We start from the raw sequence: 1,087,420 nt of genomic DNA, 5'->3' as shown, positions 1-1,087,420 counted from the left end.
CCTGTAAGCAAAGGATAGCAAAGATCTTCAGGATCTCAGCAGAGAAAAGCAAAACAAGAACCAATGGCTGGCAGCTGAAGCTAGACTAACTAAAATAAGAAATAAAACACTCATTTTTAACAGTGGGGATGATTAACCCCTAGAACAAACTACGATGGGAACTGGTGGATTCTCCATCTCGTGATGACTTCTAAACACTACTGGACGTCTTTCTGGGTAGATATGCTTTAGTCAAACACAAGCTATTGGACTCAATACATGGGTAACAGGTAAAAATTTTATAGTATATGTTATACAAGAGGTCAAACTACATGATCTAATGCAGTGGTTTTCAAACTTTTTTTCTGGTGACCCAGTTGAAGAAACTTGTTGATGCCCGCGACCCAACAGAGCTGGGGATGAGGGATTTGGGTGTGGGAGGGGGCTCAGGGCTGGAGGTGCAGGCTCTGGGGTGGGGTCAAGGATGAGGAGTTTGGGGTGGAGGGAGCTCTGGGTTTGGAGTGCGGGGTTGGGGCATGGGCTTACTTCCGGCGGTTCCCGGTCAGTGGCGCAGCTGGGGTGCAGAGGCAGGTCCGGCTTCTAGGTGGAGGCGCGCAAGCAGCTCCACGTGGCTCTCACCCGCAGGCACCACCCCCCCAGCCAGTGCTCGGGGCAGGGGCAGCGCGCGGAGCCCCGTGGCCCTCCTGCCTAGGAGCCAGACCTGCTGCTGCCCGCTTCCAGGGTGCAGCACGGTGTCAGAACAGTTAGGGACTACTAGTTTTTACTGGTTGCTGAGCAAGGTGACCCAGTGCCTTGCATTCCGCGACCCAGTACTGGGTTGTGACCTGAAGCTTGAAAACCACTGATCTAATGGTCCCTTGCAGCATTGATTCATAGAGTATAAACAACTGACCAAGCGTTACAATACCCCTGACATTTTGTACTAGTCAGCTAAGCAAAGTGGTCAGTAAGTCAATGGATCTGTCTGCCCAAAGTCAATCTATCTGTCTAAGGATTTCCCCAGTGTGGCAGAATCCTAGAGTAGTGCAGTGGGTGCACCTCCTAGACCTTTGTGTAAAGAGCATAGCCAGGAGTAAGGCAATGTGCCTGAGGCATTTCTGGTCCCAGTGATTCACAGCTGCCAAATAGCCCCTTAGAGTTGTGGGTTGCTGGTACAACTTTGAGCAACCCAAAACAACCACCTTGGAAGAGGTGGCTTCAGCTTCAAGTAACATCTTCTACAGGATGCAAACTTACACATACACTTTTACCCATAGTTGTTTAAAATGGAGGCATTATCAAAGTGAAATGTTTTCTTGTCATTGTGAAGCCACAGGACTTGAAAAGAGTAAGAACTACACTTGTACTGTTCAATTTACTGGTTATCTGCAAAACTGGTTGACATGTCTGTAAAAGTAATAGCTCCATTTGCTGAGCCTTATGATATTAAGTTTCAAAATATTTTCCTTTTGAAAATGTTCAGTTGTAAAATAACAGCTGAAAATCTAGCAGCTTTAAAATAATTTAATTGAAGGCTTTCAAAAAAAGAGAAGTTCAGATTTACTGGCTTCAGAAAAAAATCTCAACTGGTGCATAAGAGATGGATAGGGATTAATGCTCCACTATCAGTTATGAAAACTTCCTGTCTCTTTGAAGATGAGAAACAAAGTCAGGAAAGAAACTTACTTGCGGAAGGGTATAAGTGCATAGCTCAGAGTCAAGGGCTGTGACCCATAAATATTACATCAGCTGTGAGTGCTATCTGGACTTGGGAAAAAGCTTCAACCAAAACATTGTTAGAGTTTAGGTAGAAGTTTTCTTTAGAGTTCCCTGTTCATTGATAATCTCAATAATTACAGGATAAGATGAAACTCCAGAATTATTCAATTATCAACCTTTCTTAAAATACACACTTAAAAAAATACAACCCACACACAACTTCTCCCCTCCCCACAAACAGCAAAACATATATATTTACACAGGGAGATACACCATTGGGATGTATCTCTGCAACAAGTCCTAAAGTTATTATGACACCAATGAGGAATACTGCAAAAAAACCACCCTGGAAGCCACATCATAATGATAATCACTAATGTCACAGAATTACAGAAAATACTATACAGTAGTGACTAAAGTTTCAGTAATTGGCAATGGAAAAATTCTAACAACTTAAATCCTTATAATTAATAACATGACGTTAACCAACATAAAGTCTTTGGTTTCAGTGTAAGATTCATCTAATGTAATCTCTTTGAGGAGGCTTGACTATATAACAAGGTACTATATAACTTTCACAGTATCTGCCTTACTCTGGGCTGTCTCGTAGGCTATTCAGGGGTCAACCTTACTTACCCTCCCTATTTCACTATACTCAAGAGTGATTAAAATGTGACAGTGGTCTGTTGGAAATCGTGGTGGTCCACAAACCAAATGGAGACAAGAATTAATGCTGTTAAACTGAAAAAAATCTGGACTAATGTGAATACTTTAATAATTATTTATTTCAGTTTAAACTGCTATTTAAAACATTCTTAGAATCCCAGACTACAAAACTTTTGAGGAAGTAGTATAATTTATATAAATTAATGTACAAAGCAGAAATTTAGCCTAGTACTCTCCATATGCAGCCACACTTTAACCTGGACCATGACAAAGGCAAGTTATTCACCTCTGTGCCGAATGACCACTGTTGCAGTTCTCATGGCACCTAGAGACAAGCAATATTTACAACAATCCAATAAGCAGATAAACTCAGTATTCATGTCAGATTAGGAACGGCAGCTGATTCCCATTATCCCAGGAGTTTTTGTCATACTGTTCCTATGACATTACATTCGCAATGTGTTGCATACAGCCATATTAGCAATGTTACTCAGTTGAGGAGAGGAATAAAAAGAGAAACACATTTTGTTCCACTGAACTTTGAAGAAGACTTCAAGTGTAGCAACATTTTCATCAACTTGGGAAATACAAGTTGTCCATATACTTTTTCAGAAGAGGGCACTATATCTACAGTCTAGGAAAAAGGGCTCAGATCACACACAAGCATACCAATATCCTCCAATATCTTGTATGCAGTATTATGCTACATAGGCTCATTTTTATGAGTAATGCCTATCAAAAATTATGCAGAGATTCTGTGAAGTGTTTAACTTCCAATGAAAGAGGTATAAAGAATTTTAGGTAAAGCCAATTAATTCAGTATTACGGCTTGTTATTTATTTAAATCAAAACACCATTCTGCTTTTTTTTATTATGTGTTCAGTTTTGACACCAATTTGTATTACTGCTTAGGATTTGCCAAAATAAATTGTAATATTCAAGATCCACTGATATCACCTAACCTAAGATACCAAGATATCACTTCTCGGAATAGACTGAAAGATCTGTTTCTTTGCAACCTGCATGCTGCAATGTAAGTAGTCTGTTAGATACTTTCTCTGCCAGCTCATGCACTCTCCCCATGCAAAGGAGGGCCAAAATGTAGAAAACTGTGTGGCCCCGAAGCTGCTGGTTTCCTCTGCATTCCGTGCCCTCCAGTGGGAATGATTTAGTAGCTCAGGGAAGTGACAGGTGGCATGGCTCTCCTTTCTCCTGATATCCAGGGGAAAGTTTCACAGAGAGCAATGGGGTTTATTAAGAGTTAATGCTGCCCTGACATCCCTGGCAGGACAGTGTCAGCATAAACAACTCCCTTGGGAATTTTCCTGTGGATTTTCAGGGGGATGATGCCACTGTCTTCACTCTAAACTCATGCAGAAGAGCATCTGGAGGTTACAGAAAGGGGGCAGGACACTGACTGGGATCAATTCCACTTCCTCTTGATAGATTTTTTGGGGTGTTTGATTTGATTCAGTTTTCTGTTCTTTCATTCCCTTCTATTGCTAAAATCAGGAAGTGTGATCCAACCTCCTCAAACCTTCCTTAATCATTAGAGGCCCCACCTAGCATCACTAAGGCCTGGTCTACACTGGGGGGGGGGAGGGGAATTGATCTAAGTTACGCAACTTCAGCTACGTGAATAACGTAGCTGAAGTCAAAATACTTAGACATACTTAAACACCACGGTGTCTTCACTGCGGTGAGTCCACTGTTGCCGCTCCCCCATCGACTCCGCCTGCACCTCTTGCGGCAGTGGAGTACAGGAGTCAACTGTGGTTACTAAAGAATGTTTTAATTAATGATTAATTTTTAGTTAGACAGAAGGACAGAAAAAATAATAGATGCTGCAAAAACAATCAATGCATTTCCACTATCTTATAGAGAATTAAGGGAAAGATAAAACATCCACTGAATTTTGTCCTTGCGTATGAGACGGTAAGCCCACTGCAATATGATACAGTTTAAAGCTTCATGTTTAAGAATAATCCAAGTTTATGCTTTTACAGTGTCAACATATAAAAAATAATTACTAAACTTAGAAAAAACTCCATCAGCAAAAATACGTTTTTTTCCATCTTGGGAATGAGAGTTTAAGGAGGATAAATACAATGAGATAACATGAGGCATAGAGGAAAGAAAAGGATCAATCAGAAACATGGCAAATAAGCAAATAACAAAAATTTATTTTTAAACCAAAGAATGTGAATGACTCCTTGATTAGAGCTATTGTATCAATGTGAATGCTAAAAACCTTTCCTTAGTTCTCGTATCCATTCCTAAAGCTTCTTGAGAACTTAATGGATCTGGTTGGAACAATAATTTTAAAAATAATAAAGCTATAAGTGTATGACAAAGCAGATTAAAAGGGTCATTAAGAATCATCTTACATTTTCTTTTCTCTCCTTCTACACGCTTGCTCATACCTCCGTGTATATAAATTCTTTGACTATGAGTATACTAAACATAGTGAGGATACATGCTTCCTTTTTTTGCCAATTTATCCTACAGTTTCAATACACAAACAGATTCATCATGAACGCTGGTCTATTCTCTCACGGTCCATTCTTAGATTAGATAACTAATCACAGAACGGCCTTTTACAAGATGGATAAGCATTACATTCACATGCTGCTTTCCTATGAGGACTCTGAATTAGATTTTGTCTTGTTTTGATCTGAAGGAGTAAGCAGCCTGTAGCAATGCTCTAAGTTACTTTGAAATATTCTATTGACATTTGGCTTTCAGAAATTGGATTAACTAGGTCTAATTGGATGTCTAGTTAAATTGACTCCTTTGATAGTATCATACAATATATTCACCATGGTGAACATATTGCTATTGATCATATGAAGGTTTAAATCCAGACTACTTGAGGGCAAAACTTACATTGACTCAACTTGCCACACTTGCATCTTAATTTACCACTTCATATTGTCCTTTCTTGCTATGGAGATGAGTACTAGGATGAGAAGGACTTCCTGGAAGAAACAAGCAGTAACTACCCGATAAGGATATATATTAAGTCCATTATTCTACACAGAAAAACTTGCTAGATTATTGAAAATTCCTGCATTTAGTGCAATGAATACCCCAATGGAACTTGGTATTTATTTTGGATGTCGTCCACTTCATTAAAAAACAAAACAAAACTATGAGGCTACATTACATTTATCATTACACATGGCCTACCCGAAATATACATTTCAGCAGGTTAGCACTACAATGCAACATGATGCTAAAGATAAAAACTCTACACATACAATAGTAGACATCAGACATTTCTGCAGTTCCTCAACTTGAAATGAAGCCAGGGATAAAGGTGGAGTCAGTAGGTAAACTGCTGGAGCTTCCATGAGTGAATGTGATGAATTCTACAGTTGATTAACTTCTCTTTTACTTTACATGGTCAGTAAAGAAACCTTCTATCCATCGTAGCATCAGCTAATTTGTTTTAGCACTTACAATGACTTCTCTTGAATACCTTTGAAAAGCAATTGACATCTGACACTAATAAAGGTGCTGGCAGGTTTTCAAAACATTTGATGAGAATAAGGAACAGCAGAGTGCTTACAGAAAGCGTTGTATTTATAGCTGCACCCACTCTCCTGAGCATGATGGAAGGTAAAATTTCACTCGGTTAATCTTGGTGATTTCAGTTTCATAAAAGAAACCAAGAAATGGGGGGAAATGATTGCACAATTTGTAGCAGACTCAGGAGGGCTGCAACTGAATTGTAGCAGACTTACTGTGAACTCAATGCTGTCTTAAAACACACCTTTCATGACAGGCTGGTGTACAAAGTGAGGCAATACAGAAATAGTGTGTATCTGAGCATGGTTTCACATGCCAGAAGGCTGTGGAAATTACTGCAAGGAAATCCCAAGTGCTGAATTCATTTACAAAAAGTGCACAAGACAGCAGAATTTTCAAGATAAACCAAAGGTACTCAGGAATATTGCTCATGTGGCACGCTGGCTCAGTGAGAAGGAATGTATTGGTATAAAGGCCTGAAATGCTGATTGTGTTTCCACAAAAAAAAAAAAAAAAATGAAGTCACCTGCAGACAGAAGAACATGCCTGTAAGAAAGACTGGCACTGGCAAATGAGAAAAACAACTAATGAAGGTAGAGCAAGAAAAAGGGATTTCCATTTCCTAACCTCAGAGCAAGAAGACTAGAGAGAGAAGACACCTACCCTCACAATGTAATGGCTTTCCCATAGATCGAGGGCCGGTGCAAGGAAGTTTCGCGCCCTAGGAGAAACTTCCACCTTGCGCCCCCCCCCCAGCCCTGCGGCAGCTCCCCAGCCCTGCGGCAGCTTCCCGCGCCCCCCCCCGCCTTGAGGCGCCCCCCCACGGCAGCTCCCCCCCCGGGGAGCCGTGCAGCAGCTCCCAATCCCAGCTCACCTCTGCTCCGCCTCCTCCCCGAGCACGCTACCCTCGCTCTAATTCTCCTCCCCTCCCAGGCTTGCGGCGCCAAACAGATGATTGGCGCCGCAAGCCTGGGAGGCAGGAGAAGTGGAGCAGCGACGGCGTGCTCGGGGAGGGGGCGTAGCAGAGGTGAGCTGGGGTGGGGAGCCCTGCGGCAGCTCCCCCCCTTCGCCGCCCTGAGGCACCCCCCCCCCGCGGCAGCTCCTCACCCCCCCGGCCCGGGGAGCCGTGCGGCAGCTCCCCACCCCAGCTCACCTCTGCTCTGCCTCCTCCCCGAGCACACCGCCCCTGCTCTAATTCTCCTCCCCTCCCAGGCTTGCGGGCGCCAAACAGCTGATTGGCGCCGCAAGCCTGGGAGGCGGGTGAAGTGGAGCGGCCGCTGCGCTGGGAGAGGGAGTCTGAGCCGCACGTGTCAACGCGCCGCCAGCAGCCTAGCCCAGGAATGCTGTAAAAAATAAATTGGGGGTACCGCTTTTTGGTGCCCCCAAATCTTGGCGCCCTAGGCAACCGCCTAGTTTGCCTTAATGGTAGCACCGGCCCTGCATAGATCCAGGGGAAGGTGAGCTCCACTTTAAAGGACTGCCAGTTTGGCTGGAAGCAGATATAGGAAATGCATTAATGGTTGTATCAGGATGCAGTACATTATAGTCTTTATAGAGCACATCAGGGTACACTCAGTCTTTTCCTGAATGTTGCAGAGTTGTTCTGTGGACATTCATAGGGTACCTAGAGACCATGCTGGGGATTCGGGTGGTGTAGATTTAACTCCATGGAAAAAAACAATATTCCCACTTTTTGTGCTGAAGAATGATTAGCCATCTCAACTGGGTCAGTGTCTTAAAAAGATTTAAAGTTTGCCAGCAATTGCCAGGAAAACCACAGTTGAAAAGATCTAATTGGTGTCTTAGGGTATGTCTACACTACGAGAGTAGTTCGATTTTACTTAAATCGAATATGTGGAATCGATATTGCAAAGTCGAACGTGTGTGTCCACACTACGGACAGTAATTCGACTTTGTGAGTCCACACTAACGGGGAAAGCGTCGACATTGGAAGCGGTGCACTGTGGGCAGCTATCCCACAGTTCCCGCAGTCCCCGCTGCCCATTGGAATTCTGGGTCGAGCCGCCAATGCCTTCTGGGTAAAAAAAATGTGTCGAGGGTGCTTTTGGGTAACTGTCGTCATCCGTCCGTCACTACCGCCCTCCCTCCCTGAAAGCGCCGGCGGGAAATCAGTTCGCGCACTTTTCTGGTCAGTGACAGCGCGGACGCCACAGCACTGCGAGCATGGATCCCGCTGCAACCATCGCTGCAGTTGTGGCCGTTGTCAACGCCTCGCAGCTTATCATCCACCTTTCCCAGAGGCAGATGCTGAGAAATCGGGCGAGGAGGCTACGGCAGCGCGGTGAGGACCTGAAGTCTGAGAGTAGCACAGACCTGTCAGAAAGCACGGGACCCAGCGCCGAGGACATCACGGTGGCAATGGGTCATGTGGATGTTGTGGAACGGCGATTCTGGGCCTGGGAAACAAGCACGGACTGGTGGGACCGCATAGTGCTGCAGGTCTGGGATGAATCACAGTGGCTGCGAAACTTTCGCATGCGGAAGGGGACTTTCATGGAACTTTGTGAGTTGCTGTCCCCTGCCCTGAAGCGCAAGGACACCCGGATGCGAGCAGCCCTGACTGTCCAGAAGCGAGTAGCCATAGCCCTCTGGAAGCTTGCAACGCCAGACAGCTACCGGTCAGTCGCGAACCACTTTGGCGTGGGCAAATCTACCGTGGGGGTTGTTGTGATGCAAGTAGCCAACGCAATCGTTGAGGTACTGCTCTCAAAGGTAGTGACCCTGGGAAACGCGCAGGTCATCATAGATGGCTTCGCCGCGATGGGATTCCCAAACTGCGGTGGGGCTATAGATGGAACTCACATCCCTATCCTGGGACCGGACCACCAGGCCAGCCAGTACATCAACCGAAAGGGCTACTTTTCAATGGTGCTGCAAGCACTGGTGGACCATAGGGGACGTTTTACAAACATCAACGTCGGATGGCCGGGCAAGGTTCATGACGCTCGTGTTTTCAGGAACTCAGGTCTGTTTAGACGGCTGCAGGAAGGTATTTACTTGCCGGACCACAAAATAACTCTTGGGGATGTGGAGATGCCTATAGTCATCCTCGGGGACCCAGCCTACCTGCTAATGCCCTGGCTCATGAAGCCCTATACTGGCGCCCTGGACACTGAAAAAGAACTGTTCAACTACCGGCTGAGCAAGTGCAGAATGGTGGTGGAGTGTGCTTTTGGCCGTCTCAAGGGGAGATGGAGAAGCTTACTGACTCGCTGTGATCTCAGCGAAACCAATATCCCCATTGTTATTGCAGCTTGCTGTGTGCTCCACAATCTCTGTGAGAGCAAGGGGGAGACCTTTATGGCGGGGTGGGAGGTTGACGCAAATAGCCTGGCTGCTGATTATGCCCAGCCAGACAGCCGTGCGATTAGAAAAGCCCAGCGGGACGTGCTGTGCATCCGGGAGGCTTTGAAAGTTAGGTTCCTGAGTGAGCAGGGTAACCTGTGACTTTTCAGTTTGTGTACAGAGAATCTGAACCTGCCCCCGTTTCTTTACCCACTAAATGTTCAGTATCTTCTCCAGTTACATACCCCGTTCCCCCCCTTCCAACACACGTTTAAAAATAAAATCACTTGAATTTTGTTAATGAACACCGTTTTCTTTATTACTGTTTTCGTGGGAAAGTGTTGAACCTGGGACGCAGACTGTGGTGGGGAGCGGGTGTAGTGTAGTGATGCAAATGACGCTTCTAAACTCCAGGAATTACAGGCTCCGCAGTGGTGGACTGGTGGTTTCAACGGAGCCTGCCACCCCTCCTGTTCAGGACTCTGTGTGTGGGGGGCTATGTGACTTTGTGGCAGGGGGAGGACGGTTACAGATCCCCTGCTGCGTGGCTCTGTGATCCAGGATAAGGACCGCTGCATAAGATCTGTAACTGCCCTCCCCCGCCACAAAGTCACAGAGCACCCCCCACAGAACACTAAAACCACCTCCCAGACTGACCAGGGTAACTAGTGACTGCAGTGCGTGTGTGCCCTGCTGCTGAACCTGCCCCCGCCTCTGTACCCTGGTAAAGGTGACTGTCCTGTCCAATTACCAACCCCCTTTCTCCCCCTTCAGACAGACTCTCCTCTAAAAGAACATGATGGAAACAGTAATTAACAGAAACGTATTTTTTTATTAGCAACTACACATGAAACTGGGGGGTGAAACTTGGACGGGGGCTTGGGTGAGGCGGGAAGGAAAGGACTTGTCAAATTTTGGGGAATGAGAGCCTTCTAGTACTAGAGCAGTCTTCAGGGGTGGAGTGAGAGTTTTCACGGACTCTGCCGCCCCTCCTTCTTTGGACTTTGGGTGAGGGGGGTATGGGACTTGGTGGTGGGGGAGAGCGGTTACAGATAGACTGCAGCAGGGCTCTGTCCTCCTGCCTCCGGTCCTGCAGAACATCCACAAGGCGCCGGAGCGTGTCCGTTTGCTCCCTCATTAGTCCAAGCAGCGTTTGAGTCGCCTGCTGGTCTTCCTGCCGCCACCTCTCCTCCCGTTCCATGTGTGATCGGTGCATTTGGGACAAGTTCTCCCTCCACTGTGTCTGCTGGGCTGCCTGGGCTCGGGAGCATCCCATAAGTTCCGAGAACATGTCCTCCCGTGTCCTCTTCTTCCTACGCCTAATCTGCGCTAGCCTCTGGGAGTGTGATGCCAGGCTAGGTTGGGAGACAGTCGCAGCTGTGGGAATGGGGAAAAGGGAGTGAATTCCTCAGAAAGATAAATTTCGTTGTGAACAAAGAACATAGTCTTTCTCTGTGAACAAGACCATGCACAGCACCTATCACATGCGCACTCAGGACAAGGTCGAATTTTCGGCCTTCGCATTCAGTGCCTGGGGTCTTGCAGTGCAGATCAGAGAAGCGGGGCAGGACACCGGAATTTGTGTAGCAGGCCGACATGGTAAGCCGTAGACTTGTGGCTGCTTAAAACTTTAATAGTTGCACTGGCCTCCTTTCACATTGAAAGCAATGCCAGTCCCTGCTGCCAGCAATCCGGCAAGCATGAACTCTGCTCCTGTCCCACCCCCTCGCGGCTGTCCCAGGGAAAGATCCCTGTATGCTGCCCCTCTCCCGCCTCCACCGCGTGGCTGTAAACCGCCGGTTACATTTCTGTAAAGGAACAGGCAAGCAGTCCCAATACTAACATTCCCCTACCTAATTCAAAGCAGGTCATCATGAGCGACATCACTCTGATGAGGATTTCAGAGACGGAAAAAGAAAGGATGCTTCGGGAAAGCCTGCAAAGACCAGGGCCGTATGCCGCCATGCTCTGCAGGGCAATGATCCCGGAGTACTTGCTTGTCTCCTGGTGCGGAAATGTTTCCTACTACGGAGGACCCAATAAGGCCGCTCTCCCCAGGAACTTGATGCAAAGGCTTTCCAATTACCTCCAGGAGAGCTTCGTGGAGATGTCCATGGAGGATTTCAGCTCTATCCCCGGACATATAGACCGGATTTTACTGTAGCTGCACTGGCAGGGACTAAACGGTAGAGCGGCTTGGGCAGAACAATCATGCTAAACCGGACATTGTTAGATTTTTTTCAGTAGTTGCACTGCCAGGGAGTGAACAGTTAAGCGCCTAGGGCAAAGTAATCATGAAAAACCCATTGTTAATATTCCTGTTCTGTTAAAAATAAATGTTTACATGTTTAAAACACTTACTGGCTGATCCTTCCCCTGATTCCGTGTCCGGGTTAACGCCTGGGGACAGTTGGTAGAGGATCTCTGTAAGGGTGATGAAGAGATCCTGGCTGTCGGGGAAATCAGCGTTGTAAGCGCTGTCGACTGCCTCGTCTTCCTCATCTCCTTCCTCATCTTCCCCGTCCGCTAACATGTCCGACGAACCGGCCGTCGACAATATCCCATCCTCAGAGTCCACGGTCAGTGGTGGGGTAGTGGTGGCGGCCGCACCTAGGATGGAATGCAGTGCCTCGTAGAAACGGGATGTCTGGGGCTGGGATCCGGAGCGTCCGTTTGCCTCTTTGGTCTTCTGGTAGCCTTGTCTCAGCTCCTTGATTTTCACGCGGCACTGCGTTGCATCCCGGCTGTATCCTCTCTCTGCCATGGCTTTAGAGATCTTCTCATAGATCTTTGCATTCCGTCTTTTGGAGCGCAGCTCGGAAAGCACGGACTCATCGCCCCACACAGCGATGAGATCCAAGACTTCCCGATCAGTCCATGCTGGGGCCCTCTTTCTATTCTGAGATTGCACGGCCATCTCTGCTGGAGAGCTCTGCATCGTTGCCAGTGCTGCTGAGCTCGCCACGATGTCCAAACAGGAAATGAGATTCAAACTGCCCAGACAGGAAAAGGAATTCAAATTTTCCCGGGGCTTTTCCTGTGTGGCTGGTCAGAGCATCCGAGCTCGGACTGCTGTCCAGAGCGTCAACAGAGTGGTGCACTGTGGGATAGCTCCCGGAGCTATTAGCGTCGATTTCCATCCACACCTAGCCTAATTCGACATTGCCATGTCGAATTTAGCGCTACTCCCCTCGTTGGGGAGGAGTACAGAAGTCGAATTTAAGAGACCTCTATGTCGAACTAAATAGCTTCGTGGTGTGGACGGGTGCAGAGTTAATTCGATGTAACGGCGCTAAATTCGACAAACTCCTAGTGTAGACCAGGCCTTACTGAAACATACTTCTGTTTTCGATGAAGAACTGCATAGCATGAAAAAAATCACTGTGAAGCCAATAATTACACAGTGTAGCCAACCAAAATCATGCAAGTGAAGCATAGCACGCAAAATCTTGATACAACCTAACAGAGGATTAGAGTGTTAGAATTCACAAAGAGATGTGAAGTTTTTCAGAGCTCTGCTGAGTATTTGGATCATGTGAATGTTCCCAATTGTCTTCACCTGGCATCAGCAAGCATCAAAGTGAATACCTCAGTTCCAAAAAACATGAGTCAGTTACATTATTTTCAAGGATTACTCATCAGGCTACAGAACTGAATGGTCTTTGTTACCTGACAGATGAAGTATAAATATTGGGCCTGGGCAAAGGCATGTCACAGAGTTTTTTAAAAAGGCTAAGAATTTTTTGATAGCTGTTCTCATGCTGATCTTGATTTGGTATTTCAGTGGGCATGTGATGTGTCCCATAGGAGGGAAAAGTCATATCTCACATTATACTGACAGAGGAGGAAAATCCAGTTGGCAAAAGGACACTAGACAAAGCAAAAATAAAAAATGAATAAATTGGATGGGAAGCAGTGGACATGAATATCTGAGCTCCTGACAAATCAGTCACCCACACCTACCTTTGATGGAAACTGGGTGAAATCCTAGTCTTACTGAAGTTGATTGGAACTTGGCTTTTGATTTTCCATTTTGCCAAAATTTCAACCTGTATCTGGTTTCCAGAAGAATGTAAAAGTGAGATTTTATATTTAACTGCCCTAAGATGGAGAGGTCACATTATGTGGCAACACAGAGACTCGTATAGATTCTTTTTGCCATTCAAGCATGGAAAGAATTTGCTAGCTAATATTTTTCTAGTTCAGTGAAGACTCGCCTGTGAAGGCTTCACACGTAAGAAAATAGGCAGACCAAATAGCTTTTCAATCTGGTGCTGAATGTGAAAACAGCAGGAAAATGAGATCTTATGTAGTATTATTCCAGATGACTATAGCCATCAATTCCATAGAGCTGGTTGAAAATAATCCCAAAACAAACAGCTCCCCACCCTGTACCCTTGCAGTATGTCAATGCATACTAGTAAATTTTCAGTGCACAGCAGCAAGGTCCACCTGACAGTCAGTGCACAGCACACTGGAGCACTTTAGATCTACACCCCAACTTGCCAGACTGTAGGTGTTTGTGTAGACACGGCCTGAATGCTTATTTGTCACACTCTGGCTTAGTGCATGTGATCATTATCCACCATAGAGACTGGCCCCAGCTACTATAACAGATTACTACTAGTTAGCAGCTGAAAGACCTCTGCTGATGATGGTGGTGTATATGTAACCCACACACCTCCTCGGTATGGTGTACTGTCCCATGTACTGGCACCGAGACCACTTAGAGAGAGCGATTAATGAGTGCTCTACAGCCTTAGCCAACAGCCATATGGCTTTTAGCTCATGCAGTAGAGGCTCATGCATTTATCTCCAGAGGTCCCAGGTTCAATCCTGCCCACTGACCACCAGCGTCTGTCAGCTTTACATATACGTGGCCATGGCTCAGCAAATATTATGGGGTCCTAGCTTTGTTACTCTTATAACTTTTAAGATAACAGATACTGATTTCATTTCACACTGGGCAGTGCCAAGTAAAAGAGTATGATATAATTATTTATAAAATAGCATGGTTTTGGAAGTCCACATCACTAATGCCAACACTGATTTTGGTTCCTCCACCGGCACCTGTTCCAGATGGAGACCCAATCCTGGATGCCTCTACCCAAGTCCGCCCGCAGTTCCCAGTGGCCGGGAAAAGTGAACTGCGGCCACTGGGAGCTGCGGAGGGCCATGCAAATGTAAACAAATGGTCTGGTGAATCGCCAGCGGATTAGCCTGATGGGCCGCAGGTTGCCCACCACTGGTCTAGATGAATTTACTATAAGGTGGGTGCACAACTGGTTGAGAAAGCATATTCAGAAAGTAGTTATCAATAGTTCACAATCAAGCTGGAAGGGCATATCGAATGGCGTACCACAGGGATCTGTCCTGGGTCTGTGCATACTACCAAGCTTAGAGGGATTGCAAGTACTTTGGAGGACAAGATTACAATTCAAAATGTTCTTGACAAACTGGAGAAACTGTCTGAAATAAAGAGGATAACATTCAATAAGGACAAATGCAAAGCACTACACTTAGGAAAGAATAATCAATTGCACAAATACAAAATGGGAAATGACTGCCTAGGAAGGCGTTCTGCAGAAAAGGATCTGGGGTTGTAGTGGGTCACAGATTAAATATAAATCAACAATGTAATACGGTTGCAAAAAAAGTGAACATCATTCAGGGATGTATTAGCAGGAATGTGGTAAGCAAGACATGAGAAGTAATTCTTCCACTCTTCTCAGCACTGATAAGGCTCCAACTGGAGTACTGTGTCCAGTTCTGGATGCCACACAGGGAAAGATTGAAAATATTGGATTTGTTTAATCTGCAGAAGAGGAGGCTGAGGGAAGGATATGATAACAGTCTTCAAGTACGTAAAAGGTTGTTATAAAGAGGAGGGTGATAAACTGTTCTACTGAACCACTGAGGACAGGAGAAGTAGGAATGGGCTTAAATTGCAGCAAGGGACATTTAGGTTATACGTTAGGAAAAACTTAATTAATGTAAGGGCAGTTAAGCAGGGGAACAAATTACATAAGGAGGTTGTTGCATCTCTGTTTTTGGAGGTTCTTAAGAACAGGTTAGACTAACTATCAGGAATGGTTCTAGATAATACTTAGTCCTGCCTTAGTGCAGGAGACCTGGTGAGGTCCCTTCCAGTGCTACACTTCTATGATTATATGTAAAGGAAAAATGCCAAAAGGTACTTTGTGGCCTGAGCTAGATTATATCATCAAAGAGAAAACAAAAGCTTGTCCTTGGCATCAGAGTGCAAGGAATATGCCAGAACATACTCCTATACCTGTGGTCACATCTTGGCAATCCACAGCAGCACATCCATGACAATGTTGTTTGTCCTTTAGGAGGACATATTTCTTGGTAGTCACTGATTCTTACTCACTGGCCAGAGATTTATGTGATTACTTCTATCTACTGTATGAAGTGGTAAATGGTTATGTTCTGCTGTAACAGCTAGTGATTCACAGGTGAATGGTCTATCTTAATAGTTCACCTTAAAAATTGTTGTATGAAAGTAGCCGTCAAATCTATAATTTCTGCAGAAAAACAATAAAGAAGGTATTGTTGCACATCTGCAGCTGTTGCGGTTTTGTCTACGTTTAAGTTCCAAACTGACCATCTGTAACATATCTGCTTTCCTACTTACAATTACCACGTCAGTGGAGAGGAAAAGTCAAGTAATACCATCACTCTATGTGACAGTATCTGATAACATATGACCATGTAGATCATTGTTGCTACCACTGTTATATAATTGCAACAAATCTTGTACAAAGTATGTCAAGTAAGGTTTCTATGGAAAGGTTATGATTTGCTGAATATGATTATGCTATTTGCATGCATGTATCATTTTTGTATTTGAAGTTATGAGCATTGGGTCTATACCTGTATTTCAAATATGTTTGCTCCTGGGGTAACGCCTCAAGGCATTTATCCTGCACATCTTGGAGGGACTATTCAAGTTAAGTGGCTCATCAAGGAACACTTAACTCATAGTGGACCACGGAAGACACCTATACACACTTAATGGACTTTCTTGCTATGACCAAGTGAAATCATGCATGGACATATGACTGCCCATGTGACCCATCTTGCTACCCGTAATTTTCCACAGTGAGAACAATGGGTTTCCCTTCACTTGAGAGAAGTTATAAAAGGTGCTGGAAACATCTCCATTTTGCTTCTTTCCTGCTCAAATCTCTGGACTATGAACTTGTACTAATGGGAGCATTCTAACCAAAGGACTGAGGACCTCCCAATGATTTGGAAGCAATCAGAGACTTAACAAGCCAACAGTTTATTCCATCACTGCTATAAGCGTAATCCAGGAAATTTGCAATTATTGTATGTATTTGATTCCTTTAACCAATTTTAACTCTCACCTTTCTTTCTTTTTATAAATAACCTTCAGATTTTAGATACTAAAGGACTGGCAACAGGGATTATTGGTTAAGATCTGAGTTACATATTGACCTGGGTAATGTGGCTGGTCCTTTGGGATCAGAAGAACCCTTTTGTTTGATTAAATTGGTTTTAAATAACCACTCATCTTTAAATTTAGTGTCTGGGTGTTGAATTCAGGACTGGGATGCCCAAGAAAACTGCTTTTCTGACTTCTTGTTAGCCAGTGTGGTGAAACAGAAGTTTATTTTTGTTGCTGGTTTGGTATACCTTATGGGAGAATAACCACCAGTTTTGGAGGGTGTCTGCCCTATTTCTCAGCAGTTTGTCTTGAATTTGGTATTCTCAGTTGTAATCCACAAAGGCACGGTGATACACTATAACAAATATCACCTTAAAAGTGCATAGTATAATTATTAACAGAGCAATAAACAGTTTATCTACTTGCAAACTTGTCACCTGTGCTCTTCCTATGTTAGTGATCCCTCAAATTACAAGTGACAACTCAATAGTAATGAGTAATGACACAAATTCTATTACTAAATGAAATGACTATAACTCTGTCAGACTAGTGATAACATTAATCTCAATTATACATTTTAATAGGTACCTCTCAAACAATTTTCACAAACACTTTTTTAAAAGCCCAGTTTTTAAATGTTTATAACTTATTAAGATATCAATATCCCACTTTGGATGCACAAATTAACAGTGCATAAAACAGACATTTTTGTTCTCAGGTGTGTAAGTGGATGCATGCCCAAAACACAGGATTTAAGTTCCCAGTTTGAATCCGAAGATTGAAAACTGGGTCCACACTGTATACTGCCCTCTAGTGAAGGCTTCTTGGTCAAAACTATCCTAATAAGATTTCTCTCTAAATACACATGTGGAAACTATGCCTTCTGATAAATGGCATGAAGAGGAAGTAAAAAAGTTTGTCTCAAAGGTAATGAAAGCAAAGTGACCCCAAACCAGGGTTATCCGTAAGATAATTAAGCAAACAGACTCTGCTGTGCACTGTACTTAGCTCAAAGGAAGAGGTTAGACAAGATTTCTTTACTACATAAACTATGAATTGAACCAAATGTTAGATAACAGACACATTTGTGATGATTGTGTGTTCTGAATGCCTTTACATTCTGCATTTTAAAAAGCTATTACAAAAGTATAGTAGAGCGTAACGTATCAAAAATAGTGTCTAGCTGAATCTCCTTGGGGAAGGAATAAAATTTTATTGCCTGCATTTTGACCTTTAGCATTTGGCAATAAACCTGTGAAACAACTGTGCTTCATTAATTCTGTTGCTGGTAAAGGAAGTAAGGAGACACAAACAACATTTCAAAACCTAATGATGTAACACTTCATTGAGGTTTCAACATCCATTATGAATTTTCTGGTGTCACTAAGACTACCTCAGGGGAAAAAGGCAGAGGAAGCAAGCAACAGAAAGAAGCAAAATCTAAGGTAATGATTAGCTCTGCTACCTGACATTTTCAGCATTAAAATGTTCAAAAATCATGAGTCAGGCCCCCAAAATCACAAGACCAGTTTAAAAATAATGAGCTTTTAAAAAAATATTTCATTTTTTTATTTCTTCTCTTTAATTTCTGTTCTGTGACCCTTTGGGGATTACACTTGAATTATATTTTCCAGCTTTTCTCTGAAGCTATGTGGGCTAGAAACTCTCATTAAAAAAAAAAAAAAAAGGGCAAGATTCTCATGAATCCAGGAATTGGGGCTTTAAGACAGACAAAAATATTACAACATTTGTGATAAAAGTAACAAGAGTTCACAACACTCCATTTTTAAATGAATGGAAGAGAAAGAAAGAAAGAAAGAAAGAAAGAAAGAAAGAAAGAAAGAAAGAAAGAAAGAAAGAAAGAAAGAAAGAAAGAAAGAAAGAAAGAAAAAGGAAAGCAAAGCAAAGCAAAATAATGCTAAAAATGTAAGGCGGACAGCCTCTTGCCCTGTCAAACAACATAATTTATAGAGCCAACAATGTGGAGGTGTTAGCAAAGAAATGAGAAAATGTGTGTGTGTATGTATGTGTGCACACATGCCACACATTACAAAGTGGGTGAAAAAAACCGATGTGTGCCGTATGGATGTGAGAATTTTGCCAGGTCTTTGCCTTGCCAGTTGAAGGATCCCCAGGACATTTTATGAAGATCAGTCAAACTAAGTGCCAACCACACACTAGAAGCTCAATTCAAACACTGTCAGCATGCAACTGCGAGTGGGCGAGACACCGAAAATGTGAGTAAACTGATGCACCACATGTGTAGCGCTAATCAACCAGATAAGGAAAAGGAGCGTTCCTTTATACAGGTCTGTCGCATCTTACACGCATTTAACATGCGTGATTTCAACTTTACGCGGTCGGCAAAAACAAAAACAAAAAAACAAAAAAACCAAAAAAAACAAAAAAAAGAGAAAAACAACAATTTTAATACTATACCTGTAGTGCAGGCGATTTCGCCCGCCATTGAACTCAATGGGATTTTGGCTATACGCGGTTTTCGCTTTACGCGCTAACCGCGGAACGGAACCCCTGCGTAAGATGAGACAGACCTGTATATTAAAAGAAAATGTAAGGAGAGTTCTATGTTCAATAACAGTCTTCACTCAACAGAGTCATCTTCATGAGGCAAAAATCCCCAAAATCTAATAAAAAAAATTAGGATATTGGCTTTTTGCACAAGGAGTAGGATTTCTCAGATGAAAAAAATGCAGTGATGTAGAATTAAGATTTTGGTGAGTTCAGTATATGCTGAAAGAGCATTTTTTTCATTTCTTGCTTCTAGATGTCATAAAAAAGAGAAAAAAAAAGGTCTGTTGAAAGAAACTAAAATTTATTACCCTGAGCTATTCAGAAGGACATTAATTTCTTTTTCAAGGAGCCTCATTTTATAACCCAACCCATTACAGAGATGTCAGACCTACTGTTGACTGATCCTCAAATTAGCACTGTCCAAGTGACTTGCATTGCAATGATTAGCTAAGCATTTATGCAGCATAAGCAACCAGCAAACAAGCAGCACTCTTTCAAGAGACCTCTTCGTTTAAGAACTGTATCACAAATAAAAAGAAGTCAAGAGCTCAATTTGCTGCATGTGCATTCTTTGGAAGTCAATTGGAAATATTCTGGGGGCAGAATAATTTAATTCAGTCACAAAAGCATACATCTGTTTTAAAAAGTCCGTATGTACAACTGTCAATTTTTTCCACATATATACAAAGTCTTGTTTTAAAAGTCCTCAGCAATACAATGGGATAGGTTTAAAAAGGGAGACATTGAAACAAAGGAAAAATCCATATTTAATGTAACTGTTCACTGAATTGCACCTTGCAGAAATGATTGCTTGATATATGCAGCAACCTATGTAATAAAACGAGCTTTTGAAGGGTAGAAACAATATCGGATTAATTTTCACAAATTAGGGATAATCATTTTATATGTGAGGGATGAGTGAAGCAAAGCACCAAACTAAACTAATGAAAGGTGTTTTTATTTGAGAACAGTCAAGGCTTAATGGGGTGTCTTTAAGGTGCCACCGGACTCCTTGTTGTTTTTGTGGATACAGACTAACAAGGCTACCCCTTGATACCTAATAATCCAGTTACCCTTTCCTTCACTGGAGGTTAGTCAAATGCTTAGCCTCACTTCCTCTTTCTTTGCAAGGGGGCTAATGATGTAGGCAGAGTAATGCTTACTCTTCACAAATTAGGTAAATGCTAACCAGTTGGGGACGAATGGTTCCAGATTTGCCAGTGGCTACTTTTTGAGATTATCATTTTCAGACATCAGTCATGGTACATGCGTTCAAGGATGGTGTACAGTACAGTAATGGGGCTATTTTTGAAATATGCACACTGTACTAAAAATAGACATCAAAAGACACACTTGTTAGAGGGCTTTCCCTTCACCCTCCCACTGCCAAAAACAATGAGGAGTCCTTGTGGCACCTTAGAGACTAACAAATTTATAAATTCATAAATTTGTTAGTCTCTAAGGTTAGGGTTACCATATTTCAGCAAGCAAAAAAGAGGATGGGAGGAGCCCCACCCTAGCCCCGCCCCTGTCCTGCCCTAGCCCCGCCCCTCCCACTTCCCGCCCCCCTCAGAACCCCCAACCCTCCCCCCGCTCCTTGTCCCCTGATTGACCCCTCCAGGGACCCCTGCCCCTAACTGCCCCCCAGGACTCCACCCCCTACCTAAGCCTCCCTGCCTCTTGTCCCCTGACTGCCCCCTCCTGAGACCCTCCCCCCATCCTAACTGTCTCCCTAGGACCCTACCCCCTACCTGTCCCTTGACTTCCCCAACCCTTATTCACACTCCCAGACAGACCCCTGGGACTCCCACGCCCCATCCAACCACTCCCCACCCCCTGACAGCCCCCTCCAGAACTCCCGACCCATCGAAACCCCTCTGCTCCCTGTCCCCTGACTGCTCCGATCCCTCTCCCCACCCCTGCCCCCTGACAGCCCCCCCCAGAACTCCCAACCCCCCCCCGCTCCTTGTCCCCTGACCACCCCTCCTGGGACCCCTGCTCTTAACTGCCCTCCAGAACCCCACCCCCTACCTAAGCCTCCCTGTTCCTTGTCCCCTAACTGCCCCCCTGGACCCTACCCCCTACCTGTACCCTGACTGCCCAAAACTTTATCCACACCCCCCCCAGAAAGCCCCCCCGAACTCCCGACCCCCCCCCCCACTCCCTGTCTCTTGACTGCCCACTCCAGAACCTCCCTGCCCCTTCTCCGACCCCCTGGCCCCCTTACCCTGCCACTCAGACCAGCATGCTGGGGAGGAGGAGCAGGGGGAGGAGCTCCAGACTGCCGGTGCGAACGGCCGGCTGGTGATCTGCGAATGCAGGGAGGGAGGGAGGGAGGGAGGGAGTGCTCTCAACTGCAGGGGAGAGGAGGGGGAAACGGAGGAGGGGCTCTCTCTGGCTGTCGGAGCCCCATGTAAGTGGCACCATCCGGCCGGCTGCCCTGTCAGCCGCGCGCGCTCTGCATGGGGGGGGGGGGGGGGGGAAGTCCGGACATTTACAAATTCCCCCCGGACGCTATTTTTAACTCTAAAAGCCGGACATGTCCGGGGGAATCCGGACGAATGGTAACCCTACTAAGGTGCCACAAGGACTCCTCATTGTTTTTGCTGATACAGACTAACACGGCTACCACTCTGAAACCTCCCACTTCCCTGGTTCTTGTCACGCAGACAGCAATCAGCAAAAGACCAGAAGTCTGAAGTGCAAACAATGCGATGTTTATTGGGGTTAGTTTCTAAGCAAGCATATTCTGAAGCCCTTCACACCAGTCGGGCTTAAATCTATACACCGACAGTGTCTGTTCCCCAGTGTCCACCTTCCCAGCTCTGACGCCGCAGTGCGTTTACAGACCCGTAAACCCAGCTCAGACGCCGCAGGGCATTTACCCCCCGTCCCTCTTCCCAGCTCTGACGCCACAGAGCCTTGCCTGTGTCCCTGTTCCCCATTCCCGTTCCCTCCCCCCATAGCAAGCATGATTCCAATTTCCCTTCTCCCCACTTCCTGTTTGACTCCAGTTTATATAGTAATATTCTCAGCTTAAGCAATCATTTTACTGAAATTTAACTAACCAATCCTAATATATTGTAACATAATTCTCTAACCAATTATATCCCACTACCCTAATTAATTTACACCTAGCAAAATTAATTATACAGCAGACAGAAACAATTAGAGAACCACACAGATTAACAATAGAAAACTGGGGGCCATAAAGATAAAACAACACAGAAATGAGGGTTTCACAACCACAACCATTAATAAGTGATTTCTTGCCAGACAGGATGCTATCACTTAAGATCTGTTTCTATATCTGATGGTGGTTGGCATTATCAGGACAGGATTGTCTTCCTAACAGCCCAATACCACCTTATTTCAATGTGACTGGTTTGGAATGTGAGGATGTGACCGTACACTTCCCAGCTAATGGCTGCCCCTGCTGCTTAGCCAAAGGCCTTAGCCTTAGAACTATCAGACTATCCTAGTGAGAGAAGGCCCATACACTGGTGGATTTGTGATTTTGATTCTTTGTTTTATATCTCTGTAACTAGCTAAGTGATAAAAATACACCTAAATTCTAAATTCTAACAACATTCATCATGACCAAAAACATTTCTGAACCACCATTTTGAACAACTCTGGCATCGGGACTGTCCTTATCAACTTTGTCTACACTAGGGACAAGCTTCAAAACTTTTCCACCTTTGCTAACATTGGTTCAGCTCCATTGCAGTTAGTAAAGTTGGGAGCCCTAGTGTAGATGGACCACCAGTTGTCACTGGCAGATTAAACTTAAATGTCAACTAAGGTTACTCACAAAATGGTATTGGCAGCTGGCTCCCATCTACACTGAACCAGTGTAGCTGGACCAGCATTAGCAACAGTGGGATATTTTTGAAAAAGTTTCCCTGGTACAGACAGAACCATTAAGCAATAGCTTTGAGTACTCTGCTAAAAAAGTTGTTTCTGATTGTTATTATTGACAGTGGTTACACTCTGAGCAGTTGTGGATAGCTTATGCCAGGGGTCTCAAACTCAATTTACCTTAGGGCCAGTGCCAGTCCTCAAATCCTCCCAGCGGACCAATAATGTCACTGAAGATGGTGTTCAGATAAGAAAACATTTATATTGTATTTTTTATTTTGAATTTCTTAGAAATAATAAAAAGGTCATACAACTTTATACAATTCTTCACCTGCCAGAGAGTTTTTAGTGTTTGCCAGACACCTGGCAAAGCTTCAGTTCTGTCAGTTTGTTGATGTTTGGCCTCAGTGACTGAGCAGTTGAAACCTTCAGGATTGCAGCAAGGTGTGCATCAAATAGTTGTGTTCGGTATTTTGACTTGTTTATATTCATTGTGGAAAAAAGTGATGCTGCCTCCATGGCTGACTCTGCCTGGCAACTAATGATGCTGCCTCCATGACTGACTCTGCCCGGCAACTAATACTGCTGCCTCCATGACTGATTCTGCCTGGCAACTAATGATGGTATCTCTGGCCCTCTCCCCCAGCCAACGGGAGCGGCGCCAGCAGCAAGTCTGCCTGTATCTCTCCTCCGCGGGCCGCAGCAAGGACATTCTCGAGCCGCACATGGCCCGCGGGCCGGGACTTTGAGACCCCTGGCTTATGCCCTCTATATCTTAGTCTCCTAATTTCTAGAGTGGCTCCTAATTTGGCAGTGAATAATCCAAAATATGCAGCTCCACTTCTTAGAAATAGTAAAAAGCACTAGATCTTGATCAGATCTTTGGGGGCAAAAGTTAAAGTTCCTAGGTCAAATAATTCCATTCAGATCTGCTTCATCAAAAAGAAAAGTATTTTCCACACACATTTTACACCTGATTTTTCTACTGTCTAGGTCTCAGAAATAGCTTATCAAATTCTCCTCAGATATGGTCAAAACCTTTTCATCTGGGCTCGGAACATACATGATCAATTTGAAAGTAGAAAGAACTTTTTTTAAAAGTATATTAAGAGTGAGAGTTGGTATGCGTTGATAAAATTAAGACCGCAATTAAAGACTTGTTATAGCCTTAACTATGGACAAACTGCACATATTCACAGTATATTATACAGCAGCGGTTCTGAACTTTTTTCATTTGCGGACCCCTAAATAATTTTGAATGGAGGTGCGGACCCCTTTAGAAATCTTTGACATAGTCTGTTCTATTGTAACAACAACCTTTCATGGACCCCTTAGACATAAGGGGTGCACAGACCACAGGTTGAGAAACACTGCTATACAGTACACACATGCCTCACCTGCATTTCTGTAATTCAACAAAAACAGCATTGTTCCTGGGTTTCTTTTGATTGTACACTGCTACTTTTAAAGAAGAGTTGGGCAAATAACAGATAGAGTTGAAGAGTTGGAAAAAAATTAGATCGAGTCAAACAAAGTTTTGAAAAATCAGAATGTTTTGTTTTGATTTTGGTCATTTTTAAATGTTTTTAAATTTAAAGAAATTTTGAAAGAAAAAGTCATTTCAAACCAAAAAATCAAAATGTTTTGTTATAAAAAAAAAATTCCTAAGCAAACAATTTGACAAAATCAACATGAATTCACGAAACATTATGGTTTTCCCAAATTTACATTTTTCACTGAAAAAAAGTTTTGTTAAAAAAAGTTTACCCAGTTCTATTTTAAAGGCCACCGTAGCTCTCATTTTGGAGCAATGAAATAGGGATTTAAAAAAACCTATATATATCCATCCACACAGTGAAGACCAAACCATGCATTAACTAGTTCATGTCACCAGCATGATATCCTGACCCAGTACATTTTGCTGTCTAGATGGGCCTAACAACTCAAAGGCTATTTCCTTTTCCATGCCCATTTAAACCTGGGACTCTCTGCTAGGACTCCCAGTATGGGTGCTATTTGCAGCTGTATCTTATCTGAAGTATGCCTCTGAACTGAAGGAGTGAGATAAACAATTAGTGTTATGTGAGCCCTTGTCTACACTGTGGGGGGAGATCGAGCTAAGTTACACAACTTCAGCTACGTGAATAACATAGCTGAAGTTGACACACTTATATCTACTTACCGCAGGGTCCACACTACAGTATGGACGGGAGATGCTCTCCCATCGACTCCCCTTGCATTATCGTTCAGGTGGGGTATGGGTGTTGACTAAAGAGAGATCGTCGGTCGATTTAGTGGGTCTTCACTAGACTCGCTAAATCGACCGCTGATGCATCGATCGCAGCGCGTCGATCCCCCGGTAAGTGCAGACAAGCCCTAAGTCACCCAAACAACTATAAAATTATGGCTACTGTAGGTACTGCTGATCTTAGGGCTTAGGCAGAATCAAACCAGTCAACAGAGGTGAAAGACTTCATATTCTATTACCAGTCTCATGAGCTAATCAGACACTTTTAAATAAGTATTCTTGGAAAGGTTAGCAAATAGACTTTTTTCATGTAAGTTTCAACAACAGAACATTATTTCCTCTTCAAGCTTCTACTAGTGCCTTTGGCACACATTTTAAGGGCTTCAGCTTTTGGACTGTACAAAGAGATGAAAATCTGTTTGAAGGCAGTGAGGGAAAAAGAGCTTCATCATAAGCTTTTTGGCAGAAAAGATATTTAAATTGCCTTAGCACAGCACTACTAACATCAAGGAGCTTCAGAATTTCATTTTTATCACACAACCTATATATTTGGAAATTCTAATTTACAGCCTGATTCCTCAGGGAATTTTTAGAGGTTGTGTGACAGGCACCTAGAGGAGAAGAAATTATATACAGAGAATGAATTAAAACCGTAAGATGAAAGAAAAAGGTATAAATCATCACTTTCAACACTTACTGAACCAAGAACAAGTCACAGTAGTCTGTAATAGCAACCAGTTATAACGCCTATCCCCATTGTTAGTGATGGAAAATGAGCATCAGTGGGATTGCATAACCATGGACGAAGAAAGAATATAGCTAGCTCAGTATAAATGTTACTCTGAAACAGAGGAAGTTGTTAGTAACTGCACCTGTATTCCCCCTCCATGGTCCACTAAGGACACTCACTTAAGGTCCCTGGCTCCCAGCTGTCACCTCTTTTGGGTAGAGATCCATGTCTCTGTCCTGCCAGACCAGGAGTTTTCAGGCTGCACAGCTCCCTGATTTATCCTGTGATATTCCCAGCAAGCCAGACTGCTTAAATGGGCCAGCATCTGCACTTGGATTCCTCTCTAGAGGCTATGAACACAATAATTGCCTGCAGTTGCAAGTTACCTCACAGCTCCTTCCAACCAAGCACATTTATTTTTATGATGAAAACATTACAGAGAAAATGTATTAAAAACGAGAAAAGAACCTACACATACGCTAAAAAGCTTACCAGAGGTTATCTCAACTACAACCTCAGGCTCTGGTAGGTGTCAGTCCTTCCAACCCTTCCACAAGGATTCTCTCTCTCTTCCCCCCCAGCCCCCGCCCCCTCGACAAAAGGTCCTGTCCATTTGTTGGTTCAGAAAAAAGGCCCCGAGTCAGTTTAAACTCAGACTATTTGTCCAGAAGTCCTTCCTTTGTCTACTGGTCTCTGGAGAATCCAGTCTGAACTAGTATATGTAAGCCTCCCCAGGAGGCTCTCTGTGGGGATGGGGGGGAGGAGTTACAGCCTGGCTGAGTTGCCTTAATGACCACACACTGTTTTTAGTTCCTGAAGGAGCTTTGGTAGCCTTCCCCCATCAAGCAGAACACAATCATACACAAAACATTCATTTAAAACAATGGACCCCAAAGACACCGCAATGGGTTAAAATATCTGTCACATTTTACCCCTCAAGAAGTTGCATACAATCCTGGCCCACAATAATACATAAACTTAATACAATAAGGTCTTTCAAGGAAATTGCAGGACATTGCCATATCTGCTAGCTGAGTATAAATGTCACCAATAACTGGTTAGTTTATCCCTTAGGGAAACAATACACAATTTGTGATCCCACATGCATCTCTTGTGGAATTTCACACAATTGATCAGGGTTCATCTCACTCTGCCTGATGTCAAGCAGAGCATCAATAAGAGAAGCATAGCCCTGATTGCCCTAATACATCAGACAGCAGAGTGTTAGTATCCACACTGAGCAAACGGACCAGTGTTATCAGGATCCTTTCTTCACAGCATATAGTAAGTATGGCAGAGGGCAGGTCTACACTACCCGCCTGAATCGGCGGGTAGAAATCGATCTCTCGGGGATCGAATTATCGCGTCTCGTTGGGACACGACAATTGATCCCCGAATCGACGCTTGTACTCCACCAGCGGAGGTAGGAGTAAGCGCCGTCGACGGGGGAGCCGCGGAGGTCGATTTGCCGCCGTCCTCACAGCAGGGTAAGTCGGCTCCGATACGTCGAATTCAATAGCGTAGCTGAATTTGCGTATCTTAAATCGACCCCCTCCCCCCCGTAGTGGGGACGTAGCCAGAGAGACTGTACTGAACAGTGTTACAAGGAGAAACAAAAACTTGTTTGTAGTATTTTTGCACATTTCCCATTTTTATGCTGACTTTATTATTATTTCGATGTCTATGAAAGTAAAATGCCACTTTTGATTTAAAAATAAATATCAGCAGTGCAATAAATTTTTGACCAGGACAGGAAAAATAGCCTTTTTAAAGGGTGTGTGGATTTGTTGGAGGAGTTGAAGGACAGCTATAAGTGAAGTTTACTTCAGTGTTTGCCTTACTGAATGGTGGCAATCCTACTGCCACATATGCACCACACTGACCGTATGTCTGAGGCCATGGGCCTAGGAAGAGGGAAAACCTAGTCAATCACCCACTTAATCATCTTCCTTGTTTGTCAAGTGACCTTTGAAAACTGCAAGTGAACAGTGTGGAGCCAATGTGACTTAAGCTAATCAGAAAAAGGTACTCTTATTTCTGAATAGGAGCGTCCACACAGGGGATTATACCAAAATAACTATTCTGGAAAGCTTGTCTCTCTCACCAACAGAAGCTGGTTCAATAAAAGATATTACCTCACCTCCCTTGTCTCTCTATTCTGGTAAACTTCCAAGTGTAGATAAATCCTAAATTACCTTCCTTTAGTGTTTTAACTGGATAAATTTAAAAATTTCACATTTTAAGTTACATTGCTTTTCTTAAGCAATTAGCTTTATTATGAATGGATCATCTTTCATTTTTGTTGTCTCCCATTATTACATTTATTAAGAAAATGCATCCCCTACAGAAACAGCCCACTAATAATATGCTGGATTTACCATTTGACAAAATCTGCTAAAAGCTGATTCTGGCTATGCAATTTTCACTAATGTATATGCTATTATTATTGCTTGAAGAAAAAAAATATAAAGCATTAAATCAAACCCTTGTTTCTTTTTTTGCTTTTTAATAATTATTGGGTAAAGTCCGAATGAGTCAGTATGGAAAATATTTATAGGAGATCACTAAAGAAGACTATGTCTATGAAAGTACGATAGAGCATGTTTCACACAGTATCTTACCTGAACTCTTTTGTGTAACAAGTGCTAGGCCTTATTTTGTCTACAATGACCTTCACTAAATCCAACTTTTATAAAGAAGTATGATAGGATATTTGAAATGTACAGCACCTTATAGTGTTTGACAAAGTAATTGCATGCCACACTACCATTCCGGACCCCAACCCTGCAATCATGTCCACACAGGTAGACCCTTGGTGCCAGATGGAACCCCACTGACTTTAATGAGTCTCCATGCAGGTGCAGGGGTCTGCCGATGAGGATCTAACTTCAAATTAGGGCCTAAACAAAACTAATATTCATACTGCATGAATGTACTGAAGTCTTCAAAGCTGTGACATCTCCCAAATCCTGAACTTTTCTGCCCTAATTTCTCTAACCCATCAAGCTTCAGGAACTTCTGATTCCATTGATTTACTGGTAAACTACAGAAAGCATCTTAGAACTAATTTGCTGAAGCAGATCATTTCCTATAGACTGTAAACATGCTTGGCCTGCATCCAGTGCACTCTGAGTGATGTATAATTCCTAAAGTAGTTGCATTTAATATTGTTTTCATTCTGACCTTACAGCTTTTCCCATTCCTGCTTTAGATCTGAATTGCTGTGACAGACTATTCTAACTTCTCCACCACTCAGTCTGTAACAAGGAAAAATTTCACAATGAGAGTGTGATTATCTATTTTTTTTTCTTAAAGGAACAATTGACCAAAATCAAAATTTTTAATGATTTTGAGTGGTATTAGCCCACTAACTGTAAATGCAGAATTTAAAGGCTGAAAGTTAAGTAGTTGAAATCTTAAGAAGCAGCTCATCATAACTGCAATGTTTCATCATTAAGGCCACTTCTATTTTTACTAAATTTTAAAACCATGACACTCCAACATGAGGTTTTCTACATCACCTCTATGCAATTCATACAATAGCCACTCTAAAGCTATTGAACCCTTTGCTTTTTGCGTAATTATGCTTCCTTACCTTGTCAGATTTCATCAAAATACCATCTTTTCTTCTTAGTCTTGGGAATTTAACTATCACTACTTTCCTCAGCTTTCTAGTAAAGCTAACGCAGCAGTAGAGGCTAGTACAAATACAGGTGTCTTCAGAACTGTATTCTATCAAATATACCTCTCCTCCTTACACTAGCCAGTTTGCAACACTGACCGCACCGCACCTAAAGTGGGGTGGGGACGTTGTCCAGGCTTGCTGGAGGAAGGCAGTAGTGCTTTAAGACGGGAGGGGGGGAACAAGGTCAGAAACTGCTGCAAAAAGGTGGTGTTGGTCAGCTTTTCAGCACTGACTCACCCCCTGTGAATGTAAGGGCGGAAAGCTTTAAAAGTGCAAGCTCTGGCATTGGACACCCCTTTCTCCACACAGCAGGCAAGGCAGCACCCACTCTCCGTCTCCCTGAGGTGTGATTATCAGGTTGGGTTTGAACCTGCGGTGGGCATTGCACTAGTCACTCCTTTTTAGGGGGGAGGGGAAGGTATTTTTACCTCACCACCATATTGGCTTCGGTGGAGTGGGGGTTTTTCACCTTCCCCACAGCAGGTGTCAGGGAAGACCTATTATGGTAAGCACAAAAGGTGTGGTAGGCTATATGTCGCAATTTATTTGGCAAGTGTGGGGCAGATGTCCAGTGCACAGGGAAGGCATCCAGTGACCAGATAAATGGCCTGGTAAAGGACTTAAAAAGGAGGTGCTGGTTAAAGGAACGGAACGGGGTGAGCTGGTTCAGGGCTCCTATAAGAAAGGGCTCCCTACAAGGGAGGGTGGATGGTAAGGTCCCGGCAATAGATGTGCTGGAGGGACCTGGATGGAAAAAGAGGGGGAGCTGGTGGAAGCCCCCAAGGTAATTATGGGATAAACATGGGGTTACCTGCACTGTACACTTTTATCTGACAGGTAGTCCCAGACATCTAATAATAAAGTTGCGGCCTAATTAAATCCATATCAAGTGTCTCCTGTCCTCCTTTTGGTATAGCCAGACAATGGTTATAAAACAGCTAAACAAAGACATGGAGCAAGGAGGTCTCGAAAGAGCTCTTTTGTCACCTATTCTATGTACTATATATGAATAGAGAAACGCACATAATAATGGTTCATTTTTCCTACAGCTGAACTATATTGAACAAAATCTGATGTTCCTGAAGAATTAGAATTGATTTATTTCTAGCCAACCGAAGCAGTTATTTTTTACTGTCTTTTTTATTTAAATGAGTTCTTAAACTTCAACTCCCCTTCCATCCCTCCCCCGCAGCCCACTATTATTCAGATGGCTACACCCAAAGAATTAATCTTGTGAGATGGCAATAAAGATTTTGCATATGATCTGGGTTATGCACAAATCTTAAAATGGCCTGAGTCAAATGCCTTTGCAGATCTTCTCAAACTAAAGACTGCCCTCTAAGAAGGGTTACCAGGTGTCCAGTTTTCGACCAGAACACCCAGTTGAAAAGGGACCCCGGCGGCTCCGGTCAGCACCACTGACCGGGCCATTAAAAGTTGGTGGCACAGCAAGGCTGGCAGGCTCCCTGCCCAGCTCCGCACAGCTCCTGGGAAGCGTCCCACATGTCCCTCCAGCTCAGGGAACCACAGCCAATGGGAACTAGACATGCCAGCCACTTCCCGGGAGCCGCCTGATGTAAGCACCACCTGGAGCCCACACCCCGAACCCCATCCTGTGTCCCAACCCCCATCCCAACCCTGAGTCCCCCCCCCGCACACCAACCTCCCCCAGCCCGCTCCTACACCCCAAACCCCTCATCTCTGGCCCCACCCTAGAGCCCACACCCAGAGCTCTCACCCACCCAGCCCTGCCCCAGCCCTGAGTGCCCTCCCACACCCAAACTCCCTCCTAGAGCCCACACCCCCTATCCCCTCCTGCACCCCAATCCCCTGCCCCAGCCCTGAGCCCCCTCCCGCACCCAAACTCCCTCCCAGAGCAGCGTCTTTGCTACTCCCCCTCCCTCTCAGAAAGTCCTAAGTGCGAAGCGCTGGGAGGGAGGGGTATGAGCGGGGAAGCACCACGTCTCCACTCCTCCCCCTCCCTCCCAGAAAATCCTAAGCGACGCTAAACAGCTGTTTGGCGGCGCTTAGGACTTTCTGGGAGGGAGGGGCAAGAGCGGGGAAGCGCCGTGTCTCCGCTCCTCCCCCTCCCTCCCCAAAAGTCCTAAGCGCCACCAAATAGCTTTTTGGCAGTGCTTAGGACTTTCGGGGGGTGGAGGGGAGAGAGAAGCGGGGATGCAGTGTGCTCTGGAGAGGAGGTGGAGTGGGGGTGGGAACAGGTGGGCCTGGAGTGGAGCGGGGACAGGAAGAGGCGGGCCTGGAGCATTCCCGTCAAAGTCAGCGCCTGTTCTTCTCCGGAGACGCTGCCGCTGCGAAGGTGCTTCCTAGCGTCCTTGCCTGCAGCGGACTGTGCCTGTGTGGGGTAAGCCAGGGCACTTCCCAACCACAGTACAGTACAGTATATAATGCCTTTTGTCTGCCCAAAAAAATTTCCTTGCAACCTAACCCCCCGCATTTACATTAAATCTTATGGGAAATTTGGATTCGTTTAACGTGGTTTCACTTAAAGTTGCATTTTTCAGGAACATAACTACAACGTTAAGTGAGGAGTTACTGTAGTTGTGATGTGTTTTTAATTTCTCTTAAATTTCATTTTTCTTTTCATTTGTGACTGTTCGATCTTGAATAATGTTCACGTTTCAACACCAATCTAACATTGATAAAAAAGGTAATATTAACAACTCTTTTAGTACATCATTTCATTGTGTTCTGCATTTTTATCAACTAAAATAATTCAGTTAGTAATTTGTTTTTGTAATTAAGCATAAGTATCTAAGACTAACCCTATTTGAGAGTATAAGTATTACTTGTTTTTGTTTTAGTAAATTAATGCTTTAAAATATCTGACCATTTTGACATTGTTTGACCAATATTTGACTAGTTAATTGACAGATTATTTTTGGACCAGTGAAATGCTGAACCTGACTCATGCTAACAGTCCATTAACTTCAATGGAACTACTCACAGGAGTAATGATTTGTAGGATTTGGCCAGCCACCAAAAGAGATACTAATATTAATAATATAATTCCTTTAGTGCTTTATTTTAAAATAATTTTTGATGCAGAGGCATTTAAATGCAAAAAACAGTCAAAATACATAGCTATATGCTGCTTCATGTTAATTCTTCTGTATCCAGGTATATTAGCATTAGGAGTAATAAGAGACAGAAAATCAAATCCTATCAAAATATAGAAAGATATCACAGCATTATGGTCCTCAAATAATTTTTAATACTATATATGTACTGTTCAGTGTTCTTTTTCAGTACTAGAACATTCACTTAACAGTGTACAGGTATTAGCATTCACCTATGCAGCACTGTCCTGGGGTAGACAAGCTGCAGCCTGTGGACCAAATGTGGCTAACAGCATTCTATTATACATCCATAGACTGACCTCATATGTAATAGGAATGTGTGGCCCACAGATGGCATAGATCTCAAAACACTTTACACTTGGACAGGGCCGGCGCTTCCACTAGGTGACCCTAGGCAGCCGCCTAGGGTGGCAGGATTTGGGGGGCGGCATTTTGCCGCCCTCAGCAGAAATTCGGCGGCGGGGGGTCCTTGTGCTCCGGGTCTTTGGCGGAAATTCGGCGGCGGGTCCTTCACTCGCTCCAGGACCCGCCGCCGAAGTGCCCCGAAGCGGAAGGACCCCCGCCGCCAAATGCTCAGAGGAGGAGCGCTGCCGCCTAGGGCGGCAAAAACCCTGACTCCGCTCCTGCACTTGGACCTATAACAGATGAAGTCCACTTCATTTTATGTCAAGTATCTGTAGCCCTGTTTCTTGGCAAATTCACATTGTGGTCCCCATTTAGGCAAAATTTGGATGTATGTTTGCTGTACAGTTGAGAAATAGCATGGAAATACTATATAACTCTAGCTACTAGAAGAAAATCCAAAGTACTTATACTTAGGCTTGGCAGAATTTGATTTTTTTAAATATATAATTTTGACAGATATCAATGTTTATTTTGAAACATTTTTGCAATTTTTATCAATTTATTTTTTCAAAATTGCAGGAAATTATGAGAGTCAGACAATTATTTAATGACAGTAGATATTGAGATTCAAAAGTTAAAGCTTTATAAATGGTTAAAACACAAAACATATCAAAATACACAAAGTAAATAGCCTTAAAGCAACAAATCATACTTGTTTTTACTATTCACTCACTACTCCATTTATCACAAGCCTAATTCATAAGTCAGAATCACCAGATTTTGACTCAAGCTCTCAAGCAGCATTTTCCTTACTTTGCCTCTGTAAATTTTGATAGTTATTGATGGAAATATATTTTCCTCAGTTGGTGTTTGTATGGTGAAATCAATGTTTACCAGCATTTACCGATTATACTTGACATACTGAAATATTTTCTTGAATCTCATATTCATATTGAAAGGCAGATGTACTAAATCAGACCATAAAGACATCTATTTAATTTAATTAGCTATTATTTACTGAATCAGGGCCGGCTCCAGGCACCAGCTTAACAAGCTAGGAGCGAAGGACCTGCCGCTGAACTGCCGCCGCCGATCGCGGCTTTTTTTTTTTTTTTCTCTTTTGCTTGGGGCAGCAGAAATGCTGGAGCCGGCCCTGTACTGAATCATGCATCTCCAAACGAAAAACTTCTATAACAAAGGCACTTTCAAATCCAGTGAATTAAATATATAAGGAACAATTACACAACAAACTGAAACTGATATGCCAGATGTTGAACTTGTTACATGGAATTGTCTGAAGGGCACCTGTTGTGTGACTGGTGTTTTATCACAATAAAGCAACATTAATTACACAAGGACTGAAGAGTAACATCTGTTTCTGAATTTAGTCACCTATTGGGCATGCAGTAAGCATCTGATTCTCTCATTTATCTTTCTACAAGACAAAGCTTTATTAGGGACAGAAAGAAGCTCTGGGGCTTCCCTGTCACTAAAAAAATAAAACAGAAGTAAATACTATCAATGTGTATACACTGGCATGTTGTACCTTTTGTCATAGATTTTGATATTGCCTCATTTTACTAGACTTTTTTCACTGAGATGCTGTGGAATAATTCACTGAGTCAGGTGATGCATTTGCCTTTTGTAACTATACTTATGATCCAAGAGGCAGCAACTTTAATTAATAAGAAGTTTTGATATCAGAAATTCATATTTTTTTTTAGTCAGTGCATTGATCCCTGAGAGTGGATCTTTTTTCCCCACACAGATCCCCGCTGACTTCAGTGGGAGTCAACCTGCATGGATCCAATTAGGCAAACTGTTTCCATGGGACCAACAATTCATTAGCTTTTCGTATGAACAACATCACCTCCTCAATGTATTATTTATCTGCACTGATCCCAACATCAAATCTGCACTATATTAATTTATGCTAAACTATATGATATTAAACCAACAGATATGCTTCAGTCATAATATATTGATTATACTGAAACTGATATGTACACTATGAGTCAATATTAAGCACAGTACTACTGGTTTATACAAATCACATCATCAGAAGACTCCTGCATCACTTCCCAAAGTCCTTACTTAGGCCAGACTATAAATCATTATTAGACAATAAGGGCCCAATCCTGCAACTTGTTCTGTGCAGGCAGAGTGTTTAGCCCAGGTGGAGCCGAACTGACAGTTAAGGCACAGCATTCCCTCCAGTTACACCAAATTGCAGGGTCAGGGTTTAAACCTGCTATGTGAGTTTAGCTTGGTTACTTAATTTGTTGCATGTGGGCAGACTGATGCGCCTGTGTGGGGCCTCATCAAAGTCAAAACTGAAATTATTCTGCTGTTCCTTCATGTTGGGGGTGAGGAAAGAGAGTGGCTGAAGTGAAATTGCTCCTGGAATCCCTACATGACATTTAGTGGACCATAGGCAGCTGCTCTCAAGGTTGCAGCTGGGCAGAGAGCTGGAGTATTAACAGGCTAACAGTCTCCCGTTCTATTGTACTCTTGTACTCAGTGGAATTTAGATGCAGCAGAGACTTTACCCCTCATATGCTATCTAGTGGCTGGAAGTTGAAGCTAGACAAATTCATACTTGAAATAAGGTACAAATTTTTACAGTGAAAGCAATTAACCACTAGAACAACTTACCTGAGAATGTGTGGTAAATTCTCCATCACTTGCTGTCTAAGTAAAGACTGTATTTTTTAAAAACAAGGATATATTATAGCTTGAAGATAAGCTATAGGTGTGATGCAGAAATTATTGGGTCAGATTCATTGGCCTGCTTTATGCATGTCAGACCAAAGGATCATAACAGTCCCTTCTGGGCTTAAAATTTATGAATCTATAAACAAGCTCTAAAGCTCTGTTTTATAATATTCTTTTGCCCTTGGAAGTCTGAAGCAATTTCAAACCATCGAAAGGGAAAACTGAGTAGGTCCTTAAATTCACCTCGAATTTGGTGGACTACAGCTAGGCTAAAATATCTGGTTTGCAACACCAAACTGATAGAAAATAGTCAGGTAGGAAACAAGTTATTTTACAGTCTTTGGAAGGCAGTCCTGTCTGAAACTCTTGCAATACACAAATTTGCCAGTTCTGTGGTACTTTAAGGGATACTATTTGGGAGCTGCTCCCACTCATTTTAGTAGTCATCTCTTCCAGAAACTTAAAATTCTTAGAAAATGAGGCACTTTTTGAGAAAGAGGGTTTGTTTTCTATGGGATTCTATTTAAAATCTCTGCACTGCAGTCAGGATTATTAATGGTGGCTATAGGTCACAATGCCTTTAAACTAGTTGGGACAGTAATTTTCAAATTAGGATTGTTCCACAAAAACAGTTTGTCAGCTATTTACTATTTTTCATAAACACTTAAGTGAAAAAGAAAGCAAATAATAAAACCTATTCATACAGAAAATACTAAAAGGAAAAACAATTTACTTGAAAATCTTTGGAAGGCTACACTTTATTAGTTTTTTAGCAAGTCATGTCAATTTGAATCATTTATTGCATTCAAAATGCAAAACAATGGATTTGTGTTTGTTTGTTCTTATGTATGTATAGCTCCAGAGAATTGCCTTAAAATTTTTGAACACATTTATTGATCGTTTTTAATAGAAAAAAAGATCTGCCTGAAAACAGCCCTCAAATAATCTGTATGGCTATCCAGTGGAAGCTGAAGAAGATATTTCCTCTAAGATGTTTGTCAGGAAGCCTAGATTTATCTTCTCATCTAGACCAACAATTTTTCTCTACTAGTCTATAAAGTGTCCATGACAACTGTAGTTTTTAATACTGTCAATCACCAATTATGCTGAGCTCAGCTAAAACCTACTGCAAATGATAACATTAATAGAGAAACAGTAGAGTTAAGTAAAGAAATGTTACAAAGCTGTCTCATCTGTCTAATTCATGCCACCATATTGATTATATTTATTCATGTAGATTTATTCACAGGGACATATAATTTAAACACTCCAGACTGTTAGTAATTTTGTGTAAAACTACCAGTTTAAATGAGTAAAACAAGGAAACGGAGAATAAAGGAGGAAATGCTGATTTAAATACACCGTTATTCCTGCATATTCGAGCTGATATGGGGATAGATTCCCCCAGCCACTCAAGGAGTGCAATGAGAGCAGGCACCACCTATATTTCCCTAGTTGGCATAGAATACTGGAAATATGTCCTTGAATTTATGAACTTTATTCAAACATCCTTAGTTTTTGATAGGGGAAAGAGCAAGTTATTACAAAAGTTATTTTTTTTTTTTAATTCTCTCATGGAGATGTCAGCTGTGAGCATCCTTCTCTGATAGACAAGGATGAAATTCACTCATATGAAGGGGCCCACAAAAGGTCTATGTAATACTTCAGTTCCACTAAAGCCCTCAAAGTACAGTTTAAGTGGGACTTAAATAGTACACAGGCTTTTGTTTTTTCTCTTGGCACAGAGGCAAATTTCACCCAAACTGCATAAACAGCTTTTCAAGAGCATAGTTTTATTTCTTTAAGGCCTTGATCCACCTTTCTGTTGAAGTCAATGGAAGTCTTTCCATTTGAAGGGATGCTGTCCAAGCTATATGTAAATCTAGTACTTATGAAAAGTTCTTGATTGACAACCTTTGAGAACAGGAGGACCCACTTCTATTTATCCTCAGAACAAAAGTGGCAACACAGTAGCAAACTTCCCCACATTGCTCCAGCTAATATGTTTGAACTTTGACCTCTAATTGTCAATGGGTAGGAAGCAGTTCAGTCTTCATGTCCATTCAATCCTTTGCCTTCCTAGTGAGACTCGTAGACCCCATAGGTGCCAGCTATGTTTCTATGTGATGCGATCACTTGTCTGGTTTGCGCTGGATTGAGATCACCATACTCATTTCACATACACCACTGAAGAGCAGTCAGATAGTCTACCAGCCTGGGCTTTCTTCAAACTAGCGACTGAAAGATTTGTTTATTAGTAGAGGAAAACAGTCCATTAAACAGATCGCTGCACCTCCTTTTCCACACAGTACAATATATGCTCATAGTGCACACAGAGACCAATATCTGCAACATTTTGTTGATTTACACATTTTCTCATATTTTAATGCCGATCAAAACATAGCAACTCCTGAACTTACCATGCTTATGTAAATTTAGTTTTTGACTGTATCAGTACAATCTGTGTGCAGTGGGACTGTGAAGTGGACAACCTAAAAGAAGTATGATACAGATATGATACAGATATGAAAATAATTAACAAAGAATTACAATTTAGAAAAATGCCAACTTGATACCAGTAAGCTCTGTGTTCTTGGGGAACCAGGGCGCAGTATCCAGCCTGTCTGACTCATGAAAGATACCCCCCCACAAGCCTCTGCTTAAACCAAAACCCATCAAAGAAAAGACTTGCAGAGAGCAAAATGAAGGGCAGATGGGAGACCCACCTAGACCTCTCTCCTGACAAGGGTGACAAGATTAAGACATCTCCATTTGCATACAGAATGGAGAGCAGAGACAACCCTACGAGCCCCTGAATGTTAGTTCCTCCAGGCAATGAAATCCTTATTGAAAAACGATCTCTGACAATACTTAAATCAGCTACTTGAAATAGATCATGAATGTGATTGTGAATTTGACATAAAAAAAGGAGATCCGCTGTAGAAATGTATCTCAATTGATAGCATAGGCAGGCACACCTAATACTATAACCACTGAAGGATCCCTGCCTTAACCTCCATGAATAGGTACTAGCTCAAGTAATCAGGGTTTTTGATTTCAAGAGTGAATACATTCAGGCATTTCTGAGATGGTCAATGGTAATAATGTACTTCGTACCACCTGCCGTAAATTTTTTTTTAACATAAATTGTAGTCTTTAATGTAAACCTTTTGTGTTTGTATAACCATTACACGCTCTTGGCACAGTCATAGCAAGGCAAAGAAAAGTACATCTAAATTGTTTACAGCTCTTTTCTCTTTTTTTGTTTAGCTTGATGGAAGATTCATTACAGTTTACTGTATATTACATACTGACAGCTTATGGTTATAAATGTCAGTGTCCTTTAATAGCATTCAAACACAGAGTAAAATAGATGGGGTGTATCTGCATGGCATTTTTCTAAACTGTAATTCTTTCTTGTTAGTTATTTTCTTATCTGCATCATACTTCCTTTAGATTGTCCACTTCACAGTCCCACTGCATGCAGATTTTACTGATATAGTCAAAAACTAAATTTATGTAAGCATGGTAAGTTCAGGAGTTGCTATGTTTTGATCAGCATTAAAATATGAGAAAATGTGTAAATCAACAAAATGTTGCAGATATATGGAAAAGGAGCAGCAGCGATCTGTTTAATGGATTTGTTTTCCTCTACTAATCCATAGATCTTTCAGTCACTAGTTTGAAGGAAGCCCAGGCTGGTAGACTGTTACCAGGTTTGCCCGTTACTTTGGGATATGCTCATTTATTTGGGTTACTCTTTGGTGGGGGGTGGTGGTTCTGTAATTCTATCAATGTACTGCTTGTGTCATGTGTGTTTTCATATGGAGCTCTACTCCTCCCTTATGCAAGTCCCCTCCCAATGGAGCTATCCTGCCGGACCTAGGTTCCCTAGGGCTGGGTTCCTCCAGCCCCAGATGCACGCGCGCACACACACACACACGCACACACACACGCACACACACGCACACACACGCACACACACGCACACACACGCACACACACACACTGGGCTCAATGGACTGGGTCAAGCAGCACTTTCACGCTGTCACCCTTATGCATCCCAGATTCACCACGTCCCTATCCTCACTTTCACACCACAGTTGTCCTGGTAGTATCCTACTTGATGAGCAAACCCAACAGCATTTTGGGCGCTGCAGGGATCTTTACCTTAGGTAAAAGAAGTGTTGCTATAGAGTAAATGGGGGAAGCTAAAAACACAAAAGAGTAAACCAACATAGCATACATTATTAAAGGTTAATACCTAAGGTAGAAAGGAAAACAGAGAGAGAGAAAGAAGGGGATCTCACCCACTCCATGAGGCTTGAACTGGTCGGGGTTCCCAGGTGATGGTGGTAGCTCAGGGTCCTGAGTGCTGGAGATTAATCCAGCACGATTAATCAGGAGAAGATGGAGTCCCAGTGGAACTGATGCATAGTTTGGATCTAAGCATCAGAACACTTACTGGAGGGTGAGTAGGGATTTTTGTAGAGAAAATACAATGGTTCAAGGGAGAGCACTAGATTTTTTTTATGGGTGAACTGATGACTCAAGGGTTTTCTTTAGGCTAGACAATAGGAGCTGATCACTCTTGGCTATGGGTGGTGTTTTCTTCCAGGGAGCTCACAATGCAACTAGGTTGCTTCAAGAACAGGAGTACTTGTGGCACCTTAGAGACTAACACAGATGCATCCGAAGAAGTGGGCTGTAGCCCACGAAAGCTTATGCTCTAATAAATTTGTTAGTCTCTAAGGTGCCACAAGTACTCCTGTTCTTTTTGCGGATACAGACTAACACGGCTGCTACTCTGAAACCTGTCATAGGTTGCTTCAGTATTTTGGATATCCATCAAGGATTCATTACTAGAATTGGTCTGATAAATGCTGAGCTGGGTGTGGGCAGGCGTACGTTCATTAACATCTGGAGTAGAGATTCCCATGATGCAGTACTTCCCTGCTTTTTCTGTTCCCAGAGTTTTGTGCGGTTCTCTGTTCTCCATTCTGTATGCAAATTGAGATGTCTCCCTGTCCCATCTTTCATGCAGATGAGACTAGTGAAAGTTACAGATGCAGGCATTATATACTGACACATGGAGAGAAGGGAGTTACTTCGCAAGTGGAGAACCAGTGTTGACAGGGCCAATTCAATCAGGGTGGATGTAGTCCACTCCCAATAATAGATGAGGAGGTGTCAATTCCAGGAAAGGAAAAGCTGTTTCTGTAATGAGCCAGCCACTCCCAGTCCCTATTCAAGCCCAGATTAATGGTGTTAAATTTGCAAATAGAAAGAGCAGAACTAAAATTCACTCTATGCATCTGAAGAAGTGAGGTTTTTACCCATGAAAGCTTATGCCCAAATAAATCTGTAAGGTGCCACCAGACTCCTTGTTGTTTTTATTGGTATAGCTACATCTCTCAGGGATATGAAAAATACACCTTCCTGAAAGACAGAGCTGTACTGACCTAGCTCCCAGCGTAGACAGCACTAGGTGGACAGAAGAATTGTTCTGTCCACCTAACTATCGCCTGTTGGGGAGGTGGATTACCTATGGCAATGGGAGAAACCATCCCATCAGCATGGGTAGTGTCTACACTGAAGCACTACAGTGGTGCAGCTGCAACGGTGTATCTGTAGACACACCCAAACTTAGACATTTTTGGGGTGAGTGAAGGGGAAGGAGAGAGATAGGTAATAATCCTGTTAACTCAATCATGCCTGCCCACTTTCCTGATAACATTGTGCCCTTCCATGTAAGAAATCAGACTGAGCTCGTCTGAAGATGCTCAGATCAAAGAGTAAAATATACATTTGTAATAGTCTTCTGCCCCACCCTCAACACAAGATAGTACATCAAAAAGGCACGGAGCTATGAGTGCTTATATGTCTGATTAATGTACCTGTTCCTCCTATAACTGCTGACTTACCTACTCTGATTTCTTTATCCCCCCTCAACCTCCTCCTGGTCTTTAATCAGGCCCACATTTCAAGTCTCCTACCTTCCTGAGCACGTTCTGTAGATCCATTCTAAATTTTCTCTTCTGCACCTCTCATCAAGTTACCTAACCGTTCTTCAGTTTCATTCTCTCGGCTTCCAGCTTTGTAAAGCGTCTGTTTTCTGATGAACTATCCTTCCAGTTTTTCCTAGTGGTTGCCTCGGATACCGGAAGCTCCTCATTTCCTAATTTCCTGGTTTCATTCTCTTCTGACTAAATACTTCTGCTTTGACTTAGTAACTGTTGTTGCAATATTGTCAGGAAATAATAAAGCCACAAAAATACAGTTGGGCTGTAATCTTGCTAATATCCTTTCAGAGGTTGCTGTAAAACAGTGTTCTGCTTATAGTAGATCCAGACATTATACACATGTCCAGTCCGCTTTTCAAGTGCAAGTAATTATTATACACAGAAGCAATAGGTGCAAAAGCTACATGACAGTTAAATCTCTGCTTCAAGTATGGGACATATCTTATCATTTCTGCATGTGGCTGAATCTTATTCAGAAAAGTAGTGACATATCTATCTTGGAATCATAAGGATCCATGGGGCTAGAACCCAGGTCTGCCATGCAAAGCCACATCCAAGGAGCACTGTGGAGAATAGGTGCCGCAGAAAATACCGACCCAAGGGACCAGAATGACAGAACCTGTGGCCCTTTGATTGGCCCATGTGAACTATTTAACCCTGGAAGGCGCTCCAGAAAGTTATCTGGGCCACCACACAGACTTCTGGCCTGCTGCAACTCCAGATGGCACCTTGCTTTCTGATCTCCAGTCTCCAACCCCAGCCTAACTCTTGCACACCAATCCCAGCTCTCGTGATTATCCCGATCCCTGCTCACTGACTACTGCCTTGTGGTCATCCTTGAGTTGTGCACACCAGCCCAGCTGTGATTGCTAAATCAGACCAGCCACATCCCGGTCCTTTACAGTTTGCCACTGTCAACTCCCTACATGGAAGACCCTTGGAAGGGTTGGTCTACCACCACCCACTGGACCAGATGGGGTTTTGGATTCGCAGGAGCAGATCGCTCAACTCTGAAGTGAGAACTATCTGCTGCAGTCCCCAGTGGCACAGCTCCTAGCAGAAACTAAGACACTCTGCGACCAGCTTGCATGATCCCAGGAGGAGAAGTCTGTGCTCCAGTCTCAGGTTGGGCCACTGCCCTCTGAACAGGGTCCTGCCGTACCACTACCCACACGTCCTGTGGCTCCTGAACAAATGCCATCTCCTTTTCCTGCTCTGTCCTAGGATGTATCCCATTGAACAGAGCAGTGTGGGGCTAGCGATCAGTTTCCTAGCTGGAGAAGGACTGCAGTGAGCCTCCCACATGCTGGAGCAGGACAGCCTGGTGTTAAATGACCGGAACGACTTCCTGCGAGTGTTTTCCACAATTTTTGATAACCCTCATCATGCTCGCTCAGCGGAAGCCGTGTTATGAAGGCTCCAGCAAGGGCGAGGTCCAGCTGCTTCATGTGCAGCCCAGTTCCTGCAACTTGCAGACGATGTTGAGTGGAACGAGGCGGCCCAACTGAACCAATTTCGGTGTGGACTTAGTGAGGTAAAGGATGAGCTAGCATGCATCAAGACCTTGAACAGCATGGATGCTTTTATTGACCTCTCTCTCTTTCCATATCAACAACTAGCTATGTGAGCAAAAGGAGGAGAGAAGAACCAACATGCCGCCACTTCGCCTACCCCCATGCCGAAAAACCCAGGACCCAACCATGAACCAATGCAGGTTGACCTGGGCCACCAATGCTTAATCCTGGAAGAAGAGGAACAGCAACTGTGCAATAACGTATGCTTTTATTGCAGCACGCCAGAACATGCCCTCACCTTTGCCCCTCATGGACCTCAACAGCAAGGAATCAGGAAACAAGTGAGCCCAGACTTAATGGGTGGGGCACCCTGGGCACCACCAGGCCACTATGCTTTGGAACTAACCCCCAGAGCTTGAAGAAAACCTGATCCAGGACATGCGGATCCTCCCTTTGCTTCCAAGTACAGATACAGTTATGTACCATAGATGGGGCCCAAGCAGACGGCCCTCTCCCCCATTTAGCCTGGGCTCACAGTGGGCTGTGATTAATTCTGGGACTGCTGATAATTTCATAGATGCAGAAGCTGCTCAAGTACTACAAATCCTCCTCTGTTTAAAGCTACATCCGTTCTCGTAGAGACAATAGATGGGTCACTCCTGTCCTCGGGGCCAGTGCCACAGGAATCAGTACCCCACAAGCCATATTCCAGAGTCTTTGGTAATTGCTACAATTCAATGCGATCCATTCTCCACACTTCCCCCTAATTCTCCATATCATCTGCCTGGAGCAAAATGACCTTGCATCTCTTGAGGAGAGAAAAGGATCTGCTTCCCCTCTGAACACTGCTGAAAGGTCTGCCTGCATGCAGCCAGCCCCAATACTCCGGTCCCGAACTCCTGCAACCAATCCAATAGCCTGAGTCTCCCTGATAAGTTTTGGGAACATGCAGACATTTTTGAGGATAAAAATGCAGACATGCTACCTGTGCACCAGGACAATGACTGCCCTATAGATCTGCAACCCATGGCAAAGATCCCTCACAGACAAATCTAGGCAATGAAGTGGCAGCCCTTCTCATGTACATCCAGGAAAACTTGGCCATGGGCTTAATCCAGTGTTCCACCTCCCCAGCTAGGGCTCCAGTACCTTTTGTTAAGAAAAAGGATGCTATGTCTCTGCATAGACTATCAGGCCCTAAACCAGGTGACAGTCTGAAACTGGTATCCCCTGCCCCAGTCATGGAGTTGCTAGATTGTATCCAGTCCACCAGAATTTTCTCCAAACAGGACTTCCGCAGGGCTTACAATCTAGTGTGCATTAGGGCGGAAGACAAATGGAAGACGTGCTGTAGGAACTTAGTATTGTCATTTGGTCTGACCAAAGCTCCTGTGACCTTTCAACACTTCATGAATGACGTATTTAGAGACACCCTGGAATGTTCTGTATCAAATGATTTCTTTGCATCAAAGCCCAAAAATATGTATTAATTCCATCTAGCAGTACTCAAAACCTAGTTATAACAGCTGTAATATAGTAAAACTCCTCTTTCAGCAATTCAAAACTAACCATTTCTATCCCTCCATCTCATAATGGCTGGTACCTGTTGCCTATCCCTAACGCAAACAAATTAAACTATTCATGTAAAGTCTTGTTCTGATCCAAAAGGAGTTTCAGCAAATTATTCAGTGGCAGAAAAAACAATATAAGGTGAGGAGGGTATCTGAAAGCTTTTCAAACAACAAAAATTTCTGACTGAAGTTTAGGCCTGGCACAGGATGACTAGCCGTGGGGTAATAAGATAGGATCAGTTCACCTGTGCCTGATCAGTACACCCTTCAAGTTAGGCTGGAGAGCAAGGGCATTTGGCTTGAGTACTTTACGAGCAAAGGAGCTTAATTGTGATGATTAATCCCAGGTGTGGGGATAAAAGGATGATGAGAACTAGAAGCCCAGTAAGGGAAGGACAGACAAGCAAGGACACTCTTGTAGAAAGGGACCACAGAGAGCAGGCCACGCTCATGGGGGGAAGAGACCTCAGTACAAGCTAGAGAGAGACACATGAGGAGCAAGAGGCTAGGCTCCTGAAGGGGAAGCCCTGGAGTGAGGGTTAGGGAATTTTGTGGAGTTGTGTTGGAGGAAGTGGGCAGGCTGGTTAGTCTTATGAAAAATGGATCTGGAACAGCAGGCCGAGACAACTGGACTTATTATTCACTAGATTTAGGGGCTGAGATGGCTGGACTTTGTGTTTTTTATTTTAATGCCCAACAGATGATGCTTTATGATGCTGGGAAAGAACTGAATTTGTCCCCATAAAAAGAGAGAAAAGGAATAGTATTTTAATTTGTTATGCGTTAATAAAACTAGCCCCGAAAAAGGGAGTTTTCTTCATGATCCTAACCTCATGTGTATGTTTGGAAATGCTTCTGGGAGAACAGGCACCACAGGTTAGGTGACTCCAGAGTCAATACTGACCAACAGGGGGTACTCCTGCACAGTTCTCGCCCCTGAAAAGGCCCCAGTCCTGCCATTTACAACACAGTGGACGATCCTGACTTCAATGGGGGTCTGCTCACACACCGTAACTTGCAAGACTGGGGCCTTTGTATCTAATAAAACAGTCTTTATGCCTCAGGAAACACATGGATACTCTAATTCCTTAATGCTTTTTCCCTTCAAGGAATATGGATATTTTAGATGGATTCTCCTTTATCTCTAGTTTTCTTTAAAACAATATATTTTCTTTAGTAGAGCATTAGCCAAGTTCTTCATTTTTAAATCCATTTTGAGATTTAAAAATGTGGGTATTCTCCTTAAAAAAAACAAAACAAAACCCAAGAACACACACACCTCAGTGCATTCAATCTCAAGACTCTGGAAGCACAGCTGTCCATCTTGACCTGCAAACACATAATGGCTACAAAAATAGTTTTAAGAGAAATCTCTCCTGAGAGAATCTCCACACTTGAAAATCCTTCTTAAACAGATCAGATGCGAGGGATAAGAAATAGATGCTCCCTCTACATTACTACCTGAAGCAGGCTTCGGTTGAGTCCAGAAAAATACATACACTAATGGAGTTCACATCAGGATTTTCTTGGCATCTTCACAGTAAACAAAATCAAGAAATGTAAAAAAATGCCAGCAATACTTGCTGCCAATAAATAAATAAATTATAAAGGCACTTGAAATGCTTTAAGGCAGAATGGCACATATTCAGGTCCAACATCATCTGCTAGGGGAAATATTCCACATGATTATTTAGAGTGACTCCTTTTCAGGTCAGTTTCACCAGTGGTATGGGAGGAGAGTTTGTTTCCAGTTAAGAGCTACACCCTCTTCACCTTACCCGGGACTATTCCTTCACACTTCAATATGACTACTCACATGAAGAAAGCAAACAGCACCATATGCAATCCCAAATGTATTTTGTAAATTCAATGAAGAAAATAAAACAGAACTTCACAATGAGGAAGGAAGAATTAGATGATCTTGCTCATATTTACTGGCATTCCTTTTTTAAGGATGTTACTGACAAGCACTGTTTTTTAAAAAATATACTGTCAGTAAGTTTACTGAGGTTTGGCAACACAGCAAGAAACTAAAATTATCTCTATGTTCAAGAGAATACAGGGGAGTTGTATATTACAGTGTACCAACAATAAGTAACTTTCCAAGATCCAGCTTATGACTTTAGAAATCTGTGAACTAAGAGTAATATAGGATTACAACTTGAAGGTCGTGTTCTTTACACTCACTGAAGTCAATGGAAAGATTTGATTAAGTAAGGACTGTTGCCTACATTGATTTTTTCCAGGAGTCTCATGACAAAGTTACTGTCTCAAAACACAAATATCTTTTCTCTTTAAATCTACAACTTGGAAGGGTACCAAATGATGAGTCAAATATTTTCTGCTGTGTTGAACAGGTTTTCTAATGTTCCTTTCTACTCTGTTGTATAATGTAGCTGATGCTGGGGTAAAAAATAATTTTCTAGTTATTTCTTTGGTATCTGGAGTATTCTGTTTCTATAAATAAAATCTGCAAAAATTGCTATTAAATTTGCTCTCAATTTTCTGAGTTGCAAGTGTTTTCATGAGCAGTACCATAAAGTACCACTCTCCACACTTTCCTCTTCCATGTCAGGGGAGGAGAAAAACATGGTAGAATGTGGGTTAGCAGAAAAAGTAAATAAACAGAAGGGTGTAAAAGAGAATTGAACAACTTTTGACACCCTCCTGTTCATTTGTTTTTCCTGCTGCATGTAATTATATTCATTTCCACCAGCCCCTAGTTTACACCACCCATTTCTATTGCCTGCCATTTTGGCTCCTGGTTCTATCTCCTTTCTTAAATTAAAGCTACTGACAAAGAGAAAATACCCCGAATACTATTACTTTGTTTATTACTTGGAAACTTTTGCTCAATAAGGAGGTGAATACATCTAATCACAATTATGTACAACATAAACACAGTTCAATATGTCCATATCTCAAATTTTGCATGCCAAATATTTTTTAGTTTGGAGTTTACAATCGCTGCTCTATTAAAAGACTATTACAATCCCAAGATAAAACACTGGCACTAAATTAACATACTAAGGCCTGGATTTGCTGTCACATGTTTGTAAATTTCATAACAGAACATATTGCCCAGGCATTTCAGGACTTATACACATATGCAATCTGCAATTTTACAACTGTCAAGCCTCTTCAAGAGCTTATTGGTGAATAACTATTAATAAATTATTTTTAGAAAGGGTTGATGATAAACATTTTAAATTTAAATGGTTTTTTTATTTAACTCAAATACAGGTTTATTAAAAAAACAAACCTGTTTAAATTTACATTGAAAATTGACAATCTATGTTAAGGCCTAAATTTATTATAATCTATCAGAATCATTTAAATTAATACAAAAATAATATTAAGCAGTATATATTTGATGCCAAGTTCTAAAGAAAGTCAGACCACTGAACTGGTGAAAGCTAAACACCTGGAACCAGAGTTTGCTGAAGTGCTAAGCCAGCTTTTGACAGCAGTAGCTTCTTCTGCAGGTGTAGAACTTCATTTCAGTTTTTTTCAACTAATCGGGAGTTGAAAAAGTAGGTACATTTGTTTTTCTTCCACTCTATGAATGAACATTAGTTATGAGAGGATGCGATCTACTAGCTCTAACATCTTGAAGGACATAGTGACCAGAAATAATCAGTTCTATTCATTAACTACAGATAATACTTCCTTTGCTTAATAAATCAATTAGTTTTAAATGCAAAGTTTTTGATAAACTTATTTTTCCCTTATATATCCATTTAAGGTAGTTTTAGTTAATACAAAAAATTAAAATGCTGTTTTTGTCTATTTTAATTAAATTTGAATTTCCATACAAATAGAGCTTGACCCAAGTCACAAGTAAATAAAAAAGCTATATTTAGTTGCAAATCAATGTGTTTTAATGGTTACCAACTCACAAGAATTAACTGTTCTTTAAGAAAATAACTAAAGATGCAGGATTTAAATAATCTACCATGTTTTGAGTAGCTCCTGGATTCCTAGATTGGAGCCACCCAGTTTCAGATTCCCCTGCTGCTCTTAGGGTTGCCAGGTGTCTGGTTTTCAACCGGAACACCTGGTCAAAAAGGGACCCTGGCACCTCAGGTCGGCACTGTCGACCTGGCCGTTAAAAGTCCGGTCGGCGGCGCAGTGGGGGCCCGGGGCTAAGGCAGGCTCCCTGCCTGCCCTAGCTCTGTGTGGCTCCCGGAAGCGGCTGCCAGGTCCTTGCGGCCCCTAGGCACATAGGTTGCAAGGGAGGCTCCGCAGGCTGCCCCCACCCCTAGTACTGGTTCCACAGCTCCAATTGGCTGGGAACCGTGACCAATGGGAGCTGCAGGGGTGGCACCTGCAGGCGCAAGGGCAGCGCAGAGCCTCCCTGGCTGCCCATGCATCTAGGGGTTGCAGGGACCTGGTGGCCATTTCCTGGGAACTGTGGTAAGCGCCATCGGGACCCCGTACCCCAAACCCACTCCTGCACCCCAACCCTCTGCCCCAGCCTGGAGTCCCCTCCCACACTCAAACTCCCTCCTGGAGCCTGCACCCCCACAACACCCCAACCCCCTGCCCCAGCCCTGAGCCCCCTTCTGCAACCCAAACTCCTCATTCCCGTCCCCACCCCAGAGCCCACTCCCAGCCAGAGCCCGCACCCCCTCCCGCACTCCAAACCCCTCAGTCTCAGCCCAGAGCCCCCTCCTGCACCCAAACCCCTCATCCTGAGCCCCACCCCAGAGCCTACACCCCCAGCCGGAGTCCTCACCTCCCCCACCACCCCCGGCTCCCTGCCCCAGTCCAGAGCCCTCTCCCGTACCCTGAAGCTCTCATTTCTTCCCACTTGAAGCCTGCACCCCCACCCCAGAACCCATACCCCGTCCCGCACCCCAACTCCCTACCCCAGCCCAGTGAAAGTGAGTGAAGGTGGGGGAGAGTGAGCTACAGAGACAGGGGGGATGGAGCGAGCAGGAGCAGGGCCTCGGAGAAGGAGTGGGGCAGGGGGCAGGACATGGGTGTTCGGTTTTGTGCAATTAGAAAGTTGGCAACCCTAGCTGCTCTATATTCTTGAGGCAGAGCACAGACAAGTCAAGCACAATCATTTCTCCTACTACTATGCACAGTGCTTCTCTCTGCACAGAGGCTGCTCCACAACTAGTGCTATAAAAAAATGTGTAGAACCAGCCCTAGAAAGGATGGAGAAATCACAAGGCAGCAGCTGCAGAGGCCCTAGCAAGGAGAGGCAGTTCACTGTCAAGCTAAAGGGAGAGGACTAAATATGAGGCTTATGGGAGAGGCAAAGCAAGTTGCCGGCAGACAAGACCCGGGAAGATTGTGAGTTTAAGTAGATAAATACAGGCAATATATATAAATATTCCTATTTAAATTGAAGTTAAAGTTGCAGGCACATTGTTAGTGTTTGGAATGTATAGTGCCTTTAAAAACATTACAGAAAGATTAAAAACAAGTTGGAAACCAAAACAAAACAAAAAACAAAAAAACCAAACAGTGGTAAGGTTGCAATTCACCAATGCTTGCAAAATCAAGCACACATACTGCTGTGCATCTACATCTCTTCTACATAGTCTCAGGGCAACAAACTTGGCAGCATGTGTGTCTTCTGTGTGGCTATCTGCCATGACAAATAGCGTGCCAGACAAATTTTGTCTTCACATCTATGCAACCTCACTGACTTCAGAATTTGGCCTGTGTGATGCAAGCCAAGAAGTGTGTATTGTTTAGAAAGTATCCTTAGTCTTTCAGGGACAGTATTTATGAATTTTATATAAACAGAAAGCCAGAAAACTAAGGCTTATGTTTTATTTTTTTAAAACCTCTGATAATTTTGTCTGAGTTTCTCCTGAGCTTAGAAAAATATTTAATATATTCTCCTACTAAAAATGTTTCCCAGCCACCATCTGCCAAATCAAGTTATGCACCCAGCACCTCTCAGCCTTAACAGAAAAATTATATCTGAATTGTAACATCATAGAAAGTTCCTCTTTGTATTACTGACTAAAGCTTGAACAACCAACATGAGTTCTGTGTAACACCCAGTCCAATAGCATATTAGCATAGTATTTTAAACTAGCTCTTTACATTAATACCGATAATACTGATCCTGACTGATTCAAGGCACATCAGAAATAATGGTACGGTTGTGACAAAATTCACAGTTAATACTGAATTTCATAATGAACTATGAAGAGTAAAGGAAGGAAGCTGAACAGGAAGGAAAGCTGTGTGAGTTAAGGACTTTTGTTGGTTTGTGTGACCTTAAATATTCTCTGAACACACACATGGCTTAGTACTAAAGCATTCTATTTATTAATTATTATTATTATTTTGAAAAATCTCCTTCGTGGAACAGCTTGGCTCTCAGATAAACATGTTTTTAGGTCAATGATCCCTCCCTCTCCAAAATGGTATATGCCACCTACCCAAATAAAGGAACACTTCAAAATGGGAGGCTTTGGATCTCTTGGATAAAGATGTAATTATGACAGACAACCAAAAACGTATTTATGTTGCTCTGGTTGCTTCACTAAACATGTAGTTGATCAATTAGTTTCAAAAGTGAACCTAAGTTAATAAAAAAAATCCTGTAATCTAGGAATAGGCTTTCTGGTCAGCTGCGTACTTACATAATAGTTGACCACAAGCTAAATATGAGTCAACAGTGTGATGCTGTTGCAAAAAAAGCAAACGTGATTCCGGGATGTATTAACAGGTGTGTTGTGAGCAAGACACAAGAAGTCATTCTTCCGCTCTACTCTGCACTGGTTAGGCCTCAACTGGAGTATTGTGTCCAGTTCTGGGCACCGCATTTCAAGAAAGATGTGGAGAAATTGGAGAGGGTCCAGAGAAGAGCAACAAGAATGATTAAAGGTCTTGCGAACATGACCTATGAAGGCAGGCTGAAAGAATTGGGTTTGTTTAGTTTGGAAAAGAGAAGACTGAGAGGGGACATGATAGCAGTTTTCAGGTATCTAAAAGGGTGTCATAAGGAGGAGGGAGAAAACTTGTTCACCTTAGCCTCTAAAGATAGAACAAGAAGCAATGGGCTTAAACTGCAGCAAGGGAGGTTTAGGTTGGACATTAGGAAAAAGTTCCTAACTGTCAGGGTGGTTAAACTCTGGAATAAACTGCCTAGGGAGGTTGTGGAATCTCCATCTTTGGAGATATTTAAGAGTAGGTTAGATAAATGTCCATCAGGGATGGTCTAGACAGTATTTGGTCCCGCCATGAGGGCAGGGGACTGGACTCGATGACCTCTCAAGGTCCCTTCCAGTCCTAGAATCTATGAATCTATGAATCTATAATTACAATACTACAATATCCATAGTGAGCATCCTTATGAAAATGTAAGGAAAAAATAACTATAAACGGGTAGGACTCACTGCAGCATCAAATAAGATTTTCATGTCACTTGCGCTCATGAAATCTAATTCAGGAGTGAGAGAGGAAAGAGTTTTTGTGGCTTTGCGTACTGTGGAAGCCCAATGTATATATTATTTCACAAATCATTAAGTGCAGTAAATATTTTTCATAAAATATACAAGGTTTGATAAGATCGCTGCAGGGTAATGTTCACAGCTACTGCCTGCTGAGGAGGCTTTGTCTTGTGAATACATATAATGCTGAAAATTCAGCTATACAACTCCTTCCTACAGCATGCTGATTTCTCTGTCATCTATTGCTTTCAAATACAGTTTCTTTACTTTAATTGTAGTCCTCCAATTCTTGCGACATCCACAATGACCACTGAAAACAATCCCCCTCTGACCTCACTTCCTGTTAAGTTTCTCTGAGATATTTACTTCACATTGTAGTCGTCTTCTCTCTACATTGTTCAATTTCACTTCTAGACAAACATGTCAATAAATTGGCTTTTTTCTCCTGTTTTCCTTTTCAAAATATCTAAAGCAACCAACCCATAACAGACAAATCAACTATGGGGCCAAATGCTGAGTTCCATGCTATAAAGCCGTACCCATTCAAGTACACTTACTGATACAAGAAGTCTTACTGCAGTCAAGAGCCAACCCTCGTGGTTACAGCTCTGTGGGATTTGCCAATAGTTTACTCAGACCAAATTGAGAATGAGGCCCATAACTGGTTTGTGCTAACAAAGTGCACAAAATGTGCTGAAATGAGAAAACATCTACATTTAATTCCCATACAAGTGATTTCATATGTTGTAAAGCTTCAGCTTTATATAAAGTAAATACAAATAAACCTGATACTACTGCAATGTTAAGCTTGCATGGTTAAAATAACCAAAACAAGTGAAATAAAAATAAAAACCAGAAAGTGTTAATGTCAACATTCCCACAACATTACTGTAACTGAATTGCAAATCTTGCATGCTCCACAGTACATTATTTCATGATATAAAAGAGTAAGATATCAATTACATACTTATGGCAAAATCAGGGCCGCCTGGGGGGGGGGGGGCAAGTAGGGCAATTTGCCCCAGGCCCCGGGCCCCACACGAGAATATAGTATTCTATAGTATTGCCGCTTTTTTTTTATGGAAGGGGCCCCTGAAATTGCTTTGCCCCAGGCCCCCTGAATCCTCTGGGCAGCCCTGGGCAAAATTGAGACATTTAGACTTTGGTGACACTGGTGCAGAACCACACTAGCCAACAGGGAGTTCTAGGGAGGATTGTGTCAGAAGGCATAATCCCTTCTTAACCTGTGTTCACAGGGCAGTAAGCAAACTGCATCACTCCTGTGAATACTGCAGCTTGCTCCCATCCCTTTCAACCCAGCCAGCTTTGCAAGCTAGTCTTCAGTGGGTAATGGGATCATAGTCTTGCTTCCACCCCTTCCGACAATTTGCATACGTGTGGGTGCAAACAGGAAGCAGTCTCTCCCTGCACTTCCCAAGTGTAGAAATGATCTATCCCTTAAGAAGAAGCCAGGAACAGAAATTAACAGAAGTGTGCAATGTAGCCAAGTTTTGCTGTTGGAACAAACATTTCTGTACCCTTTTTGTGATTTTAAATGTACAACACAACTGTGGCATTGAATTTTGTAACTGGTTTCAAAAAACCAAAGATTTTATTTGTGGAATTTGTAAGATCCATGCTATACAGCAGAAGCAGAGTTTATGGCTTATGAATGGCATAAATTTTACCCAGTGTGGGTTTCCAACCAGTAAAGGTTCATTTAAAAACCTATGTACACATGCACAGTACCTCTATTTTTAAGTGTGCTCCTGAAGACTTAAGGGATTTTCTATTACATGTGTTCAGTATGCAATTTCAAAGTCTAATATCTCAGAACAATCAAATGCTACTTTTTTCAAAACAAACAAAGATATTAGACCACAATGAGGATTATTTAACCCATGCCAAGTTTCCAATATTAGCCATTTTTGCAATCGCCGTGTTTAAAATCTGTGGTTAAAATATGCTCTGGAGTTGAAATCAAGCCTGGAAATTTTAACCTCAAAAGATTTTTTCTTATTGAAAGTCGGAAAGCTATAAAACGGAGCATTGTACTAGAAACTGGTTTTGCAATCTTAACTGGAATAATAACTATAATGCAATTCCACTGTCAGATTTCTTTCTTTATGGCTTTCTCAACTTAATTCAACTAAATGCAATTTATAAACATTTAAAGAGGTACCTTTTTGACAATGCGGAAGCCCATTAGGGTATGTCTATGCAGCAATTAAATACCTGCAGGTGGCCTGTTTCAGCTGACTCCGGTTCACATGGTTCAGGCTACAAGGCTGTTTAACTGAGGTGTAGACATTTGGGTTCAAGCTTGAGCCTGGGCTCTAGGACCCTCCCCCATCATGGGGTCCTAATTGTTAATGAAAATATGGCCCTTTGTATTCCTAAATTTTTGGCTTATCTTTGCTATAGTATTTACTTGCTTGATTTAGGAATGATTCTTGTTTTCCACTGTATAATTAAAAGATCTGTCTGAATCACTGCTGTGGAAAGGAAACCTGCTTTCTAAACCTGGTGATGGCATTTGATATACAATTCCCTTTTCTTGTTTGGGGCAAGAAAAGTCCACTTAGCTGTTAAAGTTCCCAAACTGGTAGATAGGGATAACAAATCTGAAGTATACAGTTAATCAATTTGTGGGTATGAAATCTCTGGGTATGTATAAATGCAGAAAGCCTTAAACAATGCACCTGTTTTGGTCATCTGCAGGGAATGGACACAGGATCTCTAGATCTAAAGCATGAGTCTCTATAATCTGAGATAAAACACCATGTATGGAGATATTAACTTATTCATAAACCCCAGTAAGCAATCCAATCACTGGAGGGGGACAATGACCCATACTGTGTTAGCGTGCGTTACATAAGCACATAAATTGGGCCATTTTTCCTGAAAGGCAGTGGGCAGAGTGGATGAGACTTGGGTTCTATTCTAAACTTGAGCTGCAGTACCTTTGACCAACCTCTCCGTTATTTTACCTGTAAAATAGGTAATTGTTTCCCCTGAGGTGAGGTATGTGGCCTTGGTTGTGAGTGCACAGAAATATTAAGAACAGTCTCTCTGTCTCATAGGTAACAAATATGCGTAACCTTCCTGGGGCTTGGTTTAATCAGTAACGCTAAAATAACAACAACATAAGCTACAGCCTGAACTTCCTACCCAAGCTTGATGGTTGTTCTTTGATTCTTCGTTGGTGTGCTCATGGTGCTCATGAGCACAAAAATCAGAATATTTTAAGGATGTGTCTGCACCTTGTACGTCCTTCTGCCCTCCTTACCCAGTCATCTGAGCGGAAAATGGTCAGAGGCCATTCCCAGGCCACCTCTCAGTTCCTCCACTAATTCAGAATCCCAGCAGAGGTGGCCTCCGAAAGAACAGGCATAAAGGGCAGGTCATGGGATCTCCATGGACAAAATATCTCTAAGATTCACAGGTGCTGTAAGGTAACCAACTCTTCTTTCCTTGGGTTTCCCTCCAGGACTGTTAAAATTGCATCTGATCAAGAGAAACACTTCTCCCTCCTTGCTGTCATGACTGAAGCTAACAGGAGCTAACTGCTGATATGACACAGCAATAATTTTAATGTAAGGTTGTGGCACTGTGATGCTGTGTATAAGAAAGGTGACCATCTATATCACTGTTGTTACCACTGTTACACAATTTGCATAAACCTTATGCAAAGTGTATCATGTAAGGTGTTAATGGGAAAGTTATGATTTGCTATGTATGATTATCCTGTTTATATGCATGTATCTTTGTAACTGAAGTTATGAATATTGGCCATAGACTTGTATCTTACACATGTGTTGTATTCCTGGGTGATACCCCCCAGACAGAATTTATATCAAGGCTAGAAAGCTATGTGTTGATGTCCCATCAAGGACACACAGCTCTCACAATGGTCCATTGAAATAACTCATCCCGTCCAGATAGAGCTTCCTGAGGATGCCTCAGACAGAGAGGGGCCATTGGCCACCTCTTGTGGTTCAGCAAACTATGTAAGGACATTTGACATGATCACGTGACCCTGGACTCCATCTTAGGCCAGCTATATTCCACACACAAGTACTACGGGGTTTGTTTGGGACATTAAAATTTCAAGAACATGGTAGAGGATATAAAAGACCCCTGAGACATCTCAATTTTGTCTTCATTTCCTGCTTTGTTTCTCTGGACTGGATTTCTAACAAGGAATCTTTAAACAAGGACTGATGACCCCAATCTGCTTGGGTGATTCCAGAGAGACTTTTGCAACCAGCCGTTTATTCCATCACTGCTACAAACCTGATATAAGGTTTTTGTAATCACTTGTATTTATGTGATTCCTTAATCATGTATAACTCTCTTCTTATTAAATCTTTAGTTAGTTTACTAAGGTTGTCTGACAGCGTGATATTTGGGTAAGATCTGAGATTCATATTGACCTGGGGTTATGTGTCTGGTCCTTTGGGATTAGAAAGAACCTCACATATGGTGAAATGCGTTTTCAGTAACCTCTCACTATATTAGATTGGGTTGCCTGGATGGGAGCTGAAGGCTGGAATGCCTAAAGGGGGCTGTGTTTGGCTTCTGGTTAACCAGTGTTGTACTTCAGAAAGCTCTTTTTTTGCTCATTTGGTGAATCTAATTATTGAGTAAACCACCAGCTTTGGGGATGGTCTGCCCTATTTTTTGCAGTCTGCCCTGAGTGTGGCACTCAGTGTGACCCATCCCAGGCACCTGGTCACAAGCACCTAAGTCTATAACGTTTTGACAGAAGAATCCTGTATTGCTATACAGGGTATTAGTCTGCCAGCCTGTTACAGAGTTCCCAAAACAGAATTAAAGCCAGTATATGGCAGAAATTGTAACTTAAAATCAGAAATTCCCTGGCTCCCAACCTTGGGTTTACTTATATAGAAAATGTGTGTTCACCTCATTTTCCTCCTGCTTGAATGTAATTTAGTAAGTGAGCCCATGCTAGTTGAAAACTCCATAAAGTATAGATCTATGCCATGCACACTGTAGGAACTCTGTATTGCACAGCTGCTTTGATGAGGAACATCACACCAGAGCAGCTGTACCATAAAGGCTTCTAAAGGTGTGCTTGGTTCTTGTACAGTTCAAGAATCTCATATCCAGCTGGTGTTTTCCTGGTTTGAGTAATTATAACAAAGGTTTTTAAAGAAAGTACTATAGCAAGAAGTGCCGTATATCTTAATATTGCTCAGTGCAGCCATGTTCTGAGGCAGTGAGTTTCAATAGTTCATTTCTTTAAGGATTAAAATTGTAGTGACAGTACTGTGGATTTTTTCTGTATGTACAATGCAAACAGTTTTATAGCATATTGTGATAAAATAAAATGAAGATAAGCCATCAGTTCATTCTCAAGGATCTGATCTTTCTCCCTCTCACATACACACAAAGTAAAATGTTCAGAAGTGACTTAGAAACCTACGTGCTTGGCTACCTGGGGAAATTTACTGGCATAATTATACCACTCTAGTTATATCAATTTAACATCCTGTGTGGACACTCTTTAAAAGTGTCTTTTTTCCAGTATAACTTATGAGAGTGTCCACATGAGGAGTTAGGTCGATAGAATTATGCCAGAAAATTTCCATGTGTACACAAGCCCAAATCCCATTGACTTTCTATAGGACATAGGCAGGGCTTAAATTCAGCTGGAACTGTCCAGGGCAGAGCTCTGGAAAATATTTTTAAAGCCGCGGGGTTGGCGCCCTGAGCTCTGGAGCACCCCATGGAGCTGGAGCCCTGAGCCCCAGCATGCTCCTCCCCGGGGCTAAAGCCCAAAGACCCCCACCCCACCCCCACAGCTGAAGCCCGGAGCTCTGAATGCAGGGAGGGAGGACCTCTGGGAAATACTGTATGAGAATTTAAGCCCTGGACACACACATTAGAGGGTATGTGTACGCTGCAATTAAACATCCATGGCTGACCTGGGGCTCGGACTATGGGGCTGTTTAACCAGGAAACTTTATATTTGTCATTCTAGGAAGTTTAATAGATAGAACAAAAACAGTTAAGGATAGAGATAATGACCTACTACAACAAAAGGTAGAAATTTCTCATAAAAATGTATTTGTGATATGGTTCTGATTCTATGCAACATCTTCCCTTTAATCAGAGCTAGAGCTGAGACCAATAATGAATCTTCAGCCGAGTTCTCTAGGCGTTTGAGTGATTTAAACAGACAAGTCTGAGCAGAATTAAACATCATTTCAATTTTACTAAGATATTGCCTCAAAACAGATGGATTAACGTTTAAAATACAAAAACGGAAATATTCCCAAATGGAATTAAATGTGCCCAAAATAGAATGCTAGCAGCAGCTAATCTCAAGAGTACCAATCTTTTGAACTCTATTGAAGGTTGTTCACCTGACAAATTTCACTATGATCAATTAAAATTTTTGCATTTAAATTTTAAAATTACTTGTGTGTGTGAAGTTACAGATCTGCATGGGTGTTGCCTGGTTCCACTTTTCAACTGGAAAAGCCTACTATTTTAAGAAAATACAAGGAATTTGGGGGTTTTAAAATACATATTTGTCACGCAATATTTTGCAAAGATTTACACACTGATTAAAAAGGAATAAAAGTTATAGGTATGTAAAATTTGTTTAGAAGAATGTTGTAAGTCTAAGTGTACAATTTGGAAAAAATGTCTTAAAAAACTCCAAATCAATGTAAAAGACTTTGTCCAAGAGGAAATCTTATGCAACAACTAAAGTGAAGATGTAGCATTTAGCGGGAACAACAATCTTGCCAGATACAAAAGAAAATGGGGCAGAAAAAAATCCATCATCCAAAACAAGGTAAATACAAATGGGAGTTTAAGGTGAACAGTTTCTAGGCTTCATCTACACTTGAAGCTAGCAGTGTGATTCCCAATTGGTATAGACATACCTGCGCTAGCACAGGCTGCACAAACAGTGGCAGAGGATAGCCACCCCAAGTATGTACTCACGGGTTCCAGGTGGGTTTGTACTTGGGATGGCTAGCCCATGCCACTAGTCACTGCTGTCCATGCTACCATAGCTATGCTACTATTTTTAGCGGGCTAACTCAATGACATCTAGCACAAATATGTCTACACAAGCTGGGACTCACACCACTATCTCCAAGTATAGATGTATCACTAGAGTCCTGACTTCGGCAACACTCCCATTGATTGCCATGGGAGTGTTGCCCAAGCTAGGACTGTAGGATTTGGTCTAGGAACTGCACTGGTAAGGAATGGGAATGGATCAGCTATAGACTAGGAGATGCAGGATGCCACATTTGAGACCAGTAACTAGTCTGCCTACTGAAAGATGTGTTTAAATTTCAGAACAGAGATATGCAGCTAGTAATATAAACCCTTTAAGAAGAAACCCGAAGAACCCACTGGGCTTGATTATGAAGACTCTTTACTGGAGTTACTCGCAATTTACAGCACTGTAAGTAAAACAGAATCAACCCCCATGACTTTAAACTTTGTTTTATAATCCATCCTTGTCAGAAAATATGTTTTCAAGAGAGCAGTCAGAAATTGTTGAGCGCTGTGGACACCTGCCAGTGGGGAGCTGGGAGACCTCTGCACAGTGGAAGGTGAGTCAGAAAGCAGGTGCACAGGGGGAACTGGAGCTCGCATTTTTGTGCATGCACATTTTGTATGCATACACAGTTGCATTTTCAATCTGTAATTGTCTCTCACACAGAGAGTGGGGCTTGCCCAGGGGGATTTCAAAAACAAACAGACAAAACATAGGAACACTTCTTTAAAAAAAAAAAAAAAAAAAAAAACCCATGATTTTAGATCACTCATGATTCTTGGGTTCTGACTCATGATTTTTAAAATATTCTTGGAGCTGGCAATTCTGCTTCTTCCAGTGTGGAGTCCCATGCAAATTCAGGGGCCTCTGCCAAGGAATAAAGTTCTATACCTGTGGTGTCCTTTCTGAGATCAAGGCTTCATTTTGCAGTTGTGAAGAGTGCCATTTTAATTCTGGGTTTTATAGTTAAATAAATAAAATTGTGGTTTACAGTCTTTTTGCTTGAATCTCAAGCCAGAAGCTACATACTGTATAAAGTCCACTACACATTTAAAATGGTAATCGAGGACAACGTGCACCTTTGGCTGTAAGAAGCCTGAGCGTACTGAAATCCCGTTGTCACTTGGCTAAAGTAAAGCAGAGTTATCTGCAGTGAGAGCAAGTGGTTGACTGTGATTCAATATTACATAGCACTTAACCTAAAAGTCAAATACTTTGTGTGTTTTTCTAACCAGTTGAGCTAATACAATATAGAAACCATTTTCTGGTTGTCTTGGAGGGCTGTTTCATATTTAGTAGTGTCATGGTACTGCTGAGACCATTATGGGTGCCGAGGTCTCATTCTAAAATTCCCATAGCGATATAAGGGCCCATCTACACCAACTGCTGCAGTGGCGCAGCTTCACCAGTGCAACGGCACCACTGTAATATTTCAGGGAAGATGCTACCTATGCTTCTCCCATCAAAGTAGGTACTCCACCTCCCCGAGAGGTGATAGCTATGTTGACAGGAGAAGTCCACCCATCAACATAGTGCTGTCTACACCGGGGGTTAGGTCGGTATAACTACATCGCACAGGGGTGCGCATTTTCCACACCTCTGAGTAACACAGCATAGACCAAGCCTCCAAAATGTTTGAGTTGGTCTAAAAATGTTTGGTCTCGGGCTTGGTCTACACTACAAATTTATGTCAGTATAACTACATCACTCAGAAGCTCTCCCATCGGCATAGGTAGTGTCTTCAGTGTTACAGCAGCTCAGCTGCACCACAAGTATAGACGACCCCTCAGTATAATCAGCTGTAAGTGGCTGTTTTGTGAAAAGTTTTAACAAAAGTAGGATGAGACTTTGAGGTATGCAAGTGTGGAGGGGGAAATGTTTTTCTTCTTAAACAATTAAGAAGCTTTTTCTGCTTAACTATAATATGTTAGCTTTTTAAACTTCAAACGTGTAATGGATATAGACTTCAGTGAAAACAAGCACCTTTGACACATGAAAGAAGATCCTCAGACTCATTTCTTTAAAAAACGATGTTTCTATAGATCCAGATGCATACTCTAAAACTGTAACAAAACTGCAAAAACTCTGCCTGTCCAATATGTCATGTTCAATTACTCAAACCTTTATTTGTGAACCAAAAACATTTCATATATATATTGTAAGCATTTGTTGTTTTGAGGATTAAGTCCATAGCAACTCTGAAGTTTAACAATAAACAAAATTCTGATCATCTAAGCACTCCTTACCATCTTCCCAAAATAATTATCTTACTTAAAATACTTTCCAGATTTTTTAATTTAAAAAACCACAGTTTGGAGGATTAGATAGCTTGGTTTACTGACCTTTAGGTTGTGTCTCAAATTCTGCCTCAGCCAATAGTGACAAAAAAAAGTCATTACCATCTGGTAGTAATATGGTATTCGTAGACTTGTAGACTTCAAGGCCAGAAGGAACTATTGTGATCACCCAGTCTAAGCTTCTGAACACTGAAGGCCACAGAACCTCACCCATCCACTCCTGTACAGAAGATCCACCATTTACTCTAGTTCAGCGGTTCTCAAATGTTGGGTCGGGATCCCAAAGTGGGTCACGACCATGTTTTAATGGGGTCACCAGGGCTGTCTTGGACTTGCTGAGCCCGAAGCCTGAGCCCCACCACCCAGGGCCGAAGCGCAAACCCCACCACCTGGGGACAAAGCTGAAGCCTGAGGGCTTCAGCCCTCGGCGGCAGGGCTCAGGTTACAGGCCCCCTGCCTGGTGCTGAAGCCCTTGGGCTTTGGCCTCCCCACCAAGAGTGGTAGGGCTTGGGCTTTGGCCCCCCCACCTGGGGTGGCAGGGCTCAGGAAGGCTCAGGCTTCAGCCCCCCCTCCTGGGGTCGTGTAGTAATTTTTGTTGTCAGAAGGAGGTCGTGGTGCAATGAAATTTGAGAACACTTGCTCTACTTTAAACCTGCAAGTAATCCATGCCCCACACTGCAGAGGAAGGCGAAAAAACCCACAAGGTCTCTGTCAATCTGACCGGAGGAAAATTCCTTCCCGACCCCAAATATAGCAGTCAGTTGGACCCTGAGCATGTCGGCAAGACCCAACAGCCAGACACCTGGGAAAGAATTCTCCATAGTAATTCGGAGCCCTCCCCATCTAGCGTCTCATTTCCAGCTATTGGAGATATTCGCTAATAATTACAGATCGGCTACATACCATTGTAGGCAGTCCCATCATGCCATCCCCTCCATAAAATTATCAAGCTCAGTCTTGAAGCCAGTTAGGTTTTTTGCCCCCACTGCTCCCCTTGGAAGGCTGTTCCAGAACTTCACTCCTGTGATGGTTCAAACCCTTATAGAATCATAGGACTGGAAGGGACCTCGAGAGGTCATCTAGTCCAGTGCTTCTCAAAGCCGGTCTGCCACTTGTTCAGGGAAAGCCCCTGAAAGTCCGGGCCGGTTTGTTTACCTGCCGCGTCCGCAGGTTCGGCCGATCGTGGCTCCCACTGGCTGCAGTTCACTGCTCCAGGCCAATGGGGGCTGCGGGAAGGGCGGCCAGCACATCCCTCGGCCCGCGCCGCTTCCCACAGCCCCCATTGGCCTGGAGCGGCAAACCGCGGCCAGTGGGAGCCACGATCGGCCGCACCTGCAGACGCAGCAGGTAAACAAACTGGCCCGGACCGCCAGGGGCTTTCACTGAACAAGCGGTGGCCCGACTTTGAGAAGCACTGATTTAGTCCAGTCCCCTGCACTCATGACAGGACTCAGTATTATCTAGATCAAGCCTGACAGGTGTTTGTCTAACCTGCTCTTAAAAATCTCCAATGATGGAGATTCCACAGCCTCCCTAGGCAATTCATTCCAGTGCTTAACCACCCTCACAGTTAGGGTGACCAGACGTCCCGATTTTATTGGGACTGTCCCGATATTTACTTGTTTGTCCCACGTCCCGACCGAACATCGGGAATTGTCCCGATATTTTGCACTCCGGCGCACAGGCGGAGGGGGTTCATGCCCCTCCACCCCCAACTCAGCCCCGGCCCCACCCCGACTCCGCCCCCTCCCTGCCCCATTGGATCCCTCCCCAAATCCCTGCCTCTTCCCCAAGCACTCCGCATTCCTCCTCCTCCCCCCTCCCTCCCAGGCTTGCGCGAATCAGCTGTATGGCGGCGCAAGTGCTGGGAGGGAGAAGAAGCAGGACACAGCAGCCCGCTCAGGGGAGGCAGAGGTGAGCTGGTGCGGTGGGGGGCCGGGAGCTGCCGGTGGGTGCTCAGCCCCCACCAATTTTTCCTATGCTCCGGCTCTTTTTTGTTGTGCTCCGCTGCCGGCTCTCGTGTTTGTTTGTTTTTTGCTCCGCTGACAACCTCCCCCCCGTGTCCTGATATTTCATGTCTCTCATCTGGTCACCCTACTCACAGTTAGGATTGGTTCCTGAGTTAGAGTTACTATGGTGCGGTGTGTGGTTGCTGATGAGAATATGCTTAAGGTTGGCAGGTTGTCTGTGGGCGAGGACTGGCCTGCCTCCCAAGGCCTGTGAAAGCGAGAGATCATTGTTCAGGATGGGTTGTAGATCACTGATGATGCGTTGGAGAGGTTTTAGCTGAGGACTGTAGGTGATGGCCAGTGGAGTTCTGTTGGTTTCTTTCTTGGGCTTGTCTTGCAGCAGGAGGCTTCTGGGTACACTTCTGGCTCTGTTGATTTGTTTCCTTATTTCCTCGTGCGGGTATCGTAGTTTTGAGAATGCTTGGTGAAGATCTTGTAGGTGTTGGTCTCTGTCTGAGGGGTTGGAGCAAATGCGGTTCCTAAGTGGAATACTCTGCATTTGTCCTTATTGAATTTCATCCTATTTACTTCAGACCATTTCTCTAGTTTGTCCAGATAATTTCGAATTATAATCCTATCCTCCAAAGCACTTGCACCCCTCCCAGATTGGTATCGTCCACAAACTTTATAAGTGTACTCTCTATGCCATTATCTAAACGACTGATGAAGATATTGAACCAGACCCAGAACTGATCCCTGTGGGACCCCAATCATTACGCCCTTCCAGCATGACTGTGAGCATTCATCTAATTTCAAGCCTGAATTTGTTGATGCCAGTTTATATCCATTTATTCTTGTGTCAATATTGGAGCTTGACTTAAATAACTCTTCTCCATCCCAGGTATTTATTCCGCTAATGTATTTATAGAGAGCAATCATATCTCTCCTCATCCTTCTTTTGGTTAGACTAAACAAGACAAGCTCTTTGAGTCTCCTCTCATAAGGTAGGTTTTCCATTCCTCTGATCATCCTGGTGGCCCTTCTTTGCACCTGTATCAGTTTGAATTAATCTTTCTTAAACATGGGAGACCAGAATTGCACACAGCATTCCAGATGAGGTCTCACCAGTGCCTTGTCTAATGGTACTAACACTTCCCTATCGCTACTGGAAATACCTCACTTGATGCATCCTAAGATTGCATTAGCCTTTTTCACGGCTGCATCACATTGGCAGCTTATAGTCATCCTGTGATCAACCAATACAGCCAGGTATTTCTCCTCCTCTGTTGCTTCCAATTGATAAGGCCCAAACTTATAGCAAAAATTCTTCTTGTTAGTCCCTAAATGTATGATCTTACACTTTGTATTATTAAATTTCATCCCATTTCTATTACTCCAGTTTACAAGGTCAAGATCTTCTTATATGATATTCCAGTCCTCCTCTGTATTGGCAATACCTCCCAATTGTGTGTCATGTGCAAATTTCATTAGCACATTCCCACTTTTTGTGCCAAGGTCATTAATAAAAATGTTAAATAAGACTGGTCCCAAAACCGAACCCTGTGGAACTCCACTAATAACCTCCCTCCAGCCTGACAGTTCACCCTTCAGTATGACCCATTGTAATCACTCCTTTAACCAGTTCCTTATCCATCTTTCAAGCCCCATTTTCTCCAATTTAACTAATAATTTCCCACATGGAACTGTATCAATCGCCTCACTGAAATCCAAGTAGATTAGATCCACTGCATTTCCTTTGTCTAAAAAATCAGTTACCTTCTCAAAGAAAGAGATAAGGTTGTATTTTATCCCAGTTATCGTGTACCTCTATGTCCTAAACTACTTTCTCTTTCAAAATTTATTCCAAGACCTTGCATACAATTGAGGTCAAACCAACATTTCCTGATCATTCCCCCCCCCCTTAAAAATAGGTACTATATTAGCAATTTTCCAGTCATAGGGTATGATCCCCGAGTTTAAAGATTCATTAAAAATCCTTGCCATTGGGTTTGCAATTTCATGTGCCAGTTCCTTTAATATTCTTGAATGGAGATTATCTGAGCCCCCAATGGGGTCCTGTCTGAGTTTGACTTCCAGCTTGGATGTGGTAATTTCTACTTCCATATCCTCTTTTGCATTAGCCACCCTGCCACTACCCCTAAGTTCCTCATTACGGTTATTAATTATCATGCCTAGATTATATTTAAGCTCTACCCCATCCTCAGTGTTTAGCGGTCCAACTTCTTTTTTCCTTGTTTTCTTTTATTTGTAAAGCTACGGAACCTTTTACTATTGGTTTTAATTTCCTTTTCAAGGTACAACTGTGATTGGCTCTTGGCAGTTCTCACTTTTTCCCTATACTTTCTCACCTCCAAGAAGTGGTTTTCGTTGCTGATCCACCCCATCTTCCGTTCCTTATAGGCTTTTTGCCTTCTCTTAAGAACCTGTTTGAGACACTTGCTCATCCAGCTTTGTCTGCAACCCTTCCCTATGATTTTTCTCCCCTTGCTTGGGATGCAGGCTTCACATAGTTTCTGCAACTTTGACTAGTAATCACTGGTAGTAGTAATAATCACTATGCTCTTGAATGAACTCACACAGGCAAATGATAAAAGACTAAGGGCTGGTCCACACTAACCCCCCACTTCGAACTAAGATACGCAACTTCAGCTACATTATTCACGTAGCTGAAGTCGAACTATCTTAGTTCAAACTTACCGCGGGTCCACACGCAGCAGGCAGGCTCCCCCGTCGACTCCGCGTATTCCTCTCCCGGAGCAGGAGTACCGGCGTCGACGGCGAGCACTTCCGGGATCGATCCGGGATCGATTTATCGCATCTAGACAAGACGCGATAAATCGATCCCAGAAGATCGATTGCTTACCGCCGGACCCGGAGGTAAGTATAGACGTACCCTAAAACACCCTATCACCTGTGCGTGAACACTTTTCACAAAGAAATCACTCTATATCTGACCTATCAGTCCTCATCCTCAAAGAAAACCTGTTGCACCTTGCATTTTGCTGTTACACTGAGAGTTCCTTTCCAAGACCTGAAGAAGAGCTCTGTATAGCTTGAAAGCTTGTCTCCCTCACCAACAGAAGTTGGTCCAATAAAAGATATTACCTCACTCCACCTTGTCTCTCTAATATCTTGGGACCGACACAGCTACAACTACACTGCATAGTCTACATATAGCAACAGAGGGTCCTGTGGCACCTTTAAGACTAACAGAAGTATTGGAGCATAAGCTTTCATGGGTGAATGCCCACTTCATCAGACGCAAGTAATGGAAATTTCCAGAGGCAGGTATAAATCAGTACGGAGATAACGAGGTTAGTTCAATCAGGGAGGGTGAGGTGCTCTGCTAGCAGTTGAGGTGTGAACACCAAGGGAGGAGAAACTGCTTCTGTAGTTGGATAGCCATTCACAGTCTTTGTTTAATCCTGATCTGATGGTGTCAAATTTGCAAATGAACTGGAGCTCAGCAGTTTCTCTTTGGAGTCTGGTCCTGAAGTTTTTTTGCTGTAAGATGGCTACCTTTACATCTGCTATTGTGTGGCCAGGGAGGTTGAAGTGTACAGGTTTTTGTATATTGCCATTCCTGATATCTGACTTGTGTCCATTTATCCTCTTGCATAGTGACTGTCCAGTTTGGCCAATGTACATAGCAGAGGGGCATTGCTGGCACATGATGGCATACATAACATTGGTGGACGTGCAGGTGAATGAGCCGGTGATGTTGTAGCTGATCTGGTTAGGTCCTGTGATGGTGTTGCTGGTGTAGATATGTGGGCAGAGTTGGCATCGAGGTTTGTTGCATGGGTTGGTTCCTGAGTTAGAGTTGTTCTGGTGCGGTGCGTGGTTGCTGGTGAGAATATGCTTAAGGTTGGCGGGTTGTCTGTGGGCGAGGACTGGCCTGCCTCCCAAGGTCTGTGAAAGTGAGGGATCATTGTCCAGGATGGGTTGTAGATCACTGATGATGCGTTGGAGAGGTTTAAGCTGAGGACTGTAGGTGATGGCAACAGAACTCCACTGGCCATCACCTACAGTTGGCAACCTTTCAGAAGTGGTGTGCCGAGTCTTCATTTATTCACTCTAATTTAAGGTTTCGCATGCCAGTAATGCATTTTAACGTTTTTAGAAGGTCTCTTTCTATAAGTCTATAATATATAACTAAACTATTGTTGTATATAAAGAAAATAAGGGTTTTAAAATGTTTAAGAAGCTTAATTTAAAATTAAATTAAAATGCAGAGCCCCCCAGACTGGTGGCCAGGACCCGGGCAGTGTGAGTGCCACTGAAAATCAGCTCACGTGCCGCCTTTGGCACACATGCCATAGGTTGCCTACCCCTGCACTAGAAAGAGACCAAGATCCACACACTGTTAGCATGAGTTACACTGCCATTTAGATGTGTGTGTGTATGCTTTTATTTCAATATACAGATGTAGCTTTTCCTTAGGACTTTACACACACACAGATAACACTCCTGAATAGCTTTTGAGTTTCCCCCACCTTCCTTCAAATCGACATCCAAAGCGGTAGTAAATTAGCTAGGCTCTGGTGTCTACTGTGCAATTACAAATGTAGCTGGGTTTCCTGATTGTCATCCCAACCCAGCCTCTAGCTAGCTCATGAGTATCAGGGAACGGAGACTCCTTGGCAGTTTCCCTTATGTGACCTCCCTCTCTCTGCCAGAAAGCCCATAGCAGGGTGGGATAGGATCAAGGAAAAGGATGAGGTCACTCAATGTCCGTAAGTTTCTAGACTGGAGATCATCAAGACAGGTTACCGAGTAGAACCGGGTTGAGAAGCCGCTCTGCATCTGCACTATCATGAACAGCACCTTCTTCACCCTGCCTAACTGCTGAGCTCTCCAAACTAAAGCAGTTCAGGATGCTGTGCATGCGACTCCTGCCTAGGCTGCTGCAATAGCATGACTGAAGACAGTGAGTGTGAGCCAGCAAGGGTTAAGCAACCAGCAGGCTAAAATCAACCTTTAAGGACATATTAGAGAAGTATTGAAATGGTAAACAGGGCTATTTCTTGTAAATAGTTATCAAAGCCATGTTCAAGTAGACTAAATGCTTTGAAATGAAAACCTGTATTGCTGGAGAATTAGAAGAAGATACTAATTGTATTTGCCTGTGTTTACCTATATCTTATTAAATGTTAACAATGTAACCAGATTAACTTGTGGTGGATGATTAAATAAACTTGTGGATGATAAACTTCTGTTCCTGTCTCTTACTATATTCTGTTGATTCAGGGATCAAAAAGGGAATATTAACATTTAAATGAAGCGTGGTATAATATCATTGTTTATATTTCTCTTTGAAGTGTGTAGTAAACTACCTGCTTGAATGGTTAATTACCTTATGCTAATGAATGCAGCTAGTTACCGGTGTGTGCCTCTAGAGAGTTAGCTTCAAAGCAACCATATACACTGCCTATTCTTCATCTGGGAAGGACCCTGCTGTAATGTCTGCTGTCAAGAGGCTACTAGCCTGCTAGAGAACTATAAAGGCAGCTTTGGACCTGATCCTTACCAACTCAGATCTGCTTAAACTTTGCCAGGGGAAGTTCAAGTCGCAAGACTGAGGTCTCCAGGTGTGCCTTGGATTATCCTGCAAATTCTCATGGAAGAATTTCAGCAGACACTATACATGGACTGCCTATTGGACTATAACTTTTAAAATGATTCTAGAAGGACTTTCATAACACAGCAACCTCGTCATCTCTCCAATAAAACTGACCTAAAAACTTTATTCATATCTGTATGTATAATAATCTTTAACCACAGTACTCTCTTTTCTTTTTTTAATAAATCTTAGGTTAGTTTATAAGAATTGGCTGTAAGCATGTATTTGGGCAAGATCTGAACTATTAATTGACCTAGTGGGTAATGTGTCTGATCTCTTGGGATTGGTAGAACCTTATATATGGTGAATAAGATTTTAAATAATCTTCACCATATTTGACTTGGGTGTCTGATGGGAGCCCAGGGCTGGATTGCTTAAGGAAAACTGGTTTGTTATTGGCTTAAGTGAATCTAATTATTAGAATATACCACCAGTTTTGGGGACTGTCTGTCCCATCCTTTGCAGTTTGCCCTGATGGAACATTTTCAATGTGGCCCCACTCCAGGAACCACGGTCACAAAGACATAATTTATTTCATTTGTGATACATCTGGGTTTAACATCCTAATCTCAAACTTTTTATCACCTCCACCCTTTTAATAATGAACATGCCATCTCATTTGAGAAACAGTCTGCTTACTGGTTCTGTACCAGCCTTAAATACTGTTTATTTCCTGGACATTTCCAAATGGAGGCCCCAGGCACTAGTTAAGCAAACCCAGAGATCAGATACACCAAAGCGATGTCTCTAACTCCTGAAACATACTACTTGGAAATTAAGGGTCACTACACAATTTTTTCATGATCTATAGGGCAGTGTGCACTCTGGAGCACAAAGATGGCATCATTATTGAGCATTCAGTTTGTTTGTTTTCATAACGACTAAATAAAAAACTTTTCTGATGGGCAGTCAAGTCTGTTTTTACTGCACTGATGCTACTTCTGTTGGCTGGAAGAGTTCTTTGTGAGAGTACTGATGACAGTGTTATATCAATTATAAGAAGTTCAGAATTGTTCAGAAATGAGGTTTCAGTTAGTGGACCCAGCTGCATCAGAAAATCCAGGTTAGAAAACTTGTCGTTATTTTGTTCCAAGTGGTTTGAGTAGCAGCTGAAAATAGCAAACAAAGGGTCCTGGAAATACTTATTACTGAGCATAACGCCTACTATTACGATTAATCCCATTGTCTTCAACTGTACTGCTCATTATGGTAAGAATTACACTCAGCCGTGTTTTCAGAATAGGGCTCTACTAAACCACAATATATCAAAATCAAACGTACTAAAGTATGATTAATATACTGCAGCTTGTTTTGTAAATGTATGCCAGTACAACTCTACCCCGATATAACGCTGTCCTTGGGAGCCAAAAAATCTTACCGTGTTATAGGTGAAACCACGTTATATCGAACTTGCTTTGATCCGCCGGAGTGCACAGTCCTGCCCCCCCAGAGCACTGCTTTACCGCGTTATATCCGAATTCGTGTTATATTGGGTCGCGTTATATTGGGGTAGAGGCGTAATTCCAACTATTTACCTTGTACACCTACTAATAAAAAGATTCAACAGCCTAAATAGATTTACTTTCAACAGCTGTAGGAACTGTAAGCTCACAGGTCCTACAGGGATTCATAAATACAACCTCACACACCCTGAACTAATCACTACACAGGCCTGCTGTTTTGCTTAGAGTTTTGTTTTGTTTTTGCCTGCAGAAACACACAAAAGGGTTCATTTTATTAGATTATGCTGGTTGGAAAGATAAAACCATATATTCCCTGCAGACATCGAGAGAAAAGTAATATTTGATGGAATTTTTAGGATTTGAACAAAAAAGGATGAAGATTACACTCATTATTTTAAGTGAAAAGTTAACTTAGGAAATTAGCCTTACACACACCTTAAGAATGACATGAGGAGCAGTTCTAAGAACAATTGTCTCCGGATAAAATACAAATAAAACAGAATTTCAAGAAGATCCTCAGCTCACCAATCCTAAAAACTAAAGAATTGCCATTTATAAAGGCAACTTATTCACAAATACTTTAAATCTTTGGATTCATTTTTACTGTAAGACCCATTAAAATTCAATGTAACATTGAGATTTCAAAACCAGAATGGATTGTGTAAAATTACTAGATTACAGAGAATCGTAAGTAACTAAAACTGAACTATAACTCTCAGAATAAATGAACGGCACATTTAGGATGAGGTTTTCAAAAGTACTCAGCATCAGCCTAACTCTACTCCCATTAAAATAAATGGGAGTTTCTAGCATTGCGCCAAAGCGGAGTGCTTTTGAAAATCCCTCCCATAATGTATTATCCTTACTTGTTATGTTTCTTCACTTATACTATTTTCTAATGCACAAAATTCAGTATTTTGCAATATGGCTCCACATAATGAAAGCAAATTACAGTTATGATATTTTCTCTGGGCCTAATCAAAAGCACACTGAAATCAATGGACTCTGGATCAGATGGGAGTGACAGATCCTTTAGGGCTGCAAGGTGTGACCTTAATAATTTTTATTTACTCCATTGCAGTTTCCCTAATAAACATGAGGTGGCATCAGCCAAGACTTTTGGACAGAAGGGAACCAGGACAAGTGGGGACCCTGGGGAGTACTCTGCATAGGTCAGAGGAGTCGAAATTTTTGATTCACTATAAAAAGGGCAATCCCTTGGAAGTCCACAAACTCTAAGGACTTGTCGACACACAAAAGATGTACTGCTTTAAATGAAGCAGTGGAGTTAAAGCAGTATAAACTGCCTAGTGTGGACACAGTTATGCCGTACACTGGCATAGCTAATGCCTATATGGGAAAGTGAATATGCTAACCAGTGTAAGGCACATTTATACCAGTATAACTACATCCACACTAGGAGGGGCTATACCGCTTTAACTACACCAGTAAAACAGTAAAACTTCCTAGAGTAAACACGCTCAGGGGTGTTCTACATTATGGAGTTCAGTCAATTTAACGGCATCACTCAGGGCTGATGCAATTAAGCCAACCTAAGCCCTGATGTAGATGATGCTAGATCAATGGAAAAATTCTGCAGTCGACCTAGCTACCGTCCTTCGGAGAGGTGTATTTAGTACAGTGATGAAAGAAGGCTTTCCGTCACTGAAATAAGTGTTTACACTACAGCGGCAGAACCGCAGCTGTGCTACTGTAGCACTTCTAGTGTAGACATAGCAGAGAAAAGAGGTTCTCTTTGGTTTAAGCAGAGGAGCCTCCGCTGGGTTATGGTGGGGAACCTGGAATGGGCTCAGCCATGCTAATCTTGATTAAAGACAGTATTTTTAATTTCATGCCATGAGAGATATTTGGCTGAATTTCTAGGTCTTGAATTTGAATGACAACTAAAAATGAGCTCACAATTGTGCCATATTAAATTATTAATTAAATCGATAACAGAGGACATTAATATACCCAAAAACCTTTCTAACATATTGTTGAGCTGCCTATAGTGGTCTTAGATGAGTTTACTTTTCAAAAAAAAGCTATTTAATCACTTTTTTTAATAGTGTCAAAATTATGTATTAGAAGGAACCCTGCTTATCTGTATAATCAGAAAAAATATTCCCCACTTTCTGGGAAAAGAAATTGCCTATGGAATTAATCTGCTCAGGTGTCAACTCTTTCTGGGATAAAAATAAACAGAGGAAAACCATAGCAAAATTCAAGTTTTACTAACAGAAGGAAAGAGTCCGAGATCTGTTCTTTTACTGAAAACTCCACCTTAAGAAAGGCAGATATAGTGAAATGAAATACACTTCTGTTCTTCAGAAGAACCTAATTATAAGATTAAAATTAACATAACTTGTTTTTCTGAAGTGAAGTTTTCTTCACCTCCTTCGATTTGGTGAAAACTCCTGAAACTGTAGTTATACAATACAGTTCAAGTAGTACTTCATGTGATTCCTAAGATATTTTAAAAGGCTGAAAATCTCTGTTCAGCAAGTTCTCTTACGGAACATGGCTCTGATCACTAATTTCCACGCAGAAAGCAAATTTTCCTGTAATTAAATTCATAGTCTCCAAATCTGGAATTTAATAGTTAGTCGTGTTTACTTTAAATATATTAAGAGTGAACTGAAACTATACTTTTCAAACCAACTACTGAGGTAATAATGCCTAAGTGTAGGACTATGTCTGGCCCTGCATGGGACCATGGAGTAAGAGAAGACACAAGGAGGCCCTTGAGGAATTCCACCAAGATTTCAATGATTTCCACCCCACCATCAACCTCAGCCTGGACCAGTCCACACAAGAGGTCCACTTCCTAGACGCTACAGTGATAATAAGTGATGGTCACATAAACACCCTATACCGGAAACCTACTAACCGCTATACTTACCTACATGCCTCCAGCTTTCATTCAGACCACATTACACGATCCATTGTCTATAGCCAAGCTCTAAGATACAACCGCATTTGCTCCGATCCCTCAGACAGAGACAAACACCTACAAAATCTCTATCAAGCGTTCTTAAGACTGCAATACCCACCTGGTAAAGTGAAGAAACACACTGACAGAGCCAGAAGGATACTGAGAGGTCACCTATTACAAGACAGGTCCAACAAAAAAAGTAACAGAATGCCACTAGCTGTCACCTACAGCCCCCAACTAAAACCCCTCCAGCGCATCATCAAGGATCTACAACCTATCCTGAAGGATGATCCCTCACTCTCACAGACCTTGGAAGACAGGCCAGTCCTCACCTACAGACAGCCCCCCAACCTGAAACAAATACTCACCAGCAACTTCACACCACACAACAAAAACACCAAACCAGGAACCAAACCCTGCTACAAACCCCGGTGCCAACTCTGTCCACATATCTATTCAAGGGACACCATCATAGGACCTAACCACATCAGCCACACCATCCGGGGCTTGTTCACCTGCACATCTACCAATGTGATATATGCCATCATGTGCCAGCAATGCCCCTCTGCCATGTACATTGGCCAAACCGGACAGTCTCTACGCAAAAAAATAAATGGACACAAATCTGTCATCAGGAATCATAACATTCAAAAACCAGTAGGAGAACTGGTCATTCAATAACAGACCTCAACAAAAATACTTCAAAAACAGACTCCAACGTGAAGCTGCAGAACTGGAATTAATTTGCAAACTGGGTACCATCAGATTAGGCCTGAATAAAGATGGGGAGTGGTTGGGTCAGTACAAAAACCTAAACTTAATTTCCCCAATACTAATTTCTCCCTACTGTTACTCACACCTTCTTCTCAACTGTCTGTAATGGGCCACTCTCTTACCACTTCAAAAGTTATTTTTCCTCCCTTGGTATCCTGCTGTTAATTGATTTATCTCATTAGACTGACCTCACACTTGGTAAAGCAACCCTCATCCTTTCATGTATTTATATCTGCTCCTGTATTTTTCACTTCATGCATCTGATGAAGTGGGTTCTAGCCCATGAAAGCTTATGCCCAAATAAATTCATTAGTCTCTAAGGTGCCACAAGGAATCCTCATTGTTTTTTCTGCCCCCTTGAAGTCCTATGCTGGGGCTGCCACAACATGGCCAGGGAGCAGAGCTACAGTTCCATATTAACACTTGGAAGCAGAGCTAGCCTATTAAAGGGGACAGTGTGACAGCAAGACAACGTAACCTCTCTGCAGTGGCCAGCAGATCTAGTCAGACAGTGGGTCATACAGACTGCACCCTTGCATAGGAGTAGTTCTGACATTACAACAAGAACTTTCCAAAAGCTCCAAGTAGAATTATTCACAATCCTATTTTTGCAAGTGCATTTTCAAAAACTACCTAAAAGCAAAGCTCAGTGAAAGGGAAGTTGATCTTTATCTGCCAATGAAGCAGTCTGAAAGTAACACTTAGCCATGGTGTGGAAACGAAATCTCTTTGGTAATGATCATAGATCAATCTATAGACTATACTAGTGGACCAAGTCTATTTGGTCAGACTTCCCCAGAAAAGTGATCTGAATATAAGAACATTTGAACATGTTTTTGCAAAGAATTAAAAAACAGGATATTTTCTTCATAACTACTTGGGGTAGATGGATACTTAAATCCTCACACAGTATAGTTTATATACATTCACAGGTAAGTCATGAAGAAAATATCCTGATTAGCACTTTTTTGTAAAAGTATGTCACAAGTTAATTGGATTCAGATAGTTTCTGACCACGTTAGTTCTTTTGAGGACAAAGCTCACAGCCTTACAGTAATGCCCAGTGCTCAATACAGTGAAACCCCGCTATACCGCGATGTTTGGAGTCCAAAAAATTACATCGCGCTCAATGCAGGGTTGCGGTATAGCGGGGTTTCAAGCCCGTCAGTGGTCCCCAAGGCGGTGCATTGATGTGCGCCGCCTAGTGCACCTAGTGCCTAGTGCCCAGCAGGGGAGAGAAGCTGCGGCCCCGCACCTGCCGGGGACAGTGAGCACTGGCGCCCGCAGCCCTGTTGTTCTCTGTCCCCGGCAGGCGCGGGGCCACGGCTTCTCTCCGGCTTCAAGAGGAGCCGTGGCCCCGTGCCTGCCGGGGACAGAGAGCTCCAGGGCTGCAGGCGCCGGTGCTCTCTGTCCCCGGCAGGCGCGGGGCCGCAGCTTCTCTCCCCTGCCGGGCACTAGGCGGAGGCACATCAATGTCCCAGCAGGCGTCATGGCGTTGGGGACCACTGGTAGATACTGTATTACTGTATGTCTTAAACGGGGGCCAAATTGTGATCGCGTTAGATGCGATTTTGCATTATGGCGGGGCGCCTGATTGCGGGGTTTGACTGTACTCACTTCTCGAAATGAGCATTTACACTTACAAATTGATTATTTATTTGTATTACGGTAGCATATGCCGGCCCCAACTAAGATAAAGGCCCCATTGTGCTAGGCACTATGCAAACATATTGCAACAAACAACCCCCTAAAAAAAACCTAAATAGACAAGGCCGACAAAGGGTGGGAGAGAGGAATTATAATCCCCACTTTACAGATGGGGCGCTAAATGGACAATTAAAAAGAACATGTCTCCCTAAGTATGGCTTGTGTTCAGCAAGGCTTGATTTTTATTTTCTGTCAAGACATTTGAAAGGATTTAAAGATAAAGCAGTAATTAAAAACAAAAAGATAGTGTAAAGTTCATCATTAACATTACATGACTGTAGCTCATACCATCCCTCCCTTCATCTTCTTCACAAGGTTGTTTTTAATCTTTCAATCTATCAACACTGTTCACAGGCTCATGCCACTTCACTCTTCTGGTCCCCATGACAGCCACGTGCCACTCATTCTGCTTCCTGCCTTGCCTCATCCAGAGCTCACTCCCTCTTCCCCTTGGCCACTGATCCACTGCTCCTCTAATTTCACCTTCAAACCTCTTTATACACTTCCCTGTAGTTTATGACTGTCTTTTTGAGAGCATGTACCATTAATGGTGTTCCAGTACAGTACCTTTCTATGAGAGAATTAATCGTATAATCTTTACTTGTAATTCTCTCCCACAATGTAGTGTACTTCATCTTTCCAAGATGGAAGGATATATATATAGCAGCAATATATATATATTGGATATATATATAGCAGCAATCTTTCCCATTCATGAAACTGTCTGCATTTGGAGACATTTTATGATATGAGCACAGCATTGATTTTGCTTGTCCGACAGGTTCATTATAGAACGGTACTGCAGTCAGATGAGACCCCTTACTCTTCTAGCATAGGACAAGCGTTACTATCAGAACCACTATAGTGTCATAGCAGGAATAAGCAAACGTATGGGGAAAACTCAGTATAAAAGGGTGGGGGCAGTTTTAGGATTCCACCTTTTTTCTATCATGGGGAAGTGACAATCACCCTTGATTAACAGAAATTCCAGGTTGGACTAACTGGGGTAGCTCTATTCCACAGTAGTAGTTGAATAGTTTAATCACAGTTGTTCTCAGTTTGTGGGTTGCAACACCAAAGATGGCCATCAGCAGTTACTTGTTAATGGGGATGACAAGCCTAGCTCAAAATCCTCTCTCCGATTTTGCAGAAACAGAATAAGTCATGCACAGGTAACTGGACAGCCTGCAGCATCAAATGTACTATTCCTGCTTGTGCCAACTGTACCAATTGTGGTTGCATCTCCTATGAAGAGCACACAGGATTCTGGAGTGCATTTAAAGAGAGCTGTTGAGTGGTTGAACGTGAGCTCCTGCAGAGAAAACTTGAGAACTCCCTGCTTTATCTTACAGTTTCCATTAATATCCTTAAAATTTTTGATGAAAAAAAAAAAGGAGGAATTTAAAAAAAATGTGGGAACATGAACTGTTTCAGCCTGAGTTCAAATGAAGTTAGTCATCGACAGTAGTTTTGTCATCAAAATCCTAACCCAGAACTATCTCTCCTGTATACTGCTGAAGATGTACTTTCCTTATAAATAATCTTAGGATAGACAATTTCAAGCTCAACGTAAAAATCTGTTACACGTTCCTTATGGTAGAAAAGCTACATTTGAATCAATATCACATTACACAATAGTATATAATACAACTATTCCGGATTGTATGCTGCTCTGGGGAAATTCATATTATTATACACACATATATGCCAATTACAGCATTAGTGGTCTATTTAATAAAGATCTCAAATACTGGCTAGCTAAATATATCATAAAAATTAAAAACAAACAAATATAGCATTTCTATTCATTAGGCCTGTTATGGCATTTATCTGTGCAGACAATGCGTTTAGGATGCTTTTACAGTATATTTCTGGAAATACAGATGTATCTGACAGTCTATCTACTAATCGGATGCAAGTTTCAAGGGTTCATCAAATATCAAGTATCTTGATACTAAAAAAACCACATTGTGATATTTACTTTAATGAAACTATAAATGTATTGTCCAGATAGTTCACAGTAACAACTTTTAATGAAACAAGGAGAAAAAACTCTAGTATCCCTTCACATTTCAACTTTAATATTGTGCTATCAAATTCCAATTCAATGGCTAAATTAGCTTTCATAAATCAGATGTCTCACTGAAATGCTTCTTTTAATTTGGAACAGCAAAACTGTTGAAACCAGGTGAATTATAGCATAGCATTTTACAAAATAAATCCTTCAATGGATGAAAAATACAGAGTATCATAAAATAAAATGAAAGTATGTTTTACGTAAATCCATTAATATATACACATGCCAAACACTAATGTAAGCGTGGCACAAAAGCCAAATAAATAACAATAAAAGATGAAACAAGTGAGAGTCAGGAAAAATTGGTATAATACCAAATAATAGTTTAAAATACACACTATACTAATTATCTGAAATACTGAACAGCAAAATAGCCAGCGCATTATTAAATCATTGCTGTAGGATACATTCATTCCCCTAGTATAAACAGTACTTTAACTGATGGAATGTAACTGCAACTCTTTATCACTTGACTATTTTAAATCTTCATCTGTAGAGATACTCACATGGAAATGTAGGCTGATAAGTATTTAGATGATCAATTCATTCAAATCCATAACCACAGCATAAAAGCTTAAAACATCCAACAAGTCTATTGATGTGTGTTCAAAATATTATATACAGATGTATCTCCTTCACAGTTTTCATTCTCTGGCTGTTGGCTCTCATGCTTTCTCATGCCTTCCCTCCCTCTCTCAACAATAACCAACGTTTAGTAGATAAAATTCAGCAGCAGGCAATAAAGTGAAAGAATCTCTTAATCTTCGATTGAACTAACTTTAAAAAAAAAAAAAAGACCTATCATTAACTGTGATTAAACAAAGTAAAGAAGAAATGAGGTCAATAATAAATGCAGTGTAGAAATTAATGTAGTTAGTTATATCAATACAACCTTGTTGCTTGCAGACACAGTATGGAATCCCAGTTGTGTAATCAAAACCCTTCAGTATAATACAGGCTTGCAAAAAGAATCTTAGGGGAGCAGTACCGGAATTACTAGGAATTACTCTCAACCTCCTGAGATTCAAAAGCACAAATCAGTAAACTGAAGCAGCTTGAAGCAAGGTGATAAATGGATGACACAATATAAAAGTGGCACTATTCCTCTGAGTGCATAAACTTAGTTCCCACACCCCATACTTTTAAACAGTTATCTTTTTGCCAGGCTAGTTTCATTTTCAATTAACGTGAAGACTGCTTTAGAACATTCACATTTCTTTACATTATTTTAATCCAGCAGGAACATATAAAATAGAACTATTACTTTAAAGCACACTCGGGCTATTAAATGTGTTACTGTTTTCAGAAATATCGTGTAATTTCTTAACACCACAAAGTAAGGCATCAAATAATACATCTATGCAAAAGTAGGCATTGCTTCAGTTAGCACATCTCCTGTAATTACTTAAATGCATTTAAAACTTTTTTTAAATTTTATAGTGAATAGTTTGAAAAAAGAAAAAGTAAATCAGTTATCTAAGTAAATGACAAAAAAACACCACATTCACTTTTTTGAATATGAAGATGCATATAGAGTAAACTGAAAACCAGCAAACTAGCAAAACAGCTCAAAACAAAAAAATAATAGTGTGGCTAAATTTTCCAATATTTAAATAAACAAAATACAAATCCTACTTTCATATTTTAAATTAGGTACAGATTTTTTTAGTGGGTAGAGGAAGCATTATTATTTTTTCATTTACTAAGGAATACATCTTCCTCTAAAGAGCATAGCTAGAGAACAACAGCACAGTAGTTTCTCTTGTCATTATTAAAGATATTTTCTATCTACGGCCTTGATCCTGTAACCCTTCACACACACACATGAGAAGTAGCCCTTACTCACACAAGTACATCCATTAATTTCAATGGGACTACTCAAAGGATTCAGGATCTGTTATTCAGCTTCGCATCTAATAGCTCTGTGAATGTAGTTCACTCTATATTTGTCATTTATTTCTGGCATTTTTTTAAATTTATTTTTAACTGACCTACAGCAGTATTAGTTGCTTGTGAGTACCTTCCCAGAGGCTTTAGAAAAGTAGCAGCTCCAATTCATTTTTACTGATGAGGAATTCTGAAACAATAATCTAATAGTGCTATAATCACAGACTAATAATAATACTTGGCTGCAACAGAATTTGAGATCTCGGGTATTCCCAAAGGGTGCCATTATTTCCAATGGTTGCCATGGTGATGCTGCAGTATAGCTGCTGTGCCTGTTCTGCCGCTTCCCATTGCAGTCATATGAAAAACTTAAATCAACCCATTTGTTTCACATAGTACAGTTTCCTGAACAAATTGTATACACAACTATAATGTAAAACTTCATTAGTGAACCACACAATTCTGCTGCATCACTGAGCTTAACATTACAGTATACTAATACATTATGTCAAGGCCTGAAATTAGACATATTAAATGCCAGAGGCTATAATTCTAAACACAAGACAATTTAACCACCTCTCTGACCTTATGACCAACATTAATTAGAAATATATCTCCACTATTGCTATGTGGTATATTAAAAACTATAGCTACAGAGCTTTGCAAGGGCATCCCAGTTTGAACAGTGACACTAAATTAGATTCTTCCATCTTTCAATTTCAAATCAGCAAGGCAAGGCAGCAGCTTGCCCCAAACTGCTTTCTGACAAGGCTCATCTTTGAGGAACCATGTATCCTAGATATAACGCAACCAAATACACCAATATGTCCTATTTGAGTATGTCTTCTATTTATTTTAGCAGTCACTATTGTAGAGTTTGTGGAGGAGGAGGAGGGAGGAGAAAAACATTGGGTCTGTTGTGTTAAAATTAATTCAGTATTCTCCTTTTAAATGCTTTTAGCTTTGGGGCCCACACAGTTACTTACAGGCTGCAAGTAGCACACTCAAGCTTCTAAATTCAACTGAATTGAGTTACAAAGTCCTTTGCTAAAACATGCCCAACGCAGACATTCAAAGAACAGCCTTTTAAAAACTAACTTCTACATTTCTCTTCACTTCTAAAGGAATGAAAGATGGAAGAGAAATGAGTGGACATTAGTCTGATCTATTGACAAGTCTGTACACTTCTGATGGGAAAAGCAAACTGCATCTTATAAATCACAGATGCAGCAGCATTTTCAGATCTTCATCAAAATAACTTTCTTCAAGTTCCAGGAAGCAAATTCTTTCCTCAGACTGTGGGAAGACACTATTGTGCCTTTGCATTAACCCCTTCTCCAACACTCTCAAATCCTTTGGACATAAATCACCTCTGTGATCACAGGGGATGGTGACATATTTCAAGGGACTTATTGTTTAACGTAAGTAGTTAACACATCTGTTCCATCTTGTATTTAGCAGGGACTCTATCAGTTAGTTTCCCAGACCTGAAGAAGAGTTGTGTGTAAACTCGAAAGCTTGTCTCTCTCATCAAGGGAAGATAAACCGAAGGTCCAATAAAAGATATTACCTTTCTAATCCTTTAGTCATTCTCATGGCTCTTCTCTGAATCCTTATTTATCAACATCCTTCCTAAATTGGGCCCCAAATTTGGACATAACATTGCAGCAGTAGTCGCACCAGTGCCAAATACAGAGGTAAAATAATTTCTCTACTCTTATTTAAGAATCCTCTATTTATGCATCCCAGGATTTCATTAACTCTTTTGGCCACAGCAACACATTGGGAGCTCATGTTCATCTGATTATCCACCATGAACCCCGAATCTTTTTCAAAGTCACTGCTTCCCAGTAAACGGTACCGCATGGTGTAAGTATGGCCTACATTCTTTGTTCCAAGATGTATACATTTACATGCAGCTATATTAAAATGTATATTGTTTTCTTGTGCCCAGTTTACCAAGCGATATACAGATCACTCTGAACCAATGACCTGTCCTCTTCATAATCTACCACTCCCCCATTTTCTGTGTCATCTGCAAACTTTATCAGTGATGATTTTATATTTTCTTCCAGGTCACTGATAAAAATGTTCAATAGTGTAGGGCCTAGAACCGATCACTGTGGGACTTCACTGGAGAAACACCCGCTTCATGTTGACTCCCCATTTACAATTACATTTTGAGATCTATCAGTTAGCCAGTTTTGAATCCATTTAATGTGTTCCGTGTTAATTGTATATTGTTTTAGTTTTTTAATCATGTCATGCAGTACCAGGTCAAATGACTTACACTAGTTTACGTATATTAAGTCAACATTAAAATCAACAACTTTATCAACAAAAATTGTAATCTCATCAAAAAAGATATCAAGTTAGTTTGACAGGCGCTATTTTCCATAAACCCATGTTGATTTGCATTAGCTACATTACTCTCTTTTAGTTCTTTATTAATCAAGTCCCATATCAGCAATTCCATTATTTTGCCCCGGATCGATGTCAAGCTGACAGGCCTATAACGACCCAGGATATCCTGTTTATCCATTTGAAAGAAAACTAATGTTATAACAATATTTAAGTCTTCTCAAACTTCTCCAATGCTCGAAGTCTTATTGAAAATCAACATAATGGTCCAGTGAGTTTCTCAGCCAGTTCTTTTAAAACTCTTGGATTAGAGTTATCCAGACCTCCTGATTTCAAAGTATCTTACTTTAATAGCATCTGTTTAACATCCTCCAGAGATACTAGTGGAATGGAAAGAGTGTTATCACCATATGATGAGACTATATCATCTGTTTTCCCAAAAAATATAGAACAGAAATATTTATTGAACATTTTTGCCTCTCCTGCATTATTATTGATAATGTTACTATTTCCATCTAGTAATGGACCAATACCTTTGTCTGGATTCTTTCTGTTCCTAACATATTTTAAACACTCCTTCTTATTATCCCTAATTCTACTGGCCATAGATTTCTCCTTGTGTCTCTTTGCTTCCCTTATCTATTTTCAACAATTCATAACTTTTGGTTTGTATTCATTACTATCAACTTTACTTTTCTTCTATTTGTTATATATATTATATATATATATGATTCTAGGACTCTCTGCATAGTGGAGTCTCTGGGTGCTTTGGGCCATCAGCAGAAATCAGTCTGCTTGTATTGAGGTTTTCAATAAAAACCTCCACCCACCACAAACCAGGTGTCAATACAGTTCACACCCTCTAAGCCCTATCAACAACTTTGCAATTGCCTGGTTTCAGAAAAAGAGAAGCATTTTCACCTAGTACATTAGAAAAGAAATTTTTGTCTTTCGAACACTAGATGAGAATGAGGTAAAGATTGTCTAAATTCCCCAAGTATATTGAATCATTTGTCCACTCAGGACCAGATTAACCCATCACTGGGCTCAAGGGAAACGTACACTTCTGAGCTCCTACTGCTACCTTCTGATATGAATACCAACAAATAGCTGATAAATGGAAAGAAGAAGAAAAAAACCACACACTTCTATGATGTTCCCTCCCATACATGCCACTGCAGTAAATTCCCACCCCAGCTTGTTCGTTTACTGCTGTTGGAGAAGGAAGTGGGATTTTTTAAACCAATCCCCTCTCCTCTCTCTCTGGTTCTGTTGGAAATGGCAAAAGAGTCTCAGCTGTGTGAGAAGACTCTCTCTAGCCACTCATGCTCTGGTGCAGATTTGCAAACAAACTGTTCTTTCAGGTCATGAACAAATCCACACTGATTTAAAAAAAAAAAAAATCCACACACATACACAAAAAACGAATTTGGGCTATAGGCACGTGCCTAGTTTGTCTGTGCATTAATCCAGCCCTGTGTTCAGTCCCCTAGGGTGGTCTACATACGAGCTTTCAATCTTTCCAGTGTAGATATGGGGGAACTTCAATGTGACCTATTTCAATTCATATATTTTTTATTTCATACTACTTTGGGTACAGTATTATGGCTTAACTTTTATGAAGCTATCTAAAATAAGATTCTTCCAGGTTACATATCTGTTCTTTCAGGACAAGCTGGATTTGTCCTTAAAATGAAAAATGACAAAGAAAAATACATTGGCAATATAATAATCTCAAATATTACACCAGTATCATCTCCAAGATGAAGCCACAATTCACACATGGTAGCAGGTTTTCTGAAGCTTTTCCATGTTAAAAACCATATTCTGAATTAATTCACAATTGGATAGGAACTACAAGTCCAATCAGAAAAGTATTAGAATGAGGTTTGCCCTTTTAAGATAATTGAAATACACTTTAAAAAATGGTACCCTCCTGGTTACATGTCAATAAAATAAGTAATAAAAAGGCAAAATATTTGCAGACTTTTTAGCCATGCATTCAATACATATCGTATATTTACCACAAGACGTTTCCAAAAGGAAGCAGAAGATGTGCAGAAAGAGGATCTCAGTCAAACAAACCTGTAAAGAAGTCCCCTAAGGCTTTCTTCCCAGATGATGGGAGAACCTGACCATGCACAGTTACTTGCACTGGGTGGCTCCAGCAAAGTACCTTACTTCTTACCAGAGGCCTCTACACCTTTCAGGCCTTCTTAAGACTCTTCTTGGGAGTTCACTGCCCTCCTCATAGGATCAGGGTAAAGATCTCCTGGATGGGAGTTCCCCTTGTGACTCCAGGAGTCACTCTGGCAGTCCCCTGTTTAGGGCAGCCTTGCTCCTCCCCCTGCAGCTGACTGCACTTTCCTCCTATCATACATGATTGACAAGACCATAGGGGTGGGGCTATCCCTGCCCCCAAGGCCTCTCTAGCACCTCCGTCATGAGGGTAAGGCAGGGGTCGGCTTTCCGCAGCTCCCATTGGCCGGCAACGGCGAATCGTAGCCACTGGGAGCTGTGGGGGGCCGTGCCTGCGGATGGTCAATGTAAACAAAATGTCTCGCAGCCTACCAGCGGATTACCCTGATGGGCCGAGTGCCGAAGGTTGCCGACCCCTGGTGTAGGGTATATACACCCCAATCACATACTCTCAAAAATGACTGGGAGACCTAGGAGAGCACCACCCCAAGTGCCACGTCTGCATCTGTCTGAGATATAAATTCCTTTGAGAAATCTCGGTTGAAGAGCACTAGATCACAGCATAAAGCCTCCTTCGGAATTGTAAAGGCTGTATCACACTTGACTGAAAACTGCACTTTTCGAGGCTTCCCATCTCTCATCAGATCTATATGGGACTACGATAGTGGCAAAGATAGGCATAAAGCATCTGTTGTATCCAGCCAACCCCGGAAATTGTCTGACTTGTTTTTTGGCCGAGGGTATTGGGTAGTTGGTAAGGTCCTGTACCTTGTTCACAAGTGGGCATATATGCCTGCCTCCCACTGTATATCCCAGGTACATGGGTTTGCTATTTCCAAACCTACACTTAATTGGGATGGCAGTCAGACCAGCTTTGGCGATCAACTGTAGTACTGCGGTGACATGGCGGAGATGGCTGTCCCAGTCTGGATGACATAGGACTATGTCATCCAGTGAAGCCATGGTATAGTGCCCATGTGGAACAAGCACCGATACATTAACCTTTGAAAGGTTGCCGCAGCCCAAACGGCATTGTTAGGAAATGATATACTCCAAAACGTGTGGCAAACCGTCTTTTTCCTGGATTCTGGTGCCAAGGTGATCCACCAATAGCCTTTTGTAAGGTCTATTGTAGACACGTACCTGGCTTTCCCAAACTGTTCCAGTACCTTGTCCACCCAAGGCATAGGGTACATATCAAACTTGGAGATCACATTAACCTTGCTGAAGTCAAAGCAAAACATCATTGTGCCATTGTGCTTCAGGGCGAGAATTATGGAGCTTTGCAATTCACTGCAGGACTCCTCCACTACACACTGCCTGGAGTTTGGTCTTAACAGTGTCCCACATCTTCATGGGCAGGGGCCAAGGGTTCTCTCTCACCTTCTGCCCAGGGTCGGTCTCAATGTGATGGCATGTTAAATGCATACACCCAGGAAAGGTGGAGAATACTTGAGGGAACATTTATATTAGCTGCTCCATCTGGGCCTTCTTTCAACCCCTAGTATCTCCCTCCAAATTGGCAGTGTTATCCATCTGTGTCATCAGAATTTCAGGTCCTAGTTCAGGGTCAGTGGCAAGGGGAGTGATAAGGAAGGCTTCCCTGTCCCGCTAGGCCTTTACCAACTTGATGTAGCACAGGGGTTCTCAAACTGGGGGTCATGACCCCTCAGGAGGTCACAAGGTTATTACATGGGGGGGCGCGAGCTGTCAGCCTCTACCCCCAAATACTGCTTTGCCTCCAGGATTTATAACTGTTAAATACAAAAAAAGTGTTTTTAATTTATAAGGGGAAGTCACACTCATAGGTTTGCTGTATGAAAGGGGTCACCAATACAAAAATTTGAGAAACACTGATGAAGTAGATTTGGGAGTCCCTTCTCTTTTCCAGGTGTTGTACCTTGTAATCGACAAGACCTACGCATCACAGCACCTCAAACGGCCCTGCCATCAGGCCAATAACTTACAGTCTGTGCTCTGCAACAGTAGTGGAACTCAATCCCCCAGCTTGAATACTCATAACCATGCTCCTCGGTTATACGCTTTGCCTAGTGCTACTGGGCCCCCTACAGGTTCTTCCAGGCAAATGCCTACAACTTTTTAAGCCACTCAAGTAACTGAAGGACATATTGGATCAGGTTTTCTGCTCATGGTCCATGGCTTTCCCAAGACTCCCACAGAGCACAGACAACATTCTGTTGTTGCTCCTCTTGGCACGTGGCTAATTCCCTTTTCATCTGCTGCTGTTGTTGCTGCTGGGCAGCGAGCTGTTACAGCAGCTGCTGCAGGGTGGCTTGTTGCTGATGATTTTCAGTGACCCACTTTAACCACCATTCTAAATCAATCTCTTGTGAGGGTCCTTACAACCCCAGAACCTCTCGTGGTTTTTACCCTTCTCGGCTCCCTGTACAGTAACCCCTCCCCCACACCCGGAACCCCCCCACACCAGAGCCCCCCACACCTGGACCCCCACTCCACTGAGTTCCAACCAGCTGCACCCTGACCCCCCCACACACTAAACCCCACTCCCCCAGCCTGCCCCCCCAATGAGCCCTGGACTCCTTCACCTGGACTCCCCTGCAGAGTCCCATTCCCCACGCACCCAGAACCCTGCACCGAGACCCTGTACATCCAGATTTCCGCCTGCATCCAGACCCCCCACTGAGCTGCCTGCACCCAGATTGAGCCACACAGAACCCTGGTAATCTCGAGGAAATTCTGCACCAAATTTTTTTTTTTTAATTTAATTCTGCAAAGTTCTGCATATTTTAATTGTCAAAATAACAGAAACACAGCAACAATATAATTACACCATTTTCAATTATTTTGGTAATTTATTTCAAAATACTAGTCAGTAAATAATTGAAAATGGTGTGATTATATTGTGTTATTTTGACAAATAAAATATGCAGAATTTTAAAATATTGTGCGCATATTTAATTTTTTAGTGCAGAATTCCCTCATGAGTAAAAAGTGCCAAATTTATTATATTGGACATACATGTCACCATTCCTCCCATCTCTTTGCCTCTTCCCTGCTTGCAATCCTGCTGGCCATGAAAGTACTTGTAAATATCAATACTCTACTAAGGAATAGGAAAAAATAAGTGGGGACTGTTGTAGTGCACCTGTATGCAGTTATACCATACCCTGCTCCAGGGTTCTAGGTTTGTTGCTGGAGGGATACCCAGCAGAGGAGTTGGGAAATTTAAACAGTGTTGCAAATCTCATTTTCGAGAAATCAATAGATTTATTTTTAGCTTCATCAGGAGCTTTGACATGAATCCTTCATTATATGCAAGGGTTTTTTTTCCAATTATAAATATAAGCATGATTTCCTATTCCCTCAACCTGCATTCTTTGTTCCTAGATATATAACCTTGCATTTAGCTCAGGGGTAGGCAAACTTTTTGGCCTGAGGCCCACATCTGGGTATGGAAATTGTATGGCGGGCCATGAATGCTCACAAAATTGGGGCTGAGGTGTGGGAGTGGGTGCGGGCTCTAGGGTGGGGCCAGAAAAGAGGAGTTCCGGGTGCGGGAGGGGGATTGGGGCTGGGGCAGAGGGCTGGAGTGTGGGGAGGGGGAGATGAGGGCTCTACCTGGGGTGCAGGTTCTGAGGTGCAGCCGGGCATGAGGGGTTTGGGGTACAGGAGGGTGCTCCAGGCTGGGACCAAGGGATTCGGAGAGCAGGAGGGGGGATCAGGCCTGGGGCAGGGGATTGGGCCGTGGAGGGGGGAGTGAGTATTCTGGCTGGGGAGTCCAGACTCTGGGTTGGGGCTGGGGATGAGGGGTTTGGGTTGCAGGAGGGGGATCAGGGCCGGGGGGTTCATAGGGCAGGAGGGGGATCAGTGCCGGGAGGGGTTCAGGGGTGCAGGCTTTGGGTGGTGCTTACCTCAAGCAGCTCTCAGAAGCAGCAGCATAACCCCCTCTGGCTTCTACATGGAGGCACGGCAGGGCGGCTCTGTGTGCTGCCCCATCCACAGACACTGTACCAGCAGCTCCCATTGGCCATGGTTCCCGGCCAATGGGAGCAGCAGGGGTGGCGCTTGGGGTGGGGGCATCATGCAGAGCCCCCAGCTGTCCCTACGTATAGGAGCCAGAGGGAAGACATACCGCTGCTTCAGTGAGCCACATGGACCAGGGCAAGCCCCCAACCCTGTTCCCCAGCTGGAGCGCTGGGGCAGGGAAAGCCCCAGACCCCACTACCCGGTGGGAGCTTGAGGGCCGGATTAAAACGGCTGATGGGCTGGATGTGGCCCACAGGCTGTAATCTGCCCACCCCTGATTTATCTGTAGTCAAAGGCATCTTGTTCAAGTGAGCCCAGCTTAAAGAAATCCAGACCAGTGTATGCAACTGACCAATCCTTTAGATCAGAGGTTGGCAAACTATGTCCCTCGAGCTCCCGCCAGGAAGCGGGGTCTGGGGCTTGCCCCGCTCTGGCACTCTAGCTGGGGAGCAGGGTCGGGGTCTTGCCCCACTCCGCATGGCTCCCGGAAGCAGCAGCACGTCCCCACTTCGGCTCCTACCCATAGGGGCAGCCAGAGAACAGCAGCCAGTGGGAGCTGCAAGGGCGGTGCCTGCACACAGGGCTGTGTGCAGAGCTGCCTGGCCGCACCTCCACATAGGAGCTGGAGGGGGAACATGCCACTGTTTCTGGGAGCTGCTTGAAGTAAGCGCTGCCCGGATCCTGACTCCCTCCCATGCCCCAACCCCCTGCCCCAGCCTTGATCCCCCTCCCGCCCTCCAAACTCCTCGGTCCCAGCCCGAGCACTCTCCTGCACCCCCAACTCCTCATCTCCAGCCCCACCCCAGAGTCTGCACCCCAGCCGGAGCCCTTACACCCTCCTGCATCCCAACCCCCAATGTCGTGAGCATTCATGTCCCGGCATACAACTTCCATACCCAGATGTGGCCCTCGGGCCAAAAAGTTTGCTCACCCCTGCTTTAGATTTTACACAAATTGTTCCACATTTAGGGTGGGGACAAAAATCAAACTGAATTATAGCCTTGTATTCATCTTGGGGCCACACATTTTCAGGACAAATTTATTCTTTTCATTCATTAATAAAGGAAACTAGATTGAATGGATCTTTCTTTAAAACTCCCCATCAACATTTCCTTAAGGATATGACATATACGTGTCTTAAGTCTGGCAAGATCTATTTTAAATCTTACAAGATACAAAGCAACAGAAAGACCCCTACAACCTCCATGCTTCATTTGAAACTCCTCCCCCTTCATAATAATTACAAGTCATTCCACATTACCAGAACCATGCTGAGAATAAAATATTAGATTTTAAATCATTAGATTTTTAATGAAGCGCCTATCGTGTGCAGTTCCTTGCAGCAATATGTCAATGACATCAATTTGCCAGACAACAAACTGCACTACTTAAATGTAGCAGGCATACAAAGTGTAAGATGTAACACATAGCCTGAAAATTGTTGAAGAAAGCTACCCATTTCTGTCCAAAGTGCATTTTAAAAAACAGAGGTCAAATCAATTTAGCTCAGGGCGACTGCGGTTGTACATATAGGTTATCCTCTGAATCCAGTACTGACGGGAGTGAACAGAATACAAAACAAGCATGATCAGGTTGTTGCATGGAAATATTTCTACTCTTGCTGAGCTAACTAACTACTACTTAATGTAATTCAACCTTTAAAAGTGTGTATGACATCCAAAATTATTAAAATAGTATGTGTGACGGGTTGGATCACAGAAACCCCCTTGGAAGCTGCCATCTGACGTACCAAGACTACCCCTGCTTCTGTTTTCCCTGCCAGCTCAGGACTCCAGCACCCTGTCTTGCTGAATTAGACACTCTAGTCCGCTTCAACACAGACCCAGGGTCTGAATCACTTGTCCCAAAGCTGCAAGTTTACCTGAAAACAGCTCACAGTAGTGTGCTTGTCTTTAGCACTCAGATGCCCAACTCCCAATGGGGTCTAAACCCAAATAAATCCGTTTTACCCTGCATAAAGCTTATGCAGGGCAAACTCATAAATTGTTCGCCCTCTATAACACTGATAGAGAGATATGCACAGTTGTTTGCTCCCCCAGGCATTAATACATACTCTGAGTAAATTACTAAATAAAAAGTGATTTTATTAAATACAGACAGTAGGATTTAAGTGGTTCCAAGTAGAAACAGACAGAACAAAGTAAGTCACCAAGCAAAATAAAATAAAATGCGCAAATCTATGTCTAATCAAACTAAATACAGATGATTTCCTCACCAGTTCCAGAGCACTCTCTTTACAGGCTAATCTCCTTTTAGCCTGGATCCAGCAATCACTCACACCCCCTGTAGTTACTGTCCTTTGTTTCGGTCTCCTTCCAGTATCCTGGGGTGTGTGGAGAGGCTCCTTCTTTAGCCAGCTGAAGACAAAATGGAGGGGTCTCCCCCAGGTTTAAATAGACTCTCTCTTGTGGGTGGAGACCTCCCTCCTCCCTCCTATGCAAAGTCCAGCTCCAAGATGGAGTTCTGGAGTCACCTGGGCAAGTCACATGTCCCTGCATGACTCAGTCTTTACAGGCTGAAGCCATTGTCCACATGGTATCTTGCATGTCTCCAGGAAGACTTCTTATGTGGATTGGAGCATTCCAAGATGCATTGTTCCCCAAGTGTTTCCTGATCAGGTACTTAACCTGGCGAATTCCTTCCTAAAGAAGCTGACCAAATGCCTCCCAAAGCTTACTTAGAAACCAAGCCAGCATACAGCCCATATTCTTAACCTCAAGTAGAAAATGATATACATGTACAAACAGGATGAATAGATATAGCAGACCATAACATTTACGGAGATATATTACATGGCACAGGCAGCACAAAACATATTCCGGTTATGTCATACATACATTTATAAGCACCCCCCCCATAAAGCCTTATGGGGTACACTGTCACAGTATGCTCCACAAACAAGATAATATGGATGAACATTCATTACAGCATTATGTATGCTAGAGAGAGGAGTTTATTAGTAGCAAAAGAATAGGAACTTAAGTTCATTTTGAATCCCTGGTCTGATAGGTCTTAGGTAGTGTTTTAAGGGTTCGATGGTAATGAACACTCCAAAGCAACATATTACTTCTGCCTGATATACAGCAAGGAAATCTCCTTGCATAGACTGTGTACTTAAAACTGTCCAGGGAGCCTCCCAAAACCCATTAGGGAATGGCTACACTTTGCCTAGCTTCCTTCCCCTCATATATCTTCCTCTGTCCCATGTAACAAAAACTGAAGGCTCACCTCAGGGAAGTGAGGTCCATCCAACTGTCTCCCCCATTTGTCTCCATTTCCCAAACTGATATTTCTACTACATTTTAATATCTATTCCAGGGGTCAGCAACCTTTCAGAAGTGGTGTGCCGAGTCTTCATTTATTCACTCTAATTTAAGGTTTTGCGAGCCAGTCATACATTTTAACGTTTTTAGAAGGTGTCTTTCTATAAGTCTATAATATATAAGTAACTATTGTTGTATGTAAAGTAAATAAGGTTTTTAAAATGTTTAAGTTTCATTTAAAATTAAATTAAAATGCAGAGCCCCCCGGACCGATGGCCAGGACCTGGGCAGTGTGAGTGCCACTGAAAATCAGCTCACGTGCCGCCTTCGGCACGCGTGCCATAGGTTGCCTACCCCGGTCTAGTCCATACAAGAAGGAGAGTTATTTTATAGGACAAGAACTCAGGGGAAAGAGATCAGAATTCTACCTGAGATTTATATGCACTCACCATGAATAAAAGATAAAAGGGGATAGTTTACAAAGGAAGCAAGCTAGTCAACCTAGAAATCAATGTACAGACAATAGAATGGACTGTGCATACCAGTGGTGGGTTACTATATTCTATGTCATTGAATATAACCCCAAACACCTACAATCTCAGGTCTAGTTGGCAAGCCTAGATAATGAGTTATTCATTCCCAAATGCTGAATTTTGACATTTTTCAAGACCATTTTCAGAATTTCTAGTACGGTGCCTTGCAATTGACATATATTTGCTCTTAGTTTGAGACCAGGCCTTTTCAAAATCACAGCCTCACACTCCACAGGATCAGCAGAGATACAGATTCAATTGCTCACTGGGTGATGTAACAATTAAACAGTTGTCTGTGGCTTATTACAAACACAGCAGAGGCCCAACCTCTTCCTTAAGGTAGGCACTGGAACAGGTGAAGCAAGGAAAACAGGTGAGGGGGCATAGAGTCCAGAGGCTGGACTGGAGAAAGGTAAAGGAAGATAAGTGGCGTGGAGGTTCACGGAACTGTCATCCTTCCGGGACAAGCATCTCAAAACTGACCAGCTTAACAGCTGCACTATGCTCCTTGATAAGTTCCATCCTCCACTTTTTTTGGTTGTATTGCTGTTCTACTGTGTTCCTTCTGTAACGTGTCGTAGTTTCATGTTGGGATTTATAAATACACAACCCAGGCTTGCTCCTTTCTATAACTCCATTGAAGTGTTTGTATCAAAGCAACAGAAGCAAAAATACATAAAGCTGGGCAGCTTGTTTATGAGCTCCCAAGAGCATTATTTAACCCATGTTACTTAGTGACCCCTTTTGGAAATCCCTTATTTCTCAAGCTAACAAAACAAAAGCTACATGACAAATACTTGTTAGAAATTATGTAATTTCCCCCACCTTTTACAATGCATTCAGCTGAGATGACATTTTAATTTAGCATACTAATTCTACATCCATAGTAAATGACTCTCTCAATTAGCTAATAATACATTACAATATACATTCAGTGACTACATGCAATTTAAAAAAAAATTCCACTGGCACTAGAAATACACAAACAACTTTTTTTTTTTTCCAGGGGGCCAAAAGTGACCCAACAGGCAAGATGCTCATTGCTGGACTTGGGAGACAGACATTTTACTTTTGGCACTTCCGCGTTTAACTTACATTGAGTAAAAGGGAGCAAATCATCAGGAGGCCAGTGATGCAGCAACATGCTCAGAAGTGGGGGAGAAGAGAGAACTGCAAGCAAGTTTAAAATCACAGATTAGGAATTCCCACTCCTTGTTTTCCATCCTTCTCCTGATAGCAGAAATTCTTTAGATGGTAGCTGAAAACAGTAAGAGAGCCTACAGCATTGGAGCATGCTAAGGAAACAGCATACTCCAAAATCCCTAGATTTAAAGAAAAAGAGAGCAGTACTTTGAAAGTCAGAGTGGTGGGTTTACTCAAGAGAACTGTCTCCTTCCTGTTTATTAGAAACAGGTATCTGGCTCTTCCCTTGCTGCTTTGCCCCACAGATACTAGCCTCTTTCTCAGGACTCCACCCTTAGAGATGCTGCATAAGCTTCACTGACCTGCTGTACCTCTCTTTTCACAGACTGTGCTCCAGAACCCTGAATCTCCATGACCTCTATAAAGTAGTCGTCGTATGCGTTCTCAGCTCAGCTGGATTTCCTCTTTCCACTCCCAATGGCATTTTTAGCCTCTCTGCTTCATTTCCTGGCCTCACCCTTAGCTCCAACTGATCCTCACATCATAAATGCTAATTAGGGCCCAATTTTCAAGATGTTGAGCAACTCCAAGTCCAAGGTTAGGCCCTAAACTTTGAGAAAGGTTTGAAATTAAAGATTCTCCTCCCACACCGCTAAGTAGCAGGAGGAATTAACAGCTATATGAAGAGCGTAAATAAATCTTATTTTGCACCAGAGTTCCCAGTATATGGGATGACCGACATGCCTGACACATTATTCTGTTTCTAGTAGCTGAGTTTCTATTTTCCAACTCCACTTGCATTCTCAGCTCTAATGCTTGTTTTAGATTTTCTATGGAGTCCACACAGTTGAGAAGACCTATTTATTGCAGCTGCCTGATGTTTAAAGTAATCTTAGGGCATGAAATTCAGTCTATAATGAAAATTAAGATTAAAATATGGCCAAGGAAATATCTCAAGTGACTATTAAAGGGGGAGCTGATAGTAACTAACATTTTCCATTATTGTGACGTATTCCCTGATAAACTCTCACACCTCTATACAAGTGTGCCGCAGGCCTTTGACGTTTGGCAGGGAGAACACCTTCCAGTTACAGGAGTAATTCCATGAAATTACATTCAGCAAAAATCACTATACCATCTTCTCTAGCTTGCTCAGGAATATTTTGGCAATATGGCAAAATAACAACACACAAACTTTTAAAGTGCTGCTCTTTCAGCACTCAAGGTTCAAGGTACAGAAATGTACGAGGCTGGCTGTGTTTCTGTGAGCTAGACATTTCCCTGTGTAGCTAATCAGTACGACGGAACAGGGTGTTGATGAATGTAGAGATCTCACGGGAAACTTTCCCGCACCATTTGACAATTACTTGTGGCACACAGGCGAGCAGCATAGGGACCAGGGCAGAAGCCAAAAGCATGTAGTAGATGTAATCTCGCTTATCTGCTTACCTTCAGCAGTGAGATATCTGCTACAATGACCGCCGCCTGTGGAAAAGTGTGGGAGAATTTTAGATTCCCCCCCCCCAGTTGGCTGCACTGCAACCCTTGCAGAGTGCTCTCTTCCCCATGTAGAGCGCCTCTTCCCCCCCCCCCCCCCCCCCAGCCAACACTCATCATACTTTGGGTGTTCGCCGAGATGTGTGCTTGCCAAGGGTCAGTCAGAAAGTGATTGTTATGTTAGCAGAGGTGTATTTTACTGAAATGTTTCAATACCATGCGTGAATTTAACAATCATGCTTTTGTGCATTGTTCCTTGTGCTTCAGCAGATGTGGCCTTGAGGAACACCCCACACAATGGCCGAGCATCTCCGCCAGATAAGAAAGCAACTAAGATGTAGCAAAGAAGACATACTCTGGGAGATACTGCACTTCTCCAATGCAGAGAAAAGAGAATGCAAGGAATGGAGGGAAGCCAAAAGGCAGGACAGAAAAGAAAATCAGGAGTTTGTTAAGGACGCTACTGAGTGGATAATTAAAGTCATGAAGAAGCAAATAGAGATTCTGAAGTGGTTAATAATGCTGCAGATTGAGCAGATGCATTCCCACCCTCCCCTGCAGCACATTCAGAACTCTTTTCTGTGCTCCACCCCAACTCCACCTGCACAGTCCTTTCCACTTTCCGGGACTTCTCACTTTCCCCTGTACTCCAAACAACTTTCAAAATGATAGCTGGACCTACACAGAGCTCTGAAAGTCTGCCCTTCCCTGGTACCTCCTTTCCCACCAAGCATCTTTGTGGATTTTGTGTTTGTGGTGCAATAAAAGCAAAGTTTTTGAACAGTAACTCATCTTTATTTGTTTCCTACAAAATTGAGACAGCAGGCACTACCAATACATACACAGGCAGTTTAATCATTTGGTTACTGGAATGTAAGGCCCCAAATTTCACCACTGCTTCATGAAAACTACATGTAATGTAACACTGCAGCACCAATCACAGAGAATACATTACTGGGTCTCACTTTCAAAGTGTTGCCTCAAAGCCTCCCTGATTCAAATTGCCCTTCTCTGGGCCCCTCTAATAGCCTTGGTATCTGGCTGCTCAAAATCAGCAGCCAAGTGGTCTGCCTCAACACTCCACCCCTGAGCAAACCTTTCACCCTTAGCTTCATAAAGATTATGCAACGTACAACATGCAGCTGTGACCATGGAAATATCATCATCATTGAGGTCTAACCTGCCATAAAGGCATTGGCAACGTGCTTTTAATCTGCCAAAGGCACATTCCACTGCCATCCTGCACATACTCAGCCTGTTGTTTAGAATCATAAAATATCAGGGTTAGAAGGGACCTCAGGAGATCATCTAGTCCAACCCCCTGCTCAAAGCAGTACCAATCCCTAACTAAATCCCCAAATGGCCCCCTCAAGGATTGAACTCACAACCCTGGGTTTAGCAGGCCAATGCTCAAACCACTGAGCTATCCCTCCTTACTGCTGTCCAAGTTTCCCATGTAAGTTTCATGAGCCATGACTGTAAGGGGTATGCCAGGTCTCCCTGGATCACTATGGGCATTTCAACATCCCCCCACTGTAATCTTCTAGTCTGGAAAGAAAGTCCCTGCTTGTAGCTTTCTATACTGGCCGGTGTTCCTGAAGAGGCGCGCTTTCCTGACCACCCACGTTGATGTCAGTGAAATGCCCATGGTGATCCACAAGTACCTTCAACACCATGGAGAAGTACCCCTTCCTATTGATGTACTCCATTGCAAGGTGGTCTGGTGCCAAAATTGGAATGTGTACACCATCTATCGCATCTATACCACAGTTAGGGAAACCCATTTCTGCAAAGCTGTCTTTCACGCATATTTCCCAGAGTCACAGTCCTTTGTAGCAGGATGCAATTAATTGCCTTACACACTTGCATTAACGTGGCCGCAATGGTCAACTTACTGACTCTAAATTGATTCGCAACCGACCAGTAGTAGTCTGGAGTCGCCAGCTTCCACACAGTGATTGCCACGTGCTTCTCTACCGATAGTGCAGCTCTTATTCTGGTGTCCTTGCACCGTAGTATTGGGGCGAGCTCTGCACACAGTTCTAGGAAGCTGGCTTTCCACATCTGAAAATTCTGTAGCCACTGCTCATCATCCCAGACCTGCATGATGATACGATCCCACCATTCAGTGCTTGTTTCCCAAGCCCAAAAGCAATGGTCCACCATCTGCAGTTGTTCCGTGAATGCCAAAAGCAATCTAAAGTTGCTCCTATCCATATTACACAGCATGTCAGGCAACTGGGAGTCTTCTTCAGTTAGGAACTTCATGATTAACTGCACTGCCATCCGTGATATCTTAATGACAGTTATCAGAGCATAGGAGAGCAGTGCAGGATCCATCTGTGGCACTACACCCCATATTCTTCATAGAGATTGTTATGATATGAATATGGCATAACTAAGATATGTTTTATGCAAGATAGGTCATGTGAGATCATTGGAAAAGTTATGATTTACTGAATGTGATTATCTTATTTGTATGCATGTATCATTTCTGTATCTGAAGTTAGGAATATTGACTATGTATCAATTGCAAAAGTGTTTGCACCTGGGAAACGCCCACCAGACAAAATGCAATCAGTCAATAAATCATTAGGGAGAACAATAGATCTTTGAAGATGCTAATCTCCCACCTTCCTGAAAAGCTTCCTGGGATGCTGCTTTGACACTGCAGGGTCATGTGATCATGTCATCTGGTACTGGACACCATCTTGGACTACTAGTATTTTTCACTTGTATGGGGTGGGGATCAAACTAGGAAACAAAGGATTCCCGCCCTATGTAAATCCTATTTAGTGCTGAAGAGTGAGTTAATCAGGCTCGGATCTTCACTGAATCCCCACTCAAGATGCCTGCTAAAAACACCTAAGACTGAACTGGGGAAGAACTAGAGCCAGGCTAGAAGGTGTCTGGCTTCTGAAAGGAATATCTGGAATTCTAAGCTGCAAGCAAAAGAAGTTTGTCTTCAAGAATCTCTGCAACCTGCTTAAAACAACATTTTGGGTCAGAAATTACTACTTGTAGCCAGTTTCTTTAGTGTATTAAGCTTAGTTTGCGTATTTGCTTTATTTTATTTATTAATCTACTTTGATCTATTTGCTATCCCTTATAATCACTTAATATCTATCCTTTGTAGGTAATAAACTTGTTTTGTTTTCTAAAACCCAGTTTGTGCAATTCATAACTGGTGTAGGGGGCAAAAAGCTTTTCATATCTTCCTCCACATTGAGGGAGGGGGCAATTTTCATGAGCTTACGCTGTACAGATTTCTGTGCAGCGCAAGACAATACCATTTTGGGTGTGCACTTGAGTCCTGAGCAATCCCCTAGCTGAGTCTTCCCACACAGAGCTGATTTCAGTGCCTGTGTCCTTTTGTAGCTGGGTGTGGCCCTACCTGTGTGTGTGCTAGAGAAGGCTTGAGAGCCTGGCACAGCAGGACAGGGTGAGGGAGCCCAAGTTGATAGAACGTGCAGGCTTAGTGGGACCCCATTATATCAGGTGGCACCCCAGAAAGTGGGGGGCAACTCTTCAGACCATCCCTTCTCACAGAGATGCCAGAGTGCACAGCACACAAGGGCCACTGAAAAATGCCACGAAAGAAAGCTGGAAGCCCATGGAATGCTGGGACAGAACACATTTCATCGTGGGACATTGAGCCCGGTCCCAAGATGCGCCGTGATCCACTCCGCCTTCCCACAAGACCTAGCAGCAGAAGGTGTTGAGCTGGACTGTGGGATAGGTACCTACAGTGCATTGCTCACACTAACAAGAATAGTGCCCCAACAGTGGACACGCTCTGCTGACAAAGAGAGCGAGTGCGAAGATGCAATACCAATTTTATTATAGCGCTTTTTGCGTATCGACATGACTTTGGTCGACAAAACTCTGTCTGTAGAGACAAGGCCTAAGACAAGCTTATCATCCAGATATTCAGTTATATTACATTTTGTTCACTTGTCATTTCATATTATAGATCAAGGGTGAAATTCATTCAGGTGTAGACAGCAACTGAAAGGCTCCTGATTACCACTTGAGTCTCGCTGTCTGAGTATATGGGGGAGGCGAACATGGACAGACCTGCTGTGCGGGCGAAGAGGGGAGGTCCTCTGGGCCCAGTTAGTGCTAAGGGAAATGTGGAGAGATCACTGGATCCATGACCGCATGATTTCAGTGTCTGAGAATCCCACACACAATGTATGAAAGAGCTGAAGCTACTATTCCAATCCATAAATGCTGAGGATGTGTATTTCATGCCCGCCTGCAGGTTTGAGGGGTCAGGGGACCACACACTGGGGCAGCAAGTTTTATCTTCACCAGTTTTTAATGCAGCTTGCCATGCAAAATTGAATTTCTCTGGCTTTGTACAGCCTAACTAGCAATAAACTGGAAAAGGGAATATTCATAATTTTTTCATTAATAGAAAGATTTAGCATGTATCACTACAGATTTTCACATATCAGAATGATTACATCTTCCTTTCACTTAGTCTGACATAACAAATGAGTCAGTAAGTATGAAGATCTAATTAAACAGTAATTTTTTGAAGAAAAAATGTAAAAGCTTCAGTTGAGCAGAGCTCCCCTAAGGCTGTTCTTTAGAGGACCATAAGCACTTCCTTTTAGATTTTTTCAGGTTCAGCAAAGCACTCTGACTCACATGAAATGATATTTTTAACTCCATTGCATGGGAAACTAAACAGTGGTCAAGCTTGCTATATTTTCATAATCTTTTCTGATAAAACAGATTAGCAATAGCGTTATGGAGCATCTTCAATATGAAAGTAATGTAATTTACATATGCATGGATAGTAAAATTGTATGTAGAAAAAAGTTTTTTACATTTCATTTTATGTTTCAAGCAGCAGGTTAGAGCAATACTTTGAACAACACAGCAGCAGCAATTCTCTAATACTGAGAATAATAATTAAAGCAATAAATATTTAAAATACCTTTTCAGGTCTCTATTTTCTTGTAGCACAAAACAAAACTACCTATTTTCTGTGAAATCCTAGGCCTTGATCCTACAAAGACTGATGCATATGATAAATAATAAGAAGGGCTGGTCCCATTAACTTCAAAGGGACTAGTCGTGTGCTTAAAATTATACATGTGTGTTAACCTTTGGAGGATAGGGCCTTAGAGAACCACTCTCTTGGATTTAGATACTAGTTCCTCAAATTCTGAGATTTCTCAGCCTTCCCTTCTCAATAGAATAATTCAACATTTTTAAATGGCACATAATTTGTAGTTTTACAATGAGTCCCCATTTTATATCTTCTATTGAGATCACTTCAAGGCTGTAGAAATACCTGACAGCTTAGTAAATCATAGCAGTTTACTAAAAACATGGTTTGACGTAATTAAAAAAAAGGAGGAAATCAGTTACTTCTATTACATATTAGAGACAGAATTTTATAAGTGTGCGTGTGTGCGCGCGTGCTTACGTATGTGTATACATACGGCTAAGTTAAACAAACTAATGACTTCCTTTTCTCATTTATCTCTGCCATTCAGGGTAGCAGTGATTGAGAACCAATGCAGCAGCATAGGATCCATTTTTTTCTATCAGCTGAAAGTAGTTTTCTGTCAAACTTATTTCAGAATACATTAGCCCAGTGCTGCTGAGCAATTTTATAGAAGAAACTCAATGTCTTCCCACTCCCCACCACCCAGCTCATGGAATGGGTGCTGCTCCACCGTCTGTCTGATATTATTGAATACATCCTCCCAGTGGAGCAGGCAGGATTTTGCCCGAAAAGGAACTGCTGTGACCAAGTAGCTTAGCTTACCAGCCACATTGAGGTAGGATTCCAACGTAAATTGAAGACAGGAATTGCCCTTGTTGATCTGTCCTCGGCATACGACACTGTCTGGAGACAGGGCCTCCTCCTCAAGGTCTCCCATATCATTCACTGTCGGCAAACAATCTGCCTCCTGGTGGCAATGACTGGGGACCTCCGCTTTAAGGTACACCTTAATGGCCAGATCAGTAGACCAAGAACTCTTAACTCGGGCATCCCTCAGGGCTATGTCCTGGCCCCAGTACTTTTTAATATATACACCGTAGATATATCAGCAATGGAGTCAAGGAAATTCATGTATGCGGATGATATTGCCCTGGCTGTTCAGCATACAAACCTCCATCCCATAAGCTGCACCCTAACCCGAGATCTTAGCACAATGGCTGATTATTTTGAATGCTGGAAACGTAGGCCTAATCCAAAAAAACCCCATGGTAACTGCTTTCCATCTGAACAATAAAATGGCTAATACCAAACATGATGTGCAGTTCTGCGGTGAGAGCGTTAACCACGAAGCTAATCCAAAGTATCTTGGCGTAACACTGGACCGGAGTCTGACCTTTCGACAACATCTCGAGAACACCCGTGATAAGGTCAGGTCTCGTGTCGCGCTTATCAGAAAATTGGCCAGAACATCATGGGGCTCCAGTCCACGGACTTTACGAACCGCAACAATTGCCTTGCTATATTCTGCAGTTGAATATTGTGCACCAGTATGGTCTCATAGCAGTCACACTAAACTCCTTGACACTCAACTCAATAATGCTATGCGCATAGTGTCAGGGATGCTCAAATCTACTCCAGTTGACTGGCTCCCAGTCCTATCGCATCTAGCCTCCACAGATTAGAAGAGCTGCTCAGATGGGCCTTTGGAAAGACATTCCTATCCCAGAGATCTGAGACATTTCCTACAATTCACAAGCATGGAACTGAATTTCAAGGCTGATCCCCAATGTAAATATTACTTATAAAATTTAGGGTCATCTCCACTGAGATAAAAAACCCACGGCATGGAGTCTCAGAGCCCAGCCCAGAGCTGATTGTACCCACTCTGCTCGTAGGGTCTCAGAGCCTGGGCTCCAACCCAAGCCCAAATGTGTACACTGCAATTTTATAGCTAGGAAGCCCACACCCTGTGAACCCAAGTCAGCTGACCTGGGCAAGCCACGGCTGCCGCCCCCATTCTTTTATCACAGTGTAGATGTACCCTCAGTAAAATATATAGGGGAAGGGGAGAGTATGTTTTATACTTGAAAAGTTCCAGAAAATTTGTAACATTGTGCTAACAGAGTGTTTAAAGCTTCCTTTTCTCTTCTGCACCTTCAGGAAAAATAAACTAGGAGCTCACCTCCAAGTTAGGGAGGTTACGAGTCAATCTGGGGAAACAGATTTACTTTAAAGTGTCAGGATTGCTTTTGTAAACTGTTGCATATACTGAGAGAGTTAGAAGGCTTTCATACAGTGAGAAGACAAAATAAGCCAATCAGGTTTAAGAGAGCACAGAGGCAACTTAGTCATCTTCTGAATCATAAGCATTCCAGACTTTGAGGAGTTTCATATCTGGATTTGCATTTTGCATCTCAGGCTCATCAGTAATCCTGCTTCTTTGGAACTTTTTTGGAATATTTATCATATGGTTTGTCTAATGAAGGAGGACTTCCACTCTGTTTTAAGAGAGAGAGACACCACCCCATAACATCTCTGGGTGAAATTGAAGTCAGCACATTTAGGAGAGCAAGGAAACAGCTTAGCAAGCAGCCATTGAAGAGGTGAAATTCTGGCCCTATTGAAGCCAATGGCAAAACTCCCACTGACTTTGATGAGGCCATGAAGATTTGTTTGCATGATAGTATGTATATGCTGAAACAAAAACAAAAAACCAATAAATAAATAAATTTGTTGGTCTCTAAGGTGCCACAAGGACTCCTCGTTATTTTTGCTGATACAGACTAACACGGCTACCGCTCTGAAACCTGTCACCAATAAATTGTGCCTCTCCATTGTATATGTAGACCCAATTTTCAGAGGTGCCGAGAACCTGTAGTTCCAACAGACTTCAAGAACACGCAGCACATCAACATTCAGATAAAAAGCCAACAATGACTTCAGTGGGAGTTATGAGTGCTCAGCACCTCTGGGAAAAAACCAGACCCTGTGTGTTTATAATGGACAGATTTTTTTTTTTTTAAATTCTCTAAACCAGTTCAGTTTTCTTTATGAGTGAATTGCCTTTGTGGTTTCTGTCTGAAAGCATCTCTCTTTTTTTATCCTGTGTGTCAGACAATAGCTACCAGATCTGTCAAACTATGGTCTGTATATTTTGTATTTATGATTTTTATGCGGTTTAAGTCATTCATCCAATGTTTAGTGAGAGTTATCTATATACTTATATGGTCCTCATCACTATAGTTTCTGAGCAAATCAAGAGTTAAAGTAGTAACAAAAAGGAAAAAAAAACGTATTCCCCCCCCCATCCATGCCTTCTATTTGTACATTGTTTAGACACATGCCTAGTCCAGACACAACTGTGCTGATATTCTATCCATTATATTCATTTTACCACTGCTCACTAACTTTGCTATAGTTAACCTGTAGGCCAGTCTGTCTTTCATTGTATAGTGATTTCTCAGGCTTTTCACAGATATCACTAGTCGATCCTAGCTGAATTGAATAATTTCATACCAATATAAAAGTCATTTTTTCTCGAGGCACTGGAAGAAATTAAAATATTATCTAACATTATTATTTTAACAAATCCACAAAAGCAAGGCCAGTCAATCAAGAAACTAGAGTAATGGTCATGCATAGCCAGGTGCCACAACTATATGATTATAGCTTTGTGTCTTTGCCAGACTATTAATGTAGTTTACCTTTCAATGTGTTAATACAATATTATTTCAAGGTTTATAAATATACTGTATTCAAAAGCAATTTCCACATGGAACAGTGCAAGCAACTCTTTCAGTGAAAATTCAGGGAACTTCATAGCCCATATGCATTTGCACAAATCTATGTTTCTCAAATTCTTCCCAAACTCCATAAACAGAAATTTTGCATGACTCAATTCTCAGAACCCAACATGCATGGGCCTTGATTGCTCAGTAACAATTCATTGATAAATAAAAAAAAATACAAACAACTTTTTGTGTTTGAGGTCAAATATGACTTTACTTTTTTTATTTAGTGGGAGAATGCACAGATCTCCTTTAATGCTTACAAGTAACCCTGAAAATCTTTCCAATGTAGTATATACAAAATCATTCCAGTTTCATATTAGTACCAGCAATTACAGAATAAACATGTCAAAGAACTGGAGACATTCTCTCCATAGTGTTGCAATGCTGGCATTTGTGGCAGTTTATAGATTTCATTATTTTAAATATTTAACCATTCTTATTTTTAAATAAAACATTTTCTCTATTTTTGTTCATGTAAAAAATTTAATTTGTTTCATGTCAGAACAACAAAAGAGAGATAGGTTTTTAGCAGAAATCTTCTCTTTTTAGAGTTAAGTATTATCATCATGATCATCCTCAAGAACTACCATCAAGAACAACAATATTATGCTTGCTTATAATGCTAGAGTAAAAATAGTCTCTCTCTGTTAGTCAATGTACTGCTTCCTGTCAAGGAGGTACTTGAAGAAGCACACAACTGCAATTGTCTTTGTTATCAGGCTATCAAATTCTGTCAAACTCAGAGCCTAAGACTGCTATTGGTAATGAAATGCAGTGTGACAAAGTTGCCTAGCCCAAGATTCAGACACAGCGTGCAAGTGTGGTGGCAAAGGAGGGATTTAGGGATGGAGTATAAATTTATTTGGGAGGGTGACTATTTAATGCTATCCACTTCCCTGCACCCAAAGAAAGTTATCTGACAAAGTAAATAAGAAAAAAAACGGACTGCCAACTTGATTTCAGTCTACTTCTATTTCTTCAATTTTCTTTGCCCACTTTGATTTATTTCATTGTCTTTTCAATTTTTGCTCTTCTAGTTCCAGAGCTGTAGTATATAGAGGCTAACCTCAATCAAAATCAACAGGCCATTGCAGGCTATCAGATAGTACTATAACAACAAGTATGATCTAGATCAGTGGTTCCCAAACTTGGTTCGCGGCTTGTTCAGGTAAGCCCCTAGCAGGCCATGAGACGCTTTGTTTACCTGAGCGTCCGCAGGTACGGCCGCTTGCAGCAATCAGTGGCCGCGGTTCGCCGCTCCCGGCTAATGGGAGCTGCGGGAAGCGGTGGGCCAGCCCGCGCCGCTTCCTGCAGCTCCCATTTCCCTCCTCATCTCAAGGATAAGGATTGAAAAGGCAAACACTGGTGAGAATTCTTTTTGGGGTGAAAAAAGTGTGCAAAGAAGGGTGGATAGATTTAAATCAAAGCAATTTAAATCATCATTTTAAATAATGATTTATATCAGCTAGCAGAAAAAGTTAATTTAAATAATCATTTTAATTGGGTTTTGCATTTGTACTTTTCCTAAAAAAAAGTTATTTCCCTAAATAAAGGTTGATTCTCATTGATTGGTAAACATCAAAACATGATGATTTACAACTAAATATAGCCTTCACACAAAATATAGTGCTTCTTTTTGGCAATCAGGAGGATACACTACATCAATGCACATTTATTGAAGAAATTACATAGCTTAGCTTACATTTTTTTCAGATTTTTACATTTTTATTATATTAGAAAATGGTGAAGGATGCATTTTGTATTTAGATGGTTAATTTTTTTTTACTTGCAATTTGTGTCAAGCTCTTTTTGGATGGAAATTCAAATTCAATTCAATACACAAAAATAGCATTTTAAAGTTTATTTTATATTTATCTTTACATAAAACATTACCTTAAATGTGCTGGATACATAAGAAAAAAAGTTTATCAGAACATGTTCTGCATTTTTTAATTGATTTATTAAACAAAGGAAGTATTGACTGTAGTTAGTGAATTGAATGGATTGTTTCCGGTCACCATGTCCTTCAAGATGTTAGAACTAGTAGATCTAGTCCTCTCACACCTAGTTTTCATTCATAGATGGGCTTTCCTACTTTTTCAATTACCAATTAGTTTCTTAACTTTGAATGCACTGATCATTGAACAAAACTATTTGAATAAACTGAAATAAAGAAAATGTTCCCTCTGCACCTGCAGAACAGACTACTGCTGTCAAAAGCTGGTTTAGCACATTAGCAAACTCTGGTTCCAGGTACTTCCACCAGTTCAGTGGTATGACTTTCTTTAAAACTTGGCAGCGAACATGTACTGTTTAATATTATTGTTTGTATTTAATATAAATAATTATATGTTCAGGCCTTAACATAGGTTGTCAATTTCAAATTTAATTTTTAAAAAATAAACCTGTATTTAATTTAAATAAAAGAATCCAATTTAAATAAGAAAACACAGATTTTTTTTTAAAATCATAATTTTTTATCCAGCTTGGTGAAAAGCTACACTTCCACCCTGTCCCCTGATCCATGGAGAGAAGAGAACAAACTCCGGCTCGAAGGACTTGGCTTTCCTTCTCTTTGGGGGGGAGGGATAGCTCAGTGGTTTGAGCATTGGCCTGCTAAACCCAGGGTTATGAATTCAATCCTTGAGAGGGCCATTTAGGGATCTGGGGTAAAAATCTTTCTGGGGATTGGTCCTGCTTTGAGCAGGGGGTTGGACTAGATGACCTCCTGAGGTCCCTTCCAACCCTGATATTCTATGATTTGCAACATCCCCGCTTACAATTAGTAAAAAGTCAATTAGTAAGACAAGAGTAGGTTGGAGAAAAATGGTGCCCATCATGTTCAGACCATCTTTTGGAAACCCACACAAAATAATAAAATACAGATGTAGAAGTATGATGAGAAAGATTGCAGACTTCAATTTTATGGAAGTACTAGAACAGGGGTTCTGAGACTTTTGTACTGGTGACCCCTTTCACATAGCAAGCGTCTGAGTGCAACCCCCCCTTATACATTAAAAACACTTTTTTATATATTTAACACCATTATAAATGCTGAAGGCAAAGTGGGGTTTGGGTTGGAGGCTGACAGTTCATGACCCCCCCATGTAATAGCCTCGCAACCCCCTGAGGGTTCCCGACCCCCAGTTTGAGAACCCCTGTACTAGAACATGGCCAACAAGGGAACTGCACGCACGCGTTCTCTCTCTCTCTCTCTCTCACACACACACACACACACACACACACACACACACACACACACACACACACACACACACACACTTACTTTAATTTTGCACTTTCAAGTCTTTCAGAGAACAGGTCATGCATGAACTTGTCTCTCTCACCACAGAAGTTGATCCAATAAAAGATTACCACACCCAAGTCTCCTTTTCCCTAAGGGTACGTCTTCACTTACATCCGGGTCCGGATGTAAGCAATCGGTTTTCTGAGTTCGATTTATCGCGTCTGGTTAAGACGCGATAAATCGATCCCGGATCGATCCCGGAAGTGCCCCGGATCGATCCCGGAAGTGCTCGCCTTCGACGCTGGTACTCCAGCTCGGCGAGCGGAGTACGCAGCATCGACGGGGGAGCCTTCCTGCCGCGTCTGGACCGCGGTAACTTCGGACTAAGGTACTTCGAATTCAGCTATGTTATTAACGTAGCTGAATTTGCGTACCTTAGTCCGAAGTGGGGGGGTTAGTGTAGACCTGGCCTTAGAATAAGACCGTTTTTGCACAACACTTATCAACTGACCCCCCCCACCCCCCAACAGGAATGCAATTACAATGAAGGCAGCACTGTTTTGCTGATATCAAGATCTAGAATACTTCATTTTCAGTAGTTTTTCCAATAGCAGCTCAATTTTAAGAAGCAATTACCATTAATGCAATTATCTGAGTGTGCTCCCTAATGGTTTTCAAATGTGTGTCACTGAGATAACGCAATACCTTCTTTAAAGTGACTACAAGCTAATGAAAGTTGAACATGCTGAAGATATGTTCTGAAGAATGCATTTAGTGAGTATTCAATAGTAAAGCAATAGTGGGCTCCGATATATAACTTAACAAAGAGTGCAACCCACATAGCAAAGTATAAAATTAAATATAACATGGTGGCACTATAGCCTGGAGTCACTGATTTCATCCACAAGTTGAGTAATTTTTAATGCCAGCAGCATGTTACATGTGGTGTTCTCAGCCAGTTGTTGCAATATTAAATAAAGGAAAATAAAGTAGAGTACTCACCTGAAGAAAGAAGAAGCTATCGGCTGTAAGAAAAGGGAAAAAAAGAGAGAGGTTAAAAAGTTGTCACTTGTTCTCCATTTTCAAAACTTTATTATTTTAGAATGACAGTAATGTAGAGCTAGAAAGTTGTCCAACACAAGGCTCTATCTCTGATTTTAAAACTTTATGGCCCAAAACATCAGCTTATTTGTATTGTAGTAGTGCCAAGAAACAGCAATCAGAAATAGGACCCCATTGTGCAGAGCAATGAACAAACGTAGTAAAATACAGTCCCTGACCCACAGAGATTATAATGTAAATTAAAAGAAGACATAACAAGTGGGTGCAGCAAACAGAGGGAATTGTGGGATGGAGGATGAGGATATCTGACTAGCTGTGTGTAAAAGGAGCAGAATCAATTCTTTTTATATATATATATAAATTAGGAAAGAGAGGAAATGATATCAGTAATACAGCCTACTTCATGCAAAATGCCTATTCTTAAAACATCTTTAGTTGCTAAAGAGCCAGTATCTGTCCTATGCATCCCCAGAGAAAACAAGTGTGTGCTGTTTGGACATGGAGAGGAAGCTTCCAAATCTATGCCTGTGAATTATTTAGGTTTCTACATTACATATTTATACAGAGCAGGAACAAGATTTTGCCTGTAAATGTTTGTGATTTTCGCACACACAAATTTAGGATTAACTGGTTGCAGTCTGATTTCTCTGTATGCCAAGTAGTAGTACCAATGAAGATGTCAAAAATGTCCATCTAGTAAGAGGATTACATCTCCTCTGACTGGCCCTTTTCTTCTTGGGAAGGAATGCTGAAAGGAGCAATTCATACAGCACCTGGCTCCAAGGTGTCTCAAACATACCCAGGGATCTCCTTTTTCATGTAACAGCAATACACAATCTAAAAGTTTTTCCTGTCTTCAGTCAATTGAATACAGCTGGCACTGAACCCTCCTCTTCTCTATAGCCTCTTTTAGTGCCTGGTTAAGGAGCTCTATGAAATACTTCTTGAACAATAGAGAAATTTACCATAATCTAGTTCACATTCAACTAACTGAGGTTAGAAAATAGAGCACAAAAAGGGGGCAGAAGGCAGAACCACGAGGGAGATGAATCCGGAGCAACAGAAATGTTTGCCAGTTTATCAGAGCTACACTTTATTCCAAGAGATCCAGAAGCAATTTATCCATTCCTGGTGGGTGAATTAGGTGAGTAAGTAGTCTGAAGAATACTGCTTTATACAATCATTACTGCAGCTGATTTTATTGCACATCAAAAAGAAATGGAAGTAACTACCAGTAATTCTATAATAATTCTGCATTATAAAGATTAACAGGCCACAAATCCTTCAAATAGCCCACTGAATTCAATAAACCTAATTATTTTTCCTGTACATTCTGCACAATACCATTCTGCCCTTGCATTTGCCCTCCTTTCCTACTATGCTCTTAACTTCTGCCACCTCACTAAACCTTTCAGCCACTATCCTCCAATTTGTGAATGTGACCTACCAGCATAAATAAGTAGAGACAATTTTGCTCCCATAACTATTTGCACTCACAATTTAATCTAACTATATAGCTGGTCAAAATTTTTCAAATGAAATATTTGAATGAAATGTTGAAAATGGTCTTTATTCAAAAGCAAAAAACTTTTAATTAAAGTTATGACTTCACAAAAAAAATTATTTTTGCAAATAAACTACCTCCTTCCCCCGCCCCGCCACAAAAACCTACTGAAATTTAACCAATTAAATTAACTTTAAAAAAAAAACAGCTTCTTATTTTTTCCAATATTCCAAAATATTTCCATAACCATTTCAATTAAAAAATTAAACAAAATTCTTCAAGAAATCTAAAAAAGGTCCACTTTGAACTTAAGATGATTTCAAGTGTTTTTGCAAAAATTGTTTTTTATTTTTCAATCGACTCTACCTAAATTGTACATGCAAATAGTTACAGGTGCCAAACTACCCAGCTTACTGTTACCAAGTGTTTTGAGTATGGCTGTGCTGAAGAAGTGATGAATGCTCTTTGAAATCATTACAGTGTTATTGTAGCAGTGTTGGTCCCCGGATATTAGACAGACACAGAGCTCTACTGCAGGTCAAAAGCTTGTCTCTCTCACCAACAGAAGTTGGTCCAATAAAAGAGATTACTAACACCACTTCTAACTACCTCAACTGTAATAATAGACAAGGTGGGTGAGGCAAAGCTTGATTGGGACACACACTGTGTAACAGCTAAGTATTAATTAGTTTCATACAGGAAGTGGGTTAAGGCAAGTAAGTGTTTAAGAACTGCAGCATGTGTTTGCAGGCCTAAAATACATCATATTTAAACATTTATTAAAGAGAAGCAAACTGAGCTAAAATAGGCCATGTATAGCATACTGTTTAGAAAAGGGTTACTAAGTACATGAATATGAAAGTCATGGTCCCATATTCTTCCCTTCTCTAAGGCAGCGGGGGAGGGGGGAGAGAGAATACCAGTAGCAACTAATCGGGAGAGCACAGGAGGAGCAGCAGCGTGGTTTCCACGTCTCATCTCTTCCAAAGAAGCCCCTCTGCCTACATCCCTGAAGTCACAGATTCTCAGATGCACAGTACAGAACTTGAAGACCAGGGGCAACCTTGCCCCTGGTCTTCAAGTTCTGTACTGTGCATCTGGAGCAAAAAGGGTCCATAAGCCATCTTTGCACCTTCCCAGTCCTGGGCTGCTCCGGGGACTGGAGAGCCCCAGTGTAACTTACACAACCCTGGGGTCCTGTCTAAATTAGAGCAGCATCCTCAGGCTGCCATTTGGGCCACAGTGTTGCCGCTTTGTCTCATTCCCAAGACCCCTGCACTCAAGCCCTGTTCCCAGCACTCCTATGCCAAGGCTGGTGAGGAGGCGGTATCACATGGGCAGCGGGTCGCATAGGCTGGGGGAGGTTTTGCCTCCCCAAGCAGCCAGGTGTGACCCTGCCCCCTACCGTGACTGCTCCCTGCGGCAGCGTGCGGCTCCAGTTTCCAAGTGCTCCACTGGGGCTGGGACTGTGCGCCTTCCTGTGCTCAGGAAGTGGGAAGCCTGGGGCCACGCCGCCACCTACCTTCCCCAGCTGGCGGTTCACACGCTGCCAGGACCGGCTCCAGGGTTTTTGCCACCCCAAGCAGCGGAAAAAAAAAAAAAAATTTAAAAAAAAAAAACGCGATCGCAATTGCGGTCGGCGGCACTCCGGCTGCAGCTCCACCGCGACGCTTTCTTCTTCGGCGGTAATTCGGTGGCAGGTGCTTCCCTCCGAGAGGGACCCGCCTCCGAATTGCCGTCGAACAGCCCAACATGCCGCCCCTTCCCCTTGGCCGCCCCAAGCACCTGCTTGCTGGGCTGGTGCCTGGAGCCGGCCCTGCGCGCTGCCCATGCACATGGGACCATTATGACAATTCTGTTTGACTTCCTGCATAACACAGGTAATAGAACTTAACCCAGTTATTACTACATCACCAGTCCTCCTCTACTTCCAGAGATTTCCCCCACCAAAGGTAATACAGTACTAAACGTGTCCACATTATCTTCCATGGTTTCTTGCCTTCTATGGAAATTCAAAGATCAGCAGTGAGTTTTCTAGGTATGTAAGGACATCTGGGGGCTTAGAGACTCAGACTCCCCTCCACCCCTTCTTCCCAGCAGGGATTTCCCTACACCGCCCCCCGAATTTCCCCAACACCCCCTTCCCCCCATTACATACACTGTTGCCAATTTAGTCAGTTGGAAATTTGAATTGAAATTGAAACATTAATACACACTTTAGAAGCATATACAGTGTATGAGCAAATACTTGTACCTGAGAAAGCATAATGGGTTTGAAAAGTATGAACAAAGACTAGCTTCCTCATACAGTTATTATTTATGACAATGTTGGTGCATTGGTTTGACTAGATTGGCCTACCTAATAATTTCTAATTATTATTTGTAAGCAAGGTCTGAATGAGCTCTCCCCTGACAGCTAGTGATGAGCCAAGGGTGGGTGAAAAGGCTTCAGGACCAGACTGTATTTACATGAACACACCTACTCTGCCTAGGTATCCAGCAGACAGAGCTGTGCTACCCAAGTGATCAATTTTGGCTGGTGCTGGGTTACAAATCACTTGAGTATTAAATGTGGTGGTCATGAAATGTTGTTATCCTTATTGTATGAGTAAAGGGCAACAGAACTGTACTTAGCCTACCTGAATGAGGGTGTCTCCCTCACTGCTTAATTTGTGCTAGGGCTTGCCAAGGCTGAGCCCCGGCACCTCTAGGCTTGGCAGTTCATAGCCCTAGGACCTCTGGGCTTGCCACATCAGTTATGAAAATAACAAGCTTGCTTGAGCCCCGGCACCTCTTTCATTACAAATTAAGCACTGGGCACCCTCAACTGAACTGCACTCCCTAAGCAGGAGGTTTGGATGCCATATCCTAGTGAAACGAGAGAGGGTGGGGCACAGGTGTTTTGCGTGGTGGAGTGGGCTCTGCCTAAGAGTCACAGGCACTATTTGACCTGCCCCTCTCTTCTGTTTAGAGATAGAACTGATTAGGCTCCATAGAGAGTCTTTTGGTTTGTTAAGTGACCTCTAGCACTGAAATCACTGATAATCAGGTTTAAGTGCTTGGACCTGCTGTGGGACAGTGTTTCTGTGGAAGAGACAACCCAGACTGCATTAGCAGCGAGGTTCCCCCACTGAGAGTTGAAATAACTGAGAGCTGGGTGAAACCGAGAGACCGACTCACACAGGTCACAGTGGCAGCAGAAGGTGATGGTGCAGGGCCATTGTGGACAGAGCAGTGGAATGAACGGTGGCACAACGAACAACAGCAGCCAGAGCATTTGTTTGTTGGACTATGTTTTAGTGACTTCACTCCAGAATACTGGATTTTTGACTGGGAAACATAAATATACGTTTCCAAGTAGGCCAAGATTTTTAAAATGCATTATTTGCCAAGGTCGTTATCTCACATTATCGCTATCTCAAGAGGTCATTATCTTGGGGAGTTTCTGTACTAAACTTTTTTATTATTATAATTAATTTTTATGTAAGAATGGCCATATTGGGTCAGACCAATGGTCCATCTACCCCAGTATCCTGTCTTCCAACAGTGGCCAATGCCAGGTGCTTCAGAGGGAATGAACAGAACAGAGAATCATCCAGTGATCCATCCCATGTCGTTCACTCCCAGCTTCTGGAAAACAGAGGCTAGTACCACTCAGAGCATGGTGTTGCATCCCTACCCATCCTGGCTAATAGTCATTGATGGACCTACCCTCCATGAACTAACTTAGTTCTTTTTGAACCCTGTTATTATTTTGGCCTTCACAGCATCCCTGGAAAGATGTTCCACAGGTGACTGTGCATTGTGTGAAGAAATACTTCCTTTGGTTTGTTTTAAACTTGCTATCTATTAATTTCATTGGGGAACCCGTTTCTTGTGTTAAGTGAAGAGGTAAATAACACTTCCTTACTCATTTTCTCCACACCAGTCAGGATTTCCTAGGCCTCTATCATATCACCTCTTAATCGTCTCTTTTCCAAGCTGAAAAATCTCAGTCTTTTTAATTTCTCCTCATATGCAATCTGTACCATACCCCTAATCATTTTTGTTGCCCTTCTCTGTACCTTTTCCAATTCCAATATATCTTTTTTGAGATGGGGTGACCAGAACTGCACGCAGTATTCAAGATGTGAGCATATCATGGATTTATAGAATAAAAGTGGCAGAGCTTGGTTTGCCAGACTGATCAGCCAAGCCAATACTGGCAACCTACATGAAAAGGCTGCAAAACACCACGCCTCTGGACTGCATCAACATGCAGAAAGGCTTAAGCCAGTCGCTGTCAAAACCAATTTTAGAAGAACTTAATGAGGCTGTTAAGAATGCTGGAGACACAACTCAGTTTATGTGAACCAACATGGCTGTTGCATCACACTTTCTATTTAAGCAAGAGATACCACACACTACAGACTGGAGGCTAGTGTTAAGAGCATTGTCACTTCTTCAGAACCAGTGTCCAACTTCAGGATAAACAAGACTGGCAAGTGCTTGCTATCTTTCGGCAAAAAATCCAGATGACTGTCTCAAAGCATGCGGTGCAACAGTGAAAGACTCAGCAGTTGAAAAAGTGAAGAACTCTCTCACCACATTCAAAACATGTGCATACGTGGCTGATGAATGCACCAATGCAAATAGGCATCAAGTATTAAGTCATTGCGTATGTTATCTTGATGTCCATGGTAGGCCAGTAGATGCATTCTAAATGTGAGGTTATAGAAAACACATCAGCTGCATCTGTGACATCTTAGAAGAGTTAAATGCTTGAAAATTGAACCCCAAACAGATGGATGCTTGTGCATTTGATGGAGCTACAAACTTCTCTGGAAGACATAGTGGAGCACAAGCTTTGCTCACAGAAAAGTGTAACCCTAATCTCTCCTATACACACTACAGAGGCCATCTACTCCAGCTAGCGCTAGTACAAGCTACAGAATCTTCAAAAGACATTAAAAAGCCATACATTTAATTGCTTTGTTATACTCTTTTCAGTAAGAGTCCAAAAGGACTGAACATCTTGGAAACAAATAGAAGATACACTGGGACTGAAGTTCAAATTAGTCCACCCTGGGAAAACGTGCTGGCTTTCTCATGAGCAATTCTTGGCTGTTGTTTTAAAATTACTGCAACAGTTACTACTGGCTTTGGAAGTATCAGTTTTTACTATGGTGCCATACAGCCCACCTTCGCCCTCACAGTCTCAACACTCGTCGGCCCTCAGCCCTCCTGTACAGTCAAACTCTCCCTCTCTCCCCTCCCACCCTCCCATTTTCAATTCCTGGGTAAAACACTGCTTCCCAGTCTACAGAGATCAACCTTTCCCCCACTCAACAGAAAGATCTGAAGGAAACTATTAGAGTTTCCTGACTCCTACACAGGTGTTTCCTGCTTGGGGGATATGACATGACTTATGGTCAGTGAGATTACTATACTTTATAAGGGTGAAATTTATCCTAGTGCAAAGAACTAGAGGAGGCGCCATGCATCACTCCAACCCCAGTTAAGGATTTAAGTGAAATTTAAACCATACGCAAGTCTGTGTGGAGCCTCTACGGGGTGGAATTTCATTCTTAGCATTATTTAAGTTCCAATAAGAGATTTAGTATTCAAAGAGATAAATATTAACACCCTTAATGTTTTAATCTGCAAACACACAAACAAGACAGCTATTTTGTATTTTAAAGTCCAAAAATGTTTAACAGGTAATTTCTTGAGATTAATACAAAAACTCTACTAACACACATTTCATTTTCTTCCCTAAAACATCTTACAAGAAACATTTATTAATTTAGTGTATGATTAAAAATTATTGAAGACTTAGTCTTCTTTATATTCTTACCACAAGACATTTTTAATGAATTAACACGTTAATTAGCACATATTAAAAAAACTCCAAAAAAAAACCAGGTTTAGATATTCCTTAAGAGACAAACTGATCATCTTGGGTTATACTCACTAACTCTTGCCAAGTTCAAAACTGACCGCTCATTATACCAAAACACTCTCTGAGCTTCTGGTCTTACATATCATGGTTAGACTGGTTAGGCATGTTGCCAGTAGAATGCTTTTTAAACAAAAACTAAGAAAATAAGTATCAGAGGGGTAGCCGTGTTAGTCTGAATCTGTAAAAAGCAACAGAGGGTCCTGTGGCACCTTTAAGACTAACAGAAGTATTGAGAGCATAAGCTTTCGTGGGTAAGAACCTCACTTCTTCAGATGCAAGTAATGGAAATCTCCAGAGGCAGGTATAAATCAGTGTGGAGATAACGAGGTTAGTTCAATCAGGGAGGGTGAGGTGCTCTGCTAGCAGTAGAGGTGTGAACACCAAGGGAGGAGAAACTGCTTCTGTAGTTGGATAGCCATTCACAGTCTTTGTTTAATCCTGATCTGATGGTGTCAAATTTGCAAATGAACTGGAGCTCAGCAGTTTCTCTTTGGAGTCTGGTCCTGAAGTTTTTTTGCTGTAAGATGGCTACCTTAACATCTGCTATTGTGTGGCCAGGGAGGTTAAAGTGTTCTCCTACAGGTTTTTGTATATTGCCATTCCTGATATCTGACTTGTGTCCATTTATCCTCTTGCGTAGTGACTGTCCAGTTTGGCCAATGTACATAGCAGAGGGGCATTGCTGGCACATGATGGCATATATAACATTGGTGGACGTGCAGGTGAATGAGCCGGTGATGTTGTAGCTGATCTGGTTAGGTCCTGTGATAGTGCTGCTGGTGTAGATATGTGGGCAGAGTTGGCATCGAGGTTTGTTGCATGGGTTGGTTCCTGAGTTAGAGTTGTTATGGTGCGGTGCGTGGTTGCTGGTGAGAATATGCTTAAGGTTGGCGGGTTGTCTGTGGGCGAGGACTGGCACTATCACAGGACCTAACCAGATCAGCTACAACATCACCGGCTCATTCACCTGCACGTCCACCAATGTTATATATGCCATCATGTGCCAGCAATGCCCCTCTGCTATGTACATTGGCCAAACTGGACAGTCACTACGCAAGAGGATAAATGGACACAAGTCAGATATCAGGAATGGCAATATACAAAAACCTGTAGGAGAACACTTTAACCTCCCTGGCCACACAATAGCAGATGTTAAGGTAGCCATCTTACAGCAAAAAAACTTCAGGACCAGACTCCAAAGAGAAACTGCTGAGCTCCAGTTCATTTGCAAATTTGACACCATCAGATCAGGATTAAACAAAGACTGTGAATGGCTATCCAACTACAGAAGCAGTTTCTCCTCCCTTGGTGTTCACACCTCTACTGCTAGCAGAGCACCTCACCCTCCCTGATTGAACTAACCTCGTTATCTCCACACTGATTTATACCTGCCTCTGGAGATTTCCATTACTTGCATCTGAAGAAGTGAGGTTCTTACCCACGAAAGCTTATGCTCTCAATACTTCTGTTAGTCTTAAAGGTGCCACAGGACCCTAAGAAAATAAGAGTCAACCAGTTAAAAATATAATAATGAACATTTTGTGCCATGCCAGTGGTCATTCACATATTTCATTCTGACCACTCAAATATGCACTAATTTTTCAATTTCTGAAAAAGTGAAAATTATAAACTGTAATGATGATTGTGTGTAATGATTTATCACTAAATATGGCATTTAATCTAATGTTTATATTCAGGCATTATTTTCCAACATTTCTTGAAAAATAGGACATCCTTATTTTTTTCTAGCTGAAAATACGCCATTAATTATTTTGTCATGTTTTCTTCTGATACTATTCAATTACTGAAAATGACAAACATCTTTCTGGAAACAAATATATATACTGAGTTATGAGGCAAAAGAAAATGAAACAATTTTTAAAAAGTCTAGGCCATACATGAAGGTTTGAATCCTCTAAAGCTAAAATGAATGGCTAAGCAAAGCATATGAGGCATAACAGCTTTTTTGCTGTAGGAAAACCAACTTATATCCCAGCTCACTGAACAATTTCTAGTAGAGTAAGTTTGCCTCAAAATGTTATTACATTATATAAAATGTATACATGCACAAATTATTATGTCTCTTTAAAATTATGAAATAGCACATATGAACTGTTAGCTAAAATGTAATACAAGTTTCTATTATTTATGAAAGTATTCTATCCTTATAAGCTCAGACCGTAAGAGATTTTGAAGGATTTCATGAGAATAAAAACAAACAATTACAAAGTATCAAAGAGCTATAACTTTCAAACGTTGTACCATAACTATAGTAACAGTGCATATTCAGCAATACAGTCGGTATTAACTATGTAATAAGTTCTCCTCTCAGTGTCCCTATTGTTACACTCAGATGTTGATTCTCTTTGATAAATGATTCCAAGTATCACTACTTCGGTGTGGGGTTTGGGTTTTTTTAATTGCTTTTTTTTATTCTGAGTTAAATATATCAAATAGTATATACAAGTACAGTTTCCTGAAAAGTATTTTAGGTGAGCAGTAATACTGTATGGCTGAATTATCTTCAATGAGCAGAGAATGCCGAACATTTCCCATTGTTAGCTCAAAATACAATGAGGAATAGATCTCATGCAACATTGATTTCACTGTTTACTGTTATAACACTCTACCAGCGGCCAATTCCATTTTGATTCCGGGTGGTTACAGAAATGATGAAAAAGAAATGTAATCAAACCGTATTTCTGAATGATCTCTTGGGACTCAGATCCTCTCTGATATACGCTGACCATGCCAAGTCCCACAGTTTCACTGTTTACCTCCCAGGCACTGGCAAAGCTGTTATTTTCTGTTAAATCTAATAATCCATGACAGGATAAAAGTATGTCATGACCAATATGAAACAGGAAAAGAATCATCCCTACCAAGAGCCCAAATCCACATTCCTTGTACAATTCACATTCTCACCAGGCTCAGTGGGTGGTTTGCAAAGAACACAACTGGGACCAAAATAACATCCAAACCGTCCTCCACTTCCCTGGAAATCAGAAAAGAGAAATGCCCCAAGAGCCTCTGTCATGTTGGCAGGCCCCACTTGTTTCTTACCTTTTGACCATTTGCTACTGATTCACAATAGAACAGATGCAGACAACTTAGATCAGATGCAGGCACATACCTGGTAATCAACACTGTGCCTGGATTTAGTTTTATATGTTTGGGTACTGTTGACATTGCTTAACTCATTTACATATATCTTGATAGCTAATTTAAAGATTTTGGGATTGATTTTTTTAAAATGTAGCCTAGACACAATTGTGGCTCATCCAAGCTTACATTTGTCCCTTCAAGGATACTGTCAAGCACTTTTTCCCCACCAGAAAGTCTATGATTTAAATCTGCTGAGAAGGAATCAACACCCAGTGTAAAGATTACAAGAAGCTGTTTGAAACTCTAAATATGCTTCAGACAAGTAATTATAGAGAATGAATTAGTTATCCACACAGTCATTAAGAAACCTCCACATTTGCATGAAAGAAATGAAATCACTACCAGACAAAAAGGTCAGACTCCAAGGTCATAATAGAGGTAGTTGACTACCCTGTTAATTATCCTTAAACTATCCTCAGAAGTTGGTTGCAAGCATCAGGGAATAGCTAGAGCTCCGGAATTCCAACTTTCAGTCTCTTTTAGCTAGAAATTGAGACTTTCAAAATGAGTCATCCTGATGAGAATCATTAGTTTCACAATATAGCACTGAAACTACATTCTAATTTATTTAGACTAACATCAAAACAGAGTCACAAAGGGACTATTAAATTAGTAGAATTTACAGGGGGGGGGAACCTCCACAATTTCAGAGGAAAAAACCTGATCAACCACTTCACATCTAGTGATTTCCAGGTACATTTCCCCCCTTTCATGACTGTCACTTGTCTTCAAAGCATGATTGTAGCATCCTACCATCCAGAGGACAAAGTATTCTGCTCCTTGGACAAACGTAAAACAAGGCATCATCTCTGTATGTGATGCAGCCACCTTTCCACTTCCATTTTGCCACGACTTCAGGATTTGGCCATGTTACTACCATTTACTGGATTCAGGAGATTTCCTACCACACAGCAATGACCCAAAGCATAAATTTCCACTATACCGACGCACAATGCTGCCCTATCCCATGGCACTATAAATCATTCTGTGTCATGCACAAACGCAGAGAACGATAGTTGATGTTGGTCTAGCAAGCTGATTTAATTTGGGCTCTTTGGAATTGCTGCAAGAAGCAGCCACCTGAATCACAAAGACAACAATAATCTACACCGGCTTGTGAAAGAACTGGATTTGGTCATTTTTTTAACATCTGTGCCTGAATGACACATACCGGATGCAGTACAGATGGCTAGCAAAGTCATCTGCAATATATAGTTGTTGTGGTTCTCACTGCAGATCCATAAACTGGAACAGGAATTGTCATAACTAAAAAATTGCTCTCAGCATCCCTACCTTTAGTTTTCTGGAACATCCTGCATAAAACAAAATCTCAGTACAACATCTCATTCAGACTCTCAGAGTGTTCTCTGGGAATAGGTAAGTTTTTACTATAACCAATTTACAGAAGGATGGTACCCAGTATACATATAAGAGGCTTGCAACTGGCTGTTTGGCTCAATCAAATGTCAGATAGCAGTAGACTGTAAGGCAAGAGTATGTAAAACAATATATTAAAGGCTTTTTTTGCTTTTAGGAATTTAAAACCTTAGATAGCATGGGTGGAGCAACCAACCAGATCTGATATTTGTGACCTTGTTAACACAGAACACTCTTAGTACCTATTCAGGGAAGGCTTCAGCCAGGGTCCATGGAACCTCACACAAGGGCCCCAATTTATTTCTCCTAGGACCCAGAAAGTTTAGATCCATGAAGGATGCCCAACAATCAGAGGGCTGTGCTCATCGTAAGAGCTGGGAACCCCAAAAAACATAGCCAGGATAGGGATCCAGGAGAACCTGTGCACAGCTGCTTCTATGATATACCAATGCCTCAAAACATTTTTCTCCCAGCTGAATCTGGTGTCCTTTGCTTTTAGATGTCCAGCTACAGGAGCTTTCTGTGAGGCTGACTGCCAGCACAGAGAAGAGAAAATATTTGTACTCCACCCCATATGCCCATCTATTCAGCTCTATTGGTCAGTCATGCTAGAAGAGGAAGGCGAGTTTGCCTGTGGTGGTGGGATTGGTACTCCTGCACTGCCTGAGGACTTCTGATGGTGCCCAACATAGGGAGAAATATTAGGGTTTAATTCACCTTAACGGCACCCTGGAAGAGGAGGAGGAGAACGCTCTACTGCCTGACTCACAGGCCTCATGTTCCACTGAAGCTTGGGGAATATCAGGGTACCATGAGAGATGTCTAAACCATAAACTGGCCTGAGCAGATGTTAAGAAGGAAAACTAGGCAGAGAGAGTTTGGAATTGAAGTGGAGAGTCATTCGGTCCTCATTAGATAACTGAGCCATTCACTGACCCCCAACTCCTTCCAAGCTAGACAGACTGCCTTGGCTGATGTCTGCCCCAAAATGGCGAGCTGGACAAGAAGGTCCTGCCACAGATTACACCAGGCATGATTCATAGGAGCCACAGCACTTGGTGCACTCTCCTGGAAGTTGCTGCTGTAGCCCATGGTGAAGCTACACTCCACTCAAGAGCTCTCTGAGCCACCATATAGTAACTGCATGGTATATGGGAGACAGTATGGGCTGCAGGGGAAAAAAAGGGCAGCGCTGGGCATGAATTGTCTAGCAACAGGTAGGTGTGATGGGTTGGGTCACAGAAACCCCTTTGGGACTACCCCGAGCCTGTTTTCCCTGGCAGCTTGGGACTTCAGAGCCCTGCCTGGTTGTGCCAGACACTCTAGCCTGCTACAAACAGAGACCCAGGTCTGAATCAGGTCCCCCAAAAGCTGCAGGCTTAACTGAAAACAGCTTAAGAAGTGTTCCTGTCTCCAGCACTCAGATACCCAACTCCCAATGGGGTCCAAACCCCAAATAAATCCATTTTAACCTGTATAAAGCTTATACAGGGTAAACTCATAAATTGTTCGCCCTTTATAACACTGATAGAGAGATATGCACAACTATTTGTCCCTCCCCCCCCAGGTATTAATACATACTCTGGGTTAATTAATAAGTAGAAAGTGATTTTATTAAATACAAAAAGTAGGATTTAAGTGGTTCCAAGTAATAACAGACAGAACAAAGTGAATTACCAAGCAAAATAAAATAAAACATGCAAGTCTAAACCTAATGCAGTAAGAAAACTGAACACAGATGAAAATCTCACGCTCACAGATGTTTCAATAAATGTCTTTCACAGACTGGACGCCTTCCTAATCTGGGCACAATCCTTTCCCCTGGTACAGCCTTTGTTCCAGCTCAGGTAGTAGCTAGGGGATTTCTCATCACTGCAGCCTTTTTTGTTCTGTTCCATCCCCTTATATATCCTTTGCACAAGGCGGGAATCCTTTGTCCCTCCCACCCCTCCTTCTAAATGGAAAAGCACCAGGTTAAAGATGGATTCCAGTTCAGGTGACATGATCACATGTCACTGTAAAACTTCATTACCCACTTGCCATCACACAGGTATAGAGGAAGACTTACAAGTAAACAGCCATCTACAGTCAATTGTCCTGGTTAATGGGAGCCATCAAGATTCCAAACCACCATTAATGGCCCACACTTTGCATAATTACAATAGGCTCTCAGAGCTGTATAAGATACAAGAATGATACATACATACAAATATGATGACCACACTCAGTAGATTATAAGCTTTGTAATGATACCTTACAAGAAAACTTTTGCATGAAGCATATTCCAGTTACACTATATTCACACTCTTTAGCATATTTTCATAAAATCATATAGAGTGCAACGTCACAGTAGGGACAGAGCCTACCGGAGCAAAAGACAAAAGCAGCAGCAGACCAGTTTCAGGTTGAGGTATGATCCTCAGAGGAAGAGCTACGTACTTGGCGAAAGGCAAGGGAGTTGTGGGAATTGTACTGTAAGGAAGCTAGCGTAAGCCAGTGTTGGCGCAGGGAACGGAGGTCAGTCCGTGAATGGTAGGCCAGGTCACTGTAACTGGCTGTGTCAGTCCATAAAAAGTTATGTCTAAGCCTAGCCTATGGGATAACCATCTAAACCAACACTGTGAATAGCTTTTATTAGTTATTTTAGTATTAAGAAAGTGCCTAGGGGCCCCTACTAGGGATCAGGGCCCCATTAAGCTATGCAGTGCACAGACACATAAAAAGATAGATTACAGATTCTTCAGGGCAGGGACTAAGTATAAAACAAGAGACAACAGATGTACACAGACAGACAGGGAAAGGACTGGGATTATTATGAAGTGTGCTCGGTACATCAGCCATTGTCAGATTTTGAGGCATCGCGGCAGAGGGGAGTGTTAAGGAGGACCTAATGGGGTGGATCTGAACTGCTGCTGAGCTGTCAAGTCAGGCCCGTGGACACAGTTTGAGCACCAATTTAACTAAGTCAAAATAGGGCACTCGTCATCCAAAATAAGAGTGTGTCCAAATCAGAAGGTGCACCAATTTAATTAGACATGCAACCAATTTAGTTAAAATCAGTGCTCAAACTGCATGTAGACGTACCCGCAGTTTCAGAGCAAGAGGGGCTGGGGAAAGGAAAAGGGGCAGATGTTTTCTGTAAATCCAGGTTGGTCAGGATTTTTTCTTTGGCAAACTGAAAAACCAAAAAAGTTTCGCATTGGAATCCCACTGTAGTCTACCTCCCAAGTCTGCTGGGGTTCGGATATGTGTCCCCAGTGCTGTCATATTTACACTACAATCTCTATTCTTTCTTTAAAGCACCATTTTATATCTTGTACACTAGTACTGTAGGCAATTTAATACTAGAAATTCTCATTAAAATTCAGATAAAAGGATATTTTAATGTTATACATGAGAAAAAAATCTCAAATAATTTCAACTTTTTCCTCAAAGTCAACAAAATAATCCTATCTTCACTTGAACTGCTGAGCACAAGCACCTATTTTTCCCCAATTCACTGAGAAAGTTTTGTGAACTCATCATGAATACCTCCTCCACATAAATGAACACTGCTGTATTCATTTAGAAAACAAAAACAGTATTATAGGAAAATATGCTGCTCTCCATTCTGGTGCAATATCCTCCAACAAAAGTGTAATGTTAGAAATGGCATTCTGCTCAGCCTACCTAAAACAATCAGAAACTTCTTCCACTATAAAACAACAACTGTAATATATTAGTGTTTTGTTTTTTTCCTTTTACACTGCAACACTAAATTTTACAAAACATGATATGCTGTGCTATAAAATGAAGATGTCTGAATAACTATTTTGTCTTTCTGTATTTTATTGTTCATTCCTTCACTGCCACGTACTAAAAATTATATATATATATATATATATATACACACACATACATACATACATACACACACACACACACAATTGTATTTAAACAACAGAAAACACCTATCCCAAACAAGCTGTACTTTCATTACATCAGCCTGCATTATAGCTTCAAATGAAAGAACTATATAAAGATTTCAATTTAGGAGTGTCTGACCAGATGAACGTGAAAGGAAAGTTCATTTCAGGTCAACTTGATAGCTCAGCAGTTAGTGCTTTATACTACCACAAAGAAATCAAAACTCTGAGCATTGTAAAGATGACTTTTCAGTATCCAGGAAGAATCAGCATTCACTTTTCTTTTATCACCTTCTCCTGAATGTATAGTCAACAAAGCATTTACGTGTGTTTGAATTCATTTCTATTCTGCAAAATGCTTAAACAAATGTTTACAGTTCAGCATGTGCTGACCCGGGCCTAGATGTGGAACTGAGAAATTCATAAAACACCTTCTCCACTTTCTATAACCATAATTTTCAGTCCCTTCTTTGTGTTTGTATGAGACGGAGAAAAAATCAATCAGTGTTTGGGATCACCCACTGCAAAAACTGAAATAATGAAAATTCAGTTTACATTGATTTTAAAATGCTAAGCTGTTAGATGCTAGGCAAAATTATCACTGCTTGGTCTCCAACTAATCCTCAAAAATACACAGATGATTAACAGGATATCTGCTGTTATTGACAGCCTCAGATGTGATGATAATACAGGAGCAATGGCAGAAATGGGGCCCTGGGAGGATACCTATACGAAAGTAACATTCTTAGAGGCCAAAACCTTAAAAAGTTTAATTGGGTCATGTAAGGCAGTTGATGAATATAACACACCATTTATTAGTACAAGGCTTCACTATGAATTGTCTGCAAACCGGATTTTTATAAAAATAGGACTAACTTTAAAAACAGATCTTTTTACTCACTTATCTTAGTTCTTTCTTAGTTTAAGACTGTTTAGAGGGTGTTATTTTTACAAGCCTTAAAGGCTTCCTTTTAAAAGATTTCCATTCTTACTTGGTATCTCCTGCTCTGCTCCTCACACTCAACATACAGTGGGAAAAAACGGGGGGGAAATGCAGTAGAACCCTAATCTCTGAAGCACGTCTCAGGAAGCCTTAATCCAATATAAATGACAGGAAAAGTAAGTCTGGAGAAGAATAAAGGACCACAGAGACCTGGAGGCAGAAGTGTATACGATAACGGGGAAGGTGTCAAACTGTATCACCTAAAATTGCATAAATTAGACAAGGCTGGGCAAGATCAATACTTGACTGGGAGACTTCCAAGGAAGTCGCAATGCTGCTAGAAATGGAGGTGAAAATTGAGTACATACCACCACATATTCAGTATTGAATCAAATATCCCAGAATGGTGGCAAGTAGGCACTATGTTATCTTCCAGATGGGATGTAAAACTGAGCTATTTATGATATGCGGCTATTAAAAAATCCCATGGCACTGTTTGCCAGGTTAGGGGGCTCTAGGCCAACTGTCAGTTTGCATTATTTAAAATTTCTGCAACAAAATACAATATTTTTCACCTTCTGTCAAGCTGGCATAGTGTTGTAGTGTATTATTAAAACATTTCAGTCCAGAGGTGGCTGCAGATTCTGAATTTGAATATATGTACAACCTGAAAGTTCACACATGTAGCATTCCCTAGTCCTGATTTCCTTTCAAATATAAATTTTACTGTAATGCTGATTATTAATGTATGTCATTAAACGTATAAGATGCGCAATGTGGTAGAGCTTCAAGACCAATTTTAATGTTACTGGCCTTGATTTCTCAACCTTTGCATTAAATTATGGCCAGCTTCTCTCTCTCTCTCTCCCCCCCCCTTTTTTTTTTTAAATGAATGCTATCACCTGGCAGCATTTTGGGTTGTAAAATAGTTTCCATTTTAACACACAGTTTTCACATGCTCAGAACTTTTAAAAATAGTCACCCTTTGGCCTGAAATTTTCTCTGACTGGTTCCTGCCCAAAGATGAATTTTTAAGTTTAAGTTCTTTTGTTAAGTTCTTTCTGCTGTCAGCAAGAATACAAAAATACACTTCCATTTAAGATCTGATTTGCAAGCACCATCTGAATATTAATGAATATAGATTTGGTGCATGCCTAACTTTGAAAATCTGGACAAAAATCTATGTGATAAGAGATTACTTTCCACATACATATGTAAGTAAGGTTGTTTAAAAACACATTGTACGGGACTTGTAAAATACTATGGGATCACACTAGACTGTTCCAAAATATACACAAAAGCAGGCAAGAGTTGGGTTCATCCTTAACTTTCACATTTCCTGACTTAACTGTGAAACTTAAACATTGCATTAACATAGATATTTGCATTACTTATGTAATCAGACTGAGTTTGCAGAGTATCTTGGGAGTCTTCTGATGAAAGACTCTATATAAATGAAAGTCATTATAATTAAAAGTAAGTTAAAAGGCCTGCTAATCTGAGAAACAGTAGTAAATCTAGAGGGACATGTTCATTTTTAAATGTAGATCCTTGAAATTTCATCAGGAGTGGGGAGGGCTAGGAGGGATCTCCAATTATTATCTTTTTCCAGTGGAAGGTCAGAATCCTTGTATTGTCAGGCTTTTTATGAACATTCAGTTCAGACACTGATCTAGTTTCTAAAAAGGGCCAGTGCTCTTTTATCAGGAAATACTAAAGTTCAAATTAAACCCAGCAGGGTTTATGCTGGATACTCATTGATTTCTAGGAATAAAACATTGTGTGAAATTACATATATTCACTAAAGGAAAACACTATCAAAAATATGCTGGTCAGGAATATTTTTGTCTGAAAAAGCAATTTTCCTTTACATGTATTATTTATCTGTTTCATCTCTTGAATTCTCCCATATGGGGGAAGGAAGACTAAATTCTTAACCTTGAAAAAAAATCTTTAAAACTGAATAAAAGAGGGAGATGGGCAAAATGCCTGTAGAAACATTGCTTTGATTTTGACACATGGGAATAAAAGAAAAAAGGCAGCTAACTCTTTTTTAATCAAAACATCTTCCATCTCATGTGCAAATTGCAACAGCTGAGAAAGCATCCTACTCAATCTCCCAAAATTGGTGTCAGCATGCTTTATGTAAATATTGGTTTACAAGAGATGTGTGTATACAGTAATCATCTTGGGGCTCTACTGGATTTACCACTTGTGTCACATGTTGGAGAAACAGCAATTCTGACATACATACGGGGGGAGTATAAAACAGGAATAGGTGACCTAGTCACCTGAGATAGAAACCTTTCCTTCTTTCTTTTTTTTAAATAGACGTCAGAGTGATATAGTTGGCATTAACAACCCACATTGTTCTCTGGAAGGGACAATATCTATTAAACAAGTTGACAGTGGAAGGTTTAATAGATGGTTCAATAAACTCTACATAAATTCTCATAGAATAGACATCTGGAGAATAACCCTGATTGCTCAATGAATTTCTGAAATGTTTAGGGCAATATTCTACACTCATTCTGAAAGGATCACTGACTAACAATTTTTCCCAAAGCAATCAGATCAGTTTTTACATCTCAAACTAAAACAGCAAGATGTCTTTCAAAAATAAAGATGAGAAACCAAGAGAACATAATGCTGTACCAAAAACAAGGTTGTCAGTGGGCAGCTATCAAATAACGTAGCTAAAGAAGCATGGATTAAGCAGTGCCACCATTCCATAAGTTCTGTAAACATGGTCAGCTATGGTACCTTGATACAACATAGATGTGTCCTTTTCTGTGTGCTTAGAAAAACTACAAAAGCATAAATTTAGAACTCAAAACTGAGTTTCATGCTGAAATCCAATGCACTGTTGTTACTATTCAATTCCTTTGGTTTACCTATGTGTTCGTCTTTCTTTTCAAATCAGTTTCCATGTTATTTTTAAGAAAATATCTCCAATTCTGATCTGACAATCTGAACAAAACTGCATAAAGTTATGGTGAACTTATTATTTTCAAAATTTTAGTAAGAAGGAGCCACAGCCGAAGAAGACAGAAAAGGAAAACTTTATGCACTTAACAGTTTTTTTAACATAGGAGAAACTATGAAATGTATCACTCTGGGTGTTTATTATAGCTCTCTCTCTTTACAGGGACTTGATCAGAAAAATTGTTGAGGAAATAGTAACAGGGAATTTCCTTCTTCCTTCCTTGGGGAATGGTAAATAATGAAGAGGACAAGTCATCGGTACAGAGTGATCTGGATTGCTTAGTAAGCTCAGCACAAGCAAACAATATGCATTTTAAAACAGTTAAATGTAAATGTGTGAATCTATGAACGAAGAGAGTAGGCCATTCTTACACAGATCAGTATCTGGAAAACCAAAGAGACCCACCTTGGATGAGGCAGGGAGTCCCCCAATGCCATGCTCAGCCAGCTGCAGAGGGGGTGCACCACGGACTAGCTACACTCTTGTAATAGCATTGCTGTGTGAATGCATTGAACTGTTGTGAGTTCAATCCTGGAGGGGCCATTTAGGGAACTGGGTTAAAAATCTGTCTGGGGATTGGTCCTGCTTTGAGCAGGGGGTTGGACTAGATGACCTCCTGAGGTCCCTTCCAACCCTAATATTAAAAGGGGGAGGGATAGCTCAGTGGTTTGAGCATGGGCCTGCTAAACCCAGGGTTATGAGTTCAATCCTTGAGGGGGCCACTTAGGGATCTGGGCAAAATCAGTACTTGGTACTGCTAGTGAAGGCAGGGGGCTGGACTCGATGACCTTTCAGGGTCCCTTCCAGTTCTATGAGATAGGTATATCTCCATATATTCATGCAACTGATCACCTTGCAACAGTAATATGGTCCAGTATGGACATAACCAAATAAAGTCTCCACAATTAGGTAATGAAAAAAAATCTTAAATTACCTCCAAAATTAGGTAATCAAGGGAAATTTAAAATCAAGAGAAATGAGTAGTACAATTGCCTTAATGCTGGCCTCCCACACTGATATTGACACTTATGATGCCTGAAAGCCTGTTGTCTTGTTGGCTATAAAACAAGAATATATTCAGGATGCTCACAGTAAGCAAGCTCAATAACCCAAAGGAAATGGACGTACTACAGTAGAAAGCCTACTAATATCAGCAGCTAACAGTGTGGGGGCACACACTGTTTTGTAGAGAAATAAAACAAAATCTAACAGCAGAAATGTGAAGGAAGGTATGTTCCAGCATTATACTGACACACCATAAAAAGGACAAAAGAAAATAAGATGATGACTAGTATTTCTTTAAGATATCCATAATAAACATTTCAGTTGACAACACAAAAGGTGGAAAGAAGGCATGTCTGCCTGACACTGAAGGAAAGCATGTTTGTGCATAACCCAAAGGAGAGCCAATCAAGCACAACTCATCCATGCAAAATTATAACCTCTTAATGTTGCCAAGATCACTGAGATAGTAACCTGAGTTTGTATCCGAGGCAGCTTTAATTTTTGCACCCACAATTTAACAGGTCAAAGTAAAGAATTTCAATAAACTTGCTGATTTCAGTCAACACTTTTCCCTTGATACAGTTTCTCTGCCTTATTTTCACCATGTGCAATTCCACTTGCATAGTTATTACCATTGAAATGTGCCAATAGTTATCTCACAGTGGCAGCTATTTCTTGTTCATATGACAAAGAAAATCTGAAGGTAACCGTTGGCAAAATTTAAGCTTTTTAGTTACAGTTACTGTATCTACATAAAACAAGTTTCTCTGAGATACATCATATTCTCCAAGACAGAAAATGTAACATTATTCCTTTTGAGTGAGTGAGCAGAATAATTTGCGGATTTTGTTTTGCCCCCCCACCCCCAACACACACACACACACCCCTTGTTTTAAATTTATTTAATCACAGCCAGTTAAAATCTGGTACAAAAGGTACATTTTGAGCTTTGTTTGAAAAGTACTAAAATATCTAAGAGAAAAAATATTGTAACAAAAAAGAGCACCAAAAGCACAGACCATTACTCAAACAGCAGTTGGCTAGTGTCATCTTAAGCTCTGCTCTGTTTCCAATAAAACATAAATTTAGTACACATGACATGGTATATTTTGTCATAACAGCACGGTATTAAATAATGTCCCTTCATTCAGTCAGGATTTTTGAAGAACTCCAGGATACATGTACAAGATTTTAGAAAGAATTACAGAATTAAATCTGAACATCAAAAGAAGAGTTCTGGAGGATTTTTGTTTGCTTGTTTTAAAAACACCGGTAAATTAAGATCTTGGCACTGTACTGTGCATCACCGAGACCAATTAAAGTACATGTGGGGCAGGGGAATTTAAGAGGGGGATATTAGCAATTAAATAAAGGTAAATGCAGGTCTAACATTGTATTTGAGAGGCTTACTTTCCTTTGCATGTGCACATCTTATGTCTGATTATGTTGGTCCCAGGTCTAGCCCTGGTTAAACACACTTTTTCATATGTTGAAAACTAACAGTTGAGTTGTAATTTTAAAAAAGTCCCTTCAAATCTTGTGGATTCAAAACTAAATTTCTATTCAAAGAATGAACACACACTGCAAGTATTTACACATCACCATAGGGAACTAAAATCAATTTTAAAAAGCTTAAAAATAGTCAAAAAAGGTTAAGCTTTATGGGTTGCCATGGGAATTCTTAACTGAAGAACTTAACTGCAGGCGAGATAAAGGCTTTACAACAGTGTGGCTGTGTCACTGCAGCTACGCCCCTGTAAGGTATGCAGCGCACCTGCTCTGTGTCGCTGGGAGAGATCTCCTGGCAACCAAATACAACTACCCCCAATGAGGAGTGGTGGCTTCACCGACGGGGAGAGTGGCTCCCACGGACAAAGTGCTGACCACCCCGGCACTTTTCGCCATTAAAACTTTTGTCATTCAGGAGGGTGGTTTTTTCACACCCCTTAGAGCAAAAGTTTTAACGACAAAAGTGTTAATGATGAAAGTGCAGTGTAGACAAAGCCTAAATGATCACAATGGTCCCTTCTGGCCTTGGAATTTATCACACCCACTTTAAAAACAATGAAATGGCTAAGCAAGAAGGGGCTGTTATAGGAGTTAAAAGAAAGGGCACCCTCTACTGGCACATCATAATATGTAGCATTATTCATACGTTAGTAGATTCAGTAAAGTAGTAGAAGCAGTTGTAAGGCAACGCAAATGTCTTTCTGGTTGAAGACCACTTAATATGGGCAAGGCTTTTAAACTAGCAAACTAATCATATTTTCCTCCTTTAACTGTCTCCTACTTCTCCCTTCTGCACCAAGGATCACCCTGTGTGCAAGCAAACCCTTAATTCTGCAGTTGGTCCTCAGTCCAGCCAGTGATAGGAAACAGGAGGCCAACTGTTGGGTACAACTACCCATGCAAAGGAGCCAGCATCGCAGCTACAAGAGCGGGGAACGTTCTCCTGCTGCTGCTCCTCTTCCTCTCCTCCCAAGTTATGGGACACCTCTTGAAATCCCATCTCTAATGTATGGGGAGAAGAAGGAAAACTGAGATTTTAATGTGGAACTCCTCCTCCCCCTTATGCAGCACAAGAAGATAATAGACTCTACTACCTAATACCTTTGCATAACCATTAGTGAGAAAGCTATAGTAATGCATTTATTTAACCAACCCAAATAAGCTCATTAAACATTTCTCAGCAAGTACACCTCTACCCCAGTATAACGCGACCCGATATAACACAAATTCTGATATAACGCGGTAAAGCAGTGCTCCAGGGGGGCATGGCTGCGCACTCCGGCGGATCAAAGCAAGTTCAATATAACACGGTTTCACCTATAACGCAGTAAGATTTTTTGGCTCCCGAGGACAGCGTTATATCGGGGTAGAGGTGTATTTTGAAACATTCACTTCTAATTGTGCATGTGTCACAGTTCAGGTCAACTGCACCTCTATTCCCCCCTATGGTCCAGCAAGGGCACCCACTCTAGGCTTCCAGCTCCTTGGACATTGCCTCTCTTGGGTGGAGACATATCTCTTTACATTCTGACCAGGATATTTCCAGGCTGAACAGTTCCTTGCCTTCACTGTGTTATTCCCAGCAAAGGACAGTCTGCCTAAGACGACATGCTTCGCTTCTCTCCTCAGAGGCAGTTTACAATGTAATTGCCAAAGATTTAAGTTACCACACAGCTCTTTCTAAGCAAGCGCATTTTATTCTGAAGGTGGAAGCATTACAGAGAAAAAAACATACTAAAAACAATAAAAGAACCTACCCGAATGCTAATAAGCTTACCTGAAATCACCCCAACTGCAACCTGGGCTCTGGCAGGAGCAGGAGAAGTCCTTGAACCTCCATCCAAGGGTTTTCCTGTGGTTTCACGTTTATCACACCCTTTGCTCCGAACAAGAACCCTCATGAGTAAGAGTATCACTCATTTATCCAGTCTGGCTCTTTGAAGAGACTGTGAATAGCTAAATCAGCCAGAGAACAGGCCTCTGTGCAAAGTGCAGTTTCAAAAGGATGGATTCGACGTGAGTCATTTGTATTCCCCTCACCCAGAAGTATTTCCTAGAAAATCCACTTTGTGTGTCTGGTCCCAAATAAATCCTTCGACATTCCTAATATCTCCCAGAGATTGCATTAAATCCTACATTCCTTCCAACAAAGTTCTATACAATCCGACATTCGTACACACAAAAACATTTGCATTTTCAACACACTGGACCCCAAAGATATTAAACTTAATTCAGTACGGTTTAATTTCATTCCAGTTTGTCCAGGATATTGTCAGATCTGTTACAGCATGTATTACTTATTTTTTACTTTATTGCCTTGTTCTAGTAACTATCTTCCTCCATATTTTTAGAATGCCTCTAAAGTCAAATTCCCTGGCAACAAAGATACTTATATTCACACTACTAATTTCATTTAAAAAATTAGATATTATCATTACCTTGGATATAAGAACTGTATTTCTATGGCACTGTGTTTGATTCATCAGCATTGGCAGGGCCAAAACAATTAAATCATCTCATTTCCAAAAGTATAATACTACAAAGAACCTTGGGGGGGAAAAAACACTTCTAGATCATACCCTCCTCCCCCTTCAACTCATTTGTTTGTTAAAAACAGTCAATTTCCATGGAATCACAAATGAAGATAAAATAGGACTGCAAAACCAGGCAGCTAGAGGGGCTTGTACCACCACCTGCTTTTTGTACGATAGAAAGTATCTCCCCACACCTGGCCTGCTGTCGACAAAAATGGAGCAAATGGACGCTGAACGGTCATTTTTCTTAAGCTTTTTCTGCTTCTGACCGAGAGGCGAATTCTAGTTTCTATGCAAAGTTAAAGATTGTTGTCAACCTCCTGAACCAGACAGTATGAATGGCTTCAGTGTCAAAGGCTATATTAAGAGAAAGCTGCAGGGCATCAAACAATAGTTATTTGTCATTCTTGCTGTCAGAGCCTGAGCAGTTAGCAAGCATCTACAAATGTGGTTTTAGTACCTGTGGTTTAAAAATATTGTCAGAATACAAATTCTCTTTTTCTATAAAACTCAATCATCCAATTTTTGTTTTTAAAATATCTTATTAAGCCATCAGTTTACAATAACACAGCTATTCAACAGAACTTCACTGATTGGGAGAATCTCAGGGCATGATACAGAAAAAAAGTCAATTATTTTTAAAATCATTTCACTCCAGCTTTATTTTTCTCTTCATTTATGTCATCTCATCTGCAGAGCAGTTTATAGCAACAGTAACACAACTACAATTTTGCTGGCATGCAAAGCAAGTTTGCATACATTGGTTCAGTGTATTATGCATTTATTTTCCATTGCTAGAAAGGAACATTATGAAAATGCACAAGGACCTCCCTTCAGCTACAAAGATGTTACCATGGTGTTTCTAGCATGCTTTTTTTGGGTGGGAGGTGGGTGGGTGTGTTTTTAATTGCCAAATTACATCTCAAACCATCTTTCCTTATACAAGAATGTATATGTTAAGTTCCCTTTATTAATTTGGATTTAATTAGAGTACTGCATAAATAATAGCACCACTTCAGAAAAAAATAATCCTTTCCCTCCTAACATCCAATTCTCTACTGCTAGGTTCTCAAAATGTTTTAATCTCCAAACTACTAGGAAGGTTTTATGAACTACAAGTGGTCCCCAGACCACATTTTAAGTGCCCCTGTCTCATAGCAGGTTGTCCTCATTTTGAGCTGTCAAATTTTAAAAAAAAAGAAAAAAGAAAAGGTTCTCTCTTTAAGTTATCAGTTGAGGACAGAAGTTCCTCCATACTTATCCTTTTGATACAATGCGATAGCCAATGAGAGCTGGTTACCAGCTGATGCTTTTGAAATATTGTGTTTCTAAATTATAAAGCACCTGGGCCTACACTTCTGCCACCAAAATGCTCGTTTGACATCGTTCTATTTTTATTCTAGGTTATGCTGTCAACACTTAAATGCCCGCTTAACTTTCATCATGTGAACAGTCCCACTGAAGACAAGCCCATAAGTGCTCAAGCCAAGGTTCTCAGAGCTTCCAGGCTCCGTGCTGCAGAGCTCGGAGCTGAGCCACAATTAGAGCCGGGGATCCCAGGTCTTTCTGGCTCTCACCTTAACCTGAAACCCCTACAAGCTCTGGCATGGCGGGTTACCCCAGAGTATTGGACCTGAAAGCCCAAAGTCCACAACCTTGGGGCAGTTTACATGGTGGAGCTCTCCATCAAAGCCCTGATGCTGATAGGTCATCAAACCCAAGCTGTTACTGCAAAACATTTCAGGGTCTTTGAATAGGCATTTTCGCCCATAGCAGAGTTTCACTGAAAAATTTCCAACCAGCTCTAGTTTTGACTACTATGCACTTTTAGGGCCAAATTCTGCCTGGAACCATAAGCATGTAAGCAGTTATGCAGGTGTACTGTATTCTGGGGGAAGCATCTGGACTATTGTGCTGAAATAGGAAAACTCTTTACAATTACTTTTACCATAAAACCCCATTAAATCAGCCTGATTTACTTTTACAATTATTTTTATTGGAACACCTGGTAAATTATTACCACAGTTGGACACTCTGCTGATTTTCCACTGAAATATATTTATGGTAGGAGTGATTCCCTAAGGCTTTCTACAGGAAAGCATTCACTAACTTGTATTTGTTTTCAGGGTGGAAAATTTCTCTCCTGTAGTTATCTGCTGTATTCTGGGCCTCTACTGCAGCAGTGTATTAGCAGTTGAAACCTCTATATCATCATGGCTGGCTATATGCCTAATTCAGAAGCTGATCAACTGCATTCAGGAGTACCTGCAATCAGTGGTGGATTAGCCACTGGGCCAACTGGGCCTGTGCCCAAGGGCCCCTGCCAACTGGGGGCCCCTGGAAAAATAGGTGCACCCGACCAGCCTGGCACTCCTGCCAGGGAGCGGGGTCGGGGCACGGCAGCGTCCCCTGCTCTGCCCTCCTGGTGCTCCAGCCAGGGAGCTGGGACTTCCCCCACTCTGCCTGCCCAGTGCTCCAGCCAGGGAGTGGGGTCGGGGGCTTGCCCTGCCCGGCACTCCAGCTGGGGAGCAGGGGAAGCCCCTGCACCCTGACCCCACTCCCCAGCAGGAGTGCCGGGTGGGCGGGGGGAGAGGGGCAAGCCCGCTTCCAGCAGAAGCGCCGGGGGTATGACTGCAGGTTGAAGGGGTGGGGAGAGGTCCCCACTTGCTCTGGCCCAGGGCCCCACAAACTCCTAATCCACCTTTGTCTGCAATTGTATGTTCAAAGCCAGGGCCGGCTCTAGGTTTTTTGTCGCCCCAAGCAAAAAAAAATTTTGGCTGCCCCCCACCCCAGCCCTGGGCTCTCCCCCCCCCAGTATCCGCCCCCACCTGCACCCCCTGGGCTCTCTCTTCCCCCCCCAACCCGCACCCCCTGCCGCCCCAGCCCTGGGCTCCCGCCCCAAACGTGACCTCCTCGTTCACCACAGCAATCCCCGTTTACACTTGCTGTGGGGATCAAACCATTTCTCCTATTTTCATTTCACTTTAGTATAAATCTCGCGCGCCCCCCCATCCCCCGCAACCCCATCTTTAGTGCTCCAAATGCACATGGAAGGCATAGGGACTAACCCTTGTACCCGGAAACAGATGGGGATCTAGTAAAGAGGGTTCAGGCAGAGGAGCGGGTGTGGGGGTGCTTGGGGGCTCTACACTGGCAGAGAAGCGGGGTGTGATGTACTCGCGGAGGAGGGTGGAGGAGGAGAGGGGGTATCAGGAGGGTTGCGAGAGAAGAGGTGCAGGGGAAGGGGGAGGTGTGGGAGGAGAGGGCTGGGGAAGAGTACAAGGGAGAGGTGCGGGTGAAGGGAGAGTACAAGGGGAAGGGGTTCGGCGAAGGAGCAATGTGGGGGGTGGTACAAGTGAAGAGGCTGCGAGCGGGATGGGGGGTGCAAGGGCTGAGAGGGGCAGGCGCTGAGAGCTGCTTCCCCCGCCCCGTGCAGGCAGAGTCGAGAGGACGGACACTGATCCCCAGGTGCCCGAGCCGTAGGGGTCCCCCAGCGAGGCAGTATCCCCCGCTGTCCCGCTCGGAGCCGGGCTCTGCCTCTCCCCACCCCTAGCACTGTGGGGGCCCGGGGCAAGCAACGCGGGGCTGAGGCAGGGGAGGTGTGCAGCGGGCTGGGTCCGGGGGCAGAAGGGGGCAGCTCCCTGGCAGCTCAGGCTGCCCAGCCACTCACCCCATCAGCGTGCGAGCCAGGATCCGCGCCCCCTGCCCAGCCCGGCAGCGCCCTGCCCAGCCCACTCAGGTGGGGAAACGCTGCACCGTCCTGGGGAGACTCAGAGCAGCAGCGGTGGCGGCAGCAGGACAACTCCTTCCTCCCTGCATCCCAGGCCCCGCTTCCCTCCCTCCCTGGCTCCTCCCACACTCCGGGATCCCCTCTCGCGGCCGCAGCCCGGGCTCGGCTCCAGGGGACGATGCTCTGGCTCTCCAGCGGCAGGGCTCCAGCCAGGGCCGGCTCCTGGCTTTTTGCTGCCCCAAGCACATGCTTGGAGCGCTGGTGCCTAGAGCCGGCCCTGTTCAAAGCACTTTTCAAACTCTGCTTAAAAAAAAACCAAAAAAAAACCACTTGTCCACTTGCTGCTCACCACACCCATCCTTCTACTCCTTCCACCCTGGCCCTTGCTATCTCTGTATCACTCACACACCATCTCTTAAAAGATCACAGCCCTCAATAACCCCTTCATATCTTGCTCCCTCCAGCTCTTTGCTCTCAGAGAGACCAAACTAAAATCTCTGCCTGTCTCTCTGATATCTCCTTGTGCATATCTAGCAGTCAGCTCAAGCTCATGTCAAAAACAAAGCTCTAAGTCTTCTCCCAAGCCCTCCCCACTATCTCCTTTCTCGATCACTGTGGACAACACCACTATCCTGCACATGTCACTCAGGCTCATAACGTAGATCATAGAATATCAGGGCTGGAAGGGACCTCAAGAGGTCATCTAGTCCAACCCCCTGGCTCAAAGCAGGACCAATCCCCAGACAGATTTTTGCCCCAGATCCCTAAATGGCCCCCTCAAGGATTGAACTCACAACCCTGGGTTTAGCAGGCCAATGCTTAAACCACTGAGCTATCCTTCCCCCAGTAGATGTCATCTTCAGCTTGGACCACTCTCTAGGTCCTCCGGGCTATGTCTACATCTTGCACATTCTTTCTGCATCATAAGATACGACCTTTCCTATCCATCCACACAGCTAAAACTCACATCCAGGTCTCATCATTTTGATTACTGCAACATCTTTCTTGCTTGCCTTGACAAATACTAGCTTGCCCCATTTGCATCCATTCAGGATGCTGCTGCAAAGATTCTGGTCCTAGTCCATCGCTTTGACCATGTCATCCTCTGTTTGCATCCCACCACTGGCTCCCGCTTCTCTATCACATCAAACATAGCTGCTTGTCTTCACTTTCATCAATCTTCATGGCTCTCTTTCACTATCAAGTACTCCTGACTCTGACTGGCCCAAAATGCCAGCCTCTATTCACCCTCTTATAAGTTTTCATACAAGCATCTTTGTGCTTTCTTCCATGCTGCCCCTGACGCTTGGGAGAAGCTCCCTAAAACATCTACAAAGCTACCTCGTTACTGTCCTTATAACTCTCCTTTTCCATGATGCCTACAAAAACAATTGTGAACAGCTGGGCTGCTGGAGTACTGAGACCACTGGCTATCACGCTGACCAATACTGTCTCATTGTTTTCATATATTCCACTGCCTATCTGTCTGTATTCACCTGTTCCCTAGTCTTATACTTGGATTGTAAGCTCTTTCAGGCAGGGCAGCTTTTTATCCTGTGTTTTTACAGCTTCTAGCACAGTGGGGTCCTGCTCCAGGACCAGGGCTCCTAGGCACTTGGAAACACAAATAAATACTACTGGCTGACCCAGAATCCTCCAAACACAATGAAAGAACTTTTTTTTTTTTTTTTTTTTTTAAGTTTAATGTTGAGGATTTGAAACTGGTGGATACGCATGTGCAAGGATATCATATGGAACATTTCCCCCCATTTCTTATGAAAAAGATTATCAAGACCTCTGAAAGAGGGGTTGCAATAGTCTTAAAGTAAAATATTTACTCTGCAATACCTAAATATAACCTTCCTGAAACTCCCATTCTAGATTCAGAATACTATTCTGTTCCTTGAAGATATGTCTACACTGCAGTTAGACACCTGCAGCTAGCCCGTGCCAGCTGACTCGGGCTTCTGGGGCTTGTGCTGCAGGGCTGTTTAATAGCAGTGTAGACTTCCAGTCCACACTGCAATTAAAAAGCCCCGCAGCCCCAGCCTGAGTCAGCTGGCACGGGCCAGCCGTGGGTTTTTGATTGCAGTGTAGACACACCTCTAGAGTCCCAAGTAAGCTGACCGTAGATCACAGAATATTAGAAAAAAAAGTATGAGGTACACTGTACACATTTCATGTTCCCATCCGTTGTCAGAACTGGCACAATATTTTAAACACGTGAGAGTTGTGGTCTGATTTTCAGAGGTGCTGAACAACTGTGGGAGCTAAAGGTGCACAGCATGTTGGAAATTTAGGCCAATGGTATATGGCATCCAAAATCAACCTATGTGCTATACAGACACAAACAATAGGCTTCTGCTACAAAGAGTTTAATATATAAAGTAGTAGACAATCTATACACCAATGAGTGGGAAAGGATTCAACCAAGTATATTTTCTTACAATTTTAGAACAACCTTTCCTAATTTTGTTCATTATTTTTATTCACACATTTAACTTACAATGCCTCACTTCCTGCTTATTTAATTCTTGTCCATGTTCTAATTTTGGTTTTTAATTTAGCTCTGTTTTTCCCTTTCATATAAATAAATAGCCCTTGCTTGTTGCCCCATATTTTCCTCTCTCCTATCCTTTCTAATAATCGTTGTCAGCAATAGAAAGATGAACTGGTTGGAGAGAACCAGTTCAAGAATTAATGGTTCAATTTGTCCACATTAGCCATGGTGATTCAATTTGACAACAGCTGCAGTCTCACCTGCAACCACACCGGTGCGGTTTTAAATTGCTTCAGCTGCAGTGCCCTCACTCTGAGAACATATCCCATATTTCCCAGCACAGATCCAAGAAGCATACATTAATCTTTCTTGTCCGCTTATTTTAAATTACTATCACACTTATCTTCACCCTCCCTCTCCGTGCCCCAGGCTGAGTTCTGTGCACCATTGCTGTATCTTGTCACTATTTAGGGCAAGAACTGTTCTTATTTTATGTCTATAACGCCTGTATAATGAGGCCCCAATCCTGAATGGGGCCTTTGGACACAACTGCAATACAAATAATAGCAACCTGAGAAGCCCACTGGAGAGAGCACTGGACTAGAACTGCAAAGACCTGGGTTCTGTTCCCAGCTCTGCCGCTAGCCTAGACTTGCACAAGTCACTTTCCCTCTTTGCCTCAGTTTCCCCACCTGTCAAATAGAGATAATGATCCTTGCCTCCTTTGTAAAGGACTGAGATCTATAGATGAAAACCACTATGTAAGAGGTAGGTATTAATACTAGGGGCCCTGTAATAGGTCCCTGCTGGCCAAGCACATTGTATGTTTAACAAGTTTACTTTGAGATGCATACACTAAAAATAACACATTAAAAAACTATTTTGGCCCTTATTTCAGAATATTTGGTTATAAATCAGAATTGACACTTTAGACTGGAGGATAGTGGGAAAGGGAGGGGAGAGTAGAAGAATAAATGATTATTCCGGTGATTTTTTATAAGCGTTCCCTTAGTCATATAAAAGCTGTTTATAAAGTGGCCTTACTCCAAGATAACTTATTCCTATGAAGCTGGGAAACGCCAAGTCACTTAAATTACAGTAATATTAAGATAGCAATACATCCATGCTCCTTGGAACTGGCTTTAATCATGTGAGATTATTCATAGAGAATTTGTTTGAGAGAAACAAATACAAGCAAATAAGTGAAATTAATATAGAAGTATGTAATAAGCCATGAACCTGATGAAAGCTGATGAACCTGTAAACCCGAGTATAATATATACACTTACATAATATAGTCTGAAAATAACCCCATAATCAGTTTTCCATTCTGATTATGGTAACAACAAAAAAGCAGTTTGAATATGTATTTCATTTATATGTTAATTCAGCAGTGTTGTGCAAGAATACCTAATGAAATTGGGAGTAGAAAAAGTTCTGAACCTGCTCCCACTGAAGTCAGCAGCAAAACTCCCCTTGATTTCAATAGGAGCCAGATCTGCCCCCAATGAAGAAAAGTAATATACTGATATATTAAGAACACAATACACACATTTCTCAGAAGAGATTGGTCATTTCAACTGTTTTATTTCTCCCACACGTGCAAGAGTGATTTCTTTGTTGCCCCACAGCGAGAAGCAGAATGGTCCGACCACAGCGGTGGGAGCCAGGAATGTCTCAGTACCAACCCTGCTTCTAACACTTTCTCAGTTGATGGGGGACCTTTGGAACTGGCACTTTACCTCTTTGAGACTCAATTTCTCCATTTGTTTAAATGGGGATATTTACTTAACAACTTTAGTGAGGAATCACTAATCAGCAGCTGATCTATGCAGGACTTGCAGGATCAGGCTCCTAACGTTTGTAAAACCCTTTGAAAGCGTAAACAGCTATGCAGATATTATTGGCATCAAGGATATTGGAGTACTAGCATTCTTTCAATGCTGCCAGGATAACATGCACCTCAATTGCAGTTTTAGTGATACACATCCATTCAAATATCAGGTCACGGCCAGATATTCTGCAACTAGCAGCAGACATTTTTTGAACATACTCTAGTGCACCTGCTGTGTAGAGTAATTGAGACTTTATTTAAAGACATAAGCATGACTAAACAAAAACCCTTTGAACTATGTCAGGCTTCTAGTTATCATCCTGTAACTAGTGGTACAATGCTCCTTCTTCCATTTGTATCATTCGTGGGATCAGATCACCATCATTCACGGAGAACTATTCATATCTTTTATAATTAAACATGAAAGACTGCAAAATGAGGAACTGAGTCCCCAACTGATCAATATCAAGAAGAGTCCATACACCGTGGGAAATAGCCAATAGTATGTCTGAGTTACTGGCAGCTACAGAAAAACAGCTTAATAAAAGAATAAATAAGGCCTAATATGGATGGATCCAATCACTGACAAATGTATCGTTAGCAAGCGAAAGAAGCCAAGTCATGTAAGTGGCTCTGCTAAATAAAATACCTCAGAGAAGTTGTGAGACAGGTAGTCCCAAAACAGGCATATTAAGAATGTTAACCAAGGAGTTGAGCAAGCATGTAATATCAATGTTTATTACAAACAAATAAAAATGGGTGAATATCAGTGCAGAAAATTAACTTTGCAGCCTAGGTAAATATTGGGATTAATATTGAAGGGTGGGAGGACAGGGGGGGAAAAGCAACAAATTGAGAAAACTAAGAGTTTATGAAACCATTACCTCTAATCCCCATTACAAAAATAAAACTTTTCTTTTTTAAAACAACTTCCTGTTGGTGTCTGATACTTCATGTAAAGGGCTTCAGTGTAAACAAGAAATGGAGCATAACCTCATCCTAAAATCACAATCTCTCCTCTCACAGAGGTAGGATGCAGTGGCTGAAAGCCAGGAGAGAGAAAGGGAAAACAGGGCAGAGGGGAGAGGTAGAGCTACAGCAGGGGTCTCAAACTCAAATGACCACGAGGGCCACATGAGGACTAGTGCATTGGCCCGAGGGCCGCATCACTGACACCCCCCTCGCTGCCCTGGCCCCGCCCCCACTCCACCCCTCCATGAGGCCCTGCCCCTGCCCCGTCTCTTCTCCACCTCCTCCCCTGAGTGCGCGGCTCCCTGCTCCTCCCCCCTCCCTCCTGGAAAGTGCTAAGCGCCACCAATAGTAATGCACCTCACTCAAAGGTCAAAACACGCACTTAGATAGATTTACTTCTGTTAAAGCCCCCCCACTGCACTGGGCTGCACCACCACTCCACCCCTGCTCTGCCTCTTCCAGGGGTGGCAGGTTTGTAGAAATTTTGGTGGTGCCCAGAACCTGCCCCCCCAAAACTCCATCCCCACCTGCCTAAGGTTCTGGGAGGGAGTTTGGGTGGGGGAGGAGGTCTGGGGTGCAGGCTCTGGGATAGAGTTTGGATGCTGGGTGCAGGCTCCGGGCTGGGGCAGGGGGTGGGGGGTGCAGGCTCTGGGATGGAGTTTGGGGATAAGAGGGGGTGCAGGGGTGAGGGCTGTGGGGCTGGGGATGAGGGGTTTGGGGCATTGGAGAGGCTCAGAACTAGGGCAGAACGGAAGGGGAAGGGCAGCTTGCCCTGGCCATAGTGGAGGGGGGCACTAGGACCCTGTGGCAGCAGGTGATGCCGGAAGCCAGCAGAGCAGAGTGGAGTCAGCATGAGCTGCAGGCTCGGGGCAGTAAGTGAGCCCGGGGGACACTCGGGGGAGACGCATGGGGGTGGCAGGCAGGGCCAGGGGAAAGACCCGGCCCCAAACATTGGGGAGCAGCGAGCAGGGAGCTTAGCTGCCGCATAAAATAACTCGGGGGGGGGGCCCGGGGAGCTTGGCGGGCCGCAGGGAAGAGCTCCGCGGGCCGCATGTTTGAGACCCCTGAGCTAGAGGGTGGGAGATGTGCAGGGGAAGGATATGAACGAACAGGAAATAATCCTGCTATTGATACCCAACACTGCTCCATCAGATCCTAGACACGGAGACATAGATCTGCCAGCAGCAACGGCCAGTACCTCCTCCCTGCGTATCTCACCTCTGCTCCCCAGGAATGCAGGGGGATAAGAGCAAGCTGTTCCCAACTCAGGTGCAGAAGAGCCGGGGTCAGAAGGAGACTCTGTCCTACAGAGGAAGCAGAGGAGGCTCTGTGCCCTGGGGCTCCTCTCGAGGCAGTGGCACATCCCTGGGGCCACACTGAAGGGCCCAGCTACTCACCGGAGCTATCATGGAGGGCAGTATTCTTAGGGGGCAGGGGAGGGGCTGTCCAGTACTCACCACAACGTAACAGTTGAGGAAGCCTTCCACTCTCCGTGGGCCTGTTGCTGCAGCGGTCAGGCAGCTTTGGTTATTAGGACCCAGCTCCCTGCTTGTCTCGTTCCCCCACTGTGTAGCAGCAGTCCCAAACTAGAAGTTACCTTCTTGGCATAGATGTGCTGTGCCATCAACGAGGAGTTTGCAAGAGGGTACCCAGCTGCCATCTCACCTTTCAGACCCAGAAGCCAGGTCCAGGGAGCTCTGGAACTTCCACAATTTGTGTGGGTATCGGTAAACCCTGAAAAATGGCTTTTTTCAAACCTGGGGATTTTTCAGGGGGAAAAAATGAAAACGAAGGGCCTTAGTTATAGGGGGATCATCTATCATCTAAGAGATTAAAAGGCTGTCTGAAGCAATGTTATACAGTTATAAATTCATAAACAGAAACAACTATTGGTATTAGTAACAGTACAGTATACTCTTCATGGTAGAGGAAAGAATCTAAAAGCAGAAAGAAGTCTGGACAAGAACATACTCTCTAATAAGAGACTCTGCAGTAGATGGCACAGACGCCTGCAAACACAAGTAAAGAAATAAGTGAACACCAATAACAGATCTTCAAAAATGGCAAACAAACAGCTATGAATCCATGAATTTTCACCAATACAGACCAAAGTATTTTTTAATTTGTCATTCCTAAAGGAAAAGTGGAGCCATACCAAAGTCTAAAACAAGGAGAGCATTTGTCATGAGCTGTCTGTGAGTAAACACAAAAAGGTACTGCAGACAAAAGGGACTCCCATTACACCTGTCACTTCAAGCCCCACCTCTGCAAACCACTGACCTTCAAGGCAAGATGAATTTTCCTTTACATACTCCAAAGAAAGGGCTCGATTAGGAGTTTGAGTAAAATCATGGGGTGATAATGTGACATTTAGCCACTGTCCTGCTTGCAGGGTGATGGGAGAGCTCGCGGAGGGACTGAGGCCCAGAAGATACAATCATCCCTTGGGGTACTGCACCATGTTTCTCTTCCAGCAGGAGAAGAAGTGGGATTATTACTTCGTCTCCTCCCCTACCCTTTGGAGTGAGTTGTGCTCCCAAACACACACAGTGGCTCTTCATGCCTTGCCTTTATGCACAGGGCCAAGGACAATCTGACTCTTCATAAAGCAAAGTATGAGTGTTCTTCATTCAAAGAAGCTTTGAAGCCTTCTAGTACATAGTATGCAACATCAGCTCTTCCAGCAACTTCTCCCAACTTATTCAGCAATCAAATTACCTTTGTTCTATTAAGTATGACAACCCAATTTGTTCAAACTGAATTGGCTAATATAAACATTCTTCCTCTCATGATTGCATTTCAAATCAACATTCCATAGGCAACTTACCTCTAAGTGAAAGTCTAATCAAAATTAAATGAAAGCACTCAGAGTAAAATATAGTTTGATAGAGCACCTTTCATACTGCAGGCATCTGAAAGTGCTTTCCATATTGTATTTATTATTTAAGCATTAGTACTGCAATGTATGTAGACAGAAGATGTTAAGCACCCAGCGACAGCTAACAGACAACACCTCATAGACAGAAAGAGAATGCTGGCCAAGCCACCAGGGCTATTCACTCTTTCTGAACACACCATATGGTCTTAACTTACATCAAGACAGCCACCAAAAAGGAACAGAAGGGATCTTAGATTAACATTTTATCCAAAGGATGACATTTCTGGCAGTAAGAATCCCACCTACGTACTGCTCCACTGGAATGTAAATATTAGGTATGAACTCAAGTCCCAGTTTGGGATTTGAGTTCACAACTTTCTTGGCCCTGGGACTAGAAAGCTTCAATTCAAGTCATTTGAAACTTAAACCCTGTCAAATGTTTATTTCTACTAAAATACAAACCTCATTTAGATAGCGGAAGTGGTTTTCAAAAAAGCATTCAATACTTTAATTATGTACAAGGCATAATGTTCACATGTGATTCGATTCACATATTAGATCGGTAAACTATTGTATACAAGGATCCATTTGAAAGAGCTGTCAACAACCACCTCTCCCAACTGAAAACTGAAGAACCCAGTTCATTTTTTCTACATTACTTCATCATCTATAATTTGTAATACAAAGTTATTTTTCTGTAGCCTTTCTAGAACAAGTTTAACACCTTCAGTTAATATCAGTATCAGTGATGCATTTGCTCCTTTCATTTTTTATATTTTCCCCTATGATTCAATTCTGCCTGTAATGAGCCTATAAGTCTTTTTTTTTAATGGAATAAAGAGAACAATGTACTTTAGAGCCTCATGTATGGCCAAAAGAACAGAGTGTAATTAAGGAGAGGTGGTGTAAAACTCTCCCTTCCATTGCTCTGATCCTGATGTTGCTCTGTGTTTGCCCTCCTCCCTGCGCTGGGCTAGAACAGCCTGAGGTCAACTCTAATTTACACCAGCCTGTAACAGACACAAGGGCCAACAACATTGCTTTAACCAATCCTCCTCTCCACAATGCTAGCTGCAGAGAGGAAGTGTAGTAGTGCAAGAATAGTCAATGCTAACATCCTGTCCTAACATATTCTGAGGGCATGGTTATGCACCGTTACATTAGATAGGATTTAAAAAATGTAGAGGGGCATAAACCTTCATGCTTCAAGGCATAAACTGATGGGAGTTTTGCTTTCCCCAGGGACAGATTGTTCCATAAATGTCCACTTCAAGTTTTCTTGCGACTTCCTCTGACGGATCTGGTAATACAGGCTGGACTGGATGGACCACTGATCTGATCTGACCCAGTATGGCAATTTTTATGTCTTATCAGTGCAATGGGGCCAAAATACAACGTATACACACGCATTATCTAAGCATGACCCAACTGAGCCCTGAGTTTTCTTGCCCCAAACACTCAATGAAGTAAAAGTGAGGCAGACTGAGGGTTGAACAAAGGAGGCTTCTTACATATTACATCATTTGATGTCAAGGGAATCAGGATGAGAGGAGAGATAGGATGGAAGGAGCATGACAGTCTCCTTGAACATTAAAAACGTTCTAAAAATCAGTCACATCAGCATCGAGCTTTGATAAAAAGTTATATACTACTTCTTATAACTAAAAAATAAAAAACTCCATGTAATGCAATGAAAGTAGGTCCTCTCCTGGAAAGCTGATTCAAATGTTAACCTGTCATTTATGCTGTTTCATCTTTGCATAAATTCTGAATTTAATGCTGACGTTTAAAGTCACATCTACACTGTAATATGTACTGGGGTAAGAGATCCTGATTGCAACAAGTAAACGTCCTGACAGAGTTAAAACATGGTTTGGTCTTCCAATCTAGAACCAGCCTTGACTATATTCCTGAACCACGTTATAGCAATGGACTGTCACAATGCTGTAGCACAATTCAGGAACTTGGTTAAAATATGGTTCTGTAGGCGAGACTGTACATAACATAACCCAATCATGTTTAAACTGCTTTGAGGACTGTCTAGTTCACCCAATACTAGAGAAATTAGGGTAGCTACAGCACTTTAAATTAGTTACATACATGCTGCTTACAAATGTTGACAATGCATTTTTAAGCGTTTGTATTTTATTTTTGTGACACAGATAAATTAGGCTGTTTAAATAGGTTAATAGACACAGTCTCATTGCAGTAAAATGCACATGTGCCTTGATTACTACTACTTTTGCAGCTACAGTAGATTATGAATACTTTGCATCCTAATATTTTATGTTAGGAAGTTCCAGTATGAAAAAATGAAGGATTGGCCCCATAAAATTATTTAAAAACTACACCAAGAGGTACAAGCCATATTTCTCTGAAAAGCATGGCAGAAAGCATGCATAGGTGCTAGAAAGCCCAAAAACTGTGAGCAGGGATGAGGCAGAACCACCACCACCCCTTTCTACACCAGCCTGGACAGCAGGGCTGGAGCCTTTCAAAGTATGTTAAGCTCCCATGCTCTCTTCCAGAGAGATTTTAAGTTACCAAGAATCCACACCCCAATACATCCTATGGGGCTTCGGCCAGTAAGAGATAGATTAGTAGCTGTGGTCTTGAGATGTGCCCTAGTTCAGGTTTTAATTTAGCTTTTCAAGACTGATCAGCACATGTGTAATTTAAAAGTAATTTGAAACAGCAAGCTAGGTAGTTTGACTTAAAATTAATGAGATTTTGACAATTGCAAACAAAATGGTAATGAAATCCATTTAAACTGATCCGTGATATTTAACAGGAAAAGCAAACCTAATTTTAGCATGGTTATACACAGTCTTTTCTTCTGCAGTATGAAAGCTGTTTTACCATGACCATGCACTCGGTGACAATTCATAAACGGGCTCAATCGTACAAGATTAGCAAAATGAAAGAGCATCAGAGAAATTCAAGTTGCTCAGTAACAATTTAATATTTTAAATGACAATATGCACAGTCATCACAAGAGCTAGATTCATCCTTTTGCTTTGTGCAAACAGATGTTCAAAATGTAAATCTAGATATAAAGAAAAACATTTTAAATTTGTCCAGATGCTTGGAATTTTGGATGCAGATAGTGCTCATTGCTTGCTCAAATCAGTAGTATTCTAATAGCTGGAATGAAACTTGGCTTTGTAGCACAGGCAAATATATCAGATATATTATGGGCAGGGATTAGGACTAGAAAGGCAAAGAAAAACACAAAGATGAAGAGATAGATAATGGGGAATGAAATTCAAACACTAGTAAAGAAATGAAAGGAAGTGAAGAAGATGGGATTCATTAAAAGGGGAAATAGTTTGGGGGAAAAGTAGGATGAGGCAGGGAATGATGGAACAATCAATACAGATGAAGTCTGTGGTGGAAGATTTTAAGGTTAAGGATGTGTTAGGAAAGTTAGTGATATCCAAAACAGTGGATACTAGCAAAAAGAACAGGAGTACTTGTGGCACCTTAGAGACTAACAAATTTATTTGAGCATAAGCTTTCGTGGGCTACAGCCCACTTCTTCGGATGCTGTAGCCCACGAAAGCTTATTCTCAATAAATTTGTTAGTCTCTAAGGTGCCACAAGTACTCCTGTTCTTTTTGCGGATACAGACTAACACGGTTGCTACTCTGAAACCTGAAATGGATACTAGATAAATTCAAACCTTTACTCCAAAATTTTTATATTAGAACACTGGAAACTTGAAGATTTCAACTCAAGAAATTTAGGAATACAACAAAAACCTCAGCATTTAGCTATAGCCTACAAATCAATATGATTTAAAGATTTTTAAAATAAATAAATTACCTAGTCATTTACTGCGACGATGAAGGATTGTTGTTTGTACTAAGTTTCTTTCTAAAATGCAGCAATTTGTAACTACATCCCAGTATGAATGTCAAGGAAGGAAGAATTAAAATGTGCACTACCCTTCCAAGAAACGAATTAAAATGCACCTGGTGTAGTAAGAGAACTACACTGAAGCCAAGAAAATACAGTTCTCTACACAAAGGCAAAAAATGACAAGAAAATAATTGATTTAAAACAACTCGCTAGAAATAAGAAAGTCTTCAATTATGAACTCTCAAAATGGTCCAGACTAGTTTTATCCTGATTCAAATCTTGAGTGCCATTCTAGTCATCCTATAGAATCATGAATGAGGCAATATATTTTCAAAAGGAGACAAATGCCTTCTCCTATGGCAAACAAAACTAAGGGAGCAGAGATCTGTGAAAACATGAGCAATAAACATCAGGAGGAAAAGAAAGCATTGTATGATACCATCTAATAAGCACCCAATGCCTAGATGAGAAGCACATAGTGCAGATAAAATAACAAATATTGTTTGAGAGCATTTAGTAATAAACTTCTGGAGTGAAGTCACACCCACAGGACCATTTCTAGACAAGATACCAACAGGCTTACAAAAGCTGAGCCCTGTCCTCATGAAGATCCTTGGCTAGGACCACATGCTTATGAACAGATCATGAGTCTCAAGGTCATCACTCTCAGTACTTTGCTAGTTCAAAAGAACAGAAGAGGCAGGGAAAGGAGTGTGGAGAAGTGACATGACTTATGGTATGTGGGTCTGAGCTATAGCCCATTGAAGTCAGAGAGAACCTTTCCATTTTCCTAAGTGGGCTTTGGCTCAGACCCTATATGACCACCCATAAACACACAATAATCTTCACCTTAGATTAGTACTTTGATGCCCCAGTACTGCAGTTCTAACATGGATATAGCCCACATTTAGTGGGAGGAAGGAACTGTTGATATTTTTTTGATTTTTTTTTTAACCACGTTCATCACCACAATGTCGAAGTACCCAAGAGACACTTTAAAAAAAGCATTTGTTAGAAGGGGTTAGACTTTGGGCCTGTCAACTTTGACAGTATCCTGTTACAGCTGTGTGTGTGTGTGTGTGTGTGTGTGTGTGTGTATATATATATAAAAATATAAGTCAGTGAGAGAGGGAGAGAGAGAGAGAGAGAGAGAGAGAGATTACTTTTTTATTTTTTACAAGACTGTTGACTAGTTTAGGTAACAAGGTGAAGAGCCACACTCTTTGCACACAAGTTTATACAATCTCTTTCATGCACCAATCTGTATTCTGTTCCCACTGTCATCTAGACTCATTACCATTTCAGCACTCATTGAATAGGACACGTAATACACCTTACACACAATGTTAGCCACTTAGATTATTTTCACATTCCTTCAAATATATTTTATTATAATAGGTGTTTTATTGAATTACAATACATTTCTGGTTTTACCTCAGTTTTCTCTTCGGCCAGTGGCACCTTGTAAAAAGGACAAATACCACAGAAATACAAGCACATCCCAGTTCTAAAAAAACAGAAAACCTGTAGTTTTGAGTTTTTGCCTGGAGAAATGAAGACCCTGCATGGGTGTGCAGTTGCATATTTTATTCTGAAATATCCACTAGCATTTTCATACAATGACAGAAACTAAAGGTGGAAAAGACTTAGGGCTTGTCTATATGGAGCAACAAGGGCTCTAAAGGATGTGATTTGTAAAGCACTCTAACACTTTGCCCTCTAACTGTCCCATGAAGACCTTGCTGGTGTGCTCTTAAAGATACTTAGTTCACAGGACTATGTTAATGCAAACTATGTACCTTTTAGACCAGCAGGAGCTATATGGGGCAGTCAGAGGGCAACATAGAGAGCTCTACAAATCATGCCCCTCTAGAGTGCTTTGGCAGTGCTATGTAGACAACCCCCTATTAACTCACCAACTGTACTTTCCTGCCAAAGCAAGAGTCTCCTCAAATGTATATATTTCAGTGTTTTGTCTGACAGAGTTAAATGTCACAAACAATGAAGTTTCCACTACTTGAAGACAATGCTAACAGACCCTACTGTCAGGAAGTCTCCTGATATCTAGCTGATTTTCCCCATTATTAAATTTCAACCCTCTCCCAAAGCTTCTTCTAAACAGCATTCTTCCCAGGAATGCTTGAGGTCTTCTTTTTCTGATAGCGCTATCGTCTGTTTTAGGACTTGAAAGGAGATGAGGTTAATCCATGACATTTGACAGTGAAGGCTTTTTTCCTATGCCCTTTCTTTCTGCACACTGTCTTTAATAAAGAACAGTGCTACCGGTTAGTAACAGCCAAACCAGTACATCCTGATCAAGGTTTCTTAGTTTTAGGGCATCATGATTTTCCTATATAAAATAGTTATCTATTTCCAGACATGTTCAATATGCAAGCTGTTCTTATTTGTTTCTTTATTTAAGTTGTGCAAGAGATTTTCCGTTGGTACCTTTTTACTTGCTAGTATCTCTCAATCCTACTGCTAACTTCCAGAATTTATCAGAAATGCTTCCCAAGTTAAGTCTTTAGCACTAAAAGCATTAAAAGTGCTAGGTACTTTCCTTCTCCTAGGCAAGACAGATTAGCATTAGGAACTTTTATCATAAGAAGAATCTGATCAGGAAGTTACAGATGATGGTACCAGCATATTTCCAAGAATCAATCATTGCAAGATGTGTGAATTGGAGACTTAGAGCCTGATTCTGTGAGGTGCGAAAGTTCCTCAATTCATATTAAGACCAAACAATTGAGAACTCCGGCAGGACAGGGCCTCTCGTCAATCACTTGCTGAAGTTAATCACAGATTCTAAATCTGTTTCAAGGTGCTTCCAAAAATATGCGAATATTGGACAGATCATCAGCTTGTATAAACTGGCATAGCTCCACTGAAGTTAAGGATCAGGCCCGCTGCATTTTTAAAAGTATTTTAAAAGTTTAATTTTCCTTTTTTTTTTTTTTTTTTCTTCTTTCTTACATTCACTTTCATACAATTACGAAACTCCCCACAAAAATACTACTTACTGTTCTAAAGGGAGCTACACTAGGGGTCCAAAAGCCGTATTAAGTTTAGGGCCCTACCAAATTCATGGTCCATTTTGGTAAATTTCATGGTCATAGGATTTTTAAAATCTTAAATTTCACAGTATCAGATATTTAAATCTGAAATTTCATGGTGTTGTAACTGTGGGGGTCCTGACTCAAAAAGCAGTCGTAGGAGTCGCCGCTAGGCTATTGTGTGTGGGTGGGGGGGGGGAAGTGTCACGGTATTGCCACCCTTACTTTTGTGCTGCTGCTGGCAGTAGCGCTGCCTTCAGAGATGAGCAGCTGGAGCGTGGCGACTGCTGGCCGTGAAGCCCAGCTCACCATCAGCAGCAGTGCAGAAGTGAGAGTGATGTGGTATGGTATTGCCACCCTTATGTCTGTGCCACTGCCGCAGGTGGGTCAGACCCAGCCCCGGAAGAGGCCCATGCAGAGGAAGAGGAAGTCCCATCCCTCCATAGCCTGGCCAGGACTAGCAACTGGAGCCCGGTGAACACGAGCAGCCCCAGCCAAGGCGCTCCCAGCCCTGCTCCTCCCCAGTGCTCAGAGGTTAAAGGGGCCTTGGCTGGCTGTATGCTTGTGGCAGATGGGGTGACCACAGTGCCCCCCGACTCCAGTGCCCACTAATATGGCTAGCCCTGGCCCCCCAAAAAGTGATGTCTTCCCATACCATGCCACCCTCGCTTCTGCTGGTGGCAGTGCTGCCTTCAGAGCTAGGTGCTGCCACTGCTCTCTAGCTGTCCAGCTCTGAAAGCAGCGCTGCTGCCAGCAGCAGCACAGAAGTCAGGATGGCAATACCGCAACCCTCCTACAATAGCCAGCTTTTCCGGGGGAGATCAGATTTCACTGTCCGCAATGCATTTTTCACAGCCATGAATTTGGTAAGGCCCTATTTATGTTGGTCAGGTCTCCAGACTAAACTAACCAATCATGCTTTTTAAATCAACTAAAATGACACTAACCTGGTAACAACTTTAGTTGCTTTTGCTGTTTCCTATTTACTTTGTGTGGGGATGAACTGGGTCCAGTGTGAAATTACTACACTCTGAAGGTCTGGAACATTTTTGCATGGCCAGGCCCGCCAATGGGGGGGGGGGGGGCAAAGAGGACAATTGCCCAGGGCCCGGTGATTTAAAAAGGCCTGGGAGCCCCCGTCCGCCACCGCTGCTGCAGTAGCGGCAGCCAGGAGCCCCGGGCCATTTTAAATTGCCCGGGCAGGCCGCAGGGCTCCTAGACAGGCGCGGGGTGGTACCGGCAGCAGCGAAAGCAGCCAGGCGGGCATGTGGAAGCCGTGGCCGTGCCAGAAGAGTATCCATTGACTGTTCTGCACTGGGGCCCGGAATTGCTGTCGGTTGGCCTGTGCATGGCAGGATTCAGAAGACTTAGTAGTGGCAAGTAGAACTGGGCTGGAGACTGAGGCTAAGAATAAATTGGGGCTAGAACAAACAAAAAAGTGCATTAACCACACACAGAACCCAGTTCATCCCTGCACAGGTGCAAAGCCTGACTTGAGTGCTCCCATTTTTGGGGCTGCTGGAGGCTAGTTCAGCCATTGGTGCACATGGGCTGCCCTAGTTTGCACCCCAGAGCCTATAGAGCAGGGGTGGCCAACCTGAGCCTGAGAAGGAGCCAGAATTTACCAATGTACATTGCCAAAGAGCCACAGTAATACGTCAGCAGCCCCACCTCCCCCGCTCCCAGCGCCTCCCACCCACCAGCAGCCCCGCCGATCAGCACCTCCCCCTCTCTCCCCGCACCTCCCAGTCAGCTGTTTCGTAGCATGCAGGAGGTTCTGGGGGGAGGGAGAGGAGCGAGGGCATGGCAGGCTCAGGGGAGGGGCAGGGCCTGTGGCAGAGCCAGGGGTTGAGCAGTAAGCACCCCCCGGCACACTGGAAAGTTGGCACCTGTAGCTCCAGCCTCCGAATCAGTGCCTATACAAAGAGCCACATATTAACTTCTGAAGAGCCCATGTGGCTCCGGAGCCACAGGTTGGCCACCCCTGGTATAGAGCAAAAGGTCAAGGCATAAGAACATCCTGGCTATAACATGCTTTGGAATGCCCCCTACCCAAGGGACTCAGACAGTATGTCTATCCTGCAGCTGGGAGCAAGCCTGCCAGCCCAGGTAGACAGACACATCAGTTCAGCTCAAGCTAGCATGCTAAAAACAGCAATGTGGACGTTGTGGCTCCAGCAGAGAGCTGAGCTAGCCATCCAAGTTCAGAGCCATCCAAGTTCACCTCAGCTTGAGAACCCAAGCTGCGACCCTTGCCCCAACATCCACACAATGTTTATCACACTAGCTCAAGCCAAGCTAGTGCAAGTCTGTTACTCTCAGATGCAGTGTAGCCATACTCCATGTCAGCAGGGCTGGCTGTGCACTTGGTGGAGAGGTCTCCTGCACCAAAGATATTTCCCAGGGTGGGGGCTTACAAATATTTTGCAGCTTCTTAGCAATGGCTCATTCGTATGCAAAGGGATAGGTCACTGAAGAATTGGGCCCGCAGTTACTAGAGTTTTTAAAGTTCCACACACAACAATAATTCTTCCTGTGAGTCATGATAATTGCTGTTACAAGCAGCTGAAAAACATTATTAGGCCAAATTTATCTCAGATTTTGGCTTTTCTTAATCTGCAAACATCTCTGAACATAAATACCTCATTATGAGGTGGGGGACCAATAAATCTGTGGGACTAACCTGCTTTGTGTTTGGACAGTGCCAGCTCAGTGGTGCTCTGTTCTTGATTGAGACCTTTTGGGCTACAGCAATGTAAATAGAACAATTATTCTATGCCCCATTTACCCCCCCCATCCCAAATCAGAGACTGATTTTACACTTCTATACTAGGGTAACATAGTCTCACTCACAACTGTTAGTGGAGGGGGATAATCCATATGCAGATGAGCGCCAGAGAAGGCATGGAAAGGGGGAATGCTGGCTCCATGGCGTACTTTCCAATGTCCTGCAGAAGTTCCCCAATAAAGAATCCTCAAAGATCCAGATCCGCAGGCTGAGACCCTGGGCTCAGACAGGATACAATTAGTCTCTATGACATGCTTCCCTGCCCCAAAGCACAGCATGCTGATGAACACTGATTGTGTTGCCCCATCAAGTGGAGTTCCGGGAGCAGCACGGTGCCTGCAGGTGTCATGCTCTCAAAGGCCCCGGACATGAGCAAGGGTGACTGGTAGCAATAAAGCACATAGTATCCACAGAGGTCTTACACCTCTGACAGTTCCCTCGGAATTTTCCGTTAGGGCACTTTCCTATCCCTTCTGTAGAAGACAGAGAAGGTAAACTCAGAGACATAGACACCCTTGCTTTTTTGCTCACGCTTTTTCAGACCACCGGCCTTTAAATGGACTTATTCATTTATTAAAAGAAAAAACAAAAAAGGATAAGAAAACTGTACAATTGAAAGTCTGCAGCCAGTGTCAACCTCCTCTATTCTGCAAAAAAAAAAAAAAAAAAAAATCTCCAGAGATTCATTGTGCACTGAATACAAAATATTTCTGTAGGCCAGATGATATCAACAGTGAAATCATTACACCTTCAGAAAGTAAACTGAATTCAAAATAACACTGAATGTATGGCTTTAAAATACAGTCCAATACTGCAATAATAACCAAAAGGAAAAATAAATCCTGTTAAAGCATAACTATTTTACAGTGGGTGAGCACACAATACTTCAATAAATTGCCTCTGCCAGCACTCTCCTAGTCCTCAGCCTGCACAGTATCATATTTTCACTCCAGTTTATACAAATATTAACATTTGTTACATGTTCTCTAGAAGTATAGGTATAATTTTTTATCAAGCAATGCCAGAAATGAAAATAACCATATTTTTCAAACTATTGTTCCTTATTATACTATGGGGTACACAATATACCTTGTGAATCAGACTGCACAGGGAATCCACAGTAACACACATTTCAGTAGGATCAGCATGCAGAAGGGCAAAGGCAACAGGAGGGGAAAAAGTGTAAAACAAGATTACATTTTTACACAAAGTGTGCATGTAGCAAACAGGCCGCTACTGCCACATTTCAGTAAGCTTGAATTCTGCTGAGTCCAAGAGCACGAGTTAAAACAATATTTGAACTATTATGGAGGACGGCAAGTAATAGTTAGCAGTTTGTAAAATTAGCATTCTATAAGTCATACCTATAGCTACACTCTACACAAAACATGAGATACAGTACTTTGTAATAACATCCATTCAATTTATGATGCCTTGGATTACAGGGAACCAAACTGTATTTGATTTTGTTTTCATTAGTGATGTTTCAGGAAATCGATAATAAAATGATTATCAAGAAACAAAGATCTGCTCACCACAAGCCACTAAAGTGAAAGCCTACACATTTAGCTACAATTGCCAATCAATCAAAAGATCCTCTGTATTCCAAGGCCATAACATGCAAGGGGATGTAATAGCCATATTCCCTGCAGGTCATATTTTACAATTTGTAGGGAGCCAATGTAAGCAAGCTGCATTGTACCAATATGCATTATATGTGTGCAGTAAATTAAAAAGTCTTCCAGCTTACATATGTTATATATCATGCCTGAGGACAAAGGATATTGCTTGGCATTGTTTTTGCTATATTATTCATAAATTAATCTGAAAAATATAATTTGAAATTATGTGCAATACTGCTCAAATTTTAAAACCAAACACCACTTTAAAGAAATACCACCCATTAAAAAAGCAGCAGGATCTCTTTGAGCAATTTGTGGGATCTCCTAGTCCATCTTTAATAGGATACACACAGCATTCATGGTACTCCTGCAGATGTTCCTAGGATCTCCCCTCACATTTTAATGAATGCTACTATCTAATCATATTTTCTGTGCCTCTCTTATCTGTGTTCTTTCTTGCTAAAAGGATTTACATGAGAAACTAAGATGGAATTTTCAAATGTTCAGTTGCTCTTGCTGCTCACTCGTTCTTTGGAGTTGATCCTTGCCCTCTGATGAGAATTAACTAAGGTCTCTTCAGCCTGTCTATACTGATTTCCAGGTGGAAGTGCACACAGTCTGCCTACCTTGGGTGAAAAAAAGGTGAGGCTGGGGCGTGGAAGAGTTATCAGTGCCCTATGCTCAGACCTGTGCTCCCCTTCTACCATTAAAATAATTTCATATCCAAGGTCATGAGCAGCATTTCATTGCAACCACATTCATTTTGTACAGTCATTTCGCTGATAGCATCTGATTCATTTCTTTGTACAGCTTTTTTGGGATAGCATTTAAATAAAATTTAGGGTATCATCACTGTTTAAGTTTTAAAATAGTTGCTGCAAAACAGATTACATCCTCACAAAGGATAACAAAAGAAACAGAGGAGTACTTTCAAAATAAAGATTCTGTTTTCAGGCAAAAATGTAGTAGTAGTAACTATCTACAAACAAACAAAAGGATAAAATATAAAATATTTAGTGCATATGTGTAATCAAGCATCTCCCATAAAAGTTACTATTCTGTTTTGTCCCTTATATTTAAAAACAGCCATTCTCTCTGGGATTTCCTAAAGAATTGTCCATCCTAATGCCGTGGTAACAAGGTCCTAGGGTGACCAGTTTCCTAGGCACACATATTGGCTATCAATATAAAGGGGAAAATAGGCATCCAATAGCATCTTTGAAGTGAAGTAAAGCAAAATCAACTTTTTTTTTTTTTTAAATAGAAATCCCTTCCATAATAATAAACCCACAAATGGTAGCCAGTGTTCTACAGGCCATTTCTAAAAAAAAGAACTAAAGACCCAAATCTGGTGCTGAAAGGAAAAGTGGACTAATGCGTTACTTAGCTTACCACCTCTGAAAACTTGAGTTAAAGTTTCCCTTTGTTCACTTGTCCTCAGTGACACTTTATTATACAGCTACAGTTAGATACATACAATTATTTATTAGGTATAACGGCCTGTCTACATAGGAAAGTTATACCAGTATAAGGTAGGATGTGAATTTAAACCACTATAATTTTATCAGTGTAACTCTCCCGTATGGATACTCTTAGCCCAGTGCAAGAATGCCTCTTTTCAGTTTACCTTATGTCACTTTGGAAGTGGTTTAAACTAAGCCAAAAAAAAAAAAAAAGCCATTTTTATTCTGGAATAAGAGTCCCAAATGGGGGAATTATACCCATATTATCTTCAAGTGTTACAACAGTGTAATTATACCAGTATAACTGAAAATTTTTCTAGTGTAGACAAGCCCTAAGATGCACCTATTGACGATCTCTACTACTACTGACAACAAAATATGTAATTATAAAGAGTTAAGCTTATGAGTATTTCAATTAAGTCAAATTAAAATATTCAAATACAATATTACTTTCTTTACAAAAAATCTAATGCTAATTTTTTTTAAATGTGTAGAATACCTGGAAACTGAACAGTTCAGGGACCCAGCCTGTTCCTCACTATCACACAATCCATTGTTCACACTCAACAGCCTAAAATTTGCAATAAGAAACAAAATAGACAAAATAGACAAAAAGGTCAAAATAAATTACTAGATTATGAAGTGTGCCCCTTCAAGAGAAAAATGAGGTTTGGTAAGCTTTGAGTAATTTGTTTTTTTTTTTTTTTAAACAAATGCATCCGACGAAGTGGGTATTCACACACGAAAGCTCATGCTCCAATACGTCTGTTAGTCTATAAGGTGCCACAGGACTCTTTGCTACTTTTACAGATCCAGACTAACATGGCTACCCCTCTGATATTTGAGTAATTTGTTACTTCATGTCTGTGTATATTTTTGAAAATTTTAGAAGACAACATTAATTTGGGGGACAGTAGTGCAGCAGGGAACAGGATGGATTTCTTAATTGTTCATTTCCAGACATTCTAACATTTGTTTTTTCAAGAGGATGTAAAATTTTTGCAAGGTGTTAGCTAGACTCCACCGAAACACATTTTCAACTTCCACTTAACAATGAGTTTTGTTTGTAAATCCGAGGACAGGAGTCCCCTGTGATTGCATCCAGCCACTGAATTCCACGTGTCCCTAAACCCCTTTTGGTCTGGGTAGCGACTGATCAATATTCTGATCTCAGTCTCTCAAGCACATTCCCAGGTATAGACCTCATGTCTGACACCCCTCTTGGGCAGTGGAGCCTTGCAGTCCAACCACCTAAACCCCGGAATCAGTACCTCAGCCCTCCCAATGCTTCAACATGTCCCCCCCCGCAACAGTCCACCTGGCAGTGGTTTTCTAACTGCACCTTTTAGGGACCACATGACAGAGAAGTGAGGAAACATGTATAGCAAAAGAATCTTACACACACACACACCTTTAGAAGTACAAGAGAGTTAACATCAATGCAATCCCCTTTAGTCTGACCTCACCATCCTTGACCTCTGGGTTTGGTCCAACTCCTTAGGCCAGGTAGCCCTTCTAGCCTTATTGATTCTGGAGATGGAATGGCCCTTCTCCACACAGAGAGCATTCCTCTTTTAAAAACAGCTTCTGTCACCATTTCTCCCCATGGGCTTTTGCTGGGAAATTTTTCCAGGCTCCAACCCCAACCCACCCTTCAGCTACTGGGTAGAGAATTGCTCAGGTCAATGGCCCTGCTGGCAGAAAACCCACTGTTGCACTAGAGTAGAAATATTTAATACTGATGGCCCCTGATTGCTCTGTCACAGCTTCCCACACTCTCCCTCCGCGAGATGTCAAGTCCCTGCTACACAATGGATTCTCTTAAGCCAAGGGTTCCCAAACTTTTTTTTACCTGAGGCCCACCTGTGCAGCTGCAATAGACACTGCAGCCCACTGTTAACACTTCTTGAGGAAAGATAGTTAAAATTTTAAAATTAATAAAACACTGTTTTATTAGTTAAAATTTAATAGTTAAAATTAATTTTTTAAATTAATAAACACTAACTAAGCAATGTACCTTTCCTTTTCATTTTAATGTAAACAACTGTAAGGATAGAAATCCCTAGCAATATGCACTGAAAGAAATGCTTCAAGATCTTTGAAACTAAATGGTTAATGGAGAATGCAGTTGCGCTGCCAGACCACCCATCACTGTCGCCGCCCACCTTTGGGTCATGGCCCACAGTTTGGGAAGCCCTGCTCTAAGCCACAATGAAGGTTACATTAAAAATGGAAGTTGAAATACAACATGGAGTTCCCAAAACCAAAATGGAATTCATAATCTGACACAGACATATGCCTCAGTACGTCATAATGTGATCACATGCTATCTCCCCCCAGAGCCTCTGACTCATTCAGTGCACAAGATGGACTGGCCTCAGTGAATCAGGCAACTGTTAAATATTCCTTTTTATGTTCGTTGCTCAATGCGTCTCATCTGCCGCACACTATTCTACCTCTGTGCTGAATAAGAATTGTTTTCCCCCCACCCTTGGCCTGACCCTGGTTCTCATCACTGTAGCATGACCATCTCAAAAATCTGGATGAATTTATTCTCTCAAGACCCAGTCAGAGAGTACCACATCTGTACTACTGCTGATAGAACTAAGTAACAGAAAGACTGCCAAGTCAAAGATCACTGCCAAGTCAGGAAGTCTGTGGCAGAGACAAAAATAGAACTCAGATCTCCTAGGTACCAGACCTCTGCACTAATCACAGGACAATTCATCCTCCCCAGTAAATGCATAACTCATCCTCATCCACTGTTCACCATACACGTTGTGTTGCAAATGAGAAAAGCTTACTATTGACACTAGCATAATTTGACACTACATAACTAGTGCAGTGAATAAGGCAGATAAGTATGTGAACCCTAAACCAATTTGCTGAACAAACTTGGCTCATTCACTAATGAACAAGTGCATCTTATGTGGCCGAGGTCCTATAGACCACAGGCCAGAGTTTTATAGTTCAAACTGTTCCCAATATTCATCCTCCTATAGGAAAAAGAACAATAGCCACAAATCTCAGAATCCACACAAGCTGTTCCTCTGACACCTCTAGGCCTGATTTTGCAATCAAATCTGCTTGAGTACAAGGGTCCAGCTTAGGGGCATCTGACTCCAAGATTACAGTTTAGTCATCAATCTACTGCAACACAGAAATATGGACTCAATTCAGGCCACATTTAATATGGAAGAAACAGGGCTGGCTCTAGGTTTTTTGCCGCCCCAAGCAAAAAAAAATTTGGCTGCCCCCCGTCCCAACCCTGGGCTCCTCACCGCCCCCCCCTGCCGCCCCAGCCCTGGGCTCTCCCCCCCCCCCCCCCGCACCCCCCTGCCACCCCAGCCCTGGGCTCTCCCCCCACACACACACCCCCTGCCGCTCCAGCTCTGGGATCTCCCCTATCCCCCCACCATTGCCCCACACACACACCTCCTGCTGCCCCAGCACCGGGCTCCCCCCCCCCCACCTGCAACCTCCTTCCACCGCAGCCCTGGGTCACTGGTAACTCGCTCCCAGGGCAGGTCATTCAGCAGGAATTTTAGATGTGCACAGAACACAGACAGGATTGGTTCCCATATGGTTACAGAACTGCAGTAAAGTGGAACAATTTTCAGCTTGTGTGATTGGAGGATATCTGGATGCATATTATAAGACTGTCCTACATAAATGAGGAAAAGTTGAGGTGCCTTTATTATTCTTTTGTTCCACTCTTTCTTTCTATGGGGAATTTGCCAATGCAATATCACTGTCTTCCTTTTAAACAAACAAACAAAAAAAAGGCAATGGCTGTTGAAAATAGCAATTCCAGTCCTAATAACCACTGGGAAGCATTTCTGGCTCAATTTTATCCTACTTTTTCTACAGCAAGTTACAGTGGATCAGTATATTTGATTTGGGAGAAATGAAGTAACAGCTGCCCAAACTGAGCTTGAGCACTCCTGAATTTTGAGGTGTTAAAATCTGGAAGGCAGGTGCTGGGGGAGGGGGGCCCTGTGGCTCCGCGGGGAGCATGGCAGCATGTATGCAGCAGCGTGTCTGGCGCTGCGCGAAGCCAGACACGCTGGTCTGAGTGGCACGGTAAGGGGGCTGGGGGGTTGGAGAAGGAGTAGGGGGTTCCAGGGGGGCAGTCAAGGGACAGGTAGCCGGGGGGGTTTAGATGGGATGGAGGTTCGGGGGGTCCGTCAGGGGCTGGGAGAATGGGAGGTTAGATGGGTCGGGGGTTAGATGGATCAGGGGTTCGGGGGGGGCAGTTAGGGGACAGGCAGCAGTTGGATAGGCATGGGAGTCCCAGGGGTTTGTCAGGGGACAGGTAGGGGGTGGGGTCCTAGGGGGAAAGTTGGGGGGGTCTCAGGAGGGGGCAGTTGGGGACAAGGAGAAGGGAGACTTAGATAGGGGGTGGGATCCCAGGAGGGGGCAATCAGGGGACAAGGATCAGTGGGGCTTAGATGGAGGTGGGGTCCCGGGGACAGTTGGGGCAGGGGTCCCGGGAGGGGATGATCAGGGGACAGGGAGCAGGGGGGTTGGATGGGTTGGGGTTCTGTGGGGGGCAGTCGGAGGGAGTGGATGGTGGCAGGGTGGGGCTACCCTCCCTCCCCATGAAGTGTCCTATTTTTTGAATGTTAAAATATGGTATCCCTACTCACAGTGCAGCTCTCCATTCACAGCAGGCTGCAGCATGAGGTCTCAGCTTCCTCACTCCCTCCCCCTCTTTCCTGTTGGTAGTGGCCAAGGGAATGCTGGGAAATGTAGTTCTTTCCCTGCTCCAGGGCTGGCTCTATAGGCAGGGAGCTAACCAAGGAACTACAGCTCCCAGGGCCCCCTGTTGGTTCTTAGCTCCCATGCTGGATCCCTGCCGCCCCTGCAAATGGGCTGCCCCAAGCACCTGCTTGCTTTGCTGGTGCCTAGAGCCGCCCCTGGGAAGAAAGGGAAGCAATAAAGACTACCAAACCCCATGGATTCCCTGAACAGAGTTGAGGGTTGTTGTTTTTTTCCTACTTCCAACAGCTTCAGCACCACTGCTGCAACTCTGCACAAGAAGTTTCACATTGGCAGCATGTTCCATAAGCAGGAAGAGAAGAGGAGCAATAAAAAGGACACAGAGTAGGACAACTGCCAACTAAAATAGCAAGTAGGAAAACAAAGCTGAACAGGAGTTCAAGCAGTTTTAACTGAGATCACAGCTCAAGCCACATAGATGATGAAAGCCTTGACTTAAAAAAAAACAAAAAACCACACACTCACTGAAAATAAAAATAATCATCTTGCACCTGCACTTCACACATTCAAAATAAATTACTGTAGTTCACTCATCTTAAAATCATACTGAAGAAGTGTAGCTCAAAGTGTAGCTCTGTGTAGCTCAAAAGCTAGCCTCTCTCAACAACAGAAGTTGTCCACTAAAAGATATTACCTCACCCATCTTGTCTCTCTAATATCCTGGAACCAACACACATAAAACAACACTCCAAACAACTAATATTTTATGTTATATGAGAATCTCTGATTTTAAAAAAGGTGCCCAGGGCATAGAAAATGAGAGAGAGAAAAAGGACAATCTTTTTAATACATGAAGACCATTTAAAAGAGGATATGAAGTAGGTTCACATACATGGGAGAAGAACCCTTTTACAGTTATAGAATATAATGGGATACAGAGCTCAAAAGTCAATGGGGACCACACACAGGTGTGAAGTTAAGCACTTAAATAACTCTTTGGACTCTAACCAGATAACATGATGATAAAGACAAAAGGAGGTAAGAGGATGCAACAGAAATCTTACCCCCTATTGCATTCCCCTCCCTTTTAATTTTGAAATCCTTTTCTATTTAATTCCCGCTCACCCATCCTTGTTTGGAACTCTCACGTTTCCTTTCCCATTCTGAACCATCTTAGCTCTGGCATCTTTGCTACTCCCCCACCGTGCCACTTCTTGCCCTACCTCACCCGTCATTCTTCTCCTGGCCCAAATGCCATTATGCTACTGTAGCATTACTCAGCAAATAACAAAAACAACACTGGCTGCCCAGCAAGTCCTAAGAAAAATATCAACAGGAAAGAGGACTGTCCCACCCAGAATGGCCTTTCCCCTGTTCAGTCTTTCCCACCGTTGCTGGTCCAGCCCCTCCACTAGCAGAGGGAGGGAACAGGGGCTGCTGTACCTGGGAAGAAGTATATAAATGTCTTTCTTCCCCAACCTTAAAGTATCAGAACCTAGAAGCTTTGCTTTGTTATTCTTCCACCCAAACGTTAGAAAGACTTAATCAGTCAATTGTCAAAGGAGCTCCCATCTATGCATATAAAAATGTACTGTAAAATGGCATTTCAATCTTCCAGCTGAAAGCAATTAAACTAGCATCAGGAGTTAAGGTCAAGTTCCCCCATCTTAAATTTTGAGAAGCCACTAATTATAGTGAATATGGAAACTAAGATCTATTCAAATGATGTAGGTTTTTTTTATTACCCATTTGGTTCCCATTCTGTACTCCAGGTTTGCTCATAGCCTTCGAAATTATTTATTAAAAACAGACTTGTCTCCTACATCACTGCCATTTATTTAAGATCAGAACCTACATGAAATAAATGTCCAGACTGTGGATCAGACAAAACTGAGCGTCACAACCTAAGGTCAAACCTATGCATGATGAACCAGTAATCTATACAGTAAAGGAGCAATACCTATTGGCATCTAAGAAATACATACTTTTTAAAAAGACACTTATCCAGATACATGACAAACAAAAATTACCATCCCATACCAGATTAGCTGTCCTCTCTCGTCTAGTATCTTGTCTATTAAAGTCCACAGAACCAGATGAAGTGTAAGAAACCCCATACTGGAAATTATTAGACATGGTCAAAAATATTAGGTTCAGGGGGTGGAAATTTTGAACCAAAAAATGGGCTTCTCTTGGGAACAAAAAAAATTTTTGTTTTGAAATTTTCGTTCAACTTTTTCCAATTTTTCAACAAAAGAGAAAACTGAAAAACAAAAACTGAAAAATTAGTTTTGTTTTTTGTAAAACCTAAACACAAAAATCTAAAAAATTTCCACAAGAACATTAGGAAAAAACAACCTGAATTTGTTCATTTCTCTCAACATTTTTCATGGAACGTACTACCCATTTTCTGATCAGTACTAGAAATTACATATGCCTCCATACCTTTAAGCATTTTAAATTTCAACAGTTTTCATCAACTAAGCACAAACAGCTGATGAGTTCTGCAAAGGGATAAATCGCTAAAGAAAACCTCAATGCTGCAGGAGGTGGGTTTGACAGGAATTCCGTGGTGATCCAGTCAATAGTGAAGCACAATGTTCAGTATGGTGTCAGGAGACATTGTGGACTGCTGAAACTGGAATTTTGGAGATGAAGAGCACTGTGTCAGTGTAACAGGCTGGCAGCCTTTACCTGAAAACCCCATCCTGCTAGCAGAGGATGACCCTGCTGGAAAATGTTGTGTGTTTTGCTGACACTCTGTTGCAGGAAGCTTGGTTTACTCCAGCCATTTATAAGGAGTGGAAGTGGCTCTCTTGAGAAAAAAGGAGTTGGGGTGTAGGCTGAGAAGTTTTTAAAGAGGAACACTGGGAGCAGCAATGTCTGGGAAATGGCTTGAGTTGCATTTTGGGTAGTTTCATTTGGCATAAAATGAAAACTCAGGAAGGGGTTAAGTTTTGACCCACTACAAGTTGTGTGACCAAGGTATGGTGCAGGTTTGGGAAGCCACCTGCTTACAAGAAGTTATATTTTAAGCTTTGGAAGATTTCTTGAGCTCTGGATAAGCACAAGAAAAATCCAACTAACTCAAATAAACATGAAAACAAAGCAAGAATGGGAACATATGGAAGAGAAAGAGGAAATATGATTTTTTTAAAAACCATGCTACCCCATCCAAGAAAGAACAGAAATTCGTATGCAGCAATTTTTGCCACACACAGTGGGCTTAATCCACTGTTTAAAGACTGCATGTAACCCATGTGAGAAATCCTTTTCAGCAAAACCCTCATAAAAGCACAAAATAAATTAAAAATCCTCTTATCCTGTCTTTTCAAAGCAGAGACTTAGAAATGATCCCAAATAAAAGCCTCATACCTAGTCAACTCTAAACTTTGGGGAAAGTTGAAAACTGTATGTCAGTTTTGAAGCTCAGGCCTGTCACTACTGAAAAATACACATCAAAAGCTGTGGATTACCATAAACCTATCTAACAGGAGTGTTGTGAGGCTTAATCAATGAATGTTTATTAAATGTTCTGAGATCCTTGAATGAAAGATCCTATGTTGTTCATTCCCTGTGTACCTTAGCTTGGCTAACAGTCCCCAGAATTGTACATCTGGGGAAGGCTAGGCATAAGCAGACTAAGCAATTGCTTAGGGTCCCGAGCAGCTCAAGAAGGCCCCCTATTTGCTTTTTATTATGTATTTGTGGGGGGGGGGGAGAGAAATATTCCTACTTAGGGCTCCCACCTCTTAGCCTGAGCAGAGCATTCCCAGTAATGACTCCAGATACCACAATATCAGTTGCATTAGACTAGATGGACAGACTGTGAAATTTGCTGCCCCATTGGTCCTGTGATTGTTCATCTTCAGGACACGCTGCAAAGACCGTTGATTCAACCAGGCTTTGTCTGAGGGAGAGGCATCAAGGCTGGCCTTCGGGGCAGGCCCAGGGCGCCATGGTCAGGGGGCACCGTGCAGCAGCACAGAGGTGCACACTGCTGGCTGGCAGGTGAGCGCCACACACTTGTAGAGCTGATGCATGGGGAAGGGGGGAGCAGATTTCTCCCTGCTTCCTCCCAGCAGAAGAATGGGGGGGGAAATGGTGACACTTCTTCCTCCCCCCAGTGTTCCTCACCACCCCCATAGGGGGCTCTGATGGGGGAGCGAAGAGCAACACCAAGCGCTCCATGCATCCAAGTCACTTTCCAAACCTGGGCTGTGCTGTGAGGCGAGCATCAGGAACTGTTGCTCTGCTACCCTCCCCTTACGCAGCCCAAGGGTGCCAAAATACAAGGGTGGCATTTTCCCTAAAGTTGGCCCTGCGAGGCATTGTGGAAGTTCAGGAAGCTCTTGTTTTTCAACAGTCAGTACTTCAGTGGTATTTACTTCATTACAGATTTCAGTCACACACACACACACACACCACCAACACACAGACTAAAGAGCAGAAAGCATTCTACAGTGAATCATCTCTTCACCCATCACTCCTACACCTTGAGTGTCCCAATTGCAGTAGCAAGTGCATTATTGTTCACCTATGGAGACCAACACTGCAAAACAACCATTGTAAAAATAACAAACAATAAAATAATCTTATTTCATGAAGAGCTAAGGCAAGAAATATGGTCAGAATGTACCTTACTGAGCAGTAATTTTATGATAGATTTTAGTGTTGCTGAGAGCCAGATACATAAGCCTTAGGGCAGAAGTATCTGCATAAAAGATGCTCCTGATAAATGTAAATCAAATCTATATTTTTAAAACAGGGAGAGTTATTTACTCTCATTCAATTAAAACTGACAGTGTGGTTGGTAAGTGCTCATCAAACACCAATATTGAGTGCAGAAGGGAATATAACGTGGATTTTATAAGTGACAACACATTTGGTTCTTATTTAAATACCTGAAAGGCAGCCAAATCATGCTAACCCTCATATTAGGACACCCCCCCCCAAAGACTACACAGCACTCCCCACAAACACACATCTATTATGTATTATCTTCACAAAAGCCAGACTGCTGCAAGAACAGGTAGCAGTATTGCACCACAAAGCTGCCTTCCATACATCACACCTATACCATTAAGCTAATGCCTGTGAAGTGCTTTTAAAGCACAGCACCCCTGTAGGTGTTACCTAAAATATTCACTATTTTACCTCAGCACCGGCATCCATGCTCTAAAAACTTAAGGTGACGCCCTGGCTTAACTGAAATCCAGGGTAGTTTTGCCATGGATGTAAGCAGAGCCAGGATTTCCCCCAGAGGGTTTTAAACCTCCTTGGCTGGAGCAGGAACTTAAAAGGGAAAATGAAATTTAGTCTTCAAGTACAATTGTTCGTCAGATGATGGCCCTTTTTCAGCTCTGGCCTCAGAACTGCAGATGAGCAGTAATAACAATTTCCAATGGAAACAGCGGAGGCAGGGCGCTCACTGGAGCACTCTGGGCGCAGGAGAACACGGGGATTTCGGAGCCTGCCGAAGGCTGAAGCAGGGCAATAGTAACACCCCGGCCGATTCCCTTGCTTCGGACAGGTCAAGTTGGCATCAGAGTTTCTCAGGGTTACTGCCAGGTAAGTGTCTCACTTCAGCTCACTGCCAGCATGTGCCTCTCTCACCTGCACTAGTCTCATTGGCTCCTCCACGGCACTGTTTGCCAGGGAACATGCAGTCCCCCGCCGCACCCTGCGGGCAGCTGCACCGAATGAGCCGGCAGGGCAGCGCCTCACCCCGCTCTAGCCCAGAGACCGTCTGCACAGAGCTGGTGCTGCAGCCCCCGCCAGTGGCCTGGCCTGCCCTGGGCGGCGGGTTCGGTCCCTGTGCCCCGCCCCGGCTCCTGCGCATGTGGCTCCGGCTGGAGAAATGCACCACCAGGGCTGGCTCTGCCGAGGGTTGCAGCAGCCCCATGCCCAGCTGGACGGGTGCGCCTCGCCCGGCCCCACTGCCTGGTACCCAGCTCCTCTTACCTCAGGTGGACTCGCCCGGCTCGGCCCCGCCGCCGCCCGCGAGCAAAGGCAGCGGGCGCACGGCCGCCCCGGTCGGTGCAGCAGGCGGGGGACGCCCTGGCATTCACCCTGCCTGCCGGAGCAGCAAATCTTCGCCGCCTCCGCCGTGAGCTCCGAAGCGGCGGCGTCAGCCGGGGCGCCGCCTGCTGCTCACCCGAGGGATCGCAGCCCCGGCCGCCGGGTACCGCCCGCTGGGGAATCCAGCCCTCGCGCTCCGGGAGAGGCTGTGCTGGGGCCAGCACCCGCGGGGACTGGAGCGGGGAGGCGGAAGGGAATAGCAGGGTAGCCTTGCTAATAAGGAAGAAAGCCGCTGGGAGCAGGGATTGGCGTAGAGGACAGCGCCGCTGACAGGGGAGAGGGGGAATTAAGAGCTGGCAGGTGAGAGGGACTTGGGGATGGGGACAAGCAGCCGGAAAGAAGTGATTTACACAGTCAGAATGAAGGAAACAGGGCCGGATTTTAAAGCTGGCCTTCCTGCTTGTGGGCAGAGTTTTGAACGGTTTGCACTAATGGTAGCATTTAGACACCTGGCTGCGCCCACAGTCCAAATAGCTACACCATTAAGCAGTTAGAATCAGGTTAAAAAATTGTGTTCTAAGTCTTGCCTCCTAAACTACCCTTGATTTGCTGTACGGATATACCCTTAGACCTGTCTACATTGCCCAGCCAGGAAGGTTTAGGTCTGATCCTACAATAAGTTACAACAGGGTTGCCACTTCTGAGTTAAAAAAATAAAAACAGACATTCAGAACTGGGGTTAGCCCATACAACTGGACAACTGGCAGTGTGCAGGAGCCCCATTACACATTTCCCCAGGACAACTATCTCAAAAAAGTAACAATCCTGCAAAGACCTGGACAGGTGGCAACCCTTGCACGTATGTACTCTAGCTTAAAATCAAACCTTGAAACATGGGCAGGTTTAGTTTATGACAAGGTGACAAGGGGTTTGGAGGGAAAGTTCTTCACTTGAGGGGAGAACACCACACATTTCTCTGGCAAGTTGATATTTTTTCTGGCTTTGAAACTGTTCAAGTGTGTGGGTTCTTAAAATAAGTCCTGGGCAGAGAAGGCAGGTGAGCTGACCAAAGATTCATTTATTATAACCCATCTTCAAATGTAGGTGCCCAATTATGTTTCTAGCCACCTATAATTTTAGGCAGCTAGATAATTGAATCACTTAATTCACATAACACCAAAAGGGAAGTTATCTGCTCCCACTCTTGTGCTTGACTATATACCCTTTACAAGTACAGAATGTATCTTAGAACTACTGAGATATATATGCAATTAAACAAATCATGTGAGCAATACTTCTAACCCCAGTATTTTGCTCTTTGATACCCTCCAGATGTACAGTTGATCTGGGGGAAAACAGCAGTGAGGCAGCCCTGAGAGGCTGAACACTGATATCATGATGATTTAAAGTGGCTACAGGGAAAAGCTAGAAAAAGAGTGATGAGGGACAGTAAGCTACTGTCTGGTACAGCCAAGTTCTTCATCTGCTGAACTGGTACAGTTGTCCAAAAAAGATTAGGAAGCAGTGGTATAAAGAATATGATGGAAACTTCCTGACAGACTTTTGAACTCTTGCAAGAGAAGTTCTAAAGAGCTTATATACCATAGGGGAAGAGAAAAAAGAAGAAATCTAGAGTCAGCAATCAGAAAACCTAGAGAGGACTACTAAATTAATTACTAAAGAATAGTAACATTCACAGTTTCTAGTCTGACATCCTACCAATGAAAGAAATCTTAGATCTAGGGTATAGGACTGTGAAAGAAATTTAGTTCTCCAGATAGCACTAATTTTCTTAATCATAAAATAAAGGCTGAGGAGATAAAACTAAAAGACTGAATTACGGATGCCACATCTGACAATATAAACTGAGAAGACTCCTTTTTACACTATGTGAGAAGATGTTTATAAATGTATTGTACATGCATACATAAATGCATTCAAAACCAAATTAGCAAAAAGCTATCAATATATTGTCCAATAAACTCAGAAAACTGAAAGGATGAAATGCTGTAGTAAAAATAAGATAAGCACCAATAGATGATCATATGATTAACCCAGTTCAGCACCAACATGCAGCCGTTCTTTGTCCATCTCACAGTCCACTGGACATCTGTCTTTTCCTGTCTGTCCATCACAAATCAAATGGATTCTCAGAATGTTGCCAAAGTGCTGACCTATCTTCTTCCAATTTGCTTGAGGAACTACAAGACCACTGCCAGATTTCTGGCAGGAACGGATATCTACATTTCTTGTTTCTCACTGTGGAAATAATCTGAAAGGAGAAGTGGTGGAAACTTTCCTATGAATAATTGCAGCCTCTGCTTAATCTTTTTTATGAAAAATACTCTTGATTAGCTTTAAAATTATATAGAAACCTATAATAAGTAATAAAACGCGATGTTAAAGCACAGGTAACTTTTTTGAAACAATTCAGCATGATAATTTATCCTTTCACATCTTAACAGCTAAAGTAAGATAGAATCCTATTTTTTAACTGCTACGCTGCCTGTTAGAACAAAAGAAAGCAATGCGTGATTATAGCTTTGAGAAGAAAGGATTTTAAATAGGAGTGTCCATTGTCTCAATAGTGGACTTTAATGAGAATATTTATATAGCACCTTTCACTCAGAGAAAGCTCTCAAAGTACTTTACAAAGTTTACATACTTTTTCTGTTTTAGTTAGAAATTAATATGTGTGATTTATGAGGTGGCACAAGTGTATGGGGGCACTTTACAGACATATTAGAAAACAAGGTGTAAACCTCGTGACAAATTTACAAAATCAGACATAGCACAACAGACAACAAAAACCTCACATGATTTGTTTAATTGTACATGTATCTCAGTAGTTCCAAGATACCTTCTGTATTTTTAAAGAGTATATAGTCAAACACAAGAGTGGGAGCAGATAACACCAACATGGAAGTAATGTGAAATAAGTGATTCAACTATATAGCTGGATGACAAATGGGTGCCTAAAATTACAGGTGACTAGAAACATAATTAGGCACCTACATATGAAGATGTGTTGAGTGATGTAATAAATGAATCTTTGGTCAGCTCATCTGCCCTCTCTCTCCAGGGCTTATTCTAACACCCCAAAACCGCTGAACAGCTTCAAAGCCATAACAAAATTAACTTGCCAGAGAAATGTGTGTCCTTCTCCCCTCAAGTGAAGAACTCTCCCTCCCTACCTCTTATCACCTTGTCATAAATTAAACCGGACAATGTTTCAGGGCTAGCAAGATTCAATCCCTGGGCCAGTGCTAGCTTTCCTATACCTAAAAATACTGTCATTTTAATTTTTAAATGATATTTTGGGGTAGAGAAAAGATACCTTAGGGCATTTTTAGAGGTTTTTGTGGCTTTCTTTAAGATCTGTATAGTTGCATGCTGGTACCAAGGTTTTCAAAGCTAAGGGATATGAAAAAAGTCCCAATATATTTTAAAAGTCAAAGGCATTCCCAAAATAGTGTTTCTAGTTATCTTATGTGGCATATACAGAATGCATGATGGTGTGGTTGTGCTGTAAAGGTTTTAACAGCATTCTTATGGGATCACTTACATAAATCATTTGATACCATGCCAATAAAATCTTTGTAATCACACTAATGACATATATATACACTACACCATGTATTCTCTAAATCCAAAACCTATATAAACATACGCACATATATGTACACATGCTGTAAACAACCCAATTCTCTTCTTTCAGATCCCTCCTTAAACAGTCGCTTCACCTGCCTCTGAAACACAGCAATTTCAGAGCTATTCCTGCTAAACTTTGCAGGTATTACAGAATCTTTAGCAATGGCTGATGATTAGGATCTCTGCTTTAGGTCTCAATCTGCTTAGCTTGTGCCATGACTAGAACTAAGGCTATGATTTTGGCATGGAAATTTTTAGTAAATTTCATGGCAGAAGTGCAGGTAAAAACAATAAGTCATAGAAAGGTCACCAAATAATATAGTTTTTGCTACAGCAATATACACAAGAGTATAGTAAGGGTGCTGAAAGGTGAGGCAGGCAGGGAGAGGGGCCTGAAGAGCAAGCCCACCCTGCAGTCACCCTTAGCTGCAGGGTCACAGCAGTGTGCCAGGTCATAATGCTACTCGGTGTGGGCCTAATCAAATGTGTTTTTACAGCCATTTCCAAGATTTCTCAGAGTTTATTCAAATTCACAATTTCTGTGATCACCATAATCTCCATGACAAAATCATACTCCTTACTAGAACATATCTTGAGATCAAATATTGTTGCAATACAACTTGGGAGAATATCAGTTCCCATCACAGGCTCTTTGAAGGAGTTAACAGCAATATGTCTTCTGACTACCAGTGGGCCAGGTCATTCTGTTATTCTTTTTTAAACATCTACCCATTTCAAAGTCTCATTAATAATGAACATAATGTGATTCCCTTTTAGAAGTATGGTGATAAGTTGGACATTCAATTCCTTGTGACATACATATGATAGATGTGCTGCTTCTTGTCCCCATATTTTGAGTTCTCAGAACTGTTCAAAGGTAGAAAGCATGAGACATTTAGACCATGGAGCTAGTTTCATATCCTGTCTTATTCTGATAGATTTCACATGAGAACTAATAGCAGAAAATTTGGTTTCTCACCATGTAACTAATAAATCTTTTGAAGCGCTCATTAATTTCAGTGCTACCTCCTGTGTCACCTGGTTATTGGAGTAAACAAGCATCAATTTTCCTTTTTATCACAGTAGATAGCTTTCCCCCTTCCCTCCCTTGAATTGCCCAGTGTTCAAATAATGGGGCAAACTCATTCCTGATATAACTCCATTAGATTCAATGGACCAGAAATGAATTTAGCCCTAATAACTCCCTGCTCCAGAGGTGAATCATCTAGCTACTGCCAGTGACTTTATTGTGCTCACCACTTTTAAGTATATGTTTCAGTATATTCCAATAATTACAATGGCCGGTAATAGAAGAAATGTAATGTATTAAAATAATCCACAGGTGTCAGCTCTCATTTGTAAGACAGGCACTAAAAAGAGTGGATTTAAGAAGCATATACATTGGAGTTTATATTTTGCACTATATCAATTTCATCCTCAAGCATTCTCTTGTAGCTTCAAAAATTTGAAAGTTTTTTTTAAATGTACTCCTTCTAAAGAAATTATCCTCAGTCTGTGGCTCCCTGAGATGCTGCATATAGCTCTCATGGAGTTCACATCTCATGCACAGGTCTGGTCTCAGGCAGACCAAGTGAAGATCACAAGGATGCTCCCCATGTCTCACACATAGGAGACAATACAGGCAGCCTTGAGCAAACAGCCAAAGCTGCTTGGAGCCTTTCAAGTCCCCTCACACAGAAATAAGAAGAAAGCAAAAAAAAGAGATGAGAAACCTTGTTTTCCTCTCAGCAGTCAGGATGGGATTGGAAAATGGTATAAAATGGTGTTGTAGTGTAGTGTGTTGGCTTGAGGTTGCACTGTGATGATTGATTGGCATCAATATGATGAATTGCCTCGCCATGATGCAAGGTCACAAAGCAAATATTTTAATGGTAGGTCAGGATTAGGGTTGTCAACTTTCTAATCACACAAAACCGTACACCCCCGCCCCACCCCTTCTGCGAGGCCCTGCCCCCACTCGCTCGAATCCCCCCTCTCTCCGTTACTCTCTCTCCCCCACCCTCACTCACTTTCACCAGGCTAGGTCAAGGAGTTGGGTTGTGGGAGGGGGGTGAGGGCTCCAGCTGAGGGTGCGGGCTCTGGTGAGGGGCCGGGTACTCAGGGCTGGGGCAGGGTGTTAGGGGAGTGCGGGGTGCAGGCTCCAGGAGGGAGTTTGGGTGCGGGAGGGGACTCTGAACTGGGGCAAGGGTTGAGGTGCAGGAGGGGGTTTGGAGTGTGGGGTCCCGGCGGTGCTTACCCTGGCTCCCAGGAAGCAGCTGCCAGGTCCCTGCAGTGCAGCCCCTAGGTGCATGGGCGGCCACGGAGGCTCCACACGCTGCCCTCGCGCCCGCAGGCGCTGCCCCTGTAGCTCCCATTCATCGCAGTTCCTAGCCAGTGGGAGCAGTGGAGCCGGCGCTTGGGGCAGGGGCAGCCCACTCATGAGCCTAGGGGCCGCAAGGCCGCTGCACCGCTGACTGGAGTCACCAGGGTCCCTTTTCGACTGGGCATTCCGGTCAAAAACCAGATGCCTGGCAACCCTAGTCAGGATGTCACTTCACCACATTGTGGCTGTGTGTGACTCCAATCATTGACAAAGTGGCTCTACTGCCCTTTAAGGTCAAGGGTCAATATACTAGACCCCTTCAGAATCCTTAGAGAGGAGATCAGTGTTGGAAAGCTAACCGAAAGAGGTAGGTAATAATGAGAAAGAGGTCTCTTCGTACATGGGGAAAAGGATGCTGTTCAAAATTTAAAAAGTAAACAGGTAATAAAGGGAATTCAGAAGATTTCACAAGTGACTGTCAAATCTGGGGCAGTGAGGGTCAAATCTGAGGCAATATCTTCTCAATTCCTTGCCCCTAAGTATAGGAAGCTATTAAGACTCATCTGAAGTATTATATAGGTGTTCAGGTTGTACAGCTCTTTGCTTTTTATCTGGTAGTTTGCATTCTACAATGTAAGATTCTGGAAGTACAACTCCTAATATCTCTGGATAACATCTTAATAGGACATTATCATAGAATCATAGAAGATTAGGGTTGGAAGAGACCTCAGGAGGTCATCTAGTCCAATCCCTTACTCAAAGCAGGACTAACACTAACTAAATCATCCCAGCCAAAGCTTTGTCAAGCCAGGCCTTAAAAACCTGTAAGGATGGAGATTCCACTACATAAGAACAGCCATACTGGGTCAAACCAAAGGTCCATCCAGCGCAGTATCCTGTCTACCGACAGTGGCCAATGCCAGGTGCCCCAGAGGGAGTGAACCTAACAGGTAATGATCAAGTGATCTCTCCTGCCATCCATCTCCACCCTCTGACAAACAGAGGCTAGGGACACCATTCCTTACCCATCCTGGCTAATAGCCATTAATGGACTTAACCTCCATGAATTTGTCTAGTTCTCTTTTAAACTCTGTTATAGTCCTAGCCTTCACAACCTCCTCAGGCAAGGAGTTCCACAGGTTGACTCTGCGCTGTGTGAAGAAAAACTTCTTTTTATTTGTTTAAACCTGCTGCCCATTGATTTCATTTGGTGGCCCCTCGTTCTTATATTATGGGAACAAGTAAATACCTTCCTAGGTAACCCATTCCAGTGCTTCACCACCCTCCTAGTGAAACAGTGTTTCCTAATATCCAACCTAGACGTCCCTCACTGCAACTTGAGACCACTGCTTCTTGTTCTGTCATCTGCCACCACTGAGAACAGTCTAGCTCCATCCTCTTTGGAACCCCCCTTCAGGTAACTGAAGGCTGCTATCAAATCCCCCCTCACTCTTCTCTTCTGCAGACTAAATAACCCCAGTTCCCACAACCTCTCCTCGTAAGTCATGTGCCCCAGCCCTGTAATCATTTTCGTTGCCCTCCGCTGGACTCTCTCCAATTTGTCCACATCCGTTCTGTAGTGGAGGGACCAAAACTGGACGCAGTACTCCAGGGGTGGCCTCACCAATGCCGAATAGAGGGGAATAATCACTTCCCTTGATCTGCTGCCAATTCTGCTATTAATAAAGCCCAATATGCCATTGGCCTTCTTGGCAACAAGGGCACACTGCTGACTCATATCCAGCTTCTCGTCCACTGAAATCCCCAGGTCCTTTTCTGCACAACTGCTGCTTAGCCAGCCTGTAGCGGTGCATAGGATTCTTCCTTCCTAAATGCAGAACTCTTATGCACTCAACCTCTCGACCTGAAGACTCTCTTGTCATCCTCCTCTGTAATCTAGAATTTAGTAGTGTTATTAACACCTTAGGAGTCCCTAAAGGTCAAGCCATTTTATTTCAATCAATATGTACTAACACACACAGAACTCTTATAGAATTATAGCTTTATCGCAAGGTATATTTTGGATGAGGGCAGAGAATTCCTAATCATTTTCCAGTTTATTTTCCTCTGTCCGTGTCCCTACCAACTTACTTTTCTTTGCAAATCTAATAAGCTCATAAAGCCTGTGATGCTGAGTGAGCACATGCAGAAAACACAACAATTCACCTCTCAAGGGACAGCAGGGACATGAGAACCAATGTCCTGTAGCTGTTAAAACCAAAACACAGAGTCCTGAGTACCAGATCTCATTCTTCCACTGAAAATCTGCTACCACATTCAGAAAGTTGAAGCCAATTTGAAACTAGATCAGTCACTGAAATAGAGACACAGAAAGGAAGAAGTGATGCAGTTTGAACACCAAACAGAACTTTCAAATATTTGTTTTTTAAAAGCATCAGGAAAAATGAAAAAAGAGATAGGAGAAGGGAAGCATTGTGTGAAATACAAACCAGCATTTTGAGTGATTATTTTTTTGTGAGGAAGGGAAACCAATGTCTGAGCTAAACAATTGATAGAAATATGGAAACGCACACTGGGTTTTGACTGAAAAGATTCAAGGATGTTCTCTTGAAAGAAATTCATATAATATTTAAAATTATTTTTCCAATACCTGTTTGTTCTGTAAGAAAGATCAAAGCAATAGGAGGATAAAAATACCATAAATCCATTGCATATCAGCATAGGTATGAAGCTAATTGCATTATCACTGTCACCATATACAACCAGAGGAATTTCATTGTGCTCATTTCAAATCCCTCTCATAATGCCATTCTAAAAATAAAAACCCTCTGAATAAATTATTTCAGTAAATTTGAAGGTTTTACTGAACTTAAAATTCTAATGTAATCTCCCAAATTGCTACAGAATTTACCAGCTTTTATTTATCAGATTCCCCCACCCCCCGTTCTTAATATTTCTACCTTAGCCACGGACAGTCACTTCCTATAAGTGTATGTGGTATATTTTAGAATGAGTATGGTGCAATGTCAGTAATCCTGATCCTTCAAGATTACAATTACATCCAGCGAGGTGCTGAGCCAACTGAGCTCCTACGGAAGTCAATGGGAGTTCAGGGTTCTAGGCAATGTCACAGCCTGAATGATTAAATCATATGTATCCACCCAGAATAGACAAGACTTTCAGGAAGTCTTGCATTTGAAAATGAAAGAACACAGAGGCCTTGAACCTGATGTATAATACGTTAAGAATAGCGAATAAAGAAAACAGCAATATTCAGAATTCCATTACTTGCATCTGAAGAAGTGAGGTTCTTACCCACGAAAGCTTATGCTCCCAATACTTCTGTTAGTCTTAAAGGTGCCACAGGACCCTCTGTTGCTTTTTACAGATTCAGACTAACACGGCTACCCCTCTGATACTTAGCAATATTCAGCTAAACAACCTACCAACCAGAATGCTGAATCCTGTCAAACCAGTATCAATAGCGAAATGTTTTGAAATAGTTTTTAACTATAATTGGCATTTTTGAAACTGTTAGTGTCACAGTTAGTCAGCACTAAAAACCCCTCTTCTTCCGATTGTTAAAATAATATTACAACAGGCAGGAATTGTTTTACAGTCAGATGGCCTTGGGTTTATCCTCTCTTGGGTGTGCATGTTCATAAACACAGATGATGTCATTTGTCTGGAAGACAGCCTTTACCAGTGTCATGATGCTTTGTGTGATATGGAGTGGAGTGGTAAATAAGTCCTCTATCCTCTGGGTGCGACACACAGTGTTTTTTATAAGGAGGAGAGGAAAATAAAACAGTAAATAGAGCAACAATTATACACAAAATATTCTCAAACATAAAATGGCTTTTGGATAAGCTAAAGAAAGCAGTCTAGAGTGTTCCTAACCCTTTCAGCATTAGTCCCATCTATAAGATGAACTGTCCTTTGGTTTGGATAATTACCCAAAATAAAACAAACTCTGAGGGTGAAATCCTGATTCTATTGAAGTAAATTGTATTTTTGCTATTGACTTCATTGGGACCAGGATTTCAGCCCTAACGCAGACAGTAACCACAAACATTAGGTTTTAAACAAGAGAAAAGGAACAAGAAAAGAAAGAACAGCTTCAGGGTGGCTACTCTTGGAACCTATGCTGCACCACGTTAGTCTTGTTATTACTCAAAATTAAAAAGGAAAGTAGCAGGAGCATAGGGAAGAGTAAGGGTAGAACACCTTTATTCCTCGGAGTGCTTTGGGGCATGAGGTATTTCAGGTTTTCCTGTGACAACCAGTAATAGGCTCAGAAATTTTATTTGCAAGTAAAAATGTTGTTTTATATGTTGCCTATTTTACAGTAGATGTGGTTGTGCCCCAATTTGTGAATGAAAACTAATGTATTTAGTATCACATATTAGAAAACTAATGTATTTAAGACCTTCTCCCCCCCTCCCCACATCCATAGTGGAAAAGTCTTACAGGACTTAATGGAGGAAACAAATAGGGTTCTTTAGTTGAAATTCTATTGATATTAATTTTAAAATGTGTAGAATTTAATAGAGGTTTATATCTCTGCTGTAGAATTCTATAGATTGTCTTAAAATGTAATAAAAAGATTGTTGTTATTCTTTATTAAATTCTGTAGGACTTTTCCATAAGGGACCTTTTTAACTCCAGATCAGGATAGTTGGGTTGCTCTATAACCTACATAAAAATAAAATAGAGAAAAAAGGATCTCCTTGTTAATATTTACTGTTACAACTCTGGGTCTATCAGGGTGTCAGAAAGCCTTTTGGATATGGACATAGGAGAACTATATTTCAAGATTAGTTACCAGTCTTACCTGCTTTTCCTGTACCAGCTCAGAATGTTTTATGGGTTGAGTACGAAACTTCAAGAAAGCACTAATTTAAGATTTCTATGATCTCTTCATGAGCTAGTATTTTTTAAGCTCTAGAAGATATCTGAGGAAATCTGATTTGAAAGACTAACTCTTGATTTGGTCTCATTTCACTTGGCAAAGCACAGCCAATAAGAAATCATTTGATGAAGAGACATTGTAGTGGCAGATTCCTACTGTCCTTTGTTAGACTAGTATGGTTGTAACTATGGCAACATCTTTTCTCCAGACCAAAGTTCAATTATTTTACAACTTTATTACCACTGCTGTTAGTTCAAAGTTTACTGGCATAATTTTCTACCAGTACAAAACTAGGTCTACAGTCTCTAACAGCAGGGAACAGTCTCTTTCAGCTTGGAGCTCTCATTAACAAGACTAAGGAAACAAAAGTATAACCTGCACTACAAGAAAACACATCTCTCTGATAAAATGCCATCCAGAAAAAAAAAACAAATGTTTGCATCTGCCTGTTTTACTAGTATTTGGTCTTTTGTGATAGTCTGCCTTGTTCTTGCAAACAAAAACTGGGTCTCGAGTAATGTTAACTTTACTGAAGGAAATTCAAGTGCTATTATAACCGTCACATATGGGGTTTTTGAAGGTGTGTGTTCAAAGAAGGTGATTGGTGGACTTGAAACGCCAGCAAAAAATTTCCAAGGTAACTACTATAGTGAATATAAATGGATACTATTATGTTGTCTTACCTTGATACATTTCATTTTAGCAGAGCAGTTCATGTCTTTTATTTGTTTATACATATAATATTTTTATTGAAGACAAGAGTATTTACATACTAACATTATGGGATTTAAGAGAGTTGTAAAAATAAGAGAACAAAAATAGTACAGCATATAATAGCAGCAACACATTTGCAAACAGAAAGCCTTTCACATTATCCAGGATCTTGTTAGTTCATAGCTTTGTCTGTGGGAAGTATCAAGGTAAAAGGGAAACAGTTGTATTAAAAACAGCAAGTCTAAGTTTCAGTCAAAAGCTTTCAGTCAATAGCAGAAAAGTAGTTACTGCTCATTTTATTATCGTTTTTATTACAAATTATTTCAAACCTAAAAGATAATACAGTTGCTGCTGATTAGGAATGACATATTGTCTTTGTATTTATTGTGGTTTATATAATGATTACCTATCCTAGCCTCTAGGTTTTTTCTTTTTTTCCTCCAGATTATTAAGGTGAAATTCATGGTTTGCTATTTCAAAAAATTTATATAGAAAGTTTGTTACCTGCTCAACTCCCATTCACAAGATCACACCCTGTGTGATTACTGACAGGGAAAAATCTAGAGCACTGGATATATACATACTAAATAGGTCTTGATAAATGAATACAAAAACTAAAGAAAGAAAAATGCCTGGAATAGACAATTATGTTTTACATATTGTTTTTACATAAAACATGAAATACATACAGTGCTCTGACCAAAATGCTAGGTTTAAAATAGTAATTTTATTCTAAAACATGATTGTCACAAGTTTTATGTTAAATTGTTTAAATATTTTACAGCCTATCAATGCCAATACAAATATTTTGGCAAAATTTGTATAAAATGATTGTCATTTTAGTTAGGTATTGCGGGGGGAAATATTATTAATGGATAATATTCACTTGTAACCTTTTCTTTTAAGGCTCCTTCCTTTTAACATGTAAATAATGGAGTCAGTCAGTTCAACATATAAACTAGTATTTTTTAAATGTTTGCATGTTACTGTAGCTATCTAATACTAGCAATTCCTTTTTGACTAACATCACACTATGGAATGTACCTGGCAATGTGAGCTTGACATAGACCTTTTATAGTGATGTTTCTCCATGAGACTACCAAAGGGTGCCTTTAAAAATTCCACTTTGATAAACTATGACATGAGATTTCCAAAACAACTCAGGGAATTAGAATAAGTTGTGTTTTTCCACTCAGACCCATCTTAGACTTTACCACATCTAAAAATGTCCAATAGATGGGTCACAGCTGAACTCTACACTTATATACGAGTCTGATTTTTCTGTATCTTCAGTTCTTCATATTTATTCTCACTAGTAAATGTACCATAGGACAGAAGGAGGACAGGCAAAAAACAGAAGAGAAAGCAGAAAAAGTGAGAGGTACCAAAAAAATCTAAAAAGGAGAGAGAAAATACAGATAGGCTTGGCAGAATTCAATTTTTATATTGTTATAATTTTGTTGGATAATTTGGATGTTTATTTTTAAGAATATTTTCAATTTTTGTCCATTATGTTTTCACAGTTGTGGAAAATTATTGGGGGTGTCATACAATTATTTAATTACAGTAGATGTTAAAATTCAAAAAGTTAAAGCTTTATACTGTTTGAACACATATTGTCGACATCACATGTCCAAATATACAAAGTAAATACCCTTAAATCAACCTCTAGCAAGTTCCTAACCAGTATTTTTCTTACTTTGCCTATATATATATTTCAGTTATTATCGATGGAAATATTTTTTCATCGGTTTGTGTATGTTTGGTGAAATTGATGATTACTAAATTTACTGATAAAAATCTCATCCTTCCAAGCCTAGATATAGACAAGAAGAGGGGAAAATGAGAAAAGAGAGAGGGAAAAACAATGAAGGATGAAGTTTTACCTAGGGGAGCCTTGAAGAAAGATGCTATAAATATAAGACAAGCAAATATTAGAAAAAATATATTAGAAAAAGCAAAGTGTACATAGTAAAATGGTGCAGCATAAATAAGAGTAATAAATAAGATCTCAGTTAGGCACCAATTCTGCTTAGGCTTACACACTTAACTTTATGCACTGTGAGTAGTTCTATTGACATCAGTGGAAGCACTCTGCACAAAAGGTAGGCACGTACGTAAATGTTTGCAAGGATCAGGGCCTTACATTAGATTTTACACCAGTGTTACTCCATTGACTTCAAATGAGCTATTCTGATGTACTCCTTTGAATGAGAGAAGAGAAGCAGGCCACAAAACCTATTAACAAAGTCGGGGAAGAATAGTTTAAAATAATTAGCAGACAAGATATATATTTTATAGATTATTTTATATATCATACTTTTGACAAAGACCATGATGCCACAAACAAATCAACAGAACAAAACTGACCCCATCCTAGGTCTAGGAAATAATGATCAGGATAATTTATTTTTACACACCTAACATATTATTTTCTGAGTTTAGTAAGGAGACTCTACCCATACCCAATGACAACACATTACCAAGACCACGACAGTATGTAACATTGACAAGAGACTTTCTATATGGTGTAACTGCACTGAAGTCACCTTTGGCTGAGTATGATAACAGCATATTATCAAAATTATGAGGATGGCAAAGTTATTTCAATGCAAGTTATAAGGACCACATTACAATGAAAAAAAAAAACAGTTGAGAGTGTTAGTAGTAGAATATCTTAAATTTTTTTTAAATGAAAATAGTGACACAGTTTGGAATCAGTCGATTAAAACAATTTCAATTAGAACAAAGGTTTTGGAGACAGATCAGCCCTATATTTATCTAGTTAAAATATTATTTTAATTTCAAATTTTGTATATAAAAGAGTGGTTTACATTTGACTGTATCCCTCTCACACCGACTGACGTAGGTCCTCATCCTAGCTCCATGCAGACGGACCTTCATTGACTTCAGTGGGACTCCATGTGAGCACAGCAGTCTACCCATACAGAGCTCATTGCAGAATCAGGGCCTCAGATTGGAAGCAGTCTTTGTGTTTTTACAGCAGCTAGCACAATGGAGCCTCAGTTCTGATGATGGCCTCTGGGTGCTATTATAAAATGAAAATCGGTCACAGAATTCTTGTAATCGTAGGGCAAGCAGGATTTGACCCTTCACATTAGAGAGAGAGAGAGAGAGATTTGCGACCCTGTTTTGTTCTTCTCTAATTAAAGTAGAAGTGAGATTTAAAATATGACATTACTAAATGATTAGCTTACCACAATAGTTATTCATATTTATTGAAAAAATGGAATGCCTGAGATATTTAAAATTGAAAAAACCCAGAGTTTATTCTGGCCATGAAAGCTACTTTAAGCAACATTTTTATTATATAAATAAAGATATGTTTAAAGACTAGACTAGTCTAACTATAATTTTCTTTCAGTTAAAAAGTCCCTCAAATAAATTCCTCTAGGAATAAAGTCAGTGTAGAGCGCACTTGTTGTAAAGTAATTCTTAGGGTCTGTATTGTATATTATTATTTATTTGTTAAAGTTTATTGTATATGATTCTACAAATTTTCAAACACATACACTTCTGTGAAAGATTATTTTCTTCATTTTTTAACTTCATCTGTTAAAATGGTTAGCAAAAAAGTTAGGCCACAAAAGTCAGAACATTCCAATACAGTACAGTGTCCTCCATCCAAGGGTCTTGAGGAATAGTCATACCTTTAGGTTAATGGGATAGCGGATGATGAAGAGAGCTCTTTTGCCATTTTAGCAAAGACTGCATTCCATGCCCCCCTCCCCATCAGTGAAAAGGAAGAGGCTCTTAAAAGGCTACGTTTATGTGAGAAAATAGAATTGACAGTACAAGTAATGCACCTTTAATTGAAAAAAAAAAGTAACCTCAAGAGCAGGGATATCTTTTATTGAACCAACTTCTCTTGGTGGAAGGGATGAATTTTTGAGCATGACAAAGCTCTTCTTCAGGTCTGGGGAAGATAATCAGAGTGTCTGAGCTAAATACAAGTTGGGACAGATTGTTAAGCATAAGGGTCTCCACATGCTATAGGAGACCACTTAAAATGAAGTGAGCAATTAAGGCTTAGTAGGCAGTCAGGGGTGTTACAAATTGTAATAAACCATAAAACCATTGTCTGTATTAAGTCCATGGTTTTTAGCATCTAGCAGAGTTATGAATTTCAGTTCCCAGGCTCATTTCTTGAAGGTGTTGTGCAGGTTTCCTTTGAGAATGAGGACTGAGAGGTTACATATGGAGTGATCACTTTGTGTAAATTGTTCACGCATGGGTGATTTTTTTGGTCTTATTTTATTGTTAGTTCATTTGAGAGTATAACAATTGTCTGGTTTCACCCACACCACATTGTTGTCGGTGCATTTGGTGCGCTGGATGAGGTACACCATGTGTGATAGGCATGTGTAGAACCCATGGATTTTAAAAGGTGTGTTGCAGGGGGAGAGAGAAGAATACTGATGATTGTAGCAGTGGAGATATGTCTGCAAGTTTTGCATGTGTTGTTCTGGCAAGATCTGGTGCCACTTTGAGATCTATGGAGAGATTTCTTCTAATGATAAAGAGCTTGGTGAGATTGTGGTGGTGTTTGAAGGCAAGAAGAGATGGTTTGGGAAAGATTTTCTTTCAAGATGTGGTCCCCATCAAGTATGGATTGTAATTGCTTGATTATATCCCATATTGGTTCCAGTGTAGGGTGGCAGGTGAAGTTGTGGTGAAAAATCTATGAGGGAAGCTAGGTTGTCTGTCCAGAGGAAAAAAATATCATTAATGTATCTCAGTGTAACGGCGCCCTCCTGGCTCCTCCACAAAACTCAGTCGGAGACCACTCAAAGTGTATGCACCAGTGCTCTTTTATTCTTGTGCCAGTTCCCACCACCTGCTATATACACTTTATACACTGTCTTCAGGTCAACACCCTGGGAGACCGCTAGCTTCCCCAGCTAGCAGGGATCTACAGCCACACGCTCCTTCCCTTCCTGTGTCCCCCCTTGCCAGCTTTATATGGCCGGTTGGCTGATTAGGCCCACAGGTGCCGATGCTCAAGTAATCAGGGCGTAGTTTCCGCTGCCAGCCCCAACTAATCCCTTAATTGGAGAGGGGCTAACAGGGACCTGGCCAGGCTCTCCTGGCCAGCACCCTGTTACACAGTTGATTTCATAGTATATTTTTTCAGAAATTCTTCCTCAAGGTGATCCAGGAAGAGACATTGGCATATTGAGGAGCCATCCTACTATCCAGGGCTGTTCCCATGTTTTGGACAAAGTATTTATTGTTAAATGTGAAGTTGTTATGGGTGAAGATGAAATGGATGAGTTCGACAATGCGGTGGATTTCTGAATGTTGTAAATTAGCTTGTAGGTATTTGAGGTAGGTAGTGATTCCATCATGGTGAGGGATGTTGGTATATAAGAAGGTGACATCCATGGAGGCAAGGGTGGAGTTCTGGGGGAGGTTGTTAATGTTGCAGAGTTTCTGGAGGAAGTCAGTACTATCTCAAAGGAGGCTGGCTCTTTGGGTGGTGAGTGGTTTGAGGATGAAGGAAGGTAACCAATGTGCAAACTAGTGCACACTGGAAAATATAATCCCAATTATGTGTACAAAACAATGAGGTCTAAATTAGTTATTACTACCCAAGAAAGAGATCTTGGAGTCGTTGTGGATAGTTCTCTGAAAACATCTGCTCAATGTACAGCCATAGTCAAAAAAGCTAACAATGTTAGGAACCACTATGAAAGGGGTAGATAATAAGACAAAAAGATTATAAAGCCACTATGTAAATCCATCAGGAATACTGAATGCAGTGCTGGTCACTCCATCTGAAAAGAGATGCATTAGAAATGTACAAGTTACAGAGAAGTGTAACAAAAATGATTAAGGGTATAGAACAGCTTTCATATGAGGAGAGATTAAAAAGACAGACTATTCAGTGTGGAAAAGAGAAAACGAAGGGTGGGGGGGATATGATAGAAGTCTATGAAATCATGAATGGTGCGGAGACCGTGAATAAGGAAGTATTATTGACCCCTTCATATAACACAAGAACCAGGGGTCACCCAATGAAATCAACAGGCAGTAGGTTTAAACAAACAAAAGGAAGTACTTCTTCACACAATGAACAGTCAACCTGTGGAACTCGTTGCCAGGGGATGTTGTGAAGGCCAAAATTATAAATGGATCTAAAAAAGACTTAGTAAATTCATGGAGAATAGGTCTATCAATGGCTATTAGCCAAAATGGTCAGGGGTGCAACCCCATGCTCTAGTGTCCCTAGATCTCTGACTGCCAGTTGCTGGGACTGGACAACAAGAGATGGATCACTTGATGATTGCCCTATTCTGTTCATTCCCTTTGAACCATCTGGCATCAGCCACTGTTGGAAGAAAGGATACTGGGCTATATGGGCATTTGGTCTGACCCTGTATGGCAATTCTTATGTTCTCATGATTTCTAGGAGTCCTGATACTCCTTTGGTAAGAGTGGTGTAGCCAGATGTGATGGGTCTGCCTTGGTTCCCTTGTTTGTGAATCTTGGGAAGCATGAAGAAGTTCCCTGGGATGGGTTCAGGAGGATGAGGTTGTAGACTTTTTCTTGGAGTTGTTTGGGGAAGGATTTGATGGTATCTTTAAATTCCTGTGTGGGGATTTTCTTTGAATTCTTTATAGTAGGTGGTGTCAGAGTTGTCAGTTGGCCTCGTTGATGTAGTCACCATGATTAAGGACTGCAATGGCTCCCCCTTTGCCTGATGGTTTGAGCATTATCTGGTTGGTTGGATTTTGGGGACTGTAGAGAGATTCTGGTGGATGAAATATTTGTTGGTGGTTTCACTGTTTTTTTTCCCTGAAGCAATTGGGGTAATGAGTCATTGTGTGGTTTTGTCCACTGGGAGGTGTCCAGTCAGATGATTCTTTTTTCATATGACTGTAGTTGGAGATGTGGTTCGTGTCACCTCTGTTGTGAAAGAATTCCTTGAGGCAGAGTTGGCAGAAGAATTCTTCTAGTTCTCCACATGCTCAAATTCTGTGGTGGGGCAGAAGTTCAGTCCCTTGGAGAGCACAGATACTTCACTTCCGATAGGTTGATGATGTTGGGTGTCATGTAGTGTCCATATGCTGGTCCATATGATGGTCTGCTCGTTGAGGGTTTGTAGTTGGTTCCACTTTTTGTCTGTGTGTTGAATGACAATCATCAGGGGTTTTATTTGATAGTTTTGGGTTTCCTCCATGATCTCCAGGTAGGTTTACTGATTTTTTTCTTTCAGCGTGTGGGAGCATGTAATGATTACTTGTTTGAGATGGTCCCTTGTGGAGTATATAAGGTGCAGGAGATGGTTCCTCAGTTTTTCTAAGGTCCTTTTGCAGAGCAGGTCAGCATATTTGGGGAAATAGATGATGTTGTTCAGCTTGGCTTCCTGCTTCTTCATGTTGTGAAGTTTTTATTTTAAATGGCAGAATTTGATATCTTCCATAGTTGTTTGCATTGTTGTTGTAGCTGAATTTGCATGGTGGTTGTGTTGAATTTCCAGCAACCATTTAAAATCTTTCCAAGCAAAGATTCCAACAACTTAAAATGAATGACACGTTAATTATGTGCGTCTTTATATTATGAGACTAGCAATTTGTTTCACAGCAATTTAGAAACTGAAAGGATTTTAAAATGCACAAACTATTTGTCATCATTTAGCTACCAGGTAAAAGTGGAAATATGTCTAGCTTCAGAATCCTGAAAGATCGTATTTTTTCAGAGTATAAAAAGGATGGTAATTCAAACATATACACAAAATGTGAAGGGAGAGGTATGCTTTTTCTTCAATAAGTTTTATAGAACATCTATTAGGAAGAGGTATGAACATACTTTTAAATATACAGCACATGCTCTCACTAATAGCAAGCATCTCGTGCACTATGGATCTCTATGACACATTCTGCGCTGGTTTCTCTTGCGGAACTCCCATTGATCTCAATGCATGGTGTGTGTGAGAAATGGAACGGGAAACGTGCTATAAAGATCTGCAGAGTGAATTAGAAAGGAGAATTTTGCCCTTGTAAGACTGTTCTTGGGATCTAAGGAATTTGCTGGCAACAGCACTGTTATTGTTTTTAAAGGGTTAGTTAATTAGTAGCCTTACAAACAGACTAACAAAGACCTTTACAATGACAGACCTCCCAATTTATTTATTTACTCCACTGAAAGATGTAAAACAGAAAATCCAATATATTTTGGCAGTTAACAGTACAGAACACAAAAAACTTGACTAAGGTAACAGCAGCCTACTAACAAGCTGTTAATGATTTATATTGGGTAATTCAAGTACTTTATACTTTCATGAGCTGGGCAGAATGATCTGGCAAAAATTCAGAAGCTGTTAGTCACCTCAGAACATTTGTGTACCTACCAAAGTATAAGCAGAGTTTGTGTTTTGATTATTTACCTATGGCGGGGACATCAGGACAGTTCTATTCAGCTAATACCGGGTGGGAAGTATTTTGTCAGTGGCTTGGCTTGTTTTCAAACTGAAAGCAAACTTGGGCCATTTTTAGGGCCATTTTTTGTGTGGAGAAGTTGAAGGGTGGGGTGTGCATACATGCCAGTCTTGAACTAACTTTACTAAGAAACAGGAAGTGACATCATTAGAGGAAGTTTTATTATTTTTTCAGTACCTTACACAAACTCTTGACAAACACTTGAAAAGTACTGATGCTAGAATTGACTTAATAGATCATCAATTTTCATGCAGACAGATGTTCTGTGATGCCTCATGGGGATGTATCAAGTTGGGTTGGATTAAATTGTACTTTTAAAAAAATTATAGTATGCAATGTACATTTTTAAATGGATGTAGAACTTGTGAAAGGTGTCAAACTGGTAGCACTGGAGATTGAAGACACCAAAGGGCAGTAGCCTAAACTTGTTCCCACTGAAGTCAATGAGAGTTTGAGCATTTAATAGGGTCCTAGAGCCAATACATTGTCACAGTCCTAATATAGTCCAAAAGCTGACCTATCCTGTGGTAAAACCTATTTTAAAAGAAACACAGTGGAGGCCTGATTACTATTATGATTTCTCTAGTTATAGATAGTAAACTCAATACTCTACAATAATCTGTTGTATCCCAAGAAGGGGTGGAAATGAGTTTTTTCTATGGATGCTGACTGGCACAGTTCCTGTTCAAATGATTGTTCTAATGTGGCTGGGGTTTTGTTGTTATACTAATTATGTGTAAAGGCACCTAGAGCCTTGTATAGGTGTTTTTTTAATATTATTTAAATCAAAATAAGTAAATAAATAAAATATCCAGGTTAGGGTTAACCCTGCGTCCGGTTTTTCCCAGACATGTCCGGCTTTTTGGTAATCAAACCCCCGTCCAGGGGGAATTTCCAAAAAGCCGAACATGTCCAGGAAAAATACTCCCAGCTTTGCCGGCATCCCTGGCTTACCTTAGAGTGGGCTCCGGCGACTGCTGCTGCTCCCTGACTCCTCAGCTCTGTAAGAGCCGAGCTGCCCGAGCGCTACCGGCTTCACGGTTTGCCGGGCAGCCCCCAGACCTCCAGACTCGCTGCACTGGGGGCTGCCCGGCAAACCGTGAAGCCGGTAGCGCTCGGGCAGCTCGGCTCTTCATCTGCACAGAGCTGAGGTGTCTGGGGGGAGCTGCAGGCGGATTGCAGGTTTCCATTCACAAACAGATCTTTGGGACTTAGGTGGCTATAAGTATACACTCACAATCAGTTTTGTATTTTGAGCAAAACTTGACTTTTATTAATATCAAGTATTGGATCTGGTATTAACGCTGAGCTATCATATTTCAGTGACAGCGAAGCTGGGAAAGACAGCAATGAAAAGTTTGAATGTTGTGATTATCTTGCTCCTGGTTCTCAGTTTGCTTAGCTCCCTTATGAGTTCTGGATTTACATGCTGCAACACCGTAACCAATCCCTACCAGACATTTTTGGGACCCATTGGAGTCTATACATGGAATTCCCTAAGTGGTAAGTATGTAATGCATGCTATTCTATTTAGGTAGCTAGATAAAGAAATTATATAATATACTCCTCTACCCCGATATAACGCGACCCGATAGAACATGAATTCGGATACAACGCGGTAAAGCAGCGCTATAGGGGGGCAGGGCTGCGCGCTCTGGCGGATCAAAGCAAGTTCGATATAACACGGTTTCACCTATAACGCGGTAAGATTTTTTGGCTCCTGAGGACAGCGTTATATCGGGGTAGAGGTGTACTGCAAAGAGAGTGCCTGATTGTCACGTACATTAAGACCCCTTAACACCACTCTGGCAAAGCAAAGAGGGGTGTGTGTGTGAGTGAGAGAATGTGCATGCATGCATCCATTATAGGACTTGATTCTCATTTACACATGCATGCATACACACCAACCCATTTCTAAATGATATCTATCTATCTAATCTATATATATATAGGGTAGACTTCTAATCTCTAGTAAGGGCTATGGCACTTATCAGGAGTGACAGCAAGTCAGCATTATCTTCTCACTAGTAAGATTTAAGGACTGCATGTCTATGAATTTAATGGTTATGGGAGGACTATGAAAATATCACAAACCAGCAACATTTGAAAGAGAATTTTATTTTATTCAGGTTTTATGCCATACCTGTGACCATGGTATCTGAGCACCTTGTTCCTTCAGACAGCAATTAAATTGTAATGGTTATTTTAAATGAATCCATCATTCAGTAAGTTCCTGGGTGCATTGATTGCAATAATAAAAATGAAAAAACAGAGGTAGCCACTTACAACATAATTTAATGCAATTAAATGCATGCACATCACAGCAGAGATCTGAAGCTGACCCTTCTCAAACTACTGAAATCAAGGCAGACATGCAGGAAAATGCAGGTATTGGAAGTGACTAAGGAATAAATTTGCGAAGGTATTTAGGCACCTATGTGCTTTTGAAAATCCCACTAGGTACCTATCTACATCTTTATGCACCTAGATACCTTTTAAAAATCTGGACCCTTGTGTCCAGTTCAGTGTGGTGCTGAGCCTCGTTAATTTCACTCATGTCTGAAGAAAAGTCATAACCCAAACATAAGCAAAATAGCTAAATGTGACAGGAAGTATTCAGCCTTGCTGTGGGCCTTATGGTCCTACTACACCTTGTCTCAAGAAATGGGAAGCTGTGAGGAAAAGAGCAACAAAAATGGGTCCTCCAAACTTGCCTAGGGGGAATTCTTTGGAGCGGTCATTAAGAAACCACAGAGACCTGGTTCTTGAAGGGCTAGAGGGGGTAGCAACAGCTAGTCAGGGCCCTGCTGGTTCAGATACAAAGAAGCTGCCTGGCCTTAGCAGTTTAGTTCCTGTCTGGGACCAACGGAGTGAAGAAGGGTGCCCCTCTCTGGCCAAAAGAGCCTGACAATCAGACAGTGCTTATGGGTGGCTGAGCTGGTATACAGCTGGGATTGCAAAGAGAGAAGGACCTGAGGATGTTGGCCCTGAGATACGGCTGGAGATATAAGGGCCCAGTAGGAAGAGGCTCAGGGAAATAGCAGCAAAGGATTGAAGTAACCAGTACATGACTGCTGTGTATATGGTGCTTGGGTTAGGACTTGGTGTAGTGGGTGGGCTGGGTTCCCCTACCAGCCAGAAGTAAAGTGTTGTAACCCCAAGGAGGGGACAGGGCTTATTTACAAGTCTGAACACAGGGCTGAATTTAAAAGGTCTCAGAGCTGGGGCTGAAGACCCTAGTGAGGGCAGAGAGACTATTTATTGGAGTCTTTAATACCTTGGAATGGGTTCATTTGTACTTTGTGACTTGGCCAGAGTGCCAAGCCATTGAAGATCCAACAAGGTTGGCTGGCAGCCTGCAAGGGCACCCGGGGCAAGAAAAGGACCAGTTGGAGGCACTCCAGAGGTGACTGCCCCTGTACACTAAAATTTAAAATCAAAAGAATGAAATGGGGAACTTAAGATGGTGGAAATGTTGTGGTAAAACATGTTTCCTTCACTATGAGAAAAATGCTCTCACAAATCAAAATAAACTAAAACTATATAAAATATTTCCTAAGCTAAAAAATAAGCAGAGACTCCATGAGATGGTAGACATCTGAACTCATCAAAGAGTCCCTAGAGGCATAACCCTTCATTCATCTGTTACACTTGCCTCTGGCTTCTTTAAATGTACATTGGTACTCTTCTGATCTTGCAGCTGTAATACGGGTGAGTGTGTGGGTTAATAGGGTTCTACTTCCCCTAAAAGTAGATTCTGGACTTGGAGAATTCGTTGAAAAAATATCTGTTTACAGAGTATCTTACATTAGGTGGCTCATCCTTCAAATTAATTTCATGTGCAAAATAATTTCATGTCATTTTGGGTGCCTCTGTTCTTGCTTTACCTCCAGATAGCCTTTTGAAGCAGTGTAGGCTGGAATGGAATATTTCAAAAGCACTACAGATTTGGGGCCAAATCCTCAGCTGGTGTTAGACAACATAACTCCATTAAAGTCAATGGGGCACCACTAATTTACATTTGCTGAGGATCTGACATTTTAAATGTAGTCATATTCAGGATAGAACAGAATATGAAGGTTCCTTGAAGGTTCTTAATTTTCATACTAATTACCCCAAGTTCCAAAATCCCACTCTCGGGAAAAAACAAAAAAACCCAACCTATCTTAAGGGAGCTTCATCCCATTGTTTATGCACATGCGAGCGTGTAGGGCCAGCCAGAGCAAGTTTAGCAAGGTCAGAGGAGATAGAAATGCAGAAGTAGTAATTAGGAAAGTACTCATTCTCAAGGACGAAATGTTATATTTTATATTTATGTTATAAGGTCGTAGTGCAGTTTTTAAACTAAGGGCTGGAGGAAAGCTGACAGGTGCGGAGAAGCACATGGTTCGGACATCCCTTAGGGGAAGATCTATTAATAGAGAATCTCTATGTCCTAGTGAGGAGGAGAGGATGGAAAATGATAAAATACAGGCAGCATCTGATCAAAAACAGTCAAATAAAAAAGAGTCCCATTCAGTTACATCGTGTTATGGCAGACAGCTAAAAGGAGACAAGTTTTTAAAGTGCTTATATACCAATGCTAGAAGTCTAAATAATAAAATGGATGAACTAGAGTGCCTTGTATTAAATGAGGATAATAAGCATCACAGAAACTTGGTGGAATGAGGATAATCAATGGGATACAGTAATACCAGGATACAAAATATATCAGAAGGACAGAACAGGTCGTGCTGGTGGGGGACTGGCATTATATGTGAAAGAAAGCATAGAATCAAATGAAGTAAAAATCATAAATAAATCAAACTATACTATAGAATCTTTATGGATAAAAATTCCATGCTGTAATAATAAGAATATAGCAATAGGGATATATTACCGACCACCTGACCAGGATGGTGATAGTGACTGTGAAATGCTCAGGGAGATTAGAGAGGCTATTAAAATTAAAAACTCAATAATAATAATAATAATAATGGGGGATTTCAATTATCCCCATATTGACTCGGTACATGTCACCTCAGGACGGGATGCAGAGATAAAGTTTCTTGACACCTTAAATGACTGCTTCTCAGAGCAGCTGGTCCTGGAATTCACCAGAGGAGATCTAGTCTTAAGTGGAGCACAGGATCTGGTCCAAAAGGTGAATATAGCTGGACCGATTGGTAATAGTGACCATAATATAATTAAATTTAATATCCCTGTGGCAGGAAAACACCACAGTGGCCCAACACCGTAGCATTTAATTTCAGAAAGGGGAACTACACAAAAATGAGGAGGTTAGTTAAACAGAAATTAAAAGGTACCAAAAGTGCCAAAAGTGAAATCTCTGCAAGCTGCATGGAAAATTTTTAAAGACACCATAATAGAGGCTCAACTTAAATGTATACCCCAAATTAAAAATATATAGTAAGAGAACCAAAAAAGAGCCACTCTGGCTAAACAACAAAGTAAAAGAAGCAGTAAGAGGCAAAAAGGCATCCTTTAAAAAGTGGAAGTTAAATCCTAGTGAGGAAAATAGAAAGGAACATAAACATTGGCAAATGAAATGTAAAAATACAATTAGGAAGGCCAAAAAAGAATCTGAGGAACAGTTAGCCAAAGGCTCAAAAAGTAATAGCAAAAAATTTTTTAAGTACATCAGAAACAGGAAGCCTGCTAAACAACCAGTGGGGCCACTGGTTGATTGAGATGCTAAAGGAGCACTCAAGGACGATAAGGCCATTGCAGAGAAACTAAATGAATTCTTTGCATTGGTCTTCAGGGCTGAGGATGTGAGGGAGATTCCAAAGCTGAGCCATTCTTTTTAGGTGACAGATCTGAGGAACTGTCCCAAATTGAGGTATCATTAGAGGAGATTTTGGAACAAATTGATAAATTAAACAGCAATAAGTCACCAGGACCAGATGGTATTCACCCAAGAGTTCTGAAGGAACTCAAATGTGAAATTGCAGAACTACTAACTGTAGTCTGTAACCTATCATTTAAATCAGCTTCTGTACCAGATGACTGGAGAATAGCTAATATGACACCAATTTTTAAAAAGGGCCAGAGGTGATCCCGGCAATTACAGGCCTGTAAGCCTGACATCAGTACTGGGCAAACTGGTTGAAACTATAATAAAGAACAATATTGTCAGACATATAGATGAACATAATTTGTTGAGTAAGTGTCAACGTGGTTTTAGTAAAGGGAAATCATGCCTCACCAATCTACTAGAATTCTTCGAGGTCAGTTTTCAGAATGGAGAGAGATAAATATGGTGTCCCCCAGAGGTCTGTTCTGGGACCAGTCCTATTCAACATATTCATAAATGATCTGGAAAAAGGGGTAAACAGTGAGGTGGCAAAATTTGCAGATGATACAAAATTACTAAAGATAGTTAAGACCCAGGCAGACTGTGAAGAGCTACAAAAGGATCTCTCAAAACTGGGTGACTGGGCAACAAAATGGCAGATGAAATTTAATGTTGATAAATGCAAAGTAATGCACATTGGAAAGCATAATCCCAACTATACATACAACATGATGGGATCTAAATTAGCTGTTACCATTCAAGAAAGATCTTGGAGTCATTGTGGATAGTTCTCTGAAAACGTCCACTCAATGGCAGCGGCAGTCAAAAAAGCAAACAGAATGCTGGGAATAATTAAGAAAGGGATAGATAACAGGACAGAAAATATCATGTTGCTTCTATATAAATCCATGGTACGCCCACATCTTGAATACTGTGTGCAGATGTGGTCGCCCCATCTCAAAAAAGATATATTGGAATTGGAAAAGTTTCAGAAAAGGGTAACAAAAATGATTAGGGGTATGGAACGGGTTCCATATAAGGAGAGATTAATAAGACTGGGACTTTTCAGCTTGGAAAAGAGACGGCTAAGGGGAGATATGATTGAGGTCTATAAAATCATGACTGGTGTAGAGAAAGTAGATAATGAAGTGTTGTTTACTACTTCTCATAACACAAGAACTAAGGGTCACCAACTGAAATTAATAGGCAGCAGGTTTAAAACAAATAAAAGGAAATATTTCTTCACACAACGCACAGTCAACCTGTGGAACTCCTTGCCAGAGGATGTTGTGAAGGCCAAGACCATAACAGGGTTCAAAAAAGAACTAGATAAATTCATGGAGGATAGGTCCATCAATGGCTATTTGCCTCTGTTTGCCAGAAGCTGGGAATGAGCGACAGGGGATGGATCACTTGATGATTACCTGTTCTGTTCATTCCCTCTGGGGCACCTGGCACTGGCCACTGACGGAAGACAGGACACTGGGCTAGATGGACCTTTGGTCTGACCCAGTAGGGCCATTCTTATGTTCTTATATACCGCAATTGACAGTTCAGCTTTCTTATCTTTGGTAAGATCTCTATTATGTATAATATGCAAATGCCTATTGGTGTCAATAGGATTCCTGTATATGGGTCAAGTGGAGAATATACTATGCATACCTCTGCTGTGGATCCAACAGCACAACTTTCCCCTTAGATGGCTTTACTCCCACTGAAGTCAAGGGGAATCCTTCCATTGGCTTTAATAGGAGTTGAGTTGGACTCAGAGGTAGGTACACAAAACATTGCACATCAGTTATCAGCTAGCGTACAGTAAATTCTTTAAATAGCTTCCCAGAATATTTTATTTATAGGAAACTCCAGATTTTTCTTCCAATTGGTTGAAATGCCTAGAATGAAATAGATATTAGAACTGTAATATTTGCATAAGTGTACCCATATAATATCACTAATATCACAATGCTATTTGTAACATTATATTCCTATTTTCTAGGCATCTTCGTTCTTCTAACCATGATATTGTTTGCAGCGAACGTAGAGGCAAACAAACTGTCTGTAGAGTTGGCTTCAAACTGTGTGTTTTCTTCAAGTCAATATAAAGACTCCAGAAACAATTATGAATATTCATACTGGCTCATGCTTCTTATCTTTCTTTTGAATGTTGCAACCATCATCATCATCATCTTCTATCACCGTGCAAGGTATTCCAAGAGGAAGGAACAGGAGAGACCCATTGAAAATGCACCAAAAGATGGTATTTTATTTTAGTGATACCAGTTCTTTCATTTAAAGGTGATGTGGAAGAAAATGGCAAGTTAATGTGGACAATCATGACTGATAATTTAAACTCCAATTGTATATTGTTGTTCACTTCAGTTGTTCATTGTGCTGTATGCCTATCTTTAGTACTGATTGAACTCATCTTCATCATTTTAGATCTATATTGCCATATCACATTATTTATTGATAAGGGCATCTGTTAAATGAAGTTGTATAATGATCCCAACATGCACCATTTGTCTGAGGGCCCTTTAAGAATGAGCTTTGCATAGCTCACCTTCCTGACTCCTCCCCTGGTGGAGTCCCTATGTGAAGGTAAGATACAGAATTGAGTTTTGAGGGGACCCCCACTGCACTGCTACTGACTGAGTGGGCAGCAGCAAAGTGTAATTGGCACTAGGACACAGAGATTTGGAAAGCGAATGCAAGGAAACATTCCATCTTCCTGCTGCTGTTCCTTCAGTCCTACCCTATTCTGCATCCAAGCAAATCCTATTGCAGCCCTTCTCTCCCCATCCATGCATCATTCAGCATAGCCAGTTTCCACCTCTTGCAGTCTGGGTTTTCTTGGCTGCAGAATGGCCCCCTAGGGGCTGTTTAACTTGCAGTGAGGGCTGAACCAGCCCCAGGACCAGGGTGGCCTAAAGGTACAAAGACCCTTTTCTCTGCCCTTTGAAGTCTGAGCTCATTCAGATGCAAGGACAGGCCCATTGTTTTGATTATGCACATAATTCCTGATTGGAAAGAGGTAGACTAATCCAGAAAACATAAGAAATCTTGAAGATTATAGGACAAAGTCACCGGAGCCTCAGTGCTTCGCCTTCCACTGCAGTCAGTTGCCATTTCCCTTTTTTCTTTCGTCTTTCACTTACTCTTTGAGCCCAATAGTAAATGATCCCTTCCACACTGAGGGCTTAGCTACACTTGCAAGTTATAGCGCAATAAAGCCTCCCAGAGCGCTCTACCTTACTTCCCGTCCACACTGGCAAGGCACGGAGAACGCTCTGACTCCCTGGCTAGAGCGGTCTTAGTACTCCACCTCCCCGAGAGGATTAACAGCTGTTGCATATTGGGTGAGATGCTGCAGCTCCAGTGTAAATGAGGAGTAACGTTATTACGCACTGACTGACCTCCGGAAATGCCCCATAATCCTCTTAACTGAAGTGGTCTCTCTTGTCTTTGTTGTGAACCCGGATGCGGAAGTGCCCTTTCAAAGCTCCAGTTCCGAGAGCAGCTGCTTATCTGGTCTGAGAAAACAAACAGCTACTGTTTGCTTTTGAGTGAGTGAGATAGAGGCAGGGGGGGCTCTGTTTGGAGTGCGGGCTGCTCGAGAAAACAAACAGCTACTGTTTGCTTTGAGTGAGTGAGAGAGAGGTGGGGGGAGGGGGGTCTGAACTTACAAGATAGCATGCTGACACACTCTCAGCACCCCAAAAACCCACTCTCTCTCCCCCCACATACACACAACACACTCCCTGTCACACTCCACCCCCACCCCATTTGAAAAGCACATTGCAGCCTCTTGAATGCTGGGATAGCTACCACAATGCACCACTCCCAATGCAGCTGCAAGTGCTACAAATGTGGCCACACCGGTGCGCTTTCAGCTCTCAGTGTGGACAGACTGGAGCGCTTTCCCTAGTGTGCTCTCCAAAGGCTGGTTTAACTTAAAGCACTCTACAGCTGCAAGTGTAGCCATGGCCTTAGAATTCACTGCTGCTCTTTGCCTCACCAGTCCTCCTTGGTTACTTTATTCTGGAGTATGGTCTCACTTCTTCTAACGACTACACTCACAAAAGGCCATGCAGAGTAGCAAACAATATGAACACCGATGCAAAGTCAGTGCTATTGCTGGAGTCTTGTTCCTGTCTGGAGTGGCTAAACACAGACATTGTGGTTTACACGGTGACTGTGTGCCAGAGGGACATTATGCAATCATAAATGGGGAAGGAAATGGTCTGTTCAGTTAAGAGTGAGATGGTGGGTATCTACAAGTCAATTATTAACTGTTTGTTCACATTTGCAAACGTTTTTTTAGGACCCCTGTTTTAGACTATATATAGACTTTTTTGATTAACACAGCTAGTGAAATGATAAAGCTTCACCTTGTACAGGTGTGGTCCTCGTGTTTCCTGAAAATAAAATCATATTTGCACTGACACGAGTCCCAGATAGTGGATATTTACAGGACAATATAAATGCCATGGCCGAATTGCCATTACATGGAGCTGAATAATTTAAGTATAATGCTGCTAACTAACAGAACAAAAACAAAGTATTCGGTAGTCTTTAAAGAGAGTTTTATTCTCTAGCTTTCTAACTTCCTCTAGTATCTGCAGCTAGGTTGAGCTGACTCCTTCTCTTTAGGTGCTGCTAATTTTTACCTACTGTATTAACATCTTCCTCTGGGCAGGAAGGCAGACCCCATGGCATCCTGTAAGCTTATGCTTAATGCTCATGTTGCAGGGATGGGTGTTCACAGAGTGAAGTGATCAGCACCTTGCACTCTCTTGCCCCTCGCCCCCAGCAGCTGGGAGACCTTTCCCAATGTACTAACTGTATCACAGAGTCTCCCTTTACCATACCTTATCAAGCCTGATTTACAGATGCATTCATTACATGGGAGGTATATCATGAAATACCAGAGGGGCTACAAAAAGAACACTTGAATGGATACAGGAGTTTTGCCAAGAATGTAACTTCTCAGAAGGTTGACTCAAACAAAGAAAACCTCTTCTGGAGCTGTTGGTTATGTCAACATAATTTTCAAGATTAAAGTATAAAATCTCCAGTGTATTTTGCCAGATGAAGGGATAACCCCACTGCAGAAATCCTATATTAAAAGCAGTTTATGTGGAGCAGATCCGTACAAAGTTAGGGTGGTATTCTGAAAAAAAGCTTGGGTCTTTTATCTTTGAGAGACTGAATAGGTGCATCAAACAAGAGACCTTTCCGGTTTTCACTTTATGATAAAATCCTTGCATAGAACCACTTTTCATCACTGCAAAATATTTCAGCTGAAATGTCAGATACTTTGCACCCACAAGCTAAACAGGCACAAAGCCAAACATTTGCCAGTTTTGCTTCAGCTGCAAAATTTTTCACACAGCTTCAGTGAGCAACTGTTACAGCTTTGCTAAGCCAACATCCATCACACAACATGACTAAACCTGCATCTGTCATTAGGTACGATAGAAACAAAGTCATTGTAATAGAGCATTTATTAGAGGACCTGTGTCTCCTCCTTTGAAAGTAAGAGGGTCAGCATTGTTTCAGTATTTGTAGAGCAGCAGCAGATCATTATCAATAATGGACAAACTGCAGAAGATTCAGCAGTTTGCTTCTAATAAGCATCCTCAGTTCTGGGTCCTTATCTGAACCTCGTGGGTCTGTAAAATCAGGCTAAAATCTCACAAGATCTCATGCTTTTTTGGTGAGATTTACATGTTTTATTCCATTGATAATCTTTTGGATATACTGTGCAGACTGGCACCTACATTCACTACATTTACACTAGCAGTAACCTAAGGCTAGATCCTGCAACTGGCTTCACACGGGCAGACTCCTGCATGGAGCCTCACTACAGTCAATAGGGCTCTATGTAGGCTCAAGAGCCTGTCTACATGGAGTCTCAGGCAGGATTGGGGACTTAGAGACTATGGGCCAATGGCAGTTTTGCCACTGACTTCATGTGAATGAGTGAGTATTTGACCCTGGACCTGAACTTTAATCATGGTACTTATTTATTCACCTGGTTGAAATGTAGATCAAAATTATAATGTTGCAGAAATCCAAATTTTAGCAGCAGGCAGTTAGGATTTTCCATACAAAGGCAGACCATTTACTTTTTGTCTGAATGTTTTTAGATTATGGGACACAAGAAAACAAGCATGAAAGAAAAGTAAAGTTTCCCTTAGAGAGCACAGAGTTGGGGGGAAATGGAAAACTGTTTGCATAAATTGTTGTGCCCCATTTTTCACCGAAAACGTATTGATTGTAATTTTCCTGCCACTTCTAGTCGTAAGTTGCATAGCTACATACCACCGCAGACTAGGAAAATGCATCTGGTGGTAAAGAATTTACATGAAACAACATGTTAGTTACCAGGTAACTCTCATGGTTTCCAATGCCACTGCTGTGAGTTTATCACATTATTTCCATAGAACATAGTGCAGTGGTGTTTTGTGGTAATAGTGCAATTAACGTACATCACAATGCTGAACCAAACAAGCCAGGAAACTATCCAGCACAGGGACCATGCCTTTCTCTTTGATACTAAAGATGTGCTTAGTAAACCTTTGGGTGCTATAAAATAATACTGTCTGATGATGATGGATTACACATACATGCCCATAAAAGAGCTTAATAAAAGGAATTTATCTATTCTGCAATAACGTCTATTTCTACTACAGCAGTAAAGAGTCTGCCACAGGATGACCTTGCATTTAGCCTTTAGGATAGCAAAAAGAAATTGTTTTGGCTGTTGCCAACCAGCCAACCCTAAAAATGAATACAGCTGTATTCGGTACATTTATCCTCTTAATGAGAACAGATTCTGGCAGTTTTGCCTTAGGTGAAAAGGAAAAAGCTTGCACTGGCAGCCTGACATGCTATTGAAATAAAAGCAAGTGTCCATCTTATCTGAAGACCAGAGTGAGTAATTTTGTAAATAAAGGAGCTGCACATTTATCACTTGCCAACAGTTCAGCATAGCTTTCCACAATTAGTAATGTTTGGTCAGGTCAGAAGAGGGATCCAGTCTTGAGCTAGCCTAAAGATGAATTCCCTTGTAACTTTAAAGGTCATTTGGCTGATGTTTATCACAGTGAGATCAGGAAGCATGCAAAGCATTGTTTGCACTGTAGCTTATCTCTGGAGGAAGCCCTATGTATTATGCGGGAAGATGACCTAGATTCTTCCGCTCGTGGTTTCTTTTACAATCTGGCACTGAATTCTGAAGTACACTGGGAATGCTCAAACAGAGTCAGGTAAAGTCAGACCTTCTGCACCAGTTAAGCCTGTATCATAGCTGTGTTGGGCTAACACAGGTAGAATGGATCTCCTTTACAGGCTAGTCTGGAAAAATGTGATAGGTGCAGGCAAGGGGAGGGCTGATGGGATCCATATTTAAGTGTATCCACTGGCCATAACTTCCTGCACAACTGTGGTGGAACGGCTGCAGATTCCATCACATCCACCACCACAACCCCTTGGCACTCCACCCATGTAGAGCGTGAATACCATAGGCTTTATGTGGGTCAAGTGGATTTCACACACATCAGAGGAACGTTTTTGTTGAATTACACATAAAAATGAATAATAGTCAATTTTCCATGGGTTATTTACTCATATTAAACTGAATTTTTGTCTGCCAAACATTTTTAATTTGCAGCATACTGTGGAATCAACAATCCATAGAATCATAGGACTGGAAGGGACCTCGAGAGGTCTTCTGGTTACTCCTGAGGGCATTCTGCACCAGAAAATTAAAAGTTCTGCACTAGAAAATTAAACATTCTGCACACAATATTTTAAAATTCTGCAAAATTTGTCAAATAAACGTAGAGGCTCCAGCATGGCATTGGGAAGCACAGGCCACTGGCTGCACAGAGGTGGGAGATCACTGTGCAGCTCCCCACCCGGGACACGGACTCAGCGGTGAGGCTGCACCCAACCCTGACGCAGCGCAAGGACCGGGCCTGCCCCAGAAACACCCCAGGGCCCTGCCCCTCTGTGCCAGGTGCACCAGGGTGTGGGCAGGCAGGCTCAGCAAGGCAGGATCCAAGTGTGCAGGGGCTTAGTGTGGGGGGATCCAGGTGTGGGTTGAGTGTTCTGTGGGGCAGGTGGCTCAGTGGAGGATCCGAGTGCAGGGGTAATCTGGATTCACAGGGCCTTGTTGGGGTGTTCTGGGTGCAACGGTAATGGAACTCTGCAGGGGGGTCCAGGTGCAGCGGGTTGGGTCTCAGTGGGGGGAGGATCCAGGTGCAAGTGGCTCGTCAGGGTGGTCCAGGTGCAGGGGGAGTGAGGCTCGTCGAGGGGGTTCTGAGTGCGGGTGGAGGGTGAGGCTCAGCAGGAGGGTCTGGGTATGATTGGGTCTGGATGCACAGGGGTTGGGCAGATGGGGAAGCAGCTCCCTGTACAGGAATCCCTCCCCCTGCAGCCGAGGAGCAATAGATACAGGAAGTGTGTGTGTGTGAGGGGGGGGGGGTGGGATTTGCAGAGCTTCCTGCAGCTGGGGGGGAAATCTGGGTGTAGGTCCTCCCCAGCCCAGATAGGACTAGCAACTGAGCCTGGCGCAGGGTAAAAGCCACCAGCCGGGTCTTCCCCAGTCGTCCCTCCTTCCCCACAATAATTTACCTTTCTGCAGGCTGCCCTGAGCACCCGAAACATACTGCTGGGGAGGGTCACATGACCGCTCTTGTGACTTCCCTTTGCTTCCCTGTCAGAAAGTCATTTTTCTGCAGGGAAGCAAAGAAATCTGCGGGAGACAAATTCTGTGCATGCAGTCCCCTGCGCTCAAGGCAGGACCAAGTATTATCTAGGCCACCCCTGACAGGTTTGTGTGTAACCTGCTCTTAAAAACCACCAATGATGGAGATTCCACAACATCCCTAGGCAATTTTCTCCAGTGCTTAACCACCTCGACAGTTAGGAAGTTTTTCCCAATGTCCAACCTAAACTGTCCTTGCTGCAATTTAAGACCATTGCTCCTTGTCCTATCCTCAGAGGTTAAAGATAACAATTTTTCTCTCTCCGCCTTGTAACAACCTTTTATGTACTTGAAAACTGTTATGTCCCCTCTCTGTCTTCTTTTGCCAGACTGAAAAAATTGGGTTTGTTTAATCTTCCCTCATAGGTCATGTTTCACAGTATTGCATAATGGATGTTGTCAGGGCCAGCTTGAGAGGACAAGTTTGTGGGTTTGGCACCCAGGAAACTGTTGAGACTTTCTGCACTGGGAACTGATGCCTCTCTTCTTTCTCAGCTAAGTCAGAGTGACTTGAACTGTTGAGGGGTAGAGACCAGAACTCCTACTATTCTGCCCCACCAGCCCTTGCTAACAACCACCAACCACCCTCTTTCTCCTGCCTAATATCCAACCCCGTATCCAAAACAGACAGTTAAACAAGTCAGCAAGATGTTTCTACTAAAATGACCAGCATTGAAATAGTTAACAAAATACACATTTAAATTGACGTAATTGGGTTTCAGATTCATCGCTACACAGTAATAAATGGGGCAGCTCCAACCACTCAGCACTATTGCTTCATGTTTTGTGCAGACTCAAGAAGGCAGCGGGGCTTCACTGTTTGTCACACATTTTGAAAGTTTTATTCACAACCACGAGGATTTGTGACAGACTTTATAAACCCCACACTAAGGGGGAGGCAGAGGAAGGGCTGGTGCAGTACTGGGCCAAGGAAGCTTTGTCTCTCAGCCACCGCTGAGTGTGCTTCTGGGAGAAGACCAGAATCAATGGAGCTTCAGCAGCCCTGGGTGGGAGAGACGAAAGAGGCCATTTCCTGGAGGAGGACTGCTCTGCAGCAACAGGAGAGGAAGCTTGTCCTGAGGGGACTTGACTGAGTCTCCCCTCACCCCCAGATGCTCCCCAAGAGGGAGGGAGGGAGAACCATGGGCAAGGGCTTGAAGGCTGCAGGCATCAGCCTAGGCTGTGGAGGTCTGGAAGTAAAGACTAAGTCCACTGTGACCACACCCCAAACTGAGATGCAGTTGTGGTAGGAAGTGGTTCAGGGGAAGTGAGCAAGTGGGCCAGCCTAACTTAGGTCAGTACACACTTTCACTTTCAGGTCCTAAACTGGGACCTGGGGGAGGGGGAAGGGCCAGGGTCCCCCTTACCCACCCCAAAGCTATTACCCAGCCCCAAGGAGGGCAGGGCTAGGGCTTACGTCAAGGAGGCCAGTCCAACTAAAACTACATCCAGAGGGTGAACTAACAGAAAGGTTGGAGTTAAAGGCTCAGACCAATAGGCCTGTTGACTGCCAAAACCACCCCGCTACAGGGCTATGAATATTTTGTTAAATGAATTATTATAATCTTCCTACACAGTTCTGTGAGCCTGGGTGGATTGTGCAAAAAATGCTATGACTGCAGAATCCTTATCTATGGAAACAAAGATGATATCAGTAACTTAGGGTATGTCTACACTACGAAAGTAGTTTGATTTTACTTAAATCGAATATGTGGAATCGATATTACAAAGTCGAACGTGTGTATCCACACTAAGGACAGTAATTCGACTTTGTGAGTCCACACTAACGGGGCAAGCGTCGACATTGGAAGCGGTGCACTGTGGGCAGCTATCCCACAGTTCCCGCAGTCCCTGCTGCCCATTGGAATTCTGGGTTGAGCCCCCAATGCTTTCTGGGGAAAAAATGTGTCGAGGGTGGTTTTGGGTAACTGTCGTCATACAACCGTCACTCCCGCCCTCCCTCCCTGAAAGCGCCGGCGGGAAATCAGTTCGCGCACTTTTCTGGTCAGTAACAGCGCGGACGCCACAGCACTGCGAGCATGGAGCCCGCTGCGACCATCGCTGCAGTTATGGCCGTTGTCAACACCTCGCACCTTATCATCCACCTTTCCCAGAGGCAGATGCTGAGAAATCGGGCGAGGAGGCTACGGCAGCGCGGTGAGGACCTGAAGTCTGAGAGTGGCACAGACCTGTCACAATGCACGGGACCCCGCGCCGAGGACATCATGGTGGCAATGGGTCATGTGGATGTTGTGGAACGGCGATTCTGGGCCCGGGAAACAAGCACGGACTGGTGGGACCGCATAGTGCTGCAGGTCTGGGATGAATCACAGTGGCTGCGAAACTTTTGCATGCAGAAGGGGACTTTCATGGAACTTTGCGAGTTGCTGTCCCCTGCCCTGAAGCGAAAGGACACCCGGATGCGAGCAGTCCTGACTGTCCAGAAGCGAGTGGCCATAGCCCTCTGGAAGCTTGCATCGCCAGACAGCTACCGGTCAGTCGCGAACCACTTTGGCGTGGGCAAATCTACCGTGGGGGTTGTTGTGATGCAAGTAGCCAACGCAATCGTTGAGCTACTGCTCTCAAAGGTAGTGACCCTTGGAAACGTGCAGGTCATCATAGATGGCTTCGCCGCGATGGGATTCCCAAACTGCGGTGGGGCTATAGATGGAACTCACATCCCTATCCTGGGACCGGACCACCAGGCCAGCCAGTACATTAACCGAAAGGGCTACTTTTCAATGGTGCTGCAAGCACTGGTGGACCATAGGGGACGTTTTACAAACATCAACGTCGGATGGCCGGGCAAGGTTCATGACGCTCGTGTTTTCAGGAACTCTGGTCTGTTTAGACGGCTGCAGGAAGGTATTTACTTCCCGGACCACAAAATAACTGTTGGGGATGTGGAGATGCCTATAGTCATCCTCGGGGACCCAGCCTACCCGCTAATGCCCTGGCTCATGAAGCCCTATACAGGCGCCCTGGACAGTGAAAAAGAACTCTTCAACTACCGGCTGAGCAAATGCAGAATGGTGGTGGAGTGTGCTTTTGGACGTCTCAAGGGGAGATGGAGAAGCTTACTGACTTGCTCTGATCTCAGCGAAACCAATATCTCCATTGTTATTGCAGCTTGCTGTGTGCTCCACAATCTCTGTGAGAGCAAGGGGGAGACCTTTATGGCGGGGTGGGAGGTTGAGGCAAATAGCCTGGCTGCTGATTACGCCCAGCCAGACAGCCGTGCGATTAGAAGAACCCAGCGGGACGCGCTGTGCATCCGGGAGGCTTTGAAAGCTAGGTTCCTGAGTGAGCAGGGTAACCTGTGACTATTAAGTTTGTTTACAGAGAAGCTGAACCTGCCCCCGTTTCTTTACCCGGTTAATGTTCACTATCCTCTCCAGTTACATACCCCGTTCACCCCGTTTCCCCCCTTCCAACACATGTTTAAAAATAAAATCACTGGAAATTTGTTAATGAACACCGTTTTCTTTATTACTGTTTTCGCGGTAAAGTGTTGAACCTGGGACACAGACTGTGGTGGGGAGCGGGTGTAGTGTAGTGATGCAAAGGACGCTTCTAAACTCCAGGAATGACAGGCTCCGCACTGGTGGACTGGTTGTTTCAACGGAGCCTGCCACCCCTCCTGTTCGGGACTCTGTGTGTGGGGGCTATGTGACTTTGTGGCAGGGGGAGGACGGTTACAGATCGCCTGCTGCGTGGCTCTGTGATCCAGGATAAGGACCGCTGCATAAGATCTCTAACCGCCCTCCCCCGCCACAAAGTCACATAGCCCCCGCCCCCCCCCCCTCCGAACATGAAAACCACCTCCCAGACTGACCAGGGTGCCTAGTGACTGCAATGTGTGTGTGCCCTGCTGCTGAACCTGCCCCCGCGTCTGTACCCTGGTAAAGGTGACTGTCCTGTCCAATTACTAACCCCTTTCCCCCCCTTCAAACAGACTCTCCTGTAAAAGAACATGATGGAAACAGTAATTAACAGAAACGTATTTTTTATTAGCAACTACACATGAAACTGGGGGATGAAACTGGGACGGGGGCTTGGGTGAGGCGGGAAGGAAAGGACTTGTCAAATTTTGGGGAATGACAGCCTTCTGCTACTTGAGCAGTCTGCAGGGGTGGAGTGAGAGTTTTCACGGACTCTGCCGCCCCTCCTTCTTGGGACTTTGGGTGAGGGGGATATGGGACTTTGTGGCGGGGGAGGGCGGTTAGAGATAGACTGCAGCGGGGCTCTGTCCTCCTGCCTCCGGTCCTGCAGAACATCCACAAGGCGCCGGAGCGTGTCCGTTTGCTCCCTCATTAGTCCAAGCAACGTTTGAGTCGCCTGCTGGTCTTCCTGCCGCCACCTCTCCTCCCGTTCAATGTGTGATCGGTGGATTTGGGACAAGTTCTCCCTCCACTGGGTCTGCTGGGCTGCCTGGGCTCGGGAGCAGACCATAAGTTCCGAGAACATGTCCTCCCGTGTCCTCTTCTTCCTACGCCTAATCTGCGCTAGCCTCTGGGAGTGTGATGCCAGGGTAGGTCGGGAGACAGTCGCAGCTGTGGGATGGGAAAAAGGGAGTGAATTCCTCAGAAAGATAAATTTCGTTGTGAACAAAGAACATAGTCTTTCTCTGTGAAGAAGACCATGCACAGCACCTATCACATGCGCACTCAGGACAAGGTCGAATTTTCGGCCTTCGCATTCAGTGCCTGGAGTCTTGCAGTGCAGATCAGACAAGTGGAGCAGGACAGCGGAATTTGTGTAGCAGGCCGACATGGTAAGCCGTAGACTTGTGGCTGCTTAAAACTTTAATAGTTGCACTGGCCTCCTTTCACGTTCAAAGCAATGCCAGTCCCTGCTGCCAGCAATCCGGCAAGCATGAACTCTGCCCCTGTCCCACCCCCTCGCGGCTGTCCCAGGGAAAGATCCCTGTATGCTGCCCCTCTCCCGCCTCCACCGCATAGCTGTAATCCGCCGGTTACAGTTCTGTAAAGGAACAGGCAAGCAGTCCCAATACTAACATTCCCCTACCTAATTCAAAGCAGGTCACCATGAGCGACATCACTCTGATGAGGATTTCAGAGACGGAGAAAGAAAGGATGCTTCGGGAAAGCATGCAAAGACCAGGGCCGTATGCCGCCATGCTCTGCAAGGCAATGATCCCGAGTACTTGCTTGTCTCCTGGCGCGGAAACATTTCCTACCACGGAGGACCCAATAAGGCCGCTCTCCCCAGGAACCTGATGCAAAGGCTTTCCAATTACCTCCAGGAGAGCTTCGTGGAGATGTCCCAGGAGGATTTCTGCTCTATCCCCGGACATATAGACCGGATTTTACTGTAGCTGCACTGGCAGGGACTAAACAGTAGAGCGCCTAGGGCAAACCAATCATGCTAAAGCGGACATTGTTAGATTTTTTTTCAGTAGTTGTACTGCCAAGGACTGAAACGTTAAGCGCCTAGAGCAAAGTAATTATGCAAAACCCATTGTTAATATTGTTAATATTCCTGTTCTGTTAAAAATAAATGTTTACATGTTTAAAACCCTTACCGACTGATCCTTCCCCTGATTCTGTGTCCGGGTTAACGCCTGGGGACGGTTGGTAGGGGATCTCTGTAAGGGTGATGAAGAGATCCTGGCTGTCGGGGAAATCAGCGTTGTAAGCGCTGTCGACTGCCTCGGCCTCCTCATCTCCTTCCTCATCTTCCCCGTCCGCTAACATGTCCGAGGAACCGGCCGTCGACAATATCCCATCCTCAGAGTCCACGGTCAGTGGTGGGGTAGTGGTGGCGGCCGCACCTAGGATGGAATGCAGTGCCTCGTAGAAACGGGATGTCTGGGGCTGGGATCCGGAGCGTCCGTTTGCCTCTTTGGTCTTCTGGTAGCCTTGTCTCAGCTCCTTGATTTTCACGCGGCACTGCGTTGCATCCCGGCTGTATCCTCTCTCTGCCATGGCTTTTGAGATCTTCTCGTAGATCTTTGCATTCCGTTTTTTCGATCGCAGCTCGGAAAGCACGGACTCATCGCCCCACACAGCGATCAGATCCAAGACTTCCCGATCAGTCCATGCTGGGGCCCTCTTTCTATTCTGAGATTGCACGGCCATCTCTGCTGGAGAGCTCTGCATCATTGCCAGTGCTGCTGAGCTTGCCACGATGTCCAAACAGGAAATGAGATTCAAACTGCCCAGACAGGAAAAGAAATTCAAATTTTCCCGGGACTTTTCCTGTGTGGCTGGTCATAGCATCCGAGCTCGGACTGCTGTCCAGAGCGTCAACAGAGTGGTGCACTGTGGGATAGCTCCCGGAGCTATTAGCGTCGATTTCCATCCACACCTAGCCTAATTCGACATGGCCATGTCGAATTTAGCGCTACTCCCCTCGTTGGGGAGGAGTATAGAAGTTGAATTTAAGAGACCTCTACGTCGAACTAAATAGCCTCGTGGTGTGGACGGGTGCAGGGTTAATTCGATGTAATGCTGCTAAATTCGACATAAACTCCTAGTGTAGACCAGGCCTTAGATGCCTCATGAAACTTTCAGTTCTCTTAAGCATTAACAGCTATAAAATGTATAAATATAAAAACACTCCAATAGGTAACAACAACTTTTAATATAGGGACATCGACTTCACAGCATAACAAGATCTCATTAATCTTATAATTACAGGGAAAAGACTACCATAGCTTTGCTGTTTTCCAGAGAGAGTGAGAGACAGTAGTATTTAGTCAATAAAACCAATGCCTATTACCCAAGGACAACCACGCTAAAGAATGATCCAGCTCTCACTATCTAAAATTCTCTGCTGCTTGGAAAACTGCCAAGTATAATAATCAATTCTCAAAATAAACACAATTTCACTAACATGATGGCTGTTTATGAACCATTTTAAAAGTGAAATAAATTCTTATAAATAGTAATAGTGCTAGCATGCTGCAGATTTTGGAAGTTGTAGAGCTGGAAGAAAGAGATCCCATACAACATACTACAGCAGGGCTGTCTCCCTTGCAGCACTGTAAAGAAAGAAAAGTACACAATAGTTTTCTCAATGGTGAAGAAACAGCAGGGCAGCTTTGTGTGCAATGTGGAGACTTTAGGGAGATAGTTTAGTCATTTGCTAATGACAAGATCAGCTGGTGTACTGTTGATCAGAGCAAAGTGAGTAATTTTAACCCTTTCTCTAAATGTCCCTTTACAATGTGAAATCACTTTGATAGCCCCTTAAATATAGATCAGCCTAAATAACTATGCAAAGATCTACAACAATGCCTTCACCTACTACTGCAGCAAGCTGTTTGCTCTTTTAATAAATTATGGTGAACCATATTCGCTAGCTTATAGTCCTTTATTTAGCAATGTCACTTTTCACCAGTCTCCTCTTGTGACTCACTCCCTGATTTGTACAAGACAGACAATTAATCAGATCCATCAAAACGTGAATGTCCCTTAAATTGAGTAAGCTTGCAATCTTATTGCAGTTATCTTTGCCATTCATCATCCCACAGCTCATCTCCTCCCTAATGTTTATCACTCATGTTTAAAATTGTGTGTCATGTTTAAAGTTGAGCTTGTAAGTTCTGGTGAAAACATATGTTTGTGCACACAAAAAGACATAATATGCCAAGGGCTAAAGTTAACAGATCAATTTTAAATTACTTTGTGTAATTTTCACTGTGAACATCTTTTTAAAAAAAACCCAAGACTCTGATACAAGACTGTTACGATCTGATGCTGCAGGAATACTAGTATTCCTCAAGATGAGATACTCTACCAAGCTGACTGATATAATAGTGATGGATAACCCTGAAAGGGATCTCTCAGTTATGGTGCCTGCTATCCTGGGCAACACCAAGGACCTCCAGTGCTAGATTCATGAGTTGCTACAGCTTGAGCTAAAGAGCCAGGTTCTCAAGCTGAGAGCTGTCACTGGATAAGGCATGGAGGGGGATGTGTAATGTGCACTGACCTGTAGGTTACATACTTCCTCTGGATAGACAAATCTCATCTTAAGCAGCTGAGGCCCTAAAAGTCCAAATCCCAGATGAGGTCCCATCTATGTAACATACCATGATCTGGAAGTTATGCAAGCGAGTTTCTTCGGCGCAATAAGCTTCTGAAAGCGACCCCTTCAACCACTCTCCCCATGGCACCCTTGTTATGAGGAGGCTTCTCCATTGCTTCTGACGGCAGCAGTGCTCTGTGGTGACATCTTGACAATCTTATCCCTGCTGTCAAAGTTGCTGCATCTGCCCCATGCATTATGCAGGGGCGGCTCCAGGCACCAGCGCACCAAGCGCGTGCCTGGGGCGGCCTGCCGGTTGCCGCGAGGGCAGCAGTCAGGCTGCCTTCGGCGGCATGCCTGCGGGAGGTCCGCCGGTCCTGCGGCTTTGGTGGCAATTCGGCAGCGGGTACACCGAAGGCGCGTGACCGGCGGACCTCCCGCAGGCATGCCGCCAAATCCGCGTTACCAGCGGACCTCCCGCAGGCGTGCTGCCGAAGGCTGCCTGACTGCCGTGCTTGGGGCAGCAAAATACATAGAGCCGCCCCTGGCATTATGGCATTACTGGGGTGCGTTTTGGTGAAAACACTCCCAAGGAATGCTTTCCAAAGAGTCAGACCGACTGTTAAGTCTGCAGTCTTCAGCCTGGATGTCACAACATTTGAGGTGTTGCCCTCACATTGGAAGGGAATCAAGAGAGGACGATACTGGTACTTTGGAAGCTTTATTGCCATAACAAAAACTCTCACTTAACACTAATTTATCCTAGTCCATACAACTTCCCTGGGCAAGGTTCCTGTCTCTATACAGAACTCTTGCTAATTTTGATTTGCCCTCAACCCCATTGGATTGGCTTGCCCAGACTAATAGTTTTCCAAATAAAGGGGGAAAGCACCCAGTTCTCATTAGACCTCATGTTTTCCCCATTCTCTCTCAGACTTCCCAGAACAGTGCGGATGGGAGACACAGTGAACAGCTCCCTGCAGTGTTCCAGCTTGGAACTATATCTTGCATTTTAATGTTTTTTTTCTTCAAGAAAATACCGGAGGTGCCTTCTACCAACACTTGTGTCCTGCTCTGACACCAGTATCACCCTTCTGCTGAGCAGTAGCAAATAGCCAAAGCCTTGCAGGCTGGCTTTCCAGGGGAGGAGAAATCTGTGAAGGGGAGTTGTCATGGGGTTTGCTCACCACTAGTGGCACCTCCTCCTGGAAGTCCTGGGGGTCAGCTCTACCAGGTGTTGCGCCCTCCCCTGGCAGTCTCTTGTCATCTTCTCGCTGTGTGGCTCCCCCTTTTTCCAGGAACCACAGATTCCTTCTCATGATTCTGCCGTCCAGCCAGGTCACCATACATGTTCCCCCCTTCCAGGGTAGATATAACAAAGTCTTTCCAGGACCCCCAAGCAGTCTGCTGTCCTCTGCCACATCCCCAGTGGCTAGTAGAGGTGCCCAGGTCTGCCCTATAGTTTGGGTTCCAGCTTAGGGGCCCTCCAGTCAGCAGCCAAGATCTGCACTCCTATTCCTTTCTGCTATCCCTGAGCCTTCTCCTACCTTCCTGGCTTCCCCCCTCTCTGGATTTGCCAGCTTCCGAACTCCCTCCACCCAGGGAGTGACTGCAGCCTACTTCCCTGAAGCCCTCTTCTGTTGCCAGCTGTCTGGCTTTTTATAGGCCCCACCTGATCCTACTCCCAATTAGTTCCCTGCTCCCTGACTCCTACTTCAGGTGTACCCTCCGGAGTTAATTGGCTTGCCTGGCCATCTTAACCCCTTCCAATTCTGTGTGGGGTAGACACCCCATCACAGGAGTCAAGTGTATTCTAAGTGTAACTTGCTTTATTTACATATATGCTCCTGCCCTAGAACAGAGGTGCTCAAACAGCATGCAGGCAATCCCTTTTTCCAGGAATATCAGCCCAATGCCAATGCCCGATTACTGGGGAGAAACTCTGCCTCAAAAATTGACTCCAGAAACCAAAGCAGAAAGCAGACTCCCCACCCCCTTGCTCAGTTCCCTTTCCCAGGGCCACTGCCTTTACACATAACCTTGCATAATAAATACAGCCCTAAAAACAACACAGCAGGTATTCTCAAGACTAAACATTTTCTCAGATGCTTAAACACCCTTGGAAAAGTATGTGCAACAGCGCCACCTTGTGATTCCACAACAGTCAATTTGACATTGCTATTTGTCATTTAACACTGAAGTCAATGAAACTACTAATGTGCTTAAAGTTACATGCATGCTTAAGACTTTACTGTATCACAGCCCTAGAGACTAGACTTCATTGACACCTTTGAATGTACCATCTGTATGTTCTTGAACGTTTAGATACACCTAGGAATTTACTTTTATGAGCAGAAGGACTTAGCTCATAGTGACAAATATTCATGTAAATGTAATTTCACTTAATTGTCTTGGGAAAAGAATTTTGTCCACTAGTGAGCTCTCTCTCTACTAACTGGTTTAGACAGTGTGACTCCTGCCCCCATTCATTCTTTTAGGCCCTACTTTCTAACTCCCTTGTATACAGATGGCTAGTTGTTTAGCAACCATTCACTTGTATTTGTCAGGCACTACTGCTTGCCCTTTAATTCTATACATTTTAAAGAACAGCTATAACTACAAATTTTCCATTCTGACTGACTAAAGAATACAATGATCTCCAGCGTACCACAATAACTCTCATCACTGAGTAGATTCTAAAGCACGTAAGAGACAAATATTTTAGAAATTTTCCTGCAGGTGCATATGTACACTCAAACACATGTTAATAACAGGAGTTAAAAATGTCAGAGAGTTCAATACAACAAGACAAATTCAATTTTTACTGAAATACACATTGTGTTTATTCGCTTTCCTATCCACATTCCACTTAGTAGAGACATACATCTTATCTATAGTAGGTTGGAAGCTGGTGATGTTGATATCCTTTACTTGAACTTTTCACGATGTCACTTCATGTAGATCACAGTCACTGAACATTTCTCTGTGTATCCAAATTGGAGAGTGACCTACTGTCTTGAATACAACATAGTAGGTCAACAGGAGGTCTGTGATATTAAATAGCATGATGGAACCATCTGTGGTGCATTGCTATGACAATATCTTATACAGGACCATAAATATACACCACACTGAACAATTACGTCTTCCTCTCCTAAACATTTAACAGACACGAGTTGGTGCATTACAAAATATCAAAATTCAGAACAGATTTTTGTTCTGTTAATATTATTTATTAATCCTTTCAAGCCTCAGCAATATGTTCAAATCTCCAGATCTGCTGGAACCCAGCAAAATAAGACAAATAAATGTCCTAAGTCTCATACGTGAATCATATTGCATTTAAGGTATTTGCAAACATCAAAATGTATTTTTAAAGAGGAAAGGGGATTAAAATAAGAAAAATAAAATCCATTAAAACAGCTTATTTGAATGAATCTAAGGCATTTAGAATTATTTTTATTGTAAAATCATTATGGTCACAATTTAATATTATCTTTTATCAGACTTACATTCTCTAGAAAGATAAACTGAACTCTTGCTGTCTTCTTAAACAACTTCCTTGTAGTCGTTTGCATTGAAAACCATAAGAGGGCAGCATAATCCTTTTTGTCTTAACCATCTCTTTGAGAAAACTGCTTTGATCTGTATACATTACATGTAAGATATTACACAGGCTGTTGTACTGTCCATTCACCATTTACAGTAACTTACTTTGAATAAAGGAAAACAAATGAAAGAGCCTTTTGGCTTTATAACGCTATCTACTTGCATTAGATCATCATAGGCAGAGGCATTGCAGGAGCACCAGGATAGATTATTTATACACACCCTATGGAAATGGTTTTTGTCCAGTTTCTAATATAGAAAATACGATTACAAAACAACCAAGAAGCTGATGTACACAAAAATGAGGTGTGCGTGTGTGTGGGGGGGGGGAATAAAAAGAGTACAGAGCCACTTAATGGAAGTTCATGATGTGATTATGTAGGGCTATTAATTAAATTTATTGATAACTTTACATTTTAACAGTTCAGTTCCAAGCTATCTTATTTTCAGTCCCAATTTTCAGTGTATGGGAAGAATATAAGGTCAGTAGGATAGCAGGTTTTAATTGTATGCCACATAAGCTGCTTGATTAATGAAGTAACAGCAAGGATTCTACAAATAATAGTAGACGTTTTCTGTAGGAGACAAAATTTTCCAAATGTTGTTTCTTCTTACCTCCTGGGGCCATGCTATATGCAGAATGTGGGAAGGAGGGGAGACACATCCATACCCATGTCTTGGGATGTTGCACCAACACAGAGAATTTTAAAGTACATATGATTTTCATGTTGAAAGGCCATAGCCACACAAGTCTCGCTACTGGGTCACAGCCCAGTTTCAACCAAGCAGAGTATCTGTTGGTAAGGAAAGCCATATTCTCTACTACCTCTTACAATGGTTAAGAGGCTGTGTCCAAGAGTCCCTAAGTTTGTTGTGGATTTTTTTCCTGACCAGTTCAAGTGGTTACTAAACAAATATTGGCTTTTATTATTTTCATTAATTTAACAATGATTTAATCATTCTATTCTTATTTGAGTGGTTACAGCTCACCTTATGTAGAACCTTAGGCTATGTCTGCACTAAAGACCTTACAGCTGTGCCGCTGCACGGTTTCCCGTGTAGCCGCTCAATGCCAACAGAACAGAACTCTCCCATCGGCAGCCCCAACAAGCGGTGATAGCTATGTTAGCAGGAGAGCATCTCCCACTGACATAGCTCTGTGCACACTGGCGCTTCTGTTGGTGAAACTTATGTCCATCAGTGGTGTGGTTTTAGTCACACCCCTGACCAACAAAAGTTTTACTGGCAAAAGTGCTAGTGTAGACTTAACCTTACTCCTTGATTAGGAGTAATATCAATAAATCAATAGGTCTACTCTCAGAATAACACACTACTAATTTCAGTAAGACTATCAGAAACAGGCCCAGACTATTTAAGGAAGTGGTCAAACCGATGTTCAACTGACCAGAGCATTTTAACATGGCAGTTTCCCTTAAAAATAATAGGCTACTTCCTTACAAAAATCTTTGAAAGTCCTTGCTTTCCCATGTGTTCAAGGGGGAACTGAATTATCTCAGTCTGACTCTGCATCATCAGAATAGAGCTGCCGCTGGAAAATGTCTGTACAATGACAGCTTCCACTCAGAGACCATTCCCAGTGTGCTGGAGATAGTGACACACATCATGTCTAAAAAGTGTTCGTTTTAGTGGGATTACTTGAGGAGTAAGGCACTACTCAATGTGAGTATTGGTATCAGGATCTGACTCTAGGTATTTACTGAACTATGTAAGATATAATAATCAGTCACTCCAATATTCATTCAGTGTCCAAGTGATGGGAAAAGCTTAAGATCTGTGTAGAATGGGACAACACATCAGTGGAAAGCAGTAGTGTTTGGTTTGCGTATAGCCCCAAAGTAATTTCTTGTGCTAATGGAGACCACCAAAGGATGCTGACATGTTTAGATAATATCCTAATTATAGCAGGTTCAAAGAATATCTTCCAATGCATATAATATAAATGCAAGCATTAATTTATTAAGGGCTTCAGGGTTCATTTTAGACAAAGACAAATACAGTCAAATGTACAGTTCCTGGTCTCTACAGAGAATTCCAATATATTATAGTAGAGATTCTATGGCAAAAGGAAAGAGAGAAAGAAAACATTACATTAAATGTGCCAGGAAATCATGGTTTCAGGTTGAGACACCCAAAGAGCATTAGCAAATCTAGTGAGATCCCTAGATGCTCTGTTGCCAAATGCTTCAATGGAAACACTATATTAACAGAGGGTTTGTGAATGTATCCATTGGACACAAGAAAGTCTCAAAAAAGATTGGGTAAAAAGCTGTTGAGGAAAGCTTGGCAGGATCTAACATGAAGGTTAGCTTCAATAAGAATAACCCCAAACTATTTCATAATTCTACTAACTACTCCAAATGTGATGGAAGTAGATAATGATCTTATATTTATATAGGGCCTTTTAGAGCCAGCAGGAAAAGACTGGGAGACATCCCTGAATGATCAAGATGGTAGCTGACTTTGGCATCAGTCTCAGCACAAACAAGCTGGAACAGATGACAGCCTGGAAGGCATCAGTGGCAGCCTGTGAAAGGATCAAATATTCTTCCAGTGCTAACAGGCCACAAGATCGTTAGGGCTGGACAAAATTTCTCAGATGACGCTTTCCCCCCACACACCAAAAAACACAGCTTCGGGTCGACTGAAACACGTTCTGAATTGGTGTCAAATTTACCAAACTGTTTCAGTTGGGGGAGGGAGAGGGAAATACTAAAAGACATTCCAAAAAATCTAGAGGTTTCATTTTGACATTTTAAAATTGAAACAAAATTTACTTCAAATTTTATTTTTAATTAAAAAAAAACAAAAAAAACCTCCCCCTCAAAAATGAAATTTATTTTTCTCATTTTTCAGAATGGCCAGTGAACTGAAAAATCAGTAAAACACACAGCTCTAGAGACAGTAGTGTCATATGACAAATGCAAAAGGAGTCAGGTCAGAGCTGACGAATATACTCACTGGCAACAGGGTGTTGAAAGTGAATCATTACAAGAAATGGTATCTAAACATCAAATGCACTTTCGGAGCAGGGGCGCTGGAACAATTTTTATAGTGGGGGGTGCTGAGAGCCACTGAACCAAACTGTAAAGCCTGTATATAATGGAAACCACTTCAAATCAGGGGGTGCTGCAGCACTTCCTGCACTCCTAGGTCCAGCACCTGTGTTTCTGAGTGCAGCTTGCCATTCAGCCACTCTCTTCAGAATTTGGAACTTTCCCTTGACATAGATTTTCATCAGTTAAACACCAGGAGGAGCTAGATTAAGCCATTTAGCCACAGCCCTGAGTAAGGTGCCCTGTGGAGTCACACTGCCTCAGGAGGAGTTTGGACTGCAAGGTGACCTAGAAAAATGTTAGGCCCTGTTTGCATTCATGTACTTGTGTCACTGTTCAAAGTGGAGCTTATACTGCTAGAGACACACTGGAGTAAGCTGCACCTGTGTAAATCCTATTTTGCAAGTCTGCAGCACATCTACATTAGGGGTTTGCAAAAAATATAGATTAAAAAATGGTCCTTTTTGAACCCAGCAAAGTGAAAGCAACTCTGAAATTCAGAAAATTTTCAAGAAAATCATTTTCCTGCATGTCTACCAGCTCTGATAATACCATTGAAGATTCCTTAGATGAGGAGGTAGAAAGCATAAATCTTCTTGTTACAACAATTTGACCTAGAATCTCTCTCAAAAATAATTTATTCTAGTGCCAAAAAAATACTTGCTGTAATTGAATGTTTTAATTTAGAATAGTCTCCCCCTCCCCACCAAAAATGCACACAAAGAGTACATTAAATATTTGGATATGATTTCTCCATTATCAGCCAACTGATAAGCAGTAAAATTTGAATTAGCTTTTAATGTAAGATGCACTCTATCAATGCTCTATGCCCCTTTGAAACAACTTACAAATGTTTCAGTTGCAAATTCCATGCCACTTAATCATGCAAATCATTGTTCTCAGATCACCTCAGAGAGGATCTAGCTTTCATCTATTTTCCTGTACTGTTTGCTGTTAGAGATATTATAACTGAATTTTGTGAAAAGTTGTGAACTGAGAGACCAGGCACTGTGACCTAGAAAGGCCTAGCTACTAGCCAGGCTATGGGACCTATAAAGCGTGCAGTTGTGAGTCCCCTGATTTTCGGACCCAAAAAATTTCACTTAAATTTATAACAAAAATTTAAGGGCCTGATTCTTGGATAGGATAAGCTGTTCTCTGTGCAGGAACAAACAGGGTGAGGACACAACTGGCTTTAGGGCACCTTTGTTTTCTCCTGAACCTTGGGGCATATGGGGGGGGGTCAGTTTCATCTGTCATGGCACACTGGTCACACACCTCTTTTGCCTGGCTATGCCCTGTATGCTATGATGGGGTGGCATGGAACTGGTTTAAGACAAAAACCTCAGGAGACCAGTTAGCCAGCTCTACTGACTTTTTCAACTCCTGGAACAGTGGACGGGGCCATAACAGAGCAGAGAATCTGACTAAACTCTCCAGCCATTTTCATTGCAGAGATAACTTTTATTCAAATCAATGAAAACTAATTGCCACTTATTTTTCTTGGAATTCATGTGATCCCCAGGAAATACAAAGGGTCAGGCAGAAAAGCACAATTGCCACCACAGGGCTGTGTACAAATTACATTATCTAGCCTTTAACAACTTCTGCCTGCCTTTCTCCATGGGATTCATGGGCCAAAAGAGGATAACAACATCTATCTCACAGTCCTTACTAAACCTTGTAAATGTGAAGCTTTTGCGACAGAGAGACTAAGGAGGTCCTTGCAGGGCCGGTGCTACCATTAAGGCAAACTAGGCGGTTGCCTAGGGCGCCAAGATTTGGGGGCACCAAAAAGTGGTGCCCCCCAATTTTTTTTTTTTTTTACAGCATTCCTGGGCTAGGCTGCCGGCGGCGCGCTGACATGTGCAGCTCAGACTCCCTCTCCCAGCGCAGCGGCAGCTCCACTTCTCCCACCTCCCAGGCTTGCGGCGCCAATCATCTGTTTGGCGCCGCAAGTCTGGGAGGGGAGGAGAATCAGAGGGGGGAGCGGCGTGCTCGGGGAGGAGGCGGAGCAGAGGTGAGCTGGGATGGGGAGCTGCCGCATGGCTCCCTGGGCCGGGGGGGTGGGGAGCTGCCACGGGGGAGGGGATGCCTCAGGGCAGGGGGGGAGCTGCCGCAGGGCTCCCCACCCCAGCTCACCTCTGCTATGCCCCCTCCCCGAGCACGCTGTCGCTGCTCCACTTCTCCCGCCTCCCAGGCTTGCGGCGCCAATCAGCTGTTTGGCACTGCAAGCCTGGGAGGGGAGGAGAATGAGAGTGGGGGTAGCATGTTCGGGGAGGAGGCAGAGCAGAGGTGAGCTGGGGTGGGGAGCTGCCGCACGGCTCCCGGGGGGGGGGGGAAGCTGCCGCGAGGGGGTGCCTCAGGGCAGGGGGGGAGCTGCCGCGGGGGGGGGATGCCTCAGGGCGGAGGTGGGGGGCGGGGAGCTGCCGCAGGGCTGGGGGGGCGCAAGGTGGAAGTTTCGCCTAGGGCGCGAAACTTCCTTGCACCGGCCCAGGGTCCTTGGAGAAACTTTTAGCCATGGTGAGAGATGAAAATGTGGGAGGCCAAGAGAACAGACAGCATAGAAGGGGATAATGAAGAAAAAGAATACATGGGTGATAGTAAAGGATACAGCTGTGGCTGGCTCACTGCAGAGGGAGAGTCTACCCATGCTACAATCACTCCTTCATTTGCTCTGTAGACATACCTTTTATGTAAAGAACTGGGCTAGCTTTATTTTCTGAGCCTTTTGTTTTTGCACCAATTGCTTCACCCACAAGATCAGAATCATTGACATGTTCCACAATGTTTCTAGTGAGGCCCTGGGGGAAGAACTGAATTATCCTCTGACAGCACCCCAGGCAGATTGCTACAAAGTTCACAACGCTTTGCCTTTGGATGCAGGGAGAGCACTAAGCTGACCCCTTAATGAGATCAGAACAATTTTGAAGTCTTAAAAAAAAAAAAAAAAAAAAAGTAGAGCCTGATTCTCCACAGCCTTGAACTTTTGGCTAATAATTGATACCTGTGAGAACTGGGAGAAAAGTGCTTGCAAAGTTCTACTACACTAATTTGGTAGCATTTTACACTGACATTACCATCAAATAAATGGTTGCACAAGGTGCAAGGGTAACAGAAAATCAGAACCAAAGTATTCAGCTATGACGTACTGGAAGGAAATACAATAAGCAGAAGAATGCATCAGCATCATGGAGGACAATTTTAGAAGGATGAGCAACTTGCTTGCATTGGCTTCATAGTTCATCTCAGAATAACTGAGTGGATGGTGTGTTGTTGTAGCCATGCCAGACCCAGGATATTAAAGAGACAAGGTGGGTGAGGTAATATCTTGTATTGGACCAACGTCTGATGGGGAGAGAGACAAACTTTTGAGCTTACACAGAGCTCTTCTTCAGGTCTGGGAAACTTAATCAGAGTGTCACAGCTAAATACAAGGTGGAACAGATTAACACATATTTCAAGGGACCATTCAAGGTGAAGTGGCTCATTAACATCCCTCCAGTCACAGGGAGGAAAGAAAGGGGGGGGGGGCAGGAGATTGTTAGTGGGTTATAGATTGTTGTAATAAACCATAAATCTGGTGTCTCTATTCAGTCCATGATTTTTAGTATCTAGCAAAGTTATGAATTTAAGCTCCCAGGCTCATCTTTTGAAAGTGTTGTGCTGGTTTTCTTTGAGGCTGAGGATTGATAGGTCAGACATAAAGTGGTCTCTTTGTGAAAAGTGAGTGGATGGCTATATTCTAGAAGGTGAGGCGCTGGAATAATTCTACTTCCAGAAGAACAAGTCCAGGAAAGGCAAATAAATGTAAAAGATCACAATTTAAAGACTGAATAAAAAACAAGTTTAACTATAAAAATAAAGGGTCAGTTCCTCAGCTGGTATAAATCAGCATCACTCCTTTGACTTCAGTGAAACCATGCCCATTTACACCAAAGTAAATTAACTTGACTGAGGTATTCCCAGAACTCCCCTAAACCAATCCTTGCTTGCAGATCAAAGGACAGATCTGCTGCCCAGTGTCCAAATCAAATAGCTGATCTGGGTGCTGGGATAATTGGGGGGAGGAATTCTTTCCCACCTATCCCAGCCCATGGAGCAGCTGAATGGCTGCTCAGCAATGGCCACTGAAGCCCTATATAATGCAAAACCTTACTAAGGCAGTTCAGCAACTAGTGAATGCAGGGCTTTTCACAGAGAAATTCAGTATTGTATTACATAAGGCATAGATATATACAGAGTTTAAAAAAAAAATTTTTTTACTCTACTCAATTTTCCTTCTTTGTCCTTCATCATTTCCGTCTTCTGTCGGGGATGGAGTTGGGGAATGAAACTCTTGTTGCCTTCTCAGAGCATTGGAAAATGTAACCCATTGCAACTGATTTTTCTTTCAATATCGTCACCAAATGGCCTGTACAGTTGCCATTGAGGCAGGAAAAGTTGCTTCATGGATGGTATGACAAAACCCTGGATAGCCGTGAGCTATCCCTGCTTGCTTGCCTCCACAATATGGCTGGTTGGTTTTTTGTTGACAGGTTCTGACAGAACTCTGCTTTCCCATTCAAAGTAAACACTAGTGCACACAAAGAAAACCCAACACACAGATTTCCTAAATATGCTCTAAAGCTTGACCGGTTTTGAATAATAGAGAAAGGAGTTGATTAAAGAAATTGATTATTTTTAAATAGAGTAGATATTGGGCCAATTTCTGGCTTTGGCCTATGCACACTTTATGTGCCCCAAAAGCTATAGCCAGGGGAGGAACTGCAGGGCCCAATTGTTGTGGCCCTATCACTTATATGTGACAGTCCACGTAGTTGACCTTCTAGTCTTCCATGAGGCAAGGTCCAAGACCCCTGGTTTTAGCAGGAACTCAACCCTTTCCAATCCACCTGCAGTCTTTATGCACCCAACTAGAATTACAACTAGCAGGAGTCATCTGTTTGTGGTAACTGTGTAGGAACCCAGCGGACATCAGAATATACCTGAAAACAGCATTGTGGAAACAACATTAATTTGGATATATATATATATTGCTCCATATGACTATTTACAGGGGAAAAAATCAGGCATCTTAGTTGGGTTGATTGAAATACAGTTAATTTGGGAAGTGAATTTCAAATTTGAAATCACGTGCTCATATGAGAAACTGGATTCTATAAGTTATATCCATCCAATCAAGGAACAGAAACTTCCCAAATAGAAATAGATGTCTAATCCAAAAAGCTCAAATTTTGAATACTTGCAGTGGACTGCTACAGCATGAGCTATGGACCAAGAATTATTCAGTGAATAATTTTAAATAATGAATCCATTTGAGAAACTTTTGATCAGTTAGCTGACAGTTCAGGAATAGGAACATCAGTGGAATGCCTCAAGTAAATTAGTAGTTACAAGTTAGTCATCCAGCTGTAGTTAAATAAAGGGTGGGTTGTGAACTGGGACAACTCTATACATGAAGACTGTTTATAGCCCTGAATTTGCAAGTTCATTGCCATGGGCAGCTCAAACCCATCCGCGCACCCCAAAAGATCCAATCGCATTTATGAGCTTGCAGGATTGGTGCCTAAAATAAAATTAGAGGTAGGCCACGCTGGAAAATTTGGATCTGTGGATTCAGCCCATCTCAAGCAAGCATATCATGCATAACGATTAGCTCCCATCCTCACTATTTTAATTTTTTTTTTTAAAGTCCACCCATAACTTTGGAAAGTATTTTTCCCCCAATTGTTTCATGCTATTATGTATCAAGACACTAATTTCTAGAGCAAGAGAGTTTAGGCCCAGATTTTTAAAGGTATTTAGGCACTTCTGCATTCAGCATTGCAATACCAAGCTATTTGCATTTTCATAAGAGATTTAGGCACTTACGTGCCAAAATTCCATTGGCAGTCAGTGGGATTTAATTTCAAAGCACCTAAATCACTTTTTAAAATGAGGCAGGTTCCTAAATTAGTTAGGTGTGCAGTTGTTGAGAAAATAATCACTCGATGTAGTTTAAAGATGATATTCCATCACATGTACACCTTTAATTAGAGCCCCACAGACAATGTTGTGTACAGGGCCGGCTCCAGCATTTCTGCCGCCCCAAGCAAAAAAAAAAAAAAACACGATCGGCGGCGGCAGTTCAGCGGCAGGTCCTTCGCTCCTAGAGGGAGTGAGGGACCTGCCGCCCCGAATTGCCGCAGGTGCCGCCCCAAGCACCTGCTTGTTAAGATGGTGCCTGGAGCTGGCCCTGGTTGTGTATATTTTTATTCTGTTTCAACACATAACCCTGTTACAAAGTTAATGTACGAGCTGGTTAGAACAAGGAGGCTTTGCTGCTCTTGTACACACCACTGCTATGTCCATGAAACAGTCTACCGAAAAGTTAGCCATTTCTAAAGAAATGATCCTCCAGAGACCAGCGTAACAGCAGTTGCAGGAACAAATTTCCTTTTCTCTCAGTGCATGGATTAATTAAGTATCTAATTTAAAAAACAAACAACAGCAGCTTCTTTCCATCAGTTTCATAGTCCCAGGAACAGCACTGTTACCCTGGCACAAATGGAAGGAATGAGGAATTTAAAAAAAATAGGAGACAGTTTTTAAATGTTTCCCTGAAATTCATTGTCAATTCTTCTTCATAAGAGTTGCTTTAAAACTTCCAATATGAGAATGCTTCCAAATGAGAGAGACCTGATGCATCCACACAACAAACTGCATGAAATATATACAGCCTCTTTGAACATATAGAAAATGCTCTCACTGTATCTAATAATGACACCGGAGTAGCTGGATAGATGACAATATGTTGCCTCAGCATTAATTCATAGCATGTGCACAATGGAAATTACCACAAAGAGCAAATAAACATGAGGAGGCCAGATTTTCAAAATCAGACACACGTTATGAGTTCATGCTTAATTATACAGGGAAGTGACTGGTGTGCATGCATGAATGTAATTGTCCGATGTGGCTGAACATTGGGTATTTGCATGCATAGGTATGGTACACATCAATAATTACATGCTTGTATACAGGACCCTTTAAGCCACAATATAATGAGCAGCTATCTAGAAGCTCAGATTTCTACCCAGTTTATTATTGCAGCAACTGCTAGCCGCTTTTCTGAGTGTTTTTCTCAAGACTCAATGAATTTCTAAAATATTACCACCTGTCAGCATTTCTAACACAGAAGGTAAAAAGATAATTAATGAACATCCTATCTTTCTTCACAGATTAGCTTCAATACCTTCCTGAGTTGAGGAAAAGAATTGCCGACTGATCCAAAACCATTGAAGAAAAAGGGAAAACTCTCATAGACTTGCATGGGCTTTGGGGATCAGGCTCTTAATGAATTAACATGAGAATGATGGGAATCTCTTCTTGTTTACCCTGTAAGCAAAAACTGAAGGGGATCAAAATATCTCACTAATCTCCTCTTCCTTTCCCCACCTTCATTTAAACAGAAGATAACATGGATTAGAAGGACCTGAAAGGTATTTTTGTTTTGTCCGTGAAGTTCTCTAGGACATTTTGAAACTCTTTGGGCACAAGAAGGAGGGGGAGGAGAATAAACTACCAGTGCTTAACTAAACCTGGAACCTTTTAGTGTATACATCACAACATCATCATCTAGATTGTAACATTTGACAGTTAGTTTAAACCTGTGAAGTGAACAAATGAAATAGATATTTAAAACAGTGATAAATGAATTGCTTAATTCCCAGCTAATTATACCATACTGCCACATTGCTAGCAAACAATGTAACAAGAATGCCAAATTAATTAATGAAACATTTAATCAAAATCTATTCATATAGTTGCCTATCCATTTTTGAAGCTAAATAATTATTACATTTTAATTGCCTCAGTACTGGCTAAAAGAATTCTGGATTTGTTTATAGAGGTCATTAATCGGAGATGACAAAGGTACAAAGGGATTAGGTATGTATGTTTGGATCTAAGTCATCGTCAAAGTTACAACTCAATGACCAGCTCCTTAGCAGAACATTGATGGCTGTTGGGCTTCAAATATGAATTTGGCAGCTGAATCAAAAGTCTCCTGAGAACAACTGTTTCTGTAACATTTCTGCTACCTGCCCCTAGAGCCCCCAGAGATACTAGCCTTGCCCAATATCATAAATCTGAATAACCAAGATTTATCTATGCTTAACCTGAGGATCTGTAACCCTTGCCCCACCCCTTCCGGGTGGATGTGATAATTAACTTATCTGTCCAATCCATTGTTGTGATTGTAAGGTATTTCTATGAAGTACCTACCACACTTGTGGGCAATATAAATAAAAATCTTTGAGGGAGGCAAAAGGGGGTAGGGATTTCAATCCTCCACGTGCTCCTTTTTTGTGGATCTCCTGGGGGAGTTTCTGGCACTATCCTCCCCCAACCACCTTCTGAAGTCTGCTAGGTCAGACTATTGCTGCACAAATCCCATGCGGTTTCTGAAAAATAGTAATCTTCACACAATACCACTCAAATGGCAACAGGGAACCTTTACTGCCAGCTACAATACAAATCCCAAAAGCCCTTTGCAGTTTCCTACCACAGCTGGGACATGGTGAGGTGGGATCACTAACAGGGAGAGGAGAGCCTGTGCGGAGAATGGACGCAAGAGAGACCAGTGTGGTAAGGGAAGAATGCACATGGGACAGCTTCCGAATGTGGAAGATTGAATCTAACCCACAGGTTTGGATGTTGGATCCTGACTCATGAGATCAAGTCCTGAATATCCCCCAATTTCAGAATCTTGATTTGGGCCCATCTCTGAATGAGATACTTAAATACAGAAACATATATTCTAGACAAAGGATTCTCAGATTTTTGCACAATGTGGACCATATCTTAATGAAAAGGACACCCTCTTCCCCATTCTTGATTGTGTGGACCACCTCCCTCTCATCTGTGCCTTCTGGCAATCATCGCAATTGCTTCCATGGAAAAGTAGCATTAGGGAAATATTTAGTGTACTTTTAGCTTCTTTTAATATAATTTAGCAGCTGGAAACAATGAGGAGAGCCAGGATCATATGACCAAGCAACTCTCCATAGACCATTGCTGGATTCAACATCACTTGAAGTCTTTATATCAGATTGGGATATCTTTTGGATATAGATGCTCTAGCTCAACCAGAAGTTATGATCTCGATGCAGGAATTACTTGGTGAAATTCTATGACCTCTGTTAAAATCTATGAATTCAGAACAACAACAGTTTTGGAACTTCTGTGTTAGCCAATAGGCATGCATTCGATATCATTGAAAAGAGCAGGAGGTGGCAGCCAAATTTATTAAGGGCAGCCTCTCTTCCACATGCAGATACATGGTAGGGAAATGGTAGCCATCTTGCTGACTTCAGCCTATTTGACAGTATTAAGAGATGGTGGCCATTTTGAATAAGGGAAATTTATGAGTTAGCAACCTTTCAATATGTTTTCATGAGACAAGTAAGAAACACCCCACAATCACTGGAGTTATGATAAAATTGCAAGACTTGGCAATACAGGACTTGTCCCCTTATCCACGGATTGCAAAGTCATGGTCATCATTTTAGTTAACATAACTCCGTAACGTTATTTTCCAACTCACTTATTTCCTAGTATAGACAAGACTTTAGACTCCACCCTGATGCACTCAGAACAGTTATAACAGGCTTTAGAACAGTGGTGGGCCCATGGCCCACCAGCGAGACAGTGTTTACATTGAACGTCCGCAGGCATGGCTGTCCACCCAGCTCCCAGTGGCTGCGGGCTGGCCACCACTTCCCGCAGCTCCCATTGGCCTGGAACGGCGAACTGCGGCCACTGGGAGCTGCGGGTTGCTGTGCCTGTGGACAGTCAATGTAAACACTGTCTCACGGCCCACCAGCGGATTACCCTGACGGGCCGTGTGCGGCACGCGGGCCGCAGGTTGCCCACCTCTGCTTTAGCGGGAACACTATCTATTGCTCCCTCAGCTAAATGTAATATTGCTGCAACACAAGCTCAAGAGGAAGAAGTGAGTAAACAGGGATCTCAGTGAATCTCCCCCATCTAGATAATGTATTACCCCAATTTTCTTTATAATTCCAGTTTATTATCACAACACAGCTAGGGAGAGAATATAGTAGCAACATATTTCCCAGTGCATCCAGTTTTCTACGTCTCAGTTGTTTAGAGAGAATCTCTTTGGGATGGGAGTCTCTTCCTAGTCTGCCTATTGTACAGCATCAAGTACATAGTCAACACTAAGTAAATACTGAACAATGTCAGCGAGCTCTTGCTGTCTTTATGTTATTGCACATTATCTCAAATCCAATCATGTTAACTGTTTTCATCTAGTGCAATGTAACCAATACGTGGCTGAACTAAACATTTTATCATCCAGACACCAAATTGTCTTTTTTATGGTTGTAGTCACAGGAAAAATACCGTTTTTGAAGGATTTGGAGCACATTCACAACAGTTATAGGAAAGAGACGGAGGTGTTGCTCCTGGAGTAGCAAGAGACTGACAGACTGTTTCAAAATATATACAAATCAGGGCATGGTAAACAAAGCCAAAACTTGCCTAAATACTTTTCTTCACTGTGCTTTCCTAGACATGCAGTCACAGGCTTGCTGTTTCTAGATATGGAGTTACAGCACGATTGCAGTGCACAGGACGGCAGGTAGCAAATAAAGCAGAAAACATTTGCATAAATATGTGCAAGCCAAAGAAAATATCTTACTTTAGCAATTTCACTTAAACTCACAGCATTTGAGCTTTCCTGTGCCAGAACTGCCTTGAGCATTATTCAGAACATTGGTGTTACCATCTTTAAGGTTTTAAACCATAACATCAAGAAACTTAGTTTTTAGTATAATGATGTAGCTCCCCAAATACTAAACAAATGGCTGATATATACTGATTTCTTTGTATTTTAGGTTCCATATAGTACAGAATGAAATTCAGAAATTTTCTCCTCTAACCACCACCCTGTAAGGAGCATATGGAGTTCTCCACTTCGCCGGTAGATAAATATGTACTGATGAGATGCATTTTTAAAAACACATTATCTTCTCTCAGATGCAGTGCCAAATTCTGACATTGGCGACATGGGCCTAATTCCTCCAGACCCCCCCCCCCCCCACACCCCTATATGATAAATCCAAATGATTTTTGCCTGTGCTCCAAATGAATTAATTCATCAAAATCAAGTACAATAATTGTTGCCCTTGTTTATACATAACAATATCATTAAAGGAGGTCTTCTAGCATCATGTACTCACATCAAAAGTTGCTTTATACAGCACTATATCAGGTTACCCTATGATAAATTGCTGTACCAAAGCAAGTTGCTGGAACTTAAGACATACACTTTGCAGTCAGCCTCCTGTGGGGTCATTTTAATCTAGTAGTTACATGTCACTCTGTCGATCAGATGACATTTACGGTCTAATTTAGAGTCATAGAATCATAGAAGATTAGGGTTGGAAGATACCTCAGGAGGACATCTAGTACAACCCCATGCTCAAAGCAGGACCAACAACAATTAAATCATCCCAGCCAGGGCTTTGTCAAGCCGGGCCTTATAAACCTATAAGGATGGAGTTTCCACCACCTCCCTAGGTAACCCATTCCAGTGCTTCACCACCCTCCTAGTGAAATAGTGTTTCCTAATATCCAACCTAGACCTCCCCCACTGCAACTTGAGACCATTGCTCCTTGTTCTGTCCTCTGCCACCACGGAGAACAGCCGAGCTCCATCCTCTTTGGAACCCCTCTTCAGGTAGTTCAAGGCTGCTATCAAATCCCCCCCTTACTCTTCTCTTCTGCAGACTAAACAAGCCCAGTTCCCTCAGCTTCTCCTTGTAAATCATTTATCTCTGAGTCTCCTCATCAAGAATGTTTACTGACACTGAAGTTGTTTCAGAAAAGTAATGAGAGAATAAAAGCAGTCAGCATGTGGGATACAAATGAATTCAGTATAAATATATTTTCAATCAAGTTATGCTGCCTTACTTTTAGCAATGATATCAGAAGAGAGAGGAATCTAAATATTTATTAAACGAGTAATGGTTCTTAAAGTGCACCTACCGTAACAGTCTTTAAAGAGCCAAGGAAAGAAAGAGCTCTTTAAAGTATGAGTGAGCAATGTTTAATTAGTATGACTCTTAATCATGGCCTTAGTATATTAACTGTACATTCAAAGGTATTTTTTTCCTTTTCTGAAAATATTTTTCTTGTTTTGAAGAATTTTTTAGTCCAGTTTGCTTTTTTCTCTAAGGGATTTTCAAATGCCTATTTCCTTTTTTATGGGGGATCTCAACTTGTTACAGAGAATATTTAGAAGCATTGACTTTAGCCAGCTTCTCAAAGGACAATGTATATATGATACATACAGTTTGAACTTTGTAGGAAGCAGCTTTTGTTTCTTTTCTGTTCTATTCTATATAGGTTCTTTTACCACCTTTATTCCCATAGTACCTGTGCATCTTCCAGCAACACATTAAACAATGTGATTAACATTGTCACATGTGGTTTGTTCTTTCTCTCAGAGCATGTCTACACTACAGCCCTACGTCGACCTCACTGTTTAGTATAGACCTGGCCTCAGTCTCCCCAGGGGATGAATTGCATGTGTAGTATGGTGTTTTGTTTTGGTAGTTTTTGTGTGTGTGCTTTTTAGCCCCGACATTTTCTAGAGCCCACATACTAGGATATGCCATTTTTAAAAAAGGACATTTGATATTTTTATCCCTATGATCCTGTTGCTTCTGCCTCCTTATGTAGGCATAAAGTAGCAGAGGTAGATAGTATTGGACCAGGTAGGGCACACAGTGGGGAGCAGCTGCTATGTGGCATATCTTCTACTCTACATTGATTGGCAGAAGTCCCCTTAAAACAAATTAAGCCATTGTAGAGTAAAACAAAAGAAACATCAAGTGACCTTATTAGTTTGTAAGATTTCCACAATCTGTTCGTGGACATTCAGCAAACAGAAAAAGAAGCTAACTTCATTGGGTCACATTATGTGCTATTATTATTTTCTCTATTATGAGCACTGATATGTATGCCCTTTTGTTGTGAAATCTACAAATGGAGGGGCTGGGGGAATAAAAGAAATTACATTTAAAAACCATGCACGTTAATAAATCTGGTGCCTGCTGTTTTTAGATGCATTGATTGTGAGGATGTGCATAATATTAAATCAGCTAAGTGAGCAAACTTCTTAAATTACAAAATATTGTATACTTCATAGATCATTAGTTACTGATGTATTATGATTTATGTGACATGCCACATTAACAACCATATAGCCATACCTTAAATCAACTTGAGGACAAGAAACTTAACAACCCACCCTCATCCATCTTAATTTGCCTTTCACAAACGTTGGAGATGGAAACAATAATTAGGGCTGCCATTTCACCATTCTAATCATTAAGTGATTAAAATCTTCATAGTTATACCCTTTGTCTCTTTATCTGGTTTCCCTGATTCTGATAGCTGTACCATTTTGGTCCTTTGACATTAGACTTGAAATAAAGATGATGCTTGTATCTTGAAACAACTTTTAATAATACAGTCTGCTGGAGAAGAAATGTGGTCTTCCAAAAGTAATTATAGACCAAAGCAGTTACATCAGGAAAACTTCAAATGGAAGAGGGAGTGATGCAATGGAAAGAATACAACAGAGTGGACAGCATTACAAATTAATATTTACCAGCTACACTAGCTAAATTTGCTATGTTATTTGCAGTCCTTTCCATTGTAAATATACAGGTGCTCCTATAAACCCAAAATAATGTGGCACTGCAAATAATGATTTTTAATAGCACCTTTTGTACTTTTATGGGATAAATATAATAATAATGTCAAATATCCATAATTGCTTATTATGCAACCTGATTTATATCACTTAAGTTAAGGCCAAGTTTTCGAATAGGTCTCTAAAATTTTATTCTCTGAAAAATTGGCTGGTGCACCAGTCTGGACACTGAACCCACTACATTTGTACATGCAAATTGGATAATTATGCAGCTAATGAACCTTTTGTATGTGCAAATCTGTTTTGCATGTGTAGAAAGTTTCACAACAAGGTGTGTTATGAGGATTAATTTGTCTGTAGAATGCTTTGAGAATGTTAGATGAAGAATGCCATATAGACCAAATTTTTCTTATAGTGATAATATTTTGTAAATTGGTAGCTACTATTTAATATTAAATTAAGAAATAATCTCCCTTCCCTTGGTCTCATCTATGTTCAAGATGATGTGCAAGGGTGGCTTTATTTCCCCAGGATGATGGTGATCATTTTACCAAACTGTTGCCATGCAATGGATATAACAAACTTTGGGGATCCACTTCAGTCCAACAAGCAGGTTTTCTTCAGCCCCCGAGGCGGCCTTGCCAGGTCCAAATTGTCAGATGCTTTTCGGATCAATGATGGAGAATTTGCCTGAAGGGATCTTGCTTCCTCTAAATTCTTTTTGGAGGAAAGTATAGACTTTTATGCATTCCTTCATTGAAATGGCAGGCAAGTTCTACTTTGAAAATCCAACAAATACAACAACTCAATTTGTCAGTGTCAGGGCTGGGCAGTGGTCTGTTTTCATCTAGCAATAAGAACCGTTCCAGCGCTTAATGGAGACGAATATTAGAACTCTGCGTGCAGGAAATATTCTCTTTTGAATTAAAATAAGATCAGTCTTCTAGAAAGTGGTATTTTTAATAATAGGGTATCACAAAAATATTATACATAATGTGCTTTATGCAGTGTTGTTGTAGTTGTATTGGGCCCAGGATATTAGAGAGCCAAGGTGGCTGAGGTCATATCTTTTATTGGACCAACTTCTTCTGGTGAAAGAGTAAAGCTTTCAAGCTTACACAGAGCTCTTTTTCGGGTCACCTTGTCTTTGTAATGTGCTTTAGGCAGTTTAAATAGCAATTTATACAACAATTTTATGATCTAATATAGATCTCCCCTACAATTTATATTTTCCCTTAGGAAAATTTGTTCCCAACTCCAGGCAGTTAGAAATTGGCCTATGCCCTGAAGCATGTGGGTATATATGCCTTACAATTTATTTATCTTATCTAATGTAACTTATCAAATATCCACCCATTATCCATATATTCAGTTCCTCACTGAATCCGACTAAGCTGTTGGTTTCTATCTCTTGAGGCAAGGAGTTCAACAGGTTAATTATGGGTTTGTGTTTAAAAAGGGGGGGGCATGAGGGAGTGTTAAGTAAGCAAAGGCTAAGAGTTGGGTCCTAGAAACCTGACCTCGGCTCAAAATTTCACTGTTTTTCAGGCCACTTGGATTCCTGGCACGATCCTTGGGAGACCTGTAACTTTGGCCTTTACAATCCATTTAAAATGATGCTCTAGTAACAAAGCAACAACATCAGGACCGTACCCAAGAAGTATGTGACTAATAGAGTCCATATTCTTACGTGAAGTAAACCTGGAGAAGAAAATACCAAAGGAGGACCCAGTCTGAGAGGAACTGCTGGAGTCAATGGTACTTGCAATCTTGCTGAAGGAAGACTATAAACAGCAAGTTGCTGACCCTACTTGTAGTTTTGACCAAAATAGTGTTATTTTGAACTTCATCTTATAATTAAGTGGATACCAGTTCTTCCCCTCATTGAATAGCACAGAGGTGGGCAAACCACAGCCCGCAGGCCACACCCGGTCCGCGGGCCTGTCCTGCCCGGCCCCTGAGCTCCCCAGCCAAGGAAGCTAGCCCCCGGCCCCTCCCCCGCAGCGCGCCACGCCGCCAGCACTCTAGCCCGCCACTCCTGCCGGGCAGCACGGGCGATGTGGCTGGCTCTGGCCGGGTGGCGGGGCTGCGAGCTCCTGCTACTCTGAGCAGCATGGTAAGGGGACGGTGGGGGAGGGAGAGAGGGCTGGATAAGGGGCAGGAGGTCCTGGGGGGGCAGTCAGGGGACAGGGGATGGTTTGATGGGGCAGAGGGTTGGATAGGTGTGGGAATCCCGGTGGGTGGGGGCTGTCTGGGGGAAGGGGTGTGGATAGGGGTCAGGGCAGTCATGGGACAGGGAGCAGGGGGGATTGAATGGGGGTGGGGTCCCAGGAGGGGGCGGTCAAGGGACAAGGATCGGGGGGGGGTTGGATGGGTCGGGGGCTCTGAGGGGGGCAGTCAGGGGGTGGGAAGTGGGAGGGGGTGGATAGGGGGCAGGGGCCAGGCTGTTTGGGGAGACAGCCTTTCCTACCCGGCCCTCCATACAGTTTCTCAATGCCGATGCGGCCCTTGGGCCAAAAAGTTTGCCCACCCCTGGAATAGCATCTGACAGATACATCAGGAATAAAGTCCACATGAGTTATTGTATTTGAAAAATAGCTAAAGATAATTCAGTAAAATCGTGTTCATAATTCAAGTAAGATATTAACTGAGATGGGAGAGATCTGATAAGTCGGTTGTTAAGAAAAAGATTTTAAAAGATATTAAGTTGTCTAAAGATCAGATCAGTCTATGCTTTTCTCCAAATCCCCACCTCTGCTGGGATTTTCAAAACTCCTTGGGAGCTGGGATTTTCAAAAGTGGCTAGGCATTTAACTCCCTTGACCTAGGCACCTTTGAAAATCCCACCAGAGCATCTTTAGGTGCACACATGCCTTTAAAAATCTAGCCTCAAAGGATTAATTAGTTTATACATTATCTTTCAGTCTTGATCTATCCCATAATAATTATAATGCTAGGGTCCAGTGGACCTAGGTTTTGTCAGTTGATATTATTCTGTGGATCACTGGCCTAACGTTCCTGGTTCATTAAAGGCATTTTTATAATTTTCATGAGTAGAGTTTTTGTTATGCTAGGAGTCCCCTTTACAAAAAAGATGCACATATATGATTATGAGCCCTACACTCCACTGCTGAATCATGGAAGATACCAGTGGGCATAGTGTGCCCCAAGAAGCTTAAAACTGGAATGGTTAATTCAGGACAGAGAGTGAGGATGTTTTTACCTCAAAGGCTAAGTTGTAGCCAGTGGGCACATAGCGTTGATGTATCCAGTATAGAGGGTGAAAGAGAAATAGAAAAAAAAAATACTGAGGTCAGTGGGGTCTGGGGAAGAGGAGAAAGGGCAAAGGAAATTACAGAAGGGACCAGCAGCAAGGAAAAAAATGTCATAAGGTCAAGATTCAGGAGTCATTGCAAGACATTTTTAATGATAAAGTACCGTCTGCAAATTATGAATGAAGCATTTTAGCTATGTGTGCCAGCAGGCTGCAACAGGTATTCCAAGTTTTGTTAACATGCACACATTTTTTGCTTTGGTTTAACAAACTCTCCCTCCCCCCAAATTCTATCCGATGAGATGTATCCAAGAGGAAAAAGCAGCGAAATTTTAGTCTAGAGGAAACTGCAAAAGACTCACAGTTATGAAGATCTCATGTTTCCCACACCAATATTGGAAAAATTAAGCCTCTAAGTTTTCCATGGGCAGTTCTAGTTCTGGTTTGAGTCTTAGCTGAGATGCAAGGTGCATGTTGCACACACCATTAATTCAGCCAATGGAAGAGGGTCTCTGTTACATGACAAAGTCTACTTGAAAATTGCAGCCACTCGCTGGCAGTCACAAAGGCCAGAGAGCTCACAGGCAGAAAAACACTTTCATTCTCATTTCTTTTCAGATGAAACTTTCTGTAACAACTATAACTTTTCTACAACTTTGAAGCACCCTTCAAATTTCATTACTGTACATACAGTTAATGGAGAAGATCCTATTTTATCTAAATCAAATAATTTCTCTGACTGAGCCTCAGTCTCCTTTTCTGAGACCTTTTCATTCAAGCTTCTCAATAATTACTTGCTCATGCAGTAAGCACTGTCACGGGCCATGCTGTAGGATCCAAATATTAAATCAACTTCATTATATCATCAGACATCACTACAGAAACGTTCAGACTTTGCAGCGTAAGGTGACAGTGGCATTTCTTGATACCTTTCCTTTGTAAATGTTTTAACTGACTGAAGCAGCACACAGTTTTTGGTCTGACAAGTTGATGTTTAATATTGTTTTAACATTTGTTTGTAAAAATGGATCCAAACCCCAAATCTCTGAGCTCTGGGGATGAATCCATAGAAATTTTTTTGACATTTTAGTTCACTGAAAATGTAAAAAATAAAAAATAAATTGTTTTCAATTCATCCCATAACAATTCCTTCCAACGTTCCCTCCACTCCCAACTATTTCCAAGTTGCCAGTGAAATGAAAAATCCATTAGCCGCCCAGCTCTCATCCAGATGAATTTCTGAATGTCTTTTATCTGTATAAAGGGCTGAAACAAAACCTTGGATCTAAATGTCCTCAAATTTTGAGCTAGTTGAAATCTGTCTGGATATTATAACCTCAATCCATTTTTAGTTGTTTGTTACAGTCGTACTTAACAAGGATTTAAACCTTTGTTACTGATAATGTAACTTCTAAATCATTCATGGCTCCCCTTCTGTTTTTCTTCTAGAAAAATATTCACAAATTAAAAAAAAAAATAGATACCCAAGTACCATTTTGGTAAACGGTGAAGTAATTGGTGAACTGTTCATGAACAAATAAAATTCCTTTAATATTTAACAGTTTATATACATACCACATATTGGTTAGTGCTTTGAATAAGAAGCATGTAGATCAATCTCAAACTTTAATCTCCAAGGTTTCGTTTGTGCAGTCAAAATTCACCACATTTAGGTTTGGATTTTTTTTTTATTTAATGCTCCTGTTCATAATTTGAGTTAATTACTTGCAAAGCAAATTTGATTAATCAAAGCTATTTCCAGAACTATATGTTTCTTAAGGGATCTCAAGGGAGGTAGGTAGGTCTCCAGTACTTTTACCAACAAGCATATTACAGCGATCATGTTCTGATTATACTAACAGATTATTTGAAATCCGCTGTACAGAGACTGGGAATGGCTGAGCCATTACACACATTGAATCTATTTCTCCATGTTAAGTATCCTCAAACCTTCTTGTCAAACTGTCTGAAATGGGCCATCTTGATTATCACTACAAACGTTTTTTTTCTCCTGCTGATAATTGCTCATCTTAATTAATTAGCCCCTTAGAGTTGGTAGGGCAACTCCCACCTTTTCACGTTCTCTGTAAGTGTGTGTATATATCTCCTTACTATATGTTCTATTCTATGCATCCGATGAAGTGGGCTGTAGCCAACGAAAGCTTATGCTCAAATAAATTTGTTAGTCTCTAAGGTGCCACAAGTACTCCTGTTCTTTTTGATGTATGTTCTGTAGGTTCTCCACAACAAAAGCCAACAGGGTTGTGCCAGGGAGTTGGTCTGCATATATATATTCATACACCCAGGGCCGGCTTTAGGAAGTGCGGGGCCCAATTCGAACATTTTCAGTGGGGCCCCGGCAGGGATGTAAAAAAAAGCCTTTCATTTCTTAGCAACCGGTTCCCTATAAAAAGTTCTGATTTAAGGGATGTGCCACAGTATGTATTGTTTGTACCAATAGGGTTATCATACGTCCAAAAAAGAACCCAAAAGCCTGACATGTCTAGGAAAATACGGATGTATGTTAACCCTACCTAAAGTTCTTTTTTTAAAAGATGGGCCTGAACTAGAAATGAGCTCCGTTTCACATGTGTGGGTCCCCACCACTCCCTGTGGGGGGTGTGCTAAGGTGACCAGATGTCCCGATTTTATAGGGACAGTCCTGATTTTTGGGTCTTTTTCTTGTATAGGATCCTATTACCCCCCACCCCCTGTCTCAATTTTTCACACTTGCTGTCTGGTCACCCTAGGGTGTGCACATGTGTGGGTCCCAGCTGCTCCCTGCCCCCTTCATTGAAGCAGGTGTGCAGGGTTACTGCCCTGGGAACTGCAGGGCACCAGTGGACATGGGGCTGGCTGGAGGCAGGGCAGGGGCTGACTGGAGGTAGGGTCTGGCTGCAGGCAGGGCAAGAGGTGCGGGGCTGGCTGGAGACAGGGGTGTGTGGGGTGGCCTGGCTGGCTTCAGACAGGGCCGCAGGGGGGTGCGGCATGGGTTAGCAGGGCTGGAGACAGAGGAGTGCGGGACTGGCTGGTTTCAGGCAGGGGGGTGCGGCAGGAGGTGTGGGGCTGGCTACAGGCGAGGGTGCAGGGCTGGTGCGGGCAGGGCAGAGGGTGCAGGGCTGGCTGGCTTTGGGCAGGGCCGCAGGGGGGTGCGGCAGGGGCTGGCTGCGGGCAGGGGGTGCAGGGCTGGCTGCGGGCAGCGGCAGGACAGGGGGTGCGGCAGGGGCTGGCCGCAGGCAGGACAGGGGGTGCGGCAGGGGCTGGCCGCAGGCAGGGGGTGTGGGGCTGACTGGAGACAGGGGCTGGCTGCGGGCAGGGCAGGGGGTGCGGGGCTGGCTGGAGACGGGGCTGGAGGCAGGGCAGGGGGTGCGGGGCTGGCTGGAGACAGGGCAGGGCATGCGGGCAGGGCAGGGGGTGCTGGGCTGGTGCGGGCAGATGGGTAGGTACAGTCCACCCTGTACGGTAAGTGCCCCCTCCTCCTCCTTCCCCCACCGGGGTAGCCGCAGCAGCCCCCGGGGCTCAGGGGCTATTTAAAGGGCCCAGTGTAAATTACTGCTATTTGGCAACTAATCCACTTGGGCATCTGTCAAGACCTAAAAAAAGTGGCAAGATTCAGTGTGGTGGAATTTAATTAGTAACTCAATGTAAACAAACTCTGGATGCACATTTTGAATGGGTGAATCCATTTTTATAACAGTGGACAGACAATACAATTTAATTACCACTCTGATCAGCACAGTATCAACATATAAATAGCTTTGGGAATGACTCTGAAGTAATTTGTTTGTCAAGTGCATTAATTATGAAGACATGTTTTTATCATCTTTCCAACCTCTTTCATATTTAATCAGCCATTTTCCACCCATTTTAAAAGAAAAAAAATCACACATTTCTGGAGGAGATGAAAATCCAAATACACAAAAAGAAACCCAAAACAAAACATTAGCTAATAGCCACACCCAGTGCCTGAATGGCTCTCAGCTGTCCACTCATGGAAAGAGAGGTTTGATTTTTCCAGGACCACCGCTGTAAACAGGTCAGACACAGCTCACATTAGAAACTGTAAAAGAGCAAGACAGGACTGAAAGCATGCAAGATCTATTGCAGAAAAGAATAATGATGAAAGCTAATGGAATTCTAAATAGATCCGATTATCCCCTTGACCTGTAGTGACCCTACCTAAGTACTAATTTCTGGAGTGCAACACCCTTAACACCTATCATTGTTTGTTAATTACAGTTTGGTACAGGATTACATTCCAGGGCAGGATGATGGTACAAAAAGGAATACACTTTAGTTCTTTTGTTTAGTCCATCAGCCAAGCAAATTTGATTTCATAACCTCATATTATTAAACTCCCAAAAACCTTTCATTGCAGTTATTACAAAGTTATGGAGTAACAGCAGTGACATTGTAAAAAGCAACAGAGGGTCCTGTGGCACCTTTAAGACTAACAGAAGTATTGGAGCATAAGCTTTCGTGGGTGAATGCCCACTTCATCAGACGCAAGACGTGCCACAGGACCCTCTGTTGCTTTTTACAGATTCAGACTAACACGGCTACCCCTCTGATACTTGAGCAGTGACATCCTGTTTCTCCAGTTAAGGTTCCAAAACCCTTTCAATTCTAAGCCTTATTTTTAATATCTCTTTTCTGCAAGGACTCAAAAATTATATTGTTTTGGGCCGAGGATTGTCCAGAGTAGTCTCAGCCCAAATATAATTGATTTTTGAACAATTAATTACAAGACAACACCACATTTTGGTGTTGACAAAAGTGTACAGCAGTGCTTCTCAAAGTCAGGCCGACGCTTGTGCAGGGAAAGCCCCTGGCGGTCCAGGCCAGTTTGTTTACCGGCCGCGTCCACAGGTTCAGCCGATCGCGGCTCCCACTGGCCGTGGTTCGCCGCTCCAGGCCAATGGGGGCTGCGGGAAGTGGCGCGAGTGACACACACAGTTAACAAGCACCTGGATGTTGCATGTTTGAAAATATTTGGTTTAGAAAGATGCTCTTAATGTTCAAATTGTTATTAGTTACTCAGTGCTTAAAATGTACTCCACGTTATATAAAAGATTGAGGAAGATTTGGGGTGAACTCCTGGCCCCACTGAAGTCAATGGGAATTTTGCCATTGACTTCACTGAAGCCAGGATTTCACCCAGGGATTCTACTCCAGTCACCTACAATCTACACTGAAGTCAATGGAAAGAATCCCATTGATTTCCCTCAGATTTGGATTAAACTCGACGTAAGGCGGATTATACAAACCAGATGCAGTTATGTAAAATATGATCCTGTCTCAACATTTTGCAGGTTTAAAAACATTGTATCCTTCTTTGGATTATTGTTAAAAAAAAACCAACTTTGTAGCAAGAAGTGTGGATTTGAATGAAGAGAGTCTGGCTAGTTGGTGTAGTATTCTAAGTTTATGGGTTCAATATAGAAGACACTACAATGACAGTGAGAGAAGGGTACATTTGGAGAGGTGATAAAGGCAGTATGAAAGGAGAGGGAAGGATGGGTTGTAGAGATGCTGTACAGAAAGAACATACAGGACTCTGCCTGCCTAAATGTGAGTGAGAAGGAGAAATGGGTAGCGGAGGACAACACTGAGGTTACAGGGAGAACAGCGAAATAATCAATCATGACTGAGGAAAGAAAAAGAAGGGGGAAGATTCCATGACAAAAGAGTAGTAATTCTTTGTTTTTGCTCTATGGAGTTTCATCTTGAACATCCAGAATGAAAAATAAGACACATTCAGCCCCATTTCATACAACCACCTGATTATCTTTAAGTAAGTGAGTCCCATTATCAATCAATGGGACTATTCAGGAGTTAAAATTAAAGCATGGTTGAATCAAGGCCTCAGAAGATGAGAGCTGGAACAGATATTCTGGAAGGAGAAAGGTAGATTTTGGAGATGTCATTGGAGAGGTCCAGGTAGTGCATGTTATTTGTCAGAACCAAACATGCAACTGTTTAGTTTCTTCAGTAATGGCTTTCCCTTGCCTCAGAAATTTTTTCTCTATGAGGTGATCTTTCACTTCCTAGCTCTGCTAGTAGTCATTTCGCCTCTCTCCAACTGGATAAAACAAGCAATATTGCATGGGTGAGGTGGAGGCCCATTGTATTGAGGAATTAAGAATTTACAGATTGTTCAATAACTCTTAAATATCTCTTTTCTTCTCTATTAGTTTCATTGTGGCTGCATAGTGGTCTGCAGTTTCAAGACCTCCTTAAAAAGTTCCACATTACCTTCCCCACTCCACGTTAATACATATCGTAAGAAATCCCTGGCCAAGTAAGGGCATCATAATTGCTATTACTCTGCACATCTTGGCCATGCGATGTTAAGAGTGTAAGGAGGGAAAATTCAGATCCTGTTGCTCCAAAAGTACAGGGCCCTATCACTTGAGCTATACAAGAATCTCCATTAACTTTAAGCAACACAAGGCCTATGACACACACGACACAGTTGACACAATTTATACACTTCTGGTTGCAGAAAGCTGAATTTGAACCACTGCTCCATGTGGGTGAGCTTAACAGTTTAGGGGGGTACTACTGTTTACAACTTTGTGGCTTGGAATTGTTTCAAATCTGTGGATGCTTCCCTGTTTTCCAAGAAGGGGTTTTGTTCTGATGGTTATATAGGAGATACTGTCTTCCTTTGTTTCTGCAAGGCCTGCTCAGCTATTATTACAGGTGGTGAAGGAAGTGCAAAGCAGCCAGAAAGAGTAGAAGAAATCAGGAAAATCAAGGCGAGAAAGAGGAGCGGAAAAAAGGGCATGGGGGGGAGGGGGAGGGGACATGGTCAGCAGAGAGCATTTGCCTGAGTATGAGGCAAAATCTTGTTTTAAAAACAAAGTTTTGTAAAGCTACATGTTAAGGATTTATAGCCTACCTGAACCTAAGATTAGTTTCTCTATTTCTCTGTGTGTCTGAAAATTTTCTTATCCTCTGGTGCCAGGTATAAAATTGCGTTGTCTGTACAGAAACTGGTATTTCAAATCATGTGGGAAACATTTGGACAAATGCATTTCCTAACTGAAAAGAAAACATTTTAAGACCTGCAAGAATTTTGCCTCAGGAAATTTGCTCTTAATCTTCACAACGACACCTCTCTCTGATACTTTTGAGCACTTTAAGCTCTACAAGAGGCCAAAGTAACTATTCCCAAGGTATTTAGTTTCTGCTCACAGATTTTTCAAATGATTATGTGACTTTAGAATGAAAAAGCTGCTCCTGTTGTTGTTAGACCGACAGATAATTGAAAGAGTGTACAAGAGATTGAACAAAGACACCGCCTTCTGGACCAACCTCTTCCTGCTCCCAGTTCACCCTTCCCCAACACACACACATAAAAAGACTGACAAAAACCCAGTATCTGTAAACCTAGTCACACCATCATCCAAATCTTTTCTTAATTTATTTTTTAAATAAATTCAATGGTCTCCAGATTTATTCTGTATTGAGACATGCAGGGGAGTACATTTTCGAGCAGCATGTGACAGTAAGTGTATTAACAAAGCTGAGATGTACTTAGACAAATAAGCATTCTGGTCCATGACATGCAGCCTACAGCTACTCCCAAGTGCACTGAGCATCACAGCTGTTGTGATGGCATCTTCCTCTACCGCTACTCAACTCTTTAGCAGAGGTAGAGTACATGATTTCTCTATGTAGTTGGATACTGGAGATCAATATCAGAGAAGAGTAATTCAGTGTAATTCATTGTGAAATGTACTGGGGGCCAGACTGTGAACCACCTAATCCCATCAGTGAGCAGTAGTTATGCACCCAACTAGTCCCACTGAAATCAATGGGACTTTTCATATGATCAGCTCATCATGGAAGAAAGAGTTTCAGAATCTGTCCTGAGTAAATATTTTTTTCCAAAACACCTCAACTTTATTTCTAATAAAGTTCCTGTCACGTACTGGCTGCAGAGTGCAGATGCACTGGGACACAGGACAGTAATATAAATGCAAATAGAATAGGGAGATGTAATGGTCCAAAACAAACAAATACATTTGGTATACTGGCAGGCCAGGTGCCAGCTTGTGCCAAGGTCCCCATGTCTCAACTGAACACTGAAATGCATATCTGGAAGCAGTCTGGTTCACCTGGGTGCTATTTTTACCATACTAGGTATTATAAGAACGTGGTTACTATTTAGATCACGGGTCTCAAAGTCCCAGCCCGCGGGCCATCTGCAGCCCGAGAAGCTCCCCACTGCAGCCCACGGAGGAGAGACGCACATAGACACGCTGCTGGCAATGTCTGCTGCAGGCGCCTCCCCCACCCCCCAAGCTCCCATTGGCTGGGGGAAAGGGACAGAGATACCATCACTAGTTGCCAGGCAGAGTCAGTCATGGAGGCAGCATCATTATTTGCCGGGCAGAGTCAGCCATGGAGGCAGTGTCACTTTTTTCCCCACAATGAATATAAACAAGGCAAAATACTGAACACAACTGTCTGATGCACACCTTGCTGCAATCCTGAAGGTTTCAACTGCTCAGTCACTGAGGCCAAACATCGACAAACTGATGCGTTGCCAGGTGTCTGGCAAACACTAAAAACTCTCTGGCAGGCAAAGAATTGTATAAAGTTGTATGACCGTTTTCTTATTTCTAAGAAATTCAAAATAAAAAAAGACAATATAAATGTTTTCTTTTCTGAACACCATCTTCAGTGACATTATTGGCCCACTGCTGGGAGGATTTGAGGACTGGCACTGGCCCTAGGGTAAATTGAGTTTGAGACCCCTGTTCTATGGCATTTAGGTGTTCCTTGGGAGTCTCTCATCTAAGATCTTGTGACAGCTGATAGGAACACTGGGTAAGTTGAGCTAGGAGCAGGCATGTTACTATTTCCTTTCTTTCTTAATAAAAATCATTTAAAGCAGATACCTGCAGTGATATTCTGGCCCCACTGAAGTCAATGGCACTGGCCCTATTATTGACTTATACGGATGTGAAATCCTGCTCCCGTTAATTACTATTTATTATTTCTATTGCAGTAGCACCTAGCAGCCCCAGCCATAGACCAGGATCCCATTATACTAGGTGTTGTACACACACAGAACAAAAAGACTGACCCTGCCTCATTTTGATGCACGGGCATGTGTGTAATTTTAGGGACATAAAACGCACTTGGGCATCACGTGCAGTTCATGTCAATGTCAGTAAGTGGCCCTTGGAATAGTTACTTGGCAAGTCTACATGCAATGAGTGAAGGACATATACCATGGGTGAAATCCTGGCCCCACTGAAGCTAGTGACAAAAATCCCATTGACTTCAATAGGGCCAGGATTTCACCCTATAGATTCTGAATTATATTTCATTAGTTTAAAAGCATATATTTGATGACTTTTACCACTTAAGAAATTATTCCCATACAATATTTTAATGTCACACGAATGTTTTAAAACAATTAAAAAAAATAAGACAGAGTGCTTACTAGGTAAAAATACTTGCATACATGAACACAAGTCAGCTGGCGCTTCATGTGTGTGCCTGAGATCAGAATTTGGACAATGGGGTCATGGACAAATAAAAATTAAAAATAAATAAATGAAATACTGGTTTATTCATCCAGTAGGAGTTCAGTGAGTAAAATAGTTCAAATTAATTAGGAAAAATAGCAAAACCATCTTATTTTAATAAAATCTGATTTAAATCTACAATAATTTATTGTATTCTTCAGATTAAGCAAAATGCAGAACTTTAGTGAAACTAGACACCCGCTTAAAGTAAGTAGGGCTGAATCAGGGCCTATATTATTTATATAAACATGGAATGGCATTGGTGAAAAATGCTACAGTATGCAAAGGAAAGAAAAAGTGTGCTTTGAGGACTCTCCCTGATAGGTTTACAACATCCCTGGAAGCTGCCAGCAGAGGTCACAATCAGAGATTTCCCTATATCCCCCCTGAACTCCCCCATTCTCCCCCCCCCCCCCATGGTCAATTTAGTCATTTTCCAACATCCCTGCCCCCATAAATTCTAACACCCCCTGTGTCACAGTTCCCTTCCCAGTAGTCCTAACCTTTTTAGTGTTAGCAGTGAGAAAAATAGCACTGGTACTTGCCTGCTATAAATTTCTTGCTATATGAAGAGAGATTCCATAATGACGCAATAAAACTGGAGAGATATGGGAAAGGCTCAGGGTAACATAAACCTGCCAGTCATGATAACATTACACATAGTGAGGAAGAAAACAAAAATAAAAGTGCACATGTTTCAATGTATTGGTTTTCAGTAGAGGTCCCAGTGAGATCAATGGGAATTTTGCGATTGATCTCAACTACAGTAGGATTTGACTTTAAGCTCTTGATATATCCCTTGTATCCCAATACATTTTGTTTGTCTTTTTATATATTACTCAGTAAAAATGAGCCCAAGCAGAACATCAAATCCAACCACCCCTCACTTTGTGTAAATGTGAATCTGAACGTTACAGCTGAGGTCCATACCTGGCATCTAGAGATGGATTTGTCTCACACTATCTCAATAAAGCGCTCCAAAAATGAATATGCCATAAAACTTACTGTGTGTTTGTTTTAAGTTAAGCACAAGTTAAACAAACAAAGGATGGAGTGTATGGAGCTGTTGTATCCATAATTCCCTTGAATAAAGATCTCTCAGACTTCTTATTCTGAGTCTATATGGGTGGAGTGGGTCTACAATAAAAGTGTCAGAATTAAATAACTACATGCTGCTTAAACTTCTTGCCTCTTATCAATAGGAGAGTCTACTTCACATGAACTTGCTTGTTATAAAATAGGGAAATAAAAAAAGGGAAATAAAAACAACCCAGGAAACTACAGACCAGTTAGTTTAACTTCTGTGCCAGGGAAGATAATGGAGCAAGTAATTAAGGAAATCATCTGCAAACACTTGGAAGGTGGTAAGGTGATAGGGAACAGCCAGCATGGATTTGTAAAGAACAAATCAGGTCAAACCAATCTGATAGCTTTCTTTGATAGGATAACGAGTCTTGTGGATAAGGGAGAAGCTGTGGATGTGGTATACCTGGACTTTAGTAAGGCATTTGATACGGTCTCGCATGATATTCTTATCGAGAAACTAGGCAAATACAATTTAGATGGGGCTACTATAAGGTGGGTGCATAACTGGCTGGATAACCGTACTCAGAGAGTAGTTATTAATGGTTCCCAATCCTGCTGGAAAGGCATAACGAGTGGGGTACCGCAGGGGTCTGTTTTGGGACCGGCTCTGTTCAATATCTTCATTAACGACTTAGATATTGGCATAGAAAGTACGCTTATTAAGTTTGCGGATGATACCAAACTGGGAGGGATTGCAACTGCTTTGGAGGACAGGGTCATAATTCAAAATGATCTGGACAAATTGGAGAAATGGTCTGAGGTAAACAGGATGAAGTTTAACAAAGACAAATGCAAAGTGCTCCACTTAGGAAGAAAAAATCAGTTTCACACATACAGAATGGGAAGAGACTGTCTAGGAAGGAGTACGGCAGAAAGGGATCTAGGGGTTATAGTGGACCACAAGCTAAATACGAGTCAACAGTGTGATGCTGTTGCAAAAAAAGCAAACGTGATTCTGGGATGTATTAACAGGTGTGTTGTGAGCAAGACACGAGAAGTCATTCTTCCGCTCTACTCTGCTCTGGTTAGGCCTCAGCTGGAGTATTGTGTCCAGTTCTGGGCACCGCATTTCAAGAAAGATGTGGAGAAATTGGAAAGGGTCCAGAGAAGAGCAACAAGAATGATTAAAGGTCTTGAGAACATGACCTATGAAGGAAGGCTGAAAGAATTGGGTTTGTTTAGTTTGGAAAAGAGAAGACTGAGAGGGGACATGATAGCAGTTTTCAGGTATCTAAAAGGGTGTCATAAGGAGGAGGGAGAAAACTTGTTCACCTTAGCCTCTGAGGATAGAACAAGAAGCAATGGGCTTAAACTGCAGCAAGGGAGGTCTAGGTTGGACATTAGGAAAAAGTTCCTAACTGTCAGGGTGGTTAAACACTGGAATAAACTGCCTAGGGAGGTTGTGGAATCTCCATCTCTGGAGATATTTAAGAGTAGGTTAGATAAATGTCTATCAGGGATGGTCTAGACAGTATTTGGTCCTGCCATGCGGGCAGGGGACTGGACTCGATGACCTCTCGAGGTCCCTTCCAGTCCTAGAATCTATGAATCTATGAATCTATGAAAATAATTAAAAATGAATCTTTAAGGAACCTTCAATCTTCAGAGCTGGCTAGGTATACAACAGGGATCATGTTGAATCCTTTCAAAGGGAGGCAGAGTTGCCAATCTGGCACATGCTCCTCAGGAGCCACCAGAAAGAATTTTTTTCAGGCTCAGCCAGGTTTATTCTTGAGAGGTATAGCTGCAAAGCAGATATGAACCCCTTCAAGCATGCCAGGGGGCTCCCAGAAGAGAATCCTGACCTTAGTTTATAGGGCAAATGCAGGGCCACTGATCTTATTCAAACTCCTAAATTGTCTCCTTTATAAATTAAGTTCAGAAACTTTTAATAACTACTTAGGAGAAATGTAGGCTGCTCCCCACACCCAACAATTGAGTTCCTTTCTGCCATGCACTGGAGATTTTTTCCCCCCTCAGCAACAGCTGGCCAGCATAAAGGCCTTATTATATGATAATTAGCTGTAAGTTGGTTTTCATAACAGTGAGATGGAGCTTCCACAGATGGAATAAAACCAATGGTCTAGTTATGTAGTTGTTATGCAACATTCCAGTTAAAAAGTATTTCCTAAACTCTAAAGGCATTTGAAAAAATATTTAAAAATAAAGGCTATTTGATACTCTTAAACCAGGAGGCACTATGCATTTGCCATAATGCAGACATTGCTCTAGTCACAAGAATAAGACATGTGGTGCAAAACTGCTTCCCTTTCCCTAATTTCTCCAGTAGCACATGCTTGAATTCTTTAGAAGGACTAAAAAGTATAGGGTAAAAATAGCATAAATTTTGATTGCATACTTGCTTACCCATGGAATAGATCCATTACACATACTTGCTATGAGAATCAGAGGCAGTGCTAGCCCATTGAGAGCCCTAAACAGGGATAGTGTCCCTGCCCCTTGCATACTAAAATAGGCAAGTTCTTTACTCCTCAGGGAATTATGTGCCAAAAAATTAAAAATTATGCACACAATATTTTAAAATTCTGCAAATTTTATTTGTCAATAAATAAATGTGGCTCCAGCACGGCAGTGGGGAACACAGGCCACTGGCTGCACTGAGGTGGGAGATCACCCTGAAGCCCCCACCTCCACCAGTACAGGGACTCGGCAGTGAGGCTGCACTTGACCCTGACACAGTGCAAGGGCTGGGTCTGCCCCAGAAACACCCCAGGGCTCTGCCCCTCTGTGCCAGGCACACCAGGTGTGGGTAGGCAGGCTCAGCCCAGCAGGATCCAAGTGTGGAGGGTCTTAGTGCGGGGGGATCCAGGTGTAGGGTGAGAGGTTTCGGTGTGGGGCAATCTGGGTGTAGGCAGCTCAGTGGAGAGTCTAGGTGTGGGGGGATCTGGGTGCACAGGGGCTCATTGGGGGGGTCCGGGTGCAGGAGCAATGGGACTCTGCCAGGGATCCAGGTGATGGTGGTTGGGCTTAGCAAGGGGGAGGAGGGGTGTGGGGAGATGGGGCTTGGCAGGGGGTCTGGGTGCTGGGGCTTGATGGGGTGGGGGTCCAGGTGCAGCTGGTTGGGGCTCAGTGAGGTGGTGGTCTGGGTGTGGGGGGCTCGTCAGGGGGGTCCAGGTGAGGTGGGGCTTGTCAGGGTGAGGGTTTGATGGGCCTGCTTAACGGGGGAGACCCAGCTACTGCCGAGGGGATGCCGCATGATGGGATCCCGCTTCCCCTCGGTGATTCCCCTTTTTTCTCCATCCCCCTCTCCTCACTCCCACATTGCCCTCCCCCTGCCCTATTCCACCCCCTCCTTCCCTCACTTCCCCAGCCCCACCGCGGGAACTCACTGTCCCACAAAAACAGGCAGGCTCCCAGCACAGAAGGGGAGCACCACTGGCACTAGGACCCAGGAGGCTGCGTTCAGCTCCAGAGTCTGCGGAGCCCGAGAGGAGACGCAGCCTCCAAGCTGGGCAGCTCTGCGTTTGCAGAAATGGGGGGGGGGGGGGGGGAGTGGCACGTAACCCCGTGTGCCCTGCCCCCCCCATGCCTCGCCTCTGTTTGGGGGGCAACCCCCCTCCAAAAAACTGCACACATGGACGCCCCCCCGCGCGGCTTCCGTTTGCTGCAGGGAAAAGCAGGACATGTGCGGCGGGGGGGTTCTGCTGCGGGCAGGAGTAAGTCACTGCCACGCACGTATGTTCAGCCCCCCCTCCGGGTGATCACGGACGCCCAGGCCCCCTCCCCTGTCTCTGAGGCTGCTCCAGGCAAGTTGGGACAGACGTGCTGCCCGGGGGGGCCTATGAATTCTGCACCCCCACATGGGCGCAGAATCCCCCCAGGAGTCGTTTTTATAATAAAGAACAAATAGGGGGCCCCCTTGAGCTGCTAGGGGCCCTGAGGAATTGCTTAGTCTGCTTACATCTAGCATCCTCTCACCTGTAAATTCAGACTGAACCATCAGGGTTTCTCGGCTCTGGCTCAGTGTTTAAAAGTGTGCTTCACTGCAAGAAATAAAGTGTCTGCAATTCACTGCTGACAATATTGTACCAGCATGACACAGAGAAGTACAAGGTGTTCATTGTCAGACAGGGGCATAAAATTAATGCTGTGAGGTCTTTCACTATCCCTCAGTAGGAGCCTTCATAGTAAAGTACAATTTACCTCGCAGCTAGAGAATTCATGCTGCACTTACAACTTCAATAATGAGGTGCACAAAAGCCAGTCAATACCTTACTCTTCAGGATGCCATACCCAACTGACAACATATAGGTACGTTATGGAATTGACTTAAATGCAGTAAATCTTCATCTCAGTGCAGAGATTACACACATGACTTATGTTACATTAAAAAAATCCATACATGTCAAGATAGATGTATAGGCTTTAGCAACAAGTTTAATGTTAGTGGTACAAATTCATACTACATCCATAAATTCTACCATACTTCTCACTTAGGCCATAACAGTGATTTTCTCTGTCCCTCCCAGCTTCCAGGTAATTTTTTCTATCTGTTCTTGATTTAGATAACCTTTATCTATTTTTTAAAAAGTTATACTCTCTCTCTCCTGTAGCTTGAAACAGTTTTGCACATCTCAGACATAGTACTATACCTGGGACTGGCAGCTTGGTATATTGTTAATTGCTTTTTTAAGATAATTATTATAATCAGATGTGTGCAGGCTGAAAACCAGATACAGTTGTGCAGCTGTAGAATTGTACCACCAGCATAGGGAGGGCACATGTCATTCCATCAGTGTCTAATGAATCTTTTACAAGCAGCACACATCAGCTAAGTTTTGCTGGCCTGAAACAGTTCTGGGTCAATGCAGTAGTTTTAGTTTAGGGCTAAAGGGCAGTTTTACATTGTCCACGATTCCTAGTTTTACAATACTTTAACTGAGCAATGTTTGTGTTTTCTCATTTCTTTCATGTGCATAAGTAAATCCAGCTGAGGAAAAAAGAAGGTTCTTTCACCTCTAATGGGTTTGAAATCCGCAACGTGATGCCTGCTGGAAGCCATGTTTTTCAGACCAGGTAGTGTAGAATATGGGAGCTGGAAATTCCAGCAGACTAATACTCTCCAATTCATGCTGTGTCCATTATGAACAGCATTAGTCTGGGTGAAAAAGCAAGGCAAATTATAGCACTTTTGAGACATCAGCATTTAAATTAAATTATCTTGTTCATATAAAAGGCAGAATTTTGCAATACTGGGGAAATAGAGGGAAAAGTTTGGATGCAGACTTTTAAATAAAACTTAACTTCAACTCATACAGTCTCTTGTCATTTTATTTTAAATGTTACTCAGTACATGAATGAATGGTAGGACTGGGTCTCTAAATTTGCACAAAAAGGTCATATTGGCATATGGCAGTGTGTACTTTGCATATCAGTTCACATATGCAAATTAGCTACAGAAACAAAATTCTCAATTTTTAGTCTGGAAAATAACAGCAGTAATTGGACATTCTCTGGACAAATTGGCCCCCAAAATGATGTTTTTAAAAGTAATCCTAAAAAGGTTTCCACAATTAGTTAAAAAAATTCTAATGAAAATAGTGTTTAAACATTGTATTATATTTACAACCTGCTTTGATATTGACTTCCTGGAAAATTCAAACAAGCGAGATTATAGTTTGCAGGGTAAGGAAAGTCATTTATTTTAGAAACAAATAGATTCATCTATGTATGATACGCTTGTAATTTCTGTTATATGCATCTTGTTCAGTGCTAGATTAATTTACATATTATTGATCACTGGAATGTGGATAGTACATCATACAACATGCAGGCTGTGGCTTAGGTGCCATAGGTCTTATATATGAAAGAGTACATTGCATATTCTACATTATTTTATGGAATTCTTCTAAAAGTTTTAAATTTCTTCTGAGCAGTTACAAGGTAAACTCTCATATCCATCTCTCAGTGAGGAAAACCTGGGTTGATGACATGTTTCTTTACTAATTTGTGGGAGCACGGGACTGTCATAAACTATCAATAGAAGATTAAGGATCGCTGTGTGACGTCAATGGGCAGCATTTAATTTTTGGACTACTCTCTAATGGTTAAGCAAAGATAAGGGGAAAAAAATAAAGCATAAGGGAAACATTTCATCAGTAATTTTACCAAGTTTTTGGTAGAGCAAAGTGAGGCCCTACACTTAACTTGATGACTTTTCTCTGCTTGTCTGTTCACAATGGGATAACTTTTGACTACCACCTTTGATTAATTCCAAAGTTTTGGGGAATGTTCTAGCCATCAATGGGCAGAACCCTATTGATTTTGGGAAAAATTGGAAGGGAGAAGTAGGGGAGATAGAGCCCCTGGCATCTTGTTAGCACACCTATCAGCTTTAAATAGGTTGGTAATGGTCTATAAAATAAAAAAAATAAAAACAAAACAAAACAAAACACACAGTTGACGGCAGCCATTCACACCTTCCAGCATAACTCCTTCCCATCTCAGCTCTGTCCATCCTCCCAATAATGTTTAAAATGTTGATACCCTGAATGATTTATCTCCCATATAGAAAGGAAACAAATAAATAATTTAACAAATTGTGGGGTGAGCAAAGAGATGCAAGGAACCTTGGGTGTGTGCAAGGAGCTTGACCAACAGAAACAATGCAATGTGCGACTCTCTAGCCATGGGTAGACTAAGACAGGAGAAGTCACAAGAGAAATGGAGGATACATGGAACCCCTGTAATAGGGTGGAGAGAGGAATGGGGGGACAGCCTCTGGCACAGGGCGGAGGATAGGGGATGCTGGCAGGTAGAATAGAAGGGAATGGGGGACACGCAGAACTCCTACCATTGAATGGGAAGGGTGCACACAGAGAGCCCCTAGCACTGTGGAGAAGAATCTGGGAGGCACTCAGTGTATGACTACACTGCAGCTGAGAGGTGTGATCCCAGCGCAGGTAGACAGACTTACGCTAGCTCAGCTTGTGTACTGAACAGCAATGGACGTCCCTTGTTCCAGCACAGACATAAATGATAGTTGTGCTGGAAGTATTTCTTTAAACTCTTCTGTTTTAATTAAGTTTGAGTGTCCTGAGGTCCAGGACAGATCATGGCAGGATGTAAAGTGATTACACTTTACCGGAAGCTTTTCCAATTGTACTAGGGATGAGTGAACTGATTCAGAATAAATAAATAAATAGTTAAAGGAGAACTTTCTTCTATGTCTCCTTGTGAGCTTTGTGTCTGAACGGTGTTGATTGTAAGCCCCCCCGAGACCTTTTCTTTATATTTGGTTTCTGTAAGTGGCAGCTAGCACATCTGCTTCCCTTTTCTGTTTCTAGTGTTCTCGCAGTATGCCTGAGAGGTGTCATGTACACGGCCCACCATTGTAGCAGGTCAGACTTCTGTACCGATTTGGACTGGCTACAGAGCTTCCTTCCCAGAGAGGTACGTACACTAGCTGCATTCATGAGAAGATCCTTTTCCTGTGCTGCCAGGAATGGCTGTTGTGAGCACAAGTAATGTGTCACACACGACACCACCTAGTGGCTGAACTATATAATGCAGTTTAGCATTCCATTCCAGCCTGTTCCCCCTGAAAGTCAGGTTTAAGCGATTTGGAAGGAAGTCCCCATTCTGGAACAAGAGTCACTGGATCTCACTGTTCTAGCCCTTCCATTATTAAAAGCACTCGAATTTTGAAATCTCTTGATCTCACTTACCACTAAGGATCATGGAATCATCCACTGCACTCTGGATATAAACGGCATCGTGCTTTCTGTGGTGTATACAAAACTGTTAAAATTACAAGCCATTACTCTAACCTGTAAGGGATTTCCTAGTCCTACTTGCAGGCTAGGGGATTCTGAAGGAAGCCATGTGGACTGGATCCTCAGTTCGCAGTCTGTAAAAAGCCAGCCTGGAGCAAGGAGGGATGAGTTGTGTCTCTCTGCCTTATATAGCAGCCTGTTTTGTCTCTGTTTTTGGTTCTTGTGTGTTAGGATTCTGGATTCTAAGACATGGAGTCATGTTACATCGCCATCTTCCTGGAAGAGTACTTTGTAATTTTTTCTGCATGCATGCTGTGAACACAACACTTTCAAATATTGAAAGGAACAGAACAGTGAACCCTAGCTGAGGAATTTCTAGGTCCAGGGCCCACTGTTCCAGAACAGGAGAGCTGATCAGCCAGTCACCAGAGATGCTCACAACTCTGGGGAGGAGATATGGGTGGAGGAGCTGTCCTGCTAGCTGGCCCCTGAAAGTGAGAACATTGGTTAACTGACTGCCCTTTGAGGTGGGAGAAGGCCACTCAACTGTTCCCAGAAGCTAGACTGGGGACAATGAACCTACTGCCTAGATCTTTGAAAACACTGGAGGAGGAGGTAGGCAGTGGGCTGTCAAATTGCTCCCATGAAAATTAGTCGAGGCTCTAAGGGAGTCAGAAGGGGAAAGATGGGTCACAGACCTCAGGGCCTCCCATGAGGTAGGAAGGAGATGACTTCTGTTGGAAGAGGCAATTGCATAGCAACAGGGGAGAGTCACACAGCTTCAGGTGGACTGAAGGGTCTCAGAGCATTCAAATAAGCATTCAAGTACTACATACTTAGCCAAACTGAAACTCTGACCCTTTTGATACTGTTTATTATGATTTGTAAAAGCCATGATAGCGTGCTAAGTGCTCAGGCTTCATCAATACTTGGTATAAGAGGATACATTCAGGGTGAAAATTCAAAAGTACCTTAATCAGAACTATTCATCGTAAAGCAGAGATCTGTTTTTCTTCCTTAGAAAGTTCTGAGTATGGCAGAACACACATTTTTTTTCACCCGAGAGAACAGGCATATTAACTTTTTCACCATATTATAAAATCTGCAGAATTCTGATGCCTCGATCACAGTTAACAAAAGGTGACCTTGGGTTCCATCACATTATTTAGTCTGAATTATATTGACAGTAAATACAGTCTGGAGTTGTTTCAGCTGTTAGGTAGGCAGGGAAGACAGGTGTCTTGGTTTGATTCTTACTACTGTGAAATAATAGCAAAACAGATTTAATTGTCCAAATGTTTACAGTAAATTACCTGCTCTGGACAAATATCTTCAGAACGTATGCAAATGGTGGAATGTATGTTTACTTGGCAATAGCAAGAGCACAATATAGTAGAACAGTTACAATTTCTTGTACCAGCTGTGGCTGGTAGGGACTGTGAGGGCTGTGGTAATACATTGCTGCAACCACCTTTTTACTGGTACCAAAAGTATTACTTGGGAATAAACAAGAGTCAACTCACCGTTAGACCTGTGGCTCAACAGTTATTGTTGTTAAGATTATTCCTGCTCTTTGGACAAATATACACATGCAGGGAAGGGAAATGCTAGAAATGAAAGGAAAAAATTTGTCTCACTGATGCTTGCTTTATTCATGTGGCTATGGTACACAGACAGGTCTGTCACAAACAGGTGTTCTTTAACCTTTGGACCATCTCACTTCCCCAGCTGGAATGACATCTAGCTGGAATGCTCTGGTCTCTTCCCACCAGAGCAAGACTGCTTATGCTATCTTAGCTTGTCATGCAGGTTAAGGCAAGGACATCATGGAGTTCAGTTAATTCCAAAGCTGGTCAAGCTTGGAATCAATTAAACAGAAGCCAGAAATAAGGGACAAGAAAGACAATGTAAAATGAAGATGAACTGACACACAAGACACTGGCTATGAGATATAAAAGACTCCTATTACTGAGATGTTGCTTTAGGATTCAGCTTATCTGATGGCAATGGCCTGCTGTCCCCACTGGCCTGTTTGTATCAGAGAATTTCCCCAGACTCTTTTGGAGGAGACGTTGAGCTGCCATAACATGAGGACTTGAGAACATTGCAGGACCCAGAAAGATGCCCCCTGTGCCATGCTCAAAAATATTTAGAATGAGAGTAGTCAGCCATCATTTTCCCACCCATCTGACACTCAAATCCAGTTTCTGGGGTCCCAAACATTTATTTCCATTTAAAGGTATTCTAAGCCCATCATTAGGCCAACTTGTGTCGTCACAGAAGTCTGCATAGATCATCTCTGTCTCAGATATCAGCCTAAACAAATTCACTTCATGCAATTCCGTAGACAATTGTGTGTGACAAGTTTACAAGTCAGGACAACTCACTGCCACCTTTGACCCACTTCAAGAACCCGAACATCATAGGCTTCAACACAACAGTAGTCCTCTTGATACCAATGTGAGTGCTCCCATCAGTAAACACTACAGTAAGGAATAAGCATTTATTGAAATAGTCCTTTATCTTTCTCTTCATCTGAGTCCTTCACTGTGGAAACTCTTTGTAACTAAGGTTAAGATTTACAGAGGAAGGAATAAGAACATAAGAATGGCCATACTGGATTAGACCAATGGGTCCATCTAGCCCAGTGTCCTGTCTTCTGACAGTGGCTAATGCCAGATGCTTCAGAGGGAATGAACAGAACAGGGCAATTATTGAGTTGTCCAGTCCCAGCTCCTGGGAGTTGGAGGTTTAGGGACTCCAGGAGCATGAGGTTGTGCCCCTGACCATTTGGCTAATTGCCATTGATGGCCCTATCCTCCATGAACTTTTCAAATTATTTTTTAAACCCACTTATATATTTGGCATTCACAACATCCCCTGGCAACAATTTCCACAGGTTGACTATGCATAGTGTGAAGAAATACTTCATTTTGTTTCTTTTAAACTAGCTGCCTATTTATTTCATTGGGTGACCCCTGGGTTTTGTATTGTGTGAAAGGGTAAACAACACTTCCCTATCCACTTTCTCCACACCATTCATGATTTTATAGATCTCTATCTTATCCCCCCTTGTTCAACTCTTTTCTAAAATGAACAGTCCCAGTCTTTTTAATCTTTCCTCATATAAAAGCTGTTCCATGCTCCTAATCATACAAGACATTGTTTGAGATTTTTTTTTTAAAAATAGAACTTATTTTGTTACAAATGACATACAGAATATGTGATATTATGGTGTGGTATAAAGGTTATATCAGCATTTGTTTGGGATGACTCACTCAGGCCTTTACCATAATGCCAAATGAAGCCATCCCAAACTCAGACCATCATCATGTCTTCCTGGTGTGCATGTGCATGGATAATGTACAGTAATTTGTATTCAAGTCCTGATTGAGTAGTTTTCTTGACTTGTTCAATGCTCTACACAACTCACTTGCCAATGATTGAGACAATACGTATAGATGGGAACAGAGAGAATAACACTGACCACATAAAAAAAGGATCACGTGAATAGCTTTTAAAGCAGATGATTGGTATCAGTGGGTAGAAAGAAACACTAAATCAGAGAGGAATCAAATAACTGTGCTGTCTAGGAAACAACATAGTTCAACAAAGGCTATACATAGCTTAACTACATCAGCCTAAGAGGCATCTCCAAAGCCATCAATACAGTGTATTATCTGAGCTCCCAAGGAAATTAAACAACACTGTTGAGATAACCATAGCTAACATGGATTGGCATCTGGATCCTTGACAATCGCCTGAAGATAAGAAGAAGAAGAAGAAGAAGAAAAAAAAAAAAAAAAAGGGGGTGGTACAGCCACCTAGGTATACCTTTGTTACGCTGGTATAAGAAAGAAATACATATAGACAAATACATTTAATTTAGGATCTCCTTAAGTTTTTTCAAAAAAACAAAATTAAGTATTTTGAATGCAATGACACTACATGGCTAGCAAAAAAATTGTTACAAAATACCCAACTCATTTCAGGAACTGAATATTTCATGTTTTTGCATGGAGGAGAACCTTTAAAAAGTAAATACCTTGATTCAAATTTGCATAAAGCACAGTTTTCTGTACTGTAAATGATGCTTTATAAAAGTCAGTAGGAAAATTTTATAGTTGAACAGATGATATGGCACTCTACTGAATAATTAATTTTAATAATCAATGTCATAGCAAGCTCATACACCACCAGTAGCATATGGCTAGTTATTTACAAAGCAAAACAAAATGCCTGTACTCTAAGTGGGACCCTTAATGACATTTTCTATGCATGATTTGGGATTCAAGTCTTCATTCAATAATAATAATATGCAGTGCTTAGAAGGGCTTTTTAAAAATCCTTTTTTACAGCCAAGAATGACAAATGTTGATGTTTCTTCAAGTTGCTTTCAGTCAAATTTAAGTATGACATTTTATTTAGACAAAGGAAAAAAGATATTTATGTATATTATTATGACTATCAATGAGAGTCATGAAATAATGCTGGGGGATAATTTTAATCAAACATTTATCAGGAAAAACAGGTCTGGAGTTTTAAATCCTTTGATATAACCTGGAAATGAGGCAGCCTGTCAAAGCAGTGCCTGAACATTTCTGATAATATGATATTTTTTAAAAGAGCCTGGGCTTTGCTGGAGGCTGTATAGTAGATGGAGCACTGTATCTTGATGGGGTTTTCTTTTCCTTACAGTACGATATGTGGTGTTGTATCTCCTGAGGTATTAGATTCGCAGTGACATTAAGTTGGCATTTGTTCAGAATTTACTGTTTAAATATACTGACTTACAAGCACTTTCTTGCAGTGTCATGAAGTGACAAATATTAGTTTCTACTGATCCCGTCTCACTGTTGATGTACTAAATGCAGTTTTGTACTTTAGAAGGTCTGCTTAGATGTATTCTAGGAACCAGAGAAAAACATTAGGCTGGATCAGTGGTTCTCAACCTATTTACCATTGTGGGCTGCATATGCAGCTCTCTGTGTGTTATGTTGGCTGCATCCACACAATATATGTACAACTTCTATGGCCCCAAGGATGTCACATGGGCCGCAAGTAGCCCACGGACGGCGGGTTGAGAACCACTGGGCTAGATTCCCTTTTTGGTCAGGTCATATTACATCAATAGGGTGGGGCAAAGGGACCTAAACAAGTAGCTGGAATCTGCAGAGTTGGAGATTTCCCCCAGTGTTGGAGTATCCCATCTAGAGCAGAGTCAATATAGCTAGCCCCTGATCCACCCCACTGCAGCAGAGGGTTGGTAGGGAGAAGATGGGGTGTGGCTCTGTGCTCTGGGGTGACTCTGTGCTCTGGGGTACACCAGCTTGCATGTGGCATCTTGGAAGCTGTAGCCAGTAGGCATAGATTCAGAGATGGATTAGGGGTTTGAGAGACCCTGGGCCAGAGGAAGTGGGGGTCTCTCCCTACCCCTTCCGTCTGCAGTTTCCCCATGCTGGGGAAATGGGGTTGGGGTGCAAGGGCTTGTGCCACCGCGCCAGGCGCTCCTGCCAGGGATCAGGGTTGGGTGAGGGGGCTTCCCCTGCTCCCCACCAGGAGCACTGTGTGGGTGGAGCTGGGCAAGACCCCATGCTTCAACCTGCTCCCTGGCAGGAGCACCAGGAGGGCAGGCGGAGTGGGTTGAGGCGTGGGAGCATCCATTTTTCCAGCCCCTCCCCCCCCCATTGGCCCAGTGGCTAATCCACCACTGCATAGATTAGAGAAGCCTCATATTGGTGCTGGGCACGTAGCATAAAATCTGGAAGTCAGAAATGGCTCCTTTGTGGCTGAGACTTGAGGTAATGGAGAGGGAGTGTGGTCCAATGGACAGGGCACTGACTGGGACTGAGAAGAACTAGGTTCTGCTCCTGTCTCAGACACTGACAGAGTGAACTTGGGCAACTGTTTGTGCCTCTGTTTCCCCTTCTACTCCCTCACCAGCCCATCTTGTTTATTTAGCCTGTAAACTTTTTGGGGCAGAGGCTGTCTTACTATGCGGAATCGTGGCTTGGGGTCTCCATGCAACACTGATACAAATAATTATCCAAAAGTACATTTGTAATATATTTAAACTGCATTTTTAGATTGAGAGTTCCAAGTATCTAGAAAAAAATACAAACAGCTTGCATATTGTATTCCTCATGCAAACACTATACTTGCAAATTCCAAATGAGGCAACACATGCTAGACATTCAGCAAGCTACATGCTTGTGCTTCTGCAAGTGGTTATTTCAGATTTAAGCTCAGCAAAGATACATGAGGGTTTTTGAGATGTAAAAACTTACTACCCAGATATCAAATGCATTCAGGAAAGCAATTTACCAAACAAGCACTGAATTTCAGTGTGCTGAAATCATGTTTGCAAAACTACTGACTTCCTGTCACATGGATTGTATTTAAGAAGTCCATGAAGCACAGGAATCAATAGCTGTTTGCTGAAGTGTCACTTCCATGCTGAAGGGGATTGCCACCCTGTGAAAGCCAGAGAAGGATACAGGAATGCAATCTGGGAGGGTAGAAGATGAAACCATAAGGATCACAGTGGCTCAGTTTTACCTTTGCCTAAAAATCAGGAAGGCTCTTGATAAATATGGCAATGTATCCTCCCATATTTTTACTATTTCTCCCCCCCTGTTCATACATATGCCACTGACTAATTTCATATAAACATTTTTCTTTTTTCATTGGTCATGGTTGGGTTGGGCAAGTGTTTGTGAACAGAGTTTCTAATGTAAATTCCCTGTTTCAAACAGCAAGGATTTTATAATCTTACTGTTCCAGCAAAACTGACTGATTACTAGGCAGTGCTCTGTGAAGCTTTCCATGTGTGGATCACAATGGACATATATATTATATGGAAACTCAAAACAGATTAGAACTGAAATAATGAGATCTTTTATTCTGGTCCAGGTACACGTAGGCAACTAATTAGCCTCCATCTTTAAAAGCTTCTTCACAGGCACGCCCAAACTGCTGGAGCATGCTCAATACAGCCTTAGGGCTTCTAACATTATTGCCACCTGGTGGCCAAACAAAAATACCTACAGCATTACCACATACTGTGGGTGTGTGTATAAAGTTCAGGTGAGTTTTCTGGCCCTGAGTTTGTGTTCAAATCCCTTTCCAAATCCAAAGGTAAGGTTCAAGTTTCTGAAATGTTCACCACCTTACATGATGCAGGATTAGCAGCCATGTAGGATAGTATCAAGTTACTTAACCCCATATGACTTTTCACAGCAACAATGGGTAACTCAAAATGCACCAGTGAATAGTAGCTTCAGACTGTTGATGTATATCCTGATGCAGTGGAAGAAAAATCCATATCTAGCATTGGTTAAAAGTTCATGGATGAACTTCTAGTTTTTACGCATGTCAACCTCAAACCAAGGTTGATTTTGAGCATGACAAGGCTTCCATGTCAAGGTAGGCTGGCAGATGGAGGTATGTGGTAGGGAACCTTGCTGATGTTCCCAAGGAACTGTAGAACTAACCTCTGACATGGAAGCTGACACTTGCTGCGTAACTAGTATCCCAGGGTGAAAGCATCTTCTCAGACTGTGTTTGAGCAACTTGAATAAAATAAAGGCTTCTCTACAAACCAGTTAAATCCATACAATTTTTGTATTTGTGTAGTTAAAACAATACACCCCCCTACTATGGATGCAGTTACACTAGTCTAAAGGTGCTTGTACCAGTACAGCTTATTCCTGGGAATAAACTATATACAGATAAAAAGCAACAGAGGGTCCTGTGGCACCTTTAAGACTAACAGAAGTATTGGGAGCATAAGCTTTCGTGGGTAAGAACCTCACTTCTTCAGTCTTGCATCTGAAGAAGTGAGGTTCTTACCCACGAAAGCTTATGCTCCCAATACTTCTGTTAGTCTTAAAGGTGCCACAGGACCCTCTGTTGCTTTTTACAGATTCAGACTAACACGGCTACCCCTCTGATACTATATACAGATATAACATCTTTATACTAGTTTAAACTGTGGCCGTACTAGGGGTTATATCAGTAAAACACAACATACCCTTAAATCATAATTGTTAAAGCAGTACAAAAACTGTGTGTCAATCAGTCTAAGACACTGTTTGAGTGAATGGAGTCACAAGATCATGGGTAGAGCCAGTCAAATCTTAGAATTTTCAATTTCTGCAGGAAATTCTGACATTTTGAGATCTGTTATTGTTCCAAATTGGAACAAAAATAAAAAAAATTCAAAGTTTCCCATAAAATGAAAATTTTTGGGAAAAAATTATTTTGGGTCAATCAAAATGTTCAATTTCAATTAAATCAAATGAATCAATGAAATCAAATTTTTCACTACAGTTGATTTTTTAATTTCATGTTCTATTTATAATTTACAATATAAAATTTCAAAAATGAGAAGTTGAAACAAAAAAAAAATCATCTGATGTTCTAATAGTGGAAATGGAATGTTTCAACGTATCAAAATGCCCCCCCTTTTTTAAAAGAACAAAATTGTTAAAAAAAAAATATCAAAGATTTTCACATAGAAAGTTTTGTTTTTGCTGAAGTGGCATTTTCCAGTGGAAAAAATGTTCAGTCAGAAAAATTTCAACCACCTTTAGTCATGGTATTCAAGAATACGTGTGAGTACCCTATTTTCTATTTTTTCCTTTATTCTTAGAGATGCTGTACAGTATGAAGGATTGTGTTTAAACTCAAGGGAGTTCCAGCAACAGTTCATTTAAATGCTCCACACTCCACTATACAACTTCCTATCGGTGTTTGTGGGAAAGAGAAGATATAGGGAAGCTAATAGGCAATACCCATGTCCTAGCAGCATAAAGATAATAGAGTTTTCTAAGGACATTTGCTCACATTTGAAAATTGATTTCATTCAAACATGCTTAAGTCCCTTTTGTCTGTCTTCTGTGAAAATTTGAACAAATGAATTGTACTCAGACAATTGCTCACAGAAAGTGAATTGTAACTTTGCATGCTCAGAATATTTATACTAGAAACAGTATAAGATAGGGCATAATTATTGACACAGTATGGGGCTTCTAAAACCCTTTGCAGAGCCCTGGCAAATAGGCAATTAAACCAGCCCACAAGGATTTGACTTCCTCAGTCATAACTAGGACAGTGCAGGAGCATGCAGTTTTTTTATATGTGACAAGATTAAATTAATTTTAAACTCTGCATCTATCCAGTGAATCTTACAGGAGCCTATTTCCCCCCTCACCCCCCAGAGGAATAAGGCCTCCCTGATAGCATATGTGGCCAAGGATGGAGAAAGTTTCATATTTTCTAAAATGTTCTTATCCAGTATACACCTCTACCCCGATAGAAAGCTGTCCTCAGGAGCCAAAAAAATCTTACCGCGTTATAGGTGAAACCGCGTTATATTGAACTTGCTTTGATCCGCCGGAGAGTGCAGCCCCGCCCCCCCGGAGCGCTGCTTTACCGCATTATATCTGAATTCGTGTTATATTGGGTCGCGTTATATCGGGGTAGAGGTGTATTTGCTACTCTCTAAGATTTCAAATGTCCAGTGGCTCTTTGAAGCCCTCTTCCCTAATAAGGATTTATGCTTTTCCACTGAGGAGACAGAAACAATATCATATGATTTCTGTGACCAATCACAACTAACCAATACAGCTTAAATTCCAAATCTCTCTCACAATGACCCTTTTGTGATCAATCCTTAATTGAAACAAAACAAATCCCAGTCAAGAATTCACCACAATAAACACAATTTTGAATAAAAGACATTCATGGAAGCAGAAAGAGAAGCTAAATTCACTAAGCAAGTTCATTGGGAATTACTTGCACAACAACTCTAGAATGGTCACATTGGGCATCTTCAGCCCTCTCACAGTATCCACCCTCATTCTGTCTCTCTGTTCTTCTTTTAGATAAGTAGCTTCTCTCTCTTCACACGAAGGGCCCAATTCTGTATTTGCCCCACTGCATTTAGTGGGAGTTAAGGGAGCTTAGCACTTCATAGATTCTAAGGCCAGAAGGGAACATTGTGACCATAAAGCAGGGGTGGCTTGCGAGCCACATGCGGCTCTTTTACAGTTAAAGTGCGGCTCGCTGAGCCCCTCACGGCACCCCTAATTCTCCATCTACCAGACTAGAGGGGGGTCGGGGGAGCTCGGGACCTCTGCTTTGCAGCAGGGTGGCGGGCTAGGAGCTTCTGTCCAGCAGGGTAGGAGGGTCTCAGGGCTTCAACCCCATGGGGTGCACCTGCCGGGGTTCAGGGCTCCAGCAGGAGTGGGGCATGGCAGGTACCTCCCACTGGGCAGAAGCCCCCCAGCTCTCAAACTTCTGAAGATTGTCATATGCGGCTCAGAGGGTCAGTAAGTTTGACCACTCCTGCCAGAAAGTCTGACCTCCTGCATAGCACAGGCCATAGAACTTCCCCAAGAGAAACATCCACTCTGGATTTAAAAATTGCCAGTCATGGAGAATACACCACAACCTTGGTAAATTGTTCCATTGGTTAACTACTATCACCATTAAAAAGTTATGCCTTATTTCCAGTCTGAATTTGTCCAGTTTCAACTTCCAGCCATTGGATCTTGTTATAGCTTTCTCTGCTAGACTGAAGAGCCTATTAAATATTTGTGCCCAGAGTGGATACTTATAGACGGTAATCAAGTCATTCCTTAACCTTCCCTTTGTTAAACTAAACAGAGTGATAGATTCAAGGAGCTTGATATCCAGGCATGTTTTCCTAATCATTTAATCATTCTTGGGGCTCTTCTCAGAACCCTCTCCAATTTATCAACATCCTTTTTGAATTGTGGGCACCAGAATTGGACACACTATTCCAGCAGCAGTTGTACAAGTGCCAAATTCAGAGGTAAAATAAACTCTCTACTCCTATTCAATGCACCCAAGGATTGCATTAACACTTTTGGCTGCAGCATCACATTGGGAACTCATGTTCACTTGATTATCCACCACAACCCCTAAACCTTTTTTAGAGTGACTGTTTCCCAGGGTAGAGTCCCCTATCCTGTAAATATGGCCTAAATTCTTTGTTCCCGGATGTATACATTTAACCATATTAAAATGCATATTGCTTGCTTGCACCCAATTTGCCAAGACATCTGGATTACTCTGAATCAGTGACCTGCCCTCTTCATTATTTACCACTCCCCCAATTTGTGTGTCATCTGCAAACATTATCAGGGACAATTTTATGTTTTCTTCCAGGTCTATAAAGATGTTAAAAAGAGTATTGCCAAGAACTGATCCCCACAGGATCTCTCTGGAAATAGACCTGCTCGATGATGATTCCTATTTACAGTTACATTTTGAGATATATCAATTGGGCAGTTTTTAATCCATTTAATGTGTGCCATATTAATTTTATATCATTCTAGTTTTTTAATCAAAATATTGTGCGGTACCAAGTCAAACACCTTACAGAAGTCCAGGTATATTACATCAACACTATTATCTTTATCAGCCAAAATTGTAATTAATCAAAAAAGGATAGTTAGTTTGACAGGTTCTGTTTTCCATTAGTTACATTACCCTCCTTTAATTCCTTATTAATCAAGTCCTCTATCCACTCCATTATCTTGCCTGGTATCAATGTCAGGCTGACAGACCTATAATTAACCAGCTCATCACATTTAACTTTTTTTAAAAATTGGTGCAACATTAGCTTTCTGACAATCTTCTGGAAATTCCCCAGTGCTCTAAGACTTATTGAAAAAGAATAATTGTTCAGCAAGCTCCTCAGCCAGCTTTTTTAAAACTCTTGGATGCAAGTTATCTGAACTTCCTGATTTAAGAGTGTCTAACTTTAGGAACTGCTGTTTAACATCCTTCTGAGATACTAGTGGAATGGAAAGAGCGTTATCACCATATGATTAGACTATATCATCTGTTCCCCCCCCCCCCCAAATACAGAACATAAACATTTACTGAACACTTCTGCCTTTTCTGCATTATTATTGATAATTCTAGCATTCCCATCTAGAAATGGACCAATAACACTGCCAGAAGTCTTTATGTTCCTAATATATTTAGGAAACTCCTCACTTTCCTTAATTCCGTTGGCCATAGATTTCTCCTTGAGTCTCTTATAAAATCATAGAATATCAGGGTTGCAAGGGACCTCAGGAAGTCATCTAGTCCAACCCCCTGCTCAAAGCAGGACCAATCCTCAACTAAATCATCCCAGCCAGGGCTTTGTCAAGCCTGACCTTAAAAACCTCTAAAGAAGGAGATTCCACCACCTCCCTAGGTAGGCCATTCCACTGCTTCACCACCCTCCTAGTGAAATAGTGTTTCCTAATATCCAACCTAAACACCCGCCACTGCAACTTGAGACCATTACTCCTTGTTCTGTCATCTGCTACCACTGAGAACAGTATAGATCCATCCTCTTTGGAACCCCCTTTCAGGTAGTTAAAAGCAGCTATCAAATCCCCCCTCATTCTTCTCTTCTGCAGACTAAACAATCCCAGTTCCCTCAGCCTCTTCATATAAGTCATGTGCTCCAGCCCCCTAATCATTTTTGTTGCCCTCCACTGGACTCTTTCCAATTTTTCCACATCCTTCTTGTAGTGTGGGGCCCAAAACTGGACACAGGCCTCACCAATGTCGAATAGAGGGGAAATGATTACGTCCCTCAATCTGCTGGCAATGCCCCTACTTATACAGCCCTATATGCCGTTAGCCTTCTTGGCAACAAGGGCTCACTGTCGACTCATATACAGCTTCTCATCCACTGTAACCCCTAGGTCCTTTTCTGCAGAACTGCTGCCTAGCCATTTGGTCCCTAGTCTGTAGCAGTGCATGGGATTCTTCCATCCTAAGTGCAGGACTCTGCACTTGTCCTTGTTGGACCTCATCAGATTTCTTTTGGCCCAATTCTCTAATTTGTCTAGGTTCCTCTGTATCCTATATCTACCACTCCTCCCAGTTTACTGTCATCTGCAAACTTGCTGAGGGTGCAGTCCATGCCATCCTCCAGATCATTAATGAAGATATTGAACAAAACCGGCCCCAGGACCGACCCTTGGGGCACTCCGCTTGATACCGGCTGCCAACTAGACATGGAGCCATTGATCACTAACAGGTAGAAAATTTATAAGAGAAGCAAAGAAACAATTCCTAACTTCTGATTTTTATTCATTACTATCGACTTCTCTTTTATTTAATTAGTTTATGTATATATTTTACAGCTGCTTTCACTTCCACTCTAAACCAGGTTGTTTTTTTAACCAGCACAGCCTTCTTCTTCAGTTGTGGGATTGTGGATTTTGGGGCATGTAGTAAGGTGTTCTTAAATGATTCCCAATTATCTTTTAAATTTTTCTGATTAAGTTCTTCCTCCCAGCTGAATTGGTTCAATTATTTTCAGCTTTATGAAACTGACCATATTAAAACACCAAGAATAAAAACCAGGGAGGGAGAGGAATTATTTAAGCTCAGTACCAATGTGGACACAAGAACAAATGGATATAAACTGGCTATCAGGAAGTTTAGACTTGAAATTAGACGAAGGTTTCTAACCATTAGAAGAGTGAAGTTCTGGAACAACCTTCCAAGGGGAGTAGTGGGGCGAAAGACATATCTGGCTTCAAGACTAAGCTTGATAAGTTTATGGAGAGGATGGTATAATGGGATAGCCTAATTTTGGTAATTAATTCATCTTTGTCTACTAGCGGTAAATATGCCCAATGGCTTGTGATGGGATGTTAGATGGGGTGGGATCTGAGTTACTACAGAGAATTCTTTCCTGGGTGTCTGGCTGGTGAGTCTTGCCCACATGCTCAGGGTTTAGCTGATCGCCATATTTGGGGTCGGGAAGGAATTTTCCTCCGGGGCAGATTGGCAGAAGCCCTGGGGTTTTTTCGCCTTCCTCTGCAGCGTGGGGCACGGGTCACTTGCTGGAAGATTCTCTGCACCTTAAAGTCTTTAAACCATGATTTGAGGACTTCAATGGCTCAGACACAGGTTTGATACAGGAGTGGGTGGGTGAGATTCTGTGGCCTGCGTTGTGCAGGAGGTCAGACTAGATGATCATAATGGTCCCTCCTGACCTTAAAGTCTATGAGTCTAAGTATATATATTGCTGATTTGGACTTTATTCTGCTTGCACATTATAAATGTGATCACGTCATGATCACTTGTGCCTAAGCTACCATTAACTTTTAGGTCTGCAATCAGTTCCTCTTTATCTGTTAGGACAAGGTCTAATATAGAATTCCTCCAAGTTGGCTGCAACACTTTTTGAGTTAAGAAATTCCAAGGATGTTTTAGTAGTGGCAGCATGAGACCTCCAGCATATGTCACTCAAATTGAAGGTCTCCATGATCAGTTTTTTCCCCCTACACCTTACAGATAGGATGACTGCCTCCTTATGACCCGTTCCCTAGTGTGATTTGGTGGTCTGTAACAGACACCAACTAGTACCCCATCTTGTGCTTTATCTGTTAGGACATGTAAATTTGTGGATCAAAGATCATTTTCTTCCAAGTTATCAGTGATTTGAAACCGGTAATGCCATTTTTTGACATAGAGTGCTGCTCCTCTCTTTGAAACTATATCACTGTGCCTTGCCAAAAATGTATTTTTTTTAAATACAAAAACTAAAAAGTGTCTTTCACTTTTCTTTAAGCATCATACTGTCCATGGAAACTGCTCATTTCAGCTACAAAGCTGAAGGGAGACAGATTTTGGTGGCACCTACTTGCAATTTTCACCTACTTAGGACAAAAATCACCCATTTTCTCATCTTAGAGGGCATTGGAATACTCAGCAAAATATTGGGACCCAGTTTCTTTAGAGCCTGTAAAATTAAAGGCATGATACTTAGGTATCATGCCTTAGACTAGACTATCTTATATTTACCATGCAGTGCCTCTTTCCCTTTATATGACTGGCTCAATATGTACACCACTTTACAGGAGAGATGTTCTGAGTACTTCAAGATTATACAGTATCACAATATTTTTTATTAATGGTCACATCATAATCCCAAGGAGTGTCACTGAATTTCTACATTATGTCATATGATGCATAAAGCAGTAACTTGGGAAGAGTGTCTGAAGGGAATTGCTGGATGTCCCATTAAGTGTTGACAAAACACTGGAGAACACACAGCCTTACAATGGCAGGGGCTGATGGACACCATAACCCATTAGGCCTTTTCCATTTCTGACTTGTATTATTCTGTGATTTACTTTCAAAGGTGCAGTAAGACAACATCTGAATACACTCCATTTCACATCCACCTTTTACAATCCCACTTGAAGTAGTCATGAAGAACAATTGTTAATAAGGAAAATAAGCTGATATATGAAAATAAATTTGTCACCTGAAGACTTTTCCTGTGAAAGTCTGATTTATTAAAGACAAAAGTTGGAAACCAATAAGCAACTTTATTTGCATAATGAGATCTGGAGCCTTTCAAAAAGCACAGTAAACCTCGCCTTTGGCATCAAAGCCTGTGGGCATTATGTTACAACCGAAATGTATAGTAAATAGTGGGTTGCTTTGCTTGAGCTTAAAGAGGCAGCAACTAACTTGTCCTGACAATATGCAAATGGCACAATGAAGAATGCACCAGAAGCTTGTGTGCAGTACTTCATTTTATGTTTTGTTTGGTATAAATAGCTAATCCTTTACTTGCACAAGAACAGGAAATCAGAGATGGGGTCAAACCCAAACTCTAGATCTGAATACCCAACACATTTTGGAGAAGATCGAATTTGGAGCCAAACTTTGTTGCTCAACCCTATAGTTAAGTGGAAACCTCTTGCAACTCTCCACCCTCTGCACACCCTGAAAGCTTATTGAAGTGAAGCCATCAAAAGATGGCTTAATAATTATTTGCATGTATCAAGTGCTGATTTCCCTCATTTCATTCAAATTTCTAATAGGAGTAAATAAATAAAAAGACACTACTTGAAAGGAATATAATTTCTGGCTGCACTTTCATATAACAATACTGACTACTTATGCATTCAAAGTGCTAAGGAAATGAAGCTAAATAAACTCTACCATTATAGTTACAACAACTGAACAATGGTCTTTAAAAATATAATTTATTTGGAACCTTCTCAAAAATACACTTTAAAGTAAGAGAAAAGTAAAATATGGGCTCTATCCTTTGTCTTCAAAGCTGCTGTTTTAAAATATTATCAAGGTAATTTCACATACCACGCAACAGTATTAGAATTTGACCCTTCACAAAGAAATGAATACTACATAGATCAAACGTCATTTTTGTTGTTTACCAAAGCAGTGCAGATCAAGACATAAAGAACTCCTGGACAAGAGGCAATATACAACAACAATCCAATCCCATACATAAATCAGTATCAATACATCTGTTTTGACAGGAAGCTGAGACAGTGAGGTTCACAGGACTAGGAGAAGCAGGTTCTAATGCTGCTTCTGCAGTATTGCCAACCCCAAATGTTCAAAATCATAAGCTGTACTCCCTAGAGTCCTAAGATTGACGTAATCATGAGATTTTAAGAAGACAACTTTTGTATTGTTTTGTCATTGTGGCCTTTAGGGCTCACATTTTCAAACTTCTCTCCAGAAGCCTGAGGTTTATAATTTTTTTTGTTGTTAATGAAAACACAGAGTCTCATGTAATCACATAACTCCAGGAGCTGGGTTTTCAGGAAAAGTACCAAATATCATGAACTCTTGCAATAAAATCCCAAGAGTTTGTAATTCTACTTCTGATACTATTAAACATTCACAGTCCTTAAACTAAGACCTAACATAATTTAAAATCTTGTTTATCCTCTATTGGGAACGGTATCTTGCATTTTTAGGACAGACTCACTGATCCAATAGCTATTTCCCTCTCTAACTACCATAAATCCAGAAACACATAAAAGAAGAGATATTCAGTGAATAGGGTGAAACACACACTTAGCTTTGGCTTGATGGAAAGTTTCAGTGCAGGTAGTGGTGACTCAGTAGGGTGCTCTGACCTAAAACATATTAATCAGGTTGAAGTGATACTTCAGGCCTCCTTGTTCTTTGGCAGGTGAAAATCAATGACATTATATGGGTGACAGTGTTCTGTGTGGAGATTTGATTGTGAAGAAGGAAACACAGCTGACCTAATTTCTTCTCAGTCCCTCTTACTGATTGATTAATAATGCCAGACTTGAAGGAGAACATGTGTTTCCAGTGCTTTCCTTGCCTGTAACAAAAGCTGCTATGATTGTTGGTCAGAAGGGGTGAAGTTGAGCGGAGTGGGAAATTCAGGGCAAAATGTAGCTCTTCAGGCTAGGAGATAGATTTTTACCCACAAGTAGATCCTGGGGTTTCACACATTAGTTAAAAACAAAAACAAAAACAAACAAAAACCCCAAACCCTAAAAACAGGATTCTAGTTGATCATTCCACCAAAATAAATGTGAAACATACAAGTATACGCTCTACTGATGAATTATTGCTATTGTGACTTCAAAGGGACACTGTCAGCCTAAGTTTGGCCCAATATTTTATTTTTGTAAAATGAATCAAAGATAAACATTCCTCTTAAATGTTTTTGGCCAAAACATTGCCACATTCTGCCAGTGCTTGAGACCCAGAGAGTGAAAATGAATAGAAACTTACTGGAAACAAAAGAGAAATGGAGTAGTCCATCTTCATGGCCCAAGCTGACAGTAATGCACCAAACAAACAGAAAATTAGATTTTTAACATACTTTCATTTAAAATTACTTATTATTTGTAATGAAGAAATGTGTTGCTTTTTTTAAAAAAAAATTATTAACATGTCAGTGCCACTTTTAGTTTGCAATGTGTGCCACAGAGCTGTGGAAATGGTTTAAATAGTCATGACTGTGGAGTTAAAAAAAATTTTTTAAGGGTAAATTCTGCCACGGTGAATATTGTATAACAATTTGGCCAGGCACCTCCTCCAGAAGGATTAAGCATGGCTTTTGTTTCCATAAATACTTCATACAAATCTGCTTTAATTTGCTCAAGATTAGTCTTATTACTGATGTCTGCTAATTCTCTCTATTTTTATTTGCCTTTTTTAAAACCCAGTTATTTTTAATATGCTGCAGTTCTATGGCCTTTCCAGAAGCTATGTGAATGGATTTTGCTTTACTGTATTTCATGATGGATTCACTCATGTCCTTTAATACTTGCAAGCCGTCTACAGACTCCTTAACTATGAAGGGTGAAAAAACTGCATGACATGCACCAGTGCTCAGCAGGCATTGAGGCCCCTGTTAGAGAACTTTAAGGTGACATAAAGGCAAGGTTGATAATCACTGTTTGTGTCTCGTTGTCTAAATTACTGTTCGCAGGTGCTATTAATATAATCACATAGTGACACCTTGATTTAGAACCAATTAAGAGTATTTGAAGGGAAATGTTATGTGGCCTAATTATGTTTTTTAGACTGTAGCAACAATTTCAGTTTGTAAGGGTCAGACTTTTGCAGGAGTATTAATTATGCTTAAAAAGACTGCTTCGTTATTTAATGTAACTGTTTTAGGTTGTTTAATGGCAAGTGATTATGTGTTCAGTTAAGAAGAAAGCAGTAAATCAGTGTGACATCTTTAATAAAAAAAAGTGTGTATGTGAAATAAATTCTTTTGATTGATAGTTTCCTGTACTGTGTCTTTCCTCTTCCCTCCCAATCTAATTTATAGTTTACCATGTATCACTTTTCCACCCTGGTGCCCATTTGGAGTAAAACAGTCAATCTTCTCTTGCATGCTACCTAGTATTATCCACACATGAACCATTGTTGGTCCTATTTTCTTCATTCAGGAAATGACAGATACTTCTTCACCTGCTCAGGAAACTGTTCTTAATCTGACATGATGCTCTTTGAAAAATGAAAGCTCAATGCACTGATGCAAGACTTCAAATAAAATGCAGTCAAGCCGTGCTAAAATCTGAACTCCTCACAACTGACAACAGATGTAGGAAAAAGTCCTTTGTCCTTGAGGCATAGTTATTTATATTCTCAAGTTAAAATGAAGCGAAGGGCAGAAATAAGAGTTCATAATGGCAAGTGAAAAGAAACATGATACTTCCTCTATAAAAAAATTGTATTTGTACACTTTCCCTCACTGTTTATAGTATGCTTCTCCTGCACTTTGTCATTCTTTTCAGTAGCTCATGTTCATAACTTTGGAAATATCTTCTGCTCTCTTTTTCTTCCTTTCCTGCTAACCACCCTTTTTCATGCCACTCCCTATACTTGGGACAGCTTTCCCATTAGTGTATACTGAGACCTAGCTATCTCCTCTAAATCTCTTCCCAAATCCCCACCTCTTCTGCCAAGCCTATCATGATAACATCTACATGCTACGCTTTGGGCCTGATCCTCCTGACCCCCAGCTTGGAGATATGCCTGCAGGAAAAGTGGGAGATCAGATCCTTTGTCCCCATTTGTGCTTTTGGCCCAGTCTCACAAAACCAAGCTCACAGGTTTAGTCCTTACTTAGGGCTTGTCTTCACTGCAAAGTTAAAATCACGTTATAACTTGAGTCTTGCTCTTAATTCAAGTCCCATCCACACACAAAAATCTTTAACTTGAGTGTGCTGATGCTTTTAACTTGTGTTGGCTAGCCTGTCTGGGTAAAAGGCTAAACCTCACCTGAGCCAATTTGTTAGCTGCTCACATGACCACTCTGTATTGTGAATGCAGGCTGGCTTCACTTGAGGCCACTAATGGCCCAGTGCCTTCCCACAATTCACTCCATGATCCTGGAAGGGCTAGACCAGTTCTCCCATAATTCCCTGGGAAAGAACTCAGGGTTGCTCAGCTCAATGTGAGGTGAAGAACCAAGGGATGCACCTGCAGAATTCCTAGTGCCACAGATGATGCGTGCAGCTTCAGAGTGGACACAACAGCTCAAGTGTTATGTCAACTACATGGCCCCTCTCACTTGCGCTAGGCTAACTCAAGATAAGCAGGTTGCGTGTAGATGACTTGAGTCAACTCTAAAATGAACACAAACCCCTACACAGCTAGTCATGTTGACTTCAGCAGAGAAAGTCCCATTGAATATCCCTTGAGAAAAAATTTGCAGAATAAAGATAACAGGTTGTAAATTATTGACTGGGGCAAGTGTTTCTCTTCTTTGTTTTGTGCTTAGTGTACACACCCTGCTCTGAAGTACCTTGTCCAGTCACTGTGCTATATGGTGAACAATCAGTACAATCATGAAACAATAGTTTGACAATATTTTCTGCTCTTGAGTTCTACTTCTCCAGGGGTAATCAATTATTTTTTGTCAAGGTCCAAATTTCTTAGTCGAGGTATTGTCAAGGTCCAGACTGCAGAGAAAATAATACAAAAATAATAACAATAATGATAATAATAAGTAAATAAAATGATGTCACGGTCCGTTCAAAAGCATCTGGCAGTCCAGATTTGGCTCATGGTCCACCTATTGACTACCCCTGTGCTTCTCTTTCTGAATCTATTTCCACCAGCTTCTGAGCCTTTAGTTCTCAAGGAACTGTCCAGAATTCTAGACCAGGAGTCCAGTTCAGCCCCGACATGAGCTGGGGTGACCCTGTTTACTTCATTAGTGTTGCACTCATATCAAATCTTAAAATGCCTTTAAAAAAAACAGTTGATATACTCTGGCTCAGTAGATGACACTAGAGCAGTGTCTTTGCATTTAGTAAAATGTGGGCTTTGTGACTGGGGTACGGTATGCCAGAACATTGTGGTTTTGAAATCAGATGATTAATTTATATTACAGTAGCGTCCACAGGCCCCAGTCAGAACCAGAGCCGAATCTTGCTGCAAAGAAATGTTCCTACTGCCTTTGAACTTGTTCTGTAACAGATATATATTTAGGTGTTTATGGAAAATAAACTGAAAGGACCAGGGCCGGCTCTGGCTTTTTTGCCGCTCCAGGCAAAAAAGCCTCCCGCCGCCCCTCGGCGGGGAGCACCGCGGGGAGGGCGGCGAGCCCGGCCGGGGCCCCGCTCTCCCCGACCGGCCGGAGCGCCGGGGGGAGGGCGGCGAGCCCACCGCGGATCCGCTCTCCCCGGCAGCAGGAGCGCCGGGGGGAGGGCGGCGAGCCCGCCGCAGGCCCCGCTCTCCCCGACCGGCCGGAGCGCCGGGAGGAGGGCGGCGAGCCCGCCGCAGCTCCCACTCTCCCCGACCAGCTGGAGCGCCGGGAGGAGGGCGGCGAGCCCGGCCAGGGCCCTGCTCTCCCCGACCGGCCGGAGCGCCGCGAGGAGGGCGGAGAGCCCGGCCGGGGCCCCGCTCTCCCCGACCGGCTGGAGCGCCGCGAGGAGGGCGGAGAGCCCGGCCGGGGCCCCGCTCTCCCCGACCGGCCGGAACGCCGCGGGGAGGGCGGAGAGCCCGGCCGGGGCCCTGCTCTCCCCGGCCGGGGCCCTGCTCTCCCCGGCGGCCGGAGCGCCGGGAGGAGGGCAGCGAGCCCGCCACGGCTCTGCTCTCCCCGGCGGCCGGAGCGCTGGGGGGAGGGCGGCGAGCCCGGCCGAGGCCCCGCTCTCCCCGGCCGGCTGGAGCGCCGGGGGAGGGCGGTGAGCCCGCTGCGGCTCCACTCTTCCCGGCGGCCGGAGCGCCGCGGGAAGGGCGGTGAGCCCGCTGCGGCCCCGCTCTCGGGCCGGAGCGCCACCCCCCTCCAGGTGCCGCCCCAAGCACATGCTTGGTAGGCTGGTGCCTGGAGCCGGCCCTGGAAAGGACTAATAAAGGTTGCTGGGTAATCTAAAGGAAAGTATTCTGCCAGAATTTTGAACGCAGTTAGATTTTATGCATACTCTAGGAATCAGCCATAATCAGTTGTAAGGCTTCATTCATGTCACATAGCAATACACTGTTCATTGTCCATTCTCAAAAGAAAAATCTTATTTACATGTCTAAAACATCTTCACTGTAATGGATTTTTTATTGCTTTCTGAAGTATTCCAGCAGACAAAGGATGAGATTATTATTAGGGCATCCTGAGAATGAAAGCATACCTGTTTTAATGCTGATCTCTGATCTTCTTAAGCTTTTGCTCTTTCTGATCGTCTCTGTGAACTACCCGAATAGTATGATAATGAGATTCTGTGTCCACCATGGCTTAATGTATACACATGAGTCTGCCTACACCTTTCTTTTTTTGCAGGACTGGGGCATAAATCAATGGCTCACTGCTAATGCATAGTACCCTCATCAGAATCTCCCCTCCCCCCGCTGGTGGGGGAGGTAAGGGAGTTTACAGTGAGATAAATAATGTGCATTAGCTACCTTGCTGTAAAATCCTGGTGGAGCCAAGGCACAGGTAGTTTTTACTATGATGTAGCTATAGCTAAGGGAGGTCAACACTATACTCCACCCCATCCATGGCTGATCTCACCTAGGCATTGTGTAATAAGAACTCCCTGCAGCTTCTCCTCACTAGGATTTTACAGCAAGAAAACTAATGCACATTAGTTAGATAATTGTAAAAAAAACCAAGTGAAGACATAGCTTGATACTAAGGCTAGCAGTGCCACTGTAAGGTACGCAGTGTAGCCACTCTGTCGGTGGAGAGAACTCTCCTGCCAACCAAATAAAACCACCCCCGAGGGGGTCTGTAGGGTTCCATTGTTGAAACTGATTGTGGTGTCCAGGAAGTTGATGCTAGTGTGGGAGTGTTCCAGAGAGAGTTTAATGGATGAATAGTGGTTGTTGAAGTTGTGGTGGAAATCTATAAGGGAGTCTAACAGCATGGCACCCACCTCCCATGAGCACCCTGCTTCTGGTCAGGTGTGTCTGCACTTCTCTCAGTTCATGGTGACCCGTTCTGGTGATTTCTATATGAAACACAACTCAGATAGACCCTTCCATTGGTATTAGTCCACCAAAGTCTTTAAGTTCACCTGGCCCTGGTAGGGGGCCTTGCCACCAGGACTTCCTCCCTGGAGGCTTTTGGCTCGCTCTGGTCTATCCTGGTCCTAGCTCTCCAGCTGGGCCTCTTAACAGTTCAGATCCCCTTCTGGGGGTTTATCACTGTCCAACTGTAGGCCATTTTCCCTGTGGCCTATGGGGGGGACCCAGACCCAGCCAAGGGCCCCTAAGAATAGCAGCCATGCAGTACTATGTCCCTTTAATTAAACTGCTTTCAGTTCCCTGGGCCACTTCCCTGCAGCACCATGCTTCACCGGTGCTTCACCCTTACTACAGTGCTCTTCTGTGTTCAGGCCCAGCAGTCAACCAAGAGCACTTCCTTGCTCCCCCAGTCCCTGCCAGCACTGAGCTGTTCATAGTGCTGCGCTTCCCTTCAGCCAGCCAGGATCACCATCTGCACTTCCCTGACTCAAGCAAGGAACTGACTCTGGTCTGCACTGCAGCTCCTTTTATACTAGCCTGCAACCCCTGCCTGCCAGAACTCCCCTGCCTGAGGGTTAGTGCTCTAGACTGTTTTGCCAGCACTCCCCTGCCTAAGAGTTAGCGCTCTTGACAGGGCCGCCCAGAGGGGGGGGCAAGTGGGGCAATTTTCCCCAGGCCCTGGGCCCCACAGGGGCCCCCACGAGAATGTCGGAGGCTCCCCCCTGCCTCCGCCTTCCCCCATCCCCCGGCGCCTCAGCGCGCTGCGTCCAGGAGCAGCCCTGGACAGCACTGCAGCGGCGTGGCTCGGGCGGGGCCTGAGGTCCTCCCACTTGGAGCCGCGTGGTAAGGGGGCGGGGCTGCGAGCTCCGGTGGGCCGAGCGGCAGGAGCTCCTGGATGTGGGTCGCTGAGGCGCTGGGAGAGGGTGTAAGCATCATGGTAAGCCCCTCTGAGCAGGGCACCCCCTGACCCCATCCCCCCCAGCCCTGACCCTCAGCGCCGAGCCCAGCCCCTCTGAGCAGGACACCCCCCCGACCCCATCCCATCCCATCCCCCCACAGCCCTGACCCCCAGCTCTGAGCCCAGCCCCTCTGAGCCGGGCACTCCCCGAGCCCAGCCCTCCACAGCCCTGACCCACAGCTCCGAGCCCAGCCCTTCTGAGCCGGGCACTCCCCGAGCCCAGCCCCCCACAGCCCTGACCCACAGCTCCGAGCCCAGCCCCTCTGAGCCGGGCACCCCCCGAGCCCAGTCCCCCACAGCCCTGACCCCCAGCTCCAAGCCCAGCCCCTCTGAGCCGGGCACCTCCCGACCCAGAGCCCAGCTCCCCACCCAGCCCTGGGCAACAGTAGCGCCACCCCCAGGCAGCGACAGTCCATTGGCACCAACCATCACCATCACCCAGCGACAGCCCATTATGTAATTGCAAATGTATACATACCATTAAAGCATTTAATGTTTTTAAATAATGTATTTCGTGTATTTTCAAATTATTAAAAATTAATTTTTGAATGTATTTCACTGGTTATTTTTTAAATTTCCAAATACATGTTACTATAGTATTGCAACTTTTTTTTATGGAAGGGGCCCCCAAAATTGCTTTGCCCCAGGCCCCCTGAATCCTCTGGGCAGCCCTGGCTCTTGAATGTTTTGCCAGCGCTCCCCTGCCTAAGGGTTAGCGCTCTTGACTGTTTTGCCACAGCACCACGAACAGCTCAGTGCTGGCAGGGACTGACTGGCTAGTCCCTGGCAGCCTCCCCTCCTGATTGGCTGATTGGCACCGTCTCTCTAGCCGCTTGAGGACTTAGCTCCACTTCTTCTTTCCTGGGATGGTTGTGGCAAGATCATTAGTACTCCAGCCGGGGCCTCTGAGCATAGTCCACCCCATCACAGGGAGTTTAAGCTGTCTGTCCAGAGGATGAAAATATCATCAATGTGTCTCAGATATATCATTGGTTTTGTGGTGCATTTGTCCAGAAATTCTTTTTCATGGTGGCCCACGAAGAGATTGCCATATTGGGGAGCCATCCTAGTACCCATGTCTGTTCCCATGGTTTAGACAAAGTGTTTGTTGTTTAGTGTAAAATTCTTATGGGTGAGGATGAAATGGATGAATTTGGCAATGTGTTTGGGGTGGATATCTGAGGGTTGTCCATTGTCTTGTAAATATTTCAGGCAGGTAGCTATGCTGTCAATTGAGGGATGTTGGTGTATAGGGAAGTGACATCCCTGGTGGCGAGAAGGGTGTTCTGAGGGAGGTTATTAATATTGTGAAGTTTGTGGAGGAAGCATAGGCGCTGACTCTGCAGGTGCTCCAGGGCTGGAGCACTCACTGCAAAAAATGGTGGGTGCTTAGTACTCATCGGCAGCCTCCCATCAGCTCCCCCCCAGAGCTTCCCGCCCATTGGCGGGCCCCATTGATCAGCACCTCCCCTTCCCTCCCCACTCCTCCCACCTAAGCACGCAGGGGTGGGTTGGCAGGGGTAAGGGAACGCAGGTCCGCCCGACTCCACTGCATTCCAGCCCAGGGCCCTAACAGTGGTGGGGTGTTCCAACACCAGGTCAGTGGGGGTCCTCCCACAACACGCTGACCAGCTGTTAAGCCACAACACCATCAAACTAAACCCCTGAGCTACCTCCTAGCTGAGTTCCAGATCCGGTTCCGTGGTCTCCGGTTCCTCAGGTTCGTCAGGGTATTTGGCCGCCAGCAGTCCCACCAGCTCCAGCTCCTCCTCGGCCTCGGGCATCTCCGGGTCCAGGCCGCCACCTGGCTTGGCAGCAGGGTCAGCGAGCAGCAGCAAGCAGGACACATCTGTCTCCTTCCCAGGCTTGGCCCCAACTGGCCTAGGGATGAGTGGAGAGAGTGGTCCCTCACCCTCTGGCTTGGAGGGAGGCCACACCGCCTCACTACAGGTGGGTTCGTGGGGGATGAGTTTGTAGAGTTTCTCTTGGAGTTGTTTGGGGAAGGATTTGATGATGTCCTTAAGTTCCTGGTTAAACTGGTGGTGTGAAGTCTTCTTTGAGTTCTTTATAGTAGATGGTATCATAAAGTTGTTGGTTGGCTTCGTTAACGTAGTCATCACAGTTGAGGACTACAATGGTGCCCCTTTTGTCTACTGGTTTGATCACTATCTGGTGGTTAGAAGTCAGGGACTGTATGGCTGTCCTCTCAGCAGTGGAGAGATTATGGTAGATGTGATGTTTATTAAGGATTTCAAAGCCAATTTTTTTCCTGAAGTGATCAATGTAATGATCAAGAGTGTGATTTCATCCACTTTGTGGTGTCCAGTCAGATGATTCTTTTCTCTTATGATTGTTGGAGGGATATGGTAATTATGAGTGGTATCGTCATTGTTATGAAATAATTTTTTGAGGCAGAGATGGTGGAAAAGTTCTTCTGTTACTCCAAAAGGTAATAAAATGTTTTTTAAGTACATCAGAAGCAGGAAGCCTGCTAAACAACCAGTGGGGCCCCTGGACGATAGAGATAAAAAAGGAGCACTTAAAGACGACAAAGTCATTGCGGAGAAACTAAATGAATTCTTTGCTTCAGTCTTCACGGCTGAGGATGTTAGGGAGATACCCAAACCTGAACCGTCCTTTGTAGGTGACAAATCTGAGGAATTGTCACAGATTGAAGTGTCATTAGAGGAGGTTTTGGAATTAATTGATAAATTTAACAGTAACAAGTCACTGGGACCAGAGGGCATTCACCCAAGGGTTCTGAAAGTACTCAAATGTAAAATTGCAGAACTATTAACTAGGGTTTGTAACCTGTCCTTTAAATCAGCTTCTGTACCCATTGACTGGAAGATAGCTAATGTAATGCCAATATTTAAAAAGTGCTCTAGAGGTGATCCCGGCAATTACAGACTGGTAAGTCGAACGTCAGTACTGGGCAAATTAGTTGAAACAGTAGTAAAGAATAAAATTGTCAGACACATAGAAGAACATAAATTGTTGGGCAAAAGTCAACATGGTTTCTGTAAAGGGAAATCATGTCTTACTAATCTATTAGAGTTCTTTGAAGGGGTCAACAAACATGTGGACAAGGGGGAACCAGTGGACATAGTGTACTTAGATTTCCAGAAAGCCTTTGATAAGGTCCCTCACCAAAGGCTCTTACGTAAATTAAGCTGTCATGGGATAAGAGGGAAGATCCTTTCATGGATTGAGAACTGGCTAAAAGACAGGGAACAAAGGGTAGGAATTAATGGTAAATTTTCAGAATGGAGAGGGATAACTAGTGGTGTTCCCTAAGGGTCAGTCCTAGGACCAATCCTATTCAGTTTATTCATAAATGATCTGGAGAAAGGGGTAAACAGTGAGGTGGAAAAGTTTGCAGATGATATTAAACTGCTCAAGATAGTTAAGACCAAAGCAGACTGTGAAGAACTTCAAAAAGATCTAAGAAAACTAAGTGGATTGGGCAACAAAATGGCAAATTAAATTTAATGTGGATAAATGTAAAGTAATGCACATTGGAAAAAATAACCCCAACTATACATACAATATGATGGGGGCTAATTTAGCTACAACTACTCAGGAAAGAGATTTTGGAGTCATTGTGGATAATTCTCTGAAGATGTCCACGCAGTGTGCAGCGGCAGTCAAAAAAGCAAACAGGATGTTAGGAATCAATAAAAAAGGGATAGAGAATAAGACAGAGAATATCTTATTGGCCTTATATAAATCCATGGTACGCCCACATCTTGAATACTGCATACAGATGTGGCCTCCTCATCTCAAAAATGATATACTGGCATTAGAAAAGGTTCAGAGAAGGGCAACTAAAATGATTAGGGGTTTGGAATGGGTCCCATATGAGGAGAGATTAAAGAGGCTAGGACTTTTCAGCTTGGAAAAGAGGAGACTAAGGGGGGATATGATAGAGGTATATAAAATCATGAGTGGTGTGGAGAAAGTGAATAAGGAAAATGTATTTACTTGTTCCCATAATATAAGAACTAGGGGCCACCAAATGAAATTAATGGGCAGCAAGTTTAAAACAAATAAAAGGAAGTTCTTCACACAGCGCACAGTCAACCTGTGGAACTCCTTGCCTGAGGAGGTTGTGAAGGCTAGGACTATAACAGGGTTTAACAGAGACCTAGATAAATTCATGGAGGTTAAGTCCATTAATGGCTATTAGCCAGGATGGGTATGGAATGGTGTCCCTTGTCTCTGTTTGTCAGAGGATGGAGATAGATGGCAGGAGAGAGATCACTTGATCATTACCTGTTAGGTTCACTCCCTCTGGGGCACCTGGCACTGGCCACTGTCGGCAGACAGGATACTGGGCTGGATGGACCTTTGGTCTGACCCAGTATGGCCATTCTTATGTTCTTATGACTGAGGTCCAGCTGGAGATCAATCCTGCTCTGTGTCTGCAGCAACACTAGAATAATCATCCTACTGTATATCAAAATGTAGCTTGAAGCTGTCTTCAGCAGGCCTATCTGTTTATGTTATTTTAAGCAAGATTTGGCCCTCAGGCAGCTGATCAGGTTAGACATTCCTCTAACAACATAGTAGTAAAGCTGCATATACATCTTGTAGGCTTACTTGTGTTTTAGCTCATTAAATAGAATTGCTCTCAATGATCAGAAGAAAATGAGCTGAATGCAATGTGAAGTGGGGTCCAATGGCTAGAAAAAAATTGGTCTGATTGTTTTAAACACACATGTTATTTATTTAACTACAAAAAGCTGTTTTGTTGAAAAAGACATTTTTGCATGTAGTACTTATTTTTCCAGGTTTAAAATGTCTCTGTTCCTAAATTTCTTTCTGTATGTGGTTTCACTGCAATTTTAGTCTCTGTCTACTCTAGCACTTTTGTCGGCATAACTTATGTCACTCAGGAGTGTGAAAAAACCGCACTCCTGAGCAACATAAGTTACACCGGAAGAAGCGCTGGTGTGGACAGTGCTATGTTGGTGGGAGATACTCACCCATCGAAATACCTACAGCTGCTCGTTGGGGATGGTTTAATTATGTCAATGGGAGAGCTCTCTCCTATCGGCATAGAGTGGCTAGATAGGAGATCTTACAGCAGCGCAGCTGCATTGGTACAACTGTGCCACTGTAAGGTCTCTAGTGTAAACATAGCTGTAGACTCTACTTCTTCCCTTTTCCCTCCCAGCTGATGTCTGAGGGGAGCATCCTGAATACAGCAACTGTGTTTCACAAAGGACACAAACTCAGAATCCACATAGCTCCAATAACATGGCCAACCAAAGATGTGGAAGGCTGGGGCTTAATTTTCTTTCCCTATCTTCAGTTACATCCGGTCTAGTGATTAAATTATTAAAATACAAATCTTATGGCGAAGAGAACTTATATTGATGCTTAAGTCAATAAGGACATACTGTACCACCATGACAATGAAAATAGTGTAAAGTATTCAAGAATAATAATAATAAAAAAATACTGCAGGCGGCTACACTGTATTGTTTGGAGCAGTAGTATGTAATCATATGTAACTAACAACTGTATCATAATGTATAGGCAGATTATACACTGCTCTACAGCCAAAATGCTTCTGAAATAAATGTAGTCAAACTTTACTAATTCTGGGTCACTGAGAACAAAAATGATGCTTAAAATTGTTGATTGGCTCTAGTTTTCAAGATATGCTATTGGGTCAGTATAGACGACCCTTGACTTGGGAATGGCGGAGGATAAGTGAGTTATAAAGGGAAGGGATCTCAATTTAAACCAGAAATGACTAAAATACATCTTTGACTGGATCTATGAATAAATCTATGACTGGGTTTGGACAGTACTTGCTTTTTAGGCAAAACAATGAATGATGCAATTCATATCATGTATGATGCAATACCAGCTTCAGATTGCATCATGTTATTCCTAGAAGTCATGGATGATGCAATCATAACGAAGCTTACATCACTCTGCTGAACAAATTGCCCTAGATCAGCTCTAGAAATCATACAGTGTCGTGCTCTCTTATTTGTCAGTGTTTGATTCTGCAAAGGGACACATTTCTGTTTAGCCAAAGTGAGCAGAGATGCCTCGTACTTGTGTGAACAGTGCAGACCACTTCTGCTATGTTTGTGGTGAAGTGACTTTTGCATCACAAAAGCGCAGTATAACCACTGTGGTTAAGAAAGCCTATCACCTTTATTTTGGCTGCAAAATTGGAGATCAGGACAAGAGGTGGGCCCCACACATATGCTGCAACACTTGTGCAACAAATCTTTGCCAGTGGTTGAACAGGAAAAGGAAATCTATGCCTTTTGCAGTGCCAATGATTTGGAGAGAGCCAACAGATCATACCAGCAATTGTTACTTCTGCATGGTGCCTCCAGTTGGGAAAGGTGTGTCAAAGAAGAAAAAGTGGACTGTGCATTATCCAAACATTCCATCAGCTATACACCCAGTACCCCACGGAGAAGGACTGCCGGTTCCTGATGCACCAGAATCATTCTCACTTGAGTCAGACGAGGAAGAGGAAGAGGATGAAACTTCTGGTCCTGAACCATCAATGTCACAGGACCCACATTTTCTCCCATCCTCCTCCTCTGAACCACACCTCATAACACAAGGTGAACTGAATGACCTTGTCAGGGATTTGGAACTACCCAAGAATAAGGCAGAGCTGTTGGGCTCCAGACTACAGCAGTGGAATCTCCTGGCAGGTGATGTTAGGGTTTCCATGTTCCGTGACCGTCAAAAGGATCTTGTCACAGTCTTCTTTATGGAAGGTGATCTTGTAGCCTGCAACAACATCGATGGTGTGATGGCAGCCCTCAACATCGTTCACGATCCAGATGAGTGGAGACTGTTCATTGATTCATCGAAGACGAGTCTTAAAGCTGTTTTACTGCATAATGGCAATGTTTTGCCATCAATTCCAGTTGGTCATGCAGTCCATATAAAGGAAACCTATGACAACATGAAACAACTTTTGAGGTGCATAAACTATGACCAACATCAGTGGCAGCTTTGTGGCGATATGAAGGTTGTTGCTCTCTTGCTTGGTCTGCAGACTGGATACACAAAGTACTGCTGTTTTCTCTGCGAATGGGATAGTCGTGCAAGAGATTCCCACTACATCAAGAAAGATTGGCCACTCCGACAGTCATCGGAGCCTGGGAGGAAAAGTGTTCAGCATCCACCACTTGTTGAATCAAGGAAGATTTTGTTACCACCCTTACACATCAAGCTGGGTCTGATGAAGAACTTGGTCAAGGCCATTGACAAAACACAAGCAGCTTTCAAGTACCTCCGTGGAAAATTTCCAAGGTTAAGTGAAGCTAAGATAAAGGAAGGTGTCTTTGTTGGTCCTCAGATTCGTGAACTTCTTCGAGATGATGCATTTGACCATGCACTGCGTGGCAAGGAAAAGACGGCATGGAAAGCCTTTCAGTTAGTGGCAATAAATTTTCTCAGAAACAACAAGGCAGACAACTACAGGTTGTTGGTGGAAAACCTCCTCGAGGCTTACAAAAGCCTTGGTTGCAACATGTCACTAAAGATACATTTTTTGCACTCTCATCTAGATTTTTTTTCCACCGAACTGCAGAGCAGTGAGCGACGAGCACGGCGAGCAATTTCACCAGGACATTGCAACAATGGAGAAACGCTATCAGGGCAAATGGAGCCCATCAATGCTTGCAGACTATTGCTGGACAGTGACAAGAGATGCTCCATTTAATGAATACAAGAGACAAGCCAAGAAGCGCCGAGTAGACACTGAATAGGACTAAACTATGTACATAATAGTTTTTTGCCTTTTGTTTCATAATACATTTTATTTATATAACCCTTTTGCTGATTTTTAAAGTGTTACATAAACAAGACAGGTGAAATATTATCATGTAAAGCAACCATAAACACATGAAAAGACCTAGGTTTACTATTTATGATTAAAACTCTACTATCTACACAATATACATAGACATAAAATGTAAAAACTTAAATATCTTAGAAACAGTAGCCAATCAGTTGTTTTGTCATATTTGAATTCAGCACATCAAAATACATAATAAATAGCACATTTTATCTCTGAAGCAGACGACTTCTCAAAAATTGTAGACCAGTGTTACCTATGAAAACTTCACTTCTTCATTTCCCAGTGTCTGAGTGCTTAACTGTGCAACCTGAAAGGTCTCTTAATACACATGCGTACATATTAATATACTCAAGTACACAGTGTGGAATATGGCCCAAGTCCGAAGTCTACAAAGGTGTGTACAATGAGTTACTCTTCCAAAGATGCTTTAAGCTATTTATGGCGGGGGGAAAACATAAAAGAAAGGCTGATATTTAGTTTAATTGCCACCATAAACACAAAAAAGTTCATTGTCCTGAATGATCTGACCTTTGAATTCTCTGATGTGTATTATCCACAAAAATTGCATGCAATCATACCAATGGCAATTGCTGACAAAATGCAAACGGAGGTAACTCTATGGAGCATCATTCCATCCAAAAATGTAGAGAGGATACTATCAAGAACAACATTTCTTTCAAAACTAGAAGCAGCAGCTTTGATAAAAAAAAAAAAAAAAAAAAAGAATACCTTGAATGTCAAGACCTGGCAATGAATGCACTAAAAATATGATAAAAGAATGGCTGCCATTTCAAAGAGTATCATTTAGTCATCCAGTTAGTATCTGTCTCATCTTCAGCTGTATACAAGGGGAATTGAGATTCCTATCACTCTGATGCTGTCCATCATAAAGATGTATTAAACTGTAGGAGCCATGACATTTATAGGATGAGGTGCAGTCAAGGCTCTTGTCTCTGATTAAGCAGTAGGTACAATCTCCGGCTGAGATGAATCTTACTGATAGGATGGACAGTGGAGTTGCTTAAATAGCCATGTGTAGGAAGTTTCTTTATGAAGAATATGTAAGTAAAAATTCCTGTCATTAGAAAGAGAAAGTAATGCAGAAATCTCTTGTTCGTTAAAGAAAACAGATCAACCAAGGACCTCATTCTCATTATCTTTGTTGTATTAGAAAGACTCTTTGTTTTTCCTAGCTGCTTTTGAATTTGTGTAAGCAAAGAATTGCTAAAGAGGTTTATGCAATGCCAACAGATATTGAGAGGGTCCAGTTTTGCATTAAATTGATGTTACCAACTGAGAACAAGTATGGAGCCGTGGACTAAGTATTCTTCTAAATTCTCAGGGACCACTCCTGAGCTCTTGCTAAACAAGGACTCAATTTTCAAATGGGTTGTAGCTCCAAACAGGGATTTTGGACCTGTAAAATCAGCCACAGATGGAAATTGTGCCTACCCAGCAAATTCAAAGGACAATGCAGCTGGGAGTTGTGTCTGTTTGTTGTGTCTGTACATAGCACCTGGGTGAAGCATTCCCAGGGAAAATCACCCACCCTTGTATTTGTGAAGATACACTCTGAGACAAAAATGCGGGAGACAAACATGTGACACCTCAAAATGGGCCCATAGCACCTACCATTCACCCATTCGTCTGTATTCTCTCAATACACCAGCCATTGTAAACACACACAGGCAGATCCTCAGCTGGTGTAGACGGTAACTGACTTCAGGGGAGCTAAACAATTTACATCACTGAAGATCTGTCCCATATGCTATTCAGCAAAATTTATATACTATTCAAATCACTGTCAATATCCCCACAGCTCATAGACAGGCCAAAACTAAGTTCTGACAGGATGAAAAAAGAGCAGGAGGAATACGAGAAGACCCAGACGCAAACTTCCCAGACACTATCCAGGCACCACAGGACTACTATAATGTCCGGCTGAACCTCTGTGATCCGTCATACCTGTGAGGGGAAGAGCAGTCCCAGATGCAGGAGTGACAAGGAATTTAGCACCTATCTGTGACAGACCAGGGCTCATAAGTCACTCTGCTTCTACCAGGTGCAGAGGGCAGTTTGGAGATGCCAATCCAAGGAGAAGGAGTTGTTAGGAGACATTTCCCCTAGAAATGGTTTAAGTCCTAAGAAAGTCAGGGCACATTGCAATGTGTTCATTCAATCCTGGATTCTGTAGAAAATAGTCACCAGAGTTAAGTGAAAAGTTAGTCTCTTTCCTATGATTTTTCAGTATTTTGGAGATTTCACCCAAATGAAAGTAAAATACATAAAACCATTAGAGATGTTTGATATGAAGCAGTTACAAAAGGATTCTTAACAGACTACACCAATTTTATCCTATATTAAAATATTCCTGAAAGAGTAACATGTTCGATACATTCTAAGACGCATAATTTAAAAACATAGGTGAGGCAATTTCCTTCAGTGTTCTCTGTATATTTCAGAAGTATCCTAGTAATGGACTTTCAATAACAACACTGTTGGAGTCAAATCATGCTTCCCTTTCTCTCCTGTGCAGTCCCATTTAAGATAATGGACTTGGGAAAGTGAGTCAAGAAAGCTTTGGCCTTTGGAAATATTTTGTATTCAAATAGCTCTGAAACCAATCTGAAAATGTAAAGAGCCCTTGGGGAATGGAAATTAATGGTTAATTAACACTGTATTAACTTCAGAATGTACTTCTAAACCCCTGGAGGTGCTGGTAAAACTCATTGTTTCTTTATCTAGGGGCATGGCTACACTTGCAGCTGTAGAGCGCTGTGAGTTAAACCAGCCCTCGGAGAGCGCAGCAGTCTGTCCACACTGACAGCTGCTTACGCACTGGCATGGTGACATTTGCGGCACTTACAGCGGCATTGGGAGCGGTGCATTATGGTCAGCTATCCCAGCATGCAAGTGACTGCAACGTGCTTTTCAAATGGGGGGTGGGGGGTGGAGTGTGACAGGGAGTGTGTTGTGTATATGTGGGGGGAGAGAGAGTGGGTTTTGGGGGGCTAAGAGCATGTTAGCATGCTGTCTTGTAAGTTCAGACAGCAGCAGACCCTCCCCCCCCCCGCCCCTCTCTCTCACACACAGCATTCCACACTAATGGCTTGCATGCCGGCTGTCAGAAAAGGAGCTTGGAAAGGGCATTTCCGCATTCCTACAGGAGTTCAAAACAATGACAAGAGTGGCCACTTGACTTAAGGGGATTATGGGATGTTTCCGGAGGCTGATCAGAGCGCAGTAACCCAAAACCTCGTTCACACTGATGCCCGTGCATTGTAGCCAAGGCGCAGCAAACGTTATTCCTCTCGCTGAGGTGGTGTACCAGGAGCGCTGTAGCCGTGGAGTCAGAGCGCTCTACGTGCCTTGCCAATGTGGACGGGGAGTGAGCTAGGGTGCCCGGGGCTCCTTTATTGCTCTGTAACTCACAAGTGTAGCCAAGCCCTAAGTCAGGAGTAAAGTTGAATGTCCTCTTGAGACAACAAAGGTTCAACTCCTCTTCCCATTAACTTCTCTGGCAGGGGGACCGGATCCTGTCTTATGCATGTACTCTATTGCGGTCTTTTTTCCTCTGTTTGCTTTGCTATTTCCAAATCAGCTGATCTTATTCCATTACATCATTAGTGATGGTGGATATTTTTTCTTTTGCAGTAACCATACCAATATGGAAAAATTTCATTTTAAGTCTCCTAGTGATGGGGTCACCCTAGTATTTTAGCTACTCATTTTAACATCTCAGAGCCCTTGGCTCATTGGATATTTCAGAACCGGATCTTTAGCTATATGTTTTCTCTGCCTCATCTCTGCTTCCAGTGCTCTATTTTTCTCATTCTTTCAGGTTCCAGACACCGATTTTATTCTCTTTGCTCCCAGGTCCCTAATTCTCAGATCCATTGATAACTACCAGAAATATCCTTTGGGTGAAATACTAACATTGAGGTTGCTTAACAAAGTTGCTTTGCCATGAAAGCTGTGACACAGAGGGTTGAAATCTCTATTGCAGCCAGTGCCTCTGTTGGGGATACAGCAACAAGGGAAATTCATTTAAGCAACCTTAGTGCTATCACTAAAATATAAATGCAATGCCAATGGAATATATCATGGATTCCAATTTCTTACAGCATATAATCTTGCCAAGCAAAATGCAGTAAGAATGAATATAATCATGACCTGTATTTCTTTATAACATGAATTAATGAGCTTCTGCTGTCATTTTCAGTGAGAAATATGGAGACTGTGTATCATTTTCAGGAGCTCAGGAGTGTGAGAAAATATCAGAAGCATGAAATATCTCACCCCCTTAGCAAACCCTTTTTTTCGGTTATTTTACAGCCAGCAGGAGAAAACTCTTGTAACTTACTCTGAAAATTGATGACTACTGGTAAAAGATCTAGTAATGATTTGGGTCACTTTGAATTATAAAAGTCATCATTGTACTCTTTGCTCTGAAGTATCTCAGAATATAGTGTTGTAAGTGTCAGACTGAATGATATGTAGTATATTTAGCTAACCTCTGACTCAGAACTTATATGTCTCTGGTTATACACTGATGATGAGAAGTGCAGATACTCAGTGGGGCATCCCTTATAGTACAGACACGGCACCAGATATTGGGGCAGTAATTCTGGAACTCTCTAAACATACTTTACTGAAAGCAAAGTTTATGTGAAAATCCACAGTTCTACTGTTTACTTCATATCTCTACTGCATAATACATTAAAGTTCTCCCAAAGTATTGGGTGGGCACCTTTCTAAAGCTAAATAATGTTTTCAAAAAATGCCATGAAAAATATGAAATCATAGCAAACTTTTCCTGAAGTAACATTTTAATCTCAGAGGCCCATCATACATCACAATAACCCCCCAAATGGAGGACTTCCTACTCCACTGCTCATGCCATCAACACACCTCCTATGCTGGGGCCCTGAGTGGTTGGGGACAAACGTAGGGCCAGCTTTGCTGGCTCTATGCCTTTAGAGGATTTCCTTACACCCAGGGAATCCTGAGCTGGACACTTACGCCAACACCGAGTCTGATAAATTCAAGTTTATCATTAAAATGGCTGAAGAACCAAGAGAAGGACAAATATTGTACAAATGAACAGAATGCAAACATTGTATATACCACAGATGGGGAGATCATCTTCCCTCCAGTGAGAGATTACAAAAAGGCATTCATCTCCTTAGAGAAGGGTCAGATCCTGCCTCCTTTCTCAGTTTGACTTAAGGGACGAGGCCCCCAGTTTGCATGTGTAACTGAGCTGGACCTGACTTTGGGATGTTCAGAGTGTAACTTTCCCACCATCTTTTTGGAATACTTGCCTGCTTTAAGGCCCTGAGACAGTTTGTTCTCTCTGGGACAGGTCTACACTGAAGTCTTCTAGGGCCTTTGTCTTATGCTGAAAATTGCACCCCACTCTCAGTCTCCTCTCTTCTGTTTACACCAACAACTTGCTGCTCTAATCAAGACCCTTACAGATGCTACTTCAAGTTACTGTATTTTTCCTGAGTCAAACATACTTCACTTGCTGTTTAATCTGAAAACACACAGGCTTATCTCCCGATTTTTCTGCTGCAAATGCATTGATGATGGCTGATAATCCCTGAAATCTAGTTTCTGATTCCTGCCAAGATGACAGATTTGGACACCCAGTCCAATACTAGCACAATGAACACTAACTGCAGAGGGTACCATTAAAAAGTTCCACCAATTTGAGAGGTCCTACCAACTCCAGAGACATTCCTGACCTTTTAAATGTTAGAAGTGGTAGAATCCACTGTTCTGTTAGAAGTGGTAGAATCTTTCACACCAGGGGACTTTATCATGATGCTTGCTGCAATCTCTAGCATTCAACCTGTGGCAGCTGCCACCTTCACAATCCAAGATGGTTACCATTATAGAGAAGCCAAAGCCTTGCAACCCATCTGTGTGACCAGCAGAGACTTCCTTGAAGCTGTCTCATGGGTGTGTTGCTTGGATTTAATTTGGTGGTGACTATCTTTAAACCCTTCAGTGCCCCAGCTAGTTCCCAGCACCATAAATATGTAGTGAGTGGGTTTCGCTGTTTAGTTTCCTAAAATATCTTTAAAATAATGTACTGTTATATGCTTAGCAAGGGGTGAGAAAACATTCTAGAAGGAAAAGAAAATGATGATCCGTTGAGAGGTCAAGAATTAACATGTAGATTGAGCTACATTGTCACTTCTAAGAACGGTTGAGAAGAATATCGCTGCTGCTTCTGTAACTTCTGAGAACACACAATGGGCCTCAATCTCCATTAAAATCAACCTGGCACCTTACACAAGCCCTAGAACTTGCTTAAAGGTTTTTAATTTCTTTCCTTTTCTTTTAGGTTAGTACTCTTGACCTGGTAATCTAACTGAGTATAGAGAGGATATTGCATTTTTATTACATCAAAATGATGGGACCCCTTAATAGTTCATTATCTTCTACCTGTAACCATTTAATTAGAAACTCATCCACGAGTGGGAAGCTGAGAATTCTCTCATAAAACTGGCTAAAGACCCAACTAACATCAATATCCATCACAAGCATGTGCTCTTGCATGTATTAAACTTTATTTTAAAAGCTTTTTTAAAGCTCTCTTTCTCTCATTTAAGTTACCAGGCAAGTGATTTCCCTGATTTATTGCGGAGATCTTAGTTAAAAAAAAAAATGTTGGTCTCTATTAAAAATGAAGCAACTAAAAACTCAGCCTCTTCATCACCAATTCACTGATAGTGAAATTAACCCCTCCAAAGACAAAGCCTTGTTTTTGACATTGTTTGGGGGATTCTGCAGGAAAAGCAGATGAAATTAATTCCTCCTTCTGCTAGTAGACTGCAGCACTCAAATCAGCCCTCCACAGCTGCTCCACCAGCCCATCGGCTGGAATAGTAGCTGTTGCTCCTTTTGCACATTTTTTGGATCTGTAACTGCTGACCCAGAAGCCCTGCCCACCCCGTCCATGCAACAGCCCCTTCCATGTTTTCTTGTTTAAATATGTACAATATAACTTTGATATGGCTTGACCAAATGAGGACATGATAATAATCTACAAATGTCTGAAAGCTATAAACACCAAGGAAGGAGAGGAACTATATAGGTAGCACATGGTGGTGTAACAAGGAGAAAAGATTGACAATGTATAACGTGTTCTATAAACTTTGATTCAAAAACCAGAATTTGCCCTGTGAGTAATTTACACTACATATGTATGGGATGGAAGTTAACTGAAGTCTAAAACTTAATCTGCACTCAGACACTGGACTGGTTTAACTTAAATTGGTGTACATTTTTTTGCTTTGACATTTTTATTTTGGTTTAAGAGGTTTTATCTGGGCTTAATGTAATCCCTTTTTACCAGATTAAGATAGACACTTTCATTTGGGTTAACACACAAAATTTCATTAGTTTAATTTAGTTTGAAAGCACAATTTTAGTTAAACCAATACCAGTTTGTCTGTGGACAAGACCTAAAATAAAAGTCAAACCTAGCAGCTGGATAAAGCTGAAAGGTATGTTAAGCTGTACTGCAAATTTTAAAGTACTGAAACTAAAATTTAATGAAAGCAGCGTGAAGCACTTAAATTACAAACAAATCTATACTAAACTAAATTGACTTACTGAAGGTGTCTAGTTCAGCAGGAGTCAATATTTCCTTCATTTCCACCAAAAAGATGACTGCTATTGGCCACTATTTCCCAGAGGGTGGCAGCATGATTCTCTCATATCACGCCGTGATTCCCATAGAAACTTTTTATGAGCAGCGTTTTTGAAATTATGTAACTGATCCGATTTACGGTTGTAGAGAACCATTAGACTCAGATATCAGATATACATTTCATCTCTTTTACAGTGGTGTGAAATGAAGAGGCCATTCTTCATTGAACAGCAAGGATTTGCCCTAGCTGTCATCAGACTGTAGAACTAAATATTTAACTGCCCCCTGAGATTAGGAATATGCCTGGTTTCACTAGAGCTGCACAAACAAATAGAAGTTTCATATGACTAAATTCAACATTCTATTTGTTCCATCATTTTCCCAGACAAAAAGTGTGTTGTTATTTTTTTTAAATAAAAAGATTGTAGAATAGACCCCCAAAAATGAAAATTCAAGGCTTGTTTCCCTATAAAAACATCCTCAAGACAAAAATGCAAGTAAACACCATAGACAGTGTAATTTCACTTTGTGCTTATTGTCACAGACTCACAGTAGACCTGCAGTCTACCACAGAGGAAACTAATTGTGCTAACTATTCAGTGGCAGAGTGCAAAAGTTTACCATAAAGTATGAAACTTTAGCATTACTACATTGCTGCAAAATAAATAATTATATCATAGTGAGACGATGACATTATTGGTGGTGCTAAAGAATAGACACTAATAACAGCTAACAAACCCATTTATTTGATCCTGTCCTCTGTGCATTGTGATAAGGAAATGTTAACATCAGATTCTTGCTGTAGACCAGGGGTCGGCAACGTTCGGCACGCGGCTCGCCAGGGTAAGCACCCTGGCGGGCCGGGCCAGTTTTATTTACCTGCTGACGCGGCAGGTTCGGCCGATCGCGGCCCCCACTGGCCGCGGTTCGCCGTCCCGGGCCAATGGGGGCGGCGCGGGCGAGCGATGTGCTGGCCGCGGCTTCTCGCCGCCCCCATTGGCCCGGGACGGCGAACCGCGGCCAGTGGGGGCCGCGATCGGCCGAACCTGCCGCGTCAGCAGGTAAATAAAACTGGCCCGGCCCGCCAGGGTGCTTATCCTGGCGAGCCGCGTGCCGAACGTTGCCGACCTCTGCTGTAGACAAAATTATATTTGCTCCATTCAAATGCGCCTGGGTGAATAGGATTTGTCTGCTTCTGGTTTTTTACAATTGAATGCTGACTTTTTCAGCTAAATTGAAACGACGTCTGACAATTGTAAAAGGATAACCTTTCACAAAAGGTGTATCTATTCCAAAACCTCCTAAACAGCTTACTTCTGGACTCCTGATCTATGACACAGCACTTCAAGGAAATCCCCAGCACAATATCATTTGTAGAGTCAGAAGAGATGCAATAATTAAATGATTCAGAAAATATCATTTTCTAACCATTAAATAATTGAGCATTCTTCCCATATGAAATGGGCATAATACTTTATATAAAAATATGGCTAAGCATGCATTCCTCTTGCATTCCTCAAACAGACAGTATTTCTAATATGCTAGTGATTAGGACTACCATAACAACTCCATAAGAAAGTGTTAGTCTCAGAGCAAGTTATCACAATATCGCAATGCTATTCTATTACAAAACTAGCCCAGTGCAATGTAAGGGCAATGGGGCAAGTCACATGAGTAGGCTGAAGGATAGAGCTCTTTTTTTATTGCTGAAAGCAGACTTGTAAAGTGCTGCTGTCTCATCATGTCATATTAGCAAAAGCAGCAAATTCAGTGGTTGATGACAGAAGTGAGTGTAGGCAACAGGTAGCATTTTTCTGTATTTTTACTGTGCCTAGCACAATGGAGTCCTGGTCCACCACTAGTGCTATGGTAATACAAAAAATAAATTATAACAAATAGTACAAAACCCCCAGATTTGTTTCCCATATGCAGCTGCATGAAAATATGACAGGCACACAAGTGCCTGACCATTTAACAGCATACAGCATCATGAGTATATGGGGACACTTTTCAAACCCTCTAGTCACAAGCAGTGGGTGGCCAGGTGTGGGGGGCCTGGATGACTTTAGGAATAGGGTAGTAAAGACTACTAAACTTATTACACTCAGTGGTGATCCTGGTAGATTTCCAGCTTATGAGGGTACCAAAGGCCCACAAAAGGCAGCTGCTTGAGGGGGCTTGTGGTTGCTGAGGCCCGTATGCTGCCGACCTTGGCGCAGTCATGGTTCCCCCAGAGTGGCGTTGGAAGATGTCCTGCCGTGGGGGGAGAAACAAGGCTCCTCTGCCTAGAAATGGCCAGGTAAGGATAAAACACTACTGGCTTGAAAAGTTTGGTGAAATTGTCCCAGAGGACTGGAAAGCTGTTCAGGCCAAGATAAATGGGCCCCTCTGCAAGCGGCAGACAGCCCCTGTGACTGCAGGATAGAGATGTAAGCCTGTCCAAGCCAAGCCCCATCGAGCTAACCGCACATTGTTTCTACCTCTTTCCTGAATCTAAGCACAGTAGGCAAGTTTTGGACTAGAAAACCTGCTTTCCCTCAGTTTACAATTTATTTTCTGCAAAATCATGTAGCTTGAATTATTAGCTAAATTAGCTGTTACCACTCAAGAAAAAGATCTTGGAGTCATAGTGGATAGTTCTCTGAAAACATCCACTCAATGTGCAGCGGCAGTCAAAAAAGTGAACAGAATGCTGGGAATAATTAAGAAGGGGATAGAAAATAGGACAGAAAATATCATGTTGCCTCTATATAAATCCATGGTATGCCCACATCTTGAATACTGTGGGCAGATGTGGTCACCCCATCTCAAAAAAGATATATTGGAATTGGAACAGGTTCAGAAAAGGGTAACAAAAATGATTAGGGGTATGGAACGGATTCTGTATGTGGAGAGATTAATAAGACTGGGAGTTTTCAGCTTGGAAAAGAGACGGCTAAAGGGAGATATGATTGAGGTTTATAAAATCATGACTAGTGTAGCGAAAGTAGATAAGGAAGTGATGTTTACTACTTCTCATAACACAAGAACTAGGGGTCACCAAATGAAATGAATAGGCAGCAGGTTTAAAGCAAATAAAAGGAAGTATTTCTTCACACAACACACAGTCAACCTGTGGAACTCCTTGCCAGAGGATGTTGTGAAGGCCAAGACCATAACAGGGTTCAAAAAAGAACTAGATAATTTCATGGAGGATAGGTCCATCAATGGCTATTAGCCAGGATGGGCAGGAATGATGTCCCTAACCTCTGTTTGCCAGAAGCTGGGAATGAGCGACAGGGAATGGATCACTTGATGATTACCCGTTCTGTTCATTCCCTCTGGGGCACCTGGCACTGGCCATTGTCAGAAGACAGGATACTGGGCTAGATGGACCTTTGGTCTGACCCACTAGGGCCATTCTTATGTTCTTATGTTGAATGCTCACTTATTGGCTTGTGTGTAGCATACAGTCACTGCTAGTGGGGTTTTTTCAGATGCATTTCATTTTATTTGGTTACATTGCCTGAAAATGGGAATGCTTTTTGACTTCTTTTTCAAATGTCCTTTCTGTTGGTTTTGCCTAGTATGGCATTGAGCGCCTCATAACATTGGTCTACAATTTTTGAGAAGTCGTCTGCTTCAGAGATAAAATGTGCTATTTATTATGTATTTTGATGTGCTGAATTCAAATATGACAATTAAAACAACTGATTGGCTACTGTTTCTAAGATATTTAAGTTTTTACATTTTATGTCTATGTATATTGTGTAGATAGTAGAGTTTTAATCATAAATAGTAAACCTAGGTCTTTTCATGTGTTTATGGTTGCTTTACATGATAATATTTCACCTGTCTTGTTTATGTAACACTTTAAAAATCAGCAAAAGGGTTATATAAATAAAATGTATTATGAAACAAAAGGCAAAAAACTATTATGTACATAGTTCAGTCCTATTCAGTGTCTACTCTGCGCTTCTTGGCTTGTCTCTTGTATTCATTAAATGGAGCATCTCTTGTCACTGTCCAGCAATAGTCTGCAAGCATTGATGGGCTCCATTTGCCCTGATAGCGTTTCTCCATTGTTGCAATGTCCTGGTGAAATCGCTCGCTGTGCTCGTCGCTCATTGCTCCGCAGTTCGGTGGAAAAAAATCTAGATGAGAGTGCAAAAAATGTATCTTTAGTGACATGTTGCAACCAAGGCTTTTGTATGCCTTGAGGAGGTTTTCCACCAACAACCTGTAGTTGTCTGCCTTGTTGTTTCCGAGAAAATGTATTGCCACTAACTGGAAGGCTTTCCATGCCGTCTTTTCCTTGCCACGCAGTGCATGGTCAAATGCATCATCTCGAAGAAGTTCACGAATCTGAGGACCAACAAAGACACCTTCCTTTATCTTAGCTTCACTTAACCTTGGAAATTTTCCACGGAGGTACTTGAAAGCTGCTTGTGTTTTGTCAATGGCCTTGACCAAGTTCTTCATCATACCCAGCTTGATGTGTAAGGGTGGTAACAAAATCTTCCTTGATTCAACAAGTGGTGGATGCTGAACACTTTTCCTCCCAGGCTCCGATGACTGTCGGAGTGGCCAATCTTTCTTGATGTAGTGGGAATCTCTTGCACGACTATCCCATTCGCAGAGAAAACAGCAGTACTTTGTGTATCCAGTCTGCAGACCAAGCAAGAGAGCAACAACCTTCATATCGCCACAAAGCTGCCACTGATGTTGGTCATAGTTTATGCACCTCAAAAGTTGTTTCATGTTGTCATAGGTTTCCTTTATATGGACTGCATGACCAACTGGAATTGATGGCAAAACATTGCCATTATGCAGTAAAACAGCTTTAAAACTCGTCTTCGATGAATCAATGAACAGTCTCCACTCATCTGGATCGTGAACGATGTTGAGGGCTGCCATCACACCATCGATGTTGTTGCAGGCTACAAGATCACCTTCCATGAAGAAGACTGGGACAAGATCCTTTTGACGGTCATGGAACATGGAAACCCTAACATCACCTGCCAGGAGATTCCACTGCTGTAGTCTGGAGCCCAACAGCTCTGCCTTATTCTTGGGTAGTTCCAAATCCCTGACAAGGTCATTCAGTTCACCTTGTGTTATGAGGTGTGGTTCAGAGGAGGAGGATGGGAGAAAATGTGGGTCCTGTGACATTGATGGTTCAGGACCAGAAGTTTCATCCTCTTCCTCGTCTGACTCAAGTGAGAATGATTCTGGTGCATCAGGAACCGGCAGTCCTTCTCCGTGGGGTACTGGGCGTATAGCTGATGGAATGTTTGGATAATGCACAGTCCACTTTTTCTTCTTTGACACACCTTTCCCAACTGGAGGCACCATGCAGAAGTAACAATTGCTGGTATGATCTGTTGGCGCTCTCCAAATCATTGGCACTGCAAAAGGCATAGATTTCCTTTTCCTGTTCAACCACTGGCGAAGATTTGTTGCACAAGTGTTGCAGCATATGTGTGGGGCCCACCTCTTGTCCTGATCTCCAATTTTGCAGCCAAAATAAAGGTGATAGGCTTTCTTAACCACAGTGGTTATACTGCGCTTTTGTGATGCAAAAGTCACTTCACCACAAACATAGCAGAAGTGGTCTGCACTGTTCACACAAGTACGAGGCATCTCTGCTCACTTTGGCTAAACAGAAATGTGTCCCTTTGCAAAATCAAACACTGACAAATAAGAGAGCACGACACTGTATGATTTCTAGAGCTGATCTAGGGCAATTTGTTCAGCAGAGTGATGTAAGCTTCGTTATGATTGCATCATCCATGACTTCTAGGAATAACATGATGCAATTCATATCATGTATGACGCAATACCAGCTTCAGATTGCATCATTCATTGTTTTGCCTAAAAAGCAAGTACTGTCCAAACCCAGTCATAGATTTATTCATAGATCCAGTCAAAGATGTATTTTAGTCATTTCTGGTTTAAATTGAGATCCCTTCCCTTTATAACTCACTTATCCTCCGCCATTCCCAAGTCAAGGGTCGTCTATACTGACCCAATAGCATATCTTGAAAACTAGAGCCAATCAACAATTTTAAGCATCATTTTCGTTCTCAGTGACCCAGAATTAGTAAAGTTTGACTACATTTATTTCAGAAGCATTTTGGCTGTAGAGCAGTGTAATCAGGATTGGCAGGAGGGGGGGGGGCAGGAGGGATTCTGTGGCCCATTCTGAAAAACTGACGAACCTCAGACTCACAGAAGGGCTGAGATTAGATATAAGGAGGGTGTTTCTCAGGATTTACGTTGTTTTTCAAAGATCAATGCAGTTACGAAATTCCGTTGCTGAACCTATTGTTCCTTGCCACATTGTCTCCAAAGGGGTTAAAACAGAAGCCCAAAGTTCACACACCCTCCATGGAGTTCTGGAGGAGCATATGTATGCGAGTGGGTGGGGGGGTTCAGGAGATCTGAATCCCTGGTTTCAGGCCTAGGGCAGCTAGACTGCAGAGTCCAGCATCCTAAGAAAAGGTTTGGGTAATGAATCTAAGCTTGGGAGTGTGTCGTGTAGACCCACTAGAAACAATTATTCCCATATTAATTTTAATTTATGAATCTCTGCTATCATAAGTGAGGAGCACAAAAACATTAAAATGTAAATTAAAAGGTGTGACATTATCTGATTAAAATATGACCATATCGATCATTTCTGCAACCACGGTTATATATTTGCAACAAATCTTGTACAAAATGTGGCTGTCAGATGTCTGATTTGATGGTTATGATTATGCTATCTGTATGCATGTATCATTTTTGTATTTGAAGTTATGAGTATTGGCTCTAAGCCTGTATTTCAAATGTGTGCTCCTGGGGTAACGCCCACAAGAAAGTTAGCCTGCACATCTTGGAGGGACTATTCAAATTAAATGGCTCATCAAGAAACACTTAACTGATAATGGACCATGGGAGACGCCCATCTACACTGAATGTACTGTCCTGCAAATGTACTGTCTGGAGTATAGGTAATGGCTTCCTGCAATGACTAGGCGAAATTCATGGACATGTGACTTGTCTATTTGACTCCAACCACCATCTTGTTACTGTACTTTTCCACAGTAAGAACAGTGGGATTCCCTCCACATGGCCGAAGATATAAAAGGCCCTGGAAACCCCTCCATTTTGCCTCTATCCTGCTCCAGCCTCTGGACTATGAACTTATACAAATGGGAGCATTCTAACCAAAGAATTGAGGACCTTCCAATGATTTAGAAGCAGCCAGAGACTTGACTTAAGCCAGCAGTTTGTTCCATCACTGCTACAAGCCTGAACCAAGAACTTTGCAATTATTGTATGTATTTGATTCCTTTAACCAATTTTAACTCTCACCTTTCTTTCTTTTTATGAATAAACCTTTAGATTTTAGATACTAAAGGATTGGCATCAGTATGATTTTGGGGTAAGATCTAAGTTATATATTGACCTGGGTGTGTGGCTGGTCCTTTGGGATCAGAAGAACCTTTTATTTGAACAGATTGGTTTTAAAGAACCACTCATCTCTAAGTCTAGTGTTTTCGGTGGTAATACAAGGACTGGAATGCCTAAGGAAACTGCTTTTATGACTTCTTGTTAGCCGGTGTGGTGAAACAGAAGTTTACTTTGGTGCTGGTTTGGTGTATCCTATGGGGGATTAGCCACCAGTCTTGGGGTGTATCTGCCCTCTTTCTCAGCAGTTTGTCCTGAATTTGGCACTCTCAGTTGCGGCCCAAGAAGGCACCGTTACAAAAGGTATCCAGGTTTATTTTTCTGAATGCTATTTCTTTACCATGGTTCAGTACATTGGGTAGCTGCTAGGAATGACATCTACTAATAAATCTCTACTGCCTAAGATCAAATTTTACCCCTGTAAATGTGTAGCTTTCTTTAAAAGAAAGAGAGAAAGTGTAAAACCAAATCAAACCTTCCTCTGTAGTCTGGCACCCTGCCTTGGCAGTGGTGAGTACTCGATGCCTTAAAGAAAATGAGAACATAATAGGCCAATGTTCAAAAAAGCCTTGATCTTGCAAGGTGCTGAGGACTTTTGTGAGATGCTGAACATCTTCAACTCCTACAGACTTCAATAAGAGTTGAAGGTGCTCAGCACCTTAAAGAACTGAGTAGTAAATCAGAAAGAATTATTTTGCCACACCCAAAGGTGAGCAACTTGGGCACGGAATCTTGAAGTTTAATTTTGGATGATCTTATCTGCATCTTGAATTTGGTCTGCATGGCAAGTTTTATGGCGGGAGGGGAAACAATAAAATTCATATGGATCATTTTAACAGAAAGTAATGAACAAATAGGGCTGAGAAAAGTCTCTGATATTCATGAGTTAATATAATATTGAAATTATGGAAGCAATAAGAGATGTGCTTTTAAATATACAGGACCAAATTCATTCCTGTTGTAAGGAGGGACAAGCTTTTTTCATTTCAGTGGAGTTGCAAGCCACTTACACAAGATCTGATTGTGGCCCTCAATGCTGTATTATTGGAAGAGATTAATTCATGTTTTATTACCATTACTAAAATATTATAACTAGACCTGGTTGGAACCCAGAATTCTCATTCCCTAAGAAATTCCAAAAGTTTGATTTTTTCCCCCCCATTTCAAATCAGAATGAAAAAAATCAAATTTCTCACAGAATGAAATTCTGTTTTGACCTTATCAAAAGTTTAGCTTAAATAAGGTCATCACCATAGATCTGAGCACCTTCCAGAAGTGCATTAAGCAACATGGCTAACATTTGTCACATGTTTTTTCTTTCATCATCTCCTATGTGGGAGAAATGTGAACAGTGAAGTGTTTTTTATTTTTATACACGCACACACACATTGCTATATGTTGGTTGGAGAAGGCAAGGTCAAATAAATGTGCCTTGCTGTTAGGATGGAAAGAAGATGATGAGATTTGCAATGGTCCTTAATTCCTGGGGAGGGCATTCCAGAGTCTTGGGCTGGCCCTGAGAAACTTCCATCTGCAGCACAGCTGAGCTTTACCATTATGGTAGAAAGTTCCATTGTGCTAGAAGAGTGAAGTCATCAAATATGGCTTTCATCCCAGAGTTTTAGTCAATATTTTAGATATCCTGGGCCCAGGCCATGGAGCACTTTTACAATAAGGACTAAGACCTTGAACTTCATCCAATATTATATGGAAATCCAAAGTAGAGAATGGAGGACAAAATTGATGTACTCACGGTAGCCAGGATTGCTGAGGATACATGCTGTAGTGTTGTGTACCAGCTGGAGTTTCCTAAGTGCTGATGGCTTCATGGCCAGGTATATTGCATTGCTTGCTCAGGAACAGAAGGTTTGACACTGGGCAGTAGTTGGCTAGAACTGATGTAGCCAAGAAGTAAAATAGAATTCTTGTTATAAATATATTTTTTCTACTGTGTTTGTGTTTTAGCAAAAAAATAAAGATGAGCATAAAATTTTAAAAGTAAAATTATTGATGCTGAAAGCAAGAAGAAGAGCAAAACATACTCCCAGTCTCCAATCCTGCAAGTTTCTCCATCAATCTAGAACCCCAGTTAAGTCAACAGGGCTATACAGGGTGCCCATGCAACATGAATTATAGGACTGGGGCCTTATTTTTGTACATACAAACACTAGTCTAATTTCATGTTCTGTTCTAGATAGATCCTACTGTAGATTGTATAATTATTCTCAACCCATATAAATCCAAGTCTCACTCCCCTTACAGTATCATTGGATCAGATTCTCATCTTCCTTTAACTGGTTTTACTTTCCAACAACTTAAGTGAATGTTACTCCTGATTTAGACTGGTGTGGGATCAGAATCAAGTCATACAATAAAATTACACATGTGAGTAAGGTGAGCAGTGTTTAGCCCATGTAAGGAACAATTCATAAAACAGTCCAGGGAGATGATTGACATCAATATTCACTTAGGGCCTAGCTCTGCTGCCTTTACTCAGGTTGTGCAGTGACTTAGGGTGGGTCTATTCTACAACGGTACAACCACGGTGCTCACTTAACTACATTTCTCGGGGCGGGGGAGGGGTGTGAATTTTTCACACCCCTAAGCAATGTAGCTAGATCTACCTAAGTTTTAGGCATAGACCAGGCCTTACTGTGAGTATTCCCATTGGTTCCAGTTTTGGGACTAGTCCAATGTGTCTATTTTTTACAGAATAAGGTCCTGACTCAGGTCTGCATTTAAACAAGTGCAATTCTAAACATGTACTCAAGTCCAAGTGACTCAGTGGGACTTAAATTAAGTACATGCTGTCCTTAATAGGGATGTTTTCCTGAACAGAAGCTTAACACCAGGAGGCAGAATTTGACCCCTAAGATTACATGACAAATGTTAAAAGGCAGTGATTGCTGTGCTAAGCTCGCCTTCCTGAAACTATAGTTTTAAAACATGTTTTCTTGATCTGCTATCTTAACCCTCATGAGATGTTTAGCTGTCTTATTACAGAAAGAGAACAGTGAAAAGGGAATTTAAGGAAAGGCACTGACTCCCTTAAGATTACACTGGAAACACAAAGGCCATGTCATTTTAAAAAGTCCGGAGTTTAAAATTGCTTGTTTGAATCTGAAACCTTTAATTAAAGTATTAAATCTACTCATTCTTAAAGTCATTTCCATCTCAATTGCAATCCAAACAAATCTGCCCCAAGGCTTATCATAGCAAAGAGGTTTCAGACCAAAAAACCAAGGTTACGTCAAACTGGCAGGAGTTACTTTGTGTCAGGTGCTAAAGTTAATGTGTGCCTCAGGCAGATGAAGAGCATTAGCCCATACAGCAATGAAACGTCAAAGGACGTGATAAATTACCATGTATGACAATCAAATACAAGTCAAAGCCTGTACATTGTGGCAAAAAGAGTACTACGTATGGAACACATTGTGCAATCAGTTCCTAAAGAGAATTCTCATTGAAGCTAATGGAGAGTTGCACTTAATAATCAATTACAAAATATTGCTGTGTATAAATTTATATTATAAAAGTAATATCTTTATGTTGTATATATCTGTGTGTGCACATATTGCCCCATTATTGTAATATGCACATACATTATCAAATATTTCTTTTTTCAAACTTTTCTCTTGTGATTCCCTCCCTCCCCCTTACATTCATATAATGACTATTCTTGATAAAGGTTTGCCAGAGACTGCACGAATGAACAAGTGAACTGGATGAAATTGTCAGTAATTCTGGACACTAAAACAATGTAAGTGTTACAAAGAAAAGGGAACTTTGTTATCAGGCTTAGAGACAGGCAACCAAATCCTATATAAATTAATGCCCCTTTATACTGATTTGGAAGTTTGAGGAGACCTAAAAGTGGATGCAAATTATATTCACTGTATTGAAAAGCAGCCTTCATGTGAATGAGAATAAGGTCCAGGATATGTAATTATTATTATTATAGCAAATTTCATAACAATCTAAATACACTGTACTGAACTTTCATAAAGCACCTTAATTTGCACAAGCAATGCAGATGTGAGCCTTATAGATCAGGCTCTGTGTACCTGGATTCAGCAGCATTCTGATGTGGCAAGCTGGAAATTTTGTGGCAGCTTCATTTAAATTTTAGAAATTGAGGTTTTAATGAATGAAATGAGAAAATGAAATAGTACAGTCATTAAAGATGCCCCAGTATTATTTATTTTGATATTAAATCCAGCCTATTTTACATTATCCACACATTTTCAATATTTAATTATGCCAAATTGAAAATGCAGAACTACATCCTAGAAGTTGTCAGGGGGAAGTTGAGGATTATGACACTCAGTAGGTGGCAGATGTAGTATGATGTGGTTTAGGATTGTGGAATGAACAGATTAGTTGGATGAATCTGCTAAATGATCAGCAGTGAGGTAGTTAATGTTGACATTTAAACTGACATCTTTAGGTTTCAGTCTTAATCTATAGAAGATGTATTTTTAAAACGTTTTGGCTAACATGTTTTAACTAAAGCCAATGTAGACAAGGCAAATTATATTTTAAACATGTGTTAGCTGGTCAATTTGAACAGTAGGCTTGCTCTCAGGCTTCATTTCAACCAGTTTGTGTTAAAATACAATCATGAAATTGCAGAACTGCTAACTATGGTATGTAGTTATGGTATGAAATCAGCCAGCGTGCCACATGACTGGAGGGTAGCTAATGCAAAGCCAATTTTTAAAAAAGGTTCTGGGGTAATCCTGGCAATTGCCAGTAAGTCTAACTTTAGTACCAGGCAAATTGGTTGAAACTATAGTAAAGAACAGAATTATCAAAGACACATAAATGAACACAGTATGTTGGGGAAGAGTCAACATGGCTTTTGTAAAGGGAAATCATGCTCACCAATCTATTAGAATTCTTTGAGGGAGTTAACAAGCATGTGGACAAGGGTAATCCAGTCAATATATTGGATTTGGACTTTCAGAAAGCCTTTGACAAGGTCTCTCACCAAAGGCTCTTAAACAAAATAAGGAGTCATGGGATAAGAGGGAAGGTCTTCTCATGAATCAGCAACTGGTTAAAAGATAGGAAACAAAGGGTAGGAATAAATGGTCCATTTTCACAATGGAGCAGAGGTGAAAGTAAGCTGGTATGGTCTGGTATGGTGTATCGGCAAGAGCCAGTACACCGTGCCGGATCGGCTTCCCCAAGCTGGCGATTTAAAGGGCCCGGGGCTCCCTGCAGCGGCCGGAACCCTGGGCCCTTTAAATTGCCTCCCGAGCCCCACTGCCGGAGCCCTGGGGTAGCGACAGCAGGGCTCCAGTGGTGATTTAAAGGGCCTGGGGCTCCCCGCAGCAGCCGGAGCCCTGGGCCCTTTAAATCGCCGCCCAAGCCCCTCTGCCGGAGCCATGGGGTAGCGGCGGCAGGGCTCCATTGGTGATTTAAAGGGCCCGGAGCTCCACTGCAGTAGCCCCAGGCCTTTAAATCACCCCTGAGCCCTGGGGCTCCCAGCCGCCTCTGCAACTGGTAGCTCCGGGGGTGATTTAACGGCCCCGGGGCTCCTAGCTGCAGCCAGAGCCCCTGGGCCTTTAAGTCTTGATTGAAAGGGCCTGGGTATTTAAAGGCCCCCCTCTTCCAGTTGAGGCCACACCTCTTTCAATTGAGGCCACGCCCCCTGCTCAGGACTCCAGCACACCAGTAAGTCCTTTAAGTTACTTTCACCCCTGCAATGGAGAGACATAAATAGAGGGGTTTCTGCAAGGATCTGTACTGTGATATTCATAAATGATCTGGAAAAGAGGGTGAATGGTGAGGTGCCAAAATTTGCAGTTGATACAAAATTACTCAAGATAATTAAATCCAAAACTGACTGCGAAGAGTTACAAAGCGATCTCCCTAACCTGGATGACTGGGCAACAAAATGGCAGATGAAATTCAATGTTGATAAGTGCAATGTAATCATAGAATCATAGGACTAGAAGGGACCTCAAGAGGTCATCTAGTCCAGTCCCCTGCACTCATGGCAGGACTAACTATTATCTAGACCATTCCTGACAGGTGTTTGTCTTATCTTCTCTTAAAAATCTCCAATGATGGCGATTCCACAACCTCCCCAGGCAATTTGTTCCAGTGCTTAACCACCCTGACAGTTAAGAAGTTTTTTCCTAATGTCCAGCCTAAACCTCTCTTGCTGCAATTTAAGTCTATTGCTTCTTGTCCTATCCTCAGAGGTTAAGAAGAACATTTTTTCTTCCTCCTTCTTCTAACAATCTTTTATGTACTTGAAAACTGTTATGTCCCCTCTCAGTCATCTCTTTTCCAGACTAAACAAACCCATTTTTTTCAATCTTCCCTCATAGGTCATGTCTTCTAGACCTTTAATCATTTTTGTTACTCTTCTCTGGACTTTCTCTAATTTGTCCACATCTTTCCTGAAATGTGACGCCCAGAACTGGGCACAATACTCCAGTTGAGGACTAATCAGCGTGGAGTAGAGCGGAAGAATTACTACTTGTGTCTTGCTTACAGCACTCCTGCTAATATATCCCAGAATGATGTTCACTTTTTTTGCAGCAGTGTTACACTGTTGAACCATATTTAGCTTATGGTCCACTATGACTCCCAGATCCCTTTCCATAGTACTCCTTCCTAGGCAGTCATTTCCCATTTTGTATGTGTGCAACTGATTGTTCCTTTCTAAATGGAGTACATTGCATTTGTCCTTATTGAATTTCATCCTATTTACTTCAGACCATTACTCCAGTTTGTCCAAATCATTTTGAATTTTAATCCTATCCTCCAAAGCACTTCCAACCCCTCCCAGCTTTGTATTGTCCGCAAACTTTATAAGTGTACTCTCTATGCCACTATCTAAATCATTGATGAAGATATTGAACAGAACTGGACCCAGAACTGATCCCTGTGGGACCCCACTCATTATGTCCTTCCAGCATGACTGTGAACCACTGATAACTACTCTCTGGGAATGGTTTTCCAACCAGTTTTGCACCCACCTTATAGAAGCTCCATCTAGGTTGCATTTCCTTAGTTTGTTTATGTGCATAGTATAATGCATATTGGAAGAAATAATCCCAACTATACATACAAAATTATGGGGTAGCTGTTTCCACTCAAGAAAGAGATCTTGGAGTCATCCTGGATAGTTCTCTGAAAACATCTGCTCAATGTGTAGTCAAAAAATCTAACAGAATGTTAGGAAAAGGTTAGATAATAAAACAGCAAATATCATGCCACTATATGAATCCATGGTATGCCCACACCTTGAATACTATGTGCAGTTCTGGTTGCCTTATCTCAAAAAAGGTATATTAGAATTGAAAAGGGTGCAGAGAAAGGGCAGGGACTAGAAATATGGAACAGCATCCATCCGAGAAGAAATTAAAAAGACTGGGACTGTTCATTTAGAAAAGAGATGACTAAGAGGGGATATGATAGAGATCTATAAAATCATTAATGGTGTGGAGAAAGTGAACATACACAAGAACTAGGTGGTCACCTGATGAAACTAATAGGCATCTGATTTAAAACAAACAAAAGGAAGTACTTCTTCACACAATGCACAGTCAAGCCATGGAACTCATTGCCAGGGATGTTGTGAAGGCCAAAAGTATAACTGAGTTAAAAAAAAAATTAGATAAATTCATAGAGGTTAGGCCCATCAATGGCTATTAGGCAACATAGTCAGGGATGCAACTCCGTGCTCCTGAAGTTCCTAAACCTCCACCTGCCAGAAGCTGAGACTGGATGACAGGGATTGGTCATTCAATAATTGACCTGTTCTGTTCATCCCCACTGAAACATTTGACACTGGCTGCTGTCAGAGACAGGATATTGGGCTAAATGGACCATTGGTCTGACCCAGTATGGCCATTCTTATGTTCTTAATTTGCTCTGTCTACTCTGTGCCTGAAAACAGAAAATAAAGCTAGCAAACAAATTTCATTTGCCACTACCTGTTTGTATTTCTAGTAACCACCTTCTGTTTATCCAAAAATCTAGTCAAGCATAGAGAATTATTGTATTTACTGTATCCTCTAGAGCTAAGACTAAAATTTATGGGCTCAAATTCAATAGATCTATTTATAGACTAAGGTGTTTTGTGGTGCTGTTTTGTTTGTTTTTGAAGAAAAGTACCGATAATTGCCTGTTTTTCAGTGTATTATAGATTTTTTTAAGAGAAGAATTCTGTGGCAAAACCAAATATATTATTTTGAATTCATCATCCAGCTCTTCCATTTCTGTAAATTAATCCACTGGACACCTTACAGGTCTGGTTTACATGCAGCTGAAATTAAGTTTATCCTTATGAGCCAGAGGCCATTCATTGTGCACTCTCCAAGCTCACTCTACGGCATTTCGTGAGGAGGAATAGTTACCAAATTATGCCTGGCTGTTGTTGTGACGAGGACTATTGTTCACTTAGAGAGATTTCCAAACTCCCTTGGCTTAGGATCTGAAGCTGGGTTCAAATCACAGTTCCAGAGTTAAATGTTAAAGTGCATTAGCCACTAATCCACCAGCTACAGTATCACTTAGCATTGCAAATGGTTGATCACATTTTGCTTCCAAAAAAGAAGCATTTTGATTATCCTATAGCCTCATATTTGCTGGTATATAAAAGCAGTGCACTGCTCTAGATAGATAGTGGTAGCTTTGGTATATTGTAATCTCAATGTTAGTATAATTGGTCCAGATTCACCAGTATGCCCTGGCTCAAATCAACCATAAACCTGTTTTAACTAAGCTTCTTGAATATTCTCCCTGTGTAAGAGACTCCTTGGGTGGTGTACAGAGCCTTCCCTACCCACTCCATGCTTGGATGAAAGGAAGTGTGATTGGGGTATGCCTATATCCAACTGTTCCCTACATGGGCAGCTAGCACAAGATAAAACAGCCCTCAGATTGCTCCAATTTTCTCTGAGCAGTGAACCAGCTCCTGCACTGCCCCGGATCAGGGGGAAACATCAAGATGTCCTAAACCTACATTTGCCATCCCCCTAATCCTGCCCCAAGTGCAGCTTGGCTGGGCTGGGAGTTCTGGCTCATTGCCTTCAGATGTAGTGAGATGCTGAAGCTCAACAAAATATTTGTAGTTTGGCAATCCCGAAAGTCTCCAAGAAATAAACTCTGCAACTAAGAATACTTCTGGGCTTCAATGGGCGTTTGGCCTGAGTAAAGAAGGCAGCGACAGGCTCAGGTCTCTAACCACGGGTGGCAGGGATGCTATAATCTTTTGTACAGCGCTAAACTCTTTCAAGTAGGAGCCTGACAAACAGCAAGGCAATGTTTCAGTCAGCTAGGCAGGGAAAAAAACCCGAGGGTTGTTTATACACAACCGCATATATTTCTACGTTTTCACTAAAATCAGCAAGTATACCCTTTGCCCCCCTGCTGACAGAATTCTTCCCGGAACAGATGCGTTTACTTAAAGGAATTACAACTTCACCGCATAGTTTAGACTGATCTGTATTTACAAATAAACTTTTCTCCCGATCTCTCTGAAATGATGCACGGTTTATAAATAGACAGAAGGCTAGTTTTCCTAGACATTTGACATGCTCTCACGGACTCAGTGTAAGATCCGGAAAAGGGATCCAGATTCTGCTCTCGCTGAAGTCAATGCCCAAATTCCTCCGGATTTTAGCGGATGAAGGATCCGACTCACGGTCTACGACAAACTGATATAGAATGTCCATAGTCGAAAATGGCTAGACACCTATAGCGAAGTGGAATCTCCTATTTCAGTTTTGCTGAGTGTTTTCAGGGGGGCTGCAAATGTTACTCTTTACCCCGATGTAAGTTGCCCCAAGGTGAAAATACCTCACTCGGTCAATATAGCTGGATCCGGATCCCTGTAATCCTGCAGCAGAAGAAAATGTGATTTGAGTGATATAATTTGCTTCCCAGCTCTGAGGTCACAGCGTCTTCAGTCTATCTCAGGGGGAGTTCTTTGGCTCTGCACGGCGGCTGCTTGCACGCAACTTGTTTGTGGGACTCATGTCAATTTCACTTTACTCCTGACCGCAGATGGAAAGAATGCGTTCAATTATAACCAATTATAAGGTGTTTTACTTTATTTACTTGCTTCGATGTCAGCACATCATGTCTCTTATAAAAAACAAACAGGCATTTATCTGGGGTAGGGCTGTGCTCCCCAAACCCCTGTCCATCTCCTGCCTTGTATTATCTGTGTTTAATTATAAATTAGGCGTTGTTTCTTTGTTCTTCCTAATAAAACGCAGTTTATTTTAATCAGTGTGTTTCAGAACCTAAAAGCAGATTTTATAGCTTAATGTATCTCTCTTTATCCGTTTGCTGCAAGAAATTTAGCAACAGGAATTTGTCAAATTACAAGTTTGTCTCTCCACTTTATTCTGAAAATTAGTAATTTACTTACCGTATTCACCAGCATTTTATAAGGAAGCAACTAAAGTTAAACGTACTGCAAACAAATAACGTCAGTGTTACAGCCAATTGTTACTGTTTTGAAACGCTATGAAACAATATTTTGAAACGTGTTTTATTCTGACCATGTAAAAATAAATTTAGCGATTAGACGTGAAATATTGTATTTAATTGACAGTTTTAGAAATAGAAAATACAGGGATTATGTTTGCTCTATTTTGATGGCCAGCCTTTGAAATAGCAATTTTTCTCATATGCAGCATTCGCAACTGCTCCATTAAATAATACGTTATTTACAAGACTGCAGTTCGACACAGGTCAAATGCTATAGCTACAGTTAAGTCTTATTCTAGGCCTGTTTTAGAGTTGGATTCTCTTCTAAGACATCTGTCTAGCTAGAAAAAGCTAGAAAAAGCCTTACACATAAATCTTGCACATTTAACTCCTCTTTTCTGGAAACACACACTCCAACATAGCCTTAAACTCTTAGGTTTGGTTGTAGTACAGTTTATGCTTGCTGCTTCAAAAACCAAAACATTTTCCATCATATCTTTCAACAAGTGAATCCAAGTTACATCAGTAATGTATCCAGCTTTTTCTTTTACCATACCTATATTTTTATCATGTGCCAGGGGTGGAGGTGGAGCCTCCAAACGCATTTTAACAGATTATGTAATACATAATATTGTTTGTTATTCAAACTCACAGACCTTCAAAGCACGATCTAAAACAAAGAGGAAAATGGGACCAGGCAATAAGAAGTTAAGTGAGTAGTATTAGCCAAACCGATCTTGATTCCTATCAAATATTTAATAAAAAGTACAAACTTAACCTGAACTTTTGCCCAAACACTCCCCTCTCACTAATTAGAGCCATTGCTCTGAGCCAGCTTTATGTAATTGACAAGCAACCAAGTGATTTAGAAGTTTGAACTTTGGTAGCTAAAATCTGCAATGTCAGATTTAGCTTTCTAGTTGTTTAAAGCTTCTTATATTACATTATAAAAGTATTTATAACTTCGGAGTCTTTTCTCCAGTTAGCACTTAGAAAAGAACAAATTAGAACATGGCCTTTTAAAGCAATAATTATCATTCTCTTTTAATATATCTTCCGCAAGTACTATCCCACATCAGACATATTGCAGCACCAGGCATACCTAGGAGAAAAGTTTGTTGGCGTTAGTTTTTGATAAGACTACCCCAAATGGTAAACTAATATCCTGCAAGCTTCCCTGTCTCAGATAACTCACTTCCATTGATTTAATTTTAATACTGAGAAATAAAGCTTTTCCCCCCTCCAAACTGGCAATTAAGTTACAAAAGTCTATCCTTCTTAAGCAATGACTCACAGGGAAAAGCGTGATACAAGATCGAAGAACTTTGGAAGTCTACATAGTTGGGGTGGGAGAACAGGGATTGTCCTCTACATTTCTACCCCCCGCCTCAGGGGGGGGGGAAAAAAGAAAGAAAGAAAAAAAGATCGTTGAAGAGGTTAGCATTCAGGAAACTAGTAATTAAAGAGCTCCGCAGCGGGGATCCGGATTAATTTTGGACGCTCAATTAAATCTGAAATTCTTCATATAAATTATTGTCAGCTCCATGGGCTGACACAAAGATGATCTTTTGTGTTTGAAAAAATAAAAGAGTTTATTTACAAACGGTCCTGAAGATTGGACGCTCAACACGCGAACCTGCTGATAGTACCACAGTGTGAAAACAAGGGAACGGATTTTACGGCCTGTAAAACAAAATAAGGACTGCGGGCTCTGCTCATGGCTGGGTTTATTTCAACAATGGAGGCACAGTTTATGCCTCAGTCAGCCAGGCTCTATTTGAAGTTAAGCAGTCACTTAAAACGCGTTCTAACCGACACCAAAGTACAAGTTCAGCTTTGAAATCTTTGTATATTCAAACCTTCATTTAAACCTCTGCAAGGTAGAAAGACAAGACTCACTTTTAACCTGCTGAAATCGTAGCTGGGTCCAATTTTTTGAAGGCCAATATTTTAAATGCCAGTTCGTTGTATGCCAGTGCTTACAGGATATTTGTGGGTTATTACGGTAGAGGGGAATGAACAACAAGTAGAAATGAAGAAAAACACCTGGTGCTAAAGTATCAAAAATATTTTCACAGCGTAAGATACGATTCTCTTTCTCCCCATTTGGCACATCTAGAGTGGTCGATTATCGTCCTAAAATATTACTTTGTCAAGCTAGGTATTAAGAGATACTCGATTTACTTAACACAGATCCTTCCACTAGTGAAGTCTCCTTTAGACCTTCATACACATTGCAGTAGGTTGTACGTTTTCCTTGCTGCAGGGGAACTCTCCACAGCTGTAACTATCTTCCTAGCGCTTGCAGCCATGGTAAACAATTTGCAGTTAGACTCGCATTAGATCAAGAATGGTTCCTTGGCTCTGTGCTCCTCCAAGTCCACGTGCGCCTTGAGAGAGATTTAAGTGGAAGGAACATTACTGCGATCGGATTGGTTTTTTTTTTAATAAAGCAAACATTTAATGACTATAGTATAGTCAGAAGGCCGGATCCTCAGCTGGTATAAACTGGTTGAGGATCTGCCCCAATTCAGATGTATTTACAAGTCATTTTTTATGTTTGACAAATCAATTTCATGGCCGGTTCCCTGAATAAAGGCCCAATCTGAAGCAAAACCTCTCAGTAAGGACTGAATTAGAAATGGCGTCTCCAATAGCCGCATTAAGGTGGTATTTTTCTCCTTTTAGGGGGCCTTAACCTCCATTTTGTCTTTTCGAAAAATCGGTTTAATCTCAGGTATTTGACGTTTCGATTCCGAATGACCTTCCTACCAGACCTGAAAGTCTTTCCCAGTTATTCGCACGAGCGTTTGTTTGATACCAAAGCTGCTGCATCCCAGGACAGCGCGCTGTATTCCGCTCCATTCACCCCCATCCTATCTGATCGAAAGCCTTTATCTGTTCAACAGGTTTCAGAACAAATGTTAACTTCGATGACAGACACCAGACTTCCAAGATCAGTATCAGGCAATAATACGGTTTACCTGACATTGTTATAAAGCACTGGAGAACAACTTGGCAGTTAAATGGCTTCAATTCTGTGTTAAATTCCCAATGATAATTATTTGTAGTCATTATTTTAGTTTTAGAAGGCACCCGTTTGTTTAAACCAAACTCTTGTCATGCTGTTAAAGTCTGGAGAAGAATAAAATGGATACCATACATATAATGTGTCCAATATCTCAATTATACCAAGCTTATAGGAGCTTCTTTTTGGTATTTTCTAAACGGAAAAACCTGAAAGAAGAAATAAACCTCATTGTCGTCTGTAAGGAAAAGCCATTTTAATTTTAAGTATTAGATGGCAAAATGTTATAATTCCATAAAACTTAGAAAGGAAGAAAATAGTTTTGCATTACCTTAGAATTTTAAAAAAACAAACAAACCACGATTGGGGAGCTTTTTGTTACCTAAGATTGCATAGATCAGCAACACATTACACTGGAATGTCAAGTCTAGGTGCTCTCATCTCTATTTTTAAAAAAGATTTACTTTATTCTAACAGCTGTACAGAACCATTATATAATATATATAATATATATTACAAAAATATTCTTATCTTGTGTATTAGTGCATTTTGTTAAGGTCAATCGTCTAGATATGTATGCATAGGGTATCAATACTGTAAACAATCTACTGAATAGGATTCTGGGTGTGGGGACACCTCAATCAAATACAGGCTATAGACGTTTAATATACGTGTGTGTGTGTGTGTTCTAAGGCACAATAACACAGTGTCCAAAACTAACAAGAAATTGTTTTGAGTACCATGGTATATACAAACTTCTTCTAGGCACAGAACATGGCTTCTGTGATTTGCACCGAAGTTATTTCACAGTCAATTCAAACTTCTGTCCCGTCCCTGCTATAAATCAGATGATTGACGCTGAAGTTGTTAATGGGGGGGATGCTGAGCCCGCTTTGCTGGCCGCTGGCACAGTAGTTCATTCTCGAGTGGGCCGGCGGACTCAGTTCGGGGTTCTGGGCAGTGCCGCTGCTGGGAGTGGAGCACGAACTCAGAGCAGGCACATCTTGCCTTCCGTGTGAAAACTCGCCCGCCCGCCCTCCCGAGAGCTGCCTGGCGAAGCCATGGTTCCCATTGACAAGGGCCTGCATGTTGGAGGCGAAGCTGGAGAAACACGGGCTCCGTTCGAGCGCTGGCGTGGGGGAGGATTTGGGGCCGCTCCCGGAGCCGGGAGAGTCCTGCGGTGCAGGGGAGCCCAGGCCCATCAGGCTGGAGGCGTTTGGAGACTTCAAGGCACCGCCGTTCTTGTCTTCCGCTTTGTCAGGCACTCCTGGGGCGCTGGACCCAGGAGCGTCCGATCGTCTTTTCCTCTTCCTTCGAAAATTGCCGTTGTCGAACATTTTCTCGCAGTTCGGGTCTAGGGTCCAGTAATTGCCTTTCCCTATGAATAAATGAACAGCACATGGGCTCAGGGGAGGAGGGTACCGCTCGGCAAGGGCTTTGCCCCATTAGTCAATGCCTGACCGATCGTTTCACAGGGCAGGAGAGCAGAACACTGCCTGCGCCTTTAGCTCACGCTCCTAGTTTATGTTACAATCCCAGAGATGCAGTCGCCAATCCCCTTCCCCATGGCTACAGCGACCTTTGCAATGGTTAACAGTCGGGTAACAAGCCACGCGCCCCCCAACACAAGCTGGTATTTTGCGTTTACAGTGAGCGTGCTAATGTTAGGCAGGCCCAAAGTTTAGCATCCAAAAGCGTCTCTACTTCCCCTTCAGTGCGCTGTGCTTTTATTTTAGTCCTTGATAAATAATACTAGCATTTTACACTGGGCCCGGGAGCTGGTCATTTGCAAATGCCAGCGTGGGTGTGACTTTACACGGTACCTGTATGCAACGTGCTCCCACTTAGGAGAAGAATGGGTTTTTCCTTACCTGGATCGTCTTCATCCCTGGGGACTTTCTTAAAGCAGTCGTTGAGGGACAGGTTGTGCCTGATGGAGTTCTGCCAGCCAGCTTTGCTCTTCTTGTAAAAAGGGAAGTTTTCGGCCACGTACTGGTAAATCTGACTCAAGGTCAACTTCTTCTCCGGAGCGTTTTGGATGGCCATAGCTATCAGAGCCGAGTAGGAGTAGGGGGGCCTCACCATTTTAAAAAACTCCTGCTGGCTGGAGAGAGACAACCAGCTGAGATCTGCTCCTGCAAAGCCTGAGGCAGGGGCCAGGAACTGTCTCTGGTTGGTCCCATAACCTGAGGGGATGAAAGAAGCCCCATTAGTCCCAGAGAGATAAGGAGACGAGTTGATGGCAGGTCCATTGATCCAGAGGTAGGGGTTCGCTGCTGGGGGGCTATATTCGCTCAGCCCATAGCCTGCTGGATGAGTTGATGGCCTCTGTGGGTGGTGATGATGGTGCAGGTTTTGCGGGTACATTAGGTTATCACAGTACACCGCCATGTCCAGTAAATCCTGTGCATTGGGATGCTGGAGGGGGGCCGACTGTGGATTTGCGGGCTGCTGCCCAAAAGAGTTCATAATCCCCTGTGATCGGTGGAGTTTGAAGGACTGGAGCACTGATCATCAGCCCTGGATATCTCGGGCTACTGAGCTCCCAGGCACAAGGGAAAGGCATTTAAATAATGGCCTGGGGTAGACTCAGGCTGCAGGCGACCTCAAACCAGACAGCAAATAACAGAAACAGGCTGGAGCAGGGGGCAGCACCGCCCATTCACCACTCCACCTCCACCCAGCCAACGGGCTGCCACACCTACCCTGGGCACAGCCTCTCCTCACCCTCTGAGCAACCCACACTACTACCACATGCACCTCACCACTTCCTCCTGCACCCCCCACAGACCACCCGCCCTCTGCACAACCTCTATACAACCCCACCCGCTCTCTGCACCGCCCCCTTCACAGCCTGTATACCACCCTCCCCCGCTCTCTGCACAACCCATGTGCACCACCCATCCTCTGCACCGCCCCCTCCCGCCCAACTCACATAATACCCCATCCAGTGCATAGATTCCCCCTGCACTCCCACATGCCTCACAACCCTCCGCAGCACCTCTCCATACCCGCACCCTCTGCACGACCCAGATATGACCCCATCTTCTGCATTACCCCACCCTCTAAATAGACCCCTGAACTCAGCATCCCTCTGCACTCCCCCGACACCTCTCTGTACACGACGTCACCTTCTCCCTAGTGCAGCGGCAGCACCCTCCCCCCCACCGTGCTCACAACCCCACCCTCTACACAAGAGAACACAACCCGCCTTGCACCGCCCCAGCCCCACACAGCCCGCCCCCGTCCCGTGCCACCCGCTGCGCGCGCGCGCCCCCCCCCCCCACACCTTCTCAGCCCCAACCTCCCACACCCTCCGGCCGCCTCCGCCCGTTCTCTGCACAGCCCGCCGGCACCCCAGGGCCTGCGCGACACGCACACACGGTGCAAAACCGCCGCGCCCGCCAGCGATGCCGGCCACAGACTGCTAACCCCAGCGGCCAGCTCCGCAGCACGCGCACTGCCCCAGGGGAAGCCGGCGCCCCCGAGCCGAAGGGATGCAGCTTATCTGCCTCTCCTGCCCCGGAACCTGCCGGATACCCAGCCTGGGAACGCGCGCAGAGCTCTTCCCCTTCCCAGGGCGGCTGGGTCCCAGCCGGAGGCTGGCAGAGCGGAGCCGGGTTTGCAGGATGACCATGCTCAAAGAACAAACAAGCGCATGGCCGCGGGGAGAGGGCAAACGATAGCCCGTTTGTACCTCCGAAATCCTTGCTCTCTCCTCAGGCACCACCAGCAGGGAACATCACTTTATCGCCCAGGAGCAAACGCGAAGAAGCTGGCAGCCCACGTTGCTCAAGTTATTATCTCCCCTCTGAGTTCAGAGCTCAGGGGAGAAGGAGACCAGGGCTACTGCAAACAATCCGTGCTTTTCCTTCCCGCTTCCCTCCTCCCCATCAACACCGGAACAGCGGGACTCGGGGCTTCCCTGCCATTGCTATTCCACCCGGGGGTGTTGCCTGAAAGAGCTGCTAACGTGCAACTCTTGCTTATTCTCAGCTCAACCGAACATTTTCAGCAATATGTGGATTTAAGCCAAAATATTAAATTTCCACATATTTCCTAATCTGTTTTCTAAACAAAGTAGGAAGGACACTGCCACCACCCTGTGGTTTTTCAGGCAAGGAGAGGAGAAACAAACCTTCAAAGGAAATACAGTACGGGCAGGTGCAATATAGCTCTAAGGACAGAGTTGCAAACTCAGGCACACAACTTGTGTATACACCTCACGTCCAAGAATGCAAACTGACTTCACCTATACAGGTGCCCACATACATGGGAGACCAGGGGAGGGGCCAGTGCAAGCTAGAGACATGTGTGCAGCTGCTGGTCTGATCCTACTCTCCTTGTGTACCCAAACTTCCCATTGCACGAAACCCCGAGTACCACTCAAGCACATTAGTCCTGCAGACAGGAACTTCCTAGGAGCTCTGAAGATGATCAGATCACAGGGGGCATGAAGAGGTTGCACAGCTACTTGTCACAAAGGTCCACACGAGGACAGTGCCAATACACGAGTTTCCCACACTTCCTAGCCTACTTCAGCAGGTCTTGACCTTGTTCTAAGCTGTGTGCACAGACCGAGGAGGCTATTACAGCCCTACACCTTCCTGGTGCAACCTGTACTCAAATGTGAAATTGGAGAACTACTAACTGTAGTCTGTTACCCATCATTTAAATCAACTTCTGAACCAAATGACTGGAGGATAGCTAATAAAAATATAGAGATATACCTATCTCATAGAACTGGAAGGGACCCTGAAAGGTCATGGAGTCCAGACCCCTGCCTTCACTAGGAGGACCAAGTACTGATTTTTGCCCCAGATCCCTAAGTGGTCCCCTCAAGGATTGAACTCACAACCCCAGGTTTAGCAGGCCAAATCTCAAACCACTGAGCTATCCCTCCCCCAGCTGCCAATTTTTTAAAAGGTCTCCAGAGGTGATCCTGGCAATTACAGGCCCGTAAGCCTGACTTCAGTGCCAGGCAAACTGTTTGAAACTATAGTAAAGAACAAAATTGTCAGATACATACGTGAACATAATTTGTTGGGGAAGATTCAACATGGTTTTTGAAAAGGGAAATCATGCCTCACAAATCTACTAGAATTCTTTGAGGGGGTCAGCAAGCATGTGGACAAGGGGGATCCAGTGGTATAGGGTTCTTAGATTTTCAGAAAGCCTTTGACAAGGTCCCTCACCAAAGGCTCTTAAGCAAAGTAAGTGGTCATGGGATAAGCGAGAAGGTCCTCTCATGGATTGGTAACTGGTTAAAAGATAGGAAACAAAGGGTAGGAATAAATAGGTCAGTTTTCAGAATGGAGAGAGGTAAATAGTGGTATCTGTACTGTACCAGTGGTCTGTACTGGGCCCAGTCCTATTCAACATATTCATAAATGATCTGTTAAAAGGGGTAAACAGTGAGGTGGCAAAATTTGAAGATGATACAAAACTAGACAAGATAGTTAAGACCCAGGCAGACTGGGAAGAGCTACAAAAGTATCTCTCAAAACTGGGTGACTGGGCAACAAAATGGCAGATGAAATTCAATGTTGATAAATGCAAAGTAATGCACATTGGAAAACGTAATCCCAACTTTGCATATAAAATGAGATGCATCAGTTTCACACATACAGAATGGGAAGAGACTGTCTAGGAAGGAGTAATGCAGAAAGGGATCTAGGGGTTATAGTGGACCACAAGCTAAATATGAGTCAACAGTGTGATGCTGTTGCAAAAAAAGCAAACATGATTCTGGGATGTATTAACAGGTATGTTGTGAGCAAGACACGAGAAGTCATTCTTCCGCTCTACTCTGCTCTGGTTAGGCCTCAGCTGGAGTATTGTGTCCAGTTCTGGGCACCGCATTTCAAAAAAGATGTGGAGAAATTGGAAAGGGTCCAGAGAAGAGCAACAAGAATGATTAAAGGTCTTGAGAACATGACCTATGAAGGAAGGCTGAAAGAAATGGGTTTGTTTAGTTTGGAAAAGAGAAGACTGAGAGGGGACATGATAGCAGTTTTTAGGTATTTAAAAGGGTGTCATAAGGAGGAGGGAGAAAACTTGTTCACCTTAGCCTCTAAGGATAGATCAAGAAGCAATGGGTTTAAACTGCAGGAAGGGAGGTCTAGGTTGGACATTAGGAAAAAGTTCCTAACTGTCAGGGTGGTTAAACACTGGAATAGATTGCCTAGGGAGGTTGTGGAATCTCCATCTCTGGAGATATTTAAGAGTAGGTTAGATAAGTGTCTATCAGGGATGGTCTAGACAGTATTTGGTCCTGCCATACGGGCAGGGGACTGGACTCGATGATCTCTCGAGGTCCCTTCCAGTCCTAGAATCTATGAATCTATGATGGGGTCTAACCTAGCTGTTACCACTCAAGAAAGAGATCTTGGAGTCATTGTGGATAGTTCTCTGAAAACGTCCACTCAATGTGCAGCGGCAGTCAAAAAAGTGAACAGAATGTTGGGAATCATTAAGAAAGGGATAGATAAGATAGAAAATATCATATTGCCTCTATATAAATCCATGATATGCCCACATCTTGAATACTGCATGCAGATGTGGTTGCCCCATCTCAAAGATATATTGGAATTGGAAAAGGTTCAGAAAGGGTAACAAAAATGATTAGCGGTATGGAACGGCTGCCATAAGAACATAAGACTGGCCATATTGGGTTGGATCAAAGGTCCATCTAGCCCAGTAACCTGTCTTCCAACAGTGGCCAATGCCAGGTGCCCCAGAGAGAATGGACAGAACAAGTCATTAAGTGATCCATCTCATGTCGCCCATTCCCAGCTTCTGGCAAACAGAGGCTAGGGACATCACCCCTGTTCATCCTGGCTAATATCCTCCATGAACTTATCTAGTTCTTTTTTGAACCCTGTTATAGTCTTGGCCTTCACAACATCCTCTGGCAAGGAGTTCCACAGGTTGACTGTGCAGTGTGTGAAAAAATACTTCATTTTCTTTTAAATCTGCTGCCTATTAATTTCGTTTGGTGACCCCCTAGTTCTTGTGTTATGAGAAGGAGTAAATAACACTTCCTTATTTACTTTCTCCACACCAGTCATGATTTTATAGACGTCTAGCATATCCCCCCTTAGTTGTCTCTTTTGCAAGCTGAAAACTCCCAGTCTTATTAATAGCCTCCTCCTATGAGTTTTAGATGAATAGTGTTTTCAGAACATAAAAATTCCCATATTAGTTCTGGGCACTAGTCCATCTTTTGTCTGATATTGGCCAGTAACGGATGCTACAGAGATGTAAGAAATCTTTAGGGGACTGGGTTCTTTCCAGTGGAAGATAGGAAGTGGATGGTTTATGCCCTGAAGCATGGGGGTTTATATCCATTATATATTTTAATTCTACCTAATGAAAATGTGGATGTTCTCCATGAGAAATCATACATTTCCCCCAAATGCCCCCTTGCTCACTAAACTATGCCAGCTGAAATTATGCTCTCACCTCTGAAAGATGGGGTGTCTCAGAAGGCAAAATTTAGTCCTTTTGTGTGTGTGTATGACTGCAATGTGTGCCGAGTGCTGCCTTTGATAGGAACAATATCTATTAATATCAGTAGGAGGTATCACTAATAGCCACATGTTCATTGGATCTGGCATAATGTTGTGTATATGGGGGGCATGGGTGGATTGGGGCTTGCCCTTGCTCTGTTTCCTCCACCTGCACAGTGCCCAGCTCTGGGGCAATGCTGGTCCAAGATGCTGTGAAGATAACTCCACAGCCTCTTGAAGTGTTGCTTGGATTGCCTACACAGGACTTGGCTGTGAGCAGGAGGAATGGGGGTGGGGATGGTGGAGAGACAGGCTGAGATAGAGTGACCAGACAGCAAGTGTGGAAAAATTGGGACAGGGGGTGGGGGGTAATAGGAGCCTATATAAGAAAAAGACTCAAAAATCGTGACTGTCCGTATAAAATCGGGATATCTGGTCATCCTAGGCTGGGGACTGGGAGCTATCCTGGGATCGGGTAGTGGCTGTGGGGGGTGGAGGGAAGGCAGGGGCTGAGGCAGCAAGGAGAGAGTTATTATTTCATTCACTCCCTAGGTTCCTGCTGTGTCCTAGAAACCCAAAGATTTTGCTTCTATCAGCCTCTGGAGGGTGATTCACCAGCAACCACCTCATGACCCACTTCTGGGTTATGCCTCATCAGTTTTCACTAAGGGGCTCTCCACCCTGAAACTTGCTTCCTTATCCTTATTTGATAGAAGAACCTAGATCTGTTGACCTTCAAGATACTCTGCAAGGTCCATCTGTTTTCCTAAACTTTTGAGACAGCATTAGGGTTTAGGACACTATATATAGGTTTTGGGGGTGAGACTTGATAGAATTTTGTGATGGATAGTTTGTGGGTTGAAGCTAGGTGAAGTCAGGCTGACTCTGTGCTGGTTCACTTATTGTGAAATTATTTTACTGGAGGGGCACCTAGAGTACCTGGACAGACACATTTTAAAACGATAAATGGATTAATTCATGTCACTGAGAAGGTGAGTGGACACTGAAGGCAATATATGTCCATAAAATTTGTCACATTTTTAAACCTATTGTATTCACATCAGAAAAGTAACAAGAGCTATGTCCTCCCCACTTCAGAGGAGTTATTCTGGAGAGCAAATTGGCTCCAAATGTTATACTGTTAGATATATAATTATAAGATATTTAATAAATATTTCATTACCTTGTGCTCATCAGTGGGCTAGAGATAACCAAACCTGAACAGTTGTCTTTTTCTAAGTAGCAGTGAATGTGTTGATTATAATAATTCGGTTGAAAGGTTGGGTGTTTTATTTTGTGTTACAAAAGACAGATGGGTGTCAACTAAAAGTGCAAGGGATAGAAAATGTAATTTCCAGATGTGAACATGGTACATGCATGATGTCAGACCTACAAGCAGATTAGTCACTAAAATGCAAGGAAAGAAGATTGCTGCCACCTGCTGGAGTTCTGACTCATTGCATATTTTCAAAGCCAGACTCAGGGAGGACAGAGGGGCACTGAACACACTATAGATTTTCAAGCATAAATTCCTTGTGGGAAAAGACTTGGTATCGAAGTTTGCAGTGCTGTTGTTGTTTAGTATTTATTTTAATATACTGCAGTGCAGTTGGAATAGCTCATACCCCCACCCAGTAGCAAAAAGCAGGTAATTTAAGTTACCAATAGGAAGGGGATTTGTGCTGTTTGGGAGACATACTTTTTGCTACTGGGAGTGTTCAACTCTCACTGCATGTGATGCAGAGGCAGCCAGTCAGCATCAGGCAAACAAGTGCTGATGACAGTTGATCTGGACACAGCAGCAATGAGGATAAACACAGGGGTGGATTTTAAGCGGCAGTCCAGAACTTTCTTAAACTTAACATAGGGGATTGGGGTTACCCGCCCTATCATGCAGACTCCCCCATACCTGCTATTTGAAATGGCTCCAATGCGGGGGTTACAGGGCTCCCATCATATAACCCATAACTAGGGGTAGACACTCTTCAGCCTGGTCCTGGGACTCAACTCCATCATCTGAATCCCACGAGGGGAACAGAAGGTACTAAAGGATGTGCGGGAAGTGGGAGAATCTTGATCCACGAAGGCCACAAAGTCTTCCCCTCTCCCATGAGTACAAGGCCTGTCAGCAAAATGCCAGGTCTTTTACCTGTGGGAACTAATCCTTTTAACTGGACTGGAAACCAGCCGTGAGTTGCGACAAACTAACATTAGGTACTACCCTAACTGAGCCTCCAGAATGCTGCGAGGCAGGTAAAAACTCTGGGACCTGATGCCAATTTGGCCCCTATGGGAGGAAAAATTCCTTCCTGACTGACCTCAGAATGGGTGATCAGTCAGACCCGCAGTATCCGCAAAACACAGCTCTGAAACTCCCAGTAGAGGGTGGAACTCCTGAAACAGAGCAAAGAGAGGCTCCTCAGGGCCTGGGCTAGGGTTTAAATAGAAATCACACAATACCAGCAGATCTTTAGTTCTGGTATTTGGAGCCCAAATCTCTATGTAATCACTCACATTTTAGCATTGTCAACTCTGCCATCAAACTCAGCCATAGGTCTTTAATCTGAGCCACATGCCTTATTCTAAATGTAATTAAATTCTGTTTCCTTGGCTCATCTCTACTTTTCTAATTAGTCTCTAATCCGCCAGAAAAAATACTCAATGTTACTATTATGGAACTTGGCTCATTCTTCCCCTTTTCATGTTTTCTTAAATGAGGCTCCACATCAAGGGATCACAAACTGAAAAAAAAAAGTGTCAGTAATATGATCACAGAACAGTAATCTTATCCTGGCTGTTGTAATGTTGGCAGCTCTGTGCTCAAAGTGGTTAAAATGTCATGGCAACTCAGCAACATAGTTTCTGACTCTACATCATGTGTTTAGTGATCAAATGCCAGATAGCTGACAGAGATGTGCATATGCACAAGTAAACCCACAACTAAGACGTGGCAAATAGTGCATGTATAGTTTTACAATAGTAGTTTACTGTTGCAGTATCTCTATGTCACTGCACATGCTGAAATCTGAACTCAGACAGATCACAATGTTTCTAAATCCAGTTCAAGTAGTGTGCATGTGTGACCCTTCCACTTAAAATAATTTTTGTTTTCTTAATTGTGTGACTGTAATGCCATCTAGTGGAAATTGTACCAGCTGAAAAGAGCCCACTTCAATAGCTAGAATCACACATTTTCCAGCATTACTTAATATACAGGAACAGTTAAGACCCAATTACATATATGTGGTATATTATTGACAGGGAGAGTTATGGAATAGAAACAAGAAGCATCTGCCCTGCAACCTTTGCTAAATGGTACCATCTATTCCTTCCTGACATATTGTTACCAAGCTTAACATTTGTAAATGTGATGAAACAGAACTTTGTTAGAAGCTACTACACCATATAGCAGGAAAACAGACTACATCTCCAATTATGTTACAGATTTGGTCATGGATAGTGGAGTTCAGGATCAGGTGTTTGGATGATAGACTATTAAAATCTACTTTTGTCTCCCTTTCCCTAAAAATCATATTGCTTTATTTTATGAGAGCTTATGTTTGGAGATGAGCTTCTTCAGTGCATTCAATATTTCTCCATTTCCTATAACATGTATGTGCTTTGTTATATTTGCTTTAAGGAGCTGTATTAGTAGAGTTCACATATATGAAAGGTATTGGGCAAGGTGGTCTGTAATTATTTTCTTGTATATTTCATAAAGGATTACAACACATATATACACAACAAAAATAACAACAAAAACCCACCACCAAAACAAGTAGGTAATATATTTCATTGCAAGTAGGTAATATATTTCATTTCTTTTTGTGTTAAAGTGCCTAGATGTCATCTTGATTATACTTCAGGTGAATAAATAGATGACCATATGGAATAATCCGTCTGAAGCATTTCAAATGCAGTAAAGCATAGATAGATAGACCTTGAAAGGCCATTTGTGTCTTCTATATATAACTTGCATTTTGTGTGTGTCTCTCGCTCTCCTTCAGGCAAACCAGAAGTATCAAGGGTTAAGATTTCAGAGCCACCCCGTTAGAGCAACAATATCAAGTAAATATGTGGGAGGCAATAAGTATCACAGAGGCTGCTGGCCCTGAGACCATGCATCTGAAGCAGTGAGATTTTTTACCCATGAAAGCTTATGCCCAAATAAATCTGTTAGCCTTTAAGATGCCACTGGACTCCTTGTTGTTTTTATGGATACAGACTAACACAGCTACCCCCTGTTACTGAGACCAGCATTCACAAAACAACAAATGGAAAATACAGCACTAACATCCAAAGTGACCTGGACATGTATAAACACTGTATAGCACAGATTCAGTATGTGTCCTACAGCCACAGGTTCAGCCACTGTCTGAACTCAGAATACTGTGTTCAAAAATCAGCAAGAGAAAAGAAACTATTTCCAAAATATTCCAGCCTACAGGACGAACATATCACAGCCCAACAATATTAAAGCTCCACATTTTTTCAAAGTTTCATAGCAAAGCCTGTTAGTTATTCTGATATAATTATAGTTCCAATCTCTTGGTGAATGCCAACTACCCTCACATACTTCATGTATATAGTTTATGCTATGGGAGATGTGGCTCATGAAAATCTTAGGCTTTTCTGACATACACCAACCAGATTGCAGGACAGTATCATTTGGCTAAGGAGAAGTGTACTCATGGTCTTAAGTAAAAGGAACAGGAGTACTTGTGGCATCTTAGAGACTAACAAATTTATTTGAGCATAAGCTTTCGTGGGCTACAGCCCACTTCTTCGGATGCACAGAATGGAACATATATTGAGGAGATATATATACACATACAGAGAGCATTAAAAGGTGGGAGTTGTCTTACCAACTCTGAGAGGCCAATTAAGTAAGAGAAAAAAACTTTTGAAGTGATAATCAAGATAGCCCAGTACAGACAGTTTGATAAGAAGTGTGAGAATACTTACAAGGGGAGATAGATTCAATGTTTGTAATGGCTCAGCCATTCCCAGTCCCTATTCAAGCCTAAGTTGATTGTGTCTAGTTTGCATATCAATTCCAGCTCAGCAGTTTCTCGTTGGAGTCTGTTTTTGAAGCTTTTCTGTTGCAAAATTGCCACCCGCAGGTCTGTCATTGAATGACCAGACAGGTTAAAGTGTTCTCCTACTGGTTTTTGAGTGTTATGATTCCTGATGTCAGATTTGTGTCCATTAATTCTTTTGTCCGGTTTGGCCAATGTACATGGCAGAGGGGCATTGCTGGCACATGATGGCATATATCACATTGGTAGATGTGCAGGTGAATGAGCCCCTGATGGTATGGCTGATGTGATTAGGTCCTATGATGATGTCACTTGAATAGATATGTGGACAGAGTTGGCATCGGGCTTTGTTGCAAGGATAGGTTCCTGGGTTAGAGTTTTTGTTCAGTGAGCTTTAAGCACCTCACCCTCTGACTTGAGATGTACAGCCACCTGCAGGATTTGGCCCACTGGCTCAGAACAATATTTCCACCTTTGACTGTCTTATTCCTAGATACTCTCTCCTTCAAATGAAGTAACTTACAAATTTCTCCTCCCTCTCCACCCTCTTAAACTCTCTGGTGGTGCACTGTCTTGAGGAAATTCTCTTGGGAGTTTTTTGCTTAGGCACTGAAATGATGACCACAAAACTCTCAACTGACTCAGCAGCTAAAGGATACATGAAAGCATAAACAAAAAAGGGAGGGAGCAAAAAAGCAGCAGTAACTCTCTTAATAAGGAGATCTAAAACTGGAACCTCTCCATCTTCTTATGTCTGTAGAGAACTGTGTTAAAGATACAGAACTCAGCTAATTACAATATTATAATTAGCTGGGTGGCCTAACAGCCACAAAGAGACCATTCATTGCACAGCATCTGCTGCAGTAGCAGCAGATGCATCTCCAAGGGAAGAGATAGCGAGGTGCTGTTGCAATACATCATGCTTTGCACCTGAAAAGTGGATCAACTACCAGATGTTTCACATTTCAGCCAAGTACATTTAAAAAATACACGACCTTATTGTTTCATCAGCCTTTAGGGTATATTCTCAACTTGCTGCACAAGGCTTTTACCACACAGCTCTCACTAATGTTAATGGAAATTGTTCAGAGTGACTCTTCCACATCAGTTGCAAATATATGCCTTAGAGGTTTACAGGTCAAATGATATTTTAACCCAATTTTTAGGAAAAGTTTTGCAAGACAGTTGCTAATGTTCCAGTGGAAGATATGCAAGAGAGATAAATGAGGAAGACACAATGGTTAATCTGAATTACCCACTCTAGACTTTTTTCACTTATTCATATGAAATAAATGTTCAATGATATTGATTTGAGATTTCTTCAAAAAATACACTTTTTCACCAAAATAAAATTAAGATTTTAAATAAAGTTATAGAAAGGAAAATAAAGATGCATAATAGAAAATAACAAAAACTGAATGAATTTTAACTGGGAATGTTCAAAGTTAACAAAAACTAAATCAAATTCAACTAATGTAAGGCATAGTAATTCAAATATTATTACAGAATGGCAGTTTTACTTAACTGGCTGTTAGCTAAGTCTGTAGAGCAGACTCATTTAACTCTCTCTAAGTGGTCTCGGTGCCACTAGTAATCCCACTAACTCTCTGTTATTTCAAAGAAGCCAGTAATGAAGACAAATTATTATATTTAGCAATATTTAATCTATACACTGTACTCTATTAATTTAGTATCTGACTTTGATGGTACAAACAATCCCTTTCCACCAGGAAATGTTAAAAATGGCTTTGAAGTTTGCGTATGACTTTTTGTATGCAACCATTTGTGCCCCAACATAGTAGAATTTGCATGCACACATGAATTTTGTATGCAAACCACTCAGATATATCCTATATGACATGAAAATATCATTTGCATGGGGAAATGATGCCATTTATCAGTACATGTGATTTTGCCTGCATATTTAAATGCAGATTCTTGAAGCCTACAACAAAATTTGGCTCTTAATATTTGAATCAATTGATCAATTTCCCTGCTTGCATGTATATCAGGAAACGTTCTGATAGTGATTTTTTTTTCCATTTAAAAATTTTAAAATCTCCAAAGCAGTCTTGGGATGGATTTCCTCCCCCCCCCCCCCCCTGAAATGGCCTATAACTTTTAGACTATTTTAACAAAGACAAAAAGAAAAGAAAAAGCACTCTTCTGCCTCTTGCTTGAAGAAAACAATTGAAAAACAGAAGGCATGATTATGCCACTCTCTGTGCATGGATCTCAGTCCTCCCTTGCAGGGCTGGCTCCAGGCACCAGTGCTGCAAGCAGGTGCTTGGGGCGGCCAACGGAGAGGGGCGGCACGTCCGGCTCTTTGGCAGCAATTCAGCGGTGGGTCCCTCAGTCCCTCTCGGAGGGAAGGACCTGCCGCTGAATTGCCGCTGAAGAATGAAGTGGCTTTTTTTTTTTTTTCCGCCGCATGGGGAGGCAAAAACGCTGGAGCAGGCCCTGCTCCCTTGTGAAAGGGGACTCTGCAGTTGCAGCCCTCCTTTCCCCTTACCTTACAGAGGTTGCTTTGTTGTTCTGGAGATGGGGATGAGGTTGAGCGGAGGGTGAGCCCGGGAAGGAGTTTGTAGGGCTGATGCAAAGTAGCCATAAGGGTTGGAGAATGGCTCATTTGTTTTAAACATTTTATTTATACCTCTTTTAGTTATTAATATCTTTTATTAACTATAAATTGGATTATTGGCCATACCCATTTTCTTACACCCTGGTAAGCAGTAAGACAGATATAAAGGCTGGGTCAAGGTTGTAGAACGGAGTGGTTATAGTAATTATACACAGTTGGTCTGACTGTAGTTTGTACAGTCTCATGTTAGGAATGGTGTACAGGGGCAGGCTGAGGGGGGCTAGAGGTAAGGTGAAGGCTCAGCTCCTTCCTGTTCCTGCCTGCCTCTTTGGGGTGTGAGGTTCACCCCTGAGAGTTCACAGAGGGAGCAGTCCTTGTGTGGAACATGTAAAATGCAGGCAAGGTGCACAAAGCTCCTTGTGCTCTCTGTACACCTATATAAGGGCCAATCAAAATCTGGCTATCATTACTATAAAGCCTGTATCCATGGTTATTTTTTCCATCAGTTCATCTGACTTGGTCTATCTTTCTTCAATTAGTTCAGTTGTTAATCTAATACACGCAGTAATTTGTTCCGTGTTTCTTAATCCTTCCATTTTTGTCATCCACATTTCTAGAGTGGGCATTTATTTTTGCAATTATAGCACTGACATACATTTATTAGCTGCAGGATTTTAAACAGTGTCTGTTCAATACATCATTACATCTCCCTAAAGCCATAATAAATAGGAATTTGGGGGATAAATTGTTTCTCCAGAACACTGTGGTAGCTCCATAATTAACATCAAGTTAATGTGAAGAAACCGCTAGATTTGTTTCTTGGTTTTAACCAAAACTTGTCTAATCCAAGGTTCCTAATTTTAGAAAGTTTAACTATGAGCAGTCAACAAATGACAAAGCTCAGTAAAATGAATCATATTATTTCAACACATGTAAATGATTAAAGTTTTTTTATGAGGTAATATTATTAACTAGATCTTCTGGCCTATGGATAGTCCCTTGTAGTTTATCAGGTCTCAACATTAAATCAAGATCTCCTAAAGTCAACAGACTCAAAGATTGTTTTACAAGGTTAAATAACAAGGGAATAATTTGCGTAAGAGCAAAATATGTGTTCAGCCAAGTATCTGTGACAGACTGCTAGAAGATGCCATAAGTCCCAGACACTAGAGTGTCATCAAAGGAGGAAATGAGAAGAAAAATAATCCCTCTAGTGAGGTGAAGAGCTTTTTGGAAAAGCTTACTTGGATAATGCTGCTTCAGGGCAAAGAAAGAGAGCAAATGAATTGACACCTCTCTGCCTCAAGGGAGCAGGTGAAACAACTTACTGAGCACTTTACTAACCTGTTGGAGACTCACACGAAGAGCAATGGACATCTTTCACAAAGGGATGCACTATAGTGATGCAGATAGTGTCTCCAACAAAATGTAACTCTATCTTCCATATGTCACTATAATTGATGAAACATTAGGTCTTGAGACTGAGAGGTTTTTAACACTTTGCATAGTTCAAACACTCAGCCATTCTGTGTTACTGTTAGCCAGTGATGAGGTATGGATTTGTCACTTCTTGGACTACAAGGCACCACTTTTCAACTATTAATCACAGACAGAGGCTAGGAATCCAGAACCTTCATTAAAATGTAGGTGACAAAGCTTTATAATTCTTTCAACATACTGGTAAATTACCTCTCTGTTCATAGCACTGTTTGCCTTAAGGGATTTTATTTCTCCTCCTTAAATAAGATCTTATTTTAAAACAGTGAAATTTATCAGATAATCTTATACCTAAGGCCAGTAGATCTTGGATTTAGCTGCAAGAACAATGAATTAGTTACACTATACAACATAACTCTATAGTAGGCATTAGGGACAACAATGCCTGTAGCAACAAACATATTGAACCTTGCATAAAAATGCCTATCCACTTAAATTAATGTCGTTAATGCTTCAGTAAGTAACATTCTCATTTCTAAATGTTAAAGGTTTAATCTTTGCTCAAGAAAACCAGGACATAAATGTTTCATTAAAAATGTTTGTGGGTTTAATCTCTTTTTTTTAACAATATTCCTGATGTTTACCAAAGACTTTCATATAAATGATTCTCTCTCTCTCTCTCTATATATATATATACAAACTTTCATTAAATGATTCTGTTTATATATATAAAAACAGACTCACTATGTGAAAGTGTGTACACATACACACACAATGGCTGACCACTGCCTGACAACAGGAAGCAGAGGGGCCAATCCACCTGACACACTGACTGACCTAGGACTCTCAAGTAGGGGAGAGAGCATATAAGCTTTTGTTGTTTTTCCTCTTTCTCTCCCCCATATGCAGATGTCAGAGCTTGATATCCAGATTCTGTAACCAGAGAACAATGGGAGGCTAGGTGTAATAGAGCACCTTCCATATGTCAGGTTGGGCACTCTGCCATCACATCAGTTATTAGCTACATCACTGCTCCACAGTCACAGGATGGGGAGGAAACCATGCCAACCTAGTTTATGGTTGCGGCAGAAAGCAGCCTGTTGAGCCTGGTCCAGGATCTATGATCAAGTGGGCAAGAAGCAGCAATGGACTCCTGAATGTACTTGGTGCGTTAAACTTCCTTTTCCATAAGAACGGCCATACTGGGTCAGACCAATGGTCCATTTAGCCCAGTATATTGTCTCTGACAGCTACTAGTGCCAGCTGGTTCAGAGGGAATGAACAGAACAGGGCAATTTTGAGTGATCCACTAGCTGTTGTCCAGTCCCAGCTTCTGGCAGTTGGAGGTTTAGGAACACCAAGTGCATGGGATTGCATCCCTGACCATCTTGCCTAATAGCCATTAATGGATTGTCTTCCATTAACTTATCTAAATCTTTATTGAATCCAGTTATACTTTTGGCCTTACAACATCCTATGGCAGCGCATTCCACAGGTTGACTGTGCATTGTGTGAAGAAGTACTTCCTTTTGTTTTAAAGCTGATGCCATCAGGAGTTAGTGTATCACAAATTGAATTTGAGCCAACTAAGTGATGCAGTTGCAAAAAAGGCTAATCTTTCGGTGTGTATTAATAGGAGTGCGGTATATAAGACATGAGAGATAATTGTTCAGCTCTACTTGGCTTTGGTGAGGCCTCACCTGGAGAACCGTGTTCAGTTCCCGGAGCCACACTTTAAGATAGATGTGGAAAAATTGGAGATGTTCTCCTCTGGACTAACGAATTATGAAAGGTTTAGAAAACCTGACCTATGAGGAAAGGTTAAAAAAACAGGTACATGTTTAGTCTTGAGGAAAGAAGACTGAATGGGGGACCTGATAACAGTCTTCAAATATGTTAAGGGCTGTTATAAAGAGGATGGTGATTAATTGTTCTCTATGTCCACTGAAGGTAGGATAAGTAGTAATTGGCTTAATCTGCAGCAAGGGAGATATAGGTTAGATATTAGGAGAAACTTTCTAACTGTAAGGATAGTGAAACACTGGAATAGGCTTCCAAAGGAGGTTGTGGAAAGCCTGTCACTGGAGATTAGAACAGGTTAGACAAACACCTGTCAAAGATGGTCTAGGTATACGTGGTCCTTCCTCAGGGTGTGGGGGCTGGGCTAGATGACCTCTCAAGGTCCCTTCCAGCCCTACATATCTATGAACCTAAGAACCTTTTTATATATAGAGGGATAAACACTGATCATAGTTATATAGACAAAACCTGCACTGTGGCCCATGCTTTTTAATCTTGACAGCCCATTTACCTTTAGTTCTCTGCCATCACTTACTCTATATTATTGCAGATAAGAATACACAGACCTTCAGACAGATTTTGGGCTGCAGCTGAGGAACACCTGGCATAGCTCACAAGGGAAGAGAAGAAATGCATTAAAGCCCATCTATTTGGTTCCAGCTATTTAAGGGAGCCCTGGCCACACTCCCTGCACTGGCTGTAGAGATGAGGAGGGCAAAGAAACAACTACAGCTATACACCAAGCCAGTAAAGGGCAGCTTTGTGAAGATGCAGTGGCCTCAATGTACCAAAAGATCTAGACCTTTGCAGACTGTAGTGTAAAATGCAGACTACTATGATTAAAAGTGATGGAACTTAAACACTTTGTACTGTGAAGACTGCTAGAAAGCACGATTTCGCTGCAAGGCCTAGAGGGAGGGTTTTCAGAGACCTACAGGGACTCAAGGGAATCTGTACTAGGACCTGCAGAGACGAGTGTCACTTTTCAACGGTTTTCACTGCAAATTGCAACTAGAGGGAGATAATTAAAAATGTATGTTCAACAAAGATGGTTTTCAGGTGCCAGTTCTTTTACAAACACATCAAGCTAGATTCTCTGGTCTGTTAATGTTTCTTTAAGATGATCTGGTGATACAAAGCCAACTTAACTGGCCAGTGGAAGGTTCTTCTTGCATAGGGGAATCTTCCTGTGGTGTAGGACCACTCTAGAGACTTCTGTGACATCCCCATTCCTATCTCCCAGCTACCAGTATAGCGGGTATGTCCATCCAACCCATTAGCCGTAAAGTAATCTTTCTGACTTCCTGCATGACCTTGGGCAAGTCACTTAGATGCTCTGTGCCTCAGTTTCCCATATGTAAAAATGGGTATAATAATACTTCCCTACCTCACAGAAGTGTTGTGAGGCTAAATACAATAAAGACTGTGAAACACTTTGAGATCTACTGATGAATTAGCACTATATAAGGGCTAGGTATTATCATTTGAAAAACAAAATATCTTCAGTACCTCAACATGCACAGTATTAGTATTATTTCACCCTCTTCCAGTTGCTGCTGCTACATTCTGCCTCTGTCTAAAAGTTTGGTAGGGAAGTGGGATTTGATTTCTTAGGGAACAGACATCTTTGCCTTGCAACTTACACAGTCATTTATATCTGAGCAACGTGAAAGGAGAGTTCTGATAGGGTAGCATTTTGAACCTGCTTTGCACAAGTGTAAATGTCTATACAAGGTAATGGAGAATGGGGGCATGTCTACACTGCACTGCAATTAGACCCCTGCGGCTGGCCCATGCCAGCTGACTCAGGCTCATTGGGCTTGGGCTAAAGAGCTGTTTAATTGCAGTGTAGACTTCAGGCTCAGGCTGCAACCCGAGCTCTGGGACCCTACCACTTCTCAGGATCCTAGAGCCTGGGCTCCAGCCTGACCCTGAACACATACACCACAATTAAACAGCCCCTTCACCCGAGCTCCATGAGTGTGGGCCAACTGTGGGTTTTTAATTGCAGTGTAGACATACCCTGACACACCTGAAGTTGAAATGCTGAATGGTGTATAAGAGATAACGCAATCATCCTTCGTATGGCAACCCAGATAAACTTTTGCAGTTTCCAGGAAAAGGAAGAGCATGATGGGCATTTCTATGACTTTAAAATCCCTAGATGCTGATCCCCTTGAGCTGTGTGAAGCCAGGTGTAAATTAGAGCAGCTCTGAGGCTGCTCTAATTTGCACTGGGGCCAGATGGTTTCCTGGCTGGCATCAGGATCAAGGGAATGCGAAAATGGCATAAAGCCATCTTTGCCCCACTCCCTAGTGCTGTACCAAGTGCAGCTTGATTGAACAGGAGAATATGGGCAAGAATGTAGACACGATTTCAGTGGATTATAGCAGATATAACTGATAAGTTACAGGGGGGAAATGGAACCACTACTGTATATAGCTTTAGAATTTTTAAAAAAAGAAAATCCTATTTTAGAAAAATGATCAGCTATAATACAAAGCCTACAGTCAATATTTTGCATTTCCACAGCTATAGACTTCTCTGCCAGATACTGGTCTTGCAAACTGCACTATACTAGGGTGAACACAGTAATACATTGTTAAGACTAATGTCTTGTCCTTCAACTGTTCATTACACTAAGTATTTCATAACTTCCAATTTCCCTATAAAGGGAATAAAAATGAATCTAAATGCTTTCCAACTTTGTCTCTAGGCATCTCATTAGATATTTCAGCAGTAAGAAAATATAATCCAATTTAAGATGGCACTCTAATTTGATGCCTTTTGTAATGTGCAATTCCTTCTAAGATTCCTGTGATACAAAAATCAACTTGAAACTGTCTTCATTTGTTCAATGAGCACATGCATTCACTGTGAAAAAGACTAGATAGATATAGTAGTGTATTTTAGAATTATTCCTTTTAGAATATATTTTACAGTATAAGGAGATAGCTGGTAGCAAACTAAAAGACTGATTGTGCATTGAGGCATTTTTCAGAGGAAAAAGGAGTCAAGGATGTTATTGCCCAGAAAAATGTTTTTACATGAGGCAAAATACATTCCTCATATTACAAAAAGCCCCGCTTCTTGCTCCCTAGCTCTTCACAGGCCTTTTGTTTTAGGAGGGTACCATTTCATTTTCCTCCTATGGACAAAGTTAAATTATTTCCACCAATTCCATACTCCTAGTACATGTAAAAGAAAATTGTTATGCTGCATCACCAAATAATATTTTTCCTCACAGGGAAGCTGTCAGAGGCAAGTATTGGGTACCTAAAACAGAAGCAGAGCAGGACTGTAATTCAGGAGATTGAAGTTCTATTCCTGGTTCTGCCACACACTTGCTATCTGACTTTTTGCAAGTCTTAGGGCCTGATTCAAAGGCCAATGAAGTCTTAGACTCCTATTGAATTTAACAGGCTTTGCATCAGGCCCTTAACTTCCTTATACTTCAGTTTCCCCATCTGTAAAATGATGGTATACTAACCTACCTCAGTGGTTTAATTGGCTTAATTATTGTTTTAAAGTCACTTCAAGGTCTTGAACTGAAAGTGCTATAGAAGATCACTGTTATTGTTATTATTGTCATACTTATTATAATATTAAGCATAAACATAAGCACATACATTTCTTTGAGGAACAAACCTTGGAACTGAAAGGAACTTTAAATGCCCCAAAAGCTAGAGTATTTTCTTCGGCCTTCATTTTGAGGGAAATGTCTCCTACACCAGTTTTTCACATCATTTCAGATATCTCAACATTTCAACCAAGTAGAGTTCCACTTTCCATGTCACATGTTTTTGCACCCAGACTAACACAAGTTAGAGATGTATAAAACAGTTTAATTTATAATTTCTGCTTTTCAATATTCTACTCCTCACCTCTTCCCAAAAGAAAAAAATAATAATTTAATGCTCATGAATAAGCTTTGATTCACATCCCGGGAGAATAAAGTTGTCTATGTGATCAGAGAATAGGAATAGCAGTGTAAACTTTCACATACAAAATAACATTAATTGTATTTCACAAGCAATCTTCTTCTCATAACATAATATATTTTAACCAATTAAAAATAGAGGGTTAAATTAATCCCTTGCGTAACTTCAATGGTGTTAGACCAGAAATGTTCCAATGTGTTGATATGACATGAAAATAAAACATCACATGATGTTCATAATAAGACAGTTTACAGGTAATAATAATTCTGCTGACATTAATTGGAAAATGTTGAGGTACTATATATGATGTAATGGAAACAGACAGAATGGATGTAAACGAGATTTGCTTCTTTGTATCTAATTCTTTTTCTAACCAATGACCAAGGCAGATTAAAAACAGCCAAGTCACTGACGTTAAACAGCATTGCAAGTTTGTCACCATATTGGCAGAAAACCTATTTTAATACTAGCATTCCCGAGTAGGGCTAGGAAAGCACCTTCCATTATGCTGTGTGCATTGGCTGACTTTATTTCCAATAAAAGTCACCCAACAGCCTGTAATTATACTGAATATCTTCCTGGAACCTTACTTCCATAAATGGTGCCATCTTTTGAGTTATATATCACCAGTGTGCCTTGCTCAGATTATTACACTAATATATCATTAAGAGAACAGCTTGCTTTTGTGATGGATTATATAATGCAGCTTGAGAGCCAGAGCTCACTTGGATAATGTACGATGCTCTCACTCAGATGTATAAATATAATACTGTACATCATCAAAAGGCACCACTCTGCTGATATATTCCTCAGAAAGTGGAGCAACCTAAGGAAGAACAGGCCCAGGAGTTTATGATGGGGTGTTTCTTAGCAACCAATGTTTGGAACCACATCAAAATATAATTTGCATCCCTGTCAAGAGACCCTAATATGATGAAACTTGATATAAATAGGAAATTCAATAGTTGTAACTGTACCATGAGGTCAGATAAACTGCCCTGAAGGAAGTGTGACCTAGAAAACAAAATTCAGAGGAAATTTCAAAGCAAGGTAGTAAATGCTCGATTTTTACTTTTGAGATGTTTCATACTTTTTAGCTTCCAGTGTGAACTCAGGCTAAGGTATTAGTGAATAGGAGCTGTATCACTGGGCCCTATTTATAAGATGAACTGATGTTCTTTGTCCTTTCTTGTGTTCCTGTCTAGGATCCAAAGACAGGTATGGTTAAGACCCAGATCTAAGGTGGGAAGGTGTTGACTGATGACTCACATATACTCCTTTTCCCTGACACATGTTTAGCAGTGGTACTGCTGGAACTTTTATAGCCCTATGGAGGCAAGGGGCGGGGGTAAGAAGAATGGGTCTTATATGTCTACACTACAGGATTAATCCGAATTTATATAATTCGAATTTAGGAAACCGATTTTATAAATTCGAATGTATTCGGCCACACTAGGCACCATTAATTCGGTGGTGTGCGTCCAAGCTACCGTAGTAGCATCGATTTCCAGAGCGTTGCATTGTGGGTAGCCAATAACATCTAATTGCCAATAACATCGAATTGCGGCCACACTAACCTTAATTCGGATTAACAATACCGATTTTGACGCTACTCCTCTCGTCGAGGAGGAGTACAGAAATCGAATTAAAGGGCTCTTTAATTCGAATTAAATGGCTTCGTTGTGTGGACGGGTCAAGCGTTAATTCGAATTAAAGCAGCTAAATCCGAATTAAAGTCGTAGTGTAGACCAGGCCTAAGGCCTGTTTTAGACAGCTATGGCAGGGTAAATTAGAGTTTTCCCATTTCAAAGTGTATGTGTGGGTGGTGGGTAGGGGTACAATGAAGCCTAGCATAGCATAGGCTGTATTTGTGTATGGCTGCATTTTCAGTGGTTTTTAGATCCTCTAAAGTCTTCATTACTTTTTTACTCCAGCATCTCAGAAATTGTTCTCCTGGCGGCTGAGGCTGCCATATGGAGACTAGAATACATACAAGAGTTTAGCAATAGAGGCCTCACAAATGTGAAAACTGTTTAAAAATGTAAAATCCCCTAATGGCTTAAATCCCTGTCTGTATTTTTCACAGGAGTGGAGAAAGCCTGGCCAGCATTTGTTCTGGTTTTGCAAATTGTTGAACTATTTGTTTATGTTGTTTAAGGTTTTTTAGTAAAGTTTAGTTTAGTTTTACTACCTTGTGTCCAGGCTAGGGTTGCCAACTGTCTAATCGCACAAACCCAAACACCATTGCCCGTCCCCTTCCCCACCCCTTCCCAAAGGCCATGCCCCTACCCTGCCCCTTCTCCAAGACCCCCCCCCACTCACTCCAGCCCCACTTCCTCCCTCTGTCACTCACTCTCCCCCACCCTCACTCACTTTGACTGGGCTAGGGCAGGCGGTTGGGGTGTGAGAGGGGGGTACAAGCTCTGGGCCTAGGGGTTCAGAGTGTGGGGGGCTCCAGGCTGAGCCTGGGGTAGGGGGTTGGGGTACATGAGGGGGTGCAAGCTCTGGGAGGGAGTTTGGGTGCAGGAGGGGACTCAGGGCTGGGGCAGAGGGTGGCGCTTACCTCAGGCGGCTCCCAAAAGTGACTGGTACATCGATCTAGTAGGGGCTCCTAGGCGGGGGGCCAGGGATCTCTGCGCGCTGCCCCTGCCAACAGGCACCACCCCCGCAGCTCCCATTGGCCACAGTTCCCTGGCCAATGGGAGCTGCGGAGTGGGCACATGTCCCTGCGGCCCTGGGGGGAGGCAGGGGGTCTTCATGCGCTGCCCCTGCCTGCAGGCTCTATCCCTGCAGCTCCCACTGGCCACAGTTCCTGGCCAATGGGAGCTGTGAAGTCGGCGCTTGAGGCAGGGGCAGCGCGGGGAGAACCTCTGCCCCCCTCAGGAACTGCAGGTACGTGCCAGCCGCTTCTGGGAGCAGCGTAGGGCCAGGGAGCCTGCCTTAGCCCTCCTGCGCTGCCAGACTTTTAGCACCTAAAATCTCCCAGTCTGGCATCAGTAGCCTCTGAGAGATAGGGCCTGATTCCAGGAGACTCCCGGCAAACCCGGGAGGGTTGGCAACCCTTTTATTCAGTCTTTTATTCACTGTATGTTCCAAAGAGCTAAGACCAGCTTAGTGATGTCTTTGTTCCTCTTGGGCCAGGCAAGAGTTTTGAAGAGAATAGGGTAGAGCTGAGTGACCTCTTGGATGCTCTCAGACAGGTGAGGAAGAAGCAAAAGAAATTGGAATAGGGGCTAAGAAAGGCAGAGACAACAGGCAAGGAAGCCACCAAGCACTCTGGAACCTGTTTCCAAAAAGTTTTGTGCTATGTCCAAACATGGACAATATTGAATCATAGAATATCAGGGTTGGAAGGGACCTCAGGAGGTCATCTAGTCCAACCCCCTGCTCTAACTTAAACTTTTAAAAATAATTTTTTAGAGTTGGTTTTGGATTTTAGGAATGTTTTTTCTGTAATGTGGGAAGAGTCCTGGTGTGAACAAGGCCAAGCCATGTTCAAACCCTGTAGAAACTCCTACCTTCTGGCTGTACGTATGTTGGCCAGCCAAACCATGACACAAATGTACTCCTCTCATCCACACATGGTGAACTCTAAGACTTATTGTCCGACTGTGTAACCCCAGCATACAATTAACACAAATTTATAACTAGCAACTAATTTTTTTGTAATGCGATCCTGGATGTGGATCTCAAGATTCTGCCATTTCCTAGTTATTTGTTAAAATGGGAAAGTGTATTTTTGCACATATGCACACAGCCAAAGATGGTGAAAAGGATTTTCCTCAAAGCTGGCAAAAAAACCCCACAAACAAACAAATAAACTCATAAACCTAAAAAAAAAAAAAAGAGAGAAAATACAAAAAACGCCTTTGGGCAGAGCACAGGTAATTTCAAACCTGAAGGAGAATGGTTTGTGAAAGTTATGGCTGAGCAAAAATAAGTCTAGATGAAACCATTTTACAACTTTAGCTACAGTGCTTGCTACCAAGAGACTGCACCATGTTGCAAGGACCCCTTACCTCCATTATGGTCCACTTACTCCTTGTTACTCCAACAAAATGAAAACACCATTTTAAAACACCTCCTTCAAAAGCTATTTTGTACCAAAACAAAATGACAGAAAAAACAGTAAATTAAGCAATGATCATCATCTATTTTTGATTTTTTGTTTTCCAGAAGCCCACTCAATCTCTCCATGGTCTTCCTGCTGTCCTCAGATGTTAGTACTGTATGCTATGCATCACATGTATGACATTCAAATTGACTGGTTGATAGGAAAGTAAAGAAGATTTACTAATTTAAATGTGTGTAGAAATAAACGTTATGCCTATTCTCCTCTCATCTGTTCTGTTGAGGTTATTATGTTGCACTGATCATTGTGTTATCTGAACGCATTACAGAGGTACAACATTAAGTGATTTGGCTAGCATCTATCATGTGTGGGTGTTTCTCCTTTACGCTCCCCCAAGTTAAAATTTATGTGTGAATTCTCCCCCCCCCCCCCCCCCCCCCGGTCAGTGCTAACGAGGCCAATTCAATTAAGGTGGAAGTGGCCTATCGAATTGGCCTCGTTAGCACTGACCCCCCACTTGGTAAGGCAACTCCCATCTTTTCATATATATACTGCTTACTGTATTTTTCACTCCATGCATCCGATGAAATGGGTTTTAGCCCATGAAAGCTTATCCCCAAATAAATTTGTTAGTTTCTAAGGTGCCACAAGGACTCCTTGTTGTTTTTGCTGATACAGACTAACACGGCTACCACTCTGATACAAATGGGAATGTTTTTGTCTCTGAAATACTGAGCCGTGACAAGTTAATACTCAGTTACATTACCTTTCTTTCACAGACCAATACTGCAATCCCTGCTGAAGGTGCTCAGTGGCCCCTCCCTCAAGCCTCACTGTTCTGTCTCAGCCCTCCTGAATGATTACTTTGCACTATTGCTTGCTGCCCTTTTGTTTATTTGGCTCCTCTGTTTCATGCCTTTTGCTGTCAGTCACCCTCCAGTTTGGCTGGTTGTGCTTGCTGCTACTCCTGGCCTGGCCAGCTGCAATTCCTGCAGCATAGTTGCCCTTCTGCTTGTTTGGCTCTGGTGCCTGAGGCTACCACTTAAATTAAACTCTGCTCTCAATGCTGCAACTCATGCCAAGTATTGACTCTAGTCCTGAGGTTGATTGTTGTTTAGTCTAAGTATTTAAAATAACCTTAGTCCCCTATCCTGAACCAGATTCCTCTAACTGGGAGAGAGAGAAAGCGCTGTTGCTGTTTGCTGCCTGGGTTGAGAAGAGAATTTCAGGCACTTGGGAGTGTTGTGGATTATCTGCTTTAAAAAAAATCATTCAGTGTATGATGTAGCTGTCAACATGTAGGCCTGTGTATTTGCAGGGAAGGGCGTGCAGTGAAGGGAGAAGGAGGAATAGGTGCTTTATTAAAGAACCACAAGAAAGGAGATAGAATTCAAGCCAAATACATTCTACTAAAAAAGGGAAAATAGCTACAGGTTAAACTCCCTTCCCCACAAAAAATAGTCATGGGTTAAAGACCTCTACACAAAGTAAATTGATAAGGGTCAAAGGACAAAAGAGCAAGTAAGCATATCCAGCCTCTTGATTAGGGTTCCTAAGTGCTACTGTAAGCCAAAATACCAAAAATAAACAATACTAAAAATTCAAGGTAGTGGAAGAATTATTAAAATAGACAGTAATAGCAATAGGAAATAGTGGTTATTTCATGGCTTTAGCAAGAATCAGTTAGTGGGAGTTTATCTAGACCGAAATTTTCAGAAGACTGAGTGTAGTTTATGGGTTTAGTCTGTGGCTACAAAATATGTGCTTGCAAATCTGGCTGCCTTCATCTGAATTGTAGACACAAATCTTTGTAGTTATGTATCAACCAACCTGATTTAGGGAGCAAACTGGGTAATCAGACATATACCTATTGAATTATATGCGCTCAGTTTGTGGGTGCAAAAAGTGCAGGTGGGCGTTTTACATCCACCAATACTGAAGTTGCATTTTTCACATTAAACAGGGAGACTGGGCCTCAGCCTAGATAAAAATTTGCCTCAGTGTGGAAACACCTCCAGTTTTAAGAACTGAGTAACTAGAAATATAGACTATGTAGAAAAAATAACCCTAATGGAAAAGTCTTATAGAATTGAATATGGATCAAACCTGTAATAGGGTTCATCATAAACTATCTGGAAACCTCTATCATGTAACGTAACAGAGAATGTCATCCTTTCTATGGGTTTATTTTTTTTACCATTCTATAACACTATATCGTAAGGGTATCATTTTCTATTAAAATCTATAGGATGGTCCAATAAACTATAGAAAAATTGTTTAATTATTTAGTATTTGTATTACAGGGGTGCTGTAGCGGGATGGACACCCACTCCTGCCCTGAGGGGTTAGAAAAGCCCTGCAGAGGGCTTGGGCTGGGCAAGGTAAAACCCTGGCTGATTGTGGGAAGTGGCTGCAGCTGGGCCACACCCTAATCAGAGCCCAGATGGCCTGTATAAAGAGGCTGGGAGCCAGGAGCCCAATAGTTTCTCTCTGCCTTTAGAGAGAGAAGGGCCTGGTTGCAGGGAGCTAGACAGAGTGGAGCAGGGCTGGGGAGCTCCAGCCTGGATAGCCCCAGGCTGTGGCCTGGTAATAGGCCAAGGGGTACTGGGGGTTGCAGAGGGCAGCCCAGGGCTAGGCCAAGGCAGCAGGTCCAAACCCAACCTTGCCAATGATGAGTGGCCTATACTGTAGTCTGCCCCAGAGAGTGGGGGCTAGATGGTGACTGGCAGTGGCCTTATCCTGAGGCGAGGTGGGGTTAGTGGGTGGGGGTTCCCCTGGGAGGGGAGACCTAGCGTGTGTGTGGGTATTGCCAGGGGGCAGCACCCAGAGCAAAGGGCACTGGGGTCCTGGGAGGGACACGGGGGCCAGTGCAGAGGACAAGGCGGATCACCGGCCTGCAGAGGGCGCTCCAGAGGCTGGTGAGCTGATTCCCTGGACGACCAGCAGGAGGTGCCGCAGGGGTTAGTCCGGACCTCTACAGGTGCCCAGAGGCTTCATTCAAGACCAGGGCCCCAATGTGCTAGGCCCTGTACCAACACATAGTTAAGAGGCAGTCCTTGTCCAAAGAACTTATAGTCTAAATAGACAAGGGCAATTTGAGAAGGGAAGCAGAGCTAGGAATGGAAGTCATGTATCCAGTTTAAGGATCACATTCTTTTTTTTCAATTAAATTCTACAGGAGTTTTTACAATGAAGATTTTACACAAACGTTTGGTTAATATAATGTTCAGGACAAAAACTTTGTGCCTTGGAAAACAAGGAGTTTCACAAGGGAAATATGCAAAGACTTTTCCTTTTCCTTGACCTCTGCTCCTACACAAAGGGACACAGTGACTTGTATTGTTTACTTGTTAGCAATGTGCCATGACAATGGAAACCTGGAGGATGAAGGGAGAGCTGGGCAGAAAGCAGTTTTCCCATCCTGCTAAAACGTTTGGGGTTTCAGATTCCTTTCCTGTTCCACATCTGGATGAAACCATGACACTTAACCAAGAATAGCCCAGGTGTTAGGATGCTCACCCAGCTTGGGGGAAGATATGGGTTCAAGTTCTTGCTCTGAATCAGGCAGAGCAGGGACTTGAACTGATTCAAAGCAGCATAATGGAGCCTGGCTTTCCCCCCGCTACATAAGCACCCTAACCACCTGGCTATTATGGGGTCTCGGTGTTTCTCTCATTTTGATCAGAAATTCTATCCAAGCCCAAAGAAGAGAACCTTTGATGATGATGATGAAGTTTCATCAAAATAGATATATTCTAGTGACAAGTTTTGTTTGATGAACGTTTTCCAATGAAAAGTTTTTTTCCAAAAGTTTCCAACAAGCTCTTGATGAAGGAGGTTAAACCATGTAATCTCAGGATTGTGTTTTGTCAATTTTGTCCCTGTTACAGTGTTATAAATAGTTTCTTAGCAGTGATTAGAACTTAGTTTATACAGTGTAATTATTTTGCATAATAAATCTTATTATGTAGCTAATAAAAACAACTAGGATGTATATTTTGGCTAAAAGAGGTTGGGAGTTTATTAAAGTTATACATTATGGATTTGACTAATGCAGGATAATAAGATTGAGCTATGTTGTGTATGCACTAGAGTAATCATTCTCTTATTTTTTCCTAATATTCTGTAGTTATTAGAAATTGTGCCCTATTAATCTTCTTTGAACTTCTTCCACAGCTTCTCATTGCTATAAAAATGAATAACTTGCAGAGAATCCTAGTGCAACCGCCAGTCTCTCAGTGCAGCAGCAAGTTAAGTTACAAATTACAATCAATAAAGCAAACATCACGGTGAGAACATAACGATCCCCTCTCCTCTACTTACTAGGAAAAATACCCTCAAGCTAAAAGAAAGCGAACTCTTCCAGAGCAAGATAAACATCTAAAAATTACATTTACACCAGCATAATACTTCAAGTGTAAGTGCTTAAAGCAGAGTAAGGGATTTCAAGTCAAAATGGTTTTTAATAACAACTTACTATTTTACAGCACCTTTCATGGAATAGATCCAAAAACCCTTTTAGAGATAATGGGCTAATTTCAGCCCAGCTTTCCCAGGCATAGACGCTTTTGGAGGCACCGTGCACAGGAAAAATCTAACAAGGAAGAATTTTCAGCATCAGGAAGTGTATGGCTGACGGCAGTCAGGGAGACACAGGAACTAGTGTATTTAGGTGCTATGCAGGAAGGAGGGCATACAAGAGTAACTGGGGCTTGCATTGGCATGGCACATCTTATCACTTTGCCAATCAGCCCCGTGTCAACAAAAGAATGTTCCCAGCCATCTAACCCATACCTGGCTCATCACCCATCTCTACACTGCATCCAGTGAGGGGCATGGATCAGCATTCATGTTGCACTACCCATCAGTACCCAGCCTGGGGAAGCTAATGATCCAACCAGTGGACCAAATTTAGTGATGAATACTGGTCACGTGTCACCTGAGGTATGTTGCATGTATGCTAAGAAGATGACTGCATCCAGTAGTATTCCAGAAAAAGCATGAAAAAACAGGCTTTGCTGCATACACTGAAGGTAAGGTTATCAGATCTGGCAGACTGAGATGGCTTAGGAGAACGGTCTACACAACAATGTCCTCTCAGTGCCCTCGCTCACCTGAACTGCTGTCCCGTGTGATGTCTTTGCTGAGACTATGAACTCTTTGTGTTTGTGACTTACAGCTACTACATTACTTCCACAGCATTCCGTTCTGATTTATGAAAAGATATAGCTACAGCGGGTTCAATCCTGGGCATCCTCAACCATTTATAGCAAACTGTTAGCGTCTTTAAATTATGTAAGGGGCTGGTTTTGCCCTCAACTAGCTGAGGACCAGAAAGGTGGTTTAGAGTCACCTTCTTTCAGCACAGTGAGGACTGAGCCCAGTATATTGTTTTAAAGATAGGCTATTTTCAGTGAGGAATGAAAAAAATCAACACGTTGCAAGGTCTCTGTCATTCTCTGTCTGCAAATATTATTGTTAAACATTCAGAATTGCATCTTAAAAATACACTTGCTTCCACTATGCATCATCATCAGGATTTAAAATTAGGACATGTAGCACCAAAGCACACACCACTAGCCCTTGAGCTAAAAGAGTAATTCCCTTTAAGTTCCAGCAGTTGCCTGCCATCTTCTATGTGTACTAATCAATAATTTACAAGTGTGTTTCATAAACATAGTGTTTATTACTATGAGTGGTCCTGGTGATATCTGAGTAGTAATGTTATTTTCCCTGAAGGAGGTGACAATGTTGATTTTGAGGATTTAATAAACTTAAAATCAAGATACAGTTGTGAGATACAGTTAATGGTTTTTCAAAAGTGTACTGGCAAAATCCTGACCGATGGCCTTCTTGGAAAACACTACAAAAATATGGTATTCACTACCATACCCTGCAGCATTAATATGTAGTATAGTAGTCACCTATGATAATGGAGCTCCATCAGTCTTGCTGTTTTAGCTATGACTGTGTAGAGTATAAATTTAAATACTTAGGGGTTTATAACTTGCTCATATAAATCACATCACTGTTAACCTTGGACTACAGTCTGAGTCTAGAAGTGATTTTATTTTCTTTACAAAATGTAATTCTTATCTGATTTTTTTTTTTTAATTTTATCTGCAGGATAACAAAGGAAAACTGTTGTAGGTTCAGTGCTGATCATTGTATTCTGCTTGTCTAAACAAATGTTAAATAAAATCTTACGGGCCATTGACAGTAAAGCAAACTAGGTAAATATGGTATTTAAATAAATAGGTAAATTTATTAAAATTTAAAAATAGGCTACTGTGCATGCAAAGTAACTTTAAAAAAAAGTCTTACTGTTCAATTCTCATTTTATTTGCAATCTGCAGTAGTATTTGAGTGGCTCTGTATCATATCAATGATCTTACATTTACAAATAACTAGGCCCAATTCTGCTTTTGTGGTGGTACCTCAACTCAAAGCAGACTTCAACCTGGCAGATCCAGCCACCTGAAGATTCTTCCAGCATCGGTGAATCCTCCAGTGTCTTAAGGCTACATCTTCCCTCATTCCTAGTTGCTAGCACCTGGGCATGGCCAGTGTACCCCTGCATCTGGGGTATACACAGCTGTGGGAACACTTCCTGGGAGTCATTGGCAGCTGATGCACAATTTATTCTGGAGACCAAGCCAGCATTTGGGAGCCACCTGGATTTGGAGAAAGTTAAACTTGGCTTAGTACTACCTTTGTGCTTCCCACTTGCTCAGGTCTTGTGTAGAGCACACTAAGCTGGACAAGAGAATCTGGCCCAGTTATGTTTAATGTAAACAGACAATGTACTTTCTGTAACAGCTTTGCATACAGTACATAATCCAGAATAGTCATAGTCTTTACAGTGTGTATTGTTTAACAGTCAGCAAGAGTTAAAGTATTTTGGGGGAAATAGGGCATATGAGTGGGGGGAGGCTCTCAAGGCTACACTGAATTCAGCATTCTGAGTAAAGGCTCTGTATCTGTAGTCCACAGAATGTTACTGTTCACACTGAAAATGATGAATTCAGAATATATGCTTATCAGCAGGCAATTTAAAAGAGCATTTCCAGGTGTGTGGAATAGCAGCTTTTAAGTGCTACTAAAATTTTACCTGTAAGTAGAATAAACCATCTCCACTTTCCTCTCTTTAATGTGCTCTGTGTGAATGCCAAGTAGAAATATGTCACAAAAAGACAGAAACATGTGGGCTATAAAGAAAGGAGGCTTTTTGAGGGAAGGTGAATCATTCTCTCTCCATGATTTATATTGCAGTTCAAGGAACAACAAATAGGCCACCCTAAATTGAGGCATTTTTAGGACTCCATGAATTTTCATGTCAAGCTAGCACAAGTGTTTTTAGTGCAGGTGTTTCTGTAAATATGAAATAGGGGGAAAATCCACAGAGGGTCAATGGGCAGACACACTTCTAATTGTGCTGTGTGTGGAACTTTAGTGCTAATGCCACTAGGTTGTGCTATAATACAATAGCCACTACCTGCAGGCAAGCAAAAGATTTTTTTAATAAGCTTAACACCCTCTGTGCAACTTAGATGCATCTTGTGATGTTCCCACATTTATATTCAGCACATTTTAAATACTGTTGAAACAGCTCTCTCTTTATCGTAGGAAAGTGAAATGGGGGAGCAGGCACTGGTGAGCAGCTGACGAAATCAGACATGCTTCCGAATCTTGCATTGCTCTACTTACTACTTGTTTTTTGTATTGTTTGGAACTATTCATGTTTTGCCTGGTCATTTGGGGTCCAATTTTATACCCTAACTTGTGATGGGTAGTTTCTTATATCATGGAATATACTGACTGGAGCCCATGGGCCTAGTCAGAGAGTAAGGGACTACTCAGTAAGGTGCCAGAATCAGGCCCATTATTTACACTCCTTTTAATTCTAAGAAAGTTTTGAAAACTGCATGCTATGAATAAACAGAGGTCACCTTAAGAAAAGCAGAATTTTGTAATTATGGCTGTTCAAAGCAACAGCAAAGCGCAGAAGCCTGATAAATGTGAAAGGCAAAAGGTTGTATAATCTGCTAATGCAAAATGATAAAGACATAATTAGGAATGAAGGTCAGGGGAATAATTTCTCTGACTGTAGTACAGTGAGGCTTGCCGATTTGATGAACAGCTGTAGGTGTTCTGATTGCCTTGGGATATTTTGGGAAAATGCTTCTGGGCAAATAAGCTCTTTTGAAACAAACTTTCAATTTTTAATGCCTTCCCACCCAGAGAAGCAGGGCTCAGGGCTATCAGCTACTAACAAGGGTCAGACAACGTTGCAGAAGTTTTTTGAAATTAATATGAGACGGAAGACTTTCAAGAACTGATCTTGACTCTCTGGATGAGACACAAGAAGCTTGGCACCAACTTCAAAGGAAGAGATAGGTGGCAAACTAACCACAGAATCACCCTGGCTGCAAACATGGAGCCTGAGTCTCTAGTGCCTGGCATCTTGTGCCACCATTTATACCTGTGCAAGAATGAGTGAATCATGTGTGTAAAGTGCAACCAACTCAAACTCACAGAATTTAACATCCACTTTGCACAAGTGCAAAGCACACAGGTGCACACATGGTGCAATGCCCTGGAGAATCAGGTCCCAGGACTCTAAAATTAGGTTGTACACAGATTATAATGGGTGGGACAGATACACTGCCCTGCTCCACTCCATTTGTGCTGTCTGGGTGGTGCAAACTATTTATATCTCCTAACTGGCATAGAGCTAGCATACCTGGCTCCTATGCCATTTACTTCTTCAGCCTTGTGTAGGGGATATAGGGAGGGCATGACCTTAGAACAGGAAGTGGCAACCTTTGGCCCGCGGCCCGCCAGGGTAAGCACCCTGGCGGGTCGGGCCGGTTTGTTTACCTGCCGCGTCCGCAGGTTCGGCCTATCGCAGCTCCCACTGGCCACGGTTTGCCATCCCAGGCCAATGGGGGCTGCAGGAAGTGGTGGCCAGCACATCCCTCGGCCCGCGCCACTTCCCGCAGCCCCCATTGGCAAACCGTGGCCAGTGGGAGCCGCGATCAGCCGAACCTGCGGACGCAGCAGGTAAACAAACTGGCCCGGCCCGCCAGGGTGCTTGGCGGGCCACGTGCCAAAGGTTGCCAATCCCTGCCTTAGAATATGATCCTTTAGCTATCTCCAACTGGCAAACAAGTCATTGCAGGCTGTTGTACATTAGAGCAGCTCACTCTAGACTGCTCTAAACCTAAAAAGGGCTGGGGTGCAGCTGAGCCCTCCTGTTTGCTGCACTGAGTGCTTCTCAACAGAGAATTTACCCCAGAAAGACAAGTGCTTCAGGGGATGGAAAAAATCACACCCGAAAGATCTCTAAATATGCGCTGAGAGGTCATGGATCTGCATGATGGGAAAGAGAGCCCATTGAATCATAGAAGATTAGGGTTGGAAGAGGCCTTAGGAGGTCATCTAGTCCAATCCCCTGCTCAAAGCAGGACCAATACCAACTAAATCATCCCAGCCAGGGCTTTGTCAAGCCGGGCCTTAAAAACCCCTAAGGATGGATATTCCACCACCTCCCTAGGTAACCCATTCCAGGGCTTCACCACCCTCCTAGTGAAATAGTGTTTCCTAATATCCAACCTAGATCTCCCACACTGCAACTTGAGATCATTGCTCCTTGTTCTGTCATCTGCCACCACTGAGAACAGCCGAGCTCCATCCTCTTTGGAACTCCCTTCAGGTAGTTGAAGGCTGCTATGAAATCCCCCCTCACTCTTCTCTTCTGCAGACTAAACAAGCCCAGTTCCCTCATCTTCTCCTTGTAAGTCATGTGCCCCAGCCCCATGATCCTTTTTGTTGCCCTCCGCTGGACTCTCTCCAATTCATCCACATCCTTTCTGTAGTGGGGGGCCCAAAACTGGACGCAATACTCCAGATGTGGCCTCACCAGTGCCGAATAGAAGGTAATAATCACTTCCCTCGATCTGCTGTCAATGCTCCTACTAATGCAGCCCGGTATGCCATAAGCCTTCTTGGCAACAAGGGCACACTGCTGACTCACATACAGCTTCTCATGCACTGTAATCCCCAGGTCCTTTTCTGCAGAACTGCTGCTTAGCCAGTCGATTCCCAGCCTGTAGCGGTGCATGGGATTCTTCTGCCCTAAGTGCAGGACTCTGCACTTGTCCTTGTTGAACCTCATCAGATTTCTTTTGGCCCAATCCTCCAATTTGGGCCAAAAGATTTCTTTGGGCCCAATCCTCCAATCACATGGTCTGTCATACATTTTGCTTCTGAATCTTCCCTTCTGTCTCTGGGAGTGTCCAACCAAATCAGGGGGCCTTCAGTCATGCTCTCCCAATAGGTTTGTTTGACATAGCTCTCCTGGGCACAGTGTTCAGTCAGACATCATTTAAGGGGAACAAGGGCCTTTCCATTCTTGCTAGAACTTAAGCAGTACCCTCGACCTTACTTTTTCTGGGGACTACAAACTGTCTTACTCTTCAATAAATCCAATCCTGAATTAGTGAAGGCTGTTTTAAGCAGCTCAGTGCAGTTTAAGTGTCTGCCATACAATAGGTATAGCTTATACCTTAGGACAAATTAAGCCACATTTTGTTTCCATTTTCATTTGGCATTTCCAGTTTCAAGGGGAAAACAACAAAATTAAAACAATATCCTGCCACTGCTCTGTCAATACTGTATTTACTGTTTTATTAACACCCCCCACACCCACCATTTTTAGTGGTATATTTTGGGGCATTCTATTTTTACTGTGTTGAAAAAATAGTCCTAGCTCTGTTTTTTTAAATTTTGCTAAGTGTACCAGATGATTTAGTTATAATCTTAGAAAACAACAGAGAGTCCTGTGGCACCTGACGAAGTGGGTATTCACCCACAAAAGCTTATGCTCCAATACATCTGTTAGTCTTAAAGGTGCCACAGGACTCTCTGTTGCTTTTTACAGATCCAGACTAACACGGCTACCCCTCTGATACTTATAATCTTAGGAACAGTATGTTTGAGAGTTATGGAAATGTTCTATCTATAGAGGGGATATGTATGGGGGGAGGGATAGCTCAGTAGTTTGAGCATTGGCCTGCTAAACCCAGGGTTATGAGTTCAATCCTTGAGGGGGGCCACTTAGGAATCTGGGGCAAAAATCTGTCTGGGGATTGGTCCTACTTTGAGCAGCGGGTTGGACTAGATGACCTCCTGAGGTCCCTTCCAACCATGATATTTAAAAAAAAAAAAAAATGTTGAATTTGTCTAAGATGCTTCTGATGTACTTCTTTAGAGCCCATACAGTCTTATGTACACATTGGGGAAGAAAAAAAGAGTATTTATCTTTTTATTCACCTGAATATTTATAATGCGCTCTAAAATGAGGACAAAGATATGAAAATACAAGGCTGGCTTTTCTGAAACAGAGTATTATCAGTATGCCAGAGTATAAGAGGAAGTGAAAGCAATGTTCCCATGAGGTGCATGATAAGAGTTGTCAAATATCAGGGGGTAGCCGTGTTAGTCTGTATCTACAAAAACAACAAGGAGTCTGGTGGCACCTTAAAGACTAACAGATTTATTTGGGCATAAGCTTTCGTGGGTAAAAACCTCACTTCTTCAGATGCATAAAGTGAAAGTCCACTTTCACTCTATGCATCTGAAGAAGTGAGGTTTTTACCCACGAAAGCTTATGCCCAAATAAATCTGTTAGTCTTTAAGGTGCCACCAGACTCCTTGATAAGAGTTGTGTTCATAATTTAGGTACATTTTTACAATGATAGTCAAACATCTATGCCTAGAAGATGAATAGCAAACATTTTCCAAACTGCCACCTAACTTGATCTTGCCAAGTGCGCACATACACCTATCATGCATGCCAACTCCAGATTGACACATGCAAATGTGAACTTGCACACATAAGTGCCTGTATGAGAGAGTGATTATGTATACAGGAATAAACATATCAGTTACCCATTTTCCTTCTTATATTTGGATTGCTTGTATGAAAACTTCCCATGCACAACTTGGGAAGCCACTTTAGAAAAACTGTCTCCAAATCTTAAAAAAGGTTTGTAAAATGCCCAAATAAGGACAATGAAGTGACCGTAGCATGTCAAAATGAGGTGGAATAGCAAGCCTTTTACAAAACACAGATGGATTGTGAGCCCTCTGGCATAAGTTATGATGTCTACCTTCCCCTTTCCTTGTCACTTATCAAAAGTCACACCCAAACTAATGAAAACCCTGCCTCAGATTATACTTTACACCTAATTCATTCACATGTAGTCAAATACAGTACCATGGGATTGCTGCAGGAAGGAATCTCCATTTTCTGAGAAACCTAAATTCTTTGGGCTATATACACAGAATCTCTACAGGTGCAGTACCTGTTACAAGTTAGTTCTTCAAGCAACCCTTCTTTATATTCCTCAGTATCTGCTTTCTCACAAAGAAAGACATCCTTATTCACACGATAGTCTTATAGAATAAAGTGAGTTTTACTAATGCCAAATCTGTTCAATACTCCCTCAGGCAGAAGCAGTGAGTAAAGCACAAGATGTATATTGAACAGCATAGCATTATCGTCCTGGTATAAAGCATTAGTGCACTTGCTTCCTTTGTAGGCATGATGATGCTAAAGGAAATGCCACTGGGGAGTAAGCAACTCACTTTATTTCTGCTGTCTATGATACTGACTAACAGTGCTTACTCTCAAAGATTGTTAGAGGTAAATGATAAAAATTACCAGCACCACCACCACGCCAGTAACTGCACTGAAGAAAAATGATGTTTCAGAAGGATCTGCTAAGGGAACAGGAATAGTCTTGCAATCAATTGCTTATCACACAGTTATCCAATATAAGTGGATATTTTCCCATAAAAAATGCCTCAATACCCACATTATATAGTGGTCCATTGTACATCTGTCTCACAGCCATTCTGGGAAAAATTCTCCATGAGGCATTAGTAAAAGCATCTCAGTCACTATTTAAAAGCAGAGATTAGACACTAGCATGTGTGTGTGTGCATATGGAATTCAAAGCTATAATTTCATCTGATATCTTGTTAAGATTACACACAGCTGTTGCAACTACGAACATACAAGGCCAGATCATAGTGTTTTGCACAAAGTCAGACCACTTTATGCTCAGGATTTGGCACTGCATGTAAGAGGATCCAGGTTTCTGACCCATATAGCAATACAGGCAGTACACAGATTTGATAGATCCTGAACTTTGGCTAAGCACAGAGATGTATTTGCATGCATAGGTGAGGCACAGACTTCATGCAGGAAGCAGCAAGGCCTACTCAGAGGATGTGCGGTTTGCTGCAATCATTTGCACTCTGCTTGCAACGGAGGTAAGACAAACTCATCAATGCTTTGCACAGTGCTTGAACTAACCTGCACTAGGGACTCTGGGGGCTCAGCTCCAAGGTTCTGGACTTTGGTCTTCTGCCCACGAGACATTCCATCTCATAGTTCAGGCAGCATCTTGAAAACCTTGAAAGGTGGGGCTGAAATTCCCTTGCTTCTCCACAAGAAAAGTAATGTTGCTGGAATAGTCTTGGTCAGTGAACACTTCTTGACCAACTTCGATTCTGACATGTGGAGAGGCAAGTCCTAATATCCAGTTGGTAGCTTGACGGAATAGTGAGAGTACATCCCTGACACACACCTCAGATTGTGAAGAAACGCAATGAAAGCCATGAACCAATGTGCACTCTCACACCAGTACCAGTGTGAAGATCGCATACCAAAGTTAGCAGAACATCTTGAATGCCAGCTCTTTTCAGTCTGAGCTAAAGTGCTGACACGTTGCCCAAATCAAAAGCAATTTTGATATCAATATACCCCATGTGAAGCGGGCAGTTAAATTCTCAATGTAGCTCAGCCAGAAGCCAGAGAGTAAGGGCAGCATCCATTGTCGTCCACCTGTCAGTGAAATCGGATTGCTGTGGACGACGACAAGGAGTGTCCACATCCTATCAATCAGAACATGAATGAAGACCTTTCCTTGGACCAATAACAATGAGATCAGCCTGTGTAGTTTCCACACTCAATATGAGATCCTTTACTATTGTACAAGTACACTATGACAGTGTTTCCATTCTGCTGGTACTCTGCCTGATGCCCACAATTTTAAGAACAGTTGAGGCATGCCTATACTCACTGGTTTCAAGACACCTTTGGAAGTTCAGGTGGAATATGAGCAGGTCCATCAGCACATCCATTCCGTAACTTTCAGATGGCCTTTCGTACTTCCTTGACTGTCAATCAGAATTCATCCCTGGGTCTGTAGCCCTATGGTTTGCTAGGTCACGTAGCTCTGAATGGTCATCAGCAAGTGCGTGGTTCCACACGCCTTCAGAATGTGTTTTCCATCTGTCCAGAACTTTGTCTGCTGATGAACAGGGAGAAACATTTGGTTTTGTGATAGGAATGTTAAAAGACAGTTTATGACACCAGCTAAGCATGTGATAGCTCTGTAGGCAGGATGCAGATTGCTGTGCTTTAGGCTGTCCTCTGCTTCGCTGGCTAGGGAATTGATGTAGATCTCACGGCCACATTTTGCCATGACCTGGAAAATGCCTTTCAATTGTTTACATTCACGGATATCTCTCTGCTTGATATATTAGTTAAAAGGCTGAAGCATCCAAACACCTCTTTAGAAAGCCAAGGTTTCTTGTGCAACCATCTGAAGCTGATTGTTTCAGCTTCCTGCAGCATGATATAGCACTACATATACCACTCCAGATAATCTCTGTGTTGTCCAAAAGGGTTCTGAGATTACATATGTGATCTTCAGTGGCTTGTGTGCATTTTAACAGGATCCTTGGAAAGATGCTGGTGTTGTACTGGTGGTGGATGTCTGGCTTGTGAGCAGATGGAAGATGCTGTGAGAACTGAGTAACAAGCTAGTTTATGGTTCGCATTTCCTGCTGCTTCTGCATTGCCGACGACTCGCTGAAATATCACTATGGAGCAATTTCTGATGAGGATGCGGTCAGTTTCTTTCATGGCACGTTCATTGTTTGAAAACCAGGTCCAATGATGGTTATTGCAGTGTCTAAACCAGGAACCCATGACAGACAAGCCATCAGCCATACACAATGTCGGAAGTTGAGTGGTGGTGTCATTTGGGAAGGCCAAACCACAGGGGTTTATCAGGGTTTCATACCCAGTTTGATCACAGCCAGTCATAGCACTGAAGTCTCTGAGCACTAGCAGTGTGTCACATGGTGGAATAGACTGGATTTTTGCAGTTAGGTGGTAGTAGAATGTGTCCTTTTCCACAGGTGATGCAACTTCTTTTGGTGCGTAGGCCACAAGGACAGATAAATGTCCATAATGGTGTTGAAGCTGAGCATAAAGTAAGCATGAGGATTAAGGTCTGTGCCAGAGGTTGTCTAACAAGTGCCACACCTTGAGTACACTATGGACCATTGGAGTGGAGGAAGGTTGCTCCTTCTACAGTGACTTGATCACTTTTTGGCAGGTGGGTCTCTGTGATGCCAGTGATTATGAATCTGTAGCAGGTGAGCTGTTTGACAAGGGCTGTCTTGTACCCCATACTATTCAGTGTCAACACATTCCATGTGGCAACATGGAACGTGCCTCTGAGGTCTGATTTGGACTTCTGGGGAGTTAGGGCCATCTGGGCTGCACCTTCGCTGAGCAGGATTTGGTTCGTACCCATCACATGCCTGAGAAAAAATGCCCCTCCTTCTGGAGTTGGTAATAACTGGGGCTTTAACCCTTGTGCTTTTATCATAGTCTATCATGGCTGGCTGCCTGTTCATTTTGCTCAGCCTCCTTGGGACTTGGGAGACAGAGTTTCTTTTTGAGGGGCAAACCATCCCCATTTCCAGGAACTCTTCTGCCAGAGGCCATTGGTTCCTGAGGGCATGGATGACTATTTCGAAGATCTAGCTCCTCTTCCTACCTGTGCAGTTTGATGAGTGTTTAATCTACAGTCATAGCTCATCCACCTTCACCACCATTGGTTAACTTGACCCTCATCTGCTGGGTCCATCATTGGCCTTTGCTTGTCACCCTGAGCAGGGGCCCTTGTCGAGTGCTACTGACTGGAGCCAGTCAGATCCCAGGCTTACATGGGCAAGGATGTAGAGCATCAAACGCCGCTATTACACACGACTGGTAACAATAGTACGCTATTATTCTATGCGTACACAACCCACCAGAGGTGGCCAGACAAAGTTTGCCAACACGTAGATGCATTCTGGAGGTGCTTCTTTGACCATTATATTTAGTTAGTTTATATACACATACTGAGAAGACTAAATATTAAAAATAATGTAACATATCTGGAGAAACAGAATTAAGTCCTATCACCTGCTGCCCATGCTTAGAGAAGCTACTAAAGGGTTACCATAATTCCTCTTCCTTGAGTTCCAGATGAAGGGGAGCCACTGCTGGCCATGATTAGCATTCTACCCTCCCCCTCCACAAATCCCACAGAAGGTGACAGCATTGGCAGCTGCCTTGGGGAAGTATTCCACTCTGAAAAGTAAGATCAAAGTAAAATAAATTTATCTTAATCTCAGTGCACTATGCTACTCAACATCATCATCATCATCATCATCATCATCACTACTATTTATTAGTTGTATTACAATAGCACCAGCAGCCCCACATGAGATCGTAGACCCAGTAGTGCAAGGTGCTGTACAAACACATAGTGAAAGAAAGTTCCTACCCCAAAGAGCTTGCAGTCTAAATAGACAAGACAGAACAAAGGGCAGAAGGAGAAAAATAGGCAAAGAAGAAGATCTCACAGAGGATTAATTGTTGTAAGGATTAAAATATTAAAGATTGTAAAATGCTCAGATACTACAGTAATGGGAGCCATATAAGTAACACAGACAGAGAGAGAGAGAGAAAAAAAGTGAAGTGACTTAACCAAAGTCACAGAACAGGTCAACAACAGAACCAAGACTAGAACACAAGTCTTCTATCCACTGGACCACACTGCACCTCACAGCTATTTATTCAGCAGCATAGCACTTCCACTTTCCAAATAAGAGATCCATACAAGGCAGCTCCTCATGTGTCCCAGGCTGTGTAGCATGTAAATCACAAAGAGTCAATAATTAATACCTAGCTCTGATGTAGCATTTGTCATCAGTAAATCTCAAAAAGCTTTACAAAATAACCAAGATTTCATTGTCTCACACATGGTATCTCTCTGTAGCGCATGCTTGATCTGTGAATTCTGTCAGATGAGATAAAAAATTTCCCCATATCACATGAGATGCTTTAAGATGCCATTATTCTTACAAATAAGATGTCTATGTGGAATAATTTCAGACATGTCAACATACCAGTGGGAGATCTTCCACTTTCTAAGGATTAATCTTTTTGCAAAACTAAGGCCAATTATAGTAAATTTTTAAAAAGGATTTTGTAGTCACATCTCTCTGTCATCAAGTGACAGCTCTGATATGGAGGTTGTCAACCAGCACCTTCCATTTTTCACAGTTGTGACAGATTTGTATAGCTTCCACCCTCCTCTGGATATCAGTCCATCTGACAATATTTCTGAATAACTGGCTCTTTCTTCCTCTTCCTGGTTTGCCTGTGATCTTACCTGAGAGTATGAGTGCTGTTCTAGTCACTCTGCAATCAGCACGCAATATATCTGTGGACAGATGTCACTCTTTTACCGAGGGTCTCCAGTAATTGTGCTCTTTTTACATTCATCCTTCTCAGCACCTCATTCGTAGTTTTGGTTATCCCGCTAATTGTGGTCACATACTGGAAAAATCATGGAGTAAACATCCATTCTGACTCAGCCAGTAACTGATCATTTCATATTATTTCTAGATCATTTATAACACTAAGGGAAATATTACTAATATTAGGATATTGCCAAACAATGTGTCAAATTGCCAATCTAATTACCACACCACCAACACAAACCCTTATACAGTAGGACACATTTGGATATATTTTCAGCAATGCAATAAATTCTGTGTATTATTAAATGGTCATAATTTAATTTTAGATTCACTAGCATATGTAATAGTAGCATCATGCAATTTGCACTCTCTCTCAAAGCACACATATAACTCATATTTCCATCTATCTGGGGCATTTTCTAACAACATTTTTTTTAAAAAATCAGGAAGTTGAATACATTTACAGTGAAAAAATCATTTTGGCTTACAGTTTAACTGGCTATCTGTGTTTAGAATGCACAGCATGAAAACAATATTATGTTCAAGAAATTTCATTTGTGTACCTTTCTGGGAGACATTAAAGGGAAACATCACTTTGAGCAATAAAAGCCTTTGATATTTTCAAATAGTTAATGCTGTGCAATAAACAGTAACGTATCACAAATGAAATAACTTCAAAGGATCCATAGAAGCCCTGCTTTATTACCTTTGAAATGATGAAAAAATAATGAATGCATATTGGAACCATTACTCACCATTAATGGGATCTTAAGACTTATGGCAATTTATTACTTTCTTAATGTACTCTAGTTATAAGATTCTAAGTGTCAAACAGATAATGAAGCTAAATAATTTGAATTAACATCTGTAGTACAATAGCAGCAGCTGGTTTTTCCTCGTACACAATAAATTCAAATCTCTGCTTTCAAGCAGGAATACTGCAGGAATACTTGCGTCTGATGAAGTGGGCATTCACCCACGAAAGCTTATGCTCCAATACTTCTGTTAGTCTTAAAGGTGCCACAGGACCCTCTGTTGCTTTTTACAGATTCAGACTAACACGGCTACCCCTCTGATGCAGGATCTAGATAATTCATACACAAAAACTATGTTTAAGTAACTTTAGGGTTGTGATGCAAATCATCAAAAGCAAGCAGCATTTTGCATAGATATTGTAGCACATGTGATAAATGGCATCATGCACTGATATGGTGTGCTTATATGGGGACTGTTTTGTTCAGTGATCTGGAGGATGGCGTGGACTGCACCCTCAGGAAGTTTGCAGATGACACTAAACTGGGAGGAGTGGTAGATACGCTGGAGGGTAGGGATAGGATACAGAGGGACTTAGACAAATTAGAGGATTGGGCCAAAAGAAATCTGATGAGGTTCAACAAGGACAAGTGCAGGGTCCTGCACTCAGGACGGAAGAATCCCATCCACTGTTACAGACTATGGACCAAATAGCTAGGCAGCAGTTCTGCAGAGAAGGACCTAAGGGTTACAGTGGATGAGAAGCTGGATATGAGTCGACAGTGTGCCCTTGTTGCCAAGAAGGCTAACGGCATTTAGGGGTGTATAAGTAGGGGCATTGCCAGCAGATCGAGGGACGTGATCATTCCCCTCTATTTGACGTTGGTGAGGCTTCATCTGGAGTACTGTGTCCAGTTTTGGGCCCCACACTACAAGAAGGATGTAGAAAAATTGGAAAGAGTCCAGTGGAGGGCAACAAAAATGATTAGGGGGCTGGGCACATGACTTATGAGGAGAGGCTGAGGGAACTGGGATTGTTTAGTCTGCAGAAGAGAAGAATGAGGGGGGGGATTTGATAGCTGCTTTCAACTACCTGAAAGGGGGTTCCAAAGAAGATGGAGCTTGGCTGTTCTCAGTGGTGGCAGATGACAGAACAAGGAGCAATGGTCTCAAGTTGCAGTGTGGGGAGGTCTAGGTTGGATATTAGGAAACACTATTTCACTAGGAGGTGAAGCAGTGGAATGGGTTACCTAAGGAGGTGGTGGAATCTCCTTCTTTAGAGGTTTTTAAGGTCAGGCTAGACAAAGCCCTGGCTGGGATGATTTAGTTGGGGATTGGTCCTGCTTTGAGCAGGGGGTTGGACTAGATGACCTCCTGAGGCCCCTTGCAACCTTGATATTCTATGATTCTATGAATTTTGTATTTTAATTAATATGATTCTAAATTGAGTGTTGACAATAAGGTGGCATGGGTGTAATATCAATTATTTCCTTATTAGCTCTAGTTCTTGAAGCCCCAGGGGTACTGGAACTAGGGTGGCTGCCATACCCCCAACTTGGAGTAGTAACAACAAACACCAAATATAGGGGTTCCATCATCAGCATCCCCACTATAAAATTGTTCCACTACCCCTGTGAAGTCCCTTAATTAATTCCAGTTTCCAAGGTCAAATTACCTTCTTTTGACCATCATCCCTTTCCCTTTTGGGATCATTCGACACTTCAGAAAAACTTGGCTTTTCACAAAAGTTCATCATCAATATATTCTGAAGTGTTATTCCTATGTGAAAAAACCCTTGCCTTACCTAAAGGGACATGGCCAATACCCTATGGCAAAAAAAGAAGCAGAGGTGTCAGTCTTAATTTTGAACTCCACTTTGGCTGTTGGTGTCAGGACAGCGTGAATGCCATGTAAACATAATTCTGTAGGCTAATTTGTTTGATGGCAATCTTTGAAGATGAAAAATAATCCCTTAGAGACAAGAGTTGGCAGAATGATCCAACATGTAAAACAGAATAACCTTGATTATACAAATATCTGAAAAGCTATCATCCAAACCAAGTTCATGCCCTCCAATACACTCACTATATTTAAAATTCACTCAGTTATCCAAAACTTTGATCATATAAACTTATTTAATGTCTCCCAAGATGTTTGGATAACAGAGGTTATTATAGTGGACACATTTGCTGATTTTTCTTTAAAAGGACCCAATGGTGAACTTTTTACTCCTACTGATGAGCAGTTATTTTCCTGAGTAGCTGTATGACTCCAGTGCGACTAACTAAACACTGATGGGACTAAAGTGTTCACAATCTGGCTGTGAGTGTATATTAGAAAAGGGCAAATGTCCACATTTTAAAGAACACTCATAATTTTTGTTAATTGGCATCAGTGTTGGGTAATCTTGGGAGATGATTTTTGCAAGGATAGAATATGCACAAAAATTAAATGGCTCCTGGAACAAAGTGAATAGAGTTTGAGGTACACAAATAGAGTTGTGGAGGAAAGCTAGCACTGCTATTTCCTAAACTATACTTACTTTGTATATACATATTTCCAGCCCCTTTCTTAAGCACTAGAACTCACTAAATATATAACATTACTATAAAATACATATAGTGTGAAGTTCAGCCCTCGTGTAACTGGACAAAACCCTAATAAATTAGCGTGTCTACTTACATCAGGGTTGAATATAGCCTACAAAGAGAATATTAAAAACAAGAATATTAATCTGATAGAGGTTATGTAAGAGCTATTATAGCCATGCAGCATATTTTCTAACATTGTAAAACTCAGGATAATACCTTTGTAGCCTATTATAACAACCTGTAAAAAGTATAATTAGTTTTCAGGGGTTATATTGTAAATCTGTACTTTGATTGTTATGGCATGATCTGTATTAAGACTTACTCAGTCACCCTTTCTATCATGTCAGAAGTCCTCCTACGATATGACATAACAGCTACAGTATAGTCCACAATGACAAACACAAGTGCCTAATAGGGAGATATCTCTTTAAGAGCTCTATGGGGGGCAGGTAGGAATGAGTTGTGTCTGGGTCATTGTTGCTAGGCAGATCCACAATTAACACTCCACACTCAGAAGTTTTTGAAATTGGGTGTCGTAGTTTTGAGTATTCTCAATAGGTTCCCAGTAGCTGGACTCAGACTCCGTGAGGGAAGCTGCTTTACAAAAGGCCATGTGCCCTGTGTGGGTTGGGAGAAGCTGAGCCCAGGAGCAGAAAGCAGGTGGGTTTCCTCTAACTCTGAAGCATTTTGCAGCAGGTTAGTGATATCCTTAACCCTCCAGCAGGGAAGCCCTGGGAGTGTTAACTATAGAAAGGGGAAATTGCGAGGGAAAACTAATTTTTTATTTCAATTGTATCCTTGGAATGTTTGATTTTAGCCAAACTGTTTTAGTTAAATTGTCTCAACTAGTATGATTCACTGACTTCTCTTATTTGAATGTGATGATGGGGAAAGAATCACTTATATTTTGCTATTCTCAGTTTCTATTTTTCTTGTAACAGGTTTTTTAAAATCTATATAATTAACTGAGTGGTTGGTTACGTAGTTAACTGACTAGTTAACTGAGTGATTTCAGCAGAGGAGGAGGAGAAAGAGTCTGCATGGATTCCAGCTGAAGATTTCTCCAACCAAGTGGAGGGAAGATGTTGCAGTGCTTTTGACTCAGCAGACTGTGTAGATTTTGGTGATCAAAAACCACATGAACTCAACCTAAGCTTTTGGGAACTCTGAGTTACTTCTCACTGTGTTTCTGTGGGGCCTGACCTGTTTAGATTAAATTGGTTTTCTGTATTTATGCTTATGTATAACTGTGAAGATAATGCATGTGGCTTATAAATTAGCCATGTTATGTTGTAAAAACTAAATTATTATTTCTTTATTATAAGATTATATAAAGTTAATACTTAAGAATTAAGTTAATTCCTTTTGTTCTTTTGGCCTTGATTGTGGGGAGGTTGGCCCTGTGCAATTCATGCTGAAAATCCTCAATGACTGAATTCTGCGTCTCCATGTGCCTTTCTGTGGGAGTTGTTTTTAGGCACTAGGAGAAGGGCAGTGAAGTAAACTCTAGCCCACCCAAAGGTTACACTAGCATGCATGCTGCCTCCTTACGGCCCAAAGCAATTTACTCTCTGAGGGACGGACTGCAAGAGACAAAGTTCCGGAATGACTGAGAGCCAGAAATCTGCAAAGGAAATGATAGTGTAGTATATTTAAACTACTAAAGGCAAGTGGAAATCATGAGCATGATAAACCAAATGCTACATTATAGAAACACAAAGACCATCCCTGCTTTAGCTTGGGCCAGATCCTGGCACTCAATTCACCACTCTAATAAAAATGGCCAATAAATCTGGGCAGCTGAGGAATCCCTGGGTGGTATACAACTGACATAACGGTCCCTACACCACGGCCTTGAAGCACCTGGCTTTGTGGGCATGACAGAAGTATTGCAGAGGTGGAGAGAGTATGGCTAGAGCACTACTGTATTTTGGCAGTCCCTGGCAGCAAGGTGCTGTTACCAGCTAGGTCACCCTGAGGCAGAGGTGAAAGTAAGCTGGTCCGGTCCGGTAAGGCGTACCAGCAAGAGCCAGTAGGCCGTGCCGGACTGGACCGGCTTCTGCGGCGGTGATTTAAAGGGCCCAGGGCTCCAGCCGCTGCAGGGAGCCCTGGGCCCTTTAAATCCCTGCCAGAGCTCCGGCAGCCGGGCTCCCGCGGTGATTTAAGGGGCCCAGAGCTCCACGGCGGCCAGAGCCCTGGGCCCTTCAATTTGCCCCTGAGCCCTGGGGCTCCCAGCCACCTCTGCACCTGGTAGCTCCGGGGTGATTTAAAGGCCCTGGGGCTCCCAGCCACAGCCAGAGCCTCAGGGCCTTTAAATTGTGAAAGGCCCTGCCTCTTCCAGTTGAGGCCACGCCTCTCCCGGTTAGGCCACACCCCCGTTCAGGACTCCGGCGTACTGGTAAGTCCTTTAAGTTACTTTCACCCCTGCCCTGAAGTTGTTCTCCCTTATGCCAGGAGCTGAAAGTCCTTCAGAATTGGTTAGGAATGAGGAATAAGATTAGCTGAGAGTCACCTTTGCCTGTCTCCTCTCCCCAGGATTCTGAACCAATGCAGCTTAGCTGGACCCAAGGATTGGGACCTGAACTGAAGCCAGGTCCTCAAAAGTGTTCATTATAGAGCAAAGACCACCTTTGCATCCCCCTTCCTGAGCTGCACTGTTCTCTTCAGTCATAGCCAAAGATCTGGGCCACTAACTATACCTTGGATTTCAAGGCTCTTTTTACAAAAGTAACTCTTTTCCAGTCATGAAAATCAAAGCATCTGAAAACCACTCACTTTTATAATTTAAAAATATTTCAATAAAACAGTCGATGGTATTTTTTCATATTTGGTAATTAAGTTAAATCTCAGCTGAGAGTCAGGGTGCCAGGTTTCAGCTTCAAGTGAAAATAAATAGCTGAGTTATAAAGCCCTAAAAATAGGAATTCAAAATACAATCACTGACACAACCTTCATTTGGGCCCCTACAGTATTATAAAAGACATTTAGCAAACAACAAGGTAGCTAATGATGCAGTAAGCATTTTCATACAGCACTCAGAGACAATTCACCACTCATAATTAGAGCATTACTAGAGGCATCAACTGTCTAGCATGCCTGAAAAACAAATGTCACCTGCTTCAAAATATGGTAGTGATTCTAGTCAGCTTATGTGCAAAGCTTTAACTGTCATAGGAAGAAAATAATACAAAAATATTATGCTAATGACATGGCTCACATCTTGTTTTGAAACATCACAGAAATTTGGAAGAGGTCTGTTTTTCAGTGTCATTTATTGAACTTTATAATAAGCTTTATAATAAAATGAAGGTACAAATGTTTTGTCCATCAAACCATGAGCAAATAATATAAAGTATATAATGTGCTGGCTAACGGCCCTATTCATCTTATTGCAAAGGTTGAGTAGGTGTGAGGAATACAGAATAAGTTCCTAAATTAGTATGTGTATCCTGTCTGGGATAGAATGTCAGACCTGTTCAGCTGGTTGATGCTATGTCACCCTCTACTGGTGGATGACCAAGTATATGAACCTCACACTGCTACAGCTAATTGAGTTACACAAGCCAGAATTGGAAAAGCCATATCAGGTCCTCTCATTCATTTTCCTGGCATATACTCAAATTGCAAATTTTCAGTAAAATTTCGTATACTGATTTTAAGCTAATATAAATCTGTGACATTTGTACAATTATATGCAGTACCAGCACAAATTTATTAAAGTGCTATGATCAGTATAACATTTTCACATATTTTTTAAACATTCACAGAAGTGACAAGAATTCAGAAAGCCAAACTTGCATTAGTCATCTGGAACCAATGGTACCTCACGTTTAGATGATAAAACAACCAAAGAATAATTAGCAACTCTGATACAAATATACCTATATATATTTCCTTAAATTCCCCTAAGGGCTAAATTGTGGTGTTGAGCCATAGTCCTCCATAGGGGAAAGTGTAGAGGCGCACTACCCAGTCAGAACTTCTAGAAACGTTGTGTTTGAGGTGTGTCGTACTGTGCCACTTCTACACCCTCTAAAAGGTAACTGTTGTGCTCCAAGTGAGACCAGCACCCCTTTGGAAAGACTATACCTTCTACAATAGGAACCAATCAGACATAGCCCTTATCCTCCCTGAGCACAAGGAAAGTGATTATACTTGTGCAGAGGCTCACGGCTTTGTGCAGCCTTTTCCCTCATACCCATGCAGGGAAAGTGCAATAATATCTAAAAGTGAGAATTCAGGACATTCATAACTTTACCCTCCTCACAGACTGTTTACTTATACTCAATTTCTTCAGGAGCCTGACATCAGAAATGAGATATTTGTTTATTTATATTGCTCTATTTCTCCATGAGAGGCAATGGACCCTCCTGAGGAGAACTAGTGAGCCCTTGGGATGCTCCACTCCTGTCTTGAGGAACTAATCCATGGTGACAATCAGGGTCCAGACACCCCCCAAGGGGAGAACAGGGGGCCTGAACCCCAAAGAATAAGCAGCTGAATCGACTGGTGGTATACAATGGTATTGTGTATAAAATGTGTTGAGTAAGATCTTTTATAAAAGTTTGTAATGTTCTGAACTTGATGGTCATTATTGGATATGCATACAGACTGTGGTTATGAATCTCTGTATTTATATATATAGAATACTATGTCTATGACCTGTACAACAATTTCAAATATACCTCACACCAGGGAAGGGCTCCTTCCAAGTCAGATATTTACACAAAACCAGATGAACATAAGGATCCCTGGTACAACCCAGGAAAAGCAAAATGACAGACCATTACAGTTAATGGGAAGACATTGAGACACCCCGGCTACCAAGTTGAGCAGGAGCTTCTCCCACTCTGAGTAACCATGAATCACCATATTTAAGAGAGTGAGAAAGGAGGGAAAAAACCTCCTGCAAACCCTTAAGAGAGAAGGGGTTTGAAATGAAGGCTATCCAGTACAGAGGGACAATCTTGAGGGTGGGGTGCAGTCTGTGAACACTGGGTCCCCCATTAGGGCTATGGGACATGCTGGGAAACTGTTCAGAGGCAATAGAAAAGGTTGAGGTATTAGAAAAGGGAGTTTATCTAATATAGAAGTGTAAAGCCTGGTTGCGTCTTTATGTTTATTTTCTGCGTAACTTGTAGGTGTTTGCTTTTCCTTACTGTTTCAGCTTTGAAGCTGTGGTTACACAATTGAATAAACTTTGTTTATTTTTACTCCAAGCAGGTCTCTGGTGTGCGGACTGTGTATGCCAAAGTGAACTGGTAACGGAGGAAGGTTTTTCACACTTTGGGGGGCGATGAACCAAAGCGGAAAAGTCTAAGTGTCTGGTAATTAAGAACTTGGGGAGCTGGATTTGTGGAGACTTGGGAGCAGAAGGGCTACAAGGAGTAACTAGGCTGGTGGAAGCCAGAGTGAGACTTTTATGCTTATGGGCTGGCTACTGGTGCCAGGGCTCTGAGTCATAGCAGCATAACATTAAGGCACCTAAAGTTCCAAAGCAGGTGATGATAGAACCCCTTACTGGTCTAGGTGATCCCCAAAATGTCACAAACATCATTATGACACAAGTGGGGCTGGAGGGAAAAGCAAGGTTTGAGGGGAAACCAGGATTTGTTCTTAGTTTGACATAATTTCCTGTGTAAAAACTTCTTAAACACTCATATGCACCTTTCAGGAGCTCATCCAACCACTGAGGTGTAGGTGACTTCTGGGTACTCTTCTGGCTCGGTCAATCTGTTTTTTCACTTCAGCACGTGGGTATTGTAGTTTTAAGAATGCTTGATAGAGATCTTGTAGGTGCTTGTCTCGGTTTGAGGGATTGGAGCAAATGCGGTTGTATCTTAGAGCTTGGCTGTAGACAATGGATCGTGTGGTGTGTCCCGGATGGAAGCTGGAGGCATGTAGGTAAATATAGCGGTCAGTAGGTTTCCGGTATAGGGTGGTATTTATGTGACCATCGCTTATTAGCACAGTAGTGTCCAGGAAATGGACCGGTTGTGTGGACTGGTCTAGGCTGAGGTTGATGGTGGGATGGAAATTGTTGAAATCATGGTGGAATTCCTCCAGGGCTTCTTTTCCAGGGGTCCAGATGATGAAGATGTCATCAATGTAGCGCAAGTAGTGTAGGGGCGTTAGAACAACGCTTCCTTAGCTCTCATCCCCTAAGTTAGCCATAAAAATGTTGGCATACTGTGGGGCATACAGATTGACAGAGCCAGAAGAGTACCCAGAAGTCACCTACTACAAGACAGGCCCAACAAAGAAAATAACAGAACGCCACTAGCCGTCACCTTCAGCCCCCAACTAAAACCTCTCCAGCGCATCATCAAAGATCTACAACCTATCCTGAAAGATGATCCCTCACTCTCACAGATCTTGGGAGACAGACCTGTCCTCGCTTACAGACAGCCCCCCAACCTGAAGCAAATACTCACCAGCAACCACACACCACTGAACAAAAACACTAACCCAGGAACCTATCCTTGCAACAAAGCCCGATGCCAACTCTGTCCACATATCTATTCAAGTAACATCATCATAGGACCTAATCACATAAGCCATGCCATCAGGGGCTCGTTCACCTGCACATCTACCAATGTGATATATGCCATCATGTGCCAGCAATGCCCCTCTGCCATGTACATTGGCCAAACCGGACAGTCTCTACGCAAAAGAATAAATGGACACAAATCTGACATCAGGAATCATAACATTCAAAAACCAGGAGGAGAACACTTCAACCTCTCTGGTCACTCAGTAACAGACCTAAAGGTAGCAATTTTGCAACAGAATAGCTTCAAAAACAGACTCCAACGAGAAACCGCTGAACTTGAATTAATATGCAAATTAGACACTATCAACTTAGGCTAGAATAGAGACTGGGAATGGCTGAGCCGTTACACACACTGAATCTATTTCCCCATGTTAAGTATTCTCACACCTCTGGTCAAACTGTCTGTAATGGGCTATCTTGATTATCACTACAAACGTTGTTTCTCTTAATTAATTAGCCTCTTAGAGTTGGAGGACAACTCCCACCTTTTCATGTTCTCTGTATGTGTATATACATCTCCTCACTATATGTTCCATTCTATGCATCCGATGAAGTGGGCTGTAGCCCACGAAAGCTTATGCTCAAATAAATTTGTTAGTGTCTAAGGTGCCACAAGTACTCCTGTTCTTTTTGTGGATACAGACTAACACGGCTGCTACTCTGAAACCTGAATATTTGCTGTTTTCCTGTGTGTGGGTCTGAGTAGACTCACTCATTTGGAAAATTTGTTCATCCAATGACTTTCTTTTCTTCCAGCTCAACAAGGCTATTAAAGCCAAAGGCCCTGGATTCTATCCCCTATACCCAATGAACAACTACTGTAACCAATCTGTGGCTATAAAGAACAGAAGCTAAATTTACTGGGTATGTCACACATGTGGCACTAGGGATAGAACACAGGAACAGTAAAGGGCCAGATCTCCAGCTCTCATAAAATGACTTCAAAGGACCTCTGCCAGTATGCAGCTGCTCAGGGTCTGGCATTGATTCCAGAAATACAGATTTGGTAACACTTCAGCTAATGGAGAATCTATTTGATTAACTAGAGTAGCATATTTTCCAAAACAAGATTGGACTAATAGAGTTAGAGTTATTTGTGAATGGTATCAAAAAAAATAATCTTTGGATTTAATAGATTTTACATTATTTTTCTGATCTCTCCTTAGCAAAAAGGTGACAAGGGAGATATTACACCCTACAAGACATTTTTAGCAAAATGTACAACAACTAATTGTATTAAAGGAGGCTATGGTTTTCATTTACAAACACCTTCAACAAAAATAGAGAGAGTATACTGAAAAAAACAGATAAGGGAGTCTAGCTATTTTGTAGTGGGAATACTGGAAGAAGTGGGTTTATTAACAATGTAGCAAACTTGTGATTGAGTCAATATCATGGCATTTTTCAAAGTATTTGGCTCACACAATTCAGTGAAAAGTCAATTGACTCTCAGAATATTTGTTTTGGAATTGAGAGAAATCCATAGTAAAATTAATAGTGGTCCTTTATTTGCAGACAGCTTTGTACTGCAGGACTTGCTAAACACTATCACCACTTTTACTACTTATACTTAGTTGAAATTTGCTTGTGGTTATTAATATTCCCTAACTATTGAGAAATTCTTTGCCTCCTTTTTAAAAAGTTAACTAGTATTTCAGCAAAAACCCAACTTGCTATGTAGTTGATAACTACTGATGGCCTTGCTTAAAGCTTCTTGTAAATCTATAAACATGCCAGCTTAGTTATATTTTTGGATGAGTAACCTTCACAAAAGCTTCATAACTGAGTGATATATCTAAACATTTTTAGAAGAAATTAATTATTCCATTAATTTATTTACCAAAGGGGAATAGGAACTATGAGTTTACTTACACCAACTCAAACAAAACATCCCAATCAAAAGTAATCCGGATGAAAAATCTGATAGATATATTAGGGTAACAGGTTTTCTTGAAGGTGCTGTATGAGAAGTGACACTACTAAAAGAGACCATCCATGAGAGACAAATAAGGAAATATATAATGCCTGACTCAGTACAATTTTCATTTGTATAAGATGATGGTTCTGAATCTTACCCTCATGTATCTGTTTGCATTTCACACAGTGTAAACATATCATACTCTGTGTAAAATTAAAAACACACAATCACTTGGGTTGAAAGGAAGTTAGAGTTACTAAAACTGCATGTCATACATGGAAAATATTGTGTAAGCTGTATTGCCTTTAAAGGACCTGATCCAAAACTTACTAAAAATCAATGGAAGGACTCCCATTGACTTCAATGGGCTTTGGTTCAGGCCCAAAGAGCACAGTGGATATACTTAATGGGCCAGATCCATAGCTGCATCCAGTGATTGCTCTGTGCATCTGGAAAGGGTTGGAGGAGGTGTAGAGATGCCTAGACTACCAGCACAACACAGAGCAGCCTTTAGTCTACTCTAGCAAGTGCTGACTGCCACCCAGCCCAAAGGGTGGTTACTGCTCCTGGGAAACACTGGAGTACAAGGATTTGTGAACACTTCTTCCCCTAGCCACAATACTTGTTCTAGCCATAGGAGGTTAAGGATGGAACTGCTATGGTGGTGCTGTACCACCCAAAGTTCTCTGAAACAAAGGAGGCTCCCCTTCCTCTGGCCAGTTAGACCAGCTTTAGTGCAAATCTGCTGCTGTGGAGTGCCACAGAGTTGCTCTTTTGGAGGATCTGGCCAATTTTGTCCAGCCAGCTACTTGTCTACAGAGACTGCAATCAATCCCATAAATACCCCGATTCTTCCTTCAGACTGCATGAAAATTATAAATGAAATTTAGTATTAGAATGTAGCTCAAAATAAATTATCGTAGAATACAGAGCTTTACAATTGGTTACTAAAGCTGTAGTTCAGAAGATTGCAAAAAAGATAAGTACTCTGTTTTGAGTTATAGTGGTACTACGGAAGTGTCACAATCTGCCCGCTAGCATCCGCCAAAATAAAGCAATTTAATATAGCAATATACATATGTGCACAATGCATACATATCCATATATATGAGCTAGTCACACACATACATTTTCAATTTAGTTTTGAGCCATTTAATATCCTCCATTAGAGTTAAACTAATTGCATTCAAATATTCCATTACATTTTTGTTGATAAGAAAATCTCTAATTGAATAATAAATTCAGGATCTCAAATGACCACTTGTACCACAAAAAAGGGCAGATTTCTAAATGCTTTTTTAAAATATAAATTTCTTCACAAACACTTGAAACTTTAGCTTATGCTAGGTGTGATCTTTATAAATGAGACTCTGAACTGGATCGCTGAAGCTAAAGCCATATGTACCATAGCTGATGTGTAAGAGACAGATCTTGTAAACAGCTATGCACATCAGTAACTTTATTTATGTGAGCAGCCACAATGAAGTAAATTGGACTATTTACATGAGTAAATTAATCATGTGAATAAATGTTCACAGGACTGGGTCCTAATTATGTAAAATATAATGCTATATAAATGTTAAGTATTATTATGTTTCTGGAGATCAAAAATATCAGACTGTTGTACCAAGGTCCAAATGTGGGAACCTGAATAAGGGACACAATAAAACCTTCAGTACCTTGAACTTCAAAAGATGTGGGATTTCTCTAACAAAATTAATATTGAACCTAATCATGCAAGTGAGATAACACCCAACGTGTATGTGGTCTGGAGGTAAATGTGAACTGAAACAACAAGGGACATTTAGTCCTTACTAGTAATATAAGAGGCATGGTAAAAATAGCATTTAATCAACCAAATGATATTGTAGGCTGTGAAGGCCAAATCACTCACAATTTAATATATATATACACATATATGAAATTACAAAGATCATTCTATATATAGATTTTATACATATATAAATCTATATATAAAATCTTATCATGTACACCATCTTTCCTCTTCCATTGCCTGTCTGATGTTACTGCCTTCCATTTGCAGTGCATGCTTTTATGTCTCTTTCTTGCTCTACCACCAGTTAGTCTTCAGTGATGGTTTTTCACAGTAGCCCAGTGCACCAGCTCTGCAGCAATTTTTCCCCCCTGACCACAGACTCTTAGCATGGTCAGAAATGCTAGAGAATATTTACCATAAAGTTCAATGTTTTGTATATTTGAAACTTCCAGCTTCCAGCTTCCTGCCTCCCTTAGTAGTACCTTACTTCTTCAGTAGCTTTATTGAAATTAATGGGATTGCTCAAAAACGTTGGCAGAATGTGGACCTAAATACTTTTAAATCCCATTAACATGAGACCTTGTATATCCTAAGTTGCAGCCCAGAGCAAAATTTTTATAGCTGCGTTAAACCTATGGATTTTTAATGGGAATGTTGAACAGCAACACTTTGCTGTAATGGATATGAAGAACAGAACATCTAGGAGTTGATAAGGTCAGTGAAAAAAAATGGTTGTAATTTTCTCATGTTTAAGCTATTGTGCCCGATGTTACCTTATGACAAATCAGCTACCATGGAGGTCCAGTTTGTGCAAACTGCTCTTTAGGGAAGGGAGCATTTTAGTATTTCTTAATGAGATATTGGATCATTTGAGAAATATTATATCCCAAGGAACAACAGAACAATTAATTTAATCTCATATCATAGTAAAAGAGAAGGTTGCAGCACATGTTTATTTGTGTGGAATAATAAATCAAGAGAAGCCCAAAGCAGCATTTGTGGTCTGCTGCTTTGAAACTAGAAAGCTTGCAGAGTAGTTGGGCTCATTTAATAATTTATCACTATCTCTTGCTAAAACCAATATAATGAATTATTTTAAGTCTTGGTAATGTTAAAGTGTCAAATTGATTTGGTGTTAAGAGGAAAAAGTTAGAAGAAACCTGGTAGCCCACAGGGGGTGGGGGGAAGCACAGTTTGACCATTTTCCCCTAGGTAAGAATTCCTTTAATTGAAGAATTTGATGAGTTTTGTTTTTTCACAGATATTTTCTCTAGTAGGTAATTAGTATGATACCGTATATACCTTTGAGTCTAGTTAAAGTATAATGTAAAGTTTATAGATCACATTCTTTCAGTATTAATAATTAAATACTTTTTGTCACAAACTGAAATTACTTTCAAGTTGAACTCCATATAGGACAGGATTCACTCCTCATGTACTGACTCAAGGAAAGCTCAATCCTTAAAAATACTTATACTGGGCCTGATTCGTCTCTCTTGTACACCAGTTGTATACCAGTTTAACTCCATTACCTTCAGTGGAGTTCCTCTTGATTTACACCAGTGCAAGGGTTTGATCCAATGTCCACTGAATTCAGTGGAAGTTTTTCCATTGACTACAATGGACATTGGATTAGGCCTAATTAACTTTCATCCAAGGAGCTCAAAGTATTTCTCAAATATTAAGAACAAAATCTGCTCTCCAATATAATAGACAGCTCCCATCAATTTGTTCATGGTTATCAAAGGGAAGAATTTGGTCCTAACTAAGCCGCCAGTGATCAGGGGGAAGGAGGAGGATGATAAATTGGACATATTTACATTAAGGACTGGTAAACTGAGTCTGATGTACAGAGAGGTTATTTTCCTAGAGTTGCACAGCCAGCCATTGACCAATGGGTGTTCTGATTCTTATGCACTTGCTCGAAAGCACTTTTACAAGCAAGACACCAAATTATTTTAATCCCTCTTCTCAATGGTATTGAGTTTTCCTCTCAATGGGTTATATCCAAAGGACAGTTTCCATTGACTTCAGAGGCTTTGGAGCAGACCCTATGTAACTAGTAAGTGACGTTGCAGTTTATTGCATGTTGACTTGTTTCCCTCCCAAAACAGTTTGGGCTAGATTGTATTGTGCCCATGACGGCATATGGGAATAAAGCAATTCTGCTAGAAACATATGTTTTCCTGTTTGCTTAAATGACTAATGATATAAGTGGTTTAAAATATGAATCGTGAAATGTAAGCAGGAGGCAAATTGAGAGTGGAGGGAAATCCATTTTCTTATTGAAATGTATAAATAGAGACATTAGCTTAATATATATTCCTCCCCCAAAAGTCATTAACTTTGAGTTAAGTATGATAGACCTGCTATCCCATCAATGCAAACTGTATAAAACAAGGAAATCAGCAGTTAAGTCATTCAACGCCTCAGCTACACTCCACTACATTGTTTCATACCCATGTCTAAATGGTGAATGTGGTAGTGGAGTAGAGAAGCGGAGCTGGGAGCAGGGATGTGGGTGATGGGAGTTTAATGAGGGGTGGTGCTGTGGGGCAGGATATATATACAGGATGACCAGATAGCAACTGTGAAAAAACAGGACGGGGGTGGGGGGTAATAGGTGCCTATATAAGAAAAAGTCCCCAAAAACAGGACTGTCCCTTTAAAAACGGGACATCTGGTCACCATAAATATATAGCAACATGTAAGGGAGTGAGCCTGAGCAGTGTTGTGGGGGCATGGGAGAAATTTGCGTGCTTTTGAGAGATGTGGAGATAAGGCACATCAGGGTTGTCTGTGGGCAACGTGGGGAAAAGTGGAATGTTAGCTGGTAGTGCCTGGGGAGAAGTGGAGTGCGACTTGGTTCCCCCAATCAGGCCACCCATGCAGCAGGGCTCTCCACTGCTCCACAAACAACTGTGTGTTTAATTTTAAAAGTTCAAACTGCCTATGTCTGAGATGTGATCAGAATGTCTGTGTGTATATGTGAGAAGGATGGTAGGAGGGAGTGAAGTCAGAAGTTTGTAGGATCTGTGGTTGTTTAGCTAGAGGAACCCAAAGGAATGTGAAGAAAACAGGGCAAAATTTCAAAATGGGGAGCATCTTCAAATATTTCTACTGGAAATGACAGTAAATATTACTCTGAAAATGTATATAGAAAACTAAAATTTCCTCTGAAGATTTGGTGAGCCAAATCTGGAAGCTAACTTCAGCATTTTAAGTGTGAATCAGATGACTTTTAGACCTAGTTTAAGTGGTAATCTTAACACAATGTTAACTATAGTGTTGGTACCAATGTCTCTTTAGGAAATAGTGGGGAATAAGAGGGTAAACTCATTAGATGTTCAGTTCAATTCTCTGGCAAGGAAAACTGACTCTTATAAAGAAGTAATGTATTTATCCATTGTGTCTCTGGATGTTTCTTATTATATTTTTGAAGGTCCTAAGGTCTGGTGAAGAGAAGAGGGAAAGACGGTAAAGGGAAAGCTCCTTTGAACTTATCAGTGGTAGTACATACCTTAGGGATGCCCTGCCAAATGTGATTTCAGCTACAGCATCTGAGAGGAGTGGGATTGACAACAGTGATGTTTTTCAACCAACTCAGATCTCATGCAACAAGTAAAGGTGGATTAAATGAGGTCTCTATTGTAAATTAAAGGTAGGCTTTCCTGGATAAATGTTGTAAGCCAGTTAAAACATATTGTACAATGTTGGAAGATGCAATTTTTCTTTATACTTTAAAAGTGGACAATTTTCATGACTCATTTTCATAAACTAAAATCTCCTGTGGAGTTTAGTGGGAATGCTATAGCACCTCTGGGTAAGACTCTAGAAAAGTGGGGCGAGAAATGCAATAGTAGGTAGTAACTTAGACATAAGAGATAATGGACAAATTGAAGAGGAAAAATTAAAATCTGGACATTTATAAATATGCAGTTTCTTAGGGGAAAACACACAACTCCTGTCCCACTAAATTATATAGAGAGTATCTGAAGTATGGGGATTCACACTAGAACATTTTGCTCCTATGGTAAAGGCATTTTTTTTAGCAGCAAAATAGTACAGTGGCTGGGGCACTAGGGTGGGATTCCAGAGAGTTGAGTTGTTTTGAGGTCCGCCACTGACCTTGAGCAAGTCACTTCCTTCTCTGTGCCTCTGTTTCCCTTACACTTTGTCATGTCTATTTAGATTGCAATCTATTCAAGGCAGGGACTGTCTTTCACTTTGTGTTTGTACAGTGCCTAGAACAATGGGGCCTAGAACTGGGTTGGGGCTCCTAGGTGCTACCATAATGCACAATAAGCAACTTCTTGCCAGATAAATTCAAAATAGAAAAACCTGTAGACCTGAGCAAAAGGACAGTATCTTATGAGAATGGGCTGGTGAACTCTCAGCATATGTTAGTGACTGCCCTAGAAAGCACTGGATCAGACCATGTTTGGGGGGATATATTCCTCATAGCTTTTATTTTCTCTTTTAGTAAAGAAATATTTGGTTTGTGCAAAAATAAGCTGTTTTGATGGTGAAAATATTTCTGTTCCACAGACAGCATGGAATTCATGACAGTGATTTCTGCTGTAGGCTGTTTTGTGCAATGAGAGTTCTTAACATGTCATGCAGCACAGTCACAGTTATGTCGTGAACAAAAGGGGAGATGTGCATGTGAAGACTCTCAAGGAGGAAGAGTAACTTTCTTAGACTCTGGCACCTCTTGAACCAGTGGAAACTAACCTCCTGAAAGGAGCCTCATCCACTCCCATGAGATACTCCAGAGGCCCCACAAAGTCACGGGACCTCCTGGTCAACCTTCTCCTGGCCATGGCTAAAACAGCCATCTATAAAACCAGGGAGAGGAGGTTGGCCGATGGAGACTCCTGTGACTGTGAGGCCTGTTTCCGATCCTCTGTCCATTCACGTATCTGGGCAGAGTTCCTCTGGGCGGCGTCCACTGGCTCCCTGGACGCCTTCGAGGAGCAGTGGGCGCTGTCCAGGGTTCTCAGCTCGGTGTCCCCATCAGGCTCCCTTCTTTTGACCCTTTGACCGCACTCCTGTCCCTGTTATTTCATTACTTGTCCCCTGGAATCATTTGGTTTCTAGGTCCTGTAGATCCTCGCCTTAGGCTGGGGGGGCGGTCCTTCAGCAGTGGGCGGGCCTTTGTCCGCCCACTTCCCGGAACCCAATAGGAAGATACTCCAGGTGACTCAAAAAACCCCTAAGGTCAATGATATTAAAGCCTGTTCCTGCTGAGAGATCTAATGAAACCAGCATGACTATTGTCTGAATTCGTTGCCAGACTAAACCATACCTAAAACCAAACTGGTGGTGATTGAGGACATATATAACCAGGACCCCGTGCAATCCACTATTCCTCAGCCACAGGATGTGTCAGAGAACCCTGCCTTGGTAGGGTTTGAAAAAATTATGTTTTTATTCCTCATGAAGGGAACTTTAAAAATCAGAATTGCTGTCTTCCCGAGTCTGCAGACAGCCTGAAAAAATCGTTCCAAAAAGTGTCAATTGCTCCATTCATCTCAATGGATTATTAATGCTGAAAGATCGATATCAGAATTCAAACACTGACCGAACTTTGTCACTACTGGTCATATTAGCAGAATATTAGACAGCTAATAGCATTTAGTCCACTATCCTAAACTGCCTCCCAGGACTCCCCCGGTGCCAAAACCCACAAATTTACCCTGTTCAGCTACCAGAACATCCAGCTGTCAACCCCATCCCACCTTATAACATCTATGATGCAATAATGCACTCATAACTGAACAAAAATCTGTGACACTCAAAAGCATAACAAATTATATTTAATATATCAAAAAATGACACAGCACCACTGTACTGGTTATACTATTCACAGTATGTTTAATCATTTATGAACCCTGACGCTGCTCTGAGTTGCACCAGAGGCTGATTTGGCTTGGGAGATTGTAAAAATTGCATAGGAGCACCTTTGTTCCCTTCTGTGAGTGGAGCTCAGCTGGCCTCAAGGAGCTAGCCAAGAGCTTCTCTTTAACAGTGAAGTGTGTAACATATAATGCATCCACCACATTTTTTCATGTTCTTTTGTGTAGAGCAGCAATGAATGGATGCAACTGTACAGTGCCATATAGGCTGAAAAGATATTCATTTAACGAAAATATCACTTTCAGCTGAGTTGTGGTTTTAAAAAATGACCCTGGTTGTACTCCCTTGTGTGTGAAATTCAAAGCCATTTGTTAACCAGCTGGTGGCAGTGTTTTCATTAGAAAAAGATAAAAGATATTACTTTCATTTTTCTCAAAACCCACTCTATCAGATATTAAAGTGGAAGCATCTTAGTTGCTAGGTTTCTCCCATGGAAATTCTGAGAACATCCTTATGAAAAATAAAAGTACTCATTCATTGCTGAGGAACCGTCTGCTTTTAATAGTTATATAATGCAAGGAAAGAAAAGACACGGCTTTGTTTCTTTTCAAGCTAGGGTGTTAATGCAGACTGAATGCTGATTTGTTAGAAGGAGCCTCTCTTTTCCTGCGTACATTAGTTTAGATTTTGAACAGAGATGTTAAGAACAAGATAAAAGCATGACAGATATAATATTGTTTTCTATCCAGTACTATGCATTGTGTTTTGAGAGAGAGAGAGAGAGAGAGAGAGAGAGAGAGAGAGAGAGAGAGAGAGCGCTTCTTGAAAAGGAGAGCATTGTAACAGTCTCTTCCCATCACCAAACATTTAACAATGTCATGTTCCTATCACTGTCCTGCCTCTTAAATACAACCAGATCCATAGCAATAGCTGGGGGGCAGAGGGAAGAGGGGGAGAAGTCTGAGCTATATTTATGCCATACACTAAAAAGCTATAAAATTACTCAGCAAATCACACACAAAATACAGACAATTCTGTCTGGAAATGGCATCCAAATGTCAGACCTGCTCTAAGGTACCAATAATACCAAGATAACCATGACATATGTATTGACTTTCCATCCTGGAATTACACTGCATTCCTGCTGACAAATACCAAAAATACTAAGTGATAGGTGAAAGATATGCTGACCTCTCTATTTGAGAAAAGCATCATACTCCTATTGTGAAGTATCAAATATATGAGAGCCATGGCATCTGCACTATCTCCATGTGGTAACAGCATCTGATTTCTTCACAAATGTACCCAACATTGATGTCTATGTATGTCAGACACACATACCTCTATGTCTGGGAATAAGGTCACATTATAAGGAAGAATTAAAAAGGCACATGCACCATCACTATTAAATTGTATATAGTGACTTGGGCTTTGATCCAGCAAAGTACTTAAACACATGTATATATAAGCACATGAAGAGTGGGGAGGCAATGTGGTCTAATGCATAGGTTACTGCACCAGCATTCCGGAGACCTAACTTCTATGCCTAGTGCTGCCTGCCTTGTCTGTTTAGATGGAAATTATTCAGGTTTGAGACTGCCTCTTACTATGTGTATGTACAGCACTTAACACAATGGGACCTTGATCTCAGCTAGATCCTTTAGATGTTACTGTAATACAAATAAATAACAAATATTTCCATTGACTTTCGGAGACCTACTTGCATGCTTAAAGTTAGACAGGTGCTTAAATGCTTTGTTGGATGGGGCCTAAGTCTCCTTCCGATGAGGAGATGGTCATTAGCTTTTGTGCTGGTTTTGCGTTTGATTTGGCTTTCATGCTAGAATTTACCAGAAACTGAAATTCCTGTTCCATGGGAACTTCTGAAATTTATAAAATATGAAATAAATAAATATAAAATAAATAAATAAATAAATTTCTGAAACAGAAAAATGAAAATTTGAAATTTCTTGTAGACCAGGAATTTCAACATTCCATTTTGAAAAAAATCAAAACAGTATTTCGTATTGACCTTTTCAAAGTATGTCTGAGGTTCCCCAAGCTACCCAGGCAAGGAGTCAGGCAGCTTGGGGAGTCCGGGCTTCCAGGTTGCCGAGGAGTCATGGGCTTGAGAGCTAGGACTCCTTAGGCTTCAGGCTCCCAGATCTCTTATAGACCACCAGGCTGGCTGCCAAGGATCAAGACAATTGAGATGGTAGGAAACCAGGAAGGTTTTCTGATGAAAAAACATACAGATATTTTCTGACCAATTCTATTTGATTTCTTGTGGCCATTTCCAATGCTGAATAAGTGGATAACCTCTGAGTAAAGTATAAGCACTTATAATAATAATCTGTCTACAAAATCAAATTATGTCATGAACGTCATTACATTATTTATTTCTAGAGTGAAGAAAATACTTTAAATAGTTTTCAGTGACTATATGCTCAAGTTTTTACATAAATTTGCTTCAGCCACCCTCATTTCCCTTTTACGTTCTCTTCCTATGTTTATTCCTATAATCCAGTTGGATGAGCATAAGTGTTCAAAGTCACATGCAGGAGCATTTGTGGAAACCTGTAACAGGGCACACTCACCTCTCATGAGCGCTTTCTTGGCCGAGTGCGTGTCCCTGCACTCACTCATTCTCTCTCTCTCAGTTTGTCCCTGCTCCAGAATAGAGCAGTGCCCCAGAGCTCCTCCCTCATGGGCTTACTGGCTGCAGCTCTCCAGCTGGGCCACTATAGTTCAGTTCCCTCTTTGGGGTGCCTCAATATCCAGGCCACTTCCCCCCAGTAGCTAATGGAGGGGTGGGACTATTCCATGTCCCAGCCCAGGGACCCTCTAGATAGCAGCCATCTGCTGTGTCCCTTTAACTATATCACATGGCTTCTCTAATTCCCTGGGCCACTTCCCCACAGCCCCACCATCTTCACCCTTATCTCAGGGCCTTGTCTTAATGAAATCCCAGCAACCAGCTCAGGGCTCCTTCTCCTTCTTCCTGGTTTCTGGCAGTGCTGCCCTGTCCAGGGTTCTGTAGCTCTGTCAGCCAGCTGCACACCATCCATGTTCCTGCAGCTCCAACAAGGAACTGAACTCCTGCTGGCCCTGCAGCTCTTCTTATACTAGGCTGCTGGGCTCTGATTGGCTGTGTCCCACACAGACACTCTAGGCAGCTTGGAGGACCCTCTCCACTACCCTTTTTTGGGGCGGGGTGTGGCAGGCCATGAGGCCTCTAGCAGGGGGCCTCAGAAGGTCTGATATACCCTGTCACAAACCAAATTTCAAATTCACCATAAAAGTATTTCTATGTGGATTCTGTGGCCCTGAATCCAATCAGGGAACCAAAATCACATCACATGAGTTATCTGACCAATCACAGCTAACCAACACAGCTTGCAATTTGCAGAGAGCTGTGTGCCAATTAATCAGTAAAGGTTTTAAAAACTGCAAATAATTGGTAGAATAATTTTGAATAAACAAATGCATTTTATGTACTGGTAATCTGCTTGCAAATATTCAGTGAACCGGAAACAAGATCAAATTTGTTGCATTTGTTATTCATTGTGAATTATTCACTACTCTGTATTAATTTCAGTATTGATAAATCCCCTTGTTTTCTCTATGGCTGTAACACTCCTTGGGTAGTCTTACTGCATCATAAAGATGGAGCAGATCCAGTACATCTTTTGGCTTTTACAATAGATATGTCTTTCTTAATCCATACACTTTAACCGTCTGCAACAGAATATACAATGGCTTCTATTTAGTGTCCACTTTTTCATCTAAATTGCAAACAAAAGTACACAAATTCACACCTGCTTTTTCTCTCCTGAAGCATCTACTATAAGAAATACAAATAAATCTATGGGCTGACACCAATCTAATGGTGAACTTAAACTATCATTACCACAGTTACTTTTACTCTAACTGAAGACTTCTGAAAAGTAGTTGCTGACCTTCACTGTGTATGAGTTGCTGTCTGGTTTTATTAAAGTTAGAGATTCTGTCATTGCTGAGGATTTGAAGTGAGGCATTCCTTAAGGATGAATCCTATCATGTAGTTCATCATATACATGAGAATACTTTGTGACATCATTGCTACATGTTATCAGTATGAGAGGACACACAACGATGCATCTTTTGCTCCTCCTTCAGGTTCAGTCTCTACTCTAGTGAAATGATATTGATATTGCCGGCTTGATGCATACAAGAGGAAGGGTCAGGTAGATGGAATCATGAGAAGATTCTCTCTCTTCCTTCACATCCCACTTACCGGAGGGTGCTCATCCAAATATACTAAGTCAGTTTAATAATTTTGGCATCATTCTGACCTCACTGTTTCTATGAAAGTGCTGGATTCAAGAGTGTTTCATCCCATGGTGACCTTGAAACAGCGTGACGCCTGGTTACTGCAATTTCCCATTAGAAAAGCGTTTCCACCTTATGCAGTTTGTTCAGAATGCAGCAGCACACTCAGTCTCAAGCCAGAGCTATCATGATCATGTCACTCTTGCCCTACACTCTGGCCATTAAATGTCAGCTTGACTTTTCAGTGCCACATTTGACTTTTAAACCCCTTTAATGGTGTAGGACCTACCTATGCTGAAATCCTCCTCAATGAATCTCAGCCTAAAGGGTACTAAGCGCCACCCACTGCTTAAGAGTGCCGCCATCACATCTTAAATGGGAATTAGGATATGGCTTAATACCCAGTTAGGGGAGATTTTCAAAAATGCTTTGGACAGTTAGAAGCATAACTCTCATTGGCTTCCAATGGGACTTATGCCCTGAATTCCCTTAGGTACTTTTGAAATCCCACCCCTCAGTACAAAGTGTAGAACTTGCTCCCTTACTCAGTCTCTCCCTGCTTTTAAAAAAGTGTCTCAATACTATTTTATCCCCAAAATGCATTTTAGTTAGATGACTATTGGCCCCTATTTATTGCCTTTCATGCCCTTTCACTGCCTTTCTCTCCCTTTTTCCAGCCCCCTTTTACTGGCTTTATATATTGATTTTACAGGGCAATCTTTTATGCTATTGCTTTTTCAAATACATTTTAACTTGTCTTTAATATGATGTGGAGCACCTTGAGCACTTTGCCAGGCTGGGGAACAGGAGCAAAATGCTTTCTAAATAAAATTATGCTTTTCTTTTTTTATAAAACCCACCACAATTCTGCAAGTATATTCTCTGAAATATCACATTTGCATGATCTTTGTATAGCCAGAAGGGCATACAGTTTAAAAAATGTAAAACATGTTAACTATTCACATTTGAATAGCCAACTCTAGAGGCTGCATGATTTCCCAGCAGGAAATGGAGTGAGTTAATGCAATGCAGTTCTTTCCTGACATTGCAGGGTATTAAACTAGAGGTGGCTAAAGGTGACTGGTCTACAGCTATGATTTTTGTGATGACTTTTTTCCAATACCCACTTCAAGAAATGTTTTCAAATCTAAGGGGAAAAAAGTGGGGGGGAAAAGGTGACAGAGACCAAAAATGAACAAAGTTGCCTCAAAATGTGCAGAAAATGTATTTCTGAATCAGAGACTAAAAATGTCTCAGTCATAAAGCCATAAACCATCCATAATGCCATTTCAGCATTCAAAGGGGTAATATGCATATCTCAAGGCTGAGGTGCTATTAGCTTCCAACTTTTTTAGGATGGCATTTATCTTTATGTCAAAAATAATTATGGAATACTAACCTGCATCAACTTCAACCTTACTCAATGGCCTTCATAATTTAAAAAGCTAAGCTCTCGTTCATGAAAATAAGGAAAGGATAAAATATGTGAACAATACAGGTTTTAAGTCTCTGATAAAATTTTTAGTTGTAAGTATTCAGTACAAAACAGGTTACAAAACATAGACGTTGCTGAGGTTTCCCACTTCAGCCTTTTCTCTCTCCTCTGTTTTCTTCTCTATAAACCTTCTTTCTCACCACATTCCAGACATGTATCCATTTCCATTATTTGCATTACTGTAGCACTTAGGTGTCCAAGCTGAGTTCAGTGCCCCACTGTGTTAGGCACCATACAAACTCAGGCTATGTCCACATTTTCACATTTCCCTGGGTACTTGCCCATGTACTGCAGCATGTACCCCATGCCTGTGCCAAGTATCTATATATTCCGAGCAGGGAACAGATAATTGCTGTGCACAGACATATACTCATATCCACACTACCCCTTTTCAGTATGGGATGGTAATGCTACCATTTCAGAGGGAGTATCCCAGAATCCAGGAGACACTCTGGGAACCACCTTGCTGTGAGTTGCTGGTACTGTATGCTGCCTTCATGCATTTGATGATGGCAGCTCCTGCTTATCTGTCCCTTCTGCCAAACTGCATGGGAGACATGGAGCTGGTCCAGGAAGAAGAGATTCTGCTCCTGCTTGCTGGACAGATGTTCATGCAGTGCAGTACCGGATACTGGATGGAATCAGTCCCAAGAGATTTCAGATAATGAAGACATCTGACCCACAGAGGGAATGAAAATCCACTTGGGTCCCATGAACTGATGTGTTGAGCGTCAGGATCAAATGATATGCCCATCGGTGGACTGCTGTGTCTGGTCCCAGAGAATCTGCATGGTGTAGTGGGACCGCATCATCTTGGAACTCTGTCATGATGATCAGTGGCTACAGAACTTCAGAATGAGGAAGCAGACCTTCTTTGACTTGTGCATGGAGCTTCTAGCACCAGACCACTTGATTTTGGAAACCCATGCCAGTGCAGAAATGGGTTGCTATTGCCCTTTGGAAGCTGGCAATGCCTAACAGCTACTGGTCATCTGCTAACAGTTTCGGGTTAGGAAGTCAGCTGTTGGAGCGGGGCAGTGGTGTACAGGTTTTCCAAGCTATCAATACTGTGATATCCCCAGAGGTGGTTGCCACAACCCAAGTCCCTAAAATTATTGTGGGATTTCAGAGGATGAGGTTTCTCAACTGTGTGGGGGCCCTCAATGGAACACACTTCCCTGTACTTTGCCCACCTAAAGGGGTCAGTGAATATATGAACTGAAAAGGTTACTATTCACTGGTTCTCCACTGCTTAGTGGACCACAGAGGTCAGTTCATGAACAGTGGACACATGGGAAAGGTCCATGATGCCAGGTGCTTAGGAAGTCCTGGTTGTACCACAGAGGGGAAGAAGGGACTTCATTCCCCTGAAATGACATGTTTATGTATGGTGTTTCTGTGCCAACATTGATTTTGGTGGACCCCACACACCCACTCCTACCGGGGCTCCTGAAGCCATACCCCAACATCGCTGACCCAAGGAAAACGCGGATTAAAGTACAGAATGAGTAGTTGCAGAATAGTAGTGGAATGTACCTTTGGGCCTGTTGAAAGCCCATTGGTGATCCCTCCAGATCTGTGTGGATACCAATGTGACCAATGCAATTAGGATTATTGTGGCATGCTGTGGTTTGCACAATGTATGTGAGGCTAAATGGGAATACTTCCACAGTGAGTAAGTACAGGCCAGATCTGAATTTTCAAAGCCTGTGCAGGCAAACGGATCCCACCCATGTGCATGCAGCTCCTGGGTCCCGGCAGGCCAGAACATGTCCTCTTGCTCTGTGCTCAAACATCACGGACCAGTAGGGAGCCACAAGTTTGTGCACAACCACCTGTAGCCTGATTCTTTAATGGTTAATAATTGTATTGGTGCCATTTGACACTAATTTAATGAGCTTAGAGAAATAGCCCCAGAATCAAACACAACAGAATTAAAACTAACAAGTTCAATATCATGTAGGGAACCTTGGGGTGTACGGCAAAGACATTCACACTGAGGGCAAAGCAAAGCCTTAGCCACTTTTATTTACACAATCAGTAAAGACAAGAAAGCTCCAAACCACAGAAACAAATATCAGTAATATAGAATTGGGGATATCTTTGGTATCATTCCTTGCATATGCTCATATACTTATATATTCACACCCTTCCTTGGGGATCTGGTGGTAAAAGACAAAGGACCGGTCCTGGCTCTGGCATGCCAAATGAGTCCTATGGTCTAAACCCCAATGCCTGAAGGTCAGTGGTAGATAATCATAGGCCTGGAAGGGACCTCAAGAGCTCATCTAGACCAGTTCCCTGCACTCATGGCAGGACTAAGTATTATCTAGACCATCCCTGACAGGTGTTTGTCCAACCTGCTCTTAAAAATCTCCAATGATGGAGATTTCACAACCTCCCTAAGGCAATTTATTCCAGAGCTTAACCACCCTGACAGTTAGGAAGTTTTTCCTAATGTCCAACCTAAACCTCCCTTGCTGCAATTTAAACCCATTGCTTCTTGTCCTATCCTCAGCGGTTAAGAACAATTGTTCTCCCTCCTCCTTGTAACAACCTTTTATGTACTTGAAAACTGTTATCATGTCTCCTCTCAGTCTTCTCTTTTCCAGACTAAACAAACCCAGTTTTTTCAATCTTCCCTCATAGGTCATATTTTCTAGACCTTTAATCATTTTTGTTGATCTTTTCTGGACTTTCTCCAGTTTGTCCACATCTTTCCTGAAATGTGGCACCCAGAACTGGACACAATACTCCAGTTGAGGCCTAATCAGTGCAGAGTAGAGCGGAAGAATTACTTCTTGTGTCTTTCTTACAACTCTCCCGCTAATACATCCCAAAATGATGTTTGCTTTTTTTGCAACAGTGTTACACGGTTGACTCATATTTAGCTTGTGATCCACTGTGACCCCGTCTGTTACAGCTGTCCCCCTGCTGCATTCCTTTTTTCCCCTCTCCTTTCTGTTTGTCCTGTGTGGCCGCCCCTCCTGGCCATTGTGCTAACTAAAGTCACAGCCCTATTCATAGGAATGGCTTGTACAGACTAACTGGAGCCATTGCTCTGCCTAGGGAGGGGGCTTCTTGCTTCTTTGTTTGGTTCCTTTGTTCAGACCCGGGCTCGGTGTGAGGGGCGCTGCCCAGAAATGCAAGACCTGAAGTGGCCAACTAATTAAGCATATGAGTCATACCTGTGGCTCAGAACATGCCCAGGCATGCCTATGCTTACCTGCAGCCTTTCCCTGCCTTCTCTCCTCCCCTGTATCAAGAGGAGCCAATCAAAAGTACTGGTGGGAAACTGCCTGAGTTTGCCTTTAAAGCCGGACATTTTCTGATCAGACCTTGGAGAAGGTCCTTGCTTTGCCACCTGGTCTGATCAGCTAGGGGTCTTTGGGGGGCCCTCTCCCCGCTCTCGTTTGTTTTTGAGCGTACCCCTGTTTTTAAACTCCCCTCCCACGAACAACGAATTTGTGCCTGGAGATCTCCTGATTATTGTAAGCGAATCGAGTCCTCTCTCCATCCTCCGATGCTACTGCCGTTCCTGTCTCTGTGCTTGCTGCTGTCCTGGGGAATGGTAAGAACTTCCTCTTGCAAACTCCCCCTGTCCTAGATGCTGGCCTTGTTTCCCCAGCAGACAGACCCAAGCTAACTCCTTGGTCTGTATCTGTAATCTGTTTCTGGCTCCGCAGCGCCTCTGCTGCTAGAAATAATCCTGTGCTGCTGCTAGGCTGTGCCTTCCTGGACTGTATCCTGGGCTGCCGGCTTGCAGCCACCCCACTGCTGCGGCCACCACTAGCCCCCCCCCCCCGGGTTGTACCCTGGGCACACACCACTTTGCCCTCTGGAACTGCTCCCCCTCCCGATCAAAGAAGTGGCAGGGAGTGTAAGGTGCACCTATTAGAATCAGGCTCTTAGTCCAGATAAGTTGTAATTTCATTTTGCATAGCTGTGGTTAAGTTAGGTTTAAAGAATTGTTTGTATTGTGCTCTGTAAGTTAGGTTTAAAAAATTGTTGCATTGTGTTCTGTTACTTGCTAATTTGTGTAGTCTTGGTTAAGTTAGATCATAGATAAGATTTTGCTGTGTTCTGTATAATTGTGGTTAAGTCTGTCTTCCCGCTACCCCCCCCCGAGCTTGCCCGTGTCTCCCCCCGAGCTCCCCAGTCACTCGTTGCAGTCTCTCTGCTGTTTAAACTTGCAGCCTGTCTGCTCTCTGTGTCTCCCTGAGTTTAAATCTCCCTCCGCAGCGCCTCTGCCTTTGGTCTCCGCTCCACCACGTGCTCCTCTTCCCCCATCCCCCAACCTCATTCCTCTACCACTGCCTTTCTCTCTCTCTCTCTCTTTTTTAATCCCTTCCCCCACGTGCTCACCCCGCTCCTACTGCTGCCAAACCTCAATTGTATTACTAAAGTCTAGCATAAACCCCCATTGGTTACCCTTTTCCTTTCTAACACACCTCACATTTTACATTTACACCACTGTGACATATTTTTACCTAGAGTTGTTGGTTATTTAACACATTTTACCCATAACTGTTAGTTGGTTATATGCTGCTGTGACACACCCTTTACATAAAAACTGTTAGCTACCTGTTACATTTATACTTCAGTGTTAATTGGTTACCAACTGTATTGTACCCAACTGTATTGTACCCCACTATTGAAACCCCCATCCTATTTACTAAAAGAAACCCCTCCCCAATTGTCTACCTTAACAAACCCCATACCCCTCACTATTGAATTTTCCCTGTTTTTACATTTTCTTAATAAAGTTTATTTTGCACCCCACCAGTGCAGTAGTTGTCCCCCAAGATCCCCTACCTAATGGCAGGGTCAACCCCCAGATCCCTTTCCGCAGTACTCCTTCCTAGGCAGTCATTTCGCATTTTGTAAATGTGCAACTGATTGTTCTTTCCTAAGTGGAGTACTTTGCATTTGTCCTTATTGAATTTCATCCTATTTACTTCGGACCATTTCTCCAGTTTGTTCAGATCATTTTGAATTATAACCCTATCCTCCAAAACTCTTGCATCCTCTCCCAGCTTAGTATTGTCCGCAAACTTTATACGTGTACTCTCCAGGCCATTATCTAAATCAACGATAATGACAATGAAGAGCTGAAGGGTCAATGATGGAAGACTTGCTACACTGCTTACATGATGGCCTGGCCTATCATAGGAACCATCATTAATATTCATTCAGATGCCCAGCCTCCCATTTCCATAGCTAACTTCCTCACTCTCATAACATTGGGGTGCTTTTAGCTCATTACCATATATATATCCACTATTGCAAAAGCAAGTTTGTGGTTAAACATCTGCCAATGATTTTATCCTAGAATATCCAAGCCTAGTATCAGTTCTATATTCCTGAGGTTTCCTAGTCTCATTATATATCAACTCTCCTCTTAAGAAGCTATTTTGAGTTCCCCAAACTCTAGGATAACTGTTAGGCCATTTTATCTAGGCTAAGGGTCATAGGCCTATGAGCCATGTATGCTAACCTGCTTAAGCCAATGTCTTACAGAATACAGGCCTGTAGGTTCCTTGCATTAGTGCTAATTAAAATAAAAGCCTAAGCTAGCTCTATGGGCTACAGGTTGCTTCACCCATCCCCACTTGTCCTGGCTTCTGCAGAGTGGCTCAGTGCAGGGAGAGGATAGATACCAGAAACTGGGAATGGTACAAAACATTTGAAATGATCACAGAATGAAATGCTCTGACTTTTCTCAGACAACCAAACAGTTCCCTTCTTATTCCCATGCCTAGGCAGGCTTGCACACAAGCCACCAAACATCCCACCTGCCTTCCGCACAACTCCCATTCAGAAGGGGCAGAAAAGATGGGAGAGAGCTGGAGGGGAAAAGAGTGGTGTTGGGTCTTTACCTAAAGTGTCATGAAATTGTTCTTGCCCAGCCCAGGCCTTTTAAAAACTGCTCCTTCCCTCCTTCCATTTCCCCCCTGTTTCATGCAGCCCAGGGACTAGCACTGTCAGTGCTGGCCAAGAAACCCACAGCCACAAAGGCACAGTGACTGCTCATTAATAACCTGTTATAGCTTCTGCTAAATGCTTTATAGCATCTCAGGGGATTTCAATAAAATCATCAATTTACAACTGTGTGTTCCTCCGGGACCATGTCGGGATGGAGTGGAGTTGTGGGGTAAAGGCAGGCAGCAGGCTGAGGCATGTAGCACTGGAGCTAGAGGGGATATTGTAAGGGACAGTGGTGGTCCATTGTAAAACTTACCAGTGTCAGATTCTGGTTCCTGCCATGGCTCTGGGTCCTTGGGGTCTTCCTCTAACAGACTGGCAGGGTAGAGGTGCGGAATCATATGCTTTTCCTCCTAGGTGTCTCCCAGAGCTTCCTCCAGGATTTCCTCCAAGGTCCCTGCTGCCTCCTTGCCTTGCCCCTCATTGGCATCCCTTCATATGATGAGGCCAGAGGGGCTTGGGAGGGGGGTCACGAGTCACTTCAGGCTCCATACAGAAGTGCTTGGAGCAGGTTGCTATAATTTCTGGAAAGAGGATGGTGGTGGTCAGGGATCTTTATACCTTTGGGTAAGGATCAAGCAGCAAAGGTATCAATGCACTGTGGGAATGGCCTTGGAGGACGATTGATACCCATGACCTGGTACATGCCCCTTGCCCAGGTCCACATTTCACTATAGAATGGGTATGGACCATGCCACAGCAGAGCCATGCACATACTCACATCTCTCATGCATGCTAGCTTTCACGCACAAGACTGTCCTTCAGGATCATTCTTCAGTGCTTCAGGTGTGGCCACTAGGAGGGGTATGGCACAACAATGTACATATAACTGTGTACAGTCACAAGTGTAGACACACCCTCGCACTAAAAGACAGGCCCTATTCTGAATAGCCTACAACTAAATAAGCAAGCAAAGGATAAGCTCTATTTTACAAATGAGAAACTGGGGCACAGAGCTATTAAGTGATTTGCCTAAGGCCACACAGGAAGCTTGTGATAGTATTAGGAATTGGACATCCTGAGTCCCAGTGCAGTGTCCTAACCACAAGAACATACTTCCTTAATGAATGTTGACTGTTTTAGGAGTGGTATCTCACTTAGTCAAGAGACACTTAAATCTCACTGTCAGGTGTCACTCTGTCCTGTAATTTGTATGACTATCAATGTCATTTTAATAGAAAGGAAGTAAGCCAAATTAATTGGAGTCCATAGAGGTGAAGCTCTTTATACCTGTGCTGCATTTGGCTCAGTATTTATTCAGAACATGTCCTAAGAACTGCAACTTTTCGTCTTTATTTCAGAGATACAGTGCCTTTGATTCTCTGCTGTTACATCTATCATGCAGGAAAAGTGACCCAATTTCTTTTTTTACATTATTCTATTTGCATAGAATAGATTTGGAGCTCATTTCTATAGCTCTGTAGCACTAGTTTTATGCCAATGCAATGCCATGGCATAAAACTGCTGTCACAGAAGACAGAATCAGATCCTCTGTCTCCAGCATATGACTTGATTTGTTGTACATGTTGAGTGAGAGTCAGTTTTTATTTGTTATATTAAACTAGATTGTTTTTGGAAGATCTGAGATTTTAAATGCAGCCCATAGAAAACAGCTTTCTAAACATTCTAACATAGGGGTACTCCCCAAACAACAATTGATTCTATTTACCTTTAGTAGTTTTGCTTACCTAGTCACTCCCAAAAGCATTTATCTGTAGGAACCATTGCAACTGTCTACTTTTGTCTTTAACGAGGCATAAAGTAAAATATAAAATTACCCATGGGTCATCATTAAAAAGTCAGCATATACCAAGTTTCTGAAATGCTATTGTTGTAAATGTTGGTAAATGCTGACTTTTTAATGGTAACCAATATATGAGTCTTGTATAGTCCTAATGAGACTGCATTTTTTCCCTTCATGCTTTGTATAATGTGTAATTCTTGTGTGAGTCAGAAGGAAATAGACTATTGGAATGGAACTTCTAAAGTACAGTAAAGATGTGCTGTTGAAGGGGCAGATTCTGATATCCTTACTCACACAGAGTAGCAGTTTACTCCTGGAATGGTTCCATTGACTTCATTGTGACTGTTCAAGGAGCAAGATACAACTCAACATGAGTAAGGGTGTCACAGGCCCAAGAAATTAAACAATTAAAACGTCAATTGGCCGTGTGTTCGGTCCAGGTGGCAAGCCTCACGGGGGATGAATCGGGTAACCCTTGTGAGGGCTGACTTTAATCTCTTCCTCTGTAAAAATCCTCAATTTTGGGCAAAACCTTGTTGCACCCCTTTTGCAGCTCTCACTAAAACCAAAAAAAGGTCCAGCAAATAAAAAAAGAAAAGGTCATATGTACGGCACCCCCAACTACAAAAAAAGCACCCCGTGGGGTAATTACAAAAAGGAAAGGGACCAGAAGGGGTAGGGGCTAGTTAAAAAGCCCACCCTCCTTGCTAAATTTATAATAAAACAAAGCCTATGCCCATAAAAAAAAACAATTCAACAAAAAAGCAAAATCAAGCCCAGCCAAACAAAAAACAAAAAAATTAAAAAACAAATTAAAAGCCCTAAAAACATAACAAAAATAAAAAAATACAAACATAAAAAATTTAAATCCTCAAAACAATACTTAAAGTAATAAAATCTAAATTAATTAAAATATCATTTTAAAAATAAACAAATAATTAAAAAAATAAACAATTAACTCTGCAAAAACTAAAAAAAATAAGCATTTAAACATTATAAAAATATATTTTTTAAAATTCTTCATTTCTTTGCAGCTATTCTAAAAAAAAAAAAAAAGCCCTTTCCCCCTCCCCAAAATCTATAAATAATCCAAGCAAAAAAACTATCTAATAAAAATCATTAAACTATAAACAATTTAATAATCAAATTTACTAAAAAACATAAAGGGGTTCTATTAAAACTTAACTGCCCCAAATACATAAAAAAATATAATCTATATACAGCTATATAAAAACAAATCAATATAAAAATATGCATTTCCCCAAAAACATATACAATATCTATTATAAATTTTTTTTAAAAAATGCAAACCTACCATGCTACTTAATTAAAATCCTATAATAGCGCCAAAAAAAGCCACAATAGGTTAGGTTTTCCTTTTCAAATCACTATATATTTTAAACCCAGGTCTGAAGAGTATTAGCATATATAACATTCAAGATATAGACTGAAATTCTGACTTATTGAAGACAATGGCAAAACACCCACTGACTTCAGTGGGGCCAGGATTTCACCCATAACATAATGCCTATCATAGAATATCGAAAAAATTGTAATACAGTAGGACAAGTGGCATCCTTGTAATATATATAATCATACTGAGCAATACCTATTCACGCATAAAGTCTGCATATCAATGAAGTAAATATTTTCCTAGTAGCATTTAATCATGTCAAGGGTAATAGCCCTCAATCATACAGCCCTACATGTACTACAGATTGCAGTAGCTATAAATGCACTATGGGATTATTGCCAAGATATTCAAACCATGAAGAAAAGAGTCAAAATTAGGGTATATATTAGGGTAAAATATTCAGGTAGGTAAACACTGATTAAACCCCACCCCCTGTTTTTCCTTTTACTGGGTCTAATCCCATATGGCTGTTGTCCATTGATCTATAGTTACTGAGTGGAAAGAGATACAGTATTTGAAGAATGTGCTGTGAGGAGACAGATAACTTGTACTGTGTTATACACTTGATTTAATTCTGACAACTTAGTGGAGATAAATGCAGGTCACTTCATAACTAAAGTATATAAACAACACCTTAATTACTGATCAGAGGGAGTGATTTGCAGGGTTTGAATACTGACATATACAAACCGACATAGCACACTGCAGACAAAAGAGCAAAATACAAGCGATTCCTAACTGTAGCTGAGAAATACTCATCCCGCAGTACTTCCACATGTTTCTTTTCTCAGATTTGAATAATGTACTACGCAATGAGCTGACAATAGCACATCACACAGCATCCTGAGCTCAAAGCCACAGCTTTGCAGCAGAGGTTAGAGAGAGAGAGAGAGAGAGAGCGAGAGAGCACGGTTGTTACAAAAATAGAGATCCTGGCTGGAGTTTTTAAAAGTGCATAAGTGACTTGGGAATACAAACTCCATTGTCTTTCAATGGGAATTGTGCTGTGAAGTCACTTGCATCTACAGTGCAATAAAAGACCCGTGGTACTGCTGTGGCTGGCCCAAGTCATCTGACTTGGATTCAGGCTATGGGGCTAAAAACTGCTGTGTAGATGTTTGGGCTCAGATGTGTGTTCTTATTCATCCTCCTGGTTGAGGGAAGGGCCCAAGCAGGAACATGTGTATCCTGTAGATGAATGCATGGCAGTGCAGATGATGTTGACAGGAGGGCTTTGGCTTTCTGCAGCATGGGCTGCTGCTCTGGAAAGGAAGTCTGATGAAAAGAGGTAGGGTCCATCTGATCAAGAAGGGGAAATGCACTGGCTCATCAACCAAGTGAGGAGGGCTTTAAACGATGTTCACAAGGGACAGGTGAAAAAAGCCCACAGGTAAGCATGAAAAAGGTGACTTTAACATTTTGGGGAGATCTTGGAATATTACAATAGGGCCATAGAAGCAACAAGAAGGAAAACAGTGGGGGAATCTGTTCAACTTCTTAGATGTCTATACACAAATGCAAGGAGTAGGAGGAATAAACAGGAAAAACCAGAAGTATTAGTACATTAACTAAATTATGACTTAATTGGTATCTCTGCAACTTGGTGGGATCAATCTCATGACTGGAATATTGGCATAGAGAAATATAGCTTGTTCAGGAAAGACAGACAGGAACATAAGAACAGCCATACCGGGTCAGACCAAAGGTCCATCTAGCTCAGTATCCTGTCTTCTGACAGTGGCCAATGCCAGGTGCCCCAGAGGGAATGAACAGACAAGATAATCATTAAGTTGCCCATTCCCAGCTTCTGACAAACAGAGGCTCGGGACACCATCCCTGCCCATCTTGGCTAATAGCCATTGATGGACCTATCCTCCATGAACTTATCTAGTTCTTTTTTGAACTAGAAAAAAAGGAAAAAAGGGAGGTGGTGTTGCATGACACATCAAGAATATATATACTTGTTCTGAGGTCCAGAAGGAGGTGAGAAACAGTTAAAAGTTTCTAGGTAAAGACAAAAGAAGAAAAATAGGGGTGACATTACAATAGGGGGTCTACTATAGACCATCAAATCAGGAAAAGGAAGTGGATGAGGCATTGCTAGAACAAATAATGGAAATATCCAAAACACAAGATCTAGTAGTAATGGGGGACTTTAACTACCCAAACATCTGTTGGAAAAATAATATGCCAAAACATAGAATTTCCAGTTAGTTCTTGGAATATATTGGGAACATATTTTTGTTTCAGAAAATGGAGAAAGTAACCATGGGGACAGCCATTTTAGACTTGATTCTGACCAACAGGGAGGAATTGGTTGGAACTTGGGAATCTGAAGGTATAAGGCAATTTGGGTGAAAGTGATCATGAAATGATAGATTTAATTATTCTAAGGAAAGGAAAAAATGAGCACAGCAGAATAAAGACAAAGGACTTTGAAAAATCAGACTTGAACAAACTCAGAAAACTTGTAGGTAAGGTCCCATGAGAAAATATCTAAGGGATAAAAAAGTTCAGGAGGGTTGTCTGTTTCTCACGGAGACAATACTAAAGGCATAACTGCAAACTATCCTGATGCAAAGGAAAGATAGGAAGAATAGTAGTAAGAGGCCAATACAGCTGCATTCGGAGTGCTTTAATTACCTTAAAATCAAAAAGGAACCTTACAAAATGTGGAAACATGGATGAATTGCTAAGGAGGAACACCAAAGAATAGCACCAAGCATGAAGGGACAAAAATCAGAAAGGCTAAGACATAAAATCAGTTACAACTAGCAAGTTACATAAAAGTAGGATTACCATATTTAAGGTTTTAAAAAAGAGGACACTCCACGGGGCCCTGGCCCTGCCCCAGCCCCGCCCCACCCCAACTCCGCCCCTTCCCCAAAGTCCCCGCCCCAACTCTGCCCCCTCCCCTGAGCGCCCCGCATTCCCCCTCCTCCCTCCCAGCCACGGGAAACAGCTGCCCGAGCGCTACTGGCTTCACGGTTTGCCGGGCACCCCCAGACCTCCAGACCCGCTGCGCCCCCGGCCGAGCGCTTCCCCAGCGCAGCCGGAGCCCGGGAGGGGAAGCGCCCAGCCGGGGGCGCAGGGTCTGGAGGTCTGGGGGCTGCCCGGCAAACCGTGAAGCCGGTAGCACTCGGGCAGCTTGGCTCTTCAGCTGCACAGAGCTGAGGTGTCTGCGGGGAGCAGCAGCAGCCGCCGCCGCAGCGGGGAATCCACCTGCAGCTCGCAGCCTGCCGGAGCTGCTCAGGTAAGCAGGGGACTGGGGCAGGGATGCCGGCATTTTCCCAGACATGTTCGGCTTTTTGGCGATTCCCCCCGGACGGGGATTTGAGGACCAAAAAGCCGGACATGTCCGGGAAAATCCGGACATATGGTAACCCTACATAAAAGGCAATAAGAAGAAGTTATCTAAATACAATAGGAGCAAGCAAAAAATGAAGGAAAGTGTAGGTCCTCTACTTAGTGGGGAAAGTAAGAATGTATAACATCAAGAAGGCTCCAATGTTTAATGCCTACTTTGCTTCAGCCTCCCCTAAAAAGGCTAATGATGACCAATTAATGCTACCAACACAATTAATGTTAACAGCAAGAGGGAAGGAATGCAAGCCAAAATAGGGAAAGAACAGGTTAAAGAATATTTCAATAAGATCGACGTATTCAAGTTGTCAGGACATGATGAAATTCACCATAGGGTACTTATGTATCTAGCTGCAGCCATATCAAAACTGTTAGCAATTATCTTTGAGGACTCATGGAGGACAGGTGAGGTTCCAGAGGACTGGAGAAGAGCTATAATAGTACCTATCTTCAAAAGGTGAACAAAGAGGAACCAGGAAATTATAGACCAGTAAGTCTAACTTCAATATTTGGAAAGATACTGGAACAAACTATTGAACAAACAATTTGTAAGCACCTAGAGGATAACAGAGTTATAAGGAATAGCCAGCATGGCTTTGTCAAGAAAAAATCATGCCAAACCAACCTAATTTCCTTCTTTAATGGGATTGCTGGCCTAATGGATGTGATGAAGCAGTAGATGTGATATATCTTCATTTTACTAAGTTTTTTTGACACAGTCCCACATGACATTCTCATAAACAAACTATGGAAATGTGGTCTAGATGAAATTACTATAAAGTGAGTGCACAATTGGTTACACAAAGAGTAGTTACCAATAGTTCAGACTGGGAGGGCACATCTAGTGGGGTCCCACAAGCTTCAGTCCCGGGTCTGGTACTATTCAATATTTTTAATTAATGACTTAGTTAATGGAGAAGAGAGTATGCTTATCAAATCTGAAGATGACACCAAACTGGGTAGGGTTGCAAGCACTTTAGAGGACAGGATTAGAATTCAAAATTACCTTGATAGATTGGCGAACTGGTCTGAAATCAATGAGATGAAATTTAATAAAGACAAGTGCAAAGTATTTCACTTAGGAAGGAAAAATCAATAGCACAAATGCAAAATGGAGAATAACTGGCTAGGTGATAGTACTGCTAAAAGGGATCTGGGGGTTATAGTGGATCATAACTGAATGAGAGTCAACAATGTCATGCAGTTATAAAAAAAGGCTACTATCTTTCTTGGGTGTATTAACAGGAATGTCGTATATAAGACACAGGAAGTAATTGTCCCACTTTGCTCAACACTGATGAAGCCTCAGATGGAGTACTTTGTCCAGTTCTGAGTGTCACACTTTAGGATAGATGTGGACAAATTAGAGATAGTCCAGAGGAGAGCAACAAAAATGATAAACAGACCTATGAGGAAAGGTTAAAAAAACTGGACATATTTAGTCTTGAAAAAAAAAACTGAGGGGTACCTGATAGTCTTCAAATATGTTAAGGCCTCTTATAAAGAGGATGGTGATTTTCTATTCTCCATGTTCACTGGAGGTAGGATAAGAGGCAATGGGCTTAATCTGCAGCAAGAGAGAGTTAGATTTTCCCCCCCTAATAACTAACCTAACTATAAAGGTAGCTAAGCTCTCAAACAAACTTCAAGGGAGGTTGGAATCCCCATTACTGGAAATTTTGAAGCACAAGTTAGACAACTATCTGGGATGGATGGTCTAGGTTTACTTGGTCCTGCCTCAGTGCAGGGGGATGGAGTAGATGACTTCTTGAGGTCCCTTTGAGAAATCACATTTCTGTGATTCTTTGATAAAACTAGAACACCTGTAATTCTGCTGTACATCTTAAGGGTGGCAGTCACAATCCAATATTGTTCTGCAGACATTGGCCATAACATATTGTGATAGCCAACAGTTGGCACCTCTTTTGATGCCAAGAGATGAAGTCCAGTCAATAATAAGCAATTGGATAGCTTGTCTCTTTGATTGACATGTTGGTTCTTTGTGTTGTACTGAATTCCAGCCAGTTCCAATTGCTGTCTAATTGTGTGAATGACTTAACACCCTAACTGACATGCCATGGTGTCTAGCACAACAATAATTTTACCACATTTTGAATGTGAAAATGAATTTAAAACTGTGAAACATGAAATGGAAGTGGCATTTCACAGGGTACACTTTGCTAGGCATCACTGAGCAATAAAAAATATGCTTGTGACTGCGCTGCTCCTATGATCCAGGAAGTTAACAAGCTTCATATTGCCAGCAGAAAGGAATAATTTGCAGACCTGGCTAAAACTAAAACATAAAAAAACCAGCATAATGAAATACATCACTTGTCATAACGCTGGGGAGCTGGAAAGCAGGCTTAACCAGAGAGATCCTCACAGGGCAGCCAGTTCTAGTGGGGTGACTATTTCATCATGGCCCCTAGCCTACAGAAAAATTATTTCAGGCAGAGGACATTTATTTGTGTTCAGAAATGTAGGACACATCCCTACAAAGCTTCACATACCTTCAAACTGGGAATACTTGATGATTTGGGATTGGACCCAATTACACTGATGATGTGCCCATACATTTATCCACACTTGGCAAAGGTGCCATAATTGCTACTATTTTCCCCTTATTTTATATATACATTGACACATTTAAGAATTTCATAAACTGAAAGATGAGTGTACATTATTGGATCATATAAACCAACATAGAAATAAGCCACTCCAGGGTTTACATTATAGGCTATTGGTGAATTGAAAGTGAACCTTCAAGCAATCAAGTGCATCAGCGGATTATGAAAACCCTGATTCAGAAAAGCATTTCTATTCAGGATTGCACTTAAGCACATGCTTAGGGGCTACTGAAGTCAATCAGACTTAAGCATGCATGTAAGGGGATCCCTGTAAACCTTGTACACACCCTGAGCCCTCTGCCGGTTGGCACCAAGGGGTCCCTGGGTCACAGGCACCCCAGTGTTATAAGACAGCAAATACTAGATAGCAGAATTGTTGTTCAGTATATGATATTTTCTCTGTCAGCAAAATATATTCTCAGTTTATTCATCCTCATTTAAATACACCATCTTATAATAGGACAAAAACCTCTCCTGTTTTAGAAAAAAAATGCAATGCCTAACCTGTAATGTATTAGATATAAACTCTAAATATAGTGAAGTATTTTGTCAGACCTATAAAAAGTGTACCTTTGAAACTTTTTTCTTTCCCAACACTATTTAAATGTGTAATTACACAACTCATCAATGACGCATCACATAAACACTTCACTATTAGAAATGTTTTTCACAGTGAATCATTTAAGTGCTAGAACCCACAGTAAGTTAAATTTCGATTTACTTTATAATTCAGACTCTTAATAGTTGTGTTGGCTTCTTTCTGCACTATGATTTTTATCTTTATTTTATTATGGTAATGACAACAACTAATATACTCTCTCACATCTGTCTTGTTCTTTCCTGAGGTCAAAATGATATTTAGAGCTAAATGTGGTAAGATATTTTTCCTTATTATGCTTAGAGTATTTTATTGTACTAAATTAACCATCTATATGCATGTAACAGGGTAGCTGGCCCATTAAATGAAACTGGGCTCAGCTCTCCTGTTCCAGTCTAGGTGCTCCTAGTAGGTCGAATAAAGGGGGTGGGCAGCACCTGGGGGCTATAAAAGGTCTAGTGCCTGGGAAAGTCAGAGCAGACTGAGTCACTCAGGAGAAAGCAGGAAATGAGAACTGCTAGAGGCAGAAGGTGGCTCCTGGGAGAAGGTTGAAGGGAGGAGAGCAGCAAGAAGGGTTTGCTGGCTGGCATCCCCAAGCCAGAGAAACAGGGCTGTAGGACTGAAGGCAGGAAGAGCAGCCACAGAAAGAGATGGCTGCTGGCTGTAAGCTGGCGCACCAGCACTAAGGGCCAGAGATGGCTGAAGGAAGGAAGAGAAGCAGAAGAGCTTATGTACCCTTGCTAGAGAGTTGTACCCTGAGGAACAGTGAGAGGACCATGGGGAGGGAGGGATGCTCTCCTGGCAAGAATGCTCCCAGCAAAGAGGCTACAAGAGTTCCCACTTGAAAGAGTGGGGTTGCACCCCAGCCAGAAGGCCTAGGGTTGCTGTCCTGGCAGAGGTACAGAGGTGTGGCAGAAGACTCCAGATATGGTGAGAACGAAAATGGGTTTTAAGGACCACATGCACTGGGGATGATTTGGACTTTTATTATTGACTGCACTATTTTTTGTTAATAAACGACACCTCTACCCCGATATAACGTGACCCGATATAACATGAATTCAGATATAACGCAGTCTCCCGGGGGGGGGGGAGTGGGGCTGCGCGCTCCAGCGGATCATAGCAAGTTTGATATAATGCGGTTTCTCCTCTAACGCCGTAAGATTTTTTGGCTCCCGAGGACAGCTTTATATTGGGGTAGAGGTGTATGTTAATAGACTAAAGGAAAAGACGGCCTAGAGTTAGTGGGGACCTAAGAGGGAAACTGAGGTAAGGGGCTACTTGTAGGGTTGCCCCGAGGCCCTGAGGGAGCACCTGCAAATAATAGCAAATTAGGAGGCCTAAACAGGAAAAAACTCATGTCTTTAATGTATGTTTGGTAAACATAAAACTCCGTATCAGTATGTCATTACAATAACTAATTTTCAATCTTGCAGGTAAATAATGTGCCATTACATCAGGTTATCTAATTGCCTTTATGTCAATAAAGTGTGAAAAAAAATATTAATTCCACCAACTGGCATCTGGCGGATTTCACTTGTTTATGTTTTATTGGATTTATTCTTTTCATATAAAGCTAGTACTGAACATCAGCCTCCTTGTACTATGGCATTGCTCCGCTTAGATATCTTTATTAGGGGACGTTGTAACACCAGACAACATTTAATAATATGCATAGTTCTTTGCAAAGAGATTATTACACTGATGGGTAGTCAAAATTTTACCAAGAAGCTTCCTCAAAAATATTTTTCCTCAGTAAAGCTGGTTGGAAAGTGCGGCTTTTTCCCCATTGAAAATGTCTGCCTCATCTTCCCATTCTTCTTTGTGGGTTGCGTTCTCAGGTCAGATTACATCCTGCATGATGCACCAGTCTCCTGCTTTGCTGAGTCATCACAGTGCATCCTGGGAGTAGCCTGACTGCAGTGCATCCAGGGAGAGAGTGTCCTGCTGGGGAACCCAGCGTATAGAGGAGAATGGAGACACCAGGCACCCACGCTACAGTTCACACGAAACACAGCAGTGCTATTTCTAAACTGAACATTTTTGGTTTTCTAGTGATGACAAAAAGTTGAAATTTTTCATGGAGAGCAAACACCTCACAAAAAATTTCTGTCGAAAAGCAGCTTGGACAGAAAATTTTTGAGCAGCCGTTTTCCTGAGAGAGTGATTTGTGTGACATTCCATAGGTAAAACAGTGTTTCACCTTCCGTTCCATATTAATAGCTGTCAATTCCAAACTCTTCCGCCCCATCCCTCAGAAAAAACATCAATCCCATACTCTTCTACTCCGCCTGCCATAAAACCCATCAGTCCCAGCAGAGTGTGCAGAGCATCATTTAAAGTATGTGTGTGGGGGGCATAGATTCCCTCCCACACTGTGCCTGAGCCTCCTCTTCCCTTCTCAGGTGTCCCCCTACTAGCAACCTGACCCCCTGGCCCATGAGCTCCTACACCCATCACCTCCCAGGAGCCTCAGCCCTACTGTCCTCTCTCGGAAGCTCCTGCCTTGCCCACCCCCACTCCTTACCTTACTCTGTCCCTCTTCCCAGCCAGTCTGCAGCACTGAGCAGAGCTGCCGCAGTTTCAGCTGTCAGCAGGTGAGGATGCAGCACACTGTGCAAGCAGAGCAGGACCCAGGTGCTGGCTGCAGCATGCTCCTGGCCACAGTGTGTGTGGTTGCTAGTTACAAGATTGCAGCACAAGAGGCTGCATGTGTGTGCAGCAAAACCCCTGACAAACAACACACTTGATCAGCAACTGACCAGAGTAGAAAAACTGGCCAGACTGGTCAAAACACAGCCAAGTAACAATCCTGTTTTCCATATTCCTCTTTCAAAGTGGGCAGGCCATGGCCAGGTGGCCTTACCCCAGCTCACAGTCTATGAGTTTCAGACTTTACCCTCACTCCTCTGAAAAAAAACCCATAAATCTCAGACACTTCCCGCCCACTTATCAGAAAAATTCATCAATTCCAGTCTCTTCCCTCCTTCCTCCATATACCCATCAATTCAATTTATTTATTCCCTCGCTTAATTTCTTACACTTATCCCGCCTATTTCATTAATCCTTTCATCTCCACCCCAAATTCCACCATGCTTTCCCCATCCCACCACCTCCTGGAAGCTTCCCTAATTATCTACCTTGCAGCTATTCCTCACAGCAGCAATGATGGCAGGCTGGTGGGCAACCTTTAGCCTCTACTGGCAGTGATGGTGGAAGCTGAGTCATCCTGTGGCCTCTGGCTATGTGGTGGCTGGTCACATACGTAGCATGAACCTCTAGCGTAGGCAGGTTGGGAAATGGGCTTCCTTTGGTTCTTGAGGTGGATAGATCTTCTCCTATGGTCTTTTCTAGCTAATGAGATAAGGGAAAGGTCTCACCTGGGCATAGTGGATGGAGGGTACAGGGATACTATGATGCCAGTACTTTAAACCCTGGGCTGGGGTTCAGCAGGTAGGCCTCAGCTGGGGGAGAGACAAGCTGTGGTAGGCTGCAGTATCTTAGCCTTGTCTCCTCTCCAATGCCTTCTCATATGATGTTGGAGCAACCAGAGAGTGGAATTCAGGGACTACATGGTGTGTTTCCTTCAGTCCTTCTTACATTCATGTACACCTAGCAGCATTGGTGACAATGCAGTTTTCCTTGTGTCTTCAGCTGTGGCTGACGCAATAGCAGATGCTACCTACAGCTCAGCAGAGGCCTGAGTGAGCAGCAGCCACCTCAGTCCCATCCTCAAAGAGGACTGAAAACAGTACCAAGCAGGGCTGTTGGTAGTATTTTTGGACACGCCTTTGAAACACTTCTCACAAACACAACCTTTCCCTGTCCACCATGACCACATGATTGTGCACAAGGCCAGCTTACACATTTTGGGGGCAGTTAGTGAGAAGAGTCTTTGCGATACACTGCAAATCTAACCGACTCCTTCTGCATTCAAAGAATGTGTGTCTGGAGGCAAGGGAAAGGGGAATCTCTTTGTGCCCCTGTCACCCGCAAGCCTCCTGCTATATAAATGGTACCCAGCTGCTTGTTCCTTTCAAACGTAGTGATCTGTTATATCGGCTTATGTCAATATATGTTTTCCGGGCTAACTTCTCAAGGAAAAGAATTAGAAAGGCTGAGATTCTCCTTCATGGGGCTCCAGACTCGCACAAGAGGTGGGTCTTAAGAGATGATCTTATCTTTACGGCACACCCCAGAATAGTTTTTCTTGTCCTGCTGGGGAAGTCTTGTACATGGCAGTAGCCCAGGCCTGCAGTAGTTAGGGAAGCCATGATGAAATCTTTGATGTACCACGATGTTGATGCAGTGTCCGCACAACAGCCCCCCGTGAATGCACAGACCGGCTCCCATGTATCATAGTAGCCTGAGAAACCACATATTAGTCCAGAATTCTTGAGTTACTTTGAGAGACGAGGTGGGTAAGGTAATATCTGTTACTGGACCAATTTTGTACATTCCTCTTATGTGCTGTGGCTCATAGGCACTTATATATAGTTCGTGATTATACATGTTTTTATTACTAGTTGAAGTGGATTTTTGTTTGCAAATCTAGCCTATGAAATTTACTAGCTCTTTGGGGTCAGCACCACCATTTCCTAGCTGTTTATACAGCTCCTAGCATAATGGGCCCAAATGTAGTTGTGGTCTTAAAGTACTACTGCAATATAAATGTTAAACAGTAATAATAATAACTACACCTGAGGAGTGCTTCCACAGGCCATATTTCATTTGCAGGTTGAGATTTACAAGACTTTTAAAATACAGCTGTTTATCTGTCCAAAAATTTTGGAGCAAAATAAATTAAATATCCTCATAGGCCAGAGATTCTGCATACAGTATTTAAAGAGAGTAAATTTGAACTGACAGTGTCTTTTTAAAAGAGTGGATTATAGCATCCAGTAAAGAGAAAAGAATAATAATATTTATTTAAAGGCTTTTCAGATCCATCACCATAGGGTCTGAATGTCTTAATAAATTTATCTTCCCCCACACCCAAGGATGTAGGTCAATATTATTGTACCCATTTTACAGGTGTGTAAACAGGCACACAACAAAAATCAGTGATATTGTTTGCCCAAGGTGACACTAGACGTCTGTAGCAGAGTTGGGACTAGAACTCACATCCTCTGAATCCCAGTCCAGTGCTTTAGCTTAGAAGAAGACTATCCCTTCTCTTGCTTAGCACCTATGAATCACTTTTCGTCTTCAAAGTACTGTAAAAATCAATTAATCCTGACTGAAGATTTGAGATAGCTGGATAAACGTAATTACTTATTTTACAGATGGGGAAACTGAGAAGAAGTGAAGGGACTTATCTGAGGCTACAGAAAGAGTCACTGTTAATAGCTAGGATTGATCTCAGGCATTCCTGGCTCCCTCTATTGTGCTCCAATCCCTAGATCACACCTCTCTCTCTCGTGTTTGCAAGAATAACTAATCAACAGTGCAAGTGGATGAAATGTTTTGTCACAGAATAATGAAAAAGTATTGATGGCAATGTAATTTGTTTTTATAGTTTAATAATGCTATAGGCCAAAATTTCTGCATCCTTCAATATGGGTATTTGTGCATTGAAAACGTAGCCCTATATATCATATTTTCAGGATAAGAAATCTCTTTATCAAGTGGACTACGACTGTATAGGCAAATGGAGCAAACATTAACGTGCTTAGCAATATCACCACCACTGTCTTACATCCTTATTTTCTGACAAAGGTCACTATGGTTACTCTATGTTCCTTCAAAAAAAATCTACCTTTAAAGCATAGAAAGGATTTTAGCATTCCTATAAAAGACAGCATCAGCAATGAGAGATTTGAGTGTGCAGTGAATGCAAGATCAGACAACAGATGGCAGAGCCACTTGTGTAATTTAGTTGGATACCGGGCATTTTTCAGGCTTTATATCACTCAGGCTTTATATTATCATTTAGGTGAATACTGGGCAGAATGCCACTTAAAAGTGATTTAGGCACTTTGGAGCCTAAGTCTCATTGACTTTCAATGAGACATAAGCTCCTAAGTGATTAAGTGACTTTTGAAAGTGGGATGTAGCTATCTAAGGCACTTAGATTTTGTGATTAGGCTTGGACAGACTAGATTTTTATGTTAAATGTTGGTAAACTTCAATTTCACCATACACACATAACCCAATGAAAAAAATATTTCTAATGATAATAATTGAAATGTACAGGTAGGCAAAGTAAGAAAAATGCTGCTTGAGAACTTATTATCGTTTAAGGATATTTGCTTTGCATATTTTGATATGTTGATAATTTGTGTTTTAATGGTTATAAAGCTTTAACTTTATAAATCTCAATGTTTACTGACATTAAATAATTATCTAACCCATCCCCTTAATTTCCCACAACTGTGAACATTTAAAGCAATAAAAATTGAAAAAAAAAACCCGATTAAAATCAAATTCTGCCAACCCTACTTATAATGCTGAATAGGGCAACACCTTAAAAAATCTGTGCATGTATCAGGGGTAGGTCTACACAGCAAAGAAATACCTGCAGCTGGCCCATGCCAACTGACTGGGCTTGCAGGGCTTGGGTTGCGGGGCTGTTTCATTTCTGTGTAGACTTCTGGGTTCAAGCTGGAGCCCAAGCTCTGGGACCCTCCCACCTTGCAGGATCCTAGAGCCCAGGCTTCAGCCCGAGCCTAGATGTCTACCCAGCAATGAAATAACCCTGCAGCCCGAGCCCTTTGAGCCTAGTTGGCATGGGCCAGCTGCAGGTTTTTCTTTGCTGTGTAGACATACCCCTAATGGCCTCTGGAGATATCTCCAGACATGCTTTAGAGAAGTCCCATAGCTGTTCTAAAATACACTAGAATCAATATAGAATTGTCCCCAGAATCAGGGAGCAGCAACCAGTTACTTTGAACTCCCCCCCACCCCACCCACTCAGCTGCAACCAGTAGGCAATGAGCACCGCTGAGCTGAGCACTTGTATCCAATATTTTCTTAACACGAAAACAATGATTAATGACAATGTTCCTTTTGTGACAGTTCAGACAAATAAACACTGTTCCCAGTCTAATAACACCATTTCATTCTTCATAATGTTAGAAATGAGATATGTGAAATGATCCATACATTGATTTATTAATAGATTTTTTGGAATTCAAAATGCATCTGAACAAATACACATTGCTACATTTTTAAGCCGACATTCAGAGTTTGTTACATCACTTTTTGAAGGAAATGGCCACAAGGTAAAATTCACACAAATAATGTAACTCTGCAGATGACCTTTCCAGCTGACAAAATCTACAATATTTTGAGAACAAACATCTATCCAGTTACTTTACAGCAAAGAAAAAACAAAAATGGACCACTGTTCATTAGAGCACAACCATAACAGCAGAAAATAGGCAAGCCCTACATTTGGCAGATATCATCAGATGTTTGTTGCCTACATTAATTGATTAATTGAAGCAAAGGGACATGCACTGCTACAGTGACTTTGAATGATTTCCCAGGACACTCCTGAAAATGAAATGACATCTCAAGAGATTACTTCCTGCTGAAGTCATTTTAAATAACTATATTAAAAATAAATTAGAGTGTAAACATAGGGCCTGATTCTTTTTCACGAATGGTCCTTTACACCTCTAGAGCAGTGTAAAGATGTCTTAAATTACATTTTAAGACCCTCTTTATATTACCAGAGTGGTGTAAAGTGGTCTTCATGTAAATGATAATCAGGCTAATAAAGTGAAGCTATGCCCTGCATTAACCATAAGGATATCTTTCAGACCAAAGATGAGCATATGTAGGATATAATGCTGCCATCCTCAAGATCGGTTGCATGTGTGCATGCTTTCAAAGCACAGAACTATTTTTGTGTTAATCAAGAGCAATCTGATTAAATCTGTAGTCTTACAAATGGGGAATTAACCAGCTGAAAACACATTTGTATCAATACAAAACTTTATGATATTGTAACTTTGAAAACAATGCCTGTACTGAACAATTTAATCTGCTTCACTTGGCTTGCACTATTTGAAATAAACATCTGTTTACATTATGAACATGCTGATACAGTTGTCTCTTTTGGTTTTATCACAGAAATGCATTGCAAATTATTTTAAGCTCACAGTTAAATGTTAGATGCTAAAGTTGAGGATACTTTCTTGAGCAGTTATTTATTACTTTGCTCTTTGAAAGGAAGTTTTTTTAATTCCTGATCCAACTCCATTGCGAAAGGACCTTTTAATGAAAGACTTCTCCAGGATAGGTTTTAGAAAAGTCAATTCTTCACTCCTGTCCAGCTTGGCTAAGCAGCTATTCAGCAGGATGAGACAGTAATCAGATTTCCTGGACAGCTGGCAATTCAAATAAAAAGGATTATTGCTCAGAAGATTAAAAAAATATATATCACAGATCAGAAAAGCCATAATTATGGATTTGCACATTTGCTGGGACTTGCCCACTGTAAAAAGCAAAGCCGAAAGACAAAAAAGTCATTTACGCTTAAAATGACAAGGATTAACTATTATTTGTTTGGATTAAAAGTATCCAAATTGGATGTTTTTATAGCTTTTCTGAAAATGCAAGTGGTGTTTTACCTGTATAAAATTCTGATATTTCTATAGTTATATTTATGATCCGAAACATGTTATTTTCAATGCAGCACTAATGATGTTGTCTGTTGTGGCAGGTGACAGTCACTTTTCTCTAGAGTACAGTACACATTTGCCATTATAAAATAAGATTTTTCTATTAATAATGTAACAGCAATTTCACTACCATTTACATGAAATCTATTTAGTTTAAAAGATAGATAACACCAGAAATGGAAACATCGGTAATGCACAGCAGCTTTTGGGGTTTCTCTTTCACTATTATAGTTACAGTCCTGATTATGTTTCTTAATACTGACAACAATATTTTTGATTATTTGCATTTAAGTAGTCTGGTATCTTTCTCTCCCCCTCCTCCCCTTTCTTTCTCTCACACATATACACTCAGAGCTTTTACTGTATCTTACAATTATAAAAATGTATAAAATACATACTGAGGGAGCCATAATTAGCTATATTTTCTATCCTCTCATACAGTAGTTACATAAAGCCTTTCATCCTATTACACTAGCAGTCAATGGGGGTATCTATTGTACAATATACATACTGTATATGTCTATGTGTACATATCTTCAGATGTTTCATTAATGTTTGAGAAGTCACTAAATATAAAGCCATGAGGTGAAAATCTGGCTCCACTGAAGTCAATGGCAAAACTCCCATGGAATATTAGTATTGATCTGATAATTATTTATAATAATACCATCTAATACTTAATAATATTCTCATTAATAGATCTCTAAACACTTAACAAAAGATGGGTATTATTATTATGATTTGCCTAAGGTCACCCAGTGAGTCTGAGGCAAATTCCCAGTAACACACCCCATCCACTGCATTACACAATCTCTCTGCTTATGGCTTTCTTACAAATGGAAATTATCCATTTTTATAAAAAAAAAAAAAATCTTCAAGAAGCATAAAGCAAGCAAATTCCATCTCGAGATTCTAGAGACACCACTGCAACCCATACAAGGATTTGTACTAATGGATAACAAGGTCATCATTCTGTTAATCTTATTTGAAAGTGAAAGGCATTGGGCATATATTAAACAATAAAAAAGCATTTGACATACTTTATCATTGCCATAATGAGAGCTGAAATGAAATATGGCTAGTCAAATAGCTCAAAATAGGTCTAAACAATATATGATCAAAGATGAAACAGGATTAAACAGTTACACAAATAAACATACACACAAAAATCAGAAGACTGATTGATGAAGATTAATTCGAACTTCACATCAACATAAAAAGAAAACAGACACAAGTAGATACTATTTGTAGTGGAGATAGATTTCATTAATGAAAATCTGGTGATATAAAATACATGCCTGAAAGGGGGGGGGGAAAGGAATCCCAACTAAATATAATATTCCAATAAATAATATTCTAGTTAAAAATAAATACAGCAAAATACTTTAAATAAAACTACATTCTAACATGGAAATTGAACATTGAACTACTTAATTACTATTTGGAGCAAGACATCTAATTCATGTTGACATCTAATTCATCAAGAACATGTTTGCATAATCTTTCATGGGGCACTTTATATAAAGTTTAATATTCTACTATAGTAATTTCCCCCATCCCAAACATCAAATATTGGTATGCACTACCTTTAAAATATCCTGTTTACTTCTACTTTACAGAACTTTATTAAAATACATAGATACATAATATGGAGAAAATATTACTGTTCATTCTATAGGCTGATGTTTTTTTCGCATTGGTTCCTTTTAATAACTACAATATTGCTTAGGAGTTATCCTTCAGCATACAAACCTATTAAGAATGCCTAACAGTTACAGAACTTTACAAATAGTAACTAATAACAGTATGAAGTAAATATGTGTTGTTATTTCTATTTTACAGATGGGGAAGCTAATATAGGGAGATGAAATAGAGAGGAAGTCAGTGTCAGAGCTCAGTGCTTCCCATTCTCAGTCCCAGGGCTGAAACCAATGCATACGCTGCATCCCATGCACAAAAGCATAAACACTTCATGTCTAATAGATTCTTTTAGAGAGAATCCTGTCTACCTTGCTAGCAACTAATTCTTCATAACAAGGAACATTTGATAGTAATATTTATTCTACACCTTTAACATAAAAACAAGTTTGATCAAATAGTATTTAAAAATAATCCAACTAAATTTAACTAAAATGTCTATTTAAAATAAATGAAGTAGATGATGTTCAAAGATTAGCTTACCGTAGAAGGGACAGTTGGGTAACACCCCCACAGGTGCATTGTTGAGATCCAAATAATTAAAATGAAGTTTAACCTGAACAGACTGCAAGGAAAAACGCAAATTAGTTTAATTTTTTTTAAAGGAAAACTTAATATATACATACATATACACCAATACAAACTTTCCAAAGATATAATATAAAGTGCAATATCTTTACCTGATCATTTTTTTCTTTCAGCACTTACGTGCAATTATGCAGTTTTAGTGCCAAATTTCTCACATTTCCGATCAGTTCTTTCTTAGATGACCATTTTATACCAAGAGTTCAGGAGTGAAAATGTCATCAAATCCTATTTCAGTTTGACTGACTGGTCCTTGGTTGGCCTTTTATTCTTTTTAAATGGGAAAATGGCAAGAACATACACTCTGCTGCCATTATAAAACTACCAATTGACTTCATTAAACGTGTTGCCATTAAAATGTCCTTCAAGTGAGTTTATTTCCAGCCCGTATTATCATGGCACAAATGGTAAAAGGTCTCAAGGTTCCCAAAAATTTATTTTAACAAGAGTTTCGTCAATTACTGTATGCTATATTAACCCTCTACATGTGTCATGCACATGTAGTAGCATACAAAAAGTAGTCACAATGTATATTCAGCTGCCAGTTCCTCAAAGCAGATTATAATTCATTGGGATCAAAAACAATAAATATTTCCAAGGACTTTTTTATCTCAGCAAAAATCTGTTTATCTTCTGTCATGAATTGTATATTTGTTTTATATGGTACATTCCTCTATTTGTTGTTTATTACCAGACTAAGGGGATAGACAATATTTATAAGACTCTTGAAATGAACGGACTTTCTTACAGCTAGAGCAAGCTAATGGGGCCAATGCCCTACTCACATGCATGATCTGGTCCTTTTAGAAAACCCACACATTGCACCATGGAAGTCCCACCATTTTGTAGACTTTACTGTGAATATTGTTTAGGCCTCATCTGTACTGAGTTTTTAATGATGTTCAAACTTGCATTTAATACAATTCCTGCTAAAATGGCTTGATTGTTCAGTTTGACAAGGTCCAAGTGGAACTAGATTCATATTCAGAAACCATGAGCCTAACCTAAGTGCACCTAACTGATGTGCAGTGGGATGCTAGTGTCTGTGTCAGTATAACATTTAATTTAGTCTTTATTTGGACTTCTTGGAATCATCATCTGGACTTCTCTTGCAGACACTATCTTACTCAACCCCAGCTTCATTCATTAAATTAATCTCTAGGCCTGTGCATGCAGTATCTGCTGATGTTATTGTTTGTTTATTGATGGGAAGTTCCTATTAACTTTAATCTATCTATCAAACCTTTATCTAGCATTACTAGAACATGGTTTCTGAAACTTAGCGCATCACTATTTTGTTCTAAGTATTTTAGTTGGCACGATGTTTATTAGGGAGGATTGAACCTTGTGAAGTCTGAGAATTCACAGACGCCTCTGGAACTTTTGGGTTTCTAGTTTGAGAGCTTTTGTTTTCTGTAATTAAAATCTGTATTTATTCCTTGGATTATTCATTATAAACAATATTTTTAGGTAAAAGAAAGACTTATGTGTATAAAGAAAACCTCTCCCTCAAAACTTATGCTGGCACAATTGAGTACCCTATATTTGGTTTACCTAGTGCACAACAACAACGGGAAAAAAATAGGCTAGATTCTCTGAGTGATGCAAGGGGAACAGAGGAAAAAACATGAATAGATGCCATCAGTCTTACAGTGAGTCATAAATGTGAGAAAGGACACTTGGCCACCATTGCTACATGGGAATCCAGGAGTAGACAAGGATCCATAATTTGCAAACATCCTTGAAAGCTGAGCACAGCATTTCAAAAGAAGCAGCAGATAAAATCTCTGCTAAACCACAGGTCTCTCTTTACTCACCAGTAACTCCTCTATTTTGTCCAAATAAAATTTAATCCAATTTGTCTTTCTCTGTGCATGCAGAGGTGTAGAAGAGAATGAATAATTCACAGGGAACAATTCAGTTGACAATTGTAATAATAGCTCTCAAAGCAATTTACAAAGAAGATAAGTGTCATTTTCCCACTTTACAGTTCGGGAAACTGAGGCACAAAGTAGTGAAGTAACTTGCCCAATGTCACCTGGCTAGCCAGTGGAGTTAGTTGCCTAGGCACTTATGAAAAATCCCAGTAAGGTCCCTAGCTGCGTCTTCAGATGCTTAAATGCTTTTAAAAATCTGGACAATGGTGTTATTTTGTCTCCCTGATTGGGTTAGAATAATTCCTAAAGTCAGGTTTCCGGTGCAAATATTCATGTTTACAAAGGTAAAATGTGATTGCTTTGCATATTCCTAAAATTCACTTCAAACATGCTTATGTCACTGGAATATTCTGAGAAAGAAAACAAAAGATGGGTAAAAGCTGACAAAGTGAATTCAATTTTTTTTATTTGAGTGATACATTTAAGGATTTTCCCCCTTAGATATTCACTCGGTTTTAGTCATGTGGGCACCAATGACACTGCGGCCCAAAATGCGGCATGGTTCCCTTTTATGTCTCCTCACACACTGAAAAAGTGATTGGAGAGGGTGACCGAATGAGACCCTAGGGAGAGGTTTTGGGGCAAATGAGCAGTTAGGAATTATGGCGAGATTGATCCAACCCTACATCCTTCGGAGCTAGATACGTGCAATGTCATCAAGTTTACTGCACTGGCCCTTTGAGACAAAGTCTGAAAACTTGCAATGGTATTAAACGTCCTGAGCATTTTTCATAAAAATAGGAGTTTGTCCAATGTCGTTTGTTGAAAATTTTCCCTCCCTTCACTGCCATGCACTATAGTACACCTAATTACCCACCCGGCTGCTGTTCTCTATGTCAAGGCTTGCTGCAATCCAGTGGTCTAAAGAGATATGTTTGTAATTGCTGGTCACAAAACTCATAACTAACATAACTTCCTGCTTTGTAAAGTACTTTGGAATCCTTCAGGACCAAAGGGGTGATAGAAATATAAAATGAAATTATCCTGATTTAAAGACAGTAGCAATTCCCTCAGTTATAAAGATTATTAAGCGAACATTTGACTGTTTACATATTCAGCACTTACTGTCTTATTCATGGAGAAAAGCCTTTCATTTTAATTGAACATCAAGTCCCAACAGGTACAGCATGTCCAACTCCAAGAGATAATCAGATTATCTGGATGTTTCTGTTACAGTCAAAATCAGTTTGGGTTTGGTTCTGCTTGAGTGAAACGTAGTATCAGTTTTCATCTTATCCACACTCGTTAGCCCAATTTCAATGTACATTAACCTTCACAACCTATTGTGTGGAGAGATGGATGGTCTTGTGATTAAGGTTCAGGACATCAGGGTTCAATGCAAAGCTCGGCCACAGACACCCCATGTGTCTTTGGGCAAATCACTCAACTTCTCTGTGACACAGTTCCCTCATTTGTAAATATATCAGTCTGTAGGGTTGCCAACCTTCCAGGGTTGTCCTGGAGTCTCCAGGAATTAAAGATTAATCTTTAATTAAAGCTAATGTCATGTGATGAAACCTCCAAGAATGTATCCAGCCAAAGTTGGCAACCCTAGTCCCTGGGTAACTTCTTTCCTGCCTGATAGGCTGACCAGATAGCAAGTGTCAAAAATCGGGACAGGAGGTGCCTATGTGAGAAAAAGACCCAAAAATCGGGACTGTCCCTATAAAATCAGGACATCTGGTCACCCTACTGCCTGACCAGGATCCAGCACTCCCACCTCTATGCCCCACACATCCAGAAGCTTTCCCAGATGTAGGACCATACTATTTTCAGACTCCATAGAGGAGTAGGAATATCAGGACCCCAAAAGCCTGCTTACTCAGATGCCTGAGGCATGAACAGCCTTTGGGGACCAGACAAGGAGCCTCAGTGATATATGTCAGAGCAGCCAATTGCAGACCCCAGCCAGCCTACATACAGCTGGGACTGCTCACACATATGAACTGAGATTGGACAGACACAGCTTTCTGGGGCATGAGAGGATAGAAGCTGACTGCAGGGAGTCTGCTTCCAGCAACGGGAAGAGATGCAGTTCCTCTGTTGCTCTTTGAAGGAGGAAGGCAAGGTGCACGGAGAACCCAGGGCTCACTGGTTTTAAGAAAGGTCACAGAGCCACTGAGAGGGAGGAATCAGTCGGCTTGGGGAACGGGTGGTTTCTGAAGGGGGCTACACAGATATTTCCCTATTTGGCAAAGCTGCTTAGGACTATCACTTCCTTCCTAATGCTCAGCCTTCTGACTTGTTTACCTCCTGTGTCTATCTCTGCATGTGAATACACTGGAATTTGTTACTGTTACTCTCTCACTGCCTTCTTTCTCACTCATACAGCAAAATTGTCAAATGGCTGCTAAAGAACTTCCATGCAATGGATGTGAGAAGGGAGACTCTTGAGATTTCATGATGCACAAACATTCCAGAACCCAAAACACAGCACACCTCTGCCTGAAAAATCAATAAAAAAACCAACCAAACAAAATTTGTTTTTGAAAACCAGCACTATCTGGCCTCAAACTAGAGAGGACTGAAGTTAAGAGTCTGAGGGCTAACATGTCTCATGCTCATGTTATAAATGTTCACACTCAGACACCAAATCTTTCCTTGCCTTTGTTATTTAAGCTTAGCTCTTCTACCAGGCTTCTGAAAAGTTTTCGAGTCTGATACATTTTATTAGTGTCTTTTTATTTATATATATATATATATATCCCATAGCTTTTTTCTACTTTGTACTCCTTAACTTTATAGCTCTTATTAGGTTTTTATTCATGAACAAATAAACACACAGCAATTGAAATGTTATTTTGTGGAAGCCTCTACCATCTACAAGAGGATGTTATATCATTATTGATTTTGTCAATATATTCCAATGAATCTGGGCTACCTAATGGGAGGAGACTGAGAATAAAATTTTCCAAGAGCATAAATGATTTTGGATTTAGGCTACTAAGTGCCTTGATTTCAATGAGAGGTAGATCCCTGTACACTTTCGAAAATCTAAAAACATAACCTTTAAAAATCTGACCTTAAATCACTTTAGAAAATGGGAATTTGGCTCCTATGTCACTTAGGCACTTTTGAAAATGTTACTTATGATCCCGGTCTGAAAGGCCTAAACCCACCTAACTAAAGTCATGTTAAGGGGACATTGATACATGCTGGGAATCTTTGTTTTATTAATTATTATTATTATGTGTGTTGCAGTAGAATCTGGAAGCCTCAGCTGAGATCAGGGCCTCATTGTGCCAGGTGCTGTACAAACAGAGTAAAAACCAGTTCTTGCCCTAAAGACCTTACAGTCTTGAGAACTGGACTTTGTTGATCTGTTGTAAGGCTGTCTCAGGGTTGCGCCAATTATAAGCTAAGATTGTTTTAGTTATTGGGAACTGATGGAAAATCTGGTAAAGGCCTCCAAGTTTTTTCTGTGGACTGGAAAGTTATAAAAACCAAGGATTACTTTGAGGCAGCTGGTTCACCCTGGCATTGAGTGTGAACCTCTCTCTTTTCCTGGCACTGAATGTGATCACGTCTCTTTTTTCCTCCGCTCTTTATTTTCTTGCTCTCAGTTATGCTTTCAAGTGGCTTGCTAACTGTCTGCATAACTTCATTCCTCAATTTCTCAGGTATCACAACTTTCCCTAGATGATCCTGGACCTGGAGTATATCAGCTTCTCTGATGTTGCCTTCACTGCTCCCTGGCCTTGGGAACTGACCAAGCAGATTACTGGGCTTCACCTCCCAATCCAGCTGACCTGAGATGGACCAAGGAACTCCACTCATCAGATAAGAAAGTCATTTTATGTGCCTAAAATGACAGCAGCAAAAACCATCCCTATCTAATGGTAAAAGGATCATTCTTTCGTGTTCCTTTGGTTCTTTTGTTTGGGTTTGTCTAGATTTGGTCTGGGACAATGATTTAACAAAATGTGTAAGTAAGCTTTTGACTTTTATTATAACTCAGTTAATATTCCCCACCCTCACCCACCCCCACATCATACTGGTAAATCAAAAGAGTTACAACTGGTTTTGTAACTTGCATGCCAATATTTTTAATACAAAGGTTTTGAACATCTTGCACCATTGTTGAGGAATAAAGCTAGAAACTGTCAAAAGAACCTACCTAGCACTATCTATGTGTTCCATTAAATTAACACATACCAGATCAATAAACCATGACAATTTGGTGGCCTGTATAGGAGAAAAGAGATAAAAAAAATTTCCCCCTCAAGGATGGAATTGTTTTGCTCCTGTATTTGAAACTTTGCTTGCTTGCTTTCAGGAATTTGGTAATCAGGAAACTGAAGAGACAGGATTGTTTGCTTTAAGATCATAGCATAGTGCAAAATGGAAACTAATCAAACTATCGCAGGCTGTAATTCTGATACTGACTCAGTGATAATGGAAATCCCAGGAAGATACAAAGGCCCTAGAAAAACAGAATTCAGAAGGCATCAGAGGGTTTATTCCTCCCTCCTGAGATTATTGAAGATTTGCTCAGCTCTTGCTATTAGCAGAGCCTGTCAACTGAGCCAGACAGACAATAGGGCAGATCTTCCAGAGTGGCGCATAGGGGCTAGACGGTGGCCATAAGCAGACCATTGAGGATTTCCTTGCCATGCCACCATATTCCAACATTATCCCCTCTCCAGCCCTTCTAGCACAGAGCAGGTTTAGGGGTATGTTGCAGGGCAAGAGCTCACTTATGATCCAGCCATCCTTGGCCAGTGAGGGGCTTGCTACAAATACATGCAAGCCTTGTAACTGCTCTAATTTGTACTGGGAGGAGGAGGCTGAATCAGCCCCAGGACTGGAGGAGAAGATGATGCAAAGCCTAAGAATGCTAAGGATGAATCTCAGTGAATACAAAAGAATGGGGAGATAAATTAATATTAGAAGAAATGGTACACATGACACCTCAAAATCAAATCCAGGTAGACAATCTGTGCAGCTGTAATTAAAAAAAAGCATATCTTACACTTCTAGAGACTGCCTCTTGTTTTTCCAGCTTGTCTTGTTCTTCTTCCATCATTTGGCTGGGCAGCATGACAGAGACTCCGCCTCCAGTCTCAGAATAAGTGTCATTCCCCTTTAGGGTTGCCAACCCTCCAGGATTGCCCTGGAATCTCCAGGAATTAAAGAATAATCTTTAATTAAAGATTATATCATGTGATGAAACCTCCAGGAATATATCCAACCAAAATTGGCAACCCTATAATCCCCCTCCATCTCCTAGAGTCTGCCCATTGTACCTTTTACTTTGCTCTTCCCCCATGCAGGTATACAGAGGCACTATCTGAGGAGGATATGACAGTTCCACATTCAGAACTCTATTTGTTGATTTGGATAAATGGTTTTGTGGTCCTGTTTCTGCTATAATCCTTTTTTAACTTAGAAAGTTCTCTGGAAGATGTAGCCACACAATTGTTGTCTCCTAGCTCACAGGCATGTGTCCCCATCTGCAGAATGAAGGTGTGCAGTTGGAAGAAATCCCATTTGGTATACTAATTAACCACCTTCCAAATGTTTATTGTCCCTATTGTCCCTAGTCTAAGATGTTACATTGAAACCATCTCTTTAAAGATACAACTCCTATTTTTCAGTAATTCCACTATAACATTATTTCCACTTTATATCAAATAAACATTATTGACATTTAAAAGCTGATTTGATACAAGCCCCTATGTGCAGCTTTAACATACAAAATGCACAAAAAAGGAAGAAAACAAATGGAGGGGGGAGGAAATCTCTGGTATTTAAGAAGCAGCATTTGCCAGTCCTTACTCTCACTTCACAGTGGCTTTTTTGTGTGTGTTTGCTTTGAATGGGCAGATTTCTAGGAGCCAGGAAGTGTGTAGCTGTAGTAAACAAGCAAAACCAAATGATGTTAGGATGCATAAGGAATAGGATAGAGAATAATATGGAAAAAATAAAAAGGCCATTATTCAAGACAATGGTCTTCTTTTTAATACTGTGTACTATTCTAGTCACCCCAGTCTGAAAAAGGATGCAACACAGAATCTCACCCAGAGAGGTTACGTGATCAGCTCAAGGTCTCATAACAAGTCAACTGCTGGAAGTAGAACCCAAGAGCTCTGTCTTCTATGCTATTTCTAGGCATTTCTGTGTGATAAGCCTTGTGCAGGTGCATGTCACTCTGTCACAATAAGGTGGCTTAAAGCCATAATCCGTTCCATGATGCCAGACATAGAAATTAGCTGTAAAATCACATTTTGTGGCTCCTGTCTTGGACTGATTCAAAAAGTGTCCTCAACCGCATCAGAGTCACAATCCTGTATTTTTAAAGTTTAAGTCATAATCTATCATTACCTTCTGTTTTCCCATTATAGTTCAAGCACATAGGAATAGCGTGGGCTCATATGGTGAATGTTTCCTCAGACAGCTCTGACAATCCACATCACTGCCAATTATGCCAAACTGTGCAGTGGTTTTGAGCATGCTCCTGCTGAATGTCATCATCACCTATTGACTTCAGTCCTTAGTGCTACCCAACATCTGGTCCTTTGTGAAATGCATACATGTCCACTGGGACCTCTGCTGAAACCACCAAGTGCATATCTGTAGCCCACTGCAACTGATAAGAATAACCCATTTTTATGGTGGAAAAAAAATCATATTTATAAATAATCTTGAATTTTAAGCAAATCTTCCAAAAAAAGAATTTACATGGTGCCTAATGAAAAAAGTTAAAGATTGTTGGAGACAAATTATTTAGCATGCAAAAGACCAAATGTGCAAATAATTTGAGAGCTTGTATTTAGAAAAATACAGTAGGCAAAAACTGCTCAACAAATTTAGGAGAAGAGTAATTAGCATATTTGCTATGCATATTTGCACACCAACATAAATTATGTATTCAGAAACTTCTCAGATAGGTAGCAACTTCCTTTAGAATCTAAGAAAAGACGTCAGTATCAGGCTAAAGATACCTGTCAAAGGTTAAATCTAATTTCAGTTTAGATGGAAGAGCTGCCTCAACTGAGAAAGTATGATAAACATTTAGTGTCTGATGGAGCAGCAAGGATGAGTCTATACAAGAAAGAGAAAATGCAGCATAGCAAAGCCATAAAAATCAATGTGGTAGGTAGCGGCGGGGACAAAAGGAAAGTGAGGAAACATTGGCATGACTTAAGAAGAAGAGATCCCACTTTACAGAAACCAACAGAAGCAAATATGCCTGGTCTACTGGAGAGTAGCTTGGTTTAGGGAAAACTTTAACCCATCCTGAGTCAAGATTTTTTATGAACACAGTCACATGTGTATTGTACTACACCATGCTCTCAGTTGCCCTGGTGCAAAGCCAGACAAATTTCTTTGACTTCAATGGATTTACACCAAGATAACGGAGGAGAATTAGGCCTATTATGTACAGGATACACTGTCTTAACAGGTGATTCACCTGTAACTTCATCATCACTGTCTATCCCTATCCATTTTTATGTATAGTAAATATATTTGTTTCTTAACATACAGTCACATTTCAGTTTGTCCAGGCTTTTATGGGGCAGTAGGAGGATTTAAAAGTTGACCAGCAGCTCTCTTAATCCCCACACTCCAACAGCTCTCCTGGGCAGGTGGGCAGGTGAGTCTAGTGTGAAGACTAGAATTCTGACCTCCCCAATGTGTGGCTGATCTCCATGGCTGCTGGGAGAGTGCGCAAAGCTGGGATTTATGGCAGATGGTTATGGCCTGCAGCCCTCAGATAGTGGCTGTCATTTCCATTTGCTACTCTGACATCATGTGGCCACAAGAGCAGGTATTCAGCAAGGATCCAGCCTGTTTCTTCTGTCTCCCATTTGACTTTTGAACTATGATCTATAGCAGATGTCTCCTCACACTGTATTCCTTGCCACCAGAGAGGCATTATTCTCTCCTGGTCTTATTCCCCAATGTTTGCTCAGCCCTAGAACCAACCAATCTACCACTCATCTTCTGCCAGTGGGGAATTGTTTTTCCTATTGGGACATCATTTCTCCTTTGGGTGCTGGGTCTCACTCTTGCTTCTCAGCTTAGCTGTCTTGTTCTAATGCTCGGGTGACTTCCACTGTGGCCCTCTGTAGTGGGGTGGTCACCCCGCTCTGGTCCTGAAGGGGTTAAAGCAGCCCTGGAGAGGGCTGTGGCTGGAAAAAGCTGGGCTGATTGGAGAAGCGGACACAGTTGTGGCCAGCTCAATCAAGGCCCAGCTGGCCCTATAAGAGGGCTGAGGGCCAGAGGCTGAAAACAAACACTCTCTCTAGCTCCTTAGAGAGAGAAGGACCGGGCTGCCTGGGAAGCTGAGGAGGGTACCTAGGGTGGAGCAGTGCTGGGGAAGGGCAGAGGGAGCTGGGGAGCTCCAGCCTAGCAAGATCCCAGGCTGCAGGTTTAGTTAAGGGCCCACAAAAGGGTACTGGGGCTGCAGAGGGGCAGCCCAGATATAGGCAGAGGCAGCTGGTCCAACCCCTCTTGCTGATGATGAGTAGTTTATAGACTGCCGTCTGCCCCAGGGAGCAGGGGCTAGATGATGATTGGCAGTAGCCACTGAGGCAAGGTGGCCAGAAGCCTCCAGTGCAGTCCACTTCTCTACAGCCACTTACTACAGCTTATCCACAGACCAAACCACCAGTGTGTGGCCAGGAGCAAATTTTCCAGTAGGGTTTCTAAAACCTCTCTAGAGCCCCGTCCCAGCATCCTGTTCCTTCAGCGACATGCTGAGGGAGTTTGCCAAGGAAAGAATCAATGAGTGGGAATCAATGACTGGTGGCTTTTGGGGGTGGAGGTAGTAGTGCTGACCATTTTTCTAAGGCATAAGTTAAATCTTCTGGCTAAAGAGTTGTCAGATCCAAGGAAGCTCACCTAGAATAAAGCTACCAAACTCAAATTGCTCTACTCTTTAAGATACTCAGCTACCATAGTGTTATATAACATAGTAAGGGAAAGGCAAAGAAAGGTGGGACACAGACCATTCATTGTGCTAGCCAGACAGTCAACCACTATGTTGGGAGACAATCAATCCAACAGAAATCTGCAGATCTTTGGCTACTGGGAGGGTTAGTTAAGGTATGTCTACAGTATAGTGGCTCATTTATGGTGCTGCAGGTGTGCTGATGTATCGCCATAGTGTAGATGCTTCCTACATTGACAAAAAGGGGTTTTCCATTGATGCAGTTAATCACTTCTCCAAGAGGTGGTAGCTAGGATGGAAGAATTTCAACGTACACCGTGGGTGATGTCAATCTAACTACAGTGCTCAGAGTGCACAAATTTTGACAGCTCTGAGTGATGTAGCTAGGTCGATCTAATTTTTAAGTGTAGATCAGGCCTTAGAGCCAGTACTTAGAGCAGTAAGCAGGAGGAGGAAACTAGAGGGGAAAAACCAAGAAATTTACACTGAATGTCCCCACATTTACACACTGGATGAATAGGGCTTTATAACCGGGAAGGGATAAGGTGCTGGCAGTTTGGCAGGTTTTTAATTACAGCAGTGTATCCCTGAAAGTGAAATGCAGATCAGCAGGCCCATCAACTGGAGGTCCCCTCAATGTCCCAGGTAGAGCCACCTAGGACTAGGGGTGATGATGCAGGCAATGCCAACTAAGCAGTATGTAAGCTGTATCTTGATGCCCATAGTCCATTATTTAGACCACAAGTAAATGAAGGTTCGTGGCCTCATAAATTTGATCATTTTGGATGCAGTGGAATTCAACCCTCCTACAGATTAGAGATTGAGTAGGGATTAATAGAGGCTGGTCACCAGAGAGCCCATATTCTCCATACAAGAGGCAGACGTTCCTGCATAAGTGACTGGCAACGTGGACTCTAGGAACCTGTGCATCATTTGTGAGTGGGGAGGGAATTTGTGCAAGTCCCTTCTCCAAAACTCAGTTTGCAAGAACTAGTTTCCATTATGCCTGGCCAATATGTCCCTTTCATTAGTATTTATTTTCTTTCTACCGTGTCCACAGCAGATACTCTCGCACACTACAACCTGCTCTAAGGGATCACCCAACCCATCAAAAACCTTTTGCCTAGAAATGGTCTTTACATGAGAGTCTTACTAAACTACAGAAAACCTGGGGGGGGGATGTTTTAAAGGGGCCACTTCATACTCAAGCAAATTTTGCAGTGTGTATACATGAATATTTTTAAATTATCGCTGGTAAAAAAGATAAAATCAAACCAATATTCTGCCTTGCTACAGCATTCAGCCAGGAGACAAAAAGCCCATAAGTAGAAGGGAGAGGGTGAGAGCAGGTAGCTCGATATCTACACAGCTCTAGTCATCAGTTATCAGATGGTACCCTTTGTTAAGTTTATGACTGACAGCAAGGAGCTTTACTACTACTGCAAATGTCAGCCCCAGATCATTATTTGATTACTATCATTGCTGGCATAAAGGTCCTCATGTAGAATAAAGCTAATGTTGCTGTCGTACAATTCAGTGCTCAGCCTGACATGCCTTTTGTCTGAATGTAAGCTTTTGAACCTGGTTTTCCCTCCCAATAAAACGGCTCATCCAAGAATATCACATACCAAGGGACATCAGAGTTTTCAGCTTTCTCCCTTAAAAGCTAAGATGAGTGGATGCTATCATGCATCCCTCCACAGTTAATAATGGTAATTTAACACACTGACATGAGTATGTCCTTAGGGTGTTTCCTCTGGGACCGTTATTGTTTTGTCTCTTACATTAGTATTTAATCTACTTGTTTCACTGCCTTTTTGGCCTTCTGAATTCCCATTTTAACTTTAAGGTCCCTATTAATGTGGCTGAGGAGGACTAGACAGGACTCATTTTAGAGTCTATTAATGACACTCTTTAATCAGTAATAAGGATTACCAATAGTAAGAGGAAGTCATTTTCCCTGTGGGCAGACTATCCTATAACTGCCTACAGCAGGGTTTCCTTTTATGTTCCACAGAGACAACTAGTACTGACCATTTTGAAAACAGAATAGTCAATGGACCATTGTTCTGAACATATATGGTGTGTTTATGTTCTTTGATCATGATAAGCAAATATTGCAAAGAATCAAGTGTAATCCGTCTCCCCCTCTTCCCAGCAGTCCTTCTTCCCAGAACACCATGGTACAGAAAGCCAAAGCCATCCATTCAGCCATCTCTAGGATGTTTGTGTCCCTGCCTGGGCTCTTGCCTTCAACTGGGAAGATGGCTGAGAACAAAACCTGCACACCCCTGACTCCTTCACTCTTGCTCCCAGAGCCCTGTAGTCACTGCTAATCTATTTAGGGTCCTACCTGGTAATATCATTAGTGCCCAGGTAGATAAACAGTATAGGGTAGTGGTCAGAGAGATGAATGAGCCTCAGCAACCTTTCCTTAACATCTTGGATGCGGGCTCCAGGCATGCAGCACACTTCTTGGGACATCATGTCAGGTTGTCAGATGGATGTTTCTGTCTCCCTCTGAAGGGAGTCCCAAGCATAGCACTCTATGTCTCCTCCTTTTTGGTGTGATGGTTGTGAGCCTCTCAGTCTTTGGAGCAGGTGGCTCCTCCTCCTCAGATGTCAGGGTCTGCTCCTCACACTTCTTGTTGCTAGAACGGCATACCGGTTCTTGACCTCAATGGACAGGGGCCCTGGGTTGGGGCTCGAGCACTGTCTACTGTCCAAAGTGCCCAGCAGCCAGTTCTCCTCCTTCCTCTGGTGCCACTGTAGTCATCAGGCTAACATCCTCCATCCCATCTCCATGTGCATCCTGCTGATGAAGTACACGTGCTTCCGGAGGCTACACAGATGAGCCGCCTCCTCCTGCAGCTCCCTTACCTACTTCCTGAGGGACTCCATCATTACACACCTCTCACACTGGGTCTTTCACTTTGCCTGGCTTTCTGTGGAAGGGGCATGCAAGCTGCATCCCCAGCAAGTCAAGACCAGGACCTGGTTAGAAGCCTCCTGGATCAGGATGTCTGTCTGGTCAAGGCCAGGGCCTTCATAGGTTCAGGCAGATGAAGAGCAATGCACCATTTTCCTTTTCCATTTTCCTCCCATTATAGGTTCTTCCTTGTGTAGTACCTGCAAGTTAAGGTGGGGGGAGAACCTTGCTCCCTGCCTTTCTCTGCTGGGAAACTCAGCTGGCTAACTCCCTTAATCTCCCAGCACACCAAACCAGCCCAGAGTCCTACCAAACTTCATGGCAAGTTCCCAGCACAGAAAAGTGCTCCTTTTTGTCCCCCAAAATTAATCAATGGCAATAAGACAGAAGTGGTCTAGAGATATGCACCAGATGGCTAACTCCCTTAGTCTCACCAGCCATATATCTTACTTCTTATGTAGTATTATTAAAATTTTTATTGAGAACTGGATAATAATTGGGTATCCTATCTGTGGATACGGTGCACTTCGTACTAATTGGTTATATGCATGCCTGCCTGCCTCATTTGGTTTACAGATGCTGCCCTCCATTTCTAATGTCCTCTTAGCTGCATAAGCAGCATAGAATAATAGAGGCATAGCCTTTATCGCTCGGTGTTTGCCTATTTCCTTTGAACCTGAGCAATCCCATAGCCTTCATTCATTGCATTTCACCCATAAAATCACCCAAACCTCGGAGGGGAAAGTTCCGAGCCAGCTCACCAGATTTGCTCTCCCAACGTCAACAAAAATGGGAAACGATTCTGTACCAGCAAGAAAGGAATATGGGCAAAGCTCAGCTCCTGGACCCTATTATGTCTGAAGATATTACTGTTGCCTGGGAAACCACTCTCTTTGTATACATGAGATTACTAACATACATTCTATATGTTTATCTTTAGATATGAGTTTATCACCTTGCCTATATGCTGTGTCGGGAGAAGACCTGACACTGGATAAAATTTAGATTGCAACCTGCTAAAATCGATTAACTGTTTTGTGGTGTTAGAGGCATTTTCCTAATGTTAAATGCAATACAAACCATTCAGTGTCCAATATCAACAAATCTCATCTTCTGCTGTAAAGGTGGGTTATTCTTAGAGCCCTTCACATTCCAAGTTTAACTAGTGCTAGAAAGAAAAACTGTTCTTAAACCATCTGGTATATTATTAGCAGTTCAGTGAGCTCTATCAGGTGAGGCAGATAATCTGTAATCACAGGGAGTCAGGGTTATTTGAGGATTGGGATAATTTATTTAGTTTGGCTGGTTGTGAATGAAGATCGGAATATTGTATGTTGGGGAGTCTTTGTTTTTTAAAGGAACTACACAAGCCACTTTTAATATCAGCCAAATTACCATCAGGATCGTATTAAAAACAAAAGAAAAAAGAAAAATTAGAAACCATCACTGAACAGTCAGGCCCTTTGTCTACATATTGTTTCCCATAACAACAAACACAAGAGCATTTGCACCTATCTGAATGTTTAGATTTTTGCAGCATGATCAACTTGTTCACTTCTCCTGAGTCTCTCCATGGTGTCACAATGCAATATTCATGACATCACACACATATCCCCATACCAATTCTAGAATGAAGGACCTCTAAAGAGTTTAGAGATAGGAGCAGCAGGCAAAGAATAATAATACTACTGGCCAGATAAAAATATATGATAGTAAGCAATAAGAAGTAAGGAAATAAAGTTAGATGGGGTTTTATTAAAATACAATGAGCTGTATTCTGCCCTTATACCTGTGTTTTCACATTCAATTGACTTCAGTGGGGATTGCACAAACTCGTCCTTGGGAACATGTCAGCTCTGGGTATTATGTCTAAATCCAAGGAGACTATGAGAGGAGGTTTAGAGAAGAAAGGGGAAGGAAATATAATAATGTGGTGCTGGAAAACTCTTTATATCTCTGGAGTTATCTTAAATAAATAATTCAGTATAATCCTACTGCTTGCTTACTCAAATCATAAGACAACACTGTGCTTTCAAATTTTCTCTGCGTGTTGTATTAATTTCAATGGACTAAATGGACCCAAAGAGGAAAAGGTGTTAACATGACCCTGTCACTGTCCAACATAAAATAGTGTTAAACAAAGGTTGGGGTTTTGTATATGGAGACTTCAGCTTGCTTAGTGCCATGGCAAACACACCATTAATTGTTGTAACCTTTTATTAAAGATACAGAAAAGAAAGGGGGGAAGTGTTGAAGCATTTGAAATAAGAAGTATTAAGTAAGACTTTCATTTTAATGACTTCCCGTCTTCCATTTCCCTTAAGATGGAAAGAGTTTTTATAAAGAATCCTCCTCTCCTCCCACCCAACCCCATTTGGCAGTCTTTTAGATGGTATTAAAGATGGTAATAACTGTCCTTGGGGGTGGAGGAAGAGAAGAAGTTAGTTGAGCTGTGTTGGAGCAGTTTTTGTTGCTGTTAAAATCCGATCCCATTCCCAGAAAACAAAACAAAACACACACAAGAGAAAAGAACAGCAAAGATAGAAAATGTACCTTCTATCTCTGGTGTGGGCTCTCACTTGCAACCACAATGCTGGAGAAACATAGGAACAGCACATGGTCTTATCCACCACTTTGAGACCTGGCAAACTTGTACCAGCATCGGGTTGTTTCAGCTATTGCTTTTATCTGACTCTCTGGTGACAGGCTTACAGCAGTGTTGTGAAATATATGGTGTTGGCCAACTAAGTCAAACTCTTAATAGACAGAAGGAAAAAGGAGGATAGGAAAGTGAAGAACCCAGGTGTGTGTTGTGTATGTGGGGAAGGGGGGCGGTAGGATTCAGCCAAAGCAGGTGAAGGTGGTGATGTCACCTGTGTCCCTCTCTCACACCTGGTCTGGTCAGGATGGTGAAGACCTAATAGCGTTACATTACATCCCGGGTCCTAGAAGATGGTGAGGTTGGCAGCCATGATTGTAAAGCTCACTCTTTCCCTTTCTTTCAGTGAGAAATGTTTGTATTTCCTTCCCTCCTAATTTTCCCCTCAAAATATTTTTATGACCCCAAAAAGGGAGTAATGGTGAAATAGCCCATCCCCTTATTATTTTGTCCACCAATTAGGCCTAATTTCTGACATATCACTTTTATTAATTGATTTCTAGTCCCACACTTCTCTTGCTTATCAGGCATGGTCACAACACAGTCCTTGAATTATACCAATAGACCTTTTTGTTTATACTAATTCAATCTGTCTCCCTTTTGTATCTTTCCCCATTATTTATGATAAGTTGTTGTGCAATTTAAGAAGTTTCACTTATTATAGTTGAGCTCAGAATTTGGGTAAATTGTAGCCCCAGTTATTACAACAGTGTGATACAGGGCTCTTAAGCTGAAATACATCTTTATATCATCTACACTTTAGGTCATAAACTGGGACCCAAAGCTGTGTTTCCTACAGGAATACCAAAACCTAGCCATGGACACTAAATTCCATTTTGTACTTCAAGCTCCCAGCATATCAATTGCCAGAAACAGTCTTTTTCTCTGGAAGATCCAACTCCTTCATCCAAGAAGTTAAGTAGGGGGAGAAGGAGTAGTGGGAATAAAAACCATGTTACTAGGTCTTTCTAAAGTTCTGATTCTAATGGACAGGGCTGCTCTACTAGTACAGCCAGCAAAGAATCCATGATAACCTTAGCTGAGAATACTTTGCACCCTATAAGCAGCTTAACTGTAGGATAAAAGCATACACATACCTCAAAGGTGTAAGACAGCATTTGGGAGTGCTCCACTAGCGCATTTTTTTCTGTTGTAAACAGGGCTCAATATCAGAGTTAAAGGAATTACTGGGATCATGCTGTTTGCACACATGGAAAATGGAGGCTAAGGTGCATATATTGCTAACTTGGATACTTTTTTTTTCATTTGAGGCCCTTTGGTAAATGTTCCAGGGTTTCACCAATAAAATCTACTGCTGCATCTGGTACACACCCTACAAGGTAATTTTCAGTATTTCAGATATGGTTCAGTATAGCATTAAAATTATACATACCCTTTTATCATGTCATTCATCGTAGTGTGAATTTCCACAGTTTATTATGCTCATACTACGCATAAACATAATTACTTTACATCAGGCTATAAATTCCACCTATTGGAGAACATAATTAGTTTTCATTATATGTTTAGTCTAGTTTGCTCATGTATAACATAAATGTATAGCAATTCTTCTTTGTGAAAGTATTATAAATAAATGAAGACAAAGTCTTCTATTTCTAACGCTGACCTTTCATTGATAAAGTTTAAATAAATAAATTTCATTCAATAAGAAAAGCATCTATATACTTTGAAGAACGTAGAATTTGAATATTGCTGATGTCTTTTTTCCTTAGGTCCCAGTAGGCCAAATTCAGAGCTGAGGTAAGTGGAATTCTATTGCAGTTGTGCCTATTGCTGCTAGTGTTAAATTTGGTCCTATGACTATCATCGACTTTTTGGGTCCTTTTAAAATGTTGCCTCTTAAAAGGATTTTTACACTGGTTTGATTTAATTGTGGTTTTAATTATTCTAAGGTTCAGGTAAGGTGCTTAGAAATTCATTACCAGATTAGCCACTTTAGGAATAAAATGTTTCTTATTTCAGTTGACATCTGATGTTAGCATAAGAGATGATGTTGACAGACCAAGCACATTGTCCTAATCACAGTCAGGCTATTTTTTGGGATAAAAATAAATAAAATTAAATTACTTTTTCATTTTTTTAACTGGTTTTAACATGAATTTCTGGTAGTTTAGTACTCACAAAAGATGCCAGACAGTCAGACCAGTCAGCAGAGACAAATGAAGTTGCCCCAATCTCCACCACCTGCCTCAAACTTGGCTTGAAAAGATGACCTCTTGGGGTTAATAGGGTAATTCAATCTCCATGCTCAGTCAAATCTTTGGTCTTTCAGCAGAGACTGCCAATAAGGCTGTCAAATTAGTGCTTAGTGAGGTGGTGTTTTTGTGATGTGGACGCCTCTCATGTAGGTCAGCAAACCTATTTCATATAGGCTATCAAAGAGCCGCTATCAGCGTGGGCTGGATTCAAACTAGCCACCTAGAGGTGAATGAATCAATATCCAATTACCAATTCCTGGAGACATCTAGTCCCTCTCTGCTAAGTTTGTTTTAAATAGGAACAAAATGCCAAGACATTACCATGAGACAAGAATGCCATCATTGCTCTTTAGCAGGCTTTTATATTTTGTGCTATATTTTATATTGTTTTACCTTATTTTAATATTTCTAAACAGCCTACTACTATTGCTCCAAGGATTACTGTATTGTAATAGCACTGATCAGAACTAAGGTTAGAAATGTTCTGTTTTAAAATAAGAGTAAACAACCAGCAAACATGGCTGATGCCCCTACCTATGGAACTCTTGATCAATGAGGTCAGGATGAACTCAAGGTGCATCAGTTGTAAAGTACACTGCAAAGCCCATCTTTGTGGGCAAGCTTTCCCCAGTAACAATGGCTGAAGTCCCACTGGACTACATACATGAAGAAGGGAAGGGAGAAAAATAAAATCCCCCCATAAGGAACAGTTGGCGAAATTTAGGAGCAGTGGGAAAACTGAGGTCCTCTGTGGATAAAATGCAGGTGTTATTTTTGTATTTAGTGTCTATCATATATATTGCAGTGATGGGTGCTTTCTAAGTGACTAACATAGGTAAATCCTTTGAGGGGGCTGAGGAGAGGAGATGTTTATCTACCACAGTGTAGATAAAGCCAGTAATTCAAAACTGCCTGTTTATTTTGTATAAATACATGGATCTGAGTCTTAGTTTCATGTCCTGTACAGGTTCCTGCCCCCAAGCTTAGTCAGAGGGCTCCCTCCTTCTTATTTTAACTCTAGTAGTTTCTCCTACCATTTGGGCCGCTCCTCCTTTACTGCCAAAATGGGTTTATGCTGTTGGAGCAACTTTGCCATACCACTCCCACAGCTCCTCTTCCCTCCCTTCCCACCTGCCCACCATTACCAAGGTAACATTCAGTTTCACCACCATTAAAAATGGGTACAGTTCGAAAGCTTCAGTTCCCTTCATTTGGAGCTCTCACCCTCCCTTTCCTATCCACCCAGCTGCTCAGTAATAACAGCGCCATCATAGCAGCTTATCTCAGGATGTCACAAGTGCATTCTTGTTAAGTATTTCATGGATTATTGAAAGGACAGATGGTCTAAGTACGAACCTCCACAACAAGTTCAGCCTTGAAAGAGAGATGGGTTTTCTATAGCTTTGGCATTATATTGTGCAACTGCCACACCACAGGATCAGGAATTCAAATAGAACCTTTTAAATACTTGTGTTTAGACAGTGTAAACTCTTATCTTCTCATCTGAACCATTTCCTTTTTTTCTATATACTCACCTGAATGCAATGAACATAACCAGTACCGTAGATAACTCCAGGATGAGTGAGGCAGGTAAGGCAATTTAAAAGTAACAACTCTCTTCAATCAAATCAAATTAATTTCCAGGTGTCAAAAGGAGCAGAATTTAAGAGGACAATGCCAATCACTATGGAAATCAAGTTAAAATACATGCATAAACTTGCTTTTTTTCCTTATATAACAGAAAAAATTACAAGAAATAAGCATGTAAAATACACAGGTTTTCAGATGTGAAGTGTGGTGTTATTGTACAGGTATTTGTTGAAATATTGTTGGTACGCTGATACTTAAGGCCCGTAAGCAGGTCTATCTATCTAAGATACTTATATGATCTCCATTACTGTAGCTAAGTGCCTCACAATCGGTAATGTATTTATCCTCACAACATTCATGTGAAGTAGGGAAGTACTATTAGCTTCATATTACAGATGGGGAACTCTAGCATAGAGACACTAAAGGTATGTCTACACTGTAATTACACACCCATCGCTGGCCCATGCCAGCTGGCCCGGGCTAAGGAGCTGTTTAATTGTGGTGTAGACATTGAAGCATGGGCTGCAGGACCTGCTCCAGCTTTTTTGCCGCCCCAAGCAGCGAAGAAAAAAAGAAAAGAAAAACCTGATTGAGCTGCTGCCGAAGTGCCGCCAAAGAGGGAGTGTCGGGGTGAAGGACCCACCGCCGAATGTCCGCCGAAGACTAAAACAGAGCGCTTGAGCTGCCACCGAAGTCCCACCGAAGACCCGGATGTTGCCGCCCCAATAACGGACGGAGTGCCGCCCCTTTCTATTGGCCGCCCCTTTCTATTGGCCACCCACTTCCTTCGCTGGTGCCTGGAGCCAGCCCTGATGGGCTGGAGCCTGGGCTCTAGGACCCCGTGACTAGGGAGGGTTCCAGAGCACAGGCTACAGCCTGCGCCCAAACATCTACATCTCAATTAACCATCCCTTTAGCCTGAGCCCTGCAAGACTATGGCTTGGTCTACACTAAACCCCCAAATCGAACTAAGGTACGCAACTTCAGCTACGTGAATAACGTAGCTGAAGTTCGAAGTACCTTAGTTCGAACTTACCTCGGTCCACACGCGGCAGGCAGGCTCCCCCGTCGACTCCGCGGTACTCCTCTCGTCTAGCTGGAGTACCGCAGTCGACGGCGAGCACTTCCTGGTTCGACTTATCGCGTCCAGACAAGACGCGATAAGTCGAACCCAGAACTTCGATTGCCAGCCGCCGAACTAGCGGCTGGGTGTAGACATACCCTGAGTCAGCTGGCACAGGCCATCTGTGGGGGTTTAATTGTAATGTAGACATACCGTAAGTGGCTTGTCCAAGATCACACAGAAAATCTATTGCAGAGCAGCAAATGAACCCAGGTCTCCAGAGTCCCAGGCTAATGACTAGACCATCCTTCCTTTGACCTTTACTCACAGGTAGGGTATGTGTATATTTTGGGACCAGATCTTTCTCCCTGTGAGGTCAATATCAAAATTCCCTTTGATTTCAATGGTGCAGAATTGTTTTACTCTGGAAAAGTATGCAAATGTTATTTATTCAGTATATAAATGAGAGATTACACATGCATATTTACTAACTGTGTTCAAAACGGTGTGCTAAATTATGCCAGGAATTTACAGGGCCAGCAGCTTGCAAGGCTGTGCCATTAAAAACAATGCAAAGTACACTGAAAGCAAAATGAGAATAGTTCATGTATACTAATAATCCAGGAGGGCATGATCAGCATGGAGAATCTAATTAATGGCCTTGAATTTTTTAAGAGGGTTTAAGATATTGATAATGACAGTGCATACATAATCATTTATTTTGATTTTCAGAAAGACATTAATAGACTGTTCCTCATGACAGCGTCTTGCGTAAGAAATGAGCTTGGGGGATGCAGCTTGGAACATCAAAACTGATAAAGAGCTGGTTCATTACATAAAACAGATGTTACACTGCTCTACAGCCAAAATGCTTCTGAACTAAATGTAGTCAAACTTTACTAATTCTGGGTCACTGAGAACGAAAATGATGCTTAAAATTGTTGATTGGCTCTAGTTTTCAAGATATGCTATTGGGTCAGTATATACGACCCTTGACTTGGGAATGGCGGAGGATAAGTGAGTTATAAAGGGAAGGGATCTCAATTTAAACCAGAAATGACTAAAATACATCTTTGACTGGATCTATGAATAAATGTATGACTGGGTTTGGACAGTACTTGCTTTTTAGGCAAAACAATGAATGATGCAATCTGAAGCTGGTATTGCGTCATACATGATATGAATTGCATCATGTTATTCCTAGAAGTCATGGATGATGCAATCATAACGAAGCTTACATCACTCTGCTGAACAAATTGCCCTAGATCAGCTCTAGAAATCATACTGTGTCGTGCTCTCTTATTTGTCAGTGGTGGATTTTGCAAAGGGACACATTTCTGTTTAGCCAAAGTGAGCAGAGATGCCTCGTACTTGTGTGAACAGTGCAGATAACTTCTGCTATGTTTGTGGTGAAGTGACTTTTGCATCACAAAAGCGCAGTATAACCACTATGATTAAGAAAGCCTATCACCTTTATTTTGGCTGCAAAATTGGAGATCAGGACACGAGGTGGGCCCCACACATATGCTGCAACACTTGTGCAACAAATCTTTGCCAGTGGTTGAACAGGAAAAGGAAATCTATGCCTTTTGCAGTGCCAATGATTTGGAGAGAGCCAACAGATCATACTAGCAATTGTTACTTCTGCATGGTGCCTCCAGTTGGGAAAGGTGTGTCAAAGAAGAAAAAGTGGACTGTGCATTATCCAAACATTCCATCAGCTATACGCCCAGTACCCCACGGAGAAGGACTGCCGGTTCCTGATGCACCAGAATCATTCTCACTTGAGTCCGACGAGGAAGAGGAAGAGGATGAAACTTCTGGTCCTGAACCATCAATGTCACAGGACCCACATTTTCTCCCATTCTCCTCCTCTGAACCACACCTCATAACACAAGGTGAACTGAGTGACCTTGTCAGGGATTTGGAACTACCCAAGAGTAAGGCAGAGCTGTTGGGCTCCAGACTACAGCAGTGGAATCTCCTGGCAGGTGATGTTAGCGTTTCCATGTTCCGTGACCGTCAAAAGGATCTTGTCCCATTCTTCTTCATGGAAGGTGATCTTGCAGCCTGCAACAACATCGATGGTGTGATGGCAGCCCTCAACATCGTTCACGATCCAGATGAGTGGAGACTGTTCATTGATTCATCGAAGACGAGTCTTAAAGCTGTTTTACTGCATAATGGCAATGTTTTGCCATCAATTCCAGTTGGTCATGCAGTCCATATGAAGGAAACCTATGACAACATGAAACAACTTTTGAGGTGCATAAACTATGACCAACATCAGTGGCAGCTTTGTGGCGATTTGAAGGTTGTTGCTCTCTTGCTTGGTCTGCAGACTGGATACACGAAGTACTGCTGTTTTCTCTGCGAATGGGATAGTCGTGCAAGAGATTCCCACTACATCAAGAAAGATTGGCCACTCTGACAGTCATTGGAGCCTGGGAGGAAAAGTGTTCAGCATCCACCACTTGTTGAATCAAGGAAGATTTTGTTACCACCCTTACACATCAAGCTGGGTCTGATGAAGAACTTTGTCAAGGCCATTGACAAAACACAAGCAGCTTTCAAGTACCTCCGTGGAAAATTTCCAAGGTTAAGTGAAGCTAAGATAAAGGAAGGTGTCTTTGTTGGTCCTCAGATTCGTGAACTTCTTCGAGATGATGCATTTGACCATGCACTGCGTGGCAAGGAAAAGACGGCCTGGAAAGCCTTCCAGTTAGTGGCAATAAATTTTCTCGGAAACAACAAGGCAGACAACTACAGGTTGTTGGTGGAAAACCTCCTCAAGGCATACAAAAGCCTTGGTTGCAACATGTCACTAAAGATACATTTTTTGCACTCTCATCTAGATTTTTTTCCACCGAACTGCGGAGCAGTGAGCGACAAGCACGGCGAGCGATTTCACCAGGACATTGCAACAATGGAGAAACGCTATCAGGGCAAATGGAGCCCATCAATGCTTGGAGACTATTGCTGGACAGTGACAAGAGATGCTCCATTTAATGAATACAAGAGACAAGCCAAGAAGCGCCGAGTAGACACTGAATAGGACTAAACTATGTACATAATAGTTTTTTGCCTTTTGTTTCATAATAAATTTTATTTATATAACCCTTTTGCTGATTTTTAAAGTGTTACATAAACAGGACAGGTGAAATATTATCATGTAAAGCAACCATAAACACATGAAAAGACCTAGGTTTACAATTTATGATTAAAACTCTACTATCTACACAATATACATAGACATAAAATGTAAAAACTTAAATATCTTAGAAACAGTAGCCAATCAGTTGTTTTAATTGTCATATTTGAATTCAGCACATCAAAATACATAATAAATAGCACATTTTATCTCTGAAGCAGACAACTTCTCAAAAATTGTAGACCAGTGTTATTTATCTATGTAGTGAAACTTGCCATGGATCCAGATCAGAGTAACAGTAAATATAAAGTGTGAATCAAGTGATATACCACAGGTTTCAGATCTCATTAATAAGTAGGATAAGTGGCCCATATGGCATTAATAAATACAAAGTGAAAGCAGAGTTTAAAGCTAATTACATGACATACAAAATGAAGAAAACTGAAGTAAAATAAACCCAAAACTGATTTCTGGGGAAAAACCTCTCTGTGAAGAGTTTGACAGATTTCCTAATGTAGAACATACAAATTCCGGTTGATTGTATGTAATTGCTGCATCATTGAATGCCTCAGTGTCAAAGATCTAGTCAAGCTCTCCCGCATAGACACTCACCAGACTGCTGTGAGGGGATCAACATACTGAATCCATGTGTGCTTTAGCCTCCAGAATCCAGGCATTGCCCCTAGGTCGGGGTCTCTAGGCACACCCTCAGGTGCAAATCTTCTCTGTCTAACACCCTGTGGGGTGTATGCACACACCGTCTCATATTGAAGCAGATGATGGGTGTGCTGACACTGCGGTTACAGTTAGGGTTGCCAGGCATCCGGTTTTCGACTGGAATGCCCGGTCGAAAAGGGACCCTGGCGGCTTCAGTTGGCACCGCCTACCAGGCCGTTAAAAGTCCAGTCAGCGGTGCAATGAGGGCCCAGGACTAAGGCAGGCTCCTTGCCTGACCTAGTTCCACCTGGCTCCTGGAAGCAGCCGCCAGGTCCTTGCGGCCTCTAGGCGCTGGGGCGGCTAGGGAGGCTCTGTGCACTGCCCCCGCCCAAAGTGCCGGCTCCGCAGTTCCCACTGGCTGGGAACCGCGCGGAGCCTCCCTGGCCACCCATGCGCCTATGGGCTGCAGGGTCCCGGTGGCCGCTTCCTGGGAGCCGTGGTAAGTGCCACCAGGATCCCAAACCCCCTCCTGCACCCCAACCCCCTGCCCCAGAGTCCCCTCCCGCACTCAAACTCTCTCCCAGAGCCCACACCTTGCACCCTTCAACACCCCAACCCCCTTGCCCCAGCCCTGAACCCCCTCATCCACCCCCAAGCCCCTCATTCCCAGCCCCACCCCAGAGCCTGCGCCCCCAGCCAGAGTCCTCACCCCCCCCCCGCCAACCCCAGCCCAGAGTCCTCTCCTGCACCCTGAACTCATTTCTGGCCCCACCCCAGAGCCTGCACCTCCAGCCAAAGCCCTCACCCCCCTTCCGCACCCCAACCTCCTGCCCCAGCTTGGTGAAAGTGAGTGAGGGTGAGGGAAAGCAAGCGATGGAGAGATGGGGAATGGAGAGAGCAGGGAGTGGGCCTCTGAGAAGGGGCAGGGCAGGGGCAGGGCCTCGTGGAAGGGGCAGGGCAGAGGCATTCAGTTTTGTGCGATTAGAAAGTTGGTAACTCTAGTTACAGTCTACCCGACTGTCTCGTGCTTCACCATGATAAGGGACAATGATCAGATTCAAAAGGGTGGCCCTTGGGTTTAGGGGAGTGAGGCCCAGTGGCCAGCCTCATTACCACTGCCCTTGGGGGCAGGGCTGTGCGGCCTAGAGGCCAGGGTCAGTACAACAGCCCTTGGGGGCAGGGCTGTGTGGCCTAGAGGCCAGCCTCAGTACAATGGCCCTTGGAATCGGGGCTGGGCAACCTACACGCCAGCCTCAGTACAATGGCCCTTGGGGTCAGGGCTGTGCGGCCTAGAGGCCAGGGTCAGAGAAGAGAGCTGCCACCTAGGGGTGGGTGGTGGTGGAGGGGGTAGAGGAACCTGGCCCCTCCCTCTCCACCGCGTCCCGGCCCAAGGCCCTGTTAGTAGTGAACATGGTCACCACCCAGTCAGCAGGGATCCTACCACAATACGCTGACTTTCCTCGGGTGCGAGGTACCACTCACTACATTCCCCCTGGGTCACTTCTTACCATGAGTCCTGAAGCTGGGGTCCATTCGTCATCAGGGTCTCTAAGCTTCTTGGCGCAGGTAGCTTGTTGGGACTCCAACTCCTGTTGACTGGCCATGGAGCATGCCCGGTCTGGTCTAAGAAGCAGGACTTCCGCCGCCCATACTATGGGATTAACCCTTTCCTGCTTAGTGTTGGGTATGCACACCCAGTCACACACCCCTTCTGACAGCTGTGACAATACAATTCAACTGCTGACCCCTCAGGCTTCCCACCCCCATAGCTTATTCACCTCCTGTCCCAGAACTCTGTCTTTGTGGGTGCTCTAGGTTTATAGTTTACTTCTTCAGGGGCAGGTGCTAGGTAGCACACAACACACACATGGACTTTGTTCAGAATTCTAAAACATCATTGCTCTTTACTTAGCAAAATGAGAAATGCACACATCTTGACAAAAATAATAAACTCTGCATGTATTTCTCTGCCTCAGTTTCCTCACAACTCTGGAAAATTCTTTGGATTAAGGTTAGGGTGTTTTGGGGCATCCAGAATCCTTCTCCTACAGTGCATAGCTTGTCTTCAGAACCACAGAGCCTCTCTCTGTAGGTTAGCTTACTTTGACCTTGGTTGGTCCTGCAGTTGATCTGCCCCTACACCCTCACTACAAAAGCATGCCCATCTCTTGCCCTCTCCTGTTCACAGCTTCTTGTGTGACTCTGAGAATCTTTCCCCATCCTTTTTAAAGAGCAATTTCATAAGAACAACTTTATAGCATCAGCCAGAGTTCATTAGTTGTGCAGACACATTCTCCAAATCATCACAGTCAGTGTATACTGCATCAAGCATGCTAAGATCTGGTCTACATTAAAAAGTTATGGTGATGTAAGTCGCCTCGGGTCGACCTATTTGTTTCTACACTCAAATTTGTCTCCAACAGTCATAAGTGCCCTGTTATGGCGATACAGTAAAACCACCTCTCTGAACAGTGTTGAGCCATGGTTGACCTACCGAGGTCAACATGGTCCGAGTGTAGAAACTGTGTGACCTGTGTCGGCTCTAACAGACCTTCAGCAACTGTCCCGGGAGGGCCAGGGAGACCAACAATTGACCTGGTTATGAGCTGCCGACCTGCTGCTTTTACAACGAGCTGCATGGCATACTTGGTGGAGGCCCCTCCAGCACCCTGCAAACCACCATGGATACCTTGGAGGAGCCCTGAGACAGAGGCTCTTGCTGCAAACAACAAGGAGGAGAAGGGAAACGCTGTGTGGGAGTACAGCCATGCCACAAGGCAAGACCTATTTGAGAAGCCACCACAGTCTAGCCAGTCCTGCCAGCCAACCATGGACGAGCCCGATGAAAGGGAAGGGACCTCGGGTAAGGGTGCGCATGCACTCTCCTTTCCAATATTTAAATTTAAAGATGGTTCCTGATCCATCCCGGGTTAGCATGACACAGGAATCAACTTTTCATTGTTTTACTCATATGAGAAGGGGTAGCAGTACGACAAACAGAGGTAGAGTTGGTATCCGCGTTTCATTCCGCTGTAGGATTAGACAGGGGTCAAAGAGGTGGGGGAGAGCCCATGCAGAGTAGCTTATTTATCTACATAGGGATATCCCTTGTATCCTCCTGAGAGATCTTGATGAAACTTTCATGGAGATACTCTGCAATCCTTTCCCAATCCTGTGACTTTCCCAAAGGTTGCTAGGGATGGCTGCCTTATTTCTTCCTCCATGCCACTCCACGATGAATTCAACTGTCACCATTGCAGTAAACAGACTAGTGACACATGAGCCCCAGAGGCTTCAGGATGCCAGTAGCAGCTGAGTGCTCTGTGCACTTGTAACCCTCAGGAGTGAGATATCAGCTAAAATCACCAACAGTGCCAATATATTCAGTACCATTACCCAATAAGGACCAACATTTTATTGTTCCATGCAACTGAAATTCCTTTCCCGCTCTTGCTCCTGCCCCTGGCAGGCCATACTCACCATAGCTGGGGTTGGAGAGTGGTGCTGTGCAGGGGTAGTCCAAAGCTGAAGTGTTAATTAGCATGCCTTCTTAAAAGCTTTTATGGGAATAAGGGAAGGGAGTTTTAAACTTATCTTTTCCTTTGCATCGTGACTTTAAATCCAATGCTACAGCTATCTGTTTTTATCAGCAGCTGCTTCCATTCTGCCCTTGATGTATTGCATTGCCTGTTTTTTGTTTTTTCTGGGTTTAGGAGAATAAAATTATCTACAGTAGTAGCAAAGAAAACCTGTGTTTATGTGCATGTAAGCCTACATAATTTATCTTTACTTATTGATTTTATGCAGCAAAATCACATCACAAAGAGAAGCTGGTAGAGGATGCTCTTCTAGTCATGGGAATGTGAAGGATCTGTTTTTATCTGAAGCAGTAGGGGAAATGTGTTGTCTCTTGGATGATAGACTCAGCAACCATGCAGTAATAACAACTGATTCAGGGCATACAGCTGATTCATAATGATCTGTCCAATAATGAGAAGCGCAGAGCATAATTATTTGAAGCAATATTAGGATTTGGAACTGCATGTTGGGAAACTTACAATGATCCAAAGAAAGATGGGCTCTGCAAAGTGAAAGAGGCTCTCTCCATAGGTCTGGCTGAGGCAAACGAGGAAGATGTCTTCCTGTCAAGTTACCTCATTGCATCATTTCATTCCATCCATCCTTGAAGTGGACTGCTGGCTAGGTAAGCGATACAAGGTAGAAAGTTTTGGTTTGGTGGAACACTGGCCCATCTTTTATAGGGAAAGCGGATTGTACAGTTTGGATTGCTCCATTTCAGTATACGGGGAACCAATCATCTAGGGGACAGTCTGGCTAGACTAGTAAAGATGGCATTAAACTAATAACAAAAGGGGAGCATGAAAAGAGAGAACAAATGAGCACTCATTTAGGACAAAATCAAGATGTTGAGAACAAAAGTAATCAAGAAACCAAAGGACATGAAGTGAAGAAATTCTTTTTAAATTGCCTATCCACCAATTTTAGGAGCCTGGGTAACAAACAAGAATTAGAATTGCTCATTTGGGAGCTATAATTCAATCTAGTTGGTAGTACTGAAACTTGGTGGGAAGATTCATATGGTTGAATGTTAAAATCACTACTTGTGACCTATTTAGGAATAGTATTACCTGTTTCTGAGTCACTGACAATTCAGAAGAAAATTATTTTGAATTCTTATGTGTAAATGTTCTAAAAGATAAAGAGAGGGTAGTATTTGGTGTTTTTTGCAGACCACCAAATCACACTAGAGAACCCAGCAACCAGCTCTTTAAGTACCTATCATATAAGGGGGGAAAGCTGAGTTATCATGGGGGACTTCAATTTGAGTGATGTAGTCAAAAAAGTCTCGTGCTGCCAGGAGTACATTGTCTTTGGAATTTATAAAATTTATAGATGACTATTTTCTAACTCAAAAAGTGTTGCATCCAACATGGGGGATTTCTATATTAGTCCTCATCTTGACAGATAAAGACTTGATTGCAGAAAAAAGAAATTAGTGCAGAAGAGATCATGATTTGATTATATTTGTTATGTACAAACAGAATAAAGTCCAAACCAGTAATACACACACACACACACACTCGGTGCTTTAAAGGGGCCAGTTTCACAAAGTGGAAAACTGGGCAGCTGGAAAGTGGTGGCTGCTGGCCGGGAGCAGAGCTCTAAAGGCAGAGCCACTGCCAGCAGCAGCGCAGAAGTAAGGATGGAATGGTATGGTATCGACACCTTTACTTCTGTGCTGCTGCCTGCAGAGCTGGGCCCTCAATCAGCAGCTACCACTCTCCAGCCGCCCAGCTCTGAAGGCAGCAGCACAGAAGTAAGGATGGCATAATATGGTATTGCCACCCTTACTTCTGTGCAGCTGCTGGCAGGGTGCCACCTTCAGAGCTGGGCACTTGGCCAACAGCCGCCACGCTCCGTCCACCCAGCTCTGAAGGCATCACAGAAGTAAGGGTAGCAATGCCATGACCCCCCTAAAATAACCTTGTAACCCCCCTGCAACTCCCTTTTGGATCAGGACCCCCATGGTCTCTCCCAGGAAATCTGTATAGTATAGGGTAAAAGCACACAAAAGACCAGATTTCATGGTCCGTGATGCATTTTTCATTGCCTTGAATTTGGTAGGGCCCTAAGTATGAGTAAGGAGGTTATATCACTCTGTATATGTTACTGATGTGATCGCTACTGGAATACTGTGTCTGGTTCTGGTGTCCATAATTCAAGAAGGATATTGATGAATTGGAGAGGGTTAAGGAAGAGCCACAAGAATGATTAAAGGATTGGAAAACATGCCTTTTAGGCTTGGCTACACTTGCACGTTATAGCGCAATAAAGCCGCCAAGAGCGCTCTACCTCACTCCCCGTCCACACTGGCAAGGCACGTAGAGCGCTCTGACTCCGCGTCTGGAGCGCTCCTGGTACTCCACCTTGCCGAGAGGAATAACGTTTGTTGTGCTCTCACTGGAGTGCCGCGGCGCCAGTGTGGACACCTAATGCACTCTGATTGGCCTCCGGAAGTGTCCCACAATGCCTGTTCTAGCCACTCTGGTCATCACTTTTGAACTCTGCTGCCCTGTCCTCAGCTGATCAAGCATCAGACCCGCCCTTTAAATTCCCTGGGAATTTTGAAAATCCCCTTCCTGTTTGCTCAGCCAGGTATGGAGTGCTCTCAGCGCATTTTTCTAGGTGGCCATGCCTCCACGCGCCAGGCGATCCCCAGCATGGCGCAATGGCGAGGTGCTGGACCTCATCAGTGTTTGGGGGGAGGAAGCTGTGCAGTCCCAGCTGCGCTCCAGCCGTAGGAATTACGATACTTTCAGGCACATATCAAGGGCCATGGTGGACAGGGGCCATGACTAGGATGCGGTGCAGTGTTGGGTTAAAGTGAAGGAGCTGTGGAATGCCTACCGCAAAGCCCGTGAGGCAAATGGCCACTCCGGTGCTACCCCCACGACCTGCAAATTCTACAAAGAGCTGGACGCGATACTTGGGGGCGATCCCACCTCCACTGCAACGACCACCATGGACACTTCCGAGCCCAGCACAGCAAGTGGGGGGGGGGGAGGAGGAAGAGGAAAGCGCGAGCAACGGTGCTGAGGCGGGGGGAGACACCCCGGAATCTCTAGATGCATGCAGCCAGGAGCTCTTCTCGAGCCAGGTTCCTAGTAAGCGGCTTTCCTTTTGGGAAGGAAGTTTTTAGGTACAGGCTCTTTGGGCGAGGAGGGTAAGGGCTGCATGCATGCCTAGATGCGGAATAGCGCATTGATGTGGTCTATCACATTGCGGTAATCGGCATCGGTGATCTCTTCAAAAGTCTCAGCCAGAATGTGGGCAATGCGCCTGCGCAGGTTTATTGGGAGAGCCAGCGTGGTTCTTGTCCCAGTCAGGCTAAAGTGTCCGCGCCACTGTGCCGTGAGGGGCAGGGGGACCATTGCTGCACACAGGCAAGCTGCGTATGGGCCAGGGCGGAAGCCGCATTGTAGGAGAAGACCCTCCCTTGCGTCCCTGGTCACCCTCAGCAGCGAGATATCTTCCAGGGCGAACTCCTGTGGAGAATGTGGGGACAGTGGTCAGTGTAGGTGCCCCCTGCAGCTGTTGGATCTCCCCAAGGCACAGAAACCCAGAGGACAGTACAGCCATGAAACAATCAGTCCCCATGGACCCTGTGCTTACTCACCATTTCTGGGGCTCCCGTGGGTTATGTGCATTCGCTTTGGGACAGGCAAAGTATGGTTTTTGTGATTGCCCTCCTTAAGTGCGGGGGAATCATTGCTCTGTCTGGTGTGTACAATGCTGCCTCTGTTAAGTGTTGCATATTGCCTGTCTAGGTGCAATCTTGAGATCTCAGCCGTCATTCTTAGCACCGGCCGACAGACTGAGAAGACTCCGGAAGAGGCCTAGTAAAAGCAAAGAAGACATGCTGCATGAAGTCATGCAGCAGTCTGTAAACGAGAATCGAAAGAAACAGAAGTGGAGGGAGAGCGAAAGGAGGATCTGCCAGGAATACGTGATGCACCGGCTGCAAAGCACGGAACGGGTTATTAGCATAATGGAGCGCCAAGCGGACTCTATCCAGGCGCTTATCGCCATGCAGGCAGAGCACTACCGCGCTCGCCCCCCCCCCTGCAGCCCTTGTCCCAAAACTCTTCCCCTTGTGCCACCATGTCCCCTCCAACCAACATCCGGGTTCTTACCGCCCCCAGCTGCCTCCTACACCCGTAGCTTCACCACCCACCCACAAAAACTATGACCCTTATCCACTGCACTCAACCCCCCTCAACGTGCCTTATAGCCATCCTGAAGTGCAGCCCTCAGTGCCCAGCACTCCAGACAGGATTCGAGAGTATGAAACCAGGACATACTCAAGCCTATGAATGAACCGGTCCCCACCCCATCCACCCCTTTGCCCTTTTGGTATTTCTATGTTACTTTGGGGTTTTTTTTTCAATAAATGAATTTCCTTTTCAATAAATGGAGTTTTTTACTTTGAAAACATACTTTATTAGTGCATAAAGCAAAATATACCTTAGCCCAGGAAAGCAACAAACACTGCAAGTCAGTGAACCAAACACAACCACTGCACTTAACTCCCATGCAGAGCACCAGACATTACTGGTGGCTTTCAGCCTCAAATTGCTCCCTCAAGGCATCCTTCATCCTTGCAGCCCTATGCTGGGCCCCTCTAATAGTCCTGCTCTCTGGCTGTGCAAACTCAGCCTCCAGGTGTTGAACCTCCGAGGCCCATGCCTGAGTGAAGCTTTCACCCTTCCCTTCACAAATATTATGGAGGGTACAGCACGCAGATATAACCGCGGGGCTGCTGTCTTCGGCCAAGTCCAGCTTCCTATAAAGAGAGCGCCAGCAGCCCTTCAAACGGCCAAAAGCACTCCACAGTCATTCGGCACCGGCTCAGCCTGTAGTTGAACCGTTCCTGGCTCCTGTCCAGGCTCCCTGTGTAGGGTTTCATGAGCCATGGCATTAAAGGGTAAGCGGGGTCTCCAAGGATCACAATGGGCATTTTGACTTCCCCTACGGTGATCCTCTGGTCTGGGAAAAAAGTCCCAGCTTGCAGCTTCTTGAACAGGCCAGTGTTCCGAAAGATGCGTGTCATGCACCCTTCCGGGCCAGCCTGCGTTAATGTCAATGAAACGACCACGGTGATCCACAAGCGCCTGGAGAACCATGGAGAAATACCCCTTTCAGTTAACGTATTCAGAGGCTAGGTGGGCTGGTGCCAGAATAGGAATATGCGTCCCATCTATCGCCCCTCCGCAGTTAGGGAAACCCATTTGTTCAAAGCCAGCCACAATGTCATGCATGTTACCTGGAGTCACGGTTCTTCTGAGCAGGAAGCGATGAATGGCCTTGCAAACTTGCATCAACACAATTCCAACTGTCCACTTTCCTACTCCAAACTGGTTAGTGACTAATTGGTTGCTGTCTGGAGTTGCCAGCTTCCAGATTTCAATAGCCACCCGCTTCTCCACCGGCAGGGCAGCTCTCAGTCTTGTGTCCTGGCACCGCAGGGTGGGGGCGAGCTCAGCACACAGTCCCATGAAAGTGGTTTTCTCATCCGAAAGTTCTGCAGCCACTGCTCATCATCCCGGACTTGCAGGACTATGTGATCCCACCACTCAGTGCTTGTTTCCCGAGCCCAAAAGCAGCGTTCCACGTTGGACAGCATGTCCGTGAATGAAACAAGCAATTTCGTGTCGTATGCGTTATGCGACTTGATATCATCGTCCGACTCCTCACTGTCACTTTGGATCTTAAGCAGTAACTCGACTGCCAAGTGCTGGCGAGACTCGTCAGCATGTTCTGCAGCAGTTCAGGCTCCATTCCCGGAAACCGAAAGGGAGGACAAAGTGCGTTCTGCACAGAAACCGTTGAAAGATGGCGCCAAATGTGGATGGAAACACAGGGATTGCTGGGATGCGAAGCAATGCATCATGGGGCGTTAGGACAGGATCCAGAATGCCCCGCACCCCACGCCCCCTTCCCACAAGCCACAGCACCAGAATGGGAAGAGGTGCTCTGTGGGATAGCTGCCCATAATGCACTGCTCCAAATGCCGCTTCAAGTGCCGCAAATGTGGCCACGCCAGTGCGCATCCAGCTGTCAGTGTGGACAGACTGGAGTGCTTTCCCTGGTGCACTCTCCGAAGGCTGGTTTAACCCAAAGTGCTCTACATCTGCACGTGTAGCCATGCCCTTAGAGAAAGACTTAAGGAGCACAATCTGCTTAACTTAAAAAGAGAAAGTTAAAGGAGGACTTGATCACAGTCTCTAAGTACCTACACGGAGAACAGAAATTTGAAAATAGAGGGCTCTGTCTAGCAGACAAAGGTATAACGAAGCTCCAGTGGCTGGAAGTTGAAGCTAGACAAATCCAGACTGGAAATTAGGAGCAAATTTTTAACTGTGAGGATAATTAACCATTGGAATACTTATCAAGGGTTGTGCTGGATTCTCCATCAATGGCCATTTTAAAAACAAGATTGGATAATTTCTAAAAATATATGCTCTAGTTCAAACACAAGTTAATTCAGGTATGTCCTATGGCCTGTGTTATACAGGAGGTCAGACTAGATGTTCACAATAATTCATTCTGGCCAGACAATCTATGAATCCTCATTAAAGAGAAATAGATTCTGTGTAGACAATGAGATGGGCTTTCTTCCTCCTCCATCCCTACAGCTGTGCTCTTGATGCTCAATAAAATCTATTTTCTTCATCATCTTCTCTGTACACAAAGAGTGACATTTTCAAAAGTGCACAGCACTGGCTAATCTCTCCTCCCATTAAACTCAATGATAAAACACACTTTCACTTCAATGGGAGCAGTTAATACAATGTTAAGTGCTTTTGAAAATGCCATCCAGAGAGTTCTTGGAAAAGCACAAATTCAACAAGATTAATAATACTTCTCTGATGGATTGAATTTACTGAGGGACAACCTATCCTAAATTCTCAATTACTGAGGGACAATCTACACTTATTGCTATATTTGTTTTCCATAAGCTACTCTTAGTATAACTTTTTTTGAGTGATGTACCCGAATATTTGGTTGCTAATATTTTAACTGTCTTGTTACATTTATTAACCTTAATTTGGGATATTGCAGATTATACACTACATGTATTTTATGATTTTTAAATCAAATTTTGTACTTTGGGATAATACCCAGATGTATAGATAATTTCCCCTTAACCTGTGTATTAGATAATTTTAACATTAGCTTTATGTAAAGTGGTCATTTTTCCTCTGTTATTTGATCTATATGGCATAATTTCAAAAAACATCATTAAAATGGGGGTCTTCAAATTTAGTTCAACTTTTTTATATTGTCTATTTTGCATTAATAATGTATGTTAATGGCATACCTTTTTTTGGCGGGGTGGCATACGTATGTACATCTTTTAAACCATTTGCTTGCTTAATAGAAAAGAAAAACATCATGTGTGTATATTACTTGGCTATAGATATGGATGTAGATGTTTTTGTAAGTTATAACAAACATCACCTTTCTTTCCCCTTTGCTTTTCTTCTGAAATGCATTATCTTTCTAATACTCTATGCCTGTAACACCAGATGTGCACGACTTTTAACATCTGGAGCACAGAAATGAGAGAACTAAATTCAGTCTCAAGTCGTAGGTTGAGCAGCACTTATCGAGTGGTCCATTGAAATCAATAGAACTACTTGTATAAGTGCTATTCAGCATGAGCCAGGGTTGCGGAACAGGGTCTAGGACAGAATGTGATGTATAGGTTTGAGTTTCCTTACTTTAATTGATTTGTTGCAGCCTTACCACTTTCGCTCTAGAGTTTTAGAAAATATGAATTGCATGTCAGTTGTCAAATTACACAGGTTTGATATTTTTCAGTCATCCTCAGAATCTGGGACTCAACTTCTAGCCTGAAATTGGAAAATGCCCAGAGTTCTATTTCTAATGCCATGTCTATACTAGGAAAACTCGGTGTCCAGACAGCTCTGTACCATCGCCATCAAGTCCCTCCGCCATCTTCTCTTAACAGGATGACAGGGTTGGTGCTGTGGGAGGTGGACTTGTGGGTGGTCCCATCAGCATATGCCCAGGACCCAGGAGACCTGGCATGGGTAGGGGCTTGCCAAGCAATCTGTTTGGCAGTCTCTTTTGCCTGGCTCAGCTGGGTCAAGAGCACTGGCCTGGTGGTCAGGGGTGGGTGGTAGGTGGGCTCCCTCCCACCCACATGCCATGCCATCTGGTGGGATACAGGTCCCACTGCTCTAGCTGGGTGTGTACCTTTCTGCCATCAATCCTTCCCCACTGGAGAATTGGATCGATCTTCCACAGGCCAGGGTGTTTGATAGGTTGTGGAGGTGGATGGGGCTGCTCTGGTGCCTTTCCCTTCAGGGGAGGGTACTAGCAATCAATTAACTAGTCCTGTCTATGCTCTGGCACCGGTTCAACACCCAGAGTCTACCCCCATGGAACCTGGCCAGCCTCCAGAAGAAGGTCCTGGAGTTTTTATGGCTGGGGCTGCACTGGGTTTCTGGATTGTCCTGAGGGTGTCCTGATCCTCCTGTGGGGAGGGCAGACAGGGCCTGGTAGGCTTCAACAGCCAAGTCCACGCCTTCCACCTCCAGGCCCTGCAGAGACTTCTCTACAGTCCGGCCTGGAGTGTGCTGGCATATGCCTTCTGTGATGGGTTGGACCCACCATCCGGGATGCCACCTGATGTGTTGGGGTCCCACTGAGCCTACCTGTTCCACAAGCCTGGGCTTCCTCACCCTGTCCTTGCTGTGCCAGACCTCAAGCCTTCTCTGGCACATGCACACAGGTAAGGCCACACCCAGCTGCAGATACAGACTGAAATCAGCTCTATGTGGGAGGATTCAGCTTGGGGATTTACCCAGCACTCATGTGCATACCTCCTTTGGGGTGTAAACCCAAAATAATATTGTCTTGTGCGTAAGCTCGTAAAAATCACCCCTCCCTCAGTGTGGAGGGAGATATGCACCACTTTTTGCGCCCCTCGCCCGCAGATATGAATTGCACAAACTGGGTTTTGAAATAAACAAAAAACAAGTTTATTAACTACAAAAGGCAGATTTTAAGTGATCATAAGGGATAGCAAACAGAACAAAACAGATTCCTGAGCAAATAAAACAAAACACACAAACTAAGCTCTATACACTAAAGAAACAGGTTACAAATAGTAATTTCTCACCCTAAATGTTGTTTTAGGCAGGTTGCAGAGTTTCTGTAGCTTAGAATTCCACTTATTTCTCTTCACAGGCTAGACTCATGTCTCAGCCTGGACTCAGCCCTTGCCTTTCCCCAGCTTAGTTCCTTTGTTTCTTCAGGTACTTTCAGCAATCTTCCTTCTTAGGCGGGGAGGCAATGGAGAAGAGCCTAGATTACCTCACTTCCCAGCCTTAAATAGGATTTACATAAGGCGGGAATTCTTTGTTTCCAGTGGAGAAATATCAGCAGTGTCCAAGGTGGTACGCCACACCAGGTGACATCATCACATGACCTTGCAGTTAAAGCAACCATGAGACAAGGTTTATTTGTAAAGTCCACAGGAGGGAACTCCAGGAAGATGAGAGATCAGCATCTTCAAAGACCCATTCCATTGTCTTTCCTCATGACCCATTCAGGCTGATAGCTTACTGTCTGTTGGGCATTACCCCAAGTACAAACACAGTTGTAATTGTTACATAGTCAATATTCCTAACTTCAGGTATAGAACTGATACATGCATACAAATTGGATAATCACATTCAGAAAATCATAACCTTTCTAATACCTGACATGCCCCATCTTGCATAAAACATATCTTAGTTACGCCATATTCATATTATAACAATATTTTTATGAAGGATATGGGGTGCAGCATCACACCTTCCTCCATTGCCTCCAAGGGCTCTGATATAACTGGATTATCTCCACCCGAGCGGTCTCCACTGAGGCCTCTCTGAGATGCTGGTCTTTTGCCAGGACCTCCTCAGGACCTGGAAGCTAGTTTCAGTGATGAGGTTCATAGTGGCCACCGAGGGGGAGGACCTCCTAGCAGAATCCCTGCTCTACAATCCACACTTTAGTGTGCAGATGGTGGAGTCCCCTTTGGTGCACTGGAGGTTGGTACTACCAGACTCAGAGACCTCTTGGACTACTATCAGAGAGACTGGGTGGACTCCGCGATGCTCAGCCAGCACATGGGGCTGCCCACCCTGTACATCGCCTGTCATGTGCTCCAGGAGGTGAGGGCAGCCTTGCCTTCTGCTTCTCTCACTTTCCTCAAGTGGATCCTGTGGAAGGGTGATCCCTGCCCACCCCTCACCCTCCAGAACTTATCATCAGCCCTGGCCCTGTGAGCCTCCCCAGCCATCCCGACACTCAGAGAACATCTATACATGCTCGTGCTTCACATCATATACTTCATTGCTTTGGTGTCCCACCCCGACACCAAGTGGTGGGAGCTGTTGCCACCAGAGGAGGGTGATGAACCCCGGTGGGCCAATCTGTACTCCACTCTGGTTTCACAGCCCACCGGGAATATTATTTGGGGGCTCCTCAATGGAATCATGACCAGGGGCCTGTACCTGGGGACATTCATGATACCTGTCCTTTTTGCAGCGAGTGAGACCCCGGCACAAATGTATGTAGAGTGTGCCAGGTTGCAGCCCCTCTTCTGGCTCTTCCAGAACCCCTTACTGAGGTTCTAGCAATATGTCTCTCTGCACCTTCTCATTTATGAGCACCTCATCCCTGGCCTTACAAAGTCATTGGACCTCCTCATCAACCTCTTCCTGATGCTGGCCAAGATGGCCATCCATCACTCCAGGAGGAGGAAGCTAGACATGGGATGTACACTGCGATTGTGAGGCCTCTTTCCATTCCCTTGCTTGATCATGTCTCTGGGCAGAGTTCTTCTTGCTGGCGTCCACTAACTCCTTAGATGCCTTTGAGGAGCAGTAGGCAATGTGTGGGTTCTCTGCTTGATGTACCCCTCTGGCTGATTTTCAACCTTTGATGTCACTCCTGTCCCTGTCCAACTTCTCAGTTGCAGCCTGGGCCTAGTGCTTCCTCTCCCATAGCTGAGAGTACAGGCCTTGATCTGCCTGTCCCATTCCTGCAAGTAGTACTAGAAAAACTCAGACCCATAATTCATCACTGCTGCAGCTCCCTCAGTGATAGCAATGATGGAAGCTGCAGTGGAGACACAGTGCCTACAGCTTCTATCATCACTGGTGGAGCTGCACCAGTGGAAAGTTATGGGCCCCAATTTTACCACCAGGCATGCAACATGATTGCCAGGCTGATCAGTGAAAACTCCTAAAATGGATGATTAACATTTTAAGATATTAATAGAAACAATTGAGTCTAGCATCCTTCATAGAGATAAGGAGGGATCTTCTCACTTGGAATTTTTATTTAAATACAAATATAATTAACAGTTTTTCCATTTAATTTAATTTGTTTTATTAGTAGTAATAATTGATTTCAATTTGATGTACGTAAAGAAACAGAAAAACGTAAAGCCATCCTGGTAAGTAATGCTGATCACCATTGCAAGAAAAATTAAAAGAGAGCACAGAGATGCATACTTGTTAGTTTTTCCACCTATCCTCTCATCTGAAAGGGATTATTTTCACTGTTGAGAGGATTTGTAACAAATTTATGAATGATTTTAACCTCAGCTAAAGTAACAACATGTTTTGGTGCAAGTACTTGAAAAAATTGTTCAAAAAATAATTTTTTTTACAAGTACAACCCAAAACAGTTCCTATGAGACCAAATGTACTCCTCTGAACTTGATAACAACAATACGAGTTTTCAGTGTGGTGGATGTATTTAAAGCATTTAGAAGTCATCTTAATAGGTCATAAAGTAAAATAAGCTATTGTGATGTTATTCATACCTATTGACCTATGACAGTGAAAAAAATGATGTAACCAAATAAAAATAACTAAGGGGCAAAATTCTGGGCGGCGGGTTGTTGCTTTAAAAAACAACAACAACAACAACTTTACTCTCCAACTTAGAGTAAAAAATATTTGTAACCATTATATATCTTAATTCAGTTATTTTTTGCAACTGGAAAAACCCACCTCTGACATTCAGCAGAGGGTAAAAACACATCAATTACAAGCTGCTAAAAGAAAATGTATCAGTGAACTGCAAGTTGATTATATGGTACCCTTGGGCATTCCGACTGTCACAGAATTTCAAAACAAGATGTGAGAATCTAGGACAGTCTGTTGGTCACCATATCTTCTTAGTTATACTCTCTGGCTTTTAATTCAACATTAAATTACAACATTTCTATTATCAAATCACCCACTTTTGCTAAAATGGTCTACAATTCCTAATACAGCACATAAGCTTTGACTAGCAATGAAAGGGGATGATGGGGATGAAATACAAAAGTAATAGCAGCATATATTGTTAGACACAGGATAGACACAGACTCTGAATGAAAGGGGTGTATGCGCGATTGTATATCTACACCCATTGTAAAAACAGCACATTGCATAACTAATGAAAATGCATAGGTTCATACAATACACATAGTCTTCCAAGATGCTGATTCCACAGATATTTGCATATTTAGTAGAATAATCCAATATTTAAATATAAAATGTACAGGTTTCACATATTAGATGAAGTTTAGTGAAATGGCACCACAAACCTCAACAGCATAGTTTTTGTTAATGAATGGAAGGCCTGCATAATGCATTCAAGCAAAAGCAGGATGTACTTTCAGTAGTGGTGCCACAACTGCAGCTAACGCAGATAGCAAAGTGCCCATTAAAGGGTTATATACAGTACGTTAAGAATTTTTTCAAAGTCTACTGTGCACAATGAACTTTCTATGTCAGCAGAAATTCAGCTAATCCTATAGCAAAGAGGGTGATTTCAAAAGGTAATTGATGTCTTTTTAACCTAGAACTGTCAGACTGTATTGAGAATAATGGCACCTGACAAGTCTAAAGTTAAAAGAGAAATTGTAAAATTGATCCACGTCAGGTTCTGAATTTCAACGTTAAGTTAGCATTATACTTGTATTGGCATATTATTACAATATTTGCCTTTAAAGCTTGGAGTTAAAGTATGGAGGGAGTGTTTTCTAGTGCTTTGATAAGGGATGGGGTGTCTAGACTCTTATATTTTTCCTATAACTCTGCCAGAATGGCTGATTCCCATTTTTAATAGTAGCTACAATGCTGCTGATAAGAGTTTGATGCATTGGGAAGAGTTTGATCATCTACAATGATAAAAATCTAATCCACTTAAAAGAAAACACTTTTAAATCTAAAATGCTTCTTTCCGTTTTGTTATTAATTCTGCCTATAATGATACATAACATGCTCTGTGATAGGGTAGATAATCTTGAGACCAAAGGAAGGATGATGAACCTGAGCACAGAAGGAGCACAAGAGCAGTTAATTAGGGAATATTGCCAGATTTTTTGGCAGTCTACACTAAACTCTTCCACCCTAAAGTTTTCCACTGTTGCAGTTCTGCTGATGATAGCAACAATGGGAGTTCTAGGGTATGAAAGGCACCAGCAAACACCAGTGTTTTAGCCACTGTGCTATACAGATCTGCTCTGAGCAGAGCTAGATGAAATGACAGTTCAAATTGATCTTAAAATGCAGATGATGCCTTATTTTCACCACTATTTCCATCACCAGCTACACTGCATGAGTGGTAGTGATAGTGGTACATTTTAAGGAACAAATGCTAGCACACATAGGGCTTCAAGAAACAGTTGGCCGAGATGACTACATCAGTTAGAGGGCTTTAAAGAGTTGTTATGGTCAATTTATGGTACAGAACTGCCACCAACTGAGGTTTCATGCACTACATTCCTGAGGTCTGTTTTCATCAGATTTTTATTCCCTTTGCTGTGAAAAATCTAAGCAACATTTTCAAAAATGGGTGCTTGAAAAACAGCCAATTAAAGCATAATGTAAGCATAACAGGTAAAATCCAGTGAGATCAATGGCAAACTCTCATTGACTTCAGTGAGGCCAGGATCTCACCCAGTTGAATTTAAATATTTGCTCTTTGGATGAAACTGGATTATGTGATATCCTGGGATCAAAACAACCACAACACCACTATTTTCAACTATGAATTATGTGATGTCAGATGTGACAGTTTAGGTACTAACATCTGGATGCACTTGCATCAGAGAAATCAGAATATGAATAAATGTTATCCGTATTCCATCATTATTTCAGTGCCAAAATATTTGGACTTAATTATGTAACCCTTATTCCAGGGGTGGGCAAACTTCTTGGCCCGAGGGCCACATCGAGGTTGCACAACTGTATGGAGAGCTGGGTAGGGAAGGCTATGCCTCCCCAAACAGTCTGGCCCCCGCCCCCTATCTGCCCCCTCCCACTTCCCGCCCCCGACTGCCCCCCTGAGAACCCCCAACCCATCCAACCCCCCCTGCTCCTTGTCCCCTGACTGCCCCCTCCCAGGACCCCCGCCCCCATCCAACCCCCCTGCTTGCCCCAACCCCTATCCACACCCCCACCCCCTGACAGCCCCCCCGGGACTCCCACCCCCTATCCAACCGCCCTCTGCTCCTCGTCCCCTGACCACCCCCTCCCAGGACCCTCCACCCCTAACTGCCCCTGGGATCCCACCCCCTTATCGAACCCCCCCGGCTCCCTGTCCCCTGACTGCCCTCCCAACCCCTATCCACATGCCCACCCCCTTACAGGCCCCCTGGGACTCCCACTCCCAACCCTCCCTGTTCTCCATCCTCTGACTGCCCCCCCAGAATCTCCACCCCATCCAACTGCCCCCTCCTCCCTGACTGCCCCCCAGGACCTCCCACTCCCTTACCCAACCCCCCCGCTCCCCACCCCCTTACCAGCAGCAGAAGCTCGCAGCCGCGACACCCGGCCAGAGCCAGCTGCGTTCTCCACGCTGCCCAGCGGGAGCGGCGGGCCAGAGCGCAGCCCGCGCGGCGGCCTGACTGCAGGGGACGGGAGACAGCGGGGGAGGGGCCGGGGACTAGGCTCCCCTCCCAGGAGCTCAGGAGCTGGGCAGGACGATCCCGCGGGCCAGATGTGGCCTGCAGGCCGTAGTTAGCCCACGTCTGCCTTAGTCATATGACTAGTCTCACTGAAGACAATGGGACCACTCATGTCAGAAAGACTGCGGTATCATGCCCTTTATTTTCTCTGCTAGGAAAAAGAGAGATATATATTGCTACTGGATTCTTGATAGCCATATTAGGCATTCTGTAGTTGCAGCTGTTTATTTAGCTTTCATCTGGATAGATTCATTTAAACAATATACAAAGAATACCTGTATATTAATCAATCAGGAATATTATTCCATCATACAAATAAAAAACATAAAATTCAGTTCACATCAAAGTGATTTCAGAAACTTTAAAAATTACTATCATTTTCCCCATTTATACACAGAGCCATGTTTTTAGTAATTTTCTCCTATCATTTAAACACCAAACATGAATCTCATTATTTATTTCATATTTGCTTGTTGTTTACTGATTGCACAAACCTTAACAGAGAGTAAGCTCAAGATCAATACCCTGAATAAAACACATCTGCTGAATAATAGACTTATAGCAAGGGGAGGGATAGCTCAGTGGTTTGAGCATTGGCCTGCTAAACCCAGGGTTATGAATTCAATCCTTGAGGGGGGGCCATTTAGGAATGGGGGCAAAAATCTGTCTGGGGATTGGTCCTGCTCTGAGCAGGGGGTTAGACTAGATGACCTCCTGAGGTCCCTTCCAACCCTGATATTCTATGCATGACTGCCTGGCCTGGCAGTGAGAATTACTTCAAAGAAAAAACATTTTTTTTTAAAGAGTTTCTGTATTTGTGAACTAAAAGTTACCCTTATTAAAAAAAAAAAAAATTGCTTAGAGGCCCATAGAAAAACAATGAAATATGTTGCCTGATTTTTCAGGTTCTGAGAACCCAGGAGATCCATTGATTTCGATAGGATCTCCTGGTTGATCAGTGCTTTTGAAAATCAGGCCCTGTATTAAGATGCCTAAATAAAGATTTAGGAGCATAAAAAACAACCATAAAGGCTATTAGAAACACTAGTAGCTTGCAGGAACATATCTCCTGGGAGATCAAATGATGGCTTCCTTAACACTCTAGGAATAAAAGAACTCTCTCATTAAGGGAAAATATTTCCTGCCTAAATCTTCTGTAACCCTAGAGCTTATTTTTTTCATATTTATAGGTAAGCAATAATTGCCATTAAAAAGTCAACTTTTACATTTGCGGTATCGCAGTCGCAATATTTCCAGAAATACTTTGCTATCAAATATATTACTGTGAGGTACCTGCATGTAAATATTGGCTTTTTAATGGTGACCACTTTCTGAAGCAAATCACTGATCATCGGGGATCTGCTACAGTCAAAATGGCAGTCATCTGAACCAGCAAGGCATTCCTAAAGATGAAATCTTGGCCCTATTTAGTCAATAGTAAAACTCCCATTGACTTCAATAAGACCAGGATTTCTTTCTATTTCTGGACAGACACTGAAACTTCTAGAAAGAAACACTCTTTTACGAAATGGTGGCTCTTTTCACAGTGTGCAAGATTCAGGCAGCTGAAAAAACAGGCAACAAAACAGAGGCACTCTTAAGTACTGCACCACACATGAAAATTTATCACATTGCAAAAGTCCCTCTTTGCATGGCACAAGTACAGTACCATCTCTTTTAAAATGTACTGCATTGATATATTATTCATCTTGTAGCAATTTTTTGACCTATGTTCATAATAATAAATCCAAATGTCTGAAATATCACAGTGTGCTGATTAAATGATTCAGGTGGGGGTAAGTATGCTCTTTTTTCAGCTAATTAAAAAAAAGAGAGAAGGACTTTGAGGGGGACATACTGCAAAATAAATAAAATCTTAACCTGAGATATATAACAGATGTGATTTTCCTACCGGAAAATAATTTATGTGATCAGCAGACATGGCTACAGTAATTCCCAGTCCGGTGGTGTTGGGTTTTTTTGCTACCCACTGTTACTTAACAGCCCCCTGTTTAGAATATACAGATGTCACAATATGTTACTGGGAGTTGCAGAATGCTTTCATAATTTTCCAGGAACCAGAATGCTAGCATGTGTTCTATTTTGTTCTTAGCCAGTTCTGCTCTTGCCTGAAGGTGCCTTCAGCTGCTCCATCATTCTCTTTTACAATGGAAGAGAGAAATCCAGGAGACATTTATTTTATAGCTCAAACACAGGTAAATTATCTAGAAATAGGTGAGAGCTTGGCTTTCCTCTCCTCAGTTTTTCTTATCATAGAAATAAAACACAGTAGATTTATTAGTTTTAACAATAGCTAAGTTGGCTGAAGCAATATTTTCCATTCTCAAAGCATAATTATTAATAATAATTATATTTACTATAGGTTTTGCTATGCTGTTTAAATCAAAAGCCCATGCAACATGAGAGACAAAAGAGTGATTTTTTTGGGGTTAAATGATGAGCTTCTCCCCTCTAGAATTTTAGTTTAGACCAGGATGGAAATAAACTTGGTGGCCCACAGAACCACCAAATAATTCCCCAGGTCTTGTTTGAAGGTGCTTAATCATATTGGGAAGCAAAGATTAATGGCCCAAATATGGCAAGTTTTTGGGAAAATCATGGAAATGAATATTAGTTCTTCAGCAGGAGTAAGAACTTGACTTTTTAATTACAATTCAATTACATTAAGATTTTGATTAATTTCAGGATCAAATATAAAGCGACTCTATGTGACACGAAGAACCCTACCCCCAGAAAACCCTTGCAAGGTGGGGTATTAGACTACCATCAGGTTCTGTGTGTTAGCAGAGACTTCATTTTCCATATATACACCGCTGCCTCGATATAACGCGACCCGATATAACATGAATTCGGATATAACGCGGTAAAGCTGTGCTCTGGGGGGTAGGGGGGTGCACACTCCAGTGGATCAAAGCAAGTTCAATATAACACGGTTTCACCTATAACGCGGTAAGATTTTTTGGCTCCCGAGGACAGCGTTATATCGAGGTAGGGGTGTACTAATTGCTTAATGAGGTCTAAGAAATCCACAGCCTCCCATGGCCTGCAGGGCAGGTTGGAGGGCAGGGAGGTCTGGCTGATGTCCAAACGGCACCTGAAGTTCCATGTTGGCTTAGTGTGGTATTTATCTGTCTATTGTCTGTTTGCAACTGAGTTAGCTTTGATTTCCAGGCAGATCTGACCTCGTAGCTGTTGCCTGAGAATTGTACTCAGAAGCCAATAGACAGATGGATTCCATAATTCCTGCAACTAGACCATGAAGAAACTTTAAGTTGCTTCTGGATAGCAGGTAGGATTCCAAGAGACAGTTTTTTAAAGAAATGGGGTGGATATAGGAAGGCCCATTAGGCCTTGCTTGACCACCAGTAGGGTGATCAGGCTTCTTTTTAAAATAGAAGCCAAAACATTTGTTTTTGCTATTGTCAAACAAGATGCAGGATGGTTTGGGCTTCTGAATGAAAGTGGGAAACTTCAGAAGCTGAGAGGGGAGGTGGGTTGTCAGTCACTAGCTGGGACGTTCATAGGAATTGGGCAATTTCCTTTGTCCCTTGAAGATCTTTGTTGCTAGAAAAGGGGGAGTAATCCTCTACTGTCTGTTCCCTGATGATCCCTTCTCTTAACACGGTCTAATGACATGTCACATGTGGAACTGTGAACATCAGGGAAGTTGCAAAGATACCTACTTTAAAAAAAAAGAAAGAAAGAAAGAAAAAGGCCTACACCACAAGTTTGGGACTTCACGCACCTTTTTGCCAGCAAGGGTGTTTATGAATGAAATGTTACCCTTGGGAAAATGGAACCAGTGCAATTCTGCTATGCGAGACAGCATGATAAATGGAACACATGGACATAGATTTTTAGGGAAGCAAGGCAGTCCAAGAAGTGAAACTATGCAGTTGCTGTGTAAGAAATGCTCATTAGAAGCTAAAATATTGAGCCTTGGAGTAAATGCTTAGTCTAAATACACTGCAGTAAATTGTATAAGCTTGCTTACTTGTTTGCTCTATTGCTCATAATTTTCAAAATATTCATCAATATGTAGGGGTGAAAGTAACTTAAAGGACTTACCGGTACACCGGAGTCCTGAGCGGGGCGTGGCCTCAACTGGAAGAGGCGTGGCCTCAACCGGAAGACGTGGGACCTTTCAAGATTTAAAGGCCCTGGGGCTCCGGCTGTGGCTGGGAGCCCCAGGGCCTTTAAATCACCCCGGAGCTACCAGCTGCAGAGGAGGCTGGGAGCCCCGGGGCTCAGGGGCGAATTAAAGGACCTGGGGCTCCGGCCGCCGCGGAGCTCTGGGCCCTTTAAATCACCGCGAGAGCCCTGCTGCTGCTACCCCGGGACGGCAGGGCTTGGGCTAGGGCTGGGGTAGCAGCGGCAGAGCTCCGGAGGCGATTTAAAGGGAGGATAATGATTTATTGGCAGAGCTGTGACTGAAAGCATGCGTAAAGCCAGCATACCATGTATCTTAGGTACTTATATGGCCCCAGCACCACAGTATCTGAGCAACTCACAATCTGTAAATGTATTTATCCTCATAACACCTCTATGAGGTATGGGAGTTCCATTATCCACATTTTGCAGATGAAGAACTGAGGCACAGAGAGGCTAAGTGAATTGCCAACATCACACCCAGAAGTCTGAGGCAGAGCAGTGAATTGAACCCGGGCCTCCGGAGTCAAAGGCTAGGGCCCTAACCATTTTAAGAGCCTTTCTCTCCCACAGCCAATGCTTTTAAATCCTCAGTTGCATGAGCAAAAATTTCACCCAGAAATATATTTTTACAACATTCCCCTGATTAAGTAAGGTGCGATATGCTAAATTAATAGAGAGTCTGTACTGCTTTAAAATGTTTACACGTTTGTATGTTGTACTGTAATTTGCATTCAATGCACTGGTTACAGTGCATTCAATGTATTATTCCTCTGCAGACCGGAGAGAGGGGGAGGAATAGAGGGAAAAAAGTATCTTCAATGCAAACATTTTTTTAAAGGAAAAACTCCCACACAAGATTTTGTGGTCACTGGTCACTTCCAATTATGTTGCACCATCAGCTAACGTTTGTTGTCAGCCAGAAACAAAGAGCAATGCAGAAAAATAAGTTCGAAGCAGAGAAATTGTTTCTTCAGTACTATAATGGCCTACAGAAAAAGAAAACATTTCTGCTGAAGTTACATAATTATATGTTAGATAACCCTGTCAGAATCTCAGTGAAAGCATGGCAGTGCTGCTTTATTCCCATTAAAGATCAGTGCCCTACTGTCAATTACCTGCCAACTTGAGGTCACACTGCTCTGGGGATATACTTTTCATGGACTAAAATGGAGCAAACATTTGTACTGTAGTTCCTTTAAAATAATATTCTATGACTAGTGAACACAGGAGACAAAATCATTTTAACTATATGTAATTGAGTACATATATAAAATCAAGATGCACATTGGTTAGAAAGACACTGCTATTTTTGAATCACAAAGGCATTCTGCATCTCAGGTTGACAATACTATCTTTTGTAATTCTGATCACTATAAATTCAGTTTTAAAGGATAAGAAACTCAATGGAAACTGGTTTAAACTAATTCTGCAGGGTTCTAATTTTTAGAGGGTGAGAAAGCAAAAGGCAAAATCATACCATCAAGCTTATAATTAGATGATTTTCTGGAGGCCCATTTACTGACCAGTGGATCCTGGGTATAGGTTGCTTTTGGCCTAACAACAGGCCTCATCCTTGAAGTTCAGATACTGATCCAAAAACATCCAAAATTCTATAGGGATTTGCTTTTATCCTTTATAGAGGTATCAGCCATGAACTCCCCATTTGGCTCGGAACTTACTTTGATGAGGTTTTGCTTTGGGCCCATCTTTACGTCACAAAACGTTCAAGACCAGCAGGGGAAATCCTGCATCATGGAATGGACCTTTCTGAGACACCCTAACAATAATTACCTGAACCTGACCTTTCTGGTAAAGGTCCCAAACCATAAACTGCTGGGAGTTGAGAAGAAGAAATGAAGTACGATTACAACAAAGCAATGGTAGCACATTCTGTAACCTTCAAAAACTGACAGTCTTTGGAGGATAAGCCTGTGGGTGAGTGCGAAATTTCCCATTCCCAAAATGCAGCTGCAAGAATTTTAGTGGGACAGGCCAGTCTATGATATTGTGGGCCCCTATTCAAAGGAAGATGTTCAAAGGCCCATCCTCACCATACCTATTACACCCTTCCACCCAACACACATCGGCCAAAAGTCTGCTGGGGTGTGTGTGTGCATTTTATATAAAATCCAGTAAACATGCAAGGAAGACAAGTAATGCAGAGATAGGAGAACGGGTAGGAAAATATCTCTGACATGGTATCTTACTACCCTGAAACACACCCATCACAGAAATGGACAAAGAGGCTGAACAGGGAGGAGTGGCCATGAAGCAGTGAGAGAGCAGGAAGTCTATTGGCAGCTGTATTACTGGAACTGTTGGCTGTGTACAGGGCCTTGTGCAACCACACAGAAAGCATAGGTATGTCAGGGTGGTTTATCCTTTTGGTCAATGTTTTTTCTTTTCTCCTTTGTTGTGCTCTTTACACAATACATGGAATAAGCTGGGAACCATGAGGGCAGAGTAGAGTCCATATAACCCCATTTACTTACTACAGACAACATGCAAGGCCTAGCTACGTATATGTATATTGCAATATCGGCAGGGTTCTGGTGGCTTCTGAAACATAGATGACAATGAGGGCTACTTCATGGCTCCAAAACTATTTAAAGTGATACTACTCAAGTCTTATACACTACATACTTCTCCACCTGTAGAGTAAAAATAAAATTACATATGTATTGCTCTCATTAAAGCTATTTAAATGGATTTTACCCAATTTCTGTACGCAACGTCCTTCAGGAGTTTATATGGAAAAAACCCAAAATTTCTTGCTATCCCCTTTATTTATTCGGGATTTTTGAGATCCTCTTCCTGAAGGGGCAAATGTGGGCATTTTTAATAGGCTCTGGGGAGTAAAAAGTGCTTAGTTTAATCATCTCTTTGGCTCTAGTGAACATTTCCAGTGGCATGTATGTATGTCATATAGATGGAGTTTGCATGAGATAGACTTGCTGTCTTCTTTATCTTATTGGTACAGCATTCTGGTAGTCCTTCCTTCTCCAACTCCCCCCGCTCCCAACCTTGCTCAGAACAGACACAAAGCATTCCTCCAACCTTCTCCTAGTTAAAGGGTTGTTTTACCTTAAAGAAGCTATTGCAGTTCCTCTCTTCAGTTTTGATCCCCAAGGGGCCTGGATTTATGAAGCAGACTGTTAGTGTCTGCTAATGGGAATGCCTTAGGGCCTGGCTACACTTGCAGATGTACAGCGCTTTGAGTTAAACCAGCCTTCGTAGAGCGCAGTAGGGAAAGCGCTGTAGTCTGTTCACACTGACAGCTGACAGCGCACTGGCGTAGCCACATTAGCAGCTCTTGCAACGGCCACAGAGAGCAGTGCATTGTGGTAGCTATCCCAGCATGCAAGCGGCTGCAACGTGCTTTTCAAATGGCGGGGTGGGGTGGAGTGTGACAAGGAGTGTGTTGTGTGTATGTGGGGGGAGAGAGAGTGGGTTTTTGGGGGGCTGAGAGCATGTCAGCATGCGGTCTTGTAAGTTCATTCAGCAGCAGACCACCACACCCCCGCCTCTTTCTCTCACACACAGCATTCCACAGTAATGGTTGCTTTGTCCCAGAGCGGATAAGCATGCCGGCTGTCAGAAACGGAGCTTTCAAAGGGCATATCCAAAACAATGACAAGAGTGGCCACTTGACTTAAGGGGATTATGGGACGTTTCCGGCAGGGCCGGCTCCAGGCACCAGTGAAGGAAGCAGGTGTCTGGGGCGGCCAATAGAAAGGGGCGGTAGTTCGTCCATTGTTGGGGCGGCATGTCTGGGTCTGTGGCAGCAATTCGGCGGCGGGTCCTCACTCTCTTCGTCTTCGGCGGCACTTCGGCGGCAGCTCAATCGGGTTTTTCTTTCTTCTTTTTCCCCCCCCCCTTCACCACTTGGGGCGACAAAAAAGCCGGAGGCCGGCCCTGGTTTCCGGAGGCTGATCAGAGAGCAGTACTGCAACACCTCGTTCACACTGACGCCGGGGCACTCCAGCGGGGGCGCATCAAACGTTATTCTACTCACCAAGGTGGAGTACCAGGAGTGCTCTAGCCGTGGAGTCAGAGCGCTCTAAGTGCCTTGCCAATGTGGACGGGTAGTGAGCTAGTGCGCCCGGGGCTCCTTTAATGCGCTGTAACTCGCAAGTGTAGAGACAGAGACCAGCTCAGCTTCAGCTAATTCAATGAGTTTTAGGTATGGCACTTAGCAGCTAACAGAAACAATTGTATAACAAAACAAACATTCTCTTTAGGGCTCACTGCTGTTTAGCGCTTCAGAGAGGAAGGTCAAGTTAAAGAAAGGGTTCAGGATAACCTCAGAAGCAGAGGCTAGGGATGGAATGTTACATAAAGAATCTGATGTAGAAAACCACTCTGTTTTTTTAATAAACACTTCATTTGTTTTACTCAAAACTGAACTTTTACTCAAAAGTGCATCAGTCACTTCTATGTGAGCCCATGCCTTTCCCTCAGACCAGCAAGTTTAAGGTTACCAAACCTAATGGGCCTTTTTTTGTGGCCACTATGTGAAGGACTGTATCAACATCCTACAAGCATTTTGCTTGCATTTACATCAGTGCCCCATGCAACCAAGTTGACAACCATCTTGTTCACTACAGTGTACATGAGATGAGAGAGGTACTAGAAATGAATGTCCTGACTATTGTGTGAGTGGAGGAAGTTGAGCACTTACCTAAGAAACAAGGAGGAGGAAAGAGGAAAGTTAAGAACATAAGAAAGGCCATACTGGGTCAGACCAAAGGTCCATCTAGCCCAGTATCCCGTCTTTCGACAGTGGCCAATGCCAGGTGTCCCAGAGGGAATGAAGAGAACAGGTGATCATCAAGTGATCCATTCCCTGTCGCTCATTCCCAGCTTCTGGTAAACAGAGGCTAGGGACACCATCCCTGTTCATCCTGTCTAATAGCCATTGATGGACCTATCCACCATGAATTTATCTAGTACTTTTATGAACCATGTTATAGTCTTGGCCTTCACAACATCCTCTGGCAAGGTGTTCCACAGGTTGACTGTGCATTCTGTGAAGAAATACTTCCTTTTGTTTGTTTTAAACCTGCTGCCTATTAATTTTATTTGGTGACCCCTAGTTCTTGTATTATGAGGAGGAGTAAATAACACTGTCTTATTTACTTTCTCCACACCAGTCATGATTTTACAGACCTCAATCATATCTCCCCTTAGTCATCTCTTTTCCAAGCTGAAAAGTCCCAGTCTTATTAATCTCTCCTCACACAGAAGCCATTCCATACCGCAAATAATTTTGTTGCCCTTTTCTGAACCTTTTCCAATTCCAATATCTATCTATATATATTTTTTGAGATGGGATGACCACGTCTGCATGCAGCATTCAAGATGTGGGCATACCATGGATTCATATAGAGGCAGCATGATATTTTCTGTGTCTATCCCTTTTTCTTAATGATTCCCAACATTCTGTTTGCTTTTTTGGCTGCCATTGCACAATGAATGGATGTTTTCAGAGAACTATCCACAATGACTCCAAGATCTCTTTCTTCAGTGGCAACAGCTAATTTAGACCCCATCATTTTATATGTTTTCCAATGTGAATTACTTTGCATTTATCAACATTGAATTTCATCTTCCAGTCACCCAGTTTTGAGAGATCCTTTTGTAGCTCTTCACAATCTGCCTGGGACTTAACTATCTTGAGCAGTTTTGTATCATCTGCAAATTTTGCCACTTCACTGTTTACCCCTTTTTCCAGATCATTTATGAATATGTTGAATAGAACTGGGCCTGGTACAGACCGCTGGGGGAGACCACTATTTACCTCTCTCCATTCTGAAAACTGACCATTTATTCCAACCCTTTGTTTCCTATCTTTTAACCAGTTACCGATCCATGAGAGGACCTTCCCTCTTATCCCATGGCAGCTTACTTTGCTTAAGAGCCTTTGGTGAGGGATCTTGTCAAAGGCTTTCTGAAAATCTAAGTACACTATATTCACTGGCTCCCCCTTGTCCGCATGCTCGTTGAACCCTCAAAGAATTCTAGTAGATTGGTGAGGCATGATTTCCCTTTACAAAAACCATATTGACTCTTCCCCAACAAATTATGTTCATCTATGTACCCTATATTAGAACATGGATTCTACTCTTTACCCCTTCTTTCCCCTACCCCCTTTTTTGTTTGTTTGTAAAGAACAATATTTTGCACAGAAACTGAGTCAGGAAGGACAGAAATATAACCAGTTTTGCAAAGACAGCAAGCTTTCACCACTGTTCATTTCCAGAATCCCCACAGAATAGGTATTGAAGAATGAAGATTTTTCCCCCCGTCTAGTGTTACTTTTTTTGATACAAGGTTCAAAAGTGCATTGGCTTTTTTGCCTAGTTAATATTTTCGCTAACATACTTGACCCTGTGTGTTGGGTAGGTCTTCTTGAGTGATTTGAGTTCTGGAAGACCCAAATGAAAGCACTCAACAATCCTCCACAAATCCTCTCGTCTCTGCAAGGATGATGAAGTTATTTATGAAAAGCTGACCTTTGAATCTCTTATTTACATTTTTCTCGCTATTTCCTCTTAAGATGGATTCATCAATAGGATACTGAAAGGAAGAGAAACTGTAACACACACACACACACTTGGGTACTACCACTCAGTAATAAATGCAAGTAAAGGTCATGAAGTATTCCAAGACCTTTATGAAAAACAGAAATCAACCTGGTTATAGATACATTTCAAGACAGGCTGCTTTTTAATGCAAGTCTGTAGAATATAGTTACTGAGGGGTGTTTTTTTTTTGTTGATTTCCCCCCCATAGATTTTGAGCACATGTAATCAAAAGTCGAATGAATGTATATAACACACACAGTTTTCTCAGACACATTAATTACAGCTTAAATGAACTTTCCATATTCTGCAGTGACATCTTTCCTCTGTAGAAGAGTACATTCCTCAAACCAGTGTTCATGTTAATTTAACTGTTAATATGCATTTTAAAATAGTGTAAATAAAAATAGCATCATTTATGCAATATACTGAAGCTGATGATTTTTTTTTACCTTATAAATTGTTTCACTTTTACATAGGAATTTTTGATTAATTGAAGCATGCATGTCATACTGCTTTGTAATGGTTTTTGGATACACATTAATTTCCATTGATTGTTTTATATTTTTATGTGCTTGCCTAAGTATTTTTTAGTTGGAACATATTTCACTGTTCAGTTTACTCAGTGCTACAACACTGAGACTTTGATCTGTCATTGTCTGCAGGAATGATAGAGAAGGAAAACTCAAATTAAGTTGTGATTATAGTTCTGAATAAACAATAAGAATAGTCACAAGAAAATAAACCCCCTGGAATCAGTGTAAATTTTTTAAAAAACTCATAAATACTGCAGACAGGCCAAGCAGATAGATCAAGAGAAATGAACTAACCCTGTAGTAATTCTCTTTCTACTTGTAGGAAAAATAAAGATATTGCTTACCTGCTTTTTGAGGAGGAGTCACAATGCTTATACCTCCTAGTCCTATGATGAAAATTGGCAAAAAGCCACAACTTTTTAACTGTAGCAAAGCAAGCAAATTAACTATGGCATTTCCTCAAGCATCTGGTAAATAATCCTTGCAGTCTGGAAATTTATAAGAAATCCACATGCCCATTCTTGATCATGTAATTGTGACTGTAGTCTTCAGACTCTTCAGACCCAAAGCTCTCCCACAAAAGACCCACTTTATTTATGCCAACCACCCATAGAGAAAATGGGTGGCAGGAAACTTGGCGGTCCTGATAAAGAAGCCCATTTATTTATCTATAGCTGGAGTTTGAAGAAGAATGGTTTCCCCTTTACTGTAATCCTTCACCTGGATTTGTATAAACTAACCACGTGCCTATTTGTCAGTGAGTATGGATCCACCAGAGAATCATCCAGAGTAATTACTGTAGGTTTTCACTGCTTACTGAGCACTAACAGTTTTCTCTGTGTTATATGAACATATCAGGGGATTTGGGGCCTGAATCTATCTTACCTACACTGTTGTAAATCATGAGTAACTCCACTGAAATCCATTGGATTATACTAGACTAATAAAGCCAGTGTAAGAAAGACAAGAATCTGAGTCATGGTACCTATTTCAAGGAGTTTGTAATTTAATCCAGCCACACAGAGAACAGTTTAGATACATACAATACACTGGGTGACTGTACAGCTTAACGTAGCAAAGGTAGCAAAGCTATTCTGGTGCCTTGCAGAAGCTGCACTGTGATATCTTTCATGGCTAAGTGTGTTTTACACAGGGGTTGTAAGGAGTCATTTGGCAAATGAGCAGATGCCGGGCACGTGAAATATATGCAGTGAATAACTGAAGGTCCAGCTGGTGTTTAGAACTCTGACAGTGAGAGGGAGAAAATGCACACTAAGAAACATGGCCCAGAAGTACCAGTATGGGGGGCAAGTGCAATAAAACCGACAAAGCCAGAGAGGTTTGTTAGTCACAATTACCCAACATAATAGCAGGATCTTCCTTTGTTTGGAACAGTGGTTCTCAAACTTTTTTACTGGTGACCCCTTTCACATAGCAAGCCTCTGAGTGTGACCCCCCTTATAAATTAAAAACACTTGTTTATATATTTAACATCATTATAAATGCTGGAGGAAAAGTGGGGTTTGGGGTGGAGACTGACAGCTCGCAACCCCCCATGTAATAACCTCATGACCCCTTGAGGGGTCCCGACCCCCAGTTTGAGAACCCCTGGTTTAGAACATGCAACACCATTCATGGTGACTCACTAAAAAGCTGAGGCTTTTTTTGGGCTTCACCGTAGTTTTAGATATCAACTCTTCCAAAAAGCATGTTTACTTTGGTAACAAAAAAAAAAAAAAAAAAGAAAGAAACTGGGAGTCTCCAACAATTGGAGGATGGAAGAATAAACCCAACATTTTCTCAAACTACACAAAAGCCAACTGCCACTGTGAGGACCCTGGAATACAGAAATGCTTTTAGATTGCCAGAGGATGTATTTTGTAGTCATTTTGAATGTTGCTTGAATATTTGTTTATTTCATTTGTAGTGTTTGCATTTTTGTTAACAGATGTTTTATGTAAGTAAGTATAGGAATGAGAAAGCACTGTCAGGGGTTTATGAGCAGAGTGTGTTGCTGCACTGAGAAATCTGCCTGAATCCCCACAGTGGGGAAGGACACAGCCTACAGGAAACGCCATTACAAAACAACTTAGAATGCAAATAATAAAAAAGTTATACTGCAAGAAAACAAAGCATCATCACTGATTGCATAACACCACCACATCATAGCCAGAATATCCCCCATCCAGTTCCCCAGAAAAACATAATGGGTATACTCACTGTGAAATCAAGCCCTTCTAATATCATCTCCCACACAATCTCTGTAAACTTGGGGTTGGAGATTGGGGCTTAGAGGTGACTTGAGACAATCTGCTTAGACTCCAACAACTATATAGCATAAGTGAATAAAGAACTGGAAGCAGGTTTGCAAAACAGAGTTTTATGTAGTCCCTGGCCATGCTGGGTCCCACTGGGTGATCTCTTAATGACTGGAGCCTGAGGAACCCATCAGTTCATCCATGTCCTTCAAAACCCACTCTGACTAAATCTGGGGGCAAGTTCTTTAATTCAGCTTCTTTCATTAATTCAGGAGTTAAATACTGTATCACATGTATGCTAGAATACAAAGGAAGTTATATTTTCATTTTAGAAATTGGAAAAGAAATCTCTACAAAAAGCATTTCCCTTTCTGATGGACATATCTCATTTACAGTAATTATTCAAGTCTGCAGTATATTCATGAGGAGTTTTTACAAAACCAGGAAAGAATTAAAACCATAATCAATGGTACTACTGCAAAATAGCTACTGTATTACTGTAGCTAGTTCCCATTTACTAAGAGGTTATTTATTCCCCAACCCACACTCTTCTGTATCACCAGAAAAAATGGCAATTGTAAGCCTGAAATTAAGTTTAAATCCATGAAAAATACAAAACTGGAATGAAAGGAAATTGAAATGTCAGAGCAACTGGACCTCACAGCTATAATGTACTGTATTCATGCTGAAAGCTGAAGATAAAGAAAAAACACACCTTAAAATAGGCTTTTCAACGCGCACACACTTTCACATCTAGCAAGCTCTCTCTTTGTGTATGTTCTGAATGGAGTACAATTTGTAGCACCTACCAGCAGAATGTGGTCTGGATGTAAATTGAAAAATGCCTTATTTTTCTAATTCTACAGGACAAGACACTATCTTTCCCTAGCACAAAGTGGGCCAGCAGCACAGGAGCAAGAAAGCTGCACCTTCTAAAACCTTAGGTTTGCCCTACTGCAAAGAAATGTCAAGGTAAGTTGTCCACTCTCCCTGTGAACTTGGGGTGGGATGGAGCCTCCTGAGAAACCATCCCCTTCAGAGCTACCCTAGGAGGGTCCCACTCCCAACCTTACCCATAGAATGTGTGGCTGTTACATGTGTAACACCTTTCATGTAATTTAAAGGTATAGAACAGAGTACAGCTAAATTATCGGAGGTGTATATCAAATGGCACAATAAAATTGGGTAAACTACACAAAAAGAAAATTAATCTAATATCTAGTAAGTTGGGGGAACAGGGAATTTTACAAGAGAATAAAAAATAGCCCAAAATACAAAATCAGGGCAAAGGGATTTTCATCAGTGACAACATGAACAAAAGGCAGGTGTAGTGTTTGTAACAGAGGAAGGAAGCCAAGGAAAATTTGGGAAAAAGCAAACGTTTCTTACTCCATATTTATAAATTGAATGCACGTTTGGTGCTATATAAGAGATTAACAATAACAACAATATGAAATGCTGCAGAACACGCACACAGTACATAATACAGTAGATGAAGGAAAAACAATTATGTCCCAAGATCTCTGCCGGGAATAAAAAATTTTGTTTTGTCTTGTTTAATAGCACCCAACACACTGGTGTTTAATTAAGCACTGTAGCACTTGAAACATAAGAGCATGACTCCCAGAATACCATATGTTTATTAAAACTTGTCCAAGTAGATTTAAATACTGAATTGTAATCTTTATAAAACCTTTATTTATAGTTATTTCATCTGATTGCATCAAACACTTATATTAAGAATGACTAATGTAACCATGGGAACTTTGGATAAAAATAGTTGATCATGTATATTCATCATAATGGACAGCTTACTTCAAAACTGCACTAAGTTTCTTGGGCAGTACAATCCCACACAAGGCCATGAAGTTTTTAGGAAACATACCTTGTATGAAGCATAATATGGTGGAATCTTCTTTAACTTGATACTGACATAGTTGAAGACGGAAAAACATCAATGAAACTTGCACCCAACCTAGATTTTGTTTTCAATCCTGCTCCTATTGAAGGCGATCAGTGTTTAATCATTACCTTTAATGGGAACAGGATCAGGACCCCTAAGTTTCTCACTAACATCATCTACTACAAGCTCCTCCTTTGGCTCTCTCTACACAAATAGTCAACACAGACATACTGTGTACTTATATTATACATTATGAAAAATATTTCATGCATTAATGCAACACAGATTTTTCTTACTTTATTATTCTTATACATAGCATTTGTGACCTCACAATCATCAGCGACATTTACAGGAGTTATAACTCAATCATAAAAAATTGGTTATTATGGCTGAAAATTGGCTTGGAGTATCTCTTTGAAACAAATTTGATTAAAAATATTTCTGGCCTACAGTTCATAGATTCCAAGACCAGACGGGACGGTTGTGATTATTTAGTCTGACTGCCTGTATAACACAGGCCATAAAATTTCCCCAAAATAATTCCTAGAACATATTTTTTTGAAAAATATCTATTCTTGATTTTAAAATTGCCAATGATGGAAAATCCACCATGACCCATGGCAAATTGTTCCAACAGTTACTAACCCTCCATGTTAAAAAAATATGCCTTTTTCCCCCCAATCTGAATTTGTCTAGCTTCAATTTCCAGCCATTGTGTTATACCTTTCTCTGCTAGATTGAAAAGCTAGGTTGAAATATTTGTTCCCCATGTAGGTACTTATAGATTCAAGTCACCCAATAACCTTCTCTTTGTTAAGCTAAATAGATTGAGCTTCTTGAGTCAATTAATATAAGGCAAGTTTTCTAATCCATTAATCATTCTCGTGGCTCTTCTCGGAACCCTCTTCAATTTATCAACATCTTTCTTGAATTGTGGAAATCAGAACTGGATCCAGTATTCCAGCAGCGGAACCACCAATATCAACTGCAATGATAAAATACCCACTTCACTCCTACTTGAGATTCCCCTGTTTATGTGTCTAAGGATTGTATTATTCTTTTTGGCCACAGTGTTGCACTGGGAGCTCATGTTCAGCTGATTATCCAACCCTCCATCAAAAAAAATCTTTTTCAGGGTCACTACTTTTTGAACTTGAAGGGAGCAGTCTCTGTTGGCATTGCTCAACCAGCTAACATCCAAATTTTCAGGTACAATGACTGGGGGTCTGGGTTCAACATGACAGAAATACATACATGAAAACTGCCCTTTATATCTCAAGGTAAATGACAAAGAAATAATAACTTAAATTTCCTTGCTATACAGGAAATCCTTGAAAAAACATTCAATAACTAGAGACTGCGAGCTGTTCATTCAACATTATGAAGGTCATTCTTGGATTGCCTATGTTTTGGACTCCTACATGAATATTTCTTTGCTTTTGCAGATTTGTGTAACAAACCAATTACTGTATTATGACTCTTTTTTATTGAGTGTACACCAACGGCTGATTTTGCAGTCTTGGAGGATGCAGTACTTCTGTTGGTTTCAATAGCTGTTTGCAACTCAGGCTCATATGCACATAAAGTCTGAAATATTGGGTCCATGGAGGAACTAAGTACCTTCATTTTAGACAAGGATGTTTTAATCTTTGTAGTTTAAGAGACAACAATCAAACTGCATGAGTGATGAACATGTGATAAGCCATCTCCTGATAATATCATTCTGCACTTATAAATATAGGGAACCAGCTAAATGTATCACTAGCTTTCACGTATGAGTTGACTGTAGCTCACAGCAAAAATACTGGGGACCACAGCCAGGCAGGAAAGGTGAAAAGATCGTGTTTGGAGCCTGATAGCTGGAACTGGCCAGAGCAGTAACCAACTGAACTCTAGAGTGTGACTAACAGTGACACCCTTTGGCAGGTCTGGTCTGCGAGGCCAAGAGGGGTGTCACCTGTCCCAATAGTTTTAGGATCATCTTGGTTTTATTAGGGTGAGCCTGTATCTTGCAAAGAGAGCTTGAAGGATGCTCACAGGCCCTGAAATCAATTCCGGGGACTGCGAAATGTCATTCTACTCTTGATACTACAAAATGCTGCAATTTTTTTTTTTTTAAATATAGTATCCTCACATTGCATTTGGATGTTCTGATGCGACATCACTAGAGTGTGAAACAAGAGTTTATCTTGCTGGAAAAATGATAATCCTACCAGCGTGATCAATGGGTAAGAAGGTTGTTGTTGGATTAGTTCCTAGGCTTGGTGAAATGTGGCTTGCCAGCAATAGCTGTGGTGAAGGGAGGGATTCTTGGTGGCTGGGTTTTGTACAGTAACTCCCCACTTAACGTCCTCTCGCTTAACGTTGTTTCGATGTTACGACCCTGCTCCATTACAGAACATGCTCGTTTAAAGTTGTGCAATGTTCCGCTATAATGTCGTTTGGCTGCCTGCTTTATCCATGGCTGGCAGCTCCCCTATCAGCTCCTCTATGCCCCCCCCCAGAGCCTCCAACTCGCCGGCGGACCCCGCGGATCAGTGCCTTCCCCCTGCTCCCCTCGCCTCCTGCCCATTGCAATCAGCTGGTTTGCGGCATTCAGGAGGCTGGGGGAAAGGGGGAGGAGTGAGGACATGGCGCGCAGCCTCCCTCCCATGCCTCCTGATCGCCGCAAACCAGCTGATTGCCATGGGCAGGAGGCAGGGGAGGAAGGGGGGAGGCTGCGGGCCATGTCCTCGCTCCTCCCCCCTCCCTCCTGCCCGTGGCAATCAGCTGGTTTGTGGCGTTCAGGATTCTGGGCGGAGGGGGGAGGAGCGAGGACACGGCGTGCAGAGTAAAGGGAGAGGCGGTGGAGGGGGGAGAAGAGGCGGGTTAAGGGTGGAGGCTTGGGAGAAGGAGTGGAGTGGGCAGGCCGAGGGTTGAGCCCCCCCCACCCTCAGCAAAGTCAGTGCCTGTGCTTGCAGAGTAGGGGAAGCTGCCGCTGCTGCTGCGCAACGTGCTGCTCCTAGCCTACGGCATCTTCAACCTCCTTGCCTGCCTCATTGTCTGCAGTGCCAATGGGCTGTGCCTGTGTGGGGTAAGGCGGGGGCACCTCCCAACTATAGTACTGTACTGTATGTACAGTATGTTTGTAAACACACAGCACGTGCACACTACCCCCCCCCCCCCCGATACCTGTATTAAATTGCTTGTTTAAAATTGTTTAAAATTTATATAATGCCTTTTGTCTGGCAAAAAATTTTTTCCCTGGAACCTAACCCCTCCTATTTACATCAATTCTTATGGGGAAATTGGATTCGCTTAACATCGTTTCGCTTAAAGTTGCATTTTTCAGGAACATTACTACAACGTTAAGTGAGGAGTTACTGTACAAGTTACTAGAAACTGTTGGGTAATAAACACGGTGAGCAATCTGGGTCTCAAAGTGAATCTAAGAGCCTGATCTTCAGGCTCCACCAGTGTGTCTGCAGAATTGTGTGTACACACATAAGTACCCGTGCAAGTGTTAGAATATGCACCGTAAGATCCATGTATGAGTGCAAATTTTACTTGTCCTAAATAGTCTTGCAGAACCAAATTCTAACATTCGCACAAAAGTTAGAATTTGCAAAAGCCATGTGCAAGTGTTTGTCCCTGCAAAAAGTATGCACAGGCCCATGTATGCAATTTCATGTGTGCACAAGTAGAGACTGTGTTAAGGTCCAGATGAAAATTTAGCCCTCTGAGGCCAGCTCTTAACTGAAATTAAGTGGAATTAAAATGACTGGAAAAATTACCACACACAATGACATTTAGGAGATTTCAGCACAGTTACTTAAAACAAGAGCAAGAACAAAAAAAAAAATTCTTAAATTCAAAACTCTCTTGCTACATACCATACTGCAATTTAAATTCTTCATTACCTAAAAAAAAACCACTTTTCTGATTGACTGTAGCCTGGAATCCTTTTCTGCTTAAACCCTTTGGAGCAAAGGTCATATTAATAAAAAAATAGTAAACTGGAATTGGAGGACAACTTGTAACTTGTGTATAAGAAGTTCAGTAGTATGGAGAAATTCTGGTCAGGTGGCATGTTCTCTCTGTTGTAACAAAAAGTGCTTGGTTGTGATCCAAAGCTCCATGGTGCTTAAAGGCAAAATAATTTGCATATTTATCTGACCAGTTGAGCTGACAAGGACTATTTGTATATTTAATGAAGTTGTTGCTTTACTGCTCCATAAGTCATGTCTCTGCCTTTTATTTTTATCTGGTTGGCATCAAGTAAGCATTAAAGCGCCACGTAAAACTAAGCTATTTTATGTGCTGTTTATACAACAATGGCTTTAAAATTGAAATAGGCTGTCAATTGCAATGTGAATGACATATAAAAGATGCACCCTCATAGTGTTGAAATTCTTATTTATTTCAACACTACATATATGCATCATAAACAAGTTATGTAACTATTATAAAATAATAGGGTAAGAATGTAGAATTTATCAGAGGCAGTTTCAAATTATTCTTGTTATAAATCTGCATTTCAGAAAATTAAAAGTACAGACATTTAATAAAGCAGCTCCTGAAATTAATAACACTTCCGTAAAAAGGATGAAAAATATATAAAGTAGATACATTTATTTTCTTAGACAAACCTTTTTTTAAAAATAATCCTTAATTTTTTGAGTCAGTGATGTATTTAAAACAATCTACTGTAAGATTATAAAGATTGTAGATAGTAAAAAATATATAGTGTGAGGGCAATAAAAAACACCGAGGAATAAAAAAAGAGTTACTTTCCTTTTCTTTTCCCTTATCATTGTCCAATATTTTCAGATGCCAATTTTTGAAAAAAAAAAAAAAAAAAAAAAGTTAGCTATTTATACACTTCCAGCAGTTAAAATTAAAAACACATAAGGAATCATTTGCAGATACATTAAATCATTATTATATGAAAAGCAGGCAGCAAAAATTAAAAACATTATAAGAACCATCATATATACAAACTTCTGTACAGAATGATGACACAGGGACAAAAAGATAACATTCAATTTGTCCTAATCCACCTAAAATATTACAGATTATAAAAAAAGCTCTTCCTGTTCTTATGTTCAACTGTTCAGTTGTAGAATCACATCAGGTTCCATATTTGTATACTTGGTTTCTTTTCCTATAAATTAGTGCCTGTTCAGTAGCTAAAAAGTTATCTTAATTTAAAATGGTATCAGACAGAAGGAGGAGTGCCCAACCACTAATGAAAGTTTTAAAAAAGCTCATCAGAAATCAGCTTATTTATAACACAGAGCAATTAAAAAAGCTATGGGAAAATCAGGTTTCTGAATGTGTAATGCGCTGAACACATTTTTTATTTGAAGCTATCATAATGCTGCTTCTTAGTATTGTTATTAGGCCCAATCCAATACCCACTGAAATCAATGTGAGTATTCTCACTGACTTCCACAGGTGTTGGGATCAGGCCCATAGTGCCCAACGGTCATTTTTACACACCAGTATCCATTTCTATTTTCTGTTAAGTAGTTTGGTATGACAAAGCAAAATAGTGTATTATCAGTTGACAAATGCCCCCTTGCTTTGAAAATAGGTCACAAGCTCCTCCCAAGCAATGGGTCACCTTATCCTGTGACAGCTTTATTCCAGTGGCTGGAAAACTGATTTACTGTTACAAATGAGTTCCGTTCAGTTCAGAGTTAGAATCATTTCACTAAATGTTAGACACTACAGGCGTGAATGAGGTAACCGTTATATACCTTAAAATATTTAGGGAAATGAAATATTACAGCTTCATCTTTGGAGAAATGCTTTCTTGTTCACTGGACAATCCCAGAGTCAACAGATGTTTGCTTTCGAGTAGTCTTTGGAGGAGGCGGTGGTGGAGTTTTGCTGGGTAATGGAGGTGGCAGGTGCTGGAAAAAATGAATTTTGAATAGACCATGTTACTGATGAACTGATTTTGATGAACTGGTTGTCCATGTATGATTTCATATACTGCTGTGAATCTTTATCTGCTTTATTCCTGAAAACTTCCTCTCAAACTTTGCCATTATGAATTCAGTTTTGCTTCTAGCTTTTCACTTACAACCTAATTTTTACTGCTGACAATAACAAGTCTCTCAAGAGTTATTGATTAACTATCTCAATATTTCAGAAAAAGTCTACTGAAAGAACTTGTCAAATTTTATATCCCTATACTTTATATCATATTGATTATCAGCCTGTACTAATTGCTGTCGCCCCTAAACACTACATGGTTTAAAAAGTACATTGAATTACAGCTCTACTTCTTGTCTTTTTTCTTTTCATATTTTATATTTTTAGAAAAAGCACCACGCTAAAAAAGAAAAAGGAATAGATTAAACAGATTATAAATAGTTTTAATCTTATTACTGGATATTTGATAATCTTCAACATTATTCAAAATAACATCCTGAGTTGATGAAAAACATTACAAAAAATTATCCCTCTACATTATAGGAAATCATACAACAAGGTAACAGGGCTGTTGGTTTACTTCAGAAGCGAATGGAAGGGCAAATACAAGCAAGTATTCCAATTGATCACGGAAGTCAAATGATTTCTTTTCATAAAATTCAAGGTATATGTATGATGACAAAAATTCATATTGCTGAAAGAATACAAGGACATTGCAGGCTTGTTCATACACTGTTTTCAGGCTAGATTTCAACAGCATGTTGGCTGTGAAATCATTGCAGCTTTTCAATCACTGCATTGGAAGTTATACTGCAGTGTTACACTCACTAAGTATTGTTTTTTGGTTCATAACATCCTTCCCCTGCTGGTGAAGATAAAACCCACCTTTGCTTTTTTTTGGTTTCTCTGCAATTTCCTTTTTTGCCATTTACACTCATGTTATATGCCCCCTCCCCCTTAACCCATTCTCGTTATACTTTATTAGATTGCTATCTGACACGCTTCCAAACAAATGATTATAAAAACGTTAGCCACACACTAATACTTTAAATTACAATACACACCGTGAGTTTGCCAAGTTTCCTGATCACTGCCATGGGAACAATTCAAATGTTTGAAATAGCTTAGCCTTTTATTGCATGTACTGTACATGGAATCTTGATATTGGTGTTTCATTTCTACTTCACATGGCTCCATTTATAGATTGTTTTAGTTACTAGAATTCATTGTAAACAAGACCTTATTTTCACTAGCGTCTTGGAAGGCAATCCATAATTTCTAAATCATAGTTACACACTCATGCTATTATGAGAACATCATGGATAGACCATGTGAAATTACATTATTTGAAAAGAAGCTGAATGTTGTGATACAAAAACCTAGTGGTTCTGGATGACTCCCTGCCATTTCACATAATTCCCTCCATTCATTTCGGGCAGGGTAAACCCTAGAGCTATGCTGGATATGTTTGCTCATATTGAAACATTCAATTTACTTATTGAGAGCCAGCAGAAATGTCAGAAGTAGAGGAAAAGTACTTTTAAGGTAATTTAAGGTTCATTTCATGGCTACATTTTAAGACAGGAGCAAACAGAGTTAAACACAGGGCTTGAAGTATTTACCAGCCCTCTATTAGCCATAGGCAGATACAAAAGATGAGGGAGGGTATTGGATTCCTACTGAAGCACTATTCTTGGATCCTAACTCAAGAGAAATGTCTTTCATATCAGTCTCTGCCTGGTAGGTGTCAAATTTGAAGCCTCATCTCCTCTTTATGGCTGCTGGAGGAGAGAAGCTCTCTCTCTCTCTCAGCTATTCAGTGGTGATTGTGATGACGAAGTCTTTGTTGCTATAGTCCTGCCCGTGCCTCCTGGCTGCAGCAAAAGGAGGTAGATGGGATTTCTCCCCTACACCTACTCTCATATGAAAAGCAAATACTGACTCTTGCAGGGAGGGGGCCTTTGCTACGCTCCTCTTCCATAACCTCTATCTTTGGGTCCTCATCCAACCATCTGCAGAGTGAATATGACAAGTTTCGTGTCAGTTTTGCTGACTTTTACAGAGTTCTGATAGCAACTGGGAAAGTGATCATAACTGGTAATTTTAATCTGCTGCTGGATCGGAAAGCTATGAACAGCAGCAAAGACAGTTGGGTTGTGTCTACAGACGAGGGAAGATAACACTGCATGAGTTCCTATTTGTAAAGTTATATTTGCAGTCATAAAGGAAAGAAATCTCAGATTTTTTCTTACAGAGACTGATAGTTTAGGCTCCACACTTACCATATGAAGGTGCCTACTCAATAGTAATGAATCTATTTTTCCAAGACCTGATTAAGCATATCCCATAATGAGGAATTTCACATCCACAGTCCAGTTAAATTTACAATATTTCTTTCCAGGGAATAGTCAGATTACCAAGGAAAGCTTTTATCCTATAAACAGCATTGCTGCATTAGTTACATGATTAATGAAAATAATGCTCGGAGCAACATTCATTTTCAGTGTTTGTCTAACAAACGATGTACAATTTGCTCCTGATTTACACTGAAATACAGTTCTCAGTGACCTCTGTATCAGAAGATCAAGTCAACATACTAGTTAATATGAAAAATAGGTAAAATTAGAATTTCTTTTTGGTTAAAAGTGAAACTTTTTTAAAAAATTGGGATTTCTTTTATGTTGTGCTAGTAACTTTCAGTTTCCAGGTCTGATGGTCTGAAGCTTTAAGTTTATTTATTCCTATCAGGCCAAAATTTTTGAACGTAGGTGTCTAAAGTTAGGCTCCTGAAGCCATATTTATGCACTTGAATAAAAGTGGCTTGATTATTAGAAGGACTTAGCATTCTCAAATTCCACTGGGATCTGCAGATCTCAGCACTTTTGAAAAACAGGGCAGTTCTATTGAAGTACTTACATATGGATTTACGAACCTGACGTTAGGGATCCAGTTTTGAAAAATTTGGCCACATTAATCTACAGATATAAAGGGAACACTTAGTGGCCCAGACCATCAGACACAGAAACTGCAGATCACTAGTAAAACATTTTAAAAAATCCCAAATCAAAAGATTTTAGTTTCCTACTAACAAAATAAACTGCATATCCCTTCTGAAAAACTTTATGGAACATCACAAAAAAGTGACTTAATATTCCTTAGTATATTTTCCTCACAGGCATTTTAACTTCATATTTGTCATTAAGCAAAAGTACTTTAACTTTATTGATCACATAACTTACAAAGAGCCATTTTGAATTAAATTAACTTTAAACTAGCAGTAATTGGCAATTTTACAGATCAAAGTCCTTAATCAAACCAATGGGTTTTTTTGTATTATCATCACTCATAGAAATCAAATGATCAATTATCATAAAATAGAGTTGAAGACCTAATAGAGAAGAGAATATATTGAAAACACAATGAGGATGGGCTAAATATATTAGCCATAAACAACATGCATATTATGTGAAAGTGCTCACATTCTGCAAGTAAATTAGCCAGAAAAGAAATAACAGAGATAGGTGGATAATTAATATAATTGAATTTACAAATTCCATTATAATGTGGGCTAAATTTAGCACTCATTCATTTACATAAGCTACCACTGAATATATTAGTAGAACATTTAATGATGCCAAGGCAGCATTATTGAGAAATCAGCCAGACAAAACTTGACAGCCAATGAGAATTGGTACAAAACCAAATTTGGTCACCTAAGAGCTTACCAGTCTTTTCTTTTAGTCATCTATAGTATGAATGATGGCATTCATACTCAATATGAAATTGTGAAAATGATCATTACACTCACAAAACTGATATCACCAGTACTCAAAACAATTCCACATTTCTGAAATACAAGATCAAATTTCCCTTGCATTTACATTTAATTAAAGGTGCTCTGTAGAGTTCATGTTTATGTTTCAGTGGTAATAGTGAATCCTTCAATTCTTGGAGATTGCTTTTCTTTCTGAGATAAAGATAGAGTCTGCCAGTGCACATTAGAACCTATTTTCGGCAGATTCCCTGACTCACGTGTACCTCAGGAGAAATGGGAACCTTATAAAAAGGCACATCTGGAAAATACAAGCATTTTGTCCTTTCCATTTCAAATATTAAATTGCTCCCATTTGTTTGGTTTTCCCCTGTACAAAAAGAAGTAATCAAATTTAAAAATCTCTCCTTTCTCCTCACTCTCTTGTAGAAATAGAGCACAAACGTTGTACACACAGAAAATAAGAATTAAAAAAGACAAAAAAAATTATTTCTTAATCTACAGAAAAGAAGAATATGATAAGAGAAGGGTTTTTGTCGCTCAGAAAGCAGTATAAAACACACAAACTGAATTCTACAATGAAACCTTGTGGCACTGTATAAGAGATGAGTTCCTATATTCTTATTTTATTGGAGTTGAACAACAAGATATATGGTTAGCTTCCAAGAAGTAAGGAATACTTCACTTTTCAGAATTAACTGATTTCACTTAATAAACCATAAATTGTGGGAGGTTTAGGTTGGATATTAGCAAAACTTTTTCACTAGGAGGGTGGTGAAGCACTGGAATGGGTTACCTAGGGTTACCTCCTTCCTTAGGGGTTTTTAAGGTGAGGCTTGACAAAGCCCTAGCTGGGATGATTTAGTTGGGGATTGGTCCTGCTTTGAGCAGGGGGTTGGACTAGATAACCTCCTGAGGTCCCTTCCAACCCTGATAGTCTATGATTCTATGAGTGAATGAAAAGTAATCAGGACATAAGCTATATAGTGTTGTGCAACAATTTTCCAGCACTGTTGTCTAAAATTCATTCTCTTCTTTTACTATTATTTTTACAGTGGCACTGAGTCACACAATCTATAAACAGCAGCATGTTTGTTATTCATCTATAGAAACAAATGACGCATGACAAAAATTCGTCAGGATATAATACCCCCATAATTAAAATGTGACAGTGTGCCAAATCTTCAGCTGGTATAAGTCTGTATAGCTCCACTGATTTCAATTGAGCTACACCAATTTACACTAGTTGAATATTTGGCCCAATATCTGTAACCCTGTTACGTTTAAAATACTATACTGTACAGTGCTGATTTGGCCAGTGACGGTAGTGCTCATGGCCAATGATGGTAGTCATTAAGAAGAGTATCTTGTCTCAACTAGGTAAAAACACACACAAAATGGTTATTTACCTATACAGTTATTGTTGTTCTTTGAGATGCATCATACACATATACAGTTTACTGCAGGTGTACGTGCACCCAATCATGCACTCAAGTGGGAGACTTTTGCCTGCACATGCCTTCACTATCCTCATGCGATGAGCCAAGAGTATAAAGGGGCATGATTGCTGCTTTCCTCTCCATTCCTTCGTACCGCCAGAAGCTAATACTCGAAATAGTGGGGAAAGTGGGAGGGTCATAGAATATGCATAACACATCTTGAAGAACAGTTACTGTATAGGTGATTGGGTTTGTTTTTTTTCCCTTTGAGTGATTGTGCACATATACATTCCGCTGCAGGTGACTCAACAGCAGTTTCCTAATAGGTGGTGGAACTTTGATTTGGAGACTGCAACACTGACTTGATGAAGTTGGCATCATTTTGGGAAACTTGAGTGATAGCGTAGTGTCTGGAAAAGGCATGTATAGATGTCCATGTTGTTGTTTTGGAAATGTCCAATACAGGAATGTTGCTCAAAAAAGCTGGTGAAGAGGAGTGAGCCCTAATAGAGTGAGCCATTATCTTTGGTGGAGGAGAGACCTTAGCAAGATTATAGCAAAGCTTGAGGAAGACTCAAATCCAATGTGAAATATGCTGGGCTGTAACCGGTTGTCATTTGATCCTTTCAGCATAGATTACAAAGAGCCTAAGAGAGGATCTGTGTGTTCCAGGTAAAATGCCAAAGCCCTGCAAACATCCAAGATTTGAGGTTTTTCTTCAGCCTTGGAAGAGAATACTGGGAGGGCAAATTGTCTCATTCAGGTGCAATGCTGATACCACCTTAGGGCATGGCCTAAAACAGACCTTGTTTTTGTGAAAAAGTTAGCTGATCCTCCTGCACAAGGTGCCTGAAGCTCTGAGAATCTCCTCACAGGGATAATCGCTACTAAGAATTCTGTTTTCATTGACAACAGCAACAGAGATGGTGTCATCAAAGGTTTAAAAGGGAGGACAGTACTATCGATCAAGCAGGACAATACTAAATTCAGGTCCCATGAAAGTACTAGGTTGGACACAGGAAGGCACATGTTAATAAGTCCCTTTAAAAATCTGGAAACCAAGGAACGCAAAAAGCTAGAAAACCCATCCAATGAAGGGTGTATGGCAGAGAGGATGCAAGGTGGACACTCACTGACCTGGAAGAGAGACCAGAGGATTTCATATGCAGTAGGTAGTAAAGTAGATGTCTAATCTCTGTACAATCTGGAGATCAATGGTGAGATTCCACCCAGACCGAAAACCTTTTCCATTTCATTGCATATGTGGCTCTAGAGGAATCCTTTCTGCTTTTCACCAAAATGGTCTGGATATCTCTGGAGCAGTGTCTCTTCATTACTCAAACAGGAATGTGAGGTTTATGGGTGTGACGTGGAGAGACTGTGAGTTGGAATGTAGAGACATGACTTGGTCTTGAGACAGGAAAACCTCAACCAAGGGTAAAACAACAAGTGGCCAAACGGAGAGTTGATTTAGGTCCATGAACCTATACTGTCTTGGCCAGGCAGGCACTACAAAGATTAAGCTTGTCTTGTCATTCACCCTCAGAATGGAAGTGACTGGAGGGAATGCATACAGCAGATTTCTCCATCATGAGAGGAGAAAAGCATCCGTCATGGAACCCAGGCTGTGACCTGCACTGGAGCAGAATCTCTTGCATTGGCTGTTCAGATTGGTTGCAAAAAAGGTCTATTACCAGGTATCCCCAAATTTGGAAGATCTGGTGCAGAATGTTTCTTCTTATTGACTACTCAGATGGTCTATGAAGTTCCTGCTGAGGGAATCCACATTAGCGTTCCTCACTCCTGGAAGGTAAAAGGCTTTTAGTAAGATATTGTTCTTTATACAAAAGCTCAACAAATGGATCACTTCCTGGCACAGCTGATATGACCTTACACCTCCCTGTTTGTTCAGCTAAAACATAGCTATGGTATTGTCTGTGAAAACTTGAACCGCTCGATCCCTGATGGTCGATCTCAGGCCCAATGAATAGCTCAAAGCTCTAGCACATTTATATAGAGTGAAATCTCCTGAGGATTCCAAAGTGCTGACACCTGAAGTTGACCCAGATAAGCCCCCCAAGTCTTTGGTGGACATATCTGTTACAACAGTTATTGTTGGTTCCAGCAGAAAAGGAATCCCTTTGCGTACGTTCTCAGGATCCAACCACCAATCCAGGGACTGAAGCAGTTGTGGAAGTACGCAAATCAGCATGTCCAGAGAACATCTGCTTGGAAGATGTACTGAGTGAAGCCAGGCCTGCAGACATCTGAGGTGAAACCTGGCATGCTGTCATACATATGGACGAGGCTGGATAGGGGAAGGTGACCTCCTCCTAGATTGAGACTCTGATGCAGATCTAGATGCTCTTGGAACAGTCCAAGATGCCCAATAAGGCCCAGGAGAGTATTCTAATCTCTGTACTGCCCATGGTGGTGGGTACCATACTGGAGACTCTTTGTAAGGATACTGTTCTTTTTCCCTGGTCCAGGTGTCCCTAGAGCATGACCTGTATGGAGAGCCGAAAGACCATGGAGGAAACATAGGTCTGTCATGGTCAGAGTCTGAAGAGGAGAAGATGTAGCTCTCCTAGTGAATGGAAGAGCAGCTCCAGATGGTGTTAGTGGAGGTTTTGGTACTGCCAATACCTGGTGGGGTCCTAAAGACTGGAAGGCAGAAGGCTAGAGCTGCTGTTGAGGGTTGCATGGAAGATGCAGGAAGAACCAAGGGGACAATGAAGCAAATGACATCGATGGTGCCAATGCACTCAAGGCTAATGCAGTCAGTGCCAGACGATGTAATATAAGAGAGTCTGGCAGACAGAAACACAGAAGGTCCTTTGCTACAAGGAAAGCCTGTGCTATAGACAGCCCTGAAATTGGAGGCAAGCATTCCTTTGCCATACACAAGGTATGAGCACATGTGTGCTAGTTCTTCACTTTCCCCTAGTTCTTTTCAAAAGCCAGGTGAAACAAACAGACCTTGTAGTGTGCCCTGAAAGTCAGCTATTCTGAGCTATTTCAGGCAAGGGGTAGAAGGACATTCAAGAACTCCAGGGCTATTATGGAGACTGCTCTGCCAGCAGCCCATTCTGTTGAGAGGGATGTAGCATCAGGGCCTCTGCAGTGAATCTCAGAGAAAGAGAATCTCTCAGGTAGACTAATGCAGGACATTTAGGGCTTTACAAGTGAAAATGAACTCCTAGGATCAGATCCTCGGCTGATGTAAATTGTCATAGCTTTATTGACTTCAATGGAGACATGACAACCTACATCAACTTAGGATCTACCCCTAATACTTAACTCAACTTCCAGCTGAATCTCACCTGGTTTTCTATGGCTAAATGAGGATAGCACGCAGTAAAACCTTCTTATAATCATCATTTTCTTCACATAAGAGGAGTAAAATAATCTGCAATGCAATATACAAACATGCAAACTCTGGACTGCTTCACTATAAACAGATTTTCACTATATCCAACAGATTCCAGTCTGAATGTTACTGATGGATCAGAATCTCAAAAAGTCAAAATAAATGTTATCATCATCATTAACAAAGTTCGTTTTCGTTCTTTTATTATGCACCACTTCCTTCTTTGCCACACTCTTTGTCAAGTTTTGTATCTGCTGCTGGATTGATGGAAAACTTCTCATCAAAACTATTATCCTGTGAATAGTAAGTATTATAGCCAATATTTATAAATGTAAGTGCTCCTTTGTCTATTTTCTTTGAGTTTCCCTTTTGACTGTGAATGCTAAAGAGGCAGTTGATTTTGTATGCGAAGATGTACTCGAACCTGTGAAGATGCACAAAAGCCTAGAGGAATGCCTTGATGTAATAATAATCCTTGCAAGAGTCCTAGGATTCTTTTTCATGTTCATGTATATTATTAAGAATTTTTTGTAGCAGAACAAATCACACAATGCAAGAATGAATATTATATGGATATACTAGTTAATATTTTTAAAATGACAATGAACAAGATAACAATCAAAACATTATAGTTAGAAGATTATTGGGATAAAAAGAATTAAGTAAGGTGGTTAACAATAGATTCCAAATAATCTAAACATAAAAAAATAAAAATCTCAAGCACCATAAATGATTATTGGCAGCAGTTAGACCTAAAGTACTCAGAACGATATGGCCATTTCTTGATACATTTGTCAATGTATTCTTTTCTGTTCACTGAAGCTTTTTCATGTCTGACTTCAAGGCAACCAGTATTGTGCCAAGTACTTAATTCTAACACAGTGAGATCTTTCCCATTCTGTAATATCATTTTTAAAGCAATTGGGATAAGATTATCTACAGAACTTTTCAATGGTTTGTCCTTATTGATGCTAAGAATAGATAATTTAAAACTAATCAGTTTACTAGATAGGGAATCAAGAATGTTAGTTATTTCATTTATGAAATACCATAGCCTGTAACCATAAATTGTGGGGGTCAGTCATAAAAGTTATAAGAGCATACCTGACTCATCTTTTTCATGCCCTGCACCAATCTTCACATTTTGCTTTTGATAATCTTACTGGGGTCCAAGTACAAAGTGAAATAAATGCAATCATTGCTATAAAATTGGAAGCCTTTCTTAAATTATATGAAATATAATCCCTCCAGCTTTGTGTCAAATCTGTTTTCAAATCTGTTTTCAAATCTACTTCACAGACTTTGTCACTGTTCATTCACCCAGATAAAGAGCCAAGCACTCAATTGTTGTCTTATAAAATTGCAGGAGCTTATTATCTAAGGATTTAGAACTTATTTTTGATTAACTTTTCAGGTTGTGTTCAAATCCTGAGCTCCCTCAGAAACTGGTTGTTAGGGATCAGGACATTTTGGCAAACTAGAGTAAAAGAGAGAAAATATTCTGGAGGACTGTAAAAAATGTGTAAAACCTCACAAAGTCCCAATGAAGCACGGTATTATGATCCCCATTTTAAAAATAAGGAAACTGAAGCACAAAAGTTAAGTGAATTGTCCAAGATCACTCAGCAAGTCAGTGGCAAAATCTCAGAATAGAACCCTGATCTTCTGACTCTCAGACCTGTGCTTTAGCTATTATGCATGTTTCTTTCCTGTTTGTACTTGAATAAATTCACTAGCACTTGTCCACAGAATTGATGATCATATTAAATTACCTTTGCAGTTGAGGCACAAGACAAGGAATCAGAAAATCTGGGTTCTATTTCCAGAATTACCACAGACTTCATGCATGATCTTTGGCAAGTCACTCAGGGCCTGATTTTCAGAAGTGGAGAGTATGTACAACTCCAATTGCTCAGCCCGTCTGAAAAATCTGGCCTGTAGCATCTCTGTAAACCATATTCTTCACCTATAAAAATGGGGAAATTTCCACCTAACTTTTCTTCCAGACTCGATCAAGTTTCCGTTAGCTTTTTTTAAACAAATTATTTGAAGGATAAATTTCAGAATAATTTTGTTAATTCAGACAAATCTGTGCATATCTCTGATAAGCAAACTGAAAAATTATCATTCTTACTAAGAATTTACACAGGGGAACATTCCTGCATATGACTGTATATCTCTTTTCTAAAAAGTTACACATTTCAAAGCCCAAATGATAGCCTTCTCCAAAAGTGCTGAAGATTTTTTGAAAATCAAATTATTTTTAATAGCTGCAATATATTCTAGTGGCTTTCGAGAAATAAGAAAGCTGAAAAAGTATCTGTCCCTGCCTGAATCTGAAAAATATGTTCATGATGAAAAATGTTTCAGGGATCTGCTCCTTTCAGGGGGAACTGAGCTTGCCTATATAGGAAATGACATAGAACTAAAAAATGTAAAGCTGTCAGAAACATACTTTATTTCCTCTCCTGAAATAGAATTGTATAAAAGTATAAAAACTAATTTGCTGCTTTGACTACATCCGGTCACTTTAAGCTCCCTTGCTAACATATTTAACAGTGTTTTGCTTTATATTTAGTTTTCTCCACCAGAATGAATCTAACTTTACTTACAAGTCATTTAGAATGAGCCACCACATTCCTTCACGCCCTGATTAAGACACTGTTCTGTAGCAGTAGAAATCATTTGGATGCGTACATGTCTGCTATCAGCATTACATAGAACTTCATGTTCTTGGCCAGTATAATGTTGCAAATAAACTAGCAGAAAATCATTTGTACCTCTAAGACTTACCCTTTGATGTGCAGCGGGGGGTGTTGTAGGGCTAATCAATTCTTGATTTTCCATGAGATTTCCATAATCTGCCATGCTACCTTTGAGAGGTAGAGGAGGAGGAATGTCTGCCATTTCCAAACTAGAGATACCATTCAGCTCCAGATCTGTAAAAATTAACATTTAAGTCTCTGGATCATTTAAATCAATCTTAAGATGCAGAATGTTCCTTCAGGCATTAATGCTATGATAGAGATAGTGCCCATGCATCCATTTGCCCACTCTTCATTTCATAGACTGTATAATTATTTGCTGCTCATGGAACAATAGCTTTTAAATTAAAAAAAGAAACTGCTGGAATCATGAAAGTAAGGATCACTGTGTCAGGGTAGGTCAACTTTTAAGTGTACAGTCTGTATCAACACTGACAAGGTCTCTCACTGTTTAATAAAAAAGGAAATTGTACAACATTGTCACTTGTCTCAGATTTCACTCGCTGATATTCACAGATCATTTAAAATAAATAAAATTGTCTTAGCTGTAACCTCTGTGTCTATGCGCTGTACAGTATTGAAAATGTGATGTGAGTAATTTTCCAAGGTATACACAGAATATAACAGAGCAGAGCTTTATTTACTTTTCTACTTTCAGAAATTTAGACTTTTAAAAATTAAATGCACTAAAGAAATCCATAATTAACCACAAATCTCTATTGAAAACTTTCAAAATCTAGAGCACCATAAGAATGGCCATACTGGGTCAGACCAAATGTCCATCTAGCCCAGTATCCTATATTAGTCATTGGTTGTTTAAATAACTAACGTTATAAACCAAGAGAATGTACAACAGATTTTTTTTTTATTTACTCACAGAAGGTAGGGAACAATCATTAACAGGGCGAAATTTAGTCCAGTGAAGAAGATCAGAACTAGGCCTATGCACCACTTAACTTCTAATTAAGACTTGTTTTGAAGGCCTAAGTGGTGTATAGGTCTTGTGCTGGTCCTCCGCACAGGGGTAAATTTCACCCACAGGAACATATTCAGCCATTCTTCCACAGGCAAATCTTCCACTGGTTTAAGCAAGAGCTCTGCCAGAGGAATGAGCACTGATAAGGCCCTTCTTATAATACATCATTTTGTTTATAAATTGGGGAAACCGTTGTCACTTAGAGGCGGATTTTTTTTTTAGTAGATGGAGGATTTGTTAACACTGATTCTTTTTTAATGCAGAGTATTTGGCAATATCTTATATTGTGTGTCTTTTCTGGTTTTCCCAAATGGCCTACCTTACTATTTTCTTCACTAGTACAACTTTAGCTTCAAGACAGTTGAATTGATTTATCACTGAAATCTCTTTGTCATTTCATCTCTATTTAGTCCATTCAGACTACATCAGCTACATCAATCACTTTCAAATTCTTCCAATGGCCTCCTCAACTTGAAACTTGTCATTTCCTTCAAGGACCTGAGCAATTCTATGGCTGCCTGCTTCACTGTTCTCATTTCTGTCTACTTCCTCCCCAATGAATCCTGCCTCACTTCTCCCATTGTTTCCTTTTCTCTGGTTCTCATCCTTCCTTTCATTCTGTTCCCTACACTTGGAACTCCCTCCCAGATCCAAAAGTAGCAGGCACCCCACCACCTCTTCTTACAAACCGCTCAAAACCAACTTATTCTTAAACACATCAGCAGAATATAGCATTACCAAAAAAAAAATAATGCTTCAAACAGGCTTCTCAGATTGCCCAGGTCTTGTGTGTCTATTTAGAGATTTAAGCTCCTGACGGGAAAGACTGTCTCTTCATGATAAAAATCAAGTTCCATAACATTCATATGCCATGTGTCTTCTTAACAACAAAATTTAATACAATACAATAGTAATAAATTAAATAAAATGATACTTCCACAGTGATTTAATGGAACATTTGGAGAACCTTGGCAGAAGTAAGATTTGTGTGTATGCAGTTTTGATAAGTGTCTGGTGTTTTTTTTTGGTTGATGTTCTTCCATATTTAACTTAAACTAGCTACATGCACATGTTTAACCCTAGGTTAACCTGTAGACTTAACCCTAACTGTAGTTTTTGAGAGGAACATTTAAATGCCTTCACATTTAATCATATCATTCCAGAGAGAGTTGAAGAGTATTTCATTATGTCTAAATAAACATCTTAAAGTAGGAGATTTATGCCTCTTTAATAGAGAAATATAAGTGTACTGAAGACTTCCCCTAGGTATATTAAATGATAGTATAGTACATATTAAATATTAAATCATTTTATGCTATTGTGGATAAACCACTAAAAACTACCAAGAAGATAAAAGGTCAAAATTTTGATGTCAGTTAGAATGGTGAAATTCCAGTGACTATAACAGAACTCAACCATTTGCAGAATTTTACTTGTAAAATGTAAATGTACACAACTGTAATCCCTGAGTTAGGGAGACAAAACTAACATATTCATACAATTTAAGTTTAAGAAACACTTTGCTTAATGAAGCACACACATATTTTTACTTAGATTAACATAAAAATAGCCTGGTTTATAATTTCAGTGCTGTCATAGAAGAGCTAATTCTTTAAGGTGAGGAAAATGATCACATTTTCTATTTAATACCAAATTTACTTTGATTAGAAAATTAAACTTTTGAGTAAACAGAGCACAAATGTAGCCCTCAGTAAAATAGATGCCTTTGATGTTTACATTATTTTGAGTAGCTATAATTGTATTTCAAACTCTTAATTCATTTGATTTTAATTTCTGGTCAAAGGAAATTATACAGGAATTTCTGGTAAAGCATTTTAGTGTATTTGCTAAGAGTATGAGAAGACCTGGCTCTCTATTTCTTTAGGGCCAAATCTATTTGTCCAGGCTCAGCCTGTGAATCTCAGATAGGCACTGGGGAGATCCATGGAAGAGGTAGAAAAGGAATCATTTCCTCAGACAAAGGAGCAGCAGAGGAGATGACCTGTGGAGACACTACTTCATTTTAATAGATGGACTAGCCTTGACAATTCCTAGTGGCCCCCAACCATGGCTGGAACTGCATAATAGTAGATTTTATTCCAGCCACATCCATGCTCCTCTTCCAAATAACTCTGTCCCCCTGTAGTACCTGAGTTACCACTGTGTAGGGGGTATGCACTTCTTACCTGGCCTCCCCAAAGCCTGGATCCCCCAGTTCCATTGCACACTTACAGAGAAGGAGCAGGATACGTCCCAAAGTGAAGGACTTTGATATATGCAGTATTTGTAACACACTCTATTTTTCATTTAAAATCAAAGTTCAAATTTAGCCATGGACCAAGTCCAGCACTTCACTTAGCAGACCATTAACATACATAAAATAAGTCTCTGGCCTGAATGGGCAGTCACAAAAGTCACCTTACTGCAGCAAAAAGTTATTTAAACAAAACCACATAATTTCACTGCTATGATTTGGGGAGGAACTGTTTGCCTCAATATTGTATGTCTATTTGTGATCTCCTGAAGACAATGTACCCCCTACCAACTTCCTCTTGGAACCCAAAAGCCTGAATTCATCTTGATTTCTGAACATTTAAGTGTAAATAAGTCTAATAATTTATTTTTGCTACAACTGTGCAGGGTACTTTAACAGAGATGACAATCATCCAATGTTGTCTGTGTATCCCTTAACTTTATTTACTATATGCCATTAGGAACAATTCTCCACTGGCAGGGATCAACTAGATGACTTAAGTCTTTTTCATCTCTACCTTCTTTGATTCTGTGGAGCAGATTATCAAATTGTAGTTTTCATTCTCCGAGATAGTCAAGAAGCAAGCACTATTCTCAGTGCTCAATATAAGATTAACTCTTTTTAGCCAGCTTGCTTCACAAAAATTATCTATTATCCTGGAATTCTTCAAAAATGTTAGAGCTATAATTCTTTGAACGATTAAGGTCAAGGCTCTGTGTACTCTGTAGCAAGCTGGACCTAAATAATGGAGCAAGGTCCTAGAGTCTGCAGCACTCTGGTAGAAACATTCTCAAAACTATGTAATGACCTCCATTTTAAAAATGTATCTGAAGCTTTCATTAAATATGAAAATGAATATATAATTAGCACAGTAGCCCCTGTGAAATGTAATTCAGATTATGCTATGTTTCCAAATTTTCAGCTTTCAATATGCTAGATTGTCATTTTTGGATTTCAGAGCTGAAAAATAATGTATACCTGTCAGAATTATTGTTTCAGGCTGGAAACGCAGGAAGGCAACATTTGATTTACACTTGGTTCACCTTTTTGAGGTTATCTTTCCAACCAGGAGGTCTAGAAACAATTAAAAAACCCAAACAAACAAGCCTCCCTCTCCCCCAGATTCTATAACACACTTCTGCTACACACAGTGAATTCTGTTGATACAGTTATGTGGAATACAGACGTCTCGGATTATGGTTTATAAATTTGCTGTGTGTCAACATTCTTTCCAATAAGTTTTGCTTATTTAAAAATAAAGCACTTTGAAATATCAAAGGAAATAAATAAAGCAAACGTGAACTTGCCAGATCTGTAATTCTTGCTATCTGTAATAGAAGTTCGGCACATGCATAAAAAAGGACTTATTTTCTAAATGTTTCTTTACTAGTTTAGTGCCCAGTGAGATTTTTAGCTAAGTGTCAACAACAGGTCACTTTGCCAAGGCGATTTGTGGAAGCTGACTTTGTACACAAAATGGGAGTTCTACTCGGGGCAGCTCCAGGCACCAGTGCAGCAAGCGTGTGCCTGGGGTGGCAAGCCGCGGGGGGCGGCCTGCCGGTCGCTGTGAGGGTGACAGGCAGGCGGCTTTCAGCGGCATGCCTGCGGGAGGTCCGCCGGTCCTGCGGCTTCGGTGGCGGGGATGCCGATGGCGCGGCACCGGCGAACCTCCCGCAGGCATGCCGCCTAAAGCCACGCCGCCTAAAGCCGCCTGCCTGCCGTGCTTGGGGCGGCAAAAAACATAGAGCCGCCCCTGGTTATACTCCATCCAGTTATATAATAGGAGTTCTTGAAGACTGAAGCCAAGGTATGAAAGTTTACAGAAGAATTCACTGAGAGATGCAGGGAAAAGACAAGCTATTCTATGTCTTGTAGCTACTACACACAAAAGGAAAGTCCACCTCAGGTACTAACTACAGTAGCTGGAGACTGTTCCTTCAACCTTTGTACTCTACAGAAGCCAGCACAGAATGAATCTTTAGGCACTTATAAAACAACAACATTTTAAAAAAAATGACTCTGTGAAAAGGAGCAGAAAACTTATTTCTTTAAGCAATTTTTCTTGTTTTAGTAAAAAGTCAAAAATAGTTTTTGTCTCTTGACAAACACAAGAGGTGTACCATAGCACAGGCCTAAGGAGTAAATTCCTTACTATAGCATGTATCTGCAAGCTACATCTTATGGCCAGTGGCAGTAAAACTCAGAGTGAGAACTCGGAGCATGCTGGTGAGAATCTTTGGGAACAGATGTTGATGAAATATTTGACTGTAACACTTATAAATCACCTGAAATGCTTTGCAGGATTAAGGCCTGCCTGTGTGTATGTGTTAAAAAAAGTGGTATGTTTCCTATGTATAGAGAGGTAGAGAGGATGGTATTAAATGAAAGTAACCAAAACTCCAGTCACTGAACTTTTTACACCAAATCTGTAAAGAGATGTGACAAATACAGTCACGAGAGAGAGAGAATCAGTTAACAATATTCCCATTATTTTAAATTAATTCTGATATTAAAACATGTGTAAGAAATGTAAACATGATCAAGTGATCAGGTCACAGAAATCATCACCTGTAATAATATAGCTTAAACAACCATATCTCTGTTAACTCCCCAAAATGCACTTATACCTCATGATGTGAATGTACACATTGGATTATCCTCATGTTGATCTGACCTAAGTGATTCAGTTGATTCTGAAACATTTCAGAGTAAGGGGGCTGAACTGTAATTCATTCTGCACAAAATATTTTAGGAAAACAAAGTTTCATTTTAAAAAAAAAACTTACTGGACTGTAAATTGAAAGGAAGTTTGGTCCTTGGAGTGATTGGAGGTGGTGTTGACTGAGAAGCTGGAGATGACGGAGAGACAGAAAAACGTCTTTCACTTGCAATGACATTGATAACTTGGCTCTTTGGTCTTTGTGGTCTCAGTGGACTGATCTGCATTAGGACAAAAACATAAAAATGTGATGGTTTCACCATAATGTGTCACATAGCCTGAGCAGAAACACACATTATTACAGCACAGCAGGTTACATTGTAAAGAAAAGCACTTCTTATTGAGCTGTTGATCTTGTGATAAGTAAGACATTTCTCTAGATCTAGTCTGTAATATTGCAATGATAAGATACATGTTTTAGATTTAATGAGAATTGTACTGAGGAAAATCATGGGTTTCCCCTTTCCTACACAGGTTTTTATAAACTAGAGCATGTAGTCTGGCAACTTCCAGCATAGTAAAAAATCTGTTATAAACTAAAGAACACTTAAAAATCAAAAGTCAGGGATGCAGAATTGGTTGTTAAACATATTGCCTTTTCCTCACTCCAGCAGGCACACATGTATTGTTTTATTTAATGTATACTTTTAAAATGAAATTACAGTAAAAAAAATAGCCTGAAATCCTCAATGCTAGCAACAAATGCACTGAGACAGCCTAGTTGCCATCATGAAGCATAGTTAAGCTCAGTTTCATGCAAATAATTTTTTCTTTGAAAATGTTTCTTCCATCCATCCACTGTCTTAGATGTTACATTAGTCCTCTTTCCCCCAAACCCCTCAAAATCACTCAAAATTGAATGCATCCAGGGTGTTCAGATATACACAGTAGCCCCAGACTGATACATTGGCATACTTCCTTCAGTTCCATTACCTACAAATCTGTCCTTAAAACCTGTGTCTTCCAGGATGTAGGGATTCCCTCAAGACCTTTTCCACTCAGCTTATCCAGAACAACTTGTTCAGTTCTGGAAACATAGTTCTCTGGGATCCAAAAGCTGAGTTGATTAGCCTCAAATGCAGGGTTGTGGATGCAGAGTAAATCACAGCTCCAAAATTACACAGAAACCCTCTCCCTTTGCATACATTTACACATTTCATGGCATTTACTACACATTACATCACATATTTTTGAATTCGCTTGGTTATTTTGCAGGAAACAATCCCTATGCATAGGGACGTACCAAATTCAAGGCCATGAAAAACACGTCACGGACCGTGAAATCTGGTCCCCCCCCCTGAAGTCTAGTCTTTTGTATGCTTTTACCCTACGCTATACAGATTTCATGGGGGACACCAGTGTTTCTCAAATTGGGGGTCCTGGCCCAAAAAGGAGTTGCAGGGGGGTCACAAGGTTATTTTAGGGGGATTGCAGTATTGCCACCCTTACTTCTGCACTGCCTTCAGAGCTGGGTGGCCAGAGAATGGCAGCTGTTGGGTGGGCGCCCAGCTCTGAAGACAGCACCCTGCCAACAGCAGCGCAGAAGTAAGGGTGGCAATACCATACTATGCCACCCTTACTTCTGCGCTGCTGCTGCTGGCAGTGGCTCTGCCTTCAGAGTTGGGCTCCCAGCCAGCAGCCGCTACTCTGAAGGCAGCACCACCGCTGGCAGCAGCGCAGAAGTAAGGACAGCAGTACTGTAACCTCCCCAACTCCTTTTTGGATCAGGACCCCTACAATTACAACACTGACATTTCAGATTTAAATAGCTGAAATAATGAAATTTATGATTTTTAAAATCCTATGACTGAAATTGACCAAAATGGACTGTGAATTTCATAGGGCCCTACTTATATAGCATGCTCTGTCTATGCATTGTCCACATTTGACCTATTCCTTAGCTGATCTCTACATTCCTAACTTATCTTGTCCATTGTTATTCTTCTTCAAAGCAAATGGTTCCCTGGGAGCTCTCCCTCTTAGCTTGCTCAGACATTCTGTCTTTTTCAACCTCATGATCTATTTACCTCTGCGATGGGGTGGACTAGGCCCAGGGGCTCCCTGCTGGAGGTCTCAGGGTCCCACCACACCCCGTCCCAGAGAGGAGCAGAAAAGAAGTCCTCCAAGCAGCCTCAAGTGGTTGTGGGGAAGTAGCCAATGAGGGAGGCTGCAGGGAGCAGCCAATCAGGGCCCAGCAGGCTCACATAAAAAGAGCTGCAGGGCTGGAGTCATCAGTTGCTGCCTGGAGCTGGAGGAGAGATGACTGTGTTCCTGGCTGGCTGGCTGAAAGAGCAGCAGGACCATGGACAGCTCAGTGTTGGCAGGGACTAGGGGAGCAAGAGAGAGCTCCTGGCTGGCTGCTGGGGCTGAGTAAGGACTGAGCCCAGGTTAGGCCACAGGAAGACAGTGTCTCCAGGGAGGAAGCCCTGGGGGTACAGCTCCATAGCAGGGCTGGGACATGTCAAAGACTCTATACCCCGGAAGAGGTTTGTTCTGTTTCACATACAGACAGTGTGTGAAACTTGGCCAGAAGCTGAGTCACTGAAAACCTATCTGAGAAACCCAACAATAAGGGTCACCACAAATTGAGAGACTGCAGTGTGACAGACCCAGACCAGTGGGGTACAGGAGTCTGGTAGAGGGCAAATATACTGGTCACTGGATGAGTAGTTTTCTGTTCCCTGAGTGACCAGAGAAGGGGCTGCACTAGAGTAATCAGGGACCTGCTAGAACCAGTTAAGGCAGGCAGGTTAATTAGGACACCTGGAGCCAATTAAGAAGAAGCTGCTAGAATCAATTAAGGCAGGCTAATTAGGGCACCTGGGTTTTAAAAGGAGCTCACTTCAGTTTGTAGTGCGAGAGTGTGAGGAGCTGGGAGCAAGACTCGCAAGGAGCTGAGAGTGAGAGGGTGTGCTGCTGGAGGACTGAGGAGCACAAGCGTTATCAGACACCAGGAGGAAGGTCCTGTGGTGAGAATAAGGAAGGTGTTTGGAGGAGGCCATGGGGAAGTAGCCCAGGGAATTGTAGCTGTCATGCAGCTGTTACAGGAGGCACTATAGACAGCTGCAGTCCACAGGGCCCTGGGCTGGAACCCGGAGTAGAGGGCGGGTCCGGGTTCCCCCCAAACCTCCCAATTGACCTGGACTGTGGGTTCTTCCAGAGGAGAAGGTCTCTGGGCTGTTCCCCAACCCACATGGTGAATCTCTGAGGCAAGAAAATCCACCAATAAGCGCAGGACCCACCAAGATAGAGGAGGAACTTTGTCACAGCAGGCACATGCACTCAACCAGCGTGTGCTCGTGAGAGGTGGGTGCCACCCTATTAGGATCTCCCTAATTCTTTCTTTCAAGGAATGAGGCCTCCTTCCAGGTGTTAATTACTCCTGTCAGGTCAGGCCTCAGCTGCAAAGGACTATCTTGTTCTTAGACTCATAGACTTTAAGGTCAGAAGGGACCATCGTGATCATCTAGTCCAGTGGTTCTCAAACTGCGGGTTGGGACCCCAAAGTGAGTAGTGACCCCATTTTAATGGGGTTGCCAGGGGTGGCATTAGACTTGCTGGGGTGGAAGCCAAAGCCTGAGCTCCACCGCCCAGGGTTGAAGCCAAAGCCCAAGGGCTTCAGCCCTGGGTGGTGGGGCACAGGTTACAGGCTGGAGCCCTTGGGCTTTGGCACCCCCCATCCGAGGTGGTGGGGCTCTGGCTTTGGCAGGGCTCAGGCAGGCTCAGGCTTCGGTCCCCCCTCCTGGGTTCATGTAGTAATTTTTGTTGTCAGAAGGGGGTCGCGATGCAATGAAGTTTGAGAACCCCTGATCTAGTCTGACCTCCTGCCATAATTGCAGGCCACAGAACCTCACTCATCCATTCCTGTAATAGACCCATAACCTCTGGCTGAGTTACTGATGTCCTCAAATTATGGTTTAGAGACTTCTTGCCAATAATCTCCCTTATCTGAACTGTTGTCTCAAATTTTATCTTGGTCTTTTTTGCCTATCTGAGGGTCTGAGAATAGAGCAAACAATCTCATATGTCAGTAATGTTATTCATTTGAGCTCTAAGCTCATGTCTATGTAAGAAAGCCACACATGTTTAACTAAAAGCATGATTTAAACTGATTTAGTTAAAACAGTGGGACAGTGTTGTTGACACTCTTATTTCACTATAACAGTGGCCTATTTTTGCAATATGGCCTACTTATCCTCTTTCTCTGACTGGATCTTGATGGTGGCTACCACCTTCTTCCCCATCGTTTCAAACATGTCAGAGGGGGAGAATCTCTCCAGCTTCTCTTGTTCAAGTTTTTCATGATCCAAAGCCAACCTTCCCTTCTTTGAGGGGTGATGAAATTCATGAAAGGAAATGATGTCAAGTATCAGGGGGTAGCCGTGTTAGTCTGTATCTACAAAAACAACAAGGAGTCTGGTGGCACCTTAAAGACTAACAGATTTATTTGGGCATAAGCTTTCGTGGGTAAAAACCTCACTTCTTCGGATGCATAGAAGTGAGGTTTTTACCCACGAAAGCTTATGCCCAAATAAATCTGTTAGTCTTTAAGGTGCCACCAGACTCCTTGTTATGAAAGGAAATGGGAATCTTGATCACTTTTGTGCTATTCACCCCTTTAACTCTTCCAAACTACAGCTGGAAAGGAAGTGGAGGACAACATCCTTAAAACAGCTCAGTTCTTCCTCTTGGGAAGAATAGTTTCTAAGATAAAAATGTCCTTGCCAAATTACAACTTCAGAACCAGGGATATAACCTTGAAACTTCTCCCTTCCAACCGTGTAGAGGTGTCTCTGGAAGAGACTCAGCTGATGTGGAGGAAGCAGAAGTCCCAAACTCTGGGCCCTTTTCTCTGACATTGTGAGGGTCCACTGGCTGGGAGCAATCTTGGTAGAGCTCCCTTTCTGTGGCTCCTGAAAGGGTCTGCTTCTACAGACAAAAGGTAGTCCAGTGGCTAGGGCACTAGCCTGGGACTAAGGAGGCCAGTATTCAAATTCCTGTTCTGCTACAAGCTTCCACTGCGGGCTAGTCTCTCAGTGCCTCAGTTCCCTATCTGTAAAATGGTAGGAAATAGTACCTTGCAGGAGTGTTGTGAGGATAAGTATATTAAAGGTGTGAGGTACTCAGATACTACAATACTGAGAGCCACGTAAGTACCTAACATACCTAGAGAGCCCCTCTTGGTCTTCAGTTTTCTCCATTTGGCCTGCTCATCCTGACAAGTGATAGAGAGAATGATTTTGCCCTTAGGAGAGAGTGGGGAGAAGGCTGATGTCCCAAAATCAGCCTTAAAAGGTGTGGTTGCAGCTCTGCTTGTACCCCTGGAGACAGAGAAACTGGTACAAAGACAGGAGCGGTGTGGGGCAAGTGCTGGAGCCACCGGGACAAGTCTGAGCTGCCTCAAATATTTCTGAGTAGGGAGGTGCAGTCCAGTTGTTTCAGTGTGGAGGACAGCTCAGGATTCAGAAAGAATGATCAGGGCAGATAAATGACAGTGATGGCTATATTTGGCTATTTGCAAATATCATTCAGTGTATACACTGGCTCAACTCCTTCTACAGTATGTTTTCCTGTACTGCTAAATATATCTGGAAAATATGACTTGACAAAGGAGAAACCATAAGTCCTTGCAAAATAACTGACCTTTTCTTTTAAGACAGAGCAGGTTAATGTCATTTTAAATGAAAACTGATTTCCCTTTCACCAGTGTAAGGAAAGCAAATACGGTGAAGTTAAGCCCACCCTTTTATAAGATGGATCGGCTGATTCAATTAGCTAAATGGAGATCTGCTATCTGAAGACAGAAAATTCTGCTTGGAAGCATCTTAATATGAATAATTTAGTTGTCAAGAGTCCTAAATGGCAACACCAACATGTATCTGTACCACTGTGCAGCAAAGTGAAGAGTACTACTCAGGCTGTGCTCACTTGGAGAGGCTTCTGGCTATTTCTCTGCAAAGGTGAGCCAAGACCTAGGCCACTTGTCTCAAATTATGTACCCTAATTAAAAGTTTAAATGCCTGTGTTCTCATGCAAGACTACATCATATATAAAGTTTTCTTTCTCTCTTCCCATATTGACCTAAGGTTTTTTATTCTTCTCATCTCTTTCCCTTTCTAATCTTTCTTCTCTCTCAATAATTGCTCCCATTCTCAGTTTCTCTTTTACGTATTGTGTTAGGAAGGAGCTCTCTATTGGGTCCATAAACTCTTTACTTGATGTTGTGTGCTTGTGTTTGTTTGGGTAATTGAAATGTCCCAACAGAGCTGGTCTTCCCACCCCATAATCCTCTTTCAATTCTCGGTCACAATGTCTTCAATGAGATACTCCTAATCAGACAGAAAAACAGCCAACTCCTTTCTGCAGTTTACTACCTTTGCTATCTTTAATTTTGAGTTCTAATGTTTCTGCCCCATCCATTGTTAAAAATACCTTCCATATACCAATCACAATAAAAAAAGGGAAATTTTTACTCTCAGTAGATGGTAGAACATGGAGTAGTGGTCTGAAGAAAAGAAAAATGTCAGCAATATACTATATAAGGGGGAAATGGAGGTTACTTGCCAGGAGTAATTCTATTTTCTGCACTTGCTGCCTCCACAGACACAGCAGGAGTTGCTTGCCTAGCCTCAAAATATTTTTGAACAGTAGTGATCACTTAGGCCTGCTCTACACTAGAAAATTAAGTTGACTTAACTATGTGGCTCAAGGGTGTGAAAAATCCACACCCCTCAGTGGCATAGTTAAGCTGACCTAGCCCCCATTGGTGCTGCTGTAGCTTTTAAAGTGTAGTGAAGCCCTTAGAGGGCATACACAATCACTCTAAGAATGAGAAATTTGGAGTAAATCTAAGTACCACCTTACCTTTGTGGAAAAGGATAAAAGTTGGGTTGGCCTTAAAGCACTGTATGTCTTAAACCTTCCTGGCAGAGGTGATGACAACTAAGAATGAAACATTCTGAGAGAGTGAATACAGGTTTTTATGAGTTCAAAGCACTCCCAGAAGTTTGGTTAAATTCAAGTTCCAAGGTCCAATAGGCTTTCAGGTAGAGGGCATCTGTTCCTAAGACCTTTTAAAATGCAAACATTCTGATCCTTTTCTCAGGGACATGGTAGATAGAAAAAGCAGATAAATAAAAGTTAGTAGTTGCTAGGGATAGCTGTGATTTCAGAGTCAAGAGAAAGTCCAACATAATTGGAATTAAACAAGAAACAAGATCAAGGTGCCTGTCTCCAGCAGAAACCTTTTCAAGTTCCATTTGACAGCATATCACCTCCTATTGAAAAGCATTCTGGATTCCAACAGGACTGCCTCAATCTCTGTAGACAAGCACAGGACGTGCCTTAGAAGCACAGCAGCCATGCTGCCAGGTGAGATTATCTGCTGGGACTAGAGTTCTCGACTTGGGGAAGTGATTTGTAGACTAGAAGGCCAGAAGGAACCATTGTGATTGTCTAGTCCAGGGGTTCTCAAGCTGGGGGTCAGGACCCCTCAGGGGGTTGTGAAGTTATTACATGGGGGTTGCGAGCTGTCAGCCTCCACCCCAAACCCCGCTTTACATCCAGCATTTATAATGGTGTTAAATATACACAAAAGTGTTTTTAATTAATAGGGGGGGGGGGTCACACTCAGAGGCTTGCTATGTGAAAGGGGTCACCAGTACAAAAGTTTGCGAACCACTGGTCTAGTCTGACCTCTTGTATAGCGCAGGCTGGCCACAGGACTTCCCTGAATTAATTTATGTTTGAACTAAAGCATATCTTTTAGAAAAATAGTCAATCTTGATTTAAAGATTTCCATTGATGGTGAATCTTGATTTATGAAAAGGACCAGAAGCTCTGAGAATGCGGCCTGCAATATCTAGACCAATGCAAGTATAACCAAAGTGGAGCTGTCCTCTCCAATATCGGCAGTGCTCTTGGGATGACAGGCCATGGAAGGAAGACATTAAAAAATCCAATTCCTTCATTGTTAACTTAATAAATGTGCAGACTGCTATTTAAATCCATCCCTGTGTCTATCATTGACCTGTGTGTGCGCTAATCGAACTTCCTATCTATCCCTTGTAGGCATTTCTAAGGTGCCCATCACTGAAACATCTGTTTCTACACCTCATTGAGACTTACCTTTGCTCCTTTCAACCTTTCCTTATCTCTTCTCGGCAGGATGCATGGTGCCTCAGCCATTGCTGTAGCCAAGGCAAAGCAACTGTGCAGTCACCAAGGGAGCAGACTCTTCCTCTGCAGCTGCCAGCACAGCTCCTCATGTGTAGATGTGACCATATACACCCTCTGAGCTATCAGGGTGTGGGCCTGAGTTTACTCAATGTACACACCAGCAGATTGTGAATGCTAGTGCATTTTACCTACAAAATATGTCAGATGTGTGTTGACACATGCTCCATCCAAAGAGCTTAGACTAGGCCACCAATGTTTGATAGTGTCTGCAGGTGTGAACTGAACTCTGAAATCATGCATAAAGAATGAAAAAAAGATATTCTAAAATTTGCAGCAGTCACTTAACCCATGTTGTTGTCACCCAGAATACAGCAAGTAAAATTAAGTAAATTGCAGTTAGATAAATAATATTTGTCAGTATATAAGTATTTATACAATGTTCACCACTGAGCACCTCCATGACTATATGATAAGGACCTTTGGTATGTACTAGTTTAAAAATGAAAAAAATCCACTCTAAGGATTCCAAATTGAAATCAATAGCAACAGCCAAGATGGGTTGCTGATCCCAACAGCTAAGACATGTCAGTGCAATAGTGATCTATCTGAGCTATGTCAAATGCAGTGCTTAGATTCAGTCAAAATATGACTACTAAAAGACCCTAATAGTCACACAGTTGACTGCACTATGCCAAACAGATGAGGCACATTGGAAATTTATGCAAAATGTGTCTTCCGGTTGAGAAGAGGCTAAGGAAGCTCCTCCTGCTAGATCTGGTAGAGAGAATCTCCCTTTTAACAAAACTAGGGCTTGACTCAAAACCAACTGAAGTAAATGGAAAAACTCTAATTTCAATAGTCTTTGTGTCAAATCCATGGAGAGCACAAGGATTCTGATTTAAGTTTTTGCTGAGGTCTGTTCAGGGTGCACACAGCAAAACTCCAGCTACCAGACAGGGATCCTGCTAACAGGGAAGTTTGCTCTAGTAGTCATGACACTAACACAGAGAAGAGACCATTACACGGATTTCTTGAGGACAAAGTTTTAAACCAACAGCATCAAAATAGATGCCCCTCCTGAGCTTCCAAGGCTATGGTTACTACTCTAGCAAAAAATGGATTAATTTTCAATTTAAAAAATAAAACTTCAGTATTTACATACACCAGTGGGGTGGTCCTGGTAAATTGGAAAGAAGGGTGCAGTTCAAAGAAGAGATACACTATAATAAATATCTTTACATACAGCCACCAGTGAACTGATGAAAATGTATGTATGTTTCTGTTAAAAATGGCTTTCCAAGAATTACTCCTGGGGGAATTCTGTGCCACTGTGCAATGCAGAATTTGCGCAGAAATTAATGTTCTGCACAGAATTTCCTCCCTCCTCCTCCCCCCCATAGAAATGGGCTGCAGAGTTGCTGGTTACCACTAGGAGCTGCTGGACCTGGCACAGCCCAGCTCACAAATAGAAGACACTGCCGGTGGGAGGGGAACGGAGCTGGAGGGCTCCAGACAGCTACAGTTCCAGGCACGCCCTGAAGGAAGAAGGCAGCATGCAGGAAACTCCACACAAGCCCGGGACCCAGCATCAGGCTGTTTCTCCATCTGGATTCCTGGGCTCTGGGAGAGTAGGGTGTGTGCGCAAGTGTCCGGGCTGGGAGGGGTGGGGGTGGGCTCCACAGCTGGGGGGTATGGGAGTGTGGGTGTCTGGGCTGGGGGGGGGCGCCCCGCGGTTGGGCTCTGGGGGAAGGGGTATGGGTGTCTGGCTCCTGGCTGGGCTCTGGAGCGGGGAGGGGCAGAGAAACAGGAACTGGATTGTTGTAGGGTTTTTTTTAACTCTACTCCTGGGGGAACTTTTTGTGTGTCTGCATCGTGACAGAGTTGCTGAAAGGTATTTTGAAATAAATTAACGAAATAATTGAACCTGGGGTGATTATATATAGTGTTATTTTGACAAATTAAATATGCAGAATTTAAAATATAGTACATGGAATTTTTAATTTTTTGGTGCAGAATTCCCTCAGGAATAAAGAATACGTAATTGCCATATATAAAATGACTGCACAATATATCCACCAACTCTATCTTGCAGAAGATAACTGAAACCACATGGAAGAACCATCAGAATCTCACATGACCAGCAACTAGAAGAATCCCTGCTATGAATGGTGTAACTGAATTTTCTTTAATTATATCAACTATTGTATTTTTCAAAAGGCCATATATAAAAGTCTTACAGAAAGTCTATACGAAATACCATTATTCTGTTCTTTTTGTTTAGTAAAATATCTACTTTGGTACACTAATGAATGTTTTAAAGAGTATAGAATTTTTTCTCAGAGTTAGTTTAAGTCTAAAAACAAAATGAACTGTCAAAATGACCCTTCTGTGTTGTAAAAAATGTCCGAGTTATTGCCCACAATTAAATAAAACTCTGTTTCTTAACATTACCGTTTCTGAAAGGATCACTGCTTCAGATTGTTGCAGAGAAATATCCGTAGATTTCAACTCTTTATCAAATATCTCTTGGTGTTTGCTGTTCCTTTTTTCCTTCTTCTTTTCCTTCTTATCTTTATCTAGGTCATCCTTGTCCAACTTATCTTGAGACCTAGAATGCATCTTTTTTGGCAGAAGAGGTTCAAGCACAAACCTGAAGGAAAATTTGGTTTATTTAGACCAATGAAATATTACTGTCAAACAACAAATTTTAATTTTCCCAGTCCCCAACAAAAGTATAATTTTAGTCCAGAGATCTTTTGTTAACCATCATTATCACGACAGGGAAAGAAGGTAATGACAAACTGTAATTGTCTCATGCTAAAATTTAATGCAGAACTGTTAATGAACAGTACTGTGTACCTCCCAGTTCTGAGGTAAATTTACTATTAGATGGTTACACACACTGATAAGCATCTCTCTGTGTGTTTATATATCATCACATTTATAGATCACACCATCATCCACTACCCATGTACAGCCTGCCTCATTCACTGCAAATCTTAGTAATTCACAAATGATCATAATGCAAATTGATGAAGTTCTACTTCATGAATATGTGTATGCCACACATGTACACACAGGCAGTACTTGTACATACACTTTACAGGATCATATACATATGCATACTGTGTATACATGTCCACAAAAAAGTACATTAAAAGATTATTATTAAGGTTGCAAAGTCAAGCACTGAAAAGTTAGGAAATGCCAGTACTGATGTTGCATCTGTAACCTTAATTCGGCACCCCTGTGCATATGCATTATGATAGAGCCTCTAAAATCACATACTATTTTCTCCACAGGACTCCTGCCTCATTCAGTACTCAGGACAGACCTGCTCTGGGTATGAACCATGGTTATGCAGGGAAGGAGGCTGTTGTCTGCTGGCCCCCTGCTTCATTTGTTGCAGAAGTTGGAAAGTGTATAGTGACTAGAGCTGGTATGAAATTTTCCAGTGCAACGGTTTTGAGGTTTGACTAACTGGTTCCCTGTTAGCTCGTCTTGAACCCAAAATGCCTGCTCTTAGTTCAGGTGCCCAAACCTGGACCCAGGACAACCCACAATAGCGCAGAGCTGCTGCAATTGCAGGGAAATTCTTGTTTTGCCCAAGGCTAGAGCATGCCCAGTACAGACGGAATCTTTGGGGAATTTAGCTGCAGTCTAGCAAGTGTCTACTACACATGTGCGAAATGCGATTTTTCAAAGGCTTATAACTTGGCCGACTTGGGATGGGTGGATCTTTCACAGGCACAGCAAAAGACTCACCTCCTTGCCAAATTTTTAGTCCCTGCTCCAAAGCATAGATGCATTGGAGATTGTCAAAGAAAAGGTCCCCAGAATTTTTTTTACATGGGCATAACAATGTATTTTTCCATAGTTTCGTTTTCAGGAATCTGAACTGTTTCAGCTAAAATCTTCCAAAGAAAATTCCACCTGAGGCAGACATCTGGCATGGAAAACTCAACCCACATGGGTTAAAGGTTGGTAAAGTTATAAGCAACTGAAAACAGGGTTTATAATGGGAAGTGTCAGACAACTTTAATAATAAACAGTGCTACCAGCTGTATGTATAATAAACATAATGCATAATATGTACATATGTGATTAGATGTGTATGTGTATGTTATATGTATGATGTGTATGCATATATCTACAGATCATGATGTATGTGCATACACTGTACTATGAGGATAAAAGAGAAATTCCAAGTTTCTGATGCTATAAAAAAGATTGAAGGATGACAAGTTAGTGAAAGTCTTTAGATTCATTTTTTTATTGCCAATAACTAAGGGCAAGGTTGATTTCTGAATAGTAGATGAATTTTCATAACAGGAACGGTACAAACCTCAGGCATTTGGTAAACAGACATGTATTTTGAGTGTGTGAATATATGCAAGGCTGGTACCCTACTATCATAACCTCTCTTTGAAAAGATACAATTTTTACCCTTCACAGTTGACTATTTTTTGCTCCAACTGCACAGCAGAAGCCTTTAGGGTTTTAATGAACTTTTAAAAGAAAATAATAAACAGTTCAATATTTAAACATGTTTTTTAATTTTATTATTTAAATATGCCAAGCAAAACTCTAAGGAATATTTCAATGATTTTTTTCTGTTTTGAGTCCATTGGCTTAAATTTCCAGGAAATTAAAGATCTAAACATACTATGACTCCTTTTGTGCTAGTTTTTCATGTATAATGTGCAGCGTAAAAGGTAATTTTTTCTACAAAATTAGCTTAAAAAAGATAAATTTCAGACTACAAATTATTTTGATATGTATTTGCTCTTATGAAAGATGAAAAGAACACAACCTAGGTTAAACATTATATTAAACAATTTATAAAAACAAATTAAAATTATCGCATGGCAGAAAGACAAACTGTGTGATACAAAGTCAATTTTCTTTATAAGAAAGCTTTCTTCATAAGGAAGAAAAGTATATACTGAGCTATAATGCCTGCATCTGTAGGCTCTGATCCTGCATTGGGATCCACTAGTGTGGACCTCTCACTGACCTTGTGAAATCCATTGATGTTATCTGAGGTTCAAAGGCTCATGGTTGTGTACTAGAGGTTTCCAGTGTAGAATCAAGGATTATATTTGCATAACATATATAGTATATATATATATATATATATTTCAACATGGTGACTGTGATGGGGTGTACCCTTTGAGGCCCTCGGGAAGACCCTGCAGTCCTACCATACCCCGCCACAGAAAAAAGGCAATAGAGTGGGGTCCTCCAAGCGGCCTAGAGAGGCTGAAGGGAAAGCTCATATAAAAGGAATTGCAGGGCCTGGACAGCTCAGTTGCTGGCTGGAGCCAGAGGAGGAAGTATGATGTTCCTGGCTGGCTGAGGAAGCTGCAGCAGCTGGACAGAGCAGTTGTTGGCTGGGACCAAAAGGAGTGGAAGGCTGTGAGATTCCACAGGTACGGAGAATGGGGAGAAACCCTGCCTAAGAAGGGATAGGACTGTGAAGCTCTCCAAGCACTGAGGCCTAGGAGAGAGAGACTTGACAAGAAGGGCCAGAGACTGTTATAAGCTCATGAGGTGAAGGGCCTGTGAGAAAGAATCCTGAGAGAACATGGAAGAGACTCTCTAGGCAAGGGGGCTTAAACAGGGAACAGGCCAAGGACCCAAGAAGCTGATGAGACAGAGTGGGAAGCAGCCCAAGGAATGCAGCAATAGACACTAGTGAAGGAAGCAACAGGTGGCTACTAGTTGTAGGGTCTCTGGGTTAGGACCCGGAGTAGTGGGGAGGGCCAGATCCCTCCACCAGCCACAGGCTGAGTGGCAAAGGGCTGAGGAGGCAACTAGTTTTGTGTGGATCCCAAGAAGGGGGAAAGTGCTCAAACAGGCCCAGAGATGGGACAGAGGACCTCGGGGTGGGGTGGGGAGCTAACCATTTGTTGGACTGTGTTACCCCAGAAGGGGTTTATTTTCTATTTGTTTCACATATAGACTGAGGGAGGGCTGAGTCACTGAAAATCCATCTGAAAAGAGAAACTGCTGGTGGAGGGCACCACAAAAACAGTTCAGGCATGCACCTGGCCAGCAGGAGGCGCTTGCAGGCCACATTTTTACAGTGACAAAGAAATATGCAGTAAGTATTACAGGCAGGATTATTCATATTTACTACATTACAGTATTTCCAAAGAATGGAAACTCAGAATATAAATACATATGATAATATGTATTTATAAATCAGCTTGTGCCCTCTATTAAATATTCAATGTATTTTATACTGGAAAGACTATATTGCAGAAAACGCATAGGGAATTTATGCTAGTAACATTCATTTGCATCAATGACAATAGACTCTCCTTGTGGTTTATCTTCTTAAAAGACTAGTTCCAAAATTACTGAGTCTTGTTAATTAATGTTAGGGTTTGGTTGTTTTGTTTTTACATTCATCTTTCAAGTATATTTTGGCAATCCTGAAATCAGAGCTACTGCCTCCATTGTTAATATGTAACTTTTATCAGCAATGGTGTGAATTTTTAAAACCATGTTTTAAATCTAAATTAACACTATAATGAACCTTCTGTAATATGTTAATCCATTCAAAACTCATATCAGACGTCTTACAAAAATGTTGCTAAATAATTATGTAAAACAATGACCTGATTTAAAAAAAGAACAAGAACTGGTTTGAAATTTTCAGATGTAATGTTTTTCCACTGGAAAATACCAATTTGTTAAAATCGAAAGGTTCCATGAGAATGTGATGATGAAGATGAAATTCCAATGAAAATCACGGACACCAGCTGCTACTGGAAACCTGGTTTCCTACCAGCTTACCTGATTCCTCAGCAGACCGCCTGGCAGCTACCAGCCAGACTACCAGTTTGATTGCCCCAGATTGCCCCAGAGCCAGGGCTGAGCTGCCCAGTTTGATTGCTTCCAGGGCTTAGCTGCCCAGCTCCCCATCTGGTGAGTTGCCACAGCTCTGGGAAGCTGTTGAAGCATTGGAAACATTTTGAAAAGATTGAAATGAAAAGCTGCTGTTTCTAAATTAAATTTTGGAATTCCTGTTTTGTGGGAAATTTTGAAATTTCATTTTTTGTACCATGTGAGAACAATTTTTTTTTAATTTCAGAATTTCCTACAGAATTGAAATTTCAGTTTCTGGCCAGCCCCTCTTAGAACTTAAGTTTATTCATTAGACATCTGACAAAAGACATTCAAATCAGCACCTTGAAGAAGTGGGCCTGTAATGAGGTGGACTGGGCCCGAGGTCCCCTGCTGGAGGCCGGTGGCCCTGCCACACCCTACCACAGAAAAGGGCAGAAAAGAGGTCCTCCAAGCTGCCTACAGCAGCTGTGTGGGAAGCAGCCAATCAGGGCCTAGCAGGCTAGTATAAGAAGAGTTGCTGGGCCAGAATGAGTTCAGTTCCTTGCTAGAGCTAGAGGAGTGCAGATGGTGTGTGGCTGGCTGAGGGAGTTGCAGGATTTTAGATGAGGTAGTGCTGCCAGAAGCCGGGGAGAGAGAGAGAAGGAGCCCTGAGCTAGTTGCAGAGATTCCATCAGGACAAGGCCCTGAGATAAGAGTGAAGACGGTGCAGGGCCGTGGAGAAGTGGCCCAGGGAATTAGAGCAGCAGCACAACTTAGATAAAGGGACACAGCGACAGCTGCTATCTACAGGGTCCCTGTGCTGGGACCTGGAGTAGTGGGTGGGCCCAGGTCCTCCTGAGTCCCCCATTAGTCACTGGGGGAAGTGGACTGGACATTGAGACATCCCAGAAGGGAGAACTAAACTCTTTTAGTGGCCCAGCTGAAGAGCTGGGGCTAGAAAGGCCCTGAGAGGGCAAAGTCATTGCCTCCAGGGAAGTAGTTCTGGTCTATTCCGGAGCAGGTACAAATTGAGAGGGAGAGAGTGCAGGCACACACACTCGGCCAAGGGGACACTCATGAGTGCACCCCGTTACAGGGCCCTTACTAATTAACCTTATGACCTGGAACTGACTCACAAAAGGGTGAAATGACTTCCCCAAGGTTACAAAGCAGGCTAATGTCAGAGCTTGAATAGACCATAAAAACAACAAGGAGTCTGGTGGCACCTTAAAGACTAACAGATTTATTTGGGCATAAGCTTTCGTGGGTAAAAACCTCACTTCACTTGAATAGACCATAGGTCTCCTGATTTTTGTGTTCTAACCCAGGAGTGATTACTACCATTTAGATAGTGATTTAACTGCTTCTCTTCTGGGCACATTATTAGTAATACTGCAATAGAAATCAGAGGCCATTTCTAGAATCAGGGCACCACTTGTGCTAGGAGCTGTACTGAGTATGTCAGGCTCTGGTCTAAGTTGCTCATGATCTAAGAAACACAAAACCAGGAAGAGCTGGGGAGCAGTATAATTATAAGCAAAGTGGTCAGGGTGGTACATCTTATTACTTAATTTTTTTCTTCTTCTTTCTCCAGCCCTTCCAACAAGGGAAGAAACATTAAAGGGTAGGGGACATACAAGAGATCAACGGACCAAAAAGTCAATGCAAGTTACTGTGAATCAGCTGGTGATCACAAAAAGCACTCACAGAGAAAAACCATGACCCTCTTCCCCTGCAAACTTATTATTTCCTTGTCCCTGGATTTCAGGCCTATAGTTGACTGGAATGATTTTTTGACAGAACATGTCCTTTTTGCAAAATCAAAATTTTGGTTTCCCTTTGGGAATACTGAAATGGCAACTACCCGCCTGCAGACAGAACATGAAACTGACAAGAGCCTTTCAGGAAGGCAGCCAGCAAGCAGAAAAATTCTGTTTTGGGCCTCCCAAAATGGAATTTCTCTGGAAATCCCTTTCCGTGAGAAATTTAATGCTTTTGACCTAACATCCCAATTCAGGACATTTTTTTTTTTTTTTTTTTCAAAAACATGAAATTTTCCATGGGAAGGGATTTCCATGTTCTGGTCAGCTCTACTGATTTCTTTAGGTCTTTCATCATCTAATTTGTTTAGTCAAAAACTTTCTCCACTAATATTAATCCAACTTTGTATGCTCTAATGTAACCTATTTCTCTGTAACTCTATTTATGATTAAAATGCAGAACAGTTTATAGTGTAGATGATTCTTAAAGAAAAATACTTCTGCAAAACAAGCACTGGTTATTGTTTGTACATTAAAGCATTCTTTGGGAATCTCACTTTCCAATGGGAAACATTAAATATTTAATAACATTTTTTTACTTCTAGTGTCTTAAAGTACAATTCTGAACGTCTTTCTTATTTTTCTTTCAGGATGCTATCAAGCCTGATATATCAAATTAATATATAATTCCTTAACTACTGACAAAAACATATCCAATTCCCTGAAATCACTCAAATGGAAAACTTTGCTCCAACCTCAGTCAGATTCAGATAATTATTGATTGACATACATACAATTTTAAGTCTATATAATGTCAGCATGCAGTCAGAGATAAGGTTTTGCATTTGAGTATCGTTTTGAGAACTTAGATGATGATTGTATTGTGCCTGGTTGTACATTAGAATTATAAGTAAGTTTGGTATTGTAGTTATGGAGTCTGGGTGCGTTTCGGTGTTATCTTGTTTGGATATGATTGAGTTTGGTGTGAATATGAATGTTAGCTTAACTGGTGATTTTTTTTTTTTTTTAAGAGAATGAACTGATGGGATTTGCACTTCAACAACATTACCTCTAAGTTAAAGTTTTTTGTTTAGTCAAATTTTCAAGGGCTTTAATAAGCATGGATATGATATGCCTCCTCCAACTCTCAATGAAAAGCCCTCTTATTTTTCATGTCCCCCACTCGATTTCACTTAATGGCCCCCACACAGAGGTATCATCCACTCCGACATCCCTCTGCAGAGCTCTGTTCCACTCAATGCCGTCCATGAACAGACCAGACTGTCACCATACTTATTCCCTGCCCCCCAGCCCAGTTCCACGTGCCCGTGGCCCTGGTCCTTAATATGCTCCTCTCCCAATATCCATGCTTCCTACCGTTACCTGGTACTTCCTATTCACATTCAGCTGATAAATACACATGTGTATAATTACTGGTGAGTACCAACATTTACATGTATCAATATTGATACCTATAAACAATTTAAGAGCCCAAAATAACAGTCTGGTGTGGACCTTACAGGAAACCATACACTTTCACCTTCTTAGACATCAGGCAATTTTAGGTGTCACCACTGTTTGAGAGAAAAGTGTCCTTTCAAGCATGTTTTTATAACTATATATTGATTTTGTTTCCGATCGGTGCTGTATTAAATGTTCAAAATACTGTTCCAATTAAAAGCATTTTTCTAAAATAGTGACTTCTGAAAAGACCCATTTTTTCCTAAGTCAAAGAATCTTCAAACATTTTGATCTCCAAGACATGGGTAGAACTGTTTGCAGTAGCATGTCTCCTGAAAGGCCAAACTTCTGGGGCTCAGTTCATTGGTGGATTAATGGGCCTAGCTGCACCTCTCACACAAGTAAAAATCCAACTCCCATTGAAGTCCATAGGAATCTTTCAATTGATTTTAATGGGAATTAGGCACAACCTTTAACATCTGTGCCACCTTTATGACTCTGATTAAATTGCATTGGTGCAGGTGGTGACAGAATATTCCCCAGTCTCTGTTTGGAGAAATTATGTGAGTTTTACTACTTAACCTCAAGTAATTTTTCATGAGATTGCAGACCCAGTAAAACCACATTCACTTGTTCTCCCCATGGAGGAGTGTAACAGCTCACTCTAGGTTTACTCGAAGTCAGCAGGGTACCTATACTGAATAGCCTTTTAGGAGTGTAATGAGCAACTTCCCCAAAAACCTATTTCCCTTTTATTACAAGTAAAAAACCTGCATTAACTGTGTAACTAAACAAATTAAGCACCTTTCTAGACCTCCCAATTTACCCACATGAGCATTAAGCAGCTGAATGTGGTAAGGAAATGGCACCAAAATGCAGACAGAAATCCATAAGGGATGTGGAGTTAAACTCTGAGAGGTGTTCACATAACTTCACCCACAACACCACCCTTACAAATATTTGGATTAAATGATAGGGCACTGCGAGGTTGTGACACAAAGGCCCATTTGTGGTTCTCTATTCTGTGTCAACAACTCTCATCAGGCCTGACATACTCATTACACCTAACACTCTCTTGTCATAATCTGTATCTAAAAGGCATCATGTAAGATATCACTGGAAAACTAACAACTCACTGATCATTAATAGTCTTGCATGACATATGTACAGGGTGTGTACAAAAAGTTATGGGTATGCTAGAATTATGTTCCTAAAATGCACAAGCCCAAGGTCCTAACTAAAAGTCCATCATGGAAAGAAGAAAGATTGGTAAGAAATCTACCTTGTACTAAGGCTGTCGCTTATTTAGTTAAGTCTTAGCCACTAGACAGCATATTTTCCTTTTATTTGCTTATAACCATTTTGTCTTTATCCCTTGTACTTGAACTCACTTAAAACCTCTCTTTGTTAATAAACGTGTTTTACTTTTAATCTAAACCAACCCAGTGTTGTGTTTGTATTGAGGTGAAAGTTAAGTTCAGTTAAGGCAACAAGTTGCTGTGCTTTTGTCTCTTTAAAGGAGCAACGGATATTATTAAGTCTCACTATTCCAGGAGAGGGCTGGACAGTTCACGATAGATGGTTTTGGGGAAATTAGGGACTGGGGGCATGTTGGGGTCACCCTGCAATTAGTAACCAAGGATGGTCAAGATGAGGATGGGGCTGTTGTGTTGTAGGCAGGCTGCTGGGGTCGGAGTGCTGAACCAGGGTTGCACAGCACACAGGCACTCCGTGCATTTCTGTATGTTTATTGGGAGTGTCCAGACAAGGAGCTACAGCGCAGAGCATTTAAGGCACTCAGGACAAGTGGTGACACAACCTCTCACACTGGTCTGAATTGCAACCCGGAACATGACGGATGTACAGCCTGGCAAAAGTGAGACAAAGGTCTTTGTGCGTATTAAGCTATAGGTATGTTCAACCTTCCAAGGCACTATGAGCCTGAGTCAATGTCCATTAAAATAAATTGAGAAACTCCCATTAATTTCAATGAGCCTTGGATCAGGCCCTATTGTGAGTTTCAAAACTAAGTTCTTTTTTCTGATGATGAAGTGTATCCAGTAGGTTATCATGATATTTATTGCAACTGCCTTGTTGGTTTCACTTTTCTGTTCAGGCTCAATTGCATTCACACATAGAGCTGACTTCAGGGGAAGGGGAGGGCCAACCTACATGACTATAAAAGAAAATTGTAACTGTAATTCTTTGTAATAGTTCCATGTGTAAAGAGCTTGCACAAGGAAGATGACTTGCATTATAGAGCTTTCTTCTATATTTCTTATAATTGCACAACCTCTGTGAAGCAGGATTAAAAAGGAAGCGGACTGGAGGAGGAGAACAAAGGAAAACTGTAATCCCAGACAAACTGTCTGCAACATGCGGACCCCGCCCCCACCACAAACACACAGCCTGCCAAATGGTATGTACAATGGCAGAGCTGGAGTAGAGGTGCAAAATGGAAAAAGCTGAAAGAGAGGCAAAAATGTAAAAGGCTTGAACGGGGAGAGATAAGAGCCAAATATGCAGAAATGGAAAAAGTAACGTGAGGAGTGAGAAACAAAGAGAATGGCACTTTTTATGATGGCAGCACACAGCCAGTTTCCCCACTAGCCTTGTATGGATATATAGTTTTCTTTTAAGTCATTTTCTGCCGATGAAGAGCAATCCTACCACAAAGCTTCACTTTTTGGCAGCTAAACCCTGCCTTATCCCAATCTACAAAGTATGAAGGGGCATATGAATGTTTAGCACATCTGGCACGTAAATACCTTGCAATGCCGGCTACAAAAGTGCCATGTGAACGTCTGTTCTCACTTTCAGGTGACGTAAATAAGAAGCAGGCAGCATTATCTCCCATAAATGTAAACAAACTTGTTTCTCTTAGCGATTGGCTGCACAAGAAGTAGGGCTCAGTGGACTTGTAGGCTCTAAAGTTTTACATTGTTTTGTTTTTGAGCGTAGTTATGTAACAAAAAAAATCTACATTTTTAAGTTGTGCTTTCATGATAAAGAGATTGCACTATAGTACTTGTATGAGGTGAATTGAGAAATACTATTTCTTTTACCATATTTATAATGCAAATATTTGTAATAAAAATAATATAAAGTGAGCAGTGTACACTTTGTGTTCTGTGTTGTAACTGAACACATTGATGTAATTGAAATCAATATATTTGAAAATGTAGAAAAACATCCAAAATGTTTAATAAATTTCAATTGGTATTCTATTGTTTAACTGTGCAATTTAAACTGCAATTAAACGCGATTTAATTTTTTTATTTGCGATTTAATTTTTTGAGTTAATTGTGTGAGTTAACTGCGATCAATCGACAGCCCTAATAAAAATCAAATAGTGTATCTTGAAATCGGCATTGAGAAAAACAAGGTTCTTTTAAGAAATGATAGTATTTGTTAAAAAACGATGCTTTCTTCTCAGTAGTAGTCTATTTTAGAGAGACGTAAGTATCACTGCTGAAAGAATTTTCTAAAATGCCAAATTTCTAGTAAGACCCATGTCTCCCCACATGCATACCCGAAAATGCTTTCAGTATAGAAACAATTTGCTCAAAAGAAATGTACTTGAGTTTTAGTTGCTCATATTGATAACTTTATAAAACAAAGAATTAAGATAACACATGCACTATACTATACATTTGTAATTAAAGAGATTTTTAGGTGTTGACGGCTTCTCACAACCCAGTAAGGATTTGCATGCTGAATCTTTCTCCACAATTACAAGCTCTTAATTGTTATACCTTACTTACCCATCAGAGCCAGGTCTGGAAGGGGTACTGTCCGATGAGACAGATGATACTGATGCAACAGATAAAGGTCTTGAAGATGAAGGCATTGTGAATGATCTAACCATAGACCGTGGCCGACTGCCTCGTCTATCATCCAAACTTGAGGGCTACAACAAAGAAAAATATGATCTTATTCCTTTTAGAACACAACCTGAAATTTGTGAGTCATTATCATGTAATGCTGAATGGTTAAAAGCATCTTTTCCTCTTAGAATTCTATGCTATTTCAGTTACAAATAATCGATAATCACACAGATACTGTTACTAGATATATTTAAGGAGAAAAAGCAAACAGTTAGGCCCTGATTCAGGAAAGTACTTAAGCATATGCTTAATTTTAAACACAGGTATGGCTCTGCAAGGCAGGGGGACTATAACTCCTCCTCACCCACTGCACTTCCCATTCTTCTGGCCAGGTAAGGGGAAAGGCCCTGAACCAGGAAGTGGCTGGGCTGTGGTTGGAAGCAGTGGCCGCAGGGAAGCCAGGAGCTGAGGTCAGCTGAAGCAGTGGCCACATGAAACAGGAAGCTGGAGAGAAGTTGACAACAGGAACAATATGGAGCGCCACCTGTGGAAGAGGCTGTGACTCCCAGACATTATACCTGGGTGCAGGCTTGTGTGGGATTTATGGGGGAGCAGCAGTGGTTGGCAGGGAGCTATTGCAGAGGGGCCCCAATGATAAACACTAACTGAGCCTGGCTTGGAAACCTGCAAGGTCCTATTTGCTTTGAGCAGAGACTGGACTGGTGAGGGCACCTCAGGCACTAGTAGGGCTGAAGAGCCCCAATTCTCAATTGGACTGCCCCCTAGGGACTGAAACATTTACCATTATTGCACACTTTGCACTGTAACTATTAAGTCTCTCTTCCTAGGGTATTTGCAATCTTTCCCTTTCCTGCCAGTTCCACAAAAAATAACCTTTCCCTTAGCCATATGTCTGAATGGTTACTGGGACTCACCAGGGCTACCAGCACCTACAACGCCTAGCTGTTGAAGCACCTACAGTTTCCTCCGACTTGGGGTGCACGTGCATGCTACTGGTACCCTAGTGTACTCCAGGACTGAATAACAGCAATAATGAGCCAAAGTTTTAAACAACCACAAATATGGTATTGCTGTTAACAGAACCACTTTCACAGAGTGACATCTAGGTTGAGAAGGAAATATTTAAACGTTGTTTTTTATGCAGATGCTCTTTTATAGTTCTGAATATTTATACAAGCTTTGTTAGTCATTAATAACTGATATATGCATAAAATAATTGAACTCTTCAGACAAAAATAAGAATCTCCTGCTGTTTAGTCACAGGTAGCTTTTCCACGCTGTCAACTACTGCTAAGTTGGCATTGTACAAGAAAGACAGAAGTGATAAAATTCCATCAATTCTTAGTAGTGGATCAGAGTGACACTGGCGAGATAACACCAACTGGGTCTGACTTTCCAGTCGTCTCTTTGACAGTGTTAATGTATATGACTGAAGCAAGTGACACATAAGTATAGTTAATGGCAATATCTCGTTTCTTCTTGGGAATAAATTACTATTTAGAGGCACAGTGCATCAAACATATCAAGCAGGGATTTAAGGACCATAAAGGGAAAAACATTTACAAGGACACTATCAAGGCAGGTAAGCTTCAGATAGGATTTCTCTCTTCTCTAAATATGTCATTACCTTAAAAATATCACCACTATAGAAGGATCTGAAAATGAGTTTCTGAAGTCAGGGCTGTCAGTCAAATTCATTAGCCCATTCTGCTCCACTGGTGCACTGGCTCTCCTGCCACTCATCTCACAGACTCCCAGAGTAGGATGTTTAGTCGGGGCAGAGAGTTGGTGTGGCTAGCGTGTGCTGTATTCTTGCTATCTTCAGCTGGCATCTGTTCTCTTGGGGACTGTTGGCACCTGGCCCAGGATGCTCTAAGCTACACTGGCACTGATCAAAGAATCAGAGAGCTATAACCAGATCCCTGTTAACCCACTCTACTGTGCCCAGTGGAAATCTGGCACAGCAAAGATTCTGACTTAGTGTGTTTAAAATAAACAATCTAAACACCTGTGTGATCCCCAGTAATAACAGAAATTCAGGGCCAGATCCTGATCCCAGTTACACAAGTGTCAATCTGGAGTAGCACCATCACTGGACATACAGTGCTGTACATCCATTGTAACTGCAATCAGAATTTGGTGCACTGAATCTTGGATATAATATGTTTAGATTACACATTCCATGAATTATAGTTTGTCTTTTTCATACAAGGGACATAATGTCAGGCTGTTCTTTCTAGGAATCACCCTAGAATTAACCTTTAACAGACTTCTTTGCAAAAATTTTCTATTAGTGTTTCAATTGCTATTCACTAAGGACTAGACAGTGGCTAGCTCTTTCACGGGTGTGCACTGTGCAGTGGGGTGGGATTAATGAAACACATCTTGTGCTGCCTCTGGTAAGGGCTACCCAAAATCTCAGACCTGTTGGGAGCTCCTGTCTGATTAATCCTACCTTAAAGGTCCATAAAAAGTTCAAAAATGGCATAGCGGGAGCCCTGTTTATTCTGTGATTCTGCAGTTCTGGAATTCACCCAATACTGCAGAATCATGCTCCAAATTCAGAATTTTCATTTTTAAATAATTATGGCTCTAGCCCTTATGGTTGCAGAGATAACCTTCAAAACGTGAACCAAATGTAAACCACTGCAGTGACTTCTGTCTAAGTATGCAGACTGCCTGATACAATAACTCACATGAACTGCCCCCAATCATCCCAACTGGGGTGTGTAGCGGGGCGGCTGCCCCACTCCATGAGAAAAAGGGCTGGAACAGTCAGCAAAGGCCTGTGGAGAGCCAATCAGGGCAAAGAAAGAGGCAGCCAATCAGGGCCAGGCTGGGCCCTATATAAAGGCTGCCTAGCAAAGGAGAGGGCAGTCTCTCTCTGACTAGCAAGGGAGAAGGACTGGCTCCTGAGGTAAGGAGGTAACACTTTGGACAGAGCAGTGCTGGGCCGGCTCAGGGTTAGCAGAGAGAGGGCTTCCGCCTGTGACCTGCCAGGCTGCAGCCCCTGACTAGAAGGCCCAAGAAGGTGCAAGGGGCCAAAGGGGAAGTGGCCCAGGGAAGATAGTCGGACAAGGGGCGAGAAGGAGGGCAGAGAGAGGCTGCCACTAGAGGGTCCCTGGGTTGGGACCCAGAGTAGTGGGTGGGCCTGGGTCCCCCCCTTGCACTGCACCTGGCTGCGGAGGAGTGTGGCCGATACAGACTGCAGCTTGCCCTGAGGTGAGGGGCTAGACTTTGGGTTGTGGTTGGCCACTGAGGCAGGTGCAAGCCGAAGGACTGCCATTACCCCCGGAAGGGGAGAGAACTGAGTGGGGCACAGCCGGAGGGCTGTGTCCAGAAGAGGATGCCGCAAACCAGGGAGCAATGCAGGTCCCAGACAGCACAGCAGAGCAGGCAATGGGTGGGACACCACCTGCTGAGGGAGCTGCACAGCTAGGACTGAGCTAATTCCCAGAGCAACCAGCAGGAGGCGCCAGCAGTGGTGAGTCTGCGCCATCACAGGGTCACTGTGGAATCTGGCATTTTTCCAAGCTCCACAGACGTCAACATTTCACCATGAAATTTGCCATTCTGCTGCAGCCAGGCATTCAATATTTTGTTTTGTCTCCTTGCCCTGCTGGGACCCGTCTGCTGCTGTGTCTTGCTCATCAGCTTTCCTTCTAATGGGGAGTTAGCTGGATTACCATGCATGCTTCCTACAGTATGCCACAGAACTAGGCAGGAAGCCAGAATTGGAGTACAGATTGCAGCCAGGCAGCTTGGGAACCAGGAGCATACACTGGCAAGCTGGACTGCCTGCAGAACAATGTAGTAGTTAATGTTTCTTCAGCTGGCGATTTTCTTTATTTGTAATGGTCTTGTTGATAGGAAATGCACTTGTGCAACATTACAAATATATTTGTTTTTTTGTGGGGGATTTTCTGAAAGTTTCAATTATTAGTGTACATTTTCTCTTGCTTGAAATTATTCTGTACAATTTCTGGGAAAATATTTACTCTCTTAAGCAATTTCTGATATTTGCTTTCTTGGAGACAAATCATATTTTGCTACAAGGTCACATCTTATCAAATTGTTAAGTAGATTCTCCCTTAATTTCATTTTTCATGAGCTATTTCTGTGATTACTACAGCTTGAAATCTAGTTAGCCATTTGGGACCAAGATGAACAATGCAGGTCAACATAAAGAAGTAGACAAAATCTGAGTTTATTCACTCACTGGTATAGATTCACTTATATTTCTGATAAACACTGAATACATTCATGTATTTATTTTGGGGTGTTTTTTTTTAACAGTAACAAGGGGGAAAGAGTGTACAGTGGATGTAAGTTTCATATGAGTCTTTCTTTTTCATTACAAATCTAACCAAGACCTACAACAAGGTTAAAGAATACTTATAACAGTGATGGAGGTTTTGATTCTGAGCCTGTCAATGCTACTAATATACAAGGCATAAGAGTTGGAACAGAAGCCTTCAACATACTTTCAGAACACAAATCCCAGCACAATCAGACCTAAGGTTAACTCTAACTCTTTACTTGTATGTTACTGAATTTTTAAAATGTATTTATAAAACATGTGCCTGCTTTGCATAATCTCCAAGTGCACTTATGGCTTTCAAAATACATTCTCAATTAAGAACCTACGTGCAGGCTACAAGAGCCAGCACTTGAAACACTCCCCGCACTAAGCAGCAACACTCAGTCTTAAAACAAAACCTCTCTACTAACTAACCCGCCTTTAATCAACAAGGTTCAAAGGGTAAGGGGACTTTCAAAATTTCTGGCTGCATCTTGAAGCTGAGGCAGAAGGGTGGCCAAAAATGATTTGTTCATGTTGGGAGAGTGCAAATTACAGTACTGAGGACCATCCACAGAGAACAATCTACCTCCCCTGGTCTCCTGAACTACAGTTTGGAGTTATAGTAGCAGGAGATTTACAAGTAAGGTCAAGGATGCAGTTTGTACTTAAGAGCAGCAAGTCACTGCTGAGAATCTGCAGATACAGGACCCTGACTTATTGAAAAAAAAAACATTTAAAACAGACTTAGAACTAGCTTTGGAAGTGAGAGTCTAGCTTTGGAAGTGATGATACTCTGTGATATTCCTTGATATGAACCTCTGACTTCAAAGAACGAATGCTCCAAAGATGTCAGAACCTCCTAGAGATTGTAACCTATGTAAAAGATCCTTAAAACCTGAACACTTTGAGGCACTATCTTGACTTCCAATGGACAGAAACTGGTATTTTGGGGTAAGTCTTTTATGCTGTGGAGTCATGTTGATAAGGGTTTTTGAATGTTTTTTAGGACATTTGGTCACTTCTCCTAAGCACTGACAATTTAAGTGAAGTCTTTAACTGGGCCCCATGCGCTAAGCTACAATTGCTAGTCCAGAGATAAATTAACCAAGTAGACCTATTCATCTAGCATAGTTACAGACAAAGATACCTGTTGAAGCCACTGATATATAACTATGCTTCAGAAGACAACCTTCTGGATAGGCATAGAGTACAGGACAAAAATCTAGAAACCAGAAAGATATTATATTCTAATCTCAGGAGAGATACTCATTTGATGTGCAACACAAGGCAAGTCACTATACTTTTGTGCGGCTACCCACGTGGAACATTTTAGGGACGTTAAGAGAAATAAACCTCTGTCTAAAAATAAGTTTAAATCCACGAGTACCACAACACCAAAACAAAATGAAAAACCACACACTCCCTTAAGATTCTTAATCACCCTCTATTAAAACTGTTTTTTCTATATATTTAATCACTGAAATGTGAATTACAGCAATTCTAAAAACAGATTCTTTTTTAAATGTCAGGTTTGGAGACAACTTACAATTATTCTGATACCGTATTGCTTTTCCACTTTTTCTTTAAGCTGCTTAAAACAGGCCTCCATTCTCTCATGAAATGGCCTTAGTGCTTCAGTTACTTTCTCTCCATGAATTCGGATACCTTCTGCCAGGAATGGAATCTAAAGAAGACAATTAGATGACAATGAATTTTCTGGTCTTCTCTCATGAAAGGGAGTAGAGCAAGGGGGGCTCTACCTACACCGTAAGGCTTCTAAGAGGAATATGAGATTTTTATGGAATACTAATAGCAACTAAAGCAGAACATGGTGATTTTTTTGTACTATATATGATTTCATTTTCACTCTGCGTTGCGCATAGTCATTTAAAATTAATGTATGCATAATTCTGCCCAGCAATTATAAGGTACAGCTAAATTTATCAGGTTGAAGAAATACCCCTTTACTTATGTTTAAAAAACCCTCAAACATACTGCACTTTAAATTTGACTCAAAAGCTAGACCAGTGATACTCAGACCTCAGTGGTTCAGGAGCCAAATTAGCGATCAACATTACCCAAAAGAGCCACAGTAGTGTGAATTCATTGTTTCATTTACTATAGTACTATATATTCATATTTAAACAGTATGACAGGGGAAATATTTAGTTTATATATATATATATAATTCTCACAGCAAAATGACTGACCAAGTATTATTTTATCATCTACAATTGGTTAATAACATATTAAAAGCATCCTGATTGGTTAATAAGTAAATCAGTGTTTTAATATCATGTGCTGCAAAGAGCTGCAGGAGACACATTAAAGAGCCACTTGCGAGCCTGACTCTGAGTTTCGCTGAGCTAGACTATTAATATCAGCCCCACCAGATTTCATGGGAATAAACAGCAGAGAAAAACAATCTTCATATCTATTTCTGTTTAACACATGCTATTTATGAAACCCTGTGTTATCATGAAAAAATATCTTAGATATTGTACACAACATATTTAAGAAAACATACAGCTCTACATACCAAAATTGACAATATTTTTTATCATAAATTGGTTTTCAATGATTTTTAGTAGAGAGTGAGGTGGGGGGAGGAGGGAGAATAAATTAATTCTCTTTTATAACTGAAAATAATAATTTATCTGCAAGGCTGCTGTCACAAAATATCCGTGCCAACACAAGGTTATATAATTAGTTCATAGTGTGGAGGTGTAGCTGACCTTTTAAAATGTTTTAAGAGAGACATTTTCATTCCCACAGCAACATAAAAGAATCTGATAGTAGTTCTATCTCATGTTTAAGAAAAATATTTCCTTTTCCAGATCAGCTCCAACCTACACAGTTCTCTGGTTCTGAGTCAGATATTCTTTGCAGCAATCAAGCTAAGAGGTTTCCCCTTAATAATTCATAATTAAACTGTAATACTGATTAAAAACAGATTTTTCTAATATGATGGATCAGCAATCTAAATGAGCAGACTTATTAGTAAGGAGGATAAGAAGTACACAATTAAATTACATGTGAACAAATTTAAGAAATCTTATCAAGATGAATCCATGAATAAAATGCATTTTGTGCCATTTAACAGCACACAGCTGTTGCTTCTCTTGGCACTCTTAAAAAACACACACAATGTTTCTACTCTATCCACTTTTATTTATAATCCATATGAATTTGTACTCAGTAGCAAAAAATTAAACTTTCAAATGGTCTTGTTCCTAATTTTCTGTCTACAATAAATGAATCTCAGTTTCCATAGGGCCAAGTAAAGAGTGCATTGGCTCATTTGTTTTTCCTCACTATAAGGGAATGGGAAGACTTGGGCAACATATCTTAAAATGTATACATTTTTGCAGCAGGGCTATGTTTGCAGTGCATATGTTGGTGGGGGAAGAGTTACAACAAGGGTCTATTTCATTGATGTGTTTTGAAGGATTGTCAAGGAGCATCTAAAGGAAGAGATGGGCGCTCCTTTTTTTTTTTAAATAGATGTACAAATAAAACAATAAATGAGATAAATTTATGAGAGCTCTGCATCAGCTTGACCAATCCTGAGAACAATTAGGCTGGCAGAAAAGGGGATATACAGTGCCTCTGCAGCAGCTCTGCAGACAGGGAGAGAGGAAGAGACCTTTGGCACCAACAGGACCATCCTCTTGTGCTGACAGCTCCAATTTGGAGAAACCAGCCCGAATTGCTGTTTGGAGTATGTGGCTTCTTTACAGCTGACTTGCCCCCAGCCAGAGAGAACCTCAGAGATCTGCTCCCAACCCCACAAAATTGAGGAAGCTCAGCAGGACCTCCCTGGTGCCATCCCCAGGGGCCTGGAAGAACAGAGTTTGTTCCTTCTTCCTTTGGGAATTGAGCAGGATCAGCTGCAACTCCTGAGGGGCAGCATCCTATTTCCCTACCTACATCCGTTTCCATGACTGCAGAGTCAAGCTGAGCACATAAATTTAGCTGGCTCTGTGCAGCAGAATTCAATAGGGCTAAACGCTCCCCTGTTATGACAGAGGTGTTAATGAAATGTATTATGAATTCTTGATATAAATGTGTGATATGAAGCTCTGCACAGAAAGTTAAACAGAGGCCTGGCCCAAGGGACCTCAATAGGACTGGCTATAGCAACAGCAACTGGATGGTCATTAAGAAGACTGTATGGGTTAAGCATTCTCTTTAGTTATGACGGAGACTAGCAGATGAGCAGGCTCCAGTGGACCATGGATATAGTCAAACCTGTGTGAAGTTCCTTGATGTTCAAGAGCAGCTGAACAAGGAAGATTAGTGGCCAAGCCTGTCTGAACTAGTCCAGGTTAGTTTTGAGAACATGAGCACCATGCACCCAGAGCTTAATGACATTGGATTAAAGGGTTTGCTAAGCAAAATTCTCAGGGCACAGACAGAGGAGAAGACCAGATATGCTTGAGAGCAAGGAAACAAGGAAGACAGAGCTGTTTCTTAGATGAACAGGGCTGAATTTAAGAACTTGATGGTGTTTTAATTTGGGTTTCTGAAAGTGGAATTGCTTTGTGCAGTTTTGACCACCTCTTTTCACTTGTGTACATTTTGTCTTCAATTTCTCTTCCAAGAGAAACTGACCTACTACAGTGCCCCAAATCCTAATGCTGCAAGGACCATCTTTTCTCCCTCGCCCAAAAGGAGACAGGTAAGTCTGGTTAGCAGTGGTGTAGAATTTTGATAAGGAATGTGTGTGTGTGTGTGTGTGTGTGTGTGTGTGTGTATAAGGCAACGGGGCAGGGGTTAATTGAATGTTATGTTGTTGCTAAGTTATTTGACCTTGGAGTAATGATCGGTTTATTTATTGGCATATTTTAAAAGATTGTGAAGGGTGCCAGAGCTTTAGATAAGTGGTCTTATTGTAATGTAATAAATGAGAAAATAAATGCATACCTGAACATTAAAGATAGGGTAGGGGGAAGAAACAAAAACAAACACACAAAAAACCCATAATGTATCCATATATTATTTATGCCATAATATATTTTTCCTTATCCTCTATTTTTAAAAGTTTATCATGGCTCTAGCTGCCATTACTTCTCAATACCATGATGGACTACAGATAGGGGTTCTGGGTTTTGGTATAAACAAAAAGCTACCAGTAAAATCACACCAATTCTATTTTTTAAAATAATTGCGCACCTATGAAATGGAAAATTTTACATGAAAGGGATTATTTTTTAACTTTTCATGTTGTATGCTGTAATTCACTTTCACTGGTATGGGAAGGGTACCGAAATAATTCTTTGTGCTCCGTGGTAGTCTTGGTGTGCTCTAAGTATAATGGCTAGAAGTTGAGTGACTATTGCACTGAGATGAACTTCATTACTGTCATGTGCTGATGAAACAGCCTATTTCAGATCTAAATGATACTGTCAAATAAAACTACAGGATCTGATTTTTCTAGGAAGTGAAAAGGCACAAAATTAGACAAAAATAAACACCTAAAATGAATACAATAGATTTAAAAACTAGAATATAGGCAGTTGAGCAGCGCAATCATTTCCCATGAGAGAAATACCATGACATTTCATAGGATTTTCATGAATTTAAAACAATGTTCAAACACCCGAAGTTTGGATGTTTTTGAATTTTGTTGTGACTGTTTTACACGGTACTAATTTAGTGTAGTAGCTTGAAGTACACATTAACAGAAGGCCCCAGACTACATGGAAGCACTGAAAAATGAAGTTCTCATCCACAATTTAAGTAAAGCATAGGATGCAACACTGAATTTTCCCACACATTGCTCCATTTCTCTGTACTTCCACCTTGTTCTGTAGGGGTCTCTCCAGAGAGTAGTGCCAATCTGCATGCCAAATTTGAGACTGAGCCTAGAAAAGTGGTCACCAACCTGTAGATCATGATCAACTGGTTGTCCTGGAGACTCTCCCAGTTGATCACGATCTCCGGCCACTAAAAGTCTGGTGGTGTAGCGGGGAGTGGGGCAGGGGTCTCCGTGCGCTGCTCCTGCCTGCAAGCACCACCCCCGCAGCTCCCATTGGCTGGGAACAGGGAACTGCGGCCAATGGGAGCTGCAGGGGTGGTGCCTGCAGAGAGAGGCAGCGCATGGAGCCACGTGCCCCCCCCCGGGGCTGCAGGGGCGCGTTGGCCCCTTCCGGGAGTGGCATGGGTTTGGGGAAGGCAGGGAGCCTGCCTTAGCCCTGCTGCGTCACCACTAGGGAGCCACCCAAGGTAAGTACCACCCAGCGGGAGCCCGCACCCCAACCCTGAGCCCCCTCCCAGAGCCAGCACCCCATAACCCCTCTTATACCCCGAACCCTCTCCTGCACCCCAACCCCATGCCCCAGCCCTGACCCCCCTCCCACAGCCAGCACCCCATACTCCCTCCTGCACCCCAACCCTCTGCCCCAGGCTCAGCCCGGAGCCCCCTCCTACACTCCGAACCCCTTGGCCCCAACCTAGAGCCCGAACCCCAACCCCCTGCCCCAGCCCGGTGAATGTGAGTGAGGGTGGGGAGACCGAGAGACGGAGGGAGGGGGGATGGGGCCTCGGGGAAAGGGCGGGGTAGATCCTGGGTTGCACTTAAATTCAAAAAGTGATCTTGTGTGTAAATAGGTTGGAGACCACTGGCCTAGAAGGTGCCCAGGAATGAGGTCTTAATCTTTGGCCTCTCTCTCAACAAAGATTACCCTTCAACTAAAGCGTATCAATTAAAGATTATTACCAATTACTTGTTTCCAGTGGTGCCCATGCATACAAGTTACTGCATAAGACAATCATCTTACTGCCAATACTTATATTTTAAAATAAGAATATACAATAAAAAAACCATTCTATTCCAAATACACGTTTTATTTTTCACTTTCCAAATAGAAGGCGCTAGCCCTACCCTGAAGAGGTTGTTTTCCAAAAGACAAATGAGACAAAGGGAAGGTGAAGGGGTGCAACAATACAAACAAAATAGTCACGGAGGTAATTGTCAACATTCAATATCATAATGTTTTATTAACACAATGATCTATATTGAGATATCAAATCTCTGAGCACCTATAATATGCTCAGTTGAGATACAGAAACCTATTTATTAGGAACTGGACCGAGACTGCCAACTTACTGTGTTTCATATTGGCCAACAGATACCAACTGCTGAGCTGGAGATGAAGTCAAAACAGTGATTTAATGGATAAAGGCTCTATACTGTATCTCTCTCCAGTCCCCTGAGCCATCTTGTTCCTTATGTGAAATACAGTTTAAAAGTTTTCTTTAACCTGCCACCTTTTCTATGAAGTTATGCTATTTGAAAAAGTTTTCAGAAATGTTTTAGGAATCATAAACACTCTAATTTTATATCAGGTAGTTTCAAAATTATTCCTTTTGCTTTTCGATTTTTATCACTTACTGGTGACAGTTTCAGAAAAATATTTGTTTGTATTAATCTCTTGTCTTTAAATTGCTTAGCTTCTATCACACTTGGAACTAAACTAGTGACAAGGAAGTTGTGTGTATTTTTAAACATGTTGACAAAACAAAATTTACAGATTTTAAATAATGCATTTTCCAGTGTTTATTCTTGTATCCGTGTTGCCAGCAGGATGATTGTCTTTTGGGGTAAAGTGTGTTCATGAGCACCAATACAATTCATTTTTAATAGGGTCATTGGGGTAATGACAGTGCTGACATGAAGTTACTCTCTTGGGATAAATTATTTTCCTCTCTAGAATCTGAAGTCCCTAAAATCCAATCTGCTGTAAAACCTTACAGGGGAACAACAACAACAAAAATCAATAGAACTTTTGCAGACCAAACTAGTGTTTGTTCTGCAATAGTTTTATGGCCTTCCAAGGATTTTTGTGTATTATATCTTTGGTTTCTACTACATCTAAAATTGAATCCTCTAGAAATTTAAATTATTCCATTTATAATAAAGACAGAATTGAATATAAAACACTATAATATACTTTTTTCAGGGTAAAAACATTTCTAGTCACATCTGTGGATTTTTATCATAAAATTATTCTGAGGCCAATGAAAAAATATCAGAGTATAGCCTTACAATACAGCTAGAATGTGGTTTCCTGTTTTTCCCAAAATGTATTCTTTGGAAGACATAAATGCAGATCTTCACAGAGGAAGGATGGTTCTATGTTTAAGGCACGGGACTTGGAGATCTGGGTTCTGTTTCTGGTTCACTACAAATATCTGTGATACCTCTTAAGTTATTTAAAGTATGTTTCTTCTGTGAACAGTGATTGTAAAAAAGGCATTGTAGAGTTCCACCATATATACATACATATCATAATATATAATGTATCGTCTGTGTGTGTATATATAGTAATACGTATATTATGTAATTGTAATATATATATATAGCTACACACACACACACACACAATTGTAGTGTGTGTGTATGTGTATGTGTGTGTGTGTGTAAGGTGTGCTGGGAATGAGGCAAAGGCTTTGCAGAAACTCTTGCCTCCTATGCATTTTGTGTATACATGACTTTAATTGACTGTCATACACAGTATACACTACTACAAGATGGTACATATGCACATCTGTGGTTGTGGAAAAAAATAGTTATATATATTATTTGGAGAAACAATAAGTGATCATGTAAACAGACAACATTATAAAGCATTTGCATAAGGGGACAGACTTATGGTTGAACATGTAACCTAGGCATTTAAATTCTGAGTTCTTAAACTGTAAGGCCTTAATACTCTTAACTTAGTTTTTATTGTAATTCTTTATTAATTTAGCATATAATAATAAAATAATAGGTATATCTCCATATATTATCTCCTAGAACTGGAAGGGACCCCGAAATGTCATCGAGTCCAGCTCCCTGCCTTCACTAGCAGAACCAAGTACTGATTTTTGCCCCAGATCCCTAAGTGGCCCCCTCAAGGATTGAACTCATAACCCTGGGTTTAGCAGGCCAATGCTCAAACCACTGAGCTATATTGGAAAAAATTACAACTAAATTTACAACAGAATTGGCCAACACAATCATAAGATATTGAGTCATTTGAAAGTGAGAGTGTATTTGTATCCCTAAACTGGTAACAGGAGAGACTATGTAATAAAAAAATGGGTTAATAATGTTAGTCACTTATGGGATTATCAAATGACAAACTATGTCAGATTTGAAAAGATGAACTTTAGCTCATGTTCCAAGACAGTCTAAATGCCACGGAAATGTATACACTAGGGTGAATGGTTTGATGCCTGAATTTTGTCACAAGTGACAGCAGGCTGCCTTTGTATGCCACTTGGCCCAGGCATGATTTGAATTAGACAGTTTACCTGCCATGCTATGAGGTCCTTTAGTTTTTCTATCTTTTCGTGATCTTCTGGATGCTCATGCATGTATTTTTCAGTAAAAAAAGCCTAATGAAAACAGAAAAGTACCAGTTATTTCAGAAAATGATTGAACATTCACTATCTAGAAAGGCTTTTAGTTATAGCAAAGGAAAATGAATCAAACCAAAAGATTTTGCTACAAAATATCAGTAATAACATGCCTACAAATACATAATTAAAAGCAATGAAAGACAATTTCAGAGTGCAAGAGATCATGATATCCATCCTTTTGGGGCAGGGAGAGGAATATTATCATATGTTGCTCAACACTGAACCCTCTGGTCAAGCAAGAAGTACTGCTGAAGGTTTCTACTTAGTCCTCCTCATCTACAATTATGGGTATTGTGCCCAAGTGCAATTTTGGGGGTCACTAGGAAGATTAGTTAAATTTTGAAGCCTACAATACATGTTGCAGCATAACAACATGATTTACTTTCCGCAATACTATATATCCGTGTCCAGTGGTTTAAGTGTCCTATGTAGGTAAACTAGGCCAGGGATATTGGAGGCTGGAAGAGTTCTTCCGATAACAGCTCAAAGAGTGCAAATAGGGTGACCAGATGTCCTGATTTTATAGGGACAGTCCCAATATTTGGGGCTTTGTCTTATGTAGGCGCCTATTACCCCCCCACCCCCGTCCTGATTTTTCACACTTGCTGTCTGGTCACCCTAAGTGCAAACCACATGTCCCAGTTAGTTATCTTACAAAAACTTATTGCCTATGTACAGCAGTTTGAATAGGCACTAATATAGTTTTTACATTTTCACCATTTTTATACTAAGCTTTCATGTGTACATATTTATCAGACTAGGTCTGTGATAAGCAGCTGAAGTCATTCAAATATATTTGGGATGGACTGTATATTAACTAATATATAATAATAATGCACTTTCACTAAATTAATCCCAATTATCTTTAATTCATAGATGTTAAGGCAGGAAGAGACTACTTGATCATCTAGTACAGTGGTCCCCAACCTCTTTCGTCTGGCGGGCGCCAGACAACGAGCCACGGAGGACCGTGGCAGCGGACGAGCATCTGCTGAAATGCCGCCGACAAGCAGCAACGTCAATAGGCGGCGACGCATCTGGATGCTGCTGCTTCTCGGCAGCATTTCGGCGGATGCTCGTCCGCCGGCCAGTACGCAGGCACACTTAGACGCCCCGGTGGGAGTCATGGCGCCCACGGGCACCGCGTTGGGGACCCCTGATCTAGTATGACCAGTTGTATAACACAGGCCACAGAATTTCACCCAGTAATACCTGCATCAGCTCCAATAAATTTCAGTTGAACTACAAGCATAAATTTTATTAAGTTATCAAATCTTCATTTAAAGATTTCAAATGATGGAATCTACCACACCTCTTGGGAAATTGGTCCAATGGTTAATAACCCTCACTGTTAACAATCCTTATAGTTGTTTCTCTTTCTTCAACCCACAGAATTCCTTTATAAATATCACCCATTTATAATATACTCGAGATGTGGAAAATTCCAAAACTGACCTATAATGCATGTTTACACTCATGCACCCGTACACACCACACACACTTGATTAGATTCCATGACCAAACAAAGCTAATTTTGAACATACCTTTTCATAGTTTGTGAATCCTCCCATGACTGCAGGATCCACAATGCCATTAAGTAGCATAGAGAGGGGGTTAATAGGTAGGTCTGCATCATTCAAATGTTGTTGAACCATATTATTGATCTTATCATTTGTTAACTGCATAGTTTCTATTGCATTTTCCAGTGGACTGATTTCAACCTGAAAGAACAGCACAAAAATAAGTTTTAATTACTGGTCCAGTAGTCACGTAACAGGCCACACTTGAATAGTTTGCTTCCCACAAAACCATCCCAATGATAACTAATAGATTTTAGAGTGAAAGAGGAATTTTAGTCAATAGCTGCAGGAAGGTGCCGTTTCTACTAGGCAAGATATATAGTGTCAATACTGCGGTAACTGATATGATATAAACAGATAAAAGGTTTACTATTTTTCACTCTTACAGCATAATTACTGCATAGGCCAAGGCTCTCAGAAAGATCAAACAAGTCTAAAACATTGGAATTACTTTGACAGAGCCCAAGTGAGCTTCTAGTGAGATACTGAGGAAAATTATTCTATGAAGACTTATGGACATGCAGCTCTCAGTGGATAGACAAGAGTGATCCAGTTACCATTATGGTAACAGCAAAGCCAGCATCTTGGACTGGACTGTCTGATGGAATTTGATTATATGCTCTTCAGAAAGTCACATGTTAAAAAGGGAGAATGTACTTTTGCAGTAACTATTTTGGTAGCCTCTCAGGAAGTTGTATTAAATATGTTATTAAAAAAGGCCATCATATTTGCCCAGCAGGTATCACTATCTTCATTCTATTTTGGATAATTAAACCAAAAAAAAAATGTTTTCTTCTCATACAAAATGAGAAATGACTGCCTAGGAAGGAGTACTGCAGAAAGGGATCTGGGGATCATAGTGGATCACAAGCTAAATATGAGTCAACAGTGTAACACTGTTGCAAAAAAAGCAAACATCATTCTGGGATTTCTGTGGGGATACCGGCCGGCAGAGGGCACTCCACTGCTGGAAAAGCTAATTCCCTGGATGACCAGCAGGAGGCACCGCGCCGGTGAGTCGTTGCTTCACTATAGGTGTATTAGCAGGAGTATTGTAAGCAAGACACGAGAAGTAATTCTTCCGTTCTACTCCACACTGATTAGGCCTCAACTGGGGTATTGTGTCCAGTTCTGGGTGCCACATTTCAGGAAAGATGTGGACAAATTGGAGAAGTCCAGAGAAGAGCAACAAAAATGATTGAAGGTCTAGAAAACATGACCTATGAGGGAAGATTGAAAAAATTGGGTTTGTTTAGTCCGGAAAAGAGAAGACTGAGAGGGGACATGATAAGTTTTCAAGTTCATAAAAGGTTGTTACAAGGAGGAGGGAGAAAAATTGTTTTTCTTAACTTCTGAAGATAGGACAAGAAGCAATGGGCTTAAATTGCAGCAAGGGCGGTTTAGGAAAAACTTCCTGTCAGAGTGGTTAAGCACTGGAATAAATTGCCTAGGGAGGTTGTGGAATCTCCATCATTAGGGATTTTTAAGAGCAGTTTGGACAAACACATGTCAGGGATGGTCTAGATAATACTTAGTCCTGCCATGAGTGCAGGGGATTGGACTAGATGACCTCTCGAGGTCCCTTCGAGTTCTATGATTCTATTCCATGGTCTAAAGTTATTTCATTGTTTAAAGTAGGGGTCCTCAAACTCTTTAGTAAGGTGCATTGGTTCTTAATAGAGAGATTGCATTGTATGCACCTCCCTCCCATTGAAAAAAATGGTTACTTACCTTCTGTAACTGTTGTTCTTCGAGATGTGTTGTTCACGTCCATTACACATTAGGTGTACGCGCGCCGCGTGCACGAACGTCGGAAACTTTTCCCCTCAGCGGCTCCCGTCGGGCCTGGAGGGTCTCCCCTCCCGCCAGAGCGGCGCCCCGCTCTAGCGTATCTATACCCCTGCCGGCCCGACCCTCCCTCGGTTCCTTCTTGCCGGTGACTCCGACAGAGGGGAAGGAGGGTGGGAAGTGTAATGGACGTGAACAACACATCTCGAAGAACAACAGTTACAGAAGGTAAGTAACCGTTTTTTCTTCTTCGAGTGATTGTTCACGTCCATTACACATTAGGTGACTCACAAGCTTACCATTGGAGGAGGGGAGGAGTCAAGGAATAATCGACTGAAGCACAGCTCTATCGACCGCCGCGTCCTCTCTGGTCTGATGATGGATCGCGTAGTGGGCTGTGAACGTATGCACCGACGACCAGGTGGCCGCTTTACAGATTTCCTGGAGTGGAACCTGCGCCAAGAACGCCGCCGAGGACGCTTGGGCCCTAGTAGAGTGAGCCCTGATCTCCGGGGCTGGTACATTAGTGAGCTCATAGCACGTGCGTATGCAAAGCACAATCCATGCCGACAAGCGTTGCGTCGAGATAGGTTGGCCTCTCATTCGCTCCGCAATGGCAACGAACAGTTGCGTCGACTTGCGGAATGGCCTGGTCCGTTCTAGATAAAAAGCCAAGGCCCTACGGACATCGAGGGTATGCAAGCTGCGTTGGCTTGGGTCTGAGTGGGGCTTAGGGAAGAACACCGGTAAACAAATGTCCTGTCCCATATGAAAATGCGTGACCACTTTCGGAAGGAATTTCGGGTGCGGTCTGAGTTGCACCTTATCTTTATGAAAAACTGTATAGGGAGGTTCCGAAGTGAGGGCCCTCAATTCCGAAACCCTCCTAGCTGATGTGATGGCCACGAGAAACGCTACCTTCCATGAGAGGTGCATGAGGGAGCAAGAGGCCAGGGGTTCAAAGGGCGGCCCCATGAGCTTAGTGAGGACCAGGTTGAGATTCCACGCAGGGACCGGCGGGCGCGAGTAGGGAAACACCTTCTCCATCCCCTTGAGGAATCGGGCTACTGTGGGGTTAGAGAACACCGAAGCCCCCAACTCCCCAGGGTGGAACGCCGATATGGCAGCCAGATGCACCTTAATTGAGGCGGGGGCGAGTCCCTGATGCTTGAGATGCAGCAAGTAGTCCAGAATCAATGGGACTGAGGCCTGCAGAGGCTGTATGTGATGAGGCTCACACCAGTGGGAGAACCGTTTCCATTTGGCGAGGTAGGTCGCTCTTGTGGAGGGCTTCCTACTACCAAGGAGAACCTGCTGGACCTGATGGGAGCACCTGTGCTCCATATCGTTTAGCCAGAGAGAAACCACGCCATGAGATGTAGCGACGGTAGGTTCGGGTGGAGTAGGCGACCCTGGTCTTGCGTGATGAGGTCGCGATGGAGGGGGAGGTCGATCGGAGTGGTCACGAACAGTTCCAACAGGGTCGTGAACCAGTGCTGGCGTGGCCACGCCGGGGCGATGAGGATGACTGTCGCCTTGTCCCTGCGGGTTTTGAGGAGGACCCTGTGGATGAGCGGGAATGGGGGGAAGGCATACCTCAGGCTCCCGCCCCATGGAATCGCGAAGGCATCTGCCAATGAGCCCGGACTGAGGTTCTGTAATGAACAAAACTGAGGGCATTGGCTGTTGTCCTTGGTGGCAAAGAGATCCACCTGGGGAAACCCCCACCTCCGGAAGATTAAATGCAGGACGTCCTGTCTCAACATCCACTCGTGCATGTGATAGGACCGGCTGAGGCGGTCCGCTAACCCGTTTTGGGCCCCCGGGAGATATGTTGCTAGTAGGTGGACTGAATGGGCTATGCAGAAGTCCCAGAGGAGGAGCGCCTCGTGACAGAGGGGAGAGGACCGGGACCCGCCCTGCTTGTTTATGTAGAACATGGCGGTAGTGTTGTCCGTCAGAACTGACACGCTGTGGCCTTCTATGGTAGCGTGAAAGGTCTGACAGGCGAGGCGAACCGCCCTCAACTCCTTCAGGTTGATATGAAGCAACCTTTCTTCCCTGGACCATAAGCCCTGAGTCCGCAGGTCCCCCAGGTGCGCCCCCCAACCCAGGTCCGACGCGTCTGTTACTAACGTCAGAGCGGGTTGCGGGGTGGCGAAAGGGACCCCTGCGCAAACCTGCTGCCGATCGAGCCACCAGCGGAGGGAGTTCGACACCCGATCTGGGATCGTCACGACCAGGTCCAAGGGGTCTCTGTTGGGGCGATATGTTTGGGCCAGCCACAACTGCAACGGCCTGAGTCTTAGGCGGGCGTGTCCGACTACATGTGTGCAGGCCGCCATGTGCCCCAAGAGTTGCAAGCAACATCTGGCCGTGGTCGTGGGGAATTGCTGGATGGAGCTCACGACATTCTGAATGGCCAAGAACCGCGATACGGGAAGACTTGCCCGTGCCGCCACTGAGTCCAGGACTGCCCCTATGAAGTCCAGTCTCTGCGTGGGGACCAGCGATGACTTGGGTACATTGACCAGTAGACCGAGCTTGCGGAACACCTGCAGTGCCAACGTCACATGGGAGCGAACCTCGGCCTCCGACCGGCCCGCAAGGAGCCAGTCGTCCAAGTATGGGTAGACGCGCATCCGTCTTTTCCGAAGAAAAGCTGCCACCACGGACATGCATTTTGTAAACACTCGCGGGGCCGTTGCCAGGCCAAAGGGCAAGACCGTAAATTGAATGTGGCGCTGGTTGATGGTGAAGCGCAGGAACCGCCGGTGGGCCGGGCGGATGGCGATGTGAAAGTAGGCATCTTTCATATCGAGGGCAGCGTACCAATCTCCCGGATCCAGGGACGGGATAATAGTACCAAGGGAGACCATACGGAAACGTGTTTTGAGCAAGTATTTGTTTAGTTTGCGTAGGTCCAAAATAGGACGGAGGCCCCCCTTTGCTTTGGGAATGAGGAAGTATCTGGAATAGAACCCTTTCCCCCTGAGGTCCGGAGGAACCTCTTCCACCGCTCCTACTGTGAGGAGGGTCTGTACCTCCTGCCTGAGGAGTTGCTCGTGAGATGGGTCCCTGAAGAGGGATGGGGATGGGGGATGGAAGGGAGGGGTGAGGAGAACTGAAGGGTGTAGCCCGCCTCCACCGTGCGCAGGACCCAGCGGTCCGATGTTATATGTGACCAAGCACGGTAAAAATGGGACAGGCGGTCCCTGAAACACAGAGGGGCATCCGGAATAGAGGTTGGTACTCTGTCCTCGATCGCAGCTTCAAAACCCCTGCTTGTTTCCCGGCTGCGGCTTGCCTTGGCCATGATTCTGGCCCTGTTTAGGCGTGTTGTTGCGTCTACGCCTGTTATCCCTGCCCCTCCTGCGGTACGGTTCCTGTCTAGGACGAGGGTGGTACTGTCTCTGCGGAGGTTGGGGCTTAAAGGGCTTCCTCTGCGTCACTGGGGTGTGCATCCCCAACGACTTGAGGGTAGCTCGAGAGTCCTTGAGGCTATGCAGTCTGGCGTCCGTCTGGTCCGAGAACAAGCCTGATCCCTCGAACGGAAGGTCTTGGAGGGTGTTTTGCACCTCTGGGGGAAGGCCGGAAGCCTGTAGCCACGCCGAGCGTCTCATTACCACTCCTGACGCGATTGTCCTAGCGGCTGCGTCCGCGGAGTCAAGGGAGGCCTGTAGAGAGGTCTTGGCTACTGCCTTCCCTTCGTCTACTATGGCCGCGAATTCGGGTTGCGAGCCCTGAGGCAAGGCTTCCTTGAACTTGGAGACCGATGCCCAGGAATTGAAGTTGTGTCTGTTCAGAATCGCTTGTTGGTTTGCGATCCTCAACTGGAGGCCTCCGGACGAGTAGACCTTTCTGCCAAATAAGTCCAAGCGTTTTGCCTCCTTGGCCTTGGGGGCCGGGGCTTGCTGGCCACGTCGCTCCCGTTCGTTGACCGCAGAGACGACCAGCGAACATGGTGTTGGATGAGAGAAGAGGAAATCAAACCCTTTAGATGGGGCGAAGTATTTCCTCTCCACGCCTTTTGCAGTAGGCGCACTGGAGGCTGGTGTTTGCCATACTGTTTTATAATTGGACTGGACAGTTTTTATGAGTGGGAGCGCGATCCTGGAGGGGCCCTCTGGGCTTAGAATGTCGACCATGGGGTCCTCCTGCTCAACAGTCTCCTCTGCCTGCAACCCCAAATTGAGGGCTACTCGGCGGAGCAGGTCCTGGTGCGCCCGATGGTCAATCGGGGGAGGGCCGGACACGGTTGTGCCCGCCACGGCTTCGTCTGGTGAGGAGGAGGAGGTCATGGCCTTTTGCGCGTCTTCCTCCTCCTGCAACTCCTCATCGGCTGGGTGCTCCTCTGGAGTGCGTTCCCTGACGTGGGTCTGGGACGGTGCCGGGCTCGGTGCCGAGTCAGCCCTTTCTCTCTCCGGTGGCCTGGAGACCGTGGCCTCTTTGCGAGAGGGTGGGCGCCACTGTGGAGAGCGGGACCGGTGTCCCGAGGGGCCAGATCTCGAGGTCCTGGATGGGGGGCCTTGTTGGTGGTAGGCCCAAGGGGTCCAGAATGGCCATTGTCCTGGATGGCCCCACTGTGGGTGCCAAGTGGCTTCGTGCTCCCTACTGGCCTGTGCCCTGTGGGCATATTCGGAGTCCACCTCCGAAACTACGGACGGTGATCTAGAGGGCCACGGCGGTGCCGCGGAACGGTGCTGGTCTGGGGTCGGAGAGTGGTGCTTTCGTGACCGGGACTGGGAGTAGCGTCTTGCTGACTGGATCGGTACCGGTGACCCCGGGACCGGGAGCAACTGCGGGAGGACGGTCTCGGGGATCGCGCAACCGACACGTCCCGGTGCCTACTCGAGCAGGGCTGCTGGGTCGGTGCCTTGCGCTTGTTGGGGCCCGATGGTTGTGCGGCTCTCTGCGCGGAGGGAAGCCGGGAGTCCACCGAGGCGGAGCTCGACCGGGACCGGCGCCGTGAACGGTGCCGAGATGGCGACCGTGATGGGCGCATCATTGCCGGCTTGCCTTTGGATGGCAGTCTCGGCGAATGTCCTTAGCGGACAATTCAATGAGGTCCTTTGCTGCCCCAAATGTGTCCGGGGTGGAGGGCTGTTCCAAAAGTTCCTCCAGCTCTTCCTCCTCACTCGACACGCCTATCCCGGGGCTCGACGGGCCTTTCGGCGCCGGAGCCACTGGCACCGGGATCTGTGCTGGGGCCGCAACGGCCTTAGGAGCACTTGCGGTCTTCGCGGGTGCTACCCTCTTGTGCGGGGAACGTCCTCGGGCCTTGGGTTGGCCCTTCGATTTAGCCGGCGAAGACGACCGGTGCCGGAGGTGTTCCCGCTGATTCGGTGCCGTGGGCTTAGGTTGCCCTGCCGGCGTCGGATCACGAACCGATGCCGGGGCACTCCGCACCGAGGTTGACGGTGCCGTTGAAGTGGAGGGCTGTAACGCCGTCTCCATGAGCAGCTGCTTCAAGCGAAAGTCTCTCTCTTTTTTAGTCCTAGGCTTGAAAGCCTTGCAGATCTTGCAGCGCTCCTTTTGATGTGCTTCCCCCAGGCAACGGAGACACGAGTCGTGTGGGTCGCTTACTGGCATAGGCTTGCGGCACGTGGCACAAGCCTTGAAGCCTTGGGCGTGCGGCATGCCCCGCCGCCCAGGGCCGGTGCCGGGGTTGGTCAAACACCCGACACAAAGAAGTTTAAGTCTTTCTAAATAGCCAGGGGGCTTGCAGCTTAACACTAACTACTAAAGAACTGATAACTGAAGATAATACTGATTACTATGCTAAGGGACACTCAGACGAGAGATAGAGTTGTTCCAACGTCGCCACGGACGGTAAGAAGGAACTGAGGGAGGGTCGGGCTGGCAGGGGTATATATACGCTAGAGCGGGGCGCCGCTCTGGCGGGAGGGGAGACCCTGCAGGCCCGACGGGAGCCGCTGAGGGAAAAAGTTTCCGACGTTCGTGCACGTGGCGCGCGTACACCTAATGTGTAATGGACGTGAACAATCACTCGAAGAAGAATCATATGGATCACCTCCCATCATTTGTGATCAGATAACATCCTTTTGGCAGCTACAACAGTTGGTTATGCCTAAAAGTAATATCTGGAAAATATTTAAAATATTGCTAAAATACATATTAATGTGATTTAACACTCTATGAGGAGAGCAAGCTCTCTACAGACCACCAGCAAGTCCTCTGAATACCCTAAGTGAGAGAGAGATTTCCACATTTTGGAAGTCTCTCAATTAAAGAGTGTTAAAGTTCTAGCCTATTTATCCAAAAAATGTTGTGGTAGGAATGGAAAAGGAATGTGTGGGGGGTTAATTGGGGCCTGTTAGGAAAATGCAAGTGTGTAGCTGATTACACTCTAATTTACATAAACTCTGCATAAATGAAGCACTTCTAGCTAGCTATCAGTTGCTTAACATGCTTCTGAGAGCCACTTGTAATCAAATTTCTTTAGTTGTCACTCTTACACCTGCTATCTGATTAAATCAAGTCTGTTTTAATTATAATTTTTTTAAGTGTGTTTTGAGCATTATTTTAGAATTCAAGGTTTCATGACAAATTACTCTGTCTGTAACTAAGTTTGTGCACACAAACTTTTAAAATGAATACCAAACTTGTAAAACTGTGTATTCAAACCAGAAACCTGATTTTAGAAGTTATGCTCATCCATTCATTACAGAGAAACACCAGTATATGATCTGTGAGTCCAATTAAAATTTCAGAGCTCAAATTTAAAATATTCAAATACTCACAACAACCTGCTTGCAAACAATCTACAGACCAAGAAGTCTTAGTAAAAGTGAAGCAAATAATTTCAAACAACAAATTAAAGGAAATCATAAGCTGCTATTAGTTATTTACAAAAAGAAAAAATAAATTAATTCATCTATTAAATTATTTAATCCTCTCTAGTCAATGATTTGATGTGGCATCAACCCTTTATTTAAAATGGAATTTTCTAGTTCTATCAACACCTTATAAAATATTCAAAGGAGTTTCATTCATTGTGTTCTGTAATGTACCCAGAGTATTTATACCAGGAATTAAAATGTTGTGTTATAGAGGTGCAAGATTTGCAATTATGCTGCTAGAGTTTTACCTGATACGAAGGTTTATGCAGCTAATAACTGCTTTTGTAGTAAATAGATCTTACATAGTTGGTCAAAAGTCATCCTTTGCTCTCCTCCAACATTAAGTTACTTTTGTTTCTGTTTCCTTTTTTCAACGGTGATTAATATAACCCTTGCTTACAAAAGGCTTCTAGAAAGAGCTCCATGAGACAGATTCATGCACATTTCTGTCAGGTGCCCAGCATTAAAAGTGCACATGTCCAAAGTGGATGAAGTGGCCTGTCAGACTGTGTTCTTAAGTCAGAAGGTGAAGGAATTTTCATCAGAGATGCTAGGTTTTACAGAAAACAATTCTTGCAACAGAGAAGGTAAATGCTATCATCTCTATCAGGATTATGTTGAAAACATAAAAATACAAAAAAAATTCAAAATGTTTTATTCAGTTGCCTAATACTGTCAAACATCACATTCATATTCTGTTACTATAGATACCATAGTCATTTTCTGCATTACTTTTGTTCATCTAAATACAACTGTCCAACCGAATCTCAATGGAGCAATAAAATGCTTTTAATTAACCATATGTGAATTGTTCTTTCCCTTAAAAAAAAAAAAAAAAAAAAGCCTCACAAGGAAGATTTAAAAACTCCAGCAAGTAACAATGTTTTCATTGCAACTTAAAAATTACAGCTAATTTAGTATGTAATATATTTTATGGATATATTTTATGTAAACAGTTTTAGTTATGAACTAGAAAAAGGAGGTACACATTTGTTAAAATTCTTGGTGAAGTTTTTAGGGCATATTTTAGCTAACTTTAAAAAACAGAGAGAACTCAAACAACATTTAATCACTAATGATATTTACAAAAGAAATTTAGTCAGCACAAGTAATTTAATTTAGTTTGTCTTCCCTTAGATAAATTACAGTTAAATTATCCAATTCCTACTTTTAAAAAGCAATACTTTTGTGGTCGTTACAAATTAGGACCCTTGGCAGAATTTTTTTTTTTAAATAATTTTGACAGATAATATTATATTTATTTTTAAGTATTTTTAAAATTCTTATCAGTTAACATTTTCATAATTGTGCAAAATCATTTGTTTGAAGCATTTTTCAATTTTTATTTAAATTTTCAGTTGTGGGAAATGATAGGGAGGTCAGACAATAGGAGGAATCAGACAATATTTAACGACAATAGATGTTGAGAATCAAAAAGTTAAAGGTTTATAACTGCTAAAACACAAATGGTCAGCTTCACGTCAAAATGTACAAAATAAATATCCATAAATCAAACTCAAGTAAGATCTCAAGTATCTTTTTCTTACTTTGCCTATCTGTATTTTTATTATTATTAAAACTGGAAATACTTTTTTGCTGATTTGTGTATTTACGGTGAAATTGACACTTAATGATAAAAATCGAATCCTTCCAAGTCTACTTATACAGCAATGAACAAGTAATCCCTTTGATTTTAAGGTGGATACTCCTGTGCTTAAAGGTAAGAAGTGCTGAAAAATCTTGCTGAATCGGGGCCTAGAGATTTATACGATTCACCATTCATATTTTTGTACCAGTGATGGAAGAATACTACTTTTGCTATCTGAGCATTCACCTTAATCAATAAACAACAGTATTCCTGATGAGAAAAGTTGGTAGGTAAATCCCCATTCCTTTAGTAGGTTACATATGGTTCCATTGATTAGACTTTGAGGTTAAGCAGAGTTATATACACTGCATATATTCAGTAACTGGAAAAAAAAAGTTCTAAGTAGTCTCAGTAAATTCATCCTGATTTGTCCTTACCATGAAAACTGATTTGACTTCAAACCATCTTAAAATCCCTGGTAATTTATATGCTGTCACATAGATGGTTCTCTCAATCCACATATTCTGCAAATATAACATAAAAAAGGTTAGAAATAGCATGTTAGCAGATTGATAGCTTTTATCCTAACCAAAGATCTACAAATTTATTATCAGAAAGAAGAACAACAGCAGTATAGAAATTACAAAGCTAAAAAAAAAAATTGCAAATGGAATCTGTATGTGTATTTCAGGGCTATGTCTGTGGCGAGATTGGTCTCAATATGCTAGCTAATGTGCTACTTAACAGTCAAACATTGGTCTTTTAACTAAAGGGTAACATTATGTAAAAGCTCCACCTGCTTCTGTTGAACTGTCATTTTCCAACTAATCTGTCTTGCATGTGAAAAGCACATTAAACAAAGTGGGATGACAGACTTCAGGAACAAATTTATCTGTCTACAGAAATCCTCCACTCCATTCTCTGACTGGACAATTTTAAATATAGCTGAAAACAAGTTTCCCAGGTGTAACCTTTAGGGTTCTCACATTAGTGCCTTAAAAAGTGCTTTACAGACTGTATTTTTCATCAAAAATCTCAGTGAGTTTAAGTGCAAGGAGAAGCAGCCTAATCTTAAAACTTCTTTGTCTTCAATTTTAAAAGAAATTATTGTTTTAATTATTGCTCTCTCATATCTGTAAATGTTAGTCATGATGAAAATGTTTCTTTACCTAATTTTGTTTTATCTGGCCCTGCCTCCCCATTTTAAATGGGGAATATATTGGCATGGCTGTCTTTTATTAGCCCCGAGCTCACTTAGGAGCCTAAGTCCCATTGAAAGTCAATAGGACACAAGGGCCAGATTTTTAAAGGTATTCAGGTGCCTAGTGGGATTTTCAAAAGCAACCAGATGCCTAGAGTTAAGCACCTAGGTGCTTTTGAAAATCACATTAGGTGCCTAATGTGCCTTTAAAAATCCAGCCCTAAGCTCCTAAGTGTTTTAGTTATTTTAATTTTTTTAAATTGGAAATCAAGATGCATTGTACATTGTAGCACTTTATCTCGCCAAAACATCTTTGTTGGTTTTTGCACCAGCATCATTCACTGATGATGGGAGCATTTTCTTCCATCTCATCTGGGATCACTTTGATTAGCAGCCAAGTTTACTGTGAGTAGCAGAACAGACAGCTGTGGCACCGGGCTTGTCAAGTGAATCAGGTTAGGCTGGCCTGGTAGGGGGAAACCCTGAGTAAGTATCCTCTGCCTGCAACAACAATCTGGAGTTCCGCAACACACCAGCCCCTCAAAGCACAGCAGATTAAAATTGGCTAGCTTGTATGGAGACATAAGATTGCAGCTCTGTTTTCGGAGCAAATGGTGAAATGGACAATGAAACTGGGGAAGCTGTTCACAGTTCTCTGCTCTAGTAAACCAATTCCAGTCTATTCAGCTAGTATCATAGAATATAAGGGTTGGAAGGGACCTCAGGAGGTCATCTAGTCCAACCCCCTGCTCAAAGCAGGACCAATCCCCAACTAAATCCCCAAATGGCCCCCTCAAGGACTGAACTCACAACCTTGGGTTTAGCAGGCCAATGCTCAAACCACTGAGCTATATTCAAAGGCACAAGGAGCCTATTACTTTAAAGAAAATTGAGATTTACAATTGAAAAATTATACATAAGTCAAAGTACTGTTAGTATTATTCTTCCTCCTATACCATGAATAAGGTGGGAAGGGAAGGGGAAAGCACTTGATTTTGTGGCTTGTTGTAACCAACTTGGTGGTCACAGGCTGGGATAAGAGAGAGAGCTTTATTGACCATATGGTGAACCATATGGCTTTGTAAAATATGTATTGCTGTAGCAAAGACTGATTTTAAAGGATGCCTGGCTGGGATCCTTAAGGTAAGACAGCTTTCAGTGAAGGATGGTTACATTTTAAGGCCTGACAGTTTTGTATTTCTCCTGCAAAGTGGTCAAGTGTTCAACAGACTAAAACAGCTTTGTTCATTTTTCTTAGTGCTATAAAACAAAATTCATGATACATGTAGTTTTCATTGCACTCATAATAAATTCAGTCCCATTTTATTGCAGTTACAAACATCAACCAACCACCAACAAACCAAAACATAACAGCTATCCTGCATTCACAAAAGAGAAAAAAAATTACCGCAAATTCATTATCTGGGTTTTTCTCTCCTTTTCGGACAGGCCGTGAATACTCAAATCGTTGGACCTCATTCACCCTATAGAAACTGAATTAAAAAAACCAAACAGATCGCATAACTGCAAACATTTTGTATTAACAACATGTTTAGTCGTTAGATCATTTAAATAAAATACTGCTGAACCTCTCTGTTAATAAGGAAGAAGAGTCACAGTTTGCCCCAGGGCTCTGAGCCTGCAGGCATGTATGGATGCAGTGTAGTTGTAGCCATGTCGGTCCCAAGATATTAGCAAGACAAGGTAGGTGAGGTCATTATGTTCTTATCTTGTATTGGACCAACGTCTGCTGGTGAGAGAGACAAGGTTTCGAGCCACACAGAGCTCTTCTTCAGGTCTGGGAAAGGAACTCCCAGCATCACAACAAAATACAAGGTGGAACAGACTGTTTATTATAAGAAGTTAGCACATATTGTAAGGGACCATTCAAGGTAGAGTGGCCTGTTAACACTTCTGCAGTCATAGGACAAAAAGAGGAGGTTAGTGGGTGTGATGGGGTGCCTGCCCCTCACTGGCAGAAAAGGGGTTAAAAGGAGCCCTAGGGAGACTGCACTGGGGACAGCAAGGGCTGAAGGAAGCAGCCAATAAGGGCCAAGCAGGCCCATATAAAAAGGGAGTTGCAGGGCAGAGTTCAGTTCTTTGCTGGGAGCCCAAGGAGGAAGGACTGCGTCTCTGGAGGGCTGAAAGAATTGCCAGCACCAAGGACAGAGCAGTGCTGCACGCAGGAACCAAGGGAGCGACAGACAGCTCCTGGCTGGCTGCTGGGGTTTGCAGGCTGAGGCCCTGAGGCAAGGGCAAAGAGGATGCTGGGGCCATTAGGAAGTGGTCTGACCATTTGCTGCAGTAGCCATTAAGGGAAGTAGCTGAACAGCGGACTGCAGGTCCCCCAGAAGGGGGGAGCACAGTGTGTGGCATGGCCAGAGGGCTGTGTCATTGAAGAGGACGCTGTGGTCCTTGGAGAGACGTGGGTCCTAGAGCCGGAGTGACAGCGGCAAGACACCACCCGAAGAGGGCACAAAACTAATTCCCAAGATAGTCAGCAAGAGGTCCTGGAATGGTGAGTGCACACCTGTTAGAGTGGGTTACAAAATATTGTAATAAGCGGTAAATCCATAATGAATGGATTTAGACACCAAAAATACTGGACTGAATGGAAACACTGGATTTATTGCTTATTGCAACAATCTGTAACCCACTAATCCCCTTTTTATCTTACAACTGCAGAGGTGTGCCGTTGTTTTTAGTAACTACAAGGGTTTTCTACTCAGGGGCTAAAGGTAGTCTGCAAAGATTAAGTGCCAGGTCCTGGAAACTTTATCAATATCGGCTGAAGAGCTATAAGTAGCCAGGTAAAATGGAAAATTCAGCATGATATTGTTTAAAATTCATACTTTACTTTTCTCCTTTCAGCTCTTGTCATGTCTGCAAATATAATGGTTGCTTGGTTCCTGCTTGGCTACAGTATCACATCATTCACTGTACTGTGATGTCGCAACTAACACAGTCCTCTACTTAGGCATGGAGCCAGCCCAAAGAAGTGAAGTAACTGCAGTAGAACCTTAGAGTTACGAACTGACCAGTCAACCAAACACCTCATTTGGAACCAGAAGTACGCAATCAGGAAGCACCAGAGACCAAAAAAACCCCAAAACAAAACAAAATACGGTACAGTACTGTGTTAAACATAAATTACTAAAAAATAAAGGGAAAGCAGCATTTTTCTTCGGTACAGTAAAGCTTCAAACCTGTATTAAGTCAATGTTCAGTTGTAAACTTTTGAAAGAACCACAGCATTTTGTTCAGAGTTACGAACATTTCAGAGTTACGAACAACCTCCATTCCCGAGGTGTTCATAACTCTAAGGTTCTACTGTAACTTTTATTATTATTTATATTTTGGTTTGTGGTACTGCCTAACAGTCCCAGTTATGGATCAGAACCCCACTGGGCTATGAGCTTGGGCTCACCTCCTCAAGCGTTGTGTGTCTGTGTAATCTTCAGTGGCTGCTTATAGAAACTTATTTTTAAAATCAAACACACACTATAACAACAAAGAAGAAGAATTACAGTTTACAAGGGTTTATGTTAATTTAAGTGTTGTCTGCAGGCCATTCAGTCAGATTGGTAAGAGGGTAGAAATAACAGAAAACTCACCTTACAATTTGCTCTGATACCGGCTTGTGAAATTTGGGTGGTAAATCAAGTTTTGGTTTTACAGTAAAACACTGAATATCTGAATTGACAGGTTAAGAATTGAAAAGAGAGAGTTTAAATTATGCAGGAGAGATGGTTCAACTGAGAAATGTCTCTTGAAAACTGCCATAAAGACAGTAATATATCAATAAAAACATAAAAAGTGCAGTGAACTACTGTGCAATTTTAGCAACAATAACACATTCTCAGTCTGATTAGATTACATGAGCATATGCATGTAGCAATTTCCAAGGATACACTGACCAGGGGAGTTTTTAATATCATCGCCTGGTGGAGATGTTGTCTTCATTTTTTCGGCATTTGGAAATTGGGTTAATAACCTTGCTTCAAAGTCTTCACGACGTTCATATTCCTTCCCACGGTAAATGAACACTTTGTTCTGGAAACAAATTAAAGTGAAATTCATATAGTAATATTCACAGTAAATTCACAATAAAATAATATCCTAGTCCTCTGAAAGTGTATCTGGAGGATTCTTCAAATGCTACTAACTAGTGGTAGAAATATAAAACATATAGTTTACAACAGAATGACACACAACAAATTACAGGTATTATGGTCAAAATTTAGCACAGCGCTGAAGCATTAATTAATCCATAAAGCTTAAATTAATCCATATTCAGTAAAGCCATTAAGCGCATATTGAACTTCAAGCACAGGCTTAAATCCTATTGAAGTTAATTGAACTTTAGTGTGTGTTTAAATAAGGCCTATGGCAAATAATTAAGGCCTCAATTCAGGATAGCTCTTGAGTACCTCTTAACTTTAAGTGCATAAGCCAACTTCCTGAATATCTGAAAAAATATTGGCCCAAATAATCCTCTCCATTGCACCCACAAATCATCCTCTGAAGTTAATGGTGTTTGCATGGTGTATCAGAGCAGAATTTAGCTATTATGTCTACACATTTACAAAAACAATTCTGATTAAATGAGTATTCAAGGAGTATCAGAGATTCTTGCTACATCTAGCAGGACAGTTCCATATAGTCTGTAGTTATAAAATGACATCTTATCACATAATATCTCAACTCTAATGCACAGCACTTCATATACCATCCAAAGACGATATATCTAATTTAGCTTTTCTAAAAAGATTGAGATACTGTGGATTTCATTTTAGTTCTCTCAACAGGTTTCTATTACTATTTTACAGTTATCTGAAAAGAATAACTTCTATATGATTATTTTAATGCTAGGTCATTTCTACTTATTGCTGTGTGTCACTGAATGATGAAAATTAAGATAAACCGGTAACATAAATCTGAGTTATGCATTCAACAAATACGCTTAATTCTAAAGATAAATATGTTGTATAATAGGAAGCACATAAGTTTATAGCACTAAAGCAATCAAGACACATTAAAATGAATTTTGATATGAAAGTAACAATCTAATCTGAAAATGTTTTATCTTATTATTCATCTCAGAAGTAAGACTTGTAAAAAAATTATTAACAACCTAATAGAAAAACAATGATTTGTGGAGCATAATGCTAATAATTTCTATAATAGTCAATTAAGTTTGGTTCTGCAATGCTGCTCCTTGAAATTGACAAGAGCTGAAAAATATTTATCTCTATTTGAGAACAGAAATATGAAGATAGATACATTAAAAGTGAATCATTCATATAACTCAAAAAAAACCCTGAAATACAGGGAAAATCTTGTAGTGAGAACCTTCTCTGTCAGCAATGCATTTAATAGCCAAACATTACAGTTTTTATTGCTAATATATATATGACACGCTGACCCTTGACAATTTTTGAAGCATAATAAACATGTTACTACAATAACACAAAATTATTCAATTGTGAAGAAAAAGATCAGTCCAATATTAGTAAACCTAGGTTAACTCTCTATTCTTACTTTCCATTATATCCCTTTGAATATACAGATAACACAGTGCTTCAACTGGAAAATTGTGTGTTGTATTCTATGCACATTTCCTGAATGCAAATGTATTACTGGCTGAGATGCTGGAATGTGCGAATATACTGCTATTGTACTCAGATATTCAAGACAGCTTGCTGCCTCTCTTATGATCCCAGTAGAATCATTTCCACAAAGTTGTATTTAACAGCTCTAAATCATTGACAGATAACTCTGTCCATAATGGGAAATATGCACTCTGTTGTATGTTAATGTACATGTGGCAAGATTAATAGTAAATCACAGACATAATACTCTCTGAGAAGTTACCAGCAACTTTATGGTACCTTCTATTTTCTAGTTTTGAAGATTACTGTTATTCTCACCATTCCCTGTGTTTTGTTTTTCAGGAATTTTATAAAATGTTTATCCAATTATTTTCTGGGGAAGCAGTCAAGTTTCAGAATTGCAGATCAGCCGATGTCTCACAAGAACAGAATAAGCAAAACTAGCATTTACAACTACATAGACAAAGCACTAGAAAATATATGGTAAAGACAAATCCTGCACTTACCAGGTGTAAGGATTGCATGCCCTCGTGAGAGCTTACCATTTTCATAATTTATGATTCTAACAATTAGAATAGGAAATATCTGCTTGCTGTAATCCCCAATTAGCTAAGTATTATATTTTAATACAATAATTACAATGCAGCTACTTTCTATTCCTAAATCTTCTACCAATTTTTTGTTAAGAATATCTTTAATTTGCAAATGAACTATGACAAAATGTAAGTAAACATCACAGTATCACAAACAATTAGAAAATACTTTTATTAGATATTTTAAACTGTAACTATAGTTCAGACAAAAATAGATTATTAAATTTATCGGCCCTTCACAACCTTCTAATATTATACTAGTAAAAACCTGTTCTCTCTGACAATCATTATTTGCACTCTGTATTAAAGGAACAGTCAAAAGCAAGACAATCATTTAGATTTAAAACATACTGGTTATACATGTTCATTTCCAATTATATGAAAACTTAAGATTTATAAACCACTGGATGTGCTGTACAGAATAGCTCCTTTTACTACAATTCTGCCAAGTCATACGTGAAAAGAAAATTGACATCTGTTTCGTATAACTACAAAAAGATTCCTATTTACAAATCCTCTCCAGCATGAAAGGAAAATCTGTTCAAACCAAGTGATCTACCTGTAACTCATGGAAGAAAAAAAAAAAAAGAATATTTACCCGTAGAAATGTAGGGAATCCTTGGCCATAGTATCCAACAGCAAAGTAATCTGGTTTAGGTCTTATCACTTTCACAATGTTTTCATAGAACTGTGCTTGCTTTTTCTGTAAAGTAAACAGCAACAACACTTTACTTGAATGTTTCCTTCTAGATTTCACCTGAAGATGAGAATCCAGTGTAAGAGTTTTTCTGTTCAAATCATTCTCTATTAAGTGTTTTTTGCCTTTATTCATCTTTCGACCAGTTATCTATTGATATCTGAAAATGCCAAACTATTTATCCTCCATATTCTTGCTGGTTAGGGTGAACTTTTGTGTTAATGGATATAGAATATGGACAGAATAAATACATACTTCCCCAAAGGAATTTTCCAAAGCACTTGAATTCTGACTTGCAACAACCCTGTTGTCCTACCCTCTGGAAATTTCTTGAGTAGACCTGACCAAAAGTATCAAATTCCATATTGGACTCAGTGATATAGATTAAAGGCTTCAAAGTTGAATCCTGGAAGCACTTGCTGCTGAGCTAGCTGGTCTCAAGGTACTGGCTCACCTCCTTTTTTCCAGCTGCTAAATTGCATTAAAATATGCTAACATTATATAAATATGTTCCTAGCATTGCTCTTCAATGTGAACAATTGCTGTAGCTGCAACTGGAATGTTATGCAATTGTGAATGGGAGTGAAGGTGGTCAACAGGACTCTAGTTTAAGATGCCATCCATAAAATTGAAAAGTTGTGACATAGACAAATGTGCCACGGACTATTAGGCCTCTCCACTGATCTGTATTTGAACTCAGATCCTTATTTCTTTTAAAATCGGTGGTAAGCTCAAATGATGAGAATGAGATGTGAGGTAAGAGAACAGAATTTATAACTTTACAATATGTACTCATTAACATAATTTCAGTCTACAACATTTTGTATCTGGGGTAGCTTTAATACTGCAACCATATGGCAGAGAGCAATTGGTTTGTAAGACATCAACTTACCAAGTACAGCTCAGTTCATCTTTGGAAAAGTGAATTTTGCAACTGGGAGTAAAAATATCATTTTGCTAATGTCCTAAAGTCCAATGTTTAACATTTGAACAACAGCCTCTACATAAAAAGTATTCAGAGGTGCTGCAGGATCCAGCTTTAAAAAGCCTCCCAGTAGATGAAGATGGTAGGGACGTTACTTTCATTGTCTTATCTCTTCCTTAAACAAACATTAGGAATCTAAACCTCAGGACTGCCAAGCTGTGCTGGGTGCACAACCAAACTATGCTCGGGGGGGGGGAGGGGGGCGGGGAAAGTGGCTGTATGTTACCTTTATTCCCCTGTGAACCCTGCCATAAGTTAGAGCTGCCTAAGGAGAATAAGATCATGGGACTGGTCTGGGAATTCTTGAAGCACAGTAGGCATGCCATCTTCTCTGAGGGCAGCAAGGTTGTGGGGCTGGGTATGTTGCCTCCGTGCCACTGGAGGGATCCTTAGCTGCCCACTTAGGCAACCTGTATCTTTCTATATATCTATCTAAGGTACTTCTGTGGTCCCCATTACCTTGGTATTTGAGCACCTCATAACCTTTTAATGTATATTTATCCTCACACTGCTGTGAGGAAGGAAGTGCTTTATCCCCATTGTAGAGAGGGGAAACTGAGGCAGAGAGAGGCTAAGTGACCTGCGCAAGATAACAAGATAACAAAGTAAGTAAGTCTGTGGTGGAGCAAAGACTTGAACCTGGGACTCCCAACACCAAAGCATTGCAGAACAATCTTAAGAGGTCGGAGAATTAGCTCAGTTTTCACAGATGGTCAGCTACCACTAAAATCACTTTTAGACAGTGTGAGATACACAGTTGGATTGGTATAAACAAGAGAGACCAGCTAAATCTAAACCTGCCTTGCCAAGAAGAGGGCAAAGATACATTAGCTACAAGGATTGGAGAGCAGAAATATGCAGCCTATCAAAGTCCATGTTATGGGTACTCTTGTACTGAATGAGATCTAGCATGCCTCCTACTGAAGAAGATTTGTCCAAATCTCTCTTTGAAATCTAGACAGACAGCAGACTACTTGTAGCTGATTCACTGTTTCAAATGATTTTGTAATTTCAAAAAAATTTGTATTTGAGCTTTAAATTGGAGATGAAAATCTTATGTAATAACTTTTCCTGATAAAGTTATATGCATGTTTCCCTTTATGAAATTCTTTTATATATGACTACTTATAAATACTAAGCTATTATTTAAAAAATATTCTCTGGTTTCATCTGTATGATCCAATTTAAAGATTGACAGTAATTAGCCAGCCAAGGGATGATAGAATCTATATACAGAATCATAGAAATAGGTTGCTAGTCATAGGGTCCCTGCTCTGGAACCCAGAATAGCTGGTGGACCCAGGTTCCCCTACCAGCCAGAGGGGAAGTGGCACAGGACCTGGATAATTGGAACAGAAGACCACCTGAAAACAGTCTTCCAGTGATAGGGGACTGTATAGTTACCTGGCCCAAGGGTCAAGTCACAAAGATGGAGTATCCCAAGTCCCAAAGAGAGAGGGGCCACAGATCAAGCACCCAGCAGAATGGGGTGCCAGACAGGGCGAGAGCTAATTGTCAGACCTAGCCACAATAGGGACTCCTGCAGTGAGTGGAACCCCTTCACATTCACATAGACAACTGCTGCTCAACTGTCAGACTAGACTAGAACTGGTTTCCTGCTAGGACCGGTTCCACACATCATAAATGTAAGTAGCAGTAGAAGTGTCCTTCATATAGCTCTTGAGTCTAGAACTTTTCAGTAGAGCTTTATCACTTTTATATGGCCATTTCCCTGGAGCCATCCTACCATCTCCACATGCATCTTCTAACCAGACAGACTCACAAGTGTAGTTAGAACAGTTAAATGGACATCAGACATGCAAGTTCTCTTAACCAGGGTTGAGTTGCGGGATCACCATATGAGAGAAAATCATCTGTGGAATGGTTACAAAAAGTTATATATGCAAGGGACTACATATCATTTGGGCCATGCTCTATTCTTTGCTGGATATGATGCACAGAAGGAACATCTGATGGATCTGAACCCAGAAGCAGGCCAAAGATATAATCTCAAGGCAAGCAACAAAGCCAAGAAACTGCATTCCCCAGGAAGAGAATGTAACATCTGGACAGTCAGTCTCTTTATGGATATGAACTATTCCTGAGGTCTGCACATAAATGGATTCCCTGATGGATGAGATTCCAAGAAGGAATCCTCGACCTTTTGTTGCGATTCACAATGAGATCAAGAATTCAGAGCATGGCTACAGTCTGGAACACTTAATGGTATTATCTGCAGTTATTGCCGCAGACCAGCCAGTTTTCAGGAGAAGAAATTATTATTATTTAAAAATTACAAAGATTTTTTTAAAAATGGGATTGATGAGAAGCTGAATTAGAAAGTGAACATTCACAATCCAGAATTTAGGTATTGCTGGTGCTAAGGAAAAATCAACATATACTTCTAGAACAATAGTGATTCACAACTTTTTGTAATGGATCAATGCCTGCCTTCTCTTCCCCAGTATCTTTTCAAGTCATGCCTTAGTGTGCCCAGTAATAATTAAAATATCTGGTATTCCTTAGTCAATTTTGAAAGTAAAACAACACTTTAAGTGACTTTCTGAAGGCTAAATAGTAGGTCAGTGACAGAGAAGAAAAAAATTCAATTTCCTGGTTTCCAGTCCTATACTCTGTTCAGTACACCTCATTATTACTAACAAGCTACAAGCTCCACAGTTATTGGTAAAGTTATTATGCAGATGCCCTTTGAAATAACTGTATTTACATACAGTTTAAAAATTTTAAAATAATTCTATCAAAGTCTGAGCTCTCTCTATCTTTAATTGCTCCAGGAATGATAGGAAATTTTCATGTACACATCTTGCCAAGATACATCCATCTATTTTTTTTTAAAATCCCATATTTCCTTCTGACTACAAGCAAACTGTAAACAGATTATCTTCGTTCCAACATAAAAAACAAACATTTTCCACTTAAGTCACTTCCAAAGATGGTCATTTAATTAATCTGCCAGCCAACATCTGCCCCAAGAGGCCAAGTAAATCATTCTTCCCACTGGGCTAGTATAACCAAGGTAAGAGGAGTTTTCAATATTATTTTAAAAACATAAAAAGTGAAATTCCAGAGAAACTGTTTGATAATATCGATGTTAATTTAAACTGAATGGAAAAGAAACCTACCAGCAGTTCACTGAGTTGTTCATAATCAAACATTTCATTTTCATACTGTTCTGCCAGTTCTTTGCCCAAGGCAATGGCCTCTTCCCACATCTGTTTAAAAAAAATGCAACTGAATTATATACCTTAGACAAACAATGAAATTGGATTAAAATAAATTTAAACAAAACATAGCAAAATACATTTTGATATGCCTGCAAACAACTGTGCATAAAATGTGACAAAATAAATATTTGTGGCAGCTTCTTTCATGAGCCCATCTTTTTATTTACCGAAGATTAAATAAAAATAAACACTCTTCCTACCAGCCAGGCCAGGTATCCAATGTGTGACCAACTCTTACAGTCTACTTGAAAATCCTAAAACTCAGGGTTTCTGATAGATTCTGGTATAATCTACAAATCCATATTAGATAAAGCAGGCTACACTTGAGAGATACTTCTTTTGCTTTGTGTAAACATTCATTATATTTCTATTGTCTCTTTTCTGTCTTCTTCAAGCATGAGATTCAAGAGCCACATGAATTGACACAAAATAATTTAACAATAACTAGCAATATCCTTCATCTACTCAGAATACAGAGAATCTTAAAGAGGAATAGCAAGAATGTTTTTAAATGTCTATTTTTCATTTTTACTAATGTACTAATGTACATGGAAAGAATCATGTTTAAATTCCCATACCAAGAAATCCAAGAATCAGGCCTTACAACCTGTCTTTACGGCTGAAACTTGGCTGGCATCTCACTGAATAAAATATGAGCATCAGAATGAGTTAGATACCAATTTGTTCCATATTCCCCTTTATCTTAAATTTTAAATCATAGTTACATCTCTCGCCAAGCCATCTACTTTCCTTCTTGACACGTGCCACTCCACTCCTTGCCATGCTGAAAGACACATGGCTACTGCTTCAAACAGCAGCAGCATAAAAATGGGGTAAAAGCGAAGGGGTAAGCACTTGCTTCCCTGTCACTGCCCAAAGACATCTGCCTTGCAGGGAAAGAATTTGAGATGCAGCAACACAAGCTTCCTGAGCTGGCTGCTGAGAAGGTGTAAGAAGAAAGAGCGCTCCTGGGGAGATCTGCATGCAGTGAAACCGATTCACAGACGTCTCCTACATGGACACCTGCTCACCTCGACTCTCAACTCTAATAGTGCTGACTGACTCTTGCCAGCTCTTCCCCTTTCTCGCAGCACCTTTCTGTGGAAGAGAGCTGTCTCTTTTCTTCCCCATGTGAGAGCAGCCATGGAAAGGGCTGAGGGACAGAAGAAAAGCTGGTGACATTTATTCATCCAACAAGCTGCATCTAGAGGAGAAGCAGGTGGTTCTGAGGGGAAGTGGGAGGTTTCAGTGGGCTGTGGATTTCATGGAACAAAGCCAACAGGCAGGTCTAACTGAACAGTTTCGCAAAACAGATTCAAAAGTGAGCCAAGCCACCCAAAAATCATGAGATTGGTTTAAAAGTGCTGAGATTTAAAAAAAATTATAAATGTTAAGCACATTTTGTTTGCCTTCTGGTTTGCCAGGGTACACTTAGGTCCCATTTTCAAGCTTTTCTCCACAACCATAAGGGCTCAATATTAATGTTTTGGTTTTTTTCCAGATAAAAGCTGAGGTACTCAGGTAATCACAGTATCCTGGGACCCGGGGCTTTAAGAACAGCACCAAAATGGCACAGGACTTACAATAAAATCACAAGAGTTGGCAAAACTGAGTTTTTCTACATATTATCCCAGAGGCTTTTTAGGCCAAAATGAGAGACCTGTGACTGATTGGTATGAGCACCATGCTGGGAGCCTGTGGGCTCAGGCAGCCCACACAATTCTACCAGACAAAGTTATTTGACAAACACTCTCTACATGCATGTGTCCATCCAAATCCATTCCTTCTCTTCCCACAAATCAAATCTATTCCTTCTCACCTCCTGACATCCATCCATCCATCAATCAATCCTTCCTTTTCTCTCCTCAACTTCCATTTTTGGTCTTCTCCCCTCCCCACAAAAAAACATTCCTTTGCTCCCTACCCACCTCCTCCACAAAACAAACCCATCCCGTCTTCTCTCCACCATGCTCCCTTTTTTTATGTGGGGCTTGGCAATCGGACTAGGCAGGCGGGCTGCATGATAAACAAGACTGCTTCCAAGCTGGTATGGTGCTGAGCCAGGTAGCTGGAAGGCAAGTGGATGCCCCAGCCTGATAGGTCTCATCCTTGTACAAAGCCCTGGAGTAAGTACCTCTCAACCCCCTGCTTGTCATCCACCCTACCACATTCCAGAACCCTGAAGAGAAGCCTGCACAGCTTAGTGGCTGCTGGAGCTTGGAACGGAGGGCAGCAGTCAACCGCCCGTAGCCTGGAAGAAGAACCACTCTCGCAGCTGGGGGGAGGGGAGGGAGAGGAAAGGAAAGACGGAGCCAGAAGCTGGAGAGATAAGTTGCTGTCCGTTGTGGGGAAAGAGATATAGTACTGGCTCTCTATGAGCTGAGGGGTGAAAACATTGTCTACAGCTCCAAAGGGAAGCCATTGGAAGCATTCCAACGGACTGCAGGAAAATAGGTTGGGGGCTAGTTGCAGGCGGAAAGGATACAGTGAACCTGGAGTCCCAGAGAGAAGCTGCTGTCTGAGTTGCAAAGGTGGAATGGATGAAATAATAACCCAGAATCCTCAAAAACTGCTGCTGGATGGTGGGAGGGAGGGTAGTCGTGAGGGGATCTGAAGCCTTGAAAAGCAATTGCTGCTGCTGGTTTGTGTGGGGTAGGAAACAAGGGGTCTAGAGCCCCAAAGACAGGCTGTGGACATCTAGGAAGGAGCAGGGCCTGAGTTGTGTTGGATTGTCCTGGAACGCCATTTTGGCACTTTTTTGGAGAGTTGGCACTGTTTGGGGGAGCCAAAAGGCTGTTCTAGTACTTCTGGTTCTCTCACTTATAAGTGAGTTCCAGCATTTCTTTTTTCAGGACTCTAGCACTATTATGAGGAACAGAGACTGTGTCACCAATCTAATGTCTGCTGCCAGCTGCCTAGTCTGGGACTAATGGGAGCCAGGAATTCATGAGGTCTAAAATTTGGTACATTCAGTTCTCTTTGTAATTTTAGAAGAAATCACTTAACCCCTTTGCCAAAGTTTCTGTCTGTGCAAAATGGGGATCACAACATACTCACCTATTACACAAGGATGGAATGAATATTAGTTAATGTTTTTAAAGAGCTTTGAAGATGGAGAGTGCAATATAAATCCATGCTGTGCCCACACCTCGAATACTGTGTCCAGTTCCAGTCTCCCCATCTCAAAAAGAATACAGTGGAACTGGAAAAGGTTCAGACAAGGGTAAAAAAAGTGATCGAGGGAATAGAATGGCTTCCATATGAGGAGAGACTAAAAGATAAGGGCTGTTCAGTTTAGAAAAGAGACAACTAAGGGGGCTATGACAGAGCTCTACAGAATCATAAATGGTATAGAAAAAGTGAGTAGAGAAGCGTTATTTATACATCACACAATACAAAAACCAAGGGTCACCCAATGAAATTAATAGGTAGCAGATTTAATACAAACAAGAGGAAATACTTTTTTACACAATGCACAATTCCCATGGCAATGAGTTCCACAGGTTATGTTGTGATGGCCAAAAGTATAACTGGGTAAAAAAATGCTGGACAAGTTCATAGATCCATCAATGACTAGGATGTAACCCCATGCTTGGGGTGACTCGAAACCTCTGACTACCAGAAGATATGGCTACAATAATTGAGGAACAATTAGAAAAAATCTAATATAGTCTTGCACTTTTTATGTTTTAGACTAAGTTTCTTCTGACTCATAGCAACAATATCCTGCAAATGTATATAAACCAAAACTAATATTTATTGTAGTGTGGTAAGCTAGCAAGTGTAGAATTCTTTTTAAAGCACTGAACTTTTCTTAATGTTTAATACTTCTTTACAGCTTCAGTCATCCATAACATCTTTTGAACAAGTCTGTTTCAAAGAAAATACCCTTACTTTAATTTTCATCACACGTTTTTTTGTTTGGTTGCTCTAGACTTAACTAGTCAGTCTTCAAAACTGGAGTATCACTAGCTTCTACTTTTGTGAAAATATTTTAGTGACAGATGATCTGTATCAAATAGTTTTCAAAAAACTTCAGGTTTAAAATAAATGTAATTCTAAATAATTTTGGAATCACACCAATACTATAAAGAAGCACATTCAGTCCTTTTATTGAACTCTGCATCAGAACAATAATTCTAGCAGCATATTCCCAATCTACCTTTCAGTAACTAGAAGTGTTGCTTCAGTATAAATGCATGGTGTCATTTAATATAAACTCATTGGGCCAGATCCACAGCTGGTGTAAACTGGCATAGCTCCTTTGACTGTGGTACTACTACTGACAGTTCCTGGGATAAAACTCTCTAGGATTGGAAACAAGTCATTCTCCGAGAGGCTCTTTGCCTGGAGAATTTGCTCTTTCTTTGGCAGCTCACCAGAGCTAGAGTCTGGTGGCCTTTTGGGCACAGAGATAGGCCTATTTAATTAACCAGGCTTTTGGAAAAATAATTACATAGCAATTATGAAGTGATCACTGACAGATGGATGTCCCTATTAAAACCAGACAGTAGCAGTATATTTGATGTTAGAGAATACTCTTAATTATAAATGCTTGATCTTAAGGATTTGATGAACCTAGATGCGACTTACGATGGGCAACTTATACAAAATAAATACAAATATGTAAAATCGCAGTTGGGGCCCGTAGAAGCAACTGTAATACAAATCATATTAATAATACTTTTATTAATAATAAATTATTGTTACAGCATGGAGAGCTTAAACATGAATCCCAAAATTCAATATGATATAGACTATAACAGAGACTCTCCTTTATATCTGCAGTCAAACAACCTCAGCCTTCTTCCATTCTGTTGAAGAAACAATTCACTTAACTACAATTGTACCTGAATGGGGGGGAAAAAATCTCAGACACAACCTCATTTTCTGATTTGAAATACTAAAACTACTTTAATAGCATCCTTAACTCCCCCTTCTTTCCGCCCACACTGGAGAGGTGTTAATGGTCCACTTCACCTTGAATGCTCCCTTAAAATATGTTAACTACTTATACTAAACAATTTGTTCCACCTTGTAAATTTCCCAGACCTGAACAAGAGCTTTGAATAAGTTTGAAAGCTTGTCTCTAAATCTAACAGAAGTTGGTCCAATAAAAGATATTACCTCACCCACCTTGTCTCTCTAATCATTTTTTGTAATACTAAAAATAAGTTTTGCTTAGTTTTCTTGTTAAAACTGTAACTGTGGGACAAAATTCTTTTAACTTCCTTCCTGTGTCTACACTGGTACCTTTCTGTGGAAGTAATTTGACCAAAAGGAAAGGACTTGCTGCTGGTCATTGAGAACTTCCTATAAATCCCACTATACCCCTACATGCTCAACTTTGACTCGATGCGGAAATCATATCACAATTGTCATATAGCGAGGGAGTAAGAAGAGGTTTTTACCTTCCAATCTGTGTGTTGCTGAGTGCCCTCAATTCCAGTTGCCCACAGTCAGGTAACCATTTGCCTTTTCCCCTCCTTTACTTTCTCAACAAGAATTGGGAGAGCTACCATCATGGCAGGGAGAAGAAAATGTAAGCATAAAACTAATCCTTACAATTTTTCTAACATTGTGAGGGTTTTAGATATCCATCTTCAAGTAAAGTGTGCACCTAAAATCCACTGCAAACTCTCAGAAAAATTCCCTTGTGTATACTACAGCTAATGTATATTGGATGAGGGCAGTATGGCTGTGACAAAGGATTCTGTTAACTGAAATCTATAAATATTCTTGAAGGTCAGTAATACCCAATCTGCTTCCTCACAGACTTCTTGCTTTGGAACTTTTCCCAGCTTTGCCTAGGACATGGTAAGTCTTTTAGAGAAATGAGCTGTAATGGGAAAGGGAGCTAGTATATAGTACTTGTTTGATGCATGATTCCTTAATGCAAGAAACAATTGATCTGGATAGCGTACAAGTGAGAATGGGTTCTGATTTTATAGGGAAAACGCCACTCTTCTGTTGAAAGAATGAGGAAAAAAGTGTCCTCCTGAATTCAGTTGTGTGGCATATACAGGACTCTGACTACATCCTTCTATGGGAAAGCCTTTGAGAATCTGAAAGGATATTCTTTTTATCGAATAGCCTATAATTAAATTAATTTTAAAGTTCACATGAAATAGTCACAGCCTGAAAAGAGCTATGGGGTCTAGTTTCATATGCTTTAAAAAGGTTCCTTAGCAATAGAAATGGATATCAGTTAACTTCTGGCTGAGTTAACGATAAGTAAAAATATAATGTTCCAAGATAGGAATATTAGTTCACAATACTGCTAAATCTTAGGAGAGTCCTAACGACTGTACCTAAGTTCCAGAAGCTATTATAAAACTTCTAAAAAAGCCTACATATGTAATGCAATGATAAAAATACATTCTTTGTCAGCTCTTAACACTGGATTTAACGTGTGTCATAAACACTGATGGGAAGGTGTCTAGAAACCCTCTAATAATAATACCTGACTAGATTCATTTCAAAAGAGTTCCAGAAGATGGTCTCACTCCATAGTCATCCTCCTCAATCTGTCAAAATAGTCAATCACCCCTTCTCCTCCTCTGCAGGTTTCTCTCCCTGGGCTTTAGTGATTCTGATGCCCTCTTTCTTCTTCTATCTCTCTACCCAGCATTTCCTCTTCATCTTCTCTTTAGTTATCCATTGGTGTGCACCAGGGTTCTGTCCTTAATCCCATCCTCTTCTACCCTCTCCTAAGGAAAATTCATCTGCTCATGCTATATCAATCTTTGTAAAACTGCAATTTAGCAAATTATGTAAAGGACAATTTATCATATTATTGTAAAGAAACATTTAATACATGCTACTTCAGTAGAGTACACAGGAATCTGCTCTATTCAGTGATTGGAGATTATCTGCAGCTCCTTTTACTAAACAGAAAGTTAATATAGCTCTCGTATAAATGGTTATCTTGAACACTACATATCTCTATCTGTCTACCCAAACTATCTTTGTGCAGTTTTGGATTGCTGACTGTCCTTCTGATGTCTCCTCCCAGATTATCCTTCAACTATGACAACCTCAAAAGAGTGAAAACTGAACTTCTCAACTTTCCTTCAAAAGCTTTCTGCTCTCTTTTCCTTCTCCATAACCTTAGACTATTCCAGGTTCTTTCTAAATACTGTTGTTTCCTCCTCTTCATCACCTCTAAAGTCCTTCTGTCTTGCAACTTCCTCCTGTCTGGCCTCCATGCATCTCATTTCATTCCACCCCCTCAGTTTCATCAAAAAGCTACTCCTAAAATTAATCTCCTCCTCCAGCTGCTTTGACCATTTAAATCTCCTATTTGAATTTGTTCAGTGGTTTACTCTTATCTTTTGCATCATGTTCAATTCTTTGTAACATACCACATTATTAAACCCGTCCCTAATGTATATAGTTCCTCTCATTTCTTCTTGCTGCCCTCCCCACATGCCTTTGTCGACACAAACCTGCCTACTGAGAACCCTTGGAACAGGGTGGCAGAATTCTCTGTTGCCCACCTTGGGAGCAGTCGTTGCAACCTGGCAGGGAGCTGAAGGTTAATTACTGCTGACTGGAGCAGATGTAGCCCATTAGATACTACACTATATGTAAGTAATAGCCTTTTGAAATCAGAATATAGGGCCTGGGACAGACAGGTAGTAAGGGAAGTAATCTAGTCTTGAAGAAATGAAAAATAATGGGGATGAGGCAGTGAAAGGAGGATGTATCCATCTAGTTATCGTTCACAGTAAGCACATCTTTCCCTATTGCTTATGGTATGAAGAATATAAAATGTTTAGTTGTATCCCTCATTTTCTTGAATATATTGTCATGGGCTAAAATTCATACAAGGCCTACGCACCACTTAATTCCTATTTAAAGCCTTAAGTGTGACTTAAGCAGTGTACCGACCTTGCACTGGCCCTCAGTATAAATTTCACAGAGAAAGGCTATCACGTGAGCTGCAACAGACATCTGAGCTTTTTGCCATCACAAGATATTTAGTGTAAAATACCACTTATGCTTTAATTACTGTGAATCCAGCAAAAGTATGATTTTTATCAAATCAATCAGCAGTGTGAATTTATTTATTTATTGCTCGCTTCTGAGGCCAACATTTTTAATTTATGAAATAGTTGTGAAAAATGTTTATTGGTTTGTATATCCATAATATCCAGCTCTAACCTTAAAACATGTTCAAGAAGTTGTACATTTTACTAAAAAGGAATAGGAACAGGCATTCCACAGCTTCTGTTGAAAATGGTTGCAGAGACCACATAAATTGGGTTATAAAATATATATTATTTTTACTAGTGCCTCTAGCCTATTTCTTGGCTTCAGTGGTTCTTTAACATTGACTAACATCAACTTCTCCACATGGACTACATTTTTCTTTTATTACTGCCATTCTATTTTCTACTCTCATCATGCTACAGAGCAGCCTACATTTTCAGGAAAGTCCTTGGATTAAGGGCTTTATGGAAAATTACAAGACCTTAGCCAAACATTGTAATTCCAGGGGGAAAACCAAAAGATGATAGCAAAAAGTACAAAACAGGTGAAGGATAATTATCTAGGATAGGAAGAAAAAGATATGAAGGCTCGTAGGAAACCTGGAGGAAATTGCATTTTACTTTGGAAAGGACAGAGATTAGAAGAGTAATGGGAAGGTTAAGAAAAAACAGCTTAGAAAGAAGAGACAGGGAGCAAAATACTATAATTATTTAGGAAAAATGGTAAGCATGCTCAAGAATAAAGGAGAACATCAACCAGTCAGAAAAAAGAAAATGTTTGCAGATTAGAAGGTCAAATACAAGAAAAAGGCAAATGTATTGGGGAATTTAAAAACTAAATTCCAAAATGTTAATCTTGTCTCAAACTACAAAAACAAAGACATGCAAAGTTAAAGCTGACATTCTGTTCTAGCCGGCTAGACTATGCCTACGTACTATAGCCAATATGGTATTTAGTGCAGCCCTCCAGTACATTAAGAGAATATTTAATTCTGAATTTCTCTGGACTTGGATCCTAACTCTGAAGGTCTAATAGCAGTAATTCTCCACTGAGGGGTAGCCTGTCTTTGGAATTTGCCTTACACATTAGTCCAAGATTGCATGAGTTTATTAACCTCAGGGCACACTGATATTCTTCAACTATCCAAAAATAAGTGAAAGGGGCAAAATATAGGCTGTTCAGCAGTTCTTAAACAAGTGGACATTTACTTCCCTCTCTCACTTCTGAACTATACAACAGACAGTACAGTATGTTCAAATTATATGGGGTTATTCAATCCAACAGTGTTCTCTCAAGCTTTTGATGCCTGACTGTGTAATGCTGCACAGGATGAACGTTTGTAAACAGCAGGTATTTTTGCCTGCTGTTCATAAACAGCTCATTAGTTCTAAAAGTAGCAGAAATGGGCAAGTGCGACTTTAAAGTAGCTTGGCTGTTTCACATGCAGCTGAGGAGAAAGGACATTATTGGTTTAATTTAAAGTTAAAATCCAGTGGCCTGATTTTCAGAAGTTCGGCTCTCATTGAGTCTGGGGGAATTGCAGGTGTTCAGTTACTGAGGAAATTAGGCCATTGAAAACAAAAATGTGTAATTTATTTAGGAACAAGGGTGAAACTATAACATGCAATAAAAAACAAACCCTTTCTACCAGCCGCCTCAAAAAATGTATACTGCAAAGAAAATTAAAATATATTTTTGGGCATGCTTTGTATTAAGGTTCAATTTATTAATGGTTGATAGAGGGTTAATAAGAGGTTACAAGTATGTTATATACATGACTAGCATACCTTATCAATGGTTATAAGCACACCTGGAGGCTTATATAACAATCTAGAAGATTACTCTTTTATTAAAATATATATTGTCATTTATTAACTATTTATAAAGGTAACTAATATAAAGTGACCATATTTGGCTTTTTCAGTGCATAGAATATAACGGACTTTCATCCAAACCAATACGAAGCCATTAAAAATATGCTTGCATAGTGCTGAGCTGGCAGAACAACAATTCATTCTTGTAAAAATGAACTGTACAATGAACGGTGACAACATAGACATGTGTACCTGGAACATTCTGATGATGAGTCTGCCATTTTGTGCAAGAAAGGCCCGACGAATGGTGTGCCACCAACTGTGTCTCCCCTCTCCTTCCCCCCCTCCCCAATTTAGACAAACTGACACACACACAAAAAATGAGCCAATGTCAAACCCATATTCATCCAGAGTAAAGTAGCAATTCCAATGAAATATTCCCTTCTGACCTCTCCCCACCCTACCTCTTTAAGATACCAACCTGAGATTCATCCATCCTTCTAGATAATTAATTTGATTGTTACAAAGGGGGAAAAAACAAAGATAGCTAACAGACTGCATTAGCCACAATTGCCAATGAACCCTCTCAAAATAAGATGCTTCACTCCTCCCCACCCCCAGCATGTGCACAATTATTTACCCTTTTCCTATTTACACTTAACACAGCATTTATAAAAGTACCATTGATTTTTTTAAAGTATTATTATCTGTAAGTGGTAGCTGGCAGATTGTTTACATAAAACATTCCAAATCACAATTTATAACAAGTTTAAAGCTCCTTGAAGGTCACTTGATGCAAGTTTACTACTTGGCATTCATTTAGCGAGAGAGAGAGAGAGTGTAAGAGAGAAAAGCAGTGCAACATGCTTTTTTTTTTTTTTTTTTTACCTTGCCCTTGTCAAAGTAATGGATAATTTCTTGATAAAGCTGATCTTTAAGTTGTCCTTGAGTAGTTGCCTGGTATCCATCTCGCTGAGTAAGATGTGCAGCACAAGCCTCTTCTGACCACTAAACCAGATATGAAGAGTGAAAAAAATGAAGGCAATAAAAGGTGGTATAACATATCAATGACATTGGGCTAATGCAAACATTAAATCTTGGTTTATTTTTAAAAGTGCCATCAGGGCTGGCCCGATATTTAAAAGATTTTACAGCACCTACGATGCCGTATTTTGATTTCCAGGGCAGTGGAGTTACTTACCTGAACTCTAGTAATTATAGGATGGTTTATATATCTCAGCATCAGCTAAGGGACAGGTCTTTGAGGTGGTTTCCTTTTCTCCTTGATAGAAGGGATTAGAGTGACCTGGCACTCTTGATCAACACAGTTGGCTGGATAAATAACCATTATTAGTAGGTTTACACTGAGAGAAAGCCTACAAAACTGGGTTATGTCAATATGAGTGGACAGAACTGTATACATAGAAGGTAAAGAGCTAAAATTCTTGGAGAAAAATGACTGGAGAAAAAGGAAAAATAGCAAACAAAAATATAAAGGCTGCCTGAAATTGGTGTGCATGTGGGGGAAGGAGGAGGGGGGATCTTGCTTTTTGTAACTTTCTAAACAATTTGACTCCATGACTATCTTCATTAAGGTTGAGAGGGTCTTTCCCCCCAATTTCTGGCTCAATGAACAACAGACTGTCTCACACTTTGATCCTGCCATACCTAGGCATGATACTTGCCATAGAACAAAAAAACAGTGCCAACTACCAGAGATGCGATGATAAGCCTGCACGGCCCACAACCTGAAATGTCCTGTTACAAACACGGTCTTTAAAAATATGTAATTTATATACAGATGTGTTTTCAATAAGATCATTAGGGGTATAGTGTTTTATCTAAAATATCCATCTGGGAGGTGGTAAGGGGGAGGGATAAGGTGAGACTTCAAGTAGATTAGAAAAATAAAATTCAAAGAACTGCTCATTGTCTCCTACAGAATGTAAAATTATTGTTTTCTTGTCCCCAAAAGTAAAAGGTACAACTTTGGGATGAAAAGGAGTCCCTGCAAGGACAGCAATTCATAGATTCATTCACAGAATTTAAAGTCGGAAGGGACTATTAGGTCATCTAGTCAGACCGCCTGCATATTATGAAATTTCACCCAATTACTCCTGCATTGAGCTCAATAACTTGTGTTTGACTAAAGCATATGTTCCAGAAAGACATCCAGTCTTGATTGGAAAGAATCAACAGACAGAGAATCCATGACTTCCCTTGGTAATCTGTTCCAGTGGTTCATCACCCTCACTGTTAAAACTGTGTGCTTTATTTCTAATATGAATTTGTCTGGATTCAGCTTCCAGCTTCCATTGGTTCTTGTTATGCCTTCCTCCACTAGATTAAAGAACCCTTTGACACCCAATATTTTCTCCCCCTGAAGGTACTTATGCACTGTAATCAAGTCACCTCTCAATCTTCTTTTTGATAAACAAACAGATTTAGCTATTTAAGTGTGTCACTGCTCCTAGATTTATAACTTTGATTAGATTACCAAGCAATTAGATTTGATTAACAAGCGATTAGATTAGATTACCAAGCGATCCAGACCGCTCTGTATGACAATCTATTTGTCTGGGCTAGAATAATTTTAGTGTATACTCAATAGAATGAGCTGAATCAGAAACAAGTTGCATCTGGAAGGAAGAATAAATGGGCTTCGAAAGACCCAATGATAATTTCAATTTTCAAGTCTCCACTGCTCAGCTTCAAGTCACATTTCTATAAGTAGCCACTTTTTTGTATGCAAAAGCCATATTGCTAAACTACACAAATTCCAAAGGAGTCTAAAATGCAATTACATTTTTCCATACACAAAGAGCTACTGTGTACTATTAGCTTGAACAACTTAATTTAGACCAAATGAAAATAACAAGAAAAAACATCTCCATGAGACAGAAAGTCTCCATGAGTGAGTGTGTGTGTGTGTGTGTCCGTCCAGCCGGCCTATATAAGGTGTGGAGTAATTCTAAGAACTAAATAGCTGCAGATTTAAAGGTGGGATTTTCAAAAGCACTCAGGGCTGACCTAAGTCTCATCCCATTAAAACCGATTTGTGTTTTACCATTGACTTCAATCTGATGACATTTATTCCAGTGCTGAGTGCCATTGAAAATCCCATCCTCAAGGTCCAGTGGAAAAAAACCTGAAGCTTTGAAGTTTTAAGTTACAAGCTGCACAGTAATGAAGAGACACTACATGAACTGAAAAAGCAGTAAATAAACTTTAGAAATTTTGACATAATCCAACCATTCACTGAAGGATTTAGAAGAAAACATTTCTCAGGGGCAGGTCATCCCATAATGCCTATTGAAGGGTTTCTTTCACCTTCTTCTGAAGTATCTGACCTTGACTACTATTAGAGACAAGCTATCAAACTAAATGGACCACTGGTCTCATCAAGTACTTTCCTATGGAAAGTAAAGTAGACTGTATACGCTTTAGGATGTGAAAATCACAACAGATCTGACTTATTTGTAAGCCAAAGCAAATGCTACTTTTATTTTTGCTATTTTCTATTGTCTTACATTGCAGAAGTAGAAAACTGATTATATGATGGATATTTCATTTCAATTAATTAACAGTAGTAAATTAAAATACTCATCTGGTATCTGAAAATATTTTATAAGGGAGAATAAAAATATACTCCAAAGTGTAGTTAATTGAAATAGTTTAAACTCTAAATTGAGGACACATAAAAACATATTGATTAAAAAATTGCAAAATCTAATGAGTAAAAGACAGTGTGAAATTATCTTGCACTCTAAACTCCATCATCTTCCTGGAAGATGCAGCACCTCAGTAGAGGGAAATGTTTTATCTGGTCTATCAGACTTGGTTGTGGAACATATGATCAAGCAAGTTATGACAATCTAGACATCATTTAATAACTCCAGTAAGAAAATATTATCCAGACTGTCAATCCCATTTAATTTCCCTAATGGGAATAACAGAGATCTTTGTGTCCACAAAATCAGCTAGTTATTCATTCAAATTTGTAATCAAAACCCCCTGGAAAATTCAGTGTGACTGAAGGTGTCAGAGCCATCTTCTCAAATCTTTATCTTCATAAGTTATGTCTCTGTGTAGTATATTTCATTATGAAAGCAATAACTTATAAAAGCACTTTAGCAATAGCTTTATCCTTTAAGTGCCAGCTGAATATCATTGACATTTTCATTTTTATATAATCACCAATCAAGTTTAAAATAAAGTGGAGTATATACCGTTGAAAATGTCTTCACACAATTCCACAAAAGTGTTCTGAACCACATTCAACCTTACAACTACAATTTTGGCACAATGTATTCACAATCCTGAGAGAAAAGTAAGAAGGCGCCCAGGATAACCTTTAAAAGTGTTTCAGTCAACATTTTCAATTGTGTCTTTCTAAATGCAAGTTTATTTATTCTTTATTCCAAACATTTTTCTCTGTGTTCCCCAGATTAAAACTACTAAAACTACTTTGCTGCAAATTATTAGCTAAAAATCCTTACGAAATTAGTTGCTGTTAGAAGGGCCGACTTCTTTCTTATGAAGGACAACCCTATCTTTCATATATCCGCTAACTGGTAGGTTTTTGTCCTTTGGCAAATAGCTGTTGACGTGGGGTTTTTTGTAGCACTTTCCACTACAGTATACTGCACTACAAAATCATAAAAGCTTTTAATTTATACGTCTGTTAAAGCTCTAGGTACAAATACTGAGCTACATATTGTTTATATCTCTATGCATACACATATATACATATTTACATAAATGCACACTTTCTAAATTGATGAATTATTTTGAATTATTGCTATCACAACAATGAAATATTATAGTGACAAATTACAAGAATGAAACTACTTTGTACTCACAGTTGTCTGCTTGAGAGTGCAAATTTGGGTTTTACAAATGAAGTGCACACACAAATTTTGCGCGCAAAACTTAAGCATTAACCTTGCAAAATGTGCATTAACCTTTTGTTACTTTGCCTATCAGTCAATTCTTTGTGGAATTCAGGGTTATCATTCTAGTTCTCACAGGGACTATTTTGATTCCCACTTTTGGAAGCTGTGATTTCACTATACATACCTATTTTACCATAAACACTGTTTTCCATCAGTTACCTATACAGAAGCCTCATTCTAAAAAAAAATCTTCAGGGCTGGACAAAGTATTTTGCATGGAAACTTTTTTCATTGTAGAAAAATGACCTTTGTTCAAAACTGAAACTTTTCATGAAAAATGGTCAAAATTATTGACATTTTCATTTTTTTGCAAAAATGTTCATAATATTTTTATAGTTTTCACCAAATTTTTATTGAAATGTTTATCAAAATTGTTATGGAAAAATTTAGTTTACCAATAACTGTCTTTTCTTAGAGTTTTCAATAAACAAAGTATTCTGAAAATGAATGCAGTACAAGTTTTCATAAAAATATAATGGAAGATTTCATAGAAAATGGGTAATTTCAAACTCTGCTAAACAGAAATAACTTAAACAATTTCAAAAATTTTCACCAAATAATTTCCCTATTTTTACATGTTTTAATTATCATAATAAAATTAAAGTTTATAGAAGGACATGCTTTCTGGTATATGTGCTGCATGAACATCAGCTCACTTATGCAGCTCTCACACACTGAAGACCAAATTCTGCTCTCAATAAGCATATGAAATTTGCACTAAAGTCTATGGGAAGAATGATCAAAAGAGTGAAGATCTTGACACACTGAAGTTTATGCACTATCCAAACTCAAGCCCCAAATTTAATTCTTTCTTCTACCTTTCCATGTCTCAGGGTACGTCTATACTTACCTCCGGGTCCGGCGGTAAGCAATCGATCTTCTGGGATCGATCCCGGAAGTGCTTGCCGTCGACGCCGGTACTCATGCTCCACGAGAGGAGTACGCGGAGTCGACGGGGGAGCCTGCCTGCCGCGTGTGGACCCGCGGTAAGTTCGAACTAAGATAGTTCGACTTCAGCTACGTGAATAACGTAGCTGAAGTTGCGTATCTTAGTTCGAAGTGGGGGGTTAGTGTGGACCAGCCCTTATTCTTTGAGCTCCCTTCCAGTGACACAGGATCTAACCCTGCAAAGACTTATGCCAATGCTCAATTTTATGATGTGTGGGTAGCCCCATTGACTCCATATGCACGAAGTTAAGTACAGATGTAAGTTTTTGCACAATCAGGGCCATAAAGAGAAAAACAAAGATTTTTAAAAAATCTGACTATTTCCAGTGTGAAGTTTAGATTTCTACTTCTCCCCCTCTCTCTTTTAAAGCTAAAAATAAAAACTCATTGTCACTCATTAACATGGGTGGAGTAATAAAGTAAAAATGTGATTTCAAAATGGCATGCATACTGTTGAAGTGCAACTGGAATCTTCCTAGATGACAATTGAGGGAATAAAAGAAACTGTTAATATATGCAGCAATATTTATGATGTAATGATGTAATTAAGCCACTAGTTTTAGATAACAATATGTATAAAGTGAAGCTTTTAAGTGACATTACATTATGGCTTTATTACACTGTCAATCAAAGCTATAAAAAGGTAGGTATTATTACCTGGTAATATTAAAATTCTGTATGTTTTATTAAGATGTAATATAATTAATTTAATTTATACTACTAGTCTATTTATTGACCTATTTCAGACATTCCTTAAAGTACAGTGGTATCATTATATGAATTTAGATGCATTCGGTACATGATACCATTGAATTATCATAGACACTCCTTTAAAAAGACATGATCTTGGAAGGAGGACTACTGTTAATTTTTCCCCAATGTCTTGAAGCAAAGGACTAAGTTTAAGATCCTCCATAACAGTGCACTGAGCTTCCACTAGGCTCATGGGCTGACCCATTTATTACTTTAGCACAGTTGTCTATGAAAAGCTGATTTGCAAGAACAAATGCTTAGATTCTTCCAAAAGTTACTAGCATTCCTATGCATTTAGCTAATTGTTAGCTTTTTTATTGATAGTTTATGCTATTTACTCTTGATTTTATTGCACTTTTACTGCTGATATTTTAGATCATCATCATCAGTAAGTCATATTGCTCTTCTACGAGATTGAGAGAACATGGATTCAATTTTCGTTCTCTAGGCTAAGTACTAAGGTTACAATAATATCTAATTATGGAACATATAGTAAATCACAATACAACTTTGAGATACTTCTTTTTTTATTTTGAATAAGTCAATAATCATAATTTGTAAATGTGGATGTCCTAAAGCTCATATGAAAAAATAAACACAAAGCTACATAGTAATCTGCCAACAGCAAAATCTTCAAAATGCTTAATATATTTCAAGTACTCTACCTTAAGAAGCTTTGCATGCAGAAGTAATGTGTAGGCAGCTTCAGTGTAGTTATCACACTCTTTGTGCAGGTCACATAGCTTGTACAAATATCTACGGTAATAAAAGAGAGTCAGTTCTTAAAATGTCACAAAATAATTTGTGTTGAAGACTACAACAGATAAGTTCTATGTTCAAACAGTAAAACATATCTGGTATTTTTTAAAGCTCATATTTCTCTACTTCAGACAAATTTTTAGAATAAAGCATGCCAAGAAAATCAACAGCAACATCAACAAAATATACTGGTATGTTTTCGAATAGCTATAAAACTGTAACTTGTTCTGATGTCCTGTTTTTTGGAGATGAGCGGGAAAAAAAAAGACAAGTAAAGAGTTTGATATAAAAGTTTAATTCTCTTTAAAGAGCAACACTAGCAACTTGCAGTCCTCACTTCATTTTCCCAAACATTCCCGTCAGATAAAAAATTCAGACAGAATGATAGGAAAATAAATATAAAATACTAATTATATGAGAAAGAACAATAACTTGCATTTCCATAATGCCTTTCTTCCAAAGAGCTGAAAATGCCTTGCGAATATTAATGAATTTAACCTCATATCACACCTGTGTGGTAGGTGGTATTATCCTAATCTTATAGATGGGGAAATGGACACAGGAGAACAAAGCAATGGGCCCAGAATCATACATGATGTCTGTGGCAGAGCCAGCAAAGAACAAAGGTATTCTGACTTCTAGAACCTCAAGACCAGCCTACATCCTGATAAGAATTCTGTTTTCTTTTTTGTAGCAATTAACAAAAAATAGATTCATTGTGTACTTTAAAAATCAATTTAAATACAAGCTTCAGTGCCCATATTAAACTGAGCCAACAGTTTCTGTTTACAGAAATAGGGTTTGATCCTGTTCCCATTGACTTCAATGGCTTCTCGATTGGCCTCATACAGATGTTGTATCAGACATATGCATGAATAATGCTCTTGAATGCACTTCCATAGTCAGCAATCTATCCTTCTGTTGCAAGGCACAAATTTAATGCTTTAAGAAAAAAAGGCAGGTACATGACGAGAATTATGTTACTCTTTCTCCCAAGATGAGAATAAATGGCTAAGAATGAATGCATAAAGGATATGCAAATACCCATAACACAACAACGAGAGAATCTGTTTCTTCATTTTATCACAACAGTACAGCAGATGGAGTATCTTAAATTGATGTAAAAACATGGGAGTAGCAACAAAGTTCACTAGAAAACTGCAATCAGAAGCTTTCTTGCAATGTTATCATTTTTAAAGTTACGTAATAAAGGAAAATGTTATATGGACTCCTGAAAGCTTTAAGCTTAAAATAAACATTTGACATATATTCATTAACGATCTTTATTCCAGCAGATTTTTTAAGTTGGCAGAAAATAAAATTCAATCAGTTCCTTGCTTTTCTTTTGCCTTATTTTCTTCTGTAGGTCATAATACCTTTATGTATTTAAATGGTTATAATAATGAAAGTGAAGGTGATGCAGTAGGGTTAAAAAAATTTATGAGCCTAATTACTGATGCTTATTATTCTCTGTAAACTCAATCTGCTTACGCCTCGGTACAGGTATGTGCCTCTCATTACTGCCATTTCCCCCCCTCCAAATCAGTAGCTTAGTAGACAATTCATTTTCTCCAATTACAGTAAAGTGAGCTGGAAAAAATATGTCAAAGGACATGCATACACACCTTATGTACATTTCTTCTCTTTCAATTTCTTTGTAGAAATTCTGAAATATAAAATTATAATTCGGTTTTAAAGACTTTGATTTCGCAGTGTGCCATGTACATAGAATACGTACTAAATTAAAAGTCATAAGTGTATAATATCAACCTCAAAAACTGAAAAATGAAATTTGCCTCTGGTAGAGAAGCCTGTAAGTTATTTAACTATAAAATCTAAAACCATGATGATGTTTCATTGCATAACATTTTACAGCTTACGTTCCACTGCAAAGGTTGTGAATCAGAATCACAGTACTGGCAGAAATATACTTCGGGCATTTGCAAGTTACACAGCATTACCAAATTTTAACTGAAAGTAGTTTATCTACAAAAACATAATTTTAAAGTAACTGTTGAACTATGGTTTTTAAACTCTCAACCTTGAGTAATAAGTCATTCACTCTTGAATTCTAATATTTTCTTAAAAAACAGAAAGTTAAAATTGTTCCTTTTTCGGTTTTTATATACCACATCTCATCCTCCTGCAGGAAATGCCTGAATGCCTCTGGCCTTGAGACAGACAGAGATAAAGTACTGCAAATATTGGAAATGTATGATATGAAACATTAGGAAAGATATTAAAGATGCTAAGATTTACCAAATTTTTCCCCCAACTGTCACGGGGAGACACTGTTCTTTTAAGAGGAAAAAGGCTAGTGCACCTGTGACTAATTAGCTGCCTCTTAAACTGGGTTTAAAAGAAGGCATCTATCCCATTTAAGTGGGGAGAGACTGAGAAGGAGTCATCAGAAAAAGGGCAGGTAAGGTAAGGCTGCCTGGGAGTGAAAGATTGACAGGCAAAATCTGCCAGAGACTAGGAGACTGTAGAACAGGGGTGGGCAAACTATGGCCTGTGGGCCGGATCTGGCCCAAGAGCTGTTTTAAGCCGGCCCGCTAGCTCCAGCCGGGGAGTGGAATGGGGGGCCGCACCATGCAGCTCGGCCCCGCTCAGGTGCTCCGGCCTGGGTGGTGGGTCAGGGGCTGCACCACGCAGCTCCGCCCCACTCTGGCGCTCCGGCCAGGGCGCTGGAAGCCGTGGCATAGCCCTCTTCTGGCTCCTACGTGCTCCAATGACCCCCTTCGGCGCTCCAATGAGAACTGCAGGGGCGGTACCTGTGGATGGGGCAGCGTGCAGAGCTGCCTGGCCACGCCTCCGCATAGGAGCCGGAGAAGGGACATGGCACTGCTTCCAGGAGCTGCTCGAGGTAAGCGCCGCTCGGAGCGTTCACCCCTAAGCCTCTCCCCATGCCCCAACCCTCTGCCCCAGCCCTGATCCCCCTCCCACCCTCCGAACACCTTGGTCCCAGCCCAGAGCACCCTCCTACACCCCAAACTCCTCATCACCAGCCCCATGCCAGAGCCCGCACCCCCAACCAGAGCCCTCACCCCCTCTCGCACCCCAACCCCAATTTTGTCAGCATTCATGTGTCCCTTCTCCGGCTCCTACGTGGAGGCATGGCCAGGCAGCTCTGCACGCTGCCCCATCTGCAGGCACCGCCCCTGGAGCTTCCGTTGGAGCACTGGAGGGGGCCACTGGAGCGCGGCCATGCCACAGAAGCCGCATGGTGCGACCCCCGACCCAGCGCCCTGGCTGGAGCACCGGAACGGGGCTGAGCCGCGTAGTGTAGCCCCTGACCCCGCTCCCCTGCGGGATCTAGCGGGTCAGCTTAAAACAGCTCACGGGCCGGATCCGGCCCGCACTTTGCCCACCCTTCCTCTAGTAAGTACGAACTAAATTCATCCCTGTGGCAAAGGGTAAGTGCAAGGCCTATGTCCCATTTAAGCCCTACTTTGAGGTTTTAAGAAATAATTAAATGGTGAATTGATGTTAGGCTGGCCTTCTGTACAAGGATGAATTTCGCCCTAAGCGCACTAAGGATGAAAAGATTATGTTAAACCCAATGGCTGAATACATCTTTAAAATGAGACCATGTCATCAAATATGATTTAAAATCTATGAGCCAAGTACTGCCCTGAGATGTTTGCAGGCATCTCCCAATGACTTCAATGGGAGTGTTGTGTGGGAGTATCTGAGGGCAATTTGGCTCAATGACAATAAATCCCCACAAAATTTACCATATGCAAATATTTGAAATATTGAGATCACATCCAGTATAACAAAAATTCAGCATTCAAAAATGTGTCTCTATATAGATGAAGAAAGAGGAGTATATTAACTGAAAGACAAGATGTGGTTAGAGAGACACCCAAGTGCACATTTAGATTCCCATATAGCTGATATGACAAGTTTTACTAAGAAGGATTCTCAGAGTTGACATTAAAGGAAAAACAACAAGCATAGGGTATGAAGACGGGAAGGAAAAATAAACCTCTTTCCTAGTAGACTTTTCCAGTTTTATAAATGACTATAACTTGTTTTATATCTTCTTAAAAGCCACCGCAAATGCCTCTTTATTTTTGTAATTTCTTTGTCAGTTACCAACAGGCAGCCTCTTGTCACTCTAATTCTACTCAGAATGGCATACTGCCTCTTCCACAAGCAATCTAAGTCATTCCTTGGATCACTGATCAGTGGCAACTTCAAGAGTTCTCTCCTCCTCAGTTATAAAGTGCTCAGTCTCTGTTGTATATACACAAGAAAAGCAAACTCTAATGCAAATCGTCATTTCTAAATTGACAGATCTGTATGCTGTGCCATTCTGTCACATGGGTGTGGCAACTGGGCCAAGTAATCCACCATCTGTGCAGTCTGCCTCATACAACCAATGAAATTGTTTCATGCAAATTAGCTTCAGAATAAAGCTGGTAATTGGTTGAGTTAGCTCTGATGTCTTGGAAAGAAACCACTGGCCACTTGCAAAGCAAGGGACAGAGGCACTCCGACTGACCACCACAGGCGGTAAGAAGGAACTCAGAGGGCACAGGGCTGATGGTGCCTGATATACCGCGGCATGAGCGCAGCACTCCAGGAGGCGCCACAGCCAGCCCTACGGATACTGCTAAGACAAAAATCTCAGATGGCCGCGCACATGGGTACGCCCACACCTGCAATGGAACTGACATAAGCAAGCACCTGAAGAAGAACCCAGTGATATTCTGAACCAAAGGAGCTCTCAACCATTCTTGTAGCTGCTTCCATCACTTCACACTGACTCAACAGATATTTTAGGCTTCAAAGTAACACACAGGTGACAATCCTGGTATCTGACTGTACAGATGATGATGTGGTAGATGGGTTGTACTGACAGGAGCTGAAGATGACTACATTACTCCCTTTCTAAATTCTCCCTTAAAAAAAATAAAATGAAAAAGTAAACGTGCTGAACAATATTTTTCAAGAACTCCCCTCTTTAAATCAGATTCATCAGCCTAACAGCTGGGTGAAAATCATAAGATCTTTCATTTAGAACAAACAGAAGCTTGCTATTAAAATTAAAAATTCAGTACCCATTCTAAATTTAGCCGACTCATTTCTTCTCACTCACCAGTACATTGACAGTGCAGCTCATGCGATTTTCTTTGTTTTCATCGTGCATTATAGTTCTGTAATCCAGCAGTCTTTCCATCAGACGGACAACAAGTTTGACAAAAGTTTCTCCATTTTTAGCAAGATATTTGTGTTTTCTGCAGTGCTCCAAGAGTCTGAAAAATAATTACACACTCCTTGTTAAACACATTCAAGAAGAGGTACTAAACTAAGGTGTAATTTTAAATATTTTGCACCATTAACAGATTTTAATTATTTCTGGGCTACAAAGTTCATTGTAGTCTAAATATATTCTGACTTAAATCCCACTGCTAATCAACACTTACATTTTGTCAAATAACACTTTGTACTGTTCATCTCCTCTGCCTCCTTCCACTTCATGATCCAGTTTTGTGATGATTTCGTTTTCAAACTATAATAAACAGAGCAAGCATAAATAATCAGTATGGCAAATATTTCATTTTATTACTGTAGCATTAATGGCTCATAGATTGGTTGGATATCTCTATGATATGTTTAACCACTGTTTTTAAGCCTGATTGACTTTAAAAGTCTGCAATCTCAGATATCCATTATGATCTGCTGCCCTATAAGGATTTTCATTTGAGGAAACCATTGGTCATGTTGTTAAATGAAGGTTAAATATATGCATTAGGGAAATCTAAATAAGGTGGCTGATGACAAGAAGGAGTGTGTGTGTTGGGGGAGCATACAGAACGGGACACACAATTTCGCCTCCAGTGATTACAATAGCAACAAATACAACTCAACTGGATGAACATCCTAACATCTCTTTTTGGCTCACACTGTAACACACCTAATAGACAGTTTCAATATCATTCCTGAAGGGAAGAGAGTTCTTTTGAATGGGTTAAGATCAGTATTTGTATTTAAGAAGTTATAAGAGTACGCACTCAAAGGGATATTAACTATTTTAATAGTGGATTGGATAGTTCCATGGATTTTTAACGTAGTACAAAGCCTTTTGCCTCTAGTTGCCATGCAATTTTGAATCTGGTCCAGGTTGGTAGTAAACTAAAGTTATTACCACAGGATTGGTGACTGGCAACCTACCATACATGGAATGAGTGACGTTGTCTTATAATATCTAGGGTACAGGTATCCACATCAGAAATATATATTCTATTTAGTATCAGTTGGCGGAAGGGCCAGAATTGAATGGGCCAATGACACTGAACTACCCTATCACAGCTGTAGGTAGTCCCATTAGGTCAGAGTGGGAGTACATTGGTAGAGCAGTGTCATGAAACGCACTGTCTCTTGCTCATGCTGTACCTATTCTGTGGCTAAATGAAAGACTTCAGTCTCCAAGACTCTCCATCCAATATCTTTCACAAGAACTAAAATGTACTCAATTGTTTTAAATATAAAGAGATGTATTTTCCCCCTACACTTTGCATCTCTTTAATAGTAGAGTAAACAATAATATATTTTGATGAAAAAGAATTGTCTTCAGCCTGAGATTCTTAGTCTAACTTAAACTATCCATTCGCCAATAACTTAATTCTCAGTTAAACCATGGCTCATTTATGTCACTCTTGTAGCAAACAGGGGCCTTAAAGTGGGACTAAATTACATTTGCACCTACTTTAGGGCCTGTTTATACTGCCGGAGCAGCGTACAGGGGCCTTACCATAACTGAGAATTCAGTCCTAAGACTCTACTATTGCAATGACATATATATTACAAATAATTAAGCAAACACAGATCCCTTTACCACAAGAGACAATAAAAATGAGACAAAAACAAGTATGACTTTAAACAAGTGTAATATAGAGATCACTTGCAAAAGATTTAGATGAAGTCTAAGCTCTGGACAAATTTTCCTCATCAAATGTCCTACACCCAAAACGTAGTGAATCTGCCACGAAGAAAAATTCCTTCCTACTCCCACATATAGCAATCAGGATAACTATTTGCATAAGGACAAAGATCAACTCACATCAACAGTAATCATTCAGTAGTTAAATAACTGCAACATGCACATGATCTGTGAGAGACCAATATGGGAAGGGCCAAATGATGTCAGTGCTTACCAAGGAAAAGCTATGGGAAGAGATGGTGAGAAGAAACATCCTGTAGTGGGCAAGAAAGTGGATATGTGTGGCTGCCTTCCATTAGCAGACTTTCATGGCTCCTCACACACCTGAAGCAACCATAATCAAGAGTGGTTTGGAAACACACCAGTCTCAGGCCAGCAGAATTCACATACAAATCCTGGCCATTTGGCTGAATAGAATGTGTGGGAGAATCTGTCCTGCTCCTAGCAGTCCTACAGATGGCAGGAATCTGTATCTGTGAACAGCTTAGTAGCAACAAAGGAGATCTAAACATCCACTCTTTAGAGTCAAATTATTTGATTCAAGCTCTTAACATCTGGATGTGCCTGCAGTAACTCTTCCAAAAGATCCCTAGCATTGTTTGTGTCTCCCCATCTGAGGCCCAGTCCCCCTTCAACTCCCAGACCCAGGCTCACTCTCCCAGGTTCCTTGACCCAATTTTCCTTCCCCAGTAAGGATCCTGTCCCCTCTGCTTTCAAGTGAGGTGGCTTCCTCCTCCATACTGCCTGGGAACAAGCAGGGGGAGCACTGAGAGCAGAGGAGAGCCAATCTCCCTGCTCTGAGTTTGGTGGCTGGTGCTGCAATGTGGCGAGCAGCAACAGCTAGAAACAGCAATTGCAGGAAAGTCCTGCTCAGCCCCTGAACCCCTAGAATGGAACATGCTCAGTGCAGACTGAATCTTAGTGATCATTTAGCCGCCAAACTCCCAACAGGTCTCCACTGAGCATGTGTGAACTGAGATTTTCCAAAAGCTTATAACTTGGACAAATTTAGGCAACTTTTTAGGGAACAGCAAAAGGCACATCCCTGACTCCAGGGAAACCCCTCAACCAAATATCAAGCCCACGTTTCAAAGCACAGAGGCTCTAGCGCTTCTCGATAAAATGATTATTGGATTTATTTTAAAAAACATGGGCAAAATAATGGACGTTTCCCTAATATCATTCTCTGAAATTGGCTGAATCATTTTTGCTGAAGCTTTAACAAACAAACACACACACACACAGCCTGAGGTAGACAGGCAGATCTGGAAAACTTCAGCCCAAATGTTTAAAGTTTGGTAAAGTTATAAGCAATTGAAAACAGGGGTTTATAATTGGATGTCTCAGGCAACCTTAACTATAGGTAGTGCTGATAGCGCCGCCTATAAATATACAATATATACAGTATTAAAAATTGTCTGAATATCCAAGATATAGTGCATACTACAACCATTTTAAATGCTTTGTTTGGCCAGATATTAAAAAATGAAAAGCCCATAAAAAACAATTAAAACACAAGTTGTAGAGAATTTCAAATTTCCCCTTCTGTGCCCTAGCTGAAACAAAGTGACTCTTAATACATTGCAAGTATTATTTCAGAAATAAAAGGAAAATGAGAAAAGGAATCCACCACTTCAAAAAAGCAAAAACAAATTATGAAGCCCAACCCTGTAGTACAAAGACAAATCCAATAATATTTAAACCACTAAGTAAAACAAAAGTCACAAATTTCATGTTCTCTAATGAGGCACAAAAAAGAATGGTCTTTCCCTACCTAGCTGAAGAAATGACATTTGCTGCCAGCATCAGCTCTCTGAGTGCTTTACCTAGGGGGGAGGGATAGCTCAGTGGTTTGAGCATTGGCCTGCTAAACCCAGGGTTGTGAGTTCAATCCTTGAGGGGGCCACTTAGGGATCTGGGGCAAAATCAGTACTTGGCCCTGCTAGTGAAGGCAGGGGGCTAGATTCAATGACCTTTCAGGGTCCCTTCTAGCTCTATGAGATAGGTATATCTCTATTTATTTATGTATTTGTTTGCCATCACTCATAAGAAGAGGAGGATTACACTTGACATACAGGATTTCCAACATTTTGTTGACATCAAGATTATTCAAATCACATTTCATCTAAATGCAAATTCCTATAAGTTCTAGCTCCTTCTGTAGACCCTAACACTACGGTCTGGGTACCCAGCTATGGTGGCACATCCCTCTGATGCTCGCTTTAGGTTGGCTGAGTGGGCTGAACAATGCTGGAGTATACTAGGGTTATGGCAATCGCTGTGGGGAGTGGCAGAAGGGAATGATTGTGGAAGGGCTTGTTTCCTGGATCCTTGCTGTGGTATTTGGAAGGAAACTGACTGGTTTAGATCAAATACCAGGCACAGGCTGAGAGTACACTATTTAATATTACTTTCAGGGTCTTTTCACAGAAGATTACAGTGTCAATAGTGGTCCTGGGTTCATGTTGATAAATTCAAGGCTTATAAAATTGTTGCCATAAATTTGTTGATTAAGGATGATGCCCTGGCATTGCCTATACTAACTATTCAGGGAGACTGCATCTGATGTTAGTCAAGTGTTTCTTGCAGTGAAGATTTTTCACATTATTTTGCATTAAAATTGCTCAGATTCAGACTGAGCAGTCTGCTTCTAGTTTGGTGGAACTGATTCTTAAGGGAACAAGTGCTGAGTTCGTGGTGTTTAAGTTCCAGTTGGTGATACTCATGGAGGTTGTATCTGGAAGTTTAGGGAATGTACTTGTTAGGACCTATGAGTTAGAGCCATATCCTTCCCCTGGTTTGTGAAAGCCAGCAGGGTGGTGTTGGGACCACTACTGGAGATTACTGTTAACTCTTCCTTGGAGGTAGTCAAGATGTCAGCTTCATTTTAAAATGGTTGCTAGATCTCTGAGTCAAGAAACCATCCCTTGATGTAGACCATCTACCCAATTATTTCCTTGCTTAGTCTGCCATTTTTGAGAAAGACTACCATGACATCTGAAGGGAGGATATGCCCACAATATGTGGCATCCTCAGGTCTTTTTTAACACCATGAATCAATTTGTTTTTTGGCCTTGGAACAGTATGGAGAGACTACTCAGGTAGCGCTGGTTTATGGCTTCCTTCTGCCAAAGGATGAAGATCAGATGCCCAACCTATTATTTTTTAGTACAGTCAAGCTGCCTTAAATATCATTAATTTTGTGAACTCACATTTGCCAAATGAGTATCTCAGATAGCTGCAACTAGGAAATAAGTTCAAATAAAGAAACACACAAGATTTCACATTAAGTTTGTACTAAGGTTAGCATGAACCTTAATGAAAACGTCAAGTGGCTTCAGCTCCTTCTTTCGTTATACCCCTACAATATCCATCTCCACAGATGGACCTAAGACCAATCACTTACCACAAGGTGATTTTAGTGTTCAGTGACCTTTACTACCTTACCCCTTTTCTTGATGTCACTGTGTGGGCCAATCAGCTGTCTTTCAAAGAAATCAGAAGTCAGGAGAATGTTAAATGCCATTGATACTTCATCCCTAGAAAACCCCTTATGATAAGCTACAGAACAAAGTCCTAGGGCCTTTTGGGAAGAGGGTTGAGTTTGTGGGGCGTGTAATCGCCCATGTCACTGCAGCATTGTAAGATCTTGGACAAGTCACAAACTTGTTGTGCCTCTGTTTGCCCATCTATAAGATGGGTATATTAAAACTTCCATATACACAGATGTGACGTCACTTGAAATTGCCCTGTTCTGTTCATTCCCTTTGAAGCATCTGGCATTGGCCACCGTCAGAAGACAGGATACTGGGCTAGATGAACCACTGGTCTGACCCAGTATGGCCATTCTTATGTGATGTCTGCCTATCAGTTGGCTTATAGCTACATTATATCAATGTATATTCCAATTTCTGTGGATATGGGACAGATGTGCCGTGGTGTTCCGTGGGGCTCTTTTCTTAGACCATTACTTTTCAGTATTTATTTGTACCTCTTAGCTTTAATATCATAACAAACTTGTTGGAACTTTCATGCTTACACCAATGACACTCAGCTACTGGATACTATGCTGGTCGTTCTTATTTCTGTTGTTCAGCCTTAAAGGGCAGAAATGGACATCTAATTTCTTTATGCTCAGCGCTTTGGGGTATTTTTGTAGGGAGAGTGAAGAAATTCTGTGGCGCATTATTTTACAGATATGAAATAATATGGAAAGAAGGTTCCTTAAGAAGTATGGCAACTATTTTGAAAAAAAAATAGGCAATAGTTATTTTTGACTAATTTCTTATATTTTTTGTTAATGATTCTTTTCTCTCTTGGTGAATAAGCTAATTCTACCTATTAAGGCTGTTCAAGGTTAAAATGATCTTTTATACTATTATAATTCCAAATTTGGATTTTAATAAGGTAATTTGAACCAGTATGGATTAAAGATGAGTCTTATCCAAACACCCATTAATTCTGGGCAGGGCCGGCTCCAGGCACCAGCCTACCAAGCACGTGCTTGGGGCGGCACCTGCAGGGGGGCGGCGCTCACCAGGGGAGAGCGGAGCCGCAGCGGGCTCGCCGCCCTCCCCCGGCACTCCGGCCGGCCGGGGAGAGCGGGGCCGCGGCCGGGCTCGCCGCCCTCCCCCCGGTGCTCCCGCCGGCCGGGGAGAGCGGGGCCGCGGCTGGGCTCGCCGCCCTCCTCCCGGCGCTTCGGCCGGTCGGGGAGAGCGGGGCCCCGGCCGGGCTCGCCGCCCTCCTCCCGGCGCTCCGGCCGCCAGGGAGAGCGGAGCCGCGGCGGGCTCGCCACCCTCCCCCGGCGCTCTGGCCAGCCGGGGAGAGCGGGGCCGCGGCCGGGCTCGCCGCCCTCCCCCGGCGCTCCGTCCGGTCGGGGAGAGCGGGGCCCCGGCCGGGCTCGCTGCCCTCCCCGCGGCGCTCAGCCCGGGGGGCAGCGGGAGGCTTTTTTCCCTGGGGCGGCAAAAAAGCCAGAGCCGGCCCTGATTCTGGGGAATGCTGGGATCCTGACCCAAACTATGCAGCTAGTGCCCATTTGTAGTTGTGATAAAATGAAAACCTCATTTGGGCCTTCATCCAAAACAACACAATAATTGCAAAAAGTTCTGTTAATGATTTAAAAAAAAAAAAAGAGGTGGTGATAATATTTGGATTTGACTCTGTTCTTCCTGGCTCGAACGAAGAGAGGAAGCAGTGTCCAAATATTACTAAGAAAGGCTATATTGTGGTATTTTGGGCCAGCTTGGGAATTAAAAAGCCTGTTTGACTGAGATTTCCAGGTCATTTTTGTGGATATTTTGCAGGTTCCATTCCTACTGCCTTTATTCATATGACTCGGGGCTAAAGGGTTGGCCCTGTACTTTATCTCAACATTTACATTTTGTGTGATATTCTGTTCTCACTTGGACCCAAACTGAATCTTTTGTTGTATGCCCAGGGACATAACTATAATACTCTGTTTTTTTTTTTTTATCTGACTAAAGTTATTTAGGTGCTCAGAATGGAATAAAATTCTGCTACCAAGTTCCTACCTGTACCATAGAGTCTTGTTCCAATATTTTTCACTATTTTGAAAACTTTACACTAATTTCTTGCTGAAGCTTATATTGATTATCAAATCACTCTTTAACCTCTTAACATTATCAAACTGTCCAAGTCAATTAAATGAAATGGTGCTCCTTATATGCACCTGTGATTTATTGATGTGGAGCCCAGCGGTGAATCTAAGTTTAATATTTTGCTCATGACTTTGTAAAATGCCTTGAGATGTGGCTTCATGAAAGGTGCTCTACAAATTTACTGCTGCATTTATACAACTTTGTTTCCTTAGCTAGGAAGATCAGACTGTTAAATTGAAATTCAGATAGCTTACTAATAAATGTAAAATCTGATTTTATTCCTATTAAGTTAGCAAGCCTCCTTTAGACATGCCAAACCCGTGAAAAAAACGCAGAAATTGGGCTTGTTTTTGGCTTAATTAGCTTGTGAGTTGCTTGTTGGCTAGTTTTTTGCTTGTAGCTTGTTTGGCTTGTAGCTTCTTTTTTTTTGATCAGCTCTGGCAAACAGGGGCGGGGGGGAGGGGAGAGTCAGAGGTGCACAGAGGGCCCACCACAGTCCCAGACTGCATGCTGGGGGGATCTAGTCACATAGAATGTTGGGGTTCTTAGCGATTGGCTTGTTTTGGCCTTGTTTTGAAATGGGATCAGCTTGATTTTTGGCTTATTGTGAAAGTCGGGGTGCTTATTTACCATGTGAAAGTTGGCAACTGTGGGCTCCTTGTGTGTATATTTATTTTGTACACCATACACTGGATAATTTATATAATCTTAAAATGGAAAGATGATAAGACGATATAGCTTTACTATAACACTATTATTTTCATGTCAAACTTTTAACATGAGCACAGAAATTGGAAAATTAATCATCATTAGCAATGGGTGAACCACAAAAAGTTCAGAATACTGGTTCAGCTAAGTACCCAAGGATTCTACTTGCCGAGGTCTGGTTTGGAAATCTCACATGATTAAGCTTTTTCTACAGAATTCTCCTTGGTGTAAACCTAGATGGAAAGTCCACACACATCAATATATTATGTTTGCTTCTGTTCTGGCCCACACCAGGAAGCACAGAAAGGTGCAAAGACATATAAAACAAACAATCAAACAAAAATTGAACTAGAGCCTCAAAAAAGTTCTCTCTTTTGTTCGGTTCATGTTTTGAATGAAGCTACAAGTCTGTTATTATTTTAATCCAGACCGATTCATCTAACATTAATTACACTATTTTAACCCTTAGGAACTAACTAGCTCCCCAGTGAAACAATTCTGATTGTCTCTTTTCTCAATTGTTTGTGGGTCACATTGGGGTGTTTACATGCAATTTCAGAGAGGATTTCTAGCAGCAGATCTGGATGTGGGTCCTATCTTGCACATGGTGCCAGCCTACCTCACTCCTCTGCTGATGGAAACTGTCACTGATCTTCAGAATGCATTCTCCAATGTTCCTTCTCCCACCTCGCATCCCCCATTCCCAATATGACTCTCATTCTCAACTTCGGAGAGATAAGGCTGGAGTTAGAGAAAGCAGATCAAGGAGATGAGCAGAAGTGAGGTGAGAGGGGAAAGCAATGGGATGGGTCCAGGGAATGAGAGCTAAAGCTTTGTGTGTGCAAAGAGGAGCAAGAAAATTAATGGGAAGGGTCCAAGAAAGGTGAGACAGAGAGAAATCAGGTGGTGCAGTGAAGGTTGTAGACCAGTGGTGCCTAAACTTTTCATGGTATGGGCCACCTTTAGTAATATGGTCATCTCATGGACCACCTTCCCTCCTGCAGCTACACATGACCTATCACCACTACCTGACTGGGATTGGGACTCTGATAGTCAAAGTGATTCTCCTCGCTATCTTTCTCTGCCTCTGACATTCCCTCTGGTCTTTGAAAGTGTGGAGTGCACTGATGGAAGGAAGCAGAAGAGAAAAGGAGGCAGCTTCTTCTATTGGGAAGCCTCAGTGGACCTTAGTGGCAATTCCATGCTCCTTGTTTTGTGGTGTGTCCTAGCTGGAGCTGCACAGAAAAGATGAGAGAGAGGAAGTGGGCAGCATTACTTGTCTGCCCAGATCTCCACATATCACGATTTGGGAACGTATAACTTAGTTCATTAAAGACAGAGCACAATTTTACGGATCTTCTGTTCTTTCTCAAGACTGCAAGTACAGTAAGAGTAAATACAGTCATGCTGTCTAAGGCTGTTTTCACCAGATAAGAACAATAGATACTGAAATAAAAGTAGATTTGGTGTGAGTTGCCTGTTAATAATATAGGCCACATGTTCTAGTATTACAATTCTGTGAAAAATCTATATTCTTCCCACACATTATAGGTTTACACATCTGCTGGGGAAGTGGAGCCAATTTAAACCCTTGCTGATGTGACTAATAAGGTTAGATAATTGGATTTCTGGCAGATTAGTTAAACAGCAGCCAACCATTCAATTCTAAGTTCTCTTTGCAAGCAAAGCAGAACAATAACTGGCAGTTGCATGTACATAATGCGCGCGCGCGCGCACACACACACACACATACACACACACAGAGTAAGACTGGTAATATTTCTTGAAGAAAGTATGACTACCTTTCTCACAATGCATAAATCTCTTTTTGTTATTGGGAGCAGGTTACTCACCATAAACAGTAAACAGCAAACCAGCAATGGTCTGCATGACAAGACAGGAAAACCTCGGTCTGCTCAGCTTAAGAAAGCATTAGGGAGCTGGAGCTGGCTGCCTTCTTCTCCAGGCCAGAGTCAGCCCCAACACTGGCTTAAGGCCCTGAATGCACTCTGCGCTAGTGGAATAGTGCCAAGGCAGTGCAGGGCTCTGCAACACCCAGACATCTTGGTGGAGGGGAAAGAGGCAAAGGGTCTGGCTGCTGTGTAGCTGTACCAGTGAGAACTTCCTCTACCTCGAGGGAATTCTCTACTGGCCATATGCAATTGCCTTTCAGCCCCTTTGGGGTGCAATCTAATTAGAGGACCAACCTACTGAGTTGGATGTTGAACATGAAAGAATCTTTTTGGTGAGGTATAAGGTGGCACACACGTACCGAAAGTTGAAGTTAGACAGGGGTATTTTAAAACTCATACTCACTGATTAAACAATGTGGCTATGTCACATTCTATGCCAAATATAGTCTAAGGTCTTGCTTAAATGCTGGTTTTTAACACCAGCACACAGATGTGAACACAGTGATGTGCCTTGCAAAGTATAGATCTCTAGCATTTATACGTGAAACTATGAACGGACAGATTGGATATTTTCTGTTAGATATAAATATGCATTCTGAATGTACTGTACAAGGGGTTTAGTGCTTCTGTGTATGTTATGATAATGTTGTATTCATAATGAAGCAAGTTGTTGTGACACAAGGATATAAATATATGGAATATTTCTATCTAAAATCCAAAACATCTGTGGTTTAAGCATGAGGCATATTTCTTCTCAAAAAGGGAAGAAAGTTTACATTAAATATTTAAGTTGTTCATCTATTAAAATCACCAGACTATTCTATGCAAAGAAATATAGGGCCATAAATTAAACTATGCCATCCTTATATAGTTCATGATCCATATAGTTACACAAATAAAAAAACAACAAGTAACAAAAGTAAGCATCTGACATGAGACTGTGTAACTGGTATCTCATTGAGCACTTCAGGTTTTTATTTTGTTACTTTTTATTATGGCAAAGTTACACACAACGTTAACATACTACACCGTACGTTACTTATTACTGCAATAATATCAGAGATAAATATAAAAACTGATTATTGAAATTGAATTGAATCAAAATACTGATCAAAAGTTCCTCTTTCATTGCAATGCAACTGAAAATTAATACAGCTAGTCATGTTTTATATGTTTAACTCATTCCTTGTAGGCATTCATTTCTTTTGGCTACAGATATGTTAGAAGCTTGTTATGAATACTAACTTATGAAAAATAAGTCCTGCACAGAATTAGATTGGTTCCCATCCAATGACCACCCTGCACCTTTAAGCAGGGGGTGGGGGGCATATTTGGCTGGCTGGCTGAGTGAAGGGAACAGTGCTTTATGGAGGGGCGAAGATGAAAACTGTTGCAAAAGGGGTCAGTGTGGTTGCTGAATCATCCCCTAGGAATGCAGGGCTTAAAAGGGGCAGCCCTGGGCCTGAAGCCTCCCTTTTACACAGAGCAGTCTGAAGCAGGATGAAAAAGAGGGGGTGCTGGCGAAAGCCCTCCAGGGAATTACAGAATAAACATGGGGTTACCTGCACTGTACACTTTTATCTGCCGGGTAGTCCCAGACATCTAATAATAAAGTTGCGGCCTGATTAAACCCATGTCAAATGTCTCCTGTCCTTCTTTCGGTATAGCCAGACAAGAAACACAAACCTCAATTTAAATGAACAAATGGTTAAAAACAAACTTAGAGCTTCAGAACTAGAGCTGGGCAAATAAAGGATTTATAGTTTGCTGGAAACTCTGATAAGTCAGGTCAAACCAAAAATTTATTCTAAGTTTTTTTTGTGAATCAGAAAGTTGGAAAAAAAATAGCATCAGGTCAAATAAAATGTTTTCAAAATGAAACATCTGGTTAGGATTTTGAGTATATTTTAAAACATTTTACAATTAAAAACAATTTAAAAAAAAGGAAATTTCAAACGAAAGTTGTTTCAAGTAAAAAATCAAAATATTTAATTTTAAAAATGAATATTTAATTTTTTTCTTTTAGTTTTTTCCTCCCAATTGAAAGAATTTAGCAAAATCAACACAAATTCATGAAATGTTTCAGTGTCGTCGCTACAGCTGCATTTTTTACCCCAAAAAGTTTTGGTCAAAAAATGTTGTCCATTTTGATTCAGAACACATTGCCAAATTCATAGGGACAGATCCCCAGCTGACATAAATTGCCATACCTCCACTGACTTCCATGAAACTGTGCTGATTTACACCAGCTGAGGACCTGGGCCACAGGAATCTAAGTTCTTTTGCTCAATATTGAAAGTACTGCTAATCTTCACGTTTTCTCATATAAAAACAATACTTTGATCTCAAAGATACTTGCCTCTAATGCATACTCACATATTTCCCATTTAAAATATGGTTTCAAAGAACAGACCGAAGGTACAAAGAGAGTGAGTGCTGTCAAGATATTGTTTGCTATCACTGCACTAATCTCTCAAACACTGAAGATGGCAGGCCAAGATTTCACATGGTTGCAGGAAGATTTCCACCTCTGCCCCAGAGGATACAGTACTCATATACAGTATATGAGACATTATTTTGATGTCAAAATCATGGTAAAGACCATCATAATTACGAGAGAGACTAAAACAATACACTACACTGTTAATTTTTGGCTTCCTATTTTCTTTCCTACTATGTTCAAAATTTCTTAATCTAATTTAGCTCAGTAGATAGCCTCTTTTTTTGAGTGACAGTGCAGAATTAAAACATCTGCCTTTGTATTCCATTTGTAGCATAAAGAAAGGTTTCACTTGCTTTGTGAAAAACAAGTTTCAACAAAAAATAAGAGTTAAAACCCATTTACACTGAACATATTACAGCCACTTAAACGTTATAGAAAACGAACTTATCTGTAATTGTACCAAATAGATGAAAAACAAAATTTAGTATTTGTAACCAGGCTACAATTGGGCTTACTCATTGTGATGCTTCCCCAGGGTATCCAGAGTCACTTCCACCTGCTCTTAGTGGAGGAAGTCTTGTCTGTGCCTGCTGTGAATCAGCTCCCTGACTCCATCAGCTTCTGGCAACACAAGCACCACCTTCCAGGCCTTGCTATCTCTGTACAGGTCAGTGATAGGCACACACCAACTCCTGAGTCCTCATAGGCCTGGTCTACACTAGGCGTTTATGTCGAATTTAGCGCCGTTACATCGAATTAACCCTGCACCCGTCCACACCACGAAGCTATTTAGTTCGACATAGAGGTCTCTTAAATTCGACTTCTGTACTCCTCCCCAACGAGGGGAGTAGCGCTAAATTCGACATGGCCATGTCGAATTAGGCTAGGTGTGGATGGAAATCGACGCTAATAGCTCCGGGAGCTATCCCACAGTGCACCACTCTGTTGACGCTCTGGACAGCAGTCCGAGCTCGGATGCTCTGACCAGCCACACAGGAAAAGCCCCGGGAAAATTTGAATTCCTTTTCCTGTCTGGGCAGTTTGAATCTCATTTCCTGTTTGGACATCGTGGCGAGCTCAGCAGCACTGGCAACGATGCAGAGCTCTCCAGCAGAGATGGCCGTGCAATCTCAGAATAGAAAGAGGGCCCCAGCATGGACTGATCGGGAAGTCTTGTATCTGATCGTTGTGTGGGGCGATGAGTCCGTGCTTTCCGAGCTGCGCTCCAAAAGACGGAATGCAAAGATCTACGAGAAGATCTCTAAAGCCATGGCAGAGAGAGGATACAGCCGGGATGCAACGCAGTGCCACGTGAAAATCAAGGAGCTGAGACAAGGCTACCAGAAGACCAAAGTGGCAAACGGACGCTCCGGATCCCAGCCACAGACATCCCGTTTCTACGAGGCACTGCATTCCATCCTAGGTGCGGCCGCCACCACTACCCCACCACTGACCGTGGACTCTGAGGATGGGATATTGTCAACGGCCGGTTCCTCGGACATGTTAGCGGATGGGGAAGATGAGGAAGGAGATGAGGAGGACGAGGCAGTCGACAGCGCTTACAACGCTGATTTCCCCGACAGCCAGGATCTCTTCATCACCCTTACAGAGATCCCCTACCAACCGTCCCCAGCCGTTAACCCGGACACAGAATCAGGGGAAGGATCATCCAGTAAGTGTTTTAAACATCTAAACATTTATTTTTAACAGAACAGGAATATTAACAATATTAACAATGGGTTTCTCATGATTAGTGTGCCCTAGGCGCTTAACGTTTCAGTCCTGGGCGGTGCAACTATTGAAAAAAAATCTAACAATGTCCGGTTTTGCATGATTGTTCTGCCCAAGCCGCTCTACTGTTTAGTCCCTGCCAGTGCAGCTACAGTAAAATGCGGTCTATATGTCCGGGGATAGAGCTGAAGTCCTCAATGGACATCTCCACGAAGCTCTCCTGGAGGTAATTGGAAAGCCTTTGCATCAGGTTCCTGGGGAGAGCGGCCTTATTGGGTCCTCTGTAATAGCAGACATTTCCGCGCCAGGAGACAAGCAAGTACTCCGGGATCATTGCCCTGCAGAGCATGGCGGCATACGGCCCTGGTCTTTGCAGGCTTTCCCGAAGCATTCTTTGTTTTTCCGTGTCTGAGATCCTCATCAGGGTGATGTCGCTCATGGTGACCTGCTTTGAATTAGGTAGGGGAATGTTAGTATTGGGACTGCTTGCCTGTTCCTTTACAGAACTGTAACCGGCGGTTTACAGCCACGCGGTGGAGGCGGGAGAGGGGCAGCATACAGGGATCTTTCCCTGGGACAGCCGCAAGGGGGTGGGACAGGGGCAGAGCTCATGCTTGCCGGATTGCTGGCAGCAGGGACTGACATTGCTTTCAATGTGAAAGGAGGCCAGTGCAACTATTAAAGTTTTAAGCAGCCACAAGTCTACGGCTTACCATGTCGGCCTGCTACACAAATTCCGGTGTCCTGCCCCGCTTCTCTGATCTGCACTGCAAGACCCCAGGCACTGAATGCGAAGGCCGAAAATTCGACCTTGTCCTGAGTGCGCATGTGATAGGTGCTGTGCATGGTCTTCTTTACAGAGAAAGACTATGTTCTTTGTTCACAACGAAATTTATCTTTCTGAGGAATTCACTCCTTTTTTCCCATTCCCACAGCTGCGACTGTCTCCCAACCCAGCCTGGCATCACACTCCCAGAGGCTAGCGCAGATTAGGCGTAGGAAGAAGAGGACACGGGAGGACATGTTCTCGGAACTTATGGGCTGCTCCCGAGCCCAGGCAGCACAGCAGACCCAGTGGAGGGAGAACTTGTCCCAAATGCACCGTTCACACATGGAACGGGAGGAGAGGTGGCGGCAGGAAGACCAGCAGGCGACTCAAACGCTGCTTGGACTAATGAGGGAGCAAACGGACACGCTCCGGCGCCTTGTGGATGTTCTGCAGGACCGGAGGCAGGAGGACAGAGCCCCGCTGCAGTCTATCTCTAACCGCCCTCCCCCGCCACCAAGTCCCATACCCCCCTCACCCAAAGTCCAAAGAAGGAGGGGCGGCAGAGTCCGTGAAAACTCTCACTCCACCCCTGCAGACTGCTCTACTACTAGAAGGCTCTCATTCCCCAAAATTTGACAAGTCCTTTCCTTCCCGCCTCACCCAAGCCCCTGTCCAAGTTTCACCCCCCAGTTTCATGTATAGTTGCTAATAAAAAATACGTTTCTGTTAATTACTGTTTCCATCATGTTCTTTAGAGGAGAGTCTGTCTGAAGGGGGGGAAGGGGGTTGGTAATTGGACAGAACAGTCACCTTTACCAGGGTACAGAGGCGGGGGCAGGTTCAGCAGCAGGGCACACACACATTGCAGTCACTAGTTACCCTGGTCATTCTGGGAGGTGGTTTTAGTGTTGTGTGGGGGGTGCTCTGTGACTTTGTGGCGGGGGAGGGCAGTTACAGATCTTATGCAGCGGTCCTTATCCTGGATCACAGAGCCACGCAGCAGGGGATCTGTAACCGTCCTCCCCCTGCCACAAAGTCACATAGCCCCCCCACACACAGAGTCCCGAACAGGAGGGGTGGTAGGGTCCGTTGAAACCACCAGTCCACCACTGCGGAGCCTGTCATTCCTGGAGTTTGGAAACGTCATTTGCATCACTACACTACACCCGCTCCCCACCACAGTCTGCGTCCCAGGTTCAACACTTTCCCACGAAAACAGTAATAAAGAAAACGGTGTTCATTAACAAAATTCAAGTGATTTTATTTTTAAACGTGTGTTGGAAGGGGGGGAACGGGGTATGTAACTAGAGAGGATACTGAACATTTAGTGGGTAAAGAAACGGGGGCAGATTCAGCTTCTCTGTACACAAACTGAAAAGTCACTGGTTACCCTGCTCACTCAGGAACCTAGCTTTCAAAGCCTCCCGGATGCACAGCGCGTCCCGCTGGGCTCTTCTAATCGCCCGGCTGTCTGGCTGGGCGTAATCAGAAGCCAGGCTACTTGCCTCAACCTCCCACCCCACCATAAAGGTCTCCCCCTTGCTCTCACAGAGATTGTGGAGCACACAGCAAGCTGCAATAACAATGGGGATATTGGTTTCGCTGAGATCACAGCGAGTCAGTAAGCTTCTCCATCTCCCCTTGAGACGGCCAAAAGCACACTCCACCACCATTCTGCACTTGCTCAGCCGGTAGTTGAAGAGTTCTTTTTCAGTGTCCAGGGCGCCAGTATAGGGCTTCATGAGCCAGGGCATTAGCGGGTAGGCTGGGTCCCCGAGGATGACTATAGGCATCTCCACATCCCCAAGACTTATTTTGTGGTCCGGGAAGTAAATACCTTCCTGCAGCCGTCTAAACAGACCTGAGTTCCTGAAAACACAAGCGTCATGAACCTTGCCCGGCCATCCGACGTTGATGTTTGTAAAACGTCCCCTATGGTCCACCAGTGCTTGCAGCACCATTGAAAAGTAGCCCTTTCGGTTGATGTACTGGATGGCCTGGTGGTCCGGTCCTAGGATAGGGATGTGAGTTCCATCTATAGCCCCACCGCAGTTTGGGAATCCCATCGCGGCGAAGCCATCTATGATGGCCTGCGCGTTTCCCAGGGTCACTACCTTTGAGAGCAGTACCTCAACGATTGCGTTGGCTATTTGCATCACAACAACCCCCACGGTAGATTTGCCCACGCCAAAGTGGTTCGCGACTGACCGGTAGCTGTCTGGCGTTGCAAGCTTCCAGAGGGCTATGGCCACTCGCTTCTGGACAGTCAGGGCTGCTCGCATCCGGGTGTCATTGCGCTTCAGGGCAGGGGACAGCAACTCACAAAGTTCAAGGAAAGTCCCCTTCCGCATGCGAAAGTTTCGCAGCCACTGGGATTCATCCCAGACCTGCAGCACTATGCGGTCCCACCAGTCCGTGCTTGTTTCCCGGGCCCAGAATCGCCGTTCCACAACATCCACATGACCCATTGCCACCGTGATGTCCTCGGTGCTGGGTCCCGTGCTTTCTGACAGGTCTGTGCTACTCTCAGACTTCAGGCCCTCACCGCGGTGCCGTAGCCTCCTCGCCTGATTTATCTGCATCTGCCTCTGGGAAAGGTGGATGATAAGCTGCGAGGCGTTGACAACGGCCACAACTCAGCGATGGTCACAGCGGGCTCCATGCTCGCAGTGCTGTGGCGTCCGCGCTGTCACTGACCAGAAAAGTGCGCGAACTGATTTCCCGCCGGCGCTTTCAGGGAGGGAGGGCGGGAGTGACGGTTGGATGACGACAGTTACCCAAAACCACCCTCGACACATTTTTTTCCCCAGAAGGCATTGGGGGCTCGACCCAGAATTCCAATGGGCAGCGGGGACTGCGGGAACTGTGGGATAGCTGCCCACAGTGCACCGCTTCCAATGTCGACGCTTTCCCCGTTAGTGTGGACTCACAAAGTCGAATTACTGTCCTTAGTGTGGACACACACGTTCGACTTTGCAATATCGATTCCACATATTCGATTTAAGTAAAATCGAACTACTCTCGTAGTGTAGACATACCCATAGACTCTAAGGTCAGAAGGAACCATCATGATCATCTTTCTAATCTGACCTGCGCATTGCAGGTCACAGAACCTCACCCACCCACTCCTGTAATAGGCCCCCTAACCTCTGGCTGAGTTACTGAAGTCATCAAATCATGATTTAAAGACTTCAAGTTACAGAGAATCCACCATTTACACTAGGTTAAACCTGTGTGACCCGTGCTGCATGCTTGCAGAGGAAGGCGAAAACCCCCAGGGTCTCTGCCAATCTGACCTGGGGGCAAATTCCTTCCTGACCCCAAGTGTCCCTCTGAAGCGCCCATCCCCTTATCAACTGAACACTCACAGAACTCTCATATTCTCTGCTCCCAAAGGATTAGTACTCACCAGATGACTAGACTCAACTCAAGATCATCACACTGCTTAACATGCAATACTCAAGATATATTTATAATGAAAACAGGAATACGTTTATTATCAAAGAACACACATTCAAATGATAGCAAGAACGAATACTGGAAACAAATGGTTACATGCAAAACAAAATTTTAAGAAACTTTTTAGAGCCTAAACTTAACTCACAAGACATTATCCTGTCTCCTACAGGTTAGCGCACCCCAAAGTCCTTTTCCTAGAGTTTTCAACCAAGATGGCTGAGATCCTCCTTTCATAAAATCAAGTCCACTAGTAGCTTGTCTTCCAAAATGAATGATGCCAGGTGTACCGCCATACCCTTAATTATTCTTCTAAAATGCATTGTCTTTACTCAGACAGGATAATCCCTATTGTTTGTGTGTTTTCCTGCAGTGTATTCATTAGCTTTGACTCAATACGACAATAGACTTCCATTGTAAGATACACAATACACATTCATCAACCAGGGGGATAAGTGTCTCCCACCTCCTGTCTGGAGAAGTCTGTCTCAATGCATGCTACCTCTGAGCAACCTGTGTTTAGCTACAAGGACTTAAGAACATAGTTTTCAGTATACACACAACTCCTTACACATTATCTCCACATATATTTCTTAATGGCCATGATGACCAGTGTGACACATGCTTTCTTAGAGATCTTACATGACCTCTTTTGGTGAACCCTGAGGATCACTGTAACGCTATACATCTCTGTGCCTTTTACCAGTGGGCATCAAAAGGTCCTTGGATCACATTCACAAACCTCAAATATTTGTAGCCAAACAATGCTTACCATTTGGAAGCTTCTGGTAGAATGAAACTCGCACTGCATCATGTCAAAGAATATTGGGATCGTAGCTTTCCGAAGCTCAGTTTCAGGAATCAGTGTCATTTCCAACATGGGCCCAACCATTTCTGGGATGAATTTGATCTTATGTTGACCTTTGGGGCGGGAAATGTACTTCAGAATTAATGAAAAGCCACCAACAGTGCTACAAGATTACCTTAAAAAATGCTACAAGGAATAAGCTTTGAATATCCCGAGCGTAAGAATGCATTTCTTGATTTTGGCCTCAATTTCTTAAGTGCAATTTATGTCCTAATGTAAGTCACTAACCCTCAGAAAGAGAAGTGAACTCTGTTCTTAAGGCTAACAATAAAACTATTAAAGAACTGTTCAAGAGAGAACCAAACCAGAGCTTGCTATACTTCCATAAACCAAACAAATTCACACACATCCATATTACATATTAAGTACTTGAGTTACATCATGCAAATATGCTTTTCCCCCCTCTCCAGGGCCGGCTCCAGGCACCAGCCCACCAAGCTTGTGCTTGGGGCGGCTCCTGGAGGGGGGCGGCGCGGCGCTCCGGCTCCAGGGAGAGCGCTCCAGCCGCCGGGGAGAGCGGAGCCCCGGCCGGGCTCGCCGCCCTCCCCCCGGCGCTCCGGCCGCCGGGGAGAGCGGAGCCCCGGCCGGGCTCGCTGCCCTCCTCCCGGCGCTCTGGACGCCGGGGAGAGCGGAGCCCCGGTCGGGCGCTCCGGCCGCCAGCGGAGCCGCGGCGGGCTCGCCGCCCTCCCCCCGGTGCTCCGGCCGGTCGGGGAGAGCGGCCCGTGGCCGGGCTCAGCGCCCTCCCCTGCCGCGCTGGGGGGGGGGGGGGGCCCGCGGGAGGCTTTTTTGCATGTGGCAGCAAAAAAGCCAGAGCCGGCCCTGCCCCTCTCCCATCCTATTTTAAATTATTTAAAATTCCGTATGTTTCCCAGTGTTACAAAATGTAACACTCTATCAAAATGTCATTATGACTGCATACTTACAGCCTCAAGATATGAAACTACATCTAAGACAGGTCTAGATTATGTCTTCTTTCTTCCAGAGTTGGTTTGACTGGCTAATTTTATTTTAAATTTTTCTTCCCAAATGGAAACTGCACCTCCCCAAATTCTTCCCCCTCACAGATTCAGAAAGTAAGTTAATACTTAACAGCAACTTGAATACTTATAAAAATTAGACCATTGAACTAAAAACATCTAGTTACTGTAAGCAGCATTGGCTAACAATAGAGATTATCTATTCAATGAATTATCTATTCTATAATATTAAGGAAGTAAGAATGGATATCATGCACAGTAAATGAAATGTAAGACAGATTTGGGGGCGCTGGGTGGGCGAATATATAGAAGTCTTAGAAATATGATTGTATTCCAATCTCAGCAATAGACTTCCTGGTGTGACTCTGAAAAAAATCACTTAACCTCTCTAGCCCTAAGTTTCCACAGCTGTGAATTGGGGTAAATAATGATTACCTAATTTAGAAAAGTGCTGTGACACTTAATCTCTTAATATTAGTAAAGTGCTGTGAGATCCCTGTATGGAAGTTGCTAATAAGACCCAGTGTATTATAATACTGTACAGTGCATGGAACACTAAAAAAAATCAGTATATCCTATTGATTTTTAAATTAAATGTAATATCTATATGCAAGAAAAATGCACAGTATAGCATGAATTCACATAATCTGAAATTTCTCACACACACAACCATGGAGCAGTATGTAATACAGTGTATTTATTAACACGTTTGTCCTCGTAAGATTACTGTAGTAATCACTGAGATAGTATTCATATTCATTACCAATTTTAGTTGTGACTGCAATTAACATTGACATAAGATCATTTAATACATGAGGTGATCAAGAAGAAAATCCTTAATAACAAGATAGCAACATTATAATCATTTTATTTTTTTCAACAAATAAGTTGCTTTCTTTGCTTTCTTGATTGAGAATTTAAATTGAAAGCAGCAATGGCAGAACTTTAGATATACCTGGAGGATGAAGGGATGATCACTTGCAGCCAGCATGGATTTACTTAAAAACAAATCATGCCAAACCAGCTTGATTTACTTCTTTGAGAAGGTAGCAGGTTTGGTGAATAGGAAGAATGTAGTGGACATAATATACCTGGACTTTACAAGGCTTTTGACACAGTCCCACATGACATTCTCATAAGCAAGCTGGAGAAATGCGGGCTCAGTAGAACTACCATTAACTGAATACATAATTGGTTAAACAAACACAAACAAAGAGTAACTATTAATGGAATGATGTCAGATTGGAAGGAGGTTTCAAGTAGGGTTCCCACAGGGATCTGTTCTGGGTCTGGTGTTATTTAACATCTTTATTAATGACCTGAATGTAGGAATAGAGAGCATACTGATCAAATTTGCACATGACACAAAGCTCTTGGGGGTTGCAAACACTTGGAGGGCAGAGCCAAAAATTAAAGTGATCTTGATAAATTGGAGAACTGGCTATAGACAACAAAATGAAATTCAACAAAGACAAATGTAAGGAGCTACACTTAGGGAAGACACACCAAATGCACAAATACAGAATGGGGGATAATTGGCTCGACAGCAGCACTGCTGAGAAGGATCTGGGAGTTGTGGTGGATCACAGCCTCAACATGAGCCAACAATGCAATGCGCTGTCGCAAAAAAAGGAAATGCAATTTTGGGTTGCATTAACAGAGACATAGAAAGTCATAAGAGGTGATAGGACCTTTGTATTTGGCACTGGTTAGGCCTCAGCTGGAGTACTGTGTTCAATTTTGGTCACCACTGTATAGAAAGGATGTAGAGAAACTGGAAAGGACACAGAGGCGAGTGACAAAGATGATCAAAGGGATGGAATGAAAGCCATATGAGCAAAGGCTGAAGGAACTGGGTATGTTTAGTTTGGAAAAGAGGAGATTAAGGTGGGGGGACATGTTAACAGTCTTCAAATACTTGAAAGACTGCTATAAAAAAGATGGAGAAAAATTGTTCTCTCTTTCCACAGAGGGCAGGACAAGAGGCAATGGGTTCAAAATTATAGCATAGCAGATTTAGATTATCCCTCAGGAAAACTTTCTAACTGTAAGAACAGTAGGACAATAGAACACACTGCCTAGGGAAGTCATGCAAGCTCCTTCACTGGAGGTTTTCAAAAAGAGGCTGGATAGCCATCTGTCTTGGATGGTGAAGACGCAACAAATCCTGCATCTTGGCAGGGAGTTAGAGTAGATGACTCTTGCAGTCCGTTCTAACCCTATGATTCTATGATATAGCTAATATCTTATTAGCATGTTTGCAAGAGATCGGTTAGTGTTTGACAACATATGACCCTGCCAATGCTGAATGTTTTTGAGGAGAATGCAAGTAAAAGTTGTAAAGCTTTCTATTCTTTTATTTTTCTTTTTTTTATGCTATTACCATCAGCCTCTCAGGTGACAGTTTTCTTGTATCATGCCTGAAAAGTGTCAGAGCCAATATTTCAGAGAACAAATGATAGTGACAAAGTTATTCGTCAGGTGCAACATCAATGTCATGAAGTTCTCTATCTGTCACAATGAGTTTTTCATTGCTCCAAGTTTAAAGATACATAGCAAAGAATAACTAGTATCTTTTGTGGTCTAGATATGAAAAATAGCAAATTTCAAAAATAATGCATTTAAAATTTTTGATTACTCTTCCTTTTCTATAACAGAATATATTGTTTCTACCCAAACAGAAAGTTACACAACATCTCAGCTAAGTGACCAACAGCTACATATCTTGACTATGCAGCTTTGAGTCCAATCCTATGAGGTGCTGAGCATCTCAGACAAAGTGCTGACATTTATGGGAGCTGTGGGCACACTCAGGACTTGCTCCACACCTCATACGTTCAGGTCCTTTACAGGTATCAGCAGAATCTAGGGAAATTGCTGCTGTAAGTATTCAGTCCTTTTGTTATTTAGAGTGCATTGTATTCACAGCAATCCTCTCTCACAGGTAATAATCAACAGAGTTTTTAAATCAGTGAGGACAGGGGAGGTTTTCAGCAAGTGAAATAAAAGAGAAGAACATGGGGGAAAAGGGGAGTAAGAGTGATTAGCAAAAATATTAAAATTATTTGTATAATTTTGTATAATTTCATCTGCTATTTGAAGCCCATTTAGCTCTTCACCTCATCTGCAGAGTATGTAGGTGGCTCCCACCAGAATTTACACTCTATGCTGCATGGAAAAACAAGTACAATAATCTGTAAGAACTGTGGAGTCAGCACGCTCCTGTTTTGGAGGCTAAGCATATTGCCTCACGAATCAGATCTACTGTACCCACCTGAGATTTAAGACACAAAGTACATTCTTAAATACAGGGGAGTTGAAGAGGACCACAAAAAATCAGTGTAGAGCAAATGAAAATGTTAAATAATCCTCATCATTACCCCAAATTTACATTACACAAGGAATAATAGATATTTTGGCTTGTCCAGTAAGATGTGAGCAAACCGTTCAAATGGAAGCAGGTTTAAGCCTCTCACTGACACCCTTCTAACTATAACTAAAATTATATACTATATGATGTATTTCAGTATATCAGTCATGTATAGAAATACACGTGTGTATTTGCCATGACAACATGATCCAATGCAATGTTGTGCCACAATATAAAATGTTACAGACAAAATATACAAGGAAACAATCTTATTCTGGGACCCAACAGCATCTACTCCAGCTGTCTGTCACATACAAAGCATATCCTGAGATAAACAAGTGAACAATGAATTCACAGGTGTTCTTTTTCTGAAGAGCTCCCATATACAGATTCAAAATGTGACAGGTTTGGAAGAAAATTTAGGACTCTTGTCTTTGGCAAGGTAATATAATGTGCAGCTGCTTTAAAACTATAGGTGAAACAATATTTGTTGTTAAACAGCATGCCAATTTTTGCTTTATTTTGGCCTCTGCTTTGCTGTAGTGTGCACTGCCTCCTTTAGAGTGCTTTCAGCATAGTACCTTATGATAGATAATAAATTAATTGTACCAAAAATAAGATATGGAAGATATTAGATAGTTCTGTGTTTTTCCTCATCTTCGCCACTTACCCTACATTTTAATTTGGGTCACAATATCATTGAATAATATTCTAGTAATTTCATACCTCACTTGGGGTCAGATCTGAGCATGTATGACTAATTCAGAAAATGGTAAAATATAATTACTTCTATTTGTGTTAGACTCAAAGTTCAGGTCTATTTTTGACCTTGACTTTCCCTCCAATAAAATTAACATCTCTGTCAAGATACTTTTCTTGACATCAAGTATTGGGGTGAACTGCTGAACCTATATGTGACTAGCACACTGATGGGGAATGCAGAAATAGCAGTAATTTTGCTATATCCTAGGGAGTTTCAACTTTGAAAAGTAGTCCTGGTTAGTTCAGATGTCAACATTAAAAATATTTTCATTATTTTTTTCCTCCATCAGCTTTATTGAGAGTGGGATCAAGGTCTAGTTTTCAAATAATTAGAATTTCTTTAACATTTCATTATTCTTGACCCTCAAAACTGCATCACACGTGAACCAATGTCCAAGTCTTCCTACGTTTCAAATATGCTTTATTGTATCACTTTCTTCCAACCCTTTGTGTGTCGCTTATCTTCCTAGACCTTAGAGATAGATATCTTCCTGTTCATTTCTATAGCATTATGGGACTCCTCTGTGATTGCAACCTTTGGGCACTACTGGATAGTAAGTAGTAATAATAATACACCTCTACCCCTATATAACGCGACCTGATATAACACGAATTCGGATATAACACGGTAAAGCAGTGCTCCGGGGGGGCTGCTCACTCCAGTGGATCAAAGCAAGTTCGATATAACGCAGTTTCACCTATAACGCGGTAAGATTTTTTGGCTCCCGAGGACGGCGTTATATCGAGGTAGAGGTGTATATTTCAATTGTTAGGCTGTAATGTGATTTCATTCAGCAGGTCAAGAGGCAGAAGGAAACATTAGATACTTTGCAAACATTTGAAAAAGGGGACATTTAAAAACCCTTTATATCTCAAAAAGCACTTAATTTATTCAAAAATGTTCAGAAAACAAACAGTCTCGTTGTCAGTAAAACTGAGCCCTAAAAAAATTCTGAACGCTTGACACTTTTAAAAAATGACCAGAGGTTTAAAATGAGCCTTATAAATTGAATATTATTCCAACATTAATAATGGAAAGGCCATAAGAAGACAAACATATAGCTGCAGAGCCAGAGTTAGAGCCTTGGGCATGCAGATTCAGCATACTGTAAGGCCTCTGTCACTGAAGCCAAAGGAACATATTTGCCAGCACTAAAAAAAACAAGGAACCATTTATGTTCTTTCAAAACAGCAACTCCACAATAGAATGCAACCCCTGCAACCTCAAAGGCAGCGTGGCTTTCTCTGGTCATGTGGGAAGGTGTTGTGGCTCCTTTAAGGGTTCCCATCTCCTTCAGATTGGAAGGGAGTCATCACCTGTGCTAGGGCTAGCCAGAGGGGCTCAGATTAGCCATTGCCCCCTGCAGACAAAAGGTAGGAGCTCTCTCTCACATCCAGAGCAGCAGCACCCACTCTTCCACCCAGGGAATCAGAGTTGGACCCGTTTTTTTGTTGGTCTCCTGTGGGTATTGCCCTAGTTGCCTTTTTTGGGACAGAGAAGGAATTTTCTCCTCCCTGCTAGACTGGCCTGTGAATGGTGATTTTCTTTGCCTTCCCCACAACAGCTCCAGGAAATGGCTGAGCAGGTCAGGAGGTTCAATACAAGCTGTCACAACTTGGCAGGTGATAGGTATCCAGTGCAGATACTGATTCCACAGTAAATAAACAGGAGCTGGAAATGATCTTAGGGGAAGGTAAGAAGCTGGGGAACCTAGAATCTGGTACAGCGAGGAGACACGCTCCTTTGCCAGGAACTTAACCCTTATGCAAGGGACGGGTGGTGGGGTCCCAGCAATGGGCAGGGACCAGGTTTGGACGAGCGAGGAAGGAGTGATGACCTGCACTGTACGAGTTATTGCTCGATAGTTCCCTAATGAGTTAAGTTAATGAAGTTGTGGCCCAATTAAACAGCACCTCTCACATCTTGTCATTTTCCCTGCGTGTCGGGGACAGTTTGCTCAGACATACATATGGTGCCCAAACCTGCTCCTACTAAAATCAATGGCAAAACCTCTCACTGATGGGAATAATGGGAACAAAAGAGGGTCCGTAACTACCACAGAAATCAGTGGGACTTGGATCAAGCCCAGACCTACACACAACAGAAAACTGTTGACACCCTTGATTAATTACAACCTATTATGTTTTATGATTTTTCTCTAATTTTTTTTTACTACTTCAAACTTTTTGGTTTAAGCCCCCAGCCTTTAAGTTAGGGTGCTGTTCGCACCTGAGCCCCAGTGATCAAAGCTGTCACTGTGTCGCACAAGGGGAGAAATTCTCTCACAGGTAGCCAGGACCCAAATAGTACAATTAAATTGTCTGTCTGGAGTTCTTTTTTATATAGACTCTTAAACAACCAAACAGGCTTCAACAAAGATTATACTCCTAGACTATTACAAATATTTGAATTGTGTTGAAATTTACATGATGCTGCTTTCTAGCACGAGAGGTGTTTTTTTTTTTTTTTTTTGCTATCTGTGTATTGACACGGACACCACAATAGTAATATATGGTGAAAAGATGGATATTTCTGGTATTCTTTAAGTAATTTCAAATAAGCCCTTTGCCTTGTACCGATCTTCACCGAGGAATATAAAGTATGCCACAGTTGCTTTGCACCTGCTCTGGGCTACAGAGCTCCAAAGATATGAAGCCTTAATCACAATATTTGCAGTCATAAACTGACAAGATAAAATGGGACATTTCCAGTCTGAACCTTGTCATTTATTCTGGATATCAAAAGTCACAGCTACTTGGTTTCATCATATTTTTTGTACAATGATAGAATAACGTCATAAACATGTTCAAGGACATACAGAAATAATAAATTTTCACTTCTGATTTTGTTTCTGTGCCATATGCAACAGTGATTTGTCTACTCAGTGTAATAAACACTGTCAGACATAAAAGTATCAGTAGTAATAGGAATCTGTTTATTACCAATGGTAATTCAATATTCTTAATCTTTGCTATGAAATATATGCAAGTAATGCAAAGCCAGGGAATAAGCATTACCAGCATACTTTTTCCATCAGTAATAAGAGCGAGGTGGGACGAGGAAAGATTGCTCTTCAATGGAGGGTGCAAAGTGCTAGTTGGAATGGGATTGATTTTTTTACCTGATAGTTAATTTTCTCCTCTCCGTTTTGTTGGGGGGGAAAAACCACAGTTTGCCAAGTCGCCTAACATGTGAAACTCCAGCATAAATTAATAATAATACTGTGCTCATCTACAGTATGTTGCAGCTAAGGATCAAGCACAAATAATAAATAATCAGAGCCTCACAACACTTCTGTGAGGCAGGTAAGTATTATAATACCCATTTTACAGGAGGCACAAAGCAAAGGTCACCCAGAGTCAGTGACAGCAGAAGATACTAAGAGTCCCGATTCATAGTCCCACTATCTTTATTTAAAAGGGTGGAGGAAAAGAGTCACAGAGCTATTGGCCTGCCGACACTCTTGAAGCTGCCGGGAACAGAGGCTTCTACAGACCGGCACGAACCCCTACTGCGGGAGGAACCAGGGGAGGCGACGGACCCGGAGACCCGCGGAGAACCCTGGGATTCGTGGGAGACCCCAACTCCCAACCCGGTAGGAAGCGACCCGGGGGAGGTGACGGACTGGTACCTTGCCCCCGGTAAGCCTCAGCGTGTTTCGGTAGGACCCCCCCCCGCTGAGCCAGTAGTAAGGTGCAACGGCCCTGCAACCAGGGGCAATGCTATGGACTCTGGCTATTAGGCCGTGCTGCCCTGCAACCAGGGGCAATGCTATGGACTCTGGCTATTAGGCCGTGCTGCCCTGCAACCAGGGGCAATGCTATGGACTCTGGCCATTAGGCCGTGCTGCCCTGCAACCAGGGGCAATGCTATGGACTCTGGCTATTAGGCCGTGCTGCCCTGCAACCAGGGGCAATGCTATGGACTCTGGCTATTAGGCCGTGCTGCCCTGCAACCAGGGGCAATGCTATGGACTCTGGCCATTAGGCCGTGCTGCCTTGTAACCAGGGGCGGTTCTATGGACTCTGGCCATTAGGCCGTGCTGCCTTGTAACCAGGGGCGGTTCTATGGACTCTGGCCATTAGGCCGTGCTGCCCTGTAACCAGGGGCGGTTCTATGGACTCTGGCCATTAGGCCGTGCTGCCCTGTAACCAGGGGCAGTTCTATGGACTCTGGCCATTAGGCCGTGCTGCCCTGCAACCAGGGGCGGTTCTATGGACTCTGGCCATTAGGCCGTGCTGCCCTGCAACCAGGGGCAATGCTATGGACTCTTGCCATTAGGCCGTGCTGCCTTGTAACCAGGGGCGGTTCTATGGACTCTGGCCATTAGGCCGTGCTGCCCTGTAACCAGGGGCAATGCTATGGACTCTGGCCATTAGGCCGTGCTGCCCTGTAACCAGGGGCAATGCTATGGACTCTGGCCATTAGGCCATGCTGCCCTGTAACCGGGGGCGGTTCTATGGACTCTGGCCATTAGGCCGTGCTGCCCTGTAACCAGGGGCGGTTCTATGGACTCTGGCCATTAGGCCGTGCTGCCCTGTAACCAGGGGCGTAAACCCTCACAATACATCTCAAAGGGAACATTTCATTCTGCCTTGAAATAACAATCTGATGGATGGAGAATCTGGGCGCCCATAGGCTACATACAGGTAAATGATGTGTGTATATAAAGATGTAGATTTTAGAGGTTTAAATATTGCCTCAGCAATAGATGCTGTAGAAATTAGTAAAATAAATAATAGATATATAAATAGCCTTAAGGTCAGAACAGTGAAAGAAGATTTCGGTGAAAACTGACAGAGACTGAGCTTTGCTGACCTGACATAAGGGAAAGTAATATTGATTTTGCTATCTGTCTGTCAAGTCATATATTATTGTGTACTTTGCTTTATTTTGGTCTCCAGCCACTAATTCACTAAAGACAACTTTAATAAAAAGAGAATTCAGCTGTTCTCAAAAAGGCCTCTTTTTCCATCACTACATAGCCCTGCAACAGAGTGAATGGGAACACTTCCTCCACGTCACATAAATATGCACTCTTTCTTTATATATGCAGCACTATTTTTTAAAGTTTCAGCAAAAATGGTTTAGTTATTTCTGAGAATGAAGTTACTGTAAAATAGGTATATTTTGCTAATTTAAAAAAATCTGATAATTTTCTGAACAGCTCTAGTGCCTCCAAAGTTTGGGCCAGGAACTTGTTATTTGGCAGGTGGAGAGTCCTAGAGTCACAGTGATATCTTCTCTTTTCCCGTGAAATTCCATCCAGCTATGGCTAACGTTATACCCAAGGAATATTGCCATTTACACATGCACAGCAGAACTTGTACAATATTCCTTAATTTTCTGAAAATTCCAAATGTGTTGTGCTTGCTCCCAGGCCCTGCTGACTGTCCTACATCATTCTGAAGTAGCCACACAGAAAAAACAGTTACTGACCTGTTCTGTAACTGTTGTTCTTTGATATGTGTTGCACATGTCCATTCCACTTCAGCTGAGTGTGGGCATAGTGCACCAGAGTTGGAGATTTTTCCCTTAGTGGTATCTGTTGGGGCGGAGCATGCACCCTCTGCTGCCTCATACTTCTGCACAATGGTATAAAGGGTGGAGCCATTCTCAGTTCCTTCTTACCAGAGACACTGATATTGAAGGAAATGAATGTGGTTCATGGGTCATTTTCATTGCACATGTCCATTCCATTTCAAGTGACTCACAAGAAGTTAAATCTGGAGGTGGGACTTGAGTCTACCTGAACAATTACTAAAGGGCTATTTGTCCAAATTTGCTGTCTTTTCAGGAATGCTGAGAAACGGCACAATGAATCACAAAGGTATGCACCGATGACCAAGTTGCAGCCCTACAAATTTCTAATATAGGCACTTGAGCCAGATAAGCTGCAGAAGTTGCTTGAGATGTAGTGGAGTGTGCTATCACTCTGGTTGCTGGGATTATGTTGGCAGTGTCACAGCACACATGAATACAGGAGGAAATCCATGACACAATCCTCTGAGTGGAGACGGGATAGCCACATGGAAATACGCATCCCTCAAGTTGAGGGCAATGTTGCTGGGATTCAGGAAGGGGATAATAAAGGTTAGGGTGACCATACACAAACTTATTTTATTTATATATTTGTTCAGTTCTTCGCAGGTCTAGAATGGATCTTAGGCCTTCATTTGCCTTTGAGATCAGGAAGTAAAGTGAATAAAATCCTTTTATTTGGTGGAGGGCAGGAACCTCCTCTACAGCTCCCAAATGGAGAACAGACTGCATGTCTGGGAGGAGGACAGCCTCATGAGAGTGGTGTCTAAAGAGAAATGAGGAAGGAGGGATCGGAGGGAAGTTCGGAAATAAATGGAAGAGTATATCCCCAATTCCACAGTGTTTAGAACCCATTGATCTGTGATAATATGGGTCCAAGCACATAGGACGTAGGATAATCTGTTGGAAAACACAGGGGTAGGAAAAACTGATGTGATGTAAACTGCCCTCAACCAAGCTGTCAAACCGACTGCTTGGCATTATTGGGCTGCCTAGAAACACCGTCAGAATAAGGAAATTGAGGAGGTAGAGGTCTCCTCCTATGATTCTTCCCCTTCTTCCTAGACTGGTCAGGGTGCCTAGACATGAATGACTAACATCACTGGTATGTTTGAGGGCGGAACTGTATTTTTTTAGGGAGAAGCGTATAAATCCCCAAAGACTGTGAAGTTTCTTGTCAGCCTGCTGAGATAAGAGGTTAGGGTTAGGGTTAGGGAGAGATTCTGTATAGTCTGCTAGAACTCATGAGGAAGAACTGATGATGGAAGCCATGAACATTTGCACATCATTACTGCAGGTGCCATGGCTCTGGCTGTTGTATCCATCACATCCAATGCAGCTTGAAGAGTGGTCCTAGCCACAAGCTTGCCATCCTCCAATACAGTCTGAAACTCCTGCCTCGCACCTTCTGGTAATTTGTCCATGAATTTAAGGACATTGCTGTGGAGCAAGGCTTGCTGATTTGAGATACAAAACTGCAGGCCAGCAGTAGAATAAATCTTTCTACTGGGGCTGTCGATTAATTGCAGTTAACTCATGCAATTATCTCAAAAAAATTAATAGCGATTAAAAAAATTAATCACGGTTAATTGTAGTTTTAATTGCACTGTTAAACAATAGAATACCAATTGACATTTATTAAATATTTTGGATGTTTTTCTACATTTTCATATATATAGTATTGTGTTGTAACTGAAATCAAAGTGTATATTATTTTTTATTAAATACAATGATAAAAGAAATAGTATTTTTCAGTTCACCTCAGACAAGTACTGTAGTGCAATCTCTTTGTCGTGAAAGTGCAACTTACAAATGTATTTTTTTTGTTACATAACTACACTCAAAAACAAAAGAATGTAAACTTCAGAGCCTACAAGTCCACTCAGTCCTACTTCTTGTTTAGCCAATCGGTAAGACAAACAAGTTTGTTTACATTTACAGGAGATAATGCTGCCCTCTTCTTATTTACAATGTCACCAGAATCTCCATTCAGTCCTCTTGGTTATCATTAGCAGAGATGATGGCATCTGCCACATTAGCCTTGTGGGCTTCCAAATACAGCTTCGTTTATAGGCAGAGCCACATGAAAGGGTTCCAGTGACTCCAATATGTCCACCAGTCTATGGGAGCTGTCTTGCACTACCTCCACCTGGATGTCCAGAGAGGAAGCAACCTTCTTTAGCAGGACCTACTAGGTCATCCTAAAGAGAGGAGGCCACCACAGATATTGCTGCCTCATACAGTGATAATGACAAGGAGCTAAAAAGGGAGTTGAGATGGAGTCTTTTGTACCTCCTCTGCAGGACGCTCTGTCAGGAAGGATGGTCAGGTTCAGTACCAACCTTGGTACGGGGGTAACCTCATGAGTCTCTGCATGAGAGCTATCCTAATGTCTGTTCAGGGATAAGGAGGAACCAGGGAGGATCTGGTGCTGGGAGGAAACTTTCATGGGTTCCAGAACAGCCGTTGGTAGGATAGGGGGCCCCAACCTCTATCAGCCCATGGATCTGGGTTCTTGGACCACTGTGGGACCTCTGCCCGGTACCTCTTGTTGAAGGTGAGTGATGCCTTTTATTCCAGGTGCGAGGGGCACAGGAGCCTATTTCCAACTCTGAGGAAGAGCCTGAGTTGCCTGACTAGGAAAGTGTGGTACCACGCAGTACTGAGGACTGGCAGTGTGTCTCTGGAGACGTAGGTACCAGGTACAGCTTGTTGGGCTTCCCTCTAGATGGCACTGGACAAGGAGGCACTGGATAGTCTGAAGTGAGCCCTTATACTGAACGTTGGATACTGCTACTCGCAAAGGAGCTCAACAAAGACTGCAGCTTCATCAGTACCAGAAGATTTGTCTCCAGAATAGCTGAAGAATCTGGTGCTGAAAGGCATAGGAGATCCAGCATGCAGCATATGCCTCTGGCATCGTGGATACTGACCTGTTCTCCAAATGCTGCTGATGTTGCATCAAAGGGGTTGGTACCACAGAGTGGGTAGGTCTCGACCACAGAGGCACCAGTGTCAACGACCCGACACAAGATGAAGTCGGTACCAGTGAGCAACTCTTTTCCAGGGACACTCTACCCTGCCTTTCAGCCTCCTTGCTGGCAGATGGAACTGGAGACCTTGATCTCCTAGTGGAGGCTGGCTCCTTCGAAGCATTTTGTCTATGCTTCTTCCTCAGTAGTGGGGAAGGAGAGCGGCGCTGACTCTCCACAATATCTGTATAGCCACTTCTGATGGAAGCAGAAGCTCTTGGCCCCCGTCCTGAGTGGGAAGGTTCTGATGGTGGACTGAAGGCCGCCTTCATAAGGAGGTAACACAGTCTCACCTCTCTGTCCTCCTTAATCTGGGGCTTGTAGTCTCAACATATTTTACACCTGTCCCGGAATGGGACCCTCCCCAAGGCGCTTCAGACACCTGGAGTGAGGGTCACTCACCAGCACTGACTTCTTGCCGTGGGTGCAAGGCTTAAAGCTCAAAGACAGAGGCATGCCCCGGTACCGGGAGTCAGTACCCAGATACACAGGAACCAACACTCTAAGTCAGTAGCTCTCAACCTTTTCAGGAGTCTGATTCATCTTGTGTACCCCCAAATTTCATCTCACTTAAAAATGACCTGCTTATAAAATCAGACATAAAAATACAAAAGTGTCACAGCACACTATTACTGAAAAATTGCTTACTTTCTCATTTTTACCATGTAATTATAAAGTAAATCAACTGGAATATAAATATTGGACTTACATTTCAGTGCATAGTATATAGAGCAGTATAAACAAATCATTGTCCGTATGGAATTTTAGTTTGTACTGACTTTGCTTCTTATGTAGCCTGTTGAAAAACTAGGCAAATATCGAGATGAGTTGCTGTACCTTCTCGAAGCACAGACACTGACTCCATGGGTGCTCCAGGGTTGGAGCACCGACTTCGTGGGCTGGAGCACCCAACAAAAACAAAACAAAAAAATTGGCAGGTGCTTAGCAGCCAGTTCCCCTCTCCCCCCTAGTGCTTCCTGCTGAAGATCAGCTGAAGAGCCGGAGTGCAGGTTTGGGGGAAGGGGTGAGATGGGGGAGAGGCCTGGGGCTGAGTGGGGATTGAGCACCCATGGGGCAAGAAGGAAGCTGCTGCCTGTGTCTAGAAGACGTCTGCATAACTCAGGTTGAGAACCACTGCTCTACGTAACATTAAATATCTAAAATAAATAAATAAATAAAACATATTGAAAAGCTCTATTAACTATGCCAAGCACATTATAACTATATACAAAAAATCTGAAAGGGAGAACACTTGGAAAGCAAGTCAACACAATCCCACTACCGATCATGGGAGGCAAGAAGGAACTGAGGCTGGTCAGGGGCAGCTTCACCCTTTATACCATCACACAGCAGCATGAGCCAGTAGAGGACACATGAAACTCAACCTTATTGAGTTGTTGGTCACAGCCACAGAGAACTGAACCGCCACCGTCAACCAGAATTGTTAGTCGTCAACTTTCATTCTGTCCCTTGTGCATATGATACAGTCTCCAGTGACAGGATCATGTACACAGATGAGGATTAAAATAATAATTGAACAGTTGCCATTAACTGAGCATCAACTATCTTGTGTGAGGTGAGAGTACTGTGGAAAAGATACTGTGTAATCATGTAATAAAAGACTATCTTAATTAAGCTTGCACGGGAAACTTCAACTCTGGCATTACCTGAATTCTGAGTGCGTGACTTTGCAACTATTCCATTATTTTAGGAAAGTTTTTTTAAATGCTATATAGTTTTAAATGAATATTCACACAAAATGAGTGATCAAAACAAGAAGTGCTCTGGCTACTCACCTAGGTTATACCACATGTCTCTGATCTCAAAACCAATTTGCCTCCTCATGTCACCATACCTAAAAAAGAACACATTTCTTTATAAAGGGCAGTAGGGAAAATGAATTGGATATGACAATCTGAGTAGCATTTAAAAATTCTTAAGATCCCTAAAATTCCAAAATACCAACTTATACTAATAATACAATTAGCACCATTCATTTAGTACTCTAAAATAGATAGTGGTTTTAAGCCACCCAGAAGATGCATGGTAGCACAGTCAGGAGCTCTGGCTCCCAGGCCTGGGTTCTAATCTCTACACTACTAGCTCTCCCTTGAAGGAAATATATTGCAATTTCTACAAAAGAGAGCACAAACGAGTCACCTGTGGGAATCTCTCTTTGCCATATCTGCGTATTACATAACTGTTCTTTGGGACCATGGGGGTGGTTGTGTAGATTAATGAGAGTATTTTCCGTTTTTCAGTCTCTAATGGTGGGAGAAAGCATACTGCACAGCTTTACAGCCTAAAGGATATTTTATTTTTATACATATTCTTAGCATATATAGATTGTCCTAGAAAATGAAATGAGAAACACATCACAACATCTTACACACTAAAGTCACCAACACAAAGCCACAATGATTTGGGATTTTTGGATTTGAAGTTTATGCTGGGAAGCAGTGATGTCCTGAAACAGGGCTGATGGCACTAATGCTTCACATCCCAACCCAGTACTCACTACTTAGCAAACTACCATGGAGCCCCTCTACAGTAATGAAGATTGGGGCCTAATCCAGCTCCCAGAAATCAATGTAAATGATTTTGATCGGGGCTGGATCAGGGCCCTAGTGAGTTCCTAGTATACATTTTTTTAAACATTGCTTTTCTCATATTAGCAAAATCACAACATTTGGTAATTGGCAAAGGGTCTCCCTGATATTAGTGTGGATTAAAGAGATTCTACTGTATTTTTAAAAACGTCTGCTGCTATTTAACACACATAAAATCCCAGCTGAGTAGGAGTGATATTTGTTACACAAGTAAATAAAATCTTGTGCTTCAAGACCCATGACTTTATTGGTTGCTGAGCAATTTTTTCTCTCATTTTATTGCCTAGACAAATCTAATTCTATTAAAATTATAATTTGTAAAACCATTATCACAGAGTTTTATAAATCAGCAAATTTTAATAACTAGTCTTGTCTAAGACCTGGTCTATTTACTTTTATTATCAGACATGAAGAATATGGTGAAAGTCTGTTGATCTCTTACATTTCCTCCATAGTGCAGTGTATAGCACAGGTTGGTGGAAAAAGAAACCCTTATAAGGTTCTCACTTTATATGGGTGGGTGAACAATCTCATTCACAATCTCTTCCTCCGAGATTAAAATATAAGGCATTTCCAGTCCGACCACCTCCCAAATTCTCCCTGCTCTTTACTCCTTGAATCTCCTACTGTTTCATGGATGGATACAGGAAATTTGCATGTCTATATGCACACACACACACACAGTTAATTCTGTGAATGTATGAAACATTATATACATACACAATTTATCATGCCGGTATTACCTCTACATACATGATGCATATGTACCTTATAAATGTGTGTATATATACAAACATACTTATATTATACAAATACACACACCCACACCCACACACACTTTAAATAAATAAATAAAGACAGAGAGAGACAAATATATAATGTGGAGGTGATCTCCATATAACAACTTGGAAAGGTATGTGAAATTGCATGGGTATGTGAGAATTAAATATAATTTACTATATGTCTATGACCATATTATCTACCTACTAAGCTAGCTGCCTGGGACTTATTCTAACATTCAATCCCCACTCTCCCAAACAGCTTCAGACACATAGATTAAAAGTAAAAAACAAAAAATACAAAATCCTCAGCCTGTCACAGAAGCATTTCCTCCTCTTAAAGTTACCCTTGCCTGAGGCTTGGGATGTGTAATATTCAGTCCTATGCCAGTAATTACCTTTCTATACATAAAAATGTCATGATTTTGAAGTTCCTTATCTTACAGCCCTGCGGGGCCAGACACAGGAAGGCACCCAGCCTCCTCAGTGGGGTCCAACACTCCCATCTAGCTCTGAAAGGGTATGAGATTATGGATTTTAAGGCTGTAACATTTTCAGGTTTTAAAAAAAACCTCTCAGGTACATTTTGGAGGATTTTATAGCCCTGTAATTTGGACTCGGGTTAATAACCTAGCTTTTCTCACACAGGGATTTGACAAACAGTCCCAATAAAAACAAATTAAAAGTCTGAGTTTACTACAGTAAAATAGCTGTAATGTATGTGGCACATAGAGAATACACAATAGTGCGGCATGAAGGTTTTATTAACATGAGTTTGTGGGTCATCTACATAACTCAACTGCGACTCCACCTCTCATAACTAATATCAGCATCCCAAACTCATGTCCATAAAATACCACCCCATCATATATTCTCTCTCTGTAGTGTATGTGTGTATACATAATTACACACACACACACACACACACACACACACAGAGGCTCAGATTTCAAAGCTATCACATGGGGATCTGGATATCCAATTTCCATTGATTTTACTAAGTATCAGAGGGGTAGCCATGTTAATCTGTATCCACAAAAACAAGGAGGACTCTGGTGGCACCTTAAAGACTAACAGATTTATTTGGGCATAAGCTTTTGTGGGTAAAATCCCCACTTCTTCAGATGTATTGATTTTACTGCAAATTGGGTGTCCAAATCAGGGCCGGCACTGGCTTTTTTGCCGCCCTAGGCAAAAAAGCCACCGGCCGCCCCGCCCCCCCCCCCATTGCGGGAGGGCGCCGAGCCCGGCCGCGGGCCCGCAGTCCCCAACCGGCCGGAGCGCTGGGGGGAGGGCGGCGAGCCCAGCCGGGGCTCTCCGCTCTCCCCGGCGGCCAGAGCGCCGGGGAGAGGGCGGCGAGCCCGGCCGGGGCTCTCCGCTCTCCCCGGCGGCCAGAGCGCCGGGGGGAGGGCAGAGAGCCCCCGGCTGCCAGAGTGCCGGGGGGAGGGCGGCGAGCCCGGCCGCGGCTCTCCGCTCTCCCCGACCGGCTGGAGCGCCGGGGGGAGGGCGGCGAGCCCAGTCGCGGCCCCGCTCTTGGGCCGGAGCGCCCCACTGTGCCGCCCCCCTCCAGGCGCCGCCCCAAGCACACGCTTGGTGGGCTGGTGCCTGGAGCCGGCCCTGGTCCAAATCCCTTAGGAACCTTTGAAAACTTCAGCCTATACAAAAAATGTAAACTGCCCAGATTTTTTCAGACTGCAGTAAGGCAAATCTTGAGGCATGGTTATCTAAGCATAATTATCATGCTTCTTGGAATAAACAAAGCTGAAATGGTGCTGGTGGCATGAGACACCACACTCCAGGAAATTACAGCACCCCTCTGCTGTGATATGCTTGCCTATGCAGCTACAGCTGATCTCATTGTGTTCTTTGAGTGGTTTGTGAACTCTTTGGGTTTTGAGAGGTTTTGGGTGGAGAGAGGGATTGGCGGGGGTTTTAAGTGCCTCTGTCTGGTAGGTGGTTGAACATCATTCTTTAGATACCTAATTGCTACAACTACATTCTTTCAGCGGCTACATAGTTTTCATGCCCCAGTACAAGACTGTATAATATTAAGATTAAGAAAACAGACCTCTTTTAAGAGGGTGGGCTTTACTGTATTATGACACAAAGGATTTGCCTTCTGAAAATGGCCTCAAACATCTACCACATATGCAGCTTTCCGTATTTAGGCAATGTGCTCAACTAATCCTAACTTGTGGTCTTGGCAGAGATCCTATAGAGAGGAAATGTTTTTACAACGTTCAGGAGATGGCTGTCACTGTAAGGCCAGATTTATACTACAAGACTTCTTCCTACAGAGCTATCGCAGGGACAAAGGAGAGACAACAGGGAACATAGAGGGGAAATCAAATCAGTATCTTAGATGTCTGTATACACACAGTGATTACAAATGATGTTTTAATGGTCAAATAAAGCAAAGGTTCCAAAGCCAGAGTCTTGAACATCATGATGGGGCGAATTAGAGCTTGAACAGCAATATCAAGGGTAAGGGCTCAGGCAGAGAGAGATGCATCCTGGAAGTGAATGGATGGCTGCACAAGTGGTGTTGCGAGGAGGATTTTGCCTTCGTTGACCACAGGATCTTGTTCTGGGAAAAAGAACTGCTGAGTGTAGATGGGGTCCACCTATCGAGGAAGGGAAGAGTATCTTTGGATACAGTTTGGCTAACCTGCTGAGACAAACTTTAAACTAAGTTCTATGAGGGCAGGAAACAAAAGCCCATAGGTAAATCAAAAACACGGAGACCTGGGTGATGGGTCGGAATTCGGGGGGATCATGGGCAATTATAGCAGGGACAAAGGAGAGACAACACGGAACATAGAGGGGAAATCAAATCGGTATCTTAGATGTCTGTATACTAATGCAAGAAGTATGGGGAATAAACAGAAAGAACTAGAAATACAAGTGAATAATCACAACTATGACATAGTTGGAATCACAGAGACTTGGCGGGATAATACAGGACTGGAATACTGGTGTAGAAGGGTACAACTTGCTCAGGAAGGACAGGCGGGGAAAAAAGCGAGTAGATGTTGTCTTGTGTATTAAAGATGTATACACTTGCATTGAAGTTGAGATGGAAACAGGAAGAGACTTGTTGAAAGTCTCTCGGTAAATATAAAAGGGGGGAAAAAAACAAAAAAACCAAGGGTGATGTCATGGCAGGGATCTACTGTAGACTACCTGGCCAGGAAGAAGAGGTGGATGCGGCCTTTTTTTTTTTTTTTTTTTTTTTTTTTAAACAATTAACAAAATTATCCAAAGCACACGACTTGGTGGTGATGGGGGACTTCAACTACCCAGTCATCTGTTGGGAAAATAATAGAACAGGGCACAGATTATCCAACAAGTTCTTGGAATGCATTGGAGACAACATTTTATTTCAGAAGATGGAGAAAGTAACTAAGGGAGAGGTTGTTCTAGATTTTATTTCGACAAATAGGAAGGAACTGGTTGAGAATTTCAAGCTGGCAGGCAGCTTGGGTGAAAGTGATCATGAAATGATAGAGTTCATGATTCTAAGGAATGGTAGGAGGAAAAAAGAGCAGTATAAAGACAATGGATTTCAAGAAGGCAGACTTTAGAAGAGAGCTGATAGATAAGATCCCATGGGAAGCAAGTCTAAGAGGAAAAATAGTTTGAGAGAGTTGGCAGTTTTTCAAAGAGACATAATTAAGGGTATAAGAGCAAACTGTCCCACTGCATAGGAAAGATAAGAAGTATGACAAGAGATCATCCTGGCTTAACCAGGAGATCTTCAATGATCTGAAACTCAAATAAGAGTCCTATAAAAAGTAGAAACTAGGTCAAATTACAAAGGATGAATATAAAAAGCAACACAAGCATGTAGGGTCAAAATTAGAATGGCCAAGGCACAAAATGAGATTAAATTAACAAGAAAACATTCTACAAATACCTTAAAAGCAGAGAAAGACCAAGGACAGGGTGGGCGCATTATTCAACGAGGGGTGAAAGACAATAACAGAAAATGTGGAAATGGCAGAAGTGCTAAATGCCTTTTTTGCTTCAGTTTTCATCAAAAAGGTTATTAGCAATCGGACGTCTAATATAGTGAACGCCAATGTAAATGGGGTACGATCTGAGGCTAAAATAGGGAAAGAACAAGTTAAAAATTACTTAGACAAGTTAGATGTCTTCAAGTTGGCAGAACCTGATGAAATACATCCTAGAATACTCAAGGAGCTGACTGAGGAGATATCTGAGCCATTGGTGATTATCTTAGAAAACTCATGGAAGACAGGAGAGATTCCAGAGGACTGGAAGAGAGCAAATAGAGTGCCAATCCATAGAAAAGGGAATAAGGACAACCCAGAGAATTACAGACAAGTCAGCTTAACTTCAGTACACAGAAAGAAAATGGAGCAAATAATCAAACAATTAATTTGCAAACCCCTAGAAGATAATGAGGTGATAAGTAACAGTCACATGGATTTGTCAATAACAAATTATGTCAAACCAACCTAACAGCTTTCTTTGACAGGGCAACAAGCCTTCTGGATGGGGGGAAGTGGTAGATGTGGTATATCTTGACTTCAGTAAGGCTTTTGATACTGTTTTGCATGATCTTCTCATAAACAAACTAGGGAAATATAGCCTAGATGGAGCTACTATAAGGTGGGTGCATAACTGGTTGGAAAACCATTCCCAGTCAAGCTGGTAAGGCATATTGAGTGGGGTCCCACAAGGATTGGTCCTGCATCCAGTTCTGATCAATATCTTCATCAGTGGATCACAAGCTAAATATGAGTCAACACTGTTGCAAAAAAAGCAAACATCATTCTGGGATATATCAGCAGCAATGTTGTAAGCAAGACACGAAGTAATTCTTCTGTAATTCTTCTGCTGTACTCCTTGCTGATACGGCCTCAATTGGAATAGTGTATCCAGTTCTGGGCACCACATCTCAGGAAAGGTGTGGACAAATTGGAGAGCAACAAAAATGACTAAAGGTCAAGAAAACTTGACCTATGAAGATAGATTGAAAAAAACTATGATTTAGATGCCAAGGAGGAGTAATTGATCTTTCCTTTGGTTAAAATAAAGATTCAACCTTAAAAATGTGAGCACATTTAATCCTAATGATGAACCTTACCTGTTGCCTCCCATACTACTTATGGCTGCCATCTGGTTGTAGCCTAAAAGGGCTCTGAGGTTTGGGCCATGACATGATTTCGTGGACATTTTGTGGGATGAGGGCTGGTGCTAAATGAGGGACTGTCGGGTAGGAGAGTCCTCCAACAGCAAGGCATTCAACTCTGGGTACCATTGGTTTCAAAGGCTGTGAAGCTGGCTCTACAGGTCCTAGCAACAAAGGTTTCCTTGCTTCAGCTGAGTGCTGTGTGGGCAGGAGGACAGAGAATTAGGAAAGGAAGGAGCTCTAGTTTGGCTGGGTTGGGGTGGAACAGGGGGAAAAGTAGCAGAAAGTAGAGGGGACCTGTGTGAATTGCTCCTTCCTTCCCCCTCCCAGGTCTCTACTGGATACTCTCACTGGATTTTTGCTGGTTTCAGAGTAGCAGCCGTGTTAGTCTGTATCCGCAAAAATAACAGGAGTACTTGTGGCACCTTAGAGACTAACAAATTTATTAGAGCATAAGCTTTCGTGGGCTACAACCCACTTCTTTGGATGCATATGGTTTCACTCTATATGCATCCGAAGAAGTGGGTTGTAGCCCACGAAAGCTTATGCTCTAATAAATTTGTTAGTCTCTAAGGTGCCACAAGTACTCCTGGATTTTTGCTGGGACTTTACCTCCCCTCACCTAGACAGCCCAACCCATAAGGGGGTTCTTCATGAACCAATTAAAGAAATGCCCCACAGGTTGAGTAGCACTACACTGAGCTATGCTGCCTCTTACCATAACGCAGACATACCGCACTTCTATGCTGTCAGGCAAAACTAACAGTGATACAAAAGACTACATAAGCCCAAGGGTGCTGAGATAGATGTGGTGAGGGAACCATAATATTGAACTTCCTAGCATGTGTGCCATTAATGCAGTGTTTTGGTTGAAAATTTAAATTCAGATTTTTTGCACTAATTTATTAAAAATATTTGGATTTTTAAAGAGTCCACACACATTGTTTAAAACCACTAGATTGATTTTTATTGTCTCTAACTTGTTTGCTCAGTGAAGGAAGGGCACACTATACCTGAATTTAAAGAAATGGAGACAGTAATACAGTTGGCAAATCCTCTGTGTTCCCAAATCTTTGCGTCTTCTCCTTTTGACAGGTTTTATTTGCTGTGAAATTTAGAACTTCAATCCAGACAGTTCAAATTCCCTGTCCAGAGGTAGCAATGTAATCCCTTTTGACCAGGAAACCATACAAGTCTGCAGCTATGCAACAAAACATTCTTCAGGGATATCACAGTGACACTGACTGTAGTTATGAAGTTTCACTGTAAAAGGCCTTTAGGAATTAGGCAATAAAGAATACAAGTGAAATGAGATTAGAATAAGCACAAACCTAAAGAGGATTTAAAAAATCTACTTTTAGAATATGTTCATACTTCTGAAAGTCTTGACTATGAACATTCTGCAGCATAAGCCATTTCAGACCTTGATTCACTGCTAGGAACATATGCTATATTTGATTCATAGTTTTAAAACCAACATTTCAGTACATCACGATTACATCTAAATTTGTATGGATTTATCTAAGGAACCAAAGTAAAATTATGTTAATAGTCCCTCAAGTTCTTGCCCATGATTTTATATTGGGAATAGGACTTACTTGTTAAGTATTTTGGCTCTTTTAGCACTTGAAAAATTCTCCAGTTGTAAAGATTCTTGTGTAAGGAAAGCAACAGCCAGGTGGAAGTAGTTGTTCCAAAGCTGAAAATCAGAGAGATGACAAGAATAAATACTATTAAATCTCTGAAGTGTTCTTCTACACACCTACAAAACATCTTAAAATACATAATTTATGCACATAAATATTAATAGAAAAAATAGACATCGCCTTCTTGAAGAGATCTTAGTCCATCTCCATACTATTTATATTTTAGCTCCTGTCCTAAGATAGATTCTCCATTCACCTGTTCATCCTAATAGCCCTTCTAAGCCACTGTTCCAGTTTGAAGTAATCTTTCTTGAACTTGGGTGACCAGAACTGTACACAGTATTCCAAATGAGGTCTTATTAATGCCTTGTATAATGGCATTAACACTCCCCTATCTGTACTGGAAATACCCTGCCTCATATGTCCTACAATCACATTTGCCTTTTTCATGGCTACATCACATTGGTGGCTCATAGTTATCCGATGATCGACTAATAAATCCAGGTTCTTCTCCTCCTCTGGTGTTTCTAACTGATGAGCCTCCAGCTTATAGCAGAATTTCTTGTTATCAGTCCCTAAATGCACGAACTTGTACTTTGTACTATTAAATTTCATCCCATTTCTATTCATCCAATCCTCTAAGTCAGGCAGTTCCTCCTGTATAATATTCCAATCCTTCCCTGTATTGATTATGCCTCCCCACTTCATGTCATCAGCAAGTTTCATTAGCACACTCCTCCTTTTTGTGCCAACGTCATTAATGAAAGTATTAAATATAATCAGTCCCAAGACTGATCCTTGAGGAACTCCACTAGTACCTATCAAAAGAAGTTTCCTATAAGGAATCTCAACAAATCACAAACCTGTAATAATGTTAACAGTCTCCAGCCTGCATTCCACTGTGTGTGGCTACCTCAGAATTTGGTTTCAGAGAACTATTGCCAGTGTTCGCTCCTTTTGATACACTATCCACTGCAGACCTCAAAGCATTTTCCTAAGTATTTTCTGAAGCACTCTGCATACTCACAGAGCTCTATAAATAATTAAATAATAAATAAATAAATAAATAAAGTGCGCGCATTTATCTGATTAAAAACTAAATTTATATGTAAATTAGGTAGGGCCCTCAAGCTCTTGGGAAGTTGCCAACAGGTCTCCCAGCGCTGCAAAGGTTGTGCAAGATCAGTGTATTTATTTTTTGCGGTGGCAGACATAATGTACAGCTTACTTATTGGAAATATACATTTTTCAATACTCTATAAAAATATTTAATCGATTTTTAAAAGGCTACTACTATAAAGAAATCTCTAGGTGACACAAACAAAATACATTAGTTTAGTCGGGTATCTCTCGTACTATCTCCTAAAGGAAGAGGAGGGAAGGAGTCCGGTTATGGCTCACCAGTTCTCTGGGCTAGCCCCAGATTCAACACGACATTCAGCAGCTCCCAGGGTGCTCTAAGTGATGCCACTGGCATAGGGTTTTTAATGGGTCCTATGCTAGTAGAGGATAGGCATAGATGAACTCTGCTCTGTCACACCCTCTACCTGCCTCCCTCATACCAGGAAGGGTGGAGTGCTACAGGTGGAGGACCCAGCTGTGGCATGTCTGTGCCAGCAGGGAGTTCTCTGACAGCAGAGAGCTGCACCTTGGTGACCAGATTATGGCCCCTTTGCACTGTTGCTGTAAAGAGAATCTGGCCCACCATGTTATTCAGGCTTTGTGGACTGAACAGTGGAAATGATGGTTCCACACTGAGAAACCCTGCAACGGATCCTCAAACGTTTAAATCTGGCCGTGTTAGCTGATCTCAATTGTCAAGACAGAACAAAAGCAGAGAAGCAATCTTTAAGATAGCCAGGCCCCAAATCAGTGCAGAGCTCTACAGATCAATAGTTATATACTGAATTAAGTTGAAAAGAGTGGACTTGTTACTCCACTAACTCCCTGCGTGGACACTTTTACTGTGCACTAAAAGTTCCTTTGTGTGCATTAGCTTAATACACTTTGGAAATGTACTAAGCTAAATCACCTCAGGGCACCCTTTGTGCACAGTAAGAGTGTCCACATAGGGAGTTACTGCTGACTAGCTAGTGCACTCTAAATTCACACCCTAGCTTACTGAGCACTAACTTCCCCGTGTGTCTTCATCCAAACCTCACACTCAGGCAGACACTAGTAAAATTGAGAGACTGCACTGTCTGAGTCTGATGAAAAGGTAACTTAGAGTTGAGTATCTTCAGCATATTGATGGAAGAGCAAACCAAACTACCTCACCATCTCTCCTAGTAACTTCACAGTAGCAGGAGGGATGAATGAACAGAATCCTGCAGTATTCCTCATAGGAGAATTCTTGGAGAAGAGCTGGATCATCTCAGAGAAATTAATGGAGACACCCAATGTGCCACTGCCATCTATACCTACATGGGCTCACAACCAAAGCAATTCCTTGTGGTGAACACTCATAGAGATTTAAAATAATCAGCAAGGACATTTTTCTATTGTTCTTTACCCAGAGATCATTTACCAACCAGACCAGGACTATCTAGGACAATCATGTCATAAATCTAATGGAAATAGGTCCAGGAAATCTGAGATCACTAGATAATACCAGAGCTACCACACCACAACATTCTGAATGACAGCTTGTTTACACGAGAAAGTTGCACAGATTTTAACCTCAGGTGTGATTTTATACTAATTTAATTAAACTGGGACAAAACAGTGCGTGGACACGCTTATTGTGTTCTGAATGGTTTATCTTAAACAGATTTCTAAACAATTTAAAATGAACTGAAATAAGGTTTGTTTAAACCAAAATAGGGGCATTCACACAGCCTTTTACACCACTGTAACTAAATTGGTTTAAAAATTATACCTTAAGTTAAATAGGTGCAACTTTCTCATCTAGGCAAGGCCTAACTTTCCATCAAAAAGGAACGTGAGAGCAGGGCTGTAATGAGGACGATTATCAGTGTCAAGACATGGCTTGATGGCCCCAATAATCACTTCTTTGAGATACACTGGAATCTTGCCCTCAAAATTTGTTGACCTTCTTTCTCTAATAACAGATCCGCTGTTTTTAGTACCTGAAAGGTGCCTGGCTCCAATGAGACTAGATGATCATGGTCCCTTCTGACCTTAAAGTCTATGAGTAGATTTCACTTGAAGTTCTTTAAATAGCTCTGGAAATTCAGTAGGTCAGGTTGACTGAAACTCCATTTTGCAGTTGTGCCTTCTCTCACATGCAAAACTGCCAACTGCAGAAGAGCAAATTTGGCCCATATATGAGATTTGCCACAAATTAGGTAGAAAACTGCTCAGAGCAAGAAACACTTAACTCTGATTTCAAGTGCAGACAACCTAGGGCTAGTCTACACTTACCCGGTAGTTCGACGGCTGCGGATCGAAGTTCCGAGTTCGATTTATCGCGTCTGGTGTGGACGCGATAAATCGAACCAGGAAGTGATCCCCGTCGACTGCGGTACTCCAGCTCGGCGAGAGGAGTACCGCGAAGTCGACGGGGGAGCCTGCCTGCCGCGTGTGGACCGCGGTAAATTCGAAGTAAGGTATGTCGAATTCAGCTACGTTATTCACGTAGCTGAATTTGCGTACCTTACTTCTTCTTGGGGGGTAAGTGTAGACCAGGCCCTAGATTAACCTTGCTGTTTACCACCCAGAACTGTTCTACTGACTGAGACTTCATAGATGCTAGGGTGGAGAAGAGGGAATTTTTCTTTGCTTACATTATGACAATGGCATAAGACTATATTGTGATAAATCAGAATAAAAGTATGATTTCCACTACGGACATGTTAGTCCCCTCCTTTCACCTTTCATCTGCTGCAATGTCATTTGTGACTTATCTCCTTGCAACTCAACCTACCAAAATTAACTAAATGAAAATGAGTGTCACACATGGCAGGCCACAGCATTTCCAACACTGAACAGGATTTTTCCTGTTACTCAAAACAAGAAGCAGTCTTTCAGTTGCACTGCTTCGTGTGCTCACACAGCAGTTTTCCAGGCAAGGAGAAAGGCAGTGGAGTGAAACTGACTAGGACCACCTGGAAGAAATGATGTGTGAGTTCAACACAATTAGTGCTAATAAGAAAGGGACTGGGAAATACTCAGGCCTTTAAGGCTTTGTGATGATTTTGAGGAATAAGATATGGGGAAGCATTCTGGGGCCCTTCACTTTCAGAAGAAAAAAGGCAATTTAGCATTTGAGCCATTTCTTGTTGTGGGGAAGAGTAGACCACTGAGAAGGGAATTGGCAGAACAGATTTAACAAGCCAAGAAAAAAATTTACAATTCAAAAATAGAAGAAAACTAATGAATTAATAAAAAAGGATTATAAAGAAATATCAAAGGTGAGCATGTGTGTTTGTGCGTGTGCACGTAATGTATGTATATGAGAAAGAGATAGGCAGACAACCTTAGGGAAGAACAAGATAGACTGCAGAGGAGAAAATAAGCTGGGGGCAAAACAGAAAGAATCAGAAAGCAAAACATCTTGGAAAAGAAAAGATGAAAGAAATACAGAAACTGAATGTTACCACATGACTTCTTGATTAATAAACTACAATGATACAAAATCAATGCAGCACATATTACATGGATTCAAAACTGGTGAAATTATATATCTCAAAATGTAATTATAAATGGAGAGTCATCCTCAAGTGGCTGTATTTCTAGTGAGGTCCAACAGGGATCAGTTCTTCGCCCTACGCTATTTCACGTTTTTATTAATGGCCTGAAAGAAAACACATAATCATCACTGACAAAGTCTGCAGATGACACAAAGATTGGGGGGAGTACTAAACAATGAAGAGGACAGGTCACTGACAAAGAGTGATCTGGATCACTGAGTAAGCTGGGCTCAAGCAAATACAGTGTGTTTTAATATAGTGAAATGTAAAGTCATAAATCTAGGATCAAGAAGGTGGCCATCCTTACAGTTTAGGGGACTCTATCCTGGGAAGCTATCAAACAGATTTGGGGGTCATGGTAGATAATCAGTTGAACATGAGCTCACAGTGCAACACTGGCCAAAAAGGGCTAATGCAATCCTTGGATATATAAATGGGTAATATAAAGTAGGAGTTGAAAGGTTATATATTACCAATGTATTTGGCACTGGGGCAACCACTAATGGAATACTTTGTCCCATTTCTGGTGTCCACGATTCAAGAAGGATGTTGATAAATTGGAAATGGTTCAAAGAAGAACCATGAGAACAATTAAAGTATTGGAAATCATGTGTTTTAATGATTGAGGTCTTTTGGGTCTGTTTATTTTAACAAAGAGAAGGTTAAGTGGTGACACAGCTTATAAGTACTGAACCTTCATGGGGAACAACAATTTGATAATGGACTCTTCAGTCTAGCAGACAAAAGTACAACAAGATCTACTTTCAGGAAGTTGAAGCTAGACAAATCCAGATTGGAAATAAACAGCAACTTTTTAAGTGAGGGTAATTAACCATTGGAACAACTTACCAAGAACTGTGGTGGATTTTCCATCACTTGCAATTTTTAAATGAAGATGGGCTGTTTTTCTAAACAGATATGTTCCAGTTCAAACACAAAGTAATTCAATTAAGTCATATGGCCTGTGTTGTACAGGAGGTCTGACTAGATGATCACAATCCCTTCTGGACTTAGTCAATGAATCTATCGATGTCTGATGCCATTTCTAAATCAGTCATTGTTTCCACAAATACACATCTAAATGGAAAGGAAGATGCAGCTTTGTGCCAAAGTCAGAGGGCCCCTAAATCTGAAAGTTTGCAGCCCTCAGATGACATTTTGGAGACCCAACAGGACACCTCTAAATCAGAATATAGCCTACAATGCTTCCATCCTTAATTGAGGAATGCAACTACATCCCCAGTTTTTGAGCCCCTGGCCCGTACTTCTCATACTCACCTGACAGTTTGACTCATTAAAAATTTTTATAATCATCTCAAAAACTGAATTATTTTTAAATTTAATGGGATCCAGTTGTAGTTTAGATTTCAGATGGGCCTGAGTTGCAAAGTTTGCATCTGGATGTTTAAACATTTTCTCAAACAGGACTGGTGGTTATGGTATAGGCATTATAGGCTTGTGCCTAATTCCCCAGCTCCTGGAATCATGTGATTAGATCAAAATAGCATCTTTTATTTTTGCAAGTAAGTTTCTTGTCCTCATGATTGGGAAGAAAAGTTTGAAATTTGTGTGACTGATGCAGACATGTCTATCTGAGTCTGCAGACAGCCTGAAACAATGGCTCTAAAACGGGGACCTACTCCATGCACTTCAATGGAGTGCTAACTCCAAGACTGACTGTTCTGGGCTACCCCACCAACACAACAACAGCAGAGAATGCTGTGCATGGCAGGAGGAAAGGGAGTGCTATGGCTTGGCCCAGCTGCCCAAGCAGATACACCTCAGCTGCTGGGGTAAGTAGCAAGAAGCCCTATGTGCTGCCACCCCTCCTTCTCCAGGGGTGAGAAGAATCTGCTGCCACCCCTGCTTCTTCTGAGGGGAGAGGGAACCTACCTCCCTTGTTCCCGCTCCTAAAGCCCTGGAATGTCTTAAACTGGCTCTTAATCTCAAAAATCATTGCTCTTCAAATCCAGGCTCTTGGCTCAACCTGGCTCCAGAAAGAGGGGGGACAGGCCATGACATTTGGATCTGGATGCCAGTTTCCTCAAAGTACAGAGGTGTTTGGGTTATTTGTTTAGTTTAGCATGTCACCGAAGACATTGTATAAATTCAGCATTCACACTCCAAGGAAGAGATGCATAACAACAAATAGATATATCAAAACTATTGGTTTGTACCTGAAATTGATTAAAACATTAACATTAGTACCAAATATACTATTTATATTTTCTCTTACCTGTAACTCAAAGTTGGCTTGGTCAAGAAATTTTTTGTTTAGCATATCTGCATACTGATTAATTGCTCGCAGGAAGACTCTGAAAGATCAAGAGAAAATTACATAATTACACACTTATACTTTGGCACCTTTGTAAGTTTGGCATCGCAATTAGATACAAATCTGAGACTATCTGAAAAGTGAAAGCTGTAGCAGTTATTTGAAAAGCAGTGTGATCTCACCACTGTTAAGCATACAGAATTATATGCAGATGTTCTCAAAATTAATCATGTAAATTAGCATATGCAGAATAAAAGAAACAGAAGCAATGTTTTGGATAAAATCACTTCTCTTTAAAATACCACAAGATAATCAAGTGAACATTAAAAATTCATTTCATTAACAAAAAGTGCAAATTAATTACTTTTTAAAGTCCCAGTGTCTTAATGTTATATATTTAGCATTAAACTGTATCTTAACTATTAGTTCAGGCAAGACACATTTTAAACTAATTATCAACCATTCACCATCTTACTTATGGGCCAGTGGCCCAAAGTACATATGTTGTGCTTGAGAAAAATGTTTTGAAGTTGTCTAGTCCTATGCTCTGCTTTAAAATGATAAATTAGGACCTGTATCAATTTACTACTTTTCTAAAACAAGAAACTTCTCAAATAGTAGCAGGTGTTGTTTTGAGAAGCTTTAAAAATAAAAAGTGTTGAAGTAGGATAAGTAGGGGCTGGTCTACACTAACCCCCCCACTTCGGACTAAGGTACGCAAATTCAGCTACGTTAATAACGTAGCTGAATTCGAAGTACCTTAGTCCGAAGTTACCGCGGTCCAGACGCGGCAGGAAGGCTCCCCCGTCGATGCTGCGTACTCCGCTCGCCGAGCTGGAGTACCAGCGTCGAAGGCGAGCACTTCCGGGATCGATCCGGGGCACTTCCGGGATCGATCCGGGATCGATTTATCGCGTCTTAACCAGACGCGATAAATCGAACTCAGAAAATCGATTGCTTACATCCGGACCCGGATGTAAGTGAAGACGTACCCTAGGTCTCTACATATTCTTGGTGTCAAAGAATAAAACATATTATTCTTTAGCCTCCTGGTCTCTACTTTTGAGACAAGCATTATCTTCCATCTGTAAATTGCTTAATTGATGCTATTAGACTGTCAAGCTAAACCCTGGGCAAAGGAACATGTCCTTTGAGCAGACTGTACATACTGTAGATTTTATTACTTTTCAAGGCATGTGCAATAATCAAGACCAGTCACAATGCCTTTTTCTAATGGCCTCTCTCTTTTTGCACAATAGCAATCTGTAAAGTAGAATCCACTTTAGGATACAGATCATAAACTTAATTACCGTTTCTATATTTCAACAGCAAGCAACAGAAAATTTAAGACACTAAAGTTAGGGACACAAGATGTATTGGCAGCTGGAAATATCTTTCACAGGAATTAAGAGTCTTATCTACATTTGAACAAAATGAAAGACCCCCTGTCTTTGCCACATCTCTCTCACAATTAAGGGAAACAATCCCCCAGGTGCACGTACACAGCAAGATAGAAAAGGAGTTTCTATATATATAGACTACCTGCTTGCATTTACTTAATTTCTTAAGACATTCTGATACCATTGTGATGAGCATGGTACAAATACCTATACATGATAGACAGACCAGATACCTGCTGTAGCACAGTCACTTAGAAATTTAAAGAAAATGTATGACGGTGCATGGGAGGGAGTCTTATTACGGAGTCAATTATGCCTAAAAACTAGAGTGATATTCCATTTGCCTAATAATCTTTAATAGTAGAATAAAGTACAAAATTACTTTTGTTATTCTTCTTTGGTCTTACACTAAACTCTTCTTCTCCCCTTTTAATATGTACACATTTTGCAGTATGACTCTAGCCAGGGACGGCTCCAGGCACCAGCGCAGCAAGCTCGTGCCTGGGGCGGCAAGCCGGGGGGGGGGGGGGGGAAGAAGTGGCATGTCGGTCGTCATGAGGGCGGCAGTGAGGCAGCCGGTCCCGCGGCTTTGGTGGCAATTTGGCAGCGGGTACGGCGAAGGTGCGAGACCGGCAGATCACCCGCAGAAACGCCGCTGAATCCGCGTGAGCAGCGGACCGCCTGCAGGCATGCCGCCGAAGGCTGCCTGACTGCCATGCTTGGGGCGGCAAAAAACAGAGCCGCCCCTGACTCTAGCACTTCTCAAAAAACACACAAATATATGTATGTGCATCCCTAGCATGCACACGTGCACTGGAGGGTTTGCACAAACATGTATGTCTGCATTAGCTATCTTTGTCAGCATATACATTTTGGGACCAATTTATTTAATGGATTTTACAAGTGGGATGAATTTAGTGTACATTGAAAAGAAAACCGGAGACACACATAATATATATTTAGATCTTACAGTGATTCAATTACTCTGCTGTGATATATGCAAAGACTGATTACCTTTCCAAATAATTTAATTATGTTGCCTCAAGATATCGCCATAATGGATTTAATGTGATCCATCTAATTAAGCTTTGGAAAAATTTCAGGACTTTACAGACGAATATTTTCTTAAAAAATTAAGGTTCATATTTTACTCTATGCTGATTCTAGTACATAACAATTATGAATAATGAACAAACAAATTGACTACTGAAAAGCAACAAATTGTTTTTTTATATATATGTATATATACACACATACACACACACACACACACACTTGACTGTATATAAACTTTAAATTAGAAAGTTGTGCATTTTGTATTATTGTTTGTGTATTGGAGCTGTAAGGATAACAAATATTGTCTATAAAATATATATTTATGAGTAAACTACCAAATTAATTAGGTGATGGGAAAGATCAAGGCCCCAATCCTACAAGTAACAATGTGCAAATGAACCCATATACTCATGCAGAGCCTCACTGAATTCAATATAACTTGCAAGATCAGGGCTCAAAAGAACAGCATAATCTATGTAGCAAACAGATCTGTTTGCAATGCACAATAATACACATAAATTACTTCCTACAGTTCATTCATACCAGAGTAAACATTCACTTATGGTGTCAGAACTATTTAACGTTAATCAGTAATCCTACTAGAAAAAAAGGGTTTTTCTGTTTGGAAGGTGCAACTTGTGTAGACACAGCCTTTTTGGTAAAACTATTTTATTATAAGTCACACTTTAGTTCCCAAAAGATGTCTGTGACGGTGTACCCCATAAGGCTTTATGGGGAGGGGGTGCTTATAAATGTATGTATGACATAACTGGAATATGTTTTGTGTTGTCTGTGCCAGGTAACATATCTCCGTAAAGGTTATGGTCTACTATATCTATTCATCCTATTTGTACATATATATGTATCATTTTCTACTTGAGGTTAAGAATATGGGCTGTATGCTTGCTTGGTTTCTAAGTAAGCTTTGGGAGGCATTTGGTCAGCTTCTTTAGAAAGGAATTCGCCAGGTTAAGTACCTGATCAGGAAACACTTGGGGAACAATGCATCTTGGAATGCTCCAATCCACATAAGAAGTCTTCCTGGAGACATGCAAGATACCATGTGGACAATGGCTTCAGCCTGTAAAGACTGAGTCATGCAGGGACATGTGACTTGCCCAGGTGACTCCAGAACTCCATCTTGGAGCTGGACTTTGCATAGGAGGGAGGAGGGAGGTCTCCACCCACAAGAGAGAGTCTATTTAAACCTGGGGGGGGGCCCTCCATTTTGTCTTCAGCTGGCTAAAGAAGGAGCCTCTCCACCCCCCCAGGATACTTGAAAGAAACTGAAACAAAAGACAGTGACTACAGGGGTTGTGAGATTGCTGGACCCAGGCTAAATGGAGATTAGCCTGTAAAAGGGAGCATTCTGGAACTGGTGAGGAACTTATCTGTATTTAGTTTGATTAGGCATAGATTTGAGCATTTTATTTTATTTTGCTTGTGACTTACTTTGTTCTGTCTGTTACTACTTTGAACCACTTAAATCCTACTGTCTGTATTTAATAAAATCACTTTTTATTTAGTAATTTACTCAGAGTATGTATTAATACCTGGGGGAGCAAACAACTGTGCATATCTCTCTATCAGTGTTATAGAGGGCGAACAATTTATGAGTTTGCCCTGCATAAACTTTATGCAGGGTAAAACGGATTTATCTGGGTTTAGACCCCATTGGGAGTTGGGCATCTGAGTGCTAAAGACAAGCACACTTCTATGAGCTGTTTTCAGTAAACTTGCAGCTTTGGGACAAGTGATTCAGACCCTGAGTCTTTGTTAGAGCAGACTGGAGTGTCTGGCTCAGCAAGACAGGGTGCTGGAATCCTGAGCTGGCAGGGAAAACAGAAGCAGGGGTAGTCTTTGCACATCGGGTGGCAGCTCCCAAGGGGGTTTCTGTGATCCAACCCGTCACAATGTCAAACCAGAAAAAAATTGAAAGGAAAACACTTTAGAGGAAAAGCTTTTGTAGAGCTGTGTATGAGGTTGCAAAGAAATGTTAAAACACCTTTGCTACATAAATCAATGGTCCGGACATTATCAGAGTGAGTTACTTGACATCAGTTACGCGAGTCCAAGCTCCGCAATTCAGAACTGGATTGTGATTAATATTGTGTTGAGTGGAAGGGTGCACTGGGGTTGAGTTCATATCTTGGAATTTAATTCACTCCATTATAGAAGCAAGATCACTTGCATGAGCTGAATATGGAGTATTTGGATCTGGATTCTTTATTCAGGCTGATCTCTAACGATAATGTTACAAAAACAGCAAAGGCCCGAAATTCTGCTCTCTAATGTCAAAGACATCCTTGTGATATCCAGGAGTTCAAGCTTTGCTCTTAACTCTGAACTTATTATTATTATTTCTAATTTGTATAGAGCTCAGAATGCATTAGGCATTTTAGACAGAAAAATAAGGCTAGGTCCTTCCTGGGCACATTACAATGTGCAGACAAAGAGGGGAACAATACAAGGCAGTGTGACTCATCAGTGGAATGGGGCACAGTCCATGTCATTCCATCACATAGGGTAAAGCTATCCTGGAAGAAGTGTGTTTCAAGAGGGATTAGAAGAAGAGGATGGAGGCACGGCAGAGAGGATCAGGGAGGAGCATCATAGAAGCAGGCCAGAAGAAGTGAGTGAAGTGAGGACACAAAGGGGGAGTTCATCAGGTGGCCTGGTCCGAGGGAATGGTCATGGATGGAAACAGGTCTATGTGTGTGGAGGGGTGGGGGGTGAAGTGGCAAGGTAGTATAGCAGTGTAAACTTGTGCTGGTAGGTGATGGGAAGCTAATGAAGGGACCAAAGGAGGACAAGGCAAGAAATTGAATATTTCCTTGCTTTTGTGGCTTTGACTCTTACCTTCAGAATGTGAAAGGATTTTTTTTTTTTTTTGGTGATTTTTAAAAAAAAGAAACAACAAAACTATTAACCCTGCCTCTCCCTCATCACTACAAACAAAGCTCTGGTAATCTGTAATTGAGATTAATGCAAACCACTCCCCTCTGTCTTTCCTCATTCTCATTCCTTTCCCATTTCAGCTGATCCAAAGCACGTACAAAAGAACTTTCTTTATGACCCTGACTGACTTTCTGGCCCCTCTGAAATCAACTGGAGTTTTTCCATTAGCTTTAATGGACCAGGACTGCATCCCATGTCTCCCAATTACTGATTCTCCTCATTGGCTCCAACTTTTCTTCTGCAGGACATTCAAGCATTTCCTGTTCACAAATAATAGAATGGATTTATTTCAAACTTTTCAAAAGTAAATCAGCCTTTGGATTGAGGGGGAAAAAAAAGGAAACTTAAAAAAAAAAAAAAAAACTTAGAAGCAAATGAAAATAGTGGCTATAATGAAGTCAAGTTGCAACCTTAACTATATTGCTTGCTCCAGCCTGTCTCTTTGATACCACTCTTTGCTTTTTTGTAAAATTGTAAATGAGTTTGCTTTTGTTTGCTGACAAACATTTTTGTACACAAACACAAAAATGGCTGGCAGTAAACAAAAACGTTAAGTTTTAAGCTAAAAATAGGACATTTAAGGTTACTTTTTCCATTAAGGTAGAAAATTTAAAATAAGAGACATAAAATGTGAAAGTTAAGCTTCACACTATACGTAAGTGTGTATCTTTATCAAATGTGGGTATAGACAGACTTTATACATATATAAAATCATCTTGGCCAAAATACCAGCCAACTGAGAGAGAATGAGGGAGGGAGAGAGAGAAGTGAATTTAGATCTGGTCTACCCACAGAGTTACACCAGTGTTATTTTTAATCAATTTAGTTAAATTGGTACAACTTTGTGTTTAGACACACTTAAGTCTATTTAAACTTGGTTTATATTGGTCTAGCTTGCCCTAAGGGCAACCAGTTGTAAAACAGTAACTGTGTCCACACAGGGGTCCCCTGTAATTAAACTGGAACAAGTTGCATGTAAGCAAGTACTGTACATAATTGAGACCTACTGCCCCTGTATCTGGCATTTTGTTTTGTGTCCCATCCCCTGGCCCCAAGTATTGACCAGTTCAAAATTGACTAATCTTCTTGCCGTCGTGTCTCAATTGGATTGTCTTAGCCTTTGATCCTGTTACCATATTAACTTCTTTCTCCTCAGCCACCTCCTTATTTATTTATTAAAATGTTGCCATTTTCTGCTATGCCAACACCCTTTTTGGAAGTAGGATTTATTCGGCTGATGTCAGACAAAGCCCAGAGATCTTAGGTTGCCTGCCATGGAACTGCAAAAGAGAGCTGCTGCAGCAACTATTAAAGGACTAGAGCTGTCTGGAAAATGACAATTCCATTTCAAGGCAACTTTCAAAATTTCAAAATTTGTTTTTGTTCCACATTGGAACAAAACCAAAACTTCTAGAGCATTCATTCATTAAATGGAATTATGTCAAAATGTCTGTTTTTGGATCAAAACTGGAGCTTTTCGATTCAAGACGGAAATACTGACTGAACCTTTACTGTGGTATAGTTGAAGGATGATGATGTCAGATATTTAGCATAAAACTATTCCAGAATACAGTACCGCATAATGAAAAGCAATATCTGCATTGCAATAAAAGTAACATCCACCGTGAATAATTACGAGTTAATTGAGGAAAGGGGAAGTTAGAAAGGGGAATAATCTGAAACCAATTTAACTGCTATAGCCTCCTGGCACAATTAAAGTTACTAAAATGACATTTGTTACAATCAAGCCCACAGCACTTTCTAGCATGTCTCTTACTGACTGTTTGGTGCCAATAAAACACAACATTTTTGATGATACATTATCTGATAAAAGGAGGAAAAGATCTAACTTTGAGTAGAAATACTGAAACCAAAGGTAAATTTTGTTTCTTATTAAACTTGGTATGGGGTAGAGGATAGTTGAATTCTGCCAAATATTTCCAGGTGTTTTTTGGCTGACCATAAAATGAATTTGCTTCAGTCATACTCAGATGTGTTTCTTTTTCACAATGCATTCATCAATGTATGTGATACTTGCATGAATGCTCACAGAAAGTGAAAGTGTTCACAACAGAAGAGATCTATTGCATAGGGTGGAATGCTATTTGGTACAGCAGGGTCACCGGGGGCCCTTATTCACCACTGCATTACTTCTGTTTTACCTAGGTGTAAATCAATTTTGCAATAGACTCACACAAATACAGGTCATAAAATTGCAATGGTATATTAGGACTGCATTCTCCAAAACCCCTGAAGACAGCCTTAGTAGAGAGGCAATTAAATAAGCCAGGCAAGGATCTGACCACAGATGTCACAGCTAGGACCATGAATACACGTGCAATTACTTTGTGTGAATGTGATGTGGAAAATTAACTTGCAATTCTGCACCAACACAGTGCTTTTTTACAGTATCCTAATTCTTCTAGGACTCATGTCTCAGGCCTGGTCTACACTAACCCCCCCACTTCGGACTAAGGTACGCAAATTCAGCTACGTTAATAACGTAGCTGAATTCGAAGTACCTTAGTCCGAAGTTACCGCGGTCCAGACGCGGCAGGAAGGCTCCCCCGTCGATGCTGCGTACTCCGCTCGCCGAGCTGGAGTACCAGCGTCGAAGGCGAGCACTTCCGGGATCGATCCGGGGCACTTCCGGGATCGATCCGGGATCGATTTATCGCGTCTTAACCAGACGCGATAAATCGAACTCAGAAAACCGATTGCTTACATCCGGACCCGGATGTAAGTGAAGACGTACCCTCAGGTAGAGTCTGTGTGAGCTAGAAAGGAAAAAGTTAATAATTTTCTTTAAAAAATCCCTAATTCTGCTTGTCTGTTCTCTTCTCCATGGATTGCTACAGATCCCTGAGAGCGTTAATGCTTCACTGCCTTCTTCAAGACCTTCTCCTGATTTTATGAGTTACACTTATCCAATCAAGAATCAGAAACAATACAAATAATTATGTGATTTATGTGACCAATTTCAACTAACCAACAACTTGAATTTTGAATATTGAGCTCCGAATACATACAAACTGTTTGCAATCAATCTGTTATTAAAAAGAAAAAGATCATGCAGTCACTGTGAACAGTTTCGGAAAACTTCTGCTCTCAAAAAGGCTAACCATATGTTAGGAACAATTAGGAAAGGGATGCAAAAGAAGACAGAAAATATCATATCACATCACTATCTGAACCCATGGTGTGCCCATACCTTGGATATTGTGTTAAGTTGTGGTCATCCCAGAAAGGATATAGTGGAAGTGGAAAAAGTTTGAAGAAGGGCAATAAAGTTGATTAACAGTATGGAACGGCTTCCATATGAGGACAGACTAAAAAGATAGGACTCTTCAGCTTAGAAAAGAGACAATTAAGCGGAGGATCTGATAGAGGTCTATAAGATCATGAATTGTGTGGATCAAATGAATAGAAAAATGTTCTCCATAGAGAAGCTAAATGTGATGATTTAGTTGGTGTTATTCCTGCTTTGAGCAGGGGGTTGGACTAGATGACCTCCTGAGGTCTCTTCCAACCCTAATCTTCTATGATTCATTGGGTCACCCAATGAAATGAATAGGCAGCAGGTTTAATACAAACAAGAGGAAGCACTTTTTTACCCAAAGCTAACCTGTGGAACTCATTGCCATGGAATGTTGTGATGGACAAAAGTATAATTGAGTTCAAAAAAGAACTGAATACGTTCATGGCAGATAAATCCCATCAATGGCTGGTAGCCAAGGTGGCCAGGGACGCAAGCCTAAATCTTTGGCTACCAGAAGCCAGGAATGGAAGACAGGGTAGATCACTTCATAATTGCCCTGTTCTGTATATTCTCCTTGAAGCTCTGATATGGGCCACTGTCAGAGACAGGATACTGGGGAAGATGGACCACGCTCAGACCCAGTACAGCAGCTCTTATGTTTTTATGTAGTTATTCATCATTTATCATGTCCAAAGTGTGTTAAGTGGTTTGGATATAAACTAAGAGAGGCCCCGGCCCCGGCCCCAAAGAACTTTAAAATGAATTTGCCACTTGATGCATGCGGAAAGATCCTTGCACCCATACATAGTTCCCTGGATCCCAGGGGGATGCCTAGGTGTATCAGAATGCAAAATCTGCGTAAAAGACAAAAATATAGATGAAGGATAGGTAAAAAGATGCAGCTTCCAAGCAAAGCGATTGGAGGTTTGGCACACAATTCATCTCTGCGTGGTTTTTTTTCTTTATTTAGTAATGTCATCCTTCTCTTCTTCCATTCTCTTTTACATTCATTCAGGGTGCCCTGACTTGCTTAATCACCCAGGTTTTAAAAAGTCCTTATGCTCTGCCTTCTCTTCACTCAGTCCCTTTTATCCCATGGGGGTTGCACGAGTGTAGGGGGAAAGAGCGTAAGTCACATAATGCCTTAAGAGTGTAAAACATCTAATTCACAGAGCAACTCTCTGTCACACACATGTCAAACCCACCAAAAATGTGAGCAAATGATAATCCTCATACAGACATTTAATAAAAAGGACAAAGCTAATTCGTAGAGTACATTAGTCACTGCAGATTATTTAGTTAGATATAGTTTGGGATTCACAATTAAATTGGAAAGCTCAACATATTGCAGTATTTCTGATATTAAAACAATTCAAGCTGCAAATACTCCTCTTTCAATAAATGCGTTACCCAAAATGACAACACCTCTTCTAGATAGTGAAAAAAAGAGTGACAGATTCAATCACCATAGCACAATTATACAAATAACCATACATGGACTCAGCCTTTTTACTATTTGGGTCTACTTGAGAATTCTGTGAATGAAGAGGGAGTTTAAAATCAGGTTACAAAAGGCACTGTTATGAGGTCACCAATTAAGTTAGATGGAAGGATAATGAATGCTTTATTTCAGCTGACCAACCTTCCAGTTCATCATCAACCTTTGCCTTTTGAGCTTTGGCGTCTTTGAAAGTCAGACGATTCAATAGATAAGGCTTGGTCTACACTGGGGCGGAGGGTGGGGTTCGATCTAAGTTATGCAACTTCGTGAATAACGTAGCTGAAGTCGACGTACTTAGATCTACTTACTGTGGTCTCTTCACTGTGGTAAGTCGATGGCTGACGCTCTCCTGTCAATTCTGCCTGCGCCTCTTGCCCTGGTGGAGTACCGGAGTCGACGGGAGAGCGCTCGGCAGTCGATTTATCGCGTCTAGACTAGACGCGATAAATCGACCCCCCCCCCCCCGCTGGATCAATCACTGCCCATCGATCCAGCAGGTAATGTGGACAAGCCCTAAAAGTCAGATACCTCCTTTTTTGGTACACTTGAGATGAAACTCGAGCAAAATAAATAAGAGTGACCAGAATCTCACTAAAGCATAGCATACTCTTTTCCTTGAAAGGCTACAATCACATATAAATACAAGTAAAAACTATTGTTTTTAATTTCAATAATTTTTTTCTTTTCAGTAAGCTTAGAAATTCTAAAAATCAATAAAGTGTGAATAATTTAATCGGCTTTATGAAGCACACTTAATTTTGAGCAACTTTTTACTTCACATATAAAAAGCTCTATTAAAACCCATATTTTAATATACTACTGTATAATGGTTTTATTCATGGCAATGTACACAGTACATTGATTCTCTGATTACCTTGCCATCAACGTGGACAAAAGATGTACTGATCTGATGCGGTATTAAATATTTACATGTATTAGCAGTATCCAAGTTTTATGATAAAAAGTTGCTCACTGATAGCTTTATTGTCATAGGTTGGAGAATGGGAAACCATGGAAAGTGGGAAACCACATGGAGGTATCTCTGCTGTTGTGGAAGCAATCACATAAGGCTTGTGGCAGTCCCCAGCACTCCCCAGAGCCAAAGGGACCATCATACCTATCATTCTGCTCTATCCCCCACCACCTGAATAACAGCAGCAGAGGAGATAGGAATTTCCAATTCCCCCGACTTTCCCCCCACCAACCCAGAAGGACCCAGCCTAGGCACCAAGCTAAGGGTTTGTCTACATACGTTTTTTGCACCGCTTTAACTGTACCAGTTTAGAAACTGATTAAAACGTAGTACAACCCCATAGTGCGGATGCTGTTATACCAGTATACGGGTGTTTATAATGGTATAGCTTATTCCCATGCATTTATCAGCAGAAAACCACCTTCAGCAATTTGCAAATATGCCAGTTGTAACATATACAAGTGGACGCTTATTAAAAATGTAAACTCTTATAATTTTTACACAAAGACAACTGTACAAGGGAGTCGACAAGGGACATCAGGGCAAAGGCAGAATTTACTTGCTTAAAACCTAAAACAGGTTTCAGAATCTGGCTGTGGGTCTGTGAAGCTGAGCTAGGGAAAATGGGAAAAATCATACATATCTCTTCTGTTTAAAACTACACTCCAGGAGGAGAATGCTTTAACTGACTCAAACTTTCCCTACGTAGGTCTGATTCAAAGCCCAATGAAGTCAATTGAAAGCCTGTTATTAATTTAAATGAGCTTCAATAAGGCCTTCAGCATTCAAAGATTCTCAGACTGAAAGGTTCCTGCAACTTCATGTGAAAAGCTTAGAATGTAGACAGAAGAAGCTGGAGCATGAGTTAAAGGCAGGTGCAAAGAGTTTTAAATGGGTGAGGTTCTGTGTCCTGCAATGTGGAGGACTAGAGGTCCGACTAGATGACCTTGATGGTCCCTTCTGACCTTAAAGTCTATGAGTCTATGACAGGAGTGGCCAAACTCACTGACCCTCCGGGCTGCATATGATAATCTTCAGAGGTTCGAGAGCTGGGCACACCGGCTGGGACTCGGGGCTTCAGCCATGCAGGGCACGTCTGCCAGGGCTTGGGACTTCAGCCCCACTCCTGCTGAAGCCCCGAGCCCCAGCAGGTGCCTCCCACGGGGCTGAAGCCCTGAGACCCCAGTCCCTGCAGGGAAGAAGCCCTGAGCTCCCCCAACCCCAGGTTGCTAGGTGAAGAATGGGGTGGGGGCACGAGTGGCTCCGCAAGCCGCAATTTAACTGTAAAAGAACTGCATGCGACTCGTGAGCCATGGTTTGGCCACCCCTGGTCTATGAGATATGATATTTTAATCAGTTCTACACCACCACTCCCCCGCAGCCCCTCATTAGTCATGGGTCTCTTCTCAGTTCCACTTATATTTATATGTATTAATTTTAAAAGCCCTATGGAATCCCCACATTGCTTTGTTGATTTAGAATTAAGGATTCTCAAGTACTTTTCCTCACAAAATAACTATCTTAAAAAAGCCAGGAAATAGTAAAAGGAAATGGGTTACATTAACTTATAATCATCAAGATACTCAACCACATCATACATGAATGCCCTCTTTAACAAACGCACTTTCAACAAGACTATCACCCTCAATACACATAACAAAGGACTGAAAATACACACTACAACCTACACCCAGTCTATCAGTTTGTTACTTTCTTATGCAACACCTTATAAATTATTAACAGCCATAGCTATATTGAAACATCCACATACACACCATTTCATAATATCTCTGTATGGTTTTATTTAGCACGCATTGTGTTGCCAAACTGATTTCTGAAGATCATTACCTAAATATGTAGTAGTTTGGTGACTACATTTCTGATAAACCACTACATTCTAAATATGTAATCCCATCCCCATCATCAATTCTGTTTTGTTCCTGCCCCATCTTTGTTTTTCCTTGTTGTCTCCTTGACTTTTCCCTATTTTTCTATCATTTTTTACTTATTAGAAAGATAGGGTGAGTAAGGTAATATCCTTTATTGGACCAATTTATTTTTGGTGAAAGAGACAAGCTTTTGAGTTTACACAGAGCTCTTCTTCAGGTCTGGGAAAGGTACTTAAGAGTGTCACAACTAAATACAACGTGGAACATATTGTTGAGCATAAGTAGTACGCACATTGTAAGAGCCTATTCAAGGTGAAGTGGCCCATTAACACCTCTGCAGTCATAAAAAAAAGGGGGTTACTGGGTTACAGATTGTTGTAATAAGCCATAAATCCATAAATTTTTACTTATGATCTCCTACAAAGTTAGAGTCCTATTTTTACATTAGGATTATGTCCCGTCCTTGATCTTTGTGCAAACCTCCCATTGTTGCCAGTGCAAGATCATCGGTGGATTGGCCTGGATAATACTGCCAAGAACAAATGTTAAAAATCATGAGTGAGGCCCTAAAACACATCATGCAGTCTTAAAAATCATGAGATTTTAAATAAATTTTGGATTTTTGTGTTTGCCATCTGTCTTTTCAAGCTTTTCTCCACAACTATGAGGCTAGAAACTTACTTAAACAGAAACAAACAAACAAAACCAGATTCTTATCTGATCTCATGTGTACAGGAGCTGAAGCATTAAGTAAAACACCAAATATCACAAGAGTTGGCAGCACTTTAGTATATGGATCTAACTTTATATCCCTGGCCCACAAATCCCAAATAAAAATGCAATTCGACCCTCTCCATGGACTGTGCTTTACATCCCTGAAATAGCAGGAGCAAAGTATGAGTATTAAGGATTTTCTTGCTCCCAAACAACTTTGCCAGTTTTAAAAACCTCCAGTCTGGTTGTCTTTTTAAAAATTCCAATTTAACACTTAATCTTGGGATGATATTTCTCTTTTAATGACTTGTCCTCACTTCCTTATTTAGGGCAAGTGTCCCAGAGGTCCCTTTCTGATGACTTCTGGGATTTAAATAAATAAATAAATGAAGTCTGACATCTGTATCTTTGCTCTTTTTGAAGCATCAGGGGAAAAGACATGTTTTCTCCTCAAAATTTTAACCAACATTCAATCATGGACTGTGACCTGACATGCTAAATTTCACTCCAGAGAGAATTTTTCTGACTGAGTCATAAAAGCTTGGAAATAGGGTTTTATAATGGAAATGCGACTTTTAAAGAATGGTTAGCCAAAGCCATGATACTAGGAAACTGGGATCACTTTAAGGTGATACTGTAAGTTTGGCTTTCCAACATTTTTTTCAACAAATTCATATTCTACAAAACGAAGCTTGTAGGCACAGGGCTCAAAGATGGCCCCCTCCAGCTGTCAGGTGGGTGCCAACTCAGAACTGCCCCCCCCCCCACAACCTGACAGCCCAACTGTCAGCCAAGTAGTGGGGCTCAATTTCACAGCAGGGAGCCTATCAGCAGTGAAACTGACATTCTTGTCAGTTTCATGGCTACTGTTATTTCACTTTTCAGCTCAGGTTCTGGCTGTCAGCGCATGGGGGGCTCACAGTTGGAACCCTCTGACCCCTGTCCTGATGTGGGGCTCACAATTGGGAGCCCTGCACCGGGATTACAGTTTAGGCTGTCAGTCCTGGGGGAAAGGAGCGCTCCCATTGTGAGCCCCGCTGCCAGAGCTGACAGCCGGGAGCTCCACTGTCACCTCCTGGTGAGAGATGGAGGGTCGGGAGGAAGGACAGTCGGGCTTGGACTCTCCTCTCCCTCAGTCCCTCACTGGGAGGCAGTAGTGGGGCTCCGGGTTGTCAGTGCCCCCCGGGGGGGGGGGAAGAAGGGCTCCAACTGTTAGCCCCTATAGGGCTGACAGCCAACAGCCGATGTAAGTAACTACACTGACATAAGCACTATGTCTCTCTCATGGAGGTGGAGTTATTATGTTGGTGTAGGCTATGTCTGTACTGCATACCTTACAGCGGCACAGCTGCCAACGAAATAAAACCTCCCCCAACGAGGGGTGGTAGCTTTGTCGGCGGGAGATGCTGTCCCATTGACAAAGCGCTGTCAACACTAGTGATTTTCATCGGTAAAATTTTGTCAGTCGGGATGTGTTTTTTTACACCCCTGACTGAGAGAAGTTTTACCGACAAAAGTGCAGTGGAGACATAGTCTTATTTTGGCAGAAGCAGCACTGTAGTGTAGACGCTGACATAATTAAGGTGACATAAGATGCCTTACGTCGACCTAACTCTGTAGTGTAGACCAAGCCTTGACTTTAGCAGAGGTACAGAACTTAGCAACAATTTATTAACAGTTTGTGATTATACTGTACCCAATTTTGTATTTAAAGACAGATGCTATAAAAAGAAATTTTAAAGAAGAAAATTACAATGTGGTGCTCTGTCACATGAAACAAAAATCCCACCACCAGTGCCTTCTAGCTCAGCTGTTTGATTCAGATTTTATTATTTGTTAGTAAAATTTATCACCACAAAATTGTCAAATGTAGTGGAATTCAGTTCAGCTGTCTTATATTTCATAGCAACAGAGTAAAATAAAAGTAAGAAAAAGGTTGTGTACAATGTGCTGACCTATATCAAAATGCAAAAGTCTGCTGGATATTCAGGTAGCTATATTTCAAGAAGATACTTAGAGTTGCTGGACTTGTGTTCTATCATACCTGTTAGAAATTACTACCATTCGAAAGGTTGCATATTAAAGTACAATTCAACTAGTTATTGCAGTGTTAGAAACAGTAAGGCAAAAGGTGCTTTTTACTAGTGTACTGCTTTGGGAGGAAACATTAAGTTCTAAAAAGAGACATAACTGAAAAAAATGAATGAACTCATGCACATTGCAGGAATGTGAACTGTAGGCAAAGTTCTCAACAACGCATAAGAGTTCTAACTAGAGTTCTAACTTGGCAAGAAGTTTTCAAATACGTTGCCATACCTCATAGACTATCCCCTCGGTTTTCTGCTGACAGCACAGTATTTTGTAACTTTAAAATTTCTGACGATACATAGACTTGAATAAATGTAAAGCTTACTCAAGATAATTATGGATAAAAACAACACGTTTAATGAAATCATTTCTCCATGTCCCAAATTATTTGATATTTCCATCAATGTTACAATCAGCTGTTAAGGCAATTGCTGATGACTGAATAAAACATGTAATATAACTAGAAAAAATCATCCATTATTCTTTCAAGCATTCAAATACCTTGTCAGATGTCCATCATAAAGTGCTAATAAGGTGCAACAGAATAATCTGCAGATGAAGGAGGCGTCAAAAGGTCAGTTTAACACCACTTCAATGTTGTTAGATATAAATTAGGTATGCCTCAGCAGCAATTTAATTCCCTGGAAAGGTCTCTCTCTCTCTCTGTTACCAAGACAGTAAAGCTAATCATGAAGTCAGATGGGCAAAAAGTTTCGCAGTGAAAGCTAGCTAAAAATAATTCTGTTCTCAGCCCCAGATCTTTGATGCAAACAGCAGGGAAATGAGGACAGAGTTTACACTAAACTTAAACACACAGGAGGAGAGCTACCTGCCCATCACCCAGACTCTCTTATACCAGGCATTTAGGTGGTTCCAGTACAGGGGTCCAGGGCTCCTACCAGACAACCCATAATGTGGAGTAGGCTCTCCTCAGCCTACCTCCCAGGACTCAGGCTGGAGGAGGGAGACAGAGGGTGCACAAGGGTAGGGACCTCGGCCCACAAGGTCTCATCATATCCCATGAGCCCAAGGCCCACCAGCAAAATCCCAGGCCTTTTACCGCTGGGTACCATTCATTTTATACTTTTAACCACACTGGAAAGCAGCCATGGGGGCACCAGCGACGAGCTTGGTCACACCCCACTCAGCAATGCTGCCTGGTATCACAACTCCTGCCCCATTCATTCCTTCACTTTCCGTAGCCGTATGTTAGTGTCTCCATCTGAGAAATGTAGACGATCATCCCTGAAAAATTCAGGCCAATTATGACAGACAAACAGGCAGAGAGACACATACATACACAAAGAAATCCCCTCAAGTGGTATAAAGATTCAACCCCCAAGATAATGGAAGAGAATGATACAATTGTTCATACAAACATACAAACTGTTGTACTTTGTTGGTCTGAGAATGCTCGTTCTTTAAATGGCTCACTAATGTTGGTAAAGTGGAAAACCTTACTGCAGCTTTAGATAAGCTTGTTTTGATCTAAACAGTGGCTGGTTGTCATATTTTAACACGAAACATTACATTTTAAAAAGGCACTGGTGTGTGTAGAGAGAGGAAGAGGAGACACGGGGGAGGAGGAAATACTGGTTAGCATGCAGAGAGCATTGGTTGCACATGGTTTAATTTGAACTGTTAACCCGTGGCTAACACCAGTGTTGGTGCTAGCCTGTAGCAAAGAGGCAGGACAGGCTACATTTCTTGGCAAGAATAAGTGCCATCTTGTAATCTAGTCCAAGCTTCTGGTAGTCAGAGGTTTAGAGACACCCAGACTATGGGCTTGCATCCCTGACCATCTTGGTTAATATACTACGTGAACTGATCTAATTCTTTTTTTCATCCAGTTACACTTTTGGCCTTCACAACATCCCATGGCAATAAGTTCCACAGGTTGACTGTGTATTCTATGAAGAAGTACTTCCTTATGTTTGTTTTAAACCTGCTGCCTATTATTTTCATTGGGTAACCTCTGATTCTTGTGTGATGTGAAGGAGTAAATAACACTTCCTTACCCACTTTCTCCACACCATTTATGATTTTATAGACCTCCATCATATCTCCCCTCAGCTGTGTCTTTTCCAAGCTCAATAGTCCCAGTCTTTTTAATCTCTCCTCATGTAAAAGCTGTTCCATATCCCCTAATAATTGTTGTTGCCCTTCTCTCTACTTTTTCCAATTCAAACATATCTTTCTTGAGACGGGACAATCAGAACTGCATGCAGTATTCAAGGTGTACCAGTGATTTATATAGTGTCATTATATTTTCTGCCTTATTATCTATCCCTTTCCTAATAGTTCCTAGCATTCTCTTAGCTTTTTTGACTGTTACTGCACATTGAGCAGATGTTTTCAGAGAACGATCCATGATGACTTCAAGATCTCTTTCTTGAGAGATAACAGCTAATTTAGACCCCATCTTTTTATATGTACATTACTTTACATTTATCAACAATGAATTTCATCTGCCATTTTGTTGCCTGGTCACTCAGTTTTGTGAAATCCCCTTGTGACTCTTTACAGTCAGTTTTGGACTTAACTACCTTGAGAAATTTAGCATCGTCTGCAAACTTTGCCACTTCACTGTTCACCCCTTTTTCCAGATCATTTATGAATATGTTGAACAGCACTGGTCCTGGTACAAACCCTTGGGGGCAAAGGACATCAAGCAATAGGGGATAGGCGGGGGTGGGGGGGGGGAAGGGTGGGTAAAGGAAAGGACCTGTCTTGTGGGCAGGAGGAGTAGTTGTGGTAATGTTAGGGAGAAGGAAGTGTTTGAGCAGGGGGAATCAGGTTGCTGCAAGGGCTCAGAGTGCCTTTGAGGGTGGGGATGATGTAAGGTAGAAAGAGGGTTGAGAAACTGAGAAGGATTCACCAAAGACAAATGTACCCGTTTGTCTCAGTGCTAAGGATTCTGAAGCCATACCCTATCAGAAACGTACAAATAGTGATGAATCTACATTTTGGGTGGTTTTTTTTCTATAAGTAATGTATTTTTCTTTTTAAAAAGGAGTTTGCAAGAAGCACAAATGAGAACATGGAGAACAATTTCTATTGCCATGTACTTTTGTTTTAACCCCCAGGTATGTACCTGTTGAACAATCAGAAGGGCTACCTCATTCCTATGGATCCCAAATCAGAATTCAACATATATATTTTATACTAATATACTTTATACATTGTTTAAAGAAAAACACCTGCGTACTAATTGTATGTTACTTGTTAACCTGAAAACATGGGCAGAGACATTATGTAATCTTTGACTATTGGCTACTGTGCTTATCTTGTCTTGCTGCTAGACCTATCCAGGGGCTCGGGACCACCCACCCCGTCATTGCCCTCCGCCCATGAAAAATCCATATAATCCTTTGTAATCAATTGTTTGACAGTGTCTCTGAGCCTAATAAGCAAAGTGACACTCTGCCAGCGCTGTGCGTAATAAACCCACGTGCTTGAGTCTACACAGTGTCCATTTTGTTTCCTTCAGTGTCCCAGATAAAATTGATCTGTCCTATAGTTATAGGACAGTGTAATGGAACTGATTCAATGAGAATATTTGTTTGTTATTTCAGAGACCATTCTATATTTAAATAGAAGTTTCCCAAAAGTTTAGATATGTTTCTGAGGCTCTAGATTTAGAAAGAACATCTTCCCTATTAAAAATGGTGTGTTCGTCAATAGCTAACCCAAGGTAAAATCCTAGTGAAGACAAAGCAGTCTGTAGTTTTAATTTGTCAGTAGGTTGAGTTAAAGACTATCGGGGAATTTAGCATTTATCGTGACCTGCTAACTCATGTGAAAACTACGAACTGCCTTGTCTTCACTAGGATTTGACCTCATGTTAGTTACCACATATTAGCTAACTTGAATTATGAACACGCCTTTGTTCTAAGTGAAGACAAGCCCTTCGGGGTGATGTAATATATTTTGAAAGGGAAATAATTGGAGGGGGAATTTAGATGCCACTATATGAGTGTCTCCAATAGAGTTGTGAAAATTTGATTATGGGTATGTCACATCTGACTTTCATTTGGTTAAGACATTTAAATTAATTTTCTAGGCATTTATGCTGGAAGATATTAAATTCCATTCTCTTTCCACATTTTGACTGTCATATCTGAAAATGTATACGGCACGTAAGAACTGTTCTACAAAAGAAGAAACACACGCAAAAAAGATTTATCCCCAAAGCTTTCTAATCTCTCTCCAGAGCCTTCTGAAGTGCAAAGCTACAAAGTGCCAGCTGGTAACACAGTCATTTTCTAGTGGACTGTGAGTTAAAGTTGAGAAAATATTGTCTCCAAATGGGTGTGATGGGCAATTTCTTTAAGCAAGTTACTTGGATTGATAAATCTTACTGCTAAATCCAGTAGCATGAAACCTGGTCCTGAAAGATCTCTCATGCATATGCAGCACCTTTAATGTATCTCCTTTTATTGTTTATTGCTGCCCCCCAAATATAATATAAATTGATTAAAACAAACATTTTGAAAAGTATTGGAAATTATTTTGCATCTGCAGTGTAGCTATGATTGCAAGAAACCATTTATTGGAACATCTTGAGCTTGAAATTGTGCTCCAGGTGGCTGAGTTTGCAAGACTGTTATAAATGGTTGTAATGGGTGGCTGCAACATCTTGGAATCAGTCTTAATCTTAAATCCTACTAAAGCAGAGCCATCTAGAATGTTTTCTGTTAAATGTGGACATGAGGAAACAAGCTCGTCAGCTGCACTGGTGCTCCTAATGTCATCCAACATGCAGCACCGTGCATTTGGAAATTACCCCAAAACTCCAACAGTGCTAGGAACTGTAGGATTGGGATTTCATAAATCCCACAATGCACTGGCATAGAAGATGAAAGACACACTAAGAGGAAGTGACAAAAATGTTGTATCAGAATCAGTTCTGCTCTGTGAATTACTCCTGGGGGAATTCTGTGCCAAAAAATTAAAAATTCTGCACCCAATATTTTAAAATTCTGCAAATGTTGTCAACATAACACTACATAACCATGCCAGTTTCAATTATTTTGGTAATTTATTTCAAAATACCTGTCAGCAAGTATGTCTGTAACAATACAGACACACACAAAATTTCCCCCAGGAATAGAGAGTTAAAGAAACCCCTACAACAACCCAGTTCCTGCTTCTCCGCCCCTTTCCCCCCAGAACCCAGCTGGGGGGGGGGGCAGACACTCATACCTCCTTCCCCCCAGGGCCCAGCCATGGAGGCCCTCCTTGCCCTGATATCTGCCCGACGTCCACCCTCACAGAGCCCGGCTGTAGGGTTGCCAACCTTCTAATCACACAAAAGCGAACACCCTTACTCCACCCCTGGCCCCTTTTCTGAGGCCCCACCCCTGCCCTGCCCCTTCTCCGAGGCCCTGCCCTCATTCACTCCATCCCCCCTCCCTCTGTTGCTCGTTGTCCCCCACCCTTACTCACTTTCACTGGACTGGGGAAAGGGGTTGGGCTGCAGGAGGGGGCAAGGGCTCTAGATGGGGGATCAGGCTCCGGGGTGGTGCCAGAAATTAGGGGTTCAGGGTGCACGAGCAGGCTCTGGACTGGGGATTGGAGTGCAGGAGGGGGTATGGGCTCTGGGAGGAAGTTTGGGTGCAGAACAGGGCTCAGGGTTGGGGCAGGGGGTTGGAGTGTGGGAGGGAATATGGGGTGTGGGCTCCAGGAGGGGGCTCAGGGCTGGAGTAGGGGTGAGGGCTCTGGGAGGGGATTTGGGTGCAGGAGGGGGTTCTGACCTGGGGCAGGGGTTGGGTGCAGGAGGGTGTTCGGGATGTGGGCTCCAGCTGGGCGACGCTTAATGCAGGAGGCACCTGGTCTGCAGCGTAGCAGGGCTAAGGCAGGCTCCCTGCCTACCCTAGCTCCACATGGCTCCCGGAAGCCACCAGCCTGTCCAGCTCCTAGGGGGAGAGGCCTGCAGGCTCTGCGCGCTGTCCGCGCCTGCAGACGCCACCCAAGAAGCTCCCATTGGCCATGGTTCCCACCCAATGGGAGCTATGGAACCGGGCAGGGGCAGTGCGCAGAGCCCCCATGGCTTCCCCTACACCTAGGAGCCGGCGATGCCCACCGCTTCCAGGAGCCGCACGGAGCCAGGGTAGGCAGGGAGCCTGCCTTAGCCCTGCTGCACGGCTGACTGGACTTTTAATGGCCCAGCCAGTGGTGCTGACCGGAGCTGCCAGGGTCCCTTTTCAACCAGGCGTTCTGGTTGAAAACTGGATGCCTGGCAATCCTACCCAGCTCTGGGGGTCCCCAGCCCAGATACCTGCACCCCCTGCCCCCCACCCAGCCCAGACACCCACTCACTACCCCTCAGAGCCCAGGGATCCAAAGGGAAAAACAGCTTGATGCTCGGTCCCAGGCTTGCACTGGGTTTCCTGTGCACCACTCGCTCCTTCTCTCAGGGCATACGGGGAACTCCAACTGCCAGGAACCCTCTAGCTCTTTTCCTCTTCTCCCGACAGTGTCTTCTACATGCAAGCTGGGCTCTGCTGGGTTCAGCGGCCCCTAGTGGCGGCCAGCAGCATTGCAGCCCATTTCTGTGGGGGAAAGGAAATTCTGCGCAAAAAACATTAATTTCTGCAAAATTCTGCATTGCCGAGTGGCACAGAATTCCCACAGGAGTAAATGAAGGTACTAAACCATTGCAGGGACAAATGAGACGGCCATTAATTTCATGCAACCAATGGCACTGGAGCAATGCATTTGCTTAGGATGACATTCGCCCTGGGAAAAGGGCCTGCACAAAGAGTATGCACCACTGAAGTCCCTTTTGACCCTTTGTGACCTGAATTTCACCCTCGATGGCCACATCTAGACAGTTGGTTTATAATGCCATGTTACACTGTAGGTAGCTTCTGTATGAATATCTGTACTGATTTTAGGATACAAACCTTTATGTAATTTCCATATGTCTGAACCATCTGGTATCAGGAAGAAAAAAGAATCCACACTACTTATTTAGATTATTCTGCAAGGGATGTTCCCACCCTATGAGCCAGAGCATGAAAAGGACAAAGCAAACCAGTCACTTATACTACAATAAAACCATCCCATGGCTTGCAAGGTTCAAATGCTTATTGAAAACAGGGGTAGAAAACTAGCCAATCAGGAAAAGAGATTTGCTGTGGGATAATGAAGGACCGTGCGATCCAGAAAAGAGGTGAGTTTGCCTGTGCAAAGAGACTCTTGCTTACCCTTGCTAGGACTCATAGGGTGTGTCTACAGTGCATCTGGGAACAAGCCTCCCAGCCTTGGTTGACAGACTTGTGTTAGCAGGGCTTGCGCTAGCATGCTAAAAATAGCCATGTAGACATGGCTTTGGCGTGGCGGCTCAGGCTGGAGTTCAGGCACTCAAGCTGGGAAGGTGGAGATGAGGCAACATCTACACAGCTATTTTTAGCACAGTAGCGCGAGCCTATGGACCTGGGCTTGGAGGCTTATTCCCAGATGGGGTGTAGACATACCCAACGAGACAGTGAGGGATCACTGAAAAGGAGGCAATTTTTAGACTCCAAGGGGATAGGAGATGAGTTTTTGCAGTTGCTCAAGGTACAACCATATTTCTAAGAAAGTTTCTAACTCACTTAAAGATATTCTTCACTAACCAGCCAGAGATGTGTTTAGGTTTTTTTTTACCTTTTATTTTATTATATTCTCACTAATTTCCTCATATGAAACTGTTTTTAATTTATAATACACTAAATTTGGATTATGGTGTTTGCTAATGGGGAGTATGTGGGGCGGGGGGGGATGTTCCCAAAGAAAGGACACTGACTTCTCGTCTTAGGAAGCAAAAGCTGAGTGGTGGCAGTGGTTAAGGCTACGTTTATGTCACCGAGGACACGGAAGTCACGGAATCAGTGACTTCCAGAGACCTCCCTGACAATCTCTGCTTCAGCCTCAGGGGCTGCAGGACTCTGGAGCTGACAGCCAGTGGGGCCCTGGCAGGGTTCTGGCGACAGCAGTGACAAGCGACAAAGGGCCCCCTGCAAAGTTCCAGGGAGAGGTTACAGACTCCTGAGGGGGCCCTCCTCAGGGTTCCAGTGATGGCCAACAGCCTCACAGGGGGTGGGCGGAGTAGGGAACGCCTTGGCCGAGCGGCTGGGATGTCCCATTTTCTCTTTGGGAAATATGGTCATCCTGCAGCTCCCAGGCACCATGGGTGGAGGGGGAACCTCACAGCTCCCAGCTACCACGGTGGTGGGGGAAACCATGGAGCTTCAGCAGCAAAAGTCACAGACATGTCACGGCTTCCGTGAGTTTTTGTTTATTGCCCATGACCTATACATGACTTTTACTAAAAATAACCATGACAAAATCTTAGCCTTAGCAATGGTTTGAGCATTTAGTTTAAAAGCATGGCTATAGCAGGGATAAGCATTCCCAAAAGTGTTACAAAGGGCTGACTATGGTTAGTTGGTATAAAGACCTAAAGACCTGAAGGATGGAAAACTTAGTTATAAAATTCTATAAAGCAAACTGAATGACATCTCCCTTCAAAGAGCAATCACACACAATTAGCCAGATGAGAACCAAAATAATATAAATTTTGTTGCTCCTAGACAACTGTACCATGACTTCACAAGCAACCCAAACAAGAATTTATTTTATCCAACCACTGCATCAAGGCTTAAGCATCAATTTCATGTCAGAAGATACATTTCTGACTCTGGTGGCCTTGTCTTCGAACATTCCAAGCTTGTAGCAATTATAAACACCTGACATAGGAGGTCCAAGACTGGAGAGAGACAGACACATCATGTGAGGATGAAGAACTGATTTGAAGTAGCTGGATTTTTCCTGATTCAGTAATTAAGCTACTGTTACAACCCTACTCAAGTGCCAGGACCAATACGCTAGAAATAATTAGAGCATTTTGCAGTGACTAACAATAGGAGCCTCTTGGTGAACAGTGAGATCCTGATATTGCCAAGTAGTTTATGAAGGGCTGTGAAAACACTTCTCTTGGAAAGGATATTTATGCTTAAATAGAGAGGACTTGCCAGGATGCCCAAACTCATATGCATTGGACATTATGGAAAGTATGATGAAAATAAGAGGCTATTGGGAGGATCACACAATGCAACACCAGACCCTGACCAAGGTTTTCTATAAGCTAGATGACACAACATATTTGGTGTTACTAGGTACAAGATTAGCAAATAAAAAGTTACAAACAGAATGGCACACGTTGTTGTTAACATTTTAAATAACTTCAGTGTTTTTAAATATGCTCTATAAAATGCTGCACTGAATGCCATAATGGGGATGCTAAAACTGAATACGTGTACTATTTTAGCTTCCCTGACTTTGTACCTGTCTAACTTGGAAAAATAATGCTTTTAAGAACTAAACATTTTTAAAATGTCTTTGATACTTGCATTATTTTTGTAACAACTCACAACAGTGCTATCTTTACAAAATCTCAACTTGAAGATAAAGATTTCTTCACACTTTCAGGATCTTTTCCTATGTTCTAACTTTATTTTTAAAAGTATCAAACACGTTGTTATTTAGGTAATTTAAATGTTACCTAGGGACAAAGAGTCAAGTTTTTTTTAATCTACTTACCTTAATACTTAATCTGCTACATTACAACTGTGAAGCTAACAACAAAAGTCTACCTATGTATTTCTTATGCTCCATACATAATAAGTTAAGGTGACAATGAGCCTAACAGCTTATGAAGTTATTAAATGAATAGTAAGCCTTAAACAGCAATCGTGCCACTCAAATATTACTGCTGTAATTGGTGTATACTTACATTCATACAACATTTCTTCAGATTTGTATGTGATTATAAACAAATAATAATAGTCTGATTAAACAAAAAAAATTAAGTATTTAGGACTCCCTCAAATGTCACAAAAAGATGACACAGGATTCAATAGAGGCCTCAAGTAATTACAGCTTTGAAAGTGTTTAGGATTCACTGAACCTCTTATCAGAGAATTCCTTATTTCAGAAGGGCGGAGCACGGACAATTGGGGCCACAAACTTCTCTATCACAGAGTCCACTTCCACCTGACAAAGACCTACTCCCACCTCCCTCATGTGCAGGGTGGAATTAATAAGCCACATATATGCCACAAGTCATCAGAAAATGAGCAGCATCTCACTGCAGGGTTTCAACACTTATTAACAGGATGGGTCAACAGCAGATTCTTGCCACTAATACTAGTCAGAAAATATATTTTTCCCTCTGTGGAAAATTTCAGTTATATCGCCCAGGGTCCACCCTGGTTTCCACTCTTGATGGTGGGATACAAGGCATCATAGGGTCCAGCGGGGATGCCCCGCTTGCAGGAGAATGGGGACAAGAAGCAACTCCAATGAGGCACCCAGGTTGGCATATCAAAAATCAAAACACTTCAGTTTTCAGACAAAACTAAAAAAATTGGTGGTTTGAGCGCTTAGTTTCTTGATAAAAAACAAAAAATATCCACAGAAAGCAGATAAAAAAAATAGCTTAGTTGAAAACCCAATTATCCATTGAAAACCAGTTTTGAGGGACAAATTTAAACTAGCCCTACTAGGCACCTTGTAAAATGATATTTTGATAGTGTATTATAAATCCAGATATTTTGATTAGACAGTTTTTGACTGTTTAGAAAAGCAGGGCAGGATTGACCAGGTCTACTAGTTCAGCGGTTCTCAACCGGGAGTCCGCAGCCCTCACTTTCAGGGGGGCCCGTGGCCCTGTGGTTGAAACCTGGTGCGGCAAGTGTTGGCACCCCACAGCAGGGCTGAAGTGAGGTGCATGCTAACACACTGTTTGCAGGATAGTGGGACTTATAAAACTGATTAAAATTATGAAAAATTAATCACCCAAGTCTTACTGCATACTAAAATGTACGTATGCATGTGAAAGTCTGAACTAGTCACTGAATTTCATAGAATGTTTACAGATTCTTTATAAGAGTAAGGATGCAAATTACACTGACTAAAGTAATAGCACGCGTGGCAACCAGGGGAAAGAAATGTGACACAATACATGAAGAGTAAGACATGTACAAACTTTAGCATAATATATTATCCACAGAGTCAATACATACAACATTTTTACAAGTCTGAGAGTGATGTACAGGGAGCTGCATGCCAGCTATATCCCTAAAGCACAAAATGAAAATATATTTCTAGGGGCATTTTTATCTATCTATCTATCTATCTATCTATCTAATCTCTCAACCACTAGAAATTCCAAATATCTGCATAGCATAAATACGGAATGTTTTTGTAACAATGCCCAGGTTTTGCTGAGGGTACTTTTTCCATTCCATTAAAAATATTAAGTGACAACCCATTACAAAGTCAATTTACTGCGCTCAATTATTTTTCCATAGCACAGAAAAGTAATTTAATTGCACAAAACAGAACAAAAAACCTGAGTCCAAATCAAACCTACACATATCACCTTTGTAATACAGTATCATGAGTGCAATAAGCATTCAAATAGCAATACAGAAGTTTGTTGTTAATTTGTATACAAGTACTTTGTTATTAATTTGTATGCAACGTAGTGAGTAAGTCTCTTAAATTAGTAAAAAAAGTGAACATTATTCGGTGACAAGTTATTACTGGGAGATCATTTAGCTGTATAAATAAATGTGTTAATTTCTAAGTTGTTTTCAGTTGTTGTAAATATAGCTGTGTGTTCATGTTCAGAAAAAGGTTTCATTTTATTACACACAGTTGATAGGGCTTCAGTTTGCTTAATTCAGGATTACTTATTTAGACATTCACTGACACATAGCCTTTGAATTTGGCTTGCTGAATCTAAGTATAAGAAGTGTAACAGCCAGATTATATTTGGCCCTTTCCTGGGAGAACTGGTGGTTATGGTGGCTTTCATGTGTGGCTTGCACAAAGGCCAGCTACAATTAATTTCACTCTGTGTGTTCAGAGCAGTGTTGGCCTGCTCCCTCCACGTGCCTCTGGGGAGCACAGTGCCATCAAGGGTGGAGGGAGGGGTGGAAAAGAGATATGACCAGATCAAACCTACAAAAAGGAAGGTGCATACCCTTCTTGCATCATCATCATCATCATGTTCCCATTACACCTCTGGCATTTAGGGCAGCGACGAAGCTCCTCCACTCCTGTCTGTTTGTGGCAAGTCTTTCTATGGTTCCCCAGCTGTGCCCCAGGTTTTTCAGCTCGGCTTCCACAGCTCTTAGCTATGTTGTTTTCAGGCGGCCTCATTTTCACTTGCCTTCAGGTGTCCATCTTATTGCTCTTCTGGTGATGGAATCAGTTTCCATCCGAAGCACATGGCCAATCCATCTCCAACGCCTTCTGGTAATGAGGTAATGGCTGCAGTGTGTCAATAGATCTTAGTTTGAGATTGTTCTGGGCCAAAAGATATGGAGGATTTTTCTGAGGCAGGTTGTATGGAATGAAGACAGTTTGGACATGTCATACTTTCTTATTCCTCACCATTCTGAACTATAAAGTAGTGTTGAAAGTACACAGCTATCATAAATCTTGACTTTGGTTTTGGTGTTGTATTTTGATGATTTCCAGACTATTTAAGCCCGTGAAAGTGTTCCTGGTTCTATTGATTCTGTTCCAGATGTTCTGGCTTGTTCCACCGTCCTGGCTGACGGTGCTGTCCAAGTATGTGAATGTTTCTACATTGGTGAGAACATGATCCTCTATCCATACTGATGATGGTGAGGCAATATTAAAGGTCATGATATCTGTCTTATTGAGGTTGATTTTCAGTCCAATTTGCTGGAGTCAAGTTGTTTTTTCTTCTATATGGTGTTGGGTATGTGACAGGAGAGCAAGATCATCTGCAAAGTCCAGATCTTCACGGGATAAGAAGGATAACCGCTTAATGCCTCTTGTTGTATGCTGCATTACCCAGTCAATGGCAATGTTGAAGAGGATTGCAGACATGACACACCCCTGACGTACTCTTGTTTTGACTTCAAAACTGAGCTCATTGTGCTCAACACTGCATGTAAAGTTGGAATAGGAGCTTTTGATTATGTTGATTATATGGAGAGGGATTCCATATGCCCGCAGAATGCGCCATAGGCTGGTCCTGTGAATTCTATCAAAAGCCTTCTCAAAGTCTATGAAGGCTATGTAGAGTTGCCGTTTCCATTCTAAACATTGTTCTATTATGTTTCGTAGAGTGAAGATCTGGTGTGTGCATCCATGCCCTTTCTGAAAACCGGCTTGCTCTTTTCTGAGAATGCTATCAACTGCCTCTGATATACGCTGGACTATGATCTTACGCACTACCTTGCGTGGCACAGATAAAAGTGTGATACGATGCCAGTTATTACAATCACTAAGAGTTCCTTTCTTTGGTATCTTCACTATAACCCCATTGGTCTGCTCATCTGGCACTTTTTTCCTTTCCCAGACTGATGTAAATAGAAGGGCCAGGATAGATGCCTGGATAGGTCAGGGAACCTTCTTGCATACCAGTGACCTTAAGGAGGATTTATGTGTCCCTGAGACAAACACCCTTTCTGAATTTTCCCCAGGCAGTGCAGCACTGCATTACCGCAATCCAGGGTTGCACCTTAAAGGCACGAACTAATCTAAATTAGTATACAAGGGCAGATGAGATGAATGTAGCCAGAAGTGGAACAACATAAACAGAAAGTTAAAGGTCACCCCTACTTTGACATATATATTTTTCTAGGTCCTCTTCATGTACATTACATCAATGTCTCTCCCTTAGATTTGCTACTGATGTATGAGGGAGCATCTATAAGACTAAGGAAACGTAAGTTACACTACCAAAAAAAAATGACAACATGATTGGTAAGTTCACCTTCAGATGCCTTACTATTTTTTCCCGCTAATAATATCAATGTGTTGGTTATGTGAGACAAGATCACACTGTGTACACAGTATATGTCTGCTCCAGCTACTCATATAAATAAAAAAGTCTTTGATAATTATTATTTGTGTTTTCTTGAGCCCTATTTGCTTGCTTCAGTTTGTTTGTAAAGAAAAATATATCAAAAATATTTTAAAAAAACCATTAGTCAACATTAACTATTCTACATTCTAAAGAACAGTAATTTACATATTTTGCCCTTTACATTGCAAGGCTATACTATAAATAGACATCACTGCTATGATAACCTCAAGACATTTGGGAGTTTCATGTCACAAATGGTCTCGTCAGCCAACTAAAACTGAAAAACCAGGTGTTTGCAGAAACCATTTTAGTTATGAGCAAAGTTTCTCAATATAAATATTAGGTCCCAATCCTGAGCAGGTGTACAGGTTTGTCCTAGCACATCACAATTCAGGAGATAGGCTTAAGTGAGTGAGGACGGTGATTTGCGGCTGTGGAAATACCATGCTGCATTTCTTTGCAACATAAGACATTGTATCAGAGAGCTCATTTGCTCATCAGGGACCCCACTGAGAATCAAATGACTTTCCATCTTAAAGAGACCTAAGTTTTGCTTTATCTGAGTCAAAAGTTTGGCTTCACTACTTGATAAAGACAATCTGCCCTTAGGTGAAACTTGTAGATCACAGAAACCGAAACCTGGCAAACAACCATAGCATAAATTCATCCAGCTGTATATGAAATACAATGATGTACATTTGAAAGAGAAAATGTTTAAGCTTTTTATCCTTTGTTTAGTAATACAAAACACACGATAATCTCCATTTACCCACAGCTAATTGAAAATCTAATCATTGGTACTGCCACTGAAAATAACACAGGTCTGTTTTTTGAACAAGTCCTGCCCCCAAAACATGGGGATCTGTTTGAATAATTAAGCAAAGCTGTCTCTCCATGTTTCTTCATCCTCAGCTGAACTCAGTGTTTCCTTCTTTCATTTCAATAGGGGTTTATGGGTATTTAATAATAAATTTATTGTATGATGGACTGCTCAAATCTGGCAGGCTCAAGGCAGGTACAACACCCACCTTCCAGGTGGTTTTTGAATTTAGGTCTAGTGAAAAATACCAAAATGACAATCCTAGCAATGTCCCCCATCTACAGAACAAGCACAGCCCACACTATCTTGGCAACATACATGAACTCCAAATTAGAGGGAAATTTTTAAAAATCCTTCTGACTGCTAGATGTTATCCCTCTAGTTAGGAGGGAATGTGACTGGCAGGGCAGTGTGGGCTGCACTTGTGCTGGATCTTCTTTGTAGATGGAGAATCTCTCTAGGACTGGCTTTTTTGGTACTTTCACCAGCCCTAAATTCAAAAGCCATCAGAGATCCTGGAGGGCACTGATATTCTGTACTGGCTCGTTAGCTGAGATTGCCAACAGCAATGTCACTTTTTTTTTAAAGGCAGATACTGTGTGGTAACCCTAGATGTTATTAGCAATTACATTTTTTTTTACTTGAGACACATCCCCTTACATTGCAATCAAGGAAGTCTCTGTTTTCATTGGAAGTAACAGTGGTAAAAAGAAAATGGAGAAAAGAAAGGGGTGTGAGAAAGAGGAGCAAGGAAGAAAGGAGAGTGGAAAGAGTGTTTCTCACCCCACATCCCTTTTCATTTTATTTTTTCATTAAAAAGATTCAAAAGCCCCCCTTTTCAAGGAATCTGTGGCCATGGTCCCTATATATTAAGTTGGTCTTTCCACATATAGTTTTAACACAAGTAAGTCAAAGTAAAACTCTAGGCTCCCCCCACGTCTTTACCTTGACCTGCTAACATGTAAAAAACCCAACAGACTACCTTGTCTACAGTCAGATTTTACTTTGTGTTATTACCAGGTCAGAGCACATCTTTTTTCCTAGTGAAGACACACCCTCTAAGGACAAGGCACATCTGCTGGCAGTAATATTGACTCAGAATTGTTAAACACAGATTGATTGGCTGAAAATAACCTTCAGCAGCTGTTAGAAAAGTGGTCTACAATTCACACTTTTGCTGCACATTGGAACTATCTGCAAAGCATAATATGTGAATGATGATGCTAGTGAAAAAATAGTAAGTTGGAGTGTGTAAACACTATTTCATAAAATAACAAAATTATTTCAAATAAAAACATATTGATCTATATGCTGCCGAACAATTGCTGCTTCTAAACATTTTTTTAAAGAAAAAATTTGCATCTACCTTTCTTCCTTAAAATGTTCTTTTCGGAGCACATGTGAATGCAATCTACTGGAATAAAAATATACACTTGAGAGAAAAACCCACATGATGAGATAGTCCTAAATAGAACACGACAGCTTGAGAGCTATCCCTTTCCTTGCCAACTACTCCTCTGTAACACAATATTCATAACAGGGAAAGAGTCAGATAAAGAGTGGCATTTATTGCGACACAGTAAGTGATGTGTTTATTTGTTCTAGATATTAAATGCGTGAAGCAACCACATCAGACTTCCATCTCTCTCGAATAGATAATTTTATATAATCTCTGTATACCAGTCTACATGTACAGTATATCTCACTATAATAAACCCAATCAAAACAATAAAACAAGCTTTAAAGCTAAAAAATGGACTTGGATAAAAGAACAGAAGATGCTTGACCTATATTATTTTATTTCAAATTAATTTTCTGCCATCCAGCTTTAGTAGTTTTCATTTTCCCCTCCTCTAAATAAGACCTAATAGGTGACAAATCAGTTTCCTAGTTTTGGGCATTCGGAGATTGTAGTGATATGTTCTGCTAACCCACTGTAGTTTATATCATTCTGTTTCACAACAACTGGGACATTAAATAGTCTTAAATCAAAAGGCTGTCCCCTTTTCTGCTCTGTGGCCACTCCCGTGGCTTTGAAAATTCAATATGAGAAATCATTCTTTATGGCAACCTCTGTAGCTCCAAGCAAAGCAATTTAGAGAACATTTTTACCACAGCAGTTTCTACATACTGCTTCTGTTACAAATTACTTTGCTTTGACAACAGTTACAAAATATGCTGTTTAAGTAATACAAATGGGTTATCAAATTACCATGATGTAAACAGATAGGAAAGTTGTTTCCTATCAACAAATCCATTATAAAACTAGCAACATAACAGGAATATTTACTCAGCATCTATTCACTCCTGCTAATTTGGCACAATGTTATTAGAGATGAAGCTTTAAATGCAATTCACTCAAATCTTTCAGTGTAATTTGCTAATGCAGTACGTTGCCTAATCCATCTTTTTCTATTAAAAAGGTGGAACAAACATCCTTGCTAACATCAAAAATCATTATTCAATTCTGATCAAAGTATTTATGTTCCAATTATAATTATTATTAATAAAAGTCTGAATAAACTTGACATTTAAGATATTTTTGGCATATTACGCACCTTCTCTATACTCCATGCTCTAAAAGCTGTAAGCTGTTAAAATGCTATTAGTTAATATTAAGTTCATTTGCTCTTAAGAGTCCCTATAAACCTATAAATTAGACATAATTATAACATTTTCATACATATTATAACTAATTTTCATAACAAACAGTCAAGGTTTTAAAACTAAGCTGAATAAAACTCAAGTACTTCACTACACGAAAGCCTTTTTTTGCTTTATAACCTTGAATAATTTCTCCAGTTATTCAGTGAAAATAAGATGTATGCTCCTTTCAACTACAGCTAGGGCCTGTTATTCACATGCACAACCACTACACAGGGAAGTGGCACTGATTAGGGAAGAAGACAATAAACCTGAGTTCTATTCTGGACTATCACTGACTCACTGTGTGAACATAAGGAAATTACTTCACTTCTCTGTGCTTTACCCATTTGTTTACCCATCAGTAAAAGGGCATAATGCCGGGCATAATGCCACACATCATCCTAAAGTGCTTTGAGATCCGTGGATGAAAGCCTAAGCACAAAGTTTCAGAGTGGTAGCCAGTATCAGCAAAACCAACGAGGAGTACTTGTGGCACCTTAGAGACTAACAAATTTATGTAGGCATAAGCTTTCATGGGCTAAAACCCACTTCATCAGATGCATGGAGTGGAAAATACAGTAGGAAGATATATATACACACAGTACATGAAAAGATGGGAGTTGCCTTACCAAGTGCGGGGTCAGTTCTAACGAGACAATTCAATTAAATTGGGCTATAATTAACAGGAGGAAAAATCACTTTTGTAGTGGTAATCAGGGTGGCCCATTTCAATCAGTTGACAAGAGGGTGTGAGTAACAGTAGGAAACCCAAGGTCTAAGATACAACCGCATTTGCTCCAATCCCTCAGACAGAGACAAACACCTACAGGATCTCTATCAGGCGTTCTTAAAACTACAATACCCACCTGCTGAAGTGAAGAAACAGATTGACAGAGCCAGAAGGGTACCCAGAAGTCACCTACTACAGGACAGGCCCAACAAAGAAAGTAACAGGATGCAACTCCCATCTTTTCATGTACTGTGTATATATATATCTTCCTACGGTATTTTCCACTCCATCAGGGCCGGCTCTGGCTTTTTTGCCGCCCCAGGCAAAAAAGCCTCCGGCCGCCCCCCCCCGCCCCCCCCCGGGGAGAGGGGGAGGGCAGCCGGAGCCCCGGGGGGAGGGCGCCGGGGGGGAGGGCGGCTGGAGCCCTGGGAGGAGGGTGGCGAGCCCTGGGAGGAGCGCCAGGGCTCGCCGCTCTCCCCCCGGCGGCCGGGGGGAGGGCGCCGGCGGGGAGGGCAGCTAGAGCGCCGGGGGGAGGGCGGCGAGCCCGGCCGTGGCCCCGCTCTCCCCGGGGGCGGGAGTGCCGTGCCGCCCCCCTCCAGGTGCCGTCCCAAGCACAAGCTTGGTGGGCTGGTGCCTGGAGCCGGCCCTGCACTCCATGCATCTGATGAAGTGGGTTTTAGCCCACAAAACCTTATGCCCAAATAAATTTGTTAGTCTCTAAGGTGCCACAAGTACTCCTCACTGTTTTTGTAAGTACAAAGTGTAGTTATTATTCTTATTACATATGAATTTTCCACTCTGCAAAAAGAGAATAAAGTTATAGCCCTTTTAATAAAGGCAGCATTTTAGCAACTGATCACTTGCACCTATTGCAGACACCAATTGTCAGCAATCGGCAATGTTCTTACCGTAAGCAATGCCTAAGTGTTCACATGAGAGATGTGAATATGTTTTGTAAATTATTATGATTTAGCAGATAAATATATACCATTATTACTACTTAGTCTATCTGAGAATAATTTTACTATATCAGGCAAATTATGCAAATATCACAGTGTACTTGTCATAGAGGAGTTATTTTATTCCTTTTCTTGAAAACAAATAAAGGAAAGTAAATATAGTTATATCAAGATGATTAAACCAGAAGTTAAAGAACTTACAGACTCAAATAAATGCAAAGTTAAGGTTGATTCTTGGTTTTAGGTCAACAGATTTGTGTTTTGGTGAATGAAAGATGGAAAGTATATTTTAACTTTGAATTTATTGGATTAGTGAATTTTTTACGTTTCTGAACATATTATTTCCCACTAAAATCGATATATAATAGCAGACACAATTTTACCTCTGTCAAGGCCACTGGCATATTTTTAGATTCAGATTTATACAAAGCATAATAAAATATATGCTATGTATTACTCCCAACATAGAAGTGATAGGTTGTGGAAAACTGATCTTTGCTACTGCTCTTTCTCCCCTCCCATTTTATTTTTGAAAATGCATAACAATACTACAACTACAAACAAAAGGACCTGATTCGCATTTACACAAAGGCCTATTCACACTATTCTCACAGTGTAAAGAGACTTTACAGTGAGTATAAACCTTGGAATAGTGTAAAATGACCTTACTGTAAATGAAAATCAGGACCAACAGAATTTTCTGAAAATTAAAATTTAACAGCTGTGATGCTACAATTTAATTTAGGGTGATTTATTAAGACTATATAATGCACCAAAATGCAATATGGTTTTGTGGAGATTTGAAACAAATTGCAGTTTTGTACATTACAAAATTCTGTGGTGTTACTTAACTACAAAAACAATGTGAAGTGGTTACAAACATGTTAAGAAAAATTCTTCAGTCTTCCTATTGGGCAGATCCTTTCAAAGTATTCTGCAACACCACGCCTGTTTGATGTATCATACAGTACATGCTATTATACCAACACCTGTGCCCAAAGGCCACTGTCCCTTCAATTTACGCACATTATTTTGAAGCATCTCTAAGTGCTTCAGCACGTCCAGAAATGAATTGCACTTCATTTAGAAAAGCAGTCTGTCTCCTTTATGTAAAATACTCTATTGCCCACATACATGTTCACCATTCAATTTCAATTAATTTTTTAAAAAATTGGTGTTTTGATATACAAATGTTGTTCCTTCTACTGTAGATCTCATTTTTTTAACTATGTATTCAAACCCCACTATGCCAATATAGACTTAGACCCTGATCCTAAAAAAATGTATACACACTTAGTGCGCTATGAATAATTGAATAAAACATTGTATCAGAGAGCTCATTTGGACCTCGTCACTACCTGCCCTTGAGTCTTGCCTCTGTCTGTTGTGGTTCAACTCGCTTAAATCACCAGCCTCTGGCAACACATGCTCAGCCTTCGAGGACTCTGCAGGTCTCAATCTCTCTGTACTGGTTAACAATAGGTACACACCAACCACCAATTCCTCTGACCATCCCTCTGGAGTGCCCAGTTCCTGCTCCACTGAGCACCCACAAAAATCTCAGATTCGCTACTCCCAAAGGAATAGCACAACCCAACTTGCATGATCCAACTCAGGATCACCACTTAACTTAGCACACAGCACTTACATATACACAAGTGAAAAAAAAAGAATACGCTTATCATCACAGAACAGAGATTCAAGTGGTAGTGAGAATATTGGAAACAAGTGGTTACATATAAAACAAAATCATAACATGTTTTCTATAGCCTAAACTTATCTAACAAGGCATTCCCCTATCTTCTGCAAGACGGCTTGCCCCAAGTCCTTTCCCCAGTATTTTCTATCAGTTTGGCTGAGATTCCTTCTCATAAGATCAAGCCTGCTGGCAGCTTGTCCTCCCCCGATTGCTGGTTCACTTTTTCCTGTAAATGTTCTCTCTCTAAAGATTTCCCAGTCCTTCATTAGCATTCAGCTCAGACTGTCAAAGGATGCCCATTGAGAACCATACAACACTTAATTTACATGTAAACAGACAGATGGATAAACATTTCTTGCCTGAAAGAAAACCTGTTTTTCACCTTTCTGGTGATCAGCCACTAATCACAGATGTTAACATAATTTTCAGTATATAATGTCTTATACAACATTCGTACACAAGTTTTGTAATGATTATGATGATGACCAGTGTGACACAGGCTTTTATTAAACACCTCACATGACATTCTTTTGGTGAACCCAGGGGATTCCTGTGCCCCTTTGTATTCCTGTGCCCTCTGCCAGTTGGCATCCAGAGTTTCTTGGGTCACACACACCAAATAGAATAGGCCCACTGGCTTCAGGTGGGAACCACATGTGCTTAATTTAACACATTCCGAGTTGTCCCATTGTTTTACATGTTACATTATACTTCAGTGGGGCAACTGAGAATGCCTTAAATTAAGTAGGTGGATAAAAGTTGTATAAAAATTGTTTCCTTAGGTTTGCTCCCTACCTTTGAAATATTACTTTGGCAACTCTCCTACTTTCACATGTTGTATACAAGTCATACAAAATTAGTTATAAAGAAGAGGAAATAAACGTTTACACTAGCAAAGTTGTGCACAGTATGGGGAAACAGATTAACTAGAGGCCGATTCTCTCTCTCTTTTTTTATATCCCATACATTTATTCTCTAAATCTCCATAGAATAAAATAGATGGTAATTGATACATTTTCTGTAGTGCACTAAAAAGCGCTAAGGCCACAAAACTTCAAAAACTCTGTGCTGCAACTTCTCTGATTTGGACAGGACTTCTACAATCTGAGGTCTGGCCCTCTTCCCTCCCAAATGATCAGTCACAAGCTATCTGAATATCAGGGTGATCGGTGAGGAGGAAGCTAAAGTAAAGGACTTTTATGAGCCACTGTCTCAATAGTCAAGGATAGCAGAACATTGACATCCCACCAAAACGGTCAGAAACTTTATTTTTTCCCCTCAGTGGTGTGGTGTACAAAAATGCCTGTGCACAGTAATTGTGCACTTTTGATAGTGTAGGCCTTCTATTGGTTGGGGGTTTTGGTTTTTCTGTTTTGTTTTTTTAAATACATGAACGATACTAGATAAAGTATAAATAAAAATACCTATGCCCAATATTTTTTCCTTTAAATCAATGGGTAACACTTTCTATGACTCTTCATACAGTTTAACAATGCTCAGCTTTGAGGCAGATCATCAACCTTTCCATTTCCTGGTCCTAGACAGCAATCTTAGCAGCCTGACAATTTATGTTCCAGTGAAAAAAGGAAATGCTTAAGGGAACTGCTTTATAGGTTGACAATGGTCAAAGCAATTGCTTGGTGCAGTCAAGGAGAACTGAAGGATACTACAGTACATTTAGAAACCAAGGGAAACTCATATTAATTGAATTACAAAATATACCATCCAAAAAAATTTGTCATTTTAGTAAACATGAGTTTTTACAAAGCATTTGCAAAACAATGGACCCAGAGATACTGATAAGAATCCTTAACAAATTAACATTTGACTTTTAAGCAAGTGAACAACTAACCAAGTGCTTCAAAAAAAAAAAAAAAAAGATTGATTAATTTTTAACTCATAACAGATTTCTGTATTTTACAATTCCAGGAAAATCAGTGCATACCTTATTGATATTAATGTGAATACACAAAAGACTAAGAATACCATATAACTAGCAATATGCTCATGTATTTTACAACATACAGTGCTTTGAACTATTAAAAAGAAATTAGACCACAATTGACAATGGGCCCAAATCCTGCTTTTACTGAAGTCAATTTTGCCTTTGTCTACAGAGGGAGCAGGATCAGGCCTAACGTGTGATATTCAAATCAGTTCTTTCTTAATAGTGAAAACATTAAGCTACAGGTAGGGTGCACGTCAATGATACGCTTAAAGGGATTTTTCCCCTGATGTTTCTTTTCCTTTATGCCAAGACCCCAAAATGCCTCAGTGGCAGATTCTATACAGAGGGTGCAGAAATTATGGTATTCAATAATTTGATGATGGGTGAAGTTTGTGCAGTTTACTTTTACAAGCCACTGAATTAGACTGTAGTTTCAGATGCAGTGCATCATAATTAAGAGAGTGGCTTCTAGCACTCTATTAAACATATATTTTTGTACACATATTTTATACAACATATTTTCTGCTACAGATATGAATTTCAATGCAAAGTTTTTTCATATTAAAGCCTCAAGTTTCCAGTTAATGCAATGTATTTACTAAAACAGCGTTAGAAAATAAGGTAAGGTCTGGCCTCTAGATGATGCTTGGGTGAGTATCAATATATTAAAATACAAAAACCTGATTTTTTAAAATCTTTGTTCTTTCCCCACGCTACAGTCCCTAGGTATTTTGAAGGGTCTCCAAAAAGTATGATATATTGCATGCTGCATGTGCTGCAATACCTACCTTCACAAACAGGGTGAGTTACTCTCTCTCTCTCTCTCTCTCTCTCTCTATATATATATGGACAAAATGAGATCATTCATTGTCCCAGAAAGAAAGACAAGACACCAAGACTGTGGCTTAACTAGGCCGCAACTTTATTAAGGAATGCATCTGGGAACAATCTGGCAATAACTCATGTAGTATATGTCAGCCTTCCTTTGTAATCTGTACCCTCTGGTGGAGAGCCCCCACACCCCATTACAACTGGTGGAGAGCTACTGGTATTCCCTAGCCCCATCGGCCTCCCCTCAAACGGGGTTTAAGAGGGTACGGAAGAGGGGGTTGTCTCCTCACTCTCTCTCTCTCACACTCTCAGGACTCAACTGCTCCCATTTCATGGCTTGACCCTTCACCCAGGTGATGTGGTTAACCCTTCCAGGGAAATCATGTGCACATAAGTCTTGCCAGACCCTCTGCCCCTTTAATGGTGCCACTTCTCCAATGGCTGGTAGGAGAACCCAGGCCCACCCTCTACACTGGGTTCCAGCTCAAGCCGTGCTTAATTTGTGCCAGGGCTTGCCAGGGCTGACCCCAGCACCTGTAGGCTTGGCAGTTCATAGCCCTGGCACCTCTGGGCTTGCCACGTCAGTTATGACAGTAAAAAAATTGCTTGAGCCCCAGCACCTCTTTCATTACAAATTAAGCACTAAGCCCAGGGACCCTACAACAAGCAGTCCAAGGTCTGCACAGTCCTAAATTACTGCTGGGCTACTTCCTACCTTACCTTCTGTCCCTCGGCCCGCGCCGCTTCCAGCAGCTCCCATTGGCCTGGAGCAGCGAACCGCGGCCACTGGGAGCCGCGATCGGCCTAACCTACGGACGCGGCCGGTAAACAAACCGGTCCATCCCTCCAGGGTCTTTCCCTGCACAAGCGGCGGAACAAGTTTGGGAACCACTGCTCTAACCCAAACTGCAAGCATAGCATTGTGAACTTTAGCCTGGATTTGATTAAGAATTTGTAAAGGAAAAAGGAAAAAGTGAACGGGAAGTGGAGATGGTGGAGGGAAAACCTAAGGTGAAATCCTTGCTGAAGTAAATGGGAGTTTTGCCACTAACTTCAATGGGGAAGGGTTTTCACCCCTAATCTTCAGAGTTATCAAATTAAACAAAACTGCAGGTACCATAAGACATAAAGGCAATTTAATGTGGTAACCTAACTAGAAAACAATGGAATTCAAACAAGCAAATGTGCTTTATTTCTCTTGATTCATGATTCCATGGATTCTGTCCAGTATGTATTTCTGTTTTGTGTGCATGATATTCAGATCTTCCAGTACATACTCTAATTTCTTTTTAACAGATGTGTGACACAGAGGGCCATTGGTGCCAACTGGCAAAGGGCTCACTGTTCTTTACAAACAACTCCTGTCTCAGACCGGACAAACTCATTACTCTTAATACATTTCTTTCATGGTATTTATCCATAAAGGATAGCATGTGACATCTCTGCTGAAAGCTTGTAACTTATCAATACTTGTAGTCATTGCGCGATGTGTGTACAGGTAATATTTAAGGAGTAATGTAACTACATTGAAAATTATGACCTTATGCTTTTGGCATGAAAGTGAATCACAAGGGGTAATATGACTCGCTGATGGCCCATTCATGTGGGAAGGAGTTGTCACCCCTCTCTGGCTAGTCAATTATGTAATGTATTGCTCAACAGTCTACCAGGCAAAAAGAAAACACAGGGAAGTCATCAGAAAACTCTCAAAGACAAACTATAAATATTGAAACCAGCTGGCAGTGAAAAGGAATGAAAAGACAGTGAGAGGATGGCCCTATCTGTGAATGAACACAACAGACTAATTCAGTACATCACAAAAAAAGATGCTCTAGATCTATTCACAGAGTAGGCATCTTGATGAGCCGGACTGCTTCATGAAAGACTGAGTCCTAATTCCATAGAGCTAGTGAGCACTGCAAAAGACCTGAACTTTGGAGTGAGAATTCACTTTTTTAGATAGGAAAGGTAACTATTCATAAGTGTAGGCACTAGTTAACATTTTATGATTTTATTTTATACATAACCATTTGTTCCCATCACTCACACTTATTTCTTAAATAAATTTCCTTTTGTTTTACTGTAATCAAACTCAAGTGCTGTATGTGATACAGGAGTGGTGATCTAAGGAAAAACTTGAAAACTGGGGTACAATGTTCCTTGGGAAACAGAGGATCTGGGATTTCTGTGGGTATCTGGTGATCAGGGACTGAATATCCAGGGGAACTCTTTGGGTGTTGGGGTGCATCTGTTGTTTAGCGGAAGAGCAAAGGCAGGGCTGGGATAGCCCAGAGGAGAGTACTTAAGTGGCTGACAGGCTGATTGTGTTATGGAGCTGTCACAGACAAGACTCCCTTGTGCTGGAGGCAGGTGGCAACAAGGCGCCCTTGGGTGCCCCGAGAAGCATCATAATAAGAACGTCTGTTCTCTTTTAGAAATTCACACATAGGTGCTGGAACTAGAGATGCTGGGGGTGCGAGTGCAGCTGCACCCCCTGGCTTGAAGTAGTTTCCATTATATACAGGGTTTATAGTCTGGTTCAATGGCTCTAAGCACCTCCACTGCAAAAATTGTTCCAGCGCTCCTGGATTCACATTGTTTTCCTGCTCACTGTATCCTTCATCTGAAAACAAGGGCTGACTATGAATTACATTTGTATCTCTTTGCATTATACTGTTCAAGGCATATCGAAGGTTCACTCTTTCCTCCTAAGACACATGGTTCCATGCGATATAAAAGCAACACTTACGTTTCTGAGATACATTCTAGACTATTCCTTTTTCTGAGGGATGGACACAGAATGATTTTGTTGAAATGTGTCACTGGTGGCATTTTAGTTTTCTGCTACAAATGTCACTGTCCTTCTTTGGTTAATACCTGTTTCAACAAGGCACTACGAATCTCCTGAGAGGGGCGGAGTGCCCTAAACTGCCACCAGGGCCGGCTCTAGCATTTTTGCTGCCCCAAGCAGCAAAAAAAAAAAAAAGCTGCGATCGCGATCGGCAGCAGCTCTACTGCCACTTCATTCTACGGCGGCAATTCGGCGGCAGTTCCTTCGCTCCGAGAGGGAGTGACGGCCCCGCCGCTGAATTGCCGCCGAATGTGCCGCCCCCCTCTTCATTGGCCGCCCCAGGCACCTGCTTGCTACGCTGGTGCCTGGAGCCGGCGCTGACTGCCACTCATGTTATTGTGAATTAAGGGTGAAGCACCTTGCAGGATCTCAACCTAGTGTCCAATGTTTATGCTACCCCGCATAACCAATAGTCCTGCTTTTTCTCTTCTAGCAGTTGGTATTACCAGCTATGAATTTGAGAAGTTGGAATTTCATTTTCCAATTGGACAAGTTAATCATACATGCTGGTACAAACTCTTCATGGGTAAACCCTCATTTCATATTGTCCACTGTCTTCTTGGCAAGGACCAATAACATCTGCATTCAACAATACTTAGACAAGCAGATATGATGTGTGTTTATCACCCATATGCATGTGTAGTCATACAAAGAAGTATGTAACAATGCTTTTGTAAATAAGGATACTTCAAAATTCAGAATCACTGCTGTGAATTTCCAGTTAACAATTTTCTTTTCTTCACACTCTGAGCACTGTTCTTTCCATCACTCATCTCGTTATTCCTTTAGATCTTTATATTCTATATCTATCTGTTTATAAACTCAGACCTATTTACGAGCTGCATTTTGTTTCACTTCTGCACAGAATGGGAAATATTTGAGCTTTTCACCCTCTTAAATTTATCTAGCAAATAAATTATATTACTGGAAAAAGACAATTCTTTTAACATAAAAAAAAACAATCTGAAATTCTGCCTTATACTGAAATCAAGTCTTTTTAAAGGTAAGAGATACCATCTTCTTGCTCCACCCACAAGTGAATCAGGCTTCATTTTCATTCCCATAGGCCTTATTCTCAATCCTAAAACTCTCCATCTTCCAATTTGTTAACTGTTCTCCTCCCCAACAGTGTCCTAGCTGCTGTCATCCAGCCAAGATACTCCAGCCACCAATTGCCCCACCTTTGAAGATCCATTGCTACTTCAATTCTGCGAGGGAAAGACCCACTGAACAAGATGCTAAATGATTTATTACAGAAATAGTAGGAAAAGCAGGAGATGACTGAGTCATCCAAAGCAAGGAAGAATTAGACGTAACTAACGGTGGCTATGATTGAGAGTGCCAAGAGCAGAGGTCAAAGAGGATGAAGACTGAGTAGAAGCCTTAAGAAAATGGTCATTAGAAATCCTGGTGAGAATATTTTCAATGGAGTGGAGAAGGTGCCGAAACAACTAGAGGGAATCCATGACTGAGCTGGAGACAAACTTAAGACAACAGATGTAAACAGTGCATTCAGTAAGGCTAGAGATGAAAGGAAGATGAGAAATAGGGTGGGAGCTGAAGCAGCAAATGGAGCAAAAGCTGGATTTTTTGAGTATGGGCAGAGACCAGAACATGCTTTCATTTTGAGGGGGGGATGGCCTGGAGATTGTGACTAAATCCCTGCCACTAAGGATTTTGCAAAATGAATCTGAGGCTTGGTCTACACTTACCCCCCAATTCGAACTAAGGTACCGCAACTTCAGCTACGTGAATAACGTAGCTGAAGTTCGAAGTACCTTAGTTCGAACTTACCTCCGTCCACACGCGGCAGGCAGGCTCCCCCGTCGACGCCGCGGTTCCCCCGTCGACGCCGCGGTACTCCTCTCGTCTAGCTGGAGTACCGCAGTCGACGGTGATCACTTCCTGGTTCGACTTATCGCGTCCAGACAAGACGCGATAAGTCGAACCCAGAACTTCGATTCCCAGCCGCCGAACTAGCAGCTGGGTGTAGACATACCCTGAGAAATGACATTTCATTTTTACTTAGGGTATGTCTACACTGCCCACGTTACAGCCCGGCCACGCTGTGACATGGGCAGTGTAGTCACGCTTTATCGCCGAGAGAGAGCTCTCCTGGTGAAAAAAAATAACGACCCCGAACAAGCGGTGGTAGCTTTATCGCCAGGAGCGTGACTCCCGGTGATAAAGCGCTGTCTATACTGGCACTTTTCAGCACTAAAACTTTTGTCGCTCAGGGGTGTGTTTTTTCACACCCCTGAACAACTAAAGTTTTAGCACTGAAAGTTTAGACACAGCTTTAGTTGCTACTTTCTTAAATTCATCCATAATGCACTGGGGCTCTCTCGAGCCTAGAAAAACCAGGCAGAGAGCCATGCAAGACGGGAAAGATTCATGCTGTCTCAATTTCCCTGACCTTGCTATGAAAAAGCCCACTGAAGCTTCTGTGGTTGAGCCGAGTAGAAAAGGCTGATACTCAATCCTTGAAGAGACATTAAATTAGTGATGAGAAGAAGAGCTCTCATTTAAACTAGAGCCCAACTGTTTCCTTTCACAACATTGTGAACACAACAAAAACAAGTTGGGGGAGGGGGGGGGGAAATCAGCAATGAATTTTGGTCTGCATCACTGCATATGCAGAGGTGTCAAATCAGTAATAGCCAAATACAGCCTAGGTGTGAGCATATGAAACACACTGATTTTAATAGATTTATACCCGCTTATCCCAGCACTGAATTTGGCAGGGAACCAGGAGGCAATAATCCCTCACTATACAGCTCTGATGAGACTGCACCTGAACGATGGCATTCAGTTCTGAGCACTGCTGTAGCAGAAAGATATGGACAAACTGGAAAAAAAAAAAAAAACCCACCTGTGGAAAAGTCTCCTAAACAAAGTGGTGGGAACTGCAGGTTTATTAAAACTAGACCAGGCAAACAATAAAAACAAGTATTGTAGAGAAAAGGGTCTTTTGCTGTCAGGGGGATGGCCTGAATGTCTAAGCACGCCTTTCCCATCACTGATTTCTTTGATTCTATAAGGGAAAGTAAAATACCATTATACAGTAGCAGTGGTGAAAGAGTCTAGCATCCATTGTGCACCACCAATGTGCTGTGCTGTACAAAGAGGGCAAACGAGTCCCACAGAACTTACAATCCAAATCACAGAGGCAGTACACTGGATGAGCAAATGGAGATCAAATCTCAAAATGATACAGATTCCCCTAAAGAACTGCTTCTTTTTTGGAGGAGTATCATTGTAGGGGTTTGTGGAAGAACTATACTGTCAGAGTGATTTGACTGAAGAGTGAGAACATGTTTGATGGGCAAGGAAGAATGATGTCAAACATTTTGGGGGATTCGGATACTCTTCACTTTTTTCCTCTTTTGTTTTTATTTAAATCTGATTCTGCCTCACTGGTGCTGCCTCTGGCTGACAAACTACAAGAAAACCCAACACACATCATATGGGAAAAGCCATGATGAAAGGGTTATTTGTAAGAATGAAGCACTTCTCTCATGTGTCCATGAGAAGAATATTTATTAACAATTTGTTGCTTCTCTGTGTAAAATAAACACCCAGCAGTGCTTTTATTATTATTATTTTATTATATTTGTAAACAAAGTGTTGGAACATAATTCACTACCTTTCTTTATACCTCATCAGTCTTCAAACTAACATTAATAATACTTTTTGTATGCTTAACACATTGTGGACACCATTGGGAATACAAATAAAATAATAATTACAATACTTTTCATCACTTGAACATGATGTGGGGAGGGAGTAGAAATACTGCTGATAAAATACCTGACCTACTGTAGGGGTACTTTGAGTCTGACAGGATATAAATAATACCACACAGAAATTGTTTTTATTTTCTGCTGCTACCACCAGACCCTCCTGCTACTACCAAAGACGTATCCTGGAATGACCCCAGTGAGAACAGGATTGCCTGTTATGTGAGACAGCAGGTGAAGTAGTTTTACTGTAGGGATAATGTAGGAAGTCTTTTTATTCTTACAAAACCAGTAGCAAATAGACAGAGACACACACAACCAGGAGGGAATGGCGACAAAGGGAGCAGATAAGTAAAGAGAAGGGAGAGTAGGTAGGATTCCCACATTCATCTTGTGAGCACTACTCCATCTAATCTACATTTAATTCATCTTTGCAAGTGAAGAGTATGAGAGGCATTCATCACTATGCATAACACCATTGGTGGACTAAATTCTGAATGTTTCTGAGAATAAGTTAACTTGCAGCATGCTGCAATGCATGCTAATGTACAAGCACTAGCAAGGAACTTTTCATTGCCCTATACATTCTCTTGTAACTATAACTGTACCTTGAATCCAAGTCTCTCAACAGAATTAAATTGGTTAGTAGTTGAAATTTTTTTTGAAAAGTACTTTACAGCAATGTTAAGGATTTGGTCAGGACCCATAAGAGCAAGAAACTAAATTAAGTCAAAAATCTGGGCTGACAGGTATGCACTCGCCCAGCCCTTTGGTACATACTTGCGCAGGGAGCCCAGCCCGCTGTCTGTGCTACCCTGGCTATACTGCTTATTTTCAGGGCACTAGGTTGAGCAGAGGAAGCATGGGTGTATAGGCACAGTGTGTAGATGCATAGACTACATCTACATTAGAGCAAGGGGTTGTTATTCCCAGCTTGTGTAGACGCATGCTATGCATTTAAGTATTGCAGTCTCAGAACATGATGTGTGTCCCATGTGTACTACAAATAACATTGAAGTACAATGTCATCATTTAAGGAAGAATTGTGAGCCCAGATTTTCCATTTGACTTTCTATTCTAGTCTATGTTGTTTCTTACCTCATCCTCCTCATTGTAGTATGTGAGCACCTACTTTGGATTGTCATTGTTCATATTGGCTTTAAAAAGTACCTCAATTTAGGGTTACAGCATTAAGGCTGAGAAGCAACAAGTAAGACCCTTCCTACCATCAGCTTTCCTGAGATAAGAGCCTTCTGAGCTAGAATATCTAAAGCTTTTGGGGGGCAGTGGAGAAACGAAACTTGATAGTGGCTCTTCAGATCGGGGTTCTCAAGACAAATTTTTTGGTGGCCTCAGAGCGAAGGCCACAGAGTGGAGTCAGAAACCTCACTGACCCGCGGCTGGAACCCGGGGCCAGACCCTGAAGCCTCACCACCCCACAGCCAGGGCCGGAGCCCGAAGCCTTGCTGCCCCGCGGCTGGAGCCTGAAGCCTCCAGGCCCTGCGGCTGGAGCTTGGGGCCGGAACCTGAAGCCTCCTCGGCCTGTGGTCGAAGCCTGTGGCCAGAGCCCGAAGAGCCCCCATCCCATGGCCAGAGCTCAAAGTCTCACTGCCCTGTGGCTGGAACCAGAGCCCAAGCCCCACCGTCCCTTGGAAGGTGGGTCACAAACTCACCGGCCGCCTGCTCCTCCGGCATTGTGCCCACGTGTCTCCAGAGGTGGTGCAAGGAGCCGACTCGTGCTGGCGGCCCCACCAACCAACACCAAGGTGGCACATCCAGGATCAATAGGGAAGGGAGGGGTTGCTGCTCCCCGTCTCCCCCTCCCCCCCCCAATACCATCCAGAGGCTGTCGTGGATGCAAGAAAAGCCGCTGATGGCCGCATGCAGCCACTGTGGCCGCATTTGAGAAACGCTGCTTTAGATCCTGTTTTAGAGGTCACTTATTTCACTGCATTTCAATAGGTTACTGAAATTTTGAACAATCAAAACACAACACCCACAGAGGATGGATTGTAATGCTGCCCCCAAAAGTCTGGGATTTTGAAAAGATGCGAAGTGCAGACAGACAAATGGGGACAGGGTAGCGTCAGATAAGATAACAGTAAAGTTGTTTGCATAGGCTACTACTCTCAGTGGTCAGAATAGTGGTCACTAGCTTAATCACTGCCAGATGGCTGTGAGTCTCAGTTTCCCCTTCATTCATCCATAAAAAGGAGCATGGACAATCTCAGTGTCCAGTACAAAGTCCCACCTTCAGGCATAATTTATTCATATAAACCATTGCAGTAATTCCTCAAAACTATTGTAGGAAAGCCATTCTCAAGTTATCACAGTAACACATATAAACAGTACAGTGGTTTTCCATTCCTCTCTCCAGGGACAGCACTTTCTTTTCACCCACTGTAGAGTCCACCTGCACTCTGTCCCCTGTTCCTTTTGCCCCTGTTCCAGGGCCCACTCTCCAGGCCTCCACATGAGAGTGACCAGTCTTATGACTCATCTACACAGGCCCCAAGTCAAGTCTCCCATAACAGAACACCCCACAATGTTCCATTACCAAGGCCTTCCTGCCTGTGAGTCCAACCCCTGCTCAAGGAATGTCTCTTTGGGATCAATCCCTTGTTCCTGGTTCTACTGCAGCCCTGACCCTTGCTCATCCTCCTGCCTCAGAGTTCTACACCTGTGGATCCACCCTCCAGCAACAACTCTCTTGTTTCTGGGCTGGGCTACCCCTGACCAAGCTGGATCTTTCCCTTTTTCTAAAAACCCAAGCCTTCTCAGACCTTGGCAGTGTTCCCAACTTTGGACAGTTCCAGTCAACAGTTTTCTTCCAGCTTTCATCAGAACTCAGCTCTCTCTCCCAGGTCCCCGATAGCTTTCTTCCAAGCACCTCATGCCAAGTCTCTGCTGATCTACTGTCCCTGGGTCACTCTTTTCCTCCTCAGGCAGCTCTCACCTGCCCTTCCTGTGTCTGGCTCCTTTCAGGCTCTGACTCTCCCCCTCTCTTCCCCTCTAGGGCCCAGCTGCCCTCTTTCAATCCCAGCTGGGGATCAGCTAGCCAATCACAGGTGCACTGGTCTCTTTCCTCTTAAAGAGCTAGTGTCACCCTGTGATAAGGACAAATGCAATCCTTGGATGTACAAACAGGGAAATATCAAGTCCAAAATTTAGACCAGTTCTAATCACTAAAGCACCATAAGCATTTATAAGGCCATACTGTCCTTTACACCACTCTAGCAATATAAAGGATCCTTAAAATTTTTACACCTGTTTTATACTCATGGAGGAATTCACTAAGAACAATGGGAACAATTCACTAAGCAGGCAAGCTCTACATTCTGCTCTGCCTGAGGGGACAGAGCCTTCCCCACAACTTCCTCTTCAGAAACACCCCAAAGCCCTGCCCATCCACGCCGAGTGTGCCGCAATAGCAAGTGAGAGGGACAGAGTGTCTTTCTCTCTCTCTCACACGCACGACTGCCCACCCTCCCACCCCCGGCAGTGATTTATGTCTCTACCGGCTGCTTTGGGTGCCCAAACCAACCTGCCTGTATCGTCGGGGAGGGGGCGCCTGACCGCTCTTGGGGCTTCCCTTTGCTTCCCCGTCAGAAGTCATTTTTCTGCGGGGAAGCAAATAAATCTGTGGGGGGCATGAATTCTGCGCAACCGCAGTGACGCAGAATTCCCCCAGGAGTAGCCCTAGTAAGTCACCGCCCTACTCTAGCTCCCTTGCTGGTCACTCACCAAGCCATTGTGTTTGGGTCCCACATGTGCTTTTAAGTTTTCCTGAGTCTGAGCAGAGTCTAGGGCTAGGGTATTTCATCACAGAGCAGAACTCAGATATACATAACTCTCCTTTGTCAGGGCTCTTTCATTCAAGTGTCTTATACGAGTCCCTTTAAATAACAATACTTTCCTCTTATCTGAAATTCAGTAATACCTAATCTAGAAGCTTTTTTCAAGCAGAGAGATAGAAATACAGTCCACACACAACATTTTGCAGAAACAGTAAGTAAAATGTTTCCCCAAAACGGCAAGCAGCCTAAAACATCATTTTTCTCTTTTTCATGTTTGAAGATACAAGAAAGGGAGATGAATAAAGAGACATTAAAGCCATTAATGGCCAAAACCAAAGAATCTACAGTCCAGTTTCAAAACTGGTTACAGAAATCTTAAATGCTTCTCTCAGCCTGTAATCTGCGACAAAGTCTGAACGACCACTTACATAGTATGCTGAAGAATTTCTGATATTTACGAACGTGGAAAAGGGTAGTCAGATTATTTTACATAGTGAAAAATAGGTGAGATGAATAAGGCTACATTTACAAATGTGAAAAAGCAAAATATCTGTCATCCACTAGGTATAGTTTATAAACCTAGGTAAGAGCATTATTTTAAATTAAATTGCCAAAGGAAAAGAACACCATTTTAAATAAAATACAATATCCTCTGTTCAAAAATAGCTATCACATGATATAACAGCTTTTTACGGTAATAAAAAGGAATACTGCTCAAGTATTCTTTTTAATTTAACACCTCCGACTTGTTTAATTACCTACTTCACACTCTTGCTTTTATAAGAAACAAATACCCACACATTCTTGTTCCTAACACATACTGCATCAAAGAGAAAAATAATGAAACTTGGTATTTTGATATATGATGCTAACAACACTTCACTGGATTGCTTTTAATAAAGAGCCTGATCCTGCAAGTCTTACTCTCACAAGTAACAAAATGGGACAAGTCACCTGAGTGCTTGCACTATGGGGCACCAAAATTGTAATCATTACATGAAACAACATATTTATGGAGGACAGGGTCTTTTCCCCCCAATCGTTTTGTTTTACAATGTTGCTGGGCCCATTTATAATGTCAACTTTCTGTGTAACATTCATATTTTTTGAAACAAGTTTTGTGCAAAACATTTTCATATCAATATTTATTTGGAGCTAGATTTTGGTATGTAGCTAGTCCTTAGAAGTGGGCGCTGTTGAGCTGCACACCTCTAGGAGATCTCTGGGACTGACTTTGCCTCAGGATGCAAAATACCGCCTGGAGCAGGGACAGCACACATGGTAGAGCGCTACCCCCTCTCTGCACTCTACCAGCTAGGTGAATTGGTGAGGAAGGGACTGGACCAAGTACTTGGTTCTACTCAAGCCATTTGGAGAGATTTGCATTCCAAGAAGTGCATGGAGGGACCAGTCCCTGCTCTCCTGCAAGCATTTGGATTTCAATTGCCCTCGGCCTTTGTGTAAGGACGGGAACAGCCCCTAAGGGTGCTCATCCTAAGAATGTTAAGCTAGTCACCTCTGTGGCCCATTCAAACTTTAGCTACCACATACATTTACATTTGCTACTTTTTACTTCAAGGATGCTAGACCACCCTGCATCACACAATTATTTCATCTGCAGAAATATGAGTACAGAGTAAGAACAGTTCAAATTAAATATAAATCAAGAAGGGAATATATAGTTACTTAGACAACAACTATCATTTGGAGCTTCCCAGTGTTTCCATAGTGAACTCCTTTCTAGACTTGGTTTAAAAAAAAAAAAAATCACATCGGGTGAAACGTGTCAGTTGTTAACCTGAAGGTTGGGACAGAGCTGATTCCCACGCCAATGGAATTGTCAGCTGTTCTGTTAAGATAGCTTCCCAACCCCTTTATTCTGAATTGAGTGGTGGCCTGGGTCTGGCCCCTTATTTGTAAGATTAATGACAGCACCCGATAACTTCATATGACACAGGAGTGGATTTCTCTCATCTAAAGGAAAACACAGACGTGCAAGTGAGAAATGTGAGATTGGTAGGGATAGTTGTTGCCGGGTTCAAGTAATGCAGAAGTCTAGGGCTTTGTCTTTGTTCAATGTGGGGTTTTTTCCCTATTGCTTGTCCACAGTTATTTCTATATATAATTTTGAACTGCCACATAAAACACTGTCAAAAAGGTTAAGTTTGTTTCCATGCTATGCCTTCTGGCACAAACCTATAACAGTAAGGAAATTAACAGTTAAGTGCTGCAAGATAAGAGACCTCCATGCACACAAGAAGTCACCATCACCTCTTTAGTCACCATTCAAAACACCTCAGTCAGCTACAGCTTACTCCACAGCAAACTCACAATGTTAACTACCACCACCACATTTGTGTTCCTTCCACTCACAAACACCAACTTTCTTTGCATTAATATTTTCACAACATGTTCGCTTGTGAAATATGTGCAGTAGAGAGAGGAGGGAGCCACACATATGGGGCAATATGCTATGAGCATCCCAGAGCTGAGCAAGAAATGGTCTGACTACATTTGCCTACCTGGAAGGAGGAAAGACTCATTATTTCAGCAAATTGAGAGCAAAGATTTGCTAAAGTATCCTATGGATGAAGAGCACAGGAACAGCCACAGGGACTCCCAACACCTGCGCAAATGGCAGCAGGCAGAGGGTGAAGAGTGCAAGTGGAGCCCCAGAGACACCCCTGCAGTGTCCTTCACAAATGCAAAACACCGTGACATCAGGGCATTCAAGTCTCTATTTGAACAAAGGATGTTCCGAGTGGGTTCTGGGAGACTCCCATCTCTATGTGGGGCAGCTGTCCATAAGGAAGAGGAGCCATTGGAGAACCAAGGGTTTTTTGGTTTGTTTTTCAAGGGAACTAACACTGCTAGGAAGAGGGATCATTGGGGATTATTTAAACAGAATTAGGGGAAAACAGGCAGTGAATTCAGGATCACTTTGGGGGTGGGCTGAGGCCAATGGAAAGTGTTAGTGAGCATGAAGGGTTATATAGTTACACAGAGAGTATCTGAAATTAAAATTTACAAGTGTTTACAGTAAGCCGATCCAATTTTGCACATAGCTAGCTTATGTCACTAGATGACTGTTTAACTATTACCTTCGTTTTTTCCACATAGCAAGATTGTCTGCTCTTCAGGCAAAGCCTGTTTGTACAGCACTTAGCACAATGAGGCCCAGTTCTATCTGGGTCTTTTGGGCACTCCCATAATATAAATAATAATTGTAAGGCAATACACAACCCTAACTTTGGCTTCGCCTGACTTCTGAGTGTTCAGTCTTTTTTTACTGTTTTAGGTCTTTTTAAAAATGGAGTATGTGTACATTCCAAATCATTTCATTTATTAGTGATGGACTAAGTGGACTAAGACTTAAGTGGCATCAGACCTAAGAGCATGAACACCTCTTAAATACGAAAGAAATGTTCATGTTCATTTGTAATTACTTAAAGTGCTTTCTAAGTGAGGGCTAGAGTACCAAAACAGTACCTAGAAGAAACAACGAACTCTTGGGTATACGCCAACAAGGACACAAGAAAGGCAACGAGTGTGAAAAAGGTATTCTGGAAATACATGGATCTGATGGTGAAAAACAGGAGCAAGAATGTAAAAGAATCTGTTAAAATACTCACTGGAGAAGAGTGCTGTGTAAAGTACTATAGGCATCATTTATTTTTCTGATAAAATTGATGAGATTGGTTTTGTACATGTAACATATTACCGCCTACTCTGACATTGAGTATAGTATAAACAGATAAGCATGCATAATGCTAATTTGGGAATCCTTCAAAACTTAAGACAGTAATCTCTACAAGCACAGTCTGCCAATTCTTGTGAAGATTGTGCTATTAGTCATTTTCTTTTGCTGGCAGCATAGAAGGGAGCTTTCTGTTCTTCAGTGTAATACACTTGTTTCACCATTTCAGCAGCTGCTGGAAGAGAACAAAAGCCCTTCAGGGCACTCTCAGGGAATGTGGTGGTCCAGGCAGAGCAATTGGTCTGGCACAAAAATTGGATACGAGGAGCCAAGCAAAGTGAAATTAAGCAATAAGGCATAACAGGGTATATGTCACAGTAGGATATCACCACACTCGGGTGCATTATGGAGCATGAGTGCCTTTAAGCTGCCAGAGGTATGACAGAATCGTATGGATCACACATGCCCTGAAGTGCCTTAATGAAATATACATACTTTGCTTCATCTCAAATACATATACCGTTAAAAAAACGTGCATTCACATTGTTACAGTTTGGGTCTGTCTCTATTTTACACACAGCTATGAAGCTTAAAACTTTCACTTAAGAAGAAATGGTAGACCTGACTCTTAAACACACCCAACATTTTGTGTTTTAATAAAACTGAAATCAAATACAGCTAACTCAGCCGATGGATTTTCACTCAAACTCACAGGAAGTGAGACCCGAACTTCAGGATCCCCTGCAGATGACCTGGTATTCTGTTGTGTAACATCCAAAGCAAACATTAGGGATGCACAATCTAGTTCTGAAACTCTGGCTTGGTCTACACTTACCCCCCAATTCGAACTAAGGTACGCAACTTCAGCTACGTGAATAACGTAGCTGAAGTTCGAAGTACCTTAGTTCGAACTTACCTCCGTCCACACGCGGCAGGCAGGCTCCCCCGTCGACGCCGCGGTTCCCCCGTCGACGCCGCGGTACTCCTCTCGTCTAGCTGGAGTACCGCAGTCGACGGCGATCACTTCCTGGTTCGATATATCGCGTCCAGACCAGACGCGATAAATCGAACCCGGAACTTCGATTCCCAGCCGCCGAACTAGCGGCTGGGTGTAGACATACCCTAGGAAACAGAGGGAGCTCTGAGAATTAGAGAACATAAAGTTGGGAAGTGAATCTTCCACTAAAGAATCCATTTTTAACCTAAATGCCATATGCTAAGGGCTCCTCTCACCTATAATAATATTAAATATAATGTGAATCAAAGAGGGACAAAAATAAAGAAAAATATTTCAGTCCTTCTACTCTATCTAGAATATCTGGGCTTCTTTTTCAGTTAGACCATGTGTCAACCAACAAAAATTACATAAAGATGAACTAACAACAAATGTGTTGGTTTATCTTGTACTACTTCCTCGGGTGCAACTAGTCACATATTGTTTTAATATCAATATTTTGGTACTGGAAAAAATAACCTCCAAAAAAAGAAATTAATTTAATTTGATTTTTCAGTAATCATTCTGATTTCACTTAATTAGTTTTATCCATATAATGTAATAGCACATGGAAAGCTTACTGGATTCTCAAATAACATTTCAGATTTGTCCTATAGCTTTAAGAGAGACATTTCTGAATTTTCTTTCTAAAAATAGTTATGTTCTCAACTGAATACGGGGTGCTGAAACAATTTTTATAGTGGGGGTACTGATGACAGAAACCATGTATTTGGTGTTTCTTATTACTACTTCAAGACAGCGGGTGCAGCAGCACCCCCAGCACCCTTAGTTCTAGCACCAGTGTATATATGGAAGTTTGGCAGAAATATACAAAATGTTGTATTTAGTTTTATTCCACTTAGGATCCTGTTAAAAGAATCAGTGAACACAAGACTCTTTGGATGATGACTCACAATGTCATCTTCGAGAAGAACTCAAAGTAAAAATAACAGACTTGTATAATAATGTGATCTAATCTTACTTTTGCTGAATAGAGCTGTCCTGATTGAAGCTGGTATGTATTTTTAAGTTGACTCTGCATAACCAGTATGTCATATTTTTCTCTTAAAAATAATTTCTGAACTACAAAAAAAATTTTAAGAATGGAGGGCAAATATTTCCTTGAAGATTCTTCTTGCTCTTCAATTTACAAACTGTGAGCTGGCTCTTAATTTGCTCATTATCATTTTGGCACAATAAGCATTACAGAGCCAGTAAAATGTATTGAAGAAGGCGAACAGCAGTGCAAACTGTTAGCAGTGCAGCTCTCCCAGCAGTGAAGTCACAAGAACTACCCTGTGAATGAAGAAAGGAGGGGGGTGCATGGGAAGTTCCCTGGACTGAACAATACTATAATCTTATAAACCACTTTACAATTGTCATGCTTCAGAGGATGCATTTAGTATTAAAAATGTTTTGAAGAGATTGGATCTTCCATCACTCTTGGAGGAAGATAACCAGCTAATGAACGAACAAGGATATTTCCAGCTTCAACTCTTAGATTGTCCTGGTTAGTTAATGCTTTGCAAGAAGGCAAAAACACCAGCCTGTGTGGCTTAGAAATACAATCTGATTTTTTTATTTTATGTTATTTACTTGCTTTGAAAAGTTTTGGAAACTTTTATAAAGGATAGCAAGTTGAAGCCTTGTTATGCCTTTACTCATATGTGCTGGAACTAAGGGTGCTGCCACACAACCTGGCTTGAAGTGGTTTCCGTTATACACTGGGTTCAATGGCTCTCAGCACCCCCACTATACAAATTGGTCCAGCACCCCTGTCTTTACTACCAGAAAAGAAGAGAGATGCTTCTTAATGTCCAATATGCTTTTTAAATTCTGATTTCAAAATAATATCCAATTTATCAATTAAAAGTAATCCCATGGTATACAATAGGTTGAAATAGCTAAAAACAATACATGCGCATTCAGAAAGCATTAATTACTAATGAATGGTGAAGCTATGCATATTAGTCTAATGATAGTGCTCTACACTGATATTTTTGAGGCCCACAAATTTCTGAGACTTCCTCCATCAGACAGGAGTCAGTGGGCCCAGCCTCTTTCTCCATGTGTCCCCAAGCACCTGCCATTAAAAACCCCCCAAAGCTTTCCAAAATATACGGTGGCACCAGTACTGTATAATAATTAAATTTGACAACTGCAAGTCTTACAAAATTAATGATCACCTTTATGTTTACCCACTTCAAGCAATGAATCAAGAAACAAAGTAATACAGTCAGGATTAATCAGTAAAGCAATAGTACTTTTTTTTTTAAAATTTCATCTGTACTGGCAAGCTCAACTTCACTGATTCAAGAGATCATTGTAGAACTTCTGTAGCAAATCAGAGAACTAGGAAATAGATAAGATGGAAAACAGATCCATTACACCTAATGGTTTCCTAGGGTGCCAAGAAAAGCACTTGTCCCTAAATACTCTCATATAATGTCATTATCAATATAATACCAATGTCAAGCACAAACCAGCTCTAATACAGAATGGTTCAGATAAAATAACCCACTGTGTAAGATCTACTGTTTCTCCCTTACTGAGGAAATACATCCAACTGAAAAGAGCATTCTGTCAAAGTATTGTCCTGTGAGGTACAGACTACAGAGTAAGAAAAATAATTGTATTTTAAAACATAACTGGAATGTTCAATTTAATTTAAGTTCTAGTTAATTTGACAGGTACTGTATCAAGTAAAAACATCCTGCAAGGCCTTTATTGAAAAGGTCAAAGCACTATACAACTAGCTTCAAAGGACAACAGAACTCCCTTCCATTTACAGAAATGTAGCCCTTTGATACTTAATGTAGCTTATCAATATCCATTCATGCTTTGTATAATAAGAGAAAATTAAGGTTCTAAGTGCTTAAGTCATTTTTGAAAAGCGTCTCCCAACTCACTTATGCCCTTCTGAAAATTATATTCTGATCTGTAAATAATTAGAGTTTCTCCCTTTGAGTATATGGAAAAAAAATAATATTCAGGAAAAATATGGAATGGCTAACATTGATATGTCCTATCTCATTCTCACTTCAAAATGATCCCATACCTTTCAGTATGCACAGTCTCTTAACAGGACAGCCTTAGCAAAGGAGTAAACGTAGTATGGTGTAAGACATATAACAAGACAGCAATACTGATGTCACTTTCCTTTAGCCAAAGCTGCTCTACTGTCCAGACTCAAAACTAATCTAATAAGTGTTACTACTTCACATCAACAAGTAGACTATATGTTGTAAATGAACTGTACCTCAGTTATCTATTTAAGCTTTCATGTTGTCTTTACACCCAGTTATCTCCTTGAATAGTGCATTACCAAAAATTCTTGGTAAAGTGGCTCCTAATTTTGAAGTCTCTCCTTTTTATATTTATAAATAAATAAATCAGAAATTACTTGTTGACTCTGAATTTCTGACAGTTTCCTTTCCAAAAATGTCCACACACCCTGCATGAATTTCCACTATTCTGACAACTACTGATCCATCAATAACCAGTTCATGACTCAGACAGTCTTCCCTGACTCTTCCTATATGATTACAGAATATGATAGCTGAGATCTAGAAACCTAACTGAAACAGACAAAGCAGATCTCTCAAAAGATGAGAGTTAGAACTGAACTTTACACTGAAAACCAATTTGATACACTATATTAGAATTTGCAACTATTTATAATTTCAGAAGGTTGTTTTCATTCATTCATAGAAAACCAATTGTGTTCAAAACATTGCAGAGCAAATGTTTACCAATAAAGCAAATGTTTAATATTTTAAAAATAGTTTTCATTTGGCTCTGGGTTGTCAACAGGCATAATTCACTAAAGCAATTTAAGTGAGTACTGTACTATAAGCTTTAAGGTTAAGATAAGCTTGTTTTGTTCAGAATGAGACATTGTGTGGCAAAGTTTCCACAATGATGACAGATACACACACAGTAGACATTGCTCTCAAATTACATTACAGTTTGACAGATGCTGATATGACAACCGTGTAGTAACACACACCCTTTATTTCACTGACAGTTTCAAACAACCAAAATAAAGCAAGATGTACAAACTATGCTTGCTACTACAAAATACCAGAGAACAAAATTAATTTCTGAAATGGGTGCATTTGTTGATGGTACTACTGTACATTGCTGTTGAACTGTATTTTTCAAGGGTATTTCTTTCCCTAGTTTGATTTCTTTTAAATGAGGAAGAGGGGAAGAGGATAGGAAGAACGTAGGATAAAAGGCAGACTGCACAGGAGACCTTGACAATGATCTTGGAGGTAATTTATTCATTCAGTTTTGTAGAATGTTTATAGATTTTTGGTTTTGTGTGTAAAATATAGAGGACATTTGATTACATTTCTTATACACATGAAGTACCATTTAACAACAAAATGAAGTATCAGTATGTTGAATGCTCCCCAAGATAAACAGACAGCCCTCAAGCTCAAGAGCAAGAGTTGTATATGTTTAGCAGACTCTTCTCTCTTTCTTTTATTTTTGTGGGGGTTTTGTTTTTTAAACCGAAACAAAAAGCTCATGAAAGTGCTGGACTGTCAGCAATGGGAAAATGAACAACTCCATTTATCTGCAGAACAGATACAGCACTGGCAGTAACAGGGAAACTTTCTGCATATCGTCTTGCCAATGTGACCTCACCTACAGGAACAATGTGTAGGCATGAGAGGCTTCAGTCTTCCTGATTCATTCCTATCTTTTTTTCTCAGTGGTAAGACTGCCAACAGGGATACAATTGATTCCAACTGTGGTGGTGGGATTCGTGATGTGGACATCTGCCCACAAGAAGTAGGATTCACACCACCAAAATTATTTTACATGGGCAACTAAACCTCCATGACTGTTGGTGTGGACCAAATTCTTAGTAGAGATGAATTTATCACAAGATCTGCCATCACAACTGGGCGCCACCACTGCCAACAGAAAGTTCAAGGATTAAATGAACACTGAGATTGAACTATCCTTTCATCTACAGAAATGGTCCTTCCCGGTCAGGGTTGTGATTTGTGTGTAGAATAATGTAGGAAAACTGGCACTAGAAATGACAATACAATGCCTGTTTTGTGGAAAATGGACTTCAGTTTCTAGGGCTATCAGCTGTGCACTTATCACAAACACTGTAGATTAGATCACTAGCCTCTGACTTCTGGAGTGAAAAATCCAAGTTCAAATCTGTCCCAGAGCACAAATGATTTTGGTGATCAAGGAACAAAAGGAAGTTTAATAGGCAGCACTTGTTTAAAACAAACAAAAGGAAGCACTTCTTAACAGGGCTTTGGAGCGGAGCCCGGAGCTGGAGCCCGGAGTAGCTCCAGGTTTTTGCGTGGAGCTGGAGCGGAGCCGGAGCACAGCTCCAAAGCCCTGCTTCTTAACACAACACACAGTCTACCTGGAACTCATTGCCAGGGGATGTTGTGAAGCCAAAACTAAAACTGGGTTAAAAAAAGAATTGGGCAAGTTCATGGAGGATAGGTTCATCAATGGCTATTAGCCAAGAATGGTCAGTGATGCAACCCCATGTTCTAGGTGCCCCTAGCCTCTGACTGCCAGAAGCAGGGAGTGGACGAGAGGGGATGGATCACTAGATAATTGCCCTGTTCTGTTCACTCCCTCTGAAGCACCAGGCATTGGCGACTGTCATAAGACAGGATAGTGGGCGAGAGGGACCATTGTTCTGTCTCAGTATAGCCATTCTTATGTTCTTATCTCCTACTCCCCATTTCTGAACATCACAGGAAAGCCACCCAACATTTTGGCCTTATTCAATATAACTGGCAGCCTATCTCAGGGAGTCTCGTGTCTGAAACCTAGAATTCACTGATAGCGTACTGGAAGGAAGCTAGTACTACAATTACTCTATAACTAACACTATGCCTACACTTGGGCTCAGACTAGTAATATTAGATCCTCACTTGCATGACTACTACTTTCTGTCAAAACATCCACATACATAAACCTTAAAATAAACATAACTTAAAAGCATCTATAGTATCTTAAATAGCATAATTCCAAATCAGCTTCTGATAACAATGGCAGAATTCCAAGAAATGTTTTCTTTAAAGTTATTTTGGTTCATCTTTATTTTCTAAGCAATTTAAAAAGGAACATATTTAGTAACAAATGTTCAGTGCCAAGTGCAGAATTATCTGTCCTATAAAGCAAGTGTCTTGCACAGAAACTTCCTCAGGTGAAAAGCTGATGAATGTAAATTTAGCTAGATACAATTCTAACTCAGTACAAGATCAAGAAATAGTTTCAAACTGGAAGATGTCTAATAAAAGTACTATGAAGACATATGCTAAAGAAAAAAAATGATAAGGCCCTGATCCTGCACGGACTTATGCATTTGCTTAACACACACGGAGTAGCACTGCTGACTTCAGTGGGACTTCTCAGAGTGCATAAAAATAAATCTTTGCAGGACTGTAGCTGAAATGGTTTAAAAAACCTGCAGTCTTCTGCTATCTCAGACCATGATTGCATCAGACTCACATGCTAGGAACGATTGCTTCTGGTAACTGATTGGATGAGACCCCTTCAAGGAAAACAAAAGGTACTATTGTAATATTCTTCTTAGTCAACAACCAACTTTGCTCTAAGCATGGTTTAGGTAAGCATTATGCTGTTGGGTGTTCTGCTTTTTGGCTAAAAGAAAGTCTGGACAACTTGGTCATTAGAAATCCCACACATAGAAGTAAAACATTTACTCTGGTGTCCTTACCAGATTCCAAATGGGTAGCATTTCATTACAGATAGTGTGTCATTACTGGTAAACTTTGCAGATGACACAAAGATTGGGGAAGTGTTAAACAATGAAGAGGACAGATCACCAATACAGATACTAATACGGTGCCATCTGGATCGCGTGGTAAGCGGGGCTGAAGCAAACAATATGCATTTTAGCCTGTACCTCTAGAAACAAAGAATGTAGGTCATACTTACAAGATTGGGGATACTATCCTGGGGAGCTGGGAGTCTTTAAAAGACTCGTGGTCATGATTAGTAATCAGCTGAACATGAGCTTCCAGTGCAATGCTGTAGCCAAAAGAGCTAAAATGATCCTTGGATGTATCAACAGGGGAATGTCAAGTAGGAGGAAAGAGGTTATACGACTTCCCTATTTGGCACTGGAGTTACTACTATTGGAATACTGTGTCCCAATCTGGTGTCCACAATTCAAGAAAAATGAAGAGGCTTCAGAGAAGAGCCACACAAATGATAAAGATTGTAAAACATATCTTATACTGAATAGACTCCAGGAGCTCAATCTGTTTAGCTAAACAAAGAGAAAGTTGAGGGGCTATTTGATCACAGTCTATATAAGTACGTATATGGGGAACAAAATTTTGATAATGGGCTCTTCAATCTAGCAGATAAAGGTGTAACAAGATCCAGTGGCTGGAATTAACTAAATTTTATTAACAAAACTAAACTAGAAGTAACTAAACTTTATTCTTGTGACTGTTGACAGATTTGACACTTGGTGTCTAGCAAACAGTATCCTGATTTTAAATCTGGGAAGGAGTCCTCCTACTGGAATAATGACTGGAGTACCACTCCGCCGAAGCTTGCATCTGACCTAGAGGCCTGCCCCAATGCATAGGTAAGTACTGAATGGGTGAGCTGAACTCCACCTTGCTGCCCTACAAATCTCAGTCAAAGGGATATTGTTCAAAGAGTCTGTGGAGGTTGCTTGAGTTTGAGTTGAATGTGATCTAACGTCCAGGTGAATCTTCTTCTCAAGAATATAGCAAGTAGGTATGCAGTCCGAAACCCACTTGGATAGTTTTTGTTAGGATATTGGCTGTCCTCTTATCCATCCTGCAAACACCATGAATAGTCTCAGAGAGGTTCTAACCATTCTGGTTCTATCCAGGTAAAAGGACAAATGCCCTACCCATTTCTAGGGTGTGAAGCTTCACTTTGACTGGTGAAGAATGATGTTTAGAAAAGACAACCATGGAGTGAATCGATTATTACTACCACCCAAAACAATCATAGGCAGGAACTAAGGGCAAGGTCTCAGGGTGACCTTGTCCTTGTGGAAGATAATAGAGAGGGGACCTGCCATGAGGACCTGAATTTCCCCATTTGTCCTGGCCAATGTTATGGCCACTCGGAAGGCTGTCTTTACAGAAAGCTGCTGGATTGAGCAGGTAGCCATGGGTTTGAACTGAGGCCCAATTAATCCGGCACTATGCTGAGATCCCAAGCAGGAGAGTGTTCCCTAGTTGGTGGAAAGGCCTGGGTCAGTCCTTTAAGGAATTTCATCATGGTCCTGGCAGCGATGTGACAAGTCCAGTGCTGTCTGGAGTGCCATTCTAGAGGTGACCTGCCCTTTGGACATGGTGGATCTTAACTCCTTCTGATATTCATTGGGGGGCTTGTCCAGTAAAGAGGAGGGTTGATTCCATAGCAGAAAATGGTACTTTGCGAAGAGTGCCAGATAATTAGTAATCCCAGCCTGAAGACTCTCTAAGGTGTACTCTTTATGTCCGAAAAGGTTCAGTTTTTTAGGATCCTTTTCTGTGGGAATCGACCTAGTTTGTGTTCAGACCTTTCTTGTGGAGCTTGGATGATCAGAGACCTCAAGGTGGGAGGCTGGAAGGAGTACTCAAATCCTTTTCCCAGCACCTTATATCTCCTATATACATACATGGAAGTTGGCAGGGATCGATACAGGAGCATGCCATACAGTTTTAGCTGGTTCTAGCAGTACCTCATTGATTGGTAGGACCATTCTAGCTGATTGAGAGAGCCGGAGAACACCCAGCACATTATGCGGCTTTTCTTGTCTGATGCCAAGTGAAAAGTCTAGAGTGTCCATTAGCTGATGAGTCTTTCAACTCATCTGAAAGGGGTGTGGATGGAGGGTTGGTCATTTCCTCAAAGGGGCAGTGGCTATTGGTGTTTAGGGGAGAAATCATGCCCACTGACTCTTTGTTCCTCCTCTACTACAGACTGTTGAGGGGTTGGTGTCAGGGCCAATTGCAGAAGCTGTTTGGGGGAGGACAATCTTAATTTACAATTGAGCTGGGGAGATGCAGTACCTGATGGTGTCATCAGAGATTGGGACCATGATGGCTAGACTGCGGTACTGGCATTGGGGGCTATCGGTACTGTGTGCTGAGGCAAAGTGGTTACCATTGGTCTTGGAACTGGCTTCATGATCAATGGGTCAGCAACATGGAAGGCAATGTATGCACTCTGGCAAGACACTCTCAGTCTCAGTAATCTTCTAAGGTGATACTAAGAGGCTCAGGAGATCTTTTGCAGCTGCATAGGGTTCCAGGGTGATTGGTACCAAAATAGACCTTTGCTCCATTATGATCAAGGGTGATGGCTCCAGTGTCTGCTCTAAGGAAGCTGCCAGCCTCAACTGTCCCAGCTCAGGAACCAGAGTCAACAGCTCTGTCCTGGCCAAGCCACTAGGGAGCGATATTGAGGAGCAGCAGCCAAAGGGTACGCTCTACCTTCAGTACTGGAGTAGTTACCCTCTGCAGCCAAAGAGTCCCCCACCAAGGACTTCAACAATGTGAAGCCATCCATTTCTTTGGTTTTGAAGGCTGAGAGGGCTCTGAACATTAATGTCTCTTCAAGGAGAACTCTGACAAAGAGGAACACCTTTCTCTGATTTCTGGTAAGGACGGGGAGCACTCCTGGATTAAGTCGAACTCCCTCTAACTGATCAAGGATGACGGGCAAAGGCATTCTTCTCTTACCTTCTTGATTCGTGAAGCTTTGGCGAAAGACAGAACGAAAAAGGGGGTTTGAGGACCCCAAAACAAGTGCCACTAACCAGCAAAAATCACTAGCTGCATGTTCATAGAGTAACAGCTGACAGCACACTCTGAACAACGACAGTACAAAGGAACAGAAGGGACCCTGTGTGCCTGGGCACCAAGTGAAAATAATTAATACTCAGGTATAATCATAATGGAGCAAAGGTCTTTTTTTTCTTTTCTTTTTTAACAATTTAGGAAGTTTTAACATGTTTACTAAACCTTGCCATGTAAATATCAGGAACAAAACAATCATTACAACTGTTCTCTTTTGTTTAAAGAGACATTATACAGGAATATAGCCATCAGATCTTTCTATTTAACAGGTTGTTACCATGTTACAGAGTGAGCATCATTACAACACCTATGACATTTCTAGTGATTTTATTAAATTGAGTGAAACCTCTATATCCACATATTTAACAAACCATGTATGTCTATCAAATGTTAATATTCAAAAAAATTAGATAGGTGGGGTTTTTTTATGTTTTTTTTGGCAGGTGAATTTTTTCTGAGTAAGGAATAAAAGGTAACCAAATATCAAGCATCTATCTGTTTTGCTGGATACGTAATTAGTATGTTAATCCCATATTTTTGAACCATTCCTCAATGGTTGGGCTATTTTTCTTTTTTCCATTGAGGGACTACCAATAGCCGAGAGGCTACTAGCAGATAAGAGATTAATTCTTGAGTTCTGCATGTAGTTTTGTATACAGAATTATACAAGTAAAATGATTTTGAAGTAGGCACATTACTAAATTTCTAGATACAAATTTTCAAAGTTCTTAATTTTACCCAAATATTTGCAAGGTTTCTTCTTCATATATGCAATACTGTATTCATCTGTACACAAGAGTATTCCAATGTGCAAACTGGGTAATTGTGTCTCTAACTGTAAGATTTTCCATGCATGGAAACAGATGTGCTTGCAAATACTTTGGGCACAATTAAAAGATGTTCTTTGAGAGGTTGCCCCATACTGCCAGATCACAACAGTATTAAAACTACTGAAATAAATTAATGAACTAGTACACACTTTTTAATTTTTTTTTTAATAGTGGTGTGGCACTGTGTACTCAGATTCAATTTCTACTGACGACAGGAAGCAATTTCTGGCAGACAGATTTGCTACATGTTACTGGATGTTTCAGTGACTCTTTTCCAATAATAGGTTGAAAACAAACAAACTAGACAGGGGAAGATATTTTCAAAATGTAGTTTTCTATTTTTGGAAGCCCCACCCTACTTTAGAAGTTAAAGAGTTCAATTCATTTCAGAAACACACACAACGATGCATTTAATTAAAATGCTCACATTCCCATTAAATTTAGGTAAAGAAGTTTAACTTAGAGATGAACAAGTCTCTATACATCTCTCTCTGGATAACTGTCAATACAAACAAGCTTGTGGATACAACATTCTTTTAGCCTGTACCTTCTTCAAATACTGTCTCTAAAAGTATGGGAGTGATAGCACAGAAGACCCTAACATTGTGACAATACAGCTGGCTTTTCTGCTTTTTCAGGAAGTAATGTCCAGTATAGGAAAATACACATAAGCCGCACTTTGTAGGTACCAGAAGCTCAGGCAAGAATCACAATACATCACCTACCTGCAGGCCTCTGCACACTCCTGTTTCCAGAGTTATTCTAGTTCAGACACTGTCTTAATTTCACCTCTATACTAAGTTGTTGCAGACCTTTATTCAGTTGTACCGTATGAAAGTTACTTGCCATAGTCCGAGACTAAAAACATCATGCTTGTAAATACTGCTAAATTTGCTGAACCAAGAACTGTATGTTAACCCCCGCCCCCACCTTCCTAAAAAGGAACTTATTTGCTACTATTTTTTCAAATTGGTAGCACACAGACAAAAAAACAAAAAATCCACACAAACATTCACAAGGCACTTGGCCCTGCCACTTGGGAAATTTGGGTTCAATTCCAGGACAAGTATTTCATTCTCAGCAGTGGCAGAATCCTGGGAAAGCATCACACTCATCATTGTCAAGTTTGGAGAAAGAAGCATATCAGTCTCTTAACAGTAACTGCTACATGACTAGTAAGTGGGGCCAATAGGCTGCAAATAGAACTCTTTCCAGTGCTGTCTCAATTCTTCTTAAAATGATGGTGCACAGAGAAAAATAGAGGGGGGAAGAGATATTTTCAGGCAAGGGCAGTGGGATAACATATGCTGTAAAGGCTCCCATAGTGATCTCTGCATATTATAAATCTGCAGTAAAATCTTCAAAGTAGCTGGAGTTTATGAACAGGGGGCCCATTTAACACTTGAACAAAAAATCCAGTAGGTTTACGTCCACATTATCAACTAATTTGAAAAAGTTCTTTTATTCAAAACACAGTGTTTTTTGAGTTACAGCAGCACAAACATGTTTGACCATAGCCACTAAAAATAAATTCATTTTAATCCAATTTATTACCCTTAATAAAATTCATTCTTGAGAGGAGTTGTCATATGCCAAGTTTCAAGTTACAGTGGATTTTTATGGCAAAAGTATAACCCCCATTTTATGGGTTAATAGGGTAAAAACTGACAACTTTATAGCCATGATAGCTAACAGTATGCACAAGATATTTCTCCAAGCAACATGGAAACAAGATACTTTTTTTAAAACTTGCATCAAAAGTGCACAAAAATGTGTGGGAGATTTTACTAAAATGGCAAATGCAAAATATTCCACTGAATCCTGTTAAATAATAATTAAATAATAAAAAACAGAGAAGCAGTGACAAGGCAAAAAAACATGATTTGAAAGATTCGCAACCTGTCACTTCATTATCAAGCTGATGGGGACAGTTTTTAAATCCCTGCCCTTTCAATTAGGATGTATGAAAATGCATTATCTACATGTTAACAACATCAAAACACTCTCACGGCAGATGCTCAACCCTGCACAGTAGCCATTTATTTCTGAAGTATGTGATGTACAAACACATGTATCCTGACTGGAATAGTATTGGAAATTCAATTAACTAATAATAATATTAAAAATGTTGGTTTAATTTTCCTCCTCCACAATCTGTTCTAAAATTGTTGGTGTACGTTTTTTTAAAATGCCTCCCTCCCTTGACTTGTGATGGACCTGAAGAGGCAATGCTTTACTGCTTCTGTTTCAATAACAGGTCTACTGCAATCTCTAAAGCCAATTTTTCAAATAATTATTTGCATCACAGAAAAAAAAAATCTCTCTGCTGCATTGTGTGTGTGTGTGACTGTTTCTAAGCAACACTGTTGTTTCAGATCAAACATGAAATAGTCATCTCAGTAAAGGTTCAGCGCTTTTTCTCTGTACTTACTTATTCTGCATCATGTTCATTATAACCCAGTCGAAGGGATAGACATTCTTCCCAATGAGATTCTTGAACATGATGAATGTTTCCATCAGAAAGTCCTAAAGTAAGAGGGAAAACATTTGAAAAAGGCCACTCTTTCAGATCAATTATGATACCATATGGCTGATGAAAACTCACTTGATTAATGACTAAGTTCAAAAAGGTATCTCTTGCTTTGTTGAATGAAAAAATACAAACTACTGTTAAGGTAAACTTTATATTAATTCTATAATTATATTATTTATCCCTTTCAGACGATATCTGTAATAAGTATAGGGTTTTTTTCTTTTTTTAAACTAAATAGTTCTATATTGTAATCAACCAATTCATGGTATAATTCCATGAAAAAGAACAAATGACAAAAAATTAATCAAATTGAAATTTTTTGCTGAAGGTCATTCCAGCTCTCATTGATAAATATGTAGTTAAGGATAAGCATGAAGTCTTACAAAATGAACTTCATAGTACATAACAACATAACACACCAGTCAAAGAAGAATAGATATATAAAATTGAGATCTGTCAATCCTGTTTTGAATATAAACGTTAAAACAAACTATTTGTATAGGTAAAAAGATGGAGGAAGAAGGTTTTAAAAATATTTCCTACGTTAAGCAATTAAGGGTCCAATTATACAAAAGTATTCACTGGTGAGTAGGTGGATTCTCCAGCGTAGACTTGTTTTAAAAGTTATGCTCTGGTTCGAATTAGAATTAATTCAGGGAAGTCCTATGCCTGCATTATATGGGAGATCAGAGTAGATGATCATTTTAGGCTCCCCCTGAAAAGAGACACAAATTGGTTCTGCAAGAGAAAAACTGATGCTGCACAAAATAAGCTTGGTGGCATAAGCCAGTTGATTTTTGTATAGACATGAACAAACAACTCTCCGGAGAAAGAAACTTATGCAATTTACATGTGCTGTGAAGCACCTAGCACAATTTGCGGTGCTGTAAAAATAATAAGGTATATTAACATGCAACACTTTACAGAGCATCAAAACCACAGAAAATATGCAGAGAGCCAGAAAGAGCTTATGCAACAGCTCCTCACCCCACACAATGTACCAGCTAGTCCCGCTGAATTTTTTATTCTTGATACAATTGTCTCAGTTATTCTAGTCCATGGCTATTTCCTGTGCTGGAGCTTACACGGAACCTTGTTCAACACCATCTCTTCAAAATGTCAGATTTCTCCAACACAGAAAAATGACACCCATCTGTCTTTTCATGCAAGACAGTGTTCTCCCATTCGTCTGTCCATCCAAAGTCTTAATGGAACTCCATGCTTGTTTGAGTTAATCTTTCTTGCTCATTGTCCTTTTAAACATTTTAACATTGGTGTGAGTCCTGGTATTGAATATACCCTGGGAATGTTATTGCTTTCCCTAGAATACTAGAAGAGGTGCATGTTTCCAGGATATACAGCTCTTCCTGGTCAATATTATGAATACTGCCATTGACCAGCCAGGGAATTTCTCACCTCCAAGAACCAAGGAGCTCCTAAGCATGCTCAGCAGCTGTACAGTGAGATGGGAGTGAGAGAAAGGATGACTGGTTTAGAATGTCTTGTGCAGCATTCTGCAGCAACCAAAGGAGGAAATATTTCACATATTTTTATCTGATGAATTGTAATTAGGTGCAGTGGCTATACAGCCAAAGAGGCCCACAAAACATCAGATGGCACAGAATATGTATTTTAAAGAAACACCACTAGGTGAGTAAAACAGCTAATGGTAAAATTACTCTCCATAGCACATCAGTAAAAGAAGACATTCTGACATTAAAAGAAGTGACTTCCCAGACTTCCAGAGTTTGCAACTGCTAATAGTTAATATGAGATGCTACTGTTGCATAAGGCAAAATTCATTCCAGGCAAATACTTCACTAGCTCAGTAAATGTGTTCTCAGTTTAGTGATCAAACTGCATACTTCACTACTAGCTTTTCATATATGTTACAAATTTTTAATGATCATATTGCATATTTTGCTGACTGCAATCATGTAGTATTTCTTTCATTAAACTACGTTTTTACTACATGAAATGGTTGATTTCCTTGTTGATCCTGCTTCATAGCTTAATAACTGAGACGTCAGTGGGAGATGTACTCATGTGAATGAGGGCAAATTTGGGCCCATAGAGTTTATCTTTCTGAATATTTTATGAGTGCAGATACATACTTTCCTGGTTTCTTATAGCAGATTTCATTTTGTACTTTATTAGTTCTGCTGGATGCTTCAGCTGTGGAGTTTTTGCACACTTTGCTGCATGTGGTGGCAGATGAATTTTCATGCATTTTGCTGATCAACTTGCATACTTTACTGACCATGAAGGTGGTGTAATGTCTGATTTGTGCTAATTTGCTGATTCAGCCACGTATTTAATCTATTGACATTTACACTTTAATAACCCCATTTTCACAAAGGTACTTTAATCATCAGCACGTAAAGTTTATTGAATAGAATTTATACCCTCTGAAGTTTACTTATTCATTATGTATTTATATCAGTGCTCTCTTGGCAGTTTAGATTCTATCCTTCCTATATGATTTTGTGCCAGTATGGCTTGCATTATGAGCAAAAGTCTGGATTTTATTTTTAATCATCAGCTCATGCTAAGTTTCCTCGGCAACTTTTAAGGTAAGAAACTTTTAGTGCTACTTTGAACCAATACAAACTGCTCTAATTGTAAAGTAAGGATACAGAATCAAATTGTAGGAGCAAACCATGCAACTCTTCCTTCATTATAGCACAGCTTCTGCCTTCTGACCAACTGAGAAGCCTACTTGATATGTCACTGAGGACAAGAAAGATCTGAAGCCCTCTTGGCTGCTGCACCAGTGAGCTTCACACTGGTGACAGAGAAGGGGTAACCAGCTGAGCTCCGAGACAGATGGGTTCCATTTGCAATCTTTCTGGTTTTTAAACTAAGGGGAAGGGAGAGGACGACGGACAGTGTATAGACAGACAAACAGGACTTACAAAGAGATCAGGGTGAGGAAAGGGAATGGAGAGCCATTTATTTTAGTTCTCCATTTTTTAAACACAGTGTTTAGCTGAGATTGGCATGAAAAAACAAAGAATGCAATTTTCCTTGTTTCAGCTGACTATCCAGCAAGCTGTATATACAAAGACCTCTAGAATGGTGGATTATAGGATTTCAGAGTGAGAGTTTCTGAACACAGAGAGAATAAAGGCGATAGGAAAGGGAAGAGAACCCTGACATTGCCTGCCTGTTGTGTGATGGCCTCTTTCCCTGCCTCACCTGACTGTTCATATCAGGCAAACTATGTTTTTTTGACCGGAAAACACCGGAAACGGGGCTGAGGCTGCCCTGCTGTATTCTCCCTTCTTCCCAATAAGCCTGACCCTCTGCCTTGTAGTTGGGTGCAGAACGGAGAAGAGAATGCCCCTTTCCATCCTTCAGGCCTCCAGACATCACACACCATGTTTCACAAGCTCTACTGTTCACAGAGTTGTGATTTTCCAGGAGTTCTCCAGTAAATCCCAAGGCTTAGTAAGATCATTTGAAGCTCTCTACAGAGCACATAAGAAACATGGGAACTCCATGTAAGGAGGATTTTAGGGGACAAGCAACTCCCTTGTAAAGCATCCCTTATGGTAAGTGGATCCCCCACCTACCAGTGACATGTATTGGCAGCCAGGCCTCCCCAGAGCACCACTATATAAAGCAGATGGCAGGTGGGCTCCACACCAGCCCATTTATGGGGAAAGGGACACTTGAAGAGTAGGCAGATATGCTAGGGCTTTAGTAAGGGGGGATGTTTTCATATAGCTTGCAACTTTTTTTTTTAAAAAAGGAGTAAAATCTTCAAACTATTGTGGCTTTTCTGAAGTAGCAAGCAAAGTGGCGGTTAAAGAAAGCCAAAAAGCAATTGCTTTAAACTATAAAGCAGCCATGAAAGTAATCTCTCACACTCCCAGTAGTGCCAGTTCAAAATCTGACTTCAGATGAAATACTTAGTACAGTGGTTCTCAACCGGGGGTCTGCAGCCCCCTGGGGGTCCATGACTCCTTTCAGGGGGTCCACGTGGCCCCGCGTCTGAAACCTGGTGCCCCAAGCCCCGGCGACCTCTGTGCGACTAAAGCTCGGAGCGGCGCGGGGATGAAGCCAGCAGCCTCCCCTGAAGCAGCCCGGGGCTGAAGCTGGCAGCCCCAGAGTCCCATCTCCCCGCCATGGGCAGAAGCCCTGAGCCCATGGGAAGAGACGGGGGGGGGGGGGAGGGAAGGGGGATCAAGGGTGTTTGGCCCCAAACTACAGTGCCTTACCCAGAGTGGGGCAGCTCCGCCTCCCCTACTTCCTCCTCTCCCCAAGCCCTCCTCAGACCCAGGTTGTAGGTGGGAAGCCAGAGCCAGGCAGTGTGGGGCAGTTGTTCCTCTGGCTGCTGGTGCCATGGAGCGGGCAGCTGTGGCTTTCCCCATCTGCTGCTGGTGCCCGGGGTTGTGTCTGCTCCTCAGCTCCCAGCCCTCTTTGACTGCTCACGCAGCCGGTAAGAGCCGCCTGGGAGGGGGGGCCCTGCTCTGGGGCCAGCACAGCTCTCGGGGAGCAGCCACCGCAGGGAGGCCCTTCTGTCACATCGCCCCTAACTATCCTTCTCCCTGCAACCTGAGCTATCCCCCACGCCCCCACACAGCCTCTAGCTACCCCCTGCCTGCACCCTGAGCTACCCCCTCCCTGCCCACGCATTCCCTAGCTACCTCTTGCCTGCACCCAGAGCTACACCCCTCACTACACACAGCTCCTAGCTACCCCCTGCTTGCACTGAGCTACTCCCCTCACTGCACACAGCCTCTAGATACCCCCTGCCGGCACCCTGAGCTACCCCCTCCACACCCACGGATTCCCTAGCTACCCCCTTCCTACCCCCTGAACTACTCCCCTCACTGCACACAGCTCGTACCTACCCCCTCCCCACCCACGGATTCCCTAGCTACCCCCTTCCTACACACCTGAGCTACTCCCCTCACTGCACACAGCTCCTAGCTACCCCCTCTGCCTGTACACAGCCCCTAGCTACCCCCTGCCTGCACTGAACTACTCCCCTCACTGCACACAGCCCCAGCTACCCCCTGCCTGCACCCTGAGCTACCCCCCGCCTGTATGTAGCCCCTAGCTACCCCCCCTGCCTGCACCCTGAGCAGTTTTCAAACTTTTTGAGCTGAGTCCCCGCTTTGAGTTATATTTTTTGGTTGCAGCCTCCCACAACCCAGACAGGTTGGGTTGTCTGCTTAGGTGAGTCATGGGGTGGATGTGGCACTCCCTCCCTGAGCCCCGCCAACCCTTGCCCCCCCCCACCAATAGAAGTCAAATTATGCCTATACCCAAGGGTCCCCCCTATCATCCCAGAGCCCCCCTCCCACCCCCACTGGGCCCTGGAGTTTTTATACATATTGGGGAGGGGGGCTCAGCAAGAAAAAGGTTGAGAACCCCTAACTTTGTAGATAATTAAACTTCCTGGAATGGAACCATGAATCTTACATTGTGTTCTCCAGACAGAATCTACATGAATCTTCACAAAATTTAATAGCCCTCCAAAATGGTGGGAAGCGGTTAGCAGCACCAGGAGTGCCTCCCAACCCCTTCAACCAGGGTCCCCAAACAGAGACAGAAACAAGAGGAAGTGGAGGAGCACAGGACACAAATCAGGAGAGAGAGTTTGAGCTCAGTGTCTCTGAAGTTGAGGAGTTTCAAGGAGGGAGTGAATGACCATGTCAAAGGCAGCATATATAATAGATCAAGAACCATGAGCATGAAGAAGTGCTGTGGCAACCTAACCAAGGGGAGGACTTCAGTGAGCGGAGGTTGTGAGCAGTGGATTTGGTGGAAAACGTAACTACTGATTACATTTATTTGTATAACAGCAAGCAGGATTCAGCTTCTCTCTTCACTAATTTAAGAGACAGCTGAAACAAGCACCCCAAACCAGTAGATTCAATGTTTGTAAAAAAGGTGGTGGTGTTTTTTAATTAATATTCTAAACATAATGTAGACTGTTACTTTCATTTGAATCACATTTATTCTGAATGGTACATTAGATTAGAGAACTTCACAAATTGATTATAAAGTATGTAAATACTAAAATATGTACATTGATGAGAAGTTACAGACTTTGTTGATGACTTTCAAGCCACTCTTCTATAGTTAGTGTACTAAGAGAGGCCCTGATTCTCGAAGACTTTTTCAGGAATGGAGCAGTTGATTGTTAGTAGAGTGACCTGAAGGAATTTTAGGTAGAATTATTGGCTTATTCGGGTAAGTATCTCTGCTCAGATTTCCTGCTGGGTATGGCAAAATCATAGAGATGCTTCTGAACTTCATACTGAATAGATCCCAACAGCACCAACCCATAATGCAGTGGGGTTATAAACAAAACCTGCTATGACTTAGGGCTTCTCTACACTTAAAATGCTGCAGTGGCGCAGCTGTGTTGCCGTAATGCTTCATTGAAGAAGACATTACCTATGCCGATGGGTGAGGTTTTCCCATTGATGCAGATAATCTACCTCACTGAGAGGCAGTAGCTAGGTTGATGGCAGAATTCTCCCATTGACCTAGTGGTTGTCTACACAGGGGTTAGATGGGTATAGCTGCATCTCTCAGGGGTGGGGATTTTTTACACCCCTGAGTGATGTAGCTATATTGAAATAAATTCTTAGTGTAGACCAGGCCTTACTTCTCCATGAGCTCAAGGATCTGTTTATGAAAGCTCTTCTGCTAATTCTTTTGGCAGAAAGTTTTTGAGATCCTGCTTCTTGGCATAAGTGCTAAAGCTATGCTTATCAAATAGTCTGAATGTTAGCTGGGAGTTGACTTAAGGAAGAGGCTTTCAACGAATTGCACGTCAAAACTATACGGCCTCTTCACAAATCACAACTACATAGTTGTTTATTTCACATTTGTACATAGCCCCATAAGGGTACATTGTATTATCATCTAACCCATATATTCTTATATTAAATCATATTTCTATATACTTCTGGCTATACATAATTATGTGTGTGTGTGTATGTGTGTTTATTTTAAGCGCAAGTCTTTTCCTATGTTGTGTTTATATCAAATAATGTACATTGTAGTGGCATGAGGTGTGTCAGGCTCTGGTGCCAGGAAGTCAGGCTTGGCGGTTAGAGTGGTGGTCAAAGCCGGACGTAGGATTGGGCCCAGGCTGAAGACAGCGCTGAAACTGGGGTCCGGGGACAGACCATGGGTCAGAACCAGAGTCAGTGGACAAGACAAACCGGTATCATAGTTGGAGTCCAGACGCAGGCCAACGGTCAAAGTAAGGTGGTCGGAGTCACTAGACAAGCCAAATCAGTATCATTGTCAGACTTGAGATGTAGGCCAAGGGTTGAAACCGGGTTGGACTCAGTCCAAGTGTCTGGAGGTCAGGAGGTGGATATAGGGCTGGAGCAGGTCAGTAACAGGGCTGGAGCAAGGTCAGATTAGAGCATGGACAAGGCTGGAGCACACTGGAACAAGACTCGGGCAAGGCTGGGGCAGGAACTAGAACTTGAGGGTCAACTGACCCAGGCCCTGCTCAGGGAGAGGCTGCTGCAGCATGCCTGAGGGCTGAATCACTCAGTCTGTTGGAGGACTGAGTCAGTGCAGCTGAGTGAGCAGCCCTGGTCTGGCTGCAGGTTTGCCTCAAAAAGTGGCATTTCCTTTCCTCTCTCGTGCGGTCCTGCCCCTCACTCTCCTACTCATCTTGCTTTCTTTCCCCATCTAATACCTTTCCATGCTCTCCCTCCCCTCCTTCTAACTTTCGCTTCCCTCTCTTTTGCCCCCTTCCCACATCCAGTGCTCCTTCCTCTCTCCTTGCTTCTTCCATCTGTCTGCTTTTAGCTGGGCTGTAACCAGGGCCGGCTCCAGGCAACAGCGGAGCAAGCACGTGCCTGGGGCGGCACATGCTAAGGGGCAGCATTCTGTCCATTCTTGGGGCGACAGAGTCCAAGCGGCTTTTTTTTTTTTTTTTTTTTGCGCTTCGGCAGTTCGGGCAGCAGTCCCAGCATTTTTTGTTTGTTTGGTTTTTGTTGCTTGGGGCGGCAAAAATGGTAGAGCCGGTCCTGGCTGTAACTGGGTTTCCGAGGAAAAGCTGCTGCTGGCTATACCACAATCAGCTGTTTGGCTGTTATAGGGGTATAAAGAACAAATAGCTAAGCGCATACCACCTACATACAGCTGAGTAGAGCAGGATTGACAGCAGCAGCAGCTTCTCTTTTGAAGCCTTGCCATAAGCTAGCAAAAGGAAGGCAGTGGGGGTGGGGGGGGGTAAAGGTGAAGAAACTGGATGGATATGGATTAACAGATTTTACATATACATACCTCACACACATACACACACACAAACACGTGTATAATAGGTTTGCTTGACACACTTAAACATAATGCACTTAACACTGAAAAATAGACACTAACAATAGAAAATCAGCCTTTTAAAACTCTCTCCAAGGCATTCAGAATTTTACAGAAATTACGTAGTCTCTAGCTGTATCATATGAAGTGAACACCTTTACAATGGAACTACTGTCTTTAGTGGATTACTATTTAATAAACTATTGTTTAAAAAAAGTCTATCATAAAGCAAAGTATAAGGTCAATAATATATTCCAGGCTATGTATCAGTCAGCCAAAATATGCACAAATTGACTATGTAAAGGAAATGTATCCTTTGCCCTTGTTTACCTAGCAATGCATGACCTCCTATAATCATGAGCCAGCGTGCTTGGCCTACTGACGGCAGTTTAAATCACTAAGATCTCCTGGGCGAAAGGATATTATGAAAATAGCAACTCTCATAGCCAAATACTAACACAGAACCTTTTGCTAGCCTGAAAAAATGAAGGTGAGATCCCACCTCATTTAGAGTCTAACCACTGACAGCTAATATTTTCAAAGTTGTGTAAAATGAATTCATGTTCCTCTCCTAATACTTCCCCTTCATACAGATTCCCAAACTAAGGTGAATGATCTTAGGCCTAAAGCAGAGAAGAGACTTAATAGAACCTATTTTACACATCTGTTTAGTAGAAAGCATGAAGAACATTTGAGGTCTAACATTATCTGGAACTAAAATTTCATTTTCGAACCCTCTTCCACTGTCACAGGCTCTGTCAGGTGTACATGTCTGTTGCATAAACCCTAGGGCAATCTATATCTACCGTGTATGCTTGAAAGCATCTTTGTGAGTCAGATCACACTACTCTAGAACAGGAAAACATTCATGTTACAAATCCAAGATGTAAGAAGACTGACTAGTTCCTAAAGAAATGTCAATCGGTTCTGATGCCTTCTATGTATTTACTATTGCAGTAGTTTGAGACATACTGTGGAAGAGGCAAAACAAGTTCCAGAGCGATTCAGTCAGCATCCTAAACCATGGATTGAGTGGAGTAATATGCAAAGATGAGACTGAATGGCAATAATTAGGGCCCTACCAAATTCACGGTCCATTTTGGTCAATTTCATGGTCATAGGATTTTAAAAATAGTAAATTTCATGATTTCAGCAATTTAAACCTGAAATTACATGGTGTTGTAATTGTAGGCGTCCTGACCCAAAAAGGAGTTGTGGGGAGGGGGGTCGCAAGTTTATTGTAGGGAGGGTTGCGGTAATGCTACTCTTACTTCTGCACTGCTGCTGGTGGCGGCGCTGCCTTCAGGGCTGTGCAGCTGGAGAGCAGCAGCTGCTGGCTGGGAGCCCAGCTAGGAAGGCAGAGTCGACGCCAGCAGCAGCACAGAAGTAAGGATGGCACAGTATGGTATTGCCACCCTTACTTCTGTGCTGCTGCTGGCAGGGCTCCACCTTCAGAGCTGTAGCAATAATGGACGATGTTAACTAATTATATGATGACCTCCCTGAACAAGCGAAGAGTGATAACCTCAAAGTTAAAGAATTTTGAACCACACTGAAGTAGTGTTGACTAATCTCAAACTGATAAGGAGAGAGAAGCTTGTACCAGAGAGTTAATTTTATGAATTTTGGGTGATGATGCATTAGCCATTTTTATAAAGAGCAGATAACTCAAGATATCACATAGCAAATTTGGCATCACTAGTTATTCCTAAATCAGAATAGTATAGTTTGTTATGGTCAAATCCTTAGTGCCTGCAAAGCAGTCCTAAGCCAATGTACGGCCTCTTCTCAACACCCTGAATAGCGTCAATGAACAAAAAATAGTTTCTGTACAAAGAGCAAAATCCAAAATGTCATCTATTAAAAAAAAACCCTTATTATAACAATACATATTCAGTATAAAACAAAACAAGTTTAACCTTTTTTTAAAGAAGCAATAAAAAAACTGTAATATAGATCCCATGGCATAGTAAGAGTAACAGTTCTTAAATTATTGTCAGATTTACAGATTATGGTGATGAAGTAAAATGAAACCATGGTCTAAAATCAACAAGATGAAATCCAATAAAGGTGGTCAGTGCAAAGTACTTCACTTAGGAAGGAAAAATCAAATGTACAGCTATGTGGAATAACTGGCTAGGTGGTAGTACTGCTGACAAAGATCTGGGAGGTTATAGTGGATCACAAAATGAATCCAAGTGAATCCAATCAACAATGTGATGCAGTTGCAAAGCAGGCTAATATTCTGGGTTATATTAACAGGAGTGTCATATGTAAGACATGAGGAATAATAGTCTTCCTCTCTTCGGCAGTGGTGAGACTACAGCTGGAGTACTGGGTGCCACACTTTAGGAAATATATGAACAAACTGGAGAGAGTCCAGAGGAGAGCAACAAAAATGAAAAAAGGTTTAGACATGACCTGACATGAGGAAAGATTAAAAAAACTGGGTATGTTTAGTCTTGAGAAAAGAAGACTGAGTGGGGTCCTGATAACAGTCTTCAAATACATTAAGGGCTATTATAAAGAGTATAGAGATCAATTGTTCTCGGTCTTCACTGAAGAAGCAAGATATTAGTAAAAACTTTGTAACTATTAGAGTCGGTAAACTCTAGAATAGGGCTCCAAGGGAGGTTGTGGAATCCCCATCATTGGAGGTTTTTAAGAACGGATTAGACCAGAGGTGGGCAAACTATGGCCCGCGGGCCACATCCGGCCCGCGGGACCCTCCTGCCCGGCCCCTGAGCTCCTGGCCCATGAGGCTAGCCCCCGGCCCCTCCCCTGCTGTTCCCCCTCTCCCACAGCCTCAGCTCACCGCACCACCGGTGCAATGCTCTGGGCAGCTGGGCAGCGCAGCTGCAGAGCCGTGGCCTGACCCGGTGCTGTGCTGCACGGTGGCGTGGCTGGCTCCAGCTGAGCGGCACGGCTGCCTGTCCTGGTGCTTTGGGCAGCGTGGCTGTAGCGCCACCAGCCACCGGTGCTCGAGGCAGCGCGTTAAGGGAGCAGGAAGGTTGGATAGAGGGCAGGGGAGTTCAGGGTGGGGTTCAGGGGGCGGGGAAGTCAGAGGGCGGGGAACAGGGGGGTTGAATGGGGGCAGGGGTCCCGGGGGGGCAGTCAGGAAGGAGAGGGGGATTGGATGGGATGGTGGGGGGCAGTCAGGGGCGGGAGGTCCGGGGGTGATCAGGGGACAGGGAGCAGGGGATGGTGGATGGGGCAGGAGTCCCAGGGGGGCCGTCAGGGGACAGGGAACGGGGGGGGGGGGGTTGGATGGGGCAGGAGTCCTGGGGGAGCCGTGAGGGGGCAAGAAGCGGGGGGGGTGTCAGATAGGGGGTGGGGGCCAGGCCACGCCTGGCTGTTTGGGGAGGCACAGCCTCCCCTAACCAGCCCTCCATACAATTTTGGAAACATGATGTGTCCTTCAGGCCAAAAAGTTTGCCCGCCCCTGGATTAGACAAACACCTGTCAGGGAGGGTCTAGGTTTATTTTGTCCTGCCTCAGAACAGTGGGTGGACTTGATTTCTCAAGGTCGCTTCCAGCCCTACATTTCTATGATTCTATGATGTGAAAATCTCACTTATGCTGAAGGAGAAAGTGACACGATATAGTATATGGCCAAATATCTTTGGGGAGTTCTTCCTAATAAAAAGTTAAAATTCATAGAGCTGTGAATATACTTCATTGATGCCCCGCACATGATTGGGAAGTGTGAATCCATAGATAGTTCTTATCTTTTGAAAATGCACACATTCTACATCAATTTAATCTTTGTTCCAGTTACATTCCTGTTTTGGGCTTAGGGTTACTGACTTGTACATACGCTCTACCTATGTTTGGTCACCAGAAAAATCAACTCTATAAACCAGATTTTCAGGAAGCAGGTGAAAGTGCTAGTATCACCCATTGCTAAATACCACCCTATTTTGTATTGCCCAGATGATATGAGAAATCAAATAGTGAGCACAGTCCAATTTACGACAGGATGACTGGTTGATGCCATATTCAGATAAGTCTGTCATGATTCTATGTAGTTTTTACTTCTTTGTCATTCAAATGAGATGACCACAAATCTCTAAGAATATTGGTGTATATGAGATATCCCAAGAGGGGAGAAAAACCAGTTATCACAGTATCTATGGTTCTTTGGCAGTGTTACCTCTCCATGTTCACACTTGGAGGTATGCCCCAGCTCTGAGGAGCTTCCAGTACATTCTAGAAAGTCATGCTCACTAGGGCTGCACAAACACCCGCTCATGACACTCGAAGTTCAAAGTTGACACTATAAAAGGGCCATGCAGCCCAAACCATGTCAGCTCATTACAGTAAGCAGAGTTCAGGAGCACTCCTCTGAAGGACATCCTTTGGGCAGGTCTAAAAATGGATCTTGCCTTTCCTAGCTCATCTTTTCATAGATTTTAAGGCCAGAAGGGACCACTATGATCATCTAACTCTGACTTTTTGCATAACACAGGCCATAAAATGTCATTCAACATCAAGTTGGATTGAGGTAGAATATGTATTTTAGAAAGATATTTGATTTTAATTTACAGACTTCAAATGATGGAGCCTCAATCATAGCCTGAGGTAAGCTATTCTAATGATAAATCACCCTCACTTAAAAAGTTGTACATTATTTCTTGTCTGAATGTGTCTAGCTTTAACTTCCAGCTTCAGAACTTCATTATGCCTATGTGTGTTGGATTAAAGAGCCGTGTACTATCAGAAATTATTTCTGTATGTAGAAACTTATGGACTGTGATGAAGTCACCTCTTCATCTTTTGTGACCCCCAAACTCCAAGGGGTGAGCGCAAAAGCCTTGGCAGAAAGGCTGACAAAACCTTGGGTTAAAGAGCCTCAGGGCAGGACTCTATAAGCCTTCATCAGAGGGGTACACGCTATATATATATCTATATATATATATATATATATGCTCCAGTAGTTGCACTGAAGGTTCTATACTAACCAAAGAGGAAGGAAAAGAACCAGGAGTTCTACGAATCTGAAACATGGGAAAGGCAAAAGAGCACTCAACACTGATGATGCCATGGTAGGGGATTCTCTTTATATGAAATCTAAGCCTTGATTTCAATATTCATTATTGTATGATGTATCTTAAAATTACAAGGTGTTTTAAAAGAATAAATGATATTTCAGAGTTAGATGTCAAGAGGTACTCAAGAGTCCGTTCTGAACATAACCAATACAAATACTATTTTTAATAAGAGTAACTTAACTTTTCCCTCTTACTAACAAGCAACATGAATGTTTTCCTTTGAACAGAAAGCTACACAATTTAAATAATACTACTAGCTATGTCAAAAAGGAAAAGTACTGATTTATTATTACACTCTGAGTTACATACTGTAATTTCATGCTAGTAATTTGAACTGATAACTCTATTAGGTACTGTGCACATTAAAATACTAATCAGTTTATTCATTGTCATTACCATGCCATTAACTTGCTATTTTTTCTTTTCACCAGAGAATTACGATCCATTACCATTACACATCCAATTGTATAATTTATGTTCTAATGTTAATTTAACATATAATTATTTACCATTAACCTATTACACATTTAACATTTGTTACTATATTATCATATATATTACTCCCATATAGCATAAATTATCATTTACAGAACCATATCACAACATATCTTAAGATAAGTCCCTCCCGGGTCCCAGCCGGTCCTGGAGGTCGGAGCCCTGGCTGGAGGGATCCTGGGCTGAGGCGCGGCCCGGGAGCCCCGCTGCTTACCCCGACCCTGCCAGCACTGGACCAGCTGGAGGCGAGGGGGGAGTGGGCAGAATCAGCACTGGTGGGGGGAGCACAGGGCTGGGGCGGCAGGGGGTGCAGGTAGGGTGGGGTGGGGGAGGGAGAGCCCAGCGCTGGGACAGCAGGGCATGCGGGGGGGAGGGCACTGGGGTTTCCGTAGAGCACTGAGAACTAAGTTGAAGTCCACAGTGGAGCTGGCTCTTGGGCAGGAGGGAAGAGATTGAACCCTTGATAAATTTTGCAGTAGTGGGGTGGGTGAAGACTGAGAACCCTTTGTTTAGGAACCCAAATTGTTTAGGAACTTGAGTAATAGAGGCATTGGGGGGTAAGCATATAGCAGGACGCGAGGCCAAGGAGTGACTAGGGCATCTCAAGTCGAGTAGTGGCTGCACCCTCCCTTGAACAGAAATGTTTGCACTTTGCATTGGATGGCATTGTGATGAGATCTATGTTCCAATGACCCAAGTAAGACATATCTTCCAGAACACCTCATTGTTCAGTTCCCATTCATCGTCGATCCTGAAATTTCTGCTCAGGGAGTTCACCAGTGTTCTCTAGACCTGGCAGATAAACCACGGAAATGTGTATGCGGAGTGATATGCACCTGTTCCATAGTTTTATGGATTCAACACATAAGGACTGGGATCTTGCTCCTTCTTGTGAATTGATATAATAAATGGCTGTCTTGTTGTCCAGCATTTATTCTGATTGGATGGTCCCTGACATGGGTTGGGAAGTGTTGGCAAGAATAAGGAACTGCTCTGAGCTCCATTATGTTGATATGGAGGGTCATCACAAGAAAGGTCCATTCTCCATTCACCCTGAGCTGTGAGGTTCTGGGAGTGTGAGCCCTAACCTATCAGGGAAGTGTCTGTGGTGATAATCCTCGTGGGAGGAGGCTGTAGGAACAGAACTTCCATGCACAACTTTTGTGGGTCCTTCCACCAATGTAGAGAATTGAGGACGTTGGATAGACTGTGTTGTTGGGGGTGTAGACAGTTCTCAACCAGGCCTGAAGACACCGAGAATGTAGTCTTGCTAAGGAAGTCATGAATGTAGAGGCTACCATATGGCCCAGAAGTTGTAGGCAACCTGTGGTTTGTGGGCTCTGCTGAATTGTTGAAACAATATTGGACATAGTGGTGAATCTGTCCTTGGGTAGATATGCTCTATCAGAAGAAGAGTCCAGAGTGGCTCTGATTAACTCTATATGTTGAATGGGCGTGAGGGTAGACTTTTCCACATTGAGGCGGAGGTCCAGTAAGTGAAATGGAGACAGGCCTTGTCTGTGAGCAACCTTTCAGGAGCCAATCATCCAGTTAGGGGTAGACAATTATGCCCATTTGTTGAAGATAGGCTGCTGAGGCTGATAGAACTTTAGTGAACGCCTTGGGGCAGTGTAAAAGCCAAAGGTTAAGACAGAATACTAGTAGTGGTCCCTGCCTACCCCAAAACTTAGGAATTTGCAAGGGATGAATGGTGACATGAAAATAGGCATCCTAAGGTTGAGGGACACAAACCAATCTTTGGAATCCAGGGGGGAATAATCATTGCTAGGGTCCCCATTTTGAACCATTTGGAATGGACAAAGGTGTTTAAAGTCCTGAGGTCCAGAATTGGCATCCATCCCCATTTTTCTCAGGGATTCTACCAAGAACAGAAGCCTTTTCTGACTAGTCCAATGGAACATATTTGATTGCTCCCAGAACTAAGAGGAATTGTGCCTGCTGACTTAAGAGGTTTGAGAAGGGTCCCTGAAGAGGGACGGGGGGGTGGGGGGTGGAAAGAAGCTGAATTGGATGGAATAGCTTGTAGAAATCGCTTCTAGAATCCATCTGTCTGAGGCTGTGTGTTCCAGGAAGGTGGGAAAGGGGACCGATGATCCCCATAAGGTTGGAAGGGTAGGGGAATAGGTGCAAGCTGTGTCATCAGCACCAAACAAAGCCCAGAGAGATGTTTTAGCAACTGTACAACCTTCTGTAATGAAGCCCTACATTTTTTCTCTCTGATCCTGAGGCAGGTGTTCAATGAATGATGAGAATTTTGAACAGTCTGTGAAATCACTTGAGAACTGGCTATTCTGAACTGCAAGGAGTCTGAGGAGTAGCTCTTGAAACCCAAAAGTCCAATCGTTTTAGCTTCTTGTCGGATGGTGTTGAATGGGACACTGATGTTGCATGTTCCATTCCTTAACAGCCTCAACAACTAGAGAGTTGGGAACAGGGTAGGAGAAAAATGCTCCGAATCTCTGGGTGGAATGTAGTACTTTTTTGCTCGCTCATTTACATGTGGATGGGATAGCAGCTGGAGTTTGCCACACTGTGCATACTTGGGTTAGCAGAGCATCGCTGATGGGCAAGTCGATCTTGCCCTGAGTAGGTGCTTGCTACTCTTTTTATAAAGTCTTGAAAGGCCTTAAAATCATCGAGGTAAGATAGTGGGGAGAGGCATGTCATTCTCATCTAGTAAGGAAGAGGACTTCTGGGAGGGTAGTGTTTCTTCCTGTTCCACTGGTTCCTACTCTGAGAGATTACCTATGAACAGAGCCTGAGGGAGTTGGTTGATGCTCCTGATGAGTCCTCTTTAGAAATGTTACCCTGTAGAAAGGATCATAATAGGAAGTCCCCGGGTTCCAGTAAACCCACTGTGGTGGGGCATAAAGGAAAGGGGCAGGATACCAAGGTTGTCCTTGCCAAGATAGCTGGGCATGCTTCCTAGTAGCACTTCCCCTTCAATGTGAACCTCAAAAGAGGGAGGTTGGAAGGTGGATTAACCTTGTGCAGACACCTCGAACTCAGATGATGCATAATCCCCTGTATCCATGGGGGGCAAGGGCACCAGTACCAGTGATCGAGTTGGTATCAGACCCCAGGAACAGACCTGTAGTTGCACTGGTACCAAGATTAGAAAGGGCAGTGGGAGAGGCAGTATCAGAAAATGTTAAATCAGTACCAGCTGGAAATATTTCTCAGCACCCTCAAAGCATCTGTGTAGAGACTGTGTCGGTTTTGGAAGGCAGGTCACAGTCGAAGATGTGGCAGAGGGTAAGTAGGCTCTGAGAGGTGAGTTTGAACCAGTGGAGTTTATGTCTCAAAATCTCTCAGCATAAGTGATTTGGGCTTTTCAAGGATTCCCAAGTCATTGTGAGAAAGGAGTCTAGATGGTACGGGGAACTATGCTTGGGGCTCCTCAGGTGTCAGAACGCCAGGTGCTAGTGGAGACTGTTCCAAAGTGAGATCAGTGTGCCTTTCTCTTCTGGCTACGGAAGACGATACCAATGAGGATTTCATCGTGGCTCTGGATTTTGGAGACTAAGCCTGGTGCCAGTGTCACTCTAAACAGCTTTTCGGTATGCGACATGGTCTTCTTAGCCGGTACCATGACTGCAGTAACAGAGGGAGTGGGCACCTCAGCCGTACCCGTCCCATATTGGGACAAGCAGTCTCCTGAGACCGAGATCAAGGAGGTGACTTTTCCCTTTTCTTCTCCTGTTCTGGAGAAGGGGGGGTCTTTTCTTCTTAGAGGGTCTGGGAAGCACCACAGAGCCCTCGGAGTCTTTGCTTACCTATGAAGAGTAAGTGGTCAGTGGATCTGATGTACAGGGGGTGACTAGGACATGCACACACACACGGTCTCAAGGAGCACTCCATAAGCGGGAGTTTAAGTCTGTCCTCCCTCAATTTTTTGTATCTGCTTTTAAATCCTGAACAGATCTTACATTTGGTGGGGATGCGAGTCTCACCCAGACAGCGGAGGCATCTTGAATGTTCATCACTGCAGGGAAAAGACCTGTGGCAGATCTGACAGGGTTTGAAGCCCAGGGTCTTGGGCATAACCCACCCTCACGGCCATGGATCGAGGCCCAAGAAAACACAAAAGCCCCAGTTGACCAAACAAGGGAAAGGGGGAAACCTGCCTCTCCAAAAGCAACAACTGTGCTAAATAACAAGAAAAAACAAAAAACATATAGCTCTTTTACCCTTAAAGTGCGACTCACGGAGCCCCCCAGCCTCCTCCTTTCTCCACCTATTAGACTGGGGGTGGCTGGGTGGGTGGGCTGAAGCCCCAAATCCCGGCCCCCGGCAGGTGTGCCCTGGCTCTCGTACTTCTGAAGATTGTTGTATGCAGCTTGGAGGGCCAGTAAGTATGGCCACCCCTGCTATGTACCCTCCTATCACAGCATGAGGGTGCCTAGACACTGCTGACGAACATCTCCAATCAAGTGGGCACAGGTGAGCACACATCCTGAAAATGGATCACTCAGAGGGAAAATGCTCAAAGAAGAATCAGACACATGTAACTATAGAGTAGCATGTTGTTATGCTGAGCTATTTCTTTTACTCTCTCTTTTTTCTTCTTTTCAAAAATAAATATTTAAAACACACTAAAATGACTTATATTGCAGCAGGGATGAGTGAATTGTTATATCAAGAAAAGCACCAATATTGTTCCTGTCAAGCTACAATAAAACTTCAGGCAAGAATATTAAATTACACAATGTTGAGGTTGCCACAAATCAGGAATTTGTGTTTTTTCTTTTTTGTATCTAACTCACTACAGTGAATAAAGAGACAAGGTGAGTGAGGTAATATCTTTTATTGGACCTAACTTCTGTTGGTGAGAGAGAGAAACTTTCCAGCCATACTCTTCTGGTCAGGGAAAGATAATCCCAGGATCACAGCAGCATGAAGGTGGAACAGATTGTTTAGCATAAGTAGTTAGCACAAATTCTAAGAGATCATTCAAGGTAGAGTGGCCCATTAACACCTCTGCAGCCTCTGCATACAGTGAATAAAGTCTGTTCTAAAATTAAAATACACCCAAAAACTGCTTAAAATGCTCTACCATGGGAACCCATTGTTCCTAAGTAACAGAATTTGTAATAAGAACAGGAGTACTTGTGGCACCTTAGAGACTAACAAATTTATTAGAGCATAAGCTTTCGTGGGCTACAGCCCACTTCTTCGGATGCATATAGAGTGAAACATATATTGAGGAGATATATATACACACATACAGAGAGCATGAACAGGTGGGAGTTGTCTTACCAACTCTGAGAGGCCAATTAAGTAAGAGAAAAAAAACTTTTGAAGTGATAATCAAGATAGCTCAGTACAGACAGTTTGATAAGAAGTGTGAGAATACTTACAAGGGGAGATAGATTCAATGTTTGTAATGGCTCAGCCATTCCCAGTCCTTATTCAATCCTGAGTTGATCGTATCTAGTTTGCATATACATTTGTAATGTAACAGCAGATCAGATCTCAGCTTGTCTGCTGCTTGATGGATCTCAGCCAACAAGTTTGGTTGCTACTTTGCCTTATGCACTTGCCATATGGCAAGGATAGTTCCAGGTCATTAGAGTTATCTGCTTAGCAATAAATTCCTTTCTGTTATGCTCTAATTATGTTGTATCATAGGTGGACTTAAAGAATGATTACAAAAAAAATTGATGAGCTTCAATCATTATTGCTGATTATTAAATGAGTGCATCTTTAAACTTAAAATGTTCTGGATAAAGCTTAAAAATGGCAGTTCTATAAATAACATTAAAGTCAAGGTAGAGAGAAAGTTGGGACATTTAGGGGATACAATTATTTATAAACAGAAGTGTAAAAAATTCACTCATTAAGGAAACATCCTTTCATAAAATAGATCTTTAGGAATACCATGGCAGTGTTGTCTCCTAAGATTTAATTTGTGTTACCCATCCTAAATCCAATATTTTAGAGGCATGTTCATCAAATTTCAACATTGCTTGAGAGATCAATTACTTCATCATTTGGTATAATAATAAGTTTCACATGCCATTTCTGGATTCAGAAGATGACGAAGTAATGATGCTTCATTGATCCCTTTTTTTAATATTAGGTCATATGAATCAAATACCTTTTTTTTCAAATCTGTAACTGCATTTATCAAATACTAACAGAAACAGAAAGTAAGACAAATGCTACATAGGGTAAAGATGCCAATGTTAAACTTACCACAACATCTGATCTCATCTTTCCAAAAGTCTTGATTAAATGAGCATAATGATAGTCTTCCATTTGCCTTAAAATGGCTGTCATGCTTGCAACGAAGTTCCCCTATTAAAATAAATAATAATAATAATAATAATGGTTTAACAGATGGAGCTAAACAGTACCCGCTATCAAAACGTTGTGTCGCTAGGCTCCAACAATTCTTTTGGTATGTCAATAAAATGGACTAGTCAAAGTAAAACTTTATCATTAACATGTCATGAATAGAAAGAAATCCAAGGGTCCATACACAGTCTGCTGCTAGTGAATAGGCACTCAAACATACCTAATATACAAGTGCATGAAAATGTAAAATTTAAATTTATTTGTTTCATACTTGATCAGGCATTTCAGACCTGATTTTGGACTATATTTTGATACAAGAACTATTTGGAGATATAAACCTTTTCTGCATTACAGACTTTAAAATCTAACAAACACATTACCAATTCTAGTATCCACATTTGGGCAAGTCAGTATAGTATGCAATGAAGACATCTCTTTAAAAATCGTTTCAGTGGATATTACAAGAATGACCAGATTTATGAAAAAACACTATACTATCATCAAAAATATCGACTGACACACCGTATCTCTAAACCCATGAAAAAGGTTTTGCAAGTGTTATATTTTTTAAATCCCAATATTTAAATTTTTATGCAGTGAAAAGTCATAACCCCAAACTACATTCTGCCAAGAAAAAGCCCAATTGGTACTAGCATATCTAGGGTATCATCAGTGATGGTTCTACTTGTTTAGTAAACTTATTCTAATATCCCCTCTTAAGAATATATTAAGCGGACTGCTCATGATCAAACAGAACACAAACCTTTGGAATTATTCTTAATAAATCAACAAATAAGTCTGATTTTTAGGAAATTCTCAAAATTCAAAGGAAAGTTAGAGAATAAATAGTAATGCTCTTTGATTTCTATACTCCCTTACACAACATTTCAAATTAATCTTTTTTTTTCTACTTTGAAGATTATTCTATTTCATGCATAGTGTGATATAAATTCAATGAGAGTGGTAACAGAACATACGAGAAAGTATTTTTTGATCAAACACTTTCTTTCTAAGCAGGATGTTGATAAATTCTTGCCATTTAAGGCCTTCAATACTTAGCACTTCAATCTCTTTGCTACATAAATCTCAAGTAACTGAGGTCAAATATCAGGCCATGGAAGAGGTTTGACTTGTGCATCTGTGTAATAATCTGTGTTAATCTACCACACACTCACCCTGTCCCCAAACTTCCTAACATATGCAACTGACAGATTCCTTGCATTGGGTTTCTGCATACCCTTTCTCCAGGGCAGCAGACCTGGTACTTGTTCTGCTGCTTAGCTAGCTTTGTTTGCCTTTTCCCTTACTAATTTTTCTATACTACACAAATATAGATTAGAAATATTAAGAGGTGCAAAAGGTGTGAATAAGAAACAGGAGTGGCCAGCTGATTGGGTGTTTTGCTATGTCAAAGACCTTTATGGTTACCCTCTCTTATCCGTAGCAAGAGATGGGATATAAAATTACGCTAATAGGAAATTTACATAATAGGGGACCCTCTCATGGGAAACAGGAAAGGAAAATATTAATTGTCAAAACAGACTGTATAATATGTACATAAAGACACAGAAAAAGGGTTTGCTACTTTAGAGGCCAAATTCAAATAATATTCAGTCCATCTCCCTTAAGGGTCAGATATAATAATCAATGTGGTGGTTCTGAGCCACAAAGGCCAGAGTTGGGGGGGGGGGGGGGGGAAGGGGGACAAGTGTTTTGTTTTCTTAAACTGGCCAGTTAGGGCTAGATTCAAGATAACAGTAGGTCTTACCTCCCCCACAAATTCCTGGTTCATATAAATTCAGGAAAGGTGAAGAAGAGAAAGGGGATTAGATAGAAAATCTACCCCCTGTATTTGACCATTTAAATATCTAATCTTTTAAAACTCCACTCTTTTTGGCCTTAGTCCTTCAAACACTTATATACATGATTAATTTTACTCATGTAATTAAAGTTAAGCATGTATATTATTTCTCTACTGAATCAGGACCTTAATGGTTAATTCATCAGTACACAGATGACTTTTTTTGTTTTTTTAAACATAGCATATTTTCTGTACCTGGTTAATAGCTTTGTTCACACAGTTATGCTAATCTCATTCTGTTTGTTTAGCAATTTAAATTATTATGAACAATGGCAACAACTGAGAGATGAATTTTGTACCAAGGGAACTGATAATGCTAACTTTGTATTTGAATGGAAGACTAACTTGGGAAAACGGTCAAACCTTATGGATTTAAACATGTACTTTTCAGATGCATAAACATTTAGAAATGAAGTTCGGCTTATATTAATTTATCTTTTATGTATATTTATGGCCCCTTCCCCATTAAATGGTTAATTATTGAAGATTAATGTTTGCAAACATGAGCCCTCTCCTTCATATTCCAATACCTCTAGCTCTTGCCAAGAGATCATAATCCTCTTTTTGTAACAGCACAGTGTTTGTCTGTGGGAATTACTACGATCATGCTGTTAAGCAAGAAAAGAAGCTGAGTCATTGGAGAGAAAGATAATTACATAAAAATATCTATGTATATTTTTATATATACATAGATATTTTCATATATACATAGATTGGGGGGGAGGGATAGCTCAGTGGTTTGAGCATTGGCCTGCTAAACCCAGGGTTGTGAGTTCAATCCTTGAGGGGGCCACTTGGGGATCTGGGGCAAAATCAGTACTTGGTCCTGCTAGTGAAGGCAGGGGGCTGGATTCGATGACCTTCCAAGGTCCCTTCCAGTTCTAGGAGATGGGATATCTCCATTAATTTCTATCATTTCTATCTTATTAATTAGCATGGTAAGAGTTAGACAAGATATATGGAAGGTTAATACTTTATACTTAAATGTTGTGTTTCCATATGAACCATAAAATCTTTTCCTTTTTTTAAACTAATGTTATTAGATAAAGAAAAACACAGGAACAAACATACTACATATGAACCCAGCATAATGCAAAGTAAAGAATGAAATATATCAAAGAGTACACCCAGGTCAGCAATGATCCATAAGACTAGGGTATAGGCCTTTATCCAGCTAAGCACAATTTAAATAGTAATACAGATAAGTCCATGGAAATAAGTAAATGTCTCCTTAAAGTAACTCATCCACAGTATACAGAAACACACAAATAAACAATATACCCAAAATGAAAAGAGCAAAAGTCCCACAAAATATTTTTAACACACAAAACCTCAAAGTCAAAAAGAGGAGATGGGATGCCTGGTAACAATGTTAGATGGGACTACATTTCCACTAGGAGAGGAACTAGGGTTGCCAACCCTCCAGGATTGTTATGGAGTCCCCAGGAATGAAAGATTAATCTTTAATCAAAGATTATGTCATGTGATGAAACCTCCAGGAATATATCCAACCAAAACTGGCAACCCTAAGAAGAACACAGAGTCCCTTAGCCATCTAAAAATCTGTTCATCCATAAAGAACTTGTAAAGGGCAAAAACTAGATGCTCATAAAATGAATACAAGTGACAGTAATCAAATCATCTGAATGACACTCGTTGTGTCATACCATCTGACTAGTGTGTGTTTCCATTATACCACTTCCTCCTGAATGCAGGGTCACAAAGAGACAGAGGAGTTCATCTTTATCCTAATTCTGAGGGAGTGGGAGTTTTGGGGGGAGGGCTGGAAGAGGAAAGGGGCCTTTGCACTATTTCATCTTAAGTCTGTTACCGCCATCTTAAAATATATATAAAAAAGAAAACCATACAAAAGTTAAATACACTATAAAGCTTCATCCATTTCCATTTATTTTAAAACCCAAGGAGCATGTGTGTTCCACCTATATTTGACTATGCTGTTTTAATTTAAATGACCATCCCTATAAAATGCTTCAAATTGAAAAAACCTCATTAAACTTATTTTCTCTTTTCGTGTGTCTTTAGATTTAGTAATTTTAAGATTTCCTTCCATTTGCAGCCAGCACAGTGTGCTCTTAATTACAAAGCTGTCTAAAATTGTAATTTTATAACAGACACAAGGTGGGTGAGGTAATATCTTTTATTGAACCAAATTGTGTCTCTAATATCCTGGGACCACCATGGCTACAATACTACAAACATAATTTTCTAATAGTTAAGCTTATTTCATATGACCTATTAGCTATTTAGCAATAACTAGTAATATTAAACACTTGTCTTAAGTTGATTTTTTTAATGTTTAGTTGTACTCAGAAAATACTATAATCTCATATAGCAGATCATTCCAGGCAATACAAAGCAAAAAATCTAATTTTCTAAAAAATCAATTTCAATTTTACTGTAGGAGTAATTGCAGACCTATATTTACGTAACAAGTACAGCAAAGGGCAATATATGGGACTTACTGTTGCCCTTTGCAATTATTAGCTATTCATTCAGTGTCAAGGTTTTCATTGCAAGCTCTTCACACACTTTCATATTTACAAAGCAGGAAAACAAATACTATAAATGAAATACTCACAAATGACTAATGTAATCACTCCATACAATATAAGAAAAGTGCACTTCATGTATTTTTGTATGTTTTTTAATATAACTAATTTCTTTCTAGCACAAAATCACCAGCCAGCAGAGCTGCTAACTTAATCCTTTTTTTCTTATCAATAAACCAGGTACACTGAGGCAAGAGAGAGTTTATGATTCCCAAAACAGTATTTTGTGATGTGCTGTGTCTGCAACCACATCCTAATATAAGCAAGAGTAATTCACTCTTAATAAGCTCTCAGTGGCAAAGGATCAATAACTCAGCCCATTAAAAAAAATACTGTTGACTTCTTTTGATAAAGTATTCTGTTATTACTTGGATTATATATTTTATTTGAGAGTGATTGTTGTCTTCTTTTTTTAGAATGCAATTTCAGTACCTAATTCATAACTGGTTAAAATTTCTACTTTTTTAAATGAAAAAAAAAAAGGTGGAAATTGCATATGGACTTAATGAATCAACAGAATGAAGCAAATATTACATTTTCTTTAAGAATTCGATATTCAAACTATTGTTAAAAGTGTAAATTCCATTTTAATTTAAAAAACTCTTCCCTTCACCAATGTCACTAGAAGATTGCAAAATGAAAGCCAATTTCCCAAGGGACACCAAGAGTTTTCTTTGCCTAGAGTACCAGGAAAAACATACAAAGTGGGAAACAAATAGGCCATTATGTGTAAACTGGTGTCTCACATGAAGTTTATCCATCAATCTGGAACAGCTACCAAATCAGCTACTAAACTGGGTCTCCCCCCCCCCCCCCGAGAGAGAAGCAGGATATGCTTTTTTATTTTTTTCTTGTGCCAAGATACTCTGCTTTAAATAGCCTCTAGCCGTTCCCAGAAAAAACTCAAGCTGGAATCATTAAACTATTTATCTACACTGAGAAAACCTATTTGAAAGAAATGGAACAGAATGGAGGGATGCTCCATTATTATTATTACTACTTGTATTACAGAAGCAACCAAAGGCCCTAATTAGGTTTTAAAAACACATCTGATTTTCTTCAGACTCTCCCAAAAATTTACCACTTGACTCAAACCACTATGATAAGTTTCTCTGTAAATTATCATTTGGGCAGAAATCTATAAACAAATTAAAACATGAAACTAGAATTAAAGGGCCATATAAGTTTTAATTATAGTGTTGTTACTATGATACTATTTTCTAATTGATGCTTTTATTTACATCTGTGCAAAATGAGTGAAAAGTAGATATAAGCTGCTTCTAAATAATAAACCCATATATTAGAAAGCAATGACCCTACTTTTCAAAAGTAAGTAGTGAAATTGTCTTTCTTAATTTTTGGCATCCAAGTTGAGATACCTGGAAGGGGATTGATTTGCAGGCACTGCAAATCCCCTTTAAAGTTCAGTGTTCAAGTATCACATTCAGCGCCCAATAATCACTAGCCACTTTTGAAAACCTGGCCAGTATGTAAACCTGAATTAAAAGACAATTTGTCTATTCAATGTAATGCTGATAAATAAGTTTACACATCATTTTAGTTAAGCAAACAAAGTGGCAATCTAATATGGTATAAATCAGAGGATCTCCAGCATTTTGCATTCTGTGGACTACTTTCTAAGAGAAACAATCTTTCATCTTCCCGCCTGCAACCCTTCTCCTGCTTGGCCTCAAAGTGCTTCATTTTGCATATTCCCAGGAAGGGGTCCAGTAACCACTGTTTGAGAACCACTGGTGCAAAGTATGTGCTAAAAACACATACAAAAAAACAGCATGCTATTTCTTTGTAAGACAAATAATGCCATTTTTTTGGTTAGCATGCACTATTCTGATTAATCTAATAAATGCATATATGGTATATATCACTAACTCATGGTAAAAATACATAAGCGTGGATTTCAAGTAATAACAGATTCCTGTAATCATCAATCAAAATATGTTGCAAAGGTTAAGACAAAACTACAAAATATGCCAAAAAGCAAGCACTGAAATCAATCTGCATGCACGTAATTCAGGTCCCTAGAAGCATAAAAACTCATTTCTGCTAACAGGCTTTTCATAGCATTTGAGAGACCATTATGCTCAAGTACTCTCCACTGGTCAGTGCGCAGTAGATTAGAATCAATGCTATTATTTTGTCACATCAGTGTCTGTGCAGCATTTAAAATGTTTTTGACAGAACTTCCTTCAGCTTCTAGTAGCAAGACATCAATCTATATTACAATGTAACGGGGGATTGAGGTAAAATACATATATGCTTTCAGTATTAAAACATAGATAGCTCTCGCCAAAATATGAAATCTAAGAGTAAATTCAATAGCATCGTCAAAAGAAAAAGTATTTAAGGGAAATAGCAGCAGAATTTAAACAAGAACAAAATGTTAATATTTGTCATCTTTTTACTGGTTATATGCTGCGCTCCTATTTTTAGGGCCCAATCCTGCCATCCTGAATAAAAACAAATAGAACCAATACAACATTTGAGTTTCTCTCTATGAAATAAAGATAGCAGCATTTATAAGAATTTAAATGACAAATGTTTGGTTGTTCTGTGGCTGCAGACATAATTATGAGAACACTTCTTCCCCTCACGTGATTGCCCATCCAGATCCAATAATGCTAAGTGTTCCAAAATTCTTTAAATTCACGTATCATTCTCCTTTACGATTTCCCTGGACAATATATGCTTTCTTTCTTTTGTATATTAACCTGAAACGGATGTCTCACCACCAGTTCTAAGGTAACAACCCTGTCTGCCTCAATTAGAAAAAGCATATGAAGCAGTTAGGTTTCTGAAGACTGGTGGGGAAGGGATTTATAGAGGAGTAATTCATTGATTCAGTGATGTATACACTCCATTTTGCAAAGATGACTCTCAAATCCACATTTGGTCTGTGAGAGCTGGATCTCTGAGCTAGTAGAAATATGTTTAGAAAGAAAGTTCCTTATGTATCCTGGACTTCACACATCTAGACCTATCCTCTGACCAGTAGACAATATTGCAGTATTTTACCTTTTGTGAAACAAAGTCAGCTGATTTTTTAAAAAGACAAATATATCATCTAACAATAAATATATCATCTGATATACAACAAATATATCATCTTATATAACAATAAATTAAATATATTTTCATTTCCATACGTTGTGCTGTAGAAGAACGAGACTATATTTTTGGTGTTGATGTCTGTCTACGTAGACTATAGTGACATTTATATCCTAGAAGCACATTTAAACAAATGTTAAACTAAGTGTTTTGTTCAAAGTTAAAATGGAAGGTATACTTCCAAACTGGACCTTTGTGGGAACTATTCACTGTGGCTCTTAGGGTACGTCTTCACTACCCGTCGGATCGGCGGGTAGTAATCGATCTATCGGGGATCAATTTATCGCGTCTCGTCTAGACGCGATAAATCGATCCCCAAACGCGCTCCCTGTCGACTCCGGAACTCCGCCAGGGCGAGAGGCAGAAGCGGAGTCGACGGAGGAGCCGCGGCCGTTGATCCCGCGCCGTGAGGACGCGAGGTAAGTCGATCTAAGATACGTCGACTTCAGCTACACTATTCTCGTAGCTGAAGTTGCGTATCTTAGATCGACCCTCCCCCCCCCCCCCCCCCCGTGTAGACCAGCCCTTAAATCAGGCAGACCAGCAGTGCCACTCTGGGAATATCTCCCAAACTGAATAAAAGAATAAAAAAGGATCATAATAACCAGCATTTATGGTAAATTGAAGCATCACTAGTAACAAGAGAACGTACATGGATCCAAACCAAAGAAAATGGTTGCAAAGACATATCACATATATGTTTCTCAGTTTCCTCATCTGTATTGTATGTATAGTGATACTTACCCTCTTTTGTAGAATGTTTTGAGATCCACAAATAAAAAGTGCTGTACAGGAGTAAAGTGCTATTATTAGGAAAAAAAATAGAATCCATAATTGGGAAAGGTTTTAATTATCCATGTGTGTTCTCTTTTAAGGTGTGTCTGGGCCAGCATGTTTTCAAACTAGTCTGCATGAAAACATGGCATTGTTATGAACTATTTATTAGAACTGCTATAACTATGTTCTGTCTTAATGTTATTCACAGAGTCATAGTTTATAAGGCCAGAAGACATCATTGTGGTCGTCTAGTCTGACCTTCCATATAGCACAGATCATTGGACTTCCCTTAATTCCTGTTTGAACTACAGCATATCTTTAAAAATAAATTACATCCCTGATTTAAAAATTGCCAGTGACAGAGAGTCCACCACAAACCTTGGTAAATTGTTCCAATGGTTAATTACTGTCACTGTTAAAAATTTGCCCCCTTATTTCTAGCCTGACTGGGTATGCCTACACTGCAGCTGAGAGTGCGCCTCCCAACTTGTTAGACAGACACACAATAGCTCAGCTCAAGCTAGCATGCAAAACTCGTTTGGACACAGACATAGGCAGTGGCTTAGGCTAGCCACCCGACCCCGAGTCCGTACTCTGGAGGCTAGCCGGAGCCACTGCGCGTGCCACATCGTTCACACTGCTATTTATAGCACAAATCTGTCTACTCAAGCTGGGAGACACTCTCCCAGCTGCAGTGTAGCCATACCCAATTTGTCCAGCTTCAGCTTCCAGCTATTAGATCTCGATATACCTTTGTCTGCAAGATTGAAGAGCTCATAATTAAAGTTTTGTTCCCCATACATGTTCTTATAGACTGATCTAGTCAACCCCTACTCTGCTCTTGGTTAAACTAAACAGATTGAGCATGTTTTCCAATCCTTTTAAATCATTCTCAAAGCTCTTCTCTGAACCTCTCCAATTTATCAACATCCTTCTTGAATTGTGGACCCCAGAATGGGAACACAGTATTTCTGTATTGGTCACACCACTGCCAAATACAGAGGGAGTATAACCTTCTTACTCCTACTCAAATTTCCCCTATTTATACATTCAATGGTTGCATTAGCCCTTTTGGCCAAAGCTTCACACTGGAAGCTCAAGTTCAGCTGATTATCCACCACAACCCCCCAAGTTGTTTTCAGAGCCATTGCTTCCCAGGATAGAGTTCCCCCATCCAGTAAATATAGTCTACCTTCTTTGTTCCTAAATGTATGTCTTTACATTTGACCTTAGTAAAATGCTTGCTGTTTGCTAAAGCCCAGTTTGCCAAGTAATCCAGATCGCTTTGTACCTGTATCACCGACCTGTCCTCTTTATTGTTTACCAGTCTCCCAATTTCTGTGTCATCTGCAAACTTTATCAGTAATAATGTTATATATTCATTGATGAAAATGTGAAATAGCACAGGGCCAAGAACCAATACTTCTGAGACTCCAGTAGAAATAAAGTGGCTCTCTCTAGGATTCCCATTTACAATTACATTTTGAGACCAATTAGTTAGGCAGCTTTTAATCCTGTGTGTGTGTGTGTGTGTAATATTAATTTTGTATTGTTCTAGTTTATTAATCATAATGTCATGTGGTACCCAGCCAAATGCCTTAAAGAAGTCTATTACATCAACACTATTACATTTATCCACCAAACTTGTAATCTCATAAAAAAAAAATACAAGTTAGTTCGACAGGATCTATTTTTTATAAATGTATGTTGATGGGTTTTACCCTCCTTTAATTTTTTTATTAATCGAGGACTGTAACAGCTGTTCCACTATTTTGCCGGAGATCAACGTCAAAGGTGTTTAATGTAATTCTTGTTAAAATACGTTCCTAACCAACTTTATTTCTAGCAAACCCAGAGTAAAGCTTCATTAATTTGTTATGGCCTCATAACAAATGTTCTGTTCGTGGATGAACCATCTGAGTGTTAGCTGCCCATACAGCTTGAGCAGTTGCAACACCTACATTGCTTGATTCCACGGTTTGTGATGCAGCTGTCACAATTACCAACTATACCAAGTTTACGTGCATGAGATTAGGCATATCCAAGACATGAAAGAGGGCTGCTTATAGTATTTTAGGGTCATCATGATGTCAGAATAGTGTTCAATTTCTGTATATTGTTATTAGTTGAAAGAACTGTTTTACAAAAGTAATGTACAATGGTAAAAAAATACTCAGGTGTTTTAATTGCTAATGTACTGATAATCTGAATAAAAGCACGTAGCCTACCAAAAGAAACTGCAGCTTCTACTGCATTTCACAGTAGAAGACTTATCATTCAGAGGTCATTTCTGCTGGCAAGAACCAAAATCTATGACCACTTTCCACCTCATTTCCCTGACAGTCTGCTCCCATTTAGTCTGTCTGGGGAAAGAAAAACTGACAGATTCCAACCCCTCCCCAACAAATCAGATGAAGGTAAGGATACTCAACCAGCTCCACTCTCATCTGCCTACTGCTGTACAAGATCTGTGACTGGCTCTGATGCCTCCCCTTTGCCCACTGAGATCACATTTCCAGTACAAGCTTCAGGCACACTTCTGCCTTCTTGAACTGCAAGCAACAAACTTTATTTTCCCTTCTAAGAGACTGAGAATTATTTTGAACTGACATATGTCTCTGATTTGAGTGTAACATGAATATTTTTCTATCTTTCTTCAAGTTTACTGTCTATTAACCCTGCATCTTGATGTAAGTATATTTAGTTAACATTCTCCTGGTTGCAGAAACTAAAAAATACACATTTACTGCTTTAACTCCATTGAAGTAATGCTGACCATAAAGCATGGAACTTGTAGGGTCAGACAAACTTTGAAGTGTCACATCAGGAAAATAAGCAGTGAGTGCTAGGGAAGTGCACTGTTAGTCATGTGAAAGACAACATCTTTTTAAAAATCTATCATCAGAGATATGATACCTGACAATATTTGAGAGAAAAAGCAGTTTATGATTCTTACATAAACTGATAAATTATTCTCATTTTAACGAGCTGGCTGATTATTTATTTATAAGTGTGTTGAGAAATGGATAGGTGCGTGATGTAAATAGAAAGAATAAAATTACAAAGCATGTGTCTTCAGAACCACTCTACATAGACAAGAGGAGTGTGAACTATGCAAAGCATGTGAGAAACAAATACAGTGAGTCAGACTTTCCATTGCTGCAAATCAGGATAGCTCTACTGAAGCACATTTACACCACTGAGATTTGGGCCCATTATATATAACTTACAGAATGAATCAATATTTATTTTTAAATCAAATATAACACATTCAAGTTAAAAGCTGATTAGTATTTATACTGGTATGAATGCATTATAAAGGAGCAGTAAACAATACAACTGGTCCATTTACTGATTCTTTTAGAGACACATCCCACTTTGCCCAGGTGGACATAGAAAATCCTAAATGCAGAGGAACCTCTGGTTCTGTACTGGGCAGGGACGGCAGTCCACAGAAGGCCATCCCCATAGTATGGCGGTGGTGTTGTGAGGGCAGGCTATTGAGAGGCCAGGAGATCAGCCATTATACAGATCTAGAAGCCTGAAACACCTGCCTTGGAAAGTCAATGTGCAGCGGCTCCAGCTGCTGCTGCAGCCTCATTGGTTATAGTACTGAGAGCACAATAATTTCACTTCTGTTCCATGCCCAACTGCTGAAACAGAATAAAGAATTCCTTTCCCCAAACCCTTTTTATAAGTCCATTAACCTGCTTTTTGTTTATGGGATGAATAGCAGCTGGGTTGCACCATTTGACCCTTATGAATTGCACAAGACAGCACCCATCTTAAATTATATTACAAAACTGAGTCCCAGTAGTGACTTGAGCCATATTAAACAGCAGGCACCATAGTTACATAACTACATAGGCCAATTTTTTTTTAAATAAATGAGTGCATAAACGTAGGGTCCTAACTGTACATTTATGCACCTAAATACATGGCCTAATTTTCGTATCTAGAGTGGTGGAAAATGGAAAAACAATTTTGTGGGGGGAAAATGAAATTTCAAAGTTGATTCCTTTTTACAGGGATCAAAATGGAATAATTTAACAAATTTTTTGTGATATTTTAGTTGAACTTTTTGATGAAATCACTACTTATATTTTTCATTTACCAAAAACCACTGCTCTCAATGAAATCCAGGTTTTTGAAGAATAAAATGTTTGCTAATAGTTTCAAAAATGATTTTGCTGAAAATGTCCATAAAGTTTAAACAACAAATGTTGAGGAAATTTTTGATGTCAACATTTTTTCATGAACAGTTTCATTGTTGCAAAAAGCCTATTACAACAAAAACACTTTTCCTATGAAAAATTCCAACCAGTGCCGAGCAGCTTGCTGTTCCTATTGAAATTACAGTCCTCAGCACCTTTGACAATCCGGCCATTTATTTAGGTAAGTAAATATGGAACATAGGGCCTAACTTGCAGGGAAGTATTTACTACTTAACGGGCAACCCAGAGAACAGCCCTGACAAAGCCTACTGTTGGAACTTCATGGTTTGTTGTTGTTTTTACACAATCTAATTAATTATCTAATCACACTAATATCACATACATATTGGTGAATAAGGCGGTAACAAACATGGGGAAACTTTTCAAATTTTTGTTAAAGGAACAAAATAGAAAATCTGATTACTGCCATGAAATTTTGCATGCATGTAAACCTTGATATGAACTATGAACTCCATCAAACTGGGATGAACTCCAACATCCTTTTATTCAGTATTTAGGATTATTATAAAATGGTTGAAATACAAGGCCTTCACACCACTCAAGTCTCACATCAGGACATGCAGTGAGATATGGTCAGAGTGGCAGAACAGCAGGTACCATTTGCTTCCAACAAGTCACCTATAGCAGGAGGAGCAACCTTTGATTATAGCTTGATCGATACATTCTCATAGGAGAACCACACACACAGAATAGCTTTCATCGCAGGAAAACAGAGGTATCTAAAACAACTACTACCTACTGTTTATGCTTTCACTCAGAAACAGAAAAAATTCTTTGAGATCTTCATAAAATTGTATTGCTACACATCCATTAAAAAGTACTGTATATTGTAGTCTCTTACAGTTAAACTAGAATCCAATCCCGTGCTTGATCCAAGGCCATTGATGTCAATGAGTGTCTTTTGACTGATTTTAATGACTGTGATTCAGGCCCTGAGATCAGCAGTTAAATCTGAAATGTATTATGAAAAAACCAAAGTACTGTATGCAAGGGACTTGTTAAAATTCTGACCACATTGCCTTTATTTCTACCATTATATTCACCAGATCAAAGAGCAGCTACTTCAACCTGCCACCAATTGCATTTAACAATTTTACTTTGTTGTTTGGAAAATGAAAGTAAATATACACTAGACTAATAAGAAGACTGCAAATAATTAAAATCAAACCCATTAAAGTGAGTTTCAAACTTTTTAACCGAAATTCACATAAATCCTTGAAAATAGAGGGCAGACAAACAAAGCTGCCACTAATTTTATTACAGGATTGAAAACAAGGAACTATAAAAAAAGATTATTTCACAGACTACAAAATGTACATATAAAAATGAATGAGTTATACATAAAAAAATATAGTTAGGTATAGTGTTAGGTACTGTAGCCAGATGCGCCCCCCCCCCCCCATTTGCTCTTTCAAGTGCAGTCTGCACAGTTTCTTTTTCAAGTGCAGTCTGCAAAGTTTCCTGTTATGCTGTTACAAAGCCACAAGCAGCGGAAGCTCCCCAATGATGTTAGATGCTTGCTTAAAGCTGCATTTCTCTATATTACCAATTGTATTCATGCTTATGAATACGTAATCAATTAATGTAAGGAATAAGTGAGAGAGAGAGAGTGACAGCCAATGGCAAAATAAAGAAGCAAATATCGCCTTTTATGGAACCATGGTATTATCTTGGTGAAGGTATAAATCTTGAGACTGGTGGCCAGGTGGGTTACCAACAAGGAAATGTAACAGCACACTAAACTCGGGACCGGACCGGAAGCAGTAGAACCCTCCTGCGGATCCAAAGGGACTTCAGGGACTCTCGTCGCCTTGCGGCCAATCTCTGGGCAGCTGTCGGCTGGCCAGCCTCAGCCACCTGCGAAATCGAAACCAACATCCGCACCTGCAGCCTGCCAGCATGAATTTGTTGTGTGTGAGAGTATAATTGCGCAAATAAGGGATGCCAATAAATCAGCCCTCAGTGCTGCTCTAGTTCGACCTTTGTTTGTGGTTATTTCTTGGTTGGTTCCAAGAACGGGTAACAGGTACTTTAAAAGACAGAGCATTTTTACAAGCAATGTCCTCTGGGGATGCTAGTGCTTTCCTTATGATGATGATCTTTATTTATTTATTTATTTATTTATTTTGCTTTAAATACAGATTTAAAATAGTAATGACACAGTTATGTGGTCTGGCAGTGAAAAATGTTTTCAGAGTTGGGGTGGGTAAAAGATATTGACTACAGAAAAGTGATAGGATATTCACAATTCTTGTCATTTCATTAGTAAGTCCTAGTCCTCTAAAATATAAAATATGATTATCAATATGGGTTGGCACATTCCACTCTTGTAAAACTTAAGATATGTAACGCTACAGCACCGCACCATGTAGTTTAACAGCATGGACTTTTGTGGTACAAATTACAAATGACACCAAAAAAAGTAATGAATGTTGATATGAAAACTGTTTTCCTGATGGCACATCCATTAAACTAAAGTGGCCTGTTTGCCAAATATAATAGTTATAATAGCGCTTTCTCATAAAACAACAGCATCTGTATAATATTTAAAATAATTTTGTTTGTATCTTATAAAATATAGAATAGTTCCATTATAGTAATTTTCCTCACAGAAAGCTGAACAATCCTATTTGAGATGACAATATATCTTTTCCCAAATAGCTACAGTTCATCATTTTGGACCTAATTCTGCAAGGCTCTGAGTGCTCCCAGAGTGGTGCTTAGTGCTCCCAGCTTAGAGTGGAAGACCCTCAGCAAGTGTTCAGCAGCTTGCAGACTCTGAACTTTTCAATGTAATGAAAAACAGTAATAGATAATTAAAAAACAATTGCTAAAAAATCCACAGATTAAATTTGATTCCAAACCATTTCACTTTTTGCTATCATTTACAAGAAACGGATGGCTTTTGCTTTCTAATATGTACAAATGAAAATGTTCTGCATATTGTCAAGTAAAAATTGATCAACTGCACAAAAATTTCAGATTGAGAAATGTTTGTGGTTTTACTACAAGGCAGGACCAAAAAGGCCTCTGCCAAAAGCTGGGAATAGGAGACAGGGGATGGATCACTTGATGATTACCTGTTCTGTTCATTCCCTCTGGGGCACCTGGCATTTAATTAATAATTAATTAATAATTAATAATTAATCCCATCTCCTAGAACTGGAAGGGACCTTGAAAGGTCATCGAGTCCAGCCCCCTGCCTTCACTAGCAGGACCAAATACTGATTTTGCCCTAGATCCCCAAGTGGCCCCCTCAAGGATTGAACTCACAACCCTGGGTTTAGCAGGCCAATGCTCAAAACCACTAAGCTATCCCTCCCCCTGCATTGGCCACTGTACAGAAGATAGGATACTGGGCTAGATTGACCTTTGGTCTGAGCCAGTATGGCCGTTCTTATGTTATGTTCTTATGAGAAGAGACCTGTTTTCAGTTAGAAATTATCTTAACTTTTGATTGAAAACAGAAAAAAGGCCAAACAGAAGAAAGGGGACGTTGATAATGATGAATATAAATCAGAAGCTCAGAATTACAGAAATTTGATGAGGGAGGCAAAAGCACACAAGGAGAAATCCTATTGTCCCTGACTCTGGTGGCTATAAGAATTTTTTAAGTATATGAGGAACAAAAAGAATCTTGACAATATTATTGGTTCATTACTAGATATAAACGGTAGAATTGTCAATAACAATGCAGAAAAGACAGAAATGTCAAATACATATTTCTGTTCCATATTTGGGGAAAAAACAGATGGTTGTCATGTCATATGAACAGGGCCGGCTCTAACTTTTTTGCCGCCCCAAACAAAAAAAAAAAGAGCGCCGCCCTCCATAGTGCCGCCATAACACACACCCTCAGCACTGCGCCGCCGAACCCCCCCCCCGCCGCCGAACCCCCCAGCCCCCTCACGGAGCGCCGCCGAACTCCCCCCCCCCCGCGGAGCACTGCGCTGCCGAACCCCCCAGCCGAGCCCCCCGCGGAGCACCGCGCAGCCGAACACCCCACCCCCCGCGGAGCGCCGCCGAACCCCCCCCCACGGAGCGCCGTGCCGCCGAACCCCCCCGCCGCCACACACACCTCCCGCCGAGCTGCCAAACACCCCCACCGCCGAGCCCCGCTGCCGAACCCGCCCGCCGAGCGCCGCGCTGCCGAACCCCCCCGCCGCCACACACACCTCCCGCCGAGCGCTGCGCCGCCAAACACCCCCACCGCCGAGCCGCGCTGCCGAACACCCTCCCCCACGGAGCGCCCCGCCGCGCCGCCACACCCACCCCCGCGGCGTGCCGCTGCCGAATCCCCCCCCAGCACCCCCAGCCGCCAAAACAAAAACAACCCACCCCACCCCCAGCACCGCCCGACCGAATCCAAAAAAACCAAAAACCAAAACTCTGAGTGGCCCCCCCCCCGCTACCCCCAAGATTGGCCGCCCCTTACCAGGTGCCGCCTGTGCATATGATAATGAAACTCTTTCAATTCCAACAGTAACTCAAAAGGATGTTATACAGCAGCTTGTAACGCTTGACACTTTTAAATCAGCAGGTCCACATCATTTGCACCCAAGAATTTTAAAAGAGCTGGCCAAATAGCTCTCTAGACCATTAATGTTGATTTTCAATAACTCTATGAACACCACAGAGGTTCTAGAAAACTGGAAGAAAGCTACTGTTGTGCCAATATTTAAAAGGAGTTAACAGGATGACCTGGGTAATTATAGGTCTGGCAGCCTAATGTCAATTCTGAGCAAAATAATGGAATAGCTAATACGGGGCTCAAATAATATAGAATTAAAGGTGGGTAATACAATTAATGCCAAGCAGTATGGGTTTACGGAAAATAAATACTATCAAACTAAATTATTCCATTCAATCCAATATGGAACAAAAACAATTTTAAAACCTCAAAATGGAATTGTCGTTCTCCGGACAGCTCTAATACTGACTTAGGCCCCAGTTCAACAAAGTACTGAGGCATATGTTCAAGTTCCATTGATTACAACAGGATTTAAGCATGGGCTTAGGCGCTTTGCTGAATCAGGGCTCTAACCCTGAGACTAGCCCAGATCAGAGCCATTACATACTGGCAGTGTCTCTAAAGATAGATGTTAGAGGCCAAACACTCAGCATAGCTGAGAGTAAATTCATTACATCTGAAGAGAGTGAGGGCAGGGGAGAGGAAGGTGGCCCTAAGTCACCTTTGCATTCCCCTGATTCTGGGCTGCCTTGGGGCTAGTTAGGATCTTGGTGTAATTTAGAGTAGCCCAAGGAAATGTTGAGTACTTTGCCACACCACTTCTCTGCTCCACCTGTGTAGGGAACAGAAGGAAAAGCGGGTGGCCTGCAGCTAGTTTTGCCAACTCTACATTCCCTGAAGTATCCTGGGAGGGACTCCTCGGCTGCCCCTTCAGGTCAGTTTACTGCTTACATTGCACTGCTAAGGCAGCACAAATCTAGTGGAGTCAGGGATGACAATCTGACCCTAGATTCACTGCTACAGTCTAAATCTAGACATGCTTAGCAAACAGTAACGAAACTCACATGAACTGAGACTTGAGGTTGTCTTTATCAAACAAAGAAAGTTTTACCAAGGCAGTTACTTTCTCTAGAAAGCTTCGCATAAATAAATTCTCTCCATCTAACAGGTTGCCTGCCATTTGCAGCCCACTGTATATTCATGAAGTAAATTCTTAGAAGAACGCTAAGGAGATTTTATACATTTTCAGTCTCATGAGAAGTATGATAGGTAAACAGAAGACCTTAGGTTTGGGTGCAAAGAAATAAACAGGATGGGGAGTGAGAAAGACTCATGGTGGTCTGAATATAGGACTTGGAACCAGGAACTCCTACATTCTAAACCTATGACACGACCTTTGTGGACCCGGCAAAGTCTCTTACCCTCTTTGCCTCAGATTCCCTATTGCTAAATACAGAGGATAATACCTACCTCACATTAGAAGGATTAATTAATTATAATTGAGCATGTATCTGAAGTGCTTTGAATATGAAAGTCACAATGTAACTCTATTTTAACACTCAATCTTTACATGAATTGTATGGAAAACAAATTAGAACTTTCTCTAAAGCAAATAATGTAGACAGAGCATATAGAACCCCCTGAACTACTACAGAGAATTTACAAAGATACTGAAAACTCACCTAAATGGAACAAAATATGCAATGCAGCTGGGGGACAGACACATACACAAATACCACAGTCAAGTGTCCTCTCTTTACATTGCTTTTCACTAATATATGTACTGGATGTTCTTATTGTGTCTTTAAAGTACCTGCTAAAAATGCAACTTTATTGTGGGCACATGATCTGAGACTTTAACAAGTAGGAGTGTCTGTTTGAACTAAATGGCATAGTGGGTTTTGTTTTTAAGTCTCTCTCTCTCTGTCACCTCCACTGAGATGCTGGTAAACTGGCCACTGGCTCTGAAAACAGAAAACTAGATTTAGCAGTAATTTTGCATGTTGTTTTCCTCTGACTATAAGATTTGTTGCATGATTATCACAAAAGAAAAACAAAACAAAAAAGAGAAACAAGATAAGATCTCAGAGGTAGATCTTTCCCCTTCAGTAAGATAGTTTTTTTCAGGGATGCAAGTGTCGGCGTGAAAGCAGAAAGTAGAGTAGCATAGTAATGCACTTGTATCGTTAATTAACTACATGATACGATTTTGTGTGTGTGTCTGTTTGAAGTGAACATCAGTCTGGGGCTTCAAGCTTATTTGAGACTTGCTGTAAATTTACAAAAAGATATGTCTACTGCACTAATGGATTGTCAAACTATGTACACAAACCTGGCATCATGATTAAGTAATGACAATTAATGGCTGTAAACAAGACAGGGAAAGTGAAACCTCTGCGGTCTAGTCCTACATGGCAAAATTCTACCTGTGGCTGAACACACTTGTGAACAGCAATGTTAGCTGACATAATCCTCAACACAGTTTAACCATCAGTGTAGATCAGTGTTGAGCATTGTGTCAATTAACTGAGATTAAACTCTTTTCAACCAGATAAAGAATTTGCCGAAATCTAAAATTTACAGAATACCACAAACACCAAGATAAAATTATTTATTGTACACAAAACTAACAAGTTAGTTAGGGTTACACTTCAGTAGCTCCAATGTTTGCGACGGCCTTCACATGTTATAAGAATTGTTTCTGTTGTAACCATATTATGTTCTAACATGCTGCAGGAAGATATCAGCATGATAAGTCATGGGGATGTTATGTTTTTTTTAAATGAACCACATCTTCAAATGAAATGTGTAGATCCTTCTTAATGAAGACCAAGTAATTATCTTTGGAAATTTTTACTTTTCAGGGAAGTGCTGTCTAAATAGTAGCTGATCAGATGAACAACTACAAAGGCATATGAATACTGTATCCTGCAAATGTTGTAGCCTACTTGGACCTCCAAACATTACATTTACACCTTTCAAAAGTGATCTTGCCATTATTTCAGAGTTCCTCTCCTGGCAGATAAGGAAATATGCCAAGGAGGATTAAATATTTGAAAACTAGAAATATAAAGCAGAATCCTTTTCTCTGGGATGAAAATGAAAATTATATTTATAATCTAGCATTTCTAGAAGTGGAATACATTTCACAAACATATAGCATACAGAGTATACAAAAAACTTCATTCCTGAAGCTGCAGGATAAATGTGTTAACGGATTTTAGTAATTAGCTATGGACTATCATGAAACTAAAATAAACCTTGCAAGGGTTTTAATCTGCTTATATTATGTGGTTTAATACCATCAATAGCTTATCAGAAAACATAACAAAATACTTCCAACTATTCATTTATACAGAATTTCAAAATACAGATTTGTAATACTTTTCTGCATTACATAGAGATTACAACATTATGCACCACAAAGCCAAAGTGTTCCAGGATCTCACTCCTCAGAAGCATCCCAGGAGGGCATGAAGGAGAGGAGGCATTTTGTAAGTAGGCCACTGGGGGCTGGTCCACACTAACCCCCCAGTTCGAACTAAGATACGCAACTTCAGCTACGTGAATAACGTAGCTGAAGTCGAAGTACCTTAGTTCGAACTACAAGGTACTTACCGCAGGTCCACACGGAGCAGGCAGGCTCCCCCGTCGACTCCGCGTACTCCTCTCACGGAGCAGAATTACCGGCGTCGACGGCGAGCACTTCCGGGATCGATTTATCGCGTCTAGACAAGACGCAATAAATCGATCCCAGAAGATCGATTGCTTACCGCCGAACCCGGAGGTAAGTACAGACGTACCCTTAGTGACAGGAATATGGCCAGTGGGTGCACAGGCCACAAAATACATGCATGGGGAGGAAAGTGCAGGTGCCCCCTGCCCTAACTGCAATTTGACAGGTGAAATAAGCATGGGATTACATACCTTCACGGCATGCTGTTAGCACCATCTTTTTACATAGGCTTATCAGGAGAAACCTGAGGTGGTGAGTTTTGTGAGGGAAGTCAGTCTCTGGAAAGGAAAGTTTTTTTTCATTGTAGGCTGAGATTCAGTTTTGTTAGGGGTTGGCTGCTAGTCACAACTTGGATTGCTATTTCAAAATTCTGTAAAAGGTTCCTACAGTACAAAAAAGAGCAGCTATTTCATATTTTTTATATCAAAATCAAAACAAACAATACTTAGGAATCCCATTATAAATAATTAATATTTTTTTCAAATCAATGTCTACGAAAATTAATCCAATACAAAATTCAGACATTACAGAAAGTACTTTGTTCATTTATTTTGACTTGTATAATTTAGTTTTAATTCACTGTGATAATATTGCACAGTATGTTAGTAAATGAATTTTATTTATACAGAACTGCAGGTGATCATGGTACTTTAGAGACTGATAGCATTACAAATCCGTATCTCAAGGAACTTATAATTTAAATTAGATTTGCCATAACAAAGGATGGCAAAAAAGACAATGAGGGGAGATAAGAATATTAGCTTCTAGTAGATTTCAGCAGAGGATCTGAGAGGAGAGCAGCATTCATGTGGCAGCTCCGTTCTCCTCTTCCCAGCAGTTTTCCTTAGCACTATACTGTATTTCATCTCCCATCTGACCATTTTACTCAGATGTTCCTCAGGACATATCTAAAACTAATGGCTAGGAGGAGGCTAGTATTAGTAACAACACTTCTCTAGCAATTTTCATCTGCAATTACAAAGTGCTTTACAAACATCAGTGGATAAGCCTAATCTCCATTTCAGCAACAGAAACAGAGGCACAGAGAAGAAAAGTGACTTGCTCAAGGTCACTTAGTAAGTCAGTCACAGAGTTGGGATCAGAACCCAGATCTCCAGTCTGGTGCCCTATGTGCTGCAGCATGCTGACTGCATTGATTGGACCACCGTAACCTGAGAACAAAAAACTGGATATAGATCCTATGGATGTTTGTAGCAGTAAAAGGAGCAGAGAGATCACCAAGGGCTCATTGACACTCTGAGGGGAATTTTGAACTGGCAAGTAATGATATTACTATTTGTTTTTGCATTTGGCACAAGGTCTGAATTTTTATATACTGAATCTGCAGCCTGGTTTACTTTCCAAAAAGCGACACATTTGGCTGAATTTGGGGACAAAGCAGATACGTGTCTATGGAATTTCTATTTGGACAATTAACACCACAGTGCTCCTACTTAACTGTTTTCCTCAGGACAGAGCTGGAAACTACACCTCTACCTCGACATAACGCCGTTCTTGGGAGCCAAAAAATCTTACCGCGTTATAGGTGAAACCGCGTTATAGTGAACTTGCTTTGATCCACGAGAGTGCACAGCCCCGCCCCCCCGGGAGCACTGCTTTACCACGTTATATCCGAATTGGTGTTATATCGGGTCGCATTATATCGAGGTAGCGGTGTACTTACATTTTTATTTTATTTTAAGTTGCTCTATGTCTATAGTTACCTTATAATGACACTGAACCAAATAATTGAGTCCTGATTTAACTAAATGGAAAGTGTCCTAGAGAGTAGCAATTTATTGAATGAGTTCATTGCAGTTGAAACCAGGATGGATTTGGCCCAATGATTTATTTGTGATGACATTTGGTGGTTTCTGCAAGAATGATATACTCTTTTCCTATAACGGTATCAATTACATTTGAATTTTATTTCTTATTAAACACAGAACTACTCAGAATACTAATAGGAATTACTTCAGACAGCCTATTACTGAATAAGGCATAGTTACAGGAAGAGCTTCAAAAGCTCACAGTGCATTTCAATGAAAAGAATATGAGATAAATCTACAGTAATAAATATGGATAAAAATAGCTGAACATTTATACACTGGAAAAATAACTTCATTAAACCTTTTCCAAGTAGGTTAAGAAATCAGATGATCAAATATTTCATCAATACAGTATTTCCTAACACAAACTTTTCTAGGTGAAGTAATTTCTTTTAAAGTTTTCACATTCCAGACTAAAGAGAACAGCTAGTGTAACTGGACTTGGCAGAAGTAAGGTGTGGCTCAAATAAAAGAGGCAAATTACTCCCCATAGGACAGATAGCGAGTCAGACCATTTAGTGGTAAGCTGGGAATTTTTGCTGAATTTGAACCTCATGCTCCATTCCATGGCACCCTTGAAATAGTGCCTTAGAAAGCAAAGTCTGAGGGCTTGTCTACATGACACAGCAAAGCACACTAGAGAGGTGTGATTTGTAGAGCGCTCTAACGTGCAGCTGTGGTGTTTAGATGCTGCTTGTATTATTAGAACTGGGAGCACTGGCTGTTGGGAGTCTGAAAGGACAGGAAACAGGAAGGAGGGGGGAGGAGTTGAGGAGGCTGGGAGAGTTACAGAGTGTGCAGCTACAGCTTGGAAAAGAGACTTCCACTGTAAATAAAGTTCCGTTAAAGTTTGTTACTACCTTGCCTGGTGGATACAACATTTTGGCGACGAGGATGGATCTTCTGCCTCTGAATTCACCTGCACCCTTTCTGCAAAGCCCAGGTGAGCCTCCAATTGCTTTTACTGCCTGGATCCGTATGTTTGAGACTTATCTGCTTGCAATCAGTGCTACAGAGATTTCTGAAGTAAGAAAGCGTGCTCTGCTAATCCACTGCCTTGGAGCAGAAGGGCAGCGTATATTTTACACTTTTCCCCTTGCAGATGATAAATATGAGACTGCACTCACTGCATTAAAGAACTTTTTTGTGCCAAAAGTGAATGTAGTAGCTAATCGCTACAGATTTCGCCAGCGTGAGCAGAACCCAGGGGAGACTATAATGCATTATATGGCTTCCCTGAGGAGCCTGATTGTAACTTGTGACTTTAGGAATATGGCAGATGAGATGATTAGAGACCAGCTCATTGAGAAAACAACAATGCTTCAGGTAAGAGAACGCTTACTTCTAGAACCACAACTTACACTAGAAAAAGCAATAACCATTGCTACTCAGATTGAGTCAGCTACAGCTGAAGCCAAAATAATGAGCCAGGGTACAAGAGGCCCAGTCCAGGCTGTGACTCCTTTGCAGAAAAGTTCACTGTCACTGCAGACAAACAATTCCAAAAGGAAAACTAATGAAAAGCCACTGAATCAGCAAATGCAAAATACAGTAAAAGCATGCTTTCGCTGTGGATCCCCACAACACCTTGCAAGCTACACAGGATGTCCAGCAAAAGTAGCTCAGTGCAATCATTGCAAAAAGATTGGGCATTTTGCTAAAGTATGTCGCAGTAGCCAGTTCAATCAACAGGTGCATGCAGTTACAATACCAGATGTTACTGTGCTGAGTGTGGACAAAATCACTACTGCACATATTTCAGAACAGATAAAGTGCACTGTAAATGTTTCTGCCATACCCTCAGGCAAATCACACTCTATTCAGCTAATGTTGGACACTGGCTCAGCAGTATCTATACTACCTGATTCCATCTATTTGCGTTACTTTAAAGATGTGCCTCTTACTGAAGCCAAACTTCACTTGGTGTGCTGTTTGAAAAACCATATTCCAGTACATGGCTGCCTGCCAGCAATAGTTACTTTTGGTGATCGCTGTGTAACTGCGGAGTTCTATATTGTCCACAAAGGCACTGCTATCCTTGGCAGAAATTTATTAGCTGCTCTAAATCTCAGGGTAGTTAATGGACGAACTGATCTTCCTCAGCAAAGCACTCTTGCGGTACACACACCAGTTTCAGCTGGGACCCAACTCCAGGTTGAGGAGAAACTCGGCTGTGCTTATGGGTTTCTGCATAAAGTTAAAATGCGGAATAATGTGATGCCTGTACGACAGAAATTACGGCGCTTACCATTTTCAGTTAGGGAAGTCCTCTTCCTCACATAGAAGAAGTATTTGCAGAACTCCGTGGAGCAAAGATGTTTTCTACTCTTGATTTGCAGAGCGCATACCACCAGGTTATGTTGCATGAAGATAGCAGAGACCTCACAGCATTTATTACACGACGGACTATTTCGTTTTAAACGTGTTCCATATGGTCTCGCATCAGCCCCAAGTGCCTTCCAAAAAAGGATGTAATTGATTCTGAAGAATCAACATGGAGTTCAGTGCTATTTGGATGATATTATTGTGTTTGGAAATACTACTGAGGAGCATGACAATAACCTGCAGTCTGTACTAAACTGCATCAGCAAAGCAGGCCTCAAGCTCAATAGGTCCAAATGCAAATTTAGACAAACTGAACTCTCCTTTCTGGGGCATACAATTTCACAGGCTGGACTAAAACCTGATCCAGATCATATCCTGGCAATTTCAAATGCTCCTCCTCCAACACATTTGCAAACCTTATGTTCCTTCTTGGGTCTTACCTCCTGGTATGCAAAATTCATTCCCAATTATGCTTCTGTCATTGAACCGTTACGAGAATTACTACGGAGAAGTTCAACCTTAGTGTGGACAATGGATGCACAAGCTAGTTTCGAAAGGGTGAAAGACTTGATTGTACATAGTCCAGTACTTGCACTATTCAGTCCCGCATTGCCCACAATTGTAACTACTGATGCTTCTGATTATGGACTTGGGGCTGTCCTCACACAACTTCATGAGGACAACACTGAGAGGACTGTTGCATTTGCTTCAAGGACACTAAGTAATGCTGAGAGAAAATATTCTACAGTTGAAAAAGAAGCACTTGCTTGTGTCTGGGCTACTGAAAAATGGAGAACTTACCTGTGGGGCCGTACGTTCAAGTTGCGCACAGACCTCAGCCCTTTGACGACGTTGCTAACCATGAAAGGACTGGGAAGAGCAGGATATCGTACTGCTAGATGGTCTGCAAGACTACTCTCTTTCAATTATGAACTGGAATATAAGCCTGGAAACGAAAATGTGGTAGCTGATTGCCTTTCTCGCCTGCCTTTGCCTTCACCAGATGGTCCAACGGAGGATGAGGATGTAGTAGTTGCGCTTATTACAAGCACTCTTACTGCAGTTACAAGAGAACAATTTCAAGCTGCTTGTTCAGCGTGTCCAATTCAACAAAAACTACGGGAATTTCTGACAAAGAGATGGCCCAGTAACCCTAAAAACCTTGACCCAGTTTTGCCGCCTTATTTTAGAGTTTGGGATGAACTTTCTTTGCTCGATGGCTGTGTGCTACGAGGTACACACCGGCTACTTGTGCCAGAAGAATTACAGTCAAAACTCATACACCTGGCACACGATACTCATCAAGGAATTGTCAGAACCAAACAACGACTATGGGATCTGTATTGGTGGCCAGGGATGGACTCTCAAACTGAAGCACTCATAAAATCCCGTGTCACTTGCCAAATGCATGATAAGACAGCAGTGACATGTAACCCTCCATTATAGCCTGTTCCTCTTCCTGAATCTGCATGGGAAAAAGTGGTGATTGACATTGTAGGACCCTTTGACACTGCTCCAATTGACTGTCGTTATGCCATCACTTTAATAGATTATTTCAGCAAATAGCCTGAGGTAGCGTTTACATCGCAAATTTCTTCTGCTACAGTAATTAAGTTTCTCTCTTCAGTTTTTAGCCGGGAAAGTAACCCTAAAGAACTGGTTTCAGATAATGGTAGTCAATTTATTTCCCTGGAGTTTGAAACTTTTCTAGCAGAGAGGAACATTTTACACAGGAGGTCATCCCTATATTACCCTCAAGCCAATGGGGAAATCGAATGGTTTAACAGAAGTTTGAAAGAGAATTTGCAAACAGCTAACCTGGAAGGGCAATTGTGGATACCCTTCACTACTGATTTCTTGCAAGCATACCGGGCTACACGACATGCCACAACGCAAAGATCACCCGCAGAGTTACTTCATGGGAAACAGATGACTACTAAACTGAACATTGCTGGATTGTTAAAAGCACGACCTGATGTCCCAAACAAGGATGATGTGAGAAAGACAGTTGAACAGAACCAAGCAAAGTCTAAGGCTTTCACAGACAAACGGCGGGGTGCTAAGGAACCAAAGTTTGAGTGTGGTTCCTTTGATAGAATACGAAAACCTGGAATCTTACGCAAAGGGGACCATAAATTCACAGCTCCTCTTAAAATCATAGAGAAGAAGAGACCTTACACCTATCGACTTTCTGATGGGCGGGTATGGAATGCTTCTTATCTTGCACCTGCCTATGCACCAAGAGGAGATTATGCCAACACCCAGTCTGCATTGGATGACTTCACTGTAGAACCAACACAACAAGACATTGCACTGGAACCGGGGCTTGAGAGACGGCCTGTCAGACTCAGACGACCACCTGCCTGGACTAAAGACTATGTTATGTAGTTTCTACAGTGTTTTCAGTGTAATATTCCTGCCAACAGTATAGTGTCTTGTTTCATATTTGTTCCTGGGGTTGGAACAACAATGTTTATTTTAATTTGGAAAGTTTCTTAAGAGAAGAGGGAATGTGGTGTTTAGATGCTGCTTGTATTATTAGAACTGGGAGCACTGGCTGTTGGGAGTCTGAAAGGACAGGAAACAGGAAGGAGGGGGGAGGAGTTGAGGAGGCTGGGAGAGTTACAGAGTGTGCAGCTACAGCTTGGAAAAGAGACTTCCACTGTAAATAAAGTTCCGTTAAAGTTTGTTAATACCTTGCCTGGTGGATACAACAGCAGCACTCTAACTGCCCATGTAGACCCTGCTGGCATGAACTTGATACCTTTTAGCTCACACCAGCAGGGTCTACACAGAGCGGTTAGAATGCAGCAGGTTAGAGCTCTACAAATCACACCCCTCTACTGCACTTTGCTGGTGCCACGTAGACAAGCCTTGAGCAACATAAACTTCCCAACAAATGTGCACTGCTCAGACAATAGCAACATACATTTGCATTGTTGCTGCACTACAAGGTTGAGGGAGCATGGCTCCGCTTAGTTAGGAGGAGGATGTGGAAAGTAATGACTCAAGCAGCATGATTCCATGATAACCTATCACTTATTCTGTATATGGACAAATAGGATAATGCAGACAATTGCTTCATGGTTTCTTCATACCCTTTTCATGGCCTTCAAGGTAAGAACACATAGTAAGTGATAACCCAGCCAATGGTAGTACAGCATGGTAGAAAATAGCTGTGTAGGCTGATAAGCAGGCAGGGGGGCGTGCAAGAAACATGCAAAGGTTTACAGATTTATAGAATCTAGCCAGGTGTTGCTGGTGACTCCCCGGTCTCAATGCCACTGGCAGGCCACATCCCCTATGTCCAATTCACTTTCATGTACCTTGCCTGGACAAAGGGATGACTATGTTTTATACACATATTTTGTCCTGCTGCAAAAGGAAAGCTTATTACTATTATTATTAGACATTATTTTAAGGAGCCTTTATGATTTATTTTATGCATCTCTATGTATTAAGAATTAGGCTCTTTATATTGTATATGCAGTTTTTTCATATTCATTTATTTCTGCATATCTTTCTGTTTAATGTGATAGTAGCAGTACGCATAAAATAAGATCTATAAGGAAAATTTTATGTTTTTAAATGACCGGTATAACTTTGGGGTATGTTCTGTGCCCATCAATGCAAAGGCATTATTAAAGTAATCTGTTAGTCTCAAATCCAGTAAAACAATTGTTTGTACTGCGGTCTCTCATCAGGTAGTCCTGCCTCAAGGTAAGAGAAAGAAATTGGGCTTGCAGGCTCCACTACTTAGTGTCCTAGGGAGCCTGACTCAACAGAGTGGGTAGAAGCAATCATTCACACGGAGGGGTTTTTGTAACATTCCTTACATTAACATTTATTCCCCATCTGTATTCTTTTTAAAAAGAAAGAAAAGCAAAACATCCTAATATATAGTTTGTCTGGAATTAGTTTTCATATAGGAGTATATTTGCTGCTCTCTCTGGTGGCCAGTCACACATTTGTTTAATCTAATTTTCATGGTAACCCACATATTTACCCATATGAAACCTTTTCACCAGATGTTAAGATGACAACAAAGATGAGGGCAGATAAAAATTAAACTTAAATTCATTTTGTGCACCAGATCTTTAACTTGTGTACATTTTCATCGCTTAACTGACGTTAATGGAGCCATGATAATTTACACCAGCTGAGAATCTTTTTCTCTCAGGACATGTGGAAGGAAAGACGTGGTGGAGATGGGATAGAGACTTCTATTCTTGGACTTGTGTTACTTATAGCTCAGATTTTTCTTCTCAGATATACCCATGAGATTGCATTGAAAACTGTGGGACTGATTCTCCACTCTCTCTCTCTCAAACCTATATAACTCCACTGAACTTTAATGGAGTTACTCCCAGTTTACAAATACATACAAGTGGGGTGAATAAGGCCCAGTGTTTTTAGCTACTAAACCCCTGGAGGAAAAACTAAAAGTAAAAACTGATGCATTTGTACCAAAGGATAAGTAGAAATGAAGACAGATTAAATGTTCTGGAGGGGAAAAAAAAAACCCTAAAACTGTGAATAAAAGCACTCAACTTGTAAATGCTGAAATGGAAAGTTTAAAGAATATCTCTGGGGCTTTAAATGCAAGAAAATACTTTCTCTGCTGCAAAATGGAGACATTGGAAAACAAGGCTTAAAGTCAAAACGGAAGGGTTCAGTGAAGGACCTGAATTAAAGGGTTTCATTGCTGCAATATGTAAACTGTTGGAAACGAGGAGACACATTTTACATTCAAATGCATGCGCACAGTTCACACTGAGATCCCCACGTGTCCAATGGCAGAACTGACCCTTGGTTTGGAACATTTGGTTCTCCATTAAAAGAAAAGGATAAGTAGAAAATGCGTTTCTCATTACCATAGAAATCTCCAGAGCATGCATAAAAAGAATTAAAGGCAAATTCCACACACTTCCACATTTTTATACCTCAGACTCACGTGAAAGGACTGTTATAAACTTTCATTGTTGTCTTAGCAGAGAAAGAGGCTGCATTCATTTTGAGAATCAAACAAAAAAAAATAACAGAGAAAAATAAATGGCATGTAGTATTACCAGATCTATCCCTTGCAAGTATGGGCATGTGGAGAAGGCTTGTTATACTGAAAATGCTCTGTTCTCAAATCACAGCAAATGTGTTTATTTTATACCTAGCCAAACCCCGAGTTATTTAGAAAAGCTTTAATTATTTTATTGTTTGGATAATGCTAAGACTATTCTTGAAACAAATTCACAAGCCTCTCTAAGGAGAACAACCCAGAAAATTCAAATGGATATAAAAAGGTATTTTTGTTGTTTTTTTGGCCAGATTTTTAATCATATGTTTGAATTTCATGGATTATGCATCTGGAAAAGAAAAAATATAGAAGGGTAGAGGAAAGAGTGTTTCTTTATTTTCTCAGATAGTTGGATTTTGTATTTAAAAGTAGATTTTTAAACATTTGAAACCATTAAAACAATAAACTTCCACCTTCTCTTTCTTTAAGTATCTCCTGAAAAAAACACTTCAAGATGATTTATAAAGCCTTTCCCATGAACCCAGTTTCTTCTAGGCGTGAACATTTGCATTCTTACCAACAGGGGAGTTAATAAGATGTAGGTTTAATAATAATAATAATACCTAGCTCTTATACGGCACTTTTCATTAGTACATTTAAAAAAACTTTACAATAGGAGGTCAGTATCATAATGCCCATTTTACAGATGGGGAAACCGAGGCACAGAGCGGTGACACGCCTTGCCCACGGTCACCTGGCAGAATTTGTGTCCTGAGGCCCAGTTTAGCACACTATCTATGCTTTCACCATAATAAAAATATTAAAATGACCCATTCTCAACATATAATATTCTCAAAAAATAGCTATGCAATAATAATACCATGGAGAAACCAAATTGCCAATATACTTGATTCCTATACAAAACCATGTAGGTGTATTCAGAATATGGCACTTCAAGAATGAAGAGTAAGGAAAGAAAAAATCCACAGAAGAATACAAGTAACCACCCATGAAAAGGGTAAGGAAGCATTTCAAATACACTCTTGTTATTAGCCTTACAAAGATACAGTCAAGATTTTTTTTAAAGTCTGCTGATTTTAATAACCTTCCATTAGTTTGAAAATATTTCCCCTTATTAGCCAGCTATACGCCAACCCCAAGTAGCCCCCTGGTGGAGGGAATATGTTGGAGAGGTGGCTGGAAAGAAAGGGGTGTGCTAGAGTACTGTTCAGCTGGCTGCAGAATGGCCCCAGCTGTTGCCAGCTACCAAAACTCAGCCCTGAAGATGCTCAAAATTGCACCCAGATCCAAACTGGTACTCCAGCTAGTCCCAGGATCAGAGGAGCATAGAGGCACCTTCCCCGTCCGTCTCCCTCCCTTCAGCACCCACAGATCCTGAGAGGAGAACAGAGTGCCCAGACCCAAAGATCAGGACTTCGGTTTCAGCATACAGGAAAATTAAACATAATCCTCAGAATGCCAATAGTCCCTCAACTTGATAGCCAAAATAAAGCAGTAAATCACTCCATATTGGTATATACAGCAGACTGAGAATTACCTATTGAGCAGGTAAATTTAAAGAGACTTTCTTAAAATAATACCGCAAAAAACACTACTTAGGTGAAGATATAAAGTTGTTTTCAGTGTTAGGGAAACAAATAAACCTACCAGGTCTTCATTATCTTTCCCTGGATAAATAATTGTCAGGTATATGGACAATTTCTGCACAAAGGCAGCCCAAATATTACCCATCAAGCCATTAACTTGTCAGTGGGAATTAAAACTTTTACAATGCAAGCAAACTGATAAATATATACAAATAAAAGCAAAAAAAGTCATTGCATCCACCTGAATTATTAAAACATTTTCAGTCCTCTATTAAATGGGAAAATGAATGTGCACAATTACCCTCTTTCTTTCCCATCACTTTCTAGCCAGCAGTCCTCACCCAATATTTGCCAGACACATCTAGAATTAAGAGTTTTGTTCCAGATTCAATTATTTTTAATTATAAAAATATATATATTTAGAGAGAAATCAGCTCTCTCTACTAATGGGTTAGGCCCAATTGCTCCTTTCTGGAGGCAATATAAAGGCCGGGGTTAAATGAGAGAAACCTATGTGCAGGTCTTATCACAAAGATTAAGACAATTGTTCTGTCAGAGGGAGGCACACAGATCTGTCTCCTCAAAGCAAGACCTAGTCACAAGACGAGAGAATAGGGTTACCATATTTCCACAATCAAAAAAGAGGACACTGGGGGCGGGGGGGAGAGCCCCACCCCCATCCACTCCCTCCCACTTCCCACCCCCTGACTGCCCCCCTCAGAACCCCCAACCCTCCCCTGCTTCTTGTCCCCTGACTGCCCCCCTAGGACCCTACCTGTCCCCTGACTGCCCCAACCCTTATGGGTGGCAGGTTTGTAGAAATTTTGGTGGATGAGGGGTTCATGATGCAGGAGGAGGCTCAGGGCTGGGGCAGAGGATAAGGGTGCGGGGGGATGACAGCTCTGGCTGAGGATGAGGGGTTCATGATACAGGAGGGGGCTCAGGGCTGGGGCAGAGGATTAGGGTGCAGGGGGATGACAGCTCTGGCTGAGGATGAGGGGTTCATGATGCAGGAGGGGGCTCAGGGCTGGGGCAGAGGATTAGGGTGCGGGGGGATGAGGGCTGGGGATGAGGGGTTTGGGGCATTGGAGAGGCTCAGGGCTAGGGTGGAAGCGCAGGGTAAGGGCAGCCTGCCTTGCCATTAGTGGATGGGGGGCACTAGGACCCTGGGGCAGCAGACAGCAGTTGCTGCCGGGAGCAGGGCTCCACATAGGAATGTGCTACTCCGGCAGCACAAGCAGGCACGGGAGAGGCGCGCGCTGCTTTCTTTCGGGCGGGGAAGGTGGAGGCCGGGGCCCACTCCAGGAAGGGCCAGGGGAGAGACCCAGCTCCAAATATTGCTGGAGCAGGGCCCCCGGCCCTGGATATTGCTGGAGCTCGGGTACCACAAAAGAATATAACCCGCCGCCCCCCCACCCCATATTCACACGCCCACCCCCAGAACTCCCGACCCATCCAACCCTCCCCCTGCTCCCTGACTGCCCCCCTGGACTCCCCTTACCATGCCCATGCTGGTCAGATGCTGGCTCCTCCACGTGGAGGCAGCAGGGGGGGAGCAGGGGAGGGGCTCTGGCTGCTGGAGGCCAATGGGAGCGGCTCAATCAGGCCCAGCCGCCCAATCAGCCACGCCGCACTCTGCATGGAAGGGAGGGAGGGAGGGAGGAGAGGGGGAAAAATCCCGGACCTTTTAACCTTGTTACCAATTCCTCCCAGACAGCTATTTAAAGACAAAAAAGCCGGACATGTCCGGGGAAATACGGACGGATGGTAACCCTATGATAGAACCCTCAGAGAGGAGCCAGGCACTTCTATACAAAGGCTCTGTGGCTCCACAGCAGCTCTGTGTCTGCTCCAGACTGAATGGCTCCCCTGGAGGGAAGCAGCAAAGTAATACAGCCTATTGCTGTACTTCATTTCCAGGGAATTGCCACTGGGCATGCATTTAGCCTCATGCACAGTTGACTGGGAGAGTGGGGGAGAATGGAGAATACTGCCATGGAAGCCCCTCTTCTAAGCACGAGGGGGTGATTAATGTGGGGATGGTTCCTGGCCATGCGTTGATCCTGGGGACACAATCAAGCCCCTGTTGTTGTTCTTTTATTTGCTTGTTTTAAAGTGTATTTTTACACCCATAGAAGGCAATTAAATGATACGCTGACAGCCTTAAAAGGCAAGTTCTCAGCTGATCTTCAGAGCAGGTACAGCACAGTTTGCTGTAGAGCAAGTTTCCCTATATTTCCCAAATTCTGTGCATAACCTTGTTCTAAAGGAACTACTTCTAGGGGGAGAGGCCAGTTTAATCAGTCATTTGTTTGTGTACTGGACCCGTCAACAAGGATATTTAGTGACATTTATGTGGCAACTTTTGTGAGGTCAATACCTATTTACTAGATACCGGACTAAGTCTATCAGCACCTTTCCCATAAGACATCAAATACCTATTGGATTATAAATTCCATTCACTATTTATCTGGGTTAGATTTGAAAAAATTATCTCTAGGTGAAAGGCAGAAGCTCTCTTGTCCCACAAATGTAAAATGTCTTAAACCAGATCAAACGTGCACCAATAATACTGTTTTTCAATAGGTCCCTTGGTGGTCCTTACTGAATCAATGAAGATAGTTTGAGTATAGAAAAAAACTTTTTATATTTATTGATTTTTTAAAATAACTACAAAACACAGTTACAATAAATACCATATCTCATACTTTAACTGGTATGAAAAACAAAATAAAGCATAACAACAAATACTGTATGCTTGTGATACCAGAAAAAATTGCAAATATTCTACTCCTCACAGAACACTTAAATAGATCTGAAATAAAAATCCAGTGTTAGCTGTCCAATGTTGTCTTTTTATTGACATCTTGACTAATAAGATATTCTCTCAAGGAAGTAAAAAGTGCAAAGAAAACGCCAAACATACTGCTCCAATTCATTTAAAAAGAATACTACATAACTTTGGTCTCAGTAATTAAAGTCAATATTACAAATATGCTGAATAGTTAGACTGTTCCCTACCCACTGACCCAAGCATGGGAACAGCATACTCTACTTTGGAAGCTCAGAGTGCCAAAGGGCAAGAGCCTTCAAGTACAGTACAACCCTCAAGTCTTAGAAGTGAATCTTGACATAGCTGTTCATGAACAGATATTATGACAGCTAATTCAAACAGGGAAAGTGAAATGTCTATCTTACAATAAATGGTAATTTTCCCATAGCACAGACATACATCAGGATAGCTCTAGCACTGGGTGTGGACAGAGATGAACACATATCCTCGAAGCATTAAAAGATAATTATAAAACTTTATAAACAAGCTAGGAAACACAGATCCTTTCTGAGAGCAATTCAGTATAGTGTTATATAAACCATGGTCAATGTTGAATCCATATCTGCTGTCTTTTAGGGTATATGACTTTAATGCACATCCTGGAATTAACAGAACACAGAGTTATCCAAGCGATCACTAAATTCTCTCTATACCCATCCTCCGTTATATTCACAGTTGACTAAGGAAAACAAAACCTGTCTATATGCAACAAAATCTTTGTTCTCCACCTCTGCATTCTTGGGCCCAACTGTGGCAATCAGAGTATTCTTGGATGCATCAGGGAATGTTAGTAATATGACACTAAAGTACGCATTCTTTCTGGTCCACATTACTAGAAATAGACATATCTCTTTACCATGTTAAAATTATATTATATAACATGAGATATAATTGCCACAGACATCACACAGTGGAATGTGAAATATATTAGCTATTAGCTATTTCCTATGTTATATATTGGGAAAAACTGTGGTTACTACGGTGTTGTGGCTGTTAGGAAATGTTGCCTTTAATAAGAACTTCTGTACTCAACTCCCAGCTTCATTTGATTACTCACTATAGTATCTGCAGAAATCCCAGAAGGTTCTAGCCAAAGGGCTCCAAGTAATATACAAAAACAGCACTCTGAATTCTCAGTAGATCCAATTTTTCTCCCAGTATGTAGCAGTTCCTCTCACTGACTCCCAGTAAAATACTGTATTGATTTTAAGTTCACAGTGTTTGCTAAGGCCCCCTCTACCGTTCTGACCATATCACCTTTATTTCTCATCCCATTCGCAAAAATAAACTAGTGTCAGTATTCAGACTTCTTCTCCACAATGCTGACTGAAGCCTCTTTGATTTCAACCATTTGCTAATTATGTTTTACAAATGAAGAATCTGCCGACAATTAATATTTAAAATGCTGAATTGCTCCCAGTTTAAAAATTTAAAGAAACTAAAGTATGATGGTATTTTAAATAGTTTTTATAAAGTGTCCTGGAAATAATTTCTAAAAGACAGACTTTTTCTATTGTACTATATTTTAAGCAATACATATTCCCAGATTAATAATGGCTACAGTACATTTACTTGGGACATTACTGCGTTTCATAAAGTCCATGTTATCCAGTTATATATACTGTTAGATTGCTGTCCTTATAACCTGCCTTATTTTAATATTTTGTGCTTTATAATTTTCAGACTGATTTTTTTGCTGTAGAAAAAAACAAATATTATTTGAGAACTAATATGTAATTGTGTATATTATAACACATGGCAAAAGTGGGGAGAGTTAAGGCTGTGGGTTTAAACATAGCTTTGGTATTTTCTGTTCTGTGAGTGCCTAACTTTGCATGATTTTGGTTTTGGCATATTTTATATCTACGTTTGAACTCTTTTTCCTCTTCAGTATTGTGGAAGTACGAAAAAAAATTCATCTAGAGCACCAGCACACCTAAGACTTACCTTGTTATTTTCCTGTGCATCAAGTTGTATTCCTATGGGTGCTCCACTGTAGGTGTGTCTGAGTCCCTATGCTGCTGATCAGAGAACTTTGGTAGCAGTGTCCATTGGGCACACAAATGCGCTGTCTCTCCTCTTGCTGTGCCACGAGGCTAGCCAGCACGTGTGAATTAACAGTCTTCAGTTCCTTCTTCACCGCAGAGTCATAAGCGAGAACTCCGAAGTAGAGGGGAGGAGGGCGGGTAGCGGAGCACCAATAGGGACACACATCTCGAAGAACCATCATTACTGCACAAAGTGAGTAACTTCTTCTTCTTCGAGGAGTGTCCCTATGGATGCTCCACTTTAGGTAGAGTCCCCAGTGATCACATAATGTTCTGCGAAGGTGTGGACTGATGCCCATGTCACCGCTCTGCAGATCTCTGAGATGGGGACAAACTTAAAGAAGGTGACTGAGGAGATCGATCTCATGGAATGTGTATGGATCGAGTCTGGAGGGGGTCATGTTACAACAATTTGGTAGCACTGTCTGATGCAATTTGTGACCCACTTGGGATGAAATGGCGGAATCCTTAGATCTTACTGCCATAGAGAGGAATAGCCTAGGGGACTTCCTGAAGGCTTTTGTCCTATCGAAGTAGAATGCAAGGGCTCTCCTAATGTCTAGGGTATGTAGTATGGCTTCCCTATTGTCTCAGTGAGGCTTGGGGTAAAAGGTGGGAAAGTGAATAGACTGATTCATGTGAAATGAGGAGGTCACTTTAAGGGTGCAACCTGAGTGTAACCTTATCTGGGAAGAACACTGTGTATGGGGGATGCACCATCGGAGCTGCTATTTCCCCTATTCTTCTAGCTGAGGTAACTGCAATCAGAAAGATTGTTTTCATCAATAGGTATGCTAGCGAACAGGTGGCCATACATTCGAAGGGGGGCCTGCTCAGCCCTTTCAGCACTAGATTTAGGTCCCACGATGGGGTAGGGAACAGAGGCCGAGGGAAGAGGATTCTTATTCCTTTAAGGAAACTTTTAGTGGTCGGGTGCAATAGTATGGAGTACCCCTCTACGGGTTGGTGAAATGCTGTAATAGCTGCGAGGTGGCTCCTGAGAGAGCTCAGAGATAACCCAATTTTTTAAGGGCCAGGGCATATTCCAGAACATGGGGAAGAGTTGCTGACACTGGAGAGATTTGTTGGGACGTGCACCAAATCTGGAACCTGGACCATTTCTGCAGGCTAAGTGCATCATGTGAGGACTTTCTACTGTGCAGTAGAACTCCTCTTGCACTTCCATTGAGCAGGAGCTGTCTAGGTGCTGGAACCACGTAGGAGCCATGCTTTGAGATGGAGGATCCCCAAGGTGTGATGTATGGTACACCCTTTGTCCTGAGAGAGAAGGTGCGGAGTGGCCAGAAGGGAGATCGGTGGGCACATTGGGAGTTGCATCAGGTAAGGGTACCAGGTCTGTCGCAGCCACATGGGAGCAATCAAAATTAAGTAAGCTCTGTCCCTCCTTATCTTTAGCAGGACCTTCAGCAGAAGAGGAAATGGAGGAAAGATGTAAAGAAGGTCCTTTTCCCATGGGTGGAGGAGGGCATCAGTCAGAGAGGGGAGGGATAGCTCAGTGGTTTGAGCATTGGCTTGCTAAACCCAGGGTTGTGAGTTCAATCCTTGAGGGGGGCCATTTAGGGATCTGGGGCAAAATCAGTACTTGGTCCTCCTAGTGAAGGCAGGGGGCTGGACTCAATGACCTTTCAAGGTCCCTTCCAGTTGTATGAGATAGGTATATCTCCACATATTATATTATTATTAGAGAATGCTGTCTGATCTCCACCCTTGAACAGTGTCGTAGACACTTCTTGTTCTGATAAGTGGTGAACAGATCTGTGTACGATGTTCTGTACTTGAAATTTTGCATGTCTGGGAGGTAAGCCATGACAAGGTGCTGTTGTGAGAGATGAACCAGTTCCATGGTTTCATCAACTCCATGCTTAGTGAGGACGATCTGGCCCCTCCTTGACGACTGATATAATACACACAGGCTATGTTGTCTGTTGGGATTTTTGTATGTGATCCTGTTATCAGCAGAAGGAAATTGGCACAGGTATTCCTGACTGCTCTCAACTTGAGTAGATTGATGTGCAGGGATATCTCTGCAGGTGACCACTTGCCTTGTGTTGTGAGACCGTTTAAATGCGTGCCCCATCCTTTGAGGGATACATCGGTGGCAAGGAGTGATGAAGGTTGCGCCTGTAAAAAGAGGATCACTTTGCATGCATTGGCCAGGTTCTTCCACCAGTCCAGGGAGTTCCTGATCCTGATGGGCAGTGACAGGGATTCGTCCAGATGCTCTCTGTTCAGTCTGTAAACCGAACTCAATCACAGCTGTAGGCATCACATGTGGAGTCTGGCGTGCGGAATCACTGCCGTGCTTACTGCCACGTGCCCCAGGAGCTGGAAGCAGATTCTGTCTGGCACTTGAGGGCTGCATTGAGCTGTGTCTATAAGTGAGACCAGGGATAGAAACCTGTCTTGAGGTAGGACGGCTTTGGCTTGTAGCGTGTCTAGGTCGGCCCACATGAATTCCAGGCATTGCACTGGTGTGAGGATCAACTTCTGGGAATTGATCTGTACGCCCAGTTCCGTGAACAAGTGTATCGTGGCCTGGGTGGCTCGATGAGCCTCCTGAAGCGATTGGGCTTTGAGGAGATAATCGTCCAGGTAATGATAGATCATTATCCCTTGTGATCGTAGATGGGTGGCCACCACTGAGAGAACTTTGGGAAATACTCTTGGGGCTGACGAAAGTCCCAAGGGGAGAACTCTGTATTGGCAGTGGTCGTGTCCCAGAGTGAACCTGAGAAATGTCTGTGAGCCACAATGCCCATCTCATCACCACAGCCGTGGAGATGGTTCTGGCAGCCATGTCTGGTAGTTGGAATTCAAAACCTGTAAGGTGGATGAGGAGTACACCTGGATCCATGAAAGCCTCGTTGATTGGGAGGGCAATTTTGGAAACAGGTGAAGCATGGAGAATATAGATGAGCTTGTGATGTGTCTTTTTATGGGATGTGGAGGATGTCCACCACTCTTTTCTTAGGTGTTACCTCCTCTTCTGTCTCTCTCTCCTGGTCCTCTGTTTCTTGAGGTGCTGAGGCCCGCGATCCTGTAGCCGAGGGGGCCTGCCTGGGAAGTGCTTGGACAATGCTTGGTGCCCTTGAGGCAGACTGGCAGTGCGCTGCTCAGGGGTCCCAGTATGGCCACTACAGTGGCATAGGGCCTGGTGGAGGTGCCTATAGGTGGCTGTACCAAGATGGTGGTGGTGTCATCTTGTGGTATGTTCCCAGATCCTGTTGATAGTGAGTCCCATATGGAGCTTGGGAGGAGTACTGTGAAACTAGTTCCGGCTTGTTATCTGATCCCTCGCTTGACATCGGAGGGGCATGGCATGATTGTGGTTGGCCACAGCTAGGTGCTGTGATCTCAGTACCAAGGGGAGGAGAGTCAGGTGGTACCAACATACTAAGGTCACCTTATGGAATTCCATTGATACTGAGCATCCCGGCGTTGGTGGCAGTGCCGTGAGAAATGGGAACCTTGCTTGTACTGATCTCTCTGGTGCTGGGTGGGCCAATGTCACTGGTTGTACTAATGTTGACTCGTATACCAAGAGCATCTTAGGGCATTTTCCCTTACCTCTCTGTACCGAAGCTCCATTGCCAGTGCCCAAAGGGTCTGTGGGTATTGACGGTATCGGACACGAACGGTCGCTATGAGGAGTGGATGCCGGATTACCTCGGTGCCGGTGGTGCCAAGGATACTGAGTGAAATGGTGGTCACTTTCGACTATCCCTGGGCTCACTGAGGGGACTTCCCACTCTCTTTTGCGACTTGGGGGAAAAATCCCCAGACCGTTTCTTAGACCCACTATCCTTTGAAGTCAAAGGTTGAGGGGAAGACTCTCGCCCGCCAGAGGGCTAGGGTCGGAGAGCCACTCCATAAAAATGATTTTCTGGTGGAGCTCTCTGTCCTTGCGGGATCTTGGTCAGAGCGGCTGGTGGAGCTCACCGAGGCAGCAGATGCACTGGGATTGCTTGTCCAAGACCAGGATCACCTCGCTGAAAGTGCGACACTTCTTGAAGCCCAGAGAGCCATATCCTTGTCCAGGTGGTGTAACCCCCTCACCGGGGGGTCAACGCAAGAACGAAGTCTTTTCTTTCTCTTTTTTAAAGGCACGGCCATAGGAGTCAGAAGAAAAGCTAGAAGGTTTCTAAAAGCTAAAATTTAACAAATGAAAGGGAGAGTTAACAATCAGCTAATGGACAGCTAAAGGCTCCGTCTCTAGCCGGGGACTGCTGAGAAGGAACTAAGGACAGTTAGCCCTCGCACTCTGGCTAGCTTTGTGGCACAGCACAAGGAGAGATAGCGCATGTGCGGGCCCAACAGACACTGCTACCAAAATTCTCTGATCAGCAGCGCAGGAATGCAGGCACACCTACAGCGCAGCACTCATAGGGACACTATTAGAAGGAGTTTAGGCTCCTAAATAGAACTGTCCTGATTTTAAAGGTGCTGACAACCTGCACATTCCACTGAGTACAAGGTGGGGTTGCTCAGCACTTCTGAAAATCAGGCCAATTCCATTGATGTGCCTACATATGATTTTGGAGTCTAACCTCAGGAACTCAGGTCTGAGAATTTTGGCCAAATATGTTTAATTGTGATTTTTCTATCTTGTTCAAAATCAGCACATTGACAGAAATAAGTTGATAAATTTGATTGATCTTCCGCCATTTATATAGTTTACTTTTACTGTTTCACTAATCTCACAAAACTACATATTACATTCATCTTAGACTGGTCTAATTCACTTCACTTTTGGTTTGTTTTTCCTTTCAGGATCTTCTGCATTAGCACCAGGCTGCAGTGTGGGTTTCCAGCATTCTATGGGAATATGTAAAAATATGAAAACCCACTGTTATATTATATTTTAAAAATAAAAACCATCTATGTTTATATTAGAATTTGAATAATCCAAACATTTTATTAAAGAAAAGCTAAATTGGGGCTGTGAAGAGTGTATGAACTTCTTTATAAAGTTCAATAATTCGTTACTTAAACAGAAAACTCACATCAATTTATCTCTCCAATTAAATCAATATTTTATGAAGGAATGGTGCCCTGCCAAAGGAGAACGTATGAAGCAGGTGAAAATACTCAGATTACCACCGCTTCCTGCAGCACCCATTGGCCAGGAACGGCAAACCGCGGCCACTGGGAGCTGCGGGAGGCTGTGCCTGCGGACGGTCAACGTCAGCAAAATGCCTCATGGTCCACAATCAGATTACCCTGATGGGCAGCATGCGGCCCTCGGGCCGCAGGTTGCCCACCACTTCTCTGAGTGCAGTCAGAACCATAATCAGAGATTTTCTTACAAGACGCTATTTCTTCCTCTATCCTTAGAATAGCTTGAGATATATTCCTATGATTCTTAGAGGATGATGAAACAGACCAGACAACAAAAAATATCAACAAAGTTCACAAACCACCACCCTAAAACTAAGTTTCACAATACTTACAGCTTTTCAAGATATCTTAATAAATTATGTTTTACATTTGCTTGTACTGAACAAATTGAACAAGGTGATTTATTATTCAGATGGGCACAAAAGATTTCTGAAATGCAAAAAGAAGGACTATAAAGGCACAAATCATCAGTAATGATGACAAGCTAAACTGCCTTTCAAATATGAACAAAATACAGGCATTTAGGGTATCATATATCATGGTCTCACAGACCCTCATTTATTTTCTAACCATAGAGACTGCCTGATCATTTAACTGGTGCTGTAATTCACATCTGTTAAGAATCTCTTTATTAGGTAAGTGTTTCTTCAACTTGTATACAGAATAGAATAGATTCTTTCAGGATCTCAGCCATTTGAAATTGAAACAAATAAATCTGTGCATAAACTTTTTCAGTCAAGACGATTATTTCCTTCACAACCATATTTGCACATTTTAAATGATTTTTTGCAGCGCTGGTGCCACATAGAAAAGTAGGGATAATATGAAAAAAACCTGCTCTTCACACCCAGAAGAAGAAAAGGATTGCTCAATCCATATCAGTAACTAAAGCATTAACATTTACAGTGGTTTGGATTCCTAATGTGATAGTATGCAGCTGAACACAATCAGTTTTAGCTGGTGGGATTTGTTGTTTTACTGTTTTTCCAATGGTCCGTGCAAAGCAAAATTAACATTAAGAACCAAAATTCTACTCCGTTACACCAGTGTAAATACCTCCATGTTACTCCATGTTTACACTGACAGAACACAGCAGAATTTGGTCCTAAAGAAACCTGATAGCCTTAACTCAGCTATTTAATTTATATATTTTACTGAACATTTAATGTCCTATAGTTTTCCATTTAGCATTATATAGTTTAATCTTATATTCTTAACAATAAGGCATATGTTAAATTAATCTTAATTCCTGGTCCTGCAAATAAGATGTGCAGTGCAGATTTCAATTAAACCACTGAAACTCTATGCAGAGTTAGGATCTACACCAGGACATCTACTTCAGAAATGGGAGCTTAGTGACTATAGGCACAGTTCAGTAAGATACTGAAGCAAGTGCTTATTTTGAAGTATATCTATCTGTGGTACTTATATAACCCCCATTACCATAGTATCTGAGTGCCTCACAATTTTATCTTCAAAACATCCCTGTGAGGAAGTGCTATTATCCCTATTTTAGAGATGGGGAACTGAAGCATGGAGAGAGTAAATAACTTGCCCAAGGTCACAAAGGAAGTCTGTGGTTGAGCAAAGAACTGAATCCAGGTCTCCCTAATTCCAGACTAGTACCCTAACCACTGGACCATCCTTCCTCTCTATTGAGGTCAAAGGGACGTCACATGTTTTTTGAAACAAGGAATGTGCTTAACTACCTTGTAGAATCATGGCTGATACAAGAGGCAAGCAATGTTTAGAGTCACCTTAGCTAGTCAAAACACATGATGACAAAGTTCAAACTGCACATGTAACATTTCTTCTTTTTGAGTCCAACTACAGGTAAATTGAGCCGATTTAGAAGGAAAGCTAAGCAACTATCACAGTGCAGAAACTAAAGTAATGACCTATTTAATTTCAGTGAAGATTCAGCAATATGAAAATAATTGCTTTTAGCAGAACATCTAATGATGGCGTTGGTCCCAAATGATTACACAAATGAACAGCTCACAGTTCACATCTGCATGTTTCAAATGAAACAAAACTCACTCTCTTTTCAACTAAATAAGGAGCAGCTAAGATTCTGATATCAAATCAGGCTAGTCCTAAACAATTATGTAGTCACAGTAATCTAGATTGCACATTTAATACTAGTAATTAAATTTGCTTAATAAAAATTACTTAAATTGTATCAAATGGCAAGCACAAAATTTTGAAGATTAGAAAAAGAACCACTAAGTTAGAAATAAAGGATAAGTCCTCTGCATATTGTTGTCATTTGATATGTTACAATTTAATTGAGATATAAATTGGAACACAAGACTAGCAATTTCAATCATAAAACACAAGGCAAGTATGACAAATGTTTAAGGCATAAAACATGACAAGAACATGTATTAGACAAACTGAATATAGACTTGTGAAACTAATTTTTGGTGTCTCCACAATTTGTATTATGAGGAGAGCTTGACACATGCTTCATAAAAAATGTTCACAAAATTTGACAAATTTCCCCCCTCACAAACTGTTCAGGAACTTTGATTTATATCAACTTTAAATTTTGTTTGTAGTGTAATTTTGAAAGGATTTTGAATTATGCAGGAACTAAGTTTACTCTCTATATTTATTATGCCCACTCTGACTGATCACCATAGTCACACAGTATTTTTTTTTTTGATTGGATGAATATGTAATGTAATCAAATCGCTGAGAATTAGATTCTCTCAGAGAGGAGGTGGGGCCATTTTTGGAATTATACATAGCTTTGCTATCAGGATTAAGGAATTAGAACATCATCAATCTTTTCCCTTTGGGGCCACTTGAATTAGGTCTTGCCACAGACATCACACCCCCAAAAATCTGTCTATTGTAACATTATTGGTTAGATTCTCTTTATAAGGTCAGAATGTAATTGCATGTGGGATGTGTGTGCATGGTCTGAGATTTGAAGGGTGCTGCCAGATCATGTTCCAAGGCTCCAGTCAGGGTTTTGGGGCACTTATAGTTGCAAAGTGTGCAATTACCTACTCCTATCAGTCTCATTTAGCTCTTTTAGTACCAGAAACATTAATTCATTTTAAGATTTTGGCAATACAATTCTCACATCATACTGTGTCACTTTTAACCACAATATCAGGGGTTCTCAAACTGGGGGTCATGAGGTTATTACATGGGGGAATCACAAGCTGTCAGCCTCCACCCACAAACCCTCCTTCACCTCCAGCATTTAGAATAGCATTAAATATTTAAAAAATGTTAATTTATAAGGGGGGGACGAACCCCTTATATAAGAAAGGGGTTATCAATACAAAAGTTTGAGAACCACTACACTATACCCAATCCTATATACAGCAATAATTAATGGATCTACAAAATGCATTTACTCAATTAAATGGTTTTTCAATTTTCTATAACCTATCACCACTATTCGTTACAGTCATTGTCACAAGCACAATAATAATTAACAAAAGTTAGTGGGTTGCTTCACATAGCTACCTTGCAGATCTCAGAAACTGGCATGTTCCTGAAGCAGGCAGAAGAGGATGCCTGTACCCTGGTGGAGTGCACCTCCATGTTCAGAATGAGAGGCTTGCTAGCCATTTGATAGAAGATGGAAATACGCTATGTGATCCACTTAAAGATTCTCTGCAACAGGTTGGCCTGTTGGTGTGCTGGATATGGCCACAAAGATGCAGAGAGAAATGGCCTAAATAATGTCTTGGTGTTATTGAGGTACTGTTGAAGCTCTGGGGGTTTCCAAAGTATGAAACTTTTTTTTTCCTGGTGTTAAATGTGGTTTTGAGAAGAAGCCTGGTAAGGTTTAAATGGAATTCCAAGACTACCTTAGGAATGAACTTGGAATGTGATCTAAGAACTACCTTGTCCCTGAGGACAGACATGTAAGACAGTCCAGGTATAAGGGTTTGCAGTGCATCTACTCTCTGTGCTGATGCAATGTCCACAAAGAACACCATCTTGATGGAAAAGTGCTGCATTGAGCACTCTAACCATAGTTCAAAGGGAGGCTCCATGAGGCTTTCCTTTAGAAAGATAGTGTTGAGGCCCCACATTGGAGGCAGGCCTCTGACTGGAAAGCAAATATGAAGGAGGCCCTTGAGGAATGTGGAAAACACAAGGTCTTAAGAAGGCCAACTACACCTCTACTGGAGCATGCCATATACATATCAGGTGGACCTTAAGAGAGTTAAATGTTATCGCTATATGTTTCAGGAGCAGCATATAGTCCAAGATCTTCAGTATTAGGACCTGCACAGGGTCAATATAATTTTGAGCTGCCTATATGGAGAATCTTTCATTTCAATGAATAAGTTTTTCTGGTGGACGGTTTCCTGCTTTGTATGAGAATTTCCTGAACTTGTAGGAAACAGTCTCTGTCTGTAATGCATAGCCAGCCAACATCCAGATCTTCAGTGGCAATGACTGTTGGTCTGGGTGCAGTATCTGACCTTGGTTCTGAGATGATATATCCAGGCAAGACATGGCATGTACGGAAGGACGTCAGTAACAAGTCTAACATCCAAAACTGGCCATACAGAGCTATTATAATCATGGAAGTCATGTCCCATCTGATCTTGGATACTATTCTGTGGATTAGGGGAATCAGTGGGAAAGCATATAGGAGCCTGCAAGACCACCAAAGGAGAAAGGCATCTGGCAGAGAGCCCAAGCTCACGCCTCCCCTGGGAACACTCCCATTCGAACACTTTGTGTTGTCATCTGCAACAAACAAGTCTATGACAGGAATCCCCCACTGATAGAATATTCTAAAAGATGATGTTTCAGCCTCATGGCTCATAGCTTGCATGTTCTAGTGTAGAAAAATAAGCATACCAAGCATCTGCTCAGTATATTCAATTCTCCAAGGCCAAAGAGAGACATCTTTCAGGGGGATTGCAGGATGGACCAGCCTAACATCTGCCATGATAATTAGCCCTGTACAGGGAATCTGTATGCGGGGAGAAGCGGAGGGGGAGGGTCTGGCTAACAGAATTCAGTCCAGATGGGTTGGATCAGTTTGTGGTAGTTGAATATAATAGATCAGAAGTTGTTCTGAAGACTTTGGAATGCTTCAAAGACATTTGCTGAGCAAAAAACTAGTAGGCTGGATGCTTGCCAGGTTCTGCCTTGCTGCTGCAAGTGGTAAGAGGGAAACTAGGAAGGATCGCAGCCTCCCCACACTTTGTGTCCTAGTATAGGAGCACAAGGAGACATAGGATGCCTGCATAACTCCAAAGGGTACTGCAATTAAAAACAAAAACAAAAACTGTGGCCTTGTGCAAAAGCACATGTGCACTTAAAGTGGGATCCAATGTAACTCAAAGAACACATACTCAAAGAAAAAGGAAAATTCACAAGCAAAAGGTTTTGTTAACATGGAGTTAACATGAAGTTAACAAGGTTGCAGGCACTCATCAGTACTCTGTGCCCCCATTACATTCCAGAACGTGAGTTCAATTTCCAAAAAACAAACTACCAAATCAGGAAATGCTGATTTGAAATGTTCTTACAAGAATGTTAGCATTACAGATAAAACATAACACAAACATTAGAAAATCAGGAAATGGGGAGTTAAGGTGACACATCCCTCACAACACAACCACCTTAACTCTGCCTTGGTAGGGATGCCAAGAACAACTGGGAACATCATGGTACCTTATGCATCCCTAACAAAAGCTGCTATTTTGTCTATGTACTCTGAACTCTAAATCAGAAACAGAGCTATGTGAATAATTGATTTTTTGTTTTGGTGGCTGAACTGAAGTTTTTATTAAAAAAAAATTCATTTCAAGTGAAATTGTTTGACCTGAAACTAAACATTTTGTTTACATGTTTTTAAATCTCTTTAAAATATTAAATTGCAGTAAAATTCTACACAAAAATGCATTTCAAATAAAAAATCATAACTGAGTGTTTCTGGTGGAGTTTCCCAACTGAAACAGTTCAGCAAATGTGACCGATGAGCCCAAATCTGTCCAAAAAAAAAGAAAAAAACAACAAACCCAAAAAACATTTTTGCACAAAAACTTTCGCCCACCTCTGATGAAGACTGATATCCATACACAATCCATCAACATGCTTGCAGATATATGAAGGGGAAAAAAGGGGGCAAGACCCTGTGATTTTCTTGTGAGACTCCTCAGGGCAGAGTCAAGGTTGTCTGATCATTTCACAGATAGGACAAAGTAACAATGAAACTATCTGCTTTCTCAGTTAATATCAGAACTATTTGTATTTATCTCTCTCAAATATCATTGTGATTTTTTTTGTTGTTGTTGCATATCATTACACAACACTTGTACTCATTAATGTCTCTCCCAGGACAAAATATTTGCAGATGGAATGATGGGAGCGACCACATTTTTATTTTAACATGTATTTTGCAGCAATGAGGATTGCTTACTCTGTTGTCATTTACTTGTGTTGTCACTTATACTCATGCAAAGGGAGGTTAAAATGCTCCTATTTTTATTTAGTAGCATTTTATACCCACTTTGTACTGGTGCTAATGACTACGCAATGTGCAGGGCAACAGAGAATCTGGTCCATGATCTGTAGTGGGAAATCCCTTCTTATTCCCATGAACTTCTTCAGAAAAGGGCAGTTGCTCCACAGGCTAGTAATGAGTAATACTTCTTAAGAGTACTCAGCACTGGGGGAACAGCTGCTAAATGTGATTGAGAGGAAGACAAGGATGCTGTTTCCAATTGCTACTTTTGTCAGACGGTTCTATAATTTCATCTGTGGGCTTTAGGTTATATGGCAATAATATTTTCCTTCAGCACCAAACATTACGTCTCTGTGATGCTGTTTGTGCAGTTCACATCTTATATGTGTGAAGAGGGCTTTGCTTCTATTATTGTTGGTGCAGCTGCTGCTGTCACAAAGTTCTATAATTTAATTCATGGGCCTTAATATATATATATATATATATATATATATATATATATATATATATATATATATATATATATATATATATATATATATATAAGATTTGATAATCATATTATGTAATGTTGCCAGTGCCTGTATGTAGAGCACACTGGGCACAACTTTGCCTTGGTACACGCAGAAACACAATGAGGAGAGATCCTGGTGGGGAAACAGACTGTCATCACTGAAAAAGAAAAATTAGAAGACATTTTGGACAGTAGAAATTCTTCCCACCCATTTCTTTGGAAATTACACTGTGAAAAACCCTGTCAGACCACAAGTTTTCTTAGTGTTGCCATCTCTTAACAATGTCATCAAGGCACTAAATGTGAAAAGGTGCTGCAGCAGTGGACAGAAAATCCACAATAGCATTTCCAGCCACTATCCCGGTACAACAGAAATACATGCACCCAATCAGGAGGGTGTTTTCTACAGGGGCTTTTCCAGCACAATTCAGACTATCAAAGTGTTTCTCCCCCTTAACTGGGGGTCCATTTACATTTAGTTTAAGGATCAATAGTTTGATGGTGTTTAGTTATTTTTTGGTGCAGTATAAGGCGTGAAGGAAGGTGAGGGAATGAGCCAGAAATATGAAGAAATGAGATACTACAACGTCACTGAGGAGGTGGGGAATCCTGCAGACAGGTTCCAGTTGTGGGACAATAGGCTAGTAAGCAAATATCATATCGTGGAGAAGATGTGTCCTAAAACAGGAGGCTATACAGTATAGGAGATGGTGCTTAAAGTGTGCTTCACCAAAACAAGCCACAGACACAAGAAATACTATTTCTGAAAAACAAGACAGGTCGCTGAGGGGTGCACATTTTTAGTATCACCTAGGGGAATCTACCTCTCATTGGCTGCTTTCTCCACTTGCCTGCATCCTGAAGAAGAGCAGCCAATCAGGGTTGCTACAAGAAAGAGACAGAGCTTTCCCCCCCACTCCCCAGACATCATTCTCACAGGAGGGGAGGGGCAGGGAGAGTGGGGAGCAGAAGGAGCCCAGCATCTCAGGACAGCCCTACTCCCCACTCCCCCTTCCCTCCTCTGAGTAAGGGTTGGTTCTTCTGCTGCTCTCCCTGCCCCCCTTCAACGCCCAACCTGGGAAGGGGCATAGGGGACCCCACTGAAACTGCTCCCCACCCCAGGCTTGGGAGAGGAGAATGAGGAAGAGCAGCAGAGGTTGGAGGAGGCAGAACAGGTGACAGGGCAAAACTGATCAGGGTCTAGAGGGGGCAGAATTAATTGCTGGGCAAGGGTAGGCAGTTGTGGGAATGATGAATTGCCCAATCCCCCTCCCCCCACCCACCCATTTTCAGATCACTTTAAACATAATTGTTAAATACTGGAAAACTCAGCCCAAGGATCTGGGTTCCCAGGAGATCAGATACCTTCTCAAGAATTCTGTCCTGCCTGCAAGACAGATTTAGTTAAACATCAGTAAATTCCAATGGGTGTGGCACAGCCAGCCACAAAATCTCTGTCCTCTTCTTTGAAATGCTGTTGGGGGCCCAGGGGAGAGGAGGTGAGGGATGGAAATTCTAGGAAAAGCAGCACACGGTGGGGTTTTCCACATTGCTTTGTCAAACTACTTCAGTTTCAACCTAGACCCATGCTCCTTAGGGATCAGAAGCAAGTGAAAACCTGTGTGTTTATTCTGCATCTTGAACATCCTTTCCCAGCTAATAGCTTTGAGACAAACACTCCACTGAATTCCCAAATGCACCAACATCACCTACTTTGCAGTACATACATGAAAAAACAAAGGAAGAATGGCTGTGATTTGATCCAAGTGATTCAGTAATTTCTCAATAGTTCCACATATTGTTGCAATGCTTGCACATAAATTATACTGAATAAAAATGGGTATCACTACATGCATATGGTTTAACAAAAATTAAATAGATACCAAAAATTATAGATGAATTTAAAGTATCTAACTAAAAATAATATAATACATAACTGCAAATTTTCTATGATTTTTATTGTATTTTCTCATCAATTTAAAAAGATCAATATATCCAAGCCACATTTTGTTTGTTTTCATTTCATTTATCTGCGCTTTTAAATTTGCTATGCTTGTTTGGTCACTAGAAGCTTTCCAAGGTTGTTGATCTTTAGTTATATTTCACTTGTATATTTTGTTGTTTTCCTTGCTTGTACCCCCAGAACCACAGGTTGCTATTATATATGTTATTCCAGGGGTTCTCAATCTTTTTCTTTCTGAGGCCCCACCAACATGCTATTAAAAACTCCAGGACCCAGCAGGGTGGTCTTGGGGGTCCAGCTGCGAAGTGGGGAAGCCTCAGATTCAGGGCTTCAGCCACTGGGGGGGGGTGTCAGGGCTTCAGACACTGTGTGAGAGTCAGGGCTTTAGCCCCTTGGGTGTGGGGGCTCTGGATTCTTGGCTTTAGCCCGGTGGGGTAGGGGACTCGGGGCTCTGAACATTAGCCCTGTGGGGCAGGGGGGCTCTGGGCTTTAGCCCCGCAGAGTACCAGAACTAGGGGCTTCTGCCCTGCGGGGTGGGGTTGCTTGGGGCTCTGGGCTTTAGCTCCATGAGTCACGGGGGCTCAGGGATTCTGCCTTGGGGAGCACCAGGGATTCTGCCCCACAGATGAGGAGACTCAGGGTTTCTGCCCCAGGGGCTTGGGGTTTAGCACTCTGGGCACCAGCCCCATGGGGTGGGGGGGCTCAGGGCTTTAGCCCCGTGGGGCAGAGGAGTTCCAGGCTTTAGCCCCAGGGGGCAAGTGGGCACGGGCTCAGAGCTCCGGGCATTCTCCCTATAGGTAGCCCCGTGGAGCCAGGGATGGGGGGAGCTCAGCGCTTCTAGCCCCGTGGGGCTTCTGCCTCTGCGGGGCGGGGGTCTTGGGGCTCCAGTCTTTAGCCTAGCGGGGTGGAGGGCTCCAAGCTTTAGCTGTGGGGTATCAGCACTTGGGGGCCCTGCTCTGCAGACCCCCCTGAAACTGACTCACGCCCCCCTGCTTGAGAACTGCTGTGTTACACTGTACTTGTGTACACACTCACACAAAAGCCAAAAAGATGCTAATTCAACTCAACACACTAGTACAGTCTCCGGTGTTGTCTTGCAGCTTTGTTTACATTGAAAGAGAGACAGACTCATGGCTCAGATGTAGACTAGTAATAAAGAAAATGTATATAAAATTCCAAAATATGTGAAGAAATTCTTCCTCTGTTAGCCTATGATTCCCTCCTTGTGCGAATTAGAAGCCAGTGTCACGGCTCCTCCCCCCTCCTCCGTCACTGGACCCAGAATAATCATCAACCATTATTTTAAGATCTACACGTTAAACTCAACAAGTTCCTTGTCACAGCCTGTCCACATCAGAGTGAGTGAACACGAGAACTCTCCCTAGTGGAGAGCCGGCGCCAGTGGCTGCTGCCTCTGCCTGCCTGCGAGACACACACACAGAGCTCTTCCTAGCACCACATCACACGCCACGCTCTCCCCCATCGCTCTTGCATTTCCAAAAGTAGCAGGGAATTCAGCTTCATCAAATCATCTGCCTGCAAGACAGGAGCATTACAGAGATTGCTTCATCCTGACCAGATCCGGAACCCAGATTGGAAACGGTGTCTGCTGAAACGACTCCCCACTCCTCCCCCCCTCTTCCCCCTGTTGGATTCGAGATCTCAGTGAAGACAATTGCAGTAAATGAGGACATTTCAGGAGTGCGTGGCTGCTGCCGCCGCTGCCTAGAGGCGAACGCTCTCTTGGTCACAGCTGAATAAATGTCTCAGTGTGATAGCTAAAGGGGTGGTGGTGATCAAGTCTCCGGAAAGCAAAAGAACATTTCCAGCCGGTATATCTTGCAGCAGATGCTCTACACCCGTGGATCGTTTCACTGCAAGCTTGCAGAAGTGAACGGAGAGAAATGCATCACAAAGGAATTGCACAGACTTTTAGTTATTTTTAAGGCAGCGTAAGGTAAGCTTTCCACTGCAATTAGACATGTTACCCTGAACTGTAATGCTACCCACAGATCTGGAGGGATCAGAGAGTCTGCTTTGCCACCTCCCTGAGAGAGGATTCATGCAAATAGTGAGTTTCCAGGTTTTCATAATTAAAACTTCATAGTGAAAAGTGTAAAGCCGCTAAGCCTAAATGTTTGGGGAGGGGCTGTTATGCAATAGTATTTGGCTGCCTGGGAATAGGTATTGCGTCCTGTAACTTTCATGACAGATAAGGGGAGAAAAGGGTTGAGGAAATATCACTGTGTGTCCAAACCATGTCTTTGTTCTAGAAAAATACCACAGCTTCAGCTAATAAAACACCTTGCCAGGGGATAAGTAGTTAAAGAATTTTCAGAAGATGCACAAGGTTCTTCAGCCTTAGAGGATTGATTACAACTACCACGGCTTATTAACTTTTCTATTATAAAGCCCAAATATAGTCCCAACAAAGAAATTATAATTATACCCACCTATAAAACATGGTAATGAGATTATTACCAAGCAGATTTCCTTCCCAGTAACTTGCTGTAAAGTACTGGGGCAGGGGAACACACACCTTGCTCTGGCTTTGAAGCTCCTAGCATTTTGTGAACTATTATTCTAGTTGGCAAACAGTGGCTCTCACCATTTAATGTTCCCAAACCCCTACCGCTTAACACATTTCAATTCGAGACGGCATGAAAATGTAGCAGACAAATAGGACAAAGGATAGTACACATCAAGCACCAAAGTCAGAGACTGCCTCGGACCTTGCATCTTGCTGCTTCATGCAGAGGGGTTTCCGTCTTGCGTCTGTATCACTCGAATAAAAATCCTCTCCTGTGACCTCAGCGTCTCTATTTAATATAATACTACAGAGAGCTCCAATAATAAAGGGGGAACTCGGATTGTGGTTAGCCTGGATTTGCAGGGGGTGGAGAACCATGACAAAATAGGACGTCTTTGCATTCTGCAAAGCAAGAAACAAATTCTCAGCTTGTGTCAATGTCTCCCAAGAGGTCTGTCCCAGTAGAACTGCGGCTCCTCTCTCTGCCAGGGGAGCCGGAATAGGCAGTGAAGCAGTTTAATTCGACCTTGTATGTCTAAACAGCTTAAATTCTGTGTAAGCATAACCGAGAGAAATTTAACTCATTAGGCTCTGGGATCTGGAAGTTTGAAAAAGATCCATTTTTTAAATCTCCACGATTATATTATTTTACACCTGAACACTGGAAGGCAGCAACAAAACAGACAACAGTAAAGGATCACATCAGTACTGGAGATTTATTTCCTTCCTTTAAGTGTTTCATTGTGGTTACCTTTCATATTTACTATCAGTGTCAGGGATGCTGTACCTATGAAGGTTAAAACCTAGATGCTGGATGAAAAACTAACCAGTAAATTACATGCCGTAACCATTCCAATTTGTATTGTACACATTTAAAATTAATGTAACATTAATTTCAAACCACAAAAATATGTCTGTAAAATTCTCAGCATGGAGAATCATAAGCCTTATTCTTACTCTTGGTGTTATACAGACTGTATTCCACCAATCTGCTAATGTTTCACTTTCTTCACTACAACAATATTATTCTCTGGCCAGATTGGCAATTAGAGTTTGAAAAGTTGTTGTTTATTTTAGTATATCTTTTAAAAATATATGCAAGCAGGTCGAATAATGGAAACTGTCATCTGAATTTTAACTATATATTACTAATTTAGCATCTAGAGGTTTACACCCTATATGGATGACATTTTTAGTCATGCTGGTTCTATTAAAAGCAGATTGTGAACATTTCTAATGCAACTACTCACACTGAACAGCTTCTTAAATATAATTACCAGATACAGTTTTAATGCGCTTCTGCATTTAAAGGATATTAAATCATCTAATGAAGACTCAGGGCTGCTGAAAGCTTACAGTACAGAAAATATTTTTATTTTAGTAATGACATCATTATGTCCTTAATAGGGAAAAAAAACTGTTATCACTGCTTTTTAATTTTAACATGATTAACAAAATAATTCTAACTTTTAATAAAACAGGACCCACTCCGCATCTCCACCCCCCACAACATATAGAAGAGTAGCCAGGTGGCAACAAGCCATCTGATAAAGAAAGTATTAGTTACTAATCTATGGGAACAACATTTAAACTGTTCAGCAATTGACATTCAATGCACAGGTCTGCTCATTAAGCAAGTACTTCACAGGATCATCTTTGTGGTTTGCAATTTAACTATTTCACTGACTGTGGCACCTTTCATAACAGAATAATATAATATTTAACAAATTTGGAGAAAATGAGATTAATTCTCACTGAAATGATTATGTACAATGAAAACATGGCCAACAGAACCACGAGCCTCTGCACAAGTGATGAATCACAAAGCATGTGTACTCCTCTTAACACGCACCACAGTGGACAGAATTCTATTGGTCACCAAAACACACTGTCACGTCACTTGGAAATCCAAACTCAGCAACAGACTTTATGCATTTTATGTTGAGACACCAATAATTTTTTGTATAAAAGGTATTATTCTTAGAATAAGATAAGAGCAAAGTTACACAATAGTAACATAAAGCTCTGATAGTGCCACTGTAGTGACCACTAAGATAATGAAAGTCAATGAAATCGATTAGCTTGCCAAAAATCTATGCTAGAACTTAAGCAGAGCCCTGCAAAGCAATTGAGCTGTGAAATCTCAAGGCAATTCCTTGATAGGGACCAGTTAGCTTGGGTAATCATACAAATTTTACAGACCTGAGGCAAATCACAGTAAATCTAAAAAAATGTAGAATGTAAAGACTCCCCAGACAAAACTTGCTTAATTATTTGTTAAGACTGCGTTATTTATTTCATGCCTTCTGATAACCACACTTTAGTTAACCAGCTGAAATCCCATTGAGACACTAAACAAAAACATGGATGCAGCAAACCTGTTTTATAGCACATAAGTCCTTTAACATTTTATTGCATCCACCTTTCAAATTTAGTACTGTTATTTCTTTTATAGATTGAGATCACAGGCATATTTTAGAGTGAAATCCTGAAGTGGTGAATTCAATGGGAGTTGAAGATATTAATCTCTCAGGAAGTGGTCCTTCAGTTTTTTTGTAATTGGATAAATACAGGGCAACATACAAAGCTAGAACTAATCTGATATTCAAATACAAATATTTTTGTGAAGTCTTGAGATTCATTATTAATTCAGAATATGATCAGATGCATTTTTATTATAGTGGAACATCTCTACGTTGAAGTCAATTTACTGCACATTTTACTACACTCAGAAAGAGAACAGAATCTCTACTGATCCCTTAATGCTTTCAAAAACAGTATTACTACTTTATGCATATGCACAGCACAAAGTCATGGGGATCACTGGCTTAAAATCAGCTACTTTTCAGTTATGTATATGAGCACAAATCTCACAGGCAAAGATAACTGGTTGCAAAAAACATTACAAAGACCTAAAAGCTCATTTTGATGTCCTTCCTTGTGCATACTTTTCTCCTTGAGCTGCGGAGAGATATTGGGCCTGATTTTGCTCTCATACCAATTTTAAAACTAGGCCCACAGACTTCAATGCAATTAGTCCATTTTTACACCCAGTGTAAGTTAAAGGGGAGTCAGGATCATTTAATCAGTCAGAGATGGACAGAACCAAAACCCCAGGTCTGAATATTCCCACGTTTGGGGAAATTTAGATCCCAGATCTGTGGCTTAGGTCCCTTTCTAGTTCTAATATAGACTTTGTTATGATTGTTAAGAGTCCGCAGAGGAAGTGGGAGAGGAGTGTGCATTCTCACTGGGAAATGCTAAACTATTAAATACAACACCAATTCCTAACTTTAAGCCATAGTATATGCCAATTCCAATGGCATCCTACATCAGCTGGTTTCCAAACCCACCCCAAATGAGACCAAAAACTGTATGAAATGTCTCATCAATGCTGTGAATATATGTGCACGTGCACTGTACTATTTAAGGACCTGATCCTGCAAATCCTTATTAACATGAGTAATCCTGTTGAAGTTACCGAAACTCAGTAAAGGATCACAGAACCAGACCCTAATGTGCTCTCTGGAATAATATGGTCATTAATTTTGAATGTATTTACTTGCTTGGCTAAATGCAGATATATTTTTATAGGCAAGTTTCTATGGAAAAAAATGTTAGACTCTTTAATCATTTAGTCCTAAATTTAAATGCATTAGACCAAGGATGTATTTGGTAAAATAAATAGCCTATGAGATGGCTAAGAAATAAACCTCAACCAAAAATATGCACCCATCTTTTTGTACTTCATGTCCAGGAGAGCTGCCATTCCAGTCAGACATCAGAAAACATTCTAAGTAAGGGCTGTGATACGCCCAGACAAATAATTCCTTAGATTTTCTGCACAAAACATTACCAAATCAGTTTACCATTTCTTACCTCTCTCCCTAAAATGAGCCTTCATTAAGCAATGTAAAGATCTGCACTTACACAACGGAGCCAACAAAATCTCTAGGCAACTTTCCCACCTGATAAGAAAAAGTCCACACAACCTGTGTAGTGTCAAGATAAAACCCCTTCCTGGAGTTTGACATTATATACAAATTAACGTAAAGACCAGCCCAAACCTTCTCCACAAGCTTGGCTCTCCCTAAGGTTTCTACTTTAGATCAGCCTGACCCTTAAGTCTTTTCTGTGTCAGACCCATGATTCCTCTTCTCAGGGGAGCACTTGCTCTGAGGTATACTTCCTCCCTTTTTAATGGCCTTCCATCTGGATAGCCTTTTATTTAGGTTTGATTTTGCTGGTAGGTGTTATGGGGTGGAGACAACTTCATTCCATCAATTCCTTCTGCCACAGTCCACCCCATCACAAGATGGCTTTTCTGTCTCTAATTGTCTGTGTTTTTAAACTTTTTCTTTATCCGGTTTATCTTTCATTTTATCCATTATTATTATTTATTAGTTGTACTGTGGTAGCACCTAGAGGACCCCACTCCTACCTCGATTTTTACATCAGTGTCCACATCTGTAAAATGGGGATGGTGATATGTACCTCCCTTTGTAAAGCTTTTCAAGATCTACTGATGAAAAGAGCTAGGTGTTATTGTTGTTGTTTGGAAGGAAAAGAGGAAGGGGGAGGAGGAGGCTGATTTTGACTTTTTTCCTTCTGCAGGATCAGCGTAAATATCGGTCATCAAGCTACAAAACCAGATCCTAAAAACTGATTTTAAAAAGATAGCCTAAGTGAGATCCACTTTCATGATCTGAAAGATGGGGGGGGGGGGGGGGAATGTCAAAAAAATAAAGGATGTGAACTATCCAAATTTCATGGTTATTCTTTCACCTCTCCATCCTCCCACATTTATGACAATTAAGTGTACCAATTTGTAGAACTCTTACAGAAAGACATGCATCATTGAACAAGCAGTTGACATCATGCATAGAATACTGCTTGTATTATATGTTCTCCTCCTCTTCTTTTCATTTTCTTCAGGAAGACAACAGAGCTTATAAATCACTAATGAAAAAAGTATGACCAAAGATTCGAAACAGACATTGCTAAGATATATGACAGTTAAAGCCTTAAGCAAGCACATAGAAAATAAAATGCGACTTTTGCAATGTGTGTATATAAAAATTAATGTTCAAAGATGTAACACCACATTATTTTGGTGTCTCAAAACTTCAAAGTGTGTCTCAAGCATCTTTCAGTCTGATGACAAATTGATCATTAAGAACAAACTTTTTCATTTCTGAAAAAAGAAAAAATATTACAGAGGTAATGACATCTGCACAAGTTTCACTCAACAAGCAGGCACTTCTGATGTTAAAATTCTTTGACAGCAAGCTTCAAAATCAAAACAACTAATCAGTAGTTCAATCATGTGAGACATCTGCCTTGAAACAAATCCTAATTGTATATTTTAAAGAAGTAAAACCTTTTGCTGTTAAAAAAAAAAAAAAGTTATACTGTTCCTAACCAAATATAGAGAAACAGGCCCTTAATGAAAACTCTAGAATTTCAGATCCAAATCTTGTGATTGACACCTAACTAAAATAAGTTGCACCAAAACGCCGGATTCTCAGCTAACCCCAACTTTGGATCAATATCAGTCTGGATCTAAACGTTGCCATTCAGCACTCTCTCTCAAAAATCCCCATTATCACCTAGACCAGATAAGTATTTAAATAGAAAAGCATACCATAGAAATAATTCTGCGAACTGTATGACTTAATACATCTTTTATCTCTAACTTCTCCAAGATAGATAATTGCACAAGCAAACCAGACACTCCACATTAGAACGATCAGATATTAATATGGCTAAATATAGATCTCTCTCTATTTACCCATTAAATAGAAATACACTTATTTTACTTAATTCCATGAAAATCACACAAGATAGCTCTTAATACCACTAGGCCCCATCTGCACTGAGAACCATGTTAACATAACAGTGGAAGCAGAACTCCCATTGAATCGCTTTCTAACATGGTTCGGTTAGGCAGCATGGGAAGGGCCAAATAATGTTAAGAAAAAAACTATTTGGGATTAGGTTCTTAGCTAACTGAGCACTTAAAAAAAAAAACCCCAGCTTTTATCATGGTTTGGCTCATTCTATAATGGCTGGATTATTAATATTTATATTAGTCACCCCCAGGAGCCTCAATCAGGACAGAAGCACTGTTATGTTAGCCATAATACAAACACATTGGCCCAGATTTTAGAGGTATTTAGACATTGCTCCGCTCTTTTGAAAATGGGACTTTGCCATTTAAGTCACTTAGGCCTTGCAAAACTAAGTGAAGCAGTGCCTAAATATCTTTTAAAATTTGGGCATGAGCTCTACCCAAATAACTAAAAAAATCTAAGGAGACAAATTACAGGAAAGATGTGGGTTGTATGGGGGAAAGGTATGAGAAAGAAGGCAGTCAAATAAATACAATATCTACATTTGCAATTTTTGTTTCTGTAAATAAAGTGCCAACTAACCCATTGGTCATTTTCTTCCTGACATCCCACCACACGCGAGTGAAGAGATTATGTGCAGAAGAGGGTAGTGATCTTATGAATCAGTTCAAGAAATTTTCTGTGCATAAAGGCCAGCGTCAAAGGAAGTACAAAGATGTTTCTGTGAGAAGCTGACAAATGGACAGACAAGACTGGAACCATTGACATCAAAATGCATAAGACAGTAGATCAGCAGGAACTATGCGTGAATTCAATATGATTAACACACACTGCTCCATTCTGAGTGTAGACTAGGGCTAAGTTCCCTGCATTTTAAGTGAAACCTGTAAACTTTACATAGCTTTTTATAACTACACAACTAGTGACAAAAAGGTGTTCAAGACTTCAGTCACATTCCTAGATTCGTATCTACCAGTGCTGTTTAAACACAAAAAGCCATATTAAAAATGACAGAAACTGTCTAACGAATGTCTGTCCTTGATACCTAGGGCTTTATTCAGGCCATTCCTATTAATGCATATGGGAGTTCTCAGCTAAAATCCTACACAGTTACATAAGCAGAGCACAATTCAAGCCAACAAAAGGAGGAAATTCAGAGTTCTAAGACCTTTAATTAATTTGAATACATTTTTTGTTATCCAAATCACATATACCCCATCTTAACATAGCCACTAGCTCATTCATTTCAACATCCTATTTGACGTTGTCTTTCATGTTCATAAAACCTGCAAGCAATTCCTACTCTGTCTACTCACCTCTGCACTTTATCTGCCAGTTTAACTCTAGCCTCTTCTTTTACTCTCCACACAATCCTTCCCAATGTTGTTTCGAGAACCTTCTCCCCTGCAAATCATGTCAGCTGGAACAAATCTTCCTGTATCTCCCTGTATGCCCCATTAACTGCCCATCTTAATTCAAATTTGATATGACAATATCGGATTCCTCTTGTCTATACCTGTGAGTCGTGCTCTCCCTTTGCTATTATTTACCTAAAAAGCATCTCGAGAAACAGCTTTTATCAAAGATGCTTCACAACAAAGATGTCCCGTAACATTTTACTGTATTGTAATACACTTTGGTACAACAGCTAAAAAGTATTTTCTCTACCGATTTTGTTCTTTTCCATTTAGGTAACATTGATTTTTGTACTGTCTCTCCAGTGTGTTGCAGAAGCCAGTTTTGCTTACTTCTCTTTTTCTTGCAGTAGCATCACTAAGCAAGAATATGCACAGGACTTACAATACTTTTTGTTAGTTAACAGCTACTGCAGAGCCAGCACAGGAAGCAATTGAGGACAAAAACTGCTTACATACAAGTTTTTTTTTTTGTTTTTTTTTAAGTGAATATTGCTTTCCTTTTATTTTTTGGTGACTGGTAAAGTTTGGAATGCAGACAGAGATATCTACAATCCTGAAGTCATTCATCAAATAATATTCTATTTAAGATATGTTAGATTTGAGGCCTAAATTACCTGCCTGCATTCTTTAGCACTACATCTATGCATGCTTATCTCATCACCTTGTGTCTATTATTACAAATGGCTTTTGACCAGCATCATATCGTACAATACGTAGTGATAATCATTATCCAAACAGAATGAGGTGATGCTATTTGGATGCCTTAACTCTGATACTGACCTCAGGACAGTCACCAATGCCTTTGTAACCTCCTAGCTGCAGTGGGCTCTAATGAAGGCTACCCTTGAAGAACAGTTCAAAGCTTCAGTAAAAAGAGATGATCTGCTTATTTAGTGGAAAAGTTTGGCCTTAGTGCATTACACATGTGCTCAGTGTATTGCAGGGGCTTCCCATCAACTCCAAGGTGAAATTCAAGGTTTTGGTTTTTGTCTATGTGGGGGTTTGGATCTGGTTATCTTACTGACTGTCTACCTACAACAGCTAAGATCAAACATCAGATGAGCCATTCTTGCTGACAGACTCAAGACGTACACCCTCAATACAAGGTCCCCATCTTGCTCTTTCTAGGGGTTTGTCAGAACTGGAGTCCACTGGCCTTCAGCACCTGGTGCGGACTCTTCTTTACCAATAAGCTTTTGCTGTGTCTAAACAAAAGAATTGTCTTGTGGTAGTTGTTTGATGTTTTCATGATGCATACTGATATTGAGGGTTAGTATTGCTGCCTACTGTGAACAATTTTAAATTCATATTAAATAACAATATAACTTACAGGAGAGGAACTGATATAACAACATTTACAATTTACTATTTGAATTTTTTTTAACAAGTAGTCAAATTTGAGGTTCTTTTGACCCATCAAACGTAAATGGAGCCATTTGAGTTTCTAATGCCAACAACATGTTAATCAGAATGGTTATAATATGAGTATTAGATATAACCTGGACAGACTGAATAGCTACACAGATTACATTGCAGAAAATACTGGTAAAATTTTACTGATAATTTCCATGTTATCAATAAGGTGCAATGCACAGTAGAAAAATAAGCAAAACTTTTATTATTTTTTCCACCAGTATCCTAAATCCCAGCAATGTTTGACAGAATAACAACTCCATGATTAATATAAATTGACATGGAACTTCCTTTGACATTGTATTTGTTCCAATGTCAAGTAAATAGTTATTAATTTGGACCTCCGGGGTCTATTCACCTCTTGATGCAAATGCCTAACTCCTACTATTAACATTGGTTACACTACCAGAAAGGGAAAATAAACCCATACTATACAGAATTTGATCAAGATAAAGAGGATTATATTTAATCTTGTGCATATAATGCAGTATATAGGATGTAATAAAGAAGAAATATAATTAGACTGTGGCAGTGTGCATAATATCTCTTTTTCAGTCTTACAGAAGAGAAGTTTAACAAAGTGTTTATCCAGCGGAATATTTTAAGGAATAGTTGCAAACTTTTATTTTTCAATATACTGCTGTTTTTGCTCCAGCACTGCTCTATCAAAGTATGCAAATATCATGATTTTTTTTGTGCAGTCACACCCAGAGCTAATCTTAACTATCTAAAAAGGCATAGTTTAATAAAAACAAGAGAAACTCTTACAGTAAAAACACATGTTCTTTTTTGTATGTGATGCAATTATTGTAAATGCTTTGCTACTCTACCTATAAGAAGAGAAGGCAATCAGAAGCTACAGCCTCTTATGTTATTCAGGAAGAAACCTTCACATTTTTAAGGCAACGAAGAAGCAGTCACATGAGTTTTCATAGGTTATCATAGTAACTATGGTACTGAAACTCTGAACACATCAAATTTAGGGATTTTACTAGTGCTGAACCTACAGTAGTTTAGAACATATTAAAAACAATACACGCCGCAGCTATTCTCTACAGTAGGACAATATCAATTTAAAAACAAAGTATCACCCAAGGCTCACAGTGGCAATGCTCTGATTTCTTGCAGTAATAACATGTATCAAGAGAGGAGAGGTACATGGCTAGAGCAGTTTGCACTTACATCGGTGAAAAGAGGGATCCATGAAAGAATAATAATAAGGAATAACTTTGATAAAAGATGAATAAGGAAGCCCAACATACAAAGTAGGAGTCTAAAATCAAATGCACAAGGTCTCCAAAACAGATTTCTTAAAAAGTTTATTTTGGCAGTTACTGTCATTGTTAGCTCCATTATTCTAGGTGAGAACTATAATAAAAAGTTAAGAGAGTGGTGCACACAACTGACACTTGTGTTGTCAGAGTTGTGATGTACACAACTCTGTATAACATCAGCTGTGCTTTTTTGCTTTTTAACCACAAAAACTAAACATCTACAAGCATTTGATTATGAGTGGAAATCAACCTACAGTACTGTGCCTGCATTTTAAAACTCAATGAAAAATGCATATTACACAGGAAAAGGTTTCTGCAAATAATTGGCAAAGATCATTAGTATCAGCAAGGAAAATTTTCCAGAACAGTTTTTCTTGCATACCAATAATCCTCAGTCCCATATTCAGGATATGAGTCTCCTGATTTTTAAAGTTTTTCTGATAGTAATACAGAGAGTTTACTAACAATTAAGTACCTTTATCAGGACTGAAAAAAATTCTAAATTTTTTTACTGAAATTCAAGGCACTTTTGATAAGTGTAGTAACCATGTGGTATTTAGAATGAAGAGAGATTTTGGCTGCCATGTTGGATTCGTTCATAGAAAGTAAATCCATGTGGTTTCTTTAGAAGTTTTGTTTCAACTGCAAAAGCCTATTGTGCACTACATATTCTTACAAGAAAAACAATGGAGGAGGAGGCAGGACACATGGATATTCATACATTTTGAAGTAAAACATGCTTTTCTCATTAAACCATGTGATATTTAAATGTATCAAACGCCACACAGGAGATTTCTTGCTAAAGGTGTACCTATGGTATATTAGTCTAAAGCAGGGGTCGGCAACCTTTCAGAAGTGGTGTGCCGAGTCTTCATTTATTTACTCTAATTTAAGGTTTCGCGTGCCAGTAATACATTTTGACATTTTTAGAAGGTCTCTTTCTATAAGTCTATAATATATAACTAAATTATTGTTGTATGTAAAGTAAATAAGGTTTTTCAAATGTTTAAGAAACTTCATTTAAAATTAAATTAAAATGCAGAGCCGCCCGGACTGGTGGCCACGACCCGGGCAGTATGAGTGTCACTGAAAATCAGCTTGCGTGCTGAAGGCGGCATGCGTGCCATAGGTTGCCTACCCCTGGTCTAAAGGCATCACGTACCCTGACTCCGTCTTCACTTTCTTGTGGTGAAAGCAAATCTTGTGCACATTGGTGAATTTCATCCTAGGCTATCAAATATAATCAGAATCCCCTGGTATGTGCATATAACCTTCGAGTTGTTGTTCATGTAGTCTTTCAATTTTGTGTGAAACTATACCATTTGTGAATTTACATCTTAAGCGGTTATGGAAATACAAGATGAAGTTAAAATATCTTTTATTAAACATACTTTTTGTAAGTTTTACTTTACATATATGTTTCTACAGATCCAAGAATATAAATCAATTTAAATTACAGTTTGGTGTCACTTTCAGACTACAAGACTGTTTTTTCTCTTCACTAACAAATCAATAGTTTATAAAACTGCAGTAATGTAATTTATGTTGTAACATAGGTAGGTGACTTCATTGAGCTTTGGCCTTGAAAAGACTTGTACACGTTTAACTTTACATATGGACTGTAATGGGACTCATCAGCATGCATATATTTTTGCAGGACTGGGGCTCGAATCATATCAGATAGGACCCTTTGCTGGATTTGTAAATGCTAGTACTGAAAACTGGATGGTGAGAAATCTGGATTGTTAGCAGGGGGTGAAGAATAGTAGGGGGGAGAGAAGTATGCAGTTTGATAAAATATGCTACAGAACACCTGAAACAATGTAAAAGTTAACAGCTACTGTGACTTTCCATAAAGATTCTCAGTACTTTTAACATCACATTTTGATACAGTTTGATAGACTACTTCCATATTCAGACAGAAAGTGAAGTCCCTTTTAGTCATAATCAACCTTAAACAAACAACAAAAACAAAGAAATCAAGGATTAGGGTTTAGCATCTAGAAAAATAAGCTCTGTGATCCCTTTAATATTTAACTTGGCAAATCATGTCATTCAATCAGTTAATCTCTTTAAATGTAGTTACAGCACAAGAAGCTATAATGCAGTATCTAATATGGACGTCTGCAAACTGAACTTCTGCAGTATTTATGCATATTGCTGAACTCCATCTCAGTAGTTTTTTTAAGTTTCTGGAAGAGGGATCAGTTCATTCCATGTGGTACAGTCACTCATCGTATATAACTGAATGTTTGTCACCTTTTGTCTTGTATCTCAAAAAACTCTACAGAGTTAAGTAATGTCAGCAGAATTACAGAGAAATAACATAGGCAAGGGAGTTAAGTTATATTTAGGGCCCTACCAAATTCATGGACCATTTTGGTCAATTTCATGGTCAGAGGATTTTTAAAATCGTAAATTTCATGATTTCAGATATTTAAATCTGAAATTTCACGGTGTTGTAATTCTAGGGGTCCTGACCCAAAAAGGAGTTGTCGGGAGGATCGCAAGGTTATTGTAGTGGGGTTGCGATATTGCTGCCCTTACTTCTGCGATGCTGCTGTCGGCAGCGCTGCCTTCAGAGCTGGGCGGCCCGAGAGCAGTGGCTGCTGGCCAGGAACCCAATTCTGAAGGTAGAGCCACCAGCAGCAGCGCAGAAGTAAGGATGGCATAGTATGGTATTGCCCCCCTTACTTATGTGCTGCTGCTTGCAGAGCAGGGCCGTCGGTCAGCAGCCACCATGCTCTGGCCACCCACCTCTCAAGGCAGCAGCGCAGAAGTAAGTGTGACATGGTATGGTATTGGAGTACTTGTGGCACCTTAGAGACTAACAAATTTATTTGAGCATAAGCTTTCGTGGGCTACAGCCCACTTCATCGGATGCATGTAGTGGAAAATACAGTAGGAAGATATATATATATATATATATACATACACACAGAGAACATGAAACAATGGGTGTTACCATACACACTATAAGGAGAGTGATCAGTTAAGGTGAGCTATTATCAGCAGGAGAGAAAAAGAACTGTTTGTAGTGGTAATGAAAATGGCCCATTTCCAGCAATTGACAAGGAGATGTGAGGAACTGTGTGTGTGGGGGGGAAGATAAGCATGGGGAAATAGTTTTACTTTGTGTAATGGCCCATCCACTCCCAATCTTTATTCAAGCCTAATTTAATGGTGTCCAATTTGCAAATTAATTCCAATTCAACAGTCTGTCATTGGAGGACGATCCATCACTCTCACAGATCTTGGGAGACAGGCCAGTCCTTGCTTACAGACAGCCCCCAAACCTGAAGCAAATACTCACTAGCAACCACACACCACACAACAAAAACACTAACCCAGGAACCTATCCTTGCAACAAAGCCCGTTGCCAACTCTGTCCACATATCTATTCAGGGGATACCATCATAGGACCTAATCACATCAGCCACACTATCAGAAGCTCGTTCACCTGCACATCTATCAATGTGATATATGCCATCATGTGCCAGCAATGCTCCTCTGCCATGTACATTGGCCAAACCGGACAGTCTCTTTGTAAAAGAATAAATGGACACAAATCAGACGTCAAGAATTATAACATTCAAAAACCAGTTGGAGAACACTTCAATATCCCTGGTCACTCAATTACAGACCTAAAAGTCGCACTATTACAACAAAAAAACTTCAAAAACAGTCTCCAACAAGAGACTCCTGAATTGGAATTAATTTGCAAATTGGACACCATTAAATTAGGCTTGAATAAAGACTGGGAGTGGATGGGTCATCACACAAAGTAAAACTATTTCCCCATGCTTATTCCCCCGCCCCCCTTACAGTTCCTCACATCTCCTTGTCAATTGCTGGAAATGGGCCATTTTCATTACCACTACAGTTCTTTTTCTCTCCTGCTGATAATAGCTCACCTTAACTGATCACTCTCCTTATAGTATGTATGGTAACACCCATTGTTTCATGTTCTCTGTGTGTATATACATATCTTCCTACTGTATTTTCCACTACATGCATCCGATGAAGTGGGCTGTAGCCCACGAAAGCTTATGCTCAAATAAATTTGTTAGTCTCTAAGGTGCCACAAGTACTCCTGTTCTTTTTGCGGATACAGACTAACATGGCTGCTACTCTGAAACATGGTATGGTATTGCCACCCTTACTTCTGCATTGCTGCTGGCGGGGCGCCACCTTCAGAGCTTGGTGCCCAGCCAACAGTCGCCGCTCTGCGGCCGCCCAGCTCTGAAGGCAGCACAGAAGTAAGGGTGGCAATACTGCAATCCTCCTAAAATAAACGTGCAACCCCCCACAGTCCCCTTTTGGGTCAGGATACCCAGTTTGAGAAACAGTGGCCTCCCCCATGAAATCTGTATAGTATAGAGTAAAAGCCCACAAAAGACCAGATTTCACAGTCTATGACACTTTTTTCATGGCCATGAATTTGATAGGGCCCTAGTTATATTACAGTTTCCCATATTCAATTGGCCTGTCCAGGGGCACAGATTTAGGGGCACAATCTGGCAAGGGACCTGCTCCTGCTCCCACTGAAATCAATGTGAGTTTTGGCATTGACTTCTGTGGGAGCAGAACAGGCCTGTGGGCCTCCCTCTCATAATAAGGAAAGTCTTCTGCAAAACAGTGCATTCAGGTTTTCAAGTACAGATGAACGGTTTACCCCCAACTTTCCATTAGGTTTTAGTCTGGATAGACGTGCCTGGCTAAGTAGAGCATATGTTTCCATTCCCTTGGTGAAAACAGTACACATACGGAAAAAAGTACATTTTAAATCCTTAATCATTTTACTGTGCATCAACTGTTTTGTTGAGCAGTCTGTCAGCAGATATGCATGTGCAATTCTCACTGAACACAAAAGAAGTTAAATAAGGCAAAGAATTTACAGTTACCCTTTTTGGTTGCAATCACCCCTAATCACAGATATCTAGAAAATTATTAGTTCAAGCTACTACTGGAAATAAAAGTCTCTCTAGCTGAATTACTCAGGCTAATGCAATTGGGAAAGGGAGATAGCCATTTTTGAAGTATCAATTTACTGGCTATTAAAGCCACACTTAAAATTAACTGCATCACAGAATATACTACATCATTTATCTTATCTCCATTCTGTAGAATATTATCAGATTCCTTGGTACATCTGTATTAAGGACAATATTAATTCTGTCGATTACATCATTCCAAAATAACCTAATGTTCTGGCGTTCCTAAAGCATATGGGACAAAGCAGTGGCTCAATTAATCTGGAAATTGAGCCAGGATTTTCAGTCCGGAGGTGTACTAACAAAACCTCACGCCAATTCTTTTAAATCTATCAGTTGCTAGCAGATTCTAAAGCTAAATAGCAAAGTCACTGAAAAACTCAGCATTCATATACTTAAGTTACTAGTAACTATTCTAATAACTTTTCAATATGAGACTTTCAGGGCTGAACGCTGAACACTGAGTTTTGTTTTTTGTTTTTATTTTTTGAAATTGTTTTTATCCTGGGTGCCTGTGCCCCAAAACATGGCCTTCTTTAAGGCATAATCATTCAGTGTTTGACAACTAAGTAAATGCAGCATATTCCATAGCTGATTAAATTTCATAGTTTAGTTTTTATCCAGTGGTGTAGCAGGTTACAGAAGTGAAAGCCCACAGACAAAGGATTTATTTCATAAGTGTCTTCACTTAAATTTCCTGTTAGGGTCACTGGTTTAACAGATTGCCAAGGAAAACTGGTTTCCCATAGTTTTGGGCATCTCAAGTAACTGGCTACCTGACAGGTTTCAAAAAGTAATCATAAATGGGAAATCATCATCAAGCAAGTGTGTTTCTAGTGGAGTCCCACAGGGATAAATTCTTGGCTTATACTATTTAACATTTTTAATCCATGACTGAAAGAAAACAAAATCATTACTGATAAAGTTTGCAGATGACACAATGACTGGAGGAATGGTAAATAATAAGAGGACAGGTCACTGATACAGAGCAATGTGGATCACTTGGTAAGCTGGATGCAAACAAACAATATACATTTCAATACAGCCAGATAAAAAGTCATATCTACGAATAAAGCATCACTGGGAAGCAGTGACTCTGAGAAGCACGTGGGGGTCATGGTAGATAACCAGTTGAACATGAGCTTCCAGTGAGACATTTGGGACCAGAAGTGCTAATGTAGTATTTGAATGTATAAACAGGAAGCTCAAGTAGGACTAGGGAGGATAGTATCTTTCTATTTGGCGAATATTGTGTCCAGTTTCGGGTTTCCCAATTCAAAAAAGGATGCTGATAAATTGGTGATAGTCAGAGAGGAGCCACTAGAATGATTAAAAGGATTGGAAAACATGCCTTATAGCAATAGACTCAAGGATCTCAATCTATTTGTCTTAACTAGAGAAAGTTAAGGCGTGACTTGATAACAGTGTATAAGTGTCTAGGTAAAAAATTTGATAATGGGCTCTTCAATCTAGAAGGCAAAGGGGATGACAAGATCCAACGGTTGGAAGTTGAAGCTAGACAAATTCAAACTGGATATATGGCGTACATTTTAAAAAGTGAAGGTAAAACTATTCCGTTATGCTGGATTTTCCATCACTGGCAATTTTAAAATCAAGATTGGTTGTTTTTCTAAAAAGATACGCTCTAGTTCAAATAGGAATTAACTCAGGGAAGTTCTATGGCCTGTGTTATACAGGTGGTCAGAGTGGATGATTATAATTGTTCCCCTTAGTTTTATAATCTACAAATAAGCAATAGGAGGATAAAAATGTAATTGATTATACTAGCCTACATTTTTGACCTACTTCAATGAAGTCTATTTCAGGTTTGTCTGTTCTCTCCAAGTTGGCTGGTCTCCATATTGTATTTTACCAAGCTTTACATAACTTAACTACCAGCATTCTGAAAATCCATCTTTAACTCAAATTTTTATTTTTAGTAGCTATGAAACAGATGGCATTCAGTATACAGAATCCATGTAACAGAAATGGGCACCAATCCAATGAAACAGTTATAGATGAATATGAATTAAAATAAAACTGAAAATAGCAAGTACAGTATACTAACATTTTGTCCCATAACAAACATGGCTGACATTTTTGGATATTCTTTACTGCTAAAAGACTGACACTCATGCGTGGCTCATTAATAAACTATTTGCCCTACATGGTCCTCAGTAGAACGCACAAGGGGAAATGAATTGGAGTTTTTCCCATTGACTTCAGTGAGGTGAGATTTCACCCGAATCCCAGAGTTAGACTCAGACTTTAAGGCCAGAAGGGACCATCATGATCATCTAGTCTGACCTCCTGCATGTTGCAGGCCACAGAACCTCACCCACCCACTTCTGTAATAGACCCCTAACCGCTGGCTGAATTGTTGAAGTCCTCAAATTATGTTTTAAAGACTTCAACTTACAGAGAATCCACCATTTACACTGGTTTAAATCTGCAAATGACCCATGCCTCGTGCTGCAGAGGAAGGCAAAAGCCCAAGGTCTCTGCCAATCTGACCCCCGGAAAAATTCCTTCCTGACCCCAAATATGGTGATCAGTTAGATCCTGAGCATGGGTGCAAGACCCAGCACCCAGACACCTGGAAAAATATTCTCTGTAATAACTCAGAGCCCTAACTCTCCTAACTTACCCCTTTCCTAGGATTTGGCTTTATTGATCACTCACTGCATGAAACTCACCTATGTTTCTTCTCTAGGCTTGGCTGCCCCTAGTGTTTTCTTCCAGGACTTCCTCTACCCTAGCTCCCTGTTACCACTGCATAGAGGGCTACTGGTATCTTTTTATATTCAGGGTTGAGTTAAGAAGCTGCACCTTCCACAATGAATCAGCAGAAATTCAGCAGCTTTATGCCGCATACTAGCATCTTTTAAAGTGATGTGTCAACAGATGAGCCTCTTATTATTTTAATTGTATTACAAGGCCTCATTATTTTAATATTGAGCCTGAAAAACTAATACGTGGGCAGTAAAATCTTTTGTGATCATTTGAATTCTTTGATTCTGCTTCTCTGTCTCTCCCCCACACTGAGTTTGAACATTTTCCTTGCAGGCTCATGCAGAAAACATTTCCCTTTCTACAGTAACTCTACTTCACCCACAGCCACCTGGAGGTAATGGTAATAAATATAGATTAGACTAGACATAATATGCTTTGGCTTCTAGAAAGTCTTACTTCAGGTGTTTGCTAATGATTGATTAGATCTACAGAATGTAGGGACACAATTCATTACAATTAATGGCAGCTGTGCATGAGATTTTCAGAAGCAGCTAAGTGGTTAAGAAGCACAAGTTATTGAATTCAATGGGATTTGTGCTCCTAAACCACTTTGCTGTTTTTGAAAATTCCATCCTATTATCTAAATATCCTCAGTGGCTCTGAAAACGTCCACCTTAGAATGATATTAAAATCCAACGAATGTTCCAGTATTGCACCTAGCTCGTTGAACTGTTACGTTTTGCTGCTTCTAGGTGTTAGGCTTTATCCCCACAGGGAGAAAGAGAGAGATGATAGGATTTAGAGCACATCTAAACAACAAATGAAGGTGTGATCGTAGCCCAGGGAGGCAAACCTGCACTAGTTTTAATGTAGCTAACATGGGTAAGAACAGTAGTAAAGACACGGAGGCACAAATTTCAGCACAGGCTAGCTGCTCCAGTACAAGCCCACTGGGACCTCCTGGTCTGGATTCTGGTTCTAGCCCACTCTGAAGTCAATGCCGCCATGTCTTCACTGCTATTATTACAGAGGCTAGCTAGATTAAAGCTACTGCAGGCATCCCACTGGAGCTGCGATCATACCTTCATTTGCTGTGGAGATATCAGACCTTAGAGAGGAGAAAGAAGAATCAGTATTCTGCCCTGTTCATAGGCAGCTGACAAACATGGCTTCAAAGTGGTAAGGGGTGAAGAGTAGTGATCCAACAACTAACAGCAGCAAAAAAAAAGCAAAAAGCAAACAAAAAACAAACAAACAAGGGTTTAAAAAGGAATATGCCCTGAAAACAGAGGTTTCTGCATGTTCAATACGTTACCTGAATTCCAGCGGTTAACAGTTGAGAAAATACTAAATATTACAGATGACAAAAAGACAATTTCAAGTTAAGGCTGAAATTGTCAGTTAAGGCTCACATTTCCTTCTGCTGGTTTGGCACTGCAAGAGTATTAAATCAGTATTAAATGGTGTATTGCATAATACTTCTTTGCAAGTGTGATGGACCCATGTCTCCGAAGGAACTCATGAAGACATCATCCATTATAAGTGGAAATGTGTGTTGTGGGCATTAGGGTACAGTTAAGAGGTATGACATAACTTGGCATTCCTTGGTAGCAAGGGTTTGCATTGAAGGATATCATACTTAAACATTGTTTTTTTCTTTATGTAATCTAAATATAAGATACTACTATTCTTTGATTACTATACTAAGCTAATATAAAGTTTTAGCTGGATTCTTTTCTTTACATTTTATCCTAATTATATGTATTTATATTTGAAAGGCTTTCATAATGCTGAATTAGTACCATTGTAATCACGTAATGACAATATTTCTAGTGGTTTGAGAAGGTGGAAGGGAATAAGGACTCCTGGGTGATATTCCAGCCTGCCATAAGGACTCTTGGAGTCACTTCTCAACTTTATCATTGGCTTGCTTTGTGACCTTGGAGAAGTCACTACCTCTGTACCTCTGTTTCCCCATCTATACAATGGAAATAATAATATTTATCTTCCTAGGAGTGTAAGGAGGCTTTAATGATGTTTGTAAAGCATGTTGAGATTTACAGATAAAAGACACTATAAGTAGAAATCTTTCCATGGCAACAGACTGATATGCAGGATTATGACTTCATTGCAGGATCAAGCAAAAAAGATTGCGAGGGATAGAAATCTCATTCAAGTATAAATGCTTTAAAATGGCAGGGAATACAATGAAAAAGGATTAGCCATGTAAACAGCTTTTTATATAAAACACTATTTCCCCCATGTTTGCCCCAGAATGCAAGTCTTGCTGTAATACCTAGACACATTTTTTTTCTTTGTATGAAACCTAAAAAACATCAGTTCATTTATCATAACAGATTCTTACTGAATGTGGGGGGACGGATGGGAGGGACACGCCATCAATGAAAGACACTTTAACTGTTTGCTGGTGTAAATATACACAAATCCATTGACTTCAATTGACTCTGTTAATTTATGCCAACAGAGAATTTAGCCCAAATGTATTTTCTTACTTCAGCAATCATGTAAACTTTTCCATGCACATAAAACTGCTGTGAAGCAACATAATAAATTCAGGTGTTACTCTAATGTGGAATAATCAGCCAGCCACCTGTATCTTAGCTACACTTAATAGTTCAGCACAGGATGAAAACTGAATGCTCAAAACAGAGCTCCATATTTTACTATTTCTTTAAGACAGAATTTCTCTGTTTTAACTGTTGGATATTGTAAACAATAATAGGCTTACTGTACAAAAAAGTTACTAGAGAAAAGATTTTTTTTCAAAATGGTGATAACTGGTTTTCTGTCTTTAAGACTAAAAAAGTTCAGATGAATCCATTGACATAGAAGCAGTAACAAGAATGCCCTCCACCATAATCATTGTACTTGCTTGCAAAAAACTATCAATATGTTGTAAAAATCTGGATGTCTTCTCAAGCGGAGCAACATGTTCCAAATATTTAATCTGTCCATATGATCTAACATACAAACAAGACCTATTAAGCTCTATACCCACTGCACAATTACTAATCCTTTCAAATGTTCTGATCTTAGATAGGTGCATACACTTCTACCCTTGAACTACAAAAGCTGGATTTTATAGCCAGGGGATTTAAAGACAATTGTTCTTTAAATCTAATCAGAAATTAATTATGCAATGTTCAAAAAATTAGTAGAGCCAAAACTGAACTCAATTATAATAATGGGAGGACTATGCAGTATTCTTAGTACTTTAAAATTGTATGTCTCTTGCAAGAAAAAAGTGTCTTTCACAGAAACCCAGCGCTGTTCATTGACAATCACCCTGCCCATAAGTGTTTTCAACTTTTGGATTGTGTGAAGTGCTGATTATAATAAAACATTCAACAGAGAAATACATAATTCTCCCAAAAGCAGTAAGGTATAGAACAGGGGTAGGCAACCTATTGCACGCGTGCCGAAGGCGGCATGCGAGCTGATTTTCAGTGGCACTCGCACTGCTTGGGTCCTGGCCACCGGTCCGGGCGGCTCTGCATTTTAATTTAATTTTAAATGAAGCTTCTTAAACATTTTAAAAACCTTATTTACTTTACATACAACAATAGTTTAGTTATATAGTATAGACTTATAGAAAGAGACCTCCTAAAAACGTTAATGTATTACTGGCACGCGAAACCTTAAATTAGAGTGAATAAATGAAGACTCGGCACACCACTTCTGAAAGGTTGCCGAACAAAGGAAGTAAAACTTTTCAAGCTACCATGAGGATCTAGTTTTCCCCACAGAGTCTGTTTTTCACAAACATAAAAGGGGACTACTTAAAAATACAAGATATTTTCTAGAAGTTTATAATATTTGAATTAAGGAAACATTTCTGTTTTAATAAAAGACTTCTTAAACTGTTTTTAAATACAGGCATCATGGTGAGTAAGGAATCCAGCAAATGCTTACTCACAACCTCAGAAAGTGAAGTTGAGCCAGCAGCTTCACTTGCTTTGGAGATGAAATATGCATTGGATCCCAATCGACAGATTAAGAAAAGAAACAAAGCCCTTCAGGTGAGATTTAAAGATATCTGCGAGGCCCAGAATGAACAAAGGGACAAACAACTATCAACAGTACAGCATGCAGACAAAAGAGAAACAAAGCCCATCTCTTATAAAGCAGCTTATCGTAAATATATGACAGTGCCTGCACGAAGGTCAATACCTAATGTTACTAAGAGCACAGGAGTTCAGACCTCACCAGATCTTAAAAAGTGTTACCAGACATTCCCTTTGGACCGCAAAAAAGGGAATATTATTAAAAGCGTCTCAGCTGTTGACACCTTTAAGAGTCAAAACAATGGATTTTTAATAAATATTAAGGATGAAGATAGTAAAAACTCAGGGGAGGCTGCTCATTGTAGCAAGGTCAGTGACCTAAAGACAGCAGAGTTTATTTCCCATACTAATGAACGCATGAATGCAGTAGATCAGCCTTCTAGTGACAACTGTTCAGAGGCATGTAAAAGCACTGATTCGCACAGCTGTACTAAAGAACCTCCTTCTCTTCAAAACTCAGCAGACTCTACTTCAGAAGAGCCTGATTACCAGCTGCATGATAACGCAAAACATGATACAGTGCCTCTGGATAATGAGGAATCTAATCAATCAGCACATGGGAAAGTGTTTAAGACGGAAGTAGCTACAATTTATTTACCTGCATCCAGTTCACATGCCACACAGCCTGACCCGCAAAACTCTGCAGCAGAGACTGAATGGTCACTATGCCCAGCAACAGATGAGGAAAAAAAGAGAACTGTGCATCTTAATGGTCTGCAATCCCAGGCAGTAAATGCTCAGGCCTGCTCAACACAGGCACAGTGCCAATCAGCCGAATGTAATGAACAGACCCTTCAGATAAATGTTTCACCTATGGAAGAAAACCAGCCTTGTCAGACAGCAGTTGCTGTGAGTGAAGAATGCCAACAAATTGTGCCTCACACAGAAGTGGTAGACTTGAAAGCACAGCTTCAGATGATGGAGAATTTGATCAGCTCAAGCCAGGAAACCATAAAAGTGCTGTTGGGTGTCATTCAGGAGTTAGAAAAAGGAGAAGCTCATAGAGAAGGGTAAGTATAAACCAAACTGTTTTTAAAAGCTTTCTTAATATGTACTGTCATTTAAATTTGCTAATTTAATCTACACAAGAAGCATAAATCTTAAGTAAATTCCAGTACTGAACCAGTGTCATATTTTTCACATGTACTAAATGTTTTTGCTTTAGAAATATGTCCTAGATTAACTAAATAGCCATCTTTAAAAATGGGTCTCATTTATTTATATTCCTTCAGTTGAATATTTAGTTGATTCATCTTTCTCGCTATATATATATTTTTGTTAAGGAATTGAATCCATTAGTCTGAGGATTAGTGCCTGAAATGACATTGAAGCTATTTCACTTTTTCTAATATGCACATAACAAACTACCTTTCAGAATATGCATTATTCAGTATGCTTTTTATATCAACAATTTGTATGAACAATAATTCTCTGTATGGCACTAAAAATTAGAAGAAAAGCCTCATTCTATAATAGAAATATGTTTTAAGATTAAGGGGTATTAATACAACTCTGAACAATCTCATTAACTGCATGAGAATCTTGATTGTTTTATTCTTTAAACTTCAGAGTTTTTAACCTTATTTGTATTCCTTCAGATATTTAATATAAAGGAAATATTTGAATAGCAAGTCTTCCACACAATGCTGATACTATCCAAAATATGCAAAACTTTTCATCACAGCCAAAGGGAACATTATTTTGTAATTATTTGTTTTCTTCCATAAGCTTACACATTTTCTACAAGTAGTATTACTTTTGCATGAGTGGTGCAAGTGATAGTTATTTAGCCAGATACAGATAATTTAGTCTTTATCTGATAATTGCAACCCTTGGGTGCTTTTGGTGTCCCATATACATTATCTTCATTTAATACTATAAGTATTTAAGAGATACTGAGTAAGGATAGTATCAGAGGGGTAGCCGTGTTAGTCTGGATCTGTAAGAAGCGACAAAAAGTCCTGTGGCACCTTATAGACTAACAGACGTATTGGAGCATAAGCTTTCGTGGGTGAATACCCACTTCGTCAGACGTCTGTTAGTCTATAAGGTGCCACAGGACTCTTTGTCGCTGAGTAAGGATAATGGAAACATCAATGGTCTCACATAAAACAAAGTATAACACGCTCCCTAAGAGTCTAAACTTAACTTTAACAGACTCTTATCTAAAGCAGTCTCCCAGCATCCACCTTTCATGAGTGCAAAAAGTGCTGTCCATTTTGCTCCCTCAGTGATGGATAAAGATGTGTCCTTTTTGCCTTCTGATATTCCCAACGTTCATTGTTTTGCCTCCAGAGTCGGAATACCCCCATGTGATTTAGGGCAGTTCTATGCTACGGGGGAAAGTTTATCTAAGCGACGCAATTTGAGTTACATTAGTAGCGTAACTCAAGTCGACATAACTTAGATTTACTTACCGCGAAGTCCACACTACGCTATGTTGATGGGAGATGCTCTCCCGTCGACTCCCCTTACTCTTTTCGTTTCGGTGCAGTACCGGAGTCAATGGGAGAGTGATCTGCGGTCGATTTAGCGGGCCTTCACTAGACCCGCTAAATCGACCCCTGGTGGCTCAATCGCCACAGCGCTGATCCACCAGTAAGTGGAGACAAGCCCTTAGTCTCCAGTGTCCTCCCAACCCCATATATTCCTTATGCAGATTTAGCTTTCATTGTGTTGGCTTACAGTCCTTAATTTACATAGTCAATAGCAAGACAACTTCCTTTGTCTGACTCAAAGCTTGTTTGTCAACCCTGCCTTGATTTAGACATCTATTTAGTACATATACACGACTTCTGTACATACATCACACAATGATTATGAAGATCAGTATGGTCCTGGATTCATTTAAAATCCCACATGACATTCCTTATAGATAAATACTATGTCAGCAATGTGTTGGGTGACGTGAGTTTATAAGGCCTGTCGGGGCTGCTGTTACAGAACAGTGAACCCTCTGCCAGTTAGCATTGAGTGGTTCTTAGAGTCATAATCTCTACCTCCTGTTGTGCAGGAGCTGGATACACCACCTCTATGCCAGCCTAGTTTCCCCCATTGCCAACGGAATTCTCAGAATGCCAGATCTATCTGCTTGCCAGACTGTTTGCATCAACTGAGCAACACAAAAAAGAATCTGACCCTATGCATAGAGGAAGTCCATGCTCCATTGATTAGATTCCATAAGAGTAGCTAAAAACATTCTGTTCCCTTAGAAAATGTATACCTCATGAAGACCAATTGTATCTTAAATCACTCTCTTCCCCAAAATACCCAACTCACGAATAAATAAATAAACCTTGCATTGTTCTAGGAATTTTCTTCCATAACTTTTTTTTCTACAGTGACCACAAATGCACAAAGTTATTCATACTGTCCATCAGTCCTTTTTTACAATGCTGGAATACTCACTTTTATTCAATATCTTGTTCTGAACTGATCCTGTCCTTGGTCACTTGGTTTTATGAAAACAAAAAATATTCCTCTAGTTCTATGCCTATCATAGCAGGCTCAACCATCTCTTCTGCCAAAATATCAACAATACTCAGCATTTCTACCACTTTATTCAATAAATGAAAAAATATGCTGTACATACACTTGTGAAGTAAATATAGCTTATAAAAATAATTTATAATTAGTAGATAAGCACAAACAGCTTAATATTTGGTAGAATAAAAAGTTTTAACATTTAATCAGACTTTCCTCCATTCAAGAAAGTCAGGGTCTTAAGTACTGTGGTAGTGCCGTGGAATTAGTGCTCAATGGAGTAATTTTCACTAATATTTTATAGGTCTTGAACTACTATTATGTACCACTCATCACTAAATATATCTGTGCCAGCAACAACTATATCAACATCTCCAGTGCTAGTGGCATCACCCTCTAGGTGACAAGCATCCCTGTTTACTTTTTAAGACTGTCATTTCTACATTCTCTCTACTCATATTTGTTCATACAGTAACATGCAGTAGTACTTGACTACACTGAAAATACATTCTGAACAAGTGCTGCAAAGAGAGAAGCTGTAATACTTGACAGCAAGTAGAGGGCTCTGTTTGGCTCTTTCTGGTTTACATGCAGAAATTGTACATTGGTCACAGTCCCTCCCCAGTCCTGACATTTAGAGAAATAAAATCGGATTCTCTTTTGCCTCTGGACTGGGTGCAGATCCCTGTATGCTTTTCACAGAACATTAAAATTGGGCCATGAAGAAACACTACTAGCCATACTGAAAGTCTGAGGTTTTATTTTTTTTAAAAGCATTAAAGAAAGTCTTGACATATTAAATGCCTGAATGTTTTGTAGGATTTTCCAGGGGAAACGAAAATTTGGTATGTCTAACCTGTGATCAAAGTTCAAAGAGGGAATTGTTTTTAAAAAAACACACAGCAGTTTTGTTGGGCTTTTTTTTTTTTTAATTATGTATTTATTTAGATTATGGAAAATGGTGATGGGGATTCAGTGAGCTAAAACTTAGGTTTAGACTTACAGGGTAAGTTAAAGCTGACAATGTATTAGATATTGTGTAATCTTTATCAAAACTAAAGATACAAGATGCAGATTCAAAAACCAACAAACAAACCACTAACTCCCTGCTGGCATTTGAGGGAAGATATTTGGAATACCTCCTAGTGAGCTGTCATAGTCGTGTAGACAGGTATTGCTCATTTAAATGCAATGGATACACATTTTTTGAGCCAAATTCTCTGTTTTATTTGTGCAACCTTAGTTATGCCAGTGAAGTTGCACAGGAGCCACTGAAAGCTAAATCTGAACCACTGTCTTAAAAGTTGGTTAACTACAGTACTGTACGTGGAATGTACGTTGAATATGCGCTGCTTGAGCATTAGGAGGATTGCAACATACTTAAGTGATTTGTTAAATTGTAGAACATCTGTGGCCAGTCCTTTGAAACTTCCAAGTATGAATAATGGCTATAAGCTAAGCCCTTTGTACTATACAGCAAAGTAGACTGAAATTCTGTAGAAAGGATCTGATTTATGTGGCAGAGCTGTATGGGATTATATGGCAATGGCAATGAAAAATCCATCAGGGTAAAATTTTCAGAAGATTCTAAGCTACTTAAGACGTTAAGTCCCATTGACTTACAAGCTGGGACTGGATGACAGGGGATGAATCACTCAAATTGACTGTTGTGTTCATTCCCTCTGAAACATCTGGCATCAACCACTGTCGAAGCCAGGATACTGGGCGTGGAGGACCATTGGGTCTGACTCAGTAGGGCCATTCTTATGTTCTTAAGTCACTTAACTTTTGAAAAAGTGTTGCCCTTTTCAGAGTATTTTTCAATAAACTTAAAATGCACCATAGTGAGAATATATAACTGTTATTTGTACTGGAAAGATTTGAAGCAGCTCCTAGGCTAACTTCAGCTGTTTGGAACTTGTAGAGCTGACTGAGTCTTAAAGTTTAAAATTCAGGATTCACAGTTAATTCAAATGAATATGGGTGCTCATATTTATTACTGCTATTGTTTGGAATAGTATTTTCATGTCTGATTGGAAGGCAGTATAGAGAGAGTATGTGTGAGAGAGACAGACAGACAGAGGCCAAGAGGCATGTCCCATACAGTTCTAAGCTATTTGTAGTAGCAGCCTCTTTCTGTCCTCACAAATACTGCAGCTCCTGTTGATGCTGGTTGCCTCTACTCCCACATTTCCTCCAAGAGAGCCACGGTCTCCACGCCTGGGAAGTTCCTAAGAACCACAAAAGCTAAACAACTTAGAAGCAAAGTGTTTCCTCCTTACACACAAATGGAAAAGCAAAGATCAAAGAGCCCATATAAATACACTCTATGAAAGAAGTTCCAGTGGGAATGGGGTGCTCACAGTGGCCTGTTCTCATTCTGGAAGGAGCTGCTTCTGCCTGCCTCCTGCTCTTCTCTTTTAAGGGCAGTCATAGCACAGAAGCAGGAACGGGAAGATCAATAAAATTACAGTGGGTGAGACTTAGGCCAGGGAGGAAGGCAATATGGTGGATGGAGAAGCTCAAGAGCAGAAGGCAGCTACATATTTGCAGATTTCTGCAATACAAACAGATTTTTATGATAACTAGAAACTGATAGATCACATAATTACATTATACACTGAATGTATTTAAATCTTAGCTTCTGTAGCAAAAATCCTTTGGAAGACAAGAAGACAGTGACTGTACTTTACTTTCTACTCTGTAGTCTCTACATTTGTTTGTTTGCTGATAGAATTAGTGACTTACTGAGAAAAAAGAACAGGAGTACTTGTGGCACCTTAGAGACTAACACATTTATTTTAGCATAAGCTTTCGTGGGCTACAGCTCACTTCATCGGATGCATGTAGTGGAAAATACAGAAGGAAGATATCTATAGATATAGATAGATATATATAGAGATATATATACACACACACACATATATACATATACACACACACACACACACACGACCGCCCAGAGGATTCAGGGGGCCTGGGGTCTTCGGCGGCGGGGGGCCCGGAGCGGAAGGACCCCCCGCCGCCGAACTGCCGCCGAAGACCTGGAGCGGAAGAAGCTCTGGGGGCCCGGGCACCACGAGAGTTTTCTGGGGGCCCCGGAGCGAGTGAAGGACCCCGCTCCAGGGCCCCCAAAAAACTCTCGTGGGGGCCCCTGCGGGGCCCGGGGCAAATTGTCCCACTTACCACCCCCCCCCCCGGGCGGCCCTGTATATACACACACACACACACACAGGGAACATGAAACAATGGGTATTACCATACACGTTATAAGGAGAGTGATCAGTTAAGGTGAGCTGTTGTCAGCAGGAGAGAAAAATAACTGTTTGTGGTGGTAATGAAAATGGCCCATTTCCAGCACTTGACAAGGAGATATAAGGAACTGTAGGGGGGGAAGATAAGCATGGGGAAATAGTTTTACTAATTCCTGAGTGCAGATGTATTAAGATGGCTTGGAAACTGTGGAGGCTCACCCTTCTGAAGCAAAGACAGCAAATTTCCTTGTATATGTCTTCTTGTTCAAGGCAAACAATTCCACACAAGTTAGTGCATTGTTGAGACTTGCTCAGAATGGCCTGCCACTTCCTTGAATGTTTTTTTCACTTACACTGCCCCTTTTTCACTGTCACCACCATATTTGCCCATCAAACATTTATCTTGTCTTCTTGACACAGCTATACTACTAGCACGAGCAGTTGTGTTTTAATTTTCTAGGTTATCTCAAAAACCCCAGCATCTCCGCCTTTACTCCTCTTACCCTCCACACAAGCACTCCTCTTTTGGTAAAAAGTGACAGTCTTTTTTACAGATCCAGACTAACATGGCTACCCCTCTGATACTCCTTTTGGGAGCATCCAATATCTGAAGTTCACTGAACTCTGATTCTGAAAATTGTCAGTGTCTGAATTTCAGACGGCTTCTCCCACTCCTTAAAGCAGTAGTAATATTGGGACAAACACTGCACGCCTTCTTGCATGGGGTCACATTCTTACATGTGACACTTCCATAGCTTTACTCCCCTGTAGCACTTCTGTGGCTAATACTTTTTGTGGGAATAGGAAGGGAGAGAGAAGGTCCACTGCTTTCTCTTCTCTCTGTGTGACTTTGTTTTCCTCATTCCAACTCCACAGTGTCATCAGTGGCCCTCATGCTATCACCTCCAGCCAGAGTGTGGCATCTAGGGCCTATGAGAGTATTAAATGTTCATAAAGGTGCCTCTTGGTAGGTGCTAGGTCACAGCATAGCTACCACCCCTTTCCCCTTACACTTCTTCCATAATAAAAACCTAGTGGACATAGAGCACAAGTGCTTCACATTGGTGACTGTGTAGACTTAGGATACACTACATGCTTGGGATACAGACCTCGTGACCTCCCCCATACTGGTTGTGCTAGCATAGACACACCTGTTCAAACGTCCCCTGCTTCCAGGTTAAAACCCAGGGTCAGGCATCTTCCCTCAATACTGCCTGAGAATTCTGAACAAGAGGGATCAGTGGGCTCCAAACTGAAGATCTTGCTGTTAAACTCAAGATTGGCCATCAACAGATCCAACACCATTCAAGTTTTAATCACAGATTCACCCCCACTTCTGGCCTGTATGTCCAAAACCAGGCTAGATGTCTCAACTAGATCTGTGAGGACACAACTAGCTCCAGATGGTTATCCTATGTTCAGATTAGCAGCCTATTTTTCATCCCAACTTCAAATACAAGTAAGGTATTATCTATGTAGGGGGAGCAGAGGGCAGAGCTTTCTCTCTGAAGAACCTGTAGGTGTGAAACAGATTTCCACTAGATGTGAACTGAACCCACGTCTTGTGACTTTCAGAACATGATGTGCATTTTGTATTTTTTGGGTAGGTGTTTTCATAGCAATTGGATGCGATCATTCTATTCCTCTTGGATTAAATGTCTAGAGAGTGGAGAAAAGGGAGGACAACCTTTCTCTATTCATAGAGTATTCCTTACAATACCTTTTCAGAGAACCCAGATATTATGACAGTTAAGGTTCTAGAAATACAATAACTGTCCTGCCATGTGTCTAATCAGAAAAATCAAAAGGCAATCTGGAAAAAAAAAAAAAAAAAGAATGAATGCAGAATGAGGAGGCCATTAAAGTGGTTCAGCCATACAAAACCACTGAAAAAGGAAACTTCAGCAACATCCAACTTGAAGAAAAAAACAAGTGGGAAAAATTTCAATAACTGAGTTTCAGAATCTTAATACTTACCCTTTTTCCTGAAAAAATTATGTTAGGATCCCGGAAAACACATCTCATTTTACTGATTCACTAATAGCTTGGCTGCACATACCGTGGAAACACAATTAGAATATCTTCTGTCAAAAATGGCCATTTAATTGGAATCAAACTTTCTATCTGGCCTTTCAGATGAGCCAAGATTTGAGGCATTCAAAGAAGATTCTGATGTACTTCTAGTGGCTATTTAATGTGACTGATTCTAAAGACAACTTGAAGTCTCATCATGTTTTACCTTCCCTTCAGCAGGAACTCTGAAATGTGTCTGAGAGTAGGGTCCTTCAGCATGAAGAGACTTTGAAGCTAGGACCACCATAGTGACATGGAAGTAACTGTGATCTGGATTCTCGGCTATTCATGACTAACTATATTTCCAGGGTGTTAGTCCTTAAGGGTATGTCTACACTACGAGAGTAGTTCGATTTTACTTAAATCGAATATGTGGAATCGATATTACAAAGTCGAACGTGTGTGTCCACACTAAAGACAGTAATTCGACTTTGAGTCCACACTAACGGGGCTAGCGTCGACATTGGAAGCGGTGCACTGTGGGCAGCTATCCCACAGTTCCCGCAGTCCTCGCTGCCCATTGGAATTCTGGGTCGAGCCCCCAATGCCTTCTGGGGAAAAAAATGTGTCGAGGGTGGTTTTGGGTAACTGTCGTCATCCAACAGTCACTCCAGCCCTCCCTCCCTGAAAGCGCCGGCGGGAAATCAGTTCGCGCACTTTTCTGGTCAGTGACAGCGCGGACGCCACAGCACTGCGAGCATGAAGCCCGCTGCGACCATCGCTGCAGTTATGGCCGTTGTCAACACCTCGCACCTTATCGTCCACCTTTCCCAGAGGCAGATGCTGAGAAATCGGGCGAGGAGGCTACGGCAGCGCGGTGAGGACCTGAAGTCTGAGAGTGGCACAGACCTGTCACAAAGCACGGGACCCCGCGCCGAGGACATCATGGTGGCAATGGGTCATGTTGATGTTGTGGAACGGCGATTCTGGGCCCGGGAAACAAGCACGGACTGGTGGGACCGCATAGTGCTGCAGGTCTGGGATGAATCACAGTGGCTGCGAAACTTTTGCATGCGGAAGGGGACTTTCATGGAACTTTGCGAGTTGCTGTCCCCTGCCCTGAAGCACAAGGACACCCGGATGCGAGCAGCCCTGACTGTCCAGAAGCGAGTGGCCATAGCCCTCTGGAAGCTTGCAACGCCAGACAGCTACCGGTCAGTCGCGAACCACTTTGGCGTGGGCAAATCTACCGTGGGGGTTGTTGTGATGCAAGTAGCCAACGCAATCGTTGAGCTACTGCTCTCAAAGGTAGTGACCCTGGGAAACGTGCAGGTCATCATAGATGGCTTCGCCGCGATGGGATTCCCAAACTGCGGTGGGGCTATAGATGGAACTCACATCCCTATCCTGGGACCGGACCACCAGGCCAGCCAGTACATTAACCGAAAGGGCTACTTTTCAATGGTGCTGCAAGCACTGGTGGACCATAGGGGACGTTTTACAAACATCAACGTCGGATGGCCAGGCAAGGTTCATGACGCTCGTGTTTTCAGGAACTCAGGTCTGTTTAGACGGCTGCAGGAAGGTATTTACTTCCCGGACCACAAAATAACTCTTGGGGATGTGGAGATGCCTATAGTCATCCTCGGGGACCCAGCCTACCCGCTAATGCCCTGGCTCATGAAGCCCTATACAGGCACCCTGGACACTGAAAAAGAACTCTTCAACTACCGACTGAGCAAGTGCAGAATGGTGGTGGAGTGTGCTTTTGGACGTCTCAAGGGGAGATGGAGAACCTTACTGACTCGCTGTGATCTCAGCGAAACCAATATCCCCATTGTTATTGCAGCTTGCTGTGTGCTCCACAATCTGTGTGAGAGCAAGGGGGAGACCTTTATGGCGGGGTGGGAGGTTGAGGCAAATAGCCTGGCTGCTGATTACGCCCAGCCAGACAGCCGGGCGATTAGAAGAGCCCAGCGGGACGCGCTGTGCATCCGGGAGGCTTTGAAAGCTAGGTTCCTGAGTGAGCAGGGTAACCTGTGACTATTAAGTTTGTTTACAGAGAAGCTGAACCTGCCCCCGTTTCTTTACCCAGTAAATGTTCACTATCCTCTCCAGTTACATACCGCGTTCACCCCGTTCCCCCCCTTCCCACACACGTTTAAAAATAAAATCACTTGAAATTTGTTAATGAACACCGTTTTCTTTATTACTCTTTTCGCGGGAAAGTGTTGAACCTGGGACGCAGACTGTGGTGGGGAGCGGGTGTAGTGTAGTGATGCAAAGGACGCTTCTAAACTCCAGGAATGACAGGCTCCGCACTGGTGGGTGGACTGGTTGTTTCAACGGAGCCTGCCACCCCTCCTGTTCGGGAATCTGTGTGTGGGTGCTATGTGACTTTGTGGCAGGGGGAGGATGGTTACAGATCCCCTGCTGCGTGGCTCTGTGATTCAGGATAAGGACCGCTGCATAAGATCTCTAACCGCCCTCCCCCGCCACAAAGTCACATAGCCGCCCCCCCTCCCCCCCCAGAACATGAAAACCACCTCCCAGACTGACCAGGGCAACTAGTGACTGCAATGTGTGTGTGCCCTGCTGCTGAACCTGCCCCTGCGTCTGTACCCTGGTAAAGGTGACTGTCCTGTCCAATTACCAACCCCCTTCCCCCCCTGCAAACAGACTCTCCTCTAAAAGAACATGATGGAAACAGTAATTAACAGAAACGTATTTTTTATTAGCAACTACACATGAAACTGGGGGATGAAACTGGGACGGGGGCTTGGGTGAGGCGGGAAGGAAAGGACTTATCAAATTTTGGGGAATGAGAGCCTTCTGATACTTGAGCAGTCTGCAGGGGTGGAGTGAGTTTTCACGGACTCTGCCACCCCTCCTTCTTGGGACTTTGGGTGAGGGGGGTATGGGACTTTGTGGCGGGGGAGGGCGGTTAGAGATAGACTGCAGCGGGGCTCTGTCCTCCTGCCTCCGGTCCTGCAGAACATCCACAAGGCGCCGGAGCGTGTCCGTTTGCTCCCTCATTAGTCCAAGCAGCGTTTGAGTCGCCTGCTGGTCTTCCTGCCGCCACCTCTCCTCCCGTTCCATGTGTGATCGGTGCATTTGGGACAAGTTCTCCCTCCACTGGGTCTGCTGGGCTGCCTGGGCTCGGGAGCAGCCCATAAGTTCCGAGAACATGTCCTCCCGTGTCCTCTTCTTCCTACGCCTAATCTGCGCTAGCCTCTGGGAGTGTGATGCCAGGCTAGGTCGGGAGACAGTCGCAGCTGTAGGATGGGAAAAAGGAAGTGAATTCCTCAGAAAGATAAATTTTTGGTTGAACAAAGAACATAGTCTTTCTCTGTGAACAAGACCATGCACAGCACCTATCACATGCGCACTCAGGACAAGGTCGAATTTTCGGCCTTGCATTCAGTGCCTGGGGTCTTGCAGTGCAGATCAGACAAGTGGGACAGGACAGCAGAATTTGGGTAACAGGCTGACATGGTAAGCCGTAGACTTGTGGCTGCTTAAAACTTTAATAATAGCACTGGCCTCCTTTCACGTTCAAAGCAATGCCAGTCCCTGCTGCCAGCAATCTGGCAAGCATGAACTCTGCCCCTGTCCCACCCCCTCGCGGCTGTCCCAGGGAAAGATCCCTGTATGCTGCTCCTCTCCCGCCTCCACCGCGTGGCTGTAAACCGCCGGTTACAGTTTTGTAAAGGAACAGGCAAGCAGTCCCAATACTAACATTCCCCTACCTAATTCAAAGCAGGTCACCATGAGTGACATCACTCTGATGAGGATTTCAGAGACCGAGAAAGAAAGGATGCTTCGGGAAAGCCTGCAAAGACCAGGGCCGTATGCCGCCATGCTCTGCAAGGCAATGATCCCCGAGTACTTGCTTGTCTCCTGGCGCGGAAACGTTTCCTACCACGGAGGACCCAATAAGGCCGCTCTCCCCAGGAACCTGATGCAAAGGCTTTCCAATTACCTTCCTCGAGATGTCCCAGGAGGATTTCTGCTCTATCCCCAGACATATAGACCGGATTTTACTGTAGCTGCACTGGCAGGGACTAAACAGTAGAGCGCCTAGGGCAAAACAATCATGCTAAACCGGACATTGTTAGATTTTTTTTCAGTAGTTGCACTGCCAAGGACTGAAACGTTAAGCGCCTAGGGCAAACTAATCATGAAAAACCCATTGTTAATATTCCTGTTCTGTTAAAAATAAATGTGTACGTGTTTAAAACACTTACTGACTGATCCTTCCCCTGATTCTGTGTCCGGGTTAACGCCTGGGGACGGTTGGTAGGGGATCTCTGTAAGGGTGATGAAGAGATCCTGGCTGTCGGGGAAATCAGCGTTGTAAGCGCTGTCGACTGCCTCGTCCTCCTCATCTCCTTCCTCATCTTCCCCGTCCGCTAACATGTCCGAGGAACCGGCCGTCGACAATATCCCATCCTCAGAGTCCACGGTCAGTGGTGGGGTAGTGGTGGCGGCCGCACCTAGGATGGAATGCAGTGCCTCGTAGAAACGGGATGTCTGGGGCTGGGATCCGGAGCGTCCGTTTGCCTCTTTGGTCTTCTGGTAGCCTTGTCTCAGCTCCTTGATTTTCACGGGGCACTGCGTTGCATCCCGGCTGTATCCTCTCTCTGCCATGGCTTTAGAGATCTTCTCGTAGATCTTTGCATTCCGTCTTTTCGATCGCAGCTCGGAAAGCACGGACTCATCGCCCCACACAGCGATCAGATCCAAGACTTCCCAATCAGTCCATGCTGGGGCCCTCTTTCTATTCTGAGATTGCATGGCCATCTCTGCTGGAGAGCTCTGCATCGTTGCCAGTGCTGCTGAGCTCGCCACGATGTCCAAACAGGAAATGAGATTCAAACTGCCCAGACAGGAAAAGGAATTCAAATTTTCCTGGGGCTTTTCCTGTGTGGCTGGTCAGAGCATCCGAGCTCGGACTGCTGTCCAGAGCGTCAACAGAGTGGTACACTGTGGGATAGCTCCCGGAGCTATTACCGTCGATTTCCATCCACACCTAGCCTAATTCGACATGGCCATGTCGAATTTAGCGCTACTCCCCTCGTTGGGGAGGAGTACAGAAGTTGAATTTAAGAGACCTCTATGTTGAACTAAATAGCTTCGTGGTGTGGACGGGTGCAGAGTTAATTCGATGTAACGGTGCTAAATTCGACATAAACTCCTAGTGTAGACCAGGCCTAACAGTTCCCACATTCCTTTGTTGTTCTGTAAAATGTTAACTAGCCTTCCTGATAAATCCATTCATATTAGTTGCCAGAGATGCTTTTCCAGATGTGTCAAGTTGACCCTCCATTCCTCTCACAGCCCTCCAAATTATGTACCTGCAAGGACAGCTTTTTCTACAGTCATGTACAAAGGATACTATTTAGGCAATAAATTACCAATTTTCACTTTAAATGAGTAGAGTAATCCTATAATAAATTCATTTTGACTGTCAGTGGTGAAAGCCAGGGAGACAGGGCAGTGAGCCAGATATCCATCCAAACATGCTAAAATGAGACACGCAAAGCTTAAAAGGTATCCACATTTGAACTGGTATTGTTCTCAGAGAGATTAATCTATCTTTCCTATGAGATAACCATCACAGTTGTGTCTGAGCACCTCCCAAAACTATGAAGTACACAGAGATACATTCAACTCTTTCACCCCGATCAGAAAAAAAATGGCCTTCATGAGTGTGGGCTGTTATTGTGCAAAGGCTAGACTGAAGAGGTCAGTTTAGCTTTGAAACTGCTGAGGGTTCAGCACTGATTCTGGAGCAAGTTCCAGATTTGCGAGTCAGTCAGCAATAAAACTTCTCCATGTGAGTCTTACTTTTGAGGTTGACCACTGCAGTGGGCCATAACTATTGTGGGAGGTCATTGGGTGAAGTGGTTCTTATGTAAACTCAGTCCAGTTCTATGGAGAGCTTTGAAGATGAAGACCAAAACCTTTACTTTGACCTGATATTCAGTGGAGATCCTAATAAGGAGCTGGAAAGCATGATTGTGATGTGTTCTCAGTGGTTTACGTTGCTGAGAACACAGGCTGCTGTGTTCTGAACCAACAGCTGACTTCAGCAGTTTAATATCTAGGTCCAGAGAATCATCATAAATGTGTGGAACACTATGCAGTCTACTTATATGATGTAGATGGAAATAGCCCCAGCTGTCTAAGACACACTATCTGGGTATCCAGGAGCAACAAAGAGTTGAGTTGGGCACAAAATCTTTGCACAGTTTTAGCAATCTGATGGCTCGGTATGGAATCAGTAGTGTACTGGGTGTCTGTCTCTACCTCCTCCTCCTCCTCCCCCACCCCCACTCCCCCCAATCACAGCATCACACTGTCTTTCCAAGATTCAGTTTTAGAGCCAGCTGCATTTCAACTAGTTGCTGATCTCGGTCAGGCACTTTGATAGGTGGGAGATGGTGCTATTTGTGTTTGATATGATATAAGAGCTGAGCTTCATTTGTAAATTGCTGGCATAATCAATATTGTTGCACAATCTCCCAATGGATCTTTGCAGGACTCCACAGCTAAGAACCTTAGAGGCAGAGGAGCTGATGCCTATGGTCAACTGTATCAAAACTGGCAAAGCAGTCCAACAACATAAGTATGGCTATTCAGACTTTGTCCATAATCAAAACTAAATCATCCCTCATTGCCACCAGCACCATCTCTGTTCCATGTCCTAGCCTGAAAACTGATTGGGAGAGGTCCAGGGTATTAGAATATTCAAGCAAGATGGAGGCAACCCTTGGTGAGCTTCCTATTTCAAAGCAAACTACTTAAGAGGTTGCATACTGGGTGTTAGTTAAAGAGAACATTTGGCTCAAGCAATGGTTTAATTGCTGGTTGGATTTGCTGGTTGGTACTTTAGGATGGTAGATTTTCCTCCTCAAGAGAGTTGGCAACAGTCTCATCTAATAGGTCTCATACTCTTGGCTTGGGAAAGAGAATCAAGGCAATCAGGGATCAGAGTTACAGGTGGTGGCTAAGTTTTCTGCAGTGCCTCTTGTTGCATGAATGAGTTAGGTTGATAGTACTTTACTGGATGGATGGATGTCCGTTGGTTCCTAGCATTCTGAAAGGATATCTTGGATGCAAGTGATTTTCCACAAAAAGTAGGCTAATAATTCTTCATAAAAAATGCCAGGTTCTAGAATTGAACGGAGATATAACAAGGCAATTCACATTCCAGAATAGTTCAGCATGGCATGATTCAGCAGCTACCTGGGTGGAAGAGATGCCATCGTTCACCATCACCTCCAGATCAGTGTCTCTCTATAATTCCTTGTGCCAGAGCCTATCTGTAACTGCTTCTGCTTTCTACCAAGATGCTCAAAGTTTTCTTCCTTCCACTTTATCTGTCACAAGTCACCAGAGAACCAGACGTGCACTACAGAAAGGTCTCACAAACTCTGCCATAAATTGAGTTCACACAAATGGGAAAACAAAATTAAGACCTGAGAAGAGGTATTCAAGTTCAACACATCTGCACACACTAATAAAACGTTCTACCCTTTGGGTTGGCATGTTTTTATTTTTTTTAATTGTTTTTTTTTTCTTCCATAAATGTTTGGCCCTAACTACAGATACTATACATTTAGTAATGTTGCAGGTTACTCTTCCTATGGTATCTCCTTTATTTCATGATACTTTGAATATTTAGGGTTTGAAACCAGGGTGGTTTTTTTTTGCATAGTGACTATTGGACCATACAATACTTTATTATTGTAAGCCAACATCTGATTATGAATCTCACATGCAGAAAAGGAGTATTTGAATGATGTTTCAGTATAAAGTACATCTATCTGAAAATATTATACAGTGTATAGATGGTTGGCAATTTCACTTTTGTTTTATATCTTTTTCCTTGACAGTTGTCAGAAAATAAGCATTTAAAAATGTTATACTTATTGATAATTGTATTGAAAGTAGAACCATCTCAGCCAACCAGAGTCCAAGGTTTTCTATACAGTTACTGACCCATAAATATGTGGTTAATCCTCTGTTATGAAATTCACTACAGTATGATTGGTTGAGAGGTTTTAATTTGCATAATAACTGTATGGTTATAAATCCCAGTACTCTGACTAAGGGCTATTAGCCACAATGCCGAGAGCCGACTAATCACTGTACAGTTGAGAAACAATTCAACTAGGGGTCATAAGTGATAGGGAGTTATGAAGGCAATAATCCACAAAGGCAGATTTGCATGAGGCAAACACATGATCCCAGCTAATCCCAGATATTACACACAATAGAAATTCTTTTAAAATTTAGGTGGGGTTTTGCTGGGGGCGGACGGTAGGCGGAAATGGGAAGAAGGAATGCAAATATTCCTAAATGGCAAGGCGCAGCAGTGTGGGGACACAGAGATATTAAAGAACAGGTTCCTAAGGGGGATGGGCTACAGGGTCAGATGTTGGTTGGGAGCATATGTAGTGATGAGGTTCAGTGGTAAATCTGAGAAGAGAGATTTATGACAGACTGCAGGTGCTGAAAAGACAGAGTTCATTTTAGTGTAACAGCTTTGAGTATAATCTCCAATAATGTGGTTATAAGTGCTTTGCCCCAGAATTTATTAGTGCAGGATACAGTTATTACATCATGTTCCAGTAAAAAAGTATGCTTCCGCTAAAATTTAAATATTTATTAAAATACCTGGCACTTTTATTACCTTCCTTGATTTTATTTATGGGAAAATCAAGGCACAAAGTGATTTGCTGAACATCATATGGTTCTTGAAATATAGATTCTATGACTCATCTGTCAGGGATACAACTCAAGACCCCCGATTCCCACTTTTGGTCTCTAACCACTAGATATGCTGCCTTATTAAAAAACGCCATGCGGAAATTAAAATAAAATTTAAATTCCCTACTAATCTCAGAGTAAACTACAAAATACAGTTACAATGGGAAAAAATACACTTGAAATTGTTGTCCTGGACTTATTCCATACAAACACAAACCTCAAAAAGGAGATTAGTCATCTAGTTGCAATTGTCAAAATGAAGTTTAAACAGCACCACAAATTACTGACCTGGGAACAGTTTGAAAAAGCTCATCATTGAGCCATCATGTAATTCAATATTTTTGTACCCACTATTCATCATGAGCCAAATAAGTAATTTCAAGGATAAAATCAACGTAGAATAAAGTTTGAGATGAAGGCCCCAGTAAGTAGGAGTACAAAATCTGCATTCTCATCATTCCCAAATTGGAAGAAGAGTGTGTGATATTTCTGCATTTTTCATTTAAAACATCAAATACATTCTGTTAAAAAAAAAATTAATCCTTCTAATGTGTTACTTTTTACTATCATGTTGCTGCTACTATTGATCAAACCAATTGCGTACAGGATTTGCTATGGTGACTATTCCAGGACTTTCCCCCTCCTCTTTTAGTGCCTGCAAATGAAAACTGCCATAGTGGCAGTCAAGGGGCAGCCCCTGATCCTCTGCCAACAGTGCAGCAACAAACTTGGTCAGGCTGAGGACTGCCTCCCACCCTCATTGCACCTTCCAGCCATCACTTTCCCCTGAAGAAGGGAGATGCCTTTCTCGGGGTTCAGTTAATCCAAGTGTGGACTCTCTCCCACTTGGTGACCAGAGTCAGGGAAAAACCATCCCCCACCACACATTAGCCTTTAAGGATGTCAATCACTATCATAAAAGGAAAGGAATAATGTTAGGTCATCTTCAAGCCAGCCAAGGTCAGAGATACTATGGCTTTGTCTACATTACAGATTATATTAGAGGTGAGAGGTGCTTAACTAGAATTATTAGCTTCATGCAAACTAAAGGGAGTCATGGCATCTGCACACAGACCTTTCACATGTATTCAGTGTATTTGCTGTTATATCCAAGTATCCATAATAGCTCTAAACTTGAATTATGTTGGTTGAAATTATTTCTGGGCATGCATTACATTGTACAAATGTTGGTATTAATTGTGCCAGCCAAATTTGTGAAATGTTGATGCATCAGCCCAAAGTTCTGATGGTGGCCTCTGGCCAGATGGAAGCCCTCTGTGATATGCTCTTAGCATCCATTATAGATCTAGATTCATCAGATACTTCGGGAATCAGTATGATGAAGATGTTCACCTCCATGAAAAAACTAGAAGGCATGTGACTGTGACTGGCAACATATATTGGGAAGCGAGTTCTGGTTGGGTTGACCTATTGACACTAGCTATCTAAGGCCATTCTGTGGTCTCTGCAAGGCATTATGGGACAGTATTAAATAGTTAGCTTCCATTGATTGTTGTAACACATTCCCATTGGCAATAACACAGCTGATGCTCAATACACTTTAGCCTCACTTGGAGTCAACCCTAGGCCACAGCCTAGACTGACTGCTCCAAATTTTAACTTGACCTTCACATAATAGTGTTGTGTTGTATACAGGTATTTAAGGTCATGCTAGATTCTGATTCTGACCATGAACCAAAACTTTAATCTAAGCAAGGATGTACTTTTCCTGGGGGCACATGGTCAGATTACTCCTGGTGGAAATCTGTGCAAAAAAAAATTCTGTATATTTTGTGTGTCAAAATAACACAATATAATCGCACAAGTTTCATTTGGGTACTTTTATTTCAAAATACCTGTCAGCAAGTATGTCTGTAACAATACAGACAACAAAAAAGTTTCCCCCAGGAGTAGAGTTAAGAAACTACTATGACAGCTCAGTTCCTGTTTCTCTGTTATGATTTTGTTGGGCACCTCAGTCTGGGTGGGTCACATGTGCCAGCTAGGCTCATCTTGGGGAAGGGGAGGCAGAAATCTCCACTTACACCCCTCCCCCTGGAGCCCAGCCACAGGGCACCCCACGGCCCACACATCTGCACCCCCTCCCACCATAGCCCAGCCATGGGCACCCCATGGCCCACAAACCCGCATCCCCTTCCCCCAGAGCCCAGCCACAGGGCTACCCTCAGCCCAGACACTCACACCCCTTACGCCCCAGCTCAGACACCCACACCTCTATCCTCCAGAGCCCAGCCACGGGGTGCCCCCCATCCCAGACACCTGTACCTCCAATTCCCCAGAGCCCAGGGATCCAGAAAGAGAAACAGCCTGATGCTGGGTCCCAGACTCGTATGGAGTTTCCTGCATGCTGCCTCCTTCCTTCAGGACATGATGGGAACCGCAGCTGCCCAGAACCCTCCAGATCTCCGCCCCCCACCCCACACACACACACACGCAGTGTCCTGTATTTGCGAGCTGGAGAGCCTGGCTCTGCTGGGTACAGCAGCCACTAGTGGCGGTCAGCAGCTCTGCAGCACCAATTCTGCAGGGAAAAATGAAATTCTGCATTGCGTAGTGATGCAGAATTTCCCCAGAAGTATCAGATGGACCTAGCATATAACGCAGACTAATCACCTACAAAATTTCATCCAGGAAAAAAAAATGAGGTAGAAACAAATGTTGTAAAGCAGAAAAACAATGTCAAATTTATATTCAGGTGAAGACCTTGAACACCAAAGTCTCAAGAGAATTTTTAGCATAAAATTATAGAGCATGAAGAAACAGTTAAGAATATGTTCTCAATTATCACTGTACTAGCAAAGCAATGCACATTAGTGTCTGGAAATGAAAACCCTGTGCTTGTACTTATGAATATAACGCAAGTACAGCACCATTAAGGCTAGGTCCTCCCAAGAATCTTTTGTCAGTACAATAATAATAGAGTATGATTTTTGACGTTTTTATACCAGCAAAAGCCCTAGCACAGATGCAATTATACACCAACAAAAACACTTTTTTCATTCAAGGAACTGGTATAAACTATACCACCAAAAGCAAATTTTTCCAGTAGGAGCTGTGTCTATACTAGGAGGATTTGCTATACCAGTAACCTGACATTTACATATTTAATTTTCCTCCAGTAAGGAGAGTGAAGGAAGTAACTTAAATCATATGCTGAACTAAAATACAGTGTTAATTGTTTAATGCTTTTCCAGTAGCAAGAAAATGTACGAACTTGGTAAGTTACCAAGTTACAACCAGGATTTCCATTTTAAGGCCCCAAGCCTGCAAAGACTTATTCATATGCTTAACTATACACATTATGAGTAGTCCACTGTGAGTGGAACTAGTCACAGTGTGGAATTGCAAGCACATATTTAAGTCTTTGCAGGATCAGAGCCTAAATTTTTACTATACATTTGTACAGTAAGTCTAAGCCCTACAAACTTCCTCAATAGTGAGGAGCAGCCAAAATTGTCACGGCAAAAGGATTTCAAAATCCCACTGCCCTCCTCAGAAACAAATTTAACTAGTTTTTTATTTTAAATTTCAATCTTTAGAAAAAATTCTCTATTTATCCCCCTTTCAGGTGGTTGTGTTTAGTTCATCACTCGATGTATTACATCAGTACTATCTAAAGAGAACACTCACTGCACTAATGTGCAGTATAGTCATGTCTATGAAAATCATGCCACCAAGTAAGGATCAATATGAAGGATTCCCTGGTTTGTAATCGCTTCACTAAAAGAATATTAAAAAACAGGAAGGCTATTTGAACTCTTTTTACACATATACGAGGGATGCAGAGAATTAGACTCCACTACATATCATCCAAATAGCAACTGAAGACATTAGAGAGACCATCTGGGCTTCAGTTTCTTAGCTCCATAGTCTCCCAATCAAATTAATCTAGCAAATGACAACTCAAATGCAAGGAAGATTCTGTTATGCATTAAGACGAGGCTTTTCAAAAAAGCCTAAGGCAGTTGGTAGCTCAGCTCCAAATGAATTTCAGTGGGATTTTGGAGCTTAACTTCCTTAGGCTCCTTCAAAAAAAAACTGCAGCCTGTTTTTTGTCACTAGTCTACAAGTCACAAAGATGTCTGTCCATGTCGATCCATTTATTTATTATTATTGTTTATTATTTGTATCATATTAGTGCCCAGATGCCCAAGCTAAGATCAAGGCCCCATTGTGCTAGGTTCTGTACAAGCATATTGAGACAGTTCCTGCTCCCAAAGAACATACAAACTAGACAAAGGATGGGAGCAGAAAAAGGCAGAGAGGTCAAGTGACTTGCCCAAGGCCAAACAGGAAGTTAAACAGATTCTGTTGCCAGCTCTGTCTCTCTCAATTCCCAGTCCAGGCTATACTTCCTTTTGGAAAGGAAAGTCATCTAAAGAGAGGCATATTCATCGGGCTGGTTTTGCCATCAAGAACAAGATTGCTAGCCAGCTTTTAAAACTCCCTATGGGTATTCACAAAATGTCTCATGACTCTTTGTCTTAATCTTAGTAACAACCAGTATGCCACGGTCATCAATGAATTTGCTTCCACACTTGACAATGAAGAAGACAACAAGGAGCAGTTTTACAGTGCTCCTAATTCAATCTTGACTGACACGGCCAAGGAAGACCAGCTCATCTTCATGGATGACTTCAGTGCAAGAGTTGGGCGACACCCCGAATTCTGGAAGGTACCATTGGAAAAGAAGGGTTGGGGAAAGTCAACTCGAATGGCATTCTCCTCATCAGCAAATGTATGGAGCATGATTTGCTTATCACAAATACCATCTTTGGACAGAGGAACAAATATAAGACCACTTGGAAACACCCAGGCTCCAGACACTGGCATCTTCCTGACGATGTCCTCATTAGAGCCGGTGATTGTACTGATGTCCATATTACATGAGTCATGAGAGGTACGGATGACTGCTGGACAGACCATCATTTGGTCAAATCAATCATGAACGTGTGGCTTGCACCAAAACACTGTAAACAACCTGTAAATCACGCTGGTCCTGAGACCCTTCACAGCGCCTCATCGAAAGTCTCTTTGGCCTATCTGACATCATCAATGATATCCAAACACACTGGGAGGAGTTCAAGAGCATTATTCACAAGGCATGTGAGAGTCGACTGGATACTCCATTCACCACCATCAGGATTGGTTTGATGAGAACAACAAGGAAATCCTAGCACTTATTCATAAGAAGAGAAGCACATTTTGCACTTGGCAAAATGAACTCTCTCACCAGCAAAAAATGAGACTTATCATCGGCTTAAAGCTGTTTTTCAAAGAAGGCTGTGTGACATCAAGAACCAGTGGGGGCAAATAAAGGCTGTGGAGATCCAGAGCTTCGCCAATCAGCCTGATTTGAGAAGCTTTTTTTTTTAAGCAACGAAAGACATCTATGGGCCAAGCTCAAGCAGCACAACCCCTCTGCGATCCCAGGACAGATCCACCCTTCTTAGGGACAATGTAGCCCTCAAGCTATGTTGGAAGAAGCACTTCAAGACTCTACTTAACCACGAATCTGAAGTCTCAGCTGCCACCATTGAGTCCATTTCTCAGCATTCTGTAATAAATAGAATCTCTTGCTTGCCCCCCATCTCCTGAGGAAGTTTGGTATGCCATCGTTTAGACTAGAAACAACAAGGCACCAGGCCCAGATGGCATCCCCTTGGAAGTCTTCAAAGCTGGTGTAATGGCACTTGTGCAAAAACGTCATCAACTTCTTATAAGAATTTGGGTTAATGAAGAAATTTCATCCGACCTAAAGAATTCCTAAAAATGGTCACAATATTGGCAAGGGGACAAGTCAATGTGTAGGAATTACTGAGGCATTGCCTTCCTCTCTGACATGATTTTTGTTGCACGACAGATCCAAGAGCAGTGTAGAGAACACCACCAGCCATTGTTTATGGCATTTATTGACCTACGGCCTTTGATTTCATTAATCATGCAGCATTATGGAAGGTGCTGTCTAGGTTCGGTTGTCCATTAAGTGCATTCATGTTCTCAGGCTATTTCATGATGGAATGACCACCACCATCCTTTGTTATGGGTTGGAGATGGACTCGTTCACCATCCATACTGGTGTTAAGCAGGGCTGTGTTAGTGGCCTAACCATTTCTTCCATCTATTTTGCTGTAATCTTGACTCTTATTCGTGACCGCCTCTCTTCTGGAATTAGGATTGCGTATTGCATGGACAGCGAGCTCTTCAACCTGCAGAATCTTCATTCTAAAACTAAGGTCACCAGGACTGTTATTACCGACCTTCACTATGCTGACAACTGTGCCATCCTTGTGTACAGAGAGGCTGACTTACAATCCACCCTTGATCTTTTCTTAGGTGCCTATCATAGCCTGGGACTTTCTCTCAATATTGGGAAGACTAAGGTGCTCCACCAGTCAGCCCCAGCACAAGTTGCCCCCCTTCTCTCACTAATTGTCAGCGGTGATGAACTCCTGGAAAGCACTGAAAATTTCCCTTACCTTGGTAGCCACCTCTCCCAGACAGCCAATCTTGATGTGGAGATTGAACATTGGATCCTTTGTGCCAGCACGTCCTTTGGAAAGTTGCTTCATCGTGTCTTTATTGACAGAGGTCTTCATATGGAAACTAGATCCTGGTCTACAATGCAGTAGTCATCCCCACTCTTCTTTATGGGTGCGAGACATGAGTGACATACTGAACCCATCTTAAGCATCTGCAGTGCTAGCACCAGCTCTGTCTTAGGAAGATTCTCCATATCAGATAGGAAGATTGTCACACTAATGCCAGCATTCTCTCTGCAGCTAACATCACCACTGTTGAGGTGAAGATTATGAAATATCAACTTCCCTGGGCTGGCCATTGTGTGCAGATGGCTGATCCTCATCTTCTGAAGCAAGTCCTCTTTTCTCAACTTAGTCATGGTAAGAAGACCCACAGGGGAACAGAGGAAACGCTACAAGGACACCTGAAAGTATATCTTAAGAAGGGAGGCACTGACCCCACGAATTGGGAAGAGCTGGCTGGCAATAGACTGAAATGGTGTTGCATCATACATCAAGCCTCATTCCATTTTGAAGAGAATTGCCTTGCTCAAGAGGCTGAGAAACAGCAAAGGAAGAAGGAAATTGTACAGCATCCCGGCCAGCAGTTGTGCTCTCTCCAAGCAACCACCCATCATATATGTGGAAAAACCTGTCGAACACGGATTGGACTCCACAGCCATCTTAAGTTTCACCAATGAAACCCCCCCAAAAAAATCTTCCCCGCAGACATCATCTTCGTATCGAGTGATAGGCGACAATGACAATATACACACAATGGTCTTCTAGAATACTGACTGATCAGCACTTTCATTTTCATTCTTGTAGAACATGTCTCTGTGTCAGTACTCTATGTTTTCATATTTACCTCACAGTGTGTAATATATTTACTAACACTCAAATCACTACTTTTCTGATGGCTTCTTAAGGAAAGCTATCAAGTAGCAGGGATTCTATCCAATTACCCAGAAGAAAATTTAAAGATAGTTTTCCTTCATTGTATACATGGTGAACAATTTTTATTTCCCACTAAAAACCAGGACATCTTTTTTTAATAATGTCACTGGAAGGAAGGAAATGAAATTCAGAAGAGATTTTTCGCAACTGAAGGAATCAGAATGAAGTACAGGCAGGGGAGGATTTATATTGGGAGCAGGTGATGGCAAATGTTTCTCTCTGCCTATTCCCTCCTTATCTCCCGCCCCCAACAATTCCTTCCAGCTTCTCCATCCAGTCTGTCTTCTGAGCAAGTTCTTCCTTCCTTTCCATTTCAAATGTATATGCATCCAGGTACCTCTTCAACAGACCATGCTGCACAACTTACTTGCCTGTCTTTCCATAGAACTATGCACGTGCTAAGGTACAGTAGAGTGTTGTACATTCCAAATCCCCCAGGATTGTCTGAGACATTATGGGATTTAGAATGCTCTGACTCCACTACATTGCAGCACAAACAATATGTTGGATAGGTTACCAAGGTGCATATCAAAAGGCCTGCATGGAACCAAATAAGTTTATCAAAGAAGTACAAAGTGGGATGGAGGGAGAGACAGAGTCACATAGGCAAGGTCAGGTAGCTGATGTTCACCAGTCAAAATGCTTCTCAATCCACACTTTTTTTTAATTGAAAACAATTCTATTTTAGTTTCACTGTAATCTCTATAGGCATTCTATTAAAGCACACTTACTCGCTTCATTCTGATGTGCTTTTATGTCCACTGAAAGGACAGTTATATTGATAGACACTCATCTGAGAAAAGCAGATCTTGCCAACACTTTCATGGTTTGGGTTTGAGCCCAAAGTTTATCAAAGTTATTTTACAATATCTATATTCTTTATCCCTACACAAAATGAAATAATTTATCAAAATGAAAATGTTTTGTTCAAATTTTTTTCCAAAGAACTTTTGACTTTTGACTAAATGAAAAAGATTTGCCCCCTCATACTTGCCCTCTTCCTTTAAAAGGTTAAAAAGGAAAGTAGATGGGGGGGAATGGGGGGAAAGAAAAAATAAAGACTTTTTTTATTGTCAAAACCAGATTTTTCTACATTTTTTCCCCATCAAAATAGGATACATTTTGTACAAAAGCTCCATTCCATTTTTCAAAACAATTTGCATAAAAAGGTTTCCCAGTTCTAATAAATTGTAATCTGTGATAAACAGCAACGCATCCAAACCTCGAATTAGCTGGCACGTTTATTTGTCAAAGTTCTCAGTGTGCTGTACAGCAGAATTTGAACACTGTATACTTAAAAACCATTTTGAAAAGAGAGAGGCTCTAACAAAAAAACAGAAAAGGAAAATTATAAATAAGGCTCCAACAGTGATTAAATCAAATCCATTTTTGTAAATGTCTTAAGAAGTCCTTAAAATGGAAGGGAATGAGCTGAGTGTGACAAGCTAGCAGTGTTCACCTCAATCACCCCACCCTATAATCAGATGTTGATTCCACTTGGAAACAGCTAGGTGGGAGGAGGTGGCTGATTTTCTTACCAAGGGATATAATGGACATGGGAGAAAAAAAGATCTATGGTGTGGGCTGAGCAACTCAGAAAAAGAAACCAAGGAGCAGCTTAGCCTAAGATGAGTGGCTTCAGCTAAACTTTAACTCCTGGAAGGGAAAGAGACTGGACTCCACTGAGTATGTGAACTGTGCTCATTGAAGTAGTTGAGCAAGGCAACTTGTTGCACCAAAGACAAGAGAATTCCATGCCCCATTACAGCAAAAACATGATGCCTTGCTCATGTTCTTATGTAAGATGAGCCAATGGGACTCTTAAAAGCCAAGTGACATCAAGCAGAAACCAACATTTCAGAATAATTAATAGAACTGAGTGAAATTCAGAATTTCTGTCCCATGGAAAACATTTCTTTTAGTCTCAAAATGAGACCAAAAGTTGACATTTCAAAAAAAAAAAAAAGAATTGTGGAATGGAAATTCCAAAAATTTTTAATTTGGAAATGTTGAAATATTTCATTTACAAAGTTTTGCTCAAGCTCCCTCCCCCTCCCCGCCCCCGACACACACAAGTCAACATTCTCAATCAAATTTTGGGTTGTTGAAACTATTTGAAATGCTTAGAGCATTAAGCTGCATTTTCCCACTGGGGTACATTGCCTCCTGGGAGTTGTAGTTTGAGAGCCTGATGCCCGACTTTCTTTCATGTCTTTTTTTTGGGACAAAATGAAATATTCTGATTAAGGTTGAACGGATCCTAAATCAAATATTTAATTTCTATTTGACATGAAAAAAAATCCAACTTTTTCCTGTAGAAACTTCAATTTTGTAGAACTGCATTTTCCGCTGGAAAATCATTGCAATAGAAAATTCCCAACCAGCTCTAATAATTAGTGAAGGATGGATGTTACTAGGTTTATAACCAAGACTCTTGTGAATTTGGGTCTTGGTATCTCAAGCAACGTTTCCCCACATTAAAATTAAAAAAAAAAAAAAGCTGAATTTAACCTTCTCACACACACACACACACACACAGAAAATATGGTCATTTGTATTCATGCCCACTGCACCCAGAACATGTTCATAAACTTCTATTTCCATGTATGTTTGGGTAGGAAGAAAAGGTCATCTTTAACAGCTCTATTTCTTAACAGGTTTGTATTTTAAAAGGACCTCACTGCATATGATTTTACAAGGAAATTGTCAGTTAAGCACAACATCATCTTTTCCGGCCTGAAGGAGAATAGCAACAAGATGAATTCCATGCAATTTTCTGTTAAGTAGATGATTATATGGAAATGAGAAAGTGTGATCCCAGTGCCTCAAGGTGAACAAGATAGATATCCTTGACAGAAAGAGTTTAACTTAGAAGAAATAATTGAACTTACATTGTTTCAACCATTCCAGAATCATGTCTTAGCCAGCTAACAAACTACCTTAGAAATACCTAGGACACTCCAATTTAAGAAAAAGCATGTGAATTTTAGCATCCTGCTGTAGTTACGAAGCAAATGCCACTTCCATTCGAAGTCCATATTTTCCGTAGCTTATGAAGAATAAACAAACTATTTTTAATTTAACAATTCAAGTGTCTCACAAATATGATCCTCATTAAAGAACATTGCTTTGCTAAGTGAACGGGGAAATTGGTTGGTAAATAAAGTTAATTACAAAGAAAATAATTAACTGTGTATGTACTATTTTCCTTATAGATTTGAGTGCATAGAGTGTAATTACATTAATACATTACAAGGCCAGAACGGACCACTATGATTATCTAGTCTGACCTCCTGTATAACTCATGCCATAGAACTTTCCCCAGAATTAGTCCTAGAGCATCTTTTAGAAAACATCCAATCTTGATTTAAAAATAGTCTGTGATGGAGAGTCCATCACAACCTCGGAGAGTTATTCCAATGGTTAACTATTCTCTTTGTTAAAATTTTACACCTTATTTCCCATTTGATTTTGTCTAGATTCAACTTCCAGCCATAGACTCATGCTATCCCTTTCTCTGTGAGACTAAAGAGCCCAATATTAAATATGTGTTCCCTATGTCTACACAGCAAAGAAAAACTTGCAGCTGGCCTGTGCCAGCCGACTCAGGCTCACAGGGCTCAGGCTGTGAGGCTGTTTCACTGCAGTGTAGACTTCTGGGCTCAGGCTGGAGCCCAGGCTCTAGGACCCTCTGAGGTGGGACAGTCCCAGAGCTCAGGCTCCAGCCCCAGCCCAGAGGTCTACACAGCAATGAAACAGCTCCATAGCCCAGGCTCCACGAGCCCGAGTCGGCTGGCATAGGCCAGCCGCAGGTTTTTCTTTGTTGTGTAGACGTACCCATAGATTGTAATAAAGTCACCCCTTAACTTTTTCCTGTTAAACTAAATAGAATGAGCTCCTTGAGTCTATCACTATAAAGCATGTTTTCGAATCCTTTAGTCATTCTCTTGGCTCTTCTCTGAACCCTCTGTAATTTATCAACCCCTTTCTTGAATTGCGGATACCAGAACTGGACACAGTATTCCAGAAGCAGTGGCACCAGCATCAAATACAGGGGTAACATAACCTCTCTACTCCAACTCAAAAGTCACGTTTACACACCCAAAACTTACAATACCCCTTTTGGCCATAGTGTCAAACTGGGAACTCATGTACAGCTGATTATTCACAACCCCCAAATCTTTTTCAGAGTCACTGCTTCCCAGGATAGAGTCCTCCATCCTGTAAGTACGTTCTTTGTTCCTAGATGTATACATTTACTTATATTAAAATGCATATTGTTTGCTTGAGCCCAGCTTACCCAGCAATCCACATTGCTTTGTATCTGTTACCTGTACTCTTCACTATTTATCACTTCCCCAATTTTTATGTCATCGGCAAACTTTATGATTATATGTTTCTTTCCAGGTCATTAATAAAAATGTTAAATAGTGTAGGGCCAAAAACTGATCCCTGCAAGACCCCACTAGACACAGACATTTTATGATGATTCCCTGTTTACAGTTCCATTGAATGGGTACCAAGATAATTTTTATATCATTATACTTTTTTTAAATGAAAATGTCATGTGGTTCCAAGTCAAACACCTTACGGAAGTTTACTACATCAACATTATTGCCTTTATAAACTAAATTTATAATCTTATTAAAAAAGATGAGACATTTCTTTGACATGATCTATTTTCCATAAACCCATGCATCCGAAGAAGTGGGCTGTAGCCCACGAAAGCTTATGCTCAAATAAATTGGTCTCTAAGGTGCCACAAGTACTGTTCTTTTTGCGGATACAGACTAACACGGCTTCATTATATTACCCTCCTTTAATTCTTTATTAATCAAGTCCCATATCAGCCACTCCATTATCCTGCCTGGGATCAATGTCAGAAGGACCAGCCTACTATTACCAGGGTCATCCCACTTACCCTTTATTACTATTGGCTCACCTTTAGCTTTCTTCCTGTCTTCTGGAACGTCCCTGCTGTTCCAAGACTTATTGAAAAAAATCAACATTAACGGTCCAACAAGCTTTTCACCCAGCTTTTTTAAAAGCTTGGGTGCAAGGTATCCAGACCTCCTGGATTTAACATCCTCCTGAGATGATAGTTAAGGCTAAGATTTTGTCACGGAAGTCACAGAATCCATGACTTCCAGAGACCTCTGTGACATTCTCCACTTCAGCACCGAGGCGTTGGGACTGGAGCTGTCAGCCAGAGGGAGCCGTCCGCAGCTCCCAGCAACATTGGGCAGCGGGGGGACCCCGGAGCCTCAGCAGCCGTGGGAGCGGAACCTCCTCCCTCCCCATTTTGTCACAGTTATTTTTAGTAAAAGTGAGGGACAGGTCACAGGCTTTCATGAATTTTTGTTTATTGCCCGTGATCTGTCCATGACTTTCACTAAAAAGAACCTTAACACAAGCATAACCTTTATGATAGTGCACTGGAAAGAGTGTTATATTATATGACTATATCTCTTTTTTCCCAAATACAAAAAAGAAAAACATTTATTGAACACTTCTCCCTTTTGATAATTCTACCCTTTCCATTTAGTAATGGACCAATACCAGTGTTAGGGTTCTTTTGGTTCCTAAGACACTCCTTCTTATTGTATTTAACTGTGCTGGCCATAGATTTCTCCCTGTGTCTTTTTGTTTCCCCTATCAATTTTCTACAATTCTTAGCTTCTGATTTATATTTATTTTCAATGTTCCCTTCTTTTCATTTGTTTAGGTTTTTTTTTTTTTTTATAGCTGCGTTCATTTCCCCTCCAAACCAAGTTGGCTTTTTAACCAATACAGCCTTCTTCCTCAGTTGTGGCTTTTTGGTCATTTAATAAAGTGTTCTTAAATAATTCCTAACTCAATCACATTTTTTTCTGACTCCCAACCCCCACAGCAAGCTATAGGTAGAGTCACTAGAAATCCATGCTAAAAATCTCATGAGCATTCTCTCCATACTTCTGAAATCTTAAGAAAGCTATACATGCTACAATGTTGAGAAAAGTTAACTCAACACAAAGCTTTATTTTAGCATGGATTTCTAGTCACTCTACCTGTAACTTGCTGTGGGGGTTGGGAGTCATGGATATAGGGCAGCGGGAGAATACTGCCCTCCAAATATGGTATTAGAAACGGCTGAATTTTGGAAAGCAACTGATCTAAATATATAGCAGTTCATTAAGGGCTCTCCTTCAGCAGAAATACGGTACAGCTTAAAAAGCCACACAACTGATCTAATTGTACTTCAGCCATATTAAGTAAAAATGGGTTCAAAATATGGAACTAAGTTTTGGCCAGGTATTTGGCAGCTTGGAGCAGATTTCTATTACACGCCACTCTTCCCCATCTTCCCTGCCCTTTGCCCCATAGCAAATCGTTAATCATTAGGCCAGAAACAGTGCCTGCTATGTCTATGAAAGTTATTCTTTGATTTTCGTAGTTAATCCATAATCCAACACTGAGTGCAAATAGCTGAAGCTCAAGATAGACAGATGCTTTGGTTGTCCTAGTTTAGAATTCTTTTCTCAAGTTGCACACAGATGGGAGCACTTGTTGTTTACACTCAGGTCATACATTAAGATGGTAGCTTGTGTATTCAGAATGTGGAGTAACCATCAGATTAATGCACATGTCCAGCGAAAATGTTAAAATGTTAGCATTTGATTGTAAATGCTCTATCTCCCGTTTAAATCCATATTTAGACAGCAATGCCACATGCCTTCTGAACTAGATTACAACAGCTGGCACTTATGTGCTGTAGCCTTTATGGCCTTTATTGATTCATCAGTACATATTTTTAAATGTCAAATCTATAATAAGAATGTTAAATATGTAATCCCTAGAGTGGAAGATTAAATCTGAATTCTTCAATAACGCTGGAAAAATCCAGTTTCACGCAGACCTTTAAGTGTTATGGGACTATTTGAAAGTTAGTGGCTTCTAAAATTCTCTTTAAAAGGAAAATTTACATGTCATCAGAGAAAGATACAAGGCCATCACACTGACAGACAACAAGATGGAACACAAGCAATTAATAAAACACAGTGGTTGCCCTGGAAAGTAATGCTGGCATAGTACATATAACTACCACACGAAGAAAGAGAATTTTATGAAATGTGTGATGTTGTTACTAAATTTTGAACCTGGTGGATTAAAAGTTAACTTAAATAGGTTCTTGCAAGTATTACTGATGCAATTTAGTTAACACTTTAAGACAGCTCTTCTCATTCACAGATCTCAAAAGTCCTTCAGAAAGGAGGATGCGTTAAGACCAATAGTCCCAGTTTACAGATGAAGAAACTGAGCCACAAAGAGGTTACAACTTGCCATATTATAATTATTTGTATTAGCATAGTGCCTAGAAGCCTTGTTCATGGACCAGGACCCCATTGTGCTAGGTGCTGTACGAACACAAAACAGAAACACCATCCCTGCACCCAAAAGATTAGATTCTAAATAGTCCTACTTTAACTAATAATGGCAGAGAACAGAGGTCTCCTGACTCTCAGGTCTAGTCTCTACCATCTAGATCACACTGATTGATTACCAAAAACTAAATAAAAACATGGTTAATTTATTTTGGACTGGAAAAAGGATCTTTTAAGCACTTCAGTCAATCCAGTGGACAAGCCCAGAGGCTATAGAGAAGCAGGGGAGTAGTGACAGATTGGATAAGCTATTTAGAGGATGACTTCCAAAGGAATGGAACAGTTAAACAGGCTCAGAGAGAAGAAAGCAAATGTCCATTTTGAGACTACCTGCTATATGAATGTCTCTTGTGGAGCACCATGAATTCTCAAAGGATCATTAAGAGTTGTGAATCCCTTAAGTAACATTTATTCTTCATGTTAGAATTAGACCTATAGAGTAGCTTGAGTGATAAGCTATAGATGATTATTTAATATTCTTTGGATTTTCTCTTTAATAACCTATTTGACATTAAAGCTCTAATTTAAGAAAACCAAAAGTGATTTCTATAGTTATGGGGGAGGTTTTTTGGGGAGTGTTGTTTTTAATTTGACAGGGAAGTTGCGGAAAGGAGGTCTCTATCCACAATGTTCGTAATTAAAACCCTGGAAGGTGCAGAGAGGTTATAAAAAGAATAAAGATTGACAATAAAATAATTTAATGGAGTTCCATTAATATTGGTCTTTAAAAATATTTGTGGGAGGATGGAGGGCACATAATGCAACCACCAAAACGACAGCATTCTTTTAAGTAAATTCTAAGTACTTCAAATGATTACCTATAAGAAATAAACACTTCCATTCGGTGACTAAATATTTTCCCATTTAATGTAACCAGATAGGAATTTTGCAGGTAAACAGCCTGTGTGTTACATTGTAATTTTCTCAAGTTAGGTTGACTGCATCAATAATTAATGGTTTCTCTTTGTAAAAGTTTTATACAGTAAAAGCTTTGTTGGGGGAATGGGGAGTGCCAGTAAGTCAAAAATTCTGGTTAACTAAGAGGGAGGGACTTTGGGTGCGGGAGGGGACTCAGAGCTGGGGATAGGGGCACAGGAGGGGGTGTGGGCTGTGGGAGGCAGTTTGGGTGCAGGAGGGGGCTCAGGGCAGGGGATTGGGGCATGGGAGGAGGGTGTGGGGTGCTGGATCTGGGTGGTGCTCACCTCGGGTGGGTTCCCGCAAGTGGGGACATAAGTGCTGCTCCTAGGTGTAGGCGTGGCTAGGCAGCTCTGTGCGCTGCCTCCGCCCGCAGGTGCTGCCCCCGTAGCTCCCATTGGCCGCATAGTTCCTGGCAATGGGAGCTGCGGAGCCAGCGGTCGGGGTGGGGCGGGGGCAGTGCGTAGAGTCACCCAGCCACACCTCCGCCTAGGAGCAGCAGGGACATGTCGCTGCTTGCGGGGAATGGCCCGAGGTGAGTGCTGCCCAGATCCGGCATCCCGCACTTCCTGCCGCGCCCCAACCCCCTGCCCTGAACCCCCTCCTGCACCCACACTCCCTCCCAGAGCCTACGCCCCTCACCCTCTCCCACACTCCGAACCCCTCGTGGCTGTTCCTCCACCTAGGAGCAGCAGGGACATTTTGCCACTTCCGGGGAGCCACGCGGAGCCAAGTAGGGAGCCTGCCAGCCCCACGCCAACTGGACTATAAACCAGACTTTCAATGAAGATCAGAAATGCCGATTTATAGATCTTTCTGGTTGGTAAAGTGCCGGATAATACAGCTTTTACTGTAGTATGAATTCCATATCAACTAATATTGTATCATTCCTAGTATTACTGGTTAAAGGGAACAAAGTTGATTATTCTGGTGAAAAGAAAACAGAGATATTAGAAGATTTGAAAAGCAAACACAAAATCCACTGAGAGTTTATACTATTTTATTTCACTTTCTATATATATATATATTTATATATATACACACACACACACACACACACACACACAAAATGTAGAGTTTTTCCAAAAATGTTTATGTAGCACAAAATACATAAATAGGCACTGATAAAAACTTTTTTTTCCATTTAAAAATCCATTATGCGTGTAAGAAAATTTCCCATAAAGCAGAAGGCAATTATAAGAAACAAACAAAAAAACTAACAGACAGATATTCTACTTTTTCCATGAATTTAACAGATCCTCCCATAATAGGTTTGCTTCGCGGCGTGAAAGGGACATTCAGAGAAGTCTCCCACGCATTTCACAGCAATATTCGATGGAAGTTAGACACAGGGCAGGTAGGTACGGGAAATGCTATGAAAGCTACCGTTTGCTGATTTTTGAGATCATCACTGTAAGCGCCCTCCTCCCCTTACAGGCAAAATTCCAAAAGAAAATGTTACCATCTAAATAGTACAAATTAATAGCTTACGCAATTATTATAAAAGATTATACATGTGCAATGCTTGCTAGTGAAACCCTCTGTGGTTTACTGAAATTTCTAAGGCGGCTGTACAGAAAAGTAGTTAAAACACCATTGCTATGTCTTGTAATTGTACAGTAATGAGGCAATTTAAAATGATAACTCAGCATTTTGGTGTACAAAAAAAGTAATGTAAAAGCTGGCTTTTACATAATTTGGTTTGCTCAGAGTTTTCTATAGAAATGTTCATAGAAGTATAGCTGAACTGAATCATTACATTCCTTCCCTTAATGATTAAATAAAACTTCTTCATAATTTCCAAAATTCCCTCATCTTCATGTCGCAAACTTTAAAAAGTTGAAGAACACTAATTTTGGACAGTGTTATTTCCTATGGACACTTAGATTTTTATAATCAACATTAAAATGGAAAAAACAAAACTAAAGCTTTGGTTACAATGAACAGCAATGATAGAGGGCAAAAAAAGGATAAAACAACCACTTGTAATGATGTCATGTTCTTATCTTTGTAGGCTTTCATATCGGACTGGTCAAGACACAGCTAATTGTGACACATGCAGGAACAGTGCATGTATTATCTATAGGTAGGTTAAAAATTCTAATATTCCCACTTTTTATTGAGTGAAAGTAATGATTTTATCCACCAATGCAAGATCAAATGTTAGTCACTATTATAAATTGCTATTTCAACAAGAAGAAAGGAGAAATAAAAGACCAGGAAATTAATCTTTATTTCACTATAAAATTCAATGAATAAAATATTTTTAATATTAAAACTAAAATACAGGATATGCATATAGTCCATGAATTAAGCAGGTTCTTTTCACCTCTGCTTTGCAAGTTTAACTGGCTGTTTTAAGCAACACGCCTTGACTTGGAGGGTTTTAGCGTAATTTTGCATCTTGCACCATTGTAAAGAAAACATAGACATACTCTTGTTCAGGAAAAATAAACAAAAGTCCTAGAGAAGACCCTGAATGTAGTGCAACAGGTGCAACTGCACTGCACTTGAGGAGGGAGCAGGAGGGGTTTCTGGCACCTATGTGCCACACAGCTAATCTTCATGGGAGGCTTCTCTAGAGCTGCCATAGAAAGAGCCGTGGCAGCAGAGAGAATGGGATCTGGCCATTGGATATGCACGCACCTATATTAGTGACCATTACCCCTCTGGAGTAGGGAGGGGAAGCTGCAGCAGTGGCTGTAGAGCAGCTCTGCATCCCCAACCCACTCCATTTACACAGGCTGTAAGGCTATCTTCTACCTACAAAACTACTTCAGATCTTAAAAGTCAAACCACTACAAAAAGAGAGAGGAGTTTCCACTACTCCCAGATCTCAACCTAAGCATCACCTAAAATTAAACAAAGCAAACAAAAACTTTACCTAGTAGCAATCACTTGAAATATTATTTTTTCCCAAACGGAAGCCCTTAATGAATTAATGCAAACATCATATTATTTATCAGGATTGCCATCACCAAAGAGTAACAGTTAATGTTCCATGGAGACTATTAACAAGCAAACTTTCTGCAGAGAAGTATATATGAAAGTCTACAAGTTTCTGCACAAAATCCATTAAATTTGCATTGCAATGCATGTTTTATGTAGTTTTTCAGAAAAAAATCCTGCACTTCTAGTTGTTGCCACTTAAGATTGACTTCTAAAATGAATAATTCTATATTTAATCCATCATTTATGAACCTTTTGTGTAAGTGTTAAGATCATTCTTAACTATCATTTATTTCTCAGGTTTATGATTTACAAGTAAAACTGGATTAACAATGTACCCCCCTCTGATGTCAAACTGTACCAAGCATTAATACTGGTGGGTTTCATTTTAATATTGCTGAGGGTATATAGTATTTTCTGTACTATGTGCTGCAGCAAAATATTTTAGAATAGCTTTTCATAGCTGTCATGCATTAGGATTGGGGAAGTAGTATTGGACAGACCTTATAGCACAGATCATAATCAGATAGACATGCACTACATGTGGGAAAATTACACTTCCATCACCAAGCATTCTGTACTACAGATCAAATACACAGAATTACGTATTAAAGCATATGGGATATATCTTGCTTGCCTAACTTAAATAGCACCACCAACTTCATTAGGATGAACCACTGCCTTCTGCATACACATGTGTGTGGTTAACAATGATGCCATTCATTAAGCATTGGGTTATTTTCAAGATCACAACCAATTTGAATAAAGCAAGCAGGATTTTGTAGCATCAGAGCAACTGATAGACAGTGACAACATTTGGCTATGAAATGAACAGATTTCTTTACCAGAGCCTTTAACATGAGATGAGAGTTCTGCAACAGCAAGAAAGTTTCCAAATTTATTGTAACACTGGATGTTTTAATCACTAGAGAGAAATCAGTGTGCACAAGTTGTAAACATGCATTTCATACTACCAATTGTGGAAGACAGTTTGGATTTACTGCATACATAGCTCAATTTCTGCAGACTATCATATCACTTTGCTGAACAGCTTAAATCCAGTCTACTCTGTAATGCAAGTGCTCCAACAATCAATGAGTGTGACAGGGCTATGTCATGACTTTTATAAGGTGTTTTATACTGACAACTCAGTTATTGTCATCCCACTGCAGTGAAGGCTACACAAAACCATTGGATGTCTTCATGTATTGCAAGTAACATGAAAAACAGTATGTCTCAGAATTAAATTATCAACCTATCAAGAACTCCTTTTCTGTCTCCTGTCCAGGAGATGCTTATGAAAATTATTTCAGGGATTCAGGGAACTGTGTTCACAAGAAAATGTGCAACAAGCCTATTAATTATGAGCTAGCTTTTTACACCCCTTACTCAGCCATGCAGGGAAATAATGACTCATTTCTCTGTGACACACCTCATTTCTCTACGTAGTCCTGCTCAGACTGTGACCCACACACGGGGGGAGGAACTGGGGCTATTTACCCAATGCTCCCTCCCTGCAAACAAGTGAATGAAGAGTGGACAGACAGCAGAAGTCCCCAACTCCACCTCCTCTGCTCAGCAGCCACCTATGATCACAAACATGGAGACAGGAGGGTGGTGAGGATGCTGCTGTATGAAGTGGAGTAAAGCAAATTAGGTATTCCTCCTCTAAGCAAGGAGGGGAAGAGGAGGAAAAAGCATGACTAACACAGCCACAATTTGCTCACAGCTCAGCTCTGGAGGCTGGGCAGCTATGCACCATCCCTTTCTCAAAGCAGATTGCAAAATTAAAATCTAGCCTTAAATGATAAAGAGCTCTGTTTTTGTTTTACCTGTTATAAAAATAAGAAAAATTAGGAAAACGGATACAATGTTTATTTCCAATAGGCAGTTCCAGCCACTTGGTACTTCCGTTTCACATGCAACTAAGAACCATAATCACATACATAATACAGTAGTGCAGTATAACTAATAGTATTGCACACAATAGTCTAGTCAGTGTATTATCTACTAGCGTTAACAAGCCTCCAACCCTTCAGGCAGAAAGGTTGTAGAAGAGGCATCTCTGATACAAGAAATATAGGACATTAAGATGTTTATGGAGCAAGGGTTTGAAGAACAAAATGACAGGTTAATTACCCTATAAGTAGACTCCATATGTAAGGGCCTGTCCAGCTCCCATTAAAATAAATGGATGTCGTTCTGCTAACTTCAATGGGAGCTGTATCAGGACTAGATGTGCAAGTTCATCCTTCTTCATTGCACATCTATTGTAAGTATCCTATACTACTGTATATACCATAATAGTTCTACCATTGAAGTTAGCTAAGTCACACAGCCCCTCCCTTTCACTTTCCACCCATTATATTTATTATAATTTATAGGAAATGAATATAGAAATTTACTTTAAAATGGTTCACTATAGGTGGTTCTGGTAACCCCATCTAAAGTGTCTTGATGCTTCCCATTACAAGACCCTGCTTTCAGTTGCTTATAACTTTGCCTAATTTCAATCATTTGGGCTGAAATTTTTAATGACGGGCAGCTGTCTGAGATTAAAAGTTTCAGGAAAAATGCTTCACCTGTTTCAGAGAACAAGATTAGGGAAAAATATGCTGGCTGTGCAAGAAGACTAGGAGGCGAAGACTGAGATCAAATGAGTAGCCCAGGGGAAAAAAGGGGGAAGCAGAGTGGCTAGGCAAGGAGATTGAGATTTGGATCTGTTGAGAGGAGGGAAAAACAGGGACTCAGACAAAGAGCTGGTGGGGGGAAAAGGACAGATATAGACAGGCCACAGGGGAATGGGAAAAAAGGGGTCAGGACTGGGTTGAGAACAACAGGAGCAGGAGAGTCTGTGACCACTAGAGAACACTTCACCTTCCTGAACCTGGAATGGAATCCAGTATTCCTGAGTCTCACCATTCCTCTGTCAGCAAATATCTGAAATCCATTAACAAAATGTCTCATCCCGCTCTAGTGCTGATCCACAGAAAGGATGAAAACCTACGATTGCTATCACTTACTCAGTTAGCTCAAGTGGCAGGGGTCTGTGTGGTGGATCAAAATTTTCTAACTCTGCTTATGAACCTCATAGGTGGCAATATGATTCCAGATAATAAAATTTTGGTTTTTTAAATCTAGAAAATTATACACAAAAAAGTATGTTCAAAGAACATTAAGGTTGCACACAAGGTAAAGCCAGGCACCCAGAAGACAGGAAATGCCAGAATTAAGTATGTGTGTAACGTTAATTTGCCCCCTTCAGTGTCTGCATTATGATAGTCTTTAATTACATGAACACAATTTCCCCCCCCCCCCCCCCCACAGGACTCTTGCCTCATTCAGTGCACAGGATGTTCTGGGGATGGGTTATGTAGTGAAGGAGACTGTTGTCTGTGGGACATCTACTTCATTTGTTGTAGAAGTTTGAAGTTTAGTGACTGAAATGGGAATGAAGTAAGAAAAAGGTTAAGGCAGCTGATTGGAGAACTTGATTATATTCCTGCCTCTGCCACAGAGTTACTGTGTGTTGCTGGAACAAAATGTCCAAACATTTCACAGGTGGTCACTAATTGAGTGTTCCTTGTTTTCTTGGTGCCTGACTTGAGCCACTGGGATCCAATTTGCAGAGGTGATGAGCATTCACAGCTTCAACTGAAGTTAATGAAAGCTGTGCTTTGAACATATACAATGCTAAGTACTCTGAAAACTCAGGCCCTAGGTGTCTCAATTTGGGCACCCAAAATTCATGTACACTTTTGACCACAATTCTTCTGTTCCTCCAATTGTAAAATGGGGATAATAGTCCCTCACTTCAGACGGTGTTGTGAAAATAAATTCATTAATATTTGTGAAGCACTCAGATGTTACATTGATACATGCTATAAAAAAACACGAAGAAATTAATAATTCGGTCTTCAGAGAAGGGTTTGCATCACAGTTGCCAACTTTCACGCGGTAAATAAGCACCCCGACATTCACAATAAACCAGAAATCAAGCTAATCCCATTTCAAAACAAGGCCAAAACAAGCCAACCCCCAAGAACCCCAACACCCTATGTGACTAGATCCCCAGGGCGTGCAGTCTGGGACTGTGGTGGGCCCGCTGTGCACCCCTGACTCTCTCCCCACCTTGCCCTGCTTGCCCCCCCCCCCCTTGCCGGGAGCTGATCAAAAAAAAGAAGCAACAAGCTACAAGCCAAAAACTAGCCAACAAGCAACTCACAAGCCAATTAAGCCAAAACCAAGCCCAATTTCTGTTTTTTCCCCCGCGGGTTTGGCATGTCTGGTTTGCATAGTGTGCAGTAAGTAAAGCATAGGGCTACATATAGAATAATGGGGATAAAATAAAATATTTAAAAGCTGCTTATGCAGTGAGTACCATACATCCAGTGTACTGAATGGAAAAAATAGTACATGATCTCGTAATTAAAGATAACCTCATAATGCATATGCACCAGGGGGACAAATTATGTTGTACAGAGAACCTTAAATTTAGGAACTGCCAGATTTAGAGTACTTGACTTGGCAACCTTTATGTTCTCTTAACATAGTTTTTGTGTGCAATATAAAAGCATGTTCAAGTTAAACAGGTTAATTGTAGAAAATGTGTGAGTTTCTCAAATAGCGATCCCCTCTTTATTTTTAAACTGGTTTAAGTGAAGCAGAACAGCACTTTTACAGCAATGAGTCAATTGCCCTGCTGACTACCCAACTGCATCCAGTAATGTCAAGTGCAGCATAACTAAGAAACTGGAATGTAGAAATGATTAATGTAATTAACTTTTTTCTGAAGATGACATTTTAAAAATATTAATGTGATCTAGCTCAATAGCTGAAGTCTAATTAAAGACCATCATGACGTGGAAGAAGATTAAAAATGATTCAGTACTTTACGTTTTTATCTTTTTGTTGAATTTGTAGATTTTGTCAAAATATACTGAGTATTTTAGCAAACATTTTAAGTCTGAATTACAAATACAATATTTGTCAATATGCAGTTTACATTTTCCACAGAGATTGCTATCACTTTTGTAACTTTTTAGATGTTCCTTTTTGCCCCACTGATAAGAGTGAATCGCTAATACTTTTGAAGAGGAAAAAGGAAAAGATGAAAAAACTTAATTTTAAGTCACTTTTCCCCCTTTTAAATAAATGGATAACTAATAAATCATATGAGGAAAAGCTCTACTGTGTATTGAAAAGTTAAACACTTTTTTTAAGAGAGAATATATTTGATTTTTACCTTTTGAGTAAAGAGAACAGCAGTTTTTTTGAAATTCTAACATTATAATGTGGAGTTAGACCAAATTTTTATAGCAAAGTTTACCTGACAACACTTAGATATGTAGTCTTTTGTACATACAGGTTTTTATTATAAGCATCAGCTGGATAACACAGGCCATATCCTGCTAATATTCTCTATGCCAAATTCCAGTGAAAGTCAACTATATAATAATGAGAGGGGAAACAGAGGTCTCTGTTCCCTCAAAAATGCCACGCAAAAATAGACAGTGAACAGAGGTTTTCACAGGATACTCAGACTGTACTGGATCTTACAGGCACATACATTCCCACTAGTTACTACAAAGAGAATGGGAGGGCCCAAAATTGAAGTCTCTATAGAAATCAGTAGGGCAATAATACACATTGAAGATTTTGATCTTCTTTTTCCCAAGCCCCAATTATTTTTGCTATTAGAAGTAAACTAAACAGTTTGGCAGGGATTAAAAACACTGACATACTATTGTCTACTTTCTCCCATTTCACAAGGTAAGCAAACTTAACTACATCTCCCTATTTATAGCACATGTCAATTCTTCATTATCTTTAATGCAAGTGAAAAATTATCTTGTTAGACCTGGAGAGTGTAGGTAGATGGTTGTGTAAATATAACGAAGGGTTCTGCCACTGTAGTACCATTGTTCTGTCACTACACTTCTCATGAGTCAATTGTGCTAAATCATACAGAGGTTTTGTGATGGAGACTACTAATTTACAGAGATTAGCCTACTTTATGCTTTAAGTTCAAAGTCAAACTTCTATTAACAGAGAGCACCGTCACCATAACCCGTAAAGAATCAATATGAAGCCCTTATTACATAGCAATAGACTAACATTTAGTTAACAAAAATATGCAGCATACTGAGGAATGACAGTAAATTCTAGACCACATATAGATAACGAAAGTAGTCAAAAATCCCAATTTTAAGTAGTAAATTAAACTTAACAATTCAAGCGTTCATTTTGCTTTATCAAATGTTCAAGTACATTAGTATTAAGATCACAAAATATGAAATCACAAATACATCCTTTCAGAATTGGCTATCTTTTACAAATGGAGGTATACCACTGAATTAGATTATAAAAACAAGAAAAAGATTAAATAGTGCACTATCAAGACAACTCAAATACTAAAGTCTAATGAAGTCTTATTGTTAAGGGAGATAATTGTATTGGTATGCAGAAATTGTGCCAATTCAATCATGTCCAATGCCCACGTGGAATAAAATCTTTGCAGCCTGTGTCATTCTGTGATTATCTCTTAGTGGAAGTACCCTTTCCATTCCTGCTTAAATTACTATCACTTGTGAATTTAAATTCTTTAACACAATGAATCAACGTGGGGCAAATTAGACTTTTGTTTAATATTTTGTGCATTAATCTTAGGCATTTATCATGAATAATATGAAACTGGGAACATCCTAAAGAATTCACAATAGATTTCACATTGGTCAGAAAGGTCAGAAGTACTCTATATAACCTATTCAAGGTTATTTTAGCTTCTGGAAAGATTCTTTTATTAATCAGATTAGTAGTCAATTTCTGCAGAGAAAAAAACCTGATTAAACCAGACTATAGAACTGTAGTTATTGAGAAATATTACTGAAAGCCACATCAAAAAATAATTCAGACATTTTCTACTCCTATGAAATTTTAAAATTGTATTTGCTATTTTTAACAAGTTTTGTCCTTGCTATTAAAGTTCTTCTGATGTTGAGTTCTGACAACTGAATTGAAAATAGATTATTCAAGTCTATGAAATTTAATCCTCTCAATACAACAGCAGCAAATGAAACAAGTTCATAGGTTAAAAATCACATTTGTCAGATGAAAGCTAATTAGATAGCAGAAAATCCTCACAGAACTAAGTTTCCCTTACCTATCAATGCCAGAAGTCTATGAAAAGGTCTATTAAATTAAAGTCAATCTGGGAAAGAGAAAATAAAAAAAAAGTAAGTAGATTATAGACTGAAAAACTGCCAATATATATGCATAACCAACTGCATGTGCATCACTTGTTTGTGAAGTATCAAACGTACTTGTAGTTTCTTAACAATAGTAATAATCAATTTAAAACTGTGTAATTTTAAAATTTTGATATAAATCTATTGGCCTATATTTTCAAAAGCAACTAGTCACTTTGGCCCCAAAGCTTCAAAGAACTTACACGAGTAGTCCCATTGAGTCCAATTAATTAAAAAATATATTTTTGGTAAGTTAGAAATAGTGGGGGTGGGGTGGTGGATAAAGTGTAATGGTATTTCTTCTCTTCCTGTTCCAATGGGACTACTTGTGCACATCAGTGAAGCAAGCATGTAAGCACTTGCAGGATCCAGGCCTTAACGTGTACTCATGTCACATATTAGGTAATAAAGTGAACATACAAAAGGCATTACTTTAGGCTTTAAGTGTATTAGGAACTGACTGTAACCAAGCCACATGAGGTATTCTCAATAAATGTTTCAGTAATTGCAAATATACCTACTGTTCCATTGCATGCTCCTGTGTGTACACACACATCCTTGTTTTTATCTTGCCAAGTATATATGTTTAAATTCATAGGGCTGGTTAAAAAGATAAATAGTACTGGCTAATAGATAGAGTTAGGAACAAAAAGATTCTCCAAACAGTGTTGTCAATGCAGCTTGATCATGATTGCACTAAAGTCCTGGCTCTCCTAGTTATGTCCCACTCTTACACCAACTGCAGTACCAACTACAGTACAACAGGCTAAATTGTGTAGTGATTTTATTAAATGTGTAAGAGACCGCCAAACTCCTTCATATACACAACATCTCCTAGCCTCATCCTCCAAACTGTCATCAGACACTTTTACTTGTAAATAGATAAAACAAGGCACACAAATACAAATATTTGAAATCCAGTGCCAATCATTGGAATGATCCACCCGTTATATAGTTCTTCGCATCAGGGGAATGCTTGTTTTTTTATTTTTGTCATTTAGTCAAATAGATGAAATTAACAGCTATCCATTCTAAAATAATTCAACTCTGAACTTAAGCCAACAAAAACAAAAAATATTTGAGATAAATGTTGACAGTTATGGATAAGTATTCTACAGTTTCCTGATCAGTGCATAAACATTGCTATTTTATATGATAAAATAAAGTAGGAAAGGAAAGCATCCCTAGTCAGGAGAGTGGTTAAACACGTACTTCGCTTTAAGCAAGTGTAAGTGCTTTTTTGAATTAGATTTAGAGCAAATAACAATGCTAGATTATTTTGGTCAATTTATATTAATGTCTTCAACATTTAGTTTTGAGGTTTTCTTTTACATACACGCACACAAACAAAATGTAAGTGTTTTAGAAAGTATTTTGGGAATATTCTATTGAACATCACCATATAAATTTATATTCTGATTTACAGAAGAGTTGAGCCCCTTCATTTCCCACTGAAAGGTAGGCTACAGAGGCTTATCACTCCAAAAATTCTGGATACATCATATTTACTTACAGGGATGAAGTCAGTGGCAAAACCCCAAATTGTCTTGAGCTATGAACCAAAAAAAGACAACCAAAAAACAGCAGAAAAACTGTTCAGGAAGTGACATGAGAAAGCAGTTTTCAAATGCCTCTCAGTTTGGTTATTGGAGCATTCAATATATTGTTAAGGCTACTGACGTTTAGTAACTTGTTACACAGGTCACCTCTGAAGTGTAGTTCTGATCTGAGAAGAAACCATTTGAAAACGGCACCTTCATATTCAACAGATTTGCTCCTTTACACACAATCATATTCATTCACTTGAATGAGAAAAGTATGTTTTTGCTACTCTTACCCATTAGTCCCGCAGAGCCAGCATAGCTATGGGTGAGCAGTATGCTAATTCTTCTTGTGCATTAGCAGAATAATCCCAATTACAGAGCCACTTACACCTGTGCAACCCCACTGACAGCAATGGGATGCCCCAGGTGTAATGGAATGCCGCAGAACATTTATTAACAGTGATATGCTAGAAGGAAACAAATCTGCTTGGCTTTCTGATCCTAAATTTACAGGATTAATAGTTATAACAATTTTTTAAAATATCTTTTTGTTGTAAAGTGGGCACATTTCATATGCAGGCTATTGAGAAACAAACATGGAAATTCATATTTAAAAATAAATTGTTTATTTCAACTTTTGATAGCACCCATACCCTGCTCTAGACACCTTACAATAATTAAAATGAGTAATACTAAAATATATAAAAATATACTCACAATGCCATAATAGTTGGCCTTAATAATAACCAGGCATCTAACTTCTCCTCATTGTCATCATGTCCACAGGCTAAAAGATCCAGGTTCTGGGGCACCAAGGAAGGGACAAGATCCAGAATTCAGAGCCCTTCAGAAAAATACCTTGCCCTTCAGCCCCATTCTTACTTAACCAGAGATGCTGCTAAGTTAAGCATGTCTGCTGACTGTAATTCTTATGGTACTGTACCAAATAAGAGAGACAATCTCTAGAATAGGTAGGCCCTTAAACTCTATCCAGAAATTAACAGCCAGTGCAGACTACGGAGCAATGACTACATGAAGCTGTAAAGTAGGCAGGCTTGGCGGAATTCAATTTTTTTGTAATTTCGATGGATACTACCGATACTTATTTTTAACCATTTTTTCTATTTTTGGTTATTTAAATTTTCATAGATGTGAAAAATTATGGAGAGGATCAGACAATTATTTAATGACAGTAGACACAGATTCAAAAAGTTTAAGCTTTATAACCATTACCACAAATTTTCAATGTTGTATTTTAAAATATACAAAGTAAATAGCCGTAAAATCAAATGCTAATAAGTTCTCAATAGCATTTTCTTACTTTACCTATCTGTAAATTTCAATCATCAGTGGAAATATTTTTTCAGTGGTTTGTGGCTATAAGGTGATACCGGTAAAAAATCTAATCTTTCCAAGCCTAAAAGTAGGCCTGATTCTAATCTCACTAATATTAGTTTTACAAGTATAAGGAGGATACACGGATAACCTTTGCCAATGCATCAACCATGCCAGGAAACATAGTCATAGAAAATTAGTTGACTGCTGAATAACAAGGACATTGCCACTCATGTTGCTCCACTAACTCTCTTAATGGCCTTACATACACATTGAACAGGAGGGATGAAAAACTAGAACCATACAGTACCCCAATCTGAAAGAGCCATCACCCAAAGCCATCCTCTGGGACCTCTCACAAATTACCCATGATACTACCATGCTTTCCAGCACACTGCATCAGAATGCAGCTGTGACGGGTTGGGTCACAGAAACCCCCTTGGGAGCTGCCACCCAATGTACCAAGACTACCTCTGCTCCTGTTTTCCCTGCCAGCTCAGGACTCCAGCACCCTGTCTTGCTGAGCCAGACACTCCCGTCTGCTCCAACACCGACCCAGGGTCTGAATCACTTGCCCCAGAGCTGCAAGTTTACCTGAAACAGCTCACAGAAGTGTGCTTGTCTTTAGCACTCAGATGCCCAACTCCCAATGGGGTCTAAACCCAGATAAATCCGTTTTACCCTGCATAAAGCTTATGCAGGGCAAACTCATAAACTGTTCGCCCTCTATAACACTGATAGAGAGATCTGCACAGTTGTTTGCTCCCTCAGGTATTAATACATACTCTGAGTAAATTACTAAATAAAAAGTGATTTTATTAAATACAGAAAATAGGATTTAAGTGGTTCCAAGTAGTAACAGACAGAACAAAGTAAGTCACCAAGCAAAATAAAATAAAATGCGCAAATCTATGTCTAATCAAACTAAATACAGATAATCTCACCCTCAGAGATACTTCAGTAAGTTTTTCTCAGACTGGACACCTTCCAGGCCTGGGCACAATTCTTTCCCCTGGTACAGCTCTTGTTCCAGCTCAGGTGATAGCTAGGGGATTCTTCATGATGGCTCCTCTCTCCTTTGTTCTGTTCCACCCCTTTATATATCTTTTGCATAAGGCGGGAACCCTTTGTCCCTCTGGGTTTCCACCCCCCCTCACTGGAAAAGCACCAGGTTAAAGATGGATTCCAGTTCAGGTGACATGATCACATGTCACTGCAAGACTTCATTGCCCACTTGCCAGCACACACATATACAGGAAGACTCACAGGTAAATACAGCCATCTGCGGATAATGGTCCTTGTTAATGGGAGTCATTAAGATTCCAAACCATCATTAATGGCCTACACTTTACATAATTACAATAGGCCCTCAGAGTTATATTTTATATTTCTAGTTTTAGATACAAGAGTGGTACATTTATACAAATCGGATGATCATACTCAGTAGATTATAAGCTTTGTAATGATACCTTACAAGAGACCTTTTGCATGAAGCATATCCCAGTTACGTTATATTCACTTATCATGTTTTTATAAAACCATACAGACTGCACAACGTCACAGCAGCCTCACAGGCAGTCTCGCAGAGACCAGAGGCATCTATTGGCATAGCATTTTTAATAAATCAGAATGTCAATGAGGGCAAAACTGTTGTAATATTTGTTTTTAGACATGATTTCTCAATTGTTACCTTATAAACAACCAACATATTTCAATTTGTTACTATATTATTTCTTAGAGCAATGTGTATTATGTAAGATTCTTAGATAAGGAGTAAATCCAAAAGAATTTCCAAGTTTGCTGCTAGATCTCCTCCCACATACCATATGTTTAAAACTAGTGTTTATGACTCAGCAGACTCTATGCTCAAAACCATACACACTATTAACAGCAATTTTAAAGCTTGTTCTGTTCCCAGCATTTTAAAATATATTCACTCATGAAAAAAGTATAGTATTCTACTATAATAATCCAAAACACTACAGTTTCCAATATTTGATTCTGCAAAGTTTTTGGATTATTACTGTTGAATACTTTTTTGTTGTTTTAATAAAGGACAGCTACAAGCATATGTTATCTTAAAAACCTTAGTCAAATTAGCAAAAGGAAACCAACGGAGGAAAAAATGATTACTAAAGAAAAAAGATCCAGCTTTAGGTAATATATTGGTTTCATTTTACTACAGATCTGGGTTAAAATGAGTTTGTACACTCATCCAGTTTCTTTTAAAAGTTAAAGACTCTTATTATGTTGCTGGAACTCCTCCTCATGAGAAACAAGATAAGAATCCTACTTGAAAAAGTGAAGAGAAAGGAGAAAAAAGGGGATCAGGAAGGAGGGAAACTAGTTTGACGTGGAGTGATAAATGAAAGGCTAGAATGGAGGCACGTCCAAGAGTAACCTTGCTGGGGAGTCACAAGTCATGATGCTATCCCTGCTGATTGTTCATTGGAATTTTGGTATAAATATGTAGCTATACATCTGCTATTAAAAATAAATGTTATAGGTTAAAGGGACGGCTGCCTTATATTTCTTTATATTTAACATGAGTATGTAGTTATATTGGTGTGGGTAGCATTTTACAGAGACAAAGACAAGCTCCTTGCCTAAAGAGTTTATAATCTAAATTAGATACGACATGATAGGGGGGGAAATATGTCAAGCGAGAGGGAGGAAGGCTAATTTACACAAACTACCATTATGACAGATGTATGCATTCACAAAGAATGCATTATATTATGCCAATTACAAACGCATGAGCATGCGCGCACGCACACACACAAAGTTAAAGGACATTACTGGGCTTGCAAAGCAAAGCACTCAAAAGTTAGCAAATGCCAGCATTTCCTAACTTTTGAGAGCTTGACTTTTCAACTTAAATAATGTTCTTTTAATATTTTTTGGGGAGAGGGGAGGTTGTATGAAGTTGTCATAATATAATGCAAATTAAGGAAACTACCTCTCGTAATGCTAATGCCTGTAGAACCTTCATTTGGCCCTCTGAGCGGATGCATTATGACATAATCTTTAATTGCATGATCACATAACTTTTTTTCCCCCACAGGACCGTTGCCTCATTCAGTGGATGATTCATATCGTATACTCATGGTTCAATGTGTGACCCAATCCCTTCTTTATTGCACACTCTTCAAACCCTGCTCTGAACACAGTATTATTAATTTCCTCATGAGCTTTTCTCTGGCACCCATCACTATAAAATCTGAGTGCTTCACAACAATTGATCTTCACAAAACACCTGTGAGAAGAGTGGGTATTATTATCCCCATTTTACAGATGGGGAAGTGAAGCACAGACAGATTAAGGTCAAAAGTATCTACTAATTTTGGATACCCAATTTGAGAAGCCTAGGACCTGATTTTTCACAGTGCCTAGCAATATACAGCACTTTATATAGTATCACAGAAATATAGAGCTGGAAGGGACCTCAAGCGCTGCAGCATGACCATCCCTGACCGATGTTTGTTCAACCTGTTCTTAAAAATCTCCAATGATGGGGATTCCACAGCCTCCTTTGGGAGCCTATTCCAGAGCTTGTCGTTAGAAAGATTTTCCTAAAATATAGCCTAAAACTCCCTTGCTGCAGATTCAGCTGATTACTTCTTCTCCTACCTTCACTGGACTTTCTTACAGTGTGGTGCCCAGAACTGGACACAGTATTCTAGATGGGGCCTCATCAGTGCTGAGTAGAGTAGGATAATTACCTTCCAAGTCCTCCAGACAAGACTCCTGTTAAAACACCCCAGAGGATATTAGCCTTTTTAGCAACTACATCATGTTGTTGACTCAGTCAATTTGTGATTCTCTATAACCCCCAGATCCTTTTCTGCAATACGATTACCTAGCCAGTTATTCCTCATTTTGTTGTTGTTCATTTGATTTTTTTTTTTCTTCTTAAGTGTAGTACTTTGCACTTCTCTATACTGAATTCCATCCTGTTGATTTCAGGCCAATTCTCCAATCTGTCACAGATATTTTGAATTCTTTTAATCCTGTCCTCCAAAGTGCTTGCAACCCTTCCCTGCTTGTTGTCTTCCACTAATTTTACAAGCAGACTCTTCATTTCTTTATCCAAGTCATAAATGAAAACATTGAATAGTACTGGACCCAGGATTGACCCCTGCTAGACCCCATCAGATACATCCCCCCAATTTGACAGCAAACCATTGAGAACTGCTCTTTGAGCATGGTCTTTCAACCAGTTTTGAACCCACCTAATGGTAATTTCATCTAGACCTTACTTCTCTAGTTTGCATACGAGAAGGTCATGTGGGACTGTGTCAAAAGCCTTACTGAAAATCAAGATATATCATGTCTACTGCGTCCCTCTATCCAGTAGGCCAGTAACCCTGGTAAAGAAGAAAATTAGTTTGTTCTTAGCAAATTGGCGTTTGTTCTTGACAAATCCATGCTGGCTATTACTTATAATCCTATTATCCCCTGGGTGCTTACAAATTGATTTTTTAATTTGTCCCAGTATCTTTCCAGGTACCAACGTTAGGCTGACTGATCTATAATTCCTCAGGTCTTCTTTTTTCCCTTTTTAAAGAGAGATGCTATGTTTTCCTTCTCTGGTCCTCTGAGACCTTACCCATCTCCATGATTTCTCAAAGATAATCTGCCAGCAGTTCTGAAATTGTTTCAGTTAGTTCCTTAAGTACCCTAGGATGAACTGCAACTTTAATACATTTAACATTCCTAAGTATTATTTAACCTGTTCTTTCCCTATTTTGGCTTGCAATACTTCCCTTTTGTTGTTAATATTAATTATAATTATCTACGTTAAGCATTTGGTCACAATTTACCTTTTTAGTGTAAACAAACAAAATAGGCATTAAACACCTCAGTCTTCTTAGCATAATCCATTAACATCTCTCCCTCCCTGCTAAGAAAGGACCTACGCTTTCCTTTGTATTTCTCTTGCTCCTAATGTATTTATAGAACTTCTTCTTATTGCCTTTTATGTCTCTTGCTAGGTATACCTCATTTTGTGCCTTAGCCTTTCTGCTTTTTCCCCTACATGCTTGGTGCTATTCTTTTGTACTCATCTTTAGCGATTTGTCCATGTTTCTACTTTTTGTAGGATTCCTTTTTAATTTTCAGGTCATTAACACTGTTCTGATGGAGCCATATTGGCCTCTTACTGTTCTTATCTTTCCTTCCCATCAGGACAGTTTGCTGGTTTGCCTTTAATATTGTCTGAGAAACTGTGAGCTCTCCTGAACTCCTTTTGTTCAAAGCACAGCTCCCATTGACCACAGTTGTACTGTGAGTGCCCAGCACTTCTGCAAATCAGACCCCAAGCTCTCAAGTCAAGTGCCCATAAAATGACAATTAGTGACTGCCTGTGAAAAGTTTGGTGTGACTTGCCCAGCATCACACAGGAACTCTGTGACAAAGTCAAGGATAGAATCCAGTTTTCCGGGGCAGCATTCAACTGCCTTAACCATGAAACCATCCTTTCTTTCCCTTCAATCCCCTGCCTCAATCACTGCACACATTCCAACTTTTGCAATAAATGTAGCAGGGGTTCTATACACAACAGCCTTCTTGACTACACAGCCTTGATTAACTCCCAGAGCAGGTCCATCCTGTGTACTTAATGAGGCAGGTGTCCTGTGGGGAAAAAAACAGCATGTGCTCATGTAATTCAAGACTGTCTCAAGGCACATGCACAATGGAGGGGGAACCTTCATTTTGGGGTTTCCTACTTGACTGTGCACCTTTAATAATGTCCTAACAGAGGGATATGGGTGTATGCATAATTTACTAGGTTTTTTAAAAAAAAGCTGAAAAATCAGAAATGCCATCATGTCAAGTCACATTGACACCCACCTGAGTCATTCTGCGATTTGAGCTAAAAGAGTAGCCGATAGCAGTAACAGGTTTTCATCCAATGTGCACCAGCACTAGAAGGGGATGATATACACTGCCAAAGGGTTTCACAGATGAGTGGTGAGATTCAAAAATCATGAGTTCCATTCCAGGCTCCAGAGAGGAGTGTGCTCTAGTGGGCAGAGACTGTTCTGCCTTTCCTTCCCTCCCACTACGCTCATTCCCCAACGACCTGTCACCCCATCACCCAGTCCTTTGGCCAGCCATTCCCAATCACCTCCCCACTCCCATGCCCAGTTTCTCCTCTCCCAGCTCCTCATCCAATCTTTTGCTTCCCTTTCCACTCCCCCGCCTCCATATGCCTGCTCCCTACCTACATACCCTGTCTCCACTGGGTTCCCACTCCTGGTCTTCTCAACCAGGTAGTCACAGCTTCTTTCTACCCCAATCCCCAGGTTCCTTCTCTACCCCCACCCCCCAACAGCCTACAGTCCCAGTAATGTACCCCCATCCAGGCCCCTGTCCATGCCCCCTGCTCTGGCTCTTATCTCCTCTGCACTGGAATTATTCAGTTTCCTTTTCCATGTTGCCTGTGCATCAGCAGAGGGGAGTACTGAACACAGGAGAGACAAGCTCCTTCCCCTTAGTTCCGGTGCCCAGCCCCAGCACAACCTGCAGCAGCACAGCGCTTTAATTCAAAGCAAAGTCCTGCTCAGCTGCAGGCTGAATCATGTTTATTGAAAATGGAATGTTCTGTCTTTTTACCTAGGAAGCTCTAGCAAGTCTCTACTGAGAGTGTGCAGTTCCTAAAGACTAATAATTTGGGCACATTTGGGTGGATTTTCAAATCCTTGACACAAAAAGTCACTCCCCTTACCCACAAAATTGCAAGTTCTTGGAAACAGTTGAACTGTTTGGGTTGAAATTTACACACAAATACGAAGTCAGCCAGAGGCAGACCCCTGGCATGGAAAATTTCAGCCCAACTGGTTAAAAACTGTCAAAGATAGAAGCAACTGTAGGTTGTGTCAGGCAAACTTCATATTTAGGCAGTGCTACCATCCCTGTCTATAATATTTAGCATTGTCTCTCGTTTCTGGTGAGATTTGTTATTTATTAATTTTTAGGCCAGCCTAATAAAAGCTAAAGCTACTTATTCTGCTTCCCTTTCACACGTTCAGTAATACCTCACTTCAGAGCACTGATGCCAACAGTAAAACACACAAGTAAGGGTGATGCAGCCATCACTTTTATTAAGCTTGTGTGGGTCATTGTGGGAGAGGCTGAGGAAAAAGTGGGGAAGATTCTGAAGGTGAATGAGACTGTGTGGCTGATAGGATCAAGAATAATTAAGGCAGAGAGGACAGCGTGGGAGAAAAGAGGAAGGATACAAACAGGCATGAAGGTATGCAAGATTATCAGAGGGTAGAGTTCAAGCAGAAGAGTGGTAAGAGGTAACATCTAAGCGTGGTCAAAGATCTGCAGCTCCCTGAAGACAAGGACAAGGGGTTTCAATATGATATTGACGTAGATGAGGAAAATGAAGGGACTCAAGTGGGGATGACGTGGTCAGAGCAGCAGGAGATGACTTTGGGAATGGTATTTTGGATACTCTAGAAGGGATGTGCAATGTGGGAATCAGGTAGATCAGAAAGAAAGTTGAAACAGCCTACGCAAGAGATAAGTGTTTGGAAGTAGGGATAAAGGAGGAGGGATACATTTGGGATATATTGTAGAGGAGGAAATGGCAATTTTTTAGCAATAGACTAGATGTAACTAAAGCCAACCAAGCCCAGAATTTTGAAAGGCAAAGCAGGAGAAAACTACAATAATGGTACATCAACTATGTTGAACATGATGGACAGGTCACAGAAAAAGAAGATTAAGAAAAAGCTGTTGGACTTGGCCAGAAAGAGGACGCAAGTGCAGGCTCAGTGGAGTGAGAGGCCAAGTAAGACTGAAGAGTCACGGACAGAGTTAGCAGCATGGAAGTCAAGGCAATGGGACAAAACAAACAAAAACAATGTATCTGACATTCCTGTTTGTAAGCTTTCCAAAATGTTATTTGTTTATTTTGATAGTAGTACTTGTATACACAGCCAAACGTTTAGAGGTCAACTGTAAACAGCTTACATTTTAGTTAGGCTTCTTTTAAAAGTACACTGAAATGTCTGTATCAGCAGCATAATGCTAGTAACAGCTGAGCAAAGTGTAAGGACAAAGCAACACATACTGTAAGTAAACCTCAGTATTTAGACCAGCTCCCATTAGTTGAAGTCTTGCATTTCTTAAAAATGTAAATGTTAGTTATTAGACTACTTCAGAAATATTCAGTTAAAATACTTGTATAAATTCATCAATACTCATGGCTTTCAAATTCTCATTTTCAATCTCCTAAGAACAGCATCCTAATTCTACCATCACCAAAATACTTACTATATAAAAATACAGCTGGTCATATAAACGTGTGTGTAACTATCGATAAACATAGATATAGATATCGATAGATAGATAGATAGATAGATAGATAGATAGATAGATAGATAACACGTGACCAGCTATATTTTACTGCATTATAAAAGAAAAACTCTGTTTTTGTTTCACAATGATAAAATATGCAAATATGTATTAAGTCATTAATTTGCCATCAAACAAGTTATTTGCATGGAAGGTTACAGGAAGATAAGAAAATTCTAATTTAAATGCATTTATCTTCTGGGCCAACAAGCCTTTCTCCTGTAAAACCTATACAGTTATAAAAGGTGACAGGATATAAGTGTTAGTATTCTCTCACTCTCTTCAAAATAACACATTGTTATTTTGATGCCAACTGATAAAAACAGCCTGAGATGCAGTACAGATGGTTTTATGCAGTACAGAATAACAATAGTTTCTAACCCAAATATGCTTTTCCTCACAGGAATTAAAACTGCATACGCTTTTATCTTGCAGTCAGTAAACATTTTGTAATAAAAACTGATTATAAAAAGTTGCTTAACACGTTATAAATGATTTTAAGAATTATCTTTGAAGTCTAAAATAGACCTTAATTTAAAAAAGCTTTACATTGGTGAATATCACAGAACATGATAAAAACATATTGGGCTAGGTGAAAACAAACATTTTTCCCCAGTGAGAGCTGAACTGCATATTTCATACATTTATTCAAGTAAACAAGCTGATGCTAACATTGCAAGCCAAATTCTGCCCAGGTTTGCACCCCACCATAATGAACAGATCTGTAAAGCAAAATTTGTTCTTTTTCTATGTAAGATATTTTTAATCGCCATGCTGATTTTTCCAGTTTTATTTTTGGAAATAAACACACAGCATACACACAACTCAACGGTATCCCAACCTTTTAACCAAACCACAGGTTTCTTGCTAGCTTTCTTTTGCTAGCAGTGCAGCTAAACTGCAAATAACAATTTGTCATCCACATAGTCTTGCCATTTTGTTAACAAGAAGTTGGATTATATTACTCTGTAATTACATGGTTCTGCAGTGAGATTAATTGCTTAATAACAAGATACCCAATGTAGCTGCTTAATAGAAATTCAATATTAGGTCAGTCTGAAGCAACAGAATTTTTTTTTTTTACATGTTACAATTTTTAATATGTCTTTCATACTGTTAGATTAATACTCAATATGCACTTTGAAGTGTCTCCATTCTTAGAAGTGTAATTACTTTTCTCTTTTACCGGCAATCAGAAAGGCTATGTAAAGTTTTCAAACTGACAGGAATGTCCATACTTATATTGAAGCCTAGAACACATTTAACCATTCTCCACAATTTAACAAACAAGGCTGTTCTCCTGAGTTTATGATCCACATAAATGGATCCTCACACTGGTGCAGAGCCCACTGATTTCACAGGGACGTCCTGCAGGTGGATTCTTGTGAGCTCTGACACCAGTTCCTCTTAGTAAGTCACTTAACCTCTCTGGTTTTCTTTTCCCATCTGTAAAATGAGGATAACATTTAGCTACCTCACAGGTAGGGTGACTTGGGTCAGGACGCAAATTGTCCCGATATCTGCCGACAGTGCTTTTTTTTGCTCTGGCGGCAGGGACTGACTTGGTGGTTTGTTTTTTTTGCCCCCCCCATGTGTCCCGATTTTCTCTTTCCCTCATCTGGTCACCCTACTCACAGGATTGTAGTGAGAAGCACTCAATATCTGCAAAGTGCTACATAGGAGCTAAAATACACCAAAACCTTCCAATGGCTGGAGGCATAATGGCTCCCAAACACCCAGCATATCTAAAAAAATTTCCCTTAAAACTCTTTAAAATGTAACGTTAGGTATGAAGCAACAAGGCTTCACATCTCATGCAGCTTGAGGTTGGAGAAGTAAGAATCAAAGGTCTCCCGTTTTAGTATATGTAACCAGTTAATTTGGTGATGGCTTAAAGCAGTGGTTCCCAAACTTGTTCCGCCGCTTGTGCAGGGAAAGCCCCTGGCGGGCTCCACTACGTCCCTTGGCCCGCGCCGCTTCCAGCAGCTCCCATTAGCCTGGAGCAGCGAACCGCGGCCACTGGGAGCCGCGATCGGCCGAACCTGCGGACGCGGCAGGTAAACAAACCGGCCCGGCCCGCCAGGGGCTTTCCCTGCACAAGCGGCAGAACAAGTTTGGGAACCACTGGCTTAAAGAATCTGTCCCCTAACCCACATCAAAATCACTAAGATCAACCCTTTGCATGGAGTTGATTACACTGGGAATCTGAGGGCCTACAAAATTAAAAATGCTAAGCTGATACCTGGGTCAGAAAGGACTTAAACCAAAACTATATTAAATGCAAAAAAGCCCCAACACCACCTAGAAAACAAAGAGAAAAAATACATTTGTGCAATACTACTGTTGCACAATTAAGTGCTGAAAAGCCGGGAGATACCAAAAGTTAAGCTTGAATGGGCAGGCTTATCTCCGCCCCTTGAGCATAAGCATTATGATATACAATTGTTTTTTCACATGTTAATCAAATATTATTAAAGCAGCAGATAGCAGCTGCTGAATGGGGCCAGATGACTTGTCCCAGGCCGTCAGTAAGCCCCTTGCTCTCTCTCAAATTCCTCCCTGAGCCTGAACCTGCCCTGTCCCCTAATTCTCTTTCCAAAATCCTGCTGTGCTCCCTAACATACAGAGTAAGGTGAGAAGGCCCACTGTCAACTTTCTCCACATCCAGCATGCATTGGAACAAGATCATTTCTGCTTCATTCAGAGCTTTTGCGGCTCTTATTTGGCTTGGATTACTGTGCCAAATTCCCATTTTTATTCACCCTTTTGCTGCATCTTGAGATGGCATTTCTTTGTTTTTACAAACTAAATTTGAAATGTACTTTAGTGCTGTATGTTGATCCTAGGGCTATAAATTCAGCTGCATCTTTTTTCTTAACTACAGGGCAGCCTGCAAGGTTTTCCACTCCACAAACTGCTTACAATTTAGGATGCATATTTTATGAGTTTAAGTTTAGTTTCATGTGTTAGATTTAGATTGTTGAATGAGTAATAGATTTTATAAATATAATAGATCTATTATAAATAGATTTTTTTTACTATAATATGGGGCTATCAAAAAGTATACCCTAGATCTACTGAAACAACTTTTCTTTCTTTAGCTAAAAATGTGGATCTACAACAGATGTTTTGTCTTGCAATCAAAATAAAGACTCAGGCATGTTTTTGACTTGGAAGGGCTATTATTTGCAGTAGGTTAAGTGTACTTTAGATTATGCTGCCAGAAATATGGCCAAGTTCAGAGGCAATTAGTGTATGCTAGAAAGCTTGAGCATCAAGGAGCCTTAATCACTGTAACGTACATATAGATAACACCCACCTGTGGGAAAAGATGTAAGGACCTGCTCCCAAACCTTACAAACCCCATGAGATCTACACAGATCCCAAAATATCAAAGAGGAAGTATGTCTCTCTCCACCTGCTTTGGCCCCACTAGAACTATGCCACCAGGGAGTTGAGCCCTACTGATAGCTGAAACGGAGATCCCTGGGAGGGTAATCTCCACATGAATTGGAGTTAGGGGGACAGGGCATACCCCTTCCTCAATATAGATGCAGGCCCATAGAGAAGTGTTTCCAGACTCCAAGGATGAAATTGCCTAAGGAGGTTGTAGAATCTCCATCACTGGAAATTTTTAAGAGCAGGTTAGACAGACACCTGTCAGGGATGGTCTAGATAATACTTAGTCCTGCTATGAGTGCAGGGAACTGGACTAGATGACCTCTCAAGGTCCCTTCTAGTCCGATGATTATATGATCTGCCACATAGCAAGTTACTATGGAATCATCTCTGAACGTGGCCAGAATTCGTATTTTTCTTTGTGGTACAAGGAATTTTTTTTTCAAATTCACATTTGTTGGAGTTACAGAGATCTAGTTTATATTTCTTTTGTATATACTGTTAATACCTTCGCACTTGGATATCAGTGTTGGATGTTGTCTTAATTGAAATCATTATATCATAATAATTTAGCTCTTAATTGCAATTTTTTTTTTTTTTTTAAAGTGTGGAGTTGGATTTTAAACAGCAGGAAGACAAACTACAGCCGGTTCTGAGAAAACTTCACCCTATTGAGGAAACTCAGGTTGCACCTTTGCCTTATTCTCAGGAGAGTTACTCAACTCCCAAACAAAAATCCAAAACTGAATCAAAAAAGCACGGAAGATGGAAACTCTGGTTTCTTTAATAAGTCCATTAGCTATGGAGTTTAAGGCCTTCTTTGAAACATATTTGGAATTCAATTAATCATCTAAAAAGGGATCTTGGTAAATTGATCAGTGTTATCAGCCACTGTTACTCTGGTTATTATGGGCAGCATTCAGTTCTCACCATATGTACCAAAAAGGCCTTTGTACCTATAAACTAATGTTCATGAGCAAGGCATTAAATCATACCTTGCCAACTTTTATTTGCAGTTCACCAATGTGGGATGTAAAATCAGAATTGAAATGTGTATAGACAAAGATGACAAGTAAAACTATTTTCCCACCACCACCACCCCCCTTAGATCTGCAAGTGTTATGTTTCAACCTGGTAAATGGCATCCTGCACACAGCTAAAATCACTATTTTTAAGCCTTTTTATGTTCCGTTTCGTTTTAAACATTAATGAGGAAAAAAGCAAGCCTTGTGTTTGCAAAGATCTTCAATTTTACATTTAATTTTGCAAATAAGTGGGGGTCATGAGAAGTGCAATTTTTAGCACATAATATCCTGGAGAAAGCACAACTTTTCAAATGGTCCAAGACCATGAATAATCTCTATGATGTGACTATATATGTGTATTTGCCTTCATGTGCTGTAGAGTTAAACCAAGTTATTACATCTCAGCATCATATTGACACCTCTAATTTAGTGTCATATTTATCACCGGACTTGTGACATATTTACTGCTCATTTCAAAGGATGAGCAGCCAGAAACCACCCGAAGTCAGGACACACATTTAATCACTAAAAGTTGACAGGGTCGAAGCTATGGGACACTAACCTTTCTTAGATCTCATTTTTATATTTTGGTACCCAGAGGCCAAAATGCTATATTCTGGCACAGAATATGAAAAAAATAAGATGGATAATATTAAAATGATAAATTGTTGGCAGTTGCCACACTTTAAATCCTTTTGTAATTCAATCGTCAGAAAAACTGTACACTATTGTAGAGGGTGCTAGAAATTTCATAGTATGCATTATGCTTTATTACAAGAGTTCAGAAGGGCCTGGCAACTTTAATAGTTATTTATTTAGCTGAGCTTCTAAGATCAATTTCCAGACCAACATAATATCATTTGTATTAAAGTAATATATTAACTGTACTAATCAATCACACATAGGGGGGAAAGCTGTGAATCAAATTTCTTCTTAGATTTTTAAAAACAGTAACACTTTAAATCCACTATCAGTTATACACTGCAATCTTTTCCCTTTCCATATTAAGCACTGTCGTTAAAAAACCCTAATCTAGGTGACTGTCTGGAAAACTCTTGTAATGATAGGGATTGGGAATCTTTTTCTTTTTTCTTTTAGTTAAATAATTTGAGTAGTATACACTCATGTGACAGAAACTGGGATACAAGGTACTGGCTCTGCAATTTCATATCCCAAGGCAGCATTAAGATGTGAATTTTTCAGTCTTTAGATGCAGCAAAAAGGTGGAAGAAATGAATCCCTACCAGAAGAGTCTGCACCTAAACCTGGAGATGTTTATGTTCAACTCTTTTTACCCCCTTACCTCAACATCAAATCCACTTTTAAGTACTATTAATTTTACAAAGATCCTGAAGCAAGCAGTGTGGTCTTTGTCTTCAAAGTAAATAGAAAGTTAATGTGAGTACATACAGTATATGTGAAACTGTTTATGTCCACTTCAAAACTATTTCAAATGGATGCTTTAATGAAAAACTCACCTGTGTAGTAAATGTCAAGAGGGCTACAAATCCTTGTACATAAGTAAACAGTATTCTAAAATATTTTTGTGAGAGATAAAGGATAAGAAAAGGTGTGCAATGAAGGAAGTGCAATTGTTTCATGTGGAAAAAAAATGTTTCATGTATTTTATATTGTTTTTAATTAAAGTTATAAAACTGTTTACAAGATATCCCATCTTGTTTTAAAAATCCCAACTATTTCAAAGCATTAAATATATATATAATTTATTTACTTATTTTTCCTAAACAGGACAAAGTCTCAAATATGGGCATACGTAGAAAAAAACACACATTCAGTATTTTAAAACAGTGCTATACTTCAAAGTATAGTGTCACACTTACAAAGAAAATATCATACATGTCAAGTATATTTTTTAAAACACTGAGTCAAACATCTCACAAACGGGATTCTTTACAGATGGTTAATGCCAACTAATAAGACAGACTTCTTAAAAATCCATTCTAAATCTTCTTGTGTGCAAGGACTCTGATGCAAAACTCTATAAATGCTTGGTTTTTATGCTTTTTATGCTTGGTTATTGAGTCATACCCAAAACTAGTATTATACAGGCGTTCAGAATGAAAAAGAAGGATTCCTTGGTGAAATATTTAAGAGCTAAAAAAATGAAAGTTATCACTGAGTGTTCTCTACATGTCCAGACTATTTTCTTAAACAAGTTGCAGATTTTTAATTTTTTACATTTTTTTAAAAAGAAAAAGCTAACATACATAGTAAATACATATTGTGTTATACCATACCATACTATGTAATTTGTAATAAAATGTTTTTTCAAGTGTGTTAAATGCATCATATTGTATAACATTTAGGATCACACAGGCTCGATTTAGATCTTGAGAGGAATATTTAATTCTTATAACTTTTAGCTACATATGGTATGTGACTGACATAGAACTGTTTCCACCCTAATGTGATACATGTGATAAAAAGCAGGAACAACATTATGACAAAGGAAACATCACCACTATTAGTGTAGCATATTATGTAATTTTGCTGCTAAATTCATTGGCAATATCATGCATTCTCAGACACTAAATTTACTATTTGCACTGCTCCCATAATATGCTTTAATTACTTTCTAATCAATAAATACTGCAGTAATTTTGCATTACTTACTGTTTTCATATTACATGGACAATGTTTTCTAAGTCTGCATAATTCCCATTAAGCAACAGTGACATTCCTATGTTTTGAAATTATTATTAGGAAACAATTCATGTAAGTATCACTTGTTTTCTTAAAATTAATCACTGTAAAATACTTTATAATCAGGGTAAAATGAAAAAAAATCATGATTAAAACTGAAAAAAAACCCACAATAAGTACAAAGTGTTTGGTTTTTCTTGCTTCAGATAAGATGCTATGCAATGAACAAACAGAATAACTGACTATGCATTCTTTACTTTCTTCAATGTTTTAATGCTACATTACATTTTAAAAACCTAATAGATTATTTTTTCATAAGCATTTTGAAATCAAGCTGTTAAAATTGCATTAATCTAATGTAATAGCACACAGTATGTACTACTCTTTTAATTTCGTGGCTGTGATTGCCACCAATAATATAATGGCAGTGTGTTTACAGCTCTGATATACTAGGATGAAGCAGAAGGCCTGAAACATTTCTTAGCATTATTTCAGTATCAGTAAAGTACAACTGTAGCTGCTGGAAATATGCTGCCAATTTATTTAACTGAATGCAGTCTCGAGGTAAAACTTGGTATATTATATGTATATTCCATGTCCATTTGCTCCATTCATGATGATATTCAATTCATACTTCAATGCACAAAAAGCTAGATAATAGTGAGGGAACGAAGTCTTAATTTTTGCAATAATGGCTTGTAATGAGTAATTTGAAATGTGTTATGAGAAAAAAAATTACATTGTGCCACAATACTATTTTTTACTTTGCAGTAGCCAATGAAGAAAATAACATTGCAAACCTTCTGCCCAAGACTTTGGCACTCACTGTACCCCATGATTCATAGAGTTAAAAGTCCTCAAATTTTATAAGCAAAGATCCAAAATAGCAAATACTGAAAAGTCCATCTATTTATTTTCATTGCTGTGTTTGTGGGGGAAACATATTGAGTTGGTGTTTTTGTGTAAAGTGTGGGTCTTCGTGATTTTTGGACTTATAATACTTATCAAAAGTGCCTAGAAGAGAGCATCGGAAATTCTAAAATGTGTTTACAGGACACTCACAGTTCTTTCCATTTATCATTTTTTTAAAGCAACCCGTTTTTCAGAAGCTTAAAGGTCCTGTTTCTGTCAAAGCGAAATCTTGCTGCAGCTGTATACATTAAGCCTTTATTGGGTCTTCCGTAATAAAATGAAATAAATAAATAATCTAGTGTGGATAGAGTGACTATAGATAGCAGAACAAACCAAAAAAGAAAGTGAGAGGACAAAGGAAGAATACAGACTTGAAGAAGACAGACACTGGAAACTGGGTGTAAGTGTACAGAGTCACTTATGATAACAAAAAGGGCCATGGTTATCTTGCAAAAATCATGGTCCATATCATATTCCAGTAACTACTCATGACTCTCTTCACCTGAGCATCAAGGAGATAATACTAAATAATAATAAATTAATGGAGATATCCTATCTCCTAGAATTGGAAGGGATCTTGAAAGGTCATTGAGTCCAGCCCCCTGCCTTCACTAGCAGGACCAAGTACTGATTTTTGCCCCAGATCCCTAAGTGGCCCCCTCAAAGATTGAACTCACAACCCTGGGTTTAGCAGGCCAATGCTCAAACCACTGAGCTATCCCTCCCCCTGATAAACTGATACAAATTGGTATTAGTTTTTACCAACTAGCTAGTGAGCTTCATTCTCTGACTAGAAGGTGTCTGAAGGTTTTCAAACCCTGGTGAAGGCTGAAAAAAAAAATCTGGAGAGAAAACTAAATGATCAAAACAGATTTAGCTTTTATAGCAAAAACACATTTAGGATAAAAATGGTAAAAAAACCACAATCATTTAAGGGAGTTTTTGGGGGGTCATGAGGTTTCCAGAGTCCCTGCAAATGTTAAATGTAACAAAGAAGAAAAAATTAAAATGTTCTGATCTTTAAAATTTGTTACTGTGCTCACTTGTGGAATGTAAGTTTGTGACATATAGTACGTGACAGTGTATCCCATGTTAGACATAGGTATCTGGGCCCATTATGTACAACAGAACCATCTATTGTCAATACTTTTGTTGAATCAATTTAACGATTGTCACAACAGTAATCAAGATTTTAAATCACATCCATAAGTTATCAGACAGAGAAAATAAATCTTTTTGAATAGTCACAAATTCTCAAAAAAGCTGAAAGCGAGGCTTAGTATTAAATTATTTATAATTTCATAACTAGAGTCTTGAATTATATATCCTCTTGCAACAGCGAATATTTTGCATGTTATATTAGTGCTTATCTACGAATTTCATGTCCTACTGATGCTCTTTGTCTTGTGATCAGAAAACACACTGTATTTAAAAAAATAACCATCATCAACATACCTTTACTCCCTCTGTTTCAAGGCAACTCCATTCTACCTTGAATAGTGGAATTCTGTTAAAATCCCCTGTTGACATCCAAAATGCTAGGCTCTCAAGTACAGACACAGACACATGCACACACTTTGGGGCATACTGCATACTTGTGCACAGTTCAGAACTTGGAAATGTGCGTAAAGAGTGTTATCTATGCAAATTAAATGCACCAACAAAAGAACACCGTGTTGGATATTTATACATAAAAAGCACCCATTACAGTGCATCTAAGAATACCAAATAAAAATCCCACTGATCTTAAAACCAAGTTATGAAAAGAATGCATAATGCAAAACCAATATTATTTGATTCACTTTTGTCGTATTGGGCCCAACCCTGCAAATCCTTGTTCAGACATGTAGCTCCATTGTATTCATTGGGACTACTCAAGCAGAACCACTCAGGAGTGAATATTTGCAGAATCAAGATATAAATTTGTATCGTAATGAACATATTGCATTCTTTTAAAGAAGAAAGCATCATCAAAAATCTTCCAACATCTTTGCAAATACATAATATGCAAATTCCATATTATTACCAGTGCAATAAATTTTAAATAAGAGGTGAAATATATAGTCATTTTTTCAAGGTGAAAAAATTATTTAGATTCAACTACTGCAACACCTGTATAGCTATTTTATGTAAGAAATGAATTATATATGATTTGTGATACATTATTTTAAAAAAATGCCATCACCTAAACTATCCTTCTTTATGGTTCTTGGTCTAGAAACTGTTTTTTCTTCTATTTGTTCTGCTATGATCTATTCTCTAATCTAAATTCTAGGTGCAACTTTCAAGTCAAAAAAATTTAATGCATAAATCTCAATCTGATGCTGATCCAAGAAGGGTAAGGTTATGCATACTAAGTATTGGTTGCATTTCCATCTTACTACTTTATTGACACCACAAAAGTGAATCATTATTGGTTGATTACCGAGAGATGCTTTTAGAAATGCACTGAATTTTAAATAGTAAGTGCCCTCTTAAAAATTCCTGATGCTGTCAGCATTCATTAAATAATTATAGTATGTTCAGATGTAATGCTTTCAGGCTATGTTCATGTTCACAGTGTGCATTTTTAATACAATTGCGCTTAGTTAAAATATATATATGCAAGACTTAAACTTGCAAATACATTTTGCTACAGCTAAAAAGGGGAAAAACTAACTATGGCTCTAACAACGTAATGCTTCAGAATATATCCTGTTCTGTTTTTGTATCATTTCAAATATACAGACATCATCACAGTTTAGCAGAGGGGAAATAAAATTGAAGAATTTTGATAAATACATCAGCTATATTTCTACAAACAATTTAACCTACAGAAACAACAACAACATTTTGTCTGCATTCTACTGTCTATATATTTTATTATATACAAACACAACACACACTCCAAACCTAATGACTTTTGTCTGCTTTCTCAATATTAAGTTTGTCTTCCATAAGAATTATAACTACTTTACTTACTCAAGGGTTAATCCTTGTCATTTGGGGGGGCGGGGGGATACAAAATCATTAACGGACAGCATGTTGTTGGAAGTGGGAAAGCAAGTGCCAAGATGATAGCTGGAGAGACAATTAGGAGTAAGAGAAGGTTTTTATCATTCTTAGGGATACAAACACCATTACAGATGATGAAGAGTGGAGGACAGAGGGTGAGAGAGGGTGGTGTCCAGGGGACAGACTGAGGGCCTAGAAGGATGAAGGGAGATATCACAGTGAGAGACTGGGGTAAAGGAATAATATGGAATTAGAGGAAGAGAGGAGAGAGTTAATTGAGAACATTCTCAATTTTGATTTTTTTTTAAATGATGTAATACAGTACAGAGAAGGAAGAGGTAAAGAAAGAAGTTTTAAGAAGAGAATCAAAGCCACTAAAGTGTGCAGATTGGTAGGAAACATTTCATGATCTCTCCTTCTAGGTTTCCACCAAAGTAATTGTTCCAGAATGGTACAGAACTTTAAATGAATGCAAGCTTTTACACCAATTAAGTACACTGTGTGCAAATATGCTGCAAATAGTGACAAACATTTACAGATTTTTTAAAAAAAAAGTTAATAAAGGCCCATATCTTCAGCTGATACAAACCAGTGTAGCTCCACTGACGTCAAACATCTGATGCAGAATATTTAAGTGGTCCAATAAACAAAATATTTTAAAAGGTAACAAACTTTGTTAAATATCATATCGAGCAAAACTCAACAAAAGTTAAGCTCTTCTAATATTAAGTTATGTCAGTGCATTCTTAAATGGATAATCTTGGAATAACCATATTATTTCTCAGGACTTGCATGGGCACACATCCAAGTCTTTGTTTCAATATGAAAGTTGTAATTGCCAGGGCCATATTCCGCAATCCTCCACTTATTTAAATCAATATGCCTATGTGAGTCATTACCCCAATTGAACCACCAATAATGCGAGTAACCGTTGGCAGAATTAAGCCTCCAGTCTGATTTACATGTCAGCAACAAAAGTTTGTTTCATTTACACAACATTTTTAGCTGGTTAAAATCTTGTAATTGCAAAAAATAAAATTAGTTTTGGTTAAACATACCCAATTAAATTCATCATTTGATCACTGACAATTTAAATAGGACCTTTCTCCTCCTAATATAAGCCACACAAAAATTATAATCTAAAACTCTACAGTTTACTTGAACACACAAGAGAGTTACAATAGGTTTCGATTGCTTTTTATCACCGGGGATTTAAATCCTATATTATGTGAGGTGCAAGAAGTTGTGATAAAAATACTTTTAAGTTTATGTCAAGAGACACTTACAATGAGCTCTGAATCGCGTCCCATGGAAATGACGGTTCTATTTACTGTCCTCAATAGCTTCTCCATGATTATCTGGACATGTCGCTGTGTTGGTCCCTGAAGAGAAAGGATAATCTAGTGGAAACTATCACCAAAAGACAATCAATACAACTCAAATATTGATGCTCATTATTAAAATCCATCTATCCTGTTGAAACCAAATCAATTATAACTCCTCACAACTACTGCTCAACAAGATGAAAAACAGTCTTTGTTAAAAGCAAAGACTGCACAAAGAAAATAGACTTTTTATTACTGGCTGCTACTGAAAGTCAATTACATAATTAGAGTAATTTAAATAAAAAGCAAATACTTGGGGGGAAAACAGAATGTTTATGGCATTTGGTTAGTTCACAATTTAGTTTTCCAAAGACATTTTTTCACCATTTAAAATCAAAGGTCTCTGATCAAAGTAAACATGGCATACTTAATAACAGTGTATCAGATAAATTAAACAACTTAACTAAGGCCTTTCAAAGTGATTCTCAATTGTTTCATATATATTCTGGTTTTAGAGGTGATCTGCTAGGATTTTTTTTAAAGCATTAAAAGTGTGGTGTTGGTGTTGACTGTAAATGCCCTTTGTGAACACATTAGGGATGTATGTCCCAACCTTGTAAGGGAAGGAAGCCCCACAAAGATTGGGGGTAGGGAAGTATCACACTAATATAGGGAACTTGCTTCCCCTACTCCCACAATGTAAACGTGCTCCTTAAAAGTTACTTGCCTTCCCTTGCCCTAATGCAACTGTCTTTAGGGACTACTCTATGGTTGTCAACATTTGAAATGTTTTGCCAGACAATTCTCTGAATAGGATATGCTGCAGGCTGTTGCTGGACAGCTGTGCAAACCTTCTTGTGAAATGCCATTTTTTTTTTTTTAAATGAGTGAGAAAAATAACCCAAGGATCACCAGTTGCATTTAACTTCCAGAGTCTCCCGCTGGCCTAGGTGAAAAAGTATCCCTCATCTCCAGTACATGTATGTGCAGCTATTGTTCTGCAGCACCCAAGCTTCCTGATGGTGACAAGCTGGGACTTTCCTACTCTGTGTCCCTTCTCACCTTCTTTTCCCCACAGCTCCTCCGTCTCCCTTTTCTGCCTGCATACAGGCATCAATCATCCGGCAGCTCAGCAGCCCTCTCTCACCCAATTGTTGTCTCTCTCAGTAACAGAAGCCAGCTCCTAATTCTGCCCCCTAACCCTCATGAAGACCTTCTCAACTGAGTTCACCTCAGCAGGTGGTGGAGCTGAAAGCCAGTAAGTACGGCTTGCTGAGAGAGATGCAGACAGCAAAAAATGGGGAGGGGCTATTGCGCTGTCAGGACAGAAACTCGTCTTTTTAATGTAATCTGCTTCCTGATGCCACAGAATCTGGGATCATAGAAGAATGCAGTTACCAAGGACAGTTTTTAAAAAGTTGGAACTTGCCCTGGCCAAAGTGTAGGTAGCTATGCAGCTCGTGTATAGGAATCCAGACTCAGGCAGCAACCCTCTGGTCCAAAAATCTTTATCGCTGGCAAATAACTGGAACGGATTATAGCTCCCCACCAAAAGAGAGAGATTTGTATAGTTACTGTCTAGTCAATAAAAAATTGTAATCATGCAAATGACACACCCACAACTGCGTAACAGAAAAAAATTGTGCAGTTTTGCATGTGTAATTGTACAGCACCTTTACATTCTGAATGGATAGGACTGTTCAACTTCCCTATAATACTCAGGCAGAAGGAAGCATTGTCAAGTTATTTAGTTATATCTTGAGAGAATTGGCTAGAGGGGGCCTGTTTTATTTTACTGAGCTGTCTGAAGAGGAACCTACTTCCCGCAGATTGTTTTTAAATGTCATAGATCACACGGGGATATTTCTGTACATTTTAAATTCCTGACAAATTGTTCATTCACACCATCAAACCAGCATTTTGGATTTTCCTATAACTTGAACAAGTCCTGTTGCTAAGAAAGTCATTTAAAGCTACTCTTTTACAGTGAGAGACTTGTAAGAGACTATTTTTTCCTGTAGTGAAATTTTCTGCTACAAATTTCAAACAGCACACTCAGTTTTTATCCTCTTTAGTTGACGAACAACTACCAAAGGACCAAAAGCTAGCCCAACAAACCAGCATCAATGCAATGAAGAGGTTGAAGAGTTCATGTTCCAAACTTATCAAACACTCCCCAATGTCGCAGGAGGTGCAAGTGCTGTGGAGGAAGGATGCTCAACTCCTGTGAGTATCTGACCAATATCTGGAGCGGTGTTATGGGATGAGCTCCAGAGGGAGCCATATTCCATTTCCTCTGGGCCAGAATAAAGGTTGTCATAAGTGAGAAATCTTGAGGCCAGAGAGCAACATGGTGAAAGAGTAAACATCAGACAACACCACCTCACCTCCGACCACCACAATAGAGGAGGAGAAGAAAGAAAAAGAAAGCAAAAACTCAGAACAAAAATAAATGACAAAAACTAAGTCATAGCCAGCTTTACTTCATGATCACTCCTATCACTCACAAGACATAGTATTCTTAAGGGCTAATTGGTATGAACATCAGTTACTAACCACATCTTTCCTGTAAAGGACTTCCAGGATGTTACTAAGCAGTTGGCAGCAAGCCTCCAAGTCTTCCTGCCTTTCCAAATGATACTTCAACTGATCTGTCATCATTGGCAGCAAGATCTCCCTGCAGTCTGCACATAAAGATACAATGTTACAAGTATGTCTTACATAATTTCATAGTATACACACATATCATGTTGCAAACAGATCAAATATTTTAAAGAAAACTTTCAGGAAAAAAGTTAACTTCCTGGAAGACAGAAAGCCAGACCAAATTTTGGGCAAAAGTTTAAAAACCAAAAAACCAGACAGTCATAAGCAAATGCAAAGTGACCTCTTTATAGCAGAGTACAACTGAACAGCAAAAAAATCCCTGCAGCAGTGAGTCTCAGAGCCCAGGTCAACTGAGTCCGTTGGCTCAGGCTTTGAGACTCGCTGCCACATGTCTTTTATTGCAGTGTAGACATTCCCTAGACAACCTGAAGTATAAAGATTGGTACACGCTTTGTCCCCAGGCTCCAATTCAGCAAGGTACTTAAGTATATGCATAACTTTAAACACACGACTACTTCTACTTATGATAACTACATGTATTTAAGCATTGTGATCATGCAAATGACACACCTACAACTGAGCACAGGGCACTGCATAACGGAGGGAAAAGTTGTGCAGTTTTGCATGTGTAACTGTACAGCACCTTTACATTTTGAATGGATAGGATTGTTCAACTTCCCTATAATACTCAGGCAAAAGGAAGTTAGCATTGACACAATCCGGTGAACATGTGCCCTGCAAATTAGGCTGCAAAAAGAGTGGAGAGTTTTTTCATTATGTTTTTGCTTTAAGGCAGTGTTCCCCAATGCGGTGCCTGCGGGTGCCATGGCGCCCGCCGGGCCATTTATGTGTGCCCACCTAGTGCCCAGCCGGAGAGAAGCCGCAGCCCCGTGCCTGCTGGGGACAGAGTTCTCCGGGGCTGCGGGCGCCGGTGTTCTCTGTCCTCACGGCTTCTCTCCGGCTTCTCTCTCCTCTCTGGATTCATATATTATGTAATATTAAATATGATGTTTTTCATATTATTTAATGTACAAATACAAAATAAGCCTTGAAAAATTGTTGGCGCCCGCCACCCTCTTCTGAAAACATGAATGTGCTACTGGCCACAAAAAGTTGGGGACCACTGCTTTAAGGGGAAGGAGGATGTAGTCAAGAAGTAAGGAACTACCCTGACTTGCAACAGAATCCTTAATTATGAGTTGGAGCAATGCAGTGATTTTTGTGGGTGTCCCCACCCCAACTGAGAAGCAGGGATGGTGGTGGAGAGAGCAAAGCTAGATGTTTCTTGTCAGAGCTGAAAGAGTAACATGGGCCCTCGAGGTATTCAATTGGGGATGGGGTGGGGAAGGGGAGAAACAGATAAAGAAGACACCACCTTCCTTGAGGAGAATGCTGCTTCACACTAATTGGTTGTCACTTTTTCTGAATTTCCTTCCAGGACAAGTAATGATATTGGCCACACAGAATGATATCACTGCAACACGAGGCAACATCAAGTCCTAATGTATCACAACATCACTCAACTATGTGATGATGCATGCAAGCAGCCTGGTACTGAAATTCATGGGATTTTTTTCCAAACAACACTTCCTGCATATTAATCTTACAGGATGTCTGAAAATCCAGATAGTTTTGTGACACATTTTACTCTCCTTTAGCCATGGACACACTTTCCAACCATCTCCTTCCAAAGCCCTCTCCCACTGCACACACCCAAAATTTAATATTACATCCACCGCCTTTCTGGCCAAACAGTGGAGAGATCTCTCAACAAAGCTCATTTGTGTTATACCTTGGTCACCCAGAGAGACTACACATGTGCAGAAGCATGAACTCCACCTGAATGGTTGAGCACAGTACCTCTATGTTACACAAGGGACTAGGTTATAAAAAAAAAAATGACAGGCAGCATATTTTTCAGAAAATGTCACATTCACATGAAAAAGGGAAAGTAATATAGTTATGTTTTAATACTGTTTTAATTAATGGCATGGCTAATATTTTATAGTCTCACAAATAATGCATTAATTATTAGCAAGTACTTTCAATTAGCTTCAGACTTTTTTGTTTCCAACAAAGGAACAATATTCATCTTTACAGAGCTAATAGCAGAAACTCTTGAATGCAGTATTTCTGTTTATCTGATCCTTGGTCATTTAGCCTCTGGCATAAGGCTTCAAGGGAGAAGAATCACAGCTTGAGAGTTGAAATGTTTGCCTCAGGGCACAACTATTAGGCCTGCATTGTATATCCACAGATAAATGTTGTCATTATAGGGTTCTATGTACCTTACAGGTAAGTATTAGCTACAGATTCACATTTTTAGAGACTAGAAAGCTCAGGGGATGGTCTACACTTGAAACGTTCATCAGCATAGCTACATCTCTCAAGAGTGTGAAAAATCCACACACCTTAAGAGATGTAACTATGCCAACCTAACCCCTGGTATTGACAGCACCAGGTCAACAAAAGAATTCTTCTGTCGACTTAGCCACCGCTTTTCAGGGCAATGAAGGGAGAACCCCTCCCGTTGCTGTAGTGAGTATCTACACTGAAGCTCTACAGTGGCACAGTTGCAGCACAGTTGCAGCGTTTTAAGTGTAGACATAGCCTAAAAAGTTAACATAGTGTAACCGTGGCCCAAACTGCATTTCAGTTTTTAAAAGTACAAACACAACCTTAAGGGGTCTTAATAATTAATAATAAATATTAAATAATACATATTAATTAATACATTAATAAGATTTTGTGTTACCTAACAGACAAGAAAATGTATACATGCATAACAAATGTTAATAATATAGCACACTGACAGAATCTTTCATTGTATCTGAAAGCAGTTTATGTAATATGAAGTCGGACAACACTCCTACATGGCAGGTAATGAATTGTAAGTATTTAACCTAATAGTCTGCTATGAGTTTTTCAAGATACATGATCCTAAACCACATTCACAAAAGATTATGGCAATGAAAAAATGGGGATATGGGACACAGAAGAATATCTTGCCATCAGCTAAATAAGGAAAGTATTAGAAATGTTGCTAAGAAATAGTCTTATAAATATTAATCCAAACTTTAATTTTCCTGTGAAGCTGTTTTGAGGTAATACACTGCAGATTTTTGGAAAATCTATCACATGGTGCAGCCTTTCAGATCTGTTATGGAGGAGGTTATACATACTGTCATAGGTCTGACTAAGTATGCTTTAATATGTTTAACTCCTAATAAGGAACAAAACAAATGGCTCCTTGAACACTAGCTGCTGTAATGTATTCATAAGTAATTCAATAAGATTAAATTGTGAGGGACTTCATTTACCTCAGACTCAAAATAGGCATTTTTTTTTTAAAAAAAATAACCAGTTTGTGGAATACTGCTTTTAATGAAATGAGTAAAAGCAGGATTCTGACACACGGTTGGCAGGCGCTATGGAGAAGTAACTGTACTAACTTCAAGAGCCGGCGCTAGGCATAAGCCAACTAAGCAATTGCTTTAGGGTCCCGAGCAGCTCAAGGGGGCCCCCTATTAATTATTAGTATGCGTTTGGGGGAAGGGGAATATTCCTGCCTAGGGTCCTCAATAAAGTAGCACCGCTGCTGCTAACTTGTCTTTGTGAAGCCTCTGGGTGCATCAATCAGTACCATTACAAAAGCCCTTAATTAGAGATTGCAAGTTTCATGTCCCTTTTAAATCCTACTACTAGAGAATGGTCACAGATCAATGTAGTATCTGCAAAGCATGTGGAAATCTAAAATTGCAGTTACATCAGCTTTGAGTGGGTTGCCTGGAGCTGAGACTGATCAATAGTGAAGGTAAGCAAGCTGATTTTGAGAGACAAGGAAAACCACCTAATTGATTTGTCATATTACTTCCATTTGAAATTATAAACCTCTATACTGAGGGCTGGTTCCTTTCAAGTAGCGAAGAGGACTTGACAAAATTTCTCAGTCATCATTTCAGTGGATCTCTGCCTTCCCAAGAACCAAGCTGTGAGTAAATGAACTGTTGAGTTTGTAAATTTTGCAGGTTATATAACATGAAGATAAAACAAGGAGTCAAGGATGTCTCAGGTGCACCATTGATCAATATAAGTCACACACACACACAGAAGGTAACTCTGCTATTGGATTTGGCCTTAGCTTTATTTCAAAGGCTTCACTGAAAAAAGTTATTCACTCCCATACTTGTATTTGTTTGGGACAGTAACATTAGTTAATTATAGTTATACTACTTGGAGATTTCCTACCCAGACACGATAGCTTTCATAGGCAAATAAAGATACATTACAATCACAGTCATCACCACGAGCTCTTTCTGGGATCTGCTGGTACCCTCTACCTAATTATGGGCGGGAAACACTGCACAGAAATAATTCTACAGTCTAAAGCTTATTTCCCATCAGTCTGAAAGTAATAAATATCAAGAACTAAGAAAATGGAAGTTGTGATTATGATACATTGGAAAATATATACATAAAAAGCGTTTCACAGTAGTAGTGTTTAGAGAGTGAGTGTGATTTTTGTGTCAATAAACACTTCCACTTCCAGCACTCAAGGAGCAGACCTAATATTTGTGCTGTGAGGCAAAAGTCTTTACCTTTGGACTACAAATTCACCTCTGCTGATAGCATGCATCACAGCTAGAGCAGGTTGAAAAAATGTTTACAAATTTTTTTCCTGTCAAAAACAATGCCAGAACTAAACATTTTGAAAGGTCTCTGCTTCATTCTGTATTAGAATGAAAACAATTTTCAAAACCTCAAATTTTTCTCACAAAACCAAATTGATGTTTTCTAGCCAGCCCTAATTACAGGCAGTATGACCCAGATGTAGCAATCCAAAGATAATTTCAGGCAAATTATTTTACAACCAGCACTACAATAATATGGTGTACAAAGCAGGTGATGCCTTAAATGAATCCTTCCTACAAACCTGAATATTATTCTCAATATTTTATCATCTATATTTAAATTAACAGAAAGTACAGAATAGCAAAGGTTAATCTTTATCAAACTGCCTCTCACGTGTACCTCCCAACACTGATTAATGAACAACCTTAATAAATCCATAGTCTTTATCACTACTCTCCTGTTCAAAAGCCAGCTCTGAAGGTAACTCATAAGTATGATACACAATGATTACAGACAACAATAATTCGACATCTGTTCTTCCCCTGCTGCACTGGTATATCCCACAATGATTAATGTCAGGGTAACGTGCACTGAGAATAAAGTATTAATCTTTATAAGAGGACACTCAACGGGCATTATCGGCTTATGAATATCCAAGCAAAAATATTTCACCACAACACTGATATGGGAACTTTGTTACAGCAAACTGCATGAACATTAACGAATTTGTCAGTTTAAAACATTTATTTTTATGAACACCAAGTAGTGTGTTTTTTTGTTTAATGTGACCAAACAAAAAATTAAATGATCCATAAAGTGACGTTAAATAACTTTGCTCCCATTATATAGCACTGAGATAAAGATTAACATTTTTTTATGAGAATTAAACAGTAAGAGCGCATATAAATGGTGTATGCTTTCTATTAAACTTTTATGGGCAAGCAATTTTCTAATAGAGAAATCACCTGATTTTTCAGCTTAAAGCCCAGAACTCACATAATTCAGTTGACACTTGGCTTTGTTTTACAAAAGAGCTCAAGCTACAGAAAAATAGTTAGTTATACCATTAGTATAAATCATTAGTATAAAACTGAATCTTGGCGTTTGAGTTGTATATTTTATGTCGTATATATATATATATATATGACATATAACATAATGTCATAACAACATCCATAACAAAAATTAAATACATTTATAGTTTAAAGCATCCATTAGGTTATTGCAAAACCACTGTATTCAAACACACATATATACACATGCCCAATCCCTATGTAACTTAATGCAGCACCACACCCTGCCAGAACAAATGCAAACCCTACAGACTTATCACCACTGCTATGATGATCAGTGCCCCCCAAAACATACCTTTTCAAGATCCATGTTCCTATACAACATATGCTATCACAACATATGGTGTACTTCATCCAGTGCATCAAATGCCTCAACAACTATTTGGGTGAAACAAGACAAGCACTATGCTCTTGAATGAACTCTCAGAGAAAAATGATAAAAGACAAAAACATCCTATCACCTGTGGGCGAACACTTTTCACAAAGCGATCACTCCATATCTGACCTCTCATTCCTCATCCTCAAAGGAAACCTACACAACACTTTCAAAAGACAAGCCTAGGAGCTTAAATTCATAACTCTCCTGGACACTTAAAAAACCATGGACTTAACAGAGACCTTACTTTTATGGCTTATTACAACAATTTGTAACAAACCCTGCTGCTGACTAATCCTCCTTTATCCTACGACTGCAGAGATGTTAATTGCAGACTTCATTTTAAGTGGTCTCCTACAACATGTATAAACACCTTATGTTTAACCATCTGTACCACCTTGCATTTAGCTTGGACACTCTGGTTACCTTCCCCAGACCTGAGAAAGAGCTCTGTGAAGCTTGAAAACTTGCCCCTTCCACCAACAGAAGTCAGTCCAATAAAGATATTTTCTCACCCACCTTGACTCTTTCAGTGGTACTACTCGCATTCTAAAAGTTAGGCATGTACCCAAGTACCTGGCTGAATCAGGATTTTAACTTCTAAATATCAACACACTCAGTACTGTGCAGAATTGGACTTCAAAATGCTTTACAAAGTAAGAAAGTAGCATCCCAATTTTTAGAAATGAAAGCTGGGATTCCCTTGAATTCCAAAGGGATTTTGGCACCTAACCCGCTTAACTTTCTTTTGAAAATCTATACAACTTCACAGAAATGTTAAGTATCTTGTTTAAGATACTGACTCCACATATCCTCATTCTCAGTCTCACACTTTATTCCTATTGACCACGCTGCTTCTAATAGTAATATAGCTACAAACTGCATAAACCAAAAACAGAAATCCTCCAAAAACCCATAAAAAGGAGTGAAAGAGCATCAGCCTCGAGATTTTGAATAACTCTTGCAAATCAAACAGGACACACTTGGATCATCTTTGTGATACAATTCCAAGGCAATAATGTTTTGTCAAAGACTCTAATGAATTTCTATAACAACATAACTGTGACCAAATGATCTTTTCAATGCCCTTACAGTAACTGTTCTGTCAAATCAGATTGAGGACAAATGAATGCAGAAGCAATTTAAATATGGTTCTTTTGTGAGAGGAGAGAGAAATTTGGGTATCATTTCCCAAGAGCTTTGTCCATGACAAAGAAAGACCAAGATAATTAGTTGTTTGTTTCCCCCCAAGAGAAAACTAAATTTATCTATCAAGCTTCAGAAAAATGAGGATATAAGTGAGGATATAAAACTAGTGGGACGTCTAACAGACTAAAGGAGATGTACAAAGTAGCCTTTGGATGGAACTCAATGACTATGACCCTCACAAATTTATGTAAATTGGTTTGGTTCTATTAGTAGGGGAATAATTTCCAGCAGTAAAAGAAAACAATTTTTTCTTCAAACAGTAGTGAATATTCATTGTCTTAAAGCTAGGAATGTGATGAATACCCAAAGCAGAATCAGTCTGTACAGAGTTCTATGTTATACTTGGAAGTTTATGTAGAAAATTTGGAAATGGTCACAGGCCTTGAAAAGTGTGGGTCTTGGAAGTCAACTGGTAATTCCTCACCAACAAAATTTTCCTGCTTGATGTTCCTTTGACTGATTGGCTAATTTTAAACACTAATCAACCTCTGTCCTTTTTGGTACAAGTTCTCCATTTTGAATCACTGCAGAAACAGAACAAGCAACAAAATTAAAGTATTGTATAGGAGTTTCCCTCCAGAGCAACAGGAATCCTGCTAAAAGTAATGTAGGTTCTATAAAGGGAAAGGAGTAATCTAGGACACTCAGAGGGAACAAAATTCCTTATTCAGAGAATATGGCACAGCAGTGGATAAAATAAGTAAATATATTCACTGCTCCCCTATGTCCTATATCACCTATTCTGAAAAAACAGGGGCTGCAATACAAATGCAAAATCCTATATCTTACTTGGATATACAGTATCACTGTAATCATGCAGATAATTTGGACTACCAAACAACACATTCATGTTTATTAAGGAACTCAAGGTTGCCATAAAGAATAAAGACCATCGGTTATGGTTCAGTATGCTTCCTCCAGCATTGTCAATAACTGATACTTCAGCTGCTTGGGGAGAAGGGGGAAATGTGTGGAGAAAATATCCCAAAGTCTTCTGAAATCTATGTATTCCAGGCATTCTGATTTATGAATTAGCTAGGGCTTTTGCTGGTGCAGTTTCTGGCTTGTTCATGGTATAGTAAAAACTGTTTTATCCGGCACTTCGCCAACCGGAAAGCTCTATAAACCGGCATTTCTGAGATTCATTGAAATTCCGGTTTATAGTCCGGTTGGCGCTGGAGGGGGTGTGGAGCGCAGGCTCTGGGAGGGAATTTGGGTGCGGGAGAGGGCTCAGGGCAGCGGGTTGGGGCACAGGAGAGGCGCGGGGTGCCAGTTCTGGGCGGTGCTCACCTTGGGAGGCTCCCCGCAAGCGGTGACCTGTCCCGTCTGCTCCTAGGCGGAAGCGCAGCAGGCGGCTCCGCGCACTGCCCCTGCCCCGAGCGCTAGCTCTTCAGCTCCCAATGGTTGGGAACTGTGGCCAATGGGAGCTGTGGGGGCAGCGCCTGTGGACGGAGACAGTGCGCAGAGTCATCTGCCGTGCCTCTGCCTAAGAGCAGCTGGGACAGGTCACCGCTTGCGGGGAGCTGCCCAAGGTGAATGCCCCATGGATCCGGTACACCCCCTCACGTGCCCCCTCCCGCACCCAAACTCCCTCCCTCTTAGTTAACTGGTATTTTTCACTTACCGGAACCTCTCATTCTCCCAATATGCCAGATAAAACAGCTTTTACTGTAGCTTGTTCTTTCAACCTCATCTACTGAGGTTACTAAGCATTTTATGTCATAGTCCCAGGTGTGTAAACAGAGGATGGCTCTACCGGACCTCGTTCCATGCAGCTCTGCTGATAAAGCTGTTCTGGATGCTGCTGGTGTAGTTTCTGACTCTCATTATCAATCTCATTAACCATCCAGTCTCTCCTGAAGTGTGAGACTTAAGTCAGTACCTTTAACATAGATCATTTGTCCTAAAGGATATATCATACTTATTTCAGTTTTAGGGACACGCAAATACAATGTGATGTAAGAAGTTTTATGCATATACTATCATGCTTCCTTGCTTTTACAAATTTATTTTAGCCCACAAAGTAACCTTAGAGTAAGCTTTTACCCTTTAATTTCCTTTATACATAGTAGTACATTTTACATTCATGTTGTTGCATTTTGACCCTTCTTCCTGTTTCTAGGTGGTTTCTTATCTCTACTATATACATTCCTGCATTTACGTGCCAGAGTCATCTTATTATGAAAGATGCATGTAATTTATTTTATTAGCCATCTGCTAAATTTGCCTCCTAATACACTAAATGATCTGTGAACCACTGGGAGCCGTTACTCTCAGGCAGGCATTCTGCATGTGAAAGCATATATACTGCTTCAGAATATCTGTGCATGTGTGTACACTGGATTTAACCAATCAATTTATTTAAAAAAATTCGAAACAGGAAAAGGAATTACTCCATACATTTAGGACTACATTTTCACAGTATGGTGCTATGAGGGTACAGATAATTCAGATAACTACAGAACACTACCAGTGCAGAGGGTACTTGTGCATTTTAAGGAGCAGCACCTAGTTCACAGCCCTTTCAAAATGTTGAGTGTTAAGGACTAACGCACTCTGAAAAATCAGTTTCATACTCCTCTTACGAATAATTTTAAGAACTATTTCCCCAACAATTTTTTATCTAGCTCCTCTCCCCAATATTTTAGCAACAAAAGGAATTTTTCCAACATAATCACTAAATTCCTGAGAAATACAGGTTAAGAATGGAAAGTCATATAGCCCATGAAATGTACAGTGTACTCTTAAATAAAAACGTCAATGCATTTTTCTTTTCAACAGGACACAAACTTTTAAATTGACTTTGGGGTGGGTTTTTTTTTTTGTGGGGGGGAGAGCGGGGGGGGGGGAGGGGGAGTTGCCTTGCACACCTTGCAATGCTGAGGAAGCCTATTTATCAAAGTCCTACTACTCTATGGCCTGGTCTACACTACGACTTTAATTCGGATTTAGCTGCTTTAATTCGAATTAACGCTTGACCCGTCCACACAACGAAGCCATTTAATTCGAATTAAAGAGCCCTTTAATTCGATTTCTGTACTCCTCCTCGACGAGAGGAGTAGCGTCAAAATCGGTATTGTTAATCCGAATTAAGGTTAGTGTGGCCGCAATTCGATGTTATTGGCAATTAGATGTTATTGGCTACCCACAATGCAACACTCTGGAAATCGATGCTACTACGGTAGCTTGGACGCACACCACCGAATTAATGGTGCCTAGTGTGGCCGAATACATTCGAATTTATAAAATCGGTTTCCTAAATTCGAATTATATAAATTCGGATTAATCCTGTAGTGTAGACATACCCTATGTTCCAATCACTACGTTCAGACTTCATTTATTTTTTCAGTGTGTCATCTTTACCTACAAGTAAAATCGACAATAGATAAAAAAGGACCAAAGCCTTCTAGAAAGTTTCAAGTCCCTGTAACTTGTTACTTCTCTCACCTAAGTGGCTTCTTTTTATAATCATATCAGACAAAGAAGGAATTATGTTTGTTAAATCTGTAACAGTTACCCACAAAACAGATACATTAAAATACATACTGTCAGGTTTAATTTTCTTTAAAATCCTTATCAGTATTACTAAAATTCCCTTAAATAATCAAGACTGACCATATTTTTTAAATTAAAAAATTATTTTTCTTCATCCATTCTGTGGTAGTTTCATATAAATTGGGCAGCGAAATTAGACTGCTCTCTTTTATAGCCCATTTTACTTTATGGTCCATATATATATATATATATATATATATATACACACACACACACCAATATAAGTCTGTCTGCTTGCAAATACTTCAGGGAGAGGTTTAAATCCAAAAATAATTTTTCACTGCTCAGTTATAGTTTCATAAATACAGCATTTATTACTATTAAGATTTGTAAAGCTTTTAAAAAAGAACCCATCAAATCTAAATTTGGGGTCTAAATGGTTTAGCAGCTTCCTTTTAAGCTATCCTGGTTAAATTCGTTCACCCTACTTGATCACTGCAAAACATCTAAATGAAGAGAAGGACTTTGCCTCTCTTTCCTCAGGCCCTTAGAACTTTGACGAAATTGAAGAGATTACTAGGAAGGGAGGAGAGGGCAACAGTTAGTTGCTCACTGTGTTAACTTATCTCACCAGGAAACAACACTTTGGTCTACACTATAGCCATCTAGAAAGAAAGGCAATGCTGTACCTCAAATGAAAACCTAGATAATCCATAAAATAACCATTTGAACTTGTCTTTCATTGGGCCACTAACTGCAAAGTGGAATGAAAATGTGGGTGCATGGTATAGTGTCAATGTATTTAATTTGGAATTTGTGTGAAGTATTTAAAAAAATAAAACAGAAAGGTCAAGTTCTCTCTCTCAATTTCCTTGACACAAAATTCCATTACAGAAATGCGAAAGTGACAATTTCATATTTTAAAAATTACAATCCAAGCCAATTACACTGTGTTTAATGCTCTTTTAAATTACAAATTACAAGTTTTTGCCTTCATTTCTCCATGATCTACCACCTACACTAACTGTCAATTAGCATTTTCTTACATAGTCTAAATCTGCTTGTCCTTGTAGTGGAACAACTTTAATTGGTTGCAACTTCCACTACCTTCTAAAGTGAGGACAGAACTGACACTGATAGAGGTCTAGAGACAATGAATAATGTGACAATGTAATGATTTCCAGGGCTCTGCTTACCATGCTGCGTGAAGAGGTCACTGTGAACTATTTCGATCAAACAGTACAGCTTCTGAATTGTGAGCCGACCCATTGGAACATTTAGGATGAAATCTGTAAACAGCTTGCTATACAAAAATGGGCAATTAAGAAAAGGAATATGTTAATTTCTCAAAAGTATATAAAACCAAATGTCTATAGCTAGAGAAGAAACTGAGCAGTTAGTTCAGTAAACATTTTTTTGGGCGGGTGGAAGGGGGAGCAGAGGAGGACCAAGCCCTTTTCTACATAGTGAGGAGTTCTAGAAAGGCAATTCAGTGCTCACAATTAGTTTAAATTTCTTTGGCCAATATATTTATTTCTGCTCTTCATTTTCCTCCCTCATTCCACTACAGATGAACAAGGCTCTACTCGTGTAGCAGCATACAGCTTCTCCATTTTGGCTTATGTATTTCAAAATCAAACTGAGGCACAGAGGCAATGCACATAAGACAATTAAAATATAAATATGAGTTACTGTAAATGCAAAAGCCTGCTACTTAGGTAGGGGAAGAAGCATGATAGTAAGGATCCTTTATGTGAACAGCTTCGATTAGGGGTAGGGGCAGAACTGAGACCGACGCAGAAAAAAATTCACAGGCTTTGGGACCAGAAGGGACCTGGTTGACAACCTGCATAACAGAGGTCATTCAACTTGACCCAGTAGTTCCTGCATCAAGCCCTATAACTTGTGGTTGAGCTAAGCATATCTTTTAGAAAGACATCCAATCTTGATTAAAAGACTTAAAGTGATGGGAAATTGACAACATCCTTTAGTAAGATGGTCCAATGACCAGTATTTTACTTTTGGACAGATTTTTCAATACTTTTTGCTACCATACATCTTTCAGAAATGGCTTAGTCTTGGAACTCTATACTCATGGCCCAAGAAGACCTAGTGGAAAAGGATATATAGAGGCATGCAGAACAGGTAAATGAAAAGTTATACTTTAGCTTCTGGGTGCAATGAAAAATTTCAGCAATAATTATGATTTTTTGTACAGAATATCTCCAAACTGAAATTTAGCTTTTGAATTATAGCCTCATTTTCCAGCATTTATTTTATTAAAAATTAACTCTGAATTTCCACATTTATTTTTTATTAACACTTGAGTGTTCTCTTAACTACCTCAATAAAATCACAGACTATACAATTGAAGACAATGTAGAGTCTGTGCAATCAAAACGTCTAAAATAGATTACTATAGGGTTTTTTTAAAACACATTAGCAGTGTGTTTAATCTTAGTTATTTGTTTGTTTTTAAACAAATTTTCCCCTTTACCTTTTTTGTAAAAGGGGTCCATGGAGAGATGATTGTTTTTGCTTTAGTAAAATTTCCACACACAACTAGTGTGCACTGAACTATAACAAAGCTATCATTATTCAAATCAATTGAGGTGCAGAGTGATGCATGAAACACATGAGCTATAAGTCTGATATCACTCAAATGATTTACAATTTTTGGCATCTCATTAGATGATCTTTACTAGACAGGCTTGCAAATTTGTCAAGAAAAAATAATAAGCTTGCCTACTACACATTTTACTTTAAAATAAAAATATGTATGCAGGGCCGGCTCCAGGCACCAGCCCACCAAGCTTGTGCTTGGGGCGGCACCTGGGGGCGGCGCAGCGCTCCGGCCGCCGGGGAGAGCGGGGCCACGGCCGGGCTCGCCGCCCTCCCCCCGGCGCTCTGGCTGCCCTCACCCCCGGCCGCCGGGGGGAGAGCGGCGAGCCCTGCGCTCTGGCCGCCGGGGGGAGAGCGGAGCCCCGGCCGGGGCTCGCCGCCCTCCTCCCAGGGCTCCGGCCGCCCACCCCCCCGGCGCCCTCCCCCCGGGGCTCCGGCCGCCCTCCCCCCCCCCGGGCGGCAAAAAAGCCAGAGCCGGCCCTGTATGTATGTATACTCTTGAAGATGGCTGAAGCAAAGAATTTTGATCAAAGTGCAATATCATAGATGATTATGATTTCTTGTCCTAGGGATTCAAGTTACCAAGATAGCAATAAAAGTTCATATAAAATGTTGTACAGTAAATAATTATACCCAAGTTCAAACACAAAAATGTAGATCTAGACAATAGAAAGTACACAGTACATTACTTTAATAACATTACTTACCTAAGTTCTTTTGGATCAAATACCAATTTCACATCATTGACAATAGTTGGCAAGTATTTAAGTGCAGCCCCCTAAAAATTAAAAACACAGCAATGATCTTAGTGTAAACACCAGTTTGACAGTTACCACAATGTAAAGTTACAATGCAGAGTTCACTGAAAGGGATAGAAATTAAAAATAAGGGAGTTGTACAATATTACAAGATGGACCATTTAAACAGAAACTACTTGAATTAGAAAAGGCAAATTCCTCTTATCACCATATGTTGGAATGGTTCCGCCCAAGAGTAGGAATAGATTGAGAGATTTGCCAATGGAACAATAATGAAAAAAATTAGGAACACTACATGAAGTCCCTCAAACCTGTAGAAATCCAGAGACATCATTAGACAAGTAAACTATATCAACTGGATCACCCTTGTCCACATGCTTGTTGACGTTGTCCGACTATACCGAATGAAGGACAGAAGACACTTCACAGGGATTTAATCAGGGCACAGCTTTATTATTAGATATCTGTGACTATCCGTCAGATAATAGTATACAGTACACACAATTCCATATTCATTCAAATAACTACCAGGGGCTTCCACCAGCCCCCCTCATAGGAGAGTTAAGGTGGGCCATGAGAAAGGGGAGTTGGCTCCCTGCCATTCCAATCATAGGAGCCCTGAACCCCCCAAGCAAGGTGCTGCCTTCCCTGATGTGTGGAGAAAGGGCTACTGAGCGAATTTGCCCCTTTTAAAGCCTTTCAGACTTACGTTCCCAGGGGTATGAGTCAGCATCACCCAACCTGACCCCCACCCACCCCTTTTGCAGCAGCTTGACCTCCTTTTCCCCCACCCACAAAGCACTGCTACACTTACTCGGGCAAGCCCAGAGAATGTCTCCCGTCCCGCACCCCTCGTTTCAGGTATGGTGCTGTCATCCTCAAAGAATTTTAATAGATTGATGAGGCATGATTTCCCGTTACAAAAGCTGTGTTGACTCTTCCCCAACATATCGTATTCATCTGTCTCTCTGATAATTCTGTTCTTTACTACAGTTTCAACTAATCTGCTTGGTACTGAAGTTAGGGCTACCAGCCTGTAATTGACAGGATCTCCTCTGGAGTCTTATTTTTTTTTTTTAAGTCGATTATTTACATGGATAAATAAGGAACATATTTATTTATTTTTAGATCTGTATATCTCTTCTGCTGACTAACAGTAAAATGCAGAGGTGTGGTCAGAAATGTCTTTGCAGAGACTGTGTTACTTGATTACAAACTCACATTTCCATGAAGGAGGTGGGTGGGAAAACAAAAATTCTGTGCCCTTTGCTAGCACATAGTACTTTTTGTCTGCCTGTTTGTGTGTCTGCCATATGACCCTAGCAGGGTCTAGGAGGGCCTCTGGTAGAGGTGGAAGAGTGGAGAATGTCCACCAGCTTGTGATGGGGTTCAGTTACTTTATGCAGGACTTCAGCCGCTCTTTGGGGTAGGTCCTGGAATGATTTAAAGCCATCTGCCAAGGAAGGCGGAGGGGGCATCACTGCCTTGTCAGGTGAGGATGATGAAAGATGGGCTGGAGGAATATCCTCTTTTTCTGATTCGGTTTCCATTCCTTCCCCCAATAGCTCAGGAGGGTCTGCCACCTTTGAAGCCGCTGCTAAAGGAGGGTGCCTGGTACTCCACACTAGGGATCTGTGAGGCTTGTTGCCTCTGGGTTTGCCAGAGGTCTCAGTTCAGCCACTGCGGGTAGGGAGCTAGTGGCTGGAAGTGTGGCTGCCGAAACCATGACCAGTGTGGGGCTAGGACACGCAATAGAAACCTAAGTCCTCTCATTCACTATCTGAGTCTGAAGAGAAGAGAAACAGTGAAGGGCATGGATATGCCATTGTGTCCCTACTCCTGGCAAGCTCAGTACCGGAGCCTCGGTACTGAGAAGGGGTGAGGGCGGTGCATCAGAGAGCAAGAGGTCCAATGCATAGTCGGTCGGTGCGGGGAGTACTAGTATCAGTTCCGATGGCTGTTGGTGCCAGTGCCGACAACCTAGTTGACGTAGCCTTCCCTGGTGCAGAACATCTGTTTCTCACGCACCCCCGGTACCAGAACTTCCTTGCCTGGGCCCATCGGGTCTTTGGAGGGACCAACTGGCTCTGTTGGCTCAGTACCATGCGTGCCCTGGGTACTGACTCTAGGCAGCTTCGGCGCCGTAGGTACCAAAGATACTGATGGAGCTGGAGGTCATTTCCTGCTCTATCTGGGCTCGTTATGGGGACTCACAGACCTTTTCTTAGAGGTCTTTAGTGAGTGGCTCGTCTCTTTGGGATCACCTGCCTTTGACGTAGAAGGTTGTGGTGATCGTTCTTGTCAGGACTCTGGGGAATGGAGGGCAGGAATTTCAACTCTCTGTCCTTCCTGGACCTGGGTTTTAGCTGCTGGCACCAGCCACAATTTTGTGGATTGTGCGTCTCCCCGAGGCAGTGGATACACTGCGAATGTCCATCCACTGGAATCTTTCCAGCTAAGACACTTTTTGAAGCCTGGGGAGCCAGGCATACCATTGTGCAGGAAGATCACTCTCCAACAAGCTTGGTGGGAGGCAAACCTTTTCTACTTTTTCTACCTTTCTTTTCTGACCCCTCCCCCCCCACACACTTTTTTTTGGCATGTCCAGCTAAACACAAATAAGTACTAAAAGAAAAGAGGATTAAAGAGAAGCAAAAATTTGCAAAATTAAAGGAGCTAATGATCTGTGAATGGACAGCTCCTAGCTCCGTCTCTAGCTTAGGGCGGTTGAGGAGGAACTGAGGAGGGAATACCCGTGCATGCCAGCTGGCCTCATGGCCCCACAGGAGGGACTGACTGCTATTGAAATTCTCCGATGTCACAGGAACGCACAAACACCTACAGTGGAGCACCCATAGGGACACTACTCGAAGAAGGAGGTAAGTTGACGTTCCTTCCCTTACTCCTTTAGTCACTGAATCATTGCAAGTAGTCAGCTTCCCTTTCTGGCTCACAATATATTAGCTAATAAATCCTCAAGTTAATGAATTATATTATGGTTCAAATCTTTTTCATGGCACCAAAACTGACAGTCACTAACTCTACATAAATCTTAATTTAAGGATATTGCAGCTTCCGTCTTTTTCTCTTGGCCACACACACAGATTAAATATAGTATGGCATCAGATAAATGTCTTGTAATATTTATGTACACATCATAGCTTAATACTGTGTACAAGTGACACTGGTTAGTTCCACTGTCATTGCAAAATCTAACCATAGCAAAAAAAAATTGCACAGTTCAAATAAGAATTAAACACAACTGTTAAGTCAAGTGAAACTAATCAGAAAAGCGCAGAAGCTCACTGAAAAAGTTAGGCTCAGATCAGGCAAGTTCTGCTTTGTGTCAAACCAAGACCTTTCTTATCACAGGACAAAGGGTTTCCTCCCTCTCCCTACCTTTATTTTCATTTATCCCCTTCTAACTTTTAAGGTAGATAAATAATAAATATTTACAGAAGGAACTAAAAGAAGTTAGGTGAGTGAAGACGAGTCAGGAATAGATATCAGGAGTTCTCAGTCCCCTCTGCTGACATCATATTTTAAAGTGCCCCAAAAGATGACAAATGCCTCACAAAACAAGGGTAGCTATGGGTCCTTGCTCCAGAAAGTGTAAGCATTTAAATTCAACATAATGTAACAAATTGGGTGTCAACCAGATAAAGAGAGAGAGAGTGGAGGGAGAGAAAAAGTGTGACAGGAAGAGAAAGCACAGGGGTGAATTCTTCAAATTACGCTGCATCTCTAAAATAACATTCAAGCCAAATTATATACACAATAAATATGAAATATTTGCATCATATAGTAACAAAAACTATTCACCCAATTAGATTGAAGACTCAATAGCTCATTTTTTGAATTTATCAAGCAGTGAAATGTCAATCATTTCAACATGTTGTCAGTTTCCAAGGTACTAGTACGAGTTTTCACACACACAATAAACACACAGAGAGAGAAAGATCCAAAAAACTATATTAAAAGAACCTTACGATTACAAAATTAAGCACTCAAAAGTTAGAAGATGCCAGTCTTAAGGTTGCCTGTGGAACTTTAATACTGCCTCCTTGTGCATATACACTATGAATGAGGACCTTCATTTTAGCCAAAAATTTTGACCAAAAATTTCCCATGTTTTACAGAAGCTATGATGTGGGTTTTACCGATTTTCACCCTTATTTTGAAAGTGCTGGAACTTCCCAGACCCAGCTCTCCACTCTGGATGGAGAGGCAGCTCTATAACTGCCATCTCTCCTTACAGAGCGGGAAGCTGGTCAGGATTCGGGGGGGGGGGGGGGGGGTCACGCTCAGCACAGTGGAACTTCCCAGACCCCAGGTTGCCAAGCCCCTCTCTCTCTCCTTCTGGAGCAGAGAACCAGGTCAGAAGTACTGTAATAACTCAAACACTGGCATATGTACTGTTGTCAATTCTGCACTCATCAAACATCTAGAAAACATGACATTCAAGGCAAGACTGAAAAAATTGGGTTCGTTTAATCTGGAGAAGAGAAGACTGAGTGGGGACATGGTAACAATCTTCAAGTATGTAAAAGGTTGCTATAAAGAGGAGAGTGATATATTGTTTTCCTTATCCACTGAGGACAGGCAAGAAGTAATGGGCTTTAATTGCAGCAAGGAAGCTTTAGGTTATACATTAGAAAAAACTTCCTAACTGTAAGGGTAGTTAAGCACTGGAACAAAATACCTAGGACGATTGCGGAATCCCTGTCATTGGAGGTTTTAATAACATTTTAGACAAACACCTGTCAAGCATGGTCTCAATCAGCGGTTCTCAAACTGTGGGTCAGACCCCAAAGTGGGTCACGACCCCATTTTAACAGGGTCGCCAGGGCTGGTGTTAGACTTGCTGGGGCCCAGGGCCAAAGCTGAAGCCCGAGCCCCACCACCCAGGGGCCCACGCCCGAGCCCCACCACCCGTGGGCCCACGCCCGAGGTCTTCAGCCTTGACTGGCAGGGCTCAGGTTATAGGCCCCCTGCCAGGGGCTGAAGCTTTTGGGCTTTGGCTCCTCCTTCCCTCCGCCACCCAGGGTGACAGGACTTGTGCGGGCCCAGGCTTCAGTCCTCCGTCCTGGGGTTGTGTAGTAATTTTTGTTGTCAGAAGGGGGTTGTGGTGCAATGAAGTTTGAGAACCGCAAATCTGGATAATACTTGGTCCTGTCTCAGGGAAGGGGACTGGACAAGATGGCCTATCGATGCTTACCAGCTTTACAGATAACTCGCCATGCTATCAGCATTCAAAACCAATAAAAGTAAATTACTTTTCATGCTAAAATGGGTTGAAAATAAAAAACTGTATCCATCTACATTTCAGATTATCAGAGTTTTTTTTAAAATTACAAAATAGTGATATTAACACTGATATTTACCCAGAAAATTGTAACATTAATTTTTTGCAGCTATTTTCACCCATTTTTAAAAATTTTTGTAATGAACACAGATAAATTCCCAGAAAATGTAAAACAAAATAAAAACTGAAACTAAGGGCCTTAATCATGAGACAATCATTAATTACATGATCACACTTTTTCCACAGGGCCCATGTTTCATTTGGTGTACAGGATGGACAGTGCTCTGGGAATGAATCAAGACAGTACAGTGAATAAGGCTGTGTTCTGTAGGACCACTGCCGCATTTGTTGCAAAAGTTGGAAGGTGTGTGTTGAATAAACCTGTGGTGAATAAACAATGGAGGAAGAGGAAGAATGAGCTCATCGTTAAGGCAGCTGAATGCCACCCTGGAGAACTCGATTCAATTCCTGCTTCTGCCAGAATTCCTACATGATGCGTGGCAAGTCACTTAAACCAAAACTTCACAGGTGGCCACTGTCTTCCTCATTTTCTGGGTACCCAACTTGAGACATCTGGGGGTTCAATTTGCAGAAGCACTCACTGCTCCTACTGACATCAATGGGAGCTCTGCTCTGAACATATGAAGTGCAATAAAATGCTAGGTACTCTGAAAAATGAGGCCTATGGCTTATCAAATTGAGCACCTAAAATTACTTGGCACTTGATAATTTAGGCATTGATCTCTGAGCCTCAGTTCTCCATCTGCAAAATGTGGATAATGCCACCAGACCTCACAGTATTGTAAAGATAAATCCATTAAGAATTAAGATACTACAATGAGAGCACTAGCCAATGAAGAAATTAACTAGCGATGTATGTTTTAAGTGAAGGGTTTGGTATGGTGTGGAGTAAATAATGCAAAGGGCCACACACAATGAATGATGAGAATAAGAAGAAATGAACAATTCCAATGAGCAACATCCATCCTGTACACTGAATGAGGCAGGGTTCTTTGGGGAAAAGAGTATATCATATATGCATATGCACAAAGGGGCTGAATTAAGATTGCACAGGCAACCTTAATTGTGGCCCTACCTAATCAAATGCTTGAATTTACAACTTTAATGCTCTTAAGATGGGTTTGTGCATGGGGTTACGTGCATGTGCATATATTTATAATGAGTGTGTATATATAAACATTTGTAATGTGCACACACACAAATGCAATTTTAAAGTTAAAATTCAAAACAATAATTATTTGAGTTTTACAAAATTAATAAATTACTATAATTTCACTTTAAGATTGTCACATTATCAATAACTGGGGTGAGGCAAGAACCAAGAGATCTTGACCAAATTATTCCAGAAACAATACTATAATAGGAAAGCCCGTTATAAACACATGATCATAGAAGTTAGATACAGAAAACGCCTATTAAGTCATCCAAGTCCATCACCCTGTCAATGCCGGACTTAACTCTACAATGCATTTTCTAGCATTTTATCCAATTGATTTTCAGAGTCCCAATCAACAGGGCTTTCATCACCTCCACTAAGGCATTATTCCACATCTCACTAATAACTAGGATTGTCAATTATTAATATCTGCTTAGTCTTATTTACACCCTCATATACATAATAAATAATTGTTTTTCCTTCTTGGTTTTTACACCATTCAAATATTTATAGATGTGCCCCTAAAATAGCAATACACAGTTATTTTTAAATCTTTCTCAATAAGTCAACTGTGATAGTCTCTGATCATTTTTGTTGCTTTTCTCCAATCTCCCTCCATTTTGCCAGTATATTTCTAGCGATGTAATGCCCAGGAAGGAACATAATATTCCAGATGCAGATGTAACACAGCCATTCAGAAAAGGAGAATTATCTCCCTTTGTCTTGGATCTTACTATTTATATGAAAAAAGATCTACGTTACTGAATAAGGTTAGCCCCTTAAAAAAAATTTTAGAGGCAAAAAAAGAATCAGATTCTTACATCATTCTAAGAAATGCTGAGCACCTGCAGCTCGCATTTAAGTCAATGGCAGTTGCAGGTTTTCAAAATTAAATCAGAATAGACCATAAATCACTAGGCAGAGAAGTCCTCATATTTATTTATGATCACTCTTTCCAACGCCAAGTGTCATGATGTCACAGATAAATTACACTACTAATACTCAAGCCAAATCTTTAAACAAAAAAAGGGAAAAATATTTGGTTTGTTATCTAATATCAATCAAATATTGTAATTGTCTTTGTAGCTAGAAATATGACTACTGATGATGATTAATATGTACTATTTTAGGGTAAAGTTCAGGGTACATTATTCAGTATAATTATTTTAATTAAATCCATTAGCATATCTTTATATAAGATTAGAAGATCTATCAGTGATACAAAATAAGCTTTTCTTGAATAATGTATGAAGCAATTATTAATTTACATATTTCTTAAGAAAATGCATATTAAACTGAATTCAGTTAGATGGCTGAACCGGAAATACACACAACTGAGAAAAACAACTTCAAAAAGGAGATGTTCCTTTCTCCAAATAGTTAAGTGCCATCTACTAAGGTTATTAGTTTTGTGGTCTTGGCAACAGGACTAAACATGACAAGATGGATTCAGTTTAGGAACGCCTTTTAGTCTCCCTCCACCTCCACTCAAGAAACACTGGCATTGGTGTCTAATGGCACATCTGGCATCCAAATCCGGGTCACTATATCAAGGACAAAAAAAATTCCTTAGGCCTAGATTGTGAAAAAGGCCACCATCTGGCTAGTAATGGTCTGATTCACATCCCCATCAGCCAATAAAAAGACACCTATTGGTGAACTGGGTTTTAGGTCAGACCTCAAGTGAATAGCTTTGTAGCATGGAATCCTAAAAGTAAAGAAATAAGCATTACGATGTATGAGTTTGGCAATGTTTTTATATTTTAATAACCAATGGTTCTACATATTGGAAAGGACTTTGTATATTTCTGAGAGGCTGTAGTGTAAGTGGGACAAGATAGAAACAGTGGCAGATTTTTCCCCAAAATAATGAGTTTAGCTGGCCATGCAGGTGGTAGGCCACTTCTTCCTGATGCCTCAGTGATTTCAAGGGGCCTTGTGGTCATCTCCATCATCTTCCAAATCATGAGGGGGTTCCAGCATCTACTTCAGGGGTGTGGCAAAAGCGGTCCTATCCGCACAGGGGTGGGGCAGGAACTCTGCCCACTCCACAGAGCAACAGGACTGTAAGGAGTGCCCACTCCTCAGGGCACTCACTTTTTCCTGCTAGCAGACGTTCTCCCAAGCCAGATATAGAGATGCCTCGTAATTCTCAGTGTGGAATACCTGGGATTCCTGACAACTGTTTGCTAAGGATTCAAATTTTTCTCTTCCTTGGGGGGAAATTAGCAAGGAACTCTGGGCTGAGGTTTTCTGAGAGTAACAGAACATGAACCCCACCCTGTTTTCCAACAGGCTCTGGATCTTTTGTGAAATTGTCACAAAACATATGCTGCTTTAAAGATTAGAGTCAAAACCCTCCTTTGCCTTTAAGTTTTGACTGAAGAAGTGATGTAGAGTCTCAGAGGAGAGAGTAGGATAGAAAGACTTCAGATTAGGAGGACTCTAACACAATCCAATTTGATCCCTGAACTTCACCATCTCAAAGAAAACATCCTCCCACGAGCTATGAAATGGAGAAAGTATTTTGTTGTGGTTGGAAAAAAAAATCATTCCAGATAAAAGAACAGGCATATCAACTCTGATATATAGGTAAAGGCATCTACCTTCACTTTTCATAGCAGGTTGTCTAATGTGCTAATGAAGAAAATGAGAACAGTATCGCAGTCGGTCCTGAGTAAAGCTCCGTCCACAGGACAATCCCCAGGCTGCTCTGTTGCATCTCAATCCACTGGACCCATGTACTTGAAGCTTCCCTTGATCTGAGCAGGCTCCAGCACTGTCTCTTTCCTTGGCCTCTCCAGAACATTTCCAGGGCACACGCTGCCAGCCTGTTATCCCTTCACAGAAATGGGACCAGGTGGCCCAGATGCCGAGGGCCCCAAAACCTGTGCTGACCCCTCATACTCTCCAGAAACTTTAGTAAACCCTTCCCAAAACTCCAACTGTGTGGGCACTCCAGGCTTACAATTTAACTCTTCTGGGGCATGTAATACTGAAAGCAAACAGACATACAGACTTTGCACAGAATTCTAAAAGAAATTACTCGTTACTTAGACCGCACAAGAAATACACAGATGTATACGAAATAAAATACATCTATACTTGTTTCCCTGCCTCAGTTTCCTCACAATGCTGGAGAGTTCTCTGGGGTGGCTAGGATCCTTCTCCTACAGCCCATGGCTTCTTCCCCTAATCATGGAGTTTCTCTCACTCTCTAGGTCAGCTAGCTTCCTTCTTCCTCAGCTGATCCTGCAGTTAAACAGGACCACCACCACCACCACTATGAAAGCACACCAGCTTCTTCTTTTCTCTTGCACAAAGTATCCTGTGCGTCTCTTGAATGTATATGTTCCACCAGTAATACCTGGTTTCTTTGTTCTGCGGCTAGGGATTATCCACACACTAAAACTGAGCACCCTCCAGGGAAGTTGGAGAAAACTGGCTGTCCTGACTTCAATCAACCAGTGGTCCCAAGGTGTTTAAACTCAATAGGCAACCATTAAGGCTAACAATTGACCATTATCCCTGGTCGAGTAAATATGCGATACAGCTCCTGTGACCAAATGGAAGATTCCACATACGAGGCATTCTAGGATTCCACAATTTCATATCGACCAGAATTTATAAGATGTACATAGACAGATTCCTAAAATCATCACAGAAAATATGGTCATGTCTTAACATATCTAACTCAATTTTAGAACACAATTACAAGGTTATTGTGTTATATATTTTTTGCATATGCCTGGAGTTACATAACATGTCACACTAATTTTTCACTAGGGAAAGGAAAATAATTCAGTCTCAATGTCCCTTTGGGCCTAATACATCTTGTTTATGGCTAGTTAGAGCTTTCTTACCTTGTGGTCCACCAATTAGTCAAACCAGAATGGCTCCAAAGTAAGTTCCTTTTTGGCTCATACATTTATCTATCATGGAACTTCTAGGCTCCCAGGCAGAAGTTGGCTAGTGATCAAGTAACAATCTACATAATATAAAAACCTTTCCTTTAACAAGACATGCACATGGCATCAGAATACTTGACAGTTCTAAATAGTGATATTTCCACTAAAACAAATAGATTAAGCAATATAGAAAAAAATATAGAGAAAATCCCCTTCATAGAAAACAGAGAACTGAAAGTTCAGGCAGGGACCAGCAATACTGGCCTGATCACATACTGGCTGACCCAAGATCATCCTTGTAACATTGCATCAAAGCAGTAATCTTAAAAAGAGTATATAATGAGCATCAACTTGCTGCCTGGCACATTTTGATAGCTGTCACTGCCCTGAAGCAAGCTACTATCAATGTTCCAGCTTTAATTAAATAGACTTTAATTTGTTCCATGGAAAACCAATGAGAAATGCACAAGGACAACCATTTCAATGACTATTAAACACAGGCACTGAGTTATTGTCTTAACATCAGGAGAAGCAAAAAAGATTTAATGATTTTTCTCCTGGTGTTCTATCCATTACTGACAAAAAAATCAAAGACCATGTGGAAACACAGTTTGGAAATTAAATAACTAAAGGACAATTAGACTGATTTCAGATCAAATAATTTAAAAATTCCAAAGCCATCTTTTACTGCATGTTTTTGAAGAACACGCTTTATATAAACCTAACACACTTTATATAAAACTATCACGAATATATTAATCACTAGTGTTTATTTCTCATAAATTCTATGAAACAAAGAGGGAGAGTCATTTTGGTGCATACACTACATGCACAGAAAATCCTCGAAAGAGAACACCATTCTCAATTCCCAGGCTGCCATTATGAAGCTTGTGCCAGAGGGCTGTGGCAGATAGTTTATCTTAAAAATTTATGGAGCATTTATCACTGTAGTATTTAGACATTAAAATGATATTACGAATTGCAGAAGGACAGCCCAAACTAGAGTCTGCTCTTGCCAATCCTACATTCAACCACAAAAAGGGTGCGTTTTCATCCCCCCTTCTTTCTCCCATCTCTTCTCTCTCTACTGAGTTTCCCAACTGCCCTCTCATATCATGCATAGAAAGGTTCACTTTGCCTTCCTTCATCTCCGGTCTTCCCAGTTGCTGTCTGGGGTCCACCCAAGTCCAAAAAGCCTTACAAATAAGCAGCAGTTGGTTCGCCACAGACTCAGGGAAGTCAAAGCCAGGCTGGAGAAAAAAATATATCAGAGCATAGACTGAAAGGGACCACCTGGTTCACCAAATCCAGTCTCCTGCTATCACAAGAAATCTCCTCATATAATTCTATTCATAAATTTATCAAACTCCATCTTAAAACTAATTAAATTGCTTGTCCACACTGCTCCTAGTGGGAGGCTGTTCCAGAACCTCACCCACAGATGTTTAGAAATCTTTTAATTTCCAGCCCATATTTAATCATGGCCAGTTTATACCCATCTGTTCTTGGGCCAACATTTTTGTTTAAATAGCGTTTTTCCCTCTCTGATTTATTAAAGAGAGAGAGAGCAATCCTACCACCTCACAGCTTTTGTTTTGCTAGGCTAAACAAGCCAAACTTTTTTAGCTTCCTCAGGTAAAATAATCTCTCCTTTCCCCGATCACCCTAGTAGTCCTCCTTTGCACTTGTTCCAGTTTGAATTGGAAAACAGCATCTCATATTTTCACAGTAGTAAGTGGGAACTGGTGATGGGGCCCCAAATGTTATTTCACACAGGGCTGCCCAAAACCTAGAACTGGCTGACCACTGCGTAGTTCAACATTTTCACTGTGATTTCTGTCAAATTCATCTCATATGATGCTTTCAAATCTGGGGGGGAAAATAAACTCACTTCTCAGCCCTGTAATCTGAAAGTTCAAAAGATAAGCACTTCCCAGCATGACTAAACTGTAAAATGATTTTAAAAATAAGTTTTTATTGACAACTGACATTTAGAACTAATTTCAAGTATATGTAAGAATGTATTCATGTGAGAAATATTTATCGTCTGAAATTTCAGACTGCTGAGCTGAGTAAGAGTTCGCAGAGTTCCTCCCTCCGCTGGGCCAATTTATGATCAATTACTTCAACTTTGTGCCCCCAGTAGCAATGCACAGCTGCAAATAAGTGTAGAAATGGTCTTAACAGTAGAAAACCAGCAGAAATCAAGAGGGAACAGTATTGACAAAAAGGACAATTAATTTGAAAAGATATGAACTTTAGTGCAAAGAGAAAGTCAAACAGAATGCACAAGAAACTAATCTTAGAATAAAATCAATTCATGTACTCTTCTGAAATGCAAATACACAATTTTGTTTTACACTGAACTACACACACTGAAATACACTGATGACTCTTAAGACATGACTGATACAAAGATGGAACAAACTATAAAAAATATTTATCACTAGTTAGCTAGTTCTAAAAACTATTCTCAATTTCAGCACTATACTAGAGTTGGGTAAATACTTCAAAACATTTGTACTAATAAAAAATAAATTTGTTCAAATAAAATATTGAATCTGCTTTCTTTGTGTGCATGTCATTTTTGTGTTTGCTTTCTATAAATAATCTGATGAATGAATTTACTGGCAGGAACATTCATGGAAAGAGAGGATTTTAAAGTGAATGATATAGAAAATGAGTTTTAAATTCAAATATCAGCTTCAGCAGCAGAAATATGGTCCAAAGAGATATGCTCATCTTACAGAATGTGACCCAATTGTGCAGCCCACACACTAAGTTAAAGAAACTTTTGTAAGAGGAGTATTTGTATTTTGCATTAACAGTACTGTTGTATTAAAATGAGTGTTTTATTTAAGACATGGAAGGTAACTGTCCTGCTATACTCAGCGCTGCTGAAGACTCAGGTGGAGTACGATTCCAATTATGGGCCTCACACTTTAGGAAAGAGATGGACAAACTGGAGAGAGTCCAGAAGAGAGCAAAAAAGTGGTAAAAAAACATTTAGAAAACCTGACATATGAGGAAAGGTTAAAAAACTGGGCATATTTAGTCCTGGGAAAAGAAGACTGAGGGGGACGGGGGATGGACCTGATAGTCTTCAAATATGTTAAGGGCTGTTATAAAGAGGATGTTGATCAATTGTTCTCCATGTCAGCTGAAGATAGGACAAAAAGTAATAGGCTTAATCTGCAACAAAGGAGATTTAGGTTAGATATTAGGAAAAACTTTTTAACTATAAGGGCAGCTAAACTCTGGAATAGGATTCCAAGGAAGGTTGTTGAATCCCCATCATTGGAGGTTTTTAAGAACAGGTTGGACAAACACCGGTCAGCGATGGTCTAGGTTTACTTGGCCCTGCCTTAGCACAGGGGACTGGACCTGGTGACTTCTTGTGGTCCCTTCCAGCTCTACATTTCTATGATTCTCTGAAATTTGTCAAATAATTTCAAATAATGAACAAAATATGATAAAACTCCTGAATTGCTTACTGGCAAACAACAGAGAGGAAGGACACTGTTAAATAATTTAGCTGCTAACTAGAAATTGTACTGTCTTCTCTGAACAGTGTCAACTCAACTTGTACAACTCTTATGTGTCAATGCAACTGTGAAGAGTTTGCAGCTATTCCCTAGTTTTAACTATCTCAGGGTGTCAATCCTTTATAACAAGATAACTGAACAAAGCTTACTATCTAGAAAAATACTGGTGTTACATTCAAGCTCTGAAAAACACTACAATAGCTAATAGAAATAGAACCAAGACTGAAATGTATATAGAAGAATTAGCCATTATTAGTTTTCCATTAATGTACAACTGGAATTTAAAACTAAGCCACACAATGGAATTAGTAAATATTTTGAATTTTCCATGACATTACAGGATTAACATTTAGGTTATTAAATTTAGATGTCAAATATTTTGACAACCTCTAATATTCCCCCATTTAAATGACATACAAATCCTTTCAACTGCCTCTTATATTGTTCTTCTGCAGATTTTTGTAGGATTAGTTTAAATCCTTTAACCAGTAATAATAGAGATCCTCTGTTTTTTTGAAAGTATAAGCTCTTCAGAGAAGAGACTGTGTCTTCTTTTTATTTATACTGTGACTTGTGCATTACACTACTAGAAACAAATAATATAAAAAATTAACAGTAAAGTAATAAATTCCAACTGAGATTGAGGATGAGGGATGATCATGTCCTGTTATAATCCAGTGGCATCAACAGCAATTCAAAAATAATCCCCTGGGGGGGTCTGCAATGTGATGTTAATGTCCTGATGTGAATAGCAATGTTTCATCTTGCTAGTTTATTGAAATAGGTGAGCAGGCAGCATTGTAGGCATTGAGTAAAACTTTCAGAAGCGCTTAAGAGATTTAGGAGAGTAAATCTAATTCACTTTCACTGGTACCTAACTCCTAAATCACTTGGATGCTTTTGAAAATTTTCAGCAAGAGTTGACTCTCAAAATCTACTCCATTATCAACCAAACCCTTCTTCCCACTCTCACCTAGATCAGCAGTTCTCAACCAGGGGTCCGAGGCCCCTTGGAGGGGCCGCAAGCAGGTTTCAGGGGGTCCACCAAGCAGGGCCAGCAATAGACTCACTGAGGTCCAGGGCGGAAAGCCAAAGCCCTACCACCCTGAGCCCTGCCAACCAGGCCTCAAGCTGAAGCCTGAGCAGCTTAGCTTTGCGGGGGCCCCTGTGGCGTGGGGCCACGGGCAGTTGCCCTGCTTGCTACCCCCTAATGCCAGCCTGGCTTTTACATGCATATAAAACAGTTGTTGTGGCATATATGGGCCGTGGAGTTTTTATAACATGTTAGGGAGGCCTCAGAAAGAAAAAGGTTGAGAACCCCTGACCTATATGACACTTTCTAATAAAATATTCAGAGGTCACTAGATAACAGAGTCAAAACTGAATAAAGGAAGATGATTATTAGGAGCTAAACAGGGCCTGATACAAGATTTCCATTGACTTCAATGGATTTAAGCATATGCTTAATGGAACTACTCACATGCTTACAAATTAAGCACATAGAATCATAGAATATCAGGGTTGGAAGGGACCTCAGGAGATCATCTAGTCCAACCCCCTGCTCAGAGCAGGACCAATCCCCAACTAAATCATCCCAGCCAGGGCTTTGTCATATCCAGCTTCTCGTCCACTGTAACCCCAGGTCCTTTTCTGCAGAACTGCTGCCTAACCACTCGGTCCCTAGCCTGTAGCACTGTATGGGATTCTTCCGTCCTAAGTAAGTACTTTGCTGGGTAGGGCTATAACTGCTGCCATTACAAAATCATTGTTGCATCTTTATTTACCTATCATTCAGTAGCAACGGATGTTGCAGTATATGCCAACTGATTCAGTTACAGTACTGCCAACCTTAAAATGTCAAAAACCATGTGTCAGACCCTCAAAATTCATGAGATTAGCCCTCCCGCCCCCAAATCAATTTTTTTTTTAAAGTCAAACCGTATTTTTAATCTGCCAGTCTGTGTGTGATAATTTCAGATTGAAAAATCAATCTTTAATGCACACAGAAATGCACACAGAAATTCACACCTGTCCCTGGCTGCTCAGATAGCAACTTCATTTACCATCTCCTCACCCCTAAAATACAGGAATTGCCATCTAATTTAATATATTGTCTTCTCCCAGCTACAATATTTCTTTGTCTCCTGCTGCTCAGGACTTCTTTACCCGGGATCCAACTGCACCGTTTCCTCAACTCCCCACTCCCTCGCCTCTTGCTACCCTACCCTAGGGCTTCTCTTCTGCCTGGGTCCCAGCAGCACCACTAACCCAACTCTCCCCACCCCAGGCCCCTCTCTGTCTGCCCTAATACCATATATGAGGGCATGTGAGGCTAATCACACAGACCTCTGCCTAGCCCTGAAAAATAACAGGATCGGAGGAGCTTCTTGCATCATGACAGCTCGCCCTACAGGCACCAAAATCCCATGTCTCACAATCAATTTGTGAGAGCTGGCAACAATGCAATACTGCCTTACCCTGGCTGCTCAGGGGGGCTCTCCTTCCCTATCACCACCTCCATCACTGTCCTCTGATCCCCTCACCCTTCTACTTGCCCCCATATACCCTTATACCTCATTCCTCTGCAACCCCTAAATCTGCCTTCTGCTCCCCCCAATACTCCGCTCTCACTCATTCTCCCCCCTCCACCTTTCGGTGTTCCTGCTAATCCTCACAGTTCCCATGTCCTGGCCAGTTCCAGAATCACAGAGTGGCAACCATTTTGCCTGTGGACATGGCTTCAGTGTCACTGAGAACAGTGGAAGGTGGCAGCCAACTCTACTAAGACCAGCCTCATTTCCACAGGCAGATAGACCATAGAGAAATGGCAGCCATCTTGCTGGCTTCAGCCCCACTGACAGTAGAAGGCCATTCAGCCCCACTTACAGATTATGGCCATTTTGAATAAGGAAAAACTCATTAGCTGGCAGCCCTTCATCTTTATGAGACCGGTAAACAACACCCCCAAAAAATCACTAGAGCTGTGATAAAAATCTCAAGTGTTGGCAATACGTCAATGAGTAAGATTACGTATCAAATCAAATTAAAAGAGATAATATGGTTAGGCAACATAGCCACAGAAAAGTTAATCTAAATTAGTATAAGAAAAAAATCCCATTTAAGTTACTCTATATAAATACTAGCTTTTATAAAAGCTAAGCTGTGAACCTAACTTTTATTCTGTTAAAAAGGTGCAGCTGAAAATAGAACCCAACAATACCAGAAACATCATTACAATCTAAATTATTCCCAGATGCTGAAATAAAGAATTCAGGGATATTAATTTCATAAAACGACAAATAGTCTTCAGATACTGATACAACATCAGGAACAACTCCAAACAATTAAGCAGTTTATTAAATTCTTAAAATTAACATTTTTAATTAGAATTACAAACACACTTGTGCAACACTGGGCCAAGGTTCAGATCCCTGTTCACATAAGCACAAAAACTACAGGTTTTAATTAGTCTAAAGAAAAGACCTATTTCCATACCAAAAAAAACCTAAACACATATGAAAAAGAGGACTAGGAAGCACAAAAATGAAATGCTTCAATTCCAGAATTTTTAACACCGATAGAATATTACCGTAATCATTAAGTGATCTCATTAGGAAGTAAGCACTGGCATACAGAATTAGAAATACACATCTCTGATATATTTGCACTGTTACTGTACATTTATTTAATTTAGATAATTTCAAACAATTACATTGTGATAAATGATTATTTTATACCACACAGGAAATAGGGGAGTACTTCACAGAAAATAAAGTCCCTACCCTAAATTGCTTGCAAGCTACATTTTAGACATAATACAACAAATGAGGGAGAAAAAAGTAGTAGAGAGGGGATGGGGTAGGAAATGACAAGAATAACAGAAATATGTCTATGTGGTTATTCTGTTTAAAGCATTTGCACATCTTGGTAGTTCTGCAAAGTGTATCACAGATGTGAAATTTTTAAGGGGATGTGATTAAGTGACTGATCCACGGTCAATGAAAACTTTAATGGGCTTTTCATCAGACTGTAAACAAAGACGAAGAAGAGGACTCCCTTCTTCTCAATGAACAAACTGATGCCATTACCTTGTTGAAGCACTTGCAAACTATGGCAAAAGGTAATTAACTATTCCAGGAAATAAAGAAAAGTAAATGAAAATAATACGGTCCAAAAAAGTCCAACCTTTGCTTTAAATAGTTTAAATTAACCAGGAATTGATAGTCACAGTTCTTAGCACGTGCAATATGCAGGCTGAATTTCTTATATTGTATAGTTGCACCAGGAAATTGCAGGTTATTTCTACAATCATCACAAACATCTCTGCATGTCATCCTTTGAGGCCTTTTAAGGCATTTAAAAATAAAATAATTTGAATAATCATTAAATCGTTTCTCCAAACATTTTAAAAATTTACCAGATTTGTATAATGCCGAACAATTATTTCAGTGGTAGCCTACCTGAAACTATTAGTGGCAAAGACAGCACTAGTCTTAATTTTTAAATCTCCATGATGAAAGAAAGCACTAGCCTCTTAATTTTTAAGTTTCCTATTTCAGTCCCTTCCCTATTAGAAAATTGTGTTTATTATGAAAATTGCCATGTTTGATGGTTAGGAACCATTTAGAAGTACTGGGAATTTTTTTGCCAATAACCTCCTAGTGTGACAGAATATACTCTTGTATTCATACTCTACACACTACTGTAATAATCTTTGTGCAATGTACGCTTTACAAGGTATCATCTGAAAACGAAGCTTGCTGCTCAGTACTGTCCTGATAAAATATGTGTGGCAACACTATATGTGAAGGGGAATCTTACATTCCAAACCCCACAGCCCTGACCAAGCAGAAGTTGGCAATCCGGTCTGTCCTAAACAATAGAACGTGTGCTTGCCTTAATTTGCATTTAAGCAGTAAACAGAGTCATCAAGCAGGAAGGAAAACAAAGGAAGCTCAAACAGGTGGAAAAAGACAGCAGGGAAGATCCTTCCACACAGACTCTGTCTCCTAGTTCCCAGCTGGAAATGGTTTTTCAAGAGGGGGACAAACTATAAAAAGAAGGAGCAGACACCTCCTCTCTCTCCTGCATTGCATCTAAGACGACAAAGGAAAAGAGCTATTGGATTCTCAGGGTGCAGGGTGGTCCTGACCTGAACAGTCTGGTCAGTAAACTTGCTGGAAGTATGTGGTGAGAAATTTGCTTGAATCTAATATAGTTCGTTAAGTTAGGCACTATTAAGCGTTTTATCTTTATTTTTCTTGTAGGCATTTCTGACTTTTATGCCTCATTACCTGTATTCACTTAAAATCTCTCTTTGTAGTTAATAAATTTGTTTAACTATTTTACCTAATCCAGTGTGTTTAAGTTGAAGTGTCCGGGCAACTCTATTTAAGATAATAAACTGGCATATTATTCTCGTAGAGTAACAATGGACTTAATATATTTGTACTGTCCAGGAGAGAGATGGGCAGTACAGGACATACATTTCTGGGGTAAGATCTGGGACTGGTGGTAAATTGGGGTCACCCTGCTATATAACCAAGGCTGGTGACAGTCCCGGTGTAACTGGCAGGCTACAGTTACATGCAGACACTCAGGGTATGGCTTATGTGCTGGAAGGCTGGTTATGAGCAGTCCAGGAGCAAGCTCCTTCGGCAAAGCATTGTAAGGTACCCAGGGTTGCAGGGCAGGGGTGACACAGCCCCCCACTAGTTTCGGTTGTGCCCTGGTATGTCACACCTAGTCATTACTGGTTGGACTATATCTTGCATATGTCACTTCAAAAGACAGGCCCTGAGGAGGAATTTGGCTTGTTATGACTCCTCTAAACACAGTGTAGTTAAACCTCCTTGAAAACTCAGACATAAAATATGTTTGTAGAAAACTGGTTGCAATTAAGCAAACTTATAATTATTGTCGTTTGTCCTTCCATGGGGACATCTGACTTATTTTGCCAACTGAAAAAGAATTCTCATCAGATATAAATATATTTCAGTACTACAATCTTAGCTCATACCCCACAGTAAGTACTACCTCTTTCATCAGTAACCTAAAAACAATCCCTGCATTTCTTTGTATTGATAAGAAGAGTTGGCCTCACTTTAAGATGCTGAGTACACACAACTCCCATCAATGTAACAGAGGGGAGGGATAGCTCAGTGGTTTAAGCATTGGTCTGCTAAACCCAGGGTTGTGAGTTCAATCCTTGAGGTGTACCATTTAGGGATCTGGGGCAAAATCAGTACTTGGTCTGTGAAGGCAGGGGGGGCTGGACTTGATGACCTTTGTCCCTTCCAGTTCTATGAGAGAGGATATCTATTTTAATTTTAAAATCAGGCCTACTATGTTGATGGGTTTTTTTGAGAGCAGTGTGATATTTACAAGAAGATTGACTTTAACTATTAAGTTCTATAGGTGCTCAGCTTTTGTTTAAGGACATGCAATTGTCATTTAGCAATGTAAAATAAGATGCAGGATGGTCCAGTGGTTATGGTACTAGCCTAGATCTTGGGAGACCCAGGTTGAATCCCCTATTACATCACAGAATTCCTGTGTGACTTTGGGCAAGTCACTTAGCCTCTCTGCACCTCAGCTCCCCATCTGTTAAAAATGGAGATAAATGGGACTTCCCTACCTCACAGAAGTGTTGAGAGGATAAGTACACACAGATTGTCAGAGGCTCAGATACTACGGTGATGGGGATCAGATTAATATCTTGGATGGATGTTTCACTTTGAGCTGATGCTACCTTTAGCATGCCCTTCTCTGGTGTTGTTTCCCTTAGCATTCCTGTAGCAGCACACCCTTCCCTGGTGCTGCCTCTCCTTCTATATACTGTCTTAAAAGAGATTTTTATAAGTTCCAGACTCCTCTCACTGACAGGATACTTTCCTAAAGCTCCCCTCTTCCCTTTATCATTGGGTGATGCCACGGCGTAGTTCTAATCCTGATTTAGATGAATACTTTCTATATCTATTTCTATATCTTGCTTCCTTGTATATTCAGCCCCTGAAAGACCTTGAGTTTTTCCTTTCTCCTTGTGACAGTTTACTTTGTCACAACCAGCATTAATCTTTTGTATATATTCGATCACCAGTCCCCAAAGCAATCTAGACCACCTTGGTAAATGACCTTTTCAACATACTAGATCACCAAATGTAGCAAGGTGTGGAATAAAAAACCTTAACAATATAGTAGAACTGAAGCATGTTTTGTATTTGTATAAGTGCAATAATTATCTTTTTTTCTGAAAAATAATATAATGAAACGTTGCTCAACTCAGCGGATTTATCATGAATTGTTTGTAAACAAGTCACTTCATTTCCATGATTTTGACAAGTCTAGAGTGCTTATTTATGTTTCCAGATTTGGGGAATGTACGAGACAGAGGACATTCCACTATGAAAATGTTATGCTGAAACCCCAGAATTTAACAAACTAATATTCTATCATATTAGCATAAAGCTACAATAAAGGATACATAAATGTTAGAGAATTATGTTGCATCATGGCACCCTTCTGTCTCTCGATATTAGACTAATATTAAACCGCAAAGCCAATGTCTATAATGCACAAGCACTTCTTTACCATATTAGAGCAAACAGAAAATGAGATGGAATATCCCCACTAAGTGGTTTAAAACATCTTCTGACAGCTTTTAAATAATGCAGTACATGAAAGATGGGGACTTTATTTATTTATTTTATTTTTGCTCATAATGCAGGCCTCTTGTGAAGACTGAACCATCCTTTCGGAATTACAAAAATAGGACTTAAGAATAAGAGTCAAAAAAGAGTCAGTAGCAAACCACTGTAAAAACAAAATGATAGTTCTATGTAAGCAAAAACAAAATCTTACAACAGAAGAAAATCCAAATTTCCAATCCATTCTTAGATTTATCCAACAAAGAACAGTAGAAGCAAAAAACCCAAATACCTGTCAAAGCAGCTGTTTTTAAAAGGGGATTCAACTTACGGTTTTGAATAAACAGTATTTGCTGAAACATCAAACTAAGTGTATTTTGCATAAATACAAGAGAAAAAACACAGTTTAATGTGTATAGATTAACAGAAACCAGTTTGGTATCCTATAGAACAAAACACGCAATTTAATGTGTGTCTGTTTTCTAAATCATTCATTTGAAACTGCATCTCTAGTTGTGTAGTCAAGAAATTGAGTATATTGTTACTGAACATCCAGCATGTACAATTATGAAAGCTATTTATATGATGAAGTAGTAAAGCTGCTTTTACTAGATTTATTCATAATGTGATTTCAAGGTTACTTCTATCTCCTATGTATTCAACAGAAAATACAATACAGCTACATGAGTATTACCTTGGGCTGTGATCCTGACAAACCCACAAGTTTAGCAAGATCAGGCCTTCTCAGCATTTGTAGACTACCACCCAGGATATCTACATGATGCAGTGGTTCAAAATTATAGCATTCAGATTTTCTGTCTCCCACCTTAAAACTAAAGAAAATGTTTCTTGAGGGATGAACCATAGTTTTTAATTTACCATAGTATTAAAGGAAGCTAACATGAAAGTGCAAAAGGAAACCTCAAAATTCCCTGTCACAGATCCACAGAAAATATATGGAGAGAAATTAACTTTTTTCAGGCAATGGATTGCAAAACAATTTCTGATGTGCATTAACAAAGTGCCTGCAGCTAAATATAATTTGTATTATGCTACCTCAGGCAATCAAGGTTACATCACTTAACATTATTTGGTGCCTAGGAGAAAGCATTTTCACTCATTCTTATTAGTTACATTTAGTTAAGTCAAACCAAAAAAGCTGTCCACACCGGCACTTTTCACACCCCTGACCGACAAAAGTTTTACCGACAAAAGTGCCAGTGTAGATATAACGTGAGGCTCTACAGCAGGGGTCTCAAACTCCCGGCCCGCGAGCCACTCCAATGCGACCCGTGGGGCTCCATCAGTTTTGGGGTCTCTCCCTTGGCCCCACCTGCTACCCCCAGGCACTCCCCCCTCAGGGGCCCCAGCAGCGCAGTGGAGCTGAGTGGCAGCTGCCTACTCACTCCACTGGCTGCCGGCCCCTCCCTGAGGCCCAGGGGCGGGGCTGTGCCTCCGCGCGACTGCCCCCACCCCAAGTGCCCCTGCGGCCAATGGGACTCTGCGCACGGAGGCCCCCCGGCCTGCCCTGCCTTGGAGCCCAAGGTAAGCGCCGCACCCCTCCCCCTTCCCAGAGCCTGCACCTCCCACCCCCAAACTCCCTCCCAGAGCCTGCATCCGGTCCCCACATCCCCCTCCCGCCCCCAAACTCCCTCTCAGAGCCTGCACCCAGTCCCCACACACTCCCAGCCCCCAAACTCCCCCCCAGACCCTGCACCACATCCCCACACCCCCTAGCCCTCAAACTCCCTCCCAGAGCCTGCACCCCCTTCCCCTTCATCCCCTCCCAGCCCCAAACTTCCTCCCAGAGCCTGCGCCCCATCCCCACACCCCCCAGCCCCCAAACTCCCTCCCAGAGCCTGCACCCCAGACCCCCTCCCACACCCAAACTCCCTCCCAGAGCCCAACCTCTCACCCCTTCTGCACCCAAACTCCCTCCCAGAGCCTGAACCCCAATCCCCTACCCCAGTCTGCCTCCCCCCACCCAAACTCCGTCTAAGAGCCTTAGGCAGGTGGGGCGGGGCGGAGTTTTTGGGGGGGGGTGTTTTGGGGGGTCGGGGTCTGGGTGGCATGAGTGACACTGGCCCACTGGGAGGATTTGAGGACTGGCACTGGCCCTGAGGTAAATTGAGTCTGAGACCCCTGCTCCACAGCTTTAACACTTGGTGGGTCTCAATGTGCAATCCCCACCTTCCTGCAACACCATGCTGCTCCAGGGCCCTAGATACCCTTTTTCTGTACCTCACTCCTCCCAACTACCACAGAATCTTCCCATTGGCGACCCATCACTCATATGAGTAAGAGGAAAAGAGCAGCAACAAAATCACCTGTAGCAAATTCAGCACACTGTCCTCCGTTGAGCATCACTGTTCATCACAATGTAACAAAGTTATTTTATTAAGTACTCTTTTCGAGATCAGGATGAGACCTACATGAGGGGCACATGATCCCAAATCTGCCTACTGTGGGATTCTTACACCTTCCCCTGGGGCATATGTGCCGCACTAGTATAAGATGGGGCTTGCATACCTACGTCAGGTATGTTTAAGTATACAGCTAGACAAACCTTTACTAGAATGAATTCGGTATTAACTATGTTCAAAGTAAAATACACTACTGGCACACTATACAATTTCATAATTATTGCTTCTCAATTCAATGAAAATGTATTCTTTAAGTCATGCTATCATATTACCCAATGCAAAGTCAAGACATTTTTCTTTGAAACACCTACCTTCACCATCACAGTTTGATCAGAGACACCACTCATCATCTCATTGATAGACTTAAATAGCTGAAGCAAGGATTCCATGAAGTCTGCTTCTCCTTTGTTTTCATAAAGTCTGAGAAACAAATAATTGCTTGTGTAATATAAGCATAAACCACAAGGGAAAAAAACGGAAATATTGTATAAAGCAATGGAAATTGTTCCCAAAGCAGTCATTTTTTGTTCAAATGACTACTGACAATGCCATGTATTACTCACGACATTTAAAATAAAAGGGGTTCTTAAATTCCACAACTTTTATCAATCAAGCAGGAGTGTTTTTCCACAGAATGGTGAACCAAAAGGAAATTCATTGAAGTCACAGACCTAAAATGGATTATTACTAATTTAAAGCTTCCCCTGGTAAAACATCAAATAGGTGGAGATTTAACACTGAATCCTAAGTCACTGAGACACTATCAATCCATCTCATTATCACCGACCTCCACATAGCTGCAAAATAATGAGCTACATTCACTCCTTCACTCAGCACAGGAGTAAGTAAGGAGGTGGGAAGAGCATGCCAGGAAGCCAGTTCCAGCTCCCTGATTCTCAGGACCACACCCAGCCTAACTTACAAGTGGTGCTAGTCATCTTTAAATTCTGCCGCTATCGTAAGGTTCTTAATAGACGCTATGCAAGGAGAATTACTGTGGCAACCCCCTTTCCACCACCAGCAAACCCGCTGCGTGGGAAGAGGGGAGTTTGTATTAATTGACATGGAACATATAGGCTAAGGGTGTTAACATAACTCAGGGTAGGTCTACACTTACCCGGCAGTTCGGCGGCTGGCGATCCAACTTCTGGGTTCGACTTATCACGTCTTGTCTGGACGCGATAAGTCGAACCCGGAAGTGCTTGCCGTCGACTGCGGTACTCCTGCTTGGCGAGAGGAGTACCGCGGAGTCGACGGCAGAGCCTGCCTGCCGCGTGTGGACCGAGGTAAGTTCGAACTATGGTACTTCGAACTACGTGAATAACGTAGCTGAAGTTGCGTACCTTAGTTCGAATTGGGGGGTTAGTGTAGACCTGGCCTCAGTTACTGTCTAAAACTCAAGTGTTAAACAAGATTTGCTGTACACACAATTTCGCCTTCTTAGTATTATGGCAAACACACCATGAAACAGCCTTTTTATTGAAGATAAAGAAAAACAGTTACAATATTTGACACGTAAAGTATTAAATAAGGCATTTATTTTAACAACATTCCTGGTTCCTTTTCTTTTTAACTGGAGAGAGTTTTTAGAACTCTTTTTAGAACTCATTGTCAACAGTCTTTTAGATGGTATTAAAGATGGTAGTAATTGTTTTTTGGAGGAAAAAAGAAGCTAGTTGAGATGGGCTGAAGCTGTTGTGCTGCTGATAAAGTTTGATTTCATTTTATTTTAGGTGGTATTTGAGATTCAGCAGGAGTTGACAGATGTTATTTGGGTCTCTTTTTTGGGGGGGGCCCAGTTTGGTCAGGACATTTTTCAGGATTAGGAAAAAGAAGGTCTGGAGTCTTAGGAGATGGTGGGAGTGGTAACCATGATGATGAGGCTTGCTCCGATAGTCACCATCGTTTTTTATAAAAGGTGGGGTTTTTTTTAAGGACTTAAAAAGGAAGTGATGCGGGAATAGTCCATCCCCTTATTATTTTGTCTATTAATTAGGTTTAATATCTGACACACTAAATTTTGGTTTATTAATTTTTGGACTTGCTTTTTATTTATTCAGCATGACTTTAATAGAGTTTTTGAGTTATATTAGTAGACTTTTGGGTTTGGACTAATTCGGGGGGTTTTGTTTTAATTTTTTGGTATTTATTAACATTTGTTATGATAGATTTTTGTGATGGTTTATGAACTTCCATGTACTGTTTATAGATGAGTATATAACTAGGGTAAATTTGTAGGCTTAACAGAACTAACTCACAGGAGCCACGCTGCAGAGCAGATACATCAGCAGAGCGTTCCTCCAATGCCAGAGGATCTCTGTTGGTGCTTGAGGCCAGATCACAACTCCTTTGTGCCACCTCAGTGGTGTAAAAAGGATGTAACCCAGCTAGAGAATTTGGTCCAATCTCTAAATATGGCAAAAAAGTGACTTAATTCCAGAATCTCCTTTCTATTTTAAATCAACATGGACTTTGGTTAGACTGTAGGGGGAAGAGTGAGATGAGGAATGCTTCTATCTACATCTAACAAAAGGACAGCACCATTACTGTGAACAAATTTCCTGTAGAAACTTAAAACATATGGTTTGTTCTGTGAGAATATCCATATCTCACATTTAGCAGGGATGCAGTCAATAGACTTCTGAGAGCTCTTCCCATTTAACGAGCTTCAATTAAAGAAAGTATGACTAGACAGGTTTAATATATGCCAGAGAGGGAAACGATAGTTAAGGGTGCATGGTATATAGAAGACAGAAGGCCACAGAACCATGATATCCTTGTCAAGTCTAAATTGTGGTATTTATAAAAATGGGTGTGGGAAGCACCAGAAATGTTTCCCATGCACTATATATTCAGTTTTTGATTGGCTATGAGCCTATTTGAGACATTTAGTCTCTGACCTCTTTCTCCATCTCGCTACATTTTATTTACACCAAGTGCTGACGTGCCCCTTTGTTGTATGTCATCACGACCTGTCACAGTAGCTATCATAAGAACGGTCATACTGGTTCAGATCAAAGGTCCATCTAGCCCAGTATCCTGTCTTCCGACAGTGGCCAATGCCAGGTGCTCCAGAGGGAATGAACAGAACATGTAATCATCAAGTGACCCATCCCCTGTCGCCCATTCCCAGCTTCTGGCAAACAGAGGCTAGGGACACCATCCCTGCCCATCCTGGTTAATAGCCATTGATGGACCTATCCTCTATGAACTTATCTAGGTTTTTTTTTTTAACCCTGTTATAGTCTTGGCCTTAACAACACTCTCTGGCAAAGAGTTCCACAGGTTGACTGTGCGTTGTGTGAAGAAATACTTCCTTTTGTTTGTTTTAAACCTGTTGCCTATCAATATTTGTGCACTTCCCTTTTATTATCCTCTTACTTTACCCGTTGATTAAACTGAGTCAGAAGAGAGACTTCTAACTTCAGCATACGGTTCTGCTTTTCTAGGGCAATGGGAGCATTATAGGTTAGGCATTTTACACATTTAAACCTTAGTCTGATTTCTTCAAACTTGAAAACATCACATAAGATTTATTTAAAACTCACTATGGAGAATCTATATTACAAATTCCAAATGAGGAACAGGGATTTATTTTTTTAAAAGTGGTGCATGAAAAAGAATAGGATGTTCTTGCTACTTTACACTAAAAATTAATGTCTATTATTTCTAGCACAAAATGCATATTCCTTAGGAGCCATAAATACAAAAAAAAAAAAGCTATTAAAGTAGTACACTAGTGTAAATGAAAAAAAAAAGGAATTAAATTGCACTGTTTTGCTATTAGAACTTTGCTTCCTAACTAGAATTGCAGGCCATGCAGAACAGAATATTAAAATTATATTTTAGGAATAAACTAAGGCCTGGTCTACACTAGGCGTTTATGTCGAATTTAGCGCCGTTACATCGAATTAACCCTGCACCCGTCCACACCACGAGGCTATTTAGTTCGACATAGAGGTCTCTTAAATTCGACTTCTGTACTCCTCCCCAACGAGGGGAGTAGCGCTAAATTCGACATGGCCATATCGAATTAGGCTTGGTGTGGATGGAAATCGACGCTAATAGCTCCGGGAGCTATCCCACAGTGCACCACTCTGTTGACGCTCTGGACAGCAGTCCGAGCTCGGATGCTCTGACCAGCCACACAGGAAAAGCCCCGGGAAAATTTGAATTCCTTTTCCTGTCTGGGCAGTTTGAATCTCATTTCCTGTTTGGACATCGTGGCGAGCTCAGCAGCACTGGCAACGATGCAGAGCTCTCCAGCAGAGATGGCTGTGCAATCCCAGAATAGAAAGAGGGCCCCAGCATGGACTGATCGGGAAGTCTTGGATCTCATCGCTGTGTGGGGCGATGAGTCCGTGCTTTCCGAGCTGCGCTCCAAAAGACGGAACGCAAAGATCTATGAGAAGATCTCTAAAGCCATGGCAGAGAGAGGATACAGCCGGGATGCAACGCAGTGCCGCGTGAAAATCAAGGAGCTGAGACAAGGCTACCAGAAGACCAAAGAGGCAAACGGACGCTCCGGATCCCAGCCCCACAGATCCCGTTTCTACGAGGCACTGCATTCCATCCTTGGTGCGGCCGCCACCACTACCCCACCACTGACCGTGGACTCTGAGGATGGGATATTGTCCACGGCCGCTTCCTCGGACATGTTAGCGGACGGGGAAGATGAGGAAGGAGATGAGGAGGACGAGGCAGTCGACAGCGCTTACCAAGCTGATTTCCCCGACAGCCAGGAGCTCTTCATCACCCTTACAGAGATCCCCTACCAACCCTCCCCAGCATGTAACCCGGACACAGATTCAGGGGAAGGATCAAGCGGTAAGTGCTTTAAACATCTAAACATTTATTTTTTACAAAACTGGAATATTAAGAATAAGAACAATGTGTGCTTCATGATTTCTTTACCCTGGGCGCTTAAGTAATCAGTTTCAACTATTTAAAAAAAATCAAACTGTGTCCGGTTGTGCATGATTCTGCTGCCCAAGCTGCTCCACTCTTTAGTCCCTGCCACTGCAGCTATATTAAAATCCGGTCTATATGTCCGGGGATAGAGCAATAATCCTCCACGGACATCTCAACGAAGCTCTCCTGCAGGTAATGGGAAAGCCTGTTCATCAGGTTCCTGGGGAGAGCGGCCTTACTGGGTCCTCCGAAGTAGGAGACGTTCCCGCGCCAGAAGACAAGCAAGAACTCCGGGATCATTGCCCTGCAGAGCATGGCGGCATACGGCCCTGGTCTTTGCAGGCTTTCTCGAAGCATCCTTTCCTTCTCGCTGTCCGAGATCCTCATGAGTGTGATGTCGCTCATGATGACCTGCTTTGAATTAGGTAGGGGACTGTTAGTATTGGGACTGCTTGCAAGTTCCTTTACAGAACTGTAACCGCTGGTTTACAGCCACGCGGTGGGGGCGGGAGAGGGGCAGCATACAGGGATCTCTCCCTGGGACATCCGCGAGGGGGTGGGTCAGGGCCAGAGTTCATGCTTGGCCGATTGCTGGCAGCAGAGACTGGCATTGCTTTCAATGTGAAAGGAGGCCAGTAGTACTCCTAAAGTTTTAAGCAGCCACAAGTCTACGGCTTACCATGTTTGCCTGCTACAGAGATTACGGTGTCCTGCCCCGCTTCCCAGATCGGCAGTGCAAAACCCCAGGCACTGAAGGCGAGGTCCGAAAATTCGACCTTGTCCTGAGTGCGCATGTGATAGGTGCGGTGCATGGTCTTGTTCACAGAGAAAAACTATGTTCTTTGTTCACAACTACATTTCTGCTTCGGAGGAATTCACTACCTTTTCCTCATTCCCACAGCCACATCTGCGACGGTCTCCCAACCCAGCCTGGCATCACACTCCCAGAGGCTAGCGCACATTAGGCGGAGGAAGAAGAAGACGCGAGAGGACATGTTCTCAGAACTAATGGGCTGCTCCCGAGCCCAGGCAGCACAGCAGAACCATTGGAGGGAGAATTTGTCCCAAATGCACCGGACACACATGGAACGTGAGGAGAGGTGGCGGCAGGAAGACCAGCAGGCGACTCAAACGCTGCTTGGACTTCTGAGGGAGCAAACGGACATGCTCCGGCGCCTTGTTGATGTTCTGCAGGAACGGAGGCAGGAGGACAGAGCCCCGCTGCAGTCTATCAGTAACCGCACTCCCCCGCCACCAAGTCCCATACCCCCCTCGCCCAAAGTCCAAAGAAGGAGGGGCGGCAGAGTCTGTGAAAACTCTCACTCCACCCCTGCAGACTGCTCAAGCACCAGAAGGCTGTCATTCCCCAAAATTTGAAAAGTCCTTTCCTGCCCGTCTCACCCAAGCCCCCGTCCAAGTTTCACCCTCCAGTTTCATGTGTGGTTGTTAATAAAAAATACGTTTCTGTTCAGTACTGTTTCAGTCATGTTCTTTTGAGGGAGAGTCTGTCTGAAGGGGGGGAAGGGGCTTGGTAATTGGTCAGGACAGTCACCTTTAGCAGGATACAGAGGCGGGGGCAGGTCCAGCAGCAGGGCACATACACAGTGCAGTGACTAGTTACCCTGGTCAGTCTGGGAGGTGGTTTTCATGTTCTGTGCGTGGGGGGGGGGGGGGGGGTTGCACTGTGACTTTGTTGCGGGGGAGGGCAGTTACAAATCTTATGCAGCGGTCCTTGTCCTGGATCACAGAGCCACGCAGCAGGGGATCTGTAACCCTCCTCCCCCTGCCATAAAGTCACATAGCCCCCACATACACGCAGTCCCGCTCAGGAGGGCTGGCAGGCTCCGTTGAAACAACCAGTCCGCCACTGCGAATCCTGTCATTCCTGGAGTTTAGAAGGATCATTTGCATCAGTACACTACACCCGCTCCCCACCACAGTCTGCGTCCCAGGTTTAAAACATTCCCGAGAAAACAGTACTAAAGACAACGGTGTTCATTAACAAAATAAAACTGATTTTATTTTTTTGGAAGGGGGTGGAGGGGGTCTGTAACTGGAGAGGATAGTCATCATTAACTGGGTAAAGAAACGGTCACAGGTTCAGCTTCTCTGTACAGAAACTTAAAAGTCACTGGTTACCCTGCTCACTGTGGAACCTAGCTTTCAAAGCCTCCCGGATGCACAGCGCGTCCCGCTGGGATCTTCTAATCGCCCGGCTGTCTGGCTGGGCGTAATCAGATGCCAGGCTATTTGCCTCAACCTCCCACCCCGCCATAAAGGTCTCCCCCTTGCTCTCACAGAGATTGTGGAGCACACAGCAAGCTGCTATAACAATGGGGATATTGGTTTCGCTGAGATCACAGCGAGTCAGTAAGCTTCTCCATCTCCCCTTGAGACGGCCAAAAGCACACTCCACCACCATTCTGCACTTGCTCAGCCGGTAGTTGAACAGTTCTTTTTCAGTGTCCAGGGTGCCAGTGTAGGGCTTCATGAGCCAGGGCATTAGCGGGTAGGCTGGGTCCCCAAGGATCACTGTAGGCATCTCCACATCCCCAAGACTTATTTTGTGGTCCGGGAAGTAAATACCTTCCTGCAGCCGTCTAAACAGACCAGAGTTCCTGAAGACGCGAGCGTCATGAACCTTGCCCGGCCATCCGACGTTGATGTTTGTAAAACGTCCCCGATGGTCCACCAGTGCTTGCAGCACCATTGAAAAGTATCCCTTTCGGTTAATGTACTGGCTGGCCTGGTGGTCCGGTCCCAGGATAGGGATGTGAGTTCCATCTATAGCCCCACCGCAGTTTGGGAATCCCATCGCGGCGAAGCCATCTATGATGACCTCCACGTTTCCCAGGGTCACTACCTTTGAGAGCAGTACCTTAACGATTGCGTTGGCTACTTGCATCACAACAACCCCCACGGTAGATTTGCCCACGCCAAACTGGTTCGCGACAGACCGGTAGCTGTCCGGCGTTGCAAGCTTCCAGAGGGCTATGGCCACTCGCTTCTGGACAGTCAGGGCTGCTCGCATCCGGGTGTCATTGCGCTTCAGGGCAGGGGACAGCAACTCACAAAGTTCAAGGAAAGTCACCTTCCACATGCGAAAGTTTCGCAGCCACTGGGATTCGTCCCAGACCTGCAGCACTATGCGGTCCCACCAGTCCGTGCTTGTTTCCCGTGCCCAGAATCGCCGTTCCACAACATCCACATGACCCATTGTCACCGTGATGTCCTCGGAGCTGGGTCCCGTGCTTTCTGACAGGCCTGTGCTACTCTCAGACTTCAGGCCCTCACCGCGGTGCCGTAGCCTCCTCGCCTGGTTTATCTGCATCTGCCTCTGGGAAAGGTGGATAACCTGCGAGGCGTTGACAATGGCCACAACTGCAGCGATGGTCGCAGCGGGATCCATGCTCGCAGTGCTGTGGCGTCCGCGCTGTCACTGACCAGAAAAGTGCGCGAACTGATTTCCCGCCGGCGCTTTCAGGGAGGGAGGGAGGGCGGTAGTGACAGACGGATGACGACAATTACCCAAAAGCACCCTCGACACATTTTTTTTACCCAGAAGGCATTGGCGGCTCGACCCAGAATTCCAATGGGCAGCGGGGACTGCGGGAACTGTGGGATAGCTGCCCACAGTGCACCGCTTCCAATGTCGACGCTTTCCCCGTTAGTGTGGACTCACAAAGTCGAATTACTGTCCTTAGTGTGGACACACACGTTCGAATTTGCAATATCGATTCCACATATTCGATTTAAGTGAAATTGAAATACCCTCGTAGTGTAGACATACCCTAAGACATTGCAATGTTCCCCCAATAAAAGGAACTGTAAAGCTTGACAGTCAGTATCCATCAAGACATTTTATCGATACATGAAGCTAGTTAAGACAAGAGAAAAAAAAATCATTGTGCTTTAGTAAGTCCTGAGCACCTGCAACTCCCAATGACTTCAGCTGGATCAGGGTTTATATAAGATTATAGCAAGCTTGGCATACGGAGGGCATGTGTGTGTGTTTGTTATGCAGTACCAAACACAGTCAGCATGTTCAATAATAAATTATTTATTTAAAAAGTTATTTGTAATAACAACGCCTTTTTAAAAAGCTTTTTCTTTAGAACAGAGACTACTTGCTTGTTAAGTGTTTCACACTAAAACACTAGCACTGAGACCATTTATTTTAAGGACAGCCCCTTATGCCATAGTTTTAATAGTTCTAAATAATCACCACATATTAGCCAGGGTTTCAGTTTTACAACAGAGAACCAATTGTTGTATCATTCCAATTTAGTAGCTTCTCTGATTAAACCCTTATCATTCAGACTTGTGATTTCCCAGTGCTAATGCTTTTTGAATTAGTGCTTAGCACCAGGAAATCCAACGGCAAACACCAAGGGATCATTTTTTTCTGTAAATCTCATCTGCAGTGAGAGATAATTATTTTTTTTCTTGTAAAATGATTTGTAAGACCAGAAACAGAATAAGTGACAGTCAGTACCTTATAAATCTCACAGCAAGAATATTATTGAAAGAAATTACATTGCCTAATTTATAAAAAAAACTTGGTGACGTTGTTAACTTCAGAACTCTACATAAATCCCTTGTAATAACCTTGTTACATCCTATAAGAAATATCAAAAGGGTTACATTAAAGGTTAAGACAACCACATAATAAACTTGCTTATTTTATAGGTTTGTATATTTGGTGTATGCAATTCCATGATAACTTTTAATTTGCTGGAAAATGACTGTACTTAGCTTTATTGGCGAATATTGACTTCAGGCATGGCAACAAAGTTACCTATTCAAGTCACAGAAAATTAAACAAACTGGAAAACAGCCTGCTAGAAAGGCTGAAATTCTCCCCTCCCATATTAAAGTCACAGGAGTTTTTGCAAAGAAATCTCCTCAAGGATTTTCTCATGAAGAAGCTCCACATTATTCCGCTGGAGGAAGCGAGGGAGAAGGGTTTGCTACCCTCTGCAGAAAAACCCAGCCCCAAACCTCACAGATACCCTCAGTATCTGCAGGAGGCCATGGTCATCCACAGTGGCTCCCTCCTACTCCTTTGGCCATGGGAGCTTATGGGAACCTCTTGGATAAGGGGATCTCTGTGAAAATGCTAATGTTTTGTCATAAGTTGCATTAGATTTGAGGGGGGACATTTTGCATCCTCTCTTCCCTCCCTCCATGCAGGACTTGGAATGAGCATAAAGCCATCTGCAGGGTCCCGGGGAACGGGACTGCCCTACAGAGGACCCAGATTTGCATGCAGATCTTTATGATATCAAAGTGATTTACATCATGCTTTTAAAATCATGATTTAAATCAATTTTAATCATGATTTAAAATCAACAAACAGGAAACCCTGATTGAAATTAAGAATTTTAACCGTGTGGTTTATTTGTACTTAAGTTATTTTCGTAAATAAAGGTTCATTCTCATTGGTTCGTATCATCTGGTACAACTTTTTGCTAGATACACTATATCTACACATACACATTTAAGTAATTATAGAGTTTTAAGTATGTTTATTCAGGTTCTTAATTTTTACATTTTATTGTGTTAGAAATGGTGAATGATGCATTTTTTGTTTACTAGATTAACTTTTTAATCATGATTTACTCCTCAAGCTACATTTGGTTAGAAATTGGAATTCAATTAAAATGCACAGAAACAGCCTTTTAAATTTGTTTTTGATTAGTTAAATAAAACTACCTTAAATGTGCTAGATGCACAAGAAGAAAAGTTTACCAAAGTTAGTTTTTAATACAAAACAAGTTAACACTTTAAACAAATCGAATATTAATTGCTAGGGAATTGACTTGATTGCTTCTGGTCACCATGTCCTTCAAGGTTTTAGAAAAAGTAGATCTCATCTCCTTACATCTTATTTTTATTCATAGATTGAAAGAGGAAATCAAGCTTTTCTGCTTTTTCCAACTCCCAATCAATCAATCAATTTCTCAACTTTGAATGAACTAGTCATTGAACTGAAATGAAAAAAATTCTCTCTGCATCTGGAGAAAAAGCCAGTGCTATCAGAGTGGCATGTCAACAAACTCTGGTTTCAGGGGCTTAGCCGGTGACTTCCCCCAGTTCATTGGTTTGACTTTCTTTAAAACTTCAGCAGTAAACATACTACTTGAATATTATTGTTTTTTATTTTATTTAAATGATTTTAAAAGATTATAGTAAGTTGAGGCCTTAACAAAGGTTACCATAATTTCAAATAGGTTTTTTTAAAAGACAATGTATTTATTTTAATTTTTTTTTTTATAATTTTTTATAAATTCATTGATTTTAATCAACCCTCAATGATGTGGCCCAGAGAAAAGTTTCCTTCTGCCTCCCTGCAAAAGGTTGAATATCTTCCAACCAGGTGAAAAAGTTACAGTAATCTGAGGTGAGGAACTAGCAAAAGTCAGTCCCGGACCAGTGATGGTTATTGAGCTGCATCCCATTAGTAGCATTAATATTTGGATAATTATTATCTTGATGCTATTGCCAATAAGAGTTTCACAGATTTCCAATGGCATACACAGTATTCGTTTCGAGCTATTGGATCACAAAACCATGCCACTATTATATATCACTGTGCTACCTGGGGTGATTGTTAGTTTTCACTTTTCTCTACCCTCTGTTTGTACAGATTGATTAAAAACTAAAGAATCCTACCCATGAGAATGAAAGAATTTAAATATGAATACATTTAAGACACTCAAAACATTTCTAAAATAGTGTTCCTGGTAACATGTGCAGAATTCATACTAATATAGTATGGTTTAAAAGGTTGACTGGAATTGTTTGGGATGACCAGCATAACTCATTAGTTTGCCACTTGTAAGTAACACAGCCGTTCTAAACCCATGCTAATAAAGTTGTTACACCTCACTACAACATCAAATACTCTAATTACAGCAAAAGTAACTGCCACAGTTAAGGCTGCCTTCCCAAGCTAACCTTCTGTTTTCAGACCCTTACAACATTCAGAAAGCTATGAGCAACAATGGAAGCGCTTATGTGCCCTTTCTAAACTGAGGTATCACTCCCACTGTGAGGTCCATGCTTAAATATACCCACATATAGTCACTGTTTACGTTTGCAAGGCAGCTGAGAGAAGGATGCTGAACTAATCAGAGGTGTAGTTAGGGTTTGGTAGCTGGGAAGGGATTAAGGGGACAAGGGACAAGCTATAAAACCAGTAGCAGTGTGGCCATAAAATAAACGGTAGCAATGTGTCCATAAAACCATCAAACCTCACAAGGTCTTAGCACCCTCAATCTTATTCCTTCTGTCTAATGCCTAAGATACATTTTCTTATACTTTGGGGATAAGCCAAATTTGTGCAGAGTAAACAAGTGCTTTATGAAGAAATAAATAATATTCTATTTACTGCATAGTACTTCTTACCTTTAAACAGCCAGTGCCCTTATGAAAAATGATTTGCTTCATACCAGTCTACTAGTAGGCACAACATTTACAGTAAATACAAAAAAAGCCAGAACTCATCACAAACTTCTCTAATGTCAATTGTAATTTTTAAATAAAAAGAGAAAAATCATATTTAAGAAAGGAAAAAATATGAAGCCCAAGGCTGTTTTTTTTTTAATTGTTAATACTTACTGATTGAACAATATTCTGGACCGTACTATAAATTTGAAGATGTATTCCAGAGCTTTCATGGCTTTAAAAAGTTGATCAGTTACGCCAGGTTTCTCAGCATTATCCACGTAATTTCTTAAAACTTTAGTCAGCTTTCTATTAAAAAATAATACAGGTTACTTGTACTTTTTCCAATTAAGAATTTTGCTTCCTGAAGAATTTAACAATATTAGCCACAGCTAGTGCAGATAACATGAAAGCATTTTATTATGTGAGAGTAAGGACTCTTCATTCAATTCTTGTCCTTACCAGTGACTAGCAGTGACTCTGGGGAATTCCCTTAACCTCTCTGTTGCACACTTTACCTACCGACAAAATGAGCACAGCATCATGTATTTCATAGGAGAATTAGCAGGCTTAATATTTACAAAGTCCTTTGAATCTTGAGATGTTCAGGTGAAAGGCGCTATGCAAGTGCAAAGAATTATCATAAATATTTGTGAATAGATTTCTAAATTTAATTATACTATCTAAATCAATAGCCCCTGCAGGGCTGTATCTAGTATCCTTGCATATGGCTTTACTTTGGAGCAGTGACAAAATAGATCCTGTAAAACTTGCCTTTTCAAAATTATAGACAGTAACAGTTGACATTAAAAAATGACTTCGTCTCCAACTTTGGGATTTTTAAAATTTTGTTTCTACGGACTAACAAAATTACCACTTCTATAGCCTCGCTTTTCCTGACTGGAAATCACTTTTTAAACTGGAATACAGACAACTCCCAGTTTTAAAATTACCATCTTTAGATTTATTTTAAACATACAATAAGTGATATTTTTAAAACACATATAACCTACTGAAGCTAATGAAGACCTAATTTTGTCTTATTATCACTTAAGTGAACACACTTCACGCATTTTCTTCCCACATAGATTATAAAGGTAAGTTGGCTGCCAAACTCCATTCTGAGGAAGAGAAAGTTGCCAAGCAAAACTATCGATTACAGTTTTTGTATCCAACAAGAACAGTCTGAAGTAGCAAATAGCAAAAGAAAGTTGAGAGGTTTTGTTTTTGCTTAAAGATGACAATGGTGTACACATAATAGAAGATAAGCAGAACACCAATTTTACACTGTAAGCAAGATGGATTTTAAATTTTTTAATATTTATTATTTCTTGCACAAGTAGAATTGGCAGTTGTCATGTTTTATTTATGATACCTTTCTCCATAAACATGTCTGAAATAGTTCAAATCACCATCTCATTAAAAGGATGAGCTTCATGCCTCAGGATTGACAGTACTGTTACTATTAATTCAGATTTGAAAAAGGAAAGCAGGAATCTCTCCTACTCAAAAACAAAAAAAAAACCTTGTTTCTTCGTGTTTATAGGCAAACACCTATTTAAATTATGCAAAAGGAAATGTGAATACCATCTGGAGATATACTGTACAACAATTTTTTCATTAGAAAAATATTTTTAAAAACTTACGTGTAGGCTAAAGTAGCACTGAAATGTCTCTTAATGTAGGTTTCCAAGACAGGATTAAAATGCTGAAATTTTCTGTCAGCAATCAGTCCAATGATAAATACCTGTTAAATTAGTATAATTATTCCATTATCCACAAAATCTTTGAATTTCTATATTCTCAGGAGCTAACCAGTTGAATCATTTCAAACGACCCACACTAGTAACATACAGGACACCGTCACAGACTGACCTTAGTTAAAAACAACAATCCTACTACAGTAACTCCTCGCTTAACGTTGTAGTTATATTCCTGAAAAATGCGACTTCAAGCGAAACGATGTTAAGCGAATCCAATTTCCCCATAAGAATTAATGTTAATTGGGGGGGGGGGGGGGAGAGAGTTAGGTTCGAGGGAAATTTTTTTCACCAGAAAAAAAGATTATATTATATATATATGTATACACAGTATAAGTTTTAAACAAACAATTTAATACTGTACACAGCAATGAGGTTCTGAAGCTTGGTTGAGGTGTTGGAGTCAGAGGGTGGGATATTTCCCAGGGAATGCTTTACTGCTAAATGATGAACTAGTATTCGGCTGAGCCCTCAAGGGTTAACACATTGTTGTTAATGTAGTCTCGCACTCTACAAGGCAGCACGAATGGAGAGAGGGGAGACAGCATGGCAGACAAAGACAGAGACACACACCGTGTGTGTGTGTGTGTGTGTGTGTGTGTGTGTGTGTGTGTGTGTGTGTGTGAGAGAGAGAGAGAGAGAGAGAGAGAGAGAGAGAGATGCGCAAGTTTTTTTGTTGGAGAATTGCGACTTTTAGGTCTGTAATTGAGTGACTAAGGAGGTTGAGGTGTTCTCAGATTGGTTTTTGAATGTTATAATTCTTGACGTCTGATTTGTGTTCATTTATTCTTTTGCGTAGAGACTGTCCAGTTTGGCCAATGTACATGGCACATGATGGCATATATCACATTGGTAGATGTGCAGGTGAACGAGCCTCTGATGGTGTGGCTGATTGATTAGGTCCTAATACTCCAACAAAAAAAATTCAAAAACAGACTCCAACGAGAAACTGCAGAATTGGAATTAATCTGCAAACTGGATACCATTAAATTAGGCTTGAAAAAAGAGTGGGAATGGATGGGTCATTACACAAAGTAAAACTATTTTCCCATGCTATTTTTTCCCCTACTGTTGCTCACACCTTCTTGTCAACTGCTGGAAATGGGCCATCCTGATTATCACTACAAAAGTTTTATTTCTCCTGCTGATAACAGCCCACCTTAATTGATTAGTCTCATTATAGTTGGTATGGCAATACCCATTTTTTCATGTTCTCTGTGCATATATATCTTCCTACTGTATTTTCCACTGCATGCATCCCATGAACTGGGTTTTAGCCCACGAAAGCTTATGCCCAAATAAATTTGTCAGTCTCTAAGGTGCCACAAGTACTCCTCGTTCCTTTAAGTATGCTGCCCCACTCTAAGAACATTGCCTTTTTAGATCAGCAAGTTGAGACAGCAGCTGCTGCCTGCAAGCTCTCTCCGTCCTGAACCCTGTCATGTCTCCCCCCTGCTCTATGGAAATAGGGTAAGCGGGTGGCAGGAGCAGTGGGCACCCTGATATTAGCCCCCCTCCTTCTGTCCTCTCCCCCCGCACAGCAAGCAGGAGACTCATGGGAGCAGCTCCAAGGCAGAGGGCAGGAGCAGAACATGGCAGTGGGGGGAGGGACAGCTGAACTGCCAGCAATTGATAGCCTGCTGGGTGGCTGCCACACAGGGAACTTAGGGAAACGGGGAGCTGATAGGGGGGCTGCAGGTCCACACTGGTTCCAAGCCCCCACCAGCTAGCTGCAAAGGGCTGCTCTTTCTGCAAGCAGTGGACAAAGCAGGGGGCTGCCAAACGATGTTATAAGGGAGCATTGCGCAACTTTAAATGAGCATGTTCCCTAATTGATCAGCAACGTAAAAACAAAACAATGTTAACCAGGACGACTTTAAGTGAGGAGTTACTGTATTCTATTTACTTTACCAACTTTCTGTTCCTAACACAGGAATGGTTCTCTCTCTGCCCCACCACCACTCTTATACTTTTACCAGTGTCCCAGCACAGCAGCTGGTCCACTATATGCTCCGCCATTTCTTCTGGCCCTGACACTGTCAGCAGAGCGCCCCCCTTACACTTGTCTTCAATCACTATGACGCAGTGTGTCAGAACCCTCAATCACTATGATGCAGTGTGTCAGAAACCTCCATCCCCTTTGAATTAAAGCCTTATTGGGAGTTTAAAAAACACACTTTAAATAAAACAAATTTCAAAAGGTGTGATTTGCAGGTGATCGGATGAATATTATTTATGAAAAATACCATAATTAAGTCTATAAATCAATAAAATTTACATTTTAGCCAAACACCTATGCACAAACAAGTCAACTTACCAAAGCATCAAACACTAGGGTGTCAAACGTCTCACTCTCTGAATTCTCCATCATGATGTTAAAAAGTGCATCCAGTGTATCTTGTAGGAACTGCAGATAAATATTCAGTCACTATATTTTACAGGAAATTTGAGATTAAATTTCCTAAATTGATATTTTACATGGATCTACACACTAATTTTTATTTTTACATTATAAAGAATATAAAAATAAAAGAGTTAGTTGGAAAATAGAAGAATTTTTTTCCACATTTTGTTTTTCAGTGAATGTTTATAAAATTTAGTATTTATATATCAGAGTTGGCCAGAAAATGCATTACTACCCCCCACCCCACCCTCACCCCACTCCCCCCTCCACACACCCACACACACAGAGTACTTGAACAGAAACCTTTACTTTTTATACTGTTAAAAAAATCATGCAATTTTTGAGACACGATCATGTATCACAGTACAAAACACAAACAAGCAAGTCAGACTCATGCTAAATAAATCAAGTAGTACTCAGATGCTTTGAAATTATCTTGACATTAACAGAAAATACAACATAGCTTTTTATGGCTCCATGAACTCACAGGCCCACAGCAGTCAACTAATAGCATACATGCAGGCATGGGAAATACCACACACAACCTTCTTCTCCCCCCCCACCCCCACCCCCTCCAATAAAACCTACAGGCCTCTATCACTGTAACTGAGGAAGAATCTTCACTAGACAGTTGGCAGGACACCCTGATCTGCACAACATGAAAGTAAAAGCAGATTAGCAAAGGGGACTTGATTTAAGCACAATGGGAAAAAGTGCCCTATAACCATATAATTTAATATTCCTTCCTACCATAGGCTAATAGCACATAGGGTTGGAGTTCTTCAGGTTGCACGATGCATTTAGTTTTACCAACCAATAAGTCTGTGTCTGGGCAATTTGTGTTACTAGATGGACAGAAAACAACTCCTCCTCCCAGGCAGATTAACATGTGAATGGATCACCACTCAGATTCAGATTTTGGGGGGGAAATGTAGCTTTATGCAGCAAATGCCGTTTGTCTCCGTTGAAACAGGTAGGCAATCTTCTCCTGTAGCCAGACTCCAGTTTAGGGGTGGAGTAAGCTATTTGTTTTGTCAAGAGATTTTATCGGGGAGGGAAGGGGGGAATCTTCCATCAACCAGAGGGGTAGAGTAGACTCTTTGGGGATTGGTTCTGCCACAACAATGAAGATACGTAAGAGCTTATGAGATCACACTCAGGCAGCTTCTTGTGCAGTTCAGCAGACTAAACAATGCTCAACAAGAGACTCATTGTTAATGATCAAAAGCTAACTTTTATTTTGTATCCACTGTAATCCTCTGTTGGCCACCAACTTCCATCCCCAGGAATCTGTAACCACAATATGATGCTACTAAAATCTGGAGGTAAACAGCATAGAAGAGGAAGAGCTTGCAACATCATTTTCATATGGGTCCGCAGCTTGGGACAGAAATCAGCTTTTGACTTCATGTTTTAATTTTTAGTAGAACAATGGCTGTCTTGCAGTCATATTCATTTAATTAGGGGAAACAACATGGCAGTTCACACTGGTATGTATTTAAACATTCACTTTTCACTGGGAGTGATAGTTTTCCCGAGCATATGATGGTTTGATAGCATGGCTAAACTCCATTAAAAAGAAAACAGAGAGATGAAAAGGTGCCATGACTGGATGTTTTTTGCACATGTGGGCATCACACACATTTGCTTTCATTTGTAGAACTCATGTTGTATGAGCAGTTTTGAACACATGCAATGAGGACTTCCAGTGATGGCTAGAAAGATTCCAGGCTGTCCAGGCCATAGAGGGTAGGCGTACCCCAAGCAAATTACTAATAGCATCTTGCTGCAGATTGTGGCAGTGCTTTGGAGACTAGCAGGAGGACACTTTAATCAGGGAGGGATGTCATGAATAAGGACTACTGCTCTGTACTATTGTGTCTATATCTCATATATGGAAAACTCCATTACAATTAGAATCTCCACTGAAAGAAGACAGCATTCATTCTACTGGTACTTCTGATGTAGGATGAGAGTCAAATGTCAAACAAAAACAACAAGAAGTCTGGTGGCACCTTAAAGACTAACAATTCACCCTGATTGAATTGGCCCTGTCAACACTGGTTCTCCACTTGCGAAGTAACTCCCTGCTCTCCCTGTGTCAGTATATAATGCCTGCATCTGTAACTTTCACTCTATGCATCCGAAGAAGTGAGGTTTTTACTCACGAAAGCTTATGCCCAAATAAATCTGTTAGTCTTTAAGGTGCCACCAGACTCCTTGTTGTTTTTGTAGATACAGACTAACACGGCTACCCCCTGATAAATGTCAAACAAGTCTCTTGTATGTTCACTATTGATGTGTGAACACTAGTACAGTATGTAAAGATATTTTGATGGAGATTTATGAATCAATCATTTATTAACAGAACATTTTAATATTCTTGACAAGTAGACATTATTAGAAATTATGTTATTGAAAAGTGGAAGTAATTTAAAGGAAAACAAATGAGGGGAAGGAAAAGGAACAGTTAAACTAGAAATGAATAATAAATATGCAATATTATACAGACTAAACTACTAAGAAATTTTTCTCACACTTTAGAAACAGTCGGCAATGGTCTTTTAAACAAAGAACTAAGATAAAGACCAGCATATCAAATAAGAACTCTTCAGTCATGGGCAAAAATTTAATTGATGCATGTCCCTATTAATAATGGGAGCTTTTTGATGGACTTCAGTGAGGCTAAGATTTCACCTGCACTGTCTACAAAAGTGTGTGTGGAGAGGTGGGGGAACAGCAGTGTGGTGGGAGGGGGAAGGGAGGTTCACCTAAATATTGTTTTAACTTTCAGTTGTGTCACATTCTGTTATTTTTTTGTAATCACTGAGCACGCAAGTATTTGCCGGCTGTATACTCTCCAAGGTAATTTGAAAAACAATGAAAATTACCCATGATAACATTAGTTGGCAGTGAGCATCAGCACTGAGCTATGGCTATCAAGTAATATAAGCCAAAAATGTAATAAACAAGGCCACTCTGCAAAGTCCTATGTAAGAGGCTATTTTTTCCTTATTCAGTAAAGAACAATGGCTGTGGTCTCAGCTGTGCGAAGTTTCCTTAAGATGAAGCATTCATTAGTGCTTTTTTACTTTATTTGAATTTTAATTTGGTTAATAGAAGCATAAAGGCCCTTAAGGTTCATCAACTCCTGATATATTACTTCTGCTGACATTATTGGATTCGATTTAGTACAATGTATCCAATAAAGTCTAAGCCTACTGTTTTCCACAAATAAACCTGTCTTTATGTTGGTCTCTACAATCACTCAATGCCCTTATGGCCTTGGCAAATATAAATTATTTGGCCCAGCTACATCTTCAGCAGAAAACATAATTAAAAAAAATATTAGCACCACTTGCTGAAATGTAATACTTGCACTCCACATTCAAACATAATAAAATGCACTTAATATTTATTTAGAGAATTGAACTTTTGCTATGCATTTTATTACCTCACAATGATTGAGGCACTCTCCCTCAGCAATCATTTCAAGACATTTTGATTGTACTGTTTAAATAAAAATCCCTTTTGGCATTTAAATGTGCATATAAAAGCAAGTTTACTGCAGTATTCAAAATATCTATATTTTAAAAACCTGTGCATTACACATCTGTATTTAAAAGTAGTTTCTTACTTTACAGGGGTGTTGTGAGGACACATACATTAAAGATTGCGAGACACTCATATACTACATTAATGGGGGCCATATAAATACCTAAGATAGAGGACGCAAAAATTAAAATATCAAATTTATTTTAAAAATTTAACTTGTTTGTTACCTTAACCACTTCACCACCATCAACTTTCATCAGCTGTCTCAAATTCTGCTGCAGCAAGTTTGTGTTAGATCGCCATTTCAAAAGCCCCAAGAGATCCACTAGAAGTGAGGAAAACGTTAAATTATTATGTGCTGCAGGGGTTATGCTCTCATTCACATACCATGGCTATATTCATAATAAATAAAACTTCACTTCCAAGTTAGTCATTTTTATTGGCTGTTTACACATTTCATTACTGTATATCTGCATTGCTGAAATCTAGTACCACTATATTCCTACTTTCAAGTGCATTTACTCTGAGAATGTCATCCATGGAAACTTAAGAAATTCAAAATCAATAGTAATTATGATAAGGATACCTTTGTGCTATAGCATACAGACTATGATTTTTATTATGAAAGCACTGCTATTTTCAAAAAAGTGGATTACATTTGCGAAAGGTACTTTTAGAAAGGAGGCTGAGAAAGTGCTGGTTTCTCAACACTTTGTTTCATCTGGGAGCCATCACACAATAACTCATACAGTTCAGGTCAGGTTTTCTTCCACAATCATTTCCACAAGTTCAAGGGTTCCCTTCGGGTTTTCAGCTCATTGCTGGGGCCTCACTGTACTAGCCTGGTACAAGGGTTAAGGAGCTGGGGAAGGAGGTTAATCTCCTTGTTGTGCCTCACATTAAGATTCCCAACCCCATTTCCCAGTTTCTTTATGGGATGCCTTCCCCTCAGTCCACTTTCAACTCTAGTTTATCATGGCACTATACACCTGTCACCTACTAAATAGCAAGAACCTGAACCAAACCTTCTGACCCACTCCACCAGGTCTCTGAGCTGCAGTGGGTAAGGCGAAAGCCCTTCCTGCACTGGCCAATCTAACAGTGAAGACAAAATTCCTTCCCAGTCTCAATAAAGGTGACAAGCACAATGCCCACAGCAGACAAAAAAAACAACTCGGTGCTATTCTAACCCAGCAGTGAGTGGGGCTCATATACTCTCCCCAGGGTATACTCTCCCCAGGGTAAACAAGGGTCGGAGGCTTAGCTTAGCCCTGCTAGCCAGCCCATCAATTTACATGATGCTTCCCACACTCCACCACAGCCCCATCCCTCTCTCAATCCCAAGGGAAAGGGAAACCCTTAAAGGAGCTATACCCTTACGCCTCCAACCAGTCCAGATCTCATGCCTTTGAAGCTGCAGAGGGTGCATTCTTCTGTGGCATTTAAAATTAAAAAAAAAAAAACGCAGAAACTATTTTTTAAAGCTAACAGCTGAAAAGGTGATCTAGCAATGTATTTTAAGAATGCAGCAGATGTATACGTTAGATATCCCATGGAAAAAAATAAAGTACATAACTAACTAATGTACATAATAAATGCATCAGTTCTTTAAACCATACTACAGTATGGCAATTTACTATTAAAAAAATGGTACCTCTGAGTAGTATTCCTCCAAAGGAAAAGGTCAAGCTCTTACTAGATAGAGTTTTGTTTACAAAATACTTAAATAACCACTCATAGACTCATAGACTTTAAGGTCAGAAGGGACCAATATGGTCATCTAGTCTGACCTCCCGCATGATGCAGGCCACAAAAGCTGACCCACCCACAACAGAATCTTCCAGCCTGCGACCCCTGCCCTATGCTGCGGAGGAAGGCGAAAAACCTCCAGGGCCTCTGCCAATCTACCCTGGAGGAAAATTCCTTCCCGACCCCAAATATGGCGATCAGCAGTACCCCGAGCATACAGGCAAGATTCTACAGCCGGACCCTCATTTTACCCGTGATGGCACGTTAATGCCTAATTGACTAAAATCACGTTATCCCTTCAAACCATTCCCTCCATAAACTTATCAAGCCTAATCTTGAAGCCAGAAAGGTCTTTCGCCCCCACCGTTTCCCTCGGAAGGCTGTTCCAAAATTTCACCCCTCTGACGGTTAGAAACCTTCTTCTAATTTCAAGCCTAAACTTCCCCACGGCCAGTTTATATCCATTCGTTCTCGTGTCCACATTACTACTGAGCTGAAATAATTCCTCTCCCTCCTTGGTATTAATCCCTTTGATATATTTAAAGATAGCAATCATATCCCCCTCAGCCTTCTTTTGGTTAGGCTAAACAAACCGAGCTCCTCGAGTCTCCTTTCATAGGAAAGGTTTTCCATTCCTCGGATCATCCTAGTGGCCCTTCTCTGTACCCGTTCCAGTTTGAGTTCATCCTTTTTAAACATAGGAGACCAGAACTGCACACAGTACTCCAAATGAGGTCTCACCAGCGCCTTGTATAACGGAAGCAGCACCTCCCTGTCCCTACTAGAAATACCTCGCCTAACGCATCCCAAAATCGCATTAGCTTTTTTCACAGCCACGTCACATTGCCGACTCATAGTCATCCTACGATCAACCAGGACTCCGAGGTCCTTCTCCTCCTCCGTCACTTCCAACCTATGCGTCCCTAACTTATAACTAAAATTCTTATTAGTCATCCCTAAATGCATCACCTTACACTTCTCACTATTAAATCTCATCCTATTATTGTTACTCCAATTTACAAGGTCATCCAAGTCTCCCTGCAGAATATCCCGATCCTTCTCCGAATTGGCAATACCTCCCAACTTTGTGTCATCCGCAAACTTTATCAGCCCACTCCTACATTCGGTTCCGAATGGATTATGGAGTAGCATAATTTTTGAGCATCAACAAATGTTTCAAGGCTATTACCTTCTCTAAAGTGAATGCCATAACACTACATAAAGAGATACATTTATAAATTGAAGGTGAAAGAGAGACTGGTTTGGCTGAAACAGATTAAAGTGATGGGCAAGGGGGGGGGGGGGAGAATCTTTCATCTGGGAAGTGCAAGCTAAAAAAGACTGCCCCTTATTAGGAGATACATTTCCCAAAGTAGGACAGTAGTAAGTGAAAAGTATTACTAATTCAACTGGCAATAAAATATAATCTCCCCCCCCCAAAAAAAAAAAAAAAAAAAAATCAAGAATGGGGTTTTAGGGGACTTACTTTAGCCACTGGATTAATATTTTTTTCAGAAATAGACATGTTTTATCTGATTAAGTAAGAGCTTGCTTATAAGCTATCTCCCATCTCACTTCCTTCTTCAGATTCAAGAAGGTTCAGCACCCAACAAACTCCCTCAAAGGAGGGAGGACAATCAAGCATTCTGGACCTCTTTTTCAGGAAATACAAAACATGAGAAAACTGGTCACTTTAACCCCGGATGTCTCTCTTAATTCCAAGTTCTTTTTTAGACTTGTCAGGAGTAGGGGATAGATTCTCCAGCTAAATGCTGGACAACAATCTGGCCTCAATGTCTTATCTTTACTGATTCTTATCTTGAAATAATTAGATTGGCATAAAGGAGGACGAGTCTCCTCCCCAAGGGAGGATCTTGTTTTAGCATCCTAGACATGTGTCTGCATCATAAGCTTGTCAGCTGTCTACACCAGATTAAGTTGAAGGGGACGAGAGACCAACAGTGTTAGAAATCTCAGAGACAACTGCACACAACGGCTGAGTGTGTCTTGGCAAGAGAAGGAAAGAGACTCCATCAGACCAGGTTTCAATATCCTGCTATTGCACTGGTCTCTCATGCCTATTCAAATATTAACTATGAAAAAACAGATAATGTCTGCTTAGAGAAACGAACAAAATTCATGATTTCAGTGCCCAACATTTGCTACTTAGAGATAATGATCAGATGTTAAGGACACATATTCAAGAATTGATAGACAAACAACATCTGAGAGGCACTGTCGCTGAAGGAATGGAATTCAAAAAGAGCATGTTGTCAAACCTGTGTATCAGAATACACCAATATGCAATGTCGAATGCAATGCAAAAACAAAACCAGACATATCATGATTAACTAAAATATGGGAGGTAGAAAAGCTGAATTTCAAAACTACTAAAAGAGCCATAAATCCATCTTTAACATGCTGTAGAATGGCTAACAAAAGGAGTACAGAACATCAAAAAAGGAGGAAATTAATCTTTAAAATCAACATTATTGTCTAATTCGCTAAAAGAACCACTGCCATGGATTTTACTGCTCATAGGATGTTAAAGGGACACCTGAGAGTTGAAATGTATTTAAAAAAAAAGTTAAAAGTAGTGTCAGGAACTAAATGTATCCCTGAAACCCCAGCCAACTGTTGTGATTTTGCAATTATATTATCTATTTTTTAAATGGTTTTCTATTCCAATTGCTGTTTGTGCAGCTTTTACCTACGAGGGAAATAGTTAAACTGACTACACACAAAGGAGAGTCAAATGCACGAAGTAAGCAAATTGAAGAGATTAGAAAAATATTTATTATAATAGGAAAATTAGAAAAATCATAGCCATTATTTTAACAATAGTTAAAACTATTTCAGACAGAAGTGTCATTTCTAAGTTGATTGCATCCCTTTAAAAAAAGAACTCCCATTTTTCAATTAATAGAAGAATTAATAGAATATATTATTTCTTGATGATGTTATATTTTTTCTTTCTAACATGTCTATGAATGAATATACAAGGAACTTATTGACACTGTCACAACATTACACAGGTCTTGTTTTTGACTAAAAGTTACAAGAACATAATTATCAGCAACATGAAATAAGGAATTACAGTATTAACCAAAGTATAAAGCACATGTAAGTTATCTATTAAGGATTTATTACTGTTCTCTCAGTCTTAGTATTCACTATATTTACTCCATCAAAGTCCTATTAACTCATTAACCAAACTTCTGAATACTACTAACATTAATTAGTAAACACATAAGAAAAACTGTAACAATAAACATTATTAATCACAAACTAAAATAATGTTTCCAGCAGTGCAACCCTCTATATTGCATTCTGTCAGCTACATTTTATGAAACTATAAAATTACTGTTTTATCATTAGGATGTTATCATATATTTGGGTTGCAATTCAAAAATTATTTCAGAATTATTGCTAAGTATCTCCTTATGCCATAATATTGGTTGACTGCAGTGAATCTTATGTGCTTTGAATATAAAACAACAGGAATGTGTTTCAGAGATATCACAAAGTACTGCAGTATAACTGTGAGGTGACTACGAAGTCATATCAGACCTGTGATTTTTCTACTTGGATAGGAACTGAATAAAGAATATATTTACAGGACAATCTTAATGGTTGCTGGCAGTAACACATCACTCAGTATTGTACACTTTACACAATATGTGTATTTATAAGAACTTATGTAAAATACTAGTGAAAGAGGGGTACAGATCAACACAGTCATTCATGGTATTAAATCCATTGAAAGTTTTAATTAACCTGTGTCAATTCGATATTGAAGTATTCCAAAACACTATGTGTATGAACTGTCAATTAAGTTAAGCTATCTCAAAGGCACAGATCCAACCACATTTTTGAAAGAGAGGACAGAGAAATTACATACTGCAGAGGACTTGTGTTCATTAGGTTAGACCCCTCTAGGCTAGGTTCCTTCTGGCCTCCAAAGTCTGGGGTTCCATCATACATCACTAAAATAGCCAGCCTCCAAGTACTACCTGATCCCTCTCCCCCTGGTGACTCCTATAATGACTATCTCCTTTCCCAAGATGACTCCATCACTCCCAGCTGACTTCCCCTACCCCATATCCTGAATCCTATCCACTAATCTAGAAGCAAGGAAGGAGGCTGATCAATCCATAGGAACAGAGTGAAAACAAAAGAGCTGGCTGGAGAAGAGGATCAGTTGCTTCAATGACCCGTGAGCTGTATCAGTGACTATGCCAAAGGAGCATGAAAAGCAGGTCTGAGGCTGAAGAGTTTAGAGGAGATACTATGATGCTAATCACATCCCTGCCACTCCATGCCCAATCCTTAAACTCCTGCCATGGGGCACATTCTACAGAGAGGGTGAGGCTTGGCAACTTCCTCCTCCCTCCCAGACCCTTCTATCCATCCCTGCTCTGGTCTCTGTGCCAGACATAAAAAGAGGGTGGAACTTGTCACTTGTAGAACCCTGCACACACAATGAAAATCAAATAAGGCAGCCCACTGGGGACCATAGCCATTCCACCACCCTCTTTACCAGCTCTTCAATACACAGAGGCACTTTGAAGGGATACTAGGAATGTGTTCCATCATCCTCTCCCACACACCTGTTTGCACCCATGCTAGAAACTAAAGTTTTAGATAAAGCCTATGGTGCCCTGTTTTACACCCAGAAGGACCTTGGCTTAAATGGGCATGGAAATATTTTCTGATCCCTAGGCAGAGCTGGACTAAAGTATATAGACTGAGCAAGCTTTGGATGCTACACTGCCAATTCTCATACTGTACTTGTGCTGTGTCTAGACAGGACTTCATTTGCCAGGGCTGCCAATCAAAACCCTTCACAAGCAGTATACAATCCCCTAAATAAAAGAAAATAATACTACATTCCTTCCCCGCTGATAAATGGGGGGAAGTTAAGGGGACACGTGGGGTGGAGAGACATTTCTTCTAACAACTCACCATTCTGAGTGAGTTTTGTTGAACAAACAAGAGTAGAAATCTGGAAAGAATCTTTGCTAATGGTGCAACTTCCAAGGTTTTGCATGCTCTTCCCAGTAGTGGTGTGCCCTTTTTCTTCTAATTCTATTTTAGTGGATGGCAAGCTTAAATACGTTGAGGCATCCTCCAACTTCTTTGCTTCTGCCTGCAAGATTTTTTTTTAAAATAAAAAAATAACATGAAAAATAATTAAAATAATAAAGAACAAAGTTATATAGTATATTCTCAAACAGGAATAAAGATATTTATCCTAAATCTCTATGTAACTATTTATGGTCGATGTACTTTATGTTTGTTCCGGTTTTAGAGAAATTTCAGGTTAAAGTCTGTTTGTTCGTTTTTTTAAAAAGGCCTGAACAGCTCTAGCACCTACATGGTTTGGAACAGGAATGTGAAATTTCACATGGCCAAAGGCATGCTTTTTTTGCTCTCCCATGAAAATCCATCCATATGCAGCCAAGTTACAAACCCTACAAAATCAGCATTTCCACATGCACAGTACAACTTGTTCAAGACCTGTCCCTCAATTTTCCGAATATCCCAATTGTACAGTACATGCTGCTGGGTCCTGCTGAGCGCTCTGGGCATCATTCTGAAAGAGCCATACAGAAATGAACCTCCATTACCGCCCATCCCTTTTACGTTTCCACTGCTTGACTCTGCTAACAATGTTCTTTTAATATAGTATTTTGCATGTACTTACAACTAGACCGATGTGTAATAGATTCCATAAAGTGAAGCTTTCACAGTAAACAAATCTGTGCAAGGACTGAAGCAAATATCTTTAAAATTATACCTTGTACACTATAAGATCATGCTCTCCATCCCTTAAAGTTGTTCCATCATATCTCATCAGCTTCACAAATGCTAAAGCAAATATTTTCTCTGATTTATCTTTGGCTGTTAAAAAAAAGAAGACACACAGCGTAGTTTAAGTAATTGATATTGACAGAGACACTCCTCCAATATCTCAAGGAAAGATCATTTAGAAATGGTCTGACAGTGATAAGGCTTCCCATATGCAGGAAAAGGGCTAAGAAATTTAATAAGGATGCAGTCCTCTATACATAAGACAAGCTAGATAGTAAAATTAAGATTTTTCAAACAAAGGTGCCTAAAACTGACCTCTTTGGGAGCTGCTGGGCACTCAGTACTTCTGAAAGTCAGGCTGCTTATGGATTTAAAAGCCTAAATTGAGGCACCAATGTAGTAAAATCTTGACCTACATTTTTATACAAATCCCAAATTACTATTTGACAGAGCAACAAGTCAGTATCTCTTATACCTGGAATGATGATATGTTGTCAGCTATTTTATTACTACAACTTATTATTTGTATTACCGTTGCACCTAGGAGCCCTACTTATGGCTCAGGACCCATTATGCTAGTCACTATACCAACACAGAACAAAAAGACGGTCCTTGCCCCAAAGCAGCCCACACATAAGCATCCTTAATGAAAACCCGACAGATAATTACACTGCAGTAGAGATGAGGAGGTCGCTTACCTGCAACTGGAGGTTCTTCGAGATGCATGGTCCCTATTTGTATTCCCAAGGCAGGTGTGCATGTGCACCACGCGCCGAAGCCGGAAGTTTTCAGCAGCATCCGTTGACCCACACATGAGTCATATGTTGCCTTGTGTTCCAGGAGAGGTTATAAGAGGCCATGCAAGCCGACGCACCCTCGGTCACCCTCTTACTGCTGAATAGAGCTGTGCGCAGCACAGGAGATGATGGATGGGTATTGGAATACAAATAGAGACCACACATCTCAAAGAACCTCCAGTTACAGATAAGTAACCTCTTCTTCTTTGAGTGAAGGTCCCTAAATGTATTTCAAACACGTTTGCGTATCAAGCAGTGATCAGCTTGGAGGTGGGTGCCAGGATGCAAGAGGTATCACCGCCTGCAGGATGGCATGGCCCACAGTCACGTCTTCAGCTGCCCCTTGGCCGATGGCATAGCGGGCGGTGAAGGTATGTAGAGAGCGGCCAGGTTGCCACTCAGCAGATATTGTGCTAGTGGACGTCCACCAGGGGGGCAGAGATGGTTGCTTACACCCTCATGGAGTGGGCCATAATTCTGCCGGGCGGTGTGGCATTGGACTACGCATAGCACTCTGTGATGCAGGTAGAGACCCACTTGGATAAAAGGCTGTGAGGAGCGGGCCAGGCTCCTCAACCGCTCTGCAGTGCTATGAGACGGTGTGGAGAAGCACGGAAGGCACAGGTTCTGTCTAGGTAGAACGCGAGTGCACAGCAGACGACCAAGGAGTGCAGCGTCCTGTGCGTGGGAGTGGCATGCAGTTTAGGATGGAAGACCGGAAGATGGATAGACTGGCTGAGGCGGAACTCAGAGACTACTTTCGAGAGAAACTTAGGGTGAAGGTGTAATGAGACTTTGTCCTTATGAAAGACCATATATGGGGGGGTCAGCCATCATGTCTGCCAAGTCTCTGACCTGCCTGACAGAAGTGATGGCCACGAGAAGATGACCTTCATGGGTAAGTGTGAGGGGGAGCACATGGCCAGGGGCACGAAGGGAGGTCTGGTGAGGGCAGAGAGCATAAGATTGGGGTCCCAGGGAGGGGTAGGTTTAAGGACTGGTAGGAAGCTGTTCGTCAAAAAGTATCTGTCCACTGGTGGGAGGAAGGCACTAAGAGCTGCCAGGTGGTCCCAGACAGAGCTAAAGCCGAAGCCCAAGGTCTTAAATTCTAAGAGGTAGTCCAGAATAAGGGGGACAGAGACGTCTTTGAGGGGGAGACAGTGACGTTGCACCCAGGACATGAAAATCTTCCACTTCACCGCATAGCAAACCCGTGTGGAATCTCATCTGCTGTGCATAAGTATGTGTCGCACTGGTGTCAAGCAGGCATGGTATATATGCGATCCCCATCCAAAAACGAGGCCGTCAGTCAAAGCAGGCCTGGGCTGCGATGTCGGACTCTGCCCTGGTCCTGCGTGAGAATGTCTGGCAGATCAGGGTGACAGATTGGGGGCGGGGGCTGAGAGTCTGAGTAGATACTAGGAGGACCATGGCTCGGTCATGGCAGATCTTGCACAGAATTTGGAGGAGAAGGGGGATGGAGGGAAAGGCATATCAGAGACCACCTTGCCATGGGACAAGCATTGGCCTGGGAATTGCGGCCCCTGGCTCCCTTTGAGCAGTAGAGGAGTAACCTACAGTTTTCACAAGTGGTGAAAAGGTCCTCAGCGAGGGGTGCCCCAAGCATGGCAGATGAAACAGAAAATGGGGTTGCGGAACTCCCATTCATGACTGAGGTACCAGGTCCAGCTAAGCGCGTCTGTCAGGGAGTTTTGTGCCCCGGGAGGTATGCCGCATGGAGTGTGACATATTATCCAAGACAATCATATATAATACCTATATCAAATGAATTCTATCACAGTCAAAGTAAATCCTTCTATTATTAGAACAGTAATTGCTAACATATGGAAAATGCTTAGTCACAAGGCATCATTCTGGATGGCTCAGAGTATCTCGACTGCTAATGATTTTAAAGGAAAATCAGTGGGAGTTGCAGGAAGGCAAATAGCTTGCATATCCAAACCATAATTTGAAAACAAAACAGCAGGTCAGTATCAGAACCAGGATTAGAACCCAGGTCTAAACTGCCTTACGTACACAAGACCACAGTGTCTCCCAACCAAGTCAAGTTCCCTGTCTCCATTTTCCTCATCTGAAACAGGAGGCTCCTCACCTCCTACTTACCTACCTATCTACCCATGGGCCTCTTGCTTAAGGCAAAGCTGGCATTTGATTTATTTACTGGGTCTCTTATTTGGTGACTTAGGAAGAAGGTGTGTAGGAAAGAAGGAAGAGGGCATGAAGGCTATCAGGAGAGGGAGAGGAAACACAGGAAAAAAGACAAGCTGTACAGCACCTAGTACAATGGAGCTCCTAGGTGCTACGATAATAAATAAATAAATAGTAGTGATAGTAGAAGTACCTCATCCCCACACTAATAGCCAGATACAATCTCTCCCTTCAGGCACCAGGAATTGACAGAAGCAACAGGGGAACAAGACTGAAGTACTCACAGTCCTGTGATGATCTGTGACGGAATGTAAACCTTAAATGACTGCGGTTCACATCTTCAATAGGAATTGCCACCTTCACAAATTAAAACAGGAGAGAGAAATAAGACCCATGACTTCAGATAGTTGTTACCAATACCAGACTTTCACAGAGGTTCTTCAAATGTATTTTCTGCATTTTTAGAGAGTAATGTAATTTTAGCTTTCTTGCATTTCTAATAATTTGCTTGGCTCTTTCCAAATGAGATATTTAAGGACCAGCATGACTTTTCCATGAAAGGCCTTTAAAGTCCCTAGCTCCCTTGGAAGAAATCTTCACTCCCTCAGCCATTAGCAGGCTGGGAGAGAGCCATGCCTACTAAGTTCCCTATCACATGACCTTATGGGACAGGCAAGCTACACAAGGGACACCAAAACCCAGCAGCCCTCACCCCCACCAATATCTGAAGCAGCCCCTTCTACATTCGTCAGGGCAGAGCCTTTACATAGAACTTACATAGAGCCCTTCAGTTCTATGGACATCTGCACATCATCAACAACAGACATTGTATTCTTTACCCCTCAGATGTGGTCAGTTCCACTCACCTCAAGTGATAAGACTCCTGACACTTACACTATAACTACATAACTCTCTAGACCAGTCTCTCTCTCTGATCCAGGTGGTTGCTACTGCTGCTGTCAACAACTGTCACTACTGTCAATTCAGTTTAACTGCCTTGGTCTCACCGTACCACTTGTACTAGTAGCCCTTTTCTTGACCTCACCCCGCCCCCACTTCACGCTCACAATGTCTTCTTCTCTCCACTATCTAAATATCCAGTGTACCCTAACCTGTTTTTAATTATTATTATTAATTATTATTATTATTAACAACACACCCTCAATCACCTAATTTGTACAGACACAAAGTTATATCATTAAAAACTTCAGCTTAAGAACAGTTCAAGTAAGTCACACCAAGATACGCAAACCTAACCAACCATATGATCTTGTGACTGTCTTACATTCCCTTACCCCACCCATTCAATTTTTTCACTGTAAAAGGCCACACACACCTAGGGTGATGCATTAAATAAATAAATAAATAATCTTTAAACAAAATCACAAGTCTATATATTTCTCCCCTCGTTATTTAATTAGGGAAGTCCTATTTTCTTAAGCATATTTAAATTTGGATTGCATGTTGCTGATCTACAAGTCTGCAATTCATTCTGCCTCACCACAACCATTTTCTGTGGGTACGTCTATACTGAAAAAAAGTAAAGAAAAAAAAAAAAATCCAAGCAGTAGTCAGTCTCATAGCCCAGGTTAACTGACTCGGGCTCACAGGGCTCACTCTACAGGTCTAAAAATAGTTCCCACTCAGGCTGGAGCTTGGGCTCTGAGACCCAGCAAGGCAGGGAGCATCTCAGAGCCTTGCCCCAGCCCAAGCAGGAACATCTACACAGCGATTTTTAGCCCTGTAGTTCAAGCCCCACAAGCCCAAGTCACTTGACCTTACCTCGGAGACTCGCTGCTGCAGGGTGGGCTAGGGGGGTGCAGTGTAGATGCACTAGTAATTCTCACAGCAGCAAACTCCTGGCTGCAACTGCAATGAGAAAGCCGTCTTTTTTGGAAAGAATATCGAGAAAGAAAAAAAATTAGCCAAGTCTCCTTTCAATTAACATTCTTTCCAGCAATAACAGCCAATATGTGTCTTTCAGAAGGCTACCCTAGCCTCATTTTTAATATTAAATCTTTGGCACCTAGCTTGGGAAGTTGTTACTATGGTGCTAATTTAGCATCATTTGCATAATGCATCAGTAAACCCGGCATCCCAATATACTAATGAGCAAGTCACTATAATATATGTTTACCATGATTTCTTTGTACTGTTGTTTACAAAAGAAAGTTATCTTAAACAGATGGTGGAATATCCCTGTCAAAATCTATTTTGACCACAAGGATGGAAGAGTAATTTACATTCTATTAAATGCCAATGTTCCTTAGCAACCTTGAAAGGCTTTTGCTTAGCTGATACTTTTACCCTTCCTACAATTGACCACATTAATTCCCTTTAATTTTGTTCTTAAAGATTTCTTATTAAAATCTATTCTCATTTTATTTTAAATTAACCCATTATGAGGAAAATTATTTTATCATCATCTGTACCTTGACAGTCTCAAACCAGCGAGGTTGTTTCACTTGGTAATAGATCACTGACTTGTATTCCGAGATAGCGTCATCACCAGCCCCAGGAAAAATCACACTCTTGAAAGACAAGGAATAAAAATATTTACCCACACATACATACCTATCTAACAGAGAACAAGTAAATCAGCATTGTCATTCAATAGTGAAAGAGGAAACAATAGGTAGGTTAGAATAAAAGAGGTCTTATGCTCCAAGTTAATCACTAGTTAATTTCAATCAAACTGCATGCAATGATACCACAATATTTATTTATTTGTCACAAATAACAAACTAAAGTATTTATTCTTTGGTGTGAGAACTTGGGCAAGGCATTCTTTAAAAAAAAAAAAAAAAAAAAAAAAGCCTTCAGATTTTGACAAATACCAAAGATGATGATGGAAAAATGTGGACAAATATACTGAAATATTTCAGAGATTACATTTTCCAATAGAAATACCTCCAATCTTTTGCCATCTTCATCATAAACAGATACTGTAACTTCTACATTCTTTGCTGTTGTTTTGCTGCCTTTGTCAAAATCTCCTTGAACTAATGTTACATAGATATCATTGCGAACGTCACCTGGCAGGACAAAAAAAAAAAAATTCAACTCACAATGTTCATATGCAGTTCTGCATAAAACAATGAAGTATAAAACCATAATAAGGGACTTTAAAGGAACATTTGTTAGGCAAGTAATCAATTAATGCTTTTTTCTCAAATTGGTCTTTTTTAAAAATCATATTTCAAAACTTCCAGATATACAGACACATTTAACAGGTGACTTAAGAAATAAAGCAAACATTTGGTACATATAACAGTCACCCGAACCGTGTGAATACAATTACCCATTATTGCATTCAAGTACGTGAACTAAACATGTAGTTGTCCATTTATACATGTAGTTTAAGCTGCCCCTTTTGAAACTGTATACATTGCTTCACAGATTCACTGGTAACAAAGTAGTCAACACCACTCAGGTGTATGTGATTTGAAACAAATGAGATGCTCTACTATCTGAGTACAGCTACTCAATGTCTATGACTTTGGCTTGGTCTACACTTACCCCCCAAGTCGAAGTAAGGTACGCAAATTCAGCTACATGAATAACGTAGCTGAATTCGACATACCTTACTTCGAACTTACCGCGGTTCAGACGCGGTCCACACGCGGCAGGCAGGCTCCCCGTCGACTCCGCGGTACTCCTCTCGTCTAGCTGGAGTACCGCAGTCGACGGCGAGCACTTCCTGGTTCGATTTATCGCGTCCACACCAGACGCGATAAATCGAACCCGGAACTTCGATCCCCAGCCGCCGAACTAGCGCGGCAGTGTAGACATACCCTTTGTGACTAAATTATTAATGTAAAATTTTTGAGGCAGGAAGTACTTAATATAAACTGAAAAAAATAATTATGAACCAAAATATTAGTAATTTTTATGGATTTGATTCAGACAGTTACATTCTATTATCTGTGGCAATGTATCAATTTACTGCCCTAAAAAGTATGAACTTTAGCAGCGTGCCCAATTTTGCTCTTAGTATCCCGATGCAATTATTGACACCTACCAGGCATAATAATCTCAGGAAACCCCATTTTCCGAGCCACAGCTGTGGACCTATCCACCAAGTGAGGAAACTCTTTCCTAATCTGATGAATATCTCCTGGAAGAAGTTTCAAAGTCACCCATAAACCTGAAGCATAAAATATAATTATTAGACATATTTTCCAATTTTTTAAAACAAACAAAAGAGTCTTATAAACTTCAAAAGACAATGCACATAAAAGTAACTAAGCCTTGCCCCCAAAACATTTTGCAACACTAGACTAGAAATAATTATTTAAGAAAAACTTTGAAACAGAACTACAACTATCACACCTAGAATGCACTGGGTACATCAGATTAGAACAGATTTTAAGGCAAACAATACAAAATCGATAGAAAAACTGGAAATCCAGTGTGTGTGAGAGAGAGAGAGAGAGAGAGAGAGAGAGAGAGAGAGAGAGAGAGAGAGAGAGAGTGAGTGTGTTGGAGACATAGTGGATGTGGCTCATGTAGCCTACACAATACCTTGTAGGAGATTCCTAAAGGAGGATATAGCATTTGAGGCCACAATTCCACAATGCGTGCACAAGGGCAGGCGGATCCCTGTGCCCACACAAAGTCAATGGGTTTCTATGTAGGTGCAGCTCTGCCCACTCTTACACATGCAGACATACACAGTAGCAGAATTAGGGTCCTAGTTTATTTTTTCTCTGGGGAATGTAATGCAATCCATTAGCAGTTTGTTGTCTATTGCATGTTAATAGATGGCAATGATAGGAAGGAATTTCCTCTTTTCACACAGGAGAATATATTTTGGTAAGCATGATGGCTGATTAGGTGGGATGGGATAATCTTTTTCAAGTCTAAGAAAACAGAATTTGAGGAAGGGCTTCAGTAAAACAAAACTTAAGTCCAGCGTAGGAACAGTTTTTGCAGTACCACACAACATGAGTATGGATTGGCAGAAAGATGTTGGAATCTTCAGTGCTTCAATGGGCGCAGTGAAGTTTGCACTGTGGAGCTGCTATAGCACCTTTTAAATAAATTCTGCACTGAACAAGATAAAATAGGTCCCACGGAGTATCCCAACTGTCCTCAAAACTGGAGCTAGTTCTTCTCAGGCTTGAATTCAGAAAATGGTTATTAAGCCATCAATAGCACTGGTCTGCAACTTACGCCTGCCCTCGGATTTTTCATACATCTTCCAAATGAGACAGTAAAGGTTTTTATTCTTTTCATAGGAAAAGTACAAGGGGCAGCATTAGTTAGAATGGAAGATCTGAGAAAAAAGTATCAAGTACCTGAGGAAGATGTCCCCAACTCTGATACTCTTCCCCAATGCACATTATCTGGCTATGCCAGGAGGAGGACAGGAGAGACTGGATGCACTTTAATCAGGCTACAACTTTAGTCCTAAAAGTCTGGAAGTACCCAGCTGGTAAAATTTTACACTAGAGGTAATTCCATAACCATTTACATACCTCTGTGGGGACTGCTGTCAGTCCACTCCTTTACCCAGCCTGGTTGCCAGGCAACCTGCTTCTGGGACCTCAGCACACCTCTCCGTCCATCAAATGAGGGTTAAGGGTGACTATTGGGGGACAGGGGTTGACTCCCTGCCGTAACAGTTACAGGAGACCCGAACAGCTCCCATATCCACTCCTTTAAAGAATACCTCCTTTAAATACTTTCCCATTTGATCTGATGACCATATCCACTCCCTAAGGAGTACCTGCACTGGACATCCGCCACAAGCTACCAATGAATTGCAACATCATAGCCTAACCCCCCACCCTTTTGTTTGTTCCCCCCCCCCCACTCAGCTCCCAACCCACTGTAGAGAAGGCAAAAAACCCACCTCGACTTGGCCAATCTGACCATCAGGAAATATTCCTTCCCAGCCCCCCAAGAAAGGAGTAACTGTCCTAATGCCCAGAGCAGATCATGACAAAACCTGGTATTTCAAGTACTTCCATGAGAGGGAGGGTGGGTGCTGCTCAGCCTGGTTCAGATTTTTGTTTTTGAATAGGCTTTTATTGTAGATGGGGCATAAACAGCTTCCCCCAGACACACACCGGTCACCTGGTGGGAAGGATGGATCAGTGTCCCCAACACTAACCAGGCATGGAGCTGCCTGCCTCTGTAGCAGATAACTCCGGTTCTCTAACCCTGCAAGGGGCAACATGCTTCCTCCAACAAGCCAAACAACCCCACTGCTTCATATGCTGTGAGATCATTTTTGCATTTCATCTATGGGGATAACCAAGGCAAGTATAACTTGTACCATTCTGAAAACGTCAACGATGCCTTCAAAATGTCAACATTTGCCAACAGACACCATGCAATTACTTCCTGTGCTATGGCACAGATGAGAACTGTGGAATCTCAGATACCAATGAGGGATAACTTGGTAAATGGACTCCTTAATGGTGGTCATTGCAATGAGATATAAGAGTTAAATAAAAACAAAGGCAATTACAGAAGTGAAAGAAAAAGCAGCAATACAATAAAACAGTACATCTATCAAGCAAATTTTATAAAAAAAAAAAAAAACAATGCATAATGTTTGTAACAGGATAGTAACACAATCAGCAACTTGTGCGCTTGCAGCAAGTACTCTCCATCCACTAATTTGGGAAGAGGGCACAGAGAGAGAGGAAGAACCGGGGGGGGGGGGAGGGGGGAGGGAAACAGGACAGGTGTCTTTTCTGGTACCAAACCAATAGCAAGCAAACAAACAAACAAACAAAAATGAATCCTCCAGTCCAAATTAAAATAGTCAGATGGTGTGAAGCAAGGATATATTTTGTATTCCAGTTTACATAAAGAATAGTACCTACCCTGACCCTTGTGGTTAACTTCTTTAGCAGCAATCACTTTGTTTATAACAGTCTGAAGGAAATCATTCTCCCCTGCCACCCTGGGTGAAAAACGGGATGATATGTTCAGCTGCTTGTGTCGAATGGCGTCATCCAATGCTAGCCTGGAGGATGCACATGACGACCAACACCAGGAAACAAAGGGTCACAGAAAACCAGAAGTCACAGTAACAAGGGAACACAAAAGATCATATCATAGTTGTGACGAAGAGTATTTATTAGTCAACGCAAGACAAAAGACAGGAAAGGTAACAAGAAAGACATAGAAAGATCATTAATCAGGAAAATGCTGACCTGCTAAAGAGAAGTCAAGCAATCCTATGTTACCCTTCCCAACGGGAACATGCATGTGTCAGGTCCCAATCCCACTTCCAATAAATAGCATGTGTAGTAGTAAAGAAGAACACTGATCTCCTGAGAGACCCATGTTAAATACTGAAATCCAATTGGGATGATTTTGCAAAAATGTACAGTATGTTAATTCAGTGCAACCTTCAGAGTAGCTTCTACAATTGAATATATTAAGAGGTAGTGTATATGGTTTGATGGAATTTACAAAAGAAAAAACTTTTACAGTTAACAGAAATGGCTTAGTGCAAGAAAAACAAACAGATAATCCATCATTTTGTTATACTAGGTGAAGAAAAGAAAATGTGAAAATTATAAATGAAATGCAACATTTACAAATGACATTTAAGTACCCACACCAGTCTTGCCAAGTACTTCTGACAGCTGTTGTGTTGGTGGCCAGTGAATGAATACAAACAAACATACATATGAAAACAGAATTGCATGTAGCACAACAAAAGCACAGCATGAAATGAGTAAGAAAATATGCCTCTTATACACAGTGTTTAAGTCAACATTGGAAACAACAACAAAGTTATTCTTCATGTGTTTGCACATTACTCATATTCTTGGTGTAGACTTTGAAGAATATTTTAATTTGCTGAAGAAAAAATGCAACAAAAACATATTGCACACCCTTTCCAAAAGCTGGTTTGTAAATAAATAGACTATAAATCGGTTTTAATGGAGCAAAAAGCTAAACATTCCATTAGCATCCACTTTCTTGATCCACAAAGATTCATTTTCTGTGCATACTTCCACACTCACTAAAATAAAAGCTTGTCATTGTTTAAATTCAATAAATAAATCTCACAAAGGCACTCTTCTTTAAAAGCTTCTACTTTCCTTGAACAATAGAATTGTTACTGTTCTACGGACTATTATGTACACAAATTACACACAAATTCCATTGCTATCATGAAATACAAACATGAAGTGGCTAGGACTAGAGCCATTAGGCATATAGTGCTAGTCACCTGATTTCTTTCTACTGATTCTGCAATCTCAAATTTTCTGTTAAGCTCCCCAAACATCTTTGCTAACTCTTGTACTTTTTAATAAGGCCTAGTTTCCAAACTGAAATTATTTGATGTTACGTTATTTTAGTCTATTGCTCTCTAGATTTATTAAAAAAACCTCACGAAATCTAGAAGTAGATTAAGTCAAAAGAGAACTCAGTTATATAACAGCATTGTGGTCTACATTTCTTACAATAGTAAAGCTGAGACAAGATGGGAGAGGTAATATCTTTTATTGGACAAAACTTGTCTCTCTCACCAACTGAAGATGGTCCAATAAAAGATATCACCTCTCCCACCTTGTCTCTCATATCCTGGGACCAACACAACTACAACAACACTGCATTCAACAAAGGTAAAGCTGAGCATTCATATTTTAATGGGGATGTACTTTATTTATCCCCACTATCCCTTCCTCACCTCATTCTATGATATTAAAGTTGGAATCTTTAAAATCCCACACATTTTAATTCCTTTGTTAATAGTAAGCACACACTTGTAAAAAGGACTATTTTTTTCTTTAAAAAGAAAGAAAACCTATCCGTACACACACAAATACAAACATTCAGACTTGTTTAACACACAAAAACAGATTAAGAAATTCAGAGTAAAATCTACATCTGACCTTTGACAGTACATTTCAGTGCTTTCTTTTAATCTTAAAAATATCTGATAACACTGTATGAAGTTTCACATGGCATAATGGTTCCTTTTATTTCACTTTCTCCTTTAAAAGCCTTGTGTTTTGTTTTTAGAGAATTTAGTACTTACGAAAGCTGCCAAACTGAGCATCTAGTAGACCATGATCCCATTTATCCATAAAACACCACCCACAGCACAGGTAAAAGCAGTGCAATCTTCCCTGCTGCCACACCAAAATCCTTAAAAGAGCTGGAAAACTAGTTATACGTATGAGGAGTTATTTCAGTTCCCATGCCCATTCATTCTTTGGTTTCTCTGTCTTTAATTATCTGCCAATTAGTGCCAATTATGGTGGTGATTTAGTGACATGGACGGGCACCTGATACAACCAACTCATTTCATACAGGACACTTAACATCCATCAGACAGTAACAGCTTTTGGTCATTACCAACCTTGACTAGACTGGAACTAGTAACATATAAAGGAAAGAAGCTTAAAACATCTATCTCAAAAACCCTGAGCCCATCTAATTAGTTCCAGGCTCCTTCACACACAAAAATTGAAAAGACATGTTTAAAATTGAAGCTAAAAAAGCACTTAGAAATAGGTGAACTTTTTTTTTTTTTTTTGGCACCACTATTCATTCCAAATAAATAAGTGAAGAACTAAGAAGGGGAGGAAATGCTTTTAAGACCTCATGTGTTAAAATTCCAATCTGCACCAAGTTTACAAACTTCAAAATATCTACATTACATTAGTGGACTGTAAGATCAATTTCAAAAGTTGACATTGAAAAGTGTTTTACATTTAATCCTCCTTAAGTCCTCTGACAATGCTTTATGTTATTTTATACTTACGGTTGAAATGGTATAAAGTGTTGTTTGTCCTCATCATCAACTTTCCCATTAATTATGTCAGTTACATCCATTACTGAAATAAAAACAAAGCTACTGCTTTAATTTGTCAACAAATGGGGGGGGGGGGAGGAGAGGGGGAACAAACAAACAATGTACTATAATCCCTTCATCTCTAATAAAAGAAATTAACAATGGCATAAAACCAGTATAGTTCTATAGCAGAATAGTTTCATGTTTCAAATACAGATTCAATTTTCACATCAGTGAAATAAATGGTATCCTCTGAAGCTACTAGTAGATGTGGATACAAGCTTTTGTTTGTCGCATGTACCATCATGTGACATTACTTTAAACTTCTGCTTACAAGAACAACCGAGAAGCTTATTGTTGCATGTGCCTCCAGGGATCTAAATCTCAATACAAATCACCACTTTATTAACCTAGGGCTTGGCCTGATGAAGAAAACTATTACTGACGTTATTTCTTCATTTGAGAAAGAGAGAGCGAGAGAAAGAATATATTAGTCTTCAAATCTATATTTAATTTTCAATAGCCATGAGATGTGGCATAGTCAGGTGCAAGGTAGGAAAGTTCATACACTGTCTTTGAAATAATTCGCCTCTGGATCCTTCTATGATAGTGTTCAGATAATATTTTGTGAATATATAGAAACAAATCATGTCACTGCTTTATAAATGATATCTGGAGAGAATAACATTAGGTTGGCTAGTAACACTGCCATATGCTCCTTGAACAGTACTATAAAATGAAAGATAGTAGCCCACCAAAGTTCTTCTTTGTTGTGTCAAACAAAAGTTACATGGCCTTTATATCAATATATTGTTTGATTTATATAAGAACTAGGAGACCATTGGCATAATACTGGTGAACAGCGCCATTCAGACACAACCAGCCATGAAATTCCACCCTTGAAAAGAACACGAACACACAGAGCAGTCATTGTCTTCAGATTCTATGTGCATTATTACCATTACTCTCTGCTGGGAAGTTTATACCTGCTCAAGCTTTTGCGATTATGTTGCTCTGTAGTGACTGGACCACAAAAGGGATACTTTAATTTGAAGGGGGGGGGGGGGGAATTCCATATTAGTCTAAATGAACATGAGGAAATATTGTATGTCTGAACATTTTTCTTAATTTGCTGTAAACTTCTGTACTGTATTTAAGAGTACAACAGGGCAAGGTAGAGCTTATTTGAATTTCAACATATGAATTTCAAGATATGATTACCTCAGCATTTGAAGAATTCCCTTTACTATAGGGAATAGGTAGGGAATAATAAGGAACTTTTGGGGCTCGTCTATACAGGAAAGAGGACACCACTAGCTACTCTGGATTAACTGCCCACGTGGACACACTTTCTGTGGACTAAGCTAAACAGCCCAAGGGCCCTCTTAAGACATGCCCAGGGTGCCTTAAGCTATTGCACACAAAGGCACTCATAGTACACAGAAAAAATGTCCACACAGGGAGTTGGCACAGAGTAGCCAGTGTGCTTTAAATTCACACCGGAGCTTATTGCACACTAACTTCCCCATGTAGACAAGCCCTTAGTTATCAAAAGCCATGAGAAATTTTTTTTTTTTTTTTTTTAAAGATGACCTCCCTGGTGCATGTTTTAATGTCAATAAGAGCCCATTAAAGAAAAAACCTAAATTAATCAATGCTTAAATCTTCTCACTGTGTATGCCATGTGAGCTAGAAGCCTACTTACTACTTATATTTTGTAAAATATTATCTTAACATACGTCGTTCTTGCACAACTGTGTGTGTTAATAAAAAGAATACCTTCCTTTTGCTTGTGTTTTTATTAAGGGCAAAGTAATTTGTTTCTGAAAGTAACTACAAAGGGTCACAGAAACAGGACATATGATCAGTTCATGTAACTATGCAGTGAACAATTAAGTTATTTGTGTTTTCCACTTTATCTGAGCAATTTTATCATGTGATTTCTTTGACCTTCCATCTCTCTGCACCTTATCCTTAATAATTCTGAGTATCTGCCTTTTGTTCATAACCAGCTAAATCACTTATTCCTGAGTGACTTCAAAACCTCTAGCCCAGTTGATGCTCTGCCGTTTCAAACATTTTAAAAGGTCGTATATTCCACAGGAAGAGAATTAATCTGATTTAAGCTATAGTGCACTTGTACATTTCCATTTAGATTTTAAAATACCTGATGCTATACACAGAATCCTACAGAATCATAGAACTGTTGGGTTGAAAGGGACCTCAAGAGGTCATCAAGTCCAGCCCCCTGCACTGAGACAGGACCAAGTAAACCTAGACCATCCCTGGCAGGTGTGTGTCCAACATACTCTTAAAAACCTCCAATGATGGGGATTCCACAACCTCCCTTGGAAGCTTATTCCAGAACTTAACTACCCTTATAGTTAGAATTTTTTTTCTAATATCTAACCTAAATCTCTCTTGAAAGATTAAATTACTTGTTGTCCTACCTTCAGTAGATATTGGTAACAATTGATCACTGTCCTCTTTCTAATAGCTGTTAACATATTTAACTCATCAAGTATTCCTTCAAGTCTTCTTTTCTCAAGACTAAACATGTCCAGCTTTTTAAACCCTTCCCTTAAAGGTTTAGAAAACCTGGCCTATAATCATTTTTGTAGCTCTCCTCTGGACTCTCCCATCTTGTCCACATCTCTCCTAAAGTGTGGTGCCCAGAACTGGACACAGTACTCCAGCGGAGGCCTCACCAGTATCTTACATACAACACTCCTGTTTATGATGCCCAGAACGATATTTGCCTTTTTTCAAAAATGCATCGCATTATTGATTCATATTCAATTTGTGATCCACCATACCCTCCAGATCCTTTCCCATAGTACTACCACCAAGCCAGTTATTTGCCATTTTGTAGTTGTGCATTTGATTTTTCCTTCCTAAATGAAATTACATCAAGTGTAACATATGTATCTAAGATACACACAAAAGATTTAGTAGCTTGTTTTTGCCCCTTACCAAAAAGCTGACAAAGTGAATTCTGACTGACTATGTAAAAACTAAGGAGAATAGATTACCTGCTACTCCAAAAGGTCGTCTTAGCCCAGAGGTTAGTTTTCTTGTGTTGTTGTCTCTTAGTTCCATTCTGCCAACTCTTACAATCTGACAGACAAAACTGATTTTCTCTCTTTTCAGGTCTTTGCTGCCAAGGTCCTAGAAATATTAATTTCCATACATTATAAGAATCCTATTCATTTCAGGTTCTACTTTAGTAGCCAGCAGAAAGACAAGTTGTTGTTCAGAATTTAGTCTTTTCATCTTTTAGCATTAGAATAAGTTATTCTCATGACAACAGAATTTTCATAACAATATTTAAGCCATTAATTTTACACAGAAGCCAAGGAGTCCAACTATTTTTGAACAGTTTAAATCTTTTTCACAATTGTCAGAGGTTCAACTTGGCCTTTACCCACATGAACCACAGTTGTCAGAAATTGCATTAGAGTAATTAACAAGGAGTGACTTATAAGTTTCTCCAGGACCTAAATTCAAGTCTGCAAAGGCAGTCTACTACCTGTTAACTCTTTAGCATTTTTCAAGATAGGAAACAAAGCACTTTAAACACTGCAAAAACAAAAGCACACTTACAGTGAACACAGCTCGAAGATTATGTAACCTGTCTATGTCTTTAGGCAGCCCAGAACTTGACCATCGAACTAGATAGTTTTCACTGTAAGAACAAGGTTTTTAAAATATATACAGATATGTATTTAGATATATATGTATAAGTTCAGATGTTACAAAATTAGGTTAAGTTCACATTAAACAACCTATTTTTCAGCACTATACGTGAGATTCTGCTCAGTGAAGTGATTATACTAAATAGCACCTTCTTACCCAATTGCTTGTTCCTTGTGTGTAAACATTGTCATTTCTGTCATTTTACTGACTAAATTATATTTTGGGTTTTCTTGTTATTTTGGTAGGGGGGGGGGGGTTAGTTTTGGTGTTTTACACTTGTTAATACAGGAGTGACAGTGCAGCTCTGGGACAGTGAGCTGGATTCTTATTCAGCTCATGAAACAGTAGGACAATTAACTGAGTTCTGTCGTTGGTCAGGCATGAGCCAAAAGTACCCAGCTTGACTTTCAGTTCTCAGTTTGAGTTTGCATGGCAGGCAGTTTGAAAAAAAAACACAAACCAACCATCTGATTTCCAGATCTAATCTGTTGAGTGAGACACAAATATGGTACCACATAATTGCATTTTTAAAGTCACTTTTTAGAATAGAACCATACTTCAAAATCTAAACTAAAAATGTATCAACATTAACTTTAGATGCCGACAGAAGTAATTTTATAAATTCATATAACCACATATGGATACTAATGATGAAGTTTTATGGGGGTCAAAAAGTAATATACTCTTTTGTCTCTTTAAACCTGATATCACAGGTGTGTTTCACTCCTATTACAATCACAGGAACATTTACTCAGTGGGCAGCTGCTATTGTGCTTTGTGCATGTAATATGAATAGAAGAGCAATTCTTCTTCAGTCTAGTAGAATGCAGTCCCTGTAAGGAAGCAGGGGATCCAGAACACTCAGTCTCTCTGATGACTGCCAAGGCAGCTGAACAGTGAATGAGCCAAGCCTTGTTCATGTGTCATTTACCTCTACACAGGTGGAACTAAAGACAATACAATAAGGAACACTACAAATTTCTAATGTACTGAAGCAAGGGAGACTAATCTGTTGCTGTGTTGAATAAAGCAGATGAAGTGCTGTATAATCCATGCTTCCCAGCTAACTTTCTGCTAAAGTTTACCCAGCAAACTGACCTTCCAAAAAGCCCTCTCCAATCTGCCGTGACTCGACCAAAATCCAGAGACACACAAGATAAACAGGTATACATAGTGCAACAGACAGACAACACTAACCTGATAAACTTTGATTCTAGTGGGTCGTACAGAGACATCAGGACTTCAGCATCTTCTCCTATTTTGCAGACTACATTTTTTAAATTTACAAATAAAGCAAACGAAGGCGTGGCGGCAAATTTGGCTTGTCTGTTAATATCAATGTTCTGCTTTTGAGACTGTAATTTAATAGAGACAAAACAGTCAAATTTAAACAGCACTAACGACTAGAATCACACCCTTAAATCATATCCTTAAATCTTACCCTTCCACTATGAAATGTTTACCTGAAACATTTAGGGCAAAAGAAGAGTGTGTCCCCTCCCGGGGGAAGAAGCCCCAGCCCTTGCCATTTTCTATACTGGGAATAGGAAGAGTGCTGAGATTTCTGGCAGGCTGCTCTACTTGGACCCTCCTTGGAGCTCTGTTTTGCATTAGTTTCTAGCTACCAAGGGGGAACGGACAGAATGGAGCAAAGGATCGAGCTTCAAATTTGTCTGCTGGAACAGAAGAGCTTTCCTTCAGTCTCCACTCTTTCCCTGGCATCCTACAGGCTACGAGGAAAGAAGGGGGAGAAGACGGGACCACTACTCTGCCCTTCCCCAAGTTTTTATTTTTTAGCCTTTCTCCGCAATGGATGACTTTAGGGCCTGCCTCTGTTGTTGCTGCTGCTTCGAGCTTTCCCAAGAGAAACAAGAAGATGACTATGATCAGTACCACAACCTGTCCAGAGCCTTGTTAATTACACTCTGCTCCTGCTTGGCAAACCAGTGAGTAGCAGCAGAGACAATGAAACCATCTGCATAAAAGTTCAGGAAGAGCAGATTTCACTGTTCACATTTGGACAGGTCTTTGGGAGAGAGAATTTATTTTTTAAGCAAAGTTTAAATTCTGCAAAATTTTTGCTTTGCCTGCACATTTATCAGCCCCAGCCCTTGCCATTTTCTATACTGGGAATAGGAAGAGTGCTGAGATTTCTGGCAGGCTGCTCTACTTGGACCCTCCTTGGAGCTCTGTTTTGCATTAGTTTCTAGCTACCAAGGGGGAACGGACAGAATGGAGCAAAGGATCGAGCTTCAAATTTGTCTGCTGGAACAGAAGAGCTTTCCTTCAGTCTCCACTCTTTCCCTGGCATCCTACAGGCTACGAGGAAAGAAGGGGGAGAAGACGGGACCGCTACTCTGCCCTTCCCCAAGTTTTTATTTTTTAGCCTTTCTCCGCAATGGATGACTTTAGGGCCTGCCTCTGTTGTTGCTGCTGCTTCGAGCTTTCCCAAGAGAAACAAGAAGATGACTATGATCAGTACCACAACCTGTCCAGAGCCTTGTTAATTACACTCTGCTCCTGCTTGGCAAACCAGTGAGTAGCAGCAGAGACAATGAAACCATCTGCATAAAAGTTCAGGAAGAGCAGATTTCACTGTTCACATTTGGACAGGTCTTTGGGAGAGAGAATTTATTTTTTAAGCAAAGTTTAAATTCTGCAAAATTTTTGCTTTGCCTGCACATTTATCAGGGAACCTTTTTACTTGCCACAGATGATTCAACAAGTACATTTTTAAACTCCGCATACAGATCCCATATACAATCCTAATGAAAATATTAACTGATCTGAACCAGAGCACTGTATCCTAAATTAAGCCTCAAGAAAAACCACCATTAAGATATACAATTTCATTAAATATGCATCTCCTCTCTCATGTCATCTTCGTAGTTCTCTCTCATAGTAATCCATCAATTATTTTATTGGTAGACTATTATATCAACATTTACACTTCTGAAGTATAGGAATCATTTTTTAAGAGGGGGTAAGTTATGCAGCCCATATAAGATAAGCTACACAATGTATTTTTGATACTTTTGATCTTGAGACTGCTTCATGGACTAAAACAGAAGACTAAGCCAAATTCCTGTTTTAATTATATTTTATCATTATTTTTTACATTAATTTACATGATTCTTAATTTTAAAAGATAACAGTTGGGGATAGTGTATCTTACCTTTTCTTCTAGTAGTCTTTCCTCAACTTGCTTGGAAGCTATTTCATGAGCTCTAAAAAGGCTGATTGTGCTGGTTTGTTCTGGATCTAAAATGTTGCCATCTTCATCCCTTACAACCAGATCCAAATCAAGAATCCTATGTAAAAAGTTACAGATTACTTATCATTATGCATAAAAGGCCTGCAAGAATTGCAGAATGTTGAATATGTAATCACAGATACCTGATTTATACGAAGAGAAAAATCTCTTTTTCTGCTCTGTCTCTTTTGACATTCTGGACAAACAAAGTGAGTAGTATCACATATAAATTGGTGGTCAAATAAATGAGTTCTAGCTTCTTTTTTAAAAATCTTCCTGGGCAGGCAGTTCCATGTTACTTCAGAAATCCATATATCCATAGAAGCAAAAGCTATGAGACCCAGCAAAGGAGATACTAAGACCTTTATCTTTCCTTAAGGCAGAATCCAATTTTCTGTCAGTAGGGTCCAAGTGTCAAGGGTTAGCCTCTTCAGAAAGATTTTTTATCCCCATACACACAGCCTATCTTTTGGGAGGATCATCTGTTTTCCACTGTGCCAGCTCCAGAACTTGTCATAAAACCAAGGGACAAAGAACATACCGTTTATATCCCTCCAAGTCTCTCTAACAATCTTGGCCAAGGCCTTGAGGAAGAGAAAAGGTCTTAATCTTCCAAATATCCTCAGGGAATTACTCTTTCCTGTTCTCTTGTGAATTCTTGTTGTGGCAGTCCTTTCGTCAGGAGTTTGCTAAAATCTAGAGTCCTAGTAATCCCAATTGGGTGAATCCCAATCATCAGCACTGAAATGTCATACAAAGCCTGACTCTTCTGAGTAGAAAGTACATAGACAGGAGGTAACAGTTTCTCCTTCCTCTCTTCTGCAGGGAAGAGACTGCACCATTTGTAGCTGGGTGCGGAAGCTGGAGGAGCCACGTATAAGGTTAGAGGAGAAGTCTCGTGAGCATATGGAGCCATGGAGTCCTTGACAGTGTGACACACCAAGGAAAGGATCCTAGGGTAAATCCCCTCTAGATAACGTTCCAGATTACCTGAAATAAAACACTACCACCTGAGGACCTTAAATTAAGGGCCTGAGAGTATCATTCCCATGAAAAGAGGAAACGCAGGACTGTTGAGAAGTTGAGCATCCTCCAGTCTCAGTGCAAGAAACTCTTCAATGACTTGCCTTGAGTTGAAGTAGGAAGGAAGTGCTAAGTGCTGTGGTGTTCCAGGATCTTTGTACAGAACGATCATCTAAAACTGTGCACTGTCCCTAGGTTAGGAGAAAGGATTGGAGTGCTAAAGTTTATAGGGCTGCTGCTCAGAAAAGCTGGGGCAGAGGACGTGATGATTTGGGAATCTGTCTGTAGAATTTATGAACAGAGTGAGATTACAAACTCTGTGTCTTTACCAGGCTGCAAACTCAATTTTGAATGTGCAACCTTTTGCCTTCTCTGCTGTTTGTTTGCCTCCACGTAGGGCCGAAATTCCAAAGATTTGGGGCAAAAGAACAACAAAAGAGTTGTCGAAGTTATGTACTCTTCCAGTGAAGGAGAACAGCTCTTTACAAAAGACGGGCTCTCAACCATAAGAACAGGTTTAGCAGGGGATTAGGGTGACCAGACAGTAAATATGAAAAATCAGGACATGGGGTGGGAGGTGTAATAGGAGCCTATATAAGAAAAAGACCCAAAAATCGGGACTGTTCCTATAAAATTGGGACATCTGGTCACCCTACAGGCTTTCTGGTCAACTGGGGAGACGGAGCTGGATGTCACCTGACAGAAGGGGCTGAAAGTAATCAATAGTGAAGAGCTGATGGGTCAGGGTCTTTTGTCTCCAGCTGTGTCTCCAGCAACTTAGCATTTAGAGGCTGCATAAAGCAGGAAGCCCTCCCTTCTTTCCTGAGCCCAGAAGGGTTCCCAACGGAAGGAGAGGTTACTTACCCGTACAGTAACTGCAGTTCTTTGAGATGTTTTAGCCCTGTGGGTGCTGCACTTCAGATGTGTGCAAACCCTCAGGCTTTTGACCTGAGATTTTTGGTAGTAGTGTCTGCAAGATCTGCATCTGCGCCCTATACATCCTTGTGTTCCGATTCAAGGGAGGGTGGACCCATCGCCGCTCTGGTACCTTCTCAACTAGGCAATCCAGCCAAGGCAAGGACTGCAAAGTAGAGGGGAAGGAGTGCAGGTAGTGGCGCATTAATAGAAACAGAACATCTCAAAGAACTGTAGTTACTGTACAGGTAAGTAATCTCTCCTTGTTTGAATAATTGTCTCTATGGGTCCTTCACGGTAGATGAGTTCCGAGCAGCGTCCAAACTTCTGGGGGTGGGTGCCAGGATGACCGATCTAGTAGAGATCAAAGAACAGCTGCACCAAAGACTACATCTGTCCTTGAAGCATGCACAATAGCACAGTGCTGGGGGAAAGTTTGTGCAGATGACAAAAAGAGCAAATGTGTTAGACCTGTACCTCTCCTGTATGTAAAATGCTTTACAACTACCGCATGCCACGGGAGAGAATTCCACCGCAAACCAGAAAGTTCGCACGTTTGGGGTGGAGTTCTGGGAGAAGATGTGCTTAAGTATGAGGGAATCTGAAGGGTCAGCACTGAGCCCAGAGGGGCTAGGCAGCTGGACAGCAGTTTCCAGCTCTCAAGATGAGGTGCGGACAGGAGGTGTGCACCCAGAGCGTGTGCCAAGGGACCCAGAGATTAGAGGGGTGGCTGGATTCCGTTCAGGCTTGAGAGGCTTAAGCCATCCAGGGACACAGAGGCTTGGATTCCCTCCAAGTTTGGAGGGTAGCCAGCAAGAGGGTGTCCAACTGGATCTGTGACAGTGGGCTCTTTGAAATACTGTTTGCCCTGGAGTGGAACATGAGTGCTAAAGACAGTGGGGTTGCCAGAGGACAGTTCAGGAAATCTTGCAATATGCACTGACTGGCTTCAGCTCCTAAGGAGGGCTAGACTCTCCGGTTGAAGCCTGAGATCAAGAGCAGGCACAGCATCCTCATCTGCCACTGCTGCCACAGGTGTGGACATGAGACCCTCTTCTGCCTGCCGTGAGAGAGCAGAGACACTCCTAGCCTAGGTTTGGAAGCAGAATGAGAGGATTTACAACAACTGTGGCTACAGGAGCCTGTCACTGGAAATATTTGGCACATCGATTCAGCCAGTTGTCTGCTCTGTGAGGAGCCAAATGCTTCTGCCTGGAGCTCAGGAAAGCACAGGAGCCATCCTGTATCTAGAAGAGTGTAGCCGGGTGGGGGGGTGGGGAAATAATCTAATACTCAGTGACTGATCATTCCGCCTTGCAACTATGAACAACAGAGTGGAAACCCACTGGCGCAGATTGTCAAATGAACAGGAGCAGAAACTACTTTGACTTTATCTTTTCATTTCTCTTTAACTTACAGGTAGGGTGACAACCAGCAAATGTGAAAAATCAGGACGGGGGTGGGGGGGTAATAAGAGCCTATATAAGAAACAGACCCAAATATCAGGACATCTGGTCACCCTACTTACAGGTGACATTTGTGAAAACATGTCAATGACTAAGGAGTTGTTCCCAAGTGTTTCATTTTGTTTACAATCAGCTTTTCAACCCCAAAAAGAAACCTGTCAGCTATATACAATAAACTGATCCAGTCTCATAATCTCATATCTACCCATTTAAAAAACAAAAGTCCATAAATCCACAATGATAAAGTTTTTGATTATCGCAACACAATAAAATTAATATCCTGCCTTTATTTATATAAAAGCCCATTCATATAATTACTTTCAGGAAACAATGGAAAACGTAAGCACATACATGAAATCCAGAGAGTATATATTTAATGCATAATAAATATTTCTTATATCTGGATATTAGAAATTGTCATTTTATTTCATTTTACGCAAAACATGATATATGGCTACACTAAAAAGATACTGCACCCTTTTAAATGTGCATATTTACTCAAAAGTTCAAATTCAATTATCTCCCCTACTCTACAGGGAATGTTTTGATCACTTAATTAGTCCATCAGAACATTATGAATAAAAGACACAGTACAAGATGTTCTATTGTGTTGAACACTGAGCATCTGGACGTTATTCAGAGTAACTTTAACCAACTCCTTAACCAGATGGTAAAATACAGTAGCCAAACAAATAATATCAACAACATCTGGTTAACTGTCTACTGGGGTACAACAGACGGCATCTTGGATTATAAATGTTAAATTACTTACTGAATGGAGTTAGTGATTTTATCACCACTATTTTTGCTGAAAAAGTACATGAACACAAGAACTGAAGAACCTGCAGTATTTAAGTAGCAAAGCACAAATAGCTGAATTCTCATGAGCTAATCATACTACAGTGGCACTTAAAGACAGTTTGGATGATCAATCTTCCATCCCCAGGAGTTCAATAATCTTATATTACCCCACCTTCTCATTATTGAGAATGCTACTTTGACCAGATTCCAATTTTGTGTATAAGCAAGGAAAGATACCTCGCTTTCAATTAAAAAATAATGTCACAACTGAATAGTATGACATTCCTCCTTACCGTGGGATGATTTAATCTACAGCTAACCAGTTCAATTTTCAAACACAACATTCCCTCCATCCAAATAGTTTTCAGGAGGCTTAGCCTTAAATCAAAAGTCACCTCATCTAAGTTGCTGACATATCTGATGCATGTCCCATTGTAACATCTGTCATTAATTAGGTGCCATTTCTGGTTTTTATCCTCATCTTCTGGGTGAATATAAATGCTTATGAAATCTAATCAACTTTTAACAGTATAACCATTAATACAAGCTAGATACTACACAAGCAGCAGCACAATGAGATACCCCACATTTCCCAGACAAATCCTCTAGCACTGCATGAGAGCATTAACAAGTTCAGAGTGCAAACAGCTGGTGATACTAGAGAGGCAGCAACAGTTTATGTGGAATTGTCAAAGGGTTTTCAAAGACAGGAACATTTTTATCTTTCATCTGACCTCAGAAAAATCATAGTTTTAATCTGACATCAAATTGATGGTGTCACAAAGTTTATGAGTGACAGCTTAACAGAAAGATTCTAGTACACAAATTATAATTTGTACTGTATCAAAATGCTTTTATATTGCAATTTTCCCCACTTTGCCATACTCTAAAAAGATTGCTACTTAAAATACAAGTACTACTCCTTACAGAACTACTTTCTTCATATATATGCGGTGCCTTTGAACTGCTGTATAATACGACAAGGCTGATTCCGCCCACTCCCTCAAGAAGCGCACACTATGAAGTAGTCATCACAAACCTGTTTCCATAATCTATTTTGGCAGTCACTTTCTTTTTCAGTTCCTTGAGCTCATCTTGGGGTAGAGTTCCAGAAAGTATCTGTGATCTCCATTCAATAAGATCATATATCATGTGTCGTACACTGTGGAACATGTCTCTGTTATCTTGCTGTTTGAAAATAAAATAGTTAAACAAGACTGTCAATGTTATTTTAAAAAGGTAAATAACAGAGCACATTTTAGAGTTTTTATATGACAAATTAAAAACATGGGCCATGAGATTCAAAACTAGGTGTCTAAAGCTATGCTCCAAAATTAGAGGCCTGGTTTCCAATAGTGCTGAGCATGGTGCTGTCCCCTCAATGGGAATTGTTGGGTTCCCAGCACTTTTGAAAGTCTTGCCTCTTATTTAGGTGCCTAAATACTGATTTAGGAGACTAAGTTCCTTTAAAACATTGACCATGATTTATTCAATACAGTGAAACATTTAGGATTAAGGCATCTTTTTTGTTTATATGGTTATTTGTTTATAAACATCTTTTTTGTTTATATGGTTATATACACAGAATTCAAAAGGACAGACAGCAGGGACATTAGAGGAATAATATAGGAAAGAACACTTTGGTTTTAAAGACTAATATAATACTGTATAATTTACTGGGGTGGGGACAATGGACTTGTTCTGCCATTAAAAGAAGAGGTGTTTCCGGATTTATGATGATATTGAATACCTGTTTACAGCGCTCTGGGGTCGCAAGAGATCAGATCTTAAACCTGTCTAGCTCAGAACTGAATATAGGCTCTCCAGCACCTCAGAGCAGTATAATATTTTTAGGGAGGGGAAAATAAGGTAGAAAGCAGGGGACGGGGAGATGAAATTCCATATTTGAGAGGGAAGAAGTAATTTCTCTGACAATATTTATATAAATACACACAGGATTAAACTTTAGCGACCACGAAACAGGGCCACCTCTGGAGTGAGATGCAGTAGTTGCTTAACAGTGCACAGCAATGCTACACAACAGTTTAGGCAGCAAGTGAATGTTATATCTAGGGCCCTACCAAATTCACAGTCCATTTCACTCAATTTCACTGTCATAGGATTTTTAAAAATCGTAAATTTCATGATTTCACTTATTTAAATCTGAAATTTCAGTGTTGTAATTGTAGGGGTCCTGACCCAAAAAGGAACTGTGGGAGGGAAGGGATCGCAGGGTTTTTCTAGGGGATGTTGCAGTACTGTTACCCTTACTTCTGCGCTGCTGCTGGCCACAGCACTGCCTTCAGAGCTGGGCAGCTGGAGAGTGGCGGCTGCTGGCCGGGAGTCCAGCTCTGAAGGCAGAGCCGCCGCCAGCAGCAGCGCAGAAGTAAGGGTGACATGGTATGGTATTGCCACCCTTACTTCTGCGCTGCTGCTGGCAGGGTGCTGTCTTCATAGCTGGGTGCCCGGCCAACAGCCGCTGCTCTCCGGCCACCCAGATCTGAAGGCAGCACAAAAGTACGGGTGGCAATACCATGACCCCCCCTCCCATAAAATAACCTTGCAACCCCCCTGCAACTCCTTTTGGATCAGGACCCCCAATTTGAGAAATGTTGGTATCCCCTATGAAATCTGTAGAGTAAAAGCACACAAAAGACCAGATTTATGGGGGCGAGACGAGATTTCACAGTCCGTGACACATTTTTCATGGCCACGAATTTGGTAGGGCCCTAATTATATCCAGGTGAGAAACTACAGTAGCTATTAAGCAGACAGATTACTAACCACAGTTGCCATTTGGCAGCAAACCAGGGTTAACCTCCCTATTCTTAAAAAAGAGACTATGATATATTTAAAAAGATGAGAAGTAGTCAGAACTAGGGTTGCCACCTGCCCAGGTTTTCCCAGAATTGTCCCTTTTTTGACGCAGCTGTCCTGGGAAATCAGTAAGGGTGTTCAGTACACACTGCCAGCTGGCCAATTTTAGTGTTTTGGGCTCAGGCTCATTCTGGATGTCCTGTTTTTTTATACCTCAAGGGGTGACAACCCTAGTCAGAACCTCAGTTATATATGATCAGAAAGTCAACACTTCCAACATCATAATGTCATGCAGTACATGCTAGGCCACCAGTTGAGTACTGATCCAAAAGGGAATTGCCAGCATCTTCCTGCAGTCGAGATATTTCACTGAGGTCTCCCATGCAGGCCATGATCAGGCTCAATGCTATTTATCAGTCCCACAAGGACCAGCAGGGATAACTAAGTGCTCAAACTTAAGCTACAGTTCTTGGGTCCACATTTTAAAAAGAATGTTGAAAAGTTGTTAGTGTAGAAAAGAAAAAAAAATGATCTGAGGGCTGGAGGAAATGAGACACTGCAAGAGCTCAATCTGTTTAGCTTATCAAAAAGATGACTTAATTGCAGTGTATAAATACCTTCACGGTGAGAAACTACCAGGTACTAAAGGGCTCTTTAATCTAGTGGAGAAAGGCATAACAAAAACCAAAGGCTAGAAGTCAAAGCCAGACAAATTAAAATTAGAATGAATCACAATTTTTCTAAACAGTGGGGGTGATTACAAGCTACCAAGAATAGTAGTAGATTCTCCATCCCTTAATGTCTTTGGATCAAGACTGGATGCCTTTCTGGAAGGTATACTTTAATCAAATAAATTTGAGAACCGCTGGACTAGGCTCCCCTTCTTTGTGTCTGTAGTCGTTTATGCCCTCCACTCAACACCACCCCCAAGTACATCTACTGCCACCCAGCACTGAAGGCAGAGTGGAGAGCAGCGGTTGCTGGATGGGTGCCCAGCTCTGAAGGCACCATCACACCAGCAGCAGCACAGAAGTAAGAGTGGGAATGTGAATATCACTTTGTCAATATCACTTTTCACAGCAGACTTAGCACCCCATTACCACCCTTACCTCTGCATTGCTTCTGCCACCCGGGGGGCTGACTGCCAGAGCTCTGCCACCTCCAGGAGAGAAATTCGCGGGGGGGACAGGGAGGAGGGGAGAGGAGGAGAGACCAAGTGGCAGGGCTCCAGCTGTGTCCTTTATCCCCACCTCCCGGGTATGCATGGCCCTTCTGCATGAGCCCCAGCCACACAGGGCTGACAGACAGAGCTCTTCCAAAAAACCCAAACACACACACACAAAACCGCGCACACAGCTCACACCTCCTTTGACACATTCCTGTGCTTTCCTTGGGAGGCCCACCCCATAGTTTGAGAACCACTAACTTTAGTCAAACAAGTTACTGGGGTCAATAAAGGCATAACTGGATGAAATGTAATGGTCTGTGTAATAGAGAAGGTCAGACTAGATCAGCGGTTCTCAAACTGTGGGTCGGGACCCCAAAGTGGGGTCGCCAGGGCTGGCTTAGATTTGCTGGGGCCCAGGGTCGAAGCCAAAACCAGAGGGCTTCAGTTCTGGGTAGCGGGGCTCAAGTTACAGGCCTGGGGGCCTTGGGCTTTGGTCCCACCCAGGGTAGGGGGGCTTGGGCTTTGGCTTTGTGTGTCCCCAGGCAGGGGGGCTCGGCCAGGCTCAGGCTTCGGTCCCTCCTCCTGGGATCGTGCAGTAATTTTTGTCATCAGAAGAGGGTCGCGCTGCAATGAAGTTTGAGAACCTCTGGACTAGATGATCTCATGGTTCTATCTGGTATTAAACTCTATAAATCTACCACCTTTTCATTCTACCTAGCTCCCCTTTGGGAAGGCCACCCACGGTTCTTTTCTCTTTTCAGAGATTAATCAAATTTTGTTATGTAATGCAAGCATTATCTGTAAGACATGGACTACAAATGAATGGATCAGAATGTAGCATTTGATTCAATTTATCTATTCACTTTATAACCACAACAATGACTGTTGCATGTAGTTTCAATGAATTCCTGCCAAAGACAGCAGCATACATTCCCTGTTCAATAAGAAGTTTTGAATTTAAGCAGCATGCAATATGATCAGATACTTGCTTCTATAGAGAGGTTGTTCATATGTAAGAGATGCTGTATATTTAATATCAGAATTAGTGCTTCACATTTTAGGCACCCTTCTTCAATGGTTCAATTGGTATAAGAGAAGCATATGTGGGTAGGAAGGAGTTTCTGACCAACTTCCCCCTCCCATGCCCCCCACTTCGCAACCACCTATGCTAAGTTTTGTGCAGCTCCATGTGCGTCAAAGTTGAGAAAGAATCACGGATTTCCCTCTCTGAACGCTCCCAAGCAATGGAAGCAGGGGGTTGGGCAGGACTCTGATCCCTACATAAGTATGGGAGGAAATAGGGAAGCCACTGGGATCAGAGTATGGAATGAGCTGTTTTAGGGGTTCAAGGAGAGAGTCTGGAAAGTTACTGGGGTGTGAAGGGCCTGTAGGGGACATAAGGTCATTTCTCATTCTGTTCTTCCTAGTTATTTTTCCCAATTCTGCCCCTTTCATATTTTGTCCCTTCCAGATCCTGTCCCACACATCCTTTTCTTGCACTAGAAAAGCATTACTGCTCTAGTATTATGTCAAATTTCTACTTTATAGTCACTTGCATCTGATATTCTCAATCTCTCTCTCTAGCCTCAACTGCATCATATTACATCTCATTCTCTGATTCACTTCCAACATAATTCATTTTTGTCTCTCCGTCCCTCTCCTTTGTGGGCCTCATCCAAAGCCCATAGAAGTCCATCAGAACATTTCCATTGACTGCAGTGGATTTTGCATCATTCGCCTCACCCTGTAACATTCGAAGTTTCTAGCTTCTTTTAAGTGTCCCTTTATGTGAAACATGCTCATTACCACACTCAAGTAGTAATTTATTTCCTTGTTATCTTCACTTTTCCCAAGTTATGTTCTCAAAATCTTATTTTTGCAGGATATTCACTTTACTTTTGCCATAAAAACAGAATTAACATAACATACATTTCATACAGCTGTTCGTGACATCTAGAAATTTTGCAACAAATAGCAAAGAACATACTTTGAAGTGGAAATTTCCCATTTTCTTTAAAGAAGATGGGTTTGCTAATCTTCCATTTGTAGTGACCTTAAACTAAGAGCACTGGGATGCTGCATCTCCTCTAATGTGGTATTAGACTACAATAATACTGTTTACATTTCAGCCATATTTTTCTTTAAATCACTATATTTAAACACAAGCTGACTATCTGAAACTGCCCAGATCATCACAAAATATTCATAGCTAACTCCAAGCTTGTAGTTTTTCAGTTAATCTGACAGACGATTAATGCTTATTGCTGTACATTTGTAAGATGCTACTGTGTAATCAAAAACAAGCATGCACAGAACACAGCTGTTGAATTTTAAGAAGTTTTGTACGTGTCAGACAGAGATATTAACATATTGGTTTAATTAATGAGTACTAACTTTTCACTTAGAATTTATGCATATGAAAATAATCAAGACTGAGAATTTAAAATCTGTGCTAACCAAACAAAGCAATTTAATTTGTCCATTAGTATTTTATATGCCAAAAAGGCTTCTATTGATGCATTTTAAGGATATTTTAACCCCCACAAAAGTTAATCTCAGTTTTCTGAATTTGACATAACAACCTTGAATCTCTCTCCCTTAAAGATAAATATTACAATAGGGATCTTTCATTACCTGATCACACAAGTATGTAACAAACGGCTAGATCCTATACCACTTTATAGTTCTATAGTCCCTTCAGTGTGAAGACTGCAAATAACTTAACAATGATTTAGCCTTGAAACATCCATTATGAGATATCTAACTATGGTACCTATAAAATAATAGAAAACAGCACAGTTCCTTTCCATTATTCCAGTGTCATAGTAACACTGTCCAGGATGAGGTAGCTATTGTGTTAAAAAATATGTCGTATTATATTACCCCCAGTATTGCAAAGCTATCTGGGCCAAAACTGGAACCCTGAATCCAAACCATTTTTAAATGTAGGGAAAAGAGACTTCAAATATGAATCCCTAATTCTAAATCTGTCCCTATTTTACAGGGTCCGAGTCAGATTCCAACCCAGAATGGAGACTATTTTCTGATTCCTTTTTGGACATAGCTGAAATTTCATTTGAAGTCTGATGAGATGAAGTTTGGAGAGTTTGGTATGATCAACCCCTAGCCCTGATTCATCCGCAAACCTTAAATAAGAGCCTAAGCTGGATAAAGATCCAGCCGGTAAACACTACTCATCTGTACTGTATATTATAATAAATAATACTAATAATATTACATGAGTTGATATTAATTGGCACAGAATATCAATGAAAAGTTTGATAGGCCCAAAAATTTCTCCGACTTAAAAAAAAAAAAAAAAAAAAATCTGATATGGTCTAAAAAAAAAATCTACAACACAGATAAAAAGCCAGCCCTCCAGGGTGACCTGCTCATATCACTACTTCTTGGTGCAGTGACTGAAATCACAGGCAGGCATGTTACTAAATCATGTTGCATCATTTCTCAGCTCTTACTGCATGCCGTGGTCTCATAAGAACACAAGATACACCTCTACCCCGATATAACGCGACCTGATATAACATGAATTCGGATATAACGCGGTAAAACGCACTCCGGCGGATCAAAGCAAGTTCGATATAACGCAGTTTCACCTATAATGCAGTAAGATTTTTTGGCTCCCGAGGACAGCGTTATATCGGGGTAGAGATGTACTGCTATACCAAGACCTGCTCTCCAAGTCCCTGATCCTGCATATCATATCCACAGTTTTCAGAGCATGGCACAGTATGGAGAGGTATGTCAAACACCTGAATCTCCAGGTTGCCTTGTCACAGAAGCCCCAAAATAGCTTTGTAAAATGAGTTTCAGAGCTACTTTGGGAGAGTAAGAGTAAGGAAAGAGTGACCTTGGTTAAATAGACTCTGTGTACCTTACATTCTACTATTCCTAATTTTTTAAATATCTGTCTTTTCTCCTCCTTTCCATCCAAGTCATAAAGCCCAGAATACTGTAAATATAGGGGGGGGGAAACAGCGTATTTTACTTACCACATATAGCTGCCGCCATATTATGGACCACTCTCGTAGTGTTGTGGTAACTTCCTGAATCAGTGGGAGCTCACTGGGTATGACTGTTTCATGCTGTCTAAAGTTTGCAAAAACAATTTTTGGTAGAATAGTAAAATGATTAATATAGTCCAATTTGTAGACACGAGCGGTTATTGCTAAGTTTCAAATCCAATTCCATGACAACAGGATTCAAAAGAAAAAACAAACATATTACAAGTTATACAGTATATCACTATATGCCATTCTCGACTCTGCCACTGGCCTGCTGTGTGACCTTGCACAAATCTCACTTCACTTCCGTCCATCAGATTCCCCATCTATAAAATGGGGATAACAATATTGATCTACTGATGAAAAGCACTATATGAGAGTTAAGTATTATTTCCACAAATTTTAACATTCCACGTGTATCACACTATTTACTTCTTTTGTAATGTACTAATGTACTAATTTTGTAGGAACCGATTGGGGGAAAGCCAGTTATGTGGCATGTATGAGACCATGCCATTATGATTGATCCTTTAGCAAAATACTGTTTTTACACAGGAAAAACCTGTTTTGTAGGTGTTCACCATTGGTGTGTCTAGATGACTATTTTAAAATAGTCCATCATCTGAGTATGGAACGACAGCTAGCTCTTTTAGCATGTCAAAAGTGCAGCACTTAGTGGCAGTTTTCTAATCAGCCAGGAAGATGCCATTATGCAGTAATCATATGATTAGTAGTTTTATCATTTACATATTTAAGAGGGTTAAAAAAAGATCAGGCAAAAAGGAGGAAATATTTTAATTCTTTGCACCAAAGTTCATATTTGGCTAGTCATTTGTCAATTCCACTCAATATTACTTTTGTTTCACAAATATCTTTTTTAAATGATCTTCTATAACGGTATTATGACCTTTAATACACATGTATAGTAACTTGGTAACAAAGTTCAAATTCATACATATCAAGGTAGCACTGTTTCCATTAGTATAAATTGCTTATATATAACAGCTCAAAACGTCTGCGGGCAAGTGAACTCAGGACAGTGGAATGTACACAACACCACAAAACTTGACACTGGGATTCACCGATGGAGATGATAATCTTTTGTAGAAATGCTTCTCAGCAAGGCAACAAACGACAGATACCTTACCATGAGGAGCTAAGTTTACTTAGCTTATTCAAGAAATGGTCAATAACTGACTTGAACATCATCTACAAGTTCCTACATAATGAGAATGTATCTGCTCTTAGAGTCATCCTTACCCTACTAGAGCAAGGCATAAGATCCAATGGCAGGAAATTGAAGTCAGAAACAATGAAACTGAAAATGCAACTCAACTGCTCAATAGTCAGGGTAATTATTAACCATGGGAGTAGATTATCAAGGAATGCAATAAACTCCCCATCATTTGGAGCATTTAAATCAAGACTAAAAGTTATCATGCTCAATGCAGTAATCAGTGGATGAAATTCTATAGCTTGTGGTACACAGGAGGTCAGACATTTGCTCCTAATGGTTCCCTTCTCACCTTTATATCTATGAATCAATTCTGAAGTGTTCAGCATATCCTTTCATTAGCCAATAGGAAATGAGGTATTAGCCTATCTCATAAAAGCACAGAAATTATATTTCCACAAATAGGAAATTTTATTCTTGTTAAACTTCAAGTCTCAACTCACCCTTTTCCTTCAACTATTGCTTCTTTAAGCTGAATATAGGAAGCAGGAAATATGCCCTTTGGGGGGGAAAAAAGAGTTAGTTTTTTTATATATATAGATATATATATAGATATATAAGTAATCAGACATACATACATTTGGACTAATTATTATCTAACAAATAGCTACACTCTGTTCTGCACAGAATTTTTAATATTCTATTCAATAGCATTAAATAGGCTATTTTATGAATGTCTCAGATCTGAATTTGATTTTGTATGTGTATTTTAAAACCGTTATGTCCCTAACTTTATATATTATCTTTATAAAACTGCATTATACAGCAGAGGTAGCTCCTTAGTTAAAGTACAGTGGCCTGTAAGGAGATGCACTTCCCCCTCTGCTCATGCATCTACTGCCTCAGGTTCCCCAACTCAGTTCCCAGAAGAAGGCACATAGACTCATGGGCTAAATCACATCCCCTCTCTAGGTCTGGTTCATTAACAAAAACAGTTCAACTCAATTCAACACAAAGCTTCTCTCACAGACTTTATGGCTCCTTCCCAAACCCAGGCCCTGCTGCCTATCCTGTTTTTAAGCCTCTCCCAGCTGAGGTTTCTACTCCTGCTCTCTAAAGGTATCTCCTGCTGTCCTCCTGACCCTGGTCTTCCCTGTCTGCCGCAACAGACTCCTTGTTATAGGAACTACCACCTTAGGGTTGCACATGACCTTTGGTTACCTGACTTGGCCACACAGTAACACACACGTGTCCCACACATACACACCAACTATTCTACCATCGCAAGGCATACACATTTCAATGAGGGATATCTTAAAAGATTTCTGCTGGAAGTTTGCTGCTTGCCTGAAACAATTTCACTTTAAAAGTGAGTTGTTGCCTCCCTCCCCAATTACAGAGCCTAGAATTAGGACATAACTTTCAAATTAGATTTTAAAAGTTAACAAATGCCCCTAAACCAGGATAAGATGATACCTTTCCCATAACTCAGCTTTTAAAACTAGTGGCCAAGTATCTTGCCTTGACACACACACAAAAAGAGTAGACATTTTGAGATTATAAACACACAAACACCTAAGCTATGTTTCAGATCTTACTCAGCACCAACACCAATAAAGATGGATAGATTTTATTTTACCTCAGCAAGTTTTCCAGTTACCTAGACTAGCTCTCAAAGGTAGAGAAGCACAACTGAACCAAATTTTGTGCAATTTGTGCTGTAAAAGTCTGTATTCACGCACACATTAACATTAACTTTTCATAGGTTAGTGCCACTTTAACATAACCCCCGCACAAGTTAATTTAACTGAGGGAGCCAAGTTACAGCCCTTGAGTGGTTAACTTTCTTTTTAACCTCCATCCCAATCCTTTGAATATGAAACACATTAGATACACAAAAGAGGGGTGGGGGAAAAGGAGTGAATAACATAGCTGAAGAACAGACTCAGAAAGCAGGAGAAAATGCCAAGTGCCAGAGGAACAACCAAGAGACACTGGTCAGAGGAAAGGGTCTCAGGAGGTCAAGGATGGGATGTGCAAGCAAGAAAAGGGTCAGCTGCAAAATCTAGACACAAGCCAAGAAAGGAAAGGAAGCAGAAAGCCCAGGATATTGTAATAGGAAGAAGTTCTCTCTCTCTACTTAGCTCCAATCCTTAAGAAAGCGGAGGGGTGGAAATGGAATGAGAAAGAGTAAGAATACATAGGTATTAACACTGTCAGCATTCAGGAGGTTTTCTACAGGGAGCAATACAAATACAATCAATCAAGATGCACTAGCGTTAATTTAGGTCAGGTGAGTCTCCACCACACCTACAACCAATTAAAAAAGGATTCTACAGGAATTCCCCATTTTAAATATAGGAAATCTCTCTCAAACCAGTAAGATCTTTCAAAACAAAAGAAGTTTTTTAGGACTTGTTACATTTAGCGGCAGTCAGATTAATACAGCAGCACCTGGAATTAATTTCAGTCAACTTAAATACCCACTACTTAAAATTTAGTGAGGCACATTCTTGAAGTTTTACTTCAAAAGAATTTAACATAGCACCCCAAAAGAAAAATAACAAAAAGGAATAGAAAAATCAAAAGGTTAGGAAATGGGAGAGGCCTACCACAGAATTCAATATGTAATTACTTTGGTTACTTTTAGACATGCAGAAGGCTATGCAAATGAAAGGAGCTCAAAGTTCATTTCTGTATGCAAATATGTATTTCTAAACATTTTTATTTTAAAAGGTAAAAATCAAGACTATAAATCTTTAATTCTGGTTAAGTACTATTATAAATTAACCCTCCTCCCCCCCCAAAAAAAATTAAAATGCAACATTATAGGCAATAGTTCAGCTGTTTCCTTTTTTGTTTTGGAATGTCTGCTGTCAACAGACATTTTATGCTCAGTTCAAGCCAACAACAAGGCAAAATTGCATTGCAGAAAGCAAGATTACTCCATCTTTCACAGAGAATGGCTGAAAATCACAATGCTATCACTTTGCAAGATGCAATTGCATTTTATGAGTAATTCAGTATTTAACAGAACATGAAGCTAACATTAGCATAACAGATCAACTAGATTTTAAGTTTTATAGAAGTTCTTAGTTGACTTTTTAAACAAAGATCCAATATACAAATGAATCTGACATATGTTTATAACAAATATTTGTTACAAGAGAAAATGAATCTGTAACTGGGAATAGAACACTTACCTTTTTTGATTTTTTTCTTAATGTGTAACCTCTGTACCAACCTAGAATAAAGTTATGAAAAAGTTTATTAACACACTGCAACAGATTCTCCTTTGGAGTTGGATAATATCTTAGCTTTCTTTCTGTCCACAAAGATTTTCTCATTGTAGCTGAATTTCAATTCTCCGTAAAATTGATAGCTTAATGTTCATCTTCACTTAAATCAGTTTTGCTTAAATTGGTATTTCCCAAATCAAGCTAAGCCATTTTAAGTGCACATACATTAAAAGTTTGCACTAGTTTAGCTAGTTTGCTTTAAAACAGATTTAGCTAAACCAACGGTAATTCTTTCATTTAGATCAGCCCTTTGTCATCACATCAGGGAACAATACCATGCAATTTAGGATGCTATTCACACACCACGAACAATAAATAGGCGAAGACCCAGATGAAGCAGATAGTTTGTGATCAAATTACTGGCTGAAATGTGTTTTCATAAAGCATCAGAACAACTTCAAGCAAACAATCAGGAAAATCAAAGTCCATGAATTATTCATGAACTGAAAAAAGGGTTACATGTGTTTGTTAATTTATTCACAGGGTGCCCCCTGAGCACCCTGCTGGGGCATTGGTGCAATAGAGTGTCAGAAGGAAGAGTCCCACCTACTGTTAGTTAAACCATGGACTCAGCAAGACAGAAACTACAGAGCAGCACATCAGCAATAACTGCTTAGGGGTCCAACAGCAACAGAAAATACAAAACCTGTGATGACAAGTTCTGTAATGACTGAATGGATATTTAAATGGTGATGCTTTGGGGGATTTGTGTTTTACCTTACAAAAGTAAAAATTATGTTGGTTCTCCAGAGTTCTCAGTGTTAAAGGGCCTGAAGCCCTAGTTCAATGCCAGGCAGAAAGGAAGCTGGCATCCCAGCTTTCCCCCCCAACAATTCTATTGTAGTGCAATCATTCCAATCCAATAAGACATTTCTCACACTCACAGAGGCAGGTGGCATGCCAGGAAAATATGGAGGTAATCTCTCATTTATTGTGCCCCCAGTTCACTACACATCTGCAAGCAATCAGCATTACAGCTTTTATTGTTTCTGAGACCATTCTGTTTCTTTGTGACTGTTTAATTAAAAAATCCCACAATACAGTCATTCACTCCCAAAGAAGGTGCTGTGCCAGGCAGATCAGTAGGCATCTCTCGTGCACACTGTCCCCAATTCAGTACAAATTGGCTTGCAAACCTGCTTTATGACTATTCTGTATTTCAGTTTGTGTCCATATTGGTTCTCTTGCACCCTCTCACTCCTGCCTTAGAGAACCCACAGTAAAATGGTGCTGCTCTCCACAGTTTTATAAAGACAGTGGAGCGCAGCAAAAGATTTTGTTTGGATTTGGGCACAAATCTACCTCACGGACTGTTCCAATAAGTCAGGGAGCTCATGCTTGCACAGCAGCCTGTCTGCAAGTACTAGGCACAGTTGTCCCACCTCTAAACCTATCTTCCCCACAGTTCAACACATGGAAGATAGAAAAGTTAGCGGAGGGAAGGTGGAGAAACAGACCACCACCACCACCAGTCAATCCCCCTCTACAGTCATCCACGTAAGAGCCTGGAGGCTCTGCATGGGAGCATGAAGGGAAGGAACAGAGAGCAGGAATACTTTTTCTACCTTGCAGAAAGATTCAGAGGGGTTTCAAAATTCAGACACATACTAGCCTGGGGCAGAAATTAAAATGAAGCCCCCCAAGCATGGCCCAGAAACAGCATGCTAGAAGGAAACTCAGTGCCCTCCCCTTTCTCACCAGTTTGCAGGAGATTTTGACTTCTCACTGAAGTATTGCCTCCTACTCCCATCTCTCATAATGTCTGTGGCTAGTAAGTGTCACACTCTAGCTATTTGGGGTCTAGTAATATTTCCTAACCCTATGTAGGGGTGGGTTTGTGACAGGGGCGGGGGCAGAAGGGAGAAGAGAAATGGGATATATTAGAGAGCAAAGTATAGTACAGAGATGCACCATAGGTATCTTTCCACTCTGGCTAGCAGGCTTAGACTGCAGGCTACTAGGTGTTGGGGGAAGAGACCAGGATATGACTACTCGGTTTTGGTATGTGACTGTTAAAATGATTTGTACAGCCCGTAGCACAATGTGGCTCTGGTCCATGACTAGGGGTCCTCTGCACAATGATAATAATACAAATAAAAATTACATGGAATGTTTGCTTATACAAACAACTATGGAAAGATTTGTTTCTCCATAATATTAAAGATTGAAGCAACACTCCTAGTATCACATTGATTTTATTTTTATATTACATACACACACTCTGGGTCAGATCCTGGCCCCTCACTCCATCCCCTTTCCATTGGCATTGAACTGTCAAAGCACCAAGTGTGGTCAGGGAATGCCTTGGTGATTCAGAGATGGCTTAGCAACCCGTTCCTAGCAGGCTGAAGCATGCTGTGCTCTGGCAATTCTGAGCCAATGGAATAGCTCCTAGAGCCTGCTGAAGTGGGGACAAGTTTGAACAGTCCTGATGCTGTTCTAACTTGTACCAGGGCCAAAATGGTTCCCAGCTGTTACTAGAACTGAAGTGGGGAGAGGAAGGGAACGTGGCAGAAAACCACCAATGCACCCACCTCCAGTTGCGGAGAGTGTGGAGCCCTTCGTTTTCAGTTTTTATTTTATTTAATTTTTCCTGGGAATTTATCTGTGTTTATTACTAAAACAAAAATAGGTGAAAAATCAGTGGAAAAAAACATTAATAATTTTTCTGGGTAAATATCGGGGTTTATTTTGGTGGACAGAAGGACAGGAGGAAAAAGTATTCAGTAGATTAATGCTTTCGTTAATGGAATTCAATGTGGTTTGCTGCAGAATTAAAACAGAACTCAAAACACGCCACCTCTGAGTTTAAGAAAACAATATATCTCTAATCCCCAAATAAAACTTTTCATTTGAATAAACAGTTTATTGTTGTAGACTTAGAACTATTAGCCTATAAATATTTAATAATTGGGCCACACCATTTGCAGCGCATACACTCAACTTCATCCTTTTCACTTTTTTAAAAAAATATATTTGAATGATACAAAAGTAGAGTGAAAATTGGAAAAAAATCGATTTAAACTGAAAACGAAGGGACTTAATGATCTGTTAACTCTTCCAGGACTTATTGAGGCAAAGAACTACTCCTAAGCAACAGGATTTGTTTACTACAGTTCACAGTCTATTTGGAAGTGATCAATAGAGGGTGACATGGTGTAGAGGTGATTGCAAACAAGCAATATAGTTCAAAGGGTGTATCGAAGTAGAACTAGGGTTGCCAACTAGGATTGTCCCTGGAGTCTCAGGAATTAAAGATCGATCTTTAATTAAAGATTTTGCCATGTGATGAAACCTCCAGGAACACATCCAACCAAAACTGGCACCCCTAAGTAGAACATAAGATACTCATGTGACCTGAAATGCATACCAGAATCTCATTTTCCAAACAGGGCAGTGGGTGAGATAATTCATTGGCCAGATTTTATCTAGGCAGCCTTAATTTGTGTCCCTTTACGTGTATGCAGGATAATCTTTAATTACTTGATCATATGCTATTTTTTTCCACAAGACCCCTGCCTCATTAAGTGCACAGGAAGGACTTGCTCTGGGGAATGAATCCAGGTTCTGTAATGAAGGAGACTGTTGTCTATAAGACCCCTGCTTCACTTGTTACAGAACTTTTAAGGTATGTAGTGAATGAGGCAGATGATTGTAGGAAGGGAAAGAATGGTCTCATGGATAACGCGATTTAATGCTGCCCTGGATAAGTGAATTCGATCTCTACTTCTGCCACAGAGTTCTTACGTGATGCTGGGCAAGTCACATAAACCGAACATTTCACAGAGGGGTCACTAACTCTGTGTTCCTCATTTTCTGGGTTCTGAACTTGATACCCAGGGGTCTGATTTGCTAAATTGCTGAGCACTCACAGTTACAACTGAAATCAAATGGAGTTGTGCTTTGAACATACATGCATGCCCACATCCCTACACACACAAATGCCCCCCGCCTAGACTCTATCTCTAGCATACTATACAACCTAAACACTCTGAAAAATCAGGTCCTAGTATTCTCAAATTGAGTATCTCAAGTAAGGGGACACTTTTGACCATACTATCTTTGTGCCTCAACTCCTGTTCTGTAAAATGGGAATAATACCGTCCTCTCACCTCATGGGAGTGTTCTCAATATTAATATTTGTGAAACACGCTGATTCCATAGTGATGAGCACCAGATAAAAGTTCATAAGGAAATTAATAATTCTGTCTTCAGAGCTGGGCTTGATTAGTATAACATATGGGGCCACATGCTGACTGATGGTAAAACGAAATATTGAATGGCTGCCCATTAAGTGATCCTTGTCCATCCTGTGCTCTGAATAAGACAGGGATTCTATGGGAAAAAATAGTACATGATTGTGTAATTTAAGATTAATATTGCATATGCACAAGGGGGCCAGATTAAGCTTGCACTGGCAACATTAACTCTGGCATTTCCTAACTTCTGACTGCTTGATTTTGCAACCTTAATAATATTTTTAATGTAGTTTACTTTGTGTGCAATTAGATTTAATTTAAGATGATACTTTGCTCAATTTAGAAACCTGGTTTGTTTTTTGTCTAAAGCAGTGATGGCAAACATTTACCCTCACGTGGCTAAATGAAGACCATACTAGAGAAATTACAAAATTTCCTCAATGGACTCTTTTATTGGCACTTTGTTTTAGGCAAATATCAGTAATGGGAAAACTGGCCCAAGCCTCAAATGATTCCCAAGGTGACCTGGATTTTGAAAATCTTTTAATTATGTTGTGAACTATGCCTAAACTTTTTAGAATGTCCCATGACCAATGTTGTAAGATTTAATTTATTTTTAGGTATGCGTCCAAAAGAATCCCAAGTGAGAAAAACCTAACGTGCACACACACTAGATTTCACTAGCCCACTCTGCAGAACATTAAATGATATACAATCCCAGTACTGTACTTTGTCCTAAACAGTGCCTTCTCTTTGTTACACAGTCATTTAAATCAAGCAGGATAAATATCCCCTAAAAACTTGAAATGGCCATCACCATTACAGGTGAACATGAGGCAAGGCCCCCAAATCAGATTAAACCAGTGGTTCTCAAAAACTTTTGTACTGATGACCCCTTTCACATAGCAAGCATCTGAGCGCCACCCCCCCTTATAAATTAAAAACACTTTTTTATATATTTAACACCATTATAAATGCTGGAAGCAAAGCGGGGTTTGGGGTGGAGGCTGACAGCTCGTGACCCCCCCATGTAATAACCTCGCGACCCCCCCGAGTTTGAGAACGCCTGGATTAAACTTATTAAGAGAGCCTTGTTTTGAAAAGCTGATATTCCAGTTGAATTCTGAAAAAGAAAATGTAGGTACTGTAATGTGGGATTTAAGGAAATACTTCTAAAGCTAGAATAAAGAGACCTGAAAATATCCTGTATCTATTACTAGGATGTCCCTTTTATAGGGTTGCCTTCCAGAATTTTACAACAACAACATACTCAATGAAAAAAATATCAGGAATAAATTCCTTGAAAGAACTGGTTTTGGAATTCCTCCCCCACCTAAATCAGTTCCTCTTGAGGCCTGAATGACCTCTGGAAAATATTAGGTCATGAAAGTTAAAGGATTTTTACGCCTTTCTTTTCAACAGTCATTGAATTTAATGGATAATTTCCACTGGCTGTTTGTTTGGTTTGCCCATTACACCAGAGTGAGATTAGGTTAATAGAACTAGAACCAGATAAAATATAGATTAGAAAAGTGTCAGGTGTTTTGTTCTAGAAAATCTTTCTTCAGACTACAGCCCTTCTTTTCTCTTGTACCAGGAAAAATGCATGTAATTGCATAGGTTTGCTTTTTTTTTTTTTTGTATTATTCCATTAACACTCCAAATTACAAATGTGGGAGGGAATTTTCTAGTTGAAAAAATGTCTCTATGCTTCTGCCTAAATAAGAAAGCATTAAACTTAACTTTTGTAATTTGAGAAGATTAGTTATTCCCTCTGATTAAATTTTAAAATTTAGTCTAGTGCATTCCTGAAGAGCCTGGCTTCCTTGAAGGGAAGAGAAATTAACTTCAATTTTGATGGTGAATTTGTGTTTCATGCTCTAAACCACAGAGCTTTTCTAAAAATTATAGCAGGATACATGCTGTTTGCAGCAAACTTAATAGCCTTGAAAGGATGCACATAGAAAATTAAGTGTAGGTTGACTTGAAGACACTTTTTTTTTTTTTTTTACATTCCAAAGGAACATTTGTATCTTGCTATAAACTACTTATCCAAGAAAAAAATTCATTTTAAGCGATAAAGAAAAAGTCAAATATTATTTAAAATGTAGGTGAGAAAAGTTGTTAACATTTTAAATACTGTACAGGAACAAAAAGCAACCCTAGTGATCCAACCTAATATAGCCTAGCAAACTGATTTAAATTAGATACATACAAGTGGCTAATATAAAATAATATCCATCAGTTCTGTCCTTCAAGTTAGCTTTTTATAGCGTCCCAATCTGAGTAGTAAGCCCATTTTACTTTCCCTCCTCCCTTTCCCTAGAATATTGAGTGGGAAGGGTTGCAGAGATAAACCTCCAAAACAGATGGATGATCATCTTATTGTGGTGGAGAACAGAGACAAAGATAAGTCAGTTTTAGAGCTACTTGTCCAAAACTCAGATTCAAAATTAAGATACTTGTAAATCTTTGCTGATGGCTGTTGAAATGAAATCTTCCTGGCAAGTTATTTACTATAAAAAATAATTAATTTTTCACAGTAGGAGATATAGTATGGTTTTGTCAGCCTTGGTCTGGAAAGGAAACAGAGGAAAATATTCCAAAGCATGGAATAAGTAGACAGGAAAATGGCAACATTGACAACTTGTTTAACAATGTTAGATGTGTCTTCTTCTCTGTACTTTTTAGATGAAATCACATGAGACAGAGGTAGAATCTTCTGTCCCATAGTTAATACCCAGTGATCAATCTTGTGGCAATGAGAATGTGGTTAAGTGGAGAAAACGGCTGTTTTATCAGACCAATGAACAGCAAATCAAGGGAGGCTCCATCTTAAAACAAAACAACAACAACAAAAATCTAGTCCTTAAATGGTTAATGTATCTGGTCATGAGAAAGATTTGCTTCCAAAGGAGCAAATTTGGCCATGGAGCCCCCACTAGCACCACAAAACCTTGTTTAAAAATGGGATCATTGTAACTCAAAATGAAGCATATTAATGGTAACTTCAATAAATGGAATTATAATTTCTTGTGCTTGCTCCAAATTCTTCATTTGACTATCCTCAGCACCTTCACCCATCATATCATTTAAGGAGAAGAAGAAGAAATACTGGACATGATTTTAAAACAGGGTGGGCAAACTTTTTGGCCTGAGGGCCACATCTGGGTATGGAAATTGTATGGCGGGCCATGAATGCTCACAAAATTGGGGGTTGGGGTGCGGGAGGGCTCTGGCTGAGGGTGCGGGCTCTGGGGTGGGGCTGGGGATGAGAGGTTGGGGGTGCAGGAGGGTACTCCACTCTGGGATCAAGGGGTTTAGAGGGCGGGAGGGGGATCAGGGCTGGGGCAGGAGGTTGGGGCACAGGAGAGGGTCAGGCTCTGGGCAGCGCTTACCTCAAGCAGCTCCCAGAAACAGCGGCATGTCCTCCCTCCAGCTCCTACGCGGAGATGCAGCCAGGCGGCTCCGTGTGCTGCCCTGTCCGCAGGCGCCCCCCCTGCAACTCCCATTGGACTGTAGTTCCCAACCAATGTGAGCTGCGGGGGCAGCGCTTGGGGCGGGGGCAGGGTGCGGAGCCCCCTGGCTGCCCCTATGTGTAGGAGCTGGAGGAGGGACATACCGTTGCTTCCCGGAGCCATGCGGAGTGGGGCAAGCCCCGGACCCCACTTCCTGGTGGGAGATTGAGGGCCGGATGTGGCCCCCGGGCCATAGTTTGCCCACCCCTGTTTTAAAACAAGGTCTGTAAGCAACTGCATAGCTATTTTGTGTGCAATTACTGATTTGTATCCAAATGACCACTTCCTTTGGCATGCACAATTATCTGATTTGCATATGCCATTACGGTAACTCTGCATGACTAACAAAAAAAACTTCAGACCAACAATTTGTAAAGCATGTCCTGGCACACATGATCAAAATATAGTACAGACTGAGGCACATTAGGATGAGTGATCCTCCTATGGATGACTGCAAAGTGTCATTACAGATGGTGCAACTGAACCCTTTTAATCATTTTTCCCTCCCCTGCTCTGCATCTGTATTGCTAGACTGAAAAAGATCATGGAGATAGAAGCTGGAGAAAGAATGCAGCACAGATATTAGAAAACAGAAAAATAAAACCAGAGCCTAGGAAAGCCCTTAGGCATATGCTTAAGTGAGGCCTAGACACCCAAGTGGCTGACACCTTATGAATGTGTATAGTATTTTATAATAATAAATTAGATATAAAGGGATCCATACAATAATGTTTATTAAGAGTGCAAACTTCAAGACAGCAACAGCAAATTATGACAACCACATGTTCTAAGGGGGGGTAGGAGTGGGGCACCAAGGAGTTACGTACACAAGATATTAATGTCCTTAAGCATACAGTAGGATTCCAGAATAGTGTAATTTAGTCTGGAGGATTAGTTTAAAAAAAAAATCAAACAGAGATGATGATGGGCGATCATTCGTTACCGAGTATGATCAACTTCCTAATAAGGCCAATCCTTGAACCACAAGTTCTATTACAATGAAGGCAGATATTTTCAGGCTCAGCAGGAGGCTGTTGACCATGACTGGAGAACAGTCTCTCCTTCCTCCTGCGCCTCTTGTCCTCTTCGGCTTGTCGGCGAGAAAGTTCAAAATGCAGGGGACCATCACATAGGACTTCACTCCATTTTAAGCGATCTGGGCAAGTGTCTCCCAGGTATTAATGTCAATATTACATTTTTTTAGGTTGTCCTTCAGCAAGTCCTTATAACGCTTCCGTTGTCCACCCACGTTACAGTACCCTTCTTTCAGCTGAGCGAACAGGACCTGTTTTGGGATGCGATGGTCTGGCCTCTGGACAACATGACCAGTCCAGCAGAACTGCTGATGGATGATCATTGCCTCGATACTAGTGGTCTTTGCCTCTTCCAGAACACTAATATTGGTGCGCCTGTCTTCCCATTTGATCTTCAGAATCTTACAAAGGCAGCGTTGATGGTGCCTTTCAAGGACTTTCAAGTGGTGTCTATAGGTTGTCCAAGTTTCGGACCCATACAACAGTGTTGGGAGAATAATGGCTTGATAAACAAGAAACTTGGTGTCTGTTCTAATGTCGTGATCTTTAAAGACCCTGTGCCGTAAACGAGAAAAAGCTACACTGGCACAGCTCGGGCGATGTTGAATTTCTGCATCAATATCTGCCTTGGATGAAAGATGACTTCCAAGGTAGAGGAAATAATCGACATTCTCCAGTGCCACTCCATTGATTTTGATAGATGGGGCATGTAATACCTCTTAATATCAAGAAGACTAAAGCCTTCTTGATATTAAGAGTGAGACCAAGACATGCGTAAACATCGGCAAACATGTTCAAGATCGTTTGAAGATCTTTTTCAGAATGGGCAAAGATTGCGTTGTCATCAGCATACTGGAGTGCCACAATAGATGATGTGGAAATCTTACTCTTGGCTTTCAGCCTGCTAAGCCTGAAAAGCTTTACATACATTCTGTAACTGATTTCAATGCCAGCTGTAAACTTCCCAGCAATTAGGTAAAGAATGACAGCAATAAAAACCGCAAACATGGTTGGAGCAATGATACAGCCCTGTTTGACTCCTGTTTGTACTTTGAAAGGTTCACTCTGGGAGCCAGTGCTGCTCAGAACAGTCGCTTTCATGTTATCATGAAGCAATTGTAGGACATTGATATATTTATCAGGACATCCAATCTTAGAAAGTACAGTCCAGAGGGCACGGCGATTCACTGAATCAAAGGCTTTAGTTAGATCAATAAAAGCCATGTACAGTGGTCGGTTTTGCTCCCGACACTTTTCTTGCAGCTGCCGTTTTGTGAAGATCATATCCGCGGTTCCACGATATGGTCGGAAACCACTCTGTGACTCTGGTAAAATTGCTTCTGACAGGGACAGAAGATGGGTTGCAAGGATCCGCGCCAGAACTTTGCCTGCAGTGGCTAGGAGGGAGATACCACGATGATTTCCACAATCCACTTTATCCCCTTTCTTGAAGAGGGTGACAATCAAGGCATCCCTCATTTCACTGGGTATCTCCTCCTTTATCCAGATTTTAAGGATAAGCTGCCGAATTAGCTCTGGTCCACCGTTTTTGAAGATTTCAGCGGGGATCCCATCTAGACCTGCTGCCTTGTTGTTCTTCATCTGCATGGTGGCATTGTGCACCTCATCCAAATTGGGAGGGTCTCCGAGCTAGTCTCTAAATGGTCATTGAGGGATTCGCTCAAGCACTTCATCTACAACCATAGAATTATGGTTAAGGAGATCTTCAAAATGTTCTTTCCAGTGAGAATTGATGGCTTTGTTGTCCTTCAGAAGTGTGGTTCCATCCTTAGAGCAAAGAGGATTCATACCATGACAAATTGGCCCATAAACAGCCTTGGTGGCACTAAAGAAACCACATGTATTGTGGATGCCCACGAGATGTTGGAGTTCTTGCGCTTTCTCAGTCCACCATTTGTTCTTAAGTTCTCTGGTTTTACGTTGTACTTCCGTCCTCGCCTTGGCATGGGCTTCTCTCTTTATATTACAATTTATGTCATTCTGCCAAGCACGAAATGCCATTCTCTTCTCATTGATGAGTTTCTCAATTGCAGCATCATTCTCGTCAAACCAGTCCTGATGTTTTCTGGTGTGGTAGCCTATGGTTTCCTCTCAGGCATTGATGACTACTGCTTTCAACTGGCTCCAATGTTCCTCAATTTCTTCTGGAAACTCTGATGGGAGCTTTTCTTCTAAGACTGCTTGGAAGTGGTTATGCTTAAGAGGGTCCTTCAAGTCTTGAACCTTCAGTTTGCATCTGACCTGCTTCTTTTGCAGCCTCCATTTGGGAGCGACCTTAATTTTCATTGTGGATCAAATAAGGCGATGATCAGTCCAACAGTCATCAGCACTTGTCATTGCTCTTGTGAGAAGTACGTCACTACGATCTCGGGTATGAACTATGACATAGTCGAGGAGATGCCAGTGCTTTGACAGTGGGTGTTTCCAAGATGTTTTGAACTTTTCCTTCAGTCAGAAAATGGCGTTTGTAATAATAAGTTCATGTTCAGCACACTTGGTCAGGAGCAGAATTCCATTTGAATTACTTTTGCCAGCTCCTTCTTTCCCGGTTGTTCCCTTCCACAGGTCTGAGTCTCGTCCAACACATGCATTGAAATCCCCCAGAAGGATGATCTTGTCTGCTGTAGGGGTCTCTCATAAAATGGTTTCCAACTGAGAATAAAAATCTTCCTTTACATTCTCATCGGCTTCCAGTGTTGGTGCATAGGCGCTTGCAATAGTTGCCTGTTGATTTTTGGTGAGTCTCAGTCGGAGTTTCATAAACCGCTCATTGATGCCAACTGGTACCTCAGAGAGGCACCTTACGAGCTTGTTCTTTATAGCAAAGCCCACTCCATGCAATCGGGGTTCATCTATAGATTTTCCCTTCCAGAAGTAGGTGTATTCTCCTTTCTCCTCCATCACCCTGTCCTTCATCAGCTCTTCTACTTTTGGACAAAGCAGCAATATCGATGTTAAACCGACTCAATTCACAAGCAATAATGGCTGTACGTCGCTCTGGACGGTCGCTGTTTGAGTTGTCCATCAGGGTACGTACATTCCAAGTTCCAAAGTTGAAAAGTTTCTTACATTTTCGACTGCTCAGGTGATGATCCTGCTGGATGCGGCTATCCAGCCAGGAGAAACAGAGGCAAGACTATTTTTAGGGTACTTTTCTAACCCCCTCCCCATGTGGGGTGAGCAGAGTGGATCCTAAAAAGGACTGCTCAGTCGTAGATGCAGCTGCCAAGATGCTCGACCCGCCTCAATCCTCGAGCAAGACGACTATATCACACACCCACCGCCTGTGTGTTGGTCTGTGACTAGGAACTTCCGGATTTCACTGTCCTGTTCCCGTCGCCACTCACGGATCGCCACCGGATTTTTGACTTGTGCAAATGTTATTTTCCTAAAAACTGGAAGATGCCTGTGCGGGACTTCTTTTAAAGTGGGGAGACTGGTGCACAACAGTCACCACACTACCCTTGACAGATAGAGGACTTGAAACCAATGGCATGGACACCGTGATGATTGGAAATCCCCTGTTTGCTGCAGCCTTCATCCACCTTCACAGCCGTTGTAACATTACACAACAGTTTCACCTCCATTGTGCAGTTATCCTCCGTCTGCTCTGCTGTTAGGGACTTCTTGGATCACACTTTGTCTGGAACCTCGCCCTTGACCGTTCTGCCATGTACTCCAGGCAGCATCGCTCTTGGGGTCATTGAGACACGCAAGCCTCTCCACCACTACAAGGTGGTGATCCACCGAGAGGCAAACAGAGATAGCAAACCACCAGTCATCTACCTTTACGTGTGCTATTTATTAAGAGAGTTTAGGAGTACCTAGTGCAGAGATTAAAAAAAAAAAAAAGCTGACCCATGCAGGTCAGCACAGAATTCTAAAAGGACTATTATATAAGGGCATTTGTAGAACACTTCAACGGGATACCATTACTCTTGTGCAACTGACATCAGTCTCTCTTTTTTTTTTTCTTTTAAAAGATTATGCTTGGTAGGGACAGTAAAAATAACTCTTGGAAAAAAAATCAGGAAACCAAAACTTTTGCATTGTTTCTCTCTGTTCCTGACAGCAATAAACACATTAATGTAGAGGTTTTTATTTCTACTGTCATAATAAAGCAACAATTAAGTTTGAGATTAGGCAGCAGCTTAAGTCAAAATCACTAATTCATTTAGTTAAGAAATTTGTGCAAAAAACTGGGAAGCAAAACCTCAACTCTTAGGCAAAACATGCACCCGGAAGGTCAAAGAATTTTTCTGACACACTTTCCTATTATCAGCATCACAAGTCCCATTTTACTGCATCACAACTGCCAGGAAACTGACAGGAGACAGGTTAATTATAGGATGCCGGTGATTTAACAAGTTTCTGTTTAGGGTATCTGGGAAACAAGATTAGTGCAAATGCTGAGAAAGTCTAGAAGGGTACAGTCTGAATATTGTTTTAAAGGAGTGACCAGCAGATCAAACAGGTGGTAAAACTGCTTGGAAGTGGCTGCTCCTTTGAATGAAAGAACTAAGGATTATAGCCTCCTATTTCCCAATACAGAGGATGAGTAATGATCAAGCATGGTAGGAAGCAGATCAGCCTTTGGAGGAACATTATTTTATTTGAACTTCTTTTTAAATAAACCCAGCCAGCACTGTTGAGGCCTAATAACCATTAGATGTGTGTGTGAAGGTCATTCTATTATCCGGTCTAGGGAAAAGTGAGTCATCTCACTTGTCCCATTTCATCTGAAGCATGCAGGGGGTTCAAAAAGTATAAAATTTTACACAGCTATGATAGACAGATGCTACCTGTGTCACAGGCAAGCTTTAAACATGCTGTCCAAGCATCAGTGTTATTCACATATTAGGAAAATGCATCCATTATCACAGAAATCATAAAATCATAGAACTGGAGGGGACCTCGAGAGGTCATCTAGTCCAGTCCCCTGCACTCAAGGCAGGACTAAGTATTATCTAGACCATCCCTGACAGGTGTTTGTCCAACCTGCTCTTAAAAATCCCCAATGATGGAGATTCCACCACCTCCCTAGGCAATTTACTACAGTGCTTAACCACTCTGACAGTTACAAAGTTTTTCCTAATGTCCAACCTAAACCGCCCTTGCTACAATTTAAGCCCATTGCTTCTCGTCCTATCCTCAGAGGTTAAGAACAATTTTTCTCCCTCCTCCTTGTAACAACCTTTTATGTACTTGAAAACTGTTATGTCCCCTCTCAGTTTTCTCTTCTCCAGACTAAACAAACCAATTTTTCAATCTTCCCTCATAGGTCATGTTTTCTAGACCTTTAATCATTTTTGTTCCTCTTCTCTGGACTCTCTCCAATTTGTCCACATCTTTCCTGAAATGTGGCGCCTACAACTGGACACAATACTCCAGTTGAGGCCTAATCAGCACGGAGTATAGCGGAAGAATTACTTCTTGTGTCTTGCTTACAATACTGCTGCTAATACATCCTAGAATGGTGTTTGCTTTTTTTGCAACAGCATTATACTGTTGACTCATATTTGGCTTGTGATCCACTATGACCCCCCAGATCCCTTTCCACAGTACTCCTTCCTAGGCAGTCATTTCCCATTTTGTCTGTGTGCAACTGATTGTTCCTTCCTAAGTGGAGTACTTTGCATTTGTCCTTATTGAATTTCATCCTATTTACTTCAGACCATTTCTCCAGTTTGTCCAGATCATTTTGAATTTTAATTCTATCCTCCAAAGCACTTGCAACTCCTCCCAGCTTGGTATCGTCCACAAACTTTATAAGTGTACTCTCTATGGCATTATCTAAATTCACTGATGAAGATATTGAACAGAACCGGACCCAGAACCGATCCTTGTGGGACCCCACTCATTATGCCCTTCTAGCATGCTTGTGAACCACTGATAACTACTCTCTGGGAATGATTTTCCAACCAGTTATGCACCCACCTTATAGTAGCTCCATCTAGGTTGTATTTCCCTAGTTTGTTTATGAGAAGGTCATGTGAGACAGTATCAAAAGCCTTACTAAAGTCAAGATATAACACATCTACCGCTTCCCCCCATCCACAAGGCTTGTTACCCTGTCAAAGAAAGGATGGTTTGACACGATTTGTTCTTGACAAATCCATGCTGACTGTTACTTATCACCTTATTATCTTCTAGGTGTTTGCAAATTGATTGCTTAATTATTTGCCCCATTATCTTTCCGGGTACAGAAGTTAAGCTGACTGGTCTGTAATTCCCCGCGTTGTCCTTATTTCCCTTTTTAAAGATGGGCACTATGTATTATAATTATGTATAATTGTACAGCATTCAAATATTCCTGTTTACATGTGTATTTAAAAGAAATGTATAATAAAACTGCAAATATTTAAAGTACAGAGTATGCAGATTAATTTTCAGTGGACAGATTCCCTCTCTGCAGCTTTGACAGTATCAGGGGTCATTTACTGCTAGTGCAAACTGAATTCATTAACAAATTGCTAGCTGATGAACAGTTAGTATATTCATTGTATATGTTAACCAAATTAAGGTTAGTTGATCTAATTAGCAACTTTCCTATTTTACTAGATCTACATAATAAAAATCACCTCGAATCCAATTTCAAAAACAAACTTACCACCAGTATTAATTTTTCTTCCCTAACAGATTCTTTGGCAGTGACAAGCGGAAATTTTAAACCCATGTACAAAGGCAAATCACATATCCAAAATACAGAAAGTTATCCTATTACTGTGATGATTTCTAATTTTCTAACACAAAAGCCATCTAGATCACTGCTTCTCTTCTAAGACACATCATACAACTGACTGAATGAATGAGAAATCAAGGATATGTGACCCAAAAAAAAGAAGGTTGTACTTAATCATTGCTATTTGATCACTCAACAGCAGCAAAACTAAGAATTTTCCCTCATTCTCAAATTAAATATTTTTCAAGATAAATTACTATTTTATGGGAATCAGGGAGAAGTACTAACTGAAATTTATGTTGTATGCAATATTGCTACTAGTTCTCATCAAAATTAATATACCATTAATTAATATAAATTAATTAAATTAATATAAATAATTTTATTTATTTTTAAATGTTGACTGAATAAGTAGCACAGTAGCAAATGTATCTATTTTACAAAGAGATATGAATAATTTAGAGGGTAAATAACTTTCAAATTCAAATTAACACCATTAAGAAGCAGACAGGTCTTGTGCATTATCTGAGGATATCTAGAGAACATCTATCATTTCGCTAACCACTCAACAGATGTTACCATTGATCCATACAAATTAAGGGTGAGAGAACATTTATCTTGCATAGAAAAAGAAATTGTGCATTCAGAAAAAGATATTCATTAGGTATTTTATCACCTGCCTCTTCATTTACATGTAGCACTTGTTAATTCTGTCCACAATACAACATTTTATTAATCATGAAAAAAATAGCAGTTCACCATCTGCTAAAATAGAATATGTTATAATCACACACACAAGAGCAGTGTGACTGTATGAACAATGGTTTTGAGTCAAATATGTGTTTTACTTACCTTCATATGTTTCTAATATATGTACGGTGTCACCTATTTGTAAGGAAAGTTCATCTGCTCCCCTTGCATCATAATTATAGAAAGCTAGAAAGAGAGAATACTGTTATTAGCACACAGAAAAATAGCGCAACTTTCAAGTTATTGATTTTTACTTCTACACATTTGAAAGTGACTTTACACCACAGTCAGCCTCTTGACACAATATTTTATACTGGCTTTCTATATCTTCAGTACTATTCTAATCCACTACTTCTTCAAATCATATGACATACCAAAAAAAAAAAAAAAAAAAAAAAAAAAGCCACAAGTCATCTTTTCACTCAGTTTCTAACATCACAAATTAGATAAAATATTTTTGCAATTATGTCACAGATTTGTTATTTGAACCAATACATGTTACTGTAAATATAATTCCTGATTTGCTTTTTTCATAAAAATATGTATATCCTGGAAAACAAACCTAATGAAGTATGTAAAAATACTTTGTGTTAACCTCATGAGGTTTTATAATTAACTATATTATTTTGTCCTTCACTGTCACCTTTATAACAGCTTTATTTAGATACACTTGTAAAATGTTTAGAAAGCTTGATTTATGAATTTTTTAAAAAAGCACCTTAATATTACTAAAATACTAAAGAACAATCTGTGTTTCAGGCCGCACACTAACAAACTACGCTTTTATTGCATCAATACTATATCCTAAAAACAAAAACCAGGATTAAATAATTGTGCATATAAATTAGGCACGTTCATTATTAGCAAAGGCTAGTTATGAAAAGCAGAGGGTATGAAATTTTGAGTGAAATACCTTAACCCTCACCTGACTTGCAAGAGAAGGCCAGTATCCCCGATTCTATTTTATTCTATTCAGGTTCTTACACTTCACCCATCACTGGTATCAGATTGTCTGACAGCAGACCAATGTTGTCCTATAATTACCACTAATCCAGAAGATTTGTCAAACAATAAAAAGGAAACATTTATGTGCATACAGTGAAGTGTTGGTTTTTTTAAAAATCTGCTCATGTAAGCCCAACTTGGACATAAAAAAAATTACCAGGAATGTTTGTTTTCACAGAAATTTCCAGCAGTCCCAGATAATTGTACCTAATATGGCAGATTACAGTAAATGGTGAAGTGCAGTATCCAAGTATTCACTTGCTGTCAATGTTCAACTGACAACATCTTTGGTCACACAAGGCATCATAAGCAGTAAGGGGCTGGCTGAATGGAGACTTAGTGCTCGGCAAACTGAAGTGTGAATCTACAGCGTTCTAGTTTGCCATGCACTAAATGGCCATGCGGATCCTGCCACCATACACTAAAAGTTCCATAATGTGCACATGGAACTTTTATTACATGGAAGCAAGGCAACACAACCACTTCAGTGCACAGCAAGCTACAGCGCTGTACGTTCACACCACAGCTTGCCGTGCACTAAATTAGTAGACATGTCCATGCTATATTCAGTGTAAACAGTTGACAGTAGTATAAAAATAACTGATACAAGGGGAAAAAAGGGTTTGCTAGTGCAAAGGTTCTCTCAAACCATATTAGACTATAAATACATCTAAATGTCTTCTGGTAATACTTTCATTTATTGTACCTCCTTGTGTATTGTAATCACTTTGACAAGTCAACAACTGTCTGCATTTAAAAATTAATTAACAAAATGTCATCATAAACCTATACAATTAATTAGCATTCTTCTAAAAACTATGCTCTAGGAATTATTTTGGGGAAGTTCTATCGCCTGTGTCAATAGGAGGTCAGACAAGAGGGTCACAATGGTCCCTTCTGGCCTTCAAACGTACGAATGCCAGCAGCACAGAAAATCATGCAAAAAATTATAAATAGTTTGCAAAGAAATTCCATAAATATGAAGCGATAAAGATACACAAGTCATGTAAAGGTATCAATGTCAATTTAATGTCATTTTATTATAACTTGTGAACTCCAGCTAGTAGGCTGCTAAAGTCTCTAACCAACAAAACACCAATGAACCCTGTACCTGTGCAAGTGTATACCCAGATTTATCTTACACAAAAATAGTACAAGCTATGCACCTACAGACCCTGATAAAAAAGTGTCCCTAAAATGAACACTGGAAGTTAGCTGCTGTAAATTGCTACGGCCCAAGGGCACTGCTGAGCTTCACATGACTGCATGCATACATTGTTCATTCTCTGCTGGACCTCATTCCTGTCTGAGGAGTAATTTCAGAAAGATTAATTGTTTTGATCAGATGGACAGTGGCAAGATGTTCCAATGACAACTCAAAGAAAAAAATTCAGAAACACAATTAAGTAAAACATATGACTTTACATCAATTATTTAGAAACTATAGTAGGTTTTCTGAAGTGCTAGCTGACAAACAAAGTGAAGTCTTTGAAGCTGTGATTTTCTGAAATAAGATCACCCCCCGTTTTTGTTTTCTTAGCAAAACTTGAAATAAAATAGTTGAACCTTTGTTGTTTTGGGTCAAACTAGGGATTCCAACAAGAATAGATTTCAGACATCTGGCATCTCTGCAAATTCCACAATAGTGTGATCTTGTAGAAAAATGCATCCCATGCAACAGATACAGCTTCAAAAGTTATAGGAGGCCCAATAGATACTGTGACAAAGTTCCTCCTCTATCTTGGTGGGTCCTGCGCTTATTGGCGGATTTTCTTGCCTCAGAGATTCACCATGTGGGTTGGGGAACAGCCCAGAGACCTTCCCCTCTGGAAGAACCCACAGTCCAGGTCAATTGGGAGGTTTGGGGGGAACCCGGGCCCACCCTCTACTCCGGGTTCCAGCCCAGGGCCCTGTGGACTGCAGCTGTCTATAGTGCCTCCTGTAACAGCTGCATGACAGCTACAACTCCCTGGGCTACTTCCCCATGGCCTCCTCCAAACACCTTCCTTATTCTCACCACAGGACCTTCCTCCTGGTGTCTGATAACTCTTGTGCTCCTCAGTCCTCCAGCAACACACCCTCTCACTCTCAGCTCCTTGCGCCTCTTGCTCCCAGCTCCCCACACTCACACCACAAACTGAAGTGAGCTCCTTTTTAAAACCCAGGTGCCCTGATTAGCCTGCCTTAATTGATTCTAGCAGCTTCTTCTTAATTGGCTCCAGGTGTCCTAATTAGCCTGCCTGCCTTAACTGGTTCTAGCAGATTCCTGATTACTCTAGTGCAGCCCCTGCTCTGGTCACTCAGGGAACAGAAAACTAATCATCCAGTGACCAGTATATTTGCCCTCTACCAGACTCCTGTACCCCACTGGTCTGGGTCTGTCACAATACCAAACTGAATACAGCAGCTTTGTCAAACAACACTGTTGCTCAACATGGTAGCATCATGACTGAGGATGTTTCAAGAACAACTGCTTTCAAAACTTATGTTAAAAATTCCCTACTTAGCAATTCAAAGAGATGAAGCAACCTCCATCATTGGTGAAGAACAGAGTCTAGGGCAGTGGTCCCCAACCTTTTTCGTCTGGCAGGCACCAGACAATGAGCCACGGAGGACCGTGGCTGCGGACGAGCATCCGCCGAAATGCCGCCGACAAGCGGCATCAATAGGCGTCGCTGCCGAAATGCCGCCGACAAGCAGCGTCATCCAGATTTTCGGCGGCATTTTGGCAGCGACGCTTCTGGATGACGCTGCTTCTCGGCGGCATTTCGGCGGATGCTTGTCCGCCGGCCAGTACGCGGGCGCACTTAGACTCCCCGGCGGGCGCTTGGGGACTCCTGGTCTAGGGTATGAGAATTATGTATCCAATAGTTCCCTTCAGGAAGGCTTGCTATTTTATAAAGCTGTGCTAGGACAAACAGAACAGGGGAAAGCTCATTCAAAACATTTCAGGAGGTAAAGATTTCTGTATGTGCTAGGATTACTTTATTGCAATCGCATGGATTGTGCCATAGTGAAGACAGGTAAGAATAAAGCCTGGTCACACAGATCCAAAACACTGAACTTCATGCCTCCGGGCTTTGTTTCACACACTGCCAAGATCATGCTGTTAAGAAAATGCCTGAAAACCTGTGCCGAGTTATTGATGAAGCTGTTAAAACACAGAACTTTATTCAAGACTGAATGCTCAAGCTTTCTCACTGCTCTATTATAACTAAGATTCCCTTCAACCAAACTGGCAAATTTAAGGAATTTGATAATCATGATGAAATGACAAAGGCCAAACTCCTCATATGGCTTCACAGGCCTAGACTCCAAATATGAAAAGAGTGTGTGCTCCCCAAGGGGACAATCTGTTTACACTACCTTTTTACAGACTTCAGAGCTTGGCAGCATCACAAGGAAAGCCCTTATTCCCATTTTTTTAAAATATGATTATCTCATTGGCATGAATCTTATTGCTCAGTCTGTTTTCCTTAATCATTTCTGAAAGAACCATATCAAAACATGTTTTTCACGGTAGTCAGCCATTTATCACCCTGTCTCCGTTAGCTTCCAGATAGACTTGTTTCTTGAAACAGTGTAACTGTTGACAATAAAGTTCTTAATTACCCTTTGAGATTTTGAGATATTCCTTTTATTTTTTATTTTTTTTAAGTTCCACTTTGATACATTCAGAGGAGCCCGACATAGGTTGCTTTTTCAACTGACCTTTTGTTCTGCAAAAGGTAGACTTTAGAGTTAGCAAATGAAATGCCAATAACATATAAATGAACATCATAAAATATAAAACAAAGCAAATAAGGAACAGCAGACACGACACCTATTACAGGACTCTGAAGGAATACAGGAGATTGTTTAAGGTAACAAAATAAAATGTTTCGATAGAACTGTCACAAACATAAAATTGCAGACTTTTACTGGAAACTAAGCACTTCAGCAGTATTTAATGTAAACTTTAGGGAACAGTACAGTTCTACTGACATCAAAACCAGACAATGTAATAGTCTTCAATAGTGAAAAATTTTCACTTTTTCATTAAAAACAGAAACCTCTGCTAAATATCTGAAGCGGGACATTTTAAAAACATAACTGCTATTCAGCAAAAGCGTTCCATGAAAAAACATTAACAAAAAATTTGTGAACGGTTCTGAACAGTGAACTGTTAACAATGGGTACATGTCTGGTTTCCTAAACAGCAGTACAAGGGACACTCTATTTGATTATGAGCCATCAGAAATTTTCCAGTTTACCTGTGTTACCAGTTTGTACAGCCCAATGCCATATTTTTAAGGATTGGGTGCCTAACGTTAGACACCTAAATTCATACTTAAAACTCCTAAGGGAAAGTGGTCTGATTTCCAGATCTGCACTTGTAGGTCTGACTGAAATCAAAAGGATCTGTGGGTGCTCAGCATCTCTAAGATAAAGATGTCTTGATATTTTTCCCTTTGGAGGCTAAATAAGGATTTATGGGCTTAACCTTAGGCACCCAAGTCTAAAATCTTTGGATCAAATGTTTTCCTTTACCCATCTAAATTAGACACACATCCTGACTACGCATTTCTCAGGCATCTCAACTAAACAATGTTAATAGGACAAAACCCACATGTGGGTAGGAATGAAAGACATTAAATCCATGTCTTCTCTCTCATGCAAGTGAATTCTCTGCTTATGAAAGGTGTCAACTGGCAAGCCTGTAAAATGAATTATTCTGTTTAGCTACTGATATTACAGAGGAAGAAGCAGTGCAATCTATCCCACCCTTCCCTGCCAATATGCTCAACTCAACCTGACAGGACCACCTCCAGGACTGAACACAGCTCTGCCTCCATTCTGATTCAGTTCTTGATCTCTCTGAGATAGAGAATGAGAGTGATAATTAGTGGACTGATTTGAACACTCATCTAATAGGCAGTCTACTGTGATGACCAACTACTTTCATAGAGGACATTGAAGAGTCATCAGATAGTAACTGTCAGTCACATCATAATTGATGTGGGCTGAATAAGGAGCAATGACCTATGAGTATTGTACAGAAAGGATTACATTAAAAATCACTTTAAAAAAAGCATGTGAAAATGTATCTGTAGCCTGCGATTCAGCCAGGTTTTCTACTTGCAGTAGTGCTAACAGGGAATAAGATAATCATCTAAAATAACTGAAAAGAAAGTGTACCAAGAATTATGGTTATAAAGCAAGAATTACTAAGAATTATGGTAAAAGCACTCCATATAAGGGATGTAAAACACACTACAAAAGGATTTAAAAATGTACATTACAAAAGTTGCCAAGTGTCAAAAGATTCCCTTGCAGAACAGATACTTAATCTAAGGCCTGGTCTACACTAGGCTTTTATGTCGAATTTAGCGCCGTTACATCGAATTAACCCTGCACCCGTCCACACCACGAAGCTATTTAGTTCGACATAGAGCTCTCTTAAATTCGACTTCTGTACTCCTCCAAAACGAGAGGAGTAGCGCTAAATTCGAAATGGCCATATCGAATTAGGCTAGGTGTGGATGGAAATCGACGGTAATAGCTCCGGGAGCTATCCCACAGTGCACCACTCTGTTGACGCTCTGGACAGCAGTCCGAGCTCGGATGCTCTGATCAGCCACACAGGAAAAGCCCCGGGAAAATTTGAATTCCTTTTCCTGTCTGGCCAGTTTGAATCTCATTCCCTGTTTGGACAGCGTGGCGAGCTCAGCAGCACTGGCAACGATGCAGAGCTCTCCAGCAGAGATGGCCATGCAATCTAATAGAAGGAGGGCCCCAGCATGGACTGATCGGGAAGTCTTGGATCTCATCGCTGTGTGGGGCGATGAGTCCGTGCTTTCAGAGCTGCGCTCCAAAAGACGGAATGCAAAGATCTACGAGAAGATCTCTAAAGCCATGGCAGAGAGAGGATACAGCCGGGATGCAACGCAGTGCCGCGTGAAAATCAAGGAGCTGAGACAAGGCTACCAAAAAACCAAAGAGGCAAACGGACGCTCCGGATCCCATCCCCACACATCCCGTTTCTACGAGGCACTGCATTCCATCCTAGGTGCGGCCGCCACCACTACCCCACCACTGACCGTGGACTCTGAGGATGGGATATTGTCCGCGGCAGGTTCCTCGTCGGACATGTTAGCGGACGGGGAAGATGAAGAAGGAGATGAGGAGGACGAGGCAGTCGACAGCGCTGGCACCGCTGATTTCCCCGACAGCCAGGAGCTCTTCATCACCCTTACCGAGATCCCCTACCAACCGTCCCCATCCCTTACCCCGGAGACAGAATCAGGGGAAGGATCAAGCAGTGAGTGCTTTAAATATCTAAACATTTATTTTTACAAGAACTAGAATATTTATAATATTAACAATGGCTGTTTATTAAAGTGCTTAAACATGTAAACAATTAACTGCAAAAAAACTGGAATATTTACAATCGTAACAAAGGGTTTTTCATGATTTGTCTGCCTTAGGCTCTTCACAATTTAGTCCCAAGTATTTAAAATTTTTTTTACAATGTCCGGTAAGTCATGATTATGCTGCCCAAGACGCTCCACTCTTTAGTCCCAGTGCACCTACGCGAAAATCCGGTCAATATGGCCGGGGATGGAGGCGAAATCCTCATAGGAGAACTCCTCGTAGGTCTCAAGAAGGTACATTTCCAGCCTGTTCATCAGGTTCCTGGGTAGGGCGATCTTAGTGGGCCCTCCGTGGTAGGACACGTTACCGCGCCACGACACCATCAGATAGTCTGGTATCATCGCCCTGCAGAGCATAGCGGCAAACGGCCCTGGTTTCTGAAGGCTTTCTCGAAACATCCTTTCCCTCTGGGACTCCGAGATCCTCAGCAGGGTGATGTCGCTCATTACGCCCTGCTTTGAATTAGGGAGGGGAATGTTAGTATTGGGACTGCTTTACAGCCACGCGGTGGAGGGAGAGGGGCAGCATACAGGGATCTTTCCCTGGAACAGCCGCGAGGGGGTGGGACAGGGGCATAGTTCATGCTGTCCTGATTGCTGGCAGCAGAGACTGGCATTGCTTTCAATGTGAAAGGAGGCCAGTGCTACTAGTACAGTTTTAAGCAGCCAGAAGTCTACGGCTTACCATGATTGCACGCTACAGAAGTTCAGGTGTCCTGCCACGCTTCTCAGATAACTGCAAGACCACTGCAGGACCCCAGGCACTGAAGGCGATGGCCGAAAATTCGACCTTGTCCTGAGTGCGCATGTGAGAGGTGCAGTGCATGGTCTTGTTCACAGAGAAAGACTAGGTTCTTTGTACACAACTTCATTTATCTGTCTCAGGAATTCACTCCATTTTTCCCATTCACACAGACACATCTGCGACTGTCTCCCAACCCAGCCTGTCAGCACACTCCCAGAGGCTAGCGCAGATTAGGAGGAGGAAGAAGAAGACGCGGGAGGACATGTTCTCAGAACTAATGAGCTGTTCCCGAGCCCAGGCAGCCCAGCAGACACAGTGGAGGGAGAACTTGTCCCAAATGCACCGAGCAGTCATGGAACGGGAGGAGAGGTGGCGTCAGGAGGACCAGCAGGCTACTGAAAAGCTGCTTGGACTTCTGAGGGAGCAAACGGACACGCTCCGGCGCCTTGTGGATGTTCTGCAAGACCGGAGGCAGGAGGACAGAGCCCCGCTGCGGTCTATCTCTAACCGCCCTCCCCCGCCACCAAGTCCCACACCCCCCTCACCCAAAGTACAAAGAAGGAGGGGCGGCAAGGGCCGTTAAAACTTTCAGTCAACCCCTGCAGACTGCTCTAGCACTAGAAGGCTCTCATTCCCCAAAATTTTAAAAGTCCTTTCCTACACACCTCACAGAAGCCCCCGTGCAAGTTTCAACCCCCACGTTTCATGTCTGGTTCATAATAAAATATTCGTTTCTGTTAATTACTGTTTCCATGATTTTATTTTGGAGGAGAGTCTGTCTGAACGAGGGGAAGGGGCATGGTAATTGGACAGGACAGTCACCTTTACCAGGGTACAGAGGCGGGGTCAGGTCCAGGATCAGGACACATACCCAGTGCAGTGACTAGTGACCCTGTTCAATCTGGGAGGTGGTTTTCGTGTTCTGGGGGGGGGGGTTGCTCTGTGACTTTGTGGCGGGGGAGGGCAGTTACAGATCTAATGCATCACAGAGCCCCGCAGCAGGGGAGCTGTAACCCTCCTCCCCCTGCCAGACAGTCACATAGCCGACACATACACGCTGTCCCGCCCAGGAGGGCTGGCAGGCTCTGTTGAAACAACCAGTCCACCACTGCGGAACCCGTCATTCCTGGAGTTTAGAAGCATCATTTGCATCACAACAGTAAACCCGCACCCCGCCACAGTCTGCGTCCCAGGTTTAAAACATTCCCGCGAAAACAGTAATAAAGACAACGGTGTTCATTAACAAAACAGAACAGATTTTATTTTTTGGGAAGGGGGTGAAGGGGGTATGTAACTGGAGAGGATAGTCAACGGTAACTGGGTAAAGAAACGGTGGCAAGTTCAGGTTCTGAGTCCACAAACTTAAAATTCACTGGTGACCCTGCTCAGTCTGGAAACTGTCTTTCAAAGCCTCCCGGATGCACAGTGCGTCCCGCTGGGCTCTTCTAATCTCCCGGCTGTCTGGCTGGGAGTAATCAGCAGCCAGGCGATTTGCCTCAACCTCCCACCCCACCATAAAGGTCTCCCCCTTGCTCTCACAGAGATTGTGGAGCACACAGCAAGCTGCAATAACAATGGGGATATTGGTTTCGCTGAGATCACAACGAGTCAGTAAGCTTCTCCATCTCCCCTTGAGACGGCCAAAAGCACACTCCACCACCATTCTGCACTTGCTGAGCCGGTAGTTGAACAGTTCTTTTTCTGTGTCCAGGGCGCCAGTATAGGGCTTCATGAGCCAGGGCAGTAGCGGGTATGCTGGGTCCCCGAGGATCACTGTAGGCATCTCCACATCCCCAAGAGTTATTTTGTGGTCCGGGAAGTAAATACCTTCCTGCAGCCTTCTAAACAGACCAGAGTTCCTGAACACGCGAGCGTCATGAACCTTGCCCGGCCATCCAACGTTGATGTTAGTAAAACGTCCCTTATGGTCCACCAGTGCTTGCAGCACCATTGAAAAGTAGCCCTTTCGGTTGATGTACTGGCTGGCCTGGTGGTCCGGTCCCAGGATAGGGATGTGAGTCCCATCTATAGCCCCACCGCAGTTTGGGAATCCCATCGCGGCGAAGCCATCTATGATGGCCTGCGCGTTTCCCAGGGTCACTACCTTTGACAGCAGTACCTTCACGATTGCCTTGGCTACTTGCATGACAACAACCCCCACGGTAGACTTGCCCACGCCAAACTGGTTCGCGACTGACCGGTAGCTGTCCGGCGTTGCAAGCTTCCAGAGGGCTATGGCCACTCGCTTCTGGACAGTCAGGGCTGCTCGCATCCGGGTGTCCTTGCGCTTCAGGGCAGGGGACAGCAACTCACAAAGTTCGAGGAAAGTCCCCTTCCGCATGCGAAAGTTTCGCAGCCACTGGGATTCATCCCAGACCTGAAGCACTATGCGGTCCCACCAGTCCGTGCTTGTTTCACGGGCCCAGAATCGCCGTTCCACAGTATCCACAAGACCCATTGCCACCGTGATGTCCTCGGCACTGGGTGTCGTGGTTTCAGACAGGCGTGTGCTACTCTCGGAGTTCAGGTCCTGACCCCGGTGCCGTAGCCTCCTCGCCTGATTTCTCTCTATCTGCCTCAGTGAAAGGTCGATGATGAGCTGCGATGCGTTGACAACGGCCACAACTGCAGCGATGGTCACAGCGGGATCCATGCTCACAGTGCTGTGGCGTCCGCGCTGTCACTGACCAGAAAAGTGCGCGAACTGATTTCCCGCCGGCGCTTTCAGGGAGGGAGGGCGGGAGTGACGGTTGGATGACGACAGTTACCCAAAAGCACCCTCGACACATTTTTTTACCCAGAAGGCAATGGCGGCTCGACCCAGAATTCCAATGGGCAACGGGGACTGCGGGAACTGTGGGATAGCTGCCCACAGTGCACCGCTTCCAATGTCGACGCTTGCCCCGTTAGTGTGGACTGACAAAGTCGAATTACTGTCCTTAGTGTGGACACACACGTTCGACTTTGTAATATCGATTCCACATATTCGATTTAACTAAAATCGAACTACTCTCGTAGTGTAGACATACCCTAAGTCAGTGGTTCTCAACCAGGAGTATGTGTACCCCTGGGGGTACTTAGAGGTCTTCCAGGGGATATATCAACTCATCTAGATATTTGCCTAGTTTTAGGCAGGCTACATAAAAAGCACTAGTGAAGTCAGTAAAAACTAAAATTTCATACAATGACTTGTTTATAGTGCTCTATATACTATATATACCAAAATAGAAGCACAATATTTATATTCCAATTGATTTATTTTATAATTATATGGTAAAAATGAGGAAGTAATTTTTCAGTAATAGTGTGCTGTGACGCTTGTATTTTTGTGTCTGATTTGATAAGCAAGTAGTTTTTAAGTGAAGTGAAACTTGGGAATACACAAGACAAATCAGACTCCTGGAAGGGGTACAGTACTCTGGAAAGGTTGAGAACCACTGATCTGAGTGGCTAGACACACTGTGAGGGCAGATTTTTATGTACAGCAAGTGAAACAACACTGTTCTATTTACTATAATCATTAACATTTTATCCATCGCACTAAGGTTATTTATTATGAGAAAAGACATAAAACTCTTCTGATCAACAAGGTATGAGCCCAGGACATTTGAAAGTCACTTTGGGTCAACGCCATCCTAAGGACTTGGCTGGGAAAAATATATAAAAGGAGTCAGGAGTGACATTAGAAATCCAGTATTCAGGTGAGAGGAAACAGGAAAATGAGCAATTCATGGCCTCTAGTTCTAGGTACAAGAGCAGATGGCATCATTTTGATGATGTGAGGGAAACAGAGCTTAACTCATAGGAAGAAACTTGAACTAAAAACCAGTTAGTTACCGCCTAAGCTTCCCACAAAAAGCTGGGGGGACAGCATTTGAAATGTATAATCATCACTCAGACCAACAAACCTTCAGAGAGTGAATCCCCTTGGCACAAGTGTTGGCCAAGTGTAGACACAGGAGCACATGCCAACATTACGAGCCTGATCTAAAGCTCACTGAAGTCAAATAGAGGCATTACATTGAGTTCAACGCACATTGGATCCAGTCCTCTTATTTGCAGAATGCATCACATTCAACGCTGTACATTAAAAACACAAACACACGCAAGTGCAGGGCAGAACAGATTATTTCCTGCCTAAGGATCTTGCAACCTAAACTGCACGCTTATTGGAAGTGTGTGATGATGACTCCTGTAGAACTGTGGTATAGTAAAATATGGATTGTCTTTATAATGGAAAAGCTTTACATCAAGTACTTACACAAGAGACGTGCCAAAAAGAAGCCGGTGTTTACAAATTTGGTCACCTTTTCCAGCATAATCAGAGGAAGAGAACTCACCAGGCAGCAAGCCAGAATCTTTTGTTAGGTTCATATTATTGCCTGATCTGTAGTATGTTAACATTTTATTGTAACTTGGCCTTAATACAAAGTTTTAAAAAATAATTAACCTGATAAGCCACGATTGGAAAGACCAATATCAAAGTAGTACTGGGCTTATGTTTCTGTTGGACTTTAAAAAAAAAATTAGAGGTGGAGACTATAATGGTCAGGTTGGTTAATTTCTATGGTAGGTTATTGCTGAAAGGTTGTGTGTAAGAAACGGACAAGGGATCTGATCAATTTTACGCTGCTTCCAAGGAAAGTCACCATTTAAAGTTTTAAAATCCTGAATGATAGCTTTAGAACTTTTACTCAAAAAAAGCTTTGCTCTGTATGCCCAATCTCCAGTGTAGCAGAGGGAAAGATTTCTTTTTTTTAAAATTGTGACTACCTAGCTCTGAAGATAGTGACTTTGTAATTTCATCCTTCGCTGAATCTGTGGCTTTACAAGCCTTATGCTTTGCAGTCCTTTGTACAGGAATTAAAGAATGCTAACCACTCATGGATTGATCCACTTCAGTAGAGATTGGTAAATTCAGGACAGGAATCTTTGCTAAAATTAAATAGAAACTATAAAGTTTTAATATAGGTGAAGTGTCGACAATGGGCCACATGATTAACATTCTCTAAAACAGGATCTTGATACTTTAAATTTGCAAGAAGATTTTTCTCTTCCTGATGGACCTGAGCTTATGACACTGAGTCTTTGCAAGACCAGCAAGTCTCAAAACTGGCCCAGTAGAGCTGCCTAGCAGCACTTTCACACCGCCACCCAGTGGCAGCTGTAACCAGCTTGCACTCCACTATCCATGACCCACTGCAGACACAAACCACATGAAGTCCCACCTCCAGGGGTCCAACAGGCAGCAGCTTCCTGGCTCCTGATTAGCTCCCCATCCTGTATAAACCCAAAGAGCATTCCAGGAAGTGTCTAAGCAACAGCGCAGGTCTCCTGTAGCTGCCAGAACCATTCCTGCTCATAAATGCCTGGCTTCAACCTCACCTTGATTTGGACCTCACCTCCAGATCCGGACCCTGAAACCTGACTGAGACTCTGATCCTTGGTATTGACCTCGGCCTGGAACTTGATTAAACTCCTCTGCTATACTCAGCCTCAGGATTGATCCTGTTCTGACCCTCGGTCTTGACTGCCCTTATCAGGATACTGACAGTCTTTTCCATTTCAGTTAATATTTCTCCTGTGGTTTACTTTTTCAACAACACATTTTTCTGTGCCTCTTCTAGCAGCAGACACACACGCAGGTAAGGGAAGACTAAAAATTCAGGCAGACGTAATAAGAGAGGAACTGGAGCTTAAGGAGGAGCCCACTTCCCTAGCTAATAAGCACAATGATTCTCCCCAGATGTAGCAGCCATACAGCTAGCAGGGTTGGGTAGGATTGCTCCAAGAACTTGCTGCCCAGATGCCATCACAGCCAATAGAGTTAGACCCAGGTAGTCCTTGGCAGTGTGGATGAAGCACCAAGTGCCAAGTTGATACAGTTCATTCAAAGCTTTTCCTTGACAAACCCAATATGTGGCAGCTTCTCTCATGGACTGGACACCAACCTTGCCTGAGCAGGGAAGCCTTTCTGAAAGGAACACAAGCTGGATGCTGTATGGTTCCAGGCAGAGAGGACTATTAGTCTTCGTATTCATGACAAGGATAAAGAGAGACTATTATCTAAAGTCAGTGGCCTGAGCTATACCTATCTAGAAGGCTAAAAAAATTTCTAATTGTGTCTATAAACAAAGTTAACATTAACAGAAAAGTACACCTCAAAAGCACACAACAGCAGGTTATAAAAAAATATTATAGAAATAAATATAAGGCCTTGTTTTCAAAGGTACTGAGCACCCATAGCTTTTATTGATGTCATCTGGAGGTTCAGGTGCTCAGCACCTTTGCAAATAAGGCCTGTGTTTTCTAGAATGATCATATTATGAATATTCTCAAATACTGACTTGCAGCAGGTAGCCCATAGCCCATTTCCAGTCTACTACTAAATGTAATCCACTGCTGAAACTGAAGATAGCAAACTTATCAAAATAGGAACAGCACTTCATAATTTTAGAGGACACAATGATGAATAAGAAGAACTACTACTGTTCTTTAGATCTGCATTCAACAAGAACAGTTCCAGATGGATTTAGCAATTTTCCATTACCTAGTTGATATGGATCTGCCTGTGGGCTGAAGAGCATTCAGTAAATATGACAAACTACCCCAGTGGATCTGAGAGCTTCAGTTATATGATTTAATGAACCAAGCAACTATGGGAAGGGAACAGTAAACAAAATGAACTAAAGTCAAAAGGACAGAGAATGCCCTCCAAGCATCTCTCATATTTGTGTGTGAATGGGTAAAATACATTATTCCGTTTTTAAAAAGGCATTTCAATTGAAATGGCACTTCCTTTTCTTCATCAGTGCCTGTTTTCAGAAATAATGACACAGTGACTCTATTCCAGCAAACCCCACCTTTTCCCCCACACCACCAGAAACCAGGCTTGAATAAGTACTGAAGTGTTAGAACCAAAAGATTAGCATGGGTATAAAGAGACTACTTTCTGAACTCTGGGAGGAGAAAAAGGAATGAACAACGAATTGTGTGCTACTGTAATTACACACACACACAAAAATCAATTCTTTGTATAAAAAAATAAAAAAAAGAACCTATAAAATCACATCCATTAATTTGTGCATAATAGAAAAATGATAAGTGCAACATGGAAGAATTGGAGCAAGGTGTATATGGGGAAAGGAACAAAAAACGAAAGTAACTAGTGAGAATCTCAGTATATACTGAAAGGACTTTTCTCCCAATGGTTGAATGCAAAGGTATCTTATATACCACAAGATGATAGGGTACTGTATGTTCCCACGTTAGCTTTACACTTAAAAACCAACACCTATTTGTTTTTTAGCTCCAGGAAGACACAAATATATTTAACCACCACCACCACTCTTCCTTCACAATGTCTTAAAGACAAGGCACAAAGGATATGTCTACACAGCAAAGAAAAACCCGCAGCTGGCCTGGTCCAGCCAACTCGGGCTCATGGGGCTCGGGCTGCTGTGCAGACATATCCAAAAAGATTGTAACTTTATCTTTCCATAAAAGTTAAATACAACTGAAAGCAGGCAAGAATTGTACTACTACAGTTGATGGCTTTCGTACACCAATTTGTACACTCACCATTCTGCTCATCATTCTCTTAATATTAGTGTCCACTTACACAAGCTTCGAAATAAAGTCTAGTGATAAAATATGTCCTGGAATAGAAAAGTTACTTCTACAGTACACCCAATAAAGTGATCCTACTCATTATCCTGTGGTCAAGTAGACTCTGCAGATATCCATGATCCTCAGCAGCTGCCTTTCAATAACTGAAGTCAGACAATTTGGCACATTTCTTCATCCAGGTTTAGGCTGGGATTTCCAAAAGGAGCCTAAATTACATTGAAATCCAATAGAATTAGGGCAGCTAGTTCCATTAGGTTCTTTTCAAAATTTAAGCCTTAAAAAATAAACCAGAAAAGAGGCAGGAAAAAGGAAGAGGGGATACTTATTTTCTAGTCAAGCTGCTTTCTTGTTCTCTCTGTATTTACTACACTAATAAGTCCATGTCAACACTAAAGAGTTAAGTCCACTTACATTACACTGACGATCATAAACTGCTGAAATTACATCACTTGTGCATGTTCACACAACACTCCTTGGGTCGGTGGAGAGCATACACAGTTGGTGTTCTAGCACTGACAGAGAGAGCAGTGCCCCATGGGAAGCTATCCCACTGTGTAAATCATCACCTTCTTCCACTAAGAGTTCTGGGAATGGATCACATCATGATGTAGTTTTTTCCATCCAATAATTCCAAGGGCTTCCAACTGCGTTTCGCGCTGGTTTTCAACTGCCCCAGTGAACTTTGCACCCGCCACCTCTACCTGAAAGCATGGATCCTACACTGCTCACCAGTCTTGAGATAAGTGTTATGGACACAAATGCGGCTGATCCTCCAGTATTTCATGGGATGCAAATCTGAACAGGAATCCGTGCTGCCTGCCCTATTGTGTGCCATGGAAAGAAACAATTCAAGACTGATGTTGGTATTCACGGAGCAGCTGCATATGTTAGACTGTTGCTAGTGGGCTCAGGAAACAAGCATCAAGTGGTGGGATCGCATTGTGATGCAGGTATGGGACATGATGAGCAGTGGCTGTAGAACTTTCATATGCACAAAGCCACCTTCCTTGAAATGTGTGTGGAGCTTGCCCCTGCCCGCAGTGTAAGGACACCAAAATGAGAGCTGCCCTAATGGTGGAAAAGCAAGTGGTGATCGCTACCAGTCAGTCACAAATCAGTTTGGAGTTGGGAAGTCTACCATGGGGGTTGCGGTGACCATTAATCGCCTCCTGGTACGAAGGACTGTAACTCTGAGCAATGTGCGGGAAATAGTGTAAGTCTTTGCAGCAATGGGATTCCCTAACTGCCGCGGGCCAATAGCTTGCATGTATATCCCAATTTTGGCCCCAAACCATCTTGCGATGGAGCACATCAACAGACAGGACTGCTTCTCTATGGTATTACAGGTGCTGGTGGATCACCAGGATTGTTTCACTGACATCCACGCAGGGTAGTCAGGGAAGGTGCATGACGCACGCATCTTCAGGAACACTGGCCTGTATAGAAAGCTGCTTGCAGAGACTTTCTCTCCAGACCAGAAGATTCCAATAGGAGATCTGGAAATGCCCATAGTGAACCTGGGAGACCCAGCCTACCCCTTACTCCCATGGCTCATGAAGTCATACAATGGAAACTTTGACTGCAGCAAGGAGACTGTCAACAGGTGCAGAATAACTGTAGAATGTGCGTTTGGCAGATTAAAGGGTCGCTGGTGCTGCCTTTTTGGCAGGTTAGACCTCAATGAGGAAAACATTCCCATGGTCATAGCAGCTTGCTGTGCTCTGCATAACATTTGTGAAACCAAAGGGGAAAATATTCCCCCGGGGTGGAGCGTTGCCGTGTATCACCTGGCAGCTAATGTTGAGCAGCCAGACAGCAGACCTATTATTATTAACGCTCCTACCTGAGCGTTAATTATAGTCTGTGGTAATTGCCACTGTGTTGGAATTTCTGTTGCAACCACCCTGTGTAGGTCACAAATAAAGAATCACTGTCTTCATAAGACTCAATTTTTATTAAAACAGTAATACACAAATTACCATTTCTTACAAGGGACATGACAGTGAGCAGCACCCTCTGAAGTGAGGATCTAACAGCTGCATGTAAGTCCAGTTGTCATTATGAAAAATGTCCTTAGGGGTGGAGTGCAAGGTGTATTGGGATGGGATGGGAATATGAGAGGAATGTGTGGGGGGAGGTTGGGAAGGGGAAGGACGACAGTTCTGCATGTGCTGCAGGGGGAGTTGAGCATGCAGCACAATCATGAATCTCAGCATCTCTGTTTGGTCCTCCATGAACTTTATTATCCGCTTCTGACCTCCTCTCCTGGCTATCCATTTGTAATTTCTTGTTTATTGTCTCTCTCCACACTCTGTGCTCACTATTAGCCTAATCTGACGATTGCAGGAATTCCCAAAACACATCCTCCTTACTCCTCCTCATTCGCCTCCTTATCTGACTGAGGCGCTCCGCTGGCGTGGAGGAGCTGGCCCTCAAGGGCACATCTGCAGAAGCAAAAGAAACAATACGCAGAATCAGTACTATGTGTACACTCACAATCTTCCAAGCACGCAGCACGATCAGAGCATTAAACATGGTGAGTTCGGCCCGGGGGGGAAGGGGTGCAAGACGGGACAAAGGGTCTGGGTAGTTTCAGAAGAGGATCAGTACAAATGCCTGGGGACACTATTCTGAATACTGGCACCATTGTCCATAGGCAGTGGGCGACTGAAGCTGAAATCACACTACTGAGGATAACTGAAGATGAAAGGGTGCATCTCCTGTATACGTGCGGCTTTAGACCGGGTCCGTATGCTGCTTGCCTGTGTCCTGCTTTGGGTCCTCCAGAAGTACTTGCCAATTGATGCGGCAAAGTTTCCTACAATGGGGGGAAGAAACAAAGCAGCTCTGCCAAGGAATCTTCGGCAGAGGATTGCAGAGTATCTGTAGGAAAGTTTCCTAGAAATTCCCAGGAGATCTTGGTATGCATTAACAAACTCTTACACAGGGCCCCACCGCATAGCTGCATAGGAGACTACGAAGCAGATGCAAACAGTACCTAGTGTTGTTAATTTCGATTCCTTCTCCCACATGCACCACGTAGCAAAATAAAGGACACCTCTACCTCACGTAACCATGCACTATCAAAGAAAAATAAGTACTTACCAGAGCTCCCCTCTCCTACTTCAGGCACACCAAAGCCGGACTTCTGGGACTGGGGCTAGACCCCTCCAAAGTCAAAAAGTTGTCCTGGCTCGCCACGCCACCAAACAAGCCTGTCTTCTGTCCCACATCCTCCTCCACATCCTCATCTACCACTTCATCTTCGGGGTTTACTCTGCTGGCCATTGTCTCCAATCCCCCCAAAGTATCCACAAGGCTCTTGGCAGTAGAGGTGGGGTAGCCACAGAGGATGGGGTGCAGGTCCTTGTAAAAACACCATGTTTTTGGTGCTACACCAGAGCGACAGTTGGCCTCCCTTGCATTCTGGTACAGCTGCCTCAGCTCCTTTATCTTAGCAAGGCACCGCTGAATGTCCCTTTCATGCCCCTTCTCATCCACGCCACGTGCAAACTGCTCGTAGATGTCAACGTTCCTATGGCTGGATCGGATCTGCGACTGCACAGCCTCCTCTCCCCACAGACTCAACAGATCCATCAACTCCGGTGTACGAAAGCCAGCGTGGTCAGCTGGGAAGATGTAATATGAGGTGTCCACACCGAGCAAACAGGAAGTGGAATTTCAAAAATTCCCAGAGTTTTAAAGGGGATGGGGCCCATGCCTGTGTACCTAGCTGCATAGCAGCAGAGTAGAAACTGCTTACCAGAACAGTCACGATGGGCATTATGGGACACCTCCTGGAGGCCATTCAGGGCAACATAAGCAAGATCAGTGTCTACACTGACACTGCGTTGCTCTAACTATGCCACTCGTCAAGGTGGTTTTATTATGTCGGCATAGCATTAGAATTAAATCAGCGGGAGAAGCATTATTATGTGAACACCTTCACTGTTTTGTTGATGAATCCTGACTTTTGTCGACAAAAACTATGTAGTGTAGACAAGGCCTAATTCATTAAATATTTAGACAAGGAAAATCTCCTTTCTTCATTCCTTTCTGAAGCACAAATTGTTGGGACAGAGAGAAAGCTGAATGAGGGAAAGAAATTGCACTGGTGAGGGATGAGAAAAAAGTCTACACAGGAAGAAGGAACTGAAACAAGAGAGGAGGAAGCTGGAAAAAGAAGAGAAGTAAAACAAAGTGGATTGAAAGAGTTAGCATAAATACTGTTAAATTGCTAGTAATGGCAAATTAAAAGAAAACTCCTAGACCAAAGAATGTATTTAATAATTACATTTAATATTGGACTAAATATATGTTTGGGGATAATTTAGTTCCAATTATACAACATATCAAGATTGACAGACAGAATTCCCTGTACCCAAAACTTGTGGAGTTCATCTGGTGCAGTAATGGTAATTTTGAGATTAATTTTCAGAAGACATACTGAGACACTCAGACAGAAGCCAGTATATAAATTCAACGCATTCTTGTTTTTATCCCCAACCAAGACAAGAGACAGACAGGGGAGTACAAGGAAACAATGAGACCATACTGGTCAGCATGAAGCAGTGGTCTCAACCACACCAGTGGCCTGTTGTCAAGTGTTGTGTATGCATCACAGCCAAGAGAGTTTTGAGGAAGGGTTTTAAGGTAGATAATGAGTTAGCTTTGGGGCTGTTTATGGGCACATGGGGCAGCACGGGAGAAAGCACAAAAGTGCTTCTTTGAAAATTTAATGGAGGCTGGCATCATGGGCTGATCGGAGATATCAACACCTCCATAGCAAATGAGAGATGATAGGGAAGATGGGGATTGACCATGAATACAAGCAGCTTATGTTTGATGTGATAGAGAAGAGGGAGCCAGTCAAGCGATGCAAAGAGAGGAGTGATATGTTCATAGTGACAGGGTAGGAAAATGATCTCTGCAGCAGCATTCTGAATGGGCTACAGTGAAAACGTCCTTCACCAGGAAACCTTCCTCCCAATAGGAGCGGGGCAGCACCTGTGATCTGCAAGTGTACTTGGGTATAATTGGTGCACGAACACCAACTCTTATGAATTATGGCAATATATAACTGAGCCCTAACCCTCACTGAACTATTATTCATACACTTCAGATTGGGACATATTAAGGCAGGAGGTGTAAAAGGAAAATTCTCAGCACCATCTAAAGGGGAGAAATAAAAAAGTCTTTTCATCTTCCTGGATGTCAGCCATCAGTGTGAGGGTGAACCCAGTAACACAGATGCACTGTATTTTGTCACTACTAACTGCACTCAGGTCAGTTCACAATTCCTTCTCAGTCCTCCATGTGTTTTACAATCTATGGTATTCTTAGGGGATGTGTTTCCTAGAGAAAGGAGGAGCCCTTAGAGAATAAGGATATCCCCCAATTCACAAGGAGAGATTAAGCACAGGGTTCCTGCTCACTAGCATAATAATAGTCTTATTTGTTGATTTCACAAACATGACAATCAGTATTTTTCCAGGAGGACTAGATTAAATCCAACATTTTGGAGCAGAGCATAGGGGCTGTTTCTCTGTCATTTTTCTCTGACAGGAGAAATCTTTTTCCCTCTTTTTCCTAACAGATAGTAGACTGAGCTGAAAGACATGCTGGTAGACCTAGAAACCAGATTCTCAACTGAAACCAGGGGTATGGGTTGAATATTGCCTCTTCACCAAGAAGGGAGTGTTCAGTGGAGAAGGTGTTGTGTCTTAGAGGGCTCGGCTCTGAACTAAGATTTAGCAGGAACAGTGTAAACAGAGCTATCTGCAGAGACTACCTCTCTGTGCGCCTTCCATCTTTTCTAGTGGTCTGGAGGCAGGATAAGCCAGGAGAACATTTGTTACTGGTGCAGAACAAGCTCACAACCGGAGCTTGCAAGGTATTTCTGCACACAGTGCACCTGTAGCACATGGTGTTATTAAAATTCCATGCAACGTAATCACATATTGACATCTAAGTACAGTTGCACACTTAACCAATTTACAAATGGCTAACACCTCTCTGCCTGAGAGAACCTAAGAGAACCTGAGAGCTCAGATGAGATCACATGGAACAAATATGATGTATATTATGTTACTATTCTACCAGTAGTACTGTAGAACCTCAGAGTTACGAACACCTCGGGAATGGAGGTTGTTAACTCTGAAATATTCGTAACTCTGAACAAAATGTTATGGTTGTTTTTTCAAAAGTTTACAACTGAACATTGACTTAATACAGCTTTGAAAGTTTACTATGCAGAAGAAAAATGCTGCTTTCCCTTTATTTTTTTAGTAGTTTACATTTAACACAGTACTCTACTGTATTTGCTTTTTTTTTTTTTTTTGGTCTCTGCTGCTGCCTGATTGTGTATTTCCAGTTCCAAATGACCAGTGGTTGACTGGTCAGTTTGTAACTCTGGGGTTCTACTATAATAGCAATCCAGGACCTCAAGAGAGAAATTTTAACACACCCATATTGAAGTAGATGAAAAAGCTCAAAGTGTAACACATATGTGACAAGAGTGAAATAAGAAATCAATCAATCTACCTTGCTAAAGGGCTTCCATCACTTAATGACCCCTAGCTCACTGTTAAAAATGTGTTAGAGTGGATTAGGTGCACACAATAGTGGCCAAGGCCCAAAAATCAATGAAAGGGCTGAGTCAGTACTGTGAATGTGCCAAAACTCACCATCAACCATACAAAGCACAACTGAACTAAATAAAACTTTGTGTGATGGAAACACACAACAGGTAACCGTACCAAACCAGCCAATGAACAGCAATCTTTGTAGGAAACCAAGATACTGCTCTATGTTAACATTGTCACTTTGCCCAAAAAGAAAGAGTTACTTACTGTAACCGTAGTTCTTCAAGATGTGGTGCAGATTCCACTTAGGTGTGTGTATGCCCAGTATTCCAGAGCCAGAGACTTTTGCCTAGCAGTACCTATAGAGGGGAGGCGCTTCCTATATGAAGTGGTGCCACCCCAACCTCCATCCAGCTAGAGATGGTCTGTGCAGAGACTGCTTGCTCCTTCATGCAGTCCGCATGTAACATGAACAGGCGAAGCAAAACACGGAACAGTTTAGTCCTGTCTAGATAAAAAGCTAGACGTTGCCTGACATCCACAGCATGAATGCACTGTTCTTCCGGGGAAGAGTGCAGCTAGGGACAAGCACAGGTAAATACACCACCTGATTCAGATGAAACTGAGAGACCACTCTGGATAAAAATGTTGGGTGTAGTCGCAGCATTACCCTGTTCTGGGAGAACTGAATGTAAGGCGGCCCAGCTATGAGGGCCTGCAACTCATATCCCCTTCTTCCTGAAGTGATGGCTATCAGAAACTTTTCTGAGAAAGGAGGGCAGCGGACACGATGCAGTCGCTCGAATGGAGGGCCCATCAGAACTGCCAGAAGCGTGTTTAGATCCCACAAGGGAACCGGTTCTCAGACTGGAGGATATAAGCAGAGAAGCCCCTTCAGAAATCTCATCACCATGGCATTGGAAAAAAATGACTTTCCTTGAATCGGGGGATGGAATGCTGATATCACTGCCAAATGCACTCTCACTGAACTGAGTGCAAGGCCTGATTTCTGAAGATGTAGCAGGTACTCCAAGATGGATGGAAGCCCCTGTTGGTTGGGTCCTGTGGGCCAAGAACCACACTTTGGTAAGTAGGCTGACCTAGTGGAAAACTTCCTACCGTTGAGCAGGATTGTTGGACAGCCACTGAGCACTGCTCCTCCTCTTCATTAAGCCATGAAACTGTCACGCCGTAAGGTGCAAGGAGCTGATCGTAGGATGGAGGGTGAGGCCCTGATCCTGAGTGACCAGATCAGGATGGAGAGGAAGTGGTTTGGGAGGTTGAGCCGACAGAGCAAGGAGGTCTGGGAACCAGCACTGCCTCAGCCACGCTGCAGCAATGAGGATGAGTTTGGCCCAATCTGCCTTGAGCTAGAAGCTGACCTGTGGAATGATTGGAATGGGGGGGAAGGTGTAGAGAAGGGCCAACTGCCAGCTACAGTGGAAGGTGTCGGAGAGGGAGCCCAGGCTGAGGGCCCTCGAGAGCAGAATAGTAGAAACTTCCTGTTTTCCCTTATCACAAAGATTGCAGGGATGCCCCACATCACAAAGACGAGCCAGAGAACACTCTCCTTCAGGGACCATTTGTGGCTGAGAGAGAAAACACTGCTGAAATGGTCCACAAGACAATTTTGCACCCCCCCAGCAAACTGATTGCTCTTGGAGTGAAGTCTTCTTCGATGGAAAATTGCCACAGGTTGACTGCCTGAAAGTAGAGTAACCTGGAAAGCGCGCCCTCTTGCTTGTCCCCATAATACAACACGGTGGTATTGCCAGTGAGTATGTGAACCACTGCGTGTCTGATGTGGTCTTGGAAGGCACAACATGCATTGCTGATGGCCCGAAATTCCAACACGCTGATATGAAGTGAGGCTTCTTGTTCCGACCCCAGGCCCTGCACTCTCAATGAGTCCAGATGCACCCCCAACCCAGAAGGGAAGTGTCATAACCACTGTCTTGGTAGGAGAGGGCTGAGCAAAGGGGACCCCTTGGCACACATTGCATAGGGACTCCCACCTAGGAAATATAGGACTGGTGGAGGGAGGTGAAACAACCCATCCAGAGGATGCAGGGCAGGGCAATAAACTGTCCTGAGCCACATATGAAGGGGATGGAGGTGCAACCTGGCCAACTAGACCACCTGCACACACACACAGTCATGTGGCCCAAAAGGCTCAGACACACAAGAAGCGTTGTGGACAGCTGGTATTGCAGACTGAGGCAGGGCTGTTGAATTTCCTGGGAGCGGTCAGTCAGCAGGAGCGTTCTTGACCTTGTGGAGTCTAGCAGGATCCCAGTGAACTCAATTTTTTGAGTGGGGGCCGAGGTTGCTTTGCTGTGTTTAGCCTGAGTCCCAGATGGTCGAATAAATGAAACGTGGGGTAGACATGGGCAAGAACCTTCCCTCTGGAGCCACCCATCAGCAACAAGTCATCCAGGTATGGGAAAATGTGAATTCCCTTCCTCCTGAGATATGCCACAACCACCGCCATGCATTTGGTGAAGATTCAGAAGGCAGAAGAGAAGCCAGATAGGAGAACTGTATGCTGAAAGTGGCATGCCCCACCACAAAATATAGAAGCTTTCTATTGGCTCAGCACAATGGCCACACAAAAGTAAGTGCCCTTAACGTCCAGAGCAGCAAATCAGTTGTTCTGAGACAGTGGGGGGAGAGAGGGGGAGAAATAGCCAAGAGAGTGACCACGCATAATCTCATGTACTTGATAAATTTGTTGAGGCTGCGAAGGTTGAGAATAGGTCTCATCCCATCCTTGGATTTCGGTATCAGGAAGTACTGGGAGTAAAAGCCGTGGCCCTGCTGTTCCGGTGGAACCTCCTCCACCACTTACAACTTCAACAGAGAGCTGACCTGCTCGATAAGAAGTGTCTCGTGAGAGGAGTCCCTGAAGAGGGGCGAGGAAGGGGAATGGAAAGGGGGTGTGGATAGGAACTGGACTGCATAGCCCGATCTGACAGTGTCTAGAGACTAGCTGTCAGAGGTAATCGAGTCCCAGGCATTGTAAAAGCAGGCCAGCCTGTCCCCAAAGGATGGGATGGGGGGGAGCCAGAGAAGGTGGAGGAATGACTGGACCAGTGCTCTGGACAAAGGAGTCAAAATGGACACTTGGTCTGCTCCAAGGAAAGACATGAGGACTATCCAAAGCTCGAGCCTCACTGCTTCCTCTTGTGGGATCTATCCCTCTTTCTAAGGTAATCCCATCGATTCGGGGGGATGGGGGGAGAAGGTTGAGCAAAGGAATGCTGCAGGCAATATTGTCGCTGCTGCTGTGCACCACAGTGGCGTCTTTGCGCAGACGGCGTATACACTCCCAAGGACCTCCAGGTAGCCCTGGAATCCTTGAAGGTGTTATCCATCTTGTCCGAGAACAAGACTCAGCCATCAAAGTGAAAGTACTCGATGGTTTGCTGCACATCTATAGCAATACCAGAGTTTTGCAACTACCTCATAGTTACCGCTGAGGCCATGACCCTAGCCGCGGTGTCCACAATGTCAAGGGCAGACTGCAGCTTCCATTCCCCTACCCAATCCTGGCTCAGGGTTTTTATACTCAACAGCTGTTACTTACCTGCTCCTGCCCTCCTCCTCCTCCTGGCTACAAGAATATGTCTCCTCCCCTAACTCTTATCTTCATGTGTATAAAGGAACCCACCAGGTTTCAAGAGCTCCCATGCTGGCAGTCCGTCACTTTCTCCACCTCCTTGTAACAAGGTGGTGGAGGCAGGAGACAGCCCTAATAGTAGCTCATCTCCACTGCTGCAGATATATCGGACATTAACCTCACAGAGGCTGGAAGGGCATGGTTTGAGGATGCACTATTCTGACAATACCTCTTAATGTATGTGACGGAAGGACTTGCGGAAACCATTTTTTAAATTTCAATTTAGTAAAAGCACTCATCTGAAAACTCTAGGCTAGCACAGTGCCAGCTCTTGACACTCCAGCAAAAGCCAGACTGCACGGACTCTGGTGCTGGACTGCAGCCTGATTTGGAAGGAGGGGGATCCAACCATTTGCCAATTAGCTGAAAGTGTCAATTCCACACACACACACACACACTGGGTGCAGTGTTGTTGTTGGGCCTTAGTCCCAGCTAGCCCCTCTTTATGAGCCATTCACGGGATGAAACAACTGAACTCTTCCTCTCTGATGCAGAAGCTTGGCAAGCTAGATAGCTGTAGTTCTAACACCAGTACACTTTGCAGTCTTCCCTTTCTGTGGCTGCACAAAATCCAGTGCCAAGGAAATCAGCTACATCAGTGTGAGGTCTTTGTAAAGAAGACAATTTTAGCTCCTTTAGATGATGGGAAATGCCTGAAACACCAGCCCTCTGCTTCTACAAGTTTTTCTCTCCCCATTGCAGCAGGTCTCTATTGCAGTGAATACAATTTTGCAAGAAGCATGGCTTTGCCTAAGTATTTCTATAGCAGTGCAGTAGTGAGTTTAATGTGCTAGCTATATTTTAATAGTCATTTCAATTGACTATAAAAATACAGCTCTGCATAATAAAGCTGCTATTGCACTACTGCAGAAATACTTAGCAAAAAAATGGCCCCTGCAAGACGCTATTCACTGCAATAGAGCAGGGCAAAAAGCCCAGAGCAAGAGGGAAAAAAGGGGTGGTGGCAAGAAATTTGTGTTTTCCTTCTGTCACAGTCTTTTCCCACAGGCAGAAAATCAACCAATTCGTATATTGATTTTTTCAGGTGTATTCATTTTTGTTTAAGTTCTTCAGAGAGCAAACCTTATTACATTTATCTTTACTTGCAATCAGCTTACATACAGGCCCCAGTCCCTGAGGCTCCCAGGCTCCTGCAGCAAGAACTGCAAAGAAAGAGCAGAGATACACGCAGAAGTCAAATAGTCCCCCAGGAACTTACTCTCCTCTGTTAAGAACAATTGCCAAAGAGAAAAATTACTGCAAACAACTATAGCTTGTCCCGCCAATATTTTCTCTCCTACACTACAGTCAGCCAGCTTCATAAATATGAACTATGTGGTTTGTTTCTGAGGTTTTTTTATACACAGAAATTAATATAAGATTCAAATATGTAAGCAAGCCAAACAGTATTGCAGGCATGAAAGAGAAAAGCAGCATTTTGGAAAAAAAAAACAGGGGGGAAATTGTTTTACTCAAATCAATAAGAAGTCACATGACTTATGTAGCTTTCAGAATAGCAACAGAACAGACTCGGCTTGGAAGCGAACCCAAACAAAGAGCTACTGTATGCCTTAGTCAAGGCTTCAAAGCCCCACACTCTGGTAATCAATCTTTTTTTTCTTACAATGGCGTTTCCCTATGGTGATGTTACAATTTTTCAGGGTCTCAAAAACTGCGTCTTCCCCATTTAGGGAAGCCCTTTGAACCAATATAAAATGATATGTCCATTCTGAAGGAAACGGAGAAGGGAAATTTAATTGGTACAGTATGTTTAGTAACTCAGATATAACTATTTCCAGCTTCCCCAACACTTAAGTGCAAGGTTAACCTACACTTACAGTTGTAACACCGATTTGATAATTTAATACAAACTAACTTATTCAACATATGATTTCTAATTGATCATTCTAAACCCTTTCTAAGCTAATCAAAATACATTTAATACAGGACTTTATCAAAAATGATAACTCTATGGTGATGAATGCAAATATTATAACTTTCCTATAAACATTTACTGCTTGCTGTATTACCAGTAAACTGAATGCTACACTTTGCTCTCTGCTGTTAAAATATATCTAACATACTTAATAGGTCAAAGACCCATCAGAAGTGCTGTCCTTGCACCCTAAAGATGTAAAAACATCCCTATTAAGCCAGATTAGCTCAAATAACATTCTGTACTATAAATAATTACTTGGTAAACATAATAATCTGAACAGAGTACTTAGAATGCTGTTGAAGCTCATACATATTAATGTTAATATGATATTTAAACTATCACTAGCCAAACAGTGATTTGCTAACTACTTTCTACCTTTACATAACAGATCAGATAGCACGTTCAATAATAACATGCTATTTGTATACCAGTAACCACATCTGTGCTAATAAAATAAAAAAATAAAAATAAAAAAAAAGATTACCAGACTAACCAACCACAGAACTAACATATTAATCACAGAAAGATAAAGAGGAAAAGATTGGATGGAGAGGGACTTCAGCAGTGAGAATTGGTGCAACCTGATGCAAGCAATCTCTACCAGGCTGCTGTCCCCGAGGCTCCGTCTTTCATAACAACAGTGGCTAGGAGGGATCTGATGTTTTGTCTACATGGGAAACTTGCACTAGTTTTTATTAAATCTGAGCACATGCACACGAGTGTGTGGACACACTTCAATTTAGCTTAAACCTTTTCCCAGTCAATAAAAGGGGGCCGCACCAGTTTAACCTCACACCTTAGCTAAACCAGTGCAATTTCCCCATGTAAACAAGGCCCATGTAAGCCCCACCACCTCAAGCTTCTTCTCCCTGCTGAACAGGAGACAGCACTCTTTTTCTGTTAACTCCTTCTAAAGCCTGTAAGGGTTGTAAGGCAGCGGGAAGCGGGGAATGGTCTCCACCACTTTAAACATTCCACCAGCAAAAGAAACATTTTAGATTTTCTCCCTTTCTAGCCCTGAACAGTTCTTTCCACTCTCTTCCTTTTACTCTACCATGTGGTGTTGACCTCAGAGGGCAATGTCAGAACTCAGGGGGCTGCTATAGCTTTCTAGTAACATACTAAGACATAGGACCTGGTCAAATGCCCATTCAAGGCCTCCCATTGATAGATTAACTTCAGTGGGCATCAAGTCAGACCCACAGCATTCAGCCATACAGACCACATATTTTAACATTATGCCATTATGGGTATGGCAGTATTTTAGAAAATAGAGCATCCAAACGTATCTTCGAGCCACCAAACTAGGGCATGGGGAATGAAGTCTATTTAATGGGTCACTGTTTGTTTCTTCACAATCAGAATCAATGTATTGTGAAATTGCAAATGCCGGATGGTTGGTTGTCCCTTTATATTTCTAGATCAATCTCCTGATCTTTCTTTCCATCCTCTTCTCAGTGTGTTATCTTCCCACTGTTGGCCTACTAAACGTTGGGGGGCAGGGGAGAGTATTTCCTGCATGGGTGTCTTACAAAGACTGGTCAATGCTTAGCAACAGTCAATACACAATTGTATCTCAGATACTGCTATTTCCTATTCTAAGAACATTTTCCTAAGAGTAAATAACTCTCTAGTATCTCTGATACAGCTGTGTAGTTACTCTTAGTAAATGCTGACTTAAAGATAGCCACTGTGCCCCCGCTAATTTTTACATCCAGTACAGAAAACTGCAAACATGCTTGAAGGAGAATGTCAAGCTCTTTCACTGGAACTGTGAACAAATCTTGTGCTGTACTAGCTCTAACTTTCACAAATCACCTTTTCTTTTCAATTCTTTTCTGTATCAAGAAAACCTCACTCATGTTCTATGCATTACGCATAGAGCTTGACATAGTATGGTACTCAATTTGTTAAACACTCAATTCATTCTTCATCTTCAGTTTGTGAACTTCTATCTCAAGACAAGACTATTAAGGAATCAAAGGCAATGATAAGACAGACATCTTCTGTCGATAATTAAAGTTTCTATGTCCTGAAAAAGCAGCTTACTTTTAATACATAAATCAGTGATCTTATTTCGTGTCATGATTAATGATGAATCATTATTTAACTTCAGGGACCTCATTTTCCTTTTCATTCTGCCTTCGGTTTTATACTTTGCATCCAGTGCTGAGAAAAATAAAATAATGTGTTATCTTCAAACGCAAAAAGTGGTTCTGCAACTGTGTATTATTTAAATTTTCAAAACGCTTATGAAAAAGGAGTCTTAAAAGCCACAGAAACCAGCCAATAAGAAACTAAAAATTAAAAGTTTAAGAAACTTAAAAGTGCTACACTGTCCTTCTACAATGTTATGCTATAATTAACAAGTGGCACACTCTTGTTTTTATTTGTATTAAGGGAGCACCTAAAGAGGTCAATGGCAATACAACTGGGGTCTCCCTCACATTAGATATTGCATAGTAAGAGAGAGAGCCCACCATGCTCCAGAAAGTTTACAGCCTAAATAGAACAGGCAGAAATAGATGGAAACTAACAAAATATATCCAAGAAGGAAGTTCAGTTCTTACTTTGGGATTTTTTTATTTATTTTTTTTAGTTTTTTAAAACCTAGCAAACCAATGTCCTCCCTCCTGTCTATTTATATGCTAATTAGACCCAAATGGCCTCCAATCACCCTGCCCGCCCCAAATTCAGATTCCCAGACTAAAAAAATGTGATAAGACTTACAGCAGAAAAAATAAATCAGATAATTCAGAAAAAAGTTAGAAAGCTAGAGACGTCAAGTTTAAAAGACCTGTACCTTCTACAAATAACCTTAAGTCTGTCTCCACCACACAAAAGATTGTCCACATGATGATGATGATAATTTTTCCATCATCTCTTCTTTACCTTCTGTGTGCAACACGTAAAGTTGCACCCTCTCTAATTTGTTGTAGACAACCAGGCATTGTATTGCTAGCTACCATTATCTATCCAGTGGGTGAGGTACAAGTGGAAATTTGGTAGTAAATAGGTATTTTTCGCAGACACACACACACACACACACACAAAGGAAGAATAAGAGTTCTAGTGGTCTTTCTATTGTGACCAGAGAAGGGGAACATTTGTCTGTTCTAGTTCTTCTGACTTGACGGTATCAAAGAGGTTCAATGCAAGATAGCGGCTGCTGGGGAAATAACAGAGGTAATACGTGAACAGATTGTGGTCTCTTACCTGTAGCTGTAGAATGTCCGATGGATCAGATACAGGTCTCGAGTTATGATACAGCACATAAGCAGGATATGAGGTGACAAATAGATGATATTAGGTGACAAATCTGAGGAACTGTCCCAGATTGAAGTGTCATTAGAGAAGGTTTTGGAACAAACTGATAAACAGTAATAAGTCACCAGGCCCAGATGGTATTCACCCAAGAGTTCTGAAGGAACTCAAATATGAAATCTGGAAAAAGGGGTAAACCGTGAGGTGGCAAAATTTGCAGATGATACAAAACTACTGAAGATAGTTAAGTCCCAGGCAGACTGTGAAGAGCTACAAAAGGATCTCTCAAAACTGGGTGACTGGGCAACAAAATGGCAGATGAAATTCAATGTTGATAAATGCAAAGTAATGCACATAGGAAAACATAATCCTAACTATACATATAAAATGATGGGGTCTAAATTAGCTGTTATCACTCAAGAAAGAGATCTTGGAGTCATTGTGAATAGTGCTCTGAAAACATCCACTCAATGTGCAGCGGCAGTCAAAAAGGTGAACAGAATGTTGGGAATCATTAAGAAGGGATAGAGAATAAGATAGAAAATATCATATTGCCTTTATATAAATCCATGGTACACCCACACCTGGAATACTGCGTGCAGATGTGGTCGCCCCATCTTAAAAAAGATATACTGGAATTGGAAAAGGTTCAGAAAAGGGCAACAAAAATGATTAGGGGTATGAAATGGCTGCCATATGAGGAGAGATTAGTAAGACTGGGACTTTCCAGCTTGGAAAAGAGATGACTAATAGGGGATATGATAGAGGTCTATAAAATCATGACTGGTATAGAGAAAGTAAATAAGGAAGTGTTATTTACTCCTTCTCATAACACAAGAACTAGAAGTCACCAAATGAAAATTAATAGGCAGCACGTTTAAAACAAACAAAAGGAAGTATTTCTTCACACAATGCACAGTCAACCTATGGAACTCCTTGGCAGAGGATGTTGTGAAGGACAAGACTATAACAGGGTTTAAAATAAGAACTAGATAAATTCATGGAGTATAGGTCCATCAATGGCTATTAGCCATGATGGACACCATCCCTAGCCTCTGTTTTCCAGGAGCTGGGAATGGGTGACAGGGAATGGATCACTTGAGGATTATCTATTCTGTTCATTCCCTCTGGGGTACCTTGGCCACTGTCAGAAGACAGGATACTGGGCTAGTTGGATCTTTGGTCTGACCCAGTATGGTCGTTCTTGTTCTTATTGATGTAGCTCATAAAGACAGTATCAGAGCATATGCTTCAATGTTATGAATTTTGCTTGCATATTAATGTGTCAAATGTAGGATGGTATAGTTGGGTATAGAAATAACAAAATTATAGAAGAAGCTATAATATGTACAGATGGAATATAGGACGGGATGGTCAGGGACACAAAGAGGTAAGAGCTAAAACTTCACAAACTTCCCCTAAATTTTAATAAATTATGTTTTAGTAATTAATCGATCAATCTTAATACTAATGCTATTTTATTCTTTTAATCTGAGATTTAGATAATTTTTACCCAAAAAGTTATTTTTATAACTTTGTTTTTCTATTCTTTGTTCAATTGTATTATGAGAGCACCTGGAGGCCAGCGCCCCATTGTGATAGACACAGTAAAACATGTAACAGGCAGTCCCTGACCAAAACAGTTTACACTTTGATGTGCAAAAACTTTTTGTAGCCCTTGCTTGCTGTCTTGGATCGCACAAGGACTGGACTCAAAGAGCTTACGAATTCCCTGCAATATTTTAAATATTCAAGGGTCTCAGTGGTAGAAAAGCTTCTTCACATGAGGCCATCTTCAACTCCATGTGTCCTGGCCAGATCAAATATGGAATGTCAAGTTGTAAGCCTCACGCAGTGCCATTGTGTGAACTTTACATACTCATTGTTCTCATGGATTTAAAGAATTCAGACATTCAAAACTATCATACTTTGCAAAACAGTCAAAGGCATCAGCTTTTACTGAGGCCAAAACTTATCTGTTCTAGAAACTTCAACTTGTTTTTTGAGATGAGGTGGCCAAAAAGAAAACAAAAAACAAACCTCCCGCCCCCACAACACCCCCCCCCCCAAATTACTGAGAAACTGAACAGGCTCCTTATAATTAAATAATTTTCTTTTCAATATGCCTAATTTCTTCATCTCGTTACTTTCAAGAGACACTGTTTCTGGCAGAACACCATGCAGAAACAAAGTTTAGCGCAAGTTGAAAGTGAGTTTGGATAAAGTTAGCGAGGGCAAGTTTGTGCCTCGACGACATGCTTTAAACAGAAACCTAGTGAAAACATTAGGTCACTGAGATACTATTAGCTCTTCATAAAGTACTAATCTAACACAGTAAAGAAGAAAATAATGTCAGGTATACTCAAAATTCACTCCAAAGCAAAGTAATTGTCTATAGCCTAAACAAATAACTACTGTATTACATTATCAACATTTCATGCATGACTATAGCCAAGTATTCATAATCTGTCATCACTCTTTTAGTACTTGCATGCATATTAACTGCAGCAATGCTGCTACTCCTAAGAGTAACATACAGGAACTGCCATTTCATCTAGTCTAAACTCCTGCCAGTTTCCAACAGTGGCCAGTACCGGATGTTTCAGAAGAAGATGCAAGAAAGCCCTGGTGGACAACTATGGAGTAGTCTCCACACAGGGAAAACCCTCTGTCAGTTAGTGATTATTTCATGCCCTGAAAAAGGATTTATATCCCTTTAGATGTTTTTAATCCTACCTAATGTTAACTGTAGATCTTCACATTATACATGTAAGTGTCTAATCCTGTTTTGAATCCTTCTACATTCTTGGTCCCAATGACTTGTTAGAAGCACAAACTGACAAACCTAAAGATAAACAAACAGTTTATAACAATACAGTAAAAAGAAGAAATGTTTGGTTCCGTCAGAAGGTTTTGGGTTTTTTCCCCCCCAGACACTATGGAGATGACCACATTAGAAATGCCTTTAAATAAACTCTGTTGCCACCTTAGTTGTTGAACTGGTATCTGAGCAGCAGCTTCTCCGTTTTCCCATTAGAACATTCCAAGAGCTGAACATTCTGAACTACAGATCCTTATTATCGTCTTCTGTTTTAGTCCCTTTTAATGCTTTGTCGTGTCTCACAACCCATTTTATAGAGGTTAACAGAGGCTGCTCTATTTGCAAGCAAAGCCCCAGTCAACTGAAAGTTTCTTCATAAATTTTTGTACATATCTTTAAATCAAACTCTGATAATTTCTCAAGCAATATTTTCTTACATTGCCTAGCTGTACATTTTGATTATCAGTGATGGAATTTTTTTTTCATTGGTTTTATGTGTATGGTGAAATTGACATTTATCTACATTTACCATTACAAATCTAATCCTTCCAAACCTAATTACAAAAGCCACCTTTAATTACATGATCACACACTGCTTATCAGATACAACATACTGTTTTTCCCCTGTAATGTTAGATACAGTGCCTGAAAAATCCAGTGTACCATTTAGCTGCAAACTCCAAAGAGGTGTGCATGCATACACACACAATAAACATAGCATAAATTATTTTGTGTTGTATGCTTAAGTTTGTAGTATGTAAGTACTGTTTCCTTTAGATTTTTATTATGCATGGATTATCTGGCACACAGAGAAGAGTCACATGAAAGAAAATGCTCACATATTATTCTAAAGCTGAAAAAATAAACTAAGGGCCAGTCCTTCAGTGAGCCCATACTGCACGGTGAGGCCAGAGAGAGAGTCACAACCCAGCAAGCCAACAGCCCCCATTTCAAGGACTACCCTCCTTTGTTAGGGAGGTCACCACTGCCTAATACTCAGGGCTTCACTGAAGGAACATCTTTTGTTCCACTTTCCACTGTTTCAAAATTCCACTCTTTGCCCCTGCTGATCTGTTTTTTTGGCCTGAAATGTGACCACCTAATTAAAAATTGTATTATAATGAATACTCACAAGGGCAGTGTTTCTCAAACTATTGTATTGGTGACCCCTTTCACATAGCAAGCCTCTGAGTGCGACCGCCCCTTTTAAATTAAAAACACTTGTTTATATATTTAACACCATTATAAATGCTGGAGGCAAAAAGGGTTTGGGATGGAGGCTGACAGCTCGCGACCCCCCCATATAATAACCTCGCCACCCCCTGAGGTGTCCTGACCCCCAGTTTGAGAACCCCTGCACAAGGGGGTACAGTTTAAGGTTGCAGACAACCTACACTATAATATTTCCTAACTTACAGATGACTAACCACTCAGTCTTACTGTTCACCTAACAAATCTTTATTTAATAGAATATTTTTGTAGTTGTTAGTATAGATTACAGTATTCCTTGAACATTTCAAATACTTACCTTGAAGTTTTATATTTGTTTGGCATGATTTGTCTACTGGATTCACATGCTGACAGATTTCTCTTTCTTTCTGTCCAATAGATTTTTGAAAGCATGCAACCTTTTGAGTTGCTCGCCATCTGTCTGTTTAAGGTCCTATAAACTCAAATATCATGAGCTACTTCCATCTGGCCCAGTATTTAGACTAGGGTTACCATACATCCGGATTTTCCCGGACATGTCCGGCTTTTTGGGCTCCAAATCCCCGTCCGGGGGGAAATCCCAAAAAGCCGGACATGTCCGGGAAAATCGGGACATGCGGGGCCGGCGGTGCTGGGCCAGGGGCCGGCGGTGCGGTGCCGGGCTGGGGGCCGGGCCGGCGGTGCCCAGCTGGGGGCCGGGGGCCGGGCCGGCGGTGCCGGGCCGGGGGGTGCTGGGCCAGCGGTGCCGGGGCCGGCAGGTGTTGAGCCGGGGGCCAGGCCGGGGACCGGCAGTGCTGGGCGGGCCAGGGGTGCTCGGCCGGGGGCCCGGGGGCCGGCAGAGCTGGGCGGGCCGGGGGTGCTCGGCCGGGGGCTGGCCCGGGGCCGGCACCCCAGAGCCCGAGCCAACCCAGGCTGGAGACGCCGGGGGGGCTAGACTGGGCCGCGCCTCCTCCCCCCACACCCCCCTTACCTGCTTCAGGCTTCCCGCGAATCAAATGGTCGCGGGAAGCAGGGGAGGGGGTGGAGTTGGGGCGGGGACTTTGGGGAAGGGGCGGAGTTGGGGCGTGGGCGGGGCTGGGGGCGGGGCCGGGACCCCGTGGAGTGTCCTCCTTTTGGAGGCTCAAAATATGGTAACCCTAATTTAGACATATTTTTGTTTCAAAGGCCACTGGAGGAATATTTCTTATATTACCAGCAATTTCCATTTCAGTTTACTTCTAATACACTGCCTTCTCCCCACGTTACTTAAAAAAAAAAAAATCAGAATGAAGCAACTAAACAATTCTTTAACTGATAATGTTTTCACCCCTCAGCTCTACAATACCCAACAGATTCACTACTTACTGCCAGTTCTCCTTCTGCAGTCCCCTTGGACTGATCATATGACCTCTGTCACAGAGAGGCGAAAAGATGCACCTGGGTCAGAGTCACTGTACTAGGAGATAGAGCTTATCACAAGTGAGTGAGCACCTCAGCACCAGCAGCCTAACCTGGATTCTGATCAAGCATGTCTTCAAAAATCAGAAGTTCCTTGGTTTGCACAGCATAAAATTACGAAGTGGTTAAGCAGAAAATGTCAAGCTGATATGGCAACAGACGTAGTGATATCTGGTACAAACAGCCACAGAAAAGTAGGCCAAGGAGTAAAATCCCACCAATACCTATGCATTTTGCATCTAACTTGTGCTGGAGTCAGTAATAGATAGGTGTTAGTCATGAATAGTGTAAAATGCTCTAGAAGCTTGCAGTTTTATTTTGGTACATATTTATATCCATACCAACCTATTATTTCACATGATTAAAGAATCATTGTTTTTAAGACATATTTAGGCTTTTAGTTAATCTAATAGCAACCTATTAAAAAAAAACCAAAAAAACAATCCCTTTGATCTACATTTTCCACGTAATAAAAGAAAAAAAAATGAGAGTCAAAACAGATTCTCAGACATCTTTGCTGTTTCAATGCCCTTTGGTCATATTAAACAATACAAGCCACTGAAACACATTTTGTGAAGTCCATGATGCAACAATCTGACCAGTAGATTACAACAAAGCAGCAGAACCATGAAATATTGTATAGAAAAAAATGCAAGTGTCACAGCTGATAATTATTTTGGTTGTTGATCCATCTGTTTGCTTTTTCATATATATACAGATTCATTACATATAATAGCTCTCAACAGCATTATCTTGGTTTTGTTACAAAAATACCTAGTGGCAATGCGCTTCAATAGATATTTTAAATTTTTCTGCTAAAATTGAAATTCAGCAATTACTTCTTTTTATATTACCCAAGTTTCTAGCCTAAAACAAGAGTTTACTTAATGCAGTAATTATATAAACATGGCAAAAATTATATTAGTTCAAAGGAAAATACATGAGACTTTGTTTTTACAACCCTAGTTTAAAAATTATTACTACAGGACCCAGATTCACCAAATTTTTAACAAGCACTGGTTCAGGTAGAATATACTTGAATTTATACATCCCTCCAAGCCAGTATGATTCTAATATCTCTATAGCTATTTTAGGCCTTCATTAGTCTTGTAAAAAGCAACGTTTTGTTGAGATACTTAAAAAAATAACCTTTATACAAACAGCAAAGAACTAGAGCCAAAAAATATCTTCAAATTAAAAAAAATCCTTAGCTTTTATGTTGTAAACATTCATGGAATAAAGATGAAGATAAAAGAGCCCTATTAGATTATCCAGTCCATCTTCCTGCCAAAGCAAGAGTATTCTGACAAACAGCAGCCCATAAATCCTGTACAGACTAAGACTAGTTGCCATTGAGCCTTATTCAAAGAGTCAGCATTACAGCATGTAGAAGTACATAGATAAAACTGATAGACATCTTTAACATAGTAAATCTTTTAAATATGGATTAGAACTAGTTCCTCATTTTCATTTCCATTCACTGCTATAAGTCATCTATCATTGAGTCTTTAGATAAATTTAAACACACATATACAGGTATTTACAGAATTGATCCAGTCACAGACTCAATGTTATGATTAGGAAAAGTGCATCGGATGGTCCACAGCTGAAATTGGACAATGGGATCCATAACCACATTTACTTCAGCGAATAAATCTTGCAATGTTTGTTGCATTTAAGGTAGCAAGCAGAACAATAGTCCTTCCTGACAGAATACATCCATTTGACTTTGAATTACATTCACTTCCCTTTTCCTTTTTTTACCAGCTTTTCCACACACCAGAGCAGATGCTCCAATGGCACAGTATTATACCACAAAACTGTTAAATATATATATAGCATACAGCCATACCACCTTGAATCATTACTGCATCAGCAGTTCTAAATTAAGCAAGTTTGGGCAAGATCAATATTTGAATAGGGAAACACCAAGATGCTACAGTAAGTGGTATTGGCAAGTCAGTACTCTTCCCTCTGAGTCAATACCAAATCAAAATCCTAGCTGAGAACACTATTTTGGTCTTTTGTATGAGATGTAAACCTGAAATTCTGATTACTAAAGATACATGGAACTTTTTGCAGGAGCAGCTGTGTTAAACCAGGTAACCCAGCCAAATTCCAAATCCTAAACTATTCTGTAGAATTGTCAAATGCTGTTAAAAAGATGTCATGTTTCACTCCCACGGGCAGATGAATATCAGTAGTAGATAAGTGATCCACCTAGATTGTTTGTAAAGCTATATGGGATCCTTGAGGATGAAGGCTTTAAATAAAAATGTACAGTACTGCATAAAACTTTGTAAGAACCTTTTATGCTAACGGTGCATTTGAAATTCAGATATGAAACAGGGTGTTTTGCTGAAATAGCACAGCATAGTCACAATGCAATTATTTACATTGCAGGACAACCTCAATGAGATCTGCAATCACCACCAAAATGAAACTACACAAGAATGACTTGGATAAGGAGAAATAGGTGATGTAGTCCCCTTAGAATTACACTGGTCTACAATTTTTGAGAAGTCGTCTGCTTCAGAGATAAAATGTGCTATTTATTATGTATTTTGATGTGCTGAATTCAAATATGACAATTAAAACAACTGATTGGCTACTGTTTCTAAGATATTTAAGTTTTTACATTTTATGTCTATGTATATTGTGTAGATAGAGTTTTAATCAGAAATTGTAAACCTAGGTCTTTTCATGTGTTTATGGTTGCTTTACTTGATAATATTTCACCTGTCCTGTTTATGTAACACTTTAAAAATCAGCAAAAGGGTTATATAAATAAAATTTATTATGAAACAAAAGGCAAAAAACTATTATGTACATAGTTTAGTCCTATTCAGTGTCTCCTCGGCGCTTCTTGGCTTGTCTCTTGTATTCATTAAATGGAGCATCTCTTGTCACTGTCCAGCAATAGTCTGCAAGCATTGATGGGCTCCATTTGCCCTGATAGCGTTTCTCCATTGTTGCAATGTCCTGGTGAAATCGCTCGCCGTGCTCGTCGCTCACTGCTCCGCAGTTCGGTGGAAAAAATCTAGATGAGAGTGCAAAAAATGTATCTTTAGTGACATGTTGCAACCAAGGCTTTTGTATGCCTTGAGGAGGTTTTCCACCAACAACCTGTAGTTGTCTGCCTTGTTGTTTCCGAGAAAATTTATTGCCACTAACTGGAAGGCTTTCCAGGCCGTCTTTTCCTTGCCACGCAGTGCATGGTCAAATGCATCATCTCGAAGAAGTTCACGAATCTGAGGACCAACAAAGACACCTTCCTTTATCTTAGCTTCACTTAACCTTGGAAATTTTCCACGGAGGTACTTGAAAGCTGCTTGTGTTTTGTCAATGGCCTTGACAAACATCTTCATCAGACCCAGCTTGATGTGTAAGGGTGGTAACAAAATCTTCCTTGATTCAACAAGTGGTGGATGCTGAACACTTTTCCTCCCAGGCTCCAATGACTGTCGGAGTGGCCAATCTTTCTTGATGTAGTGGGAATCTCTTGCACGACTATCCCATTCGCAGAGAAAACAGCAGTACTTTGTGTATCCAGTCTGCAGACCAAGCAAGAGAGCAACAACCTTCAAATGGCCACAAAGCTGCCACTGATGTTGGTCATAGTTTATGCACCTCAAAAGTTGTTTCATGTTGTCATAGGTTTCCTTGATATGGACTGCATGACCAACTGGAATTGATGGCAAACCATTGCCATTATGCAGTAAAACAGCTTTAAGACTCGTCTTCGATGAATCAATGAACAGTCTCCACTCATCTGGATCGTGAACGATGTTGAGGGCTGCCATCACACCATCGATGTTGTTGCAGGCTACAAGATCATCTTCCATGAAGAAGAATGGGACAAGATCCTTTTGACGGTCACGGAACATGGAAACCCTAACATCACCTGCCAGGAGATTCCACTGCTGTAGTCTGGAGCCCAACAGCTCTGCCTTACTCTTGGGTAGTTCCAAATCCCTGACAAGGTCATTCAGTTCACCTTGTGTTATGAGGTGTGGTTCAGAGGAGGAGGATGGGAGAAAATGTGGGTCCTGTGACATTTATGGTTCAGGACCAGAAGTTTCATCCTCTTCCTCTTCCTCGTCTGACTCAAGTGAGAATGATTCTGGTGCATCAGGAACCAGCAGTCCTTCTCCGTGGGGTACTGGCCGTATAGCTGATGGAATATTTGGATAATGCACAGTCCACTTTTTCCTTCTTTGACACACCTTTCCCAACTGGAGGCACCATGCAGAAGTAACAATTGCTGGTATGATCTGTTGGCTCTCTCCAAATCATTGGCACTGCAAAAGGCATAGATTTCCTTTTCCTGTTCAACCACTGACGAAGATTTGTTGCACAAGTGTTGCAGCATATGTTTGGGGCCTACCTCTTGTCCTGATCTCCAATTTTGCAGCCAAAATAAAGGTGATAGGCTTTCTTAACCATAGTGGTTATACTGCGCTTTTGTGATGCAAAAGTCACTTCACCACAAACATAGCAGAAGTTATCTGCACTGTTCACACAAGTACGAGGCATCTCTGCTCACTTTGGCTAAACAGAAATGTGTCCCTTTGCAAAATCAAACACTGACAAATAAGAGAGCACGACACTGTATGATTTCTAGAGCTGATCTAGGGCAATTTGTTCAGCAGAGTGATGTAAGCTTCGTTATGATTGCATCATCCATGACTTCTAGGAATAACATGATGCAATTCGTATCATGTATGACGCAATACCAGCTTCAGATTGCATCATTCATTGTTTTGCCTAAAAAGCAAGTACTGTCCAAACCCAGTCATAGATTTATTCATAGATCCAGTCAAAGATGTATTTTAGTCATTTCTGGTTTAAATTGAGATCCCTTCCCTTTATAACTCACTTATCCTCCGCCATTCCCAAGTCAAGGGTCGTATATACTGACCCAATAGCATATCTTGAAAACTAGAGCCAATCAACAATTTTAAGCATCATTTTCGTTCTCAGTGACCCAGAATTAGTAAAGTTTGATTACATTTATTTCAGAAGCATTTTGGCTGTAGAGCAGTGTTATCGGATCATGATTTATTAGCCTCAGGAGCCTCTAGCACAAGGCTGGCACAAGAAAGGTGAATGGTCAAGACCTCTCTAAGCTCTCAATACTGGAGCTAAGTAGCCAAAACATTTTGATTAAGAAATTAGCACTATACAAATTGATATGACACATTAAATGGATTAAAACTGGCTAGTTAATAGATCTCAGAATGTAGTTGTTAATGGGGAATCATCAGTGAGCAGGGGTGATTTTAGGAGTATTCCATATGGATCAGTTCTCAGCTCAATGCTACTCAGTAATTTTATCAATGACCGGTAAAAAAAAAATTGTATCATATATAACACCATTGATCAAGTTTGCATATAGCACAAAGGTTGGCAGGTGGTAAACAATATTGAGGGCAATTTACTGAGAGAGAGAGAGAGAGAGATCTGGACTGCTTAGTAAGCTGGGCATAATCAATCATGTGTTTTTATACATTTAGGAACAAAGAGTGTTGGCAAATAATTCATATTTTCAGCTTGTGATATCCAGGGGCGGCTCTATGGTTTTTTGCCACCCCAAGCACGGCAGTCAGGCAGCATTCGACGGCATGCCTGCTGGAGGTCCGCTGCTCACGCGGATTCGGCGGCGTTTCTGCGGGTGATCTGCCAGTCCCGCGCCTTCTCCGTACCCGCCGCCGAATTGCCGCCGAAGCCGTGGGACTGGCAGACCTCCCGCAGGCATGCCGCCGAAGGCTGCCTCACTGCCGCCCTCACGGCAACCGGCACGCCGCCCCCTGCGGCTTGCCGCCCAGGCATGCACTTGCTGTACTGGTGCCTGGTGATACCTTAACCTTCCAGTCACATGTTGCCAATAAGATTGTAGTTCTATAATGGGCCCCCAGAGCAAGTAAAGTACTAAAGAAAACAACCATTTTCAGACATTGAAAACAGGACTCCCGTCAGAACATATAGGTTAAAGTATAAAATCAATAATACAATTAATATCTTCAGGACAGTACATTTCTATATATTTCTTTTACTGTCTTTAGAGAAGAAAAAAGTTGATAAATTCTACAGCTGAAAATGCTGATATCGGCTATTGTCTACACAATGCTCAGTAATGCAATATAGGATTTCTTTCACTGGATAGAAAAAAGGTGTGTTTAAGAATTAATTATACTCTTCAAACTTTTTAAGTTCTGCATTGATATAATTATTACTGGAACATTTTTTACATCTAATTACACAAGTGAACAGACATCCTATTATAGGAAAATCAAACTGTCCTCGTAACTAAACAACTCTATCATGAACTTTAAGTAATTCTAAAATAATTTGCAAGTCTTATCAGAGGACTAGCAATTCAATGGGAATGAAATTCTGCATTAATTCTGGCAAAAGGCGCCTGTCTAACATTACACAAAGTATCGCTGCAAAACTGTAAACTGTACAGACAGAATAAATAAAAATAACTAAATTAATTTTACCTACCTAAATTTTAACTTCTCCCATGTGGGAACCTAATGCGCCATCAGCCTAGTACAGATGGTCTTTCTGCAATTTAGAAAAGTAATGGCAGGAAATCTGAAGCCCCTCTTTAGCAGACTCTTGATCTTTCGGTCTACAAAATCCTTAAGGCCTCTGCTCTATCCATTCAGTTTAGGATCTACCTGTACTGGAAGCAATCCTGGCCAAGATGAAGAAAGAAGAGTCAGTCTTGGGGATGGAAAAGAACGGAGGGGTTTATTTGCACCTGGTATAGCTTTTGAATGACTGTGCTAATGGACCCCTTCTTCTGGGGTCAAATCCACCATTGTCTCCAGAAATTCTAGCATAATGAGGACTGGTTGCCTTTCTTCCTTTGTTTAATCTTGAGAAGGTCTTGAGTTAAGGACAGCCACGAAGAAGAGTTCTGGCAATAGTAAGTAAGATCTGCCAACTCATCAACCTTATCTTTTAGGCCTCTGCTGATGTCTTGGAAAAAGAGTTGTAGATGCTGATCAACTCTTCAAATGAGGAAGGCTGTTGGACCTCTCTGCTCCTAATAGGTCTTCATTTCTTATGATAAGTTCTGGGTGGGAACCAAGAAGATTTTGAGGAGACTGAGTGCTATTCAGGAAACTTGAGGGACCCAGGACAACTTGCAACCACCAGACCAGGGGCCACTATGACCCTATGGCAGGAGACAGGGGGAGAGAAGAGGAATGAGTTCAGTCTGGATCTCCTCTGAGGACTTAGGCCCTGAAGCTGGGCCAAAACAGGTGGGTGGAGCAGGGTCTTCAGAGTCAAAAGGCTGCTTACATGTAAAGTCACTGGGAGTTTCAAGCCAGGTGAAAGGCAGTGCTGCCACTAAAGACAGAATGCCTGGCTGATCCCGTAGAAGAGCAATCAGGAGCAGAAGGGACTGAGAACCAGAAGATGTCTGAGCATCCAAAACTTCCTCCCTCCCCAATATGTAGGACACATGGATCCAGCTACAGTAGAAGTCTAGAGAGAGTTGAGAGAAAAGTACCGTCCTGAGCATTTCCTTTCCTTTTAACTGGCCTGTTGCATTATCTTGTAGCTAAGCTCAGTTTCATTTGAAAGGAGCTAAATTGAAAGTTGCGAATACCCACAAATCCAGGCCCTGCTTTAAACTGTCCGAAAAGCTCCTCAGACATCTGTGACCACTGCTGTTGCTCTGTGGGGGAGGGAGGCTAGGTGCTTGGAGCTCAGTGGCCGTGCAGGACCCTTTCATTGGAGCATTTGGTCCCAACAGTGCTAAAACAGAGAATTCCTAAGTTCCCTTGAAATCCTATAGAATGACCCTCTCACTAGCAGTACTGCTGCTAAGCTGGAGAAGAAAAGGCAAAAACGTCTTTCTTGAAATGAGGATCCATGAACAAAGCCCTGAAAAAGGAAAAAGAAGACTGTCTTGCATAGGTGCAGATTACTGAGCGTCATGTGGCTATAACACAAGTGTGCTAGCTGACAATCAACCTTTTAAAAATATGGTCAGGAGAATTTTTCCCCCTCTACTTCTGAGGCATGGAACAAAAGCAAAGGACTACTGGAGCTGATGGTATCCATTAGGGATGCAAAAGGTTAACCAATTAACTAGTAAGCATTAGGCTTACCATTAACCGACCTTAACCATTACCTCAGCAGCCCCACACCAGGCCAGCTGGCTGGAGCAGCCCCGGCCACCCCAGCAGGACCCCAGCCCCAGCAGAGCCCAGCCCCCCACTGCCCCGCAGCAGGCCAGCTAGCGGGACCCCAGCCCCCTGCTGCCCCGCACCAGGCCGGCCAAATGGACCCCAGCCCCCGGCTGTTCCGCACCAGACCGGCCAGAGGGACCTCAGTTAACAATTAACCAGTTAAACAATATTTTTAATCATTTAACCGTTTAACTTTTTAAACCAATATTTACGTACCTAGTACCCATAATGGAAAAGGTCTCTTCAGCATGAACCAGGACAGAGTGTTTTTAAACCAAAATAATTTTAATAATTGATTTAAATCTTTTTTTAAAATCACACTGAGGCTTTGTAAAATTAATTTGAAAATTTCTGCTACTGCAACTTTAAATTAAAGTTTATAATGAATTAAATTGTAAATACTGTTTTTAAGTGCAACTACTAGTATTAGATATTATACCAGTTTTTACAAAACTGCTATAGGCAAAAAATAAAATATTGAAAATTCAGGCCCTAATTCTGCAAACACTCAAGCAGATATATAACTTTAAGCACATAAGCATGTTCTTGAAGTTGAGCAAGCACTACTGCATCACAGGCTCACATGATATTTTTTATTAAAAAAAAATCTTAGGCCTTGTCTTCATTAAGAAAAAAGGTATGTTCTTAACTCAAGGTAAAATCCTAAGGAAGACAAGGAAGTTTAAAAGTTTTCAAATATTGAAGAGTAGATCAACTTGCTAACTCACATGAAAATTAGAAACTGCCTTGTCATCCCTAGATTTTTACCTTGAGTTAGCTAACTCAGGTTGAAAACGCACCTTTTTTTCTAGTGAAAACACAGGCAATGAGCATAAGTCCCAGTGACTGCAAACACCAATGGAGGAGTATAGCTTGGCTCAAGTACACCTCTACCCCGATATAACGCGACCCGATATAACACAAATTCTGATATAACGTGGTAAAGCAGTGCTCCGGGGGGACAGGGCTGCACACTCCGGCGGATCAAAGCAAGTTCGATATAACGCGGTTTCACCTATAACGCAGTTTCACCTATAACGCGGTAAGATTTTTTGGCTCCCGAGGACAGCGTTATATCGAGATAGAGGTGTACTTAATCATTCTTGACTTGTAGAAGTTCAAATGTTGAAAATGGTGTTGGTCACAAATATGGCACACACTATTTGCTTTTCAATTTTGTGTGTTTTGTTCTCACAGAAAGGATGTTAATGAGAGCCTGGACTTGCTTTTTTTCCAGCACAAATAAGCATTCTAAATGTGAAAATTCTTGATTAAAAAAAAAACGAACTGTAAAATCTGAAATTCTACTAACAATTGCGAAACTTAAAAAACAAATATAAAACATCCACTTCAGCTATTTAAGACTATAAAATGGGGATAAAGTAAAGAACTAGCAATATGGAAATAAAAATGCAATTTAAATAGGAAAAAAAAAATTCTTAAGTCATGACTTTTATCTACCGTGATATGAAGTGCTTTACATGTCAAATAATTACACCACGAAAACAAGCCACACTCTGGAATGGGGTCAGATTTGACAGGGGAATGGTCAGCATTGTAAGTTGCCTGCATAGGACTGTATTTCCTATATTCAGAGAAACCAGTTGACACTGTCACCCCAAGACCAAACAGAATCCTCCATAGAAGCCCCAGGAAAGAAACACACAATGTAGTTCAACCACCAAGAAAGCTTTTTATGCAGAGGCTAATTTAATAGATATTTTAAAACATTCCTCAAAACTCTCTCAAACATATCAGGTCTAACTCCATCTAAGAGACACTCGAATAAGTTTGTATACTATAATAATGTGGAGGACATACATAATTGACACCTTGGCACCGGAGAATCAGAAGCTATTGCTATTAATATTTATGAAAAATATATCACTGTATTACAATGGAAATTCCCCTCTCTCAGCGCTCAGGGACACCAGACACCAATCAAAATATCAGAAGAAATCAGATTGCTTCCTTTAAAATGCCAGTCACATCTTTTATGAAACTAAGTTTGTAAGTACATTTGCCTTTTTTGTTTCTCTTTTTTAATTTAAGGGTGATTTATACTATAACCATAGACTAACTCCTGAGAGGGGCTGAGCACTCCCCTTCAATGTGATTCACAAGAGCTCAGCTCCTTTCATGACTCGTCCCAAGCAGAGGAAATTCTGAAATTTAATCATGATCACCTGATCCATAACACACTTTCATCAACGGAAAGATCCTCATTGGCTTCAAGAGGCTTGGAAGAGGCCTTATTTACTTGTTGAAATGTATTGCACAATTTTGCATAAAGCTATCAGGAATTAAACTATCAGTACTTTTCCCTACTGCAGTCTCACAAAATAATTACATATATGAAAGGACTTAAAAAAAATATTTTTATTATTATTATTTAAACAGATAAACAGGTTTAAACTAATATCACAAGCCACATTTACAATAATTATTTTAAAAATTTCTCTGGGAGCACCTCTTAAGATACACATCTCATTTTCATGAGAGTCCCAAGAGAACAGCAGTAATGCAATGTTGCTTTAGCACAGCACAAACAATAAAAAGCAGGCCACTCAAGATAATCTAACAGAAAGCACAGTGAGCAGTTGCAATTTCAATAAGCTATTTAAACCAGGAAACTCCAAATTAAGCCTGGAACAATGTCCTTGACTCACCTCAGACATTACTAGCACACACAGAAACAGTAGCATGAGAAGGAAAATATCAGCCTTAAGATACCTAGGCTTCTATCCATATTGCATCTTTAACACTGAACACTTCATGTGTATTTTAATATCTTTCATGGCTTTTGGCCAGGTTCCCCACCAGCAGAAGTTTAACTATCCTATATGACCTGTCAGAGAACTAACCTTCATTTCTGGGAGGAGGGATTCACTGTAATACATTATGAACCTTTCCCTCTTGGCGTATTTCTCAGAAACCATGAATGCAAAATCAACAGCTCTACGCCTCAAAACTATGAGGAGAGTCCCCATATGCTGCCAGTCAAAGCCCTCCATATACTATCATAGTGTCAGTCAGAGCCCCAAACCTTATACTAACAATCTTTCTCCTTCGGTCTCTAATGGGAAGGTTTGACTCAGTAAAGTGAGCTGGACTGCAGAGGTTCCCAAGCTTTTGGAGAGCCCTGCTTTGTCAGCACCCACTCCCATGCCTTCTCCTTATACCTATTTTGTAGGACTAATGCAAATACCCAACCATTCTCCCAGTTGCCAAAAGCTTATGTATTGTGACCAAAGTAGGCAATTAAAACCTTTTGATCACTCGTACGATCAACTGCCTCATAGTTAGCTCCCTCCCTGTTACTAAAATGTTCCCACATACTCCTCACGACACACATCCCTGACCCAGTCAGCTGCTACAATTTACCACCCCTGAAATCTGCCTGAGGCCCATATTGTCTTACTTCCTGCTGAACCTTGTAAAACCTAAGACCAGGCTCCTCAGCAAGTTTAACAAGATGTCACCAGTGACTGGCAACTTGAAGAGATGCTCAAATCAAGAGGTTTGCAGGAAGTTGCACTTGTGCCTTTTATTGGATAAAATGAGACCTAGTCATGTATGTGTGCAAGACATAAGCCAATATGCTGTTCAGAGCGAACAGCTAGTATCCCTTACCTCAAGTAGAAGCAATGCCCTGTATTTATAGGGCCAAAGATAGAGTTCTTTTACCAATGTCATATAAACATGGTATAGCAGAGAAGGCTAGTGCTTGTACACAGACTTAGATCAAAAATACCATGCCAAGAAAATGATTTGGCATAATTTATTAGTCCAACAATTTCAGAGCTAATGGATACCACCTGATGAAACCCTACCTAGCTATAGGGTGTCCAGACAGCAAATGTGAAAAATCGGGACAGGGGGTGGTGGGTAATAGACGCCTATATAAGAAAAAGACCCAAAAATCGGGACTGTCCCTATAAAATCGGGACATCTGGTCACCCTACCTAGCTAGATGCTCACACCAGTATTTGGAATATGGCTTGCCACAGTCAGAGAACCTTCCTTCACCATCTTCTTGCTCCTTGAATTTATGAAAATGGCCAATTTATCCAAAGCCAAGAGCAGAGCAATAAGGGTGAGATTTTATGGAACCACAGCAGACAACAGCAGCAGAACTATCCATGCCTTTAAACTGTTAGCCATTCAGAGCAGCATGCCAAAGAACAACCAGAGACATGAAAGGTAGTGCAGTTTGAAGGTACAGACGCTCCCCGACTTATGCATAAGTAAGTCGGAAACGTATACCCGACCACTACGCCAAACAAAAACAAAAACCCTATTTCTAGCTTACGGAACTTTTTCCATAAGTGCAGATTTGCGTAAGTCGGGTTTGCATAACCAGGGGTGTGTGTCTATAGGCACAGGATTGGGAGGTAAGAGGCCCTGTGCCTTGATCAAGATACTTCGTCTTTCCACCTGTTTTCCCCATTTGTAAAATGGAGATAATGATCCACCCATCTCAGTATTGTCAGGTTTGAATATCTGCAGGGCCATCCCAGGTGTTTTGTGGTCCACAGCAGAAAATGTTTTCAGTTCCCCCTGACAAACCCCCAAAAGCACACACAAAAATTAAACATGAGGATTTGGCACTCCCAAATGAAGGCATCTAGGATAGCTGCCCTGCTCATCAGCCCCTAACACCAGCCCTGAATATCTGTACAGTGCTTTGAACACACACAACCACTGTACAAATTCTAAACATTACATTTACCCATGGCTAAGGCAAAATAAATCACCAGCATGACTGGCACTGTCTCTGGACCTTATCCCAGTTTAAAGTCCAGCCGGAAAGGGTCCAGAATATTAGAAGAGGTCCGGTGTATTTGGAGAGTCTCTTCACTAGCTTTTCTATGAAGTATAAATTGGGACCATAATGATATGTCCACACAGCACACTACCTCTGAGCTTTGACTCAGATTTAAGACCAACCCCTAGCCCTCATTCATACACACAGAAATTGGCCTTACTCAAGCCAGGAACCCCTCTGGACTCAGGCCCGTGGACCATGCTAGGGGGACGCATCAGAATCCAAGTCCCACCATGATGGCATTTTGCACTGTGGGTGCAACTCCAGTCTGAGTCACACCCAAATCTGGTGGAGAGTCCACCAATGCTATCCCATAATCCCCTGGGGCTGTTTCTCCCAGTCCTTCCATCTAGATACTTTCCACTTACTTTCCAGGAACCAGAAGGTACCTCTTCGTTCAAATACAGCTGCTTGACATTTAACCCTTCATTTCTACGTGGTCTGCTCAACTGGAAACACTGGCCAGTACTAACAAGTTATCCAGCATCAAGCACATGGCTAAATGGCCAGAGGAATGCAACCAGATTCAAATTAGCCACTGGTGCGAGGCGTCCAAGATGTTTGACTTTAGCAAGAACAGAAGAAATAATCCTATCTACAAAGCTATATCCGAGCGGCTGAAAGGAATGGGGATCAAGCAGACAGCAGAGCTAAGCAGAGAGTGAATAAAGAGGCTGAAGACAGACTACTGCAAATTCAAAGACTAACGGCACCTCTGAGAACTCCCCATCTTACTGCCTTCTTTATGAGGAATTCGACCAGGTACTGTAACTCGTAGCAAGCACTGAGCCCACAGTAGTGCACAGCAATCGGATGACCAGAGATGGCACATGTAAAATGCACCAAAAAGGCTAAGGAAAATAGAGGGACAAAGGACACCTAGAAATAGTTTGCCATGTCATCTATTTATATGCATCTTTTACTGATTGGCATTGAGTTTGGTTATTGTGTTGTATGTTTTGATGTCAGCTGGCCTGCTTTTCACATTGCTATGTAAATACATGTGTAAAATAAAGTGTTGAATTTGCATACAAGACTACAATAAGCAAGTTTTATTATATGTAATGTTAAAAGTGGCACAAACTTTAACAAATATCAGCCCATTCTCAAGAAATTTCATAATAAAAGTTTTAAAACTGTTATCACAGTAATCCATAAACTGTAAATTTAAGTACATGGCCAATATTTACAAAATGCATAGCATCTCTTTGCATTTCATGAAAGTGTTTACAAAATTCATAATACATAATACCAATATGTTTTAAAAAAACCCAAAGCTACCTCACAACCATACACAGCGCAACTTCAAATATCATTTCATTCCCCCTCAGGCATGGGACTGCACAAACCCATTATGCGGGCACATAAAGCATCCCTGATTTCTGTTAAGTGTCTGGATCCAGCACCATTCATGACAAGTGCATTGTTTGGCTGCGTTTACTGATTCAGAAATCCAGCAATATCTTGAGTCCACGCCTGGCAAAAAGGTTCACTCTTCTCCTTACAGACATCGTGCAGAACACAGCAGGACACAGTAATGCAGACTGCATTGACAACATGGTTTCCAAATGGCTCTGAAGGAAGCATCAACAGGATTTCAATCTGCCAAATGCACATTCTACCATCATCCTACAGCCACTGAGTGAGTAGATGAACCTTCTTTCGCTAGGTCCTCTGAAATCAGGGTACAGTTTCATAAGTCATGGATGGCAGCAGGGAACAAGAAGGGTTCCCTATAACAGTGGGGACAGTGAGTCCATTTATAACAATGCCATTTGGTGGGAATAATATTCCTGCTTTCCCATAATACTAAAGTCCTGATCTCTGGAACACCCTGGCATCATGTTCCTTACCAGTGTAGCCCACATTAGTGTCCATGAATCTGCCCCTGTGATCAACCAGGCCCTGCATGTTGGAGCCCTTTGCAGTTTATGTACTCATGTGCTCCTTGCAGTGAGCACACTATAGGTGCAGGAGTCCCATCAATGGCCCTGGCCCAGTTTGCAACGCCTGTTCTCTCAAAGCCAGCAATTATTTCAAGAACATTATAATGCCCACTACCTTTGGGTACATAGAATCCTGATCACAAACCTCTGCCACAACAAGCCCCTGCCACAACAAGCCCCACAATTGATTTGCCAATTCCAAACTGGTTAGCCCTGTACCTGCAGCAGATGGTGGTAGTCAGCTTCTATATGGCTACAGTGATCCACTTCTGGACTGGCATGGTCTCCCTCATATAGGTATTGTGGCACTGGAGGGTAGGGACAAACTGAACACAAACCTCCAAGAACATCTGCTTCTTCATGCAAAAGTTCTTGCCATCCCAGATCCACACAGTGATGTGATCCAATCGGTCTGGAGCCCTGCTCTAGAAACACCGGTTCCACCAGGTTGGGATCCATGTTAGTGGCTCCAGCTGCTGGGAGCATGTGGTCACAAAAAGTCTCAGCTGGATATGATGGTTGGTTAAAACCACCCAAAACACTTCTGGTCAACTCCAGCAGGACAGTCAGACAAGTTCTCCCACAACCCAATAAATCAGATGAAGGCACTAAGAAGCCTGGGATACGATAGTATATGCCCAAAGAAGATGAAGTTCTGACTCAGATCTGCGTAGTGCAGCATGGACACACCAGCACGGTTGTGAGGCTCAGGTTTTAACACAGAGTGGATGCTGAAGTGCGGGCTTGGAAACACTGAATCTGCAGGCATGAGTCACACAGACTCAGATTTACTATATTTTGTAGATGTACCCTGAGTCTTCTAAGACAGCTCACCACACTGAGCTCCTCTTCTTGGCATGCATGAGGGTGAGCTCAGACCAGGACAAAAGAGCACAAAAATTACAGTGCCTACATCCAGACTGAAGGAAAGTAAGTGTGTGGTGGACTGTGTAGGTGTGTTTCATGATCATGTCTATCTTATCTGCTATGGTGTTGTCCCAAGTGAAGTCTCTGGACCCCTGTAAACCACTACCACTATTGTGTGCAGAATGCTGTATATCCACCTGGCTGGCCTGCCTATCTGCCTCTCCCTGGCCCCGCAGAGTTTGCTGTCTTTCAGTAGTGTTATATGTATACATCTTTGTGAAATGGTTTGAGATGAGAGCCAAAATATAAAATTAAGATATTACATGTGGGGTGAGAGTGAGGGAAGATAACCTCATTAAACTGTAGGATTACTGATCATAATAGTGGTTTAAATTATGCTGTATTAATCCAGTAATGATGTTCAGTCTGCTAAGAGACAACACGTTCCCCCACGCCCATTCCTGGCCTGACCTCCCCCCACCTCCATGAAGTGCTGTATTCCTGCAGGAAATGAAGCTGAGTCACACTTACAACTGCATTCTGTGATAATATTTATAAACTGCATTATAACGCCTTTCATTTAGAGGGAGCAATTTTAGTCTGTACGTGCATGGGATATTCAGGATGGTTTTTAAATCCCACACCAAAAGATTAAGTTAGTAGAGAGGAAACACCATTTCTGGGACATTATTTCCTACTACAGTATCATACTGACACCATTACCCATCAGTACAGATACAGAGAATAAATTATTGAGATACATATCAACATAGCCAGTAAGTTTCTGGAACCTGATATATTAAAAACACTAGTCGCGTACAGAAGCATACAGCTCAAAGGAAAGAAAATACTTTCCAGAGCTCCCATGACTACCACAGAAGTAATAAAAAACAACAACAAAATGTAAGGGGCGTTATTAATCCTACCACTATTGATGGCTACTCCTGCTTAAAGGTAGCACACATATGATAAAGGTGAGAGGGTTAAACATTAATTTAATATACATCACTAAGAGCCAACTGCAGTTGGATTAACAATCCCACGGATGAAGTGATAGATGTTCCTGTTTTACCCTCAAATCATCAGATCATATTGTTCCAGTCAATGTTATTAACACCATTTTCAAAGACAGAGCATGGCAAGTAGTTAGGCTGTTTAAAGGAATTTTTGCTTCTTTGATGGAAAGCGGCAACTGAATTAGAAAACTCAGAACAACTACACTTCATCCATCATTTTCCGCAATAATTCCATCAAGATCTCCCTGATGTCAGAGGCTACACCATATGGGTAGAAATAAAGAACACTCAACTAAGATTAGAAAGGAAAAGGAGAGAGAGAGAGAGAGAGAGAGAGAGGTGAAGAAGCAAAGGGAAGCTGTGAGAAGAAAGATGTTTCAAGACTCTTTTCACATCTTAGATTTTTAATGTACTTAAATTCAGTCAGTCGAGCCACTTTCATCAAAGAAATCTCAGTGGGAACACTTTATTACCAATCTTTTAACTAGCTTTTCCTTGCACATAATTTTGATAAAAAATAAGATGTTCATTTACATCAGATTGATTTTTCCATAAACAGATGCATATTTAAATAGGAAGCTATTTCCTCTCTTTATGAAAATGTTCATTTAAATAGATACACCCATGAATCAAGATTATTTCTTACTGATACAGAATTGATATACACAAACACTTTTTAAAACATTTCAGAAGTTTTAGGTTTCCCAAAAACAATAAATCTGGCAAGACCAGAAGCCTCCTAGTTTAATATACAAAGACATGAAAAACACATGTAACCAAATTGAATATATTAATCATCCTTAGAAGGAAATTCAGTGATGCAGAAAAAAGGATATTCATCCTAAATCTGTTTTGATAGCCAGATTTTAACAGTACAGTGCAGGCAAATGAAAATGTCTATGTTCACTTAGCATCAAATCTAATTTTCCTTCATAGCAACAATACATCTATTTTCAACTCCTACACCCTTGAAATTCATTAAAGAATTTCCATAATGTAGCTAGTGATCACCACTCACAGCTAATGGGGGGGGGGGGAGGGGGAGAGCCCCAGGAAGCTGTTATACCAAATAAAAGCATGAGGTTTTTCTAAGATCTTATATTTAGAACTTAGAAACTTATATTTAGAATTAAGAAACATATAGATACTGCACCATTCTCCTACAGACTCTGAACCTATTTTTAAAGAGATAAAACACTGATTCAACACTAGTACATCAGCTAGTTCCAAAATACTTCTGCCTTTTATAAATATCAAAAGCAGTATTTCAATTTTAATTCAGTGAAGACCAGATCTCTAAAATGTGATAGTTTCCCACAATGGATACCCAGATTTACTTAAAGAACTTAACTTACACCTCTAATCTTTACCCTCTACTACACCGCATCCCCAAAGTAACCAAAATACATTACTTTGGCTCCTGAAAAGCAAGCTCTCCAGATTCTTCATCCAGTTTTTAGCCTCTTGGCAGTGGCCCTAGATCCCAGTATTCCAAAAACCAAGAGATGGAGCTTGTAGTTCAAACTTTAATCCGCTTCCCAAGTAGCCCACTAGATCACTAAACACCTCCATATTTACTAGATTTTACATATACTCAACCATTATGACTTTTCCAGTTAAACAGACAAGCATCTGTCTTTTAAACTTTCAGTTAACTGGATTTCACTATATATCATCAACAACTGAATTAACTGTCTGTGCTTTACAATTAAACTTCCCAACTGCACCTTGGTGATACTGGAGAAGAGACAGACAAACAGGATTACACATTGCTGTACTTGTGAAAGACCTTATATAAAATCCACACTTGAATATACATGAGTAGCTTTACAGCATCCCCTTCATTCATCCCATCATGCCTAAAACAGTTACAGAAGATACAGATGTGAATCTATATACAATGTGATCTGAAATATTTAGATACATTTGAGATGAGTTAATGATCCACTAGTAGCCTTAATTTTTTTATTTCCTTTTTTATTTTCCTTATAATTGAAGTTGTGTGTCTTACTACCTAGATAGTAAATGGAGCGATGTTTTATGTTTAAGGGTCTACTACTAAACCAGGGTCTAACACAAAGACATGTGAAATTTTAAAAGCTATGCACTACCCACAACAAACCCCTAAAGTTCACTATGCTCCTCCCAGTCCCAGAACTTCCTTCTCCATTACGTACAGTGGTTCTTCAATAAAAAGTAAATAAATACCAAAAAAAAAAAAAGGGGTTAGGCACTGAACCAGATGAAATAAAATTCATTTTCACACTTGCAAGCAATGTTTCTAAGAGAATCCACAAATTGAAAAAAAAACTCTCTCACATTAACATTTCCAAATGGAATACCAGATTTTATATTTCCTTCCTCAAGAGAAACTAAGTAAGATATAGTCTGCTCCCCTTCTACTCAGAGCAAATGCTTTTGATGAAATGGTCCACCCTGAAATTCAGGAAGTTTCTGGTTATCTAAACATTCTGCCAAGATACTGACTTTACTATGGAGACTTTTGAATTAAAAGCCAGCTGTAGTTCCTCTCTCTCATTTCAGAGGGACAGAAGATGTGAAGATAGAAATTGAGAAAATATCTAAAATAGTGTTTTCTGCAGAATAGAGTGTCCTTTTCTCCCTCGATCCCCAAACCTTGCTTCTCTTAACGTGGAACAGTAAAGTTAGAGAGCGCTCAGTGCTGTCAAAACGTTCATTTGTGCAGGGCAAGCACTACAATTCATGCACCGAACATTCATGAATGGCCTTCCAAGGGAGAGGAACTGAGTCAAGTAAACACCCTCTAAAATGTCTGGGATCCGTTCTGGAATTTTACATTTTATTCAACCATTACCAGCAGAGAGCTATTTCAATAAATCTGAAATAAACTGTGTAACAATTGTGTCCCATTATACTCATCTAAAATGGAGCAAAAAAAAAGTGACAGGGCAATAACCCTTAACAGCCTTGTTTGCCGTGATCACTGAAATATACTCTCTCCCATGTTTCCAAACCAGGCATTTAAGAAATTCAAAGCAGCAAATCCCTAATACACTGATGACAACACCTGCGCTCACAGGGCAGGAGTCAAAACCCACGGCAATTAGGCTGCCTACATAAAAGAAAAATTGACTCAGTGAACGAGAATTGGCTACAGAGAGGCTCATCCTAGGTCAAAGACGACAAAATCAAAACCAGGCTTGTCCTGGGGAGGGACGGAACTTTAGATATCTTTTTAAAGAGGGTGGTAATAATGCCCAGCCAGCAACTTCACACAGCGCTGTCCCGAGTTGCACCCTACCCAGGCGGCTGGGGGAAAGGGCCCCCCGGGACGTTACTTAGCAGCGAAGTGCCACGGAAGTGCGAGCCAATCCCGCGGGGGGAATGCGATTTCCAATGTGAGTTTCAGAAAGGCAGCAGCAGCGGCGGCTGCTCCCCATTCCCACCCCCGCTACGCAAGGCCTTTGCGGAGGGAATAGGCGCGCCCGCCCGCCCTCCACCTCCTCCCACGAGCTCCGGCGCAGGGCAATCCCATGGGCAGAGCTCGCCCGCCCGCCCGCTCCTCGGAGCTCGCCGCGGCGCAAATGCAGACAATAAGCAGCAGGCAAGGAAATAAAGGGAGAAAAGGCTGCAGCCCCCGGGGAGCAGGAAACGCTCCCGCAGGGGAGTTGTGCGGGGGGGAGCGGGCGCCGACTCTGGGCTTTCCCGGGAAAAGAACAAACTTGTGCAAAGTTTGAGTCAAGCAAATAAAGCGCAACAAGCGGGATCCCGGGGAGCGGAGGAGAGGGCCTCACCCACGCCGTATTTCTCCTCCCTCTTGGTGGGCACCCAGCGAGTCATGGCGCTGGGGGAGGCTCTCCGCCCGACAGGCGCTGGGGAGCCGCGACGGTAGCCGCCGAACCGGGAGGGGATGCGGGGACTCCGCTCCTAAGCCGCCATTTTCCAGCCGCGGGACGGGAAAAGTTTGCTCCTGCGGATGGAAAAGTCATGTGGTGCGGGCGGAGTCAGCACTGGGAGTCCCAGCCCCCCTGCAAGCCTGGCTGGAGCAGCCATTGCCTGCCGGGCGTCCGCCGGCATTGCCCGGCCCGGGTGAGAGCGAGTGTGCGGCTCCCCAAGGGACTGGCAGAATGATCGCCCAGGCCACCACACACCAGCCCGCCACTCCTGCCCCAAGAAACCAGCCCGCCCCTGCCCCAAGAAACCAGCCCGCCACTGCTGCTCCTGCCCCCAGAAACCAGCCCCCCACTGCTGCCCCTGCCCAAACCAGCCTGCCATTGCTGCCCCTGCCCAAATGAACCTGCTCCAAGAAACCAACTTGCTGCCCCTGCCCAAACTACTCTGTCACCAAGAAACCAGAAAAAAGAGAAGCTAGATCTACCTGACTCTTGCCAATTTTTGTCCTTCCCCCGCAATTAGTACCATCAGAAACTAAAAAAGCCTAGCTACTGTACCCCCCAAAAAAATCTTAGTCCCCATTTCACTTGGAGGATGAGCACTGCATGAGCCCACCACAGGCGTGTGCTGGTTCCAGACAAATGGTTCCGGCAATGGGAGCTTCAGGGGAGGTACCCGCAGGCGATCGCAGCACGCGGAGCCCTCTACCCCCAGGCGCCACAGGAACGTTCCAGGAGCGGCGCGGTGCCAGGGCAGGCTGGGACCCTACCTTAGCCTCGCTGCGTGCTGCTGCCACCCCAAAGCCGCTCAAAGTAAATGGCGCCGGGCCAGAGCCCACACCCTGCACCGCACACCCCAACCCCCTGCCCTGAGCCCCCTCCCACACTCCACATCCCCCCTGCCCTGGGCCCCCTCCTGCACCCCACACCCTTTGCCCTGAGCCCCTCCCTGCACACTGCACCCCCTCCCACACACCACACTCCCTCCCGCACCCTAACCCCCTGCCCAAGTCCTACATTCATGGCTCTGCATGCAATTTCCCCACCCAGATGTGGCAATCGGGCCAAAGAGTTTGCCTACTCCTGTTCTATGGCATGGATAGAGAATAAGTATTGCCACTCCTGCTGCACTAAATAATTCTGGGCTCTGATGTATCCTTGTGCACAAGTGTCACAAAGATCCATTGAAGGGGTGTGCTCATGCACAAGGATGCAACAGGATTCAGAAATTTATGGTGCAGTAGAAGCAGTCACACTGGTTCCCTATTGGTGCCATGTAACACTGCTCTACAGTCAAAATGCTTCTGAAATAAATGTAGTCAAACTTTACTAATTCTGGGTCATTGAGAACGAAAATGATGCTTAAAATTGTTGATTGGCTCTAGTTTTCAAGATATGCTATTGGGTCAGTATATACGACCCTTGACTTGGGAATGGCGGAGGATACGTGAGTTATAAAGGGAAGGGATCTCAATTTAAACCAGAAATGACTAAAATACATCTTTGACTGGATCTATGAATAAATCTATGACTGGGTTTGGACAGTAGTTGCTTTTTAGGCAAAACAATGAGTGATGCAATCTGAAGCTGGTATTGCGTCATACATGATATGAATTGCATCATGTTATTCCTAGAAGTCATGGATGATGCAATCATAACGAAGCTTACATCACTCTGCTGAACAAATTGCCCTATATCAGCTCTAGAAATCATACAGTGTCGTGCTCTCTTATTTGTCAGTGTTTGATTTTGCAAAGGGACACATTTCTGTTTAGCCAAAGTGAGCAGAGATGCCTCGTACTTGTGTGAACAGTGCAGACCACTTCTGCTATGTTTGTGGTGAAGTGACTTTTGCATCACAAAAGCGCAGTATAACCACTATGGTTAAGAAAGCCTATCACCTTTCTTTTGGCTGCAAAATTGGAGATCAGGACAAGAGGTGGGCCCCACACATATGCTGCAACACTTGTGCAACAAATCTTCGCCAGTGGTTGAACAGGAAAAGGAAATCTATGCCTTTTGCAGTGCCAATGATTTGGAGAGAGCCAACAGATCATACCAGCAATTGTTACTTCTGCATGGTGCCTCCAGTTGGGAAAGGTGTGTCAAAGAAGAAAAAGTGGACTGTGCATTATCCAAATATTCCATCAGCTATACGCCCAGTACCCCACGGAGAAGGACTGCCGGTTCCTGATGCACCAGAATCATTCTCACTTGAGTCAGACGAGGAAGAGGATGAAACTTCTGGTCCTGAACCATCAATGTCACAGGACCCACATTTTCTCCCATCCTCCTCCTCTGAACCACACCTCATAACACAAGGTGAACTGAATGACCTTGTCAGGGATTTGGAACTACCCAAGAGTAAGGCAGAGCTGTTGGGCTCCAGACTACAGCAGTGGAATCTCCTGGCAGGTGATGTTAGGGTTTCCATGTTCCGTGACCATCAAAAGGATCTTGTCCCATTCTTCTTCATGGAAGGTGATCTTGTAGCCTGCAACAACATCGATGGTGTGATGGCAGCCCTCAACATCGTTCACGATCCAGATGAGTGGAGACTGTTCATTGATTCATCGAAGACGAGTCTTAAAGCTGTTTTACTGCATAATAGCAATGTTTTGCCATCAATTCCAGTTGGTCATGCAGTCCATATGAAGGAAACCTATGACAACATGAAACAACTTTTGAGGTGCATAAACTATGACCAACATCAGTGGCAGCTTTGTGGCCATTTGAAGGTTGTTGCTCTCTTGCTTGGTCTGCAGACTGGATACACAAAGTACTGCTGTTTTCTCTGCGAATGGGATAGTCGTGCAAGAGATTCCCACTACATCAAGAAAGATTGGCCACTCCGACAGTCATTGGAGCCTAGGAAGAAAAGTGTTCAGCATCCACCACTTGTTGAATCAAGGAAGATTTTGTTACCACCCTTAGACATCAAGCTGGGTCTGATGAAGAACTTTGTCAAGGCCATTGACAAAACACAAGCAGCTTTCAAGTACCTCCGTGGAAAATTTCCAAGCTTAAGTGAAGCTAAGCTAAAGGAAGGTGTCTTTGTTGGTCCTCAGATTCGTGAACTTCTTCGAGATGATGCATTTGACCATGCACTGCGTGGCAAGGAAAAGACGGCCTGGAAAGCCTTCCAGTTAGTGGCAATAAATTTTCTCGGAAACAACAAGGCAGACAACTACAGGTTGTTGGTGGAAAACCTCCTCAAGGCATACAAAAGCCTTGGTTGCAACATGTCACTAAAGATACATTTTTTGCACTCTCATCTAGATTTTTTTCCACCGAACTGCGGAGCAGTGAGCGACGAGCACGGCGAGCGATTTCACCAGGACATTGCAACAATGGAGAAACGCTATCAGGGCAAATGGAGCCCATCAATGCTTGCAGACTATTGCTGGACAGTGACAAGAGATGCTCCATTTAATGAATACAAGAGACAAGCCAAGAAGCGCCAAGTAGACACTGAATAGGACTAAACTATGTACATAATAGTTTTTTGCCTTTTGTTTCATAATAAATTTTATTTATATAACCCTTTTGCTGATTTTTAAAGTGTTACATAAACAGGACAGGTGAAATATTATCAAGTAAAGCAACCATAAACACATGAAAAGACCTAGGTTTACAATTTCTGATTAAAACTCTACTATCTACACAATATACATAGACATAAAATGTAAAAACTTAAATATCTTAGAAACAGTAGCCAATCAGTTGTTTTAATTGTCATATTTGAATTCAGCACATCAAAATACATAATAAATAGCACATTTTATCTCTGAAGCAGACGACTTCTCAAAAATTGTAGACCAGATTTGAGTGATGAGGGATGAACACTGGATGGATCATGGCTTTTGGTTTGCTCAGGCACCAAAATGTTTTGGTGCAGCTGGAAGAGCTAGATTTCGTCTCTATTTAAGCATTCTCGGACTCTGAGACAGGTTTTTTTCATTTCTACTTGTGTTGGGGTCCAAACTGCTTTTGGTGCAGTAAGAATGGTAGACTTCTCTGTTTTGATGGTAGAGTTTGGTAAATAACTTGCCACATTTGTCCTTCCTAGGAAATCAAGCTATCCCCATCCGTCCCATCGCCAGAGAAACTGAGCCCTTTTAAGAGGTGATAAGAAGATATTTTAGTATCTGAGACTGGCAATGTCTTTGCCAGAAGGCTGTCTGTGTCTGGGAGAGTTTCCCTGGAGTTATCCCTCTCTGTATGGATCTATTCTATGACTATAAAGACTTGAGATCGTCACTCCCAAACCCAAAGTTCTGGGGATTCTCTCAAAATTAGAGTATGCCTAGCAGCTATTCCGTGTGTGGGGTGTTTCAGTTATGAGGGGGACAGGTGAACAGAGAAGCTGAGCTTCTCCACCCTCTTCCCCAAGTCCTAGTGCCCTCAGAAAACCTGAAAGGCAGCATATCTTTTGAAGTAAAGCAAAATTTTCGTATTGTTTGGCTTTACTAAGAAGAAAATGTGAAAAAAGTAGTGGAGAAAGTTAGAGATAAAATTTGCAAAGAAATAGAGCGAGGAAGGGCAAAATAGCTATGGAAAGTCTGAACGGCTATATTCTGCTACAAAAAAACTGACAGCCGTAGGACCCTGGTGCGCTGATGCCACTGCCTCTCATGCTGACCAGTATTGTCTCATTTCCTTGTACTCCCCCGTCTGTCCCTCTGTATCCACCTGAGATACAGGGTGAGAACTAATCCCTTGCAGGGGTCAGGAAGGAATCTTTACATTCAGTGCATTTTGTGTAGAGCCATCTCCTGAAGCATTATTGCCTACTGTTGGGGCATTGTTCCAGACTCTATATATGTATATATATATCAGTATCTGATCCACACAGAAACCCATTCCTACCTAGTCTTTCCATACACCCTCCCTCCCACCTTCTTTGTGCTTTGTTTCCCAATTCAGAGGTATGCTGCAGCATAATATAGATTCCACCACCTAGAACATTGTCTGCCAAGGACTAGACTGAGACCCTGAATCTCATTGCTCTTTTAACTAAAGCAAGCCTTTAGAATTCAAAGGCCATTGCAATGTGTTGAACCACTGTACCCTTAGGCATTATTCCATAGGGTGAGGAGATCAAAAGTGTTTCAACAGCAGTCTCGGCTCGTTATCTTTATCCTGCAGTATTGTGTAACTTTGATTTAAAGGGTTTAAGAGGGTTGTAAGATGAATCAAATCAAACTGAAATATTAAAACAACAAATGTTCTTGTTCCATTTCGCGCTTCTTATCTTTGTTTTTCCATGCAAATGAAAGAACAAATAAAACAGAAATGCAGCACCTGTATTTATGTCTATGGATAAATATTTTGCAATGCTATACAGTCTATAGGTTGTTCCTCTGGTGCTTCTGTATTTGTGAAGGGAAGCTCCAGAAGAGGTTGGGATCTGAAGGCACTGTCACATGTTGGCTCACAGATCTTCAAAAGTACTGATGTAATAGTCTTTTCTAGCATTTACAGTATAAATGCAAGTCTGGGATCCGATTTGCTTCTCTCTTATCCTCGGGTAAATCAGCAGCTACTCCACTGAAGTCACTGAAGGCATAAGGAATGAATGTGGGGTACAGAATAGCACCCTTAGATGAAGTTTAGTTAACTGTGGTTTGGTGGTCAAGCGGTCTAGCTTGGTGTATGCACTGTTGCTTCACATCTAGGGTCCAACGTTCAAATCTGAAATTAAATTTGGTGTCCTCAAATCAGGCTATAACGGCACAGCTGTCTACGTGATGAAAGCAGCATTGGCAGTGTTCGTTCAGGTGGCAACTAAGGGCCAGATTATGCCTTCAGACTGACACACACGACTTAATTGGCATTGGCATATATATGTGTATGTATTGGCTAACTGCAGGTACCTATCTGAGGCAGAATTTAGGCCTAAAATAGGAGGAATCAGAATTCAGGAGAACTGGAAAAACTGAGGACGCTTGTGCAACTCCTACCTGCACAATAAGCTAAATCCTTGTTCTATTGAAGCCAGTGTCTAAATTATCTTTATCTTCACTGAGAGCAGGATCTGGCTCATTGTATAGTTATACAGCCAAAACTGTCCATTTTTTACCTCTGTAAACACAAAATTCACATAATTTTAAAAATATTTTATAGACTCATATGAGGATTAATAAAATCAAGTACTAATTATGATCCAGATCCTACAACAGGATCAGCACAGGTGAACCCATACACACATACTGAGCCCTGTTAACTTCAAGTGATGCCTATATTGTCCATCGAGTACTGTCAAAACTTTCATTTTAGTGAAAGCCTGTTAAAAACAGGAAAAACCCAGTTTAAACTATGATAGCCAGCAAATAAGATGCCTGCTGATTCACAGTGCACAAATATTCCTCTGGTACTTGCTACAACACGGGAAAAGTATGTAGTGTGACAAGACTTTGAGACTGAAAGTATGAAAATAGTTTTTTTTTTCCAGTAGTCAAATAATATTAGGTGTTCTTGGGAAGAAAAACAGTAATTTTCCATCAGAGTTTGAAATGTTCTAGTTGACAGATTTTCCATACATGTATATAACATGTTTCCACATACTGTGTATATGGTGTGTATTACTTACCAGTCTAAGGCTCCATCCCACTGCTAAACAGCACATCATATGCAAAATTAAAAATTATCTTTAAAAAGTGAAATTAAAATGAATTAAAAAATAAAGCTCAAATCAGTGACATAAAAAGGCAATCAATAACAATGTCTGCAAGTTTTAAAATATCATTACATCATCTGTTTGGATCTGCAGGTTCTGTATAAATGCACCACATAAATTAAGGGTCAGCTCTCTAGCAGTAATATAAGATATTGCCTCTGTGGAAGTGGCGTGGAAGGCCAGTAGATTCCTAGCTTTGCATAACTGTTTTGCTTTTTTACTTCTGATAAAGATATCCTGTTAGAAATTATATTGCTCCCAGACTAGATAAGAGCAATCAGTTTTTACTACTTGCAACTAATGACCTCTATGCGCAATAATTCTCTGTTTCATTCTCTGATGAATGGCTGCCACTGCAATCTTGTTTGGCTACAGACATGGTAAGAGATTTTCACACTTCACACTTAACACACTTTTTTCTTTTATATCTTAGTTTTAAAAATATTGTTGTCTTGATCCAAATGCAGATATCAATTATATTAATATTCTGTTGCACAAAATTACTTTAACATTTAAGCCCAGTCTTGCAAACATTTATGCACATGCTTAATGTTGTGTGTGTGAGCAATCCCACTGAAGTTAGAAGTTGAGGACCACTGGCAGCTGAACATGTTAGAGAAGCCTGTGGTCTGTTCTAGCCTCCATCAAGGATGAGCAGAGAAAAGCAAGGATACACAAATAGCTTTCTGTTGGCCTCCTGTCTTGGCTTCATAGAGCCTAAGATTTGGCAAAGCAGAGAATATAGACCAGCATCTGGGGGTGACTATACTTCATACTCTTCCAAGCTGTGTCTTTGTATTTTGAATGCCTGGCCATTAATAAATTACATTCATTTGAATAGTTTGTATTTCAGAGTATCTGTATTCAATAACATTTTCTAAGTTGAAAAGTTTCCTCTTTTATCTTTGTAGAATAATTGTGTCTGTCCAGTGAATACATTTATGTGCTCTTCACCAACAGAATGTCATTTGGGGGCATTGTCATGACATGTACAAAAAGTGCCAAATGAGAGAGGGTAATAAAAATATTTGGAGAAACTGTCTGAATGATATGGTATTTTTAAAGGAGTAGAATCCATTCTGTGAAGTTTGTCTGCTAGAGTAAATGTGGTGTTTAATATCTTTTAAATTGGACCAAATAGAGGAACACATCTCATTTCATTCTGTTGTTTCCTAATCAATGTTTACTTCCTTCTTCCATTGAGTTTTGATATTTATTGATTATGAGAAGAGTCTATAAATCTACAAAAGTCGATGATTTCTTTTTAAAAGTGAGAGGGTGAAATGAATTTAATTATTATGTATTATTTCTCTATTTAGCTTGCCCATATTTTACCATATTTGGCCTGGTTGTATGTAATGAAAATAATTTTGTTCCATGGGTTCTATTCTTTTTGAAGTTGCTCAGGTTGTTTTAGATTATTATGGAAGTGATATAAATGAGGAGAGAAATGTGATGAGTTTGATGTCAAGTGTAAATGTTTGAAGGTATGGCGGTAGATATTACCACATCCAAGGTAGAAGCCAAACTCGAACAGCTTAATGGGACTAAATCGGGGGGCCCAGATAATCTTCATCCAAGAATATTAAAGGAACTGGCACATGAAATTGCAAGCCCATTAGCAAGAATTTTTAATGAATCTGTAAACTCAGGGGTTGTACCGTATGACTGGAGAATTGCTAACATAGTTCCTATTTTTAAGAAAGGAAAAAAAGGTGATCTGGGTAACTACAGGCCTGTTAGTTTGACATCTGTAGTATGCAAGGTCTTGGAGAAAGTAGTTAAGGCCATTGAGGTCAATGGTAATTGGGGAAAAATACAACATGGTTTTACAAAAGGTAGATCATGCCAAACCAACCTGATCTCCTTCTTTGAGAAGGTAACAGATTTTTTTAGACAAAAGAAATGCAGTGGATCTAATTTAGCTCGATTTCAGTAAGGCATTTGATACAGTTCCACATGGAGAATTATTAGTTAAATTGGAAAAGATGGGGATGAATATGAAAATTGAAAGGTGGATAAGGAACTGGTTAAAGGGGAGACTACAACGGGTCATACTGAAAGGTGAACTGTCAGGCTGGAGGGAGGTTACTAGTGGAGTTCCTCAGGGATCGGTTTTGGGACCAATCTTATTTAATCTTTTTATTACTGACCTTGGCACAAAAAGTGGGAGTGTGCTAATAAAGTTTGCCAATGACACAAAACTGGGAGGTATTGCCAATACAGAGAAGGACCGGGATATTGTACAGGAAGATCTGGATGACCTTGTAAACTGGAGTAATAGTAATAGGATGAAATTTAATAGTGAAAAGTGCAAGGTCATGCATTTAGGGATTAATAACAAGAATTTTTTTATAAGTTGGGAACTCATCAGTTGGAAGTAATGGAAGAGGAGAAGGACCTCGGAGTATTGGTTGATCACAGGATGACTAGGAGCCGCCAATGTGATATGGCCGTGAAAAAAGCTAATGCGGTCTTGGGGTGCATCAGGCGGGATATTTCCAGTAGAGATAAGGAGGTGTTAGTACCGTTATACAAAGCATTGGTGAGACCTCATCTGGAATACTGTGTGCAGTTCTGGTCTCCATGTTTAAGAAGGATGAATTCAAACTGGAACAGGTACAGAGAAGGGCTACTAGGATGATCCGAGGAATGGAAAACCTGTCTTATGAAAGGAGACTCAAAGAGCTTGTCTTGTTTAGCCTAGCCAAAAGAAGGCTGAGCGGAGATATGATTGCTCTTTATAAATATATTAGAGGGATAAATACCAGGGAGGGAGAGGAATTATTGAAGCTCAGTACCAATGTGGACACAAGAACAAATGGATATAAACTGGCCATCAGGAAGTTTAGACTTGAAATTAGATGAAGGTTTCTAACCATTAGAGGAGTGAAGTTCTGGAACAGCCTTCCAAGGGGAGCAGTGGGGGCAAAAGACATATCTGGCTTCAAGACTAAGCTTGATAAGTTTATGGAGGGGATGGTATGATGGGATAGCCTAATTTTGGCAATTAATTGATCTTTGACTATTAGTGGTATATATGCCCAACGGCCTGTGATGGGATGTTAGATGGGGTGGGATCTGAGTTACTACAGAGAATTCTTTCCTGGGTGTCTGGCTGGTGAGTCTTGCCCACATGCTCAGGGTTTAGCTGATTGCTATATTTGGGGTTGGGAAGGAATTTTCTTCCAGGGTAGATTGGCAGAGGCCCTGGGGATTTTTCACCTTCCTCTGTAGCGTGGGGCACGGGTCACTTGCTGGAGGATTCTCTGCACCTTGAAGTCTTTAAACTATGATTTGAGGACTTCAATGGCTCAGACATAGGTTAGGGGTTTATTACAGGAGTGGGTGGGTGAGATTCTGTGGCCTGCGTTGTGCAGGAGATCAGACTAGACGATCATCATAGTCCCTTCTGACATTAAAGTCTATGAATCTATGAAGGTCTCCTAGTAATTAGGGTTTCCGTAAGAGTTTCCAGATGGAGGTTTCTTTGGAAGTGTGTGTGCACCAGAGCCAGATTACCCGACTCTTGTGTCTTCTCATGTGTTCTAGGATACAGGTTTTTCCACTGGACTTTTATAGTGTTATTTAATGGCAGACAATCAGTGAGAGTCTCTTTGTTTCTACTTGTGGGGGCGCTGTGCACTTGATCATGCCAGAATGTGATATGTTGCAGTTGTGCTATAAGAAAGTAAAGTGGAAAATTATGAAAGGTCATGCCCCCCCATCTGCACAACTAGCATTATCTTTTTAGGGTATTGTAACAGAGTGCAGGGAGTGATTCAAGTACTCACCAGGCCCAGCGGGATGGTTCACCTTCCAAGGTCAGAGTTGTTCGGTCTGTGCAGGGGATGAACAGGTGAGCCTGCACTCCAATCACTTATATGCTAAGTAGTTCCCCAGGAAGTGATTGGGGTAGTTATCTAATCAGGCCGGTGGACTCGATGGGATAAAGAGCCAAATAGCCCTTCCACCCAAGTCTGATAAAGAGGCACAGGAAGGAAGTGCCAGGAGAAAGAAAGAAAAAGAAAGAACCCAATGGGGTTAGCTGAGCCTGATCACACAGAGGCCTCAGAGAAGGGAGACCTCTGGTCCCGTCAGGTCCCGAGGAGAGGGCTAAAAGCACTGTATATATTGTAAATAGACTGTTGCACAGGGACTATAGTGATATTGGTGGAGGGAACTGGAATGAAAGGTCACTAACTACACACCTGGTGGAGTTAGTACAGTTTCTGCAGGGGAGAAGACAGGAGTGGAGCCATGCCCTGTTACAGATATATATGGGGATTTTTATTGCTCCATAAAAGGGATGATATTGGAGGTTTTTGGATTTTTTGTTGTTTTTTTGTAGAGTAACTGGGGTAGAAACAAAAAGTAGTTAACTTTGGAAAGAACTGTCACCTTAATGATGTTAACTTTGTCAATAAGTGTAATCAGAATGGCAGGCCACTTTTTTAATCATTAATAATTTTATCCAAGAGTGGAATGTTAAGTGGAAAGTGTATTTACCTTAATGTCAACTTTGTGAAAAAAATATGTTGAATTGGGCAGGATTGTGAGAGCTGTGGTATCTAGGAAGTTACACTAACACTTTCTTGCACTTAGGGATACAAGTTAAAAGTTCACCAAATTCTGGGAGTAATCTTAATACTTCAGGCAGAGATGTTTAATGAATATGAGAATAAAGTGTTCTGGATTCTGAATCACAGGGAACTTAATTGTTCAAAGCTTACTCATGTCAATTGGACTTTAACCTTTACTTGAAATCAGTGGAACTACTCACATGAGTAAGGATTCTACAATCAGGCTCAAAACAGTTACATAAATTACTAATATAATACACCAGAAAAGCTAAAGAAACTCATCTTAACAGTCAGTCTTTTATTTGCAACCTGATTCTCTTTGCACTAACATTAATGAGCCAACAGAATAGTATTTTATATTCTCTTATTTTAAGAGACATAATATTACCTGTTGTAAGTTATTGCTGACATATTTACAAGCATTGGACATTCTCGTTCAAAATCAAATAATAAATCCCATGTACATAGTTTGAGCAGAACTCCCAGACAAGAATAAGCAGAACAGAAAATATCTTCATAAAAATTAGGGAAGTATCATGCAGGTAAAAACAAGTACTTTGTTTTCAGAGGACCATCTGTTTTACTGTGTAAATTCCAATTGACTCAATATTTTTTAAAAGAATGAGCTAAATTTTTCAAACTTTAGCATGAAAAATGAAAAACATTTAAAGAGAATAGGTGAAGAGAGATTACTTGAACTATAATGTGTGCAAGTAAAGTCATTACAAGCTACATAATGACGAGTTAGAGGCTGACAAGCTCAAGATGAAAACATGCATTATCCTCTTAATAATACTTTGCACTTGTGTAGCACTTTACATTCTCAAAGCACTGTACAAATATTAACTTTCCTTCATGAGAGAGAAAAGTATCATTATCTCCATTTACAACTGAGACACAGCAAAGCTAAGGCCACATTTTCAAAACAGGCAGTCACCCAAAAGTTGAAGAATCCAAAGTCAGAGACCACGTTTTGAATACTTTTGCCTAAGTGACTTTCAAAAGGCCACACAATACATCATTAGCAAAAGCAAAGTTAGACTTTAGGAACTCCCCAATTCTATCCTCAGTTCTGTAGAACATGTTCCCCTTACTCTTTTACTGTCACATGAGTTAGCATTGAGCAACCAAATGCTATAGCATCACCTGTTTACAAGAGTTTCAAGAGACAAGGGGCTTGAAGTGTTGTCTGTTGTGTTCCACATAGCTGCCATCCTTACAAGGGTTCATAGGTTTTTATACTGTGCCCATCATTGTAGTATCTGAGCACCTTCCAGGAGCACAGTAAGCCATGTGACTACACTTCTGTCATGTGGTATTTGTTCTCTCATCCTCTCCTCAGAAGGAAAAGTGTGTGCAGTGGAGTGTCTTGTTATGGAAGCGTCTCTATCTATATAAACAAACACACACAGGTTGCTATGTGTTTATATTAGAGGTAGGTAGGTCAAAAATGTGCCTTGTACTTGGTGTGGAAAGTGAAGAGGTTTGTGATAGTCCTTAGTTCATGGGGAGTTTATTCCACGGACTCAGTCCAGTCCAGGAGAAAGTTCTGTCTCTTGCACAGATAAGCTTTGCTCTTACTGTTGAGAGTTCAGTTGTGCCAGAGGATCGTAGTTCTTTACCACAGTCTTCATCCCAGAGCTTTAGATATCCTCGGCCCAGGCCAAGGAATGCTTTGAAGATGAGGACTGAGAACTTGAACTCGATTTGATATTTTATGGGAAGTCAGTGTAGAGTGCAAAGGACAGGTTTGATATGTTCCGGGTAGACTGTGTTTCTGAGGAGACGCGCTACGGAGTCCTACACTAGTTGGAGTTTCCTAAATGTGAAAGGCTTCATTCCCAGGTATATTTCATCGCTGTAATCTAGCCAAGAGATGATGAATAAGGCAAAGCTTTTGTCACGGATATTTTTAGTAAAAGTAATGGACAGGTCATGGGCAATAAACAAAAATTCACGGAAGCCCGTGACCTGTCCCTCACTTTCAGTAAAAATATATATCCCTGACAAAATGGTGAGGTGAGTTAAGCACCCACTGCTGCTTGGGCTCCTGGGGCTCCTGCCAATGCAGTGAGTGGCATCTCGGATCTCTCCCGTGCAGGCACTGAGCAGCTCTAATGGTGCCCTGCCACCCACGGCAGCAGGGAGCTCCGGCGGGTTCCCCACCACTTGTGGCGAATGGGAGCTCCGGGGTTCCCGCTGCCCACGGTGGCTGGGAGCTCAGGGGGGTCCCCCCTGCTGCCCACTGCAGCTAAGCAGCTGCAAGAGGTCCACCCACCACTTGCTGGGTAGCTGCAGTGTCCCCTGTGGCTGGGCAGCTGCAGAGGGTTCCCCCGCCGCCCACCGCAGCTGGGCAGCTGCGGGGAGTTCCCCTGCCGTCTGCCACGGGTGGGCAGCTGCAGGGTCCCCCCACCAGGGCAGAGACTGGGAGTTGTGAGGGGAGGGCGGCTGGGAGCTCCAGCCCCAGGGCAGAAAATTTCACAGAGGTCAATGGAAGTCATGGATTCTGTGACTTCCATACCTCCTTGACATAATTGTAGCCTTAGTGATGATGGCATGAATAACTGAAGCCAGATCTTCATCTGCCAGAATGGGACAGAGTTTCCTAGCCAACTGGAGATGGCAGAAATCTTTACTCACGTATGCTGCTCTGTGAGAGCTCAGAGTAAGTGAGGAATCCAAGTATGCCTAGACTATGGACTGAATTCTTCTTATTATTATTATATGCACAACGTGCCTCAGGTGTCACATGACCAGGATTCATCACCGATTTTGGTCCGCTGGTTGGATCATTGGCTTCCCCAGCCTGGGCCAAGTATTAACAGGGAGTGTGACGTGAATGCTGATCCATGCCCCCATGGACTGAATTGATCAATTATGAGTGTGTATCTTCAGTCAATGGAGATTGCATCATGGCTGCAAGCTCTCCAGAATACTTTACTGTGCCCACCAGCATCTGATCTGTTGTGTTCATGTTCAGTGCTTTCATTGGAATGATGAAAACGGTTTTGCAGGAACAAAGGGCCAGATTCACAAAGGGATTTAAGTGCCTAAACCCCAGTTTTAGGCACATAAATCATAGTTTTAGGCACCACTGGATTCCACAGAACTTCCACTCGGCTGCTGCTTAATCCTGTAGGTGCCTACATTTTCTTGGTGCGTAAATTTTCACTGTAAAAGTTCCCTTGGTGCCTATGCTTCTGCCTCTGAGCACGTGCTCTGCTGCTTTGCTCTAGGCATCCGGATGCCTATCTCCCCTCTAGCCCCAGAACCGGGGAAAGATAGGTGCTTCTCTGCCTATCTTGCTTGTAGGGCTTGATCGACTAGGTGTGCTTGGAATATACCTAAGCCACACAAAAAGGCTTTAAACTTTAAACCAGTGATTAGGGTACTCAGGATGTGGAAAACCCCAGTTCAGTGCCCCCCTCCAGCTGATGAGAAGAAGTAATTTGAACAGGGATCTCCCACCTCTCTGCTGAATGTCCTCATAAATGGACTATGGGATAGTCTCATGTGGGCCTCTCTCAATCTCGCTTATAAAAGTTGTTCCACTTTAATTGAATTAATGTTAATTGGGCCAGAGAAAGCATGAGAATCCCTCTGTAGTCAGGATATTCACCTGAGGCTGCAGAACCCCCACATTTAAATCCCTTCTTCTCATTAAGCACAGGGGGGAAATTGAACTAGGAGATCCCACATCCTGTGTGAGTACCTTAACCAGTGGGATAGAGGGAGGGCTTCTTCCACCAACTGGCCATTTTGTGTGGAGTTAGGCAGACACCTAACTCATTCTGACAAGAAATGACTTAGATACCTAAACTGCCTGACTCCAGAAGAAGGGTTCCCAGCTGTAGATTGCAAGCTGAGATAGGCACTTTCCTGCAGCCTGCACTAAGTGCCAAACTCCAGAGAAGGTTTAGACATGGGCAGCAGGTGAAGCTTCCCCTTGGGGAGGCTAGTCCCCTGTCCTGCCTTTTCTGGCCAAGGCCATGCCCCCTGGCTTCTCTCAGTCATTTCTACCCCCCCACTCCCGGCCCTGGCCAGGATGGTGGGGGGAAGCTGAGAGTTTGGTCCCTTCCCCCCATGGCCCTGGTGGGAGTGGGGGCTGATAGCTTGACCTCAGCTCGGATGGTGGCAGAGCTCTTGGCCCTGGCTGGAGCTCTGAGCCTGGAGCCCCGCCCCCGTTCCACCCCTTCTACCCATGGCCCCACCTTGGTCCCACCCCATTCCACCCCTTCCCCTCCTCTGTTCCACCCCTTCCCCCGGTCCTGCCCCCGTTCTTCCCCCACTCCGCCTCTTCCCCTAGGATTGTCAGGCATCTGGTTTTCGACTGTAACTCCCAGTTGAAAAGGGACCCTGGTGGCTCCAGGTGGCACCGCTGACCGGGCCGTTAAAAGTCCGGTCAGTGGCGCAGCAGGGGCCCAGGACTAAGACAGGCTCCCTCCCTGCCCTAACTCCGCATGGCTCCTGAAAGCGTCTGCCAGGTCCCTGCAGCCCCTAGGTGCATGGGTGGCTCGGGAGGCTCCGCGCACTGCCCCTGCCCCGAGGGACAGCTCCGCAACTCCCATTGGCCGGGAACCATGACCAATGGGAGCTGTGGGGGTGGCACCTCTGAGTGCATGGTAGCCCGCGGAGCCTTCCTGGCCGCCCATGTGTCTAGGGGCTGCAGGAACCTTGAGGCTGCTTCCTGGGAGCCACGGTAAGCATCGCCGGGACCCCGCAGCTCCTCCTGCACCCCAACTCCCTGTCCCATCCCAGAGTCCTCTCACGCATCCAAACTCCCTCCCAGAGCCCAACACCCCAACCCCCTGCCTTAGCCCCCTCCTGCACCCCAAACCCCTCAGCCCCAAGCCCACACCCCCAGCCGGAGCCCTCAACTTCTCCCGCATCCCAACCCCCTGCCCCAGCACCCCCAACCGGAGCCTGCCCTCTATCCTGCACTCCAAACCCCTCCGAGCCCCAAGCCGGAGACCCCTCCAGCACCAAACTCCCTCCCGGACACACCAATCCCCTGCCTCAGCCCCCTGCTGACCCCCAAACCCTCATCCCCAGCCTCACCCCAGAACCTGCAGCCCCCAGCTGGAGTCCTCAACCCCCCCCCCCCCGCACCCCAACCCCCTGCCCCAGCTCAGAGCCCTCTCCCACACCCTTAACCACTCGTTTCTGGCCCCACCCAGAGCCTGCACCCCAGCCCTGAGCCCTCTCCCGCACCCGAAACCCCTCATCCCTGGCCTGCCAGCCTAAGGGGGCAGGACTAATTGGGGTCAGGTGACAGCCTGATAAACACCTGAGCCTCCTCAAAGGGCAGAGGACTCAGTTTGGAGGCAAAACAACAGGAAACTTGTTGGGGTCTTGCAGAAGGTCCTGGTTTGGGGCCTTGAAGAGGCAGATCTGATTGAAACAGGTTGAAAGATAGACTAAAGGGGCTGAGACTGTGAGGGGACTTCAGGGAAGCACCCTGGGAGTTAGGGCTCTGTCCCAAAGCAGAGAGACTTAAAGGTAGCCCAGAGGATGAGCTCAAAAGGAACCTAAGGAGGGTGGTAGAACCTAAGTGGGGTGGTAGAACCTTTTGTCTGAACTTTTGTTACTGTCGAAGGAGACTGAACTGTGAAAATCATCCAGCTGCAGGGCTGAGACATGTGAATGCCCAGGAGAGAAAGAAAACCCTAGGGAAGGGGAAACCGAGGAAAGCAGCACCTGCAATGCACTCCTCCAGCAGGAGGAGATGTTATGTGGCAGCAGGTATACATAAATGCTTTTTTAAAAAGAGAAATTAAAATATACTTCACTAACTTTTCCTCAGTTTAGCCAATGCCCGCCCCATCTAGCACAGCCACCTATCCTTGCCAAAGCAGCTACCTGCCAGATATTCAGAATTTGGAGACTGGGTGTCATAAATCAGGGATGAGTTACACCTGTGACCTCTCCCCCACCCCATCTCTGGGAGTGCTCTTTCAAAGTGACAGGCCTTTTATCTGCATTGTTCCCCAGAGTGGAACTCTATGGTTCACCCTACTTTAGATTGTTAGGCTACAACACCTCTTGGTTACAGGGTGAGTGGTGCCCTAGACTCCCCTCCCCCTACCTTTGCAGCCCTTCTTGTGTGCATGTCTCAGGTGATAGATTTTGCTACCTTCACCTTTAGCTGGGGGGAGCCCTGTGGCTCTACCATTCTCAGACTAGATGCCAGTGTAGCAGTCCCCCTATTTCCAACTGTTAATATGACAGCCCCAACTCTACTTGTAAGTACCTGTAAGAAACTTCCCTCCAGAAATAGAGAGAAGGATTAAAACACTCCATATTCATCTGGTCTCATCTAAACTTTATCCTTTTCTTCAAAGTTTTGGTAGAGGAAAACTGGGCTAACCAGAAACTATCTCTGGGCTGGGAGAGAGAGACTGTTCCCTGGTGGTTTTCTCTCACAGTGTCTTTTGCCCACCCCCAAGCAGCTGCTGCTCATTCACATCCTTTTTCTCTCCAGGTTGGTATATTTAATTGTTTAGTGTCCATTTCATCCTAGGTTCAGGTCTAGGCAAAATTAATAGCTTCCCCATTGTTTCCTTAAGAACCCTTGGTATTCTGTCTGTGGTACCTATCTTTTGTCATTGATTCATTTTCTGTTTGTCTGCCTTGAACAGCATCCTTTGATTTAATTCCATGCAGCCATAAAGCACTATATCAGGAGGATAAACTGAGGTACATGTATTCTGCACACTGATGAATAATGCTGATATTCAAATATGGGAGTAATTAAATCATCCATATTTACAGTGGCTCCAATTTAAAAAAAAACACAAGTTTGCCCCAGGCAAAAGAGAAAATGGCATGGAAAGACATTTTATTTTTGAGCTTTTCTAACATAAAAGAAACCAATACAATTATAAGAGATTACTAGATAACACTATTTTAACTTTGGTAGTCTCATTTCTCTTGGTATGTGAGGCTTGTAATGACTCTGTTAGGAAGAAGAATCCTTCAGAGAGTTAGTAATAAAGGTTATCTGCTAAGTGGGGCAAATAGGTGCTGAGCTCCTTGAATTTGGTGAAGGTGGTCTACTTCTAAAAACATCTGTCTTAGGCACATATGTTAAAATGTGCAGAGGGAAATAAAATAATCCAAAAAGCTATAGAGCATTGGAAGCAGCTGCATTCTCATTTTGGTGCACAGGGTCATGGATGCAGAAACAAGTGAAGGCTAGGGATCCATATGGTTGACAGCAGAATTTTGTGTATGTCCCAGGTCAGATGCACAGAAAATTTTCCACAGTGAGTACAGAGCTGGTTCCCATCTGTGCTGCTGCCAGCTGCCTGACACTGTGTACTGTGACCCTTCTGATCGGAATAACAGAGCGCCTGATCCAGTTCCTATTAAAGTGAATTGAAAGGCTCCCATTGACTTCAATGGGAATTGGGTCAGACCCATAGTGCAGAGGCATAGTTGGTACTGCAAATAAAGCAGCATTAACTGATCCCCGTTTTGACAAGTAGGGAAGGGGGAACATGTTGCACAGAGTGGCTGTTCCCCAGCTCTTCCTCTTCCAGGATAATCCCCTCTCTCTATGCAACCTGTTGGCCATGTAGATTTCCTTCAAGAAGGAAAGCAGTGAGTGACTAAAGAAGTAGGAATTAGGACAGCATATGTAACTGCTTCCCCCTGCCTGCCTTCCCCTTCCCTCCCCCCCGGCACTGGTGTCTATGCTGTGTTTTCTCCTTGTCTTACTCCCCTGTGTACCACATTGTATGGGGAGCATAAGGGTCTTGGATACTGGCTTCTAGTTAGCTGGAACACTTTCTAGTTGTCTAATTTTGAAAAATAAAATCCCTCCAAGTATTCCTTCTGTCATGTTGAAAAAAGGTCACTAGTTTTGATGTGTATATGTGTAGCAGTACACTTAACTTGTTCAAATATATCTGGCCGGCTCATTATCAACTTCCTTTGTTTACTGAGAGTACATCTGCACCTTTAGCTTGCCAAGTAGCTGCAAGTGCTTTGGGAGCTAAAGGTTGTGAATTCAATACCTCATGCTACAACTGTCATATGTTGCTGGCTGACAATTATATATGTGAGGTTATGGGCTATTACAAAGGCCATATATTATGGATGTGTCCAGGAACCAGATTTTTCTAAAATGGCATTTACTCGGTATTCTAGATTTAAACAATGGGAGCTTAAACAATAGATCTTAATGGTTTCAACTCTGTCATCGAGCAACTTTGTTTTTTTTAACTTTTGGCTATTTTTAAAGTGCTTCCTGAGCTATGAAGGAGTCTCTGTAATATGTTCACAATTTCACCTGAAAACTACTTCAAATAACATGTGGAGTTGATACTTACTGTACTAAATTTGAATACTGCATTCCTTCAGTATGGTCTATATTTGTGATTCTTTAGTTCTAAACCTATATGTTGCATGCAGGGTCTATCTGTTAGTTTCTTTCAGGCAGAAAGTATGATAATTTGAAGTGTCTGGAAGCTTTCTTGTTGAGGCTGATTAAGGTGTTACTATCTGATGGCTGTTATGATGACCTATTGTATGCGAAAGGAGTCATTATCTATGTCCATTGCATGGTGGAGAGCATGCATTATGAAAGTCACCATCAGAAATGGTATTGTTTTGGACAGTCTGAGGGCAGAGGCCAAGAACTTGGATGACCATGAAGACTCAGCTATTTCAGCCTTCGTGGTGACCCTTCTAGGAAAAGGTTAAGGCACTTTTATTGTGGGGTAATTCGTACTGTTGTTGCCTGTGTTCAGTGAGCTTTGGGCCAAGGCCCAAAGTAAACAGAAGTCAGTGGAAAGACTGTCATTGACTTTCGTATGCTTTGGATGAGACCCTGCATAAATCAACTGAGCGCTGCATGGTGTCTAGTACCTTTCATAAGCACTAAACTCACTTTTTTACAAATATTGCTAGGTGTAAAAATTGCCATAGGCTATGTTTGCTCTATAATGGCTGTAATGTTATGTTTTTATCCATTCCTGTTCTTATATTCTTTAATAATGAATTGATCATTTTCCTTTTTTAATTTTTAATATATGGATGTACCTTTTCAGTCTCTTCAAAGCAAAGACAAAAAAATGGTAAGGCACTGAGCTTTACATCTAAGCCTGGTGTGCATCTGTGCCATCATTTCCCTTTCTTTTTGAGGGATTTCTCTTCATTCCTTTTCACTTTATTATCTTCTCTCTCAGTCCTCACTTCCTAGCAACCTCTCTACTTGTCATTGAGGGTGGGACCAACTCACTTTGGTGCCTGTCATTTAATATTACCTAGATGAGTAAACCAGGGTCAGTCTTCTCAACAGGTTGAGCTTATTGCCTCTGCAGAGCTGCCATGTCCTGCTGGACTAGGAATAAAAGATCAAGTTCATGATCCAAACTCAGTTCTCCTGCATGCAGCACAGATTAGATGCTGAGCTCACTGAATTGAAACAAATATTAATGCCTTAGACAGAATTTTGACAGAAGACGGAGATTATCAAGTTTGGCCCAGGATCAGAAAGAAAGATGTTTCTTAAAATGGCTTCTCAAGTCAAGGCTACTCATGATCTGTAGTGACTTCAAAATACCTGCTATGAGAAGTTCCAATTATGGCTGAAAGGGACCATCCTGCCTTGAAGGGCTTTTCAGAGTTCCCCAGCACACACAGTGCACCTACTGATCCACCCGCCAAAGGGGTACAGCATATTACAGAGGGGTATGCCTAGCCAGCTCTGATTGTTATTGCATGGAGGATAGGAGGGTTTCCATAGCCCCGTTGCCTCCTCAATTCTTCCTAGCTGCTGACCACACTGCTTGTCAATGCCAATGTCACTTTAAAATACTATTAATTAAACTTTAGAATTTGAGAGGTATATACTTGGGTGCGCGAGTTTATCGTTGTGTGATGGCTCTCTTAATACTGTACAAATTTAAATTTTAGTTCAACAAGAGTAAGATTTTTTTTTCTAAAAGCGGGTAATGTATTTGTGTATTATACCTATCTGTCTTTGGGGTAGACAAGCAGACACAAGAATTGTCTTGTAAAATTGTAGTTTCTCTTTAACAAGCCACATTGACAGGCAATTATTCATGGAGGCTGTTCTGTGCTAAATGTTTTTTCATGCTGTGCATCCCTGTCTCTTGATTACAGGAATGTGCTCCTGTGAATTATAATTATAAGTAAATATGAACTGATATGTTTGAAATAACTTACTAGAACTTCTGCTTCTCTGTAATATTGATTATATTCTCCTACATCATAGAGATATATGAGCTCTGAAAAAGAGTATTTAAAAGGAAATTAATTCTTAGGAAACAGTTTGTTTATTTCAGAGTAGCAGCCGTGTTAGTCTGTATCCGCAAAAATAACAGGAGTACTTGTGGCACCTTAGAGACTAACAAATTTATTAGAGCTCTAATAAATTTGTTAGTCTCTAAGGTGCCACAAGTACTCCTGTTAAGTTTGTTTATTGTAAAACCGTTTCATTATATTCTTTCACTGGCATAAATTTTGGCATAAACTTTCAGGGTAAACTCAAATGGCCAAATTCTGCCCTGAAAAGTCAGTGGCATTACATGGATGTAACAGAGGGTGAAAACAATCTAATTCTCCTCTCTCACTTATAAATCAGGAGGTTCCACAGAGGTTCTCACACAGAGTGAAATCCTGACCCTCTTGAGGTTAATGAGAGTTTTGGATTGAAGTCCTGGCCCCACTGAAGTCAAAGTGTTTTATCATTTACATTAAAATACTGTATTCTGAAGAGTTATGGTATGTCTGCTATAAGTCAGGCTTCCATATGAGAAGAGATTAGTAAGAGTGGGACTTTTCAGCTTTGAAAAGAGACAACTAAGGGGGGATATGATTGAGGTCTATAAAATCATGACCGGTGTGGAGAAAGTAAATAAGGAAGTGTTATTTACTCCTTCTCATAACACAAGAACTAGGGGTCATCAAATGAAATTAATAGGCAGCAGGTTTAAAATAAGACAGAAAATATCATATTGCCTCTCTATAAATCCATGGTACGGTCACATCTTGAACACTGCATGCAGATGTGGTTGACTTGCCCCATCTCAAAAAAGATATATTGGACTTGGAAAAGGTTCAGAAAAGGGCAACAAAAATGATTAGGGGTATGGAATGGCTCCCATATGCGGAGAGATTAATAAGACTGGGACTTTTCAGCTTGGAAAAGAGATGACTAAGAGGGGATATGATAGAAGTCTATAAAATCATGCCTGGTGTGGAGAAAGTAAATAAGGAAGTGTTATTTACTCCTTCTCATAACACAAGAACTAAAGGTCAACAAATGAAAATTAATAGGCAGCAGGTTTAAAACAAACAAAAGAAAGTATTTCTTCACACAACGCACAGTCAACCTGTGGAACTCTTTGCCAGAGGATGTTGTGAAGGCCAAGATTATAAGACGGTTCAAATAAGAACTAGATAAGTTCATGGAGGATAGGTCCATCAATGGCTGTTAGCCAAGATGGGCAGGGATGGTGTCACTAACCTCTGTTTGCCAGAGGCTGGGAGTGGGCTGCAGGGGATGGATCACTTGGTAGTTGCCTGTTCTGTTCATTCCCTCTGGGGCATCTGGCATTGGCTGCTGCCGGAAGACAGGATACTGGGCTAGATGGATCTTTGGTCTGACCCAGTATGGCCTTTATGTTTCTTATATATTAAAAATTGGTACTTGATACAGAGTGAGAAGCTCAAACTGCAAAAGTTAGATCTGGTTCTGGAAAATCTGAAGTGTTTGGCTTTAAAGGTTTGATTTGGCCCATTGTGCCAGTAGTTAACCTTTGAATCTGGGTCTGGATTTATAACGTCCCCAAAGCTGAAGGACATTTGGATCTGGAATTTTGTTTCAGATCCAAACTGATGTGCACTACAGTAGTAGATGAAGTTATCTGTGTATATTCAGTAGGTTCTATCACAACTTAAAGCAGCACCTTGGGATTCTTTGCCATTGAAGGCACTATATAATGTAAACTAATGGGCCAGATTCACACCAATGGGCTCAGGGGATGAAAACTGCTCCCACACTTTCCCCTGAAGACAGCTGTACCTGGCAGGAATTTACCCTTGAAAGTTAATCACTGCTGTCCCTTCTTTGGTAGGTTCAGCCAAGGAAAGCCGCTCTAATGACATCTGGAACCCTGTCAGTGGAGGCTGCCCAGGAGAAGAGCACATCTTTTGAATAGCCTACCCCCACCCTTTCCTGGGTCAACCCCGCTCAGTTTATGGGCTGCATCTGCAAATTCAGCAAAGCTAATTTATAAATTAAATTAACAAGGCAATGTGTACATAGTGACAGGAATGTACCATTTAAGAGAAATCCTTCCAAATCAATGATGCACGTCCGCTAGGAAGAGTGTGTGTGTGACAAATAATTTTGAAATGTAACCAACATGTGTAGTATTAATTATGTTTAATTTAGGAAAATGTTTACTCACGGAGAAACAACTGTTTTAGATCAGATTCTATGTTTAATTCTACGCCTTTATTATGGAAATAAACATTTGCACTTTACAGCCATACTAAATTAGGTTAAAACATTTTTAAAAATGTAATTATGCTGTTTTGTTGTTAGTGTCAGCTTATCCTCTCAAGTACAAAAACAAACTGCATGATAAAGAAGCACAAGGAAAGCATGTCAGTAAAAATATTATAAAATGCTTCTTACTTGCAGGAGAAAAGCTAAGTGCTGAAATGTCATTCTTCCTCAGTAAATATAGCTCTATAAGGTCATATAACAGACAGAAGTGGCCAAAAGGGGTACCTCTCAACATTTTATTTAATTTAAAAACTAATCTTGCATTGATTTATAAAGAAGAAATCCTACCAGACAAAAAATTTTTTTTAAATGAATTATACAATTAGTGGACAAAGGGAATGGACTGCATGTAAAGTATCTACACTTCAGTAAAGCATTTGACATGGTGTTTCACAAAATCTTGCTTGACAAATTACTTCAAAATGGATTGGATACAAACACTGTTACAAGGATTAATAAATGATTTAAATAATGTAATAAGCAACCAGGGTGAAATCCTGGCCCCATTGAAAGATTTTGCACCAAGAAAGGAGTTGGGGTAGGTTTCTAGTAGGATGCGACAACAGTCAAACCTTGCTTTGTTTATATCATATGGAAAAAGGGATTAAGAGCACATTGTGGGTGAAATATAACTTTATGACCCAGGCCAGGACAAGGGTTATTCACTCTGCATTTGATATAGTGACCACATAAATTAATCTCTATGGGATGTGCCAGGGAAGCATCTACTAGTTTTCCACTAATTTTCTTTTTCTAATATGACTGAGTCACTGCACTGTGTTTCAGCATAGAATCAACACTTGATGGGGAATCGGACCGCATGTGTTGAATGTCAGCTTTCCTTCTTCAAAAATTGCATAGTTTCAAAAGCTTCTGAGGCCATATAGAATTTGCATCTTGTGTTCCTCTTACTATGTATGTCTGGTAATGTGTCGCACTGCAGAAATAACACAAAACTTCTGACGATGTTGCATCATGAGATGGGAAGATACGGCACATCTTAGACAGATCTACTTTTGATCTCATTGTTGCTGGTGTATGTCAGGAGTAACTCCTTCGAATCAGCCTCATTTGTATGTTAACTAGATCTTGTTAATAGTGATGAAGGTCATTCATCTATACAGCAAATTAAGCAGAATTACCATATGACACCAAGTGAGATATATTGTTCTTCTTCAGGTGCTTGCTCATGTCCATTCCATTGGAGGTGTGTGCGCTCACCACACTCACTGGTGCTGGAAGTTTTTCCCTCAGTTGTATCTGTAGGGGACCAGCTCTGGCACTCTCTGGAGTGGCGCACATATGCGCCGGGATAAGGGACGCTGACACCTCCCCTTTCAGGTCCTTCTTATCGCCAGTGATGGTGCTGGAATGTTCCCTTGCCTCAGCAAGCTTTACCTTTTTCCAGCGGTGTTCTTGTATTTTCTACTGTATATATTTGTTAGAGTAATTTTTGTATAGTTCTTCCTAGTTCCCTTAGTGTTAAGTGTAGAAATAGTTTTAGTCCCCTATTGAACTTAGCACAGGGATGGGGCATGGCATGATCCCCATGCTTCAAGACTTGTGACCACTGCAAAAAACCTATGCCCATCAGTGATCCCCACCAAAACTGTCTGAAGTGCTTGGGGGAAACCCACATAAGCGACAAGTGTCGCATTTCTAAAAGTTTAAAGCCGCAGTACAAAAAGGAGCAATACATTTGGCTTTGAGCGCACCTTATGGAGTCCACCAGCCTCCAAGCCAGCCAGATTGGACTCTGCTCTGTGCACCTCTGTGTCGGAGCAGAGTTCGCCGCTGGCACTGACCTCCGACCGGGGTTCATCCCCGTCCCCGGTGCCTGCAAAGAAGCAGAGGAAATCTGGGAGTGGATGGTCTCCTACATCCCGTAAGGGGAAGGAGAAAGCTGGAAGTAAGCAAAGACTCGCGTGGGGCAGCTCATCTTCTCTGGATCATAGCCAGCATCCACAGATCTGTTGAGCCCCCTCCGAGACCTGCCTGACACCCCACGAAGCGGCAAGAGCATCTGGCACCTGGCAGTGCCGTCCACACCGGAGGCCTTCCAGGCTGTTAGGGACATATTGTTCCTTCCGTGCTGATGACACCTACCAGAGAGGTTGCCAGTTTTAGAGGCAAACCCCCCTGTGGCCCTTCCAGTGCTCCCCATCTCTGCAGCACTGCTCCCCGGCACCGCGGCAGATGGCATCCTGACAGTGGTCTCCAGAGCAGCCCCACCGGCCCTCCGATACAAGCCATCTTACCTTTCAGAGTTCCCGGCTCCGCTCCCCAGACTCTAGGTATCACTCTCCGGGATGCCAGCATTGATCGCCAGCTATCTAGCGCAGACCTACTGAGGCACATCACCAGTCCCCAGAGATCAGGCACTAGTCCCCTGAGCATCCGCGTCACTCTCCAGACTCACGGCATTGATCCCTTAAGTCGTGACGCCAGTCCCCGGAGTCACATCACCGGTCTCCAGATCATCTAGACTGGTCTCCAGAGTCGAGATGAAGGTCTCCACGCTCCCAGTCAACAGAGCGGCACCGTTCTCAGAGCGCGAGGCATCAATCGCTGAGTTACCATTGCCAATCTGCTGAGCACTGTCACCGGAGATGTGGCACCAAGCTCCCGGCACCGGTCCCCAAGAGAAGAATATGGGGACAGTCAGCATGGAAACGGCAAGGAGGAGGCCATAGTACCACCCTGGTCCCCGAGACAAGTTTTTTCCTCCTCAGGCTTGGAAAGTGAGGAGGGCGTATTGCCTGTGGGCCAAGGTCACCTGCCTGTGGCATCAGGATTTCCCCTGGTACCGACAGCAAGTGCGTGGCCACAGAGCCAGTGTCTGGCTCCGTGGCAGTTCTGGAACCCCTGGGAGTTCCCTCAGATGTTGGAGCATGTGCACTGGTTGGTCTTGGGACATCTGAGAAATGGTCAGCAACAGTCTCCCGCCCATCTCCTGACTGAGAGGAGGAGTTGGAGCAGGGTGCCCAAGGTCAGTCAGCCTCAGCCTCAGGGTGCTCAAGGCTCCTCCAGCAGGGGAAATGGAGTTGACTGACTACCTGTACCCACCTCCTCATCCTCTTCACCTGATGAGGCAGTAGTGGGGCCTTCCCATGCGGTTTTCCAGGATGATGTGAAAGCTCACCGGGATCTACTGTAAAGGGTGGCAACAAACCTGGGGCTAGAGGCCGAGAAGTTGTCAGAACCCTCTAACATCCTATTTGACATTTTGAGCATGGCCCTCCCTTCTAAGGTGGCCTTACCTATCCCCAAGGGAGTGCTAAAGCTAATCAAGGCCTTGTGGCAAACTCCCTCCTCCCTGCCCCCCGTCTCCTAGCGGTCAGAGAGGAAATATTATGTCCCGGCCAAGGGCTTTGAATATCTTTATACCCATCCCACCCTAAGCTCACTGGTTGTATCTGTGGCCAATGAGCACGACAGACAGGTGCAATCAAGTTCGACCCCTAGGAACAAAGAGGCTCGATCTCTTTGGCAGAAAAATTTGTTCAACTGCCAGCCTCCAATTGAGAGTGGCCAATCACCACGCTCTGCTTGGTCGCTACGACTATAACGTTTGGCACTCTATGGTCAAGTTTGTGGATTTGCTGCCAGAGGACTCCAAGCGGGAGTTCCTGGCTGTTCTTGATGAGGGCAAGACAGTGGCGAGGGCTGCCCTCCAAGCAGCCTCGGACACAGTGGACTCCGCAGCCAGGACCATGGCTTCGGCCATTTCCACGAGGAGCGTGTCTTGGCTGCAATCATCCATGCTGTCAGTGGAAGTTCAGCAGTTGATCCAGGACCTCCCCTTCAATGGCCTGGAACTGTTCTTGTACCAGATAGACAGCAGATTACATGGCCTGAAAGATTCTAGGGCTACTTTGCGCTCCCTGGGCCTTTACACACCAGCGCCAGCAAGAAAGTGGTTCAGACTGCAGCAGACCCAGATATTCAGGAGTCAGACCCAGTTGGAGCCCTTCCGCAAAAAGGGAAAGGGCTGTAAGCACTGACCAGGCCAACCACCGGCCTTCGCAGCTCACTTGAGCTCTACCCACCACCAGCTGGGTAACAAACAGGCATTTTGAGAGTGTGCTCGAGCGCGACCTCCCAGCCTGCATCCTGGATCCAACACTCCTTTTGTTTTCCAACCGTTTATTGCCCAACCGTTTATTGCTTGGACTTCAGAAACATCAGACCAGTGAGTGCTCAGCACTGTGGCAGGGGGGTATACCCTCCAACTCCTTTCTATCCCTCCCTCCCACCCCATTCCTCTCAGGGACCCTTCTCATGAGCATCTGCTCGCTCATGAGTTGCAAGGCCTCCTGCAGGTGGAAGCCATAGAGGAAGTTCCACAGCATTTGAGAGGGAAAGGGTTTTATTCCTGCTATTTTTTTTTTATTCCAAAGGCCAAGGGGGGGGGGGTCTACGCCCCATCCTCGACCTGCAGAACCTCTACAAATATCTCAAGAAGTTGAAGTTCCTCATGGTCTCCCTGGCCTCTATCATCCCCTCCCTGAATGCAGGAGACTGGTATGCCGCCCTTGATCTAATATTTCGATATATCTCATATTTTGATATTTCATGGCCACAGAAGGTTTCTGTGATTCATAGGAACACCTACTACCAGTTCACAGTGCTCCCGTTCAGCCTACCGACCGTGCCCAAAATGTTTACAAAGTGCATGGCAGTAGTCACAGCCTGCCTCAGATGTTGGGGTATCCAGATCTATCCATATCTCGATGACTGACTCATCAAGGGCTGCTCCAGAGAGCACGTCCAGTGCCGTATCACAATGCTGAGAGCCACCTGTCAAGCGCAGGGCCTGTTGATAAATGAACAAAAATCAACATTGGTCTCGGTGCAGAGGATAGAGTTTATTAGAGCGGTCCTCGACTCTACCCGAGCCAGAGCGTTCCTGCCAGAAGCCAGGTTCAGGGCAATGTCAGATCTGATTGCCCAAGTCACTGCCCACCGGCTCACCACAGCCCAGGTCTGTCTCAGGCTATTAGGGCACATGGCGGTATGCATTTACATTGTCCAGCACACAAGACTGCAGCTCAGACCCCTCCAGATGTGGCTGGCATCAGTCTAGTCCCCAGACAGACATCACCTGGACAAATTTCTCACGATCCCGCCGTGGGTACTCAACTCCATGCAGTGGCGGTCCCACCTGGATCCAGTGTTGGAAGGTGTTCCATTTGTGAATCCACGACTCAGTGTCTCTGGAGTCAGATGCGTCCAATCTTGGTTGGGGAGCGCACCTCGGTACACTCAGAACTCAGGGGCTATGCTCTTGAGAGGAGCTGTCGTTGCACATAAACGTCAGAGAGCTCAGAGCCATCTGCCTGACTTGCAAAGTGTTTCTTTATCATCTGTCTGGTCGTGTGGTGCAGGTGTTGACAGACAACATGGCCTTCATGTTCTATGTCAACAGACAGGGAGCAGCTCGATCATTGGCCCTTTGTCAGAAAGCCCTTCACCTGTGGGACTTCTGCATCCAGCACGCTACCAACCTGGAAGTCTCGCACCTCCCTGGCATCCGGAACACGCTGGTGGATCGCTTCAGCAGGTCCTTCTTCTCTCACCATGAGTGGTCCCTCCATTTGGAGGTCGTCAGGATGCTCTTCCAGAAGTGGGGAGCTCCCCAGTGGACCTATTTGCCACCAGACAGATCAGAAAATGTCACCAGTTCTGCTCTCTGCAGGGTCTCAACAGCAGCTCACTATCTGAAGATCAAGAGTGACAAGGCACGAGTCATTATGATCGACCCGGCATGGCCGCACCAGCATTGGTTTGGCGCACTCATGGACATAGCGGTGGCAGCCCCGTGGACGCTTCCCAGCTGCCCGGACCTGCTATCTCAGGATCACAGACAATTACTGCCCTTCGCCTGTGGGACTTCTGCATCCAGCATGCTATCAACCTGGAAGTCTCGCACCTTCCTGGCATCTGGAACATGCTGGCGGATCGCTTCAGCAGGTCCTTCTTCTCTCACCATGAGTGGTCCCGATAGTGACGGCTCATTCCACAAGAGCTCAGGCATCATCGGCTGCTTTCCTGACTCAGCTCCCAATCCAGGACATCTGCAGAGCCACAATGTGATCGTTGGTACATACCTTCACGACGCACTATTCCATCACCCAGCAGGCCAGAGATGATGCTGGCTTTGGTAGAGCTGTGTTGCAATCGACACGTCCATTAACTCCTACCCGCCTCCAGAGGTGGTACTTGGGAGTCACCTACAATGGAATGGACATGAGCAAGCATTTGAAGAAGAAAAAATGGTTACTCACCTTTTTTAACTGTTCTTCGAGATGTGTTACTAGTGTCCATTCCATGACCCACTCTCCTTCCCCTCTGTTGGAGTTCTGGCAAGAAGGAACTGAAGGGGGCGGGGCGATGGCATCCCTTATACCAGCACATATGCATGTAGAGGGCACCAGAGCCGGTCCACAATGGATACCACTGCTGGAAACACTTCCAGCACCGGTGCATGTGGCGAGCACACACACCTCCAATGGAATAGACATGAGCAACACATCTCGAAGAACAACAGTTACGAACGGTGAGTAACCTTTTTCTTTTTTCACAGTGACAATAAGAAACAAATCTAAACACCCCCAAAACAAACAGTTAATGAAATGGTCAATTTGTTGAAAAATGTATTGTGACATGTTGAGCCCAAAATCTGTAAAATGGAAAACTTGGTAAATATTAGCTTTTTAAAACAAGGGGGAAAAACATGTTGAAAAAATGTTCTGCTTAACCCCAGGAATCTACAATATTGCCCTGATATTACCAAACATGAAAGCTTGCTTCCTTTAGTTTTTGTAGAAATCCACTCACTTTAACTCTTTGCAGGATTGAGTTCAAAGGGTGATAGCACATCCTCAGCTTTCCTAAGAAGCTTAGCACTTTGCAAAATTTGTTTATCTAAGGGCACATGTACACCCTCAGCATTGAGCCTCCGAGCCTGACTCAATTGACTTGGGCTTTTACTGTGGACCTAAAAGAGCAATTTAGCTCTTCAAGCTCAGGCTGGAGTCCGGGCTCTGAAACCTGGTGATGGGGAAGGGTCTCAGAGCCCGGGGTCCAGCCTGAGACCCAACATCTACACTGCTATTTTTAGCCCACAGTTCAAGTCCTGCAATCCCGAGTCTGACTCTGAGACTTGCGGCTTTTGTAATTTTGTTTGTTTGTTTGTTTGTTTGTTTTTGCTGTGTAGACATACCCTAAGATCCCATTTAAAAAAATCCTTTCTATATCTTCTGTATTCATGGAGATATTTAAAACCCAGATATAGGAAGAATTTCTCTTCTTACTATTAAGTCTTATTTCTTGAACTTGTCACCTCAAGAAATAGAACTGACTTAACTTCTTAATGGATTGGCTCTTAAAGATAATCGACGTTATCTGACATAAGTATTTGAAATGGTAACACCTTACAAAGACAGCATAAGTAGCATTATTTTCTGTTTTAGTTCATTTTTATTGGAGCTAGCATTGCAATGAAAGGTCTGATATCCTACTTCCCACAGTATACAACTGGAATTATCAGAGTTCATAAGACTTAGAGAATGTTGATAATTAGTTTTGTTTTATTAGATAAACCTTTTGCAAAGTTAAAATACAATTGTGAAATATTAGAAGATAAATGTATTTAGGTGTCATGGTAAAAATAAGTTTAGTGCATATCTTCCTAGTCATCTATCTGTAAAGAAACACTCCTTAAAATTCATTATCTGTCTTTCACAAATTCTAGATCTTAAAGATGCAACATTTCAGAAGCAACTGGGAGATTTGCCCACCGTAATTCTGTATAAACAATATACTTTTGGGACTCAGTAAAATCCAACTAAAATCAATTATGCATTGTTTTCTTTATCAGCACTGTAAATTATGATGTTGCTAAAGACCTACTTTCCATGAATTATCTAGGTGTGATTTTCCCAACTGAATGAGTATATGAAAACAGAACATAGTTTTAGTTCATTGATACTTACGTTTTATGGCCGCACTTAGTTTTTGCAGATAGGTGTGTCAGCACCGATCCTGAAGACTTACATATTCTGCCCTTTGTATTGCATACTACTTTGTGGGCGAGGGGTGGAGATTTTGGTGCATTCACAGAGGACTAGGATTTTCAAATATGAAATGGGAAATTAATGTTTTCATCATACACATGAATTTTTTAATGTAAGACAATCGCTTGTAAGCCACATGTGGGAATGGACTTAGCATTATGCTATGTTTTGTACCTACAGTTTTGGAGAACTATAAAATTCCACCCATCCTGCATGGGAATTCCATTAAATAACATTGAGTTACTGTACAAAAGTCAAACCTTGCTTGGAATTTTAAGGTGTACCCTACCTTTAGGCTTGTTATGAAAAGTAAATTGTAATGGGCCATCTTCCCCACTGGCATTAGTGGGTGCAGCTCCATGACATCGCACTAGTTGTCCATTTGGACAGTGGATGTAATCATTTTGTGTTAAGGACAACAACCTCATATTCAACATGTACCTATAATCATCAATTATAACAGAACTTCGTAAATAAAATGAAAACCAATTAGTTCAATTTGGATTCACACATTAGAAGAAAATCAAATACAGCCAAATCCTTTACATACAACTCTCTTCCCCACCTTACATGTTCTGGGCCAAATTCAGCATACAGAAACAGCCCTGTCCGCTCCATGTCAAGTATACTAAAAGCTGGTCCAAAAACTGTGTGAATGTGGTAAAACGGTATAATTTGCACAGACCTTGCAGTCAGAAAGAAGAAAGTTGGGTCCCCATATTTTATTTACATCCATCTGCTATTTGCCTTTCCTTCCACACCCTTCCATCTACTGCCAAATTGCACCATTTTTATAGTTCCTTTTCACATTTTCTGACCAACTTGGACATAACATGTAACTTGCATCATCATTTATATCACCACTGAACTTGGCCAAGAGACTTCCATGGGAATTCCACCCAGTTACTCAAGGCTTATCCCAGTCTGACTTTAACCCTCTTTCTCTTCCTTCCCAAGATAGGGAACATTATATAAAAAAATAATTGCTTTGGGGACATAGTTGGAAGCTATTTAAATTAATCTATTGATTGTGATCTTGGCAGGGATTAGGACTCGAAGTGAGTAGATAGTCTTGGAAATTCTTTTAAATATTACTATCCTTGTTCATAAATATGCTGTCTATATTTCTATAATTATTTCTACAATTTCTAACTAATTCAGTTCAGTGGTAGGCACCATAGATCATGACCCTGATTCTGATCCTACATGCACTTGTATTACATTGGTGTAACTTAATTCCAATGATATTACTCTCGATTTACACTGGTGTAAAAAAGATTGGACTCAGACTTCCATATCTCCACCCTAAATAAGATTTTCTGCCTGCTCTTTCATCTTTTGAATGTCTTTGACTTTTTCTGAAGTAAAAGCATGTCTCACTGTTTCCTCACAACTCACTCCAAGAAAACACTAATTAAATAATCATAGAGATGAAGGGCTGGCATCTAGTTCAGCCCATTGTGCTGAGGCAGGACCCATGCCTGACAGGTGTTTGTCTAACCTGTTCTTAAAAACTTCCACTGATGGGGATTCCACAGCTGCCTTGTGAAGCCTATTCCAGTGCTTAGGTGACCTTATTGTGGAAAACTTTCTAATTATATCTAACCTAAATTTCCCCTGCTGCAGATTAAGTGGCACTTCAGTAATCAAGGAAATCAATTAATCACAATCCTCTCTATAACAAACCTTAACACATTTGAAGACTGTTATCAGGTCTCCACTCAATCTTTTCTCAGGACTAAACTTGCCCAATGTTTTTAACCTTTTATCTAACTCTTTTATCATTTTTGTAGCTCTATGCAGGGATCTCTCCAATTTGTCTACATCTTTTCTCAAGCTTGGTGCCCACAACTGGACACACTACTCAGGTGGGGCCTCACCAGTGCCAAGTAGAGTGGGACAATAACCTCCTGGTGTCTTACACAGGATACTCTGGTTAATGCACTCCAGAATGATAGTAGCCTTTTTTCAACTGCATCACATTGTTGACTCATTCACTTGATGATCCACTGTAAACCACAGATCCTTTTCAGAAATATGACTGCCTAGCCAATTATTCCCCAAGTCAGTTGCTTGATAACTGAAACATGTTAATGGGCGGGAATGAAAGTTGGTCAGTTCTAATTGCTCAGAGTACAGCACCACAGAGGGGAGCAATCAGGTGATACAGAGCTCTAAACATTTCCCACTAAATCCTCTCAATGTGGCAGAAATGATGGATCAAAAAAAAATGCAGTAACCAGTACAAGATGGAACCTGGACTGTAGGCCCCTACAAAGAAGTGTATTCTTCTAAAAGGTCTGAATGCCTGCCTCACTAGGACTTTATCAAAGTTTGGGGGATGTTATAATCCAGCAGTAATCTATACTTGGCAGGAAAGATTAGGACTGGGGGACTCCACTTTGTCTGTTTTTGACACTGTTAAAGCAGAGGTTGGGGTAGTTTGAACCTGCATGAAGTGAAGTGTCGATCAGCCATAGCCATGTGCCCTTAGCTACATACACCTCTACCCCGATATAACGTGACCCGATATAACATGAATTCGGATATAATGTGGTAAAGCAGTGCTCTGGGGAGGGGGCGGGGCTGCGCACTCTGGTGGATCAAAGCAAGTTCGATATAACGCGGTTTCACCTATAACGCGGTAAGATTTTTTGGCTCCTGAGGACAGCGTTATATCGAGGTAGAGGTGTACTTATTTAAATTTACCATACCTTATTTTCCATCTGCAAACTCCAGACTTCGTCCCTTGCCCTACACTTAGGTGTCTAGGTAGATTTCAGACTCTCAGGCTTCTGAATGCTTGTACTGTGCAACTTACATCCTCTCAGCATTTACACCCCCGGGGCCAGACCCTGGACATTACTGTGTGCCATTTGCACCATGCTGGTGGAACAAAGGTGTGACGTTATGAGTGTGATATAATATCTCATTGAAAGATGACAGGGCCAGAAAGAGTTAATTAACTCACAGACTGACCTGACCCATGGGTGAACCTTAAGGACTGGTTAGGAAGATATGTAAATGACTAGAGCTTTGAAATGCAAGTCTGCATTGTTAGAGATCTCAAGGGTAGATGTTTGCTCAGGTCTTGTAATATAAGCAAACAATTCTTGTCTATTGCTATAGCTTTAATTTAAAGATCAAAGAAGGAATATTAACATTTATGATGATACTTGAGTGAAATAGTATTATTGTCTATATGTCTCTTTGAAGGTTGTGGTAACCTGTATCTGAACTGTTTAATGGATAAATTACCCTGTGCTAATTGCCAGGATGTTTGGAAGGAGAATTAAGCCTATTGTTTTCTCAGGCCGAAAGGCTGCTGGAAATGTATAAGTACCTTGGGACACGATCCTTCTTCATCTCAGATCTGCTTTGGGTTTCAAGAGGGGGAAAACTTAAGCCACAAGGATTGAGATCCCCAGTCATTGACTGGAGCCACCCTGAATATGGACATTGGACTATAACCTATGAACTATATCTAAAAGGACTTTTGGCAACTACAAGCTCACCTCTGCTATGCATCTGAACCTCAAGAATTGAATTCATGTCTGTATGTATATTGATCTTTTAACCAACACTCTCTCTCTTTTCTTTTTAATAAATTTTAGTTTAGTTAATAAGAATTGACTGTAGCGTGTATTTTGGGTAAGATCTAACTTATAATTGAACCTGGATATGTGGCTGATCCTTTGGGATTGGAAGAACCTTTTCTTTCATATGATGAGATAAGATTTTCATTAATCATCATCATATCTGAGAGGTGTGTCTGGACGGAGGCCTGAGGCTGGGCACTTTAAAGGAACTGCGTTGTTTGGACTTCTGAGTAACCAGTGAGGTACTATAGAAGCTGTTTTGTGCTGGCTTGGTAAATCTAAGTATTGGAATAACCACCAGCTTTTGGGGTTTGTCTGCCCCGTTTTGTTCGCAGTTCACCCTGATTGAGTGACCTCAGCTGGCTCCCACGGGCAGCACCGTCACAAAATGGGATAACCCTTATATAGGTGAATCCCTTGAGTGGCATGAAACAAGCTCTACATCATCTGTTCCTGTGGAGAGCAGAGCAGCAAAGAGAGAGGAGGAGAGAGTTTGGCCAGAGCAGACTGCATACCAGCAATTGTAGGATGGGGGATCAACTTAAGGGAGACATTACTGCTTCCTCAAATTAGAGCAGCTTTACGCCTTTTGTAATTACTCTGGAGTCCAAACCAGTCTTGTCTGTCCTTAGGATGGGAGGTACCCACTCAGCCAGATCCAAAAATTAGGTCCTCAGACTGATTAGTTTACATGATATCTTTTTCAGTACCTAATGTAATTGCCTCAGTGTTTGATACTGAAGTGGTAGAAGTGTTGTTAGAGATGCGTATCTTGGGTTCTTAGTTCCTGAGTGAATGAACACCAATACTGAGCAATGCATTGTTACAGTCATGGGTAATTAGGTCTGGGGAGTTTCAGTATTTGCTAAAAAATGGAGATTGTGCACCTCTTCTAAAGAAGTCCATGTTTCCCTTGAATCATTAAATACCATAATGGGATGTTGTGTACGATTAAGGTACATCTGACGAAAGTTAGAATTTAACTAGTACTGAAACTTTTTAATGTTTGGTGCTTAATCCTCATTTACGTATGGTATACTCATAGCACACCAGAGAGAATGTCAGACATGAATCGCAGAGTTGCAGTGACAGAATAGGGAAAGTAAAAGGCCTTAAATTGGGACTTGGAGAGTAGTTTTCAGTTAGTCCTTCAAGAGAAGGTCAGTTCTCAATCTGGGAAAAACAGAATATATTTCTGAGAGATTCTATTCAAATAGACAGAAAGTGTTTGGAATATAAAGAGCCTGTATTTGTCCAGGATATTGCTGTTGACTTTTGATGAGAAATTTCCTCATTGATAGAACATGTTTTATAATTGTTTTTTGCACGTTTGGAGTAGTACGCATCTCTTCCTGCTGATTAGAGCCTTTTCCTCTCTAGTTATTTATCTTTAGCCTTTTTGATAAATTGGACTCTGCAGAGGAGCACTCATGGAGTTCTTATGTATTATTTGCATGCATTTTAAAAACAATATGGCATATTAAAAATTAATGGAAAAGTTAAATATGCACCAATCACTTGTACTAACAGGAATCTGCAAAATATATATTGGAGTCTGGTACATGTTTCATATTTTTAATTCATTGTGTATGCCAATTTGTTTTAAAATGCACAGTTATGCACTTAATTTTTGTATTAATTCAGTTTAATATATTTCAGACTTATTTCCCCATATAAGTTCAAGAGCAGTCAGTCTGTCTTTTCTATCTAGTTGTCCATCCATTCCTGCTCTCATTAACACTGATTTTATTATGGTGTATCTATTGCATTTTCTAGAGATTCTACTCATTTACATTGGTGCAGAATGAGAAGAGTCATCCAGAAAGATAACAAAGATGCAGACCCACATTTTTCACTGTAAAGCAAGCATTCATTGTAGAAAACTTGGTTTAGGAGTCTTCCTGTCATTCAGAACAGTCCAACATGATGTTACATCGTTTTGCTCTATTTAATGAAATGAATCTCCTTTGTCCAATTAGGTTTTTCTTTTTTTAGCATCCACAGGGTTAATATTTACAATTAATAATATACACTTCAGTTAATAGATACCATTAACAGACTTTGTAAGAATGAATCTTGCATTTAAATCTCTCTGGTCATACTAATAAATAATTTAGGACTAAATGAGTCTGAAGCCTTAAGCATTTGATTGCATTGTAGTCTTCTTTATACAACTCCATAGCTGTTTATGGTACTATACGAGGGATTCAGAGTCTAAGTTACTTAACACAGCAAGATCTTTATGGAGATCATAGGAAACAGGAGGAGGTGTAGAAGTGTGAGGGTTATACAGTAATGACACTTCATGAATTATGCTCATTGTTAGATTCTTGTCTTGTTAGTACCTTTTTCATTTATTAAATATTGGGGACAGTGTCTGGAATGAAGGCCAGGGGCGGAGGAGATCAGTGATGGAAAGTTAACCAAAAGATGTTTTGAACAGGATCTAAAAGAGGGGGCATATGTGGTACACAGGTTTGTAGTGTGGACTTGTATCCAAAGCAGTTTTGTTTCCGTTCTGGATATTTCCTCAAAAGGTGATCCAGGTTTTCTTCCTACATTTATTAGTTAGCCTTCCATGAGGGTTTTCCATGTAATGTCTAATAGATCAAAAAAAGACCTTAAACTTCACCCTGAAATAATTTTTTAGCCAGTGAAGTTCATGGAGACCAGATGAAGTGTGCTCCCTACAGAAAATACCAAGGTCCCCTGTCTTCATCCTTTACCAAGAGGAGGTAGGTCTGTGCCAAAAACATAACAGGTCAAGGAGACCTGAAGACTCTGGATAGCATGGAGCTGTCCCAAACCAATTTCCATCCCCGCTCCCAATCTTGACCAAACAAGAGACAACTCAATACAATGTTACAATCTGATGTTTTTTTGGAAGGATCTAATAACTGTTTCTTTTTAAGCAGCTGGGATCTTTCCCACCTGAAGAAAGCATTAGCAATCAACCCCAGCAATGGTCCCAGTATCTCCCTGTTTACCGTCACTAGCCAAGAGGGTCATGAATCATTAGGCCTACTTTCACACCAAAGCCCACAGTTCCAGTAGCACTTAAAGAATCGCACTGGACAAACTTGGAACGCTCTTTGCCTCTTTTGGGTATAAGACAGTGCAAACATGGAGGGCATGCAGAGATTTGGATTGATCCTTGTTGCAGCAGGGAGGATTATGGCTACATAATGATTTTGAAACAGTCTGTTTTTGGACCTCAAGTTCGTCAAACATCATGTACTTGTAGGAAGTCCATGCTCATTTCTTAAAGAAGAATTTTACCTGAATTTATTAACACCAGCAGCAGTATCTACAGAATACTGCTGCTTCTTGCATAGTAACACATACTGGTATTTTTATGTGATAGATTATATTATGCTTTTGCACCACAAATCATTTCCCCTGACCCCTTTCCCCCCTCCTTCCCCCCCCTTAATGCAGAATCATAGGACTGGAGGGGCCTCGAGAGATTATCTAATCCAGTGCCCTGCACTCATGGCAGGACTAAGTGTTATCTAGAATAAGACTTCTCCTGAGATTTTTCATCATATAGACTTGATGCCTTAAATAAGCTTCTTAGAAAAAACAAAGGATTCAAAGTTTATGATTGGAGGTAACTTCTTTCTTTTTGAAAAACTGATCAATCCCCACCTATTTACCAAGGCCGGCTCCAGCTTTTTTGCCACCCCAAGCGGCGAAGAAAACAAACAAAAAAAATGACTGGGCTGCCGCCGAAGCGGTAGAGACGGAGTGAAGGACCTGCCGCCGAAATGCCACCGAAGACAGAGCGCTTGAGCTTCTGCCAAACTGCCGCCGAAAACACAGACGTGCCGCCCCTTTCTATTGGCCGCCCCAGGCACCTGCTTCCTTCGCTGGTGCCTGGAGCCAGCCCTGCCATTTACCATGATTGGTTAAATGTGGAACTAAAAGGAAAAAATGAAAATAGATAGGAGAAATAATTGGATTGGATATAATTCTCTTTTGTCACAGCTGGCATTTCTCTGGGTCTTTGAGCTACCAAAATTTCAATGACTGTGGATCATAATTAGCACAATTCTGATGTATTAATTCCATTATAAGTCAGTTGCCGTTGTATTACAGTTAATCAGTGTCTTGTTATACTGTTCATTGTGAGGGCCCGGTCTTCAGATGGCGAAAATTGATACAGCTTTACTAGCTTCATGAAACTATTCCCTTTTACACCAGGGAAGGATATATCCGTGTCACAGGGTACTCTCTTACCACAGGTAGCGCTGCCTCCTGGCTGTTCGGAGAATTAGCTCTCTTTCAGGTCCAACACCTCCACCTCTCCCACCTTTGTCCTCTTTCTCGCTCTGCAGCCCCTCTCTCGCTCCAGGAGCTACAGCTTCCACTGTGTAACTTAGCCCCCCGGTCAGGCCATGGTGTGGTTTCTCTTTCTGCGGTAGAGAGTCTCACTGGACCCTCTGTCCAGGCAATGCAACTCCATCACTGTCTAGTAGGAAGGAACCCAGACCCACCCACTACTCCAGGTTCCTGCCTAGAGATCCTACAACACACAGCCAAGGGCTGCTTAGTCCCCATCCTTGCTGCTGTCTCCTGGGCTGCTTCCTACTCCACATCCCACAGGTTCTCTTCTCCACCCTGCTCTCTTCAGGGTATACCCTGCCCTCAGGGGCAGGCTCCTAGGGGTTCTACTCTTTCCAGAGGTTCCCTCCTTCCAGTGCTTAATTTGTGCCAGGGCTGAGCGCTGGCACTCTGGGCTTGGCAATCCATAGCCACAGCACCTCTAGGCTTGCCACATCAATTATGAAAGTAAAAAAATTGCTTGAGCTCTGCACCACTTTCATTACAAATTAAGCACTGCCTCCATCCCTTTATAATACACAGAGGGTAGGTGCAAACTTTCTCACTGTCCCCGTTCCTGTTGCCAGCTTCCTGGCTTTATATTAGCCCAGCCCACACCTGCTTAGCTGAGCTTCATCCTCCAGTCAGGGGTTGCTTCTCCAACCTAAACCCTTCAAGTGTGGCCTATCACACTAATTGGCTCTTACTCGCCTTCCGTAATCCTTTCCAGGCTGGTGTGGGGTGAATACCCCATCACCCATGATGTCCTTTTTGTTTTTTTCAAAAAGTCAAATAGTTACATGTAATAAAAAAATGATCCAAAGCCAATCACAGTCAGGAATTAGCATCCTAAATAAAATAATGTGCTTTTACATGTTTGCATTTATTTGATACCTTGTTCACTCTATGTCCTTTTCCTTTTGTGATTCCCTTTTCTTTATAGTGTGTTTTCAGTGTCTCCTGCCTTTATTTCTTTACTTCATTATTTTTTCTTTTCACTTTTCACTTTGATATTTCTTTCTTCATGTTACTTCCCATGTCTCTTCAAATACCAGTTCCGCTTTCTATTGTACGTTTCACATATATTTTTCTGCATTTGTTTTTCTTTAGATTTTCTATAATTTTTGTGTGTTATTTCCTTCTGTTGTAATTATATGACTCAGTTGACTTGAATTCTGTCAGACTGTGAGATGATGTGAATTAATAGGTCATCTTTGCAAAATTTCTAACTCATGATAAAAAGTGTGTTTTTAATTAAATCATGTACAGTGATGTATTCAGCACATCTTCATGAGTGTGCATAACATACATGTAAATGTTTCAGAGCCATTGTTAACCTAAAAAAACACATAAGATGTCTCCTAGCAAAATATGGCATTTTTTCTCTACATGTAAAAATTCGAGTAACATTTTAGCCTTTATCTTCAAAAGGGTACAGAGGATTGCGTGTTTGGGAAACCTCCTTGATAACTTCCAGAGACTGCACAGCCTTATTCTATTTTTACTCAATCTATTTCATGTTTGATGGATTCTCTAATTTTTTTCAGACTTTATTAGGAGACTCCCTTCTATTAAGTACATCCAAAAATGCTTAATAAAAAGACTTTAGAATTCATTTGGAAATGCAAGAGTTATAATGTCAGAGTTTAAAGGGAACCTTTTGGGAGTGAAAGCTGAGATTCTTGTACAGTATTTCTTTTGTACACAAAAAGCTTTGAAAGAATCACCAGACTTGGTTCTTAAATACTTGTGACACCAGCAAACAGTGAGGTTTCCCATTTCAAAGTGGTTAAAAACTGCTGCATAGCTGTTTTTATTTAAAATGAAAAAATTCTATTATTGAGAACTTATTCTCAAGTGCTATCTTTACTGAAACCGCTCAGAAATGACTCTTCTGATGAGATTTTACTGAGAACAAGATGGCAGTACTTTTTAACTACATAATCCTCACAAGGGAATAATGAGGCCTATCTTTCTGCTCATGGCAGGAGTTCCTAAATACAAAAGATCACCTGCATAAATCATTATTGAAAAATAATCTTTCATCTTCAAGACATACTCACTTGTCAGCCAGACTTCTACACTTGGTTTCCATGACTGTTTTGAAGTGCATAATTCACCAGCTTTGTTTAAAATATATATATATATATATATAAGTAATGATGGGAACAGAGTGGTTCTCTGCTGCTCTTTGCTAGGCACTAAAATTCCTGGACTGAATAGAGACATTGGATTTATGGCTTATTACAAGAATCTGTAACCCACTATCCCTCCCTCCCTCAGCTTTTTCCTCTCCTTTCCCCTCTGTGACTGGAGAGATGGCCATTTCACCTTGAATGGTCCCCTGAAATATGTGTTAACTACTTATGCTAAACAATCGGTTCCACCTGCTATGTTTATTCTGCAACTAAACACTGGCGTCTGGCCTGTGCTAGCTGACTCAGGCTAAGGGGATGCTTAATTGCAATCAAGGTCGTCCTTACCCATATGCAAAGTATGCAGCTGTGTAGGGCACCAGGAAATTTGGGGCGCCAAATTGCCCCAAATTTCCTGGTGTGATACGCAGCTGCGTGCTGCTCCAGTGGCCAGCCCGATCCCCCAGCCGGCTGAGCCGCCCAGGAAATCTGCATGCTCCCCCTACCCCCGCTCCGCCTCTTCCCCATAGCCCCAAGCCTGCTCCTGCCCCCCTGCGGAGGCCTGGGGCCACACACACACACACCACGGGGGGGGGGGGGTGCGGGTGCTGCATAGGGCACCAAAATGACTAGGGACAGCCCTGATTGCAATGTAGACATTTGGGCTTGGGCTGGAACCTGAGCTCAGGAACCCTCCCCTCTCAGAGTACATTTCCTAGATCTGAAGAAGAGCTCTCTGTCACCTCAAAAGCTTGTTTCTCACCACTAAAAGTTGGTCCACTATAAGATATTACCTCACCCACCTTGTCTCTCTGCTTCTCTAGTACTCAAAGAAATGTTCTAAGCAGAATATTTGTGCATGTTTTATAAAAGACCAAAATACACTATTTCATGAAATATTTTAAGGGGTACTGTTTCTTGGGAATATTTTTGTTTAAAATGGGATCATGAGAGTATATAATAAAGTACCTAGCTCAGTATTTGTGTCTGCACTCACCTAATCTAAATACATAGTCACTGTATTTATGCATATAAACCTAAGAGTGCATGGGTGGCATGTGAACCGCCGGTTGTGGGAGGCTAGCCCCGAGTCCCTCCCCTTCTGCCCTCCCACCACCAGTGCCCAGAATCCCCCATGGCAGCTGCCTGCTTCCCGCCCCAGATCACCGGGCGGCGTGGCCCTAGCCCCCACAGCCTCAGCCCCAGAGTGGCAGGTGGGTGGTGTGGCCCCAGTCCCGGAGCACCTGTGGCCCCAGCTCCACCCCAGGCCATGGCATTGGGAAGAGCTGCAGAGAGCGGGAAGCAGGAGGGGGCCTGGGCCCTGGGGGTGGAATGTGGGTGGGGCCATGTCTGACTGTTTGGGGAGGCTCCCCCTCCCCCAGCCTATGATACCCACTGCCCATGTGAGAGTGCAATTACACGCAGACTTCAGGCTTCCTTTTAAAAAATGTGGCCCCTGCTGTTTGAATGTTGTGTCTGTATCTAACAACCTCAAGGTCTTTAAACTCTCCCAGTGCTCAAACTGAGTGCAGCCAGCCTCAGGACAGCACATTTTTAGAATAGGCCCAATGATTCTTGCACCTCTGACGGACTATATAGGCCAAAACCTCACTCCTGACTCAGTCTCCTCTAAGAGCTGAGGCCACAATCCGCTCTCTGGATCATCAGTCAGAGTTTATCCTGAATACAACAGTATAAATAAATCCCCAATTTCAGCATGTTTGGAGATTTCCTTCATCTGTTACCTAGGGGCTTGTCTACAGTTACGGCGTTGCAGCATCAATGCAGCTATGGCGCTGTAGTGCTTAGTGAAGATTCTACCTATGCAGTTGGGAGAGTATCTCCCATTGCCATAGGTACTCCATCCCCCCACCCTCAAGAGGCGGTAACTATGTCGATGGGAGAAGCTCTCCCATCGTCATAGCACTGTCTACACCGGGGATTAGGTCACTATAACTGCATTGCTCAGGGGTGTGAATATTTCAAACCCCTGAGTGATGTAGTTTACTGACATAAGTTTGTAGTGTAGACCAGGGCTAAGATGTCAACATACATTCGAAAGGATCTCTACACTATATTTAATCATGTTCCTGATACACAATTTCCTGTGGCAAGCCCAGGCCAGTGAGTAACCTGCACTCTAACTGTCTAAAGTGCCTTGAGGAAACTCACGTATAGAGAGAAGTGCCAGATCTGCAGGGGCTATAGACCGCCCACTCAAAAAGACATTTTTCTGAAGGCCTTGCTCATGGAGGCAGCCCTCCGACTGGCCTCAGAGCTGAGTTGCTCCGAATCAGCGCTGAGCACTTTGGCTTACATGCGAAGCGCTCCAACGGCACCATGCTCTTCCCAGCACTGTTCTCCCTCCCTGGTGCCAAGGAAGAAGCATAAGAAACAACGAGCCAAGAGAGGGCACTCTCCGGTGCTGAAGAGGGACAAGTGGGGAATGACTAGTGCAGTGAAATCCATGCTGAGCCACTCATCCTCCCCAGAGCCACTGTTGGCTCTGGTGACTCCGCCAAGAGCACCGAGGAGAGGACCTACCTCCGACTCCCAGGAGTGGTCATGGGACCTCATGCCTGCAGCCCCCTTCAACTCCAGAGGCTTTTCTGGTGACAAAGGATCTGATGTCCCTCCCAATCCCACCAGTCCCCAAGGCTCCCTTCCTGCTAGGGCTACCTAAATACAATTAAATTAGCAATTTTTAGTATGGTTTTTATTTGCATGTAATATTTGAATGACACGCTTTTTTATATTTTTATATATTTTTTCGTGTTTGTTGTAAAAACTGAGTCACCTTTGTTTTTGACAACAGGTGATTAGTTAGATTGTGCCACTTAAGGCCAAGGGTAACAGAGAAATTAACCGGGGTGGCAGTTATAGTGCTTTGTGGTTTTTTTATTTTTGGTAAATAGTATTTGTGATTACTAATATATAATATATGGACATTATATTTACATTTATTTACTGGGGGTTGGCTAATACCTGCATTTTTTAAAAAATATTGTTTTTTAGGATGTAACACATACATATTGTTTGTTGTACAAAACGTGTTAATTTTTTTAGTTTTTTTATATATATGTTTTTAATGATGTGTTTTTGCTGCATGCTTTTGTGGTGATAGGTAGGGACAAGCACAGCCATTTTTTAGGGCTTTACTTTCAACACCCTTGGGTGTTTAATAATTTTTTTTTTAAGTCCACTGACTCAGACCCTGGGGTAGCCAAAAGGATTTTATGGTTAATTTTGGGAGCGGGCTTATTTTTTATATTTTTGTTTTTATAGATTGTTGGTGAGCAATTTTAATAATAATTTTATTTAATCACAAATTAGGCTTAACATGCTGGAACATACTGCATTTATTTATGTTTGTTGGTGTTAAGCAAGGACCTTTTTTGTTGTTTTAAAAGATGTGTTAATACCCGAATATTTTTACCCAAAACATTTTGTGTTTAAGTGATGCTAAACCAAGAATTTGCATTTTAGTACATTTTATAGTTAAGGCAGTTTTATTTTTTAATTTTATTTGTATTAAGTTTATAGTAGTATTTCCTTGCTTGTGAATGAGACTATTTTGCAGTTGTGATAAGGAACTTAATTTATTTTTAAATATTTTTAGGTTTATAGTATTTATAATTTTACTTTAAAACCAATTTTTTTATTTGGTGTTTATTATATTTTGTTTTGTTTGGCTATTGGAGTGTTGATGTGTTTTTATTTAGGCCGTTATAATAGGAGGGGAGTAGGGTGAACATTTGGGTTTTAATTTGGACATGCTTAATTGAGTTTAATTTATACTAATTTTTATTTTTATTAATAGTGGATGTAATAAAAATTGTATTGGATTATTTTGAGTTATAAACAATTTTTAATTTTAATTGGGTTATTTTTTTAATGCATAGTTTTTGGTTTAGGTTTTGGTGCATGTGTTTGGGAACCATAGGTTTAATTTATTACGGGGTATTGGATAGTACCCTACAATAATTGTTAGTATTGTTTTTGTTTTTATAGGTTTATTTTATTGATATGGTAATTGTGGGTAACTGGAACTTTAGGTGGTATTTTTATAGGGACTTTTTATTTTTATTTTTATTTTTTAGTGGTTTGGTATTTTTGTGTTTATAAGGTGAATTTAAAGGTTGGTTATTTTGTTTTTGTTTTTGTTTGTTTGTTTTTAGGCATATACATTGGTATTTTTTAAGGGTTTTAAGATTTGGCTACTGTTTTTTTTTTTATACCATTTTATGAGGATTACCGGATTATGGGTCGGAATTTATGATTGGTTGGCGGGGAGTGAATAATTTTTTAAATATTGGCTTATAAGGAGGGCTGCATTTTTTTTATGATTGCTTTAATTATTTGGCACTAAAAGTTTTTAGAAGCAGGTAAAGCTAGATTTTACACCAATGTTTTATTTTTTGTGCATTAAAATTGTGGTGGTTAAGCAGCGCTTTGTGCATAGGTTTTGCGATTTTTTTAACATTATTATTTATGTAAACAATTTAATTTGTGAAATATGTACTTATTTTGGTTTTTTTAATATGGTATATTAATGGGCAAAGCTGGTTTATTATGGAGTAAGGGCCTATTTATTTTGATTTTAGTGAGTTATTTTTATTTTTTTATTTTACAGTATATGATTTTTTTTTATTTTTTTTTTATAGGGCTGCCTTTGTGGGCCTTTGTTTTTGAATTTTGTTGTTAATGTGTTTGATGGCCTGATTAACCCTATATTGGAGGGTGGTTTTATTTTTTTTGTAATTGTTTGAGCCATTGAAAAGAATTATGCTGGGTAATATTAGAGCCTTTTTTAAAAAATTTGTATTAGGTAATTAGGATTAATTATTAGGTACATTGGATGTTCAAACGGAATTTGAAAGGGTTGAATTTTTGTTTTTAGTTTAGTATTGCTGCGGATGGCAGCCAAAATTAGAGGCAGTTTATTTGGCCAGGTTTTTTGTGTGATTTATTATTTTTGGAGTGCTTTTTTATTAGTGCGGTTATGCGCTCTACTTAGCCTGAGGACTGAGGCCGGTATGGTATATGGAGCTTTAGTTTAATTTTTAAGGCTTGTATTATTGTGGTAAAGATTTTTTTTATAAAGGCTTTTTTATTGTTAGAATTTATTATTTTGGCAGTGCCATATTTACATACTACCTTATTAAAGAACTTTTTGGTTACTACCCCGGTGCTATTATATTTAGTAGGAAATGCTTCCACCCATTTTGAAAAGGGATTAATTACACTGGTCTACAATTTTTGAGAAGTCGTCTGCTTCAGAGATAAAATGTGCTATTTATTATGTATTTTGATGTGCTGAATTCAAATATGACAATTAAAACAACTGATTGGCTACTGTTTCTAAGATATTTAAGTTTTTACATTTTATGTCTATGTATATTATGTAGATAGTAGAGTTTTAATCATAAATTGTAAACCTAGGTCTTTTCATGTGTTTATGGTTGCTTTACATGATAATATTTCACCTGTCCTGTTTATGTAACACTTTAAAAATCAGCAAAAGGGTTATATAAACAAAATTTATTATGAAACAAAAGGCAAAAAACTATTATGTACATAGTTTAGTCCTATTCAGTGTCTACTCGGTGCTTCTTGGCTTGTCTCTTGTATTCATTAAATGGAGCATCTCTTGTCACCGTCCAGCAATAGTCTGCAAGCATTGATGGGCTCCATTTGCCGATAGCGTTTCTCCATTGTTGCAATGTCCTGGTGAAATCGCTCGCCGTGCTCGTCGCTCACTGCTCCGCAGTTGGGTGGAAAAAAATCTAGATGAGAGTGCAAAAAATGTATCTTTAGTGACATGTTGCAACCAAGGCTTTTGTATGCCTTGAGGTGGTTTTCCACCAACAACCTGTAGTTGTCTGCCTTGTTGTTTCCGAGAAAATTTATTGCCACTAACTGGAAGGCTTTCCATGCCGTCTTTTCCTTGCCACGCAGTGCATGGTCATCTCGAAGAAGTTCACGAATCTGAGGACCAACAAAGACACCTTCCTTTATCTTAGCTTCACTTAACCTTGGAAATTTTCCACGGAGGTACTTGAAAGCTGCTTGTGTTTTGTCAATGGCCTTGACAAAGTTCTTCATCAGACCCAGCTTGATGTGTAAGGGTGGTAACAAAATCTTCCTTGATTCAACAAGTGGTGGATGCTGGACACTTTTCCTCCCAGGCTCCAATGACTGTCGGAGTGGCCAATCTTTCTTGATGTAGTGGGAATCTCTTGCACGACTATCCCATTTGCAGAGAAAACAGCAGTACTTTGTGTATCCAGTCTGCAGACCAAGCAAGAGAGCAACAACTTTCAAATCGCCACAAAGCTGCCACTGATGTTGGTCATAGTTTATGCACCTCAAAAGTTGTTTCATGTTGTCATAGGTTTCCTTCATATGGACTGCATGACCAACTGGAATTGATGGCAAAACATTGCCATTATGCAGTAAAACAGCTTTAAGACTCGTCTTCGATGACTCAATGAACAGTCTCCACTCATCTTGATCGTGAACGATGTTGAGGGCTGCCATCACACCATCGATGTTGTTGCAGGCTACAAGATCACCTTCCATGAAGAAGAATGGGACAAGATCCTTTTGACGGTCACGGAACATGGAAACCCTAACATCACCTGCCAGGAGATTCCACTGCTGTAGTCTGGAGCCCAACAGCTCTGCCTTACTCTTGGGTAGTTCCAAATCCCTGACAAGGTCATTCAGTTCACCTTGTGTTATGAGGTGTGGTTCAGAGGAGGAGGATGGGAGAACATGTGGGTCCTGTGACATTGATGGTTCAGGACCAGAAGTTTCATCCTCTTCCTCTTCCTCGTCTGACTCAAGTGAGAATGATTCTGGTGCATCAGGAAGCGGCAGTCCTTCTCCGTGGGGTACTGGGCATATAGCTGATGGAATGTTTGGATAATGCACAGTCCACTTTTTCTTCTTTGACACACCTTTCCCAACTGGAGGCACCATGCAGAAGTAACAATTGCTGGTATGATCTGTCGGCTCTCTCCAAATCATTGGCACTGCAAAAGGCATAGATTTCCTTTTCCTGTTCAACCACTGGCGAAGATTTGTTGCACAAGTGTTGCAGCATATGTGTGGGGCCCACCTCTTGTCCTGATCTCCAATTTTGCAGCCAAAAGAAAGGTGATAGGCTTTCTTAACCATAGTGGTTATACTGCGCTTTTGTGATACAAAAGTCACTTCACCACAAACATAGCAGAAGTTATCTGCACTGTTCACACAAGTACGAGGCATCTCTGCTCACTTTGGCTAAACAGAAATGTGTCCCTTTGCAAAATCAAACACTGACAAATAAGAGAGCACGACACTGTATGATTTCTAGAGCTGATATAGGGCAATTTGTTCAGCAGAGTGATGTAAGCTTCGTTATGATTGCGTCATCCATGACTTCTAGGAATAACATGATGCAATTCCTATCATGTATGACGCAATACCAACTTCAGATTGCATCATTCATTGTTTTGCCTAAAAAGCAAGTACTGTCCAAACCCAGTCATAGATTTATTCATAGATCCAGTCAAAGATGTATTTTAGTCATTTCTGGTTTAAATTGAGATCCCTTCCCTTTATAACTCACTTATCCTCCGCCATTCCCAAGTCAAGGGTCGTATATACTGACCCAATAGCATATCTTGAAAACTAGAGCCAATCAACAATTTTAAGCATCATTTTCGTTCTCAGTGACCCAGAATTAGTAAAGTTTGACTACATTTATTTCAGAAGCATTTTGGCTGTAGAGCAGTGTTATTACCAATACATATTGGATTTTTTTTATTTTTTGGCAATTTATTAATAAAATTAATTTGAACCCTGTGCTACGTCCCAAGCCTTTGTTGGTGCATTACGGGTCGCCAGTGTGGAGGACGAGCCTTTCGCACCCATGTTTTAACATTATTTTTTATATGCTTTTATTTTGCTACTTGCTTTAGCTTTTGTAAAGTTATTTTATTTTTTTATGCATAAATTGATGGGCTACATTAAGTAACTTCTGTTTTTTTATTTTTTTGGAATTTGGTTTCTTGTATATATAGTTGTTTGTAGGGTTCCATTGCTGAAGCTGATCATCATGTTCAGGAAATTCATGCTAATGTGGGAGTGTTCCAGAGAGAGTTTAATGGATGAATGGTAGTTGTTGAAGTTGTGGTGGAAATCTGAGGGAGTTTAAGTCGTCTGTCCAGAGGATGAAAATATCATCAATGGATCTCAGGTATATCATTTAATTACTACTTATGCTAAATGATCTTGTGTTTAGCTATTCCTTTCTTCTGTTTTTTTGTTCAATAATCCTGCATCAGAACTGGTGCAAATTTTGGAACCCTGGTTGTTCATAGATAGGAAGTAGTAGGATGGGCTAGATTAGTATATTCATCAAGATTCATCTCCACAAGCAGCATCGAGTATTTGCATTGGGTTTGTTATTGGTATATCACCCAGCAGAGAAGCTGCAGTTTAAACACAGCTGCAGCGCTCTCATTTTAGTAGAGAGCTGTGATAAAAGGTTTTCAGGATCAGGAAGGTTTTTTTTATATTGTTAGGGTAGTTTATATGTTGGGACTGCAAACCTTGTTATCATTAATAATGTCTTTTATATTATAGTATACATCTTATTTCATGTTCAAAATTAAATTAGCAGCCATCAGCACATCATAACTCCACAAGCATAAAGGATGGGCAAAAAAAAATAAAAATAGAAAACTATTTGTGTGGGAAATGGTAGTTTTCAAATAAAAACATGTGCTTAACTATCAGTTTCTATCACACCAGTTGGTCTTTGCTTTGAAAGATCTATTTAATTATCTTCTTTGTTTAAACCCTGCAGGGTGTAAATTCAAGCATATTTTAGGGAAGAATGCTCACAGAAAATCAAAACCTTTCTGGCAAGAACCCCGTTCTGCTTTTATTTTTAATAGACAGTGGTGCTGTTTTCAGCACTATAGCTAAGGATCTGTGTCACTGTTCCCAGTAAAACATCCATCTTCAGGGTTTATAGAGTGACTGTGAAAAATTTGCCCTACAGCAATGTCATGCACGTGTTGTTTGGATTGAAAACTCCTTGGTGCATGTTCTCTATGGTGTACAGCACACTGTTGGCAGTCCACGAATAATAAAACTAACAGAATACAACATTTTAATGAGTTAGTATTCATTTTTCAGTACATTGAAAACACTCAAAGGTAAAGAGACGTTAAAGGTAATTACAGCATAAGAAACTGAGACACAATACAATCACACTAATTGTACTGAATATATATTGTACAAAAGGGATATTAATACAATGCATCCACAAACACACATAAAGGATCCAATCAGGCAAAGACCCTAGTTGACGTTAGTTTCACTCTTGTGCCTGAGTAAGGCAAGATCAGGCTCAAAAGTACATTCAAATACTGCACTTCTTGTCTGTCATCATAAGTCCCGCTAATCGTTACAAATACATGCAAACAGTACTTTGTCTTTGAGTAGGGATTTTTTAATGTCTTTGGATTCAGTCTGCAAAACAATTATAGAACTCTGTATTACAGTTAAAAAGGATATGTGATGGGAATACATCCAGGTTCCAAGAAACCCCCAGACAGTTTTACCAGAGTTGTCTAGCTAGGGCCAAAACCTACAAAACAATTGTCCTGGCAGTCTTTGGGAGAGCAAACAAGGCCAACAAGAGTTAAATGGCTGGAGGCCGATTCAGTAGAGGCTCATTAAACTAGAAGACCCTGTTCTGAGGACCGTTCTGAGGACAGTTGGTGGTGATCCTGGTTTTAATCTAAGGGGAAGAGTGCAAGTGCGCTGACCTGACTGTTTGCAACCTGCACAGAAGGAACAAAGTAAAACCCAGCAAAGGGCAGAACTTTGTGGCTTGTGTATTCTGTGAGCCACTAGGAAGCCCACCCAGGGTCATATTGTGTTAATTTATCATTCTCTCAACTTGGTCATAAATCCCAGTATTTCCTAAAACAGTGGTCCTTGCCTGCTGAAAAATCATTTACTACTCAAGTACTATCTGTGTCCATATTTTTTTCCTGTTAATAGGGAAGTTTTTCTCCTATATATTTGAAATGATTTTGAACAGGTATAAATTCCACTACTACTCTTATATGGGACAAATATCAGAGGGGTAGCCGTGTTAGTCTGTATCCACAAAAACAACGAGGAGTCCAGTGGCACCTTAAAGACTAACAGATTTATTTGGGCATAAGCTTTCATGGGTAAAAAACCCCACTTCTTTATAACCAAATAAATCTGTTAGTCTTTAACGTGCCACCGGACTCCTCATTATTTTTATATGGGATACAGTTAAATATATTTTTTACCAGGACTAAAACTGATTGGATATGTGTTTTGATGTTTTTTGCCATAACTTATTCCATTAGTTCCCCCTCCCCCCCATATTCACCCAGCTCATGTAACTAGGGCAAGAGGTATGTAGTTGGGAGTGGAAGTGAATAATTCATCAATATAGTCGTAATATAACTTCTCTGGTGAATTTCATGAATACTTTCAAATTAAATATTCAGTTTTTTGGGTCAATATTCAGTTCTAGATAGACTTTTCAAATGTATAAACACAATTATATTTTCAGCCACTGGCAGGCATCAGGAAAGGATTATTTTTCCCTCAATGTATTATGGGGTTATTTTTAATCTCCTTCCGCTGAAGAATCAGGATGGCCAGGACTGGAGATGGGACACTAGGCAAGTTGGGCTAGGGCTCTGAGGTGGCACTGAGCATATTATCTCTCTCTCTCTCAGGTGTTTGACTGGCTGGGTCTTGCTCATATGCTCAGGGTTTAACTGATTTGCCATATGTGGGGTAAGGAAGGAATTTTCCTCTAGGTCAGATTGGCAGTGACTGTTGGGACTTTCGCCTTTCTCTTCAGCGTGTGAGTGCAGGTCATGTGCCAGGATTATCTGATTATATCTCACTTAATCATTTCCTTGCCATTGCAGGGGCTTCAAACATTAGTGAACCTCGGAACTCCCCATTCTCTCCCTCTGGCATGTAATAGTCTAGTCTCCTGTGGGTGTCATTTACTTTTGTCTCATTTCCATTGCTGCATTTAGTGTGCAAGTGCTCGGGGGTGTTGGTGGTCTGTGATATACAGGATATGATCTAATGGTCCTTTCTGGCCTTAAACTCCTGACTCTAACTAGTCATGAGCATGTACTCACAATTACTTGATGTGACTGTGACAAAAGGAAATGGAACGTATAGTCTGCTGGACAGTCAATAAATCAGGCTAATACATTTCTTTCTCCCTTAATCAGACAAATCTGGAGTCTACTTACATAGACAAGTCTAATATGAAAGGACAGAAAAAGACTTAAATCCCCCAATATTTTTTAGGCCTGATTGTCTCCTATTAGGGCTCCTCCATAAAACTCCCCTTTCTGGAGGGAAGTCACATGTTCAGCATAGTAGGAGAGAATTTCTTTGAAGCACAGAGGGTTGTCCTGATCCATTGAGGGGAGAAGTGGCCAGACTCTGGGAGAAGTGGCCAGACTCTAGCAGAAATGGAATTACAATGATTCTATATGAGAAAGTTGACCCAAAATGAGAAAAGATAGGAAGAAAACCATATTCTGGCATTTTCTTTCTTAAATGTCTTGGAATAAGAGACAAGACAAAAAAGTAGAATAGTGCTGGGAGAGGGAATTGTTCAAATATGAGCTCATTCTAAGATTAAGTTCTGATGAAATGTGAATGATTTTCCCACTAAATTCAAGTCCTCTAAAGGAACAGAACTGCTGGCTACTGCTAAAGGTACTGAATGCAACAGACCCCTAGAAAGGGCCACCAGATTGGAACAGACTGTTGGGGCATTGAGAATTAATGGGGATGTTAGTGACCAGCTTCTAGTCAAAGGATCTATAGAACTTTAATCTTTCTTTTTTTCCTCTGTGAACTCATTCTAGTATTTGGTTACTTTGTTTTTTTTTACTTGTAAGAAAGCAAAATCTTAACCTAGGCTAATGTCACCTATGCTAATCTCAGTGGAAAGGAATGAGTAATTGGCACATTAATGTAAATTCTTTGGAAGAGGGGAAAAACACTTACTTTGCGTTTTAACATTTCAAAAGTCATCCTTGTTGTTTCTCAATCTGATACTCAGTTGTTTTTTCCTAATTCTATATTTGCTGTTCTTTTTGGAGATCAAGTTAAAAAGGGAAGAGGTTATCATATAATTTTAGAAATGCAGAGATGGAAGGGACCTCAAGAGGTCATCTAGTCCAGCCCCCTACACCTGAGGCAGAACCAATTATTATTATTTTGTTTATAATGGAGATATCCTATCTCCTAGAACTGGAAGGGCCCTTGAAAGGTCATTGAGTCCAGCCCCCTGCTTTCACTAGCAGGACCAAGTACTGATTTTGCCCTAGATCCTTAAGTGGCCCCCTCAAGGATTGAACTCACAACCCTAGGTTTAGCAGGCCAATGCTCAAACCACTGAGTTATCCCTCCCCCCTTATAGCTAGACCATCCCAGAGCAATGTACAAAACATTCAATTTGCGAACGCCTGAAGGATGAAGGGATAATCCTTAGCAGCCCGCATGGATTTACTAAGAACAAATCATGCTAATCCATCTTGATTTCCTTCTTTGACTGCGTAACTGGTTTGGTGGATAGGGGGAATGCAGTTGACATAATATATCTGAACTTCAGCAAGGCTTTTTACACAGCCCCTATGACATTCTCACTTAATACAGACCAGAATAGAAGCCTTGTTTTGCAACTGCATCACATTGTTGACTTATATTCATGGTGTGATCCACTGTTTTTCCCAGATCCTTTTCAGCAGTATTACTGCCTAACCAGTTATTCCCCATTTTGTATTTGTGCATTTGACTTTTCCATAAGAGTGGTTCTTTGAACTTGTCTTTGTTCAATTTCACCTGTTGATTACAATTTCTCCAATCTATCAAGGTAATTTTGAACTCTAATCCTGTCCTCCAAAGCACTTGTAATCCCTCCCATCTTGGTGTCATCTGCAAATTTTATAATTGTACACCCTCCTCCATTATCCAAGTCATTCATGAAAATATTGCGGAGTACTGGATGCAGGACAGGTCCCTGTGGGACC

At 41.5% G+C, this 1,087,420-nt stretch overlaps 5 protein-coding genes across 6 annotated transcripts; 2 read left to right on the top strand and 3 right to left on the bottom strand.

Annotated features, from left to right (window-relative positions):
• Positions 1–179,819: 179,819 nt before the first annotated feature.
• CLRN3 (clarin 3) lies at positions 179,820–196,655 on the top strand. The gene is made up of 3 exons (XM_065408751.1): positions 179,820–180,048; positions 189,911–190,090; positions 196,381–196,655. Exons 1-3 carry the CDS (start codon positions 179,820–179,822, stop codon positions 196,653–196,655), a joined length of 684 nt encoding a protein of 227 aa, XP_065264823.1.
• Positions 196,656–314,204: 117,549 nt separating this feature from the next.
• Positions 314,205–315,858, bottom strand: FOXI2 (forkhead box I2). Its single transcript, XM_065408292.1, has 2 exons — positions 315,261–315,858; positions 314,205–314,767 (listed from the first exon to the last, which is right to left on the bottom strand). Exons 1-2 carry the CDS (start codon positions 315,856–315,858, stop codon positions 314,205–314,207), a joined length of 1,161 nt encoding a protein of 386 aa, XP_065264364.1.
• Positions 315,859–406,603: 90,745 nt separating this feature from the next.
• NPS (neuropeptide S) lies at positions 406,604–409,400 on the bottom strand. The gene is given in 3 exon segments (XM_065407156.1): positions 406,604–406,780; positions 409,256–409,372; positions 409,374–409,400. Coding segments are annotated over 3 exon segments (321 nt in total).
• A 64,881-nt stretch (positions 409,401–474,281) lies between these two features.
• DOCK1 (dedicator of cytokinesis 1) lies at positions 474,282–1,032,374 on the bottom strand. Of its 2 annotated transcripts, XM_065408426.1 has the most exons (52): positions 1,032,266–1,032,374; positions 974,997–975,080; positions 958,595–958,635; positions 955,895–955,950; positions 954,206–954,302; positions 947,250–947,398; positions 941,928–942,063; positions 939,950–940,107; positions 938,660–938,741; positions 938,089–938,224; positions 935,027–935,099; positions 932,121–932,200; positions 929,303–929,428; positions 928,192–928,316; positions 927,714–927,812; positions 925,566–925,638; positions 922,302–922,405; positions 921,467–921,650; positions 914,980–915,077; positions 911,111–911,200; positions 908,680–908,780; positions 907,208–907,342; positions 894,985–895,093; positions 870,619–870,689; positions 868,486–868,592; positions 856,454–856,581; positions 853,859–853,954; positions 711,868–711,969; positions 691,697–691,791; positions 624,093–624,171; positions 617,157–617,257; positions 608,809–608,867; positions 593,234–593,382; positions 574,307–574,392; positions 573,979–574,135; positions 570,497–570,537; positions 568,778–568,868; positions 562,345–562,464; positions 551,546–551,635; positions 547,319–547,423; positions 544,427–544,568; positions 544,130–544,208; positions 541,924–542,008; positions 539,752–539,838; positions 529,040–529,216; positions 527,388–527,471; positions 519,631–519,768; positions 513,698–513,843; positions 502,327–502,525; positions 491,765–491,918; positions 485,777–485,922; positions 474,282–474,377 (listed from the first exon to the last, which is right to left on the bottom strand). In XM_065408426.1, exons 1-52 carry the CDS (start codon positions 1,032,309–1,032,311, stop codon positions 474,282–474,284), a joined length of 5,592 nt encoding a protein of 1,863 aa, XP_065264498.1. In that variant the 5' UTR covers positions 1,032,312–1,032,374. The 2 variants fall into 2 exon arrangements, with proteins under 2 accessions (XP_065264498.1, XP_065264499.1); XM_065408427.1 differs by lacking the exons at positions 938,089–938,224; positions 938,660–938,741; positions 939,950–940,107; ... (5 more) ...; positions 974,997–975,080; positions 1,032,266–1,032,374 and having other exon boundaries at positions 932,121–932,263.
• On the top strand, positions 786,588–845,764 carry INSYN2A (inhibitory synaptic factor 2A). The gene is made up of 3 exons (XM_065407137.1): positions 786,588–787,780; positions 822,148–822,219; positions 845,584–845,764. Exons 1-3 carry the CDS (start codon positions 786,588–786,590, stop codon positions 845,762–845,764), a joined length of 1,446 nt encoding a protein of 481 aa, XP_065263209.1.
• Positions 1,032,375–1,087,420: the final 55,046 nt, after the last annotated feature.

Source organism: Emys orbicularis, chromosome 7 (assembly GCF_028017835.1).
Source record: "Emys orbicularis isolate rEmyOrb1 chromosome 7, rEmyOrb1.hap1, whole genome shotgun sequence".
In the NCBI taxonomy this organism is placed as follows: domain Eukaryota; kingdom Metazoa; phylum Chordata; order Testudines; family Emydidae; genus Emys; species Emys orbicularis.
Note: the sequence above shows the minus strand (reverse complement) of the source record. Positions and strands in the feature narration are given on the sequence as shown.

Coding starts and splice junctions, on each gene's coding strand:
- DOCK1 (XM_065408426.1), bottom strand. CDS start 1,032,311: ATGACTCGCTGGGTGCCCACCAAGAGGGAGGAGAAATACGGCGTGG. Junction 938,742..939,949: donor CTAGAATCAAAGTTTATCAG/GTTAGTGTTGTC, acceptor TTGTTCTTACAG/TGAAAACTATCTAGTTCGAT. Junction 544,209..544,426: donor TAAAAACTCCCCTGGTCAGT/GTATCCTTGGAA, acceptor CTGTCAATTCAG/ATATTCAGTGTTTTACTGTA.
- FOXI2 (XM_065408292.1), bottom strand. CDS start 315,858: ATGAACTCTTTTGGGCAGCAGCCCGCAAATCCACAGTCGGCCCCCCTC. Junction 314,768..315,260: donor CAGGGATGAAGACGATCCAG/GTAAGGAAAAAC, acceptor ATTTATTCATAG/GGAAAGGCAATTACTGGACC.
- CLRN3 (XM_065408751.1), top strand. CDS start 179,820: ATGCCATCCAGAAAAAAAAAACAAATGTTTGCATCTGCCTGTTTTACT. Junction 180,049..189,910: donor GCCAGCAAAAAATTTCCAAG/GTAACTACTATA, acceptor ATCATATTTCAG/TGACAGCGAAGCTGGGAAAG. Junction 190,091..196,380: donor TACATGGAATTCCCTAAGTG/GTAAGTATGTAA, acceptor CCTATTTTCTAG/GCATCTTCGTTCTTCTAACC.
- INSYN2A (XM_065407137.1), top strand. CDS start 786,588: ATGGTGAGTAAGGAATCCAGCAAATGCTTACTCACAACCTCAGAAAGT. Junction 787,781..822,147: donor GGAGAAGCTCATAGAGAAGG/GTAAGTATAAAC, acceptor TTATCTTTGTAG/GCTTTCATATCGGACTGGTC. Junction 822,220..845,583: donor AGTGCATGTATTATCTATAG/GTAGGTTAAAAA, acceptor TTTTTTTTAAAG/TGTGGAGTTGGATTTTAAAC.